Genomic DNA, 1,148,172 nt, shown 5'->3' with positions numbered 1-1,148,172 from the left:
ATGTTCTGTAATTCTAGTGTCACAGTTTCTATTGTTCTTCCCTGTCACTAATTTATATCATTTTTCCTCTGGTTTTCCATGATTTTGTACATTCAGTTTATCTTTATTCTAAATGTCATGACATTGAAAATCATTAAACACACTAGGTAACTGTAATGTGATGGACCACATGGATTATTATTGTCAATTCATTGTTCTTGAATGGAAAGAATCAATTACACATTGCATTTGAAGGTTCAGCATTCATTATTTTTAGTTTGGCTGAGGGACCAATTTTAATCATGATGAGCAAGACTGGTTTTGTTCAAAATGTTTAGTCAGAATGCCTGCAAGCAGAATTTTAAAGTTTAAAAAGTGTCCAGCTGGAAGTGTAAGTCTTTAGAGGATATATAGGCCTTTCAAAAAAGTATTCACCTGAGGAAAAACCAGGAGCTTCATGAGATTTGTCCTTTAAGAATATATAAAAGTATATTATTACCTTGAGCCAGGGAATTTAAATATATCTCCATTTACAAATTCAGGTACATTCCTGTGTCTCCTCCTTTCACATCTTTACACTAAAAATACGTTTATAGAAGGAAAATAGTCTTAATTTGTTTCTGCAACCCTGATTTAATTCACCTCTTTTCTTCCTTGTAAATCCATTCCTGAATAAAAGCTGTGCCTGAGAAGACACTTCCCAGACTGATTATACCAGTGGCCTCACATAGAAATACTATGTCCCTTTTTGCTAATAGATTTTAGTGTTTTATAATTTCCTTAAACAGCTAAAACGTCGTTAAAAGGAGTTTAAAGTGACAGCATACATTAAATAAAACATGAATTTATTCCATTTAAGAATACACCTAGTTTTCTTTATTTTCTCTTTATGTTTCAAGAAGAATGTAGAAATTTTGATCTTCTGTTCAATTTTACCTATATGTTTGCCAGAATTTCTAAATAAATCCCCTGATTAGACAATTTTAAAAGTCATAACTTCCTTCAGCTATCACCTCTTATATTGATTGACTTATTAAATCATAAACTTCAAGTTCTCATTGTTACTTTCTCGTACAGGTTGCCAGTGTTTCTTAAACCTTATTTTTACAAAAGTGGCCATCAACCTTTTTTTTTCCTCTTAGAGGTCTTTGTCCGCTAATGTGGTTACAAAATCTTACTTGTAACCAGCATTGTTTTGGGTATCAATAGAGTAGAAGATATCAAGTGTGTTGTGAGGGTGTGTTGTATGTATGTGAATGGAAATGAGAACTGCCTGGAGTTCATAGATTCAGCACTTCTTTGATACTATGTGCAAAGAAGTGGGAACCTAAGGTCTGGCCCTGGAGCCTTTCGGTCAAATCTGGCCTGGGATCACCAAGTAGGATGTGTATTAATTTTTGCAGCTTCCTAAATCTGAGTAATTCAGTAGATGTACAGGCTAGAATTCTTCTAAGAGAGCAGTACACCACAGCTAAACCTCTGAAACTGTCAGATCATTATACCAATTGTTAATTATAATAATAAATAAATAACCTGTAATAAGGAGTGTGCCTTTTAACACACTGATTTGTGACACCCCAAAATAACTACAGTAGTAACATCAAAGATGACTTATGGGTCACCATGACAGAATAATAATGAAAATGTTTGAAATATTCCAAGAATTACTAAAATGTGACACTCATACATGAAGTGAGAAGATGCTGTTGGAAAAGTGCCAATAGACTTGCTCTGTGCAGGGTTGCCACAAACCTTCAATTTGTAAAAATGTATTATCTGTGAACCACAATAAAGCAAAGCAGTATGCTTGTAGTCGACATTCATTGTTCAGTAAACATTCTGTACTCAAGGCTGGGAACTAGTTACTGGGTGAAATCCTAATACCTTATGAAACAGCCAAGGAAAGAAGAATGGCTTGAAGCCGTGTTTTCTTAGGAGAACCAATATTTAAGGTTGTCACAACAGTTTATGCTCCATTCCCCCATTTAAGGGTCATTTATAAGGAAAACTGAGTTCCAAGATTGTGTCCTCTTGTAGGTGATTTTTGACATCATCTAGTTGTGTGAGAGCTGGAGAAAGAAGGAACTAAATAAATACTGAGTTGTTAACTGAGGAACTAATTGCTAGGAAGTACAAACAGGCGAGGCCAAATTGCTTTTTAAGTATATTAACTGAAAAATCCAGAAAAAATGCAAATATCAAAATGATTTAAATTTGGTCCATCCACTCTGGAGTATTAATACACGTTAAAAATATTTAGGGAGTTCCCCTTGTAGCTCAGCAGAAATAAGTCCGACTAGGATCCATGAGGATGTGGGTTCAACCCTGGCCCTGCTCAGTGGGTTGCAGATGGGGCACTGAGTGAGCTGTAGTGCGGGTCAAAGATGCAGCCTGAATCATGGGCTGCTGTGGCTGTGGCTTAGGCCAGCAACTGTAGCTCCGATTTGACTCCTTGGCCTGGGAATCTCTGGAAAAGCAAAACAAAACAAAGGCTATATACATCAGGTAGGAAGGAAGAGGAAAGGATGTCATGGACAAAAAAATATTTGAAAAATCCTTTTACTTATTCATTGAACGTTTATTTTTAAGTTGTTTTTGTTTGTCCTTGGCCCGTGGAATTTCCTGGCCCGGGATCAAACTGGCCACAACAACAACCCAAGCCGCTGTGGTCACTGCAACATCCTTAACCGACTGCACCACAAGGGAACTCCATAACCAAACATTGATTAAGCCCCTACTACATCCCAGGCACCAGGCCAAGGGCTAGGATGCGGCCCAAAAGAAAGTTCCTGTAGAATTTAGAACTGTAGGTTTAACGAGATAGAGTAACATTACCTCTTCTCACAAAAAGCCAGGTCACACGTCTTTAAGTGGTCTCTTCCTCGATTTCTATAATTATTTTAACGTAGCAGTAATTTATAATTGCTGCTGCAGAGTTCACCTCTGATTCTTTGTCCTGCAATTGGTGTCTCCCTGACACCAAGAGTACCTGCCGGTGTGTGTGCCTCCGGCGATAGAGAGACAAGACCTGAAGTTCCAGTCTTGCAGGGCCTCTTCATTTCGCTGGAGGGAAGCTAAATGGCTCTGATCCAAGCCTGACTTTGGTTAGTGTCCAAGGGAAAAAGGTCTGGGGGAGTCGCGGAGTTTTACTAGGACCTGCCTTGCCCCGAAGGTAAGCAAGACAGGTGACAACATTAGATGGGTTGGCTGTGGAGGCTCCGGGTGCCGCGAGCGGCGTGCGCAGCCTCGCGTTGGCCCCGCCCCCGGCAGTGGGCTGAGCGCGCTGATTGGCTCGCGCCCGCCCCGCTCCAGTTGACGGAGCTTTCCGAGCCTCCGTACCGCGGTGGAGCGACCTGTGAGCAACCGTCTGAGGCCCCGGGCGTCTGGGGAAGGCTGGCCACCGGCCAGGCCCCAGCTCACCAGCCTCAGGTATTCGCAGGTATCCTCTGCTGGCGCCTCGGCCTCGGGCCTCGCCGGTGACTCTCCAGTTTGGTTTGTGTTTGGTCCCTCCGTTCCCTCTCGCCCCCAAGTTCGCCGCCCTCCGTGTGTGAGGAGGCAGCGTCTCGGCCCCTTCCGCACACCCATCTCCTCGGGAGTCCCCTCAGGTGCTGGCGCTGCGACGAGAACGCCCCATCCAGCGCCCCGGCCCTGGGCTTGGGAGCGGGGGAGGCGAGGATAGGGGAGGGAGGTCGGGCCCCCCCGGTGGCGGGTGTGTCAGGGTCCGCCCGCTCTGCGCTCTCCGACTCGGCTGGTTGGGCTCACGAGCGGGCGGGGGAGGGGAGGGGACACGGACCCCAGTGCCTGGCGAGGGCCCCCCGCCTCAGCTGGCGCTGCCCTGGCGGCCTCCTCTCCGCCCACCTGCTGGGAAGAAAGGCCTCTAGGAAAGAGCTTGTGCTTCACTCCTGCGCGCCTGGTAGCGGTATTTTTAGTTCGTCCTGCCTCTTTCTTTTCGACTCCTATTAAGTACATCTTTTTTCTCCAGGAGCACCTGCACCAGAATCCTGAGACTTGAGTCGCTGTATCTCGGGGCTATGCCTTTAGTCCTTTTCTCAAAATTTACAAATGCCTTTTTCTTACATTTCCAGGACGACTGGAGGCCAGCAGCTTCGGTTTTTAAAAAAATCAAAAATCCTCTTGAATTTAACATTTGAAGACTGATAAACCCGTGCTATGTTCAAATTGAGATCCTATTTACAAATGTTATTCTTTATTATAAGCACATTTAAAAACACCTATGATTTCTGTTACCAATAACAGTTTAACATTTATATTTATTGGTTGAGGTGAAAGTTGGTGATCTGTCATATTGGGACTCTTCATTCCTTCAAAGACACTCTTCCTATAGAAAAGATAATAGTGCATTAAACACTGTGCATTACCGGTATGGTTCCTTTCCTCATTCACCCTACAAAATATGTGCTATTAACAATGCCTAATAATGACTTTAATTGAATACTTAGTATGTACCAGGCTCTAAAGAAAAAAAAAAAATAGGTGCTTTTATTTTCTTAATATCGCAAGTGAGAAAAGGGAGGCTCCCAGAAGTTAAATAGCTAGTGAGAATCAGGTCTTAATCCAGGTCTGTTCTCTAGTATTTTAGCATCGTCTCAGCTGGCTGTGTCCCTTCTGCCTTCATTTGTGTTTAAGAATCCTCTGTCTTTTAAAAAAAAAAAAAAAAAAAAAAATCCTCATTTGACTATTGTCATTCTTTTTTTTTTTTTTTTTTTTGTCTTTTGAGGGCCGCACCTGTGGCATATGGAGGTTCCCAGGTTAGGGGTCTAATCGGAGCTGCACCTGCCAGCCTATGCCACAGTCACAGTAACACAGGATCAGTGCCTTGTCTGTGACCTACACCACAGCAACGCTGGATCCTTAACCTACTGAGTGAAGCCAGGGATCGAACCCGCAACCTCATGGTTCCTAGTCGGATTCATTTCCACTGCGCCACAACAGGGAATGCCTGTCATTCACTTGATACATCTTAATAAGGAGCAAAAATAGAAATGGAATTTGACCAAAAGTGTAGCATTGATAGCTTCTCCCCTTAAGCTTCTTCACCATAGCTCTCCTGCGAGTGTTTCTTACTAATCTCAATGAATCTCTATTTGGGGAATTCCAGACATTTCCTTCTGTTTCTGTTTTCTCAAGTTTTCTATGAAGTAGAATAGTGTAAAGCTATACTGTGAGCATGGTAATTATTTTTTTGATTGATAGAAAATTTGCATTCTATTTCATGATATATCTAAGGTGTTTTAATAAAGCAACACTATTTTAAGTTACTTAACATTACATCCTGGGAGATATGCCACAGTTATTTTGTATCCTGGTACATCTGTCCCCCACATCCCTAAGCCTAGCCCCTAGGCCCCAATTTGAGAAGCCTGGTTATTTATTTTTTTCCATCTAGATTGTAAGGCTGCTGTTCCTTTGGGGGTGGGGGGGGGAGTGGGGAGAGACACAGGTGAGTCCTTCAGCTGTCTGCCAGATGAGGTGGGTAGGAAATAGCACAAAGTTCTTTCACAAGTCTCAAGGCTCAAATTATAACCCATTTCTTTTTCTGTGAAGTTTGTAGCACCCTCTCCCCCAACTTCATTATTTGGTTAGACCTTAGGCTCTAGGAAGAATGAGGAGAGAAAGAAAGTGAATTAGAGGGAGGAGAAGCAATTATATAATTGATTGAATATGTTACTCTGCCTAGTTCTTCAAAATCTAGTTCTGTATTAATATGGTAGCCACTAGCCTGTCTAGCTGTTGAGCCCTTGGAATATGACTAGTGCAACCGAAGAACTGATTTTTTACTTTAATTTAAAATTAAATAGGGGGAGTTCTCATTGTGGCTCAGTAGTAATGAGCCCACCTAGTATCCATGAGGACTCATTTCGATCCCTGGCCTTGCTCAATGGGTTAAGGATCTGGCATTGCTGTGAGCTGTGGTGTGGGTTGCAGATGTGGCTCAGATCTGTGGCTGTGGCTGCGGCTGTGGCTGTGGCAGGCAGCTGTAGCTATTGATTCAAACCCTAGTCTGGGAACTTCCATATGCCACAGATTCGGCCCTAAAAAGACCGAAAAATAAAATTAAGTACTGGAAGTTCCTGTTGTGGCTCAGTGGAAATGAACCTAACTAGTATCATAAGGATGAGGGTTTGATCCCTGACCTCGCTCAGTGGGCTCATGGTCTGGTGTTGCTTCGAGCTGAGGTATGGGTCGCAGACACAGCTCAGTTCTGGTGTTGCTGTGATTGTGCATAGGCCAGCAGCTCTAGCTCTGATTCAACCCTTAGCCTGGGAACTTCCATGTGCCGCAGGTGTGGCCCTTAAAAAAAATTAAAAATAAAAAACTGAAGGAGTGTAAAATTGTTTTCCTTTATACACTACATCATTGTTTTGGTAAGACTACATTTCACTTTTAACTATTGGAAATTTTAGCATCCGAATTAAGCTATAAGTGTAAATACACACTAGATTTCAAAGACTTAGTTTGAAAAAAGAATGTAAAGTATCTCATTAATTTTTATATTGATTACATGTTAAAATGATATTTTGGATATACTGGGTTACACAAAATATACTCCTAAAATTAAATTCACTTATTTGTACTTTTTAAATGTGGCTTTAGAAATATAAAATTACATATGTGGCTTACATTACACTGGACAGTGCTGATCTAGCCCCACTATATCCAATCTTATTTTCCATTCCTTCCTTCAGCAGGGAAGTTTCTGAGGGTCAGGAAGGAGAATCTGTACCTAACTCCTTGAACATCAAGGGAGGCATGGCTGCCTGGGTCACTGTGAGTTATGGATTCAGAGGTTCTCATTAGGGTCTTAGAGTAGTTTCCTGCTTTGGCTACTCGTAATTCCATCTCCTATTACTATACAAATACCTTGAGCATAAAAATAATACTAACTAGTAATTTTGTGAACTGATTACCACCAAACATGGTAGTGATTATGCTTATTGTTAAATATCAATGAATTAACTTTGTTTCCATTTTTATTAGACTGTAACAGGTTATACTCATTTACACTGGTAATCAGCCGCTTAAATAGCCTGTCATACATTCGACTATAGGAATTAAAGGAATCAATTTATGAGAATTGTTCAGTGGGCATATACCATGCATTTCTTTGCAAGAATTATTTTTAAATTTTGAATAAATATCAATAAATGCTTATTGAACTAGTGAATTTTATAACATATCAAGGAATTTACCAGTTAGAAAATATGTTTTTGTGTGTATGAGATTGCTTTTTAATCTAATACTTGATAATAATTTAGTTCTGGAAACAGTTTGCCTTATTCTATTAAAAAAAATGACATAATAATCATATGATAAAATTATGTCAATTCAAGCATAATAAAAAATTATCAGGAAAAAAGAGTACCACAAATAGACTATATACTCAGCATAGTTTCTTTAACTAACTTTAAAATTTGATTTTGTCTGCTCTAGTAGTCAAAGCAAAATGATATGCAGGATCTTATTGTTTGGGAAGAAGAGGTATATCAGTTACCCAAAGGAAGTATAGCTTTTCTTAACACTAATTTCTAAAAGCAGTTTCTCATGTGAGTCATTGTCATCAATAACATTTTAGTAGCAAGTTCAGTAACATTTCCTATGACTGCATCTGATAGTGTCATCCAGTTAGTTGTTTTTATATAGAAATGAACAAAAGTGTGATAAATAACTGTTTTATATTTACAGGAATCGTGGGAAACCAAAATGAGACATAATCAGCTGTGTTGCGAGACACCACCTACTGTCACTGTACATGTAAAATCAGGGTCAAATAGATCACATCAGCCCAAAAAACCCATTAATCTGAAGCGTCCTATTTTTAAAGATAGTTGGCCAGCATCTGAAAAAAATGCACATAATAGCAACAAGTCTAAACGCCCCAAAGGACCCTGTCTAGTTATACAGCGTCAGGAAATGACTGCTTTCTTTAAATTATTTGGTAGGTTTAAAATATTGTTGCAATGGTTAATTGTAATAATGGAACTTTAAAATGAGAGAATATGAAGATCTATTTAATCATTTTAATAATGATCAAAGAAAATGTCATTTTTTTTTTTTAAGGGCCACACCTGTGGCACATGGACGATCCCAGGCGAGGGGTTGGATCAGAGCTGCAGCTGCTATCCATAGCCATAATACATCTCGCAGCAACACCAGATTCTTAATCCACTGAGCAAGGCCAGAGATCGAACCTTCATCTTCATGGATTCTAGTCGGGTTCTTAACCTGCTGAGCCACAATGGAAATTCTATATGCTGTTATTTTCCATGTATAGATTTTCTATGTCCAACCAAATTTGTTTTTGTTTTACTTAGTTCTTTTTTTTTTTTTTTTTGCTTTTTAGGGCCACACCTCAGCATATGGAGGTTCCCAGGCTAGGAGTCAAATCTGGCCTATGCCACAGCCACAACAATGCAGGATCTGAGCTGCATCTGGGACCTACACCACAGCTCACGACAACACTGGATCCTTAACCTGCTGAGCAAGGCCAGAGATCAAACTGCAACTTCATGGTTTCTAGTCGGATTCATTTCTGCTGCACCACAATGAGAAGTCCGTTTTTTTTGTTTTTTTTTTTTTAATGCTGAATTTTTGTTTTGATTACTTTTGGAGCAGAAATTCAGATTCATCTAGCTTCTAGACTATTTATTTATTTATTTATTTTTCTTTTCTTTCTTTATTTATTTATTTTGTCTTTTTGCCTTTTCTAGGCCTGCTTCCCGCAGCATATGGAGGTTTCCAGGCTAGGGGTCGAATCAGAGCTGTAGATGCCGACCTGTGCCAGAGCCACAGCAATGCAGGATCCGAGCCTTGTCTGTGACCTACACCACAGCTTACGGCAACACCAGATCCTTAACCCACTGAGCAAGGCCAGGGATCGAACCCGCAACCTCATGGTTCCTAGTCAGATTCGTTAACCACTGTGCCACGACGGGAACTCCCATAGACTATTTAAATTCAAGTGTCAATGTACATTTCTGGGCAGTTCAAGTTCATAGTTTGAGTTTTGTTTGACCTCAAGTAAACTATTTCAGAAAGTCTCAGGGGAGCCAACTGACCCTGGTGTCACTGGGCCTGAGGGGTTTCCTGGGACTTTCAGTGCTAAAATTGAGCAAACTTGGAAAGTTAGTCAACCTAGAGAAGTTCCAGTATTATATTTGGGGAATATTATTAAAAATTAACTATGCTTTATCACCGTGGTCATATAATGAAGTTGAATGTGGATTTGTTCAGATCATGAAACTGCTACTTTGCTGATAAGCTTCTTAAAAATAGACAAAAAGAAACTCCTTTATAGTATTTCTACTAGCCGAGAAAGACAAGGATTTTTTTTTTTTTGAGTTAAGGCAGTAAGCAAAATTATTATCCATAAACTTTTTATTATTCATAATTGAACATGAGAAATTAGACGAAATAACCTGGTTCTACCATTTTAGATGGTTTAAGAAATAGAAATGGGATTAATAAGGCAGAGATTAATTATTCTCAGAAAATCAGTACTTATCCTTAGAATTTCCATGTATTTGACCATTGGCAATATTAAGAAGTTATGCTTTGTTATTTAACTCAAAATGAAGGGGGAGGAATTCCTATTGTGGCTCAGCAGGTTAAGAACATGACTAGTGTCCATGAGGATGTGGGTTCCATCCCTGGCCTTACTCAGTGGGTTAAGGATCCTTGTAACCACAAGCTGCAGTGTAGGTCACAGATGTGGCCTGGATCTAGTATTGGCTGTGGCAGTGGTGTAGGCCAGCAGCTGCAGCTCCAATTCAATGTCTAGCCCCGGGAACTTCCAATATGCTGCAAGTGTGGCTGTAAATAAATAAGTACATATCATAAATAAGTACATAATTTTTTTAAATGAAGAGGGAAATGGAAAAAAGTAGAATTTCTTAATTTTTATTCTAACAGCAACCCATGTATTAGGATTGTAAATTTTAGCCTTTTAAAATTGAAATATTTTCTAACATTTCTTTTTTTAGATTTTTTTAAATTATTTAATGAATTTTATTAAATATTTTTGACCTATTTTTGATGTTATTCTTTTTTAAACCGTATTTTTATTGATGTTTTTGTTGTAATACTTTTTCCAAAATTAAATTTTATAAATAACTAGTGAATTATGAATCTTCTTTACATAGATGTTTTCATGTATATTTAGATAATATATAATTGGACAAAGATAAGTGGGAGGACAGAAAAAGAACCCAAAGCTAAAAGTACCCCATATTGAAAATGAGAAAATAGTAGAAAAAGTAAAACATATTTAGAAAATAGAGTATTAAGTTATTATTTGTTAAAGACTGAGTTATCTTTTACCAGATTCCATTTCCACCTGTTAAAGATTGATTTTGGAAAGTTAACAAAGAGCTAATCAAGACATATTTCTAAAAGAGCTATTGGAAGGAGTTTCCTGGTGGTCTAGTGGTTAGGATTTGGCACTTTCACCACTGCAGCCCAGGTTCAAACCCTGGTCTGGGAGCCTAGATCACACATCAAGCCACTGCATGCTGCAGCCAAAAAAAACAAATGAAAGTGCTATTGGAATATTCAATAAACCAAATACTTCTATCATTCCCCCCCCCCAATCTGGGCTGTATATTAAGGCATATCAGGTGGGAAGCCAAAGAATAAAGCAATAAGTAGCTTTTTGTACAGTGCTTGCAATGGCAAACACTATACTGAAAATTATGCCTTGAAAAACACTGGTCAGGCCTTTTTTTTTAAATTATTTCTAAGCATTTATAATCTGTGTAAAAATCAGTTCTTTAAAAAGAAGCCTTCTGATTTCAAAGAAAAGTCATAGCTATCTTTTGTTGTAGATGATGATTTAATTCAAGATTTCTTGTGGATGGACTGCTGCTGTAAAATTGCAGACAAGGTAAATTTGTTAACAGTATAATCGTTAATCAGCATCATTATGTTACTAGACCATAAGAAACTTTAATGAACCGTAAAAGAATTTTGTTTTATTAAGGTTAGGAAAGGAACTAGCCTATGTTCATCCTTCAAAGTGGAATCCTTAACATTTTTATTTTAAATTAGCATACAAACTAGAGTCGTTCTGAGTTCCCATTGTGGCCCAGCAGTAACAAGCCCAGCTAGTATCTGTAAGAACACGGGTTCGAGATCCCTGGCCTCACTCAGTGGGTTAAGGATCCAGCATTGCCTTGAGCTGTGGTGTAGGTCGAAGATGCGGCTTGGATCCTGCATTTCTGTAGCTGCAGCATAGGCCAGCAGCTACAGCTCCGATTGAACTCCTAGCCTGGGAACCTCCATGTGCTATAGGTGCAACCCTAAAAAGACCAAAAAAAAAAAAAAATTGAGTTATTCTATACTTGAGGAATTGTAAATTATTATTGGTTAGATTTAAATCAACTTAAACCCACATTTGATTAAAAATAAGAATTATTATAGGTTTAATATGTTGGGGTTAATTTTTATTAAAGTATAACTGATGTACAATCTTTTTTTGTTTGTCTTTTTAGGGCTGCACCTGTGGCATATGGAAGTTCCCAGGCTAGAGGTCAAATCAGAGCTGTAGCTGCAGGCCTGTGCCACAGCAGCGTGGGATCTGAGCACATCTGCAACCTACACCACAGCTTACAGCTATGCTGGGTCCTTAACCCGATGAGTGAGGCCAGGGATCAAACCTGCATCCTCATGGATACTAGTCAGGTTCATTAACTGCTAAGCCACAATGGGAACTCTGATATACAATCTTATATATAAGTTACAGGTGGACAAATATAATAACCCACAATTTTTAAAGGTTATGCTTCATTTATAATTATTGTAAAATATTGCTATATTAGGCTTAATATATTTTATCAAAATTATTACATTTTGTCAGGTAGTAATATTTAAGGTTCATTCTACTAAGGGAGTCTATTATACATTTTAATATTTTGTAAATAAATAAATCCAGTAATCTTGTGTAATAAAATTAGTTTATCGCATTCTTTATTTAGGAATCAGTGTTTCATATTTCTTTTTGTGTGTGTGTGTCTTTTTGTCTTTTTAGGGCTGTACCTGCAGCATATGAAGGTTCCCAGGCTAGGGGTCCAATCAGAGCTGCAGCCGCTGGCCACAGCCACAGCCATAGCAACATGGGATCCGAGCTGCATCTGTGATCTACACCACAGCTCATGGTAACACCAGGGATTGAACCCACATCCTCTTGGATGCTAGTCAGGTTCACTAACCACTGAGCCATGATGGGAACTCCATGGAATCAGTGTTTCATATTTCATAAAAGAACATCATGGGGATTTCCCCGTTGGCTCAGCAGGTTAAGGATCTGGTGTTATAACTGCTATGGCGCAGGTTCAGTCCCTGGCCTGGGAACTTCCACATGCTGGGGGCATAGCCAAAAAAAAACAAGAATATCATGATGCTAATTTTCACACTAGGAATTGTGATGTTTCTGTATTCTTTAGATTTAGCTGAACAGTTAGAATTTCAGCATTATAAATGTCACCTTAGACCAGTTAGTTATATCAGAAAACTCAGCTTGACTTCACGTCACATTTAAAATAATATGCCAGGCGTTGCTGTGAGCTGTGGTGTAGGTTGCAGACGCGGCTCAGATCCCTCATTGCTGTGGCTCTGGCATAGGCTGGTGGCTATAGCTCCGATTCGACCCCTAGCCTGGGAACCTCCATATGTCACAGGAGCAGCCCAAGAAATGGCAAAAAGACAAAGAAATAATAATAATAAATAAAAAATAAAATAAAATAAAGTGCCAGGATTCCCGTCATGGCACAGCGGAAACGAATCTGACTAGGAACCATGAGGATGTGGGTTCGATCCCTGGCCTTGCTCAGTGGATTAAGGATCTGTGATTGCCATGGGCTGTGGTGTAGGTCGCAGATGTGGCTCAGATCATGCGTTCCTGTGGCTGTGGCCCTCAAAAGACAAAATAAAATAATGTGCCAACCAAGAGAAAAGGGAGTGAACATACTAGCTCATGATTAAATACCCACTAAGTTAATATTGATGTGAATGCTTTTATTTTAAGCTTAAGATAACAAAAATAAGGGATTTTTTTAATTTTGAAAATTTAATTTCGGAAAATTTCAAACATACACCTTATAGTAGAGAGAGTAGAACAAAGACCCTCCGTGCACCTATGATCTGGACAAAACAATCATCATAGACATTCTTATTTCTTGTATCTTTATTTTTTATTTTTTTGGCTGTGCGAAGCACGTGGAAGTTCCTGAGCGAACCTGAGACACAGCAACGACAATGCTGGATCCTTAACCCCCTGAGTCAAGAGGGAACTCCCATTCTTTTTTTTCTTTTTTCTTTTTTGTCTTTCTGGGGCAACACCCATGACACATGGAGGCTCCCAGGCTAGGGCTCTAATTGGAGCTGTTTCTGCCAGCCTACACCGTAGCCACAGGAACGTGGGATCCGTGCTGCGTCTGAGACCTACTCCACAGCTCACGGCAATGCAGGATCCCCAACCCACTGAGCGAGGCCAGTGATCGAACCCACAACCTCATGGTTACTAGTTGGATTCGTTAACCACTGAGCCACTACAGGAATTCAGGAACTCCCATTCTTATGTCTTCTAATTTGTCTCTCCAAAACTGGATTATTTTGAAGCAAATCCCAGACTTCCTAACATTTTATCCATAAATAGTTAACGATGTAGTTCTAAAAGGTGAGATATTTTTAAACATAATTATGGTGTTGCTGACACTTTTAAAAATTAATGGTTATGCCTTAATATCAAATAGCAAGTTCATGTGGAGTTTTAAGGTTGTAAATTTTACAATTTTAAGCATGTACAGAAATTAAAGTTGTTGGACAGCAGGGGGCAGTGCCTTTAAAGTAACTAACCAGGAGTACTGTATCTTGATATATTGAGTCCTCTACTGAAAGTTGCCTTGCAAACTTGGAATCACCTTTGTGGCCACACCTGTGAAGGTAGGATGAATTAAGCATTTTATGAGAGGGAAGCTAATACATCAATAATATAACTTGTTTTCGACTTGAACAGGTAGAATCTGGTATGGATCCTAATGTCAGGCTATAATACATGTATAGCCTTTATTTCCAATGAAAATAGAGCCATGTTATTAGAAGTCATTTTTAAAAGATTATTTTAAACAGTGAATATTAGTGTCTAGGGCTAATTCAAAGGGTTCAGGGAAAATTTTGTATATACACATACATCAAGCCAGTGTGGCAACATAATAACAATTGGTGAATCTAGGTGAAGGATGTACAGCTATTCACTTGATTATTATTTCAACTTCTCTATGGGTTTTTTTTTTTTTTTTTTTTTTTTTTTTTTTTTTGTCTTTTTTTTGCCATTTCTTGGGCCGCTCCCGCGGCATATGGAGGTTCCCAGGCTAGGGGTCAAATCGGAGCTGTAGCTGCCAGCCTACGCCAGAGCCACAGCAACGCAGGATCCGAGCCGCGTCTGCGACCTACACCACAGCTCACGGCAACGCCGGAACCTTGACCCACTGAGCAAGGGCAGGGATCGAACCCGCAACCTCATGGTTCCTAGTCGGATTCGTTAACCACTGCGCCACGAAGGGAACTCCTCTATGGGTTTTAAGAGATAGAAAAAAATTGAGTTTTGGTTAAAAAAAATACTGGCAATAATAAAATTTAGGGGTTCATTCTAACTGTAATTTAGTCATAATTATCCAGAACTACTTCGCACTGCTGATATGAATTATAGAAAGCCAAAAAAAATAAGGACTCAAATAAATAGGCAATTTTGTAAGAAGGATAAATGATGCTTTATGGTTTTAGCTTATAAAAATAACTATAGCAGTTTTACTTATGAACGCAAAACATTAATATTAACTTTAACTTTTTTCCCTGTAGTATCTTTTAGCTATGACCTTTGTTTATTTCAAGAGAGCCAAATTTACTATAAACGAGCATACCAGGATAAATTTCTTTATTGCTCTGTAAGTATGCTTTCTACTAGGTGATTTTTTGGTATTTATTTATAGTATATACACTATCTTACTTAAAATAGAGGCTTTTTAAAATCAGATGTAGGGAGCTCCCATCGTGGCTCAGTGGTTAACGAATCCAACTAGGAACCGTGAGGTTGCGGGTTCCATCCCTGGCATTGCCCAGTGGGTTAAGGATCCGGCGTTGCCATAAGCTGTGGTGTAGGTCACAGACTCGACTCAGATCCCGTGTTGCTGTGGCTCTGGCGAAGGCTGGCAGCTACAGCTCCAATTAAACCCCTAGCCTGGGAACCTCCATATGCTGCGGGAGCGGCCCAAGAAAAGGCAAAAAGACAAAAATAAATAAATAAATAAAACCAGATGTATATCTTGCAATAGGCCTTCCCACTTAAAAGCTCTATTTTTTTTCTTTAATAGGATATTTTTATGTTCTTGTCACCAATCTTATTTTGCCATATGCCTAAGATTTATGCTTCAATATTCTGCTTAAGTTTTGTATTGTACTTTTTATATTTTTCATAGTTTTCCATATAAATTACCCCAATTATCCTCCTTTGGACTTAGAGATTTTTTTTAAAAGCCGGAATATTCTCTTCAAAAATTCCAGTTAATGTATAGTAAGAATCATTATTCTTGCCATTTTACATTGAAAAGCTGGTAGAAAATGCTGTAGACATCTCAATATCAAAAGCTATTCTACCAGTACCTTGGAGTTCCCATCGTGGCTCAGTGGTTAACGAATCTGACTAGGAACCATGAGGTTGCGGGTTCGATCCCTGGCCTTGCTCAGTGGATTAAGGATCCGGCATTGCCGTGAGCTGTGGTGTAGGTTGCAGGTGCGGCTTGGATCCCACGTTGCTGTGGCTCTGGTCTAGGCTGGCAGCTACAGCTCCGATTAGCCCCCTAGCCTGGGAACCTCCATATGCCGTGGGAGCAGCCCAAGAAATGGCAAAAAAGACAAAAAAAAAAAAAAAAAAAAAAAAAAAAAAAGCTATTCTACCAGTACCTGGATATAATGTTTCAGTATAGAATATATGACTATTAATTTTAAGTACTTAACTAGGGAAATACATATATGTTTAAGTTGAATAACTCAACAGCCATTAGCACTGAAAAAGTCTGTTCAATTCAGAATCAAAGAGTGATTCCAAAAATAGAATTAGAAGAAATTGATCTCTCCATATACTCAGAGGACGCATTTCTCCATTCATAGGAAGAAATGAGCTCAGTATAAAATTTGGTGATGATAAATTGGGAAAATAATATTATCTAATACTGAGCATCATGTACAAGGCACCACAAAAATGTTTTCTGTAAGCTCATATAAACTTTCCTATGAGATACATTTTTAAATTTATCTCCATTTTACAGATGGGGAAACTGAGACTTAGGAAGATTACTTTCCAAGATCACAAAAGCTAGTAAGCTGCAGAGCTGGGGCACAGATTCAGACATGACTTGCCAATAGCCAATTCAGTCATTGACCACTAAGCTATATTACTGTTTATGTGTCTCTTGATAGTTACTATATCTGTGTGTTGATGCAATATCTATTTTGTAGGGTTTTTTTCTCATATGAAAATTAAAAACAAACCAAGAGACACTTTATTTAAACCTTACCAAGTGCCTGAAATTGGATTTGACCCTTTTTGTAAAGTTATTACCAGCAAAGTACTATGTTAGCTTACACTGTGTCATAGCTTGTGAGGTTGTGTTGCATTATAAGCTCCATATTAAAAATAACATGAACTATAACTTCCATTTTTATATCTAATCATACTTTTGTTACAGCCTCACTAAGTAGTTCTCATTAAAGGAGTTCTCACTGTGACACAGCAGGTTAAGGATCTGGTGCTGTTGCTACAGTGGCTAAGATCACTGCTGAGGCACAGGTTCAGTCCCCAGCCCAGTGCAGTGGGTTAAGGATCTGGCATTGTGGTAGCTGTGGCATAGATTGCAGCTGTGGCTCAGATTCATTCCCTGGCCTAGGAGCTTCCATATGCCACAGGTATAGCCAGAAAAAAAAAAAAAAGTTTTCATTAAATATTTTCTCAGCTATAGTTATAACAAGTTATTTTCCTTTCTGTATATACTTATAACACTAAATTTCTGTTATCATTCTTCTTTATTCTCTTTTGCTTATGTATTTGTTTTATACTTGTCTTTTCATCTTGACTGTAGGCTCCTTAAAGGAATTTGTATCTTTTTTTTTTTGTGCATCTTTCAGTGGCTAACGTATATATAGAAGGTTCTTAATTCTTTATTTGAATAAATTTAATTAACCCTATGCAAAAGAAAAATTTTTTTTTTCTTTTTAGGGCTGCACTCACGGCATATGGAGGTTCCCAGGCCAGGTGTCAAATCGGAGCTGTAGCCACTGGCCTATATCACACCCACAGCAACACAGGATCCCGGCCATGTCTGTGACCTACACCACAGCCCATGGCAACACTGGATCCTTAACCCACTGAGCGAAGCCAGGGATCAAACCCGCAACCTGATGGTTAATAGTGGGATTCACTTCCACTGTGTCAGAATGGGAACTCCGCAAAAGAAATTTTGATGTGTTTGGTATAATTTTCTTCATTTTTTATGCATTGGAGTTCATCGAGCTTCTTTGTGAGTTTATAGTTTTTGTCAAATTTTGAAAATCTTCAGTCACTATTTCTTCAAATGTTTTTTCTGTCCACTATCCACCCTTAGGGTTTCCAGTTTATCTCACAGTTTATTGATGCTCTTTATTTCTGTTTCTTTTGTTCTGTGTATTTCACTGTGAATAGTTTATATTGCTATGTCTTCAATGCACAAATCTTTTCTTCTGCAAAATTTAATCTGCTGTTAACCCCACTCAGTGTATTTTTCATTGTACACATAGTTTCATCTCTAGAAATGATGAAACATATCTCAATGTGTCTGCTTATCTTTTGGAACATCTGGAATAATCATAACTGTTTTAGCGTCCTTGTCTGTTACTTCTACCATGTGTGTCAGTTTTGATTGACTGATAATTCTTCTTATTATCTGTTGTATTTTCCTGCTTTTATACATGCCTGATTCTCCTCAGATATTTGAAAGACCATGAGAAAAGATTTGAGGGAACACAGTGCCTAACATTCATTCAGGGCTGGAAATAGTTCCTGTTCCTACCAGCCAGACTGAAAAAAAAAACCAAACAAAAAAACTTATAATTCACATTGAGTAATTCAGTACTAAGTACTCAGAAACGTCCTGCCTTAGTTGAGAGTAATTAGCCCCAGACTGAATATTGCTCCAGATCCTCCTCCTAACAAATCATGAAAGCAAGACTTGAAAGAATCAGACTGGTTTCCAAATAACTACATGCTAGAACAAATCTCAAGATTTATAGGAATATAAAAATATCCAGAAATCAACAAGGTAAAATCCACTGTATCTGTTTTGATCTATGTTTCTTTAATTATATACAGGTTGAACATCTTTTATGTGTTTATAAGAAATTTGGTGTATGTGTGTTTGTGTGTGCGTGATTGTCGGTTCCTGTCCTTTATCCATTTCTTTTTTGAGTTTTTGTCTTCTTTGTTAGGTATCTGGCTAATACAGTTGAAGAAGATGAAGAAGAATCCAAATATGAAATTTTTCCATGGGCTTTAGGGAAAAACTGGAGAAAATTATTCCCTGATTTCTTAAAGTTAAGGGACCAACTCTGGGATAGAATTGACTATAGAGCTATTGTAAGCAGGCGATGCTGTGAGGAGGTAAGATTTTTAAATACTTTATATGTGTAATCTCTGTCTTCTCTTTATGTAATTTTCCTTGTCTTGTTTTTTAATTTGTTTCTAATGTTTCTTTTTTTGTGTACAAAGGGTTAAACCATTAACCTGATGATCCCATGAATATAACTTGTGTACTACAGTGTTGTTTTAATTTTCTACTACAATAATTAAAAATTGTCATTTCTGTTTTTCAGAGCAGCTAATTCCATAGTAAATATTTCTATTTTAGTGTATTTTTATATTCCAAAAGATCACCAATACATTGGGAAAGAATAATGTGCACATTCCAAATACTTCATTGTAATAACACTGGACCTGAACATTCCATTAACTATCAAAATTTCAAGTACCCAAAGTTAAAATGTGAACTACTTAGTATAAAATTTAAATAAATTTAAAGAAGTTTTAAAACTATACCTCTTTTCACATAGAATACATAAAGTAAGTTTCCTTAAAGCCAGAATCTGTTACTATAAAGCAGAAAGATGCTAAAAATTAGTTATTTTTCTAATATTCTGGTTTTCAATGAAGATAGTTAATGTTTCAAACTAAAAAATTTTGGAGTAGAAAATTAAATAGGGAGTTCCTGTTGTGGCACAGCAGAAATGAATCTAGCTGGAACCATGAGGTTGCAGGTTCGATCCCTGGCCTCACTCAGTGGGTTAAGGATCAGGCGTTGCCATGAGCTGTGGTGTAGGTCGCAGACGTGGCTTGGTGCTGGTGTTGCTGTGGCTGTGGTGTAGGCCGGCAGCTGTAGCTCTGATTGGAACCCTAGCCTTGGAACCTCTGTATGCTATGGGTGTGGTCCTAAAGACAAAAACAAAAATAAATAGAAGGTATTGATCACTGTAAACTAGTACTAGTTCAGAAAAGTTTGGTAAATTGGGGCTAGATAATTCTGTAATTAAATTAAGTCATATCCAGTAAAATGACTACAGGCTAAAGGAGCTTATTGATGAATTACTGTCAAACCTGAGGAAAAACTTTAGAGGTGTGTCACAGAACTCTACCCAGACTGAACCTTGTTAATTATGTGTATTAATGAGTTGAAGATATAGCAGTTATGCATGTTTATAGATTAAATTAGGATTGTTGAATTTTGGAGGAAATGCAAGGATTCAGAAGTAACCTAGAATCCTGTACGTCAGCCAAGTCTTTGCAAGATTAAGTTCAGTAGAAAAATATGAAATGTTGGGTACTCTCCCCCCAAATTAATGGATCTTCATTAAGGGATTGAAAGGACTTTTTTAGCATTAAAAAAGTCCTGTCTTATTCTTTTTTGTCACTACCTCCCCAGATCAGGAGTGAGTAATTTGTGCACCTATTGCCATCCTTATTTGAACATTCCGATTTTTGTCTAAGTAAATGCTTCAAGCCCCATGGAACACTCAGCTAACTGCATGGAGGGGACACTGGAGACAAGAGGCCCAGATAGGCAATGCTTACCTCATGGCTGACTGCCCACCTACTCTTAAGAGGCAGTGACTAGCACTCTAACTGCAACAACTTTAATTTACTCCATTGGACTGGAATTTCCTCAGTGGCTGGCACCAGTCTGTTAAAGAGCCAGCGAATTGGGTGGCTTAATGATGTAAGTGCAAAAGATTACAAAATTTTAGACACCTGGAAAGCCAGTTGCGTAGTGGGATTTACAGAAAAGTTTAGTCTCTCGAGGCTTTAACACTGAGAACCAGCAGATCTCTCCCCTAATTCTAGATCTATATGCCCAATTTCCTTTTTATATTGCATTATCTAATAGATACCTCAAACTTAACATGCTGAAAATTGAGTTTCTGACTCTCCTACATAGACCTCCATACTTGTTCCTCCTGCAACCTTCCACATGTTAATAACTGGGTAACTTCATCATTCTAGTTGTTCAGACCAAAAAACTGTGACCCTAGACTTATTTTTTTCACATCTATACCTTAAAGAAAGCAAGCATCCTACCATTTTTCACCACCTCCACCACTAAACCCTGCTTTGTCATCTCTTGCCTCAAGTATTGTAATAACTTTCCAAGTAGTGCCCCTTTTGATCTTTCTTCCCTACAGTCTTTTCTTCATAGCAGCCAGAGTTAATCTTTTAGAAACTCAAATCATGTCTTTTCTACTCAGAAGCATCCAAAGGCTTCTCATCTCACACAGGGTAAAAGGCAGAGTCCTTATCATGGCTTTACATACATGGTCTGCCAACTCTCCTCTCTTATATTTTTCATTTTATCTCCCATCTTTGTTCACTCCACTCCAGCTATGCTGGCCTCCTTGTAATTACTCAGACAGACCAAAGGCACTCCCACCTCAGGGTCTTTGCATTTGCCATTCCTCTTACCTGGATTGCTTTCCCCCTGATATTAGTATGCTTCATGTCCTAACTTCTTTCAGGACTCTGCTTAAATGTCACCTTGGAGAAACTTTTCTTACCACCCTTGAGTAATATCTCAATGGAATAAAAATTGAAGAGTCCATAAATAAGTCCTCACATTTATGTTCAATTGAGTTTTGGCAAGAGCTAAGAAAATACAATGGGGAATAGGTGTTTTTTAAACAAATTGTGCCCAAACAACTGGATGTCCATGTGCAAAAGAATGCACTTGGACCCGTACTCCATGTTATATATAAAAACTAACTCAAAATGGATCAAGACCTAAAACTTAAGAGCCAGAAACTGTAAAATTCTTAAAACATAAGGGTTATGACTTTGGATTAGGTTTCTTAGAAATAATGCCAGAAGCACAAGTAACAATAGAAAATATAGATAAAATGGACATCATCAAATTTCAAAACTGTTCTTTAAAGGATACCATTAAGAAAGTGAAGAGAGGAGTTCCTGTTGTGGTGCAGTGGTTAACGAATCCGACTAGGAACCGTGAGGTTGTGCGTTCGATCCCTGGCCTTGCTCAATGGGTTAGGGATCTGATGTTGCCGTGAGCTGTGGTGTAGGTTGCAGGTGCGGCTTGGATCCTGCATTGCTGTTGCTCTGGCGTAGGCCGGTGGCTACAGCTCCAATTAGACCCCTAGCCTGGGAACCTCCATGTGCCGTGGGAGCAGCCCTAGAAAAGGCAAAAAAAAGAAAAAAAAAGAAAGTGAAGAGAAACCCACAAACTAGGAGAATATTTTTGTAAATCATCTACCTTATAAGGGACTTGTATCTACCTGTTGTGTAGCGCAGAGAACTATATCCAATCACTTGTGATAGAACATGATGGAAGATAATATGAGAAAAAGAATGCATATATATGTATGACTAGAGCATTGGGAACTATATCCAATCATTTGCGATAGAACATGATGGAAGATAATACAAGAAAAAGAATGTGACTGGGTCACTTTGCTGTATAGCAGAAGTTGACAGAACATTGTAAATCAACTATAATAATTTTTAATGTAAGGAAATATAAAATACATAAAGAGCTTTTACAACTCAGGTAATAGACAACACAATTTTTTAAGACCAAAGGATCTGAATATGCATTTCTTCAAAAAATATATACAAATAGGCAAAATCAGCTCAAAAGAAACATCATTAGCCATCAGAAAAATGCAAAATCAAAACCACAAGGAGATATCACTTTATACCCAGGAGGATGGCTGTAATTGTTTAAAAAGACAGTATAACAAGTATTGGCAAGGATGCGGAGAAACTGGACCCTTCATACACTTCTGGTGGAAATGTAAAACAATGTAGTTGCTTCAGAAAACAGTTTGGCAGTTCTTCAAATGGTAAACAGAGTTACCATATTACCTAGAAGTCCTAGTTTTATACCCAAAGGAAATGAAAACTGTGTCCACACAAAAACCTGTATATGAATGTTCATAGCCTTATTCATAATAGTCAAGGCAGTAGTTGTGCAAACAACCCAAATGTCCATCAGCTAATGAATGGATAGACAGAATAGCCATACAATGATACATGACTTGGCAATTCAAATGAATGAAGTACTGATACATGGATGAACCCTGAAAACATTATGCTAAGTGAAAGAAGCCAGTCATAAAGGACCACATGTTGTATGATTCCATTTATATCAAGTGTGAAGAATATCCAAAGAGACAGAAAGTAGTTGCCTGGGACTCCAGGGAAGGAGGACTGGAGTATGCCTGCTCTCTCTATGGTGATAAAAATGTTTTCAAATTGACTGGGGAGTTCCCTGGTGTCTCAGCGACTTAAGGATCCAGCGTTGTCACTGCTGTAGCTCGGGTCACTGTTGTGGCGTAAGTTCAATCCCTGACCTGGGAACTTGTGCATGCCACAGGCACAGCCAAAAAAATAAAACAATAAAGTAAAATAAAATTGACTTTAGTAATGATTGTGCAACCCCCAAAATACCAAAAGCCATTAAATTGTATACTGTAAATGGGTGAATTTTATGGTATTTGAGTTATACTCAATAAAGCTGTTAAAATAACAAGTACTACATCCCACTATTACTCTGTACTTTTCCTAGTTTTCTTTGTAGCACTTAAAACACTATATAATATAGTCTATTTTACTTGTCTTGCTAATGTCTATTTCCCCCTACTAGAATGTAAATTCCAGAAAGGTCTTTATATTGTGTTTATTGCATCTGCATTGTCTAGAACAGTGCCTGACTTGTAGTAGGTACTCAGTAAATATCACTGACTGACAAAATGAACTTAAAACTTCTGATTCTTTTTTATAGCTTCATATCTATGGAAAAAAACAAGGATCTACTGTATAGCCAGGGAACTATATTCAATATCTTGTAATAACCTATAATAGAAAAGAATCTGAAAAACAATATAAAATTGAATCACTTTATGCCTGGAATATTGTTAATCAACTATGCTTCAATAAAAAATAAAATTAAAATTAAAAAACAAGCAAAACTATAAAACAGTTATTCACTGAGCTCCCTTTGCACTGCCCCTTATCCAGATATCCAGATAGGTAAGTTTTTTTTCCCCTCCTTTGGTTGTTCAAATCAGGTACATTTGAATCATGTTGGTATATAGAAAACTAAATTATCTAGTAGATTTTATCCTGCTCTCTCTCAAGTATTCATTTATGAGTAAGACTCCAAGTTCAGCGTTGTGGAAGTTTATTATAGAAAAGTATTACATCACACTTGTCCTGAAGTTTGCTTCATTATAGTAGCAAGACCTGCTGTTAGAAAGTTAGTGCTGGAGTTCCTGTTGTGGTGCAGTGGTTAACAAATCCGACTAGGAACCATGAGGTTGCGGGTTCGATCCCTGGCCTTGCTCAGTGGGTTAAGGGTCTAGTGTTGCCGTGAACTGTGGTGTAGGTTGCAGACTCAGCTCGGATCCCATGTTGCTGTGGCTCTGGTGTATGCCAGCATCTACAGCTCCGATTAGACCCCTAGCCTGGGAATCTCCATATGCCACCGGAGCAGCTCTAGAAAAGGCGAAAAGACAGGAAAAAAAAAAAAAAAGTTAATGCCAACCCATTTTTCAGTCACGTATCCTAAAATAAACTTATGATAGTAGCTGGAAACTAGCTTACCATAATTATACATTTGCATTTTGCCTTACAAATTTATATTTTCATATAAATTAATTTCTTAATATTTCCCTTGTGGTGCAGCAGGTTAAGTATCTGTGGACACTGCAGTGGTCTGGGTCACAGCTGTGCTGTGGGTTTGATCCCTGGCCTAGGAACTTACACATACCTCAGACATAGCCCCCCCCCAAAAAAAATTATCTTCTTATCCTCACAAAAATACCTATGAGGGTTGTAGCATTCTCATTTTATAGCTGATGAAACTGAGGACCAAGGAGGTTGAGATTTACCAAGATGATACATCAATTAAGTGGCAGAGCCAGAACTTGACTTCACATCTAATGGCTTCCCAGTGTTCTGTTTTCTCTGACACCTATCCTCCATTTCTCAAGTTGATTAGTTTAGAAAATGTGTTTATATACAAATGTATGTTGCTTTTACCCCAAGACAACAACAACAAAATACATATATATACACAGAGACCCCATTCTTGAAAGGCACATGCAGGCTTTCATGTGCTCTGCATCCCAGGGCAAAGCAGAGATTCCATAGGAATCTGGGTGAGGCCTGCCTGTTGTTCTTAGAGGATCTCCTGGGAACGCAGGGTGACTGTAGCTCATTGTGTGGGAAGGACTTTGGGGGCAAAGATCTCAGGAATAATCATCAGCCTGTGTTACTCTAGAGGTGGCCATTTTGGAAAAATCTGGCTCTACCCATGAGGGCTGAGAAGCTCCAGGCCAAACAATAATCCAGGTGGGATCACAGTCTCAACCATCAGCAAAGAGGCTGCCTAAAGGCCACCCCCAAACACATAGCCACCTCTAATCTCAACCCAGAGACAAAGCCCCAACAACCAGAGGGGTAAGAATCAGCTCTGCCTACCAGTGGGCAGGCACCAGTCCCTTCCATCAGGAAGCCTACAGCAAGCCCCTGTAACACCTTCAGCCACAAGGGGGTGGACATCAGAAGCAAGACAGGTCACAACTCTATTGTCTGCAAAAAGGACATCACACCAAAAATCTATGCAAAATGAAAAGGCAGAGAATTATATATAACTCAGGGAAGGGAGCAAGAAAACAAAAACAGCTAAGTGACCTGGACATTATCAACCTCCATGAAAAAGACTTTAGACTGATGATAATGAAGATGATTCAAGATATTAGAAATAAACTGGAGGCAAAGATTGATAAATTACAAGAAATATTGAGCAAAGAAATACAAGATTTAAGGATTAAACAAGGAGAGATGCAAAATAGAATAACTGAAATAAATTCTTTAGAAGCAACCAACAGCAGAATACAGGAGACAGAATAAGTGAAGTGGAGAACAGACTAGTGGAAATTATTGATGTGGGACAGAAAAGAGAAAAAAGATTGAAAAGAAATGAAAATAGTCTAAGAGAATTCTGGGACAATGTTAAACACACCAACATCTGTATTATAGGGGTGCCAGAATGAAAAGAGAGAAAGAAAGGGCCAGAGAAAATATTTGAAGAGATAACAGCCAAAAACTTCCCTAACATGGGAAAGGAACCACTCCCTCAAATCCAGGAAGCACTCCCTCAAATCCAGAAGTACCATATAAAATAAACCCAGGGAGGAACATCCCAAGACACATATTAATAAAATCGAGCAAAATTAAAGACAACAAGAAAATATTGAAAGCACCTAGAAGAAAAGAAATTAACATCATAAAAGGCAACACCAATAACGTTATGGGCAGATTTTTCAGCACCAACTCTGCAGGCCAGAAGAGAGTGGCATGATATACTTATGAAAGGAAAAAATTCTCCAAACCAAGATTACTTTACCTAGCAAAGCTGTCATTCAGATTTGAAGGAGAAATCAAAAGCTTTACAGACAAGAAAAAGCTAAGAGAATTCAGCACTACTAAACCAGCTTTACAACAAATACTAAAGGAACTTCTCTAGGTGGAAAAGAAAAGGCCACAACCAGAAACAAAAATATCTCAAATGACAAGTTCACCAGTAAAGGCATACACACAGTAAAGGTAGGAAAACATCCACCCACAAATATGCTACCAAAATCAGAAATCCTGAGAAGAAGGGGGTACAAATGAAGGACCTTGGAGATGCACTTGCAATTAAGAGAACAGAAACTTTAAAAAATCGTGTGTGTGTGTGTGTGTGTGTGTGTGTGTGTGTGTGTGTGTGTGTGTTCCTGTATTAAAACTTCAGGGTAACTGCAAACCAAAAAGCCACAATAGATACACACACAAATAAGAAAAAGCAACTCAAATGCAACACTAAAGATAGTCATCAAACCACCAAGAGAAGAGAACAAGAGAAGAAGGGAACAAAAAAGAGCAACAAAAACAAATCCAGAACCGTTACTAATAAAATGGCAATAAGAACATACATATCAATAATTACCTTAAATGGACGAAATCCCCTCACCAAAAGACATAGGCTGGATAAATGGATAACAAAACAAGACCCATATATGTACTGTCTTCAAGAGACCCACTTCAGTTCTAGGGACACGTAAAAATTGAAAGTGAGAGAATGGAAGAAAATATTCCATGCAAACAGGAATCAAAAGAAAGCTGGAGTAGCAATACTTATTTAAGACAAAATAGACCTTAAAATAAAGAATAGTATAAGAGACAAAGGACATTACATAATGATCAAAGGATCAATCAAAGAGGAATATAAAACAATTGTAAATATATATGCACCCAATATAGGATAACCTCAATATATAAGGCAACTGCTCACAACCTTAAAAGGAGAAATTGACAATAACACAATAATAGTGGGGGCCTTTAACACCCCACTTACAGCAATGGACAGATCTTCCAGACAGAAAATCAACAAGGAAACACAGGACTTAAATGACACATTAGATCAGATGGATTTAATAGATTTTTATAGAACATTCCATCCAGAAGCAGCACACAGAACACATTTTTCTTGAATGCACACAGAACATTCTCTAGCATTTATCACATTCTGGGTCACAAATCAAGCCTTGGTAACATTAAGAAAATTGAAATCGTATCAAGCATCTTTTCTAACCACAACACTATATGAATGGAAATCAACAATAAGGAAAAAAAAACTGCAAAAAACACAAAGCTGTGGAGACTAAACATGCTACTGAACAACCAATGGATCACTGAAGACATGAAAGAAGAAATTTTAAAGTGCCTAGAAGCAAATGACAACAAAGAGACAACACTCCAAGAGCTATGGGATGCAGCAAAAGCAGTTCTAAGAGGAAATTAGAGCAATATAAGCCTACATCTATCATCAAGAAATATTTAATGACTGCACAGAATTGTGGAGAAGGCATTTGAGAGGGAGGTGTATGAGGGACTATTCTGGTTCGGAGGGGGCTTTCAGAACAGGTTACATGAACTAAAAGATATATCTGAGTGCTAACGTGTATATGCTGAATCCTAATATAGCATTAACAATATAACAAAATCTGAAATCTGGAATTTCTAGAAAAGCGGGACTTAGACTGGGCATTGAAGGAAAAGCAATACTAAGACAAATAAAGGGAAAAGACACAGAAAATAAAGATATAGAAATGTTGAGGGAAAATAGTAGATAAATATAAAGGAATAAGAAAATTTGATATTCTACTTCCTCACCTTGGGTATCTTTGAACCTAATTTTACATTGTCATAGAAATGCATATATTTAGAGTTAACATCTTTTTTTTTTTTTTTTTTTTTGGTTTTTTAGGGCCACCCCTGCAGCATATGGAAATTCCAGGGCTAGGGGTGGAAGTGGAACTGCAGCTGCTGGCCTACGTCACAGCCTCAGGAATGAGGGATCCCAGCCATGTCTGCAACCTACACCACAGCTCATGGCAATGCTGGATCCTTAACCTACTGAGTGAGGCCAGGGATTGAACCTGAGTCCTCATGGATGCTAGTCGGGTTTGTTACTGCTGAGCCATAATGGAAACTCCTAGAGTTAACACCTTTATTTATTTCTGTCTTTTAAAAGATATATAATCTTATTACATGTCTTTCGTCAAAAACTTTTTTGAAGGATTTAAGAAGATTTGTAAATTCAATACTTTAGAAATTATCATAACCAGTATTCCCTATGCATTATTTTGCGGGAGCCCCAATAACCCCATTTTCTCAGGGAATTGGGGGGGGTTGTATTTTTTAATTAAAGTATAGCTGATTTACAATGTTCTGCCAATTTCTGCTATACAGCAAAGTGACCCAGTCATACATATATACACATCATTTTTTAATGTTATCTTCCATCATGGTCTATCCCAGGAGTTTGGATCTATTTCCCTGTGCTATACAGTAGGACCTTATTGTCTATCCATTCTAAATGTAACAGTTTGCATCTGCTAACTTCAAATTCCCAGTCCATCCCACTCCCTCCCACCTCCCCCTTGGCAACCATAAGTCTGTTCTCTATGTCTGAGTCTGCTTCTGTTTTATAGATAGGTTCGTTTGTGCCACATTTTGGATTCTACATATAAGTGATATCATATGGTATTTGTCTTTCTCTTTCTGACTTACTTAGAATGATAATCTCTAGTTGCATCCATGTTGTTGCAAATGGCATTATTTTCTTTCTTATGGCTGAGTAGTAAGGGGAAACTGGTTTTAATCTGGGATTTCTAAGGTTTTCATTCTTAACATCAAAAACCTTCTTTCTTCTTTTTTTCCAAACAAAATTTTACACACAATCCCCCAAATTAGGGTTCTCCGCCTGCTCTGTCTTCCCTTAGCCCCTCCTGGGACCCCTACTGTCTGTGAAACCTAGGGCTCCTCAACAAAGTTTGAAAATTAATGGTCTGGGCAATTAATAAAGCACTGTCTAGCTCTCAAATTCTACAGTTCTCATTTACCTTGGGTCATTGATAAGTGCAACTAAACATTTTTCTTAGAAGTAACATTTAACATTCTATTTAGAAGTTTTAGACACCTGTGAGATCAGCAGGTAGGTACACTTCCCTAGTTTGTCTTCTTAAATGGCTATCATTTGCCAGATGTTTATTATATGATAAAAACTTTACATATATTTAACCTTCAGGGATGTCCTATGAGGCAGAGAGTACCCCCCAGTTTTAGATATAAAGAAATCGAGGCTCAGAAAGTTTAAGTAACTTGTACAGCATCATACAACTAGCAAGTGGCAGAGCCAGAATAAGAAACTAAGTCTATCCTGATTCTAAAGGCAGTTTTATCTAACACTAGAGAACAATGGCTGAAATGTAGTGGGGAACTTAAGTACTTTCTAAATAATTCCTCATCTAATCCTTGTAACAACTCTCTAAAATAGACACAATTATTCTGTCCATACTACAGATGAGAAAACAGGAACAGAGAGGTTAAACAATTTACCTATGTTCTTATTCACTGTATTTCTTGCCACAATTGCAAACATTTTATAATTAGCCTAACATATATAGCTGGAAACTTCAATTAAATGTATTATTTTCAACCCAATACATTCCAAAGTTAAAAATGATGTATTGTTTTGGGCTAACTGTATTATCTTTCCCAGACTTAGAACGTCCAGAATTGAAAGACTTGGAAAGTTGCTTCAGTTCTATTTTCTGTTTGAAATAATTTAAACACTTTGTCAGTTATTATCTTAAGGATCCAAGCAATGAATATATAAGTAATACTGTCTTATCTGGAGATGCTTTTTTTTTAAACATCAGTGACAAATTTTTAGATCTATTTTAGAGATAGCTATTCTTGAGTTACAATTTTTGTACTTAATTTTACTAAATTTTATAATTCTGGGAGTTCTCATTGTGGCTCAGTGGAAAGGAATCCAACTAGCATCCATGAGGATGTGGGTTCAATCCCTGGCCTCACTCAGTCAGTTAAGGATCTGGCATTGCCATGAGCTATGTTGTAGGTCACAGTCAGGGCTCGGATCTGGTGTTGCTGTGGCTGTGGCGCAGGCTGGCAGCTATAGCTCCGATTCAACTTCCATATGCTGTGGATGCTGCCCTAAAAAAAAAGAAAAAAAAAGAAAGAAAAGAAAAGAAAGAAAGAAAGAAAGAAAAAAAAAGAAAAGAAAATTCTGTTAAAAATTCTAAAAGAAAGCTTTCCACTTTAGGTTATGGCCATTGCTCCAACGCATTATATATGGCAACGAGAACGCTCTGTGCATCACAGTGGAGCTGTTAGAAACTACAACAGAGATGAAGTTCAATTGCCCCGGGGACCTAGTGCCACGCCAGTAGATTGTTCACTCTGTGGTAAAAAAGGAAGATATGTTAGACTGGGATTGTCTTCATCATCTTCATCCAGCGATACAGTAGAGGTGGTGGAGAAACAGTCTCAAGAATCACACAATTCATTCTCAATGGACATAATAGTTGATCCTTCTCAAGCTTATAGCTATCCTCAAGGTATGATTTAGCAATATGCCAGATTTATGCAAATTATTAGTCCAATTCATCTGTTGACCTGTATGTAGTCAGTCCTGATAGGCAGGGGTACATAATAATTTATATATTACAACCATATGAGTTATATTAGTATTGAAAGTATTCCCCTTTCCAGTTACTACTTTTTGCCTTGGTATCTGTTTTGTGATAGCTTACCTGAACTAAGAAATTTGAATGTGACTTTTATTAAATTGAAACCTAATATACCGTGAATTTCAAGTATTTTAAGAACCCAAACTATTTTCTTTGAAATGTTTATTTTATTCAAAATAAGTTTTAAGAAGAAAATAAATTTACTTGTAATCTCACCATCCAGCTTTATCAGTGATTAACTATTGTTTTTTTTCTATCCACTTTTTAAAATTGGGATAAAATTCACGTATAACTTTATATTAGCATAGGTTTGCAACATAATGACTTGGTATTTGTTGCAAAGGATTAACAAGTTAACATCCACCAGTACACATAGTTAAAGTATTTTCTTTGTAGAGATGAGAAATTTTAAGACACACTCTCTTCGCAACTGTCAAATATACAATATTGTTAACTATGGTCACCATGCTATACGTTATATCCCCAGAACTCACTTATTACTGGAAGTTTGTATTGTCCACTATCTTCGCCAATTCCCCGCTTCTCCCCAGCACCTCTGGCAGCCACCATTTTGACTTTTGACTTTTTTTATTTTTTTTTTAATTTTTTGAGGAACCTCCATGCTGTTTTCCACAGTGGCTGCATCCAGCACTGCACAGGGGTTCCCTTTTCTCCACGTCCTCACCAACACTGCTATTTCTTGTTAACAGCCATTCTAACAAGTGTGAGATGATTATCTCCTTGTGGTTTTGATTTGCATTTCCCTGCTTATTATGCATTATTGCATTTCCCTCTTCACTGTGTTGAACACCTTTCACTTATCTGTTGGCCATTTGTATGTCTTCTTTAGAAAAATGTCTATTCATTTCCTCTGCCTAATTTTCAAATTGAAGTATAGTTGATTTACAATGTCGAGTTAATTTCTGTTATATAGTAAAGTGATTCAGTTATACATATACTCTTTTCCATTATGATTTATCATAGGATATTGACTGTAGTTCCCTATCATTCTATTTACAACAGTTTGAATCTACTAACTCAAGCTCCCACTCCATTTCCTCTGCCCCCCACCACCTTTCCCCTTTGGCAACCACAAGTCTGTTCTCTATGTCTGAATCTGTTTCTATTTCCATTGTCCATTTTTTAATTGGATTTTTTTTCAGTTGAGTTGTAGGAGTTCTTTGTATATTTCGGTTATTAAACTCTTGTCAGATACATGATTTGAAAATATTTTCTCCCATTCTATAGGTTGTCTTTTCATTTTGTTGATGGTTTCCTATAGTATACAGAAGCTTTTTAGTTTGATGTAGTCTCACTGTTTATTTTTGCTTTTGTTGTCTTTGCTTTTGATGTGAAATCCAGAAAACAATTGCCAAAGACCAATGTTAAGGATCTTATCTTCTGTTTCTCTAAGGGTTTTATGGTTTCAGGTGTTACATTCAAGTCTTTCATCCATTTTGTCTATTTTGTCTTTTCAGGGCCACACCCATAGCTTATGGGGGTTCCCAGGCTGGGAATCAAATTGGAGCTGTAGTTGCCAGCTTACACCACAGCCACAGCAACGTGAGATCTGAGCCACGTCTGCTACTTACTACACTCAAGGCAACACCCAATCCTTAACCCACTGAGTGAGGCCAGGGATCAAACCTGTGTCCTCATGAAAGTTAGGCAGATTCATTTCCGCTGAGCCATTATGGGAACTCCTTTAATCCATTTTGAATTGATTTTTGTGTACGTGTAAGATAGTGATCCAATTTCATTCTTTTAAGTGTGGCTGTCCAGTTTTTCCAACTCCATTTATTGAAGGGATGCTCTTTCTCCAACTATATATTTTTGGCTGCTTTATCATAAATTAACCATGTATGTGTGGGTTTATTTCTGGGCTGTCTATTCTGTTTTGTTTTTTCTTTGTTTTGTTTTGTTTTTGTCTTTTTGCCTTTTCTTGAGCCGCTCCCTCGGCATATGGAGAGTCCCAGGCTAGGGGTCGAATCAGAGCCATAGCCGCTGGCCTATGCCAGAGCCACAGCAGCATGGGATCCGAGCTGTGTCTTCGACCCACACCACAGCCCATGGCAACACTGGATCCGTAACCCACTGAGCAAGGCCAGGGATCGAACCCGCAACCTCATGGTTCCTAGTCGGATTTGTTAACCACTGAGCCACGACAGGAACTCCATAGGCTGTCTATTCTGTTCCACTGATTTTGTATTTTTTTATGCCAATACCATACTGTTTTGATGGTTAAAGATTTGTAATACTATATACTTTTCTATTTGTTTTCTCTTTTTAAAAAACAGAATCATACTATATTTCTGCTTGAGTTTTTTCACTTATCATAAAGTATTTCTGGAGTTCAACAGAATTTTTTCACTTATCATAAAGCATTTCTGTGGCACAACAGGATTGGCAGCATCTCTGGAGGGCTGAGAGGCAGGTTCAATCCCTGGCCTAGCACAGTGGATTAAGGATCCAGTATTGCTGCAACTGTAGCGTAGGACGCAACCGTGACTAGGAACTGATCCCTAGCCCCTGGCCCTGGAACTCTATATGCTGCAGGACAGCCAAAAAAAAAAAAAAAAAATATATATATATATATATATATATAAAGCATTTCTTTATATATATATATATATATATATATATATATTAAGCATTTCTTTATGTCATTATTTAGTCTTTGAAAACCTGATTTTTAGGAGTTCCCGTCATGGTGCAGTGGTTAGCGAATCCGACTAGGAACCATGAGGTTGGGGGGTTCGATCCCTGGTCTTGCTCAGTGGGTTAACAATCCGGCGTTGCCGTGAGCTGTGGTGTAGGTTGCAGACGTGGCTCAGATCTTGCGTTGCTGTGGCTCTGGCGTAGGCTGGCAGCTACAGCTCCAATTCGACCCCTAGCCTGGGAACCTCCATATGCCGTGGGAGCGGCCCAAGAAATTGCAAAAAAAAAAAAGAAAACCTGATTTTTAGTTGTGACATGGTATAATACCATAATTTATTTGCATATGTCTTTTTTGTTGGGATTTAAGTGGTTTCGAACAATGATATATTAATTTGAAAATAATCACATGAACTGGAAATACTTTGTCAACCACACCCTAATTTTCATTTAAATTATAATTTAAATATAAATTCCTCTGACATTTCTCAATTTGAAACAGAATCAGAATAATATTCTACCAGCAGTGATCCTTTTTATTTTTTTTTTAATCTTTTTTTTTCTATTTTATTTTATTTTATTTTGGCCTTTTTAGGGCCACACCTACAGCATATGGAAATTCCCAGGCTAGTAGCCGAATCAGAGCTGTACCACTGGCCACAGCCACAGTCACAGCAACAGCAAGGCGGGATCCGAGCTACATCTGCAACCTACGCCACAGCTCATGGAAATGCCGGCTCCTTAACCCACTGAGCGAGGCCAGGGATTGAATCTGAGTCCTCATGGATACTAGTCAGATTCGTTTCCGCTGAGCCACGATGAGAACTCTCCTTTTTACTTCTTATAAAGCCTTTCCCCAGGTTTTCAACCATCTGAAGGTAGGACTGGCAGATTTCTTATGGTTCTCACTAATTCTATAATAACATCCGCATTATTTCAAAATTTTACATATTTATTTTTACCTCCTCCTTATGAGATTGGCAGTGGTTACTAAAGTTTTACTAAAAGAGAAACTAGATTCTTAAGACTGTTTAACATAGGGGTCACGCCTCACATTGTTCCATTCCGTGGCCGTAGTAACCACTAAGCAAATTTAACTGACAGTATAGTCTCTTGTAACACCCCCAAGCATTATTTTTATTTGTTCATTCATATTTGAAGGTTTACTAGATGTTTAAAATGTCCCATGCAATATGTTAAGCATTTTATATTCATAATATCACTTAATATTCACAGGTAGATACTATTATCTCCACTTTGCAGATAAGGAAATAGAGGCTTAGAAAGGTTAAATGATTTATCCAAGGTGATAGAGTGGCATTTGAACCCAGGTCTATCTCTACTACAGCCTGAATTCCTAACAAAAAGGCTCTATTGCTTCCTTTGATGAAATCCTGCTTTCGGTAGTGAAAATAAGCTGCCACAGAAGTCTTCCAGCAGTCTCCTAAGGACTAAGGAATTGGTGAAAGCATTAAGAATGAAGTCCCTGATGAAAGGCTGTATGGAGTGATCTGGGAGAGAATTCCAACCATAATCTGAACAAATATTTACAGAAAGCAGAACAGAAGCACTTATATTTTATTCAAACTAGCCCCTGTAGATATCAAGAGTAGTCACACTCTATGTTTAGGCTTTGATATTTCAGTGGGAAATCAGAAGTTCCCTGGTAGTCTTGTGGTTAAGGACACAGCATTGACACTGCTGTGGCTCTGGTTTGATACCTAGTCCAGGAACTTTCACATGCTGTGGGCACAGCCAAAGGACCTGGGGAGTAAGGGGCTCTGTCAGTCACATCAGAAAACAAGCAGATCTTTGAGGGATTTGAGATGAAAATCGGGCCACCTGATTTATGGGAGCTGTAAATGGAACTGTACTTTCATCCTGTCCCTGGATGAGAGCCCTGACACCCTGGTTTAGGATACGTAGGAAGAAACAAGTATTACTCATTCCTGTTTTGTTCTGAGTATTAACTCAAGGTTAAATGTAAAACCTATTGTTTCAGGATGACAAAGCGTAGTCAATACAAAGAAAAATTATTGATCATACATATGCTGGACCAGTAAACGTTTACATTCATTTTCCCTCAATAGGCTTAACAAGGGAGTGGGCTTAATTGGGGGATAGATGGCCTGTGTAAGGGTAACACGACACTATCAGGAACAATGATCAGTCTCTTACTGCCTCAGTAGCTTCTAATTCCCAGTAGTGGCCTCTGCCAGCAAAATTTTCTTTGTTCAGTCCATACCAGGTGGTTGAAGTCACCTAAGGTCTGTGGTTTCAGACAACTCAATTCACCATTCTCCAAGACAGATGCGAAGAGTTGACGCTCTCTTCCAGGCTTTTATGTTAAAATGCTCGCAATAGATGGTTATCAATGCTTCCATCCTTCTTTCACACACAAGCAACTTCTTGCTTTTAAAGTTAAAAAATGTTTTTCTACCTTAAAATTTTTTTCTCAAAACAATGTGTTCAACAAACAAGTTTTACATAAACATGTCTATGACATTTATTAAGGACAAAATAGTTAATTTTTGATAAGGGGGGATAGATGGGGGCATTCTTTATAAATCTACATGCATCACAATCACCAATCGTGTGCTAGGTACCTTTTAAGGTAGTCTCGTTTAACACCTAGCCTCCCCAAGAAATCCTGAAGTGGCACTATTACATTCATTTTACTGATGAAGAAACAAACTCAGAAAAGTCACAGTTGCAGAGTAAAACAACAGCAGCAATAAAAACAGCAAGATGGGAATCCAGTACTATCTGAATAGACCGCACATTTTTTTTGTTTGTTTTTTGCTTTTTAGGGCTGCACCCATGGTATGTGGAGGTTCTCAGGCTAGGGGTCTAATTGGAGTTACAGCTGCCGGCCTAGCCAAAGCCACAGCAACGCCAGATCCCAGCAACGTCTGTGACCTACACCACAGATCACAGCAACGCCGGATCCTTAACCACTGAGCAAGGCCAGGGATGGAACCCGCAACCTCATGGTTCCTGGTCGGATTTGTTCCCTCTGTGCCATCATGGGAACTCCAGACTGCACACTTTTATACTAACTAAATGACATTGTTTCTCTTTACCTTATGTTGTCATAAGCCTTATGACACATAGGCTAGTCCATCTGAAAGTATGTATTATCTGAGGACTCCTCAGATTTTAGAGTGAGGCCAAGGGAAAAAAGCAACGTATCAAACCTTAGTCTTGGGTCATGTAGTCAGGCATGAGACATTCCAACTGTTATATAATCTAAAATCAAATAATTTTTCCTTAAAAAGAAATCCTCTCTGAACTTTACTTTTGTTATTATCACTGTTTCAGTCATCCCAGTTTAAAATCCTTAATGAAGATATAATCAGGGCTTATCAATTAATGATGTGATAAGGGCAGTGCTAATGATATGATCAATGCAAAAGATTACAGAATTAATTCTGTAGGGTGAGAGACATGGTAAAGTCTTCTCTAAGGAAGTAAGTTATGAGCTGGGCATTGACTGAATCCTGTTTTGCCCAGAGAAACAAGGGAAAGGGCTTCTGAACAGTGGATGAAAGTTTGAATATATATAGCTTCACTCCCTCTCCATCCAATCAACCATCAGCTTGTCTGGTCCTTCCTTCACAATATTTTTTTACATCTGCCCCCTTTCCACACCTCCTTGTTGTATATTACTACCAATCACTTCATAGCTGTACACTATGTATTACTATGAAGTTTCTGATCTAATAGTTTTTCCCTTCCTTTAAATACTCAGATACCACCAACAGACTAACTTTTAAAAAATACCTCCTTTTACATGATCATGGAAACTTTCAGAAGTTCCCTACTGACTCTGACATATAAAGTTCAAACTCAAGGTCTTCCAGAAATCCACAAGCTATGTACTAAAATTTCCCCCTAGAACAACCAAGTCAACAGATGAAACAACATCTGATCCAGTGTAGACTCTGAGCCATTGTAAATTTTACTGACCATTTATTGAGTGAAAAAGTCAGGCTCTCTGGGAGTTCCCATGGTGGCACAATGGTAACGAACCTGACTAGCATCCATGAGGTTGTAGGTTTGATCCCTGGCTTTGATCAGTGGGTTAAGGATTCTGCATTGCTGTGGGCTGTGGTATAGGTTGCAGATGCGGCTCAGATCCCATGTTGCTGTGACTGTGGCATAGGCAGGCAGCAACAGCTCTGATTTAACCCCTAGCCTGGGAACTTCCATGTGCTGAGGGTGTGGTGTGGCCCTAAAAGACAAAAAAAAAAAAAAAAAAAAAAAAAAAGTCAGTGCCTCTGGAAGTTACTGGGAATACAGCTTTGACTCAATCACAGATCTCTTGGAGTTTATATTATGGTAAATGAGAGCCAGACATGAACATAGAAAGTTAACTTTAGAAGAAGGCATCTGTCCCACAAGCCAGATTGTAAACATGCTTAGTATTCAGTGGAGAGATGGATAAAGGGCTTAACCTGGACTTTGATAACTATATAAATAAATGTTTATTTGCCTATGTAGTTTGGTTTTCAACTCAGTATTAGAAATGGACACTGTTAGGTTTTATTCAATGCAACATCTACAAAGCACAGTGTACTGAACACAAACTTTTCTATGTGAAATAGGAGAAGGCACAACCTTTCTTTGCTCTGCAGCCAACCCCTTTTCCAGGGCCTGCATTCAAAAAAGATAAATGAAGGGCAGAATTTCACTAGCAGTTAAATAGAAGAAAGGGGAGTATTCCATGATGGAATTTTAAAATGTGAGAGCTTCTATATGTCTAGAAATGTCATGAAAATTTTAAAGCCATTATTGTTGTATGAGTGTTCAGATATTTTATAGGAATGGTACCAGAAGACTACCCTACTTATGATTCAATCAGTTTTAGTTTTATATTTGTGTGGTTATTTAATGTCTAGCTATGCTATAAGCTGTAAAAAGGCAGAGATTTTAGATGAAATTTTTCCACATAGTGAAAAATATGTACAGTGTTAGTTAGAATACATGTATTATTTTAAATACTCCTAGTCTAAGGGGTAAGTAGCATTTACCCTCCCAGGTACTACTACTTCAAAACTGTAAAACATCTATATTTAAATAATAACTATAAGCTTTTGTTAATCTGTAAAACATGGATAACCTTAAGGATGAGCTATACATATTAAATGAAAAGACATTATAAACTTCTTAAAACAATGTAAGGTAAATGTTAAACTGGTGCCTATGAATACTCATAAGCCCTAGTCCTATTTAATTCATATTTATAAAGTGTATCTTTCCAAACATTCAATTTCTATAACAATAGAATAATTCTGATGTTCTTTCAAATTGTTAAAATGAGGCTGAGAAGAATAAAAGAGATTCAAGAATTGTTACTTTTTTGTTATAATTTTTAAGACAGTTATATCATTCTTATCAATTTTCTCCCTATTATTTACTATAACCCAGATTTGTTATTTTTTAAGATACATACAAGCCATTAAAATATGTATTTAAAATACACAGGTACATAAAATTTATCTTAAAGTGCATATTTTATTTTGGTAGCCAATGACCATCAATCAAACAAAGAAAAGAAAACTAATTTCATGAAGAAAGACAAATCTATGGAGTGGTTTACAGGAAGTGAAGAATGAGATGGCTCAACTAAACCAACTTGGAATCATTAACTACAAAATGTCTAACTGCAAGACAAGTGTCAAAATGGGACATTTAAGGAGTTTTGAAATGTTACACATCTTTCTTGAGCTTTTGTTACTTTTTCAAGATTACATGTAAAAGTTACACAAATCATAGTAATAGCTAAAAATACCAACCTACAAAAGCAGTGATTTGTAATATAAAGTTTTATTTTAATATATATCTGTCTTCAAATCAGTTGTCATCTGAGGTACTCAGTTAAGTTGTGGTTTGCACTTCCTCAACTTGACAAGAAAGGCTAGTTTAAGGAGAGAAAAAAGTAAGGTCATTACAATAATGGGAGAAAACACCATATAATACAGCCTGAAAAACATTACTCACCCGTATGACCAGTTTGCCAGTGTATAGGTCTAGCAATATAGGGAAATGATCCATAGGGAAAATCACAAGGTGATTCTTCTGTTATAGAACAAAATATGTGTTGTAAGCTACATAAAATATTTTATAGTTTGTTCACAACACTGTTAAAAAAAATTACTGTGAGAAGTTTTTTTCTTTCAGACTTTTTTTAAGTACTTATTTTGGAGCTACTCTGAAAGTTATCTTACAGAAACTTGATTAAGGATTACATGATAAACTTCTGTATGCTTTTATGGTCAAACGGATAAACCCATATCATAAGTCAATGAATGTCTGAATGCCTAAATAATGTGTACATACAACAAGGACCTAAACTTAGTTCTTTGAAAAGTTCCCCCAGCATCTTAGAAGCTGCTTTTTGGAATATTAGCTATTTACATGTCACATCCTATTAAAATTCTTTCCATTCAGTGATAATCACTGATCTAAATTTAAAACATTCTTTAGGAGTTCCTGTCATGGTTCCTGTCAGGAACCATGAGGTTGTGGGTTCGACCCCTGGCCTTGCTCAGTGGGTTAAGGATCCGGCGTTGCCGTGAGCTGTGGTGTAGGTTGCAGACGTGGCTCAGATCCCAAGTTGCTGTGGCTGTGGCATAGCCCAGTGGCTATAGCTCCGATTAGACTCCTAGCCTGGGAACCTCCATAATGCCGCGGGAGCAGCTCAAGAAAAGGCAAAAAGACAAAAAAAAAAAAAAAATTCTTTAGTATATTTAAAGTATTTCATAAGCCAACCCCCTTGTCACAAGTAAAATACGTATATTATAAAAAGTTTAATTCTTCAAAGCTATCAGTTTTACATAAAAGGCAGGAAAAGTCATTGTTCTGCCTCCTAGAGATTTTAACAGAATAAATAACCACATTTCAATTTCCATAGGAAAAAATAATAAATCCCTGAGAAATATTTTTATAACATATTGTCAATATGCTCAGGAATGTATCCTCCATTCATTATTGCAGACACAAGCATAAAATAAAACTGAAGCTCACCGTGATCATCCTCTTGAAACATCTCACCTTCAATTCTAATTTTCTTTTGAGAATGTGATTGTAAATCTGTGTTGATTTTAGGTTCCACTTTTTGAGCTAAAAGTCCATTTTTCTGTTTTGCAAGGCAAACCAACCAATCTCTGACAATAACTTCGCTTATCTTTTCACATGAAAGGGCAAGTTCACATACACGAATTCCATCTAAAAGTTCAATAACCTGTGTGATGCTTTCAGAAAAGTGAAAAATGTACTTTAAATGTCTACTAAAACAATAACTTTATATTTTAAGTTCACTATACCTCTCATCTCAATTTAAATGCTATACTGAAATCAAGAGGGCAAAAAAAGTAAAAACGCAAGTTAGGGCACATAAGAATCAATTTCACAGAATACTAAATAAAAAAAATACAGAGACTATAACTTAACATCAGTGTTCACATTACACTGTTAAAAACTTTTCTCCTGGAGTTTCCCGTTGTGGCTCAGTGGTTAACAAATCCGACTAGGAACCATGAGGTTGCAGGTTGCAGGCCTTGCTCAGTGGGTTAAGGATCCGGCGTTGCCGTGAGCTGTGGTGTAGGTTGCAGACGCGGCTCGGATCCCATGTTGCTGTACCTGTGGCGTAGGCCGGCGGCTATAGCTCGAATTAGATCCCTAGCCTGGGAACCTCCATATGCCATGGGAGTGGCCCTCAAAAAGGCAAAAAGACAAAAAAAACACTTTTCTTCTAGGAGTTTCTGTTGTGGCGCAGTGGTTAACAAATCCGACTAGGAATCATGAGGTTTCGGGTTCCATCCCTGGCCTCCCTCAGTGGGTTAAGGTTCCGGCATTGCCGTGAGCTGTGGTGTAGGTTGCAGACTCGGCTTGGATCTGGCATTGCTGCGGCTGTGGCCTAGGCCGGCAGCAACAGCTCCGACTGGACCCCTAGCCTGGGAACCTCCATGTGCTGCAGGTGCGGCCCTATAAAGACAAAAGACAAAAAAAAAACAAAACAACTTTTCTTCTAAATTGTCAGAAGAGGAGTTCCCATCATGGCACATCAGAAGCAAATCTGACTAGGAACCATGAGGTTGTGCGTTTGATCCCTGGCCTCACTCAGCGGGTTAAGGATCAGGCATTGCCATGAGCTGTGCTGCAGGTCGCAGACAAAGCTCAAATCTCGCTTTGCTGTGGCTGTGGCACAGGCCAGCAGCTATAACTCAATTCGACCCCTGGCCTGGGACCCTCCACATGCCACTAGTGCAGCCCCAAAAAGCAAAAAATAAATAAGTTGTCAGAAGAAATATCTATCTTCTATTACCATTTATGTAAAGTATGATTTAAACAGTAATACAACTGAATTTGGGACATATGCTGTTTCATAACATTTTTTTTCCACAAGATAACATATACACCTAACTCAGTTACAAAATGAACATTTTAGCCTAGTACTTAAAAGTCTATTTAAAGTAACATTACAAAGAAGAACATCCATGTAACTCACTTACAAAATGAACATTTTAGCCTAGTACTTAAAAGTCTATTTAAAGTAAAAAAACATTACAAAGAAGAACAGCCATGTTACTCACTTTGCTAGATAGACAGCACATATACCACCCTGTTTAAGATTTGGGTATAAAATAGGCAAAGCAACTTGAGGATTCAGCATATCCAAAGCTACCTGCAGTAGGGAAAAGAGAATCAGACTGAGTTTTGTTTAAATCATGTGTTTTTTCTTATTGTGCTGAAATGATACACTTTGGGAAAACAATTACTCAAAGTATTTCATTTTTAAAAATACAGTACTAATGATTGACATTTTACTCCCTTCAAAAAGGCATATTTATTATTATACAATTTGTCATAGTACTGGACTACATAAAAATCATAATGGCATGTCTTACAATTAGCAATATTGATAATATAGCAATCTTTAGCTGTATTTTATACACACATATATATATACATACACATATACACACACAGGGGTGACCCCTGAACAACTGCACGGCCCACTTACAGACAGATTTTTTCAAATAGTAAACACTATAGTACTACACGATCTGTGGGTGGCTGAATCCAAAGAACTTCGCATACACTGGAAACATGGATAGGGCTATACTCAGGTCTTTGACTGCATGTAAGGTTGATGCCCCTAAACCCCATATTATTCAAAGGTCAACTGTATATACAAAGTTTCAACACTTTAGATCAGTTTTTGGCAACAGAAATTCACATTAGCTCAAATATATATTTTTATGTCCAAAAGACAAATTCTGAATATTAATTTCAGAGATTCTAAAATGCAGGAATCATGTTCCTTATTTTCACTCACCTGCAGAATACAGGGCTTTACTCACAAAAGATGTCAAATGAATATAATGAGTAAGCGAAATTTTCAAAAAAAAAAAGTCACTGAAAACAAATGGTCAAAATAGAAAACAAAGATACTTACTGGTAGACAACTCCAGAAATCTAATCTAGTTGGCACATCATTATATTTACTAAATGAGATATTATTCTGTTTACATTTAAAAAAAAACAGTAATAAGGGGTTATCATTCATTATTAATTCATCAAATATTTATTGAGCACCCTCCATGTGCCAAGTATTTTGCTAAGTGGTAAAAATGTAATGGGAGCTTACAGTTTGTTCCATAGGAACTTATAGCCTAACTAAGGGATAGATATTAAACAAAAAATCTACTATGTGATTCAGAGGGTAATAAGTGACCTGAAGAACTGCAAGATGATAGAGGAGAATATGAAGGACAGAGTGACAGAGCAGGGAAAGAAGGGCTATATTATACACAGGCTGGTCAGTGAAGAGACCTGAGGAAAATGATTGTGCTTACCCTGTGGGAATGTAGGGGGGGAAGTGTGCTCCAGATGGAGAGAACAGCAAATACAAATGTTCTGAGGCTGTAGGATACTTGGTGGGTCTGAGAAGGCAAGGCCACTGTCGCTGCAGTGTAGACAAAAGGGGGAGAATGGTGAGAGATGAGTTCTTAGATGGTGGGGATGTGGGTGGAATGGGGGAGGGACAGATTAAGTAGAATCTTACAGGCTCCAGCTTTACACAAGAAGAGAGAAGCTACTGGAGAGTTTTAGACGTGATCTGACTTTTCAAAATGGCAAATTTTATGTTAGTTTATTACACACAAGAAAGTTTAAAATTCATTACCCTCTGAATTTCCATGCACCCCCCCAAAGGCTTTTCTATTTATAGATTTAAAATTTAAGGCCCAGGAACTTCCATGTGCTGCAGATGCAGCCAAAACACTCATCAGTAGTTCCCCATTATCTACAAGATAATGTCCATGATGCCCCAGCTTGACATGCATACAAGAGTTCATTATCTAGTCCCTCAGGACTTACAGCTTCTTCGCTGCATTAGACCCAATTCTACAGTCATGATGTTTCATGCTTTTGCGTCTTTCTGGTAAACGTTTGTATGTTTATCTTTTAAATTGAAAGTTCCTTTAAACATAGAATTCATTTTTGTCTTAGCATAGTACATGGCACATGGCGGGTCTCTAATAAATGTTTGTTGAATTAGGAAAGTGGTTCGAGGAGTTCCTGTTGTGGCTAAGTGGTAATGAACATGACTAGTGTCCATGAGGATGCAGGTTTGATCCCTGGCCCCGTGGGTTAAGGGATCTGGCCTTGCCGTGATTGCATTGCTGGGTCTGTGGTGCAGGCCAGCAGCTGTAGCTCCAATTCAACACCTAGTCTGGGAACTTCCATATGCAGCCTTAAAAAGAAAAGAAAAAAGTATATATATGTATAACTAGGTCACTTTGCTGGGCAGAAATTAGCATAACACTGAAAATCAACTATACTTTAGAAATAAATAAGGAAAATTCTTCCTGATCTAGTTTAACTTAATTCTATAAGTAATTTATTTATGAACACCAACTATAATTCTTTGCCCCAATAGTATGTGACTTCCCAGCAGCTGAGAGTTCTTCTCCTTCCATATTCTCTCATATTGAGTATTTATCTGGCACTATGATTCAAGAGAGATTCAACTGAATAAATCTACTAAGGCATATTCTTCCCTGTAGATCAGGGATGGATGGCTCAGCGTGTTTCTACCAAGTTATAACAATATTGTTAAAATCCTTGGTGGTGTTTCATACTTATCAAGCAAAATTCTGATGACCAATGACCCTCCCAGCGACCTGTGACATTCCTATGGATGGCCTACACAGAGCAAGTCCTCTTTCTGCCTTCACTGAGCTATAATACTCAAGCCAAACAGGGTGAGGAAAAACCCCAAAAAACTGTGGTCCTTGTGTCTAGGAAGCTGTGCCACTGTAACTGCTGGTTTCAGTTATATTAGAGATAGGACCCAGTTCTGATGAAAATCACTTCCTTGAACTTTACTTCATTTCTCACCTAGTTTCCCTTACCTTCCTAAAACAACCTAACCCTCCAACAGCCAATTAAGAAGAGCGAAAAAGACTCCTTACCCAGACCTCAGTCCATAGCGTCAAGCTATGAACTGATAAACTGCATGATCAAGGAAATGGAAACTCTGAAGTCAACTAATGTCTGTGTCCCACATCTCCGCCATCACTAGTCACAGCTTAAAGTGGCATCCCCGGGTCATCTATCCTGTATCTTCAAACTACTCTTCTTCTCCTCCCCTAACTCAACTTCTCACTGTTCCACTTCCTTACAAATCCCTCCACTCTCTGGAGCTTTGCTCACAATAAATATGCCTCTATCCTCAACATCTTTTTTTTTTTTGTCTGGCTGCACCTGCAATATATGGGAGTTCCTGGGCCAGGGACTGAATCTGAGATGCAGCTGCAAACTATGCCCTAGCTAAGGCAATGCTGAATCCTTAACCAACTGTGCCACAGTGGGAATCTTCTGGGGATCAAACCCACACCTCAGCACCTGAGCTGCCACAGAGACAGCACCAGATCCTTAACCCGCTGCGCCACAGGGAATCTCCTATCCTCAACATTTTTAATTAACACTCTTCTACCAACTATCTAAAGATGCCTCTCATCTCTTCCCTCAAAAATGGAGGCTATGGGAGTTCCTTTCATGGCTCAGTGGTTAACGAATCCGACTAGGATCCATGGGGAGGCAGGTTCCATCCCCGGCCTCACTCAGTGGGTTAAGGATTGGCATTGCCGTGAGCTGTGGTGTAGGTTGCAGATGCAGCTTGGATCCTGAATTGCTGTGGCTGTGGTGTAGACTGGCAGCTACAGCTCTGATGTGGGAGTACCCCTAGCTTGGGAACTTCCATATGCTGCAGGTGCAAAATCTCACCACATGCAGTCAGGTGTTGTGCTCAGTATGTTCCCACTGCTGATTCCAAATTATTATTCCTTTATCCTAGAAATGTTGAAGTCTGTGATGCTTAACTAGTCCTCCTAGTATTTCATCATTACCCCACATTTATTAACAGCTTTGGACCTAATTCAGTATATATCTCTGCTCTAAATCCCACCATATTAAAGGAAAACATTCCTCCCACTCCTAGAAACAGAAATCGGGCAAATAACGAAGAAAGGCCCTTTTCCATACAATAGAAGTATGGTCCTTGTTTTCTTTGCACTCAGTATTAGGTAATATCATAGGACCCACTTTAGAAAACTTACCGCATCAAATGTTAAAGACTGTATATCTTCAGCTGCTCCTGAAATATCCTTATGAATAAAATCCACGTTGTCTGGCCACTCTTCTACATGACTCATTTTCCATGAATCACGCCAGTGTTTGTAATTCTTCTTAGCCAGTTCATGGTGGTCTTTTCGTATTTCAAAACTTATGACTCGTCCTTGCAATCCAACTTAATTTGTTAACGAGTTATGATGATATATGTTATTAATCCATTTATAAAGAATGCCAAAGTTTTACTTTGCAACAATATTACACAGATGTGAAAAAAATAATTCAAATAGTTCCAGGTTACAAAAGTCTCTATCCTATCCCAGATCCCCAATCAATCTTCCTCTTCAGAGGCAACCAGATCACCAGTTCTCTACCCTTCCCCAGATGGTGCCTATACAAGTGTGCAAATATCTCTTTCTTGTTGCCCTTAATCTATGTTGTGACCTATTTATTATATACTGTCCTGTACCTTCCTTCTTATTTACTGATGCCATTTCAGTGATTAATGATCAACTGCATTTTTTTCCCCTTTTGTGGCCACCTCACAGCCTATGGAATTCCCAGGCCAGGGATCAGATCCGAGCTGCAGTTGCCACCTAAGCCGCAACTGCAGCAATACTGGATCCTTAACCCAGGCTGGGGAATGAACCCGAATCCCAGCGGTCCCAAGATGCATCCGATCCTGTTGCGCCACAGCGGGAACTCCATTTTTCAAACAGCTATTATGTTCTATTGTATGGCTATGCCGTGGTTTATTTAACCAGTTCCCTACTGATGAACATTTAGCTTGTTTCTAGTCTTGGGCTACTACAAACAATATTCCAATGAAAATTATTTTGCCTAAGTCTTTATATACATGAGTCAGTATATCTACAGGAAAAAGTTCTAAAAATGAATTACTGGCTCAAGGGTATGTGGATTTTCTATTCCTCAAAATTATTGCCAAATTGTCCTCAAGAAAAAAAAGATACCACATGATATCACTTATATGTGGCTCTAAAATATGACACAAAGAAACTTATTTACAAAACAGAAACAAATTCGCAAACATAGAAAACAAACTTATGGTTACCAAAGGAGGAGGGGAAGGATAAACTAAGAGTTTAGGGTTAGCAAACACAACTCACTATATATAAAATAGATAAATAACGAGGTTCTACTGGATAGCACAGGGAACTGTATTCAATATCTTGTAATAAGCCATAACTGAAAAGAATATGATAAAAAAACATAACAGAAGGAGCAACAGAAAGCAAAGAATAAATGACAAAATGGAAAGAAAAATAGTTGCCTACATTTGATTTCAAGGAGAATGCTCTCTATCACAAAGTTAAGGGAATATTTCTAAAACATACGTCTCTATTTAGCTTTGTTACTATGAACAGATTGAATGTTTTGTCATCTAAATTCAGCTCCTTTATCCCAATCTCTTACCTGCTTTGGATAGAAATAAACTCATTCCACCAGAGCCCGAGCCAGCTTCCAAAACAGTATCACCTGGGTGGATATTCATCATCAACAGTATCATATTCATATCCTACAATCAAAAAAAAAAAAACAGCATGGGTGACTCTGTGACCAATAAATATGTACTAAGCACCTACTCCTATAAACACTCTATTGGACTTGAGAAAAAGAATAAGAAAGAAAAGGATTAAACTCTGTCCCTGCTTACCAAGAGTTTATGTTTTACTGGATGAAATAAGAGATTTAATAATCAATTAGCAGGAGATCCCACTGTGGTGCAGTTAGTTAAGAATACTATTGCAGGAGTTCCCGTCATGGCTCAGTGGTTAACAAACCCAACTAGCATCATGAGGATGCAGGTTCGATCCCTGGCCTCACTCAGTGGGTTAAGGATCTGGCATTGCCATGAGCTGTGGTGTAGGCTGCAGACACAGCTTGGATCCCGAGTTGCTGTGGCTCTGGCATAGGCTAGCGGCTACAGCTCCAACTGGATCCCTAGCCTGGGAACCTCCATATGCTGCAGGTGCAGCCCTGAAATGACAAAAAGAAAAAAAAAAAAAAAAAAAAAAAGAATACTACTGCAGGAGTTCCCATTGTGACTATAACATCCTGACCAGTATCCACGAGGATGTGGGTTCGATCCCTGGCTCTACTCAGTAGGATAAGGATCCAATTTGTCATGAATTGTGGCATAGGTTGCAGATGCAACTCAGATGTGGCGTTGCTATGGCTGTGGTGTAAGTCAGCAACTGCAGCTCCAATTCGACCCCTAGCCTGGGAACTTCCATGTGGCGCACATGTGGCCCTGAAGAGAAGAGAAGAGAAGAGAGGAGAAGAGAAAAGAATAGAATCCAACTGCAGTGGCCCAGGTTGCTGCAGAGGCCTGGGATCAACCCCCAGCCCTGCATAGTAGGTTAAGGATCTGGCATTGCCATATAGCTCTGGCATAGGTTGAAGCTGTAGCTAAGATTCGATCCTTCTGTAAGCCACGAGTGCACCCCCCCAAAAATAAATAGATAAAAATAATCAACTTAGCAAATACAGCAGCTCATCAGTATAATACTGAAATTACAGACAATGAGTAAAAACAGGAGTTTGGAGAAAGGAAAAATCAGCAGACTGACCTAGCTTAAGAACATAGAATGGAGAGTTTGGGGAAACAGATCCAAGGGAGAAAGAGCTTTAAACAAAACAGAAGTAGAATAAACAGTTTGCCCATCCCAGGAGGAGCGATGAGAGATGTGAATCCAGGCTAAAGCATTTGAACCTAACCTAGTAAGTAACCGGGGCATGTCACTAAGGTAACAGGGTTGTCATTTTATAAAGATTGAGCTGTCAGAGGAATACAAGATGTACAAGAATAGAGGAAAATTTGAGGCAGAAATATCAGTTGGAAGTTATTATGTAACCGCTTCAACCTCCTCAGGAAGTGATGAACATCTCATTTAGAATTAGGACACCAAAATAGACAGGAGGACCCGTTTGTCAAACTTTATAACTAGAGTATTGTTAAGAGGGATATCATGGATGACAGTAATAATAAGTGTTTATTGAAACTTTACCACGTGCCAGGTGTCTGCTAATTATGCAAACTGCTTTCAAACATTTCTTTAATTAGAATCATAATATGAGAAAAGTATCATCATCTCCATCCTAAGGATGAGAAATCAAAGAGGTTAAGTAATTTGTCCAAAGTCACACAGCCAGGAATTAAGTGGGCAAGTTAGGAGTAGAATGGACATTGAACACACTTGGCTGTTACACTACACCAAATGTTATATAGAGAGAAAATTTTAAATGTTACCATTTATTTCAAAGTTCCCCCTAGAGCAAACCTTTCAAAGTTGCTAATAAGCAGCACATTTAGTAAGTCTTTATTCTTTTTCCATCTCTGAGAAAAGCTGCTGTGAAAACTGTAAAAGAAATAGGAGGGTTTCTAGGATTCTCTGTCAAGTCACAACAAAATTGTGTATTAAATATAAATTTGCAGAGAAAACTTTAATTTGAAAAGATACATGCACCTCAGTATTCACTGCAGCACATTTACAGTAGTCAAGACATGGACTTCCATCGTGGCTCGGCAGAAAACATGTCTGACAGGTATCCATGAGGACACAGGTTCGACCCCTGGCCTCGCTCAGTGGGTTAAGGATCTGGTGTTGCCGTGAGCTATGGTGTAGGTTGCAGACACAGCTTGGATCTGGTGTGGCTGTGGCTGGCAGCTATAGCTCCAATGGGACCCAAAGCCTGAGAACCTCTATATGCCACAGGTGTGGCCCTTAAAAGACAAAACAAACAAACAAACGAAAACATACCAATAGCCAAGACATGGAAGTAACCTAAATGTCCATCAACAGAGGAATAGGGAGTTCCCATCGTGGCGCAGTGGTTAACGAATCCGACTAGGAACCATGAGGTTGCGGGTTCGGTCCCTGCCCTTGCTCAGTGGGTTAACCATCCGGCGTTGCCATGAGCTGTGGTGTAGGTCGCAGACGCGGCTCGGATCCTGCGTTGCTGTGGCTCTGGCGTAGGCTGGCGGCTACAGCTCTGATTAGACCCCTAGCCTGGGAACCTCCATATGCCTCGGGAGTGGCCCAAGAAATGACAAAAAAAAAAAGAAAAAAAACAACAACAACAAAAACAAAAAAAACAGAGGAATAGATAAGAAATGCTACAGATATACAAATGGAATATTACTCAGTCATTAAAAAAGAATGAAATAATGCCATTTGCAGCAACATCATGTGATATCACCTATAAGTGGAATCTAAAAAAAGAGAATACAAATGAACAAATAAGACTTACAAACTTTGAAAAACTTACGGTTACCAAAGGGGACAGGCAGAGGGAGTAGAAGGGGTGGACCAGGGGTTTGGGACTGGCATATGAACACTACATATATGGAATGACTGGCCAATATGGACAAGCCATATAGCACAGCAAACTGTACCCAATATTCTGTGACAATCTATATGGGAAAAGAAAAGAATCTGAAAGACAATGGATATGTATATATGTACGATCGAGTCACTTTGGTATACTGCAGAAATTATCACAACCTTGTAAATCAACTATACTCCAATAAAACTTTAAAAATAAATAAATAAATATAGGTTTGGATGCATAAGAAACTATTTAACAGGTACAGTTGTCTAATTAAAAGCCAAAGTGGGGAGTTCCCATTATGGCTCAGCATAAACAAATCCAACTAGTATCCATGAGGACTCAGGTTCGATACCTGGCCCTGCTCAGTGGTTGGAGCATCCGGCATTGCAGTGAGCTGTGATGCAGGTCATAGACTTGGCTTGGATCTTGCTTGGATCTTGTGTTGCCATGGCTGTGGTGTAGGCCAGCAGCTATAGCTCCAATTTGACCCCTAGCCTGGGAACCTCCATGTGCCTTGGGTGTGGCCCTAAAAACCAAAGCCAAAATGTATTTTCTGAAATGATGGACTAAGGCTTGAACCAAAAATGATACACAGACACATAATTTTCAAGGTATACTAGTCAAAAGCTTTCATTGGCATATGCTAGGTCTTTCAGACAAACATCTCCTCGCCTGTGAACCAGGCCCATGGGATTAGAGACAGGAGGGGCCACAGACAACTTCACACAGCAGCAGGAAGTAGCTTGGGTAGTTATTTCAATAAAATGCCCTAGAGAAGGCAGTTCTATTTCCTTGGTTATTTTCATATAAGATATAGAAACTTAGAGTAATGAAATAAAATTTTTTTAAAAACAAAACATTTTAGCACACCTTAACTTTTGCTTCCTGCTATTCAGGTTACCTAGTCTCTCTCTCTTTTTTTTTTCTTTGCTTTTTTTTAGGGTCACACCCATGGCATATGGAAGTTCCCAGGCTAGGGGCCAAATGGGAGCTACAGCTGCTGGCCTACACCACAGGTCACACCAACTATGGATCCTTAACCCACTGAGTGAGGCCAGGTATTGAACCTGCATCCTCATGAATATCTAGTCAGATTCATTTATGCCGAGCCATAACGGAAACTCCCGTGATTTTTTTTTTGTTTGTTTGTTTTTGGCCACAGCCCACAGCCTGTGCAAGTTCCCAGGCCAGGGATCAAACCTGTGCCACAGCAGTGACCCAAGCCACAGCAGTAACGATGCCAGATCCTCAGCCCAATGCACCACCAGAGAACTCCACCATTGTGATATTTTAACCATCATATTTAATAAGGCATGTTATTAGAGGTATATTTCATCAACAATAGCTATATTACCATGCTTTTCCCTTTAGAAAAAAAGTTTTGATGTCCCCTGGTGACCTAGCTGTTAAGGACTTGGCATTGTCACTGCTGTTACAATAAAGTATACGTTTAAAAAAAATCACAACGGTACTAAAAAAATGTCCCCAAGAATTCAATATACTCTTGAATGCTGAACTTGCAAACTAAGAATTACAGGGAACAAATATACATACTTATGTGCCTACTGAGTCCACATCACACTGTGGTAAGTCACTGCACAGATCAGAGCATCAAGGCTCCCAGATTAAAATTAAAATCTGGCGTTTCTTCCTAAAATTAGCAAACATAAGATATGTAAAAGTCATAGCCATTGGTTTAAAAAAAGGTGAGAACAATAAAAACATGAAACGTTCTGAGATGTGCTTTAAGTACATTGATCAGGTCTGTACTATATCGATTTGCTCTTTCTGGAACCAATATGCACCTGACTCCCATTGCATTACCTTTGGATATGTGATAGCAGGCCCTCTTTGCATCAGTAATACATAGTCCTCCAGTGTCGGCCTCCTCAGCATGAAGTGCTTACCAGCAGAACTCCTCAGTATCTGGCCGGGGAACTTCCCCACGATCTCCCTGAATGGGACTGTCCCCCAGCTACTATTTAAGTGTCCGGCGTTACTCAGCCTAAATAATTTTTTAAATTGTGTTTCTCTCTTTCTAGTCTCAGCTAAAATCAGCTCCCCAGTCCGAAAAGGCACCTCTCTGGAAGTTGACCAGGAAGAGGAGATGTGAGGTTCTTCGTCCTCGGTGGCAGACTGGGCCAAGGAGGGACCGGGCTGGCCTTCGTCTCCACTCGAGCACTCCCGCTCTTGAGGAACTGACTCCTCTCGCGGCGTCGGGGGTTTCAATCTTTCCAGTGAGGAAAGACATTTGGTCCCAAGTCCCCGGACGCGTGGGAGAGATGGAGACGACTCTGCGTCTGGGGCTTTCCTCTGTGCCTCCTCGTGCTCTCCCTCTTCATTTTGCGCGTCTCTAGGCGAGGATTCGCAACCCAGTAACCGGGCTCTGTCGAAGGGACCTTGCCTAAGGCGGCGCAGGAATCGACAGGTCCCGAGCCCCTGCCACCTCCCGAAGCGCCGCAGCCCTAGCAGAACCTGCCCCAGCTGCCTAGCTGACAGCATGACCACCCGCGCAGGCGCAGTCGCAGACGAATGACGTAGGGCCAGGCGAGGCGTTGCGCGTAGCATTGACGCACCAGCTCGGGGCTGGGCAGCATTTCGCGGGAAGAGCTGTGCTGCAGCGCCTTCGTCCGAAGGGGGGCCGCGACAGAGTTGGCAACCCGGAGCGGAGAGGTCCTGTAGAGTTAATGTCCCGTGTAGCGGCACAGTTTCCTCTTCGGAATGTGTGCAGAGTAAACAATTGACCGCTGACACATCTCCACCGCCTCGTCTGGGGACAAGAGGATTAAAAAAGACACAGCCTGTCAAAGCGCTGTCTAAGCTGAAGTCCTGTACCGGGGTTAACTTCCTAGTAATCAGGAACTGGAAGGTCACTGGGTCGCACCCCCCACCCCCCCGCGAGATGTATAAGTAAAACTGGCCCGGAGATGTGTTTGACAGATTACACTGGGACGTGCCGCCCACTAACCAGTGTTCCTTTCCCAGTTGAAGGGGTCCTTTCTCCCCCCGTCCCAGCAAGTCCCTTCTGACTGGACCCTGACCACCTGCATGCCCTCCCCAGGCTCAGAGAGTCAGCGACCCTCAATTAATGTAACTATTCACTGTGTGCTCATGTAACAGAATTGTTTTTAATAATTAAAGTATAGTACTTAGTTAACCAAGTGTTTTACCCTCCCCAAAGCTAAGTAAAGTATATTTATTTATTTATTTATTTATGTCTTTTCTAGGGCCGCTCCTGCGGCATATGGAGATTCCCAGGCAAGGGTCTAATCGGAGTTGTAGCCGCTGGCCTACGCCACAGCCACAGCAACAGCAACACAAGATCCGAGCTGCGTCTGCAACCTACACCACAGCTCACGGCAATGACAGATCCTTAACCCAATGAGCGAGGCCAGGGATCGAACCCTCAACCTCATGGTTCCTAGTCGGATTCCCTAACCACTTAGCCACGACGGGAACTCCGTAAAGTATCTTTAAAATGGGAAAAGGCTGTTGCTAAAACAGTAGCAGGATAGGGGGATGTTACAGGCTGCATTTCATCCCTCCCCCAAGTTCATGTGCTGAAATTCTAACCTTGGAGATGAGGACTTCAAATAGGTAATTAAATTAAAAAGAGGTCACTGGAATGGGCCATAATCCGATATGACTGCTGTCCTTATAAGAAGAGATTAGGACGCAGAGGAAAGACCATGTGAAGACACAGGCAGAAGATGGCCATCTACAAGCCAGGAAGAGAAGCCTCAGAAGGAACCAACATCTTGATGTTGGACTTCTAGCTGCCAGAACTGTGAGAAAATAAATTCTGTTGTTTAAGCCAAGAAAAAAAAGAGAGCATTGAGTGTATTTTTCAATTCTCTCTCATTGACTCTCTTTAAAATTGTTTGTTCCCAGATTTTGGCACACCCCCCCCTCCAATTTTTAAGTAAAAATGAATTTATTTAATCCTAAAAATAAAACAGGAGTTCCCTGGTGGTTCAGTGGATCTGGTGTTGTCACTGCTATGGCTCTAGTTACAGCTGTGGTTCGGGTTCCATCCCTGGCCAGGGAACTTCCTCATGTCTCGGGTGGAGCCAAAAAAAGGAAAAAAAAAAAACCCTAAAAATAAAACATAATTTAAAACAGAGAAAATGTTATATATGGAGTCCAAAGTCTCATTTAACGTTACATATGACAAATCTGTTTGCTTAATACAATTCAACTGGCAAAAGTTTACTGAGGGTCTAGCAATACCAGGTACACTAGGTATTTATTTTGTTTAAGTTTACAACAATCCTGTGTCAGAAATAAGTATTCCAGTTTTTGGTTTAAGAAAACTGACCCAGGGAGATTAAATGATTTGGGCAACAGCCTGTTGCTGACGAGTGGTGTAACAGGGTTTTCTATCTAGGTCAGTCTGGTTCAGCAGTCCATGCTCTTTGTACTGTAACACCCCTTCTCAAAGACTGGTCAACAGTACACTTGAATTCAGAGTTAACATCAAAATATGTTCTAAGAGCTAAGGATTCATTTTAAATTTGGGAAAATAAATCTTGTTATTACTTTCAAAGACATAAAGTAATATTTTCTCATCTGTGCTTTCTAAAACATCAGGCACCTTAAACTCCAGCATCAGGACTTCTCTCTTTTAATCCTAAACATGAAAAAAAAAAATCCTGCTCTCTCCCATCTCAACTACATGTCTCACTTTTGGTTTCAATGTGTTTTAAGAAAAGTTCTTGTCATTGCCAAATATGGGTCTAAAACCTTCTGAATCCTAAGCCTTATCGTTGGCTTTTTTTGTTGTTTGTTTTTTGCTTTTGTTTTTGTCTTTTGTCTTTAGGGCTGCACTGTGGCATATGGAGGTTCCCAGACTAGGGGTTGATGAGAGCTATAGCTGCCAGCCTATACAGCCACAGCAACTCGGGATCCGAGCCACGTCTGGGACCTACATGACAACTCACAGCAACACTGGATCCTTAACCCACTGAGCAATGCCAGGAATCGAACTCGAATCCTCATGGATACTAGTCGGGTTCGTTAATCACTGAGCCACGATGGGAATTCCTTATCATTATTTTAAAATTTTTCATTACTACTTTATTATCTCTTAAATATTATTAAATGATATTTGGCTGTTATTTCAGAAAGAGGACGAATTGGAAAGAAGGTGTATTGACAATATATGGGAAGTAAATTTACATCTCTGATTTCTGAGATAAATTGTGAACAGTAAATGGCCTTCCTTTCTCCTTGAATAACAGACACCATGACATAAATATTTGTCTTGCACATATCTAATTAAATCCATTAACATATTTTGAAAAATATAATTATTCCTTATTTTTTCACGCTCTTTCAGAGCATTTAAAGCTCTCAAAAAACAAAAACAAAAAACAGCTCTGGCTATGTGTGCCTTTCTGTTTCTGGCTATACTTTTCCTTCCCTTCTGTCTTCCCTATGAAACTGTCAACTTGCACTATGAAACTATTCTCTGAAAATGTGAGGCATTATCCACTCACAGTGTTTACTTTATGGTATAAAGCCAGAAGTTCCTGTCATCTGGTGGCATTTAGTCAAGCAACTACTTTAAAATCCAAATAGCCATTAAGACATGCTATTAGTGATGACTGACGTTTTAAAAACCTCCAGTCAAACTGGGTTACTAGGTTTAGTTCCGCAAATATTCTCCTCTAGCTCTTTGCACATGCTTCTTCCCTCCATATGACTCCAAAGGACTGGGAGAAGTGCCTCCTTTCTGTGCTCTTGGTATGTCCTGTCTTTCTTTTTTTTTTTTTTTTGTCTTTTTGCCATTTCTTGGGCCACTCCTGTGGCATATGGAGGTTCCCAGGCTAGGGGTCGAATCGGAGCTGCAGCCACCGGCCTATGCCAGAGCCACAGCAATGTGGGATCTGAGCCACGTCTGCAACCTACACCACAGGTCACAGCAACACTGGATCCTTAACCCACTGAGCAAGGCCAGGGATCAAACCTGAAACCTCATGGTTCCTAGTCGGATTCATTAACCACTGAGCCACAACGGGAACTCTGGTATGTCCTGTCTTTAGACCTATCATGGCATATGTCATTCTCTATGGAAGTTACTGTTTGCTTACTATTTCCCTGGCTAGAAGATAAGATTGTTGAGAGGGCTGCATCTGGTTCATCATTATAATTCTGTCATAGTTATATCATTTTAATCCTGTAGTATTATTTGATCTATCATTTTATGATATATATATATATATATATTTCATATCGTAATAATCCTGCCAGTGCCTGGCACACGGTATGCCCTTAGTAAATATTTGTTGAATAAGTGAGTGTAGAATGTAGGAAATGAGAAAAATAGCAGTCCTGATACCTAATTCCCCATACTAAATAATTCAACAGGTAAATACAGTCCAATTATATTTAATAGTTATATGTTTTGTTCTGTATCTACACGTGTTTAGTTTTTTTGAATGGTTGAAGTTCACAGATTTTTTTCTTACTGACTTTTAGTGAAATAGAAAGTATCTAAGTCTAAGAATATAACTACCTTTCTCTTGCTTTTTCATTTTTTTTCAAGTTGCTGCTGAACTTGAATCTGGATCCCGTAGAACTCCTCATGATTTACTGCTGTGTTACTAGAAATTGTAAATCTAAATATAGAAGTTTAAAGTTTTCTTAAATATGTGTACAGTTTTAAAGAAAAACTGGGGCGTTCCTGTGGTGGCGCAGTGGTTAACGAATCTGACTGGGAACCATGAGGTTGCAGGTTCGATCCCTGCCCTTGCTCAGTGGGTTAATGATCTGGCGTTGCCGTGAGCTGTGGTGTAGGTTGCAGACGCGGCTCGGATCCTGCGCTGCTGTGGCTCTGGTTTAGGCCCAAGAAAAGGCAAAAAATAATAATAATAATAATAAAAATAAAAACTGCATGATATTTAGAACTGGAGTGTCTTTTTTTTTTTTTTTTTTAGGGCCACACCCGCAGCATATGGAGGTTCCCAGGATAAGGGTTGAATTGGAGCTACAGCTGCTGACCTTCGACACAGCCACAGCAACGCAGGATCCGAGCTGTATCTGAGATCTGCACCACAGCTCACAGCAATGCCAGATCCTTAACCCACTGACTGAGGCCAGGAATCAAACCCTCAACCTCATGGTTCCTAGTTGGATTTGTTTCCACTGCGCCACCACGGAAACTCCATGGAGGGTCTTAATTATCCATCACCTACCACCACTCACCAAACACCTTTTTTGGTTCTTAAAAGATACTATGCAGGATGATTCAGAACCATTGTGAGCCATCATTTTAGAATGTTGAGAACTGACCAGCCCTCCTTGGGATTTCTTTCACTCCTGGAGAGGATCCTAGATCCTCCTTCCTTATCCTCAGGGTCCTTCCTATGGAGAACGGACTGACTCTCACCTTCATCCCAGCAGCCCTACCGCTGGTTGGGGTCCAGTGTTAGTCTGGGCCTCAGAAAACCTCTACATTGCACCCCTCCTTTCTACCCTTCGTCCCTGTCTCGGGTGTCACCAACTCACACTGCAGAATGCAGTAACCAGTCCTGTGATATTTAAATGGTGAAGCATTTAGCTTTCTGTTTATCTTCACTCTCTTTGTTTATGAATGCTCATAAATTCCTCAAAACTTAAAAATCTCTTAAAAACTGAAAACCTTGGGCATATCCATCCATCTATTCATTCACCATTCATTCATTCATTTATTTGGCGTAACTGACTCATAATCATGCTATCTCACCTAAAGAGTATGCCCCTGAACACCTAAGACAAACACTGTTGTAGTCTTTCTTCTATGTATTGCTTTTTATTTAGTTCTTGTGAAATTGTAGTCATACTTCTTTTTCTCACATTAAGCTCTTTGTATTGTAGATTATGGATGAGCGTAAATCATAGTAAAATCTTAGCAAGAGCATATACAAGTGTCACTGTTGTGAGCTTTCATACTCTAAGATATCCTGCCTAATTAAGTGACTCTTGTTTGTGCTCTGTAAATCCGCATTATTTGGTAAGGTTGTGTATTAGTTAGGACACGATTTGGCTATAAATGAAGGTAGAGAATTTAGAGTTAAGATGGCACTCAACCCGTCAGGTACCCCTGGGTGTGGACGCCATTCTAAACCTTACCTTGTAAGTCAGGATGGCTGCTTAAGCTCCAGCCCTAACACCCCAAGTCCAGGCAATAACAAGGGAGAAGAGGGAAGAAGTTCAAGCCCTCTTTCCTTAAAAACACTTGCCTAAAACACACACACTGCTCACAGTTCATTGACCAGGACTTAATCATTTGGCCAGATCTAGCAGCAAGGGAAGCTGAGAAATGTAGTCTTTTTTTTTTTTTCTTTTTCTTTTTTCTTTTTAGGGCCGAACCTGTGGCATATGGACGTTCCAGACTAGGGGGCGAATCGGAGCTTCATCTGGAGGTCTCCACCACAGCCACAACAACACGGGATCCGAGCCGCATCTGTGACCTACACCACAGCTCATGGCAATACCAGATCTTTAACCCATTGAGCAGGGCCAGGAATCAAACCCACATCCTCATGGATACTAGTCAGATTCTTAACCACTGAACCATGACAGGAACTCCGGAGAGATTTAGTCTTTATTTTGGCTGATTATCAACCTTGCCAAAAATCTGCAATTCTATTAATATTGAAGAAGGGGAAAATGAATTTGAAGGCAATTAGCATTTTTGCTCACAAGTGAATGCTAGCTAGCTTAGGCAATTCCCACTTGGAAAGAATGTTTTATGGTCCTTGAATTCTTCTGTGGGGCAGTGGGTTAAGGATCCAGCATTGTCACTGAAGGGCTTAGGTAGCTGCTGTGGCTTGGGTTCCAGTCCCTAGCCTGAGAACTTCTGCATGTCATGGATGCAGCAAAAAACAAACAAAAAGTGTTATATTCCTACAGTTTGTCAACAGGATGTTTGCAATCTGGTGTAATGTTCCTAGATCTGCTCAAAGCCTACTTAGAGATAAAGAAGAGGAAGCAATGTTCGCTATTGAAAAAGACAATGGGAAACTATTAGGTCACTTGTATCATTTGAACAAAAAAATTTAAATATAAAATCTGTGTCTCCAGCAGTCTACGAGACACCATCTCTGGTTAACCTGCTGGCACCTCACACTTAGCATGGTCCAAACTGAACCAAGTCATCATTTCCATCTTTGTTCCATTCGTCTAGTCTCCTGAAATGCTAGACTTCCTGTATTCCCTATATGAGTTTAAAAATCACATGGTTTTCTATTACTTCCAGGCTAGCAAGCTCCAGGTCATCTGTGATTCTCTTCTGTAACACTCTCTCCCAGTACAGACAGACACTTACTCACAAACTCCCATCAATGGTTAGGTCCTGTGGATTTCCCCTCTGTTTCCTTTAGCCACCACCAAATTTGACTCCCTAAATCTGAAGCCCTCCCTACTCCTATGATACACTCTTTCATGCAGTTATTTGATAAATATGTGTTGGGTATCCACTGTGTGTCATGCGTTGTGCTGGGCTGAGGGCACAGAGATTGGAGAGGGGGATGGCAGTAATTCTAGCTCCCAGGGAATTGACAATCCAGTGGTATATTGAGATCAGTGTGGTGGAAGCTCTCTGTCTAGCATCCAGGCCCTTAAGAGGTGTACTGTCTGTGAACAATTCAAAACCAATGCAAAACCAGCTAAAAGCCAGTCCAATCCCTACTCACCAGGTGTCACTTCTGCTGAACAATGTTGATGGTAAAATATTTCTCTCTCTCCCAATTTTTTTTTCCTCTTTTGGCTGCCCTGCAGCACATGGAGGACCCAGACCAGAGATCAGATCTGAGCCCCATTTACCGCCTATGCCAAAGCTTTGGCAGCACTGGATCCTTTAACCCACTTTGCCAGGCCAGGGATTGAACCTGTGTCCTGGTGCTGCAGAGACATTGCTGATCCCTTTGCGCTGCAGTGGGAACTGCTCCCCCCACACCACCACCATATTTTATTGGCTCAAGTTCTAAACAAGCCTTGTGCCTATCACTGAGTTTTTTTTTTTTTTGTTTTGTTTTGTTTTTTTTTCTTTTTTTGACCGCATCCTGGGCACGCAGAAGTTCCTGGGTCAGGGATGGAACCTGCACTACAGCAGTGACAATGTCAAATCCTTAACCATCCAGTCACCAGGAAACTCCTCACTGAGTTTTAACCACATAGTATGTATGTGTGTATGTATGTATGTATGCTCCAATTTTGCACATTTTTATTACTTGATAAGAAAGTTAATTCCAAGAACTCCTAATTATATAGTTGGCCCTGATACATGTGGATATACAAGAGTTCTTTTTTTTTTTAAGTTCCTAAAGTTTCAGAATCATTCAAAAATAAGTCACATTGCCAGCCCCTGTGGTAACCACATATTCCTGTGTTAAAACAGAATATTAAAAATAAACAGTGATAGCAAACAGTTGTGAAGATGAAGAAGCAGAAGTCAAGTTATTTCGATCTGTCATTCTAAGACTACTTGGAATTTTTGTTTGTGATTAAAATGTTTTAGGTTGGAGGCATCTGAAAGACACTGAGCTCCTCTACCCCTAAGTATCTCAGGGAATATTTCCTAAGAACAAGGACATTCTTTTATGTAACCACCATACAGATTAAGCATTAAGAACATTTAGCATTGCTATAATACTATTGTCTAATCTATAGACCACATTCAAATTTTGTCCCTGAGTCCAATAATATCCCTCATAGTACTTTTCCAGTTCAAGATTCAATCCAGGGAGTTCCCGTTGTGGCGCAGTGGTTAACGAATCCGACTAGGAACCATGAGGTTGCGGGTTCGGTCCCTGCCCTTGCTCATTGGGTTAAGGATCCGGCATTGCCGTGAGCTGTAGTGTAGGTTGCAGACGCGGCTCGGATCCCGTGTTGCTGTGGCTCTGGCGTAGGTCAGTGGCTACAGCTCCGATTCGACCCCTAGCCTGGGAGCCTCCATATGCTGCGGGAGCGGACCAAAGAAATAGCAAAAAGATAAAAAAAAAAAAAAAAAAGATTCAATCCAGGATCACACATTCCTTTAATTGTCATGTCTCTTCAGCCTTCTTTAATCTGGGACAGACAACCCATCAGGTTTTATTTCTTGACCCCGACACTTTTAAAGAATGCAGGCTATTCTCTTCATAGAATGCCCTTCACTTTGGGTTTGTCTGATGTTTCCTTCTAATTAGATTTGGAATATGAATTTTTGGCAAAAATACTACAGAAATGAGGTTTTATCCCATCCTATCAGGAATTACATGATGTTAGGTCGTGCCAGTATTGATGATGATAGTTTTGATAATTGTTAAGTCTGAAGGCTCCTAGTATCTCCATCAAAGTTACCACGTTAAGCTTTTTAATTGGAAAAACATACTGATACCAGTTTTACTTTCATTGACGGTTTTCTAGCTCTATAAGTTTTTGTATTTATTAGTAGCATCCTACTATTAAAGTGTCTAGGAAAGGTTCATTGAGGTATAATTTGCATACCAAAAAGTCATCCATCAGGGGTGAACCATTCAATGACTTTTAGTACATTTGCAAAGTTGTGCAACCATTACCACAACCCAAACCTTGGGAACATTTCTATCATCCAAAAAAATTTCCTCTTGCCCATTTGCTATTAATCTCTGTTCCCACTCTTAGCCCCAGGCAACCACTGATCTGTTTTCTGTCTCTATAAATATGCCTTTTTCTGGATATTTCATATAAACGGAATCATGCCATATATAGTTTTTTGCATCTGGCTTCTTTTATGTGTGTTTTTGAGTCTCATCCATATTATAGCATATAACAATAATTTTTACTGCTAAATGATAGTCTGTTGTTTGGAACTACAATATTTTGTTTATTCATTCACTGCTTGGTAGACATTTGGGTTGTTTACAGTTTGGGGCTCTGTGATTAATACTGTTATAAAACTTATGTGTGGACATATGTTTCCATTTCTGTGGGTAGGAATCTAGAAGTGCAACTACTGGGTTGCATAGGAAGTTCGTGTTTAATTGTTTAAAGAAACTGCCAAATTCTTTTCCAAAGAAGCTGTACCTTTTTACACTTTCATGAGAAATGGATAAGGGTCCTGGTTTCTCCATATCCTCACCAGCCCTTGTTATTGTCTGTCTTTTTTGTTATAGCCAACCTCGTGGAAATGAAGTGGTATCTCATTGTTTTGATTTGCATTTCCTTAATGGCTAATGACGTTGAGCATCTTTTTATGCGCTTATTGGCTTTTGTGGATTTCTTAATTGTTGTTTATCATTGATTTATATATTTTATTTATATTTATATAAAATTTTGTACATATTTATGTTTTTCATGTGGATATCCAATTCACCCAGTACTGTTTATGAAAAAAACTATTCCTTGTTCATTGAATTGTCTTGTCTGTATCAGGTAGCTATAAATGTAAACATTTCTTTCTTTCTTTCTTTCTTTCTTTCTTTCTTTCTTTCTTTCTCTCTCTCTCTCTCTCTCTCTCTCTCTCTCGCTCTCTTTCTTTCTTTCTTTCTTTCTTTCTTTCTTTTTTTGCTTTTTAGGGCTACACCCATGGCATATGGAAGTTCCCAGGCTAGGGGTCAAATCAGAGCTGCAGCTGCCAGCCTGCACCACAGCCACAGCAATGCAGGAACCAAGCCAAGTCTGTGCCCTACACAATAGCTCATGGCAATGCCAGATCCCTGACCCACCGAGTGAGGGCAGGGATCAAACTGGCATCCTCATGGATACTAGTCAGATTTGTTTCCACCGCACCACAATGGGAACTCCCTAAAAATTTATTTCTATACTCTTGGTTTTGTTCCATTTCTCTATGTGTCCATACTTGCATTTTCACTCTGTCTTGATTATTTTCACTTTATAGTTAGTTTTGAAATCAGGTTGTGTGACTGAATCACTTTTTTTTTTCCTCTTAAAAAATTATTTTCAGAGTTACTGTTGTGGCTCAGTGGGATAAGAACCCGACATAGTGTCTATGAGGATTTGGGTTTGATCCCTGGCTTTGCTCAGTAGGTTAAGGATGGCATTAAGGTCAAAAATGCAGCTCAAATCTGGGGTTGCTGTGGCTGTGGCATAGGCTAGCTGCAGCTCCAATTCGACCCCTAGCTTGGGAAATTTCATATGCCACAGGTGTGGCCATAAGGAAAAAAAAAAAAGAAATTCTGTGTTGCTTCGTATATATGGGTTACCAAACAATCTCAGAGTTCCTATCGTGGTTCATCAAGTTGCAAACCTGACTAGTATCCATGAGGATGCTAGTTCCATCCCTGGCCTCGTTCAGTGGGTTCAGGAACTGGCATTACTATACTGTGGTATAGGTAGCAGATGTGGCTCAGATCCCGTGTTACTGTGGCTGTGACGTAGGCTGGCAGCTGCAGCTCTTATTCAACCCCTAGTCTGGGAACTTCCAGATGCCACAGGTGCAGCTCTAAAAAGCAAAAAACAAAAACAAAAACAAAAACAAAGCAATCTATAACCTGGTCTTTGTCAATGTCCATAGCATCATCACTCACTATGGATTGCTGCAAACGTCACACCGCAGAGGCTGATCTATTCCTCGTTTTCTGCATAACACCTTTGTTCTGGCTTCTGCTCTCTTAATCATATCTGTATTTTATGATCTTCCAATTCTTTCCCAGGCCCACATTCCAACCCTTCATCCAACTTACTTACTAATAATTTAACTTAACTAATTCTTATCAGTCCCAAAGCATGACAGATTCTATCTATCCCTACAAAAATATTAGCAAATCTACATACACACAATAGACTATTACTCAGCCATAAAAAAGAACAAAATGATGCCAACAAAACAAAACAGGAGTTCCCATCGCGGCTCAGCAGAAACAAATCTGACTAGCATCCATGAGGATGCAGGTTTGATCCCAGGGCTCACTCAGCGGGTTAAGGGTCCAGCATTGCTATGAGCTGTGGTGTAAGTCGCAGACAAGGCTCAGATCCCGTGTTGCTGTGGCTGTGGTGTTGGCTGGCAGCTGTAGCTCTGATTCGGCCCCTAGTCTGGGAACCTCCATATGCTGAAGGTGTGGCCCTAAAAAGACGAAACAAAACAAAAGAAAAAGGAGCAAAACAGAAAGACTCAAAGATTTTGAAATTGAACTTATGGTTACCAAAGGGAAAACATGGGGTGGGGGGAGGGATAAAGTAGGAGTTTGGGATTGACCCATATACACTACTGTATATAAAATAGATACATAACAAAGGTATAGCACAGGGAACTCTACTGTAGATAGGGAAAAGAATCTGAAAAAGAATGGATATGTGTATAGGTATAAATGATTCACTTTGCTGTACACATGAAACTAACACAATATTGTGAGTCAACAATACTCTAATAAAAATTTAAAAAAAGAAACATAAAAAACCCAAAATATTAGCCAAGCGAGTCTAGCAACATATAAAAAAATTATATACCATGATCAAATGAGATTTATCCCAGTAATACTAATTGGTTTATTTTTGCTATTAGTATTTTGTTGGTTGTTTTATGGCCCACACCCACAGCCGATGGATGTTCCCAGGCCAGGGATTGAATCCAAGCTGCAGCTGCAACCTATGCCACAGCTGCAGCAATGCTGGGTCCTTTAACCCACTGCACCAGGACAGGGATCAAACCCAAGCCTCTGCAGGGAGCTGAGCTGCTACAGTTGGATTCTTAACCCACTGCATCACAGTGGAAACTTCTGTTTGTTTTTTATGCTGTGCCCCATTCATGTGGAAGTTACTGAGCCAGGGATCAAACCCATGCCATAGCAGTGACCTGAGCCACAGCAGTGACAACCCCAGATCTTTAACCTGCTGAGCCACCAGGGAACTCTGAGATTTGTTTAGCATTCAAAAAATCAATAAATCTGATATGTCATATTAATAGAATAAAGGATTAAAAATGTGATAATCTCAAAAGATACAAAAAAAGTTTAACAAAACCCAATACCCATTTATGACTTAAAAAAAAAGAAAGAACTTTTAACAAACTAGACATAGAAAGGAATATCCTCAACTTTTTTTTTTTTTTTTTTTTTAATCCTTTTGCCTTTTCTAGGGCTGCTTCCCGCAGCATATGGAGATTCCCAGGTTAGGGGGTCTAATTGGAGCTACAGCTGCTGGCCTACACCACAGTCACAGCAACGGGGGATCCGAGTCGTGTCTGCGACCTACACCACAGCTCACGGCAACGCCGGATCCTTAACCCATGGAGCAAGGCCAGGGATCGAACCCGAACCTCATGGTTCCTAGTCAGATTCATTAACCATTGCACCATGATGGGAACTCCAGGAATATCCTCAACTTGGTAAGGGAAATGTACCAAAAAGCCCTCCATGACTCACTTGATACTAAGCATCAAAGACTGAATGTTTTTCTCCTAAGATTGAGAACAAATCGATACTGTTCAATCTCACCAATTCTACTCAATGTTTTACTGGATGTTCTAACTAGTTCTATAAAGTTAATGATAACAATAATAATACTAGTGGCATTGAAGAGGAAGGAGTAAAAAGTATCTTTATTCACAGATGACATAGAGAAAAATCTCAAGGGAGTCACAAAAAATTCCAAAACCATGAATTCCCATTGTGGCTCAGTGGTTAACAAACTCCACTAGGATCCATGAGGATGTGGGTTCGATTCCTGGCCTCACTCAGTGGGTTAAGGATCCGGAGTTGCCATGAGCTGTGGTGTGGTGTGGCTCAGATCTGGCATTGCTGTGGCCATGGTGTAGGCTGGCAGCTGCAGCTCTGATTCAACCCCTGTCTGGAAACTTCCTATGTTGTGGGTGTGGCCCTAAAAAGACCAAAAAAAAAAAAATCCAAAACCAATAAATGAGTGTAGCAGGGTCATAAGATACAAAATCAATATGCAAAAAAATCAATTGTATTTCTACAACTATCAATGGGCAATCTGAAAATTAAGACAACAATTCCATTTGCAATAGCAGCAGAAAGAATAAAACATTTGGGAATAAGTTTAGCAAAAGAAGTTCAAGAGGTACTCTGAAAAGTAAAAACAGTGTAGAGAGGAATTAAGAGAAACCTAATAAATAGAAAAATATTCCATGTGCATGCATTAGTAAACTCAATAATGTCAAGTTGGCTGTTCTCTTCAATTTGCTCTATAAATTCATGCAATCTCTATCAGGATATTATTGGGACTTTTGTAGAAATTGATAAGCTGATTCTAAAATTTGTATGGAGGAGTTCCTGTTGTGGCTCAGTGGAAGCAAGTCTGATTCGCATCCATGAGGACGCAGGTTCCAATCCCTGGCCTCGCTCAGTGGGTTAAGGGTCCAGTGCTGCCGTGAGCTGTGGTGTAGGCTTGGATCTGGCATTGCTGTGGCTGTGGCATAGGCAGTGGCTATATCTCTGATTCAATCCCTAGCCTGGGAACCTCCATATGCTGTGGGTGGTGCGGCCCAAAAAGACACACACACACACACACACACACACACACACACACACACACACACACAAAATATACATATATATATATATATATATGGAAATACTAAGGACCTAAAAGTGAAAAGCTTGGGTTTTTTTTTTTTTCTTTTTACAGTCCTACCTGTGACATATGGAAGTTCTCGTGCTAGCTTGTGGCAGTGCCACAGCTTGTGGCAATGCTTGTGGCCTTAACCCACTGAGCGAGGCCAGGGATTGAACGAACCCACATCCTCATGGGTATGTCCAGTTCTTAACCCACTGCGCCACAACAGGAACTCCTAGAATTTCTTCCATAAATATCAGCCAGCTTGTGAAGGGTTTTAAGTTGAGAGGTAGAATGGTCAGACTTAAGATTTGCAGAGGTCGTAAAAATGTAGAAATGTAGCCTGGAGAAAAGGAGTCCGATGAAAGGCAGGGTGGCAGTTCAGGTGAGAGATGTAAGGCTCAAACAGGAACAGAGATGGTAGAATTGGATGGAGATGGGGAAATTGAATGGGAATTATTTAAGAGAGAAAATAGAATCTGCAAAAAAAAAAAAAAAAGAAATCTGCTGATTGAGCAGATGTGTGTATGTGTTTGGATGGGAGTAAGATGTGGGATTGGATAATAATAAGGGTTGATTTCTGGCTTTTTACAGTGACTAACTGAGTGGCTGGCAGTGTCACCAACTTAGGCAAAGCATATAAAAGAAGGAGCACAATTAGCTGCATGTGACATAACCCAAAATACAGTAGTTTAAACAAGAGGGAAGTTTTTTTCCTCTTGTATAGAAGTCCAGAGGATTTGGTCCAGGGTATATATAATGCTTCAGAGTTCCTAGGTCTTTCTATCTTCCTGCCCTACCTCTCAGCATGTTATTTTCTCCTTGAAGTCCAACATGGATGGTTCCGTTTTGGCCATTACATTTGAGTTCCAGGGTTTAAGAAAAAAGCAATGGAGAATTGCATACCTTCTCACTTCAAGGGTATTTTTGTACTGGCCCATAGTCATATGGCTTACCATTGTTGCAAAGAAGGCTGGATAATGTAGACTTTATTCTGGAAAGTCACATGCACAGGTAAAGAAGTAGTGCCCCAAGGAACATGATTTTAGAGAGCGGGACATGAAGATCTACGAGAGACAAATAAGAAGAGTAGCCAGCGGAGTTCCCTAGTGGCCTAGTGGGTCAAGAACCTGCATTGTCACTGTTGTTTAGGTCATTGCTGTGATGAGGGTTTGATCCCTGGCCTGGGGAAACTTTTGTATGCTGCAGGTGCGCGCCCCCACCCCCCCGCAAAAAAGGAGTAGCTAGAGAAGTAAGAGAAAGTAAGGAGGGTGTGACATCATGGCCATGGAAGATAAGCATACTAATGGCAGGTCTAGGAAGAAGTAGACTTAGAATGGACACATATTTAGCAGTGTGGCACCTGCTGGTGACCCTGAGGAGAGCTTTGGTGTAGTGGCAGGTAAGGCTAAAAGTCCCATTGGAGGAGAGAAATTGAGACAGTGAGGCTACTTTTTTTTATGTTTTATTTTAAAGGAAAGAAAAGATTGAGACAGTAATTGGAGGGGTCAAGAGGTCAAGGGAATCCTATTTTTTGATGGGAGAAATAACAGTATGTTTATATGTTGATGAGAAGTATTAAGCTGAGAAGTAAAAACTGACACTGGTAGGAAGAGGAAAGATTTTTTGGAATAATATCCTTGAATGGGCAAAAGAAGCTGGGATCTAGAACCTATGTGGAAGGGTGGCCTTTCCAAGATCACAGACAGTTCATCCATAGGGCTAGGAAAGATGGAGCACAAGTGGGTAGACTCTGTGGTGCTGGAAGCGTGTGGACGTTCTCTTGTGATTGCATCTGTTTTCTCACGAAATAGTAAGCAAAGTCATCCACTGAGAGTGAGGATGGAGGAGGAGGTCTGGAGAAATAGAAGATGTGAATTAATGTCTACGACAGTGGAAGATGAATGGATTAGAGAACAACCACTTGATAACTTGGCAGCATTGACTTTCCATGTGAAATCTGTGATCATAAATTTAAAGTAGGAGTTCCCGTCATGGTGCAGCGGAAACAAATCCGACTAGGAACCATGAGGTTACGGGTTCAATCCCTGGCCTCGCTCAGTGGGTTAAGGATCTGGTGTTGCTGTGAGCTGTGGTGTAGGTTGCAGACGTGGCTCGGATCCTGCGTTGCTGTGGCTGTGGGGTAGGCTGGCAGCTGTAGCTCCGATTGGACCCCTAGCCTGGGAACCTTCATATGCCAAGGCCCTAAAAAGACAAAAGACAAAAAAATATATGTAATAATTTAAAGTAGCTAAGAGTCATAACAAAGTGGCGGTGGCTTTCCTCTAGTCACATCAGCTGCTTGTGGGTGGAGAGTTAGATTTTACCAGGCTTGTGGTTTTACTAAGGAAGGACTGTGATGCAGGAAAAAGGCAAGGGAGTTGAGGGTTGTAATGACAGAGTTTAGGCTAAGAGGGAAGTGTAGCCATCAGGGAGGAGGGAGGAGGACTGATGAAGAGACTGTAGGATCAATGGATTGATGGTCCAGTGGGGTAGGAGGACGGGCTGGATACTGGGAGCTAGAAGGAGTTGAGCTGCAAAGTGCCTGATGTATTATAAGTGCAAAATAAGATTTTATTTTCATTTGCATATTTATGACTAACAAATCTATTAACTCTAGCTCAGACCTTTTTTTAAATTTTTAAAATTTATTTATTTTTTGCTTTTTAGGGCCGTACCTCACCATATGGAAGTTTCCAAGCTAGGAGTTGAATTGGTGCTACAGCTACCAGCCTATACCACAGCCACAGCAACGCCAGATCTGAGCCACATCTGTGACCTACACCACAGCTCATGGCAACGCCAGATCCCCGACCCACCGAGTGAGGCCAGGGATCAAACCTGCATCCTCAAGGATACTAGTCGGACATTTCTGCTGCTCCACAAAGGGAACTTCCCAGATCATCTTAATGCAGACTCATGTCTGTTCTTTTATAACAACAATCCTTGAAATAGTTGTCTGTACTTTTCTGCCCTTTCTCAGCTCCTTTTTCCTCCTCAACTCTCTACAATGAATTTTTTCACCTACCTCTCCACTAAAAATGCTTTTGAAAAGTCACTAGTGACTTTGATATTGTCATGTTCATTGATTATTTCTCAGTCTTCATCTGATAGCATTTGACATGGCTTTGCTTATGTCTTGCTTCTGAAATCCTGATAAAAATTTTGTTTTCCAGGGTATCTCATTCTCCTGGGATCTTCCCACTTCATTGTTATCTTTTCTTAATATCCTTTGTTGGATCCTCCCTCTTCCTATTCCTGACAGATTGGCACAGTTTGAAGCTAAGTTTTTTTCTCTATTATTCTTACACCCAACATGAGCTGACCAGTCCCATAGTTTCAAACAGCTAATGCATCCAAAATTTATATCTAATTGTGATCTACTCATATATCCTACTTCCTACTGAACAGCTCTAGTAAGCTGTCTAGTAAGCATTTAGATGTCTAGTAAGCATTTCAAACTTAACAAAATGGTAGTCTTTTTTTTTCCTTTTTATGGCTGCACCTGCAGCACATGGAAGTTCCCAGGCTAGAGGTCCAAGCAGAGCTGCAGCTGCAGGTCTACACCACAGCCACAGCAATGCTAGATCCCAGCTGAGCAAGGCCAGGGACAAAATCCACATCCTCATGGACACAATGTCATCTTCTTAACCTGAGGAGCTACAGCAGGAACTCCCCAGAACAGAAGTCTGGATTTCCATCCACGGAAACCCGTTTCTCCAGTTCAGCTAACGGTGTCACCACTCGCTTATTTACTCAGGCTTTACAGTCATCCTTCACAATCAATCCATTTCGCAAGTCCTGTTGGCTCTAACTTCAGATTATGTCTGGAATTGGACCACTTCTCACCACCTCTACCATGTTCATCTGAGTCCATCTCTCCATCCTTCTTCTATCTCATCTTTTCGTTTTCATTCTTCCCCCTCTAAGGTCTCCATCTAGCATCCAAGAGCCCTTTTAAAAATGCAGATTTTATGAGTTCCTGTTGTGGAGCTGCAGAAACGAAACCAACTAGGATCCATAAGGATGAGGGTTTGATCCCAGGCCTTGCTCAGTGATTAGGTATCCAGCTTGTCATGAGCTGTGGTGTACCTGTAGCTCAAATTAGACCTCTAGCCTGGGAACTTACATATCCCGCAAATGCAGCGCCCCCCCCACCCCGCAAAAAATGCAAGTTTTATCGTGAAACTCCCTACTTTTAAAAGATTTAGCTTCCCATAGCCCTGAGGGTAGTGTGTTTTTTGTTGTTGTTGTTTTTTTTTTTTTTTTTTTCCTGCTAATCAATAGCTCTGTGTAGACTGAAGAGTACCCAAGTGGCATTTCTTGAATCAGAATGCATAGACTGGGTAAAATGTTAGGCAGACAGACATTAAAAATTGTCTATTTGGTGCAGTAACATGGGCTAAATCTTGAAGAAAGAAGACGGAATAGTCGCCACCACATTGCTTTAACACTATTACGACTCAGTAAATTGTTGATATGTGTACACATGATTGTAGCCGGAGAGTGGAGAGGGAAAAATGAACATAGTTGTCACAATCACGTAATTATAAATGAACATTTCTTTTAAACATTTCATTCAGTCGTGTTATTTAATTAAAAACAAAACAAAACAGGAGTTCCCGTCGTGGCGCAGCGGTTAGTGAATCTGACTAGGAACCATGAGGTTGCTGCTTCAATCCCTGGCCTTGCTCAGTGGGTTGAGGATCCGGCATTGCCGTGAGCTGTGGTGTAGGTTGCAGACGTGGCTTGGATCCCACGTTGCTGTGCCTGTGGCATAGGCCAGCAGGAACAGCTCCGATCTGACCCCTAGCCTGGGAACCTCCATATGCTGCAGGAGCGGCCCTAGAAAAGGCAAAACAAAATAAAACAAAACAAAACCCTCAAATCTTTTTCTTTTTTTAAAGAAATGTGGCCTGCTTTGGAGTCCTCAGTCACGTTCTAACCCCAGTCCCCAGTACAAATTAATACCGGGTCCACCCGGCCACCGTACACGAGTAGGTGGGCCCAAAGCTGGCCAGCTTTTAGCAGAACCACTCCCTCTGCTCCCCCCGCCCCGTTTCCTCCCTCCAGGCCCCGCCCCTCCCGGGTGCGCCTGCGCACGGGCGAACACGTGGCTGCCGCGGAGTCAGAGCAGCAATGGCGGCGGGTGGCGGCGGTGTTGCCGACCCCCTGTCCCCCGCGGGGGTACCCTGCGCCTTCTCTCCGCAAAACCAGGCCTATTTCGCCTTAGCTTCTACTGACGGTCACCTGCGAGTGTGGGAGACAGCCAACAACCGGCTGCACCAAGAGTATGTGCCTTCCGCGCACCTCAGCGGTACCTGCACCTGCCTGGCCTGGGCGCCAGCACGGTCGCAGGCCAAGGTAAAGCGAGCGGGACGGTGGGGGGCAGGCGTCCGCCCAGGATCGGTCTCAGCGCCCCCTGACCCCGCGGCTCGCGGTCCGGCATCTCGCGTGGCCTTCGGCGGCCCAGGGCGGGGAGGCACAGAGCGTAGTGGCCGCTCGGGCTGGGCCCACGCCGCTAGCCCCGTGCGCGGCCTGACCCGAGGGCGATGGGAGAGGGCGCGGCCGGGTCCGATGGGCAGTGGACCGGAGTCCTATTGGCCGGCTCCATTCGGTCTGCGGCCGGAGCCCGGTTGTCGCTGAGGCCGCCATGTTCGCCGAGGCCCGGGGTCCCTCAGGAGCGGCTTCCTGCTACTGGGCCTGGCCCTCTTGCATGTGCTCTTCAAGAGTTCTGGCTTTTGACAGAGCCCCACCTTGGGGCTACACTACTTTTTTCCGACCCTTACCTAGCTCATCGGCCTTGTTCTGGGCATTTAGAATGAACAAGTATGTTTCCTTGCTTCCGGACATCCTCCCTTCCACCCCCCCACCCTTGGGTGCCTGCTCACCACGTGTTCTCTACCATGTCCAGCATGTGGGACTTTTGAAACTCCTAATTTTCCCAGGCTTCTTCCTATTCTAAGCCATTTGAACCTCCTCGCTTTTAAAATTTAACATCCGCTCGGCTCTCCCTTTATACACCCCCTTTCCCCAAGTCTGAAGTCTGCATTAGGATATGGAGGTAAGGTGAAGTAGTAGTTTAACTTAAAGAACATGAATCCAGGTGAAGTTTTTTCTAGATGAGGTGCTACTGAGTAAGGGAAGGCTTTTCACTCTTTGGGGCCCATCTCAGGTAAGATGCCATTCACTGTTGAGTCACTACATCTGCACTAACTCATGCAGGTGGGAACTGTGCCTATAAGATAGCTGACCAGAATCAATGCATTGTATTTGGAAGCATCAGGGTTTGTGAGTTGTGTGGTGTTTAGCTAACGCTATGTGTAAACCTTGAAAAGTTAGCATTTATTTCAGGTCTTAGCTGCACCTGATTATTCTACGAAACTTTCTGCTAAATTTTTAGGTTGAAAGTAGTGATACATCTAATTTGTTAACACTTTGGATGAGTATATTTAGTCATTTTTCAGATACTAAGCTAGATTCTCATAGTTTCTAGATCAAGTGACTCCTGTTGATTATTAGAGAATCTTTATTAGGACGCTTAGTCGATCAAAAAAACAGGAACCAGGACCAGAACGCAGGTATTTAGAGCTCAACTCTCCATTATCTGAAACAAATTGTTAATAGGCTGGCAAACACCTACATTATTTTCTGTTGACTTACAGTCATATTGTGTGCCTTAGGAATAAAACATGTCTATTCTTAAATTTCCTGTTAAAAGTCAGTTTGGGATTATATATAACACTCGACGCAAAAGAAAAATACCTGGATTTGGTTTTTCATACAAAGGATTTAAACTTGTTTTGTCACGCTGAGCAAGTCACTTTACTTTTGGGTCCTGGAAAAATGAGAGTTGCGCTACACTTAAAAAAAGTTCTTACAGGTTTCAGTATCCTTTTACTTGTATGCTCTGGCTTTAGCAGCTTGACTCTGTGAAATGCCCTCAAGTTGATACATTTTTAAAAACTGAGAATCAGAACTAAGAGAGTTTAAATGACTTCAGAGCCTTAATAACCAGTAAACTAGTTGTGAGATACTTTGACTCCAGGTCCAGTGCTCTCCTACTTTAATCTTAGAGCTTGAGTCAGAATTGAGACCTGGGAGGAACGTGGAGACATACAGTGCTCATCATTTTGGGATTATATTCTCTTGGGGCATCTTTCACTTGAAAATTAGAGAGAGAAGTGGTGGTCGTCTTATATTCAACCAACTTGAATATACTATGGGATAGAAATTTAAAGTCATGTGATTTTTTTTTCTTAAAGACAGGAGTTGCTACAAAGTACTCTTCATTTTCTACCTCTGCACCCAGGCCCCTGGGTTATGATCCTTGCCACTTAAGTTTCAAGATACTTTCTTAAACTCTTATTTTACAGGTAAACCAGTTTGTAGGAGTATTCTGTATCTGGTTCAGTAATTAGCAGATTGCCACCCAAAGAACGAAGTTTGGTGATTACTCTTGGTGCTGGGTTTCTTGGGTAACAAGAGTTAAAGCAGTGGTTCATAAATGTTTAGAAAAGTTAGATTGCTTCTTGTTTTTGGTCACTGAATGTATAATTCTTTGAATTTATTGTAGTAGTTTTTAGGTATTTGTATATGTGATATAGCTGAGCATTCCATTTGGGTGATGGAGCCCGGGGGAAGAGGACCTCTGATAATAAGAAAAGTGTAAGGAGACAGGTTGATGGACTATGGGCGATGCAGTTTTTAGAGGTCCTCAGGTTTTTATGTGTCGGCTGAGGCTGATAGGTTAAATGTATGCCAGAGGCAAACTATTAAGTGGCTGAACCACCCAAGAACTGACTTTGCTATTTCATTGCCCCTTTAAGACCCAAACTTTTCAATTTTTCCTCCCCTGACTGTTGTAGAGTCCTGAAGAAACAGACTGGCTGCCACAGTAAGTGCATTTTTGCTGTCACTGCAGTTAAAATAGCCTCATACAGATTAATGCTTATTAAATGAAGCACATGACATTTCAGGCATTGGACAGGGCAAGCACAGTAGAATTGAGGATGTTTCTAGGAAAAATCCATGCTGAGTATCCCAAGTCCTAACCCTTAGAGACAAAGCACAATCCAGTTGTGTTCTTGTACACTGCTGCCCTAAGGTCTCTTCAGTGTTTAAACTTCAAGAGAACTTAAGGTTTGTACATTTGATCTTAGTGGCTGAAATAGAAGTTCCTGTGTATTAGAATTTGTTAGTGATGTGAATACTTTGTATGATTACATATAAAATGCAAACATTTTCTTCATTGTGGAGTTTCCTTTGTGGATCAGCGGTTAACGAATGTCCATGAGGACGCAGGTTTGATCCCTGGCGCTGCTCAGTGGGTTAAGGATCCTGCGTTGCCGTGACCTGTGGTGTAGGTCGCAGACTCAGCTTGGATCTTGCATTGCTGGGGCTGTGGTGTAGGCTGACCGCTGTAGCTCCGATTTTGACCCCTAGTCTGGGAACTTCCATATGCTGAGTGCAGCCTTAAAAAAATTTTTTTTCCTTCATCGTTACCTGTGAAACATAAACATTTGCCAGAGAAAGTGACAGTAACATAGGCCAGAAAGTGGCATAGGAGACTATTTGCAGAATGAAAGTTGAAACTTTGCCATAATTTTCAGTGACTAGGGGTCAGTGTTTTTCAAAAAGTAGGTTCTGAACCATTAGTGGATTGTGAAATAGATTTAGTGGGTTGTGACATTTAAAAAATGAAATAGACAATATTAGTATATTTTTGATGAAACTTGTTTCGGCTATATATATGCATGTTTTTATGATTGTGTATTGGCTCTTGATGTAAATTCTTACTCAGGGACCTCAGTGCTTAATTGATCAAAATCAGACTTCTCATCATGTGGCTATGCTTTTTCTGTCTTCACGTTTGTACTATGCTTTACTTTTATAAATCAGGCACATTCAGACTCACTCAGCCCTTTGATTGCCTTCTAGATCAAAGACTGCTTTCTTGAGATTGGTGTTGGCATTTATTGCTTAGCTCAGTCTGCCCTTCACTTTGGAAAAGGCTCTTTACTCTGAGTAGTGGCATCTTTTTGGTCTTTATTCCTGGTATATTCAGGAACTCAGATTTCCTGATAACAGATACATCAACTAAATTTTTAGCCTACCTTTTCCGTTACTTTATATATTTACCCATGTACATGACATAAAACAAAGCAGTATGACTAAGACATAAAAGAAGAAATAAATGCAATTCAGGTGTACTGTGTATTGCAAAGCAGAGTATGCATTTTTGTCTTTAGAAAGAAGAGGTTTCTGTAGAGAGATCATACTTGAGGTGGGCCTTGAAGCATGTATAGATTTCAACTAAATGAAAATTGAGATGAGTAGGAAAAGTCCCCCCCAGAAAAAGGGAAAAGCAAATGGGAAAGTGTGTTGGTGATTAGGGTGTATAATATAAAGATGGAATTGAAAATATGGCTGGAAAAGGTGGGTTGGAGGCAAATTATGCCATACAGTTGTGTTGTGATTTCCTCTCTGAGGAGTCATTGAAATTTTTGAACTCAAGAGTAACAGGTTCAGGTAGAAAGTATCAACAAAGGTCTGTCATAATCTATAATCATCAGCAGCACAAAACTTGATTTTAGAAATATTTAGTAATGGGATAATAGTTAAAATAATGGATTTCACTAAAGTGCACATTGGTTATATAAACTTATCTGGTTGATGTGTTACTTGTTTGGACATGTACATCCTGCTAAATTGGAAGCTTTTTTAAAAAGATCATCCAACTTGGGGAAAACATACATGAGTCATTAGTTCTTTGAGATTACCTAATTGGATGATTATTTAGGTTTAAACCAATGCTCCTCAAAATTGAGCAGTGATTCTATAGTACTCCTCCCACTAGCTTTTACTTGTTTGTCCCAAAAATGTAGAGATTTTGCTAATAGAAAAATTGGGGCTTTGAAGATGTTAGTGTTTAATTTCTACAATTTCATTGTGCTTTTCAATGCAAATTCAGATGTGTAGGAAAACATATTTTTTTTTTTTTCTTTTTGCCTTTTCTGGGGCTGCTCCCGCGGCATATGGAGGTTCCCAGGCTAGGGGTCTAATCTGAACTGTAGCCACCAGCCTACACCACAGCCACAGCCACAGCCCCGCCGGGTTTGAGCCAAAGCTGTAACCTACACCACAGCTCATGGCAACGCCAGATCCTTAACCCACTGAGTGAGGCCAGGGATGGAACCGCAACCTCATGGTTCCTAGTTGGATTTGTTTCCAGAGCCACAACGAGAACTCCAAAACATACATATTGGACCAGCCTATGTTTCACACATTGGAAACCTCAATATACATAATTTGAATTTGATTTGGGGAAAACCAAGAATAAAAGTACTTTCTAGAATTTTTCAGAGAAGAGTTTTCTTTTTTCTTTCTTTCTTTTTTTTTTTTTTGCTTCTGCATGAGGCATACACAGTTTCCTGGGCCAGGGATTGAATCTGCTGGACAGCAGCAGCAGTGACAATGCTGGATCCTTAACCCGCTGTGCCGCAGGAGAACTCCAGAGAAGAGGTTTCTGATGAAGTGGTAGTAAGTTGGTGTACTTTCCCCATTGGCCTTACCTGAAATAGGTGTTTGTGTTCATAACCTTATTCAGAAGCTGCATTTGGGTGAACCACTTCTGGATCATTCACAGGTAGCCTTAGAAATTCATTTAGTTGAAGGTAGGGACCTGGGACACTCTTGACTAAGTTTCAATGTTTCAGGCAAATTAAATGTTACTGATGAGACTATCAAACTTTTTTATACTTTGGCTCTTAATTGTAACTTCTCTTTTGGGTTTATTACTGTAGATACATTTCTCAGGACTTGCAAAATGTGCATTGTTTTTTTCTGTATTTAAAGTTATTTTTTGTTAAATCTTTTTTTAACTTTTTGTTGATTCAAGTGTGTCAGGTGAATCACATTCTTCAAATGTAACATCTCTAGGATAACTAGGAGTCAAAAGAAAATGCCTCATAAATCTACTTCTTGATATTCTTTATGTACTGGTAACATCTTCGTTTTCATTGGTGGCCTTTTGGGTTGGGCAGATTTTTATGTATTCTGGGCTGATTTTTTTTGCATTTTAGAGTAAAGATCTTGTGCTATTGAGAAAATACTCTCTTTTCTATGGTATAAGTCTCACACTAAAAGAATGGTTTTCTCAGAGCGTTATGCTAAAACATAAGCTAGCAAGCTTTAATTTTAAAAAATTAGAAATAAATGGAAGAAAAATTCTGAAATTATAAATTATTATTCAGTATTATAAACTAATGTAGTACTCTAAAGTTGTTTTTTTTTTTTTTTTTCCTTGTCTTTTTAGGGCTGCACCTGTGGCATATGAAGGTTCCCAGGCTAGGGGTCGAATTGGAGCTGTAGCCATTGGCCTATACCACAGCCACAGCAACACCAGATCGGACCTGTGTCTGACACCTACATCACAGCTCATGGTAATGCTGGATCCTTAACCCACTGAGCGAGGCCAGGGATTGAATCTGCGTCCTCACAGATACTAGTCAGATTCGTTTTCACTGAGCCACGACAGGACCCCCTCTTTTTTTTTTTTTTTTTTTTTTGAAGTTTTGATCATTGGTTGTCTTTGATGGATAGACAGGAGCTGTAAGTTCATTTTTTGAAGTAAATCAAAGAATCCTTAAGCTGTTTGACACTAGATTGAAACTTGTGCTTCTTAAGTCATTAGAATCACAAAGACTGTGAAACTTTCAGACTGACCCATAATCAGTCACTGAAGCAGCTTCTCTAGCTGTGTCCTTTACAGCTGCTCTACTAGTTAAAACTGTTAATTGATTCAAATTGAAGTAAATGCATGTTTATAAATATAAAAACATTTGAGTCTCTTTTCTGAGGACGAAGTCAGAATGCAAGGAAAGATTTGGGGCTGAAAAGGGGAACACATTGGCTCCTGTAATCTCTTTGCTTTGGGGTGGAGGCCACACTTGCATTTGTTGGGAAAGAAGTTGAAGCAGCATTGAGGCTGTTTGGACCTATTAAGAGAATACTACTAAGAGCGTACTAAGTGGTGCTACTTGCAACCCTTTCAGAGAGCTCTTCCCATTGGAGTGATTTTATTTTCTAAGTAGTGAGAAAGGAGTGATCAAAGAGCACATCCCACCTCTATTTTTTTAAATGTCTCCTGTTAGCAGATTGTAGGTTAGTGGGCATTTGTATTTATGCATGAATGGTGTTTCAGTGTTTGTAATAATAAAAAGTTGTTTTTTCTTTTTTTCCAGGAAGGTCCACAGAGGAAAAAAAGAAAATCAGAAGCTGTAGAAACGAGTAACCAAGATGACTTATTGGCGCTTGGTACAGCAGTTGGTAGTGTTTTATTATACAGTACAGTAAGGGGAGAATTACACAGTAAATTGATAGTAAGTATATATGTTATGTTTGAATGTATGCATGTGTGTGTATTTTAAATAAAAGATGATGGAAACTGAGTCTTAAGAGATTTTTAAAAACAAAACAGGAGTTGCCTTTGTGGCTCAGTGGTTAACGAACCTGAATAGGATCCATGAGGATGTGGGTTCTATCCCTGGCCTCGCTCAGTGGGTTAAGGATCCAGCGTTGCCAGGAGCTGTGGTGCAGTTTGCAGATAGTGGCTTGGATCCTGCATTGCTGTGGCTGTGGTGTAGGCCAGCAGCTGTAGCTCTTATTTGACCCCTAGCCTGGGAACCTCCATTTGCTGCGGGAAGCGGCCCTAAAATAGCAAAAAAAAAAAAGATATGCTATAGGATCTGCAGCATAGGGACATTTTTCTGGCCCTTCCACATTTGAATTTTGAACAGCATTTTTTGATAATACCTATGATAGGTAACCTAGTCATTCTTATAGGTCAGACTATGAAGAATATGAAGAATTGTTGACTAGGTTTTAAATAAGAAAGGGTAGAAAGAACATCTGAGTATCACAACACCTGCAGGAAGGAGTGTGCTGCCTCCAGGGCTAGGGAACAAGGAGCGGGGTTCAGTGGATTGTTGTTGAAACTCAGACCTTTGAGGAGCAGGTGCTGCCCTCCTGAGAAGGAGTGGCCCCGTGGGCTTAAGGTGCAGATCTCTGCGGGAAGGGGTCTAGCTGACTCCTGGTGTCTCTGAAGGGAAGTGATGAAACTGATTCTCAAACTGCAGATTGGGTTCAGCTGCTGCCAGGATTGCCAGCTGCTTCAGGGGTGAAGAAAATTGGGATGATGCAAACTGGGAGACAGGAAGAAACAAGCCTTGTCTCCCTCTGGCACCATCACTAGTAAAGCCTACTAACCATCCAGCTTGCAAAGCAGAAATGAGGTTGCAGAGTCCCAGAGTCACAGGGCAGAGATGTAAGGGCATGGTGCTGCAAGACAGTAACTTAACTGGCATAATTTGTTTCGGACAATATCTATTACATACAGTATGTTGTCTGTGTATAGGAATGCTCTCTGTACATGAATAAAAGAATGTTTTCTGTTTTAAGTAACATCTATCCATAGATAGTTTGGAACTACATGAAAAAATTATATCTAAATCTTATCACCCAGAGATCTCTGATAGATTATATATTTCTTTGCTTTAGGCATGTGTTTAAAAAGATACATTTGGGTTCTGTCCATGTATTTTGTATCCTGATATTTTCCGTTGAATTATTGCATGAGCAGTTTTCATATTTGTCAAGAACTAGTTAGACATTTTCAGTGACTGCCTAAAAATCCCATTCAATTGGATAATCTCTTGATGATTCAGCTACTACTGAACTATTTAGGTAGTTTCTGATTTTTTTTTAAATTTTATGGAAGATTTTTTTTTTTCCTTACATGAGTTCCCAGAATTACTAACCTGTAGTTAATGAGGTAAAGGTGTGAATGTTAAGCCTTTTTATACATAGTATAAAAGTTTTCTGGATATTTTCCTAATTTGTGCTTGTATCAACAATGGAAGGATAGGGCCTGTATTTCAGTAGGCTTTTTTTTGCCATCATTGATTATTCCTATTAAAACAGCAATAGCACTAACCAAAAATCCCAGCTAATTTTGTAGGTGACATTTTTAATATGACTTTTAAATCTTTATTTAAAAATTGTTTTTATTTAAAAATTTTTTTAAATTGAAGTATAGTTGATTTACAACATTGTGTTTCTGCCATAGAGCAAAGTGATTGGATTATACATACATACTCATGTTTTCTTCATTATGGTTTATCATAGGACATTGAATATAGTTCCCTGTGTTATACAGTAGGACCTTGTTCTTTATCGCCTCCATATATAATAGTTGACATCTGCTAACCCCAACCTCCCACTCACTTCTCCCCCCCAGCCCCCTTCCCTTTGGCAGCCACAAGCCTGTTCTTGTTTGTGAGTCTGTATCTGTTCCTAGATAGTTCATTTGTGGCATATTTAGATTCCACATATAAGTAATATACGGTAATTTGTCTTGCTCTTTGTGACTTCACTTAGCATGGTAATCTCTAGTTGCATCCATGTTGCTGTTCTTTCTTATGGTTGAGTAGTATTCTATCGTGAATATGTACCACATCCTCTTAATCCATTCATCTATCAGAGGACATTTGGGTTGTTTCCATGGTTTAGCTATTGTGTATAGTGCTGCAGTGAACATAAGGGTGCATGTATCTTTTTGAATTATAGTTCTGTTAGCAAAAGTGGAATTGCTGGATCCTATGGTAACTCTGCCTTTAGTTTTCTGAAGAACCTCCATACTGTTTTCCATAGTGGTGGTTCCAACTTACCTTCCTACCAGCAGTGTAGAGGGGTTCCTTTTTCTCCTCACCCTGTGCAGCACTTGTTATTTGTAGACTTTTTAACGATCGGCATTCTGGCCACTGTGAGGTGGTACCTGATTCTAGTTTTGATTTGCATTTCTCTAACGAGTAGTAATGTTGAGCATTTTTTCATGTGACTATTGGTCATTTGTAGTTCCCTCTTTGGAAAAATGTCTGCTTAGGTCTTCTGCCCACTTTTCAATTGGGTTGTTTATTGGTGAGTTGTATGAGTTGTTTGTATATTTTGGAAGTTAGTTGCATCATTTGCAAATATTTTCTCATTCCATAGGTTGTCTTTTTTTAATTAAAAAAATTTTTTATGGTTTCCTTTGTGCAAAAGCCTGTAAGTTTGATTAGGTCTCATTTGTTTGTTTTTATTTCTGTTGCCTTGGGAGACCTAAGAAAACATTTGTGTGGTGTCAGAGAATGTCTTGCCTATGATCTCTGTGAGGAATTTTATGGTGTCATGTCTTATGTGTAGTCTCTAACCTATTTTGAGTTTATTTTTGTGTATGATGAGATTTACATGTTGATGTCCCACTTCTCCAGCACCACTTGCTGAAGAGACTGTCTTTTTCCCATTGTATATTCTTACCTCCTTTGTCAAAGATTAATTGACTTTAGATGTGTGGGTACATAGCTTTTATGTTAAAGATTATAAAAATAATACATAGCTATTAAAACATTCCGAGGTATATCTAAAGGAAATCTCCTTTTATTCCTCTTCCTTCTCCAAGTTGGGTGTGCTCCTCACGTGAGCTTTTACCCCACTGCAGTCCAGGGCCCGTTCTTTGACTTGGTCAGTCTTCTGTGGTCCTCTGTGGTGTGATAGCTGCTTTACTCAGCGACTATGGCTGCAGACATGATGCTGATGGGACTCTTTTTTAGTTTGTTTTGATACCTCACAGGACTATATATAAATCCCTAACAGGAAATGAGTTTATTAAAAAGGAACCAAAAGGATTATGGCACGGAATGTTGGGATGGTGTGGTGAGGAAGAAAGGGACCAGGCTTTGGAACTAGTGTGTCATGAGGTTGAGTCGTTCTAGTTATATCGAGAATAAGTTAAATGATTAAAAAGATGAAAAGTCCTTCTGGTTATATTGAGTTAGACCGAGGATAAGTAATTCAGCTTATCTGTTCGGTATTTTGTAACCTGTCTTATATGGCTTCATTGAAATTTAGACATGATAATGTATTGAAAGGGCCTAATATCGAGTAAATGTTTATTGAGTGAGTATTGATATTGAGTAAATGTTGAGTGAGTAAATGAATGGAGGAGTGGAGAGTTGCTGGATTGCTTTTCAACAAATGTATGCTAGCCCCTAGGAATGTATGATAATGCCGCTTTCACTATATAGTCTTATGCAGTTATAATGCTAAACAGATTGCTAGATGAACAGATCGAAAATGTTATTTTGTTTTGCTTTGTATCCCTGAGATTACTAACTTTGTTTTTTTTTGTTTTGTTTTTGTCTTTTTTTGCCTTTTCTAGGGCTGCTCCTGAGGCATATTGGAGGCTCCCAGGCTAGGGGTCTAATTGGAGCTGTAGCCGTTGGCCTACACCAGAGCCACAGCAACTCAGCATATGAGCCAGAGCCACAGCAGCGTGGGATCTGAGCCGTGTCTGTGACCTACACAGTTCATAGCACTGCCGGATCCTTAACCCACTGAGCAAGGCCAGGGATCAAACCTGAAACCTCATGGTTCCTAGCCAGATTCATTAACCTCTGAGCCACGATGAGAACTCCGGATTACTAACTTTGAAATTAAAATTTTTTACTGAATTCTTTGTATGGAGTTTATCTCTTCATATTCTTTATTCAGTTCTTTGTGAGTGTGGCTATAATGTAGGACTTGGAGTAGATGGCTGATAGGAAGGGAAGTAACAGCATTGAAACGTATTTTATTTTGGAGGTGGGAGCATTCTGTATGGTAGAAGTAGTGATTTTGAATTTTAACTTTTATGCTTAGATTAGGTATGTACACAGTGGTCAATCTCTGTATAGTTCATTAATGTGACTTCAGATGGAGTGAAAACAAATGGCTCACAGCATAGGTGATTTAGCACCTTATTCTGCTGAATGAACTGGTCCTGGAATGTGTAAGAGAGTGAAGACTTGAATTTGCCCTTCCCTGGTTGATGTCTCAATTCCAGTGTGCCTCTGAGTGAGCGTCTTGCTGTGCTGAGTATGTTTAAAGTTGATAGCAGCTGTAGCACAAGGAAACATGTAGTGTTCCACTGAAGAAACAGTGATTTTTTTTTTTTTTTTAAATATCAGACAGTTTGGTTTGTTTTTACAAAGGGATTTTCAAGGATAATTTTGATTAGACATGATTTTTACCTTAAATGTTGACTTTAAACCCTTTAAGATTTAACTTTACTAGTTCACTTGGGTGTCTCAAACTTTTTGCATGACATGTTTAGTGCTGGCATTCCCGTCAAAATCCAGTGGCATTTAGGACTAGTATCCTTTGACTTTATGACGTAGAAATATGTTCTTCCATCAGAGAAAGGAAAGTTAACGTTTAATGAAGTATAGCAGATTTATCTCTGTTTTTTTTTTTTCTTTTTTCTTTTTTATGGCTGCACCTATAGCATATGGAAGTTCCTGGGCTGGGGTTGAATTGGAACTGCAGCTGCAGCCTGTGCCACAGTCACGGCAACACTGGACCTGAGCCACATCTGCAGCCTAAACTGCAGCTTGTGGCAATGCCGTACCCCGCCCCCCCTCTTCTTTCCTTTTTTTGGCCACCCCATGGCCCATGGAGCTCCTGGGTCAGAGACCAGATTCAAGCTGCTATTGTGACCTATGCACAGCAGGCACTGCTGTATCCTTAACCCACTGAGTGAGGCCAGGGATTGAACCTGCCTCCTTACAGAGATAATGTCAGGTCCTTAACCTACGGAGCCACAATGGGAGCTCCAGATTTATCTCATTTTCAATGTTGGAAATGGATAGATACATTTTAGGTTAGGTTAATGGATAGGCTTTTTAAGTTAGTAATGATTCCAGGGTGCATGTTATATTGTAACAGATGAGCTTAATTTTTTTCTTTAAGTTTTTTTCTTTTTTTTAATCTGCAGAATGGTGGACATGACAACAAAGTCAATTGCATACAGTGGCATCAGGACAATGGATGTTTGTATAGTTGTTCAGATGATAAACATATTGTGGAGTGGAACACACAGACATGCAAAGTAAAGTGGTGAGTAACATGGATGGTTTTAGTTCCGTTTGGAAGTGCAGTTGAGTTTGAGAGATCAAGACCATATTCTTGATACAAGTAGAGTTTGATATTGGACGCAGTGGGGAATGTAGACACCAGTGAGATTATAGACTGTTCTCAAGGAACTTAAAATCGAATGTGGAAGATTTTAATATAAAAAAGTTAAAAAATAGTATGAGTAAAATAACTGCACAAGAGATGCCATAGGTAGCATGTAGTTACTGGTCAGATGGGTAGGGCGATTGGGAAGGCCTGGTGGAAAGGATTTCAGGTGGGTCTTCTAGGAGAGGTAGGATTTGAATAGAAGAGGATGGGAGAATCCTTTGAGGGTGGGGAAGGAAGGTGGGTTGGGAATGTGGCCAGAGCAAAGGCTAGAAGAAGGGGAATGAGAGATTTACATGGTACCAAGTAAGAGGAAGGTCATACTGGGGAATAACAGTTAGGATGTTGGATGTGAACTCCAAAGTATTTTAAAAGTCTGACTTTAAGCGTTGTAGTCAAAAATCTCAGACAACTTCCAGTTCAAGCACCTAATCCCGTGTTTGGCTGGATAATAGAAGTTCAATTAATGTGGACAGTTGAATGCCGTTGAACTTCGCATATAGATGAGGACCCTGAGCAGGATATCGATCCCCATGGGTCTTAACAGCTAGTAGGTGGCAGGGGAGTTCTAATCCTGCTGTCTTGAATTCTGGCACAGTGTTTTTCTGCTATATATACTAAAATGCCTTTTGTTTTGAGTTTTAGATTCTGTGTGGTAAGCAGGGGACACTGAAGGTCAGTGTCCTGGGAACAGAGTAACCAAATAATGCTTTAGGAAGGAAATCTGCTAGCATCGTGTAGAATATATGGGGGGATCTAGTTCAGAGGTAGAGAAGCCAGATCCTAGATGCTGGTTGTAACAGTCTGGGTATAGGATGCTAAGAGCGGGAAGGAAGAATGGAAAAGATATCAACCAAGAGTCTTGGGTAGGATGGGGGGGTTATTGAGTGAAGAAAGGAGTTAAATAAAATGTAACTAAGTTTTCAACTTTCTGAACTTATTAGGTGACTGGTGGTGTAGTTAATAGACATTCAGAAGAGGGACATGGTTTTAGAGTTTTTAAGCAAATTGAATTAACACATGAAAGGCAGGACCTGGCCGACTGAATGGGGATGGTGATAGAGGCATAGAATTTAAAGGAGTTGGGCCTCCTCATCTGCTTAGTAAGTGCATTCCATTTACCTCATTACTTCCGATGGTAGTTTCAGTTTCACACCGATGGCCCGAAAGAGCCGCCTGTGGAGATTCTCATCCCCTGGGTCTGGGTGGGGCCCACGCCACTGTACTCAGAGTGGTGTCTGGCTGAGAGTTCACCCAGTCAGTTCCCTGACAGGGGGACGAATAATGTTCGAGGCCCTGTCCCTGTTACAAACCGTGAGGTGACTCCACCCCTTTGACAGTTACTAAATAGATCGGATCAGGGCTAAGCTCTCATCCAAACCTTGTCTCATACAGCATGGTTTCCAGTTTCATTCTTGGCATTTTTATGCTCTAGTTAATTGATGTTGTTTTCCATTTGGGGTATTATCTGGAAGATGAGGATTTAGCTCTTAGCCTTTTTCTTTTCCTGTCCCCATTTTCCCAGTATTGTAATACCACACTTTTTAAGCAGTATTCATTGTTCACAATATGACTACTTAAATACTGCTACAGATGAGACTTTGTACTGTTTATATTATCCTTTTGGCACAAATTTTGCTTTTGAGGGGTTATGATTGCTTCATGGTTCATTTGCTTAGTTTAGTATCTACCTGTCATTAGATTAGTCTCTCTCCTGCAGTGGTGTAAATCTCAGCTATTTTCAGATTAACTTCAGTTAATCAATTAGTTATATTAATCTTTGGAGGTTTCCTTCCAGTTTCACTTATTTCTTGGAGGATTTCTCTGTCTTCTTCCAGCAATTATCTTGGGATTTCCTTTCATCATTATTTTGAAAATTCTCTTGCCAGATGGAGCCTCTTTTTCTTGGATCCATTTTTCTCTTTGTTGGTTTATTCCCTCTTTTTAGTGACACACACCAATTGGTTGCTTCCTGAGAAAGAATGCATGGATGGTGAATTTATTGAGATTTTGCTGGTTTACCATTGTTTTTTTTTGTTTGTTTTTTTTTTGTCTTTTGTCTTTTTGTTGTTGTTGTTGTTGCTATTTCTTGGGCCTCTCCCGCGGCATATGGAGATTCCCAGGCTAGGGGTCCAATCGGAGCTGTAGCCACCGGCCTACGCCAGAGCCACAGCAACGTGGGATCCGAGCCGTGTCTGCAACCTACACCCCAGCTCACGGCAACGCCGGATCGTTAACCCACTGAGCAAGGGCAGGGACCAAACCCGCAACCTCATGGTTCCTAGTCGGATTCGTTAACCACTGCGCCACGACGGGAACTCCCTGGTTTACCATTGTTTTTATTCTATCCTCATGGTTGACTGATAATGTGAAGATGGTGACTTTGGGTTGGAAGTAATTTTCCCTCAGGATATTGAAATATGGTTTGTTTTTAGGTTTATTTTTTCTCTTACTATAGTTGATTTACATTGTTCTGTCAATTTTCTGCTGTACAACAAAGTGACCCAGTCATACACACACACACAGTCTTTTTCTCACATTATCCTCCATCACGTTCCGTCAAAGTGACTAGATATAGTCCCCTATGCTCTACAGCAGGATCTCATCTCTTATCCACTCCAAATGCAGCAGTTTGCATCTACTGACCCCAAACTCCCAGTCCATCTCACTCCCTCCCCTCATTTTTTTTAGCTTTGATTATTAATTATTCTTATATTCTAAAATATCCTGTGCTTTTTTTTTCTTTAGTCAGTGAATGATGTTGGCACCTGAGGGACCAGTGAGCCTGAGGGGTCACGTTCTTCATTCTGGTATTCTGTATTTGATCATTTCATTCCCTCTGTTTTCTCTTCCTCTTGTACTACATACTGTAATCTAGATGTTGCATATCCTGGACTAATCCTTTAAATTTCTTAGTTTATTCTCATTTCCCCTCTTGTCTTTTCCTTCTGTTACCTAGGTAATTGCTTCAGTTTCACCTTCTAAATCTTGTATTGAATTTTTAAGTTTCTCTAACCAAATTTTTAATTTCTGGGAGCTACTTTTTATTTTTTGAATACTTGTTTTTGTTGTGTCATATTTTTTTTCCTGAATATAATATTTTCTAATTCTGAAGATACAGGGTTTAAAGTTTTTTACTTTCTATCTATCTTGAGGATGTATTTTGATTTTTTTTGCTTGATTTTGGCCTCTTTGATGGTGATGTCAATCTTCAAATGACTAGAGAACCTTTGGCTGCTTGTTGTTTTTTTGAAAATGAAACATTAAAAAGCTGATTGGAAGGCCTGTGTGGATCTGTGGCTCAGTTGTTGGGCTTCCTTTGTAGAGTGATTTGGAGGTCTTCAGAGGCAGTATTCATAGGTAATTCCCGGTAGGTAATTTCTCTAGCTTACTTGTGTTTACGCATCTAGGTTGGTAGGTCCAGGTTGGGGCTTGGGAATTTGTAATTCTGACAGGTTCCCAGGTGCTGCTGATGGAGCAGCTTTACACATTAGGTTGCAAAGTTCTTTTGTTGTTGTTGTTGTTGTTGTTGCTGCTGCTATTTCTTGGGCCGCTCCCGCAGCATATGGAGGTTCCCGGGCTAGGGGTTGAATCGGAGCTGTAGCCACCGGCCTACGCCAGAGCCACAGCAACGCGAGATCCGAGCCACGTCTGCAACCTACATCACAGCTCACGGCAACGCCGGATCGTTAACCCACTGAGCAAGGCCAGGGACCGAACCCTCAACCTCATGGTTCCTAGTCGGATTTGTTAACCACTCCGCCACGACGGGAACTCCAGGTTGCAAAGTTCTTAACGGGGAGGGAGCGGGGATGCGGTGGTGGTAGCACTCTGCTGGTGTTTTTAGAGCTGTATGGTAGAGTATATTTTGGAAGCTTGTCGGGTGGCAGTCATATCTTTTTTAAAAAGTGTATCAATTCAGTGAATAGATGTTGGAACAAGGGATGTAGGTGAGTGTTGAAGCTGTGGAAATTGATGAGAAATGAAGAACCAGTGAGGATAAAGGAAAGTTCTCATACATTATTGATGCATTTCCTTGATATATTGGTGAGATTGAATATTTTCTTTTTTTGACTTTGTATTTTTTCTACGAGCTGCTTGTTTTTATCCTTTTGTTTTGTTTTGTTTTGTTTAGGGCCGCACCTGCGGCATATGGAGGTTCCCAGGCTAGGGGTCAAATCAGAGCTGTAGCCAACAGCCTACGCCAGAGCCCCAGCAACGCGGGATCCGAGCCTCGTCTTCGACCTACACCACGGCTCACAGCAATGCTGGATCCTTAACCCACTGAACCAGGCCAGGGATTGAACCCGCAACGTCACAGTTCCTAGTTGGATTTGTTTCTGCTGTGCCAAGACAGGAACTCCATATCCTCTGTTTTTATTTTGAGTTTTTTTTTAAACTCAAGGAGTTATTTCTTTTTTTTTGGTCTTTTTGCTATGTCTTGGGCCACTCCCGCAGCATATGGAAGTTCCCAGGCTAGGGGTCGAATCGGAGCTGTAGTCACCGGCCTACGCCAGAGCCACGGCAACGCAGGATCCAAGCCGAGTCTGCAACCTACACCACAGCTCACGGCAACGCTGGATCCTTAACCCACTGAGCAAGGGCAGGAACTGAACCCGCAACCTCATGGTTCCTAGTCGGATTCATTAACCACTGCGCCACGATGGGAACTCTAAGGAGTTATTTCTTGAATGTAAAGAGCTATTTATGTATTCTAAATATTAATTCTTTGCCTATATATATTTTTTCTAAACTTGGGCATAAAACATATCTATTGGTCAGAATATACAAACCGAGAGCTTTTCAGAAGCACACAGCTGTGCATACAATATAGAAAATATTAGCATATACCATAAAGTAACAATGGTTATTCCCTAGTTTTGGATGATATAAAGGAGAAAACCTTTTAGAAAAATGTCTTCTATTTTTACTTAGAGATTTAAATTATTTCTTTCTTTCTTTTTTTTTTTTTTTTTGTCTTTTTGTCTTTTTGCCATTTCTTGGGCCGCTCCCGCAGCATATGGAGGTTCCCAGGCTAGGGGTCTAATCGGAGCTGTAGCCGCCGGCCTACGCCAGAGCCACAGCAACATGGGATCTGAACCGCATCTGCAACGTACACCACAGCTCACGGCAACACCAGATCGTTAAATTATTTCTTAGATACACCATGACTAAAGGTCACTATAATGCTAGAGAAATTTTGGCAGCAATTGTTTTATAAATACCAAGCAAATGAGACAATTGTTTGAACTCAGTGCATGTCTTGGAAAAAGTTAAGTGAGGATAATACAGGAAAAGAAAAAGTCACCGGATAAATTTGCATTTTCAGCCAGATGTAAATACTATGACAGAAAAAAAAGCCAGAAGTTCCCATTGTGGCTCAGCAGGTTAAGGACCTGATGTCTCTCTGAGGGAGTGTGTTTGATCCCTTGCCTTGCTCAGTGGGTTAAGGATCCAGCGTTGCTGCAAGCTGTGGAGTAGGTCACAGATTGACTCAGATCCAGTGTTGCTGTGATTGGATTAGGCCTCAGCTGCAGCTCTGATTCGACCCCTAGCCTGGAAACTTCCATATGCTGTGGGTGTGGCCCTGTGGAAAAAAAGGAAGAAAAGGAAAAAGAAAAAAAAGAAAAGGCCAGGCAGAGACCATATAGAGCCAGAAGGAACCTTGGAGATCCTTCCTTCCTGACTCAATTTACATAGGAGCCCAGGTCATCCAGCCAGTTAGTGAAAGGCCAGAGGCTAAAATAAAATCCTAGAGAGTAGAAAAGAGTGGGGTAGTTACTTTCTCCAATTGTCTCAACATAACTGCACCACCATCAAAGAGGGTTTGAAATCCACCCAGGAAAACCTCAGGCTCCAAGCTGGTCTGCAGATAGAATAGGAGAGAATCACAACACCGCTTGGGAATACAACGAAGGTCAGATTTTTCTCTCTTCTCAAGAGAGCCTAAGATATTTCTTAATCAGCATGTGAGAGCTATTATTAAAAAAAAAGGCAGCTATGACAGCCCAGATGGATGCGTGCATATGTATGTTTTTGATATTGTTCTAGCTTTCTGCTTTTAATGTTATCACTTATATTGTGGTACAGAAAGTTTCATTTAGTTAAATTTGGTTATTTTTTCCTTTGTGATTCCTCATTCGTAATTGCTTTGGAAGGCTTTTTCTAACTCCAGGATTATTAAAACATTCTCTTTTCTTTTTTTAATACTTATTTTTTAACCAGTTAGTTTGGGTTTAATTTATTAAGTTGTGTGTGTGTGTAGTGTAAGACAGGAATCTGATTTAGTTTTTCCAAATGAGTAATTTGACATACTTCCATGTGACTAGCCAGAACATTGCATTTTCTTTCACTTTAGAATTAACCTTTTTTGGTAAGAAGGTTGCAACTGTCGTTTCTTGATTTTATAAGTGACTAATCAAGCTCCTTGTTGCTTATAAAAGCATTAAAGTTTACAATAATCTGCTGAGACTCTTGCTGCTAATCATACTCGTGGTGTCAGAAAGGGATCATCTATACCTGAGTTATTTTGCCCCGTCAGATGGGGGCATATCTATGTGGATTTGGGATAGAAATAATCTTTTTGTACTGTAGGTTGAGAGATCATTTATGTTGCTAAGTAAATTAAATCTTCAACTTTCCAGAGAATGCAGGAACCATGGAAGGGGATAGGATGGGTTGCAGAGGTCCCTCTAACATGACATGAACAAAATCCACCTCACGGATCACAGGATGCACAACCACCCATTCTGTATTCTTAGAACTCTTACCCATTTCCTGGTACCTCCCCAGTAGGACAGAGGAGGAGTCTCTGAAACAGGATTTTAGGGAATGCGGTTTGGCATAGACCCTTGAGTGGTGTTTTTAATGCCATGTTGGTTTTTGGTATCTTTGTGTTCTGAGTAAAGTTTTCTCCCCACTCATTGACCTGTTTTTGTTTCTCTTCACAATACAGCAAATGGAAAGGTGATAATAGCAGCGTCAGTTCCCTGTGTATCAGCCCAGATGGAAAGATGTTGCTTTCAGCTGGTCGAACAATCAAACTATGGGTTTTGGAGACCAAAGAAGTCTACAGAGTGAGTGAATCAAATTAATTGTAAGCGTAACAGTCATCTAGAGTAAGTATGCAGAAAGGCAGAAGTCTGAGCCATAGAATGCTGTTTTAAGAGGAAGATTTGTTATTTTCAAGCATATGAAATAATAGAATTAATAGGCAAAAGTTAGAGGTTCAGCATGTCCATTTCGCATGCATTGGAAGAATGCATAATAGAGAAAATGAAATGAGTGGAATTTGAATTTAAAATCTATTCAATAATTACAGTAGTTTTTATTTGCAGCCTGTACCCAGCATTGGATATACCTACAGTATTTAGCTGCGGAGATTTAGTATTACATTTTGAGTGTGCTCAGGGGTTACTGAACTTTTGGTGCTGTGATGATGCCTTAAAATTGTGGTTTCGACTCACTGAGAGTAACATGAGGACCTACAATTCCTTGGCTGTGTCTGAGCACCCAAGCACCCCTTTAAAAATGGATAGAATGAAATGAATCTTTAATGCAGAAACGAGGTAAAGATTGTCGGGTAGGGTCATGAAAGTTAGAAGGGACATCTTTAATGTTTAGTTTTGTCAGATGGAGTTTATTAAAAGGAATAAAGAGTTCCTGTAGGTGGCGCAGTAGAAACGAATCTGACTAGCATCCATGTGGATGTGGGTTTGATCCCTGGCCTTGCTCAGTGGATCAGCAATCTGGCATTGCTGTGAGCTGTGGTGTAGGTCACAGACAAGGCTTGGATCTGGCATTGCTGTGGCTGTGATATAGGCTGGTAGCTGTAGCTCTCATTCGACCCCTAGCCTGGGAACTCCCATATGCCGTGGGTGTGGCCATAAAAAGCAAAAAAAAAAAAAAAAAAAAAAGAAGGGAAAAAACAATTGAAAGGAATAAAGCACAAATAACCTTTGTCTGGAGCTCTGATTTCAGATATGTATCATTTATGATGCATACAAATTCTTAATTTTTGCTGGTGTTTTATGTCCGTCCTCTCCTAAATGAGATTTAACTTTCTCTAGCACTTCACAGGACACGCGACACCAGTTTCATCACTTATGTTCACTACTATCAGACCTCCTAATGAGAGCCAACCGTTCGATGGAATTACAGGTCTTTATTTCTTATCTGGAGCAGTACACGACCGGTTACTTAATGTCTGGTATGTAGTCTTTTGGATTTGGGTGATAACATTGCCTTGAAAGAATCAGTCACAGCTTATGGGGTTAATATAAATGATGAATGTGAGACTTACTTTGTTGTAGTTAATGTTAGATTTACATTGACTTGTAATGAAGAGTTGAGCCTGCCCCCAAATCACATCTCTATGAGAAAAATTAAAATGAATTTGGTATTAAAGTTTTATCAGAGTTTTAAATTTAAGAAGTATCTTGGATTTTATAACATCATCTGATAGTAAAGATAAATTTTTAACCTGCTATTCATAGATAGAATAAATAGAGATTTAAAAAATAGTAGTTTCTCATCCTAGTCATTAATTAGCTGAGCATACTATTGAGCGTAAAAGTTACTATAACTAAAAGTTACTATAAATTTGTAGCATATCTCAGAAATGAGACTCATCAAATCTGTATTTCTTTTTTTTTTTTTTTTTTTGTCTTTTTTGGCCTTTTCTAGGGCTGATCCTGCAGCACATGGAGGTTCCCAGGCTAAGGGTCTAATCAGAGCTGTAGATGCCGGCCTAAACCACAGCCACAGCAACGCGGGATCCGAGCCGCATCTGCAACCTACACCATAGCTCATGGCAACGCTGGATCCTTAACCCACTGAGCAAGGCCAAGGATCGAACCCGCAACCTCATGGTTCCTAGTCAGATTTGTTAACCACTGCGCCACGACCTGAACTCCTCAAATATGTATTTCTACAGCTAGTTATGTAGGGAAAGATTCATGAGGCCTACGGTGGACCTTTGTTCACCTTCAAACCATCACCTTAGTTCCCAGTTAGGCCTCTGATAGTCCAGTTGCATTGTTTTCTTTTCTGTGTCTCATTTTCGAGGCGTGCCTATTGGAATAATTTTAGATCTAGAGAGTTTATCACTTACAAAAATTAGTGGAGTTCCCATTGTGACTCAGTGGGTTAAAGGCCTGATGTTTCTATGAGGATGCATGTTCCATCCCTGGCCTCTCCTGGTGGGTTAAGGATCTTGAGTTGTTGCCGCTGCGGGGTAGGTTGCAGATGTGGCTCCAATCTGGTTTGCTGTGGTGGGGCTGTTAAAGAAAAAAAAATAGTAATGCCAAAAAACGATAAAAACTGCCACCAAAATCTCCTGGCATCACTGAAGTGCTTTAGTCCTAAATGCCTTACTTACCTCTGGGTCATGAGACTGGGGTCTTCAGCTACAACATTTCTTGTGTAACAGAAAAGTTGATTTCTATTGTCTTAAGATCCTGAAAATAGTATGTGTATGCCTGGAGCATCCTAGTAACTGAGGAGTAGAGTATAAAAACAAATTAAAATGCATATTGAGGGAGTTCCTGTCGTGGTTCAGACAGAACGAATCTGACTAGGATCCATGAGGACGCAAGTTTGATCCCTGACCCTACTGAGCATGTTAAGGATCCAGTGTTGCTATGGTGTAGGCCAGCAGCTGTAGCTCCACTTAGACCCCTAGCCTAGGAACTTCCATATGCCTTGGGTTCGGCCCTAAAAAGACCAAAAAAAAAAAAAAAAAAATGCATGTTGAAAGACTGTTCCAAAAGGCCATTCATGAAAACTGTTTTGGTAGGTGAAGCAAACCTCAGTTTCCCTGGTAATTACCTTTGAAAGAAACATTTCTTAAAGAAAATAACATTTTCTTCTAACAGTGGCTTCTTACTGCTGAGTGAAGATTAAAATAAAATTTTAAAAACTTTTATAGAGCTCCCTTTGTGGCTCAGTGGTTAAACAAACCCAGCTAGGATCCATGAGGATGTGGGTTCGATCCCCGGCCTTGCTCATTGGGTTAAAGATCCGGCGTTGCCTCAAGCTGTGGTTTAGGTCACAGATTCCACTTGGATCTGGCGTTGCTGTGGTGTAGGCCAGCAGCTCTATCTCCGATTGGACCCCTGGTCTGGGAACCTCCATATGCTGCAAGTGCAGCCCTAAGAAGGAAAAAAAAAAAATTAAAAAACAAACAAAAAAGCTTTTATATTACTGTAAGGAGGCAGTACTATTCTCCTGTTGATGGGCTAAATGGCAGTTTCTACTAAATATAGTGGTCTGATAGCAGTGATTTTGAACATACACATAGTATGGATAACTTCATTTTAGAATGAATTTTGTTTTATTAAGAAGTTATTGTGTGAATTCTCTGATGGCATGCTGTGCACATGGCCAAAATTTTTTTTTTTTTTTTTTTTTTTTTTGGTCTTTTTTGCAATTTCTTGGGCCGCTCCCGCAGCATATGGAGGTTCCCAGGCTAGGGGTCGAATTGGAGCTGTAGCCACCGGCCTACACCAGAGCCACAGGCAACTCAGGATCCGAGCTGTGTCTTCCACCTATACCACAGCTCACTGCAACACTGGATCCTTAACACACTGAGCAAGGCCAGGGATCAAACCTGCAACCTCATGGTTCCTAGTCAGATTTATTAACCACTGAGCCAGGGTAGGAACTGCTCTTACTCAGTCTTTATTTTTAAAATTTGTGTCCAGACTTTTTAAACAGCTTCATTGAAATATAATTGACAGATAATAAAATATACATATTTAAGGCCTATAACTTTTTTTCTTTCTTTCTAGGGCTGCCCCTGTGGCATATGGAAGTTCCCAGGCTAGGGGTCCATTTGGAGCTGCAGCTGCTGGCCTACACCACAGCAACACAGGATCTGAGTTGCATCTGCGACCTACACTGTAGCTTGCGGCATTGCCAGATCCTTGACCCACTGAGCAAGGCCAGGAATTGAACCTGCATCCTTGTTGGGTTCTTAAACTGCTGAACCCCATAGGAACTACAAGGCATATAATTTGATGAGTGTTGACTTATGTATGCGTATGTGGAGTTACTGCCATAATCAGGACAGGGACCATGCACATTGCTCACGAGTTTCCTCATACCCTTTTTAACCCCTTCTGCACCCCAGTCTGCAATCTTGGTGACATATGTGGGACATTACAGATAGAGTTACTATGGACGTTTGTGTGTAAGTCTTGGTACAGGCTATGATTAATTTCTCTTGGATAAATACTTAGGAGTATAATGGCTGGGTCATATGATAGGTATATATTTAACTTTTTAAGAAACTGCCAAATTTTTTCCAGAGTGGTTATGCTCTTACAGTCCCACCAGCTGTGGGAATGTAATCCCTTCACTCAAGAGTGTTGGCAGCTCATATTCTTCACTGTTCTATGTATACCTGTTAAAGACCATGAAATCACCACAAATTATTGATTTCCGGGTTTACAAATAAATTTTAGCTAGTAGGCAAATTCTCAAATAAGGAATCGGCAAGTAATGAGCATCATTTAACTTACCTATTTATAGAATCTATTTTCTCAGTATTGCTAGTATGTTAATTATCCTCATTAATGTGTAGATTTAATGTGAACCCAGTCAGAATCCCAGCAATCTCATTTTAATGTTCAAGTGGAGATGCAGAGCACGTAGAATAGCCAAAACTACTTTGAAAAAGAAGGAAAAATTGGAATACTGACTTTAAGATTTGCAAGGGTACAGTGATCAAGACAGTTGGCTTTGCCATCAAGATAGACAAATAGGAGTTTCTATTATGGCTCAGTGGTAATGAACCTGACTGGTAACCATGAGTTTCTGGATTCGATCCCTGGCCTTACTCAGTGGGTTAAGGATCCAGTGTTGCCACGAGCTGTGGTGTAGGTCACAGACATAGCTTGGATCTGGTGTTGCTGTGACTGTGGTGTAGGCTGGCAGCTGCAGCTCTGATTCGATCCCTAACCTGGGAACTTTCATAATGCTGCACCTGTGGCCCTAAGAAGACCAAAAAAAAAAAAACCCACAAAATGAGTTAACAGTAAAACATTGCTTATTGTTTAAAATCTCCTATAAATCTCCTATAAATGCGTTTGTGGTAGTGACACAAATGCTTCCCTTATTTAGATCTTTACTCACTTTGTTTAGATTTCAAAAGGTTAAAAAAAGCTATTGGGAACCTATTGCTCTGACTTTAGACTTTAGGTGTCCGACTCCCTTTACCTTTATCCTTTTCTCTTTCTCTCTTTTTTTTTTTTTTTTTTTGTTTTAATATCTAATTGGTTTTGTTATCTAGGCAGGTCCGGTCAGAAAACAAAGAAAAGAATGCAGTGATGTCTTTTACAGTTACAGATGAACCTGTCTACATTGATTTGACTCTGTCAGAAAACAAAGAAGAGGTAAGTGGTTCAGTTTTTTGAGTATTTGTTTTGGGACTTCACAGATACTATTTCCAAAATCAGGGTTTTGATGATTTGAGAAAGAGAGAAAATGAAATTAACAAAAATCTTAAACTGTTTGAAATACCCATTGGACAGTGCGGTGAGTGCTTATGAGGGGAAGGGACAAGGCACAGTGGCCTGTTCAGCAATCATGGCATGAGGGCCTGGAGGGCCTGCCGGTTCCCTCTTGGCAGCCAAGGTGCTTGGTAGGAGTGACTTCGCTCCTCTAACTTCCAGGCTGCCTTCTCCATGACTGCTGTCTTACTGGCCTAAACTTTTATTTATAAAAGCTTGAGACTAACAATCTTGACTTGTTACTTTGATGGAGTAGTTATTTTTTAATTCAAAAGTTGTATATCCTTGCTGATCTGATTTTCCTCTGGTTGTTTAAAGAGTGGAGAGGGAAGTTGGATTTTCCTAAGTAATTGTTAGAGTGGACTGAAGGTAGTACCTGTTACAGTGATGTTACATTTTTCTTTTAGCCTGTGAAGTTAGCTGTTGTTTGCAGAGACGGTCAAGTTCATCTTTTTGAACACATATTAAATGGGTAAGTAAGAAGTTTCTTAAGTCAGAAGTTTATTTGCCTTTCCTGTAACTTCTTTATACTCTCACCTCAGTCAGTGTTCTTTGCTGTATGTTACTCTTCAGTTGGATTGTTCTGAAAGCCTTCCGAATTCTTTATCTGTGTGACTACATACGTTCCTAGTGAGAACTCAAGTATTTGGGAGTCGTGGACCATTTCTTGATATTTGTCATTAGGAGAGTGGCTTTTTAATGATGCATACTTAGTAAATTTTGGTAGTTCTATCGTAAATTTTAAAAGAAATTGGTTCACTAGGAAAGCTTTGATACTACTTTCCCTTGCCACACATTTGTGGATCAGTGAAGCCTGGCAATGCTGGTGTTTTGGTGGACAACAGGGAGTGTTGCTGATGTGATATATAGTAGTCATACACCAGGAGTGGATAAATTTGATCTGCAGGCCAAATCTGCATATATGCCCCCCCATGAAAATATTTACTATCTGGCCCCTAGAAAATCTGCCAGCTCTTGCCATATGCTGTAACATGGTCTGAGACTTGGTCATGTACATAATTATGTTAAATTTTAAAATAGTTTCAACTTTTTATTGTCAGTTGGTATCCTTCCCTTTACAATTCCAGTATAGGAATTGTTTAAACAATAAAGTAATTGTAAAAGCAGTATATACCTATTTTAAAACATGCAGGACACATGCAATTGATTGTAAAACCTAGTCTCCCTCCATTGAGTTCTACTCCCTAGAGGTAACTTAACATTTCGGAGTGTAACACTTGAGGTCTTTAGTTACAATCGTGTGAGTACCTCAAACCTGTGTAATTGAGGGCTCAGAAGTAGCGGGCCGTGGTGAAGATTTGGCATTTCTCCTTGGGCAGTAGTAAACCACTGAACGATTTTAAACTAAGGATTGATGGGGTTTGACTTGAGTTTTAAGACATTAAGTTTTAAATCATTCTGTCTTATGTGAAGAGAATAGATAAGAGAAGGGTAAAGGGCCCAAGTCGGGGCCAAAAATCGGGGGTAGAGATGGTTGTGGAGTCAGGAAGCTAGGAGAGATTTGGAGAGACAGTGCCGTGCTTAACTCTTGGGGTTATGGAGGGCGTGTACTTACTGGCGATAAGATGTTTGTGCTGTGAGGAGTGTGTGGCTGAGACACAGGGAAGGACAAGGTCGTCGCAGGTGGGCTGAGGAATGGAGGGGGCAGGGGATCGGGATCATCAGCCTGCATGCTGCATATCGAAAGGACTGAGAAAGGAATTCCTAAGCAGCCGTGATGGATGGAGTGACAGTGAGCCCCTCACATCTTTAAGAAATGGGGAGTGATCCAGAGGCCACTGGATGGCAGCAGAAGGGGACTGTAGCTGGTAGCTGGTGACAACAATTTCAGAGATTTTCTAGGTGGTGGAGGGAGAGACTGTCTGTCTTGGGGTGTTAGTGAAGGACACGGAGTACACTAAGTCACGGCCTGGGGCCCTGGCACAGGGCTGTGGGGAGGGCTGTTGAGATGAGCGGCCTGGAGCAAGAAGGAGAAGAAAGCCCATGTAGAAGAAGTTAAGGCTCTGCTCTTGTTTATATTTTGCTGACCATTTTGCTCCTGGAACTATTGCAGAGAGAGGTCTTGGTGAGGCTTTGGAGGTTGGAAGCAATTAGAGACGGGGCTGATTAGAGTAGGGTGTGGACAGAGCCATTTGGGGCTGAAGGTCAGGGTGGTGGGGGAGCACTTGGGAACTTGGGGCCTCTTATGGGGGCCTCAAGGCTGGTCTGGGTGGTGAGATCTTGAATGTTGGCAGGGTGGGGGTGGATGAAATCTTTACCGGAGCTCTAGTCCTCTGGGGACCCTGATCACTCCTGATGCTAGTATGGAGGCCAGAGGGGGGTCACGTTTCATGAGTTGATGCCAACTTCAAAGAATTAGTGTGAGTGTGCTTTCGTATTTTCTAATCTGTTTTTTCCCCCCTCCCCATTTCTAGGTACTGCAAAAAGCCTTTGACTTCAAACTGCACAATTCAGATAGCAACACCTGGGAAAGGCAAGAAATCAACACCAAAACCCATCCCTATCATAGCAGCTGGTTTTTGCTCAGACAAAATGTCATTGTTGCTTGTATATGGCAATTGGTTTCAGCCCATCATTGAGCGAGTGGTACGTAGATGCTACTCTGGAGTGAAGTAATACAGTATCAGCATGTCTCTGGAAGAGAACAATTTTAAAATGATATATTGGTCTGCTTATTGGAATACTTAAAAAGATGTCATGCTTCCCTATAACTGAAGGACCTTTCTTTCAGTTTGTGGTTTATTTTAACTTGTGAGAAATCTGTATTGAGTTGGTTCTTGAACAACATAGGTTTGAACTGTGTGGGTTCACCTATAGATGGCTTTTTTCCAGTAGTAGATACTACGATGGTACACCATCTGAGGTTGACTCTGCGGATGCCGAACCATGGATATGTAGGAACCGCAGCTATGGAGGACCAGCTGTACATTATAAGTGGATTTTCAACTGTGCAGAGGGTTGGTGACCCTAACCGTTTATTGTTCATGGGTCAACTATATACTTTTACTTAACCCAGTATATCCAAAGTATTTTAATGCTTAGTTAATATAAAACACTGCTTGAAATATTTTATTAGGTCTTTGAAATCTGGTGTATATTTTTCACTTACAAGCACATCTTAGTTTGGGCTAGCTACATTTCAGGTGCTCAGTAGCTGTGGGTATGGGCGAGTTTGTCCAGTTACCCAAAAGATAAATCTTAGTAAAAGATCCCTTAGTAGTAGTACCCATTGAGTATTCTAAGTGAAAATATAATGGGCAGGATAACGATTGAGATTTTTTTGGTTATAGAGGTTTCTTTGGAGACTTTTGGTGAGTTACGAGCATATCCAATAGGTGAGAACTCTGAGGAATATTGCATGCCCAAGAAAGCGCTTGTGGAGTCTGTTTGAAAATACTTATTTTCAAAAAATTGAATACATGGGTATGGTGTAATAAAGGAGAAAAGTGTTAAGCTGTAACGTGAGTCTTCTTAGCATATGTGGGTCCCTAACTCTGCTCTCCAGATGCAGCCTTGGTTTCCTCTTTGCTTTGTCTCCTTCCAGCTATTGGTCGATTATGTAGGCTTAGAGTAACTTCAAAGCATTACGGGCACGTGTGTACTATGCTGCATCTCGTTGTCCCGCATTTCACCATTATCAAACGGACACAAGAGATTGACCCGGGAGCATTTTGTTCATCGGCAGTGCCCTCTTTGACTAGCTTGTGGGAGGGCTATATATAGCAGTAGGACTAAGCTTTTCTTAGCACAGGTTATTCTTCACAAGGGTGACAGCCGATAATGTTTCTTTAAATTCTGTTACATTTTAAATGTTGGTCTTTTAAAACTGTATGTGAAAAATTCAAGCAGTCATAACTGAAAAGAGTAAACATTATGCTCAGTATCTTCAGAGTTTACCCATTTTCCTCAGATGCCATCAATCTGAATGTTGGCCAGTCTGACAAGTTGTTTTCTGGGGAAACCTTTTATACCTTTTTGAATTTTTATAAAAATGCACAAGTAAGCATTTGTTCTTTATTTTATTCTTTCTTCCAATTTCTTAGTTTGACACTCTCTTTTTTTTTTTTTTTTCTCCTTCTGTCCCTGTTTAAAATTTTATTCCCAGGCTTTAAATTCCAAAGAACCTCATATGTGTTTAGTAAGAGATATTTCAAACTGCTGGGCCCCAAAAGTAGAAACAGCCATAACAAAGGTGAGTGCATTTCATGTTAGAAGTTAAGAAAAAAAGAAGTTTGTGGTTTTTTTATTTTGACTGCCTTGCAGCATGTGAAGTTTCTGGGTCAGGGATCAGATCTGAGCTATAGTTGCACCCTATGCCACAGCTGCAGCAATGCTGGAACCGTAACCCACTGTGCGGGGTCTGGGATCGAACCTGCATCCCAGTGTTCCAGAGATGCAGCCCATGCCCATCCCAATGTGCCACAGCTTGAACTCCGAAAAGAGACATTTGAGTGGATTGAATTGTTATCTAACAGTTATGTTTTAATGTCTTTTTTATGACCTTGCATTTTGCAGGATTAGGTTTTAGATATCAAGACTGTAAAACTTTATTCACTTCTATGCTCTTGATTTGCTGAATGAGTGAATAGGTGACTAGAAGTTGAAGACCTTGGATTTATGTAATTCTTCCTCCCCCACCTTCTCCCAGTGCATGATCACTGACTAAATATCAGTATCAAATTTATCAGTAAATTATTTTGTCAAATCCTGTACTTAAAAGGAGCACAACTTTGTTGAGAGGAATGTTGTATTTCAGGGCGGAATAAAACCAAAATCCATGATGGGGCTGGCATTAAATACCATCTTTACGAGCCTTATTGTCATGCTTTATTTTGAATATAATGTGGCATCACCATGTAGACATCGTATGTTTGGCAGTCTAATGAGAAAAGGAAGGCCAAGACATGCTATGATGACATCCATATGGTTTCGCTTCTGGCTGAGTTTCAGAGATGACGCCTTTCTCTTGGCTGTCTGAGCATTTCTGGCAAAGATCGATTACTGGAGGTAGTCATAAAATGTACAACTTCCTTCTTTAAGATTTTTAAGTCACTGTGTCATTGTGTAATCTGTAGATTTTGTTTTTCCTGGTGCTTACTCTTATGTATTGAAAGTGTTAAAACCATGAATGTTCAGCTTATATTTTAAAAGCTTAAATACCAGCATTCAATTAGTTTATCTTTAATTCATATCATCATAAGTTAGTTATACTAAGTTTTTCGATAGAAAAACCTTTTGAAAGCTGTTAGTTTTCTCATCAGGGATAAATCTTACAAGGACTAAGACATAATTTCCTTTGCCACACCCTGCTATTCCTGTTCAACAGGTGAGAACACCAGTGATGAATTCTGAAGCAAAAGTTCTGGTGCCTGGGATACCTGGTCATCATGCAGCTATCAAGCCTGCTCCTCCACAGAGGGAGGATGTAGAGAACAAGAGAAAGTCGGGGAAAAGTGAGGTAATAAGTCATTCTGACCATTTTTGAGTTTGACATTTAAGATTGCTTGGGAGCTTCTAACAGATAATATTGGATGGAGCCAAAGTCGAAACTTCAGAAACTTACTGAGCTTGCTGCTGTTACCCTCGCTCATCCCCAGCAGTGTATGTTCTGAAATTCCAGAGCGTGACCTTTGTAAGCCTTCCTTGGCCGATGTTAATGGAGAAGACGACAGAACTCTTATCAACTAAAGAGGGTGCTCTTCTGGCCACTTGTTAATTGTTAGCTACAATTAGATAACATCATTGTAGATTAAGCCAGGGCTTGGCTGTGATGATTTTCATTGGGTTTCGCATGTTGCTGAGTTCCAATGATGCCTCTTCTCTTGGCTGTCTGAGCAGTCCTGGCTGTTTAGTGCTAGTTAGTCTTAAGAAGTGATTGTCATTTTAACCTTTTAAAGTGCTTATCATTTTCATTTTTTTCTCAACTCTTTAAAACGGTACTCATCTTTAAAAAGCTCTCTTTTCCGTCTACTTGTCACTCTTGTCTGATAATATAATCTAGAATTTCAGCTATTTTATTAGTGGAGAATATTCTGTTTCTTTACTGATTTTAAATATCTCGTTTTATTGGTTGGAGTTTTAAGAACATTGTAGTTCTTAAAAATTATTCCTTAATAACACGGTATCTGTATTTTAAAATAATGTGCCAACTTTCTTTAGCTTGGCCTAGATCCAGCCCTTTAATTCCCTCCTATCTTGTTCTTGTTTTTTAGAAAACACGAGATAACCCACAGAGGAGGCTTGCTTTGGTAGTAATAGAACATATGTGTTTGCTTTGGTAAAATAGAACATTTGTATTTTGATTTAGCAACCAACAGGCTGTCAGAACATAGTTGTTAGATTTGCTTTTATAAGGGATCCGCTGTGTAAGTAAGTTTTTATTTTTATATAGCAAGTAAAGAGAAAAAAAGGAAGACACCCTATAAACTGGGGGGGAAGCATAATTGTCTTTTGCTCTTTTGATAATATTTGTTATCAAAAGATCTGAGGTTGTCAAGGGATAATTAATTTAATTAAATTAATTAAATTTATTTATTTTTTTGTCTTTTCCAGGGCTGCACCCAAGGCATATGGAGGTTCCTAGGCTAGGAGTCTAATTGGAGCTGTAGCTACCAGCCTACACCACAGCTCATAGCAGCGCCAGATCCTTAACTCACTGGGCAATGCCAGGAATCGAACCCTCAACCTCATGGTTCCTAGTCGGATTCGCTAACCACTGAGCCACGATGGGAACTCCCAAGGGATAATTTTAGAAGGGGAGGCTTTTGTGATAATAGGTCTTTCCTTGTGCTCTAGTAATCAGATGCCAGATTTTGAATCTTCATAATATAGAGAAGCTTTTAATGGATTAGAGTTTTATAAATTGTAGTTTTCTGTTGCTTCTTTCACCAGCATCTGGAAACTTGGATTACAGACATTACACTTGCCTCCAGCATTGGCTTTCTGTTGAAATGAGAAAGAGCATATTTTGTGTTTTTCAGGGTTGAGGTGTGAATCCGTCCGTGCTCTTTGTCTCCTGAGACATAAGCGCAAAGTAATTGGACCCCACTGCTTTGGGTCTTGTGTGGTGCAGCATTAACAGCCATTTCTCTCCTGTAGGTTAGCATTGAAGAGCGCCTGGGAGCACTGGACATAGACCCAAAAAAAGGAAAGGACAGCCTTCCACAGACAAATAGTTTTCCAGTTCTCCTCACACAGGGCTTAGAAAGTAATGATTTCGAAATGTTAAATGTAAGTATTATAGAAGCTTTTAAATGCATTAATAAGATAGTTAAGTGATTGACAGCACAGTCACAGAGTGAATAGACCTGTTATGTAGCTGACTGGAATTTAATGTTTTATGAGTGTAGTCAAATGTATATCACTTTGGTGGCACTATACAGACAGTCACCAACCTATAAAGGGATTGTATTGAATTATTTTGAACCTGGAATGCATTTTCTCATAGAAATATTGTTGTGAATTATTACTAGGTTCTTAGGCTTTAGTTCACAAAAGCCTTTATAAACATTGTGTAGCTGAATTATAATACTCAGCATTCTAGATCACAATTTATATTTTTTTCTGTAGGAAAATGCGTTCCTGAGTTTTTACTCTGGATTCCAGAAACTTATTTCCCCCTGGCCGTGAGAGGGGGCGGTGAGGTGGAACCTTGGCAATGGATAGGAGGTTTGGGGGAAAAATTCAAGAGGGTTGGGGGTTATTGTGAAGTATTTAGAAGTAAAAGTACTAGAAACTTTGCATACAGGGAGGCACTTATGATTTCTGTGTTTGTTAAGTTGGTGACTGCTTGTATGATGTTACTTAAATTGGTCCTCTTGAATTCCAGAATTTGAAAGTGGTCTGTAGGGAAAATCTGAGTGTAAAAAATTGGACTTTAAACACTGCCTGATCGGATTAAAGCAGTTTAGTGATAATGGTGCCACTTAGTGTAGATGTGACTTTAATATGCATCCTGTGAATAGTGTCTCTCTGATTTATATCTCAGCCTAAATGGGAATATCTTACATTTGTGTTTAAGGTGATTTTGCAAAACAAGGGGGAAATTAGGCATGTTTAAAAACTTAAAATTACCCTTAAAATAGTTTGTGAGTGTATGTATTTGGAGAGGTCGATTTTGGTTTAGCATGGCCTGGGAACCTAGGTGAGGATTTGATGAGAAGTAAGCTGTAGAAAACACTTAACGGGGTTTTATAAATATAACTTCTCTGCCATCATTGCTGTGCTTTGAAACCTTCCTCAGTAGTAGTACAAGTGAATCAGTTATCTTTTTTTTAAAGAAACATTTAAGAATATTTAAAAATAGTGTAAAGGGCCACCATGAACACATCACCCCAAGTTTCAAAAATTAATCAAAAGTAGCCAGTTTGCTCACATCCTTTCCCAGGTTATAGCATATTTCAGACATACTATTTGTTTCATTCAGAAATATATTCCTGTTTAGCTCTGACAATAACAATTCCTTTAAAAAACATAACCACAGTATTTCACACCTAAAAAAGTGAACAGTAATTGCTTAAAATCATCAAATACCAATTAGTATTTACCTTTCACTGGTTGTCTCATCAACTTTTTATTTGATTATTGTTTTTTAAAAAAGTCCACGTTGCCTTCTTTTTCCTTTTGCAGTTTGGAGAAGCTAGGTTATTTGCCCAAAAGAGATTTCACATTCTGAATTTTGCCTCCTGTAAAAACCCATTTTATTGGGTCATTTCACCCAACAAATGCTGTCATTCAACATGTTTTTTGACCACCATATTTCCTGTGTAATGGTAGTTGGGTATAGAAGCTTCAAGAGATTCAGGTTAGAATCTTCTGGCACTTCACACATGATAGTGTGTACTTTTTCAGGTGCCATAGAGCTGTTGGGAGGGTAAAAGAGATTGTCTTTGTGAAGGCACTTCTTAAATTGGAAAGGATTGTACATGTAAGACCTTTTCATTATTAAGGACTTTGCGGTAATACATTGTATTGTTTAAATAGAAGTAAACCTTTAAAAAGGAAAACTAAAGTGTGAGAATATTCCCATACTGTATTACCTGGGAAGTTATGCATTTACACATTCTAAAAGGAAAGGCAAGTTAAAAAAAAAATCCAGCTATCTTCCCCCTTTCGAAAGGCACATTTTGAGGATATGTGGAATATAGTATGAGGGCCTTCAAAATAGGAATGAAAGGAAATCTGCTGTGGTACAGTGGGTTAAGAGTCTGACTGTAGCGGCTGGGTCACTGCGGTGGTGTGGGTTCAGTTCCCAGCCCGGCACAGTGGGTTAAAGATCTGTGTTGTTGCAGCTGTGATGTAGGTCGGCAGCTGTGGCTTGGAATCCAGTCCCTGGCCTCACAACTTCCATATGCCACAGGTATGGCTGTTTTTTTTTAAAAAAAAAAGGTGATGAAAGAAGAAGGCGTCAGGGATAAAGCATGGGGATAGAAGTGAGATTAAGAATCCCAACCCTAGAACAATTGACATTGAAGTTTGTGGCTTTAGGACGGTGGAAGTTTGACCTAAAGAAAAATAGTCTTTTTTGACTATGCAAAAAGATGCTTAGTCATTTATGTAATTCATGGCACCCATTGGAGATATTTTAAAATATTTTTAAAGACATTTAAATTACATATTTTTAGGAGTTCCATATGCCGCGGGAGTGGTCCAAAGAAATAGCAAAAAGACAAAAAAAAAAAAATTACATATATTTTTAAAAAGTTACATTTACAGTAGTACCAAAAAACACCTAGGATAAGTCTGCAAAAGATGTTCCTACCGCTGTTTGTTTTTTTGGTTTTTTTTTGTTTTTTTTTTGTCTTTTTAGGGCCATGCCTGCGGCATATGGAGGTTCCCAGGCTAGGGGTCTAATTAGAGCTATAGTTGCTGGCCTACACCACAGCCACAGCAATGCCAGATCTGAGCCACGTCTGTGACCTACACCATGGCTCACGGCAACGCTGAATCGTTAACCCACTGAGCAAGGCCAGGGATTGAACCCCCAACCTCATGGTTCCTAGTCAGATTCGTTTCTGCTGTGCCGTGATGGGAACTCCCCTACCGCTACATTTAAAATTACAAAAATTGAGAGAAATTAACCAAGATCCAAGTAAATGAAGATATAAACCATGTTTCATGGATTGTAAGGTTCAACATTGTTAAGATTCCCTCCAAATTAATCTGTATATCTGGTACATTCCCAATTAAATTCTAGTAGCTACCTTTTAGAAATGAAGGACATGAAATAAAGTAATTATAAAATCAAGAGCCAAATTGAAGGACTTAACCTCATTTCAAGATAAAGCTATAGTAATCAAGATAGTTTGATATTAATGAAAAACTACATTCAGATAAGAAATCAAAGTAGGAAGTCCAGAAAGAGATGATACCCAACTGGTGTTCAGTAAAGGTAAGTTGACTCAATTGGAAATGGAAAGTCCTTTCAACATTTGCATTTGAAGCAATTAAATATCCATATAAAAAAAGAAAATCTCAACTCTTTCCTAACATTTTAACAGAGAAGTGTTCACAAAAATAGAACACAGACAAAAGTGTAAAACTAAACCATAAAAATTCTAGAAGAAAGAAAATCTAGGTGTATTTGAGTAGAGAAGGGCTTAAATTCAGCACAAAAAGCACAAAACATGTAAGGAAAAATTGGTCATTTGGATTTAATAAAAAATACAAACTTCTGAAATAACACCGTTAAGAGAATGAAAAGGCAGGCCACAGACTGGGAAAAAGTATTCGCAACTCACATCAGACAAGGGATTTATATCCAGAAATGTAAAGAACCCTTAACTCAGTAGTGAGACTCAACTCAAAAAACAGTTGGTAAAGGTGTGAACAGGTATTTTACAAAAGAAGTCCAGTGGCCAGTAAGTGCACGTAAAAATGATCAAATAGTATACTTTCATGCGCTGTTTATTACGCTTCAGGTTTTATATGGTAAAGTTGTAAAAGAAAAACCCCCATCTATAGTATCATCTTCTCACTGCTTATAGCTGTGGCTTATAAGGTTGTTTCTTTAAATAAATTCTTGGCAGAAGTTGATAGTACTAACTCCTCTGTTCAGTATGGTTTTGCCTGATTTGGATAAACATTTTTATTTGCTTATTTTTAATTTGAAAATTGTTGTCATAGAGCCTCTGCCTTTAGTGGGCATAAGAATTATCTGAGAACTTGTTAAAAATTTTTCTGCCCTGCAGTTTGGAATAACTTTTAAATAGCTAGGCCATACAGTCCTGGCCTGTGACAGTCCTGGTTTACACCTCTTAGTATTATTATTTGAGATGCCTTTCATTCTCAGAAAGTGTCCTAGTTTGGACAACAGATCATATAATCACTATTTATTTGTCACAGAGAGCAACAGCACACACATCAGAGGATTTCATAAACCACACATTTTTCAAACCTTTGGTCATACATTATATTGCCTAACTAAACTTTTGGTGTATAAATAATGGTGCAATTGCAAGTTCAAGATTGTATTCCTTGACCTGAAGTGCTGCTATTCCACTTGGCCATTTAAGACAGTGAAGCCTGGTGGTTTGGTGAATATCTGTGAAAACCAAGGGCCTTAATCAAAAGCATGTTGTATATCAAAAAGTATTTGTAGTTTAGTTAAGACGGACTGTTCCCTGTAACTTGTACATCATTGGAACTTTGTGATAACTGATTTATAATCGAGGTAATTTGAAGGATGTTTAGTATCAGATACCTTCTGAATTATTGTTATGATCAATATATTTTGCTTTGAATCTTGTATTCTGATTATTTGAAAATGAAAATACTACGTTAATTGGGACTGTTAAATTAGAACATTCCATTTCCAAGTTTCCCAGTAATTATGTTTTAAAGTTTTATTTTGTTTGCATAATAAACTGTGATTATGTCAGTGATAGTTTTTAAGTAGTACTTGATAGATTTAAGAGGACTTGGTATAAAAATATTTTTACAAGCAAATAAAACCCATGGGAAATTCTAAAAGGGAATATTATAGGACCATTAAAGGAAGCTGAAAATGAGCTTTCTTCATTTTGCTGGTTCAGTACCTCTGCTGTTTATATCCTGAACATGACCTTTATGACAACAGCAGCCACCACAATAGCATTCAACACCCATTTGGGAAGTTCCTCTAGTAGTAAGCCCTTTGAAACACAAATATTTAAAAATATTAAAGAGAAAGGGTTTTGAAACCTGGAAGAACTCTTATTTCCCACTCTCCCATGAAGTATCTGGGTGGGGTTTGGAGAAATTGAAAGGCCTTTCGTCCTCAAAAAGTGTCCTAGTTTGAACAACAAATTATATAGTCAGGATTTGGACTAAGCTACACTTTGTCTCATGTCTCCTGCTGTGGAGACTGGGTTTCACCCTTAAAGAGTTTTTGACTCAAGCATTCACTATATGACCTTTTGATTGAGTTAAAGTTTTATCAAAAACATGACACTTAATTTCAAAAGGTTTGTTGCCTTCTTAGTGTGATTTTAGTGTGTTTTGTTCACTCTTATGTGGCTGTGACTCATCGTTTTATAAAGCAGAAGTTTGAGAACTTCTCTAAAGTGGTGTATATCTGTATTTAAATGTCTAAAGGTGTTCGTTTCTGTTATATATCAAAAATTACTTCATAAGCATTTAGAGTTTATAGAGCAGAAACTTTTTAGTGGAGTAAACGTCCTGATACTTGAAGACTTCTCTGGTATCCGTAAGACATGCTAGAACACTTGCCGTTTAATCCCAGCCTTGGTTTGCTGTCCTTCAGTTGGTACTTTTAGTGCTTTGTTTTTAAGATGATTTTTACTAACAGTTTTCCCTGCAGTGTCTATTTTATGAGTATGCTTATTTATATTTCTTTTATTTTCTCGCAGAAAGTACTTCAGACCCGGAATTTAAACTTGATAAGGAGAACGGTATTAAGGATGCCCCTGCATGCTGTTATTCCGTTGTTGCAAGAGGTACCTGAGTATGCTTTTCATTCATGCTTTTCATTTTTAGACCCTAATGCTATGAATCAGAAAATCCAGCTTTTAGAGACGTGGATTCGTAGTGAGTAAGCAAGCAGGGTACTTAGAGTGGATGACAGATGATTGCTAGTTCTACTGAGACAAAATTTGCCTACCCTAGATGTTTTTTTGTGTATTTTAAAAATTGAGAGAGTTTAAATACCATGAAATTCAACCCTTTAAAGTGTACAGTTCAGTGTGTTTTAGAGTATGTTACAGATTGTGCAACTGCCACACCAAAAAGAAATCTTTTACGGGTTTATCACTCCCCAGTGTTCCTCACCCCCGATTTCTGACAACCGCTAATTTATCTTCTGCCTTTGTGTCTGTTTTGGGCATTCATTCATAGAAATCCTAGCCGAGATTTTTATCAAGTAATTACTTTTACTGTGGGAATGTATTCCTAGATGAATGTTAAATTGGCTGAACATTTAGCAGTTAGAAAATTTAAGAATAATGATTTCCTAATATAGTCATTGTTTTCCTTTGTTCTCAATAATGTGTGTATCGTGGGAATTGCTAGAGATTGGCTGCCTCTGAAGTACTGTTGCTAATGCTGTTTTTCTCCTCCTCAGCTTACAAAGAGATTACAAGGACATCCTAATAGGTAAGATGTTCAGGCGACTTAAAATTACATTGATTTTTCTGAATATTTTAGATGTGATAGTTTTAAAACATTGATGTCTGACAGCATGAAATTACCAAGTAGATAACCATACATTCTCTTCTAAGTGTCAAATATTGTTTTCTGTACTTATTTTAAACTGAATGATTCTTATTTCTAAGATTTTGTTAGAGTTTCCCCCCCCCCTTTTTTTTAAGAAAACTATAGGTTTTTCAACTTTATTATCAGGTCATTTAATAGATTCATCTTATTTAATAATTTAGTCCTAATCAGGATGTATAAAATTGGCCATTTGTAGAACTTGCTCAACCTCTGGTGGTTGCTAAGACACTGTGGGAAGTATTTTATATGACTAAATTTTGTGGGGTTTTTTGGTTAATTTGATGATTAAATATTTAGATAAAGCTTTTGATATTTCAAAGATCTAGGCTTGTACTACACTATTATCTGGTGCCTATAATTGAGTTTTTCTTTCCTAAGTTTTTTTAAATTTCCTGATAGGCTCCATTAGCCTTTGGAGCTCACAAAGAAAAGCTGAAGAATTCATTAATTAGGCCCAGCTCATGCATTTTTGGTCTATATTTATCTTTTAATGTTGGTGTGGAAATCTTTTGCCTTTTGTACCTGATGATGAGTAGATGATGGGCTCACACATCATGAGCATAAAATGCAGAGTCAGCTGAGTCCAGTTTATTGCCTTGATACTAGCTAATTATGAAGTAAAGCATGGGTTCCTTTTTTTGGTCTTTTTGGGGCCACACCCGCAGCATATGAAGGTTCCCAGGCTAGGGGTCTAATCAGAGCTGTAGCTGCCGCCTACACCAAGCCACAGCAAGGCCAGATTCGAGCCTCATCTGCATCCTACACCACAGCTCATGGCAACGCTGGACCCTTAACCCACTGAGCAAGGCCAGGGATCAAACCCACAATCTCATGGTTCCCCATCGGATTTGTTTCTGGCTCTGCCATGGCTGGAACTCTGAAAGCATGGGTTTTCTATCTAGAATTGAATTGTTTTAGAGGAAAGAATTTTTGTTCTGTTTTCTAGTCTTCCCTATTCCCCTCTTTCTTCCCCAAGAGATTAGTATATTATACAGACCTCAGATAGACCCCATGAAAGAAAGGACTCTCATAGTCACAGTGGTTTATTTATTAGAGTCATTTTCTAGATTTTCACTTTGCCTATATGGATTTTTCTAATTTTGTAATTATATTTGATTTTGAATTTGTAAATGTTTACTCATTTTTTTCAGTGCTGTTTTAATGGTTCAGTGGCTAAAATGCGTGTTAACGGTTCATGCATCCTACTTATCCACAGTAAGTAGTTGTTCAATAGTTTGGCTTTGATGAGGATTATAAACTGATGGTTTAACAAAATCATTTTCTCTCCATCTACCCTTTAACTATCAGCTACCTTTTTTTTTGGTCTTTTCAGGGCTGCACTCATGGCATATGGAACTTCCCAGGCTAGGGGTCTAAGTGGAGCTGCAACTGCCAGTCTACACCACAGCCACAGCAATGCCAGATCTGAACTGCGTGTCCACCCTACACCACAGCTCACAGCAATGCTGGATTCCCTAATCCACTGAGCGAGGCAAGGGATCAAACCTGCATCCTCATGGGTACTAGTTGGGTTCATTACTGCTGAGCCACAGTGGGAACTCCTCAGCTGCTTTTTTTTTTTAAAGATTTCATTTTTTCCCAGGTGCAATGTCATATTGTCATCATTGTTGCCTTTCATAAACTGCTCTTTTTTTGGCCCAGATTTTTAAAGTAATAGATACTCTATAGAGAAGCATAGAAAATACAGAAAGTAGAAAAGTTACTTGGTAGCCTTCAGACGGTTTTTCTTTATACATAGCCTGTTTTCCAAAATTATCTTTACATTGTAGGTAGTTCTCTCATCCCCTTCTAAAAGTTTGGTAGCGTTTTAAAGTTTATATCTGTGGTCTGTCTTACCTTGTCTCAGGAGGCTGTAGGGTAGCTTGTGATGAAAATGAAATATTTAAAACCCGATGTTTTGCCGGGGCAACTGTCAGCTCTAGATTATCTAATGCAGATGGAAGGGAGGGAGCATGAACTCTTAAATGAACACCAGAAGAAAGCAGATTCTTACGGTCACAATATGAGATAGGTTATTGTTACATCAATTCAGTTAATAGTTTAAACTAGAAATTTTTTAAAAATGATATATTTTTCTTTTATTTGATTAGCCAGCACCTTATAGTAGGTTTTTTTGAAAAGACTAGTGTATAACTGAAGAAAATTTTTAGTTACTCTTTATAACTCATCTTTTCTTAATTAACACAGTTTCACCCAGTTCTTACCTGATCACTGTCCCTTGTTCTCTGTCTTAGGCTCCTTTTCTGCCAGTAGTTTGAAATAGGGAGAACTATTGGCTACCCGTTTTGAGTTGGGCAGTTCTTTGTGGAGATCTCTGTCAGGATGTTGGATGGGGGCAGACAAGCAGCAGTGAGAATGCATGTTAGGTTTCGCAGCTTACAGCAATGATGGGAGATGAATTGGGGACAGTGTCTGAGTGGCTTGGTGATGGACACAGAAAGATCACCACAAGCATCAGGTGACCCTGGATGGTAATAATAGGACAGCACTCATTTTGTCACCTCACTGAATTGCTTAAAAGTAAAAAGAGCCCTAGGAGGATGTGTAGGGAAATCCCTTCTGGAATCAACCCCTAAGGTCTCACTACTGGAGCTGTAGTTGCATAACATTCTAGGTCAGAGCAAAACGGACCATGGATGTACCTTAACAGGTGGGCTCCACAGCCTAAGACATTTCTCCCTCCTCAGAAAACAGCTTTTCTTCCACCTTTCCTTCATGTCTTTCTTCCTTATCCGATGTCTTTAAGTACCTCCTCTAAGTCAAGGACTCTGCTAGCCATGGGGGCTTTAGTAATGTACAAGACACTCATTTTTACTGTTGCAAGTTTCACATTTGAAACATTCTTCCTTATGCTGGTGTCAGAGAGAGGAGGCAAGTGAAGCCTGAGTAAAAGGCAAGGAGTTGGGGGTCCCTTACTTGCAGCTCTCGAGGGACAAATTAAAAGAAATTACTGCTTCAGTGTCTGAGGAACGGCTCGGGATTCGTTCACAGAACGTATGTTTGAAATACTATGTGGTCAGCTTTGTGTTCTGTCACTCTGTCCTGCGGGTCTCTGGAAGCTGTGAAAAGCTTCCTCTAGCTTCTGGAGCCTAAAGGTTGAGGTGGATAATGTGATTTCATCAGGGAGGAAGTTTCAGAGTGAAGCCCCTTTTAAGCCCGGAGGTACATGATTGGGGCACTTTTTATTTAGCGTCTCTTTTATATTGACCTTCTCTGTAATAATAGAATCAGCACAAAGAAATCCCATCTGCAGTTTGTCCTGCCTTGCACTTTATACTTCTGACCTTGTATCATTTTTTTAAAAGTATTATTTTCTGCTATTAGGACATCAAATGCCTCTGAAAATTTGAGGTATTGCTAGGCTAGGTGACAAGCAGCCACTGCCATTGGAACTGCAAGTCAGTGAACACTCAGGCATTCCTGAGCATGACTTAGATATTTGTTGTCTGTGTTCTGTCATAACAGTTTCAGAATATCTTTTTTTCTTTGTTTCTTAGTTGCCTGACCTGGTACCCCAGCTGGGGACGCTATACCAGTTAATGGAAAGCAGAGTAAAAACTTTCCAGAAACTCTCCCACCTTCATGGAAAGCTTATTCTTCTAGTCACACAAGTGAGTAAATCAAATTATTTTGTCCTAATTTTTTTTTTTTTTGGCTACACTTGTAGCATGCAGAAGTTCCTGGGCCAGGGATGAACCAGAACCATAGCAGTGACAATGCTGAATCCCCAACCACTAGGCTACCAGGGAGCTCCTGTGCTTAAACTTTTGAATGTGATAGGAGTGGAGAGAGGAATAAAGACTGTTTACCTGAACGCTGAGAGCTCCCTATTCAGTAAAAAATTGGTAAATCTGGATCCAGTCTTTAACTTGGAAATGCAATGTATTTGACAGTATGTAAACTTAGTTGTGCCTCTATCAATTTTTTCTTGGAGGTGCTTGCCATTTTATTTCAGTTGGATGGTTGTCATGCTGTGAACAGCAAGCCACAGGCTACTTGTACACTTTTTTGTCCCAGAAAGATTTTGGATGACCTTAGAAGTTGTTTCAACTTTTATGGAGTTCTTCTTTCTTGTATTGAGGAATGTTGTGCTTTATTTGATCTGCGTTGTATTAAGGTCATCCATTATAGTAGCTGAGGGGCGAGTTTACTGTTGGGGAAGGTGGCGATACCTGAGATAAACCTAATGCTCTGTGTCATAACAGCTCCTGGTTCTCTTTCAGGTTACAGCGTCAGAGAAAACAAAGGGAACAGCTTGTCCCCCGCAGAAGGCAAAGTTGGTGTATGAAGAAGGTAATGCCTTGGCGGGGGGCTGAGTGTAGGCTAAACATTTCGTTTGCCACGTTGACTCAGTTCTCTGACTTTGTAAAAACCTCCATATGAGTACGGTCATGCTTTGGCACACCTTCCCTAGTAAAACCTAGTAAAGCCTGTGGCAAAACTGGCAGAAATAGCATCAAATAAGAAAAGAGAAGGGACAAATATATGGTAACAGAAAAGGACATTAGGTATGGGAGAGATTTAATTAAAGCACTATGTACAAACTATGCCAGTGTTTTAAAAAACCTGGATGAAATAGGTAATTTCTTGGGAAACAGCAGTGGCCAAAATTGACAGAAAAAGAAATAGAACTCTTGAAGAAATTAATAGCTTTAAATTGATTTAATCAAAACCTTTCTCCGCAAGGTGCTAGACAGAGAGGTTTTATAAATCTTTGAAGGAATGAATTCTTTTTTATGCATCTCATTATTTGATAATCTAAACAGCCTAGGAATTTAAGGGAATTTCCTTAATAAATCTGTATCAAGCATAAAGTTTAGAAGCATTCCCATATAGTCAGGAACAAGACAATTATATACCTTTAATTGCTTTTGGATAGCCTGCTTTGTAGTTTATGAAAGAAAGAAACAGTTCTAGAACATTGGACCTCGTGATTGTTTTTCTCCACGTAGAAAATACAGCAGAATCAACAGTCACACCATCAAGATATGCAAATAAGCACATTTACTGGACACCAAGATCTAGCAAAAAGGAATCAGTAGCATTATTATGTCCCCCTAATGTATGCCCGTAATGTCCCAGTCAGAAAATGTATTAGGGAAAAAGAGCAGCAACCCAAACCTAGAAATTCCTAGAAATACCTCTGAAAAAATGAAGCAGAACCTTTATAGAGAAAACTGTAAGACGTAACTGAAGAAATAAAAGCATACTTGAATTAATTATGCTTTTTGTGATTCCCTCCCCGTTTTATTGAGATGTAATTGACGTAATATTGTATTCGTTTTAGGGGTACACCCTAAGATTCTCTATGCATGTGTTGTGAAATGATGATCATAATGTTTGTTCACATCCATCAATGTGCATAGTTAGACGTTTTTGGTTCCTGTGTGCTGAGAACTTTTAAGGTTTACTCCATTAGCAGCTCACATACACAACCCAGTACTGCCAACTGTGGCTCCCATGACATAAGTTACATACCTAGGACTTTTCTCTTGTAATTAGAAGTTTGTGTCTTTGGCATTTTCACTCATTTGCTCCACCCCATCTGCCGCTTCTGGCAACTACCAATCTGTTCTTTATGTCTTTGAGTTCAGTTTTTATAGATTCCACTATACGTGAGATCATGTAATATTGAGCTTTTTCTGTCTGACTTATTTCACTTGGCACAAGACCCTCAGGGTCCACCCATGTTGCAAGGGCAGGATTTCTTCTTTTTTCATGGCTGAATAATAATCTGTTCTGCGTGTGTCTGTCACACGCTTTCTTTATCCACTCATCCATAAGTGGACTCTTAGAGGCTTTTTCCGTATCTTGACTGTGGTAGATAATCCTGCAGTGAAGGTGGGGGTGCAGATAGATCTGAGATCCTGATTTTGTTTTCTTTGATATATGTTCAGAAGTGGAATTTGTGAGTCATATGGTAGTTCTTTTTTTTTAATTAAAAATTTTTTTTGGTCTTTTTGTCTTTTTAGGGCCATACCCACGGCATATGGAGGTTCGCATGCTAGGGGTCGAATCGGAACTACAGCTGCCAGCCTATGCCACAGCCACGTAAAATTTTTTATTTAAAAAAGTTTTTTGGCCATGCCTACAGCATGTGGAAGTTCCTGGGCCAGTGATCAAACCCAAGCCACAGCAGTGACATCACTGAATTCTGAACTGCTAAACTACCAGGGAACTCCCTTGGCAATTCTGTTTTTAATTTCTTGAGGAGGCTTCGTGCTGTTTTCCATAGTGGCCGAACCAGTTTTACATGCCCATCAGCAGTGCCCAGGGGATCCTTTTCTCTGCACTCTCAGCTTGGATTTTCAGATGGGATTTTGATTTGGGATTTTGGTGCTTTGTCCTGCTCAATGAAATCATGATGGAGTAGTCTAAGTATGTGCTTTTATGCAGGTAAGAATATTAATGTAATGTTCCTTCTTGATTGATAGCTGAACATAATATTTCTGAAAGTAAATTCAGGAATCTGATTCTGTTTAGCTTTCAGGGCTGTGCCCTCTGGTTTGATCACACAATTAAAGCTAGGTTTCCTCCCTTCTTACAGAATCTTCTGAAGAGGAGTCAGATGATGAAATTGCCGAAAAGGATTCTGATGTGAGTAATTTGTTTCCTGGTATGTAAGTCTGCCCAGTGCTTGTACTCTGTAGGAATGCGGCCTTCACGTGGGCTTTCCTTGCTTAATATTTCTACTAGGATAATTGGGACGAAGATGAGGAAGAGAAAGGAAGTGAAAAAGATGAGGATGTTGATGAAGAGAATGAAGAGGAAGATGAGGATGCTGAAGAAAAAGATGAAGAAAATAGTGAGGACAGAGACGTCGCAAGCGAAAAGGAATTAAATGGAGATTCTGATTTAGATCCTGAAAATGAAAGTGAAGAAGAATGAAGATGGAAGAACAAGCCAATCAGACTGTGTAAACTGTCTCATTTTACCCACTGCTGCCGAGTTCTCCTGGGGAGTTGTCTCCGTGACGGATGCCAAGGACCTCTGCACATTTCCAAATTCCTAATGGTGGCTCTCTTGCCACCTTGCTGTCCTGAGCACCCCAGACTTAACTGTGTAAATAAGAGAGTTTCATTCAAATGTTAATAAACTTTACACAGTAAATAGACACATTTTCTGCAATGTACTGACATGAGTGTCCCATATCAGGTATATTTTTATAATATAATATCCTAGTGTGATTGGTTATGCCAAGAATTGACCTAAGTGAAAAGAAAGACATTTCCTACGTAGGGGTTCAAGAACTGGACTTTTGTGAAGGAGTCAGCTCTTATCTCAGGTTGGTATCTTTCATCACATCCTGATATGAAGCAGCACCTAGTGAAAAAATTTTAATTTGGTACATTTTCATAAAATATGAAGGGACATCTAAAAACTGGAGTAAAAAATTATTGTGATTTTTAAGAAAAATAAAATCACCAGTATCCCTGGTTTCTCTGTTAACTGTGGTAATCTGATTTGAGTCAGATTGAATATTTGCAGTGCTTCCCCAGAACAACCACTTGTTTTTTAAAATGTCATGTGAAATATTTTTTTAAAACGCAAAAATTATGGTAATTGAAAAACTAAAAAACTAGCCATATTAAGGATTTTTCTTGACTGCAAGTTGCTTGTAAAGAATCAACAGTGTATAGATTTAGAAGTGCTCATTACCTGCAACTTTTTAAAAGATTCAGTTATAGCTGCTTTTGAAGAGGTTTTCATTTTTATTTAAATGACTAATGGATCAAAGGACAATTGTTTATTTTTTTCCTCTTTGGTTTTAGATATTAACCTTGTTGGGATTTTTTTCCAAAGAAAATATTTTTATAATTCAGTAATTTAATGTGTTCCTTCCTTTTCATTATCCACTCTTGGCAGTGTTAAGGTATGTTTACCTTTAAAATAAATCCAACTCAAGATTTTTTATGTATGTATAAATAAGTATTTTGGTGTGCTACAAAAGCCTTTTCAAATTATCGGTAATTTTTTTTTTTTTTTTTTTTTTAAAGAATGAGCCAGTATTTAGTGCTTTCTAGGGAACATGCAGATGGAAGCTCAACTCTAAGAAAGGGCTGGGGAGATGGGTTTATTTTTCCCACCTGTGAATATGTAAAACATAAAACCATTATCTCTGAGGGACTTTTAACATCAGTGGCAGACAGATTTATATGCTCAACTAATGGAGTTGGAGCCATATAAGCATCTTGGGAAAGTTAGAGTCAGCTACTGGTGTAATGTACAGTTATATTTGTCTATAAATGGAGCTGTTTATGGCAATTTAATACCATTCTCTTTGTAAAGTGAATAAATATTCATCTTTACCCAGTGCTTGTCTTGTGGTATATGTAGGGGAACACAGCCCCACACTGGGGCTTGTGGTGTGAAGATTTTCAAAACGTGATCTTACTCCACTAGCATTAATAGGTGAATGCTTCCAAGGCTTGTTGGCTAATCTAGAGTTTGTAACAAAGTGAAGGAGCCAGGGAACTTTGTTCGATGTTAGTGGTGGTTTCTCCATGCAGTCCCTCCTGGCTGGGCCCGCTTCCGCAGCCCAGGGCTGCAGTGAGTCACACAGGTGCACAGTTCTGTGGGCTGAGTCAGGTTTTCGGGTTTTGGTTTTTGTTTTCTCCCCCCCTGAAGCATGCAGAAGTTCCCAGGCCAGGGGTTGAACCCGAGCCACAGCAGTGGCAATGTTGGATCCTTAACCCACTGAGCCACCAGGGAACTCCCAGTCTGAGTTTTCCCCTGTACCTGACTCTTCCCAGAGAAGTATGGTCATTGCTTACTAATAAGTTTTGTTGGTTTGTTTTGGACAAATCCTGAGTTAAAAAGAGGCTTGTTACAAAGACTATTTTCTGGTTTCAGATATTCCGCTTCTAATCCAGATGATAGTAAGTTTTGGGTATATGGTGGTATCTTTTCTTCTTAATTGGGACATTAATAGAGCTTTTTTATTTTGCAAAATTAACTCTCCATCCACGATTAAATCAAGGATCACCTATCGTACTTGGTTGTCATTGCTTTGTTAATCCCGAATATTCCCCCTTGTGTGTGTGTTTCATGATTTTGATATTTAAATGAGTCTACATAGGTTAAATTGTGTTACACAGTGTCCTACAGTCCAAATTTATCTGGTTATTTCCTCATGGTTAGGTCGTCGTTTAAGTGTTTTTGGCAAGAATACCAAATAGGTGGTGATATTTGAGGTTAATTTGTAGAAAATTCTTTGGGTATAGTAGTATGTTTTGATGTAAGTAGATAAAAAGGCTTTAGGTTTGGGATTTTTGAAGCCTTAGTGCAGAAGGATGTTTGAGGGTCAGAAAGGGGGTTACGTAGTGAGATCACTGGGTACACAATGCTGTCTATGTGAGGCTCTTACAGTTTTTGTGGAAGTTAATTCTCCATGTTGTACATTTATTCATTCATTTAACCATGATGTATTGATTGCCTCCTCTGTGCCAGGGATTATTTATTTGCTTGGTATATACGTCACTGAATGACAGTGATCAACTGATTAATAAGGAGCTGACATTCTACCAGAGAGAAGTAGGCAGTGAACAACGTATGAGGAGTAAATTCTACGTTGCGTCTTAGAAGATGGTGCCTTGTGGGAGGGGAGGTAGGAAGGATGTTGAGAGTCGGGGTGAGGGAGTGCAGCTGCAGAATTAAATGTGTGCTCAGGGTGGCGCCTGAGAAGGTGGGGTTAGAGCAGGGCCGAGGAGGAGGTGAGGAGGTTTGCAAAGTGAGTGTCTGAGGAAGCGTCTGCCAAGCAGAGGAAGTGGCGGGAGCTGAGACCAGCCTGTGTCTGATGTGTTGAAACCACGAGCTGGAACGGAGGGAGAAAGGGAGAAGGTGGGGGTGAGGAGGGCGGTGGGAATGGAGTTGGTTTCTTGTTTAGAGCTAATGGTTTCCATGAGCTGTGAGGGAAAGGCAGGAGTCGGTATGGCTGGAGCATCAGGACGATGCTGTGGGTGGAGGTGAGGAATTGGATGTGGGACATGTTTAAGTTTGAGTTAAGTTATGTGTATTAGGAATGCAAATCTAAATACGTATATATGCCATAGATGTGCTACATGTATGTAAGCTGTGTGTGTCAGGAGGAAGTGACATGACTAACTCTTCCATTTTCTTTGCATTCATGACATCCCTCAGCTGTGGTTCCTTCCAGCTGGAATTGATAGTACCGATGGGTCCTCCCAGGCTACAGTGGTTTTTTTTTTTTTGTCTTTTTGCCTTTTCTAGGACCTATGGAGGTCCCAGGCTAGGGGTCGAATTGGAGCTGTAGCCACCGGTCTACACCAGAGCCACAGCAATGGGGATCCGAGCTGCATCTGCAACCTACACCACAGCTCACAGCAACGCTGGATCCTTCACCCAACTGAGCAAGGCCAGGGATTGAACCCGCAACCTCAAGGTTCCTAGTTGGATTCGTTAACCACTGCGCCACGACGGGAACTCCTACGGTGGTTTTTGTGATGCCTTTCGTGTGATTTCTTGTTGAGACTTTGTCTGAAGGGAACTCGTGCTGACGCATCATGTGTCCAGATTGTACGCTGGATCACAAAACTAGGAGAACGAGAGACCACAGCAGTGTCCGTGGACTAGCAGGCATCCTTCCACCAGGAACGCGGTATGGAAGGAAGGAAGCACCGTTGGATGGTGCCTGCTGACCTGGTGGGAAACCGAAACTGACTGTACTTGTCAGCGCTCTGATGGCTGTTCATATATGTGTGGGTAATTAATTGTCTTGGGAAGAACACGGGGATTATAAATCACACTTTAGAGGGTGAGGGGTGTCAAGTGAAAAATCCACAAGTTGAAAATTGCCCGGCATGTTCTTTCTAAGTAATAATGGCTCAGGATGAGGAAATACTATAGTTTGTGGGATGCTAAAGCTTTAAAAGGATTTCCTAACGGAAATAAATATACAGGAAAATATCTCGTTAAGGCTTGCCTTTGGCATAGTTTAACTTGTCCTCGTTTGAAAGAGGGGAGGGGGTGTGGTTGCCTGGCATGTGCAGTCACCGGAAGTCAGAGGCAGCTTGGCAGCTGCCTCTCCTGACTCTGTGGTCATGATGGTCCAGACCTGGGCCACAGCTTCACAGGGTAAGAAAGTTTGTTTTCGTCCCTGGAGTTGATGTAATTCCATAGAGTCAGCACATTGACCAGGCTTCCAAGAGAAATTGGTATTTAAATGGTATAGTTATTACTAGAAACACACCTCTCCAGTGGAGCAGTGTTCACATTGCAGGGTGACATGTCTTCTTTTGCACAGGAAAGTGACCCAGTAAAAACCAGTTGTATAACTGGAAGCTTGTCTTTGCACCAGAGGGTAGAATTGGAAGAGATGAATTGGATGGTTTTAATAGCTGAGAGTATTGGGCAGTGTGTGGTCTGTGCTGAAGGGGTCGGAATTCTCGGCTTCCTGCATGTTGCTCTGAGTCTTCTCACTTTGTACGGACCCGTCTTTAAGCAGAACAGTTGTGGGTGGAATGTCAGTGTTTGGGGCTCCTCAGACACCCACTTAGGATTGCTGTTAGGGTGCATTCTGATGATTCAGGGACCATGAGTATGATCAACCGTGGTTACACCCAAGAAACACCTGTTATTTTCAGCCAAACTTTCACTCTGTTCCTTGTCTTCAACCCGGCAAAGTCTGCGCCACCCCTCCCCCCAGTTTTTATTACAGTGAAATATACATTTTAACCAATTTTAAGTGTACAGTTCTGCAACATTAAGTACACATACATGGTTGTTCAACTGGCAAAATCTCTTAATGGGTGATTTATGTGGAAGGATCAGGTCCAGGAAGTGGAAGCGCAGACGTGCATACAATCAGTCTGTTGTGGAGACCCCAAATTTTGGGCCAAAAGTTCCAGTTCTGGGTGCACCTTGCAGCATGGCAATGCTGAATCTACTTAATTTATTCTTTTTTTGGTCTGTGGCAGGAGAGTCACGGCAGTGCCATTTGTCACAGGGATGCTGTGAGAACCAAATGGAGCGGTGTCCATGGGACACCGACACCCAAGCATGGCACCTGGCTGGGGGGCTTGTTTTAGGAACCACTGTTAGGCAGTTTCCAGTACTGGAAAGGAGCAGGGCAGGTGGGCTTAGGGAAACACCTTTCTATCTCTGGCGTTTTTAAGAAAGTCAGACAGAAGCCTTATGGGTAAGCACAGTTTCCCTTTTCCACAGGTGAAAAACGTGAACTGAACTCTTCCACCTTTTTAAAAAAAAATTATTTTTAAAATCCATTGTTTTAAAAAGTAATGACACCTATTGTACATTTCTGAACATACCAAAAAGCCTAAAAGAGGAGACTAAAATCATGTTACGAGAGATAACCACTTGTAATGTTACGGCGTTTCTCCTTTTAATCTTTTCCCTTTGCATGAGTGCATGCACACATTTTTCTTATGAAATTGGAATCATATTTTATACTTTGTCACTTAGTACGTTTTTAACTCTACTTTGAAATAACGATGCTTGTGGTTGTTAGTATCCTACCCTTGTTAAACTTGAGTTTATCCTCCTGTTATAATTTGTTACAAGTAATGCTACAGTGGAAATTTTTTTTTTGCTTTTGGGGCTGCACTTGTGGCATATGGAAGTTCCCAGGCTAGGGGTCGAATCAGAGCTAACAGCTGCCAGCCTACCCCACAGCCACAGCAACACTGGACCCAAGTCATGTCTGTGACATACACTGCAGCTCACGTCAACACTGGATCCTCAACCCACTGAGCGAGGCCAGGGATCGAACCCCCATCCTCATAGATTATTGCTGAGTCACAATGGGAACTCACTCCCTACAGGGAAATTCTTACACTGTGCATTTTTCTTTAAATGTATCCTTATGAGATATTCCTAGGAGTACTGTTACTTAGTAAAATACGTGAATATTCTTTTCAGGCTTAAGAAATTTGCCAAAGTTCTTTTCCAGAGAACTTGTATTGATTTGTAGCCCCACAGGCAGCACTTGTGTTTCCACTTCATCATGAACCTCACTCAGGTCACCTGCTTTTTTCATTGTCACTTGTATTTCTTTTTTCTTTTTCTTTTTCTTTTTTTGCTTTTTAGGGCGTCACCCATGGCATATGGAAGTTCCTAGGCTAGGGGTCATATTGCAGCTACAGCTGCTGGCCTGCACCACAGCCACAGCAATGTAGGATCTGAGCCACGTCTATGACCTACACCACAGCTCACAGCAATACCAGATCCCCAACTCAAGCAAGGCCTGGGATGGAACCTGCATCCTCATGGATACATATCAGGTTCATTACCACTGAGCTGCAGCAGGAACTCCCCATCACTTGTATTTCTTGAGAGTATTGTGCATCCAGATTCTTGTCCATGCTTAAAGGGATTGTCTTATTGATCTGTAAAGGCTTTTTATATATTAAAGATACTTTTGTCTTCTCAAACAGATGACACAAATATCTCCTGATATGCTTTTCCATTTTTTTCATCATGTTTTCCTGAATAGTTTTCTTATTTTTAAGCTTAAAGAATTCCCCCCTTGGGGAAATATTCCTTGTATTTTGTTCCTAGTTGTTTTTATATCTTTGTCTTTTTTTTTTTTTAACAATTAATTACTTCTAGTAACTGGATGTGATGCATCAGTGCATTGTGAAATCAGGTAGATAGCAACCACCATTTTTTGAAGTAGAAGGGTAATTGATACATAGGAAAGATCAGTGCATTGCATGTAGTTCAGGGTAATTGTTTTAGAAAGGCATCTGTATACTGCAGTTGCGATGTAAAATGTCCTTCTGTGGATAAGATGTTTGGAAGCTGCTGCTTTCAGCCGTGTGGAATTTTTGGTGTTTTTAGGAGATGAGGCTCTGACCTAGGGTTCCCCTGCACACATGAGCTTTGCCCACTTGTGAATTCTGTTTACTCTGGACTGAGTGTGTGTCTCCCCAAAATTCCTGTGTTGGAACCCTAATCCCCAAAGTGATGATAATTGTGAAATGGGGCCTTTGGGGGGTAATTCACTCATGAGAGGGGGGCCCTCATGATGGGCTTAGTGCCCTCCTGGGAAGAGGCACAAGAGAGCTTCTCTGCGCTTTGCTGCAGTGAACAGTGAGAACTGCCATCTGCAAACAGGAAGCGGGTTCTTAGCAGGTACCAGATCTGCTGGCACCTTGGCCTTGGGCTTCTCAGCCTGAGAACTGAGAAATAAACATTTGTTGTCTGAACCACTCAGTCTGTGTGGTTGCAGCCTGCGTGGACTAAGGTCCTCTTTTTCTATCCCATAGACTTGGATTTGCGTTGTCATGTGGTCAGGCTGTTTCAGTGCTGTCCATTCTTTTCCACTGAGCTCTCTTCTTGGGCTTTGTAATTCATTTTGTCGTTGTTGGTATCTTTATACCTCTTTGAAATATTTTCCTAAATATCGTTTGCTTTTTCATTTTTCTGTATTATTAAGTATATTCTTCAGTTGTAAGAAACAAAAACGTACAGAGATAGCTTAAGCAAAACAAACGTATTGCAGTTTCAAAGAATCTGTGTACCCAGGCAGAAACAGCTGGGCCTCAGGAAGGGACTACAGGTGGTAGGGGGACAACCCCAGGGCCTTTGCATGGTCCTTGATCCCAGAGCCTTTGCATGGTCCTTGATCTGCTGCCCTCTGCTGCCTCAGTGTTCTCTCTGACTGAGGCCAGGAAGTTGCAGTCCATCTACTTGCTGATTCTCAGGACAGCTGAGTGGTCACCACCTCTCCAGGCCCTCTCCACCTTCCTCCCTCTGCTCGTTGCCCTGGGCTTGACTTTCACAAGATGCATCAGCCCAGCTCCCTGGCTTGGCTTCTGATGGGGATCAGCCAATGGGCAGGACTGGCAAGAGATGGGAGGGTGGGGGCAGAGGAGGTCTGAGTGTTTCTTCCTCCAGCGAGCCCTGTGTCAGGCTGTGGTTTGGCAGGGCTGCTGTGTTCCTCCATCTGTGTCCTAACTCTGGCTGGGGTCCTTTGTTCTTTGGTGGCTGCAGTGGGAAGGGTGCTTTTCTTTCTGTCTTGTCCCAGAGTGCCCTCACCCTCCCCTGCTGGTTTCCTGGACTCTACCCAGGTCTTCGAACAGTTTCTAGGAAACTCTCTCAGGTACCCTGTTGGAGGGTGCCATCTGTTTCCTGCGGGTGCCTGAGCCCGTCTAAACCTCCCATTCCTGGGAGAGACAGTGTGGCTGCATCTCGCTTCAGGTGTCTACCATGGCCGGTCACCGCTGCCAGGGACAGTGCCCCACCGCACTGGTGAGGCCTGTGAGCCCACCTGGGAAGAGGGCAGCCTTCCTGCCAAAAGCTGGGATCGTTGTGAACAGAGCTGGTGTCTACCTCACCGGTAGCTCAGGCATTTTATCAAGTACATTTAAAAGTTTTTAAGTTGTAAAATATATGTGAACTTTATCATTTTAACCATTTTTAAGTGCATGGTTCAGTGGCCTGAGGTACGTTCACATTGTTAGGTTGCCATCAGCACCTCCATCTGTAGAATTTTTTCATCTTCTCACATTGAAACCACCTGTTAATCGCTAACTCCATGTCCCCCTTATCCCCAACCCTGGCAACCGTTCTTTCTACGAATTGATTACTCTAGGTATCTCATTGAAAAATAAATTTTAATTAGACAATGAATATAGAAGTGCATTCCTGTAAAAAGGGATGAAATGACACCTAAGGCTAAATGAACTCTGTCCTCCACCTCTGCTCCCCTTCCTCCCTGGTTGCAGTGGTTAAATGCAGGGGTTACCACTGCTGTTATTATTATTATTTGGTCTTTTTAGGACCACTGTTATTTTAAGCGTCTGGTTTTCTCCAAACCTTTCTCTGTGCATTTGCATACATACAGATGTGCTCTTAGGAGATAAGTCGTTTCTTTTTTCCCCCCATAAATGGTATTTTGCAGCATGCAGCATTGTGCAACGTGAACTTGCTTTGTATTACCTAATGTATCGCAGAGGACTTTCCCAGTTAGTAATATAAAACTACCTCATTCTTTTCCACTGTGTCAGGATCAGCGGGCAGGCTGGTGGGAGCACAGACGGCCACGTCCCACTCTGGAGTTTTTGAGTCAGTGGGGTGGGGAGGCCCAGGAAATGTGCATTTCTGACAAGTTCCCAGGTGGTGTGATGCTGCTATGCTGTGGATGTAGTCCCTTCTGAGCGCCACGGCAGTGACTTTAGGCTGTTGAACCATCTCCTGAGAGACACTGAGATTGTTTCCAGTTTTTTAGAAAACTCAAGAATGTTGAAGTGACCTTGTCCGTGCTTCTTGTGCACAGGATCTCTCTGGGGTGGGTATGGAGAAGGAGAATTCTAGGTCATGGGGTATGTGTATTTTAAATTTTAGTAGGTACTGTCAAAATGCCTATCAGTGTGGCTGTAACAGGTTGCAGCTGAACTTTCAAGTAATTTGCTCCCAAGTAAAAAATAAATTCAATGAGAGAGTTCCCTTGTGGCCCGGTGGGTTAAGGATCCAGCATTGTCACTGTAGCAGCTCAGGCTGATGTGCATGTTCCGTCTCTGGCCTGGGAACTTCCAGATGCTGTGGGCACAGCCAAAAAACCAAAACAAAAAACCCAAAAACAAATCCAATGAGAATTTGGATTGGGCTTGGGATAAGCCAGCAGATTAAGAGAATTATTGTCATTGTGGAATATTATGACATTAAAATTTGCTTTTCTCACTTGGAAAGCAAAAAGAATTACTTTCTCACTTGATAGGAATATAATACTATTTTTAAAAATTGGGGAATGGTGGCTCTTGCTTCATCCTCCTTAGATTGGGATAATTACATTGGAAGTCATGAACTAATTGTTCCTTTAAGAGTGTGAACCTCCCGGCCTCAGCAAAGTAAATAATTCTTTCACCAGGCTGTTGCTTCATGAATGGGTGGTTTTGTGTGTTAATCAGGGTTCCAGTTCAATAGGATGGGGAAGCCCTGGGGTCTGTTTAGGTGGGACTCTTCTTCCACACCTGGGTACTCAGGGCTTTGCTCACAGTTGACTGCCCTGAACACACGCCATTGGGATGGGTTTATGGTGAGAAGGAAATAAGGATGGGGACGAATAGGAAGATACAATTAAACAGCTACCTAGAGGAGTTCCCATCATGGTTCGGTGGAAGCGTATCCAACTAATTATCCATGATGATGTGGGTTTGATCCCTGGCCTTGCTCAGTGGGTTAAGGACCCGGCAAAGTGAGCTGTGGTGTAGGTCGCAGATGCGGCTCGAATCCTGCGTTTCTGTGACTGTGTGTTTGTAGGCTGGCAGCTGTAGCTCTGATATCCACCCCTGGCCTGGGAACTTCCATATACCTTGGGGCGTGGCCCTAAAAAGCCAGAAAAAAAAAAAAAAAAAAAAAAGAAAGAAACAATTGACTACAAGATAGAATGAAGTAAATGTCATTTACTTTCGCAGGTGAAGTGCCATGGAAGCCAAGAGAAAGGAGAGATTGACCTCCCAACCAGGGATCAGAGTTGAGGACTTGAGTGCAGTGACCCAAGCCTTGAGGGAGGGCCTTCTAGGAAGCAAGAAGGATGACAGTGAGTGGCAAATAGATGTTTAATAGGTGTGTTCTAAAAACTTGCAACTCAAACACCACTGAGGTCCTTGATGTGGTTAAGCGGCAGATTTTTCTCAGATGTCCCCACATGGTCCTTCAGGAGACAGTCTCTGTCTGGGGTTTAGAGCGTGCGTGTGTAGTGCTTACTGCTCTTGCTCAAATGTGCAAGGTTTAGAGGGTGCACTTAGCCCGTGGGCGCTGGCATCACGTGTTTTCCCACCTTCACCAGCCTTGTTCAGACTGCCCTGCTCACTGTCTCAGGTTACAAGATCATCGTCAGTGTGGAAAACAGCCACTAGGTGTCAGCCTTGCTTTGTGCAAGTTTCTTCTTCGCATAGACTAGGCATCTTAAAAAGCCACTCTGTGTGACCTCTTTCTTTGTAAACTCCCACGTCAGGTAGGAGTGTGTTTTCTGGTGTCCAGGGCCCCAAACAGAACCTTGACTGTCTCTAGCCCAGCAACATCCATCATGAGAGGGACCAAAAGTGAACCCCGCTGTAGAGGAGATTGAGTCTCCAGTCAGTGGGCTGGTACCTCCAGATATTCTGTTTCAAGCAGTGCCCACAGAACAGGCAGCTGGTCTACCTCCATCCATCCTGGACCCACCAACCCCCCAACTAGACTACAGCACCAGCCTGAAAAATGCCCAGTGAATAGGGAAGCAGTAGCAGCTCTTAGTTTCTAAGAGTCCCTGAACATTGGAAGCTTGAATTGATGTTTCCCTTTCTTTATTTCCTTCACAAGAGAAGTGATAACAAAGCAGCCAAAATCAGAGAAAAATCACAATACTGTACACCAACTGCATTAATTTTCCTGGTAGACTTTGCCCATGAAAATCATGATTTTATATCATGTCAATGACAGTGTTGGGGATGAGTTTTTTTTCATTTCTTTTCCCATCTTATGAAAATTTCCAATATACAGAAGTTAATAATTATCTCTATGCACACCACTTAGGTTAAACCATTGTTAATATTTTGCTTCATTTACCTTCATGTGTACATGTTTATGTTGCTGATCTTTATTTATTTGGTCTTTTTAGGGCCACACTCATGGCATATGGGAGTTCCCAGGCTAGGGGTTGAATCAGACCTGCCGCTGCTGGCCTGCACCACAGCCTCTGCAATGTGGGATCTGAGCTGCATCTGCCACCTACACTACAGCTCATGGCAACGCCAGATCCTCAGCCCACTGAGTAGGACCAGGAATTGAACCCACGTCCTCATGGATGCTAGTCGGGTTCATTAACCACTGAGCTATGATGGGAACTCCTATGTTGCTGATCTATTAGAAAGTAAGTTGGAGATGTCATGATACCTTACTCTGAAATACTTCAATGTGAATTTTCTAAAAATTATGACCCCTAACACAATCACAATTCCATATTATGCCAAAAAAACAGACAGTAATTCCTAATATCATCTAATACTCAATGTTTCCCACTTGTCCCCCAAATATCTTTTATAGTTAGCTTTGGGCTTGGTTGTTAAGTTTGCTTTAGTTACTCTCGCTCTAAGACCACCTCTTCCCCCGTTAATTTTTTCTATGACATGACACATTGAAGAGACCCAGCTAGTTGGCTTATAGAGGAAGCCACATGCTGGATTTGAATGTTTCCCTATCGTGGGTTTAACTCATTTTTCTCTCCATTTTCTCCATCTATGGATGTTATATCTCAGTACTATCCAATGGAATTTTCTTCAGTGATGGAGCTGTTCTCTGCCACATCCAGTATGATAGTCACTAGACACATGTGGTCATTGAGCAATGAAAATGTAGTCAGTGTGGCTGAGTAATTGAACTTTGCATTTTATTTAATTTTGATTCGTGAACTTCCATTTAAATAGCCGCATGTGGCTAGCGGCTCTGGTGTGGAACAGCATGGATCTCAAGGCTTGATTAGATTTAGGTTTAAGTGTTTTGATAAGATGTCAAAGGTGGTGCTGTAGATTGCAACCAATAAAACCATTTTTTTTTTTTTTTTGTCTTTTCTTTTTTTAGGGCTGCACCCAAGGCATGTGGAGGTTCCCAGGCTAGGGGTCTAATCGGAGCTGTAGCTGCCGGCCTACACCAGGGCCACAGCAACACCAGATCCGAGCCATGTCTGCGACCTACACCACAGCTCATGGCAACGCCGGATCTTTAACCCACTGAGCAAGGCCAGGCATCGAACCTGCAACCTCCTGGTTCCTAGTCAGATTCGTTTCTGCTGCGCCATGATGGGAATTCCAATAAAAACATTTTTTAAGTGTTCCAGATCAATGGGTTTCAACAAATGTTTCCACCTATATAACCATGACAATCCAGATATAGGAAATTTCTGTCACCCCAAAAAGTTCCCTTGTGCATCTTCCCGGTAAATCCCAGTGTGCCTTCTCCCCACAAGTCTGGGGCAACCACTGATGTGCCTTCTGATACTATGGAATAGCTAGCTTTCCAAGGGCTTCATATAAATCAATGTGTACTTTTCTGTTTTTTTTTTTTTTTTTTGCTGTGCCTGCAGCATGTGAAAGTTCCCAGGCCAGGGATTGAAACTGCGCCACAGCAGGGACCTGAGCTGCTGCAGTGACAACTTTGTCCTGTGATCCTTAAACCGCTAGACCACCAGGGAACTCTTAACAGAACGTTTTTGAGATTCATTGACATTGCAGCATGTATCCTTAGTTTGTTCTTTTCATTGCCAGGTGGTATTCCATTGTATGGATGTGCCATAATTTGTTTCTCTCTTCTGTTGATGGAGATATGGGTGGTTTTCAGTTACCACTCAAGGCTAAGCTTTCTCTCTAGGTGCTACTATAGCTGTATGCAACAAGATTTTGATAGGCCGTGTTTTCATTTTCACTCCGTAGAAAACATTCTCTAATTTTCTTTTTTTCTTGTTCTTTTTAAAAATGATGGTTGACTTACAATATGATATTAGTTTCCCATGTACAACACACAGTGATTCAATATTTCTATAGATTATATCCCACTGAAAGTTATTATCAGGAGTTCCCGTAGTGGTTCAGAGGGTTGCGAACCCGACTAGTATCCATGAGGTTGAGGGTTTGATCCTTGGACTCAGTGGGTTAAGGATCTGGTGTTGCCGTGAGCTGTGGTGTAGGTCACAGACACGGCTTGGATCCCGCATTGCTGTGGCTGTGGCAGCTGCAGCTCTAATTTGCCCCCTAGCCTGGGAACTTCCATATGCTGTGGGTGCAGCCCTAAAAAGCTAAATAAATAAAGTTATTATAAAATAATTATCAGTTATATTTGTGCATTCCCCTTTGACTCATAGATTATATAGAAATGTGATCTTTAATTTCCAGTATTTGGGGATTGTCCAAAGAACTTTCTGTTAATTTCTAACTTAATTCTGTTGTGGTAAGAGAAATTTCTCTGTCTGACTTAATTTTTTAATATCTATTGAGACTCATTTTATGTGCCCGGTCATATGATCTGTCTTGGTGAATGTTTCTTATATCTGCTCTTGCTGGGTGAAGCATTCTGTAAATAGCAGGTCAAATTGTTTTTGATAGTGTTGTTTAGCTTTTCTATTTTTTCTGTCTACTCATCCTATCATTTATTGAAAGAGGTCTCTTGAAGTATTCACCCTAAATGTGGATCTGTCTGTTTTTCTTCAGTTCTTTGCTGCATGTATATTCAGCCTCGTTCCTTACACACTTAAGATGGTTCTGTCTTCTTGATGAGTTGACCTCTTTGTCAACATTCCTGGTAATATCTCTTCTTTATACCTGGTAACATCTCTTATCCTAACGTCTCCTTCATCTGCTATTAATGTAATCACTCTAATTTTCATGTGTGTATTGTTTGTACAATATTTCTTTTTCCACCCTTTTACTTTTAACCTACCTGTGTTTTTAATTTTAAAGTGTATCTCTTATAATCAGCATATAATTGGGTCTGGCTTTTACTCAGTCTGACTCTCTCTTCCTTTTTTTTAATATTTAGACTATATTTAATGTAGGTATCATCATGATTGGGATTAAGTTGTACCATTTGATGTTTGTTTTCTGTTTGTCTCATCTGTTCTTTGTTCACCCTTTCCCCTCTTTTTATGACTTTCGGTTGAATATTTTAATTAATTTCTTTACCTTATTCCATACCTGCAGCATATGGATGTTTCTGGGCCAGGGATTGAATCCAAGCTGCAACTGCAACCCACGCCTCAGCTGTAGCAATGCCAGATCCATAACCCACTGTGCCAGGCTGGGGATCGAACCCTTGCCACCGCAGAAACAATGCTGGATCCTTAATCCTCCGTGCCACAGAGGGAGTATTTTTAAAATTCCATTTTATTGTTGGTTTATTTGCTCTGCGTTTCTGTTTTATTTCTTTAGGAATGGCTCTAGGGTTTGCCATATGCATCACAATATGCATGGCCCTACTGAGTTCCCTAATGAATACACTGAGTTGTCAGCAGGGACTCTCCTTTCAGGCTCCTTGGAGTTTAAGTGCTGTATAATCTCGGGATGCTCTTCAGCTCACTGTTTCTTGGTAGTTCCTTGCCTTGACCTCCTGGAATTTCATTCTATGTGTGAGCATCTTGGTATTCAGTAAAGACTCCAGGGCACTCAGTCCCAGGCAGGTGTTTTTTGGAGCTGTTTTTTCTACCCATCTCTCTCCACCAGAACTCTGTCCTTCAACTTTCAGGGGTCTCAGCTTCTCTGAACCCCCATCCCTATCTCCTCAACACGGTTGGATTGGGGTTCTCCTTCCGTGCTCTGTGGTCTGAAATATGCCTCCAGGCAGAAAGCTAGGGGTCCTGACAGTTTCACTTCATCTGTTTCCTTTCTCTCAAGAATCACAGTGCCTCTTGTTGTCCAACGTCTGAAAATAATTGTTTCATATATTTTGTCTGGTTTTCTAATTGCTCATTGTGGGAGGGTAAATCTAGTCTATATTATTCTATCATGTCAGAAGGAGAAGTCTCATTTAACCTTTGATTATTGATCTTTTTTATGTGGCTACATAGTCTTTATTATAGTAATTTAAAAATGCATATAAATAACCTATGTTCGTAGGAGAAAACCTTGAAATAGCAATTGAAATAAAAATCATCCATAATCCCCTTCATCCTGAAGTAAGCAGAAATAATGTTTTCGCATATATCTTTCCAGAATTTTCTATGTGAATATGTATCTATAAATACAGAAATAGGACCCTCCTATCCCCACCACAACAATGGTTTATAACAGCTGCCTAGTCCCCAAGAACACAGGAGAAATGGCACCTATTTTTTAATCCACATCAGGACAGCTCATGAGTTTCACAGGAGAGCCTCCTACATTTCAGAGATATTTGTTAAGACTGGATTTGAGAAATTTCAAGTGTATAAGAAAACCATATATACATATATATATATTTCATGTGTATAAGAAAACCATATATACATATATATATGTAATTTTTTTAAAGTCTGCAAATGTAAAATTTTGAAAGAGGAAGAATTTTATTTAACAGAGAGAGAGAAGAAAGAGAAAGAAGGAGTTCCTGTTGTGGCTTAGCAGAAACGAATCCAACTAGGAACCATGAGATTGGGGGTTCGATCCCTGGCCTTGCTCAGTGGGTTAAGGATCCGGCATTGCCGTGAGCTGTGGTGTAGGTCAGCAGCTATAGCTCCAATTAGATCCCTAGCCTGGGAACTTCCATATGCTGCAGGTGCGGCCCTAAAAAGACCAAAAAAAAAAAAAAAAAAAAAAAAAAAACAGAAAAAAAAAAGAAAAAAGAAAGAGAAAGAAAAGCAGAGCAGATTCAACAAAAGGGCTTGTCATTAAATGCACTGTTTGATTTGAGTGGGTCAAGAACTTTTTTTTTTTTTTTTTGGTCCAAGAATTTTGTCCAAGTCTGGACTGTTTTTTAATTTGGATGTTTTAAAGTTAAAAAGAAAATAAAAAATAAATAGACCATTCTGCTTAAAAAAAAAAAGGTGCAAATTAAAGCCCTGTATTTCTTTTCATGAACTGCCCTACCCTGGCCCTATCAGAGGTGGCCACTGCTTGGCCTAGAGTGCCTCTCCTACAAGGAAACTGAGTGTGGCAAAAGTGTTGGCATTAGAGTGGTGAGGACCCAGACTAGCACCTACTCTGTGACCTTCAGTAATTTACTCATCCGCAAAATGAAGATAAGTGCCGCTCAGAGGGTGGCTGTGAAAATGAAATGAAGTTTGAAATGTATCCAGTGACCAAAACTACACAGGTGTTCAGTACAAAGCCTCAGAGGTGTTAAGAAACCAGCTCAAGGAGTTCCCTCTGTGGCTCCGTGGGTTGAGAATCTGACTGCAGTGGCTTGGGTCACTGCAGGAGGCGTGGGTTCCATCTCCGGCCTAGCTCAGTGGATTAAAGGTTGTAGCTGCAGCTCAGATTCAATCCCTGGACCAGGAACTTCCATATGCCACAGGTGTGGCCATAAAAAAAAAAAAGAAAAAAAAAAAGTGAAGAGAAGAAAAAAGCTCAAGACCATAGAGCGAGCAGAATGTCAACTACAATGTCACCTCCTCCAGTCCCAAGTGTATTATTCCCTCTATCTTCATATATTTTCCAGCTAGAGTCTCTCTTTCTCTTTTTGGCCACACCCATGGTATATGGAGGTTCCTAGGCCAGAGATAGGACACGAGCTGTTGCAGTGACAATGCTGGATCCTTAACCCGATGCACCACAAACAAACTCTTTAAAGAGTCTCTTTTCTTAATGGTTTAATTGTTAAGATTTTTCATAACACTGCAAATTCTATATGTGACCACCTTGGCTTCCACATTCAGATGCTCAGCTGCTGTAGATAATCTGTCTCTCCCTCCCCTTCCCCTCCTGAGTCTGCCCTTTCCTCTGTGTGTCCCTTTGGTGGAGGGGGTGCCATCTTGGTCCTTTGTCCTCCTCCTCCAACCACACACACCCCAAGAGAAGCATGCACACTGGCTGTGCTTCTGGGGAAGCACTCCCTGTGTCACCGACACAGTCCTTAGAGAGCCATTGCTTCTGCCATGGTCCAGGCAGCATTGCAGAGGCTCTGCCAGGCAGGCTCACTCTGCCTCCGGGACGGATAAGGTCCTTTCCTGGCAGCCCTGCAAGCTCTGGGGAGATCAGCCTGAGAAGACCACAGGATGTTTGCTCCTTGATCTCACCTGAGGAGTGTGCCATCACTATTTGAGGCAGGAAGGACAAGTACGCACCTGTATTTTATGATAAAGCATCAGGACACTGTCCAGATTGGTTTTAGGAGGGCTGTAGCTGGGCTTCAGGAGCTGGGCACTGCAGGCTGCTTTGGGGTTGAGATTCGCCTTGTGACCTTTAGTTCTGGTTTAGTGCCATTGAAAGGTGAGACTATTGTCTTTAACTGCCTGGCAGTGGGGCAGAGCAGTGGGTACCTCAGAGGACTCAGAGGCAGGGCGTCTTCGCCTTGGGTGGCCACCTATCCAGAGTGCCAAAGTCACAAGCTGCAGCCTTTCTGTGGCCAGTGAGGCAGGACATGCCTCCACCAGTGGGGCAAGATCAGATTAGAGTCCCAAGGAGACCTGGCTTATTAATGCTAATGGGTTCTTTTTGTACCCATGGTATCTTGGTGCACAAAACCAAACAGACAGTAAGACATAAAAACCCAAAGGTTTGGAACCAAATAGACCTCTGTTTGAATCCAGACTCTTGGGCTTCTTGACCATGAAGTCTTTGACATGTGGTGTCTCCTTAGCTTCCTTATCTTTCTTGCAGAATTAGAGGTTAGTTGTCATAAGTAAAAATGTAACTGCTCTGCACATAGTCCGTGATTGCTGAATGTTAATTTCCTTTCTTTTTTTCTTTCCTAAATTTGAATTACCCGTGATGTAAAGACATAAGCTGGGAGAATATTTTTGTTTCCGTTTTAGAGATGAGGAAATGGGATTCCCATGAGGCCACAGGTCCAGACAGGGCTGGGTGTGGACCCCAGAAATTGGTGCTACAGTAGAAGTGCTGTGGAACTAGACAAGCTGGACCTTCACCCCGGCCCTACCACTGCTAGCTGGGTACCCTCTCTGAGCCTCAGTTTCCTTATCTGTAGATTGGGGATAATTGGAGTATCTGCCTCCAAAAGTTGTCGTGAGGATAAATGAGCTAATATCTAAAAAGTGCTTAGACTGCCAATAATAAATGATAGTTCTGATTTTTTTTGGCCGCATCTGTGCTATGCGCAAGTTCCTAGACCAGGACTTGAACCTAAGCCACAGCAGTGACAACACAAATTCTTAACTGCTAGGTCACCAAGGAACTCTGGTAGCTCTGATTACTAAATGAGCCTGACAAGGTCCTCTCTCAGGGGCTTGTTTTTGGATATTTTCTTTGGGCCTTCCAGGAAAATGTACTTTGGAGTTTCTGAGTGTCCTGAATATTAATGAGGGGTAGAGGGAATTAGTCAGTGTCTATCTCTGACCAATTATTTTCCCTGATGGGAGCAAGTACACCCATGTGTGTCATGTTAGAAACCAGGGTGGGCTTCCTGGAGCAGGTGTCTGCTGGCATCCACTCGGGCAGCAGACCTGAGCTCACTGTCAGTTGCTATCTCCCGTGTGGGTCTCTCTGTGACAATGGCTCAGAGAGAGCTTGCTCTTTATGTTCCACTGGCAACTGACAGGCACCAAAAAATTGATTTATATCCATGGTAACTGTCACCCAGGGGAACAGTGAGAAACAAGAATCTTTTCTTCCCATCCACCTCAAACAGATCCAGGGCCCAGACAGAGCCCATTGGGCCTGGCTCTCCTTCTGGCCGGCCCTGGCATATCTCTGCAGAGAGGACGCGTGTGTCTCCTCCTTGTCGAGCCTTAGCTGAGAGGCTCTGAGGACTAGAAGGCCTGGTGGCTGCAGGACCTGGACTGGGGCTTCTTTCCTGCCTTTGAAAGCTCCCTCAAAGCCTGGCTCCTCAGGTGCTGTATGGGAGGCTTGGGGAGTCCGTCGTATTCCAGAGGAGGCTGAAGTTTGCTCCAAAAGCTTGCATTGATGGTAGTTGATTGTTTTGTCAGAAAAGATTGGTGGTGGTGGTGAGCGGGGGACAGATCCTCGACTGACTTCCTGGTGAAGGGAAGATGCCTGCCCCCTCTCTCCTCACCCCTGTGGCTGCTGTTATAGCTCCTCTGTTTCTGATGATTCTTCTGGATAGAAGTCATGATGTTCTGGTATCAGTCGGAGAGGGGGAGCCACATCCTGGCTGATCTGATTTGTCTGATGGTCCCAAGTGGTAAAATATGATTTGAATTTGTTATTTGATTGGGCTTAAATTCTAGGCTAGTTGCCTTGGAATGTTTGAGGCAGATCAGAGCACTGTTTTATAACATGTGTTCTTTGAAACTATGGTCCTGAGAAGCATTTCATGATCAAACAAGTCTATGGTCATGTGTATTTGGATATTGCTTCATATTGTACTCCTTCGAGTATAAGCTCCTTGAGCTTATAATTCACAGAATGTATGAAAAAGCCCTGAGACGTGGTATAGTTAAAGAAATTATTTCAACATTATTCAAGTTCACGCTTCTCAAACTTTCTTTACCAGATTTTTTTTTTTTTAATTTTTGCATTCACATTTGTTTCATGAAATACAATTGGGGAATGCCTGGGATGGAGATTCCTACTGGTTCTGAGGCAAGTCTGGCCAGTAGCATGATTCTGGAATACAGCTGGAGTGAAACAGGATCCGCCTGAAATGCAGAGGACTGGGTGCCCTATATCCAGCATATGCCAGAATCACTGAACTCTGATATTCTTGGTGGGGTTGGTCTGGGAGAATGAAAAGAATGAAGAGTACCCACCAAACTGAGAAGGTATCTTGAGACAGAAGAACAAGGCAGGCAGCTCCATATAATGGATGGATCAGTTTATTATAGGGTAACTTCACTGACAGGGCAGGATTGGATGGACAACAATCTGGAAGAAATGCAGCTGCCCTCCACCCTGCCGAGGGGCCACTGGGACAATTTAGAGTTAACCTAAGGTACGGGGGTAGGTGCCAGGAAAGAGCAGGTGCATTCCTAAGTCAAGATTTATGAATGGGTAACTAGTCTTGTGGGTTCTGGGACAACATCAGCGCAGGTCTTCATCATTGTTTGGGAACTAGCAGAGCATAGAGGCCACCTGGTCCTAATGATTATTAAACAGTATCTATTAACCACAAAGCACTCGATGACAGAGAAGTGATTTTCCACACAGTACAGCTCTGAGGAGGGTCAGTGGAAGGACAGGAGAGGCTGAGTGGGCCCAAGATGGCATCAGTCATGCTCACAGCCATACAGCTTGGGGAGTGGGAGGTTGGGTGGGAGGGTCTGGAAGGGTGCCTCACATGTGCCTAAGGATGGAGCCTTCACTGCTTCCTGAGGGTGCTGTTGTGAGAGTGTTAGGAAGCTTACCAGTACGTCCATAAACCAGTGTCCTGGCCTGTGGAGCTTCAAAGCCAAGTCCAGTCCACTGTGGCTTATTATCCCCATGGGATCAGTGGAGCCCTCACGTTCTATGCGGGGCCTGTTTCCTCTCCATCTTCTCCGTTGCTTATGTAATGTGGTCCAGAGCTCCTCACCCTCGTGTTCTTGCTCCTTGGGATGGCTGATAGCCTCCCACAGTGTGGGGAGGAAAAGCAGGAGGCAGCGCCTGCCCCCATTCGCTGGCCTAGAAGGGTTAAGTCTGGTCTCACCTGCTTGCCTTCCTCCTCAGGTGGCAACTCATATGTGTTGGGGACAGGTTCTTTGATTAGCCTGTCCATGCCACACACCAAGCCTGTGATTTGTGACTTGAGTCACAGCCCTAGTGAGGAGGGTGTGTCAAGGCTTCTGTGTTTGTCATTACATTCTCTGCAGCACAAGGGTCTTTGGATAGGAAGTCTCAGTAAGCCTGCTGTCTTATCAGTAGGATTCAGTCAGCTTCAAGTGATAGAAAACCCTCCTCAAAATGTCTTAAACAAAAAAGCACTTTTATAAGTACACTAGCTGGCAGTCAGCAGTCGCTCAAAATGCCTCAGATATGCTCCTTACCTATCACATTGTCTCTTGATGGTGTCGGGTTGTTTGAGCAGTGTCTGGGGACTTCCAAGCCTTTGGGATACTGTTTCACCCCATGTGGCTTCCCTGCTCCAGGAAAGATAAGAATAGCTTATTATATTTACCCATATTTTTGCTCTTTCCTTGTTCTTTCTTGCTCCTGATGTGTCATTTCCCTCTTTTATAATTTCCTTTCTGTTTGAAGATTTTCCCTTGGTGATTCTTTTAGGGTAGGTTGATGGCGACAAATTCTCTAAGTTTCTTTTGTCTATGATGTCTTGATTTCATCTTCATTCCTGAGGAATATTTTGGCTGGATACAGAATTCTGGGTTGACGGGTTTTTTTTCTTTCAAGATTTCTTTTCTTTGGGAGTTCTCTTGTGGAGCAGCAGGTAAGGAGCTGGCATTGTCACTGCAGCAGCTCGGGTTGCTGCTGTGGCTTAGGTTTGATCTCTGGCCCTGAAACTTCCACATTCCTCACAGCCAAAAAAGGGATCTTTTCTTTGTCTTTAGTTTTCTGAACTTGAATTATGGTATGTTTTGGATTGAATGTCTTTAGGTTTATTTTGTATGAGATTGGCTCAGCTTCTTGAATCTGTAGATTAATGTATTTCACTAAATTTGGAATGTTTTAAGCCACTATTTCTTTGGATGCTTTTTTAGCCTCATATTCTTTCTCCTCTTCACCAAATAGTACAAATGTTAGATCTTTGGTTATAATCCTCCAGGTCCCTGAATAATATAATATCCTTTCGAAGTCTATTTTCTGACATTTAAAAAGATACTCTGGCTTTCTCTCTCTCTCTCTCTCTCTCTCTCTCTCTCTCTCTCTCTCTTTTTCTTTTTAGGGCTGTGCCCTCAGCATCAGGAAGTTCCCAGGCTAGGGGTGGAATTGGAGCTTTAGCTGCTGGCCTATGCCACAGCCATTGCAATGTGGGATCTGAGCCGTCTCTGTGACCTACACCACAGCTCACAGCAATGTTGGATCCTTAACCCACTGAGTGAGGCCAGGGATCAAACCCACATACTCATGGATACTGGTTGGGTTCATAACCACTGAGCCACAATGGTTATGAGCCTGTTCATTCATTTTCTATTTTTTCCTGTTTATTTTTTGGGGGGGTTGCTTGTTTTGTTTTGGCTGCACCTGCAACATACAGAAGTTCCTGGGCCAGGGATCAAGCCCAAGCTATAGCAGCAACGTGAGCCACAGCAGTGACAATGCCAGATATTTAACTCTCTGTTTTTCATGTTGGGTGATTTCTATTGTTCCATCTTTTTTTTTTCAGTCTTTTTTGTCCTTTTAGGGCCACACCTGTGGCATATGGAGGTTCCCAGGCCAAGGGTCTTATCCGAGCTGTAGCCGATGGCCTACACCACAGCCACAGCAACGCTAGATCTGAGCTGCATCTGTGACCTACACCACACCTCATGGCAATGCTGGATCCTTAATCCACTGAGCGAGGCCAGGGATTGAACCCACAACCTCATGGTTCTTAGTTGGATTTGTTTCTGCTGAGCCATGACAGGAACTCCTATTGTTCCATCTTTAAATTTACTGATTGAATTGTTTATTTCAGTTGTATTTTTTGGTTCTAAATTTCAAGTTGGTTCTTCTTTATATCTTCTATTTCTTTGCTGAGACCTTCTATTTTTTATTTTATTATTATTTTCTTTTTTTTTTTTGCTCTTTTTTTAGGGCCTCACCGGAGTCATATAGAGATTCCCAGGATAGGGGTCCAATCGGAGCTACAGCTGCTCGCCTATGCCACAGCCACAGAAACACTGGATCCAAGCCGTGTCTGCGACCTACACCACAGTCACGGCAACACCAGATCCTTAACCCACTGAGTGAGGCCAGGATTGAACCTGCCACTTCATGGTTACTAGTCAGATTCGTTTCTGCTGCACCACAATAGGAACTCCCAAGACCTTCTATTTTTTAAAATATGTTTCAAGCATGTTCATAGTTGATCTCCAGAGCATTTTATGATGGCTGCTATAAAATCCTTGTTAGATAATCCCAACATCTGTATCACCTTTGTGTTGCATCATTGATTGTCTTTTCTCATTTAAGTTGAGATTTTCCTTGTTCCAGATGTGATGAGTCATTTCCAGTTGTATCCTGTACATGTGGGTATTATGTTTGGAGACACTAGGTTTTACTTAATCTTATTGTTTGCAGACAGTTACCCTGTTTAGGTGTAGCTCACAGATCCAGGTAGGGATGGATGGTCAGTTTCTCACCCACCCACCCGTCCATCAATCCATTGTTGAAGGAACAGCTATCCTCCCTCCTGCCCCTCCCTGGGGTAGCATAATCACAAGGCCTTGGTTCATGTCCTGTTCCTACCAATGATTTCTCTTGTGCCCCCCTGGGCTTCAGTTTCCCTTGTCTGTAATAGGAAGGGTTGGCTTGGTCCTCTCTCTGACCCTGTGGCTTGGGTTGCTTATATTATTTTTGGAGTTTCCCAGGGACCTCCCAGAAAATAAGCCAGCCCAGGAGGGGGTGCCAAGTGGGTGGGGGCTTGTTCTGTGCCTTTAGTAGCATCTGACTGCCCCCATCCAGGCAGTGGTGTAGTCAGCGTCTCCCAGGTTTGCACAGGCTGGGCCCTGAGGGGTGGGCTGGGGCAAGGGGGGACATGAGTGATATTTTGGGAGGAGGAGTCATCCCAAGGGTCAGTCTAAGACAATGCCATGGGGCCTCCACTGTTCCACTCCTCTGTGTGGGGACATGTCCCACCTGGAGGGGAGGGAGCCTCCAGCCCTTCTCCTCAGCCTAGGGTGGGACCCAGAATACAGGGTGTCAGAGAGAGGAGACCTGTATGTCACCCAGTGTCTGATCCCCTTGTTACACAAGTGACAATTTGGAAGCCCAGGGAGGGCAGGGACTTGCTGGTAGTCGCACAGAGAAGTTGACGGAGTCAGAATGAGGACCAGCTCCCCGGCTCCTTGTCTGGGACCCTTGGCTTGGTCATGTGCTCATCATTGTTGGTCTGGACTCACTTTATCCAGAGCGGGGGGGTACCCCGAAGCAGAGACAAAGGAAGGGCCTTGTCTCTCCAGAGCTCAGCTATGTATTGAGATGCCTATTTGTATATTTGAACCAGGATGTCCAGGTACTTCGCAGTGGGAAGTGTGTTCAGGACATTCAGTCCTTGACATTGCTGGGAATAGAGGCTCATTTTACAAATGAGCCTGGGCATTCTCCTCCCTAGGGTCCCCACCAGGAGGGCCTTGTCCTACATGCTCCATGTGACCTAACCTCTCTTGGCTAGGACAGTGCTGGTTTTTAATGGGGCAGTGCCAGCCAAGTGGTCAGAACCGCTCCCACCCCAACTTGTGTGTGTGTGTTTCTGTGCGTGTGCATCCAAATTTCCCCTTTTTTCATAAGGACGCCAGTCACCTTGGACTAGGGTCCACCCTACTCCAGTAGCACTTCCTCTTCATTTAGTTAATTACATCTGTAACAACCCTATTTCTCTCTTTCTTTCTTTTTCTTTTTTTTTTTTGTCTTTTTGTCTTTTTAGGGCTGCACCCATGGCATATGGAGGTTCCCAGGCTAGGGGTCCAGTTGGAGCTATAGCCACGGGCCTACGCCATAGCCACAGCAACTCGGGATTGGAGCTGCATCTGCAACCAACACCGCAGCTCATGGCAACGCCGGATCCTTAACCCACTGAGTGAGGCCAGGAATTGAACCTGAAACCTCATGGTTCCTAATCGGATTCGTTTCTGCTGAGCCACGACGGGAATGCCACCCTATTTTCAAATAAGGTTACATTCTGAGTTACTGGGGGCTAAGACTTCAGCATATGAATTTTTAGGAGATTCTGTTCAACCCATCACAAGCTGTGTCTTGAAAGATGGGTAGAGATTCACCAGGCAGACAAGCATGTGTGTGTGTGTGGCGGGGGAGTGGGGGCATGCTATCCAGCTGGGGTCATCATTTAGACCCCTGGAGGCCTAAGAGCCACATGCTTGGTTATTTATTTATTTTTTTTTAAAGGGCAGCACCTATGGCATTTGGAAGTTTCCAGGCTAGGGGTTGAATCAGAACTGCAGCTGCCAGCCCACATCACAGCCACAGCAATGCGGGATCCAAGCTGCACCTGCAACCTACACCACAGCTCACAGCAACGCTGGATCCTTAACCCACTGAGCGAGGCCAGGGATTGAAACCACATCCTCATGGATACCAGTCAGGTTCATTACCCCTGAGCTACAGCAGGAACTCTAAGAGCCGCGTGTTTGAGGTCTGTGGGCACACGCAGTTTAAGATGGCTTAGAAGGCCCTGTGATCCACTCGCTTCTCCCTCACCCCTTCCCTGCAGGCCTCCTTGGAACTCCTCCAGAGCTTCTTTGCTTGCTGGCAGGCCTCTCCAGAGGGGCCGCCTGCATTTGTGCCACTTCAAGCTTAAACAATTTGGGGGCTTCTTTAAGAGAGAAGATAAAATTAGAGATGAAAGTGAGTGTTGAGACTGATAAAAGAAAATAACAAGGAGTTCCCGTCGTGGCGCAGTGGTTAACGAACCCAACTAGGAACCATGAGGTTGCCAGTTTGATCCCTGACCTTGTTCAGTGGGTTAACGATCCGGCGTTGCCGTGAGCTGTGGTGTAGGTTGCAGGTGCAGCTCGGATCCCGCATTGCTGTGGCTCTGGTGTAGGCCGGCGTCTACAGCTCTGATTAGACCCCTAGCCTGGAAACTTCCATATGCCGTGGGAGAGACCCCAGAAAAGACCACAAAAAAAAAAAAGACAAAAAAAAAAAAAAGGAAAGAAAAGAACAAATTCCTGGGGCCAAGAGATTCAAGTCCTTTTCTTCTGTGTTCTCTTCAAGTGACTTACCTGAAAGCTTCCAGAGGCCAAATCCGTGTCCCCCTCCTTACTTGAACCTTCCCGGGCTCGCAGGGGCCTGGCCCAGAGTTCAGCACCTTTGGCACTTCTGCCGCACCCCGCCAGCTCTTACCTGTTAGGCTTCAGGTTGACGCCACACCTCGTGGCCCCAGCTCGCTCTCATCACCTTCTTGTCACAGTAATTGTACACATGTGACCCGGCCAAGGGCCTGCTCTGTGCCAGGTGAGGCACTGAGTGCTTTCTGGGGCCACCACACACCCCAGAAGCGGGAGAGCCGCTGTCCTTGCTTGGCACGTGGGGCTCTGGGGGCTCCGAGAGGCTGTTTCTCACCCGCAGTCACACGGTGCTGGGCTCAGATCCAGGGTGGCCTCAGAGCTCTGGTTTTCATGGGCTATGCGAAGGGCACCTCTCTTATTACAGGCAATGCAGGGGTGCACAGGTGGTCACCGTTGGGTCTCTGTCACTCAGCACCCAGAATCAGACCGGTCTCCCATGTTTCTGGCATCTGGCACAGGCAGCCCTCGGGACCTGCTTTCTGCTAGAGGTCCAGCAGGGGTCAGAGGGGTGACCGAGGGGAGCAGGAAGACGCACTGCGGCAGGACAGAGCAGGGGCCACCATGTGAGAGGGGCTTGTTGGCTGTGGTGTTGAGTGTGGCCTTGACCCCAAGGACACTGGGAGCCGCGAGGGGTGTCCAGCTGGGGCGTGACCATCGGATCTGTATTTTAGAAGCTCTGATTTTCGCTGTGAGGATGGGTTTGAGGGAAGGTACACTCCCCAACTCCCTCAGGCAGAGCTCAGGGACACGGAGGCCAGGCCTCGTCCTGTCCCCACCCTGTCTGATGTTCCCACTGATAACTTGCCCTCACTTACAAGCTGCAGGACCTGGCCAAGGGCTTACGTGCCGGGCCTCAGTTTCCCCACCTGTACACTCAGGTTTCCTCCTGCCTGAGTTTCTTTGTACCTTCCGAACTCCCAGGGGAATCCAGATCTCCCCCTCCTTGCTGCCGTGGATCCTGGTTTAGAGGAAGCGCCACCTGCCTGGGGCCTCTGCTGCAGGGAGTTCAGGAGTTCAGTGCAATTTGCCAGCTTGCCTCCCGGGGGGCCCAGCAGGTCCATGGGCTTCTGGCTCAGGGAACTTGTTCCCAGGGCTCCTTGCCTGGGCCTCCTTGGCCTCTCCTGGAGCTTGGTTAATGCAAACTGCTCCTGCCAGGGCCTCAGGAGAGCCCCCTCACCCTGGCCCACCCTCAGTGATGCCTCAGAGACGAGGAGGGAAGCCCGGCCAGGCCCGGGTGGTTCAGGTGGCCAGGCCTCCCTCCTGGGTGTGTGAATAGCCTCTGGCCGCATCTCCCTGCTCTGTATGTCACACGCCTGCTGATTCCTCTGGAAAGCACATGGGGAGATCTGCCTGGGAAGTTCTTACTGTCTTTGGGCGAGTGATTCTTTGCAAGCCTGCATAAAATCAGCGAGGCCCAGCTCCCCTGGCACTCTTTAGATGAAGAAGGTGAGAAGGGGGTAGGGTGAGGGGTGGGAGCAGTTGTCATTCCAGGTGGGAGATGCCAGCCTGGGATTTCTGTCCAAGGGCCTGGGCTCAGGGAGGAAGCACACGTGGGCTGCCAGGGTTCGCATTTTCCAAAAGTTGCAGTGGAATCTGGTTTGAGAGGAGGCTTTCTGCTGTGCAGGTGTTTCTGGGGAAAGGCACCTACAGGGATGGAAGGCCCATGATGGGCTAGACAGGATCTCAAGGTATTACATGCACCTATTTAATTCTTAGAGCAACCCTAGCAAATCAGTACTGCTAGTCTCCGCATTTTATAGATGAGGAGACTGAGGCTGAGAAAGGTTACCCTCTGGCCAGAGGTTACAGAGCTGGAAGAAGCAGGATCGGGAATCAAACCCAGCTCTGCCTGCTGCCAAGGCCTGGGTGCTCATACTATCTGCTCTTGGCCTGTAGCAGCGCCTTGAGAAGAGCTGTACCAGGATGGGGCCCGGAGACCAGTGGCAGCAAAACCAGGGCTTATCTGCCAACAGCATCCCTGCCCTGAGGCTGCTGAGTGCACCCTTCCTTTGGTCACCACGCGTTCTCTCTCTGGCAGCCACACAGGACAGGCCAGCCACTTGGGAGTGCCCAGCCCCCAGGTGAGCCCTGGAGGAAACGAGGCCGTGGGGAAACGTCTCCTGGCTCCCTCTCTCCCCCACGCAGGGAGCAGTGGTTGCTACGCAGCCTTGTTTGTTCAAGGATAACCTGGCAGAGAGCAGGAGTGTGCCAGCAGTGGGGCCAGCGGCCACCCCCAGCACCTGCCCAGACGGGAGACCCACAGCCCTGGGCTGCGAGCCTGGGCCGGGGCCAGGGCAGGCCGGGCGTGGGGCCGCCCTGTCTTTGCCTCCCTGGACCCATGGGCAGCATCATCTGCAGAGAGAGCATGGAACCCGGGTTCCACCGCTGATAGAGGTTTGGCCTCTGGATGGAAAGGTGAGAGGTGACGCGTCCTCCAAACTATTTGCATGGGGATGTGGGGGCAGGGTGCCTGCAGTCATCGCGGGGGTGTCCAGGAGCTGATCTAGAGCAAGGACAAAGGGTGAGGACACAGGAAGGACATCAGGCCATGCCATGGAAGCTGAGTCACTGCCGGGAGGGCCTGTCCTCTCTCTGGGCCTTCCTGTGGCAGCTCTGGACGAGGAGGTTGGGCCGATGCTCTGAGTGAGAGAGCCAGGGATGGCGGGGCTGTCCCAGGCTGTCCTCTCCCTGGCCATGGCCTCTGTCAGAGCTCTCTGTTTGGGGGGGGAACTCTGTGCAGGTCCAGCGCCACTTCCCTCCAGGCTGAGCTCTCTGAATGGGCATGGGATGCGCTCTGCTCTGGGTTTGAATTCTGGCTCCACCTCTTACCTGCTGTGTGGACTCAAGCTCTCTCCTCTCTGAGCCTCAGTTTCCTCATTTGTAAAGTGGGGGTTAAATAACGCCTCCCTTGGGACTGCTCGTGAGGAGCGGGGACAGCAAGGAGAGCAGCCCATTAGCCCCTGTGCTAACCGGATGTCACTTTTGTTAATGCTGTTATTACTACTGCAGGGATGATCATGGCCTGAAATCTGCTCCGGGTTTTGACTGGGGTTTTGCCAGCCATGTTCCTCGGACCAAGGGCCCAGGGCCTCAAGGGACTGGCATGTCCTCGGAAGCGCTGGAAGGGACAGAAAAGGGCCGGTGCTCGGTGGGCGGGTCACTGAGGTTGGTCACAGAGCATGGGGAGGTCAGGGGTGAGTAACTGGGCTGGTCCTGAGCCTGGCAAGTCCCCCACTGCTCTCTGCCATGTCCTGGCAGGACGGGCCCTGCAGCCTTTCCAACCCCAGGCTGGTTGCCAGGACCAGCTCTGTGACAGCCCCTGGTCTAGCAGGTTTGAAGAGAGAGGACACAGTGGGAGCTAGGGACAGGGAGACGTCAAACTGGGCTCTGGAGAGACCTGCCTCTGAAGGCCTCCCATTGCCCCCAGGGCCACCTCAGAGGCACCAGACTCCGCGCATCTGTGTGGATACCTAGAAGTTGATTATTAATTGTGTGTTCAACCTCCTGCAGAAGAATGTGGAAAACTCAGAAACAGTTTAAAGAAGACTTATAGGCATTCCTGTTGTGGCTCAGCCGGTTATGAACCTGACTAGTAGCCATGAGGATGCGGGTTCAATCCCTGGCCCCGATCAGTGGGTTAAGGATCTGACATTGCGGTGAGCTGTGGTGTAAATTGCAGCCACAGCTCAGATCCAGTGTTGGCTGTGGCTGTGGTGTAGGCCGGTGGCTGTAGCTCTGATTCGACCCCTAGCCTGGAAACCTCCATGTGCCATGGGTGTGGCCCTAAAAGTCCAAAAAAGAGTTATAAAGTGAATATCTATGTAGCCACCACCACTAGGTCAAGAAAGAGAGACTCTGGCAGTGCCCCCAGGACTGCCCCCTCCCCGCCCCATGGGTCCCTTCCTCATCACAGCTGCTAATGTCCTCATTTTGCCTTCTTTTTGATAAGATTTTCCCATCTGCGTGTGCATTGCCGAGCACTCTGTTTAATTTTGTCTTCCTTTGAACTTTCTTTTTTATTTATTTTATTTTTTTGTCTTTTTGCCTTTTCTAGGGCCACTCCTGCGGCACATGGGTTCCCAGGCTAGGGATCTAATCGGAGCTGTAGCCGCTGGCCTACGCCACAGCCACAGCAATGTGGGATTCGTGGGATTTGAGCCGCATCTGCAACCTACACCACAGCTCATGGCAACGCCGGATCCTCAACCCACTGAGCGAGGCCAGGGATCGAACCTGCAACCTCATGGTTCTTAGTCAAATTTGTTAGCCACTGCACCACGATGGGAACTCCCCCTTTGAACTTTCTATACGTAGACTCACACTCTACTAAGTCTTCTGTGTTCGGCTTCTTTCTCTAAACATCATGCTGTGGAGTCATCCGTGGTGCTGAGTAGAGCACACGCGGGTTTGTTCGTTTCCGTGGCCGTGGAATATTCCATGGCATGAATACACCATACCTGATGCCTCCATGTTCCCGTTGGGCATTGGCATTACTTCCAGATTCTGTCCACGTCAACAGAACTGCTACGAACACTCTCCTCCTCCTTCGTGGTTCACTCATGCAAGGTGTTCTCTAGGGCGGATATCTAGGGGCGGAATTGCTTGGCATGAGGTTCCCACATCTTCAACTATCGCAGATAAAGCCGGACCGCTTTGCAGGTGATTTATACACCTCATCGGCCACACGTGCTCTGCATCCCATCAACACTTGGTACCGTCTATAGTCTTAATTGTCGCCAACCTTTGGTAGCATCTCATTCTTTAGTTTGAATTTCCAAGATTATCAGATGAGGGCCTGCCCTCACTCTGCTCCCTCTGCCCACTTTCCTTCCTTTTTTTTTTTTTTTGTCTTTTTGTCTTTTTTAAAAAGGGCTGCACTTGCGGCCAATGGAGGTTCCCAGGCTACGGGTCTAATCGGAGCTACAGTTGCCAGCCTATGTCACAGCCACAGCAACACCAGATCCAAGCTGCATCTGTGAAAAGTAGTTGTATTTTCTTTTTTTCTTTCTTTTTTGTTTTTTTCTTTTTGTCTTTTTTAGGGCCGCACCTGCGGGACACCACTCCCTTCCTTTTTGGTACCCCTTTCCCCCGTCTCCCTCAGTCCCCTCATTTCACTTGGCTTCCCAGCCTCCGTGTTTCTCTCTGCCCTCCTGTTTTTCTGTCCCTACTCCCCCATTCTCCTTCTTGGGGGGTCAGTCACTCATCATGTTATTTCTCTGTCATTGATCCTTGAGCCGTGAACCTGGGCTCCAAGAATAACTGTCTGCAGGTCTGAGATTTCCAGTTTGTTTCAAACCTTCTGATTCTTGGCCCAACTCACATCCGTTCCTGGGCTTTGGATTTTCCTTCAGTAAAACAAGGACCGAAAAAACAATGGCCTCCACATGAGCCATTTCAGTTTCCCAGGCAAAACCTGGCATAAGCCCTGGAGAGGTCTGTGTGAGACGCTGGCTCTTGGTCAAGGAGAGCTGGCTTTCTCCTGGTGCCCCTGGGAGAAGGGCAGAGCTGGTGGCCTCAAATCTTCCGATCTTCTTATAGGGAGTTGTTTGTCAAGAGCCCTTTCCTGGAATGTGACAGACCTTGAGGCATCAGGCATGGTCAGCACAACTTTGCTGAGACCCTGATGGGGAAAGATGGTTTGTTCCTGCCGACTCCCTTCTGATTCTCTGGCACCTGCAAGGGTTCACAGGCTGCAGTTTGAAGACTGGAGCTCCAGATCCTGGGCAAGGGACTCAACAACAAAACCATGCAGAAAGCATTCCAGGGGCAGTGGGCCAGGCCGCTTTTATTTTTTATTTTTATTTTTTGCTTTTTAGGGCCACACCCATGGCATATGGAAGTTCCCAAGCTAGGCGTCAAATCAGAGCTGCAGCTGCTGGCCACAGCCACAGCCACAGCCACAGCCACAGCAAGGCCAAATTCGAGCAGCATCTGTGACCCACACTGCAGCTCACAGCAATGCCGGATCCTTAACCCACTGATTGAAGCCAGGGATCAAACGGGCCTCCTCATGGATATTAGTCAGGTTCATTACTGCTGAGCCACAGTAGGAACTCCAACCAGGCCACTTTTAGTTCGACTCCAGGTCTATGATCAAACTCTAGGACGACACATTCCTGACGGTGGGAATCTCAGGGTGGGCAGCAGACTTCAGGTCCCAGCGTAATTTGAGGCAGGATTTGACTCAGTGGCACCCAGCTCGGCTGAGGACTGTAGCCCTCAGGAGGCAGTCATGGCTCTGGAGCCAGGCCCTGCAGTGCTGAGCGAGATTGGAGAAGGAAGGTTTTCTTCTAGCCCTGCTCAGGGTCTTGCCAGCTGGTGGCTCTTGGCAGTCCTGAGTGTGTCATGTGGTCCCTCATGAACCCCTGTTTTACCAGCCAGGTGACTAGCTGACCTCTGAGGCCCCTTGCAGCTGGAAACAGTGGCAGGGATGCATGTAAAGACACATCCTGGGGAGTTCCCTTTGTGGCGCATTGGTTAATGAATGACACTAGGATCCATGAGGATGCAGGTTCGATCCATGGCCTCACTCAGTGGGTCAACGATCTGGCAATGCCGTGAGCTGTGGTGTAGGTTGCAGGCAAGGCTCGGATCTGGCATTGCTGTGGCTGTGGTGTAGCCCAGAAGCTGTAGCTTTGTAGCTCCGATTCAACCCCTAGTCTGGGAACTTCCATATGCTGTGGGTGTGGCCCTAAAAAGGCTATGTTACATACCCATTGTCCCTAGGGCTGCCTCTTGCCCATGCAGTGCCTTTTGTTTTTTAGTTTTATTGAAGTATGTTTGGTTTATGGTATTGTGACCATTTCTGCTGTGCAACAAAGTGATTCAGTTGTACATGTGCACACATCCATTCTCTTGCAGATTCTTTCCCATAGAGATTATCACAGACTATTGGGCAGAGTTCCCTGTGCTATACAGCAGGTCCCTGTTAGCCAATCATTCTGTGCGCCTCAGTGTGCATTTGCCAATCCCAGACCCACAGTCCATCCCTCCCCTCTCACCTGTCCCCTTTGGTAACTGTAAGCTTTTCAAAGTCCATGAGCCTTTCTGTCCTGCAAATAAATTCATTTGCACCCTTTTTTCGGTTAGATTCCACATATAAGTGATATTATATGATGTTTGTCTTTCACTGTCTCACTTCAGCTGGTATGATAATATAGTGCCTTTTCGTGAAGTAGAAAAAAATGCCTTTTTCTTAAGATATTTTACTTTTATTCATTAGAGAGGGGCTGTAATAAGTGTACAAATCTGTGGTGTCTGCAGTGTGAATGGTGTCCCCTTAATTATGATGCCCTTGTGCAGTGCCCAACCTGAGCAATCATACAGGGCAGCCCTGCTTCTCTTGTACCGTTATGATTTTTCCTACACAGCTTGAATAAGACTTTGTCTCAGGCATAGATGCTCCTGGATCTTTGAGACCAGTGATTCTCATATTAGAATTCCTGGGGAGGGTGTTTGGGGCCATTTCAAATATCACCGACCTCCACGTGCGTGCAGCCATCCCCTTCCTCTCGCGGTTCCACCCCCTCCCAAAGCACACGCGGAGCCTTTACAGGGTGAAGGCCACCTACCTCAAGTGTGTCAGGCATAAAAGCGGTTGAGACGCACTGCTTTGGGTTCTTGACCATGAGCTCCACCCTGACCCGGGAGGTCCCTGCGATGCAGGCGTGGCCTGCCCCAGCCTGCCCGCTGCCTCCTGCTCACCCCAGGAAGCTTCTGCAACAAAAGGACGGCTACTCCTTTTTGCCACCCAGCCTCAGCCCGGCCACATCTGGCCTCAAAGACGTTCCAAAAGGACCTTTTCCTCCCCTTAAACCGCTGAACACACGCCATAAAATTATTATTAAACAAACAATAATATTAGCAGCCACTATTTATTGAGCCCTTGCTAGGGGCCAGACACCTGGTTAAATGCTTTGCATATTTTATGGAACGCTCTCGATACATTTGTGTGATAGTGTTCTTTCTGCTGCAGTTGAGTGGAGGCTCAGAGAGGCTTAGTCATGGGCCGTGTGCTCAGAGAAGCGAGGCCACCTGAAGTCACACAGCTAGCAGAGGACGGAATTTAACCCAGGTCTGTCTCCTCCGAAGCGTGTGCTCTGAAACACGTGTTCCACGACCTCCGAGAGCAGAAAGAGCATCAGCCCTGCTGCTTCCGCTCAGTCGCTCTGTGGCCTTGATCTCGTTTCCTAACCTCTGTGAGCCTCAGTCTATAAAACGAGGACAATGCCATCTGCCCCGTTGCTCAGTTTCAAAAGTTAAATGGCATAACATTGGGCACCGCCTGGCTCAGTGCCCAGTGCATCGCCGCACAGAAGTAAGAAATGTTAGTTCCCTTCACTTGGCTGATTCTCAAGCAGACTCCAAAGAGGTGCTTTAATTTTGATTTCTTCTTTCATTCATGCCACAAGCAGGGATTGAGGGTTATTACTCTGTGCCAGGGGCTGTACTTGGCACTTTGTCTGCATTTCTTTATGTTCCCGTGGACTGGCGGATACTGCCTGGAGGACAGAGGGATTACAGGGGTACTTACCCTATCTGACCCCATGATGGGAGAGGAGATGGCACCTGTCTCCAGTGAGCGCAGCTCCAGAGCAGCCTAAGGGGCTGCTCATCTGGGCACTGCCTTCCTGCTGGCCTGGGTGCCGGTCACTGCTGGAGCCAGGAGCCTGACAGGGGCCTGTGGATGCCTATCACTGGGGGCCTTGTGGGTGTGCGGCTCAGTCCCCTGGTTCTGATGGAGGTGGCTCTTGGGACTGCCCACTGTAGGAGTGCCTGTGTCTTCATCTGGAAGTTGAGAGTCATTGCGGAAATTGCCTCTGCCCCAGGCTAACAGAGATGGAGGCACCTGGCTGGGGTGGGAGCAGGAATAGATTGGGTCGGGGCGGGGGGACTGAAAATAGCCTCTATTCCAGAACTTCACTGCTCTCATGCTCGGCAGTCTTAACCTCCTACGTCATGGATGACACACAGCCTTCCTGCCCGCTCCCTCTGCCACCTCGGCCCCCGGCGGCCCCCTGCCTGTGCCCGTGCCCTCCTCCCTGCTCAGGTGGCTCCGCAACCCTCTCCATCAGTTCCCTGCCTCCCTCCACAGCTTGGGCCTTTCCCTTCGCCTGGCTCCTCTTCCTCCCATGAAAATGCTCTAGGAGTTCCTATCCTTAAAAAAGACACACAGAGAACAAATAAACAAGCAGACAACACAAACTTCACCCACCCACCCTTCACCCCAGCGGCCACCCCCTCCCTCACCTCTTTCTCTCTTTTTTTTGTCTTTTTGTTTTTTCTAGGGCCACACCCCCAGCATATGGAGGTTCCCAGGCTGGGGGTCTAATCGGAGCTACTACAGCTGCCAGCCTACACCACAGCCACAGCAACACCAGATCCTTAACCCACTGATTGAGGCCAGGGATCGAACCCGCAACCTCATGGTTCCTAGTGGGATTCGTTTCCGCTGCACCACGACGAGCACTCCCCTCTCCTCTCTTTCTCAGCCAGCAGCTCCAAAGTGTGGTCTGTACCCGTTTTCTTCTTAATTTCCCACATGCTCTCCAACAGCCACTTTCTGGGATCTCCAGGCCCCCCTCTGCATGGAAATTGCTCTCACTAATCTGGACAATTCCCTTGTGGCCACATCCAACGGGCTTCTCTCAGCCCTTAACCCCATCCCACTTCTTCGCGTGTTAACCCTCCGGCTCATTCTCTGCTCACCTGCTTCCTGGTGTCCACTCCCCGGCCTCCGGTCTCTCCTTGCTCGGGCTCCTCTCTCTCGTGGTCAGATCTTCCTGTTTCAGGCTCCTTGTAGATTCTTGGACAGCAATACCATAGACATGAATATCCCTTCCCCAAGACCCGAAGGCAGGCAAAGCTTTCCTTAAAAGAGATAGCTTGTGGCGTTCCCATCGTGGCTCAGTGGTTAACGAATCCGACTAGGAAGCAGGAGGTTGTGGGTTCGATCCCTGGCCTTGCTCAGTGGGTTAAGGATCCGGTGTTGGCCGTGAGCTGTGGTGTAGGTTGCAGACACAGCTTGGATCTGGCGTTGCTGTGGCTCTGGCATAGGCCAGTGGCTACAGCTCCAATTGGACCCCTAGCCTGGGAACCTCCATATGCCGTGGGAGCAACCCTAGAAAAGCCAAAAAGACAAAAAAAAAAAAAAAAAAAAAAAAAAAAGGAAGAAGAAGAGATAGCTTGTGCGTAAGGGAGAAACAGGGAAAGTGCCAGCTTTAGGGGCAGCGAGTTGCCTTTAAAATAAGGGAGAAATTCTGATGGAGGATAATGTGAGAAAAAGAATGTGTGTGTGTGTGTGTGTGACCAAGTCACTTAGATGTACAGTAGAAAATTGACAGAACACTGTAAACCATCTGTAATGGAAAAAATAAAAATCGTTAAAATAAATAAAAATTTAAATCAACCAAAACCAAACCAAAAAAAGGAGGTTTGTCTCGTGATCACTGATCATTTCCAGAAATAGTTAAACATCTTTGATCAGCAGCAGGTGGCTCCGTGATCGTTGTCAGGAGTAGGGAGTGCTTCTGTGAAGGGAAAGGAATGCATGAGAATTTTCTGCAAGAAAGCACAGGAACAGATAAGGTTTAAATTTATGGCTGAGCTTCTCGTCTTGTGGCAAGTGGGTATACTTGTTGGTGTAGCAGAGATGAAGGTAATCTTTTATTCCTGGGAGCCCGCCTGTCGTCTCTGGGCCTTTGTTCTTTAGCTTGCAAGGCTTGCCCAGAGCTGTTCCCCGGTCCTGTTTCCAAGATGGTTGCACCCCTGCCTGTCTCGTTCCCACTGGCATCTGCTGTCCTGGCCTCCATTGCTGTCTGGTTGCCAGGGGTTTCCTGGCCTGTATCTCTAGCCCAGACCACCCTCTCTTGAGTCTTGGATCAGCTGGGGTCCCTGGAGGAGCCACAAACCAGGACTCAGGGTCTCTCCCAGACCGGCACCTCGTGCCGTGTTCACCAGCTTGGCAGCAGGTGGCACCCTGGCCTCCAGCCCCCTTGCCAGAGCCCTGGACGCAGGCTAGACACCCCAGCTCCCTTTTGCGAATCAGGCTTCCAGTCCTGCTGACTTGGCTCCTGATGATTTCTCAGACCTGCCCTTGGCCCCCATTTGAACCACCTCTACCCCAAACCACGCTCTTCTGCCGTCTTTCCAGGATGACTTGCACAGCCTCCTGCCCTGTCCACCCAAACCTGTGTCCGCCTGCAGCTGCTGGGAGCCTCATGCATTGCCATCCTACTAATGCCACAGGGTATCGCTGGCTTGCCAGGGGCCAGACCTGGTACTGAGTGCTTTTTGTGTTCTCTTGAATGTAATAGTGAAGTGAGGTATGCGATATCTCCCTTTTTCCATTTAAAGAAACTGGGGCTCAGAGAAGTTTGGTATCCTGTCTGTGCTCACACAGCTCACAGGTGTTGCAATTTAGTCTCATTTTCTTTTGTATCTTAGTCCCTCACATGTGGTTGAATGAATGAGCGATCTTGGACTTTCAGGGATAAGACCGGACCCAAGAGCTCACCTGAGAACATGCAGAGTTTTCCCTGGAGGTCTCTGGGATGGGCTGCCTGTTGTTGGGGGCGGGGAGGGGTGAATATGATGGGTGGAGGGGTGGGTAGGTGATTCCCTATCCTTAGGGAGACACCTGCAGTACAGGAAAGGTGTTCTGTCCAGTCCAAACTGTGACAATAACTAGTGGCAAATATATTTTTGGTGCCAAGTCCAGAGGCTGGGCTGGAGCCTCTAAGTTTCAGTCCTAAGATTTTGTCCAAAGCTTCCTTCCCTAGGAAGCTCATCCCAGATCCACCCCCCCGCCCCGCTCCCCTCCGCCAAGGGGTCTGCATGAAAACACAGGTCAGATGATGTCTGTCATTCCTTGAAATCTACAGAGCTCCCGGTGCCTGCAGAGCAAGCTCAGGCTTGACGGAGCACTGCAGGCACCGGCCCTCATCAGCCTGCCTAGGCTCAGCCCTCCTGCCAACCCCCAAACTCCTGCTCGATGCTCCGTGCCTTTGCTCAGAGCTTCCTTAGCCTGGGATGCCCTTCCCTGCCCCCTGAGATCCTGCTGCCTTCCAGGCCCAGTGAAGATGCAGCTTTTCCATGGAGGGTCTCCAGGTGTCTAGTCAGACAGCACTGCCACCCTCCCAGGGGGCCATCCCTGCCCTTCCTGGTCCAGGCAGCATGGAATCTCCTCCAGAACCCCTGGAGACCGAGGGCCCCTCTAGTGCGAGCCTCTTACTCTGTGGGAACATCTGTCTCCTCCTCGTGAGGGGTGCCTGTGTCGGCTCTTTAGGAATGGAGGGCTGCCCCTGGTACCTTAAAGATGGTGTGGGTTTGGAGTTCCCATCGTTGCTCAGTGGGTTAAGAACCCGACTAGTATCCATGAGGATGCAGGTTCAATCCCTGGCCTCACTCAGTAAGTTAAGGATCCGGTGTTGCCTCAAAGCTTCCGTGTAAGTCACGGACGCAGCTCCGATCTGGCGTTGCTGTGGCTGCGGGGCCGGCCGGCAGCTGCAGCTCCAATTTGACCCCTCGCCTGGGAACTTCCATCTGCTGCCGGGGCGACCCTAAAAAGAAAAAAAAAGATGGTGTGAGTTCGCACATTTGTGCGTGTGTGCGCGTGTGTGCACGTGCAGGGTTGGGGAGGAGGAGGAAGAGCTCAGACCCGACAGTCGTGATTCCCTCCCAGCAGTGGAACTAAATTATCTTCGTACATGGCTTCATTGAATCTTAACAAAACCTTTTGTTAGGACACTTTTTCAGATGAAGAAACCAAAGCTCTGAGGAATGAAATAACCTTCCCAAGTTAATTCGAGAGGGGCTCGGGCAGAGTTCCAACCTGGCTGTGTCTGGCCTCGAGGCAAAGTCCCAGTGTCCCGAGGTGGGCCTTCAGGAGCAGACTGGGGTGGGAGGGTGGGTGTGGGGTGGGGGGCTGCCTATACCTGAGGCCCCTCTTCAGAGACTCTTTCAGTGGGAGACATACTTGGGGGTTCAAACACCAGGTTTGGTGATCTGCCCTTGTTCTCTCCTCACCTGGCCCCGGCACTGTTGTCCCACCAAAGGCACCTGAGCCGACGAGCTCTCTGACTTCCTGGAACCCCCCGTCCAGGAGTGGGGGCCGCCCCCTTCCCCAGCCTCCCCGCTCTGATGTCCTCGCTCCCCAGAGCCCGGCCCTCCCGCCCAAGGGCTGTTCCCTCTGGAGCAAGGTGGGCCCGGTGGGGGGGGTGCTGGCCCCCACAGCGTGGTTGGGATTTTGTCCTTGGGGCGGATGTTCCTTCCTGGGGCAGTCTGAGTGTTTATGTCCTTTCCACTTGAAACCTGAGTCCCTCCTGTGGCCTTTGTTCATTCCTGCGGTGTTGGTCACCATGGAACCTCTTTAGTCATGGCTTTAGGGGAAGGAGTGGACAACGGTCGGTTACCTCAGGCCACCCCTTCCCTGAGTGAGAACACGCTACCTTGGCTGATCCCGAACATCAGGGTTTGAGGCCAGGATCCTGGTCCCAGAATCCACTGCCAGTAGCCCTTTAGGTCAGGCTCTGGCTCTACCCACTGAGGACAGTCTCTCCTTGGTGCCCAGGACAGTGCCAGGTCCCACAGGGCCTCAGTGAGCTGGGCCTCAGGGTCCAGTACCAAGCACTGTCCATGCCCAGCCCCAAGCGTTGTCCACGTTTGGAATGCAAGTTCGCACCCTGGTTTGTACGGTTTGGACAGCGATCCACTGAGCCATAGTTCCCACCAGGTCCTGGGGAGGTGCCCCCCGCCCCATCATTTCTCACAGAAGATGTGGCTGTGTCCATACCCAGCTTGGGTGCCTCTCCTTGGGCGGGCACTGAGGAGGTCCTGTGGGAAGACCCTGAGGGCCTGAGCGGTCAAAGGTGTGGACGCAGGTGGGGACGGGCCTGCTGGGTTGCCTGGGCAAGCTATGGGGAGGACGCAGGACTCCCTTGCATACCGCAGATGTCTCTCGGGGCCTGCAGTCACTTGGGCATCTTGGTCCTGTCCTTAACGCTGGCGTCTCAGGGTGTGCAGTCACGTGGGCATCTTGCCCAGGAGGTTGTGGCAAGTCAGGGGCAGGGCAGCCTTGCTCTGAAGGTGCCTCTGAGCCTTCCGTGTCTGTGCTCTCAGGCAGCTCCAAACCTTTTACCTCCTAGAGGCCATCACTTTGGGGCAACTCAGGCAGCAGTTTGGCAGCCTAAGGTGAGAAACAGGGCTGGGATCTTCTTATAAAGGGAATCTGAAACCCTTACCCAGTGGTTCTCCATCTTGTTGGAACATCAAAATCACTCAGGAGTTAAGAAACCAAACCAAACCAACACTCCCCCCACCCCCAACCCATCCCTGTGGCCTGTTCCCTGGAAGATTCTGCCTCAGTCAAGGCTGGGGTGAGGCCTTGGAAATCTGTCATTTTAATCAGTTTCCAGGTGATTCTGATTGGCAGCTGAGGTTGGGACCAAGGGCTGTAGCTAAATAGTGCTTTTCCATGTGTAGTTTGCATAGTAAGTTGATGCTCTGGTTAGACCTGGGAGGTGGGCACCATGGGGCCTGCAACTCTCTTTCCCCCAAAGCCTGGACTCCAGCTTGTTCGCGTTAATTCAGCCGTGGAAGGTCTGTTCCCACCGCAGAAGGTTCCTGCTGGGCTTTGGTGGCAGCAGCCACCTTGCCAATCTCTTGAGTCTGTTTCCCAGCTCAGGGGCGAGAGGTGTTGAGACGGGCAGAGTACACTCCACACGGCTCCAGAGAAGTGCCTTGTCCCTCCCGTATTCCCGGCTGCTTGTCGCTCCCATGTGGCCAAATCCTTATCCCAGGAGACAGGGAACTGCCTTCTCCCCCAGTTGTGAGGAAAGAGGCAGAGAACCTCTGTTTGGCCAGGAGGGTTGCTAGGAGCTGCTGTCACTTCTGGGGCCTGGGTGGGGATGTTGCGGGGGGTGGGTCTTCCAGGTGGAAGGTGGGTTTTCTCAGTTCCTGAGTTGGGATTTGTTGCTCAGCAGAAGGAATTTGGCATTGCCTCCTGCCCTGTCCCTGGATGATATCTCAAGGGACCTGCTCTCGAGTGGAAACCAGGAGATTTGGGAGATGTGGCCTTTGGCCCTGATTTTATCACTGGTTGGCTCTGGCTTCCACCTGCCCTCTGGTCAGGGTGAAAATAGGTCACCAGAGAATTGATAAAATTGTTTAAAGTCACAGAATCTGCAGCGAGACCCTTGTCACATGGCAAAAAAAATGAAGTTAGGGAGTTCCCATGGTGGCTCAGTGGTTAACCACCCTGACTGGTATCCATGGGGACGTGGGTTCGATCCCTCGTCTCGCTCAGTGGGTTAAGGATCCAGTGTTGCCATGAGCTATGGTGTAGGTCACAAACATGGTTTGGATCTAGAGTTGCTGTGGCTGTGGTGTAGGCTAGCAGCTGCAGGTCTAGTTTGACCCCTAGCCTGGGAATTTCCATATGCCACAGGTGTGGCCCGAAAAAAAAAAAAAAGAGTTTCTTGTGAAGTGGTTTGAAAAGTGTTCATGACTTGTCCTGACTTCCCGCAGCCTCTCCCCATTGTAGGTCCCTGGATGTTACAGCTCGGGGTAATAATACAGCTCTAGATGCCTGAGGATTGTACTCACGGCCCAGAAAGCAGCTGCTGCCTCTGGACAACCTCCCAGGTGCCTTCTCTACCCAGGGCATGGGCACCCGTGACGCCCTCCCCCCAGGTAAGGGGCACCGAGGTAGGTCATGGGGGTGGGCATCTTCCCTGGCTCCTCCCAGGGCTGTGCTCTGCCTGGGAGATGCACCCGGGCGGCTGTGCCTTTCCATCCCACCAGGCTCTCATGGGCCCTCCCTGCGTGGCCTCCTGTGCGGGGGGAAGGGGTGGCTCTGGCCTCCTTGGCCTGAACTTGGCCTCCGCTCTCTGCTTGGCTGACTGTGGTGTTCTGTGGGTTTGGCAGCGGGAGGATGGCGATGGGCAGAGGATGCAGGAGTGGGGGCTCAGGAAGGGCTGAGTGGTCCCGTTTTCTCAGCCGAGTGGGCAGGAGAGTGGGAGCAGTGTGGCCGGCTCTGTCGGGAGACAGGTTCCAGGCCTGGTGCGGCCCCTGGGAACCGGCCGTGTAAGCCTCGGTTTCGTCTGGGGAGTGAGGAGATCAGAGGTCCTGGCCTGGAGGAAATGGGTGCTCGTGAGGTGGGGAGGCGCTTTTCCTGGAGGAGCAGGGGCCTGGTGAGCCCTCGGGAGGAAAGTGGAAAATGCAGACTGCCTGGGCACTTCCGGAGACAGGTCACTCTCCCCCGGCCGAGCATCGGGGGCTTTCACTGATGAACAGGAAAACAACTGCACAGTTTAGTGCTGCACAGATCCTGCCTGACATTGGATACTTGGAGGGAAAGGGGAGGTGCCGAAGGCTTAAGAAAAACCTAGAAATTAAGAAATCAAACGAAGCTGGGATCCTATGAACCCTTGGGCAAGTCCAGCTCCTTTATGGATCTGGGAACCGAGCCTCGGAGAGGTCATTTCCTCAAGGTCACACAGGTAATGGACCAGGATGGGAACCCCTGGGGATGGGGTCCTGGGTGTCCACTTTGTGGAGTCTTCTCCAGGTGGCGGGGTAGGGCCCCAAAGATGGTCTTGAGTTGTGCCCGGGAGGCGCTGAGCCACGGAGGTGTAGGACCAACAGTTCAGCTCACACAATGAATACGATTTGGTCCCTGTCCCAGGGAGGACGGGAAAGGCAAGGAGAGGCGAGTGAGATGGGGGGTGCCCGGGGTGCAAGGAGGGGCAAAGCTTCTTAAAGGAAGAAGCTCACGGTCCCCTCGCTCTGGGAAGCCTAGCCTGTCCCCACCCCTGGCCAGTGCTCTCGGCCCCTGCACTGTTGCTGCTGCTACTCACTGCCTCCCCCACGACTTCATGCCCCCCTGAGGACCAGTGAGCATGTCACCTGGGGCTGTGAAGGGCCGAGTCCCTGATGGGGAAGCAGTAAATATATACCTGCAGAAGGGATCAGTGATGCCGTCCAGTGAGCTGGGGAGGTTCAGGAGAGAAGATGAAGGATCAGTGTAGGACGTGCTGATGAGGGGCCCGGGGACCCCCAGAGAGGGGCGTGGGACAGGTAATGAGAGGGGTACCGTGGGCGGGGGATGATGGAAGGCCTGGCTGTGTGAGCAGCCCGTGTGAGTCCGTGGACATGGGGGCTGGTGGGGGGGAGCAGGCAGGGGAGCCCGTGAAGGCGGCTGAAAAGCGGTGCTGGGAGGAGGGCTTTGGAGCAAAGCCGGGAGGTCAGGCCCTGAGGGCTCGGAAAAGCTGGGGTGGGGGCAGCAAGCCCCCAACTGAGGGCCAGGCTCTGCCTTGGGGGCTGGGTGGCAGCGTGCCTGGGTGACTGTTTCCAGTTCGGCCTTGGTGGGCTCCAACACGCCGCTCTCCCTGTGCTTCCGGCCCCAGGCAAGGCTCTGGCTCCAGGGGCCGTGTACTGTGGGAGTGTCCCTCGTACCAGTGGTACCAGTGCCGGGCCCTGCGCCCTCGCCGGGGGAGGCAGCGACTCCAGCCTGAAGACTTTTGGAGAAGGTGAGACTTTTGGGGCCTGGTGACATGGCAGCCTCTTGGGGGCCTTTGGGTGGAGAATGGGAGATTCTACCTGGCAGCTGCCCAGTCAGGCCAGTGACCACAGAGCAGAGCTTGGGCCTCGTCCTGGAGGGAGGGGACGGGTGTGTTTCGATGCCCGGCTGTGTCCTCAAGCTAGCGGTGGGTGTTATCTTTACCGTGGTCCCTGCTGAAATGCCCTTAGGTTTTAGGCGGGTCCTTTCAATTCTGTGCCTCAGGGGATGAAGATGTAAGAGGGGGGCTGCAGGAATAGGGAAGTGGGGCTCTCCTGGGGTGGCAGGGCCCGCTGTCCCTCGCTCCGAGGCCTAGGCAAGGTTCGGCACCCCAGGCGGTGGTGGGGGGGAGGTGGGCTCCGCTAGCACAGCAGCTCTTGGCTCTGTCTCCCTCAGCCTCTCTCCAACCAACGCCCAGCGTCCTGCTGGAGAAGCCGTCACAGCTCTTGAGTGGACATGAGGCCCCTGACGGCCTCAAGCTGGATGCTCCTCTGAAGGGCTGGCAGGCCAGGAATGGCCACCCCAGGAACCTTGGGACCCTGTCTCTGGGCCCCCACCCCCTGGTGCCACTGCCCTCGCTGGAGTCAGAGGCCAACAGCGCGGCCCGGGACACCACCCAGATCAAGGACAAGCTCAAGAAAAGGAGACTCTCGGAGGGCTTGGCAGCGTCTTCCCGGGGTGAGCCCTGGGTCCTGTCCACCTGCCACTATCCATCCAAGGTCAGGGACCCCCGACCCCCTGGGCTGTGAGGATCAGCAGGTGTCCAGCTGGCAGCCGGGGTCCATTCGGGGCTGGGCGGGGGGCATCTGCCAAGCCCCCTCGCCTCCTCCTCAGAACACCGTTTCCCACCTGGGCCTCTGCAGCTGCTCCCAGCCGGCCTCCCCATCCCCACCCTCGCCTCCTTCTAGTCTGTGCTGCGGAGGAATTCTTTTCCAACACAAATCTGATCATGTTCTTCCTCCCAACCTAGCTTAAAACCACCCAGTGGTCTTCAGATGGACATAAGGACTAGCAGCTGCTGTCCTCACTCCTTATCCAGCCCTAATTCTGTTTCCCTTTCTACCCAACCTACCCCTGAATTGTATTATTTTTTATTTTTTTATTTTTTGTCTTTTCTAGGGCTGCACCCACAGCATATGGAGGTTCCCAGGCTAGGGGTCTATTCGGAGCTGTAGCCACCGGCTTATGCCACAGCGCACAGCAACGTGGGATCCGAGCTGTGTCTGCTACCTACACCACGGCTCACGGCGATGCAGGATCCTTAACCCACTGAGCGAGGCCAGGGATCGAACTCGCAACCTCATGGTTCCTAGTCAGATTCGTTAACCACTGAGCCACCAAGGGAACTCCCTGAATTTTAAATAGGTGACTCTGATGGACACTTTCTATCAGATTGTATAGGAGCATAGCCCAGTGGTAGGGGTGGGTGCCCTCTCCTCTCACGCTCTTAGCTCCCCAGGATACAAGGCCCTGCTGCCAGTATCTCATTTAATCCCACCCCCATCCCCACACTCCTGGGACTAACTTACTTCCTACCCTCACAGCCTCTCTGGATCCTGGGGGAGGCCCCAGAGGAGTTCCCCTGAGGACCACCATCCCCCGGGTCACCTCTCAGAGGCTGCTGAGGGTGCCCAGGCTGATGCCCCCCATCCAGAGCATGCCCACCACCCCGGAGGCTAGCGGAGCCAAGGAGAATGGCCTGGACCCACCCCAGAGCAGTCAGGGTCCCCAGGGGCTGAGACCTGGTGCCCAGGAGGTAAGGTCATTCGACTGCTCTAAGACTTGCCACCCTGTCCCTCTGTCTGTCTTTCTGTTCTTTCCCAACCCCTGCTCCCGAGCTCTGAGCATCTCTGGACGTGTCTCAGGGCTGCCCTCGTCTCACCTTCCCCCACAGCATCAAGTCTTGGCAGCCAGGCTGCCCAGAGATGCGGGCCCCCCTCCCTCTGAGCAGAGGCTCGGTGATCGCCTGTCTTAGGCCTACATTCAGTGCTTCCCAAGTCTTCTCTGGTCTAAATGTTACAGAATTCTTCAGGCTTCGGGCCTCCCCATTTTTGGCAAGGGAATGTGGCAGATGGGGAAAGAGATGCTGGGCCAGGACTTGGGTTCTGGTTTCCACACTGCCCTTTACTGCTGTGTGACCTTGGGCAAGTCACTTCCCTCTCTGGGCCCCAGTTTGCATTCAAAAGAGGGAACCGGACCCGATGTTTTTGAGGCTCCCTTTCAGCTCTCATGCCCTAGGATTTTCTGAAATGAGAAGCACAGGAAAACAAATAATAACAACAGAGGGGCTGGAGTGGGAATGAGGGAACCCCCTTCTTGGCTGCAATGGTGAGGAAACAATGAGCCCAGGGTCCCAGGTTGGTGGCTGGCAAGAGAACCCAGAGGCTGCTTGCCAGCATTGTCGCCCAGGTGGCTCTGGATAGAAAGGATGGCCCTGTGAGAGGTGCCCGGGCGGTGTGCATCCAGAGTGGAACGTTTCCTGGACCTGACCCCTCCCCCTTCCCCACCCCCACTGGCAGGTGAAGATCTCCCAGCAGTACCTGCACTGCAATGATGAGAAGATGCACAGGTCCCTGGGGGGCATCGTGATCCCGCCCATCCCAAAGGCCGGGGTGCCCGCCGGGACCTCCGCCTGCACACCTGGCTCCCTTCCCAGCCTCCCACCTCCAGGCCAGGACGTCCTCATGGGCCTGAGGCCACCCCCCACACGGTAAGCATCCCTAAGTCCAAGCTACCTTGTGGTCCCCTCTCTTCTAAATCCCCAGATCCGCTTGAGCTCCCCATGACGGAACCTCCACGCCAAGGCAGAGCTCTTAGGGCCAGGTGAGTAGAGGCCAGGTGCCCCACCCTGAGCCTCAGGGACCTGGGACGGTCACAGCTCTTACCCTTGACTCCAGCAGGACGGGTGTATGGGCTTAATGAACAATGTCTTGGCTTCTACCTTCTGCCAGTGTCCTGTTGTGTGCGGTTGCCGCAGGGATGAATTAAATACAAATTATTTTAAAGCTCTGTTGAAATCATGGTAGCGCTTTGTAGTGATGCATCTTCTGAATGGATACTATGTATGGGGAGGAGGAGTCCATAAAACTTTTTTGGGGTCTTCATACCCCAAAAAGCCTAGGAACCATTAGGTAAAGGTAATGAATCCGGACTTAGGGCTTTAAGTGGGGCAGGCGGTGTGATCCACACAGCCAAGAACAGCCCAGAGTCACTAATGTTGGAGCAAGTGTGTGTGTGTGTGTGTGTGTGAGAGAGAGAGCGAGAGAGAGAGAGAGAGAGAGAGAGCGAGAGCAAGACAGAGAGAGAGGGAACCCTCTTTGGCATCTGCTGTACTCGTTTTTTCTTCAAGCTTCTTCACTCTGTCTCCCATGCCGCCTCCCCTTCTGTCTGTACACATGTCCACATATTTCCCGCTCCTGGTGGAGTGTGGGAGGGCCTAGATTTGAGTCTCTGCTTGATTTTGCCATTGGCCTCCTCGTTGACGTCTGCCTCCTCCCCATCAGCACTTCTTTCTTTCCTGCTCAGACACCCCCCCAACCTGCCCAGAGGTCTTGCTGGCGCTCATGACTCTCTGGCCCCAGACAAGTGACATTTCCTCCCCTCCCATTGCTCTTGACTTTTTTTGCATCGTTGGAGCTGCTGATGCCCTTGAGCTCTTCTCCTTCCTGACTTTAAAGACACCTCTCGACCTTCCAGACAGTCTCCCGTGCCCCCTCTTTCATCATTGCTTAAATTTGTTCCAGGACCCTTTGCCCTCACCTTGTTCTCCCCTGGGAATCTGATCTCTGCAGTGGCTCCCGAGTTCACATGGGCTGGGTGACTTCCGCATTCCCTGCTCTACCCTGAGGTCTCCGGGAGCCAAGCTCCGTGCTTCCATCCTCCTGTGGAGCATCCCCAGGGTCCTCATGGCTGATGCAGATGCAGCGCCTGAGGCGGGGAGGGAGGAGGGAGGATGTGCCGCCACGGACGGAGCACCCTGTGTTTCTCCAAACTGCCTGCCTCCCACGACTCCAGGTTTCCCCTGAGGTGTTGACATCCTCTTTGATCTCCCACTTTCAGCATCATCTCTGACTTTTGCTCCTGTTCCTAACAGGTTGCCACACCCTATCAGGTCTTTCTTAAACAACAAGAGAAAAATACAAAAGCTGTCACCTCTTTCTTGCCCTGGCCCTTCCTCTCAGTTTGCACTTACGGGCCCCCTCTTGACCTCTGCCCATATCTCCTGCCACTTCTCCTTGCAGCAGCCCGCGGCTTTCCATCCTAATCTGTTTTCATCCACACCCTGAATACGTCTTTACCATGCATCTCACTGTTATTAACTTCAGCTTAAAAGCAAGTCTCCTTGGCCAGGCATTCAGGGCACGGGCTGGGGGCCCAGCCCGTGCCCCCACCCCTCCACACTTCCTCTGTGCTGCTCCGAAGGAACCTGCCCACCCTCCAGACCCCCCTGTGTCAAGCCCTCCCCTCCTTCACCCCTGCAGCCCCGACACAAGCCTTTCACCCTTGGCCCGCTGATCCGTTCCTACGTTTTTCAAGCCCCAGCTCCACGTCTCCCCTCACTCTCAGATCTTCATTGGCCCCCTGGGGTAGGAGGAAGGGAAGTGCCTTCTCAGCACTGACCCCGCAGCATCTGGCCTGCGGACTGCCCCACCACCTCTCTCCCACCGATTTGCTCAACTTTTACTTCAATCTCATTTGGATTCTTTAACTTGGAGCACTGCAGAGTAGGGGCCATATGTGGAAATCTCTGTGGCTCCCGAGGTATCAAGCTTGATACCTGCCATAGGTTAACCATGCGATAAGTATCTGCCCACTTGCTATCTGGTTGTGGCATGGATTTCTCTCCTTTGACTCTGTGAGGTGAGCAAATGTCTGGAAAGGAGCCTCCACTACCATTTCATCCATCCATCCACCCATCCACCCACCCACCCACACACTCATCCACCCACCCACCCATCCACCCACCCATCCACCCACCCACCCATCTACCCATCCATCCACCCACCCACCCATCCACCCATCCACCCATCCAACCATCCACTCATCCATCCATCCACCCATCCATCCATCCATCCATCCACCCTCCCACCCACCCACCCACCCACCCACCCATCCATCCACCCTCCCACCCACCCACCCACCCACCCACCCATCCATCCACCCACCCACCCATCCACCCATCCATCCACCCACCCACCCATCCACCCATCCACCCATCCAACCATCCACTCATCCATCCATCCACCCATCCATCCATCCACCCATCCATCCACCCACCCACCCACCCATCCACCCATCCACCCACCCACCCACCCATCCATCCACCCACCCACCCATCTACCCATCCATCCACCCACCCACCCATCCACCCATCCACCCATCCAACCATCCACCCATCCATCCATCCACCCATCCATCCATCCATCCATCCACCCATCCATCCACCCATCCATCCATCCATCCATCCATCCATCCATCCATCCATCCACCCATCCATCCATCCATCCATCCACCCATCCATCCATCCATCCATCCATCCATCCATCCACCCATCCATCCATCCATCCATCCACCCATCCATCCACCCATCCATCCATCCATCCATCCACCCATCCATCCATCCACCCATCCATCCATCCATCCATCCATCCATCCATCCATCCATCCACCCATCCATCCATCCATCCATCCACCCATCCATCCACCCATCCATCCATCCATCCATCCATCCATCCATCCACCCATCCATCCACCCATCCATCCATCCATCCATCCACCCATCCATCCATCCACCCATCCATCCATCCACCCATCCATCCATCCATCCATCCACCCATCCATCCACCCATCCATCCATCCATCCATCCACCCATCCATCCATCCATCCATCCACCCATCCATCCATCCATCCATCCATCCATCCATCCATCCATCCACCCACCCATCCACCCATCCATCCATCCATCCATCCATCCATCCATCCATCCATCCATGCATTCACTTACTCATTCTAAAGCTATTAAGCACCACTTCTGTGCCAGGCATTGTGCCAAGTGCTATGAAAACAAAGCCAAACAAGACAGTCTCTGTGTTCTAGGTGCTCGTGGGAGAGATTTATTCATAAACCATTGACTCAAAGTCCAACGAGGCAAGTGCCGAGATAGAAAGCTCCTCTCATGGTGGGGGGTGTAGTGGAAAATGACCTCAGTCAGGCTGGGACTTCTTGAAGGCGGTAAGGCCTGAGCTGAGTTTTGAAGGCTGAGGGGAAGTTGGAGAGGTGGAAAAGGAGGAGGAAAGACATGAAGGGTGAGTGAGGCCTTCAGGAAACTGGCAGTTTTCCAGCAGCACCGTGTTTGTGCGTGACAGGCAGTCGAGGTAAGCAGGGCCGAAGGGCGTGTAAGCTTTATCCCGAGGCAATGAGGGGCCACGGTCGGCTTTCTGGTGTGGAAGCGACATCAGATCTGATTTAGAAAGCCCACCAGAAACCACAGTGTGGCATGGGCTGTGCACGCTGAGTTGGGGGTGGAAGCTGCTGAGGGAGCTGGAGGAGGATGCAGCCAGGCCTGCTGGAAGGAAGCAGCACCAGGGTTTTCAGTGGCCTGTGCCCACCTCAGGCAGCCAGGAGCAGCTCCACTTCAGCCCCTCAACCCAAAGTTTTAGTATGACTCGTTATGTAGTAAGAGATAGGTATGGATCAGCCTTGGCCCAATCAGGAGAGAGAAGCCAATAGTTTGATAGGGGAAGTTGTTTGTTTATTTGTTTGTTTTTCCAGTTTTATTGAGATATATTTGACATGTAATGGTGTGTAAGTTGAAGGTATAGGGACATAATGATCTGATAGATGTGAATATTGCAAAATCATTGCCCCAGTAAGATGCCACTGCACATGCTTATAATTTTTCCCCTGTGATGAGAACTTTTAAGATCTACTCTCTCAGCAACGTTAAAATCTACAATACAGCGTTGTTAGCTACAGTTGTCATGCTGTACTTTACGTCCCAGAAAGCACGTATAATGAACAGGAAAAGTTTAATATAGAGAATTGTTAACTGAAAAATGGGTTAGGAAAACAAGGAATTGGCTAGTGAAAAGTAAAGAGAATGCAGAGTTCCCTTCGTGGCTCAGTGGTTAATGAACCCAACCAGGATCCATGAGGTTGTGGGTTCCATCCCTGGCCTCCCTCAGTGAGTTAAGGATCCAGCGTTGCCATGAGCTGTGGTGTAGGTTGCAGACACAGCTCGGATACTGTGACGCTGTGGCTGTGGTGTATGCCGGTAGCTACAGCTCCGATTCAACCCCTAGCCTGGAAACCTCCATATGCCGCGAGTGTGGCCATAAAATGCAAAAAAAAAAAAAAAAAAAAAAAAAAAGTACAGAGAATGCTGCAGAATATAGGAATTGTGAAAATAAGGAGCAGTCACCACCCCTATGGCTGACAAAACACCTTAGGAAGAGCCCCCTCACTCACAGCCAAGATAAAGCGCAGAAGGAAGAGCCCTCTCCCCATCACCCCACCCCAGCTAAGATCCAGACCTTGTTGGGGAAGGCCCAGGCGTGACTCCCGAAGAGCAGAGAAACTGCTGTGGCACTGTGCTGGCAGAACCCGCTTTGTTAGTGTGCTGGGCAGTGGTGGGTTCTGATAGCAAAGACCGTGGATAGGCTCCCTAGGCTGTGTGCCCTGGGGTGTCTGCTGGGTGCCCTGGGGTGTCTGCCTGCTGTCTCTGATCCACACAAGCTGTCTGTGTGGGTTCAGATCCAGCAGTTGTACTTGTTCCACGGAACAGCTCTGAGTCCTGGCTGGTCCAGGCCCACCTTGCTGCTCTGGCCCTTCCATAGACCTGAGTTCCCCTGACCTCCACAGGCCCCTTGGATAGGGGGCCCTGGATCCGGGCAGGCACTGAAGTGGGCCCTCCTACTGCCTGCCCTCCGGCCACCCCTGCCCGAGTCATTCTGCGGCGTGAATGCTCTGCGGCCAGAGCATAGCATGTTGTGTTCCAGGCCTTTCGTGGTGGCTGGTTACCCCGTCAGCCTCCCAGGGGGCTCTGATGTGCGTTTCCCAGTGAGAAGAGGAAATCCATGTTGGATAACGGTACACCTGGTCTTCACAGGAACGGAAGCCCCACCAAGGCGGGGATTGCCGTCTGTCTCAGTGATGCTCTATTCCCGGTGTATGACAGTGCTCGGCACATAGTAGGTCTTCAGTAACTAAGTATTGAATGAGTAAATAGTGCTGCCTATTTAAAAAATTACAATTAGGCGTTCCCATCGTGGCTCAGCGGAAACAAATCTGACTAGTATCCATGAGGACGCAGGTTTGATCCTTGGCCTCAATCAGTGGGTTAAGGATCTGGCGTTGTCGTGAGCTGTGGTGTAGGTTGAAGACGAGGCTCGGATCCTGTGTTGCTGGGGCTCTGGTGTAGGCCGGTGGCTACAGCTCCCATTGAACCCCTAGCCTGGGAATCTTCATGTGCCATGGGTGCAGCCCTGAAAAGATGAAAAATAAAAATAGTTAAAAATTATAATTAAACCCAGTGCCAAGAATGCCTCAGCTTCCCTTCCTGTGCCTAGTTTGGGATTGAACCTGTTACAAAACAGTGGTGATTTCTCATGGGCAGCAAAGGGGGGTCAGTCCCTCTAGACCCTGGGGGGAGGGGGTGGGGATCACTGAGCTCACGCGGGGCAGGGGGAGTTTGGAGACTTGAACTCAGTCTGCTCTGAGCTGGGAGGAGCCGTCCCTCATCCATGGCAGCCACTGTCCTGCGGACATAGCAGGGGACAGGGCTCCCTCTTGGACTGAGCAGTTTCCATGTGGAGACTGGCTTCCTGGGAGACTGATGGGCTGTGCAGCCAGGAAAAAGGCTCAGAGCCGTGTCTGGACAGCGAGCCTGCCCTTGAGTTGTCAGAAGAGGCTGTATCTCCTGCTTTGAACCCCTGGCCAAGAGCCCAATGTCAGGGCCCCCACCGGCCCCTCTGCTGTGAACACCCCCCTCCCCAGCCACTGCCCCATCCTGGAGCTACCCTTCCTAGGTCGCTCACAGTAGAAGCTCTTGCTTGCCGTCTCTCATGCTGCTTTTTTCTCCCCCGTTCTTTTAAGGTTGGTTCGGGAGAGGGGGCCTCGGGAGAAGACCCCCAGATCTCTGGGTATGTACTCGCCGTGCTCACTCCCCCATTGTTATTGGCTCTCCACTTCCTGGACTGGATCATGGCACCAGAACCAGGGCTGGAGGAGATCTGGACGCTCTCAGTCTCAAGTGCCTCATTTCACCAACGGGGAAGCAGAAATCACCCTGGGGCCACAGAGGGCGCCCCCCCCCGCCCCCGCTCTGTGCCAGGCATGCTGGGGTGCTCAGGCGCGAGTCGCTGCATGATCACCCAGCTGGGAGAGAAGGCTCTGTCCCCATTGGACAGAGGAAGGGATACACTGAGGGTCCTCGAACCGGACCTTCTCCCTGGTCTCAGAAAGCAGCCTTGTCATGTTTGCACGTAGGTCGGCACGGCTCCAAGCCTGGCGCTTTTGATTTGTAGAAATGTTTATTATTTATGTATTTATTTGGCCACACCTGCGGCATGCAGAAGTTCTCAGGTCAGGGGTCAAACGTGCACCACAGCAGTGACAATGCCAAATCTTTAAGCCTCTGAACCACCAGGGAACTCACAAGGCTGGCACTTCTGATGCATTGCGTGGCTGCCCCTGCACTGTTTTAAGCAAAGAGGGGATTCCCTCTTCAGAAAAAGTGAGAAATTAAACCACACCCCACAAACGCCTTAGGCAGCTAATCCCGGCAGGTTTCAGTGTGTGTGTGTTGGAGGGGGAGAGAGCCAGCAGACTGGAAGTGAGGCAGGTGGCCAGCAGGAGGCCGAGGCCCAGAGAGGCTCTTCAGCCTGATGGCCTAACTCTGGGGAGACAGATGATGGAAGGTCAGGTGAGGGGACCTGGGCAGAGTACCCTGAGACTGGGCCTTAGGCCCTGGGGGTTGAAGGCAGCTGCTGTGCTGATGGCAGCAGAGGGTGGACTCTTGTCCAGCTTCCCGGAAAGCCACCCTGTAATCAGCTCAGCAGGTGGGTCAGTTGGCCAGGAGGAGGCTGTGGCCCAAGAGGCCCCAGAGTCAGGATGCTCAGCTGGGGCCGAGAGGCAGGCCTGGCACAGAAACTTCCATGGCGGCTGTGTTTCCCTCCATCCCTGGCCAGGCTGCGGCAGGGTGAGCTGGGGCAGTCTGCTGTGACGCCCACGGATGCCTGAGTGTCCCTTAAGAGCTATCCCTGGAGTTCCCATTGTGGCTCAGTGTGTTAAGAACCTGACTAGTATCCACAAGGATGCAGGTTGGATCCCTGGCCTCGCTCAGTGCCTTAAGGATCCAGTGTTGCTGATCCAGCTGTAGCTCCGATTTGACCCCCTAGCCGAGGCACTTCCATATGCCTTGGGTGTGGCCCAAAAAAGACAAAAAAAAAAAAAAAAAAAAAAAAAAAAAGAAAGCCAACCCTAAGAGTGCTGGCTTGGAGGTTTGGACCAAGAGATGCCTGCCTGTAACTACTCCCTTGTCTGCCTTACCAGCTTGCTGCTCGAGACCCAGGTCCCCTGGGGCAGGGGCCAGGCTGCAGGGACAGGCTTTCTAGGTTCTCTCTTGGAAGCATAGGTGAGAAGGGGGGATGCAAAGTGGCAAAGTCCTTAAGGGGCTCTCTGACCCTCTGGCTGTCAGCTGGGGACAGCATGGCCCAATGTGTGCACCACATCTGGCACATAGTAGGGGCTCACGCAGTCTTGTGTGAAGCTGAGGGCTTCGCCCAATATTGTGGTTTTCCTGCAGTCCCTGCCCTGGTCAGCTGGCACGTGGACACTGGGCTCTCAGCCCTGCCTTACCTCTGGGCAGATGGAGCCTCCACCACTTCTCCTCCTCGACCCTGGATCCTTCTTCCAGGAGGGATCTTTGGCAGAAGGCATGGGCCAGGCAGAGATCCGGGGTGACCCAGGAGCCCTGTGGATCCCCAGACTTAAGGAGCCCTTTCCAGCCTCAGGCAGCCCCAGGTGGTCCCCCCATCTCAGAGGACCCCTGATTTGCAAGTTCACTCAAGGACAGCAGACTCTGAACTTTGTGGGCAGGAGAACCGGGTTAACATTTCTTTCATTAAGAGAAAACTCTGCCTCTGTAACCAGAAATATACTCTTAAAATCCATTAATTGGGAAAATATGGACTCACAAAGAGAAACTCTGGATTTGATGCCATTTGGAAATGAATTTGTATTTTATCAATCCTACAAGCCCCTGAAGGTCCCTGGGTCTCAGCGTCCCCGTCAGTAAAATGAGAGCATTGGGCTGGCATCTGTTCTCTGGTCCCTTCGTGCCATGTTATAGTCTCAGACAGGTGCATGGTGGTATATGGCGGTGAGTGGGCTCATTTTCTTTTTCATCTTCCTGAAGTACATACACATGTGTCAGGTAAGATAGATTCTCAGGAAATATCTTAAGCCTCTTAGATAGCAGATTCCCCCCCCCCCATTTCCTTGCCTCCTTGCTCCCTCCCATCTTCGAATAAGGCGTGTCATCACTGTTGAGTGAATGGGTGGATGGCTGGAAGGGTGAAGGGAGGAGGGCGTTGGTCCTCCGGCAGCCTGTTCTATACCCACCAGGGCTGCTCTGTGGCGTCCATTTAACCTGTATCTTTTTCCGGCAAGGAAATATTGGGCAGAAGAACAGGGTGAAGGGCTTAGCAATAAAACGTGACACCAACCACAGGGTCATAGAGCCTCAGTCCCAAAGGGATGGCTGCTGCTCCGGGCTGCCGGGGGTCCGCTGCTCCAGGCTGCCAGGGGTCCTCAGCTCCACTCTTCCTCTTGACTCCTCAGAGCCAAAACCTTTGGTCCCACCTGTCCGGGACAGGTCCGCTGCCCCTGAGAAGCCTGCCCTGCCTTCATCTCAGTCTGCTCCTACCCTGACAGCCTTCTCCTTCAGCCATGCCAAAGGTGCCCACCCTTTGCTAAAAGAAGAGGACCAGAAGGAGACTGGCAGCAAGGTACCTGGCAAAGGAGGGGAGGAGGAAGTCGGGGGTCCCCATGGACCACTTGTTGAACACAGACGTGTTTCTGAAACACATAAGTGTGGGGCCAGCTTGGGGAAAGCAAGGAAGAGCCCCAAGGCAGCTGCCCTTAGGATTTCAGGCCAGAACCTGCAGACAGGTTTGGGATGAAGGCTAAAGCAAAGAAGGGGAACAGGGGAGGAGAAGGAGGGAGGTGAGCGGACTAGGTGAAGGTCGAGTGCAGCAGGGAGCGGAGGGGTGGGGATGCGGGAGGAAGGGAGGGCAGCAGGTCACACATGGTTCAGAAGGAAGCAGGATGTGGGCGCGAGTGCAGAGGGGCTTAGGTGAACCAGGCTGCGTAATCTGAACCAACACCCAAGATAGCAACCCGGAGGCAGCTGACTCAGAGGCAGATCAGCCAAAGGCTGTGCTTGACAGACTGACAAATACCTTGTGCTGCTAAGGTGACCTTGATCCAGATAGATGATTCACGCAGATTCCAGTCTGGACGAATTTAGTAAATCTTGGAGAGTCCCTGTTACGGTCATTCTTTGAGACAGAGATAAAAGAGTATCTTAGACCTTGAAAGCCTGCTGGGTGCATGTACTATGTTAGCATCCAATCCAGTGATGCTGATAAGGTCCGGTCACCACATCCTCCCGCTCCAGTGGGGGTGACAGAGGAGACAAAAGAGGAGTAATTCAGGGCCATGAAACAAGCTCAACTGTCCTCCACCTTGGCCACTCACTCCCATGGTCAGACCATAGACCACAGGCCTTGGCCCTGCAAGTAACTTTGCCCCCACCATTGTCGCAACCTCAAGCAGCCTGTTTGCTCTCCTGCCGTCTAGCTCAATCCATCTAACATCCCAGCTTCAGCATTGTCCTTCTCCTGCATCGATGATGTGCTTCTTGAAATGGGATCACTTCCACCAGCATCTTAGCTCCCTAGTGCTCCTCCCATCCTAAGAAAGCACAACCAAGCCAAAGCAAAAACATTGCCTCATCTCTCTACCCATCCTCTCCCGAGACCAGGCCGGTCTGGCTTAGCCCCCACAACCCCACTGAAACGGCCCCCACTGAGGCACCGGTGGGACCACCTTCCACAGGCAGCCTGAGGTCTCAGGGCTCTTCCAACTGGACCTGTCCCAGCCTCATCCTCCTTGAATCCCCCACCAAGGCTGGAGGCGAGGGATGGTTTTTTCTTGCTTCTTGAACTCCATCAAATTTAGCTCCTTCCTGGTCCCTCTCTGCTGGCTCCCGACCTCTACGTGCTGGAAGCCCCAGAGCTCAGCCCTCCAGTGTCTTGGCTATGTCTACTGCCCCCTGGGACCTGAACTAGTCCGTGGCGCTAAGTACCACCTCTATGCTGAGGACCCCCAAATTTCCCTCTCCAGCCCAGACCTTCCCCCGATCCCCAGCAGCAGTTAAATTATATGACTATATTTATATAGAACTGATACTCAGTGTCTCCATTTAGATATCAAATTCTATTTCAAATTTACCTTGTCCGGAGCTTACATGTGGAAGTTTCACTCCCCCCGAACCTCCTTTTTCCAGCGTCCCTCTCCAACAATGGCAGTAAAAGGCAACTCTAGCCTTCCGGCTTCTCTGGCCACAAATCGTGGGCCAACCCTGCCTTCTGTCTTTCTCTTTCATCTCACACCTAATCCATCAGCCAAAGCCGCGGGCTCTGCTTTTGAAACATGTCCAGAATCTGGTCGTTCTACTGTCTTTATTCCTGCGATCCTAATCCAAGTACCACCACATGGGAACCCTCAGTTCTAATTTTGCGACTTCTTGTGAGTCTTAAATTCTTTCTTTCTTTCTTTCTTTTTTGCTTTTTAGGGCCGAACTCGCAGCATATGGAGGTTCCCAGGCTAGGAGTCAAATTGGAGCTACAGTTGCCAGCCTACACCACAGCCACAGCAATGCAGGATCTGAGCAGCATCTGCAACCTACACTAGAGCTCACGGCAACGCCAGATCCCCAATCCACTGAGCGAGGCCAGGGATCGAACCCGCAACCTCATGATTCTTAGTCGGATTTGTTTTCCCTGTGCCATGACGGGAATGCCTTAAATTATTTCAAAATAGAAAGTTATATTAAAAAAACCAACCAATAATACTTAGAGAATCCCCCCAAAGAAGAGTCCAGCCATACCACTCTTCTCAAAACCTCCAGTGGCTTTCTGTGTCCTCGGGAGGAAAAGCCCAAGTCCCCACCACCATGAACTACAGGGCCCAGTGCACTGCGGCTCATGCCCGCCACCTCTGGCCTGTGTCCCACCTCTCCTCTGACTCGGGGTCCTCGGGCCAGTGTCCTCTTTGTGGTTCCCACCACGCCCAGCGCACTCCAGCCTCGGGCCTCTCCTGGCTTCTTTTGTGTCCCTGCTTCAGTGTCACTGCTTCCGGGAGCACCCTGGGCCTCCCTGCCTGAAACAGAACCCGTCACTCTGTACCACTTACTTCCCTTCTGGCGCACATCGCCTGCCATGAGAGGCTGGTCTCCTTGCTGCCATCTCCCCACCCCACGGGGCTCTTGGGGAGCAGGGCCTTTCACCTTTGGTTTGTTCTCAGAACAGCAGTTGGCACCCCAGAGCCACTCCCATTCCTGAGGACTGCATGCATGAAAGTACAGAGGGCCCAGCTGGGTCCCCAGGGTGATGGGGTTTGCCTTGACCTTGTCCGGATCCAGGTCACCATCTCCAAGTCTGCCCAGGAGAAGATGCGGCTGAAGCAGATGAAGGAGGTGGAGCTGCTCTGGAGGGCCAAGGAGCCAGAGAGGGAGAGGGAGCTCGCTCCCCAGGGCCTGGCCTCCCGGAGGACCTGGACGAAGGAAGGTACTGGGATCTTGGGGGAGCGTCCCCCAAGCCGGGGAGACGTCTTGGCCAACACCTGGGCCAAAAGAGAGGCTGTCCACACCTGCCCCTGTCTCTGTCCTGAGACTGGACAGAGCAACTCGTCTGCTCTCTCATAGCCGCTGATGGGCCCATTTCCAAAGGGGGCCACAGGGGATCAGGCAGGACAGGCTCTGTCCTAGGATTTTCTCTGCCTCCTCAGGCCTCCTTCCCCTCCGGGGCAGCGGGACCCTGTCTGTGCCCACTGGGCTGAGCAGCCCACGCAGAAACAACATGGGTGTCGTCCTGAGGAAGCGGGCCAACCGGGCCTCCCTGCCCAGCATCCCCGTCAGCAAGCAAGAGCCCAGCTTTGCACGCCATGCATCAGGTGGGGGCCAGTCCGACTGGTGGGGGCACGCTGTCTCGGGATGCTTTGGGGCATTTGGGGCATGCCCTGCGCTGCTCTGCTTCTGGCCTTTGGTCATGTCCTAGTAGGGGGCAGCCTGGGGTGGTCACCTTGCCAGGGAGAGGAACGGTGTCTGAGAATTAAAAAGTGTCTTTGGACATAGGGTTGTTTTTTGTTTTGTTTTTAATTCTATGGCCACACCAGTGGCATATGGAAATTCCTGGGCCGGGGATCCGACTCCAAGCTGCAGTTACTACCTATGCTGCAGCTGTAGCAACACTGGAACTCTAATCCACTGTGCCAGACTAGGGCACAGTGCCTCCAGAGTGACCTGAGCTGCTGCAGTCAGATTTTTTTTCTTTTTAGGGCCACACCTGTGGCATATGGAGGTTCCCAGGCTAGGGGTCAAATTGGAGCTGCAGCTGCCAGCCTGCGCCACAGCCACAACAATGCCATATCTGAGCCACATCTGTGACCTACACTACAGCTCACGGCAATGCCAGATCCTTAACCCATTGAGTGGGGCCAGGGATCGAACCCATGTCCTAATGGATACTAGTTGGGTTTGTTATCACTGAGCCACAGAAGGAATTCTAATGGGGACACAGGGTGTTGCAACGGGAATTGTGGCTGGCTAGATAGATGTGCCCAGCCTGGGTGACGTGTCTTAGAGGACTCAGCAGTGCAGCGGGGCCGCAGATGCTGGGGATCAGGCTCCATGGAAATGCCTGGAAACCCTTGGAAGAGGAAAAAAAGTCCTGGGTGTTAGCTTATGAAATGTGAGGGCTGGACCGGGCTGGTTACAGACACGGATCTGGTGACAGACCAGGACTCAAAGGTTCTATGGGAGACTCAGGAAGGTGCCAAGGTACCAAGGGGGGCCCTGTCCCCATTCCACCAGAGGAGCAGCTATTTCACCTACCCTTTTTGCATGTTAGGCACCCACGTGGGATTTCACTTGGAAAGATTTTGCTACTAAAGTATATTTGAAAGCAACCAACCTGGTTCAGAGTTTCATTAAATTTGGACATTGTTTTTTGTTTGTTTGTTTGTTTTTTGTTTTTGGTCTTTTTGCCTTTTCTAGGGCTGTTCCCATGGCACATGGAGGTTCCCAGGCTAGGGGTCGAATCGGAGCTGTAGCCGCCAGCCTACACCAGAGCCACAGCAGCATGGGATCCGAGCCGCATCTGCAACCTACACCACAGCTCACAGCCACGCCGGATCCTTAACCCACTGAACAAGGGCAGGGATCGGATTCGTTAACCACTGCGCCATGACGGGAACTCTCAAACGTGGACGTTGATAATAGAATAGAACATCATTTTCATGCTAGAAATAATACCGACTCACCTCCCTTTTCCAGTCTTTTTCTATCCTTTTGACTCCATCAAGTAGAAAGTCTTAATTTGGTGCTAGTCTGTAGAACTGCTCCAAGACTCGTGAAGCTCCTTTCCTTTATTAGAAAAGTTTACATCCTTTTATTGGGTGTCTTAGGAACTAGGAAATCATTTGAATTCAATAATAAAAAACAGGGGTATGACTCCGGGGCCATCACTTACTAGGAAGGTCATCTTGGGGTCAGGACTTGATCCCACAAATCTTAGTTCCTCCATCGGTAAAGGGGGTTTCATGGGAGGAACAGAGCATCTACTATTCTGAGCAAAGGATGGGAAATCACAGAAATTGTGATGATAATGATAACAGTAATAGTTGTGAATCTCTTTTCTAAACAAAGAGATCATGCGTTTGGCTTGAGATATCAGAAGCTGACTCATTTTATAGCTGGAGTTTGTAACATTATTTTACTGTAAATATTTATCATAAGCTATGTATGACAAATAATCATTTACCAGTTATGGCAGTGACATAAATTTCCCTTTAAAATAAACTTATTTAGGATTTAAAAAGCAGGTTGATTTGAGGAAACGTACCATGTAAATACAAGTAATTAAGAGCTATAGCAAAAAAAGTCATGAAAATGATAATGAATGGTTGATGCTTGGGATATATCACCCTCTCTAACCTAAGACACTCATTTTATAGACAACACAGCTGAGACGCAGAGACTCACGTTCACCCAAGGTCACCTAAGGTGCTGGTGGCCCATAGGGGCTAAGACGCTGGCTAATGAATCTTGATCTAATGGCAAAACTGAGAAAAAAAAAAAAAAAAATCCGGGAGTGAGGTCTTTTTGTCTTGGTTTTAACCAAAGGAATTAACGTTCTTCAACTCAGATGTGCCCAGGCCCTCCTGGATATGCCACAGGGAAAAGCATATAAAGACGAACCTCTGGCAAAACCTGGGCAGAAAGGGAGACTCGGCAGTGAGAGCTCTGGGTTCCAGTGCGGGCTCCGCTGGTGGAGATGCTGAGGGTGGGGCCCCCGCCTCTCTGGGCCTCTGGAGCCTCAGCTCTGTGATCCGGGCGTGGGACCAGACAGGAGCCTCTACACTTCCTCCTGTTCTTCTGGAATTTTATGATTCCAGCATCTGTCCCCAAGGAAGGAGAGCCCAGAAAACATGATCTAAGTTTTAAGGAACATCCCTGCTTAAGGTCAGTCCCTGCAGGTGTGGCCATGCCTCGACCTCCTGCCTGTTGCCTTTGGACAACTTCCCTGCTTGGGCAGCTTCACCAAAGGATGGGGTGGAGGCAGCGGGGGGTGAAGGAGAAGCCGTAACACAGGCTCCTGGGTGGGGATGAGGTTACAGAGTCACCAGAGTGAGCAGGGGAGTCATTCTTTGACACACTTGCTGGCCTCACCTGCAACCACATGCAGGGCAGGATTAGGGGTGCCTCACCAGCTCTGTGGCTTGATCACATGGCATCGAGCCACCTATCACAGGCCAGTTTATTTATAACATCAGGTTGGCAGGAGTTCCCGTGGTGGCTCAGTGGGTTAACAACCCCTCTAGCATCCATGAGGATCAGGGTTTGATCCCTGACCTCGGTGGGTTGAGGATCTGCCGTGGCTGTGGCTGTGGCGTAGGCTGGTGACTCTGGCTCTGATTTGATCCCTAGCCTGGGAACCTCCATATGCCATGGGCGTGGTCCTAAAAAGATTTAAAAAAACAAATCAGGTTGGCAATGGTAGAGATAGAAACAGGCCACCAAAGGCAGTGGTTCGGTGGTCTCTGTGCCTCCCCCAGGAGTGAAGCCCAGGCCCTGGCTCCCCAGCCCTCATGGGTCTGGGTCCCTTCCCCCTGCACACCCCTCCCCGATAAGGTGGGCTGGGCACTGCACTGCGGGCCAGGCCTTGGTCCTCCTGGGGAATGCCTGCTTCTCTCCCTCTCTGCGAGTGCAGCTCAGTCCTTGCCTGCGGTGCTCACCTTGGGGTCTCCTGAGTGGGAAGAAGAGGAGGAGACGGATCTTCGAGCTTTCAAGGAGTTGAGGCCTTTCTCGAACCCAGAGCTGGGGCTGGTAGATGCCCTCCAGTGCCTGGACAGCAGTGACTGGTGAGGAAGCCCTGCCTGCGTGCACGCCTGCCCCGTCTGCCTCCCCACTGCTGGCCCTGGCGCCAAGGAGGAGGACTGTTGGGTGTGTGTGTGTGGCCACCCAGGTGTGCCCTGGGCCTTCCAGCAGCCCTGTGCGCTGCTCTGTGGTGCACCACAGCCAGGCCTGGAAAGTCTGATGAGACCCTGCAGAGCTTCCCTGGGGCCCAAGAAAGGTCACAGCCCTTGGTTTCTCTAAGTCAAGCTCATTCTGCCCCAGAGCTCCTCCCACTGAGGCTTAGCCCTGAGTAGGGCGATGACCCGGGGTCCAGAACATTTGCGGGAAGGCCTCTCTGTCTTCGAATCTCATGTTCAAGTGCCTTCTCTTGAAGGTGCTGGCTTTGCGTCTGGGTCCTGGGGGTGGGCTTTCATCCTGGGTGGGGATGAACCGCGGGCCCCGTAAAATGGCTTGTACTGGACTGTTCGGATTTCAGCCTGGGTGTCACGCCAGGACGCCCTGCCACTGAGGCCATGGAATCCCTCCCCGCCGTGGAGGGGGTGGTGGTGACGTAGGCAGCCTGGCCTGCCGCGGGAGGGGCTCCTCCCTCCCCCCTGCCTGTGACAGGCCTGGACTTGCTTCTCAGGCAGATGAAGGAGAAGGGCCTGGTGAGCATCCAGCGCCTGGCGGCCTGTCACTCGGAGGTCCTCGCCGGGAGGCTGCATGACGTGTCCTTGGCCGTGACTGGGGAGGTGAGGCCTCCTGTGTCCTGTGTACCCTGCCCGACCCCCAGCAGGTCCCCCTCCCCTGTGCTGCTGCTCAGCGCGGGCCACGCAGCAGCGACAGAGGGCCCATGACTCCTGGAACATGAGCATCCCCGGCCTATTTCTCAGCTCCCAGCCAGCCACCCATTTCTCAGGTTGGAAAACTGAGGCCTGCAGTCTCCTTATTTCTAATCTCTGGGCATTGAAACAGTCGGAATCCTCCGTGCCCGTTTATCACGGCCCTGCATTGTCCTCTGTACTCAGAATGCCTGTGGAGGGATGGAGCATTCTGGGCCAGATCTCCAACTTCTGGGCAGCGGTAACATTTCCCAAACCCCTTCTCTGTGGGGCTGGGGCTTGGCCTAGGCTGGGCTCCAGGCTGGGCTCCTGGCCAGGCTCCGAGGAGTAATAAGAAGCATCTTAGGAGTTCCCGTCATGGCTCAATGGTTAACGAATCCAACTAGGAGCCATGAGGTTGCGGATTCAATCCCTGGCCTTGCTCAGTGGGTTAAGGATCCGGCGTGGCCGTGAGCTGTGGTGTAGGTCACAGATGCGGCTCAGATCCTGTGTTGCTGTGGCTCTGGCACAGGCCAGTGGCTACAGCTACGATTCGACCCCTAGCCTGCAAACCTCCGTATGCCACGGGAGCGGCCCAAGAAATGGCAAAAAGACCAAAAAAAAAAAAAAAAAGAAGAAGCATCTTATCACAAGTGGAGGCAGCGCCCCCCACCTTGAGTATCGACTGTTCCAGGCGAGGGCCTTGTGAAGATGACATTGAACGTGAATTGAAGTGCTTTCCACGCCCCGCTTGGGCAGGAGCCCTTGGCCCCGCCCAGGCAGTCCTGCAGGGTCCCCTCCCATCTCTCCTCAAGGTCACCAACCTCCGCTCCAAGGTGTCCCGCTTGGCCATCAGCACCCTGGGAGGCCTCTTCCGGGCCTTGAAGAAGAATATGGACCAGGAGGCTGAGGAGATCACCCGCTGCCTGCTCCAGAAGATGGGGAACACCAGCGAGTTCATCCAGAGAGCGGCCAACCGGTCCCTGGGGGCCATGGTGGAGCACGTGACCCCGGCCCGTGCCCTGGTGGCCCTGACCTCGGCGGGCATCTAGTACGCGGAGGCAGGCGGGTTGTCTGAGGGGTGGGGGTGGCCTGGGAAGGTGAGGCTGAGAGAGAGGCCCTGAGGTGGGAGAGGAGCAGGGAGATGGAGCAGGTGCCTCGTGCATTCACCTGGGGGAGGCGGCCCCTGCTCTCCCCGGGGGCTTCTCTCCTGCCCCTCCTGGGCCAGGCTGGGCATGATGAGGGGAGCTAGGGCAGCCCTGGGCCCCAGCTGGGAAGGGAGAGGAGCTGAGGTTCTGCTCAATCCTGGGAAGCCTACAGGGCCATGGTCGCGTCCCAGGAGGCAGGGCAGCAGAGCAGCCTTCGGCTTGTGCCCAGGGAGCCGCTTTCCCCCTCCCCCAGGGAAGGGGTCCCCCTTTCTGATGAAATCTGGGCCATCAGGAGAACAAGGCACACAGTCTCCAACTCCAGTTGGTACCCCTCGGCCTTCTGGGGAGGAGGAAGGGGCCAGCTGCTCTTGGATCCTTTCTGCAGCCCGATTTGCGTTTCCTTAACGGAAAAGCCAAAATCAAGAGCAAAAGCAGAAGCATTTCCCAAGCCCCTCCTCCCATAGGGTGAAAGAGCTGCCAGTCACGACGCTGACACTTACACAGGACCCAGGGTGTGTTGTCGCAGCCAAGGGGCCTTTGCCAGTGGGTTTCAGAGCCAGGTTGTCTGGGTTCACATCCCGGACTGTTACTTCACTTCCCCATGCCTCGCTCTCCCCATCTGTAAAATGGGGATCCTAAGAAAGCGGTGAGGAGTAAAGGAGCTGATTCATGAGCGAGCACGCAGAGCAGAGCCGGCCCCCCTAACGCTGCTCAAGTGCCTACTGTGGCTCTTGCTAACTCGGGAGAAATGACCTACCCTTTTCTCTGGCTTCTTCCCCAAGCCTCTGCTTCCTCACCCACAGGACAATGACCACAGTGGTAGCTGAGGCAGGTGAGGAGACACTGAGTCAAAGGCACGTAGCACGGCGCCTAGCAGGGAGGTGCCTCAACACACTGAGGCAGTGATTGTTGGCAGCAAGAACCAGGGGAGCCTGGACCGGGGCTGTGCATTCGAATTCCCTGGGGTCGTGCTACCCTGCAGGTTCAGGTTCAGGTTTAGATGCTCATGGTGCTGGTCCCTGGACCACGCAGCGTAGGGAGAGCCCAAGCCTCCCTCTGTGTTCCACGGGGCTGGCATCCAGGGGGAGAAAGGGGCTGGAGTCACCTAATGGACTGTGGGCACATTGAATTCACATTGAATAAGGTGAAAAAGAGAGAGGTGGCATCCGGATGGGTTCCTCCTTGGAGACTTCGGGTTTCCCCCTGAAATCACCCTCTACTCTTCTCGGTTCAGCTCAACAAATGCGCAATAACTCCCATGCAGTGCTGAGATTGGTGTGTGCCTGGCACTGGGGATTCCCAAGAGGGGAGACTGGGTGCCACGGGGTGCCTCTGTACTTTCCAGGGGACGAGGACTGTGCCACCCCAGGGAGCACTCTTTCTGCCGGGGTTGGGAGTGGCGCTCAGAAGGCAGAGGTAGAATATTCTAGGCGGAGAAAAGGTGGGGAGTGCGTTTAGGCAAAGGTGGAACATGAGCTCAGGAGGGCACAGGGTCGGTGGGCACATGGTGCATCTGGGGACATCACCTGTGCCTTCTATCCTGCCGACATCCTTAGTTCCAGGGTCAGGAGGGGTCTGTTCTTTCCTTGAAGATTCCTCATAACCTGCGCAGGACAGAATTTGGAGCCCACTGCGGCGTGAGACATGGAGGCACAGCTGTAGGTCCATGTGTGCCAGTGTGGGGACCCCCACCCCCTCTCCTTGGCTGAGCCCTTGCCCATGACTGTGTTTCCTTTCAGCCACCGAAACCCCTTAGTCCGGAAATGCACTGCCGAGCACCTCTCGGTCGTCCTGGAGCAGATAGGTGCTGAGAAGCTTCTCTCAGGCACCAGAGACAGCACAGACATGCTGGTGCACAACCTGGTGAGGCTGGCCCAGGACTCGAACCAGGACACCAGGTAATGCAGGGCCATGGGCCAGGGACGGCTGACCTGGCCAGCCCAGGGCGGATTAGGCAGCCAGCCAGCCCTAAGGCCTGGCCCATGCCAGGGCGCACCCTGGAGGGCTCTGATGCATGCGTTCCTCCCAGCCTCCCCAGGCAGCAGCGCTGCACCTCACGTCCTCGTAAATGCCTCCCGGCAGACCCCAGGAGGGTGTCTTTGGGAATTGGTCCAGAGCAGAAGTGAGGTCAGGGCCCGGTGCACGTAGGCAGCCCATGCATTTCGGGGAGCCCTCCTGCGTGCCGTGCCCCTCTGCTCCCTCCTGCAGCGCCGAGGCGCCTGCATGCTTGAAACCTTGCAACTTCTGGATTTCACATTTTGTCTGATGGATAGAAGTGCTAGCTCGTCGTTGTTTCAGAGAACTCCCCCCACTTCCTGGTGGTTAACACGTTTGAGTTTGAGTGCTTCTTTACAGGTTTGCTAGCTTTTGATTTAAAAAAGAAAAAAAAGTCTCTCAGAACACTCACTGGAGGAGTGATTGTGGGGGAGAGGGACTAGGATGGGGGAGGGACGCCGGGCAGATGGCGACCCAGGAGTCCGGGCAAGAGGTGCTGGAGGCTGGCAGCAGCGGGGGAGGGGATGGATTGGGCTCTATTTTGAAGGCAGAGCCAATAGCAGATGGGTGGTGAGGACTTCAAAGGGGAATCAAAGATGATGCTTAGGTTTTTAAACTGAACACTGGGAGAATGGTAGTACCATTTACAGAAAGGAGGAATACCGTCAGGGAAGTAGGTTCGGGTTGGTTTGTTCTTCGCAGGTGGGGCATGGGCATCAAGATCTAGTCTCTCTCCAGATCTAAACCCCTCTCCGTTCTGACCTGTCTCTCACACTGGATGGTGTTGAATGCCCTTCCGTCTCCTTCTTCGAACCCTATGCTCTGGTTTCCATGGCCCCGCGCCCCTTGGTTCTCCCTGCCCCTCTGTGCCTCTCTCCCCATCCCCCCCCCCGGATGCCATAGCTGCAGAGGGGTCTTCAGTCCTTGTCCCCCTCTTGCAGCTTTTTCTGAGTGGTGCCATCCCCTCCTGCGGCTCCAGGCACAACAATTCCGATGCTTCCCCCTGAATCCCGCCAGGCCAGCCCTTCCTTGAACGTCTGTCCCATCTCTGTGATGCCTCCTTAGGACCCATCACTGGGATGTCCCCTGTCATCCTTAGTGCAGACTGTCCCCAGATGGACTCATTGCCTTCTCCCCAAACCTGCTTTCGTTCTGTGAGCCCCGTCTTGTTAAAAGTCATTATTTTTTACTAAGTCATCTAAGATGCAAAATGGAAGATTCCATATTTCATTGATTCTAACACATCCCCCCTTCTTATTTATTTATTTATTTACTTTTCTGGGGCTGCACCTGTGGCATATGGGGTTGAATTGGAACTGAAGCTGCCGGCCTACACCACAGCTACAGCCACAGCAACATGGGATTCCAGCCGCATTTGCGACCTACACCACAGCTCATAGCAACTCTGGATCCTTAACCCACTGAGTGAGGCCAGGGATTGAACCTGCATCCTCGTGGATACTGTTAGGCTTGTAACCCACTGAGCCACAATGGGCACTCCCTCCCCCACATTTTAATATCTTAGAATCCTAGGCATCTCACAGTTGTTGTTGGCCAGGGAACAATTATGACTTGGGTTTTGCTACCTATATAGTCACAAACTTGGATAATAATCAGATTTGTTTCTGCTGTGCCAACAAAGGGACTCCATAGTCACAAACTCGATCCTTGCTGCTCATTGTATTAACCTTTGAATTACAGTTTACCTTGTAAGAATTATACCATCAGGCCTTCTTTGCTGGTTAGCCTTTTATCTTAAGAAGTCACCTTGGAGGAGTTCCCATTGCGACTCAGCAGAAACAAATCTGACTAGCATCCCTGAGGACCGAGGTTTGATCCTTGGCCTCATTCGGTGGGTTAAGGATCCGGCTTTGCTGTGAGCTGTGCTGTAGGTCACAGATGTGGCTTGGATCTGGCATTGCTGTGGCTCTGGTGTAGGCCGGTGGCTACAGCTCCCATTCGACCTCTAGCCTGGGAACCTCCATATGCCACAGGTGCGGCCCTAAAAAGACAAAAAAAAAAAAGGTCGCCGTGGAGAATTGTTGAGTTTCATCACTGTTTAAAATGTCTTAGAGGAGTTCCCGTCGTGGCGCAGTGGTTAACGAATCCGACTAGGAACCGTGAGGTTGCGGGTTCGGTCCCTGCCCCTGCTCAGTGGGTTAACGATCCGGCGTTGCCGTGAGCTGTGGTGTAGGTTGCAGACGCAGCTCGGATCCTGCGTTGCTGTGGCTCTGGCGTAGGCTGGTGGCTACAGTTCCGATTCGACCCCTAGCCTGGGAACCTCCATATGCCGTGGGAGCGGCCCACAGTAATAGCAAAAAGACAAAAAAAATAAATAAATAAAAATAAAATGTCTTAGAAATATTCCACTATTATTTGGCATTGAAATTAAGAGTGATTGTACATGAGAAGAGGCATGGAAATAGAGTGATGGGGTATCACTTAGATGTTAATGCAAACATTCCTCATTGAAGAAATGACAAAACCCCACAGGTTCTTACAGGGCACCCCTCAGGTTCTTTGCCCGACCTAAGGAAGGAAGGACACTCCCCAAGAAGGTGTTACTTCCGCCTCTGAGATAGTGTGCAAAGGGCTGGCCTGCCCACACGGGGCCGTGTCACCAAAGGCAGCGGAAATCACCAGGGTCTCCTTTTTCTGTTTCCTTAGTGGAAAACAAATTAATGGTGCATTTCACAATGAGTGAGTGGAGTTTGAGGCTGAGTGAAATACGGTAATTCTAGATGCCTCAAGTTCCACCTCCAATCAGCTACCTGCTGTTTCATCTTCCTTAGCAGCTCTTGAATCTGCTCTCCCCCCCCACCTCATGTTGGGCCTTCAGCATCTCTTGTCAGGACTCCTAATACGTCTCACAGCCCCCCAGCCTTTTCCTAAAGATCCATCCTCCACTGCCAGAGACATTTTGACCAAAATGCGAATCTGATCATTCCTCAGCTTCCCACTCCCTGCAGGCTAGAACCCAACTCCTTGACATCTCCCTAAATTGGACCCTACCTTCTTCTCCAGTCTGTTCTCGTTCTGGGTCTAGTCCCTGCCTGCTATTCCCTCAATCAGACACCTGCATGTCTCCCAGACTGTTTTATGGACCCTGGAATGTCTGCCCTCCTCTCTTTACTCCTTAATCCCATCCTGCTTGTGAACTCCTATTCATCTGTTGAATCCCAACCCAAGGTCACCTCTTCAGTGAAGCCTTCCTTGCTTTCTTCCCCTGCCCACTGCTGTTTATCATGTAGAGTTGACCACTCCTTTTTATACTGCCCTGCTGCACCCTTCTTCAGACTTCTAAATGTCTCATGCTAGAAAAAAGTTAAGTACATTTTGGTATAGCTACCCCACAGAATATTATTTAGCCATGAAAAAGGATGACGTGAGAAGATGATTAATGATAAAGTGAAAAAATTGGGGTAAAAGTTATATATACATTCTGGTATCAACTAAAATGTATATGCATGAAAAAGACTATAAAATATGTAAAAACTTAATAATGAAACCTTTCGGTAATGGGATCATGATTGATGTTTCTTCTTTTATGAATCTAGTTTTTAACGGGGTGAGGATTACTGTCATCATTAGAAGAAGTATTTAAAGTTCTCTTACTCTAATTAGAAAAAAAGTGTAAAGCTATAAAGCAAATTTATGTTACATTTCTGTAGCGGTTTTTTATCTTGCTCCTTCTCCGGTGGCAGGTTTTATGGCCGGAAGATGGTGAATATCTTGATGTCCAACACAAAGTTTGATGCGTTCCTGAAGCAGTCCCTCCCTTCGCATGACCTGCGGAAGGTCATGACAGCCATTAAGCAGCGGGTGAGTCGGTGGCACGGTGTGAGCTGGTCTGGGGTGGCGACCAGGGCTGAGCCTGGCAGCCTGCAGCCCTCACAACCATCAGGGGAGTGGGGAGTCCACTCTGGAGGCTTTAATTTCATCCACGGCTCCTGACAGGTGGAATTTCCTTTTTGGTGCTGGGACCCAGTTCTGCCTTCCACTGCCTGTGTCCCTTGAGGCTCCCTGGTTCCCTTTACCTTCATCTTTTAAGTGGGGATCTTGACCCCTGGCCTGACTCCCAGTGTTCTGGAAGGCTCCACTGTGCCCTCCGAAGCTCCCCCAGGTGGAAGGGGTCATTGCTCTTGTGACAGTCTAGATGAGCATGTCTGGCAGTCCCCCCACCACCTTTGGCTCATGTTCTGTGTGTATTTTTCAAGGGAATAGAAGATATTGATGAACTTGCATCTGCCAAAGGCCGCAAGGTATCGCGGAGCCTGCTGGTGTGTGAGAATGGGCTGCCCACCGAGGACGGGTACCGTAGCTCTGCTCTCTCTGGGGCTCCACGTCCAAGACCGCTAATGGCAGCCTGCTGCTTGACCCAGGCCCGACGTGCCTCTGGGAGGGGGCTGTGCATCTGGGCTACCACTGAGCCCCAGTCGGGTCGGCAGGATTCCCAGGGAATTTATAGGATGGGCTCCCCCATCCAAATACTGGGGAGAGCAAATCCCGGCTCGGGAGCCTCTGCTGGTGGAAGTGGGCTCTTGCCGTCTTGGCCGTGTCGGTGCAGTTCCACTGGTGTAAGTGGGACAGGCCAGGCTCTGGGAGAGCTGAGTCTCATTCATTCAGCAGAGCCTTTCCCACCAGGGGAGACTAATCTAGAGGCAGAGGTGGAAGGAATGGGCCAAGGGGTGAAAGGGTGGGAGTTAGGAGGATCTCGAGACCCCAGAGGAATCTGACAGCCACTCCTGTGCCTAAAACTCAGACCCCTTCTGCCATGTCCCAGGAGGACCACGTCTGGACTCCTTAGCTGGCCTCCCAGTGAAGCCCCCTGCCCACCTCTTCTAGGGCAACTTCCTGCTGTCTGTTCCACATGTGCTTTCTCTGCCAGACCACAGAAGCTCACTCATCTCCTGGCCCTCAGCCTTCTCCCTCCCTCCCGTGCCCTTGCTTGCACGGTGCCATCTGCCCCTGGAACACATTTATTCTATAAGATTTGACTCACCTGTCCCCTTCTCCCAGAAGGTCTCTCCGCCCCTCTGCCCCCATGTGCCCCGTTCTTCAGCCCTCTCTCTCCCATTGGTCTGTGAGCTCCCTGGCGTAAACAGCGCATCTCTCATCTCATTGTTCCCAACATCCAGCCTAGTTCTCGGCACTCGGTAGGCAGAGAGTGTGGAATGTAGGGATGGAGGTCGGAGTTGGGCTCTGCGGGGTGGGACCCGGTACAGGGCTCAGAGACCCAGGCTCTGAGTTGGCGGTGGGGTGGGAGTTTTGTATGCCCGCAGGATCGGGCCAGGGGAATATGATGGGCATGTGATTCCAGGGTGAGACAACAGGGCTTCTTAGCATCCCCTAGTCACTGGAGGGGTGTGAGCAGAGCCTTGACAGCCAGGAGTCAGGATACAGGCTCCTGGCAAGACCTTCTCCCACTCTTAGATTAAATGTGCTCCAGTCTTCCTTTCATGGATTTCCAACCCTGCAGTCCGAGCTCCCTCACCCCATTCTTAAGGTATCTCCTGAAAGGAGAAAAAAAGGTGGGAAGAGAGAGCCCTGCCCCCCCTGACAAGGGGATGGAGCTCTAGGCAAATGGCTGTTGCTCCCTGAGGAAAAGGCATTTCCAGAGTGTCCCCAGGCAGCAAGTGGAGGGGAAGCTGGGGTGGACTAAGCTGCAGGTGAAGCTCTTGTTTCCGCCCCACCTCTCTGGGGGTTGTGTTCACCCCCCCAGGGCTGCCCAGGTCAGACACTCCTTCCATGTAGGCTCAGCTCCAATGGCCCACGGTTGGCGGGGTTGCGCTCCTCCACGCGGGGTGGCTTGGAGACGGTGGAGCAGCTGCGGGAGCTGACGCGGCTGCTGGAGGCCAAGGAGTACCAGTCTCGGATGGAAGGCGTGGGGCGGCTCCTTGAGCACTGCAAGGCCAAGCCAGAGCTCATCACCGCCAACCTGGTCCAGGTGTGTGCTGCCCCCACCCTGTCCTCTCGCTCTCCTGTGGGTGCAAAGTCAATTTGGAAGACAGGGCTGGAGATTGTACTAGACCCTTCAGGGTAAAGGGAGCCAGCCAGACACTTGCTATCCAGTTGTCATGGTGATGCCATAAGACTATCTGGAAGTGGCCGAGAGGGCAAGGGCCGTGTCTCCTGCTGGCAGTCTTGGCACAACTCAGATGTCCTGGGCATCTTTCATCCTTCTAGCGGATTTCCAGGGAGGAGGGCAGAGCGGAGGATGTGGTGGCTGAGGACTGCTCCTGAGCTAGCTATGCACGTGAGGTGTGGGGGACACAAGGTGCAGTTGGCCAGGGGACTGTGCCCAGATGGCTGGACAGGTGGGTCTGGAGTAGGCCCAAGCCCTTTCACAGACTAGACATGAGGGCAGGTGCCTGCCTCTTCCAGGATTGAGGCTGCTGACGGTCAAGCCACATAGCAGAGTAGTTAACACAGGTTTAAATATTTTTACCAGCTGTGTGGTATGGGCAAATCATTTAACCTCTCAGCCTCAGTTTTTGTTCTGCTTTTCTTTTTTGTCTTTTTAGGACTGTACCCTTGGCATATGGAAGCTCCCAGGCTAGGGGTCAAATCGGAGCTATAGCATCTGGCCTACACCACAGTCACAGCAATGTGGGATCCGAGCCGCGTCTGTGACCTACACCACAGCTCACGGCAATGCTGAATCCTTAACTCACTGAGTGAGGCCAGGGATTGAACCTGTGTCCTCATGGATACTAGTCAGATTTGTTTCCACTGAGCCACGACGGGAACTCCTGTTCTGTTTTTAGTGGTAAACTGAGGATGAGAATATCTGCCTCATGGATCGTTAAGATCACTCCTTGTGGGAGTTCCTGTTGTGGCTCAGCAGTAACGAACCCAACTAGTATCCATCAGGACACGGGTTTGATACCTGGCCTCGCTCAGTGGGTTAAGAATCTGATGTTGCCACGAGCTGTGGTGTAGGTCGCAGAAGCGGCTTGGATCCTATTGCTGTGGCTGTGGTGTAGGCTGGCAGCTGCAGCTGCAGCTCCGATTTGACCCCTAGCCTGGGAACTTCCATGTGCCGCCGGTGTGGCCCTAAAAACCAAACCAAACCAAAAAAAGCACTCCCTGAGCCAGGGCAGAGGACCTAACAAGATACTCTGGGCTCTTTGCCCTCAACGAGTACTTGGTATACAATCATTTCGCCCTCTTGTTCCCCTGTCCTCTGAGAGGGCAGCTCTTCTTCATCACTAGGAATGTTCTCGCATAGCTTGGATGGCCCTTGTCAGGGATGCAGGAGGAATCCCTGCCGAGGGCGGCTAGCTGGGCGGTGGGACTCCTGCTCAGCCTGGGTTCCCACGGGCTCTGGGTTTCTATTCCCTCGATAGGTCTTCGATGCTTTCACCCCAAGGCTTCAGGATTCCAACAAGAAAGTGAACCAGTGGGCACTGGAGTCCCTCGCCGAGATGATCCCCCTCCTGAGAGAGAGCTTGCACCCCATGCTGCTGTCTGTCATCATCGCTGTGGCAGACAACCTCAATTCCAAGAACGCAGGGATTTATGCTGCCGCCGCCAGAGCGCTGGATGTCATGATTGAGAGCCTGGGTGAGCCTCCCCGCGGCCCCTGCTCCACGCTGGTAGGCAGCTGGCTCCCTCCCTGCTGGGGAATCAGCAGACAGTGAAAGGCACTGGTTGGCTTTCAGGCCAAGTATGTCCCCAGAGGCCGTGCAGGACAGAGGCCGTCCCCCTGGGGGCCTTCGATGATGATGATGAGCAGAGGAGATGCGGAGATGACCTGGTCTTGGCGCCTCATGGTACACGGGCAGAAAGTGACGCGGCCCGGGCCACACAGAACCACAGTGAGGAAGCCAATAGAGCGTGATGGAGAGAGAGATCGGGATTGCCAATCTCGATCTCTCTCTCTCTCGAGAGAGGAGGAGTTGGGAAGAGCTGTCAATTTCTTTAGTTGTAGAAATGGAGGAGGAGATGATGTGGCTTGGAGGGGGGACCAGGCAGGATGCTGGTGAGCCAGTAGGGCACGTGTGTTGGAAAGGACAAAGTTGATGGGGGGGGTGGACCCAGGCGATGGGCCACCTTGATGATCTGGCACAGGAGTCAGGCTGGGATCCCGTTGGCTTTCTGAGCATAAAATGAGAGCTGCCTTTTAGGAAGATCGGGGCCAGGATTTGGGGTGGGAGGGATTTAGTGGGAGGCGTAGAGGGTGAGGGTGCGTGGGGAGTGGGGGCTGGGGGAGCGATAAAAAGAACAGAAAGGGGGGAGCTATGGGAGAGCCATCAGGAAAGGCCGGGGGGCCTCTGTTCCTAATGTGCTTTGCAGCATCGGATCTTGGTTCTCGAACATCAGGTGGAATTTTTGGTGCAGCTACTTTTGCTCCCCATTCCTTCCGGAGAAGATGAGAAGGTAGCACTGGTGTATCGAGTACACAGACGGAAGTGCAAGTTTGAAACCTCAGATGTGTGAGAATGTCATAGTACATGACAGACTCATGTCCAGACCAGGAGAACCACGAGTTTTCACAAGCTGGTCTTGCCTTTACCGGAGGAAGCATATAATCTGAGAACGGCTCTTGCCTTGTTGCTATCTGTTCCCATGAGCACAGGGCAACGTCCTGCCTCTGGGATCCACAGACCATCCCCTTGGGGAGGCTGGCAATGCCACCTGGCACACCCACCCCTCCTCATCCCCAACCCTGGCCTGAGCTCCACTCCCTGGGGCCCAGGACAGCTGCTGTGTCCTTGGCTGGAGCCTCCAGGAGAAGTTTCAGTTACAAATCAAAGGCCTGGTCAGGCCCTTCTCCGCCTCTCGATATCATAAATATTGTCAATTTCCTCTCTTCATCTCAGAGGGAGTTTATGATTTGCTGAGTTTGTTGCTGTAGAACAAACAAAATAAATCCAGCTCTAAATTACAGCTTGTTCTCAGTGCTGCTCTGGGTACGTGAAATTGCTGTTGCCAATAACCAAGGCTCTTGGTAAATCACCGCGGGCCCTGGATTTATTGGGAAAACCTGCACCTAACAGCAGCTTTAGTTATTTGAAGAGGCCAAGCACCCTTGTCTGGGGAGAGGAGCTTTTACCTCATCCGCCTCCAGGTATTTCAGGGTCTCCTTTTTGCCACTGGGTTGGCCTCTTTGGGCATGCTGGAGCTCTGGAAATTTGGGCTGCAGAATCCGGTGCCTCACGTTGTCACAAGACTTGGGTCCCCTCTTCTTGGGGCCCTGCTATACCCACTTGGGCTGGACACCCTGGAAAGGGGGCCTGGGGGTGGCCGGCTTGTGACCTGACCACACCTTGAGGCAGGCTGCCGCATCCAGGAAGATGCTGTGGGTCTCCCGTCCTCCTGGGACAGGGTCTGCTTGGGGATGGCCAACGACGCTCCCTCGGGTCCGGGTCCATCCGTCGCAGGACTTGGTGCAGGGAGAATGGAGGCCGGCGTGAAGGGGCACTGGCCTCCTCTCTGCTTGAGGTCAGTGCTTAGCTAGAATGGAATGGGGTTGGCTTCAAAGGGATAAACGGAGCCCACTAACCCCTCACTCAAGGCCCCCCTGGGCCCCAAAGGGTGAAGCCCAGGGTCCTGGCTCCAGGTCATCTGAGCAGGTGTAGGTGAGCGCTTTGCTGTGATCTGTACCCTCTAAGCCCAACCAGTAACGCTGGTTTTGGAAGTGTTCTGAACTGTGAAATAATGAGCCAACTTCTAAACCCACAACGGTCAGAATGGGAGGGATTTAGGTTGCTCACAAGAATTCATCCCTGCCAGCGAGGACTGGGGTGGAATCGCGCTCTCCCGGGGGAAGAGTCCTCTTCTACCTGGAATGGTCAGAGCCTGGCTTGCAGAGGGAAGCTGGATGCAAGCAACGAAACTTGCCACTGTCTCAGGGGCTTGGCTGGTGGAAGCAGAGCCTGGGGCAGGCGTAGCAGAACCTCTTCCTTCCCGTGTCTCCCGGGCTGAGCCCGGTGGCTCCAGTAGACCTTAGCACCCAAGGCCCCTCCTGGAAGCGGTGTGGAGCTCTTTGAGCAGAGGGAGCTTTCTCCCAGGCCGGCTTCTTCATGCTCCAGGAGGGATTCTGGGCTCCAGACTGGAGAGGAGCTGTGAAGGGCTGTGAAATATTTAAGTGTGGACAGTCACAGTTTGTTACTGTTTGCTTCCTGCTCAACGGGGGCCAAGGGGGTCGAGAACACAGTCAGGACAGGCCGTCTTCTGGCACAAAGTCCAGATCACACAGCCACACTGGGAGGTTGGTCTTTTTTTGTCTTTTTTTGTCTTTTTAGGGCCGCACCTGCGGCATATGGAGGTTCCCAGGCTAGGGGTTGAATCAGAGCTGTAGCTGCTAGCCTACACTACAGCCACAGCAATGTGGGATCCAAACCATGTCTACGACCTACACCACAGCTCATGGCAACTCCGGATCCTTAACCCACTGAGCGAGGCCAGGGATCCAATCTGCAACCTCATGGTTCCTAGTCGGATTCGTTAACTACTGAGGCACCGAGGGGGACTCCCTGGGAGGTTGGTCTTAGGCAAGCTCTTGATTCTGGAATTTAGTGCCAGAGTCAACTCATCAGCCACCATATCTCTTCTGGTCCCCTGCTTTTCCCTGGTGTAGCGAGGCTGTGGTGTGGGTGTGCTGGTTGACAGAGCAGGTGGGGTTTCTGCCCACGTCTCCTTTGGGGGAACAGTGAAAAAGGAAACATGTCATGAGCCCTGCTCCCCACACTCTGTCCTCTGTCCCTGCCCTCTGTCCCTGCCCTCTGTCCTCTGTCCCTGCCAGCTTGAGGGCTTCTCCAGGGCCGAGCCTGGAGGGGCACCCTTTCTACTCAGCACCAAGACCTCTGCTTTCAGGGCAGTTGGTCCAGGGATCAAGGCAGCTCTCCTGGCTGTGCTGCCTTTGGGCTCTGTTACTGGGTTAGTTACAGAAGAAACTTCACTAATTAAACTACCAGACTGCTGATAGCTCACCCCTTCCTGGTCAGACTGAATGCCAAAAGGAGTTCTCTTAATTTAGTGTGGCCCCTGGCCTGTGCTGAAGGGGGCACACAGGCTCAGAGATGGGCAGCTTCAGATCTGCTTCTGCTCTTTTGCTCTGACTTCAAATTCATCACCCTATATAAATCATATGACCAACATTATATTCATGAAACTTAAAACCCCATATGTGGAGTTCCCGTTGTGGCTCAGAGGGTTAAGAGCCCAACATAGCGTCAGTGAGGATGAGGGTTCAATCCCTGGCCTCTCTCCATGGGTTAAGAATCCGGCATGGCCACAAGCTGAAGTGTCAGTCACAGATGAGGTGCAGATCTCGAGTTGCTGTGTTGCTGTGGCTGTGGTGTAGGCAGGCAGCTGCAGCTCTGATTCGACCCCCAGCCCGGGAACTTCCATATGTTGAAGGTACAGGCCTAAAAAGGAAAAAAAAAAAAATTCATTTGTGATGCCCCTTGAATACACTGGCTGCTTAAAAATGTCTCTTTGCTCTTCTACTTTTTGTCTAAGGGATACAGACTTCCCCAGTTAAAAATTGTAATATCAGTACAACTTTGACTTTGCTCCGTCATTCAATTCTACCATTTCCCATGCTACGCGGTCTTTCTAGTTAACTTGAAAATGTGAAGTTTACTTTCCACCACTGTAAAAGTCACATGCATTCGTTCCTGAGAAAATGAAAAATGTGAAGCATTGGGAAGAAAAAAAAAATCTTCACTTGCCATTAACATTTGACACTTTCCATTTTGGGTATTTTTTCTGTGCATATTGGTGGACCACATCATGACTATGTCACACTTATTTTAATACATTAGTTCTTCATTATGTAATGCTAGGGTTCTAAGTACGGCCAGCAGGCATTGTCAGGTATTTCTTTTTTAAAAAATGGTTTTTGTTTTTTCCATTATAGAACACATTTAAATTTGTATCCTGCTTTCAAAAAAGCAGCGCATGAGCATTTATGTATAATTACACACTTGAGTCACTTGTAACAGCTCCATCACGTGCTGTGTGCTACGCCATAGTTTGTATTTTTCTGTTTCAGTAGATCATTCCCAGTTTTCCTGAAATGAACAGACCTGCCTTTGGTGGCCACAGAGAATTCGGCTGTGTGACATAGTTTAACTCACTGAGTCTTGTGCTTATTGGTGGACTTCAGTGTCTTTGCCGCCACTGTCCATGGGACCAGGTTTTTTAAAATTCTTTCTTTTTGTTTTTTTGGCCTCATCTATGGCATGCGAAATTTCCTGGGCCAGGGATCAAACCCATGCCACAGCAGTGACTTGAGCCTAGATCCCTAGCCTGCTGTGCCACAAGGGAACTCCCTTTAAAGCTTTCTTAAAAGCCCTTCTCTGGCTTCCCAGGAGCCTCAGGGCTTGGCTCTATGGAACAGGCGTGAAGCCCTCTCGGCCTCAGCCCCGGTGTAGAGTGGGGAGGCTAGGGCCAGGGAGGTCAAGGTGTTTGCTCTGCCAGCCCCTGGCTCTTTTCTCTGCATTGAAGGGCTTTGCTTGCCCTTTGTGTGGGCAGCACCAAGGCCAGTGTGGCTTCCTTTGAGAGCAGAAGAGGATCCTGTGAAAACCTTGGGCCAGTGTGGATTTTGAAGGTTTTGAAAGTTTGAGTCCAGCCTCTTAATTGGACCCTCTGCCATGGAGGTTCCTGGGCTTTCAGAGTATCTCAGGGTAATAATGGTAACAGTAGCTACAAGAGCTGATACTTACACAGTAATTATCTGCTCAAAGTGCTATCCTAAGCAGCTCTATGAGGAAGGTACTTGTATTACCCCCATTTTATAGATGGGTAAACTGAGGTTTAAAGAGGGTAGGTGACTTGTCCAATGTCACACAGTAAATGTGGAAGAGCTAGGATTCAAATCCAGGCAATCCGGCCCCAGAGTCCACCGCCTTAGCCACTGTCCTTTACTGCCTCTCATTAAACCTGGATGTGGGGAGTTCCCGTTGTGGCCCAGTGGTTAATGAACCTGACTAGCATCCATGAGGACGCAGGTTTGATCCCTGGCCTCGATCAGTGGCTTAAGGATCCGGTGTTGCTGTGAGCTGTGAAGTAAGTCGAAGATGTGACTCAGATCCCTGTGTTGCTGTGGCTGGGGCGTGGGCTTGCAGCTGCAGCTCTGATTCAACCCCTAGCCTGGGGGCCTCCATATGCTGTGGGTGCGGCCCTAAAAAGAAAAAAAAAAAAAAAAAAAAAACCTGGGTGTGACCTCTAGGGTAAACTGTCACTATAAAAGCAGTCAGAGGCAGAGAGGCAGCTACTCAGAGTGGAGTCTGGAATAGACCAGTTTGGGCTAACTCGGTGCCTCTGCTTTAACATTGCCTGTTCTCCATAAGCATTTATTGGGCACCTGTTGTGTGCCAGGCACCATGGGAGCATGGGCTGGTGCAGATGGCTGTGGGATGTGCATTCGCAAGTATTCCCTAAACTCTCTGCTTCTCTCAGGCTCTGGAAGGCTGTGTCAGTGGCCAGGAGAGGGGAGGTCCAGCGGTGCCCAGAGAATGTCCTGGACTGAGTGTTGGTGGGGAAGAGTAAGGAGGGAGAAGCCCTTGCTCTCAGAGGTGAACTCATGGCTGATGATGGGGGTGGGAGAAACAGAAGCACCTGGAAACAGTATCGCAGGTGATATTGACACAAAATTCTGTTCTTACACATTTGCAGCTTTACCGGGACACCCTGAGGCCACTTCTTTGCTAACTGCAGTCTTCTAGAGCCTGGAATCTCTTATCTCCCAGAACAAATTATTTTGGCCTTATGGATGGAGCTTTTGCAAACCACAGAGCTTTTGAGTTTTCTCCTCTGTATTTCTTCCAGATCTCAGGAGGCAAGCAAGGGAAGCAGGAGTTAGCTCTTAGCTAGAATGGTTGCCTGATGGGAAAAACAAAGCTTTGATTGCACATCTCTGGGGATGCTGGGGCTGTGTGCTAAGGTATGGAAGGAACTCAGAAAAGGTGGAACCTCAGGGAAAAAAAAAAAAAAAAAAAAAAGGGAGTTCTTGTTGTGGCGCAGCAGAAATGAATCCAACTAGGAACTATGAGGTTGCGGGTTGGATCCCTAAAAAGCAAAAAAAATAAATAAATAAATAAATAAAATTAAATGGGGAAGAAGGAGCAGCTTCTAAATCCAGTAGCCATGGGATCCAGCTGGAGTTGATTTGTTTTTATTTTATTTATTTTTTCCTTTATCAGCCACACCCAAGGCATATGGATGTTCCCCATAGGCCAGGGATGGAAGCTGAACCACATCTGCACCTACACCACAGCTGCGGCAGTGCCAGATCCTTAACCCACTGTGTCTCAGGGGTAACTCCTGGGGATGATTTTAGAAATACAATCAATGAATGCTAGAGAGTCTCTTTATCCCTAGAACCTCTCCCAACCCACTGGCTTTATGGATTTCATAAATGGATTTCAACATTAGTCAATCACATTCCTTCACGATCCAAGTGGAGACGGGCTCAGGCCTCAGGCTTCACCCATGGGTGTGGCTGGGTAGCAGGAGAGCTGGGCTCCTGGGGTGGTGTGGCTGGAGTCCTGGGAGATTATATATAAACTACTGAAAGGTCCTTCTTACCCCTACCCCCCAACCTGCACGATCCCTCCTCTGACCCTGCTTGAGCCAGCCAGGCGCTTCTGCTCCTGTTAGGGTGACCAGCCTTCCTGGTTTGCCAGGGACACTGGGGCTTTCTGTGCCATGATGTGGAGAGTCCTGGGCAGACCGAGGCATGTTGGTCACCCAGGCTCCAGAATCCCCAGGCTCTTGGTTACCTGAGCGTGGAGCTTCCCGCTCTATGTTAGGGTTCACGTTTAAGTGCCTGTCTCCTCTGCGAAGGGGTCTCTGGAGGGGGAAGGGGAGGAGGAGGAGGAGGACTAGGTCTTTCGTCTCCTGGCTCCATGCTTGTTACTTAGAGGCTATCAGGCTTTGTTCAATGTAGGATACGCCCATCGGCTCTGGGTGTATCCCATTATTTAGAGCCCAGGTTCAGGCTGTGAGAAGAGCCACGATTTCCGAATGCTGATCCTAGCCTTTTACTGATCCTTGGTATGGTCAGGGCTTAGTGCCTCAGTTCTAAAACTGTATCCACATCTGAATCTATTCATCCATCTATCTCTATGTCATTCATTTCTGTTTGTTATCTATCTCTATCTATTATGCACTTGTCTGTCACTTATATCTATCACCTGCTTGTCTGCCTACCTGTCCATCTATCGATCTATCCACCCACAAATCAGCTCTCAATTGCACATCTATCATCAGGCATCTCTATCTACCTCTCTCTTTTGCCCCAAAGCTCACTGTGGTTTTGAGGATGCACAGGCAATAAGAACCAGATCCGAGAGTTCCCGTCGTGGCGCAGTGGTTAACAAATCCGACGAGGAGCCATGAGGTTGCGGGTTCGATCCCTGGCCTTGCTCTGTGGGTTAAGGATCCGGCGTTGCCGTGAGCTGTGGTGTAGGTCCCAGACGCAGCTTGGATCCTGAGTTGCTGTGGCTGTGGTGTAGGCCGGTGGCTACAGCTCCGAGTGGGAGCGGCCCTAGAAAAGGCAAAAAGACAAAAAAAAAAAAGAACCAGATCCGTGGGAGTAAACGGGCCTGTTTGGGAGCCAGTGTAACTATCACAGGCCTCTTACTGTTCCCCAAACATCCCATGTATATTCACTTTTTTCAAGTGGCCTCCTTGTGACCTGGAAAACTTAATGCAGCTCCCCAAGGGCCTCCTCCCTACATGGGTGCTGCGGATACCTTGCTCTGAACAGTTGGTGCCCTCGCTCGGGCCACAGCATCACGGCCACTGACACCCTCTGTCTCTTTCAGACAACCTCGGCCTCCTCCACGCGTTTGCTGGGCGGGTGCGTTTCCTGAGTGGCCGTGCAGTGCTGGATGTCACAGAACGTCTGTCCGGTGAGCGGCCCAGCCTTCCAGCCCTTTTCTCTTCTTTCCAGCACATGGTTGAACCACCCTCTTATCTAAGACCAAAAGTCACCAGAAAATTCCCACAGACCATGTGCAAAAACGTTGATAACCTGCTTATGTGGGGTCACAATGAGGCCGGTCTACATATAACCAAAATAGTTTAAAAGAAACAATTATGCATGTCTTCCTTTTTGCAAAGGGGGCTTCCCTAGGGGACCTGCGCGTGAATCAGAAAAAGCCACCCCTCCGGGTAGACACCATGTGGTGGGGGCAGGGCTGGGTCAGCAGCAGCCCTGTCACCCTGACCTGGGGCAGGTTACTTAACAGGTTATTGAACTTGCCAAAAGCCTCCTCCTCCCTCCTAGGAGGGTCCCATCTAGGAAGGAGGAGAAGGACCCAATCTCTTCTCCCAAGGGTCCCCTTAAAAAGCAGACGGATCTTGACACCCCCTGCTTAAATCCTCGCATGTCTCCAGGGTGGTGTCCAGGGTCCCTGGAGTGGCCCACAGGGCCTGGCATTGCCTGGCCTTCTAGGCTCCGCTCCGCCCCCACCCCCAGTGATATGCCCTGTCATTTATTTCTCAAGACAACCCCACAAGGAGGGTGTGGCTTCCACGTTTTTTGCAGAAATCCAAACACAGAGCTCAGAAAGGTTAAGTGCCCAGGGTCCCTTAACGAGTAACCCAGGATTTGTCCCCCGGAGCCAGGCTGCAGAGCCGAGCCCTCAACCTCGTATATGCTGCCGTGCCTTGCAGGGGGGGCGATCCCTGCCTTGGCCGCCTCCGTGCCACCCTGTTGCCCCAGCTCACTTTCTGTCCTTGCCCCTTTGCTGGCCCACATGCAAAGCCCTTCTCATGCTTCTCCCTCTGGGCAGTGCCTGCTTGGTCTGGTGTCGCCTTCACTATTTCCCTTCTCCCCAGGCCCTCACCCCCCGACCCATCCGAGTTGCCTGTGCCAGCCTCTCGCTGGCCAAACCAGGGATTCACAACATCAGGCTCTAGAGATGCTCAGCGCACGTCACCTGCCTGAGGGCATCATTCCAGCTCTTCCGCCACCCCATCTTGGTTCCTGCTTGGCTTTGCGCCCCAGTCCTCCCAGTGTCCCCAGAGTGGCTCCTTCCTGTCCAGATGCCAGGCCTTCTCCAGGCAGAGAGGGGCGAGTGAGGCAGGGCTGGGGGCTATGATGCAGCCGCCGTGCCATGGGTACCCTGGGGTGAGACCACCCTGGGTACCAGGCTGGGAACCCTTATCTGTCACTCAAAACCAGCATTCTCTGGGGGAAACCCTTACTTGTCCTTGTTTTAGGTAAATTACGGGCCCCAGAGGCCGGTGGGTAGCCATTTACTGTAAATGTTACCCACCTATTTCCAAGACGCCTCAAAAACAAGAGTTTCTACACAGTTCTGTTAACTCTGGGTCAGCCAGGACCAGGGAAGGAAACTTCAATTGACACACGGCATGGACTAATAATAACACAGCTTAACTCAGGAGTAAATCTTTGGCTAATCCCCTCAGCTGCCTGTTAAGCGCGAAGTTAATGGGTTTTCCTCATGGTGCCTCCCGCCAGTGCCCACTCCAGAGCCAGCCCCTGCCCTCAGGCAGGTGAATGTGGACTCAGGACGCAACCACCTCTCTGCTGGAGGCGGGAAGTTCAGGGGCGAGGTGTTGCGGGGGGCGGCGGGGGGTGGGGGGGAGGCGTAGCAGGTTAGGGGCAGGGCCCTGCCTGGGCCTGGCTCAGGGATAGTTCTCACCTCCGTTGGGATGAGATGCAGTTCAGTAAAGGTAGATGATCAGGATTATTGGGCGACCCCCCGCCGCCCCCGTTCCCTCTGGTTGCTCCCCTCCATTTCCCTCTTGCTCTCCACCCCCACCGGAGGTGGGGGGGCTGACCTGGTGGCTTTCCCTTCTCAGCCTGCTTCCAGCACAGGTAACTCACCTCCTGGCCCCGCTTTATGGCTTTATGCAGCTGTTCGCAGCTGGGTTGGCTCACAGGGTGCAGTTCCGCCTTCCCAGGACTGTGGATCGTATTTTTGAGGGCTCTGCGACACGGGGAGCCCCTGGGGAGGCCCACAGTGTGGGTGCAGGCACCCTGAGGGTAGGGCCTGAAAGACAAGGTACCCGTTCGATGGGAGCTGGCACCATGAGAATGTCAGGTTGAGATAAGGGGGGCCCGGGCCACCCCCTCGGGTTCCCCACTGTCTTGGGCCGGCTCTGAAATCAAAGGGACCCGTTGGGGCTCCTGCTACAAATGTCCTGGGGGATTGGATGATATTAACGCTAATGAAAGAAGAACAAGTTGGGGGTTTCCCTAAAAACAAAACTCCAGACCAGCCTCTGAAATGTGGACCCCCTAGAGATTTAGGGCTGTGAGTGGTGGGAAGAGCGTGCACTTTGGAGTTGAGGCAGGCTTGGCCTCTGTCTTTCCCCCTCGGTAGCTGGGGAGTCTTGGGCAAGCTCCTTGAGTGTTGGTTTCCTTCTCTGTGAAATGGACAAGGTCCTGCCTCTCGGGTGAGCGTTAAATGGAGTCAGGACACAAAGCTCTGAGCCCCAGATTCTGGCTCAGGCAGTGGTAGTTTCCAGGGTGTCTCTCAGCTCAGGGATCTTTTCAGTTTCTTTGCCCCATAAATAAACAATCAAGCACTTCTCTCAGCGCCGAGTGCCTTCAGCACTTAGCCTTTGGCAGGATGACAGGCAGAATGCACTGATTGTCAAGCGAGCATCGCTGGCATGAACACACTTAGGGTGATGTGGCCAAGGCTGAGGCCCAGAGCAGCCCCTCCAGAGTGGCTTGGGGTGGCCTTTGTTCGTTTGTTTTTTGGTCTTTTTAGGGCTGCAACTGAAGCATATGGAGGTTCCCAGGCTTGGGGTGGAATCAGAGCTGCAGCTGCCGGCCTACACCACAGCCACAGCAATTAGGGTAGCCTTTGATGTGGCCTTGACACTGGGGGCAGCCCTGACATTTACTGCATGATGGAAGGCTTGCTAGCAGGTTTTAGCCTGCTTCTGGGTTTTCTGGGGTTTAGAGAAGGTAGGGGGCCTGGGGCCTGGGGGATTCATCATTGGAATGAAGGGTCTGTGCAGGGCCCTCTAGTTTATAAAGCGTGTTCATGCCTCCTGCATTATTGCTGGGCATAGAGTGAGGCTCGGCCTCAAGACTCAGAGAGGCCATGCTGGTCTTATCTCCCGCTGGCTGTTTTATTTTCCAGAATGCTTCATTTGAGAGTCTCAACCTCTCTCCTAGAACAACTTTCCCGTGTGTGTGTGTGTGTGTGTGTGTGTGTGTGTGAACTCTCTTAGGTGGCAATGCAGATTAAAGCACTACTAGGACCAGCTACTCTTTGTCACATTTCCCATGCATTTATTGTCTTATCTCTTACAACCTCGAGTCTTTGGTTCAGAATTATTATCCTTACTTTACAGATTAGGGAACAGGCTCAGAAAGCTTGAGTGGCTTTTGCAAGCTCGCACAGCTTACATGGCAGAAGCAGAATTGCCATCAGATGTGTCTGCCTCTTTCCTCTGCCCTGGACTCAAAGGACCAATTATGATTGTCACGAGCCCTGTGCATTTTGCCTTTGCACACCCTTTTTGCTCCATTAAAAAAAAGAAAAAAGTTTAGGAGCTCCCACCATGGCTTAGTGGAAATGAATCTAACATCCATGAGGATGCAGGTTTGATCCCTGGCCCTGCTGAGTGGGTTAAGGACCCGCCATTGCCATGAGCTGTGGTGTAGGTCACAGACACAGCTTGGATCCTGCATGGCTGTGGCTGTGGCTGGTGGCTACAGCTCCAATTTGACCCCTAGCCTGGGAACCTCTATAGGCCACGGATGTAGCCCTAAAATAAAAAAGACCAAAAACAAACAAACAAAAAACAAAAACAAAAACACACAAACCCACACCCCCAAAACAAAAAAAAGTTTAAATTTTTAAAAAATAGAATATTTTACAACTGGTTGGTATGAACACAAATATACACCAGGCTGGATACTGTTTTCTTTCTGATTTTAAAAGAATTGAAAACCTTGGGAGTTCCCGTTGTGGCCCAGTGGCTAGCGAATCCAACTAGGAACCATAAGGTTGCGGGTTCGAGCCCTGGCCTTGCTCAGTGGGTTAAGGATCCGGCGTTGCCATTAGCTGTGGTTTAGGTTGCAGACGCAGCTTGGATCCCACGTTGCTGTGGCTGTGGCTGTCGCTGACAGCTACAGCTTTGATTAGACCCCTAGCCTGGGAACCTCCATCAGAGTGTCTCATGCATTGGTCAGCCCTGCTGGCTTGCCCACCTTTTAGGGGACAGAGTTGGTGTCCCAAGAGAGGGAGAGAGGGCCTGACTCAAGCAACTCTCCCTCTTTTCTCCCTGACAGTGTTGGTGGCCTCAGTTTACCCCCGGAAGCCCCAGGCCGTGGAGCGCCACGTCCTTCCGGTCCTCTGGTACTTTCTGAACAGCATGACGGGGAGCGGCGTCCTGCCTGGGCGCGGCGGGAATGTCCGCTCGGTGGTCGGCCGGCTGTGCAGGACCCTCCAGGAGCAGATGGGCTCCCGGCTGCAGGACCTGGCCGCCGGGCAGCCAAAGCAAGTCCTCACAACGCTCCAGGAGCTCTTAGGCACGGAGTCCCTGTGAGGCGGCCCAAGGTCACTGACAGAGGAAGGCCCCGGACAGCAAGACACCTGGCAGCTCAAGCCCCTCCCAGCTGCATTACGGACGGATCTGGAATGAGCCATCACTGTTTTGATCTTATTTTATTTTTATGGTGGAATAATCCCCCTGGCTCCTTTCCCGTAGAGTTCAGATGTACATAGTCTATTTTGAAGTAGAAATAAAAGAATTACTTATTTTTCTAAGGTTTTATTATCTTGTACTTTTTTTTTTCTTTTTGTCTTTTTAGGGCCACACCCAGGGTGTGTAGAAGGCCCCAGGCTAGGGGTCGAATCGGAGCCATAGCCACCGGCCACAGCCATAGCCACCGAAACACCGGATCTGAGCTGCATCTTCAACCTACCCCATAGCTCACGGCAATGTGGGATCCTTAACCCACTGAGCCTCATGAACCCAAGTCCTCATGGACACTAACTGGGTTCTTAACCCACTGAACCACAATGGGAACTCCTGTCTTGTACTTTTTTTAACTTCAGAGGACTTTCCAATAGCTAGGGTGTGTGACAAAGAAAACAAAACATGATATGGAAACAACCTGAGTGCCCATCGATGGATAAATGGATAAAGAGGTGATTTGTGTGTAAAACTGCTCACACAATGGACTACTACTCAGCCCTTTAAAAAAGATGACATCTTGTTATCTGCCATATGATGCTAAGTAAAAAAAGTCATATGGAGAAAAGACAAGTACTGCTAGATTTCACTCGTGGACGATAACAAACAAACAATAACAATGAAAGAATAAACCAAACCAAAGCAACACAGAGATACAGAGATCAGGGTAGTGGTTCCTGGGGAGGGGTGGGGGGGTGGGTGAGGGCACAGCGGGTAAAGGGATGAACTGTATGGTGATGGACAGAGACTAAACCTTTGGTCGAGCATGCCCTAGTGTGTACAGAAATTGAAACATTATTGTACACATAAAAAAATAAAAGACAAAACATGACCACCTCAAAACCAGCTGGAGATGATAAAGAGACAAAGAATTAGGGAGAAAGCATAGCACAGACCCCCATGTTGCAGGCCATTTGGGGGCACAGCCCCAACCTGTGAGCAGCTGGACAAGCCCTCTTGAACCCAGAGAGCCTGAGCTGGTCATTCAGATCCAGCCCATTTGTGATAAGCCTGGTTTGGGATGAAGGTAACCTCTCCGTGGGCATCCTGCTTCTGCCTTAGAACATCCTCAGCGCAGTGTCTGCTGAGCCTTTGGGAACCTGCTCACAGATTCTGCCCGGCACATCAGAAGGCAAGGAGAGTTTGACATGGACATGGCTAAAAGCCTTCTCTGGAAGGTGGCTTTCTGGTTAGTTCTGAAGAGGACTGGACGATGTTTCACGCTTAGAGTAGCATAAATGAAAGAACCCGATGGAGCAAAAGCACCATGTGGTGTGCAGATGTCACGTGGGCGCTCTGAAATTGCACTGGTTACTCTGGTTGGACCAGATCAGGAAGCTGGAGAGGTGTGTTGGATGCAGGCTGGACCAGAACACGAGGAAGCTGAGAGAAGGTGCAGCCACTGATGGGGTAATGAGAGAAATGCAAAATCGTGTCCTGGCAGTGAGGGGGATGCCCAGGCTAGGCTCTGGACACCGCAGGAGTGGTTCTGCCTTGCCCGGGGTCCCTGCGGGTTGACCAGCATGTGCCCGGGAAGAATCAGAGCTCACACTGTGACCTCAAACACACAGGTGAGGCCAAGGCTGAAGGGGCAGCATCCCAGTCAGTCCCAGCCCAGGAGCCAGCCCCACAGCAACACTCTGGGGCAGATCCAGAGGGGCAGGGCCACGAGGCCCAGCTTTATGCCAGCAACTTTCCTGGCAGACTCACCAGTCGCACTGTCACCCCTGAGAACAACAGCAGGTCCCCTTCGCTGTTCTAACCCTCTCCCAGGGGTCTGGCCCAGAATAGGCTGGGAAGCTTCGAGTCAACTCATTTATTTCCAAACCCCTGGGTGCCCCCGGCTGAGAAAGCCACTTTTCCACGGTGCAGTGTTGCGGGGTTTAACGGGGCTGTCCCTCCGCTCACCAGTGCCCTGGGGTGAGTGTCACAGTCCTCCCGGGGCTCGGGCTTTTAATAGGCGGCTTAAGTGTGCTGGGTAATTCCAGCCCAGCCTGAGCTGCCTCTCACCTCCTTGTGACCCTAGCGGGGGCTTCCCCAGGGGCACCATGCCCTTTGCTGATTCCAGCTGAACGAGGTCAAAGATGCCTGAGAGGTTGATTTTAAACATATGTAAACTTTGACACAATTTAATCAATTGAATTGGCATGGAGTCTGAGTCCCCTTTCTGGGTTTGGTTGGGAGACAGACATATTTTCTGCTTGTTAGGATCCTAGAACCCATCAGAATATTTCAGGACGTTTTAGACCTGGAGGAACCCAGGGATTTTGAAGGGACAAATTAAGCTCAGAGTCGTGGCCCTGTCGTCCTGCCTTCTGTCTTCACACTGAAGCTTCCCAGCTCTTGTGCCCTGTGCCCATTTGCACAGGTGGGTGTTTAACTGAAAGCAGCTGAAAAGCAAAGACTAAATCTTTGCACCGTCGTTGTTTTCTTTCACTAGCTCAGGCATTAAACTAGTCTCTGGGCAGCTGGGCTCTGTGGGCGATGCCCCTGGCACAACCCCCGTGGGGACGGGCGGGGTGGTGCTGAGAGCCTTGGGAACTTTCCGTCTCAAAAGTTTCCCACATCGTTACTTTTTTACAACAAAGGAAAGACAGTTTATTAGTAAGCTGGGCCTGCTGGCAGTGCCTGCAGGGAGGAGGCCGAATGGGGAACGAAGACTGTTTTGAGAGCCACGGTGGGTGTGAGCAGAGCCTGCCCTGTTGTTTGGTTGGCTGTGTGTTGGGGCCAGGATCTCTTCCACACAAGATGCTCTTGGGGTGGGAATATAGCCTGTAAATATGGACAAGCTGCTTCCTCTCCCCCCTCCCCCCGACTTTCTCTCTCCTGTGAGAAGGAAGGACCAAAGACGTGTCTGAAAACATGAAACTGCTTAGGAATTCTTTGCTTGGGAATTTTTTGAGATTTTAGGAAAGTGTTCTTACAGACTCCACTTCTTCTCTTGTTCTCTCTTTCCTGCTTCATTTCTTACCTCTGAGCAAAGTGTTTTTCCATTCTTACGGTGCTTCGGAATCATCCAGTGAGATTTTTGAAAAAACTGATGCCCGGGCCCCAGCCCTGGGGATTTTCGATTCAGTCAATATGGGGTAGGGCCCAGGCAGCTTGCTTGCTTGCTTGCTTGCTTGCTTTTTCTTTCAGGCTTCACTGAGATATAATTGACATCTAACACTGTGTAAGTTTAAAGTGTGCAATTGTTACCGAACCAGGTACGTTTGGCTGATTCTCAGCCAGCTACACGCTGAGACGTGGTGGTTTGCAGCAGAGAAGGGGTTTATTGACCAGGCAGCCAAGCTAGGAGGGAGCACATCTCAGATCTGCCTCTGGGAAGTCGGAGGCGAGGGGCTCGGGGTATTTAAGGGATAAAGATGCAGGGTGTCTGAGGTGTGGGGAGTGTGGGGAAAGGTGATTGGAGAGAAGAAAGAGTGAGGTGATTGTCATTCTTGGCAGGGGCAGCTAAGCTACAAGCTTTATCATGGGACACATGTTCAGAAAACGGGGGCCTTAGCATGATCTGAGGATGGAGCGTTTGGCCTTCTGACGTCACAAGGTCACTGACCGGACACTCACGCATGCCCAGTGGGAGGATCGGTGGTCCCAACCCGTCTCAACCGGCTTGAGCCGGGCAGCAGCAGACTCCAAGTTCCTGAAAAACAACTTGGGCAAATATCTTATTGTTTGGCCCACATAATGCTTGGAGGACGTGCAAGTTTTTATAAAAACAATTACAGTGAGCTTGATCAGTGAAGGCGGGTTACAGTTTATAACTTGTTAAGCAAGCTAGAGTTTAATGGAGCTAAATGATGACTAGTCCCAGTTTCACAATGTATTGTTTGATACATTTATATATTGCAAAATGATTACCACCATAGCATTAGCTACCACCTCCGTCCAGTCTCATAATTACTATTTCTTTTTTGTGTTGGGAACATGTTAGACCCACTGTCCTGGCAGCATTCATGTATATAATATAGAATTATTAGCTATAATCACTGTGCTGTACATTAGATTCTAAGAATTCATTATTATTATTATCATTATTATTAATGTTATTAATGTTATTGCTTTTTAGGGCTGCACCTGCGGCATATGGAGGTTCCCAGGCTAGGGGTCTAATTGGAGCTACGGGTGCCGACCTACCCACAGCCACAGCAACTCGGGATCCGAGCTTCGTCTGCCACCTACACCACAGCTCTTGGCAACATCAGATCCTTAACCCACTGAATGAGGCCAAGGATCGAACCCTCCTCCTCAAGGGTACTGGTCAGGTTCATTACCACTGAACCACGACGGGAACTCCACTTTCTTTCTTATGTCTGAAGAGTATTCCATAGTGTGTGTCTCACATCTTCTTTCTTTTCTTTTCTCCTCTTTTCTCTTCAAGTGATTCTAATGGGTGGCCAAATTCTGAAACCACAGTAAAATCAGAGGTGTAGAAAGTGGCAATGTCTTTGGCCCTGCAGGCATCCAGCCTGCCAGTTCTCCCCATCGGGCACCCCGGGGGTGTCCTGGATTGGGGACAGAGACTGACTGAGGCCAGGCACTGGAGTCCAAGAGGCTGGACTCAAGTCCAGGCACTGTTGCTTCCTGGTATGTGGCCTTGGAGCCACTTGTCAACCTCTCTGAACTTCCCTTATCAATCCAGTGCGTGTGTGTGCGCGCGCGCATGTGTGTGTGTGTGTGTGTGTGAGAGAGAGAGAGAGAGTGTGTGTGTGAGTGTGTGTGATAGAGAGTGTGTAAGTGTGTGTTGTACATGTGGTAGGTGAGTGGGAGGAGGATGACAACACCAACTTTAACCGGGCTCTTATGACAATTAATGAGCTAATTCTTGCAAGTACTTAACATGGGGCCATGAGCCTAGGAAACCCTTGGCAAAGGTTGGCCGTTATGGTTCTGGAGTCATTGCTCTAGGAGCAGCCGGGATCAGGGTTTGTGGGCTCTGCAGCTCTTGGAGTTGGAAGAGAGGATGTACTTTGGCGATGGGTGGGGGCCGAGACCCACTGCTGGCCTGCACTGAGCTCGTTTCAGAGGCTAGAGTGTGTGCTGCCCTCTGTGCTGGGAGGCCAGGGCTGTTCTCACCACTGGGGACCTGTCATCATACCAGTGACCTTCCCCCTTCTTCTTACTTGACCCCTCCCTCACAGCCACCCCCGGCATCTCTCTCTCCCACCCCAGGAGAAATCTGGGAGCTCTCTTCTCCGTGCAGCCTTCTTCCCTTCCCGCCACACCTCCTCTGACTCCCAACTGGGGGCAGAACGGCTGGGAAGATCTTGGGGCACTTTCTGGCTGAAAGGTCTTCCTTACATTGTAACTTGGATCTGTCATTAAGGATGGGAAGGAGGGTCGCCTTCTCTCTCCTGGTGATGGAGGGAGGAAAATGCGCCCCGAGAACGGAAGACCAGGGAGGAGCCAGCTTCTTAACGGAGTGACTGCCTTGTTCTGGTCTGTCATTCGCATAAGGAAGGTTTTGTTTCTCCCATTTCCTGGTGAGGAAACTGAACCTCAGAGATGCTTGATAAGCCACCTCAGCTGGTGCCTGGGGATCTCTGGGACTCCTATTAAAGTGCAGGCTTGGATTCAGCTGGTCTGGGCGGGGCCCAAAATGCCTCATCAGCCCCAGGTGACATGGATGCTGCTGGTCTGGCAGGGTCCACAGATTGGGGACCTGGATAAGGAGTGGCTGAGCTTGGATCTGCACTCGGGTCTGTTTGACCCTAAAGCCCCTGACATGCTCCAGGGTTCTCTAGGGCTCCCAGGTACTTACCTCCCCTTGGGTCAATCTGAGCCACTTGAGACGACCCACTAAAATCCCGTGGTCTTTTGGAGCTAGTTTGGCTCCAGAGTTTTGCCCCTTAAAACGTCAGGGTGGAGAAGGTCTGCCTGGTCTGCTCTGATCTTCAGGGCCTGCCTGCTGCAGGCACTTGGCCGTCCAACCATGGCCTCTGCTGGGATAGGAGAATTGGAAATAAATGAAGACCAACCAGTTGAGAAATGCAAAGACTATTCAGAGCTTGCTGGAGCCAGGGAGTCAGCCACGATCACTCCCTGTTTTGGCAGGGACTCAAAGGCAGGGAGAGGAGTGGGAAAGGGGAAGGATTCAGGTATGCTGTGATCATTAGGGCTGCTGGCCTGGGAGAGGTGTAGACACAGGGTGGACCATGACCTGCTGGCACCTGCTAAAGTGAGGACCTCTGGGTCATACTCTAGACCTACTGAATGAGAACCCTGAATCATCCCTACACACCCTCAAGGTCAAAAGCCTGGGCCACAGGTGCAGGGCTCTCAGTGCTTGATAGGGTTCCAGGCTAGCCCAAACCTAGGAGTCAGCATCGCTCAGAGAGTATTTCCCACATGTGGTTGATGCAAACCTGTGCTTGGGGAAGAGGGAGGGAGACGGGAGGAGGGAGGGAGACGGGCCATGGGGTGCTTGTTAAAAATCAGATTCGTATTCTCACCTATAGATCTGTCCCTGGAGCAAAGAGCCTGGGTTTGGTCTGCCCAAGATCAGACAGGCTGGGGAAGCAGCGTTCTAACCATCCGTTCCCAGCTGGGCTCCAGGAGTCCCCTGGGCAGGCAGGCAGCATAGCATCACTGGGCACACAGATTGCTCGCTAGGTGGGTGTTTCTGAGACAGGAAGCATTCAGGGGGTCCAGTTTGGTCTGCATCTTTCCTGAGGCTTCCTCAGGAGGCTAATGTCGTTTCTTATCCTACCACCTGCTGTTTCCGTTGAGAAGGCTCTAACATTTGAAGGTTTTGTTTTGCTTTAATCACCGCTTTATAATTACCTCTCTGTGGGTTGACAGCTGCTGTTAGCGTCACCTTGGGTTCTCCTTGAGCATCTTTACATCCAGAAAGTGATCCAGCACTTGTGTGGCTGATGTCAGAAGCTGTTAACTAAACAAAAGCTTTAACAAGTCACCAGGATTTGTAAACGCAGCCAATCCTGCCCCTTCCAAAGAAAAAAAAAGGTAGATAAATAAGTGTCATGAAGGAAATTTGTTTCCCAGGGTTTATGCTTCCTTTCTCTCCCATCCATTGATTTTAGCCTCTTTGGGACATTGGCAATAACACGTAGGCGCCACCTGTAGAATGAGGCTTTGCCTGCTCTTGCTGGGAGGGTTTATCTGGAAGTCCAATGCAGGGGGCATGGCAATGAGGGACAAATATTTTTTGGAGAAGGCTTTTCCTTTTCTTTTTTTCCCCTTAATACCAGGGGAGGTTTTATAGGCCTGGGGTGGGAGGAGGGGGGGTTGAGGTACATAGAGGGAATAATTATTTTTTAAAATTCTCTTGGAAATTTTGAGTTTCCATCCAAACTAGTTTAAGAGGGATGGCTGAAATTATAGCTGGACTTTGGATATGGAAAAATAAGTTCCTTTCTGTAAAACTTAACAGAAAACTGAGAATGTCTCCCAAGAAAGGTTGGGGGTTCTTTTTCTAGCTTCCCCCTGCCCAATAATCTAAATATGACTGCAGTAGGTGTTAGAACCAAGGTTGGCCGGAGGCTCGGGGACTTGATCCACCACTTGTTGGCCATGTGTCTTTGGAGGAAAATATCTGACATCTCTCAGCCTTCCCATGTCCCCCCACTCCCCCCCCCTTTTTTTTTGCTTTTTAGGGCCGCATCCGTGGCACATGGAGGTTCCCAGGCAAGGGGTCCAATCAGAGCTACAGCTGCCAGCCTACATCACAGCCACAGCAACATCAGATCTGAGCCAAGTCTTTGACCTACACTGCAGCTCACAGCCACACCGGATCCCTAACCCACTGAGCAAGGCCAGGGATCAAACCCAAAACCTCATGGTTCCGAGTCGGATTCATTTCTGCTGTGCCATGATGGGAACGCCCCCCACCTCCTTTTTTTTTAATTTGTAAAAGGCGTTGAAAAAAATCCTTGCTTTGTTTATCTCCTAGGATCTTTTCTTCCCAAAGATCTAATGAAACCAAGTAGATAATTGTATTTTGAAAAAGCAGAGTGTTATGCACAAAGAAAACGTATAATTATGATTAACTCTAGCCTTCTCCCGGTAGAACCTGCTATTCCCAAAGCACTCCAATCATTGCTACCAGCTGACTGACAGATCACTTATGACTCAACATGGGAATAAATGGAAGAGTCAAAAGCTTCGTTTGCTTTTTTCCCATTTGGTATGTGTGACATATGTAGTTATGATTGCCAGCCACATGTTTTAAAGTCTTTTCACTTTGAAAGACACAGACTCCTTCCAAGAAGGACGTCAATGCTAGCTGCGTCTGACAGCTGTTTTTAACTCTCTCCAAGGATCAAAGCGCAGATCTAGAAGGAGGGGGACAGGATCCCGGGTTCTTTTCTTAATCAGAATCTTAAGGTGCAGAGATGGCAGAGATGAACATTAAACGCAAAGATGACGGAGGCTTTATGACCTCGGTGCCCCCAGATGACTCCAAAGGATGGTTTAGGAAAGGCGGGTGTGCTGCCATCTTGCAGATGGCAGGATGAAGAGATTGGCATGGTTGTCACGGCCTGCTAGATGAAGAAACGGAGCCCATGAAAGCCAGGTCCCAGGGCAGTTTGGTGGAGGTGTCAGGCCCCCTGCCCAACCATCAGGAGCGGGAGAAGCTCTGGCTCCATGGGCTGTGACCACATTCACCACCACCCCCCTTTCTCCTTCTGTCTATTTGGTTCTTTTTCCTCCCGTTCAGGGCTCTCATGTGTGTTTAGTGGCATTCCCTGGGTCCTATGAGTGCCACCATTCCAGCCAGATGTCAGCTTGGGAGCTAGACTTTGAGGGTGTTTGAAATCACAGCATGTGTAACCCAGGCCACCAGGGGGGTCGGATTCTACAACCACCTGTGGCAGGGCTCGCAGACTGTCGCAAAGTTACCTTCTGCCGTCCAGGCGTGTGATCAAGCCAGCAGTGGCCAGGGTCCTCCATAAAATTGAATTAGAGTCCTGAGTGCATTAACTGTTTGCTCCTCTGCATGCACAATGCATCTTTAATTACATTTCATAAAAACGTCTGCCTGGATTGATAGAACTTTATTTAAACTTCGGGTAGGCACAGGGAGTAAAGCCTAGGGCAGTATACCATGTCCTGGTAATACAGGCTCAGAACCCACTTACTTTATGGCCGTTCAACAGACTTCGATGGGGGCTACTTCAAAATATATTACCTTTGAAAAGCATTGCTTTGGCGGAGAGAGTGGGTGCTGGCAGCCTGTACACGCTCAACCAGATGATCAATCGACACACATGTTGACACTTAATGCTTCATGGCACCGGCTCCCCTGATACGTGTAAAACACGGGTTTATATTAATACAGAAGAGGATGTATTTCTTGCAATCCCTTTCATTCATGTTGTCGGATTTATTAGGCAAGGCTTCACAGCAAAAAAAAAAAAAAAAAAAAAACAACAACAACAAAAACAAACAAACAAAAAAACCCTCTTTGGTCTGTCTGCCCTGCATTTTGCTATCAACATGGATTATCTTTGGTTCTGAGCTGGGTCTAGGACGTGGGGAAGGAAAAAGATGCTGCTTGTAGTAAACAGCCACACAGACCCAAGCTGCCAAGGGAAGTTCTAGTTCATCTCGAAGACGGTATTTCTGTTTGCAAAAGCTATCAGAGTTCCCTCCGAATATTATATTTGCTTTTTCACTCTGTGAATCCTTTTGATGGAACTAGAAAATTGTGTTTTTTCCCCTGGGGCACAACTCTTTGCTGTGTTACTAATGTGTTGAATAAGGAGTGGTTTGAGCACGTCCCTTTCTGCAGCTCTGGGGTCTCTGTGGGTGTGGAGGCCGTGGTGACACCCCCAGAAAGGAGGGGGCCCCATAAGAATATATTATACACCCCTTCAATTCATCACCTATGTGGCCTCCTTTTTGTCTTTTAAAAAATTTTATTTATTTATTTATTTTTGTCTTTTTAGCACTTCCCCCCCGCCGGCCCCCCAGTGTATGGAGGTTCCCAGGCTAGGGGTCCAATCAGAGCTACAGCTTCTAGCCTACACCACAGCCACAGCCACGTGGGATCTGAGCCGCCTCTGTGACCTACACCACAGGTCACGGCAACGCTGGGTCCTTAACCCACTGAGCGAGGCCAGGGATCAAACCTGTGTCCTCACGGATACCAGTCAGATTGGTTTCCGCTGCACCATTATGGGAACGCCTCCCTTTTGTTCTTATACCCAACATTTCTTCTTGGTTTCTAATGTGAAGAAAAAGTACAGACTCATGAGTCTTTAATGGGTTGGGTCTATTGGCTTAGTTAATTGAAAGGCAAAACAAAACCTACAAAACCACCAGCTCTCCCTTCCCCCTTGAGCCCAGGAAGTGGATTGGGCCCAGTGAGGACAAGGTTCTTAGCGGGGGTAAGAGTTGACCCATCTGAGAAACTGTGGAGTTGGGCTGGCTGCTCATGGCCACCAGCAGTGTGCTCTCCGCGGCAGAGGCAAAGTCGCGGGTTTAAGGAAAGGCCTGGTCTCTAGGAAGGTGAAACAGTGGATGCCGCTCAAGTGGTCCATTGTGGTGGATTTAATTTGTTTTGCACAGAGTCTAATTCACATGTCATTTGGGCTAAGTGTAGGAGTTGCAATGGTAGCTCCCCAAATACAGCTTTGATTCATCTGTTCCTGGGCCAGCTCAGCACTGCTTCACCTTAAGCCTTCACTGCCTCCCCAGCCCCTTGGCCTTGGCAACCCCTCCCCCCCGACCCCAGGAAGATGACTTGGGATTTCTGAAGCCTTTGAGCCCTTGGGCATCACGACAGAGACACCAGCTCATTGTCCCTGCTGCCTGGGCCTAGAAATTCCTGGGTCTGTCATTGAATCCCATATGAGGATATACTGCAGGCAGCCTAGCCCTGTCCTGGCACAAGCAGGTGCTCAGTAAATGCAGAGGATGAGGAATCGTGAAATGCTCCACGGCTGAGCAGGAATCAGGGAGCCCAGGATCCCTCCACAGGGGGTGGTGCTGGCTGCTGCTTACCAGCCTAGCTTGAGGGAGGGGGCAACCCCTTGCTTCAGAGAACCTCCTGCCAGGCACACTCACAGAGGCATCACTGGTTCATTCCAGACCCTTCTAGGGCATTCTCTCTGATGCTGACCCCTTTTGGGATGTAATCCGCTGCCTACTTCTACCTCTCATCACCGTAGCTGGGTCCATTCAGCGCCCCCCACCCCCACCAAACCAGCCTCAAAGCCTCAAATCTGTTTTTGTTTTTGTCTTTTTGCCTTTTCTAGGGCCGCACCCGTGGCATATGGAGGTTTCCAGGCTAGGGGTCTAGTAGGAGCTGTAGCTGCTGGCCTACACTACAGCCACAGCAACTCAGGATCCGAGCCGCGTCTGCAACCTACACCACAGCTCACGGCAACGCTGGATCCTTAACCCACTGAGCAAGGCCAGGGATCGAACCCTCAACCTCATGGTTCCTAGTCAGATTCGTTAACCGCTGAATCACGACAGGAGCTCCAAGCCTCAAATCTTTAAGACCAAGCCCTTTAAGGGTGGGGGTGGGGGGCTGAAGACTTAGCCTCACCACCCATTCTTGTGGATCTAGCCCCCATTTCTTATCTTGGATCCAGTCGCTAGACTTTTTGCCGTCCCCGGGATCATACCCCCACGTTGTACCCTGGTCTCATCAGCTGTGTCCCTGTCCAGGCTCCCAGCAGCTGGGCCTCTGCAGTGTCCCTTTAGACCTCCAGGAAGCCGGCCTCTAAGCTGGCACAGGGCAGGTCCCCTTTCTGACCAATTCTTCTCCCTCTGCGCTGGGTCTCTCTGCACTGCTGGCTTCCTGAATGCCAGCCTGCCAGCCCCCCCCCCCCCACCCCGCTCCCTCGCTCCCCACACTGTGAGCGTGCAGCCCAGCTCTATCTCAGACAAGTGTCCTAAGGCAGGCTGTTCTCACGCACTTACCTGGCTGGGTAGCTAGACTTCCTCCCATTTCCTGCAGCCCAGGTGGTTCTTGGGGGCCCCCTCCTGCCTGTGGGTGCCCAAGCTCTGCTCTGAGAGTTCGTGCCGTTACACAGCACACGTGAGTGTGCACAGATCTTCCCAAGAGGGGGGCCAGTTGTGCCCCTTCTTGGTAGTTTAATCACCTGGTTTTTTGCCTTTGAAAAGATGGTGCCTGTCACCTCTGTTGAATAACTGGACAAGTCAGTTATTACCTGTCTAGTTATTCAAATAAAATAACTTGTCCAGTTATTCATGACCTGACTTTGAGCCACGGCCTATTCCTTGGGGAGGCAGCTTAGTCCTCAGGGCTCAGTATGACATGTTCTTGAGTCATGATCCATTTCAACAAGAAAGGACTTGAAGTCTATAATTTCCCCAAATGTAAAAAATCAGCTTTGCAGCAGATCTGGAGGTTTGCCCCCTAGCTCTACCCTGTGGGTGAGAATTCTTGTCTTTTGACAACCCACTGAGCTGGCACTGAATCACCCAATTACTGCAAATTCTTTTCTAAATAGAAAGCACTCCACAGCCTCCAGTGGAAAAATTCCAAAATCTGCAGCAAATATCTAGCTCATTGAGAGAAGCAGGTTTTTGGCACGAACGCCCGTTCTTCACTTCAATTTCAACTCCAGCAGAAGTTCTGCAGATGATATGGGTATTGAGCTGGGGGAGACTGGTGTGTGTGTGTGTGTGTGTGTGTGTGTGTGTGTGTGCCTGTGCCTTACCCACATGTCCTTCTGAGCTCCAGCCCCCACCCCAGAGGGTGCAGAGAATAGGCTGCCTTGTTTGGGAGACTTGGTGGTACCCACTCAGTCTGAGAGGCATGTGGATGCGTAGGGCAGAGCATTTGAGACACGCTTAGCTGGAGAGGAGCAGGGCTGCACTGATGGGCTGGAAATTTTGCTCTTAGGGCTTTGGAGCCGAGTTGGGAAAGAAGGAGGAAGAGGGTGGGTGGAGTTTAATCCCACCCCAGGCTTCTTACCTCTGGAGCCATCAGCTTCTAAACAGAGCTCATGATGGGCATTTGAATGCTGTGTCACTATTTAACCTTAAAAAAAAAAAAAAAAACCCAAAAAACAAAAAATACCCTAACGCTTTCCAACCATTTGTGCAAGTATGTACGCTTTAGGCAACTGGAGGCATGAAACAGTCAAGGGCAATGAAATATTTTTAAAAAAAAGTTATGAAAGACAATAGACGCCAGAGCCAGGCACCCCTGTTCGAGTTTGCTCTGCTCTTCTCCTGGCTGTGTACCTCAGGCAAGACACTTGGGGGTGGGGGCGAATGGGCGTGGGGCACTGCTTTGGTTTTCGTTCCACCAAACCCTGGAGGATGCGATCTGCTGTGTTCACTGTTGAAAGACTTAAATGGTTTCATGGAGCGCATCCCAGTAAAACACCCAGCTCGTCAAGCATTCGCCCTCTAAAGTAAGGCCAGCCCTTGACGGACTAAAGACTGTCGTAATAGGGTCCAAAGTTATAGTTCATCTTTGAACCCCCAAGGCAAACGGGGATCTAGGACTGAAAACACTGATGTTAAAGACTTTAGCAGACCCTCTGGGCAGTGCCCCTTCCAGGCCTGTCCAGGACCCCTCAGGTGGGGCTGGCCCACCCTTTAAGGGGCTGCCTGATGCTTGGCTGTCACCCTTGTCTTCTGGGGTGACTGGCATCTGTGTGAGTCAGTTGGCCCGCCTGTCAGGCCACTTCCTTCTGCTGGGGCTTGTCCTGTGCGTGGCCAGTGCCGGCCTCCCGTTGCAGCCCGTGGCCCAGCACGCAGAGCTCTGTGGGGGACGCTCCTCTGCCGCCGCCCTTCGGTTCCGGGGCACGGGGGCTGCTCCATGGCTCTGCGTCCTTGGGGCCCTCCTCACTGCTGCTGCGGAGAGAAAGCACAGGTATCAGTCAAACCCTGTCTGGCCTTCCTTCTGGCCCAGTCCAGCTCCAGTCTGTCTCTCACTGGCCCTCCCTTCTTCTTTTTCTTCTTTTTTTTTTTTTGCCTTTTAGGGCTGCACCGGTGGCATATGGAGGTTCCCAGGCTGGGGGTCTAATCAGAGCTGTAGCCACAGGCCTACATCACAGCCACAGCAACGCCAGATCCAAGCTGCATCTGCAGCCTACACCACAGCTCAGGGCAATGCCGGATCCTTAACCCACTGATCGAGGCCAGGGATCGAACTCACAACCTCATGGTTCCTAGTCGGGTTTGTTTCTGCTGCGCCACAATGGGAACTCTTGGCCCTCCCTTCTATGATGCCCACAGGCCCAGTGGAAGCTTGGTGCCAGGCCTCTGCCTTTCTGAATCAGCTTTGCTGTTGGTGCTCTCCTTGGGTGTGCCTGCCGTGGCCGGGCACCCCAGGGGCCAAGTGCCTGGCATTTCAGAGGACAGGCTGAGTCCTGTTCCTTCTTGGGGTGCCCAGATCCTGCTGCTTTGAGCTAAGCAGCTCCTGCAGGAACTTGGAAGCCAGGCCTTTGCTTTGTTTTTGGTTTTAAAGCATTTCTTCGTCTTCAATAAAGCACTCGCTGAGCCAGTTGAATTAAAAACAACACCAATAATAACAGTCCCAAACCCCCTGCCTTGCTCAGCTGCCATCCTTTGTCCTGAATGGAATAAAAGGAACACTGCTTGGCCCGGACCTGGCCTGTGGCTGCAACAGAGCTCCCCCAGCTGCTGAGCGCCACAGAGAGAGGGGCTCTAAACAGAGAGGGGCGCCCAGTGTGCCCTCAGGGTGCAGGTTGGAAGGTAGTCACGAGCATGGAGCAAGCCTGGGCCAGATGGGGACCCGGTCAGAGAGCCACCCCAGCTATGGGCAGCCAGGCTAGCCTCATGACAACCACGTGGCGTCTGGCTGTCTGGGTTCAAGTCCTGGCCCTTCCACGCACATCCGTGCGACCTGGAGCACGTTAATTAAACTCTCTGTTTCCCAGTTTCCTTTTTTGTAATCAGGAGATAGTTAGTAATAGCACTTATCTCATAGGACACTCAGAGGTATCAATATGGGATGAAGCATGGAGAACACGAGCCAGCACATGATAGGTGTCTGATAAATGGTCAGCTGTCCCTGGGCTGTTCTGTGGCGTGAATAGGAAGTCACAGCTACAAGGGACCCGAGGGACCAGCCTGTCATAAGGCAGGTGGGCCCCTGAGGCTTGGAGCCTCTCCATCAGTCAGCTCGGGACTGGGCCCAGCTCCCCGCATGCACAGACCAGAAGCCCTTCTCTCTGCTATGACAGCACCTTCTTGACTGTGCGGAGCGTGCCAGCTCTGTGTGTTTAAGCTTACGTGGGATGTCCAACCAGTGGTGGACAAGTTTAAGTTTTCATCCTGATAAGATCAGAGCAGCAGGAATGCGGGAGGGGTGAGGTGGAGTCGGCACGACCACTGGCCTCCATACATGATTTTCAGGCTGCCCACCCTGTTCCTTAGAGCCAGTCTCATCCATGTCAGTCTCTGGCCCATCAAAAATCCCTGCACAGAGTTCCTGTCGTGGCTCAGTGGTTAACGAATCCAACTAGGAACCACAAGGTTGCGGGTTCTATCCCTGGCCTTGCTCAGTGGGTTAAGGATCTGGCATTGCTGTGGCTGTGGTGTAGGCCGGCGGCTACGGCTCCGATTAGACCCCTAGCCTGGGAATCTCCATATGCCGCGGGAGCGGCCCTAGAAAAGGCAAAAAGACAAAAAAAAAAAAAAAAAAAAAAAAAATCCCTGCAGGACCCAGTGACTTGTGGGCCAAGCCCTCCCCCACCCCTTATTTTTTTCTTCTCCCTGTTCCCCTTTGAGCAGCAGGAGGCATATGCAGAATATACTTCGTGACCCTTTGTTGCTCCCGGATTGGAGCAGCTGGCAGGAATGGGAAGGGCAGGACTGTAGTGTCCGTGGAGGCTCACACTGAGATCAGACACGCAATATGGTTCTAGAACTGTGTCTTCCTCAATGACCCAACCAGTTCGCACATCTGCATGAGGCTCAGGCCAGAAGGTTGATTTTTTTGGTTGCCCTATGGCTGTGGTTCCACCTGTTCCCAGACCTACTCGGGGGGCGGGGGGCGGTGGTGGCAGGCTGCCCATGTCTCCTGATCCAGGAAACGGGGTCGGGGGGCTGGCCCAGTCCTGGCAAAGACTAAAAGCACTGCATTTAGGAGAGCAAATCTGGGCACACTGAGACCTGGCTAGAGACTGGCGCCTGTACCAGGGGATTCAGGACGTAACTGTTGAGGCTCAGTAACTGAGCTTCCCGGCGGGGAGTGGGGGGATGTCGGAGGACCACACCCCATCCCAGGGCCCCGAGATCAGGAAGATATCTACACCCTTTTTTCTTAAAAAAAAAAAAAAAAAGGGACTCATGCCCAGCATGGGAGGGCTACAAGGCTCACACCAGATACGGGTCAGGTTATCTTGCCAGCCTGCCTTGCCTGCAAGATACGGTGGGGGTGGCTGCCTCTGCAAGTGTCTGCTTGGGGCGACAGCTGGTTCTGAGCCATTTCTGGCTCTCTGGCACTGGCTTGCTGTCTTGCTGCTTGATCTTGGGGGCACCGTGCTCACTTCCCTGGCATTGTTTCCCAGGGAAAATGCTTCTCATCTACAGCATGGCAACTGCCCGCTGCTCTTCCAGCCGGCGCGCTTCTGCTCCCAGATGCCGCCTTTACAGGGCTGGGTGGGGAGCCCGGAGGTGTGTCTGGAATGAGCCTTTTCCCATCACATCTATCACATGCTCACAGTTTCTCAGCCTGGCGCAGCTTTGAGCTGTGGTCTGACCAGGACCCAGGGGAACAGGTGTGAGTCCTTCTGTGACCTGCCACGTGGCCTTGGGAAGGCTCCTGTTTATGACTCCTCCCCCCTCTTGCAAGTTACAATTCCCCCTCCCCCCACCCCATCTCTGAGTCTTGAGATTCAGGACATAAAACAACCTTTTAGGCTGCCCTAGTCCAAGGAGAAGCCTGAGAGAATGGCATTATTTTCTCCTTGAACAATTTTATGTCACTTTATTATTGCTCCTGCTGTTTTAAAATGTTAGTGTTTTTAATTAACGCCATTTTATTGTCCCTGTTCTTTCAAGCTCTTCTCCTGAAGGGCACAGTTTTAGAAATCTAATAACTGAATAAGAGGCTAGCGTGAGGAATAATGCATTAACATTTATAGAGGTTCTCGGATGAAAGGCACTGTGCTGTAGGAAGCTCATTTTCGATTTAAGAAAAGAGCAATGTTACATTAAGATTCGTGCAAAAATAATCAATATTTCATTTCTTTCAAGTGGCTGGGGAAGTTTATATAACTATAATAATGCACAACTTTCCCGAGATAATATCTTTATTTAAAATTGACTGCCGAGCACTTTGTAAAAAATTACCATTTATGCCTCGACAGATTGTGAAGTCTGTAACACGCATCGCTCCCGCAGAAATTAACTTCTGATTTACACATCTGTGGGCAGCTTGACGAGAGCTAGGACTGGTGTGGGTTGAGCTGTGTCTGATCTGATATCAAGACACAGTGATAAGAGTTCTTCTTTCACCAACCTCAGATTTACATTTTTCTCTCCATGCCACAAAAAGATGCCTCTCCCAGCGTATTCTGTAAAATAACCACTTTGGCATCTGAGCCCTTTCAATGCCCAGGCAATGGCTCTACTTTAAGTCCTACCCCACTGCAGTTGTGTGTGCTGGTCTGTCTGCACGGTCTGAACCGAGGACGTGCAAATCAGCCGCCCTTCATGAGAAAGGCGTACTAGGAGCTCAGCTGGCCGAGGGCAGGCGGGGCAGCCCTTCTGCCTGGATTCTGCTGCTCAGAGCTCAGGAAGGCAGAGGTGGAGATGAGGCTGGATTGGAGAAGTGGGGGCAGGCCCTCAGAAGTTTGGGGGAGCCAAACCTTTATATTTAATATCTCTAGGACCAGCCATTCTCAAGACAAGTCCCTTGGTGACTCCAAACCCTTGGGGAGGCATCCATGGGTTCAAAATTACTTTCCTACTGCTACTAAAATATTATTGGCCTTTTTTTGGCTCATTCTTTCATGAATGTAGAGTGGAGGTTTCTGGCCTACATGACGTGTGATATTACAACAGATTGAAGCCCACATACCAAAGAGATTTGCAAAACTATAAGACAGTGCCACTCCTTTTGCTAAATTCTTTGCTGTTGTGGAAAATACAGTTACTTTTCATTAGAATACATTAATTTATGTTTACATAGAATGGGGTCGTTTTTGTTATTTTTAATCAATAACTATTTTTCACATCTCTCAATTTTAATTTGTAATAGAGTAAAAAGCAATAGATACACATACACAAAGTCTCCTTGGGGGGAGGGTCTCAATAATGTTGAAGAATTTAAAGAAGTCTAGGGACCAAAAAGTTTGAGCCCCTTCCTTTAAGATGCTGGTCTATTGCCGTAAACCAGAAAGGACAGAAATTCGTTGGCTAGCTTCAGACGGGGTAACATGGGACTCAATTTTGGGGGCCAAGCCACCTTATTTCCGTCTCCCCACCTGTACATCAAGGGCCTGTGTGGTTGGACTAACCTGATTGCCTTACACTTTAGTTTGAACACAGCAGAGCCTCTTTCAATCAAATCTTTCTTGGGAACCTGAAATGTGTAACAGATCAAAGTTGGGGGGGTGGCAGGGAGGTGTGACATCTTTAGACCCCTCTTCCAGCTGCTCTTCTCTTGGAGCACAGGTTAAAAACTACTGACCCAGATGATTCTATAGGCCCATCAGCTCCCCCAGTAACTGCGGCTCTGGCCCGAGGACTCCCCTTACCTGCTCTGACCAAGCGGGGCATCACACGTGTTGCTGGTGGTGCCTGGGACAGGCAGGAGAAGGCGGACGCCTGGCCGGCGGTCAGAATCTGTCCTTCTGACGAAAGGCTGAGGGTTGAGGGCCCCCAGAGCTGTCCCTCGCTGTGAGTCCGCCCTCAGCCGTGGCCCCGAGCTGCTCCTCCAGCCTCCCGTGGGGTTCCCCCGAGGGACCGCAGCTTCAGGTGGCAGTGATGGTGGGGCGAGGAGTGGGTGCTCTGTTGAGAACGGTGATTTAGTTTCAAACAGAGAGGAGGTGGCTGGGCAGAAAATGGAACACGAGTTCCCAGATGCTTTGGCCGTGGCTGCCTGATTGTCTTCAGAATCTCCTGTTTCCTTGGGCCCCTGACTGGGAGATGCTGGGGGAGATGGGGAGGGGCCCGAGGCAGGGGAGCTGGCTTCTGTGCACTGGGCAGGGGGGCTGGAGACCTTGGGCTGGGCGGGTGGGCTTGCTGGGGGCGGGCTGGGCGGCTTGTGCTGGGGGGGAGGGGAAGCTCGTTTCTTCATTGTTGGGGGGCTCAGCACCCTGGGGCTCACCGGAGGGCTGAGTGGTGGGCTAGGGGACCCGTGCACACTGGGGACACTTGGCTGGGTGGGTCTGTGAGAGGAGGGCAGGCTTGCATGCCTCCTGTCCACTCTGGGTGTCCAGTGTGCTCTTGTGGGAGAGGTCTTTCTGACCAGGGTGGGGCTTCTCTCTTGGTTCTGCCTTGGGGCCTCAGGAGAATGCAGTCCTCGCATTGGTCGGGCTGGGCTGGGTTCTGAGGTCCTGCTCGGTCCGGATGTGTGGCTGGAATGGTGCCAGTGCATGGCCTTCCGGGGATGCTTGGAGAGGCTCGTGGTCCTGTCTGCTCGTACCTGGCTCTGAGCCCTGTCTCCCTGCACCTCTGGGTCTCTGTTGGCTGCCGTCGGGGGGTTGAGGTCCAGGGCGAGCTTTCCGGGACCGCAGCCGCTCTTGCTGCTCCCCAGCTCTGCGCTGTGGGCCCTGGGGAGGGTGGCCATGCTCTTGCTGGGCAGCAGGTCAGTGGGGCTCATGGAGGCTCTTAGCTTTGGGGAAGCCCACATTCTCCGGGCAGGGCTAGGCCCTCCCAGCCCTGGCATGTGGGTCTCTTCAAGGCAGCTCTCCGCCAGCTTGCTGCTTTCTGGGGGCTCCAGAGAGGTAAATGATTTGTCCATCAGGATTTCCAGAGGCGGTGGAGGGAGCAGCTCTGGGTTGTCCTCTGTCCCACAGTCGAGGTCCTCAGTCTCGGAGGCTTCTGCTGTGAGCAGAGGCGGAAAGATGGGCGCGAAGGGCCTCCAGCCTGAGCCTGAGCCCATCCTGAGAGATTCTCCACCTGCTGCTGGAGAAATTCGGGGCTTTGGATACAAAGGGGCAAGCCCCCTGTAAATGGGGAACCTGGGAGGCATGGTGGGGACTCCCCACTTCCTGAGGTAGGGGCTCAGCCTAGCATCCTTGGCATCCCCCGGTGTTCTCAGACTCTCCATGGGACTAAAAGTTTCAATGAGTTTCTTGACTGAGGTTCTGGGGGGACAGCTCCTGACCTTCCAGTCCCTGGCTTCGGGGGCCTCACAGGCCCTCTCCCCGGACGGAGCGGCCCTTGGAAGCCCCTCAGCTTTTCTCTGCCAGGGCTGTTCCCCCTCAGGGTGGGGACAGCATTTCTGCAGGATGCTTTTGTCCTGACTTGGCAAAATGCTGAAGTTCTTGGTGAGGGATGCCTTCAGCTTGCTGATGGTGTTGCTCGGGGTGACCCTGCAGTGGGTGTCTGGCCTCAGTGCTGCTGCGCGGGGCTGCAGAACCTGTTCCCGGCTCTGCACCTGCTGTCCTGAGTCCAGGGCGTAAAATGCCTCCAGCCTCCGGCTGAGCTCTCTCTGGACCCCCCGCAGCTCCTGGAGGGTGGGGTCCTCCATGTGGCTCTTAAGACACCCCTCGGACTGGGACCTCCTGTGCCTCGAGGGGGCCCTCCGGCTGCCGCTGGCAGTGCTAGGTCTCGGTGGCACTGTCGCCTTCTCTTCTTCCTCTGTCCAGTCCTGGTGCCCAGAGGGCACAGGGACAAACTTGATCCTTTCACTGATTGCCTGCTTCATCTTCAGAATCATCTCCTGGGCCTGGGGGCTCCTCAGCCTCCGGGGGTGTGGCTGAAATGGGCTTTGGGCACCGGCAGGTGAAGATCGAGGCCTTGGAGGGGGAGCGTTTTCCTGCCACTCACGTGGACTCAGGCAGCTCCCTTCCTCTTCCTCTTCCTCCTCCTCGGGGCTGCTGTCCTCACCTCCACTGAGGGGCGGAGTGTCCATCCACCGGCAGCCTCTAGGAAAGTGTGCTTCCCCGGAAATCCCTGCCCCAAGGGAATCGGGTGTGACAGTTTGGCCAATGCCCCAAGGCCTGGAGGTGGTATTTTCTGGGCCTGTGCTGGAGGCCCAGGGGCTCCCGGATCCGCCCTGTACAGCTGGCTGAACCTTTGCTATAGGGGGCCTTGAGAGTGGACAGTCCTGGGGTCCATCTGAACGCATCTGGAATGGACTTGGCTGCCAGACGTGTCCTGACAGCCTGGCCTCTGCTGTGGGTAAAATCACTGGCTTCCATTCGGCAGGCTCTGGCACCAAGTCCCAGCTGGCTTGCTTGCCCAGCTTGTCCGCCAGCTGCACAGACTCGTCAGCACCAATGCCACTGTCCTCAGAGCACAGGGGTAGGCCCTGCGCTTCAGGGTCACTGTGGCTACTCGCCAAGCTCTCCAATTGTCCCAGAGCCCTCAGGAGGCGTTCCTCCGCAGCCCTCTTCGTGCTCAGCTTGCTCCCCAGGTGGCCTGTGGCGGCGTGGAGGTAGCTGCCGGAGCCCTCCAGGAGGCTCCCGGTGAGCGAGGCCACCGGGCCACTGAGCGCCTGCAGCTTGCTGACTGTGTACTGCAGGAGCTGCTGCAGCAGATCGGGCTGCTCCTGGGGCTCTCCTTTCCTCCACGGCCAAGCCACATCCTCTCGAACTTCCTGGAGGAGCTCTTCTCCATCCTTGGAGATCTCCCCCAGGAGCTGGTTGACCTCCTCAAAACACAGCAACAGGAAGCCGACCATGGGCTGCAGCAGCTCCTGGGTCTGGGTGGCACGATGAGTGATGCTCAGAATTGCTTCATATTTGGAGAGGCAGGAGTGCAGATAGGTGTAGGCGTGCTGGTGGGCTTTCACCAGGGGCTCGGGGAAGTCCACTTTGCACTCCGATTCATGGAGTGGAAGGAGGGTTTGGCAGCAATGGTGCCGTGTGCCCGACCTGTGACACTGGGTCCTCTTCTCCCCTTGGGAAGTCTCCTGGGTATTACTTTCTTCGCTCTCCTCCCCAGGAAAGGCTGCCTCTTGTGACCCGCGCGAGCTCTGTCTCCCGAGTGCGATGCCCGTAGCCTTGTAGCTTTGTGGTTTGTGAAGCTGCGATGCAGAGACGTTGTTCTCTGGGGTCAGTCCTTCCATGTTTTTCCTTTTGCCTGAAGTGGGATCCCTGGGGAGCTGGCAAAGACTTTCCGCGATGGTCTGGGTCCACCTTGGACTTGGCTGCTCTGCTGCTGGCCTCTGTCCCTGGGAAAAGTCCCCTCCAGAGTCATAGCAGGTGGAGCTTTGAATCAGCAAAGGGATGGCGCACCTTTCCCTGGCCCCCTGATGTCCTGGCAAAATTGCTTTGGGCTTTTTAAAAAGCTGGATGCCGCTCTTGGCAACACTGTTAACAATGTCACTGTGGGAAGGTGCACATCCCATGATGTCAGCTGGCAGTCATCTCCCACCTGCAACCCTCACGGTTTTCAGAGAATCATATTTCACATAAGAACAAAAGGCAGTCTTACGAGTCCATCCAGGCAGTTTCCAGGCCAGAAGCCTTCAAAGTCCAAGGTGCACCATCCTAAACTTGGAACCAGCTTTCTTGACTTCCTCGCTCCCACCGTGTAGAGGCAGGGATGCTGCCGTGCTGCTGGCGTCTAAGTTTTGAACCCTCTCCTGCTAGTGAGCAACAGGGCAATTCTAAAGGACTTCAGTCTCCTGGATTCCGTGGATTACGGGGCCTGCATTTTGCTCGTGTCCCGACAGATGCGCATGGCAAGTGCAACTTTAAGCCTATTAGGTTAATCATGCCCTCGCTGGGCAGAACTCACAGTGTGTTCTAATATAGAACTTCTCAGCTTTTACTATCTTGGGAAGCGGATTATTTTTGCACGTGCTTGTGCTTTTAATTCTGTTCAAACGCCTGCCATACGAAACCTAGAGAAATGAGCCATAATTGCAAAAGGCTCTGGAAGAGACAAGAGACGTGAGGGCTTGCCGATGACAGATCCTGGCAGAGAAGTGACCTTCACCGTTTAATAAGGGCAAACCAGCTGTGTCCTCCATCCTGCTATTATGCAGAAGACACCGCCCTGCCCCCCAAAACTCACCATAGATGGAAACGGAAGACATACATTGTTGCTTGTGTGGCTTATAAAAATACCCGCTCCTTGGCTCTAGTGGCTGGAGAACATCTCTAAATAAGACAGGGGACAAAGGAGGCAAGGTGGCTTTCCTTTATACTGGAAAAGGGAGCTAGATTGCAAGGAGCTTTGGAGGAGAAAGCAGAAAAACACTGCCATGTAAAACTCAAGGCCAGTCACAATGGACCACAGGGGCTCAGGGAGAAAATGGTCCCCCAAGAAGAGGCTTTTTATTCAACTTTTTAAATAGGAAAATCAACTAAAACCAGGTGATGGAGAGCCATCAGGGGTAGAACTCAAGGGAAAAATGTATTTTCCTTTTCAGGCACAGCTTCTGCTCAATTTGAGTGCGGTGCTCTTGTCTATGGCTAAGGTGGCAGCTGCCTATTTAAAAACTCCATTTAAACTTTCTTTGCTGGGAGTTCCCGTCGTGGTGCAGTGGTTAACGACTCCGACTAGGAACCATGAGGTTGCAGGTTCGATCCCTGGCCTTGCTCAGTGGGTTAAGGATCCAGTGTTGCCATGAGTTGTGGTGTAGGTTGCAGACTCGGCTCGGATCCCGAGTTGCTGTGGCTCTGGCATAGGTGGGTGGCTACAGCTCCGATTCGACCCCTAACCTGGGAACCTCCATATGCTGCAGGAGCAGCCCAAGAAATGGCAAAAAAGACCAAAAAAAAAAAAAAAAAAAAAACACCTTTCTTTGCCGTCAGTAAAATCTAGACAGCTGGGGTTTGGAGTAGGGAGACTTGGGTCTAAATACTGACTTCTTTTTCTTTTAGTTGGGGGAACTTCTACAAGTTATTTAACTTCCTTGGAGCAGAACTCATCTTTGAAATGGGGATAGTGGTACCTATTTCATGGCGTGCTTGTGGAATTAAGGCAATTAATACTGGGTAAATGCTTGGCTCAGTGCCTGGCAAATGGTAGGTACTCAAAAAAAAAAAAAAAAAAAGAATTCCTCATTCTTTCCCTGTGGCACCTAAGCCACTTATAATAATAAGAGTCACAAGAAAATTCACTAGTTTGTCCAGGACCAAGCCCTAATCCTTTCCTGAACTGTCTGGAAATAACTGTCCACTGATTGGCTGGGTGCCCTGGATCAGGTTTTTGCCCTTCTGTGTCTGTGCAGATGGCCCTCTGCTTGGCACACTGCTGCCTCGGGGTTTTTCTAAGCCCTCATCATGTCATTTCTCTGTTCCTAAACATGCAATAATTCCCACCAACTGCAGGAGGAAGAGAGACTTTTATTTAACCATTGCAGATTTTGGGGGTATTTTGCTGGTGGACAAAGTTGACTTTTCCTAATAGAAAATTCCATCAAGCATCTCCTGAAGTTGCTGAGAATCGAGCTCTATTCTGGCTTTGCAGTTTTCATTTTCTCTTACTGAGCCCTGAACAACCAACGAAAGTAACACTGTTGGCTTTAGGACTTTGGGATCCCCCTTCTGCGGAGAGCAAGCTGGAGACTGGCTACCAGGTTGTGCAAAGCCGAGGTGCCTATCATAGCCCTATGCCCCTGAGTGCATAATTAATCAACTTCTCTGATCTGTTTTTTTGAAGCAGGACTCATGGGAAACACAAAGCTGACTCAGTGCCTGGGGGCGAACTGTGTAAGGCATCAGAAAATTGTTTCATTTGTTGGAGCGCTGGGCTGGTCCAGTAAACAAGCATGCCACGTGGGAAGATGCTTTTCTCTCTGCCATTTCACACAGTTGTAAAGCTCATCGGAAGGGGTCTTGGTGTAAGTTCTTCTCCTCTAGGGATTTGTGTCCTGGCTTGAATCATCTTTATGAAAACTTTTGATCTAAGTGGCTAAAATTATTTCCAAACCAATGATGGAAATCAAAGTACTTGCCTGGAGGATCAGCTGTCAGCTAGCTCTGTGACTTAGAGACTTATAGACTGGTTTTCTTGACTATTCCAAATAATTTAGGAGACTCTTTATTCATTGCCTCTCATTTTTCATTAAAACTCATTTTTGTTTTTCTTTCTTTTCAATTAGTGTTTCTTCAAAAAAAAAAAAAAAGAATCAGAATTACTTTGAGTGGGAATATAAAAGGACCCAACTACTTTGGAAAAGTGACTTACAGTTAAACATGCACCCACTTTTTCTTTTTAACAAAATTTTTTTTCAGTAAAAGGAATTTTTAAAAAAATTTTACTGAAGTATAGTTGAATTCTTTTTTTTTTCTTTTTATGGCCACACCTAGAGCATATGGAAATTCCCAGGCTAGCAGTCAAATTGGAGCTGTAGCTGCAGGTCTATACCACAGTCACAGCGACACTGGATCTGAGCCACATCTGTGACCTAGGTCGCAGCTTGCAGCAATACTGGATCCTGAACCCACTGAGGGAGGCCAGAGATTGAACCTCCATCCTCACAGACACTATGTTGAGTTCTTAGCTTGCTGAGCCACAGCGGAAACTCTAGCACCCACTTCTTTTTTTTTTTGGCTGGGGCAAAGAAGGGTGACTTTACTCAGAAAGCCAGGAGACCAAGGAGATGGTAGATTAGTAATTAAAAAAACCCAAAAAAACAGAAAAAATCCTCGGCACTCACATTTTGGCCCATCAATTCTACTCCTAAGTATTTATCTAAGAGTGTTCAGTGCATAGATCCACAAAGGGGACTGGTACGAGAATATTCCTATCAGCTTTATTCATAATAGCCTCAAATTGGAAACAATCCAAATGTCTATCAATAGAGAAATAAATAAATTTGGCAGTGGACTACTTCCCAGCAATAAAAGAAACAAACTATTGAACTAGGTAACAATATACATTTTGAAATTTCACTCAGCATGCTGAGTGAAAGAAACCAGACATGGAAGAATATATACAGAATAATTCCATTTATAGCAAGTTCAAGAACATGCCAACCTCATCTACAGAACTCAGAGAAGTGGCTACCTCTGGCAAGGGTTATTAACAGGATACAGGCATGAGGGAAGTTCTTGGAGGAATGGAAACGTCCTCTGTCTTGACCTGGGTTAGTTACACCTATCGTGTTCTTGGTCTTGGGAAAGGGTCCCTGTATTAGTTGTCTACTGCGGTATAACAAATAACCCCCACATGTGGCAGCTTAAAACAACTAACAGTATTTCATTATGAGACATTAAGTTTCCGTGGGTCAGGAATTTGCAAGCAGTTCTCTGGATTGTCCTGGCTAAAGGTCTTTCTTGAGGTTGCAGGGAAGACATGGGTCTTGTTGCCATTATTTGAACGATTGACTGGTGCTGGTTGACTTGCTTCCAAGGTAGCTCATGGATGTGACGGTGGACAGAAGGCCTCGGTTCCTCATGATGGGGATCTTTCCATAGGGCTGCTTGAGTGTCTTCACGGCATGGCAGCTGGCTTCCCCCAGAGTGAAAAGCCCAAGAGAGAATAAGGAGGAGGCCACTCTGTCCTAATGTCGGAAGCCAAACCCCTTCACTTGCTTTGTATTCTATTCTTTAGAAATCAGTCCGTAAGTATGGGTCATGCTCAAGGAGAGAAAAACTAGGCTCCACATTCAAAAGGTCACTAACATTTTTATTTTAAAGATCTGGACATACCATAGGTCAAACCACGACATCCAAAACATAACTATGTACAGTAGACATTAGCTTCCTAAGGGCTCACCCTTGCCCTTCACCATGTTAAGTAAATTCCACCCCACTTTTTTCCCATGTGGTCCTGAGCTAATGGGTCAGCAAAAGATGGTTCTCATGTGGCATCTATTTTCAGCCAAGACTGAAGGTCATAAGCAATCTGTAAAAATACCTATTCCTCAAGTTCTAGCAGCATCACCAGTGAGCTCTCCTGAAACATCAAAGTTAAGAAAGATTTCCCACTAGCCAAGGCCTAGGGCACAGCTGGTCCTTCAGATCTGAAGGGATGCTCTTTGCAACACTGTTCCCTGCCCTAGATGTGAGACGTGAGCCAGCAAGGAACCACTGTGGTGGTTCCAGACAGAGTGGATTAAGTACACATGTATCATTTCACTAGCTTGCCTTCCCTGCTTGGCTGAAGGGAACCACGAACAAATTAATCGGGCTGCTGCTAGTACCTTAGAGCAATCCATCCGGAGTGACAGGCAGTTCTAGCAGAAGCCAGCATGTGGTATGCAGGTGTCTGCTCTAAGGGACTTCTGATTTGGTGATCATATTAGAAACCCATGTTTGTTTTCATTAGTTTTTATTATGTATTTCTTGTTGTTTGAATCAGGAGTCACACAGGCTTCTCACTGAACCTACGGAGGTTGACTGCTTAACTCTTTGATGTACCTTTGCAGAACCACCAACATAAGTGTCATCTCTACTATGTAACCTATATTTGGCATTACGGTATCTTAAACACAGTCTCCAAATGTGGCAAAGCTTTACCCAGTTTTGGGATTTTTTTTTTTTTTTGATGTGTGTTGCTATTGTTCTTGTTTTGCATAAGAGAAGTTACTTTATTAAAATAGATTGAATTCTTAGCTATAAATGAGGTGTTTACCCCCAGGGTATGCTAACTGCTGTAATAAGCAACCCCCAAATCTCAGTGACTTAGCACATGAAGAGTTATTATTGTTCGCACGACGCCAAGGGTAGACGTTCTTAGCTGGGTTGCTGCCTTAAACAGCTCTCCTCCAAGTGGTAACTCAGGGATCCAGGTCCTACCTTTTGAATCACTGACACATCAATACATGACTGCCAAGGCAGAAGGGGAAGAGAGGAGGGGGAAGGTATATCGGATATCCAACTTCTTTGCTCATAGTTGACAGATCCATCATTTCGGTTCACATTTTCCTGTCCAGGACTGGTCACATGGCCCCACTTAGATGTGCAAGGGCTGGGATATGTAATCAGTTCCTTACAGGAGATGTTGCTACCTTCCAGCAACATCTCTCTACCCTGGAGGGAACCTCAGTTTTTGTGGGCCAGTTTTCTCCTTCTCAGATGAGGAAACTGAGGCTGAAATTTTTAGATAATCTGTTCAAGTCACATAACCAGCCTGAGGCTGATCTGGGATTTGAACCTTTGTCTCTCTGCCTCCAAAGCCAGTATCATATATTTGTGAGGGTAAGACAGCCGTATTTCCAGCTTCTCTTGGACATGGTGGTTCGACTCATGCTGGCTTTCTTGGCCACTTGCTCAGAACTGGCCCCCATCAGGAGGAAGGCTGCAGGAACATGAGACACGACTTTGGCTTTGCTGTGCCACTTCCAGGTTGTCCTTCTGAACCATCTCTGTCCCTGACTAAACCCTTTGGATCGATGCCTTTGTTAGAAGATCATTGGTTTAAATTTTGTCTCTGGGTGGAGACGTTCAGATAATCCTTAGCCCTGAATTCTAGATCCTCCCCCAAACTCCCAAGCTCTGCCATCTCTGCCCTCAGCCCAGACTCCTGGGTCTCTGGCCTTCAGCGAGCTCACCTCCCAGGATTCCCGCCAGCCAGTGTGGTGGTTGGGGCCAGGGAACTGAATATGTAAATAGCTTCATATTAATTACCAATCAATACCTCTAATTGGTAAAGTAAAGTTCTATTCCCAGAGATATTTTAAAGTAAGAGATGTTGATTTCAGCAAGTATGTTTACATTATACATGTTATAATTTTTGTTTGTATTCATTTCCACCCTTTCACTTGTACACATATTTTACAAGCTGCTAATCATATTGGCATGCCATTGCATTGTCCTCATTAACGTAAACATATTGTAAACATTTCCACGTTACACTGTTTCACCACATTTCAGGAGAAAATAGTGAACAACCTCTTACCTTAACAAAAAGATAAAATAGCAACGAGTCCATACCTATAAAACAATGCACAGTTCATGAATTTGCTAACTCTTCTCTCCTGAGACAGATGTTTCTCAGAGCAAAATCTATTACAGAAATGCGTATAGACCTAACCCCACACACCCACCCCGTGGCATAGGAAGATGGAGAAAAAGGTGACCAAAACACAGGATTTACTTGAGAAGCTGCTATCTGCGACAGAGACAAACATCTTACTGAAGTGACAAAGCTAGGACATAGACCTGGCTGACTCTTTTTTTTTGTTTTTTTTTGTTTTTTTTTTTGTCTTTTTAGGGCTGTATCCCTGACATATGGAGGTTCCCAGGCTAGGGGTCAAATCAGAGCTGCAGCTGCTGGTTTACACCACAGCTCACAGCAACGCAGGATCCTTAACCCACGGAGCAAGGCCAGGGATCGAACTTATGTCCTCCTGGATACTGGTCAGATTTGTTTCCACTGAGCCACAATGGGATCTCCTGGCTGCCTCTCCTGACCTTTCTACAGGCTCAGACTCTCTGCTGTGACAACCTCAAAATGAGAAGGTGGATGAGTTCCCTTGTGGCCCAGCCGGCTTAAGGATCCAGCATGGTTGCTGTAGCAGCTCAGGTCGCTGCTGTGGTACAGGTTCCATCCCTGGCCTGGGAACTTCCATATGCAGGTATAGCCAAAAAGAAAAAAAAAAATGAGGGTGTTGAAGTGGGTAGATGATTTTCAACCTCTGCGCTCGGGAGCCTATGAGGGGACTGAGAAACGGCTCAACTTTAACCAAACACCCCTACTTTTCTCTCTGTTTAATATATTGCGCTTTCCTGTAAAATAATTTGTGAAAGGATTTAGTAAAGATCTACGGGGACTTTGGTCAGTGCCCAGCTCTGGGCCACCCCAATCCCTGTGCCATTTGCATAGATGATTTCCAAGGTCTCTTCTGACTCCAAAAACCTTGTCATTAAGCCTGTGGTTCGGCAATATTTTGGCCTTAGCAGGAAACAATGTATTTTTCTTCAGAGCAGTCATGTAGAAGTCTGATTGTCATCCCCTCCTTACGAGTAAATATCAGGGGACTCTCAGACCCTGTGATAGGGAATTCTCACTTGCCCCCAGTGGTCCAGATTGACTTATTTCAGCTCAAATCATATAGACGTCAATCTGATTACACACTACCTCCATGCTCTTCTAACCTTTTCTTTTCTTTTCTTTTCTTTTCTTTTCTTTTCTTTTCTCTTTTTGGTTTGTTTTGGCTGTGCCCACAGCATGTAAAAGTTTCTGGGTCAGGGATCAAACCTACACCATAGCAGTGACACTGCCAGATCCTTAACCCTGAGCCACATGGGAACTCCGCCTCCACCTTTTCTTATGGCAGCAGGTATTCATCATAATATTTTTTTTTAATCTAAAAAAGAGTTGACTGGGAGTTCCTGTAGTGGCGCAGCAGAAAGTAGTCCAGCTAGTATCCATAAGGATGTGGGTTCCATCCCTGGCCTTGCTCAGTGCGTTGGGGATCCAGCATTGCCATGAGTTGTGGTATAGGTCACGGGCATAGCTCAGATCCTACGTTGCTGTGGCTGTGGTGTAGACTAGCAGCTGTAGCTTGGATGCCACTATAGCCTGGGAAATTTCACATGCTGTGGGTACAGCCCTAAAAAAGAAAAGGAAAGGAAAAAAAAAGGAGTTTACTCTTTTTCCTTAATATGAAGACAAATCATGTACATAGGTAAAACTAAACTAAAATGTGAATAGTCTTTTTTTTTTGTCTTTTTAGGGCTGAACCAGCAGCATATGGAGGTTCCCAGGCTAGGTGTCGAATCAGAGCTGTAGCCGCCGGCCTACACCACAGCCACAGCAACCCCAGATCCAAGCCGCCTCTGTGACCTACACCACAGTTCACGGCAATGCCGGATGCTTACCCCACTGAGTGAGGCCAGGGATCGAACCTGTGTCCTCATGGATACCCGTCAGATTAGTTTCCACTGAGTCACGATGGGAACTCCAGAATGTGAATAGTCTTATTGACTTAGAGATGATGACGATGGTGATGGTGACAATGACGACGACGATATTTACAGTCATGTGTGCGCCAGGCTCTGTTGCAAGCACTTTCCGTGTCTTCATTAATTATACCACATGTAGCTCATTCTGCGGGAGGAGCAGGTTGTGAAACTAAACATCTGTAAGTGGAATTAACATTATTATTAGACAAAATCCCATACCAGGAAGAGAGGAAAAGTTATATTAAGTCTAGTTTTGTTGTTGTTGTTGTTTATTTTTTTCTGGAAGCTAGTCAGTGAGGTTGTTATAAAGAAGACTGCAGGAGTACCCGTTGTGGCGCAGTGGTTAATGAATCCGACTAGGAACCATGAGGTTGTGGGTTCGATCCCTGGCCTCGCTCAGAGGGTTAAGGATCCGGCGTTGCTGTGAGCTGTGGTGTGGGTCGCAGATGCGGCTCAGATCCCTTGTTGCTGTGGCTCTGGCATAGGCCGGTGGCTATAGTAGGCCGGTGGCTACAGCTCTGATTAGACCCCTAGCTTGGGAACCTCCATATGCCACAGGAGCGGCTCAAGAAAAGCCAAAAAGCCAAAAAAAAAAAAAAAAAAAAAAAAGGACTCTGCAATGAAAAGTCCTCCATGCACTGGCTGAAGGAAGTCCTTTCCTTTCTTCACTTCTGCCCTTCCCTCCACTTCCCAAGCCCAAGAAAAATTGCTAGCTCGTTGCCTTTGACCTCTAGGTCTCAGTCTCTCCACCTGTAACACGGGAAAGATGAGATGGTGAGAGGAAGGGCTCCTGGCCTTGGAGTCAGAACACAGCACACGAAGGGCAGGAGTTAATCGAGAATTCTTCCCGAACTTAAAGCTCACGTGTTATCGGAAGGACCCATGGAAATACTGTGTTAACATCTGTGTAGACTGTGGGATGGCTTGCTGGTTTCAAGTAGGGAAATAACAGTAGCGTCTAATACTTGATTTTTGACTGATCATTTACTTGTGTATTTACTTTTAAACATATGTCGCCTGGGCTTTGGAAAGATCTTGGCTATTAGTTTTATCAACTTGTCAAAATGGACTCTTCCCTTGCTGGGGTTTTTTTTTGTTGTTGTTTGTTTTTTTGGTTTTGGGTGTGTGTGGCACATTTGGAGAAAGACATCAGGTGATGATGTGAATTCGTGGTGGAATATGGGTGAGAATTGAGTTTCACAATTTCTCATTGGGAGCAAAGCAAGATGAGAGAGACTAGCTAAGCATCTTTGTAATGTTGTAGCTAATGCTGCACTTTCCTTATATTTAAATACTGTAACATTTTTGGAGAGTTCAACAAAATTACCCTTGGATTGAAGAGCAGATAGCAGATTCAGTTCTTTTTTAAATGCTGACATCCATAAGAAGGGTTTGTCTGTGCTGACGGGGGGATGGAACACCAGCCACTTATAACCTTATCTGGGAAATTTCATTCCTTCTCACAACTTTTTTGAATACATGCCTTTTATAAATTTAGGATTCCTAAGGCAAAAATAGCCTCCAGTAAGAAATAAAATACTTGAATTGAATCAGCTGGAACTTTAATCTTGGACTTCTAGCCTCCAGAACTGTGAGAAAATTAATTTCTGTTGCTTAAGCCACTTACTCTATGGTGTTTTTGTTATGGTAGCCTGAGAAGAGTGAGACAGATAGTATTTTTTAAGAGTGGCGTATTTATTTATTTTAGAAGCAAAAATGTTTAAACAGAAACTTGTATGTTAAAGTTCATAGCAGCACTAATCACTACAGATAAAAGTGGAAACAACTCAAATGTCCATCAGCTGATGAAGGGATAGACAAAATATGGTATATCCATACAATGGAATATTATTCAGCCATAAAAAATGAAGTATTGTTACACACTACAACATGGCTGAACCTTGGAGACATTATGCTAAGTGAAAAATCTAGATGAAAAAGGCCATGTATGATTCCATTTATACAAAATATCCAGAATAGGCAAATCTAGAGGACTAGAAAGCAGAATAATAGCTGTCAGGGGCTGGAACGATGGGAGAATGGGAGTGACTGCTTACTGGCTAAAGAGTTTCCTTTTATCATAATGAAAAATCTCTGAAACTAGATAGTAGCAATGGTTGCAGAATATTGTGAATGTACTAAATGCTACTGAATAGTGCATTTTAAAATAGTCAAAATGGTAAATGTTATGTGAATTTTACCACAATAAAGGAGCAATATAAGCAATGTTAACATTTGGAAAATACAGAAAAGCTCAAAGGGAAATAAAAATGAATATCTAGTCATCTCTCTCTCTCTCTCTATCTCTCCTGTTTCATTAAAGACAGGTTCTTGCTGTACCTACAATTTGGAACCAGTTTTTCTCTTACTTTATCATAAATTTATACTGTTATCATCAAATATTCTTTGCAGAATATTTAATGGCTACACACTATTCCATTAAATAGAGGAATGATAGTTTCTTTGGCCAGATTCGTATTATTAAACATTTAGATTATTTCTAGTTAAACAATGCTAAAATATCCTTGTAAGTCAATCTTTGCTCACATTTGTGATTATTTTCTCAGGACAAATTCTGAGAGGTGGAGTTGATTCACCAAAGAATATACACTTAAAAGAAATTAATTGACTTAATTTTTTAGAACAGTTTTAATTTGATCTAAAAATTGAGCAGAGAGTTCCCATATAGCCCCTGCTTCACCACTCACTTTCCCCTATTATTAGCCTACCTAATAATGCACTACCTAAAGTGCACTACCTTTGTTGCAGTTAATGAGCCAGTATTGATGTAGGATCATTAACTAAAGTCCTTACTTGGTTCAAATTTCCTGAGTTTTTACCTAATGCTGTTTTTCTTTTTTCCTTTTTATTATTATTTGTTTGTGTTGTTTTTTCTTTGGCTTTTTAGGGCCACACCTGCGGTGTATGGAAGTTCCCAGGCTAGGGGTCAAATATGAACTGTGTCTGCCAGCCTACGCCACAGCCACAGCAACGTCAGATCCGAGCCGCATCTGGGACCCACACCACAGCTCACGGCAACACAGGATCCTTAACCCACTGAGCGAGGCCAGGGATCAAACCTGCATCCTCATGGACACTAGCGGGGTTTGTAACTCGCTGAGCCACAGTGGGAACTCCCCCAATGCTGTTTTTTGGTTTCAGGATCCCATCCAGAGCATCATATCACATTTAGTCACCACAACATCTTCGGTTCCTCTTGGCTGTGACTGTTTCTCAGACCTGCCTTGTTTTGGTGACCTTGACAGTTTTGAGAAGTCCTGGTCCTACAGTCAGATGTCGCTCAGTTGGGTTTTGTCTGATGTTTTCCTCATGATTAGATTGGAGTTATAGGTTTTTGAGAGGAAAACCACAGAGGTGTCGTTTTTATTACATCATATCAAGAGTATATACCATCAACCTGCTGTTGCTTTTTTTTTTTTTTTTTTTTTTTTTGTCTTTTGTCTTTTTAAAGCCATCCCCGCTGCATAAGGAGATTCCCAGGCTAGGGGTTGAATTGGAGCTATAGCTGCCAGCCTACACCACAGCCACAGCAATGCAGGATTGGAGCTGCATCTGCGACCTACCCCACAGTTCACAGCAACGCCAGATCCTTAGCCCACTGAGGGAGGCCAAGGCTCGAACTCATAACCTCACGGTTGCTAGTCGGGTTCGCTAACTCCTGAGCCACGACGGGAACTCCTCCATCAACCTGATTTTGGACTGTTGATGTTGACCTTGGTGTTCAGGATCATGATATTGGGTTGACCTGGATGATGCAGTGTTTGTCGGGTTTCTCAAGTGTAAAGTTATTCCCACACCTTTCAACTCTTTGAAAGTACTCTGAACAGCCCCTTAGGGGGAAGGAAGTTATACTCCCCCTGATTATAAAGATTTTTAAGGCTTTTGGTATAACTTGTGAAATTATTCTCCAGAAATATCATATCAGTTTACATTCTCATCAGCAGTGTGAATACTTATCTAGTTTACTACAAACTTGCCAGCGTAGGATATTATCCTTAAAAATATTGGCTGATTTTAAAGAGAAAAAATGGCATCTCATTTTTTTTTTTTTTTTTTTTTTTTGTCTTTTTGCTATTTCTAGGGCCTCTCCTGCGGCATATGGAGGTTCCCAGGCTAGGGGTCCAATTGGAGCTGTAGCTGCCAGCCTACGCCAGAGCCACAGCAACGTGGCAACCTACACCACAACTCACGGCAATGCCGGATCCTTAACCCACTGAGCAAGGCCAGGGATCGAACCCACAACCTCATGGTTCCTAGTCGGATTTGTTAACCACTGTGCCATGACGGGAACTCCATGGCATCTCATTTTAATTCACATTTATGAGTTTATTAGAGAGTTGGTGTATTTTAAAAATTATATGCTTTGTTGACAATTTGCATATTTTCTTTCAGGGATTACTTATATACCTTCTCTATTCATTTTTTTTTAAATGAAGTGTTTATCTTTGTTTTGTTAATTTAAAAAACATTAACATATTGCCTGGTTGCATAAGTTGCTATATTGCCAGTGGATTTTATTTTCTTTTAGCCTTTTAATTTTGTTTATGGTATTTTGTGGGGTATGGAAGTTTTCATTTCAGATAATCAACTCTATCAGTGTTTTTCTTTATAATTTCTATCTTTGTTGTCACGTTAGAAGTGCTAAATTTATACTTTTAAAATATCTGGACAAATTTATTGCAGGCAGTTACTACTACCGCCATTACTATTACTAGGAAGCTATTATTTTTATTTTATTTCATTATTATTATTATTTTTTTGTCTTTTCTTGAGCTGCTCCCACGGAGCATATGGAGGTTCCCAGGCTAGGGGTCGAATTGGAGCTGTAGCTGCCGGCCTACACCAGAGCCACAACAACACGGGATCCGAGCCGCATCTGTGACCCACACTACAGCTCACAGCAACGCCAGATCCTTAACCCACTGAGCAAGGCCAGGGATCGAACCTGCAACCTCATGGTTCCTAGTCAGATTTGTTATACACTGTGCCATGACAGGAACTCTGGAAGCTATTATTTTTAAAGTCAAGTTCCCATGAAATAGGAGAACATGGCTTGACGAAATTGAGCTTTGTCTGTGAAACAGCTAATGGTGGACGCATTTCAAGATGAGTAACTGGGAGTTCCCATTGTGGCACAGTGGAAACAAATCTGACTACTATCCGTGAGGATGTGGGTCTTGTTCGTTGGGTAAGGGATCTGGCATTGCCATGAGCTGTGGTGTAGGTAGCAGATGAGGCTCTGATCTGGCATTGCTGTGGCTGTGTTGTAGGTCAGGAGCTATGGCTCTGATTCAACCCCCAGCCTGGGAACCTCCACATGGCGCCAGTGCAGCCCTAAAAAGCAAAAATGTTGACTGGGGATTGGAGGTAGGGTCTCCCTCTATCCTAACTCCTCCAATAGTTAAACATTACCTCCTGAGCTAGGAATGGGGAAGAGTTCGGAGAGAAGCTGCAGGGTTATGTGCAAGTGTGGGACTCTCTGTGCCCCATCTCTGATCTCAAGGCCTCGTCTAGAGAGTCCTGAGAGAAGAAGGGCTTGTGTCTCTTCTTGGACCGCATCCCACAAGCCACGGGGAGAAGTGTCTTGTGTCCCCATGGCAGAGCAGGAATAGTGTCTCGTGTCACACTTGGCAGAGCAGGAATGGTGGGGTGGCACATCTGGTACAAGAGGAGACGGATGCCTGGCCCAGTCTCCCCCAGCTCAGAGTGGCCTAAGAGGACACCTGCAATGTCCTACAGGCTTCCATGCCTATAGGAAGCAAATTTAGCCAGGGGGCTAGTCCAGGACGAGGTGTGAAAACCAGGTGAGGCTGGAGCCACCCTCTAAATGGACAGAATTAATGAGAACCCTCTTGCGTCCCACAGACCACCCAGGGAAGCAGGTGTCACCTGCTGCACCCAGACAGCAGCGATTAAGAGTAGGAAGTGGGCTCCTTGGCTGAGCCCTTGAGGGCTCAGATCAGTGCCAGGGAAGAGAAGGGGGCGGGCAGGATAAAAGAGCGGACGTTCTCAACCTCATTGTGACTGAATTATAAACTTGAATTGACTAAGAAATGACTGAATTTGAATGAATTTATTTGAGAGGGACTAGATTAAATTTTCTCTGCTTTGAAGGCAGAGTGGAGGCTCAAGGCAGAAATTACACTCAATTATAGGAGAATAGAGAAAATTACGTTTTTACACACTTGAGTCAGTGACTGTGAAATTTGTGCTGGCTCCAGTAATTACAGGCAGCCAGGTGTCAAGAAAATCTCAAGAACAGACCAAGGAATCATGTGGGACTGGTCTTCCACGTTATTACCTGATCTGTGGCTGCAGCTCAAAAGGTCAACACTGCGTTTTAGCCTCAGAAATCATTCAAATTTCTATTTGAAAGGTTCTCTGCATATTAGAAAGCAGAGCTAATGCTTGCTGGTGGAATAAGGACATTGTATTGAAGTTCTAGGGGGTCCAGTGCAGACAGTACTCCTATGATTATAAAAGGGGAAGTCTGAAAGTGCAAGTTGTTCTGAATATCTTTTGTTTGCTTCCTTCAGCCCCCCTGCCAAGCCTCTCCACCCTTCTTGATGCCCTGGGGGCAGGACCACAGGGCTGGCTTCCTTGAGAGGCACTGGCGGGAACTTGGAGGGAGGGGAAGAGTGAGTTGGGTACCGATTCACCCATCTCCTCTGAAAAGAGTCTCTTCGGCTTCCCAGGCTTCTTCCTTGCTATGAAGGGACGGGCCAGGCCCCATTCATGATTTCTCATCCTCTGCCATTGCTGCTGGCTGCCTAAGAGGTAGGATGAGGGTCATAGTTAGTGGCCTCTGGCCCTTTAAATCTGGTATCCATAGCACCACAGGCAATGTCATTATTATGTATTTGCTGCCTGCAGGGGAGCAGGCTGGTGCACCCAAAGGAGGACTCCACCACGGGGAGGCAAGTCAGAGCCTGCCACCACCACGCGGGCTTCCTCTAATTGGAATCTGCACATGGGCCCAAAGGAGCCCATTATGAAAGCACCTATTTCCATACACTCCCAACCAACACAAACAATTTGTGCTCTTGCCGAGGGAGACCCATGAGAAATTGAAATTTTTTTTTCTGGGTGACATTGAGAAGATGAGACGACCGTGACATGTTTGGGTAAGTTTCATCATGAAATGAATCTCGGGCCCACCTAGGCTGCTGGTGAAATCTCATTTCTGTTAAGGCACAGGTGAGCAACCTGGACAAACATACTATTATTGTAGACAAACTAACATGAGTTTCAGTAATTGGACATATATGGGGTGGGGGGGGGAACAATTTGGGCATGTTTTACAGAAATGCATCCTTTCCTATATAACAGCGTCAAAAATCAAAAAGTCAGCTCAGTGCGAAAAATCTGGAGTACTAAAGATGCCTCCCCACCCACTTTTTTGTTTTCCTTTTTACAACTGATAAACCGGTATTGATGCATTCTTTTTAACTAAAGTCCATAGTTTGCATTAGAGTTCATTCTTTGTGTTGTTCAGTCTGTGGGCTTTGACAAATGCATGAGGCAATGTATTCACCATTATAATAGCACAAAGAATAATTTTTACCCCCCCCCAAAAGTCCCCATGCTTCATCTATTTATCCTTCCCTCCTCTCCAGCCACTGTCTTCTTACTGCTAAGGGACAAGCAAAGAGGGCATTAAATACCCTGTTTTTGTTTGATTGTTTGTTTGTTTGTTTTTTGTTTTTTTTTCTTGGTCTGAGTTAACTTATTTCAGGAGGCCTCTTTAGAGTTACATGTGATTGCTTTTTCAGGTCACCAATAATGACACTGCAGGGATTCAAAAATGTTTTCATGGCGAAAGTACATATTCACATTCAGAACTTGAGTCGCTGCCTTCTCCACAAACACTGGCTTCCTTCGTAATGTGTCTCCATATCCAAGACCTTCTCCCAGTTCCTGCAGCCAGCAGCTGAGTTCAGGCCACCTTACTGTCAGGATGGCCAGATTCTCAATCTCCTTGGCTATATAGTCCCTCTCATGGTGACCGGGGTTCAAAATATTGAATCTATTCTTTTTCTTTCATAGAGTCTCATGGATTCTTTCTGGGAAGCATCGCTTCCTTTTGATTCCCACCCCATTCTAGGACCCCAGCACCTTACCTCTAACTCTCCTATATATTCTGCATCAAATCTAGGCTTTTTAGCCTGGATCTCAAAGTGTTTGCTCTAAAAACTTCAAGAGCATCCCATGCTTTGCTCCTGTCTTTGGTCTACTGCTGCTCATGTTTATCTGTCGGCCTGACATCTTTTTCTTCCCTCTTTCTCTAAAGAACAATTTAAGTTCTAGCTCCTCTATGGAGAGTTGCCATTTTAAGCAAATAAGGTACCCAGCTATCCGATTAAATTTGAATGTCAGATGATGAATAAAAAATAATTTTTAAAAACACAGTATGTGCTTATACTAAAAAGATTACTTGTTTATCTAAAAATCAAACTGAATCGGGCAATCAGCATTTTTTTTTTTTTGTCTTTTTGCCTTTTTGAGGGCCACTCCCGTGGCATATGGAGGTTCCCAGGCTAGGGGTCCAATTGGAGCTGTAGCCACTGGCCTATGCCAGAGCCACAGCAACACGGGATCCAAGCCGAGTCTACGACCTACACCACAGCTCACGGCAACGCCGGATCGTTAACCCACTGAGCAAGGGCAGGGATCAAACCCGCAACCTCATGGTTCTTAGTTGGATTCGTTAACCACTGCGCCACGAGGGGAACTCCGCAATCAGCATTTTATCTGTTGACTCTACCATTATGGAAACTTTTCTTAATGATCCAGTTATCGCTTATCCATTTTTTTTGTTTGTTCATTTCACAAACATGTTCCTCAGTCATTATATGCTATCTTGCATTATTGATTTTATACACATAGAATTAACACATTGATCAGTTATTCACTATTAGGCACAGTGTTTAGTTCTTTTCCTACAGTAACATCAGATTCTTAGAAGAAATATGTGATAAAGTAGATCCTACTTTGATACCCACTTTATAAATGAGGAAGCTGAGTCTTTGAGGTTGTTTTATTTTTTCAAGATCCCAAAGCTAATTAAATTTAAACTTCTATTGGTCTGTGGGGTGACAGACTTGTTCCACTAACCCTGGCACTGTTTTGGTTTTAAAACTAAAAGTCCCATATCCTGGGAACCCTCTTGGTTCCAGGCAAACCCTACGTGTCTGTCTTCAAAGCCTAGGATTCTATCCTACTTCTTATTTTCTTGGGCATTTAGGTTTTTTTTCCATTCAGTTAGGCTATCATTTCCCTAAGGATAGGGCAGTATCTAATGGTACCTATGATACTTAGAATTACTTAGTACATGCTTGGCAAATGAGCACCAGGAGCTCCCCTCACAGGCCACACCTCTTTTCTTGGGCCTCTTTGGATTGCAGGAGCTGAGGACCCTGTGGACACATGTGCTTGGGGGTCACCAGTCTCAGGTAGAGCTGAGACCTGAGCATGTCAAGGCCAGCAGCCTTTGCAGTACAAGTACAGTGTCCATGATGTCTCTGGCCAATCTTTGCAAAGATGCTAGGCTACTGTTTTTAGCACCAATGCCTCTACACTGGTGAAAATGTAGCTTTTTTTTTTTTTGGAGTTCCCATCATGGCAAAGTAGTTAACGAATCTGACTAGGAACCATGAGGTTGCAGGTACGATCCCTGGCCTTGCTCAGTGGGTTAAGGATCCAGTGTTGCCACGAGCTGTGGTGTAGGTCGAAGATGCAGCTTGGATCCCGCGTTGCTGTGGCTCTGGTATAGGCCTGAGGCTACGGCTCCGACTAGACCCCTAGCCCGGGAACCTCCATATGCCGCAGGAGCGGCCCAAGAAATGGCAAAAAGACAAAAAAAAAAAAAAAAAAAAAAAAAAAAAGGAAAATGTAGCTTTTTTCTACACACATCTGTAGCTGACAAGCCGAAACTTGAGAGACTCCTTGCATTGAAGTCTGAATTAGGGCATGGGTGAGGCTGGAGAAATAGAAACTATGGTGCCGAGAAGAGTGGAGTGCCATGTGGTGGGCAGCAAACACATCAGCACCTTCCTGGATGGACAGCACCCAAGGAATCCCAGGAGCTGGTGCTTTTGGTTTTGTTTTTTGCTGGGACAGCTTTTGTGCAATGGGCACATATCCAAAAATTTAATATGTTGTTTCATTATTATGTAATAATCAAGTAGTTAAAATGATGATTTGCAGGTGTTATCATTATGCTACTAAGTGATTGGTGAGACCTGATCAGAAAGGCAGAAACAGTAGGTTTCTATCCCCTAAGGGCATCTGTATAACTTGTCTCAAGCTCATTTTGAATGCAGGTCATTATTGAGCAACATTAAATATACAAACTAAGCTGTCTGTGGAGAAATCGTTTGTAAAAATCATTTGCTGTTTAAAAAAATCTATTGAAAGAGAGTTCCTGCTTTGATGCAGTGGAAACGAATCCGACTAGTGTCCATGAGAATGTGGGTTCCATCCCTGGCCTCAATCAGTGGGTCGCGGATGGAGCTGTGATAGTAGGTTGCAGATGCAGCTCAGAACCTGAGGTGCTGCGGCTGTGGCGTCGTCCGGCAGCTGAAGCTCAGATTCCACCCCTAGCCTGGGAATTTCCATATGTTGCAGGTATGGCCCTGAAAAGCAAAAAACAAAACAAAACAAAAACTCTGTTGAAATTGCATCTATAAATGCTATAACTCTCAAGGTAACTTCATTTTTAGGTGCTAACTTTCACTTCAAAAGGCTTGAATTTTTAAATATGCTTTTGTTTCAGGCTTTTTATCTTTATTTTTATCTTTATTCTTTTTATGGCTACTCTTGTGGCATGTGGAAGTTCTTGGGCTAGGGGTCGAATCAGAGCTGCAGCTGCTGGCCTAGACCACAGCCACAGCCATGCCAAATCTGAGCCGTATCTGTGACCTACACCGCAGCTCATGGGCCACTGCAGTGACAACACCAGATCCTTAACCCGCTGAGCCCCACGAGAACTCCTTTGGTTGCCTTATTTATTTATTTATTTATTTATTTATTGTCTTTTTTTGCTATTTCTTGGGCCGCTCCCGTGGCACATGGAGGTTCCCAGGCTAGGGGTCGAATTGGAGCCGTAGCCACCAGCCTACGCCAGAGCCATAGCAACGCAGGATCTGAGCCGCGTCTGCAACCTACACCATAGCTCACGGCAACGCCAGATCGTTAACCCACTGAGCAAGGGCAGGGACCGAACCTGCAACCTCATGGTTCCTAGTCAGATTCGTTAACCACTGCGCCACGACGGGAACTCCTTTTGGTTGCCTTTTTAAGGGTTATGGTTGAGATTATCTTGCTGATGATGAAGGTATTGCCTAACACATTTTGATGGGCCTTGAACAGACAGACTGTAACTTCTTGGGTTGAGCCCCATGTGAGTCTAAAAACACAGTTCACATTTAGTTTTACTTTAACTGTTCCTGCTGTTGCAAATATGGTTAAATGTGGAATGTTGGAGCCAATCTTATCATCAATGCTGTTTTTGTCACAAAGGAGGCTTTCTCATGACTCGGAATCAGCTAATGGGTCTGTCAGTGGCTTTCTTTGTTAGCTGAGTCACTTGATCCGTTGCTGACAAGGTGCAGCCTGCTCTCTTCCCACTCTTGAGAAGCTCCAGTGGGTCTGACATTCTCTCAACCCCTAATCAAGATGTTATTAAAGCAGCTGATGATTTACAGTGAACAAGGATGAAACTGTGTTGGTTTTGTAAACAGCTGCTGGAAAGACAACTTGATGGAGCTGTAGTGATACATGAATGCCTCCCACTTTCGAGTGTGTGCATGCACGAGATACAAAGGCAGCTTCTGTGCTAAATTCCTTGGACATAATAGTCTATCTTTACTGAGACCGAAATCTTAAAGAACCAGGCCAATTCAATCACCAAATATTTATTAAATTTGTACTATGTGCCAGATTCTGTTTTAGGTACTGAGGAAATAACAGTGACAGAAGCAGACTAAAACTCCTGCCCTCCGGGAGCTCATTTATTTATTTATACTTTTTAAAGCCACACCTGTGGCATGTGGAAGTTACCAGGCTAGGGGTCAAATTGGAGCTGCAGCAGCAGGCCTTCACCACAGCCACAGCAATGCCAGATTTGGGCTGCATCTGTGATCTACACTATAGCCTGTGGCAACACCAGATCCTTAACCTGCTGAGCGAGGCCAGGGGTTGAACCTGCATCCTTATGGATACTAGTTGGGTTCTTTTTTTTTGCTTCATCAAGCCACACTCTTGACATATGGAGGTTCTCAGGCTAGGGGTCAAATTGCAAATCAGAGCTATCTATGCCGGCCTACACCACAGCTCATGGCAACACTGGATTCCCAACCCAATGAGCAAGGCCAGGGATCAAACCCGCATCTTCATGGGTACTAATCAGATTCATTTCCACTGTGCCTCAAAGGGAACTCCACTAGTCAGGTTCTTAACCTGCTAAGTCACAACGGGTGCTCTTGGAACTTCTTCTTTAAAAAATCTATTAAGGAAATGGAAAAAAAATTTCAAATTTACACAGAAGGAGAAAGATTGCTCAGCTGTAATAATTAACAATATTTTGTCATTCTCTCATCTTCTATCCCTACCACCACACACTTTTTAAAAAATGGAGCATTTTAGGGAGTTCCTGTTGTGGTGCAGCAGAAATGAATCTGACTAGTAACCATGATGTTGCAGGTTTGATCTCTGGCCTCACTCAGTGGGTTAAGGATCCGGTGTTGCTGTGAGCTGTGGTGTAGGTCACAGACACGGCTCAGACCTGGCATTGCTATGGCTGTGGTGTAGGCCAGTGGCTACAACTCTGATTAGACTCCTAGCCTGGGAACCTCCATATGCTGCGGGTGTAGCCCTAAAAAGAGAAAACAACAACAACAACAATGGAGCATTTTAAAGCAAATCCCAGATATTGAACATTTTATCATAAATACTTTAGTATGAATTGCTAACAGATAAAGATTTTTAATAAAAACAAAATCATGTCATAATCATACCTAACAAAATCAACAAAAATTTCTTGATATTATTTAATATCCAATTTGGATTAACTTTCTCCCAGGTGTCTCAAGAGGTTTTTGTTTTGTTTTTTCACATTTCTTTGTTTGAGTCCAGATTCAAACAAGGTTTACACATGATAGGTTATAGAGATAGCTCTTATGTCTCCTTTGATCTATACCAGCTAATTTTTTGGAATTGGGCTATTTGCTCTGTAGACGTTCCCACACTTTGGATTTGGCCGACTGCATCCTTCTGGTGCTGTTTATGATAGTCCTTTATGCCTCACATTTTTTTTTAATAGAATGATAGTTCTATCCAGAGGCTTGATCAGAGTCATTTTCAATGGGGGGGGTGCATGGCATTAGACCCAACATCCTAATGTAGACTGGCCCCATGCTGTTTTTGTGTGCTTTTGACAGTTTCTGGAGGTGTCTTGATGGCTCCAAATTATGAAAAACCTTAGCTCTTGTACAACAGCGGTCCTTTTGAGTCTGATGTCATGAAACATTCCCTTTGTTCCTTCTCCTTTTATATGGGCCTGTTAAGAAGACTCTTAAAAGTAGTTATGTCACGTGGTGTTGGGAGAGCTGGGGGAAGCAGTGCCCCACACTGAAAAAAGGGTGGTTTTGAAAAATTCACTTGTTAATGTCTTTTGGGAAGCCAGCTAACAAAAGAGAGACCAAACTTAGAGAATAGAATGAATCTAAATGAGACCAGTTCGAATTAGAATTAGCCTTTAGGGTTTAGGTACCTTGGGAAAGATATCCAGGGGATTTGTATGTGCAGCCAGGAGTGAGACGCACAGACTCAGATTCAAGAAGTCCTGTGAGGTCTTCTGTTTGTGCTCTGTTTCAGCAGGCAGTCCCCACTGGAAATCCTGAGAAAGAAAAGGAGATAGGCTAGAGGATGGCAAGCCCAAGCTGCATCTGTAGGAAGTTCCCGAGATCTCCGGTGGCTATTGATTTGTAGGATTTCAGCGGTATTGATAAATTTCTTTATCAATACATTGTGTCATGACCTTTAAAAAAAAAAGAATGAGGAAGGATGAGTTCCCTGGTAGCCTCATGGTTAAGGACTCGATATTGTCCCTGCTGGGGCTCAGGTCACTGCTGTAGCTTACATTTGATCCCTGGTTTGAACTTTTGCAGTCCACCAGCAAGGCAAAAAAAAAAAAAAAAAAGAATGAAGAAGGATATTTTGGTTTGTGGAATCCAGGAATGTGAAAGAAGAGAAAGATAACTCTATGAGCCAACAGAAGACTAGAAATGCTATTTACTGACCTGGGAAGCTTACGGGGAAGGGTACTGTTTCAAGGTGCCTATTTTATGCTCTAGATTTTGATGTTGAGTAGACAGTTGGATATATGTCTAAAAGCTCTGGGTTGGGCTTAGAAATTTGGGGTTCATGAAAATAGAGGTAGTATTTAGAGCCATGGATGAGATCACCTAGTCAATGAGAAATTGGCTTCCTGGAAGCCTCATGAAGAAGATTCCTATAGGACCATTGCAAGAGTTTCTCTGAGGTATATCTACAAAGGTGATTGCTGAGTTATAAAGCAGGCTGATATTTTTTTCACTAAATATTACCAGCCTGCTCTCCAGAATATATTTCGCATTTTAAATTCCCACCAGCAATGCATGAGGATTCCCATTTCCCCATATCTTTGCCAGCCCTGGGGATTATCTTTCTGACTTTTGTCAGGCTATGGGTAAAGCCGTGCTGTGTTGGAGTTGATTCATGAGAGCTGACAGAGCACACTTCTTCCCAATTTCTTGTTCCGCGACCTCACACTGGTAACTTGAAATCAGTAGGGGGTGAGAGTACCCATACCGTAGAAACTGGCAAACACAACCAGGACCCTCCCCTCTTCCCCCAATTTTTTTTTTAAAAGATATACCAGCACACCAGTGGCCATAGGCAGTATTAAACTGTCCTTCCATTCTCTCATTACTAGAGAGTTTGAGCACCACTTTTATGTTGGCTTGTCATTTGGGGTTCCCTTCAGCAAATTGCTTTTCCTACCTTTTTCTCCTTTTATATTAGATTTTTTTTTTTACTTTTTTGTTAACTTGCAAAATTACTTACATATTTTGGATATGAATCCCTAGCTGCTTTTGAACATCTGCTCTCTCTTAATTTGTCAGCTGTCTGTTACCTTTTCCCATGGTTGTCTTCAGTGAAGAGAAAATTTCACTGTAAAATAGTCAAATCCCAGTATTTTAAGGTTTGTACTCTTGTGGTCTTGTTTTATGAAGGACATCTCTACTCCGTATTCATAAAAATTTTCTCCTACATTTTCTTTTCAAATGTAGGTCCTGAAGCCATCTGGAGTTCACTTTGAATATGGTAAGCATGGGGCATTCAACTTTATTTTTTCTTCCTAAACTAAGCTAGCTTCCCCCAAACCATCCTCTAAATAATTTATATTTTCCCCCTTGATTTGTAGCCCCACATTAACATTTATTAAAATTCCATGGGTCTGCTTTTTGGGCTGCACCTGCAGCATGTGGAAGCTCCTGGGCTAGGGGTTGAATAGGAGCTGCAGCTGAGGTCTATGCCGCAGCCACAGCAACAGCGGATCAGAGCCACATCTGTGATCTATGCCACAGCTCTTGGCAATGCTGGATACTTAACCCACTGAGCAAGGCCAGAGATGAAACCTGCATCCTTACAGATACTAGGTCAAGTTCTTAACCTGCTGAACCACAATGGGAACTCCTCCATGGGTCTGCTTCTGAGTGTTCTATTCTTTGTGACTATTCTGTTTGCTCCCGTACTACTAGCATGCTATTTTTATCACTATGTAGTAGTGACATAATATCTGGCAGGGTAGGTTTCCTCTCTCGGCTCTTGCTTTTCAAAATTGACTTAACTATTTACGCTTTTATTTTTCCATTTTGTAACTTTATTGAAGTTCCTTAAAATTTGAGTTCTTGCTGAAGTTTGGGTTGGCATAACATTGAGGGTTGGTGTAACATTTAGAGATTAAATGGACATTTTTACAATGTCAAGGCATCCTATACATAATATACCTTCATTTATCTGATCTTCTTTTATGTCTTTAAATAGAACTTTAAAATTTTCTCCAGAAAGTTCTTACAAGTTGTTAGGTTAATCTTTAGATACTATGCTTTAGAGTTTTACTGATACCATGAATGGTCTCTTACTGTCTATTTTATTTCTTGGTTCCTTACTGCTGATAAGGAGGAAATGATGGCTTTTTAGAAATCAATCTTGTACTTGGCAACCTTGTTGTACTCACCTATAATTTCCAGTAGTTGATTCTGTTGGGGTTTTTATGCTATTGATCATACTACTTATACACATGATAAGATTTTAGGGATTCTACCCAGTGCTCTGATAGTCTGTTTAATTACCTCTGTTGTTGGGCTCTGATCTGGCACCCCAGCTCTAACAGCTGGACGTCTCTTGTACACTCACTTTTTGGAAATGAGCCCTTGTCTCCACCTCTCCCCTGGTGAGTCATATCCTACTCAATGCCCTAGTCCATGTAAGAGCAGTGACACTGTCTTTTGATTATTTCCCCTAACTCTCTTCTCATGGATTGGGTCCTGTTAGCCACTGAGAGCCCTTCCTGATGCTGACCTTCTGATCATTGTTCTGAATTTCTCAATGATGCCTGCTGCTCAATGCAGCATTTCTTCCTTCCTTCCTTCCTTCCTTCCTTCTTTCTTTCTTTCTATCTTCCTTCTTTCCTTCTTTCCTTTCCTCTTTCTTTCTTTCTTTCTTTCTTTCTTTCTTTCTCTCTCTCTCTCTTCCTTTCCTTTCCTTTCTTTCCTTTCCTTCCTTTCTTTGCTTTTTAGGGCCACACTCGTGGCATATGGAGGTTCCCAGGCAGGGGGTCGAATCAGGGCTACAGCTGCCAGCCTATGCCAAGCCACAGCAGTGCTGGATCTGAGTAGAGTTTGCAGCCTACACAACAGCTCATGGCAATGCTGGATCCTTAACCCGCTGAGCAAGGCCAGGGATTGAACCCCCAACCTCACGGTTCCTAGTCGGATTTGTTTCTGCTGTGCCACAACAGGAACTCCTCAATGCAACATTTCTATGTCTTGAATGCCCCAAAGGACACCCTGTGTAGATAATGCAAAATAGTGGATCCACATAGGCCTTCATATTAGACAGACTTGTGTTTGAATTTGATTTTGCTTCCAGAGTACACTGAGCAAGTTCCACAGCCTCCTGGAGTTGGTTTCTTTATTGGTAAAGTGAAGATAAGTGAGATCCCATAGGTGGGAATCATACAGCAGTCAGGCAGTAATGCCTCCAGCTCTGCACTGGTCAGTCACCTCCTGGGTCTCTGGTTTATTGCTACATTGTTCAGCAGCCTTGTTTTGCCTTCAGATAAAATTGAATCTCAGGAGTTTCCGTCGTGGCGCAGTGGTTAACAAATCCGACTAGGAACCATGAAGTTGCGGGATCGATCCTTGCCCTTGCTCAGTGGGTTAACAATCCGGCATTGCCGTGAGCTGTGGTGTGGGTTGCAGACACGGCTCAGATCCCACGTTGCTGTGGCTCTGGTGTAGGCCGGAAGCTACAGCTCCGATTCAACCCCTAGCCTGGGAACCTCCATGTGCCACGGGAGCGGACCAAGGAATGGCAAAAAGACAAAAAAAAAAAAAAAAAAAAAAAATTGAATCTCAGCAGCTGCATCTGGGCCATTTCTCCATGTGCCTTCCTACCCCAATGGATGGTTCATGTTCCAAGTTCTGGCCCCATATCATCGCCCAGTCCGACTCTTGGTTTGAGGATTGCATAAGCTATGGGGTATTCCAAGAAGCATGACTTGCATTCTTGATGATGGTCTGGGGAATAACTTCAGATTTTTGAGTAAAGGCAACCAGGTGAGTGGGAGTTTCTCTTCCTGATGGCTTGGTATACTGGGAATTTGCCAATGTGCTGTATGATGTATGGGTGTAGCAGAAAAAGCCAGTGGACTGGCGGGTTCTAACAGAGACTTTGACTATAGTGAAGAACAACTCAGCTCACCACACCCTGCCACCAACTAACAGTGGTATCTCAGAAGGATAATTTAAATCAGCAATAAAAGTGAACTGTGTATGTGGAAAGTTTGCCAGTGGCAACTTCTGTTACATGTAGCTCTTTATGAGTTTCTGTGGCTCACTGACAATAGGGCTTATTTGCAATTGCTTAACACCAACCAAGGGCAGATGATCTTTCTTTGTTTAACCAATTAAAGAGGTGGGTGGGGTCAGACAAGAACCAGGTGTGATGGGAGCAGAGAGAGGGAGGAGGAAACATCTGTGTCACATTACCAGCCCTGAAATATGCTGAACCTGCAGGGACAGAGAAACTGGCAGCTGACCAGGGACAGTGGGATGGTCATGGTGTTTAAATATTGCTTAAGTGCTGTAAGTCTTAGCTGACAGTATGCCCCACCCAACTCAGCCATGCCATATGACTGTTGCAAACTAGCATTTTGATATTTTGAGCTATGCTAATAGAAGCATAGGACTGACTGAGAAAGAGGTGGCAGTCTCTGTCCTCTCTGCCCTTGATAGGACACACCATTCATTCTTGAGCATCAATTTAAGAGAGCTCTAGACAAGCTGGATTGCAGCATAGAGTCCCTTAAAGTGCTGGTGAGTGGGATCTTATACAAGGAGCAGCCTAAAGGACTGAGAATGCCTGTCCTGGATCCCTTGGAGTTGGATACGATCTGGAAGTTCTCAGGGTGGAAAGAGAACCCAACAAGGTGGAGATGCAGGGGGTGGTACTTTAGCTCCCAAGGTAGGAAGAACTTTTCAACTTGAAAATCTTCTTTGAAGATATCTTTTACCTTCAAAGATAAAATGGCTGCTTTCAAAGGAGGTAAATTCCTGGTTACTGGAGGTGCTTCATGACCCACCATCACTTGGCTGGGAAAATACTTTAAGGCAGGATTCAAGCTACTGGAGGGAGGGGCCTTTCCTAGTGCCTAGAATCAACGATTCTAACAGGAAAAGGTGCACCTCTGCTCTTGAAGAGTTGTGGTAGACATGAATTCATTCAACATTTGCCCTTGCCAGGCACTGTGTGGTGAGCGTAGAAGTACAGTGCCCTAGTTGGTATGTCAGAGCCAGAACAAAAACGCCTGAGAATGGTTATGGTGTAATACTACTGGCTCAGTGTTACAAACCTCAGTCCTGGGGAAACAATGGCCTCACCCAGTCCCTTCATTAAGGGGACTCATTAAGCGCCGAGTAACACGTTTCATTCCATGGGATGGCGAACTGGGATGTCAGCCTTCATCCCCATTTTCTGGTTCTTGGGGGATGGAGAAGGCGACCAGGAGAGAAGCAAGGGGAAATAAACTTCTGGGCTGACTACTCATGCATCCTCTTTGGCATCTACACTAACACCCTTGCGTGTAATTATCCAACTTGGATATAGCCTCGATGAGGCTTACAGCAAGACCTGCAAACAGATAATTGACTGGTCCATGCACGGGGCTATATACTGGCGAGCCCCCAAAACGTAAGACATAAGGCCTGCCCCTAAGAAGTTGTTGGAGCGTTTCTAGCTCAGGGATGTGAAACAGGAAGAAGGCAGGCAGGCAGAGTAGGCTAGCTAAGGGCTTTAATGAAGGAGCATCTGTGCAGCGTGCCATGGGCTGCCTCCCCAAGCATGGCCTAGGGCCAGGCAGGGTTCCGCTGAAAGGCTGCTTCGGGCTGCGGTGAAAATATCGCAGGGGCACCCTTTCCTCGCGAGGTTAACGCATGAAACCCACCAAATCTTCCTAACCTCGAGGCCCAGATTCCTAACTTTCGATCCGCGGAGCAGCTGGGTGGGCGCCAGCAAGAGGCAGCGAGCGCCAATGCGCGCTCCCCGCGCATCCCCGACTTCCTCGGCGCGTGCGCGGGGCCGGGGCCTGCGCGCCGCCGGGGCGCCTGCACTGCGCGCGCGCGCGCGCCGTCCCCGCGTGGGGCCCGGCTCCGGCGCGCGCGGCGCAGAGGCGGCAGGCGGGAGGGGCCATTCGAGGTCGGGGAGCGGCGCTGCGGGAGGCCCAGCGGCCGGCTACCGGAGACAGGCGCTGGGCCGCGGAGCGCGCCTCTTGGGCTTCTCTCCCCGCTCCTGCGTTCCCCGTCCGCCGCCCCGAGAGGACCCGAGGAGGCAGGTGGGACGGGAGCGCGCAGGGGCTCCGGGCCGGCGGGCGGGGGCGCAGGTGCCGGAGGAGGGGCGGTTGGCAGTTCGGGGAGGGCGGCGCGGAGGCGCCGGGGGCCCTGGGACCCCACGGGTCGACTGCAGTGGGCGCAGGTGTCGCCGGCTCCTGAAGGCCTCCCTGGGGCGGGGGCGGGGTTGGGGTTGGCGCGGCCCACAACCGGGGAGGTGGGTTTCAGGTTTCCGTTCCTCATCTCGGGTTTAGTTTAAGGCAGGAGATGCTGTCAGGTGTGTGGGAGCGGGCGGACCCCACCGGGGAGTGAGTTTTGGCCCCAGCTCCGCCGCCTCAGCCTTGACCGCCCCGGCGCCCTGGGAGAGCCTCGCGTGCGCAGTGATGGGCAGCGTGCTGGCCCTGGCCCTTTCGGGAGTTTTCCTGAAAGGGGCCTCTTCACATCTTTCATGCCTCTCCTTGTAGATTAAACTGTTTGAGGTACCTTTTGCCGGTGGCGATTCAAAGCCAAGCCAAGTGATTCTGCTTCCCGTCTTGCTTCGTCGAGATTCCTTAATTCTCAATCACAGGAAGGGAAGTTGGGGGAAAACACTTGGGCTGAGACTGTTAAGAGACGCGGGTTAGACCTCATTCGTGGGTTAGATTGATGGGTTTAGAATGTCAGTTTTCTTTTGAATTAGATGTCAGGTTGTTCATTAATCCAGAGACTAGTAGGCAATTTGGATTTAAACTCCGAGACAATGTTTTGATATGTATCAGAGGTACATAAGGTAATAACTTGCCTGCCGTGTGTTCCCAGCTAGACTGGGGTTCACATTGTAGCAATATCATAGTATGAATTGGTGCCTTTTAAATGTGTCAGTTAAAAAAACACCCTTCTTCTTGGAAACATTCACCAAATAATCGTACTTCACTTTCACATTGACATTTGTTATTTATCAATCTTCTGGACAATTTAAAGTCATCTACATGGCAGAAGATCACAGGGCTGCAGGACGTGTAGCAACTATGGAGGGAAAGCAGAGAATTGAAATTGGCAAAAGTGTAGCTTTTGGCATTTTTATGATGCAGAGACATCCTGGTTCCATCCTATTTTGCTAATAATTAAAAATATTTAACGTTCCACCAAACTCAGGGACATAGAGAACAGACTTGTGGTTGCCCAGGAGGAGGGAGAGAGTGTGGGATGAACTGGGAGTTTGGGGTTAGTAGATGCAAACTATTGCATTTGGTTGAGTTTGGGGTTAGTAGATGCAAACTATAAGCAATGAGGTCCTGCTGTATAGCACAGGGAGCTATATCCAGTTATTTGCGATAGAACGTGATGGAAGATAATATGAGCAAAAGAATGTATATACGTATAACTGGGTCACTTTGCTGTACAGCAGAAATTGACAGAACATTGTAAAGCAACTATAATAAAAGTTAAAATAATTTCTGTCCTTTAAAAAAAATAAAAATACTTAATGTTTCCTATGGACTACCTGGGCTGTAAGATTGAATCTTGAAATGGAATGAATATGTTTATTTCTGTTTTATAGAAGATTTGGTACATGGTGTGTTCTTTATAGGATTTTATTTCAGATATTTCAGATTTACCAGAAACAGTCCCACCAGCAAGACTTTTAGAAAAATTATATTTATGAAGTATCTTTCATCTAGTGAGCTCCATGTAATAGAATCAACTTAACTCTATCCCTGAGTAAATCTGTGAACATCTGGTTACTTTGAGGCTTACTGTTCCCTTAATTATGTATAATTAAGTATGCTACCATGGACTTGCTTAGTTTGTTAGCCTAAGCTTCTTGTTTCAGGCATTTGTATATTGTTTTCTCATCTGGAATTTGAGCCATGCTGTTTACCTTCAGTTATGGTCAATAGAACTTTCTCCGATAAGGGGATGGTTCTTTCTGCAGTGTCCAATATGGTAGCCACTAGCCACATGTGGCTTTTTAGCACTTATATGGGGCTAGAGCAATGGAGGAACTGAATGTTGAGTTTAATTTAAATAGCCACATGTGGCTAGTAGCTACCTGGTTGGGCGTTGCAGCTTTAAATTATTCCTGCAGGAAACCTCCACTAGCCCCCTTGAACCCAGTAGTTATTTCATTTGTATAGTAATTACAGCTTTCTTGTAGGAATCCTGATCTTGGCTGTAGTCTACTTGAGGGCAAGGGCATGTCCTTTTTCTTTACCTTTGCTACGCCAGTCTAAGACTTAGTAAGGAATATGCGATAAGTAATTGTGGAATGACTAAATTAACTCCTTGGGACAGGTATCTTATATTCTCTCTAGGGCCTAGAGCTAACTGTCAAATACTGTAAATACCTGCTTGGTGGTTGAACAGATTTCATATAGCTAACAAATAAATAGGTTATTGGAGATATGTTTAAAATGCTTATTTTGGTTAGATTATGGTGGGTTTTTGTTTTTGTTTTGTTTTTTTTCTTCCCACTATCTCATGAAAATAAACACCCATACTCCAGGAAATTGAATGAAAGGGCCTCTTGTTTCCAACTCATGTGGACACAGCTTAGCTCTCCTGTTAGATGAGTAGTTCAAGGAGTTACTGGGCCTATCCACTCACCACCATTCTGTGTTAGGACATTGACTAGGAATCTCTGAAAAACCATTAAATATTAGAGTCACGTTACAAGTTGCATTTACTTAGAGCTGGGGTGATAGGATTCCTATGTAAATCAAAATTTGAGGGTTTTAATTCCTGTTATTGCATCTATTATCTATTGTTGGTTATTTAGGGCCTTTTTTTTTTTTTTCTTTTAAATCTTAGGCTGACTTTGCATAATTCATTATCACCAGTTAACCATAGTAGGATTTGAAATAGAAGTATGTACTCAATCCAGCTCATCTCTAGGTTTGACCAAGTTTCCCAGACCTTTAGATCCAAAAATTGCTTTTAGGAAAGTATTCTAAAGCTATATAAAGTTTGCAGAGGTATATAGTTTTAAGTGAGACAGAGGTAGAATGTTGGGTTTTTCATGGAAAAAAGGCAGTGGAACTAGGGAAAATGCATGAAGAAGAAAATACGAAGACTGTTCACTGCATTATTGAGGTAATATAGTAGCTTCCAGGGGCTTGAAATATCTAACATGTGAAATGAAATTTGTTACATCTTATTGAATGAATCATCTTTCCACCTTGAATCTAGGATTTGAATATTTACTAAATATGTGTAAGACACTAATCTAGCTCCTGTGGCAAGTGATAGTTGTGTAAGATGCAGTTCCTATTTTTAAGAATCTTACCAGTCTACCAGGAAATGAAAGGTATGCTCTGAAGACCATTTTAAAAAAATATTTTTGAATGAGAAACCCCACTCTTTGAAAGGGAGGTTTTGAAATGTGGCTTCCTCCTAACCAACTAACCAACTCAGAAAGATAACCACCTAATCATTTTGCTGCAAAGTTAAGAGTATAAAAAAACATGACTGAGTCCCAAAGTGTGAATGTAATCTTGTGGTTTTTTTTTTTTTTTTTTGTGCCACACCCATGGCATATGGAAGTTCCCAGGCTAGGGGTTGAATCAGAACTGTAGCTTCTGGCCCATGCCACAGCCACAGCAACTCGGGATCCGAGCTGCGTTTGCGACCTACCCCACAGCTCATGGCAACCCTGGATCCTTAACCCACTGAGCAGGGCCAGGCATCAAACCTGCATCCTCATAGATACTAGTTGGGTTCGTTACCTCTGAGCCATGACAGAAACTCCCAGTGTAGTCTGCTTTAAAAAAAAAAATCAGTGGTTTCCTAGTGATCGTGGAATTAAGTGGCTTGGTGTTTGGTCAGGTATATAAGGCATTACTGGGGCGAGTCCTAAAAAACCATTGATGGGCTCCACTTCTAAATCGCTGCCTCTGTTTCTGCCTGCTCATCTTTCAGGACCTATCTTAGGTGATACCTTTTTCACTGTACCACTTTTTTTTTTGTCTGTGCCCACAGCATGTGAAGGTTCCCAGGCCAGGGATTAAACTCATGCCACAGCAGTAGCCAGAGCCACAGCAGTGACAATGCTGGATCCTTCACCCTCTGAGCCACCAGGGAACTCCTCACTGCACCATTTCTGATTCTCAAGAGCTCTCTAGCAAATGTTCCTTGTACTTAGGTTATGGAACATATCTCATACTATTTTGTCATTTTTAGTTATTAGTATTATTTTAGTCACCTTAACTGACTGTAAGCTACTTCACAATCATCGACCATCTGTTACTCATATTTGTATTCTCTGAAACATCTAGAATAGTGTAATGTCTTATACATCTTAATATTTATTAAACTTTATCTCTGTTCCTTGACTTTAAAGGATGCTTCATACCCTGCATAGAATATTTTGCCTAAATTTACTGCCAAGTAAAGTAGAGCCTTGTCAACAAGTAGAAATCCTGACCGGCTTTGAATACTGAGAAGCTCTAGTGTTGAAGGAGGGCTGTATTTGTGGTTATGTGCTACTTTTTGGAGTTGTTAGTATCTGAGGACGCTCACCATACTGTATGACAACAATCTTTCATATGTGACAAGGGGAATGTCAATCTGATTCAAAGTATTGGGTGGCAGGTAATTTCAGCATCCAAGAAACCTCGACTGCCTTTAACACAGTAACACTGGATTACGTTATTTAATATATAATATAATGTGTCTGTGTCAACATGTACCTGAAGAGAAAAAAGAAATCATCTTACTCTTTACTAGTTCCTACTAGTATTCAGAAAATATATAAATCTAGTTGGGAACAAAGCACTTAGCTAGAGAGGTGACTCTTTCCTTGAAGCAGCGGGATGATGGTAGGTAAATGCGGTGGTTAAAGATGATGGATATAGAGTTGGTTAACCAAGTGTAATAGAACACACATTGAGTAATAGCATGGCATTTTCTGCTCGGGTGAGCTCTCAGATAACCATCTTCACTTATTCTATTCTTTCTAGTGAAATAATCTAAAATCATTTTTATTTAGTTTTATAACATAGGTTTCTGCTTATATTTCAAACAGATGTATTGATTCATAATATTTCACACTTCAAAGATTTGGTACAAACGAAACCGGAAGGATTTTAGCTTCATCGTTCAGTTGTACTTACACCTTTTCTGCTTTCGGTGTCATTTCTGATGTGTGGGCTAGTGTATAGCTGCGTATAATTTAGAGTAACTTTATTCTGAGTGCTCATGTTTTCTGGGAAAAACAAAACAAAAAAAAAGAGGTAAGATAAGTGCTATGGTTTAGAAGGCATGGCCTTCCATCTGCTGCTAGGAGAGATGGAACAGATCCTCTACCTTGTTGAGACGTGGAACAGTGTCAGTAAGCTCATTGATTTAGATTCGTAGGAATGATGTGAGATGTGATCTGCTATCAGTAAAGTGTTCTGGGATGTCAGAAAATAATGAGAACATTCTAAACTAGACTATTTTCATGTGATGAGCACATGACATGAGCTATTGGATGATAGATGATAGAACCTTTGTCAGATCCTGTTAGAAGTTAGAGATCCATCTGCAGGGATATGTCCTCATTTGTTACTGTGAGTAAAGGGAACATCACCCATTTGGGTTAGCTCAGCATTTTTAAATTGTTTTCTCATATTATTGGGGAATGTATAGTATTTTTATTACTACTGAGCTTTGTCTAAAAAGATTACATGTGCTGCTGACCCTGAGAAACAGTGTGAAGCAATGTGTACTTTCTAACAAAGACTGATTAAAGGAAGTTTTTTTTCCCCTTCCTCTTTAAAAGAGGTTCTTGAAGGTTGAAGTTCAAAATATCAATATGTTAGTTTTTTTTTTTAATGTAGGCTTTTTTTGATTGAAGGCAATCATTCTAAGTTGCATACTAATATAATAGATATATTTTTCCCCCCTCTCATTAAAGGTGGCTTTCTAGAAGATGACCATAGAGGACCTTCCAGATTTTCCATTAGAAGGAAATTCTCTGATTGGAAGATACCCATTTTTATTTCAAGGTTCCGATACACCAGTTATTTTTTCCATTTCTGCAGCACCAATGCCTTCAGACTGTGGTAGGTTATGTAGCTGTGTTTATTTTCTATGAACTGGTAACTTGACTTCTGTCTTATACCTTTTTATATTTTTAATTTTTATAAAACCATTTGTTTTGGTTTTTGTAAAATTGCTAAAGTTTTCCTTTTTCAGGAATACAGTTGCTTATTGCTCTTTCTGCCTCTTAAGCCAAATGCTTTATTTCGACTGTCAGCACTTTTATTATGTAAAAGTGTTCATTTTAAGCACCATGGTGGATTCAGAGGATCTTATTTTTAGAATGCAGTGGTGCTTAGACATTTAGCATTCTTCTGCTATTGATGTATTTATTTTGGTTAAATGCGCTGACTCGCTTAAAAAGCCATGTACTGAAAAAAAAAAAAAAAGGAGACATAAAAGCAGTGTGAGCTAGCCATCTCGAAAGGCCCTGCTGTCTCTGAAATGATAGGATTCTAATTAACCAACCAAATAATCACTGCTGAAATGGCCCAAACTTGGGTGGCAGTGTAATGACAAGTGATGTGTTTTAATACACAAGCAAGCCTAATTTGGATCCTGTCTCATTTGTCTCCCATTGTAATTATCAGTGTGTACACAAAGTATAGTAAAACAAAATTTAAAAAGCCATTTACTTTAGGCAGAGAGGTTGAGCTCTTTCCCTGGAATGTGGAGTGAAATCCATTCATATTTAAATTGGCTCATTTAAATATCATTGTAAAATGTAAGTTTAGTTTTTAATCTATTTAGACTTATTAATCTATTCTAGTTTTTAATCTATTTAGACTTATTTCCTCAGGACCAAGTTTTGTAAGATAGTTGGTAAAGGAATAAAAGAAAACCAGGAGATAAATTTGATAGATTTGTTGTATTTCTAGTTTGGTTAAGAGTTTTTCAAGTAAAATATCAGGTCACCATTTCACATTGTCTTTGGAGAGAGAGATAATGCAAGTTTTAAATGTTGGCGAATGTAAAATGATTGGGATTGTGAATTTGTCCTTTTAGTCATATCCATTCTCATAACTGCTCGTCTCCAAGTATGCTATTTTTATGTGTTCAGACCCTAGCTGCTTGCCTTGCAATCATCAAATGTGTTACGTAATACCTGTGCCTAGTCCTGGGAGTTTTTTGCAGCTTTTACAAAAACTGACTGCATTTATTTTCCGATAAAACAAAATCAATTATGTAGGAGAAACAATGAAAAGTGCTTTGTACCTTGCTTATGGCACTTACCTTGCTCTGTCCTGAGTCATAATTATCTCATTTCCTTTTCCAGACTATAGCTCTTGGGATGGGATAGCAATCATATTTTGTTTTTGTTTGTCTCATTGGGCTCAAGTAGTCATGTGTTGATATTAGTTGCTCCGTCAGTGTTTGTTGCATACATTGAATGAAAAGTGATAACGAATATTGATCCATTTGTATAACTGATATTAAACATTGCCTGTATTCTTAGATGTATAGATTCTTAGAATCTGTGTGGACCTATAGTTCAACTTTCCCTGCTCACTTCCCAGTGTAGAAATTCTGTTTTTAGGATCTCTGACAGATTACCATTCAGCCACTTGGATATCTTCAATAGTCCATTTCATTGTTAAAAATTATAGTTGTGATAAAATTGTTTTTGTATATGGACTCAAAGTATGTCTCCTTGAAACTTCGGCCAGCTGGTTTGATATATGGAACAAATACTTTTTTACATGCTAGTCTTCAGATACTTGAAGATAATTTGTATGTTTGAAATTAGTGTGTACTTTTTTAGGTTGTCTATTTCTGGTTCCTTCACCAGTCCCTCATTGTCAGGTTTTTAGGCCCTTTTCATTCTCGTTGTTTAAAAAGTGGACTCCAGAGTTGTATGTATTGAGTAAGTATTTTCTTGAGGGCCTGATAGGTACTAGGTACTGTCCCAGATTTGGGGGAATCGCACGGTAACCAAGACCGTAATTCTAGTAGGGAAAACAGACATTAAGGAAACACACGAATAAACAAAACCTAAGTATTAAGATTATAATGAATTCTGTGGAGAAAAGAAACAGGGTGCTCTGACGGAGGATAGTGGAGCACAGTGGCTGTTTGAGATGGGCCGGTCGTCTGGAGAATCTGGTCAAGCCTGGAGAGAAGTGTTCCAGGCAGAAAAAAATGGGAAGTCAAAGGCCCAGAGTTGGGGACCAACTTTGGTGTATCTGAGGAGATGATGGAAGGCTCTCGTGGCTGAGAAGCAAAGTGGCTGAAGGGCAGGATGGCAGGAGATGACGTTGAAGGCGGAGAGGAAGGCAGGGCCAGACCAGGCAGGATCCTTGAGGCCTCGTCAAGGAATGTGCATTTTATCCTAAGTGTAATGGGAGCCATTGAAAGTGAGACTGAGACTGAGATTAAAACCAAGAAACAAAGAAAAAGAAACCAACCCACACAAACCAGAGCCAGACATGCTGCTCAGTGCTGGCCGTCAAGGTGGTTACCCTGCAAGACTATGCAAAGATTTTTGGAGTCTTTTGCTTTAAACACTGTCAGAGTCCACTGACACAGAACATGCATTACATGTATTAACACCCCCCCCGCAAATGCATTGTTATTATTTTTTTTCTTTTTTGGCTGCCCAGCAGCATATGGAGTTCCCAGACCAGATATCAGATTTGAGTCACAGTTGCAACCTATGCTGCAACTGCAGCAACACTGGATCCTTACTTAACTCGTTGTGCCGGGCCAGGGATAGAACCTGTGTCCCAGCGCTCTTGAGATGCCATTGCCAATCCCATTGTGTCACAGTGGGAAATCTGCATTTTATATTTGCATAAACAGTGAAGTTATCTCTTAAAGAGGTTTAAGTAATAATAATAATAAATCTTATTTACCCATGTAGTTACCATTTCTAATGTTATTCATTCTTTTGTGAAGACCAGATTTTCGTTTGATAGCATTTTCCTTCTCCCTGAAGGGCTTTCTTTAACATTTCTTGTAGTGCAGATCTTTGGTGAGAATCTTTTCAGCTTTTATATGTCTGAAAACATCTTTATGTCATTTCTTTTGAAAAATATGTTTGTTAGATACAGAATTCTAGGTTGATTTTTTTTTTTTCTTTCAGTGCTCAAAGATGTTGCTCCGTGTTCCCTCTTGAATTGTTTTTGATGGGAAATCTGTCATTTTTGTTTCTCTGTATGTAATGTCTTCTCCCCCCTGTAATGTTTTAAAAGAAACTGCAGCTTCTTTTAAGATTTTCTGTTTATCATTGGTTTTGAGTAATTTTACTGTGATGTGCACTGGTATAATTTTCTTTGTGTCCTTGAGGCTTGGGATCTGTTAAGCTTCTTGGGTCTGTGGGTTTCAGTTTTCATTGTTTGGGTAATCATCATTTCTTCAAATATCTTCTCTCCCCCTCCTCCCTTTTCAGATACTCAGATTACACAAATATTAGACCTCTTGACGTTTTCCCACAGCTCACTGATGGCTTTTTTCACATTAAAAAATTCTTTTCAGAGTTCTTCTGTGGGGCAGTGTGTTGAGGATCCAGCATTGTCACTGCAGCAGCTCGGGTTGCTGCTGTAGCATGGGTTTGGTTTGATCCCTGGCCCAGGAACTTCCACATACCATGGGTGCAGCCAGAAAAAATTATTTTCCTCTCTGTGTTTCATTGTGGGTAGTTGCTATTGCTATGTCGTCAGGTTCATTAACCTTTTCTTCTGTGGTGTCTAACAGCTGATGATCTCATCCAGTATAGTTTTCATCTCAGATGTAGGTTTCATCTTTAAAGTATGATTTGGGTCTTTTTAATATTGTTGATGTTTCTGCTAAACTGTGAGCTTTTGGAATACAGTTGTAGTGGCTGTTTTAATATCCTTTTCTGTTAGTTGTAATATTTGTGTAAACTCTAGGTCTGTTTTGATTGATTATTCCCCTAATGATGGGTCATGTTTTCCCTTCACATGCCTAGTAATCTTTGATTGGATGCCAGACATTATGAATTTTATCTGTTGGGTGCTGGATATTTTTCTATTCCTGTAAATAGTCTCGAGCTTTGTTCTGGGATTCAGTTGAGGTCTTGGAATTAGTCTGACCCTTTCAGATCTTGTATTTATGATTTGTTAGGTGATTCTGGAGCAGTGCTAATCTGGGGCTAATTATTCCTCATTATTGAGTACTCTACCCAAAGCCTGGTAAATTTTTTTCCAGTCTTTTTGGTGGGAATAGGCACTGTTCTAGGCCCTATGTGTGTCAGTGGACACTAATCCCTCCAGTTGTTTTGGACGGTTCTTCCCTTACTGCAGGTTTTTCATCACAAGCATATGTTACATACCCAAGGGGCACTCTCCACAGATCTTTGGGGTTCTCTTGCTTTGCATTGCTCTCCTCTATGACACACTGTGTTGTGAACTCTAGCTGCCCTATTTCCTTGGGCTCTCAGCTTTGTCCCCTCAACCCAGTGAGTCTGATGGGCTTTTTCTTGGTTTCCCTCTCTCTGTGCTGAAATGTAGAAAGTTCCAAGGCAGGAGCCTGAGGACACTTGTAAGGCCCATTTGTTTGTAACCTGTCTCTTATGGATTGCTGTCTTTCATTGCCTGATGCCCAGTGTCTTGCAAACCTCATTTCATCTCTTTCCTTTTTTTTTTCCTTTTCCACTCCTTTCTTTCCTCCTTTCTCTGTCTCTCTCTCTCTCTTTCTTTCTTGTTTCAAATAGAAGAACAAATATGATTTCTGTTACTCTATCTTGATTTGAAGTGGGGCATCCTCCCCATCTACCCCCACCCATTTTTTTTTTTTTTTGATTAAAACTTTTTTTTTTCTGCATGGAGGCTTAACATTTGGATGTAGTTAGACTTGTCATAGTATAGCATAGAGGTTAAGATTATAGGTCAGTCTGGTTTTAATCCTGACTCATCTACTTACCAGTTGTGTGATCTTGGGCAAATTATATCTTTTCTCTATCCCTTTGTTTCTCCTTTGATAAAATGGGAACAATAATTGTACCTACCTCATATAATTATTATGAGTATTAAGTTAGGTAATATATGTAAAGTGCATGGAACAATTCCTGGCACACATTAAATGCTGTAACATGTTATCATCAGTATTTAAATGAATAGTCTGTTATTTTCCATTTCCTCCATGTGTAATTACTAAAGCATTATTTTACGCTTTAGTATTTATTGGGCTAGTGTTCCCCCAACCCCCACTCCAGTCATTATTCTTCTTAGTTAAAATGTTCTTGTTTATTTCTCATACATTTACTTTCTAGATCTTTGCTTCTAAAAGCATGGCCCTTAATCTAGTAGCATTGGCATCTCTGAGAGCTTGTTAGAATGCAGTCTTCAGCCCCACTTGAGATTTGCTGGATCAGAAACTACATCCCAACAAAATCCCTAGCCGATTCCTCATTACATTAATGTTTGAGAAGCTCTGGTACAGATGAACAGTGGAATAATTTTGCCTCCTACCACAAATGACATTTTGATTGATTAGAACTGAAATTATTTTAAATAATTGTTCTTGCGAAAATTGACAGCTTTAAATATTTTGTCTTCTAATCCAGGAACACAATATATCTCTTTCCATTTAAGTCACTCCCCCTTCAGTTTTCTTTAAATAAGCCATACAGATTTATTGGTGCTTTTGTCATTACCATGTTCTTTTTTCATTGTATTCTATTTTTTTAAAATAGGAAATCATTAAAAAATGCAAAAAATACAGTGATAGCAGACATACATGTCACACATATCTACCATCAAAAAGAATAAATACTATCATATTGTCTTATTTCCTTTAGATTCTTTTTTTAATTATAAGAATTAAAATCTTAAGTTGAAATTACCTCTGTGCTTTTCTGATTCCATTCCCTTTGTTCCCCAGAGGTAACCACTATCTTATATTTAGTGTGAATATTCCAGATTGTTTAACTATACGTTAATTACAAATATGAGAACCCATAAATAAGATATAGTATTGTTTTGTGTATTTGTAATCTTATATAAATGATAGATGTTGTATATTATTCTTCATATTATTTTTTTGATCAATATATTTTTTGAGACCTGTTCTTATCAATTCATGACATAGAAACCTAATTCACTATTTCACTGAGTCCATTCTATGGATATACCACATTCCATCCATTCTTCTGTAGATATTTCAGTTTCCCATGTATTTTGCTATTATAATCAATTCTGGGATAAGCATTCTTATGAAAGTCACCTGTAGACACATGCATAAGAGTCTGTTTAGACATATATTTAGAAATTCCTTTAGTAGAAATGCCCAATACTTAAAAAAGTAACTGACCCATAAATATGTATTGAATGGGTGAATCAATTAGACCAGAAGAAGAAAAAAAAAAAATCCAGTCGACTGCTTTATGTAAGAAACACGCCCAAATCTACCTTCAAGAAGTCAGTGTGCGTGCTGGGTACCTGTTCTTTTTTGACTCTTCTGTACATAGAGGACCATTTTGTTGTCTTCAGATTCTGTATGGTTTTCCTTCTAGCTTTAGTCTTTCTGATTCTCTTCTGAGGAACTCCTCTACATTTATACATGCCCTTGGTTTTGTGCTTCTCCTGTCTTCTGTCAGATATTCTGATTCTAAAAGTAAGAGTTGTGTGTACATGGTATAATTTTGGAAAATAAATAAAAATTCAAAGAATAAAATTAAAAACCCCACATGAAGCCTGCTACTCATGTGTGCTGTTAAAATCTGCACTCAGTAGTGAATTCTCTTAGGGAGGAGTGTAGCCGAGGAAAGAAGGGGTAGGCCTTTGAGCAGACATGGTTTTCTACCCCAAATTTGCTACTTACTAGCTGTGGCTTTGAGCAAGTATTTTGTAGTCTGAGCTTTGGTTTCCTCATCTGCAAAATGATAATAAACACCTGCCAGGTAAGGTATCTGTGAGTACTTGTGTGATAAATTGTAATTATCCAGCAACTGCTGCTTCTCTAATGCTGTTGTTCTGTAGATGCTGCTGGTTTTTTAGATTCCCTACCTTCTTTTAGATTGTTCAAGATAGTAGAATCTGATTTCCTTTTATTCTCTAGCCATAGGGGGATCTGTTTTCTCTGAATCTAAGGATGTTTTAAGATATTTTAAACTCATGTTTAATTTTATCTAGTCTTGCATGTTTTTACTAACACATATTCCAAAGTAATCCAGTCACTTTGTCCTGAGGCTTTATTTCTGCCTTGCCAGATATTGCTTCCTTCTTGCAGGTACACAGCAGCTCCCCTCAGGCTCCTTCAATGGGTGAAAAGTAACCCCTACTTATTGTAGAAAATTAGGAAAACACTGAGAAGTAAAAAGATATTTTCATTACATATTATTCTAGTACACTGTTGGTATGTTGGCATATTTCTTTCTATTATGTACGTTTTAGTCATGAATGTGAATCTGCTGTTCATGATATATTTATGTTTTGAGAGGTGAAAATGTGACAAGTTATTTTTCTGTGCTTTAGAAAAAGTTAGTGGAGGAGCTCCTGTCGTGGCTCAGTGGTTAACGAATCCGACTAGGAACCATGAGGTTGCAGGTTCAATCCCTGGCCTTGCTCAGTGGGTTAAGGATCCGGTGAGCTGTGGTGTAGGTCGCAGAAGCGGCTCGGATCCTGTGTTGCTGTGGCTCTGGTGTAGGCCAGTGGCTACAGCTCTGATTAGATCCCTAGCCTGGGAACCTCCATATGCCATGGGATTGGCCCAAGAAATGGCAAAAAGACAAAAAAAAAAAAAAAAAAGAAAGAAAGAAAGAAAGAAGAAGTTAGTGGAAAGTTCAGGCTTAAAGATCAGCATGCTCAGATTTTTGTTTCATTTGTGGTAAGATACAGTATCTTGCATGGAAATCTCATTGTCATGGCAGCTCAGGAATGTCTCATACTTTTTGGTGATTCTGACTTTGGTTCTGAGATTTGCTTAAGGTAAACCTGCTTTTTCGAGCATATAAAAATAGTTGTGACCTTTGAGCCCTGGTCTTATTATTTATTATTTTTAACAACTTATTTGGAAATTTTAAATAAGTTTAACTCAACACCTTTTTTATTTCAAACAGAGTTTTCTTTCTTTGATCCTAATGATACATCATGCCAGGAAATTCTCTTTGATCCCAAGACTTCTGTATCCGAATTATTTGCCATTTTAAGACAATGGGTTCCTCAGGTTCAGCAAAACATTGACATTATTGGAAATGAGGTAAGGAATTCTTATATTTTAAGTTTTGTATTGTTAGGATTGTTAATTTTATATGTGTGTATATATATATCCCCCCCATCTGAATGAAAAGGTGGTGATAAAGGGGAAAGCTTTTCAAGATTCTGATGTTTGTTCTTTGTATTTCCAGGTTTTTCATGGAGCAGTGACTTAGTACATTCTTTCCATCACCCTTATGCTCCTCAATTCCTTGCACTTTGAGTTCTGGCATTTTGACTCTTGGTGGGAGCAGGCGTCTTTCAAATTTCCTTTATTTGTACAAATTAATTTTGTAAACTTTAAAAAATACTTTTGTGAGGGGTTCTGATTACTGTCATGTTTATCTATACCGTTTGGGTGGCTTGGTAAAGATCTAGGCTTAAATATAATTTAAAAATATGTGGCTTTTGAAAGAGGGATTAAAGAATAATGCTGGGTTCCTTGACCAGTATGCTGTCAAGTTGTAAGAAGAGAGGATTATGGTTTTTTTTTTCTTTTCAAATATCATTTCTCCCCTGAGGAAATTTGCTTGTCCTTTGAGAGGTTAAAGAACATATTTTTGGTGCCAGATTACTTTGGAATATTCTTGAAGAATTTCCTTCAGTCTGGTGACAAGTTTGGTTTTCATTATTGTTGTTGGATACAGGTTTAAAATTTATCTTTAAGAGAAGCTAGTTCTGTCTACTCGTTTTATTGAGAACTAATTCAGATAAGATAGACTCACTTGGTTCTGCACCACTGGTCTGAAATCAGTAGGCTTTGTGCTGTAATTATATCTTTCTTGGTTTCCTCAGATTCTTAAGAGAGGTTGCAATGTGAATGACAGAGATGGGTTGACAGATATGACTCTTTTACATTATACTTGCAAATCTGGAGCTCATGGTATTGGTAAGTATATGGCGAATCTGTTGATGGCTTCAGGCATCTATACTTGTGCTTGTATAAGCTGTGTTTATGTCAACCAGCGTCTCTGGGAAGGCATCTAGCTGATGATAATAATATTCCCTGAATAGGTGAGAATTCAGTTTCGTCCTCCACACACCTGTTCCCTTTTCTGAAGGGGGTCTTTATAGTCTTCTGATACCTCCCACCTTTCCTGGCACAGGCTTTATGCCTGCCAGCTTGCGAGGTGAGAGTAATTGGTAACACCTAGAATCTTCCTGAGAGTTTACAGCAAGGTTTTACAATCCATACTGTGTTTTCTAGGCTTCCCAATCCCTACAGACCCCAGTCTTTAGGTGTAAGGTCTGTTTCTTCCTATGTATGTGCATAATCCCCCAAATGGGTATTCTCCTGTGCTTTACTGTTTTTATGCTTGTCTTACTCAGCTGTGTATTGTGAACATCTCTCCCTATTTCTGATAAAGTAAACTATTGGTGGTGGAGGACTCTTTTTTTTTCCTTCTGCAATCCATCATGGATGGATACTTTTATAAAATTAAATAAAAATGAGTTTATAATAGAAAAGTGAAATAAAGACCAAAATACAAGCCAAAATGTTTTTCAAAAGCATAAAATTATATTGCAGTTAATATATTCAGAAGAACAGATTGTGTAGGGAAAAAGAACAGTTGTAAAAGGTAGAAATTACAGAGCACAATCTGAGTAGCGCTGGTCTTAGCACGCTGTTTTTCGTGGTTCTATAGTATTCTCTTATGTGAATGTCTCATAATTTATTTAACCAGTGTCTTATTATTGTACTTGAGGGTTGTTTGAGAATGTTATTCATAATAAAAAGTGCTGTGATGATCATCTCTATGGCTAAGCGTTAATTTATATCCCTGAGTATGATTATTTTCTTAGAATAAATTCCTTGTTAAGTAACATTTTTGAGGTATAAGTGTATGTTCAGTATTCTGTTTGCATCAGCTTTTTAAATGAGGTAGTAGATGACCATCCATTGGAACTTAAAATTTGTACTGAAGAAAAATAATCTAGAAAACGTTCTCTAGGTGATGTCGATACTGCTGTAAAATTCGCAACTCAGCTTATTGATCTGGGAGCGGATGTTAGTTTGCGAAGTCGCTGGACAAATATGAATGCTTTGCATTATGCTGCTTATTTTGATGTCCCCGAGCTTATAAGAGTGATTTTGAAGACATCTAAACCAAAAGGCAAGTACTAGAAGATCGCCAATAGACGTTATTAATTGAACACTTTATGGCATAAAAATTATAATTCAAAGAAATTTTTACTCCTAATCTATCTTGTTCCCTGTGATCTCCAACCCCACTTTATTTTTCAAAAATAGTTTTGGAGTTCCCGTCGTGGCGCAGTGGTTAACAAATCCGACTAGGAACCATGAGGTTGCGGGTTCGATCCCTGCCCTTGCTCAGTGGGTCAAGGTTCCGGCGTTGCCGTGAGCTGTGGTGTAGGTCGCAGACGTGGCTCGGATCCTGCATTGCTGTGGCTCTGGCGTAGGCTGGCAGCTACAGCTCCGATTCGACCCCTAGCCTGGGAACCTCCATATGCCTCAGGAGCGGCCCAAGAAATGGCAAAAAGACAAAAAAAAATAGTTTGTTTTCTTTATTGAAGATTAATTACTATCCTTTCACAGAAGACTTAGTACAAAGGGATAAAAAATGAAATGTTCTTTGGGTTTTTATATCTCTGCAAATTTCCCAGTATAACATGGATTTTATGAACTATAATTGAATCTGTGTAAAATTCTTTTGTCTTATTTGGGTAGCCAGAAATAGAGCGATAAAACCTTCAGAACTAAGCATTGAAATCATAAAGAATATTTATTTTATGTGGCATTCAGTTCTGAAATTCTGTGATGCCAGTAAAGGATAAATTTTCATTTTTTTCTTCCTGTCTTGATGATGCTGTCCTAAAATTGAACATCATAATGTCTAGATCACAGTCCTAGTATGTTAACTTTCTCTCTGCGTCCTCCCAGTAGGGCAGTTTTCTTTTGAGAAAAAAATGAGGGCAGGTGCAGTAGTATTACTTCAAGTTAAAGGCGGTTTGCAATGTTTTCTGCATTCATAGAAGATGTATTTTAGAGAGATTCAGGAGATGGATTTCCTGGAATGCTTGTTTCTAACCTCTGTTTCGTATACGTGTCCATTTCCTCTTTACCTTTTTACTTTTGCACTTTGTAGAAGAAGTTAGGAAGAAAGCCTCTCTTGGTGGTGCAGTGTCTTTAATACCTCAAGGGAGTTTGTCCTGAGCATGTCTTGGTTTGCTTGCAGTTGTCGGTAGGTCGTGAGGGGTGTTGGAGCTGTCTTTTGATTAAGGTAGGATTAGCAGAACCAGAGGTGTATTAAACCCTTGTTGTAGAAAACATTCAACGTGGGATTCCCAAATCTGGAGGATTTCCTGTGTCTGTGTATATAGCAGCATGACGATTTGTTGAAAATATTAAAATATCCTTAGAATTTCAAGAGTCCATTCGTATTGTGAAGTCCAGAATTATTTGTTGAAGAAAGTATTGTGAATGAATACAATAGGTAAGCATGTAGCGTATGTTTAATTACTCTTTAACTTATTCCTGGTTTGAGAATTCTCCGTTGTTTTTACCTACTGTTTTTTTCTGTAAAGAGTCAGATAGTAAATATTTCAGGTTTTGTGGACCACGTGGTCTCTGTTGCAATTACTTGACAGTTGTGGCATGAAAGTAGCCACAGAGAGTATGTGAATGAATGTGTGTGGCTGTGTTCTAAGAAAACAGTTTTATTTACAGAAACAGACAATGAGTTGAATTTGGCCATAGGCCATAGTTTGCTAGTCCCTGACCTAAGCCCTATTACTTTATAGCTGTCATGGCAAATATGCAGTAGCTTTAATGAGAGGTTTAAGATGGTTACTTTTGAAAATGTGAATTGCTGCCATTAATTGCTTCTAATATAGTTTAGTTTGTGATGGTTGGAAAATTCATGATAATATCAGTCCATTTGATAGTGAAATTTTATTGTACTAAGAAAAGAATTAGCTGACCGGATCCTAATATAATGATTTTGTTCTACTGTGAGGATAGTCTTTCTAGCGAGTTGGTTTAAGTCTCACAAATGACTAGTAACCGCCCCGCCCCCCCAAATAAACCCAGCTCGTCTCTTTTTACATTATAATAACTTGACTTAAAATTTTTTATTAATGACACTTGCAATGTTTAATTGCAGATGTGGATGCCACTTGCAGTGACTTTAATTTTGGAACAGCTCTGCATATTGCTGCATATAACTTGTGTGCGGGTACTGTGAAATGCTTATTGGAGCATGGAGCAAATCCTGCATTTAGGGTAAGAGGTTAAATTAAAAGTGAAAAGCATTAAAAGAATTAAAACATCTAACATTATCTCCCAGGAAAAGAGTTGAATCTGGATCTTGTAGCATTGGTACATGAGCAAATAATTAGTTTTTTTGTGCTTCATGCAAAGAGTAGTAATGATAAAGTTTTATCTCAAATAAATTTAAGGCATAGCAGTGAATGTCAGTCCTTTTATATTGATAAGCTCTACAGAACTTACTTTCATTCAGCTCTTTAAGTGTCACCTTTGAGTTTAAAAGTATCTTTCATTTAGGCTTTTGGTATATTTATAAATCCTTAGCTGTTAAATAAAAATGCATGTATTAAAGTTATATTTCTGTATCAGTTTTAAATTCTTTTGGAGGTAAGTTTTATTTTAGACAATGTAGAAACTCATGTTTAAGGATGGAGTAAACCTTTAAAATCAATTTAACGGAAAAAATTACCTTTTAATGGTAATGTCACACATTGACAAAGTTAACACAGAGGATTAGGTTTCCTAGTCTTTGAATCCTTTGGTATTTTCTTGTCTTCACAAAAGTGGCTCTCGGTGTCCCTTTCTGTTGTCTTGATAACCGTGACTCGCTCTGGCAGGGATGCTTCGTTAGGTCTGTGCCTTCCCTCGAAGGGGCAGGGCTGCGCCCGGTTAGAAAAAGCCGTTTGCCTTCCCCTTTTCCTTCCCCCTCCCTGCTTTCTTGTTTTCCCTCCCCTCTACTTCGCCACTCTTCTTCCTGTTTAACTCCATTCATTGTTTAATTAACCCCTCTTTTCCTCCCTCCCTACTTCCCTCCTTCCTTCCTTCATGCCTTATTGTTTATTGGGCACTGGGAGAATACAACAATAAATCAGTCTCTGTCCTCAGGCACAACATAGTTTGGAGGCTGGAGTTCCCTTTGTGGCTAAGCAGTTAACGAACCTGACTAATATCCATGAGAACCCATGTTCAATCCCTGGCCTCTCTCAGTGGGTTAAGGATCTGGCGTTGCCGTGAGCTGTGGTGTAGGTTGCAGGTGTGACTCAGATCTGGCTTTGCTGTGGCTGTGGTGTAGGCCGGCAGCTGTAGCTCTGATTAGACCCCCAGCCTGGGAAACTCCATGTGCTGCGGGTGTGGCCCCCCAAAAAAACCAAAACCAAAAACAAAGTATTTCTTTAAAAATAGATTGTAACTGGTCAATAAAAATATAATTAAATAGGAGTACCTGTTGTGGCTCAGTGGTAACTATACTAGTATCCATGAGGACGTGGGTTTGATCCCTGGCTTTGCTCAGTGGGTCAAGGATCCAGTATTGCTGTGAGCTGTGGTGTAGGTTGCAGATGCAGCTCGGATCCCGAATTGCTGTGGCTGTGGTGTAGGCCTGCAGCTGCAGCTCTGATTCAACCCCTAGCCTGGGAAACTTCACATGCCACAGGTGCGGCCCTAAAAAGCAAAAAAAAAAAAAATTAATATAGTTTAGATGATAGACAAGAAAACAGTCAACTTGATTGTGCTGTGTTCAGTTCAGAGTGTTAGGATGGGGGACAGGAAGGGGGTTACATGGGAGGGGTGTCCAGCAAAGCCTTGGGAAGGTGTTCTTACAAAGGTGAGATTGAGAACTTAAACACAGGTAAAATTAATCGGTACGGGAGGGAGCTGGGACAGGATGTTAGGCAGAGAGAGTAGGCGCAAAGGCTAGAAAATGATAATTCAGTTTGGCCTGAGTGCAAAGGTGATCTGGGTTTGTTTTTGCTAGTACCGCTGTTGACAAAACCCCATGAGTGGAGAGAATATTTTGAATCCAGTAGGATGCAGCGCAGTATGTCACTGAGGTAAATTACCAATTCAGGTCCAAAACAATGACGAGATGGCCAAGTTTTGGAGGTTAATACTTAAAAAAAAAAAGTGATTAACATGTGGGTCGGCAGCAGACATTGAAACAAACCCTAACAGCTTAACACTTTGGAAGAAAGTGGAATTCTTTAATTAATCATGAATAAGTCTTCTTATATTAACATGACATCATTACTTTTTATTATTTAGTATTTTTTAAACAGAAGTTTTAGTTGCTAAAATGTGTATAGGAATTAATAGTGTGACTTATTCTAGAAAGGTGAGGACTTAACAAAAATCATAAGTGAAAAATTTATTCATTGTTAATATAGCTTACCACTTATCAGAGCAGCTTTGTTGATTTAAAAAGAAGTCCCCCCCCTCTTTTTCAAGAGTATGTATTAGTGCTACAGATATTTTCATTATATTTTATATTTTTCTTTGAAATCTGGCATCAGAATAGTTTATCATCATCCCAGAAATTTGATTGTGTGTCTTCCTGCCATATTTTTTTTTTTTTGTCTTTAACTTGTAGGAGAGTTTATCACTAAGTAACATATGACTGAATGCCTGCATTTTTAATTTAAAAAATTTTATATTATAATTGATTTACAATGTCCTGTCAATTTCTGCTGTACAGCAAAGTGACCCAGTTATATATATATTCTTTTTCTCATATTACATTCTATCATGTTTTATTACAAGTGATTGGATATAGTTCCCTGTGCTATGTATAGCAGGACCTCATTGCTTATCCATTCTCAGTGTAATAGTTTGCATCTACTAATCCTGCCATATTTTTTCTTAGGACCAAACTGACTTGAATTTTTTTTTTTTTTTTTGCCATTTCTTGGGCCAGTCCCAGGCTAGGGGTCGAATCAGAGCTGTAGCCACTGGCTTACACCAGAGCCACAGCAATGTGGGATCTGTGCCCAGTCTGTTTCCTATACCACAGCTCACGGCAACGCCGGATCCTTAACCCACTGAGCAAGGCCAGGGATCAAACCTGAAACCTCATGGTTCCTAGTCAGATTCGTTAACCACTGAGCCACAACAGGAACCCCCAGACTTGAATTTTAAAACAAAAAATGTGAGGCACTTGCAAACTAAGTGCAAAAGCCCCATTCTTTTATCCATATAGATCACTTAAGGATAATTATCAGAGCAAAAGAAAAGGGGAAAAGATTTCTGAGCAAAAGGATCTTGATTCATCTTATTAAGAGAAGATTACAGTCTGGATTAAGTTTTTGGTTAGGAACATAGAAGAAAGAGAGCTTGTTTGAGGGAAGGGCAGCACATTGAGAGTCCGGGGGTCCCAGGACATGGACGGCAGGGTCATTTCTGCAGCGACCGTGGAGATGACGTTGAGCGAGTCCCTCAGTCCTCGCCTCATTCTCCTATTGGCAAACTGGAAATGGCAGTGATATTTTACCCCTGTAGCTGGTCTCTCCTGCTACAATATAAACTCTTTAACAGGCAAGGATTTTCATCTGTTTTATCCACAAGCTTTTTCTTGATGTGAAAACCAAATGAGATAATTTATATGCTAGGATTTTGTTTATATGAATACCATGCAATCAGTGGGCGTGTGACTGACCTTTTTTTTTTTTTCCACTACAGGATAAATCCCAGCCCACGTGTTAGAAGTATTGAAACTATAGGTTCTGTTCCTGAGTCTGAGTCACTTCATGAGTGGGCAGGATGGGTGGAGGTCTCAGAGCCCCATCCAGTGGGTTGGCAGCTGTGGGGTGGTGAAGAGTCTGGGATCTGGGGTGGGGAAGCCAGCCAGTCCTATGACTTCTGTCTCCCAACTTGCCTTCTGTCCACTAACTTCCCCGAGCCTGGACCGAGTTTCCCACCAGCCAACTGCACGGTGTTCCTTCCTCTCCCGGGCCTCTGTCCCACTGCCTCTTAGCAGTGAGGCCTTCCCTGGCCCCTGTGCATGAATAGCCACCTCTGTCCCCATGTTCCCTCTTCTTCCCTGCCTTGTTCCTTTTGCCACTTTTTTACCCTTTCATGTATCATAGGTTTTGTGTGTAATTATAGTCTGCCTCTCTCACCAGTCTGTGTGCTTTTCGAGGGCACGGCTTTTTGTTTTTCTCACTGTGTGTCTTTAGCACTTAGAATGTGTCTGGCAGGTAGTAGATGTTTAGCAAATATTTTTGAATCAACGAATGACAGATGAATCTAACTTATTTTTTTTTTCCAAAAATGTTCTTGTATGACTGTGTAGAGCTCTAAGCCGACATGAATTGAAGTTTTTCTTCTCTTTATTTGTAGAACGACAAAGGACAGATCCCTGCAGATGTTGTCCCAGACCCGGTTGAAATGCCCTTAGAAATGGCCGATGCTGCGGCAACTGCCAAAGAAATCAAGCAGATGCTGCTGGATGCGGTGCCTCTGTCATGTGGTCTCTCAAAGCCCTTGCTTCCGAATTATGATCGGGTTACCAGCAAGGCGATGCTGACGTCACTTGGCCTGAAGTTGGGAGATCGTGTTGTTATTGCAGGACAGAAGGTATAGTAAGTAGTCTCCAAAGCTGTGTCCAAGGTCATTTTGTGGCCTGTGTGTCAGGGGTGCATAAAATATGATTTCGAGGTTTTTTTTTTTAAAGTCAAATATGTAGGTAGCAAGGTAATGGAAAATGTGAAACTTTGATGCATAGTTATTATAAAGTGTAATTTAAGGAGTTCCCATCATGACTCAGTGGAAATGAATCTAACTAGTATCCATGAGAACATAGGTTTGATTTCTGGCCTTGATTGGTGGGTTAAGGATCTGGTGATGCCATGAGCTGTGGTGTAGGTTGCAAATGTGGCTGGGATCCTATGTTGCTGTGGTGTGGTATAGGCTGGAGGTTACGGCTCCAATTTGATTCCGAGCCTGGATATCTCTATATTCACAGGTGAGGCCCTAAAAGGCAAAAAAAAAAAAAAAAAAAAAAAAAAAAAGAAAAGAAAAAGTGTAATTTAAGAGTATAAGCTATTTGAAGACAGCTTTATTCGAGTGGGAGAAGTGCAGCTCAATGGAGCTGCCCAGTGAATTCAGAGGCACTAGCTGGGAAACCATCCAGTCTGCAGGTTTTTTCTTGCAGCCTCGCAGCTCGCCTTCCGCCTCCTCTGCTCCCTCCCACCCCCAGGATGCTCAGTGGTGGTTCTCCTGTGACCACTGCTGCACGAAATGCAGCAACGGCCACCCTTGCCATTCCTGGGCGTTTGGCTTCTTGACCCCACCAACAGAGAAATCCTAGATAGGATTTTAACCTGGTAAGAAAAATGTATGTGGAAAGGAGAGCTCCCAACCCCTCCCCACCAAAGATGCTCCAACACCTCTTTCTCCAGAACCTCAGTTTCCAGAAGGCGTTCACGTGTTGCCATTCTCTCTTTGTCAATACTTCATGCCGGGGGGGGGGGGGTGTTGCGGGGGGGCTTGTTTTTCTCTTTTTGTTCAAATTTTGGGGCCAGTCAGGAGCTTGGTGTGGAGAATGGTACAGGGAATCCCTGCCTGCATGTGTGCCTGCATGTGGGATTCCTGACGGAGCTCTGGCTAGATATTTGGGTGGGATTGTGGGGAGGGTGATGCACTTTTCTCAGAAAACACTGAAATTTGGAAATTTGATTTACCAAGAAAACTGCTTCAAAAGGAAGGTAAACTACAAACGGTTATGCTGAGAATGACATTTGCCAACTTCCACGAGGATGCATTCATGGACATTTGTTAGTTTTCTGTTGTCATATCTGTGGAACTAAAATATCAAGAAATCATGTCCATTTTAGAATCAGTCTAAAGATTTTTGTGAAAAGTCCTGCTGTGATTTTTAAATGGGGTTGTGTTAAACATAGATGAATTGAGAAGGATTAACATCTTAAAAATATTGAGTCTTTCAGCCTTAAACAGAATGTATCTATTTAGTAGATATTTGGTTTATTTCATCAGAGTTTTATATTTTTTAAGCATATGGATATTGCTTATACTTTGTTAGATTTATACCTAAGTTTTTCATGTTATTTAGTGTTGTACATGGTGGTGTGTTTGAAATTTCATTTTCCAATGGTGCATTGCTAATATATAGAAATACAATTGATTTTTGTATATTGGCCATGTATCCTGTTGCCTTACTAAATTTATTGGGTCTGTTGACCTTTTTTGTGGATTCTTTGTGATATCCTATATAAACAGTCATGGTGTCTGCAAATAGAGACAGTTTTATTTCTTTTCAATCTGTATGCATTATTTTTCTTGCCTTATCTCATTGTCTCGGACTTTCAGTGTAATGAAAAATAGAAATGGTTAAGAGTCAACATCCTTGCCCTGTTTCCAGTCTTAAAGGGAAAGTGCACAATCATTCATCAAGTATGGTAATTGTTAGCTGTAGATTTTGGATAAATGTCTTTTATTAAGTTGAAGAAATTCCCATCTATCCCTAGTTTGCTGAGAGTTTTTCTGCATATGCCCAGAGAACAGGGTCCCCCTCTGCTCTCTTTAGTTTGTAGATATGATGAATCATCTTGATTAATTCTCAAATGTTGAATTAGCCCACCATTCTCATGATAAACCTCATTTAGTCATGATGTATTATCCTTTCTATGTATTGCTGAATTTGGTTTGCTATTATTTTGTTGAGCATTATTGTGTTTGTGTTCATGAGGGTCTTGTAATGTCTTTGGTTTTGATATCAAAATAAGGCTAGCTTCACAAAATGAGTTGGGAATGAATCTCTCCACTTTTATATTCTAGAGGATTTTGTGTGGGGCTAGTATTTTTTTTTCCCTTAAATTCTTTTTTTTTTTTTTTCACTTTTTTAGGGCTGCGCTCCTGGTTCCTAGGCTGGGGGTCTAATTGGAGCTATAGCTGCCGACCTACGCTACAGCCACAGCAATGCCAGATCTGAGCCATGTCTGTGACTTACACCACAGCTCACAGCAATGCCAGATCCTTAACCCACAAAGCCAGGGATTGAACCTGTAACCTCATGGTTCCTAGTCGGATTTCTGATACACCCCGATGGGAACACCTCCCTTGAATTCTTTGGTAAAATTCACCAGTGAGGCCATACAGGTCTGGAGGGTGACTTTTTTTTTTTTTTTTTGTGGAAGATTTTTTTAACTGCAAGTTCAATTCAGATGTGAACTTTGACATTTTATGTCTTTCAAGGAATAGGAACATTTTATCTTATCTGTCAAATTTGTAGGCACAGAGTTATTCATAGTATTTTCTTACTATGTCTTTAAATGACTGAGGCAATTTGATAATGTATCTCTATCATCCATGATGTTTATAATTTGTATCTTCTCTTTTTCCTCTTTGGTCTCCGGCTAAAAGCTTATTTATCCTTCCAAAGAACTAGTTTTTGGTTTCACTGATTTTTTTTTTCTTTTGCTTTTCTGTTCTTAATTTCTTATCTTTATTATTTCTCTTTTTGCTTGCTTTGGGTCTTCACTTTATAGTTGCAGAAGGTGGAAGTTTATATCATTGACTTAAGACTTTTTTTTTTTTGGTCTTTTTTAGGGCCACACTTGCAGCATTTGGAGGTTCCCAGGCTAGGGGTCTAATTGGAGCTGTCGCTACCGGCCTATGCCACAGCTACAGCAGTGCCATGACAGGAACTCCTTTGAGACCTGTTCTGATACAAGCATTTTATTGCTGTAAATTTCCTTCTAAGTACTGCTTTTGCTGCATCCCACAACTTTTGCATATTCTGTTATAATTTTAATTCAATTAAAAATATGTTATGATATCCCTCATGATTTTCCTCTTTTACCATGAGTTATTTAGAAGTATATTGTTTATGAGACACCAACATCAAATGCTTTCGCTGACATGTGGAATCTCAAAAAAGGACAGACTGAACTTCTTTGCAGAACAGATGCTGACTCACAGACGTTGAAAAACTTATGGTCTCCGGAGGAGGAGACAGTTCGGGGGGTGGGGGGATGTGCCTGGGCTGTGGGATGGAAATCCTGTAAAATTGGATTGTTATGATCATTATACAACTACAGAGGTGATAAATTCATTTGAGTAATAAAAAAAGTATATTGTTTAATTTTCAAGTATTTACATATTTTTCCATATCTTTGTTAGTGATTTCTGGTTTAATTCCATTATGGTCTAGGAACATGTTGTGTATGATTTTTAGTATTTTGCATTTGTATTCTGCTGCTTTGGATGGAATGTTTTATAAACATCAAGTCAAATTGACCTATAGCTGGTCTTAGGTCTCAGTTTTTCTATATCCTTACTAGGTCTCTGCCTACTTGGCCTATTGATAATGGGGAGAGAGGTATGCTGAGGTCTCCAACAGTGATTGTGGATTTGTCCATTTCTCTTTTTAGTTCTATCAGTTTTCACTTCATACATTTTGGAGCTTAGTTGTTAGGTGCATGGAGACTTAGGATTCTCTTGCCTTCTCGATTTATGACTCTTTTTATCATTATTTAATGTCTCTTTTTATCCCTGGAAATATTTCCTTGTTTTGAAATCTACTTTGAGAGAATGTTTTTGAAAGACTTCCATGACAAAGTTGCAAGAGGAGGACATTTTGAATTGCTAGTCATACTCAAAAGTTACTGTGATTTATATTTTCTTTAGGTTGGAACATTAAGATTTTGTGGAACAACGGAATTTGCAAATGGGCAATGGGCTGGCATTGAGTTGGATGAACCAGAAGGAAAAAACAATGGAAGTGTTGGCAAAGTCCAGTACTTTAAATGCGCCCCCAAATACGGTAAGGTAGATACTGTCTAATTTCATGAGAATTAATTTAAATTAAAAATTTTACTATTATTTTAAAATAAGACTTTTTCCCTGGTCACTTATGTACTAAATGAAGGGACTGCCCTTTTTCTTACTGTGAGCAGTATTTTGGTTGGGAGTGGTGGGTGTCTTATTGGTAGTACACCCAGCTCTATAGATCTTCCTAAGTCCTGCTTATTGTAGTGTCATGACTGAAGGAGGGATTTTATTCTTTGTTACTAAGGAAATACAGAGCTGGAGGTTGAAAAACTTGAAAAATTGGAAAAGCAAGTGAAGCCAACTTCATCACTATGCTCCTCAGCTGGGGTGATGATTTCCGACAAATGTTTGTTTAATTTTATAGTCTCTTCTACACACACACACACACACACACACACACACACACACACACACACACACACGCACACACGCCCACACCCTCACACACCCTGACACTTTGATTTCAATTTGCTTTTGTCACTTACTGTGTTGTGACTATTTCCTTGCTGTGAAGTATTTTCACAGAACATTAGTTTCCCCGGTTGCACAGTATTTCATCTTGTAGCTCAACAGTGTGGTGTCACGTTGGAGAGTGTGGGCTTTGGAGTCTGAATGCTTGGGTCTGAATCAGTTGCTCTACCTACCAGCTATGGGACCTTCTTTCTCTTCTTGTACCTCAGTTTTCTTTTATAAAATGAGGGTAACAATTCATGTGAGAATTAAATGCATGGATAAATTTATAAATCACCTAGAATAGTGCTTGGTTCCCTGTAAACACCCCCAAAATGTTAGCTATTTGCCAGCTGTTATAAATTTATCAAAATCACCAGTTTCCTTTTGTCATACACTTAAGATGGAGCCTCATTTTGGGGTCTGTTATTAAGAGTTTTGTTTATAAAAAATGCCCATTACATTGTTGCCATGGCTGTGGCATAGGCTGGTAGCTGTAGCTCCGATTCGACCCCTGGACTGGGAGCTTCCATATGCTGCATCTGTGGCTAGTGTTTCGACTATCATCACAATTTAAAGTAGTGTTTAAACTGGTAAGGGTTTTTTAAAAAATAAACATATATTTAAGATATAAGCCTTTATATTTATTACAGTTATTTCACCTAGTTTTTCATTTGCCTTTGAACTTCATTTGCAGTGTTTTTAGACATACAGTTTCATGCAGCTAAAAGACTTTTATAATTTCTTGTAATTGCTTTTATGCTAAAGCAGATATTTCTTCCTAACACGATGATTAGTTATAGGTTATACATTTTATTCTTTTGAATGTTTTAATTTTAAATACTGTATTACTTATTAACTTGGAGTTTATTTGGTTATTTGTACAAGATTAAGAATTTAATTTTAATTTTCCTCTATTAGCTACTTTTGGCAACTGTCAAGCAGACTAAGGGCAAGATCAGAAACCATTAGCAACAACACAGAGAGCAGATGTAAATCAGAGCCCTGGGAAGTGCTTAGATTGTAACAGAATGCATGTGGCCTCCCAAATCCCATCATTCCAAGGAGAGGCATGCTTGATTAGGACAAAGCTGGACATTCAAGGACCCTGCCTCCATCCCCCTTTACATACTTAAAGGCAAGTTGGGGGGCAAGGATCATTGTTGGCTTATATGAAAACAGAAATAGCTCTTCCTTGGTGGTCTGAGGCAGGTCTTTGCTAAACTAGCCACGGTGGCGGGGGGCAGCAGAGGTGGGGAACCCCCTGATTAAGCAGAAGCCAAAGACTTTGTCTTGTCTCAGCAGTGTTTTTTGGTTTTTATTTTTTTCCCTCTCTTTAAATCTGTCATTTTTCCTTTGGCTTGTTGTGCTTCCTTTATTATGAAGTAAGTTCTTATAAATGCTATAGTCTGTTTCAGGATTGTTTTGTTCCATTAATTAGTTAGTTCTAGCACACATTAGATTTTTTTTTTGCCATTTCTTGGGCCGCTCCCGCAGCATATGGAGGTTCCCAGGCTAGGGGTCTAATCGGAGCCATAGCCACTGGCCTACCCCAGAGCCACAGCAACGCAGGATCCGAGCCACTTCTGCGACCTACACCACAGCTCATGGCAACGCTGGATTGTTAACCCACTGAGCAAGGGCAGGGATCGAACCCGCAACCTCATGGTTCCTAGTCGGATTCGTTAACCACTGCGCCACGATGGGAACTCCCAGTTTTTTTTTTTTAATTATAGAAATTTTGTAATAATTTAAAAAAATGTTTTTTTTTACAGCAGTTTTAGGTTCATAGCAAAATTGAGAGGGAGGTACAAAGATTTCCTGTGTACCTCCTGCCCTGCACATGCATAGTGTCTCCTTTTATCAACATCCCTTCACCAGAGGATACATTTCTTACAATTGATTAACCTACATGGACGCATCATAATCACTCAAAGTCCATAGTTTGCCTTAGGGTTCACTGTTTGGGTTGTATATTCTCTAGGTGTAGACAAATGAGTAATGGTGTGCATCCATCATTATACTATCATAGCGAGTATTTTCATTGCCCTAAAAATCCTCTGTGCTCCACCTTGTCATCCCTCTCCACCTTGGCCCCTGACAGACATTGATCATTTTAGTGTCTCCATAGTTATTATGCCTTTTCTGTAATGTCATATATCTGGAATCATACAGTATATAGCCTTTTAAGATTGGCTTCTTTCACTTAGTAATTTGCGTTTAAGTTTCCACCATGTATTTTCATGGCTTGATAGATCATGTCTTTTTAACACTACTTGGTAGTGTATTCAATACTTGTTGTCTGGAGGTATCACAATTTTTCCATTCACCTACTAAAAGATATCTTGTTTTGGCAATTATGAAAATTTTATAATAATTTCTAATATTTGGTAATACTATTTTTATGTCTTTTAATAATTATCAAAGTGAATACATGTACCTAGTTTAGTAAGTCAAGTTTTATTGTAAGATTTATTAAAAACAACAACTAAACCCTCCTCTGGCTTTCCCTTCCTGACCCCAAGTCCTGCTCTTTATTTTTTTTTAATTTTTTAAAAATTTTATTTATTTATTTGTTTAAATTACTCAAATGAATTTCTCACATCTGTAGTTGTATAATGAGCATAACAATCTGATCTCACAGGATTTCCATCCCACAGCCCAAGCACATCCCCCCACCCCCCAAACTGTCTCCTCCTCCGGAGACCATAAGTTTTTCAATGTCTGTGAGTCAGCATCTGTTCTGCAAAGAAGTTCAGTCTGTCCTTTTTTCAGATTTCACATGTCAGTGAAAGCATTTGATGTTGGTGTCTCATGGTATGGCTGACTTCACTTAGCATGATAGTTTCTAGGTCCATCCATGTTGCAAAAAATGCTGGTATTTTGTTCTTTTTTAATGGCTGAGTAATATTCCATTGTGTATATGTACCACATCTTCTTGATCCACTCTTCTGTTGATGGACATTTAGGTTGTTTCCATGTTTTGGCTATTGTAATGAACATCGGAGTACATGTGTCTTTGCGAGTCATAGTTTTCTCTGGGTAGATGCCCAGGAGTGGGATTGCTGGATCAAATGGTAGTTCTACGTTTAGTTTTCTGAGGAATCTCCATACTGCTTTCCGCAGTGGTTGCACCAATTTACAATCCCACCAACAGTATGCTAGTGTTCCTTTTTCTCCACACCCTCTCCAGCACTTTTTATGTGTAGACTTTTTGATGTTGGCCATTCTGGCTGGTGTAAGGTGGTACCTCAGAGTGGTTTTGCCAAGTCCTGCTCTTTAGAGGCAAGAACTTTTTTGACTTCTTTAGCCATATCTTCTGTTTATATTCACATTTAAAATAATGTATCTATATGAATATTTCCAACTTTAGACATCTATCAACTTCATAATATGAAGAGAAAGATTTGGCATTCTTACTATTCTAAGTCAGTTTTTTTCCTTGCTTTACCTCTTTGTTTTGGTGGAGCACATCCTTCAGTAGCTTTTTGACAAAGGACTCATGGGAAGTAAATTTTTGAGAACTTCCATCCCAGAAATACATTTATTTCCACCCTTATACTTCATATGATAGCTTAGTGGGATGAGTGTTAGGCTAGAATTCATACTCTCTCAGTATTTTGAGGGTGATATTCTATTGTCTAATGCAATTTGGCAAACTTTTTCTGTAAAGGGCCAGGTAGTAAATGTTTTAGGCTTTATGAGTCGTACAATCTCTTGTTGCAATTAGTCAGCCTTCCTGTTGTAATGAATAAGCAGTCATGAACAGTATATAAACAGTGAGTGTGGCTGTGTTCCAACAGAATACTACAAAAATAGGTGCTAGATATGACTCTGGGGCCAACTGTTACCCTGAGCTTCCATTGTTGTTGTCTAGAAGTTTCAAAGTCAGTCTTTCTTCTGCTTTTTTGACCTTTTCCCTACTTTTGGAAGCTTTTTTGGAAGTCTTAGTGTCTTTTCTCTTTTTTATCGTTTTCTTTTTTTCTACAGAGTTTATACCATTTTTATTCCTTAAAATTTTAGTGGCATTTTGGGAGGAATTAAACAAAATGGATCATGTTTATGTAGAAATGTATTTCTCTTCTGTTTAAAAATAATTCTTCCTATGTATTTAGTTTTAGTTAAGCCTTATAATTATATGTCCTAATCTGAGGAGAGTCCCATCAGTACTTGATTCTGAACAAGAGAATCATGAGATTCTGAACAAGAGGGTTAGTCCATACATGGTGCATATTTTGAGCTTTGATTGTATCCAGTCATCGCTTTAAATTTAGTTTTAATTTTTAGTTAACCAAATGATTTAGTTAATTAAAAAGCAAGGAGAATGAGAAGTATAGAGTTCATTCATTGAACAACATTATTGTGGTGTTAATGACACAAATTTGAAAAATAATTCATACCTGACTGTTCTCATGTTTTGGTTTTTGATTTTTTACAATCTTTCCTATATCCACACTTAGAACTTTTCACAGATATAATCATAATATAATCAAACATACAACTCAATTTTTTTCCTGGATTTACTTTTCGTTTTTTTAATATTTTTATATAGTCTTTATTGTTTTACTTATTAATGGTGATATAATAGTTAATACATATAAATACAAGATTTATTCTATTGTCAAATATTTGTTTTCTCCTACTTATAATATTGCAATGAAGATGGATTTAGGATTCAGTCTTTTCCTCCTGTTGGGAACATTTTCTCCTAATTAATTTCCAAAAGTGCGATTAGGTCATAATAGCAAACTAGAAGTTATTTTCACTCTTGAACTCTGTCTTCTCCGTATAATATACAAATGTAACCTTGTTCACCCCACTTAAGTATTTCCTGATAATTAATGCATAAAGTAGATGAGGCCTGAATTTTTGCCTTCCAGTAAGATTTTACAAATTTGTATCCCACAGTATAAAATAATTTATTTCTTCAAACCCTTGGCAACACTGAATGTGATCATCAAGCTTGGTGCATGTGTGTGTGTGTGTGTGCGCGCGCACACACGCATGTGTATTTGGCAAGGAAAAGAATTTAGAGAAAAAAATAGAAAGTCAAAGAACATCTGATAGGCAGGAGACAGAAGGGAGAAAATATTGTGGATAAGTCCAAAGAGCTACGAAAGTTGGGATGAAGTATCATAGAATCCGAGGGAGGAAAGAATTTCAAGATTAGCAGAAAAGCAGTGTAATATGCACTTGTTAGCTATAAACAAAGCACTGGCTTTTTGTCGTCTTGAGCATTTCAACAAACCTATTTTAAAATAAGTTGTGTTAATGTATTACACTTCAGTCATAATGTGTCTTTTTAAGGCTGGGTGTAAACCCTAAGTGGAAGTGTGCAATATATATGTTATGATTTTATTTTTTCTGCTTAAATGTCTTAGCCAAATACTCTTGGTATTTATAGTCCATATTCACTATTTCTAATGTCTATGCGTGTTTATTTATACTGGAATTATATGCCTGGATAAACTTCTTTTTTTTTATAATTTTTTTTTTCCCACTGTACAGCAAGGGGGTCAGGTTATCCTTACATGTATACATTACAATTACATTTTTTCCCTCACCCTTTCTTCTGTTGCAACATGAGTAAACTTCTTTTTTAATGGAATTTTATACTCCGAGCTGCAGCAAATAGGCAACCCCTCCCCTGCCCCATATGCTTCCCCTCCTGAACAGACACTGTATTGTTTCTTTTTTTTTTAATTAAAAAAAATTTTTTGTAGGTTCTATTGTATCATTTTTATTAGATTGCACATATTGACACTGTATTGTTTCTGATTGTCAGGAGCTGAGGCCTAGGCCTTGGGGAAGATTATATTTTATACTCTAAAAGATTGTTTTATATCCCTACTGTAATTAGGTACATTGGGGGATGCCGAGATGAGTAAGATTGAATTTTGTCTTCTGAAATCTGGAAAAGACAGATAAAACATGGACATAAAAAGCTATAATGTGGGGAAAAAATATGTCCTAAGGAGCTGTAGATAAAAAGTGACATGGAAGAATAGTTTTTATACTATATAGTGCACTATTATTTGCCAGTCACTTAGTCAGAAATAATTGTAATGAAAGCTCCTACTTCTATTCATTTCTCTTTCCCCTGAATTTCAATCAGTGCCTGATTATGTTACGTGCTTCTCAAGTCATTGTGTGTATTGTTACTCTTGACAACTAGAGTATAAACTCTCTGAGGACAAGAACTGCGTCTTGTTTTTCCTCTCTGTCACTACATGACACCTAATAGATACTAGGTGAAGAGTGCAAAAGATTTATATTACTGAATGGTTGTCCTTGTCACTTTGTTTGAAATGCTTTTAATTGCTTAACACTAACCGAACTTCTGCCTTCTCCTTTAGGAATTTTTGCACCTCTTTCAAAGATTAGTAAAGCCAAAGATCGAAAGAAGAATATAGCACACACTCCCTCTGCAAAAGCTGGACCTCTCGTCAGATCCCAGAAAATTGATGTGGCTCATGTGACATCGAAAATAAATACTGGTAGGTCAAATGAGAAAGTTAGATACCTTCTTTGCATTTTAATTTTATTTGTGGAATCTTTCTATTTAAACTGCTTCACACTTATTGGTGGGCTGCCTGCGAAACCTGAATTTCATAAAGCCTGGTTTACATTTAATTCCTGACAACAGTATTTCAGATTTGTACCTTCCTTTTTCCTCTTCTATCTCTGTACCTTTATCACCCTCTAATCTGACCTCAAAGCTAGATTAACACCTCAGATAAATACTTATACAGGACAACTAGCTTTATGTATCTCACCTATTCAAGAATGTTAGCAACTTTATCAGAAAAAGTCGGGCCTCTTGAAACTGGCCGCCAGAGTCGCTTCTCTGATGGGGTCTCTCACTGCTTCATGCTCAAGCTGTGCTGTGTCATGTCTCACTGTCTTTGTGTATGTTGCCCTCACTCCTCCCTTCATACTTTGTCTCATCCTCTCTCAGGGCAATCCTGAACGTCTGTCTTTTGAGGGCCGAGCCATGGCCCACCTCTTTACCTCTTACTCACATCCTGTTTCTCCGCGAAATCCTCCCAGTGACCCCAGCTCATTTTGATCTCTGCATCCTCTGACTTCATATTCTCTCTTACCCATATCACCCGGTTGCTATTTGTTATCTTGGGTTTTGTCCTCTGATTGCTTTATTTGGGAAGATCTTTAATTCTGTTAGCAAAATCTCAAAGTTGAAAGGTACTGTGAGAGTATTTTGTACTTTTGTATTCACTGTAGCACATAGCGCAAAATAGGTGTTTGATGAATACTTGCTCACTTATCAAGACCTGAAGCAGGAAGGCTTTCTACCATTATGAAAGGGTTTTGTCCAAGAACTTGGTTAGCCTTTCTACACTGTTCCATTGGCCTGTTTGAATATCCTTGGATCAATATTGCACTTCATAATTACTATGGGTTTTTTTTTTTAATGTATATATTTTTCAGCCACACTCATGGCACGCAGAGGCTTCCAGGCCTAAGATCAAACCTGAGCCACAGCAGTGACAGTGCCAAATCCTTAACTGCCACCAGGGAACTCCTGCAAAATGAATCTTTATATCTAGTAGAAGAAAGCTTCCTACCTTATTCTCGAATAGTATCTTTCCTGTTTGGCCTATATAAATCATACTTCCATATAAATTTTAAAATAAGCTGTTAAGTTTCTTTAAAAAAAATCTGTTGAGAGAAGAGTGGAGAGTTGAGCAAAATAGGTGAAGAAGATTGAGAGACACCAACTTCTAGCTGTAAGATCCTTTACAGTGATAGACTGTATAGCAGAGGGAATACAGTCAATAATATTGTAATAACTTTGTAGTGACAGGTGGTAGCTAGACTTACTGTGATCAGTTTATAATGGCTATGAATGCTGAATCACTATGCTGTACACCTGAAACTAATATAATATTGTATGTCAACTAAAAAAATAAAGAAGGTGATAAATATATACCTAGGGTAAGAAAATATTATTTTGCAAGGACAAACTGGAATTACATCTCAAAAAAAGGGCTTTTCACAAAATTAAAGTTATTTTTGTTCCTTAAGAGAAAGTTAACTTCTAGACAAATAAATAGTCAAAAAATAGGATTTTTTGAAGTTTTAATTGGTATTACACTTAAACCTTAAATCAATTTGAGAAGAACTGACATCTTTATAATATCCAGTCTTTTAATTATAAGCTTGGGATATTGCTTTATTTACTTAAGTCCTTTAAAAATATCTCAGTAAGCAGTACCTGCTGAGGCTCAGTGAGTTAAGAATCCAACTGCAGCCTCTCAGGTCACTGTGGAGGCTTGGGTTCAATCCCTGGTCTGCCACAGCAGATTAAAGGATCTGGCATTGCCACAGCTGAGCCATAGGTCACAGCTACGGCTCAGGTTCAATCCCTGGCTTGAGAGCTTCCATGTGCCACAGGTGCAGCCATTAAAAAAAAAAAAAAAAAAAACTCAGTAAAATTTTATAATGTTCTCTATAGATATTTTGTACTTGTTTTATTAGCTCAATTCCCAGGTACTTTATCCTTTTGATGCTCTTGTAAATGGTATCCTTTTAACCTTAAACCCAGAAGCGCACAGCAGATACGGAAAGAAAGCTCAAAGAGAAGCCCTCTATTTTTGGTCTGAGGAGCAGAAAAGGGGTCTCTTACTAGATAGAAAGTGGAAGAAATCCCGTTTCCTTTTTTGATTACTTTGGCTCTTCCCCTACCCCCAGTCCCTAGGCAGCCCCGCATGCTGTAATAGTGGCAGGGCTGGCCAGGCACCTAAACCCCACGGGAAGGGAACCCTTATCTCTGGCCGCAGAAACTATGGTCCCAAGAACATGGATAGAATCATCATTCATTTTCCTTCTCTTTTCTCACTGCTTGACCCCATAGGCAGAGTCAGTGTCAAAAGATTATATGACAGAGAAGGGAAATGAAAGCCTAGGCATCCTTCCCAGAGTATCAGCAAGGAGTGCCCCCGGGAAGAGGAAAATGTCAGGGAGACCGTGGTGAGAGGGAGCTCAAGAAAGTGACGTCAGAAGGGTGGGCTTACTCCCAGGTTAGGGTCTCCCGCACAGACCACTGCCCAGGTCTCAGCCTGACCGCTGGGTGGCACAACACAGGAGACAGGGCCCAAATAGGCTTTGGCAACTGTCCCCATAGGCTTTGTGATGTTGGAACCACAGTCACAGAAGGTAGGTAGGGACTTCCAGCCTGAACCGAACTGCCTGCTAACTGTTGAGTGCCTGCTCAAACAGAACAAAACTAATCAACATTCTCTGTAGGACTGAAATAAGATCCGGAGTCCTGTGAAGGGAATAGTCATAATGTACAGGAAACAATCCAAAATTACTCCAAATAGGAAAAACCAGGAAAATCTCGACATCTCTCAAGGAAAAAGACACAGTCAAAATATACCCGCCCTGAGATGACACGGATGTTTATCAGATAAAGATTTTCAAAGAGTGTATTATAACCCTCTAAGAATTAAGGATGAACACTCTTGAGACAAATGGAAAATTTTGGCAGAGACATGAAGATATGAAAAAGAACCAAATGATGCTTGTGCACACACACATGTGCGTGCACACACACACACACACACACACACACACGCACACACACACAACTGAGGTCATCTGAGATCAGTGGATTGTACCACTGTCAGTATCCTAGTTGTGATATTATGCTATAGTTTTGTAAAACATCGCCTTTGGGGGAAACTGGGCAAAATGTACGAAGGATCTCCCAATACTGCTTTTTACCACTGCCTGTGAATCTCTAGTTATCTCAAAAAATTCAAATTGAAGACTCAAATGGATACTTTATACCTGGAGAATATAACTGAAAATAAGAAGTTTCCTCCGTGGGCTGCATTCACCAAGTCTCTCTCACCCAGCCCTCCATCCGGTTTCTGCTCTTGTGCTTCTGTCCTCCCTCCTGGCCAGTCTCTTCCTCGTCTAGTTTCCTTCCAGACCTCGACGTCCAGCAATGTTATCCACCTGCGACTCTTCACTCCAGCCCTTCTTTTCAAAGCCCCTTAGAGGCTCGTTCCTCACTGAAGGGCCGCGGTTCCTTAGCTGGCACTGTCCTCCTCTAAGATTTTACTATGACCCATCTTACTTCTCCCCCGTCCCCAAGCCAAGCTACTCCTCCTTCTTGGACCTTATCTTTAAGGCTTTTTTTTTCCTTTTTGTCCATTCACAGTGCTTACCCTCAGTTCATTCTGACCATATTCTCTGAGAAAAGTCTATCTCAAGACCCCTATTAGAATGTGATCTTTTAAAAAAATACTTTGATATATTCTTTGCCATTGTGGTTCATTACAGGATACTGAATATAGTTCGCTGTGCTGTACAGTAGGACCTCGTTGTTTATCCATTGCATCTGCTAATCTCAGACTCCCAATCCTTCCATTTTCTTTACACCTTCTCCAGCAGTTGTTATTTGTAGACTTTTTAAGGACGGCCGTTCTGATCTATGTGAGGTGGTCCCTCCTTGTCATTTGATTTCCATTTCTCTCATAATCAGTGATGATGAACTGGAATCTGATGGTCTCGATGAGGCATTAATTTATCTTTATAACCATGATTATTGTCTCCTCTTTCTATGCTAGCGCTTGTATCAAACATGTCTTCATGTTTTAGTTATTCATGTCTTTACACCACACCAAATTGAAAAGATCTTCCTTTAGGGCTGGGACCATGGCTTGTTTTGTTTATGACACTCAGAGTGCCAAGCTCAGCTCTCCCCCCAAACGCTTTGTGAGTAGAATTAGAATGGATGTTTGATGGAATTCAACACTGAGTGTAGTCCATTAGGCTTCTTACTGAAATAGTTTGGTTTTGTAGAATTGAAACAGAGGTCCTAATAAAGTAGAATATTATTCATGAACTCCTTTCTTTCTGTTTTTTTTTTTTTTTTGGTCAGAGTGGGCTCTAGTGAGAGTTGGGGGCGGTTATTTTCAGAATACCAGTGACAGAGAGGTATTACTGTCTGACTCTCACTTATATGAATAATTGCTGTAATGATTTGCACAAGTTTTTACTTGCCCAATGTTCACTATCTACATAGGCAGTCTTCTATATTGAATTTGCCTGCACACACCAGTGAAACCATCAGTTTTTTGCATGTCTTGGCAAGTATGCAGCTGTCATAGCTGTATTAGGTTTGCTTTACCTGCTGGAATTGTGCAAACACACTAATGGGTACATTAAGTATCAGACAGATAGATAGCTGTGTTTTAAATGCTTTATGTTATTTTGAGTTCCTTGGTGGATTTTTATTAGCACCATGCTCTAACCAGCTGAGCTAACTGACCATGTCTTAGTTTATTTTAAAATAGGTTTAAAAGATACTTTACAGGCCTGGGAACTTCCATGTGCCATGGGTATAGCCAAAAAAAAAAAAAAGATATTTGAGTAATACTGCAGAAATTGGGGATTTCAGATGGGGTAGGAATACATTATTTTCTTTTTCCTTTAAATAATGAAATATTGGCCCCCTCCATATGTGAATTTATTACCCAACATGTTTTTAGAAGTAGATAAGATTTAGATAATGAGGGATGTCCGTACTTTTAAAAAACAAATACATTTTTATGTTTGACATTAAACAAAATTCTTTCTTGCTGAAAGTGTTTTGTTTCTGTGTCCTAGGATTAATGACTTCAAAAAAAGATAGTACTTCAGAATCAACACTTTCATTGCCTCCTGGTGAAGAATTGAAAACTGGAACAGAGAAAGATGGTATATAATTTATAACTTTTGTTCTCAAAATTTAATCTACTGGTAGAACTTCGAAGGAGTATAGTTGGGGCAGTTATTTTCAGAATACCAGTGACTGAGAGGTATTACTGTCTGACTCTCACTTAAATGAATAATTGCTGTAATGATTTGCACAAGTTTTTACTTGTCCAATGTTCACTATCTACATAGGCAGTCTTCTATAATGAATTTGCCTGCACACACCAGTGAAACCATCAATTTTTTGTCTCAGAGGGTTAAGAACCAGACATAGTGTCCTTGAGGATGCAGGTTCAACCCCTGGCCTCGCTCAGTGGGTTAAGGATCCAGTGTTGCTATAAACTGCAGTGTAGACCTGCCACTGCAGCTCCGATTCAGCCCCTAGTCCGGGAACTTCCATATGCCACAGATTTGGCCATAAAAAGAAATAGAATAGTGATATAGCTTATATTAGGCTAAATTTTAAAGTTTGAGGGTTTGGGATGGACATGCTATAAAATTTGGTTGAGATGATTGTTGTACACATGTAAATGTAATAAAATTCATTAAGTAATAAAAAATAAAATTTGTAAGGAAAAAATCATTACAGTAAAAATTTACCCTTGAAAATCCCCTAAGCAACTCATAATAAGGTACATATATTTTTTGAATAAAATCTTTTGTTTTGATTCTTACATACACAACTAAATTAGAAAAGTATTGGGCTAGGAGTTCCCATCATGGCTCAGTGGTTAACAAACCTGACTAGTATCCAGGGGGACATGGGTTCGATTCCAAGCCTTGCTCAGTGGGTTAAGGATCTGTCATTGCTGTGGTTGTGGCATAGGCCTGCAGCTGTAGCTCTGATTTGACCCTTAGTCTGGAAACCTCCATAGGCCTCGGATGTGGCCCTACAAAGAAAAAAAGACCAAAAAAAAAAAAAAAAAGTACTAAACTAGATTAAGAGAATAAAAGGAAATTCCATAGTGTAGGTGGCTAGATAAAAATATTTAAAGTTGTCTTTAGCTATCAAGTCATTGGGTGAATAGAGCATGAATAGAAAATTCAGAAGTATTCCTGCTTGCCTTTAGGTGAACACAAAACATGTTAATATTAAGTTTTTATGACCTTAAAACAATTAATAATGTTTTTATATAAATAAGATGTGATTCTACCAATGCATCTGAAGTAGAGGTGAGAGACCTCTCACCTCTGGACTGGACTCCAGAGAGCTGGTCGAAGTCAATCACGTGGCAGCACTGTCCTGTGTAAGACTGTCATCAGATAGTGTGGATCCTTTGGGTCCCTAAAGTCGCTGGACTCCAGAGAGCTGGTCGAAGTCAATCACGTGGCAGCACTGTCCTGTGTAAGACTGTCATCAGATAGTGTGGATCCTTTGGGTCCCTAAAGTCGCTTGGGTTATAAAATCTTGTACATATGAACTATGGTATATTTAGAAGAAATCAGGCATTTAATTCAACACGGGAGAGTCTGCAATTGAGGAAGCTAAGTGGAGAGCTTCAGAAGGATTTCCCCGGAAAAGCCTCTCATTGGTTCACTTGTCCTTGTCCGCCCTGTGACACGTTCTTTTCCTTTACCTGCTCTAGTTACCCTGCTGGGATCCGTCAGCAGCTCCTCTTCTGCATCCTCCTTGGAGCCCAAACAGAGCCAGCCCACGAAACTGAGTGCACGTGGCAATAACAAGAAGACAATGAGCAAAAGCCCTTCTGTCTCGTCTAGAGCCAGTGCTGGTATCTATGGCTTTTTCAACCAGGCTTTCTTGGTGTTTTTTATCTTGGTTTGTTTGTAAGTAGATTTGCTCTTTTTAACTGTGTAGAAGGAACCCTTTACTTCCGTCAGATTGAACTACTTGCCCTTCCCTGGCTCCCCCCACCCCACCACCCCCACCCCTTGGTCAGCACCCTCGAATCTCTCTGCCTTTCTCCTCATGCTCTTGCTCTTTTCCTTGTCTGGACTGACTTCTTCTTTTCCTCATGTGTCTAAGGCTCCAGCCCCTGTAGGGTTCACATTAGAACTTTATGACAGATCCTCAGATACCTGGAAACTATACGGTCTGTTCTCTCTCTTTACTTACCTCTTTTCTAATCTAAACCTAATAATAATAACTAGCGTGCTAGGACATGTTATTTGCTATTTCAAGTACTATTAAAGGCATTTTATATACTTTATGTAAATAAACCTAAGGGGTAGGTACTGTAATGCTCACCCTCAGTTTATGAATGAGGCATCCGAGGCTTAGGGAGGTCTGGCATTGGAGAACCATGGCAGCTTCCAAGTGGCATCCCTGGACTTCACCCTTAGGTTGGTCTGATGTTTTTCTGCTGCTGCTGCTGGGACCTGCCTCCATCCTGAGGACTTTCGCCCTTTCTCATGCTGCCTAGGGTCCCCAGACACCTCCTGGCCAGCTGGTAGAGAGCTGAATCACTGCCTCTCAGTACAAGTCCTGTCTGAGGCTGCTCATGTGGTTTTGGGGACCACACTGTACCTTTAGCTCAGACAGAGCCTTTATCTTGTGTCTCCATACAGGACTTTACATTCATGTTCCTTTAACTTAATGTTCGAATTTTTGTCCCTCTGAGATTTGCATGTAGCTTTTCCACACACTTCCATGTCATCTTCTTATTTAAAAAGCATGCTTCTTCTATTTTTAGCCAAGTCATTGTTTACAACTGGGTAGGAGACGTTGACAATGATAACCAGTTCTCTATGAAGCCTGCATGCTGTCATTCAGCCCACCATTTCTTCGGTTAAGTGTAAGGCACAGGAAACAGTTTTTCTTGTTGAAATCAACATATATATATATTGAATTTATGCACTTTGCTTATTTGCCTGCACAGCAAACCTATCCAGAAAGGAAATGGAGCCATTGTGGGCGTACCTTGTTTTTAATGAGCCTCATAATAATTACTAGGTTCTTTTTCTGATACTTTTAATACTTATTCTGAACCATCATCTTATCATAGAAAATGTTCATGACAAGATTTTTTTTTTCTATTTAAGATACTTTATTATACGGGGGGGGAAAACTCAAACAAATCCTCAGCAGAAACACTGACATAATAAACTTAAAAGTTGAGACTGGGAGTTCCTGCCATGGCTCAGCAGAAGTGGATCTGACTGGCATTCATGAGGACGCAGGTTTAATCCCTGGCCTCTCTCAGTGGACTAAGGATCCGGCGTTGCCGTGAGCCGTGATGCAGGTCGTAGATGCGGCTTGGATCTGGCGTTGCTGTGACTGAGGTGTAGGCCGGCAGCTATACCTCCGATTCAGCCCCTAGCCTGGGAACCTCCATATGCCACGGGTGCAGCCCTAAAAAAAGAAAAAGGCAAAAAATAAAAAATAAAAATAAAGAAGTTGAGACTCTGAAAGTGGAGAACGTGGAAGTTTTGCTTGAATTGTTTACCGGGAATATTTATTTTCTGACTAGATTTCCCTTTCCCTGAAACTAGTTTCCCTTGAATGCTGTGAGGAACAGAGGAGAGTCGTTGCGGTGATGTCACGGTTCTGTCTGTCCTCCTTTTATTCACCTCTTAATAAGGCCGCCTTTATTTCGAATTTGGGCTTTTGATAGTGACTTGATTTTGACATTTGTGTGTGTGGGTACAGAATTGTCTTTTTCACCCCTCAAGTAAAGTAGTTCCAGTGTGCCTACATATGTAACCTTTTTTTTTTTTTCTTTTTGTAAATTTGGGGGTTGGTAGACTTAAATAATAGTGAAGATGAAATGAGTTATCAATTCACGTGAGAAAGAGGATCTCTTTAAAGGGAGGGAGAGAGAATGGGAGACGCGTGAGAGAACGTCCCTGTGGGAGCCCCAGAGGCATCTCCTCTGGAGCGAGTGGCTGGATCTGCGCGTGAGGGAGCCGAAGGCTGCCGTTATTGGGAAGTTAGGGCAAAGAATTCAGGAGAAAAAGGCCCAGAAAGAAGGGATTGAGGGAAGGGAGAGGGTGTGGAGGAAGCCTGTGAGCTCAGCCCCATTATATCCCCTGTAGAACTTGCTCTCCTGGTCTGTTGTCTGCAAACAGCGTGGGGACAGACGTGAGGGGTTCTGGTCACAGGGTCCGGGTTTTAAGCCAGGTGTGCCCCTACTACCTGTGAACACCGTATCTTGGTTAATCCCTGAGTGTGCATCTGATCTATGATTATAATTCTCAAGAAAAGCACTTTGTAAATTGTGAAGTGCTTGGGAAACGTTAAGTTAGTTACCATGAGGGGCTAGGACTTTTCCGTACACACTGTATGCAGATCTTCTCCGTGGGTTTGTGGCTGTGTTTTTAATGTCTCTCTGTTAACAGTATCACTTACTCTCTATCCCACACCCTCTGCAGGGCTCCCTAGGCCTTCCCAGGTGACAGCCACTCGGATCTGTCACAGCCCACCTCGTCTCTGTTACAATTGGATAGCTTTCTAGACAGCATCTCTCTAGGGCTTTTGATGTTCAGTAGTGGCCTTTCAGGGTTTAGGTTTGAATCCAGGAGAGGAGCGAGTGGTTTTGCTTCTTTTCTTTTTTCTTTTCTTTTTTTTTTTTTTAGGGCCGTATCCATGGCATGTGGAAGTTCCCAGACCAGAGGTAAAATCAGAACTACAGCTGCCGGCCTACACCACAGCCACAGTGACGTGGGATCCAAGCTGCATCTGTTACCTACACCACAGCTCACAGCAACACCAGATCCCCGACCCACTGAGCAAGGCCAGGATCGAACCTGCATCCTCATGGATACTAGTGGGATTGGTTTCTGTTGTGCCACAATGGGAACTCCCTGTTTCTAATAAGAAATCAATTTGGGGCAGTTGGACTCTTGCAGCAATTTCACTTTGGAGTGCATTTCTATATGTACCGTTTACTCTGAGCCCCACTGACCTACTATGATTCTAGCATTTTACTATAACAGGAATTGGCAGCCCATGGGCCCAATCCAACCTATCACCTATTTTTGTAAATGAAGTTTTATTGGAACACGTGCCCCTTTTGTCTCTGTCCGCTGTTGAGTGGTTGTGACAGAGTAGTATGGCTTGCAAAGCCTAAAAGATTTACTCTGTAGTCCTTGACAGAAAAGATGTGCTGACCTCTGTTCTAGTAGAGGATGCCCCCAGGAGGTTGGGATAAAGCTGATACCTCGTCAGGAATCATGTATAAGTTCCCATGGCGATGACTGTCTCAGGAAACCCTTCAGATGTCTTTTGAACAGCTTGACCTCACATGTGTGATACAGGCTGTAGATGCTGTGTTTAAGGAAAGATAGCCCGTATTGAAATCTCCAACTAACGAGACTGCTTAGAATACATAGCAACTTTCTGGCTAATGTGCTTTTTGAGTTTCCCTTTGTTTTTTCTTTTTTCCTGCCCTGCCCCCTTCCCCCACCAACCCCAAACAGGTTTGAATTCCTCAGCAACATCTATAGCAAATAGTACGAGTTGTGAAGGAGAACTCCGCCTTGGAGATAGGGTGTTGGTGGTAGGCCAGAGAATTGGAACCATTAAGTTCTTTGGGACAACAAACTTTGCTCCAGGTAACTCATCTGTATATTCTTTGCCTAACTTGAATCCTTTGGAATACAAAAGGTCTAAAATGTTACGTGTAAATGAAATTGACTTACAGAGAATTCTCGATGAACAGTTCTTAAGAATGGCAGCTGTGGCACAGAAAAATGTAAAACGTTGATTAAAATGCAGACTCATTTGACTCAGGTTGACTGTTATTCATGAATTTTTTCTGCCAATTGTATTTTAAATTATCTAATGTTAAAATTAGTTATTACTCTCCAGTTCTGCTCTCATGGATTGCCAAGTGTGCTAAGTAACAGAGAAAACATTTTAGGATTAGATTTGTGCTAAGGATAATCGTTAACAGGAGTAGATAATGAGTTTACTGCATATAGCTTTCACAGAGTGGCTTGGAGAAAAAAGCAAAGGGGTTCAAAGGAAAATGAAAAAAGGTTTTGCATACCCTGGGACCTGAAAAATGCATGTTTGTGTATTTATATATTCCTTCCAATCTAGACTTAATGTTGTGCTTCCAAAAGCAAAGATTATGTATCTTTTGTATTTTCAGTGATTATAATTTCAAATAGAAGGCAGTTGAATAAATCCTGTTTGTATGTTTTAAATAGCAGTATGCTGTTTTGACACACGGTGGCATTGCAGCATTTTAGGAAAAGGTTACCTAGAACACTGATTTTTTAAAATTTTTATTTATTTATTTATTTATTTTAAGTTTGTAGCATCCAGTCAAGAACTCTGGAGGATCTGAGATTTTAGCCCATCTGCAACCTAACATGCTAGATTGCTGCAGCCCCCTGGATGCTGGCAGAAGATGCTAGGCTCCTGGGTCGGAGACTGGCCCTCAGTGCTCTTAGCAGTCACAGTAGCCAGTGTGGCCTTATTTTCTTGTGTTTGTTTCCTGAGCCCCAGTTCCCAGAGGGTAAGAGAGAGAGGGCCTGCTAATAGGTGCACACCCAGTGGTTTATGCTGCAGGAGTGGAGCCCCGAGCTTAAGGAGTCTAAACTTTATACTAGACAGTATAAAGTCTTTTGTGTTGTGGGGAGACTGTCTCTGCCCTCCAAGGCTGTCCTCTCTGCAGACACCCATGAAAAGAGGGTCAGTGCCTCTGTCCTTGAGACATGCAGAAACATGGAGAATTTTCTCCCAAGGCATGCTTGTTTCATTAGTGCTGTTTATAATTGCAGTCCAACTAATTGATTGGAAATATGTTACATATATTTTAGAAGTTTGTGTCTCTCTTAGGGCCCCAGGTAGTAATTGAGATTAGTTAGAATGTTCTTAATATAGTTCTTAAATAAAAGCCCAAAGGTAGGTTATTTTTCCATAGTTTCCTTTCTCTGATTATATAAAACAAGACTTGAATGGTTCAGTTCATTTGGATACACTTAATTGTTTGGTTAATAGGTTGACTTTTTTTTTTTTTTTTTTTTTTTTTTTTGCCACCCTGCAGCATATGGAGTTCCTGGGCCAGGAATCAGATCCAAGCTGCAGTTGCAACCTAAGCCACAGCTATGGCAACACCAGGTCCTTAACCCACTGAGCGAGGCCAGGGATCAAACCCTCATCCTCACAGATACTAGTTGGGTTCGTTACCACTGAGCCACAGTGGGGACTCCCCAAATTGCCATTTAGATGGGAAGATGTCTGTTCTTCACCACTGTCAGACAGGGCATGGTCACTATTGCTAACTCTTGCCATAATGTCTTCCTGTCGTGTGCTACACACTTTTAAGCGTTACATGGTGAATATGTATCAACGATATATGGTGTATTAAAATGGGAAAATGCGAAAGTTATATAGGAAAGCATCAAAGGCAGAAGGAAGTAAAACTTGGAAAATTTTAACGGCGGCCTCAGAAATAACAGTGGCAGCCAGAGTAACAACGTTCAGAGGTGGGATGACCTGTTTTCCGAGCTTCAGTTTGGCTGAGCAGTAGGCTTGTATACATCCCTCTGCTTGTGCACAGGAGGCCGGTTTAAGTATAAAAGACAGTCACATGCATTGCATTAGTCTTTTCAACCCAAACTCCAGTGTTGACAATGGATCCAAGTGTCGTCTTCATGAACGTAAGGGGGAAAACATTAAGAACTCCTAGGTTGTCATTTCAGAGGTTATATAATTGACTCTTTGAACTATTAATCTGAGTAATAAGGTCCTCAATGCTATATCTTTATTTTTTTATTCGATGCTCATTCTAAGAGACCAAATACAATTACTACCACATTCTCCTTTTAAATAAAAATGAGTAGAAAAGAAATGAGGGGGTTAGTGGGTCCTTTTAACAGGTCTGGAAGCATGCTCGTCCAGAGCCATTACTCTAGGAGTATATGTCCATTTACCTAATATTTACCACACTAAAAGTGACCTTACTGCTTTAATTTTATGCTCTCTAGAAAAGGAAATCCTATTACTCTCCTCAGATGGACCTTTTAAGATACTTAAAAGCCTTTTAGAAAATTCTTCCTATTAGCTACCCTAAATCTTTTCATTTAGGTTAAAAATGGCTTTTTTTTTTTTTTTTTTTTGTCCTGAGTAGTAGAAAAATGAAAGCGTCACCAGTGAAGTCAAACACCAGTCATGTTTCTCATATTATTTTTGTCCCTCTTTAATTATTTAAGAGCTGTTTGTGGTATTCTAATATTAGGAGAGTAAAATGAAAAGCTTGCATATTCATTTTATGATTTATGCATCTCAGTATTATACTACTGTGCTCTCATTTTAAACAGACTATATTACCGAGTTAAGGGCAACTTCTTATTATAGCTTTTAGATATATTTTGGTCATATGCTATTTGTATAATAGCTAATCCTCGCCAACTTTGTGTTTGTGCATTTTATCTTTCAACCTTAATGTGAAACTCTGCGATTATGCTTGTGAAATGATTTTCTGCTTCATTTTTCAATTTTTCAAAGTTTGTTTTATCATTTTATCATTTGAAAATTTAATGATCATGATGATCTTCCATCATTTGGGTTATTTGTGAGAATGTTAAACTATCTAGATTTTGGGTTTGTATAATAGCATAACTATTTTATTTTATTTTATTTTATTTTATTCTTTGGTCTTTTCTAGGGCTGCACCAGCAGCATATGGAGGTTCCCAGGCTAGGGGTCTAATCGGAGCTGTAGCTGCCAGCCTACGCCAAAGATGCAGCAACGTGGGATCCGAGCTGCGTCTGCAACCTACACCACAGCTCATGGCAACGTCGGATCGTTAACCCACTGAGCAAGGCAAGGGATCGAACCCAAAACCTCATGGTTCCTAGTGGGATTCATTAACTACTGAGCCACTATGGGAACTCCTTTTCTTTTTCTTTTCTTTTGCTTTTCTTTCTTTCTTTTTTTTTTTTTTTTTTTTTTTTTTTACTCTTTTAGATAAAGTGAAGTTGCTTTTAAAATCCAGTGTTCTTATTCTAGGCTATTGGTATGGAATAGAGCTTGAGAAACCCCACGGCAAGAATGATGGTTCCGTTGGAGGTGTGCAGTATTTTAGTTGTTCCCCAAGATATGGAATATTTGCTCCCCCATCCAGGGTTCAAAGGTAAGAACAATGAAATTTATGTTCATTCACAAGAACTTTTTGTAATGCACAGTGGGTTTTAGTAGAGTCCCCAGTTTTTTGTTTTATAAAGATGTGCACTGACTCTAGCCCATGTCTTCTTTCAAGGGGTTAACCAACCACCTTCTTCGGAGGGAAGGCTCATGGGAAGCTAAATTTGCTTTGCTGAGGATTTGGAATTTTAAAAGCCTCCTTTATTCCTCATTTGCAAACCCTATGAGTATGTGTAGGCTATTAGAAGTGGCGTTTGCAGCTAAGAACAGTGAGAGCAGCAAGCTTAATCTGTCATGCAAACAAAAGTAAAAATGCTCTCTGATTGCTTCAGTCACATCCTAACTACATTAAATTTCCTGCCAGCAGGCACCCCATTCATTCTCCCACAAACCTAATGGAACCAAAATGGCTTTTTCCTCTGATTTCTTTAGTTTTCAAAAATAGATAGGCAGTAGATCTTTGGGGGAAGTGAAGCTTCAAGGATTTATAGATAATAAACCTCCTCGGTGTTTCCTCTGAGGAGAGGACACCTTTGTACCGGCTCAGTCTGGTTTTTAAAAAATAAGTTGAGCAGAAAGTGGTTCTCATGAAATTCCAGGTACCATTACGTGAAATGACTTCATGTGCTGAAAGTTGGCTTGGCATAACTTTCCAGTGGCTGGGAACTGGGATACTGATCTTTAAATAGGAAATAGCATGTATGGTGTAGTCACAATCATGAGACCAGACCTTCCATCTCAGGGAGGCCTGTCCCGTTCCCTTCCAACTAGACTGTGTGACTAGCTCCTGGCAAGTTTAACAGTTTTTATATCCGTTTTCTTTTCACTTTGTTTTTCTCATTGAACAGTTACATATAATTTTTGTGTTCATTTTCTTCTTTTATGATGTACTTAATATAATTCTTTTCTTATTATTTACGATTTGATAGCATTTAACATGTAATACTTTGCAGTTTAGAAAGTACCTTCACTTAAATGTTGTTTCATCTGATCCTGCTAAGTATTTGGTCAGGTAAGCTGGATAAGAATAATTACAGATAGTCCCTGACTTATGATTGTTCAGCTCGTGATTTCTTGGCGTTATGATGGTGCAAAAATCATCAATTGGTAGAACTGTACGTCGAACTTTGAATTTTGATTGTTTTCCCCGGGCTTGCAATACGCAGTCTGATATGCTGTCGTGCTTCTGGGCAGCGGCCTCGAGCCACGGCTCCCAGTCAGCTTCGTGGTTACAAGGGCAAACAACCCATACACTTAGGACCTTTCTGTACCCACACAGCGTGTTTTTCACTTTTAGTACGGTATTCAGTGAATTACAGGAGACATTCAACATTTTGCTGTAAAAAGGGCTTTGTGGTAGATGCTCTTGCCCACCTGTAGGCGAACGTAAGTCTTCTGAGCACATACAAGGTGGGCAGGACTAACCTGTGATGTTCAGTGGGTTCAGAGATTTAAATATGTTTTCAGCTGAAGATAGGTTTGTTGGGACGTAGCTGCATTGTAAGTTGAGGAGGATCTGTACACACATTTATTGAGCATTTAGTAAGTGACAAGCTGTGCACCACGTACTTCATTACTGTCCCCAGACCTGGCGGGTGTAAGGTATCATGATCATTCCAATTTTGCAGGTGAAGAAAAGTTGCAAGAGATATAGTGACTTTGCTAAGGCCCTATAGCTAGTGTAGGGAATGGAACTTGTCCTCTATCATCTTAGGTTCACTAGCTGGTGGAGAGGGGGGAGTCTGTGAATGAAACTCACAACAGGCAGATGAACAGTCATACGCTTTTATTAAATTTTAATTTTACGTGCAGGGAGGCGTCACAGAAAGCAGTGAACGCCCAAAGGAATGGTGAGATTGGTGAGATTGGAGAATTGATAGACCATCCTAACAGGAGAAAGGAACGGGGAGAATGGCCACTAATGGGAGAGCAGGTGATGATTAGGGAAGATCAGCGGGCACTTAGGAACGTGGATGGGGTGTCTGTCTGGGTGTGATGTTAACTCCTCGTCTTTCCTCCTGTGATGAGAGTCAGTCTTCCCCGCTTGATGAAACCCCTTGGGGGGGGAGGGCATTTATGACAATTGAGTTCTTTTTTTTTTTTGAAGATCTGTTTATGCAGATAAAGGGAATTCAGAGATAGCCCCTTCCTGCATTGGTTGATTTTCAGATGTCTTCAGCTCAAAATAACCCTTGTGTCAGGGCTGCAAGTTCGGGCTGGGGTATTTTGCTCTCTCATGCTTGTTAATGGTGGAGCCAGACTTAGCCCAGGTTTGCGATTTTGTTGTCGTTTTCTCCTAACCCTTGCAGTTTGCCAGGGGGTTTTTGGTAGTTACTTTGTAAATGAAGAAAAAGAGGTCATAGCTAATAGCACTTACATGTGTTGGCACTGTTTGATTTACTCCCTGCAGCAGTCCTGTGTGTCAGGTACTGTAATGATCCCTGTTTCACAGGTGGGGAAAGTAAGGCACAGAGAGGTTAAGTGAGCTGTGTAATTGTGCACAGCTCCCTAGCTAGTGGGGATTTGAGCCCAGGTAGTCTAGAATAAGAATGTGTGCTCTTAACCATTACCTTATACTGGTTAAAAGAGGCTCAGTGACTTTCTTCAGGACCAATATCTTCTAGATTGATTTGGGAATGAAATCCATACTGAATCCCCAGTCAGCCTTCTGGATTCTCATATTACTTTGAACAAATCTTCATTAACACATTGCTATAGCCTCTTAAAAGTTTTATTTGTCTCTTAGTCATGAGGACTGGAGTTCTTTGTTTCATGTTTAATGACTCAAAGAACATAGTTTGGCATGTTGTAGGCACAGTAAATATTGATTAAATCCCATTCAGTTTTTTTTTTTTTTTTTTTTTTTTTTTAATGCTGTAACAGCTTCCTTCTTTGTTACATTGTAAAGCCACTTTCTCTCTCCTGGCTTTATCTTCTTTTTCTTGCTTTGTTTATGGCACACATATTTTTTACTTTTTAATTTTTTTTTGCCATCTATTTGGTCTTCCTTAAGGTGATTCATCTAAAAGCAGCCTCCTTGTCTTAGAAGAAGCAGGGCTCTCTCTCTAAATGAACTGCTGTCTCTATCCAGCTGTCTTCCTGTCATCTTCTGATTGTCTCATTCATCATCATCAAATACTATTAAGTGTCTTTTAGCACTTTGTGCTGTGCTAGGCATTCTATAAGCAAATAAAACAGACATGGTGCCTGATTTTGAGGAGTTTCTAATTTAAACCAGCTTTGGAGCTCTTTAAAGACACCACTGATCTTTAAGAAAGAAGAATTTTAAACTAGGGACTCTTGAGAACAGTCCATCCCGTGGTGACCATCACAGCTTCACCTTACATTGCACCTTACAATCCGCAGATTGTAACTGAGCTGTTTTTAACATTTCCATTAAAAAAAAAAAATGTGCCTCCTGTCCCAGAACCTTTGCACAGGTTATTTCCTCTACTGGATGGCTTTCTGCTGTCACTCATCTATCATCTATGTAGTTAATACTTTTTCTTCTGTTAACATATATATATCAACCACTGTTTCTTTAGAGAAATTCTGAGACTCACTGACTTGATCGAATCATTATCTGTCTATCTATCTGTCTGTCTATCTATTTTTTGCTCAAGTGGTTTTTATCAGCATAGTGGTAATTTTCTTATTTTTAGTTCATGCCATTAGGTACTTATTACTAATGAACTGATCACTTCTAGAATTAAGTTCTCAACTCTCCATCACAACTTAATTCAAGTGTCTGTCCTCTTCATCAAGTCATATTCTTTGCTTTCATTAGTCTCTCATTGATTGCTGTATGTTATATAGTATGTAAAAATGATGCATGTGAATTGCAAGATGAAATCGCAAATATTGCAAGAGTTGCAGGATTTCTTGATGGTAACAAGGTGTGCTGGCGCAAGTGATTGACAGAATGAAGGCTTTAGGTCAGTAAACAATTGGAAGAAAATGAGAATGGCTTAGGATTGGCTTTTTAAACATAAAGAATGATTTGTATATATAAAAAAAAGACTTGTTGGGAAAGTGACCTTCATGATTGTGCTCAAAGTCAAGTATAAAATAAAAGATGTTGAATTGTATTAGGCGAACAGTTTTATCAGAAAAATCATATATATGCATAGCCTCAGCTGATATTTTTTAATATAAAAATGTGATGCTTTTACTATAATTGTAAATATTAGCCTCAGCTGATATTTTTTAATATAAAAATGTGATGCTTTTACTATAATTGTAACATTTAACATTTGTTAAATTTAACACAAACTTTTCACATTTTTTTAGTTTCATCTTCGAAGATAAAGCTTCAAAGAAACAAAGTCATGCCCCTGTTTGCAATGAAAAGAATTACTTTGAAGTTGTCTTTTCTGTATTAATTATCCTCACACAACAAAGGCCTCTTCTGTCAAATTTTTGCCTGTTTCTGGTGCTAGATTGAAGTTCATTCCTGGCTCATAATAGATGCTCAGTAAATGTTTGCCAAATGAGTGAAATAAGAAATAACCATTGGCTTTGAAACGCTCAGTTAGGTGCCAGTCTTAAATCTGAAGACCAGCTACTTCTGATGACATTTGCTTTACGTGTTTTGTTCACAGAGTAACAGACTCCTTGGATACGCTTTCAGAAATTTCTTCAAATAAACAGAATCATTCTTATCCTGGTAAGATTACACAGTTTTATATTCCCAACCATTATTCCTTTGCTTTTATTCCTTGAAAAATTTTTATTGTGGAGTGTCTGTGTATACACAAGAGTGTGTGAAATATGTCTGTATAGTTTATGAACCATAAAGCAACATCTCTTACCCGTGCTATAGCTAAAGAAGATGATTATCGGTGTGGACTGTAGAGACATTTGAATATTATCCCCCTGTCTCATCTGCCTCCCTTTTCATATACCCTGTCCTTGGCTTATGCTTCTTGAATTTTATGTGAGTTATTCCCTTGGTTTTCTTTATGTCTGTCCCCCATATGTCGATATGTCAATAAATAATATGTTTAGTTTTTCTTGTTGTTCGCTATTTTGTTATTTAGTGTTCCATTAAAAGACATTGTTGATCCTATATTTGATGGATATTTGGGTTACGTGTTGTTTTTAACTATTAGCAACTACGCTGTTGTGCACATTTGCAGATGTTTGTCTAGGATTGCCAGGCACGGGCTGTCTGCATCTTCACCCTTCCTCGGTGTGTCAGAGCATTCACGCGGGCAGTGGATAAAGTCTCTGTTGCTCCTCCCCTCACCAACACTGGTCTTGTTCGATTCAGGAGTCTTTGCCCATCTAATGGATGTAACTGTTGTATCTCCTTGTGGTTTTAATGTGCATTTTTCAGATTACAAATGAGGTTGAGTCTGTCTTCATGTTTATAGATCACATACATTTCTTCTTTTATGACATGCCTTTCCAAGTCTACTGCCCACTTTTCTTTTGGCTGGTTTGTTTTTATCTTATTAGTATGTAGGTTTCTTTATGTATTCTGGACACTAATATTTTGTTAGTTTTGTTTGTTGCAAATATCCTTCCGAGTTGTTAATTTGTCTCTTGCCCCCCTCAAAGCTCCTCCCTTTTTTGGCGTCTTTTGAAGAGTAGTTCTAATTTTTAAGTAGTCAAAATAGCAAGACATTAAGTTTTTGCGTGTTTTATCTTAAGAAAACTTTTCCTAAAATAGCTACCATAAAGCTCATTTCCTACATTGCTTTCTAAAAGTTTTTATATTTTTGCTTTTCATATTTATCAATTTACCTGGAATTGATTTTGTATATAGTAAGGATCCGGTTTTATTTTTTTCCATATGGATAACCACCTACGAAAGAGTGATTTGTTTAATACCAATTCTTAAACATTTGTTAAAAGTAATTTTATGGCCCATGGATTTTTGCCGTTCTGATAGGTGTGTTTTTAGGTATCTTGTTTTAATCTGAAATTCTCTAATGACTTTTGAGGCCATATTGGTTTGCATGACAAAGCATAACAAAGTACCATGTGGGTGGCTTAAACAGTAGGAATTTATTTTCTCAGAATTCAGGAGGCTGGATGTCCAAGATCAAGACGTTGGCAGGGTTGCTTTCTTCTAAGGCCTCTCTTGCTGCCTTGGGGATGGCTCTCTTCCTCCCAGTCTTCACAGGGTCTTTTCCTCTGTGTGTGTTATGTGTCCTCTTCTCTTCTTGTAAGGACATTGGTCATGTGGCTTAGGGCCCCACCCACCTGGTCTCATTTTAACACAGTTACCATTTTAAAGACTCTGTCTCCAAATACAGTCATGTTCTGAGGAACTGGGGGTTGGAACGGCGACATCTGAATTTTAGTGGTGGGGGGACACACAGTTCAGCCCATAACAGATGTAGAGGATCTTTGCATATGCTTATATGCTATCTCTATGTCTTCTTTGGTGAGGTGTCCATTCATATCTTTTTCCTATTTTTAAAAGGTGTTTTTAAGTTTTAAGAGTGCTTTGTATATTTTAGATTCTGGACTTTTATTAGGATGTGTTTTGCAAATATTTTCTCTCAGTCTGTGGCTTGTCTTTTCATTGTCTTAACAGTGTCTGTCACAGAGCAGAAGCTTTTTATTTTAATGAAGTCCAGGTTTATCAAATTTTTCTTTCATGACTTAAGCTTTTGGTGCTGTATCTAAAATGTCATCACCAAACCCAAAGTCACTCTGCTTTTCTCCTATGTTATATCTTCTACAAGTTTTGTATTTTTGCATTTTACATTTCTATCTATGATCCCCTGTAAGGTCTATGCCTAAATTCTTTTTTTTTTTTTTTTTTTTTTTTGTATGTGGCTGTTTAGTTGTTTGAGCATATTTGTTGAAAAGACTATCCTTTCTCTATTGAATTGCTTTTGCTCTTTTGTCAAAGGTCAGTTGACCATGTTTATGAGGGTCTATTTCTAGGCTCTCCGTTTTGTTCTCTTGACTTATTTGTCTTCTCTTTTGCCAATACCACACTGTCCTGATTACTGTAGCATTATAGAAATTCTTCAAGTTTAGTGGTGTTAGTATTCTGACTTTGATCTTCTTCCCTCAGTATTGCGCTGGTTATCCTTGGCTTTTTGCATTTCCATATAAACTTTGCAAATGGTGTGTTGATGTCTACAAAATAATTTGCTGGGATTTTGATTGGGATTGCATTGAATGTGTCGATCAACCTGGGAAGAACTGACATCTTAACGGTATTGAATTTTCCTGTCAATTAACATGGAATAATATGTTTCCATTTATTCTGGTCTTTAATTTATTTCATCAGAGTTTTATAATTTTCCTTATATAAACTTGGTACATGTTTTCTTAGATTTATACCTACATGTTTCATTTTTAGGTGTTAATATAAGTGATACTGCTTTATAATAATTCCTTTTACCTTATATCAGCTTTCTTGTGGTTACGTATTTGCCTAAAAAATCTTTTTTAAGCCATTGCTTTAACCTTTCTATGTCCTTATATTTGGAATATTTTCTAAATAGAATATAACTGGATTTAGTTTTTTTAAAATATGGTCTGAGAATATTTTTCCTTTAACCTGAGTTTCACCTATTTATGTTCATTTTAATTACTAATATATTTGGATTTATTTGTTATTGTATTTGTTTTCTAATTTTGCAACCTTTTTGTACTTAAATGCTTTTCTTTCTTGACTTCGTTATAGCTATATTCCTGCCTCCCCTTTTTTTTTCATTTCATTTTCTACTTGTATAAAAGTAACACTCTATGAATATGCTTCTTAGTAGTTACTCTAGGTACTTTGACATACATACTTGGCAAAGTCTAAAGTTAATCATTATGTTTACTCTTTCCCAAATAATAGAAAATCCTTAGGAACTGAGTTACTCAGTTTCTATTTTATTTTTCCCACAAGTTTCACATTATTTTAATAGCTTTTGTATAATCAATATTTATTTAATGTGCTCACACTTATTCACCAATATCTTCAGTCATTAATCTTCAGAACTTCTACTTGAAGTAATTTTGTTTTCTACCTCATCTGTATTGCTAAAAATTTCTTTTAGAGAGGCTTTGTCAAAAACTCTGTTTTTGTCTGTCTTTTCTAATGATAGTTATAGTGGGTAAAACTAAAAATTGGTAGAATTTTTAGTTTGAAAGATAATTTTCTCCCTGTACATTGACAATATAATTCTACTGTTTTCTGTCTTCTGTCAATTTTTTGAGAAGTCAGCTATTAAGTTTGTCTAATCCATACCATTTTATGTGGTTTACCTTCTCTTTTTTGACTACTTCTTTTGTTTTTTTTCGCCCACACCCATGGTATGTGGAAGTTCCCAGGTCAGGGATTGAACCCACGCCACCACAGTGACGTGAGGCACAGCAGTGCCAATGCCTGGTCCTCAACTGCTAAGCCACCAGGAACTCCCTCTTTTTAACTGCTTTAAAGATCTTGTCTATTTCTTTATGTTCTGCAGTTTTACTGTGATTGTGTCCAGATGGAGATTTCCCTTTGTTGGTTCTGTTTGGCATTTTGGGTCTTCCTGAATCTGGGAATTAGTATCTTTGACTAATTCTGTAAAATTCTTGCCCATATACTGAAAATATTTCTTTGTTGTCATTTTCTGAAACTCTGATGAGTAGTATAGTCTACTTTTCATTTTCCCATGCCTCTTCCATATTTTCCACAGCTTTGTCTCTCTGGACTGCGTGCTGGATATCTTTAGAGTTATCTTTCTGTTTCTTGATTCTTTCTTGAGAAAGAATATGTTTATTCTGCTGTCTCATCGGGCTGCAGAGTTTTTTAATTACACATTTTTTATTTCTTTTTTATTCTGGTAAATCTAGTTGCAAATTTTTGTCACTTATTTTTCCTCATATTTTCAAGTTTTTCTTTTATGCTATCAACCATTTCTTTTATCCTTACCTTTTATGTTTAATAATTTGATACCTGTAACATTTGTGGGTCTGATTCTGCCATCTATTTCTGGCGAGCCTAACTTAGGGCACCTTCTTTCCTTATATGTTTTGTAATTGATTATTGTGAAATGCTTCTTTCACTTAGATTGAATGTATGGAGATTCTTTGAAGTCTAGGTTGATGCTTCCTGAGAAGATTATACAGGCATACACCTTCTTTGATTGTGCTTTCCTTTTTTGTGTGTGCTTCTCAGATATTGTATTCTTTTACAAATCGAAGGTCTGTGGCAACCCTGCCTTGAGCAAGTCTGTTGGCACCATTTTCCCAACAGCATTTGCTCACTTCATTTTTCTGGGTCACACATTGGTAATTCTCACTGTCTTTCAAACTTTTTCATTTTTATTATGTTTGTCATGGTGGATCCGTGATCTTTGAAGTTACTACTATCATTGTTTGGGGCATTATGAACTGCGCCCATATAAAATGACAAACTTAATAAACACTGTGTGTGTTCTGACTGCTCCACTGATGGCCATTCTCCCATCTCTCTTCCCATCCTCAAGCCTTCCTGTCCCCTGAAACACAACAATATTGAAAGTTGGCCAGTTAATAACCATATGATGGCCTCTGAGTGTTCAAGTGAAAGGAAGAGTCCCATGTCTTTCACTTTAAATCAAAAGCTAGAAATGATTAAACTTAACGAGGAAGGCATTTGGTCTAAAGCCCTCTTGTGCCAAACTGTTCGCCAAGTTGTAAATGCAAAGGAAAAGTTCTTGAGGGCAGTCAATGCACAGATGATAATAAACAGCCTTTTTGCTGATATGGAGACAGTTTTTCATGGTCTGGACAGAAGATCAAACCAGCAACAACAGTTCCTGAAGCCAAAGCCTAATCCAGAGTGAGACCCTAGTTCTCCAATTCTATGAAGGCTGAGAGAGGGGAGGAAGCTGTAGAAGAAAAGTTTGAAGCTAGTTGAGGTTGGTTCATGAGGTTTAAGGAAAGAAGCTCCATAACATAAAAGTGTAAAGTGAAGCAGCAAGTGCTGAAGATCTAGCTAAGATCATTCACGAAGATGGCTTCACAAAAAATGGGTTTTCAGTGTAGATGAAACAGCCTTCCCCGTCCACCCACCCCCACCCCCCGGCTTTTTAGGGCCATACCTCAGGCTAGGAGTCAAATTGGAGCTATAGCTGCTGGCCTACACCAGAGCCACAGCAATGTGAGATCTGAGCCACATCTGTGACCTACACCACAGCTCATAGCAACGCCAGATCCTTAACCCATTGAGCAAGGCTAGGGATTGAACCCGTGTCCTCATGGATGCTAGTCGGGTTTGTTACCACTGAGCCACATCAGGGACTCCCAAAACAGCCTTCCATTGGAAGAAGATGCCGTCTAAGACTTTCATAGCTAGAGAAGACAAGTCCATGTGAGACTTCAAAGGACAGGCTGACTCTCTTGTTAGGGGCTCATGCAGCTGGTCACTTTAAGTGGAAGCCGGTGCTTAATCACCATTCTGAAAATCCTGGGACACTTAAGAATTATGCTAAATTTTGGGGAGTTCCTGTCGTGGCACAGTGGTTAATGAATCCGACTAGGAACCATGAGGTCGCGGGTTCGGTCCCTGCCCTTGCTCATTGGGTTAAGGATCCGGCGTTCCCGTGAGCTGTGGTGTAGGTTGCAGATGGGGCTCGGATCCCACGTTGCTGTGGCTCTGGTGTAGGCCGGCAGCTACAGCTCCGATTCGACCCCTAGCCTGGGAACCTCCATATACTGTGGGAGCGGCCCAAGAAATAGCAAAAAAGACCAAAAAAAAAAAAAAAAAAGAATTATGGTAAATTTACTTACCTGTGCTCTGTAAATAGAACAATAAAGCCTGGATGACTGCACATGTACTTATAACATGGCTTACTGAATATTTTAGGCTTGCTGTTGAGACGTACTGCTCAGAAAAAAAGATTCCATTCAAAATATGACTGCTTATTGACAATGTACCTGGTCACCCAAGAATTCTGATGGAGATGCATGTTGCTTTATGTCTGCTAACGCAACATCCATTCTGCATGGATCAAAGAGTAATTTTAAGACTTCCAACTCTTAGTATTTACTTCTTTTTACTTTTAGTATTTACTTCTTAGTATTTACTTCTATTACTTCTTAGTATCTACTTCTTTCCAACTCTTAGTATTTACTTCGAGTAAGGCTGTGGCTGCCATAAATAGTGATTCTTCTGATGGATCTGGGCAAAGTCTTTTGAAAACCTTCTGGAAAGGATTTACCATTCTGGTACCATGCAGAACATTTGTGATTCATGGGGAGAGGGCAAAATACCAGCGTTAAAGGGAGCTTCCAAGATGTTGGTGCCAATCCTCGTGGATGACTTTGAGGGGTTCACGACTTCATTGGAGGAAGTGACTACAGATGTGGTAGAAATAGTAAGAGAATTAGAAATGGAGCCTGAAAGGTGACTGAATTGCTGTAACCTCATGATAAAACTTGAACAGATGAGACGTTGCTTCTTATGGATGAGCAAAAAAAAAAAAAAAAAAAAAAAGAAAGAAAGAAAGAAAAAAAAAAGTGGTTTCTTGAGATGGAATCTACTCCTGGTAAAGATGCTATGAAAATTGTTGAAATGACACAAAAAGAATTTGAATATTAGATAAACTTAGTTGATAAAGCAACAGCAGGGTTTGAGTGAATTGATTCCAATTTTGAAAGAAGTTCTACCGTGGGTAGAATGCTATTGAAGAGCATTGCATGCCGCACTGAGACATCATTCATGAAAGAGTCAGTCAGGAGTTACTGTTGTGGCTCAGCAGGTTAAGAACCCGACTAGTATCATGAGGATGTGGGTTCAATCCCTGGCCTCACTCAGTGGGTTAAGGGTCTGGCATTGCCATGAGCTGTGGTGTAGGTTACAGACGTGGCTCAGATCTGGTGTTGCTGTGGCTGTGGCATAGACCAGCAGCTGCAGCTGGGATTTGACTCCTAGCTTGGGGACTTCCATATGCCACAGGTGTAGCTGTAAAAAGAACAACAACAACAAAAAAAGGAGTCAATCGGAGTTCCCGTCTTGGTGCAGTGGTTAACGAATCCGACTAGGAACCATGAGGTTCCCCTCGCTCAGTGGGTTAAGGATCTGGCGTTGCCATCAGTTGGGGTGTGGGTCGCAGATGCTGCTCGGATCCCGCGTTGCTGTGGCTCTGCCATAGGCCTCCGATTTGACACCTAGCCTGGGAACCTCCATATGCCGAGGGAACGGCTCAAGAAAAGGCAAAAAGAAAAAAAAAAAGGAGTCAATCAATGTGGCAAACTTCACCGTTGTCTTATTTTAAGAAATCACCACACCAGTTTTTAGCAACCACTACCCAGATCAGTCAGCAGCGGTTGAGAAAAGCCCATCCAGCAGCAAAAAGATTGTGACTCCCTGAAGGCTCAGATGATGGAAAGCATTTTTTAACAATAAAGTTTTGTTTTGTTTTGTTTTTAGGGCCGCACCCACAGCATATGGAAGTTCCCAAGCTAGGGGTCGAGTTGGAGCTACAGCTACCAGCCTTCGCCACAGCAGGATCCTTAATCCACTGGGTAAGGCCAGGGATTGAACCTGAGTCCTCATGGGCACTAGTCAGATTTGTTTCTGCTCCACCACAATAGGAACTCCCTAAAGCATTTTTAAATTAAGGTACATTGCTTTTTAGACTTAAAGCTATTGCACACTTAATAGATCACAGTATAGGATCAAAATAATTTTATATGCACTGGGAAACCAAAAAATGTGTGACTCATTTTGTTGAGATAATTGCTTTATTGTGGTGGTCTGGAACCAACCCTGCATTATCTCTGAGGTATGCCTGTATCTACTGCTGACAGTTGCCTAGAGGCACTGCCAACCCAGACTACTTTAATTTACATTCTCTGCAATGTTGTTGTTTTTATATTACACAGATAGAATGAATTTGGTTTATTATCACAGCTTTTCAGCAGAGAAAAATTTGCCTTCTGCACTTTAGGGTTGACCCGAGCCACTTTCCTTTGTCTTCATCCAAGCGGTATTTCATTTTATTTCTCATTTAACCTTACACTGAGGGTGCGCTTTTTGGGGCTGTGTGCAGCCAGGGAGGCGGAAGCCCCACTTCCCTAGAGGGCAGTGCACTCCTGGGGTACAAGGTGGTATTGCTTTGGGGAGAACCTCTCATGGTTTTTCTTTCTGGTTTTGGTCTCTTTGAAATGGTGCCATTTGTGTGAGCTTAACAGTATTTTTTTAAAAAAAGAAATTATAGTCGTTTTAAATTACACTTGCTTCATTCAGGAGCCTCATTCAGCACATCTGGTCTGCCATGACTGCCAGAACTGGAGATCCCATTCTTTTTTTAAAAACATCTTTTTAAAGATGTACCTTTTGTGAAGTCTTTTTTTATAACTCCGTCATTCGGGGATGCCAACAATCATAAGCCCTGAGATGTATCCTTCAGTCTTTTAAATGATAGTGTTTTATAAGCCATTTTTATCCTTTTCTCTTTTTTCATATAACTTATTAAGATTATAATATTTGAGAGTAAAAAGATTCAGCTTTATCAATGTACAATTTGGTTTTGTTTGGTTTTCAGGAAAGTTTATAATAAAAACCTCCAAAAGTAATGTCACGATCTTAACTTATTCATGTGTGTGCCTAGTTTGATGAGAAAGGTAAGGTTAACCGTTGTCAAGAAATCTAAACTCCCGTTACCTTCTGTATGCACTTATTTGCTTTGCTTTCTATTTCCAGAGAAACCCTGGGTAAAATGGAATGTCTGCAGAAGAAACGATGAAAGATAACTTTTAACCAATACTGTGAATTTGTGATTTATTTTTTCCTCTTCTGACCTCAACTTTGATTTTTAGGTTTTAGGAGAAGTTTCAGTACAACTTCTGCTTCCTCCCAAAAAGAGATTAACAGAAGAAATGCTTTTGCCAAGTGAGTATTATGAGGATTTATGAAAAACACCTTTCAAGATGAACATGACAGGATTCTGTGAAGGAAGAAAAGTGGGATTTTGTATCTTTTACGTTGCTTGGTAGAATTTTAACACTTAGGAGAAAAGGTGTGATGAGTGTATCAGTGAGAAGAGTTGTTCCTCCCTCCTTTGCAAGCTCGATTAAAAGTGTCACCAGTCACTAAAAGTAGTATACTGGATATTTTTTTCAAAGAGGTTTAGTAGGTAATAAAAGCTGGAGGAATTTATTTGTTGTGTTCTCATTGAATCGAGTGGATTGATTTGAAACTGTAATTTATTACTTAATTGAAAACTGATTTAATATTTTGGGCAGTACATGGAAGAAATGTCAGGCCTATTTGCTTACGGTAATCTTAACTATTATTTTAAAAAACACTCCCATTTTTTCTGGTAGAATTTATTGCTCAAAGGGCTTTAAAAATTTTTTTTTATGGCTGTACCCTGGGCCTCCAGATATTCCTGGAGCAGGGATCAAGTCCACGGCTCAGCAGCCACCCAAGCCACTGCGGTGATGATGCAGGATCCTTAACCCACGGAGCCACATGGGACTCCACCAAGGTTTTGTTGTTGTTGTTGTTCCTTTGTAGACAGAATTTCCTTTTCTCCTTTTTATTTATATTTATTTCCCCCAGGCCCACTTTACTCCCTGTAATAGTTTTCTGAGACTTGTAGAAACTTTATTATTTTTTCAGGAATATGAGGCGCTTCTAGACTGATTGGATGAAGGAGTTCTTTTTTTTTTTTTTTAATTTTAAATCCTCCCAATTAATCCATGAACAGTGCCCGGGGGGGGGGGGGTAGCTGAGTAGGGAAGTGCACTAGTGATGGGGCCCTAGAAGCCCCTAGACGTCAGAGCCCGTGCTCTAGAACTTGACAATCAGCTGAGCAACAGACAGGTAGTTTGTGTGGTCACCCGGCATGAACTTATGCGGAGGCTCGCAAAGATCTGAAATGTCACTTGAGAACCCCGACGGGCCCTGAGGCACTGTGAGGTACTGTTTAGCAGGGTTGGGGGCGTGTTTTGTTTTTTTCCCCTTCCTCAGAACCTTTACTAATTTTAAGATTTGAAAATCGGTCTCCTCATTTAAGTAGGTGAAAAAGAGGTTAAGGGCAATTGGTTTATGCTCCAGTTTATCAAAGACATTTAAGAGTTCTTGGGCAGAATGGAAGAAGTGACTGAGAAGAAACAATCAGGATATAAAGGATTTTGAAGGGTGAGAGGTATCAAAATCAGAGATGTTGGGGAGTGATGAACATGAAACAGAGAAGCAGGGGGAGGAGAAAGATCTCAACAAGGTGAGGTGTTGACATGAGAAGGGAACAACCAGTACTTCTGTTGGTTTTCTTTGAAAAGAAAAATGAATGAAACTCTACTGATACTTTGCAAATTGACACTAGTATCTGTTTAAAAAAAGGAATAAACAGGGACTTCCCATTGCGGCTCAGTGGAAATGAACCTGACTAGCATCCATGAGGACGAGGTTTGATCCTGGCCTCGCTCAGTGGGTTAAGGATTCGGCATTGCCGTGAGCTGTGGTGTAGGTCACAGAAATGGCTTGGATTTGGTATTGCTGTGGCTGTGGTGTAGGCTGGCAGCTGCAGCTCAGATTAGACCCCGAGCCTGGAAACCTCCACAGGCCACGGGTAGAGCCCTAAAAAGACAAAAAAAAAAAAACAAAAAAAAAAAACAAACCAAAAAAACATACTCAATTGAGGATATATAATCAACTTAAATTTTATTAATTTACTTTTTACTTATAAAATATGTGACCAAATGTTTGGTGATCAGTGTTATAAGGAGCAAAAGAAAGACTTTAGGAGTTGCCAGGTCCTAGGAAACCTGTCGCTGATCTTAGGGGTAAGAGACATTTTTGTCATGGGGACGACCTTCTGCTGAGGGGACAAGGGTCACTGTATACTGTGCTGATGTGCATCTGGAAGCGTGTTGTATTCTAAAGAATGTGGGTTGAAAAAAATGAGTTTCCATAGCTGAGCATTTTCTTGTTTATTCACATGGAAATAAAAGATTCCTCCCGAAGACACAGGGAAAATCTAGTCAGCGATGAGGAGGATCCCTGGGGAAGAAACCTGTAGGACTCGGGCACAGGGCATGACTGCCCCGCGTGGGCGGAAGAGGACCGAGGAGAGGGAAGCAGCCGCCGGCCAGGGCAGAGGTGCTGCCCCGGGTGGCGTGGTGAGGGGGTGCTGTGAGCGCTCCCCTTCAGAGGGAGAGGGGATGGAAGGGCTGGGAGCAGCTCTTCTGTCTTCTGAGTCGCAGGGTATCTAACACGGGACGGGCATGGGGGTAATAATGAAGACAGGGAGTTGTCGCCGGCGCCACCGCCACCTGGTAGGCACGGGCTGCTCCCTCACACCCCCGGCGTCCAGCCTGCGTCCGTGGCCGCACCTCCTCCTCCTCCTCCCCTTAGCTCCGCCCTGTGTTTTTCGTGTCTGTGGAGCCAGCCTGTCCACACGAGGTATTTGGTCAGCTCAGGTCTGAACGTCTCCGGGCGGAACTCGGGATCCAGTCTGCCGCAGGTGCCATCATGTCACATCACGCGTTTTCACTTCCTGCCCCGCCCCTAAAGCTTTTGAGTTCTCAAATGCAGAGCCAGGTCCACACGGACTGGCCAGCGTGCAAAGGCCTGTCTGTTTTCCTGAATTTTCTCCTGCGGTAAAATCCTCATAAGTGACTAGCAGTTCACTAAACTCTGTGCTGTTAAAAAAAAAAAATGTTTTAAAGTAACACATCGTCTATTTTGTTGCCTTGATTATGTCTCCTTCCTGTTTCTGTCTACTCATCTGTCAAGTTTACCCAAGTGTCACTTCCTCACTAAGGTGTCTTCCCGTGGGCCTTAAGGGGAGATAGATTTCTCCCTCTTTTGTGCTCCTCCTGCACCCTCCACAGTCTTTATTGCACCATCTGTAACATTTTACAGGTCACTTTGCATGCATGCCTGGAACCTAGCCCTGGACCTGTCATTTCATAGGTGATCAATTAATGTTTTTGAATGAGTAAACATAGCTCTCAGATATAGTGTAATTTCTAAATTTCTCACTTCCTGGGGTTTTTAAAGCTTTGACATAACTTGAATTAAATCCTTCTTATTGGAATGTTAGATCTTTACCAAAAGCATTAATTTTTAGCTTAGATTTTGCATTTCTTTATTATTTCTTTCTTTGAAATTTTTTTGATTATGAAAATGGATTGCACAAAATTTGAAAAATTATAATAAACTAAATGCAGACAGAGATTATAATTGTATCACTTAAGTGAGACTCACTATTAGCATTTTGTCATATTCTTTGCCAACTTTTTTCTAATGCGTGTATCTGAATTTTAAAGCAAAGTTTGAGGAATCATATTCCATATACCCTTTGAAAGAGTTTTCCCTTAAAATATCCTATATTCTTTAACAGTTTTCCTCAGTGTGACTTTTGCAGTGTTTTTAAAAACTGCTATGATGTGAAAACATTTTTCTGGCATAATAATACATGATAACTAATAATTTAACTAACAGGTGCCATACTTTTCAAATGTGTGTCTGTCTCCCTCCCTCCCCACCCATGTGTGTTCAGGTAAATATCCAACTTTATTTTCTTCTAGTTTTCTTTCCAATTTGTGCATTTAACTCTTTGATCTATTGGGGATTTATTTAAACATGCAGTGAGTGGCAAGAATCATATTCTTTTCCTCCAAATAAATAACCAAGTTTTATAGCATTCCCAATTGGAATGTTTATTCCTGTCCCTCGGCTTTGAAGTTTTACTTCTTGTCATATATGAAATAATTGTATGTATTTTTCTAAAATGTCTTTCCTGTGTTGTTTAAAAGTATATTCTTATGCAGGGCCACATTGTTTTAATTACTGTAACTTTATAATTTAACGTAATGGCCTTGTAAATCTTTCCATATTATTATTTTTCAACCTTTTCTTAATCATTCGTACCCATTACGGGTGTGAGAGCCTGGCCTTTGTGCTTGGATGCCGTGGACGTGAGCCCAGTTCTCCTCTCTCTGACCTTAGGCAAATAGCTTAATTCTTCTTACCCTCAAATTCCCTTCAGTTAGAAGATAATATCTGCTTCGCTGGTTTGGGTGGGGTTGGATGAGATAACGTATGTGAAGTGTTTGACACTTAGTGAGTGCTCGAGAAATGAAAGAGCCTGCCATTACGTGAAATGTGGAGTAATTTCATCAGGATGAAAAAAAATCACTTTTGGGAGGATTTATATATATATACATATATATGTACACACACACACACCACGTGTGTGTGTGTATGTGTGTGTGTGTTTCTATCCAGGAACAAAACCTTTTCACTTTGCTTTTGTGTACTCTAAAGATTTATACTTTTCTGACAGGTATTATGCGTTTCTTTGTTAACTCTATCATTATATTTGTGCATTTGACATGGTAAATATTATTTTTCCATGACATTTTATAACCAGAATTGATCAGGTGTGGCAGAAGACAGGCTTTGGACCTCAGTTCTCCTGCCCATAGAATTCGAGGGCTCTTCTCCAGAGTTGTCCATGGGAGGAAATGAGAATGTATTAAAATGACAGGAGTGAAATGAACTAGAAAACAAGCAGGACCCAGATTCTGCTCAGTTGGGGCCCCACACAGTTTTAGCAACAGGGTCTCATCCCCGCTCTGAGGCTGAGGAGAATGGGTGTCTCTTGGAGGAGCAATGGACTGGCTGGCGGGTAGAAGGTTCCACTGGAGTTGACCTCCAGATGACTGTTTGGGGAGGTCTCGGGTCATAGGTCAGCAGGGGGCTGGTCATGTTTCTGTTTGGGGTGAGATGCAGGGTCGGCTACTTCCTGGGGATAGTGGAGGAAGCTCTGGGCAGTTTTGGCAGGAGGCCTTGGCTGGCTCCACGTGTGCCTTTCAGGAGCTGTGTCATCAGGTCAGGCTGGTGGCAGGTGCTTGGAGGCAGTATGTCATACGTAATGTTTTGTTGTAGAGAAAAGGAGAGGGGTCCTGCTCCAGGCAGCAAGGGTGCACCCTAATAGTAGCGGGAAGGAGAGTGGTGAACCCTTTAATGTAAGTGGAGTTCATTTAGGGAGGTCTCTCTGTGTGTGTGTGTGTGTGTGTGTGTGTGTGTGTGCGCGCGCGCGCGTGTAGTTTCCAACGTTGTTGCTCACCTGTTTTTAAAAATGGTTTTCATGTAAAGAAATATTTGAAAGGTGAACAGAAGGTAACTTTAATTTACCACCACCAAAAGACTAGGTTGTTTTTGTTTTGCTTTATTACGTAGGTATAGTGTATTGTTTTCTAATTGCTATTTTGCGGAGGGCATGTGCATGTATGAATTGCTAGTGAAATCTTACATCCGTGTGAGGGTAGTGTTAACACCTTTTTGATGGTAAACAAAAGTGTATCCTAAGGTTGCTCTTTAGAATGAAAAACATCACGTTGTGACATCAAAGTCTCTCCTTTGGGAATGCGTCCGGCCGCCAGCAGGGCACATGGACCTGGCTCTCAAGCCTCAGAGTGTCTCTCCCGTTCCCCCTGCACAGGTCCAAGCCCGCGCTGCGCCGCAGCTGGAGCAGCAGCACCACGGGCGGCCTGGAGGGGCGCGTGAAGCTGCACGAGGGCTCCCAGGTCCTCCTCACCAGCTCCAACGAGATGGGCACCGTCAGGTACGTGGGCCCCACGGACTTTGCCTCCGGGATCTGGCTTGGACTGGAGCTTCGAAGTGCCAAGGGGAAGAACGACGGGGCCGTGGGAGACAAGCGCTACTTCACCTGCAAGCCCAACCACGGCGTCCTCGTCAGGCCGAGCCGGGTGACCTACCGGGGAATAAATGGGGCAAAGCTCGTGGACGAGAACTGCTGAGTTTAACGTCTGCCGTATCGAGTGAGCTCACGCACACGTGCAGACATAATATATGCATATATAATATACACAGTATAAGGTAGAGTCCATGAAAGTTTATTTAGCCATTATTTAGAATTTCAAAACACAGTTATCTTCATAAAAACCATTACAACAATGCAGAGACTCCTTTAAAAGGCTAGAGGAACTGTGGGACGCACAGTCCTCTTAAACCAATTTCAAAATAAGCCTTTTTTTTTTTAAATTTTTTTTAAAGCTTTAGACCCAAGAAAAATTCTGAAACTTGGGGCAAAATGTGCCATTAGGTGACTGACTGATGTTGCTGACTCTGTCTCGTTTTTGCACAGAAGGGTGGATTTTTCATGCGCCATAACGGGGAAGATTTTCACTAACTTTGGGGAACCTAAGGTGTTCTCATGACCTTTTCCTGTCAAGTGTTTGCAGAGCTTTCCTTTCTCTTTCTGTACCAACGAGCTGTCTGCCTGGGGCAGGTTTTCTGGTCGGGGTAAAGGTGTTTGCCGCCAGTGGCCGAAGCTCCTCTTCTTACCCCGGGCACGGACTGGTTGGCTATCCCAGCGGAGGCTAGAACAGGGTCTCCCGACCTTGGCTTGGGCTCTTTCCTCTCCACAGAGGGTGTCGTCTCAGATTTTTCTTCTGTTTTGGTGACTTCCTCATCCAGGTGGAAGTCGGAAACTCAGTTTCCAGGGTTATGAATGCGAGTCATGATTAGAACTTTTTGCACCTTATTGATTTAACTTCCTTACTGGACATAGCTATGAAACACACACATAGGAAGCACTTTGAAAAGAAAATATAATGCACTTTCCTCTTTGTGGAGAATTTGCCATCGTCTCCTCCTGGGATATGAAACACATTAAAAACATTCTATTTAGGACACAAGAGCAAATGAAGATGTGTTACGAAGAATGTAGTAGTAATTCATTTAAATGTTTATGGGTCCTCGATTTTTTCTTTTATTATTCATAAAGCTGGTGTGTGTTTGCTATCATTGCTGTTCTCATATCTTTAATTGTTGCGGAATTCAGCCTGTTAAAAAGTTGCAGAACTGTATTATGCTGTTATTTTCTTTGTGAGCGCACGTTAACAAACTGAGCTTTGTCATAATAGAGCGATGTCATAATGCAGGCGGTTGTGCTGTGGGTACGTATTGAAGTTTATGCCTATATATATAAAGATTTATCTTTTATTGTAGATATTTAGACTCTAAACCACCATAGAAATATCAGAACAGTTTGCTTTATAAGATTAAAGGCATCCTTCAGAATGGAGCTTGCTTTGTGCTTAGAAATAATACATTGAACTATTTTGCAGTATACTATTTAAAATCTAAACTCCGTTGCTTTGCTGCCTTTTTTAAAAAGTGTGAAATTTCAAATATTACTAGAGCTATTTTCCTGAAATACATTTGCAAAATAAGGCTGCTTTATAATTAAGGAATATTTTTGATCGAAGAAAATGACTGTACTGTGTTTCAAAAGTAAACTTATTTTATTATACAGTTTATTTCTTAAAAACTCTATTTATACGTTACCATGAAATCCATGACTACACTGAAGCTGGGGGTCCGTAATTCTTCCTGTTAAATATAAAACCCTGTAAGTTAGAAACAGTAATGCCAACAGTGAATTTATTTTGAGGTCAGAGAACCGCTTGTTCTCATGTTTAGATTAGAATCATTAAATCCATGTACTGTGTATGTCTACATATACTGTATGTCAAATGAGGTGTTTCCAGTTGTGTTTTGCTTACGTCATTCAAAGATCACTTCTTGAGCATTAACAATAAAAAGGGACGCTGTTTTGGTTTGGAATGTTGTCATCGACCCTGCCTGCAACTCTCCTTTTCTCAGGCACTCAGAGCACACATGCTTTTGTATTTAGCTTTTTTTTTTTTTTTCTTACAGTGATGAGTTGGCTTTGTCTCATCCCTCTATGTAGAGTCTTAAAGGCACCCTGCTTCTATTCCGCAAATAAAGTGATGTTTTCAGGCACCCTCCTCTTGTATTGTTTTGATGGACAGAGAGCTATTTAAGAAAAAGAATGTCTTTCTGTGGTTTTCTAGAACTGCTTCATTATCTTTTATACCGGTGGGATTTCGCTTGTTTATTTAGGGGGGTATAGAACACTTTGTGTTTATAGATTAAAAAAGAATATATAAACAAGGATCTACATTCTACTAAAAGGCTTTGTTTCTGTATATTAAGGTAGTTTGGTGGGAGCATTTTTTTAAGAGCTTAAAACGTTTGCTACAGAATCTGAATCTGACCTGAGGCCTTGTGGTCTTGGGGAGTCCCTTGCCCTGAATGGCCTCCCAGGCGCCTCAGCTGCTCTCACGGCTGATTTTTCTCCTTGGCATTTACCACCCCTCCATCAGGCGACACTTTTTCTCATTCCTTCTTCCTTCCCGCACTGGACTGAGGGATGGATTTTGACAAAGTTCACAGCTTCATCTCTAAGCCCTGGAATAACACTCGGCACCTCTACACGCCCGGGAAACGTTTGCGGAATGAACAGAGGCAGGGAGGCCCCCGAGAGTGTCAGGCGGAGGTACTGTCTCTCCAGCCTCAGCCTTGGGAGACCAGGCCTGGAACGCGTCCATTTTGCTGGGTGAGGGGGGACAAAGGACAAGAGAGCTTTTTAAATCACGGAAGCCCAACGTGACCCCCAAAGAGTGACATGAAGAAGATAGATGTTGGGTGTCAGGGTAGACAGGCGGAAGGGGGCAGGAGAGACACAGTGGGGTCGCTTTCCTGCCCCTCTGTTTTCCGTGGGGTGGCTTCGCATCTCTGTGGTGGATGATGATAATTTAGAGAACACAGCAACGTGTGGTGTCTCGCATGGCGAGAAGGGACCATCTCAGCCAGGGGTGCACGGCCCCGAAATGCAGAGCTTTATTTTGGATCTACCTAGTTAGGCTGTGTGATAATATTATTGAAGCCACATTGATCAATGGCTAGAGACCTAATGTGTTAAGAATTGTGTTTTTTTTTTTTTTCTTTTTTCTCTTTTTTAGGGCTGCAGGTGTGTCATATGGAAATTCCCAGGGTAGGGGTCAAGTCAGAGCTACAGCTGCCAGCCTGCACCACAGCCACAGCAATGCCAGATCTGAGCCATGTCTGTGACCTACACCCCAGCTCATGGCAACACTGGATCCTTAACTCACTGAGCGAGGCCGAGGATTAAACCCACGTTCTCATGGATGCTAGTCAGGTTTGTTTCCACTGAGCCACAACAGGAACTCCAAGAATGGCTCTTAATTAGGAGATAGATCTAGTAATTTTAACTGTTCATTGGATATTTGTTTTCTAAATGATTGACTCAGAGACATATGCTGGGTATCACCACATGGCAAGCACGTAGGAGAATTTATTTTTCATTTTTCTTCATGCCCTTTGCTTCACTGCACTTATTTATATTACACACACAGTAGTTAATACAAAACTCACATTATCACATATATTTTTAGTAATTGTTTAGTAATATCCCTTGGTACATAGGCCCTTATTTACAAACAATGTCACATAAGCTGTTTTAATATACAACAGACATTCCTAATGGTGCTTGTGTGTGGGCTGAACAAGTGAAATAGGTCGTGTTAAGATTTTATTATAAGCAGAGTGGGATGCCCTGGCAGAGGCAAAAATAATTCTTCCTAGCAAAATTTTTCCCATTGCTTCTTTTTATAGGAGGGAGAAAGAAGTGTGTGTGGAGGAATCAGAGGAGATGGGAACATAGACTGACAAAGCGTATTTTCATTATGCTTGTGGAAATGGACCTCCTTTCCGCCTTTTCCCTTGAGGAGAAAGGCACCGACGGGTGTGGGAACCTTTTCCCCTCTTGTCTTTTTAGAATATCATGTAATGAATAGCATCTTCACGATAAGGCCACTGCACGTCTCATCATTTTGCAATTCAAATAGGGAAGTATGGTCGTGGTGCTGAGGAGGGCGCTGCGTTCTCAGTTGTGTTAGGAAGATACTCTGGGTGTTGAGATTGAGGCTGTTAGCTTAAAACATGACCTGTCCCCAGTCATCACTGCTGCCATTTTTAAAACGATCATAAATAGGGTTTAATTTCAGCTCTAACATCCTAAATGAACCCAGACGTCAGCTTTGTTGCCAGTGCAGCTATTCAGGTCTTGACACGCAGGCACACCCTGTATGCCTCTTTGTCCTCAGAGGAACTTGGTTTCCGGATTGGGTATTTAAGCAGAGTTGTCTGAATTGGACAAATGACATTAAATAGGGAGTCTCAGGAATCTGCTTGCCCCGAACCAAATTTGAATTTGGTGAAATGGAATTTCCCGCGTGCTCCTAGACCTTTGTTGATCTCCTAGAGGCTAAGTTCCTTCCACTCCAGCTCAACAGAGTCCATCACGGCATTGCTCCCAGTACCCTTACCTTCCTGAAGACGGAACTAATTATTTTTCACAGAAAAAATCAGACTGACATGGAAATGAGTCATGTTAAAATTATATGCACAGTTTCAAGCCATTCTTTTTATTCTTTCTCTAACATGACTTCCCGGATTCAGCTTAAATCTCCATCAACAGTATTCACGATGTTGGCTGTCCCTGGCAGTTGCTGTGAAGGATAGGTGTTACTATGCAATGTCTTTGGGAAAAATATCCTAAAATGGATTTTAAAACGAATTGTAATAGTCATAAAAAGTCCCATATTGAAGGTAGAGGAAAGTGGATTTTGCATTATAGACAATAGAGAAGAGGATTAATGTGAAATTTGCAGTCTCCTGAATTGAACCTGCCAGTAAAAATGGGTTTCTGGTTGTGTTGTTGCTGTTATTTTCGTTTTGGCCACACACACAACATGCACAAGTTGTCAGACTAGCGATCGAGGCCAAACCACATCACTGACACCACCAGATTCTTAACCTGCTGAGCCACAAGGGAACTCCAAAAATGGATTTCTAATAAGAATTTCAATAGATTATATATATCAGTTAAAAATGGCATGCTTTTTTCATGTGATTTTTTTTTTTTTCATTTTCTTGACGGGACCAGAATTTAGGGAATTAAGAAATGGCATGCTATTTCTTGAGGCCCCACTTCAGGGTCCCTGGTATGTGACAGAGGACAATCCAGTATCATGTCCTACTTTAGTTTCTTTTCTCAAACATCCCCAGCTGCTTACTGGTACATATATGAGGAAAAAGAGCTTAACCTCACTTTATTTCTCTGAGAGCTGTGAAATACCACATAAATATTGTTTTGAAATAATGCAAAATGATTAAAATTGGTTTTTCCCTCAACTGTTAGATGCGCTAAAACGTAGAAAATTCTGTGCAGTCTTCACTGTCTTCTCTTATGGTGGGACTCGGAGTTGGCTATCTTTTGGGGATTTCTAGATCCACTGTAAAGGTCTTAATTCAGGACAGGTTTCCAAAACTTGCCACCCAGTGGCAGCGGGTATCTCCGCAAACCTGAAAAGAGAGACTCTACCCAATCCAGTGGTGACTGGGAGAAAGGGCTCCTGTTACTAGGGAATTCCTCATCATAAGGCTCCCACGCTGCCTGCTCGGATGCCTGCCTCCAGACACCTCCCGGCCTGGGACGGGTGGCTTATCCTGGGCTTCGTTACTCTGGGACAGAAGGTGCTTCAGATCTATCATCCAGCGTTAGGTGCAGTAAAAGATAACCTTCGAGTGACAAGTTGTATGATCTTACTTTGCTAATAAGGCTGCTATTGTAGCAAATGTAAAAAAAGAGAACTGAATGGTGTGATGGTGAGCAGGAGGGTCATTAAACAGAGATGCTTCCCATAGTCCCGTGTCAGCTTTGCTTCACTCAGGAAACCACCCCCAGAGGAACCTCGTTTTCTATGTTAATGATTTTATGAGTTGTTAAAGAGTTCTTTGAAAAGAACAATAAACAGAGAACTGATGCTAAAATTCTTTCTGGTCTACTTTTGTATAAAGATTAAATATAATTCGGCTTGCTGGGATTATGCACTGAATTAATTGGCTTTGGCTCTGAATGAATGAAGTCTCACACACACACACACACACACACACGTGCATGCGTGCACGTGCCTGAGCACACGTGCACATGCCATCATGTCTGCCAACTGTGGGCCAGATGTTTGGATTTCCCTTACACAGAGGTGAAGTCTTACACAAGCAGACTTCAAAGTTGGAAGGGGGCCTTAGAGACCAAACTGCTCATGTTTTTCAATGAGGAAGTAAGAGTTTAAATTGCTTGAGTCATGTGGGTAGGTAATTGCTGTCTAATACCTACATTCTTAACTCCTACTCAGCCTGCTTGCTGATTTTCAAATAACCGGTGAGTGCTAAACCATGCAAAAGAGTATAACCATCTGAGGTTTCTCAGTCTGATAGTCATCTGTATTGGTAAATAGCCTCTCCAAGTGTAAATGCTCTAAGGAGTGTTAATACATTGGCTGCGAAGGCTTAGTAAGTTCATTTAATAAGACCCCCTTGCAACTAACAGCAGCTGGAACGCACCTGCCCAATGAGCCTTTTAGTGATGGCGGGATAACTAATTGTGAAGAATTGCTTTCAGGGGGGCTCTAGGCCTTAGTGGATGAATGGAGCGGGCAACAGCCGGAGCACCTGTCAAGCAGAGGGTTCGGAGAGGTGGACAGGGGATGGCGCTGCAAATAGACTCGATACCTGCGGCTCTCCTGAGGTGAGCCTGTGGTGGCATCACTTACACGGAAGTCAGAGGTAACAAGCTTATTTACTGGACCCTGAGGGACGGGAGAGTCGTCGCTTTAGTGCTGTGGTTATAGTCTGTGCTCCTCCCTCCCCCCAACCCTAGGGCATATTCTTATTTACAGGAGCTTTCCAAATTGTTATTGTTACGCTAGAGCTAAAAATAGCTTCATATTTGAGTGGTGCATTAAAAATTAAATACACCTACTCCGGACCCCGAATCAAAACAGAATCTTACTAGAAGCCTTACTATTTGTTCTCGATGATTATCTGTCATTTTAGGGCATCTCGTGGAGGATGATGGGAATGCTGGATTTTGTTGTGTATGTTCACGCAACAGCACAGGGAACCATCTGCTGTAGTGAAATTGGCAAAGTCAAACGGTATGTTCTTCGGGGACCCATTTAAAAAGTCATTAGCTAAAGACAGATTGACAACACACGTCATACAATTGTATGAATCTTGTCATCAGAAATCTGCTACTCAGAGTAGGCTGGATTCATATGCATTGTGTTTTAGGTTTATAAAGCTCATGTGAATTTTAATCCTGCTGTTACTGGAGAAACTTTATCAACATAGCCTGATCAATTAGAGCTTCTTAGAGGTGTGCCCCATGAATTGGATGTAAAAGCCCCACATTTCACAGGATAAAGTTAATCCATAGTTACATAAGATCTTACAGCTGTAGAATTTACCAAGAACTGTATGGAGGTGCCAGAGATTTTTTTAAAAAGTCGTCAAATTGATTAGATATCTTCCTTTCTGTGATGCTTTTTTTTTTTTTTAACATTAAGTGTGGTAGAAAATCTTTACATTCTTTTGAGCTGAAAGGACTTGCTACTGTCATTAAACCAAGTGACAGATGACACCAACATGGCACGAATGGGAGAGCTGAGAGGGCCAGACAGGAGTGGTGGGGAGGGTGGATGTGGAGACAAACAGTGACTCAGAAATTCTTCCCCCCGCCCCAGATCCCTTGGGAATTCTAGATGCGTGAGAGGGAGCGCTTGTGCTTTCGCACAGTTTATACTCACCCCGAGGGGCAGCGAGAAAGGGAACTTATTACCCTCATTTTGTATGTGGAGACACTGACGTACAGACAGGTCTGATAACCCGCGGAGTTATCAGACTCACTTCCTAACTGGGGCAAGAGAATCTGGTCTTTTAACTACTAGGTAGATCTCACTCTTTCTGAAAAGTAAAGCTTATTCCTGCTCTTTTGATTTGCTGTAATTTTGAGGTGCCACATATTAACAAACCGGTCAGTCCTCACAAATTGCCACTTTTCCAGTGGAATGGGTATGAACTTCCGATGAGCTTCTTTATAGATGTGGGATATGAATAATTATACTAGCTTATGGTTTGATTAGCATAGCTTCTACAGACTTTTAATTGTGCCTGTTTCATGTTCTAGGTGAAACTTTCCATCATACTTAATAAATATGCGAGTCCACAGCATCTGTGTGAATTGCTGGAGCCATATGGCTGGAGCAATATCGAGTGGACAGCAGTCCCGATTCAGATCGTGCTGGTACCTAGGGCTCACAGCGAGTTAAATGAAACATCTTGAGGTCGTCATGTCTCAGTGTGGAGGTGTTTATTATCCATGTATACAGGCTTTTAAGATTGGACTATCATTTACATGAAAATTGATACCAGTAAAGACAATTAGAATCAACACATCATTCTCAGTGATAGTAAGGCACAACCTGAAAATGTAATGGATTCGTAGCGTTTACGAAGAGAAAGGGATAAGATTTTTTCCTTGTTCATGAAAGAGTTGGCTTTTTAACCACGTAGCATGCTCCCTGTTTAACTGGGTACTGGTGTTACAAATATAAAATGAAATTGTTCGTCTCAGTTTTGACTGCTCCTCTGTCATTATCCTCATTTAGCGCAGTGTTTCTCAAAGCGTGATTCTCGGACCCCATCGGGTAGTTTATGAGTTAGATTAGTGTTTATATAATTAGACCATTTACTTTGCACCAGGCATGACCTAAAACTTTTTTGATAAGAGGTATTTAGAGATGAGTTCGTTGATGTGTATCTTCATGAGTGTCTGATGAAAATATGTTTGACAGTTAGGAAGATAAGGAAAAGTGGTTTCCAGGGTATCAGTGCTTCTGGAGATGTACAGAACTATTGGCTAGGGCAGGGCATCCACGGTAGGAAGAATGACCACTCATGGTCTTTTGGCTTAGAACAGAATGGCCTTCCCATCCAGAGTGACACCTCCCATGTAGGTGAAATTGAGAAAGGAGGGGAGCAGTCTTTTTGCTTGGGAATGCGTGGTGCCTAGCAAGCGATAAAAAAAATCCTTTCCTCCCAAAGTGATGTTTTGGCACAGCTACTGCCAGGAGAGAACTGGGCAAGAGAATGAAGGGGGTGCAGAAAGAATGAGATGAAAACTTATCGATAAAGCATCATTGCATATGTACACATGTAAGATTTAACAGATTCCCAACTCGTTTGCATGGAGATACATTTCATCTGTGACAACCAATTTCAGAATTCCCATTGTAACCAGTCACTGTAACCTCCACACTCCAAGTGTTCCTTCATTCCTTTACTCATTGCCACCCAGAGACACAAATTCTGTTTTACTCTGTATGTGACAGGTATACAAATTATGCCGTGCATATTTCAGCAAATTTGTGCTCCCATGTATGCTAGGATCACATGGGCTCCTAAGGGAGGGACAGACAAACCTGGAAGGAGGATTCCGCATTAGGACCTGACCTTAGGGCCACCAGAGGGCCTGCTACCCCAATGAACCAGCGCTACTTGTAGAAACTTCAACTTGGTAACCCTCGTTTTTGAAATTGTTCCAAGATTTGACACTAATGCCCCTGAGTGGATGTGTTTCTATGCTTTGACGTATCACTGCTGCTCAATTTTTTTCTTTTTAAGCGATCGGAGTTTATTTTCGTGGAAGGCGTAAAACTAAGTCATCGATCGTTTATCTTGAGTTTTCAATGCAGGAAGGAAACCTCACCCTCGGGTGTTCACTTTTAGCAGGAGAGTTTTCTTAAGGCATGAGGTATATGAGTAGGATGTTTGACTCTCTGGATCTCTACTGGTGTTTATCATGCTCAAAGCACTTGGAGTATTTGCATTTCATTGAGATGAGTGTAGACACGTTTTCTCTCGACTACCGTAACTGGTCACCACATCTTCCGATCCTCGGTGAATCAGCACAGTTGAAAGCATCCAAACGTCATCCACAGTGACGTTCCAGTGAGTTGTCTGTGACTTTTCTCTCCCACGGATGCCTTTCCTGTGCTGACTCACTACAGACACCCCCTTCCTTTGCGTTCCCTCAAGGGGTCCGGGTCCGCGTCACCAAGGTAAGGGCGCGCCTCCGCCTCCCACCAGGAGACACACGAGCGGCTAGTTCGGACGGCGTGGAGGCAGGGCACACGGGGCTGGAAGGAAGCAGGAGGGCCTGGACACCAACGCAACTGCGCCGAAACCCAACGCAGCCCCTTCTGGGCCTCGTGCTTATGAGCTGTTCTTCTCCAAGAACAGGATGAGCCCGTGCTCAAAAGCTTTCTGAAGCAATTTGAAAAGACAGCTTTTTATGCGGCACGTCAACACGAGTTGGCACAAAATGAAAGGTGGCGTCTGGTCTCTGGTCCGTGCAGGGGCCCTTCCCCGGCGCTGCGGCCGCGGCCCCGGGGCGGGCGCGCGGGGCCCCGGGGCTCAGGGCGCGGCCTGGCCTTTGAGCGCGGGGTCCGGGGAGCGGCCCGGCGCGGCCTCCGGGGGGAAGCCCTGCTGCTGGTAGCCGTAGTGGACGGTGCCGCAGGGGAAGTGACGCAGCCGGAACAGAGGCACGTCCTTCACGTCGGCCGTCAGCGAGGAAGGTTCGAGGAGCAGAGCGGCGCCGGGGAGCCGGCCGGGGGCCGCGGCGGACGGGCCGCCGCAGCTGCCCTCGCGGCCCAGGCTGCCCCTGCCGGGCGGCTCGCGCTTGGCCGGGGGGCTGTTCTTTGGGGTGGGTTTCTCCGTGAACCAGGAGCCGTAGGTCGGGTTCCAGAGGCTGGTGGGCTTGTTTCGGGAGCCCTGGACTTTGTGCAGCTCCGAGGGCGCGCTGGACGGAGCGAAGGCCATGTTAACGTGTCCCCCGTCCGCGGCCGCGCCCCTGGGGCCCCGGACGGCGAGCTCCGCGGCCGCGGGCTTCTTCCCGGCTTTGCCCGAGGAAGCGGCGGGCGGAGGGGGCGGCGCGGCTGGCTCGGGGCCCTCCTCCCGCCGGGGCTGGGGAGCCGCCACCAGGAGAGGGGGGATGCCCTCGGGGTCCTTGGGCCTCATGGGCACCTTCTCTTCCTCTTCCACGAGGGGGCCGTACTCTACGGGCAAAGCGGTGTTGATCACATCTGGATCCTACAGATGAGAGCAACGAACGGATCAAAAGTTCGAATCCAGTGGGATCTGGAAGATACCTTAGCGGTGACGTCATCCAGATTTCTTTTACAGAGGAGACCCTTCCATGTTTGCCGGGAATCTATCAACCTAGCAGCACGGGGGCATACGAAACAGATGGGGGCGCCTCCTCTTTGAAGAGCTTGGAGGACGAGCGCTGTATCAGAAGTGCGGACAGGGTGCTGGGAGAGGGTGCGGGGCGTGGGCAGGGGAGTGGGGTCAGGAAAGGCGGGCCTTGAAGCAGAGACCCCCTTTGGGCAAATCTTACAGATAAATGGATTTAAAATATTATAAATTACTTTAAAAATGATTCCTGTCTATTCCCAATAAAAGCCTTTCAACTAAAAAAAAAAAAAAAAAAAAAAAAGCCTGTGTTTGATTTCAGGTGTGCGTGCGCGTGTTTGTGTGTGTGCTGGGGGCACAAGGGAGGGGAAGGAAAGGAGCGGGACACACACGTGGGCTTAACAGGGTCAATCTCTAGTCCGCTTCCTGACTACCTCCCGTTCCCATCATATTTGGATGGGCCACCCTTGATGATAACTTTTCGGTTTCGTCATCACATGTGCCCATATCACAGTGCAGTGGCTCTTCAACTAGCCTGGGTACGATGACACCCAGGAAATACTGGGGTGCTGTGAGGAAAACCATTTGCAAAATCACTTCTGTGCTAGATCATTTTTACAGCAATAGACAAATACAGCACAGCAGAAGCAGCTGTGAGAGAGCTGAGGAAAATTTGTGGAAAAAAACTTAAAGTTGGGGAAACGAACTTAATTCTTAAATATTTTGTGCCCAGTGGGAAAACCATTACTGCAGATTAACAGAAAAGCACATAGGTTCAGTATTCATCAGTAAAGAATTTAAGAATAAAAAACAATCACCTTCTAATTCTCCCCGTTTTAGTCTTTAGTTCCTTCCCTATTAATTATTCATGTCTACACTGATTCATTCGAAATAGTCTTGGACAGAGCTCCCTGCCTTAAGAGGAATATTATATACTTGGGGGAAAATTATTCCAAAGTATGTGCATTTAGCATTAATATTACAACATAATAACCTAAAAGCCACTGAACATCGAGTTCTCCAATAGAACCCCACATTACTTTAGACAGGAAGTCTACCTAGATAAACACCTCTGAGCTCGAAGGACCCGAAGGATGGAATCATAAGGCCAGGAAATGACTGCAGTGTGAGAACGGATGCGTCTACTGTCACAGCTAAGATGAGAGGGAATGTAGAGAGGCAGTGGTTTATTGTCTGACGTCTAAAATGTTCTCCAGAATTGGATGTCCTGGCGGAATGAGAGGCAAGAGACAGGGAAAGAAAAGGCATGGAGCAGAGAGAAGTGATGGAGCTGCCCTGAAGGAGAGCAGGTCCACCCTGCACTGAAAATGGGTGTAGACGCAGAGACAGAGGAAACCGAGTGGATTCTCACTATCGAGGAGGGAGGAGGCAGAGCTGTGGGCTGAAACTGGTATCCCATTTCTATCAAAGAAGGGAAAACGTAGTCATTACTGATGCAGAGGGGGAGGGATCGGCATAGGGACCAGCAGGATCGCTGGGAAGCTGTGTGGCTTGGACAAAAACCTCTCCATCCAGGCCTCAACTCCTCTTAAACGGCAGTGACTAGCATGTATTTTCAAGAGGGGCAAACTGAGAGAGACCACTCATTTTACATAATAATTAACATTCATTCTCCCCATCATAACTCCTATTTTCTAGCTGATGGACCATTTCACATTTTGGTATTTGCCATCTTTAAGACTTTCCCATATAAATGCTGGCCAAGAGGAAGAAAGGTTTTTTTTTTTTTTTTTACCTGGGTGCAGTACTCAATCCTTTCCAAAATTATGGCGAAGTTGGGCCTGTCTTCAGGCTGATGTTGCCAGCACTGGGTCATTATCCGGTATCTAAAAGAAGGATAAGCACATGAATTAAAATCAGGAAAAACAGGATGAAAAATGCATTCCCCACCCGCCCCCCACCCCCAGCACTTTCCTAAATGGGACCAGAGTGGCACAGTCTTGGAGGGTGGGGACTCACCTCCAGCCCCTGTGACTGGCGTGTGCTGCCCTCTGCTGACGGGCAGAATAACTCAGACACCCCTGGTTTTTTTTACCTTACATGTGGCTCCTCTCATTCCAGTCCTGAATTCAAGTCACCTCTGGGGCAGAATATTCTAATTATATTTCCCATCTGCCTTGTTTGTGGGGAGGAGGTGAGGGATGCCAGACAGGACAGCAGAAAATGCAGGGAATAGAAATATTTAAAGGAGACTCAAGACATACGGTGCAGAGCAGCAGGGGCCGAGTGGGGGACACAGATTCCTGGGAGGCCTCTGAGCCTGGTGAGTCCACAGCCTTCATCCAGACAAGGTATGCCTTTTCGGGCCTGACATTAGTGCTTCCCAGGGGCCAGAAGACTAACCCATCTCACGGAAGCCACAGACACACACCTATCTTGGGGCACATTACATGAGGGCAGCCATCTGTTCTTTCGTCTTATAACACAAAAGCCTATATGGCTGCAGATATTTTTTGAAAAGGAAAACTGTGCTTAGTAACATGTCGAAATTCTTAAAAAGAGTCGTACACAGGCCCGGGGCAGTTCTTGGGTGGGTCCATCCGTCCTCCACTGGTGACAAACTCCAGAACTTCCTGGTTGCTTTTGCTAGGGTATGGCATGTATCCGAGAGAGAAGATCTCCCACAGCAGCACTCCGAAGGACCTGTGCGCAGGACAGGAGACGTGGAGATGGCTACACGTGCACACACTCAGACGCGTGCACTGACACACACATGCAAGGACACGCACGGATACATATATAGATGTGTATATACAGACATACACACACACACAGACACAGGCACACACACAGACACACGTCCAGAGACACATGCACAAACACACATGTAAAACTTTAATTTTTTTAATTGCACATTTTTCCACAGTAACGAATTCTTAAAATGGAGAGAAAGAAAAGAATGAGAAAGTAACCCTACGCGAAGCTGCACAAAACGATAACCAGCATGGTATTTTTTTTGTTCAAGTTTCTATGCTTAGATTTTGTTTTACGTAATCGTGGTCATCTTTTTTGCAAATTCCATTAGAGCATAAACATTTCGCATGCTAATACAAACATGTTACAAAGAGAATTTGACATGGCTGCAAAATGTTCCACTGAGAAGTTGTGCCATAATTTGCTGTGTCATGTCCCTATTTTCAACTTTTAAAATATTTTAAAATACTGTGATGAATGTCTTTACATATTGTTTAAAAAGACAATTTTCTTCGGATAAATCTCCTGAACTTAGAAATAAGATAAGCTAGTAAAATCTAGGTAATTCTAATAGAATTGTTAGATCCAAATAATATGAATACTGAGAAATTCTTGCCCTATGTTGTGCACTTGACTTCCTGATGCATCTTTCTGACCAGCAACCAGCACTGCGCAAGAACGCATCAGACACTCGCACCAACATTTCAGTATTATTACTGAAAATGAGAACTTTTGCTGATTTTAAGGTTAAAAATGGTAGAATATTTTAAATTATGTTTATTGATTTGATAACTAATATGGCTGAGTGTGTTAATTCACTTCATTTTTTCTCCTATGAACTGTTCATATTTAACCACTTATTGCCATTTTAAACTACGTATTGTTTTGGCATCTATGAGTTGTTTTGACTCATAGACATTTTATATACGAAGATGTTAATCTTTTATTCAAAATTGACATACTTCTATCACTTGCTTTCTAGTTCTCCTTTTTAGCACACCAAAGTTTTTTTTATTTTGAGGTAGTTGAATCTACTTTTAAACATTCTGTGATTTCCTCCATATGTTTTACAGATTATACAATCCTCTCTTCACCAAAGATTAGATGAGTATTTGCTATTTTCTTCCAGTGGTATTTGTTTTTCTATCAAATCCAGTTGGAATTGAGTTCATTGTATAGTGTGAGGTAAGGATCTAAATTTATTTGCTTTCCTTTTTTTTTTAAATTAAAATATAGTTGATTTACAATGTTGTGCCAATATCTGCTTATTGCAAAGGGTCCCATATATATATATATATATATATATATATATATATATATAATTTTTTGCATTGTTTTCCAATTTCATATATATGTATTATTTCATATATATATATATTCTTTTTTGTATTATTTTCCATCGTGGTTTATCCTGGGAGATTGGATATAGTTTCCCTATGCTAAATCTAGTAGGACTTCCTTGCTTATCCATTCTAAATGTAATAATTTGCATCTTCTAACCCCAACTCCCAGTCCATTCCCCCCGCACCCCCGGCATCCACAAGCCTGTTCTGTATGTCTGTGAGTCTGTTTCTGTTTTGTAGATAAGTTCATTTGGGCCACATTTTAGATTCCACATATAAGTGATATCGTATGGTATTTGTCTTCTCCTTCTGACCTACTTCGTATGAGGATCTCTAGTTTCATTCATGTTGCTGCAAATGGCATTATTTCATTCTTTTTTATGGCTGAGTAGTATTCCATTGTATAACACAGAAGATCTTCTTCTTTTCTTTTTATGGCCTTGCCTGTGGCATATGGAAGGTCCCGGGCTAGGGGTTGAATCAGAGCTGTAGCCGCAGGCCTATGCCATGGCCACAGCAACACTGGATCCTTAACCCACTGAGGGAGGCCTGGGCTCACACCCACATTTTCACAGAGACTATGTCAGGTTCTTAACCCACTGAGCCTTAAGGGCAACTCCACACCACATCTTCTTAATCCATTCATCTGTCAGTGGGCATCTAGGTTGTTTCCATGTCTTGGCCATTGTGAATAGTGTTGTTATGAACACCAGGGTACATGCATCTTTTTGAATTACTGTTTAGTTCAGATATATGCCCAGGAGTGGGATTGCTGGATCATATGGTAATTATATATTTAAGTTCCTAAGGAATCTCCTTACTGTTATCCATAGTGGTTGTACCAATTTACATTCCCACCAACAGAGTCGGAGGGTTCCCCTTTCTCCACAACCACTCCAGCATTTGTCATTTGTAGTCTTATTAATGACAGCCCTTCTGACTGGTGTGAAGTGGCAGCTCATTGTAATTTTGATTTGCATTTCTCTAATAATTAGCAATGCTGAGCTACTTTTCACAAGCATACTGACCATCCATATGTCTTCTTTGGAGAAATGTCTACTTTGGTCTTTGGTCCATTTTTCAATTGGGTTATTTGTTTTTGTTGTTGTTGTTGAGTTGTATGAGTTTGTATATTTTGGAGATTGAGCCCTTTTCAGTTACACCTTTTGCAAATAGTTTCTCCCATTCTGTATGTTGTCTTTTTGTTTTCTTTATGGTTTCCTTTGCTGTGCAAAAGCTTGTCAGTTTGATTAGGTTTGTTTATTTTCGTTTTTATTTTCTATTGCTTTGGGAGACTGACCTAAGAAAACATTTGTATGATTTATGTCAGAGAATGTTTTGCCTATGATCTCTTCTAGGAGTTTTATGGTGTCATGTCTTACGTTTAAGTCTTTAGGCCATTTTGAGTTTTGTTTTGTTTTTAATGACTGCACTCACAGCATATGGAGGTTCCCAGGCCAGGGGTCAAATCTGTGCCATAGCTGTGATGTATGCTACTGCTCTGGCAATGTCAGATTTTTTAACCCACTGGACCAGGCCTGGAATTGAACCTGAGCTTCCACAGTGACCCAAGCTGCTGCAGTTCAGATTTTTAACCCACTGCACCACAGCAGAAACTCTGATTTTGAGTTTATTTTTGTGCATGGTGTGAGGGTGTGTTCTAGTTTTATTGATTGACATGCAGCTGTCCAATTTTCCCAGTACCACTTGGTGAAGAGACTGTCCTTTTTCCACTTTATATTCTTGGCACCTTTGTTGAAGATTAATTGATCTTGGGTGTTTGGGTTGATTCCTGGGCTCTCTATTCTGTTCCATTGACGTGAATGTCTATTTTTGTACCAATACCACATTGTTTTGATTACTATAGCTTTGTAGTATTGTCTAAGGCCTGGGAGAGTTATGCCTCCTGCCTTGTTTTTTTTCCCTCAGGATTGTTTTGGTAATTCTGGGTCTTTTATGGTTCCATATACATTTTTGGATTATTTGTTCTAGTTCTGTGAAAAATGTCATGAGTAATTTGATAGGGATTGCATTAAATCTATAGATTGCTTTGGGTAGTACGGCCACTTTAACAATGTTAATTCACCCAATCTAAGAGCATGGGCTATCTTTCCATTTCTTTGAATTCTCTTTAATTTCCTTTATTAATGTTTTATAGTTCTCAGCATATAAGTCTTTCACCTACTTGGTTGGGTTTATTCCTAGGGGTTTTGTTTTGTTTTGTTTTGTTATGTTATGTTTTTGGTGCGATTTTAAAAAGTATTTTTTTTATATTCCTTTTCTGATATCTCATTGTCTGAATACAAAAATGCAACTGATTTCTGAATGTTAATTTTTATACTGCTACATTGCTGAATTCATTTATCAGATTGATTAGCTTTTATGTGGAGTCATTAGGGTTTTCTTTATATAGTACCATTTCACCTGCATATAGTGACAATTTTACCTCTTCCTTTCCAATTTGGATACCTTTTCTTTTGTCTGACTGCCATGGCCAGGACTTTCAATACTATGTTGAATAAAAATGGTGAGAGTGGGCATCCTTGTTTTGTTCCAGATTTGAGTGGGAAGGCTTTCAGCTTTTCTCTATTGAGTATTGTATTGGCTGTGGGTTTGTCATAAATGGCTTTTATTATGTTGAGATATACCCACTTTGGTAAGAGTTTTTTTTTTTATCATGAATGAATGTTGATTTTTGTCAAATGCTTTTTCTGCATCTGTTGAGATGATCATGTGGTTTTGGACTTTTCTTTTGTTAATGTAGTGTATTACATTGATTTGCGTATGTTGAATATTCTTGTGAACTTGGGATGAATCCTACTTGGTTGTGGTATATGATCTTTTTTATATGTTGTTGGATTCAATTTGCTAAAATTTTGTTGAGAATTTTTGCATCTATATTCATCAAAGATATTGGCCTATAATTTTCATGTTTGGTGGTATCTTTGTCTAGTTTTGGTAGTAGGGTGATGGTGGCTTCATAGAATGTCTTTGGGAATATTCCCTCCTCTTCACTCTTTTGGAAGAGTTTAAGAAGGATCAGTATAAATTCTTCTTTGTACGTTTGGTAGAATTAACCTGGGAAGCCATCTGATCCTGGCCTTTTGTTTGTAGGGAGTTTTCAAAATTATTATTATATATTCAGTTTCACTACTAGTGATTGGTCTGTTCAAATTATGTATTTCTTCTTGATTCAATTTTGGTGGGTTGTATATTTCTAGAAAGTTTTCCATTTCTTTGAGGTTGTCAAGTTTGTTGGCACATAATTGTTCATAGTATTCTCTTATGGTTCTTTGTATTTCAGTGTATCCATTGAGATGTCTCCTTCATTTTTTACTTTGTTTATTTGGGGTTCTCTTTCTTTTCTTCTTGGTGAGCCTGGCCAGAGTTTTGTCAATTTTGTTAATCCTTTTAAAGAACCAGCTCTTGGTTTTATTGATTTTTTTATACTTTTTTTTAATCTCTATTTTATTTAGTTCCTCCCTGATCTTTATGATTTCCTTCCTTCTGGTGACTCTAGGTTTTGTCATTCTTCTTTTTCTAATTCTTTTAAGTGATAGGTTAGTTTATTTTATTATTACTATTTTGTCTTTTTAGGGCTGCACCTGCGGCACATGGAAGTTCCCAGGTTAGGTCGAATCAGAACTGCAGCTGCCAGCCTCTGCCACAGTCGCAGCAATGCGGGATGGGAGCCATGTCTTTGACCTACACCACAGCTCATGGCAACATCAGATCCTTAACACACTGAGCGAGGCCTGAGATCAAACAGGCATCTTCATGGATACTGGGTTTGCTAAACTTTGAGCCATGATGGGAAGGCCTAGGTTAGATTTTCTTACTTGAGATTTTTCTTGTTTTGAGGAAGGCTTGTCTCTCTATGAATCTCCCTCTGAGAACTGCTTTTGTAGCAACTCATAGATTTTGTACAGTTATGTTTTCATTGTCATTTGCCTCAAAGTACTTTTAAATTTCCTTTTTGATTTCCTCATTGATCCATTGGTTTTTATTTGCATGTTTTTTAGACTCCAATTGGATGGTTTTTTGCCTCATCTCCCCCCCGCCCCCCCCGTGGTTGATTTCTAGCTTCATGGTGTTGTGGTCAGAGAAGATGCTTGAAATAATTCCTATACTTTAAAATTTGTTGAAGTTAGTTTTCTGCCCTAATATGTGGTCAGTCCCAGAGAATGTTCCATGTGCACTTGAAAAGAATATATATTGTTTTTTTGTTTTCTTTTCTAAAAAAAATTATCTTTTTGACCAAAAAAAGGCCTATCTTCATTTTTGTGTCTGGTTGTAATTTTCTTCTCTTTCTCCCTTTGGTTGCAGTTTTCTAATGTTATTAAGTATTAACTCAAAAATTGTAGAAAACTATAGCTCCTCCATCTCCTAATAAAACACAAAGTACTTTTATTGACATCATTTAGGTGAAATTTCAAAGACTCTTGTGAGGAGAATTGGGCAAAGATATTTTCCATATTTTTCAGATGAGGCCAAAGCAGAGGTTATTATACAGCTAATCTAAGACAGACTGAAATACATGATCATTACCCTTGATTCCACTACCCATAAATTGCCTGGCGCATCTATTACCCCTCTCTGGTGGTCTTTCTGTCCCCAGGGCAAAATAAATTAGGCAAAATCATGCATGAGAATGGCAGCAGGACTTAAAGAATTCCAGATATATATTTTCTGCCTGTTTAGATACGTAGATAGGGAGGGAGATAGACTGCAGTATACTTTGAGAGAACCACTATATAGACTGCAAGTTGATGTTTATTTTCCCTTGTTCAAGGGAGCAGGAAGTCATGTTGGTTATAGAACATTGATAATTTCAGGTAAGTAATGTTGTCAGATTTAGCAGATAACCAAGACACCCAGTAACATCTGAAATCCAGATAAGCAAGAAATATTTTTTTTAGGAGTTCCTGTCGTGGCTCAGTGGTTAACAAATCTGACTAGGAACCATGAGGTTGTGGGTTCAATTGCCTTGCTCAGTGGGTTGAGGAGCCGGTGTTGCCATGAGCTGTGGTGTAGGTCACAGACTTGGCTCAGATCCTGGGTTGCCGTGGCTCTGGAGCAGGCCTGCAGCTACAGCTCCAATTGGACCCCTAGCCTGGGAACCTCCATGTGCCATGAGTGCGGCCCCAGAAAAATACAAAAAGACAAAAACAAAACAAAACAAGTACTTTTTTTTTTTTTTTAGTATAAGTATGTCCCAATACTGCATGGGATATACTTATACCAAAAAATATTCACTGTTCATCTGAAAATCCATTTTTAACTGGACAGTTTGTATTTTATGTAGCAACCCTACAGATAAGGTAAATCTGTATTTTGTTTGCCAGATGGTTCTTTAAACACCTATAGGCCAAGCATTCAAAATCAAATAAAAATAAATATTTTAAAAAAATCCAATTCTGTTTCTCCTGGTATTAAACGTGCTCTGCCTGAAGTTACAGAAATACCTTAAGTGATTGCTGGTATTATTTTAAAAATCTGAATCAATGAAGATAATATGATGAAAAAGTTTTCAAGTCAGAATTGTGCTATGTTTATCAGCTGTTTAAAACTAACCTTTATTTTCCTTTATTCATAACCTGAATATGGAAGATGGCAATTAGGGTATAGGGTGGGCCACACTTTTAGGAAAAATGGGAGCCAGAAGTTACTGTATTGTATTTAAATATCCAGCTGAGGCGTTCCCATCATGGTGTAGTGGAAACAAATCCAACTGGGAACCATGAGGTTTCTGGTTCGATCCTCGGCCTCGCTCAGTGGGTTAAGGATCCGGCCTTGCTGTGACCTCTGGTGTAGGTCACAGACTCGGCTTGGATCTGGCACTGCTGTGGCTGTGGTGTAGGCCTGTGGCTACAGCTCTGATTAGACCCCTAGGCTGGAACCTCCCTATGCTGCAGGTGTAGCCCTAAAAAGCAAAATAATAATAATAATAATAATATCCAGCTGATTCCACTGTTTGTTTCAGTCCTCTGAGACTTAGATTCATGTATCAGAAGCCCAATTAGCATCTCCACTGGCCTATTTTAATAAGCAACCCAGACTTGACATGTTCCAACAGAGGTCTTTCTGCACTTAAACTGTCTCCTCCTCTGTGCTTTCCAGCTCAGTAGTACCACCGTTCAGCTGTCTGCTCAAGCTGCAAGCCTAGGAGCTGTCCTTGCTCTGTCTTTCCCCCCACCTCCCATTCCACACCCAATTTTCAGTGGTCTTGGTAACTACTCTCAAGGCAGAGCTTGAAGCTGCCCACTGTTAATGTCCTCCATTGTCACCATGAGGTCTGGCCCCTCTCATCTCGTATCTAGAAATGAGCAGTATTCTCCTAACTAGCTTCCCGCCTTCACCTGCTCCAACTCCAGTCTATTTTCAATGGCAGCCAGCATGATTTTTTTTTTTCTTTTTCTTTTTAGGGCCACACCTGTGGCATATGGAGGTTCCCAGGCTAGGGGTTGAATCAGAGCTGCAGCTGCCGGCCTAGACCACAGCCACAGAAATGTGGGATCTGAGCCGTGTCTGTGACCTATACCACAGCTCACGGCAACACCAGATCCTTAACCCACTGAACAAGGCCAGGGATCGAACCCGCATCCTCATGGATACAAGTTGGGTTACACTGAGCCACAATGGGAACTCCCAGAGTGATTTTTAAAAAAGATTGTGTTACACTCTGGCTTCCCACCGTCAGGGGCATCCTGCTGTGCTCTGAATAAAATCCGTATCCCTAACGTGGGCCCCAAGGCCCTCCATGTCCGCCCCCTGCTGCCCCGTCCCTCTCAAGCACCACTGGCCCCTCCGTGCACCAGCTCCAGCTATGAAAACTTGTTTTCATTCCTTAAACAAGTGCCTTTTGTTGCCTCTTAGTGGCTTTTTACACTTGACGTTCCCTAGGCCTGGAAAGCTCTCCGATCTTTCCATGGTGTGCCTTTCTGCCATTCAGGTGCTGGAATGTTGCCTCCTCCAGGGAGCCTTCCCCCATCACCTGTGCTAAAAGAGCCACCCTCCTCGTCCCCAAGCCCAACACTCTTCATTCTCTTGCTTTTGTTTTGTTTTGTTTTGTTTTGTTTTGTAGCCCTTATCAGTATCTGAAGTCACATAATTTGTTTCTTTAAGCATTTTAAGGATGAAATAATCTAACCTTTAAAAAGGTAAATAAGGGAGTTCCGGTCGTGGCACTGCAGAAACAAATCCAACGTGTAACCATGAGGTTGCAGGTTCGATCTCTGGCCTCGCTAACGGGTTAAGGATCCGGTGTTGCTGTGAGCTGTGGTGTAGGTCACAGATGCGGCTCAGATCCTGCATTGGTGTGGCTGTGGTATAGGTTGGCAGCTGTAGCTCCTATCTGACCCCTAGCCTGGGAACCCATATGCAGTGGGTGCGACCCTAAAAAAATAAAATAAATAGGAGTTCCCATCATGGCTCAGTGGTTAACGAATCCGACTAGGAACCATGAGGTTGCAGGTTCGATCCCTGGCCTCATTCGGTGGGTTAAGGATCCAGCGTTGTCTTGAGCTGTGATGCAGGTCGCAGACATGGCTTGGATCTGGCATTGCTGTGGCTCTGGCGTAGGCTGGTGGCAACAGCTATGATTAGACCTCTAGCCTGGGAACCTCCATATGCCACGGGTGCGGCCCTAGAAAAGACAAAAAGACCAAAAAAATAAAACAGAAAAACATTAAAAAATAAATAAATAAATAAATAAAAGGGAAAGTAATATAATAGATATGTATGTATCTAGATGTTAATAATTGGCATTATTTGTGTCAATTCTCCCTCTCTTTTTAAAGAAAAAATATATACAGGAAAGTCTCCGCCTCTATCCCCTCCTCCTCCTTCCCTCCCCCCTCCAGGAGGTTAGCTTAGGATTTAGCCTTCCCACGTGTGTTTTCATGTTTCATAACATGTGAAAGCATAAACAATAGAATCTCTATTACAGACCTACTTTTTGTATTATAAAATTCTACATTAATGATATCCCATCCTTTTCTGGAATTTGCCTTTTTCCCACTAAACATTGTTTCGAGATGAATCCATGGTGATACCTGTAGGTTTAGTGTGTTCTTTTACATTGTGGAATCATCTTCCATGATAGAAATAAGCCATAGTTTTATTTTTCCATCTTCCACTTGAGGGCTAGGCTGTTTTTGCTTTTTCTTTATGGTAACCCATGTTGCAAATGAACATCCCGCCCAAGTCAATTTGCATCAACCTCTCTCTGCTGTAGACACTTGGATTGCTGATGCTATGCATGTGTGAGAACAGTTAACTAATTACCGAAATTACTCTCTGTATCTGGAGAGGGTAGGTGGGTGGTACTCCGCCTTTGGTGCACTTGGAATCACCTGGAGGACCTGCTGAGACAGACTGCAGGGCACTATCCCTAGAGTTTCTTCTTCATCAGGCCTGAGGTAAGGGCTGAGGATTTGCCTAACAAGTTCCCAGGTGATGCTGATGCTGCTGATCCAAGGACCACCGTTGAGACACACGGGGTTTGGGTAAGTGGCTTCAAACTGCAAAGGCTCTTGCTTATATTATCAAACATGGGTCTGATCACTGTGGCTCCGTCATCTTCCAATGCTATTTCAATGCAAGGTTTTCAGAATTTGGAGGACTTTTTCCATTGTCTTCTTGGTTTCCTGTGTTGCTGTTGAGAAATTCAATTCTGTTTGGATTCCCTATCTCTGATCATATTTTACTAGGATTTTATTTGTCTTCTTGGAAACTTGTAGCATCTTAACCACCCCTGATCTGAAATTTCATGATGATGTGCCCTTGTGTGGCTCTTTTTGTCCACAGTGCTTGGCACCTGTGAGAATGCTTTCATTCTGGAAACAGTGTCCTTCTGGGGAATCTTCTTGAATTATTTCTTTGCAATTTCTATTCCCTTCATTTCCTTGGTTCATTATTTCTGGGACTCCTGGTTGTCAGCTAATTGGGTCTAATGGTCTAATTCTTTTAATTGTCTTTTCTTTCTTATATATCCCATCCATTTATAGTTGTTTTATTTTCTAGAAGATTTGTTCAACTCTGTCTTCCAATTTTTCTATCTTCTATCATTAAAAAAACCCTTTATTTTCTTAAGAATAATTTCAGATTGCAAAGAAAGTATTAGGATAATTGGAGTTCCCACTGTGGTGCAGCAGAAACAAATCCGACTGGTATCCATGAGGATGTGGGTTCAATCCCTGGCCTCCTTTGGTGGGTTAAGAATCTGAGGTTGCCATGAGCTGTGGTGTAGATCGCAGATGCAGCTCGATCTGCCATTGCTGTGGCTGTGGCATAGGCTGGCAGCTATAGCTCCGATTCGACCCCTAGAGCCTGGGAACTTCCATACACCAGAAGTTCTGTACGCAGCCCTTAAAAGAGCAAAAAAAAAAAAAAGTAATGCAAAAAGTTCCCACATACCCCACACTCAGTTCCCTCTGTTTTTAGCATGCTACATTAGTGTGGTTCATTTTGTTACATTAGCATGACACTTGTTACAATTAATGAGCCAATATTAAAGCATTATTATTAACCAAAGCCCATAGTTGATTCAGATTTTCATAGTTTTTGCTGCATTTCCTTTTCCTGTTCCAGGACCCCATTAGAATAGCCCATTATATTTAGTTGTCATGTTTCCTTAGGCTACTCTTGACTTTGGCAACTTCTCAGACTTTCCTTGCTTTTGATGACCTTGACAGTTTCTTGAAGGATTTTGTAGAATGTCAAGTCAATTTGGGATTTGTCTACCTTTCTGATGATTAGACTGGCGTTATTGGGTTTTGGGAGAAAGACCGCAGAGGTTAACTGCCATTTCATCACATCATATCAAGGTAAATGCTATCAACATGATCCATCACTGCTGACGCTGACCTTGCTTGCCTGGCTGAGGGAGTGTTTGCCAAGTTTCTTTCTTCCCCCTGCTTCCCCGTCCCTGTGCTCTTTGAAAGGATGCTGCTGTGGACAGCACACACAGGCATCAGGGAACAAATGCTCCATCTCCTTGGGGGCTCTGTCGCCGTATTTTTATATCCAGGAACTTTGTCCCTAAAAACATTATTTTTAAATAATCTTTTGTCTTTAGATTATAGTTATAATAATTTTTTTTTTGGTCTTTTTGCCATTTCTTGGGCCGCTCCCGCGGCATATGGAGATTCCCAGGCTAGGGGTCTAATCAGAGCTGTAGTTGCCAGCCTACACCAGAGCCACAGCAATGTGGGATCCGAGTCGCATCTGCAACCTACACCACAGCTCACGGCAACGCCGGATCGTTAACCCACTGAGCAAGGGCAGGGACCGAACCCGCAACCTCATGGTTCCTAGTCGGATTCGTTAACCACTGCGCCACGACGGGAACTCCTATAGTCGCAATAATTTAACTTTCTGAGGATATTGTTTTTAAAAGTTCTCCTAAGCCTTCTGCATTCTTCTTCCTCTAAGTTCCTTGGTATACATTCGTTTAGGTTGGCATCTTTTCTCAAACATTTGTGGACTCTCAGTTGTCTGTTTACATCTTAAGATTAGGATGTGACAAAGATGATAGGAAGCTCTCTGGAGATGAGGCTTGTCAGCTGATGGGCACTTGGCTTGCCTCGTTCCCGAGGTGCATCTGTCTCCTGGCTGCTGTAACGAGCTGCCACCAACAACAGAAGTTTATCCTCTCACAGCTCTGAAGGCCAGATGTCTGAAGTCAGCATCGTGCGCTGAAAGCAAGGTGTGCACAGAGCCACGCTGCCTCCAGAGGCTCTAGGGGAGAACCCGGTCCTTGTCTCTTCTGGCTTCTGGGGGCTGCTGGAATTCCTTGACTTGTGGCCACATCTCTTTAACCTCCGCCTCTGTGTTCACACTGCCTCCTCCTCTGTGCGGGTTGGAGACCTCCCTCTCGTGAGGACCCCTGTGATGGCATTTAGGGGTCCACCCAATAATCCAGGGTACCTGTCCCGCCTCAAGAGCGTCAACTTCATCACATCTGCCGATTCTCTTTCCTCAAAGGGAACAATGACAGGTTTCTGGGATGAGGGCCTGATACCTTCGGGTGGCCATTATTCAGCCGTCCGGCACTTGCAGTATCTGACGTTTTTCTCTTCATTGGTCAGTTTCTCCAGGGAAGAACCTTCTGATCTCCTCTTGCTCAGTGCCATGCTCTTGGCACTGAGGGGAGGGAGGGGCGTACACCTTTAAGTGGGTAGGTTTGAAAATATATCTCCCTGCTTGTAGCAGAGAAGTCACTCTCAGGGATGTCTGATGTCCTCAAGACCAGAACGACCCTCTTCCGAGAGGGAACCCCCAGCCTTGTGTGATGGTCGGGGAGGGCCAGGGGTGAGGGAATGGACCAAAGGAAGACGCTACCTTTTAAACAGACCTGTAACTCATTTTCCTCTCTGCTGCATCTCTGCACCTTGCATTCCTTTCCGGGGCTCCTGATCAGGCAGAATGAAGCAGGCTGCTTCCAGGTGGACCTAGAGATCAACTTTCTAGTCTCCAAGTAAGGGGCCAATGTCCATAAACTTTCCAGTTTCCAAAATGTTGTCATTGTTGTTATCTTTGTCCTTGTGGATTTTTATGCAACTAAAAAGACTCCCATGGGGTTCCCGTCATGGTTCAGTGGTGATGAACCTGACTAGTATCCATCAGGATGCGGGTTCGACCCTTGGCCTCGCTCCGTGGGTTAAGGATCTGGCGTTGCTGTGGCTGTGGTGTAGGCTGGCAGCTATAGCCCCAATTTGACCCCTAGCCTGTGGGTATGCTGTGGGTGCGGCCCTAAAAAGACAGAAAAAAAAAAAAAGATCCCCATGTTTGTGTCTAGGTGTGCGTGCGTGTGTGTATTTGTGTATTTTGGGAGTGAGTACAGGTTCAATCTGCCATTTAAAATTATGTGTTGCTCTTACAGGAACTATCTAAAGCAGTATGGAGAGTCCTCAAAAAATTAAAAATAGAACTACTTTAAGATCTAGCAACCCCACTTTGGGATATATATCCAAAGGAAATCCAGTATCTTGAAGAAGTATCTGCATTCTCAAGGTCACTGCAGCATTGTTCACAATAGCCAGCCAAGATATGGAAACAACCTAAATATCAATTGGTGAATAAATGGACAAAGAAAATGTGGTGTGCAGGTATACAAAGGAATATTATTCAGCCTTAAACAAGAAAGAAATTTGCCATTTGTAACAACAGGGATGAACATGGGGGCAGTATGCGAAGTGAAATAAGTCAGACACAGAAAGACGACCACTGCATGACCTCACTTACAAGCAGAATGACAGAGACGAGCAAAACAGGGTTTGCCAGAGCCAGGGGAGGGGGAGATGGGGAGATGCCGGACAAGGAGCACAAAGCCTCAGTTATGTGGGATGACTGAGTTCTTGAGACCTAACAGACTCTGTTTCCCCAAAATAGGTTTAGCTATAGAAGGGGTCTCTCATCGCCACCATCACCACGGCACAGTTGTGCTAATATCTTTTTCTCCTTTATTCTGTTAATGTGGAGAATTTTATTGTCCATTGTTTCTAATCTTAATGTATTTCTAGAATAAATCCACCTTTGTTATCATGCTAAAAAAATTTACACATGGCTCTCAATGCTTGGTCCCCCAGCCGGCAACCTGGGAACTTGTTAGAAATGCGACTTCTTAGGAACCCCAGACCTTCTGAATCCTGAGCTCTCAGGGTGGGTCCAGTGTCAGACCAGGCCTTTCTGGTGATTCTGATGCTCTGCTGAGACAGGCCAGCGTCAGAGAGCCCTGCTGTAGTGGTATGTGGATTCTTCTTCTTTCACGTTTCCCCACGATGAGCGGGTAATTATCTGGCCCATCGGCTCTACCTTAAAGCCTCCGTGAGGCCAGGAGGAGGGTAGCAGAGAGACTCACCACGTGTCTGTTTTAGAAGTAAATATTCCCTCCATGAAGGCCTCCGGGGGCATCCATTTGACCGGCAGCATCGCACAGCCTCCCTTTCGGTAGTAGCTCGCTCTGCGGGGAGAAGAGAAACCAGACTTGGTTCCAGAGGCAGCTCTGAGTGCAGCTCTGCCAGATCCGTTGAGAGAGTGGCAACAGCAAGGTCTACCCATTAATGGGCCAAAATTGATGAGGGGCTCTTGCGATTCCCGAGGAGGGCAGGGGGCACAGATCATTTTACTAACTACCTTAGTGTCATTTCATAGGAGATAAAACAGCCTGCCGGAGGCATGAAAGAAAACATCTAGGCAATGACTAAAATACCCACTCGCAGACGGTTAAAGATTTCCCTGATGGGTTTTGTTTATTACGATGCACAGTGAATAACACTACTCCAGCCTTATAAGCACTGACATTCCTGATGATACACAGGAAGGTGAGAGCCAAAATGGGAGAACTGAGAGCAGGGCTGGTGTCTTACTCTGGATCCTCCCTGGCACTCACACGGCATCTAATTCAATACAGGCGCTCAAAGAATTCTCTAGGCAGCTGGTGGAAGCTGCCTCCCATGCATATGCACAGCCTCAAGGAGCAAGGAGGACTGGGCTGGAGCTGGCTTCGGAGGCATGAGGTTACCTACCAGTTTTTGTCAGTGATATCATCAGTGCAACTCACTGATAAAAAACAAACAAACAAACGAATGCATCAATCCGTACCTCCGAAGCCAGCTCCACCCCAGCCCCGTGTTTCTGCCGGGTATGTTAGGGGAGGCAGCTCCCCAGCCGCTGCCTAGATTAACTAATTACTTCAATTAACATGAACTTCGTATTCAGTATGTGGCAGGTCCTCTGCCATGTGCTGAGGACATAAATAAGTCATAGTCTCTCTCTTCCGAGGATACGGTTTAATGGAAAAACAGACATAATCAACTGCAGTAAGAACAACCCACATGATGACGTAGGCAAGTACAAGCCTCGGGGACCAGTGAAGAGTGGATTTGTTCCACCCGAGGGGGGGTAAAGTATGGGAAAAATTTCACGAGGGGCACTGATGGCTCTTCCTCATACGTGGCACTGCATGGAGCCTGTGGGAATTGGGGGGCTGTGGGGAACTTAGGGTGGCGAAGACTGGAGTCGAGATCTGTCAGCGCTGCGGATGGAGAGGAAGGGCCCGATCCCCGAGGACTGGGTGTCCGTCACGCTGCTACATTTGTGTCTTACACCACAGGCTCCCCCCTGGGTGCTCCCAGGCTGGGGAGGGGCAGGCGTGACACACGCTGAGACTCTGGGTAGTAAGAGACGGGGACGGGGACCACTAGCAGGGTAATGTGATGGATGCCACTGGTAGGTGACGGCTGCTGAAGACTTTGCTAGCTCGTAATTTTCCGTGTGCAGCTACCCTGCTGATATAGGATGCCATCAGCGTTCGAACCCCATGGAGACTGTTAGCGGTTCTCTGGGAAGCCTGGAGGGTCTCCCTTATTCTCCAAAGAGCGAAGGGTCTCCATGGCCATCCCGCCTCCCTCTCCCCCCCGGATTAGGAAAGTTGTGATTAGTGACCATGCGAGGGAGTGACTTGCTCAGCTCATGAAGTGAGTCACTGTTGTACATAATTAGATAAAGAAGAGACTGGGGGTTGGGAGGAGTGGGATAAAGCACAATAGAAGTGGTGTTTTGTTTTTTTTTTTAATTTAAACATTCATTTTATTTTATTTTTGATGTAGCCTTGAGAATATGATAGGGGAAAAGAAATGAAGCTGAGCTAAATACCAGTGGGCTTTGGACCCCAGTCCCAGGTCCCCTGGCAGGGAAAAGAAAAGCAGTGAGCTGGATCCAGCTTCCTGCATGTTCTAAGGCGCTCTTTCCAGGGGTGATGCAAGCCAGATATGCTAAGAATTCCTCCTGCGTATTGAGGAGAGGGGTTCAATAAGTTAAAGCTGACTTAGAAACTTTTTCCATATCATGCGTCCAGGCTATTCTGCGTCTCACAACAGGCTAGGATTAAAGAGTTGGAACCAGAAAGACAATTGAAGTATCCACTTAGGGTCAATTACTGCAGGCAGCATTATCCTAGGGTCACCCTTCAGGCGTGAGCAATAATTAAGGTTTGCCATGTCCTGTAAAGGAACTCAAAGACCTTTTAGGTGGCACGTGGACAGGGCACAAGCAGCTGCGTCCTGCTCTCTTGGGGCACCAAGTTGAGGAGGTGAGCTCCGATGGCTGAGGGCAGCCTGCACTCACCGGTAGATGTCGCGGGCCATCCCGAAGTCTCCAATCTTGGCCACTCTGCCAGGGCCTGGACAGGTCAAGAGGCAGTTCCTGGCAGCAATGTCCCTGGGGAGAAGACAGGGAGCAAGTGCATTTCCTCATCGTATTCCTGAGTGTCATGGTCACCACAAGGATTTCCACCTCCGATCTGAAGTTCAAAGAGGTCCCCCCTCTGCCTCATAGTTCCCTTCCTGCCTTATACTTCAGTACGAAGGAAAGAGCTCTAGCAATTCTAGGTCTCAGCACTAACAGGGAAATGGAAAAGGATTAGGGGAGATGACTGAAAATATTTAGTGGGATAATAATAATGAAAATAACTCTAATGGGAACTAGAAAATTGATTGGCCTGTTAGTATGTGCTTAAGCCTCGTTCCAAACGCTGCCTACCTAATTCTCACCACAACTCTGTGAGACACAAGGGGCTATTATTATCCTTATTTTATTAAAAAACTTAAACTAACACAAGACAATAGAGGCGCATAAGAAATGCGTTTGGCCCTGGGCTTTTGCTTGGTACAGACTCCTGGGTGGTTTCTGCCAGGTGGTTCTGGAACAGCAAGATTTCCATGATCAGATTCAAGTAGGTCAAGGTATTCCTAAATATTTCCAGTTTTGGGTTTTTTGTTTGTTTGTTTTCGTTTTTGGCCATCCCAAAGCATCTCGCATTCTTGGGCCAGGGATCAGATCCAAGCTGCAATTGTGACCTACACTGCAGCTGCAGCAACGCTGGATCCTAAACCCACTGTACTGGGCTGGGGATCGAACCTGTGTCCCAGGGCTGCAGAGATGCTGCCCTTCCTATTTCGCCACAGCAAGATCTCCTCTAGTTTTAATTTTCAATAAGTCTTTATGGTCTTTATACCTACGATTTTATTTACAGCCTTTGCTGAGTAAGCTGTGAGCATCATTCTATGTGGCTGAAGAATCACTTCTTTCTAGCTGTTGTCTTTTCTTCTGAGTTGTTATACACCAGATGGCCTAGTCTCCTGTAGCATGCCTGTAAGGCTGATCAGAAGCTTTCCAAGACGCATCAGCTTCTACTCACTGACTGCTAACCCATTCTTGACATGCATGTGGGAATTAAGGATGCAGCTACAGGAGTCTGGAATGAGTTTCTAATAATATTAAAGTCCTGGAAAGAAAAAAAAAGTACTTCTTGGGGGGGATAGGTGGTGTTTTCATATTTTCAACTGGTTTCACAAAGGACCTGGTCTTTGGCTGAGAAAGAAGGACATGAAAAATAAACAACTGTATAGCATTAAAAAATAGGATCTGGATAGGGAATCCTGGCTCTGGACACCAGAACAACGGGTCAGGGTGGGAGATGGATGCTGTTAATGCCGCTGCCCTGATCCAGGAGGTTTAAGTTGAATTTTGAGGAGCGACGGTGCATAAGATGCCCTAATAAAACCATAAAAGCATTACATATATGACATTAAGAAGAAGAAAAATAGTAGGATATATAGCCATTGCTTCTCAAGAGAAATATAGTGAAGTAGACCAGGAACAATATTTATGGCTCCAGAACGGTCTTTCCGCCGATGTGCACGGAATGGTTGCTTAGAAAAGTGATCTTGAATTTAATGGCAAGGAAGTAAATGTAATATCATAGAACACACCAAGAATTGGTAAAATGACACATTTTTCTTGAAGCGGCAATAAACCATGTCCAAAGGAAACAGAGCTAATAGAAAAATGGGCGCGTGTGGGTCTGGTGAGGGAGTCCCGCTCAGCATTCAGGACGTGTGCTGATGCTGGGGAGGGGAGGCTATTGAGGGACACCTGTTGTGGTGTGAGCCACAGTCCTCCAAGCCGGTCAGAAGGTGTGAAAAATGTGTTCCTAAAGCCAATTAGCCCACAAGCAAAGCTTTGCTGGAGATGGACCCTTTCTGCTAATCGTCGCCTTTTACTTCTTTTTTTTTTTTTTTTTTTGTCTTTTTGCTATTTCTTGGGCCACTCCCGCAGCATATGGAGGTTCCCAGGTTAGGGCTGGAATCGGAGCTGTAGCCACTAGCCTACGCCAGAGCCACAGGAACACAGGATCCGAGCCACATCTGTGACCTACACCACAGCTCACGGCAACACTGGATCGTTAACCCACTGAGCAAGCGCAGGGACTGAACCCGAAACCTCATGGTTCCTAGTCGGATTCGTTAACCACTGTGCCACGACGGGAACTCCGCCTTTTACTTCTTAAGCAGACCATCTGGCACATTCATTTCCCGAAAAAGAGAAAAGGAGCAACAAACTATTACTTGGGATCTTATTCTGACCTTCAGTAACTATTTACAGACACAGAAGTGATAGGAATCTTAAGAGAATGTGCTCCTGTTCCCCTACTATCTGCAATAACAGAGCACTGGATGTAGGCAAAGGCGTATCATGCCTTCTAGGAGAGCGGATTTCAAAACATCAGAGGAAAGATGGAGACCGATCTTCCATCAGATAACCCGGATGCTCGGTGACGATCGTGGGGTGGAGAGGAAAGCGCAGAAACCACCTCAGTGAGAAGTGAAGGCAGTGATCCGAAGTCACCAAAGTGATGGCACAGGTTCTGGGATGAGCCCAGACTTATAGGACGTAGACCAAAGATGGGGGGATGGTTGTAGCCAAGGACTAATTCCAAAAAGAGCACAACCTTGTCATGACGGAGCAACAGCAAAGCCCAGAGCCGAGCCTTATGGAAAGTTCTGGACACAAGAATAAGGGGCAAGAACAGCAATGGCAGGGCTGACCATGAGGAGAGACGGTAGCCTTGGACGAGAACCTAAAGGATGGGTCCCGGCTTCTCCTTCACTTCTGTTATTTCTCTTGAGCACAGTGACCTGTGAGCTGGAAGGGTGGGAATCAAGAGGAAGAGCTGAAGACCGGACTGATGCAGTGACAGTCATAGGATGAGCCAATGTGTTTCTCGCCTTGTTTTAAATGTCTTTGGGAGGCCAGGCTGGTGTATTTCCTGATCTTTATCGTCCCCATTTTTATTAGGGGCGAGAGTATAGTTTGTTATCTACCTGCTTCTTCATTTCTAAGCTCATACAGCTTCTCTCATTTTCTGTGATATTTACATATTTTAATTAAGAGGAACATATACTCTTTGATGGCTTAATAAATGCTTGTTAGTTCACCAGGTTGCTATTTACCACATTAGAAGCAAATTGTGAGGAAGAGCTCTGTGAAGAGCCTAACAGTCTATTTGACTTTCCAGATTTCAGAACCACGCTGTCCGCGGAGAAAGTTGTCAACAGGCACATGGAAAGAAATACGGGGGATTTCTTGTCTACAGCAGTACACGTGGACTTGATGTTCCAGTCCAAATGCCGCTTAAACACAAGGATTGTATAGTACAGAAGCAAGGAAGTACAGAATAATCATTATTTGTCATTTCAGAGTATTTTAGAAAAAAATCATTGCCCAATAAACACTTATTGATGTTGTTGTTGTTGCTGTTTTTGGCCATGCGAGCAGCGTGGGGAAGTTCCTGGGCCAGGGATCGAACCCACACCATAGCAGTGACAACACCAGCTCCTTAACCAGCTGAGCCACCAGGGAACTCCCCCATAAACATTTATGGCGCTCCACTCGATGCCAGGGACATGACGATGAATAAAACTTGCCTTCAAATTACCCCTAGTCAGATATGTAAAAATATAGATTCTTGAACTTCCCTCAGGGAGCCCAGATTGCTAGATAGGGAAATGTTAACGTGATCTAGGACTTGAAGGTTCCACTGCAAGACAAAGGCAGGAGTCCCGGCAGCTCATCCGGGTCTCCGGCGTTGGTATGGATGTCTCAGGATACCCACTTTCCATATGGGCCAGATGAAGCCCCGAGTGAGTAAGCATCACCTTAAAGAGGAATGAATGAAGGGGAGCCATCCAAACAGCTCTGGAGAGAGACCTATGGGTCTGGGCCCCGGAGCCCTGGAGGGAGGCTACAGAAGGCAAAGGAAAAGCAAGGTCACTTAGACTCACCGGTGGATGAAATGATTTTCCTCTAAATACTGACAGCCACAGGCAATGTCCCGAGCCACGTGCAGGAGGTCCAGCATGGCCAGCGAGGAGGGCTGACTCTGTGGGAGATAGAAGTTATCCGCTGATAGAAGGGCAGGGGGCGAGAAGAGCTGGGACACTGGCTTCCTGTGCTTGCCCCAAGCCCAGATACAGGCATGCCACCTCTGTGGCCTCAGCCCTGGCTGCATATTCCAAATCAACCGGTGGCTTTAAACAAATGCAGATGCCTGAACCTCAACCCAGACAGACCAAAGACTCCATCCCTGCAGCCTTTGTAGGGTCCCAGCTCCCAGGGGAGTATAACATGCAGCCCAGCCGAGAGCCCCAAACCGCAGGACCCAGGACGAGAACCCCAAACCGCAGGACCCAGGATGAGAGCCCCAAACCACAAGGCCCAGGACGGGGCAGACCGGCTTCCCCTTTGCATTTATTCTGCCCATTCTTCCAGCTCAATCGTCATAAATATTTGAACTCCCTAAACATCTAAAAAAGCCTGTAAGGAAATCAAGGGGGATTGTGTTTTAAAAATTCTCCATTTAAATGTTCAAAAATATTTTAAAAATCTATTTTTTTTTTTCAAGAAGACCCAGACCTGAAGCGGATTGAAAAAGGAAAGCTTCCAGAACATGCTGGGGAGTGGAAGAGCCATCTGAGGCTTTTCGGTGTGAAGTCTCTTTTGTGCCAAAGGAACTGTCACCCTACCTCTGGGACGCAGCTCGTCTCTGCTCCCCTGGCCTCCTGGGTTGAGGGCTGGGCTGTCTTTTCCAAGGGCTACCTTCTTGGTAGCTTTTTAATTCCTAAACCCCCCTAATCTGCAGCAGCACGTTGTCATGTGATGTCATATTCACTGTGCCCTTCTGTGCTAATTTTACTATGTCCCCATGCTACCTTCGAGGCCCCCAAGGCAGGGCCTTCAGGGTCCGTGTCCACGGCCTCTAGCAAGAAGCTTAGTGACCGCCCTGGCTTAGTGAACAGTGGGGGCCGGGGGATGGTTTATCAGTTGCTTACACCTCAACTTGGCTTTACGCAGATGCTGGCTGGGGATTTTCTCTGCCACAGACCAGGGCCTCCCCCGGGCTCCCTGGAGCAATAGAGCAGGTCTAGGGGAGGCGGGGAGGAGTCGTGCTCATTTAGGACACGCTTCAGTTGCAGGGTAGACGACTCTGAGAGGGGAATAGTCTCTGCCTAGGGAACATCAGGCAGTGCCTGACATGCAACAGAGCAAGTCCAAGTACACGATCTCCTTTGAGGCAGCGTCCTGGGAGGTCAGTGGGAAAGAGAGGTTACCTCCATATTAAGGACGGGAAGGCTTAGGGCTCAGAGAGGTTAGGTGACTCACTCCAGGTCACACAGCTAACAGGGTGGAGTGGAAACTGCTCTGAGCTGGGCTTTAAAGATCTGGGGTGGGGTGGGCAGGGTTCTAGGAGTTAAAGTTGAGCTTCTCAGGACAGCGGGTCAAAGGAGGACTGGCCCATCCACGGATGTAGCGTGTGGTACCCAAGTGACTACAGATACAGCGCCCAGATGTTGTGAGACTTTCAGTGGTCCACTGAGCTGGGCTAGGCTGCATCCTGCTCATCTCTTACTGACTGGGTGACCTGGGGCTGATGCTTTGCCTTGGTCCAAGCCATAGCGTCCTCATCTGGGAAAGCAGCGTGACACCAGATTGTTACAAGGACCCACAAAAAGAGGCACAGGGTGCGTAACTGAGGGGGTCAGTCCGTGGAGGGCACGTGGGGGTCTCGGGAAATGGCTTGGTGTTTGGCTTCCCCTGGGACATTGTTAGGGTCAGAAGTACTGGGCACTGTGAGAGCCAGTCCCCATTTCCTGGGAGAAGGAAAAGTAATATATTTCCAGCAGAAATAGTCATTCATCACGCGATAGCATTAGAACTATCTTTTCTTTCTCCAGGCAAATGCTTTCTGTTCCTGCCAAAGAGGACCCAGTCCTGGCTTCCCCTGAGTCTCTTCCTGTCTTGGCCCCCAACACGCAGGATGCAGGGACCACTGCTGTCCCTGGGGTGCCACAGGGACTAAACTTTTCCAGGCATTAACCCACGGGCCAGGCTTATCTGGGCTCCTTGTCCTTGGCTGCTCAGAGCAAATTAATTGCTCCACTAATCAGTCTGCACAGAGGCAGAGAGTCAGTAACCCATGCGGTGTGTGTGTGTGTGTGTGTGTGTGTGGTATTGGTGTTGGGGGAGGTGTGGATGCAAAAACTGATACTTAAACTAGCAGTGCAGAGCAGACCATGTGCTCAATGCCTTTTGCACCCGTCCTGGGCAAAGAAGGAGTTGGAATCAGGGTTTTCCTCTCCCGATTTGCTACTGAAAGTGGCCCTTCCTTTGGCAACTGGACTTTCTTCAGACAGGTGTGGTTCTGGGTAGATCCTATCCAGACTCCGAGAGGGTTTTGTCCACTATTTCCCAAAGCTGGTTGTGGGATGGACTTTGAGCAAACAGGCATGGGAATTCCTGGGTTAAAAAGGTTTCTTTACGGCAGGATGTAGCCGAGCCTTTGCTCTACACCAGTGTGTACTGAGAATCAGTAAGAGGGGAGTCTGCATGGCTCTGAAATTTGCTTGAGCACAGAGTTCTCTGGAGCACGTGTGGGTATGCAGCACCTCAGGGTACTAGCGCTCCCTTCAGGGATGCTGTTTAGACCGATATCCTACTTGACAGGTGAGAAAACAGGTGCACTGAAGTGGAATGGTTTCTTTGCTCGCGGTTTCTGAGGGGCTATTTCCAAAGGCTAATGCAGATACTAATAAAAGAACAACACTGATATCTGTTCCTTCCTCAAGCAGCTTCTGCATTTAGAGATGAAAGGTCAGAGGACATGAGGGAGGAACTGTTGCATCAAGTGAAAAACAGAATAGGGATTTTTTTTTTTTTTTAAATTGATGGATGTGAACGTTAAGAGGGAGAGATGAAAGGAAGAAACAAAGAATACAGGCGGGGACCACAAAACATTAAAAGTGGCAAAAATCCATTCTGAAAAGTGATGAGACGTGAAGGGTGCTGGGCTCTCCTATTTCCTGGCTCCTGACGTGGCCAACAGGACATACTGGCATTTTGGAGCCAGCGCTGCTATTTGAAAAATCAGAGCCAGAGATGAAAACCTAAGCATGAGCTGTAATCAGAGGTTCTTACCTCTGCACTGTGACCCTGGTGTCTAAGGAGCCACCTGAGTCCTGAGATCTTCTCTAAAGCCAGTACCTACGGGACCACCAGGATCCAAAGAGGGACGGACACCACAGTGGTCAATCATCAGCATCCTTAATGAAGCGATCACTGACTCTTTCATGGCCTTTGTCATTATTGACTGAATCAAACGATACTAAAAGATAGCTACTATATTAAAGCCTCAAAAATCTGTTCAATAAATAGAGGGTTTGCAAAATTATTTTGACATTAAAAGATTCCTTTCTTCTTGAGGAGGTGGGGTCCTGGGACCAAATGATCCCAGGACTCCACCCATGAATTTCATCTGCACCCATGAATTCCATTTCCTGTTTGGCTCAGGCACCCCTTCTGTTCCTTGCATCGGCACATCTGTTATTACTTCGTGTCCGTACGACGTGATTTGAAGCCAGAGCCCCCTTAGATGCTCCCTGAGGCCTTCCATCCTGATGGTCTAGGGAGCCGCTGAGCCCCAGGGATGGCAGGAAGTGAGGACAGAGAGCCCGCTGGTTCTGAGTTCCCAGCTGGGTGCCTGCACCCAGCAGGGCACCAGGTAAGGCTGGAGAGACTCAGGGGCTTCCATCAAATGAATCGTGGGGACCTTAGGCCATAGAGAGCAGTGAGTTCTGCAGCAGCTGGGAGGCCCAGCTCTGCCTGTCCTCTCCTCAGTGTGAGTGTCTCTGCAGCCCTGATGTCCTCGGCTCTCTTTCTTGTCACCTGTAGTGTTAACTGGCATCAGCCCCCTTGTCACTGTAAGTCACGCTCCTCTCACAGTCAACCTGATCCTCACTCTACGAAGTTGGATTTTGTGGTTCTGAGAACGCGTGTGGGACGCACAGCAACCTCCTAACCCCGTCCCCGGCCAATGCGGCTCCAGACACATTCGCACACCTGGAAGGCTGGGACCTGACATTTTAAATCACTCCTGGGGGGCAGGTATCTCAGGAAGGACCAGCTCGCGGGGTTGGGGGTGTGTACGGGGCTGGAAGGATGACGGGGGTGCTACCAAAGCCTGGGGGCATGATTGGCAAGGAGAGCCGCAGAGTCAAGGGTTAAAGGGCCCACTGAGTATGCTGCTTCCCAGGCTGCCCGCTCTGGCTCCTTCCGCCCCTGCTTGGTCCTGGCACAGCTGCTGGGAAAGGCCAGTTCTCACTCACCGGGCGAGGGCGAGTCTCCCGGAGGAAGGACTTGAGGTCTCCTCCTGCCATGAGCTCCAGCAGGATAAATCGGGGCAGGGCTTGCAGACTCACCCCGATACAGCGCACGATGTTCTGGTGGTTGAATTTGCTGCAGAGCAGAAGGGATTAACCGAGGTTAACCGAGCTGGGTCTGGGGAAATCTTCGGTGGGCGAAGCTGGGTACAAAGTTCTATTTTCGGCAGCCCCATTAGGTAAATGCTTTTCTCTATAGACGGGAAGCAGGGGTCCCCGGCTGGGCCTAAGCTGCGGGGAATCTTGTCGCTGCGCAGCTGGAAGTGGCAGTGCTTGTTGGCGTGGGAGGATGCGGGGCAGGCGCTTGCGTAGAAGCTGGGGCGGGGGGAGAGGCGGGATCCAGGCTGGTGTGGGGATGGCTGGCTGGGCTTCACACTTGGGTTCTCGGAGGAAGCTGGAGGAGCTGCTCCCCAAAGGACTGTGGGAGACCTGCCCGGTCAGGAGAGGGCCACGGGATCCCACCGTGGGCTCCTCGCGGGGGCTCCAAGATTCAGGTTTTCTTGTTAATGAGATCCTAACAGGACAGGTGATCCTAACAGGGCCGAGAGCTCCAGGTGGGCGTCCCACAGAGAACTGAGAGACCGGGAGATGCCAAGTAGGGAGACGGAGTGATTTGGGTCCTTCTTCCATCTACTCTTGCATTTTCCAAGGTTATCAATCATCAGGTATAAATGATTGATTATTAATATAGTCAGAATTCGTGTCATTTAAAGCAGAAGCTCTCTGGGGGCTGCTCCACTCTGATAAGGTGTCCTAAGAAGGTGGGGGTCTCCTGCTGGAGAGGACAGGGCACGGTGGAGACAGCCCTGCTTCTCCTAGAGACATGCCTGTTGGAAACGTCTCATCCTCCTTACAGGACGGGGATGGTGGGGGGCGTCCCCCGGTGCCGTTACCTGATGATCAGGGCTTCCATGAGGAAATCCAGCTCGTCCTGCTCGGAACAAACCTCAGGCAGCGTCTGGGCACAGAAGGGAGGGGGAAGGGGAGGAGGCTGTGAGCCGCAGAAGGCTGGCGAAGGCTGGCAGCAGAGAGCCACGCTCGCTCACGGGGACTCTGGCCAAGGTCGGGCCCACCAGGGAGCCGGCTCTTACCTTTACGGCCACTTGCAGGGGGCTCGGGTCATTGGGCATTCCAGACACCTGACCTTCATACACCTCCCCAAACGCGCCATGGCCCAGACCCCTGTGCAAAGGAGAGGGCGAGATGAGGCGGGGGAAGGGGTGGTGAGAAGGCGGCTGGGGCACATTTGGTGGACACCCACAACAGGCAGGAGGTCACGCACACCCTCTAGAGTGAAGCCCTCAATCTGGCTTTGCTCTGCAGTCCTGGCCTCTGCTGCTTTAGCTGCAAGAAAAGCTTCCAACCCGGGATCCATGACACTGGCTGGAATCCATGATTCCTGCAGTGAATACTTCCTGGGTCTCTGATATTTGTTAGGGACACGGAAATGAGTAAGACGCGGCCCCGCCAAGGAGGGTCCTGATCCCTGGAACAGGGACAGGCAGCTGGCAGTCACTTTCAGTGATGGACAGCCTCGGGCACAGGGTACCCTGGGAGCTGGGAGGGGAGCAAGGCTTGGGGAAGGCACTTGGGGGGCTTCTAAGGAGAGCTCTGGTGCCTCCCATTTAGTCCTCCTCTCACTGCACCAGCCCCACGAATACATGGGGTGTTAAACAATTAAACACCCCCAAACGGCCCTGAACCCTAAACGTTCTTCCCTGGGAGGCTGGGGGTGCCCTGAGCGGTGGCTTTGCTTATCTCCAGAGGAATCTGCCACGCAGAAATGACCTCCCCCGCCCCCAACAAGTCCTCCTTCCCCTCCGACCCCCACACCTCCCGCTGCTCTAGAGGACCGTGCTGGGCACTCACCGGATGAGGGTGATGTTTTTCCGAGGCACCTCCTTCAGGTCACTGATGGAGGAAGTCTTGCCGGCAAAGCAGTAGTTGGGGTTGTAGTCGGTCATGATGGTCGAGGTACGGAGCTTGCTTAGCTTGTACTCGGGGCTCTGCAGCTCCATCTGCATGGCTTGCAGCTCCTGGTGCTTCCGGCGGTACACTGCAGACAGACGGCGGTCAGCTGCAAGGTGGCCTGGGCAAGGCGGCTGGACCACCTCCTCCAGGAAGCCTTCTTGGATCTCCATTTCCTCCGCAGGGATCTAAACCTTTCCATCACACTTAGTCATACTAACAAAATGATTACAGATGTAAAAGCGTACCTTTAATTGAAAGAGTAAAGTAAGCGTAAAGCTTAAAATCATGTCAATGGAGAAGACGTATTGTTTCAGGCAGGGGCAGAGGCACAATAGTTGGGGTCTTCTGAGAAGCAGATCTAAGAGGGGATGAAATGGGCAAGGGTTTTCTTAGCGGAAATGCCTGTGAGAGATAATCTGGAGGGAACTCAAGGAACCTGGGAAACCACCAGCCGGTGTTGAAAGTCTGACCCCAGGTGAAGGATAGAGTGAGGGAAGGTGGAGCAAAGACCCTAAAGACGTTCCCCCATGACTGCCGGGAAGTTTAGGGGCCAAAGTCAGCCATCAGAGAGGTCCCGTGTCTCCAGGAACCAGCCTGCCTTAGTATCTCTGCTCTGCCCAGGTGCTGGGTGGGGACAGACATGGCAGTGGGCCATGTGGGCTCTGGGTCACCTGGGTTTCCTACAGTTGAAGAATCACCAAACCATATAGTTGGAGAACAGCCACGGATGAAAGATCTCTAAACTGGTGCCCGAGGACTTGTGTTCTAATCCTGCCTTTGTTACTTATAAGCTGTGACACTGATGAGTGACCTGTGATCTCTTTGGATCTGTCCCCTTCTCCGTAAGGAGGGAGGTAACCCCCCCACGCCCCATCAGCCAGGATTGTAATAATGAAATGAATTCATCAACATAAAATGGTTTGGGGGAGTTCTAAAGAGCTGTCCCAATGCAAGTGACCACAATCACTGCTATCTCCATGTGCGAGAACATTCCATCAGGCCAACTCCAAGGAAGATGATTCATGGGGAGGGGGCAGATTCTGTGTTTAAAGCTCAGCCCCACCACTTCCAGGCCAGGGCAAGGGAGGCAACTTCTGTGCCCTCAGGTCCTCCTCTATGAAAAGTGCCAACCGTGATCACAGGGGCCTCTGAGGATTCAGGGAACTAAACTGTGTAGTGAGTGCATAACACGTTAGCTCTGGTCATCCTGCGTTTGGAAGGGGGGCGTCATGGGACTCACACAGGCTCCATGGCCACCCCCAGAGTCCCTCCCCCAAGGGGCTGGCCTGAAAGTGCTGCCTGGAACTGAGCCTTTTCTTCTGCCTCCCTTCGGCTCCCTGCCCACCTGCCCCAGCATCTCTAGCAGTAAGAGCCTGGCTGGACCATCCTGAGCCCTCTGAGACCCGCAAATCAGCACTGCTTGGCTCACAGACCTCAGAGAAAACACTCAAAAACCAGTTCTGCATTCTCTTCGGGGTTCGGGGGTGGGGGAGGGTGGGCGGGACGCAGGACGCAGGGAGCGAGCCAAACCTGAAGAGCCACAGTGAGGCCTGGGGAGGGGGCGAGCTTTGGTCATGGTGCTCTCCTCCGAAGAGTGCCCTCCTTCTTGGCATGAAGAATTTGACCTTTTTTCTTTTTGGTCTTTTTAGAGCCCCACCCTTGGCATATGGAAGGTCCCAGGCTAGGAATCGAATAGGAATTGCAGCTGCTGGCCTACACCTTAGCCATGTGGGATCCGAGATGTGTCTGTGACAACACCACAGCTCACGGCGACACCGGATCCTTAACCCACTGAGCGAGGTCAGGGATGGAACCTGTGTCCTCATGGATGCTAGTCGGGTTTGTTACTGCTGAGGCATGATGGGAACGCCAAGAATTTGATTCTTTAATCTCCGTTGAAGATGACCAAAGTGTGTTAGAAATTTGAAGAAAATGGATGTTTCCAGTGAGAAGTGGTATCTTTGTAAGCAGCAGCGGACCAGACACTGGAGGTCTGGAGGCCCGGGGCTGAGGTGCAGAATCAGGAACTGCGAGGAAACAGAGCTGTGCTGGGGGGTGTGGCGTGGGGGGCTTCTGTTTTGGTTTGGCCTGGGCGGCCCTCCTCAACCCCCCACCCAGAGGGACACCTGGCCGAGCCAGAGGTGCTGTTCCATTCTGCCAGATCTGCCTTCCTGCAGACCCTGGAAGTGCCGGGGCTCCGGTACACTCACCGATCATGACGCCAGAGAAGGCCAGGACCAGGGCGGCCACGAGGGCGGAGGTCACAACGGAGAGAATCAGCGAGAGCGGCAGCTGGGGCTCCGGGGTGGGCGACACTGGAAGACAGGTCCCCGTGGGGCACCGGTGACCAGCCTACTTCTCCTCTGAGCTGGTCCCACGTCAGAAAGCGCCTCCCCAGCCTGGACAGAAGCCACCCACTCCTCCCCGGCCTGGACACCTTGACCATCCCCCTTCTCAGAGGCCCAGGGCCCGAAGTGGGTTCGTCCTGGTTTTACAACTTTTGACAGTAACTTTCCGGGGAGGGCGTCTGTAACAGGAACGAAAACCACAATCTGGACGCTGATCAATATCAAGTGCGCGTGGCAGGACGAGGATGCGAGGGGAGCCAGCAGAGGCTCCAGAAGAGAGGCGGTGCCTTAGGAGACTCAACATGAGCCAGTGAGAGAGAGAGAGGGCCTCTCTGTCACTCCTGAGGCTGGATCGAGTCCCTGTCCTCTGGAGCACGGGGCTCAGCGCGGGAGGGAGGCCTGGGAGCACGCTGGCACCTACCACACGGAGGCACCGCGCCCGGTCCCGGACCCGGCGGCATTTCCAAAGAGACATTGACAACTGGACGGCAGGGTCGGGAGAGACATGAGACCTGTGTCCCATGTGGATGGATTGAAAACATGGGTTATTTAATCTGAGGAAGACCTGAGGAGGAGGAGGAGGGGGCTCTGTCTTCAGACACTGCGCCCGAAGGGCTGCTGCAAGCGGGGGAGCCAAGGAGCGGAAGTCGGAGGGGACAGGTCTGGTGCTGCAGCTTCTCAACAGGATGGGGCGCCCTGCGAGTGTGGAGGTTCCTGGCGCTGGGGTGTTCCAGGGAAGAAGAGCTGGCACCTTGGTGGGGACGTGGGAGTCACATCCTGGGCTGGGGGTGGGACCAGGTGACTTCCGACGCCTTCATGAGTCATGGCCCACCCTTCACTGAGGGTCCCCCTGTCCATCTTCAGAACACCCGTGCTGGGGCAGTCAGGGGTGTCAGGCAGTTTATAAAACTGTATCCGAGATGTCCCAGAACCACGGAAACCAGTTGTGGCTTAAGCTCTGGGGCCCCTCCCTCACCCCCTTACCGATGCAGGAGACACCGTCCTCAGCCAGCACTGTCCCATGGTCACAGAAGCAGATGACCTTGTGGCTCTCGGGGTCCATGTGGCACTCATCGACCTCACAGTGGCTGCAGTTTAGGTAATGCTTAATATTCACTTCCCCATGGCCCTCCATCACTGGTGACAAGGAGAGAGGGTCAGCCTGGGCAGAGGCTGGGAAGGCTGCCCTGCAGCCTATCCCAGGCTCTGTGCTTTGTCTCCGCCTGGTCCCTGTTCCTATGTCCCACTGCCCCTGGAGGCGCTGCCTGTGCAGGAAAGTCCCCGGTGCATCCGGTGATGGAACTCAGACAGAGGGCATGTGGGTGCGTACTTGTAGGGACCCTTAAGTTGGCTGCTACAGGCACAGGGCCTATTACTGTTGCGTTTTCTAGGGCCGGCCTGCCTGGGAGTCAGTCTTCTGCCTCCGTGTTCATATCAGATCATGCATCCTTATTTTCAGAAAACCTGGTGAGCAAGCACTAGGAAGATTTGCCTGCAAGGGACCCACAATCACACCTTTGTAACCTGGCCTCACATCAGCTGCCCTGAGGTTTTATTTTTATTTATCGATTTTTCTGCTTTTTAGGGCTGCACCTGAGGCATACAGAAGTTCCCAGGCTAGGGGTCAAATCAGAGTTATAGCTGCTGGCCTATGCCACAGCCACAGCAATGCCAGATCCCAACCATGTCTGCGACCTACACCACAGCTCACGGCAACGCTGGATCCTTAACCCACTGAGCAAGGCCAGGGATTGAACCTGTGTCCTCATGGTTACTGGTCGGATTCATCTCTGCTGAGCCATGATAGGAACTCCCAAGCTGCCCTGGGAGCTGGGAGGGAGAACTGGCCTATGGAAGCTGGTTCTGCCACCTGGCAGAGGGGTACCTTTTAGAGCCGGGGTGTACAGGATGCCCAGTGGGTTGATGAAAGAAACCCCATCCTCCCCGTCCATCTCGGGGTCATTGTTTGAGGCCGCATTGCCACCTGTGGCCAACCAGAGAAGAGTTGAACGCAGAGGGGTGGGTGCCCAAGTCTAGACACTGTGCACATGAGCAGGGCATGCAGGGGGTCAGGGAGGGGTATGCGGGGTAGGGGGGAGAGAAGGGAGGCTCAGGGCACAGGGGCTGCGATTGGGGCTTGGCTCAGTCGATGCTGGGTGTGTGGGCCACTTTCTCCTTCAGATCCAGGCCAGCTCCCACTGGGGAGTCCCCACCACTCTGCTGGGCCCCCCTAGGAAGCAGTCTGTTTGAGCACGAGTCAGAAAAGTTCCAGTCTCCCCAGGCTGTGCTGGTCCCTCTTCCTGGCCAGGGCAGTAATCCTGAGCCGTCCCATCGGTCAGGGTTGGGGTCGGGGGATAGGCCCCTGTGCCTTTAGGCTCCTGTCCCTCCTTTCAGTGGGGGCTGGGTTCTCTTTGGGCTCCCCTCCCCACCCCGGGCTCCTCACCCCCCACCCCCACCCCCAGGGCTTGGAAAAGAAGAGCACATGGGTAACACAGCATCTCACACACGGCGTCAAGCGGAACATAGAACGTCACAGTGCTTGCATGCATTGTGTCCTAGTCTGTGGGGACGGTGGGGCCATCCTCTCCCAGCCTCTCAGCTTCAGAAGGTGGCTCTGCTCTGCTCTGCAGCCCAGAGGAGAGCTGGGGCCAGGGGCCAGCTGCTTGCTGAAGGGCTGGGCTGGGCCTGCCCGCAGCTGCCCTTAGGCGTAGCCCCATCAGCACGGACAGCGGCCTGCTTCTGTGCTTCTGGAAGCCGGTGGGCTGGGGCGGGGAAGGGAGAGGGGAGAGTCTGTGAGGCCAGAAGCCGCAAACCAGGCCTTTAGGGAGCTGGCTTGGCAAGGACTCGGCCAGGCCATCCCAAGGGTGGCACGGAGCAGGGTTCTCATGCTATAGCGTCCTTGGGGGTGGCCCAGAGAACAGCCCTCGAAGCCAGAGCCCCTTTATCTTTGGCTTTGGGGGAGGTGAGGAGTCACATGGGAATTGACCCTGTCTGATCGAACCCTCGAGGCAGGATGCTGGCTCGCGAACCAGCATCCTGCCTCTGGCTCGTGTGGAGGGGCTGGGAGGGAGGCGTGCACGGATACATCACAGTCCACACAGGAGGGCCAGGGGCGGGCAGGCAAGGGCCGGGGAGAGGACAGGGAGGTGGGGTGCCTAGGACTAAGAGGGGAGGGGGGGTGACACCTTGAACACGAATCATCTTTACCTATATATCCTCCGCCTCCTCCACCTGAGGAGCACCCCCCGCCACCCCCTCCGAAACCCCCTCTTGTCTCCCACCCCCACTTCTTCATGGCCTGGGGGCAGGAATGTCCTCCGGTGGCGCCCTCCAGCAAAGATTTTCCAGACCAGAGCAAGGAAGTGTTATCATTCCAGCCACCTCCGCCACCTGTGGGGAGAGAGAGATGCCTGAGTGAGGGGCTGGCTAGGTTTGGGCGGCTGTGGGGTCTGGCAAAGGAAGCAGGACTCGGGGTCTTTGAGGGGGGTGCTTGCCCCAGCTCCAGCACCAGGGGGCCGTCCTCAGTGGGCCCCTAGGGAGACCTGCTCTGGCCACAGCTTTGCACACCCGGATGGGAGCACGCCTCGTAGCCCTGCTTCCTGTCGGGCCTCTGGCGCACAGGCCTGGGAGCGTGCTTGGTCAGGGATGGGGTAGGCGGGGGACAGGCTGTGACAACACAACCAGTTCCTCTGCCTCCCCTCTGTGCCTGCCAACGCCTGAAGCATCACACCTTCATTTCATTCTCTGCTTCCCATCCCAACAAGACCCGGGACTCGCCAGTCCTAAGGCAGCCGACTGTCAAAACTCTGCCAAGGTCATGGCAGGGAAATTCCTAGCAGGAATCCTGGACTAGGCACCAGATAACCCAAAGGGCTTTAACTGTTTCCTGGGCAAGAACTTCCCTGGTCTGAGCCTCAGCCTCCTCACCTGTAACTTGGAGAATGTGAGACTCGCCTCATAGGGTTGACGTTAGGATCAAAGGAGACAGTGGGCATGTGAAATGTTTCATTCACACCAAGTGGGGGCGCTGTCGGGCATTTGGGAGGCAGGACAGACGTGTGTAGAAGCCCCACACTCTGAAGCTCAGGCACCATCTTTCCTGCCTGCCTCTAAGGAGCCACTCCAAGGTCAAGAGCAAAGAGGGCTGGGGGCGGGGTGGCAATGCTCTGGCAGCAGCTGGAGCTGCGCTTGCTTCTCCTGGGGCTGCTCTGAAATGTTCCTTGCAACTCTATCTTAAGGCCACAGACAGACCACAGCACATCTCTCCTGAAGCCCCTGAAATTCTAGAACCCCCACCTTCTCTCCTCATTCTTATTTCAAGTGACATTTTAAGAGGCGCTTTACTCCAAAGATCTCAAAGCCCTTTCTGTCCCAGCAGCTGATGGGTGGCTGGAACTGGGAGAACTAGCAGCGTTGGTTCTGCTGGCACCGTAAGGGTTAATCCGCCTGGAAGGGTCCTCTGGGAGCATTTGCGGCCAAGGCTCATCTAGACCCAGAGGGGGCAGCGGAGGGACATCTGGGTGGGGGAAGCTGCAGGCAGAGGGAGGCAGGTTTCAGGAAATGAGGCCAAGGTCAGGAAGAAACTTAGGTCCAGAACAGGGCCAAGGGAGCTGAAGGGAGGCCCCCAGGCAAGGGGCTGGGGACCTTCTCTCAGCCTCGGGAGCTGCAGGGCTTGGGTTTCAAGTGTCTGGCCTCCCTTCTGCTGGCCAGAGGGCATGGGCGGGCCTGTCAAGGCGAGAGATGTCATGGCCAGAGGGAAGGTCCCTCAGCGCCATTAGCCGGAAGAGGGACCTGGAGGCTCTGCGGGGCCACGAGCTTAGTAAATAAACTAGGATGAGATGGGCCTGATGCCGTGTCACCCGCCCCCTGCCCCTGCCTCTGCCTCCAGCACCTGACCCCTTGCCTCCTGCACAGCCCCAGCCAGCTCAGCCTCCCACCCTGACTCTCTTGCACCTGCAAGCAAATGTGTGGAAAAGAAAACAATGGGCGTAAAAATAAAGACAAATCAACAAATCATCAACCATGACGTTTGTAAGAAAGGGAGTTCCCATTGTGGCACAGAGGAATCAAATCTGACTAGGAACCATGAGGTTGCAGGTTCGACCCCTGGCCTCGCTCAGTGGGTTAAGGATCCGGTGTTGCCGTGAGCTGTGGTGTAGGTTGCAGACGCGGCTCGGATCCTGCATTGCTGTGGCTGTGGCTGTGGCCGGCAGCTACAGCTCCGATTAGACCCCTAGCCTGGGAACCTCCATATGCTGCAGGTGCAGCCCTGAAAAGACCAAAAAAAAAAAAAAAAATGGATTAAGTATGAAATAGTTTGGCCATCTTGAGGAAAAAAAAAAAATCCACAAACCTTCTATGAGCTTCTATGACATTTCTGTGAAATAAAACTAACACGTCTGGAAAACCCTACAGGACTGTTTTTGCAAAGTGCATGTAGAACAGATGCAGAGGAGTCTGTAATTTATTAAATGCAGGACAGGTGTAAGGGGCGCTGCAAATACCACTGAGGGCTATTCCTCACTGGGGACTCAATGATTCTTTCTCCTCCTTCTAATTCTAGCCATCTCTTGGTTGAAGAGAAAAGTTTGAATATTTATCTTAATTAATCTCAAATCTTAAATGCCTTAAAAAAATCCCCCCTCAGTCTGCTTGCGGAGAAGAGAAAAAAAAAAAAAGATGAACTGCCTTTTTTCTTTAGAGATGGCTGACTTCAGAGAAACCAGAGAATTCAACCCCCTTCTGTGTCTGCCCCTGTGTCTGCGTTGCTGGCTCTCATTAGACAGCACAGAGAACCCAGCCATGGAGATTCCAGGGAGATTTTCCATCGAGATGTGTGAGCTGCAGCCTGGGGTAGGGAAGTAAAAACAAACCGCGGGGGCCTGGGAGGCCTGATTCTGCTCAGATTTCTTCCACCTGCTCACATCCAGTTGCAGTTGGTAAAACCCAGGAGGCTGGGGCTGGCGGTCCAAATGTTGCTGCCTGCCTCATTTTCTCAGTGACTTTCTGCACATCTAAACCCCTCAGCCCGGTGGCCCCTGGGTCCCCAAGGTGTGGCCTGCCCTTCCTCTCTTTCTTTCTCTTTGGCTGTGCCTGTGGCATATGGAAGTTCCCGGGGCAGGGATCGAACCTGTGCCTCAGCAGCAACCCAAGCCTGCAGTGACAATGCTGGATCCTCAATTCACTGTGCCACAAGAGAACTCCTCGCCTTTCTTCTCTTGATCCCAGTACCAATATCCAGGGCTCCCAGCATCTCAAGGGCCAGGGACCAAAATGCCCACAGGTGTATGACAGCACCTGGCCGGGCTGAAGCTCACCCAGTCCGGGGAGAATGTTCTGGGAGAGGGTGGGCTTGCCGTGATTTACCTGCGGCTCCGGAATTGCCGTTCAGCCCTAGAACTGAGGAGTTATTCTCCAGCCTCTCAGGGTGGAACGTGTCTGTCTTGGCCCCGTAGGCCCTGCCACCACCGCCAGCTGCAATGATCAGGGGCACTGGCACGCCATCCTTCATCTGTCAGGGGAGACATTCAGATTGAGAAACCAAGCTGGGCTCCCATTCCGGAGACCCCTGAGCCGTTCAAATGTTTAAATGTGTCCTGGTGTTTGCTGGGCAGTGGGCTCCGAGGGCTCTCATCTCATGTTCCAACAACCCATCAGCTCTCGGGCCGTCCCTTCCCCAGCTCCTGTATCAGTCCAGGTTCAGTAATAAGAGAGGCAGAAACACTAGGAGATATGAATATACATGGATACCAGGAGGGCAGGATCAGTCTTAGAGGTTGTTAATGCAGCCCCTTTCCTTAGGCTTCTCTCTAGCCTCGGGGTCTGGGAGCTTGTGCTCAGAAGTAGGTCTTCTCTCTTTTCTCTGCACCCTCAGGGGTCTCTTAATCCTGAAGACCCCCCCAACTTCCAGATTAAGCCCTCGCTTCACTGTCCCTGCAGAAGGAGGTAGCAGGAGAGCTTTGCCTATTTTGGATGATGTCACAAAGGTCCACCTTAGGACAGGCACAGTTGGGACCCTCTGGACTGAAGCAGGATGGCAAAGACCCGAGTGGGGAAATCGGGCTGGGACATCAGCAAGAGGACAGCAGCCTGACCTTTCTCGGACAGACAGGGAACCTTCTCTCCCTCTGGATCGCGGTTTCCCCCACTTTAAATGAGGCTAAGAGCACCCGAGGAGCTTCATTCCCAGCGCTGTCCGGAGGACCCAAGGCAGGAGGCAGAAAAGGCGGTGCAGGGAGCTGGCACGCAGCCCTCACCTTAAACACGTAGGTGGCTCCGCCCCCTCCTCCGCCCCCTCCGGCCCACTCGTGCACGCTTCTGTTCACGCGGATCTCTTCTTCGATCACGTTGTTCTCGCCAATGCAGACTTTCTGGATTAATCGGTTGGTCTGGAGAAAAAAAAAAAGTACCCCAGGTTTGTGCCCAGACCTTCTTCTATGTTTAAAGATAGAGGGTGGCGATTTCTCAATTAGCTCACAGTTGAGCTGAGGAGACAAAAAAATACACACGGGTAACTGTGGCTCTGGGTAGTATTAGAGAATAGACCACAGGGACAGCTTGGAGAGAAACTGTATGGGAAGCTGAGGAGGGAGAGCCAGGCTTGGTCTCGGACTAGAGATCTGGGAGGACTGCCTGGAGGAGGTGGTATTCAATGGGGCTTTGAAGGATAGGGAGATTTTCAAACACAAAGAATGGGGGAACGTTAGGGCGCTGCAGGGTGGACAGTAGCATGAGCCTGGGGGAAGGAGGAAAGTGGGGTATTTAGGGAAAAATGCAAGGAGTTTCTTTGGCTCAGAAAAGTCCATCTTAGGACAGAAAGATGGTCCCAGAGGACCTGGGAGGCGCCTTTGGACTCTGAGGAGGGATGTCCTTCTTTGCAGTGCGACAGAGCTGGAGGATTATTACTGGGAGTGGGAGAGGGAACTAAACTGGACAGTCAGATGGTAGCCGGACGCCATGAGTGCAAACAGAGAAGCTAGACTTCATTCTCTAGGCAGTGAGGAGCCATTGAGGTTTTTGGAGAAGTTGCTGTTTGAAGCATCACGGAAAGAGAACGAGACAGTGGGAGGCCAAACGCAGATTTTATTCCGCTCTGCGTGGGCCCAGGCACCCGTCTCTGGGGAGAGGCTGGAAATTCCTGTCACCCAGAATCCTGGATTCCCTGAATCAGGAGGGCAGTGCTTCAATAATAGCCATCTTGCTTGTCGGTCAGAGCTGTTGGGACAAACTCTCCGCACATCGGCCTGACCTCAGAGGAAAAGGACTTTGCTTTCACTTAATTGAAAAAAGGCCAATAAAACAGCACATTTTCATCGAATGTTCCTGTGTAACCAGCTGGTGGACCCGGCAATTCATCTTGAGCCCTTCCTTATGCTAGAGCACTCATGGGGGCCAGGAATGAGTGCTAGAGAAATTTCTAGATAAATAGCTGAGATGCAGTTTGTTTGATGGCATTTTGGATTTAATGATGGAGATAATTTGATATTCTTCAGAGTGGGTTGAGTGTGGGTGGAAGGCTCTGAATTGCTACTGTGGAGAGCTGACGTTTCTCCTGTGTATGCACAGTGCCGTACAGGGCTGGGTGGGGGCGGTGTGGTGTGGACTGTGCTGGAAGGAAACCCTGCTGAGTGCTGCCTGGGGAGGGCCTGAGATGCAAGCGGCTTGTCCTAAGGGCAGAGCCAGGGACAGAGATGGAAATGTGTGCTGCCCACTGAGCAGAGCGGAGCAGAGAGTGCCAGGTCTGGTCTCCCTTCCTGACTGGAGATTTGCTGGGCCACGGCGGCGAGGCACCTCACCTGTCTGGCTCTGCCTCCTCTGTAAATTGGGGAGCTTCCTACTGCAAACCAGTGGTGCTAAGAAGGTCCATCCCCTTTGACTCTGCTCCCTTTCCTCCTCTCCTCTGCCTGGCAGCAGCAGCGGGGTCCCCACTACTTTGGGGATGCCCTCTTCCCACGGACAGAATCTGCGGATGGCTGGGGATTGCTGGACGGAGCAGCCTGGGCTGAAGGATGGCTTTTGTCTAACTCGAGCCCATTCCCCACTGCCCCAGCTCAGGTGTCTCCTTTGAACTGTCTGGGGTAGGAAACAGTCTACTGGATTCTCAGGCTCTATCTTGTGGGGCCTGCAGCAGCATTTGGAGGAGCAGATCACTTTTCCATGATTTGCTTTCTTCCCCTGACATCCGTGAGGCCACACCCTCTGGAATCTCCTCCCACATCCCTGGCTCCTCCCCCTTTGTTGGTTGTCTTCCCCTGTCCTGTAAATGTTGGGGTTCCCCAGGGCTTGGTCCTCGGTCTTCTCCATCTGTACCACTCCCTAGACAATCGCAGCCTGTCTCAGTTCACGCTGATCTCTCTCAGATTCCTATCTCCTTTCCAGACCTTTCTCCTGAATTCCACTGGCCTGTATCCCATCATCCACTAGCAGCCTCCACCTGGCTGCCTACCAGATCAATCCAACCCAGTAAACCTGCTCCTTCTGCAGCATTTCCCAACTCAGAAACCTGAGAAACCTGAGCCATGCCACCAGGTGAGGTGTGGGAGGAAGTGGAGAAGCAGGAGCTGAGGGGGTGTGTGTGTGTGTGTGTGTGTGTGTGTGTGTGTGTGTGTGTGTGTGTGTGTGTGTGTGTGTGTGTGTGTGTGTGTGTGTGTGTGTGTGTGTGTGTGTGTGTGTTTCCAGCAACTGGAGTCCATCAGTAGAGCTGCCAAAGCCTGCAGTTTAATTCTTAGGGTCCACTTCACTCTTTAGAAGATCCTCTTGAGTCACCATTTTTTGGGGCCTAGGGAGGAGTGGAGATTGAGGCGGCGCCTGTAAAGGGTGTTTCTCCCTTCCTTAAATGACTCCTGAGGGGCAAGGGTGTGGAGCAGCTGGGAAGACCAACTCCTTTCCCCATGCCCATGCTATGCCCCACCTGACCAGCAGAGGGGGCTGTCCTCTGTCCCTGGCTTTTTTGGCACTTGGCCTGTGCGTCCACAAAGTTTGAGAACAAGTAGGTTGATGAATAAAATGATAAAATGCAGCAATCCAGAGGAACAAGTAGATTACAAGTGAATTAAAAAGGAGGGATGCAGTCCTGTGAAAAGACATAACTGATTACAATCCAATCAAGTAAAAGTCCCTTGCAGAAGTCAATGCAATCTTTGTGCTTAAATGAAAGAATTACATTAGTACTCGATAAATTCCTGTGAAAATTACAGCAGCTTGTAATTTAATGACTTAATATACTACAGTATAGTTGAAAAGTCCTGATTATAGTTGCTAAATAAAAGGTTAGAGTCCAGACATTTCTCATGCACGAGGCTGTCCCTGCAAAGCTTTGTTTTAACCCTCTAAGGGGTAGGGTGGCGGTGGGGCACTGTACTCCTGGCTCCCAGGCTGGAGCCTGACTCTTAGGAGCCCTGAGTTTACTCTGCGGAACTGAACCACTTTCTCATAGCCCTTTTCCAAGTCTGCTCTTGAATAAATAAGTTTCTGAAGAAGGGCTCTGCGCCCTGGGCCCTAGAACCCAACCCCTGCCCTGGCCCCTCCTGGGGAAGAAGTTCACAGTCCAGAGGGGCTGTGGCCTGGCTCCAGGTAGAGACCCGCCCTGCAGGGTGCTGTGTTCCCACCAGGGTCCTGTCTTCCCAGCACAGGCAAGAGGCATGGCTGCTGCTTTTTTTGTCTCCTCTGTCTCACCCTCCTGGTCATTTTAGGCCACGGCTGGCTTTAAGTGCCACTGTTGGCGCTCTCCCTCTCTGACAGCTAAACGTCCCAGTGGGGTCAGGAACGGGAATGAAGCATTGTCTCTGGGGGTTGTCTGGCTTGCCAAGGGATGGGTTATAAGTGAAAAGGGGAAAAGGCTGTAGAAACTGAGGCCCAAGTGAGTGTGGGGCAGCCAAACTAGGAGCCAGAGTCTCTGTGCTGGGTGGTGAGTGGCCTGGACAGGTCCCTTCACCGCTGTGGTCTCCATTTTCTCATCTGTGAAATGGGGACATGGAATATATGCTCTCCCAGCTCTGAGTCCATGCTTTAAAAAATATCAACAATTTTAATCATACAAATAATAAATAATATGTGAATGCATTCTTTTTGTAACCCTCTCAGACATTACTGACAAAGCACCCTCAACTCTAGGCCCCTCTCCAGAAGCAGCACTGCTATGTGTATCTTTCAGAAATTTTTCTATGGTTTTATGTACCTATATGTGGCTATGAGTCTGCGATTTCAAGCTGAACAAGACATGGCTAGTCTGGTATTTTTCTGTGTTGTTTTTTTTTTTTTGTCTTTTTAGGCCCCCTCCTGTGTCATATGGAGGTTCACAGGCTAAGAGCTGACTTGGAGCTGCAGCTGCTGGCCACAGCCACAGCCACAGCCACAGCCACAGCAACGCCAGATCTGAGCTGCATCTATGACCTAACCCACAGCTTGTGGCAATGCCGGATCCCTTAACCCACTGAGCAAGGCCAGGGATCGAACCCGCATCCTCATGGATACTGCTTGGGTTCTTAACCTACTCAGCCACAGCGGGAACTCCAGTATTTTCCCGTTTATAATAACAAGGCTAAAGACAACGGTGCCCTCCTGAGAAAGTGTGGGAAGTGAGTTTCAACTCACACTTTTGCTGCGAAGGACAACCCTCTGTCCGCTCAAGCTCAGTTCTTCAGTTTTAAGGGTTGCTCAGGAAACCCAGCCTCAGCCTCAGTTGCTGTAGGATGTGCCTCTCAACAGTCACACTGCCTGCTTTCTCCTGCCCCCAAGTGGCCGTGGAAAGGGAGGGGCATTTGCAGGTGGAACAAAGGGTGATTCCTGCCGTCTTTGAACGTGAGCTTCCAGAAGGAGTGTGTCTGGCATTGGTGTCCTCTGAGGGACCTGCCGGGGTCCCGCTGAGTGGGGAGGTGAAACCTGGCTCTGGGCACTTACACTGGGGCAGGCGTCTTCCCCCTGCTGCCCGACCAGGATGTACAGGGTGTCGTCCTTCTCCAGGTTGAAGATGCCCAGCACAGACACGCCGTGGGACCGCATCATGGTGTTCTTCCCGCCTTTCCCGCCGGCGGCTCCGTAGCCTGAGATGCTGCAACAGGACAGAGCGCGTGGGCCACGAAGTCCGACTCCCTTCCTGCCCCCACCCAGCAGCTCCCAGCGGGCCCAGGGCATCACCCTCGTGCTGGAGGGCTGGCCCCTGCATCAGCCCGTGAGGTCGGCAAGGAGGGTCCCCTCTCCACGGAGAGACTGCCAAGTTCAGAGACGGACAGGGAATCGTCTTGTGCACAGAGCTAGGAAGGGAAAGGACAGGCAAAGGGCACACGAGAGGAAGAGAGGGAGCAGGAGATGGGAGAGGAGAGAAAGAGAAGACAGACAGGGAGAGTTTGTATTCATGTGGGGTGTTGGGCTGATGGCATCTTGAACTCCCGGGATTTCCTGTCAAGGATGCCTCTCCTTGTCCAAGATCAAAGGACTCAGGTGGCCCACCTTTGACGAGGAACAGATGTTCCTGTTCCGTATCTGTAGGATGGGAATAAGAAAACCGACCTTCCAGCCCACCATGGGGTGAAGATTAAAGAAATTAAGTCATGCAAGTCTTAGGATTGTGGCTGGCACTTAATAAGCACTCGCTAAGTATTCATTATTATTACTACTGGTGGGAGTAGTAGTAATTGACTTGGTACAAAGTTTTAAAGTCTCCCCGCGGCATCTAGACACAAGGAGTCCCACATGACGGAGGAGAGAGGTGTTTACGAGCACAGACTGTTTATTCCCATGGCGCCAGTAACTCCTTCTGGAGCAATATGTGTGCCGATGACAAACAACCAATCATGACGAACATAAAAACAGTGTGGGGACGCGGGAGTGTGTCTGCTGCCTCTTGGATTGTTGAGATGAAGTCACGTAAGGATGGGGGAGAAAGAACCCAACTGGTGAACCGTATCAGGTGGGTGGGGTACCCGCTACACACACCTCCCCAGAGACGGGCTGCCAGGGAAAGGGACTTGAGGGGCTTTCGTGTCCCTGTGTGTTCAGATCCAAGGTCCTTTATGAAAAGCTTCCAGGGAGAGCTGCAAGGTGGTTTTGCACATGCGCACACACAGTGGCTTCTCCACCTGTAATTCCTGGCAATGTCTTATGTTCCAAGCATGCAAGGGACCTCCTGGGGGCGCTCCTAGGGTGGAGCTCAGCCCTGTTCTGCAGGGAGGAGCCTGGAGAGCTGGCGGGGGGCTAATGTGGTTGGCCAGGAGCAGAGGTCTCTGCAGAGAGCAAAAGAGAGTCTCATGCCCACCGCCCTGTTTTGGTGGCCAGGCACTGATGGGAGCTCGCTGCAAACTGGCGTGAGGCTGTGTGCCCAAGACGAGACTAGAGATGGGCTCCAGGCTCTCGAGGGGTTTATGGAGAAACTGGGGAGACAGTCAGAGTTATGCCACGGAAATTGCACCAAGGGGGTGGCAATGCAGGGGAGCACAATGGAGGGACCAAAGAGCTCTGGGGTCCCACGGCCAGAGTGAACCATTTCCTAACTGTGTCCTTTCAGAGTCCCAGCTTCTTTCCTCGTCAAAGAAGAACCATTTATTCCTTTCCAAACTCACAAGGGTGTGGGGAGGTTCAACATCAGAAGGAGATAACGGGGTGAAAGCCCTGGGAAAGGGGCACAAATCCGGGGCCCTGGGAAAGAGGCAGACGGCTGTCAGGCATGGAGGCAGTTGACTGGTTTGGGGTGACTGTGGGGTGCAGGTTTGAAGTTGGCTTTGCAGTGGGGGGGTAGGACTCAGACCAGCAGAAAGAGGTGGGGGGCAGGGCTTGTGTGAGCAGAAGTGAAGGGGGAGGAAAGCCAGGTGGCTGGGAGTAGGGGGGCAGAGGGGAGCTATAGGTCTGCAGAGCGATGAAAGGCCAGTGCCCGAGAGTCCCATAATGTGCCAGGCGTGAATGCATATGGCACACCCCCCCCCAATAGCCATCAGCGGTCGCTCTCAGCGATCTTATTTGACAGATGAGAAAACCGAGGCCAGAAAGATGACGTGGACCGGTCAAACCCTGGTCCATACCTCCACCTTTTCCCTCCTGGAGGCCTCTTCCCCTCCAACACGCTGCTGCGAGGTTTATGGGGAAGCAGGTGCCAGGGTGGTCTGAGAAGCCGTTGCCCCATCCTAAGTCACGCAGACCCTCAGCCAAACCCTCCCTCCTGACGCATGCGAAAAGGAGAAGCCATGGGCACAATTCGAAGGCCGAGGAAAAAGGAAGGCTCATGGGTGCAAGGAAAGCAGGCCAAATTATTTAGCTCAGAGAAGGGAGGCCTGGCTCAGGGGGTGGGGTGGGAGGTGGGGGTCCAGAGACTCTGGAGTGTGGGGATCACCGCCTCCATCCTGCTCGCCCAGCCCGGGGTTCTGGGGCTTTGGGGGCTTTGGCAAGTGGCCTGTGAGAGCTGCTTCAACCCGAAGGCGCGGTTTGCTTAGAAATCGCCGAGAGGCAGTCCTTGCCCTGCCCACTCCTGCTGTGGCTGGGAGGTAAGCTGCACCCTTCCCATCCCCTCCGCATCATTTGCATACTCATTTGCATCAATCTGCATGCATTATGAATCATTCTGAACTCTTTCACATGTTTAAATTTAGCCAAATCATTATATTTTAGAAGTTGTTTGTTCCTGACGCCTTTTTCTCCCTCCCGAGAGCCTTCTTTCCTATTTCTCCTGCTCCAACCAAGTCTGAACTCCAGCCCCATCTGGTTCTTGACCTCGTTCTTCGCAGTGAGATGGGATGAAAAGAACCCCAAATTCTGAGTCACATGCTGGATGCTCTGCTGGCTGTGTGACTTGGGACAGCTTGGTTCGCCTCAGCCCCACATCAATGATACAAATGAGGGCAGGGAGGCCTCGTGAAGTCAGCAGAGGAAGAGAAAAGATTGCAGACTGCGGCCAAATGCAAGGCGGGGAGACTCTGGACTGGGGTCAGCTCTACGGACCCCAAAGGAGACAGAGGAGCTTGGCCCTCCCTGTCAGTGGTTTGGTTTTAATTTCCTGCGTCATGGCCTTGGCCCCACATTTCAGTGGGACTCAGACTGGCTTAAAGCCATGGGGAGCTGGCAGCTGCCACTTGGACTGGCTGCAGAGGAGGCAGCCTCAGGCTTGAGGCCTGAAATCCCCCCCCCCCCCCCCCCCCCCCCCGCCCAAGGGCCTCACTCCGGTGAAAGCTTCTAGTTGCTACAACAAGGCCAATCTCCTTAGGGGTGGGCTGTGCCACAGTGAAAAAAGCACAGGCTGGATGTAGACAGACCTGGATCCAAATCCAGTTCTGACACTCGCCGGGCCTGGGGCGAGGTGAGACACTTCCCACCCACGTGGCCGCCCTGCACTTGGTCCACCTTGAGAGCCAGCACCGCCTGAACTTTTGTGTCCAAGGCATTTGCTTACTTCTGGTCCTGGCCCTGTCACTCACCAGCTGGGTGACCTTGGGGAGGTTATGCACCCTCTCTGAGCTCCAGTTTCCTCATCTATAAGAAGAGGTAATAATATTTACCTTGAAAGGTTGTTGTGAGAGTTAAATGAGATAAGGCCTATTAGGGCCCTGGTTCAGCCCCTGCAGGGGCGGGTAGCTAGTGAGTAACAAATAGTGGCTGCTGCCCTGATGTACCCCTGGGGGAGCCTGTCTCCTCCTCTCCTGGGGTGACTTCTGGGAGGCAGAAGGGGGACAGTGAATGAGGCCCGGGTTTCCAGAGAGCAGAGTAAGAGGTGGAGCAGGGCCCAGGGGCCAGGGTCAAAGGCATTTAGTTTCAGCCAGGACCTGCCTCCACAGGGAGCCAGTGGGAGCGCAGGCCAGCCCTGGCTCTTCTGAAGACCCCCGCACTGTACGAACCATGTGACACAAACTTGTGCCAGAATGATAACCTCAGCCTGACTCTCTGAAGCTTTCTTCACATCCCTGGTAAACAATTTATTTTTGATGGTTGACAAGCGACAGCAAATTAATATACCTGCCACTCAAGTGGGGAAAATGACTCGCGGTGATTCCAATTCACTGGAAATTACAGGATACTGTTCTTGACAAGCTGATGTTATAATTTTTTTGTTTTTCCTCATCTAAATCCATGTCCCCTGGTCAGAATGGATGCTTATTGGGTTCGCGTTTTGTATTATTGACTGTGAGCTATTGTTACCTGATGTAATTGAGTTGTGAATCTTTTTTAAATAAAGAATTAGCAGCAAATCAACGTGGCTGCCTGCCAGATCCTGAAAGGAGAGCACAGCTGGTGTGCAGCACACCCCGGAGGGGCTGCCTGGCATGGAGGGGAAGGAGTGAGGGCACCCCACTCCGGGAAGCAGGAAGCGCCACGCTGGGCTCTGCCTCGGATTCCCAGGGTGACCCTGAGTGAGTCCCTTCCGTCTCGGTTTCCTCTGTGAAATGAACAAGGTCCACCCCGCAGATGGTCTCAGCCCCCAGGGCTGCTGTCAGAGCACAGGAGGTGGCAGGGGTGTGCAGGCCTTGGTTGGTGCAAGATCTCTGCTCAGACCTATTGTCCAGATGGGTCATGGGAGCCATCAGGCCACAGCCCCGGGGCTCAGCAGTGGAGGCCTGTGCTCCTGGCTGCCCCAGTTCCTTTCTGGTTTTGTACCAATGAGCAGGGCTCATGGTCCCCTCGTTCCCCATCACTTTTCTGACCCAGGAATATTGCAGCTGGAAGACGTCCCAGGGGCCTCTCCCTACAACCCCTCCTTCTACAGAGGGGCCCTGGAGAGGAGGGAAAGCACACTTGCACGGTCATACGAGGGGTCAGGAGTTGAACCCCAACTCCATTCTGCCTGCAGCCATGGATCTTTGCACAACGCTCCCCCTTCCCCCTCCAGCCCTGACTTCCCCTGCTCTGGGCTCTTCACGGGGATGGCTATCTGCACAGTTACTCTGGCAACTAATCACGCGTTGTGACTCTCTTCGAGAACTGTCTAGAACTTTACTGGCATTGCGGACTGTTATTGAACCTTTCTGCCTTGTGGTCTGTGCAAAGGCTGCAAGGCTCGAGTCTGTCTTCTCTACAAGTTCTGCGGCACCTCCTCGGTGCCCAGCAGACAACTGGAGCCTCCTGGCTCAGAGCCTGGCATGCGGTAGGTGCCCATGGCTGTTCGTGGAATGGAACGACGGTGTCATCCAGCTGCAAGTGCTGGTCCATGGCGCCTGGGGAGGAAATGAGTGCTGGTGGCAGAGGCCGGCAGGAACAGCTGCGGCCCAGGCAGGCTGCCTGCTCGGCTGCCTCCAGCTGGGATGCGGGACCTCTTGTACCTTATGTCTGAGGAACAAGTGAACCCTGCGAGAACTGCCATCGGGAGCTGTGGGCTGCACTAGACAGATGTTTCTATGGCTACCTGTGTGTGTGTGTGTGTGTGTGTGTGTGTGTGTGTGTGAATGGGGGAGGAAGAGGGCTGGGAGGGTCGTGGAGGGCCGGAGAGGCAGGCAGGCAGGAAGACAGGCAGCCGGAGGCTGGAGGGAGCGGGGGAGGATGAAGAGGAGAAGGAGTCAGGAGGAGAGAGAGGCTGGCCAGCTTCTCTGCACACATGGCACTAAATCCCCAGCAGCCTCCAGCGCTGGGCTCTGCCAGCATCTGTCTCCACTGGACAGCAAGGTCGAGGCTCTTGCCCAGCACACACCCCACAATTCATGCGCCTGTTCTGATCCACCTCCGCCCCCACCACCGCGGGCACTCAGAGCCATCCATGACTCAGCAATCTCCGGGATCAGGTGCCTCTCTGTCACCCTAAGCCTTGTGGGTCCTTCTCAGTCAGGGTCCTCGGGACTGTAGCTGTCACTCGCTGTCCTGGCTGTCCCCCTGGGAACTGCCTCACCCCCAGGCTCCTCCCTCAGTCCTCCAGTCACGTGGGTTCTACCTCCCTGTTTTGGTCCAGCCTCCTGTGACTCTTGCCGGGTGACCGCATAGCCTCCTCTGCTCCCCCTGCCTCCCTGCTTGTTTCTCTCACCACCACCATCAGGCGGTCACCAGAAGGACCTACGTGTGTGACAGGGTCCTGGCTCAGCTCCCACAGGCCCTGGCTTTGTCTCAGGGGCTCCTTCCACCAGCAAGGCTCCCGTCTTCTTCACAGACAACCCTCTCACCTTCGGGACTTAACTCAGGCTCTGTCTCCTTGTGGAAGCCACCCGTGAGCTCAGGCCCCCTCCCAGGCCTCGGCGGCAGCTCTGCCTACACCTACGGTACCACGGTAGTACCTTCTTCCTCACACTGAACTGCTTTGTTCCTGCATCAGCGGGGGCTCCTCTTGGGCAGGGGCTGGATCTTGTTCCCTTTACACACTCAGTGTCAGGCGCAGTGTCCTGACACGTGCTTACTATGGTCCCCCGAGGTTTGCAAAGCAGGAGGGGAGCAGGTCTGGGCACCAGGACTTATGCACTTGGGGGGCTTAGGTACCATGTCCCTTCTCCTGTTGGGCAGAGGAAGAGGCACATCCAGGGGGCGGGGAAGCCCAGGGCAGGAAAGCAGTGGGGGGGCACGGAGGTGGAGGCTTAGGTTTTGACCCTGCAGCCGCACCCCTGCCCGCTGTCCCCTTCCCAGCGGGTCCTTCCTCTCCTCTTCCTGGGCCTCCTCCTTCGAGGCGGTAGATGGAGGAGTAGAAGGTGGTAGATGGACCCCAGATCAATGACCAGTTAAAGAGTGGGGGTGTTTGCGCCCCCAGGCCACAGCGGCTCCACCCTGGCAGACAGCAGGTGCTTAATAAGGGTTAGTTCCCTTTCCTTCACCCCTCTGACCCGTCCACAGAGAGATGGGCTGGGGTGATAATAGGGCCAGGCCTGGGGCAGCAGCCAGGCAGCACCAGCTGAGCGCCCCCTCTTTCAGGAGCAGACAGACTCCTCCCAACCTCGCTGTTGCCACGTCCGCCCTCCTGTGTGTCCCATGTCTCTCTCACTAGATGAACTGCACTTACTAAATAAGAACTAATGAATATGGAGAAAATTTTGTCCAGAAAAAGGGCACTTGAGGTCTCAACCTGGATATTCTGACCTAGGGACATTCTGGTGTGGTCTGTATAGCAAATCATTAAATGGTCTGCTTCTGTCATGTGACGTTATGTGACCAACAGACATTACTGTCCAAGTCCTGAGCCTCCTGCATCCATAGTCAAGGATGAGGGGAGGGCCAGGAACATCTGTAACAGCCTTTATTGGGCTAAAAAAATACAAGGAATCCACAGCAACAACAAAAACCAAACCCAGCATTTTCAGGGGTTGGATTCATTCATTCTGATAGGGTGCTATCTCAGGCCGGCGTCAAGAAGTCCCACAGATCCCAATGTCCCCTTGACCAATTTAGACACTTGGAAGTGTCCTCCTCCAATAGAAAAATGGCTCCTTGTGTGTGTTTCCAAGGAGCGTTCAGCGGGCAGAGCTGGGGCTCGAGCTAGTCTCCGTATTCCAAAGAGAGACACAGAAACCGTTCTGATGTGGGCAAGGTGACAATAGATACTGCGGCAATTCATGCAGATTAGAAACCTGGCTAGACTTAGATATGGCTCTGATTAATAAAACATGGCAAAATGAACTATTATTTAGTAAGCACAGGTTGGCAGACAAAAATCTTTCAAAACATGGGCCCATCAGAAGAAGTCAGGAAAAAGTTCTGGGAAGCAGAGAAGTGGGGAACTACAATTTTTCCTGGAAATGCTGATTTCTCTGCAGCTGGGCGAGGCACCCACTGCCTCTAGGGCATGTGCAAGGCACTTGCACTTGATCTTCCCAGCCAGCTGGGCAGGTGTTTGCAGCCTCCAACCACTGCGTTTTATAGATGGGGAAACAAAACCGCAAGAGGTGAAACAGCCTGCCTGAGTTTGGAAGTGGGTCTGGTTCATACTGTCTTAGGGAGAACGCAGCCCAGGAGGACCCGGTAAGTGGTGCCTGCTGTGTGGCCGTCACTGTGGGCAAGTCAGGAGGGGACGTCCAGCCAGTGCGGGTTGGGAGCTGCCTGGGCAGAGGTGGGACAATGGCTCCTGTACTGTTGAGGTCTCTGTCTGCCTTACCCTGGCTCCCTGCTTTCTTCTCCATGTTTCTTTTTGTAGCTGGGGATCTGCACCAAGGGTGATGCTGGCCAAGGCGGTGGGGCTCCCCTCTCCCAGGCTCTCATTTCCAGATGCTTCCTGGAGGTGGGGGCGGCCTGACCTCTACGTCCCGCCCAGTTCCTGTTCCCTGCCTCTCAGAGGCCAGGTGTGGGTTTTAGTGGAAAGAACACACAAACTTTGAGCCTGAGGGTCCTGGGTCCAAATCCAGCTTTGTCACTGATTGTGTGACCTTAGATCTGTGGCTAAGCTTCTCTGACTCCAGTTTCTTCATATGGAAACAAAGGAATATGAACAAAAACAATAAAAATGACGTCTACTTCACTGCTAAAAGAAGGAGAAATACCTGATGGGTCTTCAGTAAACCTTCACCCCCTTCTCTCTGGGACAGTGGAGACCCTTAGAAATTCAGCCAGGCAGGAATGGGAGGCAGGTCTGCTCAGTGTGGCAGGGCCAGGGTAGCCCGTCTTCAGCCATTTACTGGGGACATGTGGGTCCTGGAGCAGCTAATCTGATTGCAGCCAAACCTTGTTATTGCATTCCTGCCCCAATGTCATTTAAAAAGCACTTAGGGCTCTCCCTGGAACGCATTTACACTGAGGTCCCAGGGGTGGGGCTGCACAGAAAGTGGGGCAACCTGAGAAGCCCCTTTCCCTCCCAGGAGGCTGAGGATGTGCTGGGGGTGGGGGCTGGGGGAGGGGGAGCAGCCCACTTCCCACTGTATGGGGCCTCGGGGGGGCCTTTGCATTAACAACCGCATAATTGCGGTGCTTCCTGTTTACACAGCGCCCTGTGCTCAGGGGAAGGGCCTGCAGCAGAGCTGTGCCTCTGAGTTCAGGGCTTGGAGCTGATTTCCAGACCAGTGAATGGGGGGAGGCTCCTGATTCTCTGAGCCTCAGTCTCCTCATCTGCAAAAGGAGGGTTGAAGCCCTGGCCTCGCCCACGTCATTGAGGACATGTGTGAGGATGACAGTCTGGGGTGTGGTTAAGCCAGTGGGTCTTGGGGGCTGCATGGGCATCACGTGGGAACTTGCTAGAAAAGCGTATTCTCAATGAACGGATGGAGGGATGACCACCAGGCGTACCACGAAGACCCCTCCCTCCTCAAGCTGCATCCAATAAAGGTCAATGTTTGTCATACGTGCTTCACGAATGTGAAAATGTGAACATGAAAAAAAGAAGTTCATAGTTCTGGACCCCACTTAGACCTATAAAATCATACATTCCGAGAGTGGGGCAGAGATCTGGGTTTTAACCAGCCTTCCTGGCATTCCGATGCCTGCTGGAGGTTAGGAACCGCGGGTCTTAGCCTTGCCATTGGCTTCGCTTAGCTGAGTGCCTTTTGGAGTCGGGCCTCCCTCCAGCCTGGCCTCCCTCCAGCCTGGCCCTGCTCTATGGGATGCTGTGGGGTTGGGGTTCGCCTGGGACAAGAGTTCCAGAATAGCTACTTGCAAACAATAGAGGCCCAGGAAAAGAGGCTCGAGGATAGGAAATCATCTTTCATGTTTTCTCATCACACGTTTGTTTCCCAAACATTTTTACATTCATTGCCTCGTTTGGACAGCGTGAAGTAACATTCAATGAACAGCCCATGATAATTATAATTATTAATAAAGCTAAAGAATGTTCTGAAGCGAGCTCATGCGTGCCTATCATTTCCACAAATAGGCTGTGGGCTCCTTGAGGACAGGGGACACAGCTTCCTTTCTTGCCATACTCAGTCATCCCAAATTTCCCCATCTCCAGCCCTTACACTCTCTGGTATGCGCTAGTGTCTTGGCCGGCCCGGGCACCCCAGGGGGGCAGGCTCCCCAGGCAGGACCCCAGGCCCCTTCGGGAGGGTGGATTTGCTCCTCAGCCTCCCCCTCCCCTGTACGCACCTGTAGGTGTCGGTGGCTGGCACCTTCCAGGTCTGGATGCCCTTCAGGGGGCCCTCGCTCCCCACCACCACGCTCAGGTTGGAGTTCCGGTAGGCGTTGTTGCACTGGGCCTGCGTGGGGCCGTGGGGCCCACTGGCCCCGCACGTGGTGAACAGCCAGTGAACTGCGGCAGAAGGGGAAAGGCAGTCACTCGCTTGGCCTGGCCCTCCCTCCTCCACGGGCCTCCCTCGGCTCCCTCTGAGCTGTGGGCTCCACGGTACCAACACCTCGTTCCAAGATGGCACCAAGGTCTGGGCAAGCAATGTACTCCGTCATTTAAACTGCCAACTCCTGTGTGGCACGCCCAGGTCAGGTGCTGGGGGAGAGACACACATAGAGCAGATGTGGACCCTGGTCTTAGGAAATTCACAGCCTACTAAACGGAGATCAAAAGGGATGGAACAAGACAGGGCGGTAAGGAAAAAAAAAAGAAGCTATTGGAGTGAAGAAGAGGAAAAAAAAAAAGAAGCTATTGGAATGAAGAAGGGCTAACACTGCACCGTGGGAGTTCTGGGAGGGAAAGAAAACCCCTTTCAGGGGAGACAGTCCCGGGCAGCATCTGGGTCGCCCCCTGGTCTCACCGAGTCCAGCACAGGGCTAGGCAAACCACAGGGGCTCAATCTGCCCTGTTGGGACTCGATCTAACCTACTCCCAAAGGTCTGAAATCTGCATATAGGATCCTCTTAGCTGGAGGAAGATCAAAAAAGAAAATTGGACGCAGAGTCAGCTTCATGCCCTCCGTCTCCACGGCATCTGGGTTTGGAAATGCATTGAAAACAGCTTTCAGGCTGTCTCTGAAACAGAGAGTAGGAAACTGGGAAGCAGGTTACATCTGCCTCTGGTGCATGTCCTCTTTTGCCAGGCCCTCACCACTTCCTGGCACTCTGTCATCACCTGGAGCACCCAGTGCTCTTAGGTGGCTTCTGGGGGTGCCTCAGCAATGCTCAGCATACCCCCACCCTGCCTCTGCCAATTCCTTCCAACCTGAGCCAGGCTGGGACTTTGGGGGAATTGTCAGATTTCATGCTGGCAGAAATTCTAACATGTTTACAACTTATAAAAACATCCCCTCAACGTGCTCTTGATAAATTTTTTTTCTACTTAAAACGCAAAAATCTCATGATAAGACTTAAGAAATTATTTCCCTTTGAAGAGAATAAAATGGATTCTACCTGCAGAAAATTATGAAAAAATTAATTTGGGGGTATATAGCTTTGTTTGTTAAAATGTAAAACTCTTTTGAAGACTTTCAACAAACTTGAGGCAGAAATGAAAGGCTAATTGGGGTCACTAATGATTAGCAATGAGATTGCCATTACACCGGGCAGTCGTGCTCATCTAAAACTGGGCTGGCTGTGGTGAGCTTGTGGCAGTGCCTGGACCCCAAGGTCTGGAGACCAAAGCTCTAGCTGGGCTTCCAACGCATACAGCGACGCAGCAGCATACTCAACACCTTACGGGGCTCCGTTTTTGTTTTTGTTTTTTTCAAATGAAGATGTTGATGTCTATTTGGTTTCTGAAGGTCATTTCAAGGGCAAGAAGGTGATGAATTCATTCATCTGTGGTGTGAATGGCTGTTAAGTTTCTAATCTAATTGTATTATAAGGGGCAACCAGAGCAGGCTTGGCCAGCTGTCCTTTTACTGTCGCCAGTGCTCAAATCACCAGAGGGCCAAGGGGAAAGGACACGGGCTTTGAAATCCACCAGAACATGTGGGTTTGGGAGCAGCCTCTTTACTTATTGATTGTGGGATCTTGGTTGTGTTCCTTTATCTGTGAAATGGGCTGGATTGGCATGAGGACTAAGGAAGGAAGGATTCGAGGGGTATGAACGGTCACCGTGAGATCCTAGCCTCTAAAAGTGTGAGCTGTGTCACCGTCTCATGCCTGCACCCGAGGCTAGTGCTATTCCTGATAATGGGACACATGCCCAGGGTTTCTGTGAATACGGATCCCCTCGCCAATGGCACCCGGCAATTTACTTTTTGTTTTCTTTCTTTCTTTCTTTCTTTCTTTCTTTCTTTCTTTCTTTCTTTCTTTCTTTCTTTCTCTTTCTTTTTTCTTTTTGTCTTTTTAGGGGGGCACCCGCGGCATGTGGAGGTTCCCAGGCTAGGGGTTGAATTGGAGCTGCAGCTGTCAGCCTACACCACAGCTGCAGCAACACGAGATCCAAGCTGCATCTGCGACCTGCACCACAGCTCAGGGCAATGCTGGATCCTCAACCCGCTGAGTGAGGCCAGGGATCAAACCTGCGTCCTCATGGACACGAGTTGTATTCGTTAACCACTGAGTCGCAAAGGGAACTCTCGGCACCCAGGAATTTAAACTCAGTGAGTTGGGGATGAGGATAGAAGTGGGGAGAAAAAGGAGAGCTCAGAAAAGGAGAGAAAAAATATACTTCTCCTCATGATCTCCAGCTTCTTGAAGCTTATTCTGCAGGTGCAGTCTGCACCTATCACAGGGCCTGGGTTTGGGGGCGGCCTTGGAAAGCATGGGCTTGACACCCTACCCAAGCATCTGTCCTTCAGAAGGACCCTCCTCTAACTTCAGCCTAGCTTAACATTGTCTTGGAGGTTCCAAGATCTTCCCAGAGATGCTGGGTTTCTACTTTTTGGCCAAGTTGAGCATCTGATGAGGTAGGAAGAGGGGCTTTGGATTCAGATGGGCCAACTTTCTCACCCTGGATTTTGCCCCTGAGGAGCTGTGAGAGCTGGGGTAAATTGTATAGCCTCTCTGAGCCTCGGGTTCTTAATCTGAACAAATGGAGATGATAATACCTAGTGCTTAGACTTGCTGTGAGTATTAAATGATGGCCTAACAAAGTGCTTAGAATGACGTTTGGCATTAGAGATGCATAATGAATTTGGTTGAAAAACGGTGACTTCCTTTCCAATTTCCGACTGTAGGGAAGCAGAGATACTGAATCTCAAGATTTATGTTCCCCAGTCCGTAAAGAAGGGACTCTAGGGCTGTTTCTCAATAAAGGGACCAGTATTTCCCCAACTCAGCGGACATATATTAGTCTCAGGTGGTTTCTATACACAAAATTCTGTTTTCATTTTCAGTGACTGCTGATGGAAAGATCCAGAGCAGGAACTCTTTCTAAAGTGGATTCCACGGGAATAGAAGATTTGCTGTTCCAGGTGAGAGCCATGATACAGCCAGCCAGAATCCTGTGGCTCTCAGCAGCCTTCCAGGCGTGGGTGTCTTCCCTGCTTCCTTGGATGGCTCTGACCCTCATTATCTGCCCAGAGCTGTCTGGAATTAATTTCTGTATCCGGACCAGCACCACTCCTCGGGTTTCTGAATTTTTTGCCCTCTGTGCAAAGGCTGAGTTTTATGGGTGTGGGCTTGTCTTGCTGAAGCTTCATCCTGTTCATGCTCTTCATTCATTCTGTCTGGCATCTCAAAGACATCATAGTATGCCATAGCAAGAAGGGAGCTTGGAGAGCTCTGAATTCAGTGGCTTCCAAACGACTTGAGGACCTTTAAAAATCCAGATTTCAGGGCCCCAGAGATCCATATTAGTAGATATTAGGTTGGGACAATGGTGGAGGGAAGACAATACTTGAATTACGTGAAAATGTTCCCAGGGAACCAGCCTGCTGTACACAGGGTGGATAATCAGTCAAGCCAGGAGTTAAACATAGATATTCTGAGTTCAAGTTCAAGACTGGAAAAGTGCTATAGTCACCATGAAAGCCTCATGGAACCTTTCTGTGAGTCTGTTTTTTGTTTGTTTGTTTGTTTTTTCTCTTTTAAATCTATGGTCTAGGGCTCAGTTAAAGCCAGGACAGACTCAACTAAGCTTGCTCAGGACCAGAGAGTAGGCAGGCCACCATGAAGGGACTGGTGAGAGTCTGGTCAGGACACCGTGGCAGGTCGATCCTCCACTCCAGAAAATCCCGCAGTAGCGTAGCCTAGCAGAGGGGGCCATGAGTACCAATCAGGAAACAAACAAGCAGGTGCTTAGCACTAGGGCTTTGGTCCCCAGAGAGGCCATGGGGAGCCGGGAGGTGTCAGAAGGGAAATCCAGTAACTGGAGTGCTTGTAAGGTCAGGAAGCAGAGATACGAGAAGGACTTGGGTAATAAGCAATAAGGCAAAGTCTTAGTTTCTGGAGGGAAGATCAAGGTCACAGTGAGGTGGACTCGATGCTGAACTGCCGGTCTGAGAGTTCAAGGGTCCCCAGCTGAGAGTCTACCTTGATCCCCGAGGTTCTGTGGAGCCACTGGAAGATTAAACGGCCCCCAAGGAGGAGCCTGGATTGGGAGCAGGGGAGGGAGAAAGTCCGCTCTTTCTTCTTCTCTTACTTAAAAAAATGAAACTATTGTATTAAAACTCCTTTATGAGAGAAAGAGAGAGAGAGAAAAAAAGAACTGCTTTATCTTGTTCTAACTTATACCACAGACTGGAAACCTAGTTTAATACTAACTTGCACTTAAATTGTATAAAGAACCCACAAACATCAGAGTACTGATTGGTTTCAGACAGCTGAGTAGAGAAAAAATCCATTAGGTGCTGGGTTTCATTTTAAGTATATTGCAGCGCCCTCCAAGAAGAAACAAATCAATTAGTAATATACCGCACAATGGTAAAAAAAATAGGCTAGATAGTGATTGTGCTGGTTTTATTACTGTTGCTAAGCCATCTCATATGCTCAATTGAATGCAAAGAAATAGAGCGTGATGCAAAGGGAAATCAGTTCTCAACTATCATTATTAATCACAATAATAAGGATCTGCCTCACACTGAAGGCCCATCTGGTCGTCCCACGGAAGAGCACTCTATGGTTCATGTGCATCTTTTATAATATTTTGATTCCGATCCATGGAATTGAATTTTATCCATATCTGTTGACTGAGCCGAACTTCACAGGAGCTGTGACTTACTGAACCATTTTGCTGCTCATTGTAGATCCCACGAAACAAAAGAATGACCAAAATCTAAGTAACCATAATTATTCACTATCTGTAAATGTATATGACACCATTCTTTATTATAACGTGGAAAAAGTAATCCCTTTTTATGCCTACGTGATGAAAATTAATAAATTATTCTCCTTATTAGGGCACAATGAAAATAATATACATAGGGTTGTCATTGGGAGATTAAAATACTTCAGCTCTTTAAACCGTGGAGCAGCGTCCCTCCTAGATTTAAATCATTGTCTGATTATTGCTTTCTTTTTTTGATGCCAGCAGTTGAAGCTTAATGCCTAGGTTCATTTATTTATTGGGAGTTGAAAAATAATGGTATTCAAACTAGACTTTTTTTCATTTAGTTGGAATATATAAAGAGATGTTTCCTCTCATCTAGTATTTGGTTACCCAGTGGTATAGTTCATATAGAAAGGCAAGATAAATGCTCACTTTTTTCTCCCTGTTTGCAGTTTTCAGGGTAATGAATTCCTTCTCTATCATCCTCCGAAGTTGACTAATTAGTTGTTTGTATATCGTTATGAATACATGAATTTAAACATATTTTGAGTTTTCATCAATCATAATTATTATCCTTTAGAAATTCAAATTGTCACATTTTTGGTCAGTGGTAGCTTCCTGAGTTCTTCTACTTTCTTGCCATCTGATATGATGAAATGCTCCTTCCCCAGACCTGAACTCAGCCATTGTATCAAAAGCTTTGGATCTTTTAGTGCAAAAAGATATTTTAAGTATACGATCTGGATGCTATAGACACTTCTTGCTACTGGATTGGTGACTGTTTCTAGGCTTCTTTAGTGGACAGACCTGCGAAATATACATGTTGTGTATATATGTGTGTGTGTGTAAGCAAAAACATATATATGTGTTTGTAATACACACATATGTATATGACAAAATACCCCATGGACTCACACTGATCGTTCCAATTCAAATTCAGGACTACAGCGTTTTTAATTTAACCTCATCTGTATTACATCTGCATTTCTTTTCCCATACTGAGAAACTTGGCTCTCAAGAACACAGGTAAAAATGGAATTAGAATATTCTATAACTACTCATTCACTTTATCCTTCATTATACACAGAGCGGTAGCAAAGTAACAACACTGCAGCTATGCCGTAATCAGTATAAAAGCAGAGACCGGTAAAAACTTTTTTTTTGAATAATTGCTTTCCCTCATAAAATTTTTTGGTTATACTCTATCTACACTGTTTGGGCACACTGCCATTTCATATGTCACTCTCTCCTCTTTAATTGGTAGTCTGTAAGTATGATACGTTTAATACTCATATCAATCATGTTGATATATCTCTAGTTATTTTGGTTGTCTCAAGTCTGTTTTCAAGTAGATTCCTTAGGAAGGGCTCACGGGAGCAATATTCCTTGAGTTCTTGAATGTTGATAATATTTTTTCCCCTTGAATATATTAAATGATTACTTCATTTTCTTTTGGTATAAAGTACTACAGTCAAAAACTCTGATAACATAAATTTCATTCTCTAATAAATCACTTGCTATTTTTGCTTAGATGCCCACAATATTTTAATCTTTTTCCTTAAGGTACAGCAATTTTACTGTAATATATTTTGATATTGCTCATTCTGAATCAGTATTCTCAGGTACACAGATAGGCTCTTTTTCTTTTTGAAATTTCTTTTTGGCTTCACCTGTAGCATGCAGAAATTTCAGGATAGGGATTGAATCTGCGCCAGTGCAGTGACCCGAACCACAGCAATGACAATGCTGGATCCTTAACCCACTGTGCCACCAGGGAACTCCACAGATATGCTCCTTCATAGGTAGTTTCAACAAGAACATTTTTCTTGTAGTTTTTCTGGTTTGTTTTTGTTTTGTTTTGTTTTGTTTTTTTGCTATGGCATGAAGCAGCTTGATGTGGGATCTAAGTTCCCAGATCAGGGACTGAACCCAAGCCTCTGTGGTGCAAACGCTTAATCCTAACCACCAGATCACCAAGGAATGCCCTCAAGTTACAGCTTTATGTATTTGTTTTGGTCCTTTTCTTTCTTTCTTTTTTTTCTTTCAGTACTTCCTTATGTTGGCTCTTCATCACCTAGCTTTGATGTACACTACCTTTCTGATTTTTAAAAAAAGTTTTTTTTAAGTTTCTCTTTTCACTTTCTATTTCTCATAAGGCATTAACTGTTATGTTTATTTGCTTTTGCAGTCTTTCTGATTTAGCCTTCATTTCTGAAATTATTTTTTCCTTTACTTCAATTTCTTCTCTGAGTTTCACAACCTACTTTCTCATTTTTTATAATACCGATTTATGTTATTTTTCATTGTTTTCTTGTCTGTTAGCTCATTTTGAAATAGAAGGTTACAACTTTGATCTCTTTCTGTGTGTATCTTTCTGGGATGCTTTCATTTTTCTGTAAGGACGTTTTGTCCTCTATGCTCTTTTTAAAATTCTTATTGTAATTTGGATGGGGTTTGAGCTTGATACTTATGCATTTTTACCTGAAATTAATTTTCACAGACTTTACAAACATAGAGAAGAGACTTGTGGTTGCCAAGAGAGAGGGAGATGGAGTGGAATGAGATGGGAGTTTGGGTTAGAGATGAAAACTATTACGTGTAGATTGAACAAGCAATGCAGTCCTACTGTACAGCACAGGGAACTATAGTCAATCTCCTGGAAAGGACCATGATGGAAAATAATGTAAAAAATAACGCATATAGATGTATGATTGTGTCATGTTGCTGTACAGCAGAAATTGGCACAATATTGGAAATCAACTATAGTTTAAAACTGCATACAAAAGAAATGAATTTTCTAGAAATTTTAGGGTTCAGGAGATTTTCTAACTTCACAGAACTTCCTCTACTCTCTCTCTCTTTTTAAATAATACTGTTAAAAATATGGCAGTTTGCTTTCTGATGTTTCTGGCTCCATTTATCTTCCCCACTGGAGTTTGGCTATCTTCTTTTTTTGGTCTCTCTTATCCCTATCCTACTCAATAGTGATTTCACCCCCAGAAACTTCTTCTCAGGGTGGGCCCTTTCCTGTACAGGACACTCTGTGCCCAGACTGCTCGAGCTCCTTCAGGTCTTACCAAGGTCCCCTGTTATTAACATGCCACCAGGCTGGCAAGGACCCTCCTAGTTTCAGCAGCTGTTCTCAGCTTGTCAGTCATTTCCAGCCACCCCCTGTCAGCTATTCTGGGGTTCTCCTGTTCTCAGGTTTGTAAGACAGCCTGTTGCTTTCCTCATCGTTCTCTTGTGCAGATGCTGATACTGCACAGGGTTTATGGAGGTTGGCACGTTGTCCTCACTCACTTGTGTTTTGGGGCTGGAGGGGAACATCTTATCAAAAAAAATTTTTGTTGTTGTAAATATCTGCAGGTTTTCAATTTTGACATACTGTTGCTCAGTTTTTGCATAAAGATTCAGAGATTAAAAAAACCCCTACAATATTAGTGCCATCACTGCCATCATCGCCGAATCCTTAAAATATCTAAAATTTAGGAATCACTTGACGTGATGTGCTATGATCAGCCCCTTTGCACTATCTCTCTGGTCAGGTTTCTTGCCTGTATTTCTGTTCCTGGGACTGCAGAGTTTTTCAGATTTCACCCCAGGCCATCTGCAATGACCATGGTCTAGAACTTGCTATTATATTCTGCCTTAAAAAAAATGCAGTCTACTATGTATAATATAATGTCTTCTTGATAGTGCCACTTGGACTTGAGTTGTTTAGGGCTGTTTGAGCCTTTACTCAATGACCAGACATATTTCACATTAACTCGCTTTCTTCTCTCGGTACTGTCGGGTATGCTTCCTCAGTGCTCCAGGATGTTCCGTGCTGAATCTTATTTTGTACCCAGTGTGGGGTGAAGACAGGAGAGGGGCTCTATACTGCTCTGTGCATCAGACTGAGGGGGAGCGAGCTGCAGAAAAACCTTTATTTCACAGTTTTGGAATATATTTATATCTGGATACTTATATTTGGTGGAGAGTGGAACGTACTGGAAGTCGGATCTGAGATAAAGGAGGTTGCTATGATTCTGAACAAACAGTGCTGGGACTCTTCAGGCCATCAATTTCAACGTATTTAATTATGGTACATTTATGTCGCACCTCCTTCCTCCAGTTAGTTTAGCTCCTTAAAACCACATCAGGTCACGCCATAAGGAAGGGGAAGAATTGTTACTTTTATCTCATAAGACAGGCAATCATGTACAAAAGTGAAACAATTGGCCTGTGATTACGGAAGCTAAGGGAGGAGGGGGACATCGCATTTACTTTTTTTTTTTTTTTTTGCCTTTTTGCTATTTCTTGGGCCGCTCCTGCGGCATATGGAGATTCCCAGGCTAGGGGTCGAATCGGAGCCGCAGCCACCAGCCTACACCAGAGCCACAGCAACGCGGGATCCGAGCCGCGTCTGCAACCTGCACCACAGCTCACCGCAACGCCGGATCGTTAACCCACTGAGCAAGGGCAGGGACCGAACCTGCAACCTCATGGTTCCTAGTCGGATTCGTTAACCACTGCGCCACGATGGGAACTCCTGCTGACTGTTGTTGAAGCATTTGTTTGTTTCTCAGACTGAATTTGTTTCCAGGTACCCCCCTCCGTTAGTCACGCGTGGCTTTCTGGTCTTTTCTGTCGTATTCTTTTTTGAGGATGAAATGTTAGGAGGGGTAACGACAGCAGCGACAGCACCAGCTCTGTCTTTTGTACCAGCTGTGCTCACACACCATCTCTTCCTCCCTGCTATGTCTTTCCTCCCTTGGCCCTCACCCAGTTCCTCTGGCTGGGCTGGACAGGCAGGGTGCCTGCAAAAGCTGAGGTCTTGCAGGGGACAAAGCTCAGAGGCCCGCATCCTTTTCTGCGGAGAGGCAGGCATCGCTTTGCAGAGGAGAGCCTCGGAGCAAGCCAGCTCCTGGTCAGCAGGGCAGCCAGTCTGCGCTGTTGAGATAAAAGCTCTCAGGACTGAATTACCCTAAGCAGCTCTGACACCCTGGCAATCTGAGGGCGTTTCTAATGGCTCCTGGGACGGCTGCTGTGTGTGTTCTCAGCCTCCGCCTGCTCCCTGAGGGAAAGGCAGTAACACATGAGAGAGGGAAGGTCACAGGGAAAACACTCTCCGGAAAGCGGAGCTGTAAAAATTAAGTTAGGGGAGGCCTCGGGGCTAATTTTGTTATTCCCAAATTGGCTTCAGGCCGGAGCGGTGTTGCTAAAGCGTTTGATGCCGAGAGGGCTGCTGTGGGCTCACCCATCTGGGGGCTACACGTAATGGATTTGGTTATGGGGCTTCGGTGGGAAGAGGCGGTGGTGCACATACCAGCCTTGCCACACTCAGGCCTGAAGAGTCATGGATTTCTGCTCTTATCTGCTCTGTCCGCAGACCTGGGAGAGGACCCCTTGGTCTGGTGCGCGGCCACGGGGTTTGTGTGATGGGACCTGCTGCCTTCCTCGCCGTAAGGTCCAGCGGCTCCGGGGAGAGAGGCATCAGTGTGGGAGCCAGAGCCCCCACTGCTTTCCTCTTGGGAGTCATCGCTTACTGTTTGGTTCCAAATCATGAGTGAAATCCCTGCAGGGCCCTTGGGACTGTAACACCTCTGACGGGTGGGCAGATGGAGGCACAGGGAGCCCAGGGGCCGAGCGCTGGAAAGAAGCAAACGTCCTGACTCCTGGGTCAGGGTCCCACACTTTCTAAGACAAACTGGAGAATATTCCCACGTGAAAAGATATGATGGGAAATCCAGACGTCAAGGACAGAAAGGAAGGTGGTGGGAGAGGAGTTCCCGTTGTGGTGCAGTGGTTAATGAACCCGACTAGCATCCATGAGATCACAGTTGATCCCTGGCCTTGCTCAGTGGGTTAAGGATCCGGTGTTGCCGTAGCTGTGGTGCAGGTCGCAGACACGGCTTGGATCTGGCATTGCTGTGGCTGTAGGGTAGGCTGGCGGCTACAGCTCCAATTAGACCCCTAGCCTGGGAACCTCCATATGCCTCAGGTGCGACCCTAAGAAGACAAAAAAGAAAAAAAAAGAGTGGAAAGTGCAGGGAGAGAGGATGGGACCCAATATCGGACCTACACATGATAGACAGAACATATGATACAAGACAGGAGAAAATAAGAGAAGATTCACTTCTCTCTCCTGTTTCTGCTTGTGGTCACTGGAGATGCAGGGGCCACGAGGCAACAAGCGTGAGGAAGAGGCCGCGAAGATCACAGAGACGTGGGTCTTGACACGATCAGGCATGGAACTGAGAGTAGTCATGAGTAAGACCCCTGAGCTAACATCAGCAGGCATCTATAAAGCAGTTTCTGTTACAGGACCGACCCGTCCTTGGACCACCAGCCATTGTCTGGCTCAGACTTAAGGTGCACGGAGCCTTCTAGAATCCAGATCTCTCACTGCCTTGCAAGGAAAACACCACAGACCAGAGGGGGTAGGCCCCTGAGGAGCTGGCATGCACACACACCAGCACACACTCACCTTTGCACACCCACATCCACATAACTGAAATGCAGGAACCTTGCAGTCTACAAGGAAACACTCGAGCCCTACTCCTTAGTGGTGTGGACACGCCACTGGCCCTACGGCTGATGGAGCCGATCAACTGATAGACTGAATGGACAAGTCAGTAGGAGCTAAGTCATAAGGCTGGCAGAAGAAAAAGCAGCTCTTGTGAGGCTCAGGGAGTCTTTCTGACTTTCAGTTGGGTTGCTGGACAAGCCTGAGCTGTGCCTTATTTTCCTTACCCGCGAACATTAATCCCAGAATGGGATTGTTCGGTCTATCAGTCACTTAAAAAATATCAATTAAATGAATAAAATTCATTCTCACCTTATTATGAAGTCACTGTCAGTCAGTATTCACTATAAAAACCAAATCAGTCCTCTCTGATCCATCTACCTTGGATTTATTTGAAAAACTGTCCCTGGAGAAAGTTCTGGAGTCCCCATTATTTCTGAGAACTTGACAAGCTTTAAAAGACTAAAAATCCTCTTTCAGTTCATATCACTGAGTCTTTGGGGTCTTTGAGATCTTTGGGGGAATCCTCTATGCCCTCACCCAAGTCACGTATTTCCCCCAAAGGGAGTTGGAGGATTTCACCTGCAAATTGGTGATCAATGGATGGGGGAACTGATTGAACAAAAGAACACAACATGCAAAATACTTTCCCCTCTTTGAACATAGTTAGTCTTTAGAGGTCAAAGACTAGAATCTGGAGTTCCCGTCGTGGTGCAGTGGTTAACGAATCCGACTAGGAACCATGAGGTTGCGGGTTCGGTCCCTGCCCTTGCTCAGTGGGTTAAGGATCCGGTGTTGCCGTGAGCTGTGGTGTAGGTTGCAGACGCGGCTCGGATCCCACGTGGCTGTGGCTCTGGCGTAGGCCAGTGGCTACAGCTTCGATTCGACCCCTAGCCTGGGAATCTCCATACGCCGCGGGAGCAGCCCAAAGAAATAGCAAAGACAAAAAAAAAAAACAAAAACAAAAAAACAAAAAAAACCCCTAGAATCTGCTTGAAACTTCTGCAAAAAATACTAAGGAAAAATATGCCCAGACACACACGTATGTATAAATAAATAAGAGAGCACCCAGCTTATAGGTGGAGAAGGAGGAGGATTATAAATATGCTGAAAATGTGTAGAAGGCAGCATATGAGGAACACGTGAATTGGGCCAATCTTTTCTGGTGTATAGTTTAATAACGTTGGTAACAATATCACCTAACATTTTATATTAGGATATTGTTTTGGACCTTTCAAGCCTGCTGGAAATGATCTCGTTTGCTCACTGCAAGAGCCAGCTCTGAGAAAGAACTGTGGCAGGTAATTATTATCCCTACTTTATGGATACACTGGGGCTCAGAATGTTTGACTGTCCTGCTCTGGTTCCACAGCCAGAACCACAGTCTTGAGGACTCTTTGCTGACCCATCGCCCATCCTGTTAGGGACCGGTGCTCAGGAGGTACATTGTGAAGGTGCAGTGTCTGTGGAACGTTGAACAGAGAGGCTCGAGATCACTGCCAGGAATTCTGCCCATCAGAATCCACAACGGGCTCTCAAAGCTTCCTGGCGCTTGGCTGATCTCTGACACACAAAAGCCACTGCAGGTAGGCTGCCAGGCAGCCCAATGATCTCTACCTCCTGGTAGCCACACCCTCACGTAATCCCCTCCTTTTGAGTAGAGGCAAGACCTGTGAGCTGCTTCTAACCAACAGAATATGGCAAAGGGGACGGGATGTTATTTCCATGGCTATGTTACGTAAGATTGTAACTTCCATCTCATTAGCAGACTCCCCATCTCTCTGTCTGTCTCTGTCTCTCTTCCTCTTTTTCTCTCTCATCACTGGCTTCTCCAGGAACTGCCAACAACCATGTGACCCTGGGAGCAATTCCTTGCCAAGTCAAGCTTTCAGATGAGACCCAGTCCTGGCTAACATTTTATGCACCTTATGAGAAGCCATGAAGCCGATGACCCAGGTAAGTTGGGCCTGGTTTCTTAACCCACAGACACGGATTCACCCATGATCCTTTCATCAAACCCATGAAATCCAAGAAGCCCTAAGAAGAGAAGCGCCACTCTTGGACGTGAGGACACAAAGCACCAGAAGGGGAAGGTGTAGCTTCAAGGAGTGGCAGAGCTGGGACCCGAACTGTGATGTCTCTCTCTGGCGGGGAGAGTCGGTAAGGATCGCATAAGAGACACCGAGCATGCTCAGTAGCTGTAGCCAGGCAGGCAGAGGAAAGGAGGCGGTCTGCAGACTCTGAACATTCTCCCCAGAAGCGCTGCTGCTTCGGGCGCTTGCTCAGGAGCGGAGCTTCTCACGCAGCCTTCCTAGGACAGCTGGTGCCGTCCCCACATCCCCGCGGAAGTGCTGTCTCTCCCTCAGCCACCAAGTAGCCCCAGGATCTCGGTGTGAGCCACCTCCTGGGGATGCTGATGGGCTGGCTCTTCAGCGGACAAAGCCTTTTGCACTGGGAGGGACTTGTTAACACGAGTGCCAGGGATTATCAATCGGGAATTAGTTCCAGGCCATCTCTCTCCCCAGGGCACAGTGGCACTGGCTCCTGGGGAAGGGAGCCTCACCCAAATGAAGAGTGACATTCTAATTGGGAGGGTGGCGAACCCGGCCTCGGCAACTGGGGGTCCACTAGCCTTGTTAAGGCTGGTGCTTCGTGTGTTATCACTAGTGCACCAAATAGGTGACAATCTAAAATTAGTTGAGTAAGAGAGAACATGCAGCATATGGTGAAACAGCTGGCCAGCTGAGCAGGGAAAGGGCCAGAGCTCCCAGGCCCGCCCAGCTGTTAAGGAGGGGCACCCCCAGCTGAATGGGTGCTGACAGAGGGGCCTTTCACGTGCACCCGTGAAGGCTGGGTGCACGGAGAGATGCCGGTTCACTGGGATTATCAGCTTTCCTATGTGTGTGTCAGTGCATTGGACGCCTAGTGTGATATTTTGAATAGTCGTGAAGCTACCCATGTGCTCTATTTAAGCAAACACTGACATTAGACAGAGGGTTTTTCAGGGAAAAGAGATTCCTCCAGAAGACCCATTCAACAGTGGGATTCCTTTAAGGTTTGTCTGTCACAGTTGTGTCCTACTGAATGTTATCTGGCTTAGAAAACTCTTGCTCATGTGATTTTAAAGAAACATTCTTTAGCCTTTCACACAGGTCGTATAGCTTTGGGCAAGTTACCTCTTCTCCGAAGGCCTCATGTTCATCCCCTGCAAAAGGGGATGAGAGCATATGAACAAGTGAGCTAATGCGTACGGAAGAGGCCAGCTCGCTCCCGGCACATGGCGACGCTTGGTGACCGGTGGTTATTATTGCTGCGTAAAGAGGAGATGCCTGATGCAAGGCCTCTGTGGTCTGAGAGCGGAAACCTCGAAGGATGCTGTGTGGCTCTCAGCCTGCCTCCTCTCTGTCCCAAGGCCCGTGGCCATCTGTATTGAGGCAATCGGGCTGCATTCCCAAGCTCTGGCTTTCCTTGTGAGCTTGTTAAAAAGGCAGAGTTTGACCTCTCATTCCTAGACATCAAGATGCCACAGGTCCGTGCGTCCCAGAAATCTTCATTTTACAGTAGCATTTGTAGGGCTTCCTCCCAACCAGGTGACCAGAAACAGATGACATAAGGACATACTTGGAGAAACCCTGGGCCAGATCTAGGTCCCCGACCACGGACCTGCTCACTGCTGCATTCACGCAGCCACAGATTGTATGGCTGGTAACTTCTGGAGGAAGCTGCTAATGAGGCAGGAAACCCAAGAGTCTGATCTGAGGTTCCCCTGGTGTGAGGGGGACTTCTGCCCTTACTCGTTTCCTGCCTCCCAATGCTTTGGGGGCCTCCTGCCTTCAAAACGGGTCCATGGTAAAAAGCCATGGCTACAGCAGGGATTCCCAGCTTCCTTTCTGTGCCCCCAAGTTGGCCTGGGATTGTCTGCAGGGACAGCAGGTGCCGAGATGATAGGGTTTTGCTGGAATTGGATCAGGATTGATTCGCTTATTTAAGAACCGAGTGATCTTCACTTTTGGGGTGTGCTGCTGAAGTGAGCTTGGCCAGGCCCGTGGGGCCTGGGTGCAGAGGCTCCGATGGAAACAAAGACCCGCCCAGAGGAAGAAGACAGGTTCTGAAGGAGGGAGGCTGGGCCCTCCCAAGCCTGCTTTCCAATAATGCCGTCATCCCCAGAAGGCCATGCTAGGAACATAATGGCTCTAGCTACAAATTCTATTAACTCTAATAGTTGTTCTGTGGTGGACGGATAATATATTTAGCAGAAATAGACTCAATCAATTTATATGAAACACATAAAACTTTCTCATTGGAATTGGCATCTGTTCTTGAATCACAGGAGCGTGTGTGGAAAGGGACAGTCTGTCACCCTCACTTCAGGGCACGTCAGCCGTGCCATGGTTGGCCAGAGAGGTGGGCCAAGGCGAGCTCTCCCGCACGCGTGTCTCTTCAGCCCGCAGTGCTACGGGGCTGGGGAGGTGGTGGCACCTGGAGCCTGGCTTCTTCAAACCTTGACTTTTACAAGAAGCAGTTTTCTCACCTTTGTCTGTGCTGGCGTTCGCCCCTCTCCCAAGAGCTCTGTCACCTGCTGCCTCAGGTGCACGGATATGCCCCAGATGAGGGGAAGGAAGGCCAGGCAGGGACTGAACCTGCCTCAGGACCACAGCTCGCTAGTGCAGGCCAGCCGCTCCAGACTCCTTGGCCAGTGCTCTTTCCACATGTGTTTAATGGCTCTCCACCCTGCCTTGGCAAGGAAACAGTTAACTTGACTGTCACCAGCCAACTCAGAGACCAGACTGTGGCTTGAGGCCAGAGTCCCTTGAGTTATGGGTACTTGGGGTTGGGCTGGTTCTCCTGTAAACTGAGCAGAATCCCTCTTGCCCTCCTACATGACATGCAAACTCACAGGAGAAGGACAGAAGGCTCAGAAGGCTGGGGCAGGGTCACTGGGCCCTGTGGGTCCTGCCTGTCCTTACCTGGGCTCCTAGAGAGAGAGGGTGACAACGCTCTCCTCCCCGCTAATGTTCATTACTGCCGGAGGGGGGGGGGGAGGGAGAGAGAGATGGAGAGAGAAGGGGAGAGAGAGAGATGGGGGGGAGGAAGAGAGGGGCAGAGAGAGGGGAATAGAGGGGGAGAGAGAGAGAGAGAGACGGAGAGAGAGACAGAGAGATGGAGAGAGGGAGAGATGGAGAGAGAGGGAGAGAGAGAGAGACAGAGAGAGAGGGAGAGAGAGAGGGGGGAGAGAGGGGAGAGAGGGAAAGAGAGAGAGAAGGAGAGAGAGAGAGACGGAGGAAGAGAATGAGAGAGAGGGAGAGAGAGGGAGAGACAGAGAGACTCTGCAGCCTCATGATTGCATTATCCCAGCCATTTGGTTAGTGTAATTGTATGTGCAAAGCTGACAAATGTAATTTCCCAGCTCCACTCGCTCCACTTTCTTTTTTTTTTTTCTAAATGCATTTTATTTATTTATTTATTTATTTTTGTCTTTTTGCCTTTTCTAGGGCTGCTCCCGAGGCATAAGGAGGTTCCTAGGCTAGGGGTCTAATCAGAGCTGTAGCTGCTGGCCTATGCCAGAGCCACAGCAACGGGGGATCTGAGCTGCATCTGCGACCTACACCACAGCTCACAGCAATGCGGGATCCTTAACCCACCGAGCAAGGCCAGGGATTGAACCAGCAACCTCACGGTTCCTAGTCGGATTCGTTAACCACTGTGCCACAATGGGAACTCCCTTGCTCCACTTTCTCTCGTTTTTTTCATTGGATTAGCTAAAGTGCCTCAGAGGCTTCTGAGAAGCCTTTGTGAAGCACCTGGACAGGTTATTCCTGCCTGGATGCTCCAGGGGCTGGGCTCTGCCTGGTGGGCTGAGCACGAGGAAACGCCCAGACCCAGAGGGTCAGGCCCTGGTCAGAGGGAAGGGCTGGCCTGGGGCGTGCGGGGAGTGTTTTGAAATTTGGAAGCATTGGGAGTGACGGTCGTCAGGAGACCCGCCATGGCCTTTGCGTTTCTTGGAGCTGCTCTAATGCCTGCCAGGAGGAGAGCTGAAATGCCACCAGCCGGCCCGGTTCCAGCCCAGCAGACACTGACAGCACTGAACTTTGGGGAGAAAAGCTCGTTATCCGTCTCCTGCGTCCTTTGCGGGGGTGGCTGGGAGCTGGTTTGTTTACTGATCATGCAGGGGCTCTCAGCCCGGCCGTCTCCTGGCTCTTTTCCATTCACAGTGTTGATCTAGGGTAGGAGATGTGGATACTCAGTAGCTCAGTCGGCTGAAGAAGCTAGACCTCAGGGCCCTGGCCCGGCCCCGTTCCCGAGCAGCCGGGATGCTCACGCTCTTCCACGCCACCGCCGTCAGCCCCGCGGTGCTAGCAGCAGCCGCTGGCCCTGGGCCAGGGAGGACCGGACGAGTCCATGGGTGGGACCCCCCCAGCCCAGGGTCAAGCGTGCTCACCCCTCTTCTTTCCATTCCTCTCCCTCTGGCCCCGGCCCTCCCTTTCTCTCCAGGGGCCCCTGCGATAGAAGCTCTGAGGTGTGTTAAGGCCATGTCCTGGGGGCTCACAGGCTGCCCTCCTCTCACGGGCGAGAAGCCCCAGAACAGTGGGACTGCTCCCCCTCGTTGCTGTTGTAGCCACGCAGCCCCAGGTGCGTGGAAGTGCCAGGAAAACGTCTGCCAGGTGAGTGTGTCTGAGTGGCTGTGGCCCTGACCTTGGCCTCTCCAGGCGCCACCTGCACCTCCCCTTCTCCAAGACCTGGCTCCACACGGCTCTGCTCTTGCTGCAGGCACCTTGCCTCCCCTAATCATCGGGCCATTTGTCTCCTTGCCCCCCCTCTGCTAGACTGTGAGTTCTCTCTCCACCCACAGAGGAAGAGGGCAGGACCCGCGGGGGCTCTAGATTAAAGCTGGACAGGGTGGGCCTAGGGCTGGACCCAGGGTGTGGCCTGTTCTCCCTGACCAGGAGGCTGGGTGCTGGCCAAGTGTGGCTTCAGGGGCCTTGGTAGATGTCGTCCTATGCGTGGCAGGGAAAGGAGGCCCTGCTCCCCAGCCCCTGTCCAGTAATCCTCCCGACGAAGACAGAGACACTCTCAGCACACGCAGCGAGGGGTCTGCAGCAAGGTGGGGCTGGCAGGTTCGTCAGATGGGGGAGATGCCCCCTGCACAGCAGGGAAGGGGTGTCTCGGGCCTGCCTCAGGTTCTCCCTCACCTGAGCTGTGCCCCAAGGCAGCAGCGGGCTGCTGGAAAAGCCCCGGCTCTATTCGAGTCTCTAAAGCCTCCCCACGGAGCCTACGGAGGCTGCTTGGGGATGTATTTGCCTCAGTGTCCCCTTCCTTTTGAGCTGGGGTCACTCTGGACGAGGGTCTGGAGGCAGAACACTGACCCGAAGCCACTTGCCGTCGTCACTCCTGCTCCAAGGCTGGGGTTGGACAGCAGAGGATAAGCTCATTCCAGCCACTGTCATCTGCAGCCTCTCAGGCACCCGCTTGCTTCTGATTTTATGTGGAGGTGCTCGGGGAATCACTGCCGCTTTTGAGCCGCTGTGAGATTTCATTAGTCTGAGTGGCCACTGGGCAGACCCTTATTGATCAGCCTCTTAGGGGCAGGGAGAGTTATATGGCAATAAACCCGGGGCTCAGGCAGGGTGGATGGCTGCTTCCTAGATGCCGGCCGCGGGGGAGCCGCTGCCCACATCTGAGCCCTGGGCTCAAGCATCAATCGCCCACCAGTCAATCGATAAGCGTTTCCAGAGCCCCTGCTATGTAATCAGCGCTGGTGGTGAAGCGGGGCGGGCTCGCTGTGATGTTGGCTTGGCCTGTCCTACATTTATTGCAGGGAGGCAGTGGTTGACCAAGGACTAGGAGGTGATGGAGGTGAGGGTGGGGGGGGCGGGGAGGGGCCCTGCTTAACAGATTAACAGAAGGCTGCCTCCATCGTGTTAGACGTTTCTGTGAACCAGGAGGCAGAGAGCGTGGTTTACAAGGCCAGGGTCCCCTTTGTGTGAAAAAAACGGAAAGGTTTTTTTTTGTGGTTCTAGTTCAAGGTGAAGGGAGGAAAGGTAAGAGGTGATGGGAAAAGCAGTGAGCTCTTTCCTCTAGTTTGGCAGCTGGATTAGATCAGGCAGAAGCTGGAAGGGATGAACCTTAGTCCTGGGACAGCTTTTTAGGGGAGAAAAGGGTTTTCTTCAAAGATAAAGCAAAGCTAATATTTATTTATTAAGTTGAGGGTCAATGAATTTAGTGCAAAGGTATAGTAGCCTCTATCTCTCTCTTTTTTTTTTTTGGACTTTGCACTAAACAAAGATTTCACATTAAGAGTAGAGATTGGAGATTTATCATTTATCTATTGTTTTTTGAATATCTATTGTTTTTTGAATTATCTCTTAGAGGAAAATGAGTGTGGATGAACGGTGTGCGGAAGGCCTGCCTCTCCGAGTTCCTCATGTTGGATGAAGTCTCATAGCCTGAGGCACCAGCACCCACCTGGGGGACCCCTTCACCTGCTGGTGATGAGCCTGGTGGCTTTCGTCAGTTTTTCTGCAGCTGGGATCACAGATCTAAAAACTGCCGACAAACCTCATCCTAGGTTTGGAGACTGATTCCAAGAGGGTCCCTCCTGGTACAGAGCTGAGAAGTCACACCCGTGGTTTAGGGCTAGAGGCAGAAGAAGCCTGTGTTTGAAGCAGCAAGGACCCCCATGAGATGTCTTTCAGCCCAGGGGATGCTGACTCGAATAGCTTCTAAGCTTTGGGGAAATGCATTGAACCGGAAGCTTTGGGGGTTTTGCTGTCGATGAACTAGCCTGCCTTTGTGCAACAGATAACCTTGGCCTTGGGCCCAACCCTCTTTGTGAGGAGAAGAAATCCTCGGAAGGTCTGCTTTGTCCAGTCCACGGGGAGTGGTTTCAAGGAACCGAGTCGAGCAAAGGGTATCAGCTTGGTTCTCCAGTGTGTGTCTAGGCCTGGGTGTCCCCCAGGCATGAAGGCTGGCTGCTCCTTTGCACAACTTCCAGAAGCTCCACTTGCCCAGGCAATAAGACAACCAAACAGGTTCCTCTTGGAGCCCAACAGCCAGGGTGTCGGCAGTGTTCATTCTAACGGTCAACCATTTTACTCTTTAACCGCAGCTCCCCACCCCACTCAAGCACAGCTCTTTCTTCTCCCTTCTGCAACAGAAATTACTTTGCTCAGATTTGGAAGTTGAACCCTTACCTGTAGGGTCAAAGATGGGGGTCTCTCCCGGTGTATTTTCCCAGGCTTTCGGCTCCTTGTTTGGGTTTCTCTCAAACAGATTTCTTGATTTAGGTGCCGTGTTCTGTGGCAGCTTGTCCTCCCCACTGACTGGAACAGAGAAGACGCCGTGGGCTGCGTCAGGGGAGGTGCAGTTTAAGGGAGAGGGATGAGTACACCCCGGGGAAGGGGCGAGACCCCCGGGCTTGGGTTAAGGAGGGGACAGGGAGGCCTGGGATGGTGTGGCTTGGGGGACATGTGCCAGGGACAGGGCGCACTCACTGGTGAGGTAGCAGTCCAGGCTGACGGAGATATTGTCGAAAGCCACGGTGGCTCTGGATCCTTGTCCCCACCAGGCGACAATCTGCAGCCAGAACCTGTAGGTGCGTCAAGAGGAGTGTGTGTGAGGAAGGGCGTGGGCTGGTCGAGTCTTAGGATTCAATATCCAGCGTGATCCTAATGTGTGCTGGTGACCCGGCTCGGGACTGAAGTTGTCGTCAGCCTCACGCAGTCCCAGGGAAGTGACAAGGGGCGCAGTCAGCATCTCCCCGACTTCCCCAGCATGGGGCACTTCCCTTTCCGAGGGACTGCTCTGCAGGTTAATAGAATTGAGAGTCTGGGGCCTGAGACCAGGACTCCCTGGTCTTTTGAGGAGACCTCTTGTGCTTGCTGTGTGCACAGGGTGGGCAGAAGGGCTGGGCTTCCTATCCGCGGGGTTGAGGTCATTCTCAAAATATCGAGATGCTTGCGTGCCAGCTGATAAAGTGCCTCTGTTCCCTGAGTATCCTTTGCATGTTGGTTGCCTCAGGCAGCCTGGCTCTGCCCCTGGAGGCCCCTGGATGTCCTCTTTACCCAGCAATGTTAAGGTTAAACCCTTACAGTGAGGGTCTCGGGGATCCTGGGTCTTGTTCAGTGCTGAGTGGAGCTGGTCTGTGCCCAACTGATTGTTAAACAATTTGACTATGATCGGGGGTCTCTGAAAGCAACACAGAGTGGGGGCCTTAAGTGTTTTCAGCAAACGCACAAGATATTGTTTCTTTCCATCTCTTTCAAAGCCTTGGAGGGTCAGGTCCTAGGGCTGTGGCCAGGGACACAGGGATAAATGGATGAGACCTGTGGTTCATCTGTTTTCTGGGAAGTCGTCCTCCAGGAAGACCGCCAGTCAGCCAGCCCTGTCCTGCTGGAAAGGGAGTTTCCTGAGAACTTAAAAACTCTCTCCGACCTTTCAGAAAGTCCGTCCAGCATGACCCACCGAAGGTTGCACGGCCTCCAGTGTGATGTTAAAGAGAGAACCCATGCCCCTCAATGGCTGACGAATAAGCCGCACATGGCGTGGCTATAAAATAGAAGGCTGTTCCTTGATAAAAAAGAATGGGCACAGTCAGAGGCTATAAAATGGATGGACCTCAAAAACATGACGCTAAGTTAAAGAAGCCTCATGACTTCTTCAGTAATTAAAGACTTCATGACGCCAGTCATGCAGTTTTTTCCACTTATAAGAAATGTATAGAATGGGCAAATCTATAGAGATTGGGCACAGATTAATGGTTGCCTGGGGCTGGGAACTCTATTGACTACAAATGAGCACAAGGGTTCTTTCTGGGGTGATGGAAAAAAAAAATCCTGAAACTGAATTGTGGTGCTCGCTGCACAATTCTGTACATTTGCTAAAAGGCACTGATGTGTACACTTAAAACAGGTGAATTTGTGCTATGTAAACCACAGTTCAAGAGAGCTGGTGGAAAGGAGGGGGACCGAGAGGGAACTCAGCCAGCAGAGTTAGCTGGCAGTGCGGGGTAGGAGCAGGAGCAGAAAGCGGGAGCGCTGGCAGGAGAGGGTAGACCGCGTGGAGAGTGAGGGGCAGAGCGGGCGGAGCAAACGCAGGAAACAGCGGGTGCAGGGGGAGGAAAGGCACAGAGAGAGAAACACAGAGAAAGAATGTTCGCTCAGCATTTGCTGTGAGGGCAGCAAAGCTTTAAGGTCAGTGAGTGAACTGGCGCAGGGGAGGAAAGCCCCCCAACGGTGCTCGTGAGCAGATGGCCTCTGATCAGCATGGAAAAAGTTAGACACTGGTGCTTATTCCCGGCTAGAGAATTACTGCCTCCTGTGGGGGAAAGACTTGAAATCAAAGCAGACGTTTATTTAAATAGTGTGTTTTGGAGTTTCCGCTGTGGCGCAACAGGATTGTCTTGGGTGCGCTGGGACGCAGGTCCCATCCCTGGCCCAGCACGGTTGCCGCCGTGCAACTATGGCTCAGATCTGGCTCCCTGGCCTGGGAACTTCCTGTGCCCTGGGGCAGCACCCCACCCCCACCCCAAAAGAAGTGTGTTCACGATCGATTATTCTCAACTGAGCTACTCAGTAAATCCAACTGTGTCTTCACCCGTCTTGTTCACCAATAATCCTTCTTAGTGGAAAGTCACAATTAGAGGCCCAAACCTGGCTCGAATCTAAAGAGGAAATGCCCGAATCGGTTTACTCCCGGCCAAGCCCACAGGCCTGTTCAGGTCACAGTCCCCGTGATGGGGTCTGCCTGTCCCCATCTGGATGGACCAGTAAGGAGGGCTGGTGGTTGGTTGGGCGTGGAAAGAAGACTGCCCAGCAGAGGCTCCCCAAATCCTGTTCAGGGACACCTGGGCTGGACAACTGTGCACAAGGGACACGCAGCACAGAACCCCCAACTTGTTCTGTCGGCGCTCGGCGCCTAGGCACGTGCCTCTGACAGGCATCTTTCAAAAAGACCTTGAGAAGCACCTGCTGAAAGCATCTTCATCTCACGTACACTCATGATGTATGTGCACTGGGTCCTCCTTTAGCCCTATGAGAGCTTCTCAAAGAAATCAGACAGGTAAATTGCTTGCTGTCCAGTGAAGAGACAAAGGCATGTGTGTCCGTGGGGAATCAGTTGGGAGCAGGTGGAGATGAGGGGCTCTGGGAGCTCAGAGGAAGGAGGGGTGCCGCCAGGCTGGGGGGATGGGGCACCCTTCACAGAGCAGGTGGTCTTCAGGATGGTTCTGAAGGAGGATGTGGGCACGGGGTGGAGAGCAATGAGGAGAGGGTGTCTCCGGTAGAGGGGCTGGAGTGAGGGGCAGGTCGGAGCAGGACGGGCCCCTCAGCTCCGGTGCGAGGGGTGTGGTGAGAGGCCTGTATGTCTCGCACACCTGCATCAAGTTCACCATGAGTCTTGGCAAGGTCACAGCTATGGTTTCCCCAGATCTCCACCGCGGGGACACGGGCCAGAGATGAACTCCCAGCTGGAGTCTGTGTAACCTCGGACACAGCCAGACCTGGGATTCTCAAGCGACAAACAAGGGCCCCGATATTGCTGCCTCGTTCTCTTCCCAGCAGTTGCCAGCCTTAGGGAGATGCCTGAACAACTACATCTGTGTGCCTACGGAGCCTGGGGGAGAAGCCACGATTCCTGTTTTCTCCTAAATGGGCCCTTCCCTTAAATGGACTTCTCCCCTCCCCTCTCGGCTCTCTCTGCCCCTCTCTCGCCTTCCTTCTTTATGACTGAGAGATTAGAGCTGAGACGTTCTCAACCAGCCCCTGGGCCTCTTACCATGGATGGCATGATGCAAGCTGGTGCTGGAAGGGTTTCTAAATAGGAGAGTTTCTAAAGTGCGCTGCAAGGCAACGGCAGTGGCAGCTGCTGTTTAAAAGAGTTTGATTGACACTGGGAATTGCACATATTTTGAGTCAGGAACACTCATGACAATCAGGGAAGACTCAATCGGATGCCGGATCAGATGTAAACAGGCGATGCTGCCTCTGTCCACTCAGGGGCCACACTGCCAACCCTTCCCCAAATGCTCCAGACTCCAGAGGCTGCAGGGAAGGGGCAAATGGCACAAAGGTGGGACATGCTGGGGAGTGGGGAGGAAAGGGGAGAAGAAGAGACAGTCTGGGGTCTGGGGATGGTGGCTGATGGTAGAGGGTGGCGGGGGAGGGGCGGGGGGACAGAAGAACTAATCTAGAAGCTCCTTTTCTCTAGAGGCACTGGCCAAGAGCCCAGGCAGCCCTGAGGGCCGCCCAGATTCAGGCTTTTCTACTTTGGATGGTACCTGGTGTGTGTCTTTCCTTGAACCTCAGGTGAAGGAGCGTCTGTTCCTGGCTCTGCTCGCCCTCTCCTTGCTGGAGATGGGTGAGACTTTCTCACAGCTCTCAGAGTCTTTCTGGTCCAACTATTCTGCCGTCGAGTTCCCCAAAAGTACAGATACCAAGTCACTCTCCAGAGCCAGCCATGGCCTTGGTCTTGGCTTTAGTATATACGAGGCAGCCTGTCTAGCATGTACCAGGTGGACTACTTGGAGACCAAGGGAAAGGTCGAACACATGCCAGGAGGACTTCTCTGGGTCTGAGAGAAAGCAAGAGCCATGCCACATTACTGCCAGGATGGCAGAGACCAGGTGGATATACAGGTTACTCTGCTGCCCCGAAACCTTAGTTCTGTGTGGGGAAAGGAAGCAGAGCCTCCCAGGCTGGCACAGCCTTGCTCTCCTGGCAGTGGGCAGCCTGGTCAGAGGAGGGAAGAGCCAGCTCCCTGGGGCTCAGCCAGCTCCCCTACCAAACCGTGCCCCTTCAGAACGAGGCAGCTGAATGCCCTCTGTCTAGCCCTCAGCTGGGGGGCTTTCATTCCCCGCCCCTTCAGTTCAGTTCACACCTGCTCGATCTTTCTGTTCCGAAGAAGACACTTTTGATTGCTTGGGTGGTTGTGGCTTTTTCCCAGCCGATGGGGTTTGGACCTTGTTGCTAAAACAGACTTGGTTAGAGATCTTGCTTGGAGCCTGGCTTTGCATAAAGAATGTCCCCCCCAACCCCCACTCCATCTTGCTCAGCTCTACAGAGAGGCCTGTTAAAAACTGGCTCAGGGGTTCTGGGAGGTGGCCCCTGGGGCAGAGGGCCAGGTTTAGAGGGGTGGCCTTGGAACTGGGTCCCTCTCAGACTCACAGGGCCGATCTCTTCCTGGGAGATGCGGATGCAGCTCACGCAACCGCTCAGAAAACGCACACTCTCGCTCAGGCAACAGACTGTTAATGGACAGTGAATATAACGCTTTATTTGCCACCCCACCAGCCTTAGGGATTGACAAACCTAATTAAGTTCACTTAATGATTTTAAGTAGCTGACAAAAAGCCATGTGTCTGAATGTGGACCGGGGGACTAGGAAGGCTTTGGCGAGAGAGAAGAAAGAACGGCCCGGCTGGGGAAAAGGCAGTTAACGGATGGGCACCACGTCTGGGATTCCTCGGTCGACCATTTAGTGGCTTGGAAGGCGGGAGTGTCCCACACCCTTTTCCGCAGCCGGAGCCTGTCTGGGCTCTGGCTGCTGAGGACAGAGCTGGCAGAGACGGCTGAGGAGAAACGCTTTCTCCAGTTTCTCACCGCGCAGTGGACGTGTTCTGCAGGGGTCTTCTAAGATGGACTGGGACAAAGCGCGGGTTGCCGGGTGCATTTCTATTAGAATAATGTCTGTGATGACAAAGCCCGGCTGCCTCCATCCTATTACCTTGTAATTGACTTTGGTGACCGGTAGAAGAGGAGGGGCTGGTGGCCCGCTTTGGGGGCCGGAGACCATGCCTGGCCTGCATCAGCACCATGGCCCCTGAGGCTAGGAGTCTTCGGCTCCAGCCCAGTACAGTGGGGTGAGCTGGATGCTCAAGGCCAGACTCAGCAGGTGGGAGCCCCCACCTCCCCCTCAGTCTCACTCTCCCGACTTGGTCTTCCCTCTGGGCATAACGACACCAACAACAGTGATGGGAAGTCAATACAGAACAATTCCAGGGCTGCCAAGGGCCACAGAGATCTCGCAGGGTGAATCTGGCTTCTGTGAGGGAGCCCTATGGGGTGGAATAGGGGAGAAAATGAATTTTCGGTCCAGTCAAGTGAGCACGGAGAACGGCTCAGACTCGCCAGCATTCTCAGGCCCAGCCTCCCAGGCACTGGCTGTCTACTCACTTCGGAGGCTGACGCTTAAGGATCTGGTCCCCCCCCCCAGGAAGGGCCTGCCGAAGATGTCCTTCCAGACTGCAGAGCAGGGAGAAGCCCTTCTCTAGCAAGTTCCCATGTGCTCTCTCATTCTCTCATTCTGTGTCCTGTACAGAGAGCTCTCCGGGGCCTCAGGCTTCCTGGGAGAAAGATGCATCTTGCTTCCTGGAGCCCTGGACTATCGGGGAGGTACCTGCACGCAAAAAAGGCCTGTCCCACAGGCTTGAGTGTGTCACGTGCCCCAAGGAAGGGCAATTACTGCCCTTTCCCTGGGGGAGGGGGTGGAGAGAGAAAGCGCTTCTTGGTCTGGAGGTCCCCTTCCGAGTTCCTCAGGCTAGATTACCTCCAGGCCACCAGCATCAGAAGAGGCCAGAGAAGGTTGGTCAGGGGCTCCTTGGAGCATCACCTGACTTGCCAGGTCACAGAGGGAGACAGGAGCAGAGGGAAGATGGGAACTCGGGCCTCTTGCTTCCCAGACCACTTTTTTCCCCATCCACGGCAGAGCCACTGAAATTCTTTAATCTTGTTTCATCTCCTATGTCCTCCAGACTATGGGTGAAGTACAAGCAGCTCCTCAGAGCGGGTGGGGGCTCGGAGGGCTGTCCAGGCTAGAAAGTCACATACCCACTCATCTCAGACAGCCTGGGATACCCGCCCCACATTTCTCAGGACACAGAGACATGTCCAGCACTGGCCTCGTCCCCTACCCCTGCTGCTGAGCTGGCCTGTGGCTTGGAGGGCTCAGATGGAGCCAGAGCTGGCGGCAGCCCCCACGGAGAGAAGTCTCAGGAAAGGGGTGGTTACTGCTTCCCTTCTCTCTGACATAAGTATCTTTATGACGGTGAATTAGCAGCCTTCTCTGCTTGGTGGAGGCGGAATTTCGAAAGGAAGAAAGGAGGCGTGAAGAATGGTCTGTGTCCATAGTGGGACGCTGGGCAAGTCACTGAAAGTTGTTAGGTGCTATCCTGCTTTTTTTTTTTTTCGGCCACTGTACAGCATACGGAAGTTCCCAGGCTAGGGGTCAAATCGGAGCCAACACCAGATCTGAGCCACGTCTGTGACCTACGCTACAGCTTGAGGCAATGCTGGATCCTTTAACCCACTGATCTAGGTCAGGTATTGAACCCTCATCCTCGTAGATACTAGTCGGGTTCTTAACCCACTGAGCCACAATGGGAACTCCAATCCTGCTTTTTAAACATCTACGTAATGTGAGTATTTTCCTAATGGAAGCCCTTCTTTGGTAAGGGACAGTCCAGTTCATTGCTCCTGCTTTACATTTTTTAAATTAGAAATCTGTACTTCCTCTGGCAGTTTTATAAATTACATATCTCTTCCTTTGCTTTCATGCAAAGATTATTTGAGCGCCTGCTATGAGCCAGGCACTGTGTCTAGCCGGGAGGATGGAAGTGCATAAGACATGGACCTTGACCCTGAAGGGTACGGACAGAATTGTAATTCACAGTATTCACTGACCAGAAGATTTCTAAAGGTTTTCTGCCCACAGACCTAGAGTCTGTACAACCTGAGAAAACACTGAATATGGGCAGTGAGAGCAGAAGTCAAGAAAGGCTTTGAAGACCTGGATGCTTAGGAGAACGGCAGAGCCATGGACAGGCGAATCACCCAGGAGCAGGGAGTGGGGGTGTGGGTGGGAAGCCAACTCGGCAGCTAGGAAGCCAGCTGCTTTGCTTCCACTCTCAGCAGCCCAGGTATCTCCTCGATTCCAGACTTTGTGCCTGGGGAGAGAAGGGGCTGAGAACACAGGGCTACATTTTCAAAGTCACTGAGAGTTATGAAAAGTATATGCACCTGTTAACTTGTAAACTGAGCTGTGGATGTCTCCAAGAAAATCCCGAGAAGATCTGAACATCCTGTTATTCTAAAGGGGGTTCACACATTGCCATTTGAGCGACTACTTCTTAAACCAGGCTCACAGGCCGGATCTGTCTCACTGCTTTTCACCTTGACTGTGGAAACTTAGCAATCAAAAGCAACAACTTGTTCCAAACCGCCACAGTAAATCAGTGTTAGAAATAGGATTTAAAGCTCAGAATTGCTAATCTACTCTGTGCTCCAATGATCTGGGATGCTTTCTGAGAAAGAAACAAGGCCAGATCCTTCCAGGGTTATGAACGTTTGAGTTGTATACATCAATGCCTGGTTGCATGCCGCACTGTTGAGTCCCCAGCCGCCCTCTCCCCCTCTTCTCGGAGGGCTGACCCAAGCCTATCCTGGGCCAGTGGTGCCATTTGGGAGACAGCAGCAGAAGGGGCCTCTTCTCCTCCAGCTCCTCTTTTCCCGTTCTGAGCTCCGCTCCAAGGCTCAGATCATTTCACATTTGGCCCCTCACGAGAGCCTCCAACCGCCTCCATGTTCTGGTTTCCCATCCTCCAGCCCAGCTCTGTGCTAGGGGCTCTCTTTTTCCCACAGCCCAGAGGCCAAAATACTTGACCTCGTAGCCACATTCACCCTCTCCAGGGAGACTGCTCGGGGGTCTCTTACATAGCCTACTTGGCTATTTCTGAACCCACATAAGACATTCCTCTCTCTAAGCCTCTGCTCATCCTGATGGTCTTCCCTGGAATGCCCTCATCCTTTTTCCATTTCCCTAAGACCTAAATTTTCCCTGAGGCCCAGCTTATAATAAGCTCATTTCCTCCACAATGGCTCCCCTGACACATGGAGGTCACTGTGCCATCTGAACACTGGCTGTGCTCTGCCAGACCCAGCCCAATGTTCTGTGTGTTACTGTTTGTCTCTCCTTTCTTTTTTTTTTTCCTCTTTTTTTATGGCTGTACCTGTGGAATATGGATGCTCCCAGGCTAGGGGTCAAACTGGAGTTGCAGCTGGAGGCCTCCACCATAGCCACAGCGACACCAGATCTGAGCCATGTCTGCAACCTACACCACAGCTCATGGCAACGCCGGATCCTTAACCCACTGAGCGAGGCCAGGGATTGAACCCGAATCCTCACAGACACTATCAGGTTCTTAACCCACTAAGCCATAACAGGAACTCTGTGTTTGTCTCTCAGTGTGTATGTTCTGTGTCCCCACAGCATGTAGGACTTGTGACCCGACAAGAGGCTGAGTCAAACACCCTTTCCATCCTCCGTGCTTGATGGGGGCTTGATACATGTTTGCTAACCATGGGACAGCCAGTGACGCTGCTCCAGTCGCTTGATTTCCTATCTCACCCGCAAGTCATCTGGATCTGACAGTTATGCCAGTAACTTCCAGATGTGGTTGAACATCACAATTACTTCAGAAATTTAAAACAATTTTATTCCCGGGCCTAGTATGTGATCTACCGAAACAGAATCTCTGTGTCTGGGGCCCAGGACTCTGCATTAAAACAAGTTTTCCAGGTGATCATAAAAGTTTATGAACCATTTGCCCTATGCTGTCCTGCAGTTTTAAAGCCTTTCAAAATACTTTTTCCCATTTATTTAATTTTTTTTGTTTTGTTTTTAGGAAGGAAAAATTTGGGGTTGATTGCTGCCAGAAAGTGAGTTTTCTGCTACATCACACAGTTTTGGGAATGAAACATTCACACCTTAGAATAGATCTTGGAATTGATTTCAGGCTTGAATTATGAACGTTCTTGGAGAAGACTGATCAATGTTCAGAGTAGCTATGTAAAGAATCAGTATTCTCAAGTGACACTCTGATAGATGCCAGAGATAAGGGTTTTATATATATATATTGTTTTTTTTAATCGAACTTATTTCCCTTTTTCTCCTGGGCACACAGCTAGACTACATTCGCTAGCATCTGTTGCAGTTAGTCATGGTCATGTGACTGAGTTGTAGCCAATGGAGAGTAAGCTGAAATGATGACTCTCGAAAATATGCCTATGCAAACTGGTCAAAAAATAGACAGAAGTCCTAAATAGCCATTTCTCCAAAGAAGACATTGGATAAACAATAGGATACAAAAAATGCTCAGCATCACTAAATATTACAGAAATGCAAATGAGAGCTACAATGAGGTACCACCTCACACCAGTCAGAATGGCCATCATTAATAGGTCTACAAATAACAAATGCTGGAGAGCGGGTGGAGAAAAGGGAACCCTCCTACACTGCTGGTGGGAATGTAAATTTGTATGACCACTATGGAAAACACTATAAAATTTCCTCACAAAACTAAATATAGAACCACCATGTGATCCAGGAATCTCACTCCTGGGCATATATCCAGATAAAACTATAATTCAAAAAGACACATGCACCCCTGTGTTCATTGCAGCACTATTCACAATAGCAAAGGCATGGAAACCACCTAAATGTCCACTGACAAATGAATGGATGAAGAAGATGTAGTACATATACACAATGGAATACTACTCAGCCGTAAAAAGAATGAAATAATGCCATTTGCAGGAAAATGGATGCAACTAGAGATTCTCATATTAAGTGAAATAAGTCTGAAAGAGAAAGACAAATACCATATGATATCACTTACATGTGGAATGTAAAATATGGCACAATGAACCTATCTACAGAACAGAAACAGTCTCACTGACATACAGAACAGACTTGTGGTTGCCAAGGGGAAGGGAAGGGGGAGGGAGTGGGATGGACTGGGAATTTGGGGTTAGTAGATGCAAACTGTTACATTTAGAATGGATAAGCAATGAAGTCCTACTGCATAGCTTAGGGAATAACATCTAGTCTCTTGGGATGGAAGATAATATAAGAAAGGGGATGTTTATATATGCATGACTGGGTTACTTAGCTGTACATCAGAAATTGGTAAAATATTATAAATCAACTATACTTTAATAAAAAAAATCTTCCTACACAAGAATCCCCCAGTTCTCTTTCCTCATTGGCTGTCTTCTTGCAAAGAATTCAAAACTGGAAAAAAAAGGATAGAGCCACAGAGAGAAGGAGGCTGGATCTCTGAATGACCAGATGGAAGGCTACCTGCCAAGTGGCACATTCATTCTGGATTTCACATGAGCAAGAAATGCATTTCTTTTTGTGGAGACTGAGGATTGAAGGTTTAATGTGACTCTGGGTAGTGTCACCCCAACTACCATATCACACAGCACAAGCCTAGTTATTCAGGTGCGTTCAATGCACCTGACATGGCTGGGGTGAGGACCAACCCACTCTCGGGAATGGGGTGATGGGTGAAGTTAGCCCTTGGCTGGCTGCAGGGCTCTGAGCACAGCTTCTCTCTCAGCTACAGCCGTCCCCTTGCACGCTCTGCACCACTCCATGACTAGGGACATGCCTGGGGAAGGCTGAGTGGATTTTAAGGAGCGTGGGCTAGTGCTCTGGGATACTAGTTCCTGTCTCCCTCTGGGAACATAAGCACAGCAAGGCCAAGTTGCTTGTGAAATGCCTTGAGCTTGATGGGTTTAGTCAGTGCAATTGACCCTGCTTGGCCTGACACTGCCCTGGAACCCATCATTCATCTTCTCTCAGTTCAAAAAACTGATTCAGTCTGCTGTTAATAAGCATGTTGAGGTCCTCTCTCAGCCCCTGCGCCTTCAGGAAGGGACACATGTGCTGCCACAGCTGCTTAGGGGTGGCAGTCATCTTTTGTTTTCTTCACTGCCTGTGAGGAAGGCCCTGGCAAGGCTGAGTTTTCCCTGTGACTATAGACTCAGGGCAGTCAGCCTCACATGGGGCTGGGGAGGGGGGAGGCGGGCATCACCCTGGGAAAGCAGAGCCTTGAGAACTCCCCGCCCCACCCCATGCCCCCACCTCTGGTTTTGGAGCCCATGGGGCTGCTCCAGAGTGAGTCCTGTTGTTGGGAATGAATGAGCAAAAGCTGGTCCACCCTGGGCAACAGTCAGACATCTCTGCTCCTGCTGGCCTGGGCTTATTGGGCAGAGGCAGAACCCCAAACTGGTTACCAGCGAGGTGCCTGTTTGGAAGTGAGGCACTGCAGCCACGGTGCCTTTACTGGGTCTCCACCCCCAGGCCCTTTCTACCCTCTGATGCCACCAAGGTGTCTTCTTGCCATCCTCCCGTAACAGGCAATGTTCCCGGAGGGCTGGGCTGTACTGCCCAGTAGGTAAGCCCACCACCTGGCATTCTTGCTGGGCAGGCAGTTAAGTGTTGGCCAGATAAATACATACATAATACCTGGACGATGCTGGCAGTTAGTACCATCTCACACGTGAGCCTCTCTGGTGAAGCGGAATGGGGGCAGAGGCAGGAGCTCCAGGGAGGGGCCTCTGTGTTTAACCGCCTGCAGGTCCTTGATTTAACCCTTCTGTGTCTCAGTCTTCTGACATCTCCCCCAGCTACTCGGAGGTGCGGGGCAGAGTGGGCATCTCCCACTGTGAAGGAGTAAAGCACCGGGAAGGGAGGTACATGGCTGCTACAAGTACAGAGAACACGGGGGCAGAGGATCACGAGGGAGTTTCAGCAGCTGCTGTGGCAGCCAGAGCGGCACTGGCTGGTGGGGGAGAAGGTGTTCAGGGTGTGATATCTACCTGTAGGCACCCTCCTCCCGGCGAAGGAGGGCTGGAGGCAGAGCAGTTGCAGATGGAAAGTTTGGCAGGAGGGGAGGCAGGCAGAGGTGAACAACGCATCACCCTCTACTGGCTTCTCCTGGGGAAAGGATAGCCTGAGTTTTCTATGTCAGTCCTTATGGAAGTGAAATGTATTCTCTATTAAAAGGTGATTCCTTAAATGTATAACCAAATGTATTTATTTTTATGCTTTTGTTAGACATGGAATATTAATACATCTGCAAATAAAAGACACCTATCAGAAAGCATGCCTTAGTTTTGGAGCAGGGAGAGTCCACGGCCTGCTAGAGTGATGACTTAAAAAGGCACAAGGGCCTGGAAGGAAGAGTGGGGATCTCCCTGTGCTGCTGAGGCTGCCTGGCTGGAGGTGGGAGAGAAGGAAGGCAGGCTGGGGGTGGGGGGGCTGGGGGGGGTTAGCAGGAGCTAGTGGTGGGGGGTTAAGATGATAGATTTAAGGGATGGATGTAGCCAAGGAAACTAACTCCAAATGAATAAGAGGTGTGGCCTAAAAAAACCCCAACCAAAATATATTTTTAATTATTATAGCTACCATTTACCAAGTTTTCTACTATATGTCAAGTACGGTGAATTTATTTCTTCACACATGTACCTAAGGAACAGACTGGCCTCAGGATCAAGGCAAAATTATTTCACCTCTTGAGACCTCAGCTACCTCTTCTAAAAAAGGGCATTAATTATAGCATCTACCCCAAGGGGCTGTTTTAAGGATGGAATGAAATAATGCATGTTCAGTACTTGTTGCAGCGATGGCCATGCACTGAGGACTCAACAAATGCTAACTCAATCATCATTATTTATAACTTCCACGGCTCTAGGAGGAAGCTGCGATTTCGTGTACCAAAATGTGAATTGAACACCACTTTTTCAGAAGTGTGACAAGACCTGCACACTAGATGTCATTGGAAATCTCTGGATTTCCACTCTGGATTTTTCACTCACTGGGTAGAGTACTTCTTTACTCAGTTAAGAATAAATAATGAAAATCTAGAATAAGGAAATGAAAGAATATGACAACTAAATGTAGTAGGTATTTCTGAACAAGGTCTTTTTGCTCTAAATGATATTATTGGGATAACTGAGGAAACTGGGGTGGGGGAGTGGAGGATTGGGCAGTGATAACGACTGATGTTAATTTCTCGAATTGGATGGTCAGGCTGTGGTTATGTAGGAGGATGTCTGCTGGGAACATTCTGTGATGTCTGTGGTGATGAGGCTTCAGGGTGACAACTTAACTCTCAAATAGTTCAGAGGGTCAACTTTCTTTGCAGTGTACCCAGAAGGGTTCTGTAGGGATGAGACTGTTTAAAAATAAAACTGAAAGGGCATGTGAAAGAAATTTTACAAGATTAAAAAGTATCACTACAATGAAAAAAAAAAAAAAAAAAAGAAGTGAACATTCCTTGGCTCTGCGGAGTTTCTAGTCTAAGTACACAAAGCCATAACTTTCAGTCTAATTGATCCCATTTGAAGGAGGCATTTGGGAAACACATCACTTGTCATTAAGACAAAGGATGCAAAGAAACAGAAATCCAAATAGATTCAGAGGGAACACATTTTTCTTGTTAGACTATGCATACAGTGTGTGGTCAAAAGCCTTTATGATGCTGGGGAGTAGAACCTACATACATGTGATTAGTTATGCAATTTTTTTTTTCTTTTTAGGGCTGCATTTGTGGCATAAGGAGGTTCCCAGGTTAGGGGTGGAATTGGAGCGGCATCTGTCTGCCTTGAGGCAGCACTGGATCCTCAACCCACTGAGTGAGGCCAGGGATTGAACCTACGTATTTGAGCCACAGTGGGAACTCCTAGTTATGCCATTCTGTTTGGCTGTATGATTGCAGTGATTTGTGGAGCATGATTTGAACTATGGTATTTCCAAATCCATCTTGTAATGAGCTGAACTTAGCACCTGCTTTTGCTCTGTAGGTATGTTAACGCTTAGGATGGTGTGGGAGCACTGTGCTTAATTTACTAGGCTGTGTAATTATAAAGAGGAAACCTAGGGGTGTGTCCCTGCGAGAGTGACAGTTAAAATAAGAGGAGAGAACTTGTCTCTTTTTTCATTTTGAGAAAAGGCAGGATTAATTCCAGCAGAAAGAGTGTCAGTGGGATGGTGTGGGGTGGTGGGGAGCTGATGAAGTGCAGAGAGAGTAGAGAAAACCAGTTATATGAAGAAGATGCGAAGTAGTGAGGGAACTTTCAAGTACATATCAAGCCAGTATTTGAATTGGTGTGTCCTTCAAAATTACCTTGAGAGCACATATCTGTATTCCAGAGATATTGCCACTGTTCAAATTATCTTGGGCACTGCTCTTGGAGACTTTTCTTTTTCCTATTTATAGTATGATTATAAAGTTAATATCAGAATTTCTGTCGTGGCGCAGCAGAAACGAATCTGACTAGGAACCATGAGGTTGTGGGTTCAATCCCTGGCCTTGCTCAGTGGATTGAGGATCTGGCATGGCCGTGAGCTGTGGTGTAGGTAGAAGATGCGGTTCGGATCCTGTGTTGCTATGGCTGTGGCATAGGCCAACAGCTGTAACTCCAGCTGGACCCCTACCCTGGGAACCTCCATGTGCCATGAGTGTGGCCCTAAAAAGCAAAAAAATGAAAAAATAAAGTTAGTATCTTTCCTAATGATGATGGACTATGGCATTATTTCTATCACTTTGCCTGATGCAAATGGACAGAAGAAATATCCTTCCATGGATTAATGCCTCCCTGTCAGCAGCCTTTATACACCTATGGCATATTCTCTGAGTCTTTGCAGAAGCACTACTGTGTGGTGGGAACAATCTGAACATAACTCTTTATTCTCAAGGGCCCAGCTCTGGATCTCCCTGCTCACAAGGACCAGGGCACACAATTAAGATCAAAGTCTTTCCTATCAAGTGATTCCGACAGGACAGTGCCCAGAGACAAAGAAAGTACGTGTACCAGGCAAGTCTCTAAAGAGAACTCCTTGTCACAGGAGTAACGAATGCTGTTTGGGTTCATCTGATGGGACATAGGTATTGCTTTGATATATGGAACACTCTGCAGTAGTATTTCTCATACAGTGATTTAACCTGTCTTACTAGACACCGTTTGAACAGAAGAGGAATGTTCGATGGATTCCAAAAGTGAAATTCTCAGTTACTTCAGCTGGAATTTGAAAATATATGCAATTTCTCTCAGTACTTCATTCTGTCCACATGCATTTATTGGGCATACTACATGCCACGGATCCTGCCTTGTTGGAGTGTATATTCAGATATTAAAAAACAGCAAGGAGTGACAAGTTATAATAGGGGTGTTCAAGAACCTTGAGAATGTATTTTAGGCATACTATACAGTCTAGGGGTCTGGGGGGCATTTTAAAAAAGTTAAGGGCAATGAAAAGTAGAAGAATGCTGCAAGTAGAGAGAATGGCAGGTACAAAAGCCTGAAAGAACCATGGTGCAGCTGAGTTGAAAGAAGTTCAGTGAGGTTACCGGGTAAAGTAATAGAAGAATAGCATAAAAAGGGACTGGTGAGGTTATGGTTGGACAGATCACACGTGGGCCTAAGTGAAGGTCTTTTTAAAGGAGACTGAAAGGCATTCTAAAATCCACAGAAACCTTGGGAGGATTTTAAAAAATGGGAAATGATTAGATTCACATTTCAAAAAGTTTATTCCAGCTTCCTTGTGTAGACTGGATGGGGTGGGGATAAACCAAAAATGGCGGCAAGGAGGCAAGACAGGTGGGCACCGCCATATCTTGGCAGAGGTGAGTTTCGTGAAATGCCCAGGGACTATGACCAGTGTCTAGAGCCTATGTGCTCATTAGGGCTAAGCTGTAAGCCCCAATAAAGTTGTGTGGAGGCTGAGGAACCTGGGAGCAGAGGTGATTTGGGACAGTGTAGGGAATGAAGTTCTTGCCTCTTCAAAGCGCAGGGTTGGGGAGCTGTCCAGGAGGCAGGTGCTGAATAGCTGAAGCCAGGACCTGCCTAATGACACTTCATGGGATACGGGCAGATGGTAAGATGCTAACACCTACTGCAGGGTCGGGAGGAAGGGAACTGATCTTTGTCTTTTATCCACTTTCTCTTCTCTTTCCTTTATTTATATCCTTCCTCTACCTTCTTTGACTTCTCATTTTCATTTTTTGGCAATCTGGGTGGCTAAAGCTTACTTTCCTTGAAAGAGGAAAGAATGTACTTCCTCTTATAGGAAGTCTGCAGAGCACTGATGACCATGAATTCGTAAGAACCCTCACCCCCGTCTTAGGGTTGTGTGGCTGGCTATTATTGCTAAATTGACCATCTTAACCTCTTCTGAGGCACTAGGTAGGGAGGTATCATTATTATATTATAATAATAATTATTAGTTATTACTAAGCATTTACTGTGAGCCAAGCAGTTCACCAAGCACTTTACTTCCCCAAGGGTAAGAGGCAGATTTTATTATCTCTGTTTAATAGAATATGGCTTGACTTGGAAGGCCAATGATTGTGATATGTGCCATTTATTTAATGAATTATCTGAGGCCACAAAACTAAGGTGTGGTCATAGAGTACATGGGAAATAAAATTCATTGATATGTACTATATTAGATGTTTTTGACAATCATTTTATTTAGTTTCATAATAAGACTGTGAAGTTGTACTGATACTATACTCACTTTGCAGGCCCATAGAGGTCCAGTGATTGGCTACTGAGCAACCAGTAAGTGGCTGAGCCAGTTTTTAAACTTGGAACTCTCTGACTCTAAAGCCTCTGCTCTGTCATCCACAGTTCTTCTTTAGTTTTATGGGGTAGTCGCACTTCCAGTCTAGTTTTAGCAAGTGAAAACGGCTCTGCCTCATTCTCCTGCAGTTCCATTTGCCTCTGGGTCTTGATGACTGCATGTCATCTCTAGCTCCAGGGTGGGGAGTGCAGCAGCCCACATCAGAGCATGTCAGGGGTGTGCAGGCTCCCAGTAAACGCGGCCACTAGTGTAACTGCACGCTTATTAGGTCAGGAGGCATCACCCAATCGGGCTGGCCTTTATCTGAATCCCCACTGAAGAGTTTGGTCTCAGTATCAATACTGAAAATGTCAGTCTGGTAAACAGCCTTTAACAGGAAGGAGGGAGGCTGAGAGCAGTCTCCTTCAGACAAAACTTTAGTGGATGGGAGTGGACAGAGTCAACATCTTACTTGCCTTAAATCCTCTGGAGGGGCTAGGAAAGAGAGAGGACTTGCTGGATTGAAGAGAAAAAAACCCTTTTGATTCATCTGAATTAATTTAGCATCTCCCAGGAGGGAGGACTCTGGCTTTACTCTGCTGTTCTCCATCCCCTGCACACAGCCCCCTCAATCCCGAAGGACACAAGACTAGTCTATGGTGAGAGCGCCCACACTGCCCCTTCCTCCACTTTAATTAAATCCATTTGTCCTGGGGGCAGCACTGAGCCAGGGGATGTTGACGTGCTCTGATATTTAACCCACACACATCTGAAGGATGGGAAGCTGGGGCTCAGAGGACGATGGTGTTATGAGCACAGCTCGAGTTATGAGTTCTTGGAAATAGACTCTGAAGGCTGGGAGAAGAATTTGCAACCCAGCTTTGTTTTTACAAAGCTGTGTGCTAGCTGGCATCACTTTCCACTTTGTCTTAGCTCTTTGCCCTCATTTTTTGAAGGATCTACCAGAACAGCAATCTGCATGTGTTTTGGGAGACAAATGCAGAGGCTGCTCTGGATTGCAGGATTTGACATTGAGGCTTTTCCCCTCCAGATCCATTTATCTGTCCCATTTATAGAAGTTATTCTCACCCCTCAAACACACACCCACTTTTTGATCCGAAACAGATCAGCACCAACTGTCGATGGTTTGGTGTGACACGGCTGAGCATCACATGGACAGCTGTGCTGGTCAGGCACTGCTTGCTCCAGGCCGACTGCAGGTGGCAGACTGGTGCCATCCAGGGGAGATAAGTGGCAGCTGAGCAGGGCATTTACTGCTCCATTTCAGAGCCACATGGAGTTAACCATCTTCTAGTCTAATCTTTTCCGTTTAAAAAGGAGGAAACTGAGGCCCAGAGAAGTTCAAGTTTACAAAGATCATTAGTCTTAGACTCTAACTAGAACCAGGGCCTCTTGTAGAATCGCTGCTCTGTTTACTGAAGAATTTCTCATCCATCTGCCTCAGGGACCAGACTGCCCAGGATGATGGATTTTGATTGGCCGGAGCGCCAGTCCCCACTCCTGCTAACTTGCCTGGTGCTTCACCTCTTTGGTGCTTGGCAGATGAGAACCTCGTAAAAGGGCAGGCACGGGGGACCAGAAGGCCTATCCTAACTATGTCACAGCTTTGTCGTTGTTAGAAAGGAAGAAACAGAGTGTCAAATGGGAAAGTAAGGCAAATCCATTAGTTAAGAGAAAATGCCATACATATATGGCATTTCTCTCTCTCTCTCTCTCTCTCTCTCTATATATATATATATATATATATAAAGGATGTTTTATATATATATATATATATAAAGGATGTTTTATATATATATATAAAGGATGTTTATATATATATAAAAAGGATGTTATATATATATATAAAGGATGTTATATATATATATATAAAGGATGTTTATATATCTATATAAAGGATGTATATATATATATATATATCTATATAAAGGATGTTACTATTTGAAGGTCTTATGAGTTGTTCGAGTTTACTTTTTCCTACAGAAACTGGAGGCAGCCCATCAGGCCCTGCCAGAGGTGTAAGAGATGAGTGCTCATTAGCACAGAAATCCCTTAGCACAGAAATCACTTGGAGAAACTCGGTGCTTCCTGTAAGTTGGCACAAAGTGTGTGTGTGTGTGTGTGTGTAGGCACGTGGATATGCACATCTGGATGTGTGTCTTGGGTAGAAGGAGTGGGGGTGGGGGAGACAGGGCCCTCTTCCGCCCTTTGGCTGAGAGAGGGAAAGGGACTCCGGGAATGCGTAGAGGCCCACCTGTCGGCCACATCGAGGAGAGGGAGCACCGTCCACTGCCACAGGTTCAAGCCTTCGATGGTGGCGACCTGCCAGATCATTCTGCTTTGCTCCTTCCCGGTTTTGTTCTCCACCAGCACCAGGGAGACGTTTCCCTGCAACACTCCACGGATGAGCCAGGACATTCGGAGCTGCGAGGGGGAGAAGAGCCAGAAGGACGAGGGGTTAATGTGGAAAGGAAACAGTAGGTCCCCTTCCTGGAATCCTCAAGGGTTTTGCTGGAGACTCAGCCGAGGTCTGACCTGCGAGGAGAGCTGCCTACCCGTAGCTCGAACTCACTCACTATCTCCCAAAGTGGTTTTTACCAAGGTTTAAGGAGCTGGGAGGAGAAACTGATGGGCAATCTTAAAACTTTGTTCAAGTTGATGTTATCATCCTAAACGTCACAAGATTCTGCCTCTGAGGGGATATCAAGATAAATGGGGTATGGAGTGAACTTCCTAAAGAGGACCCAAAGATTTTTTTCATTTATTTATTTTATTTTTAATCTTTATTTATTTTTGTCTTTTTAGGGCCGCACCCATGGCATATGAAATTTCCCAGGCTAGGGGTTGAATAGGAGCTGCAGATGCCAGCCTGTGCCACAGGCACAGCAACTCGGGATCTGAGCTGTGTCTGCAACCTCCACTACAGCTCATCGAAACTTGGGATCCTAACCCACTGAGCGAGGCCAGGGATCGAACCCCTGTCCTCGTGGACACTAGTCAGGTTCTTTAACCACTGAGCCATGATGGGAACTCCGACCCAAAGATTCTTGACTGGTTCCAATTCACTTTGTGACCTTATGCAAGTGATTTTATGATTCAATTTCTTTTAGTGATTTAGGTATTTTTATTCCTTCCCCAAAGACTAATAACATTATTTGAACGGTATGGGTGTTAGCCAACCTGAGACCCTATGACTTGATTCCTGTGGCTGCAAAAATGAGACAAAAATCTACATATTGAGATCTTTTAATATGCTATCTTTCAGAATGAAGGTGTACACATTGCCAAAAGCAAGACACAATTATGTTTTCACTGGATTTTTATTAAAGGTTTCTATGGCATTGTACTCTAAAATATATGAGAGGGAAGTGTAACTAATATAGCTCAGAAAGTTTAAGTACAGTCACGACCAGAAGCAGTATATACTATGAACAAGGTCTCTTGTCCTTGTGTTTAAAATAATAGAGGTGGTATGTTTGCTAAAAACAATCTATAAACAACATTTAAAACTTAGGACAACTATAGCATATCATTGCCCTAAACATTCCTGTTCAGATCCTGTAATAAAAACAGCTATTGTAGAAAGGAAGGTTAAAATATCTGCTATGGCAGGCTGGAGTTTTTATCAGCTATGTTGCCTTCTTTTCTGGGATTTTCCTTTGAAGACATGCTTTTCTGTAAATCACTGCTCCTTTTCTTCCAGGCTGTGAGTTCACATCTGCCTCAAAATTTGATCAGAGAGGTTACGGACCATGAGGCACTAAAGCAGAAGACTTCCCACTCTGTTGACAACCCATCACGAACAAGGCCAACCCTGGCTCTGGGGTGCCTACGTGCTGGTCTGCTTCTGAGAGCCTGAGCCTGGTAAGCCTGGTCTATGACTATAACCTCCATTTTACCTTTCCCATTTCACCAAGTCTGGTGTAGCAAATATTTGTCTCCATTGCACATCCTAAGATAATATCACAAATCTGTTTTTTTTTTTTTTTTTTTTCTGGCCCCATTTGGCTTTCTTGTGCAATCTGGATGCTGCAAGTGGAACTTTTAATCCTACTCTTGCTAACCCAGCCCTCTCAGCCCTCCTCAGCTTGTTGCACTGCAGCACCCAGCTTGGGTGGTGCTTGCCGCATGCTTTTCCCCTTGTGATCCTTGGCCACAGAGTATTGCTGATTTGGACTTCTCTGAAATCAGACTTTTTTTGGTCTTTTTTGTCTTTTTAGTGCCGCACCCATGGCATATGGAAGTTCCCAGGCTAGGGATGGAATTGGAGCTGCAGCTGCCAGCCTACACTGCTGCCACAGCAATGCAGAATCCAAGCTGCATCTGCGACCTACACCACAGCCCATGGCAACGCCGCATCCCAAACCCACTGAGCAAGGCCAGGGATGGATCCTGCATCTTCATGGATCCTAGTCTGGTTTATCAACTGCTGACCCATGATGGGAACTCCCTGAAATCAGACTCTGGAGCCTCAATGCCCTGGATGGCTGGTGGTACTTATTCATCCACTGTTGGTTTCCTAACACATGTTACACAATGGGTGTTCTAAAGTCTTCCTCAAACACTGATGCTGTCACCTCCTGGTCCATTACTTTGATTCCTACTTTTCTGATAAAGATTGACTATTTCAGGTGCAACCCCCCTTGATCTCTCCCCTCCCAAAATATCTATTTATCCACCGTCTCTCTTCTCTTCCTATCTTAGAGGAAGATGTACCTTTCTTCTATGTTAACCCCTTCTCTTTTCACCTCTCCACTCCCATCCTTGCTCTCTCAATAACAGCTTTTCCTTTCTCCAGCACCTTCAGCGTCTCTACCCTCTGACTCCTCTGTCTACAAACAAAATCAGATTTCACCCCTCCTGGAAAAATATTCCTTTTCTTTTTCTGGCCACACCCATGGCATATGGGAGTCCTTAGGCCAGGGGGATCTCGCACTATAGCAGTGGCCTGAGCCACTGCAGTGACAATGCTGGATCCTTAACCTGCTGCATCACAAGGGAGCTTTCCTGGAAAAATATTCTTTATTTGACCCTGCCAGCTCCTCTGGCTTGCAACCTATTTCTGTACCTTCACTCAGATGTTAGCATCTTGGATAACTGGCACATAACTGCTGCTTCTATTTTCTTGTCACCCATCCTCTCTTTGAATTCTTTCAACCTGGCTTTTATCCCTGTTACTCTAAAGTAACATTCACCATGTCCTTTATAACTTACTTTTTGTACTCTTTCCAGAGCCCCCAAAAGTGCCTCTCCCTCTCCATTCTTTCTCCCTTCTAAATTATTTTGAATATCTGTCACATTTTCCTGTTTCTCACTGCCATCTGTGACTCTTCAGTGGTTTCTCACTCCCTATCAATTAATATCAAGCCAGTCACATTCGTCTATAATTTGGGCACATCAACTTTCCAGCTACTCAGTGGATGTTTATCGAGTACTTCTGCTGAGCCACATGTATCCTCCAGCCTAGGATGACCTCAGAGCTCCAGAGTCTGAGAGATCTGAGTTCAAAACTTGTCCCTGCCACTTGACTAAATTTGAAGCTCAATCCTCTATCTTCTAAGATGGGAGGAGTTTCATCTGGTTGTAAGGCAGACAACAGGGACAATTAAATGAAAAATAAACAATGGAACAAAATATTAGAGAATTTTGGCTGAAGCACTGAACCAATAGATATGACATTTCTGTGGGAAGAAGCCTGACAGCACAACATGATGCAGGGCTTTCACGAGAGGTAGGCAGAAACCGGGCATGCAATTCTTAATCCCTCAACCACACTTTGGATGTAAAAAACGTTGGTGGTTGATTATTAGTTTTTGGTGCTTTTAGTGTGTCATGGGTTCCCTCTTCACCTCAACTCAAGAGAGTATCTACTGGTCGAGAGTGAGCAGCTAGAAAAGCATGTTTTTGGGCATTTATTTTTTCCCCCACTGAGTGCTGGGCAAGATGCTGTATCCAGGCAGATGCTGTCCTTTCTCAGGATACAAGCAGTGCAGAACTGATAGTCTTTCACTTAATCTACTTCTCAACTGTACTTATCCCCAGGGATTCCAGATTCTGCCTCTAAGGCTGATGTCATTGGTGTTACCTGGAAACTCATTAGAGATGCAGGGTCTCTAGCCCGACCCCAGACCTAGTGCATCAGAATTTGCCGAGAAGCATGGAACTAGATCAGTCTCTGGGGCCCTGCCCCTGTGCTCCTAGGACTCATCTCACTTCCTTCCCAGAACATACCAGAAGCAAGTGCCCTTTGTATCAACATCCATTCCCTGATGGCTTCTCAGATTATCTTGGTCTCCTTGCCTGTTGACAATGGAATAACTCAGACTTTGTGCTCCAAGGCCAAAGAAAATTAACAGTATGACTTTAAGCCAACAATTTCCCCCTTCTGAACCTCTATTTTCTTACAGAAAAATTTATGATAATAACCATACCCTCCCTGCTGGCCTTAAAAGGTGATTATAAAGATTAAGTGAGATAAAGAACCTGAAAGTAGAGCTTACATATTGTGAATGAAATGGTTAAACCTGTAGTTTTCAACCTGCACTGCAGATTAGAATCACCTGGGGAGCTTTCAGGACTCCCCACGTCTGAGTTCCACCCCAGAGATTCTGATTTAATTAGCCTTGGGTAGATCCTGGGCATTGGCAATTTTTCAGAGCTCTCCAGGTGATTCTAAAGTGCAGCCTAGGCTGAGACCACTGGGGAGATGGGGCTACTTAGCGCAGGAAGCAGCCTGGTCTTCTCAGTGAGGGGTCCATTTTCATCTTTGACTTTGAGTAAGAGGCAATTCTTTAATAGCTAAAAAATGGCTTATGATGTACCCATCATCACCAAGGTATAGGAGTGTTTTTTTCTTCCAGGGAGGGCGGACACAGCCTCAGCAGAGGTCTTTACATGGCTGCCACATCACCTCCAGGCAAAGACTGAGAATGACCTTGAGAGTGAGAGATCTGTGGGCTGAGGGTGAGCAGGGATAATCTGAGGATGCAAACGGGACCAGAACTATCATCTTGGACTACAAGGTAAGGTCCTTACCAATTTCTTAAATAGAAGAACTGGATGACAGATGTCATTTCCTACAGAGTATCCCTTATTAATTACTTTTTTTTTCTTTTTTGGCTGTACCTGTGGCATATGGACGTTCCTGGGCTAGGGGTCAAATTGGAGCTGCAGCTGTGGCGTATGCCACAGCCAAAGCAACGTCGGATCCAAGTCGCATCCAAGACCTATGCCACAGCTTATGGCAACGTGGGATCCTTAACCCACTGAGTGAGGTCAGGGATAAAACCTGCATCCACAGAGACAATATCAGGTCCTTAATCCACTGAGCCACAATGGAAATTCCCCCATTAATTACTTGTATCTAAGTGTAGAGAGCACTATATGTGGTTTCCAGAACAAACTGAAGGCTCGAGTCCTTTTAAAATTCTCCCATTTTCCTTAAACAATCCTAGATTAAGTAACACTTTTGATATTGTTATATGTCATACCAGGTGGACTTGGTTTGACCCTGACAGTCAAGGTTCAGGTACCCAGAGGAGGCAAAAAACACTCTTGGAATTTTATCTTAATAAGACCAATTTCTGGAGTTCCCATCATGGCTCAGTGGTTAACGAATCTGACTAGGAACCATGATGTTGTGGGTTCGATCCCTGGCCTCGCTCAGTGAGTCAAGGATCCGGCATTGCTGTGAGTTGTGGTGTAGGCCAGTGGCTACAGCTCTGATTAGACCCCTAGCCTGGGAACCTCCATATGCCGAGGGTGCGGCCCTAGAAAAGACGGAAAAAAAAAAAAAAAGATTAGTTTCTCTCTGTGTGGTCTACAGGATAAAGTACTTTATTAATTGATTTTTTTTTATTGACTATTAGAGACTAGGCACTCATAATATGCTGTCTCACTTTATACTCACAACATCTCTTCCTGTAGGTATTATCATACCCATTTTTCAGACGTGGAATCTAAGGCTTAGAGAGGTTAAGTCATGCATGGTCACTAAGCCCATATGCTGCAGACCTGGATTCCCTATTAAGTTCTATGTTCTTTCTATCATATCTATGGTGTTATATACGTGTACCATATTATGGTAACACTTAAATCTTTTGGGTGTGTATTGTGAAGGTTTTCTAGATACTTTTTTTTTTTTGGTCTTTTCAGGGCCGCACCTGCCGCATATGGAAGGTCCCAGGCTAGGAGTCAAATCGGAGCTGTGGCCACCGGCCTATGCCACAGCCACAGCAATGCAGGATTTGACCTGTGTTTGTGACCCACAGCACAGCTATGTCAACGCCAGATCCTTAACCCACTGAGCAAGGCCAGGGATCGAACCCACGTCCTCATGGATACTAGTGGAGTTCATTACTGGTGAGCCACGACAGGAACTCCTGTTTTCTAGATTCTTGTTGCTCAAAGTGTGGTCTGTAGACCAGGAGTGTTGGTGTGACCCGGGAATTTGTTAGAAATGCAAGGTCTTGGACTCTAGACCTTTTCTTATCATAGAAATATCTTCATATTGGAGGAATTAGGGAGATCGTAGATTCTAAACCGTTTATAAGCTTTGTTTCTGCTTCTGCCAGACAATGGTTACAAATGTATGTGTGTATCTCAAATGTATTCACACAAATACGGGAAATCTTATGCAAATCCTACATATTATTATATGGGAAGTAACACTTGTCAGAACTCGTAATGATAAAATTTCCCATCCTTTCTAGACCCGTCCTAGTATATATAGGTTATGAGACAGCTTCTGACTAATAAACTCTTTTACATGCAGACAGCAAATGAGACAAGTGAAAAGAGACAACGCCAGGAGCACGCCACCAGCAATTAAACCTTCTGGCTCCAGCTGGCCCTTTCTGGGCCTTTTTTTCCTCCCTCTCGGTGGGGCCTGATAGACTTTCCAATTATGTGCTACCAGTGTTTATCATTTTATTAATTAAAGTTCTGTATGTAAAGCAGGAGCAGCCTTGTGGCTAGGCCTAATGCTATTATTTCTCTCATGGCCCTTTCCTCCTCCAGAGGTAATTACTGCAATTTTATGTCTAGAATATACCCCGTGTTTGCTGTGCATACCTCATGGCAACTGCACAAGATTCGCTTGAACCTAATAAAAAAAAAAATCAGCATGCAAGTTGCACAAAAGAGACTCAATGGTATCAAATAATGCCCATTAGCATGCAGCACCCCCAAATGTAGGGAATGCTGTGAAGAGGAGGTGCTATGTTTCTCTGAATTTTTGAAGGGCTGGGTGTGTTCCAGCAGTAGAGACAAAATCAAGAATGGATGCTCCAGTGTGTATTTCACTTCAACAGGAGAAAACACTTTTGTAACAGACAGATGCTCAAAGATGAACTTGTTTATGGGGATGGGCTGGGTACGTCCCCGATATTCCCCATCCTGCGTGTGGCGGGCGAATGGATGGCCAGGATTGGGAATACTGTCAGGGACAGCCCAGCTCTGAATGGAGGTTAAGACTTCCTTCCAGTATAAAAGGCCACAGGGCTGTAATTCTGGGTGTGAGTTTAAAATTTTAAGAGGTCCTTGGTTTCAATGTGGTCTTATTAATTTTAACTGAGAGCACTGATTCACTGCAAAACCAGGGAGTTGTGCACCATCTTCCAATTCACCTGGAAAAAAATAAACACCAACTCTCCAGGTATAAATAGCCTAATGAACGATCAACCCAACTCAGCAAGAAGCGGGCCAGATGCAGATTTCTGACAACAAGCAAATAAAATACTCTGGGAAATACTTGCCATTATGGAGGCTTAAGAAATGCTGGCCATGTGGGAGACGTAAAAGACTGAGATCCTTTCTGAAAACAGCACCCCATGTCCCCTTTCGGAGGGATCACATTCAAGGCAGAGAATACCTCGCTAGGGACATCCACAGGCCCCTTTTGTAAAAACATAGCCAGAAAAGCAATGAAGGTTATATACAAAATTAATAACCATGGGCTCCCTGGCTGGCGAAGTTACGGAGTCACGCATATTTTTTTTCCTTCTTTAGTCTTCTCTTTCTTTTCTAATTTTTTTTTTACAATGAGCATTGAAGATTTTTGATAACTAGAACCAACAACCTTAGGGTAAAGTATATTTATAAAGAACAATACTGATCTAGGAAAGTATCTTAAGTGAAGCTAGAAGATACACAATGCTTATATGGTATGATATCTAATGTGTACAAACCTTTTATACATCCCTCTGCTAAAATCTGCATCTATCTGTCTGGACAGGAGTGTATAAACACGGTTAACAGCGGCTATATTTGGAGGGTATGATTGGGCAATTTCAATTTTCTTCTTTATATTTTCCTAATGTTCTATAATGAACATAGAGCACTTCTGTAATCAGAAAAAACAATAAACACTATATTAAAAGAAGGCATCGAGGGAGGATTCCAGCACCACTGGAGAGTGGGAGAAGAGTGTGCTGTCCCTTCACTGCCATGGGCAAGATCAGGGTGTCTTGTCTGAATTGTGGGCTTTGCGAGGAAGAAAGACCAAGGGAAGGTGGGAGCTTCTGGGGAGGGAGGCGGGGTCGTGGGGTGGCTTCGGAATTAGAAAGAACGTATCTGTCTTTATTTATGACATGTATCTCAGGTCTTTTTACAGGTTTTCATCTGTGAAATGGGGTCACTCACACTCTCCTTATAGAGTTACTGGGAGACTTTACTAAGATGTGAGCCCAGCTCACCAATACGTGTATCAATGTTAGTTCCTTCCTCCTGTACTGGCAGAATCAGGCAGGGAACAACATGTTAGAGAGAAACTGCTCATAAAAAGCAGACCAGGACAGGATGAAGGATGCTGTATTAAACATTTCAGTCCAGTGTTTCATCTTCCAGCTTCCCTAGAGAATGGTTGTGCCAGTTTTGTGGGAAGAAAATGATATTTTGAGTTATGTTGTAAGCAGGTGATCTTGGGCAAACAACCTCCTCTGTGCCTTAGTTTCTCCGTGGTGATGGGGATGATGCTGAGAAATAGCTTTGTAATTCTTTGGTTGGGAACAGGACTGACTCATGAAATGAAATTCCTGCAACCTTCATGAACAGCCATCAGAAAGAGAACGGACTCCAGGCACGTGAGTATCTGCAGGACCCCTAACCACGGGTAGTACTTATTCCCTGAGAGCGGGGGTGCGGGGGTGGGGTGGGGTGGGGAGTGTGCTTTCAACAGGCAGTTCCCCCTGCATATGGACCGCATGAATGTGCTATAATGGCCACCACTAGTGGGAGCCACAAGGATACGTGATTAACAGGGTAGATTTGGAAAGGGACCCAAATCTCTGCCAAGTGCCCAGGACAATTTTATTCACATCCGTGAGCCCTGACAGTAATTCTTCTATGCCTCCATTTCATCATGTAATGGCTGAGGTATTAATTTTGAATGGCTCAAAGGTATTAAATTAATTATGTCCAACTGTAATTACAATGGCTGTTGATTACTTTAGCCCATTAGCATGTGTTCTGGCAGCATCAGCCGCATCGCAGTAAGTGGTGACAGAATGCTAGGTTCCAGTGGCTTCCCAGCTCTAGGTACTGAGGTAAGAATTATTTTGGCTCCAAATCTCAGCAGGGCCATATTTGTTGGGTCCTTGAGAATCCAAGGAGTCTCCTTGTTTGCTCGTATTCTGGACCACAGTTATGCTCACAAATGAGAGGCTGCACAATCAATTAATTAATTATGATGAAGCGGGTTTACTGGGCTAATGCTAGGCATTGTGCTCCCAAGCTCCTACAGGTTGCTGACTGACCCAGAGGAGAGAAATAAGAACAGATCACGTCTGAATTTACATCAGCAGCGACTTCTTCATGCCTGCACAAAGCAAGAAGAGGGATCATGATGATTGCTGCCATTCATAAAATATTGTAGTGATTACAAAGAGTTTTTGCATTTTCATCTGATCCTCACAGCAAGTCACACAACCATTTTTATCCATAATTAGGGAGACTGACTGACTTGCGCTCTTACGGCTCATTACGTGGCAGTGCTGGGATTCAAACTCAGGTGACCTAAGTCTGGTGACCTTAGAGTATTTGGTGGTTTGGTTCTGGAGTTGGACAGACCTGTTTTGAATCCTGGCTCTGCCTCTTACTAGCAAGGGCGATTAGCAAATTACTTAAGCTTCAGAAGCCCCAGGTTCTGCATGAGTAACTTCGGGTAACAAGTCCTCATAAATCTGTTTTGGTAAAGAGATGACGTAAGTGAAATGCTTAGCACATTGCCAGCCACACAGGAGGGGATCGCTACTTAAGAAATAGAGTAATCCCCTTATCCGCAGTTTCACTCTCTGTTGACCTTCAGCTACCCAAGGTCAATTGCCCTCCAAAAATATTAAATGGAAAATTCCAGATATAAACAATTCATAAGTTTTAAATTCTGGACTGTCCTGAGTAGCGGAACGAAATGCTGAAATCTCACGCTGACCACTGTGTCTTGCCTGGGACACGAACCATCCCTTTGCCCAGCGTGTCACTCTATGTGTACTGCTTGCCAGCAGGTATAGGAAAAAACATAGCATATGTGGGGTTCGGTACTATCTGTGTCTTCGGGCACTAGCTGGGGCTCTTGGAACGTATCCCCATCAATAATGGGGGGCACTGTACTCCTTTAGTTACTTTACAGTTATGAAAGGTCTCTGCTGAGCTGCACACTAAGGGAAGGTTTCTTTCTTTTAGGAGTATAAAGATTTAGGGTGTTTGAGGGCTCAGTGAGATCCTGCTGTGTAGCCCTGGGAACTATGTCTAGTCACTTATGATGGAGCATGATAATGTGCGAAAATAGAATGTGTACATGTATGTGTAACTGGGTAACCATGCTGTACAGTAGAAAAAAAAATTGTATTGGGAAAAAAGTATTAAAAAAAAAAGAAATATGGTTATAGCTAAAAAAAGAAAGGAAAAAAAAAAGAATTCTGGCTTGCTTTTTAATATAATCGAGCCAAGTAATTCATAAGGAACTTGGAGACCAGGACCTGTCATACTGAAAGTAAGTACTCTTTACTTTTCTGCTGAATAAACACTCTAAAGGGCTCCCAGACTCCTGCGGTCAGTGTTCCACACGGCTGCCCACAGGGTGGGGTGGAATGAGTACTTGCTGGCTCACCGCCTCAGTGAGGACCCTCGGTGCCCTCCCCTTCCTCAGCCTCCCGCCAGGCATCTTCATGCCCATCCAGCCCAGCCAAGTTCCATGCTGCCTTTCTGGTCCCGCCTAGGCAGCTGCCCCCTTCTCATCCTGTGGGTGCTGCCCCCCGACCAAATTCTCTAGATTCAGGATCCTTGGCTAGGGCAGGCTCCAGCCTTTGATCTTGGACTCAAGAGAAAAGTCAGATAATAATAGTTATAGCAGCAGTGGAAGAGCAGAAACCACACATTAAGCATCTCCTATGTGTCCAGATCCAGAGCAGGCACTTTTTCTCCCAACAGCCCTGAGAAGATACTGAAGCTGAGAAGAGTGAGGGGATCTGTACAAGGTCACACTGCTAAGGTCTGTGTGACTTCCCACCACACCACACGGCCTCGCTGAGGCTCCTGTTGTCCTGGCTGCGTGCGGCCGGCTGGATTCTTTTGGACACAGGAGATGTCAGGCTGTTGGGTCAGAGGGCAGGAGGGAGGCAGCAGCCTGGGGTCGCCATGCTGCTCTGACTTGCTTAAGATGTCAGCATGACCCCAGGGGAGCAAGAGGGGTGTTGGGATTTCTGCCAGGCCCACCATGGCATCCTGGGCAGAGATGGACAAACCAGCTGCCATGTAGCTAGCGTGGAGTTCTGTCCCGAGTTCTTCAAGAGTCTCCAAAGCAGGCAGAGACATGGTACAGAGATCAGAGGGTGTGAAAACAGCCCTGGCAAGTCTGGCGGGGTTTGCTCTTGATTTAGGCAAACACTGTTGCCTGGACCTGGCCAAAGATGAGCTAGACTAACTCGTGAGTTGGTGAACATTTTGTCACTGCAGTGGATGTCACAGCGTTAGATGACATGGGAGCTGAATATCCAGTCCTCAAATACTTGATAAAGGTGCTCAGGATCCTGGGAGGGGAGCCAGGGATGGTGCTACCCCAGAAGCCACCAAGCTTGGCACTGGGCCCTAACTATTTACAAAGAGGGTGTCTACGGCCACCTTGAAGTGTTTGTGCAGCAACACTTGGCCACACAAGGGCAGGGGCTGTGCTAGGTAGATCCTGGAAGAAACTGCTTGTTTTTCTACTGATCAGCACTCAGCTGAGACACTGGGGTGGGCGAGGAGGATGGGGGAATTGGAAGAGGGGAAGGGTGTAGTTTCCTTCTCCCGGGTGGGCACATGTTCTATGCAGAAGGCGGAATTTATCCAGGAGACGACAACTGTATTCAGGCTCAAGTGCACAAAGCCTCTGGGAATAGCTTCTCCTTCCTGATTGGCTAAAATAAGTGAGAGCACGTGGCGTTGAGGACAAGGTACACACAAGGCACAAATAATGTTTGAGTCCCGCAGGGCACTGGCAATGTCCCCTTGGGTGCTCAGGGATTCGAATCAGGGACTAGTTCTAGCCTGAGGAGAGACAAAGTGGGTAACGAGTCCCTACAAAATCGTTGGTATTAATTTCCTTCTGGCTTCCAGAGATGAGGGATCTATGGTGAGGCAGGGCGAGGGCTCTGGGTTAGGTGAGAGCCGCGCCAGTCCTCAGAGGGGCTTCTGAGGCCACACCCACTCCCTGCCAGGGCAGGACACTGTGACAGAAAGGGCACGAGGCTCGAGTTTGATCCTGATTTTGTAGGTACGGCTGTGCAGCTCTGGGTACACTTCCTTCCTGTCCTCCAGCCCCCGGGCAGCCCTGCACGCACCCCGGCCCAGATCACGGGCGGGGCAGCCCCTGCCACGTAGGATCTACTCCAGAAAGTGAGCTGCACAGAACATTCTTAGGCCTTTAGCCCCTGCCTTGAGGGTTTGGTGGGGCTGACAAAGGAAGAGGCCTTCAGGTTTGCTTCCGCCTCTACCTCAAGCCATCCTACCGTAATTATCATTATTCTTATTCTCCTTTTCTTGCCTTTTGAGGGGGATTTTGCCATTGAGTTTAATAACCTGTTAATACACAGGCGTCACCTCGTGCCTCTCTTCTTCCCATCTGGGCGTCCTGTTTACCTGCTCGCAGAGAGGGAGGGAGGGCAGCAGGAATAAACCCATCAACACAGCCACGACACTCACTGTATTTTGCTCCCGAGGTACCCTGAGATGCTGGAGAAGGTTCTGCTAGCCAAATTCCCCAGAAAGGACAGACCCTGCATCAAGGAAGAATCACCAGCAGCCTCAAGAGCCTCGCAAAGTCAACCGGAGAGCAATTCCTGGCCTGCAGCCTTGGGGGCCCTGCCTGCCATTAGGGGCTCCTTCTCAGCAGGGCTTTGAGCAGGACTTAATGGATGGCAGAGGGCAACTCCAGATGCCAGGCTTTAAGGGCACGGAGGGGAGGTCTCCTTCCCCGAGGGCCAGGCAGCCCAGGAGGGCCCTGCTTGTCGCCTTCTGCCCTGACCTCAGCAGCCCCCAGGGGCTGATTGAAGCTTTAATCACTCTAGGGCTGAGACCAGGGGCAGAGAGGCACCGGTGCATTGCAGGCGCCCGTGTGCGTGTGTCTTGTTCGCACACATGTGTGGGGAGAGGACAGAGGTGGCTGCAGCTCCGGCAAGGTCAGAAAACCAGCAGCTGGGAACTGGCCTGCCCTGGGTGTCACCACCAATTAAGTGGGTCACGCCCTCCTTCCTGGGTCCCCTTCATTCCTGCAGCTCATAGAAGGAAAACCACACCCCCCGAGGCCATGTGTCCTGAGAATACGGTTTAAAGTATTCTAGTCATAGGCAGGCTATTCAAATAAAACAGAATTTCAAACCACACAGGCTTGTTGAGACATTCAGGCTTGTAGGATGTGTGAAAGGTAGGGGGAGGGACGGAGGCGGCCCCTGCCACTCTCCCGTCCTTTTTATTACCGGCAGCTGCAATGCTAGACACATCCAAGTGTGTCTCCCAGCCAGGGCGGACGCAGCCCATCTGACAGCAAGAGAACGCAGGAAAGCCACCGCGAGGCTCCCCTCCCTCCCGAGTGGCAGCTTTAATTATTTGAACTGGAGCTCAGCAGAATAAAAATAAAAAGAAAATAAAATCTGAATACACTGTAAGTGGCTCCTCAGCTTCCTGCAGAGAATAGCTTGTGGGTAGGTGGGTGAGGGGGACCAAAAAACCCCACCACGGGCTCTCCTGTTTGTGGCCGGGTCTTTAAATATTCATGCCCCATATGCAAGTGTGCAGAGCCATGGCAGAGGCCGTGTCTGCACCAGGGCCAGACAGCGGGGAGAGGTGGCTGGCTGTGGTGGCTGCAGGGGTCTGAGGGAGGAGGCTGGAGCTGGCATGCTTCTGGAATGCCCTGGAAGCTGGTTGGCACAAAGGTACAGCCTGGCTCTGTCTCTGTGGTTGATGGGCATCTGCCCTGGCTCCATATGGGCTCAAGGGGTGCTCTCCCAGCCCCTTCCATCTCCACCACCTCCGTCCCCACCCCGTCATTTCTAACCCCTTCTCAGACTCATCTTTCTAAAAGGCAAATTACATCGCATTCTTGGGCGCCACAGGTAACAGAGATAACTCTGCATGGGCTCAGGATGAATTTCACTTACAAATGGCAGGAACACCTATGGCCAGCACTTGTAAGTTTCAGTGTGTATCCACATCACCAAGGGTGGGGTTTGAAAAATGCAGATTCCTCCCCCACCCCTCCATCACCAATGTCTTTCAGGAGGTCTGGGGCGGGGCCCAAGAATCTGCATTTGTTACATTTTTCAAGTGACTGCTCCTGGAGAAGCACAGACCTTCTAGATAGCTTGTAGCTAGATTTTCAAGGAAATGCCTTGAAGGTGACAGCAGTTCCATTATGGGAATCCACTGGTGACTGCGGGGTTTCTTGGAGTATGTTGAGCTCTTTTGCAGTCACTTCAGCTCCTGGGAGGTCCCATGGACCAGGGCTGTCAGGCCTGAGAGAAGCTGCTCAGTGGTGGGTGTGAGCTCAGCTCAGCCAGCTGCTGGAACCCGTGGGTCTGCCCCTCATCAGAGGCCTTGGCCCATGGCTCTATCTGGTGTCCACCTTCCTGCACGGGGGCCCCCACCGCCAGCGGAGACCTCTTCAGGGTTGGGGGTTAACCTTACACAGCCTCACACAGCAACGCCACATCCATTTCCCTGTCACCGACGTTCAGCCAACCTGGGAGACGGCAATCAACGTCCTGCCTTCTGCATTTAGGATTCGAGTGAAATAAATGGCAGGGTTTACAAACCTGGAAATGCATATTTCTATTTTGGCCATTTATTTTTCTGATGAAAACAGTTCCCCCAACACTGGAAATTCAAAGACCCATCAGCCTGAGATGAATGGTCTGAAAACCCGAATGTGAAGTAACTGTGAGCCGAGAGTGGAATGGACTCATCGCCTTCCCTTCGCTCTTCGAGCTGAGCCGTGTTCTGGAAAAGGGCAGGAAATAGCAGAAATAGCCCAGAGCAAATTTGACTGGAAAAATACTAAAACAGGCCAGTAAAACAAAACACCTGTTTAAGCTATTCATCAGCCCAAAGGTTATTAGAGAAATGATGAAGCATTAGAAAAATAGCATTTTTACCTTGACGTTTCTTTTTCTGAACTCAGGCTCAGATTAAACCCGGGGAAGAATAAATTTAAAGATGAAATGCTTTAAGGGATCTCCCCTGCCTCTCAGATGAGCCGGCCAACACTCCTCATTTACATTTCCCCTTAAGAAGCCTTCCCGTCTAGGTGCTGCTCTGAGGCTCCCCAGAGATATCCACGACGCCCCAGTAAATCCACCATTTGCCCTGGAGAGTGTGGTTTCTCAAAGACAATTGAACGTAAGGAATCTATTTATTTATGCCCTGCCTTCTTCCAGAAAGTCGGCTCACAGAGATACATAAAATCTAGCCAGATAACATAAATTAGAAGAGGGTGAGGAAGATGGGGCAAACGGTGAGTTAGAAAATCGAGCCAGGAGTGAGGCTGCTACAAAGTGACATCATGAACCCCTGTTTACTTACTGGGCAAAGCCTCAGATGTGACCATTCCTCCGATTAAAAAAATTCATCAATATATTTTTTCCATTCTTTTTTATGTCTGTGTGCTTCGATTTCATCAAAAGCCTAGAGGCCTTGAATTCGTCTGTTCACTTAAGCAGGGGAAGCTGCTTTCCTGCCCCTCTGCTGGTCAAGGCCCTGCCTGGCCGGGATTCCCACCAGCCAGTGGAGGGGAAGCAAATCTGGTCAGTTTCACCACGTCCACAGCTTGGAAGCAAACACACTGCTCAGAGGGCACAGAGCTGTTCCTGAAAGGAAGCCAGAGAGGAACTTCTCCTGGGCGTTTCCAGGAGAGGACTGGCCCCATCTCAGCTTAGCGTTGGCTTCTTTCTACGTGCAAGATGTTGAGGCCAGGCCTGGGAGGGTGCAAAGAAGCATAGGTATGACCTGGCTCTTGGAGACTGTGGGGTCTGGTCTTTGCTAAAGTCCTCTTCCTCCTCCCCGTTGTCCTTTGTATATTTGTATAGGGTACACGGTGCTGTCGCTAGTACGGCAGTGCTTTCTTTGTACCAGTCCCTGTGATAAGCCCTCTTCATGTAAGAACCTATTTAATATTTAAGCCTCACCTCCTTGGGGTAGGCTTATCGTCTCTACCTCCCATATGGGGAAACTGAGGCCCTGAGAGGTGATTAACCGACCAAACAAATTGTACAGCCAATCAGTAATGGAACCTGGCTTGGTCTCAGGTAGTTGATTTCAGAGTCCACGAACTTAATGGCGGGGCCATGCTGGGGTCTAGGCACATCTCCCAGTTCCTGAAGAAGGTGACTTTGTGCTAAGAATCATGCCCCTCAGTCCTCACACTGAGGAGGTAACAGCTACACCAACGGTTTGGGTAAGTGGCTCTGGAGGGACCTCACCGAATGCCGTGGATACCTTAGGGAAATTTATGGAAGTCAAAGTTTTGATGCTCTATAAAATCTGAAATGTATTACAAGCAATTAACATTTTAAAACAGGATTCTGTAGAAAGCCGCTGTTACCCTCCGCTGTAACGCATTGGGAATATTTTCTTGATTTGCGTAAATCAAGGTCCTATTGCAAATAATTCAGTGCAGCTGAGTGTGGGTGTTGACGGTAAGATTCTCTGTAGATGGGGCTTTGCCATGCTGGTGGGACTCTCTGCCTAGAAGATGGCACAAACGGCCCTCCTGTCATCCCACAGGAGAATGAGCAGCCTGACCACCTATGTGGGTCCACCTGGAAGTGCCCAAGATCAGAGAGGAAGGCGAAAGCAGAGAACTGGAGGAAACTGAGACTTGCCTCGCACGGAGAGCTCTTCATCGGCGGGGGAAATGCAGCGCTGGTCACCGTGGCACTCGCAGAAGTGGGGGCGTCAGTGGTGCTGAGCACCAGGGCGTGGCCTGGGCAGAGAGCAAGAGTCAGAACCACACCATCCCTGGGCACGGAAGGGCTCCGGTCCCTGCATCCTTCTTCTCTAGCCTCGGAACATTTCTGAGGACACTGGTTTCTGCTGCCACCAACAGATAAGAGAGCCTGCTTATCGCTGTCTATAGAACTGGGCTCATGCAAAGGTCCTCATTCAAATGGCCTGTGATGTCCCAGCACCATGCATCCTGCATCCCTGATCTCCCGAGGTCACCAGCTTCAGCCCATGGCCTGGGAGCAGCCTGAAGCCTGCTGGACCCCCTCCCCGACCCCGGCCACTCCTCCCCGTTTCCAGTCACACCAGTGCTTTGCCCTCCAGTGCCTTCTTCCCTCCTGGAGCCCAGGTCCTCCTGTGCCTATGCCCTGACCTGGAAGACTCATTTATTGTTTTCTAAACACCAAGTTGCCTGAAAAGCTGGCAGAACGTGAGCCTCCAGCCCCATGAGGGGGTGGGAAGAAGCATCTGCCAAACTCCAGAAGCAGATGCCGTAATGGTAGGTACTGCAGAGATGGGGGCCAGGCTGAGGCCATGCCTTTCTAGGGGGCCCCACATAACCCCGAGTGGGACTTCAGTCATTCATTTCTATTGTTCTCTGCCTCTTAGCAAAGTCTTTATTGAGTTACGACCAAGTCACAATTCAGGTGGATCCGGAGAAGAGTAAATAGGACAGGCAGGCATCTTAGGAAGCACACCGCCCATCTTGAGGAAAAGTCAGGTTGCTGGGGTCATGTGACCAGAGAGAGCAAGGGCCTTTTGCAGTGGGTGGGTCACAAGGCTGTCAAATATATGAAGGGCTGCCTCTGTGGGAGAGGGCGTGGTGGGTTCCGGGGCTCCAGGAGCCAGAAATCATGCTCAATGTGTAGAAATTACGGGGGTGGGGCCCATCTCAGGGAAAGGAAAATGGGTGTGCAATCCCGAGCTCTAAATAACGGAAAGGGCTACTTTTGACAGCAGTGAGAGTCCTGTCACTAGGGCTGGGCATTTACTTGCTATGGGTGCTGTCTGGGACAATCAGGTTGAGAGCAGAGTGAAGGTCCCGTCCAGCTCCGAGCTGTTTCTCTTCTCTGCGCCTACAGACAGGGTGCTGAGGGTGATGTGGTGTGGGGAGGGCGCCCGGAGGAGAAGCAGGAATGCCCCCGTGGCTGCAGTAGCTCAGCCTTCTTTGTAATGGGGCCAAAAGCCAACTCACTGGCTGCAGCTAGCTCTGGGGACCAAGGACAGAACTGCACGGGCTCTGGAATCCTCAGCGGTTGACCTGGACCTTGTCCTCTCTCACACTTATCATTATTATTAGTGTTAATTCTTAAGGGAAGCCGGAGAATGTATGACCTTTGTTTGGAAAGAGAGGAATTTTGGTACAAGGGACTCCAGCTTCACCAAGAGCAGTAAATACAGGGGAAGGAAGGGAGAGACACACCCTGCCGCAGGTCCATCCTGCAGAGAGGTGGGCCCAGGGTCTGCTCAGGCCTAGCCACTGGGTAGAGACCAAAGTTCTACCCATGGCTGGAGGGTCTGGCCTCCTGCTGGCCTCACAGAACTTCTCTGATCCCGGGCCAGGCCCTTCCAGGGGTAGAGTCAGCCCAGCCCAGTGTGGGGGGGCATCATTTGGGTATATGGGGACCCTCTGCCCCTCTGGCAGTCAAGCAGGGACTGTGAGAAGATGGGCTACAATGTGGGGGGGTGGGTGGTGGGAGGTGCCAGTTTAAGCTGGGTGTGGGGGCAAGGTGTGGTTGAGGAAGCAGGGCCACAGGAAATGAACTAGAAAAGGGGCAAGCGTCCCAGGGCGCAATCCTGGGCGAATGACACAAGGGTCCCCCTGAGTCTCCGCCTCCTGTCTTAAAGAGGCTCCAGTTTTCCTTACCCCTCAAGGAGTTCTGCACCTGACACACAGTAGGTTTCAACAAACACTTGTTGAATCAATGGATTATTATTGTCGTTGCTGTTACTCACTCTTATCTTTCAGCTAATCCTTCATTAAAGCTCTCATTTTAAAAATCAAAAAGTGAGGTCAGCCCTGGCCTGATTTAATCATTCTAATGCCCAAGAGGGTCTGAAGAGGGAACTGTGTGGGAGCACCCGAGGGCAAATGGGGGGCAGGGGCAGCAGCTCTGGGCAGTGCCCAGAGTCTCTCGTCTGGCCAGGTGGGCAGCAGGGGAACGGAAGAGCGGGCGGTACCTTGGTGGTCCTGGGTCTGGGCATCCTGTAAGGCTTTGACCTGCCACTGGGGCATGTGGCGTGACAGTGAGCTTTGGGTCCAGCCACAGAAGCCATTCTCGAAGTTGCAGTAAAAACCAGCCGGGAGTTTACCTGCAGGGAGAGCACAGGGGCACGGTCATTTCCAGGGCTGCTAAAAGCTAATTATGCCAACATCAAGTCGAATTTGCCAGGCAAGACCAGATTATCCTTGTTAGTAACAGCTCCCGAGCCAGACCTTCAATGTCTAATGATGCTCATAGTGAAGAGAGGCCCAATTCCCAACTTGTACACATACTGCTTTAGAATTTTCTGGTCTTCGGAAAACAGTACAAATAATAAAAAACTCCACAGCATGAGTATTGTTAACCCAGTTTTACATATGACCAAACAGATGCTCAGAGATGTTAAGCAACCTGACCACGGCCACGGTGCCAACAACAGGTAACCTGCTGGGATGAACCCAGCTCTTCCACTTCTAAATTCTGTGCTCTTTACACAGATCCACTAGGACCATGACCCTGAAGAAGCCGGCGTGCAACTCACTGAAATACATTTCCCAGGGTCGGCAAGATGGTAAGAATGAGGTGGTGGCAGTGGCAGTGTCGGCGGGGAGTTGGTCTGGGTCTCTTGGTCACCCTTGTCTGCAGAGACACCTACTGCTCAGAACTATCTATTTGCTCCCCTTTATTTTCCAACCCCCTTGCGGTTAAGTGAAGCCACATGACATGTCGGTGGCAGCGATGTGTGTTTATTCTGGATTGAGGCTGTGAAAAGCTCCAGCGTACTTCTCAGCCTCTCTCCTCCCCTGGGGAGGCAGCCAAGGAGAGTTCTCATTGTTCCTGGGGGCGCTGCTGTGTGATGGTGGCGCTCCTGCCAGCAGGAGATCCTGCCGGGGAGAGTTCCCTCCCACCCCAGCCCTCGGTGGACAGGTACTGCAAATGTTATGTTAACCACTGAAATTTGGGGATGGTTTATTACTGCAGCATAACCTAGCCTATCCTGACTAAGCAACCCCGGTCCCAGGGGCCCCTTTATATCATCTGTTGGCTCAGCAAAAAGGGCCTTGTTATGCTTTTCTCTCCAAGAGCCTGACCTCAAGTCCCATTAAAGAGGCCACAGTCAGCTCTACAGACCATATATTTCTCCACCGCCACAGAGGGAGGAGGGCAGGAGAAGAGAGGCAGAGAGCCCACTGTCTCCAGCCTGCTGGGAGGATGGCCGCAGGGAGGGCTCTCTGGCCCATTCCAGGCTATCCCGATAGTGCCCAACAGCCCCGCCAGGCTTGTCTCCACGCGGGAGCTCTTGGGCTGGACCCGCTGCTCTCAGTGTCCTTCCTCTGTCGCGGGCTTCTTGGCAGCAGCAGGCTGACAAAGAGGACCCTAACGTTTCCTGGCTGTGACAGCACCTTAGTGAATTATTACTCATTTCCCCCTGATTCTCTGTGCATTTCGCATGGAGGCAGAATTATAAATTAAAACAGGCTGTCACTGACTTTGAGCATCTCTTCCCATTTATACCCCCCTGAAGAAATCATTCCCCCCTCAAGCCCCGCATGTTCCTCTGATTAAAAATCCAAAAGCTAAGGAGATCTTTCTGTTTTATTTTTTATGCCCCCCTCAAGGGATCTCACATTCACTTCTTTTGCAAAAACGAACTGGTAGCTGGAAGTGACCTTCCACGAAGTGTCCTTCACGCGCATGCTTTAAACTGGGGACCGTGATAGAAAATTCCAGCAGGCGATGGGCTCTTGGTAGAAGGAGGAGGCAGGGCTGAGCTGGGTCGGGACCACATATGGCTTCCTCCCTTCCCTTTTAGGAAGTGGAGGCGGAGAACGTAGCTTGACTTATGGGTGCTGGCACCTCATGAGCACCAGACACCTGGGCTCTGGTCCTAGCCTCATCACTCTCGGTTGTGTGACCATAGGCAAGTCACTTCCTTCCTGAGTCTCAGCTCCCTCATCTGTAACGTGGGGTAATATTAGTGTGTATTTCACCAGGTTGTTTTGAGGACAAAGCAAGGGAGAGGGTGTGCAAATACTTTGTAAACAGAGTGGAGCAAACACAGAGCCGTGGTGGCATCGCTGATTATCATTCATACCTGGGACAGGGAAACTCATCAGGGGATGGGCTGAAGCAGCCCTACTGCCCGAGGGGGCAGAGGCAGGTCCTGCAGCTGCCTGTCTGGAAGTGCCTATGTCTTCCCCTGGCACAGGAATGAGGAAAGCCATTGCGATTCTCCACCCTCTGGAAGCCCATCCTCATCTGAGCTTGGCAAAGGAGCCAGGGTGAGCTAGGACTGGAAACCCCTTTCCTTTTGGCTGACTGAATAACAGGAGATGAGGTAGGCAAAAATAGTTAGGTCAAGGGGCAATTTATGTGACAATTAAAACCTTGAAGAGTGAGCGCGGCTCCAAAGTTTCTACTACTGTAGGCACATCAGGCCTCGTGCTCAGCGAGAAGCTGGCCCTGAGAAAGCTGGGAGGGCGGTGTCAGCAGGAAGCCCCTGGCGGATCAGGCTGGGCTGGGGACACTGCAGAGCACAGCCTTGGCGCTCAGCGTCAGCGCTAGTGTGTCACCTTCTTTGTTATTTATTTATTTATTTATTTTTGTCTTTTTACCATTGCTTGGGCCGCTCCTGCAGCATATGGAGGTTCCCAGGCCAGGGGTCTAATCGGAGCTGTAGCTGCCGGCCTACATACACCACAGCCACAGCAATGCAGGATCCGAGCCATGTCTGCAGCCCTACCCCACAGCTCACGGCAATGCCGGATCCTTAACCCACTGAGCAAGGCCAGGGACCGAACCCGCAACCTCATGGTTCCTAGTCGGATTCGTTAACCACTGAGCCACGACGGGAACTCCTGTGCCACCTTCTTTGATCATCCCTGTCTCCTGCCTTCCACCCCAAGGGCCCACTCAGTGCTTGGCATGCCATAAGACCTCAGTTCTTATTTGCTGAATGAAATGAGTCTGGGTTCAACCCCTAACCCTTCGCCACTCCAAATGTGCTTCAGGGACCAGCCACATTTGCATCACCCAGGAACTGTTAGAAGTGCCAAAGGGCAGGTCTCCCCTCCCCGCCCCGCACCTACTGAATCAGAATCCGCGTTGTCAGTGCTCTCCAGAATGACTCCTGTGCACCCTAATAGGAGTCTGAGACGCACTGCTCTAACCCACCCTCTTCTGGGGCTGAGGCCAGATCTTTAGTTGGCGGGACGACCAAATCGGCTGTGGTTGGGTCAATCAATCCCACAACATTTGGCAATTATGACACCTGATTCCACTCTAAGAGAGACAAATTGGTAGAGTCATAGAGATGTGACCTCAGCAGGAGCTGCCAAGTATAAACTCCAGGCCAAACGACATTACTTCTTTCCTTCCTGTGAGACGACTCTGTTAACATTTTTGATAAATATGTGTTATACATTTCCTTGAAAATATAGAGCCATGGGAAAAATGCTCAAAGAAATACATCAAAATATTATGGTTATCTCTGAATGTCTGAGAGGGAGGATTATGGGCATCGTTATTTTCTCCTGTGTACTTTTTTGATTTTCCAAATATTTTACAACCAACATGTTTCATTTTACAATAAAGAAGTATACTTAAAAAAAAAGGATTTTGCCGACAGGAAGAGAATCCCCACCAAGCAGATGCGATTACTGAGTACCTGGAGGGGAAGGGAACGGTCTGCAAAACCCAGCGAGTCAATGACCCATCCAAGGGATGACGTGGGGCCACCCGGCCCTTTTCTGGGGCACTGCATGCCACTGAGGCCATTGCTCAGGACACACAGGGAACCTGAAGACACCTCCAATGCGTTACAGCATCCTGGGATGTAAACATGGGTTGGCGATGTTGGATGAGAAGGAGGGAAGGTGGACGGTGGGTGATGTGAGGGCTTGGAGGATGGGGTGTGAACGAACCCATTCACATTTGGATGGAGAAGGACAAGGGCAAGGCCAGGTCCATTTCAGCTCCCCACTCATCCCAGCCAGCAAAGCTGCTCAGGGTCAAGTCTGATAATCTGATTGAAACTCTAGTGTGTATACGGAATTCCTTATGGGGGGGTGGAGGCTAGGAGTTGATAGAATACAACCTGCTTTTTCCCTCTGAGTTCCAACCATGGCAGGGCTTGATGGAACACCCTGGCTCACGCTTAGTGACCGTCACGGGGGTTCCTTAGAAGACCTGGGCATCCGCACAGGCTCAAAGTGACCACCTGCTCAGAGAAAATGTTCTAATAGGCTCCAGAGCACTTGGGAAGGACCAGGTGAGGTCAGGAGCATTGTCCTTAAAGTATCATAGACATCAACACATCGGCGGGCATCATGTTCCAACTCATATTCCTAATGAGGAAAGTGAGGCCTGGAGAGTGGAGATGAATGATCTGAGTCCCCCCAGAAAGGTGGTGGCAGAGCCCTGGATGCCCCCTGCCTTCTCCTGGCCCCTTCCTCCTGGGTGACATGTAGCTGGGCTGTGCTGGAAAGCACTGGAAACTCATAAAACAAGTGAGTCTGGCTTGCAGTGGCTTGGCGTGTGGGCTTTGGCATCAGACTGGGTCTGAATCATTGTTCAGCTACTGGCTAACAGTCTGATCGTGGACTCCCGGCTCCTCACTTCTAAGAAGGGTGTAATAGCCTCACATAGATTTCTGTGAGGATGAAATAAGTTAAGACATGAAGACTGTTTGGAGCAGCTCCTGGCACATCGAAAATGCTCAATATATGTTAGCCATTACTATTTCTACTGTTGCTATTATCTTTTTGGGGACGGTTTTCAGAATCAATATCAGCCAGCGTGATAGGGAAAACTCAAAAATGCCAGAGAGAATGGGGCACACAAAACAGGAAAAGGATATTTTGCTGAGAGTACTGCCACGATCAGAATAGGAAAAAGATCAGAATAATTCTCCTTCTAATTGAACTTCTGTCAACTGACTTCTGTAGCAAAGAGCTCGGTGGGGGTGTTCTTCAGGGTGGAGCTGTCATCATGACAGCTGGTCAGAGCAGCTTTTCAAGTGTACCTGAAAAGGCCCAGGCACCTGCCCTCCTCAGGGGAACCAGGCTGCCCTCAAGCTTGGAGTTGGCCCTGAGAACCCATTATTGGCAAGCCCCGAAATGATGGGAAAGTACCTCGAGCCCACAGTAAAGGGCTGGATCCTACAGGCTCAAAGCTCCTAATCATGGCTCCGTTCCAGGCATGCTGTGTGACCCTGAACAAATCAATTACCTTCTCTGTGCTTTCATTTTCCCAGTTGTAAATCAGGGCATGGACTGCCCGACCTGTGCCTCAGCTGGGAAGTGGGTATCAAAAACTTTAAAAAGGCCAAAGCAAAATCACACAGCTCAAAGGTAGTGCTGAAAATACTACTGCAAAATATAACTAGAGAGACACACACAGGCCCCTGTTTGGAGCAGCATGGGTGGGCCCGGCTTCCTCTTGGTCCACGTGCGTAATGAGAGCCTCGTTAGAAAGCCACGAGCAGAACAGTGTGGAACAAGCAAAGGGCTTAGCTGCAACTCTTTACTGAGCTTTATCTAAACAACCACAATTCCACACTTGGAAAACTTCACTGGAGAGTTTTGTATAAAAAGAAAGATTTTCAAATTGAAAAATGGATTTCCTCATTGCTTTGAAAGCAATGAGGTCCTACTGTACAGCACAGGGAACTATATCCAATCTCTTGGGATAGAACATGATGGAAGATAGAATGAGATAAAGGATGTATACATATGTATGACTGGGTCGCTATGCTCTACAGCAGAAATCAGCACAACAATGTAAATCAACTATACTTGAATAAAAAATTTAAAAAAATTTTTCCTAAGGGAAAGTCTGTCCTGCAAGTGACTTGGGAGACACCGTTAACTTTGTAAAGCTATCTGGCAGCCCACTGCATCTTGGGGCCAGTGTATCTGTGAGCAGGAGCGTTCGCTGGGGTGTCTGGGCTGCACAGCCCCCCAGGCTGCTGCAGCGTTTCCCCACTGTGACTACTTTGTTTCACTCCCTGCCCCTGTGTTGGATTTTCAGCACTTGGAGGACAGGTGCTGTCTGGAATTCTGCTCATCTGTGCTCCAGGATCTAGGGCACTTTTAAGCTCCCATTATATGTGTTCTGTAAGTGTCTGTAGTTTCCCTGGAAAAAACCTGTAGGGTTTTTGTCCTTGCCAGGCAGCTGCTGAGAACACTGTCTTCAAGTGGAGTGAGCACCAGGCTGACCGTTTTAACTGCCCCTAACTATCAGGGAGACCTCAGCAATTAGTTTCTTCTAGGGAGCCCAGGTTTCCCAACTCATGTATTCATTTCAACCAACAAAGATTCGGTGTGCTCCTATGCTGCACCAGGAATTATTTGAGGTCTTGGTATGGGGCAGAGTACCAGACCAGTCTGTCCACTGTGAGGGAGACAGATATGGAAACCACCTGCATGAAATGTGATGGATGCACACCTGCTGGGACAGCTAACATAGAAAGACAGGTAACAGTAAGTATTGAGGATGATATAGAGAAATTGGAACCCTTATACCCCACGGGTGGGAGAGTAAAGGTGCTGGAGCCATTCTAAAAGACAGCTTGGAAGTTCCTTAAAATGTTAAATATAGAGTTATCATATGATCCAGCAATTCTGCTCCTAGGTAGGAAGTGATCATAGAGTTATATGAGCCAGCAATTCTATTCCTAGGTAGGAAATTTCATTTCCAATGGAAACGAAAATATCTGTCCACACAAAGACCTGCACATGAATGTGCATAGCTGCATTCTTCATGATAGCCAAAAGGTGAAAACAACCCAAATGCCCATCACTTGATGAATGACTAAACAAAACGTGGTACAGCCATACAATGAAATCTTATTTGGCAATGAAAGGAATGATGTATTGATATATGCTACAACACGGATGGACCTCAAAAACATGCTAAATGAAAGAAGTGAATCAAATGTTTTCTTAGGTTGGTCTCCCAAGGCTATAGAAATAAAAACAAAAAACAAAACAACGGGACATGGGAGTTCCCGTCGTGGCACTGCAGAAATGAATCTGACTAGGAACCATGAAGTTGCCAGTTTGATTCCTGGCCTCGCCCAGCAGATTGAGGATCCGGCATTGCCATGAGCTGCAGTGTAGGTCGCAGATGTGGCTTGGATTCTGCGTCGCTATGGCTGTGGCATAGGCCAGTAACTGTAGCTCTGATTTGACCCTTAGCCTGGGAACCTCCATATGCTGCAGGTATGGCCCTAAAAAGCAAATAATAATAGTAATAATAAATTTGAAAAAAACCCAGTGGGACATAATCAAACTTACAAGCTTTTGCACAGCAAAGGAAACCATTAAAAAAAAAAAAAAAAAAGACAACCCACAGAATGGGAGAAAATAATTTCAAACAATGGAACCGACAAAGGCTTAATCTCTAAAACATACAAACCACTCATATAACTCAACAGCAAAAATACAAACAACCCAATTGAAAAAATGGGCAGAGGCCCTAAATAGACATTTCTCCAAAGAAGACATATGGATGGCCAACAGGCACATGAAAAAATCCTCAATATCACTAATTATTAGATAAATGCAGATCAAAACTATAATGAGGTACCACCTCACACTGGTGAGAATGGCTATAATTCTACACATAACAAATGCTGGAGAGGGTGTAGAGAAAAGGGAACCCTCCTAAATTGTTGGTGGGAATGTGAATTTGTACAACCACTATGAAAAACAGCATGGAGGTACCTCAGAAAACTAAATGCAGAACTACCATATGATCCAGCAGTCCCACTCCTGGGCATATACCTGGACAAAACTTTCATTCAAAAAGATACATGTACTCCTATGTTCATTGCAGCACGACTCAAAATGGCCAAGACATGGAAACAACCTAAATGTCCATCGACAGAGGAATGGATTAAGAAGATGTGGTACATATACACAATGGAATACTACTCAGCCATAAAAAGAACAGAATCATGCCATTTGCAGTAACATGGATGGAATTAGAGATGCTCATACTGAGTGAAGTAAGCCAGAAAGAGAAAGACAAATACCATCTGTTATCACTTATACGTGGAATCTAAAATATGGCACAAATGAACCAATCTACAGAAAAGAAACAAACTCATGGACATAGAGAACAGACTTGTGGGTTGCCAAAGGGAGGGCAAGGTGAGGGAGTGGGATGGACTAGGACCTTGGGGTTAGAGAGGCAAACTATTGCATTTGGAGTGGATAAGCAATGAGATCCTCCTGTAGAGCACAGGGAACTAAATCTAGTCAGTTGTGGTGGAAAACGATGGAGGATAATGTGAGAAAAAGAATGTATATACCTGTATAACTGAGTCAATGTGCTGTATAGCAGAAATTGACAGAACACTGTAAATCAACTATAATAAAAATTTTTTTGAAAAGAGCACATATTACATGATCCCATTTATAGGAAATGCCCAGAATAGGCACATCTATAGAAACAGATGGAATCAGTGTTCATGTAGGACTCATGGTGGGTGAGTGAGCAGTGGGGGGGAGGATTGGAGGGAAATGAGGAGAGATTGCTAGGGGGTTCGTTTTGGGGTGATAAAAATGTTCTAAAATTAGATCGTGGTAATGATTGCACAACCCTGTAACTATACGAAAAACACTGAATCATACACTTTAAATGGGTTGATTGTATGGTGTGTAAATTATATCTCTAAAAAGCTGGAATAATAAATGTTACGTGGATGGATTAGGGTGTGCTTCCAGAGGAAGAAGAACCAGTTGTACTTGTAGGAAATAGAAGAGGTTTCCCAGAGGGCCCGGCTCTTGAGGTGGGTGATGAAGGGACAGATATGACTCGAGAAGGGAAGGGTCAGTCCAGAGAAGGGAAAGAACAGAAACCAAGGCAGGGAGGCGTGAGGGCGCTGAGCAGTGGTCTGATCTGGCTGGACCTGCGGTATTTGGAAGGTTGGGAGGACGAGGGAGGTAGGGTGGATGATGAAAGAAAGGCTTAAAAAGTGAGGGCTCACGTCATGTGACGGAGTTGGGCTTTAGCCTGTGCATTTCTCTACGCACGAGGATGCTGAGAGCATAACTTATGAGATCTTGCTTGCTTCTTAACTTATATGACGTTTTAAGACCATGGGTCTGGGCCCTGTCTTTTGAAGACGGTGTGTGTAGCTTTCGAAAGTCGCCACTGAGAGGAAACGAGTGGCATTGGACGTAAGGGAGGTTGTACAGGCTTGCGTGCCTCGGGTGGTGGGGAGGTGGGGGATAGGGCCCTGGGGTGGGGTGGGCTGGGGTGGGAGGGGGCAGCCCCGTCTACTCACTGCACAGTTGGCCCTCGTCTTCTGCCTGGGCACAGTCCTGATGGAAGTCGCAGGCCTGCCCGAGCTGGAGGACTGTCCCATTCCAGCAAGTGAAGGAACTCTGCAAGGCCATCTTGGAGCCCAGGGACGTTCCTGGAGGGCACAGAGACACATAACCCTGGTCAGCTTGGGGGGCAGAGAGAGCACGCCCCCCCCCCATGCCATTCACATCTCAAGGCCTGACTGAGTCACCCGGAGTCAACGCCAGGAGGCTGCAAGGAAGCAAATGTGAGCTGTGTCCTGTTTTATTCACACCTTATGATTAGGCCTTGTTTCTCATCACGTGTTTTCATGAATGTGCATGTTTCACACACCAATTACTTGTCATTCCCCAAGTATCTTTTACAGTTTCTTTTACTTGCCTTCATTTGAAAAATATATGCCTATTGTTCCAAGTTCAAAACCAGGGTAAAAATCAACAAAACAATGCCCAGAATCCCACTACCCAGAGGCCATCATTTTTAACATCTCAGTAGATTTCTCTTTGTCTTTTTTTGGCCTGTGCTTTGAAAGTGTATATAGTTGTGTCATATGTATATATTGCTTAAATTAATCAAAGGTCTATCACAAGCTTTTCCAAGGGCTTAAAAATTCCTCATAAAAAGATTTTTTAACGGCTACAATATTGCGTGATATGTACCATCATTTGTTTCAACATCATTCAATGATTGGATTGTTAGTTAGACTGTTTATAATAACACTTTGAAAACATCTTTGAGCATAAACCTCTGCCTGCCTTTCAGATTATTTTCATAGGATAGATTCCCAGAAGTGGAATTACTGAATCAAAGGGTATAAACATTTTAAAGACCCTTGATACATATTGCCAAATTGCTTTCTAGAAGTTAATCCAATTTACACTCTCACCAGCTGTGTTCATACATGCATGTCCCTCTTACTAGATCCTGGCCAACCTCGCCTATTATGAATTTTAACTAAAAGTGTTTCTCTGGTGTTTTATTTGTATTTCTTTGATAGCGAGGGTCAATATTTTTTTCCCACATGTTACTCGCTTTATTTTACTCTTACAGGGAATTGCCCCCTTCCTTTTGCTGATTTATCAGTTAGGTTCTTCATGCTTTCCTATTGAATTGTATGAGGTTATTACAAGGATGTGAAACCATTTATTACATGCTCGGCTCCCCCCCCCCCCAGTATTTTACGTGCATTTTCATTCTGTTTATAATCCATGTTGATACCTGGGAGTTTAAAATTTGTACAGAATCCAAACCTATCCATATCTTCTTTGGTGAGTTCTTCTTTTTCTTTTGTGCTTTGGAGGGTTTGGTCCATGAGGGTTGGGAGGTAATGTGGTGGGGTGGCCTCCATAGTCTTTGGGTTGCTCTCTCTTGCTAAGGTTGCCCTCTCATTAGGGAATGTCTTCCCTAACTCTCTTCTTTCAGCAGCGGGGATGCAGATCTCACGCCCTCATCTGTGACATTTTCATGGATTCTGCCACTCTTCCCCAGTCCATGCACCACCCTTTCCCTTGGGCTTCCACAACACATTACTTCTTCTTGCATTTCACGTGGAGGACAATCTGAAGTGATGTCATAACTAACCGTTTGGATGCCTGGCTTCCTTACCACACTGTTAAGAGACTGGAAGGGAGGGATCAGGTCTTATCTTCGTGCGTCTGCAACAGTGCCTGTGTAGAGAGATCGCCTCACCCCAATATTTGGGAATGGAACTCCACTATCTATTACTGCGGAAGCCAGCACCATGTACATTTTATATTTGAGAGTACAAAGGCTCAGAGTGGTTACACAGTTTGCTGAGAGATTGGTGGAAACCCACATTTTTACACCTTGTTCTCTATTGTTTCTTTGTACCGTGTTTTTCTGTGGGGTCCCCTCTAGGTGATGGGTGATAATGGGTATGAAAGGGCAGAGAGTCAGTATCCTTGCCCTCTATCACAAACCTGGACAAAGGAGGGGTCCGGCTGTGGGAGGGGAGTGCTGCTTTCGCTCTCTGGATGCCCCAGCGTCTATGCCCAGGGCCTTTCTGCCCAGAGAAGCCGTCACCCTCAGCCCTGCTTCTACCAGCTCCTCCCCATCTCCTTTCCCCAGCTAGAGGCTCACAGGCTCCCTGGCACATAGCCTCTCCCATACCAGAGGGAACTTTATGCTTGTGAGGGATTCAATTAGACGGACGCCTGGTACTCTGATCTCTACTGCCAGCCCACACTCAAAACTAATGAGGTGCAACAAAAAACAACCACTCTGTCTTCTCGAGTTCTTTTTTTTATGGGGCCCGTAAATTCCAAGGAGGGAAGTACCCTTGCCGAATGGTTTTAATCAAGGGCCTGAGTTTCCTAAACAGCATCATTTCTGTGGTTGTGAAATGATTGTTCTGGCTTGTGGAATACGGTAACTGGAGGCCCTGGATGGTCCCAGCCTGTTCCAAGACAGCGAGGAAGGGGCGAAGCTTGGACAAGAAGAGCCAGCACCCACTTCCTGCTGGCACTTCCCGATGCCTTCCAGCCACTGGTGCTGGTCACTCTTGGAAACCAATGAAACACCAAATGCCTTAATCACAGAAAGGCTAGGGAGAGTTAAGGTCAAGCCACTCCCGGGGGAGTTGGTGCTTGGGGATCTTTTGTTAGTAAGAGTCTTCTCTATGGAAATTTATTTATTACCTTTGAAAGGCAGTTCTTCCCAGAACAACAATACCAGTCATGGGGGCAGTAAACTCTCATCATGCCTTACCTATGTCCAGCATTTTAATAGCTTACGATGTGCTTTTCTAATCGTTCCCTGTTCGAACCTCATAAAAAGCTGGCAGAAGAGCGATTATTATTCCCATTTGATTAATCAGAAGACTGAGGATTCAAGGGATTAGGTAATGCAGAGAGGAATACCTTCTAAGCAGTAAGGCACTACAGAATGTAACCAGTTACTGCTAGCTGCTTTGCCTGAGGTCTCACTGCCTGTAAACCACAGGGAAGGCGCAGAACCCAGCCTTCCACCTGATCCCAGGTGGAGTTCGCCCATCACTTGGATTAGATCGCCTGCCGGAGCAGCAGCTTGACTGCCCGGGGAGTCACCTGGGAAGTTAGAAATGCTGTTGGCGTTCAGGCCCCATCTGGACAAATGAAACCAGTATCTCTGGAGAATGGGCCTTTGGCACTGGTGGTTTTAAAAGCTCCCTGGTGATTATCACAAGCATAGGATAGAGAATAACCTTGGAGGGCTGGAGGGTCTGCCCCCGGGCACCCGTGTGCCTTAGGTGGGTCTTTTACCTCCATGGTTCTCCACTTCCCCCTGGTACAGTGAGGGCGTGCCCTCCAATCCAACCTCCAAGACCCCTTTCATCTTTGACATCCTGCTTCTGGGGTTCTGAGCAACGGTTGTTGGTGGCTATCTGTTTAAAGGGCTGACTTGATATAGTCAGTGCTGTCTTTATTAATGCTGGCTGTTTAATGACTCCCATGGAGCTTCTGCCAAGTCACTCACCCAGCAAGTTTCCCTTGGCAGCCTCAGGTTGGCTTTTCCCATCTCAATCATCTGTCATTTGCATCCTGGAGCATCTCTCCTGAAACAGCAGGCCACACTTGCCTGCCCATTTATCTCCTCGCTGGGTGAGGTAGAAATCAGTTCAGCTTTGCACCTGAGACACATATGGCCCAGGTCAGGTTACATGAGCTGCTGCTCGACACCACGGGTGACTTATTGGGTTCATTTACTGACAATGAGTCCTCCCTAATTGCACATTCAAAACAGAAACCCACATATACTCCTCTCCTCCAGTTGTGTCTTGGAGATTTGATGCTACAAAATCTACACGACTTTCCTAATTCAAATTTATTTTTTAAACGAATGTCAAATTTTAGGGCACTTAATTAATTTTTAATTATGGTGATTTATGTGGCATTAAAAAAAGGCACATTTGTACCAGCCTTTGGGCCGTCTCCCACCTGCTTGCTCTTGCTTCACTGATGACGCTCGTTAGAGGGGGAGAAATTGAGGGCTGCATCGGTGAGGGGGGCTTGCTCTTAAAGAGAAGGGGAGATGAAGAGGGGGAGGAGGCTGGCTTCTAGAGCTTGGGGAGGTCAGGAGAGGGTCTGGAGCCCAGAGGCTGGGCTGGGCTTCCATTGGCCAGTGGAGACTCCCTGTTTCGCAGGATGAGGAGAATCAGGCGCTCAAGGGTAAACAAGCCCAGAGACAAGAAAATGGATGATGACACGACGAGAATGTAGTCAAACACCGCACACAAGCTCACCGCCGCCGCTGCCGCGCTGACGTTAATGGGGGTGTTGGAAGGCCTGAGAACTGTGTAAATTAATCCTGGCAGAGAGCAGTCGTGCTATGGGCTTTGGGCCTCGTAAATTGTAGTGTGGACAACCTCATTAAAGAACTGGCATCTTGGATTCCTACTCAAAATGTAAATCGGGGGTGAGATGGGGGTGGGGAAGAGTCTGGCCAGGCAGGGCCCAGTGCGCTGGCTGAGGAAGCCCTGTGCTGGGAGTCGGGAGAGCTGGTTCGAGGCCTCACCCTGCCACTAGCGCATGAGCAGGTCGCTCCTCTGGGCCTCAGTTTCCTTGTTTGTAGACATTCCACAGCCAGCAAGTCGCATTTGCCACGGGCTTAGGCTATTGCCTTGATGGTGTCTGCAGACCCTCTCAATCAAAGTCGCACAGGGCCCCCCTGCAGACCTACAGAGGCAGAATACCTGGGGGTGGGACTCTGGATCCGGCATGTTCCACAAGCTCCCTAGGTGATAACTGGGGACACCCAAATCTGAGAACCTCTAGTCTTAGGGAAATTGAGGGATCTTCAATTTCTTTTCCCCTTGGAAGGATCTCAAGCCTTCCAGCAGCACCCACTCTCTTACGGTGACAATTCCTTCCTAGGTCCAGGGTTCTCAGAGTTCTTTTCACACCTAAATTCCGTTGCTGTTATTATTATCACTCTAGCAGGCCCAAGGCACCACTTTGTTTATTTTGGGTTGACCAGACCCCTAAGGTGCCAAGAAATTAATACGAGGTCCCAGTCTCCTCCTCTACTAGCCAGGGGTATGAACTGTGACAGCTCACAGGCTTTTCTTTTTGTAAATCGGAGAGGGTGTCTAATTTATAGGATTTTTGTGAGGACCAAAGGATACCGTGTACATAAAACAATATGTGGGGTTCTCATGAGCTAATTTGAGAGAGCATCCCAAGGAGTCTGGGAGCATTGGCCATGGAGGGTGGGTGGGAAGTGATCAGTGAAGAGGTTGGACAGACCAAATTCTGGGGGCAGAGAACACCTTTGGGGATCCTCTACAGAGTCAGACCCTTCCAGCAAAATTGCAGAAACAAACCCAACATAAATAGTAGCTACAAAGAGTAACTGCAGTGGTGAAGCCTCAAGATTATTTGTCTCTAGACTCGAGTTAGCTTTCTAAGCCCAGCTCCCTTTAGGTCCTAATTCTAAATCTTTGCTGGTTGCCACAGCACTCAGTCCAAATCGAGGCTCTGCACATCTGGCCCAGCCCACTTTTCCAGCATCGCCGTGTTCTTCTGCATCTTTAGCTAAAGACCATGACTTGCAGTTTCTTACACATGCAGCCATGGCTATGGCCTTTGCGTAACCGGATGCGGTGGGCTGGAATCATCTTCTCCGTCGGAACCATTCCTCCTAACTCAGATGTCACTTTCCCCAGCTGCTTGTTCTTCTCTCTTAAAGAAAGATGCATGCCTCCCTCTGGGGTGCTCTGGCAATCGCTGTACACTTTAACCGTGAACTCATCTCCCCCATTGGGCTATTACGTCTGCATTGCCAGCTTCTCCCAGTAAATTCTAAATTCTTTGAGGCAGGGGGTCCGTCTTACTTATTTTATCTCCTGGAGAGTGCCTGGCACATCGCAAGCGCTAATGAAGGTGTGTTGAAGAAGTGCAAGATAGATCACCACGTTTAAGTAGAAGAATGGGGTGAGGTAGGATTTCCTTGCATTCTGGAAATTGCTAATTCCTTGAGGTTACACTGTAGAAACGCCACACACACAACCTCCCTTTCAGTCTGGATTATTGAACAACTATGTTCAGAGCTTCTACTAAGAGCCTGGGGTTAAAGTAGCGAACGGAGGGTGACATGGGTGACCTAGATTGATTGGCAGGCCACATGAGTCCTCTCTGCGGTCTCTTTTGAGCTGGTCCTGAAGAATAAGAGAAGTCAGCTGTGTGAAAAGGCTGTGGAGGAGCAGGAACTACACTGCCAGGGGTGAGAGAGGATGCTAATGATCTAGAAACAAAGCATAGGCCAGTGTGGCTCCAGAGGGTCACAGCAGATCAGGAGGGTCATGAAGAGCAGCTGGAGAGGGAGGCGGAGGCCCCATTAGGCAGGATCTTGCACCCTGTGGGAAGAGGCGTGAATTTTGCTTATGGAGTTTAGAGCGGATATGGAAAATAATTTGATTTACTTTTAAAAAAGGCCATTCTCCGGTGGCTACAGCTCCAACTAGACCCCTAGCCTGGGAACCTCCACATGCCACAGGAGTGGCCCTAGAAAAGGCAAAAAGACAAAAAAAAAAAAAAAAAAAAAAAAGCCATTCTGAGTGATTTAAGGCGAATGGATTGAAGAGGCCCATAGAAGTGGGAAAACCAGTTTGCAGGTCTTTGTAATCAACCAAGCAAGTGATGAAGGCATCCTGCCTGTGCCTGGTGATGGTGGAGCTGGAGAGACGTGAGTGACGTGAGTTTTGGGTTGGAAATGACCCTGACCGGGCAAGCTGATGGCCTGGAGGTGAGGCTGAGGGAAAGGGGACATCAAATTCTGAAACTATGGCTGCCAGCTGACATGACAGCCACTGAGGGCTTGTTTCAAAATCCCAATTCCTCAGACAAAGCCAGTCTTCGCATAAACTTAGGAAGAGCCACAGGATTCCTGTAGGCCATCAGTCGGAAAGCAGGGTTTCACTTTGTGGTTGAGCTCTCTGAAGAAATTAAAAGTTTTCTTATCACTTGGTAGCCTCGATGCCCCTTGATTTTGTTGCATAGTCCTTTTCCCAAGGTTCCTCTATGCTATATTTATCTTTACTGCTTTGCTGAAGAGACACAGCAATACTTTTATTTTAATGTTATAAATGACCTCTGTATACATTTCCCATTAATCTCCCGGAAAAGCAATGACATTTAACCATTCTGCATCAGAGCTCCCCATATCCTAGGAACTGTGGAGGGAGGGAGAGTGGAGGGGTGGAGAGTGAGGCTGCCTGGGATTCTGGACTTGATTCTAGCCTCTCAAATGCTGGTAAACTGTTTTTAGGGGAGTGATGTACCAGGTAGTTTAATGCTAAGACAGGCACAGGGGAATGAGATGGGACCTGAATATCGGAATTCGTGGTTTCGCCCCTGGGCTGGACAAAACTCCCATCTCTATCAGAGACTGTTGGGGTCAAAGGAGATGGTTATGGAAAAGCACTCTGTAAACCACTGAGTGCCAGCCAGTGATTAAGAGTTTATGTTTATCATTAACCTCCTGACATTCATATAGAATCCCCCCAAAGCCACCAGAGGCTCGCCTCTCACTTCCTTTGTCTTTATGGAAATGTTACCTTCTCAGGGAGGCTGTCCCTGGTGACCTTAACTGAAGCCGCTCCCCTGACTCCACCCTAGATGCTTCTGGTCTCCCTTGCTGCTGTGTTACTTCTCCTTGCTGCTTACACTTGGGCACTACACACTTTCCTTAGGCGCTTTGCTGGTTGTCTTTCTCCTCCACTAGCATTAAAGGGATGGAGCTTAGTCTGCATTTTCACGGCTGGATTCCCAGTCCCCAGAACAGTGCCTGGCTCTCAGAAAGAGTCTGTTACAAGAGGAGATGAATACATGTGCTTTAAGAAATAATTTTGGGCAATGGTTTCAGAAGCAGGATTTAGGTTTTATTCTCAATGTAGAATCGGTATTTCTGAGAAAAGACCTTATACAGAGGAGGACGTCATGTGTCCCAGCCTCCGTGGAGACCTGCGTCCAGCCATATGCAAACCCAATCAGGTAAGAGGCTCACAGCAGTGAGCACGGCTTCTCTGTCTACAGACCGTGCTCAGCGCCACCAAGCCAATTCGGGATGATGGCTGCACCCTCACACGCACAAGAAAGCACTACCTGGGGGATGGGGGTGTTGGTGAAGCTGCAGTAGCCTGGGCAGTGGGGACCTTGCCACACATGGAGGGGGGCAAGAAGTGAGGGCCAAGTCACAGGAAGTCACGAGAGGTCGAGAGACTGTCAGAAAGTACTTCCCATTCCAGGCTCAAAACTAAGAGGGGGGCTGGGACCAGGCCCTGAGCTGTCAGTGTTCCGTGGATGGGCTGCTCCCTGTCAGAGCCAAGATGAAGCAGGGTTTCCTTGAGGAAATGTGAAGAGGTTCTGTGTCATTCAGTTTGATAGGCAAGGAAATCTGGAAGCAGGTAGCGTCTCTTATGAAAAGATCAAGGTCACTTGCTTTGGCTAGGAGTCCAGAATCTCGGTCCATTTTTTGGTTTTTAGTTCTTTTCTAAGACTCTCATGTTGGCGTCTGACCTTCTCAAAACCTCAAAATTTGGAGAAATCTCGGGAAGAATGAAAGCTGCATGACAGGCAGGGAAGAAGAATAAAAAGTAATAATAAGAAAAATTATAGTCAGTGGGTACCTATTATGTACCAGCCATTTTTTGTGTGTATTATCTTTCACTTGCCTCTTTGAAGGGACATAACTGAAATATACATGAAGATGAGTGATTTTTAAATAAGGAAAATAGCAAGTGTTGGCAGGATGTGGAAAGAAACTGGAACCCTGTACACAGTTGGTGGGAATGCAAAATGTTACATTCAATATGGAAAACAGGATGGTAGTTCCTCAAACATTAAAATATAATTACCATATGATTCAGATATTCACTTCTGGGTATATATTCAAAGGACCTGAGAGCAAGTTTTGGAAGTTACTGGTATATTCACATTCATAGCAGCATTAGTCACAACACCCAAAAGGTGAGAGCCACCCGAGTGGCCTTCAGCAGATGGATGGATAACTAAAATGTGGGGTATGTATACACACAACAGAATATTATTCAACCTTCAAAAGGAAGGAAATTCTGAGACACGCGAGAACATGGGTGAACCCCAAGGACATTGTGCTAAAGTGAAACAAGCCGGTCCCCAGAAGACGGATACCGTATGACTCCACTTACATGAGCTATTCTGAGTACAAATTCATAGATATTCAAATTCCACAAATAGTGGAATTCTGGTGTCCAGGGGATGGCGGGAGGGAAGAATGGGGAATTGTCGCTTCATGGGTACAGAATTTCACTTTTGCAAGATGAAAAAGTTCTAGTAATTGGTTGCCACAATATATATATTGGCCCCACCCTTGGCATATAGACGTTTCCAGGCCAGGGACCGAATCTGAACCACAGCTGGGACCTGTGTCTTAGCTGCAGCAATGCTGGATCCTTAACTTGCTGTGCCACAGCGGGAACTTCAACATGAATATTTTTAACACTCCTGAACTGTACACTTTAAAAGGGTTTTATGTTACATGCATTGTATCATAATTAAAAAATCCAAGAAGGTGATTATACTGGTCTTCCTAATTATGATTATCAGCCTATTGACGATGTTGGCCTTGAAAATAAGCCCTCATTAAGATGGCAGGGCAAGAAGACATCAATACGGCCTAATGAGAAAAGCCCATTGCAGTGGCTCTCCAAGGAGTTCAGGCTCTTTTTCTTTCCTCTTCTTTCAAATCCTCCTTCTGTTTGGCTTCCAGTGGAATATGCTGGGGCATGAGGCAGTGGATGCAGCAAGAATGTACTGGCCTGATGGTGAGGAGGCCTCAGATCGGCAATGACACTGCCATGCACTAGCTGAGTGATGCTGGAGCAGCCATGTGTCCTCTCGGCCTCAGAGTCCTTATCTGTGAAGTGATGGGGTTGAACCAGGTGAGTGGTAAGGGGCTCCCTCCCCACTGCTGTGGGTCAAAGTCTCAGCTGCCAACAGGGAAGAGTGGAGAAGAATTCCATATGCAGGAAGAGGGCACTGGGCAGGCTGGGAGGAGCAGGGGGCCTGGTAAGGGTGATAAATGTGAGTGGCAATTGGGAAAGCCCGCAGGGAGACTCCTAGATCAGCCAGAGTCCCCTCAGCCTCCACTCTTGCTATTAAATGTGGGGCACATTATACAGAGGGCTGCTGCTGGCCCAGCAGGTCCACAGGCACGCAGGGCTCCATTTCCACTTTTATGAGTATTTCCTAAACACCTGGGGGGACTCTGGCAGGTACTATATGTTTGAGAGTGAAGTGCTGCGGAACAGAGTTTACAATTTCTTTTAGAGAAAATAGGTGAGAATAGAGACAAGATTTGATGGAAGAGATCTGTGCGGACACCTACAGGACTGTTCATGCCCACAGGTCTTAGGCAGACCTGCCAAGTCACAGGGGCACAGACGCACGTGTTCTCTCTCAGTTCAGGAAGGATCCAGAGAGGAGGCGGTTCTGCTGGGGAACTCCTGGGAGTGTGAGGGTGACCCATTTTAGACGGATCTGATGGAAAGTTTTAATTGCTGTCCTGCATCTCCACTGATGTTTGCAATTTGCCAAACATGTGCAGAGGCTGAGCAAAGAGGACTGGTTTGAGACCAAATCTGAGTTCTGACTTCACCACCTGGTCTTTCTTACAAAGTAGTCGATTGCCTTGAGCTTCAGCATCCACCTTGCAGGGTTGTTTCAAGATTGAGAGAAGCTACGGGTAAACCGCAGTGCCTCATACATAGGTGGTGCTCAGTAAATGGCAGGTGATGAAGAAAACATAGTCTGTACTCCTGGGGCCACCCTGTAAGTCGGGACAAATAGGTGGACAGACAGTCATCATCAAAATCCTCACCTTCTGCTAAGTGTTCAAAGAGGTGTGTGCTGTGACAGTTTTAGAACCAGTCTGCACATTCTTTAATAACCCTCTTGAGAGGCTTATTGGGAGGTGGGGCTCTCTGTCTCTGCCTCTTGAATCTGGGGGGTAGTGGCTTGTGTCTGTTTGGACCAACTGCATATGGTAGAAGCTACCATGTGACTTTTGAGGCGCGAGCATAAAAAACCATGCAACGTCCACCTTGCTCATGGATATACCTGGCTGTGGAGCCCAGAGCCTCCGTGTAAAAAGACTGACCCCTCCAAGCCTACCATGCTGGAGAGGTTGTGTGTAGGCACTCAGGGGACAGGCCCAGCTGAGCCCAGGCTCTCTGCCATCTTTGCCAAAGCAGCAGACAGACAGCAAAGCCATCCTGGACCCTGCATGTCAGTTGATCTGCCAGCTGAATACCACTGTGTGACCTCTATCAATGCCATGTGGTCCCCCCAAATTACCTAGTTGAGCCCTACCTGCACTCCTGGCCCACCAGATGGTGAGGTCTGATAGTTTTTGCTTTAAGCGGCTGCACTCTAGAATATCTGGTACTCAGAAGCAGACAACCGGGGCATACGAACGGCACACAGAGGAGAGGTGTCTGACTATGGGGTAAAGGGAGGCTCTAGAAAATAGGCAACATTCGAGTTGTGCTCCAAGAAAGGGCAGAAGTTTACCCAGCAAGGAGACAGGACAAGGGAGCCCCAGGAAGAGGACAGGATGCTCAGGGAGTAGCAGGTGGTCTGGGGGGTTGAGACAAGCTGGAAAAACAAACCAGAAGGAATTCATGAAAAGCCTTGAATGAGTGACAGACCAATGAGGTCAGGCCTTATATGCATTATCTTATTCAGACCATACGGCAACTATACGAAGTGGCTGTTATTATCTCTTCTGGGTAGATAAGCGCCCCCTTCCCCTCTCAGCACACATCTGCCTACTGGTGGATGATTGCAGGCCCTGGCTTCAGAGGGGGCTGCTTTGCACTGGCTTCCCCTTGGGGCTCTTGGCTGAAGTGCTTGGCACCGCCAAGGGGACAGGGCAGGTGCCAGGTGGGAGGAGGGTGCAGGCTCAGACCACAGGGCTTTGGGCAGCTCTGCAGTCTGATCTCTGCATCTTCACCTGCATCTGTATACTCAATATGATAGCCTGTTCATTTAGCCATTTTTTATATTGCTGTCTCTGAAGTGCAGGAGTCAACGGAGGATTAGATTTTAGAAAGATGGGCCACATCAAATTAGCAAAGATTTCAAAAGAATATTCATTACCAGCAAGTGGGTTGGAGACTTTTACACACTGTGGGTGAGAACGTGAATTGATAGAACTTTTCTAGAAATGTTTGGAAATAGGTTGCAAGAACCTTAAAAATTTTGTTCAGACTTTTAGACCCCAAAGTTCTCCTTCTAGGAAATGTCTTTGGCGAAATGGAGAGTTATAAGATATTTAGACCCAAAGTCTATCATAAGCAGATGATAATATTAAAAGTAAAAACAAAGAAGTAAGAAATTCAATGATAGGGGAATGGTTATAAAAGTTGACGCACCTGTATCACACAGGGAATGTTTCTAAAGAATTTTTACTATCATGAGAAAGTTTTCATGATAAATAAACTGAAAAAAAAGAAAACCCACCTGTATCTAAGACTATTGGAACAGCATGGCAAAACCCGCTTATACACAGAAAAAGAACGACTAGAAGGAATAGATCAAATTGCTAACCAAAGTTACCTCTGACCTGGAGGATTCTGAATGCTTTGGGTTTTCTTTTTTCTACCTTTTCTGATTTCTGTAATCTATAGTGGGCATGTGTGACTTTTATAATAGAAAAAAGGCAGTAAAACTCTCCCAAAAGAAACATGAGAGAGTCAATCCACCCTCTCTTCCTAGACCAATGCCTACTTTCTAAGGAGATCAATTTGCCTGGTGTTTCTATTCATGAAACTTTTTTTTTTGGCTTTTTTTTTAGGGTGCACCTGCAGCACATGGAGGTTCCCAAGCCAGGGGTCCGATCGGCATTGCAGCTGCCGGCCTATACCACAGCTGCAGCAACTTGGGATCTGAGCCTCGTCTGCAACCTATATCACAGCTCAGGGCAATGCCAGATCCTTAACTGAGTGAGGCCAGGCATCAAACCTGCATCCTCATGGATACTGGGTTGGGTTTCTTATCACAGAGCCACAACGGGAACTCCCCATGAAGCTTTTCAAACACTTTCACATCCTTTATCTCATTAGTTTCTCACAATCACTCCAGGAGGCAGGCAGGGCAGGAATTCCATGCATTTTATTTTAGATGGGAAAAAATGATGCTTAAGGACGTACCATCCGAATAGAGTCTCTTTTATTTTCAGGAATCCACATCTTATTCACATCCCTGACCCACACCTAAGGAACTCCTGCGGGTACCATGAGCTCCATAGTAGGTGGGGATGGGGAAACAGACCTTATTCATGTCTGGACTACCAAGCTGTTGGCCTTTCTCAAGGCTACTGAATGCTTGAGATGTCTACGGCGGTCTGGCAAGGCTTCTAAATCACGGTTTAGACCCATACTTCCGACAGAGGCACAAATTGCTACTTCGCACTGCAGTGAATCTCAACATCTGATTTGCGTTGACAGCTAAATTAACAAATCAACTAAACTCCGATACATTTTATGTCCTCTCTTATGCCAGACTGAATGTGTTCCAGGCATAATACGGTGCAGAGGAGTTAGGATTTACTGGCTCAGGGGTAAACTGTAAACTATTCATCGCCTCCATTTCACTCACTCAGCTAGGAAGCAATTCCTGCCTCCATCTGTCAGTCTCTGAACTGGGAGGAGATGAATGAACCAGAGGCAGCTGACCTGGCCTGGCAGTCCCCAAGAGCTGGTCATTCACTCTGCAACACACTTCCTGGGCCTCTGTGACAATGAGTGGGATAATTTCACTCCTAATTCTGCCCTGCTGGTCAGATTTGGTTACATCTGCCCCCATGACTTCACTTTCCTCTTCTGAAGAGCAGTGACTCAGAATAATAAAGATCTTCATTTGCACAGCACTCTTCATTTTTTGAAGCCCAATAACAAAGTATCTCATTTGATAGGGATGACAACCCTATGACATGTTACTGCATACCTCCATTTTACAGATGAAGAAGCTGAATCAAGGTCAGATAGGTTGTAGGGGGTAGAGAAGGACTAGAATCATGATTTCCTGGTTGCCAGTCCAGCACACATTCTAGAACCTTCTAGAACATTCTACGGGTGAAGTTTCTTACCCTGCCCGAAGAGAAGGACCTTATTATTCTTCTGAAGGCCTGGCACCCTCCCTCTGCTGGAATCTAATTTTCCAGGAGGGCTTCTGTGTTGGTGGAGGACACACTGACCAGGCAGTATGACTACTAGCCAGTCAGCTGGCAGCACCTCCATTTTTTAGATTTAAAAAATTTAAAAATATACAAGGAGATCCTGCTGAATAGCATTGAGAACTTTGTCTAGATATTCATGTTGCATCAGAACAAAGGGTGGGGGAAAAAATGTAATTGTAATGTATACATGTAAGGATAATTTGATCCCCTTGCTGTACAGTGGGAAAATAAAAAAAAATAAAAAAAATAAAAAAAATAAAAAATAAAAAATTTAAAAATAGTGGCAATATACCCATAAAATTTGCCATCTTAACCATTTTTACATGAACATTTGGTGGCATTATGTACATTCACATTGTTGTGTTACCATCGCCACTATCCATCTCCAGAACTCTCTTTAGCTTGACAAAATGAAATGTTGTAACCATTAAACACTAGGCTCCCTCCCTAAGCCTCCAGAAACTAGTTTTCTACTTTCTGTCTCTATGAATTTGACTAGTTTAGGTAACGCATATAAGTGGAGTCGCAATATGTGTCCTTTTGTGACTGACTGACTTCACCTAGCATATGTCCTCATGGTTGCAGCATGTGTCAGAATTTCATTCATTTTTAAGGTATTCAGCCTCATTATTCAAAGAATTCATTGCATACATATATCACAATTTGTTTATCTACTGATGGACACTTGGATTGCTTCTACCATTTGGCTATTATGAACAATGTTGCTATAAACACTGGCATAAGAATACCTGATCATGTCTCTACTCATCTTTTTTTTTTTTTTTTAAATGGCAGAGTAAATGGGTGGCCTACATTTGCTGACTCATCATCACAATAATTTTCAGGACCTCGCCCCCTTTCTTTTTTTTCCTGTCAACCTTATTGAAGAATATTTTATGTATAATAAGTCACATTCATTTAAAGCATAAAAATTGATGAAGCATGACAGTAATATACACCTGTGATTCCATCACATAATAAAATACAGAATATCTCCATCACCGCAAGACATTCCTCCTGCTCCCTTGCAGTCCATCCTTTCCTTCCATCCCTGGGCCTGGTGACTGGTCTGCATTTTGTCACTCTAGATTCGGTTGCATTTTAGATACATGGAATCATGTGGTATGGACTCTTTCTCCTTTTCAGTTCTTGAGCATGCCACCCATTAGGTTTAGAGGCCAGACCCTGAAGGCTGGGTTGGGAACTGCAATGGGGAGGATACTGATTGGGGCTAATGTCTAGATGTGAAGGGACTCATGACAAACTTCCAAGAAGCCAATCAGAGCCAATGGCCAATGCCAGCTTCCAGGCTCAAGCCTAATGTGAAGGATTGGTGTGGCCAGATCATTCTGTGTGTTTTTTTTTTACTTACTCTGCAAGCCATTATGCAACTAATCTAGAATCTATTTCCCTCAAATTTTAGGGCCCCTGAATCCTATATCCTTACCTCAAAGTATTGAGTTCTCAGAGGGGCCATTGAGAAGAGAAAGTGACCCTATGTGGTCTGTGATAGCTCACCTGATGCTCACAGCAACGCAGCAATGTATGTTTCACTCTCTCCCTAATCCAGATGAGAAAGCATTTTCAAGGATCTAATAAATTGCCAGAGACCACTCAACAGCTTGGATCTGTCTTTCAGGTTCCAAAACCTGGGGTGGAGGGCTCCTCCCCTTTCCCCTCCCTCCTCATGGTGGAGATGTCCCTGATGATACGGACAGGGGACAGCAATGGTTTTTCCACTAAAGCCAGTGCCAACATCCTTTGGTAGCATTTCCTGCTCACTCCAGGCCAGTGTCAAGCTTTCCCTGACCTGCATCATGAGTCAGATCTGCATCCTTGCAGGCACTGGGACCTTGGCAAAACCCAGCCCTCCTGGGTTGCTGCCTGGCAGCTGCAGCTCAGCTCTGAACCCTGTGTTCTTCAACCTAAGCTCTGCTGATAATCCTCTGACGAACCCAAGGCAGATTCCCCCCAATCAAAGCAGCTACAGAGTCGCCTCCACAAGCTGTGTGAGACTATAGAGATAAATGAAACACAGTATGCTCTCTAGCCCTGAGTTCCCAAGTCAGATAAGTCAATATTGTTGGGGGGAAGCCAGACTAAACAGAAAGTGTGCCTACTTGCTTCTGATCACATCCTGGTTATTAATTAACCTGGAACTAACTACCTGTCAGAGCAGATTTCCCTGCTTAGCAATAAAGGTGGGAGCAGTTCCATCAGCATTTGGAAGAAATAGCAAATAGGACCACTGAAAATAATCATTTTATTTGGATGGGGTGGGATGGGGGTAACAGCTGATTCTCTAAGCTGCTGGGGTCTGACCGCAGCTAAGGCCTTGGTACTTTTCTTAAAGGCAGAAAGGAGATTTAGGTCAATTCTGGGCTCTAAGCAAAAGATTTGGGGAAGCCTGTCTCCTCTTACATTTAATAAGACCATAAAATAATTATTAAAGAACCGGGTTATGGTCCCATCTACTCCTAAGATGCAGGGGTTAATTGGGCACCAGGGGATAAGGAAGGGGCAATAGTGGGGTTTTGGGGCGGGGAGAATTTAACTTCTATTGCCTTTCAGCCTCCAGCCCTGGGAATAACAACTGCTCAGGAGCTGGGCTGCCATAAAGCTAACCCTCCACATCTGCAGGGTGCCTTCCACGAGTCACAGATGAGCTCTGCATCTGAAACTGCAAATTAAGAAAGTGGTGCTTGAATTTCAACATGCATCAAAATCATTCTTAAAACCTCCAGAATCCTTCACAAAGTAGGTCTAGATCCTGATAACTTGTACTTCTAATTATGCAAATTATCATAGTGTTTGTCCTGTAACCTCATCTCGAGAGCCTCTGCTGTAAGGGTTTGGCTGCAAGGAACAGCTGTGGGGCTTTTCTGTGTCACCCTGATGGTCTTCTCATTAACTTGATGTGGGCTGACAAACCGGTCCCTGGGGACTGGGGAAGTTTGCAGTGAGGAAGTCTACTCCCTTCTCTCAGGGACAACACAGCCTCAGCCAGGTTGGGCATGGGTTGCAAGTGTAAGTTACAGGATTCTGCCCCTATCCCAGTGAGCCAGTCTCCACAACTCTCTGAAGCTGATCCGGCACATCTACACAGCCAGATGGTTCCCCAGGGTGGTCCATCTGGGTCTGCTTAGGAGAATGAATGAACTGTGTCTGTAAAGAGCTGGCAGCTCTCCAGAGAGGGCATCTCAGCACAATCGCCATCATAATAAATGCTTTCCATTCATATGGCACACTGTGGGTCCTCAGGACACCCAGGGGCCTCGGCTCACTAGGGCTTTACAACAACTTGGACAACCAAGTTGGCAGGAAACAAGGTGAGAAGGTGGCCATGTATTAATAGCATCATTCTATGTTGAAAAGTTGAAACTCCGCAGTACCAATTCACAAAGCCAGTTGGGACATCTCGGTTAGCCAGCTGGTAATAGGACCAGAGTTCTTCATACAACAGCAACACTAATAGCTCATATGGTCAATGTCATGGTTTCTAAAAGCACTTTGAGACATGTTATAAGATTTAATCTTTGTAATAAGTCTGTGAAGTAGTGATAAAGCCACTAAGAGGCTTGGTTCTTGTCCAGATCACATAGAAGGAATGAGGCAGAGTGGGTCCTGAACTGGGCTTTGGATTCAGGCTGCCAGAGCTTGGCTCTTGGCTCCACCATGCACTGGCTCTGCAAGCTTGGGCAAGTGGCTTATGCTCACCCAGATTCAGGTTCTTAGGTATATAACAGGGATAGTAAGAGAAGCTTCTGCATCAGGTCTTTGTGGAGAACAAGTGAAACAGTGTCCATTCAGTTCTCAGTGGTGCCTGACCCAGAGGAGAGCTTGATGAATGATGCCTGCGTTACTATCATCCCGCAAGAAATGGTTACACGGCTGTCATCGCCCTAAGTGCAGAGAAGAAAATGGAGTCTGCCTTCTTCTGTGAGGCTTGCTGGGTCCTAATTGCCAGGAACCAGTGATTTCCCTGGCCCACGGCACAATCCGCCCCTTTACTCTTGACCCCACTCAGACTGGCGTCTTGCAATAGGCCTTAACCTGAGTTTTGGTCTCTGTTTGTGGCCTCATCCAGGGAAAGTCATTTCAAACTGCTTGCTTGTGATTGCTGCCTCGTAGGCTGAGATTCATGGGGCCACATTGGCTTAATAGTCCATTACGAATCACAGTGGGGAAATCAGAGCACATTATGTGGAGGCAATTGACATGATGTCTGCAAGGGTAGGGGGCAGTGGCTGAAGAGAGAAGTTTGTTTATACATAAAACAACTCCACATCCACAAAGCAGGGTTCCGCCATACTGGGGCTGTTTTAAACTCTCCAGTGCAAAAATTGCTGGCAGTCTGTTTCCTGGCTGGTGGTCTCTTCTTTCATTATTTCCAGCTCTTGAGGAACACCTTGAAGGTGGCATGAAGGATGCGTAGAGGCTGGCCAGGCGATAGCTCATGGAGAGGGACCAGGTCATCAGGGAGAGGGATGGAGATACGGTTTATGCACTCAACACCTGGAGATATGGTGAAGCATGTGGGTGAGGCTCTAAGCTGGACAAGGAGAACTAGTGCCTTGTCACCATGGTTACTTGAGAGGGCTGGTCGGAGGGACCTGGCTGAGAGCATCCCACAGGCAAAGCGGAGTAGGGACCTCAGAGAATGATTGAGAATTGGTAAAAGTATGTCTGGCAGGCAAAGCTGATGGACTACTGATTATAGGGAAAAGGCTTGGGCAACTGGCTTACTCTTTTCAAGTCTTGCTTTTCATATCTATAAAATAAATACTCCCTGTCCTGCATACCCTACAGGATTGCCGGGACCAGAATCGTCCTGTTACACAATTCCAGGGCATTCTCTGTGAGGTCTACATGGGCACCAGGTTGAAGTGATGAGATAGAAGCCACAAAAGCCCCAACTTCCTATACCCTGGGAGGCCACCAGCTTCACGTCATCTGATTGAACCAGGGACAGCCAGTTCCTAGGTTAGCCATAGCCTTTGAATTACGTGGTCCGGCTCAAAGAAATAAGCTAGGGAACTTATTTCAACTTGGGACATCTGACCAAACACATGGAAACGCTCAATTTATGGCAACAATTGCAGCTGAAAATTCTTGAAGTGGCATCAGGCTGGAGAGGACAGGATGGGCCAGGTGCTCTTCAGTTGCTTCAGGGGGAGCCTGAGGTGGGCTGAGGGAGGCAGGCGCCTGTTCCTTAAATAGAGGGCTCTGGGTGGAAGAAGAAGAGAGGGCTGCCACTCAGTTGAGGCTGATCCACGTGAAGAGCAGATGTTGGCTTTAAAAGCCAAGATCACTCCCATTGAGGACCCTGCAGCCCCAGCTATTCAGACCCTCCTTAGCCTGGCCCCAGGGCAGTCAGCCCTACCATCACCCTAGGCTTGGCAGCCCCTGCCTCTTCTAGTGTCTCTCAGTGAAAGGAGGTAGAAATTACGAACTTCTCAGAGCCGGGAGGTGCAGTTTTATGAACAGGGCAGGGAGGGAAGAGTCAGCCATCTGGCTCCTGGTCCCAGGGTGCCGGCCATCAGCCATCCCACTTCACGTCTGTCTTCGCCCTCCCCCGCTCCACTGAGGTGGAGCCGATAAGGAGCTTGGGGAAGAGCAAGGAGATGCCTGTGCGAAAGCCCTCGGTCAGCCTCATGAGGGACATGGATTTATCACTGTTTCCAGTTGAGGAAAGTCGGCAAGGAAGAAGGGCAGAGATGCTTTTAAAAGCCAGATGGGGGCCAGCGATACAGGAGGGGCCCTGTGCGCCAGTCGCTAGCTAGGTGGACCACCAGGTTCTGCAGGAAGTGCAGCCGTGGGGCTGCTGCTCGAGGCCACCCCTTGCTCTCCCACATTGCCCCCCAAATGTCACAGGCCTGCCCTGTGGAGGGTCCTGTGTATGTTAAAGCGAAGGCACAGAGGACAGCATGTCAGATGGGAAAACTGAGGCCCGAGGGGTTGTGTGAGATCTGAGGCTGGCTAATTAATCAGCGAGTAGCAAGTCGGGCACTTCAGATCCATCTGTAGAGTAGGGACCCCAAGGCACTGAGACTGTGATGTGTGAGAGGAAGAGGAGAGGCCAGAGGCTGGTGGCTGGGGGGCAGTGAGGGACAGGGGCTGGGGGAAGGGGGCAGTGCCTGGGGGAGGGGCATCTGGGAAGGGAGAAGAGTGAGAAGGGGGTCAAGGGAATGGAGGTGAGGGGGCAGGACCACTCATTCACTGTCACAGCTGGCAAAGGGCTCACCTGGCTGCTCTCTCTCTTTCCAGGGCATCTGGCTCTGGGCACTCCTGTCTCTGGGCCAAATACACCTAAACAATTGTTCTGCCCAGATGAGGAATCGGAGGCCCAGAGAGAGAAGGGGGCTAGTTCTGAGTCCCCTCGTATTAGGGGTTGACGTAGCCCCAGTTTAGGATTCCGGATTCCAGGTTCTGCCTCAGTGACCTCCCATTCCTCCCAGTCGCCCCCTGCCCCACTGTCAATTTTTCTTTTTCCTTTTTTCCTTTTTTTTTTTTTGTGTTTACATTTGCAATTACTCCAATTTCTAGGAAAGAGAAAAAACCAAAACAAAATAACCCAATGTGATTGAAGAGAAGACTCATCCTGGAAGTTTCCACCCTGGGAGCACAGAGCTTTCATTGTGTGGCGCCGTGCACGGCGAGTCCCCCTCTCTAGAGAGCAGAGGGCAGGGCGTTTACAAGGTGCTGTCTGCACTAAAGCCGCCTGTCTGCACAACGGGGGAGAGGTGTTTTGTCCATTACACACTTGTGTTGAGCTGTAAATGACCCCGAGGCAGGGAGCTGAGGTTTCAATATTTTCTGGTGGAGGAGGTCACGGTCAAGTGAAGGAATCAAGGAAAAGTATTTTACTGCAAACTTTCTCTTACGTTGAAATTGCCGACAACAGACCATTTTGGACCCAAGAACATCACAATTTCACGTGACTCAACCTCATGCGTACGGACGCTGCTGAATTCTTCATGAACACCCCACAAGGAAGACAATTCACTGCCCTTTGCCTGACTAGGCTAGTGAGACTCAAAGGCAGGGAGAGAAATGAATCAGGGCTCAAACGTTCTACAAAGGACAGCCACTCGGCCCCTATTTACAGAAGAGCCTTAACTCTGAGACGGAGGCACTTCTTCCACTTACGGCTCAACCACCCGCACCGTCCCCCGCACCAACACCTGCACCTTTTGTGCAGCCTTCAAGTGGTCTCAGGTGCCAGCCACAAGGTCTTTCAGAATTTTATCACTGAGTGTGTAGGGGCCACAAAAAGACTGGAAGCGTGTCCAAAGAAGTCAGGGGGTTGTGAGAGGCTGCTTCCTGTGCTGGCTGTGCAGCAGTCTGTCCTGTCTTAAGCGTTCGGGTTCTCTCCGTGCTGCGTGGCCCCTTCCCAGCCATGTCTGAAGGGCAGCCCCTCCACAGGCTAGCCGACCACCCATGATTTGGGTGACCTTGCTCGAAAGGCCCATCTGAGCCAGTCAGACGCCTTTCTTCAGAGTTTAAGAACTGAAACTCAGAGGCTTTGATTATCCTTGCTTCGTGGGGCAGAGGCGAGGTGCTCTCACACCTCCTGCGACAAGTGATGAAGAGTCCCTTGCTTGTCGCCTGCAACATTCTGGTTCCAGTCTCAGGCCATGAATACCCTTCCAAGTGCTCCCATTTTTCTTGGTGGGGATGTGCGTGGGTGTCTGATACCTGCCCTAGCAGCGGACTGGTTTTGGAGGCTTTTGCCCAGCCCAGGAATATTTTGCCACGTCTCTGATGAATAAGCTTAATCCTTTCTATCATATGGAGCTCCCATGGGTATCATTTCACTGGATCCTACAACATGCCTGTGATGAAGGCCGAGGTGGGCATCTTAGTCTTATATTCTCAGAAGGGGAAACAAAGTCACACATGCAGGGCCTCAAAGCCAGGTGCCTGGTTTTCCAGTCCAGCGCTTTTTGATGTGATGTCTCTGGCTCCCAGGTTTCCTCCAGTAGGATAAACCCTGAGTTTGTAAGTCCAGGACTCTCAGCCCACCCTGGCCTGTGTTACCCTCATGTGTGCATGTGCACACGCACGCCCTGTCCTTGACGGTCTGCAGGGCACACCATTATGCCCTGCTCTCCTCCCTTGGCTGAGGCTCGTTGCCCAATGGGCCTGAGCAGTAATTGAGTAGTTGCACTCGAAGGGAAAGCCTTTGAGCCACAGGAAGCGGTTCTGCTGATGCAATCTCACCTAATTAAGAGCCACAGAGCTGTCAGACACACTGCCTTTTGGATTAGACATAAAACCAAGACCCTGAACTCTCCAAACTCTTTTCTTCTTGCTCCACACCCTGCCCATTCCCTGATGTTTGTCCAACATTTGGGGAATCTTGCATTACCCCGAGGCAGAACATACATACAAAGCCAGAGCTCGGAGGGACCAAGGTTCTCTGGGCACACTAGGCTCCTCAGTCCTGGGCCATGGTGTGCTGAAGAAGCCATGTGCCTACATCTCTTCCCAAGTCCATGTCCAGTGACTCAGGTGGTATTTTAAAAGTGGCCATGATTACCACAATCCAATGATCATTGTACAACTAGAAATGTAATAAATTCATTGAGTAATAATAATAAAACAAATTGGCCATGATTACATGGAGAACAGACTTAAAGTTACCAAGGAGGAGGGGGAGGGAGTGGGATGGATTGGGAATTTGGGGTTCATAGATGCAAACTATTGCCTTTGGAATGGATAAGCAATGGGATCCTGCTGTATAGCACTGGGAACTATGTCTGGTCACTTGCAATGGAGCATGATGATGTGAGAAAAAAGAATGTATACATGTACGTGTGACTGGGTCACCTTGCTGTGCAGTAGAAAATTGACAGAACATTGTAAAACAGCTGTAATGGAAAAAAATTAAAATCATAAAATAAAATAAAATTGGCCACGGTTGAGAATGATTACTCTGCGGAAACTGGCAAATACTAAAATCAGGCACCCCCCCGTCCCAGGCCTCTGGAGAGGCAGTTGTTAAACACATGCCAGCTAATCACTACCCAGGGTCCCCAGAGGTACCAATGAGAACCTGCGTGGGGAGTGTGGGTACAGGCTGAGGGGGCAGAACTGCAGACCCCTCAGACCTGAGGCAACCCAGGGAGCCCTGCTTTTGTCTGCCCCACAGAATAAGAGTAGTGACCTCTACCAAGCACTAAACGTGTGCCAGGTTCTGTGCTGAGGCTTTACAGGTACTGACCCACTTTAATCTCCTTATGACCCCAAAAGTAGGCCACCTTATTAACTGCCTTTTTTGCAGATGAAGAAAACGAGGCTCGGTGAGGGCAATTAACTCACCGCAGAGCACACAGCTAGTAAAGGCGGCACCAGAATTTGAATTCAGGCAGTCTGAGTCTTAACTCTCACTCTTAAGCTCTTTGCTCTATTGCTTCTCCACATTAGATTTAATTGGGGGGAAAAATCCCAGGTTAAGAAAATGCTAGAAAATTAATATTTTCACGAAAGTTTTAATTGAGGGCCCTGAATATTCCTTCCTACCCTCCTGCATGCTGCTGCCCTTGGTTCTAAATTTAGTAAAAGCTGCTTGCTCTGAGTTGCCTGAATCAATAAATGATACATATACTTCTGAAGCCCCATGCTTGCTCTATTCCTCCTGTCTGATTTTGGGACGGGAGACTGAGCAGACCCACTGGGGGTGGTGCAATCACTCAATCATGCTGAAAATGACATCTACATAAATAAAGAAAATCGAGCACACCATCTGGGTTCTACACACAGCATGGGCTCCTGTGCAGCTGCTGGGCGCTGTTTATTCCGGGCTGTCTTGGACAGGGAAGGAGAGACCTGAGTTCAGCTGAGGGTAAAGAATCTGTCAGGTTCCTGGATAGAAACCCAAACCTATTACTGCCCAAAGCCTTCCCTAACATCTGGACGCCCTCTGGACTCTCCCAAACCTACCTTTCCTCAAAATCTCCAACTCCCACCCTCAGGACCCTCAGCCACCCCCACCAGTCACAAGCCCCCGCTTCTCCCCCCATCAAATTGAATGAAAAGAATGTCAGGCCCATGGCTGTCACTTTGTTCTTACATATGAGTTCTCGTGCTTCTTAGGTTCTCTATATTTGAAAGTAGGGTAATGAGCCACCACGTGGGGGATGGCGAGGAGCATGAGATAACCCATCCAACGTGCTTGGCGCGGTGTCTGGCACCTGGCCGGGACTAAATACGGCTCAGCGCTGATGAAGGGTGACGATCACGTTCAGGCTTTGCCCTCCTCCCTTGTCACCATTCTCATGGTTCCTTCACCTGGACGGCCCTCCACATCTCTCGGTCCAAAGTTCTGCCCCCTGGTCAGGCCCAGATCACGAGGTTCTTTAAAGGCTTGAGTGGCTCTTCCAGGGAGAAGTGATCGTTGTTTTCTTTCACATACTCTATCACAACACTGCTTCCGGCTCCTAGAAAGATCAGTTAAATTACTTCTGAAGTCTCAGCAGTCCTGGCAGTCTTTGCATGGCAGATGGTTTTGCTATTTAGGGTCATGCCATGGCCAGATTCGAATCTCATTCTGTCCTCCTGGTCACAGGGGAGAGTGCTGAGGCCAGTCCCCTGCCCTCCCTCTTCACACAGGGTACTCAAGGCACGCTGTGTGAAGTGTGAGCTCCGGTTGGGATTCCACCTGGCATGTTCTTTTATGCCAACAAGTCCCTTTTGCAGAGTCTGCAGGCTGACCTAGCAGGCTCTCTTGGAGGGTGGGTGGAAAGGGCTCTCTTCTTGCGGGTGGTGGTCGAGGGTGTATCTCAGAAGCTATCCATCCCTTTGATGTCTGGGGAGCTTAACGATATCTCATTGGCTTGGTCATTTCCTGGGTCTTTAAAATATAATAAGTACTAGTTATTGACTCTCTCTATGTACTCATCACTGTGCGGAATGCTATTTACTCCACTCAGCATCTCTGTGAGATAAGCACTATTATTATCAGTATCTTACAGATGGATGAGTTGAGGCGAAGAGACGAAGAGGAACAGACCAAGTTCACAGCTGCTGGTAAAGAGCATGATGAAGACTTGGGATCAGACGGTCAGACTCCAGAGCCAGAGCTCTTAACCAAAACGATACTGAGTTTGGTAGCTCTGAAGTTTTGTGCGTCTGTCTGGATGTGCTATGAACAACTTAGGCAGATGCGGGAAAAGATTCAATGATGGGCTCTGTTCTTTGAAATAGGAAAAGATGTATTCATAACATTTTTATCTTATTTATTTGGAAATTTAATTCTCTGAATGATGACTGATAGGACTCCTCACATTCTATAACTTGTAATAAATGTTCTAGTCTAAGGTGAAAAGGAAAGCTGGAGAAAGATCCCTCACTCAGATAAATATTTGCGCCTCGCGGGGACCGTTCGGGGTTCAGCCCGCTTCTGAGCCGGGCTCTCCATCTTGTCTGTCTCCAAATAAGAACAAAAGTCCCCCGGAGTTTGGCCCCGGGGAAGCAGTCTGGCTGACAGGAAATTTTTCCAAGGGCTCCAGAGGAACCATTTCCATCTTAAGTTTGCTCGAGCGTCAGCAAAGTCGTTTGTGCACCAGCTCCACTCGAATGTGGATTTACTCTGCCTACGGGTGCCCACCTTTCTGGGCAGCTTCTCGTCTGCATCTCCACAAAATCAACGCTGTGTGGTCTCAGAGAGAGATGGGCATCGATGCCACCTCTCCCGTTCGGAGTCGCCTGCTCTCTCTTCTGTTCCCACAGCTTGCCCCACGGTGGCACTTCATTCTGCTATGACTGGTGGTCGTATATCCTTCTTGACGATGCCACGAGCTCCGTGAGGATCAGCCATTCCCTACTACGCACGTTCCCAGGTGATGAATACGTATTTGGGGATTAATACGTAAACGGTTCCAGTATAGGACCTCTTCAACTAAGGGGTGAACCCCGAGAAATAGTCTAGGCATCCCTAGAAGGATGCGCCAAAGCAGAATTTCAAAGGAGCCTTTCAATTCGCACTGAGGTGCTGGCACTCAGCAGCTGGGACTGGGGTCTTCTGTGGATCAGCAGATCAGGGCTTGTACTGCTGACGGTCCCCACACCTTGACAAGGGGATAATTTAGGCTGGCCTAGCGCTCCTCTGCCCCAGATCCTAACCTCTGTCCCCTTCAAGTTCCACTGACGCCGCGCAAGTGCAACGTGGCTTTCAGATTGCATTCCCCCCCGCCCCCGTCACAAACACATACACACCAGGGTTGCTGGCAGGGTGGCAGGGTTGGTGTCCCAGCCTTTTCAGTGAGGAGCTTAGTCAATTAGCCCAGAAATCCTGTTCCCTCTTCACTGGGCACTTTCCTGCGGTTGGGCCAAGTCACGGTATTTCATTAGGATAATAAAAGGGAGAAAGTCAAACTCTCAGAATGTGAAAATCTCTCACATAATAAAGGCTGACTGGTAATTTATGGCTGTTCCACCTGAGGGTGACTTTGGGATCAATACGCTCTCTAGTGGGCCCTCCTGAGACTCAGTGCATAGAGGCTCTCGGTGTCATTAGTGGGCTGCACCAGCCAGCTCACCTCCCCAACGGTGGCCAGTGCCACCCAGCTCATCCCCAGACTAAAAACTTCCCGAGCAGGCGGTCTGGTTGGGTGTCTCACTGCCTCCACCCCTCCTCTCTGTCTTGGAGACAATTCCACCCACCACAGAGTTTACGTGGCTTGGCCCTTTGGTGGTACCTACGTCTTTGCAGACTTTGTCCAGGTGTTTCTTCACTGCTGGGGGAAAGAAGATGTGCCTTTCAACTCCCTTCTCACGTCCAGGGTGGTGGTGTTCCCAATCTGAAAGCCCGATCAGATTGACAAGCCGTGAGTTACGGCTTCTCTGGCTTTCTTGAATGTCCCCGGCCTTCTGCAGTTCACTGACCTCCCTGCTCAGGCAGAGTCCACACAGCCATGAGGGCATTTTCTGGGTCCCAGTCTCTGTTTCAGTCTGAGGGGGCTCCGTTTCCTTTTTTTCGGGGTAATGAGCTGCTGCAGAATCTGCACGCTGTCCTGAACTGGCCATCCAGCCCTCCCCCATCACAGGCCTGGCCTCCGCGCAGAGTAGGAGGTACAAAAGGCGTGTGTTACCTGGAGCTTCTTACACAAGGCTCACCCCTGCACACAGTGGGAACTTTTCTCTAAAGTCATGTATTAAACTTATATTTGCCAGTGACTTCATGTTAAGGTTTTATTCATTGGGCATCTTCCCCGTGTACGGCTCTGTGGAGGGTGTCAGGTGCTGCAGAAATACAGAGATGATTCATGGACTCTTATCCTCAAAGAGTAGCAATCTTAAGGGCAGAGTGACAGGAGCACAAATAACAAGGAATTGTGGTAAAACATAAGGAACATAATGGGGGTAAAAATAAAAGCCCTGCAGACATTTAGAGAAGGAAAAGTTATTTTGAGGTTGATGAGATGAATTAATTATGCTTAATTTATGTGCTTTATAGCTGAAATGCTTGTGTATGAGGTTTGTTTAAAGAGGGGTGGTAGGAAGCCCATTTGTTCTGAGCTCTTCCAAGAATCGCGTGTTTCTCTGAATTCCCCACTCTCCACACACCCTGTCACTGGGGCCTGGAACCAAAGAGGCTGCCGGGGGCTCAGTAAGAAGACTGGCCACATCTGAGGGAGGCCCCCCCGAGGCCACGCTGTCAGAAGTCGAGCAGCAGAGTCACCCGGATCCCCTTGCTGGAGAGACTCTCTTAGGAGCTGTGGGGAAACTGTTGAGCCTCAAATCAATACCCTTGATTGGCAAAACAGGTCCCTGTGCTGTTAGCAGCGGTGACAGCTTTCAGCCGGGACATAAACCAATTGTTAAAGACCCCTCAGCATTATTCACCAGGGTGGGAGAATTGGTTTTGGTATCCGGGAAAAACAGCCGTTTGGGTAATTACATTCTGCTTCCCCGACTCTCCTCTAACGCATTAGCGAGAGATAATATTCCACATTCTAAGTCCAGAACCATCCCACAGAGCTGCTATTAAACAGCTGTCACCTTCCTCCCTATAACTGGATGCATTTCTCTGCAGGAAGAATGACTCCCGGTGTGTGTGCCTGTGTCAGCTGCATCAATCTTGGCATGCAGGAAATGGACTGCCAGAGGCAGAGGCAATGCATTGTAGTGGCAAAAACACGGGACTAGTTGTTGGGAGACCAGATTCTGGTTTCAGCTCGGTTGTGACTTGTTGTGTGACCTTGGGTCAGTCACTTAATTTCTCTGGTGCTTGGGTTTCCTAAGCTTTGAAGTAAGGAAGCTGGGATAGGTGATTCCCAGGAGATCTGCAATTTGGGCTCACTGGCTGGGCTCTTTTTCAACAGGGCGTGGGCGCTACCTGCCTTTTACTTTGGGCTGGAAACTCTCAAAATGGCTTGGCTGCGTGTGCCTTGGATACTGTGGTCCACCTGCTGCCAGCAACCCCAGAGAGTGAAGGCTGTGGAGGCTCTGGGCTCAGGTCCTTTGTTCCTCACTGACTTATGGCCTAAGAAGACTGGAAACAAATTGCACTGGGCTCAACCATTCCCTCACGTCTTTGCTTTCCATGATCTGTGTCAGACCTCTGGCCCCACTGAAGGAACAGGAAATTAGGAAGAGAAGGGTGGAGAGAGGTTGCAAAGGCTCAGGGGTAAGAGAGCAAGTGGGAAGGGCTGGGAAATGGAGGAGAAACGGAGATGGGAGAGAGTGGATAGAAGGGGAGAGGAGGGATGGGCGGGATGGAAAGCGAGAGTTAGAAGAGAGCGGGGGAGAGAGGGACAGGCTTGGAGAAGGATGCCAAACACAAGGAGAATGGCGGAGGTCATGGAAGGAAGCGCTGGGAGTTTAAGAGATCACTTCCTCCTTCCTTCTTTCCTTCCCACAAATACTTACTAGCAATGCACAGTCTAATACACAATATTCTACATCAATAGTCTAGGTGCTAAAGATGTAAACATGAGCAAAACATGGTCCTGGCAGGCAAGGGGTTCGCAGTATATCAGGAGGAGGCAGAGAGGTTAATGCGTGGAAAGAGTATCATAGCAGGGATGTGTACGTAGCAGTGGGAGTGTTCTCTGCTTGGTGGGGAGAAAGGGGGTAATGGAGGCTTCAGGGAACTGTGTGGGTCTAGTGAGGTGGGAAGAATGTCTGTGCTCTTCTATCTGCAGCTTCCCCGCTACAGCTTTGTTGAATTATCTTCACAAAAGCCCCTAGTTAGTCACTCCATCCTCCGTATTTCCATGGTGCTGTGAAACAACTTTATCTGCATTCACCTCACTGTATTACAATCACTTCCTTCCAGGTCTATCTTATTCACATTAGACTGAGCTCTTTAAAGGCCAGGAAACCTGGATTAATTGATTTTATATTTATACTGCCCAGGACCCAGCATGGTGCCAGCAAACCACCAATGCCAAAATAACAACCCCCCACCAATGCAACACCCCTAAAACAATAACAAAAACCACATCAAATGAAAGTATTAGTCATCCATAATTTTGCTTCTACTGGTCCCCATTTACATGGGTTACCACAACAACTAACCTTCCAGCCAGTATTCCCATCACGTCACTGCCACTTTGTATGGAAAAGGAAAAGATGCTTCTCCGAATGCTTTTATCAACATCTATACCTGGCCTTTCCTCTTTTCCCCTCCTGTCCCTTCCTTTCCCTTTCGCATCTGCCTCTTACCCTCTCCAGGGATCCTGAGTAGAAGTGGGTGAGTTTCAGTTTCCATTTGACTTGGCTGTCTACTGACTTTAGCTAAGAGTGAGGGGTTTCAGGGATCTTGTCTCAGCACAGCCTGGGGTGAGCACTAACATAATGAATGAATGGCTCTAGGAATGCTTGTTTCCTGGGAGCACAGAGCCCACTTTGGCTTCCTTATTCCTGGGGGCCCTCATCCATTGCTGCTGGGCTGTATTTCGAAACTAGTCAATCTGGGGAACTAGAGGCATGGCCTTTTCCTTGGAGTGTTGCCTCTCTGAGTTCATGCCACTCAGCCCCAAAGAAGTTAGTCTCTTAACTTCAAAGTCAAGTGTAGGTAGAAGGCACCTGTCCTCCTCCCTCACACCCTCATGAAACCTTCACTTCTACTGGGACCTGTCCTCTAGGGCTATGAGCTCCTGGACCACTGTCACCTCTGGATCTAAGGGGCAGGTTTGATGGTTGTTTAGACTGTACTTGGCTTGGCCTACATATAGGTTACTTAGTCTATTTTTCTTAGGTTAATTGTGTTTTTTAATCTTTGTACACAAGCCTAGGGACCTCAGTGATGGACACATTCTAAAAACAGAAATACATAACTCTTCAAGTCGTCATTCCCACTCTGAAAGCACAATGCTTGGAAAGCTGGTACAATTTGAGTCAACAATTCACACTCAGTCGTCTCTTCAGAAAAGTTATTAGGAGACGTATAGAAGAAACCAGATTGCAATCTCTTTGCGAAAAGTATCAGGAGAATATAATACAGCTGGAAATTGGGGTCCTGTTGCTGCAAACTCACACCCCCTCCCCTATGAGACCTGCTTCTTCCTCTCATCTTGGGAATGAGGTTATGAAACTCTCTAATAGTCTCGCTGAAATAAACCTTAGCCCTTAAAAATGTCACCCAACCTCACAGTCCTTCATTATTATGGGCCATAAACACATATTCAAAATTGGAAAAATCTAAACATTACGGAGTTAATGTTCTACACTGAATTGCAGCCTTTCATGATTAGTGATTAATTAAAGGAAGGTTTTCCATCCAGATCCATATGTCTAAGACAGCCACCCCACCTCCATGGCAGACACATGATGTTCTCAGATCTGGAACAGAAATGCCCAGCTCGGGTAGTGGTCACAGTGTCTCATGGACGAGATAGATGAAAAGGGACACAGAGTGACATGAGGAGAAATGGTGATTTCTCTGAGATGAAAGACAGGTATTGAGCTAGAGAAGTTGGTTGTCACTGCTTGGGAAAGCTGGAAGCCCCTAGCATACTTGCACTATCAGCTCTGAAAGAAATCCTGCCAGTTCTTTCTGAAGAACACACTGTCCTTGAGGAAAGAGCCAGCTATCATTCCTTACAAGTGCCCTGGTTTTCACTGTCAAGGAAACAAGGGATCCTTGCCAGGCTCTTCCCTAGCAAAATGAACAAAGGAGAGCTGGGGCTAGAGTCGTGGTCAGGAGGCCTCCCAGTGGCTGGATGCAGCTGCTCTGGTGGAGATGGAAAGTGGAACAGAGAGCGAGGTTGGGTAATGGAGTGACCCTAACATGTTGCTTGTTCTCATTCATTCATTCACCCATTTATCTTTCTTCCATCAAGCACATCTTTATTGAGGACTTTTTAGGCTTCAGGCATCGGGCTATGGTGTGAGCTGGTAGGACCCATTTTGGTGAGTGGGGGTTGGAGAGGGGGAGAAATATAGAACTCTAAAGAGAGAAGGAAGAGAATTTTTTGAAAATTTCCTATGCCAATTTGTTACACGGGTTGTCTTATGGAGTCTAAGACCATCTCTGTGAAGTTGATATTATAACAATTTTCATTTTATGAAAGTAGCCAATGCTTAGAGAGGCTGAGCTAGGTAGTGCTATGTGGCTCCAAAATCTTTTTCATTGTAGTGCACAGTGCTTAGAGTGTAGCATCTTGATGGGCAGGAACACATTCTTATGGTTGCTGGATGAATCACTAGTTGGTAGACTAAAAGGGAAGTCATCTGAAGCCATGAGCAGTGGATGCCTTAAGGCTAGTTAGTGCCAAATGAACTGTTTAAATGATGCTGCTGCAGGAAGTGCTCACGGATGCTAGTGGGGGATGAGAGAGTTGTCATGGTCCCTGATGAACGGATGGGGCTGGGACCAATGGAATGACCACCCCTGGCCTTTTCAGAGGACAAGTTGTTGATCTGGTAGGTTGGAGGGTAGGATTTAGCCAGAGGCCAAGATGGAGAAGGCTGGGCAGGCAAGTTGGGGCAGAGAAGAAAGAATTCAAGGTTTTTGAACTTGACTCTACAGGTTATAGGAATCTCAAGCAGGAAATAAATGAAGAGGTGCTTTCAAAAAATGAACTGGCCAACACAGAAGCCAGGGTGGGTTTGCCTTAGGTCATGATCTTTTGTCTGGAGAGACTATTGGGTGAACCACAGAGACATACACAAGTTCAATGGGGCTCTGAGCCTGATTCAGGACGACAAGCCACATGCAAAGGAGCAGGTGTTGGCTGGACCATCTTAAGATTTTAAAGTATTTGGAGTTCTTTGGCTCCCATCAAAATTGTGGGAACATTTCCCATGAAGGTCATTAAAAAGGGCCACTGATAGCTCTCCCCGGGGATTCTTTAGCTGGAAGCACAGTTGGGCAATTGGAGTCAGGGGGTGTGATAATATGATAATATTATCATGATTATGATCATTATGATTCAAAACATGACACTGTTTAGGGGCATTGTCTGAGGTTGCTTTTTTTCCCTGAGCTTTGGAGACCTGCGCCCTCACTCTCCTCCATTTAAAGGGAGTTGCTATTGCTTTCTCCAGGCACTGCCTTGGATGGAGGAGGGAAATTACACTTGGAAATACAGATTTTCAAAAGTAAGATCTGGACTTTTTGAGAGTGAACCAGATCTTCGAGTCAAAAAAATCTGATCCTTGCATACCTGGAACCAACAATTGATAGGCCTTAAATGACGTAGGTAAAGACTGCAGCATGAGGCATAACATGCAACAGTGTGGAATGGATGCCATAGATTGGGAACAGACAGAAAAGGAGACCAAGCAAGTGGCCCTGCTTGGGCAACAAGGTCTGTGCATTTCCTACTTAGGACCTGGCCTGCTCAGGGTTTGGGAAAGAGACAAAGATGAGAAAGGGTCAGAATTTGCAAGCAAGATGTGTGTGCTCTGGGTTAGTGCTAGTCTGCTTCAACAGGGCCAGGAGAACGGAATGAGACAGCTGGGAGGTTGAGGGTAGAAAGGGCCCTGAACCCAGAGCAGCATGCGAGGGCTTCAAGAGCCTCACTGTCTTCCCGAGGAGAGCCCAGAGGTGGCTGAGTAGGTGTGGGCAGAGCTGTAGAGGCTTGTGGATGGAGCAGGAGTGTTCCTTGTGGATCTGTAAGCAAGGACTCCCTCCTTCAGCCACACTCACGGGCCTGGCTCGATGACCAAAGACCAACAGGCAGTGAATGGATCTCTTACACAGACCGGAGTGGATAGCTCTTTCCTTACCAGCTGGCACAGAAGCCTTCAATTTTTACTTGCTCCCCAGAGGAATGGGAAGAGCAAAGGGGAGAAATCTGAACTATCCAAAAGGGACAAAGAAAATTTCTGTTCAGAGTTGACATTAAGAGTTGAATTTAGATTAAGCTGTTTGCCAGCCATGGAAATGGGGAGGGCGGGTCCTCCTAAGAACCAAGTGAAGTTTTATTTTTAAGTTTTGCACATGGACTATAAAACTCACACCCTCTATGTGATGTTTAAAATCCTTTCCAGTGGGCTGATTCTCTTGTATCATAACTGGTCTGGATTCTCTTTCCCCACCAGAGCCCTCTTCTTAAGTATGCCATTTCCTGGGGCTCAAGATGGGCTGGTCCTTTCTTTGAAAATACAAGCTGAGATATAAGGTCCCATTATGCTTATAAGCCATTTAATACTCTATCAGGATGCCAAGTACTCTGTTTGGTTCAATTAAGACCACTGATGGAGCATCTGGTCTGTGCCAGGCTCTGTGCTGGATGGTGAGGATCTGGGATGAGGCTCCTTGGGGAGTAGGGACCAGAAATATAGATGTTAAAGTTATATTCCAATCTTTCCAATGCTCAGAAGTAGCAGGGAGAGACTGGAGGAAAAATGGGATGGGACGTAAAAAATCATGACTTGGCCACTTGGTAATTTTAGAACACTAACTTCTTTGGATTTCAGTGTGCTAACCTGTAAAATTAGCAGGGGAAGAAAGACCAAAAAAAAAAAATCCCTTTAGGCCCTGTCCAGATGCTGAATTATATGAAACCTGTGATTTTCAAAAGTGAAGAATTGTAGAGTTAACAGAAGCCCCAGAAGGCAAGAGAGTTGATAGAATATAGCAACTACAAGCACACTTGTAGAATTGCTGGTCGATTCTCTTGTAACATCTTCAGAGCAGCAGCCACGTCCTACCTCAAGCAAATCACACGGAGGTGAGTATATTGATAATCACCAACCGGGTAGTTCTAGAAGCATCTGGGACCCAGAGAAGGAGTTTCTAGATGGTGTGTACTGGAAGGTTCACTCTAGCAATAATAACAATAATAATAATAGCAATTATTATTATTATTATTATTATTATTATTGTTATTGTTTGGCAGGAGAGAATCTGGAATTTAAGCTTATGCTATGGGGTGTGTTTTGTCTTTGCCTGAACTTACAAAGTAGAACGTCCACCTAAAATAATTAAGCAAATGTCTGAAATCCTCTGATTTATTGATAGATTTGCCTTGTTTACAATTCTAGCTGCTGATCTCAATTTTCCACTCTGCTTTGCATTCACGGACACTTTTCCACATTGCTCCCCATTGACTCATTTGTTCATTCACTCATTCAACACTCTACAAAAATTCACACAGCCCCTGTTGTGTGCCAGGCTTTGATCCAAGTGCCAGGGATGCAGAGATGAGGCGGAAGGCATGCAACCTGGCAGGAGGGGAAAATAACAGAAGCTAAAGTCAGATAGGCCATACAGTACTTGGATGATCCACCTGAGCTCCATGAAGCCTTGCTGGAGCTCTGTGGCCAGAGCCCTGGCCCCCTCTCATATGATCCTTAAAGAGGCTGTCCGTATGGGAACCAAGGGCTGGGGTGGGGGTGTGGTGGGAAGAGTTGTACACCTGACAAAAGAGTCCATTAGTAGTGACTGTGTGACCCCTTTGCTATTTTTTGTCTCTGAAAAGAAATAGCCAATGATTAAAGATGCAGGAACTTCATACATCAGTGAAAACTCTGATGAAGTTGCACCAGATAATATAATAATGTGGAGGTGCAACTAAAGATTTTTAAAAATCTAAAAACGCCCAAAGTAATCTTTGACAAGGGAGGCAAGACCATAAAATGGGAAAAAGAAAGTCTATTCAGCAAGCATTGCTGGGAAACCTGGACAGCTGCATGCAAAGCAATGAAACTAGAACACACCCTCACACCATGCACAAAAATAAACTCAAAATGGCTGAAAGACTTAAATATATGACAGAACACCATCAAACTTCTAGAAGAAAACATAGGCAAAACACTCTCTGACATCAACATTATGAATATTTTCTCAGGTCAGTCTCCCAAAGCAATAGAAACTAGAGCAAAAATAAACCCATGGGACCTCATCAAACTGAAAAGCTTTTGCACAGCAAAGGAAACCCAAAAGAAAACAAAAAGACAACTTACAGAATGGGAGAAAACAGTTTCAAATGATGCAACTGACAAGGGCTTAATCTCTAGAATATATAAACAACTTATACAACCCAACAGCAAAAAAACCAATCAATCAATGGAAAAAAGGGCAAAAGACTGTTCTCCAAAGAAGATATACAGATGGCCAGCAAACACATGAAAAAATGCTCAGCATCGCTGATTATAAGAGACATGCAAATCAAAACTACCATGAGATACCACCTCACACCAGTCAGAATGGCCATCATTAATAAATCCACAAATAACAAGTGCTAGAGGGGCTGTGGTGAAAAGGGAACCCTCCTGCACTGCTGGTGGGAATGTCAACTGGTACAGCCACTATGGAGAACAGTTTGGAGATACCTTAGAAATCTATACATAGAACTTCCATATGACCCTGCAATCCCACTCTTGGGCATCTATCCGGACAAAACTCTACTTAAAAGAGACACGTGCACCCGCATGTTCATTGCAGCACTATTCACAATAGCCAGGACATGGAAACAACCCAAATGTCCATCGACAGATGATTGGATTCGGAAGAAGTGGTATATATACACAATGGAATACTACTCAGCCATAAAAAAGAATGACATAATGCCATCTGCAGCAACATGGATGGAACTAGAGAATCTCATACTGAGTGAAATGAGCCAGAAAGACAAAGGCAAATACCATATGATATCACTTATAACTGGAATCTAATATCCAGCACAAATGAACATCTCCTCAGAAAAGAAAATCAAGGACTTGGAGAAGAGACTTGTGGCTGCCCGATGGGAGGGAGAGGGAGTGGGAGGGATCGGGAGCTTGGGCTTATCAGACACAACTTAGAATAGATTTACAAGGAGATCCTGCTGAATAGCATTGAGAACTTTGTCTAGATACTCATGTTGCAACAGAAGAAAGGGTGGGGGAAAAAATATAATTGTAATGTATACATGTAAGGATAACCTGACCCCCTTGCTGTACAGTGGGAAAATAAAAATAAAAATAAAAATAAAAATAAAAAATAAAAACACCCAAAGAATTTGGGTTCTTTAATAAAGTCTCAGCATTGGTTCTGGAAGCTTGGATTTCCATTGTGGAGCCCATTTGCCAGGTGACGGGGACGTGGAAAGCCCATTTAATGCTTTTGGACAGATCTGGTCCAAGGAAGGGAGATTCCACCTTCCTTAATCACTGCAAGCTCAGAACCTCCAAGTCTGGACCAGAAGGAAAACTTCACGGTGGGGATGCTGGCTTTGCTCCCTCGCTTCCTCTTTATTTTCTCCCTTCCTTCTTCATTTTCTGAGATTTGTCTTTTCCTTGGAGAATCCTAAGGCTCACTACTGCCATCTTCAATCTGGTCTCGGGAGTTCCATTTAAACCCTTTGAAACTGTGGCCAGTGCCCAGACAAAACCCTTGGAGTACAACCCAGATAAGCTGGAAAGTTAAACGCAATTTACTAAAGACAGAGGAAGACCTCGGTGTGCACCACGCACTTAGACCCTGGCTGTGCTGAACCCAGAAGAGAAGAGAGGTTTTCCAACCTGGCTAGTTTTCCTTCCCAGCTTCTCCTGTCTTCCTACGCAGCCACTGCAGTCTCCGCTCCACCACCCAAGAGCTCACTACAGTTTCATTTCTTGACCCCCAGAGGAAAATGCCAGACCCTCTCATCTACCCAGATCCTTGCCTTTGCCATGTGATGGGCACCAGGAAAGACTGCAGTCTTAGGTGAGATCTCACACTCAACCAAAGACAATGGCCTTGCCCTTGAGGCCCTCTTCAGGACCTCCCGGTTCAGATGTACCTCGAACCCCCTCACGGTTCATGAGCACGTGTGTGCCTCTGTGTGCGTGCGTATATGTTGGCGGGTGAGGTCTCCAAATGAGAGAGTGACAGGTACATGGAGGGAAAGGAGGAAAAATAGGGGAAGGGGGAAAAGGAGAAGAGGAGAAAAAAAAATCTCTGCTTAGATAAGGAAGGAAAGAGGGGAAGACTCCATGTGCACCCAGCCTGCTTGTGTCAGTTGCTGTCCATGGGTCCAGAGCCTCAGACCTGTGCCTGGAGTGAAAGCAGGGCAGGCTCCACTGATCACTGAGGTGGCCACGGTGATCAGAGGGCCGTTCTGTGGCTCAGTTTTCTTCTCCTCACAAGGAAAGGAAGAAATGAGATAATAGACAAACAAAAAGACAAAGACATCCAGAGTCTGGGAGAGACAGAGGGATGTGAGGCTGAGAGCAGGGAGATGGAGGGAGAGGCTTGTTTGCCAAAACAAACAACTGAGGAGGGAAAAGACCTGTCTGCTTTTACTTGTTTATTATCACGGAGCAAACAAACGATCGGGCTCTGAACTGAGGAAACGCTTTTGGTGTTACACGGAGCCACAGGAAGGGGATAGAGAGAGGAATGGAGAAGAGGACCATGCCTGGGGAAGAGTGGCAGAGAATGGCTGGGACGACAGGCCTCTGCCATTGGTGTCCATGCATGCTCAGGGGAGAAAATGTGAGAAAGAGCACGGGCTAGCCAGCGAGCGAGAGTTTGAGTCTGCACCCTAACAAGACAGAAAGGTATCACTCCTGAGACGGTAAGGTAAGAAGGAAGAGAGACACCCCCTCCTTGTACTTTTCTGCTTTCTATTCTAATCCACATAATGTAATTCTTTTTTTTTTTTTTTTGATTGGAGGACTCATCACTTTTATTTATTTACTTATTTATTTATATTTATTTATTTTTTAAATAAATACACAGCCTTTATTTAAAATTTTTTTTAATTGTTATTTCCCCACATAATGTAATTCTGAGCATTTCTCAGCCCAGCTTTATACATTCATAAACCCAAGTTCAAAGGACAGAGGCTTTGGGCCACTCACAGGCTCTCGTCAACCTCTTGGGACTGGGATGCAAGGGGAGCTTGCCCATTCCCAGCCCTCCCAGAGACCAAAGTGACCTTCTCCAGGAGTCCGTACTACAGCTGTTCTCAGCTGTAACAGCTGGTTCACCTGCCCTGCTCTGTGTCCCTGAGCCATAAACCTACAGACAATCTGCCTCCTGACCCTAGGCTCAGGCTGCCTGCCCCTGTAGCAATGGGCAGCTCATCAGGGCCAAAGTTTTCATTATATTTACATTTCCCCAAAGGTTGAAAGGATCTGCTTATAAAAGCAAAAGAAAGTTGAGGCATTCAACCTCCCTGGGCCTTTTAAGACAATAGACCTATTAGTCTATGTGAATTTCCAGGAAGAAGCCTCTAATTAAAGCTTATGGCCTCTCAGCTGCCATTGGCTGGCGATGTGGCTTGTCCTTCCTGTTCATTAAAGCCGAAGGGCATCCTAGCGGTGTTGTGGTCTCACAGAGCCTATGCCCACCATCCGGCCCACTCTCCCAGTGAGCTTGGGAGGATCCCAGTGCCACCATGACAGCCCCATCACTCCCTTGAGTGTGACTTGGGATCCAGACAGGATATTACACCCGAGTTCTTGAAGGAAATGATAAGACTCTGGTCTACCAGTTGCATAAATGATTAACGACGGGTAATTAGTCGGTGTTTGTTAAGCCTTTTATAGACACAAAATGCTGGCTAAGAGCTAAATGCAGAAGCAAAAGCAGCAAAAGCCAGAAGATTTTACATCCACCCACATGCTGCTCACAGAACCCCAGAATGTCGGAGCAGAGGGAAGAGGGAACCCAGAGATCATCTGCCCTGTGCATTGCGGGGCTTTCAGGGCAGCTGCTGAGAAACTGCCTCCCAGTGTTTCTTCCCCAAACAAATCACAACTAGAAAGGCAACCAAAGTTCCACAGAAACTCGCAGCATAACTTGAAAACCGAGACTATCAAAAACTGCAAAATAACTATGAGTAAAGAGAGAAAAAGCATCACAAGCCCTCTTGTGTGCCCAGTCTATGCCCATCAGCCAGCAAACAGCTCCCTCAGCCCAGTCACCATCCTCTACTCTGGAAGTGCCCAAGGCCCTGAGTGAGGAGCTCTGCCTGCAGTCCTGGAAGAAAGGAAGTAAAATGTCTCCCAGATGGTCAGATAAAGGTTTAATACCCCCCCATCCCTCTTCAAACACAAACCAAAACCAACTCTGAGATCACTTTTGTCCTTGAGAAAGTTTAAGAAGCTTTAGACCAGATAAAAGTCGCAAATGAACCTATCTACAGAAAAGAAACTCATGGACTTGGAGAACTTGTGGTTGCCAAGAGGGAGGAGAAGGACTGGGAGTTTGGGGTCAGTAGATACAAACTACTGCATTTGGAGTGGATAAGAGATGAGATCCAGCTGTATAGCACAGGGGACTATATCTAATCACTTGTGATGGAACATGATGGAGGACAATGTGAAAAAAAGAATGTAGATATGTATAACTGGGTCACTTTGCTGTATAGCAGAAACTGACAGAACATTGTAAATCTAATATAACAGAAAAAATAAAAATCTTAAAAAAAAAATCACACCCCTAAAAAAAAAAAAAAAAAAAAAAAAAACCGAAGCTTTAGACCAATGCACAGGGGACTTTGCAATGTGATATTTGGTTAGTCTGGCCCTGCCCTGGTACCTACATTTTAGGAACGGAGCCTTTCTCCGCCTCATTTGGTAGCTTAGGGCCCCACTGCTGATGCCTTGTGTCGCCTGGGTTCTGCCCACTATTCCGCCCATGCACGGCTTGCATTGAGAGGATCCCTTCCCTTTGGCACCAGCTTTCCAGTGGGCAGCCCCAGTACCTCCTCTTACCCATGTCCCTCTTTCCCCTCGAATGGTGCTTCACCAACATGCTCTCTGATGTTCCCCAAATGGCACAAGGGTGAAGTCACCTCCCAGAATCTGGGGGATCACTATGAGCAGGAAAGTTCTTTTATCTTAAATTTATGTGCAGTTTGCATTGGAGCCCAATATATAGCCTTGCTAGTTTTAATGCACATGTCCCCCACACCAGTCTGGAAAGATGTACCATGTTGATTCTGTGCACTTGGACATTCCCAGTACGTCACTGCACATCTCCGAGGTACCAGTGTCCAAGCGTGAGAAGAGTTGGCCCTGCTTTCCCTCAAGCCACCTGTTGGATCCTGACTCCTCCCAATTTGCCCAGAACCAAATGCTTTCAGCCACTTCCTGTCTGGACAAGTCTCTGGAGGCAGGGAGGTCAGCCAAGTTGGGACACAGCATTGAGAGCAGAGTCATCTTGTCCTCCTGGAGGGGACACCCTAAGACTTCTCGGAGCACCTGAGTTGTACGGTTCCCTGCTGTTTTTCTGGATGACTCATACCAATTGTTTATATCATGGTTAATTAAGAGTTGTCAAGGCCACCGGATCAATACTGTCACGAGACACTCTTTTGGCGTAGGGGAGAGGAGACCTGACCTTGTGTGATTTCCCACTAGGTTCCAGGCACTGTGTCACATAGGCACACACGCTAACATATTTAATTCCCACATGGACCCTAAGCCAGGTACCCTCGTCTTCCTTTCACACATGAATGATCTCGTACTACGAGATGTAACAGACACATAGCACTCAAACAACTCAGGACCCAAACTCACATTTTCCTCATCCAAATCCTAGCCTCCCTCCACTATTCATGATGTGGTGTCCCTGTTCTTTTGGTTGGATCTTTTTGCCCATTTCACTTGTTACGGCCTCTACCGAAGAAGGAAAGAAATAGAGGAGATGAGGTTGGAATATACTCACTTTGCTGTTGGCTGTTTCAGGAAGATGGAGAGGAGGCAGGAGAGCTGGTGGATTGAAACCAATGTCTAGGTGACCTTTCTCTTATCATCTCCAGAATTAATTATGTGAGTCTACCCCGTTTGCCTCACAGCTACAGGTTTTAGGAATGGCTACAAAGGGGCCTTAGAGACCCGAAGAGAGAAAACAGCCTCACCAAACCCCTCATTCATCACTGTCTGGAGTGATAGTCTCATTAATAACTGGGGCTTAATCCTCCACATTCAAAGAGACTCCCATTACCCAAAACAATAATTTTTTAAATTACCCAGGCAGAGTGGCAATTGCACATTGAATACTAAGGATGATTTAAAACTAATAAATACTTTTGGAAATTCCTTGAACATTTTAATGAATTAAAAGTTATGAAATATTTATAAGCAGTAACAACACCATTTAGTACCATTAATAAAATAAATACATTAGTCAGAGAATGAAATTCATTACTGTTTTACTACTAGACATTGATGTCAATGACTGAATATTGCTCCAAATTACTTGTAAAATAGACCAATTATTTTAGTGTGATTAATCTTTTCAATTATTTCTTTTATGTAGTTGTAATTTGAAAGTAATTTTCTTTGGGGAGTACAATGACCTCAGCACACTGGTTCCTTATTTATTTATATTGAAAAACCTTTTGTGTCTGCTCCCATTTCTGGATGGTTTTCAATGGTCAAATATTTAAAATAGTAGCCCAGGCAATCATTACTGTTCCTAAGCACTTTGTGGGGCATTTCTAATTGGCTTGATTAGTGATTATGAATGAGCCATTCCAAAGCAGGAAGTCTCTGCCAACAGCAGCTATACATCAGTAGGGAAAGGAGGGGCAGACAAAGTTCTCTTCTGGTTCCACCAGCTGGGGGCCTGGCTCTTTTAGACTCCATGCTTCATCTGCTTGAGGAGGCAGCGTGATAAGCAGGTCAAAGGATTTTAGGTCTTCCCTGGGCCTCAAGCATCCCCACAGGATTAAATGGTCCTTCTCCTTTGTGGGGCACAGTGGATTCTGTGCACCTGATCACAAAGGAGAAAAATGACTTCGTTGGAGACATAAGCATAGAGAAGCAGCTGCCTGTGAAATCAGAAGGTAGATATGGGCTGTCAGGGTCTCTGTGGATAATGGGGTAAGCCCTCCCTTGGCACAATGGTTCAGACAAGGCCCAGAGTCAAAGTGAAAGATAGATTCAATTTATATGCCAATTAGGGAACTATTAGGGAATATTAAGGAATTATTACTAAAATTATTATGTGTGATAATGATATTGTGGTTCTTTTAAAGAGTCTTTATTTTTAGAGATGTATACTAAAATGTTTAAGAAAGGTGATATAATGTCTGGGATTTAGAAAGCAATCTAGGATGGTAAGAGAGCAGTGGAATGCCACAGCCAGCTCGTACTTGTTGGCAAGAGCTGACTGTCAAATTTTCAGGAATTTTGTGAGCTAGTCGGTAAAGAGTTATTGTTGAAAATTAAATCCTATAAACTTACAGTTAAACAAAATATATTATTTAAAAGGTAATATATTAAAACAAAAAACAACAACAAAATAAAGTGAAAGGTGGGTGTAAACCTGCAAATATACAACATACCCTGGGCTAGTTGTGCAGAATTATTCAGCCCTGGTTCCAGAATAAGGACAGTCAGGGGACATGGGACAGAGAGGGCGATGGTGTTTATTGCGCCAAGCACTGTGCTAGGGGCTCTACACATGATATCACTTTTCATTTCCCAACAAACCTATAATTGTGTATTATTAGTCCCATTTACTTATGAGACCAAATCGAAACTCATGGTTTAAAAAAAACCCACAAAACTCTTCTGTGCTCAAAAGAGTAGTAAGTGATGGAGCTGGAATTCCACACTCGTTCTGTCTGATGCCAAAGCTTGTACTCTCTCTCCTAGGTTGTAACAAGAAAACCTTTATTCAGTGCTTACCATGGGGAAAGCGCTGTTAGTTGCTGATTGGGATGCAGAGATTTTAAAAAAAAGACAGTCTTTAAAAAAAAAAATAGAACCTAGCATCTATTGAGGAAGACACATAAATAACTCTGGAAAGAAGTAGACTGTTCTAAAACAGAAATATATAGAAATAGAATCCTGAGCTGGGACTTCTTAGAGAAGATAGCATTTTAGCTGAGATTTGAAAGATGTGGGGAACTCGGAGAGGCAGCTATTGGGAATGGGAGAGGGGGCAAAGCTGGAACAAAAGCTTGAGGGGAGAAGGCCTTTGGGGAAATGGGAGTGGATCTTCGTGCCGAGATGAAATCCCCACTTTGACACTTATCTTTTAAATGGCACAGTCCACTGATAAATTATGGGCAAGAGGTTTTAGGAAGAGGGAGTTAAGGAGGTGAGTGTTTGGTAAATGGGGTTCACCCTCCACCTGGAGGATGCACACAACGAGGACCAGGTGAGGACACCAGGCTGTGGCTCCGATTTCTCCTCAGCTTTCACTTCAAAGCGATTGCTCCCACCCCTGAATAGTTGATTCGGTCTCTTGGAGTGACCAAGCCAGGTGGTGGCCACCTCGGTGCTGGAAAGGCAGGCAAGCTCCTATCACCCACTTGGCATTGGTTAGCAGGAGGCATCAGAAAAGCCAATTTATTTTTGGGCTTCCCTGGGGCACATGGAAATCCTGGGCCAGGGCTCGGAGCCACAGTCATGACCTAAGTCACTGCTGTAGCAACGCCAAATCCCTAACCAACTGTGCCGGGCCGGGGATTGAACCAGGGTCCCAGAGGTTCCCAAGACGCCATGGATCCCATTGCACCACAGCAGGAGTGCTGGGAGCAGCTTTATTTTTATTTTTACTTTTTATTTTTTAATTTAGTTATTTTATTCTATTTTATTTTCCCACTGTACAGCAAGGGGATCAAGTTATCCTTACATGTATACATTACATTTTTCCCCCACCCTTTGTTCTGTTGCAACATGAGTATCTAGACATAGTTCTCAATGCTATTCAGCAGGATCTCCTTGTAAATCTATTCTAAGTTGTGTCTGATAACCCCAAGCTCCCGATCCCTCCCACTCCCTCCCTCTCCCATCAGGCAGCCACAAGTCTATTTTCCAAGTCCATGATTTTCTTTTCTGTGGAGATGTTCATTTGTGCTGGATATTAGATTCCAGTTATAAGTGATATCATATGGTATTTGTCTTTCTGGCTCATTTCACTCAGTATGAGATTCTCTAGTTCCATCCATGTTGCTGCAAATGGCATTATGTCATTCTTTTTTATGGCTGAGTAGTATTCCATTGTGTATATATACCACTTCTTCCGAATCCAATCATCTGTTGATGGACATTTGGGTTGTTCCCATGTCCTGGCTATTGTGAATAGTGCTGCAATGAACATACAGGTGCATATGTCTCTTTTAAGTAGAGTTTTGTTTGGATATATGCCCAAGAGTGGGATTGTGGGGTCATATGGAAGCAGCTTTATTTTTAAAGGCTTCAGTCCAGGTGAGGCCAGAGAAGTCAGGTAGCTCAGGACATCGTCTGCAACACACCTCCACAGCCATCTTCTCCTTTGATGCTCACAATTAAGGTCAATTTTGTGATAGCCATTGACATAGTGATTCCTATTTTAAATTAAAAAACAATCAGTGTACCAATTCTGGGGGAGACCTTTAATGTCCCTTCTGATCCACAGAGTTGGTTATTCAATGGCAAATTAGAGGTGGAAAGGGGGCTTAAATCCCCATTAGCTGGTTCAGTGCTTGTTCTTCAGTCCTTCTGAGAAAGGCAAATTGCAAGTAGTTTGGAGGAAGACATCTCTATAAATAGAGGACCTATTCCTCTTTGGGAGCAGTGTTGGTGCCAAGCAGAATGGGGATCTTAACGCCATTACACCGAAACTCAATTTTAAGGCAGAAACAACTTTCTATCAGTGTGACTACATGCTCAGTTTAGCATTGCTTAGGAGACGTCTGTCAAATGAATGCGTGAATGCATACATAGATGGATGGATGAGAGAATTTTCTGTTAGCAGCCCCAAGACAGAGTGCCACAGTAATCTTCACTTTACAAGCACAGACTGAGGATCCTGCTGGGGCATTGCTTGCTTTTGGAACAAAAAATGCCCAGTTTGGGCCAGGATGCCAGGAGCCCATGAGGTTATCCCTCATTTTACCCAGCTGGATTTTGGAGCCTACTCTAGAGGCTAATTGGTTTCACATGGCTGGCCAAAGATTAGAATATTTTTTTTAGCTCTCTTGTTTCCTCTTGTCCCTTTTTCGTCTGAGGAGGACATCCTCCACTGCCCATCACTGTCTTTGATGAAGTAAGAAGAGAGAAAGGACACCAAGGCTGGGAGATGCCACACATTTTTTTTTAATGGAAACATTCATACTAGCTCCATAAGTAGCATCTCAAAGCCAGGACCCATAGTGACAAAAATCTGTCTTGCGCAAATGGCCCGTATTCAAAGTACAATAGCCTTGGGCTTAGTCTGAATCATTTAAAGAAGGTATGGTTAATGTAACTATATTTACCTATCACTTTTTTTTTTCATTTATGGCTGCATATTCAGCTTATGGAAGTCCCCAGGCTAGGGGTTTAATCAGAGCTGCATGCAGGTGCCAGTCTACACCACAGCCACAGCAACGGAGGATCCAAGTGGCTTCTGTGACATACACCACAGCTCACAGCAACACCTGATACTTAACCCACTGAGTGAGGCCGAGGATCAAACCCCCATCCTCATGGATACTAGTCAGGTTCATTACCACTGAGCCACAACGGGAACTCCAGCTATCACATTTTAAATAAGTACAGAATAACAGAATTAAAAGCTGGAGTTAATAAGAGAGTTAAAAGCCAGATTTTCCAGTGGTTCTCAAACTGTACTTCATGAAAACCCAATTGGAGGGCGTCTCAAGGTCTGTGGAACAGCTAAGTTCCCCACCCTCACCTCCTCTGGGCAGCTCTGCTTATGTAATTTTATATACTGGACTTCTATGTAAGACTTTGTTTGAATTAAGGGTTCAGCCTCTAAAAAAAATGTTTGAAGACTGTGGATCTAGTTTAAATGCCCTCATCTTAGGCCCAGAGAAGTTAACATATCTGTGCATCCCCAACTCTTTAGGGACATGTGTTTTAAGGTATCCAGGATGGTCAGACTGCATTTGACACCTTGGATTCCTCTCCTTTTCTGAACTATGGAAGTTAGTGAAATAACCCGTCATGGGTAACGTGAGGATTCTGAATGGGTCAGAAGAGGTAAAGTGTATGAAAGCATCTTGACAGGGTAAAGGCACCAAGAGCGCCACTTGGTGAGAAATCTGTTAGTGAGCTGAAGGTGGCTCTGACCTGGGAGAGCTCAGCTGTGGTTCTTGTAGGTTCCTGAAGAGAAGGGGAACTATGGTGACCTGCAATACATGTGTTTAGGCTTACCCAGGAGCCATCTATCTATTCCCTGATTGTCATGCCTGGGGGCCCTCTGTTGATCAAAAGGTGGTGATCCACATAAACCGCCTTTGACCAGTCTGGGCAGGGACAGGAAAACTATGACTTGGCTTCTTAGGAAAATTAAGAACTTGGCAACTATGAGATTGGGGTAGAAAGCACATTCAGCTAATCAGTAATTTAGAGTGTCAAAGTTGGAGGTAAATCTTTGGGTGGTTGTACCTTCAACTGCCACATGGTGAGGGAATGAGATTAGATGCTTTTTGGGATCCTTTCCGGGAGTGATCTTCCACAGGTAGCAGCAATGTGTGGTAGCGAAGAGCATAGATGCTGGAGCCAGTTGGCCTCCATTCCAACATCAGCTGTGAGACTTTGGGTAAATTACTTAGATCTCTGTGCCTCAATTTCCCCATCCATATAATGGGAGTGATGAAAATAATAATACATTCCTCACAATATTTTGTGTAATGATTAAATGAGTCAATATACACAATGTGCTTAGAAAAAAAAAAAAAAAAAGACCAAAAAAAAAAAATTTAAAAGGAGTTCCCGTCGTAGCGCAGTGGTTAACAAATCCGACTAGGAACCATGAGGTTGCGGGTTCGGTCCCTGCCCTTGCTCAGTGGGTTAAGGATCCAGCGTTGCTGTGGCTCTGGCGTAGGCCAGTGGCTACAGCTCCGATTCGACCCCAGCCTGGGAACCTCCATATGCCGTGGGAGCGGCCCAAGAAATAGCAAAAAAAAAAAAGAAAAAAAGACCACAATGTGCTTAGAATAGGACCTTGCACATAGAAGGTGCTTGTGTTTGTAATGTGTATTTTTATGAGTTGCTCAGAGGCACAGTGATCTTTTTCAAATCCTTTTCAAAAATGCTAGTCCTGCTCTTTCTGACATGTGTTTTTCTGTAGGTTTCTCTGAACACGAGAGGTCCTGAAGCACGTCCTGCTCAATTTATTGCTCCAGACTGTCTGCTGAAGGAAGATCTTCATGAAAGGGTTAAGAGTTTCTTGGGGGTCCAGGCATGGGCGTCTCTAGGGGCCGATGTCCTTCCATCAGGCAGAATCTACACACTGCTCTTCAAGATGAGGGAAAAACATCCTCCTAGTAATTTTCGCTCACTGCTACTTTCTTTTGGAAGTAGTAGAGTAATAGCCCAAAGCTATAAAAGCAGGAGCAGCATTTATCAATTAATTGATTAACCAATCAGTCAACGAGTTTCTACATTGTGTTTCTTATGTGTTTAGCATGGTGTTAACTGGCCCCTGGAGAAATAAAATAAATATAAAACAAGGTTCTGAACCTCAAGTTAGGGTTCCAAAATGACTAATTGAGAAATAATTATAAAAGAGCTACTAAATTTACACGTAGAGAGCAAAGTCTTCCGAGATAAATTTCTTTACTTGTGAATGACATTCTGGAGGGTTTGGGCTCCAAGCTGGATCTTAAATGAGGAGTCATTCATTGTTCATTGTGGAAGACCTGGGACCAATTGCGCCACTCCTGGCACAGCGTACAGAAAACCAGTCTGACCAGAGGGCAGGAGATGTGGGAGAACAGAGGGTACGACTTCGGGCAGGAATGAGGGGTGAGATTGTAAAGAACCTTGGAAATCAGGCAGAGATCCTGGGGCTTTCCACGCAGGACTGAACAATAGTGAAAGTACCAAGGTTAGAGTCAAGATGATCCTGATGTTAATCCCAGCTCACCATCAACCAGCTAGGCGATTCCCAGCCCATCATTTTCCGGGCCCCAGGAAATGAGTGTGGTGGTCCAGTCTAGCCCCTATATTTCTGATGTGGTAGACAATAAGTTACTGAAGTCTCATGAACGTGCCACAAGGAAAAGGAATTCTGGGGAGATTTATCTGGCAATGTGTGAGGAATAGATAATGGTATCAGGGAGACCAGTTGGCTATTGCCCAAATCCCATCATGCATACACAAAGGTTGGGATAAGGCACATGGCTGAGGAAATGAAGTCAGAAGGATAAATTTGAGAGGCAGTAACAACAGCATCTAGACAGCAACAGATAGAATGTAAGGCAGCCACAATTCTAGACCTGGGGCTTGGCCATCTGGATGTAAGGATAAGAGGAAGAATCAAAGATAATTTCTATGATTTCCAATAATAAATGAAACTCCAGCCTCTACAAATTCCATTAAGGCAGCAGACTGAAATGGACAGAAATACTGGCTTGGTGATCAGATTGTCTTGGGAGTGAGTTTGGCTCTACCTTTCCCTAACTGAATGACTGTGGCAACTTTAGAAATTTCCATCAGCTTCACTTTCCCCATATGTAAAATGAGGATAATAGTACTTATTCTATAGTATTATTATAAAGCCCACAGGGGATAAATAATACATATACAGGGATGAGTACTTTGCCTTTGCACATGGTAAGTACTCCACAGATGTTAGTTTTTATTGCTTATTAACCAAGCATCTATTAACTGTTAGTCATTGTGATAGATATCAGAATTGAGATTGGAAAGAGGCATGCTCTCTGCCTGATGGTACCCACAGATAAATATCATCTCCTATATGAGAACTGTCCCAACATTCCCTGTAAGACTTCTCCAGTTTAATTAGAATAACACCTCTTTTCATGTGGGACAAGGAAGGGCTGTAGAGTTCTATAGAAAGTAGACCAGACATCCTGCAAATCTAAATACACCCTGGCTAGCATGTCATCAGTCCTGATCACCCCCTTCAAAGATACTACTTCTCTCCTCTTAGTTCCTACCCTTCATGACCTAATTAAAGCCAAGACCTCAGAAAACACAGATCTTTGTCTACCCAATGCACCAAAACAGCTCCTTCCATTTAAATATGAGGGTTTTTGTAGAATGCTTCTTGTTTGCAGCGTGTCCACACCAACTGATGTAAAACTGAATTTGCTCCATATGGGAGGAAGAGTTGGAAGTTCTCAGGGAGCACTGGTATCACTTTTTTCTTTTCTGCTTTAACCATCCACAATGATCTCTTCACACCCCATGGTGGCCACAGGATTGCAAACCAGAGAAGGAGCACAGAGGACACCTGCCTACCCATGAAGACCACTTGTCCTTACAGCCTGTGAAGGAAGGTAGCTGAGCCATGAGAACCTTCCTCTTGGTCAATCTGCTTTCCTTAGGGAATCAGTAGCAGACTTCTTATCTCCCTCCTTAATAGAGTGTCCTGCCAGAAGAAACACTTTCTGGATCATTAGCAAAAATTAGAGAGGTCAACTCACCTGGTTTCATAAGGGTAGAGAAGCAGAAAAGAAACAGGTCTTATAAACTATGAAGCAGATCACTGCAACATAAACTAAAGAGGAAGAATTTTATGGTCAAAGGAAGTTGTAGGAGTAAGGAAGGAAAACTTTGCACAACTAGTTGAGATTCTTAAAAGGTACAAAGGATTTTTGCAGGAGTATTGGTGCTGGGCCTGATATCTGGAGTTTTTTAGGCTCTTATTCCCATCTCCTGATGTTGTTCAAATGAGATCAGGCCAGTTCTGGGAACTAATATCTTCTCTGACATATTCCTGTTAATTGGCTCTATTTTATTTTAGCACATGGCCTCTTTTGGACGGTATGTAGACCCTTGACATCTGTAAGGATGGATGATGTCCAAAGACATTCACAAATCCCCAAGTTCATGGGTGCAGAAACATCTGTATAATCTCCTGGCTTTCTCCCAAACCACATGTTTCTTACACAGTACCTCACATCACAGGCTAAACTTCAACTTGAACTGAAGTTCAATCTATCATGTTATGGTGATTTTTTTTTTTCCCCATACATAAATCAGTTTCAATTAAAGGAAAAAAAAAACCCACTTTGTGAAAGTTCTTGCATGGTTAGCAATGAATGAAGAGCTATAGCAACATAAGAAGCTGGGTGGCCAGTGGGCTCCCTACCTAAGGGAGTCCCTTCTGTTTACCAGCTCCAGATTCACAACTGGGCCTCTCCATGCAACACATGGCTGTGTGTTATGGGCCTTTGTGGTTGTTCATGAACAGTCTAAATTGAGACATTGAGTCTGGGAGTGCCACAGGCTCCCTTCCTGTCCATACTTCATTCTTAGGCCTCTCAGAATGGGAGGTTTCATGACACAGGTTCACTCCCTTCCCAGGGAACCTCTGGGAAGAGGCAGGCACAGCAGGAGGAATGAAAGCAACCTTTTTCTGAATATTTGTATAATTCAAGCCCATTTTTTATACTTTCTATATCTGGTACATAATAAAGGATATTTATTTATAATTATGACCCTAGGTCTTCTGAAGAATCAAGGAAAGATATCTATGTCTATGTCTGTATCTTACATCTCAACGATCTATCTCATCCTGTTTATCAATCAGAATTGAGGCAATGTATAATGAAAGATACAAATAAAATATGATCTTAAAAATATGAGTAGAAGATCAAAAACTCTGTTGAGGGAGGAGGAAATAAGCTTATAAAAAACCTACACAGATATAATTACTGTGACTGGGTGTTATGTTTAGGTTAGAGTTTCCTGGCAACAAAGGCAAAAAGAAAAAAAAAATCATTAAATTGTTCTTTGGGAGAGAGATGCCTTTCCTTGGTAGTACATCTTGAAATAAATTCACAAAGTAGGACTTTTGCAAAAGGAATTCCATGACATGGTGGACCATGCCCTAATGAGTTTTACAAAATAAGCAAAATATTCATATATAACCATTTCTAATGTGGTCATTTAATAATAGCTTAAATAAAATCATTACAATACACAGCTGTAAATTTTGCCTCAGGGAAAAGTGTAAAGTAATAATCATTATCAAGTTGGTGGGATGAGAAGTGAGTAGAGATATAAGTGAAACAAAAATGGCAGAATTTGTAATTGCTGAAAATGGGTTAAGGGTATATATGGGAGTTCACTGCACTATTCTATTCATTTGTATACATTTGAAAATTTCCACAAAACAGAAAACCAAAACCCAAAAACAAACAAAGAAAACAAACCACAGCTGAAAGCATTTGGCTGCCAGGGAAGTTAAGCTAATGTGTTAACTAACAAAGACTATATTTTACTTGATAAAGTTTTAAGTAATGCAAATATAATAATCTAGTCAATCTTTGAAAACCAATTGGCTTATGGAATACTTGGTAATATTCAGAATCAGCCCCAAAGCACTGTAAACTTTTCTATATAAGTGTGCATATTCCCAGCTAATTGTGGGAGTAGGTGACTGACCCACTTAAGACAACAAGCTACCAAGGAGTGAAGGGGAAAGCCAGATTCAGATACCTTCACTGCAGTTCTTCAGGGCAAAGAAGTCCACTGCAGACAAGCTTCGGTTTCCACTCGAAATGTATTCCAAGGCCACTCGGAATGGGTTCTCTGGACGCCCAATTCTTCCCTGCAGCACAGTCCAACTGGTTGCATTGGAAAGTAGAGAGGAAGAGCATAGAAAAACAGTGATGAGAAGCAGGTCTAACCTGCAGAGAGGTCCTGCCCCTGTACAGATTTCAGGGCCCACATTCTTCATGGGCACCAAGGGATGGAACTCTAAGTGGCTTTGAGGATGGTGATTCTAACCGCAACACACACACATTTGTTTCCTTCCTGTGCAGCTAACTCGGAGATCCAATTCTTAAACCCATTGTAGCCACTGGTATTTCTTTTTTCATACTTCGTAGGCAACTGAAGACCTCTGGGCCATTTTAGTAGCTAGTCTTACAGGGGGAAAAAAAAATATATATATATATATAAATATATATATCTGAGAAAACCTACCAGCAGAGTGAAAGAATACTCTTTAAATCATTTATCAGTATATTCATAATTATCTCTGGAAAGAATGCTTAGTTTTTGGAATTTTATCTGATCCCAAAGTCTCAGAGCACTCAGGTTTGCTATATAGCTATTTAAGGGAAGCTAGCAAATACTATTTATTTACTGCAGGAAAATTAAAGTGCACTGAAGCATGTATTTTGGGGTAAAAGTTACCCAAGATTGATGTGGACTCTGCAAAAAGGTACAAACAGAAGAAGACAGAAGCAGGTCAAATGGTGAGCTCTGCATCTATCTATAATCAAGGACACTGACACCGTTGGAGAACAGAGAATAAGCTAAATGAACATTTTTACACCTCACTATGGCTATTAACCTCTTGGAGTAGTCTCCTGTCACTGATTGGAACATCAAATTTACTTTTCAACACTGACTCAGTTTTTTTAATAGATATAGTTATTTTGACAATTTTGTGTGGAGAATGGAAATTACCTGGACTATTTCGTATTTTCTTTCCTTTTAAAGAAAAAGCAATTTTATTGAGGTGTAATTGACATACAATAAGTTGCATGTACTAAAAGCGTACAATTTGATGAATTAGACTGTATATATTGATGAGTCCTGGCATATGGACACACCCATGAACTCATCACAATGGTTCATAGTGTCTTACCACTAGGTTAGGCTTGGGCATGGCACGAAAAGTTTTAAGAATCTTAGAGAAAAACTAGCTAGTCTTTTAAAAAAATTTTAAGCACCCTCCAAACCCCCAAGTAGAAAGTGATCCTCACTATAAAAAAAATATTAAAAATCCAACATTCAGAAAAGTTGTTAAAGGAAAGTAAAAGTTACCCAGAAGCTCATCAGAGATAATCACGGTGAACACCTCTGTGAACAGCCTTTTAGCTACAGTTTTACACAAGAAAAGCCATTCATACATATGCTCTCTGTGACTGCACTTTGCCACTCCGTGGTACCTCAGAAGACAATAAAGACAGATTACATGATCAGGTCAATGATTGCATTTTCAATGATCTGGCATTGCTCTTGATTTCTCTTCTTTATGATCATGCTGAAGCTAGCCCTGTGTGCTTATGTAAATACTGCCTTAGGACAAATTCTTAGAACCTGGCTCAAAGTGTACGTATATTTAAAACTCTGAGGCATAGTGTCAATCTTCCAACAGTGAATCAGAGGGCCCATTTCTCTCATTAGCTTGCTAACACTGGATCCCATCAAATCTTTTCCGTCTGTTAACTTTTGGTGATGAAGGCACTGCCTAAGGCAATCAGCGGGCCTCCGGTGGGGTGTTCCTGGATGGCAGTTTTGTGTCTCTGGTTCCTGCCATGTTGTTGGGCATGCAGTGGGAGTCTGCTGAGTGAAGAAGGCAGTTTTGTTCCCTTTTTTATGCTTTCCTGTAGTTAATTCAGGATCACTGGAGCCAAAGCTTCAGCCATTTAATAAAAGTGTATTAAGTTTCCCCACAATAGATGCTGTGGAAGCGATTATTGCTGTTGTAAAGTTTGCTCCCTGTAACTGTACCCAGCAGGATTTCTATCCAAAATAAAGCCAGTGCGATTGAATAAGGAAAAAGAGGTCTTTCTGTTTAAATGTGGGACTGTCAAAGAAATAAAAAATTTGAAATAAAATGTAAATGGGGAGTTCTTAAGGAAAAAAACAAAGAGAGCAGAACTTGACTTGTTCTTCTTAAAAATAACGGACCCTGTTTTTGAGGAAAGATGGCAGTGAAAGACATGACAATTCATATTCTTCCAAAATCGTAGCTCTGCTCTGAGGAATGATAGATTTTAACTCCAGGTACACAGTGGCCCTTGACAATGATTTCCATTTCTATATTGGCACTAGCCCTCTGGATAAATGTGTCAAGAGTTTTAGGAATTAGTTTCTGAGTTACTGATGCAATAACTTTTGTCTGAAATTCTCTGGCCTCCCATAGTTTACAGCTGCACTTTAATAACTTCCAGAGCACTTGCCAAACATGATTTTATAACCAGGGAAGTTGGGACTAAAAAAGGGCAAGCTTATACCTAGGGTCAGATTTGTTTAAGAGACAGCAAAAACCGCCTGATAAACAAACCCCATGTTCTCTTTTCTCTCTGTCTCTTTTTGTTTGTTTGTTTGTTTATACCCCTGTGGTCATAAAACTCGCTCGTTTGGGTTCCGTTTTCCTCTTTGGCTGGTGGCAACTATACTTGTGCTTGCAAGGGGTAAGGTTATGTTCTAACCTAGAGCCTCCTAGAGACAAACATGCAGCTGTATCCACGTGCTGGGGATTTGTGGCCATATTGGCACCCTGCTTCAATCGATCAAGGTGACAGTGTGGGGAGTCCACCTGCACTTCAGGAAGCCAGAAGCACGGCATGCATGGCCTGTCACCATCCATTATCTTCCAGGGGTCTCTCTGGAGCTCTCCACTTCCAGTTCTGGCTCTGTTGACTTTGAACAAGGCACTTTACTCTGAGTGCCTGAAATTCTGGGTGTTTTCTGATCAGTTGTAATCCTAAACCAGAGAAAGTGTCTCTGACTTTGTATGAATTTGCTAAGAAAAAAAAATTGCTACATATTTGTGCCAAGTGGCTACATCATAATGAATAAATCAGAGTCCACTGGAGATTGGTTTGTGAATATCAATGTCCATTTCCGACCTGGAGGCTGGAGGTCGTGTATACAAAGGCCACTAAGTTGGGAGCTGAGTCCCAGATTCTGGTTCTGATTTTGCATGGGGTAAGGTTACTCCCTGCACTTCCTTGGGTTTTAGTTTCTTCGTTAGCAAAATGTGGCCAATGAATTAAAACTTCTTCTTATGCCACAGGTGTGGCCCTAAAAAGCTTAAAAATAAATAAATAAAAAAAGGAGTTCCCGTGTGGCTCAGTGGTAACAAATCTGACTAGTATCCATGAGGATGCAGGTTCGATCCCTGGCTTTTGCTCAGTGGGTTAAGGATCCAGCATTGCCGTGAGGTGTGTGTAGCTCGCAGACGAAGCTTGGATCTGGCATTGCTGTGGCTGTGGTGTAGGCCAGCGGCTATAGCTCTGATTTGACCTCTAGCCTGAGAACTTCCATACGTCACAGGTTCGGCCATAAAAAGCTAAAAATAAGCAAACAAACAAAAACAAAAAACTTCTCCAGGGTCTCATACTGGTTAGATGCCCATACTTCTCTATAGCCACTTGCCTGGGTCCTAGCAACAAAACACTTTTCCAAACCCCTGAAAGCTTCATGATGGACCAGTAATATTCTACAGAAGGTGGATGAAGAATGATTAGTCAGAGAATCACAGACTTATTTCTCCAAAGAGACTCAGTTCCACCCCTTCGGAGAGATGGAGAAACTTGCTCAAGGTCACACATTTGGTTAATTGTAGACCTAAGATTAAAATAAAATGTGAAAAAAAAAGAATGTGTATATATATATGTATAACTGAGTTACTTTCCTGTACAGGAGAAATTGACAGAACATTGTAAATCAACTATAACAAAATTTTTAAAAATCAAACATATTATTGCTCCCAGATGGCAAGAACAGAAGATGATATGGCCTAGGGATCAGTCTGTATATTTAGCCACATTTCATATCTGGAGAATCACAGAGATAAAGAAGGATATCTTAGCATTGCTAGAGGGAATCACCAGTCTGGGTTTTGAGGGTAGACAGGCCAGCTAGATAGTGATATACATTGTCAGAAAATGCACACACAAAACAAAAAAATCATAAGAAGATTGACATGGAAATAAAGACTCTCTAAGGTTCCCACTGCTCCCTACCAGGTTAGCTTCTACATGTTTAAAGGCAACTGTCTGGCACTTCCAATGTGAGGGCAAAAGCTGCTGATGAGACTGAAGGGTTGGCAGATGTGTCTCAAAAGAATGAAGGCACCAAACTGTTTTAAACCCAGAATGAAGGGGCACTTTTTGACAACACTTGAGGGCCATGGATGGCAGCTGACAAGACAGAGGAATGTATGTTACTTCCCTGCTGTGTGATTTTCCAACAGGCATGATGTTGATGTAGACTGGCTCACAAAAGTGAGCCCTCAAACCAATCTGTTAGTCAAAGGAATGCCCTTCTGCAGGGTTTTTGGCCACCACAGTATCAGGAAGCCTACATTCAGTTCTCAGCTCCATCATCAACTAAGTGACCTTAGGCAAATGATGCAACTTCTCTGATCTCCTGTTGCCTTATTTTTAAGGTGGAAGTCATTTGCTTGCTGGATTGCTGGATTGCTGTGAAGATTTGTGAGAAGGATGTACACAAAGGAACATCCTTATTGAGGGCTTAACAAGTGGGAGCTGTTCTCATAGAAGACCAGAGCTTTCTTCATGGAACAGCACTGGTCCATGAAACTATCTGCATCTCAACTTATCTAGAGATTCAAGTGGGAGAGGAATGTAGCTAAAAGAAGATGAGGGAGGCATTAGCAATTTATGAATAGCAGCCATCTTTTGTCTAAACCAAAAACATTTTAGTTGAGATAAATTATGTTGAAACACCCTTATAACAAAACATATTAGGATTGGACTACGACAGCAGATCAGCCTTCTGGTCCAGAACTCTCTAAAGGCCCCCCTCTCACTTGGAGTAAAATCCTCTTATGTACCTTTGCATCTTTCTGTAGCATGTGAAACGATGCCTTGTGTCTAGATTCTGGTTAGAATTTGTTGAACTGAATTCCATTTCTCAGGTTTTTACTGATACATGTTGCATACTAGATAATATATTACATACTTTTAGGATGCTCATAGCATACTCTTCGGATGCTCTGCGGATCCTAAGAGTTTGGATTTTAGCTTTGCACTCAAGGAGCTTACAGACTAGTGAGAAAGAGTAAAAATGTGTATAAATTTAGAGTGAATGGCGGTATAGAGGCACTGAGTGAGTGGCACGGGCACTCTGTACTAGTGAATCACAGAGGGCAAAGTGATGTCTCAGATCCAGTGATCAGGAGAGGTGTAACTTCAGGATGGGTTATGAAGAAGAGGAAGGACTGGGGAAAAAGGCAATGTAAAAAGAGAGGCTGGCACGAGCACATGAGCAGAGCCCATACACACTGTGTATTCAGAAAGAGGTGGTCCTGTCTGGTGAGAGTCAATGTTTTCCACTAGTCTCTACAGGAAGGAAGTCCTCTGTGTCTTACCACTGTTCCCTACTGCCCCAGCCTCTACCTCCTCAAAGCCCGACTGATGAATCACTCATCACTGTGTCTCCAGTGTTGATACATTGTAGACACTCAACAGATATTTGTTCAATGAGAGAATAAGTGCAGCAACAGATTTCTGTCAGACAAAATTCTGACATTCTTGGCCAAAATTTATATAGTAATGGAGCTGAGTTAATCTGGAAGTTTGGGTCAGTTATTATTAGCTGTCATCCATTAAAGTGATAATGACACCTAGAATCTAAGGACTGGGGAATTAGGGGAGTTGAAAGAAGTTTAAGGATTGATTCATGGTACAGCTCTTGGCTCCCCCTTTGTCTACAGGCACCATCTTTAAAGGGGCAGGGCCATGGGAAACCGTCAAATTAGCTCTTGTCCAAGGACCTAGAACCCAAAGAAGAGTTATGGTAATTGAGAGTTATGGTAATTGAGACATGGAGGGGACCTGAGTGCTCAACAAGAAAGGTCCCATCTCATGCATGAACTTCCTCTACAAGACAGGTTGGCCTTATAAAAGCAAGCAATGCGAATATTAACAACAGCAACAATTTCAAAGATAATAATCAACAGCAGTTAACATTTATTGAAGGCCTACTGCATGCTCTGCTTCTAGTTGAGTTTTAAACCCAGCTTCATATGACTCCAGAGTCTTTATGAACACTATCTTAAACTGTCCCTTTTGAGCTTCTTGAAATTAGAAACCATGTCTTCCTGAGCCTTTGCTTCCACTCTGGCCCTGGTGATCACGGCTGGGAACTGGAAGCCAAAAGATGTGGTCATCCCATGTTCTACAGTGGCTACAAGAGCCAAGACATTCAGGTGGCGGCTAACCCCTTGCCAAGATAGCCAAACTCATGGGTTAAGTTGAGGATGACGGAAACCACATAGACAACTAGCCACATACTTTACCCACGAAGCTCAGTCATGAGATTATTATTATTACTGAGCAGAACACTTTCAAGGTTCAGGCCACATAGCTGACTTTCTTTTACATGTCCCTTTGTGAAGACACTCTCTTGACAAATGTCCAGACATGGGTGTGAAGGTATGAAGATTCATTAGAAATAAGGAACTAAGCCTATGGGTACTTGCCTAGATCAATACGGAAAAAAAAAAAAAAAAAAAAAAAGCCGATTGCACATCTATCCCTAATCTTATCCTAAAGCAAAGAAAAAACACATATAACTTTCGAGTCTTTTTTTTTTTAAATAGACCTTGTAGTAATTCTGCAGCAAATATAAACCATTCAGCACTATTTTTATTGTTTCCATTAAATCAGCCTACATTTAAAGCATTTTTATGGGAGGTAGTAGGGGGGAAAAATGCCAGATCAATGTAAATTTTACTGTAGAGTCTTTTGTTGCTAGTTAATTTTCTGTAATAATAATACTTGGTATGTGGTGTGGGGTCTTTTATCCAAGTAGCCTTGGCTTTGTTATTCCCTGCCCTTCAGAAGTTAGATGAATGTGCCCTGGCAAGGACGGATCTGGATGGAAACGAGGTTTCAGGTTGATTCAGGGTGTGGTTCTCGCCAGCCCATGGTGGAAAAGAGCTGCCCTGAGGCCGACGGGGGCTCTGGTGCTGCTAGAGGGGAGCTGTGGGAGCAGAGCGTTGCCGACACAGGGATGGGCTCACTGGGGACTTGGCTGAGACCTTAGCATTGGCAGCTGGAAAGCAGTTTTGGATTTCTTTTTTTTTCTTTTTAGGGTCGCACATGCGGCATATGGGAAGTTCCCAGGCTAGGGGTCGAATCAGAGCTGCACTGCTGTTGCCTACACCACAGCCACAGCAACACTGGATCCGAGCCGTGTCTGCAACCTACATACAGCTCACGGCAACGCTGGATGCTTAACCCACTGAGCGAGGCCAGGGATGGAACGCACATCCTCTTGGATACTAGTCTGGTTCTTAACCCACTGAGCCACAACGGGAACTCCGCAGTTTTGGTTTTTATCAGAGTTGCTGTATGGGTCATAGGAAACTGGAAGGTGGCCCAGTTTTCCCAAGGTGGGGGCTAAGCAAATGTTCCCAAACTGCATTTCCCCTAAATCTTCCGTCATGCTTTTGAGCAAAAGAGAAAAAATTGAATGCTTTTGGGCTCCTTTTCCTCATCTCTCTTTAGCTTCTTCTAATTTCACCTCCTTCCTTCCTCTCCCCTTCCCTTTTTCCCTCTTTCCTTAAGGAGAAATATACTATCAAAAACACAAACTCTGGAGACAGAGTTCCTGCCTCATAATCTCAACTCTGTCTCTTACTGGCTGTGATGTCTGGCCAGATACCCACTTAAGCTCTCCACACCCAAGTTCCATCATGAAGAACTGGGGATATTGGAGTTCCCATCATGGCTCAGCAGAAACGAATCTGACTAGGACCTATGAGGATGCAGGTTCGATGCCTGGCCTTGATCAGTGGGTTAAGGATCTGGCATTGCTGTGGCATGGGGTAGGCTGGCAGCTACAGCTCCAATTCGACCCCTAGCCTGGGAACCTCCATATGCTGCAGGTGCGGCCCTAAGAAGACAACAAACAAATAAACAAACAAACAAAAACCTGAAGCTATTACTAGAGCTTTATAGGATGTGGTAAAGACCAAGTGGGTTAAGTACTCAGTCGGCCCTCAGCAAACATTAGCTCATACTGTTACTGTGGGTTTCTTTTCTCTCCTACACCCACTATAGCAGATGACCTTACAAGGAACGACCTTACAAGAAGGTGGTAGAGGAAACTAACCTCGTGCGATGGGATTTCGGAGGTCTGGGGAGAGCCTTCCACCCCAGAACACCAAAACCTTGGGGATTCTGTCCAGTCTCCCACGTGGAGCTGAAGAGACAAATGCACACCTGCGGATGCTCCAGGGAACACAGGGCCAGGCACTCAATATACTTTTCATTTGTGTGTGTGTGTGTGGGGTAGGGGTGTATATTTACATTCTGCCTCATTCCAGAAAGGGTTTAAGGCAGCTATTTTACTTTATCTCATTTAATTTTCACGACAAATGCCTGAGACAGATATTATCACTCCCATTTTATAAGAGAGAAAATTGAGGCTCAGAAAGCTTATAACCTTGCCTGTGTAGTAAATGGTAAGAGGCGATGTGAACTCAAGACCATTTATCTTCAAAAGTGTTGCACTTTCTATGATATTGCAATAGGTTTAAATTTATGTTAAATGTCAACACCTAGCTTTTTAGAAGAGCTTTTTAGTGGGGGTGGGGTGGGGGACATTAGTGTTTGGAAAGGCTGTATCCAGGAAATACTTTGGCTTCTCCCAGTGTTGCCTCAGGCTACGTTATTCCGTCTCCCCTCAAGTTCCACATCCATCAGAACCAGGTTCGAATACATGGTTCTGGGAGGCAGACATCCACCCTGGTCCCTGGCGGAGAGTTTGCTCTTTATTCTACATCCAAGGTCAGGAAGAGGAGACCGAGAGTTGACAGCTGACCCCTACATCCCTGGGGGGGGACCTCACCCCTACATCCCTGGGGGTGGGGCAGAGAGGAGTGGGCTGATCAGGCCACAGTTGCAAGAAAAAATGTTAGTAGGAGAAAATGTTCTTACATGACCTCCATGTGACACATTTACTTGCTGGATTAGCATAATCTCTACATTTTATATTCAATGGAACACCCTATGCCCCCTGACTGTTCAAGGTTATTGAATGTAACCTTAAACAGAAAACAACCTTGAAGAATGTTCAAGGTTCCTCTCTAGCACTCCTCTCTTTTCCACTCCTACCACTTGAGTTAGTTTAGCTTATTCCCAGTTCTGTTTACATCAATTGTAACTCATTAACTTGGTGCAATGTGAGCAAGAAAAATTGGAATTGCTTTGTAAAAACGAGTAGTGGTAAGTCACTAAAAATAACTGCTGTTTAATTAGATGTGAATGGGGCAAGAGAAAAGACCAAGGGAAAAAAAAAATCTTAAAAATCCCCCCCAAACTTCAGATTAGTCCGCAAGTGTTCTAAAATTATTTCCATTTTAGAGAAACTGAAACTAAAAATCATGGATGTGGTGTCAGGGTGTCATAAATGTGATTCGTACAGAAAGACAACGCACGACTCCCAATAAATAGGCCCACACAGGATGCAAGGGCTTTGGCCCTACAGCAAGAGACTGGTGAATTAGCATGTTTAGAAACTGCAAGTTAAAATGAAATGTTTTAGGCTGTAAGTTGATCCTCAGGCAACTACTGGTTCAACCTTATTGTCCAAAAGCATGTTCTCCCTGCTTTGTATTTAAAAATACACAGAGGATTCGCTAGAGCTTTTCTTTTTTTTTTAAAGAAGGGAATACTGATTATTTAGGCAAAAAGTCAAGTGAGAAAAGACTCCTTCAAATCAAGAGAATCCTGAAGCTCCCCTTTCCCTTTCTCTGAATTTTGCTTTAGGTCCCATGCATACCGCCACCTCCTCCAGCATCCGATGAACTTCCCTCATCAGAGGGCTGGGTGGAGGGACCCCCCTGGTTTCTAGGCAGGGGAAGTGAGAAGGGAGAGAGACTGGTTGTTGCCCTGCATTCCAGTATTCCAGAAATCATTTAAAATTACAGGGGGGAGCAGAGGAGGAATTTTTCTGGTGGGGTTCCCCCTCTGCAGGTTTGTCAGGTAGTCTCTCTGACAGGGTGGGTGGTGGCTTTTCTCTGATTAGTCTCAGGTGATCATTTTGCCTTTGGAAATTTTTCTGTGAGATCTGGGCACTTCATCCACCAGCAGCCAGTGGGAATCTGGAATCTGGTTTCCTAACTCTCTCCTCCTTCCAATAACTTTTTAGCACCATCTGTTCTTTTCAGATACAATTCTTTCTTTCAAGCCAACTCACTGCAGTTAGTTCTTTTGTTTTTGTTTTGTTCTGTTTTAAATCCTCCCCAGAGCCAGATAAAAGAAGATAAAGACAGCACTGAAACCTGAAATGTGGCCATTTTCTGGAGGATTCCTCCTTCAGCCAGCTGCCTCTGCCTTGAGCCCTGAGTCCTGAATGCAGCAAGGGCTGGAGGCCCAGGATTTCCCAGACCTGAAAGCCATCCCCCTTGCCCATGCTCAAACGACAGTGAATAGCTCAGCCCGCTCCCTAGAGATCCAGCCTAAATGCCACTTAATGCGTTAACGTATTGATTGGTTCAATATGAGCTCAAGCCTCTGCGCCAAGCAAGATGCTGACACCCAAACCCAGAGGCTCCATTTGAGTCATAAATCTCTGGCCCAGTCAGGCCATTGTGTTGAAACCTTCTATGGCAGGGTAGACCCGACCATAAACCTCAGTCCTGTAAACAAATTCTGGGGCTGGGAGAGTGATCAGCTGCAAAAAGATGAAGGGGCCTGGCTAAGTGGGGTCAGGACTGTGCACAGACTCGTCCCCACTAAAGATGAGCCCCCATTTCACACTCTGCTCCTGTCCTGCCCCTTTGCTGGGTGGCTGTCCAGGTGTGTGGAGGCAATTGCCAGAAGCACTGACGCATCACATCCGAGCCCCTTGGCACAGAGGGGCTCCATGGGCCTGCACGGCGCCTGTCCTGCACTGCGCCGGGTACAGTAGATGATGATGTTATCGTGGGGCTGAACGTGTAAATCTGGCATGACTCTTGGAAATCAGCATGTCTCAGCCTCTCATGCAGCAGGGAGGTCTGAGGCCAGAACTATTCACCTCTGCTCTGAAGACAGAGGAGGGTTCTATTCTATACCATGTGTCTGGAATGATTTCTTTAAAACTCCAACACGACCAGGCCCTCAGTGTCCTCAGGACCTGCCTCTGGTTCCCTGCAAATGCCACGGCTCTTTCCTGCCCTTGTGCCTGTGCTCGGGGGGTTCCCTGCACCCAGCATCCCTTTTCTATGTTTTCTCTCTTGGGCTGTTCTTCATTGACTAAGGAATCCAACTCCCAGGTTGGCCCCGGTGACAGGTACAGGGGAGAAGAGAGAGACCTGCCTGCCTCCCCTGAGGCATTTGTAGAAAAGCTTCTTGGGGGCAGTGACATCTGTTAGTGTTGGCTGGTCTACTCTGGTCCTAGACAGGAGGCTCAGACAGGGTGGGTGTTTTGTGTGGAATTGTGTCCCTCCAAATGATATGCTGAAGTCCTAACCCCAGGGCCTTAGAACGTGACCGTAACTGGAAATAGAGTCTTTACAAAAGTAATAAGCATCAGGATGGGCCCTAATCCTATAAGACTATGTTGTCATAACAAGGGGAAGTCTGGACTCTGGGACAGATGTGCACATGTGCAGATGAAAGCAGAGGTAGGGGTGATGCATCTACCAGCTGAGGAATTCTCAAGACAGTCAACAAACCACCAGAAACTGGGAGAGAGGCGTGGGACAGCCCTCAGAAGGAACCGACCCTGGGGACACCCTGAACTTTGACTTCCAGAACTCTGAGACAATAAAAGGCTGTGGTTTCAGCCACCCAGTCTGTTCTACTTTGTGCTTTGGGTTGGTAGCCCTAGCAAGCTAATGTGGGTGGATAGTTCTAAATCACCCCCACGAAAGAGAGAAACAAGCTTTAAAACATTTTTTACCAACTATGGATGATGAATGGCATCCGCTTTCTACGTGACAGCCCGCCCACCCCCACCATGGACAGGCATCACATTGGCTCCTGAGAAAATAACTCATTTCTCTCAAAGAAGCTCCACTTTCCCAGGGGCCAGAAAGAGCGCTGGCCATTTTCCTACACAGTTACCTCTGCCTCCCGGATGAGCGATATCACCTTCACCTTCGGGGAGGTCCCGCTGCAGAACGATACTGGGAACGGCTTGCTAATAACCCAGGAATCATGGGCCCATTAGGTTCGCCTGAGTAATCCTCATACCTTTAAGCCATGCTTGAGGAAACTAATGGAATTTGAACTTCAGGATTCTACTGTGTCAGCCCTGGGGGAGCTTTCCAGAACGGAGCAGACAGACCTGCTTGAAAGGCCCCGAGACTGTGCCGGTGGTATGTTCACCTGGGAGCCAATTTCTGGGCTGAAATTTCCACCACCGATTTTCATCTGACATTAAAGGGTCACTTCAAAATAGTGACCTGGAACTTTTAAGGGATGCTGAGCCTGCACTAGAAGCAGAGCCCATGAGGGAGGCAGAAATATTTGGGCTGGGTTTGGGGCCAGGCTTTCCTCTCCTCTCCTGACTCATCTTGGCCTTTGAATATTTACCATAAGAAAGCCTTGAATGCTCCGAATATTTTGACATTGGCCCTGGCTCTATATACTGGAACCTGCAATTTTCTAGAAAGGGCAGGTTCCCAGTTTTTGGCTGGTTCAGTCCTTCATGGTACAGTTAATCAAGAAGGGCTTGGGGAACAGTCACCTATAAGACAGGAATAACCCATCTTCCTTCACCTGCCTCCCAAGGGGTGTATGCGAAGTGTCTCAAAGAAGGCTGCCTGGACACCCACGGTATTGTAAATGTCAGCATAGCCACTGGTGAGCCTGCAATGCAGTTTTGTTAAAACCAAACTAAGCAGAGGCCTCCAAAGAGTCAATAAAAACTGGACTCCTGGGGATGAGGTTATAAAACCCATCTCTTTGCTCAGGCCTTGTACTGATAGATCATGGAAGCTGGAGTCCATCCAAGTGTTTGGCATGTTTCTCATGGCACCCAGAGGGCAAGTATTCCTCTCTTCTCCTTCCCAGTCTAAGGCATCCTCAAAGGACAGAGGCCTGCAGGAGTGGACGGTGACAAAGGCTGGGAAGATGAAGTCCAACCCAGGAGCTCCTGGCTCATGTGAGCTCTGTGCATGGTTCCAGAGCTTTGCTAACAGCTTGGAGCAGCTTCAGAGACGTCACTCCAAGCAGCCCTGAGCCTTTGTTTCAAGGGGCTGTGGCCTCTGCACCAAGCAGGTGGCGGACACTCAGCTCTGGCTTTCATGCTCAGAGCGCGAGGGCTGGGTGGCAGGCACCGCTGTGTGTGGATCCTGAAAGATGTGAAAGGGATCTGGGGTCTGCTAGCATCTCTGCCTTTGGAAACCTGCCAATGGTGTCATCCAAGCAATGCTGGTAACAATTGTTATATTGCTATTAGATTATTACAACTGTTAGAATGCCCATCATTCCTTGGACATGAAGGAACTCTTCACAGCTATTTCATTTAATCCTCTTAGGGGCTGTTGCCCCATTGTACAGATGAGGAAACTGAGATTCCAGCAGGTGAATTATCGTGTTCTCAATTCAGTAAGCTGAGATTCAAACTCAGGCCTGTGAGACTTCATGCCCACAGCTGTCCCTCTCTGCCCTGGCTTCTCACAGAAGCAGGATGCAGCCTGGGCCGCTATAGGAGGTGGGGGAGGCTGGCCTTAGATGCTCAGGGATTCCACGACTTCAGAGCTGAGAGGTATCCCAGAGATGGCTGGGATAGAGTACTTTTTGGAGGGCCCACTGCGTGCAGAGCACAGAACTTACTGTGTGTATACGACTCCTAATCCTTGTAGTCTCTTACTGACCTGAGTGAAGGTAACTGGGACCCTTTAGTTCTCACCTACAACTTGGCTCTGTGTGTGTTTGTGGTTTGTGGGCAAAGGGGCTGAAGACTCATGTTGAATTAAATCATATGTCACAGAGTCCTTTAGTATCAACTACAACATCTAATTCAGAAGATTTTATTACTTATTTTCCTCTATTATAAAGGTTTTGAGCATGACATATACTCCGGTTGATGTGATATCAAGCACTGGTAAAATTTAACATCTTATTTTTCAAAAGTTATATATATATACACACACCCCTGTGTTAATAGTACCTCCTGTGAATCTTTACGCCCGTGGGGTGACCACACTCTGTTGGGAGATGCACTTTAGTCCACTGTCCTGATAGATCAACACTCAAGTGATGAAGACTCTCCGTGCTTTGGTCCAGTCCACTAACTGCCTTCTTACAGGCCGTGCCTGCCAGGGCAGGCCATCGCCGGTAGCCCATGAAGGGCTTCTGACAGAGGCCGGGCTACCTCCTCACCAAGGTCAGGGAGTCTCATTCCCTCCTGGCCCAAGGTCAGGACTTGGAGCATCCGTGTAGGGGGCCCGGAGTCCTGGGTTTTCTCTTTCCCTCCCAAGCCCCTTTGGTGAATTCCCCCTTTCCCAGTCTGAGCTCTGTCTCCAACCCAGCCCACTGTCGCACAGAAGCAAAAGCTTCTGGCCCACAATTAAACCTTCTTTCAGCAACTGGTGACTCTGGTGACAGAGCTGTGCATTTCTCCCAAACAAACTGCTGTCACCACATACAAAGCCCTAGTGACATCCTGGAGGTGGCTCCTTTCGCTGCTCCCGCCCCTAACATTCTGTCTTAGCCCCTTCACTACACCCTCCTCCAGTGGGTCCCTGGGAAGAGGGTAAGAGCTTGCTGTCACCCCAGCTCTTCTCTGTGACATGGCTATTGCTCCTCCTGTATCCTCGTTCTGTCCTTGGTGGTGGGGGCCCTTTCCGATACTGCACAACCCTCAGATGGCATCTGCTTTTACTTTCCTCCAAATATCACAGGGTTCTAAGGGCTCATTTGAAAGATCTCTCCCCTCCCAGATCCTCTGACCTGGATCCTCAAATCATATTCCTTTAAGCTATTTCCCACAGAAAAAGTCCCAGTGTCACTGGTCACATGTTTCCAGCTTTCACAACAAGCATATGGAACATGCACATCCTAATGCGCTAATTTCTTGCTTCCTATTAGGGGGTCGGGGTAGATGGAGGCACAGTCCCTAAACTCACAGATCCTTGTGAGGGGAGATTCCTAACCATCCCCCCCCCACCAGGTTCCTTGGTGGGACTGCTTTTTAGACCTGAACCTTCAAACTGGACCCATGGATAAAACCTCACATGCAGGATTCTAAAAGGAGGTGACACAAGTTGAGTATTCAGATCAGCCCAACCCCGGGGGCCACTGTGTGGAAATAATGGAAGTCTTTTAACAGAGGTGTCTAAGAGAGCGATTAAAAGGGAATTGCAATTATCGAGCCCAGAGGTACGATTTCAGAACTTGCCCATAAATCCTGATTTGACATGAAATTTAAAACTCCCCAATGGTCTCCAATGCCTTATTAAAAGGGCTTTAATACTAAGAAGTAGAAATAATGAATGATAATCGGGGTATTGTTTCTGGGAGTAGGGGCAGCTCTGAGGGCCAGGCTGGCAGGGAACCACAGCTTTGCATTTGGTTGGGTTTTACATTCCTCGCTGCTTGACAAGAGATCAGTGAAGGAAGGGAGGGCGGGCTTGGCAGAGGGATGCGGAGAGAAACCCTGGCAGAGCCATTCCCCTGTGAACTCCTGCTCAGGCTCTCCTCAAAGCCAGGGGTGCAGTTGGCCCCTTGCCTGCTATGCAGCTGCTCTGGGTCAGGCGCTGACCTAGAGAGGCGGCACGGCACCAAGGAAGAGCACTGGGTTGAGAGTCCAGAGATCCCGGCTTGAGACCCAGCTTTTTCACTGGCTGGGGGTGTTGCCCAAGTCACTCCGCCTTTCTGCTCATGGGTCCTCTATTTTAGAGACTCCCTCACAGGATTGTTGGAAGGATTACATGGTAGATGAAGGGGAGAGTGCTTTGAAAATATATGTTATCACAGATTTCTACTGTTTTGGTATCTAGGACTTGCCTCGATATGGTAATTCTCTGGACATATTTTAAGTTTTGTTCTTTTAAAATATCGATAAAAAGGGAGTTCCTGTTGTGGCACAGCGGAAATGAATCCGGCTAGAACCTATGAGGATGCAGGTTTGATCCCTGGCCCCCCTCAGTGGGTTGGGGATCCGGCATTGCCGCGAGCTGTGGTGTAGGTCGCAGACGAGGCTCAGATCCCACATTGCTGTGGCTATGGTGTAGGCCGGCTGCTGTAGCTCCAATTTGACCCCTAGCCTGAGAACCTCCACATGCCATGAGTGTGGCCCTAAAAAGCAAAATAAAATAAAATAAAATATCAACAAAAATACAGCTAGATGACTCCTGAAGCTCCTTTCAGCTCCTGGATGCTAGGACAATGGCAGTGCCTTGCACTGGTTTGGCCAGTGCAGGGAATACTGGTCAACCCTCTCTAGGATTCGGTTCTGCATCTGCAGACCCTTAGGGCACTGTCTTCTCAGGCAGCTGCTGGACACTATGCTTTATGTTAACTGGTAATTAACAGAATCTCTCCCCTCCCATCCTGCTCCTCATTCCACAAACTGTTTCCAAGCCAGATTTTTCAGATCCTACAGATTATGTCTCAAAGCAGCAGATTGTTTTGAACCTGAGCACAGGACTATCACCTTTGCGGCAGCAAAGTTTAACTGGCTTGGTTTACAGGATTTAGAATCCATCACCTGCCATACTCACTCCCCTACCAAGTTTGGTGTCTTCAGCAGACTGGCCCGCTTATGCAATGAAATGATGAGTATATAGTTCTAGCACTGCAGCCACCAGGGCATAGTTCTGAGCCACTGTTGATTCCCTTCTGCGTTAAAAACATGGAAGAGTCAAAAGTCATGGCAGAGCGCTTTCTCATTTCTCTCAGAGACACCTGCCTTTCAGACAGGCAGGGCTCACTTACCATGCTTCTTTGGATACACGTGTTTGGTTTGCTGCAGCCTCGTCTACCAGAATATTAAGGGAAACACTGTTAAACGTGGGCTTAGATCAAGACACTGTCTGTCACATTCCCTTAGCCTCCTACTCTCACACCCCTTCCCAAGAAGATGTTCTTCGGGATTCGTTCTAGGTGAGCCTGTGCTGACCCTTGGAACCACCACATTCTTTTCTAAAAGTTCCAAACCACTTCGTCAGCAACTTGTTCAAAATTCAACTGAGATTACTATCTTTAAATTCCAAAAAATATTCTGATTGACTCCTGATGTAACTAGCCTCCTGAAAACATAGCCCTGAGATCCCCCCATTTAAATCTAAAAATAAAATTAGGGGCATCTGCGCAGATTAGCCTCGTTTTCTCTTATACAGAAAACATATAACCATTACTTCAACAGCCCATTTGATACAGGTTATGCGGATGGATATAAATAACTGACTTTGGACAACAACGAACATGGCCCTCCAGCATGTGGAAATCCTGCTGCAGAAATCTAGCAAGTGTCTCAGTGGCAGGGCAAAGGAAGAATAGCCAGGAGTCCTACCCTCAAGGAATTCTTTAGTTTGAAGACTAAGGAGGTAGTAAGAAATAGGAAACAGATAAGCTCAAGGCACATACAGCAATTTCACTGAAGTCAACACATACTTACTGAGCATATCATGTACCACGCATGTGTTGGGTGCTGGATATGGCCAACAAGACATAGTTCCTGCCCTAAAGGAACTTATATTTCAGAATTCACAGGTTGAGACTGCTTAAGTGCTAAGAAAATTCAAGAGCCCAGCTCAGCATGCGACAAGGTTAACCGAGAGGAATTTGAAGTAAATAGAGGCAGAGGAAAGACGGTCCACGTAGGCATCATGACATGAGAAGAAGCAGCACTTAAGTCTTTCCAGGTTCTGTCTGTCACCTTATTGCTCCAGACTTTAAAGTTCAAATCCTTGAGACTGAGAGAATGGTGAAAATGCCTAGAGAGAAGCGTAACTCCAGTTTAACAAGGAAACGATAATGTTACAGGTCAGGGAATCTGTTTTAAATAAGATTCTTGTTTTGACAGTGTCCCTTTAAATGAGGGGACTCTGGGGACTCTTCTTCACTCAGCATCTGCCACTCTACACAATAATTAGCCAGCGCCACGTTTTCTTTGTTGTTCATTAAAGATTAACGAGAGGCAGAGCTTCAGGCCTGGTTAGATGGAGAAACACTGAAGGGGTCATTTGAACCTTTCATATCTGTTTCTTTTGGAAACTCTGATGAACACGTTTCCACTACGACAGTGGTGTCTGCCTTCTAACCCACAATATGTCTTCAGTGGAAACTGAGACGTTCCTGGCAGGCTGTCTCCCACCATCAGCTTAAAAGCACAGGCAAGAAAGGAGGCAGAACAGATGTTTGGAGCTCTGCAGTGGGTTGAGCACGTTTCCTGCCGGGGTGACAGGCATTTTCAGCAAAGAGTGTCTCCTTACTTGGTGCTAAGTTCCTAAGGAACCGTCAAGCAGAAATGCCAGGTAGCAAGGCACCACCGTGCAAGCACAGCAAGCTCTGACCAGTTTGGAGGCAAGGCCTCCTTTACCTATTTATTTTGTTCTGTTAGATTTCTGCTAGTTCTCCTCCTGCAGCCACACTGGGAGAGTATGAGAGGTGATAAAGTTTGTTTAACAAAAGGGATGAAAGAAAACTAATAGAAGTTTAAATACCTCTGGTTAAAAGTAGGCAGCTGAAAATAAGGGAGACAGGAATAATAAAGAAGATAGCAATAACGAATGCCATTCTGAAATTTAGGAGGCCCTGGCCCTTTAAGATTCGCTCACATGCATGGGTTCAGGCTGATTTAGATCTTGCTACTCAGGATGATGCCTGGTTTGGTCCACTTTCTGTTCTTCTCTGTCTTTCATTTTCTGAATTTGGCACCGTTTAGCATCTTGACAATGCCCAGTACCCAGAGGAGCTTGAAATCCATTAATACATGATGTTGATGATGCCAATAATCAGAGCTGGGAGCCGTGAATGTATTATAAGCAAAGCATTTGAATAATTGCAGAGCCAACAAGGCCCAGAGTGACATTCCTCCATCTCTATCACTGATGAGCATAACCTTGGGATATGTCACCCCCTTCTGTTCCCTGGGGATACAATTCAGGGAAGGCCATGGCTACAGCAAAGGTCAAAGGAACGAATGCCTCATTCCACCAAATATGCCAGCTTGTGTCTTTCCGAGTCTTCCCTGGGAACTCTGACCTCCTAAGGCCCCTTCCCCACACCTCTCCAACTCTCCATTCCTTTCACCCGGAGCCCCTTTGCCCTGAGACACCTTAGGATTTGAGGCGGAATGAGAATCTATGAAGGGATGAGCTGAACTGTTCCCAGCCCATTCTCAAGATTGCCTTTAGTAAACACGAGGGCCCTCTCAGGCTCAGAGGCCTCAGCCTGAGAGATGATTAAAACCTCTAAAGTCAGGCCCACCCATCACCAATTGTGCCTCCCCTCATATGCAGAGCCTGTGTGGAGCTGAGAGGGATGTGCAATTCATGAGCCTTCTGTATTAAGAAATTAAAGCAGGAGTTCCTGTTGTGGCACAGTGGAACGAATCCGACTAGGAACCATGAGGTTGTGGGTTCGATCCCTGGCCTTGCTCAATGGGTTAAGGATCAGGTGTTGCCGTGAACTGTGGTGTAGGTCGTAGACATGGCTCAGATCCTGCATTGCTGGGGCTACAGCTCAGATTAGACCCCTAGCCTGGGAACCTCCATATGCCATGGGTGAGGCTCTAAAAAAAATTAAAGCAGAAATTTCAGTAACAGTGACAAGGAGACAGAGCTTCCTGCTCCCCCAATCCTGCGGCACACTCTGATTTTTGTCCATGTGTCAGCTGTCCCCATCAAGAGCACATCTGATTGTGTGCGTGGAGTCCACGTGCATCACCTGTGCTCCATGCTCAGTCCTGGGCTGGGAGGACTGTTCCTCAGCCATCCAGCTGACATGTCTAAATGCCTAAAATTCATAACTTTCTGGTCTGAGGTGGTTCTTCATCTTCTTAGCAGACCATGTTTTCCACCCAGTTTCAACCATAAATAAACCTGTGAAGTGAATTCATCCTCTATGGGTGACACATGCAACACCCCAGAGAAGAGGTGCAGAAGATCTGGCTTCCTAATTCCATCTTTGTTGCTGTCCACGGTCAACATGTACATAGTTCTTATTAGGGGCTGAACCTTATGTCAAGCACTTCTATCCTTTTTTTTCCCCCATTCAACCTTCACTGTGTGAGGTAGGTCTATCGTGATGAAGAAACAGAATTGAGGAAAATTAGGTGACATGTTCAAGGTCACACAGCCAGTAACAGATAGGCAGTTTGAGCTGAGGACCCAGGTCTGTCCAACTTCAAAACCACGGCTCTGAAACACTGCTTACATTGCCTCTGATCTACAGGGAATCGGGCAAGCTCCTTTAGGTTTCTGGGACTTGTTTTTTTCTTTTTTTGGTCTTTTTTTTTTTTTTTTAGTCTTTTCTAGGGTCACACCTGCGGCATATGGAGGTTCCCAGGCGAGGGGTTCAATCGGAGCTGTAGCCGCCGGCCTACGCCAGAGCCACAGCAATGCCAGATCCAGCCACGTCTGCGACCTACACCACAGTTCATGGCAACATGGGATTCTTAAGCCACTGAGCAAGTCCAGGGATCGAACCTTCAACCTCATGATGCCTAGTTGGATTCGTTAACCACTGAGCCACAACGGGAACTCCCGGTTTTTTCTTTATTTGCAAAATAGAAGAGTAGGTCTAGGACTCCCGGATCGCCCTGCAGTTCCCAGAGGCTGTGGATCAAGTCCCCACAACTCGCTCTTTGACCCAGCAGCCTTGTCTGCCCACATTCCATGCAGAGCTTCCTGGTCCTATACCCTCTTCCCATGGGGACACTGACTTTGCTCTCCCATGCCATGTCATGGTGACCCAGTCATCACAGCACCTGGCAAACTCCTCTATCTTCTTATGCTTCATCTTGCATGAGTATAGATTTGAGAGACAAAGTAAGCCAACTAAAAGCCAATACCTGTGGGGTGCCTTGGAAACCAAAAAGCAACAGAGACCCTTATGAGTGGAGGCAGAAAAAGATGTACCACCATAGCCAAATGAGAAAGGGTGAGCATGCTCCAGGGTGGGGTCTGGGAAGATTCCTGGAGGCAGAAGTATTCAGGAAAAGACCCTTTTTATAGAACCTGCCAGGGGCTCAGGATGGGAGTGAGCCATGCAGCGGACGGGCACTCAGGATGCCAGTGGGAGAGGAGCACCCAACACACCTTAGCCAGGCTCTTTGGGAGAAAAGTCCCCACCACTAGTCACCTTGAACAAATCTTTGGACCCTTAACCTGGAGTCTGGGGTTCCCTGGAGGAATAAGGGATTCATAAATATCTTTTTTTTTTTTTTTTTTTTTTTTTACTTTAAAAGCGGCTCCTACAATACTCTGATTTGAGAAATATTATCTAATCCATTATAAGCACTAATGACCTTGACTTTGAGTGAGCTATTTCATCTCTCCCGGACTAGTACTTCATATTAAAAAAAAAAAAAAAAAAAAAGGTGGATGGGTAGATGAGATAATTTTTAGTTCAAGCTGAGAAGACAAGCATTTGGGAGGGAGGCAGACCTTTCTGAAATTGCTGCCCCAGCCAACAGCCTCAAGGTCACCAGTTTGCTCAGTTAGAAAACTGAACCAAGAAAAAAGCAAGACTTGCTGATATCTTCTCTGGAATGGAATTGCCCAGGGAGAAGCAAACACAGAAACATCCGTATCGAGAGGCTGATTTATTTCTGTGGCTTCCACATCTCAACCCATATTCTCTAAAAGAAAAGAAAACCAGGGACTCGTTTAGTTGTCGTTTGCATTCTGGAGATAATGGAGGTGCTGTCTCATCAGCAAACCATAACGTAAGTGAAGGAGAGGCGCAGACAGGTGGACCTGACGATGTGCAACTCAAGGAGGAAAGCGGTATTTATTCTCGTGTCCAATAAATGTCACTTGTCCTCTCTCCCGCCAGTCCTCAATATATACTTCACTACTAGCCTCTGGTAAGACAAGAGGATAGGTCACCTTTCAATTTGTTTGCCTGGCCAGAATAAGAGTGTCCTCTAAGATCATCTTTGATCTTTTTCTTTCTCTCTCTGCTCTCTGCAGAGAGCTTGCCCATTTTCACAGGTTAGGTGCTGCTTTCCCTGCAGATAACTTTCAGAGCTTCACCTCCAGCTCCGATCCAATGGTTCACCTGGGCCATCAACACTGCATTTCCTGCTCTTTTGAACCATTTCTTCCTGCCTACCCTCCACCACATGCACTCCCCTCAATCAGCTAGTCCTGCTATTGACTTTTCTACATGCCTCCAGGGGGTAGGAAACAATTCACAAGCCCAGGGCTTCCCTGATCTTTTTTAATTAGCAAGCATGCCTTTGGACCTCCAGCCTTGTATTTACCATCACTGGCAAGGCCAGTGGCTCCCCATCAAGCCTCATCTTCTTCTTTGGTGCTTGGGGCTGTGGCCTAGTATTATTGCTGAGTTTTGCTTTTCTTTGCTAGGACTCTTCTCTGGGTCCTTGATTCCTCGGGGGCTGTCCCACCTGCCTGCCTGCTCTGCTAGTGACCTATTTTGCTTGTTGGGCTCTGGATTCTCCTGCCCACTTCTCCATTGCCCATTTCTGGCTTCCTGGGTTGTCAGTTCTCTCTGTGCCCTATTGGCTGCTCATCTGTCTCTGCTTGGACCTTCACCTGAGCCTGGTTTTTCCAGTCCCACCCTCTGCCCGAGCCTTTATCTCAGTCACCTAGATCATTAAACGTATATTCAATCTTCATAATTTACAGTTCAGGAACCTTCAGAAAAGCAAAGTACAGGAAGAACCCTTTACTCTCTACACGAGGAAGTCAAAGGGTTGAATCAGAAGATGTCTAGGACCTCTTACAGCTCTGGAATGCTATGACTTAACAGCACTGAGAAACCGCTGAGGTAAACATTCACCTGAGAGATGAGAAACGGAGAACCAGAGAGAGAAGATAACTTGATCTTCTGGTGACTGAGCTGGGGTTTGAATCCTGACTCTTGCCAAAACTCTTTGCCATTGCCTCCCTCTCTCCCTGCAAGTAGGCCCTAGTTCAATCCCCTTGACCATCTGTTAGACTGCTTGTTTATTTGGAAATAAGAAGGAAAATAAAGGACCCTGGATCTCAGGTCACCCCTTGCATTAGCAGCATTGAGATGGCAGTGGGAATGTGCAACCTACTTATGAGAACAAAGTGTTTTTAAGGACTAAGCACATTGATTGTTGGTGTGCAAATGGCACCACTAATTACAAATAAGTCCTGTCTATTTATTAAAACAGGCCCCTTTCAGACATTTTCCGCATGCAAACCATCCTTCCCCACAATTAGGGTAAATTAGTAAGGTTTTACTGAACTAATGAGACAATGTTTGTGAGGCTTGTCTTTATGTTCTCCAAGCTGTTTTGAGACAAGAGTCTATAATTGGGATTCTCGAACTGCCACATTCAAGGAAGGCTGCAGGAGAAGGAGGTTATCAAAACCCCCAGTCACTTCCAGGAAAACCACATGGAGGTATGGCTCTAGGCCTAGGGACAAGCACACACCTGCATGTCCACACAGGATACATGCACAGTCACACACCTCACACACATACACATAAACACACACATAAAGCAAAATCACATGTTTCTGGTCCCAGGTAAGCTTCCCCTTCCCTCACTAACAAGGAACTATACAGAATGCTATGGTGCTGACATGCTGGGTGTGAAATCTTGCCTGATTCATGAAGGATAATACAATACAAATACAGCAAAATAACAGCAAGTACCTTTTATTGCGAACTAGACTTTTGTTGGCAATTATCTTTACAATCTTCCAAAGTAAGGGCTATTATTCCCATTCAGTTGACGAAGACACTGATGCCTAGTGACCCAAGGCACAAGGTTAGTATGCTGAGCAGCACTCAACTCATTATCTTTTCACTCTGCCCCTAAAGCACATGCTTTATCCCTGGTCTAGTTTCTTCTGATAAAGCTCTATTTGATCACCCAAACTGGCATGCTTTTCTCAAAAACCTTTTTATCATTTTAGCATGAGATGGAGTTGAAACTCAGGTCATTAGCCTTCCCCTGGCCCCAACACTGATCCCTTGGGTCCTTCAGATTTGCACCCTGTGTCTCCGCAAGAGACAGTGAGCAAGGTGTGACCTTAGGATGGTGCACTACGGCTTTAATCCTTTGGGTTTGGAATGAGCAGGCTCTCCAGTCAGAACCACTGTGTTGGGGCCCAAAGGAGGCAGGACAGAAGTGGCAGTGGGTACAGAACCTGCTCTGTGGGTCTTTACAAACTTAGCCGTGCACCTGAATGCTTATATGCCAATCCAACAAGAAGCCAGGGGATCAGGAAATGGGATTAGGGAATGGAGCTCCTATTTTCAGGAAAGCCGTCTTTTAGCAATTTCTTCAAGTATCTGATTTTTGATGTGAAATAGGACTGAGTCCTCTTTTAGCATCTAAAAATATCAAATATGGCACCCAAGGTCCAGGCTTCGGTGATCTAGTTTTTAGTTTTCTAGAAGGGATTTCCAAGGGATTAGCATGGGTCAACAGAAGATGGTTCAATAAAAATGATTAAGGGATGCAAGGGATTGTCAGAGACTATAAGACTTTGGGCATGGTGTCAGGAAGCATAAAGCACACACTTTGGTGGATCCATGAGGAAGAATATTAAGATGTCAGATTCAGTCTCAGGCCAGGGATTGAACTTGCATCCTATGTCATATTCTTAACCCACTAAGCCACCATGGGCATTCCAAAGGTATGTTAATGAAACCAACTTACTGGTATTTGAAGGTTTTATCTTTTTTTTTTTTCTTGGTATATGAAGGTTTTAGATGCTACTTAGAATTGATCAGAAAAATACTTGAGTACCCAGAAGCATCGGATTGCCTCTTGAACTGCTCCAGTTTCCTCACGATATTTCTTCAGTGGTTATCCTCATTTAAGGTACACTTTCCTGGAGTTCCCATCATGGCTCAGTGGTTAAGGAACCCAACTAGCAACCATGAGGTTGTGGGTTCTGTCCCTGGCCTCGCTCAGTGGATTAGGTATCTGGTGTTGCCATGAGCTGTGGTGTAGGTCGCAGATGCAGCTTGGATCCCGAGCAGCTGTGGCTGTGGTGTAGGCTGGCAGCCACAGCTCTGATTGGGCCCCCAGCCTGGGAACCTTCATCTGCCGTAGGTGCGGCCCTGAAAATACAGATAAAAATAAGGTACACTTTCCTACCAATTTTTTCCTTCTAGCCTCCCACTCTAGGCCTGTGAAACCAGAGCTTCCTAACATAGCCGGTACAAATGAGGGAAAATCCTTTCCTGTTTAACATTCTGCAAAAGGCGCGGGCAAATCTGTGAAGTCAATCATCATGAATGACGCCATTTAAGAGCGAGGCTCGCGACTCCTCTGTGCGGATGAATAACCAGGTGGAGTGAATCGCCACTAAAGGAGACTGCGGGCGACTCTCTTTCTGCTTTGTCACCTTTTATGACCCGCCTTACAGTCTCAGCGCCCTTCACGGGAATGTCTTGCTTTGCAAAAAGAAACAGATAATAACCACAGAGAGAAGAAACGCTAGCCCTGCAGCCTGTTATTAAAAAAGTCTGCGGAAATGGTATGCTGGCCAGACCTTACTTCTCCACCGACAAACTTGCCCTGGCTGCTTTGTAATTACACACCCAGAACGGCAGCGGAAGCAATCTGGGGGCTGCGTGCTCTCCTCCATCACGGAACTTGGCAGGCAAAACAGTGGCCAAGGGGGCTGCTGATGGCTCAGGACCCCTTTTGTCTCCCTGATTGTTAGTCCCTGTTCAGCCCAGGATGGTTCTAGCAGAACAGTGCCCAGTTGGTTCCACCCACTCTGCTATTCAAAGGGAAACTGGCTCCTATCCATTGGAAGTCCTCTGCTGGCACTGTAGACGGCAGCCCCTCCATCCAGAGGTCAACAGAGCAGTGAGAGGAAAAGCTGTCCAGACTGAGTGCAGACAGGAGGCCACATTTTGTGAACCTGCCTTTGGCTCGATGAATGCTATTGAACATGCTGTTTAAGTAGTGCTGAGTCTTGACTTGATGAGTGATAGGGTAGGAAAGGGAGCCTTGTATGCTAATTTTGGCTCTACCACTGAGTCATCAGCACCAGCTATATTCATGCATTCAACATTCACTGAGTACCTGTGGGAACTGCTGGTAGCTAAGAACATTAAGATAAACCAGACCCTTGGGGGGCGTCCTAGGAGAGGAGGCATTTGGAAGGCCATTTGATCACTCTGGGCTTGTTTCTTTTAAAAGGAAAAGTGGTGGACATTATTTCTAAGTCCCCTTCCCAGTCTAACAATCCGTGAATGGGTAACTGGGCTCTTTGACCCCACCAGGATAAGCACTGGATTAGAGCCGCAGGTCCTGACACCTAGTTCATTCACGGTTTCATGCTCAGCCTGGCTGCTTCCTATGTCTCGGAAAACCAGAGCATCTGATTCAGGCCGGAGAATCCTAAGTGCCAGACCCTGATCAAGCATCTGGAGCAAACTCTATCCAGATCATAGCCACAGTGGGGGTAAAGACGAGCTCTTAAATGTGAACCTCCCTACAAACCCCCATCTGCAAATCATAAGCTCTCTGAAACACCCCACTGTCTTGAGGAAGAGACTTTGTTTGCTAGAAAGTCTAGAAAAGCAACTTATTTTATAGCCATCTTCTCTTTCCCTTAACTTCTAAGAATGCTTAGAATTAGCTTTTAGGTGAGCTCCATTCTGAAACTTTTCCGACACTTCATTATGATAAAGCATCCATACTGAGGATCCTAGGGGTTTGTCTATGAGAAGGCCAAGGAGTGAGAGTCAAAGACTGAAGCCAGGTAGTCTCTTAAGAGCTTGAAGGTAAGGCAGATGTGACTTAGTCCTTCTAGGCCAGGATCACAGAAGTAACAGGCTGACTTTAATAACATTCAAGTCCTTTTCAGAAGAACTTCAAGGTATGCAGCAAAATAGGTGAGTCCAGGGGGTTACTTTCTCACTAAGAGAAAACACAGTCCACCTTCATGCAGGGGTAGCCTAAGGAAGCACAGCAGGCCCCAAATTGGTGGGAACTACTCACTCAGAGGAAACTGCAACCTTGATCCTCCTGGAGGCCTCTCTGGTCCCAGGCTTCTTACCACAAATGATAAGCTGCAGGTAGGCATTAGGAGGTTTGGATGTTTCCCAAGATGCTAGTGGAATGTGACACTCACCTCTCCCTTTTCCAGCTTCCCTAATGCTTACTTTCAGAGGACATGTGCTGCTCAAGAAGTTTTATTTAGTTTTTTTTTTTTTTTCTTTTTGAGACTTGTTAGATATCCTTTCCACCAAGCTTATCAAATGGAAATAAGTAATGCCAGTGACATCTCCTGCCAGCTGCTGTTTCTTCATGAGAGTCCCCATCTAAAGAAGAAGCATTTGGCATGGCCTGGGGTTATTGCTCCTCAAGTGTCCCAAGTCTTACTCTTCCTATAGATATCAGAAGCCTTTCATCTTAAAAGCTTTTTCAGGAACTGCTTCAGAAGTGGTGCCTGAGTCTATGACAGCTCTAAACCTCAATCAGAACAGCTTTTGGTACTTTTTTTTTTTTCTGCATCAAATCTCTGTTGAGTCTAAGAGATCTTACCTGGAAGTGTCACTAGCAATACGAGGGGAGATGGCTATGGGTGAGGACTGCTCCCCATATTTTTAGAAGGAGAATTGGAGGGCATATTAGTATGAGAAGAAGGAAAAAGAGGGTTTTTGTTGTTGTTGTTGTTGTTGTTGTTTTCCCCCTGTACTAGCCCAGGGAAAGAAATCTGGCCGTCAATTACAGACTATCTTTATGGGCCCCAGCATTCATGAAACTGTTCTTTCACATATAATTTCATTTAATTCTAGAAGGAGGAGGACAAGGAGAAAGCTGAAATGGAGAAAGAAGAGAAGGAGAAAGAGGAGGAGAAGAAGGAAGAGGAGGAAAAGGAGGAGGAAAGAAATGAAAAGTCAAAGAGGCTGCGACTTGCCTCTGAACCCTTCAGCTAGAGATGAAACTAGGATTTGTATCAGTATTGAAACACCAAAGTCCTTGCTTCTCTACCACATTGCATTGACCTAATCAACAACCTGCATCCTTTTGTGACTAACTACATGGGAGCGATTAGCATCAACTGGGAAGATGGTTAAAGTGAATGCCTGGATAATGCTACATTTCAATCTGTCTTCCTCAGGCTGCTTCAGCTGGAATCTGCAAGCAAGGAAGCCTCTTGTTATTGGTAACAGAATAAGCCTTTAGATGCACCTTTTTAGTTCTCCCTGCTTCTTCATGATCAAGCTGGTGTTTACAGGCAAATAATCTAAGCAATAAAACTGCCATAAACTGCAGCAGACCAAGCTAATAGAAAATGTACACTGTAGATGAAAAAGGCACAGGCAAGAATAATGGTACTGAAGAGAGAACAATTAAGAAGGGGTGAGTGATTCCTTAGGACATTGGGGAGGCTCACTAGAAGGTTTTGGCTGAATTTGCCTCCTGTATATACAGGGATTTACACATTCTCACATGTTTGCTTTAAAAATGACAGAGCACAAATGGAAGAAAGAGGAGGAAAATATTAAAATATTAAAACATTACAGATAAGCCTAGTGTCCCCTTTGGCCAGCAGACTCTCTTCTTCCCTTTACCATTTGCATCCCTAGAGCTAATCACTATATTAAGTTTGGATTTATCTCTTCAGGCCTTTTTTCATATGTCTCAAACATACACACACCCAAATATGTATCCACAGAAATTTCCACAAGAAGAATAAATTGATAAATTACTTAGATAATACAAATTTAATTTAAAAAAAAGAAAGAGGAAGAGGGGAAGAAAAAAATGGAACCTAAAAAAAATAAAGCTCACTTTTGGAATGAAGCCACTCAATCAACTTTTAGTGTGTCCAACAGATCACTGTGTTTGTCAGAAATAGACTCAGGTACAATCAGACTGTGAATGACATATCTGACCTGAGTTTCTTAACAATACAGCATTAAAGATCACCAACCTAAAAGGTGACAAACTGACGAATTATGTAAATATCAAACGGCACAAAAGAATACTATTATGATCTGTCACTGAAACAAACTCAAAGAATACTACCATGCCTCCATCACTCAAATAAACTTTTGCAAGCTCCAGAGAGCTTAGTACCATACTTCCTTAACATTATGACTGTTTAACATCCATTGATTTTAATTTAATAAATTTAAGATTAAAGTTGTTCTTATATATTATGATTATCATTAAGGCAAAGGAACTAATTAGCAAAGTCAGAGAGGTTGCTGTAAAGACACATTGATCTGCCTGAAAGCAAAACATGAAAGGAATGAAAATAGGCATGTGCTGATATTCTTAGGCTTTTTGTGTCTAGGAGTTCAATTGTTTATCTGTTCATTTGTAGTTTTTTCATTCATTCAGCCCGCACCTATATCCCAAACACTTTGCTGGGAGCTAGAGCACAATGGCAAAGTGGGAAGACCACAGACTTTAGACAGAGAGAGACTTGGTTTGGGCCCTTAGCTTCAACACTTGCTAACGGTGATGTTTCAGGCAAGTCACTCACCCTCTTTAGCTTTAGTTTCCTCACCTGTGCAGGAGTGATAATAACCAACTTGCTATTGAGGGCATTAGAAATAATATTCACAGAGCACCTAGCATGTTTCTTGACAGAGTAATATAGGCAGCAATAATTATCTGGACACAGCCTTATCCTAAAGGAGTTCACCAGCTGTATGAGTAGGACAAAGATAAAGAATTACAGAGGGGTTCCACTTTTGGAATGGTGGCATGAAGAATACCTGTTCCTCAGTGAAAGAAGCATAACTGGTGAAAATTATTTTTAAAAATTAAATCATTTAAAGCCTCTGGAAATTGTACTAGGTGCATACAACAAATGAAAAAAACACTTATTCAAGAAAACCTATTCAAACTCAGTAAGAAAAGAGAGAATCTGTGATATTCGAACCCTCATTCCCTCTCCCAACTCAACTTGATGGAAACTCCACTCTAGGCAGTTTCAACCAAGAATGCAGAGCTACCTTTTTCCAAAGTTCCTGATCTAGAGTTCTAGAAACTCTCCAGGAGGGTCAGGCCACCAGCATTTCTTGTATTTCCTTGCTATGAGTGGTAGAGGCTAAATTCCAGGCAAATGTGGGCAAGAGGTCAAGGCTTGCTTAGCCCAGCCAGCCTTAGTCATAGAGTGGAAGCTCTACTTCAAGCATGACACACTGAGAATATTGGGGTCTTGATTGCCATGACCACAGCTCACATGTAGGATGGAGGTTCCAAGCTACAAGTTGAGAAGTAGAAGAGGAAAGTTGAGAAGAAGAGAAGCTACTAACCCTGTGCAGCACCCTGCCCATAAAGAAGGGCATCATTCCAAGAGAAGCAGGCCACTATATCCTGTCCCCATGGAGAAGCAGGCCATTAGAACAGATATCTTTAAAGTCTCATAAAAGGAACTGACTATTTGAAACAATATAGAGAAATTCAAGCCTGGAGATGGTCTTGAAAACAATGGTGATTTTGGGGTGGCAAATGAGAGGAGACTAGTAGGTAGATGAGAGCAGAAGGTAAACCGTAAGACAGTTGTTTTGCCAGAGAGAATCAGGGAAACAGATAGCTAGTAAGAGCCCACATGAATTCAAAAGAAGCTTCAAAGAATGCAAAGGGACCCTATTTAATTAGGTCAGACTGTGGGGCAATAAATGCCCCCCAGAAATTTGCCAAAAACAATAGAACAATCAGATAACAATTAGTGGCAGCCAACAGCTGGATGTGATATCAGCAGAGGCAGACAGTTTAGGAGAGATCAGAGAAAGAGACAGTTCAAGGGACCCCTGATAATACCACTGTCAATACAGAATGTCAGCCTTGCATGACCAAGACTGCACCCTCTGAAGAGTGACATCAGATACTTCACACTGCAGAGGAAACATACCTCACCAAAGCCAAACAAAGTCACATCACAGGTTCTGGGAGTTAGGATTTCAACATATCTCTTTTGAGGGACACAATTCAACCCATAACATCCATGCACAGAGTCATTGTGGTAAAAATACTGAAAGCCAAAAACAAAGAGAAAACTTTTAAAGCAGCAAGAGAAAAGTTAACCTATTACTTACAAAGGAACCCTGATAAGATTAACAGTTGTCTTCTCATTAGAAGCAGTGAGGCCAGAAGGCATCGTGATGATATTTCAAAGTACTGAAAGAAACAACCAATCAATGAAGAATGTTATATCCAGCAAAACTATCTTTAAAAACCAAAGGTTAAATAAAAACATTTCAGGATAAACAAAAACAGAGAAATTATTGCTAGCTGACATGTTTTACAAGAAATACTAAAGGAAATTCTTCAGCAAGTAACACCAGATAGCAGTTCCATACACAGAAAAATAAATAATAGTGGTAAAGGCATTATGTAATCATAAAAGACCATATAAATGCATATTTTCTCCTTCCATTAATTATTAAAAAGGAGTTATATAAAACAATATGTATATAATTGTATTTTGGTTCCTGTAATATACAGATATGTAATATTTTTGATAATAATAATTAAAGGGTGGGGGAATACAGCAAAACGATAATGGAGTAAGGAAACAATACAGACAATAATTTTAATCTATAGAAACAAAGAGAAATGGTAAATAAGAAGGTTGATATAATTAATGCTATAAATAAATACTTGTCTTTCTTTTTTTCTTCCAGCTTCTTTAAAGGACATACAATTATATAAAGTAATAATTACAACAATGTATTATATTTGTAACATACATACACAATATATGTGATAATGATAACCATAAAACAAAGAAGGGGAAATAGAGCTAATGAGAGTAATACTTCACTGGAATTAAGATACTATAAATCTGAGGTATATTTTGATAAATTAAGATGTATATCAGAGTTCCCATTGTGGCATGATGGAAACGAATCTGACTAGGAACCATGAGGTTGCAGGTTTGATCCCTGGCCTTGTTCAGTGGGTTAAAGATCCGGTGTTGCTGTGAGCTGTGGTGTAGGTCGCAGACGCGGCTCAGATCTGGTGTTGCTGTGGCTCTGGCATAGGCCGGCAGCTATGGCTCCGATTCGACCCCTAGCCTGGGAACCTCCAATATGCTGCTGGTTTGATCCTAAAAGGACAAAACAAACAAAAAAAATGTATATGGTTAGCCCTAGAGCAATTACTAAGAAAGTAACTTCAAGAATATAAAAAATTAGATATATTAATATGTTACTCTAGAAAATATTCACTTAATAGAAAAGAAAACAATATGAAATGAAAAGAACATAAAAGACATGAGACATAGGGAAAAATAAAATGGCATTATAAAATTATGTATATCAACTATAACATTAAATATGAATGGATTAAACAATCCAATAAAAAGGCAAGACTGTCACATGAGTTGGGAGACGGAAACTAAACCCATCTACCTGCTGTCTGTAGGAGACACTCTTTAGTTTTAAAAATACAAACAGGCTGAAAATTAAAAGCTAGAAAAATATATGTCATACAAAGAGCAACCATAAGAAAGTAGGAGTGGGAATACTAATACAGACAAAATTGATATTAAAACAAAAACATTCTTATATGTAAATAGATCATAATATGTTGATCATTATGATGATGATCAACATATTATGAAGATATAAAATTTATAAGCATATCAACAATGGAGTCCTGAAATACATGGAACAAAAATTGATAGTACTGGAAGAAGTAGACAATTAAAAATAATATATAGAAACTTCAGTATTCCACTTTCAATAACAGATAGAAACTAGGCAGAAGATCAACAAGGAAAGAGATGAATAGAATAATTTTATAAACCAACGAGACCTAACAGAAGACCACAGAACATTTCATCCAACAATAGCATAATACAAATTCTTCTCAAGTGCACATCAAACTTTCTTGGGGATAGGCCACATACTGGGCCATAAAACAAACCTCAATAAATATAAAATATCAAAGTCACATGAATTATTTTCTCTGACCACAACAGAATAAAATTAGAAAACAATAGCAAAAATATACTTGGTAAATTCACAGAAATCAAACAACACACTTCCGAATAGCAGAGTCAAAGAAGAAATCACAAGGAAAATTGAGATGAATTCAAATGAAGAAACAATGTATCAAAACTTACAGGATGCAGCTAATGCAGTACTTGGATAGAAAGTTATAGCTATAAATGCCTTTATTAAAAAAGAAGAAAAAAGAGACCTGAATAGACAATTCTCCAAAGAAGATATATAGATGGCCAACAAGCACACGAAAAAATGCTCAACATCACTGATTATTAGAGAAAGGCAAATCAAAATTACTATGAGGTACCACCTCATGCCAGACAAAATGGCCATCATTAATAAGTCCACAAATAACAAATGCTGGAGAGGATGTGGAGAAAAGGGAGCCCTTCTACACTATTGGTGGGAATGTAAATTGGTACAACCACTATGTAAAACTATATGGAGTTACCTCAGAAAACTATACATAGACCTATCATATGACCCAGCAATCCCACTCTTGGGCATACATCCAGATAAAACTTTCCTTGAAAAAGATTCATGCACCCATATGTTCATTGCAGCACTATTCACAATAGCCAAGACACGCAAACAACCTAAATGTCCATTGACAAGTGAATCGATTAAGAGGATGTGGTATATATACACAATGGAATACTACTCAGCCATAAAAAAGTACAAAACCATGCCATTTGCAGCAACGTGGATGGAACTAGAGACTCTCACACTGAGTGAAGTAAGTCAGAAAGAGAAAGACATATACCATGTGACATCACTTATATCTAGAATCTAATACACTGCACAATAAACCTTTCCACAGAAAAGAAACTCATGGACTTGGAGAACAGACTTGTGGTTGCCAATGGGGAGGGGAAGAGAGTGGGATGGACTGAGAATCTGGGGTTAACAGATGCAAACTATTGCCTTTATAATGGATAAGTAATGAGATCCTGTTGTGTAGCACTGGGAACTATATCTAGTCACTTGTGATGGAGCATGAGGAGAATAATGTGAGAAAAAGAATGTGTATATGTATGTGTGACTGGGTCGCTTTGCTGTACAATAGAAAATTGACAGGACACTGTAAGCCAACTATAATGGGAAAATAAAAATCATTTAAAAAATACAAATAAGAAAGAGCTCAAATCAATAACCTAAACACCCACCTTAAGATCCTGGAAAAAGAAGAATAAACTAAGCCTAAATCAATCACAAGATGGAAATAATAAAGATTAGAGCAGAAATTCATGAAATCGAGAGCAAGAAAAAAATAAAGAGGAAAATCAAAGTTGGTCCTTTGCAAAGATCAATAAAATTGGTAAACCTTTAGCTAGGTTGACTGAGAATAAAAGAGAGAAGACTAAAACCAGGAATGAAAGAGGGCACCAACCTTACAAAATAAAAAGGACTGTAATGGAATACTATTTTTAAAATATGCCAATTGGGAGTTCCTGTCATGGCACAGCAGAAATGAATCCAACTAGAAACCATGAGGTTGTGGGTTTGATCCCTGGCTTTGATCAGTGGGTTAAGGATTTGGCAATATAAAAGGGATCTTACAGCATGCCAAGTGGGGTTTATGTATGATTGGTTTAATATTTCAAAATCAATTCATGTTATATACCGTATCAGTAGAATAAAAAACAAAACCACAGGATCATCTCAGTTGACACAGAAAAAGCATTTGCCAAGATCCCACATCCTTTTATGCTCAACAACTAGAAATAAAAGGTGACTTCCCCAAGCTAAAAAAGGGCATCTGAAAAAATACGTATATCCACAGATAACATCATACTCAATTATGAAAGACTGAATGGTCATTCCATTTCCATTCAGTTTTGTACTGACAGTTCTAGCCAAGGCAGTTAGGTAAGAAAAATAAATAAAAGGCATCCAGACTGGAAAAGAAGAAGTAAAATTATGTCTATTTGCAAATAATATGACTTCGCATATAGAAAATTCTAAGGAATTCACTAACAAATATTAGAACTAATAAATGAGTTTGGCAAGGTTGCAGGGCACAAAAATCAACTGTATATCAATACACTTGCTATGTATAATCCCAAAAAAAGGAAATTAAGAAAACAACTCCATTTAAAATAGTATCAAAATTTATTTAGAAATAAATTTAACAAAAGAACCATAAAACTTGTACTCTGAAAACCTACAAAACAATGTTGAAAGAAATCAAAGAGGATCTAAATAAATTTTTAAAATCCTATGTTCATCATTACTACTCTTATGATGGCAATAGTCCCCCAACTGATCTGTAGGTTATGTGTAATCCCTATCAGAATCTCCGATGACTTTTTGGTAGAACTGACAAGCTGATCCCAAAGTTCGTTGTGAAATTGTAAGTGACCCGGAGAGCCAAAACAGTCTTTAACAAGAACAAAGCACAGTGATCCACACTTCCTGATTTCAAACTTACTATAATGCAACAGTAATCAAGGCAGTGTGATAGTGGCATAAGGATAAACACATAGACCATGTTTATGTGTGAAATAAACCCTCACATTTATGGCTAATTGAATTTTGAGAGGATACCCAGACAATTTAATGGGAGAAAAACAGCCTTTTCAAAAAATGTTGCTGAGACAACTGAATATTGAATGCAAAAGAATGAGTTAGAGGCCTACCTTGTAACTTGCAAAAGTTAACTCAAAACAGTCAAAGACCTAAATGTAAGAGCTAAAACTATAAAAATCTTAAATGGACACAGGTAAATCTCCAAGACCTTATATTTGGCAATGGAATCTTAGACATAACAACAACAACAACAAAATACAAGCAACAAAATAAAAAAGAGAAATTGGAATTCACCCAAATTAAAAACTTTTGCACTTCAAAGGGTACCCTCAGGAAAGTGAAAAGACAATTCACAGAATGTGAGAAAGTATTGCAAATCATGTATCTGATAAGGGACATGTATCCAGAATATATTAAAAAACCCTTACAACTCAATAATAAAAAGATATAAACCAATTAAAAAATGTGCAAAGGATGCTATAAACCCAATGGTAAGGAAAATTTTCTGTAAAAGGCCATACAGTAAATATTTTACGTTTGACAGTCATACAATCTCTATTACAACTACTCAACTTTGCTACTGGAACACAAAAGCAGCCATAGAAAATATGTAACAGATAAGCATGGCTGTGTTCAAATAAAGTTTTGTTTATAAAAGCAGATGGCTGCCCTGAGGGTCATAGTTTGCCAATTCCTGCACAACAGCAGCTTCTAAAAAATAAAACAAAGAGGCAAAGCTAATAAGTTAATTTTGCCTACCCATACCCATACCCATATTGTGACAGGTGCTCATTGCCTGATGTAAAGAGAACAATTAATGAATACTGTTTAACGAATCAACAAAGAAATAAATGTGGCAAGGTAGAGGCCTCATATCATATACGAGGCCCCAAGTATTCTGATGCTAGATTCCACACAAATCTCCTGACACTCTGTGTTTTGGGGCCTCCTGACTGAAAGCATCAGGGGGAAAGCAGCCCAGTCAGGGCGAGGCTTGTTTACAGTCTGTCAGCATTCCACTCGGAATGCAGCTGGGCTGAAATGCAAGGTGAAGACGAGGAGGCTATACTGCAAGGGGATGGCTTTTTTCTCTAACTGGGCAGTAAGAGTTCTTGGAAACAATCACGTCCACAAAGACAAATCTGGAGATGCCAGATACAAAAAAATTATTATAAGCTACAAGCCAGAAAAGGACAACACTAAGCTAGCTGAAAGTGAACGAAAACTGATTTAGGTGATTCAATCAAATGGTTTCTAATGCAAGATACGAAGGGACCTAGGAGTTTGGAAAATCAAACCAAATGATAAATATGAGAAGATAACATGCTTTCGGGTTGTCTCCCCCAAGACCCATTAATGTGTACTTAAGGCTGTGTTTATGAGACAGAAAACAACAGTGTGAAAAGCAGAACGCTCAGGCTAATGGATTAACTGGGAGATGGAAGTCAATCCTCTTGACTCCCATAAGCAACGGACTCTGAATTTTAACCAAAACTAGATTACAAATAAAAAACACTGAAGTGATTAATTCTCTTCAGTTATAATAATCTATTCTAGGCACATAAGGATTGACAAATCAATTTGGTCAAACCTTTCTTCTTGCTCAGAATTCTGTGTACTGTCTCCTTGTCCCTTGACTCAGCTGACTAACAGGTGTGTGTACCACACCAACTGCAGGCGAGAACAGCAACTGGGAATTTGGGGGTGTTTAGGTAGGTCTATGCCTCTGGTGATGACTGCTAGTAGATTTGGGGCTCCCCAAAGCTCCAGGGGTAATTCTTGTGATAAAAACTGAATCAATCTGAGATTTATAAAAGAACCCCCATTGAAGCTTCCACCAAGCAAAGAGCGATTGAGGGCCTCCTAGGTATAAGGTGTTTGGGGGACCCAGATGTGAATCAGATATGCAGTCTGTCTTTAGGAGGTCCCAGGCTGGAAAGGAGAGAGTGTTCTGCCCCATCCTATCCCATCCCCATCCCCATTCACTGAGTGGAGGAGGCAGCATTTTAGCTGGCCCCTGGAGGATAGCATCTGAGGGCGGACATTCTAGCACAAAAGGAACTTTGAGGAGAACCCCCTCAATCCTTGAGGCCCAGGTATCAGGTAGTTGGGCAGCTCCCTGATACACTTATTTCGTGGGTTTGTCAGGGGACACAAAACATTAGATTATATGACAACTAGGTCATTTATTTGATGTTTAAACTTGGCCAGTCTCCATTCTATCCCTGACTCTTGCCACAGCACTAATGATGGTAAAAATGACTGTGTTCTTATGATTGCATTTTCTCTCTTTGAATGGATCACCCAATGGTAAATTAGACATAGTCATTTTTCATTGGTCTGATCCACTGAGCAGCAATTTATTTGTAAGGGATCCATCAAACATGCCCTTTCTCCTCTGTCTTCACTTCTCAGTGAAGTGAAGGTGAATAAGCAATAGGTGCAGAAAGTTGAGAAACTTCAGTGCTAGCCCAGCTCTCCTATTTCCTAGCCAGGAGCCACCGACCGTTTCCCTGCTCTGGGAGGGAACACATAGTCACTAAACTCCTACCCAGCTGGACCATCTATGGTTTTACACAATTAACAAAAAACGTTCTTTTTATCAGAACCATAGAGAGAATCTGTTTCCCAAGTGACCAAACCATGTTTAATGGCCAGAAGAATCTGTTGCAACAATATTGGATGCATGGGAAAGACTACGGGACATCCCTGTAAGAACCCTTTCATTGGCTAAGTGACTGTTTCTCAGACTCCTCTGGTCTATAGCAGTGTTTCTATTTATTCATTTATTTATTTATTTTTAATTAAAAAAATTTTTTTAGGGCTGCACCCACAGCATATGGAGGTTTCCAGGCTAGGGGTCAAATCAGAGCTGCAACTGCCAGCCTCTACCACAGCCACAGCAACGCGTCTTCAACCTACACCACAGCTCACGGCAATGCTGGATCCTTAACCCACTGAGCGAGATCATGGTTACTAGTTGGATTTGTTTCTGCAGCCCCACAACAGGAACTCCTGTAGTGGTGTTTCTTAAACTTTAACGTGCATGTAAGTCACAGGAGGATTTTGTTAAAATTCAGGCTCTGATTCAGTAGTTCTAGGGTGGGGCTAAAGATTCTGTATTTCTAACAAGCTCCCAGGTAATGCTGAAGTGGACCACACTTTGAGTAGAAAGGTTCTAGAGGATTTTGATGAGGAGACAGGAGACCAGTATTAGGAGAGAGTAACAACTTGACCTAACTTGTGTTCTCCCCAAGTGCTGACCCCAAGGCCTGGCTCAAAGCAGATGCCTAGTAAGTGCTTGCTCACTGATTGATGGATTTTATTATTGTGTTAAAGGTTAGAAGAAAAGGTTTCTCTCTCCTTCTTCACAACCTTTGAACAATTAAGCCCAAGTGGTTTCTCCTACCTGCAATATCACACCCTATCCTGCTGGAAATTCCTATTAAGTCTTTCTGGATCTCTTAGCCCACTTTTAATGAATGTCTACTACAAGATGTTTTAAAACTCAGAGCTTCTTTGACCCCAATTTTCCAATATTTGGAACCAGTCAATGAGTGTTTGTAAGGAAAAGTGTGGAGAAGTGGTGGGCATAGGAATGCATATTTTTGCCTGCAGTTTTGTGTGTGTTTCTTTTTCTTTCTTTCTTTCTTTTTGCTTTTTAGGGGCTGCGCTTGTGGCATAGTGGAAGTGGCTTGTGGAAGTTCTCAGGCTAGGGGTCGAATCGGAGCTGCAGCTGCCTGCCAAAACCACAGCAACTCAGGATCTGAGCCATGTCTGAGACCTGCACCACAGCTCATGGCAAAGCCGGATCCTTAACCCACTGATCGAGGCCATGGATAGAACCCACATCCTCAAGGATACTCATAGTCGGATTTGTAACCTACTGAGCCTGCAGTTTTATAAAGGACATTTTCCATGCCACTTCACCACTTGCACCTGTCCAAGTGTATTATCCTTGGTTACACTTCCAAAGGAAATGCATAAAGTTTTTAACTGAATATTTTAAAAAAACCTCCTAATATCAATCTTACATAGCTATCCATATGACACACTCCAGGTAGGCACGCTGTCCTTTAGAAAAGAGGATGGTGGAGTTCCTGTCGTGGCTCAGTGGTACCAAACCCGACTAGTATCCATGAGGACACGGGCTCGATCCCTGGCCTCACTCAGTGCATTAAAGGATCCAGCGTTGCTGTGAGCTGCAGTGTAGGTCACAGACACAGCTCGGATCTGGCGCGGCTGCGGCTGTGGCCTAGGCCAGCAGCCATAACTCCAATTCAACCCCTAGCCTGGGAACTTCCCTATGCTGCAGATGTGGCCCTAAAAAGACAAAAGACAAAAGACACACACACACACACACACACACACACACAAAGGCAAGGCTGAAGAGGCATAATGGACTAGTGAAAATAGGATCGGGACTACAATAGGATATCAGGGATAGTTTACTCCTGTTCTTAAGGTGACAAAGTAGAATCAGTCTCAAGGCTTCGTCCCACACCTGATTTGTCTTCTAGGAATATCAGACTCATAATGACTGCTCTTCGATGAATGATTTGCATGACTAAAATGGAAACATGTTCATCAATTTAAGGCCTGGATTGCCATAATGTGTTTTTTCCTGACTGTAATGTGCATGACTTGGAAGCAATGCTAGTTGCATCATAAATATGTCAGCTGTCAATATTTGGACTGGCTTCTTTGACCTAGCTCTAAATCAGTCAATGAGTAATAATAATAGTTTGGTCTTTGGAGTTTGAGAAGTGCTGACAATCTACACGATTAAAATTCATAAGACAGGCATTTATCAAAGTAACACTGCACCCACAAAGGAAAGGCATTGATCAGTCCCCAACACGTATAATATCCACTTACAATGGACACTTGCCTTCCAATTCTAATGGCCATTGCAGGCTCGTGGTTGAGAGATGAGGCAATTGTTTTTCCCATTAGGTCAGTAGGGAATCCATTTGCAAAGGAACAGTCAGTTTTGGATCACAGACCATTAGAACTGGAGGCAACAACAGAAATCTCCCCAGCTCAAAGCTGTCATTTTCTAGATAAGGACACTAAGACTAGAGGACAGGACTTATTTGTCCAAGGTGGCACAACTATTTAAGGCACTCAGTCTCCTGGCTGTTAGGCTAGTACAGTTCAAGAAAACTTGGAAGCTGCTAGTTTAGTGGGCTATTACCATTTCTACTAATAGATTTTTGTGGCTTTGACCCAAAACGCAATAGAAATGAACTAATCAATTAAAGGAAATAGAGTCTCTACTACTTGCCATTCATTCGTTACACAAAATATGTACTGAGCCTACCATGTGCCTGGCATGCAAATGATTAAATCCCAAATCGTCATTGAACTTTCTCACTTGGAATGTCAAGGCTCATTTCTCAACATGCAGACTCATAGGAGTGTTTAGCAGAACCAAAGTCATTCTGCTGAATCTACTTCAAGAGTAATGCCTTTATGCATCTGTCAGAGGTGGCCTTGCCAGATGTTATAAACAAAAGGATAACTGAGAACAATGTAACATCACAAAAGTTTTGAAACTTCAAGTGCAGTACTAGGTGCTTTCATATCATGATTTCACCTAGCTCTGGAAATTACACTGTGAAGTATTGTCCCTCCCCCTATATAATTTTTTTTAGCATAAGAATACAGAAATTTGTAAAAGTTTTAAGAAGCCAATCCAAGCTCACAGATGTAATAAAAACTGAAGCTAAGATTTGACTACAGGTAAAGTTGATTCAAATACAAGCTTTGCCCCATATATTTGCCAATTTTATTGAGGAACTGTGTCAAGAGCAGCCAGCTAGCCAGATCTAGGCAATTTTAACCCTTAAAGTAGTGATACAGATTGAATGTTTGTGTCCACTTCTCCCGCCAAATTAATATTTTGAAGCTTAAATCCCCAATGTGATGGTGTCTGGAGGCAGGGCCTTTGGGAGGTGATTAGGTCATGAGGGTGGAGCTGTGATGATGGAGTTAGTGATCCTATAAAGGAATGAAAAGACCAGGGCTTCCTTAATGCACCTTGGGAGGATACAGCAAGAAAGTGGCAGTATGCAAACCAGGAAGTGGGTTCTCACCAGATGCTTTGATCTTGGACTTCCCAATCTCCAGAACCTTGAGAAAATGCTAGTTGTTTAAGCCACCCAGTCTGCAGTATTCTTGTTATAACAGGCTGAGGGTACTGTCACAAATATCAAATGTGGGATCCATTTGGCCATTGAGATTCTTTCCTCCCACTTGTTAACCACTTAATTTTCCACCTTTTTCTTGAGTATTTTATTTTTATGTATAAGATATGGCCTTAATAATGCTAAGATTTGATTTTGAGTATAACTTTGGTCCAAAAAAATGATAGCTAGAGGCAAGAAGGCACAGCAAGCACAACCAGAGAGGTTTTTTTAGCAATGCAAGAAGAATATAGAATCCATTTATTACAAAACCATCGGTAAGACTTGAACTTCTTGGTAATATGATAGTCATTTGAAAATTTTTACTGATATATGTTAACCAATTTTGCCACGTCTTCTCGAGTGAGACATAGTGAACTGAAAGAAATGAGGCAGGAACCCTTCTCACTTCCATTACTTGTGCCTGTTCCCAAGAGGCCTGGCTTCATAATGTCATCATTTTTCAGCTGATATCTCCACATCAAATTATCACCTCCAAACTCTTCTCCTACATCATTTTCATTAGCTTCTTTAAATTAATCTGATTCAACTGAAGCTATTAACTGAGACATAGCAGACGTCAAGAGTTCATCTTCTACTGGGCATCATGAGGTCTTTGAGAAGAGCCCTTTTCAACAGAGGCCAATTTTGTTGCTATCATACTGATGTTCGCTCATCAGCTGATAACCCTCTATTAGCCCATCAAGTTCAGCTTTTAATGACCAAACCGTATCTGTGACTGCAATTCAATTTACACTCTGCACTTGTGGTTCCTTGATACCGTGGAATTCTTTAAACCTGCTTGATTAGCCACCTGAGGTAAATGGCTTAGTCATTTTAAGTTTTATGAAACATCTGTGCACTTTGATCATAGACCAGTCAGAGGAGATAATGGCTCTGGACTCCTTCTCAAACCATAAGGAAACAGAGACCCAAGAGCTATGTGCCACAGAATTCAGGGCAAGTGAGAGAGGTAGTTAGGGCCAATCCATCGCTGATCCCAAGATTTAATTAAATTGGGGTCACTTAAAGGAATCAAGTAGCTTTGGTGTTTTCTAGGCTGACCTTTTGATGCTGCCTCTGACGATGGTCTATTCTATTATGAAGTGGAATCAACCCAACTTATTTGAGTTCTTCCTCTGTTCCTCTCTTCCTCTGTTGGGGTAGATGTACAAACACGCTACAGCTTCACAACTTCTCTTCCCTCTAACTATCCCGTTCCTTACTCCTTATTTCTTCCTCCCTTCTTCCTTCTCTTGCTTACGGACTCTAAGTACGTCTGTTTTTAAAACCCCATGTAAGCCCATGATTCTACAGAGAAACGTGGGTTTGAACATGCGTAATTTGAGAAAGAAGCGCAGCCCCTGACGTGTGGAAGCTGGCCTAGCACTCACAGCTCGGCCATATTATTCTCTTATCAGACATAAACACAGAATACTGAGCTCAGACAAGGTTACCCTGAGATCAGGATAAAATGAGACAAAGCAAAGCTATTTCTAAGCACAGACAAAAATAAGATCATTGTGCTGCATACAAAATACCAAACACCCCCCTTTCTCAACCAAGATGAGTTACTCCTGCTTCTTTACCAATTACAACTACAGCTTTAAACTCATTCTAGTCTTCCCTCCCAACAGAGATTTATTGACATACACAATCAAAGAGTTGCCCTCGCTTTTGGACAGTATCCAATTTAGAGCAACCCCTTTCTCCCTAACCCTCCTTCAAATCATTCAGCCAAAGCCCAAATCTTATAATGGGTTCTAACACCCTCTGACTGAGACACCCCAGGTTGCCTATGATGTGTGTTCTTCTGCACTGCAACTAGTAATAACTCCAGCGTGTTTAGTTCCAGGTGTGCTTCTGGTGGCCTTTGCCTGAAGAACATTGACAGTGGCAAAAATAACTCACATTTAAATAGCAATTTACATTTTAAAAAGCTTTCACAACCATGATTTTATTCAATCTTCACAACTCTGAGGAAGATGGGAAGGAACTGTTACGCATTTTCCAGGTTAGAAAATTGAGGCCCCATGTAATTAAACGGGTTGTATAAATTCAAACGTCTATTAAGTATTGGAATCAGGGATTGAACCAAGTCTGCTTGTTTCATACTCCGTGTTTTCTCTGCTTGGCTGGTCTTAGAAGAAAGAAGTCCCTCAACTGTTATTTAGTGCGTCACCAACTGGAGATTGCAGGTGGGAAGGAAACGAGGTTGATGGGGGAAACCAACATTGTGGGATAAACCTGAAATATCTTTCAGAAGTGCTGGTTTTGTTTTAATACAAATTTTTGGGGGAAACAGTTCAGTATTTTTAAAAAGAAGCCTTTTTTTTTTTTTTTTTAAAGGAACTTGGAATTAAAACTCAAGAAAAAGTAAAAGATAAAAAGAGAGCAAGAAGCTCCCACTATGGCTCAGGGGATTAAGAATCCCAACTACTGTGGCTCAAGTTGCTGTGGAGGTATGATCCCTGCCCAGCACAGTGGGTTAAAGGCTCGGGCATTGCTGCAGCTGCAGCTTGGGTCACAGCTGCACCTTGGATTCAGTCCCTAGCTTGGGAACATCATATGTCATGGGTACAGCCATATTAAGAAAAAAAGAGAGAGCGAGAGAGAGCCAAAAAAATTGTTATTTGTTGCAAGTGACTTTAAAGCTAGTCTCCCAGATCCTATCCTTGCCCTCCAGGGGTCTGCATTTAAGGACAGGTAGGTACTGAGGATTCCATCTAATGTTCAATCCATTTCTGGATCAAAGATCACGAAGTGAACACTCTGGATTGACATTCAGACTCTCTGGTTATAGTGCTGAGGGCAAACCTGTCCTCAGGACCATGAGGGTCAATGGAGTAGGGTTCAGTGTCCCTGAGTGCTCTACTGATTTGGGGGAGGGGGACTGTGGACTTGTCGTGGAAGCCAGTTCTTCTCTAATCATCCAGCTTTCTGGAGCTCGGCTGTTTTGTTTTGTTTTGTTTTGTTTTGTTTTTGTCTTTTTAGGGCTCCACCAGCAGCATATGGATGTTCCCAGGCTAGGAGTCCAATTGGAGCTGTAGCTATGGCCTATGCCACAGCCATAGTAACGTAAGATCCGAGCTGTACCTGCAACCTACACCGCTGCTCATAGCAACACAGGATCTTTAACCCACTGAGCAAGACCAGGGATTGAACCCGCGTCCTCATGGGTGCTAGTCAGATTAGTTTCTGCTGAGCTACGATGGGAACTCCAGCTTGGCCGTTTCCATGCCAGACCTCCCTGTGGGACTCAAGCCAGAATCTGGCTGCTCTCTGGCCTGGATATTACTGCTGAAAGGCATGGGGGTGGGGGCAGAAGACAGTAAGGGAATTGACCTTGACTCTAGGCCAAGTCAAAGTCCAACGCTTACCCTGGGGCACCCTCTGGTCTGTAAGAGGTAAACAAGCCTGCAGGGAATTTGAAATCTGACCACATGCCTAGGTAAGCTCCTTTTAACAGATTTACGCACACATACAAGCTTTCGAAAACCACCATCTCCTCTCACATCTGGAATTCATCTAGACCCCAGGGGCTCTAGTATTGAAATAACATGCAGGTACTTTAAATAGAATGAGTGAAAATTGTCAAGAACTACCTGAGCCAACAAATTGCTTATATTATGTTATTTTTAAATGTATAACATAAAAGTGGGTATAAATTCCTTATGCTTATAGCTCTTGCATGACTATCAAAACCAAACAAAATAATTCAATAATTATTTGCATATAAATACAAATGTTCAAAACCATGCAATTCAAATTAAGCGACAATTCGTTGTGATGGAAGTGCTGTTTACTGAAACAATGTCACCGCTTACAGGACAAATAGGGCACAGATTGCTCTTCCTCAGGTTCTGTTTTGGGTTGAATTGTATCCTCCAAAAAGACAGGCTGAAGCCCTACCCCTGGGTACCTGTGAATGCTAACTGATATAGGGTCTCTGCAGATGTAATCAAGTTGAGGTCATTAGGGTGTCACAATCCAATGGGACTGGTGTTCTAATGAGGAAAAAAGAGAAAGCCACACAGAGAGAGGGCCACGTGATGGCAAAGGCAGACTAGAGTGACGTAGCTATAAGACAAGGGATGCCAAGGATCAATGGCCGCCACCAGAAGCTAAGAAGGGGCAAGGAAGGATTCTTCTTAGAGTCTAAGAGGGAGCATGGCCCAACTAACACCTTGATCTCAGGCCTCTGGCCACCAATATGGATATGGTGAGAGAATAAGCCACCCAGTCTGCGGTCCTCTGCTACAGCGGCCCTAGAAATCAAATCTAGGTCTTTTTAGGTTGATATGCCCTACTACATAGGCTGTGTGATGAATCAATATTCCCAAGAGTTGCTATGCCACTGCTGCAAACCCTTCTCTTATCAGGTCTCTTGGCCCTCAGGGACCTGACTCTGCACCAGATTTACCTCACTTCTTCTTTCATGTGTCATGACAATTAAAGCACCTCTCTTTTGTGCCACAGTGATTGAAAACACAAGCCCAAATGTAGAGGTAAAAATGTCTTTCTTTAGGATTATCCTCAAAATGAAAACAGATCATTTAAATTATTATAAAGAACTCATAGACTCTTGTATATCCAGGGACTCTGACTGAGGGGGAGAAATAGCTAGATTTTTTTGTCTGCTTCTCATTCCCTCTTGCCTGCCCTGGTTCTTTTTTTCCTTCTGGCTTTGGGCCCTGTCAGTCACTCTTGGATCAAGAGGCACTGGTTTAAATACTTACTTTGGACTTCTACTTTCCACCACACTTGACTTCACCTTGACCCTGTAGCCAGGGTCTGAGTGGACAGTCTCCAGCATTGCCCACCTGATCACTGTGGGAGGCAAAGCTTAGCACACCCTGCTCCAGGCCTTGCCCATGTCAACATCATGGCCAACAAGCGGACCCAGAGTGATAATAAATCCATTGAGCAACCAGTCATTCCGGGTCCCTCAGGGGGAACTATAGAGTGGATATCTACCTGCTGGGGTCTGTAACCATCAGAGATGCTGTCTCCCTCAGCAGTACAGAATGTTCAGCTGGGGAACATGCAGGAACAGGGCAGGCATGCAGGAGCCATGGGGGTCTGACTGGCAGATTAGTAGGTGCCAGGGCAGCTCTGTATTGGTGCTCTTTTAGGCTCCCTGACCCTGGAGCAGCTGGAGAAGTGATGAGGAACTGGTAGGGCTCAGAGACCCAGCTACTTTCCAGATGATCTGGAAATACATCAGTGTTTTAATAACCAGCACAGCTGAATTGGGGTGGACTACCAATTGGTGTGAACATCAGTCCTGATGTAAGCACCCCAGAAGAGCCAATTACATGTTTCTATGAGTGTTTTGGAAGGGGCTAGATATTTCTCAGGACCTTGATTTGGGTGTTATGATTACACTGAGATGAAGCAGTAACAATATCTTTTCAAACATTGACGAGAACAGGAACAGTCATCGTTCCTCTGAAGCCCAGCAAGGCCACTCTGATGTGTCCATCTGGCCCACTGAGAAAAGAGTAAAAAGTCATGGTCATAGGAAAAAAAAAAACAGTGTTCGGTTTTGTTGTCTTGAGAGTCACAAATCATTTCCACACAAGCTAAATGAGCACTAATTTAGAAGCAGATGTCCATCTCCTTGTGTGGATCTCACTGGTTTCATCATTCAAATCTTTGCAGGAAGCAGGCTCATAGGTACGTCAAAGTGTACCTAAGATCACTAATGACAAACCCAAATCATGCCTACCCTCCACTCTCCTCCAGCAAGCATCTTTCCTCTCCATTTTAATCCTCCTGATAATGTCACTTGACCAGTAAAAAAAGCATCTGTTAGGAAAATGCACTGAATCAAAAAACCTCATAGTACAGGGAGTGTTTGGGTGTTAATTACACAAATTGCCCATCAACTCCATTGTTACTCTCTTTCCTCTGATAAATTAAAAAAAAAAAATGTTGAGACTTCTAAGCATAATGCAGTTGAGCCAAAAGTTTTCCCATAAATATGGATGGGGATCCTGGCTCCTTTATAGCAGTCATAGCCAAGAGCTCAGGGCAGCTGGCTCTGAGGCAGTGTGGGGCCCTGGGGAGCATGCTGTCTTGGGAGTCAGGAGGCAAGTTTTATACCAGCTTTGCTACAACGTGGGTGATCTTGATTACTATCCTTTAGCTTCTTTGAGGTTCAGATTCTTCATTGGTAAAAACTGAGATATATTATTCATTTTCCAGGCCTAGTTGCTGGGACAATGAATAAAATAATGAAAGCACGCCTAGATTTGGAAGCATATGGAAATTTGAGTGTGTGTGTGTGTGTGTGTGTGTGTGTGTATACACATACCTAAGACCCAGACCCCTACCCACTTTAATGAAATGGACACTGGGCTGGACATCAGAACACCTGGGTTTTAGCCTTGGCTTCTTTGCTGTGTGACCTTGGACAAGCCCCTTAGGCTTCTGGACTTTAATTTCCTCATCTGCAAAAAGACAATTTTGGACAAATGATTTCCAGTGTCTTTCCCAGGCCAAAGGCCTGTGATTCTAACTCAGAACATGAAAAGGGTAAAGTCATGACTCTACGACTGGCCAAAGTTAGGTGTCACATGATAGTTACAATGAGAAAAGGATGCAGGCATTGGGGAGCACTTGCTGAATGTCCTGCTCAAAGGATGGCTGTGGGATGGAGAATGAGGGCCCAGGCCTGGAGTGACACGCCGGCAGTAGGGGGTGGTTTTCCCTTCCCCTGGGACACACTCCTCTTCCTTCTCTCTTCTTGTTCTTCTCTTCTTGCTTCTGTTTCCTCAGCTTTAGACCCCATCCCTGCCAGGAGGTTGGCCAAGGGATTTCAGAAGTGTTGGGAAAGGGCACTGCTAAGTCTCCAAGCTGAACCAACCACTGGTTCATTCAGTCTTTCAGAGGGTGTGGGTGTGAACTGACAGTAATAGAAAATCAGGGCCCTTTCACTAGTGATGAAATTAATGGATGATAATTCAGGAAGGAGGTGGAGGAGGCCATTTAGTCCTATAAACACAGGAAGTCCTTATGCCCGGGCATTCTGAGAGGCTTGAGCTCATTGATAATCAGGCTAATAATAACTCCTCGTTCAGCTAGAATGTTCCTTCTGAAGGTTCTGCACCTTCCCAGCTATAATTTCATTCTTATTCCCATTGCTCCTACAAAGCTGCTCTTATTAGCCCCAATTTGCAGATGGAGAAACTGAGGCACAGAAAGGGAAAAAAATTACATAATGATTGGCACTGAGTCTCCCATTTTCTCAGAAGTTTATATCAAACTATAATAAAGAACAATATGACAGCTATTGAAATATTGCTCTATCCTGCTCAAGCAATTCTTTTTTTGTTCCCTTTTTTCTTAAAATTTTATTGGAATGTAGTTGACTTACAGTGTTGTATTAGTTTCAAGTGTACAGCAAAGTGAATCCATTCTTTTTTCCCACATAGGTTATTACAAACTATTGAGTAGATTTCCTTGAGCTCTGTAGTAGGTTCTTATTAATCTTCTAGTTCACACAGTACAAAAGAACTTACCTATTTGTTTATTTTTTTTTAATTTTTATTTTTATTTTTTGTCATTTTGCCTTTTTCCAGGGCCGCTCCCGCAGCATATGGAGGTTCCCAGGCTAGGGGTCTAATTGGAGCTGTAGCCACCGGCCTGCACCAGAGCCACAGCAATGTGGGATCCAAGCCATGTCTATGACCTACACCACAGCTCACAGCAACGCCAGATCCTTAACCCACTGAGCAAGGCTAGGGATCAAACCCATGACCATATGGTTCCTAGTGGGATTTGTTAACCACTGCGCCACGACGGGAACTCCCTATTTGCTTATTTATTGTGATTTTTATTTTTGCTGTTATAGTTGATTTACAGTGTTCTGTCAATTTCTACTGTATAGCAAAGTGACCCAGTCATACATAGATATACATATTCTTTTTCTCACATTATCCTCCATCATGTTCCATCACAAGTGACTGTATATAGTTCCCTGTGCTATACAGCAGGATCTCAGTGCTAATCTGCTCTAACTGCAATAATTTTCATCTATTAACCCCAAACTCCAAATCCATCCCACTCTCTCCCCCTCCCCACTGGCAACCACAAGTCTGTTCTTCCAGCCCATGAGTTTCTTTTCTGTGGAAAGATTCATTTGTGCCACATTGTAGTTTCCAGATATAAGTGATATCATACGGTATTTTTCTTTCTTTCTGACTTACTTCACTTAGTGTGAAAGTCTCTAGTTCCACTTATGTTGCTGCAAATGGCATGGTTTTGTTCTTTTTATGGCTGAGTAGTATTCCATTGTGTATATGTACCACATCTTCTTAATCCATTCATCTCTCAATGGACATTTAGGTTGTTTTCATGTCTTGGCTATTGTGAATAGTGCCATAATGAACATACGGGTGCATGCGTCTTTTTCAAGGAAAGTTTGTCTGGATATATGCCCAAGAGTGGGATTTCTGGGTCATATGGTAGTTCTATGCATAGTTTTCTAAGGTACCTCCATACTGTTTTCCATAGTGGCTGTACCAATTTGCTAGAGCAATTCTTTTTTTTTTTTTTTTTTTTTTGTCTTTTTGCCTTTTCTGGGGCTGCTTCCCATGGCATATGGAAGTTCCTGGGCTAGTCTAATTGGAGCTGTAGCTGCCGGCCTACGCCAGAGCCACAGCAACGCGGGATCCGAGCCATGTCTGTGACCTACACCACAGCTCACGGCAACACCAGATCCTTAACCCACTGAGCAAGGCCAGGGATCAAACCCGCAACCTCATGGTTCCTAGTCAGATTCGTTAACCACTGCACCACGACAGGAACTCCAAGAGCAATTCTTAAATGAAGAGGGAAGAGGACAAAAGATGTGCCATGGTATAGGGAGTCAGGAGCTCCCAGTTATGCACTTTTTCCTTTTCCTGTCATTCTTTGTTCCTTCTCTTGCTTAGCTTGAGGCACTTGGGAGATGCTTGGATAGGAACATGAGGGAAACTGGGGAATGTGGAAAAGCACTGGTTGAAGCAAGATGCACGGCAAGCAAGTAGCCAAGTCTGGACAAACCAACAGTCATTTTGATATAAATGACCTCCCTAGAAAGGTGGGAATCTCACTAGCTTTCTTGGAATGTTGGGGCTGGGTTACCCAAGGCCTCCAGTTTAGATGGTCTTTTGTAAATGAACAGATGAAGGCTGTGCCTAGGGGACAACAGAGGGCATGGCTGGGGCATCCAGGGCTGCATTATGACTTTTAAGGGCTTGGGCACTTTAGTTTTCATGGGACCCTTCCTCCACAAAACAAGTTAAAAACCCTATTTTACAAGTGTATTTTGTATACATATATTCTTATTATATATTAAAATATTTAATTGAAACTAAAAATGCATTTTCCGGCCTTTTGACTTTAAAATAATTAAAATATTTTCATGAGGCCCTAAGAGTAATGTGGGCCATAGGCACTGTGCCTGCTGTGTCTCAGGGATTAGTCAGCAGGCATGACAGTATTCCTTGTCTCCTAGAGCTGCCGGCTATAGTAGCTGGCCATTTGGGTCTGCCCAAGCCTGCCCAGGCCAGGCTTATCCACCCAAATTCATAAGATCAATCTCAAAGCATCAGTTGGAGCTTCTGGGAGGTTCAGATGCACCACTGCCTTTGCAGAGGAAGATACTGAAGCTCAAAGAAACCAAGGTCAAGTTATCAAAGAGAGAGGGGCCAGGATTTGAACTTAGGTCTGTCTGGCCCCAAAGTCCATAATTTGATTCCTACTTCCCATTGTGTGTATTTGAGCTGTTACTGAACACTGCTCTCCAGACCAGAGGTCTTCCTGTCTGGGACCTACATCGATAGATAGATAGATAGATAGATAGATAGACAGATAAATAGGTAGATAGATATTTCTATAGAACTACATCTGTATCTTAGAAAACCTGGAAATTAGTAATTTAGCAAGGGTGGATAGGTGATCACAGAGAAAAAGTCTAAAAACAGTTCTACATAATGCAAAGGGAAAGGTCCCACAGAGAAGCTCAGAGGGACGAAGAAATCATCCCCAGAGGATTAATGTTCGAGTAAACTGTGAGCTGCTTATATTTTTACCCCATTACCATAACTTTCAAATAACTGTCTCAACAATAAAAGGCAATTACTTAGGGCCAGGTGCATCACAGACTAGGTGACATGATCTCTGAGCCATCAGAGGGTTCCCTTGTACAGTTTCCCAGTGGCAGTGCGGTGGCAGAGGAGGAGACCCTGGATTAGCAGTAAATGGAACACTGTGCCTCCTTGAGGGAGCTCTGGATCAATTCTCAGAGCATCAAGTCTCAGAGGACCAAGAGGCCTGGATTTGGAATAAAGTCTAGGTATGACCATTTACTCCTGTGTCATAAGGAAGTCACTTCACTTCTGTAATCCCTTTGTTGATGAAAAGTTCATAACAACCCCAGCCTTACTGAGCACATAGGTTTTTATGAGGCTGAAATGAAATAAAGGGTATAAATTGGGTTTGTAAACTACAGAGCACTGTCCAAATGCTTGAGATTTGACCCTGCCCTCTAGTTCCCTTTTCTCAGACTTCATTGTGTCTGTTTCCCCACGGGTACACTGAACCAGGGGTGGTCACAGCTTTCTAAAAGCTGGCCCCATCACCACCAGGATCCCCAAGCTGGGTTGCCATACAATGGCAGTAGATTACACTAATTTGTTTTATTTTATTTGACATACTTGGAATTAAGGCTTTTTGAAAGCACTATGCAAATGTATGCAAATGGACACATTGCATGCAAAATAATGTGCAAATAGTGTCCCTGTGTTGGCTTAGAAAAATCTGGTGGCCAAAGGCTGTTTATATCCTCCCAAGAATCAGTAAGACTATGTTAAACTTCAGTTACTGTTCCAGGTGTTTAAAAAATATGGATGTTAGGGAACCTAGTTGAGTATGTGGCTTAGCAGCTGGTTATGATCATTTTCCAGTCAGCAGCAGGATATCTGACCTCAACTAAGCAGTCTTTCATTCATTAACCATTCAACAATGATGGTGCCAGGCAGTTACTGACTGGAAGAAGAATAAGGTATGAGTCTTTCCTTAAGGACTCCTTGGCAAGGAGGATGCCAGAGTTGGCTGTTAAAACACAGCTGGGACATCGGTTTCCTGACACACATTTATGGTTGGTGCCCAGTTCTGTTATAACTGAAGTCCAAGCACCTGATCGAGGCACTCAAGACTCTTTATAAACCTAGACCCAGGTGACCTTTCCACCAGCATCTCTCACCCTACCCCTCTTTGCAAGAACCTCTGCTTTCCCCGTGTGTTGAGTACACAGTATTTAGTATTATTCCAAACATGTTTACCCCTCCCCTGCTCTGTGCCTCTGATGTTGCTTATTTCCCAAATACCAAAGAACTTTATTATATCTTTGCTTCTGGCTTGAATCTCCTGTTAGTAGACAGACAGGCGCACTTTGCTAACTTATGCTTCTAAAGCCAAAGACAGAGTAGGTGAGTCTTTAGTGATCAATAACATAATCTAATACCACTGTTCTACAAATGGGTAAACTGAGGCCAAGAAAAGGGAAGGGACTGGATCAAGATGGTAGAGCTAGAACCAGAACCCACGTGTCCTGACTCAACTCTCTATAACATCTGCATCATGGTCACGGCTCACAGTCAAAGGCAAGAAAAAAAAAATCAAGTTGACCCATTTCCTCGGGGCCACCTTAACAAATTATGCTTTGTTGTTAAACACTTCCCTGGGTGGAAACTAGTGAGGAGGCACTAGTTCTGGGACAAGATCATCCCCTCCAGGGGGTTAGTCTAGATGCTCGCAGGATGTGAAACCAGTCTTTGGAGAATAGCTTACGCATACAGTCCATTAACTCTGGGTTGGGCACAGCGTAACCTTCTTCCACCCCTTCAGAGTCTGGACAAGAGGTTTTCAACCCTGGCTGCACACTGACATCACCTGGGAGATCTGAAACATATCAGTGCTCAGTCTCTTTCCTGACCAACCAAATGGACACTCAGCAGTGAGACCCAGGTGGCAATACTTCCAATACACCTGGAGAAGCTAGGCTGCAGAATGGCAAGATGAGGCAGCTCCCTCCCTGTGCCCAGAGACCCTCTCTATGTCGTCTGATTCTGCCACATATACACCCTCCTGCTTGGTTCATTTTTCATGGTGGTAGCACAGCTGCACCAACACTGATGCATCATCAAGCCACCTCCTGCCTCCCATCCTGGGCTGAAGGAGCAAGCAGGGCCAGACCTCCCTTAACACTGACCCTCAAGGGCCAGGTCCTATTACTTGTCCAGAGGCCATTTGCTGTTGTTTTTTTAGAGCAGCCCGTTATGATTTCTTGCAGGAACCTCTCTGGTAGGTTTATCAGCACCCGGGCAGGAGGCATTCAGACTGAGCCACCACAACATCTGGGTAGGATGGGGAGAGAGTGCACACAGAACAGGTCTGCTGACATGCGGTGCTTTTGTCAGATTGGGAAATTATTTTGAGCAGCACAGCAAGCAGTGACTTCAAGAGGGGGAAAAATCCTATGAGTTTATTATAATGCAGTCCAAGACGATTGCCCTGAATGAACAAATAGAATTGGTCCTGGTTTGCTGAGCACACATAAAAGAAGAGAAAATGGAGTCAGGCCCTGCCCTCCTCTCTACAGTCTGTTTCTATTAGGAATTGACACGATTCAATGGCGCCTTTGGTAAAAAGAGGGTGGCTAGGGGAGAAGTGCGGAGATTTCACCTTGAACACAGATGCCACTTTACATCTCAGGATCCATGGCACCAGTCCTCCAGGTAAGCTCCTGGCTTCGCTTCCTACTCAGAAACCCATCCACACCTCTCGTCTTTGGGGTGGAGGGCCTTACCACTCTCAACTTCTCCCAACCTCTTTGCTGCTCGAATTTGTGTGGATTTTTCAGCACAAGAGTATTGTCTGAGGGCAGGTTGGGGAGAAAGTGATGTTGCTTTTAATGCAGTTTCAACAACTGGTGAAGTAAAAGGGTGAACGAAAAGTGATGCAGAGTTGGAAACTGTTTATTTTTTTAAATGACAAAGGAGAGCCACATTTTTAGTTTCTGGTATTATTGTTTTCTTTATAAATTTAAAGCCAGATGCAGCAATTTATGGTTTATTATTCTTTCCCGTGGCGCTTGCTAAAAATTTCAAAGTTATACCATACTGACTTTCTTTCCCTTTGTATTTCACTGCTAGCGGACACAGTTTGAATCAAATCTCTAACAAAGACAGAAGGCTCAGAGCCTGCTTGTTTGCTGAAACTGCTGGAAACCTTTTTGATTTTCCAAGAAGCCACAGAGGATGCAGGGGCTTCTGTAGTCCACAGACTTAATATACAAAGTCATTTAGGAGAGAGGCTGGTTTGGTTTGGCTGGTAACGTGAGTTCATTTGCAATTCTCTTTCCTTCTTATCAGGCTTGAAATGAGTATTGAAATTCAGAAGAGGGTGTGTGTGCCTCTTGGGCGTGTTAAGCCAGAGGGTGTGTGCTTTCTGTCTACACTCTGGGGAGGGGATGGCTGGCCATGCATCATTTTTTACAGCTGTATTTGCACAGGTGGGAAATAACAGTGTCATCTTGGAATAGCAGACACAATGATATACGTGTTTGGGGGCATCTACAGAGCACAGTGAATCATACAACATGCGAGTCAGCCCCACTATAAGTCAATCCATGCTGCCCACCAAAAGCTCCTTAGGTAAGTGGAGAGGCTGCCTTCGGATTACTTTGGAAGATGAAAAATATCCCCATATATATTCAGGCCAATAAAGCAGCCATGCAGGTAAATAAAAACAAATCCTGGAATCAGTCTCAAGGTTGGAAGAAACTTTAAAGATGTCTAGACCAGCTGCCCATCCACATGCCCATGCTTGCATCTCTTAGCGTCTTTGCATATTCTCCTCCAGTTTCTGGTTTGAACCCCTTCCATGATGGGGGTCTCACTGCCTCCTCCACAGCAGTTAACCCATCTCAACTTTCCTTCTTTGCATAACAATCTTCCAATAGCTGCAGACAGCTATCATGCCATGTAATTTGTTTATTTGTTTATTCATTAGCTGAACCTGCACTGAGCATATACTATGTGCCAGAAACTAGGGTCCGGAGATATGAGGTGGAGAACATGGGACCTGCTCTCACATGATAGGGAACCAGATACTTTATCAGCTGAGTTGACTATGCTGTGGTAAGTGAAGATGTAAACAGAATTCGCTGGGGGCCTACAGGAAAGCATATTTACATACTTGGCGGGACGGTGGGTGAGTGAAAGCAGTGAAGGCCTCCAAAGGTGGTTTTGGTCTTGGACTCTGAGGATTACATGTTTCCTACCTTCTCTTCAAGCTATTGGGCAAATTCCTCCTTAGGAGATTCGCACATTGGGGTTTGCCCAGCCACGGTGTTGGGGGCCCAGTAGGCTCTGATAGTCTTGACTGTTACTACTTTTCTGCTCACAGTCCAGACTCAACTTGCAACCTGGAGGCACTTCATCTGAAGCAGGAAAACCGTGGGAGAAGACAAGGCCCCTGGGGTTTGGCTGTAGGACCTGAGGGCTCATGGATGTTAGTTTCTTCCCCAGTCACTGCCCTGAAGGACTGTCTGTACAGATGAGGCTCTTGTGTCAAAACGCCCATCTGTTTCACAGAGACGTGGATTGCCAAGGGAAATCTTGAAGCTCCTTTGCAAGCGTTTTGTCTGCAATGTTACATATTTGGAAGAAAGGGGCCATGGTAAATGGGAAGGCTCCTTACTTGTGTGGATTTGGAGGAAAGGTCTGTAATTATCACCCGTTGGACTCCTGAGGTACCTGTGAATTGGGGACTCTCTTCTTGAAGATGGGCTAATGGAACAGCTGCCCGTTAGTACAGATCATGCCTGGGCACATGGCATTGAAGAAATAGGAAGAGAAAGTACTAGAGCTGGAAGTGAATGACAGCAAGCAAAACCCTGAGGGCAAAGGGGGAAGACGCTGTCACCCTCCCACCTTCCGCCTCCCTGCTTGACAATAGGGCCCCAGTGACCCCGGGGCAGGGGCGGGGGGGGGGGGGGGGAACATCAGCATCACCAAACACCTATCTTCTCTGGGGTCATGTGGTGATGAGTAAAACCTATATGGGATGCTGGGTTCAGACACCAAGGTTCAAAGTTACTCAGATAATTATTGTGTGCCCTTAAGGATGCCCCTTAAACCCACTGAGATTGGGTAATCTCATCTGTGAAATGGCTTTGGCAGTGACTAGTTCAGCAGAGTTATGAGAACACCTGTGGTCCCAGTTGGGTCAGAGCCCTGAGGGTCCTGCAAGTGCTGACTGTGGTGATCCCAGGACACCAGCAGAGACTTGCAAGGTTTGTGGAAGTGACTGCAACAAGGTCCTTGTCCTCACAGGATTTTTAGCTGTGTAGGGCAGAAGGAGCAACGCAAAACTAATGTCACTATAAGGGTACATGGGAGAAGGGTAGACAGATCAACCTCTGGAAATTGGCACTTGGGGGAAAAAGAAGAAAATGAAGGGATACTTCTTTAAGCCTATTTAAAGGATAAAATAAAAAGCAATTGTAGGAGTTCCCGTCGTGGTGCAGTGGTTAACGAATCCACTGCGGAACCATGAGGTTGTGGGTTTGATCCCTGGCCTCGCTCAGTGGGTTGAGGATCTGGCGTTGCTGTGAGCTGTGGTGTGGGGTCGCAGATGCAGCTCAGATCCTGCGTTGCTGTGGCTCTGGCGTAGGCCAGTGGCTACAGCTCCGATTAGACCCCTAGCCTGGGAACCTCCATATGCCACAGGAGTGGCTCAAGGAAAAGACAAAAAAAAAAAAAAAAGACCAAAAAAAATTGTAAGTGGAAAAATACATTACGCTTCTCTTAAATCTACTACTTCATGGAGGTGGGAGAAAAGGCATAAAGGCATTTAAAAAAATTTTTTTGCAGGGCTATATAGCCTATAAATAATGAGCGGTGGAATCTGTTAACTTGAAAACAGAAAACATAAGCAAATGGGGCTAGGCAGTGTTTCTCAGGTAACTTTCCTCAGATTACCGCTGCTTTTGTTAAAATCCATGCTGCTAGGCCCCATCCTATACCTAATAAATCAGAACCTCTGGGGGAGGGCCCAGCATGCTGCACATAGCAAGCTGCCTGGACAATTTTTATGATATGTAAAGTTTAAAAAACTGTGATTTGGGTGAATAAACATGCACAAAGAGCATCTGCTTATCAAAGACCCAAATCAAATCCTGTGGGCTTTATATTTTAATATTAATTTCATGGTTTCAGTATTTATACCATAATTATGTAACATATTTGCTTGCTCTAAGGAGTAAATGATATATTTTCAAGTCCCCAAGTTTATTTCTGAATGTTACATTTCGAGCAGCCTTACTTTATGTGCCTGAGAATGGTTTTAGGTTTTAGAAATGTATATACTGGAATAGGAATGACCTCAGGCTTGCTCTACTGCAAATGGATTTCCAGCTCTCCCCCTGCAGTCTGCCTCTCCCCAGCCATGGCCCCCTAGACACCACGGACTGACTAATCTTTCTGAAGCACGGTTCTGGCAAGGCTACTTCTTTGACAAATCAAAAGCAAGCAAACAAACCCCTCCCCCCTCCACCCGCCACCCCATTATTGGCTCCACACTGCCTATGGGAAAGAGAGAAAACTCCTTAGCTTGGCTTTAAGGCCTTTCACACCATAGTGCCCACCTGCCTGCTCATCTTCCCTTCCTATTTCCCTACACACTCACCCAGACGCCAGCCCATCTAGACTACTCAGCATCCTCATCCGGCACTTTACGTCTCCAAAATTTCAGCTCACACCCAACTTCTTCAGCTCAATCCATCAGAATCTTACCATCCTTCTAGATCTTTCTAGACATCTAAGTGCTGCTTCTCTGGAAGCTTTTTCTGATTTTCCAGTGGTAAGTGTTTTGTCTATATCCAACAGCATTTTTTCTGTGCTCTGCCCATGGTCTTATAACATACAACCTGGTATTGTGTTTATTTGCATCCTTGTCTATTAACCTTAAAGTTGCTGAAGAGCAGAGCCCGTAACTCACTCAAGTCTGTGTTGTCCACAGAAAGGAACATAATGACTGACCTTTAGGAGGCATACGTAGGACCTTCTGCCATGACTTAGAAAACATTTAAATTCACTACCTTGCCTTCAAGATGGTCACCTGGTCTCCCTACTTCTGCCTCCTTACCTCCCACCACTTCACCCCTTACTCACTCCACTCTAGCCATGCCTGGCTTGTTTCCTTTTCTCAAACAGGCCTTGCTCTCTCTGGCTTCCAGGCTCCTGCTCCTGCCATGTGTGCTTTGCCTGGAGTGCTTCTCCAATGTTACCTCCGTAGAGAGGACGTCCCTGAAGTCCCCTCTAAAACAAACTTCTCTTTCTGTTACCCCACCTTCTTATATTCTCTTTACAACCCTTTTTACTATCTAAAGTCAACTAATTTATTTTAATACTTCTCTACTAACCCTTCCTAATAATAGATAAGCTTCTTGCATAAGGAAGCACTCAAAAAATAACACATAATAAAATCACTGGGTGAAAGCATGACGAGAAAGAGGATGTCTGCATGGTCTCAAACTATCTCCTGACAACATCTAATTGATTATAAAGGAGAAAAGGGTAACTTGATTACAGAGGAGAAAACACTCAGATATCACCCTCACTAAGTATGAACTTCTCCAAGAATAACCCAGGGTTAACAGCCCCAGTGACAAAACATTTTGACATCATGTACCTTCTTGATATGACACACCTTGTATTTTCCTCCCAGTAATGCAGCACTTCAATCTAAGCATGGTACAGTTGACAATCTCAATTTGAGTGACATTCTGCAGAATACCTGACCAGTAGTTCTATTCAAAAGTGTCAAGGTCATGACAGTCAGAGACTAAAGGATTGTTAGACTGGAGAAAAATAAGGAGACATAACTAAGCATGATACAGGAATTCAGATTGGCTCCTAGACCCGAAAAAGAAGTAGGAAAACTGGAAAAAAAAAAATCCTGATACTCTCTATAGGATTTCTAATAGAAATGCATCAATGTTAATTTCTTGGTTTCAGTATTTACACTATGGTTATAAAAGCTGTTGACAGAAGGGGAAGTTAGGTGCAGGGTATGTAGGAACTCTGCACTATTTCTATGACTTTTATTTAAGTCTAAAGTTATCACAAAAGAAAATTATTTTTCTAAAAGATAGAAGCTTTTGAGAGCAGTGGCTTATCTGTCTTGTTCTAGAGCAGTACCTTTTACCTAGCAGGGAACAGCTAATTATTTGCGAATGGGAGGAAGGTGAGAAGAAAGGAGGTGGAACAGAGGCAGGGAGGGAATGGGTAGAGAAGAGGGAAGGAGGCGAGGAAGAAGCAGTTGGAGGAAGTGTGGGAAGAAGGGAGTGTGTGGCTTTGGGAAGCCGTGAGGGGTCCTGTGAAGAAGGCGTGAAACACAACAGCCCCGCGAAGGTCTCAAGGAAGAAGCTCATTCACAGGATCTGTCACATGCCATAAATACACAAAGGCTTGGGGACACCCCCACCCTGGGGCTGTGGTTATTTATCTTCATGTCCTGTGAACCTAGCGCCCATGCCACATTCTAGGTGTTCAATAAACATTTATTGAATTAGATTTAATTAAAGTACTTAATGACTTGGATTAAATGCAATGGTTGGATTAACAAAGGCAAGTCTCTCCCAAGAGAATTCTCCAGCTCTTGGTGGGCAGGTTAGTAACTTTGGTTACTGAATGGAACTGGCACAGTTTAAGGCCTGGGTCCTGAGGGCTTGGGCAAGTGAGTCTCTATGGGCTGTTGGAAATTGGAACAAAATTAATTCAGTGAAACAGCCATCCTGGGATGACTTACAGAACTGAATTTATCTTCAAGTGCAAGATATATAAAATTATGTGCTGTGCTTTCCTCCAAATTTGACCTAAAAGGGCCTCAAAATTTGGGGTATCTTTCAGCAGAAGGAATGAAATTCCATTGGTGAATATTATTTTAATTCCATGCATCAGCAACTATTGTGTGCCTAGCATCTAGTTGTATACTTCTTTAACTGTTCGCAATAAAAATCCTTTGAAATTAAGTTAATATTTCTGCTTCTCAGATAAGGAAAATAAAGCTCAAAGAGTGAAATGACTGGTCCTAATTTACACTGCACTAAAGTCATGAAGCCAGAAACTCAAGCCTCTCCTCATCCGAAGCTCTTGAAAAGGGTCTTAAACATTCACTACTCTAAACTGTCTCACTGTTTTGCTCCATCTTTCATGTAGCTAATAATAGGTGTTAGCAGGTAAGACAGACTAGACTTGAAGAGAAAGGGGCCCTTGGCTACTGTTTTGCACAAAGTGCGAAAGCCAGGAGGCCAGTGGAACAGTGTAGTTGTCCAGGGGGCCTGTCAGCAGACGGAGGGCCTCTCATATTATTATTAGCTGTGGGATCTCTGTCAGGGCATTTGCCCTGCAAGAAATCTGGCTGTGCCATCTGTCAGATGATGAAGATATGGAAGCCTCTCCTATCCCAGAAGAGCAGCAAGGTGGGGCCTTATGTCTGGTCTCCAGTTGCAGACTCCCATCATCCTGAATGCCAGGGACAGACATGGAAATTGTTGTGCTGTGAAATGCTGAAATGCTAAATAAATAACTACATCAGTCTCAGAATCTATTATCTTTTCTCCCCCTCACTGCTTCTATTTCACTGTCTCTCTCTGTGTGTGTGTCTCTCTCTCTCACTCTGAGTTTTCAAATAAGAACTGTTTGCTAGCTCCACAATCAAAATGATCTAACTGGCTGCAGAAAGGAACATGCATGATGTCCTCAGGGCGTGCCTTAGTTGGAACAAGGTCAAAAACCTCTTGACTGACCAAGAGGAGTAAGAGAAACAGGAATTCAAAAGCCTCTATTTATAACTGCGGAAACTGAACTTCTGAGTCGTGCTCTTGACCAGGCAATTACATCACGGAAACAGCCTGTCCATGCTTGGGTGGCTCTTGGAAATAAAAACAGACTCAACTGGGCTCTTGGCTCTTAAACGGACCCTCTGCTCTATGGCTTTCCCGAGGGCCCTGTGTTCGTAGCCTTGCGCTGGTGCAACGAATACCGAAAACAGTTTGAGCCCTAAAAGTTCTAGATTAGACTGAGCCTCTTTTGCTTACTAACAGCCTGATGTTGACTAAGTTACCCCAATTTTTCACCCTCAGCTTCATCACCTATAAAATGGGATTGGCACTTCACGTCTGTTACGACAGCCATAATCAAACCACCTCCACAACCAGAAAGGAACAAATGTGGGGGAGGATGTGGCGAAATTGGAAACCTTGTATGTTGTTGGTAGGAATATAAAACGGTAGAGTCCCTGTGGAAAATAGTTTGGTAGTTCCTCAAAAAGTTGAAAATGGAATGGCCATGTGATCCAGCAGTTCCACTCCTAGGTATATCACCAAGGTGACTGAAAGCCGGGACTCAAACAGATGCGTACACCGTTGTTCACAGCAACATTTTCACAATAATCTGAAAGTGTAAACAACCTTCGTGCCCTTCAACAGATGGATGGATAAACAAAATGTGGTTTATACATATGGTGGATCTTTTTAACCTTAGAAAGATAGGAAATTCTGACACCTGCTACAATAGAGATGAACACTGAAGATACTACACTAAGGGAGATAAGCCAGACACAAAAGGACAAGTGCTGCGTGATTGCATTTACATGACGTTTGATAGAGACAGAAAATGGAATGGTAGTTGCCAAGGGCTGGGAGGAGAGGGGAATGGGGCGTTCCTGTTTAATGGGTGCAGAGTTGAAGTCTGGGAAGATGGAAAAAGTTCGAGAGGTGAATGGCACGATGTGAATGCCACTGAACTTTATATTTACTATGATCACTTTTACTGTATGTACACTTTACCACAGTAAAGAAAAAGAGACTATTCCCATCTAACTTGCTGGTCTGTCTTAAAGATTAAAGTAGATATCATGTGAGAAATAGCGAGAGCAATGCCTGTCACTTGGTAGCTGTTCAGCGCATTTTGGTTTCCTTCGCCAAACAGCATGTTTAATTTTCACGGAGCCTTCCTCTGCCTACTTAGTCAGGAGGTTATATCTGGAAAGTGGCCACACGGATGGAGATGGCACAGAGTAACAGTTCTGCACCAAGATGATCAGACTCAAAGAAGGAAGACATTCATTACAGGTCAGTCTGGGGACCCTGCTTCCTTCCATTTTATGACAAGAATAATCTATTTCTTGAAGCAAAGTGAATGCAGAAAGGTACATCTGAGGGAACAATGGAAATAAAAAACAGGAAGAGAGAAATACCATTGTAGGTCTCAAAAGTGAAGGAAAGCATCCTTACCTATCGGGTTCACTGGGCCCACAAACATTTTAGCACCAGTGTGATTAGGGTGTGGGAACCAGAATCTCACCCACTTTACTGAATGGTGCTTCGGGGTGGGGAGTCACCACACCTGCCCTGCCCACCCATGCTCAGGTGACCTTCAGAAACAGGATGAGGAAGTAAACTGGAGCGCAGTTCCTGCTTGAGGCAGGAGTGAGGAGGGGCCCCGCAGCTGGCCAGAAGTGGACTTCTAAGTGATAATGCCAAAGAGTGCTTCTCTAAGGCTTCTTCCAAATCCAATTTTTGAGGCATCTGTGGTCTCCGTGTTGGAGAACAGGTTGCAGCCTGCAAGGTGTCAGGGAGAACTCTTCCAACAGAAGCCCAGGCCAGGCCCTGGGCCCTATAGCATACCTGGCCAGGTCAGGCTGGGACTGTCCCTCTTTCTTTCAGATGGTGCCTTTGAACAGTGAATCAGGGAGCTTGGGCTCAAATCACTTCTTAAAACCTATCACATCTGAGAGGGCAACAAAAATAAAAATAACAGTAGTTATCAAGGACTTACTATGTATTAGAGACTATAATTGGTGTTTTGTATATACCTGTTACATTCGATCCCCTGTGTTGCTGATATTATTACCCCCTTCTCATGAGCACAGAAACTGAAGCTGAGAGAGGTTAGGTGCCTTGTTCAAGGTAAATAAAAAAAAAAAAAATCCGGAGTTCCTGTCGTGGTGCAGTGGTTAACAAATCTGACTAGGAACTATGAGGTTGTGGGTTTGATCACTGCCCTTGCTCAGTGGGTTAACAATCCGGCGTTGCCATGAGCTGTGGTGTAGGTTGAAAATGCGGCCCAGATCCTGCATTGCTGTGGCTCTGGCGTAGGCTGGGAGCTACAGCTCTGATTAGACCCCTAGCCTGGGAACCTCCATATGCCACAGGAGCAGCCTAAGAAACAGCAAAAAGACAAAAAAAAAAAAAAAAAAAAATCCTTATTTCTTTACATTTCCCCTTCTGCCCCCTCTTAACTTTGGAACATCTTGAAGGTACTGTCAACATCTTTAGAAAGTTTAGGAACATCTCAGATGTAATGCTTACAAATAGTCTTTGTGCAAGCCATAGAGGTGTGCCTGGCATATAGGAAAAGGTTCAAAGAATGACAACTGGAGATTTGCAGTCTGCTTTTTTAAACCAATAACCATACTGGCCATGTGATTCCCACAGTATTTTTACAATATGTGTGTGTGCATAAATTTAAATATATACATATATATACATATATAATGTGTGTGTGTGTATATATATATGCACATATAAATATTATATATAAACACATAAATTTAAATATACGTGTGTGTGTGTGTGTATATATATATATATATATATAATGTGTGTGTATATAAATATAAATACAATACCTAAATGACAATCATTTCAGGTTCAGTTATGCAACTTGGGACACACAGCCTCAAATGATCATCTATAGCTTGCTTGATTTGTTTCAAAATCAACCAGGAAAGCATCTGTCCAATCACACCCAGATACTCAGCCTCAGACAAGCTATTTTATGTTATATAGACCTTTCCAACATTTCTGTCAAGGGTTTTGTAGTAATTTATCACCTGCTCTTCCCAACACTCTGGACTAGGGAGATGCCACTAATCATTACAGCTTGAATTTGTTTTCAGCTGTCTTTCTTTTGAGGGACTCTATATCTTTAAAGATACTATATCAGTCTTACAAATACCTTCAAAATGATCTTGAGGCTTGGAATTTCTTATTGACCTATAAAATGCATTGGAAACTTCCTATTGTTCCCTGTGGATTGAATTAGGAGACTTCTATGGTGTCTACCACTAGCAGGCTTGGATGATAGTGACTTCATTTCACAGACAGTGACTGAACAATTGAACCATAGCTGAGGCTTCCATTAAGATCTAGGTCTCCTGGTGCTGGGGAAGATTGTCAATGATAATAAAAGTTGCTGACATTACTGAGTGCTTACATAGTGTTTGGGGTTTGCCTGAGAGGAGGTACAGTTGCTATTCAGCAGTCAACTCCTTTGGTGTTCCCTTCTCTCATGACTCAAAATACCCACTGATGTGCATGTCTACACAAGAATGCCTGACTCTACCTCACTGTATTGTCCCCAGTCATGTGGGGCTATGGTTCTCTATTTTATGGGGCATAAAGGATTACTTGGGAAGTGTATTAAAATATAGGTTTCTGGGACCCGCCTAAAGCTTTAGCAGGCCTGAACCTATCTTCTAAATTATCAATCTTTCTGATGCCTTCTAATACAGGCATCAGGGGAGTATACTTTGATAGTCACTGACTCAAGACTTTCAACGTCATTCTTATTCTCTACTGAAATTTTCCCATTCATTCACTTCTTCAACATTCACCAAGAAGTTAGCATAATGAAGAATCACATTTGGATGGTGCCTTTACAGTTTGAGAATCAATTCTACGTACACCCTCATTTGAAGCTCAGAGCAGCTGTCTAAACTCCATCAGGTAGGTATGGGAGGAACATGGCAGACACCTGCCAAGAGGATCCTGATCTCATCCCATACATGTGTTGGGATGGAGGCCCCATGAAACCTGGGAACGTGAGTCCCCTCTCCTAGCCAGGGAACATTTGTTGACTGGCCCAAACTCATTACCTTAGGTAACTGATTGGCAAAGGATGGGTATGTTCTAGCTAACGCCATATAAAAAGAAGTACACTGGGAGAATTTCCCTTCCTGTACTAAAAAACAACTTCCTGAGGTGAATGCCTACCCCTTCTTTCTATTTCTATATAAATAAATAGCCATCTTGTGACCTTAAAGCAACAACCATAAGGATGAAAACCAAAATGTTAAATACAGTGGAGCAGAAAGATAAAAAGAGTGTCCAACAATATCACCTAAATTGTGACAAAAACCTCAGAAACTGCATACGTCTGACCTTGTTTATAAGTAAGGAGAAAAAGCCTCTGTTGTTTTTGAAGGTTTTTTTCCGTTACTATGATTTAGATTTTCTCTGCCACTTTTAGCTAAAAGCATCCCTACCTAACTGATCCAGAGGAATTATAATGATTAAAATCCTTGTTTTAAAGAAAACAGCCGCAGAGAAAATTAACTTGCTTAAAATCTCTCAGCAAGTGAACAGTGTGTCCTGGACTTGAACTGAGATGGACTGACTCCAAATTCTGAACCATCCACCCTGGAGCCTCACTCTACAATGAAGGTGTTCCAGTGACTACCTTGAAATAGAAGTGGAAGGAACCCAGTGAGTGGGGGTCTGAGCTCCTTATCCCACTCCAACCAGAAGAATCCTTATTAATCTATCTCATAAATTAGACTTTCATATAAAATATAAGTTAAATAAAGGGTTCTTCTGATTTAAAAAAATAGTTTAAAATAAAATGGCATTATGCGATGCTGTTTCCTCTTATATATAAGGCATTATAGATGCAAAAAAAAAAAAACAAAACCCTGTAATACTTGACTTTTGCTTTTATCACATTGTTACCTAGTTGAGGAGCTAAGACATATACACATACCATGCTGAGGAACAATGCAAGAGTTAAACTAAAGCTGCTTAAAGCAAGGGCTATTTTTTTTGCTATAATAGATCCTTGAAAATAGTGTTATAAGGGAAATCATTATAAAATGAATCCTATTTTCCCCATAGGAATTATATCATAAAAGGGTTGTGCTCCTAACCAAAGACATAGGATCCAATTAATTATAAATATGACCAAATAACAAGGCTCAAGAGTAAAATGTAACATCATTGGAAATAATAAAATGATGTTCCAACTCCTATAAAATGGGAATAAATATATTGAACAGATTATAGCACATTTGGGCTTATTATATAATCAAAGTAGTCATATAACATAAACATAAAAATCTATACCATAAATCTGATCTAAAACTAACATGCTTGCAACAATAAACCGAAAATGTGTAATGAGTGATAATTTTATTTGCTTCTTTGAGACTTCAGATGGTTTTACAGGATAATTTAGATGCTCACTTCTCTTATAAATGTGAAATATCCAAGACAATTAGCACTTATGCACTGTTTTGTTTTGGATTGACTCCTGCAACAAGTAGAAGTATTCCAAATATTCCCTTGAAAAACCATGGAAAATGATGACTGTTGTTCAGAGATCCACATGGCAGGTTGTGGTATTACTAATACTGAAAAAAAATGTTTTAAAATGTAAAAGTCTACTGTTGCTTTGGTTTATTTAAAGCTCCTTATGAAGACTTCCACTTCTGCCCATGAGGATTAACTGCTACAGGGGTTGGCCTCCTGTCATAAACATATATAGTGGTTTCAGATACTGAACAACAGGCAGCACAAGGCTGTGGTACACGAGGGAAGGAAAAGAGTGAGATGAGTCTTCTAATTTCCCCAGGTTATTTCCTGGAAGCTGCTTTCAGGTTGCACTTCAAAGAGAGTAAACCCAAACAAAGCAGTGAGACCTTGCTGAGTTGAGGCAAAGATGGAGCTCTGGGGAAGCCAAAGTAGCTATGGTTTTTAGGCAAGATATCAGAGCAGAAGCTGGAGAGAAAGAAAGAGAACAGAGTTAGTCTGGAAATCTGCAGAAGTCCCCTTTGGTTGAGTACTAATTCATGCATGCATACATGCAAGAAAACCACCACAGGACAAGAATAGAAGCACCAGGAAGCAACAGGCTAAACAATTCCTGGAACTGAGACCAGGGATAATCTGTGTCCCAACCAGCCAGTAATATCATTCAGTAGAATACTGAGAAGAATCACAGTTTAGTAGTAATAGGATTAAAATAGTCTTACAATAAAGTTAAATACAGTTAAATTTAAAATAAATCCCTGAAAGGATCAAACTGATCTGTTATTTACTTAACCGGATGTCAGAACAAAATCCAGCACTCTTTAAAGCAATATAGCAAACATCCAGTTCCCAACAATATAAAATTACAATGTCCAACATCTAACCAAAAAATTTGCTAGTCATTCAAAAGAAGAAGAAAATATGACCCATAATGAAGAGAAAAATTAATCAATGGAAATAGATTCAGAAGTGAGAGATAATAGAATTAGTAGACAATAATCTTGAACAGCTATTATAAATCTTATAAATATGCTCAGTGATGTAAAGCAGGGTGAAACTATCCAAAACGATGCTCGGAGAGAAAAAGATCGGAAAAAAAACGAACAGTGTCAGTGAGCTACGCAACAGTTATTAAACAGTTTAACCCAACATGTATGGAACTGGCATACTAGAAAAGGGGATAAGAATTTGAAGAAATAGTAGCAGAAAGATTTTCAAACTTGTCGAAAACTATAAATCCACAGATACAAGATGCTCAATGAACCCCAACCTGAAGAAACATAAAGAAAATCAAGACTTATCATATCAAATAATTCAAGAAAATCAAGACATCATATCAAATAATTCAAAACCAGGGATTGAAAAAAAAATGTTTAAAGCATCCAGAGAAGAAGGTTACATTATGTCCAGGGGAGCACACATAAGAATGGCGGCCAACTCCTTGTTAGAAGTCGTGCCAAAGGACGGCAGTGCAACATCTCTAAAACGCTGAAGGAAAAAACTGTCAACACTGTACTCTACATTAAGCGAAAACATTTTTTAAAAACGAAGGCAAAATAAAGAGTTCTGCAGACAAACAAAAGCTGATAGAGACTATCAGTTTAGGACATGTTAAAGGAAGTGCTTCAGGCAGATGAAAAATACCAGATGAAAATTTAGATCTACAGAAAGGAATGAAGAATGCCAGAAATGGTACATATGTAGGTAAATATGAGACAGTTTTTTTCATTTTTCAATTCCTTGAAAACATCTGACTGTTTAAAGCAAAAAATAATAACTAGGTATTGCGGGGTTTATAACACACGTAGAATTAAAATGTATAATAACAATAACACAAAGGCTGGGAGGTGGGGGTTGGACATACTACACATGAAATAGTATTATTTGAAGGTAGGTTTTCATAACCTTAAGATGCATACTAAAAGCTCTAGAAAACCCACCAAGATATAAAAACAAAGAGGTACACAGCTAATAAGTGCCACTAAAATTGAATTTAAAAAAATTCAACTAAATTTGAAACTTTTCATGGTCCCAGGGCACCTATGAATAGTTCCTCCCATATTCTTTACAAAGTCATGAAAACATTAGCAAAACTTTAGAAAGGAATGTTCAAACCTTTCTAACAGTGTTGGTATCTTTGTTCTTAGTACCAGCTGTCATTTTATGTCCAGAGAGTCATGGAAACCATACATACACACACAACTTTATTTGGAGACTGACTGTCAAATATGCCACACAAATATACATATAATAATATTCAAATACATGTTGATGCTCTTGTGGTACAAACTGATTTTAAAGTGCTATTATATTGATAAGACGTGCAGTCATTACGATTTTCTAAATCAGTTAATGTTTATGAATAAACAATTAACTTTTACTACATGGGAGGCATTAAAAGGGTTCCTTTTGAAAAGGCCAGGAACCATGGAACCCCTCTGTTGGACTAACAGAGGGCTTGGCCTTGAGAGTTTGAGATTCTTTCTTATAGGTAGTAAGCTTATAGGTAATGGTTATAGGTAATGATTTCTGAATGATATGACACATGATAGCAATGCTCTCATACATTTTAGATTCGATGAAAGTGAGGTAGAAAAAAGTCAAATAGGTTGTTCTGAAGCTCAGTGACTACAACTAAATTGAATAATCACAAATCAATCACCCAGTTGTTAACTTGGCTGGCATACAATTCTCTGGATCACGGAGTGACCAGACCACATATTATACATCTGATAATTTGAGTTCATACTTTTATTAGATAAGCCATTTGTTGATTGGTTATTATGATATCTTTAGTGGACATCTGTAATTTTGTGTGCTGCACCCTCAGCGTTCCTTCTTTCTTTGGGAACAAGCCACATTTTCACTTGATTTGATTCTGGTGGGGTTGTTCATAATACTCCCCCACCACCACCACCTTCTCCTTCTAAGCTGGTAATACCATTCCCCTCACATACAATAATTGATTCAGTTTGGGCACATGGCCAAGAGCCAATAATTTTCCTTTCTGGGGAATAATATGGATGCCGTGTGTAGGAATGACTTCTTTTCCAGGATTCTGAACACGAAGAACCATGTTTGATCACAGCTGCCAGGAAGTTCAGTGATAATAGAAAAAAATATGAGGCAACAGAGTTGAGGAATGGAAACAGTCCTACTAACAGTATTTAATCTATTGTTTAATTAAACAGCAAGCATATTTCGAGTACTTAAGTGTTTATCACCCTTCTTGGTCTTGAGGATATGGCAGTGAACAAGCCGTCTAAACACTTACATTCTAGGGAATTCTTGAGCCTTTTGACAGGGTGAAATCTGAAGCCTAGTCCCAGTATTTTAGACTTTCCAGTTACATGAGGCAATTAAGCTTCCCTTTTCATTAAATTAGTCTACTTTAAATTCTCTTCCCTTGAAAGAGGTCAGATATGCTATTAAATCTGATTTTAAAATCTGAGAGGATAATTTATAAAGAAGAGCCTGGAGTTCCTGTTGTGGCTCAGTGGTTAATGAATCTGACTAGGAGCCATGAGGTTGTGGGTTCGATCCCTGGCCTTGCTCAGTGGGTTAAGGATCCGGCGTTGCTGTGAGCTGTGGTGTGGGTCGCAGACACAGCTCGGATCCCACATTGCTGTAGCTGTGGTGTAGGCTGGTGTCTACAGCTCTGATTAGACCCCTAGCCTGGGAACCTCCATATGCTGTGGGTGTGACCCTAGAAAAGACAAACAAACAAACAAACAAAAAAGACAAAAAAAAAAAAAAAAAACCAAGAGCCTGGTTGAAGACCAGAAGTCAGAGGAATCCTCTAAATCTTTCTGGTATAAAGCTTATCAGCTGGACCACTGCTTCTCTAAGTTTGGCTCAAAAATCCCTGTGGAGTTCCCGAGTGTTTTTCAGAGGATCGACAAGGGCAAAACTATTTTTATAATCATATTTAGATATTTTTTGCCTATTCTGCTCTCATTCTCTCGTGAGACTATGGTAGTTTTCCAGAAACTATACAATTTATATTAAGCTGGACATTAAAAAGATTTGCAAAAAAAAAAAAAAAAAAAGTACAATACCCCTCCTCTCACTAATTTTATTTTAGTTTTGATAAAAAAACTAGTTTATTTAGTTTATCAAAACTAAAAATGGTTTCTTTTCCTTAAAATATATTATTTATGTTTACCCATAATGGATTTGCTATTATTTGCAGATAAATTAAATATTTAAAAATTTTCTCCATTAAATAATAATATGATAAATGCAATAGATTTAACCCACACAAACAAAAATCTTTGGGGCCCTCAATACTTTTAAGACTGTCAAGTGATCCTGGGACAAAAAAGTTTGAGACCTGCTGATCTAGACCAGAGATGAGCACTTGGTGGGTCAACAGATCTATTTTGTGATGAAACTGAGGAGTCACAGAGATACAGACTAGAAGAATATGAGTGAAATATAAGCTCATGAATATACATTTCTCCCTTCTATCCTTAGAGATGAAAATTCTGGTTCAAACTGAACCGACACAAAACAAACTGCAGTAATTGCCTCCCCATTAATGGCACAGACCAATGTGTGTTGAAGTTGTCAGCCCTAATGAGGCCTGAGAAAGTAAAGGTGATGCTAAGAAGCTTTCCTACAGAAGCTATTCTCACTGCCAATCTGACTGACTGGGCTGCATCCTGTCAACAAGATAATGAAAAGATTAATGTTCAATCTATTCACCTCTGTGGATTTTTTGAACGAATGTAAGAACTTATCTAAATCAGTGGTCATCAGCCATTTGTGCCAAATTCATTTCTCAATGCCCAGAATCTTTGATTTGGGGGGATGGAGAAGAGCCAGTGATGTCAACAAGAATATCAAGTAAGGAGGCAGCAAGTGGTCTTTAGATATTGAAGCGTTCTTTAGCCTAAGTATTTTCATAAGGTCCATCTCAGTTTAAAAATTGACTTATATTTCAAAAAGCTGAAATGACTGTGTCTCTGTAGCCCCAGCATCTTTTTACAGGCATGCTCCAACTCCACGGCAACAAATCCCTCCTTATTCTTTCCCAGCTTTGATCCTCTGTGCAGTTCTCTTAATGGCATCATCCTCCTTGTCATTGTAAGAGGTTCCAGCTTACGGTGTTTGACTTCTCCTCTCTTGCCCATCCTAGCCACCTCCTTTTCTCTAGCCATACCACTCCCAGTTTTCACTAAGTTGGTGATTCTTGCCAGTTCTACCCAGTTTTTCATTGAGATCCCATAGCCTTGGATCATCTACTCCTTGATTGGATCCACATGATCTGCCTGACAAAGAAAATGAAACTTCTCCGAAGAACATCATCCAGAACTTCTGAGTTCAATAAAACATTACCAGGAATGACAGGAAACAGGGCCAAATGACCCAAAGCCAAGATAAAAAAACAAAGAGAAAAACAGACTTTGACGTCTGGTACTAGGGTTATTGAATACATACTTTAAAATAATTATCTGAACAACGTGTTTAGGAAAATCAGTGAAATATAAAGAATTTCATCATAGAACACCAACCTATGAAATAAGAATCAAATGGAAATTTTAGAAGTGAAAAATATATAATAACTGAAATCAGTCATTCAATGGATGGGTTTAATAGTAGATTGGACACAGCAAAAGAGAGAAATTAGTAAAAATTAGTAAAAAAAAAATAGTATTTTCTATTGACCTAGAAAATAGGTCAGTAGAAAATACACAAACGGAATCATAGGGAGAACAAAAAGAAAGAATATATAGAAAAGAGTCAGCAAGACATATGAGATACAATGAAAGGTATGAAAGAGATGTAATTTGAAGTCCCAGAAAGAGAAGAGAAAAGGAAAAGATAGGGGCAATATCTAAAGAAAAACAATTTTGAAATTAACAGAACTGTTAAAGAATGTTTCTTTTTATAAGCCCCAAACAGAGGAAACATAAAAAACATTTAGTCATATCATAATAAAGCTACTTAAAATCAAAGACAAAAAGTGAGTCTTTAAAATAGCTAGAGAGGAAAACACATACTACCGCTAATGAGGTATCTGTAAAGCAGAAAACCAACTTTTCATAGAAGCAAGGGAGGCCAGAAGAGAACAGTGTGACAAAAGTAAAGCACAGAGGGATTTCAGCTGCGGTGCTGGGGATTAAGAATCTGACTGCAGAGGCTCAGGTTACCGAGGAGGTGCAGGTTCTGTCCCTAGCCAGGTGCAATGGGTTAGAGGCTTTGGCACTGCTGCAGCTGCAGAGTTGGTCCTGGCCTGGGAATTTCCACATGCCAGAGTGCAGCCATTGAATAAATAAATAAATAAAGAAAGAAAGAAAGAAAGAAAGCATAGAAAGAAAATGACTGTCAGCCCAAGAATTATTTGCCCAGTGAAAACTGTCTTCAAAGATGAAGGTAAAATAAAGACAGTTTCAGTCAAATCAGCTGAGAAGTTTTTCCCCAGCAGACATTCACTAAAAGAAATATTAAGAAGAGCTCTTGGGAGTTCCTGCTATGGCTCAGCAGGTTATGAACCCTACTGGTATCCATGAAGATGTGGGTTTGATCCCCAGCTTTGCTCAGTGGGTAAAGGATCCAGTGTTGCCATGAGTTGTGGTGTAGGTCGCAGACGTGGCTTGGATCTGGCGTTGCTGTGGCTGTGGCTGTGGCTGTGGCAGGCAGCTGCAGGTCCAATTTGACCCCTAGCCTGGGAACTTTCATAGGCCAGGCTGAGGCCCTAAAAAGAAAAAAAAAAAAAAAAAAGAAGAGCTCTTGAGGCAACAGGAAAATAGGAAAATTGTCCCAGATAGAGGCACAGTAATGTAAGGAATTCAAGAACACTGGAAAGGAAAAATATGGGGGAATATTTAAATAAATAGTGACTATTTATTGTGACACAGTAATACTGTCTTGAGAGATTTAAAATATATGTATAATTAAAACATATGCCAACAAAAGGACAAAAGATAGGGTAGGAATAAATGGAATTTAAGTACTCTAAGGTCCTTGCCTTGTTCAGGAATGGTAAGCATATTAACTTAAGATATAGTCTAGTGATCTCTAGGGTAACAATTAGCAGTGCAGTAATATAATACACAGTATTTTTCCACAAAGGTTATTCTATGCCAACATGGCTTTACCAGTGACTTCTTCCAAACAGTTAAAGATTTGGTAAACCAGTTTCATACAAACTCAGTAGCAAACAAAAAAAAAATAAGAGAGACTTCCTATTGTGTTTTATAAAGTTAGCATAACTTTGATAACAAAAGCTAAGAGGGCTTACAAGAAGAAACAAATTACAGGCCAATCTTTCTCATGAACATAGATGCAAAATATTAGCAAATCAATATGAGGGACATAAAGTAGATAATCCATCACAACAAGCTGAGCTTATTCCAAGATATAAGGTTGATTTAATTCTCAAAATTCAATCAGTGTAATTCACTACTTTGATAGAAAAAAGAATAAACATTATCTAAATTACTTGATAAGATATGGAAAAACCATTCGATACAATTCATCACCCATTCATGATTAAAACCCTCAGCACCTTAGGTATAGAAGTTGTGGCAGACTGTATTTTCCAAAAATGGCTGCAGCAATGATTTCTGTTCCTCCATGCTCTTCTAGACCATGGAGAACTCTGTGACTATCTTATTCAACAGAATCCAGCACAAATGATGCTGTGTGACTTTTGAGACTAGACCATAAAAGGCAATGCAGCTTCCGCCCTGACCTTTTGCAGGTACTGGCTATTGGAATTTATTCACTTTGCTCAGGAAAGCTCAAATTAGCCTCTATGGAGAGAGTAAATGGAGACACCCCAGCCAACAGCTAAGCACCAGATGTGAGTGAAGAAGCTTTCACATGATTCCATCTCCTTTAAGTCTTCCAACTGAGGCCCCAGACACGGTGAAACAGAGATAAGCCTTCCTTACTGCTGTCTGTCCAAATTTTTGACTCAGAATCTTTGAGTATAATAAATGGTCTTTTTTTTTTTTTTTTGCCATGTTTGCCAAGTTTTGCGATGCAACCGTAAGAACTGGAATAGAAGGAAATTTCTTCAATCTGATAAAAGACATCTTCGAAAACCCTACAGCTTACATCATATCTAATGGTGAGATACTGAAAGCTTTCCTCTGAGTTAAGGAATGAAACAATGATATTAATTACCACCGCTCCTCATACACATCTTATTAGCCCTCTTAGTCAACACAATAGGCAAGAAAAAGAAATAAAGGGCTTAGGAAAGAAAAAATAAAACTGCCAACTTTGGCAGATAATGGGATAGAAAATTTGAAATATCTATAAACATTTAGAATCAATATGTAAATTTATCATGGTCTTTGGATATAGCATCAATACATAACAAAAAGTTGTATTTTTAAAAACTAGTCATAAAAGAAAAATAATTTTTTAAAACAACTTTTACAAAAGCACTTAAAATCACATAGGAATAAATCTAAAGAAATACTGGCAAGAACACAAAACTACAACATATTACTGAGAGAAATTAAGGAAGATTTAAGTAAATGGAAGGCTCTATTATCCTAATGGATCAGAAGACTCAGTATTGTAAGAATATCAGTTCTTCTCAAGTTGATCTATAGATGCCATCCCAATCAAAATCTCAGCAGGTTTGTGTGTGTGTGTGTGTGTGTGTGTGTGTGTGTGTGTGTGTGTGTATTCTAAAATGTACCTGGGAGTTCCCGTCGTGGCGCAGTGGTTAACGAATCCGACTAGGAACCATGAGGTCGCGGGTTCAGTCCCTGCCCTTGCTCAGTGGGTTAACGATCCGGCGTTGCCGTGAGCTGTGGTGTAGGTTGCAGACGCGGCTCGGATCCCGCGTTGCTGTGGCTCTGGCGTAGGCGGATGGCTGCAGCTCCGATTCGACCCCTAGCCTGGGAACCTCCATATGCCTCGGGAGTGGCCCAAGAAATAGCAACAACAATAACAACAACAACAACAACAACAAAAAAAAAAAAAAAAAAAAAAAGAAAAAAAAAAGATAAAATGTACCTGGAAATGCAAAGGGCTAAACAGGCAAAGATAATTTTCAAGAAGAACAAAGTTGGAACGCTTAGAATAACGGATATTAAGAAAAAAATACAAAGGTACCTTACTTGAAGCAGAGTGGTATTGACACAAAGACAGACACACAGAGACCAAATGAATAAAATATAGAGTCCAGAAACAAAACCTACACTTAAAATCACATGATTTATAACAAAGATGCCTCTGAAGTACAATGGGGAAAAGATCATCTTTTCAGCAAATAGTGATGGCTTAATGGGCTACCTATGGAAAGGGAGTCTGCATACCTACTTCATGCCATAACATAAAAATCCACTTTAAATAAATTATAATCCTAAATATGAGAGGGAAAACAATATAGCCTTTAGAAGATAACACAGGAGAATATGTGTATGACAATGATGTAAATAAACATTTCTTAAACAGGACATAAAAAGCACTAAACGTAACCCCAAATTGGTAAGCAGGAATTCATAAAAATCAAAAACTTCTGGAGTTCCCATCTTGGCTCAGCAGAAATGAATCTGACTAGCATCCATGAAGACACAGTTCAATTCCTGGCCTTTCTCAGTGGGTTAAGGATCTGGCATTGCCGTGAGCTGTGGCGTAGGTCACAGACATGGCTCACATCCCGCATTGCTGTGGCTGTGGTGTAGGGTGGCGGCTACAGCTTGGATTCGACCCCTAGCCTGGGAGCCTCCATATGCCGTGGATGTCACCCTAAAAAGACAAAAAAAAAAAAAAAAAAGAATCAAAAACTTTTCATTAGAAAATACTATTGAGTAAATTTTGGAAAGGCAAACTATGAACTGGGGGAAAACATTTGCAAGATTCACGATGCATACATCTGATAAAAGACTTTTGCTGAAAATATATAAGGAACTCCTGAAATCAGTAACAAAAAGAATACAGTATAACAACAACAACAAAAAAAGAGCAAAAGATTTTCACAGGTCCGATAAGCATATGAAAAGATGTCCAACATCATTATTCATCAAAGACATGCAAATTTAAACAACAATGAAATACCACTTCACACCCAGCAGAATGGCTAAAGACAAACCCACAGGACAAAATAAAACTCAACCCTACCAAGTTGAGAATAAGGAGCAGCTGGAAGTCTCATATATTGCTGGAGGGAGTATAAATTGGTACAACCACTCTAGAAAACTGCTTTAGCACTATCTTCCAAGTCTGAACAGACACACAGATTTGACCCTCCTAAGTAAATATACAAAAGAATTGCAAACATTTATGCACTGAAAGCCATATACATGAATGATCTAGTTCACCGGATAAACTGGGGTGCATTTGTAAAATGGAATATCATATAACAAAAAATGAATTACCACTACATCCGACTACATGGAAATAACTCACAAAACCAGTTAATACTATCTATAGGATCATTCATATAAAGTTGTATACATTTTAAAAACAGGAAAACCTAATCTATAGGAAAAGAAGTCCAAACACTGATTATTTCTAAGGAATCTATAATGACTCGGGGGGAGGGGCAAAGGGAAGCTTCACACATACTAGGAAATGTTCCATGGCTTGGTCTGCATGGCAGTTACAGGAATAATTTCATTTTTGTAAAAACGGACCTGTGCTTTTTAGTTTATGTATATTGTATCTCATTTAAAACATTTAAAGAATAAAAAGGAGTTCCTTGGTGGCCTAGTGGTTAAGGACTTGGTGTTGGGTGTTGTCACTGCTGTGGCTCAGCTTACTGCTGTGGCCTTGGAGAAGAAAAACATGAATGGGGGCTGGGGGTGCAGATGGCGACACGGATGACTTTCCATTCCTTAGCAGATCTGTGCTGTTTCTTTTCCCAAACGCCCCAGTGGGCTCCACGCAAGCGACGCATGTAGAGTTCCAGTTATAACTGATTAACTAACTCTCCAGCAACAATACCTATCTTGCCTCTGGGAAAATACTGCGAAATCAGGGACACACTCTCTTTCACTAGACAGCATTACAGCATAGAAACTGACTCCTGAATTCATTCCTTATTCTGTTGGATTGGGGAAGTTTAGTTCATGTTGGTTTTCTGGAGGAATAAAAGTCAGTGTGGGGGCGGGGGGGGGAATTGGGGGGGAGAGGTGGCTGTGGGGAGGGGTGATGCAGCAAACCAAGTTGAGGCGAAGGCAGAGGAGCACAAAAGCCTGAACTAATTGTCTACTCAAAGTGCTTGGCCAGTCGGGCCTCCTGCCACTCCTGCTGCTTGTCAGGGCCCAGGCTTTGGCATCGCTTTGAAGGGAGACCTTAGGGGACCCTTGAAGTTCCTGCAGAAGAAGCTGCCGGCTCCTCTGGCTAATTTCTCATCTCAAGTCCCCTCCTCTCCCCCGACTCGGCCATCAGCTCTACCTCTGATTCTTCAGCTGGCCTCTGGGAGCAACAGCGACGATGGAGGGGAGTGAGAGGCCACAGTGAGGAAGGCAGCAGGCAGGCCAGCGGCCAGGCCTGGAGAAATGCCCGCCCTGCCAAACCAGAGGCATATCTCAGGACAACCAGGCCTCAGGGAGCCCAAAGGCAGCGCTGAAAGAGGCGGGCTTCCCTTTGCCGCAGCCTCCACGTCATCTCAGCTCACTCCACTCCCATTCGACTGTTGAGGAAGGAGGCTCAGAGAGGTGAAATCCTCGCCTGAGGCCGCAGGCTTTGAAGCGGCAGAATCTGATTCCAGAGGCCTCCCTGCTCTGCAAGCCTTCCTCCCTTCTCCAAGGCCTCACACTAGTGAACACTGGGGCTGCCCGGGTAGCTGCAGGAGACTACACTGCCAGGCCCTCTCAGCCAGCACCACAGGGAGGCAGATGGCCCCACCGCACTCCCGCCCCTTGGTGAGTGGCCGAATGAATCCCGGCTCACCCTGTGGAGATATCGGTGAACCCCTGGGGCCAGTCTCCATTTGGCTCTGGCCTCTCAGTCAAAGGTTTGAAAAGGCTGGCTGGAAATTTAAGACAGCCAAGAGCACAGTTGGCTCCCACTGAGTAAAGAGCACTGAGCCCCTGATAAAGGCTCATTCATCTCTAGGAGCTTCATGCTTGAAAGGCTCTGAGCGCCTGAAGAGAAATTGTGCAAACTGACATCACAATAAACAGAGAAAGCATGTCTATAAAATCCCAGCCAGGCGGCAATGCGACTGGTGACATCAAGTTTCACCACTGTAATGAAAGGAGAGTCTCAGTTGTCATATAGGGCTAACTGCAGACAGACAGGGTGGGGACAGTGGGCCAGAGATGCCAGCCAGGGAGCTGCATGCCCCACTGGCACTTGCTATGGGAGGGACGGTCACGAGACTCCTTGGGAATGATCTATTAATTTTCGAGGCTCTGATCAACAGGACTTGTTTCTCACTTTCCTGAGGCTCAGATTCATGGCTTTAGTTGCCAACTCAATTGCTGCCCTCTTCTCTCCTTGTATCCATCCTTCCATTCAGATACCCATCCACCCATCTGACATACGATGAGCAAGCACGTAATAGGTTCTAAGCTTTGAAGATAAAACAAAAAAGATTGGTTTCTGGCCCTGAAAGCCCCATAGTATTGTAGAGGTGGCAGACAGAAAACAACCACCCTCTTTTTTTAAACACTAACAGTTCCCCCACCCGCATTTATAAAGATAACTGTGGGAAAGATATATTGTAGAAAAAACAGAATATAGCTGAAACTATGCAGAAGGAAATAAAACTACACGTGATCCCACTGTATAGAAACAACCACTGTAGTATTTAGGGATATGGACATATCGCATGACCAGAACCATGGCAGAGGAGGCAGAAAGTGGGCAGCAGCACAGAAGAGAGAGGCAGCAGATGGCCCAGGCAGTCAGAAGGGCATTCCGGGTGGAGGAGGGCTGTGCTTTTCTGGAAGGGAGTGCAGGAAAGTCTGGTGTGTGGGCTTGGACTCAAGGTTTGTGAGAGTGCCCAGGGAAAAGAAGTGCCAGGAGAGAAAAGACGGGTCAAGCAGGTTGCAAAGGAGCCCCCCCCGCCCTGCAGAAAGAACTTGGATCCCATCCCGGGGCCTTTCTCGCTGCAGTGTCACATGCAGAAATTCGTTGTGAGATGCATTGCTCTTTGTTAGCAATGATTCTTCAGGTACTGATTGACTTTCTTTGTAGAGTTATTTTTCATTAGAGCAGTCGCTAGGCACCTCACTCTCACACACTTGCACCCTTGTCAGTTTCCAGGGTGGATGGGAGAGGAGGAGAGCAGAGCAAGGATGGTGCCCCCACCCATCACCCTGGAAATGAGCACCCACAACATCGCAGCCGCCCCGTTGGTAGTGGTCTGCTTTGTCTCCCCGTCCTGCCCTGAACAAGTTCTGTGAGGGTTGAGTCTATTTCTACCTTATTGTTTGCTATATCCCCGGCCCTGGCACCTTTCATTCACTTGGTTTTTCATTTAATAAGTACTTACTGCATGCCTACTATGCCCTGGACAACCAACTCACTTCGCTCTGTTGAACAAACTTCCTAGCCTCCTGGACTTTATAGTTTAGTTGGGGGTGGGGAACAGCAGACTTTAAGTGAATAAAGACACCAACAATATTTCATTGTAAATGGTGACAAATACTGCAGAAGAATAGCACAGGGGTTCTGCATGGGAGGACAAATTAGACTGGGAGCAATGAAGAAATCATTGAGGAAATTACATTTTAGTTGGTTCCTAAAGAGGCTGGGACATACTAGGCACTAAATAACTATGTATCGAAGGGAAGAAAAGTCAAAATCTGCATATGCTAATGAATGTGTATCCAGTATGGACTTGTCTCTACCCAAGCCTGGCTGCTGAGGCCAAGAGCTGAAGAGCTTGCAGTGTGGGATGGCACAGTCAGACGTGGGTTTTAAAAAGATGACAGCTGCCTCATTCGGACCTTAGCTCCTTTTTCTGTAATTTCTGAGAAGAGGCCTAGAAGATCCCTAAGAATTCTTCTACTTCTCTCACTCCAGAATCTTTGACCCACCCGTCAACAACTCTCCGGCCCCAAGCAAACTTGACATGCAGGGGAGGCTGACCTTGTCCTCTGTCACCCCCTTCCACTCCATCCTCTTCTCAACTGCTATGCTTCGTTCAATTGTCCTTGAGCAATTCCAGTGGGCCTCATACTATTCTTCTCTGCATCAAAACTGCTTTCATAAAATGAAATTTAGAAATGATGTAAATACCTGATAAGGCTTAGTGCATTATTACTTCCCCTATTAGCAGTGATAAGGTTTTGAGCCAAACAATGGGATGCTAATAATGGAATTCCAGCCGAATGGAGGACCACAGATGGCTGTCCTAGGTGCTGCCCTCTGCTTTCAGGGACTAGACTGAGTGATGGGGAGATGGGATTCCAACTCACCACTTGGTGAGCAGAGGATGCAGTGTAGACCCAGACTAGAAAGGCTGTGGATCTACAGAAAGAGGTGATCCATCAGAGAGCTGAGCTGAGCAGTGCAGGTTGGGTCAGCTCTGGGTTTGTGTGTAAAGAGGAGCAGGGAGATGACGCCTGGCATAGAAGGTTTGAGTGAGTCCTATAGACTGGAATGAGCGAAATTACATAGCCATATCAACATGCTTAGTACCACCTTATGCCACGGGCCGGAGGCAGCAGCACGCAACAGAGGAAGCTGCTCGGTCACTTACCGGCTGTATGGTCTGGACACAACACTTAGGTTTCTGAGAGTCTACATCATAAAATAAACTACAATACTCGCCTCTCTAGTTGTGGTGTGGATTTAGGAAGATAGAACCTCTGAAACTGCCTAGGAGAGTGCCTGGCACACAAGGTGTGTTCAACTGATGTTTGATTTTCTTTTCTTCCCAAGTCTGTACGTCCCCAAGCTCAGGTTTGGGCATTTCATCAGAGACATTATACGATTCTTAATAACCCAGAGTGGTCCCCAGATTTTGAAGGTCACAGACTTAAGGGGGTAATATCTAGAAATTTCTGGCTCTTCCTGCTTTGAGAGACAGTGGTTCTGAGGGCAACAGAAATCAGCTGCCAGTTTTAGAGCTGCAGGGATGGAGAGCAGAGGGGATATGGAGAGATGGCAAGGAAAGTGGGGGCTTGGTGTAGTAAGGGGCAATGAGAAAGGTGGGGCCTCGAGATGGGCCCGGATGACTGAGCGCAAATTGCTTACTTGGTGAGCAAGCTGTCAGCAGGCAGGGAAGTGAGCTGAATCTGAACGTGATTGAGAACCTGACAGCTCAGGTTCTCACTGGAGGTGCTGTATGGAAGCATATAGGTAAGGCAAGTCAAAATCTTTTGCTGGCAGATAACACATTGATTTTTAAACAAAAAAGAAAAAAAAAAGACTATTTTCCCAAGGCTGAGTTCAATATTGATAAGCTGTGCAAAGTACTGCCCCACTTGGTGTATGTTTCTCTATCCATGAGAAATGAAGAGACTGCCTCACTTTCAGCTTCTCAGAGCTCCCCAGGTTCCCTGCTTTTGGCTCCAGACCAAATCAATAGAAATGTGAACATTAATATAATCACAAATATGAATGTGAGGACAAACACACATGTGAACATAAATATGTTCATACATAATAACATAAACATGCATATGAATATGATACGTGTTTCCCTCCAGTAATCTCCTTTTTTTTTTTTTTCTCTCTCGTCTTTTCAGGGCCACACCCACAGCATATGGAGGTTCCCAGGCTAGGGGTCTAATCAGAGCTGCAGCCGCCGGCCTATGCCTGAGCCACAGCAACGCGGGATCTGAGCTGCTCCTGCGACCTACACCACAGCTCATGGCAACGCCAGATCCTTAACCCACTGAGCAAGGCCAGGGATCGAACCCGCAACCTCATGGTTCCTAGTCAGATTTGTCTCCACCGTGCCATGACGGGAACTCCTGTAATCTCCTTTTTGAGGCAATCAACAAACCGTCTTGTATTGTGCACATGCCTAAAATAATCCATATCCTGTACAAAGGGCATTGCAGCTTCAAAATGGCCCTCACAGCCATTGTCTGCCATGAGTCACACACACTTCTTCCAAGAAAGGTAGGGCAGGTGCCGTCAACTGTGTGTCCATGTGCAGATGTGGAAACATCCCTGGGCAGGTGGAGGACTTGCCTCCCTGGTGACCGCTGCTTTCTTTCCATTACTCCCTGTTTCTGTGCCTTTCCAGAAGAGCTTTGAAATAGAGACCTTATTCTGTGCTCTCCAGGATCCTACGGACCAACGAGGAATGAGCATTTGCATATGCAAATCAATTCACACCACCAGGTTATTTAAGGGGAAAGTTCCTCCCTGAGCTTTCTAGGCTCCACGCCTGCCTGAGAAAGCTACAGCATTTGAGCTCTTAAACACAGCTTTCTTGGTGCCCATCTCCGTCTCTAAGACCTAGGAGGAAGCTAATAAGCAGGCCAGGAGACGGTTGAACACGCGAGTCTGAAACTCACTTTTTATCCACATGGTGATTTTGGAATTAATTAAATATCCCATTTTACCTAAGCTTTAGGGTGTTTTTGCTCTAGATAGCTTCTTTTCTCTTAACTAAATTGAGGCTCATAAATGAGAAATACAGTGCATGAAATCTCTGGATGTCACACCATAAATCTCAGGCATGTGGCTTTGCAAATCTCCTTTAGGATAAATTGTAGCAATAAAATATTTGCATTTTCTCTATGTATTGTTGGGTGCAGGGAGTTGAGCCTTTTTCAGTCATGGGCACTTTGATTGTAGACCACAGGGTAAGATTATAGACCACAGGGTCATGAGGGGCCTTGCCTGTGGGCCCTGGGGATGCTGGTCCTCTGCCCTTCTGCCACCACCCGAAGGCAGGAGTGCTTCTGTTCTGATAGTGACCTTGGGAGAAGATAGGGAAAGATGGAGGAGAACATTCATCTCAGGGGTGGAAGGCACAGGGGGGTTTAGACCCAGAAAAGGGGCATGAGATTCTTGGAATCTGGTACAGGAAATCTTTGACCTGAAATATACTAGACAAAGAACTAAATTTTTTTAGTTTTTCTCTTTTTCATTCCCTTCAACCTGTGACTCATATTGTATTCATTCAATTAAATACTAAAAGGCAGTTTTAAAAGAATGAATCAACTCTATATTTCAACACAGAAAAATTCCCTAAATAATGTGAAGAAATACAAGTTTCAAAAGACATACCGGGTGACCAAAACCAGAATATGCATTGACTGTGGATGCATTCACGTACAGGAAAAGCAGCACATGGAATAACACCCAGCACCTTCAGGAGAGGGATGGGGAAGGTGAAGTGGGAATGGAGTGAAGCTTTAACTCTATCAATTTAAAAAAGGGGGAAAAAGCAAACAGGGCAAAATGTAATATCTATTAATTCTAAGCAGTGGGTACATAGGTCTGTGTTATATTATTTTCTGTATGTGTGCAATATTTTACAATTAAAATGTTATTTTAAAAAGAATAAAAGTTATACACACACACACACCATACACATATATATTTGCCGTGTGGAGAGATGTGAGATGTATCTTATTGCCTTAATTTGAATTCCCTGAGTTTAAGCATCTTTTCATGGATTTATTGACCTTCTACTTCTCTTTTGTGAACTGCTTGTTCATAGTCTTATGTTTTTTTGTCTTTCGTGCTTTTTGTTCTTGACCTAGAAAAACCTGTCCAACAACTCCTTAAATAGACATAACGTAAATCATATTTTCAGAGTTTGCTGAGTTCTTTGGGACTGTTTACCCTGAACTAAGTGGTCCCAGGTTGTCTGTTTGTATTTCTTGTCTGGGCCTTTTTGTTGTCCTCCTGCCCCAGAGACATGCTGACGTTTCTTGCTGTGGTCAGTCATCCTACCCACTTACTTTGCGCATCAGCCAAGAGGAGAGGCCAGTCGGACACGGGAAGGGAAGCGGAACTGGGACTGGCTGGATCAGGCTAGAGCCTGTCGGGCAGTAACAACACACAGGTGGATGTGTGAGTAGGCACCAAGGAAGCTCCAAGGAAAGCCACGTGTCATTGTCTGGGAAGCCAAAGAAGGTGTCCCAAGCCAATACCTCTCCTAGATGCCCTGTTAAAATGCAGATTGCAATTTGGCAGTGTTGGGTAAGGCCTGAGATACTGCATTTCTAATGAGCTCTCATGTGCTGCTGCTGCTGTTGGAGCAAGGATCTCACTCAAACATGGAAAAAGACACTGTGTGTGGTCTTTTGAGTCACTGCATGTAGTACTTGAGCGTCTTATTCCAGTGGGGGCCCAGGTTCCTGGTCTGAGGATCAGTTCCAGATTTAGAGAAGGGGAGGCCTTAGAGGTTATTCTAGGACAGCTGGTGGGGAAGTAGCTGCCTGGGGAGGTTCAGTGGGACTCACTGAAGCCAACATAATCAGTTAGTGGTAGATCTGGACTAGAACTTGTATTCCCGACTTGGAGCTCACTGCTTTAACTATTTTACTATTTCATCGTTTTTATCTTAGTAAGAAAACAAACTCAACAGTACGAACTCATTAAATTGCCAATACAGTTGGCTTTAAGCAACTCCCTGGGGACAAACCCAGATTAAAAATAAAAGAGCAATGGGGAGGGAAAAAATTGTTTTCCAGTCTTCATCATAAAATTCCTCTAAACTGAAAACTTCTGTAATGGACTTCCCAGATAATTTAATTTTACCACAAATCAATTTATACATACTATTTTATCAGTACACATTGCATAAATAAAGGCCCACCTTAACTGATTAGTCTGTGCCTGCCAGATCTTCAGTCCCTGTCTTTCTTTGGCTTTTTGGAGTCTCTGACTTTGGCAAAGCTACTTCTTCAGGCTCCCATTTTTTCCTTGATGCTGGACTCACTGTCTCTAAGGTCTTGTCATTTTTAATGGTTTCTGAGTCTAAAGTTTTCACTTTGTATACCTTAACGGTGGTTTTCTTGGTGTCCTCTCTGTAGCTGTCATTTTTCTCTTTACATGGTTCACAGCTTTCCTGCCCCAAAAAAGTGATAAGTAAAAGGAAGGACTATTGATATAGCAGTTACTTTACATTCAGGAAGGAGGGTCAGGGTATTATTTAAAACCCAGAAACAGAATGACTTGTGGATTGATTTTCAAAGGCTCTTAAACCTCAGTTCTTCCCACACAAAAAAAGAAATTAATTACCATACATCCTACTTGCCTTAGAAGAAAGAACATGGTCAGTGCAGTGGGCTGGTTAGAAAGCCTAATATAAAGCCAATTGTGTCTTTTCTTTTTGCCTGTGACCACACATCTCCAATGGACAAAGTATAAACCTTTAGGGCAACCTCTGGGTGAAGTCTAACCAGCCATTGCCTCTTTGCTCTGAGAAAGGCCCGATATGAGACCCGTATTAGAAGTGAAAATTCCATTAATGTTGGAACCAAAAAGGCTCTCTCTGGGCTTGGAAAGGTGTTTCTAGGGGTAGGGTTCAGGTGGTCAGTATTAGATACACCACTGGACAGCATGCAATACGTAGGAGAAAGGTACCCCACCACCATGGTTTTATAAAAGGGAGGTATTTGTCTACAAGATTTTCTAGTTTTTAATTCTAACACTATATAGTTCTAGGATTCTGAGTCTAAATGTAGCTATGCCTACATCTGAAGGAGGATTATCAAGTCAGGGTGGATTAGTAAGGAAAAACAGAGATCAAGGCCAGAAGAATGAAAACTGGGAATGCCTGAGGAAAGTGTACCTAATGTTTTAAACCTACGCCCAGGTAATGGCATGACATGAGGTCATGTACTAAGGCTTTCTCTGGCATGAGATACATGTGTGGATCTTGTGGATCCTTTGCATATAAATGTGTTGTTGGTGCAATGGAATGACTGCAGTGTCTCATACCTCAGCTGATGAGAGAGCAAGAGTGTGCTGTACAAAAGAAAACAAAGCAAAACAAAACAAAACAAAACAAAATACCCTGAAAACTCTGGAGAAGAAAGTTCTTTATTCCACCATGATGTCATTTATTTACCTCTATGGCAAGAACCTCCCCAAGAGTGTTTCCATTTGTGCATGGAGGGGCAGTGGATGAGGAAGGAGGTGGCTGAAGAGTGCCAGTGGCAGCCTGACTTGATTTAAAACCATGCTTTGGATCTGCCCAATTCTGTTTCACTTGGCTGTGACTACACATTTATTGGGCTAAGAGTGAATGTGCAATAGGCACCCTTGGAAACCTGAAGAGCAGGAACTTGGAAAAGACTGATGTCAAAATTTTGAGCCTGGAAAGAGAACTGGAATAGGAATTGCAAGAGTAGATTCTACTGGCCAGCAAGCTGCACAAGCTGAACATGGATCTGCCGCTCCCTAGCCTTAGTTTCCTGAGCTATAAAATGAATTGCGCTCAATGGTTTTAAACCATGACTGCATGCTAGCATCACTTGAAGAGCTTTCCAAAAGTACTCATGTCTAGGCATCACCCCAGACCAACTGAATCAGAATCTCTGAGATTGGAACAAAAGCATCAGGTTATCTTTAAAGCTCCCCAGGTGATTCTAATATATGTCCAGGTTTGAGAACCACTCTTGCTACTCAAGGTGTGGTCCATATACCAGTAGCATCAATATTGCCTGGGAACTCAGAAGTACAGAATCTCAGGCCAGAACTCAGAGACCTACCCAATGAGAATCTGCTTTTAATAAGATTCTCAGATTCACATGCACATTCAAGCCTGAGAAATCCTAACAGATACTCTCTAAGTAACATTTTATTTTAAATTGTGAAATATTTTTAATAATAGAAACCCTTAGAGAATAATTTACTTAACACCCATGTGCCCAACCCAGTTTTTTACTATTCTTATTTAGATTTTGTTTAATGTAATAACACACGTTTTATTTAAATTGAAGCCCCTCTATCTATCCTTCTGAATCCTATGGTTTTTCTTCTCTTCATAGATGTAGTCACTATCTTGAATTCAGTGTTTTTCTGTTTCATGAATGCTTTTATATTATTATTACATAGGTAATTAGATTAGATAGAGAGATAAAATGATTTTATCCATTTAACAAGTTTTCTGTTATAGATCCAGCCCTGCATTCCTAGGACAGATTATCATGGGTTATGCTACATATACTTTTAAAATACACTGATGAATTTGGTTGCTTGCATTTTATTTAGGACTTAGGCATTAAATGAAGTTGGTCTAAAGTGTTCCTTTATTGTCAGCTTTGGTATCAAGAGTATGCTGGCCAAAAAAACACATGAAAAGATGTTCAACACCACTAATTATTAGAGAAACACAAGTCAAAACCACTATGAGGTACCACCTTACACCAGACAGAATGGCTATCATCAAAAAGTCTACAAACAATAAATGCTGGAGAGGGTATGGATAAAAGGGAACCCTATTACACCATTGGTGGGAATGTATACTGGTGCAACCACTGTGGAAAACAGTATGGAGATTCCTCAGAAAACTAAAAATAGAATTGCCATTTGATCCAGCAATCCCACTCCTGGGCATCTATCCAGAGAAAACCACGACTCAAAAAGATACATGTACTCCAGTGTTCACTGTAGCACTGTATACAATATCCAAGACGTGGAAACAACCCAAATGTCCATTGACAGAGGAGTGGATAAAGAAGATGTGGTACATATATATACACAATGTAATATTACTCAGTCATTAAAAGGAAAGAAATAACGACATTTGCAGCAACATGGATGGACCTAGAAATCATCATGCTAAGTGAAGTTAGCCAGAGAGCAAGACACCAACATCAAATGCTATCACTTACATGTGGAATCTTAAAAGGACACAATGAACTTCTTTGCAGAACAGATACTAACTCACAGACTTTGAAAAACTCATGGTTTCCAAAGGAGACAGGTTAGGGGGTGGGGGGATGCGCTGGGGGTTTGTGATGGAAAGGCTATAAAAATTGGGTTGTGATGATCATTGTACAACTATAAATGTAATAAAATTCATTGAGTAATACAAAATTAAAAAAGACTTACCATAAATCTATGGTAATCAAGACAGTGCAGGATTGCTGAAAGAATAAACAGATCAATGCCACAGAATAGAAAGCTCAGAAATAGACCCACATAAACATAATCTCATTATAAAAAAAAAAAAGAGTATGCTGGCCATATTAAACGAACTAGGTAGTTTTACCTTTTTTTGTATTCTTCGAAATAGTTTGTAAAAGATGTTTTATTTATCTGCTTCTTGGGGGATTAGAAATACTTTCCTAAAACCATCTGGATCTTGCATTTTCTGCAGGGTGCTGAAGAGGTTGATTATTGATTCACTTTCATTAACGGTTATCAGTCTATTTGGAGTTTCTGTTTCCTTTTGAGTCAACGTTGGCAATTTATCTGTTTCTAGAAAATTATGTGTTTCATCTAAATTTTCAAATTTATTGACATAAAATTGTTTATTGAACTCATTTTTAAAAAGTTTTACTGTATCTGTAGTTATTGTCTGATTTTCTTTTTTCTCTTTTGTCTGACAGTTCAATCTTCTATATTCTTATTATTTTTCTCTTTTTCAAATTTCTGATAGAGTGGCTTTGTCAGTTCCTTTTTGGTTTTTCTCAGTTTTCTTTTACTTTATACATAAGGCCACATCATTAAGCACATGAAAGTTTACTGCTGTTGGGTCTTCTTGCTAGATTCTTTTTTTACGATTTTTTGTTGTGTCCCTTATCCATGTTACAACTTTCCGCTATAAGTTCTATTTGCCTATTAATCATTTCTTTTGGTCACATGGTAAATCTTTTTCCATATCCTTATTCTCAACCTGTCTGTGTAGTTTTGTTTAGGTATGCTTCTTGTAAGGAGTATCTGAATCTCTTTATCTTTTTAATCTGTCATTTTAATAGGTGAAGTTAATTTACCTCTTTGTGTGATTACTGACATACTCAACCTATTTCTACCAACTACCATCATTATCTGTTTGATATTTTACAAATTTCTTTCCTTTACTTTTTCTCCTTAACCATCTATTAAATTGAGCGTATACTATAGCATATAAAGTATCTGCTATGCATATTAAATTTATCCTCACCTGAATTAGAAGCTAATTAGATTATCTTTCTTTTCTTTAAAATTGTCTTAAGCTTTTACATACTTAACTCTAATTTTTTTTTTTATTTTGTCTTTTTTAGGGCTGCACCTGTGATGTATGGAAATTCCCAGGCTAGGGGTCAAACTAGAGCTGCAGCTGCAGGCCTACACAACAGCTCATGGCAATGCCAGATCTTTTAATCCACTGAGCAAGGCCAGGGATCAAACCCACATCCTCATGGGTACTAGTCAGATTCTTAACCCACTGAGCCACACTGGGAACTCCTAACTGTAATTTATTTAAAAGAAAAACTAAATTTAATTTTTTCAGTGTTTCTACCCTTCTTCACAAGACAACATGGAAATTAACATCCTTAAGGTACCACTTCAAATTTTCTTTTACTTTTTCTAGTTTCAGTTTTACCTTTTAACATATCCTAAATTACTTCTTATAATCAATGATTAATTGCAATATTTTAAAATTTACAAACATATTTTAATCATTTCTGTCCTATTATTTCTTCTGTTACTTTCTCTCCAGATTTATTTTCCTTTTTGATGAAATACATCCTTTAATATCCTTTTCATGAGAGTCTATGTATTGAAAACTCTTTTAGTCCCTTATAATTCTGAAAGTGTCTTATAATTTTGACTTTATTCTTTAATGATACTATAGATTACTTTAAAATTCTAGGTTGAATATAAAATTCTAGCCAAAGAAATCTTGAGAAATAAGAACAAAGCTGGAGAAATCATGCTCCTTGACTTCAGACTATATTACAAAGCTACAGTAATCAAAATCTGTATGGTACTGGCACAAAAACAGACATATATATATATATATATATATCAGTGGAACAAAATAGAGAGTCCAGAAATAAACTCATGCACTTATGATCAATTAATCTATGGCAAAGAAGGCAAGAATATACAGTGGGAAAAAGACCATCTCTTCAATAACTGGTGCTGGGAAAACTGGACGGTTACATGTAAGAGAATGAAATTAGAACATTTTCTAACATCTTATACAAAAATAAATTCAAAATTGATTAAAGACATAAATGTAAGACTGAATACTATAAAACTCCTAGAGGAAAATATAGGCAGAACACTCTTTGATATAAATCACAATGATTTTTTTCTTTGGATCCAGCTCCTAAAGTAAAGGAAACGAAAGTGAAAATAAACAAGTAGGACCTAATTAATAAACTTAAAAGCTTTTGTACAGCAAAGGAAACTCATCAACAAAATGAAAAGAAAACCTACTCAATGAGAGAAGATATTTGCAAAAGATATGACCAATAAGGACTAATATCTAACCTATCTAAACAACTCATATAATTCAATATAAGAACAATAACCCAATTGAAAAATGGGCAGAAGAACTGAATAGACATTTTTCCAAAGAGGAAATTCAGGTGGCCAACAGGCTCAGGAAAAGATGTTCAACATAACTAATCATCAGCAAAATGCAAATCAAAACCACAAAGAGATATGACCTCATACCTGTCAGAATAACTATCACCAAAAAGAACACAAATGAATATTGGAGAGGATGTAGAGAAAAGGGAAACTTCATACAGTGCTGGTGGGGAATGCAAATTGGTACAGCTACTGTGGAAAACAGTATGGAGATCACTTAAAAAATAAAATAGAATTACCATATGACCCAGGAATCCCACTCCTGGGTAAAACAAAAACACTAAGTTGAAATGATACATCCACCCTAATGTTCCTAGCAGCATTATTTACAATTGCCAAGATATGGAGCAATCTAAGTGTCCATCAACAGATGAGTGGATAAAGAAGATGTGGGAGATTATATATATGTGTGTGTGTGTGTGTGGTGTCTATACAAACCCACACACCCCCACACACACCGTATGTATATATACACATACACACAATGGAATTTGGCCATAAAAAAGAATGGAATTATGCCATTTGCAGAAACATGGATGGATTTGGAGGGCATTATACTAAGTGAAAGAAGTCAGACAGAGAAAGACAAATACTGTATGACATCACTTATATGAAGAATCTAAAAATACAACAAACTAGCGAATATAACAAAAAAGAAGCAGCTTCACAGATATAGAGAACAAACTAGTGGTTACCAGGGAGGAGAGGGGAGGGGCCATATAGGAGTGGAAGAGTGGAAGGCACAAACTATTGGATGTAAGACAGGTTCAAGGATGTATAATACAATATGGGGAATATAGCCAATATTTTGTAATAATTATAAATGGAAAGTAATATTTAAAAATTGTATAAAAATTCAAAAACATTCTTTAAAAAGGAAAAAAAATTCTAGGTTGATAATTTTCCATCAGCAATTTGAAGATATTATTAAACTACTGTTGTCTGGTATCTTTATTGCTAATGATAAGCTTGATATTCTGATTATAGCTAATCCTTTTAAAAAATAAATCACTTCAGTAATGTATGTAAGTATTGAATTATTATGTTACATAACTGAAATTAATATAATGTTAACATCAATTATACCTCAATTAATAATATTCTACTAGTTTTTAAGATTTTTCTCTTTTTTTTTTTTTTTTGTCTTTTTGTCATTTCTTGGGCCTCTCCCGCGGCATATGGAGGTTCCCAGGCTAGGGGTCGAATCAGAGCCGTAACCACTGGCCTACGCCAGAGCCACAGCAATACGGGATCCGAGCCGCATCTACAACCTACACCACAGCTCATGGCAACGCCTGATCGTTAACCCACTGAACAAGGGCAGGGATCGAACCCGCAACCTCATGGTTCCTAGTCGGATTCGTTAACCACTGAGCCACGACAGGAACTCCATTAAGATTTTTTCTCTTTATATCATCCTGATAATCAGAATATGTATGAATATATACACATATATATCTTAATTCTGCTGCATACTCAGACTGAAATTTTTATCTAAATAATTTTGCCTTTTTTCATGTCTTGAAATACCTCACATTATTTTCCCAAGTTTCCATTCTCCTCTATCTCTTCTACTCTCTCATATACCCTGGTAAACTATGTAAGACCTTCTGTGTCTTCCACATCTTTAACAGCTTTTTTCAAAAACTGAGAAAATTTCCATGTCTCTCTTGCTGCACTCGGGGCGAATCCTTGAGTATAATCATAAACTCTAGTAATTTTCCATTTGAATAAGACTATTCCAGAGTTCATCTCATCTACTGAGCTGTTAAATTTTATTTAAAATTTATTTTTATTTATTTATTTTTAAATGACTTTTATTTTTTCCAGTATAGCTGGTTTACAGTGTTCTGTCAATTTCTTCTGTACAGCAAAGTGACTCAGTCATACAAATATATACGTTCTTTTTCTCACATTATCCTCCATCATATTCCATAACAAGTGACTAGATAAAGTTCCCTGTGCTATACAGCAGGATCTCATTGCTTATCCACTCCAAATGCAGTAGTTTCCATCTATTAACCCCAGACTCCCATCCCATTCCACTCCCTCCCTCTTCTCCTTGGCAACTACAAGTCTGTTCTCTAGGTCCATGAGTTTCCTTTTTGTGGAAAGTTTTATTTGTGCCATATATTAGATTCCAGATATAAGTGATATCATATGGTATTTTTCTTTCTCTTTCTGACTTACTTCACTTAGTATGAGGACCTCTAGTTCCAACGATGTTTTTATTTCATTTTTAATTATCTTTTTATTTCCAACATTTATAACTGGTTCTTTTTCATATTTCCCTGTTCTCATTTCATGTCAACCTACTTTTGCTTTGTTTCCTAACTTTTGAAACAGAAGTTTCCTTCATGACGTCATGAAAGAAGTCAACTCAGACTGGTACATAAATTTCTTTCAAGATGAAGAGCATTCATATTCTGATCATTGATTTTAGGATTTCTTCTCAGCGTGTTTTTACATGTTAGGATTTTGTACTTGAAGACTAGGATCATTTTGAGTTACTTGTCTGTTTACTCATCTTCCTCTTCCCAGCATGCTCAGCCCTTCCTATCTAGTTGCTTGTATTCTCCTTGCTTTCTCAACTTCTTCAAGATCAGAACCAAATCTAATCACTGGCAATGTGGTTCATTTCCAGGTCATAAGATGTCCACAGGACTGCGGCTTGCTGTAAAAAGACTAGCCTCAGAAGTACTTTTTAGACTCCTTACCCACTGTCAACCGTGCTGCAAGCACTGACCCCTGAGCTCTCATTTGGTGGGTACTATTATCTAGTAAGGGAATAAATTCCTAGCTGAATGGACAGCTTCTCTAACCAGAGCCCTCAAGGGCTCTACTTGATTTACTCATTATTTTCCACTTCTGTTCTGGACTTGAGAGATGCTGTCTGTATTTTGAGCTCAGAAATTTCATTCTGTAGCTATCATTCTGATATATTTAAGAGGAGAGGACTGCAAAATACACGATCTTGCTCAAAGTCAAGACTTGCAGAGAATGGACCAGGCACTATCAGCTAGTTAATAGGAATCCTGTTTTCTCAAAGAGTTGGAGTCAGTATATACTATGCAATTTTCTACCCTTTAGAATACAAGTACCAGAAGGACAAGGTCCGTGGTCCTCTATCATTCCAGGCATTTCCAAGGCTAAGGAGACTGTTTAGCATGAAATGAGTGCTTCACAAATGTTGTAGAAAAAACTAAATAAGCTTCTCTGGACATTTTTCTAAACCTTTCTGATAATGTTCTTAGACTTAAATTCAAACATCTACCCCCTGGACCATAACTTCAGTGTTGCACATAAAGTCAGCACATTTTTAAGATCAATGACATCTTGAAGTCAGCCATTAACTGCAAAAGTCAGAGCTGCTTAAGAGAGATATGAGCATGCCCTGTTTTATCACAAAGGAGCAACATGGAAAAATATCCCCCGATAAATATCCTACCAGTAAATTAAAAACAATAAGCAAACACCTTCAAATTGCTTTCACAGTGTGTTTTGTATGTCTTTCTCTTTGAGTATTATTTATGAGGGATAATTTACTGATATTGTTGTTACCCCAAATTATATACCAAAGAAAATTAAAAGCACTACACAGGAGGAAATAATGAATAGTAGCATTTAATTAAAACCAAAGTGAGTATAATCAATGCCTGTCTAATACAATAATGAGCTTAATTTAATTTTCATTTAATGGGAAAAATGAAGCTTAAATCAACTGCCTATGGGATTAAATGACAGCAATTTCAAAAATGCAAGTTTGTCTAAAGTAGAGTCTTCAGTGAATAATAATGACTACAACCAATGCCAACTAACAGGACCATATCTATTTTCTAGGAGAGTTAGAGGGAACCACCACTAGCAGGACTAGGCAACTTGAGCTTCTGGAAAGTAGAATTAATTAAAAAGCAATACTCTAACTTTCTGAACTCTAGAGTCATCAAAAAGTAAACAAAAATTGGATTTCTAAGGATTGCCAGTTTGGGATCGTGGCCCAAAAGAGACTAAAATAACAGAGTAGCATGTGGGGGAACTTGAATAGATGCTTCCTATCAGCTCTCTGCTGTGTGTGGAACAGCAGCTGAGCATGAGGTGGGAGAGCTGTGTGGGAGGATACTGCTGAACCCCAGATAGCTGTGTGTGGCCCTGGCTGAATCTGCAGTAAAGGGAATAGGATTCAGGTTATATAGTAAGGGGGACCGTTTTTTCCAAGTCTCAGCTTGGATTCCGAGGCAAGGCTGTTGCGTCTGCTTAGGGCTGTGTTGTTTATGAACTGTGACATCAGCTGAAGAAAGGACTCTACTTGATTGAGGTGGTTAATCCGCGAAAATGTGGAACGGAAGGCAACCTGGTACAGTGTTCAGAGCACCAGATTCAAGGTTGGAGGTCCTCTCTCTGTAGTTAACAGCCTTGTGACTTGGGCAGCTCACTTGACCTCTTTGGGGCTGTTTCCTAATTTGTACAATGTGGTTCATGGTAGATGATTCAGGAGATGGGGAACCACTTAACGCATCCTATGTAGCAGCCACTGCACTAGGTATTGAAAGTTATTTCACTGAATTTCTTGATCACTTACTGATATAATAGTCATTTTACTGAGACAGAATCAGGGCCATAGACAGGGCCAGACCCAACACTCACAGCTTATGTGTCTGACCCCCTCCTCACATGCTGCATGTTTTCCTGTGCTCATTCCTGGACCTCAGTCCACATTTAATCTACAAAGTATGGTTGTAGTTATTTTGGTCTTCTCTGCTCAATATATTTTTTTGGATTGTTATTTTTGTTTCTGTTGGACTCTTCCATACTAGTTATGAACATATACATGCACACATAGACACGCCAACAGATTTTGACATTCTGCCTGCTCTACTTAGACTTGACTTCACAGCAGCAGGGCTCATAGTTTTAAGTAATCCCAGGACAGTTCTCTGGACAAAGCAGGTGCTATTAATACATGCTTAAGTAAATGATTAAACTTTTTGCAGTCTCTTAGGTTTGCAGGCTGCTTTTCAGGCAATTGAGAAGTTCTTGTTATTTACTCCTTGCTAATCTGTCACCATGCTCTACCAGGTGCTACTTCCTATTACATAAGTTGTGTTTCATCACACTGTTATATTCAGCAGAATGCTGGGGTCAATCCCTAGTCCCTCAAACTGATACCCAAACACTGGTGACTCACTAGCTCTCCTAAACATCTAATTAATCACAGCAGTACTGGAGCACAGCAGCACTAGTTCAGGGTATGTCAAGCAGTTCCCTCAGCATGACTGATTGTGTTGGAGCTGTAGGATTGGTTTAGGCCAGATAATATTGGTCAGAATCCAGGGAGCCTTCATGGTCATACTTCATAAATTACACTGGGTTGGTTGAAAAAGCAAAACATGGTAAAAAATGACATCTAACTTTCTTTTCCTCATAATTTACTCATGCTTTCCACCTCTCACTTAGTAATGATGATCTATGGGGAAAACATCAAATTGTTCAGACCCAGTGGAGCCCCATAATTATGGTGTATCTTCAAAGGAGATGAGAGTATTGGAGGTGGGAATATCAGGTAGACTTAGCAGGAAAGTGAAGTTATTTGAGCACTTTTGATCACAGCCTGATCGTTTTCCACCTGGGAAAGCTGGGTCTTTGTCTAAGCCCATGACTTTGGTTTCATGGAGCAAAGGAGAGGTATGTCACTTTATCACTCCTAACTCAACACCAATGATCACTGGAGTCACTGGGGCAGTGAATGGGGCTACAGGCTATGAAAAGGGGGCAAAGGACTAAAAGCTTTCCAAAGGAGAATTCACAGGTGGTCATCTTCAGGATTAAAAAAAAAATTAAATAAACCTCCACTTAAAGAAGAATTAGAGATGAACTATTAACTAGAGCAGAACTATGCAAATGAATATGCAAAGGAGATGAAAAGAGACCATAATTATTTATTTATATGTTTACATCTCATATTAATCTGTGCATTTCTTAAAACAAGGTCTGTATCTTAGATTTTGTCTTTTCTATCCCTAAGGCTTGGCATGATACCTAGTACTCAATAGATGCTCAATAAATGATTAATTGAGCTAAATATTCTATGAGTATAAGCACTTCCAAAGATGTTATATTTATCTTTGGGGCTAGATCTGGCTCCAAATCACAAAGCATGACAAATGTGTTATCTGGGGCATGACAGGATGTGTCAAAGTGGACTCTAGAAGGATGGATTAACTGAAGCAGGCAGAACCTGGGCCCAGAAGCTTATTCCAAAATGAGGGATTGTCTCAGGTGCTGAGCCCAGGAGAGGCCCAGGATCTGTATCTGAAGAACATGGCAGCAGATACAGCTGGTTATGAAGGTGTTCTGAAGAGGATGTGGCCCCAAAGAAGACAGAAACATGTCAAAAAGAAGACCAATAGCAGGCAATGCTCATTAAATGCAGGAAGGTGGGAATTCCAAGAGGTAACATGGTCATTGCACTATCCAGACTAGGATGCCAAACCCTAGCATGAGAACAGGTACTTGTCTAACAGGGACTAGGGCATGAGTCAAGGATTCATGTACCATAGAATAAAGCAGACACAAGGTATCAGCTCTGGAGACAAGGGACAAGGGGTTAGAACTGGCCAGGCTATATGACTTGATGCTGAATCCCAGAATGTTCAGTGCTTCTTAAATTTCCCCTGCCTAAAACAGAATTGCAGCTGGAGGCAAGGGAAAGGCTGAGTGTACAATCAGTAGGGTCACAAGATGCTGGCCATAGGCGGAGAAGGGGCTAAAGCTCAGCATGGCCTAACTAGCAGAGTCAGATGGCATATTCATGGGTTGCTCTGGATCATGTGCTCATACTCCAGAGCCCTGAAATTGTTCATGTGTCAGGTCATGTGTCAGGGGAAGAAACATTTGAGACATTATATACTAGGCTGGGGTTCTTAAAGTGTGGTCCCTATGCTGCAATGGCCTTACCTGACAACTTGATAGGATCACAGATATTAGGCCTTCCCCCAGGCCTATTGATTTGGAAACTTGAGGGATGGGAGATAGCAGTTTGGATTTTAATAGAGCCTTCAAATGATTTTGACACAGCTCAAGTTTGAGAATCACTGTAGAAGACACCATCTAAATTGGATGTTCTCCCCCCACCCCCTTATTTTTCTTTTTGCCTTTTTAGGGCCGCTCCCGCAGCATGTGGAGGTTCTCAGGCCAGGGGTCGAATCAGAGCTGTAGCCGCCGGCCTACACCACAGCCACAGCAATGCCAGATCTGAGCCACATCTGTGACCTACACTACAGCTCACGGCAACGCTGGATCCCTTCCCTTTTCATGTGTGTCACGAACCCATTTGATACTCTGATGAAGCCTATGCACCCCTTCTTACAATAATGTTTTCAAATATGCATAAAATAAAATACATAGAACTTACAAAGGAAACCAATTAACCTGAAATATGGTTATCAATATATAAAAAAATTATATATAGTATTCTGTATGCTTCTTTATTAGCACATTTAATAACAGCATCTCATGGCAGCTGTAATAACATCTGTCCATTTGAAGTAGTGATGAGCTTAAACAGTATTTCATGATGTCTGCAACAGCTATAATGAGATTCGTATTGTGACAAAATCACATGTAGGACTACCACAGTAGTAGTAGATTTATTTCCTACTTTCACAATCTCAGAAATGCTAAATTTCTGTTACAAGTACTAAAAATAAAGATGTAATTTTTTCCCCAAGTCCATCCACGGTTCTCTAAGGATCCACGGACCCAGGATTATGACTTGGAGTATAAGTACTAAATAAACATCATCTTTTTTTTTTCAACAATCTTATTCTTAATATTCCTATTTAATGGCTGAGGAAATTGAGGCTCCGACAATTAAAGAAATATATAAGATATGGAGTGTAGTTCCAAAGTTCCTGGGAAATGAGTTTTTCCTACCTAATCCATTCATTTCTCCCCAATGCCCAGAATAGGGCTGGGTCCATAATATGTGCTCAATATGCAGTCACTGAATGAAGAAATGACTGACTGACTGATGAATGAACGAACTGAACTGGACTAAATGAAAGCCAAGCGTGCTAACCTCAAAAGTCCATGCTCTTTCTACTCCCCATCCCCTTATGCTACTGTTCAAACAGGACACTTCTTCAGATTTACCAAGGAGGCAGGAAAAGGTAACTTCAGTTTCCTGATCTGCTAGACTCAACAGGTGAGCTTTGATTCTAAAATTCATGTTGAATACACAGATCACGAGCAACATTATTCCACCGAAATTGGAAAACAATTCTCCAAATTGAGGAGAGGAGCATCTCAGCAAGGAACATGAGTCCCTCTGGTTTCTCTTGGAAGCAGCTGAGCTTGTTTATGAAACAGGTTGTTACTTTCACTCAACATGTGTCCTTCTTTAACTGACAAATTAGTTGGAGTCAGCAGGAGGAGACGGGGAGGGGATTCAGAGGACCCAGAATCTGGGAGAAACACAAAACCAGGGAAAATAAACAGAGAAGGCTGCCTTCTCATCTGAGCAAACCAATTTTTTTCAGGTGCTTTTCATGGAGGCCTAATGTTCTTAACTAACCACATTTAATTTAATTAGCTTAAAGGTGAACTGGATGGTGAAAATTCATTTACATAACAGCAATTCTAATGCTTATAAGTTGCACAAGCAATTACACCCTTAAGAACAAATGTATAGGCTGTAAATGAAATATCAATCTAGTAGGATTAATCAAAAGCTAATCATGAAAAGTATCACCCTTGGCCCAACTGGAAGAACACGCCACAGTTACCATTCCAAATTACACTATTTCAATAGGATCTGTTTTAATACTCGTATTAATCGACAACACTATATTTAATGTGCTTTGTAACCCCTTCCTTCTGAATCAGAAATTAATTTATCTTTAGGCTGTGTCTTCTTCCCCGACCCATCAGCAACACTGTTATCATTAAGTGTGTACTCAGGTTCCCCTCCTGCCCCCAAGGGAAGACATGCAGCTTGCCACTGCAGATGCATGGAGAAATAAAACAGTCTCTGCGCTTGAGGAGAGAAGAGACAACAATGCCAAGTCCTTGCTGGTTCAGGTAAGAGTTGTTTAAAAGGAGCAGGAGAAAGAGGCATTAGGCATGGGAAGAAGGAATCAAGGCCTTAGGGTGAGATTCTGCATTGGACTAGACTGCGCCCTATTCAGTTGGCTTCTCCAGTGCCTGGCTCAGTGTCTGGCACAAAGTAGGTACTTAGGAAAAACTTCGATAAATTCACTTTGGTCCAGTGGTTCTGCCTAATAAGAATGAAACTAAGAGTACAGATGAGAAGCTATCATCTCTTCATAGAAATTCTTTTTTTTTTTTTTTTTTTGTCTTTTGTCGTTGTTGTTGTTGCTATTTCTTGGGCCGCTCCCGTGGCATATGGAGGTTCCCAGGCTAGGGGTTGAATCGGAGCTGTAGCCACCGGCCTACGCCAGAGCCACAGCAACGCGGGATCCGAGCCGCGTCTGCAACCTACACCACAGCTCACGGCAACGCCGGATCGTTAACCCACTGAGCAAGGGCGGGGACCAAACCCGCAACCTCATGGTTCCTAGTCGGATTCGTTAACCACTGCGCCACGACGGGAACTCCTCTTCATAGAAATTCTTAAAGGTGATTTTTGAGGCCTGATATAACATCCAAGATGTGGTTGTCTAAGCCATGGGGGTAACTCAAGGCTGTCTTGGTTACATAGATGCCTTCTGAAGATTAAATGCGGATAAATGTTCTGCATTACAAAATAATTTCAACATAAAGATGGCCAACAGGCACATAAAATGATGGTCAACATTGCTGATTGCGGGAGAAATGCAAATCAAAACTGCAATGAGGTACTACCTCATACCATCATTAAGTGGCCATTCAGAGTGGCCATCATTAAGAAGTCTACAAATAACAAATGCTGGCGAGGGTATGGAAAAAAGGGAACCCTGCCACATTGTTGCTGGGAATGTAAATCAGTGTCGCCATTATGGAAAACAGTACTGTGGTTCCTCGAAAACTAAAAATAGAGCTGCCATATGATCCAATAATCCCACTCTTGGGCATACATCTGGACAAAAATATAATTAAAAAAGATACATGCACCCCAATGTTCATAGCAGCACTCTTCACAACAGCCAAGACATGGAAATGATCTAAATGTCCATTGATAGATGAATGGATAAAGATGTGGTACATGTATACAGTGGAATACTACTTAGCCATAAAAAGGAATAAAATAATGCCATTTGCAGCAATATGGATGGAACAACAGATTATCAAACTAAGTGAAATAAGTCAGAAGGAGAAAGACTACTACCATATGATATCATTATATGTGGAATCTAAAATGTGACACAAATGGACTTTTATGAAACACAGACTCACAGACATAGAAAACAGATTGTGGTTGCCAACAGGGAGAAGAGGTGGGAGAGGAATGGACTGGGAATTTGCAGTTAGCAGGTGCAAATTATTATACATAAAATAGTTAAACAACAAGGTCCTACTGTATAGCACAGGGAACTATATTCAATATTCTATGAAACCATAATGGGAAAGAATATTTAAACAGAATGTATATATACCTGTAATTGAATCACTTTGCTGTATGGAGGAAATTAACACATTGCAAATCTACTATATTTCAATAAAAAATTTAAAGAAAACCAACTTCAGAGTGGTAATACTGGCATAGACCCTTGGCCAAATTTTAAAACAGATTTCTAACAAGATGGCTTCGGAGCATTTAGAAGAAGACACAGGGATCAGTGAAAAGCTACCACAAGTAAACTCTGAATCAGGCATGCAGACCAATCTCATTTTCTTTGCTGTTAGGTTTGGCATAGGTTGGGGAGTAATGCAGCAGAGAACATGCATCTCATTTCAGCTTTTGATGAATCTCTCCTGCTATCCTTTCAAGTAATAAGATAGATGCGGATTAGTTGATAATAGTACTAAGTGGACTTAGAGTTACTTGAGCTTCAGTGCAAAGGAGTGTGGATTAATACCTCTGCCCTCTGCTGTCCTTCCTATTGGAGGTTTTTATCCAACCCTGGGATGAAGACTGGAAGAGGCTGGCTGATCAGGTTTTCAAAAGGCTCCATCTAGGTACCACAGTCCTAAGATTCTGCCATTTCCAGTTGCCTCAAGGAGTCCTCTGGTCCAGGCCCTGATCTCCCCTTATTCTAAAACCCTGTCCTTCAACCTGGCCCAGGCCAAAGGCATATTACATCAGAGAATCTTTTTTTCAGTTGTCCTATAGTAATGATCTGCCTTGGAAAGGCATATGGGTCTTAGTTAAGATGTTTTCTAGAAGGTCCCTCCATCAGTGACAGGTTGACCAAGATATCTCTGCAGCTTTCCTATCTTTCCTTTTTTTCATTATCTGAGGAAGCAGTAGACAGTGGAAAAAAAAATATTAGCTTTTAAAACAGAACTGACTTTATTTTTTACTCTTTTGGTAAATCTCAGTTTTCTCATTGGTACAGTGAGACTATTAATTCCTACTTCACAAGGCTGTGTGAGGACTAAGCACAGAGCGCTCAGTAAATGTTAGTTAGCTCCTACCCCCCGCCTCACCTTCCAGCACCAGGTCTGGGGTGTGCACGTGATAAGGGGTTGAGCAGGGCTCCCTGGGAGGTGCTCTGCAGAGCCTTGGGGCTTGGTTAGTGATACAGCCCACAGAGTCCCTCTTTACAAGGCCACCACTGCCAGGATGAAATGTGCCCAGATGTGGTGAGGTAGCAGGTTCTTCCTGCCCTTGAAGGTCTTTGGTTCTGGCAGAGCAGAGGGGAGACTGTGGGTTGAGGAAGAGAGTTACACCGAGTCTCCTGTTAACTTGTCATGGTGTCTTAGACGGGATGCTCGGTGTTTGGGGAAATTGTCCCAGTGTCATATGAGCAATAAGAAGTAGAATCCCCAACTCCATGGGTCTGAAAGGGTGAGTTGAGATAAGGAATGTGAGACTGCCTGGATCAGAGCCTGGCATCCAAAAAGGGCTGAATAAATGGTAGGTTTTTATTATTATTTGTAATAACACAGTATCAAGAACAGCTCAAGCCTTTAGGTCCTCAGACCAGGCATTAGTCCACTGCAGGGGCTCTGTTAATGGTGAGGGAGACTGCAGTTAAAATCACTTGGGCAGGAGCTGTGGGAAAATTGTGATGAGAGGTGAATGCTAACACTGCAGAGAGCTTGGCAAAACAGACGGTGTTTAGAGGGTCCAAGAAGTTTGGGGCTCTGAGATCTTTTAAGATCTTAAGGTTTTTAAACCAGCAATTTCCCCCATGCTCACAAGGGCTGCCACAAAGGAGGGAAGTATTGAGGACTAGAGGGGGCTGGTGGGGAAGGGGGCTGGGCGTGGCTCCAACACAGGCTCTGCCCATCACCTGACAGTGAGGCCCTTCTGCTGCTCACAAAACCCACCCTGCAACAGAAAGAGGTAGCCTGGACTAACTGCTCCCTCCTTCCCAGACCTGAAATCCTCAGATGCCAGGTCCGCCTGGCCTAAGGACATTAACACTACAGTGGATCTTTCCTGTGCCTCAGTAATTCTATCTCAAGGCTGGAATCTCAGAACTGACTCATTGACTAGAAATTCCAAGCTATTGTGAGAAGCTCAAAGCTCATAGTTCTTTGCTGTTAGGACTCAGTTGGGGTTATTTCCTCTCTTTCATGTATTTGTTCATTCTGTAAATGTATTTTGCTCACCTACGATGGCAGACTCCATGCTTTACGCCATGTTCCCCTAAGCCACCAGCACATTCTTACTCCAAAAACAAGAACAATAACAGAAACCAAAAATGACCCATTCTTCTAAGATGTTTCCATTTGGCATGCTTGAGAGAACAGGTACATTAGATGATGTACGTTAAGTATGTTCATATTGGATGGGCTTGGGGCATATGCTGGGCATATTCTGCCTACCCCAGACCCCTGCTCTGTGCTGTGGGAGGCTGAACTACAGAGAGTGCATCCATAGCCCCTTGCTTGCTGTCTTCTAGTTGGGTTTGGCCAAGGGGAGTATCACAGGGGAGTAGAAGGAGGGAGGAAGGAGAATGGCACTGGGAAATTATTTCTCTCCTTCCCTGTCTGTGGAACACCAGCAAAGGTCACTGGCCTTATCATGGCAGCCTCCCCTCCATAATTCTCTCTTTCTGGTTCTAGTAACCGTGCTCCCTTTCCCCTCAGGACAGGGGCAGCAATGGCCTGCAGTTTGCTGGCCTGGGCTACTGCTGTCCCGAGTGGTTTCCTTACCATGGCTACACTTTTATAAAGAATCTTCTTAAACTCACCTCAAATTATCCAATTTGAATATACCATCTCTTTTCTCCTGCCACCTTGAATGATAAAGATTATCTATTCCTATCTCGTTTTTACAGAGGAAGAAACTCAGGAGGTGACTTGCTCAAGGTCACTTAACTACAGAAAGCCAGGACTCAAAAGGAAGAAGCCCATGATGAAAATATAGAAAGTTGACCCAGATTTTCATGTATTTAGTCTTTTTTTCTTTTTCCTAGGTCCCTGGAAAATGCTGTCAGGGGGATTCACAGTGTAATTAATTATGCTGGCACATCCAATGAATGGAGCTATGATTTAGTGAGTCTACTTGAGATGCTGATAAATTAAATAATGAAACGCACATTTCAGTTTCAGGGACGAGAACACAAACCTCGTGGAGGAAAGGAGCACAACCTCACAGGCCATTTTTAAAATAAGGAAGCTTTATATACTCCTGCTCTGAAATCCCTTCTGCCCACTGCCACCCCCCCACAACCCACCACACAACTGATGATGAATTCCTCGCTCAAGAATCTACTGTACTTCCACGAGTAGAGATCAAATGAAATAAATTATGTGAGGTATTTCAAAAAGTGTAACATGCTTCCCAAAATGTAAAACATTATAGGTACTCAACCTATAAATGTCTGATTTAAGGAGAGCATATGCATATAAACAGGCCATTTGCACATTGCCTATTACATCAGATCCAAGCTCTTTAGGCCAAATTTTAAGGCCCTGTTAAAACTTACTGCCTTTCCTCTACAATTGCCTCACTTTTTCATTAAGGCAGTGTGGAGCAGTGGAACTTATACAGACCTTCTCGATTCAAATCCTGGTCGAGGGTCAGTGTGTACAGGCTGCACAGGCTGTGTCCTGCACAGAGATGCCACATCTGAGGCATTCACATCTAAAGGCTGTAGATCTTTAGGCTTTTTACCGACATATTCCCAGGTAATGGTGGCAGTGGCTTGCTCTGTTCAAATTGTTATACTAGGAAAATTTTACAATCGATGAAAATAAAATGTCTTGAAAAAAGGATGTCTTTTCCTAATATGACCCTTTCCTAGCTTCACAAAAAGCAACTATGAGTTTATGAAAAAAGTTCTTGCACTTAACCCTAGTTTCTTGATCTAATCAATGAGCATCTCTTAGAATAGAAATGTCAAATATTCACCATGGGTACCACACAATTCTTTGCCCATGGCAGACCCCAGCAACCCGTCAGGACTCCTCTTCTTTTTCTTCCTGTTTTTTTTGGTCTTTTTAGGGCCGAACCCACAGCAGATGGAAGTTCCCAGGCTACGGGTTGAATTGGAGCTATAGCTGCCAGCTTACACCACAGCCACAGCAGTGATGAGCCGCGTCTGTGACCTATACCACAGCTCATGGCAATCAATGCCAGATCCCCAACCCACTGAGTGAGGCCAGGGATCAAACCCTCATCCTCGTGGATACTAGTTGGATTCGTTTCCATGCACCACAATGGGAATTCCCAGGACTCCTTTGCTCACCAAACCTGGATGCAACCCACACGGTTTCCCAGGCAACTACAACCAAGCAACTGGGGATTGGCGTTTTGGCTGACACTCATTTGTCATGACTGCCTGTGAGGGTGATAAAAAGGATTTCAAGATGACAAGTCTACAGTGCCTGGGACATGATGGTGACTGTTGTTACAGGAGAACAGAAAAATTCCTCCAGAGCTCCAGGAATGCTGTCCACGGCTTGGCACACCATTCCCTCTATTGGCAATACCTGGCGCCTGCCTCTCCACCAGCCTGTGCTCTGTCCCAAACACTAGTCAAATATGAATGATGCCTTGGTCTGTGTCAGACACCGTGCTTGTGACCCAGAGTAACCTGGGCTTCCAGCGCTGTGCACACTGACCTCAGCTCATTCAGGGCCCTTTTTTTCCTCTATGAGCTCCACACAGTCCCACGCTCTGAGCTCACTACTAATCAGCACTTGGCAGTGATTTGTAATCTCTGTAAAACTTTTATGTGTCTAGGCCCTGTATTCCCACCAAGAAGCCAAATCCCTTGAAGACAGAATCTTTTTCTTCCGTGTGGGTTCGGTACTCTGTTCTCATGGGAACTCCATAAACCATATTGTTTTGGTCACGTAGGGCACCTTGACAAACAAAGCACAATCATTTGTTATAACTGGTCCCTGGTCACCTTTTTCATCTGAGGCTAAGAAAATGAATATACGTAGTCATAAAATGATTATTACTCTCCTGGTCCAGAAAGTATATTTAAATTTTTTTCTCTCTTAAGTCCAAAAAAGCACAGTACTAATTGAGAGGACTTGATATCTTTATAATACTATCACTTATAATAAGTAATAGTAGTATAAGTCAAAATGCAATTTCTTTATGCCATTACTATTAACTTCTTTGGGATTCATTTCTCTTTCCCCCTTCTCATTTGGCCAAATGCATTTCAGTAAATGCATATGGGAGCTGCGAGGATGATAAAGAGTCATGGGTTTCAGTGTTTATTCTCTGCTCTCTTAATATTGCAGCCATATTCCTTCCAGATTAGATGGTATTTTGACTGTGGGTCATATGATTAGGGTCCAAATTTGACTTGGAAAGTCGATGGCAGACGCAGTGACTGGGCTGGCGGGGAGGAGGAGATAACCCCTATTAAGTGTTCAACTATTTAGGCAAGGAAGTACTCATTGACATAAAATATGTAAAAAACAGAAGGGTTCTGGAATGTGACGCTTTCCAGGAATCCAAAGCATGTAGAGCTGGAGCATGTGTGTGGCGAGCCACAGAGGCGGGAGAAATTACGGAAGCTTTCCGGTTTCTGATTTCTTCATCTGTAAAATGGGAGTGCTGGCTAGTTCTCAATGACACCTGTTGTCACAAGGAGCAGAACCAAGGTTGCAGTTGTGCAGGCAGGGGCCCGTGCTGGAACACCCTGCTGAGGGGAGGAGGGGCCCCCCAGGGCCGCCTGGCTCCATTTGCCAAGCCTTTTGCTCATTTGTCTGCCAAGAGCTGGGGGGCTGTTACTCATTTGCAAGAAGGAGCTGTTTGTGCTAGCAGCCACCGGATTAAGTATGTAATGACATTATTATTCAGCCAAGGGCTTCTACTTTTTCCTAATGAGTGTCTATCCCTCCCACCAGTGGAGAGAGTGTGGAGCTGGATCATTATACTTGAACACAGCCAGAATGGTTGCGTGAAGAGACCAAGGACAAAGATTCACCACATTTTGAAGCTGGAAGATCACCTAATCCAAACACTCTCATTTTGCAGAAAAGGAGTCCTAGACTCAGGGTAACTCCCCTCACCCTCAAAAAAAAAAAAAAAAAAAAAAGCCGTATTACTTAGGTTCATAAAGCCGGCTAGGTAGGGTAGGAATGAGAATCCTGGTGTCCCAAACTGGCAGGCCTGCACATTAGATGGAGGCCCCCAGTCCAGGACATGTGCTTGTCACCTGGGTTTTGTGGCACTGGAGAATCCACACCTGAGCACTCTGCTGCACCTCCTTCCTGGGCCTCTGTGTCGAGCAGAGGGCTCACTACTTTCATGGACACTTGGAGTTTGAACACTTTTCTCACCACATATCTCCCTGACTCCCTCGCTAGAATTCCCCCCATCCCTCCAGCCTACTCATAATTACTGCTGGAGCTATAAACTTCAAACTCCAGCACTTTCTCCGTCCAGCCCTCTTCCCATCATGGGTGCCTAAGCCTTTCAAAACCACAATGAACTCTCTTTAGCAGAAGGTGATTCCTGCTCCCAGTCCATTTCTTCCTGACTGGCTGACTGGGCTTCTGGTGCCCCCGGCTCCCAGGTCCCCACAATGGCACCTCTGTCTTTCCATAAGCTCTTCCTCTTCCTTTCCTAGCGAGCCAAGTAAACCTTTTTTTCACATCATCTCCCCTCCTCAGTGGTTGGTTCTCTTACTCATCTAACACTCGTCTCCACCTTATCACCCTGTCACCGTCACTGGGGACATTTCAACATTCCACACATACGTGGACCTCACAGTTCCTGGACTTAAACTTGGATGGTGTCCACTCCTTGTCAGTGTCACCCTCCTGGGCCCTGTCCTCCCATACAGCTGCTCCTAACTCATGATTTCAGACTCCAAACTCCTTCTCTTTTTTACCAGAACCATCTCTTCACGGTGTCATGACCTCCAGTCCCTGACCTCACACCCTCCAGGTCCTCTGGATGCTGACTTCCTTACCCCTCCACCAGGGCTTCACGGACGTCAGTTTATCCAGGCTCCAGCCCGTCCTGGCAAGCGTGCTGCTGACTCTCTCCCCAGCTGGGAAAATTCTGTGAGCTGTCTTCCTCCAGGTCACCAGAAGCCAAGCATTGCCACATCTCAGACCCCAGTGATCTCCCCTAAGGTGGATCCGTGCCTGTCCACATTCCCTGTAACAGCATCTCCAAACTCTCAACACTTCTCTGGTGGATTTGCATCATCTGTCAGCGCTCAGTCTTACTTCCTGCCTTCCTTCAGCGCCCTCTCCTCTGCCTTATTTCTTCCTGATATCTCCTCCGACTCTTTATCCTGCCTTCTTGTTTCAAAAGATGAAGGAATTCCTCCAAGGCATCCTTCCCAACCCTTTCAAATCCTTCTAGAATATCTTGTCTCTCAACCCCTGTGTCCCTTGCTAAGTCTTCTCTCCACTGATTCTTTCAAGTTTCTGCCACCATTCTCCTTCCTTTACTATCAAATTTCAATGTTGTATCCTCCAATCACTTGATGATTAACCTTTCGCAACCTCATTGCCACACTTGCAATATTCTGAAGAAGCTCTAGTAGGGGTTGTCTGTTACCTCCTATTTGTCAGATGCAAAGGCTTTGGTCAACTGCTGTCATGCTCTAAAAGGCTTATCAGACACAACTTAGAGTAGATTTACAAGGAGATCCTGCTGAGTAGCATTGAGAACTTTGTCTAGATACTCATATTGCAACAGAAGAAAGGCTGGGGGGAAAATGTAATTGTAATGTATACATGTAAGGATAACCTGACCCCTTTGCTGTACAGTGGGAAAATAAAAAAAAATAAAAATAAAAAAATAAAAGGATCTCCCTGGAACTCTATAATCCTTCACTTCCATGTCCCTAACCGGCCCACTCCTCCTGCAAGTTCTGACCACACCTCCCGTGGCCTCCTTTCTTTGATCTCCTAGTTTGTCCTCAGCACAATTGTATGTCCTGTTCTTCCTCCTTCCTGGGAAAGCACATGTCCTCCCAACAATCCCTTCTCAGTGGATCTCTAGCCTCATGCTCTCTCTGGACTCCTGATGGCCCTTTCAAATTTTGACTTTTTTTTTTTTTTTTTTTTGGGGGGGGTGAAATATACCTAACATAAAATGCAGTATCTTAACCATTTTTCAGTGTACAGTTCACTGGCATTACATACATTCACTCTGGTGTACAACCATCATTGCCATCTGTCTCCAGAACATTTCTCATCTGGCAAAACTGAAACTCTATGCCTGTTAAACAATAACTCCTTATTTCCTCCTACCTCCAGCCTCTGGCAACCGCCATTCTACTTTCTGTCTCTCTGACCTTGACCTCCCTAGGTTTTTCATATAAGTGGACTCATACAGTATTTGTACTTTTGTGATTGGCTTATTTGACTTAGCACACTCTCTTCGAGGTTTGCCTAGGTTGTAGCATGTGTCAGAATTTCCTTCCTTTTTAAGGCTGAATAATATTCCATTGCATGTACATACCACATTTTATCCATTCATCTGTCGACGGACACTTGTGACTTAACAGATTTTTAATAAATTTTTCTGGACCATGCTCTGCAAATAGGCACTGATATACACTGGAGCTTGCAGTCCACGTGGCACCCTCAGTATTGGGCATGAGGTGACTCTTCCCCAGTGGGAGTCCCTTGAGGGTACAGACCATACTTGGTTTCTTTGGCAGCTCCAAACTCCTAACAGAGCCTCTGGCAAGAGTTGGTGCCCAGTAAAAATTTGTTGAATGAGTGAGTGAATGAACCCAATGAGCACTTGTGAATAGATCAGTTCCATAAATATCTACCCTGACATCCTTCTCTTGAAGTTTCATCCCCAGAGAGTGTTTGCAGCAGAAGTTACCTCCAAATACAGTATGGATCACTCAAGTTTTTATTACCGAGATGTTCTTGCTACTCCATAAATCTAGCACTCCCCCAATGTAAATTGCCATTGAACAAGCAGAACAACGGCATGGGCATTCTTTTTATCAAGGGCCTAGTATTAAGACAGATTAACTTGAAGGGAACAGCACCAGCCTGGGTATCTGCCCCATCCTTCATTCTTATTGTGATTAATGAGATGAGGCACATATTTTTTTTCTATTCTGCCTGAAAACATATTGAGTTTATGCCTCGTCCCACAATGTTAAATATTGTCTTAGAATTACATTATCTCTTACACAGATGGATGGGCCTGGTGCCGTGTGTACTGCTGACAGTTTTCCTGAAGTGGAACCAGCGTAAGGGAATCATTCAGCCGTGATTACAGCTTGAAAGCATGCAGAGATCTTCAGTAAAACTGGACTATACAGGAATGCAGTGCATCCAGAACCAAAGGGTTAAGACCAAGATGCAAAGCTGCTGCAGACCAAGACTCAAGTCAGTAAGAGGTAGATATGTCTTTATGGTGGATGCCTAATGCCATCTTGAAGAAGTAGAATCCTCCATGGGATCATGTTTTCATATTTGTGAATGAAATATGAAAGAATGCCTTAGCACTGAGGAAAGAAAAAAATGTTTGAAATGAATATATTTATACTTTCAAACTGTTTTTGCATTTACTATTTTATTCTTAAAACTAACCTTATAAGATAAACAGGTAATGATTTATTATTCCCAATTTACAGATTAAGAAATTACGAGTTACCTGGATTACCATGGGGCTGGGATTAGTAATCTGGCCTACTGAATTTACACGCAGGGGCTGCTCATCCACATCCTTTTAGCAAATGTTCGTTGATCAATTAATCTGTTACAGGTTCCGTACTTGACCATGGATGAAAGTTGGCGAGATGGAGAAGACATACTCTATTTCCTCAAGGATATGAGTTTACAGAGGACACAGATATGAAAATGAATCATTACAAGGAAGTTGCTGAGAGCCAAGAATGGAAGCCTGGGCATGATACTATGCCACATGGAGGTCTGGGGGACTAACTTCTTGGTGAGGCTGGAAAGTCTTTGGAGAAGAGATTACTTTTCAATCAGAGGAGTTTTTTAGATAGACATAGTGGTTTAAGAATCCCAGCTCAGGGGCATGTGCAAAGGAACAAAGAAGGAAAACAGCATGCATCTTCAGAGAATTTCAGTCAGCATGGCTAGAATGTGGGTGCAGGGTGAGGAGTAGCAGAGAAGAAAGACTGGAGGAGCAGCAGGGGCTTGGTTCATTTAGCATTCAATCGACAAAACTTATGGGGAACTTACCAACTGCTATAAACTGTGTTTGGTGTTGTTGATTCAGTGGATATAATGAAAGAGAGAGGTCCTTGCCCTCAAGGAACTTTCTTTGTAGTGAGGGAGTTAGACAGTAAACAAGGAACCAGGTATACTAATTAGTTACAGACAGTGAGTAGTCCTAAAGGAACTAAACAAGGTGGTGTGATAGAGAAAAACAGGTCACAGCAAGCATTCCTGAGGCAGTGATGTTTTTGCTGAGACCTAAAGAATGAGCAGTAGAACAGAGCAGAGCCAAGGAAAGAGTGTTCCATGCTAGGGGTGCAGGAAGTGCAAAGGGCCTGTGGTTGGTAGGGACAGATGGTCAGTGACTGTGTGGACAATGGTATGAGAGGTGGTCAGATGTGTGGGTGAAGCCAGGTCATAGAGGGCTTTTGTCAAGATTTTATTCTTTTTTTAAATTTTATTTTATTTTATTTTTTGTCTTTTTGCTATTTCTTTGGGCCGCTCCCGTGGCATATGGAGGTTCCCAGGCTAGGGGTCGAATCGGAGCTGTAGCCACTGGCCTACGCCAGAGCCACAGCAAGGCACGATCTGAGCCGCGTCTGCAACCTATACCACAGCTCACGGCAACGCCGGATCCTTAACCCACTGAGCAAGGGCAGGGACCGAACCCGCAACCTCATGGTTCCTAGTCGGATTCGTAAACCACTGCGCCACGACGGGAACTCTGATTTTATTCTAAGACTAATGAAGCCATTCAAATGTTTTATAGTGAAAGGATGCAACTTTTATAGTGAAAGGATGCAACTTTGAAAGTTTATTTTGGCTGTGATATACAAAATGAATTAGAAGGGAGCAAAAGTGGAAGTAGGAAGGCCAGTTAGGAGGCTATTGCTGTGATTTGGGTGATAGATGATGATCTCTTGGATCAGGGTGGTGAGGGAAAGAGGGTAAGTGGTTAAATAGACATTTTGTGGGTAGCATGGATGGGACTTGCTCTCATAATAGATACGGGTGAGGGGTGAGGGAAGAGAAGGAAGAATCACAGCCTTGGGTAATGTGGGGACTATGGGCCCCTTCTTGAGATGTTGGCGGTGGAGGGAAGCAGCCAGGGGTAGCTTAACATGGAGAAACTGGAGCAACCTGGAGTCTTGGCAGTAAGATAGGGCTTGATTTCACAGGGGAGGGAGGCACTGAATGATGCTGATCAGAATAACACGGTCAGATTGGCATGTTAGAAGCCTGTTTGGACAGCTGGGTGGAGAGGGGAGGTGAGGTGCCTAGAGGCAGAGAGGTGAGTCCAGGGTGTCTGTAATGGTCGAGAAAGGAGGTGATGAGGGCTTGAAGTAAGGCAGGGACCCCAGGCTGCTTATGATCTGCTGACACCCCAGGTGCCCAGCTGTTTGGATTATGAAGGAAAATGTGGTTCCCCTCTGAGAGTAGTTGATAAATGGACCATGGAAAAGGGAGCTGGCTGGGCTGAGAGGAGCTCCAAAACATTTAGGGCCTGTCGATGGGGTGTAACTTGGGAGCAGCTGGGCTGCTCTGCGGTTCTCAGGGTGGGAAGGCTGATAAATTCCCTACTGGGTGGTGCACTTGGGTAGCAGTCTGTTAACCAGCTGGGGTCCCCAGGCCTCATACAGTCCTCAGCACAGCTTCCCAGGACTATCAGGAAGGGGAAGGGTGTTGGGGACCTGCTGTTACCCCAGAGCTGGGGTGGGGGACTTCTCCCTGGGCACATGCCAGGTCCTTCTCAGTAGACTCTTGGGGCCATCGGTGGCTCCAGAACAAAAGTGCTGTCTGAAGATGACTGAACTGTCCTGGGGTCAGGAAGTTCCCTGTCACAGAAGTTCAAATAGATGGACAACCACTTGGCAGGGGCTTCAAATACCAGCTGGACGTTGTACTAAATGTCCTAAAAGTCTTTTTCCTGCCAAGTGTCTAGTTCCCCTCTGGTTCTGGTGAGCTTGGGAGGGGATTGCATCAGGTCAGGCACTCCTGACGTGACTGGAATTCCATTCTAGGTGGAAGAGCTTGAAAGGACATTGGAACTGAGCCCTCTGCTGTCTCTACCACTTGCAGTGCTTGGGGCTTCAGGGATTGGATTCATGCCAATCAGTGGGTGTAGGGCAAGCTGTGGACAGAAGAGGCTATGTAACACATCAGAGCATTCATGTGATGGCTGAGAAACCACCATGCCAAGAGGTCAACCCCAGCACTACTCAGCTCTTTCTATAACACAAGGCAGCCCAGGGTCTCTATAGTATCCAAGAGAACACAGTGAAAGGTAGAGAAGTTTTCAAAATCAAAAGGCAGCAGATTAATTGGGAGAAAAAAGGCACATTTGTTTGGTTTGGCAGCCAGCAGCCACCCCGCTCAGACCGCTTGCTGGCATCTACCACGGGGTGAATAGATGTAGAAGAAAACCTGGCCCTTGTGAACCATAAATGGCTGCAGACATTGTCATAAACTCACATGGACTCCTACAGCAACCCCCGGAACTAACGAATTCTAGTTTGCTGCCATTTGTGGTTAGAGTGTCCCCTCTACCCCCCACCCCCTCCCGCCCCGGCCCAGGCCTACTCTGAGATGCACCTCTCCTCACCGAGGATGTTTAGAGTCAGTGCTCTCCAGGGTGACTGTGCAGGGAAGGGTGTTTGACTAGATGCGGCAGAGGCTCTTAGTAAGTCTCCACCAGAGACAGCATCCTGGGGAAACTCAGGACTCAGGTCTTTTCTCCAAGCACGGAGTTCTCAGATCAGGAATCAAGCTTTGGGCATCTGGTCCCCTTTTCAGTCTGCACACTTCTTTTTTTTTTTTTTTTTTTTGTATATTATTATCAAATAAGTTACAACAAGTAGCAATTGCTTTTACTGCTAGATAAAAACCAAGGAGCAAAGAACGTGACTTGGAGTAACAGGAGGCCATCGGAGAAGAAGATACTCATCATCAAGGGAAAACAGGAGTGGTTTCAGATAGAGATAAGGTGAATTCATCCAGAGGCTAAAGTCAGACTCTTAGGAAAACATGGGACTTGGCTTTAGAGATGGAGCAGGATTTGGAGGATGCAGGGAAGACAGATAGAATACTCTGCGCTGGACACTGGGGCAATGGCCCAGCTTAGAGCTAACGAAGTGGCTCAAAGTAAGAGGCAGAAATACTGGAAAGGATATTGGAACCCTTGTGCTCTGCTGATGGAAATGTAAAATGGTGCAACCACTACGGCAATAAAGTGGTGGTTCCTCAAAAAACTAAAAATATCATTACCACATGACTGAACAATTCCAGTGCTGGGTATATACCCCAAAGAACAGAAAGAAGCTCTCAAAGATAAATGACACACACGCACGCACAGAAGCAATATTCACAATAGTCAAAATGCAGAAGCAATTTAACTGTGCATTGACAGTTAAATGGACTGATAAGATGTGGTATACAGATGCAGTGGAATATTATTCAGCCTTAAAGGAAAGGGAGTCTGACACATGCTACATCATGGATGAACCTTGAGGACATTGCGCTATGTGAAATGAGTCAGTCACAAAGGGACAAATACTGACTGTATGAGTCTGCTTATATGAAGTACCTAGAGTAGTCTAATTCATAGAGACAGGAAGTAGAATAGTGGTTACCAGGGACCAGGGGTGCGGAGAATGGGGAGTTGTTGTTTATGGATACAGAGTTGCAGTTTGGGAAGATGAAAAATTCTGGAGATAGATGGTGCTGGTGTTTGAACAACAACATAAATGGACTTAACACGACTGAACTTGGAAATGCTCTGGATGGTATTTTCATGTATTCTGCCATTATTAAATTTTTAAATTAAAATTATTTTTTTAAAAATAAGGTACAGAATGGCTCCCAGATGCAAATGAGGAGGAGTAGGGCTCAATTTTCACTAATATTTCGGTGGCTTCGGTGCCCAGCACAGTGCTGGGGCTTAAAATGGTTTTGTGTTTGAGGGAAAAGGAATGAGTGGAACCCAAACATTTCAAGAGATGCAGGCACTTCTCAGAACAGGAGCAGGAAAGGTAGGCCAGGCTAACTGAGTCATGACCTAAGGTGTGTCCTCACGGCAGTGTGAGAGGCCACTGAAATCACTCAGTTGGCGCTTCTGAAGGTCTGTTCGCCAAGCCACCTGCTGCCGATAAGCTAATGGCCCAGGCGGATCTGCCTGTAGGCAGAGAAAACATGTTAGGCAAAGATTCTCACCAACCTTATATTTTCCATTGGGCATTCAAAGATGAACACATTTGGCTTGCATATGTCTTTTGGGAGTGTGGTTTGCTCATGTCCCAAGCATGTCTGGACCTGCAAAACTGACCTGATCTCAGACTTGGTGAGTGACCTGCTGGCTTTCTCAAGAATTGAGAATCTTTCTACCATCACTCATCCGATGAGCAAGGAGAGCAGAAGGAGCGCTTGCTCCCTCTCTAATCATCTCACCTCTGAGCCCAGGCAATACTTGTGTGTGCACATTCGATGCCTTTCCTTTAGACCCCTGCTAAGCAAAGTGGTCAGAGTGCCATCAGCATCACCTGGGAGCTTGTCACAAACACAGGTTTTCAGCTCCATCCCTGGAGCTAGAACAGAATCTAGAACCCAAGTGGTTCACGTACAAAACAAACCATCTAATTCCTATTCTCCATGCTCACCCAGTCACAGGAATCATCCGGGTGCATTATTAGAGAGATTCCCAGGCTCCTCATCCCTTGAAGATTCTGATTCCATAGTGGAAACGCGACGTGAGTAGTGAGTGCGTGCGAGTACTAGCATGCGTGACCAGGCAGGAGAGAGGGATGCTTAAGCCATGCTACATGAAGATGCTTGTTTCTGCGACACACATGCAGACCAAGGCGCCAATGGTCATGTGCAGGGGGCTTCCTAGTAATGAAAGCTTCTAAAAGAAAAGGGCATTGACGTTTGTGAAATTTATAAGCAACTCGTAGCAAATTTTATGTATTCAATATTTAAATGACAGTTCTGGCTCTGACCTCTTCCAGCATTGCTAATTTAAGCTTCCTTTCTCACAGAAGCATCTTCACTACATCTCTGGTTTCCCTGGATACATTAAAAGAAGCTTATTATTATTTTTTTTTTAATGTAGGCGAGATAGAAAGGCTTTAAAGAGAACAGGGATTCCTTCAACCATGGAGAAGGCTGTTTTAAGAGTAAATTAGATCAGCAAAAGCTTTCTGTACTCACTTGTACAGTCTTTTTAGTCCCACCTACTCTTGTAATTTTCTCTGAATATAAAGTCTGAAATGTGGAAGAAAAGAGCCTTCTATCTTCTAGGCAAAAATCTCACTCTGAGTCTTCATGAATCCTTGGAAACCTTACTTCATGAATGAATTCTTATCCCTGCACTGATGCATCGAAGAACAGTGACTCACCCTAAATTATGCAAAAATTAAGGACACATAATTGGAATCTATTCCAAAATATCTGGAATAAAATGCCTTTTATAACAGCTAAGAAAACCTTTTAGGGAAGCAATTGTAATGCAGACCTTTTTGGACTTTAGAGAGCCAGAATGAAAGAAGGTATATGCAGCATTAGAGACAGGAAGCAGGGTAGAGGGAAGGGAGGGAGGGAGAGAGTGAGAGAGGGAGGGAGAGAGGGTGCGGTAGAGAGATAGAGATAGATTATAAAGCACAGGAGGTTTATTTGCAAGGCATTTGTTAGCTGTTGGTATTTCACGTTTAGGATTCATCATTTGCTATCAGAAGAAGACCAAGCAGTGGCTTTAGTCACCACTCCCTAATCCAGGATCTCTCCGAGTTCTAAAGCTTGTTCATAAGCTGTAGAGGAGTTCCCGTCATGGCGCAGTGGTTAACGAATCCGACTAGGAACCATGAGGTTGCGGGTTCGGTCCCTGCCCTTGCTCAGTGGGTTAACGATCCGGCGTTGCCGTGAGCTATGGTGTAGGTTGCAGACGCGGCTCGGATCCCGCGTTGCTGTGGCTCTGGCGTAGGCTGGCAGCTACAGCTCCGATTCGTCCCCTAGCCTGGGAACCTACATATGCCGCAGGAGCAGCCCAAAGAAATAGCAAAAAGACAAAAGAAAAAAAAAAAAAAAAGCTGTAGACATGGCCTCCTTCCAACTGGGGCCAGGGGTGTAATGGACATTCCTACACTGGGTTTAGGTCAAGGTGACCAGTCAATTTCCTGATTTTCGTGTGGTTTCTCTTAAGGAAAAGATAATAAATCCCAGAGGAGGTGGAAAAGCAGCTGAGATGAGCAGAGGGAAGGAAGCTAATCTGCCTTTCTCTTCTCCCACCCAGGCAATAACAAAAAGCCTAGGGCTCCTTTAATTAATTTCTTCATCTTCTCTGGCGAGGATGAAGTGTGCCTAATAACTGACATTCTTAAAGCGCCTTAAGAGTCCCTGGTGGGAGGTGGCTGCTATTTCAAAGCATAAAAATATTAGTTGAGGGACTCAATCAATGAATAAATCAATATTTGTTTAGTATCTACAATGTGCTTAGCTCCATACCAGTTACAAAGGCGTGCAAAATACGTATAAAACATGGCCCCAGTTGGAAGGAGGCCATGTCTACAGCTTATGAACAAGCCTTAGAACTCAGAGAGATCTGACAACTCAGAACTCACAGAGACTTAAGTTCAGATTCCAGTTCGACCACTTTGGGAAGTTACTTGATTTCCCTTAGCCTTAGTGTCTTCCCTATAAACTGAATAATGTTTGGTTCACAGCATGAGTATTCCATATGTACAATATTTGTAAAGTGCTTAATTTACACAAAACATGTCAATAACTAGTAACCAAAGAACAGTAAGAACAGTATCGTTGGGGAAAATAGAAACACCCACACGAAACAATTTGTGAAGAAAGACAGCACTGAGTGTTGATAGACTAAGGAAACAAAGAGCTGAGCACAGCAGCCTATGTGCATTCTCTGATCCGATGGGACACCAGAGTGTCATTTAGTTTAGATAGTTTTATGGAGCAGAGAAAATAAGAGAACAGAGTAGGTTGAAGTCTCCCGGGAAGGCTTCATGAGGGAGGCTCCTGCCTGACTAGCTGTATCTGAGCTGTGCAAGTCAGACGAAGGGACAAGCGGGGCATGAAGAAGTGGCCTTGATTCCTCTGCCCCTCCAGCTGCCACCTCTCACCAGCTCCAAGCTAAGTGGCTACACATGCACACCTGTTTCTACATCTCTTAATGGCCATTTGTGCATCTTCTTTTGTCTTTTGCTTAACTGGGTGGGGGTATAAGCCCTTTGTCAGCTATATAGGTGCAAGGATAGATATAGATAAAGATAAAAATCTCATTTTCTCCTGTTCTGGTTTTTCATTTTTTAAATAGCATCCTTTGAAGAGCAAAATTTAAAAATTTTGATAAATTTCAATTCACCAATTTTTTTTCTTTATACTTTATGCCTTTTGTGTGCTAAGATAGCTTTGCTTACCCAAGTTGGCTGAGGTTTTCTCTAGATTTGCTTCTAGAAACTTCACAGTTTTGGATTTTACATTTATGATGATTTTACTATAATTCCTAAGCATTTAATGCATTCCCATTGGTTCCAAAGTCATGCCAATATGCCAACAACTCCTAATTTTTTTCTCTAGCCCAGATCTTTCCGCTGAGCTCCAGAGCCCCATGTACACCTGCATATCCACCCATATGCTTATAAGTTTCTAAAAACTCCTTCTCAAAACTAAATTTTTTACCTTTCCTCTACATGTGTGCCTCTTTCATTTGTGCCTATTTTATTGAATGGCTCCATCCCCTCAACTGGTCAAGGCAAAAATGCCTTCCTCTCTCTCTCACCTGTATCCAACCTATCACTAAGCCTGTCCATTGCACCTTGTACATAGATATGGACAAGCCCGTTCACATCTTTCTATATCTCACTTTCTGGCCACACGACTACCCTTCCTGCCCTCCAGGACTGCTGCAAAGGTCTGGGGTCTCCATACCTTCATGCCCTGCTTCCAACTCACAGTTCTATCCTTAAAAACGCTTCCATCAACTTTCCATGGCTCTTAAGATAAAGGTTATGATTCTAAATGTGCCTGATCCCTCCTATGCCTGTCTCTCTTCCCATCCTTTCCCCCAGCAAGGTCTCTATTTCCTTTCAGGCCCAGATGCATCAGTTTTCCTTGATTTTCTCAAAAATATCTCACTTTCAGGGCCTACATATGTTGTTCCCACCCCCCCAAAAAGTCTAGCCACTTGTCATACTACTACTCTTTCTTCAGACCTCAAATGCCACTTCCTCTAGAAAGCTCCTCGGATCCCCCAGTCAGGGTCAGGTGAGAGCTCAGAGGAGCCTGTACTCCTTCATCATGTGTCACTATAGTAACTGCATGATTATACCTGTAATTAGTAATGTAATGTTCATGTGCCCCTCTAGACTGCAAGCTTCACGAGGACAGCATTTGCTTCTGCTTGTTCCCAGCTCTGTTCCCACCATTTAGCACATTTCCCTGCAGGAAGCAGAAGAATGCTTACTGAAAAAAGTATTTAGTGAATGAATAAGTGAAGACAAAGAGAAAGGCAACCCTGGACAGAAAGAGGGGTGGTGGGGGTGTGGGGGACCCAGGGGGCAAGAGCTCACCAGTATGGGGGTCAGAATGGAATCATGTGGTTGAGGGAAACACATTTGTTGACTTTCTTTTTGAATTGGGAATCAATAAATAATTTTCTTTCCCCAATCATGTAAGCAGGCAACTAATTATAGCAATACTGGTGAGACCTACACTGCTCTCATCAAAATCAACCTGTAACCAGCTTTAGAAGTGTGGTAAAATAGCTTCAGCACAAAAGATGCAGATGTAACTCCGAATTCTCTGATCACAGCAGCTTCCTGTTTAAAGCAATTAAGTGCAGGCATCAAAAGGCATTAGCAAGAGGGGAAAGTTCAATCAGAGGAAGCTATTTTCATAAGCCAATTGGAAAAGAAATAGATTTTTTTCACTTTTCCTCTAGAGCTTTTGGAAATCCTATTCACAAAGATGTGAAAGGCCAGTTCAAGGCTGACTGAGCAGGGCTGAGGAGAGCAGGGTCCAGTGATTTAAGCAGGGGATGGGGCAGTGAGAGAGCTAGAGTCTGGGCCCTGCTCAGTGTGAGTTCCCACACAGCAGCTGAATGCGTGCACATTTCCTTATCTCCATCCTGCCTCACTTTATCCAATAAGACATTATGGATGGCAGTTCCCATGTGGCCCAGGGGGTTAAGGATCCGGCATTGCTGCAGCTATGGCTCAGGCTACAACTGTGGCTCAGGTTCGGTCCCCAGCCCAGGAATTTCTACATGCCATGGGCACAGCCAGGAAAAAAAAAAAAAAAAAAAGAAGACACTATGGATGAGTCCCTCCCCTTAGTGGTCTGTTATTCAATTTTGCCTGTAACAGAACAGACTGCTGGGGCCTTGGCTGGAGTGCTAATCTGACCCATCTTCCTTTTCCTCCTTCTCACTCACCTCCTAGTAACACAGGCCTGTGCAGGACACATCTCTTCTGCTCCCACTCAAATCTTGTGTTTGTTTTGCCCTCATTGTTCCCAGATGGGCATCACAGGTGAGGCTTTGCATGGCACTCTCCCCCCAGGCCCTAAAGGTAGCTGAATTAAGGGGCTCCCTTCTCTACCATGCCGGGAGTAGGGTGTCCCTGGGGAGGTGATGGAGGTGCTATTTCATGCAAAACGGTCACTCCTCACTAGTGTTTGTCCCTGTCTACCTGACATGTCACCTGACAGGGCCACCTGTGAACTCTCTGGAGGTGAGGGGGAACTACTTCTTCACGTCCCTTTTGGAGAGGTCATCTCATACAATGCAATGGTTGTGGGCTCTGGAGTGAGACCCCATGGGTTCAAATCCCAGTTCTGATCATTACTAATGGGACTGTGGGCAAGCTCAGTGTCTTCATCCATAAAATGGGGATAGTAATGCTATGTTACCTCCTAGGACAATGGTGAAGATTAAATGGGCACCGGTAGGTAAAGGCTCTTAGAACGATGCCCGCCAAATGGTAAGTGCATATGCAAGTGGCCACGGTGGTTTGTGTGTTGTGTTCTCTCTCTGGTCAGAGATGGTACTGCTTCCTGCCTGCCTAGCACAAAGGCAGAAGACACCCTTATTTATCATCAACTTCAACTCAGAAATCAGCATGACAAGATTTTTGGTTCCATTTGGAAATACTTCTCGGTCAACAAATATTTACTGCATACTAGTCTGTGTTAAGACTTTGCAGACACCAAAATCAAAGCCATAGAAATGCTCGCACACAGTCGGGCTCTACTGAGAGAAATGGCCAGACATGCACATGGCTGGTGGGTTTCCATAAGATTGGAGCCATTGCTTACAAAGGGCCTTAGGGGCGAAGAGAGGAGGGACATGCAGGGACAGAGGTGTCCAGGCAGATCCCTCTGAGAAGGTGCCATCCTTATAATCCTCATAGGTGTGTGTCTCAGGCTTTGAGATCTTAATTATGGCAGTATACAATTGATATTTCATTTCTCTCGTGTCATCTAATGCACTATCATCTCTCTGAACATAAAATTAAAATAGACTGAACAGATTCAAACACCTTTTACCAAAGAACAGTGCTAAGGGCTTTCACACACATTATATCATTTAGCCAGTTCTCTACGAGGATGTGCAGATTTCTTCAGAAACTAGGACTCCAGATGGGATAATTTTTTGATGGATGGAGTCCATTACCAGTTTAGGCCCTGAGCCCAGGTGACTGAAAAAGCATAAATCAGGCAATTGTCTTGGTGTTGTCACTCTCTCCAATTTTTACACCTTCTGCTACTAATGGAGATGTTACCTGACTCTCTGGACGATAAAAGTATTAGCTCATTGAGTCACCACCTAATCATCTGGGTGGCAGCTTTTCTTTTTACCAGTTTCCAGAGCATTGTTTAATTTTTACACTGGAGAGGATTGGCTGGTGTCTTCTGTTTCTTTGTGTGTGCTTCATTTTGCCACCAAAGACTTTTGGCCATCTGGTCGGTGCTTAAAGCTAGACGAACTGTGTGTGCCTGATAGATGATGAGAGAGATGCTCTCCTCCAATTGTCTCCTCCGTTTTACTCTGAGACTACCAAGTCAAACGCAGTGAGTGTGTCAATCAAGTTCCTAAATCTGAGCTCTTAAAAGACCTCACCCAGTTCAAGCCTTCCCTAGAGGGATGGAGAATAAACCAGGGCTGGTGACGGGTTACAGGGTTTCCTAGGTCCCTTCTGTGAAGTCCAGCTGCAGAGAATGAGTCAGAATAGTCATGAGGCTGTCTCCCTGGCACTAACCCCAGACCTGTTTTAAATAACGCATCTAAATGTTAATGCACACTTAAGACAACAGTGCAGCTCATACTCTTTCCAAATTGATTCATTTTGCAGGGAGCCTGATGCAATTTACTCAGTATAAAAATGTCTCTGGCAATTAGGGGAACAAAGGGGCAAAGCTGGCAGACCACAAGGATGACAAACAAAGCGAGAGGACGTGAAAGCTGGGGCCAGAATTAAATTTCTTTTTGAATCAGACGTTTCGGGGAATGTCAGTCATAAACAAGAAAGGCCTTCTCTGCTTGCAAGAGAAATATGAGGCTTCTCCATCAGCAGAAACGGATAGGAGCAGCCTAAGTCGTGATTTTGATGGAACACTCCCGCAGCTTCCCTGGTTCCTAATGGTGTCTGCTTTAAGGTGTCTGGCTTTCAAATAGTAAATGTGACTGGTGGAAAAGTGAGCCAAGGTTACCCTATGTTGGTGGGTGGGGGTTTCCAGATAACGGAAGAATAGGCCCCTGACCCCTCCACTAGTAAGGTCATATTGGAAGAATGTGGCTCTGGAAAATATGCTGTAGAAGTAACTAGAATTGTTTAGAATGGGGGAAAAAAAGTTAAGAAAAGACATGAAAACTATCCTGAAATGAAAAACTGCCTTGTTAGGAGAAAGCAGGCTTGTCCTATGGGATTCCAGAGGAGAAACAGAGAATCAACCCGATAACAGTGAAACAGGAGAAAGGACAAGCATTTATTTATTGTCTACTCAAATGATCCTGGGTGCCCCGTATGCATTCTCACAGTACTGCTTCACTGGGAAGGTGTCGTATTAAATGCAATCGTGCACCTTGGTGCTCAGAACATGGTAAACACTCAATATATACCAGCTATCCTGGCTAAAGGCAATGATGCTCACAAAGATGCTACAAGGTAGGTACTACTCTTCCCATTCTATAGGTAAGATGCTAGAGGCTTGAAAAAATTAAATAACTTTTTATATTTTCCAGGGTTATAAAGCCACTGGGCCATTAGCAAGTTCTTACTAGAAGGTAAAGGTGCCCCATGGAGGGGTGGTCTGCTGTGCAAGATGGAGAGCACGCTGCAGGCTGGAGCCAGGTGAGCTGAAGTCAGATGAGCTTTGGGGGAGGCTCCTGCATGGGTTTGGGGTGGTAAAAGTGTTGAATTCAATTACTTTTAAGGTTCTTCAATGTTTGATAATTCTATGACTCAAGTATTTTCCAAGTTTTGCTAGTAAGAGGATGCCTTTTACCCATCTTAGCATAAACGGTTAAGTGGGAATGTGAACTTGGAGAGCTGGCCATGGAAGAAGGCCAGGGACCCAAGGACCATAGACACACAATGAAATGTGGGAGATTTTATCTCCATCTGAACCCTGGCTTTGCCAACCACCGAATTTCCTGCCTCGCATTCCATACACCATGAACCTGCAGTCAATGGCTCCCCAAACCCCAGAGGCCAGTTAGACAAGTTAGACAAGGTGGCAGAGAGTTAATCAAGAAAGATGATAGCCAAGTGGGGATTTTCAGAGATGGAAATCATTTTGGTGTACTGAGAGGATGAGCCAGTGGGCACCAGGAGGCTTGCTAGGGAAAGCGACCAGTCTGGAAAACCCCAACAGAGGAGTCTCTCTGAGGGCTGCAGGTAAACATCCACTAGAATAGTAAATAGACTTTCATGCAGTCATGGAGGAACAGTAGTCCTGGGAGAGAGAAACAAAATGATGGAAGAAATATCTAAGGAACAGCTAGAGAGAATGCAATTGGAATTCAGCCTAGCTTGTGTGAAAAGTTAAAAAACTCAACAGGAGCCAGTGTGCTTAAGTGGGAATGTAAAGACTAGTACTTAACTACGGAAAGGGAGAAAGTGGGGGGAGGAGGGAAGTACTGAATAGAAGTCTTTTGTGAAAGAAACATATAGAAAATATACAGGAAATTACTTAGAAAAGTGGAGGGGCTAAAAGGATCACAGAGGGAGTAATCAGAAAACACTAGAACCACTTATTTCCAAGGCTAGTGTATGCAGGTACTTGCTTAGCAGTGTGGGATGGTTAGGGCTACAGATGATGATGACACAGGCTGAAGACAGTCAAAATGTTTGGGGTTGGATAGAAGGAGGTTGTTAAAAGACAGAGGTAGAATTTTGGTCAAGAGCTTCCTAGATGCATTTTTTTTCCCTTAAAACCATATCTCAAGCTCTTAAACAGTTCCTGGTCCAATTAATTTGAGAGTTTGTTCATTTAATGAGCATTTCTTGAACATATACTGAGTCAGGCACTGTGCTAAGCACTGGTGATACAATGATAAATGGTGCCCATCCCTATTCTTAGGGAACCTACTTGATGAGAAAAACATGTAAAGGAACAGATGTGGCACAGTGTTGAGATAGGGATGTGGAACAGGCAACAACAGTTACTGCAAAGGATGCTATAACCAACACTGCTTGGAGTGGGTGTGGGGGGTCTCAGGAAAGGTTTGATAAAGAGGAGCTAAGATTCATTCTTGAAGGAGGAGAAAGATTGTACTTAGGGTCATGGAGGGGGGTGGGGAGACAGGAAGAGGGCTTCAAATAGCTTATTTCACTTGGGGCAGCTGTGGGCAGTTTGATATAAATGAAGTATGGGTCCAAAGGAATGGGATAAGCCAGGCTCAAGAGAGGTGGGGCCAGGTCAGGGTTGGTGCCATGCTAGTAAGGAGCTCACACGTGATCCTGGGCTAGACAGGTTTTCACTGGAGGGTTTGAAGCAGAAGATTAATAGTCTGTAATATCCACCCACTCATTCTCTCCTCAAGAGATCTGGTCCATTTGGGGACGTCCTAATGCCCAGGAAGCGTCACTGAGGTTATCACGCCCGAAGATTTCAAGGAACATTCTGTAGAATTAGTAATACAACATGGAATAAAAATTTGACTCTGGCTTCTCCCTCACACACCCTCAGATGGAATGAAAATCTGAGTTAAGAATTAGGGCCAAGGAGAAATCCACATAGCACATGGGTCTCTCTTCAGAAGCCTGTTGTTCACCAGTCATTTGAGCAAAGCTGCCTTGTGGGGTGGAGGAAGGCCCCAGACCCCCAAGGAATCTGGGGCCCCTGGGTGAATAGTCTCAAGAAATATCCAGGCCATTGGCAATGGTAGTTCACAAGCCTGTGCTCAGCCTGCTCTCAGCTAGAAAGCTGTGGCCTTCCTTTCACGTCCTCCCCTTTCTTGCCTTAGTCACTTTCTAGCCTTAGTCACTTTCTTGACTTAGTCACTGGCAGAAGGAAAGCTATTAGAAATTTGAAAGCAGTGGGAACTCTCCTCTCGGAGCTTAGTAATGTAAGATACTCTCAGGAATAGACATTGTACCAAATTCGTGTGTAGGTTTTGTAAAGCCTTTTAAATGCGAAATCTCGTGGTTGATCGGCTCTTAACTAAGGCTTTGAACCCTAAGAGAAAGCATCTCTGTTCTAAGAGCAAGGAGTTTAGCTAGACATGTGAGTGTGGCACTCTACACAAAACAAAAAGGAAAAAAGAAAACTTAGAAGCAGGCCAGGTAATGAAGAACAGGGAGGTTTACTCTGAAGCTTGGAGTGAATGCAAGGCTGACCTGGTGACTAAGCCAGCCGTGGTGTTTCTTTACTTGTGTGTTGTCAGTACAGGTTACTGAAACTTTGTCCACCAGAATTAAAAGAGCTGATGATTCTATCACCTGATTCTGCCTCCTCCCCATAGACAGAGACCTACTACCTGCAGGCATTAGGAGGAGACTGGGTTGGAATAGAGCTTTAGGAAATAGGAAGCCAAGACCACATTCCCTGGTTGGACCGTCAATGACCTTCTACAGGGCCAGGCATCACGCTTTCTAGTTTCTGTTCTCAGGGCTGCCTGCTCTCCAAAATGTGCTTCTTCCTTGGCCTGAGGCCTTAGATTTTTCTTCCTTGATTATGGATGGGAAGGATTACATATGTACCACAGAAAATATGCAGCTGGATATTTCTTAAGAATAATCAGTGGTTAGTCATCATACATAAATAATAAAGCATTCTTCATTGTTAGTGTTAGGGAAGCCCATGGCACAGTGATTGGGAGTACGGACCATGGAGCTGAACTACTTGGGTTCAAATTCAGTCTGTTGTAATTGCTCTGGGCGAGTCACTTAACCACACGGAGCTCCAGCCTCCTCCACTATGAAATGAAGGTAATAAAAGTGCCTCCCTCGTTGACTGTGATGAGCATGATGCTAAGTGAGATGACAAAGGGGAGGCACCTAGAACAATGCCCAGCTGCCCATAGTTGGCATCAGGGAACTCCTCCTCTCCCTCCTTGCTATGGTCTGAAGGTGTTCCCTACCCCACCCTCAAATTCCTATCTATCCCCCAAAGCAGTAGTGTTAGGAAGGGGGGCTTTGGGGAAGTGATAAGGTCATGAGGGTGAAGCTCTTATAAAAAAGGCTCCAGACAGCTCTCTTGCCTCTTCTATCAAGGGAGGACACAGCGAGGAGGCACCAGCTATGAACCAGGAGGAGGACCCTCTCTGGCACAGCCACCCTGGCACCCTGATCTTGGACTTCTGGAGTCCAGAACTGTAAGAAAAAAGCTTCTGTTGTTTAAAAGCTGTCCAAGCAGTGGAATTTTGTTATAGCAGCTCAAACTAGGGCTAAAACCTTCCTCCTCCCCACCCCCCCCGTTATTATCATTATGCAAATTAAGGGCAGTGCAGGAAGGGAGGTGAGCCCCTACTCAGGCTGCCAGGGTGCTGGCTCACCCCGCCAGCAGCCTTGCTCTTTCTCTGTCCTCTCTGTGCTGGCACTTAGGAGGAAGCCAGCCAGGAAAGGATCCCTGTTGACCAGTGCGAGACACAGGGCTACAGCTGGATCATCAGGAGGCTCCAGGCCAGCGCCGTTCCGGGGAACCTAAAAGGGCTTCTTGGAGGACAAGACCTTGAACTGTGTGCTGAAGAATGAGTAAGGGTCTCTGGTGGAGAAGGAGGCGGAGGGCAACCCATGAGGAATAACCTGTTTTAGCTACTCTTCCTGCAAAGGGGGAGGAGGGGGGATGACAGGAATGTCCTGGTGTCTGAGCCAACAGTAACCAAAAGCATAAAGAGCTTGTACTCTGAAATCTCCTTGTGCTGGGGCAGAAAACAGTTTCAAAATACACAGACTGTCTCCAGGGAGGCAGATCCTACCAGAGAGAAACAGGAAGTGAGAAAAGGGCCTGGACCCAGGCTGAAATCTTTTGCGCACTCGCAGTGGGATGTTTGCTATAGAGGTGTAGGTGGGGCTGGGGTCCAGGAATGAGACTTTTCTGTTTGGAGACTGCCTTGGTGGCGAGGGGATGGATTTTGTTTCCATGCTAGCTGGTGGAACCGACCCACGAAAGTGTGGACACTCTGAGGGACTGATGGGGCAGGGTGGCCGAGTGATTGTGCGGCCCCAAAACACCACCTACTTTCTCAAGCTGCCAGCCCTTGGCACATGTGCCCTCCTTGTGTCTGATGCCTTCCTCTCATTGTCCACCTGACTACACCCCTCTTGCCATCAGACCCAGCTCAGCTGTCTTCTCTGGGCCAGCTGACCAGCAGCACCCCTGTGGCACATGTGCACACACCCATCACAGCCCTTTCCCATAGTACCATGACTGTCCCTTGTGGTCCAACACCAAACCTCATTGTGAGCCCCCTGAAGCCAGGATGAGCATCAGAGTCCAACTGGTGCCTCAGGCAGAGTAAGACGTTTGTTGACAGAATGCATGACAGAATGAATGAGTGAATTCCTTGACACCGCAGTCTATTTCCTAAATTCCTCCATCTATTTTTAATATCTCCCTCCCCACTGGGACATGGTGAGGCTCCATAAACACTTCTGAGATGAGAAGTGATTGTTTCCATGCATTTTGACTTCTCTTTGTACACAACACACATTTATCATTATGGGATTTGCCAGGATGCCATTCTGACAAGCCGAGGGGTGGGTGTGCAGGTATTCACAATTCTCTCGTCTTCCTAGTGTTCAATCCATCAAATATCCAGGGCAGAGTGAGAAAACGAGCACAGCCAGTTCAAAAGAGCCCCACTATAAGCCTTGAGCTGTCAAGTCTCGAAGGTCAAAACTGGCAGAAACCGACGGTCTTTTCATTTATTTTTCTTGACGCCCATCAATGAAAGCGATGGTGAGTAAAAGTTGTACCTGCCAGGAAAGAATTGTCCTTTGTACTTAGTGGCAACCTTCACAGTCGAGGTGCCCTCTGACAGCTTCCTGAGCCCCAGGGAGGATCACATGTCCCTCCCCGGGCAGGGGCAGAGGGTGGGGAGAAACCCTTTTTATCTTTTCACTGACGGGAGACTCTTCTGCGATCTCAAACTCGACTTTTAATTTTTAGAGCTTAGATTTAAGAAGACTCGTATCGTGGAACTCCCGTAAACTGATCTGGTGTCCGTTCACCCACCCCAGAACGCCTCCCATGTGCTAGGCTGTGCCAGGCCCTGTGAGGACCACGAGGTACAAGGCAAAGGCTCAGCTTCAAGGAATGTGGTCCAGAACCAGACGACCAAAGAGCAGACGAGTCTTCTTGGGAAGAGCTTTTCCTGACTGAATGAGAACAGGTCTCAATCTCCTCAGAGCCAGGTGTGATGCCAGGGTTCAACTGCTAGGCTCCCTCAGGGAAATAATACGAGAGGAAAAAAGACACAAAAGCTCTGCGGTCCCCTGTGTGTCACCCACGACTACAGGCAAATGACTGAACCTCTCTGAGATTTGGTTTACTCCTCTGTAAAATGACATAGATTGCAGTGAAGATGAAATGAGTTGATGGATGTTGACGTAATCTGAACACACATGGCACAGATATTTACTGCGAATACTGGCCACACAGCGTCTACGTCCTGAGAACACAAAGGAGTGCCGTGGCTCTGCCGTTAACCTGGGAACCAGAGGAGAGTCACCACGTGCCCTTCTGAAGAACAGGATGCCTGGTGGATGGTGGGTGGACGGATGGGTGGAGAAGTCCACGTGTGGAGGGATGGGATGGAGTCTCCCTCCAAAAGGTCTGGCTCCCTCCAGTCCACTGTGTATTCTCAGTCCCCTGTGGCCTTGAATGCCACAGAGAAGGACAAATAGCTATGTTCTCAGAAGACCCACGAGTGGAGACCAGTCCCATTCATGGCCTGGATACACCCAGCTACTCCAGGTTGGATCAGGCCAGGGCTGGACAGCATATCTACCTACAAGGGGGCTCTCCACCCTGCACACAAGTCCATCTCACCTCTCCAAGCTTTCCCTTTGGCTTTTCTCCTTACGTTTAGTAAATAGCTATAGAAAGCTACCCATGTATGTGATCAACCAATTCAAGCAAGAAGTTAGCAGTCATTCTCAATTTTTGATGCACACTAGAATCCTGGTGGTACTTTCTAAAAATGCCTATGCTCATGCCCCTTTGCAAGACTACTAAGACCAGAACTGATTGGGATAAGACTCAGCCATATGAATTTTGTAAACTGCGTGGTCCTGATTTGTACCCTCAAAGCTTGAGACCTACCATCTCAGTGGTTTTAAGTCCAGGTGCTAGAGAAGAGGAGCATTTTGGTAGTTGTTTCCATGTTCCTCTCCAAGGGGTGAGGAATACGATAAAACCAGGCACAGGCAGTGAGACTGGTACTTTGGGATCCAACTTCGGTCATTCCGAGGGGTAGGAAATCGCTAAGCCGGGCTCTTCTCACAACCACTCCCCTACAACCCCGAGCAGCCTGGAGGAAGGCCAGGCCAGGAGCCCTTAGAGGGGCAGCTGGGAGGGGGGAGAGAAGCACCCACTCTGCATTATCTAATTTAACGTCACAGCCAGGTGGGCTGATTATAACCATTATACAGATAGGAAAGCTGAGGCTCACAGAGACTCAGAGACCTGCCCAAGCTGACACTGTGTATGTGGGCTACTTCCCCGCACACTTCAGGCCAGAGTCTCATGCCTGCCCTCTCCCCAGAGAACCTCCAGCTGCGTGCCTGTTCCCGTGACAGGATGTCTGGGAAATATGCCCATGACAAGGCTGGGTGTGGGTTTTAAGACTTTTTAAAATTATCTTTAAAGCCTTTGAATGGCTCTCTCTTTTTAGTGTAAATCACCTGGACATTAAAGCCCTTATTGTATATTTATTAGTGTATTATTCAGACGAAGGGGAAGAAAGGGAGAAACTGACACTATGAATGACTTTGAAAGTGAGAAGAAGCTGGGCCTGCTATTAAATCACTGTGACACTGCTACTTGAGGGCATCGATTTCAATAAATGATTACCTTTTTTTACTCCTAATCCTGTTTATCATGCAGGCAGGATTCAAGGAGCACTTTCCCCAGGGAATCTGAATGCCATGGGCCCCTGATTTTCCCACCCTGGCCCCACCTGCACAGTGCCCTCTGCAAACGGAACTCAGGCCCAGCCTGGCAAAGGCAGTCAGGCATCTTTTCAGAAGCAAACGCCCTCTGCCATCTCTCTACGTTGCCGACACTGGGTCTATTTCTTACTCAGCCTGCAGAGACCGTCTGGTCTGTTTACAGGAAAATCCAGGGTTCTGTACTTTAGTGGCGGAAGGTCTCTGTGGGTCAGGAGTGGGTAACTTTCCTGTCTGCCAAACTCAGGGGTCGGAGGGGTGTAGAGCAGGAATATGGGGTGGGGAAGATAATTTCCTCCTCCTCCAGTCCTGAGTGGCAACCCAAGGCGGGGATGCTGGTGCTGCAGGACGGAGGAAGGGGCAGAGGGCCGCTGGAATCTCCCCTTTGGGAAGGAAGAAGCTGAGTTCTTCCCTGGGCTATGGTTGTTCCACTGCCACATTGCAAATGAGTGGCGGAGCCAAGACTGACCCCGCATCTCCCCGCATCCACAGATCGCTATTGCTTTGGGTTGAATTACTTTGGCAGGTCTCACATTAGGATTGTCTCTGGTTTTAAAGCTGAGCTCTTTGGTCAGAACCGACTGGTTTAAATACACATGGCAGCATGTGGGTACCCAGAACAGACATGGCTTTTTCCTCTCCTGGGAAGAGGCTGCAGATTTTCACTTAAGGGCAGTGAGTTTGAGAATTTCTTGACATAGCTGTTCAGCTGGGAGACAGATGAGAGCACAGGATTGGGGTCTGGGGTCCAACATGGACATGAGTCCTGGCTTTGCCAGGAGCCTGCACTTTGACCATCATCGTGTCTCAGGAGGCCTCTAGGCTTTGGGTTTGCCCGTCAGAAAATCAAAGGGGCAGATGGAACGCACGTCTCTGAATGTAGGGGTTAAGAGCCTACAGAAAGGTGAAACTTGGAGTGGGAAGAATCTTATTTCTCTTCCACCCTCTTGAATGAGCTTTGCTTATGCTGCGAAAAAGCCCTAGCAGCTTATCTTGGCTCAAGCTAGGGTATCGCCAAATCCTTTAGGTTTAAAACACCTTTTCAAGTATTAGTAATTCAAATGATTGGCAACTTCTATCCCCTCAAGGCCCAATTCTTCCCTCCACGCACTGTGCAGTTCTGGTCACACATAATAAAGTCCCCAGATCCCCGCGGCGGCAGGAGAAGGGCGTGCGCACTGAAAGGAAGATTGTGACGGATGTCTGCGAGGGAGTCTTGCAGAGGCCCTCCTAGAGCCCAAGACACCGCTAATCCTTGAGCTTGTGCTTTTGAGTCCAGGAAGGCGAGATTTCACACTGCCAGTGCTGCTGGACTGCTCATTCTGAAACAGCTTTTAGTAGAAGGGCGGGGAGGCAGAAGGAGGAGCTGGGCTGCCTGCACTGGCTTTGCAGGCCAGCAATCTTTGCTCAGCCTCTTAAAATTTTGTGGCGCAAATTTAAAAACATCTGCACAAGCATGTGCTGTTGCTTAATTTTAGTTATGTCTTCCTTACTGGACTGGATGCTCCTTGTGAATATACAGCCTATGTATTCCCAGCTGTGTATTCCCAGCACCTATTATACGGGAGGAACTCCATCCATGGCTGTTAAATGAATGTATGAACTGAGAAGGATCTAGCATGCATTACAGAGCCACTACGGTTGGGCACAATGTGAGCCATCCTACTTATGTCATTTCATACTCATCGTATTACATAGGTATCATTATCGATCATTCAACTCATGGAAATTCGTGGCCTCTAATTTCTAGTTAAGATGTTGGTGGCCCGCTGGATTCTGCAGCCAGGGGGCTGAGCTGTGCAACAGCTCATTTCTCTGTTTCCTTGTTGCTGTGGTCATTCTGGCCGGGCAGATGAGCAGATGAGCAGGCTGGGCACTCTCGTCTGCTGTCCCATGGGAGACTGCGGGCAAGGCCAGGCTGCCTTGGCAGACTCAGGCGCTCACGCTCTGTGAATCATTCAGATCTCAGGCACGCATGCGGTGCTTTGCAGGCAAGCAGGAAGGGAGCAGCTGCTGGGATTCCCCAACTGCCTTCCCTGCCTCCAGCGCCACCACCACGCAGGCTGCTGCTCCCCCAGCCCTGCACTATGTGCTTATAACTCAGTGGTTTCCAGGGACATGGTGGCCTCCAACTTGTCCTTCTGTGTCAGGCTCTCCCCAGCTGACTTTGTCATGACAACTTCCTCTCTTGTTACTCTAAATGCCAAATGCCGTTTTCCCGAAAGCAGTCCCTAAACCACCATGCTCCATTCTGAGAAGAAGCCAGTGCACTAGTGTGCTGCTGGGGTCATCTCTGATATGACAGGGGATGAGCTTCCAGGGAGGTGAACTGCTGAGGATCTCAAACCCAAAAGATTTCTGAGACTGGCACTGAAACCGTAATCAGAGAGCAGACAAGTCCCAATGCTTTGTGATCCCAAATTCTAAGCAGAGCAGAGCAGATTCTGGCAGTTACGGCATCTGAGGTTTGCATCCTGCTGAGAGGATGCAAAACCCTTCGCAGCCTTAATTGCCTTGAGCCCACATGACCACATGAGTGGGACTGGCATCAACACCCCCACTTTACAGACAGGGAAACTCTGGTTCAGAGGGGATGGAATCTGCCTGAAGTCACAGAGCTCATTCATGCCACAGGCTTTCATGGGCCATCAAAGGCTGGCTTCTGCATCCCCAGCACCTCTATGGTCATAACAAATACAAAGTACCCAATACGTGTTCACTGAACTGACAAGTGAACAGTGAACTAGGAGTTAAACTCAGGGCTTTAATTCACAGCGTAATAACTTTTCTGCTGCACTGCAGTGATCCAACTCAGCTCTTCTAGCAATGGGTAAAAAGAGTCTGAAGTCAGGCTGGTTAGATTCATTCAGACCCCTCCACCTTGTCTAGCCAGTAAACTTGGCCAAGTTATTTGGCTTGACTGAATTTCCCCATCTGTGAAATGTAAGATGATACAGAGCCTGCTTCATTGTGTTTTTGAGTATTAAATAAGAAAATGGGAGTTCCTGTCGTGGTGCAGTGGAAACAAATCTGGCTGGGAACCATGAGGTTGCAGGTTTGATCCCTGGCCTCGCTCAGTGGGTTAAGGATCCGGCGTTGCCATGAGCTGTGGTGTAGGTCACAGACGCAGCTCAGATCTGGCACTGCTGTGGCTATGGTGTAGGCTGGCGGCAACAGCTCAGATTAGGTCCCCAGCCTGGGAACTTCCATGTGCCGTAGTGCGGCCCTAAAAAGACAAAAAGCAACATGCAAAGCAATGAAACTAGAACACACCCTCACACCATGCACAAAAATAAACTCCAAATGGCTGAAAGACTTAAATATATGACAGAACACCATCAAACTCCTAGAAGAAAACATAGGCAAAACACTCTCTGACATCAACATTATGAATATTTTCTCAGGTCAGTCTCCCAAAGCAATAGAAACTAGAGCAAAAATAAACCCATGGGACCTCATCAAACTGACAAGCTTTTACACAGCAAAGGAAACCCAAAAGAAAACAAAAAGACAACTTTCAGAATGGGAGAAAATAGTTTCAAATGATACAACCAACAAGGGCTTCATCTCTAGAATATATAAACAACTTATACAACCCAACAGCAAAAAAACCAATCAATCAATGGAAAAAAGGGCAAAAGACCTGAATAGACTGTTCTCCAAAGAAGATATACAGATGGCCAGCAAACACATGAAAAAATGCTCAACATCGCTGATTATAAGAGACATGCAAATCAAAACTACCATGAGATACCACCTCACACCAATCAGAATGGCCATCATTAATAAATCCACAAATAACAAGTGCTGGAGGGGCTGTGGAGAAAAGGGAACCCTCCTGCACTGTTGGTGGGAATGTAAACTGGTACAGCCACTATGGAGAACAGTTTGGAGATACCTTAGAAATCTATACATAGAACTTCCATATGACCCCGCAATCCCACTCTTGGGCATCTCTCCGGACAAAACTCGACTTAAAAGAGACACATGCACCTGCATGTTCATTGCAGCACTATTCACAATAGCCAGGACATGGAAACAACCCAAATGTCCATCGACAGATGATTGGATTCGGAAGAGGTGGTATATATACACAATGGAATACTACTCAGCCATAAAAAAGAATGACATAATGCCATTTGCAGCAACATGGATGGAACTAGAGAATCTCATCCTGAGTGAAATGAACTAGAAAGACAAAGACAAATACCATATGATTTCACTTATAACTGGAATCTAATATTCAGCACAAATGAACATCTCCTCAGAAAAGAAAATCATGGACTTGGAGAAAAGACTTGTGGCTGCCTGATGGGAGGGGGAGGGAGTGGGAGGGATCGGGAGCTTGGGCTTATCAGACACAGCTTAGAATAGATTTACAAGGAGATCCTGCTGAATAGCATTGAGAACTTTGTCTAGATACTCATGTTGCAACAGAACAAAAGGTGGGGGAAAAATGTAATTGTAATGTATACATGTAAGGATAACCTGACCCCCTTGCTGTACAGTGGGGAAAAAAAAAAGAAAAAAGAAAAAAAATAAAATAAAATAAAATAGATAAAGACCAAAAAAAAAAAAAAAAAAAAAGACAAAAAGACAGAAAAAAGAAAAAGGAAATGCATGTAGGGGGCACAGCAGTGACTGGCTAGGGCATATAGGATGTGGGTAATTAATGGTAACAAAAGGTAGGGATGGGGCTTTCAGTGGCTGTGAAACCCAGAGCCCAGCACAGTGTCTGGCACAAGCATTTGAGCGTAGGGCTCATGGCACCTGCCTACCTACGAGATGCTGACCCTCCTCACGTGATATACAGCAAATCCCTTACCTTTCCTGCCTCAGTTTCCACACCTCTGAGCTGACATGGTTGAAGCAGTAAATCCCAGGGCTTCTCCTTGCTCTAAAATGCTCTATTTATGTTTTCAGTGATTCTCAGTGGGACAGTTTTGCTCTCCAGGAGATATCTGGCAAAGTCTGGAGACATTTTTGTGTCACAAACAGGGGAGGTGCTACTGGCATCTAGTGGGTAGAGGCTTGGGGACCCTGAGACCGTGGTCAAGACAGTGTCCACGAAAAGAACTGTCACCAGACGTCAATAGTACCGTGGATGAGCAACCAGATCCAATAACTTACACATAGCCAGCCCTCTCTAAATTGCTGGACGAGTGCCTGTGTCCTGCAGCTGGCCAGGACCCAGGCAGCAGAGCTCCTCCCGCAGCAGAGCAGTCTAAGGATTGCCCCTTCAGCTGCTACCTTCTACCCTCGCCATGATGATCTCGTTGGAGGTGGGGAGGCTGGCTTAGGCATCTTTAATTTGAATCAGAGTCACTCTTGCTCATCAGCGAACTCCAAGATGGCTCTGCCAGAGCTAGGGGAGAACATCTCCTCATGAGATGCACAGAGCCTGGCCCAAGGCAAAGCCCCTAAAGATGCAGGGGCAGCTTTAGGAAACCCATCAGGTCAGAGGGCTTGCCCAGCACCCCTGCTCCCTCTCTCCTGCCTCAGCTCCCATCCTTCAGGGGCATGGCCATCTCTAGTGATGGAAGAGTCACCTTAGGAAGAAAATGCGTTGGCTGGTGCGGTGGACATGGAGACTGGCGGCCATGGCAGCCTCAGGGGAAGCTCCTAGCCTCCCACACCATGAGGTCTTGGTCTCCTTGTTCTTAGCACACGTAGAGGGAAGGCTGCCATCTTATGCTCCCTGAGTCTTTAAAGGATCTAGATCATCTCTTTGGCAAGGTTCCTTTACCTTCCATTTCCTTTTTCCTCACCCCATCCTTTCCACCTAAATTCCTGCTGAGAAGCTGCTGGTTTCCCAGAAAGAGAACACATGAGGAAATGGGAGAACTGGAGTCCAATTTAGGCTACTATTAAATTGGCTTCCTATTTCCTCTGTCTCAGTTTTCCTGTCTGTTAAATGGGAAATCACTTGGTAGTTATGAACACAGGAAGATAAAGAGGGAAAACTCTGCAAGCCCCCATGGCTAGTCATGCCGAGGAGCTATCACCTTCCTGACCATGCTAGACAGAGACCAGGCCAGGCCCTACTGCTTAGGAAGTACTAGCATCTTGAGGCACTTGTCTCCTCATGTGCATGCACATTCTTAGCCTGCCTTTCAGGGAGACCCCAAACTCCATTGCCCCCCCCAACATCGATGAGTATACCTACCACCCCCAGCACCTCAACAGATTGATTGTCTGAAGTCCCAGCAGCCCTGGGCAGTGCCCTCTGGTCTCTGCCAGGCTTGGTGGCAGGAATGTTGAGCAGAAGTCAAAACAAACAGCTCGTGAGGCTGGGCATACACCTATAGGTGGCACTGCAGCCGGGGCCACTACCAGCCCCACCCATAGATGGGAGGCCCTGCCATCTGGGCTTCTCACTAGAAAGGTGGGGCATGCTGGAGGAAGGCTTGGCCATCAGAAGGCAGCTCATCCCTAATGGTAGGCAGCTCAGACAGCTGACCTTTCTGATTTCTGGTGAACAGAGCAAGACACACTTGGTGGCTGGGCCCCTCCCAGCCAGTCCAATGAGACATTTCAGAGCAAGAAGATGGAAATGAGTTTAGGTATGAGGAGCGCATGCTTTCTGAAGCCAAATTTCACTCCTGCTGGGATTGCAGCAGCTTGTAGTTCACTGAAGAACAGCTAAATACAGATGGGCCGGTAGCAGGGGAGTGGGATGCAGACTTTCAAGAAATGGGTAAGGAGGCCGTGCAGCTTTATTGGCACGGCAGCTGGCAGGGTCTCTCCGCTGACCCAGTACACCATGGGCGTGGGGGTGGGTAACAGCATCGTTCATGTGAAGCCCCTTGGAAAAGTATTTTCTTAGAAGGAAGCTAAGCTGAAGCTCAACCAGAAATTGAGGTCTCTACAGCAAACATGCCACGAAGAAAGATCTCTCACCTTTGTTGATTATCATATGGGGGGGGGGCTTAAAACTGAGGTCTTATGGAATGAGAAAAAAGGCGGGCACACAGATGCCCGTGTTAAAGTTTACTTTCTGGTGTCACTATTCTAGAAGCCTGATGGATCACTGAGGAAGCAAGTGAGTCTCCTGGAAGCTGAAAGGACTCCGCTGATATGGGTGCTGGGTGTGGCTTCAGTGTCGTGGAAGCCTTAGAGGTCCTAGGACAAACATTGTTCCTCTACTGAATTGGCACCACTGTGGCATCTCTGACCTACTCTAACAACAGTTTGCTCTTTCCCTTCCTGCCAAAATTCTTCTGGTAAAACTCAGTTTCCAGCATATTAAATTACTTTCATTTTGGCCTTTTAACACTCCCCTTGGCTTTTTTCTTCTTGGCTCCATCTGGACTTTGGAAACGAATATCTTTAATACCTACTCTTTAAATGCCCACCCTGCCAGCTGGTCCTCTGGCCTCTGGAAGGATTGCCAGCCTGGGCAGCCAAAGGGGCCCCCAGATCAGTGCCTGAGACACCACCCAGGGAATATTAGCAGTAATGGCTCAATCTGGACTCTACTTATTAAAGGGTGATTGTGAGTTTTAAGTAGATATCATAGACACTAGTAGATATCATATACACTAGAATATCATAGACACTAGAAAGCCAAATTTCATTTTATATAGTGGATTGGAGTCACGGGGAAGGACTTACCCATGCTTCCCTGGAGTGGGTACCAGGACAATCTCTCTTCCAGCTTCGTTGTGGGGCAGCAGCTGGGCGACGTACCTCCCAGAGGGCTGCAAGTGCCTGTGCACCGAGACGGCCAGCCTGCAGTGCTCACTGCTGCTCCTCATCCACGGGCTCAGGATGGTGTGCTTGGAGTTGGCCGAGGTGTTGAGGAGGAGGAAGGCGCCTGCCAAGAGACAGGGAGAGTGACTCTGCAATGTGTCTGGGGGGAGGACCTGCATCAGCTCTGCAGGATTTAAGTCAGTGATGCTGGAGGCCTTTCTCACCTTCCTTGCACACGCCCAGCCCTCCTGCCCTTCTCTTAGGTTTGTCTTCAAAAAGTAAAGCCTGAGACAAGAGGACAGTGACCTGGGACTTGGGCTTCATCATCAGGTAGCTGAAGGTTCTCACCTTAGCTCCCCTACTTACGAGCTTCACGTCCTTGAGTCCCAGGTTCTTCACCTGTAAAATGGGAATGCAAACTTCCACTTCAAGGTTTGTGAGGATTATGTGAAATAATCATGGAAGGCACATTACCCAGTTTTAGGTAAAGGGGTAGCATCCTTATAAAATAATCAATTATTTGACTTTGGCTGTCTTCTAAGTTAAAGCAGAGATGAGCACCCACAGATTCTTTGCCAGCTAGGAGGCACAACTAACAAAGTCCCAGGGGAAACAGGAGAGGGACAGGAGGGATTATTTAATCCCCGGAGAGTGGCATGAGTCAGAAACCCACTAGGCGCTAAGACGTTCTTGGTCAAGGAAGACAGCCTAGAGAATGTCCCTCCCTCCCTAAATGTGCTCCGACTGGATCCAGGACGTCAGGTCCATCTTCTGAACCTCCATGTTTCTCTACATCTCACAAACCAGGACAAGCTGGGGCATCTCAGGCCACCCTGCAGGTCACAGTTAAATTAAAACTGACCTGAGTTCTCCATATCACATTCAAGCTGACTTGAATGACTCAACTGACATCCTCTGGACAATTCAGAGATTCCCAGGAATGTAGGGGTTGGCTCTAGGCTCTCAAATAGTTATGACCAGTTCAAGGTTTTCCTTGAGAGGTGGGTGACTTATTTGGGTCACTTCTTACATGGTAGTTAAGATTACGGTTCCAGCTCCTTTGCCTACTAGCTAAGTGATCTTGTGCAAAGCATTACATTTCTCTGGCTTCAGTTTCCTCGTTTGTAAAATGGAATAGGAAGGGTGGGCTGAACTCAATAATTTCTTAAGATCCATTTCAGCTCCTGAGTCTATGAATCATGTGAACTTGCAACTAGTATTCATGAGGAGAGCCCTACAAAACCCTCCTGGTGCCACACCTGTGGCAAGCCAAGCCTAATTCCAGCAGCACAGGCCAAGTGACCTACAAGAAAGCTGTATTCATGGGGATTACTGTCAGCATAAAAGCACTGCACCATTTTATTGTTTCTGGTATTCCTTCGGATGCATTAATTTTACTTGCCTACTTCTGCACTGAAGTTTTGGACCATTAGATATTCGTCCTTCTGCAGTGAAAGCTTATTCCAACAAGATCCCCGACTCCTCCTGTGGAAATGAGCTAATGAGTGCTCAGCCTTCTTAAACTACCCCCAGCACTTTGAATTAGTCTCCTTCTGCAGGTAACCCAAATTATCCAGTAGGCAAATGAACAACTGACCTTCCATAGTGAAGGATGCAGGTGAAAGAAGGGGATTCCTACCAGAAGCAAAGCCATTTCCAAGACACATATTGTGTCAGGAATTTGGAGAGTTACAATATTCTGGGAGTAGATTATGAGACTGACATGTGGCCTACTGTGCTAAGGAGGACCTCATTCTGGGAGTAGAGAGATGTGACTTCGGGATGAGGTCAGCCTGAGACGGTTTCTGAGCTGAACTGGGGACATAGGTCGTCGGTACTGGAAACTGAACCCTCTCTAACTGCTGGGAAGTTTCCGCATGGCATGTGGGATTTGAAAAGCGCTCTGTGACCCTCAGTAAATAATCTATATTATTAGCCAGTTTTACAGTGGGGGAGCCATTCGTGTCATGAGGTAAAAGAAAGGCATTAAAGTCAAAGACTCAGAAAGGACTTAACTACAATCTAATCTAACACCCCTGCTTTTCTCAAGAAGCCGACTGAAGGTCAGATTAGGGAAATGACTTGTTTAACTTGGAAGTCTAGATTTGAATCCAGGTCTCTGGATTCCTAACCAGTGCTCTTTTTCCTTGTTTCTTTCCCACAGTCCCACTGTATTCATTATCTGAAAATGTGATCGAGGGACCCTGTGGCCAAGTTGTGAATCTCAGGAACTCAGAGGGATGGGAAGAGAGAGAGGCAGGCCGAGAAGTACCGAATCAAATCCATTTGTTCACTGGCTTCCTTACTCACCCCTTTCTTCCCTCAAATTTCATTTACTGGATGCCTACTGGCTCTCCCCTGGAGACAGAGACATGAGCCAGACACAGTTCTGGCCATCAAGGAACTCAGGCCCTGTAGGGGTGATAAGATGTCTGCACTAACTTTAATCAAAAGTAGAGGTTATAGAGTCATAAGGCACATACAGATAAAGCACTTTGGGAGGCTCCATGAAAGAGACATCAGGCTCAGTTGGGAAGATTCATAAAGAAGATGACCTTTGAGCTGGGTCTTAAAGGGAGCGAAAAACAAAGATATTGGCAAAAATAACTGTGTAGGAGTTGAGAGGAAGAGGAATAAAGGCAGAAATGTCGAAAATATGTAGTGCCATTTGGCTGCAGAGTAGGGCACACGAAGAGAAGCTTGAAAATAAGGAAGAGCAGAGGGTGTGGACCAGATCACGGAGAACATTTCATTTTGGCTAAAGATGTTTAGATTTATTTTGTGGACCACAGGGGGCCAGAAGGGGTTTCTGAGCAGGATAGGGGCATCATCAGAGTGGTGCTTTCAGAAGATTAATCTGATATGGTGGAGGGCGGAATCAATACTGACCCAATCTCGTCTTCCACCACTAGTCCACACTAGGTAAGGACGTGAATTAATGCAAATTTGATATGCTTGGAATGCTACCATTGTAAGCAAAGGTGCCTGTTACAGACAGACTCTGGGATCGACTGGGATTTCCAACACTAGGTTAGGGTGTATCTGCTCAGAGCATGTGAGAGCCCTGGAAGCATCTTTGGGGGCACAGTCTTGCTACAGACACTTTGGGGGCACTTTTTGGGGTAAGGATGAAGCCATGCATGTTACACATAAGGGGCAACAATTGCGCTCTGGTCTGAGGTACTAATCTGATGTTTTTAGTTGGCAAAAAGTTGGATTGAAACTCAGTTTTTGTGTGGGCACAATAACTGAGGTGCCCCTCTTCTTCTCAGGAAGATTACACACATGTGAGCATATGTGCACACACGCATGCACACACACAACCCTGGGAAACTCTCTTTCCTGGCAGGAGCAAATCAAGCTGAAGTTGCTGGAGCTTGGGGCTCTTCCTGGACCACTGTCCCTCCCTTCTGTGTGAGGAAACACATGTAAATTCTGTCCTTGTGATTCAGTACCTCAATAATGAGACTCTTTCAAAGCTGACTGGAAGATGGATTACTTTTCCAGTTCTAATATGTGAGATGATGTTTATATGAATTTTATTTTGTGCAACTGGACTATCAATAAAAGACTGAGCTTAAAGTATTTTCACTCTCAATGGAACTCCATGGTTGAGAGCTAACTCTTCATCAGCAGCTTTCCTCTACACCCCTCCCCCCAAATAAAATAAAAGGAAAAAATCCATTTCATAAGTTCCTTGGAATATTGTCAGTATAAATCTTTTAAAGTCAGTGAGAATTTATCTCCCCTCTCTCTCACTTTCCCTTTTCCTGTTTATTTTGCTCAGAATAGCTTGGGGCTATGAGAAGGCTCCTGGGGTCTCTTCTAATTAAGAAGGATGGCCTGGCAGCTCACAGACCTTCCCCCAGAGTGGGCCATGGGGGGGTGGAGGAGCAGATCAAAGAGCCCTGCTTACACGGTGCCACAACCATGGTTTCCTTATTACTGGATTGTGTTGATATGTTCGATGATTAAATATGAAATGGTTATTATTTTTACCTCTGGTCACCAACATAGGGATTTGTCACTCTCGTCTCAGCCAGCAGGGCTCAAATCGTGAGTCAGATACCAAGGGGCATGAATCTTGAGATCAGACGGGCTCTTTCATATTCAGGCTCTATCTCTATCTGATTCTAGGCTTTATACAAATTATTTAAGCTCTTTAAACATTAGTTTTCTCAGATTTAATGTGGGAAGAGCTACTTCATATGGCTGTTGTGGAGATTAAATTAAATTAAATCACATGCATGGAGTAGCCAGTATAGTGCTTGGCCCTTAGCAGGTATGTGATGAATGCTGATTTTCTCCTTTGAGAGGTGTCTTAGTCTGGAGCTCCTTTTATCTATCACTAAACTTGGAATCAAAAGGACTGAATTTGAGTCCTGGCTCTGCCACTACCGAGGTTCCTTTCTTTGTAAAATGAAACGGTTGGATAGAGTCTCTCTGAGGACACTTAGAGCTCCAAACTGTCAGTAATTTTATCTGCCTGCCTAGAATATTATTGGTCTAAAGAAAACATATCAAGTTTCCAAGCCCCTAAGTCCTAAAGACTTCTTCTCCTAATTCACCTCTATGAGGCTTCTATACAAACAGTTTCAATCAATTGGCCAAATACTCCATGAACCGTGCTTCCCTGTCCTGCTTCCTGTCTTTCAATTTACAAATACATCCCCAGGAAGGGCTCCTATCCTAGCATCATTTGTTTCTGTAGATGCTTCTGCTATAGGGCTGGTATCACCTCTAAATGTCTTGTATATAACAATGCTTGCCACATGGCAGGTACTCAATGACTTTAAAAATCAAAGTAATTTAGGGAGTTCCTGTCGTGGTTCAATGGTTAACGAATCCAACTAGTATCCATGAAGATGTGGGTTCCACCCCTGGCCCTGCTCCGTGGGTTGGGGATCTGGCGTTGCCGTGAGCTGTGGTGTAGGTCGCAGATGTGACTTGGATCCCGCACTGCTATGGCTGTGGCGCAGGTCAGCAGCTACGGCTGCAATTTGACCCCTAGCCTGGGAACCAGTGCCACAAGTGTGGCCCTAAATAGACAAAAGACAAAAAAAAAAAAGAAAAAAAAAAGAAAACGAAGTAATTTATACATGTGGCAAGGAGTCAACTAACTTAGAATCGCTCATGACAATAATTTTTAAAAAACTATCTCCAAATAATGCTCCTCTCACCAAGTCCCAAAAAATTATATTTAAGGATTTCTAATTTATTTTGATGGTACTTTCATGATTCTAAATAATATGATCACAGTGCTATTTGTTGCTGCAACAACTTTAGGTTCCTTAACATTGGTGGTGTAGTAGGAAAAATGACACTATTCCCCTTCTAATTCTTTATTTTTTAAATCCCTTTTTAACTCTTTTTTATTGCTTTCCTTTTTAACTTTACATGGCAAATATATTACTTGCTCCATCAGCTTTAGACACTATCACCTGACTCTCCTCCCTGGAAGGTGATGCTATTAGTCTTCCTGCTCTTCTGCACTTTCCCCGTCCACCTCCCAAGGCAACTGTGCTTTTCCTTTACATTGTCAAGATTGTGTAAGAATGATTAACTCTTGTATTTTGTTTACAGGATCATGCTAAATGTTGAAAATCAATAAACAGAGCGTTTATACTGATAACTACATATTTTTTTCCACCAGCGTGAACAAGGGTTATATTTATAAACTTCCTTATAGGATCAGTAATCCATTCCACTCCATGGATAGTATTTCCAACATCAGGATCAAATGAATATTCATTCTCTGTGTGTGTGTGTCTTAGGTTGTCACTTGTCAAAATTGTAGCACATTATAATTTGCTTTATTTATATTTGAATCAGGACACTCTTGGGCAGTTTATTTTCCTAGGACTATCTAATTGCTTTTCTCTTTGACTTATTTTATATTTGTCTTTTGCACCACATCACTAACACTACATATGCCTTGAAAAATCTCTCCCTCTTCTTGAACACATTGACTTCCTGTTTTTAATTTGTACCAGTTGCTTTCTGGGCTTCCAGTAGAGCAATATATTAGTCTAGAATTTCTTTTCACTGGAATGCTTCCATTAATCCACTATCCTTAGGAAATTTCCTCAGGTGAAAATTTCTTTGCAAATCTTTGGATATCTGCAGTATTTTTATTATGTTTTCATACTTGGTTGATAGATTTTTCTGGCCATAATTTCTAGATTAGAATTTTGGCTTCAGAAATTTGAAGGCCTACGTTTAGTGTCGTCTAGCATCTGTGTGATTAAGGCAAAGGCTGAGGCTGGTTTTACTGTTAATTTCTTTGTAGTCCATCTGTTTTTGTTTTTGTTTTTTTCCTTTGGAAGCCTTCAGGATCTTTCTTTGATGCTGAGGTGATGAAATTTCAATACAACGGATCTAGGTACAGCTGTCTATATAAGTTCCCTGGTGGCATTTGGTGGGTTCTTTCAATCAGAAAACACATGTTTCACCTCTGGTAAATTTGTTTTATTATTTCTCTGATACTTTCATTCCCCAACTTCTCAGTCTTAAATCTTTCTGAAGAGCTTTATCTCTCAAGTTAACTTCTGTTACCTAATTTATCTTTGGTTTCTCTTGGGTCAGATTTTTTTTTTTTTTTTTTTTTTTTTTGGTTACACCATGGCATATGGAATTTCCAGGCCAGTGATCATATTTGAGCCACAGATGCAACCTATGCCCCAGCTGCGGTGACACTGGATCCTTTAACCTGCTGTGCCAGGCCAGGGATAGAACCTGCGTCTTGGCACTGCAGAGATGTCGCAGATCCTATTGTGCCGCAGTGGGAACTCCTCTGGGGTCAATTTTTTAATGTCGATATTTCTTTCTCACACTGCTGGGCTATCATATGTAGGGTGGTTCTGGATCAGCCCCTCATAGAGAAACAGGAGAAAGTAGGCGTGCTGATAAAAACTTCCCTGTACATGGCTAGTGCTTGCTCTCCGTGTCAGAAGTGGCCTAATGGCTAGTGGGGGGCAGGCCATCCTGCAGTGCACACTCCCCAATTCCAGCATCATGGATGTGTCATTCTCTGCATGAGCCGTGAACAAACCCACTAGCAGCCCTAGTGCTCTCAGTCCATTTGTGTTTTTAGAGAAGAGGCCCTTGTTTCTTTCCTTTATGGTTAAGCATCCTGCTACCTTTTTGTCTGGGAAAATGGGGTTGAAAGGGGGGTAAAGATTATATGGGTTAACTACCCCACAGAGGACTCTCATTCTTCCTCCCGACTCTCCACTTTCCTTCCAGAGGCTCTCTTATCAGTACTCATCATGGTGGCCCCAGCAGATGGGCTTCCTCCCCTGCTCTAAGCCCATCTGTTGCATCTTCTCGGCTATGGCCATTTATTTCCTCCATCAACAGCTTCCATCTCCTCTTTGTGCTCTAGAATTCATTCATGGGTCCCCTCCTGTTCTGTGTGCTAGTCAGGATTTATTTCTCTGTGGAATCCTTTATTATCACTTTAGTGGGATTGCAGTAGAGAAGAAGATGAATGTGTGCTCAGCCCACCATCCTGAACCAGAAGGCTCTTCATCATATTTTTTGCGTGAGAACAAATAAATAAATGCATGAATGAATTTATTTCCATCTCAATAAATCACACATGATTCTGGCACCACTGGCTAATTGTCCATATTGCAATTAAACTATTAAATCATTATTACAAGCTAATACTTGATCATGATGCCATTCCTATTAGGTGGGACCTAAGGAACAGCAGAAGTTTAATGGGCTGTACTAATATGGACAGAAGAAGTGCCATGTGCAGACACATGCTGCTAGGTGCAGCATCAGGGAATAACGCCATGCCATCTCCCAGAGTATGTTCCAGAACACCAGCCCCCACAAGGTGAGAATAAGTATTATGACAAAACTCTGGGGTCAAGTAAGTTTGAGGATTACCGGGTTAAAAAACAGTAAACAGGCTCTTTCCTTGCAGGGTTTCCTGAACCTTAACATGTGAAGAAGAGTTGTGACTCTTCAGGAGTGGAACATAAAATGATGATTTCCCAAAGTCCTTTGGGCACGGAACTTGTTTGCTATTGCATATGATGTGCCATGGAATATACTTTGAAAACCGTCCTTATTCTACTTCTGCTCTAGATACCATTTGCAGAAAGTAAGAAAAGAAAAAAAATCATGATAAGAATTAAGGTAGCGTAGAAGTGAATAGCACATCTATATCATCTCTTAAATTATAAATATTCTGTTTGTATGACTTTCAAACTCTTCTCTCATAAAGAACTAAGCTTCCTATAGCATAATCATGTGTTTTTATTGTTTGGTTTTTGTTTGTTTGTTTGTTTTTTAGGGCTGCACTCACGGCTTATGGAAATTCCCAGGCTAGGGGTCGAATCCAAGCTACAGCTGCCGGCCTATGCCACAGCTACAGCCACAGCCACGCCAGATCTGAGCCTTGTCTGAGACCTACACCATGGCTCACAGCAACACTGGATTGCTGACCCACTGAGCAAGGCGAGGGATTGAACCTGCATCCTCATGGATACTAGTTGCATTTGTTTCTGCTGTGCCACGATGGGAACTCCAGAATCATACTTTTATAAGGGCTCCTCTGAGCTACTCCATTTGTCTCTCAGCCTGAGGAAACTTAAAAACACTACATACCCATATCTGACTTTCAGAATAGCAGAGCTAGCAAAAACATGGCAGCCACATAGCTTAGTCCCTTGCTGTACAGGGGAGAAAACCAAGAAGCGAAGAATTTGAGGATTTGCCCAAGATCACACTGCAAATTAGCAGTGGATCTGGGGTTAGGAGCAAGGTTTTCAAATACCTTGTCTAATGGAACACCCAGTATCTGCTGGCCCATGATAGAAATCTATGATATTCTTGGTCAAATAGTCTATGGTTTGGTCCCCAGTTGCCCCAGACATCGCTGTCTTTATTTGCACTCTCAAAGCTGTAAGAATCAGGCCCCGTAAATGGTCTCAATCCCGTAGATCTGAGGCCTCGGATCTAAGGTCACAGATGAAGGCCTGAGCAACTGGGACCCAGATAGATGAGTTGACCTTTGGAAATCACTCATGGGGGCTTAGGGTGGTCCCCAACATCTGGGCTGTATTTGAGGGTCTCCTCTGTTCCGGTGGTCTTGTGAAGTGCTGAAGCAAATTGGGAGCATTGGAGGAGTTCACTTATTGTTCATTTTTAAATTCCAATTCTGCTACACTGTGTAACCTAGATTTAGGTTTTTGGTTTCAGTCTAGAGTTTTGAAATTTAGAGGAAAGAATGGGTGGGAGTCCTATTCTTATAGGGAGTCCTATTCAGTCCTCATTGCCATGACTCACCTTATGGTGGGATAACTTAGGAATCCAGACGTAGAGCTCTTGGGAGTCATTTGGTCCAACCTTTTCACCCTGCAGATGAGGACATTCAGTCCAGGGGGGTGAAGGGATATGCCTGGGTTCCATAGCAGGCAGGTGAACTGTGTTAGGACCCAGTTCCTCCAGTTCCAGCCCTGTGCACTGTTACTGCCTCACTCTGCTATGATGTCAAATATGAGCTCTGCTACCCTCTTCTGCCAGGACTTAAATGTGTTGCTTCACTGCGAAAGCACAGTGAAGAGAAACGGGACCAGTATTTGAGATCAAATGATTAGAAAAGCCAAGTGTGTTCATTAAGGGAGAGAAGGGAGGTAGAAGGAGTTGATTTTTCTTAACAGTATTATTAATCTTAACACTATGAAGTCAGCTATAGCCTAAAGTAGTAGTACATTTGGCTGTTTGGTAAATTTCTGTAAATTCCCTCTCAGGTCCAAGTTAACTGAGGCAAAAAGTTCCCCAGAAATGGTAAAATATTGTTATGCCTGGTTGTGTATACAGAAATATATGTATATTTCTGCGTGTGCATGTGAATGCAACGTATGTATCTGTGTGTGTATACGTTTAGGTAGAGATCTCCTTTTAGATCTCTGACCCCATTAAAAAGAACAAACCCTTTTGGGGAAGACACTTTTTTATTATTATTTATTTATATATATATTTTTTTCTACTGTGCATGTTTTTGTTTTTTAACCAATAGGTTTCATTTAGGAAAAAATGAAAAGGCCAAAAATCTCTACATACTGGTTGTGTGTCCTGGGGAGTCAGCAAAACAAGATAATACAAGGTAAAGCAAATAAATAGAAGGAAACCAGCTGAAGTGCTGAGAAACCTCTTTTCCTTAAGAGCTCATTGTGGTAATACTCCAGCAAAACAGCTCAGCACTTGATCTGATAGGAAGGAGAAAGGAGAAGCCAAATGAAAACTAAACAATTGATTTAATTCAGTGAGAGGCAGGAAGAAGGAGAGGTAAAAGTATCTGCTGCAGGGGAGTCAGCAAGGGAGGGGTTAGGGGACCAGGGGTCTTTCGTGTAACAAGATCCACTTTGGAAGAAGAGTAGCACAGAATCAAGTTTTCCCTTTTCCACATAGGTTCTTAGCTCTGGAATCAGATTCTCAGTTTTTGCTTTAAGTCTCAGACATCAGGGTATAAAAATCTTCCATGTTACTTTTTAAATTTTGCTAAGAAATAGCAGATTTATTGCTTTATTTGTGCAGTTCACTGATTTTTTTTAATTAAAATTTTAAAAAATCGATTTTTGACCCATTTCCTTGTAGGAGTCTCAGAGGATCTCAGCCTCATAATAATAAGCTCTTGACATTCCATGTGCTGTGGCTCTTAGACACCCCACTGTTGAAGAAGGAGCAGAAAACCTGGGCAAACCTTGACACCATCCACAAAGCCAAAAAGCAAAGGAAGTCCACAGTGTTGCCACTCTGGGAATGATCCACAGAAAACCAAGAGACCAGCCCCCCAACTCTTTATTTTTCAGAAAAGGACACTCACGCGTAGGAAAATGAGCGATCTGCCAGTGTCAGGTCTGGCAGAGGAAAATGGTTAGGCTGAGTTCTCAAAGGTTCTAGAATGATCTGGCTTCTAACTGGTGTCCCCACTTCCCCTCCCTCCATGCATTCTGCATAAAGCAACCAAAGCTATCTTTTTAAATAAAATTTAGTTTGTGACACTGACAAGAGATTAAAATCCAAATTCCTTACTATGATGTACAAGGAAGGCCAGAGGTGAGCTGCCCTGCAGGAGACACTAGGTTGGCTCACTCAGTACCCTGACCAACATCCGTCGCTCTTGCCTCTCTCTTTCATTGAGACTAGAAACTTAAAAATGACTTGATTGGATAGGCCTTCCTTACAGATAGCGACACAGTTCTGGCCAATGAAACAGAAGCACAGTTGTGCTCATAGGGTTGTCAGAGTTAGCTAATAAAAATACAGGATATTCAGTTAAACATGAACTTCAGATAAATAATGAATAATTTTTCCAGCACAAATATGTCCCAAATATTGCATGGAGCATGTTTATATTAAAAACATTATTTACTGTTTATCTGAAACTCACATATGACTGGGCAGCCTATGTTTGATCTGGCAAGCCTATATTCTGGAGAATCTGGGGAGAACTTCCTCTCTCTGCTTCTTTCTTCTTCTTGCTTAGAACATGGACCTAACGCCTAGAGGCGTGGTAGCTGTCTTGGGATCACAAAGTGACAAGCATGAGCACACAGAATAGAAAAGTAATGAGGAGTTCCCGTCGTGGTGCAGTGGTTAACGAATCCGACTAGGAACCATGAGGTTGCGGGTTTGGTCCCTGCCCTTGCTCAGTGGGTTAACGATCCGGCGTTGCCATGAGCTGTGGTGTAGGTTGCAGACGCGGCTCGGATCCTGCGTTGCTGTGGCTCTGGCGTAGGCCAGTGGCTACAACTCCGATTGGACCCCTAGCCTGGGAACCTCCATATGCCACGGGAGTGGCCCTAGAAATAGCAAAAAGACAAAAAAAAAAAAAAAGACAAAAAAAAAAAGGTAATGAGAATTGAGTCACTAACAGTGTTTTTGGACATTTGCACCATTGCCGCTCCAAGATCTTTATTTGGCCACCGTACTGAGGGCTTCTGTTGTTTTATAGCTGATGCTCTGAGATGAGGGATCTTGTCTGTTTTGGGTAGCCATTTAGTGCCTAACACAATGACAGACAGTGCTCCCTCATCAAACATTTATCGAATGTCTAAGAAATTACACTTTAAAAGTGGGCAATTCATTTGTTTCCTTGAATCTTATCTAAAATAGTGCCAGTATTTGTATTTATGTTGAGGAAAACATTTTTCCCTTTTGAACTGACTGGTAGCTATAGAAGGCGCATTATTTGCAACACAAAATAAGTTATTTTTTAAATGCTTGGAAGTTTGGACTCTTAAGATCAATGTTTTTCAAATTGTGGTTTGTAACCCATTAGTGGCCCATGAAATCAACTTAGTGGGTCATGACCAGCATTAAATAAAAAGAATGAGAAGGAAGAAGAGGAGGAGGAGATCACGAAGAGAAAAAAAAATGAAATTTAAAAATACACATATTGTAATTTTCCCTTGGGAAGTAATAGCTGCCGATCTGTATGCATACAGACACATAGACTCATAAGCATTCTGTGTACCATGTTGTTATGTAAAATATATTTGTTACTGGATCATGGTTAAAAAAATTAAAAGGCTCAGGATAAGTCTTGTTCAAATTTCAAATGTTCTTACATGGAAATTACACTGGCTGGGTTCTGTTCCTGGAGCCGCTTCTCATCAAGTGGGTGATTTGGTGGGGAGAATAAATCTTTTTAGATAGCATGTTATGACTTATAAGACTCCCCCATACCAACAATCCTATGGCAATTCAATGAAATAGAGGCTTTCCTCAGTTGTAGCTGTGTCTAATATGGCAGCCATCAGCATATGTGGCTACTGAGTACTTGAAATGAGGCTGATGAAACTGAGGAACTGAATTCTTCATCTTATTTAATTAAAAAATTTAATTTTTAAAAATTAAACTTAAAAACTGATATTTGATTCAGTTATTAGAAAAATATGTTTGGAACAACTTGGGTATGTGATCCTAATTTTTCAACCATCAGTTTTATGAAATACAGATCAAATATTTCAGATGAAAATTTAGCCTCCAGAATGACATGTGTTGTAAGTATAAAATGTACACTGGATTTCAAAGATTTAGTACAGAAAAAACATACAATATTTATGGATAAATTTTATATTGATAACATGTTGAAATGGTAATATTGGATATATTGAGTTAAATAAAATGTATTACTAAAATTAACTTCATGTGTTTCTTTTTACTTTTTGTAATGTGGTTTCTAAAAAATCTAAAATTACATTTTTGGCACATATTATATTTCTATTGGGCAGCACTGCTCCAAGGATCAAGTGTCTTGCCCGAGGCCACTGGATAAGTAAGTGCTTCAACCACTGTTATAATCCAGATCATCTGACTCCAAATTCATGACTCTTTCTGCTAAATTAGGATTTACATCTCCTTAAGCTTCACTGTTATTTCTAAAAGCAGTGAGTGAACTATAGGGTGATAATAACGACAATGATGGCTCACATTTAATGAGAGCCTCTGGGCATTAGGTTAACACTGTACAAGGTTCACTGCATTCGACGTTACAACTTGCTAAGGTAGGTGCGTGATTATTATACCCACTTCTTAGATGAGGAAACTAAGGTTCAGAGCTCTCAGTTAAGGTAGTGTAGACTGAGGGGCCTAAAGCCTAGGAGGTCCACACAAACGACTGAACACTGAGAGCCTTTCCCTGGCTGACAGCCCTCACAAAAGCAGCTGGGTTCTGTCTGGGTAACATGTAGCTCTATCTCCCAGAATCCTGGTAGATTAATTTCCTTTGGGAAATAATGTCTGCTGATCTTGCTGCTGATTCTAATAACATACAGTACAAATTACCAAGTGCCACTGTCTTTGACTATATAGACAAGGCTCAAGAAGGTGACTTTGTATCTGAAAAATTTTCTTTTTTTTTTTTTTTTGTCTTTTTGCTATTTCTAGGGCCACTCCCGTAGTATATGGAGGTTCCCAGGCTAGGGGTTGAATCGGAGCTGTAGCCTCTGGCCTACGCAGAGCCACAGCAACCCGGGACCCGAGCCGCGTCTGCAACCTACACCACAGCTCACGGCAACACCGGATCGTTAACCCACTGAGCAAGGGCAGGGACCGAACCCACAAGCTCATGGTTCCTAGTCGGATTCTTTAACCACTGCACCACGACGGGAACTCCTGAAAAATTTTCAATCAGAAAATTGAAATATAGGCTTCATTACAATGGGTGCTTATGTAAAGATCTACTTGCAACGTGAAATTAAATTTCAATAACAGTCTTCAAATACAGAGACAAATCATACTTTCCCAGTGAAATTATTTTTGCTTTGTTATAAACACTGTGTATGCTCATTAAATACAATTTAGAAAAAAATGGGGAATTCCCATTATGGAGGAGAGGAAACAAATCTGACTAGTATCCCTGAGGATACGGTTTGATCCCTGGCCTCACTCAATGTGTCAGGGATCTGGTGTCGCCATGAGCTGTGGTGTACCTCACAGACACGGCTTGGATCTGGCGTTGCTGTGGTTGTGTGTAGGTGGGCAGCTGTAGCTCTGATTCAGCCACCCCTAGCCTGGGAACTTCCATATGCAGTGGGTGGAGCCCCAAAAAGAAAAAAAAAATGGTAAAACAATTTATCTACAGTCCTACTACTCCAAGTTTCTATTTCATTTTTTTTATATATATCTCTATACGCACAGAATTTTTAAAATTTATAATTCCACTAAATATACTTTTCCTTGCTTTTTAACTTAACATTGTCATAAGCATTTTTTCTACGCTCTAATAATGTAGGCTTTACAAACATATTTATAAATACCTTATAATATTCCAGTAAGTTGATATAACATTCAAGTATTTCTTCAATTTAGCTAACTGGGTTGTTTCCAATTTTTTTGCTAGGAAAATTAGAAAAAGTTGTTCCCTTGCTTCCCTGAAGAGCTGAGTGTTTCTGGAGGGAAAGTCCATAAATATGCATCAAAAATCTTAAACTGTGCACATTATTGAACCCAACATTTCCCTTTCTAAGAATCTGTTTTGAAAAAATACAGTTATCCAAAAAGACTTCTTTACAGAGTTGCTTAGCATTATTTATGCAGGCAAATATTTAGAAACATGAAATGTTGTTGGACATAGGAGATTAGGTAAGTAATGTATGGTGTATCCCTGTGATGAACTACTTCATGAAGTCACCACAATTATCATCCTAAAAATACGCGAGGATTATTAAATGCTACTACTAGCAATGACAACAGCTTTCCCTTATTTACTACCAAGCACTGTGCTTATACCTATTTAGGATCTAATTTAATCCTCAACAACCCATGTGTCTGGTATCATATTATCTTCTTCATACAGATGCAAAAGCAAGCTTAGAGGGTTAGGTGACCCCTCAGGGCCATACAACTGGCAGCCAAGTAAGCAATGGAACCAAGACACAAACCTGTTGGTCTGTCTCCAGGACTTACTACACCCTTAGCCACCACACTATAAATACCTAGGATGTTCACTGTTGACAGAAAAGGCAGTTACAAAACCGCATGGACAGCATGATTTCAAAAATATGTATAATAAGTATATGAATTTGTATATGGAAAAGGAAAAACTTGAGGTTATTCACCTGAAAGTTAAATGGGTAACTCTGGATGGTAGAATATTTTTCTTTACACTTCTTCTTTTGTGTTTTGTCTTTTTAGGGCTGCACTTGTGGCATATGGAGGTTCTCAGGCCAGGGGTTGAATGGGAGCTATAGCTGCCAGCCTACACCACAGCCCATAGCAACACTGGGTCCTTAACCCACTAAGCAAGCCAGGGATCAAACCCACGTTCTCATGGATACCAGTCGGATTGGTTAACCCCTGGGCCACGAAGGGAGCTCCTATATTTTGATTTTTCAAAAACATGTTATTTTTTTGATATTTTTTATTATAGTAAAATATACACAATGTGAAATTTACCATTTTAACCATTTTTCGTGTATAAATCAGTGGCACTAAGTGCACTCACAATGCTGTTTAACTATCACAACTACCCAATTCTAGAACTTTTTCATCATCCCAAACAGAAGCTCCCAGTTACCCAACTCCTGCAGCTCCTTGTAACCTCTATTCCACTTTCTGTCTCTATGAATTTGACTACCCTAGCATCTCAAATAAGTGGAATCATACAGTATCTGCCCTTTTATGACTGGCTTATTTAATTTAGCATAACTTTCTTCAAGGTTTATCCATGTCGTACCATGGTGTCAGAATTTTATTTCTTTTTAAGTCTGAACGATATTCCACTGTGCGTATACACCGCATTTTGTTTATCCATTCATCTGCTGATGGACATGTGGGTTGTTGTAAATAATGTTGGTTATTGCAGATAATATTGTTATGAACACTGGTGTACAAGTATCTGTTTGAGTCCATGCTTTCAATTCTTATGGGTATATACCCAGAAGTGGAATAGTGGGGTCATATGAGAATTCTATCTTTAACCTTCTGAGGAACTGCCCAACTATTTTCCACAGCAACTATACCACTTATAGTCCCTTCAGCAATGTGCAATGATTTCAATTTCTCTACACTCTTACCATCTTTTTAAAATTTACTTAAAAAAACAGTCCTCCTAATGTGTATGAAGTGATATCCACTGTAGGTTTTTCTGTGCATTTCCCTAATGACTAGTTCAATGTCGACCATCTTTTCACATTCTTATTGGTCATTTGTATATCTTCTTTGGAAAAATGTCTATTCGAGTCTTTTGTGCAATTCTAATTGGATTGTTTGTTTTCATCTGCTACTTTTTAAATTAGAAAAATAAACCACACTGACTTTTATGCAGGATTAAAAAAATACTTATCTAATTGTGTCCCTTCTCTGCTTTCATACCTCAAGCTGCCTCTGGCTTGGAGTTCATGCTACCGAAGCACAGGGCAACTGGGCTCCCTCTGCAGACTCCGGCTTCACACTGGATGCTGCAGCAGTTACAAACTTCCTGAAGATACCAGATCTCTTTGCCCAAGCTCTACCTTTGGCAGAGATTACCTTCCTTTCTTTTCTTCCTTATCACAGCCCTTCTTCATCCAGCTCATCTAACTTTCTAATTACCCTTTAAGACTCAGCTCAGGGTCATTTCTTCAAATAATCCTTGCAAACCCTTCAGGTTGAGTGATCTTACTCCTGCATTTGCCACATGCTGGGGCTGCTGCTGCCACTGCCACTTACCTCCTGATGATGGAGTTACCTGTGTCTGTTTTCCACACACGACACACTTACTCATTGAGAGTAAGGGTAGATCTTTGTCATCTGCACACATATATGCCTAGCACACAGAAGGAGCTCAATATTTATTTGACAGAACTGAACTCAACAGAACTGAACTCCTGATTTATATTAACTAATTGCTTGCCAATAAGGCTTTCTATTTTGCCCTAGAGGTACCTTTTCATTGTATTCTTGCCAACAATGGGAATTATAATGATTGTTGTTTCAATTTGCATTTCTTTAACTACTGGTGAGGTTGAATCATTTCCCCATTTGTTCTTTAATTAGTTATTTCTCCTCTTTTGTGAAATGTCCCTTCATTTCTTTTGTTCAGTTATCTATAGAAAATGAGGTGTTTTCCTTGTTGATTTTGGAAGAACTCCTTAAGACAAGGTTATTAACTCTTTGTCTATTATATTTGCTAAAGAAATTACTCCCATTTATTCTTTGTCATTCAATTTTTCTTTTAATGTAAACAATTTGAACAATTTTACACTATTGAATCTTATATATAAAATTTACCAATTTGTCTTTTTATATTAATGAACTTGAATGTTCTATAATGGCTCTCTTTAGCTTTAATTTCAATATTTGACAAGAATAATTACTATATTTAAATGTATACCCATTGCTTTATGGATCTTTGAATGGAAATTTGAAGCATAATTATATTCATAGAAATCATTAAATGAAAAAGAAAAAAGAAAACCTAAGCGAAATCACTGAATTTATATTGTAAATTGAGCTTTCTTTAGGATTTCCTTAGTTATTACAACCAGGGAGAGAGAAAAGCCCTAAATTTCAAGTGAGATCTAAATTGCAAAGCAACAGTCAGGTCTGGAGAAGAAAGTTTAGGAAAGAGTTTGCAAATTATCAGTCCTCGGAGGCCACTGAACATGGGTGGGCTTTCCCTTGGCAACAGTCTTAGCACTGGCTTTTAAATTTGGACTGGTAGTCAATGTTTAAAAATCAGGAAATATCAATCACATTAATATCTGCATATCCAGCTACTCTGGGGGGAAAAAAAGTCTGGCAAGAATGGGCCTGGGTTTTTTTGTTGCAATAATTGGCCAGAGTTGAATATCTGCTACTCCCTCAGTGCTCTCACTTTCCAAAAGTCCCCACCACGCCCATCACTGAGGATGAGGGTCAGCAGCCACTTATTACCTTGAACAACTTCACTCCATTACCCTGTCTGCCAGGCTGCGGTAGGCACTTGAGTTTTGGTTTAAGACATCAAATCAGATTCTTGGAATGTGTGTGGTAATCTCACCTAAGGAGCAATGAAGATTAAGTTTAAATCCAGAGCTTCTTAATTGGGAAGAGTCAATCTGAGTATTCGACCTGTTCACTTCTGTAAGTGGAATCTGCTGTCTGCTTCCCATCCCTACCCACCACTTCTCTCTCTCCTCTCTGCTTCCTTGGCTTAGACCTAATGAGTATGATTTTTGTTGACTTCAACTCAGAAATTCTATAACTAAAGCCCAACTAAAGAAGCAGATGTCTAAAGGACACCCACTACCAGAGTCTGAAGATGCATCTGGTATCTTACATCCTAATAGCCACAGGTAATGATGACAAATAAATAGGCGCGGACTCCCAATTTCTTGGGAAAATAAGAATGCTTTGGGTTTCAAAAATCAGAAAAAAAATCAATAAGTTGTTTAGGACTAAGGAAAAAAAATTGTGATTGTTAACTATTTACCAAGACAGTTTAGCATAAACATTTAGTCATGGAAGAAGTAATGGCTTTTCAGGCTGTTAGAGGTATAAGTTTGTGCAGAAAGGAACTGCCTTAAGAGCCAGGCTAAAGGATAATACCATAAGAGAAAAGGATTGGAATCCTGAGTAGCTGTGTCCCCACTAAGTGAGAAGATTGTCAAAACTGGCCCCAAGGGGAACTTAGCAACAGAGCTCTGTACTTTCAGTGGCTCAACTGGTACCTGAGAGTCTACCTGGGAGATACTGCAGCCTGAAATGGTATAGCCCCAGCAAGTGGAGCTCCGATCACCTGGACCAAATCCTGGCTCTGCACTACTACGTGTGATGTGATCTTACCGTAGGATGAGGGAAATATCCCCTCCAAGGCACTTGTAAAATAAGGACAGTGATAGAACCCTCCTGAGTGTTGTGGTGGTGAGGATTCCTAGAGGAAAACTGTGTAAAAGAACTTAGCACCCTCTCTGGTATTCATCAAGGGCTCCGTAACTGTTCATTCTCATTATTTCTGTCATCGTAATCATTACTCTTGCAAACAAAACTGATCTGAGCACTTGAGTTGTGGTTGAAAACTTTCATCGATGAGGGATACAAGAAATGCAGCAGGGACACATTCTCAAGTTCATAGTCACTATATAGGGACCTGAATGGAGATGAGCCAGGGAGGGGCATTAGAAAGGCAGCCACTGTGATTCCACGGGTTCATTCTCCTTTAAGTAAAAGTCATTGTCAAGAAGTCTTAGGTTTTTCTAGTAATTTTAGGGGGCCCTGGAGGGGATATTCAGCTTAGGGTTTTCTGATCAATTTTCTACCTGCACAGGTTGCTACTGATGATATTTTCTAGGTTTCTGGAAGCTCGTTACTAGGTCTCATGGGACCTGAGCTAGCCTCCATTTGTAGTGTATACATTTACACAGTTTAGCCTGTTATAAATTATAAATATCTTCCTTCCAGACAACTTGTATGAAATTGCACATCCATATTTTGATTTCTTTCTTCTTTTAATACTAACTGGTTAAATCAGAAATACTTTTACAAGCATTTCAGTTTTATTATTTGACTCTAGTCTACAATATTTCTACAGCATGTGATTTATTCCACGAATAGGAACATTTATCACACAAATGTATAATAAAATCACATATACTTTGTTCTCTAAGTACTGTGTAAGTCCTAGACAGCTAGATGTTCACTGACTGATTGATGACTGAAAAAAAAACAAATGCAACCTTTTTTTAATGGAAAAAGGGAAAGAATAAGGGCACTACACATAACCTTGAAATTGAGACACATCCATTAAATTCTGCTTGTAAGTAGCCTAGAGCAGCTCTTTAAATAGCTCATTTGGAAACACCAAGACATACTGAGAGTGATTGGTTTTTAGGAACCAAATGGTCATGAGAAATGTAGGTATTTCCTATCCAGCCAAGGATGCTGACACTCTCTTAGGAAACTACTTCTGAAAAAATTCCAATCAGATCCTCAGGGCTCAGAGCTCACTGGTCTCAGATCCTGGGGCATTCAGCAAGAGGGATGTTTCAGCATGTTGGTAGACAGGGAGTAGGTAGTAGAGGCAGGCCAGCATCCTTTACTTTGACCCTTTAACTAAGAGATGGGTGCTAGACAAAACTGACCAAGCCCCCCAAATGCAAGCATTCTCCTTTATCTAAAACATCCACTGATAGGTTACAAAGTAGATTTTAAGACGTACAATATACACCATTCTATTGAGTAGGGTGAGAGATGTTTCTAAAGGGGTGTTATACACACACACACACACACACACACACACACACACACACACACATACATATCCTCCTTGTCCTCAAGGAATGTATAGTATAGTGGAAAGCAAAGCAAGAACAAAACAAAAGGCACAAATAGGCCATGGGTGCCAAAGAGTTGTAAAGCAATGGATGCTGGAATTCCAGGTTGTGGGTTAAGATGAACATTTACCTATATTCAGTCTCCAGTATTCTCTCCTCCAAGTTGACTCGGGAGTCTGGGCTTTCACACATTTGCTCTTTTGAAGCCCTGGCAAAGGGTCCTTTTAACTCTGGGTCAAAAGTCCACAGTGCCTTTAAAGAGATGAACAGCTGTCTCTTTCCTCCTCCTATGTCTGGCTAATGATGTCTGCATGGCATCCCTTGCTTTAGTCCTTGTGTTTTAAAAACTCTTCTGGTAGCTGGAAAATACCAATGTCAACCAAATCTGATCTGAAAGTTTTCCTTCTTTCTTGCTCCTATAAATACTACATGATCGTCCTTAATGAAGAGCCTACCTCTTCTTCATTTTCAAACATGTTTGACTATTTATGGCATGTGTTATAATGCTTCAGATAATTCACAGAATCAGAGAACTTTAGACTTGGGAGGACTCCTTGATTTGAAAAATTTTGATTCTATACTGACACATTTTTGCTCATCTCAAGGGTTAATCTTCAGCTAAATGCTTTCACTTTGCTTCTCCCGGGAGTCATTTTTACTCTTAGTTTTGCCTATAGAATGAAGCCCAAACTTAATCTAATTCAACGTTGTCTTTACACCTCACTGTCCTCAGATCCTTCAGTTCATTCTGACCCTGCCTCTAATCCACAGAGCTTGTCACTGCTACCCTGGGCTATTCTCTTCCATGCCAACAAGCCTTTGCACAGACCATCCTCTCTGACTTTCCTCTCCTTTTCCACCTAGAAAAATCTCCTATTCATCCTTCAAGGCCCATTCAAAGACTTCCCTTTTGGTACGCATTTTCCAACTTCTTCAAAGTTAGTCTTATTTTCCTTTCCTACATCCATAACTTTGTGTATAATATTTTCCAAAACTTAGTGCCTTATTATAACTTGTGCCCATGTTCCCAGACAGTCTGTTCTCCCCAAGGGTACACATCACATTTTTTTTTCATTCAGCATTCATTCATTCATTCTCCTCAGCATGTTTCCTAGTCCTAGCACAGAGCAGATACCATAAGTGGCTACTGAATTGAACTGACATCGAATTTAGGTTGAGGAATGTAAAATAATCCATAAACTGCTCAAATTTAAAAAAATTAAGAGGTAAGCCTATCCATAAACACTATCATAAACACTACCATAAATATGCACAGGTGGGAAAGGTACCTTTCTAGTTAATATACATCCAGTATCCAATACACTTTGAGAGATTCGGACAGGTCCTCAGAGATCTTAAAGCAAAGAGAGTTTCTGAAAAGTTGGATGGATGTTAGCTTAGCTGCCGTAAGTGGTATAGGTAACCCCAAACTGAACTTCTGTAGCCTTTCCAGGAATCCACGTATTTGGAAGGGAGACTCATCTGATGGCTTTGCAACCATTACTCTGTAGGTAGTTTTGAAGGCTCAGCATTACATCCAAGGCTATTTTTGGGGGATTCAGAGAGCCAAGAGACCAAACATCTTGGGCTCTTGGATAACTGGATAGGAGTGATGAAGTAAGTAAGAGAAGAGGTGTCAAACTTCTGCCAGAAGAGGCACACTGGCTAAACACTTGTCATTACTGACAAGTAATAGAGATTTCCAGAATTATGACAGAATTTTTAATACGTTCAGCTTTCTAATCTTTGTTGTCTCTCCATATTCTTAATATATGCCGTCAGCCCATAATGAGATTCTGTATCTTCAATCGGGGGGATATATTTCTGTTAATTTATCACCTTCAGTCCCATGAGAAATGTATTTTGGCAAGCCATGGATAAATTATTGTAAAGCATATTTATTTAGTACAATTTAATTATTGCAACATTCCGTAAAGGCAAATGGATAAATCTTAAAAGAAGAGTAATAAGAGCGAAACTGCTGTGCATGAGTCTATGATGAGCATATATGTGTTTTAGAGATGCATGTACGTGTGTGTGTGTGTGTGTGTGTGTTCTTCTCACCTGGCTTGGGATTTGAGTAAGATGTCTGCTGAGCAGCAACACTTTTGATCTGTACTGTCCAATACATTAGCTCCAAGCCCCATATGGCTATTTGGCTTCTGAAATGTGGCTAGTCCAAACTGAAATGTGTTATAACTATAAAATACACAGATTTTGAAGACTCCACTTTAAAAAATATAAAATATCTCATTATTTGGAAAGTGGTTTTAAAGTTCCTTAGAATGTTAAACATAGAGTTAACACATACCTTGCAATTCTATTCTTGGGTACCTACCCAAAAGAAATGAAAACATTTTTCTACACAAAGTTTTGTATGTGAATGTTCATAGAAGTTTTATTCATGTGTAATAGCCAAAGAATAGAACAACAACAACAAAAAAAACTCAAATGTCCATTAACTAGTGAATGAATAGACAAAATGTGGAAATGTGGCATATCCTTATAATGGAATATATTTTTATTTTATTTTATTTTATTTTTTAAATTTATTTATTTATTTTTCTGCCGTACAGCATGGGGGCCAAGAAACACTTACATGTATACATTTTTTTCCCACCCTTCATTCTGTTACAATGTAAGTATCTAGACATGGTTCTCAATGTTACTCAGCAGGATCTCATTGTAAATCCATTCCAAGTTGTATCCGATAACCCCAAGCTCCCAATCCCTCCCACTCCCTCCCTCTCCCCCGGGGTGGCCACAAGTCTATTCTCGAGGTCCATGATTTTCTTTTCTGTGGAAATATTCATTTGTGCTGTATATTAGATTCCAGTTATAAGTGAAATCATATGGTATTTGTCTTTGTCTTTCTGGCTCATTTCACTCAGTATGAGAGTCTCTAGTTCCATCCATGTTGCTGCAAATGGCATTATGTCATTCTTTTTTATGGCTGAGTAGTATTCCATTGTGTATATATACCACCTCTTCCGAATCCAATCATCTGTCGATGGACATTTGGGTTGTTTCCATGTCCTGGCTATTGTGAATAGTGCTGCAATGAACATGCGGGTGCATGTGTCTCTTTTAAGTCGAGTTTTGTCCGGAGAGATGCCCAAGAGTGGGATTGCGGGGTCATATGGAAGTTCTATGTATAGATTTCTAAGGTATCTCCAAACTGTTCTCCATAGTGGCTGTACCAGTTGACATTCCCACCAGCAGTGCAGGAGGGTTCCCTTTTCTCCACAGCCCCTCCAGCACTTGTTATTTGTGGATTTATTAATGATGGCCATTCTGATTGGTGTGAGGTGGTATCTCATGGTAGTTTTGATTTGCATGTCTCTTATAATCAGCGATGTTGAGCATTTTTTCATGTGTTTGCTGGCCATCTGTATATCTTCTTTGGAGAACAGTCTATTCAGGTCTTTTGCCCATTTTTCCATTGATTGATTGGCTTTTCTGCTGTTGGGTTGTATAAGTTGTTTATATATTCTAGAGATGAAGCCCTTGTTGGTTGTATCATTTGAAACTATTTTCTCCCATTCTGAAAGTTGTCTTTTTGTTCTCTTTTGGGTTTCCTTTGCTGTGTAAAAGCTTTTCAGTTTGATGAGGTCCCATGGGTTTATTTTTGCTCTAATTTCTATTGCTTTGGGAGACTGACCTGAGAAAATGTTCATGAGGTTGATGTCAGAGAGTGTTTTGCCTATGTTCTCTTCTAGGCGTTTGATGGTGTCCTGTCGTATATTTAAGTCTTTCAGCCATTTTGAGTTTATTTTTGTGCACAGTGTGAGAGAGTATGTTCTAATTTCATTGCTTTGCATGCAGCTGTCCAGGTTTCCCGGCAATGCTTGCTGAATAGACTTTCCTTTTCCCATTTTATGTTCTTGCCTCCCTTGTCAAAGATGAATTGACCATAGGTGTCAGGGTTTATTTTTGGGTTCTCTATTCTGTTCCATTGGTCTGTCTGTCTGTTTTGATACCAGTACCACACTGTTTTGATGACTGTGGCTTTGTAGTATTTCTTGAAGTCTGGGAGAGTTATGCCTCCTGCTTGGTTTTTGTTTCTCAGGATTGCTTTGGCAATTCTGGGTCTTCTCTGGTTCCATACAGATTTTTGGATTGTTTGTTCTAGTTCTGTGAAAAATGTCATGGGTAATTTGATAGGGATTGCATTGAATGTGTAGATTGCTTTGGGTAGTATGGCCATTTTTACAATATTGATTTTCCCAATCCAGGAACATGGAATATCTTTCCATTTCTTTACATCTTCTTTGACTTCTTTGATTAAAGTTTTATAGTTCTCAGCATATAAGTCCTTTACCTCCTTGGTCAGGTGTATTCCGAGGTATTTGATTTTGTGAGGTGCAATTTTAAAAGGTATTGTATTTTTGTATTCCTTTTCTAATGTTTCATTGCTGGTATACAGAAATGCGACTGATTTCTGAATGTTAATCTTATATCCTGCCTCTTTGCTGAATTTATTAATCAGTTCAAGTAGTTTTTGGGTTGAGTCCTTAGGGTTTTCTATGTACAAGATCATGCCATCTGCATACAGTGACAGTTTTATCTGTTCTCTTCCTATATGGATGCCTTTTATTTCTTTTGTTTGTCTAATCGCTGTGGCTAGGACTTCCAAAACTATGTTGCATATTAGTGGTGAGAGTGGGCATCCTTGTCTTGTTCCAGATTTGAGTGAGAAGGCTTTCAGTTTTTCTCCATTGAGTATTATATTTGCTGTGGGTTTGTCATAAATGGCTTTGATTATGTTCAGGAATGTTCCCTCTATACCCACTTTGGCGAAAGTCTTGATCATGAATGGATGCTGGATTTTGTCAATTGCTTTTTCTGCATCTATTGAGATGATCATACGGTTTTTGACTTTTCTTTTGTTAATGTGGTGTATGACGTTGATTGATTTGTGTATGTTGAACCATCCTTGTGAACCTGGGATGAACCCTACCTGGTCATGGTGTATGATCTTTTTGATATGCTGTTGGATTTGATTGGCTAAGATTTTGTCAAGAATTTTTGCATCTATATTCATCAAAGATATCGACCAATAGTTTTCTTTTTTGGTGGTATCTTTGTCTGGTTTTGGAATTAGGGTGAAGGTGGTATCATACAATGTCTTTGGGAGTGTTCCTTCTTCTTCAACCTTTTGAAAATGTTTAAGGAGGATGAGCACCAGATCCTCTTTATATGTTTGGTAAAATTTGCCTGTGAAGCCATCTGGTCTTGAACTTTTATTTGTAGGGAGTGTTTTTGTGACATCTTCAATTTCATTTCTAGTGATCGGTCTGTTCAGTTGGTCTGTTTCTTCTTGATTCAGTTTTGGCAGGCTGTAAGATTCTAGAAAACTGTCCATTTCTTCCAGATTGTCAAATTTGTTGGCATATAGTTGTTCATAGTATTCTCTTATGGTATTTTGTATTTCTGCAGAATCTGTTGTGATTTCTCCTTTTTCATTTCTAATTTTGTTTATTTGGGTTCTTTCTCTCCTCTTCTTAGTGAGTCTAGCCAGGGGTTTGTCAATTTTGTTTACCTTTTCAAAGAACCAGCTCTTGGTTTTATTAATTTTCTCTATGGTTTTTTGAATCTCTATTTTATTGATTTCCTCTTTGATCTTTATAATTTCCTTCCTTCTGCTGATGTTAGGTCTTTTTTGTTCTTCTTTTTCTAATCCGTTTAGGTGGAGGGTTAAGTTGTCAATTGAGATCTTTCTTCTTTTTTGAGAAAGGCCTGCATCGCTATGATTTTCCCTCTGAGCACTGCTTTTGCAGTGTCCCACAGATTTTGAGAGGTTGTGTCTTCATTATCATTTGTCTCCAGGTATTTTTTAATGTCCTTCTTGATTTCCTCATTGACCCATTGGTTTTTTAGTAGCATGTTGTTTAGTCTCCATGTAGTAGGTTTGTTCTCATTTTTTTTCCTGTGGTTGATTTCTAGTTTCATGCCATTGCAGTCAGAGAAGATACCTGAAATAATAACTTCTATGCTTCTAAATTTGTTGAGGTTAGCTTTGTGTCCCAATATGTGGTCGATTCTTGAGAATGTTCCATGTGCACTTGAGAAGAATGTGTATTCTGATTTTTTTGGATGTAGTGTCCTGAAGATGTCAATTAAGTCTAACTTTTCTATTGTTTCCTTTAGGCTCTCTGTTGCTTTATTGGCTTTCTGTCTGGAGGATCTGTCCATTGATGTGAGCAGGGTATTAAAGTCTCCTATTATGATTGTATTCCCATCAATTTCTCCCTTTATGTCTGTTAATATTTGTTGTATATATCTGGATGCTCCTGTATTTGGGTCATATATGTTGACGATAAGTAACATCCTCTTCTTGGATGGATCTCTTAATCATTAAAACAGTGTCCTTCTTTGTCTTTATGTCTTTTGTTTTAAAGTGTATTTTGTCTGATATGAGTATTGCAACTCCTGCTTTCCTGTCATGTCTATTGGCATGAAAGATTTTTCCCCACCCCTTCACTTTCAATCTATATGTGTCCTTTGTCCTAAGGTGGGTTTCTTGTAGGCAGCAGATTGAAGGTTTTTGCTTTTTTATCCACTCAGCCACTCTGTGTCTTTTGATTGGAACATTCAGTCCATTGACATTTAAGGTGATAACTGATAGATGATTATTTATTGCCATTTTAAATCTCATGTTCCAGTTGATTCTATGATTCTCCATTCTTCTTTTCTTTTTTTGGTTGGATGGTCTCCAATTATTTTCTGCTTGAGTGTTTTTCTTTTCATTTTCTGTAAATGCAATGTTTGGTTTTGACTTGTGGTTGCCTTGTTTTTAACGAATGCTAACCCCTTCTTATAATTATGTGTTTTAGCCTGATGGTCCTGTAGGTTCAAGCATTTCATTACTATACTAAAATTAAGAAGAGAAACAGACCAAAAAAAAAGAAATAAAAAAAAATTTAAAAAGAGAATTTATTTCCTCACATCCCTTGCTCACATTTTATGATTTTGATGACCCTTTTTTTTTCTTTTTAATTTTATTTTGTTTTAAACATGTTCATGATTAAATCTGTATGCTGGCTTATCTGAGGGACTGCCCCCTGATTATGGCTTCCTCGTTCCTATCTTTTTGGTTTAGAGAAGCCCTTTCAATATTTATTTTAGCCTGGGTTTTGTACTGCTGTATTCTTCTAGCTTTTGTTTGTTGGAAAAAATTTTTATTTCCCCTTCTATTTTAAATGATATTCTTGCTGGATAGAGTATTCTACTACGTTGCATATTTTTTTCCTTTTAGCACTTTAAATATCTCTTGCCATTCCCTCCTGGCCTGTAGAGTTTCTGCAGAGAAATCAGCTGATAACCTTATGGGGGTTCCCTTATAGGTAATATTTTGTTTTTCTCTTGCTGCCTTTAGGATCCTCTCTTTATCATTAACTTTTTCCATTTTCATTATAATGTGTCTTGGTGTGGGTCTATTTGGGTTCAACTTGTTTGGGGCCCTCTGTGCTTCCTGTATCTTGAACTCAGTATCCTTTAGATTTGGGAAGTTTCCAGTGATAATTTCTTTGAATATATTTTCCATCCCCTTATCTTTTTCTGCTCCTTCTGGAATTCCTATTATGCATAGATTGGCCCGCTTTATATTATCCCATGCATCTCTTATATTGCTTTCATGTTTTTTTATTTGGTTTTCTGTCTGCTGACCTGATTGGGTGATTTCCATTATTCTATCTTCCACATTAATAATTCGTTCTTCTATATTATTCATTCTGGTTTTTACTGCCCTTAGCTCAATTTGTATCTCTGCAAATGAATTTTCTAGTTTTTCTTGGCTGCTCCTTAAATTTTCTAGTTCCTTTCTGTGGGCATCTGCATTAGTGTTCATATCTTCTCTTAATTCCTTCAGTATTTTCACTATTTCCCTTTTGAAGCCCAAGTCTGTCAGACTGCAGAGGTCTGTTTCATTGTTGACTGCTTTAGGTGAGATCTTCTGTTGGTTTAACTTGGGGTGGTTTCTCAGCTTCTTCATCTTGCTTGTTGTTTTCTTTTTCTTGGTGGAGTTGTACTCCCCGTGGCCGGACAGGGTTTGCCTCGGCACTGATGTGGAATGTTTCCCGGGGGCTGGCATTGTTGGTCGTCTTTGAGGCAGCATGGGTTTTCTTGGGGATGGGTGGGGCTGACAGGGTCTCTCTGAAGCAAAGGAGGACTTCCTGAGGGCAGACAGGACTGGGAGGTCTGCACTGCGATGGAAGCAGATTTCACGCAGCCAGGCAGAGTTGCTCTGGTGTTACTGGGCTGTGGGGCTCTTCTAGGGGGCTGGTGGTGCTGGTCAGCTCTTCCACAGGAGTGCAGCACCCCCCAAGGGCAGGAGCAGCCAGCTGGTCACTTAGAACCCAATGGGCTCTTCCCCAAGGCAGCAGGGATTGGCAGGATCATAGGACAATAGAGGCAGATTTGCACAGCTGGGCTGAGCTAGTACTAGCTTTTCTGGGCTGCGGGCCTTTTCCTGGGGGCTGGCGGTGCTGGGTGTTGCTCTGCGGGGGTGTAGCCCCTCCAGAGGGCAGGCAGGCCAGGGCAGGTAAAGCCCCTGCAGTGGTCAGCTTCCTGCAAATGGTGAGGCCAGCCTTCCAGAATGGCAGGAAGCCTCAGGTCTGGTGTGCACACAGGGTATGGGGAGGGGGGATGCACTGGGAAGCACAGCTTTCTGATAGCTGTTGGGCGAGTGAGCTCACTGTGGTGTGGGGAGTATTCTATGGTGGCCCACCCCTCCTCCTCTCCCCTCCCCAACACTGGTGGCTTGTCTCTCCTGCAGATCCAGCTCTTCTCCCAGGTTCCCTCTGATGTGGCTTTCCACTCCCCAGCCCTTAGCGTATTGCGCCCTGCACCCACAACGCTCAGCTTCCTAGTCTCCCAGGCAGTCTCTGCCCTGAGAACTGGACAGACTGGTTCCTGGTCCCCCAAGCAGTCTCAGTACTTCCCACCCCAGCCGGTTCCCGAGGACTAATCTCTGGAGCCAAGATCTCGGTGCCCAGCCCCCACCATAGCGTCTCGGTTTTTGGTGACTGTGCCAGTAGTTCAGATGATCTGTTTGGTTCTCACTCTGCTCTTTGGAACTCAGACTTACTGCTGTGCTCTTCTTTGCATCTGGAGATCCCTCGGATTTGGTTGATCTTTCCGTCGAGTAGGTGATTTTCCAGGGTGTGGGATCCCTTTCTCCTCCACGGTTCCCTTTTGGGAGCACCTGTCCAGCCCCGATTCCCCTTCTCTCACTCTCCTCTTTTCTCTTGTTTTACCCAGTTATGTCACGAGATTCTTGCCATTATTGGAGTTTAGGTTCTTCTGCCAGCGATTAATTGCTGTTCTGTGCGAGTCGTTTAACCTGTAGATGTGTTTTTTTGTTGTTGTTGTGTTTGTGGGAGAGGGTGAGCATGTCCCCCTAATCTTCCACCATCTTGCCTTTTCTCTATAATGGAATATTATTCAGCAATAAAAACAAAGTACTGATAGACGCTACAACACGAATGGATGTCAAAAATATTATGTTAAATGAAAGATGCTAGACACAGAAGACACCTATTTTTATGATTATCTTTAAAGCTACAGAAATAGGAACTGGATTAGTGGTTGGCTGGGGCTGGAGATGGGAACTGACTACAAATAGGCTGAATGCTTTTGCGGGGGGGATGATGGAACCATTTTAAAATTAGACTGTGACTGGTGTTCCCATCGTGGAGCAGCAGAAACGAATCCGACTAGGAACTGTGAGGTTTCGGGTTCTATCCCTGGCCTCGCTCAGGGGGTTAAGGATCTGGCATCGCTGTGGCTGTGACGTAGGCTGGCAGCTGTAGCTCCAGCTCATCCCCCAGCCTGGGAACCTCCATATGCTGTGGGTGAGGCCCTAAAAAGGAAAAAAGAAAAGAAAAAGAAAGCAAAAAATTAGATTGTCGTAATGGTTCCACAACTCTGTAATATTACTAACAATCATTGAATCTTACACCTAAAATGAGAAAATTTTGTAATATTTAAATTATACTCAAGGTCATTAATATGTAATAACATGTTTTTTGTTTTTTGTCTTTTTGCCATTTCTTGGGCCGCTCCCATGGCTTACAGAAGTTCCCAGGCTAGGGGTCCAATTGGAGCTGTAGCTGCCGGCCTACACCAGAGCCACAGCAACGAGGGATCCTAGCTGCGTCTGTGACCCACACCACAGCTCATGGCAACGCCAGATCCTTAACCCACTGAGCAAGGCCAGAGATCAAACCCACAACCTCATGGTTCCTAGTCAGATTCGTTAACCACTGAGCCACGACGGGAACTCCTAACTTATGTATTTTTTTTTTTTTTTTTTTTTTTTTTTGTCTTTTTGCTATTTCTTGGGCCGCTCCCGCGGCATATGGAGGTTCCCAGGCTAGGGGTCTAGTCGGAGCTGTAGCCACTGGCCTACGCCAGAGCCACAGCAACGCAGGATCCGAGCCGCGTCTGCAACCTACACCACAGCCCACAGCAACGCCGGATCGTTAACCCACTGAGCAAGGGCAGGGACCGAACCCGCAGCCTCATGGTTCCTAGTCGGATTCGTTAACCACTGCGCCACGATGGGAACTCCCATGTATTTTTAACTTAATAATTTTTATATCATTTACATATTGAAATTATAGTGTTTTGGATATACTGAGTTAAAATGTATTAAATTAATTTCACCTGTTTATTTTTACTTTCTTAATGTGGCTACTAGAAAATTTCAAATTGTGTATGTTGCTTGCATTATACTTCTATTGGACAGTACAATTTTAGAAGGTCCCAGGGCACCAACTGAGCACAGCTCCACAGATCCATTCAGTTTCAGAGAATGTGTTTCTCTTCTTTTTGGTTCACGATAAGCCCCATATGGGAACAGAGTGCTTGTATCCTTCAAAAGACTTTAAAATAAAGAGCAACTGCCCAGATTCCAACTATTTAAGTGACTGACTATGTAAGAGCAGCTGGTGGTTAGAAGAGGAGTGCTAGACTGGGCATGGAAGAAGGTGAGGACCTTTGCCAGTTCAGTTGAGTCACAGGAGCTTAAGGGGAAACCAAGTTCAGTGTCAGGAGAGCATCCACCATGTCTGAAAATGGATCACGTTCATTTACATGCCTACACATCCACGTACCCTTTATCTCTCTCAACACCAGTGTTACCTGTTAAAATAGGAATATAAACTACTAAAACCACCTTGGAGAATCTAAACAGAAATGCTACTAATATATTGAAACAAAACTAAACTTTATTAAAAAATAATAATACCAGATAGCACATTAAACAGGTAAATATTAGTGGCCTAGGGTGTGTGAGGCATGTGAAGAAGGGTAATTATCATGTTCCCTCCTTGTCTGGACTAGTGGTTCCCAGCTCAGGCATCCCATTAAAATTACCTGTGGATTATAAACATATGCGGATGCCTGGGTTTCATCTCCAGGTATTTTGATTTAACTAGTCTGGGGTGGGGTCTTGGTAATGCTATTGGAAAGGTTTTCAGAGTGACTCTACTACCGGCCAGCACAAAAGTCATTGCTCCCAGGCCTTGCTCAGCAAGGACTTAAGGGCCTTAGGATTAATAGAAAGAGGAGGAGGAAGAGATGGACGAGGAGGAAACAGAGACTCCCAAAGGCCACAGGGGCCCTGCAGTCCTCCTCCCAACCAGGGCAGGAATCCCCCTCTGCCCTCCCTGGCGGCTGTCCAGCTTCTGCTGGAGAACCTCCAGGAGGATGCCCATGCCTTCCATGCTGGATGAGCTGTTATTGTGAGAAGTGTCTTCTCTAGTCCAGGCTCAAACCTGATGCTCTCTAACAACCTCCTGTGGGTCGTATCCTGCCATCTGGACAGGACTGAGCAAGTCTATCTCTCCCCACACAATGGTTTTTTCACTATTTGAAAACACTTATCAAGGCCTCTAAGCTCTGTCTTTTCTACACTATATACCTCCAGTTCTTTGATCAGGCGTGGCCCCCTCTCCAGGCTTGTAACCTTCTCTCAGCACAAGTTTGTCAATTTCCACTTTAAAATGTGGAGACTCCAAATGTGCACCCTCCAGATGGTGTCTGGCCAGGGCCGAGTACAGAAGGACAATTTCATTCGTGATAAGGCCATTACCCTCCTGGTAACACAACCACCACAGTGCATTGGCTCAATAGCAGAACAATTGGAAAGAGGAAAGGGAATAAGAAAAAAAAAGGGGGAAACCTAGATTCCTGAAACTTTTCACCTGTAAAATGGTAATGCTTGAGGATGGCACTTCACGAGATATTCATTGGAGTGAATGTGGACCCAATTTATGAGAATGGAGGGACTGAGGGTGAAGAGAAAACATTTCTCTTTGTTCTGACTCATTTCTTAACTATCAGCTTCCATCAAGTGCTCCGGCAGCCAAAGTTTGAGGACACTGGCAAAATGACTGTGCTTAGCAAAGGGCTTAGCAGATCTGAAAAGGCTAGTCCATCCTGGGTAGGGTACCTTCTATTTGGGGAAATGACTTGGTTCCCAAAGATAAGACTGAATGAAAATCACATCTCCTGCCTGGATAGGCCATTTAAATTCCATGCTGTGGGAGTTCCCATCATGGAGCAGCGGAAACGAATCTGACTAGGAACCATGAGGTTGCAGGTTCAATCCCTGGCCTCGCTCAGTGGGTTAAGGATCCGGCATTGCTATGAGCTGTGGTATAGGTTGCAGATGCAGCTAGGATCTGGCATTGCGGTGGCTGTGGTGTAGGCCGGCAGCTATAGCTCCGACCCCTAGCCTGGGAACCTCCATATGCCATGGGTGCAGCCCTAAAAAGCAAAAAAAAAAAAAAAAAACACAACAACAACAAAACAAAAACAAACAAACAAAAAAATTCCATGCTGTGAATCTGTGAATTGAAGCTGGTCCTTACACTGCATTGCTCACAAAAGCATGGCCTCCCAAAAAGCAGTGGCGAGTTCAACTCTGTTAAATTGGCATAGGGCCTACAACATAGTAGAAGGCATTGGCTGTTTAGCAAGTAATTACCCCTATCTCTTTCCAAAGACAATTCATTTCAAATTCAATTTACATATAATGAATACTCACTCTGCGCTAGATCCCTAGGTAGGGTGCCTTTACGTATGGTTCATCATAGAAACATTTTCGGTTTTTGCAATGGGGTAACTTGGATTGCAGAATGGAAGGGAGACACTGACGACTATTCAGAAAAGATCCCTGGACTCCATGAGGATGGAAGGTTCATGTTGGAGTGGGGAGAAGATTCAGAGAAATACCAGAAAAACTCAGGGATATCTAGTCTTCCTGCCTGATCCTGAGACCATTCATAGACTAGGACGATTTACAAAACTGAGTGCATTCCCTTCCACAGCGGCATGGACGCTTCCCTCTCCAAAATAGTAAAATGCTACAGACATGGCAGAGGCTGACGACTTATTGGAGGAGGTAGGGCACTTGATGATTTTGTAACATACAAACCAAGAGTCTCTTTCTGATCTGGGAGCCACCTCTCCCTTCCCTGGGGATAATATAGCCTCCTAGGGGATAATCCTTCTGAACTCTAGGAACTTGGATTCTCAAAGGCTAGTCTCAAGTGGGTGACAGGTACTTTCTCTTACTAGGTTATCTTTTCAACTACCAAAATCAAATCAAAATCAAATCAACAGAGGAGCAGACACTGTCAAATGGGTGTTCACAGAACACCTAGTCCCATGCCCGGCATGGAGGGTCACCACCATCACTCCCTCCCCTAGTGGAGGAAAAGGCCACTGCCCCCTAGCTCTGTAGAGACCATGGGACAAAATGCCATCTCCTCCACAATTTCCTATTGCTACCAAGTCATCATCTGGGGTGATGCCTCACTCTGGGTTGCTCAGTCTATCCTTCCATTTTCTTCTTTTCTCTCTCCATTTCCCTCCTAAGGAATAAGTGAAAACAATAAAAAGCACCCATATTTGCAGAGTCCTGGAATGGAAGAGCTCAGTCTATCCATTGAGATCATCATGAGTGAGGAATCAGAGGCCCCAAGAAGGGAGGTGACATTTAAAGCTCTGTTCTGGAGTTCCCACTGTGGCTCAGCGGTTAACGAACCGACTAGCATCCATGAGGATGCGGGTTCGATCCCCGGCCTTGCTCAGTGGGTTAAGGATCCAGCAATGCCGTGGGCTGTGGTGTAGGTTGCAGACATGGCTCGGATCCTATGTTGCTGTGGCTGTGGTGTAGGTCGGTAGGAAGCCTTAGAAGCTCTATTTAGACCCTTAGCCTGGGAACCTCCATGTGCCACAGCTGTGGCCCTAAAAAGACAAAATAAATAAATACATAAATAAAGCTCTATTCTGAGTCAGGATGACCATTCTTGCCATTTGGGGGCTGTTGCTTTACTTTGTGCTGTATTTATGCTGCTCTAACTTGATTTTCCTGTGGTTCTTCCAGGGTTTGATCTGAGAGGACCCCTGGGCCTCTTGCTTTATTACAGACAGACCAGGGAAGGGGGTCCTGCCTGCTGAGGGCAAAATTATTGAAAACCTCTACTCTGGCTTGCATTCTCTTAAGGCTCTTGCTATGGTATCTGCAAAGTGTCCTCTGAGTTCTTCCCAGGAAAAAAGAGATTAGATGCTGTGCCTGTGATGTGGTAGCAAGGAAGCCTTAGAAAAAGACATAACAGCATTACAATCAATGCAACACAACACGCCCCAGAGCAAATATGCCAGCAAACCTTCTGGGGGCAGGGAGCACTATGGTAGACCAGATAATGCAGGCACAGTCCATGCTGGGCTCTGAGTCACTGCATAGACTTTATCTTTCTACCTTATGCTAAACCAGTGCTTCTTAAAACAGTCTGCCATGGGAATCAGCTGGTGCTTTGAAAAAACCCTGGTGTCTATGTCTCACCCTCAAGATTGTAACTAACTGGTCTGAATGGGACTGGGCTTTGACAGGTTTAAAAAATTCCCAGGAAATGCTAATGTACAAATAAATTTGGGAACCATCAGAATGAATCGTTGGAAAGCATGGTTTCTAGAAGAGAACCAAGAATTGCAATTTAATAGATTAGTTCCAAACTCTGAACGGGTGGACCTTAGCAACCTGCTGGGGATTTTAGGGCGGCTCAGGCAAGGCAGCTAGTTTTATTCTCACAGGTATAAGTAACATTTCTACAAGACTGCTCCACTTGGCCAACAGACATGTGATGAGCCCTCAAAGGCATTCTGCTTTCTTCCCTGGGAAGAAGACTGTCTGCCTTTGGGTCCACCACTCGTGGACCTTTCCAGAGAGGCAGGACAGCTAACCTCTGACTCGGACCCCTGACTTGCAGGTCACCTATAACCAAGGGCATTCATCAGAACACCCTTTGGGGATAACAGAGCAGCCTACTGACTTGAGGCTGTTTTCAGAAAGACGTAGAAAATCATCATCATCACAGCTTCCATTTACTGATCACCTGCTCTGTGCCAGGCGTGGATCTGGAGAAGACGACTGCACAGCATGACTCCAGCTGACAGTGTGAACTCGGGGGCCAAGGGCTCTCGCAGCTCTGCATGGCAGGGTGATTTAATGTATTCTCATTTAATCTTTACGTAAATCCTTGCAAGAGAAGATTATTATACCTATTTTTGCAGATGAAAAAATTAAGGCAAAGAAGTTTCAAGTTTAAGAACAAAAAGACCCTAAGTGGTGAGTTGGAGATTTAAACCCTTTTTACTGTCATGTAGCTTCCTAACGGGGAGCAAGAAGGGCACCAAAGTGCAGGAAGATAGGTAGACAGAGAACCAGATAGGGATATGGATATGGATCTAGATATCCCAGGACCCTGTATGGCAAGCCTGAGAGACACACACGCAGTTAGTGAGGGAAGGGTTTTAAGAGTAAAGGGAGGCAGAGAAAATGAGTCGAGCGTAGAAACCAGGCATCAAGCAAGTGGATCATGGAAAAATATTTGCTAGCTACTGAATAAACAACAAGAGAGCCTAAACAAATGAGAGGAGCCCCGGGGAGCTCCTTCTCAGTCAGATTATTCAGTGCAGAATCCCCAGTGCAGTGGCCCAGCTCTCTCAATCACCAGCAGCCACCTCTCCCTGGACTGGGTTTATCACATGGAAAAGCAGGGCGGCAAGACAACGGCAGCCAGCCTCATCTTGCCCAGTCCCTATTGCACAGCGGCAACTTCACAGCATCTTGCAAGAAACAGAGAGTGTTATTCTGAATATAAACACCGTTTTACTCCTAGAAGGATTTTACTACCTTTTGCATATGAGTTCAACACTTGGTGGGATTAAACTAGAGCAGTTAAAACAGAAAAAAAAGAAGAGGAAGAAGAGGGAGAAGAAAGGAAGGAAAAAGGGAAGAAAGAGAAAAATCTATGGGTAGATGCGGAAACCGTTATTAAGCCTCACGAATTTGTGTATCAGCACCCAATCAGCTTTTACTGCTTTGAGAGACTTTTCCAGGTATCTAATTACAGAGGTGTCTACTGGAGCTGGTGTCCCTTGCTTGAGCTACAGGCTTGGAGGGAAGAAAGTTAGGTCAGGAAAACAGGTGAAGGCCTGGCCAGAGCCACCTTGCCTGGATCACTTTATGAACCACTAATTTATGGATGGTGGCACTGTTGATGGTGGCACTCACCACAGCTGAATCCTAACCAGTCATTAGCATCCAGCCGACTGGAGTGGCCACATCATGCTTGGTCAGGTCATGCTGGGTTTACACAGAACTCACTAGCACACTGTGGAAGCACTGACTACTTGCCTCATTATATTTAAGAAACCAGCAATAGGACCAAAGTTGACTTGCTGTCTCCCCACACGAGAAGTAAGGTGTTCTGGGTTCACTGACTCGGGTCTACATGGAACACTGCTAACATCTGGGGGCAATGTGTCCCCACACACTCACACGTCGTTAATAAGTGTGAGAAGCCAAGGCAAGAATGCAGAGAAACAAATTGTCACATACCTTGCTGGTGGGAATATAAATTGGTTGAAGGTTTCTGGTGGATAACTGGGCAAGAACCTTAAAATTTGGCAAAATTCTTAGCCCCAGCAAGTCTAACCTAACATTTGTTTAACAGAAATGATATGGAAGTAAAAATTCAGTTTCCAGAATGTTATAAGATATATTGATAACAGTAATGAAAGAGCCTAAGAAGGAGACTGGTTTAGTGAGATTATCCATGCATAATGGGAAGAGGAGCTAGGGTTGGAGGGAACAATGAATGACCTGGAAGGTGATGATGATATTTTTCTATGTCATCAAAAAATCTCACAAAACAGAGTTGCTATAAACTATGTAATGTAACTATACGTACAGAAAGAAAAAGAGACTGGAGGGATATGCACCCAAATGTGAAACACGGTAATCGTGAAGTCATAAAATTATGAGGGATTTTCCTGCATGTTTCGGCTTTGCTTTCTCAAATTTTCACAATGAATATGTTATTCTAATCAAAATTTATAAATCATAAAAGTGGTTTTACTGTTTTTGTTTTTTAAGATGCAAGGAAGCGTGGGTGGTGCTTTCTGTAAATGAAGGAGTCCTAGTGAGGAGTCGCAGGGAGGAGTAAGGAAGGCAACGGACACTAGATCACACCATCTGGCTGTCTTCCTGCGGCAGTATCCCCGCGTTAAATACTCACTGGATACTCGATACATCTCTGCTGGCAAATGGATTACCTATGGCATAGGTACTTGAATTGATTTCCTACTGATACAGCGGGATCACGTGACCAGGACCCAGACACACTGGCCTTGCCAAGAGCCAATGGGCAGGCCCTGCTGACACTTTCTGTCTCAGTTCATCTGCTCATAAACGGGGAAGGATGCGAGGACCAAGCGCGCGTTCTTATCCACACCCCAGCACCTGTCCTTGCCGGGCACATAGTCAGCGCTCAGGCGTGTCCTTGGAGTTGACAAAGCTTTTACTTGCTCTCTGTTTTTGTCAGGAGTGACATCAAAGACTCTTATCTGAAGAGATGTCTTCCGACAGAAATTTCACAATCACACAATATCCTCAATTTATGGCTACACATTAAAAAGTTCTGAAAACTTTGCATGCCTCTCTCTTCCTTACAGAGCCACGGCACAGACTTCCTGAAACAAGTCACTTGCTGTTCCTTAGGCAAGTCTCACCAGGTTTCCACTTTCCGAGTGAAATGGAAAAGATGAAGCAATTATCTAAAGAGTTCAGGTAAAATGTCAGCTTTCTTCCGAATCCCCTTTCTAGTCTAAACCTCATTCTATTTCCAAGAAAGCATTTTCCTGATTCATTCTGCTACATTTTCTCAATTCCTGGTTTAGTTTCAGAGAGAAGGCTCAACCTATTAGCGTTAAATACTAGACTCAGGGATGTGTGCACCTCGTGCTGTCTCTTGGAGGAATATTTTACCATGAAAAATGGGCTTTAATAACGGAACGTTGAGAAAGATGACACAGAGATGATTTACCCACGTATATATTATGACATATTAAATTGCTGACAGTTTGGGTGAGACTCTGAGTCTTAAATGAAACATCCAATATCTGCACCAGCACACAGCCAACGAAGCTGCAGCAAAACAAAAACACAAAAACATCCATATGTCACTGGAAGCAGTAGGGCCAAGATTCCTCACAGCCTTCCTCCAAAATGGCTCTGCTGTGGGTTTTTGCCTAGCTGTGGAGCACTGAACTGAAAAAGTGGTTAATTAATGAAAAACTTAAAATTCAGCAATGAAATTACCTTTCCCAGTCACTGACAAAGGCAGTATAAATCATTCTGTCTCTCCCTCAGTTGATTGAACAGAGTGCTTTCCTCTTTTGTCAATAGCCTAGAGACATTTTTTTCCCACGGTCACAATCTGTACCGGCGACAAGTGTCAATGCTTAAGTCTAGCCAGGGAAATGAGAAGGGGCAGAAAATATCGAATTGCAAACCGGTTTCAGTCTGTAATTTTGGAAGTGCGTGTGTTTTTCAGAGGGGTGACTCAGAGCATAGGGCTGGCCTTTTAAGTCAAGGTTCCTAGTGGTCCCTGGGCACAGCAAAGCCACCGGAGCCCGGGTGTCCGGTGGTTCCCCTTCCCCACCCTGCTCCACCTGCTCACTGATCCCACAGCCTCTGAAGGGAAGGAAGAAAGAGGACATTGGAGCTGTGCCCCGGTCCCTGGTGGGCAGAGATGGCAAAGAGAGGGGAAAGAACAAACTTGAATTGGGGAGAAAACCCTTCTTTCCTTCTGGGTCCTGTTTTCTTGTTTGAAAACTGGTGTGTGTTGCCCATGTGCTCTCAGCGGGGCTGGGTGGGAAAAGCAATTGCTTGGCACTGGAGTGCCATGGGTGATGGGTCTCATCAACCTGACTCTCCTGTGCAGTCGGCAGGAGGGGCTGACAGAGCACGCGCCAAAATTACGCTGGGGAAAATGAGTCTTTCTTTTAAGACTTCCTTTTAAAGACTTGGGCCCTTCATTAGCCTTCTTTCTACCCAAGGAAGGAGGCCAGAGACCTAAGGAGGGAGGTTTGAACCACATACCCCACTGGCAAATCCTTTGGACAGTGGCTGTTAATTTGCCCCTGTATGTGGCTTCAACTACTTGAATTTCATCCAAGGAATGAGGCTTCTCATCATATCTTCGCAAACTGTGTATGTTTCCTCTCATTCACCCTTACAGCATGGGCTTGAAAATCCAGGAGCCTGGTTCCGTGTAACTACAGCAGTGATAGGAAGAGTGATTCCCCCCCTACTGACCCCTTACCACTGCTATTCTAGGTCCTTACCCAGAGTAAGTCACTTAATCCCATCTCTGTCACTTAATAACTGTATTACTTGGTAAATCACTCAGCCTTACCGAGCCTGAGTTCCTTGTGTGCACAGTGAGATGTATACGAAAATGTGCCTCATAGAAATCAGGGGTAAGAACGGAGGGGGAAGCACAGGGGGTCATTCAGGCTCAATAAATGTGACTTTCTTTCCCCTTTTCTTCCTCTAAAAGAGGTCCAAAGAGAGTGTCTCCTTTTACAGATGAGGACACAAAGGCAACAAGAAAAGTGATAAGCTTCCTCAGCCATTGCTCCAGCAATCAGAGGGCACAAAACACTCCTGGGGATGTTCCGGAATCCTTCCTCTGCCTGGGCCTTGTGTTAGGAACTTAAGGGAACAACCTCAAGGATAAGAAATGATCTTAGCCCTGAAGGAACCCCCTACCTAACGGGTAGTAGCCTACCACTGTTGAAAAAATTAGCAAATCTCCTTAACAAGAGCCTCTGTGTAAAGAGTTTATTCCTCATCCCTAAGGGAGGCTACTTAGGATTATTTATTTCTCATTAGACTCTCTAAGGCATGCTAAGAGCTGCACAATTAAACTTCTTATATCAAGGAAGCAACTATTAAAACCTAGGATTCTAATGGATTTCTAAAAAGAATGAGAAGATAAACACAACTAAGATTCTCAAGATATTAGAGAGAGGAGTTCCCGTTGTGGCTCAGTGGTAAAGAACCTGACTAGAATCCCCTGGCCTCTCTCAGTGGGTTAAGGATCTGGCGTTGCCATTTGTTGTGGTGTAGGTCTCAGATGCAGCTTGGACCCCACATTGCTGGAGCTGTGGTATAGGCTGGCAGCTGCCCTACAACTCTGATTTGATTCCTAGCCTGGGAACTTCCATATGTTGAGGATGCAGCCCTAAAAAAACCAAAAAAAAGATACTGCAAAGACACTAGACCTGGAAGATGATGTTTAAAGAAAAGAGTTGCTATGTGCATATGCTTGTGTCTCTGTATGTGAAATTGGCTTCTGCTGGGACCTCTTCTCTGATGGGCCTTGGCGAGTTTGCCAAGGTAGGGCTGAAGGTGCTCCAGAAGGTGAAAATTCTGGGAGAGCTGTGTTTCAAGAGGGAAGCATTGGAACAGAAGAAAATGTTGCGTTTGGGAAAGTGCTCTGGGCTGGAAGGGCCCACAGGGTCACAGCACCCGGTCCAGACCACAGACCTTACACAGAGAGGGAAACACTTTCAGAGGGAGCTGGATCTAAGACTGAGCCCCTGGAGAAGGCGCCGTCTCAGAACCTGCTGACTCCAGTGCCAGGGAAGGATCCTCCGAGCTTCTCTCAGAGTTTTCATTCTCTGCACAGTAAAGCTGGCTGCTTGGGAGTGATTTTGATGATAATGGACTTCCCTGGCATAGGGTATCCTTGTGTAGACAGCAGATGGCAAACATTTTAGCCAGTGAGGCCTCGTCAACAAAGAAAACGTTTTATTTACCGGTTTCTGAGAGAGGAATATAATACTGTTCTCTCATCAGCCTTTTAAACGGAAGCAGGAAACATAAAAATCTTTTAAAATAATTACAACAAAATAATAAAATCTTCTGCTATATTATGGAGCAGAGACACAGGGAGAGGGAGAGGGAAAAAGAGGGGAAAGAGACAGCTGAAGGAGAGAAAAATGGAAAGAGAGGGCCACAGAAGGGGCCCAATGGGCTCAGAGGGAGCAGGAGGCAGGGCACCACACTCCTGCTTGCCCCACTCAGGGCGAGAGCGTGAAATGAACACTCTGCAAGGGGACTAAGGTGTCCTATGCTGAGCCCCATGGTCAGAGGCACCCAAGGGAGCTCAGCCATGCAAAGCGATGGTCTATAAACAAGAAGCCCTGCAAATGCAAAGAAAATCCAGCTGAAGAACTTGTAAGAATGAGTGTTAAAATGTTAAGTGCCCGTGAGAGGGAAATCTTCTCATCCTCTCTTTCACTGGAGACAACTGAACTTTTCATCAGGCAAAATGAGTACAATCACATCCCTTTTTAAAGGAAAACAAGTCTGTGTTCAGAGTATCTGGGGTTTGTTCAGTCCTAAGTAGAGACGGTAATTTCACTTTTTGGAAATTCTCCTGGGAGGCAGATTTGATGAGGGGTCTTGAGCCCCTGATGGAAGACTCAAGATTTTAGACCATCCAGAGGGGTGATTGGCTTCCACTCAAATGAAGAATTTCAGACTTTAGGATTGAACCCAGACTCCTCAGCATTACACACAAGGCCCTGGGGGGCTGGGCACCCTTCAAGGGGAGACTTTACCCCCACTCCCCAGCACACATTGCTCAGTGTGGCCATACTGATGGTTCTTTCATGCCACTGGGCCTTTGCATAGGCCTGGCATGCCCCGTCCCACTTCCTACCAGACAAACTGGGTGCCTATGCTCATAACACCTTCTATTTCTGTTCCACAATACCTACCACCAATTTCATGAAATAATAGTTAATATCTATGAATCCCTTGCCATTGCTGAGTTCTTCAAAGGCAAATCCCACATCTCTCTTTATCTTTAGCTCCCGCCCTAGTGCCGCAACACCTGGAAGTTGAATGTTTGAATGAAGGTACCTCTCAGCTGCCGCCTCTGAGACATGCCTTTGATCCCCTCGTTTCCCCAGCCTTTGGGAGGGGCCTCTTCCCTGCCTTCCTACTGTGCCCAGTGCATCCCTTCCCCAGCCCCAGACACACTGCACTGTACTTGTCTGCGCGTCTCTGGGGGCAAGCGTCCTGCAGTTTCTTTAGAGAACCAGGCCTCCGAGACAACACTGCCCCCTTCAGGTCCTGGCTGCTCAGATTTTTTTTTTTTTTTTTAAGTATTGTTTTTATTTATTTATTTACTTACTTACTGACGGGTAGTTGACTTATTGTATTAGTTTCAGGTGTACAGCATAGTTCTTATTTTTACATATTATATTCCACTACAAGTCATTATAAGATAATAGTTATAATTCCATGCACGGTACAATACATCCTGGGTGCTTATCTATTTCATACCTGAGAGTTTGTATCTCTTAATCCCCTGCCCGCATCTTGCCACACCCCCTTCCCTCTCCCTTCTGGTAACCACTAGTTTGTTCTCTATATCTGTGAGTTGGCTTTATCATCCTCTTGCAGGTCCAAAAAAGTTTTTATTAAAGGGACCAAGCTCTGGGTAAGCGTCAGGGAGGTGGGGGTTACTGCCTGGCTTCCTATTCTGATAAAGAGCCCCTACAGCACCCACCTTGCCTTCCTCCCCTCCTGCCCTCCCTCCCCTTACATGTACAACAAGGCCTTGGGCTCCCTGTGCATAGGGCCAGGTCTGACCTCTAGACCCCGCCTCACTGCACCGAACTGCCTCAAAAACACCTGATGGCCGATCATCTCTTGCTTGATGCAACTTCCTGATATGGTTGAATCAAGTTTGGTTTAGTCACTCATTCAAAAACTATTTACTGCATGCCTACTTGGCCAGCCACTGACCTAGACCAGAGGTCAGCAATCTGTGGCCTTCAGGCCACATCCAGCCCAACATCTGTTTTGTATGGCCCACAGGTAAGAATTTGTTTATATTTTGAATTGTTGGCGGGGGGAGAATATTTCATGACATAAAAATTGTATAAAATTCAAATTTCAGTGTCCATAAATAAAGTTTTACTGAAACAAAGGTATTCCCATTCAAATATGCATTGTCTATGGCTGCTTTCATGTTACAATGACAGAGCTGAAAGGTTGCAGCTGAAAATGCACAGTGTCCAAAGCCTAGACTATTTACTGTATCTGGCCCTTTACAGAAAGAGCCTACTGCTCATCTAGACGCAGGGATAGAGCAACAAGTATGACAAAGTCTCAGCTCTCAAGGCTGGACTCAGAGGAAGGAGTTCACCTCCCTGGTGAACTGGCATCTGAGTAGAGACCTGAGGGACATATAGGAAGGAGACCCAGATGTACGACCGAAAGAATTTTAGGCAGTGGGACCCCCAAGTGTTAAGGCTTCAAGTGAGGAAAGTCCTTGGCCAGAACCTTCCATTTGAAAACTTTCCTTGTGGCCGATATTGATGCCGGAGCAGAGCCAGCAAGCTCTGCTGTTTGTAACCTTGTATGGGGGTGGGGGTGTGGTATAGTGATTGGAACCTGGCTGCAGCATCGGGAGAGCTGTGTTTGGATCCCAGCTCTGCTCAGAGCCTTGCTCTTGCCATTCCATCTCCTTGAGCCTTGTGTGGCCTCCTTATCTGTGAAGCTGGGCCATGACACCTCTTCCTGGTCCACCCCCAGGATGTTGAGTAAGATGAAGATGAAGGCTCTTTCTAAACTGAAATTCACAGGAAGGGGTTAAGTATCATTATGGTGGGCTTCTCCCTGCCTGCCTTTTTTGGTGTTCCTGCTTTTGATTGTAAGCCCCCATGGGTTGGCTACCATTTATCTTGAATTTTCTGGGACAGCTTTGATTTCACATATTTAGTCCCACTGGCTCTATAAACCATTGAAATGTCCCAGGAAGTCACATATTTCAGCCTCCAAACTACATCTCCTGACTGCTTCTCACATGAAGTGCCCCTTTGCAGAACCTTGTTAATGAAGATTTTGTGTGAAAAGCCTGATCTCGGGGTGGGAACAGAGAAACGTTCCCTGGAATGGCTTCGAGGTCAGTGCCTCTACCATTTTGCTGGCGAAGAGTGGGCAGCACTAGCCTCCTCTCTCTCTGTACTGCTCAGGTCCTCGGGAGCTTCTTATGGGCCTGTGTTTCCTGCTCTGGAACATGGGATGAGGCACAGACCCACACATCTCCTTTCCTAAAAGGATGTCTGAGGACAAACGTGAGCTGCTGTGGTGCCCTTTGATTCCTGGGAGATGCCTGTGAGAAAAGGAGCATGCGTAAACCAGGATATTGCATTATTAATGCCTGTCCCTCGGCAACCTCAGAGAATTTAGGTGGGCACAACCAGCAGCGTTCCGGCTACAAAGGCAATTCCATTTCCTATTGCAATTCTCCCCTGAGAGCCTCTTCAAATCAAACTCCAGTTCTAATGATGCGAACTTTGTTTACTGATGAACTTTGATTCACAAAGTGGCCACTTGAGGTGAAAATTTTTATAGGACTGAATTAAACCAAATTGATTGTGGTTGGTTCTACAAGTGAACGGGGGAGGGGGAGGAATCCTCAACAGGATACCAGTGGTGAAAATAACTGTTAAGAAAACTGCCAAAATGATAGCTTTTTGCTTTGTGTAAGATTCCATCAACACTGCCTTCTACAGACTCATTTTATGGCAAATAGCGAGTGTTTTAACCAGGTTTTGATCAACGTTCATTCTCCTTAGTTACCTAAGTGGCAGCTAAGGTGCAAAATCAAACCGTAGCCTCCCCCCACCCCCAGCACCACCCTCGTCTGACCAGGTTTCCTGAAGAATCCTGTAGCTCTGTGACATTTTAATTTGCCGGAATGAGACAGAATGTAAGCAGGAAGGCTTGGGTCTGTGCATTTATCTTGCTTGGGGGAAATTAGTGCTGGCGCTAGAGCACACCCACGGTATACACCAATGAAAAAATACAATTCAATTTGTGTTGGCAGCTTTAGGAGAGCAGGGCAACCATTTGTTAAGTGCAGGGTAATTCAGCGCCTGTTTTGCAGAGAAGCAGCACTGAATCCCCAAGTTGGCAATTTTGCCAGCAGATAAGTGAGTTCCCAGCCCCCTGGAAAGTTTCTGGGCAGAAGACTGCTCTTCTGCAGTGCTGTGGCCCTGGAGCGGTGTTTCTGTCAGCCAAGTCTGCTAGCTCCAGTCTTGCCAAACATGCCACCAGAATGCAGTGCAGGGGCTTTGCGTTGGGGCTCCGATATGCTATTCAAAGGCAGACCCCCCCCCCCCAAGCTTGAGTGTAGCAAGGGAAATGTTTTCATTTGAGAACACACTGTGCCCTTTTTCAGCCTCCTACTCGAGACAGCCTACAGGTTCCTGCTGGTCTCACTGCTGAAGATGGAATGAGGAGGCGCTCCAGGCAAGAGTCTGCAGTGACCCCTTTTCTGTTAGATGGTAGATGCACAGGGGTGTGGCTGATTTGCTGCTCAAAACACAAGTATGTTTTAGAGAAATTAATGGATAAAGTTCATTCTAAACGAAGGAAACAGAGAAACTTGTGCTGGCAAAAGGCAGGGGTTGTCTATGTATTCCCAAATAACTGCAGCACATTCAGAAATGGCCCCGTTTACCTGTGTGCTTTGCCCCAAACTCACCTTATCTTTACTCTCTCCGAGACCAGGAGCAAAACTCCAAGTCCCCCTCTCCTGCCTCCTCTAGAGCCACGGCTGCAGGATCCCGTCTGGGTAGTGTTCTTCATTTCCCTCCCTCAGCTTTCTTCTTAACACCCTGCCCGCTTCTCTCGGACTGCGGGCTGGCTGGGTAGTCCCCCCGCCCCTCAATGCATCCTTAGCAGCTGCTCTGTCAACGTTTGCCCAGGAAATGGACTGGGATTTTGCTCCCTCACTGTTCAGGTTCAGATCTCTTTTTTTGTCCCCCAAGTGCCTTCAGGGAAGCTTCCTGCTGATTGTAGATGCTCCTGACAGTCCCTTCTTGGGTCCTTAGGGGATTTTCTAGCCACCTGTCAGGCCCTCATGCTCCAGGAGCCCAAGACTTCATGCTCTTGCATGAAGTGGCACTGAAGTTTGTAAAAATACTCTGGTGTGGAGTTCCCATCGTGGCTCAGTGGTTAATGAATCTGACTAGGAACCACGAGGTTGTGGGTTTGATCCCTGGCCTCGCTCAGTGGGTTAAGGATCCAGTGTTGCTGTGACCTGTGGTGTAGGTTGCAGACGTGGCTCGGATCCCACGTTGCTGTGGCTGTGGTGTAGGCCAGCAGCTACAGCTCTGATTAGGCCCCTAGCCTGGGAACCTCCATATGCCACGGGTGTGGCCCTAGAAAAGACAAAAACCAAAACAAAACAAAACTCTGGTGTGCCTGGGTTCAAATATTGGTCTGCCTTGTATTCTTTTTGCATCATTTTACCCTTGAGCCTTAGTTTCCTCACTTGGAGATAAAGACATCCACCTCAGATGAGCTTAAAGCAGATGACCTTTGTAGCAGTCCCCACATGCCCGGTGCTGGCACCCAGCAGCCACTGAATCAACTGCACTTCCTTTCCTGAGGTGTGAAAAGAGGCAAGAAGGGATTTGGTGAGCAGTCTGGCATTGGCAGTGCCTTTAACTTCCTTACATAATACAGGTAATGATATATGGGTGCAGGGCGCAGGTTGGCCAGTCCTCGGGAAGGGAATCTGCGGCTAAGATGGTGAAGGATTAGGACAGGCAGAGAGAGGAGACAGGATCCTACCTGAGCTGAGGGAATGCTGAGGCTCAGTGCATCACTGCCCATCACAGGACTGTCCTAGCATAGGCAATGCCCGCCTCCACCCGCCCAGCTCTGCAAATATAGGGGCTTGCCTCACAACCTCCTTGTTGCCCAGATGGCTTAAAACACTGATCTGAGAGCAAAGCATGTGTTCAGCGAATCTCTGCCCCACTTCTCACGTGAATTGGCATGTGATGAGTCTTTCCAGCAGCCTAAGTGGACAGCCTAATCCAATTCTCAAGACAACCAAGGCCTTTCTTCTTGCAGCATAAGGTCTTCAATCCTTAAAGCTATGCTGTTTCTTGGACCAGGGGAAGGCTGAGAGGCTGGGTACCATGGTGGTGGTCAGGCCCAGGGTGGCACTCCCTGGTTGCATTGGGCTCTTTCCCTGGTCAAAGAGCAAGAAAAGATCTGGATCTGCACTAGCCCCAGGAGAGCTCACAGAGTATTGTGCCCTGTATTAATACGGTCTCTGATCAGACACCTGAGTCCAGGCTATTAACAGAATCATAAAATGCCGAAGCTGAAAGGGCCTTTGAGACAGCTTATTCTAGTGCTTTTCTAACCATGCTCTGAGAGTCCTGAGCTTGAGCAGGGGTCTTGGGGTCTCCTGGGGGTGTGCAGAGGGGAGAAGGAAGATGCGTGCTCCTCCCCACCCTCAACCAGAACCACCTCACCCCATCTCACTGCTGGGGTGTGTCTCATGAAGAGCTCACATGGTATATAGGAGGCCTCCACTGCAGCAAGACAAAAACTGCTGTGAAAGCCCTAGAAATGCTTTAGTCCACGTCCGCATTTTAGAGTCAAAGGAGTCTAAGATTTCCCCAAGGTCCCCCAGATGGCTGGTCAAGCTCTTCGCCTCCACCTGCCTGTCAGGCAATCTGACTGCTATCTCTGTGCTGTTCCGTGATGCCCAGAGGGGCAGTCACAGACAGCTGAGCGTGGAAGGGGATCTAAGCAACACTGATGGAGGACTACACAGTCGGAAGACACAGAAGTTACCTATTGTGAGATATCTTGGGGAGTTCTCGGTTTGTAGGCCCTTTCTTCACATCTGTAGGTAGCCTGGCTAAATGGGTCTGGGACTGCACAGGACCTGGAGCAGCACCAAAGAGCCCAGACCCAGGGTTCTGGTCCTGCCTCTATCGCAAATTTGCTATGTGACCTTGGGCAAGTAATTTTGTCTTTGAGCTTCTTCATCTACAAATGGTTTATTTCTAAGATCAGTCCAGCTTCAGAATTCTAGGCTCTCTCTGATCTTGAACAATGATCTCATCCTTGTACCAATGTCTGTATTTTAAATCAACTTGCTATGAAAATTAAGTCTCTGCTTCTGCTCTATCCTCACAAACATCAGGTGCCTTAAATATGCCCCTGGCTTATTTGATCTCACCTTCAAAAAGGTGACATTCTGGTCCACATGGGGTAACATGATAGAAAACTGTTCAGCCCAGCTCTGATGACTACCTGGTTGTTATATGCAAAGAAATTCCAACAGCCTCCCGCACGTCCTCGTCAAGGTCCTCAGAGCTCTTTGCTAATATTTTGCTCCTTTCCTCTATGCCATGCAAACTGACTCAGTGTGCGTGAGCCATCGCGAGGCCTGTCCGAGAGCACCTACTGCCTGCCAGACTTGAAAATCTGTGCATACAGTCACTGGTCAGACCAAGAAACAGTTGCTCCGAGGGACGGGAAGGCCCCATGGAGCTCTTAGGGTGGAGGAGACGGTGCGTAGGGCAGACAGAAGGCAGGTCCATGGAAACAGGGTAGGCAGAGGAAAGTTGAACAGACCCTTCAGTGAAGACTCCAGTCTTGACCAAGCCAGGGTCATGGATATATCACCCCCAAAGAGGGCATAATTCTAGGAGTCAACAGCCTCAATTTCTTCACACACCAGAGCCCTGGTTCACTGTAGGAAAAGCACTGATTCACTCTGAGGCTTCAGAACGGTATTAAATTACTTGTCCATTATTATGTGATTTATGCTGGAATCAGGCTGCGAGGTCCCTGCATTGCTTTCTCCTCCTCACCCTACCCACCCCCATCTCAACCACTGCCCAAACAGCCACGGAATTTATAACACCGAAATTGGCTCTGAGACCCAGTGCTGTGGCATTTTTCTTTCCGTGAGGGTTTTTTGCTACTGTGTGGGTTTTATGCATATGTCCAGATGATTCTTATATTAAGCCACAGGAAAAAAAATTCAATTTGTTTTTTATTAAAGTCCAACCGCTGCCCTGCCAGTCAAACCCATTTATCTCACTGAGCATGGATTGCTTATGTCAACCCATGATTACCGTGCGCTACCTCGATAACAGCCTGCTGATTATCCCAACATCTGAAAAGCTGCCTTTTGTAAATTACATTGCAACTAATGAAGCCCAGATGCACTCGCTTCCGTGTCCTCTCTCGCTCTCCCTCTCTCTGTCACGCACAGGAGCCAAACCGCAAGGCCAGCACTGGCATCTGAACGTCATTATAACCCAAGCCTGGGAGTTCAGGCCCAGCCACAACGGAGGTCTCCTTTTTCTGCGGCCACGTGGAAACCGGGCTTACATAACTCCCCTCCGACTCAATACACCTTGTCCCCAAGTCTGACTGGGAGTCAGACTAGTGCTCCATTATTACAGTCGATGCAGAAAAATCCAGACACCAGGCAACACTTTAATTTAGGCTAATAAAGAGGATGAACAACATGTGGTGCCGATCATGTAGGTGCAAGGGCTGTGATTTTTAAATTACGCTAAACAGCTGTGGAGGGGAACGCTGCCATCCACATGACGGTTTAGTTCAGCTTGAACAAAGACAGGCCCTGACGTGGTTTGGGGCTATTTATGCCGTCCTGCTGCCCAGTGGCAGCAAGTCAACGAGGCTGAACGGCAGGCTCACCCACGGGCTCGGCAGTGGTCAGCTCTGTCAGGTTCTGCTGAGTGATGGCTTAAAGGCCTTTTCTATCTTAGTTTCCTCATTTCTCAGGCAGCGAGAAAGAGGTGTCAAGGCCAGGACTCAGGGGTGAATTAGTGTTGGTGAACAGATGGTGCCTTTTTTCCCAAGGTCAAGGGCTTCCATGCAGCTCTAAGTTCTTATCAAGGACTGCTTGGAGCAGAGCCTGTGTGCAGCAATAGCTCAGAGGAAGGGTCTTGCCTGGTGGAACCCCCCCAGAGCCCCAGAGCCCAGGGAACACCCACCCATGAGGACCACTTCACTGTGCCCACTCCCTACCAGCCTCTGTGGTCAGAGCACTAGAGGAGGCGAGACGGGGCAGGTGAAACGCGGCCTGGGGATGGTCTGAGGTCTAGAGGTCACAGGTGAAGGCTAGAGGTGGGAGTCACTTGGACCAAGAGCCAGAGCTCCAGAAAACGATGACCAAGATGAGGGCAGTGAGGGTGAAGCAGGAACCCCAGTCCCTGACTCCTGAATCAGAAAGGAGTCTCTTTCTTCTCTCTTCTTCCGTCTCTCTTTCCACATTGGAGTAATTTTTGAGGAGATCAGCATTTGGTTTTTGCTAAGTGTTTGCCCAATGATGGCTTAAATGCCCAGCTTGCTCATTTCCTCATCTCTTAGGCAAAAAGGAAGGTCAGAACAGCTAGGATAAGGGAAAAGTGGGCCTGGGTGGAATATGCGGTACAGAGTGGGCTGCAAGGGGATGGTCAGGGTGCAGTTCTCTCCCCTCCCCCCATCCCTGAGTGCAGACTTGGGCTGAACATTCATTCAACCAGCATTTATTAAGCCCTGTCTGTTTGCCAGGTCTGACCTCACGTTGTTCACACTGTTTAGAGAAGAAAAGATCTGCATGGACAGAACCGTATTGGAAGAGAGAGAGGGACGAGAGCCTGGGTGTTAGAAACCAAACACTGGGCAAGGGCAGCAGAGGGGATGGCCTCTCACCGAGCCAGTCCTGAAGGGCTCCTGGGAGGGAGGTGATGAGTAGACCCTAGAAAACCCCTCCCAAATGCTGCAAGAATGGGAATCTCATTCACTTTCCTTCTATGCATTTTTGTTTTGTCTTGTTTCTAAATGCAGAATGGATTTTCCCTGCATTTTAATGACAAGGCCTTGAGAGGGAATTTGGAGCAGGAGCTCATAGGAGCAGTTTGATAATTAGAACCTGAAATTGGGGTTTGGGGTTTGTGTAGGAGCTATGAACACATGAGATTGTTCAGACATGTCAGAAACCCTATCCTAGACATTCTCACTGGTCCTGTATCTGCCAGCTTTTCCAGGGCTACAGTGGCTTGCCTGTTAAAGGGATGCTGCAATGCCATCTCGTTTTGTTAGTTTCTATGTTAATGCTCAAAAGAACATTTGCTTGCACAGTAATTCTAGGGAACAGGATTCTCCAAAGTCTGGCAGCAAGATTCCCTTCCAAGAAGTGGCCACATTTGTTTCATAGACAGAAATAGAGAAAGAAAGAGTATAAGAATGGACTCAGAAAGACAGGCTGAATCAGAGAGAAGCAGAATTGTTTCCAACGTCATCTTCACATAGGAAAAAGAATGAAAAGTCAGAATTCAAGGAAAGCACTCTTCTTAATGCAGAGAAATTGTTTTTTCCACTGTACTTTGCTTCCTGCTATTTTCATGTAATGTTATAATAAAATAAATTATTTGCATCATGCTTTAGAATTTGCAAAGCATTCCAAATCTCACATTTGGTGGTCCTTTCACCATTATTAGTCTCTATTTAGAGTGAAAGAAATTAAGTCACACTTAATTTCTTATTTCAGATATGGGGTGATCTGCTAGCCAGTGGGAAATCTCACAGCCTGCCCTATGTTAATTCAAAGCCACTTCCCCAAAACTGAAAGCCTTCTCACTCAAATCTGGAACAAGACAGAGATGCCCACTCTCACCACTGCTATTCAACATAGTTTTGGAAGTCCTAGCCACAGCAATTATACAAACAAAAGAAATAAAAGGCATCCATATAGGAAGAGAAGAGATAAAACCGTCACTGTATGCAGATGACATGATACTGTACATAGAAAACCCTAAGGACTCAACCCAAAAACTACTTGAACTGATTAATAAATTCAGCAAAGAGGCAGGATATAAGATTAACATTCAGAAATCAGTCGCATTTCTGTATACCAGCAATGAAACATTAGAAAAGGAATACAAAAATACAATACCTTTTAAAATTGCACCTCACAAAATCAAATACCTCGGAATACACCTGACCAAAGAGGTAAAGGATCTATATGCCGAGAACTATAAAACTTTAGTCAAAGAAATCAAAGATGTAAAGGAATGGAAAGATATTCCATGTTCCTGGATTGGGAAAATCAATATTGTAAAAATGGCCATACTACCCAGAGCAATCTACAGATTCAATGCAATCCCTATCAAATTACCCATGACATTTTTCACAGAGCTAGAACAAACAATCCAAAAATCTGTATGGAACCAGAGAAGACCCAGAATTGCCAAAGCAATCCTGAGAAACAAAAACCAAGCAGGAGGCATAACTCTCCCAGACTTCAAGAAATACTAAAAAGCCACAGTCATCAAAACAGTGTGGTACTGGTATCAAAACAGACAGACAGACCAATGGAACAGAACAGAGAATCCGGAAATAAACCCTGACACCTATGGTCAATTCATCTTTGACAAGGGAGGCAAGAACATAAAATGGGAAAAGGAAAGTCTATTCAGCAAGCATTGCCAGGAAACCTGGACAGCTGCATGCAAAGCAATGAAACTAGAACACACCCTCTCACACTGTGCACAAAAATAAACTCAAAATGGCCGAAAGACTTAAATATATGACAGGACACCACCAAACGCCTAGAAGAGAACATAGGCAAAACACTCTCTGACATCAACCTCATGAACATTTTCTCAGGTCAGTCTCCCAAAGCAATAGAAATTAGAGCAAAAATAAACCCATGGGACCTCATCAAACTGAAAAGCTTTTACACAGCAAAGGAAACCCAAAAGAAAACAAAAAGACAACTTTCAGAATGGGAGAAAATAGTTTCAAATGATACAACCAACAAGGGCTTCATCTCTAGAATATATAAACAACTTATACAACCCAACAGCAGAAAAGCCAATCAATCAATGGAAAAATGGGCAAAAGACCTGAATAGACTGTTCTCCAAGGAAGATATACAGATGGCCAGCAAACACATGAAAAAATGCTCAACATCGCTGATTATAAGAGACATGCAAATCAAAACTACCATGAGATACCACCTCACACCAGTCAGAATGGCCATCATTAATAAATCCACAAATAACAAGTGCTGGAGGGGCTGTGGAGAAAAGGGAACCCTCCTGCACTGCTGGTGGGAATGTAAACTGGTACAGCCACTATGGAGAACAGTTTGGAGATACCTTAGAAATCTATACATAGAACTTCCATATGACCCTGCAATCCCACTCTTGGGCATCTCTCCGGACAAAACTCGACTTAAAAGAGACACATGCACCCGCATGTTCATTGCAGCACTATTCACAATAGCCAGGACATGGAAACAACCCTAATGTCCATCGACAGATGATTGGATTCGGAAGAAGTGGTATATATACACAATGGAATACTACTCAGCCATAAAAAAGAATGACATAATGCCATTTGCAGCAACATGGATGGAACTAGAGAATCTCACACAGAGTGAAATGAGCCAGAAAGACAAAGACAAATACCATATAGTTTCACTTATAACTGGAATCTAATATACAGCACAAATTAACATCTCCCCAGAAAAGAAAATCATGGACTTTGAGAAAAGACTTGTGGCTGCCTGATGGGAGGGGTAGGGAGTGGGAGGGATGGGAGCTTGGGCTTATCAGACACAGCTTAGAATAGATTTACAAGGAGATCCTGCTTGAGTACTTTGTCTAGATACTCATGTTGCAACAGAACAAAGGGTGGGGAAGAAAATGTAATGTATACATGTAAGGATAACTTGATGCCCTTGCTGTACAGTGGGGAAATAAAAAAAAAAAAAACCAAATACACTTCAGTGTAAATGCTCAAACAAGATATAGATGCAGGGTCAGGAAACTCTGAGGTCCTGGCTAAGTAATAATAACACTGTATAGATTAGATTAGGAATCTTTTGAGTTTCTACTCATTAAAAAATTTGCTCCACCAAAAAAAAAAAACTTTTTTTTCCACTTCCCCCATGCAACCAAATGTCCTGGCTCTTTGGTAGAACTCCAGTCAAAGCAGAACCCTGAGCAGATTCTAATTCTAATCTCTCTTGACCTCAGTTTCCTGAGATAAAAATGCTCCATCTGTTCTGTTCCTTTACCATGACAAACTTGCTTCCTTTTTTCCTAAAAATACCCTTTCTTGGTTGCTATTCTCTGATTTCTTCTGTGGCCATAAGTGGAAGGACAGATTCCCATACATACCAGGAAGTGTCTTGCTTGCTATTTGTAACTTGTCCCTTCTTCTGCAGATATAACCACTTGATGAGCCAGATAAGCCCTCTACAGAAAACATGGAATGTTAACAGGGTGATAGCTGGCATATGCCTCTGGGGCATCGTACAGCCTCCAGTAGAAATCTCATTATCTGCCTAAATTTGTTTACTAAATAAATGAGACAAGCTATTTATTTATCATGTAAATTTAATTAGAGGCCTGATTTATTTACTCTGTGTCTATCAAGGTCTCACCACCTTCTCCAGCTCTGCATTCTGGCCACTCTAGCCAAGGCATGTAAGAAGAAAAATGAGCTCTATCTTTCTTGGATCCTGGCCTTGGAGTAGCAGGAAGCAGAATGCTAAAGGCAAGGCCGAGATGGGGTGGGGTGAGAAGGGCAGAAGCTGAAAAGACAGAGCCCGCTCCCCTAAAAACCTCCAGAGTCACCAAATCTGAACAGGATTTCTGTGAGAATGAGTCCCTCAGAATCATCCTGGGGTCAAATCTAGTATGATTTAATGTAAGGTCAAGGAGGTAGTTAATCCATAAGAAACCATGTGTATAGTCAATCCATCATACAGGGAGCTGCTTCTTTTATTATTTGTTATATTGTTCCTCTGCTTTTAAGGGCAATAAATGTTCCTTGGGAATTTTTCCAAAGCAAAATCTGTGAACGACTAATGGCCAGTTCATCAGGATCTTCACAGGAATTTTGCAAAGATATTTGTCAAATAAGCATGGACAAACCTGAGTTCAACAAAATTTCATATAGTAACTATGCACAGGGAACTCTCAAAAAGGCACATGGTTATACGGGTGTCTTTACACCTCTGCGACCACAGAAATGATTCCTTTTCTCATTGAGAAGCTTGGTAATCAAGGATTTGCAGAAATCCATAAACACAGTACATCTTTTCATCTGTTTGTGTCTTCTTCAATTTCTTTCATCAATGTCTTATAGTTCTCCAAATGCAAGTCTTTTACTTCCTTAGGTAAATTTATTCCAAGGTAATTTACAGGATTTATCTATAGGACTTTCTATGTTTAGTATCATGTCATCCGCAAACAGTGGCAGTTTTACTTCTTCCTTCAAAATTTGGATTCTTTTTATTTCTTTTTCTTGTCTGACTGCTGTGTCTAGGACTTCCAATACTATGTTGAATAAAGGTGGTGGGAGTAGGCATCCTTGTCTTGCTCCTGATCTCAGAGGAAATGCTTTCAGTTTTTCATCATTGACTATGATGTTTGTTTTGGGTTTACCATATATGGCTTTCATTATGTTGAGGTGTGTTCCCTCTATAGCCACTCTTTTGAGAGTTTTTAATCATAAATGAATGCTATATTTTGTTAAAAGTTTTTCTGTATCTATTGAAATGATCATATGGTTTGTATTCTTCAATTTGTTAATGTGGTATATTGCATTGATTGACTTGTGGGTACTGAACCATCCTTGCATTTATGTAGGATAAATCCCATTTGATCATGGTGTATTATCCTTTTAATATATTGTTGGATGAATTTGCTAACATTTTGTTGAGAATTTTGGCAGCTGTGTTCATCAGTGATATTGGTCTGTAATTTTCTTTTCTTGTGATATCTTTGGTTTTGGTATCAGGGTGATGCTGGCCATATAGAATGAGTTTGGAAGTGTTCATTTCTCTGCAATTTTTTGGAATAGTTTGAGAAAAACAGGTGTTAACTATTCTCTAAGTGTTTGGTAGTGTTTACCTGTGGAACTATCTGGTCCTTGATTTTCGTTTGTTGGGAGGGTTTTGTTTTTGTTTTTGTAAACTACTGATTTAATTTTTTACTGGTAATTTGTCTGTTCACATTTTCTCCTACTGGTTTATATTGTGAGACTGCACGTTTCTATGACTTTGTCCATTTCTTCTTGCTTGTCCATTTCATTGGCATATAGTTGTTCTCAGTAATCTCTTATGCTCCTTGTATTTCTGTGGTATTGGTTTTTAACTTCTCCATTTTAATAGCTGATTTCATTAATTTGGGCCCACTCTTATTTTTTCTTGATGAGTCTGGTTTACAAAGGTTTATCAATTTTGTTTAGCTTTTGAAGAACCAGCTCTCAGTTTCACTGATTTTTCCTATTTTTTTTTTTTTAGTGTCTATTTCACTTATTTCTCTTCTGATCTTTATTATTTGTTCCCTTCTACTAACTTTTGGTTTTATTTGTTCTTCTTTTGATACTTCCTTTAGGTGTAAGGATAGGAGAATTAATATTATTAACATGACCATACTATCCAAAGCAATATACATGTCCAGTGCAATCCCTATCAATATCAACAGCATTTTTTCACATAACTGAAAAAAAATAATTTTAAAATTTGTATTGAAACACAACAGATCTTGAACAGACAAAATAATCTTGAGGAAGAAAAATAGAACTGGAGGTAGCATGCTCCCGACATCCGACTATTCTACAAAGCTGCAGTCATCAAAACAGTATTATAACAGCACACAAAACAGACACATAGATCAATGGAACAGAATAGAGAGCTCAGAAATTAAACCATACTTATATGGGTAATTAATCTATGGAAAAGGAGGCAAGAATATACCATGGAGAAAAGATGGTCTCTTCAACAAGTGGCAGTGGGAAAATTGGACAGTTAGTTACATATAAAAGAATGAAATTAGTACATTTTCTCACATCATATAAAAAATAAACTCAAAATGGATTAAAGACCTAAATGTAAAAAAAAACTAGAAACCATAAAACTCCCAAAAGAGAACATAGGAAGAACATTCTTTGACATAAATTGTAGCAATGTTTTTTTGGATCTGTCTCCCAAGACAAAGGAAATAAAAGCAAAACTAAACAAATGGGACCTAATTAAACTTAAAAGCTTTTGCACAGTAAAGGAAACCATGGACAAAGTGAAAAAAACAACCTACTGAAGAGTTCCCATTGTGGCTCAGTGGTTAACGAATCTGACTAGGAACCATGACGTTATGGGTCCCATCCCTGGCCTTGCTCAGTGGGCTGAGGATCTGGCGTTGCCATGAGCTGTGGTGTAGGTCACAGACATGGCTCAGATCTGGTGTTGTTGTGGCTCTGGCATAGGCCGGCGGCTACAGCTCCCATTAAACCCCGAGCCTGGGAACCTCCATATGCCTTGGGTGCGGCCCTAGAAAAAAACAAAAAGACAAAAAACAAAAAAACCTACTGAATGGGAGAAAATATCTACAAATGAAATGACTGACAAGGAGTCAATATCCAAAATATAGCTCATACAACTCAATATCAAAACAGCTCATATAACTATATAACTATATATGTGTATATATATATATATATATATATATATATATATATATATAAACCCTAAAGAACCCAACCAAAAAGTGGGAAGACAACCTGTTTAGGCACATGAAAAGATGCTCAACATCACTAATATTGAGGGACATACAAATCATAACCACAGTGAGATATCACCTCATACCTGTCAGAATGACTATCATCAAAAAATCCACAAATAGCCAATGTTGGAAACGATATGTAGAAAGGGGAACCATTGTACATTATTGATGGGAATGTAAATTGGTGCAGTAACTGTAGATACAGTATGTAAGTCCCTCATAAAACTAAAAATAGAACTACCATATGATCTATCTAGCAATTCCACACCTGAGTATAATTCAAAGAAAATGGAAATACTAATTCGAAAAGATACATGCACCCCAATGTTCATAGCAGCATTAATTTATAATATCCAAGATATGAAAGCAACCTAAGTGTCCATCAACAGATTAATGGATAAAGAAGGTATCTTTAGGAGTTCCCACTGTGGCTCAACAGGATCAGTGGTGTCTCTGGAGCTCAGGGACAGAAGTTCAATCCCTGGCCCAGCACAGTGGGTTAGGGATCCAGTGCTGCCACGGCTGTGGATGAGTCACAACTGTGGCTCACATCTGATCCCTGGCCTGGGAACGCCGTTTGCCGTGGGGCGGCCAAGAAAGAAAAAAAAAAAAGGTATCTTTTTACCTTCTTGAAGATATATATATATATATACACACCACTAAGCCATAAGAAAGAATACAATTTTGCAATTTGCAACAACAGGGATGGACCTAGTGGTATTATACTTAGTGAAATAAGTCACACACAGAAAGACACGCTGCACATTATCACTTAAATGTGTAATCTAAAAATAAAAAAAAACTAATGAATATAACCAAAAAAAAAAAAAAAAAAAAACCCTCACAGATAAAGAGAATAAACTACTGGATACTAGCTGGGGGAGGGAGTAGGCAAGGGACAAGATAGAGGTAGGAGGCTAGGATATACAAACTATAATGTGTAAAATAAATAAGCTACAAGGACATATTGTGTAGCACAGGGAATATAGTCAACATTTTATAATAACTTAAATGGAGTATAATACATAAAAATTTGAATTACTCTGTTGTACATTTCAAACTAATATAATATTGTAAATCAACTGTACCTCAATTTATTTATTTATTTATTTATTATTATTATTTTTTGTCTTTTTGTCTTTTCTAGGGCTGCACCTGAGGCATATGGAGATTCCCAGCCTCGGGGTTTAATCTGAGCTGTAGTCACCAGCCTACGCCATAGCCACAGCAACTCAGGATCTGAGTTGCATCTGTGACCTACACCACAGCTCACGGCAACGCCAGATCCTTAACCCCCTGAGCGAGGCCAGAGATTGAACCCACAACCTCATGGTTCCTAGTCAGATTCATTAACCACTGAGCCATGATGGGAACTCCATGTACCTCAATTTAAAAAAAAAGGGTCTGCAAAACTCATTCTAGAATGGCTGGTTTAGGTGTCCTGGAGTCTACCCATGAATTTAGCTAAATAGTCAGAATTTCTTTTTTGATTTGCTCTGTGGTGTGGTGACATTAGCCGATATTTAAAGGTCAATGTAAGCAATGCCACATAAAAAGCAATGCCATAATTACTATTCAGATAATGTTGAGTGTTGTTCTCTCTTTAAGAACCCATGTAAAACATTTCTCTCTGGTCAGAGTTTTAGGCTAGAAGTTGGTTTGATTTTACTTTAGACACACTGAATATTGTAATTAAAAGCATTTCATACTTCTTGTGGGCTGCTAGGCAGACTAGAGCCAAATCTGTGGTTTCCTCTATCAGTATATTATAATATACGGCATAGTTTTTTGTACTGAAGACATTCTGAGATCCATGGTGACTTCCTTATCCACATTTTCTCCTTCATCTTAATTTCTTAATTATTTTTAATGTATTCTATTTGGCTCAATTATTCATATTTTAAGCCCTAAGTTCTTTTTGTAATAAAGCAAGGTATAAATGCATAATTTAAAAAATTTAAATGCTCATTTTAAATGCAAAGAAGAAAGTGAAAATCAACTCTAATCCTAACACCTAGAGAAAGTTATCCATTACTAATATTTGATGTATTTTCTGTCAATCATTTTACACAATTAGAATCATATACTGTACACAAGTTTGTATCTTGTTTTTTCCACTAATATTATCATGAGCATTTTTCAGCTACTTTAAATATTCTCAGTATTTAATACTTTCTTATTTGTGGCCATTTGGCATGTTTTCAGGGTTTTGGTTTTTGTTGTTGTTGTTATACTATTTATGTTATAAAGAGTATTGCATTAAGATATTTCTTAAACATATTTTTGTTCAAGTATTAAATTATTATTTTAGGATAAATTCCTAAGAGAATTAGTAGTTAGAGGATACAAACCATTTTTTTATTGATATATATAGTTGATTTTAAAATATTATATTAGTTCAAGGTATATAACAATGATTCAAAAATTTATGGATTATATACCCTATTTAAGTTTATTATAAAATATTGACTATATTCCCTGTGCTGTACAATAAATCCTTGTAGCATATTTATCTTATACATAGCATCTTTTTTTTAGACTAGAATCTTTATTCTTTTCTCACTCATAGTATACAGTGTACTTTGAATGCTCTGCATGTTCTCAGGTTGCTGTGAGGTGAGAATGCTGAACCTTAACCACTTGATGTAGGTTCCCTGTACTTGTCCCTTTGAAGAAAGAATTTGGCAAAGATACTGAGAATAGTGAGGCAAGTAAGTGTTTACTAAGAAAGAAGAGAGAGAAGGTAGGGGAAAAACCATGTGGTTCCATTCCTTCGGACAGTGTGAGGCAAGCACTGACTTTATCTGGACGCTACCTCCCATTTCTCTTCCAGTTTACCGCAATTCTCCTAACAGGATAATGGTGATGCAGGGATTGAAACAGATCTTGCTGGAATAACAGCAGAAGTCACCCTGGGAACCCTTGATAAGACAGGGCGAGAGTTCTGTGCCCTCATTTAGATAAGGTTTGTGATCCCCATGCCAGCCTGAAGAAGCTACAGAAGATAAGACCGTCACCATACATCTTCCCAGTAAAGATTTATTGGGGTTCAGATCTCTCAGGGGGAATCTGAAGCAGAAGACAGATGTGTCCCAGGCTGAGCAACTGTAATCTGTTCCCTGCGGACAGATAGCTTTAAAATAAATATTATGGCACAAACAAGGAGTACCTGCATCCTGCTTGGGTAAAACACAGACACCACCTGTTTTTCATTCTTGAGGTCAAGGAGACCTCTGGAACTACACACTCACAGAAAGGTTCCTCGGGGGCATCAGACCACAGCACATTGTGTCAACTTCCCAGAAACCCTCCGTCCTGGCTAAAAGATGTGTAGGCACACAGGGGAGGGCCCTGAGTCAGGCCAAATGTAGGCTCAAATCCAGATGAAGCAAGATGATTGGCCAGAGGAAGCCCAGAAGGACTTCCCCCGTACAAGTGATTGATTGATTGATTGATTGATTGATTGATTGATTTATTGATTTGTCTTTTTGCCTTTTCTAGGGCTGCTCCCGTGGCATATGGAGGTTCCCAGGCTAGGGGTCTAATCGGAGCTGCTGTTGCCGGCCTACGCCAAAGCCACAGCAACGCAGGATCCGAGCCACGTCTGCCACCTATACCACAGTTCACAGCAACGCTGGATCTTTAACCCACTGAGAAAGGCCAGGGATGGAACCCGCAATCTCATGGATCCTAGTAGGGTTTGTTAAACGCTGCGCCATGAAGGGAACTCTTATCTATGTATTTTTGGAATATATGTTTGTGTTTCCATTTTGTTTATAATTTTTGGATTGCCAGTTTTTCTTACATAATTATTTTGACAGATTTGTTCAATTATTTTATTTCTTATTTACATTCAATGATTAAATAACTATCCACATATATTTTAAGTTTCAAAAAATGCTTTGATCTTTTAAATTTAACTAAATTTAGCTAAAATCCAGAATTTATTTTGGTATATTTTGGGCTTCTGTTGAAGGCTCAAGCCTTGAGCCCATGGGAGTGCATCTTTAAGATCCTTTCAGCTAGTGGTCCTGCTATCTAACCTAGGAAATGGGAACATTTTTAATGCTTATTTAGTTTAGCCTCTTTGGAGAAAGTAATGCAAATAACAACTTATGCAGTGAGATTAAAAGTGAATCAGGAGGATGCCCCCCCCCCGTCACATACCAAAAAATACACAGAATCTTTAGCATCTAGGAGCAAGACCCAACTTTTTCCACTATGCATGTATTCCTCTTCTTTGTACTAGATTACAACAAACAAACACACACACAAAGTCAGGGAAGTAAAATCCTTGAGATGGCTCCCAGAGTAGGGGTAATTATTTTCCAAGACTTTAAGCTAAGAGACTTTTAGCATAAATGTCCAGACTCAACAGGACAAAATCTAGGATCGAAGAACACTGGGATGGGGGATCCATGAGGCAACGGGAACAACCTTACCTGCCTGTGTGGGCAGGGCCTAAACCATAGCTTTGTATCTGCATCTTCCTGCTCCTCCCTCCCCTTGGCATGAGAGTTGGCTTGGCTCCCACAGTGGCCCTTCCTTCGCTGATGTGAGTTAGGAGACACCCCAGGACAACTGGAGGGACAGTAATACAATTCCTGTATGTGGAAGAGGGACAGGATGTTCCCAAGTTTCAGACCAGGCACAGAAGTCAAGTCCCTGGACCCCTGTACAACAGATCATGATCCCTGGCTGTTGCTTGATGTGTTATATCTTTTATGACTGGTTTAGGCCATGAGCTTATTTTTAAGCACAACTCAAAGCACTGATTTCACAATGAAATACAAAGCCCAAGGTGATAATGGCCTTGACTTTTTTGAGGGATCACTTCTCCTTCTGCCCCTACCAAAGTCAATCGGGGTTCTTTTTTCCCTGATAATGAACTAGTTGGAGGAACCAAAGGCCCCAGTACCTGAAAACCACTTCCATTTTCAGTTCAACCACAGGCTAACATATCAGTTCTCTGGCCTGGGGCAAATGCTTTGCATTTTGCTTTTGGTTTTCCTGAAAATGCCTAACTGTGAACAGCTTCTCATTTTGTTCTTTACTTCTTTCATTCCAGATCTCCCAAACAAATAACTAGAGGCTGGGTGACATCGGTAGTAAATTTCAAAAAAAAAAAAAAAGAATAAAGGTGAGAGACTGTGTTTATGTTTGTTCAGTATTCTTTTATGCACTTTAAAAAAAAAAGCAGCTTATCTCTCCAAAAGCAAGAATGTATAGAAATATTGAAATATTGCCTAAACAGTGAGGGTGTGGGAGAGAGAAAAGAAGTGAGTGACAGAGTGAGGAGGGGTCAGCTTTCTCAGATCCAGCCTTCCTCTCCAACCTTGTGCAGAGATGCCTCTGCTAGTTCAGGAAGCCAGAGAATGAACCCCTTAGAGTTTGGGCCACCAGAGCCTCTGTCCCCATTCCAGACAAACTTGCTTTAGTTTGCTCATACCAAGGGTTTTAAGTAGGGTGACCAACTTTCCCAGTTCTGTCTCAGTTTATCCTTACACTCTCTGCAGTTGTCTGAATGAGTGCTGAAATTCTAATACCCCTAAGTAATGGTATTAGGAGGGGGGCCTTTGGGAGGTGCTTGAGTTATGAGGGTGGAGCCCTCACTTGATCTGCTATGCCCTTATCTCAGACTTCCAGCTTCTAGAACTGTGAGAAATAAAGTTCTGTTGCTTATAAGCTACCCAGTCCATGGTATTTTGTTGTGGAAGACTGAATGGATGAAGGCACTTTCACAAAGGTCTCAGTTTAGACAATGAATTTTACAGTTACCCTAAATATTTGAAGAGAAAGAGACCAGGTAGAAATTAAGCTCTCTTTTTCTCTCTAGATTTTTAGGATTAAGCTGAGTCACACGCTAGCCTAGGAGTTGGTGAACATTTTCTGTAAAGATCAGACAGTAAATATTTTAGGCCTTGTGGGCCAGTTTCTACTATAACTAACTCATCTTGGCTGTTGCAGGGAAAGTGGTGATAGATAATATGTAAACAAATGTGCTTGGCTGTGTTCCAGCAAAATTTTATTTATGGACAGAGAGATCTGAATTTCACATAATCCTCATGTGTCACAAAATAGTCTTCTTCTTTTGACCACTTGCAATGTAAAAGCCATGCTTAACTCCAGGGCTAGATTTGGTCTACAGGTTGCATCTGACCCCTGTGCTACTCTGTCATTTGTGTGAACACACTTGGGTCCTGGTGGACAAGCCATTCTTCTCTTCTGGGAGGGGCTCTGTTGAATCTTCCTCTGTGCATACACGTACCACCGTAGTCAACAATTATATTTATACAGCCTGAACAAACGACTGAGGTCTGAGATCTTTAGAGGATGAAGAAATCTTATTGCCTCTGCAGTTTTCAACCACAGGTGAGGTGTATCCTAAGTAACTTGCTACCAATAATAGACTACCGAAGCTTGCAAATGATCTATGCCCATTTCTAAATTAGAGCAGATTTAACATTTTCATTATAAAAGTGCTGTTCTGCCTCACTTCATTCTGATCTGCTCTCTTAGAATAGTAAGAGTTCATCTGCTGAGACATGAATGGCTGATGAAATTTATGTGCAGGACCAACTGCCCAGGATGTCCTGGAGTGTGTGATGGGAGAAGGTGGAGAACCTCTGACCTAGTTCGACCTCATTTTTTTTCAGATGGGGAAAGGTCTTCACAACAACCCTGCACAAGGCAGGGTCCAGGACAGATGTGGTGGGCCTGAATTTGCACACTAAGCAAACTGAGGGGCAAAGATGAAGCAATGCGCTCAAGGTTGCACAGCTTATAAGCAATAGAGTTAGAACTCTAAGGTGGGTTTTTGGAGTCCTAAGCTTTGTGGGCTTTGCTACACCACACAGTGTTCAGTGTCACAGGGGTCAGAAAAACCCTAAAAACTCAGAGGCTACTGTCTTTAGGCAGTGCCTATGACCACAATATCCCAAAGTACTGGGTAACTCTACATTTATGCCACAGAGTCAGAGCCTTCTTGTCCATGGTATAGCATGGGAAGCTGCACTATCCCCATTTTATGGATGAGTAAACACTTTAAGAACATTATCTAGATCAAAATGCTCCAATCAACATTCAGAGAACTGGCATACATTCCTCCTATAAAGACAGAATCAGTGGCCAGAGAGTGGTTATCTTTGTACCATGGGGAAGCTCTTTGGAAGAATGGAAAGCAAACAGCAAAGTACCCTGTCGCAGGCTTGTCAAACTGCCAGTCTGAAGGACTTTGGGGCCATCAAGTCAAATTCTCTATGTGTCAGGGAATAGGAGATTATTGAGCACGTTAGGCAAGAGATGCTCGTAGAACACCATCCAACTAGTCAAAGCTGGCTTGTCTGGCTTGTCATCAAAAGGACTTCTTCCATACAGCTAGCCAAAAAAACACATGAAAAGATGTTCAACATCACCCATTATTAGAGAAATGCAAATCAAAACCACTATGAGGTACCACCTTACACCAGCCAGAATGGCCATCATCAAAAAGTCTACAAACAAGAAGTATTGGAGAGGGTGTGGAGAAAAAGGAACCCTAGTACACTGTTGGTGGGAACATAAGTTGGTGCATTTCAAATATGGAGATTCCTCAGAAAACTAAAAATAGAACTACCATTTGATCCAGCAATCCCACTGCTGAGCATCTATCCAGAGAAAATCACGACTCGCAAAGACACACATACTCTGATGTTCATTGCAGCACTATTTGCAATAGCCAAGACATGGAAACAACCTAAATGTCCATCGACAGAGGAGTGGATCAAGAAGATGTGGTACATATACACAATGGAATATTACTCGGCCATTAAAAGGAACGAAATATCGGCATTTTTAGCAACATGGATGGACCTAGAAATTATCATGCTAAGTGAAGTCAGCCATACTTCAAATGCTTGAGACACCAACATCAAATGCTTTCACTGACATGTGGAATCTGAAAAAAGGACAGACAGAACTTTTTTGCAGAACAGATGCTGACTCACAGACATTGAAAAACTTATGATCTCCAGAGGAGGCAGTTTGGGGGGCAGGGAGGATTTGCTTGGGTTATGGGATGGAAATCCTGTGAAATTGTATTGTTATGATCATTATACAACCACAGATGTGATAAATTCATTTGAGTAATAAAACAACAATAACAACAACAACAACAACAACAACAAAAACAAAAGGACTTCGTCAGCCAACATGTGTCTACAGGGTAATGATGACCACATGCATAGTTATGATGAGGGGCACTAAGAAGAACACATGCATCCTTAACTGTGAAATGACCTAATTTTTCTAAACATAATTGCTATTGGTGATTTTATTAGGCTTTATTATTATACTTTAATTCCTTGAAAATTTGTCACTGATTTGTCCTGCATTAATTAGTCTACAGTGAAATACGCATGGTTCCAGAGTTCATTTTCAGTTGGTCACTTTTAAAGGCTGAACTTTTTACAGCCAAACTCATGTTCATGTTCAGTAGCCCCCATATTAAAACAAAACACCGATGTCACCTAAGCCAATTTCATTTACCAAGTCTTTGGGGTTCTTCATTCTGCCAATAAATGCTGCTTTTGTTCCTTTTAGTGTTAGGGAGAAGTTAAAGCTCTTCTTAAATTTGGGATCTCCAAGAATATCAGGTTCACCAAAGCATCCAGCCAGCCACACCAGTATGGTAAACCAAGAGAAGAACAGAAAGCAAGACAGAGAAGCATGAAGGAGGGCTGGACTTGGGCGAGTGGGAACGGCTGCCTCTTCTACAACCCCACAAAGCCATGAAACATTAATTTTGATGGCTGGAAAGACAAGACAGTATAAAACACCAGAGGAGCACAGGCGGAGGCAGGACTCTGCTAGAACTGAAGGGGATGGAAATAAACACAGAGCCCTGAAGCAACCCCTTAGAGACTGTATTTTGGATTTTTCTCACTGAAGGTTAGCGAGAAGAAGGTGGCAAGGAAGGAGGGCAGCAAAGACAGAGAGATAGAAGGAGAGGAAGGAGGGAGACTGGCAGGAGAAAGAAGAAAAAGAGAAGGCATTTTTTTTTCAAAAATAATCAATGCTGGGAACCTTAGTTGTGCATATTACTTTGTCTTCCCCCAGCAGTGGCCTGTGCCCTCTCATTTTCACTGTTATCAGAGCTAAAACAAACCTTTCTGGCTGTCACTGGCATTTTTCAGGGCCTGAATTCATTCTGGGTTTTATTCCTTCTGCTGTCTTTCTCATGGGTCTGTCTTTAGCCTTTTTGGCTTAAGATCTCTTTTTGCCAGTCTTTTAAAGTTCTCTTTCTACCTCAGGTATAAATTCAAGGCTACCAACATTTAAGGCTGGGGAAATTCTTACTTTCTTGGGGAGAAGTGGCCCCAAGAAAACCCAGAATGGCAAATCCTCAGGTAGGGGCCTGAGGGCGTAGAATGAGAATGGGGAAGGGCCCAGGGCCCCAGGTCGCCAACAGCTGGTGGCTCCTTTGGTTCTCAGAGGGATCCCCCTCTGGAGTTCCTCCCTATCATTATCCCCCAGATCCCCATCTTTTGTTTCTGTAGTACCAAAGGCCTACTCCAGGCTTGGCCACACCACCCCGTCTGCTGCTGTGGGCACTAAGTTGTAAAGCACTGTGCACCTTGGGATCCAGTTTCCTGCTTCTCGTAAGTCAGGCCTGAGACAACCCTGCAGGCTCACTCTGCTCCTTAATCTGCCCTGGCTTAAGCAGACTGCTAGGAGCTGGAAAGCACTGCTCTTGGCCAAGGTCTCAGGGCTGTTTCCCCAACATGAAGCCGGTAGGAGATGGAGGATGTGCAAGCATGTTTCATCTCTCCCTGCACCCGGAGAGAAGGACTGCTGGGGCCACAGCTTCCTTCTCCTCACTTCCTGGCTAGGTTTACTTTGGGTGACCAGACACAGTGAGTCATCTACAGAGCAGAAGAAATCACCCTCATTACCACTTTCCCTCCAGCAGGTTGAACAGTGTCCCTCAAAAAGATGTGTCCGAGTTCCCATCCTGGCTCAGTGGCAATGAACCGGAGTAGGATCCATGAGGACCTGGGATCAATCCCTGGCCTCGCTCAGTGGGTTAAGGATCCAGCCTTGCCATGAGCTGTGGTGTAGGTTGCAGATGCAGCTCAGATCCCATGCTGCTATGGCTGTGGTGTAGGCTGGCAACTGCAGCTCCAATTCAATCCCTAGCCTGGGGACTTCCATATGCCATTGGTGTGGCCCTAAAAAGACCAAAAAAAAAAAAAAAAAAAATGTCCTAGTCCTGGAGTCCCAGCACCTGTGAAAATGACCTTATTTGGAAATAGAGTCTTTGCAGATGATTTTAAATTTAAATGGGCCCTGAATCCAATGACTGGTATCCTTATAAGAGACAAGAAAAGGAAATTTGAGACACAGGGAAGAAAGACATTTGAAGAAGGAGGCAGAGATTAGAGTACTGATGCAGACCAAGGAATACCAGGAGCCACCAGAAGCTGGAGGACACAAGTAAGAATTCTCCCCTAGGGACTTCAGAAGGAACATGGCCCTATGACAACTTGATTTCAGACATTTAGACCCATAAGAGAATAAATTGCTGTTATCTTAAGCTACCTAGTGTGTGGTAATTTGCTGAGGCAGCCCTCAGAAACTAACATATCCCCCCAGGCAAACTCTACCAATAGTGGAATAATTTCCACTGACACACAAAAGGCAATGGGTTACAAATTGGTCCTCATAAGTTGGGATAAATTAACCCACAAGTTATGTTATCCCTATGCCTGCTTGGCATGTGCAGTGGAAACTTTGGGTAAAGCCAAAGACAGACTTGGTCTGTGAAGGGTCATTGGGCATTTGGTTAGAGCAAAGGGTGAGGGCATCAGGAGGTCTGGAAAGGCACAGAGAAAGGGAAGTAGTTGGAGATGACCTCAAATAGCTACAAAGGCTCACCTCATTGCCTACAGATGAGATAGAAAGGCCCCCAGCCCCAGTGACTTGGCAGAGCTCTCAGGCCAATTCTCCTTCCCCTGAAGTAGAGAGGGGGTAGGCCAGAATTTCCTGTTCCAGGACACAGTCTCTCCCAAGACCCAGAGAGTTCCAGGACACAGTCTCTCCCAAGACCCAGAGAGTCTGTCCTTGTTCACCTAGATCACTGCCTAACACTGCTGTAGCAGCCCCCTTCCCCTCACTCTTTGCCCTTTACCTCCCACTACAAAGCTGTCCTCTGAAAGCATATGAGGACCTAGGGGACCTTCTTAATTTTGGCTGAAGAGACAATCATATTCACCTTAGAGGGAACTTTAAGGCTGTGAACAAAGCAAAGCCCACTTTGGAAGAAAATTAGGCAGTCAGCCAAGATACTCTTTAATTCAAAGAAGTGGAAAAAGATGTTGCAGTGCTTACTGGGGTGGGACAAACCCAGAGGTTAAATGCAGAAACTGAAAAGGTCAGGAAGTGCAGTTGAACAATTCTCTTTTTATCTCCTCTGATACACTATGTGACTGTGGCAGAGCAATATATTCTCTGGACAAGCTTCTCTATGGGAGACGCAGTGCTGAGTGAGTGAGAGCTCATTGTTAGATTTTCAGGAATTTGGAGAGAAAGTTGTTAAGTACAGTCATTATTAAAGTATGCAAACTTACAATTAAAACCAGTGCCGCTTCCTGCTGTATAGCACTGGGAACTATGTCTGGTCACTTATGATGGAGCATGATAATGTGAGAAAAAGAATGTATACATGTATCTGTGACTGGGTCATCTTGCTGTACAGTAGAAAACTGACAGACCACTGTAAACCAGCTATGATGGAAAAAAGAAAAATCATTAAAAATAAATAAATAAAATCAGTGCTTCTTGTCAGTGATTATTTTGCAGCCCCTGGAGACATCTGGCAATGTCTGGAGAGGTTTTCTTGTTGTCACAACCAAGGAGTGCTTTTAGTCTCTAGTGGGTAAAGGCTAAGGGTTGCTCTTGAACGCCCTATAACCACAGGCCAGATTCCCTAACAAAAAATTACCCCCCTCCACATGTCAACAGTCCCAAGGGTGAGAAATCCTGAATTAAATAAGATAAATTAAAAACAAAGATAATCAATGATCAAATTTATCACTCCCTAATTATTTAATAGTATCTAAGGTTTTTAAGGCTATATATTTACACATATTGTGTATGTACAGTAGAAATACTATGTAGTGGTGTGAACTGTGCTATTCCCATTTACATTCAGTAAAAGCACATCAGTAGATTAAAATTGGCCATGATGGGCAATTTACACCATGGAAATAGGCAAACACTATATATAAGGTCTCCTCTCTTGTTTGGAGATCCAGGCGTTAAACACTCACTGGTATACCACTTCAAGTGTATATAGGTATTTGGTATCTGAAGGGCTCTCTCCAGACATTTCTCTTTCATTTTCACTTCTCTCAAAAGAACATAGTGAAGTGGAGACCTCTATTAAAAACAAAAACAAAAACAAAAACCGTGGGAAGGGGCTGAAAGAGCCTGGAATAATGAAGTTCCATGTAAAAATGCAAAAGGAAGGAATGGAAGAAATAAAATGTTTACAAGAAATAATTTTAAATGGAAAGGAAGTCATGCATCTAAATCTATCTTCTTACACTTTAAAACATCTGGATGAAAACTGAAAAAAAAAATCAGTCTTTCACCCAGATGTCCTTTCTGTGTGATGCCAAGTGGATGAATACGCAAACAGTTAGATTACATGAAGCATAATATCTCAATATTAGGTAATATTAAGATGGTTTTCTTCTTTTTTCTTGCCGCTCAGATATTTGAAAGCAATTTCATTCTCTCTAAAGTAAAAGTTGGTTTCAGAGTGATCGCATTGGAAGTCTGGGCACTAGAGAGCGGCCACCTCATCCAGACTTACCAGAGCAACTTATGTAGTGATTCTCACACTTCTTTGCCCAACTCCTCAATTTCCCATTATTCCCTAACTAGAATTAAAATATATTTTAATATTCACTTTAAGTATTTCAGAATAACCAGTATTTCCACCTGTTATACTTAAAGTTTGATTTTTAATGTTGTCCTAACTATTCATATTCCAAATATGGCAATGCCTATTATTTTTGTTTTAGATTAATAAGAGATTTGTAACTGATAAATATTTTAGTGTCTATTATGTTCTAGGCATTGTCTTAGGTTCTGCGGACACAACAGTGAACAAAACAGGCAGTGTTTCTGCCTTACATAGCAGTATGTCAGGCATGCACATTTCCTGAAAAATTCACAAGGTTAGGACTATGGATTCCAGAAAGAGCTGGAGAACCAAATACTTTAATAATAGCTCCCATTTTACAGCTGTGGAAAATAAAGTCAAATGCACTGGTGACTTAGCTAGTGAAGTAAAAAGAATAGACTCTGTTTCTTCTATTATACCTCAAAGATGATAAATACTAATAAAAACTAGACCTCATTTCAACAGTATCTCATCTCTTGATAATTATCAGTCATTCCCTTAGCTTGATTTAATGGTTGTTCTCAACCTCCATCCTAATGATCTCTATAATAGTTGGCACTGGAATCACCTATGGGTTGATAAGTTGGAAAGAATATGAACTTTAGGTTTGAGTTTCAGCTACACATGCATAAATCATCCAATACAATGTTTGCACTTACTGGACACTCAACAAATGTTAGCTCTCCTCTCTTACTTCCAAAAAAACACTATTGTTTTCTTCTTACCTCTGATCTTCCCAGTTGAACCTGTCTCTACCTAACCCTTTTCCAGATTTTTCTTTCCCCAAACTGCACTAGAAGGTCTGTTCTGGGACCTATGCACTTCTCCCTATATTCCCACTGATGGCTTCAATCACCCTCTCTGAAAATGACTCTTAGATCCACAGCTTGGGTCTTAAGCTCTTTCATCCCCCATGTTCTCTATCTTTAGTAGCCTATAGACATCCCGAATGTTTTCCTGTTACATTCACTCGATATGTTCTAAACAACTCACTGGGTCTTTCCCCAAGCCATCTTTCCTTACCTGAGAGTATCTCAGGCAAAAGGAGAAAGATGTCTGAAGACTGAAGGCAAGAGAAGAGTATGGACCTCTAAAGAAATGACAGAAATTCAGAATGACTGGGAGATAGGAAGGGGAAAGCAGAGCCTAGAGGGTGAGCACGGCCAGATTCTGAGAGCCTTGAGCCATAGTAAGGATTTATGACTTGCTCATGAAACCCAGTAGGGAACTCTAACAGTAAGGGTTGGCTGTAGACAGAAGAGTCTCTAAGAAAATTGACTGCAGAAGAATGTTTACATGACAGCAAAGGACTCTGGCCACTGGAGAATTCCTCAGACACACTGGAGCAGGTCTGACTCCTAATAAGACACATTGAGAGACTTCTGGAGTGCATACTGACAACATCTTGAATAAGGTCAGACCTTCTAAAGCGGTCCATGTGGTCTCTCATCATTACTCCTTGTGGTGGGGTCTAAAGGGGTCTTACCTGGCACTGAATTACTCCCTAGAGGGAACATTCCATTCTAGGCCACTGGGCCTTTAGTTTGTATAACTATGGGGCCAGTTCGTACCTATATCTCTTAGCAACTCCGGACGTCAAAACGGACATGAAGATACTACCCACTCCAACACTGGGAGTAAGGTGAAGTCTCTGAAATCTTTAAGGCCGCAGAAAAATGCCTGGGAAATATAAGACTATTAATAAAAGTTAGGAAATTGGAAGAAAATAGACAGTCTTTTGGAAATCCAATCCCCTGACTGGCGGTGATAGAGGTAGTGGACAGAGAGCCTGGCCAGCCTCACAAATCAGACTCTACTTAAGTAGCTACTGTCAACAGGATGGTGAGGGAGAGGAGATTTAGTGTTCATCCCCAGAGCATCATATCTGTTGTGCTTCAGAGCATGTGAAGGATGATAAATCATATAAGAATATGAATTGATGCTGCTAATTTGGTGCGGAGTCATTCCATTTGCCATGGAGCTGTCAGAAATCCCTCAACAAAGCCAGGTGCCCTTTTCTTAAAATTACATAACCAATCAAATAATAAATTTATTAATTCCTAACATGAGACTGATTCATACAGATTTTTGCATTAGGGAAAAAAATCTGACAGCTGAGAGGTCTCACTGGTTCTAATGATCTAATGAGTAATTCTGTCCATTAAGGGAAGATGTGGCTTCCTGATTAACGTGGAACCTTAGCAGTGTTTTTAATAAAAGTTTTAATATGTACTGCTGCTCAGCTGGTGACATGTTTAATTGAAACCTTGAAAGCTCCTAGAGAGTTCTCTCTTTTCTTCACCAGCCCAGGAGATGCACAATGCCTCTGGGGGTAGGAAGAGGACAGCAGGGCAGGTAGGGGACACAGGGCTGAGGAGGGTAGAGAGGAGAGGGGCTAAGCCCTGTTTGCATGAGGACAGTGCTAGTGCCAATGCCCGTTTCCACGAAAGGAGGCCGAGCCTAAGTTTCCTGCCTACTGTTTCCTCTCTTTAATGGAGGAGATAACTGAGGTGCACTAAATACTTTTAAAAAGCGAATACTTGTATGGTTTTTTGTCTTCTCTGCACATGGACTAGTGTAATAGGACTCAGTACAGAAAACTAGAGGTGACACCAAGGCACTGCATGATCCTGAAGCAAATTGTTTTCACTCTAACACATTTTATTAGGGACAACATGAAAGTGCACAGCTTCACCACTTTATGAAGAAGGAAGGGGGCTGCAACAGATGTAGAGAGCAAAGGGCAGCTGGCTCTCGATTTAAAATCACATGACACTAAGTAAAAACAGCGGGCTATAACCATCATATATATGCATATGTATATACCTATGTGCATATTCCAACTATAGAATTTATGACATACATGTGCACTTATAGACACTGAAAAAGGACTGGAAGGAAATGCTCCAAAATATTAATGGTGATTAAAAAACCTCTAGCTGGTAGTTGTATGAATAATTTTTATTTTCTTATTTTATATATTTGTATATTTAATGATTATCCAACAATGGGCATGAATTGCTTTTATAATAATATTACAAACATATCATTTATATTATTCAAATAAATATTATGTTTTAAATTATAAGGCACCTTAAGCCATGTATTCTGTTCCCTATTACAAAATATACGAACACCTAAAACTACAATTAAAAAGGACACATAGAGGAGTTCCCATCGTGGCTCAGTGGTTAACGAACCCAACTAGCAACCATGATGACTCAGGTTCGATCCCCGGCCTCCCTCAGTGGGTTAAGGATCGGCGTTGCTGTGAGCTGTGGTGTAGGTCGCAGATGCGGCTGGGATCCTGCGTTGGTGTGGCTCTGGCTTAGGCCGGTGGCTACACGTCCGATTCAACCCCTAGACCCTTAGCCTGGGAACCTCCCTATGCCACGGGTGCGGCCCTGAAAAGACAAAAGACTGGAAAAAAAAAAAAAAAAGACACATAGAAAATCACAGACCAAAAAAAAAATCTCTCCTTTAAAATAACAATGTCCAGGCACTTAAGCTGTATGGTGTGGAACACTGTAAAAAGATATAGCTGTGTCATCAATAGATAAGTTACCCTCAGAGGTAGCTTAAGAAACAGTGGCTGGCTTTAAAATGAGTACAAAGAAAACCTGACAATAAAATTCACTTAAACATCTGACTCTGCAAAAAAATATTACACTCTGTCCTAGAGGATTGCGATGTAATTGAAAAGTCTATGGTATAACAAGAACATCCTTAGTATAAGGGACAATCCCAAATGTGATGAAATAAAAATGTGAGCTCTTAAGTACTTTTTAATGTTTCAAAGTCAATGAGGGACTGACTCTCAGGAATAGGATGGTGGCTCTTTCACTTGATAAAACATTTTTAAGCTGAAAAAAATCCCTTAGCAGGGGATAAAGAGTTGTCCTTAAGGGAGCTGGAGGCTGGAATTGTGCAGTATCAAAAGGGCTTTTGGATTAAGCTGTTGAATTAATCTGCTCTTGGGGTGTAAGAATGTGACCAGGGCTTTGCTGGCAGAGCCTGAAGGAAAATGCAGGTTCTCAGGGATCTGCCTTGATCAGAAGGGTAGTATTTGAAATTGAACTTTCTGTTCAAGATGAGAAATTGAGCATAAGATGATACCTTACTTTCCCCCACCAAACATAGGGAAGGATAGAACAATATTTGAATGACAAAAGTTAGTATATATCTCATACTGAAAAGCAAGAAAGAGAGTTCTCAGTAGACAAACAAGGAATCCTTATACCTAAAAGAGGTAAACCAAAAAGGGAACCCTTAATGGGCAATAGAGCCAATGCTTTTGGACTACAACGAGGCCAAGACCACCCTCAGGAGACTGGGAGGTGGGTCTTCATGCTCACTGGGGTTGTAGAACTCCAGGTGTGTAATTTCTCACCCCTACCATCATCCCGAAGATGGGGTGGGGGTGGTATTGAGCTGCTCACCTGTGTCTGGTTAGGAAAGCTTGAATTGCATGAGACCAGGACCCAGAGATGCACTGCACCAGTGCAAATAAATGAGCTTGGAAACACACCACCTATCCAGAAAGGGGTCAAACCAGTAACCAGCACAGGCCTGAGCAGGAGCCACTTCTCTTCAAGCCTGGGGCTGAGGCGCTGCAAGACTGTGTTCCTCGGGTATCACCTAGAATATTCAGAGGTGAAACTTCTGGTGGAAGATCAGCTAACAAAACAAAAATCCTCCAGCCTGTGTGGGAGAGTAACGCCTTGAAAGGCAGACAATGAACAGAAGAACCTATATGAGGAAAATAGAGATATTAGAATAACCTTAAGTGAGCTTTTAAATGAGTATCTTTAAGAAACTCAAAGAGATAGAGGAGGCAACACCATCCTTGGAAAAGAATGTAAGATATGGAATATCAAAAGGGGGTTCCAAAAAAGAAAATCCACAGGAATTCTAGAAATGAAGGCTGTAAAAGAAGAAATTAAATCATTGTTTATGTGGAAAATGAAACATGGAGGCTGAAGATGTTGCTCCGGGCATTAGAGAAGCAGACAGGAAGACAGAGATGAGGGAAGCGGACCTGAAATCTGCTGGGAGACAAGGTGAGACGTCCTGCTGAGACCATGGAGCAGCCTGAGCAAAGGCGCTGCTTGTACACCATGTTGGCTACACAACGAGGTGGCCCTGAGAGCTCGGAGGACTCAGTTGGGGCTGAACTTTGTGGGATCTGGATGGTATGATGGATGACCCAAAGGGAGGGGCTGGGGACACTTTAACAGCTGGGCTAGTAAATACACTATAAAACAGAAATTAGGGTGCAGAGGCATGGTGGTGGGTGAGGGGTAGGAAGGAACCCAGGTCATATATTTGGAAATAGGCAGCTTAGCTTGGGGAACTAAGAAAAGGCTAAGCGTCTCTACTGAAGCTTAACGGCAAATTCCTTAACGGGCAAGCCCAGGGGACATCCATCTAGGTGGAAATGGAGAGGGCTGCTTGGGTCACTGACTCTATTTGGCTAAAGGTTTCAAAATTGGCTTTGTAACCTATTTATAATTTCTCAGAAATCACTCAGTTCTGGAGCTCAAATTCACTATAAAATAGTTAAAAATAACCAAAATTGCATTTGCACACAGCTCTGCCTATAGAATAGCGTATGCAGAGAAATTTATTCTGTCTGATGTCCCTTCTGAAAAAAGTTTCAAACTAGCCAATTCAGAGCTCGGTAAACGGTCTCTGTGAGTACTACAGAAACATCGGGGGGAATAGAGAGCAGGAGCCTGGTGTTGAAACAAGCCCCCCAAGTGATTCTAAGTACTTTATATATATTAGTTTCATACTTAATCAAGGTCTTGGGCCTCAGTTATAGCCCCATCTCGATTTAATGACGCGATCTTGGTGCCTCAGTTTCCCCGTGTGTCCTAGTGGATAATCATAACCCCTTCTGCCTACCTATGAAGGTCTCTGGAATATCCATTGCAAGGAAATGAATAAAAAGACTTTATTAATTGGGATGTGAAAGCCAGGTAGTGACTGGCAGGGATAGTCCCAGGGTAACGAGGTACACCCCAAGGCCTGGATTCTAAAGACTCCACTCTTCTCGCTGGGGTGTCAAGAGTACAGTGGGCTGTGCGACTGCTGCGCAGAGGACAGGACAGAATTACGGTGCTCACACAGCTTCTCTGAGTGCTCTGCACAGTCAGCCATGGGAGGAGATCCTCAGAAGAAAAGGCCCAAAGCAGGCAGAAAAGTCATATAGCTGGGCCTACAGAACATGTCCAGAGGAGCAGTGCTGGGTTCAGGTGACTCAAAACATAGTTTGGGCAGATTTCAACAAAAAGGGTCCAGAACCTTGTCGTGGCATTTGCTGTCTGTTTGCCTCTTACCAGACTCAGATGCAAAGCTTGTCAGATTATCAGAGACGAGAGAGAGATTGAAGCTCTGATGGGAACAGGTTTGGAGGGACTCAGAAAGATGCAGGATAGAGCTGGCCAGAGGCCCTGAAGTTGCCTCCTACAACACCTGAAGGCATACGGAGCCAGGAGCTCAGCCTGGCTCAGATGCTCTGAGGTGTGAGCCTCTCATGGCAGGATGCTGATTTACTGGGAAGTTAAAGACCTGACACCTAGTTTATGTCCCTAATTTGCCTGTGGTGCCACTGAAATAATAGAAAGCAGAACCACCTTGATATACATCATGTATTTTTGTTTTATTTTTTCCTGATAGTTTGTCAGCATGATAGGGTATCATTTTCCTGAAGAAAGTGGCTTGATTTTTTTTTTTTCCTGATTCTTGTTACAGAGGGCTTTGGACGGGCACTCCCATGTTCCATTTGCCCAGAGAGAAGCCAGACTTGGGTTCCCCTCCTAGCTCGGGATCCAACATGGAGAGGATTGAAGAAAAGACTCTTCTCACAGAATCACAGAGGGCCAGGCCTGGGGAGCCCTCCGCAGCCACCAAGTCCAGTGAAACTTTCACGGAAGTCTATTTTTGAATGAACTGCGAATCTGAAGGGACATAGAGTCCCTTCACTTGGTCATTCTTAGGTCAACTGCCTGGAGATTCTTGATGTATAAAAATCCCATTATTTTTCAGCTTAGAGAAGGTTAAGCAATGTGCCCAGGACCACATGACAAGGGATGGTAGTACTGAATTCAGAGCCCAGGGTGCCCGGCTCTCAGATGCAGAGTCCCTGTTCTGCTTCACAATGTAACCACCCCTTACCTGCCTCCCAGCGGAGGGGAAAAGAGCAAGATCAAGAGAATTGAGCCTTTGGGAAAATACAGGATGACAGGAAGAAAGGCACAGGAAACTTCCTCTCCTGAATCTCTTCTTGTTGTTCCCTTACACTTCCCCCCTCACACTGGGGTGCTGCCTTCTCCCTGAAAACTCCCTGGAGCATTTACTTATTTGACAAGACTATGAAGGATAAAACCCACTACTCAGTTTATCAGTTTGACCTTAATCCCCCTCTGTCGGAAAGACTTCCTTTTTTCAGCCACTCTTTTCTAGCTAAATAGCACTCATCCTTAGGTCTCCGTTCTCATTTCATTTCCTGATCCCCCAATGTAAATGATATTTCCCTGTTTTAATTCTCAATTCCCCCCTTTATTTTCCTTCCTATGCAATTAGTAATTACATAAAAACGACTGAAATTATTTCTTAAATATTCACCTCTCCCATCAACAGTAAGTGCCATGGGATTAGGACAGTCAGTCATTATATACCCAAGGTAAAGCACAGAGGTTGGCAAGCTAGGCTCATGGGCCGAATCTGGCCTGCTGCCTGCTTCTATATGAGCCAAGAGCTGAAAATAGTTTTCACACTTTTAAATAACTGGGAAGAATCAAAAGAAGTACAGTATTTTGTGATGTGAAAGTTTTATGAGATTCAGATTTCAGTGTTCATAAATAAAGTTTTATTGGAAGACGGCCATGCGCATATTGACTCTAGCTGCTTTTGTGTTACAAAGGCAGGGCTGAGTACTTACAACAGAGAAGAAAAGCAGAAAAGGGCCAGGCTGAAGTTCAGACATGTGTCAGGGATTAAGCTCAGACCTTTCAAACTCCTGCAGGGTTTCCACTTATTGAATTTCTCCAAACTGACAATAAGGACTGCAAAAACCCTGGCCCAGAATCTAACCTGGCCCCCACAGCAGGTTTTCTAGATATCCATGATAGGTAAATATCCCCAAGGACTTGGGATAAAAGGTGCTTTGTTAAAAGCCGCTTTGAACACCTCCCTGAGAAAAGACACTTACAGGGATAAAAGCATTTCTGGGGAAGAGAGGCCTGATGTGTTTTGTTTGTGCCGAAGTTGAGGTTTCTTTCCATTCTATTATAAAATGCAACAACCCCAGGAATTTCATGTTCTGAAGCCACATCGCTCTGCTTTCAGATCTTGCTTTTGTTCCTGCTCACATTTCTGACATGGGAACAAAGCCACAGGCCTGTGCAGACAAATGTCCCCGGATTAGAGCTCCTTATTCAGACCAGCTGCTTTAAGGGGGCACTACTGGTGTTAATTCAAGTGTCTTGAAAGTCAGTGAATCCTCTCTTCAATCACTGCCATTGGAATATCCAGGCATATTTCATGTCAACTGATAAATATGGTGATGTTTAATGACAATTGGGGGCTAAGGTAGTTGTTGGAAGAAGCTATGGGGAAGACAATAATCCATAGCCCAGAAGAAACTGTGTTTGAGTTGATAGCTTTGATCTCACAAATTCTTAGGACTGGAAGAGGCCTTCAAATGTCATCCAGGAGTTCCCGTCATGGTGCAGTGGAAACAAATCCGACTAGGAACCATGAGGTTGCGGGTTCAATCCCTGGCCCCGATCAGTGGGTTAAGGATCCCACATTGCTGTGAGCTGTGGTGTAGGTCACAGATGTGGCTCGGATCTGATGTTGCTGTGGCTGTGGTGTAGGCCGGCAGCTGTAGCTCCAATTTGACCCTTAGCCTGGAAACCTCCATATGCCATGGGTACAGCCCTAAAAAAAGCAAAAACAAAAAAACAAACAAACAAAACGTTGTATAGCTGTTAAAGACTGAATATTTAGGCGCTTTCAAAATTCATGTGTTGAAGCCCTAACCCCCAGTTAGGAGGTGGGACCTTTGGGAGGTAATTAGGTTTAGATGAGATTATGAGGGGAGGGCCCCGTAATGGGAGCAGCATCTTTACAAGAAGAGGGGGAGAGACCACAGTTCTCCCTCTCTCTCCAGGCGATGACATAGCGGGAGAGAAGCTATGCAGGACTACACATCTCTAGGTCAGAAAGAGAGCTCTCACCTGGAGCTGAGCCTGCCAGTACCTTGATCTTGGACTTCTCAGCCTCCGGACAGAGAAAAATGGCTATTTGTTGCTAAAATCTCCAAGTCTATGGTATTTTGTTATAGTAGTGCAAGCTGACTAAAAAGCCAGCCCATCTACATGCCAGCATTTTAAGTGCCTCCTGTATAGCTCCTGCTTGAATTCTTTTTTTGCCTTTTTTCTAGGGCTGCTCCTGCAGCATATGGAGATTCCCAGGCTAGGGGTCTAGTCGGAAATACAGCTGCCAGCCTACGCCACAGCCGCAGCAACGCCAGATCCGAGCCATGTCTGCAACCTACACCATAGCTCACAGCAATGCCAGATCCTTAATCCACTGATTGAGGCCCGGGATTGAACCCGCAACCTCATGGTTCTGAGTCAGAATTGTTTCCACTGCGCTGTGACGGGAACTCTGCTCCTGCCTGAATTCTTAAGTGATACCATCTCCCTACCATTTTGACAAAATCAAAATGATACTTGATTGTCAGTGGAAAACTTCCCCCTGTAAGACTGACCTCATGCTCTTAGTTCCATTCCTTAGATTCCGTTTTGTGGCCTTTTCCACAAAACGGCCCCACAACCATGCCATGTATACCCACATCCAAACCCCATTGCCACCTCCCCATAACCTTACCAGCCTTCTTTTTCCAGACCCAATTAGCTAGTATTTTCTAACCATTCTTTATATGATATGATTCCAAGTTTCATTTTTCTCCTAAAGCTTTCAACAGAGACAATAAACAGCCAATGTGGTAGAGGCTCACTTCATTTCCCTTTCCTGTCTTCCTCCCAAGGATGAAGAAATGAGGAGATGCAAAACAAACAAAAAGCACAAAAAACCAAAATGGACTTCCCGATGTGGCTCAGTGGTAACAAGCCCGGCTAGTGTCCATGAGGATGCGGGTTCCATCCCTGGCCTTGCTTAGTGGGTTAAGGATCTGGTGCTGCCGCGAGCTGTGGTGTAAAACGCAGACCCCGTGTTGCTGTGGCTGTGGTGTAGGCCAGCAGCTGCAGCTCCAATTCCACCCCTAGCCTGGGAACCTCCATATGCTGCAGGTGCAGCCCTAAAAAAAAAAGAAAGAAGGAGAGGCAAGTAAGTGAAAGGCTTATTGGATATGCCAAATATGCCTTAAGCACTGCTTTCACTTTGGACCCCTGCAGTTTTCTTGTGGAAATGGCATAAAGAGTGGATACTCCTGGTGTCAATCATGGAGAAAGGGGGCAGGACCCCAGGAAGGAAATGGGAATCTAAATGGCCCATTACAGTCCTGGGCCTCTGCACTGAACTCTAAAAATTGAAGTGCGTTTGAGAGCAATCCTAAGTGTAAAGCAAAGAAACAACAGCCCCTGTCTCATTGACGTAGCTAGAAACTGGGCAGTTGGACTGAGGGAAAATGAGCTCATCTCTTGAGGCCGATTATCTGGTTCAGCGGTTGGCCAAATCCAGCCTGTTCTCTGTTTTCGTAAATAAATTTTTATCGAAACAGAGCCATAGCCACTATTTGCCTAAAACTACGGTTGCTTTTGTGCTATAACTGCAGAATGAGCACTTGCAACAAAGACTAAGTCTCACCAAGCCTAAAATACTTACTAGCTCTTTGCAGAAAGAGCCTGCCCCCCATCTCATTAACTACTTCCAGTATTGGGTATGTTACATTAGTCCTGTGTGATGTTCTCCAAAATTTGTTGAGGATAAATTCTTCATATCGATGTCCCTCTTGGAAATTCACAGGGCTACTAGCCTAGCAAAGGCTCTAAGAAGTCCTGCAGCACACGTCTGTTTAACTTTGGTTAACTCAGCACTCCTCAGAGTCACCTGACACTATCAGCATTCCACGGAGCATTAGGAGCACGCTCTGCAAAACACCAACCTTCTTGCTTATTACTGTTCTTTGAATTGATTTTCTTTCTTTCTTTTTCTGTTTTTTTCCCAAGCCTGTTTAGACAGGCCTTGCTTAGATTTTCCAGTCTAGTGATAGTTATGCTGATGAGGTATGAGGGAGGGCTGTGGTGTTCCTCTTAGGCCACATGGCACAGGGGAGTAGGGCCTCTCTCTCTGAGGAGGTGGCAACATCAGAAATTGAGGAGAACCCTCAGCAGAACAGGCCGAAGGACTCCCCCTCCAACGTTGCCATATTTTCCCTCTTTATTGGATTATTCCTGTGAGCAAAGAACATATCTTTCATCTCAGAAAACAAACTCTCTCTTAAAGCCATCCCCATGCCACTACCACCCACTTATCTGCTGACATTTACAAGACAACTCCTCTAAAGCACTGTCTATACTCGTTGCCCTCAATCTCCTCCTCCTGTTCTCTCTTGAATCCACTCCAGTGAGGCTTTCTCCCCTACCACTCCACTCAAATGGCTCTTGTCAAGGTCATCATGACCCCCATGTGGCTATACCCAAGGTCAAGGCTCAGTCATTATACTCATGCTATCTGCAGTATTCCACATGGAGAATCAATCACCCTTCTCCCCAGGTAATTCCTTCTGTTGGCTTCTGGGTTCCTACTCTCCTTTAGCTCTCCTCCTGTCTCACTAGGCCCTTGTCAGTTATTCCAGGGGTCACCATAATCTCCCCAACCTCCAAATGCTGGAATTCCTCAAGTTCCCTCACTAGAATGCTTTTCTCTACCTCCATATTCTCTGGGTGATCTCTTCCTATCTCTTGGCTTTAAACACTAATGACTCCCACACTTCTAATTAAGTCTTCAATCTGGAATGTTCTTTCCCCAGAAAAATTTGCTTCGTTCACTTCTCATGTTGTTGCTAAAGTATCACATTATCAGTAATACCCTCTCTAACCACTCCTTCTAAATATAAATAACATCCCTCATTAGAGCATAAGATTTATGAAGGCAGGAACTGTTTTGTACTCTGATGTCATCCAATAGCCTTGAAGCCTAGAAGACTCATAGTAAGCACTCAGTAAATATTTTAGGATGGATACATAGAGATGTGAGTTGTCCGCCTTGGGATTCTAGGAGCCAACACGATTTCATAGCTGGTGGAGCTAAGTTTACACATTTTGCCTTGAATCACATGGCTTATAGTGGCAAAGCTGACCTTGGAACACTGGCCATGTGATGGACAGGGAACCACAGGTTTCATCTCTGCTCTCATGGAGTTTTTCAGTAGAGACCAACTTTGAGCAGACAATGGCAACTCATCCCTTTATCTCTAGGGTTTGTTTTTTCCATGGCTCCTTGTTACCACCATCGAAATGATCCGATAAGACCAAGAAGGTGTTTGTCCTTAAGCAGCCATTACTCTTTCTTGTGGCATAAATCTTAAGAGGATTCTGGGGCATGAGATGAATTTTTAACTTACATTTAAGACAACCTCCTCATCTCTCTGAACTATGAATGTTATTAAATGATGAATACCTTGTGTGGTTTGTGAGGTATTCCCATATCTCCTGGCTGGTCCCTCATATTTGCATTTCTAATTTTTAATGTCCATAACCTATCCAAGTGAACAGCTTTAACTTTGTTACCTTCGCCAGAGTCTAGTCCAAAGGATTGTGAGTCTACCCTTCCATTCTGAGAAGATTCTACTATACAGTGGGAGTGGCAGGAACTCTGTGAGACCTTTACCTCATACTGGTGGCCCACAAAAGGAAAATGTTAAGAACCATTGTCTCAGAGGTCTTCCCTCACTCATTTCTCTATTCAAAGTTAGTAACATCTTGGAACCCAGAATCTTAGATTTAGATGGAATCTCAAATGTCATATTGTTCTACCATTCTGAACCACTTCAGTGACCCCTGAAACATCTGTGACATGAGGGTCATCTCCACTTGAGCCCTTTATCACCAAAATATTTTCATTCTCATTCAACTTCCCTTAGGTTTGTCAAAGCCAGCAGCCCTAAAGCCTCTGCACATTGTCTTGGTTTTGTCCTTGAGACTTGGTCCCACGTAAATCTCACTTTTCACTTATTTGCCTTCTTCAAATAGGGCTGTAAACACAGGGAAAAAAAGAATTTGATCCAGTCATGTTGGACCTAGATACCAATATAACTCTTTGGACCATTAAAACAAATACAGGCTAATAAAATATTTCTATCTACTCCAGGCAGTAACGAAGTATAAAATACTGCCATTATCATGGCGTGGGTAGGGAAACCAAGGTGTTTGGACAGTGGATGACTCACTGTTGGCTTGGTGGGCAAATGATTTAGGGATGCTTATCCTTTGCTCTGACTTGGATTCCCTAATGTATTACATACTCCAGCGAAAGCCATTATAATAACAACTCCAAGAAGTAGAATTCCTATTATTGAGAAACGCGCACTTTCATTTTAAGGGTTTCATTCTTCTTAGATGAATTCTCCCTTCTGCTTTCCCTTCATTCAAATTCCATGTTTATTATTTCCACTCCGCGGCTGGCATTATAAAGCTAAAATTCCACTCACACCAGCCAACAAACTTAACTCTAGGCATCAGCAGACAGGGGCACTTAGTCTGTTGGAGACAATGGTTTCTCTCCAGTTTGGTCAGCAAGACGAATTTAAGTTGACGAGATCATAACTATATGAAAATAAGATCTATTAATTGTTCCGTGGAAGGAAAAGGTCATTGGGCAAATGTTTCTATATCTCATTTTATGGCTAGAGTCTGGGCAACAGCATCAAATCATTTCTCTGTAACTAGATTCTGCCTCTCAACAATACTTAAAAAAAAATGACTCGATAAAGTCATGCTCTAGGTCTGCTTGTGAATTTTGTTACATTTCATTTATGCTGAAATCAGTCTGGAGTTGCTGACACTGTACTTTCTTCAACACCCCTCTGAAAAATTTATCTGAGGTGTCTGAGACCATTAACTGATTCTCCCTGATCCCCACTGTAGCCCATTTCTCAGGCTTTGGTTCCTAAGGAAGAAGAGAAGTTTCCTTCACATGATCTGGGTTACTAATAACTGCAGGGCATGGGAGGGGACAGGTGGGGAAATGTTACCCATCAGACCAAATGCAATTCACTTGACAGACTCCAGGGATAGATGGGCTGCAGAGGAATGGCAGCAAAAAGCACCACCATCAGAGTTCTAGGCCTTGAGGGGATGGAAGACATGGGACGTTGCACAGGGAAAGGAGGCTGCAGGGGATGTTTTCTCTAGCTCTCCTTGGGGTGTTGTGGGCAGAACCCCTAATGCTTTGCTTCCTTGGGCTATGGAGACATAGTTGCAGATTCAACAAACATTTACTGAGTATCTACTATGCGTCCAACCAAAAAATAAACGGTCTCATAAACAGTACTTCATTTAATGCTCATTATAAATAACCCTGCGGATTAGGTAGAGTTGTAATGTTTGGGGGTTTTGTCTGCTTGCTTGTTTGCTATTAGCAGTTTGATTAAACGGCTATGTCAGCCGTCTTAAACTTACCTGGAGGAAGGTGGAGCTTGAAGAAATAAATGAATAAATAGCAGACAGACACATAAGTTCTTCCTTTACAGTACTGATGCCAGTACCTCCTTACCAGAGCAGATCTAGAAGGATGACTTGCCCAAGATCACATGGACCAGAAGTGGAAGAATTGGGACTTGATGCCTGGGCAGGCATCAGAACCCATGCTTCCTCCTCCCGGCAGTGCCACCCCACTGCCTTCCAGGTTAATGATCGGTTTAACACCTTTGTACTCATGAGATACTTGGTAATCCCATCTCAGTAGTGTTCTAGCAGTGTCTCTGATAAACTTCTTCAAATGTAACTTGCATGTCTTCCCTTCACTTTTAGCTTCAAGGCTGCTTTTTAAATCTTTATCAGGGTGATCATTAAAGTTTCCCTGATAAATTTCCTTCCATTCAGCTTTCTTGCTCTCACTCATTCCTGGCAGTCAAGTCCACATTCCAGGGATCCACACTGAAAACAAATGAAGGAATCCGACTTTTGGCATGGATAATTTCTCTCTTGATCCCCGAATTATCAGATCAACCACTGCTCAGCCCGCTGGGGAAGATCACCCTTGCCCAGAGGAGAGCTCTCCCTGTGGTCATTTTCTGTCCAGCCACTGCTCTTCTGACCTTCTCTTTCTTTTCCTTTGGCCCCAAGCCCTGAAGGCTGGCTTGCAACTAACTACTCCTTGTATTTCAGCTCACAAAAGGATGGGTATAGGGATGGGAGAGCCACAGGGTGCTTAGGGGTTGGGCTGTTAACTTTAAGGAGGAGGAGGCAGATCTGGGTACAGGCAATTTTGCTCTCTCTCCTCCAGCCTTCTGACCTAACTCTCAGGCTCCTCAGAGCCCTCCAAAGCTCTGCCTTCAGTGGCCTCCTTGTCTGGCCTGCTAGCTGAGACTTATAAGAATCCTGCCCAGTCAGTTTATCTGCCCCCCACCACCCCTGATATCTGACAAATTACTCATGCCCCACACTCCCAGCCTGCCTTTAGCAAGAATCAAGTTAAGTCTGTGTAACAAGAATTAACTTACTCCCTGAGTAATGTATTTTCCATTCAACACTCTTCTTTGGCTATCAATGCCCACTTTTCCTTGTCACATTCAGAATTAAGCCCAGATCTGTACTGAGGGCTCTTTTCTCCTACTGCAGTGATATCTGAATAAAATCTTTTACTGCTGTAACTATTGTCCAGCTGTGGCTCTCTTTGACGTGTCCACAAATACCTTTGGAATTTCAGAGTTCTGTACTATATGTCTTCCTCAAAACAATGCCAGATGGGGAAGTTTGGGAAGAAAGGAATCAAAGCAAATACAAAACTTAGGGAGCATGACCGCCTCTCACTCTGGATGTGCTCACGCTAGGAGTGCTTGGAGTACAGACGTTAAGGTACAATATCAAACATGAGCTGCATCAGAAAGGAAGCGCATGGTGAGCAAATTCATGAAGTCTACAGTCCCATTTACATTTCAATCCCCAAATTAATTGCTTAGTCATAAGCATTCTGCCACAATTGTGGTCATCATCAGTAGCTTTCTATAAATGAACCTAAAAACTTTATTAACCCAAATTATTTTTTTTTTTAAATGCTTGGGCCAAAAGGAAGCCTGGAGCTAAATTTAGTGTTCAACTGCAATCATAAATGTATCCCAGATGCACGGCATTTCTCATTCTCTCCTTTTAATTAGTTTTGGCTCCCTTTCCATTTTTAATTGTCAAGGTTTATTTGAGATTTAACATAATAAATCGTTTCAATCCTTTTTGCATTTCTACTCAGGAAGTCAAATTAGCTAATATTTTCAGATGTTGGCATTCCTTCCAGGGAATAAGCCCTTCTCAGAAAAAAAAAAAAAAAAATCAGCTTTGGAAACAGGGTGTAAATGGAAACACAGTCCACTGGCTCAGGTACTACTCTTCTCTACTGTGGACACCAGTGAACATTCAGTCCCCAGCTGGGCATGTAACATATAGGTACACAACATGTCACGTCCACCAAGAAAATAAAACTCTCTAGTCTATGAAAATATGGAGATTCTGAACTCCAGGTATTGGGTCTGAGTTCAGTGTTTTTCCATAACAAATAAACACCATTTTGTACTATTAAGTGAATTTGTACTGTCCAAGCAAAATGGCTTTGAATACTGTCAAATATGATTATCAAGACTGATTTACTCCTGCCCTGCATTATCCTGGCTACTTAGGTTTGTGCAGATTCAGCTGGACTTTCTTTTCCTCTGGCTAAGCAGAGGCAGATCCCTTCTAGTGAGTCAGGGAAAAGGTGAGCTCTATAGCACAGGGATTAATGGGCAATAAAGCAGAGCCAAGGTTTGCCGCCTAACTCCACCATCTTGCTTCCAATCAGTGTTGTGGGCCCAGACAGCTCAGGCTCAGGGAGAGACTCACCAGGATGCCAAAGATCCAAAAAGGTGAGGAGGAGCCAGGGGCAGGTTTACTTTCCCTCTGCCCTTCCTGTGATTTCTTCCCTAAGCCAGTGCCCTGCTTTTCTTGGAGCCCTGGGTCCTTGGGCACTCACTGATCAGAACAACCTGCCTCTCCAACCTGTCCCTAGACAGCACTCCTGCAGCAGGGTCTGGAAGAGAAATGGAGCTGGCACCAGTGGGACCTAGTTTGTAACCCCAGCTCTGCCATTTGCAGCTCTGTATCACTTGATTCCTTGGGAATTCCGTTGGCTCAACAAGGAGAATAATCCCTACCTCATGATTAAATTTTAACCTATTTCAAAATGAAAACAATATCAAAAAGATACCTGCATGCTCATGTTTATTGCAGCATTGGTCACAATAGCCAAGATGTGGAAACTCAAGTGTCTGTCAATGGATGAATGGATAAAGAAGATGTAGTACATATGCATGTACATATTTATGAATGTGTGTGCATACATACATACACACAAAGAATATTATTCAGCTATGAAAAAGAAGGAACTCCTGCATTTTGCAAAAATAAGGATAGACATCGAGGGCATTATGCTAAATGAAATAAGTCGATTTGAGAAATACAAATGCTGCATGAGGACACTGACATATGGAATATAAAATAGGCAAACTCAGAGAAACAGGAAGTAGAATGGTGGCTTCTAAGGGTTCAAGGATGGGGGAGGGGGGAGATTCTGCTCAAAGAGTACAAAATTCCAGTTATTAGATTAAGAAGTTTGGGAACCTAATACAATGGTGATGAATATAGCTAATAATACTGTATCTTATATTTGAATGTTTCTAAGAGAGTACAATGTTCCACCACAAAAAAAGAAATGGTAATTCTGTAACAGGATGGAGGTTGTAGCTAATATTACGGTAGTCATCATTTTGTAATATATGTGTATCAAATCACCACAGTTACACACCTCAAACTTACACAATGTTATGTGTCAATTATATCTCAATAAAGTTGGGAAGACACTTTTTAATTTAACCTATTTCAAGTGAGCGGCAGGATGCCAGGGCAGCAGCAAAGGCTCAGTTATGGTTAGTTCCCTTCCCTCTCTATCCTCAGCCGCCACCCCCTAAAGCTTGCTAGCTTGTCTCTTTCTTCAGGATTCTCCCCTCTAGACTGATAGCATATCCCATCCTCTGTAAAGGATTCAGAGATTGACAAACATTCTCTCCTTGATCAAACTTTAGCGAGCCTCCTCTGAGTCCAATGAGGCCCTATCCTCCAAGAATCCAATTTAGCAAGAATCCTGTCAAGATGGTTTAGCTAGACTCCTTTATCCTCAATATCTGATCACCTTGGCCTGCCTCCAGCAATTCTCCTCTTATGCCCATTTAGCCAGAATTGCCCTTTACTCCTGATATCTTCTATTTCTATTTTTCCATCCCTACCCCTCCAATCCTTGAATACAAATTTGCACTTTTCCTTGTTGTATCCAAGATTAAGCCCACTCTTTCTCTTGTATTGTAAAACCTCTATTGCAATAGTCTTGAATAAAGTCTGCCCTCTCATTCTTTAACAAGTGTCATGAATAATTTGTTTTCTTTGAAAAGACCTCGAGCATCTGTGCCATTGCTTGTGGCTTTTAGAAATTCTTTTCCCTGTTCTATCTTTCCTACTTGGTTAAATGATATTCACTTTTATAATATCAATTCCTTTGTGAAATTTTCGCTGGACAACATTCATCCCTCACTGGCAGCTCCTGTCTAATATGGGGCTCTAGCACCAAACAGCCTGGGGTCAAATTCCAATTTCACCTCTCTCTAATTTTTGATCTTGGGCAAGTTATTTAACCTGTCTATGCCTCAGTTCCCTCATCAATAATTGAGGATAAAACTACCTACCACACTGGATTATGGTTGCATCAATTCTATTAAGTTCTTGGATATAATGTCTGGCTCATAGCACGTGCTCAATAAATTTTACCATTATTATTATCATCAGAGACCTCTTCCTGCATTTTATAAATATCATTGTTACTAATACTATCTGCCCTGCCTTACCCCCCAGTCCTAGACCAGGAAACTCTTTAATAGCAGGCTTGGGTCTTACTCATTTTTGCATCTTTTCTCCGACTTCAAGTCACCATGGCTCACAGTACACACTCAGTCTCTGTGCTGATAAAAATCAGTTTCATAAAGGATTCACAACAGGTGTTGATGGGTGCCAAATATGATCTCTCTGGTAATTTACTTGCATTTTTTTCAATAGCTTCATGAGATATCTTTGATACATAAACATTATATACATTTAAAGTGTACAAATTGAAGTTTTGACACATACAAACGTTGTGAAAAGATCACCACAATTAAGTTGATTAACACACCCATCACCTCCACAAAGTTACCGTTGTGTGTGTATGCATGTGTGGTGAAAAGACTAAGATCTATCCTCTTCACAAATTTCAAGTATACAACACAGTACTTTTTATTTATTTATTTATTTTGTCTTTTTGCCTTTTCTTGAGCTGCTCCCGTGGCACGTGGAGGTTCCCAGGCTAGGAGTCTAATCGGAGCTGTAGCCGCCAGCCTACGCCAGAGTCACAGCAATGCAGGATCCGAGCCATGTCTGTGGCCTACACCACAGCTCACGGCAACGCCAGATCCTTAACCCACTGAGCAAGGCCAAGGATTGAACCTGCAATCTCATGGTTCCTAGTCGGATTCCTTAACCACTGCACCACGACGGGAACTCCTACAATACAGTATTGTTAATTGTTATCACCATGCTGTACAGTAGATCTCTAGAACTTATTCATTTTACCTAACTAAAACTCTGTATCCTTTGGACATTTCCCTCTCCTCCTGGGCCCCTCACAATCACCATTCTACTCCCTGCTTCTATGAGTTTCACTACTTTAGAGTCTACTTATAAGTGAGATCATACAATATTTGTCTTTCTGCATCTGGCTTATTTCACTCAGCAGAATGTCTTCCAATTTTATCCCTGTTGTTGCAAATGACAGAATTTCCCTCTTTTTTAAAGTTGAAAATATTCCACTGGGTGTGTTTGTATATTTTTATTTATTTCTTTATTTATCAGTTTATTTGCCAAAGTATATTTAGGTTTTTTTCATATCTCGGCTACTGTAAACAATGCTGCAATGAACATGGGAGTGCAGAAATCGCTCCAAGATCCTGATTTCAGATCCTTTGGATATATACCCAGAAGTAGGACTGCTGGCTCATATTGGTCTTGGAAATAATTTTTTTGGATGTGACACAAAAATCATAGGCAACAAAAGCAAACAGACAAATGGGATTACATCAAATTAAAAATCTCTCTGCACAGCAAAGAAAAAAAAAATCAACAAAATGAAAAGGCAGCCAATGGAATGGGAAAAAAAAAATATTTGCAAACCACATATCTGATAAGGGGTTAAAATCCAAAATCTGTAAGTTTATTTACATTTCTTTTCTTTTTAGGGTACATGAGGCATATGGAAGTTTGCAGGCCAGGGGTTGATTCAGAGCTGCAGCTGCCAGTTTACGCCACAGTCAGAGCAACATGGGATATGAGCCTAGTCTGTGATCTACTCCACAGCTCAGGCCAACGCAGGATCCTTAACCCACTGATTGAGGCCAGGGATCGAACATGCATGCTCATGGATACTAGCTGGGGATTGTTTCTACTGAGCCACAACAGGAACTCCAGCTTATTTGCATTTTAATAGGGGTCTCCAAATTGCTTGGATCACTAAGAGTAACTTTTGCATGTCAATTCAGGAAGTCAAATTACCTAATATTGAGGTGGATGAGGCAGACATTTTGAGCCTAACCAAGTCTAATTTAATATTAGGCCACATCTCCTTTGTGAAGGCCAGGGCTTGAGCCCCAGCTAAAAGGCTTCTATCCAAAACAATTTTTGAGTTGGGGATGGAGGGGTCTGAAGATGTGAGAAAATTATATCAGACGATCCCTCCTTCTGTCTGTGCTGACCACACTACACTTTTCTTTCTATAAACATCTCTGGCAAACAAGAAGTCCACACACAGTGCCAGGAAGCATTATATGATGGGAAAACTTTGGGCTTGGGGAATCACAAGACATTGAAATAAAATCCAAATCTAACATTGGACTGTCAATAAACCGTGGGCAATAGGTGAGCCGCAGTTACCTCTTTATCAAGTTGAAACAAGCTTTCCTACTTCCTCAAGTGGTGTGATAACTACATTTCAAAGAAGATAGCTGGGTGCCTGGCACCTGGTGAGCACTCAGTGCTGACAAAGACTCTTCTTAACCAAATTTAGTCAGTCTCCGCTGAGGCTACTTCTCTGGTAGGCCTCAACCTTGGACCCCATCCTGCCTACAGCCTGCCTAGCCCAGTTTTAGCAAAAATCCTGTTAAGTCAACAAGAAGCCCTCTACCCTTGCTGCCTCCTCTGAGTAATTTTCCATCCCTGACCTCCTCATCCTGCTCCTTAGCTGTATCTCTCCCACCCTGTCCTTCTTGGTATTCAGAGTTGTGCCTGATCTTTCTTCTCTATTGCAAGTCTTGGAATAAACAAAGTCTTCCTTACCATATTTTACAAGTGTCAGAATCATTCCTCTTTAAAGGTATATGCCAGTAATTACTGCTATTACCTTTCCTCTCTTCCAGAAATCAAGAGACTATGGGATTTATCTACTCAGTTCCTGGTTGAAGAGGCAGCACTTCCATAGTCATGTGATAACTCTTCTTTCCTAGCTCCCAGTTGGGCTGTGGAGACCTGCCCTTAGTGGTGCCAACAGGTAGGTGCTTTGGGGTCAGATGGAGGGGTGTACAGAGTCTGCCTCAGCACATCCTTTAATCCCCTTTCTCAGGGTCAGTATGGAGGGGCTGGTCAGTATGTTCCTGGTCTCTGACCCACATTTAGCCTAATTCGTAGCAATCAAACCAGCCTTTCTGCAGGGATAGTCCTCATCTTAGGAAACCAATGTTTCTGATCAAAGGTCAACCTCAAAATCCAATCCAGAAGTAATTACAGTAGTGTTTTAAGAACCACTTTTGAAGTTCAAAGTCCAGTGCGTTTTTTTTTTTTTTTTTTTTTTTTTTTTCCTGAAACAACTTGCCTCTGCCCTTTGACAAAAAGGGTTGAGTCTCAGGAGGCTATAATATGATTTTAACTTAAAATCTAAAGCTCTGTGCTCCTTTCAAGTTGTCGTCAGTTTGTCATACTGCTTTGTTGAAAAAAATCAAGGTCAGTGGGCATGAGCTCTGTCATCTTCTTTCACCTCCATTTCAATGTTGCTCTGTCCTTGAACCCATTTGCCCTCATTTTGGGGAAAGAAAGTCCCGTTTCTCCAAAGGTAACCCTTCCCCAGGTGCTACCAACCTACTCTCTCCCTCCAGGATGATAGGTTTCCAGGAGGACGGAGAATAACCTCCGAACTCCCCAAAGTGGCTGTTCCCCTTGGAGACCTGCTGTGGACACCCTTTCCCAGAATGTGGATGCTCGATTTGAGAAACAACGACCTGTGGAAAAGAACTGCCTGCATAGATTAACCTCCTACAAGGATTAAGTGCCCTCTGTCCTGGGACTTGACCCTCTACCCATCCCTTGACCTTCCCCTCCTCCTTCTCCACTGTTCTTGCCACAAGTTCCCACCAAGAACTCTAGCCACAGATTCCTGCCACAGATCCTTTATAAGCCTAGCACCTCCTCACAGTCAGGGCTGGTGCTGTTTTGAGCTCAGCTCGTCCCCCTCTGATGCCTTCATAAATCTCTTTTGCTTTACCAACTTGGCCTTGCGCGTTCCTCCCTCGGCAAACCTAACACAGGACTTGAAGACGCTGGCCCTACCCCTAGTTCTCCTCTCCCCATCTGTCATCTCCTGGTGCAGGGCTGCCTAAACTTTGGAACAAGTGGTTACTACTGGTGATGTGCAAGATGATTACATATGAAACACTTTAAAACTGTTATGCATAATTTGAATATGTATTAAGAAAAAAATTATACAACTAGCATATCAAACCCATGATTTTGTGGATATTACTACTTTAGGTAAAGTTAAATATATTTAAGTTTTTTTAAAAAGCTAATTGACTAATAATGGAACCATGTGAATGACAGTAGGAGAGATATGTGGCTTCAGAAACAATGGGTTGAAGTTTGGACAGTCTTTGCACAGTGGAGAGCCCTGGGCTGGCTGCCAGGAGTCCCACTCTGCCACTCCCCTCCATGTGGCCTCAAACGCATGCCTTAACTGCTCTAGGCCTCTGTTGGGAATCATCTGTGACTTCATGGAGCTGGTTACTTTCCTGATTTTCAAATGTTCTTAGGTTTTCCAAGTGTGGTTAAAAACAACCTCCTCAAACTGTTCCGTGGGTGCGCTGAATCCTCAAGTGTTTGTTCTCCTGGTTCTCTCCCTCCCTTTTTACTGTGTGAATTTTGAAGTGTCACATTCTTCACCCCTTCTCTCTCTTAAAGGCCCCACAATCTGCCTGCCAGCCTGACAACTCCACTGAAAGAGCCCCTTCAATGTTAACCATAGCTTCACAAACAGTCAATAGTGCTGCTGGTATGTGGCTTCTGGAACAATACAACTTAAATGGGCTTTGTGAACAGGCCTGGGAACCCACCTTGAGGCACAGTGTGATTTATCCCAGGAGAATGGATTCTGAGCTACCAGCATCTCATTTACAAGGAGACTTTTAGAACCTATCTCCACTCATTAATAGCTGAAGGCGCCTCCTGCATTGTCAAACAACACGCAGCAAGGGTAGTGAGGCTGCTGCCCTCACTCAGCTCTTCTGCTGCCTTCTGATGATGTGAACGATGCTGGAGGAATGCCAGGAAGCAGCTCCGGAGGCACTGGCTTATTATTATGGGCTTAATCAGGTGCCTCTACCCACAGTGAGGGCTTCTAAGGGATATCAAGCAAGGGCTGCCGCTCAACCACAGCAGCCCTGAGAGAAGCCAGAGGTGAGTGAGGACAAGCAGATGGGCTTCTGGCTTCCAAGGAGCCAAATGATTCCCTTTCTTCCCGTCTTAATCTCTTAATGTGCTAAATGGCAATACTTAGTATTAAGACTAGAAGAGACTGTGTTAGTTTGCTAGGGCTGCTCTAAAGAAGTACACAGACTGGATGGCTTAACAGAAATGTTTTGTCTCACAATTCTGGAGGCCAGAAGTCCAAAATCAAGGTGTTAACTGGTTGGTTTCTTCTGAAGGTTGTGAGGTAGGGATTCCTTCCAGGCCCCTCTCCTTGGTTTGAAGATGGCCCTCTTCGCACTCACATGCTGTTCGCCCTCTATGCCTGCTTGTGTCCAAACTTCTCTCCTTTATAAGGACATCCAGCACTTGGCTTAGGGGCCCACCCACCCCTAGGACCACCTCATCTTAACTAGTGACATCTGCAATAACCCTACTTCTAAATCAGATCACATTCTGAGGACTTCAATATATGACTTTTTGGAGGGGCACAGTTCATTCCCTAACAGCCTGGAAGAGCCAAACAAGAAGTCAGGGCACCTGGATTCTAAAACTAACTATACTGAGCAGCTGTGTGGTACTACGTACATTAGAGTGGTTTCTCTAGGCCTCAGGCTTTTCCTCGGCCCTCTCAGCCTAAAGATAAGACTAGATCTTCTCAAAGGCCCCTCCAGCTCTAACACCCAACAGCTTCAGCATCTAATTGAAATGGATCCAAATGTTTGCAAAGCATTTAAAACTTCTTACATGGAAAATTCAGTATAAACACTAAGAAATAATAATCCCCGAGCCTCCATAGAAAAAAATGCATACAAATTCAAAGTGGTTTTCAAACATTATTTCATTAATCCTTACAAATCCCCTGTGAAGTAGTATTATTAAAGAGCAAACTGACAATTGTGCTATAATCTGGTCAAGTAAAAGAACAATATCTTAGACGAGATAATAGCAGACTTATCTGCCACAAGGGAGGGCTGAATATTCAAAGGCCATGCTAGTCGGAAATAAATAGGAAATTTCATCTCAGGTGGCTTCAAAACGAGGGGTGGAAATGAGGCTTTGGCTGCCACCCTGGGACTCTCCAAAGGAGGGAGGGGAGATTTACGAGCGGAGTTTCCAGAACACATGCATCATTCATGGCCTCTAATTTTTCATGCATAAATGTTTGAGCTGATATTTAAGATTTAGGAAATCTTCTGGGAGGGAATTACAATGTTTTCCTAAGGAGTGAAAAAACCACTGTCCTAGATGATTTTTTTTTCTTCCTAGAAGGTAGTGAAAAGATACCATTTTTTTTTTTTTTTTTTTTCCCTACCAGAGCTAAAAAGGTAGGTAAGGTTGAGACTATGGAAATATGGCCATTTCAAAGAACCCCGGCCCCAGCCACTGGTCATCATCCTTATTCTAACCAGCTTTCAGAGACATCCAACCACATACTGTATCCCAGGACACTGATCCCACATTCTATCTAGGAGGCAAATTAAGCAGGTAATTGAACAAAGGAAGCCAACCCCTGAGCACGGAAGCAAAGGTTACATCCAGGTTTGGACTTGCACAGAGATCCTAAGCTCTATTGGATGAGAGAAGGAATTGAGAAGACATTGCTTGCCCAGCCCAGCCTTGAAGAGTTTCTTAAGCCTGAAATTCCAACACTGGAGATTTTTTTGGTTTGCAAGAATCTCCAAGTGACATTCTTTAAAATCCAAATACTTCTAGACAGGTGAGGGGTTGCACCTCCTAACTAATCACCAGCATCTTAGTATAAAAGTTTGTCTCGACAATCATACTCCATCGTCTTGTGAAATTACTGAGAGAAGAACTGGGTATGGCAGGTTCCTAAACATGCAGTGGGAACTAGGAAGGGGGAGAAAAACAAAAAAGAGATGTGGTGGGGGTGGCTGGACAACTCTAAAGATTATTTCTGCCCGTTTCGTTACTCTGTCAGATGGGCTACAATACAGGTTAACCTCATTCAGTGAAGCAGCAATACCAGTAGTTTACAGATTAACTTTATCTGGTGAAGCATCAATATAGCTAAACCATTTTAACATTTGATACCATGACCCAACTGGCAAATACAATCTTATGCACTCAGAAACTCTCTTGCAGGGTTCTACTGAGGATGTTTTCATTATCACAAAGAAAAACAACTTTTAAAGACTGATAACTTTAAAAAGAACCCAGCTTTTCTGCATGACCTAGTCCCAGATTCACAACTCAACACTCCTTCAAACACACCTACATCCAATTTCTTACAGCTCCGCAAATAAGCCAGTCCACACACCTCCTCTGCACAGGCTGTTCCTTTGGTATAGAATGACCCTTCATGGGTGGCCCTTTCCACTTGGCTAACCACTGTTATTCATTCAAAACTAAACTCAAGCCTACCTCTTCCAGGAAGCCTTCCCTGACTCCCCAAACTATGTGAAGGTCCCTCTCCTATATCCCGAAGCACTTGTCGCTCTGGTTGTAATTATTCTCAGTTTCTTCCTCTGGAGCATAAGCAGAACAAGTGGTCTCCATCTTGGCATTCCCAGAGTGAGACCCAGTTCCTGGCACCTAGGAAATGCTGACCAAACCAGTATTTATTGTGAATGAGCTTTTTTTTTTTTTTTTTTTTTTTTTTTAACCTGTTAAATTTGCTAATTTAAAAACAAAAAACAAAAAAACTCAGCTCTGGTGAGGATGAGTTGAAGCACTCATCTTCTACTTTGTTGTGGAATTATGCATCGATTCAAGGCCCTTGGAAAGCCAGCTGGCAAGATGAATCACATCAATAGTAACTTTAGAGACTTTGACCCTGGCACTTCTCTCATGAGAATCCCTCTTCAGGAAGTAATATAAACCATGAAAAGTGACTGCCATGAAGATATTCAGGGCAGCATTGCTGAAAATGGAAAATACCTGGCAAGGTCTATTACTTAAAATAGAACATGAACTTAAATGTCCAATAAGAAAGGAGTGGTTAAATTGCAATCTTATGCAATATTTTGCAAATGTTAAAAATCATGGTCATGAAAAACTATGTTAAATGTGGGAATAGAACATTAAATAAAAAAAATGTAACATGTGTATAAGGTGATTATGAGCATGTAAAATAAAAATAATAGCTAACACGACATGCAGCCTCACTTTAACACTTTACATGTATTAACTGCTTCAATTTTCACAATAACCCTGTGTGGTAGGTACTGACAAAGATGCTCTCCTTGACCAAATTCTGGGCAGGCTCTTCTGAGTTCTCTTTCTAACTAGGCCCTATCACGGGCTCCCTTGTCCTTTTCTGTAGAATCCAGGTCTAGTTTAGCCAGAAGCCCTCATCATTTGATCACCTTCAATATCTGGCTGGGTTCCTCATCCTCCACCATCCCCCCCCGGTGATGTCTGATCAGCCTGATCTGCCTTCAGCAAGAATCCCGTTAAGTTAGTTTAGCCAGAACCTTCCAGGTATCCCGACTGTTTCCTCTCAGTAGTTGTCCACCCACTGCCCCTCACCCTGCTACTTGGCTACAAAGTCTCACCTTTCCTTGTATTCAGAGTTGAGCCCAATCTCTCAGTGTGGTAGCAACCCCTTGAATAAAGCCTGCCTTACCTTTCTTTAATAAATGTCATGAATAATTTAACAGTGTTATTAATATCTCCGTTTTATACATAATGGGGGCAGAAGAAGTGAGATGTTAAGTAACTTTCCCTAAATCATATAGCTGCTAAGTGACAGAACCTGAATTTGAACCCAGTCTGTGCCCAGAGACTGTGCTTTTCACCATTATGATTTAAACTTCGTCCAGAGTTTGGAAGAAAATGAGCAAAATGCCACTGTTTTTCAAGGTTGTGAAAATATAAATGAATTTCTTTTGTCCCTCTATTTAAAATTTTCTATAACACGCTTGTATTATCTTTACGACAAGCAGTATTTTAAATAAAAAACTTAAAAATTCAATTATACTGTGGAAACCTTCAAATGTCTACTTGCAAAGCATGTTTACAATAATTGTTCAGTTTTTAAAAAACATTCTGGAGCTCTCTTGAATTAAGATGTTTAAACACTGAGTTACCTGATATGCACACAGATACACATAAAGGTATAATTATATTTCTGCTCATGCGCTTTTTTTACTTTTCAATAAAGCACATTCACTGTAATGTGTAGCATATGGGATTAGATGCTTTTATCCTAGTAAGACTCTTCACAGAAAGAAATCAATTCACTAGTCAGGGAAAAAAATCCTTTGTCAAACCATGTGCCCTGCTTTCAGTTTGCACAATATGTTCACTGCACTGCTGGAGGCCAAGGGTGAGGAGAGCATGTGAGGGGAAAGGGTCTTCCCTCTGCTTCGACACCACCCTGCCGTGGCTGGCAATCAGAAACGCTAACCAAGTTCGGGGGCATTGTTCAGGTGGAGCTGTGGGAGGGGAGACTAATGTTATGCCCGTTTCTGGGACACAAGGAAGGGTACCCTTAACTTTCCTTCAGGTTCACCTGATTTGAGGTCTTTCTTTTTTCTTTTTAGGGCCACACCCGTGGCATATGGATGTTCCCAGGCTAGGGGTCCAATCAGAGCTGCAGCTGCTGGCCTACGCCACAGTTACAGCAACGCGGGATCCAAGCCGCATCTGTGACCTACACTGCAGCTCATGGCAATGTCAGATCCTTAACCCACTGAGCAAGGGTAGGGATCGAACCCATGTTCTCATAGATACTAGTCGGGTTTGTTACTAATGAGCCATATTGGGAATTCCAGAGGTCTTTTCTAAAAGTGAACCAACCCTGCAGAACTCCTTGAGCTCTTGCACAAAAATGTTTCTGTGTTACAAAAGGAGGTTTAATGTCTGTAGGTGAGTGACAGTGATTCCAAAGGGGGGAGGGCAGTGGAAAGAGGGGAAATGTGGTGGGTGGAGGGGAGGCCCTTCTTTCATTCTGGTGTTCCCATCTGCGGGAGGGAAGGGCAGACCTTGGTTTGGAGGAGCGAGTCCTGTGGAGTGGCCTGAGAACGAACATCAAGGCCACCATCACCATCTCTCAACACCTAAGAGTCACTATCCCTGTGTTCTGCCCCAGCCCCTACTCCCAGGCGCTCTAAATAGATGTTCATTCAGCTGATATTTAGGAGGAGTGTTCACTGTAGGCAGAGGTGAGGTGGGGTGCCAACATCCTCTGGACGAGGGTCAGATAAACAACCAGGGAGGGAGAAGGTAAGCAGTGGTCCCACACTGTTTAGGATTCATAGTTGCCAAAAGGAGTGGTGTGGAGAGAGGAATCTGATTCTTCACCATCTGTGGGAAGGAGGCCCCTGCACTTTGTGTTCCATGGAGGAAGGGGGTGTGTGCTGGGTTGGGGCATGTACTGGGGGTTTTACGGTCCACGTGGGGAGCTAGGATAAGGCCAGGGAAGGCTTTGAGGACCCTTCAAGCTGGTTTTTTTGTTGTTGTTGTTGTTATTTTTTTTTTTTTTTGCTTTTTAGGGTCACTCTCATGGCATATGGAGATTCTCGGGCTAGGGGTCCAATCGGAGCTGCAGCTGCCAGCCACAGCCACAGCCACAGCAATGTGGGATCTGAGCCTCGTCTGCAACTTACACCACAGCTCATGGCAATGCTAGGTCCTTAACCCACTGAGTGAGGCCAGGGATCGAACCTGCATCCTTATGGATGCTAGTCAGATTCGTTTCTGCTGAGTTACGAAGGGAACTCCCCAGGCTGCATATTAAACAAGGGTTTACCAAGAGAGGCAAGACAGGTGAAGGTATTTCTATACAAAGGCAAAGAAATGAGAAGCAGCACTGGGCTCTGGAAAACTGCTAATAATACATATAATAGACTGAATGTTTGTGTCCCTTCAATCCCTGTGTTGAAGCCCTAACCTACCATGTGATGGTATTAGGAGGTAAAGCCTTTAAAAGGCCATTAGATTTAGATGTGGTCATGAGGGTAAGGCTGTCATGATGAGATTAGCAACCTTATGAGAAGAGGAAGAAAGAGGAGCTCTCTCTTTCTCTACCACGTGAAGACCCAGAGAGAAGGAAACCAGCTGAAGGCCAGGAAGAGGGCCCTCACCCAAAACCTGACCATGCTGACACCCTGGTCCTGGACTTCCCAGGCTCCAAAATTGTGAGAAATAAATGCCTGTTGTTTAGCCACCTGTCTATATTTTGTTACAGCAGTCCGAGAAGACCATGGCAGTATGCTTTTTTTTACTCTACTTTTCTGCTTCAAACATGACCATCTTCCAGTAAGAAGGCCTCCATCTCTGAGAGATGATGCTGGAGGTCCAAGGTTTAGGGGAGACTGCAGTGAAAAGAAAGTTCCTTTTATTCCTTCCCCAGCTGTGACATCCCGGCACCCAGGGGATCCTCCAAACCACCTGCACTCTTAGACCTGCTTCTGGGAGTCTGGCTGCAGTTTCCAAAAGAGAAAGATACCAGTGTCAGGTAATCATGCTCATCATACCCTAATGATGCTTAATATCAGGCATCGCAGTGCCTCTGAGGCCTGGCTGACGCACAGAGGTTCGGCTGGGCGAGACGCTCTCCGGAAGGCAAACAGCAGCCTTTTCCAGACCACCACGGCTCTGTTTCATAAAAGATTTCTCTGTAGTCCAATTATAACAGAAAATTCTCTGTTCTCTGGCCAAAGCCGCCCTCTACACAGAACCCAGAGAGGATAACACATCATTGCATGCATTCTAAAGCAGGGCTGTTTGCAGGGAGGAATGCGTGCCTGCTCTCCACTCCCTCTCCCCTCAAACACTGCTCGCTGTGGATGCTGCAAATTTCTGCATTAGAAGGCAGGTAGCCTATTTCCGTCCCACAATTTAGCAAATGAAGATGATTATTATCTTTGTGTCGTGTGAACTGCCGTGGGCCAGGGAATTGTGAAGCATTTGGTCCATTCAACTTAAGTCTCGTTTCTTGCCCATGTGTCTCTGGCTGGTTTACTGCTAAGACTCCAGCAGGAGAGAGGAATGAGAAGGCATGTGTCGCGTCTTGTTTATTATAAGACAAAGATGTCCTAGGACCTTTCGAAGTGGGGAAGAGGGCGGAATGATGAATACTTCAAGTTCTTCTGAATCAAATATGAATTGAACTGTAATCAGGGTTTAAAGTAGATGGCTGCATAATAAGTGCTAAACAATTCATCTTTCTGTCAGATGGCAGAAAGTAATTTATTCATTACCATTTAAGCAAGAAGAGATCTTGTGTGTTTAAAGACAGAAAAGTTTAGCGAGTTCCATTTTTGATGGCCCTGCAAAGGGCCCAAGTTGAAAGAAAGTGCTGAAAAAAGGGAAAAAGAGTGAAGTAATCTTTAGAGCATCAAACCTTGTTTTGGCTTGGGAAATATCATTAATTCTTTTTCAGCATTCAGTGGAGAAATCAACAGGGCTTAGTTGAAAAATTCTTCAAATGAAGAATTAGTAAATTCGGTGAAGCTTCATCTTACTTTATGCATCTCAGGCAGTCCCTAAACAATCATGTGTAAAGTTAAAAAGCATGTATTAAGCTCTATTCTTTTCCCTTTGACTTCCATTATGATTTCTGAGATATGTTTCTTTGAGACCCCAAAATACAATAAAAGCACCATTTAGTTCTCTTATGATTCACTGCAAGGATTCTGTCTTTGTCAACATGCAATCTATGAGCATTAAATTGTCCCACAAAACCGTAAGAAAAATTTATGCTTTTCTATATAATCTTAGCACATTCAGGATGAATCGCATGTATTCTCCATTAAAACATATTATATAGCTAATTTTCACTTTACTGCAATTTTTCATGACTCCATGGGACTTAAGTGTATAAGCAGCCATAGTTACCAGGAGAATGCTTCAGGATTTCAGCCAAATCTCTGAGCTGGAGGAACCATATGGCAGAATTTTCTTGGACAGAATTCTGTTGTACCATTTCACAAGTATTATACTGTATTCATTTGTTATTGCATAGCAAATACTATGTTGTTATAAAGAAGCCGGTATACAGTTCTGTTTTACAACTGCGTAGAATTCTGTTTAAAACGCTTGAGTCAGAAAAAAAAAAAAAAGTTTGGATACCTTAATAACTAAAATCAAATCCTTGGCAGACACCAGACTGCAAAACCTGTTTGCTAAAATGGTTTCTGTGTAATCCCGAGCAATTCGATGCAAATAACTTTTAAATTAGTGAAGCTTTAAAGGAGAAGCTATCCAAATACCAAAAAACCTGTTTAAAAAAGACCATAATAAAGGAGCTACATAATACAGATTAAGTATGCTCAAGACTCTGTAACTGGTCTCTGCACAGAAGCACACCCCCAGAGGATGATCCCGTGCATGGCGATGGATCACTTTTTCGAAGGTAAGGAAGATGAAAGGAACCAAAATAAAAATGGAGCTTCAGCCTCCTGTGGAAGGGTTTAGAAGGCAAAGTTACATGCTTTCTATGATAAGCTGCAAGTTTTTGTTTAAATAGGGCACACAGCACTCTGTCTAGTTACGTGCATGCTGCAGCAATGGAGTCAGAGCCAGACATGGGAAACCTGGGAGAATTTCCCCTTCACACACATTTCTGGTGCCTAAGAAGACACACATTCAAAGCCAATCCACAGGACTACTACCTATTAAAATAATTTGTCATATCAAATGTTTTAAACCTTATTATATTTTACAGAATAACTCGATACAAGTCTAGAAAGTTCAAGAGTCTAAGAAAAGAATGGAGAAAGTAGAAAATTGCTTTTTAACCACAGGTGTTTTTTCAAGCAGACATTTATGATAGTGAACAGATGTACAATTGCCTACAACAGGAATTTTGTTTGAACCTTTCTTGAAATGGAATATTGAATTTCCCCACATAGTAGTCAGAGTTTTCTTTCAGGGTTTTTAAAGCTAAGGTTTATAGGAGAATCTTAAATTGAGTAGTCTTATTAAATTGTTCTTGTAATTCTTTCTGTTACATCAACCACAGATCCCAAGAAACCACAACAAGGCATTGCTGTCCACTTAGTAAACATTATCTATTTTTCAACAACAACATCTAATATTATTGAGTTGCCAGGCACTATGCAAAGTCCTTTGACCATGATTGCTGTTAATCCTGCTAACAACCCTCTGAGTTGAGCTCTGTTATTATTCCCACTTTATAGATGGAGTTTTAGAGCAGTAAGTCACACAGCCGCAGGTGACAGGTTGGGAATCGAGTGCAGGTCAGCCTGACTCCATACCCATAGTTTTAACCAGTAAGCTCACTGAAAACAAGCTGACCCTGAAGAGGTCGCCTCATATTCCTAGATCTATAAAATGATGGGTGTACCTTAGAAGCAGTAGTGTACCCAACAAATGTAGTTCCCATTCTGGGAAAGGGCTTTAATAACAAATAGTAAAGCCTTATTTTTTTGGTAGTTTATGTCAACTATCTTCTTCAGGCACCACAACTACAATTCAGTGTCTAGACAGAAACCTGACTGAGTGTTAATGGCCGCATGTAGCTTAAAGTGCTGGCGATGACATAGAAAAGGGTGAGGTGGAAGCCCACTGGTTGGGGAATTGCTTGTGGATACAAGGAAGGAAACCTGAGTGGACTGCAGATATTCCTCTTGCAGTATCTTCTTCTTGGAAAGAAAGAAGAAAATAAAACAGAAGCTAAAATGCGACCTTAGGAATTCTCTGATATTAATGGAGCCATCATGGATAAGGAATTTTCTTTTATTTTTTTTGAAACTGATATTAAGCCTAACTACAGGCTCTCTGATTTCAAGTACTAGGGAGTTATATGGTAGCTCAAGGACTTTGAACCCCAAACTACCATATATAAGGAAAAAATGTTAAGATTTTATTGAAAGCAGAGAAGGAAAAAAGAGATGGAATCCAGATTGGCAATTTTTGAGTACCTGAGTATACTAGGTATTTACAATTTTCTTTCTTTCTTTTTCTTTCTTTTTTTTCTTTTTTTTTTTTTTTTTTTTTTTTTTGTTGTTCTTTTTCGGGCTGCACCAGTGGCATATGGAGGTTCCCAGGCTAGGGGTCAAATCAGAGCTGTAGCTGCCGGCCTACACCACAGCCACAGAAACACAGAATCTGAGCCACATCTGTGACCTCACACAGCAATGCCGGATCCTTAACCCACTGAGCAAGGCCAGGGATCGAACCTGCATCCTCATGGATGTTAGTCAGATTCGTTTCCACTGAGCCATGAGGGGAACTCCAGGTATTTACAATTTTAATATAATTTTAAAATATTGTTCTTAAGGACAGCATAAAAATGTTAGAGCAATCCTCCTAGATTAATGCTTTGCTAATTTAATAAACATATATAGGAAGAAATATCTACTACAGTTATCCTAGGTATCTTTTGAAATTTGTTTATCTGTGTCTTTGAGGAACTTCGGCATTCACACTGCATGACTCAGCCTAGCTACCTACTGATACCTATTCTTTGAGCTAACTTGATAAGCCCCAGCACCACACTGGCCATCATTAATCAAGGGTCCATTATTAATCCCCCTATATATGTATTTAGGTATGATTTGTATAGTACATGGTATTTTAGGTTCTTTGTGCAAGATGAACATATAGAAATGTACATTTTCAAGATATTCAAATTCGACAGCTAATTCAGCAGGCCTATAGATAAAGTGAAAAAGTGAAACTGCACTAAATACACACAAATTATATAAAAAAGTGACTATCCAGTTCTTAGAATTATATATAGAGCCTTAAGATTTAAAAGTACTAATGCCTTCTCTACATCATAAATGTTGTTCATTAAGATTCACTTAAGAAAATTTTTCATTAATAGGTATCATTGAACAAGTGATGAATTTGGCTCCTGGGCCATATCTCATGAAGGTAATGCAGACTAAGTCTAACACTTTAACAAGTCAAAGGAAACCTAGCCTTTATCATCATTCCAGGCAGGAACTCTAAGCAATTCATAAATCCAAGAGAATTTAGATCAATCAGGGAAATTTTGCTGCCATGGATGAGCCCCTACTTCCGGCTCTGATAATACACGTGAATCCCTGAGAATGAAAATGGAAATCCCAACCAAGGATTGGTTGTGTATTTCTCCAGCAGCTGGGGGGACAGTGGACAAAGGACCAGGAGAGGAGTTAGAAATCTCAGCTCAGCCAGTTAATAGCTGTGTGACAACTCTGCAAATTAGCTAACCTCTCTGAGCTTCTTCCTTTTTTAAATCTCTGAAACTGAGAAAATAATACTTGTCCTGTGCAACTAAAAAGACTATTTGTGCATCAAATGAAAATGGATGTCAAGGTTTTCTGAAAGCTGTAAAACAGGCCTTGAACTCCACAGCTAACCTGCTTAAGAAAAAAAATTTAGATCCTGCAGCACAGGTTTCGGTGCCTTACACCATCTCATCCCATCTCATGTTTCCTCTCCATTGATCCAGGTACCCTCTGCTCCAGCCGCATGAATCAAATCACTTTCTTCTCTCATGTGGCAACTTTGTAAAGCATTTCACTATGTTTCACATGCATACCATATTTGATTGTCTTAACCCATTGAGGCAGACAGGATAGAGATTATCTTTAATTTGTAGATGAGGGTGGAAATATATGAATTGTACAGGTCTCACACAACCAGTAAGTGGTGGAGTCAGGAGGTGAGTCCAGATCTGTCTCTTAGTGCTGTCTCCTGTAGAGAGTTTCTGCATGTCTCCCTGAAGTAGGCAGTAAACTCCTAGAGGGTTGAGACTCCATGCACCTCTATACTGTCTGGTGCAGAGGTGTGCATGAAGTATGACGTCAATAAAAGTGAGGGATGCTGAACTGAACCTATGACAGCCAAGAGAGCCAGGTTCTCCTCTCAGGGTGTGAGGCATGCAGCTGCTACAGACTGAATTGTGCCTGCCTCAAAAGTCATACCTTGAAGCCCTAACTCCAACTGTGACTATATTTGGAGATACAGCTTTAAAGAGGTAATTAAGGCTAAATTTAGGTAATTTAGGAGGTAAATAGGGTTAAATTTAGAAAGCAATTAAAGTTAATGTGATTGAGAAGGTAATTAATGGTAAATAAGGTTCAATTAAGGGTAAAAAGGGTTAAGATAAATAAGGTTAAATAAAGTTCAAATAAATAAGGTTAAAGGGTAATGAAAGGGGGCCCTAATCCAGTAGGATTGGTAGCCTTTTTAGGGGGAAGAGATTTCTCTCACTCTCTCCTATGTGAGGACATAGAGAAAAGGTGGCCATTGGCAAGTTAAGAAGAAGGCTTTCACCAGAAACTGACCATGCTGGCACTCTGATCTTGTACATGTAACCTGCAGAACTATGAAACAATGGATTTCTGTTGTTTAAGCTCCCCAGGATATGGTTATTTTGTTATGACATCCCTAGCAGACTAAGACAGCAGGGGTACCTGCTGTACCTGGGGCTAGGGGTGAACTGAGTCCATGATGACTTACCTCATGAGTTTAATGGGCTTCATTTCTCACTTCTTCTCTGACAGAATCTGTTTCATCACAGTTATAGCAATGATCATGTCAAAAATTAGTTTTAGAACATGAAGAGGCTCCCCTTTGGGTTTGTGCTCGGGAGATACTAGATAGCTTTACCATGTTAAATACTAGTTGTGGGTCAAAGAGGTAGTCTTAAAGGAAATTTAAAAGTATGTTGAACTGAACGAAAATGAAAAAACAGCACACCAAAATTTGTAATTTGTGGGACTCAGATAAACCAATATCCCTGGAAGGGAACTTTTTAGCATCAAATGCTTACCTTAGAAAATACTAAAATTCTTAAATCAGTAACCTATACTTCCAACACACACACACCAAACAGAAAAAGAAGGAAAAAATAAACCCCAAAAAAGCGGAAGGATGGGCATAATAAATATAATAGCAGAAATCAATGAAATTGAAAACAGAAAAAAAAATACAATAATCAATAAAACATGAGCTGGTTCTCTGGAAAAATTAATAAAACCGACAGACTTCCAGCAAGAATAACAAAGAAAAAATTCAAGAAGCAAATTACCAATATGAGGTCTAAAGGGCTCCTAAAGATCCTGCAGACATCAAAAGGATGAGATAATACTATAAGTAATTCTACACATACCAGTTTAACTACATAGATAAAATGGACTAATATTTAAAAACACAAATTATCACAGTTTACCTGATATGAAATAATTAATCTTAATAACTCTGTTCCTATTAAGGAAATTGAACTCATCATTTAAAAACTCCCCAAAAAGAAATCTCTAGGCCCAGATGGTTTCACTGGAGAATTCTACCACACATTGAAAGAGGCATTGGAGTTCCCGTCGTGGCGCAGTGGTTAACGAATCCGACTAGGAACCATGAGGTTGCGGGTTCGGTCCCTCCCCTTGCTCAGTGGGTTAACGATCTGGCGTTGCCGTGAGCTGTGGTGTAGGTTGCAGACGCGGCTCGGATCCCGCGTTGCCGTGGCTCTGGTGTAGGCCGGCGGCTACAGCTCCGATTCAACCCCTAGCCTGGGAACCTCCATATGCCGCGGGAGTGGCCCAAGAAATAGCAACAATAACAACAACAACAACAAAAAGACAAAAGACAAAAAAAAAAAAAAAAAGAAAGAAAGAAAGAGGCATTAACACCAATTTTGCATAATAACTTCCAGAAAATAGAAGAAAAGATACACTTTCCAATTCATTTTATAAGGCCAAAACTACACTGATACCAAAACTACACAGAGACAACACAAGAAAGAAAATGACAGGCTGATATCCCTCCTGCATATGGAGGCAAAAATCCTTAACAAAACACAGGCAAATAAAATCTAGCAATACATAAAAATAACTATGCACCAGGACCAAGTGGGAATTATTCCAGTGATGCAGAGCTGATTCAATACTCAAAAATTAATCAATATAACGCACCATATTGACAGGTTGGAGAAGAAAAATCACATAATCACTATCAATTGACACAGAAAAAGCAACAGAAAAATTCAATATATATGCATGATAAAAACTCTAGGAAAACTACGAACAGAGGGAAACATCTTCAACTTGATAAAACAAGTCTATAAAAAAAACCTATAGCTAATGTCATATTAACAGTAAAAGACTGAGTGATTTACAGGTTGAAAATAGGCAAGATGTCCATTCAAATAATTGCTACCCAATATAGTACTGAAAGTTGTAGCAAGGACAATAAGGAAAAAATAAAAATTAAAAAGAGGAAATAAAAGGCATATGTATCAAAAAGGAAGAAATAAATTGTCCTTATTTTTATTTTTTATACTAATGGCATTTTTTATTGAAGTATAGTTGATTTACAATAGTATTTTAGTTTCTGGTATATAGCATAGTGCTTCAGTCACTATTTTTGCAGGTTATACTCCATTAAAATTATTATAAGATAATGGCTAAAAACTCCTATGCTTTGTAGTATATTCTTATTGCTGATCTGTTTTATACATAACAGTCTGTAACTGTTAATCCCATTCCCCCAATTTGTCTCTTCCCCCTTACCTCTCTCCTTCGGTAACCACTAATTTATTTTCATTATCTGTTGAGTCTGTGTGTTTTGCATAAACATTCATTTGTATTAATTTTTAGGTTCCACATATGTGATATATAGTATTTGTCTTTTTCTCTCTGACTTATCTCATTAGGCATAATATTCTCTATGCCCATTCACATTGCTGCAAATGGCAGAGTTTCATTCTTCTGACAGGGACACACACACACACATATATATACATATATACACATACATATATCACATTTTCTTAATCCAATTGTCTGTTGATAGGCACTCGGGTTGCTTACATGTCTTGGCTATTGTAAACAGTGCTGCTATGAACGCAGGAGTGCATGTACCTTTTTGAATTAGTGTTTTCATTTTTTTCCAGGTATATACCGAGGGGTGGAATTTCTGGGTCATATGGTAGTTATATTCTTAGTTTTTAAGAGTCTCCATGTTGTTTTCTACAGTGAGAGTGTTCAAGGGTTCCCTTTTCTCCACATTCTTTTGTTATTTGTAGACTTTTGATGACAGCCATTCTGACAGGTGTGAGGTGCTATCTCACTGTGACTTTGATTTGCATTTTTCTAATAAGGTGATGAGCATTTTTTCATGTGCCTGTTAGCCATCTGCATGTCTTCTTTGAAAAATGTCTATTCAGATCTTCTGACCATTTTTTTGATTGGGGTGTTCATTTTTTTGATATTGAGTTGTATGAACTGTTTATATATTTTACCCTTCTTTCTTTCATCCTTTTGGGCCACATGTGCAGCATATGGAAGTTGCCAGGCTAGGGGTCAAATCAGAGCTGCAGCTGCTGGCCTACGCCACAGCCACAGCAATGTGGGATCCAAGCCACATCTGTGACCTACACCACAGCTCACGGCAACACCAGATTCTTGACCGAGTGAGGCCAGGGATCAAACCTGTATCCTCATGGATACTAGTCGAATTTGTCACCACTGAGCCACAATGGGAAATTCATGTTTATGTAGTTTAGATATTAACCCTCTGTCAGTCACATCATTTGCAATACTTTCTCCCATTCTGTAGGTTGTCTTTTCATTTTGTCAGTGGTTTCCTTTGCTGTGCAAAAGCTTTTGTTTGTTTATTTTTGCTTTTATTTCTTTTGCCTTTGGTGAAAGATCCAAAAAATTATTGCTACAATTCATGTTAAAGAGTGTTCTGCCTATGTTCTCTTCCAGGAGTTTTATGATTTCCAGTCTTACATTTACATGTTTAAACCATTTTGAGTTTATTTTGTAAGTATATGGTATGGGGGAATGTTTTAATCTCATTGTTTTACGTGTAGCTGTCCAGTTTACCCAGAATTACTTGTTGAAGTGGCTGTCTTTTCTCTGTTGTATAAGCTTGTCTCCTTTGTCATAGATTATTTGATCATAAGTGTGTGGGTTTATTTCCAAGCTCTCTTCTGTTCCAATGATTTGTTTTTGTGCCAGTACCACACTGTTTTGATTACTGCAGTTTTGTAGTATATAGCCTGAAGTCTGAGAGTGTTATACCTCCAGTTTTGTTCATTTTCTCAAGATTGATTTGGAAATTCAGGGTCTTTTGTGGTCCCTAGATTAATATGCAGTAATATTAATTTCTGCATATTAATCTTATATCCTGCGATTTTGCTGAATTCATTTACCAGTTCTAATAGTTTTGGCGTAAAAACTTTTCTATACAAAGTATTATTTCACATTCTAATAAAGTATCATTTCATCTGCAAATAATGACTGTTTTACCTCTTCTCTTCCAATTTGGACAGTTTTTAATATTTCTCTTATTTGACTGCTGTAGCTAGGACTTCCAACATTATGTTAAAAAGAAGTGGTGATGGAGTTCCCGTCGTGGCGCAGTGGTTAACGAATCCGACTAGGAACCATGAGGTTGCGGGTTCGGTCCCTCCCCTTGCTCAGTGGGTTAAGGATCTGGTGTTGCTGTGAGCTGTGGTGTAGGTTGCAGACGCGGCTTGGATCCCGCATTGCTGTGGCTCTGGCGTAGGCCAGTGGCTACAGCTCCGATTCGACCCCTAGCCTGGGAACCTCCATATGCCACGGGAGCGGCCCAAAGAAATAGCAAAAAGACAAAAAAAAAAAAAAAAAAAGAAGAAGTGGTGTCTTGTTCCTAAATTTAGTGGGAAGGCTTTTAGCTTTGAATCATTGAGTATGATGTTGGTTATAGATTTGTCGTAAATGGCCTTTATTGGGGTTGAGATATGTCTCTTCTATACCTACTTTGATGAGAGATTTTATCATAAATGGATGGTGGATTTGACCTTATTTTTATTTTTATTTTCTTTTTATGGCTGTACCTGTTGGCATATGGAAATTCCTGGGCCAGCAGTCAGACTGGAGCTGCAGCTGTGGCATATGCTATAGCCACAGAAACCCCAGACCTTAGCAGCATCTGTGACTTATGCTGATGCAGCTTGCAGCAACGCTAGATCCTTGACCCAGGGATTGAACCTGCATCCTCACAAAGACTATGTCAGGTTCCTAACCCGCAAAGCCACAATGAGAACTTCCAACTTTATTTTTAGACAACATGAGTGTCTACAAAGAAAATCCCAAGGAATCTATATATATAAAATAAGTGAATTTAACAAGGTTGTAGGGTACAAGATCAACATACAATAATCAACTGTATTCCTCTTTACCAGCAATGGATATGTGGGCATTAAAATTAAAAATACACTATCGTTTACACTGATCGAAAAATTAAACACTTATGTATAAATCTAACAAAACTTGTACGTAGCTTTCGTGCTGAAAACTACAAAATGTTGATTAAAAAAAATCAAAAAAGATGCAAATAAGTGAAATGACATATCGAGTTCATGGATTAGAAGACTCAAAATAGTAAAGATGCTAATTTTCCCAAAATGATATATAAGTTTATTTATAGTGGGAACACAGAGAATGTCAAGTTCTAATCCTTGGAATCTATAAGGTAAATATAGAAGGAAAAAGAGTCTTTGCAGATGTGATTAAGTTAAGGATTGTGGCCCGGGGAGCTCATTGTGGATTATCCAGGTGATAAGATAAATCCAAGTAAAAGTGTCCTTATTTGAGAGTGGCAAAGGGCAATTATACACACAGAGAGAAGAAGGTGATGTAATGACAGAAGCAGAGATTGGAGTGATGTCACCAAGGAGTGCTAGAAGCCACCAGAGCTAGAGACAGGAAAACGATTCTTCTCTTAGAGCCTCCTGAGGGAGACTGGCACTACTGACACCTTTATTTTGGATTTCTGTCCTCTAGAGCTCTGAGAGAACACATTTCTATCATTTAAGCCACAAAGTTTATAGTAACTTACCTAGCAGCCACAGGAAATTAATACAAAGTTTAACACAATTCCTAACAAAATCCTAAGAAGATTTTTGCAGATATAAACAAGATTATTCTTAAGTTCCTAGAGAAACAAAAAAGAACTAGGATAGCTAAAACACTTTTAAAGGAAGAATAAGGTCAGCAGAATCACTCTAGCTGATTCCAAGGTACTATATAGCTATAGCAATCAAGATTGTGTGGTGTTGGTGGAGGGAGAGACACATAGATCAATGGAACAGAGTGAGAACACAGAAACAAACTCAACACAACATATGCCAATATTCTTGACAAAGGTGCTAAAGCAATTCAATGGAAGAAATATAGCCTTTGCAAATGGTCTTGGAGCAATCGTATATCTATTATCTCAAAATAGATCATGGACTTATGAAAGATATAAAACCACAACACTTTCAGAAAAAATACAGGAGAAAATTTGGAGTTGTGGGGTAAGGCAAAGAGCCTTAGACTTTACACCAAAAACACTATCCATTAAAGGAACAATGGTAAGTTGGATTTAATCAAAATTAAAAATTTTGCTCTACGAAAGACCCTGTTAAGAGGATGAAAGTATAAGCTCTGGGAGAAAGTATTTGCAAACCACTATATCTGAGAAAAGACTGATATCTAGGATATATAAAGAATCTCAAAATTCAAAAGTAAAAAACAAACAGTCCACTTATAAAATAGGTAAGGAGACAGGAACAGACATTTCACCAGAAAGAATATATAGATAGCAAACAGACACATTAAAGATGTTAAACATCATTAACCATTATGGAAATGCAAATTAAAACCACAAGGAGATATCGTTATGTGCCTACCAGAATTGCAAAATTTTAAAAAGTGACGATACCAAAGGCTATAAAGGATACATAGAAACTATAGCACTCCTACACTACTGGTGGGAATGTAAGATGGTCCAGCCACTCCAGAAAACAGTTTGTCACGGTTCATAAAACACTAAATATGTAATTATCACAGGACCTAGCAACTGAACTCTTAAGGAATTTATCCCAGAGAAATGAAGGCATGTTCACAATAAAACCTATATTTGATGTTTAGAGCACACAGCCCTAAACTGGAACCCTCAATGTTGTTTAAGAAGTAACTGGTTAAACAAAATGTGGTATACCTATACCATGGAATACTACTCAGTAGGAAAACAGAATGAACTACTGCTATATGTGGCAATTGGAGTGAATCTCCATAGAATTCCTGGTGAGTGAAAAAAGCCAATCGCAAAAGTTTATGTACTATATGCTTCCATTCACCTAGGCTTGTTGAAATAACAAGTTGTAGAAATGGAGAAATGATTAGGGTTGCCAGGGTAAAGGAAAAATGGGAATGGAAGGGAAGTGATACAACTATAAAAGGTTGATATGAAGCATTCTTATGGTATTGAAATTGTTCTGTATCTTAACTCTATCAATTTCAATATCCTAGTTGTGATACTACAGTTTTAAAAGATTAACATGGGATCTTCTGTATTATTTTACAGCTGCATGTGAAATCTATAATTATCTCAAAATTAATAGTTTAATTAAAAATATACAGTTGCTGTTAAAATTTAACCTGGGAATTAAATCCAATACAGAAGTTGAAATAAACCTGAAGAAAAAAATCATATGTAAGCCAATGAAGTGAGTGGAGAGAACTAATGTTCAAATTAGATCTTTATGGAGGGCTATGAAATTCATTCTTCTTTATTGACTCCATTCTCACTAAAGGGGGACCTCAAACTTAAGACTTATAGAACTCAGCTGACCATGGCTGGCATCTCAGCAACGACAGAAAATGGAGGCAGGAAACTTACTTACAACACGACCAAGGGGAACCTCTGCTTTCTTGCCTACAAGGTAGCAGTAATAATGTCTATTATGCCAGCTTTTTGTGAAGCTCAACTGAGATAAAACTTCTAAAGGATCCAGAACATAACAGTTCCTCAATACATAGCAACTTTTGCCAGTATCAATAGTCAGTGATTAGAATTCACCTTCAAGAAGCATCTCTCACCCAGAAGGATGCTATGGATAAACCTATGTCTGTGTCTATCATATATATCCATCTAATTTTTAAGAGGCAACGATGATGACATCCAGAATAGCCTAGAGTGTCAGGAAACTTGTTTGTGGCAAAAACAGAACACCAACAGAACAGATGACAGGAAGGAGGAAGGAGATGGAAGTGGGTTGGGACTGGGGCATCTTCACTGAAGCAAGGGGCTCAGTAAGATTTCTTCTCTCCTCTTTTGCTTGCTTCTGAGTCCTTTCCCAGCTCACATGTGACTGCTCATCATCTCACCCATTGAGCAGACTGCTTTTTGCCTCAAGCTTTTCCTGCTCTCATGTGATCTTGTCAGCAGACTACAGAAGTTCAGCCTTGTTGGGCTCAGAAAATCTGAATATAATCCTGGCACCACCTCTCACTATTCCGGTGATGTTGGGCAAGTCTCTGAGCCTTGCTTTAACCATATATAAAATGCAGGTAATGAGTGTAGTTCACGGGTGGATACAAGAGTTAAATCAGCTCCTGTGAGGTACATACAGTGAATCCAGCAGTCAGTACACGTGGAACATTTGCTCACTCCTACTTCCCTTAGAGATGGAAATGGATTCCTAAAGTAAATAAGGTTTCCAGTGCAATGTTGGACACATAAGGAGATTGAAAAGTAGGTGAAATTACAGTATTGCTTACAAAACACTCTAATTCTAACCTTGTAATAGATGACTTATGCCAATGGAAATCTTGCTTTCACATGGGATTTCAGGACAGATTACAAGTCTCACTCTATTTAGCCACTCTCCACAAAAGGATTCGGGCTCCAAGGGGAGGGTCACTCAAGGGTCACTCAAGGATAGCTATGGCAAGAGATCAGAAACAAAATCACCTCAACAAGCGGTCCCCAGAAGGGTTACCTCTCATAGAAGCTCTGTCATGCCTTTTTGTGACTAAGGAACACCCTTGCCAGCAGGGCTATTCATGGCTCCTGCTAATATCACCTGCAGAAAGGAACCTTCTGGACTTTAAAGGAATATATCTCAGAGTCTCATGAATGTCTTTCTTTCATATACCTCCCTGCCTCATTCCACTAAGGATTTGAGGAAGCTTACAAGACTTCATACCCTAAAATAGAAAACTATAAATAATTTAATAAATCAGGAGCAGAGAAAATATATTTAGAATAGAAAATCAAGATAGGGCAAAGCTATATTGCAAGTATGCAAGCCATAGGCTTCTAGTTACAAAAGTTGAGCTGCGAATGTGGCTCTGAGCTCCTGGCAGCAAAAGCTAAGAGAGACAAATGTAGTACAGAAATCCAGTGGACCTAAGGAAAACACCAGTTTCCCAAGGATGCAAAGGTCTTCCCAACATTAAGTCTAATAAAGCCATTTCTTAGGTGGGTCTTTCCACTGGGGACACAGAGTGCTGTACCAATGGCAACCTCAACAACATCTCTGCAAAAGTCTAGTTTTGGGCTCTGTGTAGCTTCACTCATGTATCCTCCAAGAGGAAGACTGGGACAATAGTTCCACGAAATGAAGATCTAGTATGCTGGGTCTTGATGTTCAATTTAGGGATAAAATATTTTAATCACTTACAGTTTTTAAAAACGTGTTTTGGGGGAGATACAGATACTGGGAAAAGGAGGGTAGTCCTTCCCTCAGAGAACTAGCGAGGAGGAGGCCCAGTGCCTTCATTTCTCCTAGGTCTCCAGGATTCTGTATGGTCAGTTCAAGTTCCCGGTGATTCTTGCACTCATTCCTCCAGCAGCTATTAAGCCAGGTATGTGTCGGACAATGAGGAATTAGTTTTGAAAGGACAACCATGTCCTTTGGGGACTTCTCATGAGGGAGGGAAGAAAGATAATGAGCAAGTAATGACCACTGTAGTCACTGTTACCAGTGGAGAAGCACCAGGTGCTACAGAAGAGACTGACTGGGAGTGTTGATTTAGTCTCGTGGTCAGGGAAAGTTCTCTGAGAAACAGAAATTTAAGCTGAGAGTTGATAACTGAGCTAGTGCCCTGTGGGGCGCCTAGGCATACAAGCCTTTCTGGTGTCCCCCATTTGCTTGTTTTTGGGGAATAAACTTCAGCCTTCCTGACTTTCCCTGGGTTCCAAAGGCAGGTTCAAACAGTTGCTAATCAGGGAAGGGAGGGAATACAGAGACCCAAAAGAACCAATCAAGAAACAATAGTGCGGCTTTGGGGGCATGGTCCTGGTCCCTCCCCAAGGAATATGGGTAACAATATCTTTGAGTTCTTCTGCAGAAGTAAACCCCCAACAACTGAAAGATGTTAATGAAGCATTCTCTATTCTGGAAAGAAGGCCACCAGACCACTGAACACCAGCTTTGAAAACAATGCAAGCTTGCCTCTACCCTGATCCTTATCTGAAGCCCTATTTTTCACTCTCAAAACTATAAAACCACCTCCCAATCTCTCCTAAGGGGGCACAGTCTTTAAGGCATTAGCCTGCTTTGACCCTCCTTTGCCTGGCAAAGCAATAAAGCTATTTTTTTCTCCTCACCCAAAACTCTGTCCCCACCTTTCTATTTGGCACCGATGACAGAGGCCGAGTTCCAGCAACGAGCTGAAGGAGGAGGAGAATGTAGCTGGGGAAGAATCTTACAAACAGGGAGAAGAGCATCTATAAAGTCTCTAAGCAAGAGATATTAAGACATTCCAGAAACTGGAGATGTTAGAACATCCTCGGAGCCCCAAACAGTATGGCCAGAGGGAGAGAAAGAATGGCTGGTAACAGGCTGCTGAAAAGAATGGAGCAGTTTATTAAGGATCTGGGAAGTCTTGCCACGGATTTGTATTTTATCCTAAAATAAGCAGGCAGCCATTGGCAAGTTTAAGCAAAGGAATCCTAATGTCAGTTCATAATCTGGATGATCACTAGCTGCTGTATGAAAGAAAAGATGGAGAAAAACAAGGGTGGGCACAATGAGACCATAGACTTCCTAAGATTAGGTTTTCTGGGGAGGGGGGAGGCAAGAGTCTTGAATGAACAATAGGTCAGCACCAGGAAAGAAACGATGCCCACACTGGATTCTGGAAACCAATCCAATAGCTTACAAGTTGAGCACTGCAAGTACGGTACATGGTGAATCATGTCTGCTGAATGCAACAGCCCCTGGGAAAGGCAGGGGCCCCGAGACACTCACTCACTAATAACAATGCAAAGTCATTCACACTTTTATTGTTCAATTATAATGAGTCCACTCATCACGGTAATAATAATAATGATGTGTTTGAATAACATAATTGCTTAATAGCCATTCCTTACCACCGCCACTACCACCCCCTACCATTACGATGAAACTCAAATAATCTGGAGTATTTATCATTCTAAACAAGGCTGAAAACATTGGTTTTCTGTGTTAGCAGCTTTTAAGAAATAAATTATATCTAGGATCCAGTTATTTCTGTGGCTTTAAAGGGGAACTTTCACTCATGGTAATAAAATGCATAGAAGTTATTTTTTCAGGAAAACCTCTTTCATATGAACAGAATCTTGCTTCATGAAATCAAGTCTCTGGGCCTCAGTTTTGTCATCCCCAGTGGGAGTGGTGGGTTGGACAACATTTGCATTTCTCAAACCTATCAGCATAATGACCTGAGGAGCTTATTAAAACCCACCTGTTTGAGCCCCATTCAAGACTGGCTGTGGAGACTGGGTATCTGTATTCTTAGATGCTCCCCCAGGGGACTCTAGGGATTAGCTAGGGCTGTGAACCACTGACTTGACTGAGCTCCAAGGTTTCTTCTGTTTTCAGAAGGGCACTGCTATTTACTGTGGTCCATCTGGGAATTTGTTAGGCACACAGTCTCAGGCCCCACGCTAGACCTGCTGAAACAGAAACAACTTTTTAAACCAGCATCGCAGGAGACTGAATGCTCATTAAGTTTTGAGACACTTGAGTCCAGGACTCTACCTTTCACACATGGTCCTCATTTCCTATAGTTCAGGACAACGTGGCAGCCAGGGAAGAAAGCAACTTTCTAGAAGGTGAACAGCAACTTGGTGGCTGAGCCTAGAGTACAGTTCGGTTGTCCTTTATCAGCGAGGACACAATGCCTCTCTCAGAGCCATAAATAAGCTCAGGGAAAAGAAGCTGAATCGGCAAAGGTAAATCAAGTCCTGGATTGTGCTGGCTCAAGCATATATCGGGAAACAAAACAGAAAGCACCAAAATCTGGTGCATATATCTTTAAAATATATAAATAGTAAATATTGACTTCAAATCGGGGTCAGCATACATTTCTTCTCAGAGGTATTGTGTATTCTTTTCCCTTTCAGCTTCCTTTTTCACTGGGTCCTTCTCATCCTGAGCTATGTTCTATAGTTTCTCTGCCTTAGACTTGGATCTTGCCTTTTCACCTACTCTTTTCAAAAGCCAAACTGGGAGGTCCTGTTGTAGCTCAGTGGTAACAAATCCAACTAGGATCCATGAGGATGCAGGCCATGCTCAGTGGGTTAAGAATCCAGCGTTGCCATGAGCTGTGGTGTATGTAGGTCGCAGACAAGGCTCAGATCCTGTGTTGCTGTGGCTGTAGCTGTGGTGTCAGCCAGCAGCTGCAACTCCAGCTCCAATTTGACCCATAGCCTGGGAATTTCCATATGCCGCATGTGCAGCCCTAAAAAGCAAAGAAGAAAATATAAAAAAATAAGAAAAATAAATTAAAAAGCCAAACAAAAAAGCAACAACAACCACAAAAACTGTGTAATTCCTTCCATTAGCAAAATATGAATTAATTCCAAATTTCTTTTCATTTCTACCTTTCTACTTGCATTCAAACCCAATTTGCCTACTCTCTTCAGGAATTTATTTACTAACATTCACTTATTCATTCAGATAGCATTTACTGAGTACTTACTTAGTACAATATCCTAAGTATCATAGTAGGTGAGATTAAATTAAACTTATCTCTACCCTCTGGGGGCTCATAGTTTATTAGAGATCTAAATTTTAGGACTAATAATACCTAACAGAAAGTGAAAATTGAAGATTTCAAAAGAAAAAAGATAAAATGATTAGAGAAAAAGACAAAGAGAATTATTACTTTGGCTGGAGAAAAAATAATAAAGGCTTCTTGTGGGATCATAGTGAGTTTTAAATATGTATTAAAACATGAAAATAATACATGTTAAGCATTGAATATCCCAGGACTGGCACTGGAAAGAAAGACATCATCAGCAAAAAGAACCGCATATATGAAGGCCTGACGCTTACCACATATAGAGTTAGTGGACAAATGAATCTAGCAAAGTTGACTTAAGTAAGCCCCTGCCTGAAACTAAAATAATGGAAAAATGTGTTGGAACAGTTGTGGCGGGTTTACATTTTATGCTAAGAAATTTGAATTTTATTCTATTAGCAATAGGAGCCACTGGAGTCTTTTTCAATAGAGAAGTGACATAGTGAGGTCTGAGATTTTGGAAGAAAATCCTGATAAAATCCACTGGACATTGAAAACCTGGAAGAAAGATATCATAAAGGACTTGGCACAAAGCAATGAAGGCATGAGCTAAGAGCAAGCAGAGGAGATGTGGCAGACACAAGAGATGCAATGACAACGTCACCTAAGTAGACTGCAATGCACCAGAGATTTGCAAGGAAGAGAAAGAGGTAAAAGTAGTGCCACATACTTGGGTCTGAATGTCTGGGAGGATGATGGTACTAATTCGGGAACCAAGACAGTTATTTTGAAGGAAAGGAAATAAATTCAGATTGGGTATATTTTTTATTTTAATTTTTTTATTTAATAAAGTTTTATTTTTAAAAACGTACAGTGTACAGTTGGTGGGAACTGTTTATGCATGTTATCCAGCAGCTGGGGCATCTCTACCCTTGGTGTTTCAGGTGTAAATTACTTGAGCTCTGTGCTTTGAAACCAGTTTAATAAGTCCTTTGCTCAGGAGTTTCTGAAGGGCTGCCCTGGCCAGAGAACCACGAATCTTCAGTCTCTCAGAGATAATAGCTGGGGTTATAAGCTTATAGTTGGGAACTTCTTATAGAGTTTGTCATACGTCGCTTTGTCAAACGAGACTAGGTTATTGAGCTTGTCCCAAACTTTGCCTTTGGACCACTTCTTCTTTTGGGCCTTGCCCCCAGATTTGTTCACTGGGTCTTTGTCTTTCTTGGCTGACTTTCCAGCATCTTTTTTCTTCTTCTTCTTGATTTTGGGTGGCTTAGTGAAGCTGGGAGAGCAGCTATTAGAATGGCTGCCTCCATGAGATGTTGGACAGAAAAGCCAGATTGGGAATCTTCATTCTGAGAACCCAAAGGGAATCCAGGAAGAAATGTCCGGCAGGCAATTGGAAATACATAACTGGAGACTTAAGAGTCTGACGGAAGTGATTTGGGGGTCATCTAATCTTAGAGATGAAAGTTGAGGCCATGGTAGTGAATGAGACAGAAGAAAGAGAACAAGAGGAAGGCACCAAGAGTGTTTAGTTGGATGTTCTAAAATCAATACACTAGCAGACCTGAAGATTTCTTTCTTATCTACCTATCCTCCCTCCCATATGTCCTTCACTCTCCATCAGCTTTCCCTGCCCATCTCCATCAACTATCCTCATGCAGACATGTCCCTTAAGTCTTAAACTTCCCAGGGCTTGAAGATGTCCCCGAAGCACTGGGAAAACACTAGCCTAGGAAACCCAGATTTCAGTCTTGATTCTGCACAAATTTCCTTAAGACCTGGGTAGAAAATCCTACTTCTCTGGCCTTGAGTTTGCAAAGTGCAAACTGCCCCTATATAAGTGATTTAAATCACCTCTTTGGCATGCTCCTCACTAGCAGGGGCCTCAGTAATCCTCTGAGTGTGCTGTTTTGCTTCTAATTGCTTCCCTGTGTACTATCCTATAAGTACTGTGTCTCTAATAATAAACTTTGTTATGTGTTTTTACAGTTTTTGCCTTCTTGAAACATTCTTGCTTTCTATGGGGCAAGAATCAGAGAAATCCTGCTTAAGCCTCTAGCTGGTCTAGGGGCTAGGACTCCTGGTTTTCACTCAGGCTACCCAGGTTCAATTCCTGGGCAGGGAATTAAGACACTGCTTCAGGCCATCACTCACCACTGACTCTCTGAGATCAAATCCACCAAGAAGTTTGTAAAAAACAGCTTCTTCCACTGTCTATGACATCACGCAATAAGCTACATTCTCTTCTTTCCAATGCCAAATCACTGATCATTTCACACTTCCACTATTAAATTTATCTGGCTTGCCTGCTGCTTCAACTAACATCATTTCAGGCTTCCAATGACTTCTTATTTCTTCGCCTATCAAATTATAAAATCGGACCGTATGTATAGGTCTCTATCATTAGTTGGGTTCTGACTATTTCCTCTCATTTTCTGGGCATGGTTAGCAAAACCGCCACCCCAATATAAAAGAGTACAATTTTAAAATGTTACACATTTATGCCAAACTATTTCATGAAATAAACATCCAGGTAAAGTTATCCTTTAAAGTGATCTTAAATTCATGTGATACTTATTTATTCACTTCCTTTATTAACAGAAGCTCCAGTATCTTTCTCTCACTCATTTGATCTGGTATTGAATACAAGGGTTGTTCAGGAACAAAAGACTTCCTTGGGGGAAAACCTCCCTTCTCCTCAGTGTCACTCATAATTCTGGCTCACTCTGTCTTATAATGCAGACCCTCTTCTCTGAGCTGGCTCAGAAAAATGGGGGAAGGAGAGAGAATGGGTGCTATAGTGATAGAAATCTGGCACTTTCCTATTATCTTTTATTATTCTCTGTTTAGAGCTGCTTCCAGCTTTCTCTGCAGTTTCATAAACACAGAGATTATACTCATGTTGTGTATCTTTGCATTAGTAGAATAAATGCTGGTAAATATTTTTTTCAAATTAAAGAGGTCTTTTGTTTGTTTGTTTGTTTTGCTTTGTTTTCTGCTCTCCAGGGATAGCAAAATCTTCTCCATTCATGCAGGAATCCAGTTGTTAGCTATTGTGTTTACTGATAAAGTAGTCTGTATTCCTTAGCAACCAGGTATGTTCACAGTTTGTCTCTGACATGAATGGACGACCTTAAAAATACAAAATTCAACCTCTACTTAAAACAGTCCTCTAAAAGTACTTCTTCAAAAAGGTAATTTTAAAAACAATGTTTGCATAGATAATTCGTTAAATAAAGAGAGTTAAAGTGGTTTCAGAGGACCTGGATGAGTTTTAATGGCCCTCACTTACTTGGTTAATTTCCTCAAGAATATACAGTGAATATTTGGAATGTTGGATTTCACTGGCTTTGGATGTAAGGACCCCATGCCACCTAGGGTGTCAGATCTCCATGGGGTCATGCAGGTCCCACAGCCTCGAAGGCCTTGGAGACACAGGCAGTCAGTACTGCCTGGAAAGACCTAGGACCAATGCTTGGGAGCAGTGAATTAAGAAAGGCTCTGCTTTTCCTCTTTTCCTCTACTTTGTAATATTTCTGCTACCACCAGGTGGTAGTAGGTAGGTGCGTCTATGGCAAAGGTTGAGCTATCAGAGTGTAAAGGCTCATTTTCAGGAAACTACCAAAACAAACTCTGGTTAATGAACGTATGGAAACCTTAATTAAATGGTATCAATATTACACGCAGAATACAAATACAAATATAAACAAAGTATCTTGCCTTCCGAGAAAAGTCAGAAAATGTGTGTGTGTGTTCTATTAAACAAACTGTGAAATAAGGTGGCTTATTTTACATTAGACCCAATGGTCAGTTTGCTGAATGTCTTTCATTTATACCCACATTTTCTTCACTCTGAGAAAAGAGAAGCCCCATACGCAAGTTTCAGATTCCAAATACTTTTAGGGTATCAGTTTCATGAAAAGAAAAACCTGCTTTATTAGAATCGTCAAAAAATCTTTTAACTTTAGAGCTAGAAGGAGATTTAGAGATCTTCTCCTTCAAATCCCTCATTTTACAAATGAGGAAACTGACTCCAGAGACGCTGCATGATCCACATAAAGTCACCCAGCATGTCAGTGGTACTGACCAGAACCAAGCAACTATGATTCCAGTCATGCTTTTGTCCCACCTTCCAGCAAACCACTCCTGTTACGGTTACCAATAATCTCCATGTTGCTAAATCCAGTAGTCAGTTCTCAGCCTCAGATGGTCTCCCTGGACCATCAGTGGCATTTATCCAGAACCAATCACTCCCACTCCCACACTTTCTTATACGACTTCCAGGACACAGGACCCTGTTGGTTTTCCTCTTACCTCCCTGTTCTCTCTTCAGTCTCTTTTGCTGGGTGCTCCTTAAGTTCCCCAACTTGTTTGAGTTCACCAGGGCTCAGCCTTTCAGTCTTTGCTCTTCTCCAGCTCCACTCATTCCTTGGCTAATCTCATCTCCTTAGTGAAAACCTCTAGTTGTGTCTTCAGCTCAAATCACTTCCCTGAATTCCAGGCCCATTTATCTTTCTGCCTTCTTCTTCTTTTTTTCTTTTTATGGCTGCACTTGCAGCATATGGAAACTCCCAGGCTAGGGGCTGAATCAGAGTTGCAGCTGTAGGCCTATGCCATAGTCACAGCAACAATGGATCCGAGTCACATCTGCGAGCTGTACCACACCTTATGGTAACACTGGATACATAATCCAGGGAGTGAGACCAGGGATCATATCCTCATGAAGACTACACTGGGTTCTTACCCTGCTGAGGCACAATGGGAACTCCGTTCTGCCCTATTCATATCTCCATTTGGACATTTAAGAGGTGTTTCAGATTTTTCATGTCCAAATTGAATTCATGATCCACCCATACAAACTTGATCTATCCATAGTCATTCCTAATCCTAATTTTTTATAGCTGCCTCATTTCAGGCCCCAACTTTCCAAATCATTGGCTCTATGATCAAAACAGACCTCAAATTTGACTAGTACTTACTACTTGTCCTGCTAGCATCTGACTCAAGTTACCTCTTTTTCTTGCCTAGATTCTTGCAAATGTCTTCTACACATTTACCTGCCTCGGCCCTTGTACTCTAGTCTCAACACATCAGCTAAAGTAATCCTTTTAAAACTTAAGGTAATGAATGGCACCCCTTGGCTCCGAACCCTCCAAAGGCTTTCCTTTTCTCAAAGAGTAAAAGCCAAAGTCCTTACAATGGTCTATAAGCCTGTACATCCTGAGCCCTTTCTTCAAAGCTCCCTGACCTCAGCTTCTGCTACTTGTCCCCTGCCTTATTCTGCTCCAGTCACCATGGCCTCCTGGATATTCCTGATCATTCTAGTCATTCTGCCTCTGAGCCTTTGTACTCTGAGGCTACTCCCTCTTCCTAAATGCTCTTCCACAAGGTGTCTGCATGCCTCACTATCTTACCCCCTTTAAGTCTTTGCACCAAGGTCAATCCTCACACAAAGGCACTAACTGACCACCCTTTAAAAAATCATGCCCCATCATTCCTGGCCTTGTTATTCTTTATACCACTTGTTCTCTTCTGACACATTGTGTGTGTGTGTATACACACATACATAGAATTAATGCTTTTATTGTCCTTCACAACATCGATCAAGACTATTATCTTTCTGCTTTTTTTCATTTTTAAAGTTTTATTGAAGTACAGTTGATTCACTATGTTGTGATAATTTCTGCTGTACAACAAAGTGATTCAGTTGTATCTATACATACATCCATTCTTTTTCAGATTATTTTCCCCTATATATTATCACAGAATATTGGGTAGAACTGTGTGTTATCTATTCTATAAACAGTAGTGTGTATATGCCAACCCCATGCCCCTATTTACCCCTCTCCCTATGGTTTCCCTTTCAGTAATCATAAGTTTGATTTCTAAATCTGTTTGTTTGTGCTTTATAATTAAGTTATTTTGTATTACTTTGTTAGATTTCACATGTAAGTGATATCATATATTTGTCTTTCTCTGTTTGACTTCACTTAGTATGATAATTTCTAAGTCCACCCATGTTGCTTCAAATGATATTATTTTGTTCTTTTTTACGGCTGAGTAATATTCCATTGTATATATGTACCACATCTTTCTTCTTTACCCATTCCTCTGTTGATGGACATTTATGTTATTTCCATGTCTTGCCTATTGTAAATAGTGCTGCAGTGAACACTGGTGTGTGTATGTCTTTTCATATTATGGTTTTCTCTGGATAGATGCCTAGGAGTAGTATTATTGGATCATACGGTGGTTCTATATTTAGGTTTCTGAGGAATTTCCATACTGTTCTCCACAGTGGTTGCACCAATTTACATTCTCATCAGCAGTATAGGAGGTCCCCTTTTCTCCACACCCTCTCCAGCATTTGTTATCTGTAAATTTTTTGATGATGGTCATTCTGACTGGTGTGAGGTGATACCTCCTTGTAGTTCTCACTTGAATTTCTCAAATAATTAGTGATGCTGAGCATCTTTTCATGTGCTTTTTGGTCATCTGTCTGTCTTCTTTGGCAAAATGTCTATTTAGATCTTCTCCCCATTTTATGACTGGGTTGTTTGTTTTTTTGACAAAAAGCTGCATGAGACAGTTGTATATTTGGGGGATTAATAACTTGTCAGTTGCTTTGCAAAGATTTTCTCCCATTCTGTGTGTTGTCTTTTTTTTTTTTAATGGTTTTCTTTGATGTGCAAAAGCTTTTAAGTTTAATTAGGTCTCATTTGTTTATTTTTGTTTTTATTTTCATCACTCTAGGAGATGGATCAAAAAATATATCGCTGTGATTTATGTCAAAGAGTAACCCTTTGTATATTTTAATAACTTATTTTTTTCTGTTTTTTTTTTTTTTCTAAGAGAACATAAGCACCAGGGAAGCAGGAATTGATGTTAGTTCTGTACACTGATGGATCTCCAGTATATAGAACAGTTCCCCACACATAGGTGTTTAATAAATAGTTGTGGTATAAACAGATGGATGGAGTAAATGAGTGAAGGAGTAAATGGATGCATGGCTCCAAGTCTAGTCTTCCACTATAATGTATGCTTCCTCTTCTACTTTCATATTCTTCTGGGCTTGGAAAAATCAGTTTCTAATACCCCTGGCTCCTTATAGTGTAACTAATGTTGTAAAATTCAATATGACGATAAACTTCTCTCATTATTTCTTTATTTGGGCAGATAAGGCCTGTTCTCTAAGAAAGGTTTCTTTCTTTCTTTTCTTTTCTTTTTTTTTTTTTTTTTTTTTTTTTTTTTGTCTTTTTGCCTTTTCTAGGGCCACTTCCCACAGCATATAGAGGTTCCTAGGCTAGGGGTCTAATCGGAGCTATAGCTGCTGGCCTACACCAGAACCACAGCAATGCAGGATCTGAGCTATGTCTGCAACCTACACTACTGCTCACAGCAACGCTGGATCCTTAACCCACTGAGCAAGGTCGGGGATCGAACCCGCAACTTCATGGTTCCTAGTCAGATTCATTAACCACTGAGCCATGACAGGAACTCCTAGAACAATTTCTTTCTTCATAAGTGTATGCTTACAGTTGAGATGGGCTGTCACCAGGTAGAACAAGAGGCCTGCAGTCAGGAGCTCCATCTCCCTACCTCCTCTCTCCCCACATACTGTCCCAGGCCAGGCCATAGTGTCCTCTTGGGTCACTTACAGCAGCTGCCCTGTTGGTCTCCCTGTTCCTAGCCTTTCTCCTTTAATTCTCCCCCCATCTCTAACCAGAATGAGCTATTTCAGTGGCCTTCAATCTTTTACTTTTTAGTGGCTACTTATTTTTACTCATAGGCAAACTTACAGCACAGAGAATCACTATTTTAAGTTCTATCTCTCACCTCAGGCTTCTGAAAATGTCTCCAGGTCTGAGAGAGCTGTCGAAGGCAGTTAATAGTCCCTGGATTAATATGGGACTCAAACTCAGCCTGGACACTTGCCCCATATAAACCATCAAGGGCTCTCTGTCGCCTAGAAAAGTGTTTCCTCTTCCCTGATCATCCATGCCACAATTGTGTACATCTCATATTATTATTAACTTACTGTTATTCTTAAAACCAACTCACATTTATAAACTTAATTTAGTTTAAGGCATTTATATCACTATTATTATCACCATAAACTAAAACCCAGTGTCATTTGTTCATTTTAAATATATAGCTATTCAAATGACAAACATCATTGGGTACATCTTTAAGTACACACCACACTGTGGCAAACACTGGCCTAGAGAATAAAGCCCCAGCTTCCTCCCATGGCTGTTCAACATCCTTCAGGAACAAGAAACTTCCTATGGTTCTCCCCATGCTGCTTCATGCCTTCCTGACTTTGGTCATGCAGTTACCTTTGCCTAGAAATGCCTATCACATTAAAATTTCATTTTAGTTAAAAAAAATTATATAAAAGTATTATGCATGGAGAGTTTACAAAGTCTATTACTACTCTAGGCTTACAACAGAAAGCAGTTTTCCCTTCCTGTTAATTCCCACTCTCCAGAGCAAACACTTGCAATTATTTTAATTGTGCTAAAACATACACAACATAAAATGTACCATTTTAAGGGTGGAGTTCAATGGCATTAAATATATTCGTATTGTTGTGCAACCATCCATCTCTAGAACCATTTCCTTCTTCCTGTTGAAACGCCACACACATTAAATAAGAAATCCCCATTTCCCTACCCTCCTAGCTCCTGGTAGGCACCATTAGACCATCTCTATGAATCTGACTACTCTAGGTACCTCATGTAAGTGGAATTAGGCAGTATTTGTCTTTCTGTGACTAGTTACTTCACTTAGCATAATGGCTTTGAGGTTCATCCATGTTGTAGCATCCAACACTTTCAATTCACTCCAGAAATTACTTTCATCATTATGCTGGGAATTACATTTGCCTCTCTTCTGGAATAGGTCTTTCATTTATGTTTCCTAGTTCCCATGTTCTCCTATTCCTTGTTTTATTCTTTTATTTCCATGTGGCATATATTTTCATATCTTTTTAAGGGGGGTACATAAAAAGTAAATATTCTTAGACTTTTATTTATGAAAGTATCTTAATTTTAACTTCATTTATTTAATGGTATTTTGGCTAGGTATGAAATTTTAGGTTGGAAATTATTTTCTTTTGGGACTTCGATTGCATTTATCAATTGACTTCCAGATCCCAAAATTACAGATGTTAAGGGAGATACTATTTTGATTCCCTATTACTTATATGTGATCTATATTTTTTTCTTCTGAAAGATGTACACACTTTCCTTATTTTCTATGTTTTTAAACTTTCCCGATTATGTGCTATTATGTATATCACTTACATTTTGGAGTTAACTGTGGTAGGCACTTCCTGCAGTTATCATTTGTGTCTGTGTTTAATGTTTATTCGTGCTCCCCACATTGATTCTGAAAAGGCTTTCCCCCTCTTTGTTTTACTTCTTGGTTTTGGTTTTGTCTCTGCTTATACTTTTAGAATTCTATCATCAAATGTCTGATGTCCCAACTTAGAACAGATTTACAAGGAGATCCTGCTGAATAGCATTGAGAACTATGTCTAGATACTCATGTCGCAACGGAAGAAAGGGTGGGGGAAAGAACTGTGGCTGCGGTGTGTACATCTGGGGATGACCTGACCCCCTTGCTGTACAGTGGGAAAATAAAAAAAGAAAAAAAAAATGTCTGATGTCCTTTGACTATCCTTTCTTACCTAAGATTGAGGGAAATTAAAAGTGAATCAGAATCTCTGTGTGCATGCATGGGGACCATTTCCTTGTAAGTGTCACAGGAGGGTGAGAAGGCCAGGACTAATTATTGTGTAAAGGGTCCCCCCTTGTCAATATCCATAGATTTTTCTCTTGGGATTGTTACTCTCTTCATGGAGGACCCTTCTGCCTTCCTTCCTGGGGAGTAAGGTAAAATACTGACTGCCACTCTTCTGAAATCTTGTGTGGGGAGGAACTGCCTGGGGCATGTCACCTTTCTGGACACAGACTCTCCCTTAATCCCCTAGTAGTTAATATGGTATAAACCCATGACCTCACCTCTGCCTGTCTCCTAGACTCTCCTTAGATTCCATTTTGGGCCCCTCTATTCTTTCCCTCAGTTGACCAATTTTCACCCTTCAGCCTTTAGATATGCCTCCCCAGTGGCCTGCTTTCCTCCCTGCAAGCGTTCAGTTCAGGCAGAATAGCCATGATATCATTTAATGAACTCAAATTTTTATCTTTCCCATAAAAAGAGTCTATGTGTAGATTCCTACATCTAGGCAGAGGATGCAGACTCTTTGGGAATCAAACTCCAAATACTTAGAACCACAAGGAAGGAAATGAAGAAAGGGAAATACTCAATCGATGCCTTTCAGAATCTTAGATCCCTGACTTTAAGATACCAAATAACAAGAGATTAGAGATGAACATCAGGAAATATTTAGACTGAAGCAATTCTTCAAATGACTATGCACATGATAGATGCTCCATAGAAACATATTAACGATGGATAGGATGGAAGGTACATGGTAACTTTTTTCTTTCTTTTTTTTTTTTTTTTTTTTTTTTTTGTCTTTTTAGGGCCACACCCATGGCATATGGAAATTCCAAGGCCAAGGGTTGAATCAGAGGTGCAGATACTGGCCTAAACCACAGCCACAGCAACACCAGATCTCTAACACTGAGTGGGGCCAGGGATAGAACCCACGTCCTCATGGATACTAGTTGGACACCTTACCGCTGAGCCACAGTGGGAACTCCTACGGTAACTTCTTATTGGAACTAAGATTTGGGGGTCTTCAGATATCCTGGTGCCTCACCAACAATTGGCTTCCTTTTTCAATGATGCACTGCCTCCCCTTTAACAGAGCCCTTAATTTCTATCCTAATCTTATTTGTCATGACTCAGGTCCCTGTGTATTTGGTATCTGGATATGTCTGACTCACTTAAGAGCTTTCATCCAGTGACAGTAACCATACTCGGTGAGGTCTCCATGTTAACAGGGCTAAAATGTTTTCTACCCCTCAGGCTCTTTGGGTGATGATTCAACCAAAGAGAAAATGGGAAATGAAAGTTTGTACCCCTCCCTTTCTGACTCCAGTGCACTGCAATAGGGCTACTTTTAATGTGCTTAGCAACAATTAGCTCTTGAAGCTGCAACAGCTGCACAATGCTGATGCTCTCCAGATGCAGCCAACGAATTAAATCATGTGATAATTCAATTGGAAAATTGGGTGTAATTATGGAGAATGCAGAGTCTGCTAGTGACTTGGAGCTCTTGAAACAACAGTGGTGTGGGCTGTTTAGGGAGAGTGTGGCATTCGCAGAAACTGATAAGAATGTTTGTAGGAATCTAGGTCCACTATCTGACAATAACAGTATTACCTAGCCCTGTGCTGTTAAGAAATAGCTAAGTGCCTCCAAAACAAACTTCAAAACTTTCCAGAGACCACTCTTCATGACAAGATCATGGCTATACTTGGAGTATACATGGAATATCGGCTGGTTGAAAATACATAAAGCAAGCAAAGGCCAGAGTCCCCAAGGATTAGTAGTTCATGTGTTAATCAAAAAAGCCAGTTAAGTCAGAGAATTGTAAAATAGGATACGTTAAACATTCTATTTTAACTAGAAAACATGTATATATATTCATATACCAATCTTGATGTAGGGTCAAAGCCAAGGTCTTGGGTCTTCTCTGGGAGTCTCTTTTTTTTACATTCACCATATCTGTAATGCACTGACTATAATTTCCCTTTTGGGTTTATATAAAGGAGAATAAGAATGTAAGAAGATTTCCAGAGAATTTTGAATAGAGACTTCTTGAAGATACTAGTGCTTTTCTTTCCAAACTTTTACAGTCATTTTACTCCCAATGCAATGGCTCGGTGCACTGCCTTGAAGTTTTACCCTATAAAACTCAAGGGGGCATCATCCAGAGTGTTCCTCAGAACTGTGCAGTGACAACCCAGAGAGCCTTTCTCAGTGGCCCTAAATCATTCTGCAGCAATTTCTTTTTTAGTGACTTGCCTTTATTGAATCTTTCCAAAGCATTCAACTGAATTTTCATAGAAACAACAGCTCTCTTCTTGCATTGTAACTGAATTTTGTGATTACCATAAACATCTTTGAGAAAGAATACAACAAGGGACACTTGGGAAGCTAACATCTTCACTGATGGCAGCAGAAAAATGCAGGATGCTAGGGAATAGCCTGTTGACCTCAAGTGTTCAGGCTGCTGTGAGCATCAATCAGGATACTTTACAGAGGGAGCAGTTAGTACAGTAGGTTGGTAAAATGGAGGTTAATTAAGAGAGCTTCTACTGCCTTGTGAATTTAGTGATGCTCTTAAATGAATTTTCCTTTTGTTCTCCACTATTGCTTCTATATATTTTTTTAAAATAGTATCTAGAGGGATGAGGCATTTTATCATTTTAGTGCCCAAATGGACTTCTTATCATAGCTGCATATATGTCCTCAGGTTGGGACCCCCACCCCTTCCCTGGCTTAGAGTTTCCTGCCCTTAGTAGAGTTAAAAATGATTGAGGCTGGTTAATGAAGTGGTAAGAAATTCTCTTTGTATAGCAGTGATTTAAAATCAAAGGGGAGAATGACAAAAGTGTTCTATTGAGAGCCACCCTTTCCCATAATGGAAGTTTCCCGGACAGTTTGAAGGCCATAAGAAACATCGATTTCTAAAGAGGGAGAAAGCCATCAATTTACCCATTTTGGGACTTTCTCCAATTCTTGTTCCTTTAGCTCTGCCTTTGGGTACATCACGTCTTTTAAACAGACCAGGCCAGGAAATAGAAACCTCTTTAGACTTGAGAAATACTCTATTGAGGAAAGTGCCCTAGAATCAGATAGTCTTCAGTTTAAATCCTGTCTCTATGACTTGCTTACTTAAGTCAATTTAATTCTAACATCAGTCTCTTGTCTGTTAAAGGTCATAGCACTTTAAGTATTCCACAGAGGTACTATGAGGATTAAATGCTTCAACATATCCCGAAGGGCCAGATATGTGTAGATGTCAGTAACTATTTGGCAGGAATAAAGGGCAACTAAATTTTCATTTGAAAACAACCCTGTGAGACAGAATAGGCATTATTATTCATTTTATAGACAAGGAAGCTGAAGCACCAAAGAGTAAGAGTTGGCCAAGATGACCGAAGAGAGTTAGGACTAGAGTGCATGGCTCCATATTCCTGGCCTAGTACTTTGGTCAGGAGGCCTTATGGTCTCCAAATTTCTGTCTTTACCACATCATCTTGGGGACTCCATGATAAATCTCATCCTCCAGATGGCCTCCTTTTGGTCTAGAGGGAATGCGTATAAGCAGAGTCAGGACTCTAGAAGCTGCTTTAGGTCTTCCAAATCTAGCATGGCTTCAAAGAATTATTAGAAAAGAAACAAGGATGGCGAGAACGTATGAAAAAGAAAGCACTGGCCATGAGGTTGTATGTAGGGCAACACTGAATATGAAAGTTGCAACTGGAGATCACCTATTGAAATTAAGAGCCAGAGAAAGGTAATACTGTAAGATCTGAGTTGTTTTATTAGTGAATAGAAAATTACAGGAAGTGATATGTTTTGAGGATGAAAAATTTTAAGGTCTAATGTAACTCTCCAGGCATATTAAAAGACGTTATTTCCATATTCTTCTTAGATAATTAATCATGCCATAGAAAATTAAGAGTTCTTATTTTTAGCCCTATTAGCTACACAATGATAATGAAAATTGATTACAGTCACATTCTACTCCTTAAGATATTGTTAGTAAATGAACTGAAATGCTCCAGAATCAATCCATTTAAAAATTATACCAGAGGTTGAAAAAAAGTCCTCATCAATTACTCTGACATCTGTTAATGAAGAAAAGATAATAAACTGGCTGCTTCTGTCATTGGTAGCTTACTATAGGCCGATAAAACAAGTTTTTTGTTCTACCAACTAGAGACATCTTCAAGAAGCTTAATGGATCAGAGCTACTGAAGACTAGATACTGGTTTCCAAAAAGAGAATGCAGACAAATGTTCAAAAATACTATCAGGCATATACAAAAACCAAAGAGAACAAGTCATGCTTGTCTCTGATTTATCAACCCTTGAAGTCTAAGAAGGTTCTGTGTGTCTGGATGGAGAAAAGTGATCTCAAGATGTTCCTGCAGGTAGGAAAGTGGCAACTTGGAATATTGTAGAACTGTTGGTAGGTACTAAATACAGAAGGATCGATACATAAGAGATTCAGAGAAAATGGGAACCGTTTATTTTATGGACCTAATTAAATGGTTTTAAGGTTAATGATTTTGGAAAGATATCAAGATGTTCAATGGAATGGTAAATTATAATATATCAGTTCCCTATTGTATTTCTCCAAGCAAATCTCTGGGGTGCTTGAAAAGATATTGAAAATAGTATCTTGAAATCTACACCAACATTTAAATCTTACCAACAACACATTCTGTGAAGAACTCAAAAGTCCTCCCCCTGATTATTCTGAGCTATGTCTAGGGAGGCCTAGAAGGGCTCAGCAATGACGACACTGGACAAGAAGATGGTCCTTTAGGTTCTCAGCCCATGATCTCTGGACTCTACTACCCTCACTTTGTCTTGTAAAGTCTCAGTTCCATTCAGAGATCAAATTTCTTAAAAAAACAAATTCACAGGAGTTCCCGTCGTGGCACAGGGGAAACAAATCTGACTAGGAACCATGAGGTTGTAGGTTCGATCCCTGGCCTCACTCAGTGGGTTAAGGATCCAGCATTGCCGTGAGCTGTGGTGTAGGTGGCAGACGTGGTTCAGATCCCGAGTTGCTGTGGCTGTGGCGTAGGCCGGCGGCTACAGCTCCAATTCAACCCCTAGCCTGGCAACCTCCATATGCTGCAGGTACAGCCTTAAAAAAAGCAAAACAAAACAAAACAAAACAAACATGTATCACTTTTGAACAACTACAAACTAATCAGACACTTTATAGAAAAACTTGAAAAAAATTGAGATCCATTTCTCTTTCTGAGGGACTAAGTTTATTTATTTATTTATTTATTTATTTGCTTTTTAGGGCCACACCTGTGGCATACGGAGGTTCCCAGGCTAGGGGTCGAATCCAAGCTGTAGCTGACAGCCTACGCCACAGCAACACAGGATTCAGGCCGCGTCTGCGACCTACACCACAGCTCATAATAATGCCAGATCCTTAACCCAAGGAGTGAGGCCGGGGATCAAGCCTGCGTTCTCATGGATACTTGTCAGATTCATTTCCACTGAGCGATGACAGGAACTCCGGGACTGAGTTTAAACAACTCAGAAAAATGCTGGATTAAATCTCAAGTTTCTCAATACTTCTTGCATTTCTATATTTATTGACATATGGCCACACAGTAGCTGAGGATTGGGTCAAAGGAGTTGAGTCTCCATTCTGCTAAATGCATGTATCTATAATGTATCTGCATATCTATATCTCTAACTGCATCCATACACTTCTTCTAAAAATGTATAATTCTGTCTGAGGGTCAAAAGCTTATATGTATATCCAAATTCAAATGCACAAAGGAGGAATAACAGAAAATTTCTGAGGTAACAGCAAATTTTCTTCTTGGTTGTAGTGGTGCTTTCACAGCTGTGTGTGCTTTTTTCAAAACTCATGGGACTGATTAACTACCAAGGGTAAACTTTACAAATGAAAATTTGTACATTAAGTATTTTAATAAACCCATATGTGTATTCTATGTTACATAAAGTTTAAGACTATATATGAAGTTCTTAAAGACAAAAGTCTCTGATTAAGTCCATTTTTCATGTCCTCATTGGAATAGTGGAGGGACTGACTGAATGATAGAGAGAGAGGCGAGAGATTAGAGTCTCTTCCAACTCTAATATTAAATGAATATATTTAAACCATCCCAAATCAAGCTCTTTAAATTTCTATCCTGCAGTACCCTAATAGGAAAACTAATGACCATACACATGTTTTGAAACCTGGCTAAAATTATCTATGTACATTTCTTCCCATATCCAGAGGAACATATTGAAAGAAAAAAAATGAAATTGTAAAATGTCAATTCTTAGCTAATGTAACAGTACTTGCTAATATTTATTAAACACTACGTGCCAAGCATTTCAAAGTGACATGGAGGTATTCATTTATTTAATACAATAACCCTATAAAATTGAGAGTATTATTGTTTCAACTTTACACATGAGGAATCCGAAGCACAGAGAGATTACATGACCTGTTCAAAGTCAAACAGCAAATTAACAGTAAAGCCAAGATTTAAAGCCAGGTAGTCTGAGCCTGAGCCTGGAGTCTCTGTGTGGAGACTCCATATTCAGTGAGTGAGGAGGAAAAAAATCTATACCCTGTACTCAGGTAGATCTGAAGTTTTTGAGCCCAAGAATCCCCATCACAGACTTCATTGTCCTTGGTTCTCATTGTCTATTTCTTTGAGGAAGAAATCTTAGAAACCTTTTCCTGTCTAGTTAAGGAGCACATTGTCTCCCTGGTATGCCTTCTCATTTTCTCCTCCTCACTAGGCATTCACTCATAGTATCCATCAAGGAAGAGAGCATTGATGTGGGTAGCTGCCAGCTTGAAGCAAGGTTTCTGTAGTTCTAAGGAGGATGAGTCCCTTGGGGTGATCCTTTGTAATCCAGTGCCCCTGCCATACCACCTATTTATGGTGGCTTTGAGACAACTAGTTGGGCCTGAAAGCATTAAAGAGAGGAGCAACAGGGCTAAGGGAAAGAGCAGAGGGGAGAGGAATGCAAATCCTGGACCACAAAGATAACATGGGAAAACGTGAGACCAAGAGACGGCTGTGGTAGGTTAGAAAGAGCACTTGACTTGAAGTCAGTAGTCCTGGTCTTTATGCCAGTTGCATCTTTCAAGAGAAGCGACACTCTGGATGTGCTGCCTCTGTGAACCTCAATGACCTCACCTTTGAAATGAGGATAGGGAGTTCCTATTGGGGCACAGCAGAAACAAATCCGACTAGTATCCATGAGGATGTGGGTTCGATCCCTGGCCTCACTCAGTGGGTCGGGGATCCGGCATTGCTGTCAACTGTGGCGTAGGTCACAGACTTGGCTGAGATCCCATGTTGCTGTGGTTGTGGTGTAGGCTGGCAGCTGTAGCTCCGATTCAACCCCTAGCTGGGAACCTTCATATGCTGCGGGTGTGGCCCTAAAAAACCAATAAATCAATCAATAAATACAATGGGACTAGTACACAGGGTTGTTGTGAAGACTAAACATGTCTGTGAAAGTTATGTGCACACTGTAAAGCACACGGCGAATCTGAACTAAAATGGCAGGGAGATTGGGAGTATGGGTGGGGTAGCCAGAATTACTGTCTTTCCAGCAAATGCCTGAATCAACAACACAAAATAGCTCTCCTGTCAAGAAACGAAACAAAACAAAACAACTGTAAGTAGGTATATTTGAAAGTCACTTTTGAAAGAGACCTTGAAGAAGGGATGGAGGATGTTGGGGGTGGAGAGAAACTCCTCCCAGCAGGACAATGAGAGATGACAAGTCAGGTCACGGTGGCTGAGGAGCAGACAGTGATTTGTTGTCTAACTCTCCAGTCACGATGGGACTGTAACTAATGAGGTTATTCTGGTTACAAAGGAAGCATTCAGTCCCCTAATGAAAAACTCTTTGGTGACTGGTGTTAGGGAAAGAGAAAACAAACCAGCAGTTTATTATTAGTTCCACAGCAAGTTAATTAATTTTTGCCAGTCACTTCAGGTCACTTGCCGGCCAGAGCATCTGTCTCACTCAACTGAACAGCTGGAGTGATGGCGGGCGTGTCTCCATAACATGAATTTGTCCCTGTTCTGGGAGTAGGAGATGCGGCCAAGTACAAAGCCAAAAAAAGCAGAGGCTTCTGGGATTCCTCCTGTTCTCATTCCCTACCCCCTCCCCTGCTCCAGGATCCACTCAAGTCAGGCTAGAAGACTGGTGATTCCAAAAGATACAAAGGAAATAAAAATACTTGGAATGAGGTTATTTCTGCCTCTATACATCATTTCAATGAGAAGCAGAGTGTAAGCAGAAGTCCTTGTCTAGACCATAGGCCCAACTCGCCCACTGAAGAGCTCTGGGGCCATGAAAAGGTTGCTTGACTTCTCCAGGCTTCCCTTAGCTTAACTGAACTGCCCGCCCGCATGGAAAGATGTCCATTCGGCATCTTCTCTAATGTTAGGAAATTTGAGTTAATAAATATATTCTTTCTCAAGAAAAGCATCATAGAAACGTCAGGCATTTGGCAGGTACTACTGAATACCCTTTCGGCAAGACATCAGTGGCCTGGTACAGCCCCTGTTTGGAGATGGGTAAGCCAGGGCTAAGAAAGTGCTCGAATAAAACACCCATATATTTGTACAGAGGTTGACCTGGCCTCAAAAAATATTACCATTTTTTTAAAAGACATGTAAAAAGGCAATGAATGCCTTTTTGTTGAGCATGAATATTCATGCTAGTATATTTACTTTCTACAGTAGATTAAGTGATACAAATTTTCTTAATTATATGTTTTGCAGAATATATAATACACATATATAATATTTATTACATACTCACCCCCAGAATAGACTAAGACAAAGAGACTCATAAACTACACTGAAGCAGGGGCCATAAGTTTAATCCCCTCTCTGAGCCAGTTTAAGCTACTGTTCAGCTGCTGTGGTTTTTAAATATCTTACATTTTACTCAAGAATATAAAGGTTCCAACAACAACAACAAGAGATCAAATTGGGGAGGGGCTCATTTTCTTGTCACCACATACTTTTTTTTTTTCCATCTTTTTGGGGCTCCACGCATGGCATATGGAGGTTCCAAGGCTAGGGGCCAAACTGGAGCTATAGCTGCCAGTCTACATCGCAGCCATAGCAATGCTGGATCCAAACCGTGTCTGCAACCTACACTACAGCTCACGGCAACACCAAATACTTAAGCCACTGGGCAAGGCCACGGATCGAACCTGAGTCCTCAGGAATGCTAGTCGGGTTCATTAACTGCTGAGCCATGATGGGAGCTCCTCATCACCACATACTTCTTACTAGGCTTTCACAATGGCCTCCCATCTCTTTTTCAATAAGAGACCATGAAGTTAAAGCCCAAGTTTTAATGTCCATCCAGGTGCTGGAGAACTGTGGGGCCTCTCTCATTCCACCTCCCAGCATGCACCTGTACTGTCAAGGCTGCTCTAGGTGGTTCACAGGAATGATTGGGATTCTCTACATCCATTCAGATAAAACAATTGGTGGCTGATAAGGAGATCCACAGTCTCACCGGGAACAATGTTACTTAATGAAGTAAGTGTTGCATTTACAGACAGCACCTCACGTCTCGCAGCAAACCAGGTGGTGAGAGTCCCAGGTAAGCAAGTGTGTCTGAGTAACATCACTGCATCTGTGAGTGGGCTCCTCTGCCTTGGGAAAGTGAGCAGAGGAGATGGGATGGAGTCTCCATTGTGAGTTGCCACTGTCACTGGCATTGCATGGGACCTGGACTGCTCACTTTATATGAGCAGGAAGGTGAGACATTCAAATTGCTGTGTTCTATATCAGGAGATTGAAAGTTCAGGGAAATGAAGCAAATTATCTAGTCTCTCATATTAAGAGAGCAAGCAAACAAACTCTACCAACCTACCAGGTAAGAGACCCCAAAATAAAAGCCAATGCATCTTCACATTTATAATACCTGTCCTCAGAGACCAGGCATTTCTGACAATTCACTCTAACTCAATATTCACTTGGAAAGTGTGTATGATGTTTGTTTTTAAAAATTTAATTCAATGTATGTATGTATTTTTATTTTCAAGTCTTTTTTTTTTTTTCTTTCTCTTTTTGCTATTTTAGGGCTGCACCTGCGGCATATGGAGGTTCCCAGGCTAGGGGTCTAACCAGAGCTACAGCTGTCAGCCTACGCCACAGCCACAGCCACAGCCACAGCAATGCCAGACCCGAGCGGTGTCTTCGACCTACACCACAGCTCACAGCAATGCCGGAACCCACTGAGTGAGGCCAAGGATGGAACCGGCAAACTCATGGTTCCTAGCCAGACTCGTTTCCACTGCGCCACAATGGGAACTCCTATTTTCAAGTCTTGATCTTCACAAAAAATTTAATATAAGCAATTTAACCAGTGTCCTCCCTCCATTTTCTTCCTATCTTCGCTCTTTATATTCCTTTCCACCTTCTCCCTTTGTCTCATCTCTCCTCTCTTCATCTTCCCTTTTCTTTGCCTTAATATGGCCCTTTCCTACATATCCTCATGTTCTCTATTATTAAGTAGAAAATATCTTTTGGAAAGATCTACACTCCCATCCCAGAATGTCATAAAATCAACAGCCCTCTAAGATATATAATTTTGGAAGGAAGCCTTGACCTTAACAAGCAAGTCTCTGATGTAAGGTGGAAAATGAGGGTGAGATGGATCCCTCTGGGGCCCAGGGCCCACCCAGCCAGAGCTTTTCACTCAGACTCCCAGACACAGCGGCTGGCTGATTGTGTGATTAAACACTGGTCCAGGAGGTGCTGTACTAGCTGAGTAAGGAAAGCACGTGGACTGACTGTGAACACAGACCAAAGAACACTTTAAAGCCCGAGTCATCTGTGTCCAATTTGTTCAGAGGAGTAGGGAAAAAACAGTCCAAGAAGAGGGACCAAGGCAAGCCTTATTTACCACCCTTGAAGGCCACTGTCACCCAGAAGTCACCTCTGGGGTGGGAGCCAAACCCTGGATTCCAGTTACCCAGCTCTGTCAACCATCGGACCAATGCTTAATGCTGTCCCCTTTTTCCTTCCAGCAGAGAGCGTGGGATGAGGAAAGAAAGGAGGAAAGATATACAGGAGGAAGTGAGGGCAAAGGGGGGAATAAAGGAAATCAGGAGAAGAATGGGAAGAAGACAAAGAGGAGAAATAGAGATAGGGCCAAGGGAGAGGGGAGATGGAGGGCAAAGGGGGCAGTAAAAAGCATGAGCAGAGCCAGCAGGCAGGAAGCCAGGAAGGCTGGGACTTGTCAAGGGTATGCCCAGCTGCACCAAAGTGCACTGACCTACCTTTGGGATCTTATCCATTTCCGTTATTTTCTGTATTTCTTGTCTCCTCCTAAATGTGATTACATAGCCTGTCCCCATCCCCACCTGGATGTACTGCTTTGGCCACAAAGACATAGAGAAGTTAGACTGCATGTTGCCCTAACTGAAACCGCAGGGCTTGCCCTACTCTTTCTCATTTGGTTGACCTCTCACATGAAGTGCTCACGGTGGGCATCTTTCTGTGTGGTCCAAACCACGCATTGCCCCTCTGATCCTCTCTGGTTCCTGATAATATAGTTATGGAAAGAGAAAGAAGACGTCGGTATTTATGGAGTATTAAGCCCTGCACTAGGGACTTTATATGTATTGACTTATTGAAATCCCCTCATAGCCCTACAAGAAGGTATTATTCGTTTTGAACATTGGCTTCTTCCTGTGATGAAGAACACAGAACATGCAAGCTCCCATAGTCCTCCATCACTTCTCCAAAGGAAAGTATCAAGGATAGCTTCACTGGTCTTCTCTCCCCTCTCTCTTCTCGCAGGAAATGGTCTTCATTATTTCCATCAGAACACATGAACATCCATGACTGCAGATCTGCTATCGACCCCTCAAGCAATTTATATGAAGACATTTTTCCAAATAAAGACAGTTTCTTCCCCAGGGGAAATTGTGTGCCAGCTTTTATAATACAGTTAAACCCTTACCATATGTTTGTGACTTATCACTTTCATGAAAGTATCATCTCCTTGGAAAACGTACCCTATCTTTACATTGTTATGTATTTCTCGCTAGGCCTAGAAGAGTGTCCATCAGAGATACCACGTGCTTAAGAGCTGACTGATGATTGACAAGAAACTAGAGACTTGTATATTCATACATTAACTCATAGAAAGTTTGAGGGTTAGACTAATACTCCCTCCACTGAACACATTCTCTGAACGACACTGACTTTCTATAACCCCATGTTCAACTACCACTGTAGCTCCTTAAAGGGCAATTCATAACTCAGAGCAAACTAAACTGTGGGCCTAATTTCCCACATTGAAACTCATAATACTCATCTTCCCAAGTAACCATAAAACATGATTCCAAAATGACCTAGTGATTATGTCTTGGGGACACTGAAAAAAGTTTAAACAAAAATGTCTTGATTATGCTGACACGAAATTCTTTCATGAAGCCACGCTCTTATTAATCACTTCAGGTGAGTCAAAGTAAACATAATCAGTCAAAGCTTTAAGAGAAGAAACTCAAAGAAAATTCCTTTCTGAAAGAAACTGAAAGCAATCCAACAGCAATTGCTCTGTCTCCCTTTCTCCTTCCCAGCATTCTCCCTCATTCCCTCCCCGATTCAGCAACTTTTACCCAAGAAAGAACACAGGCAGTGATGACAGCTGTGCTGGAGCAATTTCCCTCTATTGCGTTTAACCTCATGAGGACCATTTCAAGAGGACTGGATCGTATTTTGGGTGACTCACAGATGTGTCATGTGTCTAAGACATATTGAATATCTTTTCACAACAGGGTTCAATGAATCAGGCAATTTCTTCTTCGGCTATTTTTCATTCTCTTTTGTTTAATGTTTAAAGAAAGCATAGGACAAAATCTACCATTGGACAGCAGGGATTGTGAAAGTTTAGACTTGGTTCCACATGGAAGAATGCAGGGAAATCATAGCAAATAGGTCTAATCTATAACCTGATGTGTTTCAGGTGAGAATATTTATAACGCTTCTCTCCTTTGTTTGCCTATGTGTCGAACAGAGAAATAAATGCTTGGCTCCATGCTGTAAACACCCTGAGAGGGACCTGTACAACATTTCTTTCCTATGTTGTAACGAAAAATAATAGGAGGGATAAAAAAGAGAGAGAAGGGTAGTATCTCTGGAAGCTCCCTTGTTTTCTTGTTTCCTCAATTACTTCCTCCTGACTGGTATAGTTTTTCCAATTCTTCCCCTGGTAAAATCTCCAGAGATGTTTCTTTTACAAACATTGCTCCTACTGCGAGTGTCTCTGAGAGTTGGGAGAGACAGCCTAGTATCAGTCTATTAAGATCTCACTCCTACAAGCAAAGGTTGTAATGACAGAAGGGCATTCTCACCGCAGTTCAGAGCAGTGATTTGCATGAATCCAGAGAAACTTTCCATGGGACGGACAGAAAACCAAACTCATGATCTGCTCTTTCTATTCGAGTTCCATTTCTTAGATAATGACATTACAAGATACATAGTTGCTGAAACCATACAATCAAATTAATACTGATTCTCTTTCATGTAGTTATCAAGGCAGACCTCAGATTCACAGCCTTCTTTCTCCTCCTATTGGGACTGCCTGAGTTTGGTTCTTCTCTTGTATAGGAGTAGCCTCTTACCTGGCCCTGTTTTGGCCACTCTTTCCTTAAATTCTTCTTCTATCACTATCAGACTGATCTTGGTAAAACAAGATCTGGCCAAATCACCCATCTGTTTATAAGCCTATTAATTAATTAATCCTCCTGTTGTCCACCTTATAGTCTGGATTCCTTAATGTGACTTTTAAACTCTTTCTTCACAAATTGCTTCAAACATGTCGTTCCATCCTTGTGTTCCCACCACCCCACCCCACCTTGCTCCTTGCCCTCACCCCTCAGCAGCAGCAGAATGGCTTCCAACTGCTGAACCTCTACTCTGTGCTCTGTACTACATAGATAATTCTTCGCTTCATCCTCCCAACACTTAGGGCTGATATGATCACTTGTAGAATTTTATAGATCTATTATAGAATTTGAGTAACTTCTCTCTTTTCTCTGGCTGAATTTCTCTTTCCTTCTGCATCTTATATCATATTTTTCCCTTTCTCTAAGTCCCTACTCAAATCTTTAAAGATGGCCTCAGTTACCTTTGACTCTCCCAACCCCCCCCCCATCTAATGTTACTCTCAGCCTTTACTTTTCCATAGACTGTTCTTTAAACTTGATTATAGCAATGGTCACTATCAGTTTAATGTGTCTGTCACCTACTCTAAACCATGAACTATCCTTTACGTCTTATACATTTAATGACATTCTTTACACCTTATGTCTACACTGGTCCTGACATATAGTAGGTACTAAAAGTTGATTATAGGTTGAGCACTAGGCTCCAAGATGTTCGAGGGCTCCCAGGTATTAGAGGTTGAGAGGAAGCTTATACAGTGTTAGGGCATGGTGACAAGGATAGGTAGGGCTCTTGACGAACGCCATTATATTTACCCCATCATTCAGAATCAGAGCTGAAGTTCATTATGGACCATTTGCTATTGTGTGCATTATTGGGCTTCTTCAGAGACTCACACCAAAGCTACACCTGGGATACGAAACCCGGTACACTTGCTAGCTTTCAAAGGACTTTTTTTTCATTAAAGCTCATAGATAAGATATAATATAAATTTCATTCACGTAAGAGCTGCCTTCTCTTCTTCCTGAGAAGTAATGAAATAATTAAATAGAACTGACCCCTAACCTGAACCTCCCAGCCCCACATCTCCCCATGATGATACATCGCCGTTTCTCATTCCTTTCTGCTGTCCTGCCACCATGCTGAAGTTCATGCAACAGCGCTCATCTCTAGGCCATTTTCAATTAATTTCCTGAGTAAAATTTCAGTAGACACTATCAAACCTTTTGCTAAAATCAAGATATATTACATCTACGCTATTCCCTTAGTCTACTAATCAAAAAAGCAATCAGCTTTGTCTGGCATGATTTGTTCTTTTAAAACCCTTAATGCTTATTGCTCATAATTCCATTATCCTAGATAGTATTTTTTTCCTCTTAATATTTGTTCCACTATTTTAACAGGGAATGAATTACTAATGGTCGTTTTTAGGGTCCTATTTTCCTCCATTGCTTTGAAAGTTTGCTACCTAATTTGATACTATCAACATAATGGTATTTCCTTATTCTGCTACATCACAAAAGAATAAGCAAGGGGATTCCGGGAGTCACTTGCTCAATGCCCCTGTTTCTTCACTAGGCTCTCATCACTTCCCTTGATCATGCCATACCAGTATCCATTATTTAGTGATTCCTAAACAGAAAAGTCTGAGATCTCTTTTCATAACTGAATAAATGATTTGATTTTTTTTAATTTCCAAAGAAATACAGGAAAAATTCTAATGACACAGAACTGTATTCTCTCCTTGGCTCTCCAACCAAAATCCCACTTTTCAGAAATAACTGGTGCTAATGGTTTGATATATATGATTCCAGGATATTTTTTACACCTAAATAAACATATACAAACCAAAATGAGGCCATAATATTCACGGTTCTTTACAACCTACATTTTTCATTTAACTACATATCAATATATTTCCATTTCAGGACCTCCCCAAAATATTTTCACTTTCACAGTAAATATGTATTAATTTCATAATTAAATTTGTTATGGTTAAATCTTAGTTAATGTGGTGAGTCCTTATTAAATACATCCAATTTTTCTCTACTCCAAATAAAGATGACAATGAACTATAATAATATTTAAACAATCAATGAAAATCAAGTGAGGGAAAGAGTGAGAACTGTGAGACCATCAGAACTGCCCACTAAAGGCAGGCTGTTTCCTCCTCTCCTTCAAACCTCTCCTAATAGCAGAACTCAATGGGACAGGGACACTGGAAGTGGCCCCACTCTTGGTCATCTTGAATGTGGGATGGCACAAAGGAGCACCTTTCAATTACCCAATGTAAAGTCATTGGGAAATGTTCTATATCCTCGTTGGGTACCGCAAATTGGAGTCTGGTTCATGATGCTACTTATATTCTGAGTGTCCTTGGGCAAGTTCTTTACCTTTGCTGAAGGTCAGCTTGTTTATTTCTAAGATAGTGACAGCTTTTCTGATCATAGCTATCACTGCCATTTATTATTTACTAGATGGCAAACATTGTGTCAAAGAGAGCTTTAGAGTGTTATCTTGTTTAATTGTTACTAAATTCCCCTGAAGTGGATAATATGACTCACTGTTAAATGAAAATTTTAGGCTTATTATTGAATTGTAAGAGTTGCTTTTACATTCTGGATATAATTCCTTTATATAACATATAATTTTCAAATATTTTCTTCCAGTGTGTGATTTGTTATTTCATGTTCTTAACGGTATCTTTTTTTCACTTTTATATTTTGTCAACTCAAAGGCTTCCCCCAGGTCATGGGGAAAGCCAAAGGATTGCTTGGAAGAATCTGCTGAGACGCTTCTGTACCCAGGGGGATGTTATTAATAAGCCCAGTAGCTACAGTCTTGTTTTTTAATTAGAGTATAGTTGACTTACTGTGTTGTGTCAATTTCTGTTGTACAGTACACTGACCCAGTCATTTATATATATATTTTCTTCTCATACTACCTTCCATCAAGATATTGGACATACTTCCCTGTGCTGTACAGTAAAACCTCACTGCCCATCCATTCTAGGAGTAATAGTTTGCATCTACCACCCCCAAACTCCCCATTCATTCCATTTCCTCCCCCCTCCCTCTTGGCAACCATGAGTCTGCTCTCCATATCCATGATCTGTTTCTGTTTTGTAGATAGGATCATTTATGCCACATTTTAGATTCTACATATAAGTGATATCATATGGTGTTTGTCTTTCTCTTTCTTTTTTTTTCTTTTTCTTTTCTTCTTGTTTTTTTTGGGAGGGGGGGCACACTAGTGGCATATGGAAGTTCCCAGGTTAGCGGCTGAATCAGAGCTGCAGCTGCCAGCCTACCCCACAGCCACAGCAACATGGGATCCGAGCCATGTCTGTGATCTACATCATAGCTCATGGCAATATCAGATCCTCAACCCACTGAGCAAGGCCAGGGATCGAACCCATATCCTCATGGATGCTAGTTAGGTTCTTAACCCAATGAGCCACAGTTGGACTCCTTTGTCTTTCTCTTTCTGACTTCACTTAGTATGAGAATCTCTAGTTCCAGCCACTTTGCTGAAAATGGCATTATTTTGTCCTTTATGGCTGAGTAGTATTCCATTGTACGTATGTTCCACATCTTCTTAATCCATTCATCTGCTGATGGACATTTATGTTGTTTCCATGTCTCGGTTATTGTGAAGAGTGCTACAGTGAACATACGGGTGCATGTGTCTTTTTGAATGAAAGTTTTATCTGGATATATGCTCAGGAGTGGGATTGATGGCTCATACAGTAGTTCTATATTTAGGTTTCTGAGGAACTTCCATACTGTTCTCCATAATGGTTGGACCAACTTACATTCCCACCAACAGTGAAGGAGGGTTCCCTTTTCTTCACACACTTTCCAGCATTTATTATTTCTTGGCTTGTTAATGCTGGCCATTCTGACCAGTGTGAGGTGGTAGGTACCTCTTTGTAGTTTTGATTAGCATTTCTCTAATATTCAGTGATATTGAACATTTTTTCATGTGCCTACTGGCCAACAGTATGTCTTTAGAGAAATGTCTACTTAGGTCTTCTGCTCATTTTTTGATTGGGTGGTTTGTTACTTTGTTGATGTTGAATTGTATGAGCAGTTTGTATATTTTGGAGATTAGGCCCTTGTCTGTTGCATAGTTTGCAAAGATTTTCTCCCATTCTGTGGGTCGTCTTTTCATTTGTTTTTTTTTTTTTTAACAGTTTCCTTTGCTGTGCAAAAGTTTTTGAGTTTGATTAGGTCCCAGTGGTTTATTTTTGTTTTTATTGTCATTGTTCTAGAAGGTGGATCAAACGAGATGTTGCTATGATTTATGTCAAAGAGCATTCTGCCTATGTTTTCCTCTAGGAGTTTTATAGTATCTGGCCTTAAATTTAGGTTTTTAATCCATTTTGAGTTTATTTTTGTGTATGGTATTAGAGAGTGTTCTAATTTCATCCTTTTACATGTACCTGTCCAGTTTTCCCAGCAGCACTTATGGAAGAGACTATCTCTGTTCCACTGTATGTTTTTGGCTCTTTTAGACTAGTTGATAATCCTGTTCCATTGACATACAAGCCTCTCCTTGCCCCAATATCACACTATATTACTTTGGCTTTATGGTAAGTTTTGAAAGGAGGTAGTGCAAGTCCTCTAAATTTTTTTCTTCTTTTAAAATATTATCTTATCTATTCTAGGACTTTTGTATCTTTATATAGATTTTAAGATACAAGATGAAAGAAATAAAAAGGAAGAATGGAAGGAAGGAAAGGGAAGGAGGGAGGAAGAAGAGGGGAGGAAGGAAGGGAAGCAGAAAGGAAGGGAGAGGAGAGATAGAGTGAGAGAGAAAGAAAGAAAGAAAGAAAGAAAGAAAGAAAGAAAGAAAGAAAGAAAGAAAGAAAGAAAGGAAGGAAGGAAGGAAGGAAGGAAGGAAGGAAGGAAGAAAGAAAGAAAGAAAGAAAGAAAGAAAGAAAGAAAGAAAGAAAGAAAGAAAGAAAGAAAGACGGAAGGAAGGAAGGAAGAAGGAAAGAAAGAGGAAGAAAATGAAGAAAGAGAAAAGAAGAGGAAAGCAAAGTAAAGGGAAAAAAAGAAAAGAAAAACAGCCTACTGGGATTTTGGTAGGGTCTGCACTGAATTTACAGATTAATGTGGTGAGTAATGAATGACATCATTCACTACTGAGTTTTCCAGTCCATGAAAATGTCATCTTTCTTTCTGTTTATATTATGCCTTAATTTCTTTCAGCAATGTTCTATAATTTTCAGTGTTCAAGATTTACACTTTTGTTAATTCTATTCCTAAATTCCTAAGTATTTTCTTCTTTTTGATGCTTTTATCATTTGAATTGATTTCCCTTTTTGTTTTTTTTAAGTATGGCTGATTTACAATGTTGTCCCTGAATTGATTTCTTAATTCTCTTTGGGAATTATCTGTTGTTAGAATATAGAAGTGTAATTAATTTTTGTATTTCAACTTGTATCTTGTGATCTTCCTAAAATCTTTTGTTTGTTTTATTAGTTTTTGTCTTATTAAGTGAATTCCTTTTGGATTTTTTTTTAAAAAAGGATCATGTCACCTGTTAATAAAGAAATTTTTCCTTCTAAATCTATATGCCTTTAAATTCTCCCTTCTCCCCTGCCCTTCCTTCCTTCTCTCATCTTCCTTCCTTTCTTTTCCTCATTGCATTGGTTTAATGTTGAACAGAAGTAATGAAAGCACACATTCTTGTCTTTTTCACAACCTTGGGAGAAAGCTTTCAGTCCTTCATTAAGTCTCTTCTCAGATATGGGTTTTTCATAGATACCATTTATCAGGTTTCGGATTCCTAGTCTGAAGAAAAATTTTATCACACATGGATGTTGGATTTTCTCAAATGCCTTTTCCGTGTCTGTTGAGATGATTATACTGTTTATGTCCTTTATCCTATTAATACAATGTATTTCATTGATTTCTTTGCAGATGTTAAACCAATCTTGTATTCTTGGATAAATTCCAGTCAATCACAGTATCATCTTTTTCATATGCGGCTAGATTATGTTTGCTTATTTTGTTAATATTTCTCTCTAAGCATTTTTTGGTTTTATTCTATAAGTTTTGATATTTTTTATTTTAATTTCTATATAGTTAAACTATTTTCTAATTTCCCTTGTGATTTCTTATTTTATGCATTTATTATTTAATTTCCTAGTATTTGTGTATTTCACAGATTTCTATCTGTTGTCAACTTCTAATTCATTCCGTTGTGGTTGGAGAATATACTTTGTATGGATTCAATTACTGAGACTGTTTTATGGCCTCATGCGTGGTCTATCTTGGAGAAGGTTCTCTGTGAATTTGAAAGGAATGTGCATTCTATTCTATGTGAATTTGTGTAGAATGTCCTATATTTGTCAGTTAGGTTTAGTTGGTTGATAGTATTGTTCAAGTCTTCTATATTCTTTTCTGTTTATTGTTATATTCATTATTGGGAGTGGGTTACTGAACTCTCCAACTATAATCATTAAATTATCTGTTTCTCCTTCCAAATGTGACAGTTTTGCTTTGTGTGTTTTGAGCTCTGTTGTTAGATGCATATACATTTATAATATCTTCCTGGTAAATTAACTCTTTTATCATTGTAAAATGTCCACCTTTTCCTTAGTAATGTTTCTTGTCTTAAAGCCTTATATTTTTCAGGCATTAATAAGCTACTTTGGTTCTCTTATGGTTACTGTCTGCAAATATTTATTTTTCTATTCTTTTACCTTCAATCTATTTTTGTCTTTGATTCCATGAGGTACCTCTTGTAGAAAGGATTTAGTTGGGTTTTGCCTTTTTATCTAGTCTGACAGTCTATTTTTTGGCTGAATATTTGGGCTATTTACATTTAATATATCTAGTGATTTGGTTGTATATACACTTGTTTTTGCTATTTGTTTTTTATATGTCTCCCGTCTTTCTAGTTCCTCTGTTCCTTCTTTACCTGCCAAGTGTTTTTTAATGTACCATTTAAAAAATTCTGTTAATTTTTAAAAATGTTTTTGTAGATATTTTCTTAGTGTTTGCTCTATGATATATATATCTGAACTTATCATAGTCTGTAATTCCAGTAAAACATAGAAACTTTATTTAAATATAGCTCTGTTCCATTTCCTACCCTTTGTGCTAGTGTTATATATTATATCTATATTTGTGTCAACTCAACAATACAGCTTTGTGACTATGCACATATAGTCTTATGTCTTTCAAAAATGTTAAGAAAATACATAGTTACTGGGTTTTTATATCAACCTATATATTTACTATTTCTGGTGTTCTTCATTTCTTCCTGTGGATTCAAGTTATTACCTAAATATAATTTCATTTTACTCTGAAGGTCTTACTTTAATATTTATTGTAAGGCAGGTCTGCTAGCACTTGGATTTCAATTTTCTTCTCTGAAAATTGTTGTGGTCCTTTTGCTGTTTTGTTTTCTTTCTTAAGTTAGTTTGTCTTTCTGGTTTAATCACTTGGCTGAACTACATCTGTGAAATCCATCTTCCCTATAGTGTGTGGTTGCTGATGTCTCTGTTCAGGGTTTTTTTTTTTTTAAATATTCTTGTTTTAATTTTTTATCCTATCTTCCTATGGGTCATTTATGTGTAGCTTAGTGGTCTGCAAATGTTTGGACAGATGATTTGCTCAGACATCCTGAATGAGTAAGACTGCCAAAGATTTGTATGGGGGTAAAAAAGTGCATTCAACACTTCAGCTGCTATTCTCTTTCATAGCTCCTCTGCATATATGCAGTCTTAGGGCTGACTAGAAAGTGGTGGCTAGCTTGGACTCTTTCCCATCTCCATTGCAAATACACATAGTTTGAACCATGAAAATGCCGGACCAAACTATGATGGAGTCTCAGGCTCTTTGCGTCATACGTTTTCACTTTACCTGCATTTCTGCCTCCTCCTCTAAATCAAGTGAGCCACCTTCAAGTGGGGCGTGAAAGCTGTTGTTCTTCATGGTATACTCTACTTTTGCAAGACTCCTGTGTAGACAGAGTTAAGTAGACAGGAGATGCCCAAGTAGGCACAGTTTCCCACAATTCTTATCTGCAACTACACATGGAAGGGGAGACAGAAGTTCAGCAGCTTCTTAAGCACAAATGCTTCTCAGATTGTCATATTCATTTGGTCAATATTCAGACCACCCATAGTTGTTTCTGTCAATTTAATCAAGCTTTATATTATTTTGAGGGGAGATAATTTGCTAATCCCTTCACTAGGCCATAGCTGGAAATCCTGCCTCACCTTACTTCTTTGAATCTCATTTTATTAGTCAAAAACTTGGATATTCATCTTTCTGAAACTACTTATGTCCTTTTTTAGCTACACACATGGCATGTGGAAGCTCCCAGGCCAAGGACTGAAAGGAATCTTAAGTCACAGCTGAGACAATGCCAGATCTTTAACCCACCACATTAGACTGGGGATCAAACAGGCGCCTTAGCAGTGACCCCAGCCACCACAGAAACAACACCAGATCCTTATACCACTGTACCACAGTGGGAACTCCTTTCTCAAACAATTTTATGGGACCGTCTTAGACTATTTAAGACATTGTATGATAAGTGCTTGGCATTAAGTAAGCCTTTGGTAAACACTGACAGGAACATTGCATATAATGGTTGGATAGTGCCCTTTACAAGTATCTTAAGTGAGGGAGGCATGGGACTCAGATTCAGCTCAGGTTCTGCCTGTCAAGCTATGAGTTCTGGCACTGCCTGTATCCATCCAGAAGAGGCATCTTTTCCTAATTCTTTCACCCAGATGAGGCAACTTTTTCACATTCACACTGAGGTGCCATAAAACCTTGCTGGTCCTAGGGTTGTCTTCCCTCCCCTCAACTTTAGCCCTCCTAAAGGTTAAGTCCTTTATCTTAAGCTGCCCAATATGTTTACATGAAAACTCCTTAACAATACCAAACCTTTTGGTTGTTTCTCTTCTATTTTCACTTTATTATTTTTTTTCCTTTTCCAGGGTAAATGAACTCAATAAATTTACTCGTGTATTTATGGAAGCATGAATTTTTAAAAAGTTGTGAGCTGCTGCTGCCACTGATAAAGGTGTTGGGAAAAGTACTGCTAATTACATTTCCTACAACAACTCAATTTCTAAACCCTTCTGAAAGACAGGACTCCTTAAAATCTTTCTTGTAGAAAAAAAAATTGCATTGGGGAAATAATTTTTTAAAATAAAATAAATTAAAAAAAGAAAAAGATCCTTCTTGTGCTCCATTTAAGCACCTGGTTCCCTTCTGAATATTGACCTTCTATCCTTCCTTTGACCTCAGGGCAACTGACTCAGCTTATTTTTCTATCTCATAAGGTTTTTATTTTAATTATTTCCTCATGGAGCAACAGGATTTCTAGAGCTTGCCTAATTATCTTGTTTCTTCAATAAGCAATGTTTCTCAAATTTATCCTTATACATGTGTCACACAAAAGGCAAGAGGTCTGATTTTGTCTTTATTGGTAGAGGAAGCCCACTTGCACTGTGTGCCAGCCAATCCTACTGATCCTGCCTATTCTGCTTCCAGAGCTGTACATGAGAAGGATGCATTCGCTTCTGAGGAGAGAGAGGTTGAGGAGGGGAGAGGGCCACAAGACACAAGGATAGAAGACAGAGGGAAAAGCAAAGACAGAAAAAATAAAGAGAAAGGAGCGAAGCACTTATGTGAGGGCTGGACAACCATGGCTAATGGCTGGAGGGTTGACAACTGCAAAGAACTGAGACCACTTCACTTTCTCCAAATTCATCATTTTGAAAGCATTAGGTATTTTGGTTGCTCTAACTTTTTAATATGCTCAATATTTTTGATCTACCTTAAAAGACTCTAAAAAGGGAAGAACCTATGTGAAGAGCTTGGACATGGGAGGGAGAGCCGCAAATGCACTGATTCCACCCATACTCGGTAGCTCTCTGAGTACACACTGCTCTTGGAATGGATACCTTTTGGGTATAAACATACTGTGTTAATGAAGAAAAATAACTCCTAGGAGAGGTGGAGTATACAATCTAAGAAATGATACCTGTATTTGTGTAGCCCAGACAATGTTGGAGATGAAGATATTAAACAGGAGTATCCTATGCCACTACTGCAGAAGTAAATTTAATTTCTATCTACTTTATAATGAGAAGACCATTCTCATTTTAGGCATTCTCATTTTATTTTATTTTACTTTATGATTTTAATTTTTTCCATTATAGTTGATTCACAGTGTTCTGTCAATTTCCAAAGTTACCTAGTCTTATATATATATACATACACACACATATATACATACACACACATATATATGTATTCTTTTTCTCACATTATCTTTCATCATGTTCCATCACAAGTGACTGGATATAGTTCCCTGTGCTGTGCATCAGGCTATACATCCACTCCAAATGTAATAGTTTGCATCTATTAACACCAGACTCCCAGTACATCCCACTCCTTCCCCCTCCCCCTTGGCAACCACAAGTCTGTTGTTCTCTAAGTCCCTGAATTTCTTTTCTGTGGAAAGTTTCAGTTGGGAGTTCTCATCGTGGCTCGGTGGTTAACGAATCCAACTAGGAACCATGAGGTTGCGGATTCAATCCCTGGCCTCGCTCAGTGGGTTAAGGATCCTGTATTGCCATGAGCTGTGGTGTAGGTCATAGATGTGGCTCGGATCCTGTGCTGCTGTGGCTCTGGCATAGGCCGGCGGCTACAGCTCCAATTAGATCCCTAGCCTGGGATCCTCCATATACCGTGGGTGTGGCCCTGGAAAAGACAGACAAAAAAGACACACACACACAAAAAAGGTTCATTTGTGCCATGTATTAGATTCCAGATATAAGTGATATCATGTGGTATTTGTCTTTCTCTTTCTGACTTATTTAACTTAGTATGAGAGTCTCTAGTTCCATCCATGTTGCTGCAAATGACATTATTTTTTCTTTTTTATGGCTGAATAGTATTCCATTGTGTATATGTACCACATCTTCTTAATTCATTCATCTGTTGATGGACATTTAAGTTGTTTCCACGTCTTAGCTACTGCAAATAGTGCTGCAATGAACATACAGCTGGGTGCATATATCTTTTTCAAGAAAAGTTTTGTCTGGATATATGCCCAAGAATGGGATTGCTGGGTCATATGATAGTTCTATATTTAGTTTTCTGTGGTACCTCCAACTATTAATAAGAAATTATTTAGTTATTAATGTCATAGTGGCATTCTCATTTTAGACCATTCTCATTTTATTTACAAGGAATAAATAATTTCTTATTAGTAGCATAATAAATAATTTCTTATTACCATCACATTTCAAATACCTCTTCCATTGCTTCCAGGTGCAGAGAATGCTGATCAATCAGAGAGAAGAGAGTTGCCAAAGAGAATACAAGTGCAGGTCAGGGTACACCAAAACAGAGACACAGTGAGCTGCCACACCATGCATGCAGCCAGTTTCATTAACAAGTAAGCCTAGTAAGTCAAGTAAATCCAGCATATTTCCAAATAATAACATCTTCCATAAAAATCAACAAGAAAGACCTGATATCCAATAAATGTGTTTTGATTAAGCATGACTAGTACTAAGAATTCTAAAGCAATAATTAGAAAGAACTGAAATAGATCATAATGCTGTAGGTAAAGGAAACCTAGACTACCATGATAGCCTCCAGGTAAAAGATTCTTACCAATCCTTCAGTCAGAGAACTAGACACAGGATCTAAACCCCTTGTAATCTTTAGAGCCTGCTGCAATTCCACTTGTAAATGTGATCGGGCATTCTCTGTAAATTCTTCTGTCATGTCCAAAAAGTCTTAAATATGTTATACATAGATACCTAGATGGAATAAGCTTCTTGCCTTTCAGGGCCAAGATTCTTAAATCAAGACAAAGCAGAATCCCTTGCTTCAGGCTGCTATTAGGCTGGGCTACATGCTATTCTACTACGCCATTTTTCCTGTTTACAGGGTGGTCTCTTGTGTATTATTTCCATTGATTTTTATAACAAGTCAGGAAAGAGAGCCACAGAGGTAAAATGACCCCCAGATCGCTCTTCAACTTTCATTAGACCAGTCTTTCTCCATCTTGAATGAGTAAAGATTATCTTTCCATTCGAAGTAGAATTACACTGTAGTTATCCCCATTCAAGAGAAATTTATTTTATTCCTCATTCAAGGTCCTGGCTTTCCCTCAATTCTCTTCAAGCATAAATTCTGAGCGGTTCATAGCTTTTCTTAAACAGAGCCCATATTTCTTTAAGAGGTGTCTTATCTGAACCATTTGATATATAGAAATCAGTGAGGCTAAAAAATCCAAATAACAGTAATAAAAGGTCTTAATAAAAGGAAGTAGGAAATCAGAATTACAACTTCACAAGCTCTTAGAGCTCATTTAGTCCCTACCCACTCAATTTCTCAATTGAAAAATTGAGGCCTGAATTCACATGTTAGCCAAGGGCAGACCTACCACTTCTGAATTTCAGAGCAGCGCTTACTACATTTCTGAAAGGGCTGTTTGGTTGCAGTAACCTTCTCACACTGATTGCACCACTATGCAGCATGATGGCAAGCTTCATGCTGTGGCTGCCTTAGGCAGCACTCCTTGCCCTGGACATCTGCAAAGAAGACATGGGTAAAAAATAAGTTCCCAAGCTTCCTCTGAAGATACCGCCCTTTCCAGATACCACAGTGGGTATAATTAGATTGTGTCAAGGAATAGAGTGAGTCTCCCCAGCATCACTGGTGTACTTTGTACTTCAGGCCTCAGTTCCTGTCTGCTGCTGCTCTTTCTGTTCCATTTATGGCCCACAGAGATGCTTGCCCTGCTCCCTGTACAGGGGGAAGTCTACAGACGTCCCTCCCAGTAACAGCTCAAAAGACAGTAACTACAAGGAAGTGTGTCTCTAAGGCCCAGTCAGTCTTCTGAGCCCTGCCATTTCTAGAATGGTGCCCCAAGAGCATATTGGTTTTCCTCCAAACTTAGTCAAGATCAACAGTATTAGTTTCCTATTGCTGCTATAACAAATTATCAGAAACTGAGTGACTTAGAACAACACAAATTTATTATCGTACAGTTTAGAAGGTCAGAGGTCTGTAATGGGTTGGTGGGCTGTGCTCCTTCCAAATGAGATTCAAGGGAGAATCAATTTTCTTGACTTTTCCAGATTCTAGACACTAGACACTGCCTGCATTCTTTCTCTCACGGCCTCTTTATTCATCTTTAACACCAGCAGCTGCTGTGCTGTCACTTTACATGGAACTATGTCTCCCTTTGATTTTAGATATCCCCTTGACTTAGATTTTCATCTACAGTGCCCTGCATTCATAGGGGTTTATCAGTTGTTGATTTAGTAAAGAAATACATGATTCAAGTATAAATGGAATTTTAAAATTGATACAAATTGCACATAATTAAATGATCTTGAAATCTCTGTCTCTCTCTGACCCCTGCTTCCATCATCACATCGTCTCTAAGTCTGGCTCTTCTGCCACCCTCTTTCACTTACTAAGACCCTTGTTATTCCATCGGGCTCACCTGGCAAATCCAGGATAATCTCATCTGCAGAATCCCTTTTGCTATGTAAGGCAGCATATTCACAGGTTCTGAGGACTAGGACTCTTTGGGTGGTCATCATTTTATCTGCCACACCAGACCGCAGCACTGCTGTGAATGCTCCTCAGGCTTCCTAGCCTCTCAAGGAGCTCTCCTTTCTTCCCTCCAGGGTGCATATAGGTTTCCAGATGCAATGCTCTCATCTTGATGCTGTGGTCTGATGAGTGACTTGAGACACTGGGCTATCTAGCTTCCAGAAGCCATGGCTAAATCTTGCATCTCTTTCCTAAAGCTGGTAGTGATTTCTGTGGCTCACAAATTTTGTGCCAGGTACACGGCTATCCTTTGCCTTGGATATGCCTACCCCCAGTCTTATATCAGAAAGGGAGTTAGCCTTAGTGACAATATAGTCTAAGACCTTTACCTTTCGAGTGAGGAACCTATAATCCAAAGAGGTAAAGTAACATCCTTTATGTCGTAGAGTTGTGACAGGAGCCCAGGTCCCTTTTCCCTCCAACTCTTGTCTTGCTTTCTTATTCCACATGCCCTGTGGTAGCGTTGTTAAATTTAGCTAAGGAGAGACATAATCTTCACCAGAAAACCATAATCCAGCCCCTCCCACTGAAAGCTTCCCTAAAGGCAGGGGAAACATCCTGCAAGAGGCCCAACCTGATGGGGACGCACCAAATACTTCACCAGACACTCTGAAAACAAGCCAACTCATTAAGACAAATCTTTCTCTGGAGCTCAAGTTTCAGCTGCCAGGTTGGCACCAGAATCTCATTAGGATGAAAGAATCACAAGACACAGCTTGTTGAAGGGTCAAGATGGAAAGTCCAGTGACCTTATTATTCAGGAGATGAGGGACATATTTTTGCAAGCAGAACCAAGGAACTAATATGGCCTCTCATGGTGAGCTGCAGAAGAGGGGCAGAGATAAGAGGCTACAAATATCCCCAGTGACTTTAATATGATGAGAAATTGTGCTCAAATGAAAGGCATGACCACCTAGAACCCTTCTGATACATCTGAAGGCGTAAAGGTTAACTGAAATAGAATGTGTTGATGTCACTCTTGCTTATGTGCTGTACTTGGTCCCGCGTACATTCCTGAGTCTGATGCACATGTGGTTATCCTTTCTAACCCTTCAAGGATAAGCCAAGTAGAAAAGAGAGTGGGGTGGGGATGCTCTGGTTTGTGACCTGATGTGAACTACTGATGTCCTGTACCCTACCCAGGGAGGCAAGAATGCAACCTGCTTGTCCATCTGCTTATCTATCTTGGCCTAGTCAGTACCACTGGATTTTTTTTTTTTTTTTTTTGGTTGTTGTTGTGGCAGAAAATAGTCAACATGTTTTTTCCCAAAAAAAATTTTTAAATAATTCAATAGGATAGTCTCAAATGAGTGTTACTTTTTATCCCTTTACATTAAAAAATAATGACGTGTTTTATCTTATTATAAAATAGTACATTTTTATGGACTCAAATTTGGAAAATATCAGGAGCACATAGAAGAAAATGAAAATCACTGATAATTGAATCATCTAGAAATAACTTCTGCTACTATGTTGGTGTATTGCCTTATAATCTTTTCCTTATGTACACATATAGCTTCCTCTTTTATAAAACAAGTCATATAGCACACATTGTATAACCTTTTAAAAAATCTAATAATAGGTCTTGAATACTTTTCCCATATTATTAAATTTTTTTACATAGCATAAATGTAATGGCCGCAAAATATTTAGGTATATTTTATTTAACTGAATCCTTATTGTTTGAGCATTTAAATGATTTCTAGTTTTGTTTTTTTGTTGTTGTTGTTGTTTTTTTTGTCTTTTTGCTATTTCTTTGGGCCGCTTCCACGGCATATGGAGGTTCCCAGGGTAAGGGTCTAATCGGAGCTGTAGCCACCGGCCTACGCCAGAGCCACAGCAACGCAGGATCCGAGCTGCGTCTGCAACCTACACCACAGTTCATGGCAACGCCAGATCGTTAACCCACTGAGCAAGGGCAGGGACCGAACCCGCAACCTCATGGTTCCTAGTTGGATTCGTTAACCACTACACCATGACGGGAACTCCCTAGTTTTTTGCCATCATAAACAATACCATCAAGACAGATTTTTAGATAAGCCAATGTGAAATATTTGGTTGCAATGGTCTCCCTTAGGTCTGGCAGGTAGTCTACAGAGAAAAATTTTTTCCTTTTGATTCTTGAGGGTGAGTTAGTATGTTAATAGCACTTAGCCAAGAAGTGATTTTTTTCCCTCTCCAAACCTTGTAGATTCTGAAAAAAGAGACTAAACGGTCTTTGAAACTTAAGAATCAGAGAGACCACAAGAGCTAAACCAGTCTCAAGGCCTTCTTGATGGAGGGCCTGGCCAGCACAGCTCAGGTGATGAGAGGCGAATGGACAGGGAGAACTCTGTCCAGGAGGCATCTTAAAGGACTGGAAAGGGACAGAGGCACCAATGACCCTGGGGCTGGGAGACGTGTCTTAGCAAGCCCAGAGGTCTTATCCCATTTATAGAGGACAGATGTCCTAAGAGGTCTTCAAAGTGTGCCCACAATTATATTCACTTTACTCTAAAGAGGTAAAAAAGACAATAAGCTTTACAAATAGCATTCTACAGTTAGACACAAATAAATGCATATAACAGATGAATATATCCATATCAGGGTGCTCAGAAATATTTTACTAATGGGACATACTATAAAATAAAGTTCAGAGACCATTGCCTTAGGACAGAAACTTCATAGCAGAGAGCAGAGTGAGCAGCATAGCCAGGGAGCTTCTGGGGCTTCTGGGGAACACGCAACATAGATCCCAGTTTGGATCACCCCATTTGAAACAAGTGCAAGAAAGGAGCATTGCTCTGTCCTGGGGGGGGGGGATTGGGAATTAATTCCAATTAATTTTTCCTCTATTTCAGTTTGCCTATTTCTCCTGACTGCTCTCCTAGCTTCAACATCCTTCTAAAACCAGGAGTCTTTGGTATAAACTGCTTATACAGACAAAGTGAGAGGAGCAGTTATTGAACACAGGAGCTAGGAAAGAGGCGTGAAATGGATTCTCCTGAAGAACCTCTAAAGGTACCAACCATGATTTTAGACTGCTGGCTTCCAGAACTGGAAGAACACATTTCTGCTGTTTAAAGGCACCAGGTTTGCATTCATTTGTTGCAACGGCAACAAGAAACTAACACAAGGGTAACACAGGAGTGGACGAAAAGGCTAAATGACATACTCTGGCATTGCAGCACCCTTGTCATCGATAGCAACTTTACCAGGCATTTCAGAGCTCTAGGACAGTACTTCTCAATCTTTTTGAAAACTAAGCAATCTAGATAAACAGAAAAATCTCGGTAGCAGAGTTCCATCCAAGTCCTCCACCAAAAAAACAAAACAAAACTAAGCAAAACTTGAGAATCAGTGCCCTGGAAGAGAACTGAGTTGATACAGGAAGGATGTCAGCCCCTCAGAGCTGAGTCTACTCCCATCATTCCTGTGTGTGCACATGATGAGGGGCTGGGAGGGACTTTGGGGAAATGCTGATACTCTGTTTCCCTGCTTTAAAGATAGGGTTTAGATAGAGATCAAAATCTTACTTTCTCAAGAAGAAAAACATGTTTCCTTGACTACATTCCAAAACACATGAAGTAGTACACATTAAACATGCTCCTGTCACTTTTTAAAAAGTCAGAGAATGCCTCAACTTGATGATTCCTCAAGATCTTATTAATTTATAATATTGTGTTCCATCAAGATCATCACTTTTTATTATCTTGCTTCTCTGAATTGTATCTCCCTTATTATTCTCAGCTACAGGGGCCATAAATTAAAATCATTCAGAATTTATACTCCTACAGTTCATTATCTATGATTGGTATTATCTCACTGCCTTTCTCTGGCCCTTCTGTATGCCCTGACAAGAAATATTGCAATAGAGTCTAAATACCATCCAACCAATAAATGTTGAGATTAAAAAAAAAAAGCCTCAATTGACTACATTGCCCTAAAGGGCGCTCCATTACCCTTCTTATCTCTACCACTAGCATTCTTTCTGCCAAAATGACAGAGAAAGTGAGATTCTAAAGGGTTGAGAGTTAGGACTGGGATTTAGGTCCTTGCTTTCCTGCTGTCCAGATTGGGCATGTCATTTTCTCTCTCTTCACCTTTACCTCTTTCCCTGAAGGTCAAGGACATTAAGATACAACAGCCTGATTCATGAAGAGAAACTCTACTTCAGAGAACAAACAGGTAGCAATGTGATCGGCTGACCCCAAAATCAATGAGTGGTCCATTACTGGAAGTTTGGAATACCTCTCAGTGACGTTCCAGAAGCATCCCTCCAAAAGCCAAGAGGCTGGTCTCTTGTTTCTAAGACTGATCAAGGCTGTGTGAGTATAGCGCACTCCATTAGACCCCAGGAAAAACAAACACAAGTATCTGACAGTGGTGAGATGCCCCCAAGTTATGTCTGGATGTGTTTGTCACTAAAGAACTTGATAAAGTGAGCGAGTATATCCATAATGGCTTCTGTCATGGCTGTTCCCATCATCGTCCTCAGTGATGAGAGACACTACAATGCTAGGAAGAGTAGGGACTTTTCAGAGAGATGGAAGTTGGCAACATTTACCAAAAAGTGGATATTCAAATCCCTGCTGATTCATCAAATGGGACAAGGTTCACATTCAGTGCATGTCCTGGCCCTTGGGACCTAGCTTTATAGAAACATAAAAGCCTCAATGTATTTCCACACTCAGGAAATTTTAACACCAAGAAGTGAATATTTCTCCCTCCCTTCCTTTCTTTTCTTTTCTTTTTTTTTCCCCTCACAGTACTCAGTGTAGCATGCAGGTGCTAGAGATCATAAGCTAGAGGATGGAGGAGGAGAAACAGGTCAGAGAGTGGTGATAATACACAATCTATTTTCACAGCTTTAAAAATTATTTAAAATTTTAAAAAACACTGATTTTCAAGTTATAAGTCTGACGTTACAACATCTGTGGACAATTGCTACTTGGCCCTCTCTCTTAATCTCACTGAACTGTGATCACAATTCAATGGTTGTCAAATAAAAAAAAACAAAACCCGTACCATAACAAAAAATGCATGTACTGCTAGGACTATTTCTAGAGGTTAAGAATTGTATCTAGAGACACCTCTAAAGGTGGCCAAATGGGAGTAAGTCTGAAAGGGGGTCCGCATCAATAGTACAATAAACCTAACCTCACCTCAGAATTACCTGAGAAACACATACACACATAAAGTAAAACAGAGTCCCATGGAAATTAAAGCTACAATGAGATGTATTTCTTCCACCAGATGAATAAGAATGACAAAGTCTGGCAATACCAGGTTCTGGTGAATATGCAGGATCCCAGAGAGGAATACTAATACATCACTATAGGTAGCATAACTTTTGTGCCATCACTTTGGAAATAGATTGGATTATCTACTGAAATGGAAGCTGCGACTCGTGACCCAGAAATTCCACTCCAAGTTTTATGCTCTAGGGAAACTCTTTAGACAAGCACATATACCAAGAGGCATGAACAAAAATGCTGACAGTAGTAGTTGTTGGTGATAGCAAAAACCTAGAAATAACTTGAATATATAATGACAGTAGAAGAGATAAATTGTGGTATTTTCATGCAATGGATTCAAAATCAAATGAACCACAGCTACATGCATTAAAATGGGCAAATCACAAAACAAGAACATTACTCCATTTATATAATGGATTGCAAACCCAATCAATATGTTGTTTGAGGCTATATACAAAAATGGTAAGGCCATAAAGAAAAACAAATTAATGACTAACATAAAATGCAGGATAGTGGTTACTTCCGCAGAAAGGGAGAGAGTTTTGATCTAGGTGGGAGACAGAAGAGGTTGTAAAGGGACTGACAATATTCAAATTCTTACACTTGGTGGTGAGAACACAAGTACTGGTTTTATTCTAATCTTTAATCCATGCATACATATTGTATCTACTTTTTTGTACATGCTAGATTTTATAATAAAATTTTAAAAGTACAGATTTTTAGGCTCCATCTCAGATCTACTGAATCATAATATTAGGCTATAGGGCTTAGGCAATATTTTCTATAAGCTCTCCAGAAAATCTAGATGCACTATTGGGTTAAGAGCCACTCTCCTACAAACACACACACACACACACACACACACACACACACACACATTACATATCAATATCCAGGTGAAAGCAGCTTAAAATATAAATCAAGGTCAAGAAATTTCAAGAGAGTCATAAAAACACTAAAGATCAGCCTGGGAGAGTGTGTAGAAAAGAACCCTCACAGTTCAGGGTTCAAGGCTGATGTAGAAGCCTGAGAGCATTAGTCATTAGTTATTAGTTCCCCATGAGCTTACTTGAGCCCTGTCCCTGTTAGCTTCTAAACAGCATCTGCCTGAGATAATCACCCCTGAGAACTGGTCCCACAGCAGGCTCTTACACAGCTTTTGCTACAAAGATAGAAACATGATGTGGAGGAAAGTATTCTTATCTAAGACTCATCATGGCAGACATCTAGACTTGAACCCAAACATATAAGCTGTGTGATCTTTAGCAAGTTGCTTTCCCTCTCTGAGCCCTAGGTTTCTGATCTGACCTGCCTCCCTCAAAAAAAATGGAATCTAATGAGATAGCAGAGTTGGAAGGGCTTTGCAAACCAAAATTACAACTCTAATGTCCAGTAAGTCCAGTACTATGTGGGTGATTATTTCTTTTTGAGTGTTAGAAATATAGGCTGTGAATTCTGGGTCAGTGGTTTTCTGGGTCCAAGGAATAGGGAGCGCTGAGATTTGCCTTAGACAGACCTGGAGGCAGAACTAGGGCCTAGTGCCTCCACATCTCTCTCCAAAACCTCAGCAAATATTAAACAAGCACCCGCTACTTATCCTGAGCCTACCTTTTCCTGCCCTGATAATTCAGAAGAGGATGTTCATAAAACAGCTGAGAACTACTGGAAGCACCTTGCAAAACTAATATGCAGTCTGAATATTCATTAATGTCTTTGAAACGGACTTTTAATTCAATTATATAATATCTTCCAAATTAGGATTACCAGATTTGGCAATGTAGGACAGTCAATGTTTGAATTTTTTAGTATAATTGGAATAATTTTCAAGTATAAGTATGTCTAAACTGCTGCATGAGACATACTTGTACTAAAAAAAAATTGTTGTTCACTTGAAGCTTAAATTGAACTGGGTCTCCTGTGTTTTATCTGGCAATCCCATACCAAATGAACAAACCGATCAGCAGTTTAGTCTATATCTTACATTGGGAAATCTGCACGAAAGAGAGCTATAAAATCCTATTTCCTTTAACTGATAAGAGAGTAAATGGTTGGATTGATCTTGAAACTGGACTTGCATCCTCCTTTTCCTTGTACAGACCAAGAAGACACGGAGAGGCACAGATATTGTAAATAGGTTTCAAAGGTAAGAGGATAGAACACGGGTGGGGAAGCCTCAAAGTCTCAAACAGAAATAGGTGTCCTAACCCCATCCTGGCCCATCCAGGACACTTTGCAGTGGCCTTGACCCTTACCTCTGGGCATCTCCTTGGAATGCTCTGTCTCGGGCCCATCCAACAGGTCCATCTGGGAGGCCTCCTCAGAGGGGACGCGGCGCCAGGACCAGCTCTGGTTCCCTCGGTTATGCAGTGGAGGGGAATACTCCAGCTCGCAGGGGAAGTCAAAGCTGCATTCCAGACCTGCAATGACAGCCAACAGTCAGTGGAGCAAACTCTCCCACTCCTCCACTCCAGGAAGTTGGCCTTCATCTCATTCACAACCTTCACCCTTCCAGGTATGGCAAGCTGTCAAGTCACAGGTGCCTGAGCTCCATATGGATGAGGGGATGCTTTACATAACTCAGACTATGGGAGGCATCCTCAGAGAAGGTAGGTAAAACAAACAAACAAACAAACAGCTAATAGTCTGGACAATGAAAAGTTTTGCATCCTGTGAGGATAGCTGGGGACATGGAGAGAGCCTGAGGTCAAGTGGGCCTGGCTTTGCAAACAGTTAGGTCTCAATCTGTCAGGCAAGAAAATTCACGTCTTAAGCCTCAATTCCTCACTTACACATTGAGGACGACAGTATCTACCTGTGGAGATTGCTGTAAGAATGAGTACATGAGTCTATATACATGAGTCTGATCCACAGTTGACACTTAGGAAGAATCCTCATCAGGTCCTGCACTAAGAGAGGCCCAAAGGGAACTTAAGCTACTCATAGCCCTGTTTGCCAGCCCTATCATCTACTCTTTAACCACCCTCTGGAGAAGAATGCCAAGGTTATGAGAGTTAATCTGAATTTATTCTCTCTTGGGGACAAATAGGGAAGGTCACTGGGTGAGGAGAGAGAGAAGAGAGGCAGGAAAGGCCTGTGCCCTGGGATTTTGTTTGATCTTTTTCTGGGCTTCTTTGCAAGAATCATCTTTGTGTCCAATCATTCCACGTCTGCCCTACTTTTGGGACACACTCATCCTCTCCTTCCCCTGCCTTGCTCACTGTTTATTACCCAAAGGGGCTGAAGTGCTTTGTACCTAGGAGGCTCTCAATGCTCACTGGTGGATCAATAGTGCATGTGCCAAGACGCAAATTATTCATCCACTCTTACTTCAAAGAACAGAGGATGGAAATATGGGAAATTTGATTGGTAGCCAGGCTTGGTCAATCTATCCTCATGTCTGGAACTTGGTGCCTTCATCTGTAAAATAAGTTTAGACTAGACGATTCTGGAAAATATTATCCAGTGAAACCTGGGTTCCAGCTCCAATTCCGCCAGTGATTTGCTGGTTACTGTGAATAAGCTACCTCTCCCAGCCTCAAGTTCCTCAAATTCAGAATGAGACCCAGACTAGACGCCTTCTAAAGCTCCTTCTTGACTGTACCTTTTTGAGATTCCAAAGTCCTCGCTCTCAGAAGGGTTATAACTAATTGGATAAACCAATCTGTGTGGTGGTGCTAACGGTTATAACTCCCAATTATCACTGTGCATTTTAACAGCTGCTTCTGGAGCTACTGCTACTTTGATCTCCAAGATGAGCCTCCTGCTATGAATTTCATAAGGCAGAGGAGAAGCAGGGCCAAGTCTAGTACAGGCAGCCAGTCACTGGGACGTCTCTTAGTTATACCACAGACACTAGCCTTGCCCTGGAGTGACAGCAAAATAATTCCCACTGATGCTGGCCAAACTACCTAAGTTTAGGGGGGAAGGAAAAAAATCCTTTAATTACACTTCTATTAAGTATCTTCTACTTCTCAACCAGTAGAGATTTATGTACCAGCTGCTCTCTAGGAGCTGCCATCCTCCTGTTCCTAAGGTTAATACCACTCGCCCTTTCACGATTCAGACAATTCACCTTTATAATGTCAAGCTGAAAAAGGCCTTGTTTGAGTTGACAGGCCACTTGATGCCTACATATTTTATCAGCCTTGAAGATTTTCTACCTGCCTCTGGGGGCTGAGCTGCTGCTATGAGTTGGTGTCCCCATATTGCAGACTGCTGTAATCTTTAAGACTTGATTTCCAAGCACCTGATTTTGAAAGCAGAATGCAAGAAGAAAAACAATCCAACATTTTGTGTTTTGTAGTACAAAAATTATCCTCATAGTGAAAGGTGAAACCGTTAAGCCTAGCTCCTTTGGGGATTATCAAAAGGACCCATCAATATTAGTCAATGATCAAGTCAGAAGATGGCAGGGAAAGATACTGGCCACCCCCATCCCACACTGACAACTACTGGTGCCTTTCCCAAAGCTTCAACTTCTGAGGCTCATCCTCCACCTTGACTTTTCTTCTCCAATTGAAGCCACCCTACTTCTATTTGGGACAGAAGTGTGGCATGCCAGCTCAAACGCTGCAAGGCAAATAGGGCCTGTGTGCATGTTAGACAAACGGACAAGAGAATATACAATCCCAGCATCAAATGTCATCATTCCTTAGATCCTTGAACTCTGGAGAGTCTGATCATTGGTTTGGGTCTGACTGCCTAGTAAAACAGGCTAGGCAGATACTCTTATTATCAAATGGGTATATTTTGAAATTCTTGCTCTGAAGCAGCCTCTCTTTAGCTGTCAAGGCTGGGCTTTGTAGCTTTAAATAGGAATGGAGTTAACATTACTGCTCATTTTGAGTGAAATCAGATTGAGCTTTTCTACATTCTGATTTTATTTGTTATAACAGTTCAACACAGGTTTCTCTCTTCTGAGCTGGTCTTAGTGCCTTTTGAGCAAAATACCTGGGACTTGTCTTCTCTAAAAACACCAGGTTCAGGCTCATTTTCCTTAGGCCATTTTCTGAGCTTCTAGACCCTAGGGTGCTTCTTGGATCTCAAGAAGGAGAGGGCATGAAGCTCCAGCCTCATCCAGAATGCCGTAGGAGGGTGATAGGGAGCCTTGGTGTACTTTGGACACTCAGGTTTTCCCCTGGGTGGACTTAGAAAGGACAAAAGTCTGCCTTTGTATCTAGACTGACCTCAGGCTCCCCCAGAATCCCTTGGATCAAGGTCCTTTGTACCTCCTTCCTCCTGACCCTATAAACCCAGAGACCTCCCACTAGCTTCCTAAGTTTCCTTAAAACAATTCAAGTTAGGAAACCAGCAGCCTCCTTTAAATTTTAAGACATGCCTTTCAAAGATGGCTGGATTCCAGGGAACCACAGCAGGCAGGGGCCAGCTGGGCAGGGCCACCAGAGCCCATTGGTTGATATGGCTCAGCCTTGGTCCATTGAGAGGTTTGGAGTGAAGAAAGTAGAATCATTAAAAAAGGGAAGTGTGCCATGTTTATCAGTCCCATGATACTTCACTCCTCTTCATTGTGTCCCTTATTACAAGTGTTCCAGAAGTCAAGCTTGGGGTTGGACTTATGAACTCAACTTTGGCAGCACGAAGTGTGTGTTTATAGAGGGACGGTCTCCATAAAGGCCTAGTATCATAATTAATAACATTTACTGAGGGCTTACTGGTCAGACACTGCTAGACACCCTGTATCACTATCTTATTGAGTCCCTATGAGGTAGGCAGGACTTTTAGCCCCATTTAACAGTGTGGCTTAGAGAAATGAAGTCACATCTGAGGTTACTCAGAGAGGAAGTGACTGATTGGGCTTCCGCTGCCTGGCTTCCTCCCTGGGACCTAGTTAACAGAAGAGAGGGTGGAGTGGGCAAGGTTTCTATGGCCGTCGGGGGCCCACAAGAGAGTTTACTCAGCTGTACACTTGGCCCTGTATACTCTCCTCTGAAAGCAGAGAATTATCAGCTTTTGCCAAAGACTGTGATTTTGACTTGGGGTTATTTCCCTGTCTCTAAATTACCGTGACCTGATGTTTAACTGCAGGGATGCAGAGAGCCTGACACAGAGTCTGACACTCCTCACTGGCTGAATGGGCCTCAAACCCAGTTCTGCAGTCTTTTCCTGTGTCTCTGCCCATACGTCTTATTCATTAAGAAACCTTAAACCATCATGACTGTTTCTCAGGGGAAGAGCTGAGATCTGACTCCAATCCTGCCAGCTGTCAGCTGTGCAGTGCTCTCTCTCTCTCTGAATCTTGGTTATCTCAGGGATTAAGACTAACTTCCCGGAACTGATAGGAAGGCTCAGTGAGATGATGCATGTGCTTGGAAGAGAGAAATTCCCAGAGCACATTAGTTGATTCAGAATTTACACAGTCACGCCCTTTTGAACACAGCTTCCTATTTACCATGAGCAACAGTATTTACGTGGGGCATTCAACTGATGGCACATGGCCATTTCCTTAGTATTTTGTTGCACTGTGCGAAAGTTGGTGTTTCTGCCTTAAGTGATACTCACAGAGTCAGCTGGTAGGACTTCGATCAACATTTGAGGCCATTTCTCTCATTGGTGAAAACACCAAGACCCGGGGAAGGGAAAAGACTTACTCGGGGTCATGCAGCTGGTTAGGGAGTCCTTCACACACGGTGTGGAGGGCACTTCTGGCTGTAGCGGCCTTTCCTTTCCTTTCCTTTTATTTATTTATTTATTTTTTTTTTTGTCTTTTTAGGGCTGCACCCATGGCGTAAGAAGTTCCCAGGCTACAGGCTGAATCAGAGCTGCAGCTGCTGGCCTACCTCATAGCAATGTGGGATCCGAGACATGTCTACAACCTACACCATAGCTCACAGCAACACTGAATCATTAACCCACTGAGCAATGCCAGGGATCAAACCTGCCTTCTCATTGATACTAGTTGGATTCATTACTGCTGAGCCACAACGGGAACTCCTATAGAGGCCTTTCCTAATGCCATTCTCCAGGCAGCAAGAGGCTTGGGCCAGGCTAAAAATCAGAGTTACTGAATCACCAGCTCTCATCTCCTCAGTCTCAGCTTATTGGCACATTTAAGCTGAGGCTGGATTGATTCATGGGTGGCATGTACAAATGCCCATGTATTCTTGACAAACATGGTTTTTATATTCAACAAAGAACTGTATGAAGCATCATGTACATGATAGAGTTTGCCAAAGGATGCATGGGGGTGAGTTGCAGAACTGGTACTAAAATCCATGTCCTAACCTTGTATTTTTACTATTTTTATTCAAAGCTGTGAGTAGCAAACAAAACAATACCTTAAACAACGTAAAAAATTCTTAAAAATCCATACTTGTGTTTTTCTGGAATAAGCTGGCAAAAACATACACAGCTAAGATTCAACTATTTCCCAATGATTTGACAGCTCAATCTCCAACAAGCCTTTCTGGCTTTGCTCATCCTAAATGTCTTCTTCTGCCAGCAAGCTATTTTTCCACGGTGGCAGGAAGTTCTTGCTGAAGAGCAGGTCTGTGCACAGGCCAGAAGCTATGCTGACAAGAGAGGGGAGAAAAGGGGTGGCCTGGGAGGGAACTGGAAAGATCACCAAAGTTCTTGGAAACTCTTCCAGCTCTGGGCCAATGGCCTTGTGCTTTGGGGCAATTCATTTAAACACCTGAGTCTGAATTTCCTTATGGATAAACCAGAGAGAATTATCACAATACTGATGCTGATAAAAAAATAATAAATCAAATAAGGTAATGAATGTGGAAGTGCTTTCTTAACTATGACATAGTATGTATGGATATTCAGGACACATCAACCTTGCTGGGTCTCCCTGAGCCTCAGATTTACTACCAGGAAGCTAGAGATGAGCTGAACTGATCTGACCTTGGAGGACCCAGGGAGATGCTGACTAGAACAGACACCTTCCTCCTTTGCCTTGTTTAATATCAATACCTCAAGGGGGAGGGTGGACACCAGCATGTCTGGGGAGTAATCAGAACCCCCTGCATGGGGTCTGGCTGCTCAAGGCGAAAGCCTGGTTTGGTTACTTACTAGATATGTTATCTCAGGACAAATTAGTTAATCTCCCTGTGGCTCAATTTTTTTTTTTTTCACTTTAAAATGGGGATTAAAGCAGGGATGCTCCTAATTGTGAGGAGGATTAAACACAACACATATGTCAAGCACCTAGTGTGCGGACTCACACATTGAGTATTATTAAGTGCTGGCAGCCCTCACTGCTGTTTTCCAAGTGGCTCCAGGCTCAGCCATGACAGAGGGCAATAAAGGGGTCCATGTCCACCACTGAAGGCAGAATGCTGACTACATCAAACCTTGTTGAAGCTCTTACACAATCTTTTTTTTGTTTTTGTTTTTGTTTTTGTTTTTGTTTTTTGCTTCTTAGGGCTGCACCCTTGGCACATGGAAGTTCCCAGGCTAGGGGTCAAATCAGAGCTACAGCTGCTGGCCTACACCACAGCCACAGCAACTTGGGATCTGAGCTGCGTCTGTGAGCTACACCACAGCTCATGTCAATGCCCAATCCCTGACCCACTGAACGAGGCCGGGGATCGAACCTGCATCCTCATGGATACTAGTCAGATTCGTTTCTGCTGCGCCACGACAGGAACTCCTCAATCTTGTTTTTTGATGTGCTGATCAAGTTCCCTTTAGAAGTGAAATCATGCTAGACCTTGAGAGAAGATCTAGGTTCTATCGCTGGCTCTGAGGTATTACTTCAAGCAAGTCTCTAGGCCTGTTTCCTCATCTGAAAAATGAAGTGATGGAATAAAATGATTCTCAGGTCTCTCCCATGTCCGCCATTCTATGACCAATTTTCCTGTGGACAGATGTCTGAAACAAGCTCTTGAACTTGGCTCTAGCCAGCTGGTCAGCAGAATCCCAGGAGTCCTGACTTACAGCTCAGGCCCAGATGATGAGAGGCTTCTACTCCCTCCTCTGGGTTATCTCCTAAAGGAGCACTTGGCCCACCAGTCACCTTTGATATTAACCCACCAGCTGCCATCAACATCTGGACACATACTTTGTAAGACCTGCCCCCTGCCTGCCCCCCACCCACAACCACTATTCATTTGTCGTCAGGCCCAGAACTGAAATCATTCACTTCCTTCTCTCCAGCTTGTTCCCTAGAATGCATCTGGGAACCAATCACCCAATTCAAGACATCTGTTTAGCTCACTTATAATCAAGCTGCAGCAAAGAAGGGCCAAGTCTCCTTCAATCAATCAATTATATAAACACAGCCTCGGAAGACAGTCTCAGAAGAGGGTGTGTGCCCACAATGGTGGGAGATCAGCATAGAAAGTTCTCTTATCTGTGGCCATAACAATATCACAGATTGAAGAAATGGGACTTGGCTCTTCATGTCAGAACAGAAAGTTGGAAATTATTAACATTCTGAAGTTAGAGCCTCCTCATTTTATAGATGGGATAACTGAGGCTCAGGAAGGTAAAGTGACTTGGCCAAAGTGGCAGAGCCTAGGGACTGGAGAAGCAAGAAAGCTAAGACTAAAATCCAGATTGAACTTCCAGTCCAGTTTTCTAACTGCAGTTTCCAGGAGGCGTTTATGTGGAAAGTGGCACTTCTAGCAGAATAAGCCTGGCTCCTGAGAGCACGGTGAAACCCTAGTAGTTTGTACACTGCTCAGTATCACATCCACCCAAATAAAACCAGACAGTTGGAGGTGTACTCTGAGCAGTGTGGTAACCACCACAACCAGAGAAGCCTGATGGTCCTGGGAGGTCTTGACCTTAGAACATGCAAGACAGCCCTCCCTACCGACTCTTCTGTCTTTGCAGGTGAGGCTCTCTTGGGTGTTGGAGGTGAAGACGAGGTTCCTCCCTGATTCCAACCTCAATAAAGGCAGATAGCAAGCTTCCCTAGCAAGAACCCTGTGACCTTCCAAAACTCCAAATCCAGTGGAAGAGATGTACCTACTCCACCTGACCCTCACAGAAGCAGAAATGGTGAAGCCAGGGGGACACAGAATAAGAGAGACCTTCTGCCAGAAGGACCAGAAACTCATGGAGGAGGCAATTCTGGGGCTTCAGCTTGAAGGATAATAGGATTTTGACAGATGGTAAAGGTTTAGCTAGAGAGTTTGTTAAGAATATAGGAAAGGAAGTTCCCATCGGTGGCGCAGTGGAAACGAGTCCGACTAGGAACCATAAGGCTGCAGGTTTGATCCCTGGCTTCGCTCAGTGGGTTAAGGACCTGGCGTTGCCATGAGCTGTGGTGTAGGTTGCAGACACGGCTCGGATCCTGAGTGGCTGTGGCTGTGGCTGGCAACTGCAGCTCTGATTTGACCCCTAGCATGGAAACCTCCATATGCTAAGAGTGCAGCCCTAAAATGACAAAAAAGACAAAAAAAAAAAAAAAAAAAAAAAAAAAGAATATAGGAAGGAATGAGGTTATTCCAGGTGGTGGGGAACTAGTATTTTTGTGTAGTTGTATGAATTTTGAAGCTGAATTGCACAACATTAAATCCCAACTCAGACAGTATCATGGTTAAAGGAAAAGTGCTTTCAGGTTCTGGAGAACAAGACTAGGGACTTAAAGAGTTTTAAGGAAAAATCTAGCAAATAGAGCCATGCCACCAAAATGTATGATGCCCACTGCATAAAACCTGGGGCTTCCCTGATATTTCTCATGAACAAAACTACTTTCCTAGTTTGTACTTCTTTCTTTTCATGTCACATGATAAAAGCAATTACGGATGAGTCTAATTTATCCAACTGGAAGGCAGAGAAGATGTTAAATGTCACTTTCTGTCTCTCTGTCTGTCTATCATACATCCACTCATCCAATGAGCATCTATGATTTTCCAAGCTCTTTGCTCCTGCCCCTCATAGAGATTCTAGCCTAGTTATCTGTGGCCCTGAATCATCATGATTCCTAGACTGTAACCTAAGAGGTCAAGGAATCCACGTATTGTTTCCTTTGCATCCCCAGTGCATAAGCAAGTGTTTTGTACTTAGTTGGGTTCTTAATAAACACTCAGTAGATGAAATTGCAACATTTGCTCAACAATCCAGGGGCAAACTAGGAGTATACTTGAGTCTCTCAATCCCTAATCTGAATTTTTCTACCCCCTAGGGTCTCTCTTTTAGTAAAGGGTATGGATGTTCCCATAACCCCTCTTATTTCTAAAGTCATTTTAGTTGACTGCAGAAAAGACATGTGTCTAAGGGGAAAACAGTTCCTGGGCTGGACATAACTTTGGTTTAGAATTCAAAGCTGTGACTTTACTTCGGGTAGGCTTATTTTTCTCTTCTCAGTCTAAAAAAGCACATTCAGCAACATGAGTGAGCTGAGGAATTTTTGTTTTGACAGCTTTGGGACATCTGAGATATTGTATACAGAGTATTTCTAACCAGCCTCGAAAGACATGTGTCCAAAACATATGTAGGAAAATGACTGATCAAGAGTGAGAGAAATGAGAGAAAATCCTCTTAAAATGAAATATTTTGTCAAGAGCAAACTTAGGTGCAAAACTTCATGTCAGAGGCGACCTCAGATTAACAAGACTTGAATAGATGACTAGGAGAAAGTCCTAGAAATTATGACTCGCAGGGGCTGCGGCAGTGTGGTCAAATAGCTTCATCTTACAGATGAGGAAACTAGGCCCTGAGAGATCAATGATCTGCCCCAGGCCAGGAGCAAAGCCGAAATTCAAACCCAGGCCATCTTCTTGGCAGAGCCCATATCTAACCCCTCAACAGAAGAGGCATGTGCAATGATTCATATTTTCTCAGTATGTGGGCTGCAAAGAATTTCCTCACATGTTACCCCCATCTGTTGCTCCCTTATATCATCACTTTCATTCCTTGGGTCTTTGTCAGCCCAATGGGTTCATGCTGCCCTAAGGGTTGCATCAGTGCAGGGCCCGTACCATCCTGGTGTGGGTAAACGCACATCAGTATAGTTGCTTCACCATAACTGGGAGAACTTCTTTAAAAATAAGATTCTGGGAGTTCCTATCATGGCGCAGCGGAAACGAATCTGACTAGGAAACATGAGGTCTCGGGTTCCATCCCTGGTCTCGCTCAGTGGGTTAAGGATCGGGCATTGCCATGAGCTAGGGTGTAGGTGATAGACGCGGCTTGGATCCACTGCTGCTGTGGCTGTGGTGTAGGCCAGCAGCTGTAGCTCTGATTTGACCCCTAGCCTGGGAAGATCCACATGCCACAGGTGCAGCCCTAAAAAAAGGAAAAAAAAAAAAAAAAAAAGCCCTTCTCACTGTTCTCAGTGGTCCCCGGGGTCCAAGGCCAAGCTTAGCATTCCCTGTCTCCAGAACATCTCCCTTCCTAAGTCCTCTACAGAACTGGCTCTTCCTCTCTGTGTTTCAGGGAGCTTTGAACAAGCCTCTGTTACTGCACCTGCCCTAGAGAAGGCATGTCTGCCTCTTCCTGAAGAGCTCCTTGTATTATTTGTATTTATCATAGCCATTCCTAGAGCAGAACCAGGGATACAGTTGAATGTTTATATCCATCCTCCCATTCTCTGTGGTGTCAGAGAACGCACTAAGGGGGAAACGGTTCAGACAGGTAGGTAGGAATGCAGCAACAACCCTCGGGAAGAGATGGCTAAAAATTGGAACAAGCTTTAGGGAGCCACCTGCCCAGGAATGAGAGCTGAGACCATGTCAACAGGAGAAAGAATACATAGCTAGGAGACCACACAATCCTGAATGATCCTTTCCACATTTGTCTGTTGATCCATCTCTATTTCCATTCCCTCATCTACCTCTCTTTCCCTTTTGTCAATCCCTTTCCCTCTCTGTCTGTGACAATCTTTTTTTTTTTTTTTTTTTTTTTTTGTCTTTTGTCTTTTTAGGGCTGCACCTGTGGCATATGGAGGTTTCCAGGCTAGGGGTCTAAGCTGTTGCTGCTGGCCTACACCAGAGCCACAGCCATGTGCGATCTGAGCCTCGTCTGCAACCTACACCACAGCTCACGGCAACGCCAGTTCCTTAACTCACTAAGCGAGGCCAGGGATCAAATCTGCAGCCTCATGTTTCCTAGTCAGATTTGTTTCCGCTGCGCCATGACGGGAACTCCACGTCTGTGACAATCATTTTTAAGTGGATCTCTTTTGACTTGATTTTCTTGCTTTTGTGTCAGTTGGTTAATCATTCTTTTATTACCTTTAAATCTGACTTGTTTCCTTTCTGCTTCTCCTCAGTCTGCCAGTAACATAGAGATAAACTGTTGGTATTTATTGAGTGGATATATGTGTCTTCATTTTAAAGGCAAGAAACATGATCAGGTGGAGCATTTTAAACAAATCTCTCCTTGAAATACCTAAGTCAACTAAGTTCATTGGTCCCCAGCAGGTCACTGGTCTGCAGGTGACAGACGTACCCTGCTGTTCTTGTATGAGAGCTGGCACTGCCATCCCCTTTGAAACTCAGTCTTTTTGATGAATGCATCCAGAGCCTTGTGCTTATCATGCTGTAGATAAAAACACAGCGGCATGGACTAGGAAAGAACTTGACTTCCCAGCTCAGTGGAGCAAGGCTGGGGCTAGGAAGAGAATACAAAAAGGCCTGGCCTATCAGGGCAGAGGAATTAGTAAGAAAGCTTTCAGCCCTGACAATGGTCAAGGGGGCAGGGAGCTGCTTTTCACTGACTACAGGCTCTTGAGGGCAGAATGGCTGATCACCGCCAGCCACATTAAATATATAATTTCAGAAATGTGATCAAACCGACTTTCTGCCAGAGCTATGAAGCAAATCCCACAAGGGGCAGGAGGGCGCTTTTGTTTTCCATTTTGATTCTGTAGTAGGTTGATTTTTTTTTTTTTATTTGAGAGAGAGAAAGATTTAATTTACCCAGTCTTTTCAATCAAAGAAATTGATATATTAACAAAACTGGTGATTGTGGTAACATCAGCAGGGGAAGTAATTAAAAAGTCTAATCTTTCTTTGTTTCCAAAAGCACCAGTCCCTAAATTGGATGTATCCCAATGGGCTTGAAAGCAGACAAAGTTTTAATAGAACTTTTATTTAAAATCCAACAATGGCTTTGTTGTGCCCTGATGTTGACCTATTGGGAGTAATCTTTCTTTTCTAGGATTCAATATTCTGGACATTGGAAGACTGGAGGAATGAAGGTTCTGTTAGTTTATTAGGGCTGTCATAACAAAGTACTACAAAATGGGCATCTTGAAAGAGCAGAAATTTATTCTGTCACAGTTTTAGAGGCCAGAAGTCTGAAATCAAGGTGTAAATAGGGCCGTGCTCTAATGGCTGTAGGGGAGAACCTGTCCCATGCGTTTCCCCTAGCTTTTGGTGGTTGCTGGCAAACTCTGACATTCCTTGGCTTGAAGATGCATTGTTCTAATCTCTGCCTCCATTATTACATGGTGTTCATCCCTGTGTCTGTACCTGTATCTCTGTTTTCTCTTCTTGTAAGGACATCAGATATATTGGATTAGGGCCCACTCTAATCCAGTATGGACCCACCTTAATTGATCTTCAAAGACCCTATTTTTAAATAAGGTCACATTCACAGACACTAGGGGTTAGAGATTCAATATACATCTCTGGTATATTGGACCCATAACAAGGACCAGAGTCTATGGCAGGGGAGGTAAGACTACTCACGCCACCTGGGAGGCCAACATCCATGTTTAGGAAGAAGTGACTTACCCGGCCTACCTGGAAAGTCTCAATTTGGGGATAAGTCTTGGTCCTACAGCAGCCCAGATCTTGGATACCAGATTGGTCATTCAGTGCAAACTCCAGCTTATCCAGGAAATTAAAACCCTCTCCCCAGAGTTAATTTGAACTAATTCTGTGATATGGTAGAAAGAGCACTCAACTTGGAGTCAGAAAATCTGTGTGAAATCTTTTCTAATGCTTACCACCTCCATAACTCGGGAGCATGTACTTAATAAGTATCTTTAGCCCTCAATTTGCATTTATATAAAAATTAAATATAAAATAATTTTCACCCACCACAATTTTATAACAAGTATAAGTGAGAAAAAGGGCTGTGGAAGAGTTTTGCAAGGTACTGTTTTTTTTTTTTTTTTTTCCCAATAAATTAAAATTCTTTTCTACTCCTCATCCAGGTAGAACCTTTGGTTATTTTGTTCTAAATGTTGATCTAATTATCCTATACCCAGAATGGGCACACATGAATTAAATTTGGGCAGGATATCATCTGCTTCTGTGGCTCTAGAACTCAAGGTGATCAAATCCCCCAGGGGCCTCAATTTCTTAGCTACCTGGAGTTACTGGATGAAACAGATTTTTATCTGGATAGGGAGTTAGAGCCCAATCCTTTAGCCAAGCCTATAAATAACTCTTAAGGCATCATAGCTACATGATAAAAGGGAAAAAAAAAAAAAAGATTTTTCTTTAGATGCCTCCCCTCCTTCAAAGCCTTGGGGAAGAATGTACAGCTCTGTTTGCTGCTGATGAAATTAGCCGGCTCCCATCATTCAAGACAAGAGATAAGAAAGAGCTGGAATCTGATACCAAATGCCATTGAAGAGAGTATATTTTACACAACATAAAAGGCCCCAATGTAAATTAGAAGAAATATGGGGAGACTTCAAAAAGGTAGGTCAAACTTTTTCCTCAAGCAGATAATTACTGGCTGGGGTGAGTAAATCTTATTAGCCTCTCTCCACCACCTCGTCTCTTCTCATAAAACACCAGTGAAAAGAAAGACCTACGCAATTTAGGACTGGACAGCTTGTCTGAGAGGGCCGGCCCGCTACTGTCTATCATGATGCATATGGCTGGGTTGTGGATGCGACCCTGCCACCTTCCCTTCACTTCCCCCACAGACACCCCTCCCACCTCCAGAAGGCAGGTGAAGACAGCCAGCCAGGCACCAAGCTCCACCACTCAAGTGCCCACATCAACTTGCTGAATCTTGGTTACTTCTCACTGTCTAAAGAACTATCCCCTTCAGGCAGCAATTTTCCAGTTAAATTTCTCTGCCCAAGTTTGAGGCCTTAAAATTAATGAAGTTGTTAACATTTCTCAAAATGTCTTTCACGGCAGTCGAAAGGTGTGGATTTATCACCAGTGAGCCTGTGGCCTCTCTGGGTCATAAAGAGATGTGGCTGAGCAGGGAAAACATCCTTAAGGGGACAGGAGTCTCTGGTCTTCAGTTTGCTCTGCCGTGAGTCTCAGAACTAGCTTTCTTTCAACCTCCGTGCCCCAGAGGCACTCCTTGTGGCAATGGGCTGAGCTGCCTACAGAACTTTTTATGTGGAGAATAAACTCTAAGAAGCAGGAGCAAATCTCTCGCATGTGTGTTTTTGTATCACCTCTAGCATCTGGCACTAAACCAGGCACAGAAATGTGGTGGGGACAGGTGGGTCCTTCTAAGTCTCAGCTGAATTAAATATAGGAAGAAGATGACAATGCTCTGAAATTACCACTGCACTCAGTCAAAGAGCCACCAGTCAAGAATCACCTCTTCTCACCCAGACTCAAGAACAGTGATGGTGCTGACTTTGGCAGTCTCACTGAGCATTTGAACAATGTCTGGCCAATGGTTTGGGTTCTACCAAGAAGGGAAACCGTGAGGATTCTAGGCCACAGGGAGCAATGGAAAAGGATCCGGGGAATCCTCCAGATCTACTCCTTTGTCCCGAGGAGCATGCCACCCCACCCTCATTTTATAGATGAGAAAGGTGAGGCCCTGGGAGAGGAAGTAGGTGTATCAGAGACAAGAAGTGGACATATAGCAGTTTAAATAACCTCCAGTGGTTTTCTCCTTTCTTTTTTTTTTCCTTTTTTTTCCTTTTTTTTTTTTTTTTTTTTTTGCCATTTCTTGGGTCGCTCCAGCGGCATATGGAGGTTCCCAGGCTAGGGGTTGAATCGGAGCCATTGCCACCGGCCTACGCCAGAGCCACAGCAATGCGGGATCCGAGCCGCGTCTGCAACCTACAACATAGCTCACAGCAACGCTGGATCGTTAACCCACCGAGCAAGGGCTGGGATCGAACCCGCAACCGCATGGTTCTTAGTTGGATTCGTTAACCACTGCGCCACGATGGGAACTCCAGTTTTCTTCTTTCAACCTGCAACCTCTTTCTGATGTTTCAGAGAGAACACATGCAATACGCTCTGTGTCATGCAGAAGGCAGACCTGCTTTTTTTGGACATTTTGCATTTGATAAAAATTGTAGAGATACTGAATGACTTTGAGAGAAAATTCAAAAATGTTATCTAAAGACTGGTTCTATCACAAATCTAGTTTTACAAAGCAATAAAAGTATAAAGGACCAGATTTCAATTATTTATGAACACCTGCCTTTATCCTAAGATGACACTCAATGTCTGGCTTAAATAAAATCAAGAAGTAATTCTTATCTGGAATCTTCTGACAACTACTGATCTTCCCCTCCCACAGAAGAGGCTTGTGAGTGGCAGCAAACATCCCAGCAGAGTAAGGTCCTAAATCGCCCTAGGGCTTTTGATGCATTTATTTTTTTAAGTTTGACATGAAAGTACAGCTAATACAAACTAAGACTCACTGCTTTACGGATGAGGGACACTAGCAAGTGGAATCTCTGTTAGGTGCACTTGAAAAAGCTCAGGCCAAAGGGCAGAGATTTAATGGCAAAAATAGGTAAATATGCCCAGAAGGGAACCTAGAACTCAGTGCTTGCTGGGTTCATAAATACTTAATTGAATCAGGCCTGATGAGTGAGTTCCATCTCTGAAGGCCTTCTGCATTCATTTATCAAGTACGAGCCTCTATGACTTTCTTCTGTGTGATGGGATAGGGGGGAGCAACCCAGCATAGTGCCTGCCCTCATGGGCTTCACTCTAGACGGGTTCAAGAGAAGAAAAAAGTCCAAGTCAGATACATCAGCTCTTCTCCACACCTACCCTTTCCTCTGCAGAGGCCCAGCTCCTGTGAGCTATTAGGATGAATGCAGAGGATAAGGAATGCCACATCTCGTAAACATGGCCTTAGCCAAGCAGTTCAAGGAGGTAGCTCTCTGGGATGAAAAGTGAATGTAAGGGAAGAATTCTGGTTTTACACTTAGAAAACCCACTCTGTGTCTGTAAAAATTGGATGGGACCTGGCCTCCTTACCTCTGAGGTTGTTGCAGAATGAATGAAATGAGCTAAAATAATATCTAAGAACAATCTGAGTACTTTTAAGGAGGTACCTAAATGTAAGGGAATCGCTTGAAGGGCCCCAGAAGACCTGCAACCATCATAACAATCTTCTCTCAAGAGGTTCCATCTCTCAAGAGATCAGAAATTCTCATGAGTTAGAACCCTGTATCCAGAAAGCCACAGTCAAAATTCGAATAAGCATTACATCTAATGATTGGTAAGGAGATGTCAGGAATACTACACTCATAAAGGCTGGGGGATGAGCTATGGCAGCAACAAAGCCCTTTGTTTCCTCCAGGGTACACAGTGCTGCGGTCAGTCTGAAGAGGCCAGTCCTGGGGTGAATGGTCTTGTGAAGTTGGGTCTCAATGAAAGACTACAAGGATGGAAAGCCTTCTCTGACAAGGCAGACACCAAGAAATGAAACTCACAGTTTCTTTAATCATGAGATGATGAGTGCACATCACAAATAACTGTAAAATATACTTACCATATCGGCTGCGATGAGACAGGAAAGGGAAGGAATCTTTCATTATCCAGGTCAGATTCCATGCAAAAGAATCAGGAGGAAGGGAAGGTAGGTTTGTCGGTGACTCCAAGGAGATGTGACCTGAACATAAAAAACAAAGAGAATACTGATCTTTGTGCTTGGGATGTGTCTTCAGCTGTCATTCATATTGCTTATAAAAGAAAATTCATAAGAGGCTTTCATGATATCAATTGGAAAGTGAGGGGGAAAAAGACCAAGCCACTAGTAGATTGAATTGACCTCAGGACCTCAATGTACATTTTCTACCAAGGACAGCCAGATCTGAAAAGTCTGAATCTTGTGACAAAGGCCATGCCAAAGATTTCTGGAAGATGAGGCTAGGCTGCGTAACAGCTTGTTCTAATAGCTCTATCCAAAGTCTATTCTGCCTATAAGAACTTGTGCAACTTTACAAAGAACTTTAATTCATCTCATCCAAATAATGCACCAGTCTACAATATGTTCAGACTTGTAATTTCATCTAATGTTGTTTGCTAGGCTTATTGCCTTATCAATGAAAGGGTTGAAACTGCACTCAGAAGTTATGAGTTTTTGACAATTATGTTATTTTCAGGAAAAAAAAAAAAGCCAGGTGATGAGTTTTCCCATAGTCAAAGGTCCAGGGAACCACAAATGATTAATCTTTCTGATATGCATGAGAGAAAGAAGGGTTGAGAGAAAAGGAGCGAAAGTATTATTCCTTTGCTTAACAGTACCTCAAGTGGGTTTCATGTGGTGAAAAATAATCATAATATATCCACAAACTAAATAAACACAAGGCTGCATGCTCTTATACAGTTCTTTCCAGAAACACCCAACTCGAGCAGTATTTGCTAATGCTTTATGGCAGGCAAGGCTTTTTCTGCTAAAGAAGTAAGTGTTTGAGTTTCAGTTCTGATTAGGAGGTAGATTAGCAGCAAGACTGAGGGTAGGAAGGAGGCAAAGAAGGGACCAGAATTTCTTTTGCAGCCTCCATGGGTCAGAGATTATGCTGGGCTCTTAACCCATGTAATTTCACAGTGCCTCTCTGAGATAAGCATTATCATCTCTGTTTTACATATGCAAGAACTGAGGCTAAGAGGGGCAAATGACGGAATCAGGAACTGAAGCCAGGTTTACCTGGCCTCAAGAGACCATGCTCCACCATGAGTGGGCTGGTTTTCTGCTCTACCAGTAACTGCTAAACCACCTGGAGTGATCTGATGAAAAGGAGGAGGAGTAAGAAGAAAAGGAAGCAACAACAGCAGAAGCATTTTTCAGCCTCTGTAGATTCCTCCACATCACCTCCAGCATGCACTCCTCCAGGCCCTATTCTGCCTTCAACCCTCTTCACACATTTTAAGGAAACAACTGGGTATATCTGGGTGGCAGTTGGTTTCTAGACCTCACCACTGTTTCATTAACAGGTGCTGCCCTTGGGGAAAGCCCACGTGTCCCTGCAAGTAGAACAGAATGGGCATTCTATGTCCTCCTTCCTAAAGGAAACATGCTGCTTTCCAAAGACTGGAGTTGGAGGTGCTGGGTTCTGAGCATCTAGAGAAGAATATTTGACTTTATCCCATATCTAATCTCAAGAGATAGTAATTGAATTGGTTAGTACCCAGATACCTCTTTTGTAGCATTTCTACAAAAAGGCCCAGAGGAATGTCTGAAAGGGGTCTGAAGTTACGCTAGTAAATTTCATATAGAAGCCATCTCATTTCACCTTCACATCAATTCTGTTTTATAAACGAGCAATGTGGCTGAGAGAATTGTGGTCCAAGACCACACTAGGTCTATTTAGGAGCAGGCCTGAGTTTATCAGACTTATAAAGAACTAATAATATGAACTAAGCACATATGGACCAGGTATGATGTTAACTGCTTTAAATGTGTGATTACATACACTTCTTACAACAACCTTGTGAATATGTACATTATTGGTCCTTATTTTCAGCCCAGGAAAACCCAGGCTGAGAGAGGTTAGATACTCTGACTGTGGCCACATGGGCCGCAGGTAAGAGGGCAGAGTCACAGACCAGGCTGGCCTGACGCTACTGCTCATGCTCCTTGCACCACCCTTCATGGACCCCCACAAACTTCTGCATGCTAATTTTCCCTTCAGCATCCACACAGGTCAATAGCTAAGAGCAGAGTGAGAATGTGCACCAGAACGAGGCAACAGCATGGGAGGTGTGAGAAAGCTTTGACAACCAACTACTTGCAATTACCCCCATGTGAATAAAAATTGGCATCTCTATGTCTGTGTCATCAGCATAGCTCAAATTTTAAGTAATTTTTAAGCAACAGGAAGATCAAATCTAGGCAATATTTACCTGTTTCAGAATGATGCAATGTTTTTTAATCATACAGTTTGGGAATGGGATTAACTTCTTCCTGGATTTGAAGAACCAAGTGGATAGGGCTAGACTTCAGGAAGCACTTAAGAATCTGTGAGTGAGCACAGAACGGCAGATGGCTTTTAATATGGATAAAGGCCAGGTTATATATTCAAAGATAAAAACAAATCTGAAATCACTCAAAGGAAGGGATTTGAGGGCTGAATCATGGCCTAATAAGGAGTTATGAGTGTCACTGTGGGTCATCCCTAAAGACATAAGCTTAAAGCATTTTATATCCAAAACTGCCAGTAAATAATTGTGCATCTTCAAAGTTAAATACTGGGGAGAAAGTAAGCATTTTTATCCCGCCTTTACAGGAACTGCTAGAACTCTGCCAGTAGGCGGGGTTCGCATGGTCCCCCAGAGAGAGATGGATAGTAATTTGCTGGACAGACCTAATGGGGCAGCCAACCAAAAGGAGGGCCTCGTCACCTGAAAAGACAAAAGACCAAGAAAAACAGAGTCTACATGAATGAGGTCGTTGGCCAAAATCAGAAGCGCTGACACAGAAGTGCATTCTACTTAAAGTTAATACAATGTGTATAAATTTAGAATATAAAGAAAGAACTGCATTTACGTACAGAAAAGAGGCTCTCTGTTCCCTTCACACTCCCTGCACCCCTCCATCCTAACCTCTTGTAGGAACAGGGGTTGCCAGCATAGAGAAAATCTATGCCATAAGAAGCAACCCACTTAAGCAATAGAAAACCTTGGCTTTTTGGTGCTTCCCTCTGAAAATGTGAAGCTCCAGACTGAAAGGGCTCTCACCAGCACAGACTTATGGGGTGAAGGTGTGACTTAAGACTTGTTGGCTCGAGTAGAGTTGGACTCTGGAGGTGGAAAGGAAAGGAGAGGGGAAAGTAGGAGCAAGGGCCTTCGGGTGCCCAAGTGATGCCCAAGGCTACCTGAGGGGAAAAGTATAGAAATGCACTCTGGACTGAGGGCATTACTGACTGGCTACAGCTGAGACTATTTCAGGGTTTTTAATTATTGGTGGGGGTGTGATATCCTGAGCCCCGTCCAGGTATCACAAGGCATCTAGGCAGAGCGAAACCCCCAACTCTTGACGCCACTCTTTTCCCCTGGGCACATGCCCCTCGTATCTTCAGCTTAGGGTTCATCACTACAGCAATTCCACCATAATAGTTCCCTGGCAAACAACTGCAACTCCTTTGTTTCTTTCCTCCTTCATTGTCCTGAACAGCTAAATGTGAACGTAAGAGAGAAGCGGAGCTGAAGAGGAGGAAGAGTACACCAGATACTGATAAGTCTCACTTGTCAGGGCCATGGACCTCAAGAGTTTCCTCAGGACTGCCCAGGAATCCTGCTCAATTCAGCCTCCCTCTCTCTAGCCCCACTACTCAGGCTTCCAATCCCCTACTCCCATTCCCCTACATTCTCAGCTAGTGAACTTGTTTCTTATTTCATGGAGAAAAGAGAAGCAAAATCTACCAACTTACAGGTATCAGTATTTATATACACGACTTTCTCTCCTGTTATAACAGATATGCTGTCTACACTCCTCAGCAGTGGCTGTCTCTCCTCTTAGGTGCTCATGTCACCACTCCCCCCAAAAATCCGCTATTGAGATAGTCTGCCATTTCTCCTCCATCAATAATTTCCCTCTTCAGAGTTCCTGTTGTGGCTCAGCAGTAGCAAAGCAAACTAGTATCCATGAGGACATGGGTTTGATCCCTGGCTCCCCTCAGTGGGTTAAGGATCTGGTGTTGCTGAGCTGTGGTACTGATAGCAGACGCAGCTCAGATCTGGTGTTGCTATGGCTGTGGTGCAGGCTGGCAGCTGCAGCTCCAATTTGACCCCTAGCCTAGGAACTTCCATATGCTGCAGGTGTGGCCCTAAAGTAAATAAATAAATAATTAATTTTAAAAAATAATTTAAGGGGTTCCCGTCCTGGTGCAGTGGAAACAAATCCAACTAGGAACCATAAGGTTGCAGGTTCAATCCCTGGCCTCGCTCAGTGGGTTAAGGATCTAGTGTTGCCATGAGCTGTGGTGTAGGTCACAGATGCTGCTCAGATCCCTCATTGCTGTGGCTGTGGCATAGGCTGGTGGCTACAGCTCTGATTATACCCCTAGCCTGGGAACCTCCACATGCTGCAGGTGCAGCCCTAAAAAGACAAAATAATAATAATTTTAAAAAATTTCCCTCCTCTATGAAGTCAATCTCATCTGTAGCAAACATATATCATCTAAAAAAAAGAAAAAGAAAAAGAAAAAATTTCCTTGACTGTCACACTCTTCTTCAGCCATCATCCCTTCACAGCTAAAGATTTATCTATGTTTCGGTTTCCACTTTTCACTTCTTATTTTCTCTTAAACTCAATAAAATCAGGATTGTTTCCACTACTTAGGGTCAAGGTCACTAAAGACCCCACACTGCAGCTACAATGAGTAAGTCTTGGTCCTTATCTTACTAGACCTCTCAGCATCATTAGACCCTGCTGGTCCTCCCCGCTTCTTGGATTCTTCACATCTCAGTGAACCTTGGCTGCCATAGTCCTGGTCTCCCACTTCAGTGGCAGGTCCTCTCTACTCTTCCTTGCCAGATGCCCACCCCCACCGCCCCCCATTTTCTGGGCTGTACAAAAGAAACATTCTCCACTTCCCAGCAGTAACTGCCTAGGAGATTTCACTGCTGAATCTTGTATTTCATCATGGTAGTTTTAACCAGCTGAAAATGATCAATGACCATGAGTTTCAAGTGACCCCAGGACACAAGGCCCTTCCTGGACTTCACTAAAGACTCTCAACCAATGAACAAGGACTTGTTTTAACCAAGCACGTACAGACTTATGAATTCATTCTCTCCTATCCGAAGTGCTGATTTTCAATTCTGAATTGGCATGACCACCATGAACCCTTTTCCTAAGGCTTTAAAAACTCTGACTTTTATTCTTTAGAGAACTACTCAGTGACTTTCTTGCCTTACATGTAAATAAGCTCAGCTTTTTTTCTTTTTTTAAAACTTGATGGGGCAGGAGGTGTCCTCTCTTTTATTATTTGACAGTTGTTAAAAGTTGGAGACTTGGGACGTTTCTCATCTCCATCCAAACTCACTCCTAAAAGTGATCTCATCAAGTTTCATAGCTTTAAATATAATCTATATCCTAATACTACTAAATTTATATCTCTAGGACCACCTCTCCCTGGAAGAGGGGAATATATCCAATCACCAGTCTGATAGTTGCACTTTATTCCCTGCTAAGTATCACAGACTGAACACATGCAAAAATAAACACTCAAGGAGTTCCCGTCATGGCCCAGTGGTTAACGAATCCAACTAGGAAACATGAGGATTGTGGGTTCGATCCCTGGCCTTGCTCAGTGGGTTAAGGATCCAGCATTGCCTTGAGCTGTGGTGTAGGTTACAGACGCAGCTCAGATCCTGAGTTGCTGTGGCTCTGGTGTAGGTGGGCGGCTACAGCTCCAATTCGACCCCTAGCCTCCATATGCCGCGGGAGCAGCCCAAGAAATAGCAAAAAGACAAAAAATAAAAATAAAAAAAATAAACACTCGATGCCCCTCCACCTAAATCCAAAGTGTACCTTATTTTATTTTAGAAAATGATGACAAAACTCTTGGGTTACCTGGACCAAAGCAAAGGAAGAATCTTGACTTCTTTTTCCTATATACCACATCAAATCATCAACCAATCGCAACAGCTCTATCTGCATTTTGCCCCTCTCTTCTCTCCCCGCATCACCTCTCACCCTGACAACTGCTTATAAGCTCCCAGCTGGTCCCCTGCTTGCACTATTTGCTCACCTTCAGTGTGCTCTCCACTCAGCAGGTAGCTTGACACTTCAGCCCTGAAATAGTGTTTATATTTCTTGCCATGGCCTAACCCTTTAAGGCACCACATGACCTGGCCCCTGGTTCTCTCTCTAACTTCATTTCCAACCATTTTTCCCTTTTGCTCATGGAGCTCCAGCCCCACAGGCTTCCTTGCTATTCTTAAACTTGCCAAACACTCGCACCTCAGGGCCTCAGCCTAGGAAGCTCCTCTCCCCCAGAGCCAAGGAAGAATGGGCATTCCTTCTCTCCATCCAGGTCTCTGCCCAAGTGTCACCTCCTCAGAGAAAGCTTCCCGCTCAGCCTGAAGCACATCTCATTAACCACTCTCTATCCCCTTGCCCTGCATTTCTTATTTCTTATATTTATATTCATTTGTTTATTGTGTTTCTCCTATATTAGTTACTGCTATGTCCCTATGCCTAGCACATAATAGGAACTCAATGAATATTTGTCAAACGAAGGAAACTGGAGCCCTTGCAAAAATTATTTGCTCTGGTACTTTTCAGCTATTTAACTCCAGCTAATCACATACTCCATGAAACCTCAATGTCCCCAAAATGATGATTAAAAAAAGGAATAAGGGATTCTTTACTAACTCTCAGGGTTTTGTTAAGGGCCAGATGAAATAATGCACACATGATATCAGTCATGACATTCTTGAAGTTTTATGCTTCTATTTCTGTTTCAGAATCTGAAATGAATGGGTGTCTTGGCCTTTCCTATCTGAGGATCTAGGATAAAATGTCCAAAAATCAAAAGTGCTTCTAAAGAGCTGCTTCTCGGAGTTCCTGTTGTAGCCCAGTGGTTAACGAAACTGACTAGCATCCATGAGGATGTGGGTCTGATCTCTGGCCTCACTCAGTGGGTTAAGGATCTGGCATTGCTGTGAGCTGTGGTGCAAGTCGCAGACGAGGCTCAGATCCCTTGTTGCTGTGGCTGTGGCATAGGTGGTAGCTAGAGCTCCGGTTGGGTGCCTAGCCTGGGAACCTCCATGTGCCGAGGGTGCAGCCCTAAAAGACAAAGAGACAAAAAGATAAAATAAAATAAAAGAGCTGCTTCTTTATTGTTATGCACTAGCTAATTATTAACTGCCAATTGTCCACAACCTTCACTACTCCAATTTCAGCCAACTGGCAATGTCTCTAGTTCCAGTGTTTATTTTTACATGTCTCACTGTGAGTCTATTTATTTCTAAGTCAATGTACATAATATAGTAAGTATATCATAATTGCATCAGTATAAATAATAAAGACCTATGTGTGTGTGATGGTTATTTACATGAATGCCCTGGGTTCACTAGCAAGCATGTTTTACAAACCTCCATCAATAAAATGCAAAAATACTCTCTTCTAAACACTCTTTGGAACTGCTCCTGCTTTGCCTTGTACACATTTTACTTATTTATTTTCCTCTCAACAATAAAACAATCCGTGACAGCCGGCTAGTTTCTCCCCCTTATTTGAAAACACACTTAATAATGCATTCTTTTACAATGATTTTGTGTCACACAAAGCAAAGCTCAATGTGGCCAAATAAATAGCCATCCAGATGTCAAACGGTGGTGAGCAGGCGCAGCAAGACCCGGTGACCAGGGGCAGCCTCCCGTCTGGGATCGGCAGCCTAGGGAATGGGTTTCAGTATTCAGGGGCTGAGCCCACACCTGTGCAGCCAAAGAGACCTCAGCGAATTTACATGACTATTGGAGTCGGTGGTGATGCTGGAGGTGCGGCAGGTAGTGCATTTAGTCTGAAAAACAGAGATCTGATTTTCAGAGAGGAGAGGGAGAATTAGCAGATGTGTCCTTTGTCCTAAACACAGAGACTTCCCCACACCTTCCCCAGGCCTGGAAAATGAGGGGGCTGAACCAGCTGTTCACTGACCTCCTCTCTGGTTCACACAGTCAATCCTCCGGAGTCTGCTTTCACATTTCCTTCCAGCTGGCTCATTCAGAGAGAAGCTATTAGTGTCAGGGCGGAATGTGAATGGAACTAAAAAGGCCCCCACTCCACCTCACCTTTCTCTAAACTCCATTCTGGCCCCGTCAGGAAGGTTCGTGCTCTTTCTTAGTAACTCAAGTCCTGAAGCAAAGATTATTATTTCTCATAATGTTCTCTTGTAACATTGAAAGGCATAGTTTCAACACATGTTTCTTGCCTCTCCCCAATCCCAGAAGGACTCATGTATAACTATTGAGTTCATTCAGAGGTGAACCCCATCTGTCAGTCAATAAAAGCAGGCATTCCTTCCCCAGGCAAGGCATTAAGGAATATTGAGGGCAACACAAAGGAAATTGTCAGCTCTTGGGAAGTTGGTTACTTGCTGGGTATACTAGATCCACACCAAAAAGGAAATAAAGGGATTGTTGCAGAAATGGCTAAAATGTGTTAATTTGAAGCCATCACACTTTGGCCTCTACTTGCTTTTTCATCCTTATTTCTCACTCAAAACCATTTAACATTCTAGGGTCTTCATTACACAAAACCCTCCAAACTTCTGCCCGAGCTGATCTCTGCCTAGAATGTCCTCCTTAACCTGTTAAAAGCCCAAACGAAATCCCTCCTTTTCCAAAGTTCCCCATCTTTCCTGAGCTGGAGCATGATTAAAGTAGTTGAGTCGTGATTCAGAGGAACCCAAAGCAAAAATCTGACTGGACTTCCTTGCCTTCTCAACAACCACGGCTTATTGCCACTTAGGACAGTGCCATTTAGGCCATTTATCAAATATGTTCAAACTACCTTGGTTGTTTATGACAAAACTAGTATAATAGTTTTGTAATTTCTTTCACAAATCTCAAGCTTACAGATTTTGAAGAAATTAGGAAAAACTTTTCATGGAGGCTGTTGTTCTGTCTCATGTAGGTCATATTTCCCAAGGTCAAGGTCAGGGCAAGATCAGGCACAAGGACCCCCTATACCATACCCTGATATCATGTCTATGCAGGCCACCAGTGATTCATAATTCATGGGCAAGGCCATATAATTAAGGAAATGTGACATTCAATGCTACCCCTTTAGAATTTGTATCACAATTTGCTACATTTTGACCTATCTAGAGGTTACCTCAGAAAGGTCCTAAGAAGGAGCTCCTGATTGGCCTATGAACCCTGCAGTGTCTCCTCTTGCCCTGGAATCTCTCCTTCAGATGTGCTTGGTTACTGGTCCTACTTACCTAGCCCAGGTGGGCTCACCAGCTTTTGGTAGTAGAGGAGGACTAACTGGCATTTGTACTAATCCAAGAGAGCAATAGAGAGGGTACTACATTCCAGGTGGCCTGATGCTTCTCTCTCTCTCTCCCTCTCCCTCTCCCTCTCCCTCTCCCTCTCCCTCTCCCTCTCTCTCTCTCTCCCTCTCCCTCTCCTTCTCTCTCTCTCTCTCACACACACACACACACACACACACAAACACACACACACACACACACACACACCCCAGGTCCTGAGTGCTTCCATTAGCAGGGCAACATGACTCTCTATTCTGGGTCCATTTCTGCGGCTTGCTTGTACTCTACTCTTTATGAAATTTACTCCACTGTGATCTCAAGCCTATCTTCTCCTAAAATATGTTGACTAGAATAATAATCAAAAGGAAGACTTTGAACTGCCACCAGGCCTTTCATCTTGTGATCTCAGAGAGCTTTACCAGGCACTAAATAATTAATGTGCCGCAAGTGGCACAAAGACCAGGCAGCCTAGGGAACCATCCCTCAAAGAAGGACTCTTTTCTTTCCAAGTGAAGGAGCGCCTATGGGGACAACTGCCAACCAGTAGAGCCAGTACCTCTGAGTAAACGGAACAAGAAGCTACAAACTATACAGAAACAACTAGTCTTCTTTTGACCTGATGTTTCTAGTTGTGAAGTGACAGCTACAAGGGTGACCCCTGGGGAAGGCATGACCCACTTCCATTAGAAGATATGACCTCCAGCATGGAAGAGTGGATCTTAACTATTGACACAACAGCTGTAGTTTATGACTTACTGATGTGTTTCGGAGCCATTCACTCATAATTCTTACAATAGTCCTATCAGTTAACCCCTTTTGCAGATGAGAAGACTGAAGCTCAGAAAGCACAACTGCCCTACCCAAGGTCACATAGCTAGTGAGAATCAGGATAGGACATTCAAGTGAAGACCCCTGATATATGAACCAACCAGAAATGCCACTCTTCAACAGAGACCTCTTAGAGATGATGTTCTTTGCCCTGGAGAACAGGGACATTCTGCTAAATACAGCAGAAAGATTGATCAGATTGCAGAATCCTAAAGCATTCTGCTAACTGAGGATGCAGAATCCCTTCAGGTCAACTAGGAATGTGACTTAGAAACATATACCTTCAGTCAGGACAGCTAGTTCTCCAGGGCCTCAAGTTCAGCTGGCACTGTTTCCATGGCAACCACTAGGTCTGATGTGTGACCTTGAAATGGGGCCCTGGCTGGTCCAGGGAAACATTTGGGATGGGGCGATGAGGAAGGGACGAATACTTTCTAACTTCCAGCCCTTTCAGTCCTTCTTTATCTACTTGTCACTCCTTTCATTCCAGGAAAAAAAAAAAGTCTATCCTCTAGGAAACCACACTTTAAGTATTACTTTGCCTAGAAGAACATATCCAGAGTCCATGGCTGGACATATTTCCAGAGTCTAGAAGCAGAAGCAGAAGCAGAAGGCTCTAATAGGCAAGTGTGTTAGATGGAGACCTGGGTTCCTGGGAACAGTGATGTTACTGTGCCTGCCTGGGTTGGCTATCTAACATTTTTGAAGGTTTGCTTCTATGCATATAAAATTGAACTCATCATGCCTTCCCATCTAACTTTAGGGATACTCTGAGAATTAATTAGACAGTATATACAAATCCCTCAGGCTCTTTTGAAGAAAGCTACATTAGAAATCCTCGTACTGTTACCAAGGGGCACTATCTTGATGATACATTTCAAAATATTCTTCACCTGTATTACTAAAATAAACTCAGCTTGCATTAAAATAGATAGGCCAATAACCTAGTTTGTTTCTCCTTGTTCTGGTGCTGCATTTCCCTTTTGCTTCCATTCATCTTACACTGTGAGCAACAATGGTCAATGCTACCCTTGACTCCTATGGGGAGGCCCAGGGTGAGAGAGTTGGGAAGGACTGCAGGATCATTTGTCTATCTTTTCCCATAACATATACAAGGAAGCAGCAACACACAATGAGCCAGTGCTTTACCCAAAGTCATCTCACTAGGGAAAACTTGAGAATCTGATCTTCCGACCCTTTATTCTGTGTCTTACCCAACCATGGAAGAAGGTAGTAAAGAAAGGAGGAGGGAAAAGATCTAGGGGCTCCTCAAATCTTTAAACTAGTGCTCTGTGCAGTTCTCTGGGATGAAAAAGAAAGTAATGGAAAAACCAATACTTTGTGACTTTTATGCATACAGGCCCCAAACTGGGTATTTTACAATCACTGTCTCGTGTAAATCTCACAATTTTATGAAAGGGAGATTATTATCTCTATTTCTAATGAGAGACCTGAGGCTCAGAGATATTAAGTAACTTGCCCAAGGTCCTGGAGCCAAAAGGGATGGAGCTACAATTAATTCATTTGATGAATATTTATTGAGCATCTCCTATGTGCCAAGTTTTGTCCTTGGCAGTTGGCATGCATTAGTGAGCAGAACTAAACAACTCCCTCTTAAAGCTTACAGGCTGAGGAGCTTAGAGTGTGGTGAAGCAGCAGCAGACAGCAGTTCAACACCCTCACAAATCCTTGCAACATCTCAGTATTGGTAGATGTTAGAAAGGAGAGATAAGCAGCCCTATAAGAATGTACAGAAGAGGAACTCAACTCATTCTTAAGGTCAAGGGAGGACTGTCTGAGAAATTTATTCTTGTACTGAAGCTTTAAAGTATATGAGTAGAGTTAGCTAGTTAAAAAAAGTGGGATGGGGTGAGAAGCCAGAGAGGGTCTCCTAACCTCTTTACTGTCTCTTCCTCAGGTCAACTAGTAAGGTCACCTAGAAACATATACCTGCAGCATATAGCTGCAACCCAGGTATATGTTCTGCCATGCCTTTCCAAGGCCTCAAGTTCAGCCAGCACTGATTCTATAGAAACTAACACCAGGCCTGATGCCTGCCCCTTGAGATGGGGCCTTGGATGATCCAAGGGAAGAATGCTTAGGGTGAAATTTGTTAGAGGCCTAGCAGTCTGATGGGGAATGTGCTGAGAAGGAAACACAGGGCATTAGACTCTTGGACCTCAAGCACACAATCATACACCAAAGGGAAGTGTCTAGATTCTAGGCTCCTTCCCTATAGGAAGGTTGGCCATAGCCTGAGCACTGGATAAAAGACAGGAGGATAACTAATAGGACAGAGCAGTCCTGCCAATAGGGTGAAGCCATTCTACATGCCTGTTCTAGGAGACTTTCCTAGTTGGCCATGACGGAGGTCTTATCCGCAGGTAGGAGAACACTGCAGGTGTCTATGATCTGATCGATATTTCTGCTATATATAATTCAGTGTCCTTGCTTTCTAGGCTAATCAATAGCAGAATCTCCAAGAGTTTCTGAATGGGGTAGTAGAATAGCTGGTTTGTCTATACAGCTGGGGACCTAAGTAACACCTAACTTTCTTGTGGCAAATAAAGAGCAGTACTCTAGATTGAGACTTGGGCCCTACCCTCTCCAGCCTCCTGCCCCATCCCACTATCTTTAACTAGTTAACTAATTCTCATTAGGACCTCAATCGAAGTATCAATTTCTCAGGCAATCTTCCCCTGACCTTAAGGATGAAATCAAATTAAGATGTATTAACTGTTACAGGTCTGAAAAATGAAAAGTCAAAGATGAAACTGCCCCTAGAACTACTCTTGTAGCCATCATAGCTCCTAACAATAAACCCTTATTTGCAATCCCCTCACTATAATCCAGGCAACACCATCAAATCCTTTCTCACTATCACACTTTATTTTGTTTCAAATGTAAGGTGCAGAGAAATGAAGCAGGGGGAAGGGGCTGGTGCAGCAGGAAGAGAGAGAAAAGAAGAGGTAGGCAGGTGAAGGAAGAGACAGTAACATGATGAGCAATAAGAAATGGGCAGAAACAAAGACAAGAAAAAAGTAGAGAGGGAGACAGAGAAATCATCTCATATTTTTCACTATTTGGAAGTTACTAAAAGAAAGTTATCCAAAGTACCTCTGCAAAAAGGCCATAAAACACCTTGGGGAAAACATGAAAGTCATGCCGCCACCATACAGATGAGCACCCTGGAATTAGCTGCCAGAGCAATGTCTGAAAAGAGGAAATTCAATGGCCCACACTGCTGCCTCCTCCCCCTGCCTCCTGGCTTCCACCGCCTCCAAATCGCCTGGCTCTAAAAGCAGAGGCAGTAATTTGGAGCCAGCAAGTGTGAAGGAATGTCGGAGCTGTTATTTGCCTTCATGCAGCACATCTTGAGTGCATCTTTTAGAAAGATAATTTAAAATACTTTTTCAGCTTCACTATAGAAAATATGAAAAAAAAAATCAGGAATGTCTAAAGAAGAAAATAAATATGACCCATACTTCCATATCCAGAAAACCAGTGTTAACATTTTTTATGGCTTATTGTTTTCATACACTTATCAAGATTGTCTTAAGGCCTTGTCAAGGGGAAAGGCGGGAGTGAATTCCTCTCTATCTGTGAGATCTCTGTTGGCAGGACTGAGAGAAGTCATCTCTGCAGGCCAATACCAGACAACTCACACCTTGGAGCACAGATGCTAAAACCATGGAAACTTGAGATGCTCTCTGCCCAGGGCATAGGCCTGCAGTCAGAGGCAAGCACCACAGGTCAATCTTTAGAGGGCAGGACTTTTGCCTGGGTGGACTTGGAAGCAGCTGGAATGTGAATGCAAAAAGTCAGGGGATACTGAGTACTCTCAGCATCACTGTGCTTCACTGGGCAGAGGGGTAAAGAACTTTGGCTCCAGCAGATGCTTTAAAGAAGTCACTGGAACCGAAGACTACAGAAAATGTATTGTCAATGGTAGACGCAGTACAATGATTTCATCAACTAGGAAAAAAAAAATTTAAAGTGGAATTCCATACTATTCTCAAAGGGACAGTCAATGAGGGTAAACTAAAGACAGAGTCCTATCTCTCTGTGGCCAGTGATATACCCAACAAATGTATGGCAGCCCACATGTATTCAATTATTTGATCCTAATAACAATCTTGTAAGATAATTTTTAAAATCCCAACTTAGAGAGGAAGAAAATCAAAATCAAACAGGTTAAGTCAGTGCTTCCTAACCTTTTTTACTATATCACAACACGCAGAGAAAATGATAACATGTGTGGCCATCTGCAGCACACACATGACCATGGCACACTGGTGGGGAAGGAAGCTCTGGGCCAAGAGTGTGGCCACAGTCACAGTTGTGAGAAGTGACAGAGAGCACCACCACCAACCTGAATCTTGCCCTGGGGACATCTTGAAACAGAAATAGAAATAGAAGCCATAGAGGAATCCTGGGGCTTACTCCATGGGCAGAGTCAGGAAAAGAGCCCATGTGTCGTCAGGCACACAAAGAGGGTCATTTGGGTAAACAAGGGTCTTAAAGTTGGATCTGATAGGGCCTTAGTAAGCTCCCTTCAAGCATTTATAACTGCCGAGATGCTTCCCCAAAGAAATGGGGTAAAACTCAGCTCCTTTCTCTACTCTGGGAAATTCAGAAAATAATTTCACAGGATGGTTTATTGAATGGCCCAGAAGTAATGATTACAAATGACTGAGTTAACTGCTGTACGTGGCTTCATCTGTCATCATACCAGAGTCTTATCAGAAGTCTCATCAGGATTAGTGGCTCATCATGACTGATGACATTTGCCGACCAAGCCAGCTTGGCTCCCTCTTTTGCCCCTTCAATCATAGTGGCAGGAGGAGCTTTCTAAGGTTTGAGCATAAACTCTGAGAAATTGCCTTCAGCAATGACTCCAGAAGTGGCTTCGAAGATAATGGACTCTTTTTCTGCAAGCAACATTCTATCTCCCCAGGATGTCCTGGGTCTTGCTGTCATTGGGGATTCTGGGCAGCACTGGGACATGATGGCTACTAGCACCATGTGTATAAGAATCTAAACCTTCTGGCCTACTGAATAAAAGGTGATATTCAATACGAATAGTTTACACTCAAGCAATGTCTACACAATATTAAACCTCTGCATGAAAAATGAAAATACTCTCAGTTCTCCATCTCCAAAGGCAAAGCAAAGGTTTCCATTCTCATTGGACAGCGCTCCTTATACTGACCCAGCCCAAGCACAGCAGCCAGCCGGGACTAAGCGTTAAAAATATTTAGAACAGGTGAATGAAACACAAGCTAAATTGGATAATACTACTTATGCCTTGTAGAGGGCACCTGACTTCTAGGGAGGTTCTATCAATGACCTAGAAAGGTGATGTAAGAAGGCGAAGTCAGTTCCCTTCTAATTGCTTACACTCAGCAACAGATTAGCAGTGGGAAGGGAGAAGGCATCACTTTGCCTTGGGCCTTGCACACAGGGTGAACAAATTTTAGGGTTTTTTTTTTGTGTGTGTGTGTGTGGGGGGGTGCATCCAGAGGCTTCGGGAATCCCAAAACCCATGAATCATGGCATATCATTTCCTCCATAAAAATACATTGCCGAGTTGCTATGAACTGTGGTGTAGGTTGCAGATGTGGTTCAGATCCTGTGCTGCTGTGGCTGTGGTGTAAAGACTGAAGGAAGGCATGTTTGTGGGTTGTTAATTGTTAGGAAGAGCCCCAAAATAAAGATATGGAGCTTCTGACCTTCTGGAGTGGATATAAGCAGCATGGATATACGACAAACAGAGAGAAACTCTAGAATGTAAAGTAGTCTGAAGAAAAAAGCTAGGAAATGAGTAGAAGGAAATCCACTCACAGAGCAAAGAGGAGACCAAAAGAAACCAAAGATAGAGATATACAATTGGCTAGGTGGGACTCCACTCTACTAGTGGGGCCCTCACCCTGCAAGGGGGAACTGAAGAAGAGTAATCCAGCCAGATTCTCCGTTAGGTCATGTAGAAATTAACAAGCATGATTGGGAAGGACAAAACCTGCTACCACCCCAGTAGAATGAAATGGTAGCCAGGGCCTCTTCCAGTTTTGAATTGTCACTGTTTACAGATATATGATGGGACATGTGGGTTTATGAAAGGGGTTGTAAACTAGATTAGGAAGAGGAGGCCAGATGGGGAATTCCAGATGGTGCCATATCATCTTGGAGTTTAGATCATGGGCTTAGGTATCAGACTTACCTGAAATTAACAGCTTCAGTACTTAACTACCACCAGGGTGACCTCAGCCAAGCAATTCCACGTCCCTAAGCTTCACTTCCCTCATCTATGATGTGGGAACAATGATAGAGTCAATCTTACATGCTTGCCTTGAGAAGTCCATGAAAAGGTACTTAATGAAGCACTTAGCACAATACCTTGTATAGAATAAGTATTCAGTAAATGTTATTTATATCAACATAAACAATAATGTCTTATTATTATAGTAAATAAAGGAAGTGCTGGACAAAAAGACATTCATTAAGAGGTCTGAAGTCTAAAATTTCAGGACGAGTCCATATGATGCCTAAGAGGGAGAGCAAGAGTTTTGTGGGCAGCAGGCAAAGACAGGGAATTCAGACACAAAGGTGGGGCAGGTTTTCAGAGCTGTGTAGACAATGACAGGAAGGCTTGAAGGAATGGTTTTGGGAAAAGGTGGCAATGTGAGCATGGGACTGTAGGTCTTGGCAGACCATTGGCCAATGTTGAAAAGTCCAGTCGTCAATGGCCTGAATCTGGAGTTCTGATGCTTACAAAAAATAGATTGGGTCAGATAAACTGTAGTCTGAAAGCTAATAAAGCATAAATTAGGTTTCCAAGGTGTGAACATAGGCATGGAAAAAGAAGTTAGCTACTCAGGAGGGAGACTTGGGGAACAAACCAGGGGCACTGGGCATAGAACCAATTCTCAGCCCAGGTGTCAGCCTTTTTTCTGACCCTGTTTCCTGGATTCATTGGCTGCAACCAAGTCATCTGTAATCTTTATATTCACTCCCCTCACCCACATTCAAGCCCAGAAAAAGTGCTGCAGACAATCTCCATCATTGTCTGGAAGTTCTGGGAAATCACAGAGATTTCAAGTTGTGCCAGAGATAGGAGATTGGCTAATTTTTTTCTGATTTTTTTTTGTGGTTGTTAATGAGAAAAAAAAAAAAAAAAAGAATGGATTTCAGGTACCATAGGTTTATGAGCTTAACAATGCTCTCTGGCAAAATTCTAAAGTGGATAATTGACCAGATAGCTTGAAAAATTTTAGAAATACACACTGAACATAGGGAAACAAAACTAGTTCAGTAGGAATGAGACACATTCTGACTGAAGATAACATTCTTACTATCCAAAGAGCAATACATCTCCTCCACGCCAAAAGAAAAGGAAGTATAAAATCAAGACCTTTGTAAAATAAATAGATCCTGATCTTCTCTCCCTTCCGCTCTCCCTCCCTGTGTTTGTCTGTCTGTCTCTCTCTCTCCTTCCTTCTTCCCACACTGACCTGCAGTAATACAAATGGCTAATAAATATTTGACAAAAATTCTACTCCAACAGTAATGAAAGGAAAGCAAATTAAAACACCGAAATGCTACCCTTTACTTACTAAATTAGAAAATGTTTAAAGATAATTGTTAATAATTTAAATACTTTGAATTAATTTAAACTAAATTTAAAATAAATTTTAAAATAATTATGTTCAACTCCAATGAAGGGAAATGAGATAGAACATTTTATACTTTCCTGGTAAGAGTATAAGTTATAAACTTAATGTTATTTATAATAATAATTTAGTAATGACTAACGCTGAGTACTTACCATGTATAAAGCCCTATACACATGCATCACTTTATTATTTATTACCAAACCCTATGAAATAGATATTGATACCCTCGTTTTCCATCTGAAGACATTAAAAGGGTAAGTGTTTCTAAGTGCCCAGAGATTCTGATTATCATATGTTACCTGGAAGAGGGAGGATAAGGTGGGAGAGGATGGAAGTAAAGGTTAAAAAGTTCCACAAGTGATTCTGATTTGGACGTAACCATCTCTCTGATAAGAATAGCAATACTGCATTATACTGTACAGAAGCAATTTTGGCAATATTTACAATCTTAAGAGTACTCATATCACTGAATTTGAGTCTATCCTATGAAAACATTCTAAGGTTATAAAAATGCCTGTGAAGATTTATACTCTACAATAATTTTACAATAGTAAATAATTTTACAATAGTAAATAATTTTACAATAGTAAATGCTATCTCAATGGGAAACAAACATCTAGCAATAGGTAGAATGATTAAGTAGTAATAGGAATTACTTTTACTGTATGCTCATTATGTGCCAGGTACCAGTTTAAGCTTCACTTGAACTGACTCATTTATTCCTTATAGAAAATTTAAAAGACAGAGGTTATAATTATCCTCATCTTGCATATAAGAAAACCGATCACAGAAAAGTTAAATCATTCCTGGAGATCAGAAACGAACCCATGGTAGTATCAGGACTAGAACCCATGTAACCTTACTCTAGCGTTTTCATTATTAACTGTCAAATTCTATATATTTAATTTATTTCCATGATGAAATATTATGGAGCCATTAGAGATAATGTTTTAAGAGAGTTTTTCATAGCATGAGGAAATATTTACATTATACACTTGAAAAGCTGCATACAGTATGATCTCAGCTATGTAAAAAATATACAAAGAAAATGCCTGGAAGGAAATTCATCAATTAGCAGTAATTGTCTTTGAATGGTCTGGTTATAAGTCATTTATTTTCTTCTTTATACATTTCTGAATTTTTCTAATTTACTAAAATAAGCATATGCCCTTTTTATTTTATTATTTTTTTTTAATTCAGGGTGAAAAAAGGGAAGTTGTATTCATGCCAAATTATCCTTATTTCCATTTTGACAATGTATTTTAAAATTTGACAAAGTAACTTACATTGAGTGCATTAAGGAAGGGAACAAGTTTAACATAAAATGTCTTGAATTATTTACTAATGGAACTATGCTTCCTGTAAATAAAAGAAGACCAAGATTAAGGCTTATGCACTCTTAAATTCTACCTCCTTCACCTCAGTATCTAACACAGTGCCTTACACAGGTAACGACTGGCAAATATTTACAGCATTTGCAGAATGAGCAATCTTAGCTTGTTTAATATTTTTTAAAAAATCAATGACAAGGCATGGAAGAAATGCTTATGGAATTTGTACTGACAACTGATACAACAGAAAACAGTCAAGATTTGAAATTATCTAAGCCAAATACAGGACGAAATGTAATATTCATTAAAGTTTTCAAAGTATCAATTATTTATATATTGAAAGTCTTGAAACGATTAATCCATTGATTTGCTTCTGATTCTAGAAACATCCCAAGGAAATAATGAAGAATGTACAGAGACTTAGCCTGAATGATGTCCCTTCTAATACTAGGTAACACCTGAGGATTAGAAACACTTAGATACGTAACAGTGATGACAGGTTGCAAATACCATGGGCATCCTTAAAATAGAATATTAGTACAAGGATATTGTAGAAATTTATTTATTGACATAGAAATATTTTCATAATATGTAAAGTAAAAAGAAGCAAGTAGGCAAGTTATAGAAAAATACAGTGTTATCCTAACTTGGTTAAAATACATAGTGATAGATAGCCAGAGATAAATTTATGGAATACAGATTGGAAAGCTATACAGTAAAATGTTAGCAGTAGATACCATTGCATGGTATAATCATGGATAGTTTTGTGTATTTGTGTATTTTTTATTGTGCCCCATTAAATGTGAATTACTTTTTTACAAAAAATATAAAAATATCCTCTATACAATCACAGAATGTGTTTTGGGGTGCTGCAGCTGGTGCTGATTTTACAGTATTTCATTTAAGAAAAAAACAAAACAAAACCCCAGTTTGGATATATGATTGCCCTAAGCTCTTACACAGCTAGCAATACAGTATGGCAGCTAAAAAGACGTTAATTCCAATCTTAAGTGACATGACTAGCAGCAAAACCTCCGGACTATAGGCAACACTGACTCCCCTGGGCTCTGCAGTGGGCAAAGCACATTGATAATTGCATTCTGTTCTTGCATTGTTTTAGGAAAAGAACCAACAAACCAAGGAGTCCAGAGCACAACAAGCAGGTGGCAGGGACATCTGCTATGAAAAAGGTTTGCCCAGGAAAGAAGAGTCTTCTGAGAGGCATTACCTCTTCCATCCTTCCCAACTTGGTATCCATTTTATTTTACATAATGCTCCCTGAGTATCTACTACCAGGAGACATCCTGGGCTGGTTCTCCAGAATAACACAGTATGTCTGCATAGGGGGTTGGAGATAGCTGGTGTTGAACTTTATCAGAGCCAAGAAATACAGAAAGATCCTGATAAGAGTAACTGGTGGGCCTAATAAGAATCTAGAAATGGAGTTCCCATCATGGCTCAGCAGAAATGAATCTGCCTGGTATCCATAAGGATGTGAAGTTGGATCCCTAGCCTCAGTCAGTGGGTTAAGGATCCGGCGTTGCCGTGAGCTGTGGTATAGATCGCAGAGGAGGCTCTGATCTGGCGCTGCTGTGGCTGGGGAGTAGGCCAGCAGCTACAGCTCCAAATACACCCCTAGCCTGGAAACTTCCATATGACACGGGTATGGCCTTAAAAAGACAAAAAAAGAAAAAGAAAAAAAGAATCTAGAAACCCAAAGCCCAGCAAGGGAGGAGTTGAAAAGTGAAGAGATCCTAGCAAGAGCAAGACAGAAAGACAGCTTGGGCAATCTCAGATGAGGGAGGAGCTCATGTTCTATTACACTTGTGCATTTATTCACCAAATACTACTTGAGGACTTGGGTGCTATAGACATAAAACTAAGTTTCATAGCCAAGTGGCCCTGGCCCTCATGGAGTTTAGAACTTACGTCAATTGAAAAAGAACAATCAAATGGACTTTGTTGAAAAGTAAATGACACATTACAAATTTATATGTTATTTTTGCAGAAGAATCATGCTCAAATTCTATGTATCATTACTTTTCATCATGAAAAAGGCTTTCCTGTTTATGTCCTGACAGCATAATGCAGCATATAAGCCCACTGGGCAAATTCTTTAACTTGCACAGTCATCTACTATTTTGTTGTCACTCCAGAATTACAGAGTGGTAATAACACAGCTCATGAAGCAATCTCCGCTTATATTTAGAGGAGGTGGCCCAGGTTTCTAAAACCAAAGATTTAGGTATATAAATCTTAGGCCTTTCAACATGGAGAAAGGATATCAAATGAAAAACTGAAATGATCAAATAAGGACCATTAGAGAGAGACTCAATTATCCCCTATTGGAAATAAATTCATTAAAAAGTGGTCTGGTCTTAAGGACATCATTTGTCCTATCTAATATTTTGAATTTTTATGCTTAAAGTTTTATGAGACTCGAAATGAAGTGTTTATAAATTAGAACATGGAAGATTATTTGTTATTGATAACACAAATACCAAAATAGCAAAAAATAATAATAATTTCTGTGATATGTGATTTGAAGGGTATACAGAAAAAGGTGGAAAGAAAGAATGTAGTTATATATTTTGCAAAGTTTGATAAACCTGGATTTACATTTTCATCCTGCCACTTAATAGGTATGTGATACAGACTAGCAAATGTATTTGAGATTCAATTTTATCATCTGTTAAAAAATGGAATTGAGATGAGAATGCTGCCTTACATAATTACTAAAAGATTTCATGAGATGTGTATTGTGCATACCAAGCATATATCAATGACTGCTTTAATGTGAGTCTCCTCCCCGTTCCCCACAGACTCAGACTGTTGGAGGTCAGCATGGGTTTTGACTCTGCAGCCACTGATTCACAACATGGCAGTGCAAAGAACTCCATCATCAAGGTATGAGAAAAAGAACATATGTGTGTATATATATATATATACACACATGTATGACTGGGTCACCTGGCTGTACAGCACAAATTGACACAACACTGTAAATCAACTATACTCCAATAAAATTTTTTTAAGAATGGTGGAAAAAAAAAAAAAAAGAACTCCATCCTCATATGTGCCAGGCACTCAGAATGTAACTAGGAATGTAGATAAAAATGTCAAAAACATCTTTCAGTACATGTAATCAAGTTTTAAAAAATGTATTTGTAATGTCTCTTTTATCATTTTTATTGCATTCAATTCAGCAAACATTTATTGAATGCCTACACCATCCATATGGAACTTCAAAGAGCTATTGCATTTTGCCATGAGGTCAGAGACGCGTGTTTCACATCTGTCATTCTCACATTGAGAAGTTTTCTGGCCCCAGCACTACAGGGCCAGTTTACTTGACTATTAAGCTCTACTCTGGCACAAAGGAGATCTATCAACTTCATGAATTAACCAAAAAAAAAAAAAAGATTCTTCCCACATAGGAGGAGATCAAACTTATATTCAATTTTTAAAAAGGAAGAAAGAAAGGAAGAGATAGAAGAAGGGAAGATGGTCTGAAAGAGGGAGGGAGAGGGACCCCTGGTCAGTCACAGACAGACAGACAGACAGACAAAGGGCAGTAAGACAGAAGGAGTATTGGTTAGACAGAGGAATAGTCAACAGACTGACAGAAAGACTCTTACTTACCCTCTTGTTCTCTTATTTTTGACCATGACAGTTCTTACCTCTTTCATGAACTATTAAAACAAACACTTTAAAAATGAGAGAAAGTATTAGATTCTAAATGCTAATGAAGAATGTCAAATAAAATAGACAAATCATACTAACATAAGAATACTTGATTTTTTTTAATTCCTATAATCTGCAGACTGAAGCTAATCAATCTTCTTTAAAAAATCTGAAAAAGAGGTCAGATTCATTCTCAATTTTTTTAGGTATAATTAATTAATTAATTTATTTATTTTAATTGTTATTTCCCTAATACAATTTTTTTTCTACTGTACAGCATGGTGACCCAGTTACATATACATGTATACATTCTTTTTTCTCACATTATCATGCTCCATCCTAAGTGACTAGACATAGTTCCCAGTGCTACCCAGCAGAATCTTGGGGTTAATAGATGCAAACTATTGCCTTTGGAATGGATTAGCATTCTGAATTTTTTAAAGTCAAGCCACTTGGTTAATAAACCTACCCAACCCATGTTTCCCTCAGTGACATTCATCTAAACATTGGGAAGCTCACAGGGACCAAACTCTACTCCTTTCTTAAAATTAGAGTTGAATCATTCTGATGATTTTTCCAAGACAGGAGCCCCTCTGGCCTCCACTCTCTTACAGTCTCTGGGGCAAGTTGAAGGTGCCATAAATAGACTGAACGGGGCTCATGCTGCATGGCTCCTACATAGCTAGGGGAGACCCTAGTTGGTACGGCTTGGCAATAATATGCTAGGGATCCAAAGGGGATTTGGAGGAGGAGATGCAGTGGGCAGGAGAATCACTCAGCCAAAATGCTGGGACTCAAGGTTTCAGTCACTCATGAAAAACAAGCTAAATACTTTTGCCACAAAACCTGAAATCTGCCTTTCCTGTAAGTATGCACATTGGCCTCCAACAACTTCACAGCCAAATGGTTCCCCTAGAACTTAGAGATGATTTTTACCACATGTCAGGGCCTGAGTTTCCATTCAGCCTCACCTCAGGCAGGGCCTGTATGACAGGGATGAACTGGGGAGGCAGGTGATTTTGCCCAGGGCTCTATTACCAGAGGAGACTACAAGGCCAGGTTCATTATGTAAGGTGCCATCTTTAAATCTAAGGCGGCTCTGCAGACAAACACCCATAAGGCAAGCATTCTAAATTGCTTTTCCCATAGCAGACCTGGGCTTATAGTACTAATACCTCTTCTAGTCACCCTTGTGATCAACAGTCTCTGTTTACAGGCTGCCTGACTTGGACTGAGACTTGGGATGGAGTTGAGAGATGAGATGGCAGCCCTGCCTCTGTTACAGGTTATGGGCAAATCACTCTCTGGGTGTGAGTCTCATTCATAAGATCAAGGGGCTAGACTAAGTGACTGCCAAGGTCCTTCCTAATTCTCATTTACCTACACCCTTTATATCCACATCTTAGATCCTCCATCCAGCTACAGATTCAATGCTGGATGCTGACCCCTTAGTCTAGTACTCCAACCAACCGAAGTTAACAACCACAGCTCAGAGCCAGGGACCCCCAGGTGAGAGACCACTGGCATGCCAAACCTGACCTACTTTCCCATTCTAGTAAGATGAGCAAAGATGCCTTCGGTTGCAATCTCAGTTGAGAATCCAACCTCAAACTGTTATTCTCTCCCTCTCCTTTACTCTAAGAGATAACAGCATCTCAGAGGAAGAGCCAACCTTATATACAGCTGCAGTCCCCACCAGGATGACAGCTGCAAAGACAGCTGAGAAACAGAGTCCTTCATGTGCCAGCCATTCTTCAGTTAAGGACTCACAATACCAAGCACTTCTTACACTGTGGCAACATCTCTGCCAATATCACAATAATGGCTAAGCTCTAAGCAGTAGAAGAGAAAACCCAGTATCCCAGTGATATAATCCAATCTCAGTTGCTTTAAACAGACTAAGAAAAACAAGTTTTGTTCCTGCTGGGCTCTTAGTATTAATGTTTTCTGACATTGAGTTTCATGATCTGCCCATTCATGGTTGGGGGTTATGTGTAGAAAAACAAACAAATCCATTTTTCCATATTGATATTCTATAAGCTAGCTGAGACCTCTAAATTCACTACGATCTTTTTTTTTCCCTCTCTCCAAAGCTCCCCAGAAGTTCTCTTTAATTAGAATAGCTTCTTCTGTTTCATTTAGAGGTGTGATGTTTGACTTGGAGACCTGGTTTTCAAAGCAACTCCTTTCAGGCTGGCTTTTGTTCATTAGAGAAGACTAGTTAGTTACATACATAAGACAGAGCAGGACTACACTCAGTGGTATGGAATTAAAGAATAAATGAAGGAGGCAATAGACTTCAAAAGAAAAGCCATCCCATGAACATGGGAAGGAGAAGAGAACAAGGACACTTGGAACAGCCAAATCACTTTTCCTTTGTCATTAGAGAGCCCCTGAGGACTGATGCCTGTTTGATTTGGAGCCCGTAGTTTTGACAAAGTCCCCGAACATGACCCCTAAATTGATTTTAAATCCTTCTTCAGAAGAAACTCAAATGATAAAACACACAGCACCCTTTAGAGACCATCTGCCAGAAACTACTCAACAGATGGGGGCTTAAAACTGTTAGCCTGCGGCCTGCCAGTCTTTGTTTAAACTTTAAGAGAATTTACAGGTGTTAAATGGGCCTCCAGGATTGTGGACCTCTTCGGAATGCTAGTTCTAATGAGGACTTTGTGAGAATTACTAGACAACTGGATCAAGAAAAGCCTTCATGGCTCCAACCAAATCCATTCATGGTTCACACGGAGGTCTTGAGATGTAAAATCTCCCTCTTAAATCAAAAGCGTTTAAACTATCTTTTTTTTAATTGAAAATTCACAAAGAAGGCTCTCAGAGAACACTGGATTTCTATATTACAGCATGCAAACCCTAGATATACAATCAAAAATGCTTAAAGCTTGCTTCATTTCCTATTTCCATATTGGTCTGCTGCATGACCTTGGGACTAGCAAGTGCCTGAGAGAGTATCTAATCCAAAGCCACCACACAGGAGGAACTGAAGCCCACAGAGGAGAAGCTACTTGCCCAAAACTTTTCAGAGCTTTGGTAGGAAGAAGCAAGATCCCACTAAAACACAATGTCCTTCTTAATACCTCTGATACTCTAGGCCCAGGGTGGTGGAGGAAAAGACACTATGGTAGGGGGCAGGATGGACCAAGACAGGGAAGTATGCTCTTCTAGTTATTGAATGCTGTGTAGCAAACCACTACAATGCTTAGGGCTTAAAATACTGATAATATTTATTTTTCTCACAAATCTGCAATTTGCGCAGGGCTTGGCAGGTGCAGCTCATTCCTGTTCCACTCAGGATCAGTGGGGCCATCTGAGGGCTGGGGGCTAGAATTCCCCAAAGGCTTGTTCACTCACATGTCTGGGGTTGATGCTGGCTCTTGGCTAGGACCTCACCTAGGGCAGTGGCTGGAACACCGATAAACGGCCTTTCCTTATTGTCGCCTGAATTTACCACAGCTGGTGGCCAGGTGCCAAGGGTGGTGGGGGGAGCACCCCAAGAGGGAAAGCCAGATGGAAGCTATTACCTTTTCCAATGTAGTCTCAGAAGTCACTCATCATCACTTCTGCTGCTTTCTGTTAGTCAGGTATGAGTCACTCAGGCAAGTTTACTTTTAAGTAGGAAATTATATTCTTCAATAGCAGGAGTGTCAAAGAATTTGCAATTGTGTTTTAAAGCCACCATATATGCCAAAGACTTTTGAAACACATGGGTATAAAATAGGGGTAGGTTTCCATTATTTTAAACAATCCCACAGGAAAACTTGCTTTACCCTGTGACTACTATATAAAAAAGCACAATATTGAATGTTTTATATGCATTATCTCATTTCAATTTCAATCCTAACAACAGCAGAAGCTGCATTCACATTTTACAGATGAGAAGACTAAAACTGAGAGATTAGTTAATTTGTTGATGCTCATTTAACTTGGAAGTGTCAGAGAAAGGTTGTATTCTGGTTCTCAATCTAAAGCCTGTTCTCTTTTCACAAGGTACACTTCAGCAGTGGATAGGAACTATATCCTGGTGACATGTAACAGTTAATTTTATGTGTCAACTTAACCGGGCCAAGGAATGCTCAGACATCTGGTTAAATATTATTTCTGGGTAGAATGTAAAAGTGTCTCCAGAAGACATTAGCCTTTGAATGGGTGGGCCCAGTAAATCAGATGGCCCTCCCCAATGTAGGTGGCCACCATCCAATCCACTGAGGGCTTGAATGGAACAAAAAAAGCAGAGAAAGCGTGAATTTTCTCTCTCTGCCTGACTTGTTGAACAGAACATCAGTCTTTTCCTGCCCTTGGACAGGAACTTATACCCTCAGCATTACTCCGGATGCTCAGGCCTTCAGACTTGGACTGGAATTTACACCAACAGCTTTTTTAGGTCTCCAGTTTATGGATGGCAAATCATGGGACTTCTCAGCCTCCATATTCATATGACCCAATTCCTTATCATAAATCTCATTTTATATGTGCACATGTTTCTCTGGAAAACCCTAATACACGGTACAATATCCTAAAATATATGAGCCTTAGAGAAATGTGATATGATTGAACCTTCTATCATATGAAATGAAATTAGGAAAACTCTCTTTCCTAGTTGTTGGCAAAGTTCACTTCCTGTACAGATGGGAAGGAAGCAGGGGCTATCAACTTGGATAGAGTATTCCTGGTGAAACTGTATTTAACTCATGTACTAATGGAGGGAACAGTGGTTTTTTTGCCTAGCTGGATCTTTTTCATCCTTCAGGCCCAGCTTAGATATCACCTTCTCAAAAAGTCCTTCCTTGATTGCTATAAGAAGAAGTTCCCACATGCTGGTATGTTCTGTCACTATCCATCATTTGCTTTCTTCACATCACTTATCCCAATCTGTAATCACATATCTGTTTAGCCACATGCTCATTGTCCGAATCCTCCCCTAGAGTGCAAATCCCATGAGGGCAGGGACAATCTCAATCTTATGTGTCTATTCCAAGTGCCAAAATAGTGCCTAGTAGACAGTAAGTGCCAAATAAATATTTGTTAAACAAAGGAAGGAAGGAATCCTAGACTGAGAATCTTGAGATCAATTATCGACACCCCCTCCCCAGATGCTAGGACATTGGTTCACATTGTCAAGCCCCACTTTCAAAAAACCAGGTGTAATAAAAGTGATCTTAATAAAGTACTTACTATGAGTCAGGAGTATGTCTGCCAGCACTTTATGAATATTATCTCACTTAGTTCTATAACAACCCTGTGGCACAGATATTAGAACTATTCCCTTTTTCTAGGTGATGAAACTGAAGTTCAGAAAAGATATATAACTGGCCCTCATTTAACACGGCTAAAAAGAATCAAAGCTAATGAAGTTCCCACTGTGGCTAAGTGAGTTAAGGACCTGATGTTTCTCTGGGAGGATGTGGGTTTCAACCCTAGCCTCACTCAGTGGGTTAAGGATCCAACATTGCCACAAGCTGCAGTGTAGGTCACAGATGCAGCTGGGATCTGGAGTTGCTGTTGGCTGTGGCATAGGCTGTAGTTACAGCTCTGATTCAACCCCTGGCCCCAGGAACTTCCATATGCTGCAGGTGCGGCCATAAAAAGGGAGAAAAAAAAAAAGAATGAAAACTAAGATTCTCACTGAGGTCTGTTTGACTCCATAGCCTGATCTCTTAGCTATTAGGCAATGCTTCCAAGAATGGGTTTATTTAAAATCTGATTAAAAAAAAAAAACAGAAATCAATTTTGAACAATTCGTTTTTGAAAAAAAAAAAAATGAGAATTGCATGCCAAAACCTCTGAAAAGCATTCCTAACATAAATATAGTATTTGGAACAGGTCTCTACATGCTGGTAACAGGTACCCAAATTGTAGGAGAACCACTTATAAGCCTCCTCAAGCCTGGATCTTCAGAAGACAAATATGGAAAGATAAGACAATGTTTGGCTTTGTTTGAACCCTTTAAATGAGACAATAACTTGATCTAAATTGTATTAAATGCTCAGTTTTCTACCCAGGGATAGTATTTTGTGCAGAAATCAGCTCCCATGCAATCTCCAGCATCTCCCCTAGTTGAGCATTGTGATACACTTAGGTAACTCAGAGACCCATTACTGAAAGAAGCCTGGCGTCTTCTGCGCTTCTCCACAATTCTAGGTCTTTAGGCCAATTTAGGAGACAAAGTTTCTACAATTTTTCCCAGTTGCTGTCTCTGAGATATCCACTGCCCTTTATGTCCTTTTTTGTGCCAAGCCTTTTTATGTTTTCTACTCAGTCCATTTTATTTGAACAAGTACTCCCAGTGTCTTCTCACTCAAAGAGCTGCATTTGCCAGCTCTTCTATTCATCCTGCAGATACATAATGGAATAAGCCATGTATACATTGCTATGCTAAAAGAACCAGTTTCTGAGATGAATCTCATGCAATCCTGTATTTCTCACAAAATCTCAGGACTTGGAGGTACTTTAGGAGGCCACCAAGTCCATATTTCATCTCAAAGCCCTTGGCAGTGACAGCTAACCCTTCTGTTTGGGAGTAGGCGGGCAGTCAGGTAACTCTAATCCATGGGTGGCCAATGCTGACTGAAGGAAAGGGCCTCCTTATTTAGAAATTCAACTTGACCTTCCTCAAAATTCCCCTTAGGAAACTGGAGGGAAACAGTCCATTTCTTCTCCTCTAATCAGTGCTTTATTCTTAATAATTCTTTTGTGTGTCTTTTGTCTCTTTAGGGCCACGCCCGCAGCATATGTAGATTCCCAGGCTAGGGGTCTAACTGGAGCTACAGCTGCCAGCCTACACCACAGCCATAGCAACTCCAGATCTGAGCCACATCTCTGACCTACACCACAGCTCACGACAATACTGGATCCTTAACCCACAGAGCGAGGCCAGGGACTGAACCCACAACCTCCCGGTTCCTAGTCGAGTTTGTTTCCACTGCACCACAACGGGAGCTCCAATAATGTTTTAACTAGTCTGAAATTCTCAAAGCTTATCTTTGGAAGCAGGTGCTTTTAAGAAAGCTTGCTTCCATAATCAAACCTAAAAAACAATTCTCAAGAAGAATTTTCTACAAGTAGTAGACATTAAAAAATAAAAACGAAAAGAAAAACTGTTGGAGTTCCTGTTGTGGCTCAGCGGTAATGAACCCAACTAGTAACCATGAGAATGCCAATTTGATCCCTGGCCTTGCTCAGTGGGTTAAGTATCTGCTGCTGCTGTGGCATAGGCTGGCAGCTGTAGCTCCAATGGCATCCCTAGCCTGGGAACTTCCATATGCTGCTGGTGCGGCCCTAAAAAAAACCTGTTCTGTGATGGCCAATGAGCACATGAAAAAATGCTCAACATCCCTGATTTTTAGAGAAATGCAAATCAAAACTACCACAAGATACCACCTCACATGAGTCAGAATGGCCATCATTAATAAGTCCACAAATAACAAATGCTGGAGGGGGTGTGGAGAAAAGGGAACCCTCCTACACTGTTGGTGGGAATGTAAGCTGGTACAACCACTATGGAGATCAGTATGGAGATACCTTAGAAATCTATACATAGGACCACCATATGACCCAGCAATCCCACTCTTGGGCATATATCCAGACAAAACTTTCCTTAAAAAAGACACATGCACCCGCATGTTCACTGCAGCTCTATTCACAATAGCCAAGACATGGAAACAACCCAAATGTCCACTGACAGATGACTGGATTAGGAAGACGTGCTGTATATACACAGTGGAATACTACTCGGCCATCAAAAAGAACAAAAGAATGCCATTTGCCGCAACATGGATGGAACTAGAGACGCTCATCCTGGGTGAAGTAAGTCAGAAAGAGAAAGACAAATGCCATATGATATCACTTATATCTGGAATCTAATACACGGCTAATACAAATGAACCTTTCCACAGAAAAGAAAATCATGGACTTGCAAAGTAGACTTGTGGTTGTCGAGTGGGAGGGGGAGGGAGTGGGGTGGTTGGGGAGCTTGGGGTTAATAGGTACAAACTATTGCCTTTGGAGTGGATTGGCAATGAGATCCTGCTGTGTAGCACTGGGAACTATGTCTAGTCACTTATGATGGAATGTGATAGTGTGCGAAAATAGAATGTGTACATGTATGTGTAACTGGGTAACCATGCTGTACAGTAGAAAAAAAAATTGTATTGGGGAAATAACTATTAAAAATAATAATAAATTTTTTTTTAAAAAAAGAAACTGAGATACTCATAAATAAGCATGTAACCCAATGTCTTCACCAGCACCCAGACCATTAGGCAGGCCAAACCCAGTAACACTACTTCTCTGGTCCCTGCTGCAAGTACACACAGGCTCAGCTGAGGTGCTGTCTGGGATGGCTGTTCTTGGTTTGCCACCTCTTCCCTGAGATACGTCTCCAGGCTGTCCTTGATTTCTAGGGTCTGGGGCTGTTTTAGGGGAGAAGCCACACCTCTACTTATCACAGATCCCAGGTAGACTGTGTTCCCATCCCATCAAGCAGGAGGACTCATTTCTCCTCTCCCTGTCTTGTGGGAATCTTGAAAAGAGCTTGTTGAACAAAAGAACATCACCCTGATTTCCATATAGACAAGTGTTGGGCTAAATCAAAGCTACCCTCATGTGGACCAATGAGTGACTGAGCTTATCTAATTGGACGTGTTTGAATTGGAGGAAGCTATGACCTCTTTTTCTTTGGAGAATGAGAGGGAGAATGGAGTCCCACCACCCTCCATAGGAGCTTCCCTCCTGTGCAGCAGAGACTAGATCTTTCCTTTGGTCTCTTCCTGAGGACTTCCTTTCCCAGGCACAGCCACCTCTGGGACCCTTCAGCAAGCAGTCCCTTAGTTAGCAACAGGGTCTTCTGGTGCCCTGAGGATATTTATGTAATTCTGTTGTCTGTTCAGGATTAGGTGTGCTTAGCACCTGAGGAGCTGTTTTAAAAAACACCAGCCCCACACCCCCCAGCTATATTATAATGAGGGTGGGTAGAAAAGCTCCCTTAGTGATTTTATTAAGATTACCCTCACCTAGACCTCTGATTTTCAAAGTGTGGTGTTCAGAACAGCAAGGTCAACATTTCTTGGAAACTTGATAGCAATGCAAATTCTCAGACCCCACACCAGACCTACTGAATCAAAAACTCTGGGTATGGGCCCAGAAATCTATGCTTTAATGAGTCTTCCAGGTAATTTTGATGTGCCCTAAAGTTTGAGAGCAGTGTCCTAAGTGGTCAAGAGGAGTGGATTCAGGTGAGTTGTTTGTTGCTCTGTATAGGCCAGGGCACAAGCCCTCCCTAAAATCTTCTATGTTAGTAGCTCTTAAAGTACTGTCCGCTAACCACCTCCTATGAATCACTCAGGGTTTCTGGGCCCCACTTCACTTTTGCTGAATCAAAATCTTTGTGGTTGAGGATCTAAGGATAATACTTGTTTAGTATACACCTGAGTTTTCTTCTTCTTTTTTGTCCCCTAGGGCCACACCTGCGGCACATGGAAGTTCCCAGCCTATGGGTCAAATTGGAGCTGCAGCTGCCAGCCTATATCACAATGCCAGATCGGAGCCAGGCCTGCAGCCTGCACTGCAACTCACAACAATGCTGGATCTTTAACCCACTGACCAAGGCTAAGGATTGACTCCTCATCTTCATGGGTACTAGTTGGGTTCATCTTCACTGAGCCACAGCGGGAACTCCCACCTGAGTCTTTTTAAGCCTAGTAAATTTTAGGAATTTCACCATTGAATAGACCCCTATTACTTGAAGTAAAGTCTATGAACCAGCAGCATGGACATCAAACTGGGAGCTTGTTAGAAGTGCCAGAGTCTCAGGTTAAGTCAGAGCTATGGAATCAGAACCTGAATTTCTAACACGATCCCCAGATAATTCATATATATATTAACATTTGAGAAGTATGGCCTTAGACCATATGCTTGGAGCACCTTCTGTATATGGTGCTCCATTCATAGAGAGAAGTGCCACTCTAGAGTAGACAGAGGACTCTTACACAGAACCAGTGTCCCATGAGTCCTGACTCAGACATCCTGGAGCATGCCGTGTTGTATAATTAATGAGGTCAACACCTAATGAGTGTGTAGGGTTGGGGATACCAACCCTTTGTCGAGTCTTTGTTGTGGGTCTTACATTGTTTAAGAAGAGGAGTTCACTAAAACACCCTTCCCAACTACCTTTCCTTTTTTCCAGGGGAGAGAGGAAATCCGTTTCATTCATCACCACCTACCCCAGAAACACAAGATTTAGGACTCACTTGACTTACTCATTTGCTTGTAGTTGGTTTCATGTAGCTTTCTGGAAAATGCCTGCCAACAGTCCTTTATACCTTAGTGTGAATTGAGGATAATTCATCTTTATTTTGAATCTTGACATTTCAGAAGGAAAAGCTTGACAGTGTGTGCTGAAACAGGCTCTAGTCTTCCATTCAAGGAACTGTAGGCATCAACAGCAGATGAAAAGGTGTTTGGGGGAGGGGATATTCAAATACTGAGCCTTCCAGGAAGTCTGGGATCATGTTCAGTACCTGGGCCTAACTTCTGAGTATTGCTGGATGGTTTCTCTTTTGTATTTATGGGAGGGAAATGGTTGGGCTGAACAATCTCTGGGACTTACATTTTTGGAAATTCTTTGGAGTATTTGTTGAGCATGCATTCTGTGCTAGGCCCTGGGCTGGACATTGAGGGGATGGGAGATTTAGTGATTGATGGGTGGGGTGAAGGAGAAAAGAATAGCTTTATCGCTTTGCCAGGCAAAGGGGGCCACAGTGAGCTCATACCTACACAAGCTGTGTGTCCCCAGATGGGAGATTTACCATGATATTCCTTCTGGTCTCCCAGACCAGGGTGGGAGAGGGGGCAGAGGTTTTCTCCCAAAAGACCCCATTATGAAAAAAATATTACACAGCGTTCCCATCACGGCTCAGTGGTTAATGAACCTGACTAGCATCCGTGAGGACGAAGCTTCAATCCCTGGCCTCGGTCAGTGAATTAAGGATCTGGCATTGCTGTGAACTGTGATGTAGGTCACAGATGTGGCTCAGATCTGGTGTTGCTGTGGCTATACCACAGGCCGGCAGCTACAGCTTCAATTCGACCCCTAGCCTGGGACCCTCCATATGCCACAGGTGCGGCCCTACGAAGACAATAAAAGTGGAGGACAAGGAAACCTCCACTTTTATGATGTGAAGAAACTTGTTCATTCATTGATTCATTTGTTCAACAGGTTTTTTTTTGTGTGTGTGTCTTTTTTTTTTTTTTTTTTTTTTTTTAGGGCTCCCCCCTGGCATATGGAGGTTCCCAGGCTAGGGGTAGAATCAGAGCTATAGCTGCTGGCTTATGCCACAGCCATAGCAACTTGAGATCCAAGCTATGCCTGCGACCTACATCACAGCTCATGGCAACACCATCCACCCACTGAGTGAGGCCAGGGATCAAACCTGTGTCCTCATGGATGCCAGTCAGATTCGTTTCCACTGAACCATGACAGAAACTCCACAACAGGTTTTCTTCTTTCTACTGTACAGCATGGTTACCCAGTTACACATACATGTACACATTCTATTTTCGCACACTATCACGTTCCATCATAAGTGACTAGACATAGTTCCCAGTGCTACACAGCAGGATCTCATTGCCAATCCACTCCAAAGGCAATAGTTTGTACCTATTAACCCCAAGCTCCCCAACCACCCCACTCCCTCCCCCTCCCACTCGACAACCACAAGTCTACTTTGCAAGTCCATGATTTTCTTTTCTGTGGAAAGGTTCATTTGTATTAGCCGTGTATTAGATTCCAGATATAAGTGATATCATATGGCATTTGTCTTTCTCTTTCTGACTTACTTCACCCAGGATTAGCGTCTCTAGTTCCATCCATGTTGCGGCAAATGGCATTCTTTTGTTCTTTTTGATGGCCGAGTAGTATTCCACTGTGTATATACAGCACGTCTTCCTAATCCAGTCATCTGTCAGTCGACATTTGGGTTGTTTCCATGTCTTGGCTATTGTGAATAGAGCTGCAGTGAACATGCGGGTGCATGTGTCTTTTTTAAGGAAAGTTTTGTCTGGATATATGCCCAAGAGTGGGATTGCTGGGTCATATGGTAGTCCTATGTATAGATTTCTAAGGTATCTCCATACTGATCTCCATAGTGGTTGTACCAGCTTACATTCCCACCAACAGTGTAGGAGGGTTCCCTTTTCTCCACACCCCCTGCAGCATTTGTTATTTGTGGACTTATTAATGATGGCCATTCTGACTCATGTGAGGTGGTATCTTGTGGTAGTTTTGATTTGCATTTCTCTAAAAATCAGGGATGTTGAGCATTTTTTCATGTGCTTGTTGACCATCTGTACATCTTCCTTGGAAAAATGTCTATTCAGGTCTTTTGCCCACTTTTCAATTGGGTTGTTGGCTTTTTTGCTGATGGGTTGTAGAAGTTGCTTGTATATTCTAGAGATTAAGCCCTTTTCAGTTGCATCATTTGAAACTACTTTCTCCCATTCTGTGAGTTGTCTTTTGTTTCTTTTTTTATTCCTAGGTAATGATTGCATTTTCAGGTCCTCTTGCATTCTGCCCCTCTGAGTTAATGAATGACACCAGCCAAGTGGTTTCCAAGGCAGCATAGAATCCTAATTGTCAGAACTGTACCTGTATAAAGCCCCAATCTGCCAAACCTTAGGGACACTTCTGAGGCAAAGCTGCCTTCCATGAGGTGATGTAGTCAGGTAAGGTAGAGGCAGAGGGCGTGCTCACTGTGTGCTAATATTTTGGATTTGGGGGCATTTTCTGGCTGAGATATTGTCTTCTTGCTGGACCACAAGTCTCAATCTTTGGTGATGTGAATATACTATTAATAATAATACTATTGTTAATACTTTTAATAATAACCTTAAAAGAAAAATGGTAATTTTAATTAACATTCTTGAGTCTCATGTATTATAGGTAATGTTTTCCCCATTTTATTTTTGTCCATACCCTCAGTATATGGAAGTTCCCACCTGGGCCAGGGATTGAATCCAAGCCACAGTTGCAACCTACACCATAGCTATGGCAACACCAGATCCTTAACCCACCGTGGCACAGCAGGAACTCCTATTGTCCCCATCTCAGAGATAAGGAAATGGAGACACAAAAAGCTAAAACAATTACACAAAGCTACCACTGTCTAACTTGGGTCTTTGTCACCAAAGACCTTCCCTGTCCTCCATACTCTGCCTCTTATCCCTGCACAGATTACACCATCTTGACAGAATGGCCTTGGAAGGTAAGAAGAAGGAAAACTAGTCTTGTCATCTGACCATCTGAGTGACTTCAAATAGTCATTTAGCCTGATTGAGCTCCAGGTTATTTAATTTTCTATTGTGGGGATCATGCTGAGGATAACACACAATGGAGTTTATAAAGGCATTTATACCCTACAAATCTATACTTAGGGGTGGGAATGTTTTTATTTTCAAAGGCAGGGAAATAGTTCAAATCTCTGTTCATTCACTATGTAGAATTAGAGTTTCTTTTTATCTTAATTCATATCACAGATTACATATATGGGCACAGAGTTCCTAAACTGAGGTTACTGTGTTTCTCAAGAAAATTCAATTATACTAGTTAATAAACTTTTTTATAAACAAAACAAACAAAACTACGCCAGCACCATGGAATGGCTCTTGAAGGTAGGAAGAAGGAAAAACAGTCTTGTCATTTCAGCCAGCTGTGTCAACCTTGCTCCCCAAGACTTTGAGGGACACACCCAAGACTGAGCAAGGGGATGTGGATCTGGAACAGGGATGTGGGCTTGGCTGGCTGGATGCTCACCCTTCAGCAGCAGCAGCTAGCTGAGTGTCTGCCAGGGTCAGCAAGCGATGCCAAAGGAGATATCCTCTGTGTCGCACACATCCAGCTGGCCATGGGGTATTGGGGCTGGAGGGAGGGGGACTTCGTGAGTTCCAACCCTCATTCTCATTCTTACCCCAGGATAAGTGCCCGTCTCCTTGGCTCCACCTGTCAGTATCCGGTTTCCTTTTGTCTATGTCCTGCTAAGGGTCTGCTAACTCAGAAAAGGTCTTTGAAAGTAACACGGTTCTGCCCAAGGCAGAAACACACAAAGTGAGGAGAAACAGGTTGAGAACTTCCAAGTGCAATAAAATAGAAACCCTTCCAGTGTTCCCAGCACTGAGGCACTAAAATAAAATCATTTGACAATTATTTGCCTGGATCGAGAAAGTGAAGTCATTTTCAGAGCAGCCACTAATCTTAAAAAAAAAAAATAATGAGTGTTATTTGATCAGAGCAAGGAACCAGAGCACTTGAAGATTTTGCTGCCAGAGGCTCTGTACTTTCATGAGGTATCGACAAAGACTGGAGGGTGAGTTATGGGGGGGAGCGTGACCACTGTGGGCATTTGCAGAAGTGGTAGGAGTCATCTAAGTTAAGATCAATGATTTCCTTGATTACCTTGCTTTCCCCTCTTGCAAACCTGGTCTCCGTCTCAATTTCTATTCCTACCAGCCAGAAAAATAAAGATTGTTTACAGAGCTGAAATAACACCTGCTTGGTTTATCTTATTTTAGAAACAATAAAAGCTTGGGAGTTGGAGGGATTAAGGAGGAAAAAAATCAATTGTGTTCTTTCATGTTGGAAACATTAAAAAATAAGTCACCCTGCTCTCTGCTCTAAGGCCCAATTTGGCTCTCCATTACCCAGGGCAATTTCCAATTTCAGCCTGCAACTTCCCAAGGTTTAAACTCAACTGCACTGTGACGTGGTGCCCTTGAAAGACTCTAAGAAACTTTTGCTGGTCAGTTTTCGATAATTCTAGGCCATGAATTTGATGCCAAACATGCCGAAAAAAAAACATCTACTTTTGGCACTAACGCCTGAATCTGGCTGAAGTACTTTAACTGTTTTCAAAGTGTTGTTACTTTATGGCATCTTTGTGAGGAAAGCAGGGAGAGCCCCCCCCCCCCATTATACAGATGTGAACACTGAAACCAAAATTGAAAAAAAAAAAAAAAAAGATGAACTGGTCCCAAACTACAAGGATAATAAATGGTCAGGCTGGAGGAGAATCCAGGTTTTCTGACTTCTAATGCAGTTCTCTTTCTGTTCTGCCATGCATCTTTGCAGGATGCCACCAGCCGAAATACAGGAGAAGGCTTATGAGATAAGACAGCCAGCCTATCTAAGGTGATCCTGAACAAGGATGGCAGGATGCAGGATACAGCATCCTTTTTCTTCCAGATGCATCTCCCTGCAGAATGAGATCTGGAGGAGAAGAGGGCAGTGTGAAGGGTAATCCATCTCTCTCTCACACACACTTCCTTCCCAACTTTACTACCTGTAGGCATGACATCAGCCACTTCCTGACTCAGTTTCTTTACCTCTATGGGGGAATACATTTTCTAAAGCAGTGTTCCAAACCTATATGGCAATGAAGACCTATTTTCAGGATAAACATTTTTGCCAACCGATGCATGTTGTTAGTCGTACCTGAGTAGTCACTGATACTGTTATTTATCAACAGGAAGAAATATTTTGGGTTTATATTTTTCTAACCACAACAGCTTCTAAATTCATCTGAAGAAAAGTAGTACATAAATGTGCAGGACAAAACAGTTCCTCCGTCGAAGTAGCTGCTGGGCACCAGCATGGGTATGACATGGCAAGGATCTTCCATCAGACCCGGCCCCGGAGCTAGTATTAAGCTGGATTGAGATTAGCTTCTTACAAAGAAATGTTTATGTATCTTCTCCAGCAGCATCTCTAACAGTACTAACTTTGGAGGGGATGCGTGGGGAGGGGCAGTGAGGGACCCTCTAGCAGTTCTCCACAATGAAGTGATTTCGCTCTGAAGCTAGTGGCCAGCACCACTATCTGTGGGCTCTTGGTGTCTCAGCTCACATCAACCTCAGCCCTGCAAGCAGGGGCCGTGACTCTTCACAGGTCAGGGGCACTATGAGGGCCCAGGCTGCATCATAAAACACTCTCACCAGGAAGCTCCAAAGTGTCAAATACCAAAATACCCTCGGCTCTGCTTTGAGATAAAATCGTTGGTTGGTGCTTTGAGAAGGAAACCTGAGGATGGGACAGGGTTCTCCAGGGACCTATTTCACACCAGCACCTACTTCTGCAGACTGTCTCAAAGGGCACATGGTGGAAAAGGCTAACCTGACGTCTTCCTTCTCCTGGGAATGGATCCTGCCCTGCAGAAGAGGACTAGGGCTCAGAAGGGGGAAGTAGGAGGCAGGGGCTGATGGATCCTGGGGTGCCCTGACTGTGCCAGGCAGCAAACAGAGCATACTAGGTCCCTTCTCATTTAATTCTGTTATTAACTTTGTGAAAAGAAGCACACATTAAAACCCATCTCCCTGTTTTGTACATGGGGAAATGGAGTCTCTGAAAGGGTAATTAACTTGCCTGAGGTCAAAGCCGATTGGTGGAAGAACACTCAGGGCGGGAAGCCTGTGCACTTCCTAATGGATGACCACACCAAAAAGAAAATGGCAATGAATGGGGTTTCAGCCTTTCACGGTATCTAGGTCATCACTGATCCACAGATCCATCTTCAGACCTGCCAGTTCCGCCCTTTCCACCAGTTCTAAAATGACTCCAAAAGAATAATGAGAACAAGTTTTAAAAAGTATATGCAAGGAGGCTGCTGTTAAGCCCAGATCCATCTTAGTAGTGCTGACATAGCATGGAGCCAGAACGCCAAAAAGACCCGAATGCCACACTCAGGACAGATAGGCTGCTGAACGTGCGACACTCTGTCCATCTCCTCAGGCATCCTAGGTCCCTCTGTGCTCTACAAACATGCTGAGACTGCTGCACCTGCAGGCCCCTGCACATGCTGTTCCCTCAGCCCCCAGTGCTCTTCCCCATCTTTGCTCGGCTAACTTCTAGTCTTGCTTCGGGACTCAGCTCAGAGGCCCCCTCCTGGGAGAGGCCATCCCTGACCTCCCTGCCAAATGCCCTCAAGGTCCCCAACGCTTTTCCTTGACAGCCCTTTTCAGATTTTCTACTTCATCATTCCTAAGTGCTTGTGTAAGATATGCTTTCCCAGCCAGGCTATGAATTCCAAAGGGGGCCAGGACCCATCTGTTTATTCCCCACCACATGGTAGGCCCTTGTAAACATGTGTTGACTGCTTTAGAATTGCCCTGGGACTCTAAATGAAGCCCCGTATGGAAGTGCAGTCCACCATTCATTCATTCATTCATTCATTTATTCTTCAAGTAAGTGCCAGATACTGCACTGGGGATCAGAAGCATAACAATGAATAAAAACAGCAGGATGCTGCCCCAAGGAAACTGATGTTCTAGCGGAAGAGCAGACCAGGAGCAAAGAGCATAGATGTATCATGTCAGGGAGAGGTAAAAGCTATGATGAGAAAGTAAACAGAACAGGGGACTGGAGAGTGACAAGGTGACCAGGGAAGATCTCTAAGAAGACACAGTTGATCAGAATCTTGTATGTACAGAGACCAAGAACACCAGGGGAGACTCAAAAGAAGAGCGTTCTGGGCAGAGGATGTTGTGGGTGCAAGGATTTAAGGCAAGAGCCTGTGTGGTAGGGTCCAGGAAAAGCCAGGAGGACACTGTGGCTAAAGTGAAGACTGAGAGGGGAGAGAAGCAGGAGGTAAAGTCAGGGGGGTAGCCTGTTGCAAGAGTATACAGTAAGAGCAGCAACTGCAGCCAGGCCCTGTTCCAGGTGCCCTATGAGATCCCACCATCCCCATTTTACAGATGACAAGGCAAAGGCATAGAAAGGTCAACTGTCTGTCCAGTGATGTAAGTGGCAGTATTGGGATCTGAACCCAGGCAGTGGGATTCAAGAGCCTAGGGCCTATTCCCACCACTCCTCTACACCCTGTACACAGGTTTCCAGATAAAAATACAGGATGTTTAGTTATATTTGAATTTCAGATAAAAAGCAAGGAGATTTTTAGTTCAAGTATATCCCAAGTACTGTGTGAGCATCCTGTTTTTGTTGTTGCTGTTGTTTTTTGTCCAATTTGTCAACACTATATGGATTTTCCCTATATGTGCTGGAATCCTTTAGAGCAGAGGTCAGGAAACTTTTTCTACAAAGGATCAGAGAGTAAACACTTTGGGCTTTGAAAGCCACGTACAGTCTCTGTCACGTTTTTCATTTCTTCTTTTTTTTTTCTTTTTTCTTTTGGTTGCTGTTTTTTGTTTTTAACAATGTTTTGAAAATGTAAAAACACTTCTTAGCTCACAGGGCATACCAGCTGCAGTTTCTGATCCTTGATCTAGAAGGTTCTGAGTACTGGACAGAAATGGCCTTACTTAGGTTTTGGTTCTTTGCACACAAGAAAACTCTTACATAGTCCTAGGAGACAATGTTCATGCCTTACTCACACTAGTCCTCTTATTCGGGGAGCATAGAAGGCTTGGCCGATATTTGGGTCAACAATGGCTAGAGGCTGTCTTCTGGCCTCAGAATTGGTACCCACTTTGGCATCATGATACAAACGCAGTTCCTGATTAACAAGGCACTAGGCAGCCTTTTCTGAGGATCAAGCTTGTCCTGGTTGTGTCTGGGAGTGCTTTCATGCCCAGAGGACATAACAAGATGAGCAGGATCTGCACCTTGTGGACCAACTCTCCTTGGGCTCCCTTCTGCTCCCAACCCTCTGTGTGTTGCACACGGGACCCTGTACTCGCCGCGCTGCTTCTTCTCCCCCCACCTCTGCTCCTGCCTTATTCATCACCCATCCCAAGTGTGACCCCCTTCTGGCCTCTACTGCTTCTTTCTTCTCCTCCTAATTAAAGAGGCTTCAGTCAAAATACATTTCCTCCTCCATCAGACCTGCAAGTTTCCCATTTTCTGGACATTTCAGATTGGCCTGGAAGAGTGTCAAAGGCAAAGTTCTGTTTTCTTTTTAATTCTCACCATGCCCTAACCAGGTCCCTTCGTGTGTGTGGAAGCCACTGCCTCTTTATATGCTTGGTATATATTGTCCTGCAATTTGAGTTCTCCAAGGATTAAAAGCCATGTCTCGTAACGCTCTCTCTCTTTTGCAATCCACTCTTCACTTTGCACATAATGAAGGCAGTAGATTATTTGCCAAGTGGAATTCTTTCATGTCCCATCCCCTTTCTCTGTGTGTCTAAGCTGCCTCCTCGCTGCTTGCCAGCCTCATCTCTTTGCTGAAGTTAACCAATTCAAATGAAGGTCTGCAGGATCTTCACATAAGACCTTTTTCTTCATTATTGTACCTTCCTATTCCTTGAAAACATTCATCATCCTTCACCTAACTTAGGTTTTCTGTCTGCCTTTCCATTTATCCAATTTAGTGGGTAATTTAGATGACTATATGGTACCTGGTGTATAAGAAATGGTAAGTAATAAAACTGCCAAGCAATACTATTGACTGAGCCCTTCACCAGGTACTTAGGAAGTTCCAGAGAAATAAAACATCCGTGTGTGTATGTGTGCGCACATGTGTGTGTATGTACATGCGTGTGCATGCACCCGTGTGGGGTGGAGGAGAGGAATGTCATTCTGACTTAGTCTTCGAGGGAAACAGGACATAGTGCAGGAGGTCATCCCCTTGACATTCTCCCTGGGGAGTCACCAGGGCTGGCTATGATCCATTGGACTGTTTTAAATCAGAAGCACTCTATGGCTTTTGGACAGGATTTAAAAATCATAATAAGAAAGACGTCCCTAATTTTTCCCTTTCTTTTCTATAATGTGGTCTTTGGGTTACATGATCCTGTGGAATTTGTAGCTGCAGAAACCCATGAGTGAAAGGTACCATGTTGAACAGATCTGCATATTTATTTAACAGCAGTGCAGATGAAAGTATTAATAAGTCACTGCTTCCAAAGTCAAAAGCCATTGTCACATTAATTCATTTGTGCACACAAGATGTCCACTGCTCCTAAGAGCGCAAATAATAGCTTTGCCAATATGAAAGCAAAACATAATCACTCAACAATAAACTCACTGTACGCTGGTAACAGCTGTTATTAACAGCATGTCTGAAACCAAAACAAAGGAAGTATTACAGGATTAGAAAAAAAAAAAAAAACAAAGCAGTTTTTAATTCTCATGGAGCTAAACCCATAGGCAGTATGACTAAGCTACTCAGCTACCATTCTGTTCCTGCTTTCAGGCCAGGCAAGACGTTTGGCCTCATTCTGTCTAGCCAGAAAGTGGGATGATGAATTCTAAAGGAGAGTTACTTAGAAGATTCTTCAGGACAGGTCTATTCATTGATCACATATGGATTTTTTTTTCCTCATTGGTAAAGACAACTCGCTTTGATAATTGCTTTTCTCTGGCTGTGAATTTCACATCGGCCTTCCAGATAAATAGAGGTGCATATAGCAATGGCTGATCATCATTTATACTGCAAATCTTCTCTGACAGACTTAACCATGCAGAAAAAAGTGATAAACACAGGCCACTTTGAGAATTTATATATATATGTATGTGTGTGTGTGTGTGTATTTGTACATGTGTATATATGTATATATACATATACATGTATATATATGTATATATGTGTATATGTGTATATATATGTATATATATATATGTGTATATATACCCATAAATTTTTTTTCCATAAAGTTAGAATAATGCTAGTACAATTGAGGACAAATGTGAAGTGGGCAAAATCCCCTCCCCTTTCATCACCACATTACACCTCAACACCCCACTCCCATCTTTTCCATGTGTTCAACCCATCTCTGGAGTCTGAGTAATAAATGTGGCTGAGATTCTTGGTTCCAGTACTTTTTTTTTTTTTGTCTTTTCAGGGCTGCAGGTGCCGCATATAGAAGTTCCCAGGCTAGGAGTGGAATCCAAGCTGCAGCTGCTAGTCTACACCACAGCCACAGCAATGCCAGGTCCGAGTGGTGTCCTCAACCTATATCACAGCTCACAGCAATGCCGGATCCTTAACCCACTGAGTGAGGCCAGGGATCAAACCTGCGTCCTTATGGGTACTAGTCGGGTTTGTTACCATGAGCCACAATGGGAACTCCAGTTTCAGTACTTATTATCTGGGTGACCTCAGGCAAACTATTTACCCTTCTAAGCCTAAGTTTTTTCATTTGAATATGGGGGGTAATCATAGTACTTGCATCCTTATTGAATAACGATGGCGTGAGAAAATGCATGTCATAATCTGGGCTGCCACACTTGGCACCTAGTAAGGGCTTGCAAAATGTCGGCAAGCATAATTATTCTTGGCCAACCTCCCCCAGTGCAGAACCTCACCAAGACTCACCCTTTCTGGGGATGTCCCAAAACGCTAAACTTCAGAGAAGTAACAATGGACATCACAGAAATACAAAGGATCATAAGAGACTACTATATGCAACTATAGGCCAATAAAACGGAAAACCTAGAAGAAATGGACAAATTCTTAGAAAAGTACAATCTTCCAAGACTCAACCAAGATGAAATAGAAAAGATGAATGGACCCATCACAGGGACTGAAATTGAAATTGTGATTAAAAAACTTCGAACAAACAAAAGTCCAGGACCAGATGGCTTCACAGGCGAATTCTATCAAATGTTTAGAGAAGAGCTAACACCACTCCTTCTGAAACTATGTCAAAAAATTGCAGAGCAAGGGATACCCCCAAACTCATTCTATGAGGCCACCATCACCCTGGTACCAAAACCAGACAAAGATACCACAAAAAAAAGAAAACCACAGTCCAATGTCACTGATGAACATCGATGTGAAAATCCTCAACAAAATACTAGCAAACCGAATCCAACAATACATCAAAAGGATTGTACATCATGATCAAGTGAGATTTATCCCAGGGATGCAAGGGTTCTTCAATATCCACAAATCCATCAGTGTGATACACCACATTAACAAACAGAAGAATAAAAACCATATGATCCTCTCAACAGACGTGGAAAAAGCCTTTGACAAAATCCAACACCCATTTCTGATAAAAACCCTTCAGAAAGTGGGCATAATGGGAACTTACCTCAACATGATAAAGGCCATATACGACAAGCCCACAGTGAATATCATTCTCAATGGTGAAAAGCTGAAAGAATTCCCGCTGAGATCAGGAACAATACAAGGATGTCTGCTCTCGCCACTACCCTTCAACATAGTTTTGGAAGTCCTAGCCACAGCAATCAGAGAAGTAAAAGAAATGAAAGGAATCCATATTGGAAAGGAAGAAGTAAAACTATCACTATTTGCAGATGACATGATACTATACCTAGAGAATCCTAAAGACTCTACCAGAAAACTGTTAGAGCTCATCCACGAATTTGGCAAAGTTGCAGGATACAAAATTAATACACAGAAATTGATGGCATTTCTATACACTAACAATGAAAGAGCAGAAAGAGAAATCAGGGAAGCAATCCCGTTTACCATGGCATCCAAAAGAATAAAATACCTAGGAGTAAACCTACCTAAAGACACAAAAGACCTGTACTCTGAAAACTATAAAACACTGATGAAAGAAATCAAAGAAGACACAAATAGATGGAAAGATATACCATGCTCATGGATTGGAAGAGTTACCTTAACATTATCAAAATGACTATACTACCTAAGGCAATATACAGAGTCAATGCAATCCCTATCAAATTACCAAGGACATTTTTCACAGAACTTGAACAAACTATTTTAAAGTTTGTTTGGAAGCACAAAAGACCCAGAGTAGCCAAAGACATCCTGAAAAAGAAAAATGGCACTGGAGGAATCAGGCTCCCAGATTTCAGACTATACTACAAAGCAACAATCATCAAAACCGTATGGTACTGGCACAAAGACAGAAATATAGATCAGTGGAACAGGATAGAAAGCCCAGAATTAAACCCACACACCTACAGCCAACTAATCTATGACAAAGGAGGCAAGGATATACAATGGAGAAAGGACAGCCTGTTCAATAAGTGGTGCTGGGAAAACTGGACAGACACATGGAAAAGAATGAAATGAGAACACTCCCTAACATCATACACAAACATAAACTCAAAATGGATTAAAGACCTAGATATAAGACCAGACACTATAAAACTCTTAGAGGAAAACATAGGCCAAACACTCTCTGACATAAAAGACGGCAACATCTTCTCAGATCCACCTCTCAGAGTATTGGCAATAAAAACAAAAATAAACAAATGGGACCTAATCAAACTTAAAAGTTTCTGCACAGCAAAGGAAACCCTAAACAACACAAAAAGAAAACCCACAGAATGGGAGAAAATCTTTGCAAGTAAATTGACTGACAAGGGATTCATCTCCAAAATTTATAAAATTTATAAACACCTTCTGCAAAAAAACAAACAACCTCATCAAAAAATGGGCAGAAGATCTAAACAGACAGTTCTCCAAAGAAGACATACAGATGGCCAAGAAACACATGAAAAGATGTTCAACATCACTCATTATTAGAGAAATGCAAATCAAAACCATGATGAGGTACCACCTTACACCAGCCAGAATGGCCATCATCAAAAAGTCTACAAACAAGAAGTGCTGGAGAGGGTGTGGAGAAAAAGGAACCCTAGTACACTGTTGGTGGGATTGTACAGTGGTGCAACCACTGTGGAAAACAGTATGGAGATTCCTCAGAAAACTAAATATAGAACTACCATTTGATCCAGCAATCCCACTCCTGGGCATCTATCCAGAGAAAACCACGACTTGCAAAAACACATGTACGCCAGTGTTCATTGCAGCACTCTTTTCAATAGCCAAGACATGGAAACTACCTAAATGTCCATCGACAGAGGAGTGGATCAGGAAGATGTGGTACATATACACAATGGAATATTACTCAGCCATTAAAAAGAACAAAATACCGGCATTTTTAGCAACATGGATAGACCTAGAAATTATTGTGCTAAGTGAAGTCAGCCATACAATGAGACACCAACATCAAATGCTTTCACTGACATGTGGAATCTGAAAAAAGGACAGACTGAGCTTCTTTGCAGAACAGATGCTGACTCACAGACATTGAAAAACTTATGATCTCTGGAGGAGACAGTTTTGGGGGTGGGGGATGTGCTTGGGCTATGGGATGGAAATTCTGTGAAATCAGATTGTTATCATTATACAACTACAGATGTGATAAATTCATTTGAGTAATAAAAAAAGAAGGAAAAAAAAAAAACGCTAAACTTCAAAAGCATAATGGACCCATCCAATTCCATAAAGCCATCCCTTCTGATCTTTGCTAACTCATCTGAACTCTGACCTGAGTATCAATGGTGAGTACCACTGATCTGTGGGTTGTTGCCCTGTTTGACTGGTATTTGTCTCTCCTACAATAGGCATTATAGACACAAATGGTGGGATCCCTGCTCATGTTTAGAGTGGAAGGAGTGTTTGGGACCCTGGAATGCAGACAACTTTGCAGGCAACCCCCTAACCTACAATAAGATCAGGTAAGTTGTTTTCAACATGCCCCAATATGCCCTTGTCTCCATTCTGGACTCTGAAGGAGCCTGGGACTGTTTTCATGCCTACACCACTCCAGAGCCCCATGCTGCCCCCTCCTCCCTTCTGTTCTAAGAAAAGAAACAACTGCCTATGGTTGCAGGTTTCCCAGAAAACTCTGGTTAAATTACCTCTGCAGCTCTAATCATGCCTTCCAGGAACACAGGGCCCACCTTCCCAGAGAGACTGCATCCCCCTCTTTTACGAATGCTTGTTACATTGTAGAATCTGGCAGCTGCAGGGGAACTGGGCCTTAGGGGACCCTATCCACTAACAGAGAATGAACTTAGGGAAGAGGCAGAAGTCTTCATTGATGAAGAACCAAGATAATAGGCCCTGTTTATAAATGTGGGAGGTAGCATGGTAGAGAGGAAGCGTCAGCAGAGGTTTAAGGTTAACAGGTATGCATGGGAGTTCCCGTCGTGGCGCAGTGGTTGACGAATCCGACTAGGAACCCTGAGGTTGCGGGTTCGGTCCCTGCCCTTGCTCAGCGGGTTAACGATCCGGCGTTGCCGTGAGCTGTGGTGTAGGTTGCAGACGCGGCTCGGATCCTGCGTTGCTGTGGCTCTGGCGTAGGCCAATGGCTGCAGCTCCGATTCGACCCCTAGCCTGGGAACCTCCATATGCCGCTGGAGTGGCCCAAGAAATAGCAACAACAACAACAGCAGAAAAAGACAAAAGACGAAAGACAAAAAGACAAAAAAAAAAAAAAAAAAAAAAAAACAGGTATGCATGGAGTTCCTAGATTTTCCAGCCACTTTGCAAAGTGGTTTGGAAACCCTTGGATGCTCAGCCCTCCTGTGACAGTTGGGGCCAATAAGAGGGATGAGGACTCTCCACTGGAAACGCAGGCACTCCTGAGAACTGGTGCTCTGCTTCTCAGCTGAACCTGCAGTCACACTCTTCCTGGAGAAGTAATCCCTTTAAAGAGCCAGCACCGGCAAGCAAAACAAAAATAGACTGGAAATGATTTCCAGTGGAATTTAAGCAAAAAATACAGAGCTGGGAGTTCCCGTCGTGGCGCAGTGGTTAACGAATCCGACTAGGAACCATGAGGTTGAGGGTTCGGTCCCTGCCCTTGCTCAGTGGGTTAACGATCCGGCGTTGCCGTGAGCTGTGGTGTAGGTTGCAGACGCGGCTCGGATCCTGCGTTGCTGTGGCTCTGGCGTAGGCCGGTGGCTACAGCTCCGATTCAACCCCTAGCCTGGGAACCTCCATATGCCGCGGGAGCGGCCCAAGAAATAGCAACAACAACAACAAAAAGACAAAAAGACAAAAGACAAAAAAAAAAAAAAAAAAAAATACAGAGCTACTATCCCCTTCTGCTGTCTGCTGGTGACTCACTGGGAAGTCCCTTTTGGTGCCCTCTTTAAAAGAGATCAGTGGGCTTGTCCTCCGGTCCCACACAACCTCAGGTAGAGGGGCACGTTTGTGAAACAGCTCGCCCTCTGTGGATAGGAGTCATCCTCTCAGGCAAAACAGACTTCTGGATGGGGTGAGCAGTCTCTCCCCTTGGGTTCCAGTAATGAGTCCAAAAGTTTAGAAGGACTTTAAGCAGGAGGCAAGGAGAATACAATGTATATTTAGTATCTAATTTAGATGGTTCATTTAAAAATCAGAAAGCATTCACCTCTACTCAAAAATGGCCCATTCTAGGTTAAATTCTTAATTATTCTGGAAACTGCAAATGAGAAGCTATAAATATAGAGGGGGAATAATCACGGTCTGCACAGTATAAATCCAAGTCAATCGGTAAAGGGGGAAAGAAAATCATTTGCCTTTGACATTAAATCCAGCTACTCTTTAAAGCTGGTTTTCCCTAGCCGAGGATTTCACATTTGCTATGACCAAAGCAGCTCCCAAACCTTCTGAGTTTAGACAATACTTAATCTGAACGTCTGATAGTTCATTCTTCTCTAACATCATTGAACATTTCCATTAAACCAAAGTTATTATTATCAACATTATGAGGCCTGACAGAAGCAAGCCCATTGTTCAAACGAATTGACCTCCACTACAATTGACCTTAACATTGCTCAACTGCTTGACAGTCAATTATCTCATGATCTCCCTTCAAATGGGCCTCATTGCTGAAATAACTAATCCATTACAAAGGGAAGGTTATTTTAATAGCTGAGCAGAGGGTTGCTTTTTGTAGTCGCCCTGTGAGTATACATTGTGGAGCAATTTGCAGCCCTCAATACACCTGACAAGAGAAAGCATGTGTGCTCAATTCATGTTGTAGGAGAAATAAAAAGTAAATAAAGGATTGGTTAGGACTCAGTTGTGACTGAGATGATGTCACCACTTAAAATACAGCAGCTCGTGGAGACGTATCCCATTGTGCCTCTGAACTGTGAAGCAGGAGAGGAAATGGGAACACAGGGAGGGTCAGGCAAGTAGCTGAAGGCACCCATGCACACAAGGAGGCTGGAAGGAGGGGGCGCTATAAGCCTTCCTAGGTCCAGGAATCTATGACAGGGCCTCAACAATGGCTTCGGGAGTCAGGCAACCTGACTATAGGTCATGCACCATAACTTTCCGGCTGGATGACATCAGGCAAATGACATATCTTTGCTAAACCTCAATTTCTTCATCTGTATAATGGAGGTAATTCTATCCACCATATAGGGTGCTCTGAAGATTAGATGACACCAGTCTAGTATCAGGCACCAAACTAGTATTATTACAATGATAATAAATGCCATTAGCTCTTTCTAGTCACTTTGAGAATCACTTTGAGAACTTTTCTCCAGAGTTGTGACCCTAAGCATCTCTCTCCCAGGATGGAAGTCTTGGAATTGGAGCTTCAAGGACAAGTATTTTTCCAGGCCATGAATGCGGCCTAATGAAATAGGATAGTTAATACAAATGTACTTCATCAACCAGGAAATTAAGTGTTTCCCCATCAAAGCAAGCTCAACCCCCACATTTACCAGATGCTGGAGACCTAGCTGTCTCTAGAGGAGCTCACAGCATCTTTGCTGCAGAAAGCTAGCTGGCCCTGCCTGACAGGTCACAGGCTGTAGCAGAAGGATGGAGGGTACTGTCCTGTCATCCCTTTTGTATCACTGTGAGGGCTGCATTCCATATTTATTAATGATCTGTCTCAGTCCTCTGATCCCTGAAATCATAACCCCTCTCCCCTAATCCCAGGACACAAAAACAGAGTCTTCGCTCCTATTCCCACAATAGGGTCAGGCCAATTTGATGGGCCGGGGGAGAGGGGAGCTGTAAAGGGGAGAAGAAGAAAGAAAAGGGGAGGAAAGAAACGGCTTTCTTCAAGGCTCCATGCCCTCTTTCAGGAATCTTCAGGCCTCCTTCCAGTAACAACTTCTTTATTTTGCCCTCACAGCCACCTTAGAGATGGAGATCACTAATGTCCAGGGCACAGGTGAGAGGAGAGAGACCAAAGGCACCTGTGACCTCTTCGGGTCAGCCAAGAATAGAACACAGCTGTCCTTCAACTCCAATCCAACGTTTCCAAAGGATCCCCTATACAGGATCAATTCCTTGACCTCTCCATGCCAATGAATATGCATCACCGTATAATTTTAAATAGCTGTATGATATTCCATTGCATCAGTGCATAATTGACTCAGTGGAATCCATAACAACTCATTCTAATGATAGCTAATATAAATAATGCTATGAGGAATAGAACTGAAGATAAATCTGTAGACAAATCAGGCTCAAATACAGAAATCTGACCTTCTCTATCTGTTCCTTAAACACCTAGGGTGGATCCCCTTGGATCATCCACAAAGACCAACTCCTTCAAAGGGTGTTCAGTGGCCTTCGGGCTGCTCTGTATCTCTCAGACCTGCAATCTAGGCATTTACACTTACACAGCATGGGCTCTGCTCTTTCCCCAGTCACACTCCATATACTCCATACAGGCTGTCTCTCCACTCTCTGAAATGTTCTTTTCTTCCCCACCAGCCCCTGCTCATTCTGCAAGACATATCCCAGCAGTCAGTGCTTTCCCTGGGTTTTCCAACACTGCACACATATCTCTGTAATGGCACCTAAACAAATGGCTATGATGTAAAGCTACCTAGATCTGCCTCAGAAACAGGATGGTGACCCCTTGAGGAAATGATAGGAACTGAGTCTTTCTCATCTTTGTATGTAGTGCAGGCTTGGAGCAGAGCTGGAATTTAATAAATGATTGTTAAATAAAATCCTTTATGTACTTTTATATAAAAACCTTTATATATCTAGCTTGCAACATTTACTTTCAAATAAGCAGCATGCAATCCTCCTTGATGGAAACGGAGCACATGTCCAGGGGAAGAGGAAGAGATGTTTACCACCAGCTTCTGGGTATGGTTTCTAACTAGCCCAAAGCCCAGCTTCCAGAAGGCTCTTCTAGAAACCACTGTATACCCTAGCCTTCTGAGACCCTGTCTCCTGGATGAAGTCAATCCAACCCAAACAGGAAAGAGGTAACTCCTCTAAATTCAAAGACTCTTCCAGTAATAATGACATTACTATAGTCTACTTTTGACAATGGTCTACATGCATTAATAATGAGAATCATAGCTAACATTTAATAGGGCCTACTATGTGCCAGACACTGTCATCAGGAATTTTCATATAAATTGCACTTTTGATTTGATTCTCACAGTAATTTGATGAGATATTAACTAGCATTACCCTCATCATAGAGACGAGGAGGTAAGATCTAGTTTAAAGAGGTTAAGTAACCTGATCGAGGTCACCCAACTAATAAATTTCTCTGCTTCCCAGTACCAGGACAGAGCAGGGACAGATGTCAGGAGACAGAGGTTCAGCAAGATAAATGACATGGCCAAGGCCACATAGCTAGCTAGCGTAGTAGACCAACTATCCCTGTTTGCTCAGGACTTTTGCAATTTCAAAATGAAGCTTCTTATGTCCTGGAAAACCCATCAATCCCAGGAAAACAAGCACTCTTGGTCACCTTCTGAGGGAGCAGAACCCACGGCCTCAGACTCCTAGCACAGAGCTCTTTCCACCACAAACTGTACTTTCTTTCTTCATAATGGGAGATGAAGTCATTAGGATGCAGGTATTCATTTTTCCTGGGCCCTTAATGAAACAAGCATTTCAGAATCTGTTTAGAACATCAATCACTTGGGCTCTCAAGAAGACAGACCCCAGCTGGAACTGTTCTTTCTAGTACACTCCAGTGATGAAATGCCCAGTTCTTCCCCAGCCTCCTCCCCCTGATCAGCACACCTGGACTCCTGCCACTCATCTGTGTAATGTGCCTAGCGCCATCTGGCCTAGCATCTCATGTCCTGTCAACAGGGATGTCAAGCAGACAAGATGAAAGGACATAACTCCAGGGAACACTGCTTGTCTTCTAGCCTAGGCTGGGGAGAAGTTCTGACGATTACTCATTAGGTAGCTATAAAGAGAGAAAAATGACTTGTTACCGTCCGACTGTCAGTTAGTGCCTGGAGCAGCCTTTGCTATTTCTTATTTAAGCAAGTCTTCTGGGGAGGATCCTAGAACTTTCAAATTAAGGTGGATTATAGGCTGGACTATCTCAAGGTGACACCAGGGAAAGTTCATGGTTCAGAGATCCAATGATATCTGTGGCAATGTCTGTGGTCTGCCAACAGCCAACACATTCTCTCTGTGAAAGTGGCAGAGGGGACAATGGACAGATTTAGCAAAAGGAGCCAGAGCTCTAAAGAGCCTAATCTTCACATCCAGTATCTGAGCCAGCCTTCAGATTCTGAATAAATGTGGGCCTACTAAATGGTAATTGGGCAACTGCAGGAAAGTCTGATGGCTTTTTGAGAAATAAACCTATTCGTGTCCTTGTTAGGACATCTACTCAGTATACTTCCCCAACATGCAAGAAGAAATTGCATAGAAAGAAGGATAACTTTGATTACCTAAAAATCTACCAATTTGCATAACTCAGAAGACATCAAAAGCAAAAAAAGAAACAAGAAACCAAAGGAAAAGATACAACAAAAGGTCCATTACATTGATATATAAAGATCTTAATAATCAATTAAAAATTGTAACCCTGGAGTTCCCGTCGTGGCGCAGTGGTTAACGAATCCGACCAGGAACCATGAGGTTGCGGGTTCGGTCCCTGCCCTTGCTCAGTGGGTTAACGATCTGGCGTTGCCGTGAGCTGTGGTGTAGGTTGCAGATGTGGCTCGGATCCCGCATTGCTGTGGCTCTGGCGTAGGCCGGTGGCTACAGCTCCGATTCAACCCCTAGCCTGGGAACCTCCATATGCCACGGGAGCGGCCCAAGAAATAGCAACAACAACAACAACAAAAGACAAAAGACAAAAAAGACAAAAAAAAAAAAAAAATTGTAACTCTGAGAATATTAAAATGGGCAAAACTGAACAAAACAGCAATTTAAAAAAAAGTTACCTAATATGTAAAAAATATAAGAAGGGGATAGTTTAACCAAATATGGAGATGCAAACTTTAAAAAAAATGACATTTATGCTTGAGAAATACACACACACAGTATGAAGACTAGAGTAGTCTCTTTTATCCTTAGCTGGTGGCATGATATATGGATGCAACTTTTGTGTGTGGCAGCTTGACAACAGGCATTCTCATCTTCTAAAAGTTCCATTTTCCATAACCCAGTAAGTCTATTTGCATAAATTCTAAATAAATAATTAGAAACAGATGAAATGATATTGTATATGATTATTAATTAAAGCACTATTTATAACAAAGAAAAAATTAAGAGTCTAAATAGTTTAAAATACAAAATACATCTACACAGTAGAATTTTACAATCTTTAAAAATCATGCTTTCAGGAGTTCCCGTCGTGGCGCAGTGGTTAACGAATCCGACCAGGAACCATGAGGTTGCGGGTTCGGTCCCTGCCCTTGCTCAGTGGGTTAACGATCCGGCGTTGCTGTGAGCTGTGGTGTAGGCTGCAGACGTGGCTCGGATCCCGTGTTGCTGTGGCTCTGGCGTAGGCCAGTGGCTACAGCTCCAATTCGACCCCTAGCCTGGGAACCTCCATATGCCGCGGGAGCGGCCCAAAGAAATGGCAAAAAGACCAAAAAAAAAAAAAAAAAAAAAATCATGCTTTCAAAGGAAATTTAGAGTTGTTAAAAAAAGCTCACAATATTCACTGTAAAAGCAGTATATTACATTTGGTACGATTCTGATGTCATTAAATGATATGCGTGTGTATTTGTACATATACGGAATTATAACAGAATATGTTAAGGTGATAGCATTATCAGAAACTTTTATTTTTTAATTTAACTTCTCTTTAGTTCTCAGATATGGAATGAGCTTTTATTACTATGTCGTATTAATAATCAAAAACCAATCTTTCATATAAAGGAAGGCAAAGAAGAATATGAAAAGGGGCTGGGGTCTTTGGACTTTCATTGTCATCCTAGCCCATCCTTTTTTTTGTTACCATTACAGAAAACTGTGTCTCTGTTTCTAGGCTGTCTTTCACCTCCCTCTATGTCTCTTTTCTGATGAAGAAAGCTTGTGATTAGAACCATCACTTCTTTTGTTAGCCACTGAGATGCCCAACAGTCAGAAGCAGATTCCCTATGACTGGAAGGAGGAAAACAGCATTTAGCCATAAGCTCCTTGAGGGCAGAGCCTGGGCCTCCAGTATCTGAGCCTTGGCACCTAGATCTGTGCCTGCCAGGCCACTGAACTGACCTTAGCATAGGTACATTTCAGCACACACAGTCTATCTCTCACTGCTAAGTACCAAGGGCTATTAAATATGTGGGATGCATCTCTTCCTTCAGAGGAGAGATTAGACAGATTTACAGTGAACTATAACACACAAAAAGAGGTACCATGAAATAAACGTGCACTGAAATGCTATGGGAGGAAAGGAGGATATAAACTTACAAGGACAAAGAGAATGAGAAAGCAGACAACAGAAACAACAATTTGGAAATTAAGCAGCAAATGGACTACAAAGCTAATATCCAACTGATTGAACAGAACTGAGAAAGCTGCATCTTCAGCTGACATTGTGGGGGTCTAGAAGCAGCCCCATTTTTCTGGCAGAACCTCTCAAAAGGATGAAGAATTGACTCTACTTCCCTTGTGTGTGGGTGGGAAGGAAGGGGAGCTAAGCAGAGAAGCTTGATCAAAGTCCCCTTCAGAAGCTGTGGATCCAGCAGGAATGAGAAGTTTGTTTGCTTTCTGGACTTAAAGAAAGGGAGACCCACTGGTCCAGGGAGACCCACAGGTCCAGGGAACACCAGGTACAAGTGGAGGAAGAGAAAATAGTACTGGACACAGGAGGAGAAAGTGGGCATTTACATCTTAAATGTTGAGACCGCCAACCGTCTTCCCCATTGGGTTTCCACACATGTAGCTACAGGGTTTTATCTATAAGTAGGAAACTAAAAGAGCTTTCCTAGGGGGATATAAACAGTGTGAGAGAAAAGACCTAGAGACAATGGCATTGAGGTTCTCCAGCAAAATAGCGCAACCACACTCTACAGAGAAGACCACAAATAACAAGCCCCAATAGCAAGCTCACAGCTGCCAGACAGCATTTGAGTGTTCTGCTCTTAATAAGAGCAGAAACTAGAGTTCATAGACATGTGAGAAAAGTCTCTAAAGTGAAAATGGCTATCAAATCACACACAGGATAAAAGCAACCTAACGGGAATTAGTCAAGGAAAACATCTTATATTCATAATTCATTGAATATCCTGAAAGATATAAAGAAGATATATTGAATTTATAAAAACAAGAACTGGATAATATAGAAGAAGAACACTAAAAGAACAAAAAAAGGACTACTGAAATTAAAAGTATTATGGTAAAAATGAAAAGTCAATAGAGGGTTATAAGACAAAGAGATAGATTGCTTCTCGGCCTTTTGGCTAAGATCAAGTGAAGACAAAGAGATAGAAAATAAAACGGAAGAGAGGAGAAAAGTCAATGATAAGTTCAAGGTGCCCAACAAGCAAATAATAATAATTCCAGAAAGAGAGAACAACATATACACACACAAACACACACAACCAAGCAGGCACCAGTGGGGCCTTCTCAGGACGGACCCCTCCCTTATATCCTCTGCTTTACCTCCTCTCTGAAGTTCCTAGATAACAGCAACTGATGCATATTTCCTGAGTTTTTCAGAGGCTGAAAACCATCACCAAATGGAAGAAATTAACTATTGATGATCATGAGCATGTAGCCCCCAGACCTTCTGATGCCTAAGGACTGATCACCATCTGTCAATCAGATAATTGTGCATGAGCTGATCACATATCCTGGGATTCCTCTTCTTCACCTGGCTTTAAAAATGCGTGGTTTGCTTCGGGGAGTTCCAGGTTTTAGACAGAGCCACCTGTCCTCCTTGCATGGGCACCTCTATTGACTTTTCTTCCTTCACCCCAGTCTGATGTCAGTAGATTGGCTTTACTGGCTTTCTTGCATGTGGGTGTGCAGACCCACATTTGGTTCAGTCACACACACACACACACACACACACACACACACACACATATAGGAAAGAAGTTAATCACAAACGAATTCAAGGAAATGTCTCATGGAGTTCTGCTGTGGCTTAGTGTGATGGGGATGTCTCTGCAGTGTCAGGACTCAGGTTCGATCCTTGGCCCAGCACAGTGGGTTAAAAGATACAGCATGTCCGAGACAACTGTGGCTCAGATCTGATCCCTGGTCCAGGAGCACCATATGCCACCGGGTGACCAAAAATGAAAGAAAATAAAGTCTATCAACTGAAAGGTTTGAATTTTCAGGTTAAAAAATAAAAAGAGGGTCCATACAGAGATATTAAAATAAACTCAAAAGGTACGATATCATGAAGTCTTAAACAAAGAGGGCAAAGATAAAATCAAATAAACATCCAGAGAAAGAAAAATAAAACAGATTCTTTTCCAAAGACTGTGGATTTGAATGGCTTTGAACTTCTCAACAGAAATGCCAGAAGCTAGAAAACAATGGAGGGATGCCTTCAATAATATGAAAATAAATGACTTCCAACCTAGAATTTCATACTAAGAGAAACTACCGATCAAACATGAAGGTAAAATAATGTCCTTGTCAGATAGACAAGGTGTCCAGTGTTTCCCTCCCTCTACTCAGGATGCCACATGTGGCTGTGCTCCCCCAGCATCACGGGGACACTGAGAGAGGGCTCTAACACAAGAAGGGCAAAGGGAGTCCTCTAGGAAGGGGCAGAAGGGAGGACCCAGGACACCAGAGGCAATCCATCCAGTTCAGCAGGGCAGAGCGTTTCGGGAGGGATTGCTTACAGGAGATGAGGTTGGCAGGCAAATGAACACATCTGGTATGTGAAGAAGATATTTAGACAACTGGCAGAGAGTTTGGGGGTGAAACAGTGATAAATTTAGAGGAAACTAAACTAATATAAAAGGATATAATGTAATCTAAATGTAAATATTAAACAAAACAAAAATAAAACAAAACCCCCAGGGAAAATAAAAGCTTATACATGAAAGGAAAGGTAAAGGCTTAGCTATGAGGCTCCTTTGCGTTGCCATATAATATAAACACTGATTACTGATCTGAGTAAAATTAAAATGTAACACTAGAAAGAGAGGCGGGAAAGAAAGGCATGTATTGGCACATCTAGTAAACAAAGGGTCGGGGCAAAGGACTGCTATGTTCCTTGACGAATCTTGTACACTATTTACCTTTTAAAAGTTCTGGGGCATGTACAAATTGAGATAAATGATAGAACGTTAAAAAAAAAAAAAAGAGTAAACCTCAATTCTTCGAGTTCCCTTTCCTCTCCCAGATCATAATAGTGTTTTCCTATCTGTTCTTGGGGTCAAAGCAGAGGACTGGCTTAACATGCAACATGTGGGTTTTGGGTTAGACACGGTGGGAAAACTTTCTTCTCAGAACTCAAGGAAAATGGGACTCACATAATGGTGTGCTGGAGCTCCAACCTAGATCTCCGTTGTTTCGTTTGTCTTGCTGGTTAACATTAATAAAATATCAACTAACATTAATGTTTGTTGAGTACAAATTTTAAAAATCAAAAGAAACACTGAGCAAGAATCATGTTGAATTTACAGAGAAAAAATATTTATTATTACCTATAAGTTGTGCACTATACTTCTTTCCTATTGGTAAAATATATATTAAGATGTCTATACACACACGCACACATGCCACTGGGCCTTCAGCTATTTCTCAAGAATGAGGAAAGAATGAAGTCTGATTAGAAACAGAATTGGCCAAAACGATCCCTCAGGAGTCAGTGTTCTTAGAGCGACTTCTACCCTCCCCTCTGTTCTCTACTACTTGGGGAGAAGAAGCCTCTGCCCTTTGGGAGTGTCCAACTCTGACTTTACCAATTCATAACGTGAAGGATTTCTTCAAAAGGCATTGCCGTTGATGCCCATAGAAGGCAAAACTCACTATATAAGGATGGGTTTCTTTGATATAAAATTAAGAATTACTGATAACTGAAAAACTCATTCTTTTTCAAAGAAATACAAGTAAAATATTTATCTACTGGGACAGGTGATAGAAATGACAGCTGAACTACTTATTGCATTAAGCACTATGTGCATTTTGAGCTGAATTTTGTTTCATGGATTTCCTCATAAAATTATATTCTTCTCAAAAAGCACCATAAAAAATAAGTCTTTAAAAGAGAAAGAATTTCATTTAGAATCTTGAAGGAAACAGGAAAAGGAACAGGATCTGGGAAGACCTCTTTAATGTGAAGACGTCTTTAAAGAGAAGGTCTTAGAACTAGGATGGCACCAGAGTTGTAAAAATCTTGGGAAAAATACAATTTGGTAGGATATTACCCAACTGAGAGGTAATCATATTAAGGAAAATGTCTAAAAGATATAAATAAGGTGCCTGACAATGCTCGGAGCCATTGGAGGCAATGAACAGCAGGGGTGGGAGTGACACACCTCTAGTTAACGCCACCTCCTGAAATGGCCCAGGTAGAGTTTATGTTATACTATCTTCTCAGCTATTACAAATAGAATACTTAATTAGTGTTCATGAAATTAGTACTAATGACTGTCAGCTCATTGTCTCCCCATGTTGCTTTGAAGTTCCCTGACATACTTCTGACTGAAAGGAATGCTCAGCTCTGAAGCAACTTAATCTCAACCCCTCCCTGACATCTGCAGGCACATGCTCCAGATAGATAAGAATCAACTGCCAAGTTGAGAGTTTGGGGTTCTTGTGCTTCTGGCTCCCCATCTCCATACTTACCCATTTCAAAACCCAGGGCTTTCACCTTATATCTGCCATTCTATATTAGAGTTTACTGAGTGCTTTTACATGCAATCCCAATTTCGAGGCTCTGAATAATCCTATGACAAGGGCAGAGCTGGCACAATGCCCATTTTTCTAAGGATTCTCAAAGGTTAATGCCTTGACTGAGGTCCCAGGGCAAAATCCAAACTAGGACCCACTCAGTTGTTTTGGCTTCTAGCCTAGTGCTTTTTCCATAAAATGCTGACAGGTAGACTCTGAGATGAGCCTAAGAAGTAAAAATAGAATACCACATGTCTGATAAATTTCTCCCAATAAAATACAGGCCAGAAGAGAAATATAAAAGGGAAATATAATAACTAGAGATAACAATTACATGGATTTGGTTATACATATAAACCCTCTCTTTGGAAATGGATGACATCAATTGTACTCCAAAGAAAAATCAGTAGATGAAACAAACCTCACCAAAGAGTTGCCAAAAAGATGATTTCAAAATTCGGACTTGGGAATGAGTTAAATTTATATAGTTAATCGCTCTACAACTGAAAGAAGGGCTTTCCTTCTGGATGTAATTAACCTGGATATTCTTATTGAGCTTTTCTAAGAGGAGAGAAGATGGAGACAAGAAAAGAAAGACAGATTGAAGATTCAAAACAAGTCAAAAGAAAAGTTTGGGTTCTTTAAAAAATTTTAATCACTGGAAGTGTCAACAAGCATTTCAAAGCCACCTTTGACTGATAAAAGATAAACCAGAATATAACATGATGCTTGGTGGAAGGTTATAAAGGGGAGTCATAAATTAAAAGGTAATTTTGACAAAAGGGCCTTTAAAACCCTTTCTGACCCTCAGGTCTTGATTAACTTCGAGCAAAACCACTCTCTAACCTGGAAGTCGAGGTAATGTTTCATTGAAACGGACTATTTCCATTACCAAAACACTTGACCTAAAGGAAAGTGACAGAATCTTGCTATTTTGTTAACCAAAAGAACTAGAGATAGCCATGCCACTTAGGAGAGAAGGAAAGCCCTCCTAAGTAGCTGAATATCACAGAGAAGAATGAGATGGAGGGCTGAGATGTTATACTCCAAACCTCTTACTCATAGTCAGAAACCAGTTCCACCAAATAGAATGTGAGTGGTCTTCTTCCTCTGCCAAAAAAAAAAAAAAAAAAAAAAAGCCAAAGAAAAGGTAAAAAGAGAGAGAGAGAGAGGTTCTACATACATTTAGCAGATGATAACGCAGTGGTTAATAGCTTACTTAATCCTGTAAGATGGAGGTAATAATAGTGCTGACCCATAAGCTATTGCAGGATTAAATTAATTAAAGTAGAACTGCTTAGCCTCCTGGCTGGAACATAGTAACCACTCAATAAATATGAGAATAAGCAATTATTGTAGTTCAAAGTCTTATAGAGAAAGTGTTGCCTTAAAGGGGAACCATGAAGGTTGCAGCAAGAAAAGTCTCGACTTCATGGGGTATTTCACAAATTCATGATCATTTTGAAAAAGATATATGACTTTTCAAAGAATAGTGAACTCCCAGGTCTACTAGAGTAACATCTGTAAGGGGGTGGAGAGAGATATTTTCTAATCTCCACTTCTGAAGCAGTGAACTATATGATTTATGGTATCAAAAACCCTTCACCGAATTAGACATATGGTGATCATCTTGCCAGGCATGGTGCTAAGCACAGCACAAAGCTTAATTATATTCAGAGCCTCCCTGAATAAGCACTATATATATATATATGTATAATATATATATTAATGTGTGTGTGTGTATATATACACACACACACACACATTAATTTTACAGCTAAAAAAATATGCACACACACACAATGGAATTTGAGAAAAGGGAGCTTACTGCCGGTAAGACTTTGTGATCAGTAGGCTGGCCCTTTAGGTACAGACATGAAGGAGGTTAGTTAAAAACTGATTGGCAAGTCACCAACCATGACTCTTAACCTCCTCCTTGGCTGTGCCAAGGTGGACCTTGGATTACTTGTAACCTGAGTAGAAGTGCTTCAACAGGTGGAACCCCAGAAACCAGGCTATAGCCCCGGATCTACTGGTAACTGACTCCATCATCAGGGGAAGCCAGCCATGGAGCTGAAAACCTTAATTTTCTCATCTAGTGTCAGGAATGAGTCTCCTCAGACTACAGCAGGATGAGGGTGCACTAGGCATGTGCTGATCCCCAGTGATGTATTTGGACCACCAGCAAAGCTGGGGTTACACATGAAATTCATATTTGCTATCTTAAAGCAAAGATCAAAGTATTCAAGGGGAGAAATGAAATTCATTAGTTTTTTCTTTTTTTTTTAGCCTTCTGTCTTTTTGGGGCCACATCCATGGCATATGGAAGTTCCCAGGCTGGGGGTCAAATTGGAGCTGTAGCCTATGCCACAGCCACAGCAATGCCAGATCCAAACCACATCTGTGACCTACATCACAGCTCATGGCAATGCCGGAACTTTAACCCACTGAGCAAGGCCAGGGACTGAACCCAGTCCTCGTGGATGCTAGTCAGGTTCATTACCACTGAGCCACAATGGGAACTCCTCATTAGACTTTTTAAAAAACCTGTTTTACAATTTACTGTTATTTTATTTTTAATTATATGGTAAAAGTGGAGTAATGAGCACACCATAAACCTTTCAAAGACCAAGGTCTCTTAAAATCACTATCTAGCCTAGAAGCAGGCACCCACAAGGTCAGCGGCAGCTGGTCTGTGAGGAAGAGAAGAGGAGAAAGGATGTCAAGGAAGCCTGTGTCCATTCAGACTTTGCCTCTTCACCCTCTCAGGCCACCATGTACCCCTTTGCCTATTTCTGGGCCCCTCGGCCCTTCTGCCACTGAGAGTCCCCAGAGTCAGAGATCCATGCTGGAAATTTCTACTTGCTTTCTTCCTTTCCATCTCCCACGGGGACATTTTCTCAGTATAATATATCTCAGAGGGACAATTATGAGAATAGCCCATAAGATGAGGGAGCTGACTGACTGTGTTCTCTAGTATGTCTACAGATCACCTGGGGCTTTTATTAAAATGCAGATTCTGATTCAGCGTGCCTAGTATGGGGCCTGTGATTCTGCAGGCTACCAAGCTCCTGGATAATGTTCCTGTCTCTGGTCCTCCAACCAGCTTTAAGTAGGGATGGACTAGAGACCTGTCCAGCTCTGACTGCCAAGCTTGTGAGTTCACAGAGAACCATACCTGCCAGAAATTCCCAGAACAGTAAGAATCCCAGGGGTCATTCTTACAGATACCTTGTTTTCCGTGTCATCCACACACACACCAGACCCCTCTTCCATAGTGAAAACAGTGAACTCGGATGTGGAAGGATTCCAGTAGCAGGACACCTCAGCTCCAGGCACAGAGGTGGTGCAGAGGAAGCTTACGAAGATCCCAGAATGACTACAGGAGGGCTTCAATAGCGCCAGTTATCTGCCCTGGGGGAGTCCTTAGGAAAGGATAAAGAAAATCTAGACGAAACCCCCTACATAATTTGCATTTGTAGTACCGGAAATACAAACACATGAGGATGCATCGCGCAGTCCTTCATGTCAGGTGGCTGAGCTAATCTCCTCATGGTGAATTAGATCTGCTTGGTGGCAGTAATTTGCCTCCCTTAAGCATCACTGTGGACTCATATGTGAGGATAAAAGACTGAAAACACTCTCAAACAAAGAACATCTTATGTGGTTGGACCAGCCTCCCAGGAAGGGCCACTGTCATTGAGTGAACATTGTTGCAAAAGCTAGACTTGAGCAAGACGTCCTCCCACCAGAGTGAGAACAGGCCAAAGAGACAGGATGTGTGTGTTTCTGGATGGCTCAGATTCACTGGCTTTGAAGATACAAGGCTGTGTGTATGTGCGTGTGTACTGCATATGTGTGTGTGCACGTATGCTTACATTTGAGTGTGAGTGCACGTGTGTGTGTATGTGTGTTCTGGGGGGGCGGCAGGAGCAAGGCAGGGAGGAAAGGGTAAATACACTGATCCTTTCTCTAAAACGGCTATCATGTCCTTAATATCGCTGCTCTATTTCCCTGGGAAAGATGACACTAAAACTCTGTCCTTCAAAAATCTAACAAATATGAATAGGAAAGAGAGTCCTCTCTTATGAGGTACAGGGAGGGGTTATGATCACACTATCAGCATCTCCTCCACTCCCTGCATGTCCTGTTACAGGTCTTCCTGTGGAATGAAGGAAAGCCTTGTGGTGGTTTGGCAAGGTTCTCAGGAAGGAACAAGGGGAGATGATTTGCCAGCATCCTCCCGTCAAGCCCTCTTCCCACCAAGGAGGCTTAGCTCAGGGCCAGGCTGGCAGGGCTAAGTGCCCTCAGTGATTGCGGGGCGGCTGCGGGGGGCGGAGGGGAGCGCAGCCAGCTTCTCTGCGAGCACCCGCCTTGCTTGTCTGGCTATGACTCATAGACATGGATAGAGCACAACTTCCAAGACCTGTAGGGAACTCTAGAGGAGCAGCCACACTGGGCATTAAGTCAGGTCTCCTGATTCCTAATTCAAGTCAAGGATCTCCCCACACCTGCTCTATGGCCTCCTGAGCTGAATTCATGCAATTCTGTCTGCAGATTCCTCAATGGGTGTTCACAGTAGCCACCCAAACATTAAATTCTGTCAGAGAGGCTCCCCAAGGAAGCCAGTTCTTGGTTCAGCAGATAATACATCATGTGTTAAATCACTCATGGAAGTGCCACCCAGTTGTTAGAATAAAGAAGGTTTAATTGCTAAATATTGGGCTTTAAAAACCAATCAAGTATAGACAGTAACTTTAATTAGACAGAAGAATCAGAGAAACAGAAAGTAAAAACCTTAGTGTTTGAATATCATGTATCTCACTGTGCCCTTATTTTCCAAGGACACAGAGTCAAAACAGAGATTAGGCCTCTGCTCCCCACTTTGGGATGGCTATAAGCAAAGGGGCAAGCATATTATTACTTCACTCACACCCAAAAACAGTCCTTCATTTATGGGGCTTTTGGACAAGACTGCTTGATCTTGGGAATGCTGAGAAACAAATCACTAGCATCAAGTGTGGATCAAGTACCCCAGCCCTGAAGACAATGGGTATTGATTCTTGATCTCCACATGCACACTCAGAAACACAGACTGAAGATTATCAATCGACTTGCAGTCGATACTGTCTCAACTCTGCATCTATCTTGAAAAAAAATTTTGAGACATGTCACAGCCATTTTTGACTCAGGCATCTCAACAACATTCAGGATCTTGGTGCCTTCCTGTCTTCCACTGAAGTGAGAGTGCCAGGTGCTCACCTTCCTACTCTGTCTTTCACAAAGCCCATTTCCTAAAGCCGTGAAGGTAATGGATTAGATTCAATGAGTTCATTGTCAAGCCTTCCAGACCCTCACCTACTGGAATGGCTTTGAACTGCACTGCTTGGGCCTCCCACTCACTTGGATATTTTTAGAACTGAGCATGGTATAAAAATGAACTTCTCAAACAGGAAAGGAAAGCAAAGTGCTTAGGGCTGGTTTTCAAAGGGCAAAGCTTATTTTAAAAGACTATTGATTGGGCATAACTGCAACATGACAGGCTCACGTGGGATCAGGCGCATGCAGGAGAACACCAGGTGGAGAAAGCTAATCCCTGGACACCCAGGGGGAGGTCTGAGCACCACCTTGGCTAAAATAGATGGTCTACATTAGCACAGCTTGAGGACTGTAGAGGGGAAAATGCCACAAGGAAGAGCCTATTTTGCTTAGGGAAGGTGATGCTGGCGAGAAGTTCTCCAAATACATTCAACATCCTTTCCGTTGACTAAGCTTTAACTTTATCATAATTTGGAAGCCTAAGTTCTAATTTTTAAGATCTGTTTCTCACCTACTCAGCAAAATGTTTTTTGATGACTTTCTAGATGCTTAAGCGTAGTTTGAAGATCAGGCCAGGTAGGTAGGAACTGACTGAAAATACGCCAAGGCAGACAAGCATCATTTTCAGAAAGGACAGACTATCTCTATTCTCCTCCTTTGTTCCCTCTGATAACAAAAGTATTTTCCTGTACTTACTATGTGTCAGGCAGCCACCAGGGATGAAGGGAACTGAGATTACTCCCAGGGAGTACAAGATGTGATAAAGAAGAAACTTACACACAAATACTTAAAACACATCCACCTCCTTCTGAGACTGAGCACAACTATAGCAGCTTGCTCTAGAGAATACTACCTTTGTTTTCCATCTCACCTTCTGCCTTGGCAAGGTCATTCCCTCAAAGAAAAGTACCCCAGCATGCAAGCTTTTGTACAAATCCCGTGTTCCAGAAACAAGTGGAAACCACTCCCTGGCTCCTCCCAGGCTTACCAATAGCTCTAGCTCCTCATCCTCCTATGAGCCTTCCAGGTCAGAAACCAGGTTCCTCACCTCCAGGGAGGAGACAGAATGTGCCCAAGATCACTCAGTTGACACCCTAGGCACACTCTTTAGAAAGAGATCGTTTGCAAAGTGCCATGGAAACACTGTAATATGCAAAGCAAACAAGTACATTTTCTCATCTATATAAAATAACACTGCCTACTTATTATGACTGGTGATGAGCAGTACTGAGTTTTTCCCCTCTCATCTCTCGTCCATAAGGTTGTAGCCATAGAATATTAAATCTGGCCAGGTTTCTCATGGGCTCTTTCCTCTGTCCCCTATCTCACGCTACAAAATAGACCTTCTTAGGACTCTTGGATTTGTGAGTTGCCCACAGGGAGAATTTCTCCTTGGCAAGAAGCTGATGGACCCAAGGGCAGGTCCACCAGCTGACCTGGTTGCAGGCTTCAAAAGCCCAGAAATAGGGTTATGGTTGAAAAGAAATACATATAGTGAAGTAAAGCAAGATGACAGTTGGAGGTAATAACTTTTGGGCTTTTTATCCCATATATTTCCTCTTACCTATTGACACACACCTTTCCCTATTCACTGCATCAGGAAAGGGATGACAACAGTAGAAAAATCAAGAGCCAAAGTTTTTGCTATGCAAGAGCTTAAGCTTTACAACTGTCTGAGACCTGAAAGGCGGGGGGCTTAAATAAGGGATTAGGAAGCTTGCTCACAGGTTACACTCTCATGCCCTGAAATTAGATTGGGACTCTGGAATTGTGCTAGAGATGAATTAGGAGAAGAAAAGAGGCCTGTGAGTCAGACATGAGTTTCTTCATGGGATGCAGTCCAACCCTCTGTCCAATGTCCCCAGGCTGATCTGCCTACAGGTTCAGGATCCTGGCAACCCTGGTACTTTCCGGGGCCAGAGGAATAAAACATTTTCCTCCTTCCACTGTACGGTATTTCCTCTCTGTGCCTGTCCAGCATGCATTCCCCTCCCCACCCCAGCAGAATCCCCTCTTGGCCTCAGAATAGTTCTATACCTGTCGTCCTTCCCAGTCTTCAGAGTCCTCCAGCAAAGGAAACCAATTATAGGGAGTACTTTTAGGATGCCGAATCAAAGCCAGGACCTGATTTCCCATCAGCAGTCAAGCCCTAACAATTTCCAGCAGTTAGGGTTTGAATTGAACCAGTGACCTGCAGTGAAGTGAAAGGCTCCAAACACCATTATCAGTCCCCAGAGCAGCCGTCCCTGCTCCCTGGCCTCTCACCGCGCCTGTTTGAGAGCACAGGCAAATGAGCCTTCTTGACCTATGTATGCCCACTCTGCTCCCCGAGTCCTTATTCTCAGACCCTTTTGCAGAGCACCCTCTGACCACCTCCTAGGCATATGTCCCGTTGTGTAAGCCATTGTTCTCAACATTAACATTACTTAAAACAGCTTCTTTAACATCTTCAGTCTTCCTGCCTTGGATGGTAGTGGCATTGGGCTCTATTTCCAGGCTGATTCAAAGAAATCTGAGCCAGCACAAGACATCTGTCATTACTCAAGCGCACTGGCTTAAAGACAGCTGTTACATTATAGGCTCCCCATTTTTCCTGTTTTTTTTTCTCAGGGATGTGCTTTTCTCTTTTCAGCATCATAATCAATAGTTCATCTCTCCTTTGTAATGGATCATATCAGGCATCGCTATGCTAAACTGTCACCGGACATTTAGTTTGGATGCTATTCTCCCAGATGGAACACAATTTTCTCTCTTTCAATGCCTGGAATATTGAAAGGGCCTAAGCAACAATGTCCAATTAGGTGTCAAGTCACAGTCTTGCTACAGGACTAAGAAAAGAGAACAGAGCCTCAGCAGCTCGCAGCTCGCAACTCACTACAGACCAATGAAACGCAAACTCAATAAGTGTCAACCTGTCTCATAACAAAAGCCCATTTATTATTGAGAAAGCAGACGCACACAAAAATTAGATCAAAGGCCCCCTACTCTTCATTCATGATGTACTGTCCCTGCTGAGCAACTGTAGATTTTTTTAATAACCAAAAAAATTTTTTTAAATACCCCTAGTTCAATAATAAGAAAATTTTAGAAATCTCAGCTGAGTTGTGCTGCCCCAGGAGATGAGCTGGTTTTGCTGCTTTATCAAAGAGCTTTGAAATAGAAAGTGTTCCTGAGGGGTTAGAAAGGAAAGAAGAAAAACACTATCCTTCAGGGAAACTGAAGACTGTAACATCCCTGTCCTCGCCAGGCTCCTTGGGGACAGGCGTCCCTCACATATCCACCCCAGAGCCAGAGTCACAAAGGAGCAAGTAGGCTAAGAAGCCACCTGAATTCTCCAGGATCCCACTACCTGGTGACTTTGCATTAATGTCAATTTCCTTGGGCTTCAGATGTCTCATCTAACACACAGGAACCAAATTCGAGAATGTCCAAGAGCCATTTTAGATATGAAATTTTATGATTCTTAGATGGAAGAGACAATAAGAATACCATGACATTAGATGAGAGAGAGAGAGCTAGCGAGAGAGAGGAAGAAATTAGGGAGTGACAAAACAGAAACTTAAAAATGTCTTTATATAACCACAAGAGAAGTATAACAGGAAATAGAAGGGCAGACAAAGTAGGGAGGTGAGGAAAAAACAAAGATGAGGTCAAAAGAACTTTGGGTCTAGTAAACACTAATGATAATGATGGTGCCTATTTATTCAACACCTATCATGCTGTATGTACATTTTCTCTAATATTCATAACTTTCTGAGATTGCCTTAATATATTCATCTTACAGATGAGGAAACTGATGTTCAGAGAGGTTAAAAAATAGGTCCAAATTCACATTAATAATTAATTAGACAATGATTGAACCCAAGAGCCCAAGCCAGCCTTTCCACTATGTTATACTGCCTCCTACACCGTTTTCTCAACCGTTCAGCAAGGGATCAAGTGCTCTCTTCTGCTTTAGTTTATAGAGTATTGTTCAAGTCAGGCTCCATAAAGAATCCAAGAAGGCAGTGTCTTTAGTCATCAGCAGTTTTGGATACACCCCTGGTGGAGAAGGGGAAGTTCAAGGTAAACATGCCCTAACTCACTGACAAGAAGTATCACATTATAGGATGAATCCTACTATAGGGAGATGGTGCAGCAAAGAGAGGGACAAGCACTTGTTTAGAAATCAGGAGACAGGGTCTAGATTTTTGCCACAAATTTCTTGCATGGCTCGGCATGAGCCCTCCCTGCCCAACCTACCTGGAAGCACATATGCTATTAGGTACAAAGTGTTAGATACAAGCAAGGGAGATTTCTGTCCCAGGCACTTACTGGTAGTATGTGAGGAGAGTAGGGAGACCAGAGCTCTTTCAGCACAGGACACTGAGGTCCTACTAATTGCAGACACCTATTCACCACTTCAGGAAAATCAGGCTCAGCTTTAAGAAAATTGGTGATTTTAAGTCAATAAACTACCTTTCAGTGAAGACAAACTGGTATGTGAGTGGGATTGCTAAAGTCTTTTTCATTTCGTGCAAGACTCAGGCCCGGCTTCTGATAAATACAAAGCTCCTGAGTACATCTGAAAGATGATTAGATTTACAAAAGTTCCATTGTCCACAACCTTTCACACAGCCTTGCATTAACAAAGAAGAGTTACATAGGTATGAGTCCATTTGATGTGGGAAAACGTGTAAAACAGGAAGCAAGGCATGCAAATTAGTGCAGGCCACAAGGCTAAGACCCAGAAAGAAAGCTGATAGGATTGAAAATGAATCCTGCAGCAGGAAAAAGAATTCAGTATGAAGGACAGTATGAATCACCACTGGCCCCTACCCTGGTCTCCCCATCAGCACTTCCCTATGGGTTCTGACCACACCATATATTCCATTCCCTTGATACTAGGAAGCACAGGGAAGGGTAAGAGGAATTTCATCCATCCAGGGAACATTTTAGAGTTGATAGATTTCTTTTTCACCCTATCTGTAAGGTTGGAACTAAATACCTTTCTTATTCACTGTTCCCAGATAAAGTGGCTTTAAAAAGTCATTCACCATTGTCATTTCCACTTGTGCCTTCACTCACACACACAATGAAAATAAAATGAGACTGAGGATGATTGATGCGCCTCTTTTTAATGATGAATGCCACCAATTTTTGCATTTCTTGGGGAAGTTTTTCATATTCGTTTTCTTGCCTAGCATAGTTTTCCCCCTTTTTCCATCCAATCTTTTATTTCTTTCTCTCACATTATCTGAAACTTCTCTAGGACCCTAAATAGACAAGAGCTGCTCCTCCAGCCCTCATCATTATCCATGAACCAACACAAGTGGCAGCTTCCAACATTACGAAAATGGACGCACCTCATCCCATTTAACTAAATAACAGTACAACCACCAGAGATTCTTTTTTGACAATCCAAAGGCAAGCAAGTTGCACCTGAACAAATAACTTCACCTAGAGAGGAAATGGCATCCATAATGACTGAGGTTACACAAAAACGTATTAGGAGAGATGGTGCTAGAGAGCTGCTGAGTAATGTAGAGATCACTACATGGTCATTCATTCAACAGTTATTTATAAAGCATTGATTATGCGCCAGGCACTAGGCTAGAAAATTAGAGGTCAAGGGAAATAACGAACAGACACCAGACTGGAGGAGGTCAGAATTCCAGCAATGGGAGCTCAAAGTCCAGGTGAAAAATAAATGCAAATGAAAAGTTTCCTTTTTTCTCCTCTGCTTCTTGAGTTTGAAGAGACAAATGTCCCATGACTGCTCTCAGAGCTTTTGAAAAGGGATCAAAACTCACTCACAAAAAAAAAGTTTTCTGAAGTCCAGTTTCCTACATGACAGGTTCCATCTAATCGAAGCAAATATTTTTAGGTGGGCATACTTGCACAACAGTATGCCATCAAATAATGGTTTATTCATCTAGAAATCATATATTATGCACCTACCATGTACTATACACAGTGGTAAGTGCTAGGTGAAGGATATAAAGACGAATTAATCAGGGTTTCATTCCTCAAGCCACTTAATGATTGATCAAGAAGTTAGCTGATGACTAAACCCCATGCTTGTTACTTTACAGTTAAATTCATTCATTTGTGCTAAAACACTTATTTTATTCATACTATGCACATCATATATGTGAAATTAATGATGCCCAGAATTTTCCTCAAAGAGTTTGAATAAATATCCATGGGATGTACACAAAAGATACTTGGACATGGAGAAAGAGGGTAATTCAGGGAAGTCTTTACAAAGGAGTTGACATGTGGGTTGAGATGTGAAGGATGAGTAAAATTACCCAGGAAGAGAATGGGAAAGGCTCTTCAAGATAGCAGAAGCAACAAGTATAAAAATACGGGGCTGTGAGAGAGTAGGGTGACCTCTATAAGGGAGAACATTCATGTGGTTCTCTGAAGGAAAGGCAGGAAATGATGCAGAAAAGGTATCCAGAATTAAATAACCAACCATGCCCTGCACCAATGAATGGGATCGAAGCAACCAAGGATCCTCTTTGGTACCCTTCTGTAAACACTAATCCCATTAAAGTGAGAATAGAATCCAGGCTCTTACTAAAAGTGTTGGTATATGAAAATGTTGCTTAGGCATGGTACAAAAGCATAGTTGTAGAAGTGGAAACACATCATCATTTGCTGCAGACATTAAGGATTTCTATGAAGGTAAGGGAGTTTCTCGAAAGAAAGCAGTGATTACAGTTGATAAGATTGTGCTTCAGAACCTCTGCCTGGTCTTTAGGCTGTGACCTGTCTTTTAGGACAATGAATGGAGTTGTCTTAGCTCATCCAGCCATCGATGTGAAACAGCTGTTTGGATTAAGGAGCCTAGTGACAATTTGCCAAGTGCCTCAGTGACATGGTTCATGACCTTGCCACATAGCCACAGCACCTGTCATGATGGGTTTTGCAACAAGAAGGGCTAGAGTGTCATGGGAGGCAGGTAGTGAGGGGATGCTTCGATAGACAAGTGGATATAATATGCTTCATCAGGGAAGGAAGGAAGAGGTCTATCTGCTAAAACCAGAGAGGACCTACAGATCCCCAATAGCCTGCACTGGGGACTAGGAGCATCAATCATTTTCTTTTCATTTTTATTGCTTGTTGATGAAAAGGCAGGATTCCTGAGTCAGGGATCCTGAGGTTGTATGGGGAATGCAGGGACTTAAAAGAAAAGGGAGAGAACTAGACCAGGGCTCAGTTTCTGAATAAAAGATAGATGGCTTATAGGCAACCTAGTGAGACTCAGATCACTGGTAACAGAGCAAAGACCTGGTCAGGACTTTAATGAGACTGGCTTATTGTCAAAAATAATAAAACTGAACGGGACATGCAAAAGTACAGAGCTGGGGGACAACAACGGTCCCAGATTCCAGGGTCAAGGGGCTTTGGCTTTAGGGACCAGAGGGCTTAGGAACAGGAGCCAAGAGATCCGCTAGAACTGCACTCATGTGTAGCTGAAAAGTAAAAGGAACTGCATGTTCTTACTCAGACCCAGCTTTATGTGTGTTTCCAATTCCCCAACCAGTGCCAATTTCTTATCACTGCTTTTTTTCTGGAGGTGAAAGACTGAATAGACTGATGGAATAGATTATTGTTTCTTTTTCCCACCCTAAACTTTGCCAGGTTTGCAAATAGCCAAATCTAAAAACATACTCCATCCTGGTACAGTGTGTGTGTGTGTGTGTGTGTGTGTGTGTGTGTGTGGTATGTACATGAGCCTGTACAGATCTGGGTCTAGGTCACTGCAATATCCCAGGGCAATGAAAGAATAAAAATTGATACCATTTATCGAGCACTTAACTATGGGCACTGAGGAACTTTGGATTTCTAATTCCTGTAATGCCAGAGAGTAGGATTTCATTTATTCTTTTATGGGGCTAATGTTGAGCCTCTCCAGTTCTCCCCAGAACTGAGCTTATGATAAAAAATAATCTAATATGTGAATATAATATCATCATATCTCCCTGTAAAAAGCAAGGTCTAAAAAAGTAATGTCTACACTTAGACGACTAGCCAGACCATTTTATCTGAAATGACTAAGTCAGCCAACCCAATGATCTGACTGATTTTGTCCAGCGAAGTGACTAGCTGACTGATTGGCCTGCTGGAACAACACAGTTACTTCAGCATCATGTTGCCACAGCTTTGCAATGTGTCCCTGCTGGTGAAATGAAGTGAAAAGTGATGAAATTACTACAAATATTTCCCATTTCAAAGATGCCAGCCTGGATTATTAAAACCTCAGGAACTTCTGCCATAAACCAAACTGATAGACATTGGATGACAAAGGAACGCCATGGAAAGATCCCTAGACATTTATAGACAGCACTTCTGCTCCTGGGTTTGCTTTTGTTCACCTAAATATCAGCTCTGGCTCCTCATTATAAAGCTTCTACAAAGCTTTAAAAATCATTCCCAGAGACACAGATTAAACTTGTCTGGAGCAGAACCTGGACAAGGGTACACATTTTTAAAGCTTCCCAGGTAGTAATAACAAAGAGTCATGATTAAGAACCCTAGATTTTAGTGATATAACTCTTCTGGGCCTCAGCTTCCTGTTTATTTAATGAGGATATTGGACCAGGTGATATTGAGGCCCTGCACAGTTCTAAGATTCCTCGTTAATTTTGATCCCATCTCTAGCTGGCAGACAGCTCTGAAAAGACCGCTTTCTCTTTGCATAATTCAATTCCCGAATGCCGCCAAGACAGTTGACCTACCACAGAGGGTTGGCGTGTGGGTTAATGAGATCATATTTGCAAAGTGTTTGGGGCTCTGGGGAAGGAATCTCTAATATATGCAGCTAAAGAATGATTACAGCAACATTAATGTCATTTTTAAGGAAGAGTAAACCACAGTTCACAACCCTGCATCTGCCATAATTAGACTATCTTGCCTGGATGGAGGACGGGTGGTAGAGTAGAGAGTAGATTAAAGAAGATCTGCTCTTCGCAAGACTAGATGCCAGGTCAAGGCTTCATGAGACATGTCTATGTAGTCACAATTGATATGGACTGGACTTTAATTTATGCAAGGTCCTCTGGTCCCTAAGCATATACCTGGTAGACTCCTTTGTGACCCAAGGCTGTGGAAGGGCAGGATTAGTCAATATATATTGCTAGAGCCACTGGTGAATTATTAGGCAAAAAGTTCATTTGGAACCTGAATACAAATTATTCACCATTCAATAAAAGGCAGAGAGAATAAAGTATTAAAAAAAACAAATCCATCATAGCAAAATAATGGAAATACAAAGTAGCATTCTATGCATCTCTAGAAAAGAGAAAACTTTCTAAGATTAAAAGCAATTTAAAAATTAAAACAAAAAGAAAGTTTGACGGCATAAAATTTTTTATACTGCATAAAAATTACATAAAAAGGCTTTCAAAGTGGGAACACTTACAATAAACATGGCTTGTCCCTGATATCATCAAAATAACTTACAAAAACACTGAGACGAGTAAGTTAAAAGTCTGTGGATATTAACAGAAAATACACATACATACACACACACACAAACTGCTGACAAACTGGAAAAATTGTTTGAATTCACTAGTAAGCAAAGAATTGCAATTTAAAATAAGATGGTATTTTTTCTTTACCTATTGAGTTAAAATATATTTTTAAGTAATATTCAGTTCTGTCAAGTGTTCAGTGAGATAAGCATTCTTGTATGCTGCTAGTGGGAGTATAAATTGTTCTAGTATAGCATTTTTTAAAACTCTCTGAAGGCAAATATAGATAGCATTTACAATGTTTCTACCTTTTGACCCAGTAATTTAACTTGTTACAATCTAGCCCAAGAAAATGATCTGATATACACATAAAAGCTTTTTGCATAAGGATATTCACTGCTATAATCTTTATAGGAAAAACAAAACAAACCAGAAAAACAAGGAAGCAAACTAACTGCCTGAAATAAGAAATGACAAAGTAAATTATAGATATCCACAAGGTAAGTTATAATGTAACCTTTAAGAAAGATGTTTATTAAGAGTTTATGTAATGTTAAGGGAAAATATCATCTTAAAAATGTTATATGTAATGTATTTTTACCTCTATGTTTAAAATTCACAAAGACTGAGAGGAAATATTAAATTGTTCAAAATAATTATTTTTAGTTGGTAGAATTATAGACCATTATTTTATTCTGCATTTTCCCATCATTTAAAATATAACAGACATTATTTTTATAATTGAAATCACAAAATTTTTTAAGCAGCCTATAGATACACAATCCAATTACTACCTTGCAATACAAGAAAAATGATACTGGGTCTTCAAACTCAGTCACTCTTTCTTTCTACCATTCTCTTGCTCCTTAATCTCTCTCTATGAAGCCCACACACATGGCCTTAAAGGAGAAATAAAAAGACCACTTGTTGCAGACCTGATTTTTCTCTTTTATCCCAGCAGCCAAATGGGAAAACTGCCTCTAAAAAGGAGCTTTAAGGCGTTATGCAGGAAGAAAAATAGATTAATGCTTGACAAAGACTCTCTCTGCTCTGCTGGGGAAGAGCTCCTGGAATGACCAGAGGTTTTGTGATAAAGCATCCAGTCTCTACGGCTGTCTTCCTAATAAACCAGAAGCACATTTACTGTAGCCTGGTGAGTGACTATCAGCAAAACTTACCAAAAAATACAGCACAGATTTCCTCCAAGTGTTAGCAGCCAATTTCACTCTGGGAGGTGAAATTACTAGAACTGATAAGCCAATATCGAGGGACCAAAAAAGCTCCTTAAATATTCGAAAGACCAATTTGAGCCATCAGACCCACATCTGAACAAACGGGAAGATGGCAATCTGGAAATTATAATAAGAATGAATTGATTTTATACCTTTTCTTCAGTTTCACTATGATCTCTGACAGCAGAATGGATTCATTTTATGTCATTTTCTCCAAAGCCTCAGAATATTTTCTTTCAGGTCTCGAGATAGGAGCAGAAAGCACAGATGGCCGTGTCTGCTCCAACCCAGCAGAGACTGCGAACGACTTTTGGAGTTGTTTAAACTTGTTCCTTTTCTCCAAGCAACCTGGCTATTCAGCAGCTGCTCATTTCAAGGCTCTGAAAGATGCAGGTGGGGATGGAAATACCTTAAAGAAAAGTTGGGGCTGGCGGGGGTGGGGTGTGAAAATGTACATGCTGAATATCATGGAGTGGGGGCAGTTGAGCTATCTTTTAATAAGCTCTTTCTGTTAGTGTAAAAGAATAAGTCTGGTTTCAGGAGATAAACACAGGGCCATGGTATCTAAACCTACTATCAGATGGTTCAATGACAACAATAATAACAAAAAAATTATACACAGGTATACATAAAGGTGTATTGGTCCCTGCCCCTGGTTCCCGGCACAGATCTCCTTGTAATTTCCTAAGTAATAAGAACACTAGGAGCATCTTTCGTTCAAATGAGGCGACTCTGGGTGGGCTCCTGGATGATGAGTCCTGAGTGGAGGTTGGTCACCAGAAAGACCAAGCCATATTTAGAAGTTTGGAATTTATACCTTCACCCCCAACCCCATCCTCCAGAAAGGAAAGAGGGGCTGGAAATGGGTGTTAAATAATTGATCATGCCCATGTGAGGTAGCCTTCAAAATTCCAATGGTAGTGGGTTTGGGGAACTTGTGGGATGGAGAACACATGGAGGTACTGGGAGAAAAGCACACTGGGCGAGCGGAGAAGCTCCACACCCCTGCCCACATACCTCGCCCTATGCATCTCTTCCATGTGGATGTTCATCTGTGCCCTTTACCATATCCTTTTATAATAAACTGGTAAATGTGAGCAGGTGTTTCCCTGAGTTCTGCCAGTCACTCTAGGAAATTAATTGAACCCAAGGAGAGGGTTACTAGAACCTTGGACCTATATCTGGTGGGTCAGAAGCTCAAGTGATAAACTGAGCTTGCAACTACTGGCTGAAATGTGTAGGGGGATTAAGGGGGTAGTCTTGTGGGACTGATCCCTTAGCCTGAGGGATCTGATATCATTGCAATTGAGTTAAATTATGTCTCAGAGAATTGCTTGGTGTGGGGAAAAATCTCCACATACTTGGTGACCAGAAGTTTAGTGCTATCTGTGAAGGTAAGAGACCTACAGGATGAAGACACAGGTAAGAACTGCATTTTTCTTTACATAGAAAGGAAAAGAGATGAGTTTTTTCTTTACAGATATATAAGTATACATACATGTATACATATAATGTACATATGTATATATAAAGAGAGAGAAGAAATACAGCAAAATGTTAAGAACCAGGAAATATAACAAGTATATATGGAGATTTATAGCACTATTCTAGTCATTTTCTTTAGATTTGAATCATTTTAAAAATATTTTTTAAATAAATTTAAAAACAATTTGGTCTGTAACTCTCTTAACAGGCCTGGCTCACGGCTTGATATACACGCTATATTCTAATCAGTCTAGAGAACTCTATGTATCAGGCACATTCTCTGCTTTCCCGCCCCCTTGCTTTCGCTCACGCTATCCTCTCCACCCAAAACGCTGTCTTCCTGCTATGATTCACAAATCTTTCATAGATTTTTTGCAACTACATCTTGAAGCATCCTCTGATCTCTGCCCCTCCATCCCCAATCATATTTGATTTCTTTCCTTTGAATCTCTTAAGACCCAGTTGATTAGAGTAGCTTCCTTGGCTTGGAGGGGTCCCTGAGCACAACATCCTCCCCCTATCAAATCACTTATTACTCCTTACTGCTTGTTTAATGGTCTCTCTCCTTTTCTGGACCATAGGTTCCCCGAATGCAGACACCTTGTCTGTCTCATTTATCAATTTATCCCAAATGCTGAAACAAGGCTTGTCATAGAAGCACTCACCAAATTTTTGTTGAATGAATAAACTACTTATGCATCAGATAGTTATTTGTCTACTCTTAGATTTTAAATCTTCTTAAGATCAAGGACTCTTCTTACTCTTGGCCATAACCAGGCACAAGGTAGCTACTCAAAAAAATACATGTTGAATATTTTTAAAACAGGAGGGAAATGCGAGGAATTTTTCACTTTCACCAAAGGGCTAGACTTGTTTATCCATGCAATGCAGTCACTGACCCAAGAGCTTGAGTCAAGTAAGGCTCTAGCCCTGGCCCTCCAAGGGACACAAGCGGAAGGCATAAATGAGCAGGTGGGACCATGTGCAGAAAAGAGTTGGGTGGTGGGCTTTGGCTCTCCCTGGTCAGTAAATAAGTCTTATATCTGAGGTTGGGGCCATGGCAGGGGGGAACTGCTTGATGGCTAAAGACCAGGGAGAGCATCGCATTGGAACTGTCATCAAGCACTGATCCAGGAAGGTGAGGGAGAACAGGTTTCTCATACCTGCCACTATCCTTTATTATATTAGCTAATCAAGACACAAGATCACAAATCTAAATCCAAAAGAAGAATAAGTTTGACAGTTTGGGTAATTATAATGTGGCCAAATCCTCATTTTCTGTGTGCATGTATGAAAGTGTTTTGAGTGTTCTATTATTAAATCAGCAGCTTCACCAGCTACTCTCCATTTGGAGACAGCCAAGCCACAGGTTCACTCACAGGGACAGAATTATTCACATACATCCCACTGACAGAAAATCTAAGAGATTAATAATTATTTTTTAGGAGTTCCCGTCGTGGTGCAGTGGTTAACGAATCCGACTAGGAACCATGAGGTTGCGGGTTCGGTCCCTGCCCTTGCTCAGTGGGTTAAGGATCTGGCGTTGCCGTGAGCCGTGGTGTAGGTTGCAGACGCGGCTCGGATCCCGCATTGCTGTGGCTCTGGTGTAGGCCGGTGGCTACAGCTCCGATTCGACCCCTAGCCTGGGAACCTCCATATGCCGCGGGAGTGGCCCAAGAAATAGCAACAACAACAACAACAACAACAACAAAAAAAAAAAAAAGACAAAAAAAAAAAAGAATTATTTTTTATTGCTGCTGGAAAATTGTGGTTTCAAATATTCCTGGAGTAGAATCACTGGTAATCATTCATGAAAAATCATACATAACATAGGTTAGAAATCATACATGACATAGATTTTGTGTTGGATAGAAAATATGTAGAATTTGGTCTTTCCATCACAAACTACAAATTTCCTGCTCCTAGTAGCCAAGTATTTCTAGCAAAGGTAATTTCATGTGCATTGAAGGAATGGTGACGAAGTAGGGGGTGATCTTTGACCATGTTCTATAAATGGTCACCACATCTAGAACCTGCCATGCCTCCATGACCAACCAAATGCAGGATGATAATAACCCAAACAACTCCACTCATCCTTCAAATCCTGCTTAGTTAGAGAAACCTTTATCCTGCCCTGAAGGGGAATGTGCACAGAAGGCTTGCTCCTAGAGGGAGAAGTATGCTAACCTTTCTGCAAAATTTTCCTGAAAAAAGAGAGAGAGAGAGAGCATAGGGAGTGCAGTGGCTGGAGCACTGTGTTCAGTCAAGGACTAGCTCTGATCTTGCCTCTGAGCTCACTGTGCCTGAGAGCTTGAGTGAGACACTGAGTTTCTCTTGAGTCTCAGTTTTACCACCTTGAAAATGGGAATGTCAAGATTTTCTCACCTCTGTCATAGAGCTATTATAAGGAATCAGTGAGATGTGAGGATGTGAAAATACTTGAAATCTAAATCCATGGCTGCATTAGCTAGCTATTTTTGATGTGGCATTTTTTACCAGACAGATTACAACAGAATCAATAATGCTTCCATTGATATACTCTCTATGTTATTTTCACTTCATTTCTCTTTTGACTAAAGGAGAAACATTTTCAGAAACTTCTGAAATTTAAAGACAAACAAAACAAACAAACAAAAAACCTTTGAATGATCCACTGAGATCCAGCCAGGGCAGCAAGAAGGATGACAATGAAGTAGTTCTGAATGAGGCTGTAGGGAAGAAATGAGTTGGGAAGAATGACCAAGCATCACTTTAAGAACCTTAGAATTTCAGGGTTTTGTCTTGTTTTTTAAGTTAGAGAATACTTGGCCAAAACAAGAAATAGATTTTAAAAAATCATAATAAAATAAGATCTCAAAATGAGAAAGAGACATACTGTTGTACTATCATTAACAAATTGCATTTGACTGAACAAGGAATGCAAAAGTGGATGCCCAAAAGGCATGTGCCAATGGTCATATAGTCACCTATTCCCTATTCACTCAGGGCTCCTGTGTTCAAAATTTTTGGTCCTGGCCACTGTGCAGCCTTAGGGTGTGGAAGAGGACAAAGGCCCTTTCTCAAAATAGGGGAGGCAAAGATGCAAGGTAATGACTGCAGTTCACTGTGGTGCATTCAGTACTCTAAGAATCACGGTGGCCCAGAATGGGGACACCCACACTGCTTAGAATTGAACTACGGGAAGGAACATAGGAAAGGAGGGAAATCCTTCAGAGGAGGTGATGCCTGAATTGAGTCCTAAAGGGTGAAAGCTGGGGCAGGGTATTCTTGGCCAAGAGACAGTAGGATCAACCTCTCAGAGAAGAAAGACCTAAGGTAGGTCTAGCTACCACCACGCTGGCCAAAAGAAAGGCCCCAGATGTAGTTAGACCTCAGCCTTCCTCTGAGCAGACCAATAAATCCTTGCATGTATCTTCATCATTCTAGTAATTCCTGAAGTTCAGGCAAAGACCCTGAACCATTCATTCGTTCAATTCATTTGTTATTTATACCTTACCTTCTTTTAAGGGCAATCAAAGGTGGTTACATAAAATAGAATTGGGAGGAGTTTAGGTCTACACATAGAAAGAGCTGCTATGGAACAGGATCCCTAAGAGGAGCAGCTGGTCAGTGGGGACATACCACTCACAGTCCCCTACAATAGCTCCCTAATAAAAACATTGGAATTAAGACCCCTTGGATTTCCCGTTGTGGTGCAGTGGAAATGAATCCAACTAGTGTCCATGAGGATGCAGGTTCAATCCCTGGCCTTGCTTGGTGGGTCAGGGATCCGGCATTACCATGAGCTATGGTGTAGGTCACAGACACGGCTCGAATCCCAAGTTGCTGTGGCTGTGGCGTTTGCCAGTAGCTGTAGCTTTGATTCGACCCCTAGCCTGGGAACTTCCATATGCTGTGGGTGCAGCTCCAAAAAGCAAAACAAAACAAAACAAATAAACAAACAAACAAACCAACCCATGGAGCTTCTAGTAGCAAGCTGGCAACTGAAGATCTTTCAGAAGGGCCAAGGCCCAGAGGCATTCAGATTTCTCCCACATTGTAGTTAACAGCAGATACTTCTCTTTGAGATCCAAGAAACATCCTTTGGCTCAGATCTACCCCATCCACTCCCCCCAGTAAGGCATGCAGGCAGAAGGGAAGAACTACAACTTCTCCCAATTTAGTGAGCTAATTTACAGCTTAGTCATTTCACAACTTTTATATGTGTTAAGAGAACAAAGCCTTACAGCTGAGACTAGTGTCTATGCTGTTGGTTCCGGTATGCACTGGCACTCCCTCTCTCCCTCCCTCTCTCTCTCTCACACACACACCCACCATACACACACACACACCTAGATTCAGATGGGTCCCACTCACAGGGCAGAAGAGCCCTAAGGGCATGTACAGCCTTTCCCTTCCCCAGATAGGGACAAGTGTTGAAGCATGCCCCCACCCCTGCTCAGGCTCCCATGAACCTACAGACCGCAAACAGATGCAATTTCAACCCAGAGAAAATCATGAAGGGGCAGGAGACCCCCCCTCCCCTACCTAGCTGATGGAGGAAAAGAAAAACTATATATAACAACCAGTGGATGGCGTGAGAAATGTCTCCCACCAAGAGTAAGAGAGGAAAACAATAACCCATTTGCTTTCCCAATTTGCAGTTCCCCTTCATTGCACCTAATTTGAAAAATGCATAGAATTTTTTAAGCTCAATGACTAGTCATCTATCGCTCAGTTCCAGATACTATTTTGTTTTTTAAAAAAACAGAGTGAGAACATTCTAGTTGCTACCTGTACTAAGCAATGCTTCAGTTTTCTCATTTTCTTTTAATGATCGTGAACTCAGCTCCAAGACAGGTATGTTTTGCTTGCACTGTGCATTGTGTATGCTGGTGCTGCACTACCTTCAGCCTTCAAGGATCAGAGAAGTGACAAAGCCACCTCAACATAAAATGGCTTCTATTCCTTTCTTTTTTTTTTTTTTTTTGCTTTCTTTTCTTCCCTTAACATTTTCATTTTCTGTTTTCTTTCCTTCTGCTGAATCTCTATCTGACTTCTTTATTTTATCAGGAGGAAAGAAATGAATCTATTTGCTGGGAGTACACAGATCATTAAAGTTAAAAGAGGCTCTAGAAATCTTCCAGGAACCTATCATATCATATTGAGGAAATTGAGGCTGAGAAATCACAGCCTGAAGTCACAGTTGTTGACGAAAGAGTCAGCTCTAGGATCCCAGGTCACTTAACTGCTATGTTAGGATGCCTCCTACCATGGCACTGCAGTGCAGTTGTAAGGCAAATCAGCTGGGGACATGACAGCATTAATAACTTCTTAACACCCAGGTCTAGAGGGCATAAATAATAATGATCATGATAATAATGATAAATTCCAAATCAAAAGCTACCTCTAGTTCTATAAGGTAAACTCTACTATTAAAGAAAATAGTTCTGCTTCAAATGTTGACTTGGTTTAAATGCTAAAACAAAATAAAATCTCCCAAACCCAATTAAGTACAAATATGTTTTGCTCAGTCACAGAAGAAACCCATTCATGTCTCCCCAAATAATCAGGCTCTTAAACTCAGTCAATTATGGAGACTGAATGAGAAGAGAAAGCTTAACAGTTGACTGCAGTGGGCAACTCCATGGTCTGGCCTATTGGTAAGGGGTGGGGGGTAACCCTCTATAGCCAATTCTGTATTCAGGGGCTACAACTAGTTATCAGGCTGGTTATCAGGCTGGCAGATTAGCCTGCATCTCTGCTTTTCCCATCTCCCTCTGCCAACATGATTTTTAGATCATTGTTCTATTCTCTTGTACCTATCCTGGAAAGGGAAAAAGAAATAAAACACTGAAACTAATTTGGTAAGCATTTGGGTTTACAACAGCGACAAATGAGGAGGGGTTGAAAATCAAAAGGAAAGCCCATGACATATTTTAGACAATTATAGCCATCCCTCTACACTGCCCCACAAACCATGCATTCTAACATAAGTCCGATTTCTCTGTTTCCCCTTGAATGTGCACAAAAACCAAAATGGAGTTTTTTAAAAATAAGAGAACTTATGTATTCAAAGGAATTTTTTCTTAATTATCTAAATGGTTTGAACTGTAACACAAGTAAGGAACTGCTTTTATTAAGTGCCAAATTTTTTTAGAAGCAAGCTCAGGGAGATACTCTCAATGAGCTCTGTCGTTGCCAGCAAAACAAGGTGGCAATTTGGGCAATCATCCACGTAATTCAGACCAAAGAAATCTACCATTGTCACAACTCCATTAATGTGAGCTTCTGAACAGCTTAGCTCATTAGGCGCAGACTTGGGCAGGGAATAGGCCAGAAGAGATAGAGCTCCCACAAGCTAGTACTGAAAAGCTGCATATAACCAAGCAAACCTTTGTTTGCTGAATTCAACCGTGTTGTTTAATCATAATTAAATGATCAGCAACTGGTCATTAACTTTTAAAACAGTAACTGGTTGTCTGCATGAGTCTACCATCCCACTTCAGATAAAGTATGGAAAATTGAATAGAGAGTTTTCACTGTCTCCGGCTTTGTTTAGAGATAAAAATAACATTGGTGCTGGTCTTCACCTTCTTAGCCATTAAGTCGGATCGCTGTGTGTTTGTTCAGACCCATCACATGGAAGTTTTCTTTTTATCCTACGAAGAGAAATACATTGGCTGCACCAGGGTTGATCCATTCATCTAGAACAAACATTGTTTCTGGTGTCTAACACACTGAAATGTAGATTTAAGACAGTTACGCAGATAGACAATGGGATCCCAAGCTTGGAGGTTGAGGGTGGGGGAGGGGGCCCAAACCACCCCATGGATCTGGACCTCGATAAGTCACACGCTCTCCATTTCCTCATTCATCTCCATGGGCTCAGCCTCTGTGTCCCTTAAAGGCAGCATTTTCAGGGAACAAACAACATTGATTGAGGAAATTAACCTTCCCCAAGCAACAGTGGTAAACAGATAAGTAAGCTGGGAGACATAATATATGTGTGCTTCGTATTAGAAGTCGAGTAAGAAACACCAAGTCAATTGTTTTTTAAGACAATTAGGCAATACTCAGAAGCAAACCAGGAAAATGAAATTCTTCCTTTTTTTCCCCTCGTTCCTATACTGCAAAATGTAAACGACTGCCTATCTGTGAAGCCAGCAGTTAGAACATTTTCAGAACAATAATCTCATCCTCCAAGAACTAACTACTGAACACAGCACCTAATCTAATCTAACTGCTGTATTCACAGATGAATTTCTAAGTGAACATTAGGGTGCCTTCCTGCCTGCTGCCCCTGACCGCACAGACAGGTAGGTGACGGGTCACCACAGGTGGAGTACAAGCAGCCTGTGTCTGCCCCCCCCCCACTCCCCTGCCCCCTGCCCGCTGCCATTTCATTCCACCTGGAACTAATGAGGTCTCTAAGAACTGGAGTGGGCCTGACTGTAGGGTATAAATTGGTCCCTGAAGCCTTACACTTTGCTCAGCTTCTTTTAGGTCACAAAGAACTTTCATACTCTCACCTATATGCAGCTTGTGACAATGACTACGACCATTTTAGGTAAGCAAAGCCTAAAAGACTTTTGTATTTGACAGATAAGGCAACAGAAGGTCAGAGAGGTTCTCAAGCTAAAATCAACTTCCTTGCCTGGAGGTAGGGCTGACGGCTCCCATCATACCTCTGGTGCTTTCCATTTTCTGGAGAAGGCCAGCATTGAGCTTAGGGTGCTCACCAGGAGAGGGGGTGCTGCCCATTATTTCTACTTCTGCTGTTCCAGAATATACCTATCCTCTCTGTTTCTGAGATCCATCACCTATGAAATGGGGCAAGAATAGCGCCCAATGACTGATTGATGACAACTCTCCCTACCACACCAGGACCACCAGGCCTGTACAGGGAGCTGTTTCTGGGTGTCTTAGAGACAAGAGGCACAAGAGGGTATCACAGAGGAAGGTCTTGAGTTTAGATGGAGGTAAAGAGGACAAGCATGGGTCTTAGAGGAAAAGACATTAAATTTGTGTTAGACAACTCTCAGGGAAAACACAGATACACACACACACACACACACCCCTTTATTAAAGAGATCTCAGACAACCAAGTCACCTAAAGTACTTTCAAACTTCATTCAGCAGCAATCCTCAGCAAGGATTACAGTCCACGCAGGCTGAAGATGACAATTAAAACATTAATTAAAACAAAAACAAAAACACAAATAGCACTTCGGGTCTTTATGATGAGTTGACGGGTGCTACAAAGAGTTCATCTTTCCCATCTCTCCCCTGACAATCTAGAAATATGTCACTCCTGTCCCTATGGCCACAAGAGTGATACAATAAGAAACAAGGGAAGAGATGAATCTCTCCCCAGACTCTCATCCAGGGAAGCCAAGGGAGGTTGAATGAAAAAGAACGGAAGAGAACTGGAGCAGTGTCTGAGTCCAGTGCTATTGATTATGCATCTGTCTCCAAACATTACTCATTGGAATGGTGGCAGCCCTCAGGAAGCCAGCGGAGGCTTCCTTCCGCTATGAAGGGCTCTGTGCTCAGGGCCCAGAGCATGCCAGGAGCCGGAGTGCTGGGCAGGGGGATTCTCAGTGGCTCCTTCCTTGGCCTGCTTCCAGGTTCCAGTAATTTGCTGTTTAAGTGTCGACGGTTTTTAATTAGCACCTGGGAGTTTTTTGAAAGTGTCAAGTGCTGGGTGGTTCAAACAAACATCAGCTTAATACAGGCCAGTAAGCAAGTAGAACTGAAAGTGGAAAGAGAAACAGTTAATTAGATGATCATTAGGGATAATAGATGGAAGTAATAAAAACCTGGAGTTGAAAGGGAACCAAAGGTTCCTAGTACAGTTTTCCCCAAAGTACAGGATTCATATCACTGTGAGTATGTGAGGCTTTTGAATGGGCCAGAAAATGCTGTAGGTGACACCAGGACAAGTTATTAAATAACATTAAATTACATGTGAGAAAGCTACTTTGTTTCAATTCGCTTTTATCCCTTCTGAGTACCTCGGAGACAAAGCCTGGACTGGGAGCTACCATGTCTTTAACACTTCTCTAACATTTGCCAAGCTCCCTTTTTAACAAAAAGAGAACAAGCCTCAGGTGCAGAGGCAGATTTGGGCAAAGCATATACCAAGAATTTAATCTCATTGCTTGGTTTTCAATTTATCTATTTATTTTCCAAATCTATTTACTACAATAATAAAAGTTTTCTTCTTTAAACATAAATTTATTTTGGTTGGTCGATGCAAACTGTTTGTTATATTTGGAATGGATGGGCAAAGGGGTTCATTGTGTATGACTGGGTCACTCTGCTGTACAACAGAAATTGAAGAAACGTTGTAAATCAACTATAATTTTAAAAGAAAAAACATAAATTTATCTAAGTGAAAATTAGTCCATTTGAAAAATATGAAGTACATGTTACACAAACTTGACATAGATGGTAAAGGTGGCATTAATGTGACTGGAGCTTGGAGAACAAGGATGTTGGGCCCAGAGCAGGAAGTGACTTGCCCAAAGTAGCACATTTGGTCGATGTCTTCCACTCCCGCTGCTGGGCCCCTATAACGGAGAGAAGGTGAAAATCAGCCTTTTCCAAAGAGCATGTGGAGATCAGAGAAGCCACGGGATTTCTTGAATGCTCTGGGTCCCAGAAGCCTCAGCAGGTGTCAGTCCCTCCTTCTCAGGCCAAAAAAATGTACAACCAACTGTCAGCTGACCCTCACTGGGGTGTGTCACATGGTAGTGACAGAATTAGTCACTTGGCCTTGTTTTCTTTTCCATCCATTTCCTAGATCCCTGGGAGATAACAAGTGAGCTCAAGCCAGGATACCTCTCAGATGGAAAAACAGACACACCAATATCCTACACTCCTGGTCCATTCTCCAAAGCCCTGCTGTCCTGAATGCTCTGCCATAGGACGTAGTGGCTGCAAAGAATGGGGTAAGTGCAGGATTCTGGGCCTCCAGAGGGCTAATTGCCGCCTTTCCACATGGCAGCCTAGTGTGACCAGAATACAAAGTGGAGAGCAGAAGTCCAGCTTCACGCTGCCTGCCATGCATTCCATCCATACACAATTGTATCTTGATGGATGCAGCAAACACAACTTTATATGTCTGCCACGGCCCCAGTGACCTTTCAGATCCCAGAGTTAAAGGAATCATTATTCATCTTTATGTACAGCTTCCTATGACAGGGCTGCATGATAAAGCCCAGAAACACTTTGATGAAGTAAATAATTTAGCCCTAGCCATAATCATCTGCCATTCCTAGATCCTAAAGCCTTTCCAGGGTTGCTTCACCAAACCAGTGAGTGCCTTATTGATGATGCTAGGGCAGCATAAACTTTATGCAGAAGCTAAACGTCATCCAAGAGCATATGAGTTTTACAGGAGAATATGAATGAGGAACATTTTCTTATATAAGGCTCTACAAACACAAGCCTATCAAAAGTTCATTTTTTAAATAACAGATACTGTTTTCTGGCACCCACTATGTGCCATGTGTTATACTTGGAACTTGCTCACACTATTTTGTTTAATCCCCCCAAAAGCCTTGCAAAGTGGCTGTTAATATCTGTATTATAATGAGAGTCAGGAATCAGTTAAGTGTCTTACAAATGTCACCTCAGTGGCAAGTAGCAAAGCGGCAAGGCTTTTTAAAATTTCACTGGAGCAAGGAAGGATATGAAAGAATGAATGGCTGCACGGCAGAGTTGGCATATGAACTATACTTGGTCTGATTCTATCCATACTCACTATAGACCTCACTATTTCTCCCTCAGTGAGGAAGGTTGGTTTAAGGATGGAGAAGGTTGCTTCTTGATATATTTTCCTGGTCTTGCTTCCACCCTTATCCTGATGGTAGGGGTGGAGGCTCAGGATATTTGGAAGAGTATGTGAAATCCCAGTGGCATTCACTTACCATCTTGAGATACAGTCATAACACAGGCTTCATAGAACCCTCTGTGTGTCTTCTGCTGCCCTGCACTGAATTCATATGATTCCTTCCCGAGATATAAATAAGGCCAGAAAATTCCAGAAAGCAACTAGTATTGACCAGTATTGTGAAGGGAGCAACAAAACAGCTGATGGATAGTCCTACCTCATGGGAAAGGACCAGTTTATCTGAAACCAGTTTCTACTGCATGGGCTTATATCTGGCTCTGGAATCCTTCCAAGTCATTGATTGGAAGAGCGTGACATGTCCATGGATTTGCTGCTCCAACTTACTCACTACAACTGAGTCTAATGATCACAAATGGACAAAACTTGAAAGATAACACAAAGGAAGAGAGTGATGGTATTAAGACAGTGATGTTTAGGGTACAATTTCTCCTTTACAATTTAAATTAATTAAGGAATTCCAGTTGTGGCTCAGCAGGATATGAACCTGACTTGTATCCATGAGGATGCAAGTTCGATCCCTGGCCTTGCTCAGTGGGTTAAGGATCCAGCATTGCAGAGAGCTGTGGTGTAGGTTGCAGATGTGGCTTGGATCCTACATTGCTGTGACTGTGGTGTAGGCCAGCAGCTGCAGCTCCAATTCCATTCCTAGCCCCCTAGCCTGAGAACTTCTATATGCTATAGGTATGGCCCTAAAAAGCCAAACATAAAAAAGCTAAATCATTTAATTAATTAAGATGTCCTCATTTTTAAAATAATGAGTATGTAGTCATATTGTTAAATGTTGCCAAGGAGATAAAGACCAAGAAAAGACTGTTGTATTTTATAGTTGGGAATGACTTTGTTTTGAGGGACTTTGGAGAAAACAATGGGAAGAGGTCAGGAGCAGAGTCAGAAAAGGGGTTCTCTCCTCGTTCCAAAACTGACCAGTGCGGCAACCTGCGCAAGTTGCTTGACAGCACTGTCAACTTTCTGAGCTTCAGATCCTATGCTGATAAAATGGCAATCACAGTGCCTGTCCTACTATCTCCAGGACCTTATATTATGGACTGAATTTTGTTTCCCCAGAATTTATAGGTTGAAACCCCCTTAAATTAGGAGATAATGGAGATAGAGGGTTTAGGGAGGTAATTAAGGTTAAATGAGGATATTTAATCTTAAATACCTAATCTGGTAGGACGGGATTCCTTATAAGAAAATGAAGAGACACCAGAAATCTCTCTTTTTATGAACCCACAGAAAGGACATGTGAGGACATAGCAAGGTGGCCATCCCCCAGCCAGAAAGAGAAGCCTTACCAGAAACAAACCCTGAAGGTACCTTGATCTTGGACTTTTGGTTTCCAGAACTGTGAGAAAATATTCTCTTGCTGTTCAGATCACCAAGTCTGTGATATTTGTTACAGCAGCTAAACAGACTAATACAGAGTCCAAAGAAATGAAGTATGAAAAGAGTGACACAGAAATGAGGAACATTCACACGGTCTAAGGCCAGGTTCTGAAGAAGTAAGGCAAAGGTGAAAAGGTAGAGAGGATACATTTTAACTCCTCCTTTGGAATTTAAGAGACAGAAGTAGCTTGAGGAGGTAGCACAATGGAGAGAGGTTTGGTAGGATGGGCTCAAGAGCCTTCTCATGCATTTAAGATGTGAAGACTGCTGACACATGAGACAGTAAAAAATAGTTGTTACATTGCATCATCATGAAGTTGAACTATTTCTCAAGAGAAGAGAATTAGATCAAATTTAATAATCCTCCCAAATTGGATGTTCCCTGGCCCCAAAGGCTATGCATAGGCAGGCGCATAACTCACTGATGGGGTGAGATGGGACTAATTGTTTGTTTCACACAAGAAATATCCTGTTCTCTCTCTCTCTCTCTTTTGTTTTTAGTGCCACACCCATGGCAATATGGGAGTTCCCAGGCTAGGGGTTGAATTGGAGCTGCAGCCACTGGCCTACACCACAGCCACAGCAACATGGGATCCGAGCTACATCTGTGACCTACACCACAGTTCATGGCAACGCCGATCCTTAACCCACTGAGTGAGGCCAGGGATTGAACCGGCATTCTCATGGATCCTAATTGGGTCCATTAACCACTGAGCCATGACGAGAACTCCTCCTGTTCTTAATAAGAGCTGATTTCACATAAGAAGGTGACTCTGAATCAAGCAAAAGCAGCAAAATCAAGCAGAGGGTGGTAGACTGACTTGTAAGATCTGTAATCTCTCTGCTTCTCCATTCCTGGTTCTGATCTGGACTTAAATTTCATGTTGTTGGTGATTCTCTTATTTTCCCTTAAAGCTGCATACCTCATTGCATAAATGAAGTCCAAGGTGAAACACTGGGAAAAAAACTGGATTTGAATCCCAGGTTACCCACTTATGAGCTGTGTGACCCAGGCAAACCATTTACTCCTTCAGATCCTCAGTTTTCTTACCTATTTCATGACTTTTTAGACTGAACTCAGGATCTTCAAGTACATGACACATACAAATCCAGTCCTATTTCCCACATCCCATACCCTTAGCAGGCATAAATTATCAACCTGGGCTCTCATTCTCACTGAGCTCACATATAGACTCACAACACAAGGCTGCCTTGATCAGTGGGTTCAGTCTGGAACAAAGAGTAACATATATTTACCTTCCTAGGAATAGATGATGTCTAAGTCCCTGCCAGTTCAAATGCTCCCAGAGCCTGTGACATTAAGGTGGCAAAGCTATGGCACAAACAGAGTAAAGGCTTGAAAAAAATAAGGAGAGGATATAAGGGGAAATAAAACTAAAGGGGGGGGGGTACACAGACAAATATAAAAGATGACAAAGTAAATCCCTGTTTTTAAATGACAGTAATTAAGTCCTCCATGCCTCCTTGTGCACACCAGGTGTCAGGCAGGGAGATGCATGCCTGAAGAACGGAGATGGTGTGAGACCAAGGCTACAGCACAGTCCTCCTTCACCCAGTTCTCCTTCACATACCTCACTATGCTGGGCCCACTGCAGCTACACATGACAAAGTCAAGCACACACAGGCAAAGCCTGCAGGGGAGGGAAGGAGGGTCAGTAGTACAATGACAAACATTTAACAACCAGCTATGAGGATAAGAGAGGAGGCAGGCTCTGACTTTAGCACTGGGCAATTTCTGTGGTATAAGTACTCCCACTATTATCAATTTCTCACTACCAACAAAAAGTTACTGAACAGAGTTTGAAAGAAATGCACACAACTGGCTGTCAGGGGCCTGTGTGAGCTGCACTCCAACACACCACTGAAAGGAAGAAAACAGGGCTATACCAGCTGCTGAGTATCTTCTTTGCATAATTTCCCCAAAGAATTTTATATTACTATTCAATATATATCCAATTCCATATATATGGGACATATATATCCCATTCCTGTTTTATGGGGTTTCAGATTAAATTCCATTTGCTTTCTAGCAAGTAAATCTAAGTACACTGGTATCACCAAAATCGTACTTGTCTCTAGGAACCAGAAGCCCAGCAAGGCACAAAGGACCCCTGATTTGGCTCAACCAATTCAGGCTGATGATGCCACATGAAGGGGAGGGGATTATCTGTTGGGAGACCTTCACCCCTAAGGCCCTTCACTAAGTCCACTGTCTTCACACCAACTTTGGCTTTTTTTCCTGCCATAACATCTCCTGCCTGGGTTTTAGGCATTAACAAATATTTATGGGTCACTTATTACACATTAGACACTGAGGTGGGCCCTCGCCACCCCCCACACACACACACAACATGGGAGAGGACACAAACATAAAATATGACAGTGGAATAAGTGCACAGTGGAGTCTGATCTCCTTCCCGGGTTCCATCTTCTATTCAGAAAATATTTATAAAGTATCAAGCTTCTGTTATTTATTCACCAATCTCTTTGCCCAGCTACTTTAGAAGCCAGCCTCTCTATTAGGTATAGAGATGGTACAAATAAAGGGAGGAATCAACTCTTCTCGGTGCATCTTCTTCTGAACTGAGTAGGGTCTTAAAAGAAAGTAGACATGTGCATCTCTGGCAGAGGTGACAAGCACAGTCACACAGGGGAATACAAACATGGCTGTTCGAGAGGCGTATAATTCTGCCATTGGCTAGGGAGGCAACGATGAGTAAGACAATCTCCAGCCTGGTGGAGCTCACAATCTGGTAGGAGAGAAGGACACAATTACAATGCAGACCACCCTCAGAATACGTCACAGAGTATGTGCTGTTTAAGTTCACACACACACACACACACACACACACACACACACACGCTCTCATGCTTGCGTACCTCTTGCTAATAGGCTCATGCTGGTTTTATATGGAGGATAAAGATAATAAAGATGGGGGGGTCAACGTGACTTGAAGACATCTGCAGTCCTGTCAGGGAACCAACACTTACATATGACACAATGTGAAGGGTGATACTCTCTTAAGAGATGATAAACTTTATGGGATTTCAGATTGAAAGACATTATTTATGGATGAAGATGCAACCAGAAAAGACTTCACAGGGGAGGGGATAGAGGGTTGATAAGCATCCCAGTAAATCTGGCTGATTCTGAGCTCAGCACATTCATGCCTTCCTCCAACCAGCATTTGCTGAATACCACTAAATTTCTACACTGTGCCAGATGTCAAAGGAAATATAAAGATGTTCTTGCAGGGTCCTGCACTCCCTGGGTCAGCATGCTCTTCTTGTGCTTAGGTTAAGGTGTCAATGATCCCTTTCAGTCTGACCAGCCAACTTCGAAGAAAGGCACAGCAGGTATCACAAGCTAGAATCTCTGGCACTAAGGATGGAGGTGTAAAAGGAACTGGGGGGGAAGAAGGCTAAGGAAATAACCCCGTCCAGTGCTCAAGGCTGACATATTTTCCTTACATCAGAAACAGGGAGGCAACATCTCCCCAAAGAAAATCTACTGAATTCATTATTTGAAAGAAGCACAGGGAGTCCCTGTTGTGGCTCAGCGGTAATAAACCCAGCTAAAATCCATGAGGATGCGGATTCAATCCCTGGCTCCATTCAGTGAGTTAAGGATCTGGCATTGCCATGAGCTACGCTGTAGGTCACAGATGTGGCTTGACTCCCACGTTGCTGTAGCTTCAGCATGGGGTGGCAGCTGTCGCTCCGATTCAACCCCTAGCCTGGGAACCTCCATATGCAGCCCTAAAAAGAAAAAGAAGAAGAAAAAGGACAAAAATAAACTTCCTAGAACTTGCAGAGATATAGTTATATGGTTCCTCTAAGAATGGGAGAACCCCCACTCCCCTGCACAAATAAAGCTCCACTGAGTAAGACATGTTACCTAGACCAGCGTGGAACTCTAGAGCACACCCTCACAGCACCCACACCTGCCCTGCCTGCTCTGGGTCCCTCGTTTAAACTATCTAAGCATGTTCTCTTTGTGGAATCCTTTAATCCATAATTGTGCCGTAAATAGCTGTGATACTGCCAGACCCATAAGCAGCTTCCTGGGAAAGCTCCTTCTATAACTCATATCCAGAACTAATAGAACTTCAGTGAACTGAATTCTATTAAGTCCATTGCTGTCATGGTCAAGAAACTTAAGGAGAGGAAGAAAGGATAAGTTAATGTTTCTATAACATCAGAGAGGCCATCTCTTTTAAGCCTCTCTCCTGAAACTTGAGCTGCATCTCCATAGAGGTTCAAGGGAAGAACAGACATGCAGCTGACCTCCTTAGGAGTGAGAACACAGGCCCCAGGCAAAAAAAATAAAAAATAAAAAATAAAAGAAAGAAAGAAAACGAAACAATATGGAACACTTCAGTATGTGTCAGTCGCTCTATAGAGTCACTCAAAAACCCCAGGAGGTAGGTGTACTATTACCTCATTTTACAGTTGAGGTGCTGAGGTCTAGTGAGGCTAAATGATCATGTCACACCATACTTACTGTGAGTGGTGGAGCTGTGACTTGGTAGTGCTCTTCCAGTGCCCTTGGGAAGACAGACCATGTCCACTCTCCAACACTGCAACTCACCTCCTCTCAGGGGTTAACAGTCAGCCCCAGTCCTGGGTTTGCATTATTAGCTGCATAAATTTGCAACTTATTTAACTTCTCTGAGCCTCAGTTTCTTCCTCTGTGAAATGGACTATGTGACTACATACAATTAAGAACACATAAGGATTGGTGTGAGAACTACATGCAATTAAGCCCACATAATAGAGCCTGACAACTAGTAAGCTGTCAAAAAACAGGGAAATGTTAGCGGCAGTAGCAGTGGTAGTTGTGTCTCAGAATCACAGAATATAAAGTCTTAAAGACCCTCCAATACAATCTGGAATGAATGAAAGGATAATACATGAGCAGATCCAGCCTTAACATATTTTCTAGTATGTTGCAGGCTATGAGCAGAGAAGCAAAAAAATCTAGAGTGCTTTGTAAATTATGTCTGGAACCTCAGATATTCCTGGCACAGCAGTCCAAATCAGACTTCAGTCACTTAATTATTCTATGACTTTGGACAAGTTACTTAGGCTTTCTTAGCCTTTGTCTTCTTCTCTGTCAAATGGGGATGATAAGAGCCAACCTGCGGGGCTGTGAGAACAAGGCAATATCTGTACAGTATTTAGTACAGTACCTGCATTTCTTCATAGAGTTACCACCAAACCCCTCTTAGGTACATGCGTTTAAAAAAGAAATACATAGCAAAAACTTTCTGACCTCCAGAACACCTTCAAAAGCTTCTCTCCCTCTCAAGTCTAGGCTATTGGCATCAGTCACCCTATCTGATATCTCAAATGGTAGCCCAGGCTATATCCTGGGCCATAGTCTTATGCATCCCACAGTGTTGTTTTAATTTGTTTTTATTTAAATAAGTTGCCAACACTTAAAAACAGCAAGCTTTAATTTGTGGTTCTAGCTTACACCTAAACTGATCTCTTTCATTGAAGCCAGCTTGTCCCATTTTACCAGACTGGGCTCCTTTCAGTCTTCCATTTCATTGGATAAATCACCTATACCTATAAGCATTTATATTGTGACACCTCTGGATTCAGTTAAAATTTCCTATGGTTCTACAGATCTTCCTAATTTATTTAAAAATAAAAGGAATTAGATCTCTTTGTTGGGACCAAGAAGACAAGGGAGGTCCTGGGATAATGTACCGGCCCCCCTTCTTGCACTTGCCCCCTCTCTGAGAGGGGCGAGGTTTGCTGGGGAAGCCTTCTGCTGTTATAGTCTGGAGAGGTCTCTCTTGTGGGATTAAGTGGAGGCCATGCAGAGTTGCCTAGAATCAACTGCTTTAATGAATAATATTAAGGCAGTAGTGTCATCATTTATTCATGAAATAAGAATGTAATTAAAGATTGAGGAAATTGGGTGTGGGAGTGGATGAGTCATGTGTCTCCCTCCCACCTCCTGCCTGTGCCCCCACAAGTTTTTCTTCCTAATGTAATCCTGGAAGACTCTGTCCCAAGACTGAGCCTCTCAAATTCCCACATGTATTTTCTCCTGGGATTGTGTTGAAACAGCGTGAGGAGTCCATGAAAGTTTAGTTGCTAGCCTGCTCTCAAAGCTTCATTAAGAATGTGAAAAGAGGAGTTCCCGCCACGGCTCAGCAGAAACGAACCTGACTAGTGTCCATGAGGATGCAGGTGCGATCCCTGGCCTTGATCAGTGGGTTAAGAATCCGGCGTTGCCGTGAGCTGTGGTGCAGGTCGTAGACGCAGCTTGGATCTGGTATTGCTGTGGCTGTGGTGTAGGTCGGCAGCTACAGCTCCGATTCGACTCCTAGCCTGGGACCTCCATATGCCACAGTTGTGGCCTTAAAAAGACCAAAAAAAAAAAAAAGAATTTGAAAGGAGGCAAATAGCTTTAACCACACTGTACAGAAGAGGAGAGAGAAAGAGACTGGGGAATAAGAAGGGTCTGGGCAGACCCTCCCTCTTTAGGGTTAGAGACAGCAGAGAAAAACTGTTACTGATTTCTTTAACAAACACATATTTTGAGCCTTCTGTGAGTACTGTAGACTCTAAGAATATAAATAATTCTCAGCACATGGCCCAGGCCTTCTAGTGAAGGAAACAAGACAAATCCATGTGAAACGTTAAATAACAGATCCATTCATTCAGGCAAACAGGAAGAGCAGGGCCATTTGCAAACAGACAAGTTTCCCTCTGTGTTGACTGGATGGCTCTGAGCAATTCTCTTCCTTCCTCCAAACCTGTTTCCTCTTCTCTAGAAGAGATAAAAAATAATCCCTATCTCTTGACACTGTTGCATCAATGGGATGGTAACACATCTGAAAGTGCTTTGTAAATAATGATATCCTAAATCCAGTATTGCTCATTATTATTATTAGTAAATACCTACTACTGACAAAAACAACCTGCTTAGCATGTGGGGATGTAAGAATCATCAAGAAATGTTATTTTAAAAGTTATCTTAACCACATTGCTATGAAAAAGGCTTCACAAGAGAGCAGACACCAGAAGGAAAGATACCAACAAGAAGAGCTACCTCTGAGTTGCCCAATGTCGGAAGGAAAACCCTGGCTACAAAAACAGTCCCCAGGTTTGTGTCTGGTGCCGTACCAGCTGGCTCTGCGACCTTGAGCAACTGGCTGAGCCTCTCTGTGCCTCTGACTTCTCATCTGTAAACTGAGGGGTTTAGATTTAATTATCTGCATGGCTCCTCCCAGCTTGACAGGCTATGATCTATGGTCTATGAGGGGCTGGGCCTTGAAAGTGGAATCAGATTTCAGTAAAGGAGTGGGAGCTCATGAATAAAGATAGGGCAGAGGTAGGAATATACAAGAGAGAGGGAGTAATAAAAAAAGAAAAAAAGAGCTGACATTTATTAAGTACCTACTTTGGGCCCTGTTTTAAGTGCTGTATGTGTACTGACTCATTAAATCCTCACAACAACCCTAAAAGGGAGAAAAAGTATACTCTGTATTCTACAGACAGCAAGATGGAGGCTCAGGGAGGGCAAGTGGTAATTGCTCAAGGTTACACATCTTGGTAAGAGTAAGGCCTGGAATTTGAGCCAGGCAGTAAGAACCCAGAGCCTACACACTCAACACCCAACCACTAGAACACATTCTAGATCACACAGCATGAATGTGGTGAGGTGTGAAATGAATAAGCAATGTGACTATAACACAGTATCTTTTCTAGTGATCTTTTCTGTTCCTCTGAGCAATAAGGCTGGGCCACGTCTTCTTCCACTGGTCTGCCCAGCCAACCACTCTGTCCCCTGCAGAGCTGACTGGTAGGCCAGAAAAAGTAAAGCCTTTTTAATGAAGAGTCAGAAGAGAAAGGGTGTCTCAAAGTCATTTCCCCAAATTCTTCTCAACCAACATTTTAGTGACTTGAACGCAGAGGCCCAGGAAACTTAAGTGACTTTTCCCAAGACTTCATTCATTCATTCATTTGATCATTCATTCTTACTAAGTATCTCCAAAATGTCTTATATTGTGCAAGGCGATGGAGCTATAGGGCTGAGCTAAACACAAATTTAACAAAAGTAATAAAGAGAAACAAATCCCCTAATAGCAAAATGAAGGGGGTACTGGGAGCTGGAGAGCTTAGTTGAGACCGGGAGACTAAGAGGATGCCTTCTACAGGGAGTTAAATTTAAGCTGAACTTCTAAGGGCAGGTTATCTAATTACAGAGAAAAGCAAGGAAGGAAACCAGAAACCAAGTGTCCATGGCCAGTCCTCCTCAGGCTTTATGTTAGAATGTTAAAGGCATGTTTCTTTCTACCATCCAAGCATTTGTCTACAGAGAACAAAATGCATTAAAGACACCCTCTTAGCACATCAAACTCTACTGTGCAAGAGATAGGGAATAAGACTTATTATTCTCTTATCTCCTATTACTGTGTGTTCCCATTTTTCCCCAAGGCTTTGAATTTGGATTATACAAACACCTGCATGGATGTCACTGCTGTTTTCTCTCTCCAAGAGAAATTACTTCAAGTGATGTGTTTGAACCAACTTGGTCATTACACCATTTGAGTTTTTCCCTTTTCCGTGACCTATTTTTAGATTCCTTCTCCCATTTTCTGAGCTCTGTTAGAATAAGGTTTTCATTTTAATCACGCTCTCTGGGCAGGCCAAATTTAGGCATAATGAAAACAAAAAGTGTTATGCAAAATGAGACGTTAGAGGAAGCCCAGCTGGGTGCGTGCGCTGCATCCCCAACATGTGCTGGCCAGGACAGTGTGCAGGTTTTCCAGGCTGAGACCTGCTGTTCCTTCCCAAAGCAAGGCAGCCCATTAGCACTCACTCCAAGAATATTCCGTTGCATAAGTAATGTAGCTGTGAGCTTCTCTGTCCCCAAACCCTTCAGCAGCAACACAGCAGACACAGGGTTTGATAATGCCTAGCCCAGCATGGGGCGGGCCTCACCACGGGGACCCTGTGCCACAGCTCCTCCCAAAAGAAATAAGACTAGCCTGGTCCTGGACTACAAATTTATCCCTAGGGTATTGGTTCTATACCCTAACTACCTATACTTTAAAAAACATTGCTTCCCCAGACAGACATCCCAGACCACGTGAATCAGAACATCTCAGTAGAACACAGGCAGAAGAGCTGTTTTCATTCTTGTTTTCTTTAACATCTCCCTCCTCCACTCCACCCCCAGTCCTGTGGTTCTAAAGTCTAAACTGGGTGGAGAACCTTTGTCCCCAAATAACTGAGAAAATTAAGGGACATCTGAGAAACAGTCACAAGCTAGAAATCAAAACAATGAATTGGAGCAGTTAGATAGGGAGGTGGCGGAGCTTGAAAGAAGGTGATTTAAAGAAAGATGTTCAGAAAACTGGGGAATCATTACCAAGGATGCCTGGTGATCCATGACTTGGTCTTGTGACTAAACAAATGCTAACTAAAACAGAATTGGTTTCCCTTATACAACCGCCTTCCCTGGGGCTCTTTCAGGTGACAGCTACCCACCTGGGACTGGCCTTCCCTCTGCTGACCTACCATCCCCTCCCCAGAAGCTCTGTCATGGCCCTACAGTTCTGTAGGGAAGGACAAACACACCGTAGTTCTACAATCTGTATGAAGCCTGTCTCTCCATCTGGGATAGTAGAAACCCAACTGCAAAACCCCAAACTCGTGGGGAAAAAGGAAGACAGAGTGGGTGTGATTTTATAAGACTTTTTTTGCGTGCAAAAAAAATCAAGCAAAACGAGAAAATATCCCTATAGTGTGTGGCTTTGGGGGCTTGATTTATCATGGGCTTTGATATAGCACCATGACAAAATTCTACAATGAGTATCATCAAAACATTCTGAGTAACTACAGACAGCCTTTCCAGTTGATAAAAAAAGACAATCTTAGGTCTTTACCAGGCTCTTTCTCTTTTTTTTTTTTTTTTTTCCTCTCTGTCTCTTTATGTGTCAGGGTTTAGCATTCACATACTCAGTCAGTCTTATACAAGCCTCATGCAATATTAAAATGTTTATGCAACCCTTTCTGTGCTTGAAGCAGCAGCAAATGTTCCTGGTGCGCAAGGAATGAGGAGAATAATGTTCTCACACTCTCAGGAGAAAAATCTAACACCAGAGCAATGCCTGTCTTGCCCTTCATGATTAATTGGTGCAATAAATCAGATCTCATTCTCCCCAGCTACCTGCCACCTCTTTGGGACCCCAAGCATTGACTGAGCACGGAGAAGAGGGCATTGCCTGGTTTCTTTGCCGTAAGAAAAAGAGAATTAAATTGGCACTCAGCATGCTTTTATCTAAACTCATGGCTGCAAGTTTATAGGCACATGCTATACTGACATTAGTTAGATGTCAAACTTTAAACCATTTAAGGGGGCATGTTAATCGTGGGACATTTCAGAAAGGTTTGCCTTCAGCTGCTGTACTCCTACAAGAGATTGATTTCTAAATATATGAACTCAAATACAAGTGCTGGAGACTAACAGAGAAACTGGTCTCAATCCAGTATTTTTCAACCAATGATCATAAGATACGTGATGGAGCAAACATTGCTAGAAGGAAAAGAGAGGCCTAGAGATATCAAGTAATGGTCTCAGAACAGCACAGAGTTCAGAAGCCCCTAGAATGCATAGCTTTTGAAAATATAGAAAAATGAAAATATCAGAGCTATAAGGGTAGCCCTCTAAGATTATTTTATATGTAAGGAGTCAGGGTCCAGAGAGGCAAAGGAATCTGTTCCAAATCCCTAATTTGTGGTTCACTGTCTAATGCAAAACCCCGCTGATCTTCCAAGAAGAGGCCAGCCAAACACTTCTAGTAGGAAACACACTTGCTTCATGTAGTTCACTGTAATGAGTGATGCTCTCTAATGTACAGGTTTTCTCTGCTTATGAACTGCTATTGAATGATAAGTTCTTTGTGGAGTTTATATATTAGGCATGGTTTCTGATTATTATTTCCGGTCCAATCTGTTCAGTGAGCTCTCTTGGCTGAGGCCAGATGAGGAACTTAATAGGCAGGCTCAAACTCTATCTGAGGTGATTTGTTGTCCCTTATGAGAAACTAGTTTCACACCCTGAGAAAGCTTCCCACCACTGGCTTTACAAAGGGCCGTGGTATGAAGGGTGGAGATGGCTAACTAGCCAGTTCTACCTTTAGGGCCTGCTGGAGCTGAGCTTGTGAATTCTGGTGTCCCTCCCAAGACCAGAGAGCTGGATGAGAAGTAGTCCAGATGTTTCTAAGAGCAGAGAAAAACAACATCCCTTACTCTCAGCCCTACTGCATGGAGCCTAAGGTCATTACTCAGCAAGGATGTACATGCTTTCAGCTCGTCACAGTTGTTTTGAGTACAACTGATTCTAATTTAGAATTACATTATAGGTCTGCACTTATATGAATGAGATGGGTCCCCTACTAGGATCATTTCCACCTACAGAGCGAAATACATTATTCATTAGATTAGTTCTCAGTGAACAGTGAACCCATCCTAATATTACTGAGTTCTTATGTTAGAAAAACCCCAGGGTATCAGAGCAAAGATGACCCAGTTTCTCTGAAAACTGTTGCTGCAAGCTATGAGTGCCAGCATCTATTCCTTAGCCTGGTATGGCCCTGACCTGTGAGGCTCTCTTCCCCTACTGGACTTTGATTTCCCTGCTCAGTAGCTACAAGTCTCGGCAAACACTCTGGGCTGATGGGAACACAGGAGTTGTCAGCCTCTCAGTGAAGATTTGAGATTTCCATTAAGTTGATGCCATAATTTGCTGTCTCTCCCAAGGTTTGCTTTCCATTTTGGGCATCCTTCATCACTTCCCTGGCAAACTGATGTGGCATGGAGCCACTGGCTGCTGAGAAGTTTAACGCTGACTTGGCTCCAATCTGCTGAGACAGAATGTTTGTGTAGCCTTTCGCCCCCTCTATTCAATGTGTAGTGGATGTTTTAGTGAGACTGTTTGCTGCAAATACCTTCAAGAAAACTTATTTTCAATCATTTCTTTCAACTCTGTGAACAAACACATACTTTGTCCTTCACAAAGACACTGATGACAGACAAGGAGTTCTCTCTCCTTTCAACTGAATTAATCATTGCAGGGGGGAAAAAATCTTATAATCTTCAAGGAGTAGAATTGCTAGAAAGAAAGAAAGAGAGAGAGAGAGAGAGAGAAAGAAAGAAAGAAAGAAAGAAAGAAAGAAAGAGAGAGAAGGAGAAAGAAAGAGAAAAAAAGAGAGAAAGAGAGAGAAAGAGAGAGAGAAAGAGAGAAAGAAAGAAAGAGAGAGAGAAAGAAAAAGAAAGAAAGAGAAGAGAAAGAAAGAAAGAAAAAAGAAAGAAAGAAAGAAAGAAATTAAGAAAGGAAGGAAGGAGAAGAAAGAAAGAGAAAGAAAGTAAGAAAGAAAGAAAGAAAGAAAGAAAGAAAGAAAGAAAGAAAGAAAGAAAGAAAGAAGGAAAGAAAGAAGGAAAGAAAAGACAGACAAAAGGAAAGAAGAAGAAGGAGTTCCCATTGTGGCTCAATGGGTTAAGAAAACAACTAGTATTCGTGAGGATGCAGGTTTGATCCATGGCCTCGATCACTGGGTTAAGGATCCTATGTTGCCACAAGCTGCGGCATAGATCACAGACGTGTCTTGGATCCTACATTGCTGTGGCTGTGGAGTAGGCCTCAGCTGCAGCTCTGATTCAGCCCCTAGGCCAGGAACTTCCATATGCCACAGGTGAGGCCATAAAAAGAAAAAAAAAAAAGTGGAGTTTCTGCTATTGTAGTCTAAGATGAAAATCACTGGTCAGTTTCCAGGATGGGGGTAGCATGTCCCATATAACCCAATATGCCCCATTGAAAGTCATGACCTCCCCAACCCTAGGATGTAGGAAGACTCCACTGGGGAAACAGATCCAGGACTTTCCAAAGAGACTTCAATTAAGAGAAGTCCTACTGGTGAAAGGTCTTCTCCAGTCCCCAACTCAGGTACCCTGAGAACCTGGCTACTCAAAGAGATCCAGTGATGGATAGCATCAATACCACCTAGGCGTTTGTTATCAATGCAGAGTCCTAGCCTCACCACTGACCTCCTGAATCAGAATCTGCATTTTAACAAGGCCATCAGAAGACCAGTCTGTATGTTAAACTGTGAGAAGCATGCTTTAGATATCCTTTCTCCTGTGCCCTTACATATACAACTCCACCATAATCTGAACTCTTAGTTTCTAGTCAGATCCTATTCTGTTTTTACTGTTTGCACTGTGACCCATGCTGACCAAGGCCTAACACTGTTGACCAAGTCAGTTTATATTTTTGGCTTCCGATCCCACCTTCACACTAACTTACAGGTTTTATGGCAAAAGTCTACCAAATACAATGCCTTCCCAAGGTTCAACATCTAATAGCTGGCCTTGGCTGTGGATAAAAATCACTTAACCTGTCTAGGCTAGTTTCCCCAGATGGCCATCTACGTGTGTCACTGTCTATGGGACATACATGCCAGGAGGACAAATGTGGTCATTCATATTTAATAGCATTCATTTTTATACAGCAAGTGCAAGGTATTATTTGTGAGCATCTGTCTGAGTTAATGGCCATTATCTCCCGAATAAGCTAACCATTTTCATTGCATGCTTAATTCTGAGGTTGCTAGAAAAGTTGGGGTTTTACAATGCTTTTCAACTGGGTACGGTCTTATCATTCGAATATCTCAGTGTACTTAAAAGGCTATTTGAAGACCCTCTATAAACAGGAAAGGAATCTTGGGGAAGGGCTAATCTTCACTGTTACCCTGGGAAGTGAGGTCTCCTGTGTGCACTGTCATCTCTATGGAAATGGACAAGCAAGGGACTATAATATAAGACATCTCATTCAACATCATGAAGATGCTAGACTGGAATTCTAAATGCTCTGAAGTCAATCCCATAGGAAATGACAGGAAGGAGAGGATAAAGTAAGATTATGGGGCAAGCAGGTAGCAATTTCAGAAAGCTAAGAGTGGGGCTGTACCATCACATCCATTTCTGGCAAGAGGTTTCACAAGCAGGAGTATGTCCAAGAAGCAGAGACAGTGCTCAGTGTGTCAGAACCAGGGAACTGAGGTGAAGTGAAGAGAAAGGGGTGGATATCTCAAAGGGGTAAACCACAGCACATCAACCAAGAAGCCCCAAATGAGCTGTCTTTGGAGGGGTGGAATACACAGAATGCACCCGAGAAAGAGGCACGTGCACACCAGGGCTTACGCAAATGCCCTAGCCCAATTAAAAGCACTTTGTAAGCTGCAAAGGGCCATGCAAATGCTTGATATATCATTAAAACTGTCCTAAGGTATACATCAGGAATGTGAGACTAAAACATGCTAGTGAAATTAGATAATGTGTCCAGTAAGGTCACACATTTGGTAAGGTCAAAACCACTGACTTCTCAGCTAATGCTGTCTGGGGACAATGTGAGAAGAATGCTTCTTACTGATCAGGAGCTCTAATTACACAGTATGTCTGTTGTCTATATATTACCCGCCCAGTTAGTAAAAAAAAGTGAAAAATTCAGCTGAGTTAGCCAGGTTTTGTGGGCTTGACACAATGCCAAATAGCCAGTCTCATCAATTTTCTCAACTGATTTGACAGGTTATTTTGGTAAATAGGTTAACAGAGCTAGAGGCAGAAAATTCTAGGAGAAGGTGCAATTCTACACAATTAGGGCGATGCCAACATTGCTAAATGCTAAAACTAGGTAGAATGGGAGGGGACAGTAAAGATTTGCTAAGGTTGGAGTTCCCAACATGGCACAGCAGAAAGGAATCCCACTAGGAACCATGAGGTTTCAGATTTGATCCCTGGCCTCACTTAGTGGGTTAAGAATCCGGTGTTGCCGTGAGCTATGGTGTAGGTTGCAGAGGCGGCCTTGTGGCTGTGGCTTTGGTGTAGGCCAGTGGTTACAGCTCTGATTAGACCCCTGGACTGGGAACCTCTATATGCCACAGGTGCAGCCCTAAAGAGACAAAAGACAAAAGACAAAAAAAAAAAAAAAAAAAAAAAAAAAAAAAAAAAAAAGATTTGCTATAGTTAATACTGAAATTGGTTAGACATCAGCTATAATGTCAATATAGTACACATTCTATTAGGTTAAAATTCAAGATGAAGACCCAAGATTACACCAGAAAATACTCTGTCCAAAAATAGTTAAAAATGAAAGGGGTGTGAGTGTGGGAAGGGGAGATCACAAACAAAGGAAGGAAAGAAAAAGAGGGGTATGATTCTATCTCCCAAATTGGCAACTGGTCCTAAACCACTTCACTGCACCTAATTTAGAAGCCTTTCCACATCATTCACACCAAAACCACAAAGACCAAAGTTCCCTGATCTGCCTTAAGTACTAACTGTACCATAAACTACAGGGAGAAAAAAAAAAAAAAAAAAAAAAAAGCAAGCACACAGCTTCACTTCAAATCATGGTGAGCAAAATTTCATTTGCTTTACCTTTCAAAAGAGCAGAAAGACAGTGTAACTTATTCAGCTTAGTTAAAAATTTCCCCTTAAGGCAAGCTCCCCAAAACCTTGTGATCTAAGCCATCACCCAGGCTGGGCTGGTAAGGAGGTAAATCAAGAGGTCTCAAGGAAACAAGCAATTGTGGGCCATGTCTTTTTGTATAGAAAAAGGGTCGAAGTATCCAGCAAATAATAACAACATGAGCTGAAGGCAAATCTTAAAGCTCTCCTTCGCTCTAAGTTGATTCAGAAGTTAAGAAAGTGAAGAAATTAGAACTACTTGGAAGGGAAATTCAGTGGCTCTATCATGGAGTATATATCGACCATCAAAACATACTGGCATAACGAAGAAATGGCCTTTCCATCTGAGACTTCAGTAACCATTCCTGTCCTCAAATAATATTACAGTGTATTTATTCATGCCATTTTCATAACAGATAAAATTATGAGTCTTCCTGTTGCGCATAACTGCAAATGAAGTTACAGAGCCTTTTCTTCCTCCCTTGCAATTACAGTAGTGGACCAGGCCAGTGCCTCACATAGATGCCCCTGCATAGCCTTTTACTGACTGTATGCATCAACCTCCCCTCCCCACCCCTGGCTGTGTATAGGCATAAGAAAGCCTAACTCTCTTGCTTTCAGTTGGAATAACAACAAGGCACAACCTAAGTTGCAGAATTCCCCTGTAAAATCAGGTGCAGCATACCACCTGAGAGAATTCTGCCTGAGATCACACCTTAACTCAGTTTCTTTCCTTCCCTATCCTGACCTCTGCCCGCTGCCCACTGCCTTAAAAGTCTCCCCTGGGAGCACTTTAATATGTTACCTGCATGCTAATTTTTATCTTAGAATCTGTTTCTGGAGAACTAATCCAAGACAATCAAATTTTATCGAAGTTCTCTCTAACATTCAGCATTAGATTATAAGTTGTACAGTGAAAATATACAACCCTCCAAATTTCAATAACTTAAAACAATAAAGGGTTATTTTTTATTCATGCTACCCATCCACTAAGAGTTAAGAAGTGGTCTCTGCTCACTTCAGTCACTCAAAGACCCAGTCACTCAAAGAGCCATCCTCTTGAACATTCCCAGTTACCATGACACACTGAAAAAAGAAATTGGAAGACTCAGCCAGCAATAAGTGTTCACTCAGAACTGACACACATCACTGCTGCTAACAGTTGATTGTCCTGAACTGGTTTCATGGTACCTCACAACCGAAAGCATCCAAGGGTGAACTTTACTAAGGACTACTTCAGTAAATCAGAGCTTAGAACCCTGAAGATCTGCTGCCTCTCTAAACAAGGCTTGGTTTCCATGAATATCTATTTATCCCCATAATCTGCTCACAGATGCTTTCTATAAAAGACTCTGTGGCGGGTTAGAGAAACCAAGAGCTGAAAAATGTTGCTACCATTCCACCTTTACCATGGGTTGGTAATACACTGATCTTAGACAGACAATCCATGGTCAATGCCTTAGTTTCTCCATTTGCAAAATGAACTAACAAGAATTATTTTGTGTGGACTTTTACTTGGTCAGGATAGAATAACTGGTAAAGAGCTATATGTTTTAATGAAAATATTTATAAAACCAAAAAAAATACATAACGAAAATAATATGTTCAGAAATTGGATTGCAAGTAGCAAAAGACTGTGATCTCTGAGAATAGGCCAGCAGATAAGATGAGTCATGCAACTGACTCAGTTTTCTATCTGGAGGCGCTTGTACTGTGGTACAACATAGGAGAGCTCAAACATGACCTTACTGAGCCCAGGAGACAGATACTGAGGCTTGGGGTATGAAGTGGTGGAAATTATGGCATATGGTACCAGAAAGAAGGGAGCTCTGCAGAGAAAGTAATCCAGAGATATGCAGCAAAGTCTCCTTTAGTCTTTGGCTGAACACTACACTGCACATGTGTAGGGAAGACTTCACAGGGCCAAAAAAATAACATCTACCAGATAAACGAAGATTACCAGAGGATAACTGTTTCCTTATCTACTAGAGATTATATTCAATCTAATGAAGACTGCACAGGACTGTGAAACATTAGAGTTCTCACCAAACACAGTGAAAACTCCTCAATTAATTCTGTACAGACCCCAGAAAGTCCATGCCTTAATAGTGAGCCTAAGCTAGCCTTAGGTTGAAGGTCCTCCCTGAGAAAGTTTAAAAATAAGCTTCAAGTTTTCACTGTGGGGCAGCAGATTAAGGATCCAATGTTGTCCCTGAAGCAGCTTGGGTTCAATCTCCAGCCCAGTGCAGTGGGTTAAGGATGTGGCATTGCTGCAGCTGTGGCACAGGTCACAGCTGAAGCTCGGATTCAATCCCTGGCCCTGGGAACTTCCATATGCTCTGGCTATAGCCATAAAAAAAAAAAAAAAAAAAAAAAAATCTTTGAAAGGATTGAACTGACTTAAATGTATGTTAATTGCCTACCAGAACAAAATTAAACTATCTATTGAGAAAGACAACAAAACCTAGGAATCAATAATCTACATGCAATAAAAAATTATCAGATAGGCAAAAAAGCAAGAAAATGGGATCCATCACCAGGAGAAAGGTCAGTTAGCAGAAACACACTGGAAATGATAGAGAAGAATAAATTACCATTCAATGACTTTAAAATAGGTATTACATACACACACACAAAATAAAATAAAATAAAATAGGTATTATAAATTTGTTCAAAGATTCAAAGGAGATATAAATTTAATGATAAAACAAAGACTAAATCACAATTGAAAAATGGTAAGTGAAGAAAGAACCAAATGGCAGCTCTAGAATAGAGAAATATAATATCCAAAATGAAAATTTCACTGGATGAGCTTAACAACAGATGACACTCCGGAAGAAAAGATCAGTGAGTTTAAAACTAGGCAATAGGAACTATCCAAACTAAAAAGTAGACAGAAATAGAAAAGGATGACAGGAAAAAATGAACACAGTCTCAGTGATTACAGAAAGATACTGAATAGTGTAATATGCATGTAATAGGCCTAACAGAAAGAAAGGCTGGATCAGAAAAACAAATGTTTGAAGAAATAATAATAAATTTTCCAAGTTTGGTGAAGCATACAAACTTGCAGATCTAAGGGTCAATGAATCCTAAGCAAGATAAACACAAAGAAAGCTACACTAGGGCACATAAAGATCAAGTTGTTAAAAAATTAATGATAGGGAGTTCCCATTGTGGCTTAGCAGTAACAAACCCGACTACTATCCACTGAGGATTCCGGTTTGATCCCTGGCCTCTCTCAGTGGGTTAAGGATCTGGCGTTTTGAGAGCTGTGGTATATACCCCAGACGCAGCTTGGATCTGGCATTGCTGTGGCTGTGCATAGGCCGGAAACTGCAGCTCCAATGTGACCCTCAGCCTGGGAACTTCCATAAGCAGTGGGAGCATCCCTAAAAAGAAAAAAAAGAAAAAAAAAAAACAAAAAAAAAAAACAGTGATAGAGAGATAAAAGATTTTAGTAAGAGTATGTGTAGGAACTTTATAATTGCCCCAAACTGTAAATAACCCAAATTCCATCAACAGGAGACTATAAAACGGATTTTTAATATAATTATCCAATGGAATACTACTGATCAATAAAAAGAAACAAACTGATACACACAAGATTTACGAATTTCACAGATATTATGCTAAATGAAAAAAGTCACATACAAAAGAACACATATTGTATCATTCCATTTACATAAAGTTTGGAATGACTCTAAGTGACAGAAATACGACTGTTTGCCTCTGCAGGAGGGATTCCTGACAAAGGGAATGAGGAGTCTTTCTGTGGTGATTGTAATGTACGTCTTGTTAGGGATAAGGGTTATACGGATGCATGAAACTGTCAAAACTAACCTGTCCGTACACTAAAGATATGTGCATCTCATGGAATACATGTGAATTTTCAATTTAATATTTTTAAAGTAAAAATAAAATCAACATCTATGAGTGGTCAGTGATATACTTTTATTTGTGAAGTACATGCTAGGATCACTTTACCACCAAAAATGACTTCCATGTGTGTCTATGGATGCCTGAAATTCCAAATCATTTACCTTGAAGCTCTACGCCTCTTCAAAATTCAAATGGCTCTTGAATGGGGTCGTACTAAAAACAATTTGCACTTTATTATATATTAGTTTATTAGCTCCTTTTCTAAGAATATGTTTTTGTGGGGATGGCTGGGTCAAATAACATAGGGGTCATAGGAGATAGTTTTTCTTGTGTTTTCTAATTTCTCCTCAATAAACATATATTGTTTATATTTTAAGAAAAATGAATGAAATTTTGTTTTGTTTTGTTTCATGGAAATTTTAGGGCCACACCCATGGCATAAGGAAGTTCCTGGGCCAGGGATCAAATCCAAGCTGCAACTGTTACCTACGCTGCAGCTATGGTAATGCCTGATCCTTTAACCCACTGCTCCGGACCAGAGATTGAACCCGTGCCTCTGCAGCAACCCCAGCTGCTGCAGTTGTATTCTTAACCCACTGCATCACAGTGGAAACTTCTTAAGTTTTTTTTTTTTTTTTTTTAAGTAAGATCCTGGACGACTGGGCAGGATGGGTGGCCCCAGCAACATGGAAAACCTGCAGAGGAAAAAGTAGCTCAGAATTCCAGAACACAAATTTCATCATCTTTAAGATTTCAAGTAACTGCCTTCCATTTCAGACCAGGCAAACAGTAGGATAATTGAGGCAATTTCCTACACAGAGACATGGCAAGATATCTTTATGGAAATCTCAAAGTCTGAATGAAATACATTAAGTAGATCACAACATGAGCTTTTTGTGCATCGCAAAACGAATGTCGCACCATTTCCAGCACTTGCCACATTCTCTCCTGCTTCCCTCCTTTGCCCATCTCTCTCTCTCTCTCTCTGTGTTCCTCTGGAATGACCTTTTCCTTCTACCTGTCAATGGACAATATTCTCATCTCTTAAGAGGCCCCAGGGTCACTCCCCAGAACATCTTTGCTGAGTGCTCCCTTCTCTGAACTTCCGTGGCTCCCAGTGTCAATCTTGTAAAATCTAGCAGGGCTTGCCACTGTAACTCTCTATATTAATAATGATGATGCCAATCATGACTACCATTGTAGGTTTATTCTGGGTTTACTACATGCTATTCACCGTGTTTCACATGCATCAAGTCATGTAATTCCTGCAGCCACTCTTCAAGGTAGGCAGCATTAACCTGATTTATACAAGAGGAAACCAAGGCGTATAAAAGCCAAGTAACTTGTTCAGGCCAAAGCCAGTCTACTTAGCAGATCTGGATTAGAAACAGGGCTGTCTGAGTCCACAGCTTTTGTTCTTAACCACTCTACTACCCCCTTGACATCCATGTCTTGTTTGTTCTAAAGCAACAAAAACAAAATCTATCCCTATTTCTATATCAACTAAGTGACAGGCAGAGTGTTAGGTGTTCCGTGAAAGGAGGGATCATGGTTTGCACATCTTTGTATTTCTTCCTACACCTAACATGGTGTCTGGCAAATAGGTATATCTCGACAAATGCTTGAAGGGATGGACAGATGAACAAAACCATTGCAGGACTCTAATTCCTTTCCTAATTCTAAAATTTGTGTTCCTAGAGCCTCAAGCAATTGAAATGAATGAATAAATGAATAAATAAATGGATACCAAAAAATCTTAGATCCTACTTCAAACATAGTCTCAATACTGGGTATAAATCACATGGTTTTGCTTAGTCCCTTGAATTTCCTTCCAGTTCTGAGATCTGCAAATTTAGTTCCTATTTCTCTGCACTTCAGAAATATTTCTCTTCTAATTTATTTTATGTTGAAAGAAGAATATAAAGAAAAACTACTTTTTAGCAACATGGATGGACCTAGAAATTATCATGCTAAGTGAAGTCAGCTATACAATGAGACACCAACATCAAATGCTTTCACTGACATGTGGAATCTGAAAAAAGGACAGACTGAACTTCTTTGCAGAACAGATGCTGACTCACAGACACTGAAAAACTTATGGTCTCCAGAGGAGACAGTTTGGGGGGTGGGGGGATGTGCTTGTGTTGTGGAATGGAAATCCTGTGAAACTGGATTGTGATGATCATTATACAACTACAGATGGGATAAATTCATTTGAGCAATAAAAAAAAAAGAAAAAGAAAAACTATGCCTATAATGTGGTTTGTACAAGATCTTAAGTTCAGGAAAGAAAGGACTCAAGGCACTCACATATACCATGTCATTAAATTAGGACCATGTAAGTTAGGATATCTATTAATAGATGAACATTTGTGTGACACATTGCAATAGGCAACGTACTTCTGATGCACTATCTTATCTGACTTTCAATTTTTTCTTTTTGCTTTTTAGGGCCGCACTTGCGGCATATGGAGGTTCCCAGTCCAGGGGTCCAATTGGAGCTAAAGCCGCCAGCCTACACCACAGCTACAGCAACTTGGGATCTGAGGTGCATCTGTGACCTACACCACAGTTCACAGCAATGCCAGATCCTTAAGCCACTGAGCGAGGCCAGGGATCAAACCTACAACCTCATGGTTCCTAGTCGGATGCATTTCCGCTGTGCCCCAACGGGAACGCCGACTTTCACATTTTGGAGTAGGCGAGGAAATTTCTATTATTCCAGCTTAACAAATGAAGGAACTGAGACTCAGAGGTAAAGTGATAAACCAGTAAATAAAGTCAGGATCTCACTGTAAGACTTTTTTGGCTATTGCTAATGTTATCTTTCATCCACACCATGCTTTCTCCAGCTCATTAGTCACTGAAGCCTGCATCCCTATTCAAACTATTACTCTAAATGTATAATAGGACCATTTCGTTAGTCCTGTGTTGCGGGACAGAATTAATCATCTTCCTTCTGAGTAAGCCATGTTTTGTCAGATTGTTCCTAAAAGTGCTTCCTGTAAGTTACAGCAGTAGAAGGCCACACCTTCAAACATCTCAGAAAGCCAGACTCTATCTCAGGATCACCCTACCATTTTCTTTAAGTAAGCAAACTGAAACCTAGAGAAATTAAGTGATTTTTCCCCAAGATAACAGTTCACAGAATCTATTCTTAACACACCCAGTATGCTAGATACACACTGTATACAAACTAATCTAATCTGGGCTTCCTCCAATGTAGCAACTTATCCTACTGCATTTTTGGCAGGTACTCCTCCACTTGTGCCTCTACCATCTGAATCCAGTTCTATCCATTTGTGTGTTAAGTAAGCGTAATAATCATTGCCATTATTGTTGAGCCTCTCAATGGTGACTTCCACCCAGTTTTGCTCAGTATTCTCCAGAGCCCTCTATTGGCCTCCTGGGGAATAGCAAGCAGCCTCTGTTGGGGGCTGTGTTCTGTGAGTCTTGGCGAGCTATCTGAACAACCAGCTCCGTCAGTACAGCCCAGCCAGTGCTGCTCATTTCAGCACCATCTAAAACACAAAACAGGGTGAAGAAATCTGTGTTTGCCAAACTGAAACAGGCAGACTTGGCAGTGAAATAAACTTGCATTTTCTCAGCTTCCAAAAATATCCATCAAAACTAATTTCTCCAAAAACAAAACTCTGCTCTGAGTCAAGGGCTTGTCTGGGCTTCTTCATGAAAAATTCAGCCAATAACTCTTCTTTTGCCCTCGTCCCACCTCCTCTGCCCTCCTAGCCAGCCATGTTCACAGCCTGATGACATGCAGGTGTCATGTCCTACCTTCTCAACACTGCCTCACCTCCTAAAACGAACTCTCCCTCCCCTTCCTCCTCCCACCTCCTTCCTTCTCTCCTCCCTCCCTCTCCCCATCCCTTTCTCTCTTTATTCTAACAAATTTTTATCAGGAGCTAGAGAGATGACTATGAATTGAAGCTTGCCTAAAGGAGTTTACAGGCCAGTAGGGAAAATACGGCACGTACATTTACATGACCATTTAAAAACGTTATTAAGAACCCTACGAGAGGTTCTAGCTGATAGACTCTTGTGGTTGCAATGAGTTACTTCAAGTCAGAAGGGCTTTGCTGGAAGGATACCTGAGCACAGGAACTCAAGAAAAGACCTACCATCATACCTCAGAAAAAGCCAAAACTGGAGGGGGAATGTGAACATGGGGGTGTTTTAGGAGCTCATCATTTCAAGGCTCCACCAGGGCACACACCTACATCCTGTGTGTCTGTTTTTGGTTTTTGGTTTTTTGCTTATTTAACAATGGACTTTCTCACCTAATACACCACACAATTAATTACCACTCAACTCCCTAAGGCTAGACACTGGGTGAGGGGCAACTGCACTTAAGGAGCAGTAAGGACTCTGGGCATTTCCAGGGGCAACAGGGCAGGAACAGATTACCACGGTCCTCCAGGCCTCCACAGCATGGCCAAACACTGGGACTGGACCAAATGGGGAGGGAAGGAGGTGAGGCAGTGTTGAGAAGGGAGGGCTCATTTCCATGACATTAGCTCTGCCCAGTGCTATATTGACTGTATATTCGCAACAAGCATGGTGTGCCCTGAGCACCTGGGGCTGTGGAAACATCCCTTTTCACGCCTAGTTCTAGTCAAACTCCTCTCTTGCAGAAGCAAATGGCATCTGAGGAACTATGGGCTCAAAGCTCATAGATATGTGGGTTGTGGGATGCTGAGGGGAAGGGAAATTTTTAGCAAATGTTCTAACATTAAGGGCAGAGGAAATGAGAAAGAGGAAGTCTTCTGGCTTCTCGTGAGGCTAGGTTCACAATCTGTCCTCTGTACTACGTGAAGCCCCCAGGGCATAGCTTGACCAAGTGGCCAGGGAAGGGTGAGCAGGTAAGGATGATTAAGTGAGAAAGATATTAGGACTTGAGACTTGAGTGGTACTGACATTATGAGGTTGTGTTGGTGGGGAGAAGGGGAATGGGACTGGGGGTGGAAGGCAAGGGGCTTGTCCACTAGGAGGGATCTTAGGGCCCCCCTACCATGCAGAGTTTGTTTCAACTACGAATTTGAATCACTGGTAGTGAAACTGTGCTCTACTCTGCACCAACTCCCACCTAAGAGGCACACACATACATGTACAATTTCCTCTAAGAGTCGTGTGTGTGTGTGTGTGTGTGTGTGTGTGTGTGTGTGTGTGTGTATACAACTTAACTTCTGAGGGTGGCTGTGCAAGTGCTAGCAGAGAGGAGAAAAGGAGGAAGAAAACGAAGAGAGGGGAGAGAAGGAAGGAAGGACCTGTATGTGTGTGGAAGGCTGCTGATGAATGTGGTTCTCATATACTCCCACAACCCAAAGGTGGGCAGAGTGAAGTCCAAGTCCTGCCTGTAGATTTAATCATTGAGGGAAACCGACATTGTAGAGACCTAGCCAAGAGCTTTGTAAGGACTCAAGTGCTCACTGCTTTACCTAGAGAAGGACAAAACCTCTTGTAATTTGTCAATATGATGAACATGAGCAATAGTTACTTATCAAAACCCAAAGCCAACAGAATCCCTGGGACCATGAAATGTGCCACCTTGAGGTATAGTGCACATTGGTGACCACAGACTATCCTCAGCCCACACACAGTTACCACCAAGCACCTACCACGTGCCAAGCATATCATTAGACACCAAAGACAAAGTACCTGCCCCCGTGAAGCTTAGTGCCTAGTGAGGATCCAGACTTAACCAATTAACCTCACAAAGAGAGTTAAATTCATCGATGACGAGGCACTTTTTTTTTCTTTCTTTTTTTTGGCCATACCTGTGGCATACATAGGTTCTCAGGCTAAGGGTCTAATCAGAGCTGTAGCCGCTGGCCTACAACACAACCATGGCAACACAGGATCGGAGCCACATCTGCCACCTATACCACAGCTCACAGAAATGCCGGATCCTTAACCCACGGAGCAAGGCCAGGGATCAAACCTGCATCCTCATGGATGCTAGTCAGGTTCGTTAACCTCTGAGCCAAGACGAGAACTCCAATGACAGGCACTTTTGAAAGAAATATACAAAGTGCTATGAGAACACAGAATGGATAATCTGATATTTAGAACTGGTAAGGATCAAGGAACGCTTCTTGAGGAATTAACCCCTGAACTGCTATTTGAAGGATAAGAAGGATTAGGGCAACAAGGGAAGAAAGAACATGTTAACATAGAGGGAACAACATATGCAAAGGCCCTGTGGAAAGGAGAAGCATGGTGAGCACAAGAACCCTCAGAGGGGCAACAGCATGGCTGGATGGGCCGCAAATGGAAGCAGAGAGATGAGCGGTGCCAGATGAGAGCAGTGGGGAGCAGGGACAAGTCTGCAGGGCCTAAGGGTCATTTCAAAGGATTTTTTCACTTTCTCCTAAGAACAAAAGGAGTCTATCAAGGGTATTAAAATGGGCACTCAAGGAAAGGTTACTGAATATATATCACAGCTAAGCAACATAAAAATGCTTGTAAACCTCTAATGCTGCAGGTAAAGTGTTATTTGAGTATCTGCTTGTGCTTTTTCTCCAAGATTAAGGTCCATAGCTATCATTTCTCCAAGACTAAGGTCCATAGCCCTCCAAATGTTAGGGCCATTGTACTATTCTTATTGGGAGAGTGGACTGGATGATTTCTTACCAGGATCCCTCATATCTCTAAGATTCCTGAGTGTAAAACCAACCTTGAGTCATCCAAGAGATTGACAAACTAAGGTTCACTGTCACCAGCAGGAAAATTACAGCTCAAAGTTAAAAAAAAATACAGGATTAATGCCACTAGCATCAGAGTAGAGCAAAGAATACACTCATCTTCAACCTGATTCCTCCCTCCATGTCTGTATGTCTGTCTCTGTCTGTCTCTGTCTCTCTTGCATGCACACACACATACACATGTGCTGTCCACCCCAAGGAAAGGCCCCTCATAGGCTGTGGCTATCAACCCCTTCAGAACACTGGCAGTGGGGGTTCCCAGAGCTTCCTCTAAGACCCAAGAGAATTTCCATAACCAGCTCAGTCCCAGCTAAATTGGTGGATTATGAATGCATGTCTACTCCCTTCCTCTCTCCAGGCCCTCCCTTGTCCTGAAAGCAAAGTGAAAATACAGCAAGCGTATCAGAGCCAACCAGTTTGAGTTGCTGGAGGGGATAGTCAGTGTGAACAACTGGGGGCACATGTGGTGACTCATGTCACCCCAGCACCCTGGGGATCATGGGGCTGAAGCTACTGACCCCTCAGACACATGCAAAGCCCAGTTTTCATCCCAACAGTGATTCCCCAAAGGGTGCTCCTGGTACCTTAATTCTAGGGGATGTTAATAGAAGTTATGAAACTAAATAAGATTCCATGGTCAAGCAAACCTAGGATACTTTGGATTAGAAAAGACGAAATACGTGTCTTTGCTTCAAAACTTCCTTAACTCTTTATTTATGGCATATTTTCAACTGCAGAGAAAGAAATCTAGTTTATAACTTCCCCCAAACTTTTAAAGACTTTCCCAGAAGACTTTGGTTGAGGAGCATCTCACTGCATCTGTGCTCTAAGGCAGATTTTGGGAAATTTGTCTTTCCAAATGTTCTTAAAAGGCCTGGTGCCCAGGTGCATGCCAGGGTTCTCTTTACCATAATGTACAGCCCTTATTTCCCATTCAAGGCTCATATTATATACTCCACCTCATGAAGGAAGACCTTGCCAACATTCCAGTCCACATTTAGCATTTATAGCCTGTTTCATACATTTTGGCCCATGATTATAAGAAATTTCATATAGGACTTGAGAATGTGATGTCTTATATTCCATGGTCTGGCGCTGCCAGTCTCTCCTATTTTATTTTCTCCACAGTATTTATCACTATGTAAAATTGCCAAAAAGCCTTGTTCATCCCTATCTATCTATCTATAGAATATATATATATATATATATATATATACACATATATACACACATACACACACACACACACATATATATAGAACCTGGCTCATTGTAGGGATATAAATATTTGTTGAATGACTGATTGCTCTCAATGATCTGTTGCTCATAGTTTTTGTCCTGTAAGTGGTACTGCAATCTGCCTGAAGGCAGAGACTATATGTCAGTGAAGTGCACCAGAAAGGGGTCCAGGATAAGCAAGAGGAAGCCTGGAATAAATTATAATCTTGCCACTGTGTCCCCTGAGGGAAGGTACCTGACCTCTCTGTGTCTCATTTCCTCCTGCATAGCAACTCACTGTTGTATTCCTACACTCAACTCAGAGGAAGCACACAAAATCACTGAGTGTTTGAATAAATACTTGTCATATCAACTAGAGATTCAGTGAGTGCCCATTAATAGTTATTGAAATAAAACAGTAACACATTATGGGTTTTTTTTTTTGTTTGTTTATATGGTAAGGAGGATATAATTATTTAGCAATAAAGTAAATTAAAGGCATTTACTTTAAGTCTTAGTGACTTTCACTGGCATATATGCTCATGTCCACTGATTCATGTTGCTCCATATTTAGACTTCCTCGGTCTCCACAGTCTTTCAGTCTATCCTGGTAAATGGCTTCCTTTCTCCATCCACAGTCTCGTGAGTGGCCCAACACCCACCTCCTCTCCCTGGCATTAGAGGACATTTAACACTGCATAAAAGGGAAGCCATGTTCCTCTGAAGACTGTCAAAAGTTGGCAACCTCCTTACAGAAGTCCTATTTCTACTGCTGCTGCTGGTGGTACTAGCAGTAATAGTCATCACTGTCACAAGTGTCATGACAGAGACACTACTTACGGGGAGAAGTTACATGCCAGTAACTATGTGAAGCTACATATATTATCATGAGACTCCAAGAGATTAAAAAAAAAAAAAAAGAAAGAAGAAAAAGGAGTTCCCATCGAGGCTCAGTGGTTAACAAGTGCGACTAGCAGCCACGAGAATGCAGGGATCGATCCCTGGCCTTGCTCAGTGGATTAAGGATCCGGCGTTGCCGTGAGCCATGGTGTAGGTCACAGACGTGGCTTGGATCCTGTGTTGCTGTGGCTGTGGCGTAGGCTGGCAGCTACATCTCCAATTGGACCCCTGGCCTGGGAACTTCCATATGCCGTAAGTGTGGCACCAAAAAGACAAAAAAAAAAAAAAAAAAGACAAACAAACAAACAAACAAAACGATTACAAGAGATAAAGTCTAGTATTACTTCCATTTTACAGATGAAGAAATGAAGTTCAGGGAAAAAATCATTTGCTCTAGGATTTATAAGCAGGTCAGCCTGCCACCAGAACCAGACTCTTGCTGAGCTATAGAATTTGTAAATACGCCTGAAGGGAACAGAAGTAGAAACAGCTCCGACACCCTTGCATAGAAACATGGGAAAGAAGCCAGGTGGTCCCATCAGCTAAGGCACAGAGAAGAACCCCACTCAGGTTGGATATGGTTTAGGAATCGCCCAAAGAAGCTCTGGTTCCAGGGGTTCCCTTGCCTCTCTGCAGGGCCTCGGCATTCCCTTATGAATAGTTATCCCCCTTCTCAAGGTGAACATAAAGAGCTGCTCACCGCACAGCTAGCAAAATACTACTGGGAAAGCTGCTGGGAGGGCCAGATATATTGACCAGGACCTCTGAAAGTCTGCTTTTATCCCCCCTGGAGCTGAAAATTTGCCAGCAGCCCAAGGAGCTGAACAAATGCTCCAGGAGCCCTGAGGCTCTGCGAAATCAACAGGGGATTTTAATTAAAAGCAACTTGCTGATCAGGTACATACTTAATGTTATAATTACCCAGTGATGACAGCACCATGAAGTACAAGCAAGCAGGAAGTACTGACCAAGCAATTTTAAAAGGTTGGTCTAATGCTCTTCATTTTTCACTAAAGCCCAAATTGAGTTTGTGCTTTCAGGAAATAGTGAAAAAGACAGAAAGGTGAATGACAATCTAGTTCCAAGCACCCTAGATTGAAAAAAGCCAAATAATGGCATTCATTCATTTATTAAACTTTACAGAATAGCTATTTTGTGCCCGGCACAGTGCTCAATGGTGGAAATATGGATTGCGAGGAAGGAGAGGGGAGAGGAGGAGGAGAAAAGGAGGGAGGAGGAAAAGGGGGGAGGGAAAGACAGGAGGAGAGGGGAGGAGGAAGAAAGAAAGAGGAGGAGGAAGAAGAGGAGGAGGTGGAAGGAGAAAAGAAGTGGAGACGAGGAAACAGTCTTGCCTTAGATGAGCTCTTTGTCTAGTAGGGGAGATAGAGTCCTGGCTCCAAAACTACAGGCTCAGCTCAGGAGCCAATGGATTTAAATCCCTCATAAGTGGCAGGGATTTCCAAGTCTCCAAGAACTGTCCTCTTGGCTGCTGGCAAGGCTGGGTATGCAGCTGCCAGGATCCGTGGGGGCTCAGAAGCAGCATGTATGACTGTACTTTGGTCAGCCAGGGAGGGGGCAGAAAGAATCGTTCCTTCCCAGCCAACTCAGCAATACACTGTGACTTCAATTCTGAAGTAAGGACAAAAGGTAAAAATCACATCGAGTCAAAACTAGGCTTGAAAATCCTTTAAATTGTCTATAAAGGGCAGCATACGAGCTTTGCTTCCTGTTTACCACCTAGTTCAGAAAGGCTTTTTCACGAGCCGGCTTAAGGACCACTGGGCTAGACTTAGAGGGAGGAAGGAAAGGAACATCTCTATGCAGACGATGGGCTTTCAAACCATATGGTCTTCAAGATAATTATCAAATTGCTAGTAGTGAAAGGGGGATGAGCAGAGAATTCTAAAGTGTTTCTGCTAGCCTGCAGGGCTCTCTGCATAGTTTTTTTTAATACCCAGACTTTAAAACCTTAATAAGTGTTAATGGATTTGTTTGTTGTCCAGAGGGTTCCCTGGGATGAAGAGTAAAGCTTAAGCTCTCAGGCCTGTGGGGAAGGAGGAAAGGCTCAGGCAGGTCTGGGCTCTGAACTCGCTGTACTTGGGATCCCACAGCAGGTGCAGAAGGATGAGACAGAGCAGCCTCTCCAAATGGAGGCCGGAATTTGGCAGCCAGACAGCCAAGCAGTGACCAAACCACAGAGACCCTGGAGTGGGCAATACCGACCCAAGCAGCACTTGGTGGAGTGACCTGCTGCAGCATCCTCCTAGAGTTTGCCTTCTGAGTACAACCAGGATGTGCCTACTCTCCCCATCGTCCCACCTCCTCTGGCAGCCTCCCTGGGCCTCCAACGTTTCCATCCCCACACCCACCCGAAGAGGGTGCTCAGGTTGGTCCCCCATCTCCTAGGCCCTCCCTGTTCTTTTCCCCCTGCACCAGCATCATCCCTTCTTCCAGGTCCCACCCAAACTCCACCCCCTCTGAAAAGTGGGGGCTCCCACATCCTGGCCTAGGAAGGCTCCCTATCCTCCAGCAGCCCCTACTGCTGGCTGTGCTCATCTGACACCAGCCATGTGGCAGCAAAGAGCACAGATTCGGGCCCAACCTCCTGGATTCGAAAGTTAAACATGACAGACCTATGAGTCATGAGTATGGGCTTGGCAGGTGACTTAGGCTAGCTGTGCCTCAGCTTCCCAGCCATGTACGGGGCAAGAAGAGTAACTACCCCACAGGTCTGGATAAGAAGGCTGGAGGCTAGCGACTTAAAGCACCTGGTAGGCGCCTGGCACAGGGTGAAGTACTCAACAAATATCTTTCAAAAGATCTTCAAGTGAAGGATTTCATACCTCACTGTATTCTAAGGGCCTACCTGGCACAGCATGGATTCCCAGAAACCTGAATGTTTTATTAGAAACTCATTCAGGAGGAGTTCCTGTTATGGCGCAGCGGAAATTAATCTGACTAGGAACCATGAGATTTTGGGTTCAATCCCTGGCCTTGCTCAGTGGGTTAAGGATCTGCCGTTGCCGTGAGCTGTGGTGTAGGTCGCAGACATGGCTCAGATCTGGTGTTGCTGTGGCTCTGTCGTAGGCTGGCAGCTACAACTCCAATTAGACCCCTAGCCTGGGAACCTCCATATGCCGTGGGTGTGGCCCTGAAAAAACAAAAGACAAAAAAAAAAAAAAAAAAAGAAAAAAGAAACTCATTCCTTCAAAAACACTGACGAAATGCCTAAAAACATCTCTTTATAAAAATGAGCAAGATACATTTCCCGCCCTCCACTGGCTCCTGAGAGCAATCCATCTGGCCCAGTTTTGCAAATGATTGACTGGAAGCACCTCTCAGCTGGGTGCAATAGTTTCCTCTTAGCCTAGGTTCTCTGAGGAGGAAGAGGCAGGAGGCAGAGGATGGGAGAGGTGGTTTTTTTCAAACCATCTATTTCTTGCTGTTCTTTTTTCTATTTAGCATTCTTTTCCATGTATTTCCTTTGCTGAACACATACAACAGAGCACTCAAAGTTTTATAGGACATGAATTTAGTAACTAGAAGGAGAATCTAAACAAATGGAAGAGGAAGACCCAGATCAAAGGTTAAAATGCAGCAAATCAATAGCTCACACTGGAAACCACCTAAATGCCCATCAAGAGTAGAATGAATAAATAAATGGTTGTGCATTCCCAGGACAGAATAGCACACAGCACTAGGAAGGAATACTCTATGACTACAGGCAACAATATGGATGGATCTCACAAGGGTGACATTGGGTAGCCAGAAAGGAAGAGTATATAAGTTACAAAAAGGGGACAGAGATTCCCTAGGTGAGAAACCAAGTTGTAAACAGGGGAATGGTGAGGGGAGAGGCTTCAGAGTTCTTTTAGGTCCTGCTTCTTGATCATGGTAAGTTCATTTGGGCAAATTCTTCATGCTATTAACTTAAGATCTGTGCCTTTTTTCTGTGATTAATATATTCAAATTAAAGGATTTAAAAACAAGCATGAAGCAGTCAACTATCAGGGATGCTCAAGACAGTTGGGAAACAGATGGAAAAGAAATTCTCAGCAGCAACTGCAAAAAATGGCCCCAATTCCCTGCTTGAAGGCCTCCACAACCCCAAGAATGGCTCCACTTGAGTCAGGATAGTCTAGGGGCTACCCAGCCAAGTTGAAGGACCTTCCCCTACTTAGGTCTAGCTGCACAATCCGGTCTCAGCCTGATCCTCCCAGTATATTTTCCAGTACTTCCCAGTGTGCACTGTGAACTCCTGTTAAGGCTGTTCCCTCAGAATACAAAGTCCTTGCTAATTCGTGTTCCTACACTTTCTCCCAGGTCCTCCTTCTCTGCCGTGCCAAGCTTATGCCCACCTCCTCCTGGGAGCCTTGTCTGACTTCCTTAACTACCCGTCCCTGGAATCCTGCTGCAGCCAGCTCAGGCCATGGGGTTTTATGTGAAGATGTCTGGGAGTCCTGTGTGTACTTTCATCTGTCTTTTCACCCAGGTTCTCAAACCTTTAAAGGAAGGAGACATATCTTTGCACACTTTATTGTGCCTAGCACAGTGCCAAAGTCACAATCAATGGTGAATATATTTTCATGGATTAGCCTGATAGTTGTATTGTGTCTTTTCCTGAATCAGAACAGAAGTTCTTTTATTTATTTATTTATTTATTTAGTGTGTGTGTTTATTTATTTTTTTTATTTAATGAATTTTATTACATTTATAGGTGTACAACAATCATTACAACCCCAATTAATTGCCTTTACTGGATTGTAAGGAAATGTTTTTAAATTACAATAGCACACTATTAACTAGAAAAAGCACTTCTCTGCTCAAAACCCTTTAATGGCTCCCCACTGACCCAGGCATAAACTGCAAAATTTTTCCCAAGTTTACAAGGCCCCTTCTACCTGGCAGCTCTGTTCATGCCCTTCTCCACCTGTTTTTCCTTTGCTCCTAGCACACTGGACTGACTTTAATGTCTCAAAAGGACTGAACTCTCTCATGCCAGAAACCTCCCTTGGAACAGTATTCTTACCCCACACCCCCCTCCCCTTTGACCAGATTCTAATTTTTTCTCAGGTTTTACAGAGCTCATTTTTTCAGGAACACCTTCCCTGAACACCTGCAACCAGTGGTTCTCAATCTTGGGCAGGGATCAGAATCTCCTGGAGAATTTGTTAGAACACAAGCCTTCAGCATGCCTGATATTTCAGGTTTGGCATAAGACCTGGAAATTTGCATTTTTAACTGGTTCCCAGGTGCTGGTCTGGGGACCACACTTTGATAGCGACTGGTCAAGACCAAGTGGCTCCTGACCTCCCTTGTTACAATCCCCAAGGACACCACTTCTTGTTCCCTTTATGTCTGTACCTGTCATTGCTTGTTCAGTGTTTAGCCTCCTTACCAACTCTAACTTCCATGAGGGCAGGGGAGTGCCTGAATAAATGAAAACAGAAATCTGGTATTTCCACGGCACTTTAACATCACCTAAGAACCTCTACCTGTTGCCTCATTTGATCCTTAAGATGGCTCTGGGAGAAGGGCAGAGCAGGCCAGGATAATGCCTGTTCCTCAGATCAGCTGAGATTCAGGATGTTCAGGGGACCTGCAGAAAAGGGGCAGACACGCAGAAAGCAGGAGAGTGAGAGCTAAGACTGCACTGTGTTACGTTTCAGTCCAGGAGAAATTTTTCATTTTATGACTCTGTTCTGGCCATAGCTGCCTGTAGGGGAAGACAGAGAATATAGCAAAAACTATTATTGATTTTTTTCCTTCTGTTCCCCTAGGTGTTTCCACAGGAATAAGAACTCCAGCCCATTATGTAACGTTTATCCCATGACCTGCGGCAGAAAGTTTGATTCCTTGGAGGGGAGTGTGCTAAGGTAGCTACTGTAGCATTGCATCAATAATTCATATACCGTCTTAACTTTTTTTCGGGCATCCAGCCTTCTATGCAGGTGATAGTAAGATAGGCAGATGAGTTTTATAAGTGCCAAGGCTGCGAACCTTCTCTGTAGTGAGGTCTATGAGGTTCCTTAGCCTCTCCAGACTCCAAAACAAGGCCAGAAGCTCCAGCCACCATCACTCAGGCTCACCAAGATGGGTCACCCCAGGGGGGCCAAGGATCTGGCAGTGGCCTTGGATGCAATCCAAAATGTGGGGAAGGTCTCTCACTTCAAAGGACAGATCTCTCAAATCCTAGCTGTAGGAGTCAGAATTGGAGGAGCAGACTTCCTAGCACAGATTTCCAACAGTTCTGGACGATAGCTCCACAAATACACCCCATGTCTTAAGTCGCTTGGTCACAACTCCTGATGGTACACCTCCTGATGACTGTGCTTTTGAGAACTATAACCAAAGAACAACAACACAGAGAAAACTCACAACCTAGTGGGCACTATTATTAAGTATGAATATAAAGCAACTTTTAATGATGTAAGCTTTAAGTACCATTAGTATGGTTGATGAATTCCAAACTTATACCTCCAATCCTAACTCTCCCACAGCCTGTGCCATCTCTCCATTTGGATATTTCACAGACATCTCAAATCAAACATGTTCAGAGCTGAACTTTTTGTTTCTGCCCACAAACCAGTCTTTCCCATCTTAGTAAATGATACCTTGATTGTTCCTATTATTTAAACCTCAAACCTAGGCTTTTCCTTAATTCTTTACCTTCTCTCACTGGACTTCTAGCAGAAGTCCTGCTGGTTCTGACTCCAATTAGTATCTTAGAGCCACCTATCCTGCCCTCCCCACTTGGATCACACACACCGGTCCAGCTGCCATAACCTCTCACCTCATCTTGTCCAGCAGCCTTTCAACCAGCCGAGTGGATTCCAGCTCTGCCCTCCTCCCTATCCATTCTCCATGCAACTGTCTGAGCAGTCGTCATCTTCTTTTTTTTTTTTTTTTTTTTTGTCTTTTTGCCATTTCTTGGGCCACTCCCAAGGCATATGGAGGTTCCCAGGCTAGGGGTCTAATCAGAGCTGTAGCCGCCAGCCTACGCCAGAACCACAGCAACACAGGATCTGAGCCGCGACTGCGACCTACACCACAGCTCAGGGCAACACCGGATTGTTAACCTAATGAGCAAGGGCAGGGATCGAACCCGCAACCTCATGGTTCCTAGTCGGATTCATTAACCACTGCGCCATGATGGGAACTCCTTCTTCTATTTTTAAATAAATTTTATTGGAGTATAGCTAACTTAGAAAATTGTATTAGTTTCAGGTGTACAGTAAAGAAACTGGTTATACATATCCATATATCCATTGCTTTTCAAATTCTTTTCCCATGTAGGTCACTACACAGGACTGAGTAGATTACCCTTGGCTACACAGTAGGTCCTTGGTAGCTATCTATTTTCTATGTACTAGTGTGTATAAATCAATCTCAATCCCCTAATTTATCCTTCCTGCTCCACATTTCCCCTTTGGTAACCATAAATTTGGCTTAAAAATCTTTGAGTCTGTTTCTGTTTTGTAAGTTCTTTTGTATCATTTTTTGTTAGATTCCACATAATAGTGATCTCATACTGAGATCATCTTAACATGTATGAGCAGTCATCTTAACATGTAAATCAGGTCATCCCATGCTCCTGATTTAAAGCTCTTCAAAGACTTCCACATGCATCACACTTGGAATAAAATCTAAGCTCATTGTTGTGGCCTGCAGATCAGGCAGGATCAGACCCAGCCTGGTCCCCAGCCTCTCAGATTCACATTCCTCCCATGGTTCTCTACACACTTGGGGTTCATCTGTCAGATCTGCCAGGCTTTCCCACCTTCTGGACTTTGTATTTACTATTCCTGCCACCAGGAATGTTGTCCTCTTACCCCAACCCCACCCACACTGCATAGGATGTGTCTTCCTTATCCTTCATAAATCAGTCTGTCACATCCTCAGAGACTTCACTATCTGCATGATCTAGATGAACACTCCCTGGGCTCTCTTTTATTTATGGATTTATATCATCTACTTAGCTAATCATCCACTGCTGGACATTTAGGTTGTTCCCAACTTCAGGTTGTTACAATCCTGGGGTTAAACATCCTTGCAATTAAATCTTTGCACAGCCCATGATTATCTTCTTAGAATAAAGCCCTAATATTTGCACATATTTATTTTATTCAACACACTGAAATACCACTTCCTCTGTACCAAGCAATATCCTAAATGCCTTACTACTATGAGTGCACTGATAATGTGTACACACTTTTTATAGTTAAATATACTAGTTTATGTATTTATTTATTTTATTATGCTAAGAACACTTAACATGAGTTCTCCCTTAATAAAATTTTAAGTGAACAAAACAGCATTGCTGATTATAGGCACACTGTTGTATACCTGATCTCTAGAACTTATTCATCTTGAATAACTAAAAATTTATTTTATTTTATTTTATTTTTCTTTTTAGGGCCGCACCCATGGTATATGGAGGTTACCAGGCTAGGGGTCAAATCGGAACTACAGCTGCCAGCCTACACCACCGCCGCAAGAATGAAGGATCTGAGCTGCATCTGCGACCTACACCACAGCTCACCACAATGCTGGATCCTTAACCCACTGAGTGAGGCCAGGGATCGAACCTGCATCCTCATGGTTCATAGTTGGACTCATTTCCACTGCGCCACAATGGGAACTCCGTATAACTGAAAATTTATACTCACTGAATGGCAATCTCCCATTTCCCTCTCCCCCAGCCCCTGGCATATTCCCTTTTATAGCCCTGTGTTCTTTTCCATGTCCTTTATCATATTTTGTAATTTATATTTTATTTTCTCGATTGCACTATGAGGTCTTTGAGGACAGGAACAGTTTGCCTTATTTTCCACTGTAAGCAATGTAATCCATTGTAATCCTGGTGCATGGCACACAGAGGGGCTCAATAAATATTTATTAAATGGCCCTTAATATACATTATCCCACTTATTCTTCACAGTCACCCTACAGTAATGTTATCATTATTTCCTTCCTACACTTGAACACACCAAGTCTCTTGGGTTAAGAGATTTAAATCTGAATCAGCCTGAGTCTTGGGCTTGTGCTGCACAGTGCTGCACCTAGATGCACAAGGACCATCTCTTTATGCAGTGCACTTCTTATTTCTTGACAATGACCCTGGAAAAGTTACCCCCTTCTTCCTTCTACCAAGGGATTGCTGCTCCACACCACTAGGAAAATGGAAATGTAAAGATGAGAACCTTGATTAACAGGATCACATATAACCTTTAATTAATTGGTCAATATTCAAGGATTACATCCTTGAACTTTTGGAAAAATTAACAGAAGAGCTCCTAAAAATTAATTAGTAGGAATCAACACACTGACAAAAGTCTCTCTACTTCTCTTAAATCAGTAGTTACAGGAATTCTCAAGTCCTGGTTCTCCCTTTGCATCAAGAAGGTCAGAGGACTGGAGAGACAGAAGTCCTGGCTATTTTGTACAGCCATGGCTTTACAGTTCCAAGAACAATCCTGATCAAAACTAGCCTCTGTTTAGTCTTCCCAACTCCTCAATTATTTAGTTATTTCCATGTAACTTTCTATGTGTACAGAATCATCAAATTTTAAACCAAAAAGTACCCTAAAGATCATGTTTTGTTTCTTTAATATGTGACCCTATTAATTTAGATGACATTAATTAGAAATTCATGATAATTACATAAACATCGAGTGAGAGGTATTGTGACTCCTTTCAGCTAAAATATGCACCTTCTCTTTACTGATACAGTCTCTTCCCAAGGAAGATGTGAGGTGACTGCCTGATTAGTGTACTGAGCTTCTCTGATAGAGGAAGGGGAAAAAATGGGTAACAGGGAGCTGTGAGATAGCACTCTTCCCTCTGGTGTCAGAAAACTTCAAGGTTGAATTTTGGTACTACTATCTTCCAGCTATGTGGTCTTGGGCAAGAGACTTACCCAGCCCAGCTCTCTTATCTGTAAAGGAGGAAATAATAATAGCGCTGTTATCCTGTGGTTGTTGTGAGAAGTAAAATAAACATTGCGTGTTAAGTGCATGGTGCGGTATCTAGCGCCTGGTAAGTGTTCAGTAAATTACGACAGCTACTGCTAGTAATGTAAGTCATCATGGTGAAAGTACCCACTATGTGCCAGGCAGGCATTTTACATACAAGACCTCACTTCTCATATCACCTTTTGAGATGGGTTTTACGTATGAGGAACCCTCAGTCTGAGGGCAATTTAGTAATCTGCTCAAGGTCACCAGTTACTAAGTGCAGGAACAGATATTTGAACCCAGATGGATATAACTCCACCACCAGGTTGCTTTCACCAAGTCACACCTCGCACCTAAGTGGGTGAAAGAGGTCTGGTGGTGTCATCTATCTACCCTTGACGTACACAAAAGGCTGACGGTGTGAGCAAGTCTACACCAAGGGGCAGGGCTTTCAATCTGTGGAGAAGAATAGTAAGTGGAGAGACCTGTGTCCCTCCTGAGGGCACACAGCTGAGAACTCAACATAAGGAAGAATGTCTAACAAGGAAAGTTCTTGAATTAGGTGGAGTGCTGAATTAGAAATAAGGTGACCTCATGGTTTTTTCCTGCCCTTAGGGTTCTACAGTAAGTCAGACCATAGTTCTTAGTTTTACTTTGTAGTCAAGTCGCCTGAGTTGTCTGTGTAACTGTGTGTGCTGGGCAGAGAGGTATGGGGATGGGAGCTGGCAAATACAGGACCCTGACCTAGAGGTAGGACAAATCTGGAAGGGGTGAATGTACATCTCTGTGGAATTAGAATTAGACTCAAAATTATTTACCTTAGTTATAAATTACCCAGAGTATAGATGTACAATACACATTTCAGGTTTTGCAGATGATGGCAAGTATTTGGAATACTGAATGGGCAAATTAATGAGAAGAAGCCACATGCTCCCATGAGACTACACGCGATGATGCAGGGAAAGGCAGCAGAGGAGTTTTCTCCCATATAAAGAATTCAGAGTTCTCAGTCCTCACTTAAGACCCACAGGATTCACCTGGTATTCTAAAACTGAACCCCAAAGGCTCCCATTTAATGCATTTTTATAGCCAAAAACAGAGGAAAGGGGAAAAAGGAAGAGGGAAAGCCAAGAAGAAGATCCCGTTCTGACTACACCAAATCATGCTATAGTCACTGTTGGGCTGTGGCTGAATGTGGTCTGATCCCTTTGCTTTAGAAAGTAGAAGATTCATAGATGAGGAACCAGAGAAGAGCAATTTGAACAATCAAAGGGGCACTGAGGTTGCAGTAAAATTATTGGAATTCTTTAGTCCACAGGCTAGAGCACAAAGGGAGGTCTGAGCAATGTCTACGAAATCAGAAATTATAAGAATAAGTAGAATGCTGGAGAAGCTGAAGCCAGAGGTACATTTTGAGAAGTAAGTGGAAACATTCTCTAATTAAGTGAACAAAAACCCCATGAAATCTATTACTCCCAAGAGGCAGAACTGGCTGAAAGAATAAATGGTTCAGTTCAACAAATACCACTGAGGATTAGAACTAGGAGTGCTAACATTTTTTAAATTAAACTTTTTATCTTGAGGTAAATATAGATTCACATGTAGTTTTAGGAAATAATAAGGTGAGATCCTGTTATGTACTTTTACCCTAATTCCCTCAAGGTAATATCCTGCATAACTAACAATAGCACAACCAGGATACTGACAATGACACAATCCAGCAATCTTAAATTTCCCCAGTTTTACTCGTACTGGGGTGTGTGTGTGTTTAGTTCTGTGCAGTTTTTTTTGGGGGGGGGTCTTTTTTTGTCTTTTAGGGCCTCACCAGCAGCATAAGGAGGTTCCCAGGCTAGGGGTTGAATCAGAGCTGTAGCCGCCGGCCTACGCCAGAACCACAGCAATGCGGGATCTGAGCCAAGTCTGCGACCTACACCACAGCTCAGGGCAACGCCAGATCCGTGACCCACTGAGCAAGGCCAGGGATAGAACCTGAGTCCTCATGGATGCTAGTCGGGTTTGTTAACCACTGAGCCATGACGGGAACTCCCAGATCTGTGCAGTTGCATCCCATGTGTTAAGTCCTGTATCCAGCACTATCTGTCAAGGTACAGAACATTTCCATCACCACAAGGATCTCTTGTGTTGCCCTTTTATAACCACACCCACCTTTCTTTCATCCCCATCCCCACCACCCAGTAACTACTAATTTGTTCTCTAGCTCATAATTCTGTCATTTCAATAATGCTACATAAGTGGAATCATAAGAGCTCTAATATTTTACAGATAACAGCATATAATTAAGGATGAGGAACATCTCTTGAAGTAATAATTCAGACTCAAAGTTGAACCAGGTCTTTCACAAAGTGTCTTCTATGCACTAACAGTAGGCTGCACAGACAGTAGGATGGAGCTGAACTTTCTGACATTCACCGGAAATGGCCATTTTGACTTATTTAACAAACTGAGTGGATAGGGCAGAATGCAGAGGGGCCATGTCCCACTAGAGTGGCCAGGCACTGGGGACAAGACACCCCCTAGATGACAAGAGGAGTGATAAGAAGATGCAGGGTCTGGAGGGTCTGGTGCAGACAGTAGTTATTCAGCAAGCAGTCAGGTCTGGGATGGGAGCCAGGCTGAGCCTGAAAAAAAAGACCTCGGAGATGAAGCTGGCCTCTGCTCTCACTCAAGACTCAGACCTATGCGTAAGTGTGTAAAGAAGGCTGCAAGCAGCTGAAATTGTTGCAAAAAAAAAACCATTGTCAAGAACTTTAGGAGCTCCTATTGTGGCCCAGTGGGTTAATAACCCAGTGGCATGCGAGTTTGCTCCCTGGCCTCACTCAGCAGGTTAAGGATCCAGAGTTGCCATGAGCTACGGTGTAGGTTGAAGATGCAGCTTGGATCTGGAATTTCTGTGGCTATGGGGTACACCCACAGCTGCGGCTTCAATTCAACCCCCTAGCATGGGAATTTCCATATGCCACAGGTGTGGCCCTAAAAAGAAAAAAAAAAAAAAACAAACTTTAAAAACACTGACTTCACACATATGTATTAAATAATCAACAGATGGTTCCAAATTAATGGAGGAATCAGGGTTAGGCAGCAAAAAGACCAGGGAGGGGAGTTCCCATTGTGGCTCAGTGGGTAATGAACCCAACTAGTAACCAAGAGGTTTCAGGTTTGATCCCTGACCCCACTCAGTGGGTAACGAACCCAACTAGTAACCAAGAGGTTTCGGCTTTGACCCCTGACCCCAGTCATGGCATTGCCATGAGCTGTGGGGTAAATCGCAGATGCAGCTCGGATCCCACATTGCTGTGGCTGTGGTGTAGGCCTGCAGCTGTAGCTCCAATTCAGCCCCTAGCCTGGGAACTTCCACATGCTGTGGCTGCAGCCCTAAAAAGACACACACACACACACACACACACACACACACACACACACACACACACACAAAGGACCAGGGAGGAAGCTATGGCAGGAAGGAGAGAACCTGAGAATGTGAATTAGAATAATGTCAGAGAAGCTGGCAAAAAGAGAGTAATCACTTGTGAAAAAATTAAGATTCAGGAGTGACTAGAAGTGGAGAGGAGGGAGAGGGAAAAGTCATAAGTACTCTAAATTTCAAGCTTGAGTGACTGAGAAGATGGAAGTGACCAGACTTTCACCTTAGTGAACAGGAAATCCAGAATGAGAAAAGGCTGGAGGGAGGACAAGGTGGTTTGGTCCTGCTGAGACTGAGTAGGAGGACCTCTTTTAGGAGAAATGACCATAGAAAAGTTGAAAAATGTGGGATGAAAGTTTGGAAGAGATAAAACTTAGAGATACTGATTTTGACAATCCTGTTCCTAGTTCAGACACCATGACCAAGTGGGATTTCATTCCAGGGATGGTTCAAGATCCATAAATTAATCAATATGATACACCACATTTAAAAAATCATATGATTATCTCAATAGATGCAGAAAAAGCATTTGACAAAATTCAACATCCATTTATGATAAAAACTCTCAACACAGTGGGAAAGAGGGAAGGTAATAATAAAGGCCATATATGACAAGCCCACAGCTAACACCATACTCAACAGTGAAAAGCTGAAAGCTTTTCCTCTGAGATCAGAAACAAGACAAGGATGCCCACCCTCACCACTTTCATTCAGCATAGAATTGGAAGACCTAATCAGAGCAATTAGACAAGAAAAAGAAACAAAAGACATTCAGAAGCAAAAAGAAAGAAGTAAAACTCTCACTAGCTTAATTCATGGAAGATTTCTGAGGGAAAGGGTGTTAAGAGAGCCTTCAGAGTTCTCAAAGGAGGGAAAAAAGAAGTCAGCAGAGAATTTTATGGACCAAAAGAAGGAGAGACAGGTTAACCTAAGGCTCAGAACAACATCAACCCATGGAAAAGAAGGGAAGAATTTCAAAGAGAAGTTAAGCAATGTTGAGTGCTTCCAAATGGTTGAACAGAACAAAAATAGAGAAAGAATTATAAGGATAAACCTTTAAAATCTTCCCCTTGGGAGCTGTGGTCAGAGGCTTATCCAAAGGAAGAAATTCTTAATGATGGAGCTTCTGGTAATGTGATGGGGTTTCTTTTTCTTTTCTTTTCTTTTCTTTTTTTTTTTTTTTTTAGGAAAAGGTAATTTTATTGGTATATCTCAAATCCCACCATATGGCAACTGCCTGCTCTCTCTTGTTAGGCACTCTGTTACTCAAAGAGGACAGGTCATGTCCAGAGGTTCTACCATCTGGCTGGGGAATAGCCAAGACAGAGGAGGGGGGAAAAAAAGGAAAAGAAAACAAAGATAGTAAGAGTAATTATTATGATTTCTTGGTAATAATTTATTACCAAAAGCTATACTTAATTTTAACCCTGTTATGTACCAGAGGGTCTTCTAAGCATGTATTGTAAGCAGCCATGAAAACACACTGCTCAAATCTCCTACTGCAGAAGCACAATTGACCAACACCTCCAGCAGCCATTTCTCTGGCTCCAAGAGTCCACAGCAAAGCCATGCTTTCTGCCTCGACAGTTCCCAGCCAATGACTGAGCAAAGCAGTGATACCACCACCAGTCCAGTCCCTTGAGGTATGAGATCCTGCCAACAAGCAGCTTTGGCTCAAGGGCTCCCTGCCGGCCCGACCAAATATTTCTTGGAACACCTTCTTTCTCTTCTCCTTTGTAGGTGTCAAACCTGTACGGAGATCTGAAGACCCTTCCACCTTTTCTGACTTCTTCTCCTTTTTCTTTCAAGGTATTTCTCCCAACAAATCTGTTACATGCCTAATCTTGTCTTGGCACCTGCTTCTCAGAACATTGGGAAAGAAACAATGCTTTTATCTCTATTATGATAGCCCAAAATATAAATGCTATTGTCCCTATTTTCCAGATAGAAAGCTGAGGCACAGACTGGTTAAGAGCTTGTCCAAGAGCATTCAGCCGGTTCATGGGCAGAGCTGAGGTTCAAACCCATGTGTGTCTGAATCCAGAGTCTGTACTCTTCCCCTGGGGTACACACGTGCCAGTCCTCCCTTCCTTTGACACACTGCAGTTACAGTTGCCGTATTTCGTGTGTGAACACTCCTGATTCTTCTGCCTTGGTCTTTGGCCCAAACTGTTTCTTCTAACTGAAATGTTCTTCCTTCAAAGGGAAGGTTCCTTCTCCTCTTTTGAGTCTTGGCAAAGGGGTATGCCCTGGCTTCCCTTAGTAGATCCTTCCTATCTTTCTCTACATCTGCCCTGGTTTATTTCCTCTACAATACTCACTTCAATATAAGACTATTTCCATTGCTTTTCTGTGTAGTGTGTCTCTCTGTTTCTGCCCCTAGAATGCAAGTCCCATGATACCAAGTATCATGTCTTTCTCTTTCCATTGCATTGATAAATCCTAAGACAATGTCTGGCACGTAGTCAATACATATGTATTGGATAAATGAATGTATCTTCATGGCATTTTCCCATATGTATTCTCTCATTTAATGACATGGGGAGAGAACACAAGGAAAATAAAAAAGGTTAAATCCCCATTGGATGGGAGAGAAAGATCATGCCTCCCATCTCTGTAATGATCTCAGGTACCAGGGTGTCTCTAATAATGGAAGAGTCTGTGGCTTGAGAGGACACATCCATCTTAGGAGATATGACAGTGTTTTTCCTGGAAGAGATGTGTATAGAGTCAGCAGTTCATGCAAGTTCCATCGTGATGACAAACACCTCCCGTCCTCAACCCCGAAGGACATTGGAGATTCAAGCAGGGCTGACATCCATCAAAGGTGTCAGAGATGTCAGCCAGACCCTCTCAGCCACACTCTGCCCTGATGCTACTGAGTTCAATGTTGCTTTTTTTTTTTTTTTTTTTTTTGTTCCCTGTTAGTTCAAGGCAGAACTCTGCTGCCAGCTATCAAATTGGCAGTGGTGGCTAACTCAGTGACATCTTCCCAACATGGCCATGATGTTTTTGCCACCCTAAAGTGATGTTCTCAGGGCACATGCACTCAATGGGACTGTTATTTAGTCCCTACTTTTACTGAGAAGCTGGCCAGAGCTATTTCAAGATAGTGGGGCTAGAGTTAGGGTTTCCAGGAGTGCATGGAGGAAAAAACTCTCCCTTTCTTGGGTGAGAGGGAGACCCTTTCTGGCAGATCTAGGACAATACTTTCTGAGACTCTTTCAAGAGGAAATGCAGCTGCTCCCCTGCCCCAAGCCTCATCCTCGCTGAATTCAAACTTCTAGATCAGCTTCTAAGTCATCCTGGAAGCCACTGGGTCCAACACTAAAACCAGGTCTCTTACACCCAGCATCAGGTAATACCAGCATCATCCAATCTCTATATGAAAAGTCGCCTAATTTCACATTTTATAGATAATTTAACTCGTCTATCATTGTATGATACTAAGCAGCATCATCATCATTGTTGTCATCATCATCATCCAAAAATCCCAGGCATTTAAAATAAAACCTTATAGCTTATAAAGAATCTTCAGACACATGCTCTCATTTAATTTTGGCAACAATTCCTTTTTGCATAAAAGAAATGCATTATTTAGGGCTTTTTGTTACAGTGGCTAGAGAACCAATTCACACTAGCTCCAGCCAAGAAGGGAAGATTTTGCTAGGACTCAAGCTGTCTTAGAGAGCCCAAGAACAGGAAAATAGTTGGGCATCCAGAGCATACTGGTACCTGAGTCTGGGGAAGCCCCATGATCCCTCCTATCTCCTTTGTCTCCTGCCAGTCTGTTTTGTTTGTTTTTCGTGTGTGAATTGACCCTCTCTTCTCCTCAGCTGCTCCTTAGATTGATGTAACAATCCACACACCCAGGAACTCATAAATACACATTCTTCTTCTCTCTCTCCTGACACAACTTACTCCTGTCCCCAATTCCAGAGGACAGGAAATTGTTGGCCCATCTATGCTCAGACACCCATCCCTAGATCACATAATCATGGCCACAGGAGTGTGAGGGTAAAGACTAAGGTGAAGGAAAAGCTAGACTGACAACAAGTCTGGTACAAAGAAAATGAAAGCTGAAAAGGAAAATTTACTTACATAACATGTGTGAAATCACCTAACATGCTGCCTGGCACACAGTTAGTGCTCCAAGCTAGAAGTTATTATTATTGTTAATATTGTTATTATTGCCCAAAGTCATATTGCCTCTAAAAGAGGCCTTAGAACTTGAAAACAGGTCTCTAGATGCCCAAGGTCTCTCACCCCAGGGCCCAAAGGTCTCTGGGGACAGAGACCAATCTATGCAGCATTATATCCTTGGCTTCTAGTCCAGTGCTTGGCACTTTACTTTTCAAAAATAAACAGTTGTTTCCACTATTTCTAGACCCACAGCAATATCAATGTCTTTCTCTGGGCAGAGAAAAGAAGGGTGTGGGGAAGACACAGGCTGACTCTGACCAGCCTAGAGGCTGTAGATCGGTCTCCTCTTGCTCCTCAGGAAGGGAAAGGAGGCCACTGTAATCCTCAGGAGGTGGGGACTTCCTCCTCCACATCATCTCGCATCTCCAGCTCAGCTCTAGGAGCTGAACTCACTCTGCCTGATTCTCTAGGAACTGGAATGAAAGGAAGGGCAGTGAAACCCATTCGTGGCTTCAGTGCAGCATTCGACATCGCAACGCACAATACACTGGGGGCCTTGAGTAGGGGGAGCTGGCAGCATCTGCCACCTTTCAGAGAAGGTGCCAGCTCAGTGTGCAGCATGCACAAGGCTTTCACAGCCCACTAGGAGTTGGCGGGTTTAGTGGACCTTGTCTAAGGACCAAACCTATAAGAGAGTAGAAGAATTTTTAATTTCTATGGTAATAAGGAGCTTAAACTCCAGTTCTGTTTACAAGCGAAACTTATGAGCTACATCCCTATGCCCCAGGCTGATCACTATGATATGCAGATTTACCAGGGACTAGCAAGAACTAAAGGGAACCTACACGAGGAGGAATTTATGTTTTCAGATGAAAAGAACTTCATGATTAAAGGGGTTGAGAGAGACTGAAACAGAGAAGGGACTGAAGGGAAAAGGCCTTAAAGGCCTATTGAAAAATGTGCCACACGGATTATAAGTGGAGTACAAGTCACCTGCTTGAAAATCCAAAACTCCTGCAATAGCCATGCCGGCAAGACAAGTGCACCAGGCACCCTGCGGAGGCTCCTGGGAACTCTCTGCTCCTGCTCTCTCTGATCTGTGTTTCACAGGTGGCAGTGTGCACCAGAAACCCAGGGTGCTTGTCACAACTGTGACTCCCTAGGCATTTTTGCCACTTGCAAACATGTCAGTTTCTACCTTCTGGCAAAAATATATATACTGGTTCAATATTTGAAGGGCAAAATTCATTATCTGGCAGGCACTGGATGACAGTTTCCAAGGCAGTAGAAGGATTAATATATTTACATAAAGAAAGACTGCAGCCTACTCCACATTCTGTAGGACATTCCATTAAATGATAGCAGGGTGATAGGTTGAAGGGGAACCTTCTAGAAAACAGTCCCTAATAGTCCCCATTTTATCAAGGCCCAGAATTCAAATGAGAGTCTCAAAGAAGGCAAAATAAAGTTATTTTCTTGCGCCCTCCCATCCCTTCAAAGAAGTTTTTTAGTCCTTAAAAAAAAATTAGGAGACTGTCGAAATGTTTTTCACAGTGAAGATAGCTGGAGTAGAAGTACCATAACCAAAACAGTCATTTGCTCAGTATGTAACTTCTGGGTTAAGAATAGTCAAAATGGTATTTCTGGAAGGTAATCTGATCAAATTACAAGGTTCACTTGTCCTAAAGAGATATGCAACAATTTTGTGGCTATGTTCATGCTACTCAACTGATTTCATGAGTTGAAACAATGCTGTTTTGTCTGACAAAAAGGGCTTACAATTGCCTTATGACCTATGATGTTTCACAATTCTCTTTTCCAGAAACAAAAACACAAAGAGACTGAGAAGTGGCCTGGAGTCACAGAGTAAGACCATTACCATATCAAAAGGAAACAGAAGCCAGTAAGTGGGAGAGGCAAGGACTCTAGGTCAAGGCCTCTTAGCTCTCTCTATCTACTGCTCTTTGTAACCCCACTGGCTCTTTTACTATACTGGCTCTTCAGCTTCCTCACCTGCTAAGGGAGACCTCCATATTTGTCCTTCCTGTCTCCCAGGGTTGTCCTGAGGACAGTGTCTTTGCACTGCTTGAGTGAGGAGTGTGGTGAAAGGAGATGACACAGCCGCAGTTGGTGAAGATGGAGGAATGCGTAGCTGCCCAGACAGCAGGGCCTTCACTTCCCAATGGGGGATGAGGACAGAGAAGACATGGGCCCTACAGAATCAGGCAGAGAGCAAGAGTGGCAGAAGCAGGTATGATGTACCTGGGAGGCATAGAGCCTGGAGAGCACTCCTCATGCTTCGGTTAAAAAAGTTTGAGGACCACCCATTAAGGAGGGAGTGGTGAGCAGAAAAGCTATAGAGTTAGAGCAGAAAGGTGGGAGAAAGTATTTCAAAAGTTAGGAAGAGGAAGAGGAAGGAAATCAGATGGTTTGATTATCTCTTCTGGCTTCAAAAAGAGCCCCAAGGAGGAAGGTGGCCTAGAGAAAGACAGGGATGAGGGGCACATCATTATCCATTTATTCATTCAATAACTTTGGCACCTACTAGATACTTTTCTGTTCTGGGCACTTAGGACACATCCACAAACATTAGTAGACAAATATTCTGCCTTGGTAAAGTCTACCTATATTCTACACAGGAGAAATAAACAATAAATAATAACGTAATAAATTAAATGTTAAATGATGATAATGTTTACTGAAGAAAAAATAAAGCAAGGAAGGGTGATAGAGAGTTCCAGGGTAAGGTCAAATTTAAATAAGGTAAGGAGAGATCTCACTAAGTTACTGAGTCAGTGAACTATGTAAATATCTGGGGACAGAGAATATCAAGCAGAAGAAATATCCTAAGCCTCATGCTCTAACCTAGCTTGTCAAAGATCCCTGTTCGGACAATGCACCTCATCCAAAGATGGCCACAACAGTATCTTCCAATCCCACACGCTCTCCTGCTCGCCTTATGATGCAATTTTGACACCTTGAATCTGAACAGGTTTGAGACCATGGAAGAAATGATCCTATATAACTTCTGACGCTGAGTAAACTATCTGCCTGGTTCTCTTGGGACACTCACTCTTGGAACCCAGCCACCACACTGTGACGAAGACCAAAGAGCCAACCTGGAACACAAGCAGGTATTCTGGCTGGTAGCCCCAGCTCAGATCCCAGCTGATGGCTATCATCAATCAGCAGGCAGGTGAGTGAACAAATCTTCAGATGATTCCAGGCCCCAGCCATCAGTCTTTCCTAGCTGTTGTGTCTTTCTGGCTAAAGTCTCAGATATTATGGAGCAGAAGTAAGACATTCTTGTGGTTCCCTTTTCAATTCCTGACTCATATCATCTATGGGCATAATAAGGTGGCTGTTATATGCCTCGAAGTTTGAATGGTTTGCTATGCAGCAGAAGATAACTGGAGCATCCATATTAGAGCATTCAGCCTTACCTTACCCTAGCTAATAATAAAATAGCATATTAATTTGCTTGTCCTTTGTGTGTATACCTTCTTCAGGCACCTCACAGGGAGGAGAAGTGTTTAGACTAAAGTAAGATTAATGTCTTTCTTTGTCCTTTAACCTAGTAACTGCATACTCCCAGAATTACCCCTAACAGAGATCAATAAAAAAGAACATACAGCCCAGAAATAAACCTTATTAAAAAGTTAAAATTATCACAAATCAGTAAAGAAAAGATTATTTTAAAACTGATACTGGAACAATTGGTTAACTAGTCAGTGGAAAATCAATTCAGATCCTACATTTAAATAAATTCAGTATGATCAAAGAGTTTAGCATAAAAATCAAGTAATAAAAAAGAAGAAAATATGGATAAAGGAATATTTTATTTCTTGGACGGAGAGACTTTCTAAATTTAAAAGCAAAGAAATAGAAAAGGGAAATACTGATAAACTGAATTGCATGCCAAAAAATCATAAGCAATATTAAAAGACAATGAACAAGGAACAATATCTGTAGCAAAAATTATAAGCAAAAAACAAATACAGAAAAAAAAAACCCAAACAAATGAAACAAAAACAGTAAGATCCCAATTGATAATGGGCAAAGAATGCAAAGAGAAAAATTCTAAATGAGAAAATCCAAATGGTAAATATCCAACCTGATGGGTTATCAAAGAATTTCAAATTAAGAAAATAATAAGGTAATCATGAACTTCATCTATAATAATAGCAAAATGATAACAACAGTGTATTGTGAGCTGAGTACTCTCATACACTGCTGGTGGAAGTATACATTTAAATAACCTTCGGTGAAGTAAGTTGGCAATATGCATGATAGCAAATAAAAGAAAAAATAACTTGAAAACAGTTCAGGGTAAATTTCCACCATTAAGGAAACAGTTAAGCAAATTATGATATATCTATTTCAGAAAATACTATGCATTTATTAAAATCTTGTTTACAAACATATTTTAAAGATGTGGAAAATGTAATAAAATTTTAAATAAATAAAATATGCAAATATATGTATGTTTCTGCAAAGAAAAATGTCTAAGATATGCCTCAAACTAATATTGCTAGTTATCTCTGGGGATTACTGGTGAATTTCTTTATCTACGATATAAATTTCTGTTTTGGTAGAATTTTTCAGGGGGCAAAAAAGGAATCAAGGCAAGAAGATTGATCAAGATTTGTTTCCCAATTTCCCTGTAAGAGTTAAGTACGATAGGTCTCTGATGAAAAGCAATCCTCTTTGCCCACAAGAACCAAAAGGCCATGATGAATCATAGGGCAGTTCAAATAACCACTGTTGGAGGTAAAGGCACCAATTGTAATGACTCTAGGACTGTCTTGCACCTTAGCCCTCAGTTTGTGGATAGGTATATTTCATGTTCCTTTGCCATTACATTGTGGGAAGAGAGGTGTGGCTGGTCAACACACATGAGCCTTGGTATAGACTTTATTGGCTTTAGGAAAGCTGGTAGAAGCCAAGCATTGAAGAATAGGATGCCTAACTGAGAAGAGAGATGGCAGCAAAGCCCAGCCTACAGCCAATCACCACTGTAGGCATCCTCTGCCCTCGGAGAAGTTTGTATCTAGACTAATCCAGTCTCCCCTGGGTTATCTCCAATTGGAATGAAGGCCATAATATTATCCATGCAACTCTCTGGCACTGACCCCTTAAATCATACTGCATGGAATATCCTAGACAGGCTCCATAGGATCAGCCACTACATTCCCTTTTTTTTTTTTTGGGGGGGGGGGGTTCTCCTCACTTTGCCTAGCTCATCCCCGGTAGATAGGAGTCCAAGGCTGGTCTTTGGCTGAGCACATGGCACTAAGAAGCTTAGTCCATTAGACACAAGTAATATGAAGAGGGAAAAGGCAAATCAGAGCAGGCCTGGCATCTAAGAGCAACAAAAATTCTGGTTCTGGGATCAACTTTCAATTAATGGATCCAATTATTTTCCTGACCATAAACACCCAATGAGATATGTAGAAATTAAATATACATGCTTTAAAAAGGCTTAGGATCACTCTACAGTAAATGCTACTGACATCACATGGGTCATGGAATCATGGATCCCTAAAAGTCAAATATTTAGCAATTCCCCTGTTATACAGAGGAGAAAAACTGAAGCCCAAAGAGGAAAAGTTGGAGTTCCCATGGTGGCGCAGTGGTTAACGAATCCAACTAGGAACCATGAGGTTGTGGGTTTGATCCCTGGCCTCGCTCAGTAGGTTAAGGATTGGGCGTTGCCGTGAGCTGTGGTGTAGGTTGCAGATGCGGCTCGGATCCCGCGTTGCTGTGGCTCTGGCGTAGGCTGGCAGCTGCGGCTCTGATTGGACCCCTAGCCTGGGAACCTCCATATGCCATGGGAGCGGTCCAAGAAATAGCAAAAAGACAAAAAAAAAAAGAGAAAAAGTTACTTGTTCAAAGATACACAGCTAATTCACATCATACGCTAGACCAACTCTGATAGAAACCTGGCATTAAAGAAGCAATCACAAATTGAGAACAATGATAGTACCCACCTCACTGGACTAGAGAAAAACCACCTATATTTATAGAGAGGCCTGCCTCCTAACTTCCCCTTTGTGCCAAAGAAACCATGCAACCTGGTACCCTCCAAGCCCCAGATTGTGTATAATTAAGTAAAGGGCTGATAACAATCTCATGGACCTGCTGGACAAACCGACACTCAGACTCAAGCTTCAGGAAACTCTCCACCTGTCTTTTTTATTAACTTCTAGATGCTTTCATAGAAGAGACCCTAGAATATTTAAATAATGATAGGAAACTGAATTGGTCTCCAGAACATTCTTAATTCACAAGAACTGAGGGCCTTGTAAGTCCAAGGAATTTAAGAATAGAGCCAGTCAAGGGATATAGCTGACTGGTAAAAAGCTGTATGACCTTTAGGATATCCCATGTTCTTTCTAGGCCTCAGTTTTCTCATCAGGTGAGGAGACAAAACAGGGAGGTAAAATACATAATCAGTAAGGTCTCTTATAACTATGTGTTTCTTTAAATTTCTTCTTCCTCATCTCTGCTATAGATCTGTTCAAAACCAGCATTCTTCCCCACTTTCAAATCAGCTAGGACATTTACCAAGCAAAAGTAAGCAGTTTAAGGGAGTTCCCATTGTGGTTCAGCAGGTTACAAACACAACTAGTATCCATGAGGATGAGGGTTTGATCCCTGGCCTTGCTCAGTGGGTTAAGGATTCAGTGTTGGGATGAGCTGTGGTGTAGGTCACAGACATGGCTCGGATCCCAAGTTGCTGTGGTGCAAGCCAGCAGCTGCAGCTCTGATTCAACCCCTAGTCCAGGAATTTCCATATGCTGCAGGTGTGGTTCTAAAAAGCAAAAAAAAAAAAAAAAAAAAAAAAGGCAGTTTAAGAGATGGAGAGCACCTCTCCCTGTAAAAGCCTCAGAACAATTCCAAAGTCTACTTTGGAAGTGACTTAGACTATGTGGGCTCCTCAGCTTACTGTGTTCCCATCTGTACTCCCTCCAGGAATACGGGCACTGCTGGCATCCACTCCAGGCCATGACTCTGGCCACTGACTCTGATGTTTTATCAAAGCAATAGCTCAGTGCTATAGGCTCCCATTTCAAACCAAGTACAATTTCTCATGCTAATGATAAAAAGTTAAGAGTCCTGCAAATCTGCCAAATTCACTGATGAGTTCTAACAGTTTTCTGGTACTGTCTTTAGGATTTTCAAGGTATAGTATCATGTTATGTGCAAACAGTGATAGTTTTACTTCTTTTCTAATTTGGATTTCTTTTATTTCTTTTTCTTCTCTGATTGCTGTGGCTAGGACTAATGCAGGCCACAAAATTAATACACAGAAATCAATTGCATTTCTATATACTAATAATGAAAGATAAGAAAGAGAAATCAAATAAACCATCCCATTTATAATCACATCAGAAAGAATAAAATACCTCGGAATAAACCTACCTAAAGAGACAGTAGACCTATACTCTGAAAACTCTAAGACGTTGATGAGAGAGATCAAAGATGACACAAATGGAAAGATATACCATGCTCTTGGATTGGAAGAATCAATATTGCCAAAATGACTATACTACCCAAAGCAATCTACAGATTCAATGCAATCCCTATCAAATTACCAAGGACAGTCTTCACAGAACTAGGACAGACTATTTTAAAATTTGTAATGGAAACACAAGAGACCCTGAATAGCCACAGCAATATTGAAAAAGAAAAACAAAAATGAAAGAATCAAACTTCCTGACTTTAGACAAAACTACAAAGCTACAGTCATCAAAACAATATGGTACTGGCACAAAAACAGAAATATAGATCAATAGAATAGGATAGAAAGCCCAGAAATAAACCCAAGAACCTATGGTCAACTAATCTATGACAAAGAAGGAAAGAACATACAGTGAAGGAAACAGCCTCTCTTCAGTAAGTGGTTCTGGGAAAACTGAAAAGCTACATGTAAAAGAATGAAAGTAGAACATTATCTAACACCATACACAAAAATAAACTCAAAATGGATTGAATACCTAAATATAAGGCCAGATACTATAAGACTCCTAGAGGAAAACATAGGCAGAACACTCTTTGACATAAATCATAGCAACATCTTATTTGATCCACCTACTAGAATGACAACAAAGACACAAATAAACCAATGATACCTATTTAAACTCAAAAGCTTTTGCACAGCAAAGAAAACCATTAAAAAGCAAAAAGACAACCCACAGAATAGAAGAAACTCTTTGCAAATGATGCAACAGACAAGGGACTAATCTCCAAAATATACAAACAACTCATGCAACTCAACAACACCACCAAAAAAAACAAATAACCCAATTGAAAAAATGGGCAGAAGACCTAAATAGACATTTCTCCAAAGAGGACATACAGATGGCCAACAAGCATATGAAAAAATGCTCAACATCACTAATTACTAATGAAATACAAATCAAAACTACAATGAGGTACCACTTCACACCAGATGGAATGGCTATCCCTTACAAGTCAACAAATAACAGATGCTAGAGAGGGTATGGAGAAAAAGGTACCCTCCATCACTGTTGGTGGGAATGTAAATTGGTACAACCACTATGGAAAACAGTATGGAGGTACCACAGAAAATGAAATATGTAAGAGTACCATATGATCCAGAATTCCCACAGCTGGGCATATATCCATACAAAACTTTCATTGATAAAGATATATGTACCCCTATGTTCACTGCAGTGCTATTTACAATAGCCAAGACATGGAAACAACCTAAATGTCCATCAACAGATGAATGGATTAAGAAGATGTTTTATATGTATAGATATATATAGATTAGATAGATAGATAGATATATCTATACATATCTCGGCCATAAAAAAGACAAATTAATGCCATTGCAGCAAGATGGATGGAACTAGAGATTCTCTTACTAAATGAAGTAAGCCAGAAAGAAAAAGACAAATACCATATGATATCACTTATTTGTGGAATCTAAAATATGGTATGGATGATCCCATCTAAAAAAAACTGAAACAGATCATGGCCAAGGGGAGCAGACTTGGGACAGAGGGGAAGAGGGAAGGAGTGGGATGGATAGACATTTGGGGGTTTGGGGGATGCAAACTATTATATTTGGAATAGGCGGACAGTGGGGCCCTACTGTACGGCACAGGTAAATGTGTGTGATTGGGTCACTTTGCTGCACAACGGAACTAGAAGAAGCACTGAAAATCAACTATATCTATTTATTTATTTATTTATTTTTGTCTTTTTGCCTTTTCTAGGGCTGCTCCTGTGGCATATGGAGGTTCCCAGGCTAGGGGTCTAATCGGAGCTGTAGCCACTGGCCTACGCCACAGCCACAGCAATGCAGAATCTGAGCTGCATCTATGAGCTACACCTCAGCTCACAGCAACGCCAGATCCTTAACCCACTGAGCAAAGCCAGGGATCGAACCTGCAACTTCATGGTTACTAGTCGGATTCGTTAGCCACTGTACCACTACGGGAACTCCAAAATCACTTTAATAATTTTTTTAAATCTTTTAAAAAGTCAAGAATCCAATAGTTTGCTTTCAGATGCCTCTTCTCTCCAATACTCCAAAGATCATATCCAAAGTCAAGATGCCATTTGAAGGGGCTGGAGGATACAGCTGGATCGAGGGAGTGCACCGGGAAGGGATACAGAGAGCTCCTGAAGCCAGACCAGCACACATCCAAGGGAGCAACAGAACCTGAGGTGGGATAGGAACTCCGGCATTTGGCATGCATAGGCCCTCAGAAAGGGAGACTTAGCGGTGATGATGGGGTGACAGTAATAACTACTGTGCTCAAGTGTTGGTGCCAGCTCAGACAGGAAGTAGAGGGGCAACTAAAATCAGTGGAGCAAACCAAGATGCCAGAAATCTGCCCAGAGACAGAACCAGAAGGTGCCCAGATCCAGACTCCAGGAAGAGAATTCAGCATCAGGAGTCAAAGCAGCATCTTTATTATTATTATTATTATTATTTTGTCTTTTTAGGGCCACACCCACAGCATATAGAAGTACCCAAGCTAGGTGTAGAATAGGAGCTACAGCTGCTGGCCTATACCACAGCTACAGCAACACCAGATCTGACCTACACCACAGCTCACAGCAACGCTGGATCCTTAACCCACTGAGCGAGGCCGAGGATCAAACCCACACCCTCATGAATATTAGTCAGGATCATAACCGCTGAGCCACAAGAAAACTCCCAAAGTAGCATCTTAATGGAAGTGAGATGGGAAGAAGCAGATGCTTCCCAATGGCCACATCTTGAGCAGAGCAGCAGCCCAACTGAGCTGGAGTACCCTTCTCGGGTGCCTGTGATATATAAACACCACTAGAAAAATCAAAACCCCCACTGTTTCCTTACCAGCCAGATCAGTTGCCAGAGGAAGCACTTCCACTCTGTGTTGGGCCTCAAAAGCCTGACCCTTTCAATGTCCCCAACAAAGTGATGGCTTCCGGCCAATGAAGTAGCTATTTCCTCATGTGTCATGGGAACCTGTTTTTTTCTTAAAGTTCTCTTTCTAAGCATGGCCCAAATTTAGCAGTAGAGAAACAGAGGTTTCAAAAGGGGCAATTCTTACAATGACCTCCCTAACTGTGAACAGCAATTGCTCTGGTCTCGAGGCATCCACTAATTACTGATCAAAATTACTGATGCAAAAAAAAAAAATGTATGTACAAATCCCCATGCCCTGCTGCTTCAGGATTTGTGCATCCCAAAGCATTGAGTGTGATGATTTTTGTGGCTTTAAAACATTGTAAGGTTATTTCCTCATCTATGGCTTCCTTCACCGTTCCCCATCCCACCCCCTACAACCCAGAACCAAGTAACATTTGACATCTGTCAACTGAATTCCAGTTCAAATAAAAAATTCTGTTGGTATAACAAAGTCTGACATACTTGAAAGAATCCTTGGCAATGACAAGCTGTATCCAAAGGGACTAAGTGAAATATCAGCTACATCAGATCAGACATTTCCCTCTCTCTTGAGAGGAACTCAGAAATCAATGAGAAAATTCAGGTGTACACTGCTAGAGCCCTTACCTAAAGCGGTCACCATATCACAGGCTGGACCTCTTGGCCCATACACATTCAGAGAAAGGACTGTTTGTATTGCTCAAGCACACTGCAGAGAGTGTGTCTCCATGTTACAAATGTCATTTCTCAACATGTCAGAAGAGAGAAGGAAAGCAGGCAGGCATGATATGGGAAAACTGAGATACATGTAGGGAAACCAAGTCAGAAAGTCCTACAGGAAGCCAGTAGGGAGGCCAAGAGTAGATTCTGGACTCGCATACAGTTAGTCTCATAGCAGAGGCGACTTAAAAGATATGGGAGGTGAGTTTGCACAGATATAAACACTGTGGACCTAACTACCAAGATCTGCCTTGACTGCTAGTTCTGTCCTTCCCCTTCCATCAGATGAAGCTCCTCAGAAGTCCTCACCTACAGTCAGTCTTTATCACTCTGGTTGCACATCAGAATTTCGTGAGGTGGGATTCCCACTGTGGTTAAGCAACTTAAGAACCCAATATGGGGAGTTCCCATCGTGGCGCAGTGGTTAACGAATCCAACTAGGAACCATGAGGTTGCGGATTCGGTCCCTGCGCTTGCTCAGTGGGTTAACGATCCGGCGTTGCCGTGAGCTGTGGTGTAGTTGCAGAGGCGGCTCGGATCCCGCGTTGCTGTGGCTCTGGCGTAGGCTGGCAGCTACAGCTCCGATTAGATCCCTAGCCTGGGAACCTCCATATGCCGCGGGAGCGGCCCAAGAAATAGCAAAAAAAAAAAAAAAAAGAACCCAATATGGTCTCCATGGGGATGCAGATTCAATCCCTGACCTCATTCAGTGGGTTAAGGATCCCGCTGCAAGCTGTGGCGTGGGTCGCAGATGTGGCTCGGATCCTGTGTTGCTGTGGTATCATCCTGCAACTCCAATTCGACCCCTAGCCTGGGAACTTCCATACACCATAAGTTTTGCCATAAAAGAAAAAGACAAAAAATAATTTTCTGAGGAGCTTTTATTTATTTGTTTTTTGGTCACATCCATGGTTTATGGAAGTTCCAGTCTAGGGATGGAGCCTGTACCACACAGCAATAATGCCAGATCCTTTACTGAACTGAAACCACTGAACTACCAGGGAACTCCCTGAGGAGCTTTTAAAAACATACAGCAGTTTCTCAAAAAGTTAAACATGGAATTATTACATGACCAGCAATTCCGTTCCTGGGTTTACATCTCAAAAAACTGAAAGCAGGGGCTCAAACAGACATTTGCACACCAGTGTGCAGAGCAGGATCATTCGCAAGATCCAAAAGGTGGAAACAACCCAAATGACAATCCGCAGATGAATGGACAGGCAAAATGTGCTATACAGTACAATATAATATTATTTGGTCTAAAAAGGAATAAAATTCTAACATATGCTACAACATGGATGAGCGTTGAAAATATTATGCTAAGTGAAATAAGTTAGATACAAAATGACAAATACTACATGAATCCACTTATATGAAGTACCTCAATAAAGTGAATTCATAGAGACATAAAGGAGAATAGATGCTACCAGGGGATGAAGGGAGGGAAGAATGAGGAGTTATTAAATGGGTACAGAGTTTCTGTGGGGGGGTAATGAACAAGTTCTAGAAATGGTTAGTGGTATTGGGTATTCAACATTGTGAATGCATTTTATGTCAATGTACACATAAAACTGGTTAAAATGTTAAACTTGATATTTTACCCCAATGAGAAATAAATACGTAAAAACTTTAAAAGCACAGAATATTTTTAAAAGAACATATCTGTGCTCAAATCTCACCTAAAATCAATTGAATTATTTTCATTGGGTGTGGCCCATGTGTTTTTAAGTATCTGGCCACCCACTCAGCCTTTGGTCCAGCCATTCTTGCCTTTTCCCCTAAATGAGTGAATGGATGTTAAATGAATGTCTTGCATGTTTTAAGCAGTATTCTAAGAGCCAGAAATGAGCTCCCGTGGATGGAAAGTTAACAACTTGATGAGGCTCCCATGGATAAAAAGTGGACGTAGTGATTTTTAAAAGCCCACAAATTCTTACATACTCCTTCCTCAGGGTATGAGCTGGATCTAAGGACTGGAATCCAACTAACAGAATAAAGCCCTGCTGCTTCTGGCTTTCTCCCGCCCTCTTGAGCCATGTATGCTGGGGGTAGCTAGCTGCCACTGTGAGTTGCAAAGCCCAAACTTGTGTCACCCTAGTCCCCGGTTCTGGTCCTGGTGAGGACAGTCCAGCAGCCCTGTAGAGAGGCCCTTGTGATGAGGAACTGAAGCCTCCTGCCAATAGCCACGTGAGTGATCCACCTTGGAGGCAGGACTTCCACTCCCGGTCCAGCTTTGAGGTGACTTCAGCCCTGATCGACAATTGACTGTAACCTCAGGAGAGACTCTGAGCCCCAGCTAAGACATTCCTAAATTCCTGACTCTTAGAAAATCTGTGAGACAAGAAATACTACTGCTAAATTGTGAGATAATTTGATATGCAGCAAAACTTGTATTCAGATATTGGAGTTGAACTAGATTCTGAGGACTGAAAGTAACTGAAAAGTCATCAAACCTAACCATCCAGTCCCCTCATTCCCAAGTGTCTGCTGCATTCCTGACTTTAGCTTCTGACATGTCTGCTGGACCTCTAGGTCATCCCTTCAGCAAATATTTATTGAGCGTCCCTTTGCCAAGTATGAAGGTTAAAGGGCTGAAGCAAACAAAGATACAACACCTATGTATAATGCCTTAATCCTGGATTCTCTGCTTACTATAGTCTGTAGGGGTGATTACCCATCCATCCCAATTTGGGAGACAAGGTAAGTAGAGGACTGTTTGCTAAGAATGGCTTTTCTGCTATTGTACACAATAGCAGAAAAGCTGTCTCTTTCATTTTGTTGGATTGCAGGATAAATCAAATACAGAGCTTTCTGTTTATCAAGAAACCACCTGTTTACCATTTGTAAAGGAACTTGATTGCCCCTGAGAAATACTAGTGTGGAGCCACAATATTCTACCCACTGAGGAGTGCAGGAGGCACAGAAAATGGAGAGAAAAAACAGAGAAGAAAGTTACAGGTCTTAAGGGAAATTAGGTCTCCAGGAGGTTGAGTGATAATAACAGAAGCTATTATAAGCCAAGCCTGTGCTAAGTGTGCATCCACTGCATCTACTGTCCTCACCTGTCATACTTTGCCAACAACTACTCCAGGATCAGGTGGTCCTGTGTACTCTGTGACTAGGGCACTCAGCTTTCCCCATGTGTGGTCCTGAAAGAGCTACTATTCACAGGTAGCCCAGGCCCATGTGGCAGCACCAGGACACAGAGATCTGACCCAGTGGATAAGACATCTTCCCTCCTCTAGTCAATTCTCTTGGATTTTGAAAACATCTGGCCTGGAAAAGTTCCAACTTTTAGACAAAGAAGCTTGAGGAAATACCCTCCTTTTAAACCAGTGCTTCTTTTCTTTCTGTCTTTCTTTTCTTTCTTTTTTTTTTTTTTTTTTTGTCTTTTGAGGGCCGCACCCGTGGCATATGGAGGTTTCCAGGCTAGGGGTCCAATCGGAGCTACAGCTGCCGGTCTACACCACAGCCACAGCAATGCCAGATCCAAGCCATGTCTGAAACCTACACCACAGCTCATGGCAACAATGGATCCTTAACCCACTGAGCGAGACCAGGGATCAAACCCTAGTGTCCTCATGGATGCTAGTCAGGTTTGTTAACTGCTGAGCCACAATGGGAACTCCAGTGCTTCTTTCTTTTTTTTCAACAAGTGTTTCTTAAAGTGCCAGTTCATGAGGAAATAAGGAGTGTGCATCAATCAAGCAGCAACACGCTACATCCTCCTTCAAGAAGGTCTGGCAATGAAAAAAAAATGTCCGCTGAACTAACCTGAAAACTCAGCGCTGAAGATGATTTACGCTCTGGAGCAAGATCCTTACCTCATCAATGACTGGTAATGGTGTGTGACCTGGCAGCCTATTTTAAACTTTTCTGCTAGCAATTCCAATGCTCCAATTCCATCCATGTCCCAGGAAGCTGACAATTTAGAAAGCTGGGGTGCCAAGGACTATTCATCTTCACTCAAAAGATGGGGTGGCTGTAAAGCACCAGCTTTTACTATCCTTCTGCTCTCAAAAGCAACAGAATTGTTGTTCCTTGGAAACAAAGACAACATCCCCACTTATGAATCAAAAGAGGAAGGAAAATTGCCAGGCTGAAGTCTTTTAGGAAGAAATTTCTCTTCCCTTCAGTAAGAAGCAGCCAGTAAGTTTCCTGTAAATCTGGTAACTAATAACGCTGAAACTTAATGGGCTGAATTTGTCAGAGAGAAGAAAGGCTGCCTGAATTATTTCAAAGGGACAAATTATTACTTCATAGTCATCAGATGCTAATCCAACTCTTTATCACCTTCGATGATTTTCTCTGACTGCCAGTGTGCTATGGCAGATTTAAAATGGATCCAAGAAACCCTGTCCTATAGATTTCTTGTGCATCTGTTAAAGGCTAGGTCTTGTCGGAAGAGATTGGGGAAGTGCTGTCTTTTCTGCAGACCCATCCTTGGAGAGATATCTGCCTCATTAATGACAAGGCCACTTTGTCATCTCTCAGAACCTCCCCCCCAACCCCCCGCGCCCTGGCTGCCTTGGGGAAGAACCTGCTCCTCTCCATTCTGCTCCACATCTTTGCTGCCTGTCAGGTTCTATCTCAATTGGATTGCAGTCACTTGGAATTAGATGTGAAGTAGGAAAAACCAGCTGAGAAGGCTGATGTGCCCCAGGGCAGGAGGGTGTGCCGATCTGGAACAGCCCTTGGGTTTTGTCAAAGCCCTCCACTGACTTGCAGAGTCATCTTGGGCAGTGGTTCTTAAATACTAGGGGTGATGAATCTTGCTGAAATCTGATGAAAACTAGGGACCCTCTTCTCAACAAGGAAAAAAGGGTGCTCATACATATCACACACACACACACCCACACACACACCCACACACACCCCAACTCCCCTGTCCACTTGTGGAACACGGTTTAAAAGGCACTGACTTAGGGCTCGCCTCATCCCAAGACCTACCTAGGCTCCTCCTTTCCTCCATTACAGGCCCTTAGGGATCCATGGATACACGGATTTTGGTTTTCAGCGCGGAAGGAATAACCTAAGTGGGTTTATTCTAAGGGCACATGCCTGAGGGGGAGGAGATCCAGGTTTTAATTCTTTCCATATCTAATTGTTTGGATTTAGGAAAGATGTATTTCCTCTAGTCCCACCAATTTTTTTTTTTTCATTTCTGGCCTCCCTGTGGCATATGGAGCTCCCAGGCCAGCGATCACATCTGAGCGACAGTAGTGACCTAAGCTATAGCCAGGGAAATGCTGGATCCTTAACCCACTGTGCCAGGCCAGGAATCAAACCTGTGTCCATGGCTCCCAAGTCGCCGTCGATCCTGTTGCACCACAGTGGGAGTTCCTCCAGGCCCCCATTTTAAAAACGGTGGTGATGAACAACTTCTTCAAGGAGTCTTAAGGGTTCCATGAAGCAACCAGGTGGCTATAACAAGGGGCAAGATGGAGGTGGGAAAGCACAGTTTTGTGGGCATTCTTGCCTCTCCCCTACAAGTAGAGCAGCTCTTTGGGCCTCAAGGAGCTTGAAAGTCTCTGGACGAGAGAATCTCTAAGGTCCTTCCCAGGGACCTTTCCAGGATTCTAGGTCTGGCCAGGACAAGATAGCTGAGCCAAGGATGGATGGTTCAGAAGGCCTCACTGGGATCTGCATATAACAGTCCTTGCCTCAACCCCAGCAGAATATGGTCTGTCTTCAACCTGGCAGCCTCAGAGACCACTGCGTCAAGCCAGATGCACTTGGCATGAGATGCAAATTGTATGGAAGAAAGATCTCTCTGTGTTAAAGGGAGCTGCAGATTGCTTAGCCCTCACTTGCAGTCCCTCCAGTCACAGGAAGCTGAGCCTTGCAAAGGAGCAGGGGCACTGCGTGAATGCTGAGAGGAACCGTGGGCTGCTCCCGACCCATTCACTGCTGAGCTGTATTACTGGTATTGTTCTGCTAACTTGCTAAATAGCTATAATTAAAACAGGGCTATTATCATTAATTATGATCTTCCCTTTTCTGATTGGCAGGTTGGTACTTTTACCAAATTTCAAAGAGCAGCATTTCTGCATGTTATAGGAAGCAAAGGGGATAGATGGGGCTGAACTGTTCTGACTCTAGAGCAAAGGACATGGTGGCAGTGTCAGGCCCAGCAAACTTTTATGCCAATGGGGTAGCTCCTCTGCCAGCTCATCCAGACAAAACAGGCTGCTGTCTCCCTGAGGCCTCCCCCTGCTATTACAAGTTGGGCTGTTGCAGTTGTTACAAAGTAACATGATGGGACTGGAGAGTGGAGGCAAGAATGGGGTGAAAATTCCACCTGTCTTTTTAAGGGCTCTGCTGAAATGCCACCTCCTCCATGACACTTCTCCTAATTTCTCACCTTTCTACTTTGCTTCACTTTCTCCAGCTCAAAATACATCACTCTCTCACCGTTATCTTCATCGCATGTACTCCACCCCTTTCCCTGGTCTCAAACGTCAAATTCCTTTTTAATTTCTACTGCCATCAAACTGGAGAGACAAACTAGAGGCTCCTCTGTCCAGTGCATCAGGCCCAGGGGTGGGACATGCTCTTTGGTGTTGCGCCCAGCCTTCCTAATCCTGAGCCTGGTAACGAAAAGACCCCAACCCTTTCACAGCCCCCACCCAATTTGTCCATCTGCAAACAGGGACACTTTTTGAGGTTGTCCAAATACAGGAACATTTCCAGGTCTGCTACGAAATGCAAAGGATTTTAAAGGATTATCAACAAGAGAGCCTTCATGTCCCCTCATAGCAAACTCTAGCTTGAGGTAGAACACTTCTAGAACAGGTTGTCAGATTTGAAGGGTTAAAATCAGGGGAATAAAGGCAGACAGGAAGAAACCAAGTGACAGAGTGCAAACAGGTAGTTTAAAACAAAAAAACCCCCGAAAAATAATGTATAAACAAAACATGATGCCTTGACATAAACTATTACACTGAGTTAAAAAAACTTCATTTGTTTATAAAAATTAGACAATACCAAGTAGGTTTTATCTCGACTGTGGAATAGACATGAAACGTCCAAGGAGCCATTTATATTTTTCTAATACTAAAGTTGCTTCATGCAGAATATTCAGTTACACTTGAATTTCTGATAAAGAAGGAATGAATCTTTAACACATGCATATCCCAAATATTATATGGAAGATGAAATTCAAATACAACGGAGCATGTTGTATTTTTATTTACCAACTCTGGCAATTCTAGCTAATAACCAAATATTTTTCCTTGGTCATAAATGGACAAACAAGTAAACTTACTGTTGAAATGACAGGGAATTTTGCAAAAAAAAAAAAAAATTACAGAATCCCTTACACTTCCTGTTAGAAAGGTCAACAGGTTGGTGGTCCCCCCCGCCCCCACACCTCCCCCCATCCACACACAAAATGCAAGACTTGAACTAATTCTAACCACTGAGATCCCTTTGCCCAATCCCTCTGGCCTTTTCCTTACTTGAGGCCCCTGCTTTAAGTATCCCCCTCCCTTGATGCTCTTACCCCACCTCTGTCTGGGGGGGGGTCCGTCAAGGCCCGTCTTAGGCCAGCTTCTCTAGAACACCTTCCTTGACCTTCCTAGACTATCCATCATTTGACTTCTGCCCAGTGATATTCACTGATGCATGTTAAGGAAGTCCTGAACACTGCCCTAAGCACACAGCGGCACTCAGTAGAAGATGCTGAATTGAAATGCATTTCTTGCCCAAGAGATGAATACAGAGACGCTCCAATTAAATGGAGTTAAAAACGAGGCACAGGTCTACTTACTCACTGAAGACTGAGAAAGAATTTTCTCTTAGGCCAATTAATTACATTTGAGTCTGTTGCTTAAGAGCAATTCATCACATGTGCGCAGCAACCTGGTCCTGTAGCTCTCTAGTTACCTGCATCTTAGTTTGTAAGCCCTTCCAGCAGAGACTATATAAGAAAAGATGAAACTCAAAATTCAGGGTATGGTACCCGCCACATCCATTTCCTCCCAGGAGGGAAGAAGAGGAACTAAGAGTGCCCTTAGCTGACACAACCTTGTCTGGCCTGAGGCCAAGTAAATCTCAACCATGTGCCATGAAGAGGAAAACCATGTGCCATTAAGGGAAATTCAAATCATAGAGACCAACATTTAACTTCTGGGTGCGGTACCTTGAGCAAGCCACATATAACCTCTTTTGCTTCAGTTCCATCATTTATAACATAAAAATAATTAAACCTCACTCATGGGGTTCCATGAAGTATAGCTGATACAAGACAGTAAAGCACTTAGCTCAATGCCTGGCAGTGTAGACACTTAATAGATGTCAGTTTTCAAGTTCTTATTATGACTTGTTGTGGTTACACAGTAAAGACAAGAAGAGAAAGACTGAAAGAGGGGCATTCCCTCTTGAAATCAGGAACATCTTAACCCACTCTAGCATCTGACATTTCTCTCAATGCCTCCCTGGGTGATTTATTATTGTTATTTTGTCTAGTGCTTCTCAAAATTTTATTGGGCATACAGTTTATTTAGTACAGATACATTATAGGTAACAAATTGCCACTAAACATAGTGGCTTAAAACAACAGTCATTTTATATCTCACAAATTCTGTGGTTTGGAAATTCAGGCAAGGCTTGGCTTAGGCGCTTCTTCTGCTCTCTGTGGCACCAGCTGAGTCACTTGGTGGTATTCAGCTGGTGGATGAGCTAGTCTGGAGGGTCCGTAGTGGCTTCATTCATACATCTGGCACTTTGGCAAGGGTGGCTGCCAGACTAGTCTTAGCGGAGACATTACTAAAGTGCCTTCGTGACTACCTGAGGGTGCTCAGATTTCTTACATGGCAGCTAATTTCTTCCCCTGTAAGCATCTCAAGAGAATCAGTAGAAAAACTACATGGCCAACTTCTGGACCAATTCTCAACTTGACAAAGGACAAATTACCATCTCTGTAGCACCTATTTTTTTTTTAATGGACTTTGCCCTTTGTTGAACCACAACAAGCACAGGTTTTGTCCGGTGTGGGACTTCCAGCGGCTGTGCTGCTCCAGTTTCTAAACCTAGGTCAGAACTCAGAGGAATATGGGAACAGCGGTCTTGAAACATGCTGTAATTTACCCAAAATAAATCACAAATGCTTCTTTCAATATGTCGTAGTAGCTCTGGAGCAATCTAATTTCACAGAAGTCAAATTCAAGACATGCATGTTAACTTCCTATTAAATTTCAAAAAAAAGGACTTCCTCTTACTACACATACAATCTTTCCATCTTTTACACTTTCATTTGAAAACCACTTGGAAAAAAATACCAAGTTACACGTCAATTGATAAGATGGTTCTATTACCATTAGAAAAATCTACCCTGGCTTTTCCTACCCTAACATCCTACCCTAGAGTTTCCTGGGGAAATCGCTTTTGGTATAAAAGACAGATTTGCATGCTGTCTGTTTGTATCAGTACCTTTTGTCAAGTGAAGTCCTAAGAGAATCTCAACTACTAATGAAACTAATGAAAATGAGCAGCTATGATGGAATCAAAAGTGGGAGCATCTCCATCTCTGGACATAATAGGAAAACCATTCAGCAGTTAATTTAAACCAAAAAGTGACTATGGATGAAAACTAAAATGGCAGTATCCTTTTAAAAAGTTCTGACTTTTTACTTTGTTAACATTTAAAAGCACATTTGTATAGAACAAAAAGTTTCTGAGCTGTATAATTGTTTCTCTGGAAGGGAAAGAGAAAAGAAAGGAGATCAAGATCTTTCAAGAAAGACAGAAGGAAGGAAGGAGGGAAGGGAGGGAGGGAGGAGGGAAGGAACGAAGGAGAGAGGGGAGGAAGGAGGAAGGAAGGAAAGAGGGAAGGAAGGAAGGAGGGAAGGAAGGAGGAAGGAAGGAAAGAGGGAAGGAAGGAGGGAGGGGAGGAAGAAGGGAAGGAAGGAAGGTGGAAAGAAAGAAGGGAGGGAACGAAGGTGGGAAGGAAGGTGCAAAGGAAGAGAGGAAGGAAGGAAACAAGGGGGGTGGGAAGGAAGGGGGAAAGAAGGAAAGAAGGGAGGGAAGGAAGGAAAGAGGGAAGGAAGGAGGGAGGGAAGGAAGGGGTAAAGAAGGAAAGAAGGCGGTGGAGGAAAGAAGGAAGAGAGGGAGGGAAGGAGGAAGGAACCGGAGTGGGTGAATGGTCAGGCAAGGCAAAGACTCTCTGATGAAGATGGACTCAAGTACTCCTAGGCCTGGATGACCAAGGAGTCATTTCATCTCTTTATGACCTAGTTTGTTAAAGGAAAAGAACAACAATCAGTAACCAGTTATTGCTGGATTCTATCTTGAAAAGAAGCTGCTAAAAGAAGACAACAGGGTGCTATACAAATACATTATATAGAAATGTTTCCAAAAATATATACATCCTAAGGTTTTTGGTCCTCTAAACAAGTGTTTCCAGGTCATGACTTTCAGGTGGAACACAGAGCACCTATCAACAATAGGGGAGCAGCAAGCTCTGCCCTCTGTCTTAACCAGGCATTCACTCTGGGGACAGGTCCCATACCCCACGCCACTCCACACTGTGATTTAGCTGTTCTGTGTAAGTGTGCCTTTTTCCTACTCCAGTCAGACCGTATCACGTCATCCTTGGTACGTTCTGTAAATTCCTAGCCTGAGCTGTGTTTTAGGATGAAAAAGTGAGTGTTTCCAAATCACACAAGCCTGGGTCTATATGTACCCCTGAATGCCTCTGATGAAAATCTGGATTTCTGTGCACTGGGTTTTCTACAAGTGAGTTTGAAATTCTTTTTTTCTCTTGGCTACAAAGTAGATACAGACTTGATACTCTTTCTCTCGCATCCTGGAGCCCACCAAACAAACATTTGGGGGGGCAGGGTTTCCCTTTCAGACAGAATCTGTCTTTAGGAAAGGAAGTGGCAAGGAGCTTTGTTTCCATTTCCTTCTAAGGAGAACCTCCTCCAACGTCTGTATTTGAATAACATTAGACAGTTTACAAAGTATTTTCACATTTATTCTTCTTCAGACTTTTCCAGAATCTCAGTGAGGTGGGCTGGGCTGGTATCAAAATTCCTGTGACATAAGAAACTAATCTAAAGTCACTGAATTAATAAACTGTAAACTAGATTTGAAAACAAATGTCTCCTAGCAGCTTAATGTTTTCCTTACTTCAATTCCACATTGTCAGAGCTTTGCCCCAAGCCACAAGAATGAAGCAGGCTCAAGTTTCGGACAGAGACCCCCAACTCTTAGCTCAGTGCATGTCTCATTCAGAATGTAATAAAAGGGGAACGGAAACTGCAGTCAAAGAAATCTAACTTTGCAACCTAGATGTACCCCTCCTGGCTATGACTGCAGCTAAGGTCATTTTGTTGGAACTAAGTTTCCTCATCTATAAAATGGAGATTTTGACTTCCTCCAGGTTTTTTTTGTGAGGATTAAGTCAACATACACGAAAGCATGATGCTTTGTGCTCTATAAATATTTATCAAATTGGAAAAGAGGAAGAAGAGAGGTCTTCCCGTCCTAAGTGTCCTCCTCATCACACCTGTCACATCACGGTATCTGAGAAGTCATTCCTTTGGAGGTAAAAACTCATCATCTCCTCAAAAAAAAGGAAATAATGATCATCCCAGTTACACACACCTTAGTGACCTCCTGGACTCTTGCAACAGATTTTTTTTGAAAGAGGTGAATATAGGAGAAACAAGCACCCTGGGGTAACAGGAGACCTAGAGTGGATGCTGGGTGACAATTACCCTTTTACAGTAACGTGGGTAATGCAATGCAGCTCTAATGAGCACAATGTTGTGATTGACACTAATCTGCATCAGGAAATTTCATATCAAGTATTTCATACATGCCTTCTAAACACGTGTCAAATCATCATGGTCAAAGACCATGAAAACTATAAATGGCCTTAGAGATCACTTCACTACATCTCATCTAAAAATGACAAGTCCTGGAAAATAGACTTGTGGCTGCCTGATGGGAGAAGGAGGGAGTGGGAGGGATGGGGAGCTTGGGGTTATCAGACACAACATAGAATAGATTTACAAGGAGATCCTTCTGAATAGCATTGAGAACTATGTCTAGATACTCATTTTGCAACAGAACAAAGGGTGGGGGAAAAAATGTATACGTGTAAGGATAACTTGATCCCCTTGTTGTACGGTGGGAAAAAAAGAAAGAAAGAAAGAAAGAAAGAAAAAGAAAAAGAAATAAATAAATAAAAATGACAAGTCCAAGCTCCATAAAGAAGGGTGTTCTATGGTTTGGGGGAGAACTCGAAGAACTATAAATGAATGAACTCTGATGCTGCCTGGGAATAAGTTTAACATTTACATTCAACTGCTTAGGGAGACACTGACTCACCATCAACTCACACACACATGGAACCGCCACCCTAAAGCTGAGAGCTGAAGGGGCTGGTCAGGGGAGTCACTGCCATGTCGCAAATGGAGCCAGAGATGCAGCAAAATCTAAGGGCACAGACCATTCTCTGACTTCACATCCACTATTTGATGAAGCAAGGTACACGGCAGCCTGACTGAGTTCAATCAATCTCCTCCTGATCCAGTCAGATGACTGTACACACAGCCACAGTCCTATGCATAGCCCTTGAGGTGGACTCTATTGTTGTTCTGCAAATATTCATTGATTATTTGGCCACTGATGTTGGCCTTAGCCCAGGATTCCCTTCAGCAATTGGAATATACATAGAAATGGTACAGCAACAACTCCAAGCAGAGGCCTTCAGATCTCTCTTGCACTAGTTTCTTCTGCCATGAGAATATGAAAGCTCAGCTGCAAGGGGCCCCTTCATCATGAATCCCAGAAGGAGAAGATGTGTGGAGCAGATCTGAATCTACTGACAGCCTGGAGCAGATAGCAGCAGTCACTCTGGCACCAAGAGCCAGCATGAACGAGAAATACATACATGTTGTAAAGCAACAAGAGTCTGGGGTTCTTTATGCATCATAACCCAGAGAAAGACTCTTACTACACTTTTCATTTGTTGATTGTAATTCCTGAATGAAGAGCTACACCTATTTTCCTCTCTAATAATTGCATCTGATAAGGTACTTGGCACTGGTCCCTGTGTCAAATGCTTTACAATCATTAGCACACACCACACACACACACGCACATGCACACATGCACACACACATGTACACAGTCCTCTTTTACAGATGATACATTTGAGGCTGAGAAAACCTGATGGCTGAGAGCTAAAGGGATTGATCACACAAATGGTAAGTGGCCTGTCGGGGACCGGAAACCAAGATCATCCCTGCCAGAGCCCACGTTTTCACTACCAGCACTCTAGACTGCTTTTATGGGCACTGATGAAACTGGAAGCCTGGACACCCAGAACCTCTCCCCTGCTCTCAAACACGTTATTTCCCAAAAGAATATAATCTTTTGCTTTATTTTAAATAGGCTCTTGGGAGAGAAAAAAAAAATGGCTTGTGGATTTTCAAAATAATCCAAGCAACCCTCAAGCCTATTTTTGTTTTTCTTTTCTTTGTATCACTGCACCTGCAACATATGGAAGTTCCCAAGCTAGGGGCTGAAGTGGACCTGCAGCTGCAGGCCTACACCACAGCCACAGCAACACCAGATCCAAGCCACAACTGTGACCTACACTGCAGCTTTAGGCAACGCTGGATCCTTAGTCCACTGAGCAAGGCCAGGAGTTGAATCCATATCCTCACCAACAATATGTAGGGTTCTTACCCTGCTGAGCTGCAACGGGACTCCTCAAGCCTAATTTTAAAAGCAGGTTGAGGGAGTTCCTGTTGTGGCTTAGTCGGTTAGGAATCTGACTGGTATCCATGAAGATGTGGGTTTGATCCCTGGCCTCGCTCAGTGGGTTAAGGATCCAGCAATGCCATGAGCTGTGGCACAGGCCAGCAGCTGAAGCTCTAACTGGACCCCTAGACTGGGAATTTCCATATGCCACCGGTGCAGCCCTAAAAAAACCTGAAAAATAAGTAAATAAATAAATAAATAAATAAATACAAGTTGAATGTTGAGCCTTCCCAAGGTTGACACAGTTAATTCCATCATGCCCAGAGCCAGGTAGATCCAGCTTATAAAGCCTACCAGCCCATCCCCCATTAAGGCACAGCAGTACCTTGCAAAAAACATAACACTTCTCCCCTTGATTTATAGCCCCACTTATTTTGAGCCACTCCTAATGGGCTGTTCTCATGCCCGCTGCCTGACAGCTTTAGGGATTCTTCTCAGGCCATACTTTTTTTTTTTCAGGCCATAATTTTGGAATATTTCCACCCCTTCCCTTCCCTGGCTCTGGAATTTCAGCTACTTTCCATTCAGAAAAAGATTTACTCTCAGCTTCATGGTCTTTTTACATTTATCTATGGCTCAGCCACCATCCTGACCAGGTATTTAAAGATAAGACTACGTCTGACAAGTGACCCTGCTCCTTTTTCTCATTGCTCTGAGTTTCTCTTTGGCAAATTCAACATCATTGTATATATTTGCAGGCTGCCAAGTCATTCCATTATTCTTTTCCTCTTATCAAATGAGATAATGGATGCAGAAAGGCCTGGGAAACTATAAAGAGGTATATAAAATATTAGTCCTTTGCTATTGTTGTTTTTATTTTCTAACAACTTCCCAAGTTTGATTCGCCATGGTGAAATGTTAACTCTCACTGCTGTGAAGGTTCCCAGATTCATTCTCAGCTTCAAGTAAACCGAAAACCAGGTTTGAGGCTGTGCAGGTCTAAATTCTCCAGTGTATAATGCTGTCTGTAGTAAGCAGGCTGCTTCTCAGGCTTATGGCTTGCTCAGTTACCTAGAATTCTGTTTCCACAATATCTGTAATAATAGGAATCAGCTCATTTAAATAAACGGAGCTTATTAAATTTTAAGAGCAGTAGCTCAAGAAGATGCTTACATGGGGGAGATCATGGAGGTAATACAGCTAGGTTCAAATTCTACTCTGCCATTTATAAAAATGACTTTGGCCAAGGTACCTTCTTTGAGCCTCCATTTCCTCATCTGCAGTCTCTCCCTGGACAGGTATGAGGACTAAATTTAATTCTCTTATAAAAACCCTTAGCAGAGTGCCTGGCATATGACAACCATTCAATAAAAGTGTGTGACTAATAATGTTAATAAAAAAATAGAAGACCAGAAGTCACTACAAATAGTTTAAATGCTCATAAGCTTCCAGGTTGAAAGGGACATCAAGGACCTGAACCTCTTTTCTTATAGTAGAATATCAAGCAACCCAAAAAGAACTTAGTTGTCCTTAGAAGCCACTCATCCATCTCCGACCCCTCCTCTGTGCCTGGCTCCCAGTAGGCACTCGGTGGGTATGGCTGGCTGTTGTGGATGATGCTGTCAAACTCAAGACAGAGCACAGCATGGTGACCGATGGTAGGTGTTGTGAGTCCACGAGCCCTGAGCAAGAAGCCTAGCTCTACCACTTTGGGTAAATGCCTTAACCTCTCTAGGCCTCTGTGAAAAGGGAAAAGCATCCATATGTCCATCACAGGGCTGCTTAGAAAGGTTATATGAGAAATAGAAATAGAACCCAACTCAAAACAAAACACAACAATGCCAACAAACAACTTGCTATTAATAGTGTTAGCGTTAGCTCTTAAACTCTCAATAACTTATCTAAGATTACATAGTTAATTAGTGGGAGACTAATGAGAACCCAAGTAGCATGACATCTAGCGAGGATATTTTCTTCTAAAAAATTTTTTTTAAATGAGGGTGCTCTAATGCTATCTAATATTTCATTCTTACTCCTAAGTGTTTTTTTAATGCAATATATTCTTTGACTTTGGCCTCTCTTTAAATTTTCAAGTATTTTGCTTTTCCATTTGGAGGAAGACAGGGAAAAGTAACAAAAATCTGAGTATGGGGATGTTTCAAACACACACACATACACACAAACACACATACGACTCACACATACTCCTCTTATAATACACTTTGGGGGCCAATATTTTCTATAGAAAGATGTAGTATTTGCTTAGCAAGCAACAGAAACCATTAAAATACCCAACATTTCTAACAGTGGTAAAACCTCAATATGTCAATTCATATGCCCAGGCTCCTTTCTCAAGACTTAATATCAAGGTGTCATCATTATCTATAATGCATTTTTGAATCAGGTCTTAAAACTTAATGTGGCTTTTATGCTTGGAGATAAGGCAGGATTTGGGCTTGGCAAGTTACAGTGGCACACACGAGGACCACTGGTTAATCCTAATTCTCTAGAATGATTTAAAACCTTAATTACCCCTGAAAGTTATTATTCAGGATAGCCTCCTCCTTACCATTTTGCACTGCGAATGAGTGACAACCTGGGCAGGCAGACCACACTGGAGTGAATAAGGATTCCATTATGAAATCTTTTTATTTTTTTTTCATTCTGAAAGACACTGAAAGTGAACAAGGGTTAAAAGACAAAGCTTTGCTATAAAAGAGAATGGGCCGTGAGTTGCAAGTTATATGACTGAAAATCCTGGCAAAGAGACAAAAACTGAGAATAGAAGCAGGAAGCTGCAGCTCCAGGAATCCCTGCATTGTGGCTGTCAGCCTGTCCAGCTCCAATACCATTCCTTCAGACACCTACTGGGTGACTAATTAAATAATGCAGAAAAGAATTCATGACCTTTGTGAGTACTGCATGATCGGCCAGTTTCTTATTTGACTCCTTATAGATAATATTTCCATTTTAATTGTGCTTCCAGAGGCTTAATTCAAGAGGTCCCTTACCATCTCATTTCAACAATTAATTGTGAGCCTTAATCTGGTTAATTACCAATTTATCAGCCAGGTTATTGGGTGTCCTAGGACTTTCTTTATGGCCAGTGAGTATCTGAAAGGCAGACGACAAAGGAAGGCAGTAGCTTTCCAGTACTGTCAGTGGCAGGGGTGAAAAATGGGGGCTGGCTACAGGTTATTGGTCTGTGACTTTCTCTGGCCTTCTAGGCATTTCCAAGGCATTATGTTTGATGCCAGAAGATTCTGGCATGTGTATCTCCATTCTGAAGTAAGGGGCATATACTAAATTCCCATGGGCCCCATAAACTCCTGCAATGGGATGATGGGAGGAGCAGTGGGGGTGCAAGAAAATATAGACACTGCCATAGAAACAATCAAGCAGGCACATGGTCACAGTTTTTGGGAAGGTAGTAAATCTGTCTTGAAGGAAGCAGGGAGGGGCTATAGAGGCTATATGTCTTGGAAGAGCTGACATTTAAGAGGAGACTTGAGGCATGAAGAGCATTTCCCCAGATAGAGAGGAATGGAAAGGGCACCCAGAAGAAGAAACAGCTTGACAAAAGCACAGAGCTGTGACGGTGAATTGGGTGTCAGCATGAATCGAAATGTGTTGCCCCCAAACTCTTATGTTGAAGCCTTAAACTTCATATAAAAAGATAGAAAAAAAGAAGGAAGCATAATGAAGGGAAAGAATAGCTGAAGACCTACTCTCTCTGTTGTTGATTCCCAACAACAGAGCCACAGAGAGTTTCTCTCCCACACCTTCACCCAGCCCCAGGCACACCCAGAGTTGTCCATCTCCTGCTGCCACCAGCAGCAGAACAAGTCCGTCTTATTCAGTGAGCCCATTATAATTCCTTTTTCCAGGTTAGGTTTAAAAGCACAGAGAAAGGCCACATTTCTAACCAAAGATGGAAGAGAAAAGAGTTTCTTTGAAACTGATCAAATGCAATTAAGACAGAATATCCAATTCATACACCTTGATTAACCTTTATCTGGAGAAAAATGATTGGTGATTAAGAATCAGATGAGGTGAATAATTATATCAAAAATCTGCCTTCGAAGAAATCTCCTTTAGCACCAGAGGAAAAAGCTGATAAAAAACAATCATGGCTATAATAGTGCCTTTTAAGGAGAATAATTACCCTGTAATAACAATTTTGGCCTCGACTTAAACCCTGTAAAATAACCCTTTTTCATTAACTTAAAGTTCAATTAGCATCAATAATGAGCGTTCATTTAGAAGTAACCACAGCATCAAGCTCCCTGATCACTGAGCCTGTCTGTGGCTGCTCAGATTCCAGCTCCAAGGCCCTCAGCCTCTGCTGCCACAGGAGCTTCACAGAGCCAAAGTGGGAAGCCTGGAATGGACACATTGTGGGATAAGAAAGAATTCGGTCCTCTGAAATATAGTCATGTGATGCTGAGGTTATTAGAGACAAAAATTTTTTTTTTAAATGGAGAAGAGGAAAATGGGGAGGATGAAGACAAAGAGAGAGAGGAAAAAGAAGCAGCCACCACCATCTCCAGCGGTCTGCTAATCTTAATATTTGATATGCCTGAGCCTATATAACAGCATGACAGTAAAATTTCTCCTGTCTTCAGCCATATTGAATGTGTAATCCAGACACCTTCCAGAACTGACCTAAATGACAGGAAAGCCCTCCTACATGATATGACCCAGAGGGAATCAAGAGCCTTATATGAAACCTTCTGCCCTTTCTATAACTCCAAAAATTAAAAATGATGATGGGACCACCCAATAGACATTTCCCCCTTCCTTCTTGCTAACAGGACTTTACCTCTGATCAGGTTTGGGACATCTATATACTTCTAGAGCACTTTTCTAGACCAGAGAGATGATGCTGAACAGTTCATGCCAAAGGTTAGTAAAGTGTGGTCTCTATATCAACAGAGCCCTTGTTAGTAATGCAAATTCTCAGGTCCTACAACAAGCCCTCTCCATGATTCTGATATAAGATAACGTTTGAGACTAAATGAATTGTGTTATTTTCTCTTGTTTTAGGCACAGTTACATCAGGTAGCCCTAGCAAATGGGACGCAGGGGGAAATCCATGGCAACCTTTGGGAAAGTTTTCCTTTTTTTATGAGGGAACAAAGGAGAAACTCTTACCCTTTTTCAGCTTCACGAGAAAGGTCCTGGAGCTTCTGCAGCTACCCGGCCTGAGGAGGGCAGAGTAGAAAGACAGAAAGGACCTCGGTCCTTGAGTTTATCATGTGCTACTGAGTTAACCAACCCTGGAGACACACCGATACACCAACACTTGGCTTCTCGTTATATGACATTGTTTAGCTACTTCTAATTGGGTCTTGTTACTTGCAAACAAAAGAACTTTAACATATCTCAGTGAGAATAAGCATAATCAAGGTACAAATAACATCTATGATGCACTTACCATGTGCGGAGTGTTGTGGTGATTACCTCATGTCCATCATCTCAATTCATCTTCACAGCTGACCTTATCTCCTCATTGACCTAAAATCCTCACTATTAGCAACACTTTCCTGGAAAACTGCAGTCAACATGCACTGACTGACCTGGAAATGCTTCAAGGGGCCTGGCTCACTGCAATCTCCCTGTCTTGCCCAGGTTAGTGGGTCTTGGAAAGCACAGATACATAGTTCAACTCATCCATTCATTCTTGTATTAGATTACAGAGAAGGAGAAAAAGGTAAGGAGAGCAGAGCATCTGCAGGGAGCACCACTTGGGGGATATCAGTGAAAATGGGTGGCCTCATAGAGTGTCCTGGACACATGATAGCTGTGGAATAAGCAGTGACTGACTGTGAGGTGGACCAGGGCAGGTGGCCAGGGCCACACATCAAGCTGTTCTTGCCTTTTATCCCCAGGAACTTGTTACCTTCTAAGAACTTCTGCCTGCTCTTCTCTCTTCCCCACTCCTTTCTCCTTGGCTCACAGTTCTTAAATACGCAATACTTATACACACTTCTTTTTTATTTTAAGGAAATTTTAACTCAGTAATTTCAAAGTAATTTTTTCTAACACGCACTATGGTGCCTTACATAGCAGGTATCAATATCTTTCCACAGTCAACATGCGAATCAGAAACTGTAATGTAGCCAAACTGTAGCATCTACATGCCTTTGACTATTCACAGAAAATCAATGCAAAGTTCACAGGTTGCCCTGAAAAAATGAAGGACATGGTGCTGTATTTCCTTACCAGCCTGCCTCATTCTTCAACATGTCCACCTCAAGAAAGAAAATTGTAAGGAGAGAAGAGGGCATCCCATTCTGATAGGTGGGGGAGAAACCAAAGAGAAAGCAGGAAGGAGAGAGAGGTAACAGAAATGAGTGATCTAGCTGAGGAATAAATGAATGTGAACACCATGAGATTATCATCCTGCCCTATGGGATTCAGTAAAATTACAATCATGTCTTTTTTAAAAAATAATTTTTCCTTAGAATAGGGATGAGAAGGAAGCACAAGCTTGGAAAAATAAAGGAAACTTCAGGCTTAAAAATCTAATCCCAGTTAGGGAATCCAAATCCCAATTCAGTTGCATGATTTGGGCAAGGTCACATAACCCCTCATTTGTGAAACAAAGGTTAAAACACCCATCTTTTGCAGCTAAAAAGATTAAATGAGAGGATGACTCGAAAGTGCCCGGCACATAATGTTCAATAAGTGTTAGTACCATGTGTCTTCGATCTCCAGCTCACTCCTCCTCATCATTACCTTATCTGAAGTCAAGCCCGATAGTGTCTGTGCCGGGTACTGCTTGAGAATGTCTAAACAAATTGTAATACATTTTAAACTGTAGAAAAAAGGAGGTAAATTAAAGAAAATTCAACTTTCTAAGTGCTGTACCTGCTATTTGTGCAAACTCAGTTCCAACAATAAATGCAAAGGTGCTGCCAGGCAAGGAGTCTCAACTTTGAGTCCATCCACCAGGTCTGAAAACCCTACTTCATCTGATTACATTATCTGCCAAGCAGCTCTGTCTTGCTGAGAATCACTGCTTTACTTAAGAAAAGCTGCAAATCAAACAACAGGGATGTCCAGGGAACTGAGAATTTAGCTCTTTAAATATTTCCTCCTATAAATATAAATGGTTGGCTTCCTCTAGAGAAAGTCTGTATCCCTCTGATCTCTGAAGGATTGGTGAAGGTGCCAAGAGAATCATCATATCTTCTGGTGAACATTCCCAATCACCTTAATCTCTTCACTGGCAATCTTCTGATCTGACAGAAACAGAGGTGATTGTGTCCCTCAGTTTATAAAGTGTTAGGGGAAGGGGAAGTGGATCAGAGAGAAGAACAGAACACAAAAATCCTCAGGGAGATGGAGGGGTAGGGGAAAGAGAGAATTACTTTTAATACAGTTGCATAATCCATAATTCAGCAAGCTTTTCATTTCTCTTATCTTCTAAAAAAACATGAAATTAAGTTCTAAGCAAAGTGCATAATTTATGAGGAGTCTGTGCTGATGATTCCCAAATCCCCATGCCTAGCCCTGACTTCTTTCATGAGTTCTAGTCCCACATTTCCAATTGCCTACAGAATGTTGCTGCCCGGAATTGGCTATCATCTCGGATCTCCATGTGCAAAGGGGACTCAACTATTCCCCCCAAATTTCTTTCCTTCCCCAATTCTTCTTTCCTATCAAATGAGATATTTTTTATTCTTATCCTGCTAGCAAAAAGTTTTAGAAAAATTTGGATTCCTCCCCCTTCTGCCTCTGACACCAAAGCCTGTGAAGTTTTTCTGGAGTCATCCTTTTCTCCACCGCTTTCAAAATCTTCCCCCTCTCCACCCCAGATTCCTGACTCCAGTCCACATATTAATCCATACTTCATACTATTACCAAATTCATTTTCCTAAAATGTTATTCACATTGGTGGCTGCTGATTTCTTATTATGAGGATGTTAAACACTCTTGCTTGCTCTCCAAGACCCTCCTGTCATGTCCTGAATCCACCTTGTCCAATCAACTGTACTTTCCAACACAAAAACACTGCTCCAGGAGTTCCCGTCGTGGCGCAGTGGTTAACGAATCCGACTAGGAACCATGAGGTTGCGGGTTCGGTCCCTGCCCTTGCTCAGTGGGTTAACGATTCGGCGTTGCCGTGAGCTGGGGTGTAGGTTGCAGACGCGGCTCGGATCCCGCGTTGCTGTGGCTCTGGCGTAGGCTGGGGGCTACAGCTCCGATTCGACCCCTAGCCTGGGAACCTCCATATGCCGCGGGAGCGGCCCAAGAAATAGCAACAACAACAACAAAAAAAAAAAAGACAAAAGACAAAAAAAAAACAAAAAACACTGCTCCAAATAGTGAGGTCCCAACAAAGTATTGGGTTCATATTAGGTAATCCAAGAAGACTGGTTGAATTATATAAGCTGAATAGAGCACCCCTCACTCCCTGTTCTATGCTCCCCACCTGGAATGGTCTCCTTTCACCCTGACTACCCAAACTCTACTCATCTCTAGGGCCCATCAAACCTCAGCTCCATCAGGAAGTCTCTACTCACCAAACCCCTACTCACTGCTCTTTGCCCTAAGACATTTAGCCTTGAAGTCTACACCCTCTTGCACTATTTCTTTTTTTTTTTTTTTTTTTGTCTTTTGTTGTTGTTGTTGTTGCTGTCTCTTGGGCCGCTCCCGCGGAATATGGAGGTTCCCAGGCTAGGGGTTGAATCGGAGCTGTAGCCACCGGCCTACGCCAGAGCCACAGCAACGCGGGATCCGAGCCGCGTCTGCAACCTACACCACAGCTCACGGCAACGCCGGATCATTAACCCACTGAGCAAGGGCAGGGACCGAACCCGCGACCTCATGGTTCCTAGTCGGATTCGTTAACCACTGCGCCACGACGGGAACTCCTCTTGCACTATTTCTAATTAAATAGCTAGTGCAATGCTTAATAGTGCTTTCAATTTTACAGAACACTATTACACATTTATAATCTTATTTGAACATGTCAACAGCCCTGTGAGGTTGGAATCATCCCCTGCACTTAACTAGGACTCAAGAGAATTTAAATGCAGATCGTGAAGCTAATTAATGCTGGTGTTGTCTTAAATCTCTAACTTTTGAATCTAAATCCCATATTTTTGGGGTCTTCCTTACCAGACTATAAAATTTTTAAAATCAGGGACATTTTATTTTATTTATTTATTTTTGGGGGCCTTTTTAGGGCCACACCCAGGGCATATGGAGATTCCCAGGCTAGGGTCGAATTGGAGCTATAGCTGCCAGCCTACACCATAGCTACAGCAACACTGGATCCTTAACCCACTGAATGAGGCCGGGGATTGAATCTACATCCTCATGGATCTTAGTCAGATTTGTTTCTGCTGAGCCATAACAGGAACTCCAGGGACCACATTTATAATTACTGTCTTATACGCTATAGAACTTTACGAAATTCAAAACACATAAGAGGTCCCTATGATTATCTGTAGAATGGAGAACTGAAGTGAAGGAAAGAGTCAATACACCATTAATAAGTATATACCATGTCCATGGATTAGAAGAATTAATATTGTTAAAATGAACATACTATCCAAGGCACTATACAGATTCAAGGCAATTCCTATCAAAATATGAATGGAATTTTTCACAGAACTAGAAAAAATAAATTTAATTTCTATGGAAACACAAAAGAACTTCAATTATCAAAAAAGTATTGAGAAAAAAGATCAGAGCTGGAAGTATCATGCTCTTTGACTTCAGATTACACCACAAAGCTATAGTAATGAAAACAGTATGCTATTGGCACAAAACAAGACATATAGATCAATGACACAGAATAGAGAGCCCAGAGATAAATTCACACAGTTATGGTCAACTAATCTATGACAAAAGAGGCAAGAATAAACAATAAAGAAAACACAGTTGCTTCAACAAGTAGTGCTATGAAAACTGAATAGCTACATATAAAACAATGAGATTAGAAAATATCCTCATACCATATGCAAAAATTAACTCAAAATGAATTAAAGATCTAAATGTAAATCAGAAACCATGAAAATCCTAGAAGAAAACATAGGCAGAACACTCTCGGACATAAATCATAGTAGTATTTTTCAGATCTGTCTCCTAAGGCAAAGGAAACAAATGCAAAAATAAACAAATAGGATTAATTAAACTTAAAAGCTTTTGTACAGCAAAGGAAACCACTGACCAAAAAAAAGACATCCTACTTAATGGGAGAAAATATATGAATTATAAGCAGTTAATTTCCAAAATTTATAAATAGCTAATACAACTCAATATAAAAACCCAATTTAAAAATGGGCAGAATACTTAAACAGACATTTTTACAAAGAAGACATATGGATGGCCAATACAGACTTGAAAAGATGCTCAACATCATTAACCATCTTAGAAATGCAAATCAAAACCTTAATAAGATAACACTTCACACTGGTCAGAATGGTTATCATCAAAAAGAACACAAGTAACAAATGTTGCTGTGGATGTGGAGAAAAGGGAACTCTTGTACACTGTTGATTGGAATGTAAATTGGTATAACCACTGTGGAAAATAGTATGCAGGTTCCTCAAAAAACTAAAAATAGAACTACCATATGATCCAGTAATTCCACTCCTTCCCAGGTACATATCCAAAGAAAAAAAAAAAACACTACACGCAGAGTTCCCTGGTGGCTCAGCAGGTTAAGGATCCAGCATGTCACTGGCATGTCTCAGGTCACTGTTGTGGCACAGGTTTGACCCCTGGCCTGGGAACTTGGGAACTTCCACATGCTGCAGGTACAGACAAAAAAAAAAAAAAGATACATGCACCCCAATGTTATAGCAGTATTATTTATAATAACCAAGATATGGAAGCAAATTAAGTGTCCATCAACAGATGAAAATATAAAGAAAATTTGGCATATATTATACACACATGCACATACACACACACATATACACAATGAATACTACTCAGCCATAAAAAAGGAATGAAATTTTGCCATTTGCAACAACATGAATGGAGCTGGATGGTATTGTGCTAAGTGAAGTAAGTCAGAGAGAGAAAGACAAATACTGTATGTTATCACTTATACATGAAATCTATAAAGTAAAACAAACTAACCAACATGACAAAACAGAAACAGACTCAGATACAGACAAAAAAACAAGTGGTTACCAGTGGGGAGAGGGCAGGTGGGAGGGGAAAGATAGGAGTAGGGGATTAAGAGATACAAACTTTTGTGTTTAAAATAAATAAGCCTCAAGGATATATTGTACAACACAGAGAATATAGTCAATGTTTTGTACCAACTGTAAATGTTGTATAATCTGTAAAAGTTTTGAGTCACTATTTTGTACACCTAAAACTAGCATAATATTGTAAATCAACTATACCTCAATTTAAAAAAAAAATTTAGGGAGTTCCCCTCGTGGCGCAGTGGTTAACGAATCCGACTAGGAACCATGAGGTTGCCAGTTCGATCCCTGCCCTTGCTCAGTGGGTTAAGGATCTGGCGTTGCCATGAGGTGTGGTGTAGGTCGCAGACACGGCTCGAATCCTGCGTTGCTGTGGCTCTGGCGTAGGCCATCGGCTATAGCTCCGATTCGACCCCAAGCCTGGGAACCTCCATATGCCACGGGAGCGGCCCTAGAAAAGGCAAAAAGACAAAAAAATAAAAATAAAAATAAATTTAGGAGTTCCCTTTGTGGCTCAGTGTTTAACGAAATCAGACTAGGAACCATGAGGTTTCAGGTTCAATCACTGGCCTCGCTCAGTGGGTTAAGGATCCCGCATTGCCATGAGCTGTGGCGTAGGTTGCAGACATGGCTCAGATCCCTCGTTGCTGTGGCTGTGGTGTAGGCTGGCAGCTGTAGCTCTGATTCGACCCCTAGCCTGGGAACCTCACAGCGGGAGCAAGATATGCTGCAGGTGCAGCCCTAGAAAAGACAAATAATAAGAGGAACAAAAACAAAATTTTAAAAAAGAAGTGAGTGAATGAACTTAAAAGAAACACTTTGTGTTCACTGGGGCATGGGTTATTAAAGATGGAAGGAATCTGTTCAAGTAGCCCTTTTCATATACTATATTTTCATCTTTCTTTGTTCCTTCCTTCATTAATTTAGTGAGTATTTACTAAACACCACCTTTCCCTCATAGTGAGAAAAGGAGTCAAATACTCCCTTATCTCTCAATCCCACCCCTAACATACACCCTTACCCAAATAAAAAATACAGCTTTTAATGTATGTAGGCAGGTAGGCAGGTAAGTACTGACCTGTCTGTCTGTCTGTCTATCTAGCTAGCTAACTAGATATGTATTATTTTTATTGTTTTTATTTATTATAAATAAGAACAGAGCATCTTGGGTAAGTTTACTACATATTCAGAAAAGCACTCAAATAACAGGTTTTCCTTTTGGGTGGAAATTAAAATAAATTTATGTAATGTTATAGTCTCTAGGCATATTAGTTAGATGTAAATAACTCTTATCATAATCCACTAGTTACCAAACATAAGAATCAGAGGTCATCGTTTCCTATCACTGCTCTGAGAAATTATAATTAACTCTGCAACTATTTATAGACCTGGGATCTTCCCAGAAATGCTTCAAAACCAGCCCTGGAAATAGGTTAGTTACAATCACAGAATTTTAATAGGAAAGGGATAGCAGAGATTAGAAACTCGCTTATTTCACATGACAAAAACTAAGAATGAGAAAGTTCAGGTGATTTGCCTAATTTCAAACAAGACAACTCAGCATATCCTAAAATGAAAACCTAATCCCATGACTCCTGTTCCAAAACTCTCTTTCTTCCTTCCACTGCCTCAACTTACATAATAACTTCATATTAACTACGAAGTTTGAAGTTTTTTCAAACTTCGTTGTTAATTATAGAAATAAAGACTGTTTCTGCTATGAAAGTAAAAGATCTTATAATGAATATCTTAAGAGTTTAGAAATAATCTTTCATGACAATTAAAATTATTTGACATTAAAAAAGAAATAAAGAGAAGATGTGCTGAATCCACATGGAACCCAGGAAATGCACAATGGATGGCACTGATTTTCTGATACCTTAGTTCTTTGAGCAAATAGGCTGCTTTTGTCTGTAGCATCTGAAGATTTCTTTGGGGTCCTTTGTTTAATTGCATTTTGTACAGAATAAACTCTAATTTTGAGTACAGCTAAATTTCAGCAAAGATAATATAAAAAGGAACACACAAAAATAGTTGGGGGACCCCTTTACTAATAAAACAATAAAAATAGTAAAATAGATAATGAGTAATATTTTCAGTCCTTTAACCACACGGCAGGTATTGTACTAACTCTTTTTTTTTTAATTATCTCATTTACTCCTCAGAAGAACCGTATAAAACCAACTGCTATAATAATCTCTATTGTTACATAATCTCTATTTTAAAGATGAGGACTCTAAGAGCAGAAAAATTAAGTTATTGTCTTGCTATTTTAAGAACTTTTAGCTAATAAGTTCTGGAGTTGAGTACCAGACCCAGAACTAACTTCAGATTTTATTTTCTTAACACAATCCAATGCTGTGTAGTTTCTGAAGTAAATGGGTTAACTCATGTTTGCAGTTGTTAAAAATTTTTAAAAAAACACCTTTCAGAACCTCTACTCTGAAAAGGATGCTGCTGCTTATGATGATAATTGAGTATGAGGTTGAGTAGAGAATGACACTCCAGGCTGAAGGATTATACTTCTATCAGGATTTACACAGCTGGAGCAAGATAATTCTCTCTCTGTTTTAACAATAAACTGTCTTTAGAAAGATGAGGATAAGTGACATAAGTAAAATACATGTGTATAGTATTTTGTATTAATCAAAGGGCTGGACATGTGGATTGTGGGTCTTCCTTTGGAATGTTACCAAACCACACCACGCAGATATAAAAAACCCAAACACAATTTTGTGCTGCAGAATATTTTCTTGATGTTATCAAATGTTCTCATTATCTATCAGGAATCACCATTTCATCCCTACTCTGATTTTTCAGACTGTTTTTTCAAAACACTTTCTGTTTTCTGAAATGTAAACATCACTGCTTATGCTGGTTCCTTGAAAGTGTTTATGATTCTCATAGATCAGATTCCTCATGTAAATTAGATTTAAGTCTAAACTATGTTTCTAAATATTTAAGGACATAAATAATCTCTAGCTATCCTGGCTGTCATTTTAAGCTATTTGACATTTATTGTTCTGAAGAGAAGAAAGGTCAGATGTATCAAATCTGCATTTGTACTTCTTGACATTTTTCTCCAACCAGTCTTCTAAATTATGGTATTAAAACTAGTACTATGGAGGGAGGAAGGGAGGGAGGAAGGAAGGGAGGGAGGGGAAGGAACTAGAGAGGAAGGGAGGAAAGAGGGGAGGGAAGAAGGGAGAAACCTTTCCCTTTAGCACGTTTCCAAACTGAGCTGCCCACCATGACACATGCATATTCAGTGCTTTCTCCTTCAGCTGCCTTTGGCAAGCAGATGTGTGGGTACAGAGCGGCTGGAGCATGAAAGGAAAGGCAGGACCTGTGGAACGGAAGGGGATGCATGGCTTCGTGATCTATTTAGCAGGACCTTTACTCATACTTCATAAAAGGGATTGAGACCATCTGGCCCCATTCCTGGGCTCTCCATCCTTTATCTATGCATGGCCCCCTGCAAATTTGTCTTCTCTCCAGTCATTCTGCCTATTGTTCTGCCTTTTGTGAAAATCAGAGTTTATGAGGAAGAGTGACAAGGGAAGCTAGAATGCTTGTTTCCTTCACAGCACTCATCAATTCATATATATATATGATATGAATATAAAGAGAGAGAGATATGATATATGTGTATATATCATATATATATATGCACACTCAATATGCTTCCCCTCACAGTCTATAAACCCCATGAGGGCAAAGCCCTGTTCTGTTTTATTCATTGCTATCTGTGCAGCACCTAGCACAGCATCTGATGTTCTGAGGCTGCTCAATAATAATTTGTTGAATTAACAATTTTTTTTAAAAAAAAAGAAGGTGAGAAAGGGGAGGAGAAAGAAAAGAAGGGAGAGATAAAGGAAATTATGTAGTATGTGTGGGATAACTGTTTTCAAATATCTGAAGGGCTCTCATTTTGGAGAAGAAAAGCACTACTTAGGGAAAGAATGAAGGTCACAAGTAGGAGCAATAAAACAGAGATTGTGGGCATAGCGTTAAACTGGCTGGGATTCAAATACCAGATCCTTCTCTCCTTAGCTTGGCCAGTGACTTTGGCCAGTGCCTAGATAGAGTGCTCTTGCTACACAATTATCCCCTTTCTGGTGCCTGAAACTTCCTTTCTTTTTAGCTTTTCCCCTTCTGATTTTTAACATTAAGTTTCATCTATCCTTAACACATCCTTCTTCATTCTGCTGAACCCTCTAACATCACTGATATTTCAGTCTCTTTCTTTTTTCTTTTTTTTTTAACAGACTCCTTGAACTAATACATAAGCATATTTTGCTTGATTTCTTCAGCACTGACTCTAAACTTCCTTTTGCTCAGAAAGCTCTTAGTCAGACACAATGACCATTCCGCTCCATCTATGGAACATCTGCCTCCCTTAGTTTCTATGACACCACAGGATCCAGCCCCCTCTCTTCCTTCTTGTAAGAAAGTTCTTTATGACAACATCATTGAATCCATTCCACTGCCTAATTATGAACTTCCTTAAAGCTAAGGTGTGAGCTTTTTTCCATACAATTAGCTCCTATATCCATGGCTTCCATCTGGACCTCTCACCCGTTCCTACTTCCACTCCACATCTTCATATGCGCACCAGATAACCTGATCTTCAGATGGATGCCCACTACAACTGCTATCATGCCAGCCGCTCTCCCCCCAGATCAGATCCTCATTCCAACTATCTGCTTTATCAGTAACACTACCAGTCTCCAGGGCCCCCCCCCAAAATCGTAGACCTTTGACTCTTTGTTCCCCTTACATCTGGGCGTCTCATCACTTGGCCCTGCTCTGTCCCTCACTCCTGAGCTAGTGTAACAGCCTCTCAGGACTCCAACTACCAACTACCTCTCTGGTCCAGGCCTATAACCCATGACCAAACTATATTTCCTAAAGAACCTGAAGGAAACATGCAATGAACATGTGTCATCTCTATTCAAGAACCAAATACTTTCTGATTTCTACAGCATCTAATGTAAATTCCTGACTCAATAAGCCGACCCACCTCTAACTCAGAGTACCTGACTTGGCACCCATCCCCTCAGACCTCTCTGTTCTGTCTAGTCCTACTTTCTTACACATACACCACACAAGATCAGTCTTCTGTCTGTCTCTCTCCCTAACCAGTTGGTCTTCCTCTGGGCATTATTTGGTGCTGTTGCCCCAAATTGGAAGGTCCTTTGCCCTTCTCTTTTCCAGGTCTAATTATGTACTCACTCCAAAACCTCTCAAATCACCTTCTTTTGGGAGTTTTTTCTAACTCACTTGCATCATGATCCCAAAAGAAAACAATTATTCTCAGTAGATGTCCTTTGACTTGACTCTCTGCCAAAAAGTAATAACTCTATTCTCTCTAAAATTCCAGAGCTACAATTTCCTGTCTCAGAGGAACTTCACCCCTCCCATCATGCACTGAACAAGTGGAACTTATCTGACTTTAAGGGAATGGTTTTTGAGATTTGAAGGTATGGAATGAACCTGTCCCTAAACACCCCAGCAGGAAGTGACCTCTCCAAGCCTCCACTGAACCACTATAACCACTTGCATCATTTGTTCACCATTCAAGCACTATGTTTCACTGGATTTATTAGCATGCTTTATCTGCCTTTTCCCCCCAGCTAGCTGTGAACTCCTCGGAGAAAGAGATTGTACTTCATTCAACTTAGAAAGTGCTCAGTAAAAACCCAAACAAATAAATATCATTTCCTCAGGCAAAACTCCAAACTTACAGGTATCCATAAAAAGAATTCCTTTGCCTGATTTCTCTTTGGTGACCACCTCTCATATATATATCTGTATGGTGTTTCTGGAAACAAGCCAATATGACTGTGATCTCAAAATTCACCACACAAACTCAAACACTGGACAAGTCCCTCTGCAATAAACAGCTGTAAAATTAGACCAAATATATAAAGAAACTATTTTTATTGGATAGTCAGTAGCACAGGTTTATAATCTTGAGAGAAGGAAAATAAATGCGGTAGGCTTTAACACTGCCCTGATTTTCTGCACAGAGGCATTTATCACGCCCTGATATAGGAAAGAGGGACTCAAATAGAGCATGGTGGTCTCACAGGCCTAAGGTAACAGACAGAAGAATTTGAGAAGGCTGAAGGAGTTTGAATTACCGGGGAGAAGATCAGAGAAGGGACATCTAGAGAGAGATAATAAGAAAATACTTTATAAAACTGCACTTGAGTCTTTGGCCGAATATTGAAAGTTGCACTCATAGGATGAGATTACATAAGGCTGGGCAAAGAATAACTACCAAGAAAAGAACATCTATGAGGGAATTGCAAGTTGAATAACTCTGTAGCTCAAACAGAGTCGAGAAATGTTTGAGCTTAATAAACAGAAGAGAACCTCAATGAACACTCAAGGCGTTCAGTGGAGTCCCCAGAAAGGCCAAACCTTAGGACAATGGTTAAACTAGACATAAAATAAAGACTCCTCTAAACTCCTTTAGCAAAGCTTGACAGTAATCTTTGAAAGTATCAAATTGATGGGCAAATAAACTAACTTCCCGGTAAATAAAATTTAACAATCTTTAAATGAAGACAACAAAATCTACACACTCAATAATGTAAAATTTATAATATGCAACATCTAATAAAAATTATTAGGCATACAAAGAAGTAAGAAAAATTTGAGATTTAACCAAGAGAAAAACTGATCAATAAAAACAGATACAGAAATGACAGAAATAATTTAATTAGCAGAAAGGGACTTTAAAAAATTATAACAGTCAATGTTTATTGGGTGCTCATTATGTGCAAATCACTATTGTTGTAAAAGCATTATATATTATCTCATTTATTCTCACAACAGCCTTCCAAGGGAACTAATCTCTTCATACCATTTTGAGGAAACTAAAGCCCAGAGAAGTTAGGTAACTTGTCTATGGTCAACCCAGCTTCTAATCATTAAAGGCTAAGATCTGAAACCAGGCAATTTGATTCTAATGGCTGTGCTGTTTCCCATGGTACCAGACTGCCTCAGAAAGAACTTGAAAATAGCTATTATAAATATATTCAAGGATTTTCAAAAAACACAAACATAATGAGGAGAGAAATATAAATGAAAGTAAAAATTATAGAGCTGAAAAATATAATATCTAAACTGAAAATATATTAGATGGTCTGCTTTATCAGCAGGTTAGACATTGCAGAATAAAAGAGAATCAACTTTAAGACAAGCAATAAAAACTATCCAGACAGAAATATAGAAAGAGAGCTAAAAAAAAAAATAACAGACTCTTAATGAAATGTGAGAATACATTAATTGTCTGACATAATTGTAATTAGATTCCTAGGAATAGTGAGCAGGGAAAAACATTTGAAAATTTTACAAATATGAAAATATAAACCTACAGAACTAAAAGTCTCTCAGCAAATCCCAAGCAAGAAAAACACAAAGAAAACCACAAGACACATTATAATCGAATTGATAAACACAAAAAGCAGCCATGGAATGGTGGTGAGAAAGACATAACAGACAAACATAAAATTTTCTCTGACTTCTGACAGAAACAATGTAAATCATCTAACTATAGAACACTAAGTTCTACCAACCTAAGAGAATATACAGTGAAAAATCTTCAGAAATAAAATCAAAATAAAAGACACTATTAGCAAACAGAATCTGAGCAAATTTAAATACGGAAGAATGGCACAAAATTAATTATTAATGACTGAAACAAAATATTTTAGATTAAGTAATATTAAAAGGAACAAGGAACTTCCAATGCAGTCAAGATGGAATAAGCCCACTAAATCCTATTTATACTGCTGCTTACAACCAAAATTTCTGGACAAAATAGAAAAACAACTATCAATAGACTCTGAAAAACAAACAAAACCAGGAATATTGAAGAAGAAAATTAAAACGTGGAAAAGCAAACCATAAAGGAGGTGAGTTTTCTTTTTTTACTTCTCATTTGCATCTGTGAGCCAAATGCAGGCACTCAGCAAAGCTGTGGTGGTGGTGGTATGGACAGTTAAAAATGCCTGGAGAAATCCTTTCTTTCTGGCCAAAAGGCCAAGAAAGTGGCCTTGTGATCCAGAGAGTATGGAGGGAGATCTCCATTTCTTTCTCATGGTCTTCTCTTTTTCTCTCATCTCATGATAAGCCCTCAGAAGAGTCAGCTTGGCTGGAGATGTCAGCAACCAAAGTTCTAACAGAAACTCTATAAAAAAATACATCTTTCAGGCCAGAGGACTAGGGGAAAGGAGCCTTTCACTCCAAAGACAATGGAAGGAACCCCCATTTTGTTTCCCTCTATTATCTCTCTATGCTGCCTAAAGCCAACCCTAGTTGCAAAAGCTGGGCCACAGAAGTACAGTGGATAAAACTGTGAGTTTAAGGAAGAAATCTCAAAGAGGAGAGAAATGGAGAAGGAAATATGCTAATTCTGTAAAGAAACTGGCCCAGGATTCTAGTTTATCCATGAGCAGCACAGGTATGGACAGACTCAAAGCAACATAACAAAGGCTTTAAGAACAAATCTAAGGTTTAAATCACACTCAAACAACAAAAATATTCAAAATCTTCAAGATACAACCTCAAATTACTCAATATATAAAGAAAAAAAAGTGACCAATTCTGAAGGAAAAAATAATAAACAGCTGCCAAAAATAAGATGACTGGAGGTGAAATTACCAAAGACTTTAAAGAACCTATTACAACTACATTCCATGAGGCAAAAGTAAACATTCTGGAAAACAGATGGAAAGGTGGTTCTCAGTATGTAAACAGAAATTATTTATTCAATGGAAAATTTAAGCTGAAAAAATATCTAAAATGAAAAAATTATAGAAAAACAAATATGACAAAAAAATCAGTAAGCTTGAGGACAGATCATAGAAATTGTCCAAACTGCAGAACTGAATGAAAAAAAAATTGAAGAAAGAAATTAGCAGAACTGCAAGAGCATGTGAGACAATATCAAAAGATTTAACAGTCAGGCAATCAGAGTACCAGAAAGGAGGAGAGAGATATTAGTGCAAAAAAATGAGTAAATAATGGCTGAAAAACTAACTAAATATCATGAAAGACATAAACTTACAGGTCAAGAGTCTCAACAAACTGCAAATGGGATAGAGTCAAGTAAAATATCATGCACAGATTAATCATAATCAAACTTCTGAAAACCAAAGGAAAAAAATCTTGAAAATAGCTACATATAGGGAAGAACAATTTAATGGCAGAATGCTCATCAGAAACTATGAAGGATAGAGAGAGGAACAACATTCTTAAAAAGCAAAAAGAAAAGAACCATCAACCCAGAATTCGTACCCAGTAAAAATATTCTCTATAGTAGTTCCCAAAGTGGCTCAGCATTAATGAACCTGACTAGTATCCACGAGGATGCAAATTTGATCCCTGGCCTTGCTCAGTGGGTTAATAAGGATTGGGCATTGCTGTGAGCTGTGGTGTAGGCTGCAGATGTAGCTCAGATATGGCAATGCTATATGGCTGTGGCATAAGCCAGCAGCTGCAGCTGTGATTTGGCACCTGGCCTGGGAACTTTCATACGCCACAGGTACTGCCCTAAAAAGACTATATACATTTAATTTATAAATGAAGGTGGGAAAAGGACATTCAGATAAGGGAAAAAGTAAGAGAATTTCTTACCAGAATGCCTGTTCTAAAAGAAATGCAAAAGGGAGTTCTTTAGATTGATCAAAAATGATAAAATAGGGAAAACTGGAGCTTTAAGAAAGAAAGAAAAATTAGAGAAGGGTATGTAGCTGAGTAAATATAAAGGACTAGTTTTCTCCTCTAAGTTATTTAAAACATAAATAACTGCTGAAAGAAAAAACATAAATACTGTCTAGCAGGATTTTAAGTTACACAGACAAACACATATGACAAATATAACATTGAGGGGAAGTTGAAGGAACTGCATAGTTGTAAGCCTTCTTTATTTTACTTAAAGTAGTAAAAAGTCAACTCAAACTATGAAAGTTATTCATATATAAAATCCCAAGAGCAAACACTAAAATAATAATAGCCAAAAAAATAAATGAATTAAAACTGAAATACTAAAAAGTATTCAAATAACTCTAAGACGTCATAAAATGGATAAGAGAAGAACAAAAAACAGGAAGAGAAAAGAAGGAGGAGGAGGAGGAGGAAGAAGAGAAGAGGAAGGGGAATTTTTAAAATAGTAGACCTAAAGCCAGCTATGTCAAATATAATATTTAATACAAGTGGTCTAACACACCAAGTAAAAGGTGGATATTTTGAGACTGAATTTTTAAAAAACATATAAAATCCAACTGTATGTTTTCTATAAGAAATCCACTTTAAATAAATACATAGATTAAAAGTAAAAGGACGGAATAAACAGATATACCATACAAACACCAGTAAAAAAAAAAAGCTATATTAATATCAAGGTAAACTTTAAAATATGAATATCACCAGAGATAACATAATAATAAAAGAGTCAAACTGTCAAGAAGACATAACAATCCTCAATGAGTAGGCACCTAATAATAGAGCTTCAAAAGAGAGAAGCAAAACATGATAGAACTGAAAGAAGAGGCAAACAAAAAACTGGAGACCTCAGCACTCCTCTATTGGCAATATATAGATAAAAGACAGAAAATCAAGACTATAAAACACCATTTAAAAAAAGAATATAGGAGTTCTCATCATGGTGCAGCGGAAACTAATCTGACTAGGAACCATGAGTTTGCAGGTTTGATCCCTGGCCTTGCTCAGTGGGTTAAGGATCCAATGTTGCCATGAGCTGTGGTGTAGATCACAGATGTGTCTCAGATCTGGCATTGCTGTGGCGTGGGCTGGCGGCTACAGCTCCGATTAGACCCCTAGCCTGGGCGCCTCCATATGCTGTGGGTGCAACCCTAAAAAGACACACACACACACACACACACAAAAAGAATATAAAACACCTAAAAACCTGTTAACCCAATTGACCTAATTGGCATTGATTGAACATTCCACCCAACAATAACAGAAAACACATTCTTTTCAAGCATACATGGAACATTCAGCAAGATAGGCATCATAAAACAAACCTTAACAAATTTAAATAACTGAAATCAAACCAAGTATGTTCTCAGACCATATCAGAATTAAACTAGAAATCAGTAAAAGAAAGATATTTGGAAAATTCTCCAAATATTTATAAATAAAACGTACCTATATATTACCATGGGTTAAAGAGAAAGCCAAATGGAAAAGCAGAACATATTTTAATTGAATGTAAATGAAAATTCATTACAACATAATGAAAGTTGTATGATGCAGCTAAAGCAGTTATTGGGAGAAATTTTAGCATTTACATAATTATATTAGAAATAGTAGAAAATTCTCAAATCAATGATCTTAAGAAAATAGAAATAAGAAAGCAAATTAAATCCAAGGCAAACAAAATTAAGGAAAGATAATAAAATAAGAGCAGAAATTAATGAAATTTAAATAAGAAAAATAATAGAAAAAATCAATATCACATAAGTTGGGTTTTTTAAAATCAATATTGGTAAATCAATCATTCTCTAGCTAGAATGATGACAAAGAAAAAAGAAAGATGATGTAAATTACCAGCATCAATTTTAAAAGAAGGGACATCACTACTGACCCTACAGACATGAAAAAATAAGGGAATACTAAAAAAACTTAGCTTGCATTAATTCGACAGAGTAAATAAAATGAACAAATTTCTTTAAAGATACAAACTGCTAAAATTCACTCAAAAATAAACAGATATTCTGAATAATTCTATAATTAATACCAAATAAATCTAATTAGTAATTAAAACCCCTGCAGCAAAGACTATACCAATGCAAGATAGCTTCAGTAACAAATTCTACTACAAATAAAGAGAGAAAGAAAAAACTACAATTCTCTCTCAGGGAAAACAGAAGAGGGAGAACTTCCCAACTCATTTTATGATTCTGGCATTGCCCAGGCACCAAACCTGTCAAAGCCAAGAAAACTAGACCAGTAATCTTCAAGAACATAGATGCAGAAATCCTCAAAAGGTGTTAGTGAGCTGATCCTCAAAAGGTGTTAGTGAGCTGATCCAAACAAGATGTAAAAAGGATAATAAGTCATGACTATGTGTGGTTTATCCAGGGAATGTAAAGCAAATTTAACACTTGAAAATTAGATACATCGAAATTCATTGTATTTATGGGGGGTGGGGGGAGAAAAACCATATGATCATCTCAATAGATGCCCTCTCTGAGGGCAGCCAAACACCATGTCATGAGGATGTTCCAGCAGCCCTGTGGACCACCTGGTGAAGAACTGAGACCCAATCAATAGCCAGCATCAGCTTCCCAGCCATGTGAGCTAAGCACTTTGTAAGTAAATCCTGCAGTCCCACTCAAGCTTTAAGATGACTGCAGCTTTGGCTGATATCTGACTACAATCTTCTGAGAGACTCCAAGCAAGAATCGCCAAGTCAAAATGTTCCCAAAGTCCTAATTCATAGGAACTATAAAAGATAATAAACTATCTATTATTATTTTGAGCCATTAGCTTTGGGGGTGATTTCCCAAGCAATATTAGATAACTAATACATAGAAATGCAAATTAAAGCCACAGTGAGATGCCACCACACATTGACAGGTATTTTCAAGGATATGGATGAAGCAGTAACTCTTATACATTACTAGTGAGAGTATAAAGTGGTGCAACTACGGTGGGAAAAAAATTTCTATTTCTAATAAAGTTAAACATGCATTTACCATAAAATCTAACAATTCCATATGGATTTAAGAGAATTGGCAATATATGTTCACAAAATGAATTATACACAAAATGTTCATAACAGCTTTAGTCATGAGAGTCCCAAACTGGAAACAATCTAGATGTCCATCAACAGATGAATGGATAAACAAATTGTAATACAGTTGACCCTTGAACAATGTAGAAGTTAGGGACACCCACCCTCCTTGCAGCTGCAAATCTGCACATAATTTATAGTTGACCTTTCCAATACAGGGTTTAGTTCCTCCATATCTGTGGTTCCACGTCGATGGATTCAACCAGCTGTGGATTTTGTAGCATTTACTGTTGAAAAAAATCCACACAGTGGACCATCACAGGTCAAACCCATGTTGTTCAAGGGTCAACCATATAATCATACAATGAGACAATTCGGCAATAAAAAAAGAAACAACACTACTACACCAAAAAAATCTTAAAAGCATTAAAATTCTAAGTGAAAAAAGTCAGACACAAAAGAGAGTACACTGTATGATTCTATCTATATGAACCTCCAGAAACGACAAAACTATCTACTGTGATAGAAATCAAATCAGGCATTTCCTATAACAGGAAGCACAGGGGATTCATTGCAAAAGTTCAAAAAGCTTTTGGAAGTTGGCAAAAATGATCTATATACTAAACAGAAAGGTGGTTACACAGGTGTATACATTTACCAAACAAATCAAACAGTACATTTAAAATCGGTACATTTTATTATATGTGAATTATACTTCAATACAATTGAAAATAACCATCATATAATGTTTGTCATAAATTCAGACATCAGGTAAGATTCTCTCCAGACCAAAATAATCAAATGTTTCTTCCCTCCTCTTTCCCTCCCCCTCTTCCTATTCTCTTTCTGTCACTCTTTTGGTCTCTTTTTACGTATCTATGCATCTCCGTGTCCAAAAGATAATTCCTGCCTTCTATATTCCTGGGTTACCTCTTCTTACACATCTCCCTCAATTTCTCCACTTACTATCTCTGCCATTCTCATTTTTGTCTCTCTCGATGTAAATGTGGTTATGTTTCTGCCCTCTTTTATCTGTCCCCTTTATACTTTTTTCTCTCTTCTTTAACTTACCTGAATATAAGACTAAAGAATTTTTATATTTTTTATTTATTCACTGAATATTTTAAGATAGTATAAGAAATACTTTTTTATTAAAATTATTTTATTTATTCATAAATATATCCATTAAGAGTTATCACATTTAACTCTTAACTTACATAGTCCTTGATTACTACTTCTCTGTCTGTGAGTTAATGACCTCACAGGTTACAAGGCCCCCTTTCCCTGCTTTAGGAAGCTTTTGAAGTATCCGTTCTGGCCACCAACAGAAGAAAAACAATCAAGAACTGGGGAAAAAACTAATACTTGTTGAATACCAACTGTGTATCAGAACTTACTATATGCTTTATCCTATTTAATTCTCACAATAACCCTGGGAGATGGGTATTATTTTTCTCACTTTACAAATAAGAAAACTGAAGTTAAAAGAAGAAAATAGCCTTGGGCCAGTAAATGGTAGAGCAGGGCTTCAACTCCAGGTCTTTGGCTTATTTTTACCCATTACTTAGAATAGTACCTTTTACTTTTGATTTCTCATGAGTCCCAATTCCTTGATAGGAAAATGCATAAATAAATGGTATCATATGAAGGAATCCAATACAGCAATTTAAGAAAAAGAAAGAAAGAATGCTGGTACACACAATTACATTGATGAATCCCACACAAACCAGCTGACTAAAAGAAGCCAGAAACAAAATAGTACATATGATATGATTCCATCTACATTAAGTTCAAAAATAGACAATTTGATGATTTGCAAATTAGAAGGATGGTTACCTTGGTTGGGGGTGGATACAGGCTGGGATAGGACTAGAGGGAACTTTCTGGGGATGCTAGAAATGTTCTATATTTTCATCTGGGTGGTGATTATATGGATGTTGTATATGTGACTTATCATCAAGCCATACAGAGATCAATGCACCTAATTTACTTTATTGTGGTTGTCATCCCTCAATTAAAAAACAAACCTTTTTTTTTTCTTTACATTAAAATGCAGGTTTCCATGTCCCATTACCAGAGATCCATTTTCAGAAAAGTTTGGAATTGAGCAAACTGTTTTCAATGAAAGAACCTCATTTTAAGAAAGTTGGGGAGGGACTACAAAACCCCTTTTCAGTGCTGTTCGGCTGTTAACTGAACCTCAAGACCTGCCTCAAAGTCTGGGACCTTGTACTCCTGCTCCTAATGCCAAGGGTTGGCTGAAACCCTGAAGAGATAAAGAAGAATCTCAGCACATTTTATGATCTTGTATATTCATTTTTCTACTACCTTAGATACTGACTTCTCAATAATCCAAACTGGAGCCTTGCTCATCCATAATCTCATACAGTGATCATAGCAACTTCACGAGGTAGTCAAGATCTGTATTATCCCCTTTAGGAACCAGAGGCTCAAGGAGTTTAAGGGAGTTACATGAGATTTCAGATCTAATAAAGGAAAATATCATAATAGAATCTAGGCCTTCTAGCTCCTAATCTAGTGTTCTGTTCACCAAAGAATATTTATTTTAATTATCTGTGCTGAGAATGTAGACAGATCTATAAAGGAGTTCTGTCCATGCTCACCCTCATGAACCCATATTCCAATGAAAACTGAATAAAACATATATGAGAGTAAAAGAAAACACAGCCAATAGTTTATATTTTCCTCCTGATTTCCTTTAAGCTTGCTTAGGTTTCCTTTGTTTGCTTTTCATACTTTTTTCTCCATACCGACTCTAGCCTTTTTCCTTACTCCAGGGAATTCTGTCCACCTACCTCTTCATGCACCTGTTGTTACTCAGCCAGAAAGGAAGGATTCAAAAAACAAAAACTCTTAATTAACCACATGATTAGGTGTATCTGACCAAAGGGAGCTCTCCTCCTGCCCTATGCTGGGACCTATCAATTCTTGGAATGGCTAATACTATATCACCAAGTGAATCAGATAAAATTCCCCTGGGAAAGGACCCAAGCTCAGAACTGCCCAGACGGAAGATCCACCAAAAAATTTACTGCAGGAAAAAAATTTGTTCTGAGAAATATGGCTTCCCAAAAAGGTACTGGGGTACCTCCCACCCCCTCACTACCTCACCACCAGGCCAACACTCGCTTTTAACTGTTCCTATCTCACACCTTGACTGTGTGAAAGAGCCCAGGCCATCACTAGATTAAGGAAAAACTGGCCACAGATTGGAGGTAAGGCAATGGTTCTAGGGAAGAAGGCATCCACAAAGCTCTGTGCTAGCTCTATTCATAGTTCTCGCCACATGACCCCTGAACCCAGAGCCATCCTCAGCAACACTTAATCTTCATCTACTCCCTAGCGGAGATGATGTCCATGTGCATCTCCTGGAGGCAATGGCTAATTTATGGCTCATAAAAAAACACCACCTATAAAACACAATGTGGATGCTTAAGCATAGCCTCTTTTAGGTTGAGGCACTTTTCTAAGATAGCATCCCATTCAAGCCCTTGGTCTATGCGTCTCCTCGGAATCTCAAAGATTTAATTGCTTTTCATGGGCTCATGTCCATTAACCAATTGTATGGTACTTCTCCACTTGACAATGAGTGGTGAGGCTAGAAAAGTACAGGAAGGGCACAGCTTCAGCTAATTACAATAAAGGAATTACCAAAGGCCAGGGGTCCAGCATATCAGTGGATATGGTGGGGCCTCGACATCACAGATCACTCTCAGGTAAGGAATATCCACCATCTGAAAATTACTTCTCTGTAATGCCTGTATCTTTTTCTTCCTCAATATTAGTTTTCATGATTTCATAAAGTTAAGGCTTGGTTTCTTTCTATAGAAAAAAAAAATTACTGAATTGTAAATATGCTGCTTGAACCTCTGGACTGAATCTAAGATCAAAATACCTATAAAAGGATAGTAGTTGGTAGAAATAAATATTACACCTCAATCCTCCTTCTCATCCATATTTCTGGAAAAGACAGGCAAACTACCACCATGATCAATCTCCCCATTTCCCCTGGATCTCACCTCTTATCTCTTAGAAGTTAGAAGTTAGTTGCATGCCCACAGTTAGTCAGTAAGTTCCCCACCACAGTATTGTAACTTCTGCCAGGGTTACCATGTATTGCACACATGGGGACTGCACAACTCCAAATGGCACCATTCAAACAGACTAAAATGTATATAGAACACTTGGAGTTGTAGCATGCACAAGCTGCATAACCAGATGCTGAGATGCTGCTGCTTCTAGGAAAAATTATACTTGTTCATATTGATGAAGCAGTTTATATACCAGTTACTGGGTTAAGGATTTAGATGTATCGTCTGATTCAATATTCATGACATCTTGAGATAGGAACTATTACTATACCCATTTTTTTTAATGATGAAACTGGGTCCTTAGAGATTTTAAGAAACATTTCCCAATCATGGCTATCCCACTAAATATTTATTGTACGACCTTATCACAAAGATAATGTAAAGCTTTTTATCTATTTACATTTTTTTTGTCTTTTTGTCTCTTTAGGGCCACCCCATGGCATATGGAGATTCTCAGGCTAGGGGTTTAATCAGAGCTACAGCTCCCAGCCTACACCACAGCCACAGCAATACCAGATCCAAGCCGCATCTGTGACCTACACCACAGCTCATGGCAACTCCAGATCCTTAATCCACTGAGTGAGGCCAGGGATTGAACCCATGTCCTCATGTATGTTATTTGGGTTCGTTATCCGCTGAGCCACAATGGGAACTCCATGTTTTGGTTGTTTGTAATAATCAGTGGAAAGAGCTCTGATTTGAAGGCAAGGAGATCTGTGGTTCTAGTCAGTACCTACCACATCCTCTAAAAACTCATAACTTTTCAACACATAAATGAAAGTTTTCAGGTCTAAAACTTACTATCTGAATGACCTTGAAAAGTGTTATTAAATTAATGAATTCCAGTTATCCCACATTCACAAAATAAAGCAAATACTTGCCCTTCTTAATGTAGATAAGTAAAAAAAATAAATAAATGTTAAAGTGATTCATAAATGGCAAAGTCCCATACAACTGTAACAGGACATTAATAATAATAGTTATAAAGAAAAGCAAAATACCCTTTTTAAGTCGGGCTGAGCAAATTCTCATGAAGTGAAGTTATTAGGCGGTAATCCTAATAGTGGCAGTGGCCTGCAACTTTTGCCCACACAACTTTCCCCTCTTCTTCCACCCACAGTCCAGTCCTACTCACCTTCAGCAGACAAACTGCCTTATATAAGCATTCATTTTTATTAATGGTAACACTCTCCTCTCACACCCCATAAACAAACTTCTCATGGACCTTCCTTCTCTTTTGTAAATTGGTAAATGGATCAACCAAATTTAGATAAACCTCGTCTTTCAAACAGCCCTATATATCTGATCATTTCAGAGGGTTTTCAGGTATCCAGTAGTTCACCAGTCTAGACCTGATCTCACCTTCTCAGGATCTAGGTACCTTTTATCTTGCCCAATGCCACACACATCTATAAATACATATTAGACGCGTAGTGCTGGGTGAGTGTGTCTCCCTCTACTGGATATACATATACCCCAGAGAAATACTCTGATCCGAGGACAGAGAAGAATAACCCATTAACTTAAAAACAATTTTTCTGGGAACTCCCATTGTGGTTCAGCAGTAATGAACCCAACTAATATCTATGAGGACATGGTTTCAATCCCCAGCCTTGCTCAGTGGGCTAAAGATCTGGCACTGCTTGGAGTTCCCGTCGTGGCGCAGTGGTTAACGAATCCAACTAGGAACCATGAGGTTGCGGGTTCGATCCCTGGCCTTGCTCAGTGGGTTAAGGATCCAGCGTTGCTGTGAGCTGTGGTGTAGGTTGCAGATGCTGCTCGGATCCTGCATTGCTGTGGCTCTGGCATAGGCCGGCAGCTACAGCTCCGATTCAACCCCTAGCCTGGGAATCTCCATATGCTGCAGGAGTGGCCCAAGAAATGGCAAAAAGACAAAAAAAAAAAAAAAAAAGGATCTGGCATTCCTGTAAGCTGACGTGTAAGTCACAGACGTGGCTCAGATCGTGCGTTGCTATGGCTGTGGTGTGGTTGCTGTGGCTGTGGTATAGGCTGGCAGCTACCCAGAGGTTCTCAAGAGTGTATCCCAAAAGACTGTGATTCCTGCTGTTGTTCCCCATCCCAGCTCTCCTGCCTGTTGTAGCTTTTCAACATTTGAAAATATAGAACTGATTAATTATGAATGCTGTGGCTTGTCTGACCCACATCTCACCTTAACTCTTCTGCTCCTTTGGAATTCCATTCCATAGCCAGAGGAATATCAATTTCAGAAAATAAGGTTTCCCTGATATCCAACCTGAAGTTTCCTTCTGCAGGTCTTATCCTATTACTTCTGCGGGTCACACTTAAATAACTCTTCTCCTTCACTGCCACTATCCCTCTTCAGAAATGTGTATATTGTTGACATGCCTGTCCCTTCATCACTACTTAGTGCAGCTATATATATTTAATTCATCTCTCATCATAAATCAGTCCCTTCAACTCTTAAATCATCTCTCTGCTCTTCTCTGGACTAGTTCCAACTCTCCCAATTCACCTCCAGTAATAACTGATATTCCTTCTGGGAGCTCCATTTTCCTATCTTCTTTCTCTCTCTTTGCCCTTACCAGAAATGAAATGGGAAGAGACAGACAGATATGTGAGGTCAAGGGTCAGGTGTACTACACTGCACACATGTATTCTAAGTTGCTTAGACTTCTCCATACCACATGTAAAGTCCCAAATCATATATCCCCTTTCCTGGAGTGGGAAAGAGGGTATTAAGAGGAAAACGGGCCCTTTTGATACACAAGCTTCTCCCTGGATGAAGACAGAGGCACGATGTCAAAACATCTACAAATTCGGTTATAAAGTGGAGTTGTAGGCAGTGTGGTAGCCTCCAGACAGACATCTTTTTTGAGGTTTGGGCTGTCCCAGGATGGTGTGCACCATTCAAAGAGTCCCAGCAACTGTCTCTCTACTTTTTCTCCATGAATGGGTGCTCTAGAGGACACTTCATACTTTGAAATGTTGATCCTATTTAGGAATTCAAAGCAACCCAAAAAGACAAGCATTAGGCTGTCTCTCAGACAGCCTTTTGCTCTCTCAGATAAAGCAAAGTGAAAGCAATACAAAAGTATTGCTTTGTCCTCACTAGGTGCTTATCCATTTTTGCCACATTCCTTCTCATGGTCCTACTCAGGTTTGGTACCCTCTTTAGTCTGAGACAAATGGGTAGCACCAGACTCTCAACACAAGGGGTGTCAGAAGACTCATCCTGTCCTCTTCCCTCCCCAAAGATAGCCCCATCAGCAAGACTGTGCCCCTCTAAACCAGACTGTCAGTCACTTGGGAAGAAGCATGGAAAAATTAGCTGAGTTGTGCCTATTTTCCCTTTGCTTAATGGAAGATCCTATGTCACAGAAGAGTTAAATGCCTTTTCTATAAATCAGAGCCTATGTAAAAAGAATAAACCCATTTCCTCAAGCATGATAAATAGAAAAATCAATCCAAGGGTAGGAACCTAAGCTTTAATTTTCACACAAGAAAATGAATGAAATCACAATGATATATGTTGCCCCAAACATGAAACATGATATAGAAGGGTGTGTCCACTCCCTCCACAGGGAGCCTGCAGTGAGAACTGTATCTAAACGAGGCTGGGAGGCAGTGGTAAGGCATGAAGCTAGTCCTGCATGGCTTGCTGCCTAACTGCAGACAGTATAGGTCTCAGAACAGAAGAGTCCAGTCTGTTCCAAGTGTTATCACCACAAGGTCTGAAGTGCTTTTCAATAAGCCGTCTGTCTCTCTGGAGGTCATGGGGAGCTCATCCAGTTACACTTAGTGTCTTATTTGATCCCATCAATAATCATTTGATCCCAATCCTACTGAAAAATACTTGGCGAAAATTTCTAGCCTTTTAATGGCAGAATTCTGGCTCTTTCTAAAACCAGCATTGCTAGAAGTGTCAAATGATGCATAAGGGCTTGGTCCAGCTGCCAAATGAACTGTGCTGCTGAGGGAGGACTTCGTGTGTTCATTGTGCTTCCCTACTGCCAGTAGCGGATCAGCTCCTAGAGCACACTAATCTCTACATGAAACTCCCCCACTCAGCAGCTTCAACTCTTTATCTAATGCGTGACTGGAATACGTGTGTGTAACTGTGTGTCTCTTCAGAGACACCACTGATTACTTCATGCAATCTGCTTTCTTACAGTAGGTAAGTTCAGGGCTGCAGAAAGGACCCCTCTTGCCCATCACCAACATCTGACAACAGCTGGATCTAGACTGCTAGGGCCTAGGACCATTCAACAAGAGGTAACGAGAAATCTCCAGAGATGCTCAGAGACACAAAAGTGAAAGAAAATCTGCATTCCCAGAGAAGTAATTTTTATATCCATTACAAAAACATTAGGCACTAAAAGAGAATGTTGCATGTATAAACCACAGAAGCCAAGACAACATTAAAGCACAGCTGTTCTTTACAAAAGTATCCATGGTGAGGCAACAGTATTGGTCTCCTATCTCAGTTCACAGAAGACACTATCAAATTCATCAGGCCCTGCCTCTTGCCATGGACTGGTATAAACTCCAACGTTGAACACAAAGGGGTCATTTTAGGTGTCAATGCCACTAATGGTAATGCTGAAATATTCATCCAGACTTTGATTTCCCTGGGGACCATATACCAATGTTTTCTCTGCCATGACTAAGAAAGCTTAGCTTCTGAATATCCCTGCTGCACGACTCTTGGGTGTATGTGGGAGGATATGTGTGTGTTGGGACAAGCATGAGAGATACTTGTAGCTCTACAATGGGCTTTTTTCAAGGCTTTCAGTCCAATTAATACTAGACATTAGTAATCAGTGGAGCATAAGAAGTTCATTTATTTCTGACGATGAGAATGACAGAAAAGATGCTGAGTTTTGCTCAATGGAATTAGTGTAGGCTTTTTAAAAGCATGATTTCTTTTCTGTGTTTTCTCAATCATTTACACTGCATATTTTATTTGCAAGTCTTTCCCCAGTGGTCTTACAAGAGAAACTGTCCATTCAAAATCACCTAGTTTTCCAGGCAAAGGATACTATGGGAAGAGTTAGAAGTAAGTGCCTGCATACACACCCCCAACTCAGTGAATATGGGAAGAAAATGAGAGAGTAAATGAAACAGAAACCTCATTTCAGGAATCTCCAACAGAGAGATCTGCAGTGAAATAGGCCTGGCAGAGACTGTAACCCAGATCTTCTGCTGCAGACATTCAAGCTAAGAATTAGAAGGAAGAAACTGAAGGCACAGGAAGAAAGGGAAATCAACCACTGTCTCTCCCTGGCTTCAGAGTGACTCCCTCAAAGGAAAACAATTTTGGCAACTTTGCTCCCTCCCTCCACATCTCCCTCCTGTCCCCTATCCCTTAGTTCCCGTGGGGATCTCCCAAGACATCTGAGAGGAAGAACAAGAGTCTGTGAGTGGAGAGCAGCCTGGGGTTGGGTGGAGAATAGAATGAATTTATGAGGAAGAGGCAATTCCTAGGTAAACCAACATTTAGAGGGCATAGTTGGGTGGGATTTAACAATATGAAGAGGAGTTCTATATTCTCTGAGAAAGTGTATCACGTTCCCCAAACCTGTGGTGGCCAGAAAGAGGAACAAGAGGAAAAGAAGAAAGACAACAATTTTGAGATCTAGAACTAAGCCTTCGGAACACAGAAGTAATAAAGGGATTTCAAACGTCCCAGAAACCCCAGAAGACAGGCATTCAATTTTAGCTAAGATCTTGTGTAAGATAGTAGAAATCGTCATTCTCCCAAGACCAGGAAACTTTTTCCCCAAAGTGGTTGCTAGATAGAAAGGGAGAATCCCTTGGAGAGTGACTGTTCAGGGATAAAAATTTTTAAATATGGTCTAACTGAAAAAGGGGGGTTGCGGAAGGAGGGAAAGAAAGCTAAGAATCGCGAGCTGAGGTTTTGGAAATGAGGGTTAGTAAATAGCGGTTGAAAACTGATGCGTGTAAGAAACCAAATCCCGAAACGCTCGGGCACGAGCTGCTCACCGGTCCTGGTCTCCAAGATCTGGAAGAGAAGGCGGGGCTGTGAGGCGCGGATCGCAGCGGACAGCCTTCCCTCTCTGCCCACTTCCGACGCCTTCTTCTCGGGCATCAGGCGGATCCTCAGCCGCCCTTCGCCGTGGCGAATCCACCAGCTGAACAGCTCACTGAGGTTGAACTGGAGCAGCCCCACCGTCGTCTCCTCGGGGGGCCCTACACAGCCCTCAAGGATCGCTTCCTCTCCGAGCTCCAGCACCAGCTGCTTGGCGCGCCGGAGCTTGCGAATAGAGCCTCCCTTCAGCACCCTGGACAGCGTCCGTGCCTGGGCCGGGGCGGGAGAGCTGGCACCTGCTGTCCAGGAGACCTCGGGTGAAGGCCCCACCAGCCTAAGCAGTGGGGCGCAGTCGAGAACCAGAGAGCCGCGTGCCTCCAGCCGGCCAGTCCTCGGTTCCGAGGGGGACAGCGGCGGCAGCAGCAGGTCCCGGGCATAGACGCGAAAGAGCGAGGGCACCACAAAGTCCACCGCCAGGCTCTTTCTCTGCAAGCGCGAGTAGCTAAGCGGCTCCCGGGGTTGCAGTGCCAGCCCCATGGCCGGTGAGACCACGCGCTGGCCGGTTTCTGTCCCAGTCCCGGAACTCGAGGCTGCCGCTAAAAGCAGCAGCAGCAGCAGCGGCCATAGAAGCCCTATGGCTCCCATCCCGTCAGAGAGGGGTTGTTTATACTATCTCCCGACTCTCCCAGATCCAGCCTCGCCCTCCGCTTCCCTTAAATGGGAAGGGGCTCCGAACAGTGTTGATCCTGAGCCGCTCCTTCCACCTGATCTCGGGGGTTTGTGCACTCGATTCTCTTTCCTCCAACTGCAAGGAGGCAAGCAGTAATCTCAGTAAAACGGAGCTGGAAGCTCAGGGGCGTGTCAAGAGACCCTGAAGCGCAAAGGGCTCAGCAGCTGGGACCTTGTGCCTCTCGCCCGCCTCGCGGAGTGCCGCGCCCCGGGTTTTGCAGCTCACTGCGCCTGGAATGAGAGAGACGACTACGGTTAAAGAGAGATGGCAACTGGGTACCGTCCTCTCCTGCCCCCCGCGGCCTGAGCTGTGGTCTGTCCTCTCTTGCGCGGCCTTCAATCCTCTGCAACTTTCCTACTGTGAAAGGTGGCTCCGAGCTGGTCTGTTGTCCGGTCCGCCTCCTGAGCTGCCTTCGGCTCCTCTGAGCTCCTCTTCCTCGTCTTGAGAGGGAACCGAGGGCAACAGCTGCTTTCGCGCGCACCCTCCTGCGACCCTCTGCAGTGGGAAGTCTTCCGATTGCACTACTCACTGAACTTCTGGACCTAAACCGAGACCGCGCTGAGGAACGGACGCTCAGGCTGCCGCCGCGCAAGTTTGCAGCGTCCTTGCTCTCCTTCAGCGTCTGGTCTCAGAGTTCTGAGGCACCAAAGCGGCCCCAGCGGCCGCAGCCGAGTGAAAGCATTCAGGGCCGGAGAGACCGAAAGCTTGCTGCCCCCTCCTCACCCATCGGCAGCTCTCTCGGCTTCAGTGGCTGGCCAGAGAGCGACTGGAAGTCGCCTCTGTGCCCCGCGACCCTCAGGATCGTGACAGCGGGGCTGCCAGCTGCTACCGCCCCCAGAGCTGCTCTAACGCATCTGCCGGGGCGCCAGCCACTTGCAGCTGGCTGAGCCGCGAGCGCGCGCCGAGAGGGGGCGGGGCAGGATCGGGGGCGGGGCTCGAATGCCCACTCTCTGCCGCTGCAGGGCCCACGAAGGCCCGCCCCGCCCCGCTCGCACTCGCCAGCCAATTGCGCGGCGAGGTCGGCTCCTATGTAAATCTGCAGAAGACTCTGCTTTCATTGAGAAAAGCAAAGAGCCCTCCCCGCCCTTCCTCCATTCCTCTTCCCCCTCTCCTTCCTTCTCCTCCTCCAGATCCCCTGCCCTATTTCGCTGCTGTGTACAGAAAGAAGCGTGTTTTGGTAAATGGGAGGACTGGAAGAACAATCAAGCACTCTCCCTGATTTTGCATTTAAACGGGTCCGACTTCGGAAAAGCAGTTCTGGAATAAAACTGGAGGCCAAAGGAAGGGAGGAGGGGGAGGAGGGGGAGGAGGGGCAGAGCGACGTCGCCAAATTTGGGGGGGGACGGTCAGGGGGTGGGAAGTGACTGGCAATCTGCAGAGTTGTCATTCAGCTATAACAAACAAATTTCAGACCTCAGTCACCCCACGTTTACTCAGAATGCTGTTTAAATGTGTCACCTTATTTACATTGCAAGGTAAATATTTTAGGGATAAGGAAACCGAGTCACAGAGATCTTAACTGATTTTCCTAGGGTAACATAGTCCTACGTGCCTCCCAAGCTCTTACCCACTGCTCTGCCATACCCCTCTAGGAGTAACAGGCCAAGAAGATCTAGAAGTGACTTATCTAGAAGGAATAATGATCAGTACTCTTGCACACAGCCTTGGGAGTAAGAGTTCAGAACTGCAGGCCCGTTTTTATTCACCTGTGAAGTGAGAGCTGTATATTTCATCTCTCCATTGATCTCTCCTGAGTTACTATCATAGGATCTGGATAAATGCTGTGTTTACAGCAAGAGGTTCACTAAAATCATAGACAAAAGTACAGTCTTTGGTGCACAGAGTGGAGCTGAATCTCCCTTATGGAGCAGCAAAGAATGATCTATTCCAGAAAAGTGATGCTCCTACCTTGGTAGAGGAAGGAAAGGAAAGAGGGAAAAAAAAGAAGAGGAAGAAGAAGGTATGTTGGTTAATTCTTTCCTAGCATGTGAGCAAATAAGTTTAGATTTTCGTCGGACATCACTGGCATGCATATTGGTGGAGGGGTAATTTTTGTTTTGAAACACTAGAAAGACTAAAATGTAGGTCCTTTTATTCCCCACTCCAGCCCTTATTTCTCTATATAATTCTTGTCCAAAGTCAAATTGACTCCAGGAATTTGTCAATAACTATGAATTGGCTACAATCAATGGCCACTAGGGGGCTGCAGAGACTTTCAACTTCAGGTGCCCAGAAGGTTTACCATTCTCCCAAATAATCACCAAGACCATTGCCTATGAACCTAGTGGACACAGGAGTCTCAATTAATTATCATGCTTTTATAAACTTTCTCAAATTTCCCAAAAAGAAGGACAAGTGCCTCCCACTACAGACTAAATAATTTTTAAGTATTAAAAATATGGTTACCTTTTTGTTAATTTAGAAAAAGAGGCAGAAATGAGTTTTGACAGAGTTTATCTGTCACTATACATATGGATTTGTAAAACAAAGAGTGTGTGTGTATGTGTGTGTGTGTGTGTGCGCACACGCATGTGTATCACATCATATAGTGGCCTTCTGAGAAAAGGTACATATTTTATTTCCATTGCAGAGACAAAAAAGCTAAGGCTCAGAGAGGCAAAATAATTTGCCCAAGGTCAAACAGCAGGTAAATAACAGAGCTAGAACACACATCAGTGATTCTTTTCCTCCAAAATTTACATATCCCACTGAGACAAATTTGGCCTCTTCCCCAAGCCTACAGCTACAATTTTGACATTTCTATGCTATATATATATCATTGCCACTGGGCAATAGAAAAGAGCAGTTCAGAGCAAGTGGACAAAATAGAAACAGATTAAAAGTATGAGCAGAAGTGGTAACTAAAACATCTTGTGTAAATATTATGAACCATCATATTTCAAAATAATTTTCATGCATTACCTCACTTAAGATTCATACTAACACTACGAGGGGAAGTGACAGTATCTTTGTTTTACAGATAACAAATGGAAGTTTAGAGAGGGCAACTTCTCAATAGAGGACTATACAGGTAATAAGATTTGTTATAGGATTTAAACCTGATATCTGACTAAGAAGTGCATGGTTTCAAATCCTGGGAAAACTTGCAAGACAGAAAATGGAGTACAGTGGAATAGACTGAGATGGGAATAGGAGAACAAGGAAGAAAGTGAAAGCTCAACTCAAAAAAAGAGAGATAGAAGGGGTGGGCCTAGCAGGAAGAGCAGACAGGTGATATTAGAAGCCATGAAGAAACAGTTAATAGGGTGGCTGCTCTCGGTCACCTTGCTGAGAACTTGTGCAGTTGAGTTGAGGTGGGAGGAAGTGAGACCATGTGGCAAGAGAGGAAAGGGCCAAACTGGACACTGAAAGTACCAAGACCCTCCCCAGGAAATTCCTAGTTTCTAGAAATGATGAAATGGAAACTTAGTTAAAGAGGGATTTGAATTCTCTATTTAAAAAAGCAGCAATAGGTGTTCCTGCTGTGGCACAGTGGGTTAAGAATCTGATTACAGCAGCTCAGGTCGCTACAGAGGTGTGAGTTTAATACCTGCCTGTAGCAACTGGGTTAAAGGACACAGGCTCAGATCAATCCTTGGCCCAGGAACTTCCATGTGCTGTAGGTGCAGCCATTTAAAAAAGAAGAAGAAAAAAGAAAAGCAGTACAGTATTTCAAATCCAGGCCGTATGATATAAAACAGAGCTAAGAGGAGTTCCCATTGTGGCATAGCAGAAATGAATCCCTGGCCTCGCTCAGTGGGTTAAGGATCTGGCATTGCCATGAGCTGTGGTGTAGGCCACAGACACCGCTCAGGTCTGGCATTACTATGGCTGTGGCATAGGCCGGCAGCTGTCTGGCATTGCTGTGGCTGTGGCTGTGCCAATAGGCCAGCAGCTATAGCTCCGATGAGACCCCTAGCCTGGGAACCTCCTGCCCTCAAAAGACAAAAGACAAAAAAAAAAAAAAAAAAAAAAAAAAAAAACGCAGCTAAGAACTGTAAAATCTGACTGAGACCTACAGGATTAATTAAACATTCACTTGGTCAAAAAGAAGGAGGAGGAGGGAAAAAGCAAGAGAGTATGAAAAGAGGAAGAAGAGCAGGGGAAAAGAAGTGGGAGAAAAATCAGTAAGTGAGCTGAACCTAGACATTAGAAGATACTTACTGCTAAGACATTTGAAAACCCACAACTGAGTGGCTTACCTTGAGCCAAGAGCAGAAATAGTGACCTGGATTTGTGTTCAGGAAACTGGATTTTAATCACAACTTTGTTTCTCAGAGGCTCTATGGCTCTTGGGAAAATCCTTGATTTCTCTTGGCTCATTTATCAAAACAAAAGAAAAACTAGGTATAGTTTTAAGGCACTATCCATTCTGAATTCTGTGAGATTCTCCCAGTGGCCAAAAGGTCTCATCCAAGACTGAGGACCAGAGCTGACAGGTACTAGGAGGAGACTAAGAACTTCCAGGGGAATCAGGAAGAGTGTGGACATAATGCTGAAAAGAGGAAAAATAAAACAAAACAAAGGTTTCTTTTTTAAAAAAAATGTGTCTCTATTAGTAGACAGACTTGAGCTCTGAATCTATAACCCACAACTGCTGACTAGTCATACATAAGATACCTTTTAATAATCATCATGCTAAGAGGAAAGGAGCTAGAGTTATTAATTCAACCATTATTAATTCAGCACTTACTATTTTCTGGGCTTTACATGAGGTACCAAGGAAAGATACGGTGATAAATAAAACAATCAAAGAGTTCCCAAAACAGCACAGTGGAAACGAATCCGACTAGGAACCATGAAGTTGCAGGTTTGATCCCTGGCCTCGCTCAATGGGTTAAGGATTTGCCATGAACTGTGGTGTAGGTTGGAGATGCGGCTCGGAAGCCACATTGCTGTGGATGTGGTGTAGGCTGATAGTTGTAGCTCTAATTCGACCCCTAACCTGGGAAGCTCCATATGCCATGCCTGCAGCCCTAAAAAGCAAGAAAATAAATAAAAAAATAAATAAATAAAACAATCAAGGTTCCTACTAGTATGAGGTCTTGAGAAAATTAAATTTAATTCATGCCTATGCTATAACTAAGCAAAAATTAACAAAATACAAAACAAAACAAAAACTCAAGGAATACAATGATAAACAGAAATATTGGGGTGGAAAATTATGGGTGTTTTTTTTTTAAAAATAACTTTTAATAGTTTTGTGCAATAAATAATAATAGAATTTGGAGTTCCCATTGTGGCTCGGCAGTAATCCTGACTAGTGTCTATGAAAGATGTGGGTTCGATCCTTGGTCCCCCTCAGTGGGCAAAAGATCTGGCGTTGCCATGAACTGTGGTGTAAGTCGCAGAACTGGCTCAGATCCCAAGTTGCTGTAGCTGTGGCATAGGCCGAAAGCTGCAGATCCAATTCAACCCCTAGTCAGGGAACTTCCATATGCTGCAAGTTTGCCCCTAAAAAGCAAAAAAATAATAATAATTTAATAATAACAATAGTAATAATAATAATAATAGAATTTGATTCCTATAAAGAAAGTGTATCAGTCAGGACAGCTAGATTATAATAACAATGACAAAAAAACCCACTAAATCTGACAATGAAATATATTCTTCTCATAATTCATATCCATTTCAGGTCAGCAGAGAGTTCTAATCATCATAATCATTTAGGAATCCAGGCTATGGAGCAGTCACTACCATTAGCGTGCAGGGTCTTGCACCAAAAAAACTAAATGTTCCAACCTGGAAATGTCACATCATTTCTACTTACAACTCTGGCTGGAAATATCCATATGGACTTATCATAAGAGGGCACACAAGGTAGAGAGGCAAAAATATCCCACAAACAGCCTCAGTGATTCCCAAGAAAAGGAAAACCTGGAAGTGTTACCTTAGATGACTTAGACCAGGTGGGGTCTAGAAAACTGGCCTTACCCAAAGGAAAATGATCTTAACTCTCCTGGGATCCAGAGCCAACCAGAGAGCCCAGCCACATCAGAGAGCACAGTCTCTGTGTGTGCATACATCATCATGGAAACAAAGGCAGAGCTTGGCCTGCTCTCATCCCTTACAAGGCATGATATAAGAGACCACACAGACACAGAAAAAGCCCTTCTCAAATGCCAAATAGTGATAGTTCTCTCTTGGAAACTATAAACAACCTCATATTTACTGAAGAGAGAAAAAACAAGAGAGATCAGAGCAAAGTTTACCACTATGTATTGCACAGCAACCCTCATGTTGGCTGAAGCACAGTACTTCAGGGAAGAAGACAATGAGCTATTATCACTGCAACTAGCACATGTTGGTCTTATCACCTGCTGCGATCCTAATATTTTCTTGTCTTTCTAAATGTCCTTTTTGGCCAGAGAAGATGAAAATAAAATTTGGGGGCTAATTTGATTATCAATGTAGTCTTTTCAAAAAACTTTTAAGGGCTGCAAACCAATACACAGCATCCCTCCATTTAGTTCTGACTTTCAGTTGACACAGGTTTGTGCCCTGGCATGTGACTTTCAGTGGTATCAAGGAGAAGGCTTTGGTATCTTAGAGCCTAATCATGTCTATGTGATGGATCAAATAGTCTGTAGGTAGATCAATCTGTAAGCAATGGATTACATCTGACATGCTCCAGTCATCCTAATGATCAAAATAACAGGCAATTCCACCAGCCAGTCCTATCTGATCCATCATTTCACGTTTGCATTGTACTGCCTGGTCCTCTGTCCCAGACTTTCTTTCATATTCAGACCCAGGAGTGAATGAACACCTTTGACTGAGCCTTACCCAGAACCTGCATCTTGGTTCTACTTAGGAGGAATCAAGATCAGATGACTTAGCATCGACTGCCTTTCAAACTAATTACTTTGACTCCTATTTCAAATAACCTATTTTTGCTTTGCCCTGTGACCAAACCACACCTTATCCCTAATTTCTGCAAGGGTTGAGCTTGGCCTTGTTCTTATGGGACCCTCCGCCTAGGCAATACTCTTCCTCTGAAATCCACTCTCCACTGACTGACTTCTCCAAGCCAATCTCTTGCCAGCCCAGCTGTGTGTATACTAGTTTCCAGTCTTCTCTCCCAGGGATGTGAACTAGAGATGCCCATCTTCCTGCCTTTCCCCCCTCTTCTGATTGGGTCCACAGCCAAAAGTAAACACTGCTTACTATCATAGGACAGAGGCCATGGCCATGGTTGATTAGACCAGAAAGTGAACACCTTACTACAGAGGGCACAGCCCCAGACTAGGTTGAGCCAATCAGCTTCCCTCTCCAAAATTTGTACTAGGAAGGAGAGACTATGGAACTGACATGTGAGTCATTAACAGTGGGGCACCAGAATGCCATCTTTTCCTAAAAACTAATGGTTCCCATCAGATTTGTAGCCTTACAATGACCAGCTCACTTTTTTGAGAAAATTTGGGATGGACTTTGCTCCTAGCAAATCAAACTAAGACAAGCTTGGATACTTGCCCTTTCCCTCTTACTCATCCTTGCTGGTACTGACTCTTTACATAGGTCCTACCTAGACACTATTCTCTTAAGCTTAGGAGCATCTGACCCCAACACTATTCACTCTGCTCTCCAGAACTGACCTTATCCCAGTATGACTGAGCTCCCAGGGTCCTCTGCTTTCACTTCTCTGCTGTGAATTAAGACACCCATGTGGATTTGGCCAATACTAGAAAAACCTAGATCTGAAAGGACCATATCTTCAAAGCCCCAAATCTGGAGATGTGGTCTGAGATGATCTCTGTGTAAAGGTTTCCATATATGGGGCAATTTGGATGTCACATTATTCATATTTTGCAGATATGTCAAGGTTTTATATAAAATAAAGTTGCATTATGCTTATCTAAAGCACCCAGGATACAGAGTTATAATACCAGTGGCCAATACTTGGGCCTCCAGCACACAATGGCAGTTCTGTAAATAGGAAGAGCCATCTACTTTCAGGAGGAAAGAGCCTCCTTTGTACCGCCTTCCTCTTTCCAAGTTCTAAACCCTGCCCAATAGCAGACTCCTCGGTATGACCAAGCTAGTCAGTCTCTGCTCCAAAAAAACAAATCTTCAAAACTCCCACCAGTCTAGGATGTTTGGCCATGGAACACTAGCCAAGACAGTCAAGTTCTGAAGCCCTGCCCATTATTTTGAACAGCAATTGTCCATTAATGGTAACCAGCCTCAAAGATGGCCTCATCTCCTTATATTTGCACCCTTGGTCATTGCCCTCTCATACTGAATAGGGCTGGTCACTGTCACCAATAGAATATGTGGAAATGATAGTGTGTAATTTCTGAGTGTGGTCATAAAAGACATTATGGCTTTCTTGGACCACTTCCTGTGATGGAAACCAGCTGCCGTGTCCTAAGGATATTCAGGAAGTCCCATGGAGAGGTCTGTGTGGTAAGGAACAAAGGACTCCTGACAATAGTCACTTCTGACTTGCCAGACATGTGAATAAATTGCCTTAGAAGCAGATCTTCCAGGAGTTCCCACTGTGGCTCGGCAGGTTAAGAACCTGACATTGTCTCTGTGAGGATGCAGGTTCAATCCCTGGCCTCGCTCAGCAGCCACAAGCTGCAACATAGGTCGCAGATGCAGCCTGGATCCCATGTTGCTGTTGCTATAGCTGAGCGCAGACTGAAGCTACAGCTCCAATTTGACCCCTAGCACAGGAACTTCCATATGCCCCAGGTGCAGCCTTAAGAAAAAAAGAAGCTGCCAAGCCTTCAGCCCCAGTCAAGCCTTCAGATGCCTGCAGCCTCAGCTGATATCGCGACTGCAAACTCATAATAAGAGTCACTGATCCAGACCACTTACTTAAGTCAAATTCTTGATTCACATAACCTGTGAGATGACGTTTATTGTTACTTTAGTTCGGATTAATTTTTTATGCAGTAATGATAACACATATAGCACCCCTTCCAATTCACTAGATTCCTCAGTCTCCCCTTTACCCTGCTTCCCCAGTCAAGCCATGCCATTGCAGGCAAAGCCACTACAACCAGTGCTTCCTGTGCCCAAACATCCACCACGGTGGATCATCTAGCAACTAGGGGCAGGAAATCCCTCAAAAACACTCCAGTCTTCCATCCACACCTATAAAAAGAAGCTACACATTCCCTCATAGACCTGAGAATGAATCTTTCCCATTTTTTCCCTTTCTTTTATAGAATCTTCTTTCTGATCAATTACAGGAAAATGTAAAAATTCAAAAAGATATTAAAAGGAAATATAAATAATCCATACTCTCACCACCCAAAAATAATGACTCAAAACTTGGGTATATTTCCTTCTACCATTGTCTTAAATTACTGCAATTCAGTTCATGCAAAGTCATATCCTGTGTTATTTTTTTTCAACTTAACATTATATTGTGAGTATTATCCCACATCACAGAACATTCTAGGAATTTATGATATCTAATGACTGCATAGAATTACAATATATAGATGTACCATAATTTGTTTGACCACTCTTTATTTTTTATACGCTGTTATAAATAATGCTGTGGCAAATTTCTTGTATTATCAACCTTAATCCATGACTTTGATTCATTCTATAGCTCATAAATCTGTTTTCATTTCATTTCTTTAGATCCTTCAGTTTCTTTGTGAAAAATGTAACCACCAACACATACATAGAATTGAAGAGTTAAAAGAGGTTATGCAGTGAAAGCACATATTTCTCCCACCAGGGTTCCCTAGTCTTTCCAGTGTATTTTTTCACAGGCAACAATTTTTACCCATTCTGGGGTATTCATGCAGAACTCTTCTAGGTGTATGCAACCACATATGTGTAGACCACTGGTTTTCAAAGGGGGTCCACGAACTCTTTGGGAGGCCTCAAGTCTCTTTCAGGGAATCCTATAAGTCAAAGGCATTCTCTTAATACCAAGGCATTATTCATCTGCTTCACTTCTGTTCTCTCACAAGTGTATAGTGGAATTTACCAGAGGGTGCAAAATGTGACAGCATCATTTTGACAGCCAATGGAACACATGTTTGTACATTTCTCAGGTTTTCTAGAATATCCAAAGACAAATGAGGACCTTTGAGTGGGGTTCTGTCCTCGATAAATTTTAATACTGTAATGGCCTCTAGAGATCAAAATGTTTGATATTGGTTGATATAGATCCCAACACACACATAAATTGGTAGCATGCTATACATATACTCTGTAGCTCTTTTTTTCATATGAGAATATGTATTTGGGATTATTTCGTTGCAGCACCTTTAAAACAGTCTTGGGGTTTTTGAGTGGCTGTATTTCCTTCTACTCTATAGTTGTTCTATGGGTATTCAATCAGCTACTATTGATGGAGTTTAGTTTTTGTTTTAAATCTTTGCTTTCATTATTACTATTATATAATAACACATAGTGCATAGAATAACTTTATATGCTCTTCATTTTGTACAAATCCAAGTATATATCCATAACAAATCATGGGGGTGGAATTGTTCAAAGAGAATGTAAATTTAAAATAGGTAGTATCAAATTGCATTTCACAAAGAATATATCAATTTTTATATCCCACATAGTTGAGAATGATTGTTTATGCACAGTTTTATCCTCACATTTCTATCAAAGTTTAGTCATTAAAATCTGATGGTTAGAAATATGATATCCATTTCTTCTACGTTGTCAAATTTGTTGGCATATAATTGTTCATGGTATTCTCTTATGGTTTTTTTTTTTTTTGTATTTCTGCAATGTCCATTGAGATTTCTCCTTTTTCATTTCTTACTGTGTTTATTTGAGTTCTTTCTCTCCTCTTCTTGGTGAGTCTGGCCTATTGGGCTGTCAATTTTGTTTACCCTTTCGAAGAACTAGCTCTTGGTTTTATTGATTTTTTCCATCATTTTTTGAATTTCTGTTTTACTGATTTCCTCTCTGATATTTATGATTTTCTTCTTTCTGATGACTTTAGGTTTTGTTTGTTCTTTTTCTAGTTCTTTTAGGTGGTAGGTTAAGTTGTTGATTTGAGATTTTTCTTCTTTTTTGAGGAAGGCCTACATCGCTATGACCTTCCCTCTAAGCACTGCTTTTGTGGCATCCCACAGATTTTGAATGGTTGTGTTTTCACTGTCATTTGTCTTGAGGTATTTTTTAATTTTCCTTTTTATTTCCTCACTGCCCCATTGGTTTTGTTTGGTTTTTTGTTTTTTTTGTTTTGTTTTGTTTTGTTTTGTTTTTAGTAGCATGTTGTTTAGTCTCCATGTAGTCAGTTTTTTCTCATTTCTTTTCCTGTGGTTGATTTCTAGTTTCATGCCATTGTGGTCATAGAAGATATCTGAAATAATTTCTATACTCTTAAATTTGTTGAGGTTAGTTTTGTGTGTCAATCCTTGAGAATGTTCCATGGGCACTTGAAAAGAATGTATGCTCTGATTTTTTTGGATGTAATGTCCTGAAAATATCAATTAGGTCTAACTTTTCTTTAGAATCTCTGTCACCTTATTGATTTTCTGTCTAGAGGATCTGTCCATTGATGTGAGTGGAGTATCATAAAAACACTCCCTACAAACAAAAGTCCAGGACCAGATGGTTTTATAGGTGAATTCCACCAAACATACAAAGAACTTATACTCATCCTTCTTAAGCATTTCCATTTAAAATTGTGTCTAAAAATACCTAGGAATAAACTTTTTAAAATGGTGAAAGATCTGCCTTACAGTTCTATCACTGTCGCAAGAGCCAATGAGACCCCTCCAAGCCCTAGTAAGTCCAACCCTTCTTCCTCAACTCTTCCAGATCCAAGTTAAATCATCAGACTGTTTCTAGAATTATTTGTGTGTGCTCTGACCACCCTAGAGGGAACAAATATTGTTTATTAACTGTCTTGACCTAGAGTCTCCAAGGGTTCCCATGCTTTTATTGGAAGATGGAGACATGTTAATCACTCCTGGAAGGACTCTAAAGGACATTCTGAAGTAAGTGGATAAGACATATCCATTAAACTCAAAACTAGAGGAGATAACTTGATAACTTGGAACCTTCCTTAGAAAAATCAGCTTTTGCTGGGATGTCCCTAAGAATCTATGATGGTGGGATTTTTCCAGTCATACAGAGCATGTGCCTAAGCTGATTCTGTACCCCATATCTATGGAGCAAGTTTGGTTTAATTGTGCAGTGTCTCATAACCCAGGCCTGTTCCTGAATTGCCTCTGATATTAAAGCTAACAGGAGCCAAGATGGCATCTGCTGCACTCCCCAGCTGACCTATCATTGATCTGTTGGCTCCCATTTTTGTAGGAGAGGGTTGGTTGCCCTGTACCCACCTCTGCTCCCTTCCTGCTTCCTCTTTTTTCTCAAAGCCTGATGAAGCTGAGCAGGTCTCACCTGTAACCCACCTGAGTTATAATCACAGGTAAGGACAAGAAACCCTGCAGACGAGTGGCCATGTATACAAACTGTCTACTACTCACAAGTGCAGAGTCAGGGCCACTTTGGAAAGTGACTTTTGAAACTAAGGAATCCCACAGGCAGCTCCTATGGTTAGAGTCAAGGGTGGTGAGAAGTGGCAAAAGAGCTAAACTGCTTTTAAAATGGTCTTTAAGCAAAAGAAAGCAGCTCAGCCCACTAAGGAAGACTTACTGAAGCTGTCCCACTGACATGCTTCCTGGGGCCTTTGGGGACTCCGCTAATGAACCTCCAGCAGTGCTTCCAGTTACTTTCCTCCAAGTCACACTACATCAAGGTGAGTTTACAGGGACACAAACGCATGTCTGGCCCATTGAGGGAACCCATCTGGTGAGTTCAGCCTCCATCTCCAGTAGCACAACATAATGAAGGAAGCTCCTCTGAGGGAAGCAAAGCGTTTTTCCAACCTGCCTCTCCACTTCTTTACAGCAGTGATTTTTAAAAGCCTGGTGAATGCAAGAGGTCTCCCTACCTTCAGGGAATTATGAGTTATTCTGTAGACTTTCATCATGACATAGGACTCCAGCCTACTTAGTAACAACTTAAATTGAGTTATCAAGGTTATTAAATGTTGGCATTCATAAACTAAAAAAAAAAAAAAAAAATCATTATTAGTTTGCTAAGAGTTTAATTCAGTATCCACTAAAAAGTGAGGACACTTTGCAAAGCCTGGCCTCAGCACCTGCTAACTGTGAGTACAATGCCATATAGGTAGCTGTACTCCAACAATTTTGAGGAAGACAGCTTTATTACCACAAGGTCTTCAATCCTATTGTGAGTTTCACTCACAATGCTGGTAACACTCCAGGTGATTCTTACTAGCAACAAGATTACCACACGATTGTGAGCTGGTGAGGTTCTCAAAGGCTGCTAGTTTTGATTTTCAAAATATAAATTTCTGTTAATTTGGCTTCATTAATATCAATTTAGAGTATTATCAATTATTTGGTTAACCCTATGGTTTTTAGTGATAAATGGTTGCATTTACAGTACTTTGGACTTATAATTTTTCTAATACTTAAAAGTTTAACATGAATTACCCATATCCTTGTGTTAACCTGCTTTTATGAGAATACTTAATGTGTTATTTGCTGCCTGTGTATTTGTGCCATTGGAATAATGAACCTCTGTCAAAGAAAGTATGATAACATCACTGGGTTGTTTTAAGATCACTGGGCACTGTTTAAGCATATGTATACTTGTTTATGCTCACTTTCTAATTTTACTGTATGAATAACTGCAACCCATATTTCTCACTAGCAGTGAATTTAATCACAATTTGTTGACTTTGTTTTTCTCCAATTCCTTTTTATCCTCTCCAACTTCTATCCATCACCAGAAGAGTGGATGCATGGGCCAGGAGGTCTTTTGCCTCACACAGAAGTGGACTATGGTAAAAAACACTTAAGGATAATGAGGGTTGGAAGGGGCACTGTGGGGGAAGCCCATGGCTGGGGATTCTGACCCCCTCCAACCTCACTAATAGTTAGCAGCTGGCCTCAAATCTGAGTACACACTGAGTTTCTATGTTTTCAAAAAGAATCCTGCCGCCAAAAAATTTTTGAAATCTCTGCACCACACTTTTCTATTTCTATTTTCAATACCATAGCCATTTAAAACAATGCCAAAAAAAAATCCAAAAAGAAAATACTACCTTGTTAGTTCTGAAAGCTACTTTGTTTTAGGAAAAGGAACAGGGAAATGAATAGTCAAAGCAATTAAAAAAAAAAGTGAAACTAGGTGGTGAAGAATGTTTCATTCAGCTCAACTTAACCTAACAAAGCACTTAGCTGGGTGTTGAGAGGGAAAGGGGTGAAGATGTTGCCCAGATAAATGAGATTCTAGACTTTTGGATCCAGGAGAAGAATGAAAGAAGTCCCACACTGACTATGAGAAGTTCCTTTGTGGCACAGTGGTTTGAGGATCCAGCATTGCTGCTGCCACTGTGGCACAGGCCACAACTGTGGAGCAGGTACAATTCTTGGCCTGGGGAACTTCCACATTCCATGGGGAAGGGTGCTAAAAAAACAAACTATGATACAGAAAAGAGATGCAAAGGGCATGGGGTAGGGGGGCTGTCTAAAGGAAAGGACATCACTTTAACTGTGAGGGAAAAGGGAGGAAGCTTCTCCCCAACCCTAGGTTAGCATGCCTCATTCAGTCATTCAGCAGAAATTTCTGACTAGGGAGGCATTTGGCAAGGCAAAGGAAAGGAGACCAAGAGCCAGGGATGCACTTGTTCACTTTAACACCAAGGAAAGTGATTTAAGATAAAGCTTCTCAAACTTGATTGTTCATACAAATTACCTGATGAGGGGGACAAGTCTTGTTAAAAAGCAGTTTCTGATTCAGCAGGCTTGCCTAAAATCCTGCTTTTCTAACAAGCTCGCATGTGATACCAAAGCTGTTAGCCAGAGACTTTGAGCAGTGGGATCTAAAATACAGTGCCATAGTCAAAGCTTAATAATACATTATAAGGCATAAATTTCTGTGACAAATATTGCTACTAACCTGCCCAACATCCATTCTACTTTTCTTGTGCTTTTATTTTATTTTTTAAGGGCCGCACCCACGGCATATGGAGATTCCCAGGCTAGGGGTCAAATCAGAGCTCAGCTACCAGCCTATCACACAGCTATAGCAATGCAGGATATGAGCTGTGTCTGCAACCTACACCACAGCTCACTGGTAACGCCAGATCCTTAACCCACTGAGCAAGGCCAGGGATCAAACCCATATCCTCATGGTTCCTAGTCGAGTTCTTTAACCTCTGAGCCAAAAAGGGAACTCCCATTCTACTTTTATTTTACAATGGGAGTCCAAGTTTTGTTTGGGAAGGTAATGTGATCATCTAAAACTGTCTGGCTCCCCAGTATCCACTGTAGTGGGAGTGGGGTGGGGGTGAGGACACAATTTTGCCCCCAAAAAAGTGCAGACAGAACTTTCCGGAGAAGGCATTCTATTTGAAATGGCGAAACCTCTGATGAAGAAGGTCTCTGTCTCCATCTTAGCTTCTAGTGTCTTCTTTTTCCTAACTGAAAAAAAATGAATGTAGTGTCTGGAGGGGCAGCAGCTCTCTTGCCACCATGACAATGAAAACCACAGACTCAAGATGGTGGAGCTGGAAGAAGCAGCCTGGGTCCTCCATTCCTGGTGGACTGTGCCTTCCTGATGTTACTTGGTGTCTAGGTTTAGGTTTCCCTACAAGCAACCCTGAGACAAGAATTTAACTGTTTAGAGAAGGATCAAGACAGTGGAAAAGTAAGACATGGAGCCCACCTTTTCCCACAAACACATCAAAAAAACCCATCTACATGTAGAACAATTTGCACAGAACATCTACTGAACACTGGCAGAAGACCTTAAACCTCCAAAAAGGGCAAGAAACCCTTCACATAACTGAGTGGAACAAAAGGGGAGAAAAAAAGGGAGAGAAAGAGAGAAAAGGAATCAGGATGGGACTAGCACTCCTGAGAGGAGCTGTTAAAGACGAAAAAAAACCCACACCCTGGGAAGTCACCTAACCAACAGGGAGATTAGCTGAGACAAAGGGACCTCAGAGTCACAGAGAAAAGTTCAGCAGTTGGACTAAGAAGGACGAAGCAGAGTGAGAGGCACACAGACCATCTGTACCACTGCCCCGGACACCACAGCCTGAGACATTCGGATGGGGGATAGGTGCTGAGACAGGCTCCACAGGTCAGTTCCAGGGAAAGGACTGGGGTTCACTGTGTGGAGACAGCCTGAAGGGCCAGGGAGTGGTGTGCCATGGGCTGGGGAGCTGAGCGCCACAGCCAAGGGAACCTGGGAGGAGGTCTGGGCCCATAGAAGAAGCAAGGTGCCATCGTTAGGGAGGGCAAGAGGAGGAAGAGGGGATGGTCATAGGAATATCCTTCCCTGTGCACAAACTCTCAAAGGGTGGGACGCCTCTGGTGCTGGCTATGGGTGGCAAGGCAGCACTTGCACGGGCTATGGGCAACAGTGCACCTCTTGTGCAGACTACAGATGGCCAGGGACCTCCTGTGGGCCAAGGGCAACAGGGGGCTAAGCTCAGCGTGTCACCTCTCATGTGATCTATAGGTGGCAGGGGCAAATCACAGCAGTCAGCTCAGAAAACCAGAGGTGGACATGGCCCACCACCACTAGGGGTCTGTGAACAGCACCGCCTGCAGCCCCAGGCACCTCAGAGGTTGGCAAAGAAGAGGGCACTGCAACAAAACACCACCTGTTGTTGCTCTCACTCCCCTGGGAATACACCCATCCTGCTGCTGCTTCTGCCAAATGCTCTGGGCACCACCTACACCTGCCTGATCACTGTCACTTCCCAGGGCCCTGCAACTAGGGGCAGCCTGTGCCACCTTCCCATGGGTCCTTGCCACTGTCAAGGCCCCAGCAACCAGGCACTAGTTACTAGCCTTGCACATTGCCTTTATCTCCCTGGGAGCACACACAGCACCCTAGAAATAAGAGGTAAGCTCTCACAAAATACCTAGGGGCGCTCATACATATAAATAGCCCTCCAAGACTACAATAGTTGGTTTCCCTAAACTCACAGACTAAGAAAAATATAAGCAAAATGAAGAAGCTCAGTCATCATTCCCAGGTAAAAGAACAGAACTCATCTGAAGGAGCAAATAATGAAACAGACCTCTACATTCTACCAGATACAGAGTTCAAAAAGGAGACAGTGAAAATACTGAAGGAATTAAGAGTGCGTATGAAGGAATTAAGAGTGGATATGAACAGTAATGCAGATTACTTTAGAAAGGAACGAGTAAATATAAGGAGGAGCCAAGAAAAATTAGAAAATTCATTTGCAGAGGTGTAGGCTCAGTTAAATTCATTGAAGAGCAGAATGGATAATGCAAAGGAACGAATTAGTGACATAGAAGACAAGAATAATGGAAATCACCCAATCAGTACGGCACACAGAAAACCAAGTGAAGAAACATGAAAACAATATGAGAGATCTATGGGATAATGTAAAGTGGCAAATCTATGCATAATAGGGATTCGAGAAGGAAAAAAGAACAGGATTGAAAATATATTTGAAGAAATTAGTCTGAAAACTTTCCAAATATAAAGGAAATGGATATCAAGATACAGGAAGCACAGAGGCCGCAAACAAGTTGAACCCAAACAGGCCCAGACTAAGACATATTATAATATAAATGGCAAAAGTTAAAGAGAGGATTCTAAAGGAAGCAAGAGGAAAAACAAAGAGTTAATTATAAGGGACACCCCCCCAAAGGCTATCAGCTGATTTCCCTATAGAAACACTACAGACCAGAAGAGGGTGGCAGGATATATTCTAAGTTCTAATAGGGAAAAAACTGCAGCCTAGAATAATCTACCCATCAAGAATATCATATAAAACAGAAGGAGAAATAATTTCTCCGACAAACAAAAATTAAAAGAGTACAGTAAACCCATTCTAAAGACATGCTGAAAGGTTCCTCTAAATAAAAAAGAAGAAAGAAGAATAGGATGAAGGAAGTCACAATTGGAAAGCAATCACTTAAGTCAGTATACAGCTCTAAAAGAAAAAAAAAAAAAACCTACTGTGAAAGCAATGATAAACACAAGGAACAGCAAAAGAACGAACATGGAGATGTTAAAAAAGGGGCTTCAAAATCATAGAATGTGGGGAAGGAAAGTAAATAAATCTAGACTCTTTTTTTAGAATGTAAACACATTGAGCATATACGACTATCAGGCTAAAGCAAGCAAGATATAGGAAGGGGTTAACATGCTTGAAAAATAAGGCAACCACAAAACCAAACCAAACATCAAATCCACAAAAACTAAAAAGAAGAGGACACAAGCATAAAATAAAAGGAAATCATCCAACCAAAAAAAGAAAGGAACAAAGGAGAAACAGAATCAACTGGAAAACAAGGTTTAAAATGGCAATAAATACATATTTACCAATAATTACTTACATGTCAATGGACTGATTGCTCCAATCAAAGACACAGAATAGCAGACTGGATAAAAAAGCAAGAGCCGGAGTTCCCGTCGTGGCGCAGTGGTTAACGAATCCGACTAGGAACCATGAGGTTGCGGGTTCGGTCCCTGCCCTTGCTCAGTGGGTTAACGATCCGGCGTTGCCGTGAGCTGTGGTGTAGGTTGCAGACGCGGCTCGGATCCAGCGTTGCTGTGGCTCTGGCGTAGGCCGGTGGCTACAGCTCCGATTCGGCCCCTAGCCTGGGAACCTCCATATGCCGCAGGAGCAGCCCAAGAAATAGCAACAACAACAACAACAAGACAAAAAAAAAGACAAAAGACAAAAAAAAAAAAAAAAAAAAAAAAGCAAGAGCCTACAAAGGACTCACCTTAGGGCAAAGAACACAAATAAATTGAAAATGAGTGGATGGAAAAAGATATTTAATACAAATGGAAAAGACAGGAAAACAGGAGTTGCAATACTCATATCAGACCAAATAGACTTTAAAATGAAGGCCATAAAAAAAGGAAAAAGGACACTATTTAATGATAAAAGGATCCATTCAAGAAGAGGATATTATAGTCATCAATATATATGCCCCAATATAGGAATACCCAGATACATACAACAAATAATAACAGACATAAAAGGAGAAATTGATAGGAATACAATAATAGTAAGAGACATTAACAGTCCACTCACATCAATGGACAGATCCTCTAGACAGAAAATCAATAAGGCGACAGAGATCCTAAATGACACAATGGAAAAGTAAGACCTAATTGATATTTTCAGGACATTACATCCTAAAAAATCAGAGCATACATTCTTTTCAAGTGCCCATGGAACATTCTCAAGGATTGACCACATACTGGCACACAAAACCTCAACAAATTTAAGAGTACAGTAATTATTTCAGATATCTTCTATGATCACAATGGCATGAAACTAGAAATCAACCACAGGAAAAGAAATGAGAAAAAACTGACTACATGGAGACTAAACAACATGCTACTAAAAAAAAAAAAAAAAAAAAACAAAACCAATGGGGCAGTGAGGAAATAAAAAGGAAAATTAAAAAATACCTCAAGACATATGTAGGCCTTCCTCAAAAAAGAAGAAAAATCTCAAATCAACAACTTAACCTACCACCTAAAAGAACTAGAAAAAGAACAAACAAAACCTAAAGTCATCAGAAAGAAGAAAATCATAAATATCAGAGAGGAAATCAGTAAAACAGAAATTCAAAAAATGATGGAAAAAATCAATAAAACCAAGAGCTAGTTCTTCGAAAGGGTAAACAAAATTGACAGCCCAATAGGCCAGACTCACCAAGAAGAGGAGAGAAAGAACTCAAATAAACACAATAAGAAATGAAAAAGGAGAAATCTCAATGGACATTGCAGAAATACAAAAAAAAAAAAAAAAAAAAAAACCATAAGAGAATACCATGAACAATTATATGCCAACAAATTTGACTACGTAGAAGAAATGGACAAATTTCTAGAGACTTACAGCCCACCAAAACTGAATCAAGAGATAAATCAATTGAACAGACCGAACACTAGAAATGAAACTGAATATGTAATAAAAAAACACTCCCTATAAACAAAAGTCCAGGACCAGACGGCTTCACAGGCAATTTCCATGAAACATACAAAAAACTTTTACCCATCCTTCTTAAACTTTTCCGAAAGGGTGAAGAGAAGGAACACCCCCAAAGACATTCTAGGATGCCACCATTGTCCTAATACCAAAACCAAAGATACAACCAAAAAATAAAATTATATGCCAGTATCTTTGATGAATATCTTGCAAATATTCTCAACAAAATTTTGGCTAAATGAATCCAACAGTTAATAAAAATACCATACACCATGACCAAGTGGGGTTCACCCCAGGTTCACAAAGATGGTTTAAGAGATGCAAATCAATCAACGTCATACACCAAATTAACAAAAGAAAAGTCAAAAACCACATGATCATCTCAATAGATGCAGAAAAGGCTTTGACAAAATCCAACATCCATTCATGGAAAAAACTCTTACCAAAGCAGTATAGGGGGAACATACCTTAACATAATCAAAACCATTTATGACAAACCCACAGCAAATATAATACTCAATGGAGAAAAGCTGAAAGCCTTCCCACTAAAATCTGGAATAAGACAAGGATGCCCACTCTCACCACTTTAATTCAACATAGTACTGGAAGTCCTAGCCACAGCAATTAGACAAACAAACAAACAAACAAAAATGCATCCAAATTGCAAGAGAAATGGTAAAATTGTCACTCTATGCAGAAGAAATTATACTGTATATAGAAAACCCTAAGGATTCCACTCAAAAACTATTTGAACTTATCAACAAATTCAGCAAAGTAGTAGGATACAAGATTAACATTCAGAAATTGGTGGCATTTCTGTATGCTAACAATGAAATATTAGAAAAGGAACATGAAAAAACAATACCTTTTAAAATTGTAACCCCCAAAATTAAATACTTAGGAATAAACCTGACTAAGCAGGTAAAAGACTTATATGCTAAGCACTATAAACCATTAATTAAGGAAAATTAAAGAGGATTCAAATAAGTGGAAAATTTATTCCATGCTCCTGGATTGGAAGAATCAGTATTGTTAAAATGGCCATACTACCCAAAGAAATCTACAGATTTAATGCAATTCCTATCAAGTTACCTGTGACATTTTTCACAAAATGAGAACAAACGATCCAAAAATTTTTATCAACCATAAAAGACCCAGAGTTAGTAAAGTAATACTGAAGAACAAAAACAAAGAAGGAGGCATAACTCTCCCAAACTTCAGACAATATTACAAAGCTACAGTAATCAAGACCGTGTGGTACTAATATCAAAACAGACATATAGACCAAGAGAACAGAATAGAATACCCAGAATGAACCCCGACACCTATGGTCAATTAATCTTTGACAAAGGAGGCAAGAATATAAAATGGGAAAAAGACAATCTCTTCAGCAAGTATTGCTGTGAAACCTGGAAAGCTGCATGTAAATCAATGAAATTAGAACACACCCTCATACCATGCACAAAAATAAACTCAAAATGGCTTAAAGACTTAAACATAAGACAAGACACCATAAAACTCCTAGAAGAGAACATAGGCAAAACATTCTCTGACATCAACTGTACAAATGTTTTCTTAGGTCAGTCTCCCAAGAAAAACAAAAATAAACCAATGTGACCTACTCAAACTTAAAAGTTTTTGCACAGCAAAGGAAATCATTAAAAAAAAAAAAAAAAAAAGACAACCTATAGAATGGGAGAAAATAGGTGCAAACTATCCAACTGAAAAGGGCTTAAATCTCTAAAATATACAAACAACTCATACAACTCAACAATAAAAGAACAAACAACAAATTAAAAAATGGGCAAAAGACCTAAATAGACATTTCTCCAAAGAAGACACATGGATGGCCAACAGGCACATAAAAAAATGTTCAACATCACTAATTATTAGAGAAATGCAAATCAAAACTAAAATGAGGTACCACCTCACGCCATTCAGAATGGCCATTGTTAACAATCAACAAATACAAAATACTGAAGAGGGTGTGGAGAAAACCTCCTTACACTGTTGATGAGAATATAAATTGGTACAACCCACTATGTAAAACAGTATGGAGGTATCTCATAAAACTAAATATAGAACTACCATATGATTCAGCAATCCCATATGCTGGGCATATGTCCAGAGAAAACTTTCACTGAAAAAGATACATGCACCCCCATGTTCACTGCAGCACTATTCACAATAGCCAAGACATGGAAACAACCTAAATGTCCATCGACAGAGGAATAGATTAAGAAGACATGGGTGTGTGTGTGTGTGTGTGTGTGTGAGAGAGAGAGAGAGAGAGAATACTACTCAGCCATTAAAAAGAACAAAATAATGCCATTTGCAGCAACATGGATGAAACTAGAGATTCTCATACTAAGCGAAGTAAGTTAGAAAGACAAAGACCGTATGATATCACTTATATCTGGAATCTAATAAACGGCATAAATGAACCTTTCTACAGAAAAGACCAAACCCATGGACTTGGAGAACAGACTTGTGGTCGCCAAGGGGAGGGGAAGGGACTGGGATGGGCTGGAAGTTTGGGGTTAGTAGATGCAAACTATTGCATTTGGAGTGGTTAAGCAATGAGATTCTGCTCTATAACACAGGGAACTATATCTAGTCACTTGTGATGGAACATGATGGAAGATAACGTGAGAAAAAGAATACATATATATATATATATATACACACACACACACATATATTCACACACAGACACATATACAAACACACAGACACATATATACATATTTCTATAATAGAAAAAATAAAAATCTTACAAAAACAAACAGAAAAAGAACTCAACTGTTTATTTGAGAAGTATTCCCAGGAATCACCATTAGCGTGATGGACAGTGTCATAGGCAAGGAAAGGAAACCAAAAATGGTGTGTCATCAATATAACTACCACAAAAGAAAACTGGAGCTTAGTCCTACTGGGAAAGTCTGGGAGACCGCGTAGAACACATACCAGAATTGTTCCACCAAGAGAGAGGGGATTGGAGTAGGTACCCATGAAATTCCATCCATCCTTGGAGAAGGGCTGCTTCTGGAGGGCATTAATACTCCAGTGCACTATTTCCCCTATGCACAGGACACACATACTTCTGCACTCTGCAAAAGCCCTAGGACCAAGATTGGGGATTTTTGCAGTAGCAGTGAGAAACCTACAGAAAGGCAGGATGAGGTACTAGCAGCATCTTCTATACCAGGTAAAACTCAATCCATTCAAACACAGTTCTAGCTAAAAACTACCTTAGGAGATTTCTTATTTTAAAAGAATTTCTCATGCCTATCACAAGCACATAGAGGACAATACTTAACACTAAGTTATACATCTGTAATGGCAGAATCCAAGGTAACATATTTAAAGGCAGAAAGCTTTTTCTAGCAAACTTTAAATTAAAACACACTATATAGGCAACCATATACTTTGCCAAATGGGAGCAGGCGGCAGGCTTCTCCACAATGTAGGGATTTTGATATAACACCCAGAGCTTATAAATATGTTATTCACACAGAATATTTTCCCACTTAGTCTAGATTTTATTTTCTCACTTCTTGGGCAAATCAAAGAGACTTTCAATGAGTTCAGGAAAAAGCATTCTCCAGGTAGGGAAAGCTCCCATCCCTCTAAATGATTAACATCCTTACCAATGACCTAGTAGATGAAATAAGAAGAAAGTTACTCAGGAAAGCACATGGTAGCAAGCTGAGATAAGGCAGAAATGAGAAGAAAGATTAAAAGAATGAGTTCATAAAGTTCTTGAATGTAGAAACTGGAAGCAAGCACACTGAGATCATCTTTTATTCTTGCCTGAGCCCTCTGGCTGACCTTGGGGGGAATGAAAGCAGCTCGGGGAGAATAAAGGCCCTAGCCTTGGACTCCACTCCGCTGCTATCACCCCACTCTGCACAGCACCTGGGTTAAGGGTTGGCTGCAGCCAAGGCAACACAGACTAGATATTAAGCAAACCTAAAATTTCAAAGGTCAATGATTTCAAAGAAAAACTCTGCAGAAAAAGCAGCCATCATTGAGGGGCAGAGGGCAGCAGCTGCAACGATACTGTAAACCTGCCTCTGCTGACCCAAGGAATGAGCTTTGGGGAGGGCAGGGCCAGAGTCCCAATAGGACTAAAACAAAAAAACAAACAAACAAAACAAAACAGTAAGCTCAAGGTCATGAAGGAGAAGGGGAAATCACTTTCTTTTTAAAGAATCATGGGACGTTTTCAGTCTCAGATATTTCCAAATCAGGTTTCAACATAGCCAAAGGGCATGTAATTAAGCAAATGCTTTTGCGACACAAGAATAAATGCTTTATTTTCTTTGTTGTTGTACAAATCACAAGGATGGAAATGCCGTTCTTAAATCCCCAATGCAGTACCCCTGAAGTGATCTTCATCATTTCTTCTTAGGAGCTTGTTGGCCTGTTACTTTACCTTTGCAAGTCTCAACTTATAAGCTTATCTACAACATGAGATACACCCACCCATTGTCTTGGAGTTATTGCCAAAGTCAAAGCGGAGAAGGTATCACCTATGAGCAATGGCTTATAAATCGTGAGTAACTGTGAAATACCATATTACTGACATGACTGTTGTCCCCTAAGCAGATGTGGGTTTGTAGTTTATGTAATATTAAACAACCCTTGGATATTATACTGTGCTCTGAGGATTAAATCAGCTAGTATACACACAGATTTAGCAGAGTCCCTAGCACATTATATGCTCTGTATGTGCAGGCTGTCATTACCATCACCACCACCACCAACACAACCATCCTCATCATTAGCAACATGTGGCATTTATTTTTTAATTTTTTTTCTTTTTTGGCCTCCCTGTGGCATATGGAGTTCCCAGGCCAGGGATCAGATCTGAACCGCATTTTCCACCTAAGCTGCAGGTGCAGCAATGCCAGATCCTTAACCCACTGCACCAGGCTGGGGATCGAACCTGTGTCCCAGCACTCCCAAGACGCTGCCAATCCCACTGTGCCACAGCAGAAACTCCGATATGTGCCATTTATTTTAAATTATAAATTCCCTCAATTCGTGAACATTCTCTTCCTTTAATTCATGGGCACTTGGCTACTTGTATTTCTTTTTTGAGCCAATCTCTAAGCCACCCAACAGCATTGGAAAAGTGAGAACTAAGGCTTTTACTGATGACCTGAGAGGTTTTTCTCTTCCGAAAGATAACTAATGAATAAATGGGAGATTACTTTGAATACCAAGTCATGTACTCTCCATATTGTTATTACTTTTGCCTAATTTTTATTTTTGTCAACAGCACTCACACAGCTGTTATCACCACCAAGCCTGGGAAATGTAGAAAAGGAGGCTAAATCTTTTCAACCAAATGGTTATGGAGCAGAGTTTTTCATCAGCCCTGGAGCTATTCCGTGACAGTTTAGACACCTGTGGACAAATCAGGTTCATCTTACCCATCTCCCTTCCAAAAACTCACAGCATCATAGAATGGGAATGTTGGGAAACCCTTCTGCAATCTAGCCAATCCTTTTGTTTTATAGATGAGGAAACTGAGGCAAAGAAAAATAAAGGATGTGCACAATACTCAGATAATGAGATGTGGGAACAGGACAAGAATCCATGTCTACTTAACTCTCAACACAGTGTCCTTTCACTACTCAGTGCCACCTCTTCTTGGAGTCAGATGGCACAGTCAGAACCTTGGCAGGAAGAGTGGCAGAAAAGCAGCTCATGCAGGTGGGAGAAGCCAGGAGCCGCTGGAAATTAGCTGGCTGTAGTGAAGATGAAACAAACATGGAAACAAACCCCAGGAACATACAGAGGCAGGCATGAAACAACGCAAGAACAGAGCAGGTCTGTCCAAGGGGTAGGCAGAAGAGATGGGAGCCCAAATCCAGCTGGCACGGACATCTAGCCAAACTGCCAGAGGCAATTACCTGGGATCCAGACTCATGGGACTCACTGCGTTACTGGTTCCACATATCTAAATAGTCCAGCCCTGACCTGGACTGATCATGGCTGAGGGATGGACTATCATTCTGAGACATAAAGGGTTGGCTTTGATTTCTGGTGTTAATTTGGTTATGGTTGTTCAAACTTTACCACTCCAAAGAGTCTCATGTGATGAATACTCTGCTCAAGTGTGGAAACCACAGGCTGAGAGTAAGAGTTCCCCAAATCTTGAGTATAAAAAGCCTACAAAAATGAAGCAGGAATTTCTCCCATCCCCCAATACTGAGAGCATTCACTAGCACTGAGATTCTGCAAGAACTGATGATTAGGAGAATCAGAAGAAACGGGTCCATAATGAAAAGAAATTTTCATGTGTTTGTCCCATGACTTAAAAGGTACCTTAAAAATAAATTTTAAAAATCAAATCCTTTTATTCTGAGGCAAAGAGACAGAATGGGTGGAAGACCACATTTCCTACCTATTAGCATACCTTGAGTAAAATAATAGCTTACCTCTGTGGAGATAAAGAGGGCATTTTAAGCAGAAAATAGTGCGTGCAATGGCACAGAAGAAACAGAATTTCTTCACCAGAGAACATCAAGGATGGGTAGAGAATGGGGGGTGTGTGTCAGAGAGCAAACAGAAAGGGTTGCAAAAGCAGTCTGGGGATGAAAGTTGGAGGGCTTCTGGCACTCTAGATGATGTCCTTTGGACTTTATCACAATAGATCCTCATGATGGGTTTCAAGTACAGTCCATCCTCATTATTCATACATTTGATATTTGAAAATTCTCCTACTCACTAAAATTTATTTCAAACACCAAAAACAGTTCTTGCAGTGCCTTCTCAGTCATTCAAAACAAGCAACATTTTTGTGCATGTTCCCAGATGAAGTGAAACAAAATGACATTCTTTTTGATTTAGCTCTCATACTGTAAACCAGCGCCCTTTCTGTCCTCTATTTAGTGTCACGTTTTTCCCATTTTTGTGCTTTGCATTAGTGATTTCGCTGTTTAAAATAGTCTCCAAAAGTAGTGTCAGAGTAACGCACAGCAAGAAGTCAGAGAAAATGCATGTGTTAGATAGGTGCACTCCGTGTGAGTTACAGTGCTGTTGGCCATGAGTTTTATGTTTGTGAATCGCTAGTATATATTAAATGTTTTAAAACAGAAACACACTTAAAGGAAGGTTATGTATTGATAAAGTAATTAAACTGTTGTGAGCAGAGGCTCAAAGGAACCTAACTCTGCTTCTCCCCTAGAAGCACTACTTCAGTATTCACTGATTCAGAGTTTGCGGTGACTTTATAGAATATAACTACCACTAATAAAGAATATCCTTCGTACTTGGCACAGCTTTATTTTACTTTCAATCCATTTTTCACAAACAGTGAACCTAAGTCTCACAGGCTAAGACTTGCCCAAGGCCCTATATCTACTAAGTGATGGAGCCAGAATTTGAACCCAAGTGATCTGACCCCAATTTCCATCATATTTTTACTCTGAAACACTGCTGATGCTAAAATAGCAGAAATGCCAGTGTCAAGCAGGCCAGATTTTAGAAATCTGCAGTCAGCTCTGCCACGAGACTAAAAGATAATTCATGGCAAGTTTGTGAGTAAGCCTAGCTAGCTCTTGATTGGAGGTAAGAGCCAGGTAAAGAGCTAGAATCCCGCATGGCTCCATCTGAACTGGACTTTACAAAGAGAAGACTTATCAGTGGCTTGTTACAGGAGCCACAATGAGCTGCTGGCAGTCCCTGGAGGAGCCTAGTGTCTTAACATTCCACATGTAGTAGCACTTGGTAGCCTGGAGTCAGATAACAGCAGCCTGGGGTATGTACACTTAATAGTCCCTCTAGCAACCCCAAAGTCCGCCTTCTGCTTCCAAGTCCTGATATATTTTTAAGGAAGATTAAACAGATTATGAAGGAAATCCAAAAATGGCATGGTATTCTGTGGGAGCAAAATATGAACAGGAGGTCATGGGGGAAACAGAGCTTCAGCTTTCTGCTCAGTCTATGCTTCTTTTGGGTTTTTAGATGCCTGTTCAGTATCTAATTGGTCTGCACAAAAACGGAAAAACAACTAGTGAGTGGTAAAGTAAGTGTGTATGTGCGTGTGCATGTGTGTGTGTGTGTGTGTGTGCACACGCGCACATATGTGTGTTGGAAAATGGGGTGGGAGAGAATCAAAATATCAGGAGAAAGAAAAGAGGATTTTTTCCCATCTGTTATATTAGTAACTCACCATCTCTATGAGATCCCCTTCAAAACTGCCCAAATTGTAAAAACATGAAATTAATTCCAATGTTCCTCCAAAAAGAAAAAAATCAAAGTCTCAAACCAGACTGTAGCATCCCCAGGCTAATTGTAGAGTTTGTCCTATAAGCCCCAGCTTCTCCTTCTGAGACTTCTGCCCCCTCTCAGACACTCACGACCCCATAGTCTCATCCTATGTCCACTCTCTAAGAAGTGAAGGATTTATTGTTAAAAGGGACCCTACAAGCCAGCTAATCAGAATTCCTACTCAAGGCACCCACCTAGGCACTTTCAACCTCTTCTGTACACTGTCCTCCCTATGAAGTTATAGAAGGGCTCTTCTAATGTCAAGGTCAGCAAACTATGGCCTACTGGCCAAAACCTGCCTGCCACCTGCTTTTGTAAATAATATTTTATTGTCACACAGCCATGCTTATTAGTATTATCTATGGCTGCTTTCACACAATAGTGGTAGAAATGAGTAATTGTGACAAAAATTGTACAGCCCATAAAACCTAAAATATCTACTAGCTGTCCCTTTACGGAAAAAAAAAATTTCCCAACTCCTGCATTTAATGAAATGGATGGGTTTTCTTATATGACACTGAAATCTGCAATCTGCCCTACTGGCCATCATTCTCCCTTGGAGCACGATGGGAGGCTATGCCCTCCTCCATCAGACAACCCCTTGGTTATGTATAATCAATCATTGTGGTTTGCTCTTGTGGTTTGCTCTCTTCCCCGAGATGAAAAGCCCTGCCTTACTCAGTTACTGCTTGTATTTTAGAAGAGAACCAATGCACACCTGTATCTGATCATGCTCTGCATTCTGAGGAAGCTCTGTATTTCTCACGCCCACTCCCACCCTTCCCCTTCCTCTGCCCCTGAAATCTTTGGGTTCTTAAATTTAAGTACTTAAACATATAGTGCTAGATATAACTTGTATGTATTCAGCTATCAGTCTTACCAGACAGGCCCTTCATGAAGAGCCTGTCTGGTAAGATTTGCTTTGCCTATTAAGCAATTTTTAGCCCCCATTCAACTGGGTAACAAGCAAATGTAGACAAGAAGGAAAAAAATGTTTCATATCAATTTGGCTGGATATTTGAATCAATGATTGCTGTTGGAAAAAAAAAAAAAAAGGTTTAAACACCAAATCCTTTATTTGCAGATGAGCGACCAGAGAGCTTAGGGAACTTGCCCAAGGTCACAAAACTGAGCGGTGGTGGGATTTAGACCAGTACTTGCGTGTTCGACTCCAGGATCATTCTTTCCACTGTTGTTCCTATTTTTGTGTCTCCATATGACTAATTCCCTTAGATCCATTTTACTATGGAGTAATAATGTTTTGAGTATGTCAGTGAACATACACTAGGAGAGAAAACCCTTCCTAGGCCATATTATCTTGTATCCAAAGATTCCCCTGTATCTCATATTCCCCCAACTTTCTGAGGCTGTGGAGTAGCACATGGGACATTCAGAGAAAACTATCAATATTTATAATAATTAATATGATTTACTGAGCACTTACTATGTATTAAGCAGTAATTATAACTGCTTTTACACTGATCATCTCATTTAATCCTTACAGCAACAGGAAGGTATTATTATTATCCACATTACATGACTCAGAAAATCGGGTTTTAAAGAGCTAGTTGAGTGGCCATTTGGGGGAACTAGGATTCCACGACGAGACAGTCTGACTCTAGAGCTGGAGCCCCATGACCCCACATTCTCCTCCTCCTGTTGGTGAAACCTCACTGGAGCTTATTTACTGCATGGCACAGAGCCAAATCTCTCCACAGAGGTAGACATGAGCCTCGCAGGCACTGATTGGTTGTCCTTTCCCCAGTACTCTTTCTCTTCTTCCATTTTCATGCTGAATCAAGCAACAATTTTTTTTGTTCAATCTGCAAAGTTCTATAATGAACCCATTACAAATGTGCATTTCCTCTTCCTGTTTATCCTCTTATTTTTCTCTCCTTTCATTTTTACTTCTCCTTTTAATGACTTAGATCTAACTAAAGTACCTGCAGGTATTCGCAGCTCACAAACAAGGCATGCAGGAATAAAAGTTTGCTCTTCTTTGGATCCTGTTCTGCTAAAGGCATAGTCGATGCTCTCAACCACACCTCCTCCAGCAGACACCTGACCCTGACCTTAGAAAGCGACAAACTTGGATCTTGAATTCAGTTCTGCTCATACTGGACCTTCCTACACCATGCTAAGAGTGATGATGGAAGACAAAAAGAAAAAATACAGGAGTTTCCGTCATGGCGTAGTGGTTAACAAATCCAACTAGGAACCATAAGGTTGAGGGTTCATTCCCTGGCCTCGCTCAGTGGATTAAGGATCCAGCATTGCCTTGAGCTGTGGTGTAGGTCGAAGACAGGGCTCAGATCTGGCGTTGCTGTAGGCCAGCGTCTACAGCTCCGATTAGACCCCTAGCCTGGGAAAGTCCACATGCCGCAGGAAGTGGCCCTAGAAAAGGAAAAAAGACAAGAAAGGAAGAAAAGAAGGAAGGAAGAAAAGAAGGAAGGAAGGAAAGAAGGAAGGAAGGAAGGAAGAAAAGAAAGAAAGAAAGAAAGAAAGAAAGAAAGAAAGAAAGAAAGAAAGAAAGAAAGAAAGAAAGAAAGAAAGAAAGAAAGAAAGAAAGAATATAGTCCATGCCCTCCTGGAGTTTATTGTCTGGAAGGGGTCAGAGAAAGTTCTGGGCAGAGAAAAATGTTTAATCTGAATATTTTAGGATCAGCAAGACCCATCCAAATCCAGCAAGAGGAAGAAGGTGTGGATTCGTACAGAGGATCTAACATGCATGGACCCTCAGTCTGGGGCCCACTGAGAATGGTGGAACAACCCCCTTGTGCCTATTCATGGAGTGAAATTAAATGTCCTTTACTCAGGTAACAGCCATCATTCAGCAAGTGCTTGTACTGCATCTTGTGCCCTTATCTCATTAATTCTTCCAAAAAACTACTAAGTAGGTAATAATGACTGTACAGATCATTTGGGCTTAGAGAAACTAAGTTCTCTTCCCAAATTCAGGCAGATAAAAAGTGACAGAGGTGGAATTAGAGAAGTGCTTATTCTGATATTCAAGCCCATGCTCTTAACCTCTACATACATTTTGTCTCCCCTAGACGCTTCCCTAGTATAAGCGTCTCTCTTCCAACGTGAGACATACTTAACTGTCATTCACCCAGAGTTTTTATAAGAGGTGAAGCTGGGGATCGAATGTGCTCAAAAGGGTTACACGAGCCCTGAGGGCAAACTGTCAGGAAGAGCATGGGCAGTTGTGCCCTCCCAGTGGTGTCCTCCCTCTAGAGGTGCTCAGTGACACAGCAAGAAAGGTACATAGTGCTCAAGGGCAGTGTACCGTGTTTGTGCCCGCTCTCTCTGCTATACTTTGCAAAGCTGGCATCTTCGTAGGGCTCCTTAGACTGACTTTTGGGGCTTGTATCTCCCTTCCCACCACTACTAGGTCCCTGCCTTATGTCTGGATGTCTGGATGCTTGCTGACTAGTAGCCACAGGTGTTTCTGTAGTCCCTTAGGGCTCCTGGCACCCTTGGGCTCCAAGCTGAGCTCCAGACTGGCTCGAGCATAACCTTGGCCAGGAAATTATCAACTGCTTTTGGTAATGATATGGCCAATGATGGATAAATGTTTTACTTCTTCCTCCAACTCCCTTGCTAAGTATCCAGTACTTAAAAACAAACAAATAAACAAAAACACCAAAATCCAAAGTTAGCAGGTTTGCAATAATTAAACAAAGACCTGCAGGCAGAGCTGATGCAAAACCCAGGTCAAGAGCAGCCGGGTATGGTGCAGGTTGGAGCCTGTGTTTGCATCTCCCTTTGGGCCCAGAAGCTGGGGCCTGGTCATGGGGGTCTAAGGACCAGGTGCAAAATGGGGAACAGAAGCTAGCTGCAGAGGCTAAAACAGTTGTGTGAAGCCAGTAAACAGTGGGCTTGTTTTCCTCGAAAGGCCCCCAGGGTGTTAGTTAGAGTCAGAACAATCTTCTTAAACCAAACTCTGCTTTCTGTCCATCAATCTTATGTCTGATCAAGGTTAAGTCTAGACAGTTATCTGTGGCAGGCACTCAACATTTGCGAAAGCAAGAGGATTTAAAGTCATAAGAACTGGATGAAGTGATGCCCCAGTCACTTGCTGGCTGTGGAATCCAGGCACAGCCTCAATCTCCCTAAGCCTGTTTCTCACCTATGAGATGTACAAAAGGTATTTCTAAAAGACACAAAAAACCCTACTGCGAGAATCATCTGAGTTAATCTATTCGGAGGGCAGGCACATAGTATGAGCTCTCCTCCTCTTTGGTGAAGACATCCTTGATTATATGTCAGTTTCTCTTTTACGTTCAGAAAACTATCAGAACACAACATTTACTGTATTGCAATTATTATTTTATAACTTCCTTTTCCCATTTGACTTAGAACCCCTTAAGAAGAAACATATCTTTTTTATCTTTTGTTGAATATTTAACACTTAATACAGAGTAAATGTGCTTTCCAAAAATGCCTGTTAAATGAGGATTCATGTATCCACATGCTGACTGGAATAAATAATAGCTAGAAGGAAATTCCCCATATACTTATTAAAATCTTTCTTTCCACTGCTTTCTCCTTTTCTTGTCCTTTCATCTTTTCATTCACTGATTCAGCAAACATTCAGTAAATACTTCTCCTGTGTCATCCCCACTCCAGGCACTATGGAGACATAATGGTAAACAAGCCATGGTCTTCTTACTCTTCCAATCCTGTAAAAGTAATAGAGCAGATCTGAAAGCCAAAACATGGGGCTTGGGTCATGTCCTGCAAGGAGTAACTGTAGTGTTCAAAGGGCCCCATGAGGAAAAAGGAGAAATCCCTATGATTGCAGTGGCCATTTCATGGAGCACAGAGCCTTTGGGTTTGTTTCACTCTGACCTGGATGCTAAAACTTTGTTATGGTGCTCCCAAGCAAAGGGAGGCAAGTGATTAGAATGCAGGCAAGACTAAGGGAAAAAAGACGCCTAGCCATTGCCCAGACCTCAGTGTAAACAGGAAGAACTTTCCAGCCAGACCTCATGGGCAGAATAGGCCCATGGCACAACCCAGCTAATAAAGCCTGGGACTAGATGAAGATCACTTGTGGCCCAAGGCACTGCCAATGACTACCTTGTCACTCATTTCCCACTATCAATGTGACTCAGCGTCTGCCTGTGTTTGCTTCTTTCCATATGTTTCAGACTCTGTGTACCCGCCTAGCTATCATCTAACTGCCTGATACAGAGTAATAGATCCAATTTAGTCACTACCAGTCTGATCAGGTGAAACGATGCAAGGCACCTCATAGGCTACTATCATAGCTATAGAGTCATTTTCTTTGGGTCATGACCAAACCTCATATAATCAGCTGTGATGGAGAAAGGAGGGGCACACAGTACATGGTATATGTTCTGAAGAAACTATGATGACACCTTCCCTCTGTCCAGTAGGGCTCTGGACAGAGGCTCTGTTAAAAAGAGCATATTGATAAGTACTTGGAGTGGCCTGTCCTGTCTAGCCTTGAGGATTGGGTAGGATTTATTTATTTATTTATTTACTTATTTATTTTGTCTTTTGTCTTTTTAGTGCCATCCCGCAGCACATGGAGGTTCCCAGGCTAGGGGTCTAATCAGAGCTATAGTTGCCAGCCTACCCCACAGCCACAGCAACAGCAGATCCCAGCCGTGTCTGCAACCTACACCACAGGTCATGGCAACGCTGGATCCTTAACCTACTAAGTGAAGCCAGGGATTGAATCCACATCCTCATGGATCATAGCTGGGCTCGTTAACTACTGAACCACGATGGGAACTTCTTGAGTAGGATTTATATGGAAGGAGACAACATATAGGGTACAGGAGAAAGCAGGGAATATTCCAGTGGGGGAAAAAAATAGGCAAAGGCTTGGAGAGAGCAATGCTCAGGACAAAGCTATCACTCTGGATTTTGTGATCATGGCTTGTCCTCTGCAAAGTCAGAGAATCTGGGGAAGTTCCAGGAAACCAATATTATTTATCAAGTGGTAACTCGTGATCTTTGGTGAATCAAGAATCACTAATTCAGGAATGAGCAGGTTCATACCTAGGAACAATAAAAAACAGAAAGCATTAATAGAGTATTGAAAAAATGTTTGTGGAAGCACCATGTCTAAATTTAAAACAACTACCTATAGCCCAAACTGACTAGGACAACACAATGGTGGCACTGCCTAGAGGCAGAGCATTTGATCAGTGATTCCTGTTAGAAAAACTGTTGGTAATTAAAGCTTATTCCCAAAGACAGTGGACAGAACATATGTCTTATTCCTCATAAGACCTCTTCAAAGATCAAGCAGAGGAAGAGGAGTCATCAGCAGATCAGGGTGTCCAACAAGGGGAGAAGGAAATCACTCAGGAAGTACCGACAGTGAAAAGATGAAACTGCAATCTAGAATGGAGACAAAGTTGGCTACAGATGAGGAAGGAGTTAAATTTGCAGGCAAACTTCCAGAGGGGGCAAGTACAGTGGAACCTGGAGTCAGAATGGATTAAAAATTAGAGGTATGTGGAACAATTTACCTTCACTCTCATATGTAGAAAAGTAGGTGCTGAGCATTTGCCCTATGCAAAGAAGAAGAAAAAGAAAGTCTTTTTTACTGGTGAATTAGAACAATTCAAAGAAACAAAGACAAAGAAAGTCTTTTAGAACAAAGACAAAGAAAGTCTTGTTTACTGGTGTGAGGAAGACCAAAGCCTTTCTTTGAGCAAAATCCTCCTCATTTGGACATTTGGGAAGCCCCCAGGATAGGGGTCCCAAGATCCTATGGAAAGCTTCCAGTCAAGAAACCCAGAAAAGTACATAATTCCCAGTCAGCCTTTTTCCAGCTTCAATCAAAAAATGACTAGACAAAGCCTGAAAGTAAGCAAAGCCTACAGCATAATGAAGAGATATCAAGATTAAAAGAAAATATTCCCAGTAGAATTCAAGAAAATACTGTATTAATAAAGCAAGACCAGGGTGCCATTTTTTAAATATCAGAGAAAATAAAGATCTCTTGGAAATCACAAATATTTCTTCAGAAGTAATAAATAAAAGAATTATTGGAAAATAAAGTCAAGTCTGAAAGTACTACTTTCAGAATGTACAACAAAAACATCAAAGTGATAAAAAAAAAATATATGAGAGGAAAGAGACAATTTAGAAATCTAGGTTCAACTGAGAGGATTCCTAAAAGAGAAAATATAGTGTTAAAAGGAAATAAAAGAAACTGTCCCACATCCAGACACATGAGCACCAAGCCTAAACAGAAGCTAATAGAACGACTAATAATGGGGGGAAAATGTTTACCTATGAAAGAAAAAATTCAGGTTGTTACCATATTTCTCATAAGAACCACTGGATGCTAGGATATTATGGAAGAATATCTTAAAGTTTGAGGAAATATTAATCTAAAATCTTTATAACCATAAAATTTATTAACCAAGAATGAAAGAAGAATAAAGTATTTTGGTACATGCAAAACCACAGAAAGTTAATATTCTATGTATCCTGTTTTAAAAGTTACATTAGGATGTACCTCATCAAATTAGGGATGGAAATAAAGAAAGAGGAAGCTATGGGATCCAGGATAATAAGGGATGCAACAAAGCATAACAATATTAAAAAAAAAAAAAGTCCTACTGTGACAGGTTCACTGGCCTAACAACCAGTAAAGAATGGATCAGGGAGGCTGAGACCTCTAAAAAGGAAAAGTCAAAATAAAAAAAATAAAAAAAAGGAAAATAAAAGAAAAAAAAAAAGCAAGGGCAAGGGAAGTACATTAGGAATGATAAAAACACAAAAGTGTAGCAGTAAATAAAGGAAGGCACTCAGATACTGCAGGAAAAATGAAAAGCTCTCAGAGAAGTTAGGGTCCAAATAGGAAATATCTGGCTCAAATCACTGTCCTTGAAGAACTGAATTGGATTCTGAACAATGGACAGACCGAGTGGCAAAAGGAACAAGGTGAAAAGTTGTGCATTCCCTCCCTTTCCAAGAAAAATGTATTAAGTCATAATGTTAGGATGAGGATTAAGAAGGGACAAGCACAAGGAAGGCAAGGTCCAAATATGAAATCAGTTTAAACATGACATGATTTTGAGCAACTAGTGTGGAATGAAAGAAAGAAATCCATTTGAAGATTTTCCCCTTAAGTTGCACAAGAGTAAAGACACCATAATCATTGGCTCTGCGATAAGCAGGCAGCATCTCTTCACATTAACCTCAAAACCTTCCACCTTTGGAATCAACTTAAGAGTTAAGGTAAAGAAAACTTAATTATAATTCCAAAATATAGTGTAGATACTCTTAACTTTAGCCATGTATGATTCAGCTTACAAAAACTGAGAGGTGAAGGAAATGCAAGTAAAGGAAGGAGTATTAAATATCCTAGAACACATGTATTCTTTATTGTCAGAGGTGTTTTTCAAGGGATATCTGGATCAAAGGTAAATACATATACATAGTTTCATTAGATATTAATAAGTTCCCTCCATAGGGGTTCTATCATTTCACATTCCTACCAGCAATGACAGTTCCTGTTTTCCAGTTCTAATTCTGAGGATGAAAAATAGTTATCTCAGTTATAATTTTAATTTCTGTTATTATGAGTCAAGCTTAATTTTAACTTCTATTATGAGTCAAGTTGTAAGCATTTTTTAACATTGAAAAGATTATTTTTATTTTGATGTAGTCAAATTTATCAATCTTTTCTGTCATTAAATCTGGATTCTACAACCAAAGTTCAAAGTAGAAGTAGTAAGAATACACCCAAATCGTGGCAGAATTCACCTATATGGTACTTGTGTGTTTTTGTTTTCAAATTCAAATCTCTGATCCATTTGGATTCTTGAAATAAATCCCATGGTCACTGTACATAATTCTTTTTATTTGTGCATAATTTAGTTTGTTAAGGATTTTTGCATTTATTTTCATGAAGACTAATGTCCTATAGTTTTCTTTCCTTGTGCTGCCATTGCCCAGCTTTGGTGTCAATGTAAAATTGGCCCCAAAGAATGAGTTGAGAAGTGTTCTTTTCTCTATTTTCTGAAAGTTTGTGTAAGACCAGCATATAAATTCAATTCATTTAGGCCTGGGCTTTTCTTTGTGGGATGACTCTTAATTGTTCAGTTTCTAACTTCCTGAAGTTGAAATGTAGATTACTGGCTTTAGATCTTTCTTCCTTTCTAGTAGAAGTGTTTTAAAGCTGTAAATATTCCTCTAAGCACTGCATTAGCCACACCTAAAACTTCTTAATGTGCCTAAAACTTCTTAACATTGTATTTTTATTTTCATTTTAAGATATTTTCTAATTTCTCCTGTGATTTCTTCTTTGACCCATGGGTTATTTAGAATATTGGGGAATTTTTAAGATTTCCTTCTGTCATAAATTTCTAATTTATTACTGTTATGGTTGGAGAATATACTCTGTATGATTTCAATGACTATAAATTTATTAAGACTTGTTTTATGGGCTAGCATAAATTCTATTCTAGAGAAAATTTCTATTTGAACTTAAAAATAATGTGTATTCTGGGAGTTCCCATCGTGGTGCAGTGGTTAACGAATCGGACTAGGAACCATGAGGTTGGGGGTTCGGTCCCTGCCCTTGCTCAGTGGGTTAAAGATCCTGCGTTGCTGTGAGCTGTGGTGTAGGTTGCAGATGCGGCTCGGATCCCTCGTTGCTGTGGCTCTGGCGTAGGCCGGTGGCTACAGCTCCGATTCAACCCCTAGCCTGGGAACCTCCATATGCCGCAGGAGCGGCCCAAGAAATAGCAACAACAACAACAACAACAAAAAGACAAAAAAAAAAAATATAATAATAATGTGTATTCTGCTACTGCTGGGTGGCATGCTTTATAAATAGCTAGTTAAGACTTCTATACATCGTGGTGCAGGAATGAATCCTGCGGGTTTGGATGAGGTTGCGGGTTGGATCACTGGCCTCACTCAGTGGGTTAAGGATCCCGAATTGCCATGAGCTGTGGTGTAGGTTGCAAATGCGGCTCAGATCCCGCATTGCTGTGGCTCTGACATAGGCCGATGTCTACAGCTCCAATTAGACCCCTAGCCTGGGAACCTCCATATACTGCAGGAAGCAGCCCTAGAAAAGGCAAAAAGGCAAAAAGGCAAAAAAAAAAAAAAAAAAAAAAAAAAGACTTCTATACTCTTACTTCTCTAATTATATTTATTATTAATAGTAAGGACTGAACTCCAACTATCATTACTGAATTGTCCGTTACTCCTTTTAATTCTGCCACTTTTTGCTTTAGGTATTTTGGAGATTTGTTGTCAGGTGTTTATAATTGTAATATCTTCCTGTTGTATTCATCCTTCTATCACTATAAAATTTCCTTCATTGTTTCCAGTTATAGGTCTTGTCTTCGGGCCTAATTTATCTGATGTTATTCATAGCCACTCCAGTTTTCTCTTTAAAAAAAAAAAAAGTATTGGCCTAAAAGACATAATTTAATCAAAACTATCTATTTCTCTATTTGAAATTTTCTATTTTTGAGTCATTGTCACCATATTTTCCTTTAATTCTTTGGGAAGCTTCCTTTAATTCTCTGAATGTATTTATAATAACTCTTTAAGATTTTCTTTGCTAAATCTAACATTCTAGGCCCAGTCAGAATCCATTTCTATTGGTTTCTTTCTTTTTTCCTTGAGTATGAATCACACTTTCCTGTTTCTTTGCATGCTTCATAAAAGTTTTTAAATAATATTTTATAACAACTCTGAATTCGGATTTGTTTCCTGAGGTATGATTTTCTTTGTTTTTAGTTAATGGTGTAATCTTTGACATGCTATCTGCCATGGTGGGCAAACACTGATTCTCTCCTCAGTTTTTTATTCTTACTTTCATTTTTTAACCTGGCTTTCTATGGATTATATATGTTGAGGGCAACCATTGATTTGAGAAGAGGCTAATCTCACTTTGATCTCTCCAAGTGTCCACCTACCACTCTGCCAATCTATCTATGGGTTAGAAAGAGTTCAAAGTTTAGGCAGTTTTCAAGTCTGCCTAGACTTTCACTTTCCACCAGAGTCTCCTGAGACTCTCCTTAGCAAGAACCTAATTTCATGGTCAGTCAAAGGTAGATGGACAGTTACCTAGTCCTTCTAAACCTGGACTCTCATTTCCAGGATTTCCTTCTTAAATACCTGACTTACCCACCATTTGCTCAGACTTGCTCTGGATCTACATCAGGTTAGCAGAGTTGTAGTTTTTTTCTAGTTCATTTTATTCTGAGCTTTGTAGTTTTACTAAAACACTCAGAATTTTTGCCCTCTGCCCCTTATCAAGTCCAATCTCCTTGGCAGCAAAACTGCTTGTTTTTCCTGGCCAATTCTGAAAAGGCAAAACCACAATTCTTGCCAACAGATCTATGTGTGGAGGTGGGGATGGTGGTGGGAGGATGGCAGCAAACCCATAATATAGGCTGCACTCTCATGTTCTCAATCAAAGCTCTAGTTTTTCACAAATAAATGAGTCTCAATTTTTTTTTGTCTCCCTTTGTTCAATCTCTAGATTCCTGAAATTATTTTTCTTATATATTTTTCAAGCTTTATACTTATTCTGGAGGAAAAAAGATATGTCACTTTCTTAAGTGACAGAAGTTCTGCTCTCTCTGATCCATCTGAAGTTTATTAATACATATTGTATGGATCTAATTTTATCTTTTACTATGTGGATATCCAGTTGCCTCACATTTTTTTTTAAATAGCTATATTTTCCCAGGTGATTTTCAATTCCACATTTATCATATATATTAAATTTCTTTATGTATTTGGTGTGTTTCTGGATTTTCTATTTCATTCCACTGGTCTGTCTACATTACAGCACTGTACTATTTTAATTATAAAGATTTTGTAGTGTGTTTTAATATCTAATAGGTCTGGTCTCTTCTCTCCACCACCTCCTACACACACACACACACACACACACACACACACACACACACACACACAGCTATTCTTTCATGTTTATTTTTTACATAAACTTTCAGTATTAGCTGTCTACAGAAAAAAAAGTATGTTAGCATTTTTGTTGTGGTTACATCAAATTCATAAGTTAAAGAGAACCAACGCCATATTAATGATATTGAGCTATCCTATTATCTAAGAACAAATCTGTGTTTCTGCATGAACAACTCTACTTTTTGTCTCTCAGAGGTATTATACGGTTTTCTTCACATAACATTTGCACATTTCTTGTTCAGCTTATTCCAAAATAGTTTATCTTTTTTGTTGTCCTCACACTTAAAATTCTAATAGTGGAGTTCCCATTGTGGCTCAACAGTAATGAACCTGACTGATGTCCATGAGGACACATGTTCAATCCCTGGACTTGCTCAATGGGTTGGGGATCTGGCATTGCCATGAGCTGCTGTGTAGATCACAGATGCAGTTTGGATCTGGTTTTGCTATGGCTGTGGCATAGGCTGATGGTTGCAGCTCCCATTTGACCCCTAGCCTGGGAACTTCTATATGCCTCGGGTACAGTCCTAAAAAGACAAAAATAAATAAATAAAATAAAAAATGAAATTCTAATAGCACTGACTTTTTATCCTCAAATCAAAACTCATCCGTGATGGATAAAAAGATATGGACCTCAGAATAAACTAAACCTAAATTCAAAGTCTAATTCTTTTGTTTATCATGTGACCTTAAATAAGTTATAACCTAAACCTCAGATTTTTCACCTATAAAATGGAAATGACAAAATCCACCTCTAAAGGATATTGTAAGGATGAAATCAAATAGACTACATAAAATGCACAAAAAGTTGTCAACCACTGCCTCCATTTTTATGATGGGATCATTGATTCTTGGACTCTGAGCTTTCATTTTTATGTATTTCAGATTTGTTGCTTATCTTCACAGCTACATCTACTGAATCTCTTGTTGATGCTTTATCAATAAATTGGTGGAGTTAGAATTGGTATGTAAACAATGAAGCACAGTATTATTTTTTATTCTTTTATATCAGGAACTATTCACAAGGTGCAATATGATTGCTTTTCAGGTTTCTTAATAGTCATATAACCCCTACTTATGGATTATTTCATTGGTAATATTTCGAAGTCTTAGAAACAGAATTCAGGTCCAAAAACACATCATCTCCCCTCTTAGTTTCAAGCTCTACAAGGGGGTAAGGAGGGAAAGGGATGAAATCCCATCAAATTTCCAAGAGCACTTCAAGATGTCCTCCAGCCCCAGGATTTATTCACAACTCACCATTCTTTTACTATCTCATCCCACATGCTCTGTTCTTTCTTCTATCTCTATTTTCTCTCTACTGAGAGTAATCACCATTAATGCCAGGTAAGGGGCTTTGAGATCCTAAGATAAAAGATTTTGAGCCCCTAAACATGGAATTTGAGACTGTCTGATGTATATGTCTCTGAACCCTTATTCAGCCCTGAACATCTCTGTAAGCTTGCTCTCTTTCAAAGTGAATGCACCACTTGGGGAAGCTGGGGGTACACCGCCTTAAAGATACCAAATGTCCTATTTTCAGAAAGCAGCCTGTTCTTTTTTGAGGCAGCCCTTGGCTGCTGCTCTGGATTCCCTGAGCCAAACAAAACCTCCCAGAGCAGCTGGGAGAGGCAGGTGCTTTCTGGCTTCTCCAGATTCATACCTAGAGTAAGAACATTTACAGCCCCATTCTCTGAGGGCTCCTCCCTGGCCTCAACTGCAAACAGATAAGCCCACCCTTCACTACCTACCCTCCCTCTAGCCCAAGACCTGGCAATAAAATGGGCATGGTTTTCTCTCAGTGGTGGTTTTCATATTCCTTATTATTATTATTTTTTTTTGGCACTAGAATCTTTCTTATTTTCAAATTCCAATTCTTTCTGAAATTCAGACTAAATGGCAAATAGTAGTAGAACAGTTCTAGATAAGGGGGACTGAGAATGAAGAACCCTGCTTACTCACCACCATTCCCCACTCCCAGGCCTCTTTATCACCACATACTTTCATGCCAGGGTAAAGTCACACTCACAGAACCCCGGGCTTCCTTGCAATATAATATGAAACTAATGGGAAGGGGGAAAATATTCAGCTCTATAAATGAGGTTTAAAAGGAAAAAAAAAATGGGAGATTGTAGCACAGATGACATTAGTAACAAAAACTAATAGTGAAAAGCAGCATTTAAACTTTACAGGCTACAATGCAGAAGCTGGAATGTCAGGGCACTTAGGCTACACAATCCCTCTGCTATCAAATGACAGTGTGCCTTTGGGTGGGTTACTTAAGTTCTCTAGGCTTAAAGTTCCTTCTTCAGGTAAAAGTTAATGATATTGACCCATTTCTATACATCTTTCCAAGCAGTCACTGGCAAAGATCTTTCTTGTTCCAATAGTGGTCTATGAGGAATAATGGGAACTTATAACTTATTATGTATGAGACAAAGGTAATTCCAATTATTCCTATATCTAAAGTATTCATTCCCATAATCACTCCCCTTTATTCAAGTCTAAACTTGCACTTGCAATTGATTAAGGTTTCTATATTTTATAGCTTTCCATATGATGCATTTATTCCCTCTACTTTGCAATAACATATCCCCACTAAAACTTGTTCAAGGTAACTCTGGCATTTTTAGGACATGATTTTTAAGTGGTATCTGTGTGCAAATTACATTAGCACTTCCAAATTAAATTGTTTTTATTTTAATGCATAGTGTCAAACAAATAAATGCCTAATTTGTATTCTTGGAAATAGAAAGAGTGGTATTAAAAATATCAATATAATCACATGCTTAAAATCTGAAGTTAAGGGAAAGTTAGCAATATATATTGGGGTTTTATCTCTAAAGTCATTTTCATCTTAAAGCTTGTCTTGGAATTTCTTCATTAAATAAAGTATGTCAGCACCTCCCACATAGAAAGAGTAAACATCCTGCAGGTAGAAGATGGAAGGAGACAAGGAATGAAAACCAGCCCTATTTTAACATTCTCCTTTCTTCTTACCTTGCTGTTTTTCCTCTGTAAGTTTTATCAACCTGGTTCCTTGACTCTGTTAATTACACTATTCATTTTTATGACTATCTCTAATTTACAAAATACTTTCACATTCATCTCATTTCATTTCAGTCTCACAAGATTCCAGGATATCTGGAAAGCAGCTCTTTTTGCACCCATTCTTCAGAGGATGAAACAGGCTCTCTGAAGTAACTGATTACCCAAGCTGCCTGGCTGAGTGCGAAATCAGAGCTCTTTTTACTCCCCCACCAGCCTGTCTAGCACTCATATCATGTCGGTATTGATACCAGCATAGCCATCTTTAAAGGGCTCTCTGAGGACCACCCTCAGGAGCAGAAGAGACCTCTGGAGAAGCTGCCTGGAGCAGCTGGCTCCCTTAGGAAGAGCACCGACCACAGTCAAAAGACCTACATTTTGGTTCTAGTCTTGGCTCTGTCTGATTCACTTAGTAACTTTATGCCCTTCACTCATCAGGGCCTCAGTTCCCCTGTCTATAAACTGGGGATGCAAATGTGCTCTGCCTACCTCACAGGCATACTACAGAACTCCACCTGAGATACATATATAACATATGAAAATGGTTTCCAAGACAGTGGTTTCATTTCATTGTTCATAGGCCCCTAGAGACGCCCTCTCTCTAGGTCTATGTCTTGAGACCTCATCATCCTTCAGAGTCACCACAAGTCTCCAGGGGCCCAGCCAGGACCCCGGTAGGACCTTGTGGGAGAGAAAGTACAGTGTTGGCGCCCTGACATTCCCCTAGGAATAGCCAAGGAGGCTTCTCTTTATCCAGTCTTGCCAGTGGCTCCTCAAATACACCATGATCTGGTCTTCCCCTGGGCCCCTGCCTCAGCCTCAGCCATAGGGGGATCATAACCTGATATGATGAAAGCCACAGCCACAGCTCTGAGGTGCTGGGAGCCATCCCAATGCATGCCCCCATGGAACCTGCTGGGGCAGCTAAGACTGAGAGAAGGGAAGTGTGTGGTGCAGAAAGCACATGTGCAAGCAGCAGCTACTCCTCCAGCTCCTGGGCCTGGTCCCAGAGGTCTGCCCCCACTCCTCCTGACCTCTCAGGATGGAGTCCACTGCACTCTGTGCTCATTAAATGTTTATCTGGGAAAAGCTTCAAACTCTGGATTAGGCAGGTCCTGGCTAGTAAAATCTGCACTGCTAATGAGGGACAGCCAAGCAGGGGTGGGGGAGGAGGGGGAGAAGGAGAAGTCCTGAGTCAAGAGCTATAGCAGCAGCCCAGGGACTGTAGGAAGAGGAAGCTGGGGATCAGGGAAGCCCTAAGTTGCGGGAGGCAACAGGAGAGCCCTGCACTTGGTTTAACCACATGCTACTATTGCACAGTTTTCAGATGTGCTCTGAGGCTTTATCGACATGAGGCTCACCACATCCAGGGAGGGAGAGGCTACTGCCACAAGGCCCCCTGCATTTTCGTAATGGCTATAGGATCAAGTCCAGATATAGGAGGGTCTGCAGGGCTCAACAAATAGGCCTGGTAGAGGAGCTGGATCCAAGGGGGAGTTACTAGTCTGTGCAGGGAGCCCAAGCCTTTGGAAGATCCTTACTACCATCTGCCAAAGTGTTTGAATAGGACAATAATACTGCAAGTAATGGCTGGCACAGATGGACATGAAGCACTGCACTGTTAAACTGTATGTATGCAGTATTTCATTTAATCTTCACCATGGTTCTATAAAGGAGAGACAATGAGAAAACTGAGGCTCACCTATGCAAGTTGACATAGCCTACAATCATGTAACAGTCAAACTTTACACTAGGGCTGGGGTCTGACTTGAAAGCCTATACTCCTAAGCAGTCTGCTGTTCTGAACTGCCTCCCAGGCATGAACAGACTCTACTAAATGACATCTGAAGGCTCTTTTAAGGAGAAAGACAAAAACATGTCCATTGAGCACCTACTTTGTACTAGTCATTTTACATTCATCATCCCAAATTCCTCACAACAGTCCTATGAGGTAAATACTCTTCTCTCCAATTAAGTAAATACTCTTCTATCCCAATTTATTAGAAAATTGAGACTTAGGGATGGTAAGTTATTTACTCAAGTTACAAAACCGAGATTCAAACCCAAGTCTGTCTGACTCCTGGGCCCATCCTCTTTCCACCAGGCTGACCTGGATGTGTTTATTTGTGATTCTTACTCAACTGAGGGGTTTCCTCATTAAAACGAAAGTCCCTAGAGAAGCTATAGGATTAAGGCATCATAAGTTCAGGTTGGGAAGTACCATCCCAGACAAGCTGCTACAAATCCCCAAATCCTGGGAGTTACCTACCCACATTTTGAGAATCTTGGTTTCAGAACCATTAACTGAGCACCTATAGCTATAAAGTCATATTTTTGAAAAATTCTGCAAAGGAAAACATCAGACAAAGATTGATAAAAAGTTTGCCAAGGTTCTCACTTGAATGACTTCTGGTAAGTCAATTTTCCTCTCTGGGCTTCAGTTTTCTAATAAGACCTCCTAATGACCCTTCCAACTCTAGCCCCTGATCCTGCAGTCAAATCTATCTTAGCCTATGAAACTGGCTCCCAGTAGAGATGTTCTGACATATTAATTGTGAAACATACTACAAAGCATTTGTTATTAATATTACATATGCCAAATTATAGATCATTCAAGAAACATCACTTTCACTCATGATGATGAATGAGCAGGAAGGAAAGGATGAATTTCAACCAACACTAGGAATTACATAGATATAGTGCATCAAGGTTGATACAGGTGAAGGGTCGGCAAACTGCAGATCTAAGGCATCAGAAAAGTGGTACAGAGGAAGTGCCACTTGTGATGGGTCTTGAAGGACAAGGAGTTTTCCAGGGAAGAAGGGCCTTCCTGGCAGAGGACATACTAGATCCAGATGGTCTTCACCAACCATGATGATAGTGTTCATTCAGAGCATTGTAATTGAGTCAGTATCTTCAGGGAGACCTACCCTCGACAGGGCTGACAATCCACAATGGAAACAAGATAGACAGCTTCCTGCTACCGGGGAGCATGAGTTCTGGAGCTGTAGTTTCTAGGGACAGCTGGTAACAATATGGACATTTTCCTTCTTTCAACGACTTTTTCCAGAGTATAAGACCCTGACCTGCTATATTTTGCTCCCTGCCCAGGTCTGCTCAATCTTGTCCAGTCCTGCCCAACTCTGCCTTACTCTGCCCTGTTCTACTCAGACCTAGATGTTCTGCCCAGATGTGCCCTGAGCTGCCCAGTCCTGCTGAGCCCTGCCCATTTCTGATGATTTCTGCCCAGCCTAGGGGTCCCTGCCCAGACGTGCTCAGCAAAGCACAGCCATTCTTCTCTCTGCCCAGTATTGTGTGGTCCTGCCTAATCTGCCTTGCCCAGCAATGTCTTGCTCAATCCAATTCATGTTCTGCTCAATCCTGCCCAGCCAGTATTGCTTGGCCTAGCCCTGCCCAGCCTTGCCCAGCCCTGCCTTGGTCTGGTTCAGGACTATCCCCTCCTCTCCTAAACTCTAAGGAAGCCTCTTTTCTCCAGGATATCCTACTCCCTCTCTAAGGCTATATTTGGGGACATTATAAGAAACAACCCTAAGAAACCCACTACTGCATCTATTATAATTAGAACTTTGTTGAGGATATTGTTTACTGTAGAGATTCTCTTTGTGGAAATCCTTCGGAGATGTTTCTGTCTGAACTCAATAATGGCGACTGAGCTACTCAACTGACTGCACTGTTTTAACCTCAGGGCACTGTGACCCCTATGATAGTTCCAACTGTCGGGTCTTAAAGCAAGGAGCAAATAAATGACCTGCCCTTCCAAGTGTACAGACTCACAGTGTACAGTTTTTCACTAACTTTTCATATTTAATTTTTTCTTTGCTTCTTATTCTTTATGATTAACTTGTTTTTCTTTGTAAACTACCCTGAACTCTTCAGAGAAAGAAGTTGGGCACAAATAATAAAGAACATTTATTAAACTCCTACTTCGTGTAGTAGTACTGCATGGATGGGGGTCCCCTGGTCTTTCACAGACTTGGATAAGGCACATGGAAAAGCCCCCCCCCCCATTGTATGTATTCCATTCCACATACAGGCCCTCCAGGCAGAGGAAGAACTCACTCAGCAGAATGATTATTCTCATGCAGGAAAACAACCTAGTAAATGTTTAAGAAGTGATTGTACTTGCTTTAGGGACTTTAAGACAATTTGTTTTAAAATACAGATCTATAATAGATAATCATTGACAGCTTTAGGTTTCCTAGAAGCAGAGCTCACAAATAGAGTAATCATTGCCAGGTTATTGATTATCTTAAGGCAGAAGGAGGTAAAACACCCAAGTGGCATCAATTTGCATGCAACTATACACCTCAATGCCACCTTCATCATCATCAGAAAGGATCAGAATTCACAGAGGCCCCACTATGGTCAGAGTTGAGGATACAGCGATTAAGAGGTGATTTTTACCCTCAAAGACCTCACATTCTGGGTGACTAAAAAGTCAGAGCTTAAAAATTACATGGTACAAAGTTGTCTGTGCTAAATGTTCACATAGGCTTTAATCACATAGGCTTTTTAGGAGCTTCATCTGATTCTACTTCCAAGAAAGGATGGAAGCATGTAGGAGGCCAGCTATCGAAGACCAAACCAGCAGCCCAGAGCAGGATGGTGACCAAAGTGGCAGAAAAGACATGATAAATGCCAACATAACAAGGGACAAAAGAGAAGGGAGTCTCATTGTACCTGCATTTTACCTATGTAGATTTGACTATGGGAGTGTATATGTGTGTATGTGTGCATGCATGAGAAAGAAGAACAAACCATGTAAAGTGTCATGTTCATCTGTCTGCTCCTCCCCTAAGTGGTCATGTTTCAGGGAATGAGCATGAACCAGAAGCTATGAATCTGATTGCTTCACTAGCTTTCAATTCCCATGTGCCTCTCATCGCTTGAGCATTTCAGAGCAGGACTGTATAAGTCTAATATTTAAAGGTCCATTTTTAAAAGGACCCCCAAATCAATTCCTGCTGTCTTTGTTAAATTATATATAAAACTTCCTGATGGGTAATATAAGGAATTTTCAGAGGTTAACTATGATTCCATGTGATTTTCTACCGTCTCCACTTCAGAATTTTATTCTCCAACCTAAGATGCAACTCAGTAAGAATGAGCTGGGATTTATGGGTGAAGTTATGTGGGGGGTTAAATTCCTGACCCTGATGACACTGACTGGGATTCCCTGGATGGAGACACTTAAAGATATGACCGGGCAAGGCCTCCCCCAAAGTGTTCCTTGTAACTAGTCAAAGAGTTTTCTTCAAGTTGAGGAAAGAAAAACTAAAACAGAGATCTGTGATTCGCCCTATTGGAAATTCAAAACTGATTGTAAGAATTTTTTTTTTTTCCCCTAAGGCCGCTTCCCGCGGAATATGGAGGTTCCCAGGCTAGGGGTCTAATCGGAGCGGTAGCCACTGGCCTACTGTAGCCACCGGCCTATGCCAGAGCCACAGCAATGCTGGATCCAACAGCGTCTCGACCTACACCACAGCTCATGGCAACGCCAGATCCTTAACCCACTGAGCAAGGCCAGGGATTAAATCCGCAACCTCATGGTTCCTAGTCGGATTTGTTAACCACTGAGCCATGACGGGAACTCCTGACTGTAAGAATTTATTCAATGGGCTTGGAGTTCTCATCCAGGCTCAGTGGAAATGAATCTGACTAGCATCCATGAGGACTCAGGTCTTGCTCAGTGGGTTAAGGATCCAGTGTTGCTGTGGTGTAGGTCACAGATGCAGCTCGGATCTGATGTTGCTGTGGCTGTGGTGTAGGCCAGCAGCTACAGCTCCAATTCCACCCCTAGCCTGGGAACCTCCATGTGCCACAGATGTGGCCCTAAAAAGATCCCCCCCCCCAAAAAAAGAATTTATTCAACGGGAACATGAAAAGGAAACCAATTGGCTATTGCACCTCTCCTAAAAGTTCAGAATAAAAGTTAACAACTGCTGAGATATGTCAATTGGTAGGCATATCTCATGATCCTGAAATTAATAATCTATTGAGAAATTCATCTGATCAACAGAAAAGGGACCATAATAAATGTGACCATAATATGGACCCTCCCATGACAATCTAGAGCTCATCTTCCGGTCTTTTCTTTCATCCACTAGGTGTTCATGGCATGGAAATCAGCCCATCCCATTCCCACCATTGTAAACACTCATTCCTTCAATAGCTAGAAAAACCTGAAGGAAGAACAATAGCTACTGAGGAAATCTGGCACAGTGCAATGGACTTATCATTATTTGTGGAACATCCCAATCAATCAGAAGTACTTAGCCTAAAGAAGGGCCTTTTGATACTGATACAGGCAATTTTCTTTAAAGAAGGGCACTCCCCAAGAACAGAGAAGACTTGCTTCCTCTTATTAGCCAAACTGCCATTGTTAAGAGAGCATTAGATGGCCTAGAGTTATGAGCTGTCCATGAAGAACAAGATGAAACTCAAATAAATGTTTGCCTATCAAGGAAATAACCAAAGGCATAAGAATTATAAAGGAACAACAACAACAACAACAACAACAACAACAACAAAAGACAAAAGAAAAAAGGAGTTCCCGTCGTGGCACAGTGGTTAACGAATCCGACTAGGAACCATGAGGTTGAGGGTTCGGTCCCTGGCCTTGCTCAGTGGGTTAACGATCCGGCGTTGCCGTGAGCTGGGGTGTAGGTTGCAGACGCGGCTCGGATCCCGCGTTGCTGTGGCTCTGGCGTAGGCCGGTGGCTACAGCTCCAATTCAACCCCTAGCCTGGGAACCTCCATATGCCGCGGGAGCGGCCCAAGAAATAGCAACAATAACAACAACAACAACAACAACAACAACAAAAAGAATTATAAAGGAGGTTCTCATAAAGGACCTCCAGGAAATCAGCCTCCCTAAAACCATATCAGTGACCTGATATTGGTGACTGAAATCTGGGTTCCCAAATCATTTAATCTGGGGCACAACCTCTGAAGAGTTACAAGTTTTATTACAGCAAACGATACAGAAGCTGCAAGGTTCCCAATGTCAGGCTATATCAGATATACAGCAAGTTGCCTCCAGACCTCCATGACTCTCATGCCCTGACACCCCAAGGGCCCATTACCCAATATCCTGATCTTAGGCAGTGACAACCACCACAAACCTGTTGGGGACTGAGCAGCTCCCAAAGGTATATGCCACCATCTGGGGATAATTTGCCCCATACCTCTCTGGCAGTTCACTGGTCTCCCCACAACTGGCAAATCTTCATGGAATTAGTCAATACTGGGCTCAAGTTACAGTTATATCTAGGGTCCCATAAAATTTAAGCAAGGTACCACCTATGCTCTTAGGGGAGTTACAGGATATTAATATATAGAGAAAACAGCAATGCCTCACCTTAACTATCAGCATTATCATCTTACCTAAATTCCCCAAGATCATAACACTCATTGCCCTAAAATATCCCACAGTGGGCATGGATATCTTGACTCAATAAGTAATAAGTTTGAATAAAACAAAGTCTGGCACTTACAGTTGGTTTCACAAAATAGGATCCCATAGGCCTTCTCCACACCTCCCTTCCACCTGGTTAAAATAGTTAATCCAATATATTTTGAAATAAGAACTATAGGAATTAAAAGCCATTATGCAAGACTTACTGAAGAAATGGAGTTCCCATTGTGGCTCAATGGGTTAAGGATCTGAAGTTGCCATAAGCTATGCCATAGGTTGCAGATATGGCTCAGAACTGGTGTTGCCATGGCTATGGCATAGGCTGCAGCTGCAGCCCCGGTTCAAACCCTGGCCCAGGTAACTTTCATATACTGCAGGTGCAGCAATAAAAAGAAAAAAAAAAAAAAGACTTACTGAAGAAAGGAGTCAACGTTTCTACTATCTCCCTCTTTAACACCTACTTGGTGGAGTTCCTGTTGTGGCGCAATGGTTAACGAATCCGACTAGGAACCATGAGGTTGCAGGTTTGATCCCTGGCCTTGCTCAGTGGGTTGGGGTGAGGTGTGGTGTAGGTTGCAGACGCCAGCACTGCTGTGGCTCTGGCGTAGGCCGTTGGCTACAGCTCCGATGGAACCCCTAGCCTAGGAACCTCCATATGCCGTGGGAAGCGGCCCTAAAAAAAGACAAAAACAAAAAAACAAAAAAAAAAAAACCCAGTTGGCTAGTGCTGAAACCTGATAAAAACAAATGTTTTTTTCTTTTGCTAACAGTACTTTACCCTAATCTTAATGCCACGATACCCTCATTGAGGCCCCTATATCCAGTATCACTGATATTACTGATATCTAATCAGCAACCGGAAAGTATTATGCTGTTATAGATTGGATAATATGTTCCCTTTGCTACCCATTTTGACAGCCTTTCAACTGAAATATGCCCTCCCCTTTGAAGGAACATAATATATGCCTCCCCATGGGGTGTTTCAACAGCCCTGCCATCATATTCATTCTCTGAACTGTATTCCATTTTCTCTAGGAACACAAGTATAACTCCACACTGACTACATCCTCCTTTGAGGAAATTCAAAGAATATTCACACAAGATATGTAAACATTTGTCATAGACTTTTCCTGAGTCATTGTTCCTCGTAAGATTCAAGGTTCTACCACCTCAATAACATTTCTAAGCATTATCTGGTCAAGGAATCAACTCCTCATGTCATCCACACCCACTGATTTCAGGCAGGGCCAGCTCTTGCTGGATTTATTCAAATTTGGAGGCAACATATTTCTCACTTATAAATTGTACTAAATCCCATTTATGCTGTTACTTACAAATCATCCCACTTTGAACAGGGCTCCCTCAACAAAAGTCTATCTGAATTGCAATGCAAGAGGAAATCCCATTAGTGCCTTTTGGATACCTGTTCACTGGAGAGGCATTAGCAACACCCTCCTGAAGTTTCTGGGCCACCCATGATGGTCATAAATTTCTCAGAGGCTTCAGTGCAAGAAATTCTTCAGCTTCGTACTATACACTATTAAAGCAGGAACTGCTGGCCACATACTTGGTTCTTCTGGGGATGTATGGAGACTGTCACAGGCTCCGAGCCCAGTTACTCAGCTTTACCAGACCAGTCTTCAGCCAACTGCCCATTATGCCTTGGGTCATGAAAGAAGCACCCTACAGGTTCAGCACAGCCACATAGGCCTCCTTATTTCCTGAAATGGAAATAGTACTTAGCAGTTAGGGCCAAACCTGGCCCTACCTACAGGAGAGAATAGCTTCTACCTACTGGAATATCCTACCTACAGGAGAGAAGAGCTTCCCGTGTCTTCAATCCCTTGCAAGATGCAATGGCATAAGAGGTAATCACCTCCTTCCCAGACCCACTGGCCACCTGGAAAGCCCCCTGGAATCAAGTGAATGATCAGAAAAGGTCACTACGCATATACATATACTTTATGGGTGGAAGTGGCATCACTACACGTGATAGAGCCCATCAGAGAGCTGCTCTCTCCTCTAACCATGACATCCCTAATCAAGGGTAGACCCAAGGTCAGCACACCTGGCCAAAACTCCACTGGTAACCTTAGCACTAGAAGATGCCCTGGCCAATAATCTGCCCCATCTGTGCATTTTTACAGCATCATGGGACACCGCCAATGATACGGTTGTCTGGTACAAACAATGGAACAACAAAAATCCCTCATCCAAGGTTATCCCCTTTGCAATAAAAAAAAAACCTCAGGAAATTTCTTGCCTCATAGATATCCAAAATATAAATCAAAGTAATACATGTCTCTGTACATAGTAAAGTCACAATACAAGCAAGCCCTTGCCAAAATACTCCTCATCACCCTAAATTCTAGGCATTATTGATAGTTACCAAGGCACACATTTCACTTTTCAAAATATATAATTCTGGGTTTATAACCATGTTTTACATATATTACTAATTCATTTATTCCTCAGTTATTCATTGAGCACTTTCTATGTTCCAGACACTACATTCTAGGAATACAATGAAAAAGGTTGACATGGCCTTTGCCTGTCTTGAGCTCATAATTCCAAAGGGAAATGGCCAGTTCAACAGTACATGAACATACTGATAAAAGTGACCATGGAGTGCTAAAGGAGCGCAGATACCTACACTGAGAAACGAAGAATGAATAGAAATTAGTAATTTTTATGAGGAAAAAGTGAAAACTATTTCTAGACGTGCAACAGAGAACATGGCTTATTCCAAGAATGGAAAGATGCTCACTACAGTTGAGAACAGAATGCTAGAAAACAGAAACCTTTCTAGGTATTTCAAATAGAATTAATTTAAAAGAGGGAATTTTTTTATAACTGTCATGGAAGTGTTGATCAGCTAAAGAGAGGATGAAGAAGCAGCTCAGAGATCAGTGACAGCAGGAAGCCAGAAGAAGGTAATTCTGCAGAGTTCAGAGCTGGAGCCATCTGGCAGGGGGGCACAGCACACTGGTGATTGCCTGTCAGGAGAAAACATGAAAGCAAGGTAGGAGCTGTAACCAGAAGGAAAAGGAAATGCAGCCATTTCTTGAGACACCATCTGAGGTAGAGTGGCTGGAAAATAGAAATACCCTCCCCCACCAGGGCCTGCGGTAGGCCAAACCTAGGTAGAATCCAGCAGAAATGAGAGCCCTAGAAGGCATTCTGTCAGCCCTGTTGTAATGTGAAGGAGGGGAAGGAACAGATCAGAGGGCAACAGGCAAAAGACTAACACAGTAAAGATAAAACTGAAAAAGGATGCTGAGGTCAGTCATCTACAGTCTAGTAAGAGTTTTATCCCAAACACAATGGGAAGCTATTGAAAGGCTTTAAACAGAAATTATAGGACTGAATTTACCTTAAAAGATTACTAAATCTTTTAATAATTTTTTAGCTTTAGTACTGGAGCATAAAAAAATAGAGGAGTCATTGCAGTATATGTGATCATAAAACATCTTAAATTTTGATCGCCTCATTTAAAAGCTACATGGTTAAGTTACAGTGTATCTAGAGACTGGAAACAAGAATAATGAGGCATCTGGGAACTGCATCCAAAGAATCAGTCACATTTCTCCTGGAGAAGAGAGCTCTGAGGGGAGACATGACAGCTGTCATATTATATGAAGAGCAGCCAGGTAGAAGGAGGTGTAGGTTTCTCCCTTGATATTCCAGAGGAAAGAGTGAGGAGTAAGGGGGAATGATGGGAACGCAGATTTCATTTCAGTTTTGACGGAAGAACTTCCCAACAGTTAGAACTTCTAGCCATGGAATAGACTCTAAGATGTTAAGCTGCTCCATAAGAGGTTAAGTTCCCAGTGCAGAAAGGTGATCAGATGGAACCTTGTATTAGTTGGGGCCAGGTTAGGGGGCAGTTATAGCAAAATGCAAAATTTACCAGCTTAATAGGATAAAAGTTAATTTCTTACTCACACTGCATATCCAATGCAGGGTAAGAGGGATCTTTGCTCATATGGTTCCTCAGTGAGCCAGTGATGGGCACCTGAGCATCATGATCACCACAAAAGTGGGAGCCCAAAGGTCCCTTTGAGTCTGTTTATTAGTGATCCTTCCTCCTCATATCTCACTGGCCAGAGCACGTCATACTGGCACATCTACTTAAAAGGGTTATGCTCGGAAAATAGAAAGCCATACATATTTAGAGGATAGCACTCATAACAATCATAAACTTCAACATCTTGATTACACTTGTCCTGCCTACTTTACAGGATGGTTGAGAGGACAAAATCATGTGCATGAAAGTTCCTCATCAGGCTAAAGTGTTATGGAAATGAACAGTGGGCTGATGTTCTGCACCTTGTTCACTGCTCCCTCCCCAGCACCTGGGGAAAAAAAAAAAAAAAAGACATTTTGCAACTATCTGCTGAAAGACTACATGGATTAACAAATATTTTTAGTTCATTTGACTTCTTCCTGGGGAAATGAAAGTTGAGTCTAAATGTATTTAGGAAAAGTAACTAGCTGGCTAACATTTATTGGATTGTTGAATAATAGTCTCCTTTGTTTAGATAGAAGATGAATTAAATTATCTCAAAAATCCTTTTTAACAGTAACAATAACAACAAATGCCAACTGCACAGATAAAATAAAATGGTTATCCTGAAATAAGGGCCTGGGTTTCAAGACTTGTGAAGGAGGTTTTATTCTTTCTAATAAACCCCTCCTCCACCTGCTCCTTACCTCGTGACTTAGCTTTATTTCCCTGCTAGCATGAAATACTGTCTGAACTTTACTTACTATGTCCTCAGCATGTCTAACAGCAATGTGAAAGGGGCACACAGTTTTGCTCTCATTGGTATAAGCCCAGGGTCAAAAGAGTGCTGGCCACATAGTAGACATCTCATACCTGTTGAATGGGTAAGGTGAAACAGAGGCCCTAACCTCCGAACACCAAGGCAACGTGTCATGGGCAAGGAAGCTTCATTCTCAAGCCCAGCCATTTCAGTTGCCAAAGGCGAGAGGCATCTCACTGGTAAACACAATCCCTTTGGGGAAAGAACCTTGGCCCGCACAATAGCAGTTTTCTGCCGAAGTGGCATTTTTCCCAACACATTATGCTAAAGCCAGTTGAGAAGATGCTGAGGACTGTTATTTCCTAATTTGATTCTGCCATTTCCAGTAATGGAAAGCTGCACTCCAGCCATCCATCTTAATAAGTGACAGATGCATTTCATTAAAACTTCCTTAAATAATTTCTTATGGTTTTAGAAGGAGGGAAAAACAAGAAAGAGTGCTGTTTTGTGCTCCCATGCATGTCAACATTTTGAGAGCCATTAAATGAAGCAAGAGCTCATCTTCAGTTGAGAATTAAGTGGTCATCTGATGCCAACCCAAGTGTATTTCTCAAATGCATTTGCCCACTGGACAAAGGCATGAAAGACTGAAAGACCGCTAGACTGTGTTGGCGTACGAGTAATAATAGTAATTACACACTATTTGACACTTTGTATTGCCCTGTCCATCCCTAAACACACTGTAGAATGAAGACAGGTAATTCTATAAATGGACTCTTCTCAGCTTTGCAGCTCTTTGTGGGTAAATAGGTATATAAAAATACAGTACGGGGAAAATAGCATTACATTGGATTCAGGAGATTTCAATTCTAGTCTTATTTCTACTGCTTAAGAGCTCTGTGACCTTGACCAAGTCAACAAACTAATCTCTCTGTGTTTCTATCTCCTCCTTTGTATAGTAAAGACATAATACTTGTCAAAACAACCTCCAGGATTATTATGAAGATGAAATGAGACAATAAAGAGAAAGAACTTGCTAAACTATGAAGAAAGTTTCACAAAAAACACCTTCATGAGAGCAGAGATTTCCTTACTTTCTTTCTTCATTTCTCCCTCCTTCTCTCCCTCCTTCCCAGTCCCTAGAATAATACCTAGCACACAGGAGGTATTCAGTAAACATTTTTGGATTAATGAGCATATGGTTAATTTTATGTATAACTCAACTACACCACAGGGTACCCAGATATTTGATCAAATATTATTCTGGGTGTGTTTGTGAGTGTATTTCTTGATGAGATTAACATTGGAAGTGACAGACTGAGGAAAACAGGTTACCCTCCCTAATATGAGTGGACCTCATCCAATCAATTGAAGACCTGAATAGAACAAAAAGACTGAGTGAGAGGGACCTTCACCCTCCTGGTGTCTTGAACTGGGACATGTGTTTTCTCGTGCCATTGGACTGGAACTTATACCACCTGCTTTCCTAGGGTTTCAGACTGATGACTAGAGATCTTGGGGATTTTTAGCCTCCATAATGTTAGACAATGATAGATGGCTAGATAGATAGATAGATAGATAGATAGATGCCAATTCCTTATTTCATACACATACACCTCATTTATTGGTTCTTTTTCTCTGGAGAATCCTAACTAAAATACAATGAATAAAGCACAACAAAATGGACAGTGTTATTAATAATTACCCATTTGAGTTGACTTGATCTTCTAAGGAGGAGACACAAAGAACTTAAAGTAAGCCTAAGTAAGAGAAACGTGACAAGAAAGTTCAACTATAACTCAGGACATGTCACTTTATACTAAAAAAATGCCAGGTAGGATACTTTCATTGTCGTGTAGTTTACGTCAGTACTGTTGTGCTGGTTTCCTCTGAATTCTCATTATATGCTTAGCAGTGTATATGCATTATCTCATTTAATTCTTACACGCCTATCATCCTTACTCTATTATATATATAAGAAACACTGAGTCTCAGAAAGTGCAAATAACTTGTCCAGTGTCAGAGCTGGTGATGGAGTTGTGGAGCCAGACCTGAATTCCTAACCACTATAGGCCACTGCCTCTCAGCCTTCAACTTTGACGGCAGAATTACAGCTGCATCACTTAGCATGCATTGTGTTATGAATATTAATAAAATCCAAATCAAATTGACTTAAACATAAAGGAAATGTATTGATTCGTACAGAGAAGCAAAATGTAGAGCTATCTTCAGGGCCATTTGATTCAGAATTGCGTTCCATTTCTTAGGTTTTGCCCTTATTCATGTCCTTGCTTCATCTCTGAGGCTAAGTAGTTACAGTGTTTCCAACATAATATTTATGTTCTACATCATCCATAGAGAAGAGAGTGACATGAAACTTCCCTTCTCCAAAACATGGAGCAAACTAATAATCTTCACTCTGATTTGGACCAAACTGAAAGAATCAGGATGGCCAAGGTATGTCCATGTAACGATTAGCTTAGGCCTGGGTTATTACCTGGCCTTAGACCAACACCCAGGCAAGGAAGATGAGATCACACTGATTGGCTGAAGGTGAGGTAATCCCCAGTTCAGTCACAGGAAGAAAACCCTGTGTATGCTATTAGAAATATGGGGTTGCGGGTTCCATCCCTGCCCTTGCTCAGTGGGTTAAAGATCCGGCGTTGCTGTGAGCTGTGGTGTAGGTTGCAGACTCGGCTCGGATCCTGAGTTGCCGTGGCTCTGGTGTAGGCTGGTGGCTAAGGCTCTGATTCGACCCCTAGCCTGGGAACCTCCATATGCCGTGGGAACGGCCCAAAGAAATAGCAAAAAAAAAAAGAAATATGGGGAAGGCAGCAGTGGATGCTAAATGAGTAACCAACCAATGTCCACTACAACATCCAAACCACTATTCTTCCCATTAATGTGTCAGGATACTTTTTTGAGTAATGACAAACAACCCATTCCTTCTCATTCCTCTGAGCCAGCTGTGGCCTGGCTACCCTACCCCCATCCTCCCTTCTAATCACTCAATAGTATAATAAAATTGCTCTGTCCAAGTACCAGTGGGTTGACATTCAAAGACAAATATGATTCTTTTCCTCAGAGGACTTGCAGTCTGGAAATTGACCACAATGAGTAGAGAGGGGAAGAGAAGGAAAGAGCTGAGAAGAGGGTGGATGTGCATGTGTGCAATGGGTGGCTAGTCTCATAATCCTGAACCCTTTCTTCTGCAGAGGAATTAACCAGAAGAATTTAACCTTTCTTCAGAGCTCACTTTACCACTTTCACTGCTTTCTTTTAGACCAGTTCCCCATCTCTTTTCTCAGACTTCAAGTCCCATGTGGTGCTCAGAGGGGAGCTCTTGATTCACACTAAGCCTAAACCCCTTCCTCTCTCCCCTTAGCACATTTCTCACTTATATATGCTTTGACTGTTTTTCAATATCCTTTAATTGTAGACACTGGGGAGGGGCTGTGTTTAAATACCCTTATTTGTAGCCTGTCTAGGACATAGCTGTTGTTCAATAAATGTCTATTAACCATAGCAATGACTTTGGTAAAGGATTTCAATTCCTAGAGCTATTAATCAAATGTTTTTTGACCAATTCTAAATTTGTTTTATACTGAAATATTTACAGTTCTCGGTCATTGGCAAGTTGCCCCTTTTTTTTTTTTCCTACATACTGGTACAGTAATATTAGAAGCTGAGCCTCTTTTTTAAAAAAATCAGTCTATAGATTTTTCAGTCCTCAGAACTCAGCACATTCACAAAGACTCATGAAGTTAGGTTAGGAAGAGTAGGCTTGACTACCCTTATTTGTATGGATGTTAAAAAAAAAATACACCAATGTACAGAATCAAGCTGTATCTTATTCAAGGAAACAGCAGAACCAAGACTACAATTTTAGTTACCAGGGATGCCTTACCTACCTTCAGTATCTTCTTCTTCAGAGATGGAGCTGAAAAGTAGTTGAATGCACTGTAGACACCTAGAGAGAACAAAGAAGGAATTTACTGAACACTTAATATGTTTCACACATTTTGTCATATGTTTTCATGGGTACCATATCATTTATTCCTCACAACTGTCTTAGAGAGTTATCATATTCTCATTACATAAAGAAAAGTATAAGATTCAGGAGTTCCCGTTGTGGTGCAGTGGTTAACGAATCCGACTAGGAACCATGAGGTTGCGGGTTCGATCCCTGGCCTCCCTCAGTGGGTTAAGGATCCGGCGTTCCCGTGAGCTGTGGTGTGGGTTGCAGACACAGCTCGGATCCCTCGTTGCTGTGGCTCTGGTGTAAGCCGGCAGCTACAGCTAGGATTAGACCTCTAGCCTGGGAACCTCCATATGCCGCAGGAGCGGCCCAAGAAATGGCAAAAAGACAAAAAAAAAAAAAGAGAGAGAGAGAGAGAATAAGATTCAGAATTATTTTACTTACTTCACAAAGCTATATCTGGTAGAGCTGGGATTCAAACACCAACCTCATTCCAAGCTCCACCTTTTGCTCTATACCTTGGTATATCCCCCAATGTCAACAAACTCCTAACTTTGAAAATGTTTAGGAAATGGCATCTACAAACTGATGGAGACAAGCTGCCCTCATAGTTTGACCACATCATCTTGTCATGATGTTTTCCATTAATGATTTGATGATGGTGATAATGCAGCTGAAGAAGTTGACCGGGTTCTAATCACATCTCTGCCACTAATCTTGAACAATTCCACTTCTCCAAATGTCTCCAAATACTTTTAAATAGCTAGATGAATTATTACATTAGTGATAATGAAGGAGCCGTTGGTGACTCTGAGACTAACCGCCAATAATAAATTGGTGTTATTTTAAGCCACTAAGTTTTTGATCATTTGTTACAACAGCCACAGGAAATTAATACAGGAATTGAGTTTGTTAGTTTTTATAAATTGAAGAGACAGTCCTTCTAACTATGTTATGCTTCTTTGTATGTAAACCTCTTTTCTTTTATGAATAGTTTTATCTCTGAGTTCCTTGAAGCCATCATATAAAAATTAATTTTCTACCACTGAAATAGTATCCAGAATATGAAGGCTACATTCCAGGTATTCTTTACAAATTACCCTACCATTTAGTGGCAGAAAACTAGCATTTATTATGCTCTTGGATTCTGTGGGTCAGGATTTCAGACCAGGCAAAGTAAAGATAGTTTGCCTCTGCTCATGATACCTGGGTCCTCAGATATAAGATTAGAAGGCTGAGGGTGTCTTGAAGTTGTGGGACTATAAATACCTAAAGAATTACTCATATGTCTAGTAATTGAATCTGTCATCTAGGACATTAGCTGAAACTGTTGTCTGGAATAGTATCATATGATGTCTCTATGTAACTGGGAGTGCCTTACAACACGGTGACTTTTCCAGAATGTAATATAGTGGAAATCATACAGAATGTAGACTTTCAGACTGGCTTCTTCTGCTCTGCAATATGCATTCAAGTTTCTTCCATGTCTGTTCTTGGCCTAATAGCTCATTTCTTTTTATCACCAAATAATATTTCATTGTATGAATGTCCCAAAATTTGTTCACGGATTCCTTCTGAAAGACATCTTAGTTGCTTTCAATTTGGTACAATTAGGAATAAAGTCTCTATAAATATTCACTTGAGATTTTCAAGTAAACATAAGATTTCAGCTCTTTCGGGTAAATATCTAGGCATGCAAACACTGAATAATATAAGACTATGTTTAACTTTGTAAGAAATTGCCAAAATGTCTTCAAAAGTGACTGTACCAGCAATAATCAGAGTCCTACTGTTCCACGTCCACATCAGCATTTAGTGTTGTCAGAGTTTGTTTTCTTTTTTTTTTTTTTTTTTTTTTTTGGAATTTATCCATTCTAATAGGTGTAATGATGCCTCACTATTTTAACTTTTATTTCCTGGTGACATCTGATGTTGAGCATTTTATCACATATTTGACAAAGGTATATCTTCTTCAGCACTGTCTATTCAGGTTATTTTGCCCATTCTTTAATTGGGTTGTTTGATTTCGCTTTTAAAATTTCCATTGAAATACAGCTGAGTTACAATGTTGTGTTAGTTTCAGGTATACAGTAAAATTATTCATATATATATATATGAATATATATATATATATACTTTTTAAATTCTTTTCCATTATAGGTTATTACAAGATATTGAGTAAAGATTCTTGTGACATAGAGTAGGTCCTCATTAGTTATCTGTTTTATATATAGTAGTGTTTATTTTAAAACCATTCTTGTAATTTCTCCTCCCCCATCCCCTTTGGTAACCAAAAGGTTGTTTTCTAAGTATTAGTCCATTTCTTTTTTTTTTTTTTTTTTTTTTTTTTTTTTGTCTTTTTGTCTTTGTTGTTGTTGCTATTTCTTGGGCCGCTCCCACGGCATATGGAGGTTCCCAGGCTAGGGGTCGAATCGGAGCGGTAGCCACCGGCCTACGCCAGAGCCACAGCAACGCAGGATCCGAGCCGCGTCTGCAACCTACACCACAGCTCACGGCAACGCCGGATCGTTAACCCACTGAGCAAGGGCAGGGATCGAACCCGCAACCTCTTGGTTCCTAGTCGGATTCGTTCACCACTGCGCCACGACGGGAACTCCCTATTTTCTAAATAAGTTCATTTGTGTCCTTCTTCTAAATTTCACATATAAGTGATACCATGATATTTTTCTTTATTTACATCACTTTGTATGAAAATTTCTATCATCCATGTTGCTGCAAATGGCATTATTTCATTCTTTCTTATGGCTGAGTAATATTCCATTGTACATATACACCAAATTTACCCATTCATCTGTAGATGGACACAAAGGCTGCTTCCATGTTTGGCTGTTGTAAACAGTGCTGTGATGAAAACTGGGGTGCATATATATTATCTAATCATGGTTTTCTCTGGATGTATGCCCAGGAGTGGGACTGCTGGATCATATGGTAGTTCTAGTTTTAGTTTTTAAAGGAATCCCCACTCTATTTTCTATGATGGTTGTATCAATTTCTACTTCCACCAACACTGTATAAGGGATCCCTTTTTTCTCCACTCTTTCCAATATTTACTGTTGGTCGACATTTGGATGATAGCTATTTTGGCTAGTATAAGGTGATGCCTCAATGTAGTTTTGACTTGCATTTCGCTAATCATTACGGATACTGAGCACCTTTTCATAGCCTTTTTGGCCATTTGCACATCTTCTTTGTAGAAATGTCTATTTAGAGCTTCAGCCCATTTTTTGATGGGGCTTTGTTTGGTTTTTGATATTGAGCTGTTTGTATATTTTGGAGATTAACCCCTTGTCAGTTGCAAATATTCCTCCCATTGCTACGATTTTTGTCAAAGAGTGTTTTGCCTATGTTTTCCTCTAGGAGTTTTATAGTATCAGCTCTCACCTTTAGGTCTTTAATCCATTTTGAATTTATTGTTGTGCATGGTGTTACAGAATGTTCTAATTTCATTCCTTGATTTGTAGCTGTCCAGTTCTCTCAGGACAAATTACTCTCTTTTCTCCATTGTATATTCTTGCCTCCTTTGTCATAGCTTAACTGACTATAAGTATGTGGTTTTATTTCTGGGCTTTCTATCCTATTCCATTGATCAATATTTCTGTTTTTGTGCTGGAACCATGTTTTTATGACTGTAGCTTTGTGGTACAGTCTCAAGTCCAGGAAACCTGATTTCTGCATTCCATTTTTCATTTTCAAGATTGCTTTGGCTATTTGGAGTCTTTTGTGTTCCCATAAAAATTGGGGAAATTTTTGAGGTTTTGATATAGGCTGTTGAGTGGGGTGAGGTCTCGGTGCTAATGCCCTAAGCAAGATGTCACCTTTCAGATGATTACTTCAAGATATGTTCACCTCCAGTTTTATATCCCAAGAGAGAGCCACAGCCATACCCTGCCTCACCCAGGTAACTCTCCAAGATCATCAGGTAAAACTATCCCCAGGCTCCTGTGGAGTGACTGCTTTTGTGCTGGGACTCAGTGTGCATGGGACCTTGTCTGCATTCTCCAAGAGTAGAGTCTCTGTTTCCCCCAGTCCTGTAGAGCTTCTGCAATCAAGCTCTGCTGGCCTTCAAGCCAAATGCTCTGTTAGCTCCTGCTCCCAATGCCAGACCCCCAGGCTGGGGAGGCTGACATAGAGCTTTGAATTCTCACCCCATGGGAGAACTTCTGAAATATAATTACTCTTTAGTTTGCGGGTCACCATATGGGATCTGATTACATCATGAGTGCACCCCTCCTACTATCTAATTGTGATTTCTTCGTCTTTGGATATAGAATATCTTTTTTGGTAGGTTCCAATCTTTTTTACTGATGGTTGTTCAGCAATCAGTTGTGATTTCGGTGTTCTCATGGGAGGAGGTGAGATCAAGTTCTTCTACTCTGCCATCTTGTCTCTAGCCTCCGAGGTTGTTTGTGTTCTTACTGTTGAGTTTTAAGAGTTCTTTGTATATTTTAGACTCAAGTCCTTTATCAGATATGTATTTTTAAGATATTTTTTCCATCTTTACCTTGTCTTTTCATTCTTTTAATAGTGTCTTTCACTGAGCAGGAGTTTTAAATTTTACTAAACTACAGTTTTTCAATTTTTCTTTCATGGATTGTACTTTTTGGTGTTGTAGTAAAAACATCACCAAATCCCAAGCCACCTAGATTTTCTCCTATGTTATCTTCTAGAAGTTTTATAGTTTTACATTTTACATTTAGGCCTATGATCCATTTTGAATAAATTTTTGTGTAAGGTGTAAGGTCAATGTCTACATTCAATTTTTTGTATGTGAATGTTTAGTTGTTCCAGCACCATTTGTTCAAAAGACAATTTTTTCTCCATTGAACTGCCTTTGCTCTTTTGCCAAAGATCAGCTAATTGTATTTGTGTGGGTTTTTCTCTGGGCTATTTTTTCGATTGATCCCTTTGCCTATTTCTTTCAGGAATACCACACTGTTTGATTATTGACTGCTAGAGTCAGGTAGCATCAGTTCTCCAATCTTCTTCTTCCCCTCATTCCTCCTCCTCCTTTTTCTTCCTCTTCTTCTACTACTCCTACTCCTACTACTCCTACTCTTACTACTTCAGTAGTGTGTTGTCTATTCTGAGTCTTTTGCCTTTCCATATAAAGGTTAGATCAGGTTCTCAAAACCCATAAAATAACTTGTTGGAATTTTGACTGAGATTGGACTGAATCTATAGATCAAGTTGGAGAGAACTACTGTCTTGACAATATTGAGTCATTTTTGGAAAATACAATCTGTTACCTATCTTGTACTGTTGCATCTCCAGAATCTATAAAAGCATAACAAACAATAGGTGCTCAATAAATATTTTTATTGCATGAATAAGTAAGTATTTCTAGTAGAGTGTCCAACCATGCATTCTACTCTTTTAAATCATCACCTTGCCCTAGGCTCTGGGTCAAACTTGATGGTTCTAGTCCCTATATTCATTTGGACTTCTCTGGGACCTGCAGCTATAACCCCTTTCATTAAGGAACACAGCATGGGGTAGCTTCCATATACATACTCACCCCACTTCTTGTTAGACACCTCATCAAATAAGGTGCAGACTTCCTTCTTTCTGGCAGTCTACCTTCTAATTTAAGGTCCCACATGCCCTGGCTGGACAGACTTCCAGTAAAATCATCCACAGACATCTGCCCTCTACCCATTATGATTCATTATGATTCCCAGGGAATAATTTTCTTACTCTGGACTCCGGCAATATCAGTCTCTGATATCGCTCTATCCTAGAAAAAGGTTCAATTTTGTTTGCTTTTAAAAATAAAGATATAGGAGTTCCTGTCATGGTTCAGCAGTTAACAAACCCAACTAGTATCCATGAGGATGCAGGTTAGATCCCTGGCCTTGGTCAGTGGTTTAAGGATCTGGCGTTGCCATGAGCTGTAGTGTAGGTCACAGACGCAACTTGGATCCCATGTTGCTGCGGCTGTGGTGTAGGTCAGCGGCTACAGCTCTGATTGGACCCCTAGTATGGGAACCTCCATATGCTGCAGGTGCAGCCCTAAAAAAGACAATAATAATAATAATAATAATAATAAATAAAATAAAGAGATATAACCTTAATTTTCTCCTTCTGTGGGTCTAAAATGTCTTTGCATCCTCTTGGGAATTTCAAAGAAATTAACATTTCAGTGCAACCTAACAAAGCTACACCTGTTCATCTTTCTTCTAAACACTGTTTAAACCACCCTGTAACAACACTGAGGTTTAAAGCTTTCTATAATACTGTTTCAAACTCAGTTTCATCACCAGTGCATGGTACTCCCCAAATCAGCTACAGCTTCTGAGAGTTTGCATGCATCTCTGCCCACCAGTTTTCTAATAGAAAAATAGCCATTTCCTCAAAGCCAATTGGTCCTACTGCTGGGACAGTAATCCATCTGTGGTACAGATATATTCTGCGCTGGGATTCTTAGCAGTCCTAGACGAGGTCCTCATGTATAGCAAGTATGAATTTTATTCCACTAAATGGAACATAAGAAATTTCACATTACTTTTCTTTCCTGAAATAGAACTTAATCTTTTCCCAGCCCTCATCCCATTGGGTAGGTAGGAAATTTAACCATGGACACTATTATGATGTAGTTTCTTATCCAGGCTTGGCAAAGTTCCCAGAGACCTTGCATAGTGTGGGTCATTCAGAAATGACTCTATGGTCCATGGTCCATCACTAACATGGTCATTTCCAAGGCCATGATATCTCACAAAAGTGAGCATCTCCTTTTCCTAGGTTCATGGCCAAGGCGCTAAGTCCAGCCTATGTGAGTGCCCCAAAGAGTCATTCTCTCCTGAAATCCTCCCCTCCCTGCAGTATCTTTCAGAACCATGCACTGGTGCCTATGACCCTATGAACCTAAAGACTTTTCTTTCTCTCCTGGTCTTAGGAGATGTTCTAAAGTGCTCTTTCTCCTATGGAAATTTCAACATCTTGAGCCTCTTGGATGCCAAGCACTTGCCTCTAGCTTCTTCCTTTATCTTAAAGCTCAGAACAATCTGCTCTGAAGCACAGACTGTAGGAAAACAAAAGCCAGGAGAATCATTATCTCCTGGCAGGGAATGGGAACTTGTGCTTCCTGTAGGAGCTCCTGGGATGAGAAAACAGAGGCCTTGGTGAGGTACAGAAAATGCCCACTGCATAGATTTAACAACAAAAGCCCAGTTACTATTTCAGTAAACAATGCTGCCACAATTAAATTAGTATAATTATAGGAAAGAAACCTCTTCTCTAAGAACTCATCACCTGTGCATCCCAAAGTAAATTTGAAAAGTTCCCCTAGCTACCTGTAACATGGGTCATCACATCTTCCCCTGCCCATCAGCATGTTGCCTTCAGTTTGCCTTTGATTAGGAGTGGCTTGGTCTGGAACTATCTCTCCTACTAGAATTGTGTGTTTCTTAAGGGCAGGGTCTGAATTTTTGTAAAAGGTCACAATGAGACTGATGGCACACTGAAACTGGATAATGCAAAGAGGGTTTATTTACCAAGGTGTGGGAAATATATACGTAACCTAAAGGATAGTGTAGGAATCCAGAACTACAGATACCCAAAGGGATGAGAGAGGGTCAGGTAAATGGATTCCAGAACCAAAGAGTGGGGAAGAGTCAGGAGCCAGGCCAAAGTGACCACATGGAGGGAGCCACTGAATGCAAATATCCTAGGTTCACTCTTCTCCCATCACCTGGGTTCTCCCCTGGCAAAAACCAACCAGAAACCTGAGGGTATCAGCAACATTAATGTTAACCCATACGGTTCAGCCTTGGAGCAGAGAAGGAAGCGGCTTCTGTGGACTCTAAAATTGTGAGTAGGAGTCCCCGTCGTGGCTCAGTGGTTAACAAATCCGACTAGGAACCATGAGGTTGCGGGTTCGATCCCTGCCCTTGCTCAGTGGGTTAAGGATCTGGCGTTGCCATGAGCTGTGGTGTAAGTTGCAGACACGGCTTGAATCCTGTGTTGCTGTGGCTCTGGTGTAGGCCGATGGCTGCGGCTCCGATTGGACCCCTAGCCTGGGAACCTCCATGTGCCGCAGGAGCAGCCCTGGAAAAGGCAAAAAGACAAAAAAATAATAATAATAAAATAAAATAAAATAAAATTGTGAGTAGTTCTTAGCTCAGTTAGGATCAACTCTAGTCTGTGCTCTCAAGTGTTTTAGAATTCTAGTGACAGAGAATGAACCTAATCCCAGGTCTCTTCACCACAAGTCCACAGCTTGATCCACTCCCCTTTGCTGAATTTCTCAACCTTCAGGGACAATTCTAGGCCGCAATGCACACAGGCTCTCTCAGGGCCTAGGAACAGAGCCCAATGTTCCACTGCAATGACCTAATCATTACCCTGCACTTAGCTGGCTTGGTTCCAGTCTGTCAATTGCTTCCTCACTCCCCTCCTGGTACTTCCTCAAGCTGTCCCCCAAAGAAATAACTTGCATCTATATTTTTCTCTCAGGGTTTCTTTTTAGGGGAGCCAAAACAAGACCACAGAAAATTCACTTATATTAAGGTAAATGTCCACTTATACTGAGACCCCTCCAGACTGAAGGGTCTGTGTGACGTCAGTTAAACAAAGTCTGAGAAAGAGACAAATCATAGAAATTGTGGAAGAGATGTTGGCCAAAGGCTGATGGCCCTTTGTCCTCTTTTTGCTTGTTTGTTTATTTTTTTCTTTTTATAGCTGCACCTGCAGCATATAGAAGCCCCCAGGCCAGAGATCGAATCAGAGCTGCAGCTGTGGCTCACACCACAACCATAGCCACACCAGATTCAAGCTGTGTCTGTGACCTACACTGCAGCTTGTGGCAACACCAGATCTTTAACCAACTGAGTGAGGCCAGGGATCAAACCTGCATTCTCACAGAAACAATGTCAGGTCCTTAACCCACTGAGTCACAGTGGGAACTCCTGGTGGTCCCTCTTTATCAGAGGGAAGATGGCAAAGAGATGCTTTGTACTGGAAGGGAGGGGGAAGAGGGTAGAGGGACATAGGGAGTGACAGCATGATAGCATAATAGGACCAGCTGGAAGCCACAGAGAAGAGGCAAACAACTGTTCCATTCTCACCACAGAAAGACAGAACTTCGTTCCTTTTCACCACCTCACAGTAACTTGGATTGTGCAAAGCTGAGATGAGGACATTATTATAGAAAGTGATACCACATGTGGATTTTCTTCAACAAATCAAAGGACAGAAAAAGGTACTTTGTGATCTATTGATTGAATTGCTTAGAATTTATGTTTAATAACCCTTCCTCTCCCAGTGGGACTTCTGGGAAAATACTATTCATTAGTAAGGTCACAATTTCTCTAATAGCCAAGACAACATCACTAAAGCCTTATCACCTAGCATAGAGAAAGAGAAGGTGCTCAAAAATATGTCTGATGGAGAAATGAATGAGTATGCAAGATGAGTTTTGAGGGAATATTTCTTCCCTTCTGGTGTTTCTTCCTTCTTCCCATTAACAATTCCTGGCTCCTCCCCTCCTGTCACTCACTATACTCTGGAGGTGTTGAGTGGCCCATCCAATTGCTGAATTTGGAAGACTAATCTGGGGATGTAACCCAGCCCTTTTCTCTCCTCTTTCTCTTCAAAGTAAGCCATCTACAGGTGCATGGTTCTCTCAGCTCTAGTACCTCTACAACAGGGTGCACAGTTCTGCCTAAGCCTGGAGTTCTGCCTCCACCTAAGGATAGCCATATTCTCCAATATCAGTTATGTGACTAATAGCAATTATTGCCCCCATCAATTATATTGTCTGATATATTAAAATTCTGTTAGTTCAATAACTAACATTTTGGAAAGAGAATTACATGACTTTAATGGAACAGAGTAACCAAGTGAATAAAAGAGGCCTGAGTTAGGTTGGTCTTCCACTTACTAGCTGTTATAAACTTGTTAATTCTCTAGGACTCAGTTTCATCACTGTTGCAATTACTGGACAAGATGAAGTCTAAAGTCCTTTCCATGACTCTAAAAATTTTGGATTTGCAGGGTTTTCTGCCTCTGAGAAGGTTTCCCTATGCTACCTGTTCTGGGTAAAATGTCCCTTCTCTGTGTAGCCCTGACACACTGCTCTGTCCTTCATGACAGCACTTACCACCCTGCAACTGCCTGCACCATCAGCAGTCAGTAAGCATCAGTGCAGGCTTCATGCCTGTCCTATTTCCTGCTGTATCCTCAGCACCTGGTATGGTACATCTCATGGCAGATGCTTAATAAATATTTGCTGAATTCATAAATATGATATAATCCAAGGTGCCAGAAGGCCCCTGTGGCATAGTTAGCCACCCTCTCCTGTGTGATAGAAGAAGAAAAGTATCACAGTGGTAGATCTAGCCACATTTCTCATGCCACATGCCCCCAAGAAATCTGGGAAGTAGAACAAACACTGGAGAGAAAGCCTGGATTTTTGTACCTATTCTGAAAAGAAAAATATCTTCCTATACTATTTTGCAGATAAATTTACTAATGCTGGGGAAACAGTAAGCCATCTTTAGGGAAGAGACAACCAGCTCTCCCATCAATTCATCCATTTTTATGGGCATCTGGGTTGGGCTATTGTTGTGTGTGTGCTCAGATTCTCGGTGTGGCTTTCAGCCATTTGGAAAGCACAATACACTCCCCTCTGTTCCCATCTGCACAAACCCATGTTGCAGTCCTTCTCCTCTACAAGTCCTACCTGCTGTCATGAGACTTCTCCCTGGGATTGAAGGAAATGGGCAAATCAACTCTAAGTACACTTCAGGTGGCTCTGTGACCTTGCATTCCTCTCTGTGACCTTTTTCATGTTGCTCTTTGCATGGGCAACTTCAGCCATTACATTAGCAACACACAATTACACCTTCAAGGTAGATTCAAGTTCAGGCTCTGCCAGGACATAAATACCTTAATGAAGTGACAGCCATGCAAAACTTCTGAGTGGTGTAAATCAAGGCTCTGATAGACTGCAAAGACGTGCTGACAGGCTCATACCCCAGCACAAAGAAAGGAAAAAGAAAGAGAGGAAAGAAAGGAATGAGGAAGGTAGGGAGGAAAGGAGACAGCAAGGAGGAAGGAAGATCAAAAGGGAGAAAAGGACCTTTCTATGATACCACTAGCAGTAGTACGCAGTACAGTGTTTTAAAGAGTGACTTCTAATGTTTTTATCCAACACTTGCACCCTCATCCCTACTGCTTTGATTCCTGTGCTGGTTAAAATTCCTGCTGGCACACTTGAAGTTCAGCACTCATGCTGAACATGTGCTCCCATGGGGTGGAGAGCAGGGTGGAGTCTCTATGGGGCAGACTTCTAACTTCTGTCAGGGATCTAATGGAATATAATTCTCTTATCCAGAAGCAGAGTAGTTGGGGGTCACTATCCAGCCTTCAACACCAGCCAGGAAAGAAGATTCCAGTGCTGGTGCTCTGACCATTAAGTGATAGAAGGACCCTCTCGTCCCTGAACCTGCTGATCCACACTCAGTGTTTGGCTTAGTTCTATACTGACTGCAGAAAAGAAGGGCTATTATTCAAAATGGCCCTAGCAACTCTCTCAAATTCAAATATATGCCAGATCCTGCGAGAGTAGTGAGAGGTAAAACCCAGGGTCAGAGGTCAAAATAAAAAGAAATAACAATGGGTTTGTGGAGATGCAGTCACCCTGGAGTTGTCCCTTTAGACTGCTTTTCCTTAAAGGGTTCAGTGGCCACTCTATGGGCATGTATTTGCCGATCTTAAAGGCATAACTGTCTGAAGTGACGTGACATTGCTAGTCCTATTTATTTCCTTCACAACAGCCCCAACATTTCCCATGAGCTACAGAGGGGTCATTCCCACAATAATGGCAACAGAATGAGCAATCTTCTTTTCCCAAGATACCCTGGGTATGGGAGTGACCCAGTACAGTGCTGCTCAGTAGAAATAGAATGAAACCTACATTTTAAATTTCCTAGTAGCTACATTTTAAAAATAATAAAAACAAGTAAGTTATTCTAACGGTAAATCTTATTTAAGCCAATACAGCCAAAATATCATTTTAACATGTAAGCAGTATATAAAATTACTGAGATATTTTACATTCTTTTTCTCATAGCAAGGGTTCTGAAATCTTATAAATAATATATTTACAGAACCTTTCAATTTGGACTAGTCACGATGCAACTATGCAACAGTCACATTCATCTACCTAGTGGCTATCATACTGAATAGCACAGTCCTGGTGGGATTCCCAGAAAGTTGTGTTATTTTATGTTCCCCAGTCATTCCAGAGATGACTGCTTAATAGGTATGAGCAAGTAAGGAAGAAGCAGCTCTGAGGAAACCAGAAGTATAAAGCATGGCACACCAAAAGAGCCAGAAACATCAAGTAAGGACACGTCAATCTGACCCCAGACGGGAGGGATGATTCCCATTCCACCACAAATGTTCTCTGTAAGTGATATAGGTATCCCAGGTTCCCACATGCTTTAAAAGTGGGTCCCAAAGGCTAAAAATGGCCAGGTTCTAGCTGGAAAATGATTTGATGAGATTTGTAATTAGTGGCTTGTAGATACATTATGTTGGGCCTGAAGATTAATAGCCCACCTAGTCAAAAAAAAAAAAAAAAATTTGCCCACACTTAAAAACTGAATGATTTCAGAGAGCTCCCATCGTGGCTCAGCAGGTTACGAACCCAACTAGTATCCATGAGTACACAGGTTCAATCCGGGGCCTCAGTCAGTGGGTTAAGGATTCAGCATTGCCGTGAGCTGTGGTGTATGTCGCAGATGCAGCTTGGATTCTGCGTTGCTGGGGCTGTGGTTGGGCCAGTAGCTACAGCTCCCATTTGACCCCTAGCCTGGGAACTTTTATATGCCATGAGTGTGGCCCTAAAATGCAAAAAAAAAAAGAGTGATTTCGTTAAAAATCTCTTTCCAGGAGTTCCCGTTGTGGCACATCCATGAGGACGCAGGTCCAAACCCTGGCCTCGCTCAGTATGTTAAGGATCTGATGTTGCCACGAACTGTGGTTGTAGGTCACAGATATGGCTCAGATCTGGCATTGCTGTGGCTGTGGCCAGCAGCTACAGCTCTGATTCGACTCCTCTATCTTTCCAAATTCTCTTGAATAAAATCAGAAGATTTGGGAAAACTGGGCCCACATTCCTGCATGTCAACACGCTGCCTGAACCAATATTCCTGCTGACCTCAGTCAGGCCACCTCTGCTCTCATTGCCTAGACTCCACCTCAATCTACTATTCCCTCTATATAAAGCCAGGAGTCAGTTGCTGTTTAGCATTGTAGTTACTCTTTTATTTATTTAGAGAGAAGAGGTTAAAGTATCTCTTGCCCCCATGTATATACCAAAAGTGGGAAAACCAAGGTTGACCAAATGGGCAACATGCTTTGCATATCTCACCTGCCTTTTTCATTGGGACCTGCCCCGGCCCAATAGGCATGTGCATTTGTGACTCTGCCATGGTTCTGTGTCCATAATCCACTATGGAGAAGACAGATTCCACAGGTCTTTTTGCCACCTTAGTTCTTCCAAATTTTTGAAAGGCTTTCTTTCTTTGTCTAAATGCACTAGTCCTTCCAGCAATGAAATGCCACAGTGCTCTGTAACACGCTCTGGAAATAGACGTGAAATTGAGCCCAAGATGCAGTTCCCTTTACCCAAACCAAAATGAAGACACTATGACCCTCAGAGACAGGAAAAGGGAGCATTTATATCAAAAACACATAGCCATAATGATCACTCAGCCCCTCTGGCATCCTATTTACCTGGTAAACTCAGGCCCTATTGATAGCACTTAAGTGTAGAGTAAATTTCCCCATCTTCATAGGCCTCACTTCTCACCTCCCCTCTCTACCCCAACTGTCCCAGTAGGGCATCTAGGTCTGCATCTGTACTACTCTGTCTCATTTATTTGCATATTTCTTTTCCTCAACTATTGTGTTAGGTCCATGAGACCAGGGTCCAAGTCTTATTTATCTTACTTATCTTTGTATTCTTTACATCCTTGGCACCTGACACAGAGTCACTCTTTTAGTAAGAGAGTTTAAAAAAAAAAGAAGAAATAAGTGATAGGGGATACATACAACAAACTTTTGAGTCATTCAATCTGAAAATTACAACCTTGCTATATTGTTTCTTTTTGTTGTTGTTGTTGTTGTTGTCGTTGCTATTTCTTGGGCCGCTCCCGCGGGATATGGAGGTTCCCAGGCTAGGGGTTGAATCAGAGCTGTAGCCACCGGCCTACGCCAGAGCCACAGCAACGCGGGATCCAAGCCGCATCTGCAACCTACACCACAGCTCACGGCAACGCCGGATCGTTAACCCACTGAGCAAGGGCAGGGACCGAACCCGCAACCTCATGGTTCCTAGTCGGATTCGTTAACCACTGCGCCACAACGAAAACTCCCGCTATATTGTTTCTTATTAGACCTTAAGCAAATAAGGTCTTTCTAAGCTCAGTTTCTGAGGAAGCCCAGATGTTGTGCTTATCAGGCAAAAGCCTTAAATATAACATGTATAGACTTAGTAGACAAAAGTTTTAAATATAAAATAATGTCTTTCTAAGTTGTTTCTGAGGAAGCCCAGATGTTGTGCTTATCAGACAAAAGCTTTAAATATAAAATGTATAGCTTTATTAAAAAAGAAGAAGCCTCAAATCAGTAACCTGATTTATACCTGTGTTCATGTATTGGAAGACATTATTATTAAGAAGGCAATGCTTCCCAAAATGATCCACGAATTTAACAAAATCCCTATCAAAATGCTGGCTAGATCTTTTGAAGAAATTGAAAGTCTGATCTTAAAATTAATGTTGATATATAGGGAAACCAAAATAGCCAAAAAAAATCTTAATAAAGACTCACTTCTCAATTACAAAACAATACAAATCTACAGCAATCAAGATACTTTAGTACTGGTATAAGAATATAGAAACTGAATAGAATTGAGAATCCAGAAATAAATCATTTATGGTTAACTCATTTTTACAAGGGGCCACAATAATTCAATGGGGAAAGAATAGTCTTTTCAACAGAGAGTGCTGGGACAATTAGATATCAGCATGCAAACAGTCTAACACAACATTGTAAATTAACTATACTTCAATAAAAAAATGCAATGAATGAAGTTGTACCTCTCTCCCAGACCATATACAAAAACTAACTTAAAATGAATTGAAAATCCAAATATAATAGTCAAAATTATAAAACTCTTAGAAGAAAATATAGATGTAAATCTTCATGATCTTTGTTAATGATTTATTAGATATGACATCAAAAGCACAATCAGGAGTTCCTGTTGTGGTTCAACAGCAACGAACCTGTCTGAAAAAAGGACAGACTGAACTTCTTTGCAGAACAGATGCGGACTCACAGACATTGAAAAACTTATGGTCTCCGGAGGAGACAGTTTGGGGGGGTGGGGGGATGTACCTGGCCTGTGGGATGGAAATCCTGTGAAATCAGATTGTTATGATCATTATACAACTACAGATGTGATAAATTCATTTGAGTAATAAAAAAAAAAAAGGAAAAAAAATGCTGACATAGAGAAAAGCAGATTTTTTTAAATAAAATTTATTTCTGGAAATATAAACAAAAAACAAAAAACAGTAATGAACCTGACTAGTATCCAAAAGGATGCAGGTTCAATCCCTGGCTCCATCCGTTGTTGCCATGAGCTGTGGTACAGGTCACAGAGGCGGCTCACATCCCACATTGCTGTGGCTGTGGCACAAGCCAGTGGCTACAGCTCCAATCTGACCTCTAGCCTAAGAACTTAATATGCCATGGGTGCGGCCCCAAAGAGACAAAAAAAAAAAAAAAAAAAATCCGAAACAAACATACAAACAAACAGCACAGGCAATCAAATAAAAAATAATTATTCAAAAAAAGTAATCATAGCAAGTCTTGGTGAAGATACAGAGAAACTGGAACCCTATACTGCTGGCAGAAAAATAAAACAATACAGCTACTCTGGAAAACAGGTGGGCAGTTCCTCAAAAAGTTAAACATAACCATCACATGACAAAGCAATTCTATTCCTAGGTATATACACAAGAGAACTGAAAATGTCCACACAAAAAGTTGTGTATGAATGTTCATAAGAGTATTATTCACAGTACCTCAAAAGTGAAGCAAATCAGATATCCATCCCTTATGCATGGATAAACAGAATGAGGAGTATCTGTTCAATGGATGATTATTCAGCAATAAAAAGAAACAAAGTATTGATGCATGCTACAACATGCATGAGCCTTGAAATCACTGTGCTAAGTGAAAGAAGTTGGTTAACAAAGAAGACCACATATTATATGACTCCATTTATATGAAACGTCCACAAAAGGCAAATCAACAGAGATAGAGAATAGACTAGCGGTCACCAGGGGATCAGGGATGGGGAAACAGGTAGTGACTGCTAGTTGGCACGGATTTTTCTGGGGGGAGGGGGGGTCATTAAAATGTTCCTAAGATAGTGGTGATAGGGGCACAACTGTGAATACACTAAAAACCACTTTTAAAAGGAAAATTTTATGGCAGGTAAATTATACCTCAAGAAAAATGAAAGAAAAAGATAAGGCTTTTAGCTTACATGCCATTCAGCTCCTTATCCTTTTCATCACAGTCTAGCCCTGGCCAACTAGAAAGAACTGTCCACACTAGAAAAAAAAAATAGTTGTCTGGTATTGCTTCCTCAACTTTACAACCTTGCCCCACCCCCTATTTCCTACTTCTTTAAAGCTCAGCCATAATGTATATTCTTCCTGAAAATTCCAATCCAATTATTAAAACTCCTATGCACACCCTAAAACACTTCCTTCCATTATTACAACACTTCCTCCTCCTTTCCATAGCTAGTCTGTCCATGGTGCCCTTGACCTTGCCCCCTCTAGATTCTAAAGTCTTGCTATACCCCCAACCCTTCTCATTTTATATCTTCAACTTCCTCCTTTCAAGTGGATCTCTCTTTCCCGTTATCCTGCTTCAATCCTGCTCCAATCCTGAAGAGAAAACTTTCCTTGATACTGGGTCTATTGCCATTTACTCTCCCATATTTTCCCCCTCTTAGGTAAATTTCTCAAAGAGTAATCACAGTTATTCTGTCATCTTCAACTCACTCCACTCTGGCTCCCACTCCCATCCTTCCTCTATTAAACCAATGCTGTGGTCACTAAATGACTTTCTGACTCAAGTATCACAGGTAGTTTGGAATATCACATTTTTCCCTATACTTTTCTGCATGTGATGATGAACAATATATCTTGAAGTCCTAAGCATTGACCTCTAGGTGACCAGACACTCCTGGTTCTTCTCCTGTCTTTCCAACCATTTTTTTCAAGGCCTTCTTTGAGGGCCCTTTTTACTCCAATACAGTTCAGTATTGGTGTACCCAGGGTTCTACCCAAATGCTCTGCTCTTTATACCTCACTTTGCTCCTTAGATAATATCATTTAAACTACACGTTGATGACCTCTAAATGTCTCTCCCCAACCCAGACCTCTCTATCAAGTCACAAATTCATATATCTAACTACCTATCAGGTCTATCTGTCCACTCATTCCTCATGTACGTAAATTTGCCATGTCCAAAACACAAATCATCTCAGTTGGTCATCTAACTTCACTAGCACACAAGCCAAAAAAATTTAGACTCTTTTCTCTTTCTCACCTCCACGTACAGGCACCAATACTACAAATTTTCCCTGCAAGATATTTCTTTAATCTACGTTTGTCTTGTAAACTTAGACTTCTTATCTAGATTACTGCCTCTTAACTAAGAACCTCTTAACTGGCTTCCTTCCCTCCAAGTGTGTCTTTCTCAAACCCATTCTCCATATAGCTTCTGGTGTATCTTTCAAACCATTCTCCTGCTTTTATATATTTCAGGGATCACCTGCAGGTTGAAATAAAAACTCAAAGAAAAGTCCATGGCTAAAATGACTCCTCTCATCATGTTGATTCCTTCCATTATTCTATCACTTTCCAATGAGATTTTTTTTCCTTTTTTTTTTTTTTTTTTTTTTGGCTTTTCAAGGCCACCCTGTGCCATACAGAGGTTCCCAGGCTAGGGGTCTAATCAGAGCTACAGCTGCCAACCTACACCACAGCCACAGCAATGCCAGATCCTTAACCCACTGAACAAGGCCAGGGATCGAACCTGCAACCTCATGGTTCCTAGCTGGTTTCATTTCTGCTGCACCAAGATGGAAACTCCTCCAATGAGATTTTTCATTTTCATTCCAGAATCTTGGACAAGTCTGCAATTCATCTGCCATCTGTAGTCCCAAACCCTTAACACACACACACACACACACACACACACACACACACACTCACACACATAACCATTCTTTTTGTCTCAGAGGTAAAATCAAGCATATATTTCCTTTCCTTCCTATCACTTCCTGGATATTTCCTTTTCCACCATCAGTAGCCTCTCAAGATTTATTTCCTGAAAGCAGAAGACCCAGATCCTCCACACTTGACATACTCTTAGATGAGTTAAGGACTTCCACTTTATGCTCTATAATGCCTCATACCTATATTATTCATTATATTTACTATTTTTATTTTAATATATTGTCTCTTTTACTAGTTTGCAAACTCACTTCACGAAAGGAGAGCTCATGTCTTTGTATCAAAACTCCCTTCACAGGGGTGACACAGTAAGCACCCAATAAGTAACATGTAGACTGAAGGAACGAACTCAGCTACAACTAGTTAACACACTATGCCCAGCCTTGACAAGACCAAACAAATGAACAAGCAAACAAAATAATTCATTTGTTGAGGTAATAAGCTTCAGAGTCCAGAGTAAGCTTCAAAGTTCAATACAAGCTTCAGGTCCAGGTAGATTCAGGTGCTCAGAAATACTATCAAGAAGCTGTCTGCAGTAATGTTGAGGCTCAGGAAAGATTTTTTCTCAATATTTGAGTAAGAGCTTTGGACATGATATTTAATAGGCCAAAATGACTTGCCCTTTCCAGAACCAATCATCTTGTTAGAAGGCCTGGGTTGTGTGCTCATTTCTAGAGCACGGGGCTAATGTCAGTCTCTCCCAAATACAAAGCTGGCAAAAGTGGGATAAGGATGGTTAACAAAAGGAAAATTGATATTTTCTTACCAGAAGAGGGTAAATGAAGGATGGATTGGCAGAAACAATAGTCATTTTGTGACAAGATCTCTTAGCTTGTCAGCTCTCAAAGACAAATATTTGTCTTTCCTCTCTATTTGCCTACAGATCCTACAAGCTGCTGTATGCGCAGTGGCCACCAATGCCAGACGGCTGACTGACTGAGGGGTGGGTCATTATAGACAGCACCAGCAGTGAAGCATATCTGCACATATGCAAGGCAAGCATCATAGAGCAGGTGGAGGCTATGGCTAGGAAACATTTTGCTCTGCAGAGTGCTGAGTATTTATTTGGATTAATGGCTTTCAGGGTTACCAGATTTCAAATGTAAATCAAATACTTATTGGTGATAGACGGCAAGAAGAAAAAGTACACTTTGAGGATAATCATTTGTGTATTCCCACTCATCTGTTATGGGAGTACCTGAATTTCAATCCCATATACTGGGGACCCAAATGATAATAATCATATTATAATTCCTCACATTTTTACAGTGCTTTAGCATTTGCAAAGTCTTCCCATATGTTATTCATTTTGGCTTTAAGTCACACACCTGTGCAAGTGAGATCTGTTACCCCCATTTCATGGATGAGAAACATGAGACTCCAAGTGTTAAGTGATTTATCTATAGGTGACAGATCAGGGATTATTAGAACCCATGCTGCCTGGTACCAAAGCCATAGCTCTCACCAAGATATCATACTGCCTCCTCACCCTCTTTCCTGAAGAATCTCCATAAAACACAGCAACAACATTAGCTGAGGGTTTTTCAAGTTCCCATACCCTTTGTTTCCTTTTTTGTTTCTAGGGCTGCACCTGTAACATAAGGAAGTTCCCAGGCTAGGGGTCAAATTGGAGCTGTAGCCGCTGGCCTACGCCACATCCACAGCAATGCTGGATCCAAGCCATGTCTCCGACCTACACCACAGCTCATGGCAATGCTGGATCCTTAACCCACTAAGCAAGGCCAGGGATTGAACCCGTGTCTTCATGGATCCTAGTCGGGTTCGTTAACCACTAAGCCACAAAGGGAACTCCCTGCCATGTCCTTTTTTTAAAAATTTTTTTATTACTCAATGAATTTATTACATTTATAGTTGTACAATGATCATCACAATCTAATTTTACAGGATTTCCATCCCACAACCCCAGCGCATCCCCTCACCCCCTGCCATATCCTTTAATACACATTTTATTTTCATTAAAAACCTGTGAGATGGACATTATTCCTATTTTTAGTAAGAGCTTCCAGATCAAGAGCTGTGCTGAGTAGACTAGAGAGGTGAGCTAGAGATTGAAGGTACTGCTTGACTAGTTGCTACTTTCCTCAAAAATCCTTTACTGTGTCCAGCTTCCCTTGAGAAATCCAGAAGGCCAAGTCCTGTCTAATTCTGATCATTAATCAAATGCACAGTACAATCATCACAGAAACTTTCCTCCCTGAGCATTCTCTCAAAATGAATCTGTTCTTTCATCTCAATTCAAGTCCCCAAGCATCATTCTTACAGATAAGTGTCTGTTTGTATGTACAAACCAAATTTCTGACCTTTTACAGTTTTCATCCATCTTGCAGATGGGCCCCCACTTCACACGTGTATCTGACCTTCCTGAATCCTTCAGTGTCAGGCGACAGCTCTTCTTCTTGATCCACTTAAGCTTCCTCTTACATGTCAAATAACTCAATGGAAGATGTGTTTAACCTCACAGAGAATTTGTTATGATTTTTCTCCTCTTGATAATGTCCAATCATCTTCCAATTCTTTTCACTGCAAAGCACTTCTTTTCACTGTGGCAGCAAGGCCAGGTGAACTCAATGACCTTGGATACATTAAAGCTATAAGATCAGCCATGTTGCTGCACAACCCTACCATTCCTGAGTCAACATGTGACAAAGCAGTCAATATCCATACTTCATATCATGTGTTATGTTATGTGATATTCTTATATCTCAGAATGCTGGGATTAGTCACCATCTAACCTTTCTTATCTTTAGATGAAGAAACTAAGATCCTCTTGAAGTACTGATAGAAAATTGTCTGAAGAGTAAGAGCGAGTCCTCCTATACAAAGCTAACAGACAGGATCTTTCTTCCTTACGTTCCTTTACAAAAATAAAATTTAGTGATATCTTAATCTATTCTGAACCCTACGTCTCCCTGAATTACACATTCTCACACTAATTTCTTCTTTACTGGGGCCATAGTCTGTTTTAACTATATATTCTCTCTATCCATCTTAATGTAATAGAGAGAGCTCTTTCCCTGGAGTCACCAGATCTGAGTTCTAGTCCTGGCTCCAGCACACTTTATCGTGGGGGAACCAGAAAGCCTCTGTGATTTTCCTCTTCTTATATATAAAATAGGGTAATACATCCACATGGGAGTGTGTGGAATCAGATGAGCTCATGTGTGTAGGCAGAATACTAATGCTGCTACCACCACTGGTTGACTACAACAGACTGAGGAAGGAAGATGCTATATCTGAGAATTTGTTCAGGCCAAATGATTATAAGATTATTAAATGATTAATTACATAATCACTAAATTATTAATATTATAATTTAATATCATTATTAAAACAGGAAAATGTCCAGGGTCTTTGACTATCTTTCTTTTTTTTAAATGACAGCAGCTGCAGCATATGGAAATTCTAGGGCCAGGGATGAACCCAGGCCTCCAAAGCAACCCATGCCACTGAAGTCGGATTCTTAACCCACTGAGCCATAGTAGGAACTCCAACTATCTCTCTCTTTAGAGCAATGGGCCTAGGACACATGGGAGGATGAATAAAGAACAACTCATGAAGCACTCTCTCTGCTCCTGGAAGCACAGTCTATGATGTGTTAGGATAGATGATAATATGTTAGATGATATTGCAGAAAAGATGATGTTTCTTTTCCTTTATACTGCTATCTCAAAGAAACACTGTGTGTCTCTGAGATAACCGTGTGTGGGCATGTGCATATGTGTGCATGCATGTAGGTTTGAGGACAGGAATAAAGAAAGGACCTACTATCACAATGATGGAGGGATCTCCAATGGGCATCAGACTTTGGGGTGCCAAAGCCTCCCCTGGACTATCCCACCAAGTGTCTCCTCCCCATAGCCTTTACGCTGTTACGGATCAAGATCCTGGTTTGAGGTGTAATGAAAAGAGTAGATTCTGAAGTGAGATCAACCTCTGTAATAAAGGGTACGAGTTTTCATTTTTAAAAAGGTAGAGTTTTTGTATGCTGGATAATGGAAGAAGTCTCTCAGAGAGGGGGCTAATAGAAAAACCTCAAGCACAGGAGGTGAGGCTAGGTATTAGAGTGTACCCAAGGAGAGTCCCTGTGAAGACGCTAATTATTTAGTTGGATTTCTTTTCCCCTTGGACTATGGAAAAAGTCAAAATAAGCACTGGTTCATCATCTTTTTTCCTCCAATTCTGTAATTACCGTAATCTATCACCCCAATCCATTCAGCTATGTATGGAGGTGGGATGGAAGATGGAAGGCATAGGGCGGTGTAGAGATGTGTGGCCTTCCCCAAGTCTTTCTTCTACTGAGGTCCACAGGGCTGCCCCATCATCACCCTGTGGTGGGTGGCAGTCCCTGAGCTATGACCCTTGAATGAGTAGAGCCTGACAGGTAACAAACATGTAACAGTCTCTGTGAACTACTAAAACCACTCTGATAAGAAAGATGATCAGAGTCGTAAGACTGACCTCTCTGTGGCTCCTACTCCTCCCTAGGCCCCTTGTGATACAATCTAATTATCAGAGAGCAGACACCTTCTCCCAATACCCATCCATGGTATCTGCACCCAAAGGATCCCAAAATGAATCCTCCTAGTTCCCAGCAGGAAGAAGGAAACTTGACCTGCTATGATGATGCAGGTCAATTCCAAAATTTTCCCATACCAGTCACTGGGCATGCCCAGATAATTTATGGGCTCTCAGCCATTCCTGTCGTAGGTGACCTTGTTACTTTTCACTGTTTGGACCATTAGCAAGCATGAATTAGAGAAAAGTATCTCTATTCCTTGGCTCCCCAGTACCACAGACCTTTTGGGAGCAATAAGCTATATGCTTATTGCAATCACTGAGGCAATCACTGCACTCCCTCTTGATAAACCTCTTTAAAAATCAAGTCACTATTCCCCAGGGTAGAAAGTCTCTCCTCAGAGAATAGTCATAAGCTGTTTCCAGTGCTTCCCTGTGATAACATTTTCAGTTTTACAAACCTGAATAAAGCCCCCATGGTGCCAAAGCTGCCAAACTTGGGGAATATCCCATCCTGCAGAAGCACAACCTCTAGGATTTAGCTAAAATCACAGAGCTCTCACCCTTAGGCCATAATAGGAGAGGTATATTCCCATCTTTCAAAGCAGGACCCAAGAGATTATGTCTGGAGTTCATGAATCAAGTAATGGCAGCACACATTACTTAGAGGTATGTAGATAACCTCCAGGAGAACTAAAACCAGAGAGTCATGTGTGGTTATCTTCAGAGAGTAATATTTGGGAGGAGAAGAGGTGGAAAGTAGGACACTGTTCTTCATTTTAAGCACTTGCATATTATTCAGAAATTTAATCACATGTATAATTTAATTTTTTGACTGATTCATACAAAAAGGAATGTAAATAAAGGGGGATATAAGCATGTCAAAGCACAGTGAAAGAAAATTATTAAAAATATGAGTATGTACGAGTTAGAGATTCAGAGAATCCTTAGAGATACAGAAGAAAAAATCTAAAGATTTCCTCTTCCATTTAACCCTTAATCCTCTATTTATTTACAGATGAGAATAGAAGACTCAGAGGAGGAGAACTTACTTACCTAAGGTCTCATAAGAATTGATTCTTACAGTAATCTTAGTTTGACCACAGTCCTAGAGCAATGATTGAAGTAGGGAGGCAGAGCAAGGAAGAACAAGGTGCAAAATCCAATCTGTCCTTATGTCCCGAGGGTCACGTGGGTTATACGAGCAGAACTAACTGCTGCTCTTTCAATTCCAGTCCTATGGTTATAGGGTTTACTGTGAATGGTGGGATGTTGCCTTGAGGTGTCCAGGCTACAGGAGCTGAGCCCATTGGCTGATAAGAACAGAAGTGTAAGAGGAAGCTTTATATCCAATTTAAGAGGCTGGGTTCAGGCTCACAGGAGTATCATTTACAACTGCCAAGGTACACAAAGAACCTAAGTGCTCATGGAGGGATGAAAGGAAAAAGAAGATGGGAGTTATATGGAATATTACTCAAACACTAAAAAGTAATGAAATCTTGACATTTGCAAAAACATGGATGGACCTGGAGGGTATTATATCTACTGCAATATGTCAGACAGAGAAGACAAATACCACATGATTTCACTTATACATACCTAAAAAAAAAATGAAACAAACAAATGACTATAACAAAACAGAAATAAATTCGCATATTCAGAGAACAAACTAGTGGTTACCCTAGAGGGAGGCTGAAAATTAGTAAAGGAGATTAAAAAGAGCAAAATACTAGTTTTAAAATAAATAACTGACAGAGATGTAATGTATAGTACAGGTAAAATAGTCTATATTATATAATATCTGCATAGTGTATAGGCTCTAAAAATGCTGACACTAAATTGTAAAGGTGAAACTAATATACTATTGTAAATGAATTACACGTCAATAAATTTTAAAAATAAATAAATAAGTAGATAAATAAAAGGCCTGGGTTCAGCAATACTCTGGTTCTGTGATCTTGGGGAAGCCACTAAATATCTCTGTGCCTCGTTCTCCTGATCTATAAAATGTAGATAAAGAATAATACCCACTTCATAGAAATGTTGCAAGGAATAAGGAAGTTAACATATGTTAAGCACTTAGAACAATGCATAGAATACAGTAAGTGTCATGTAAGTGTCAGCTTTCTTATCCTTCAACCTCAAATCTTGAAATCTTTATTTTAACAAACACATGTAAACAGATAAAATTTTGCTCTATTTAAAGTTGAAAGGCATATTGGGGGGGTTAAAGTAGATAGAAAGGCTTGTTATAAGCTAAGATTGCAGAGTATATCCTGACACTCCCTGGGAAAATAACGCAAGACTTACATAGGAAACTGATGGGTCACCATGACAGGAAGTACAGGAGGTTGTCTAAACTGCCATACCAAGAAATGCCTGATGACACCAGCTGAGAGGGCATCTAGCTCTCTGGAAAGAAACCAGAATGTCCCAGGGCCATAGGGAAGAAGGCTGTCACTAAAAATGAATTCGAAACCAAGAAATATTAAATGTCAGATGAAGAAAAACACAAGAGGTAACTCTTGAACGGTGCAAAGAAGTTTCATGTGAGGGAAATATAAATAGAAAAAAAATCAAAGGACTTTTCAAACGAGGTACAGTTAAAATCCTCCTGAAAATTAAATGTAATATGTTATTAATAAAAGAGGAATGAGACTTTTTAAATAAGTAATTTCTTCAAAAAATCACTTAGAAATTGTGAAATCAAATATACACTTAAGGAGTTCCTTCATGGCTCACCAGGTTAAGGATCTGGCATTGTCACTGCTATGGCTCAGGTCACTGCTGTGGTACAGGTTCAATCCCTGGCCCAGTAACTTTCGCATGCCCTGGGTGTGGCAAAAAAAAAACATACAATTGAAATGTTTAGTAGCAGAGTAGACATAAATAGAGAAAATAAGAGAACTAAAAGATAAATATGTAACAATTATCCAGAATTCAAAATAGATAAATAAAATATAAAATAATAATATGGTAGATTAAATAAAAAGTATGATGAGAAATAGGAGAGTATCTTCCCACAAGATTGTTATTAATTACAAATTAAAGTTATTCTTATTAATTATGCAGGGGGGAAAGAGTGATTTTTATGTCGGATAAACCTGGCAGGCAGCATTCTAACCATGTGGTTGAAGTCAATATTACCAGTAATAAAACAAATCAACACCATGTCTTCCAGATATGATGCACTAAAAAGGGCATATATTGCTTCTGTGGTAGGCTTGACAAAGATGCTTAACTTCAATCTACTCCAAAGAAAACATTAGACAAGTCAAAGCTGAGAAACACTTCACAAAATAATTGGCATGGATGCTTTCAAAGTGGCAAGGTCATGAAAGGTAAGAAAATCCAAGGAACTGTCAGACTAAAGGAGTCAGGGAGATGTGCCAATTTAATGTGGAATCCTAGATTAGATCTTGGACTAGAAAAAGAACATTAGTGGGAAAACTAATGAAATTCAAATAAGGTCTGTAGATTATCTAATTGTCTTCATCAATGTCAATTTCCTGGTTTTGAGAATTATGCTATGGTTACGAAATTAATTTAAAGAAAGCAGGATAAAGAGTATGCTAATATTCTATTACTATGTTTTGCAACTTGTCTGTACATCTAAAATTATATCAAGGTAAAAAAAAGTTTTAAATCACTTCAAACAGTGCCTAATACAGAGTAAGCATTCAATACATGGTTGTTGCTATTACAGTCATTTTTGGAAGTCACCTTTGAGAGCATTTCCTACATCCATGGTTCCTAACCTGTGCACTAACTTTCTGAAAATCCACTTCAAATATTGTCTTTAAATAGAATGTCTTCTCTATTCATGTACTGATATTTTTCAAAAGCATATAAAGTGCATTTGTGGACTAATAAAGACCAAATAGACTAAGACGATTACATGAGACAAAGAAGGTCATTACATAGTCATCAAGGGATTAATCCAAGAAGAAGATATAACAATTGTAAATCAATATGCACCCAACATAAGAGCACCTCAATATACAAGTCAACTGCTAATAGCCATAAAAGGAGAAATCAATAATAACACAATAACAGTGGGGGACTTGAAAACCCACTTATAGCAATGGACAGACCATCCAGAGAGAAAATCAACAAGGAAACACAGACCTTAAGTAACAAAATAGACCAGATGGACTTAATTGATATTTATAGAACACTCTATCCAAAAGCAGCAGGGTATACATTCTTCTCAAGCACACGTGGACCATTCTCTAGGATAGATCACATTTTGGGCCACAAATCAAGCTTTGGTAAATTTAAGAAAACTGAAATTATATCAAGTATCTTTTCTGACCACAATGCCATAAGAACAGAAATCAGCAAGAAGAATAACTCCAAAAAATGACAAATGTGTGGAAACTAAACAATATGTTACTAAACAACCAGTGGATCACTAAAGAAATCAAAGAAGAAATTAAAAAAATATCTAGAGAAACATGACAATGAAGGTACAACTATCCAAAACCTATGGGATGCAATGAAAGGAGTTCTAAGAGGATGTCTATCGCAATACAAGCCTACCTCAGGAAACAAGAAAAATCTCAAATAAACAACCTAACTTTACACCTAAACAACACTTTACAACTAGAGATAGAACAAACAAAACCCAAAATTACTAGAAGGAAATAAATCATAAAAATCAGAGCAGGAACAAATGAAATAAAGATAAAACTATAGGAAAGATCAATGGAACTAAGAGGTGGTTCTTTGAAAAGATCAACAAAATTTATAAATCTTTAGCCAGATTCATCAAGAAATAAAGGGTGAGCTCAAATCAATAAAATTAGAAATTAAAAAGGAGAAGTTACAACTGACACTACAGAAATGCAAAGGAACAGAACAGACTACTACAAGCAACTATATACCAATAAAATGGACAACCTATAAGAAATGGACAAATTCTTAGAAAGGTAGAATCTTCTAAGACTGGGCCAGGAAGAAACAGAAAAGATGAATGGACCAATCACACGTATTTAAATTGAAACTGTGATTTAAAAACTTCCAACAAACAAAAGTCCAGGACCAAATGGACCAATTTTCATAGGCAAATTCTACCCAACATTCAGAGAAGAGTTAATACCTATATTTCTGAAACTCTTCCCAAAAGTTTCAGAAAGTAAATGCTCCCAAACTCACTCTATGAGGCCACCATTCCCCTGATACCAAAACCAGAGAAAGAAACCTCCAAAAAAAAATTGCAGACCAATATCACCTATAACATAGATGTAAAAATCCTCAACAAAATACTAGCAAACAAGATCCAGCAATATATCTCATCTCAATAAATGCAGTAAAAACTTTGGGCAAAATATAACATCTATTTATGATTAAAAAAAAAAAAAGCCCTCCTGAAAGTGGGCATAGAGGGAATCTACCTCAACATAATAAAAGCCATGTATGACAAGCCCAAAGTTAACATTCTCAACGGTGAAAAACTGAAGGCATTTTACTAAGATCAGGAACAAGACCTTGATGTCCACTTTCACTACATTTATTCAACGAAGTTTTGGAAGTCCTAGCAATGGCAATCAGAGAAGACAAGGAAATAAAAGGATCCAAATTGGAAAAAAGTAAGCAAAACTATCACTGTTTGCAGATAACATGATACTATACCTAGAAAATCCTAAGGACATTACCAGAAAACTGTTAGAGCTCATCAATGAATTTGCTAAAGCTGCAGGATACAAAACTTATACAAAGAAACTGATTGCATTTCTACATACTGACAATGAAAGATGAGAACAAGAAATTCAGAAAACAATCCCATTTACCCATCAAAAAGAATAAAATGCCCAGGAATAAGCCAACCTAAGAGGACAAAAAACCTGTACTCTGTAAGATGCTGATGAAAGAAATCAAAGACAACACAAATAGATGGAAAGATATACCATGTTCTTGGGTTGAAAGACTCAATACTGTCAAAATGACTATACTACCCAAGGCAATCTATAGATTCAATGCAATCCCTATCAAATTACCAATGACATTCTTCACAGAACTAGAATAAAATATTTTAAAATCTCTATTTGGAGTTTTTATGTTTCCATACAAATTTAAAAAAAAATTTTTTTCTAGTTCTGGGATAAATCTCACCTGATCATGGTGTATGATCCTTTTAATACACAGTTGGTTTCAGTTTGCTAATATTTTGTTAAGAATTTTTGCATCTATGTTCATGGGTGATACTGGCCCCTAATTTTCTTTTTTCTTTTTTTTTTCTTTTTTTTTGGTATTTTTGTCTGGTTTTGGCATCCAGAGTGGCCTCATAGAATGAGTTTAGGAGTATTCCTCCCTCTGCAATTTTTTGGAAGAGTTTAAGAAGGACAGGTGTTAACTCTTCTCTGAATGTTGCACAGAATTTGCCTGTGAAGCCATCAGATCCTGGACTTTTATTTTTTAAAATTTGTATGGAAACACAAAAGACTCCAAATAGCCAAAGAAATATTGAAAAAGAAAAATGAAACTGGAGAAATAAGGTTCCCTGACTTCAGACTATACTACAAACCTACAGTAATCAAAATAGTGTGGTACTAGCACAAAAATTTTAAAATACAGATCAACGCAACAGAACAGAAAGCCCATAAAAAAATTCTAGCACCTGTGGTCAACTAATCTATGACAAAGGAGGTAAGACCATACGGTGGAGGAAAGACAGTCTCCTCAATAAGTGGTGCTGGGAAAACTGGACAGCTACATGTAAAAGAATGAAACTAGAACACTCTCTAAACACACTACTCAAAAATAAACTCAAAATGGATTGAAGACCTAAATATAAGATTGTATACTATAAAACTCCTAGAGGAAAATATAGGCAGAATACTTACTGACATAAACCATAACAGTATTTTCTCAAATCCACCTCCTAGAGCAATGAAAATAAAAACAGAAATATACAAATGGGACCTATTAAACTTAAAAGGTTTTGAACAGCAAAGGAAATCATAAACAAAACAAAAAGACAACCCACAAAATGGGAGACAATGTTTGCAAATGATGGGGCTGACAAAGCATTAATCCCCAAAATATACAAACAATTCATACAGCTCAATATAAAAAAGTAACCTCATCGATAAATGAGCACAAGTTCTAAACAGACATTTCTCCAAAGAAGACATAACGTATTGAAAACAAACAAACAAACAAAAAACATGGAAAGATGCTCAACTTGACTAATTATTAGAGAAATGCAAGAAAAAAATACAATGAGACATCATCTCACACCAGTCAGAATGGCCATCATCAAAAAAGCCTATAAAGGAGTTCCTGTCGTGGCGCAGTGGTTAACGAATCTGACTAGGAACCATGAGGTTGCGGGTTTGATCCCTGCCCTTGCTCAGTGGGTTAACGATCCGGCGTTGCCATGAACCCTGGTATAGGTTGCAGACGCGGCTCAGATCTTGCGTTGCTGTGGCTCTGGGGTAGGCTGGCAGCTACAGCTCCGATTCAACCCCTAGCCTGGGAACCTCCATATGCCGCTGGAGCAGCCCAAGAAATGGCAAAAAGACAAAAAAAAAAAAAAAAAAAAAAAGAAAGAAAGCCTATAAAAATAAGTGCTGAAAAGGGTGTGGAGAAAAGGTATCCCTCATACACTGTTTTTTTTTTTTTTTTTTGTCTTTTGTCTTTTTGTTGTTGTTGCTATTTCTTGGGCCGCTCCCGCGGCATATGGAGGTTCCCAGGCTAGGGGTTGAATCGGAGCTGTAGCCACCGGCCTACGCCAGAGCCACAGCAACGCGGGATCCGAGCCGCGTCTGCAACCTACACCACAGCTCACGGCAACGCCAGATCGTTAACCCACTGAGCAAGGGCAGGGACCGAACCCGCAACCTCATGGTTCCTAGTCGGATTCGTTAACCACTGCGCCACGACGGGAACTCCCCCTCATACATTGTTGATGGGAATGGAAATTGGCACAACCACTATGGAAAACAGAGGAAAGTTCCTCAAAAAAAACAAAAAAATAGAACTACCAAATAATCCAGCAATCCCACTGGCATTTATCTGGAGAAAACTGTTATTCAAAAATATACATGCACCCCAATGTTCACTGTAGCACTATTTATAACAGCCAAGACATAGAAGCAACCTAAATGCCCATCAACAGAGAAATGGATAAAGATGTAATACAGATATGCAATGGAATATTACAAAGCCACAAAAAAGAATGAAATAATGCCATTTGCAGTAACATGTATGGACCTAGAGATTATCATACTAAGTGAAGTCAGTGAAAGATAAACATTATATGATATCACTTATATGTGGACTCTTATAAAGGATATAAATGAACTTATTTACAGAATAGAAACAGACTCACAGACTTGGAAAACAAACTTAAGGTTACAAATTGGGACAGGTGGTGCGGGGAGGGATGGACTGGGAGTTTAGGATTGGCATATTCACATTGTGGTATAAGGAATGATTTGCCAACAAAGACCTGTGTACAGTAGGAGGAACTCTATGCAACATTCTGTGATTGTCTAGGTGGAGAAAGAATCTGAAAAAAAAATGGATTTGTGTACATATATAACTGACTCACTTTGTTGTACAGCAGAAATTATCACAACTTTGTAAATCAACTATAATTTAATAAAACTCTAAAAATGAAAAAAGCATATAAGTGCATATAAAATCTAGAATGAAGGAGTTGGAAGAAGAGGGCTAGCTACCTTGAGAAGACATGAGACCTTCCACAGCAGGATACAGACAGCCCAAAGCAACCCTGATGGAAGAGAACTAGAATTAATACTGCAAAAAAAAAAATCACCCTTTTTAAAAAATATGGAAGTTGATACAAGTCACCTGCTATTTATTATTCTGAAAACTTTTAGCAAGTAACAAATAGATGTTAAAGTCTTTAATTTGATGAAGATACCTATCAGTATCATGCAAGATAAGATTCTTCATTGTCACTGATATTACTCAACATAGATCCCAAAAAGAAAAACTGCAAGAAAAAGAAATTAAAGTTACTTTAAAAATTGGAAAGAAAATAAAACTGTTACCCAGATGAGATTATATACCTAGAAAAATTGACAAAAATCAATTGAGGGAATTACCATGGAGGTTCAGCAGGTTAAGAACCCAACACAGTCTCCATGAGGATGCAGGTTCAATCCCTGGCATTGCTGAGTGGGTTAAGGATCTGACACTGCTACAAGCTATGGCATGGGTCACAGATGGGGCTCAGATCCCATGTTGCTGTGACTGTGGCATAGGCCTGCAGCTACAGTTCTGACTTGACCCCTAGCCTGTGAATTTCCATATGCCACAGGTGCATCTGTAAAATGAAAAAAAAAAATCAACTGAAAAGTAATTGGAATTCATTAGAGAGTTTAGCAAAGTACCCTTATCACTACACAAAAGTCAATGACTTCTCTATAAACTAGAATTTATCGATTAAAAATATTTTAGAAAGATCTTTTTCGTGATAGAAACAAAAGCTACCTATAAACAAATCTAACAAAAATATGCAAAACATTTTTGATTTAAAAAAACCATAAACCTTACTGAAAGACACTTTTAAAGACATGAATAGAGAGACCAATCATGTTTATGGATAGAGGTATTTAACATTACATTCATCTCCCCCCCCAAAACAATCTACATATTTAATTCAAAGTCAGAATCTCAATGTGACTGTATCATTCAGGGTCCCAGTAGCAAGAGACTGACAGTACACTTAGATAAGGATAATTTTGGAAGGTTTTAATAAAGGGGCAATTTACATGCCTCCTATTGACATGATATAGACAGGGTCTAGGGAAATCACAAGGAAAAGTGCCATCCCTACCCCAGAACAAGCAACAAGGGGTCTGTTGAGCCATAGGAAGATAATCTAGAATCCAAAATCTAGAATGAAAGAGTTGGAAGAAGAGGGCTAGCTACCTTGAGAAGACATGAGACCTTCCACAGCAGGATACAGACAGTCCAAAGCAACCCTGTTGGAAGAGAGCTAGAATTAATACTGCAACCCTATCCTGTTCACTTTCTCCATCTGTTACTGGAGATCCCCCACTGGCCAAATCCACCTAGAAGCCCAGTTGTAGGAGTGCCCTTTGATGTAGTCTATATATTTGATACAGCTTCTAGCGAAAAAGGCAGGGTTTAAAAGGGGGGACAGGGGAAAGAAAATGGATCTGGAGAAGTAAATATAACCTATCTGTCACTGTAAGGAATAGATCAGTGGAACAAACAGAGGATCAGAAATAGACCTTTGTATATATGGGAGTTTGATAAATGATAGAGCATTCTAATCAGAAGAGGAAAGATGGATTACTGGAAAAAAAAATGGTGTTAGAGCAGGAGGCTTTCTTTGGGGAGGGAAAACAGATACTTATACTGTAATAAATATAGCTTCTGGATGGAATAAATATCTAAATGTAAAACAGAAAGCTATAAAAGAAATAGAAGAAAATATAATATTTTGATGTCCTTGGGGGTGAGGATGCAAAAAGTAAAAATACAGAGATAAATAAATCTGACTTTTCAAATGCTATATACTAAATATAGCATTAAATAATTATTAAAAAAAAAAAACAGATAAAGGAGTTCCCATCATTGTGCAGTGGAAACAAATCCAACTAGGAACCATGAGGTTGCGGGTTCGATCCCTGCCCTTGTTCAGTGGGTTCAGGATCCCACATTGCCGTGAGCTGTGGTGTAGATCCCAGATTCAGCTGGGATCTTGTGTTGCTGTGGCTGTGGTGTAGGCCAACAGCTGTAGCTCCGATTAGAGCCTTAGCCTGGGAAATTCCATATGCCATGGGTGCAGCCCTAAAAAGAAAAAAAAAAAGATAAAGCATTTATAAATACTAAGAAGGGCTAGTATCCAGAATATTCAAAGACAATGAATCAATAAGAAAAAGACAAACAGCACAGTTAAATGAAATGGTCTGAGGATATGAACAAACAGTTCATAGGACATTTACAAATTTAAAGTAAATAAACAGAAAATGTGTAATCCTGCTAATAGACATGAAAATATAAACTTAAATGATACTATTTTCCACTCATCAGATGATCCAAACATTAAGTAGTATAATATCAGGTGGGGGAAGAACATGGGAAACAGGTACTATCTTGCATCACTAGTAGGAGTAAAAATCAACACATCCACATTGAAGGTCAACTGACAGTATCTGTTAAACCTAAAAACATACCTATCTGCTGACCCTTCTTATTCCATTATTTGTCCCAGACATTATTTGTTAGATCCGTTTTTGTAAGGAACACTTAAAAAACTCTTACCAAAAACAGAAGTACAGGAGTTCCCGTCGTGGCACAGTGGTTAATGAATCCGACTAGGACCTATGAGGTTGCAAGTTCAATCCCTGCCCTTGCTCAATGGGTTAAGGATCCAGCGTTGCTGTGAGCTGTAGTATAGGTGGCAGACGCGGCTCGGATCCCACGTTGCTGTGGCTCTGGCATAGGCTGGCAGCTACGGCTTCGATCTGACCCCTAGCCTGGGAACCTCCATATGCCGAGGGAGCGGCCCTAGAAAAGGCAAAAAGACAAAAAAGAAAAAAGTACAAAGATGTACCTCACGGCATTGTTGTATAAGCAAATATACAACAATGGAGACAAACTTAACCATATATACATCTATCAATAGGAGAATGATCAGAAAACCAGTAACTCATTCATACTGGAACACTGCACCAGTTAAAAGGAATGACCTAGTTCTGTATGTGACAACATATACAGATTTTAAGATATATTGTTGAGTTTAAAAAGAGCAAGTTACAGAACAATGAAAATACTATATTATACAATACACACACAAGGAAATGTTTGTGGAGAATACAAACCAAACCTAAAATGACATACAACACTGTTTTAAACAATGAAAGACAAACTGAAGTCTGCTGGGGAATTCAAGGTAAATTTCTTTCTCATATCATTGGCACTATCACTTCCTCCTGACTCTTCCCTTTTCCTTAGCTTCAAAGGAAGCTAGAAAATGCAGTTTTTAGCTGGGCAAACTGCTGTTAGGAGGAATGTCACAGTGTTCCTCAGGCATCTGCAGCCCCAAGAGGCTGAAACCTACTCCTCACCTGCCTCCCTTACAATGCTCCTCTCCTGTGCTCTCCATCAACACCATCTATAATCCCTCATTCAGAGCTTCATCACTATTTCTCCTCAAATCTCACATGAGAAGTGTCTTTCTAAACACACTTCATACTTATCTACTTCCCTCCGTAACCCCAGGCCCATCATCTTTTTCATGGACTTCTGCCAGATTTCTCTATGCCTCCTTGCCCTTCTATTTCATTTTATTTTATTTTATGTTATCTTATCTTACTTTATTTTATTTTATTTTATTTATTTATTTTTAGGGCCGCACTTGCAGCACACGGAAGTTCCCAGGCTACCAGGCTAAGGGACATATCAGAGCCAGAGCTGCCAGCCTACACCATAGCCACAGCAACATGGGACCCAAGCCACGTCTGCAACCTATACCGCAGCTCACGGCAACGCCAGATCCTTAACCCACTGAGCGAGACATCCTCATGGTTCCTAGTTGGGTTTGTTAACCACTGAGCCACAGAGAGAACTCCCCTCCTTGCCCTTCTAACCTAGACTTTGCAATCAGTCAGCATGATTTTTCTAAAATGCAAAACAGATCAAGAAATGCTCTTCCATTGTCTTTAGGAGAAAGTGCCAATTTCTTATCATGGTTCATAAGACCTTCAAGATGTGGCCCAACTCTCTCTCTAGCTGCACTTATTTTCACTTTTCCTTTCTCATTCTTCAACCATTCTCAACTTCTTTTTCATTCCTCTAATGAGCAACATTTTTTCCTGAATTCAAATACCTTTCTAGATCTTTTTCCCCTCTGCCTCGAATATTCCATTCATATCCACTACGTCAAAACAGAATTTAGAACATCTTCGGGGCTCAACCCAGAATTACTTCCTAATTCTCCTCTCCTATGAGAGGATGATAATATCATTAGTTATGTATGCTACAGTAACAAACAACTACAAAAACCTCAGTGGCTTAAAACAACTAGCACTTAACTTTTTTCCCATGTTACATGCCAGTGGCTTCACATCAGCTCTGTTCCATGGGTCTTCTAATTTTAGGACCCAAGCTGACGGAGCTGTCCCAATCTATGACATGACATTCTTTTGGTGGAAACATGAGATGCCCCTAAAAACTTTGACTCAGTCATGGTGCACATTAAATCCCCTCACATCTGCTGACCAAAGCATGTCACATGGCCAAGTTTACTATTATTGGACTGAGACGTATACTCCTTCCACAGTGAGATACTGTAAGTCACGTGGAAATGGGAAAAGGATGTTTAATCCTCTTACTGGGAAGGGAGGAGAAAATATTGAAGCTAATTATACAATTTACTACAATGATAATAATAGTGATAACAGTCATTTACTGAGTGTTTACTGGCTTCACACTAAATGTATTAATATAAATTTTTTCTTGTAGCTGCATAACAATAGTAGGTGTTTATCTTATCACTGCCCCACTGTACAGATGAGAAATCTGAGGTGACAGCAGTTAAGGGTACCTACTCATGTCACACAATGAGTGGTGAAAGCCTGCATTTAAAACCAATTCCAGGAGTTCCCGTCATGGCACAGCGGAAATGAATCTGACTAGGAACCATGAGGTTGCAGGTTCCATCCTTCCCTGGCCTTGCTCAGTGGGTTAAGGATCCAGTGTTGCTGTGAGCTGTGGTGTAGGTCGCAGACGTGGCTCAGATCTGGCATTGCTGTGGCTCTGGTGTAGGTCAGCGGCTACAGCTCCGATTAGACCCCTGGCCTGGGAACCTCCATGTGTCTGGGTTGTGGCCCTAAAAAGACAAAAAAGACCAAAAAAAAAAAAAAAAAAAAAAAATTCCAGTTCTGTCTGATCAGAATCCATACTTTATTATTTTTTTTTATTGTCTTTTTGCTATTTATTGGGCCGCTCCCGCAGCATATGGAGGTTCCCAGGCTAGGGGTTAAATCGGAGCTGTAGCTGCCGGCCTGCGCCAGAGCCACAGCAATGCCAGATCTGAGCCGCATGTCTTCGACCTACATACACCACAGCTCACGGCAACGCTGGATCGTTAACCCACTGAGCAAGGTCAGGGATCGAACCCGCAACCTCATGGTTTCTAGTCGGATTCGTTAACCACTGCGCCACGACGGGAACTCCAGAATCCATACTTTAAATCACAACACTATGCTTCTCTCATAGCCCCAGCTCCCCCAACCAAGCTTAGCACTTACCATTCAATTATTTCCTGGTTATCTTCCAAAAGAAGAAGGTAACTAACTAGCACAGAGCCTGGCATACAGTAGGGCTCAATCAACCTTTGTAGAGTAAATAAATAAATTTCTGCACCTCCTTTCCCTGTCCTTCACTTAGCTAACTTCTGCTCAAAGTTTCAGTTTCAATTAAGGTGTGAATTCCTTCCAAAAGCTTCCTCTGACCATACAAGCTGAGTTAACGATTCCTCTTTTGTGCTCCCATAGGGATTTATACATAGAGCTATGCTTGTTCTTACCATAACGACTGTAATGAGCTTTGTGACTCTCAAGATGAGGGAAGAGTTCCTGCTGTGGTACAGTGGGTTAAGGATCTGGCATGGTCTCTGTGGCAGCACAGGTTAATCCCTGGCCTGGGAACTTCCATATGCCACGGGTGCAGCCACAAAACAAAACAAAAAAGAAAAAGAATCAGGGATTGTATCCCATTCATCTTTGTCTTCATAGTTCCTATAAAAGCACTAATCACAAGAGCTCAATAAATGTTTGATGAATGAATGAATACAGGAAGACATGAAAGAATAAATGATGAGTATATACCAAGACCACTTCGTGGTGCTCATACCCAGATCAGGCCTAACGAAGACGCTGACATGTCATTTTCAAAGCAGAACTCTGTATCCTCTACCCTCTCTTACTCCCTCTCACTCAGAACCTACTGCTTCCTATTAGTCCTCAAAGATACAACACTATCTTCCAAATCTCCTGCCCTCTCTAGGTGTTGGGACATGGGGCTTTTTTCTTAGTTGAGTATTCCAGGCAGAAGCGAGAGAGACTGGTGGAGGAGAGGTGGAAACTTCTCAATGGCTGCCTAATCTGTGTAAGCATATCCCCACAACAAGCAAAGTCTTCCTTCCCTCAAACTCATTCCAAAAGGCACAGATCTGAGGAAGGACTTAACTACGGCCGCCCTCATTCAGGACTACAAGAGAGGCCTTTGAGATGCTCAGGGGAGAATAAGAACACCAGAAGACGGTCTGTGAAATGCTTCAGGCAGGCTCTTGACTTGACCTTGTGCTCCAGGCAAGTTGGGAAAAGGGCAGTCAGGACAGTCTAAGGGAAAATTGGGGGCCACGTTATTTTCTGGAACACTCATGGCTCCGCACGTCAGAAACCTTCTCTCTCTTCCTCCATTCTTCTTTCCTTCTTGCCCATGGTTGGTACCCCTGAACAGGGTTATTATACTCTCCAGACGAAATGTGGAGAGTATAATATTCACTCACTCTCTTAAGGGCCTACTCTGTGCACCAGACAGCTTCTTCCCCGCCATCAATTCTGAGCCCTTAAACAGCCCTTCTAGTCTGATTACTTGTGTCTTGTCTTGCTCCCTGGGACACAAGTAATCAGACTAGAAGCATAAAATAAGTACAGATTGTAGGGTCAAAGACAAATGTAAACATGATGCTTAAATAGAAAGTGATAGGTCATGGAGCATCTGCTTACATTGGAATGCTGAGAGAAGAATGTTTGAAGATCACGATGTTTAAGCTAAAACCTGAAGAGAAGGAGCCAACCACATCAAGACAGTAGAAGAACATACATTCAAGTAAAGAGAACAACGCATACAAAAGTGTGACAAAGTTTGTTGTGCTCCACAAACCAAAAGAAAGCATGTAGTTGCAGGGAAATGTAGTATGAGATGAGCCTAGAGGGGTGGTCCCGAAGGGCCTTACGGGGTTTCAATATGGGGAAGACTGTCTGCATTCCATTTTAAGAACTTCATCTGATTGCTCTTATAATAATAATACAAGGAGGAGACCATTGTATTATTCAGAAGATAGATAATGGTGGGGGCCTAAACTCGAGAAGGGACCATGTAGGTAGAGAAATAGATTTTATATATAATACATCTTAAGACATGTTTCACATGTGTCTGGAGACATCCAGGTAAAGTTGTCAGGTAGGCAGGTGGAGCTTAGAGGAGAGCTCCACCCTAAAGGCATAATTTGAGAGTTGCCATCATACAGATGAGGTTTTAAACTGAGGATGATATCCCCCAGGGAGGGAGAGCGTAGGATCAAGCCTTGAGCATATCAATATTAAGAAGTCAGGAGGAGAAGGAGCTAGTGAGGGAGGTTTAGAAGGATGGACAGGGATGTAGGAGGGAAATCAGGAGACTCTCATACTATAGACACCAGGATTAAGAGGTTTTAAGAACAAATGACTGATAAAAATTAATATCTCTGTTTTTGTGACAGCTGAAACAAAACATGTTCTAAATAAATGTTATTTTTTTCTTTTTTTCCCTAATCTTAGAAATTTATGTGTTAATGAAGTTAAACCTTTACATCAAAAAAATTGTTCTCTATTTGTGAGATTTTAAGTATTTCGCATACACAGGGATGCTTAGAGAAAGAGGGAATAGTGATAATGAAAGTACATCATATGTAAAGACATATATTCTTTGTTTATAAGTAAAATTTCTGTTGCTGAGATTCTCCTTAGAAACCATCTAGTGCCTTGCCTTATACAGTAGGCCATTCTGGTTACATTAATAATGAGTATTACATGGAAAAGTCACCCAGGGGCTAATAATGTAGCAATCACCAGTCACTCTGGAGGTGGGAGCTTGCCACCTGAGATTTAACAAACCCTCCAGGTTAGTCTGCTACACTTTGAAACAACTGTTTCACGAGAGCCTTTTGGCCTGTTATTCCATTCCTAGCTAACTGGTAATGCAGTGGGCACCCTGTAATAAATAAATCAAACCTAGTGTTGATAATCAGGCACAGCCTGGCAAGTCTTACCAACCAATGGTGAGAGAACAAAGGGAGCCATGCTAGGACTTATCCCAAGACTTCTGGAGGGAACCTAGAAGCAGGAGAGCAGCCAAGGGCCCTGACTTGGTTGGACCATAGTCCCTGGGTTATAATCCCTTCTCCAGGATTCTCTATCTCAGCAATGCTGCTATCCCAGGGATTATGGTCAAATGGAAATGCATTAAATTATAAATCACCTTTCCTACCCAGACCAAGTGAAGACCTGGAAGAATTCATTAAAGTCTAATGGCACCTGTCATTGCTGCAAACCCCACTCGAGTTAGGCCACAGAACACCCTGAATATGGCCACTTCATAATGAGCTCCTCCAGGGTTAGCGAAAAGTAGGAAAGAGTGAGGCAGCTACTTAGAGCAAAGTGTTTCCAAGAATAGTAAAGATGCTGGGCTGGAAACCTCATCCTAGCTCTGCCACTAACTCACTGCATGTCCATGAGCAAACTGCTTGCATGCTGGCTCCCATCTCCTCAACTAGGAAATAAAGTGTTTCCAGCACCATTCAAGCTTTAGCATGCATGAAAAGTCACCTCATAAAGGAACCAGATATCCCAATGTTCCCATGACTGAGGGAGCCTCTGGAACACTGGAGTTCCAGTACTAAAACCAAGAAAGTCCCAGGAAAACCAGGATGAGTTGGTCACCCTACACCTGGAAAGCTTGTTAAAATAGTGCTAGACATCACCTGAGAGATCTGTGTTTCTAGTAAGCTCCCCGAATGCACTGTTCCTGACTAGATGTTGTGATGGCTCCTAAATGCTTTTCTACAGACCAGCTACATTAGACATAATCTGAGGAGTTTGTTACAAATAGATTCCAGGGCTCTAGCACCAGAGATTCTTTTTCTGTGGGGTTGGAATTGGTGATCTTTAAAAAGTTTCTTGGGTAATGCCCTGCAGAGACTGAGAACCAATGAACTAGATGGTCTCGGGTTTCTTGAAATGTACATATTTCATTGCATTTATAATATGTCCATCCCCATTTAGTAAAAGCTCCCCACAAGCTGAGGGACAGCCCCCAAGTCACTTCCCCATGCTTGGATCAATCATGCCAGGCATCAGCCATTTCCATTTTTGCTGTGAGCAAATGCATCTGTTAGAAATAGCACAGGGCTCCCTGGGAGATGGGAGTGCACATTCAGAGTCGGCAAACCCAGGCGCTTACTCACTGATGCAGTTCTCACTTGCCTTGGGAGAGACTCAAGTCTGCGTCAAGGAGTTCCAGTGAACTGCCCGGATATGAGCCAGTCACTAGGGCCTCAATGGGGATGAGTGTGCCCTGGTCTGCATGTGTCATGCCAGGTGAAGTCAGTCAGGCAGAGAGGGAGCAATCAGTGCTTCCTGTACTCAGGGCTTGGCGTTCCTGTTGACAGTCATGACCCAGCAGACTACAAACAACCTGCAATGGGACATAACTGAAGCATCCAATCAAGATGGAGCATGATGTCCCACCCCAGATCTATGGCAGTGACAACCCAGACTCTGAGGCTGCAGCTGAGATTAAGGGCTCTGAATAGGGTAGTGCTGCCACCTCCTGGCCCTGGCTCAGACTGAGCCATGGTAGTCTTTTCTTGAATCTGGGATCTCAAATCAGGAATTCTGGAGGGTTTGATCCAGAAAAGACTCCAGAAATCATCCAATCCCTTCTCCCACTGTGCAAAAGAGGAAATTGAGCCCCTTAGATGCTGATAAGTTCCCCACCCGACTCCCACCCAAGTGTGTGTATGTAGCAGAGCCAGAGTCAAGTCCAGCCTGGTGCTTTCCCAGCACCTGGCTATTTTCCCTGCTTCTTTAAGCCAAACCACTATATCCAATAACCTCGCCTGCAGAGGTAAGTGGGGTCTGTAGAGGGATCTTAGGTAGAAAAGAGGCTTGGTTGCTCTTCAGTACTGTACTCATCTGCCTAAATTAACTCTCTGATGGAGATAAGTAGAGACAATAGCCAGGAAAGAGTGCTTGTTGCTTCCCAGAGGCCAGAAGAGAATGCTCCACAAATGCATATTTTCAAATAGTACTCTCCAAATTAAATAATTATATGGAAAAAGGTCTCTATTTTTCCTGATGCCAGACCATGCAGACTTTACAGTTAATTTGTTCTTTTTCTTTAAAAGTTGTTTGAGGGAGTTCCCATTGGCTCAGCAGTAAGAAACCCAACTCGCATCCATGAGGATACAGGTTCAATCCCTGGCCTTGCTCAGTGGGTTAAGGATCCAGCGTTGCCATAAGCTGTGGTGTAGGTTGCAAACATGTCTTGGATCCAGCATTGCTGTGGCTGTGGTCTAGGCCAGGAGCCATAGCTCCTATTTGACCTGGGAACTTCCATGGGTGTGACTCTAAACAAAAAAAAAAGGAAAAAAAAATTTGTTTTGGGTGTGGACAAGATGGCAGACAAGGAAGACCGTGAGCTCACCTCCTCCTGCAGGCACACAGGCACACCAAACTACAGCTGTATACAGAGCAACTTTAATGAGAATGGATATGAAGCCTGGCAGAAAAGATTTCCGCAATTGAATATATAAAGAAGGAACCAAAATGAGATGGTAGGAGAGGCAGAGATGTGGGAAAATCAAGACTCACACTCCCTGGTAAGTGATCCACAAATAGGAAAATAATCACAATTGTGGAGGTTCTCCCCAAGTGTTGAGGGATACAGCCCCCACACTGGGCTCCCAAGCTGGGGGTCCTGCTCTGAAAAGACAACCTCCCAGAACATGTGGCTTTGAAGGCCAGCAGGGGTTGCATACAGGAGAGCCAGAGGGCTGTAGGAAACAGACTCCAGTTTTAGAGGGCACACAAAGAATCTCACATACGCCAAGACCCAGCACAGAGGCAGTGATCTGAAACAATCCTACATCAGACCCACTTATTGATCTTGCAAATCCTCCCAGAGAGGCAGAAAGCAATAAGGACTCCCCCAGAAGACATGAATGAGGTGCCAGCCATTTGGGGGAGATGGTTCTAACACAAGGAAACTAATGTTCACTGGCACCATTATTCCCACCTGTAGCTTATTAGCACCAAGGGCTTACCTGCCCACAAACCAGTAAGCACCAGTCCCAAGATGCCTCAGGCTGATTAGCCAGCCACTTGGTGCCCCAGCCTCACCTACCAACACCTGCATCAGCCCCAAGGACCCACAACAGGCCCTGTAGCTGGCTACCCCAGGACAGGGTCCCACCCACCAGCATGCCCACCAATGGGCCTGCATCAGCCTCAGGCACCTCCCCCTCAACGTAGTTCCCATACCAGCCACATTGGACCTGGCCCTGTCCAGCAGCAGCCTAGCAGCTTCACATATGGCAGGCCCTGGAAGTCACTAGGCAAAGGGGCAGCCCCACCTATCAGCATATCCACAGTAGTCCCTGTCACAAAAGAAGAGCCCATACAGCCCACTTATGGGGTACCACTGGAGGCAAATAGCTCTGGTGACCAGAGCGGAGTATACTTCTGGATCCCAAAGAACAATTCCTACATATGGACAATTTCTCCAAGATTGGGAAACATAACTGACTTACCTAGTACATGGAAATAAAAACAGTGAATTAGGCCAAAAGGAGGCAACAGAATATGTTCTAAACAAAGAACAAGGCAAAATCCCCAAAGAAGAGCTAAACAAAGTGGAGATAAGAAATCTATTCAGGAGTTCCCGTCGTGGCGCAGTGGTTAACGAATCCGACTAGGAACCATGCGGTTGCGGGTTCGGTCCCTGCCCTTGCTCAGTGGGTTAACGATCTGGCGTTGCCGTGAGCTGTGGTGTAGGTTGCAGACGCGGCTCGGATCCTGCGTTGCTGTGGCTCTGGCGTAGGCCGGTGGCTACAGCTCCGATTCAACCCCTAGCCTGGGAACCTCCATATGCCGCGGGAGCGGCCCAAGAAATAGCAACAATAACAACAACAACAACAACAAAAAAGACAAAAAAAAAAAAAAAAAAAAAAAAGAAATCTATTCAATAAAGGGTTCAAGGTAATGATCATAAAGATGCTCAACAAACTTGGGAGAAGAATGGATGAACACAGTGATAAGTTTAACAAAGAGTTAGAAAATACAAAGAAGAACCAAATGAAACTAAAGAATAGAATAACTGAAATAAATAAATACACCTGAAGGAATTGAGAATAAATTTGAGGACACAGAGGAATGGATCAAAAAACTGAAAGAGCAGAGGAAATCACCTACACTGAACAGAAATATATATATATATATATATATATATATATATATATATATATATGAGAATGTTTAAAATGAGACAACATCAAGCATATTAACATTCACACTGTAGATATTACAAAAGAAGAGAAAGAAAGGGGCAGAGAATAATTTGAAGAAATGATAGATGAAAGCTTCCCTAACCTGGGAAAGAAACCAGACTTCCATATCCAGGAAGCATAGTAAGTCGCAAATAAGATGAACCTAGGCATTCCTGTCATGGCACAGTGGTTAACGAATCCGACTAGGAACCATGAGGTGGCGGGTTTGATCCCTGCCCTTGCTCAGTGGGTTAACGATCCAGCGTTGCCATGAGCTGTGGTGTAGGTTGCAGGCACGGCTCGGATCCTGCGTTGCTGTGGCTCTGGTGTAGGCCAGTGGCTACAGCTCCGATTAGACCCCTAGCCTGGGAAACTCCATATGCCATGGGCGCAGCCCAAGAAATGGCAAAAAGAAAAAAAAAAAAAAAGATGACCCTAAAGATTTGCACCAAGAAATACTACAATTACAATGGCAAAAATTAATGAAAAAAAAAAATCTTAGCAGCAAAGCAAAAGCAACTAGTTATGTACAAAACAACTCTCATAAGACTATCAGCCAACATTTTAGCAGAAATTTTGCAGGCCAAAAGGGAGTGGCACAATATATTTAAAGGGCTAAAAGAAAAAAAAAAAAAACACCTATAACCAAGAATACTCTACTGAGCAAAGCTATTACTCACATTTGAAGGTGAGATAAAGAGTTTTACAGACAAGCAAAGTACAAACAAGAGTTCAGTATCACTAAACTAGATTTATAAGAAATGACAAAGGGATTTCTCTAAGTGGAAAAGACCATAACTGCAAATATAAAAATTATGAAAGGAAAAATGTCATTGGTTAAAGTAAACATGGTAAAGGCAGTAGATCAACCACATACAAAGCTAACAGGGAGATTAAAAGACAAGAGTAGTAAAATCGTCTATATCCATAATAAGTAGTTAAAGGATACACAAACAGAAAGATGTAAAATATGATGTCAATAACATTAAACATTGCCAGAGGGGTAGTAAAAATACAGAGTTATTAGAATGTATTCATAATTAAGTGATCATCAACTTAAAATAAGCTTATAGATAGACAGATATGAACACACACCTACTTCATGGTAATCAAAAACCAAAAGTCTGTAATAGCTATGAACACAAACACAAAAGGAGAAAAATCCAATCCCAACATAACACTAAACAAAGTCAAATACAAGGGAAGAGAACAAAATAGAAAAAAGGAACAAAAAGGAACTACAAAACAACTAGAACACAATTAATAAAATGGCAATAAATACAAAAATATCAATAATTATTTTAATTGAAAAAAAAAATCACCCTTTGGAGTTCCTGTCATGGCTCAGTGGTTAATGAATCCGACTAGGAACCATGAAGTTGTGAGTTCGATCCCTGGCCTTGCTCAGTGGGTTAAGGATCCGGTATTGCCACGAGCTCTGGTGTAGGTTGCAGACCTGGCTTGGATCCCACATTGTTGTGGCTCTGGCATAGGCCAGTAGCTAGAGCTCCAATTGGACCCCAGCCTGGGAATCTCCATATGCCACGGGAGCAGCCCAAGAAAAGGCAAAAAGACAAAAAAATAAAAAATAAAAAATTATTATTATTTTAATTGTAAATAAACCAAGTGCTCCAATGAAAAGACACGGAGTGGCTAAATGGATACAAAAACAAGATCCATATATATGCTGCCTACAAGATTCATTTCAAATCTGAAGATACAGACTGGGAGTTCCCATTGTGGTGCAACAGAAACAAAACCAACTAGGAACCATGAGGTTGTGGTTTTGATCTCAGGCCTCGCTCAGTGGGTTATCGATCTAACTTTGCCATGAGCTGTGGTGTGGGTGGCAGACATGGCTCGGATCTGGCATTGCTGTGGCTCTGGCGTAGGCCAGCAGCAACAGCTCCAATTAGACCTCCAGCCTGGGAACCTCCACATGCTACAGATGTGGCCCTAAAAGGACAAAAGACCAAAAAAGAGAAAAGTTCCCGTCGTGGCTCAGTGGCTGACGAATCCAACTAGGAACCATGAGGTTGCGGGTTCGATCCCTGGCCTTGCTCAGTGGGTTAGGGATCCAGCGTTGCCGTGAGCTGTCATATAAGTTGCAGACGTGGCTCGGATCCTGTGTTGCTGTGGCTCTGGTGTAGGTCAGTGGCTACAGCTCCGATTAGACCCCTAGCCTGGGAACCTCCACATGCCACAGGAGTGGACCTAGAAAAGGCGAAAAAAAGACCAAAAAAAATATAAATAAATAAATAAATAAATAAAGACACAGAGTGAAAGCAAGGGGATGGGAAAAGCTATTCCATTCTAATGGAAACAGAAAGAAAGCTGGGGGAGCAATATTTATATCAAACACAATAGACTTTATAACAAAGACAAAAACAAGAGACAAAGAGGACATTATATAATGATAAAGGGACCAATCCAATAAGAAGACATGAGAATAGTAAATATATATGCACTCAACAAAAGAAAAAAAAGCAGTACAATATACATTCTTTTCAAGTGCACAAGGAATATCCTCCAGGATATATTATATGGTAGGCCACAGAACAAGTCTCAATAAATTGAAGAAGACTGAGATCATATCAAGCATCTTTTCTGACCACAATGGCATGAGACTAGAAATCAACTACAAGGAAAAAAACTTAAAACATGCGGAGACTAAAAAATACACTACTTGAAAAAAAAAAAAAAAAAGCTGGATTTATAAGAAATATTAACAAGTGGAACTCCCATTGTGGCACAGCGGAAATGAATCTGATTAGAATCTATGAGGATGTGGGCTTGATCCCTGGCCTCACTCAGTGGGCTGGGGATTTGGCATTGCCATGGGCTGTGGTCAGATGTAGTTGAGATGCCGCAGTGCTGTGGCTCTTGCATACGCCAGTAGCTGTAGCTCTGATTAGATCCCTAGCATGGGAACTTCTGTATGCCACAAGTTTAGTCCTAAAATGCAACAATAAATAAATTAATAAATTAATTTAAAAAAGAAATGTTAACAAGTCTCTGAAAGAGATCATAGAAGAAATTAAAATACCTGGAGACAAATGGAAATGGAAACATAATAATCCAAAAATCTCTGGGAAACAGGAAGAGCAGTACTAAAAAGGAAATTTAAAGCAATACAAGGATACCTCAAGAAACAAGGAAAATCTCAAATAAACCATCTAATCTTATACCTAAAGAAGCTAGAAAAAGAGCAACAAACAAAACCAAAAGTTAATAGAAGGAAAGAAATAATGAAGATCAGAGCAGAAATAAATGAAATAGATACTTTTTAAAAAATAGAAAGATCAATGAAACTAAGAGCCGGTTCTTTGAAAAAAATTAAAGAAACTGATAAACCTTCAGCCAGAAAAAAACTTAAAAAGAGAGATAGGGCTCAAACAAATAAAATCAAGAGAAGTTAGAACTGACACCACAGAAATGAAAAGCATCAAAAAGATTACTACAAAAAAATCATATACCAATAAATGGACAAGAGGAAACAGATAAATTCCTAGAAAGATACAATCTCACAAGACTAAATCAGGAGGAAAATAAAATATGAATGGATCAACTATAAATAATGACATCTAATCTGTAACTTAAAAAAATAACTCCCTGGAGTTCCCATAGATACAACTAGTATCTATGAGGATATAGGTTTGGTCTCTCACCTCACTCAGTGGATTGGGGATCCAGCATTGCTGTGAGCTATGGTACAGATTGCACATGCAGCTTGGTTCCCACATTGCTATGGCTCTGGTGCAGGCCAGCAGCTGTAGCTCTGATTTGACCCATAGCCTGGGAATGTCCATATGCCACAAGAGCAGCCCTAAAAAGCAAAACAAAACAAAACAAAACAAAACAAAAACCCTCCCATCAAACCAAAGTTCAGGACCAGATGGCTTCAGAGATGAATTCTACAAATATTTAAAGAAGAGTTAACAGCTATCCTTCTCAAACAATTCCAAAAAACTGCAGAGAAAGAAATGTTTCTTAACTCATTCTATGAGGCCCCCATCACTCTGATACCAAAATCAGATAGAGACACCACAAAAAAGAAAATTATAAACCAATATCACTGATTAACATAGATGCAAAAATCCTCAACAAAATATTAGCAAACCAAATCCAACAACACACTGAAACATGATCAAGTGCGGCTTATCCCAAGGATGCAAGGTTATTTCAATATCCACAAATCAGGAATTCCTGCTATGATACAGTGGGTTAAGAATCTGACTGTGGTGGCTCAGGTCACTGCTGAGGTGCACAGGTTTGATCCCCAGCCTAGTGCAATGGGTTAAAGAATCTGGCATTGCCACAGCTGCAGTGTAAGTCATAGCTGTGGCTCAGATTCAATCCCTGGCCCAGAAACTTTCATATGCTGCAGGTGTGGCCATAAAAAATGAAAATTTTTTAATTTTTTTAAAAATCCAGAAATCAATCAATGTAATACACCACATTAACAAATTAAAAAGTAAAAAATCATATGATCATCTCAATAGATGCAAAAAAAAGCTTTTGATAAAAATTCAACATCCATCTATGGTGAAAGCTCTCAACAAAGTGAGTACAGAAGAAACCTACCTCAACATAATAAAGGACATATATGACAAACCTACAGTCAACATCATACTCAATGGTGAAAAGCTAAAAGCACTTCTTCTAAGATCACGAAAAGACAGGGATGTCCACCCTCACCACTTGTACTTAACATGGTATTAAAAGTCCTAGTCACATCAATTACACAAGAAAAAGAAAAAAAAAAGGAATCCAAATTGGAAAGGAAGAAGAAAAACTTTCACTGTTTGCAGATGACATGATACTCTACAAAGAAAATCCTAAAGACACCACCAAAAACTACTAGAACTCATCAATGAATTCTATAAAGTTGCAAGACATGAAATTAATACATAGAAACTTGTTGCATTTCTACACTACTTCTACACTACAATGAACTATTCAGAAAGAGAAATTAAGAAAACAATTCTATTTACAATTGCATCAAAAAATACCTAGGAATAAGTCTAAAAAGCAGGTGAAAGACCTGCTCCTAAGAAAACTATATAAGACACTGATGAAAGATACTGAAAATGATCAAACAATGGAAAGATATACTGTGCCCATCGATTGAAAGAATTAACATTATTAAAATGACCATACTACCCAAGGCAATCTATAAATTCAATGCAATCCCCACAAAAAAAAAAAAAACCCTGCACAGAACAAGAACAAATAATTCTAAAATTTGTATAGAAACATAAAAGACTTGGTCCAAATTGCCAAAACAATCCTGAGAAAGAACAAAGCTGATGGTATCATACTCCCTCATTTCAAACTATACTACAAAGCTACAGTATTTAAAACAGTATGGTACTGGCACAAAGACCCATAGATCAATGGAATAGAATAGAGAGGCCAGAAATAAACCCACATTTATATGACCAATTAAACTATGACAAAAGAGGCAAGAATATACAATGGAGAAAGATCCTCTTCAATAAACAAGGTTGGAGAGTTCCCACTGTGGTTCAATGGGTTAAGGATCTAGCATTGTCTCTACAGAGGCTCAGGTCACTGCTGAGTCTTGGGTTTGTTCCCTGGCCTGGCATAGTGGGTTAGGTATTCAGCATTGCCACAGGTGTGGTGTACACAGGCCTGGGAACTTCTATATGCCACAGGTGCAGTCAAAAATAAATAAATAAATAAACAGGATTAAAACAGAATAGCTACATGCAAAAGAGTTTTACTAGACTAAAAAGGACCAAAAATGTTGGCAAAGATGTGGAAAAAAGGGAACATTTGTGGAATATTGGTGAAAATGTAAATTGGTACAGCCACTATTGAAAACAGTATGGATATTCCTCAAAAAAAATAATAGAACTACCATAATATCCAACAATTTCACTTATGGGTATTTTTCTGAAAAAATAAAACATGAATTCCAAAAGATACATGGTCCTATATTCAATGCAATATTATGTACAATAGTGTCCACTGATAGATGAATGAATAAATAAAATGTATACACTACACACACACAAATGACATATTACTAAGTCATAAAAAAAGAAATCTTAGCATTCATGCCAACATGGATTGACCTACTGGGTTTTATGCTAAGTGAAATGAGTCAGATGGAAAAAGAAAATACCATATGATTTAACTAACATGTGGAACCTAAGAAACAGACAAATGAACATACCAAACAGAAACAGACTCATAGATACAGAGAACAAACAAGTAGTTGCCAGAGGGGAGTATAGTGGGGAGGATGAATAAAATAAGTGAGAGAGATTAAGAATCACAAACTTCCAGGTACAAAATAAATGAGTCATAGGGATGAAATGTATAGCATGAGGAATATATCCATTAATATTTTTCAGTAACTTTGGTGACAGATGATAACTAGACTTAACATGGTGATCACTTTGTAATGTATAGAAATACTGAATCACTATGTTACAGACTGGGAACTAACAGTGTCATAGGTCATAGGTCATACTTCAGTTTTTAAAATATAAAAATAAAATTGTTTGGGACCATGGAAAACTCCCCATGTAGAAGAAATTAGCAATTGGAGAGATCAGGTATGCCCAGCAGTGCTATTTAGAGACCAAGGCTTGAGGGAAGGTGAAATTTAAAAAAAAGAGGAAGAAGTAAAAGTGTAAGAGGAAAACAGAGAAGGAAGGAAAGGATGGACAGAATGATTGGGTGCCAACCTGAACCAAAGACCACTCACCCTTGCCTCATCACACCTCTCATTCATTCACTCATTCATTCATTTATCAAACATTTTAGGATGCTCACTCTGCTCAAGACTCCAGAGTAAACACAATAAACAATCACCTATGTCTGCCTTCAAAGAACACGAGGTAAGACATGAAGAAAAGAAACCCTGCCAAACACCTGTTACACAATGTTGAAGGTGTTGTGTGTTATGGTAAGAAAGACACAGTATTGTGGGGGTCCACAGGAGGAAGAAGGGATGTCTAGTTGGAAGAGAGGATTTAAAAAAAAAAAAAAAAAGAAGCTAACATTTCACCAGTGCTCTAAAATCATTGGCAAAGGCAGCATGCAAAGATGAGATTAGGGCATTTGGGGAAGAAAAGAAAGGCAAAAAAAAGCATGATAAACCAGGGAAAGGAGGTGTGTGGAACACAGTGGCTGAACGCAGGGTGCAAAAAGGGAAGCATGGGTGATATGTGGAAAAGGCAGGAGCCAACAATCAAGGAGAGGACGGTAAAGTAAACACGAGTGCCACATTCACTCCGTGCTGTGGACAACAGGGAGCCCCTGCAGATTCGCAAACAAGAGAGACATGATCAGAACTGCCCCTGAGGAAAATTAATCAGTAGCGAAGTAATACAGAACCCTGTTGTGAACACAGCAGCTCAAGGGAGGAGAGGGCATGAGTTCATAGGAAGAAAGGGCCCTGGTCCACTGGGAATTTATTCTGCAATTCAACTGCAAGTGCTGAACAATATATCCTAGTGTTCATATTGCTGGAATTGTATCTGCCAGTTACTTCTTCCTGTGTATTCATGGCCAGGCTTTCTTTTCTGTGGGCTGCCCTAGAGAACAATAATAATAGCCTCGGCTTCCTATCACCTCCATTCTGTTCTACTCTTCTCTACAACACATTCATCTTTGCTCTCAGCTGGACAAGGGTTGTGTTTCTGATGGATACTCAATATCAAAGCCAAAAGCAATTATACTAGTACCTTTGGGTGCTGTGAGGAGGGCAGTCTAATGGTCACTCATGGAGATATATACCCAGGGCTCCCTTGCTCAGATGTTCAGACCCATAGGATAGGGACCTGTTGGGCTTCTCTGACTCCATCCCTACACCGGCCCTTGTGGAAAAATGACATCAAACGATTAGGGCAATTAATGAGCTCCTCAGAATGTACAGAGAGAAGATGAATGAATCCTCATCATTGCTGTAGGTTGGGGCTACTCCCAGAATAACTGATTCATCAAAAAAAACTGCACCAGCAGTTTCTGTCGTGGCTCATGAGGACGCAGGTTTGATCCATGGCGTTGCTCAGTGGGTTAAGGATCCAGCAGTGCCGTGAGCTGTGGTGTAGGTCGCAGATACAGCTCAGATTCTGCTTTGCTGTGGCTGTGACACAGGCCGGTGGCTACAGCTCCAATTGGATCTGTGGCCTGGGAACACCCATGGGCCACAGATTCGGCCCTAAAAAGACAAAAGGAAAAATGAAAAACTCACCAAATACAGAGTTCCCATTGTGGCTCAGCAGGTTAAGGACCCAAGATTCACTGTCACTGTGAGGAGTTCCTGTAGTGGTGCAGTGGAAACAAATCCGATTAGGAACCATGAGTTTTCGAGTTTGATCCCTGGCCTTGCTCAGTGGGTTGAAGATTGGGTGTTGCCGTGAGCTGTGGTGTGGGTCAAAGACACAGCTGGGATTGTGCATTGCTGTGGCTGTGGTGTAGGCCGGCAGCTGTAGCTCCAATATGACCCCTAGCCTGGGAACCTCCATATGCTGAGGGTGTGGCCCTAAAAAAGCAAAAAAAAAAAGATTGTCACTGTGAGAATGAGAGTTAAATCCCTGGCCTGCCGCAGTGGGTTAAGGATCCAATGTTGCCATAAGCTGCAGGTGTGCTGCAAGTGCAGCTCAGATCTGATGTTGCCATGGCTTTGGCACAGGCTACAGCTGCATCTCCAATTTGACCCCTGGCCTGGGAACTTCCATATGCTATAGGTATAGCCGTAAAAAGAAAAATAAATAAATATTTTTTTAAAACTCACCAAATATCTAAACTTTAAATGACTAGGTCCCTTGAAAACAACATATAACCAAATCTGTATATTGGAAACATTTCAGTATTTTCTGAGTTGGTTTTTTTTTTCCATTTTAAATAAATAATAGTTCTTTACATGGCACTTTTTTTAAAATGTCCTTTGCTTCACAGCCTGATTAATGACAGGCTCAGCTCCACAAAAAGCCAAGGAAGGGAAGAAAAATAAATGTGAAGACTCAGCCCTCTTTTAGGTCTCCTATGGCCTTCCAGGGTCAATACCCACAGCAGTTCCTGGAGAAGGCATAGTTTCAGACCTGAGCTGGGCCCTGAGGGCAAGTGTGGGATAAGCCCACATGTGTGGCTAATTATCCTTTCTGTTCTGGGCTAAACATTATCTTGAAAAAACCAAGTGGAAGTCAGCAGGATTTTACAAACTTCTGATCCTTCACTTTTGAGTTCCTGCCAGGTGGCATTATAAAAAGCAATGTACTTGGAGGCAGAGGCCTCAGTTTGAGACATGTGTATACTCTTTACTGGTCGTAGGACTTGAGACAAGTCACCTTAATCTCCAACTTCAGCTTCTTCCTCTTCAAAAAGGGGTTTCTCACAGGTTTTATAAAATAAAATGAGTGAAAGCACTGTGCAACAATATGGTATGAAGGCTGACCAAGTGCACCCTCTTCCTACCTGACTACAGGAGAGGTCATATAGGTAAAGGGCTTTGAAATCCTTACAAGGGACCCTTAAGAAGCAGGATGGAGTAGAAGTTCATGTGTGGCTTTCCACACCACAAATCTGTAGCAAAATCACTAAAAACAAACAAACAATAAAAAAACCTTCATATAAGTGGGGAGTGTGAGTATGTGATGATGCTGCATTTTATTTTTTAATTTTAATTTTTTTGGCTTTGTGTTTTTAGGGCCGCACCTGCGGCACATGGAGGTTCCCAGGCTAGGGGTCTTATCGGAGCTACAGCTGCCAGCCTACCACCACAGCCATAGCAACACAGGATCCGAGCAGCGTCTGTGACCTACACCACAGCTCACGGGAACGCCGGATCCTTAACTCACTGAGCAAGGCCAGGGATCAAACCCACAACTTCATGGTTCCTAGTTGGATTCACTTCCACTGCGCCACAATGGGAACTCCAAGGGTGCATTTTAAATGTGGCCATTCCAGTGTAACTTAGGAACATGAATCTGCAGAAACCATGAGAACAGGCTTAGACCTTCCCTGGGCTGCAGACGCCCCAGCTGACATCAGTGTTATATCACTGTTGTTGCATATCAGGAAACAGGTATGGCATATCAGGAAAATTTCATTCAAAGAGTTAAAACTTTCAAAGAATGGGCTTAAACAGGGCAGAATTTTGATACATTTCCATTCCATTCTGCACGTTTCCTAGGAAACACAGAATGGCTGGGCTGACTTGGACATGGAAAAATCAGGAGCCTCCTTTCTGGTTTCAACCTACTATTAAAACTTAGGTGAGGAGAGTATGGGGAGTATCTGTTTCTGAGTCTTTTTTTTTTTTTTTTTTTTGTCTTTTTTTTTTTTTTTCTTTTTAGGGCCGCAACATATGGAATTTCCCAGGCTAGGGGTCCAATCAGAGCTACAGCTGCCACAGTCACAGTGACTCAGGAACCAAGCCGCATCTGCAACCTACACCACAACTTATGGCAACACCAGATCCTTAACCCACTGAGCAAGGCCAGGGATCAAACCCACAACCTCATGATTCCTAGTCAGATTCATTTCCGCTGCCCCATGATGGGAACTCCTCTTTCTGGGTCTTAAATGGTAAAAGATGACGGAGCTTCCACAGTGGGAGAAAAAAAGATTAAATCCATTTCAAGAGGAAGCAAAACTAACCACTTCCCTGGCAGGTTAGTTTTATGTTGGACCTATTCTACAGGCATCCTTACTTCTGACTCCATGGCATTTTGCATATTTTATCCACAGTGTGTTTCAACAGTTTAGTTTTCAATAGGTTGCTTTCTGGCATTTCTTCTAACCTAATTAGATCTCTGCCTAAGCCAATGGAGTGACACTTTTTCTGGCTGAAGTTCTTTTGAGGATCATGAACAAACCCAGCACATCCAAATCCAATGCTTACAGTGGCTATCTCTTATGAAGCTCAACAAGGAAGGTCCTGATCTTTCATCTTTGCCTGATGTTTACGGCTTATTTAACTTCATTTGAAGAACATTATCCTCACTATTGCCTGAAAAATTATTTATCCTTTGGGTTATTATAGTAAACTTATAAGCAGACAGGGTTTTAGATTTTCCATCCTGTCTCAAAGAAAAATGAACAAGGAGCGCAAGACACCCAAAATTTCTCATCCATCATCGCCCACAGGCAGGTGATCTGCTTCAGCTATTCATGCTATACACAGCTCCTGCATTTCTCCTATTTTGCTGCCAGGGAGAGATGTGAATCAACAGCAACTCTGATGTCAGCAATACCCAGATGTTGGGCCCACTCCTCTTCCTGTGTAGGCCACGTGTTGTGGCTTCTGGTTCCTTTACAGAGCCCCAGCACTGACATTTATTTATAAACCCTAGCTCTGGCTTCCGTTCACTTTTCGACTCATATTCTCAATCCTGGCCTCATTGTCAAAGCTTCTTAGCACTCTGCTCTGACAGACCAAAATTCCCTCATTTTCATAAGGGTCTGTCTATACTGGGTTGCTAATTAACTTCTGGCTCTCCAAGTTACAGAGCTCATTTGCTGACTCACAAGAGACAACCAAAGGAAGCCCTTCATTAGCATTCCTAAGTTGCTCATTAGCCACTGGGAGAATCACACCATCCAAACTGTCAAATCCACCGGAATGCAGGAAGGAAAAGTGACTCTACTTGGATAAATGGCATTTTACCTCCACAAGAATTCACTGGTTATCTCCTAAGGGCTCAGCATTACTGAGGGAGGGCTATCAAATCTGTGCAAGGCAAATTCCTGTTCTCAAAGTGATGCAGATGAGACCTACATTTATGAAATAACTAAAGTACAAAGTACAATATACAAGAAGAATATAAGATATCAAGATCAAGGTAGTTTTGGAGTTCCCTGGTGATGCAGCAGGTTAAGGACCTGGCCTTGTCATTGCTGTGGCTTTCTCAGTCTGCAACTGTGGCGTGGGTTCAATCCCTGCCCAGGAACTTCTACATACCATGGGCATGCCCCTGCCCCCTACTCCAGGAAAAAAAAGAAAAAAAGAAAAAAAAAAAAGACCAAGGTAATATTACTCCAAAAAGTAAGATTAAGTTAACATTTTCAAAATCTATCAATGTAATATTGCAATTTAATAGAAAAATAATTTTAAAAATCAGTTTAATCAACGAGTAAAAATCATCTGATGAACGTCGACTCATGATTTAAAAGAAAAAACTAACTTAGCCAACAAGGAATAGAAGGGAACATTCTTCATCCAATAAAAGATGCATTTAACTGTGAATTTTTGAAAGTTTTTCCTCTGAAACTGGGAGCAAAACGAAGATTACTCACAAAACTTTTCAATTCCTGGGTAAACTGGAATGCACATGAGGAAAAAATTAACCCCTCTGTCACACCACACATAAAAATCAATCCCAAGTGGATTACAGATCTAAATATAAAAAGCAAAACAACAAAGCTTCTAGACAATAACGGGAGAATTAACCTTAGTGGTAGGCAAAGATTCCTTAAGATACGAATAGCACTGAGCATAATTTTAACACTGATAAATTGATATACACTAAAGTTAAAAACTGCTGTGCTTCAAAACACAACATTGAGGAGTTCCCATGGTGGTGCAGTGGTTAACAAATAGGACCAGGAACCATGAGGTTGCAGGTTTGATCCCTGGCCTTGCTCAGTGGGTTAAGGATCCGGCAATGCCAATGCTGTGAGCTGTGGTGTAGGCTGGCAGCTACAGCGCTGATTAGACCCCTAGCCTGGGAACCTCCAAATGCCGCGGGAGTGGCCCTAGAAAAAGAAAAAAAAAAAAAAAAAGACAAAAAAAACCCACAACATTGACAGAGAAAAAAACACATTATACATAACAGGAAAAAAGAGATTATCCAGACTCTATAAATAACTTATGCAAATTAATTATACAGACAACTCAAGTGAAACTGGACCAAAAGACTTGAATAGGCATTTCACAAAAGAAGTACCCAGATGGCCAATAAACATAAAAGTTTCTTAAACTCACTGAAGATCAATGAAGTACACATTAAAACCACAATATGATACCACTACACTTTTTCCAGAATGGTTAAAATTTGGGGACTACACCAAAGTTTTGGTGAGCATAAGGAGTACCTTAACCTCTCATGCACTGGTGCTGGGAGTATAAGTACATATAACTATTTTAAGAAGTAATAATATCTACTAAAGTTGAACATTTGTATACTTTATACATGAGCGGTTCCACTTCCCAGTATATGTCCAACAGAAATGCCTACATGTGCATCAGAAGGCATGTAAAACAACGTTCCAAGCAACATCATCCAGAACAACTCAAAAAGAGAGTCAACCCAAATGCTAATCAAATGAAATACACTTTTATATAGTCATACAGTGAAAAATTACACAACAGAAATGAACAAACGGGTACTACATAAATATGGATGAATCTCACAAACACGATATTGGACCAAAAAAAGCCAGACTTGAAAGAGCAGATACTGTATTATTTCATTTATACACTATTAAAATATAGGCAAAATGAATCTGTGGCATAAAAGGCGAGTCTTCCAGGGTGCTGATGAATTCCTTTACTAGATATGAGTAGCAGTTCATGGATGTGTTTACCATGTGACATTTATCAACCTGAGGAGGTATACCAAGGTAGGGAGGGCCATGGAGTGGTCTACCACAGCAAAGATGAGTACTTTAGCACTGATATTTTTCAGAATGGCCAATGTATAATGATAATAAAAGAGACTTAGCTACTTTTATCTTGCTTTTAAAATTCTCTGCAGACAGTCAACCCCTGAAGATGCAGTGAACTGCTCCAACCACCCACTTCACACTCCTATTGGTCAAGCTATACACTTAGAATTTGTAAAGCTTCAGAATGCATGCTACGTTTCAATAAAAATTTTATTTAAAATTTTAAAGGCAGGAGTTCCTGTCGTGGCTCAGTGGTAATGAATCCAACTAGGAACCATGAGGTTGCGGGTTTGATCCCTGGCCTTGCTCAGTGGGTTAAGGATCCAGCGTTGCCATGAGCTGTGGTGTAGGCTGCAGACGAGGCTCGGATCCCTCATTGCTGTGGCTCTGGCATAGGCCAGTGGCTACAGCTCCGATATGACCCCTAGCCTGGGAACCTCCATATGCCGAGGGAGCGGACAAAGCAATGGCAAAAAAAAAAAATTAAAGGCAACAATTAAAAGAACATAAATATGACCCATCACTTCTAAATCAGAAAACATTAATATAAACTATAAATCCAAATTCTTTTCAGTGAAAAGAGGAAAACAACTTCAATTTTATCTGTCCGTGTATATATATAACAAAAAAAAGTCTAATCAAAGGAACTTGTATAGGAAAGTCACTTCTTTGGGAGGGATAAGTGAAAGCAAACACTAAACATCATACAGTATAAGCACAAAGGAAAAGATTCATCCAAAAACACACAAGAGGGTCAATGAAAAATGCCCATGGTGCCCCATTCTTTCAGACTCCCTCAGTCTCAAGGGCCAGGGCACATGTAGAGGATGAGCTCAGACAAAGGAATGTGGGAAAGAGAAAGGACTGGTTCCTGCTGCTCTGTCTAGCAGGGTATGAGCTCATGTAGCAGGCAAAAAGATCTTGAGGCATGGAGCTGTGGAAGGTGCTTCTGGAAATCCCTTAGGATATTGGTGGAATAAGTGATGCTAAAATCAGAATAGCCCAAGGGAAAGGTCAACCTGGGGGTACAGGTGGCACAGCACAAGTGAAACAGAACATCAGGGTCTCTGCCAACCTTCAGTACAGCCGTACCTCAGGTTATTGCACTTCACTTTTTTTGCACTTTGCAAATATTGTATTCTTTACAAAATGAAGGTTTGGGGCAACCCTGCATCAAGCAAGTCTATCAATGTTCTATTTCCAACAACATTTGCTAATTTTGTGTCTCTGTGTCACATTTTTGGTAATTCTCAAAATATATCAAACTTTTTCATGATCATTATCTTTGTTATGGTGATCTGTGGTCAGTGATTTTGGATGTTACTACTATAATTGTTTGGGGATACCATGAACCACATCCATATAAGATAGTGAACTTAATAAATGGAAAAATGTTGTATCTGTTCTGACTGCTCCAATGACTGGCTCCCCATTCCCCTTTTCAGGCCTCCCTATTCCCTGGGACACAATAATATGAAATTAGGCAAATCAATAAAGCAATAATGGCCTCTGAGTGTTCAAGTGAAAGGAAGAGTCACATATCTCTTACTCAATCAAAAGCTAGAAATGGTTAAATTTAGAAAGAAAGGCACATCAAAAACTGAAATAGGTCAACAGCTAGACCTCTTATGCCAGTTAGCCATGTTGTGAATGCAAAGGAAAAGTTTTTAAAGGAAATTAAAAGTGTTACTTCAGTGAACACACAAGCAGCAATAAACAGCTTTATTGCCCATATGTAGTAAGTTTCTGAATAGATGAAACCAGCCACAACATTTCCTTAAGCCAAAGCCTAAACCAGAGCAAGGCCCTAACTCTCTAATTCTATGAAGGCTGAGAGAGGTAAGGAAGCTGAAGAAGAAAGGTCTGAAGCTAGCAGAGGTTGATTCATGAAGTTTAAGGAAAGAAGATATTTCTACGACATAAAAGTGCAAGGTGAAGAAGCAAGTGCTGCTATAGAAGCTGTAGCAAGTTATCCAGATCTAGATAAGATCATGAATTAAGACGGCTAAATTAAACAACATATTTTCAAAATATGTAGACGAAATAGTTTTATATTGGAAGAAGATGCTATCTAGGACTTTCATAGCTACAGAGGAGAAGTCAATGTCAGGATTCAAAGAAGAAGCTAGCTTTTTTGTAGGGGCAATTGCAGCTGGTGACATTAGGTTGAAGCCAATGCTCATTTACCATTCTGAAAATCCCATGGCCTTTAAGAATTATGCTAAATCTATTTTACCTGTGTCCTATAAACAGAATAGCAAAGACTGAATGACAGCACATTTATTAAGAGTATGGTTTACTGAATATTTTAAGTCCACTGTTGAGACCTACTGCTCAAAAAAAAAAAGATTTAACATATTACTGCTCATTGACAATGCATCTGGTTACCCAAGAACTCTGATGTAGATGCACAATAAGATTAATGTTGTTTTCATGCCTGCTAACACAACATCCATTCTGCAGCCCATGCATCAAGGAGTAATTTCAGCTTTCAAGGTTTATTATTTAACAAATATATTTCATAAAGCTATAGACGCCATATATAGTGATTCCTCTGATGGATGTGGGAAAAGTCAACTTTGAACCTTCTAGAATGGATTTACCATAGTAGAAGCCATGAAGAATTTCCATGATTCATAGGAAGAGGTCAAAATATCAACATGAATGCGAATTTGGAAGAAGTTGATTCTAACCCTCATGGATAACTTTGAGGGATTTAAGACTTCAGCAGAGGAAGTAACCGCAGATGTGGGAGAACTAGCAAGAGAACTAGAATTAGAAGTGGAGTCTCAAGATATAACTTAATTGCTGCAATCTCAGACAAAACTTTCACAGATGAGGAGTTGCTTATTATGGATGAGAAAAGAAAGTAGTTTCTTGAGATGGAATCTACTCAGGGCTGAGTGAGAAGTCTAGATCTAGAACTGAAAAATTCAGACACTGTTCTGATTTTTGATAAATTTGCGAAGTAAGTAGAATCTCTCACTTCTTTGTCAACCTACCACCTCAGGCAAATCATTTCTTCTTTTACCTGCCCTTGCTGGCACAAAAAGAGAGAAAACACAAAGTTTCAACCAAAGGAAGAGCTCTGAAGCTGCTTCAGGAGAGTTAGTTAGGATCACTGTAGTCATGGATGGCGAATGAGTGAGGCTGCCGCTGGCTCCCACTACACGTTTCTCCCTTTGGACAGTACATGAGCCAAGTACCTGGCAGAAAACAGATGGTCCCTTCTAAAGTGGGTAAGCAAGTGTAATGAAGGCACCATTTACACAAGTGTGAAAAGAGCTAAGAGAACACAATAAAAAATGATTAAGTCCTAGGTCTAGAAACAGTGGGATTGGAAGCTGCAAAGAGCTGGGGCAAATGGAAAGGAACTCAGTCTCCCCAGTCCACTGCAGCAAGGAGGGAGTTGAGGAATAAGCACCCTGATGCCCTTCCTCTCCTATGCTCTGAATTCCTGCCAGGGCCTCTGAAGCAAGGAAATCAACCAGAAACAAGAGAGCAAAGGGAATAGTAGATAAAGCCATCTAGGGTCAGCCTGCTAGGACAGGGGCAGCATGGAGAAGCAAGAAGAGTACATCTGGAGGGCAAAAAGAGAACATCCAAGATGGGCTTTCCTCTTTCCTCCCTAAGAGGCCAAATGCGGCTGCTTCTGAATTAATGACTTACAGGAATGAATCAGAATTCAGAACAACTCAGTGCATCTATAGCAGGGATAGGAAAACTATAGCCTACCAGCTAAATCCAATTCAAGTCCTGTTTTTTTGCAAATGAAATTTTATAGGACCACAGCTACACTAATTTGTTTACGTATTGTCTACGAGGCTGCTTTCAAGTTACACAACCAAGATGAGTCTTTAGGACAGAGACTGCACTGTCTACAAAGCTTAAAATATTTACTATCTGGCCCTTTGCAGAAAAAGTCTGCTGAATTTTCTTTCTCTTTTCTGCAAGAATTACATTCATTTAACATTCCTTCTACAAGTCTTTATGGAATGCTTATGTTTTAGGCATTGGAGATATAGCAGTGGACAAAATAAACAAAATATCTCTATCCTTGTGGAACTAGTGGGAGGAGATGGATACTAAACAAAATAAGTAAATGATGTAGAATCTAAAATTTGATGAATGGTATGAAAAAATAGAGGTGAGCAAGGGGGCAGAATATGCTGGGGAGTTAGGGAGAGGTTACAATATAATGCATATCATGCCTTATCTAAATCACTTCATTGAGGGAGTTCCTGTCGTGGCTCAGTGGTTAACGAATCCGACTAGGAACCATGAGGTTGCAGGTTCGATCCCTGGCTTTGCTCAGTGGGTCAAGGATCCGGCGTTGCTGTGAGCTGTGGTGTAGGTCGCAGATGTAGCTCGGATCCCACGTTGCAGTGGCTGTGGCGTAGACCAGCGGCTACAGCGCCAAGTAGACCCCTAGCCTGGGAACTTCCACATGCCACGGGTGCAGCCCTAGAAAAGACAAATAAATAAATATCACTTCATTGAACCCCAACATAATAAAATGAGGTAATCCTCTCGCTACTTCTCAGATGAAAAGGAAAATGAAACTCACAAACTGGCCTGAGACCACACAGCTAACCAATGCTTTTCCTGAGATGTGAATCCATATCTGGCTGTTCCAAAGCCCTTGTTTGTATAACAACTCCTGAAAAT

At 43.3% G+C, this 1,148,172-nt stretch overlaps 7 protein-coding genes, 3 non-coding genes and 1 pseudogene across 43 annotated transcripts; 7 read left to right on the top strand and 4 right to left on the bottom strand.

The window, feature by feature from the left end:
* Nucleotides 1-3,089: 3,089 nt before the first annotated feature.
* Nucleotides 3,090-39,195, top strand: SPDYA (speedy/RINGO cell cycle regulator family member A). Of its 6 annotated transcripts, XM_085015945.1 has the most exons (8): nt 3,312-3,408; nt 6,687-6,768; nt 7,684-7,936; nt 10,821-10,879; nt 14,851-14,936; nt 18,508-18,679; nt 30,255-30,549; nt 38,866-39,195. In XM_085015945.1, the coding sequence occupies exons 2-8, from the start codon at nt 6,751-6,753 to the stop codon at nt 38,952-38,954; spliced, it is 972 nt and encodes a 323-aa protein (XP_084872071.1). In that variant the 5' UTR covers nt 3,312-3,408; nt 6,687-6,750; the 3' UTR covers nt 38,955-39,195.
* On the bottom strand, nt 38,834-52,861 carry TRMT61B (tRNA methyltransferase 61B). 2 transcript variants are annotated; one of them, XR_014842355.1, is made up of 8 exons: nt 52,156-52,861; nt 47,413-47,515; nt 45,966-46,156; nt 43,200-43,309; nt 41,934-42,025; nt 40,366-40,592; nt 39,340-39,417; nt 38,834-39,256 (listed from the first exon to the last, which is right to left on the bottom strand). XR_014842355.1 is itself a non-coding variant. In XM_003481258.5 (7 exons), exons 1-7 carry the CDS (start codon nt 52,831-52,833, stop codon nt 39,213-39,215), a joined length of 1,413 nt encoding a protein of 470 aa, XP_003481306.3. In that variant the 5' UTR covers nt 52,834-52,861; the 3' UTR covers nt 38,834-39,212. The 2 variants fall into 2 exon arrangements, 1 of the variants encoding a protein (XP_003481306.3); XM_003481258.5 differs by lacking the exon at nt 43,200-43,309.
* Nucleotides 52,862-71,934: 19,073 nt separating this feature from the next.
* On the top strand, nt 71,935-119,479 carry WDR43 (WD repeat domain 43). 3 transcript variants are annotated; one of them, XR_014842353.1, is made up of 19 exons: nt 71,935-72,174; nt 79,056-79,193; nt 84,662-84,783; nt 91,862-91,982; nt 92,976-93,115; nt 97,199-97,301; nt 97,826-97,890; nt 99,854-100,025; nt 101,545-101,631; nt 102,766-102,897; nt 104,538-104,669; nt 105,009-105,107; nt 110,288-110,374; nt 110,998-111,029; nt 112,301-112,364; nt 114,668-114,781; nt 115,394-115,463; nt 117,718-117,767; nt 117,867-119,479. XR_014842353.1 is itself a non-coding variant. In XM_021087672.2 (18 exons), exons 1-18 carry the CDS (start codon nt 71,950-71,952, stop codon nt 118,056-118,058), a joined length of 2,046 nt encoding a protein of 681 aa, XP_020943331.1. In that variant the 5' UTR covers nt 71,935-71,949; the 3' UTR covers nt 118,059-119,479. The 3 variants fall into 3 exon arrangements, 1 of the variants encoding a protein (XP_020943331.1); XM_021087672.2 differs by lacking the exon at nt 105,009-105,107; XR_014842354.1 differs by lacking the exons at nt 110,288-110,374; nt 110,998-111,029; nt 112,301-112,364; ... (2 more) ...; nt 117,718-117,767; nt 117,867-119,479 and adding an exon at nt 107,271-107,910 and having other exon boundaries at nt 105,009-107,064.
* Nucleotides 92,334-92,418, top strand: LOC146404904 (small nucleolar RNA SNORD53/SNORD92). Its single transcript, XR_014842643.1, has one exon. It is a non-coding gene; the product is annotated as a small nucleolar RNA SNORD53/SNORD92 (small nucleolar RNA).
* On the top strand, nt 102,344-102,421 carry LOC146404903 (small nucleolar RNA SNORD53/SNORD92). The gene has a single exon (XR_014842641.1). It is a non-coding gene; the product is annotated as a small nucleolar RNA SNORD53/SNORD92 (small nucleolar RNA).
* On the top strand, nt 103,202-103,277 carry LOC146404902 (small nucleolar RNA SNORD53/SNORD92). The gene has a single exon (XR_014842642.1). It is a non-coding gene; the product is annotated as a small nucleolar RNA SNORD53/SNORD92 (small nucleolar RNA).
* Nucleotides 119,480-145,658: 26,179 nt separating the features above from the next.
* Nucleotides 145,659-205,536, top strand: TOGARAM2 (TOG array regulator of axonemal microtubules 2). Of its 6 annotated transcripts, XR_014842350.1 has the most exons (21): nt 145,659-146,061; nt 146,797-147,030; nt 160,157-160,305; nt 162,021-162,143; nt 162,569-162,850; nt 163,717-163,928; nt 164,692-164,882; nt 171,267-171,313; nt 174,015-174,181; nt 176,881-177,025; nt 177,246-177,410; nt 180,728-180,878; nt 181,499-181,604; nt 182,489-182,724; nt 184,561-184,719; nt 188,521-188,638; nt 189,034-189,078; nt 190,571-190,763; nt 192,166-192,382; nt 200,599-200,685; nt 205,059-205,536. XR_014842350.1 is itself a non-coding variant. In XM_021087671.2 (20 exons), the coding sequence occupies exons 2-20, from the start codon at nt 160,278-160,280 to the stop codon at nt 205,313-205,315; spliced, it is 2,979 nt and encodes a 992-aa protein (XP_020943330.2). In that variant the 5' UTR covers nt 146,601-147,030; nt 160,157-160,277; the 3' UTR covers nt 205,316-205,536. The 6 variants fall into 6 exon arrangements, 3 of the variants coding, with proteins under 3 accessions (XP_020943330.2, XP_084875836.1, XP_084875837.1); XM_021087671.2 differs by lacking the exon at nt 145,659-146,061 and having other exon boundaries at nt 146,601-147,030; nt 189,034-189,128; XR_014842351.1 differs by lacking the exon at nt 145,659-146,061 and having other exon boundaries at nt 146,652-147,030; nt 160,141-160,305.
* Nucleotides 205,537-217,487: 11,951 nt separating this feature from the next.
* On the bottom strand, nt 217,488-227,912 carry PCARE (photoreceptor cilium actin regulator). The gene is made up of 2 exons (XM_021087670.2): nt 224,149-227,912; nt 217,488-219,271 (listed from the first exon to the last, which is right to left on the bottom strand). The coding sequence occupies exons 1-2, from the start codon at nt 227,910-227,912 to the stop codon at nt 219,094-219,096; spliced, it is 3,942 nt and encodes a 1,313-aa protein (XP_020943329.2). The 3' UTR covers nt 217,488-219,093.
* A 15,321-nt stretch (nt 227,913-243,233) lies between these two features.
* CLIP4 (CAP-Gly domain containing linker protein family member 4) lies at nt 243,234-326,437 on the top strand. 19 transcript variants are annotated; one of them, XM_085019703.1, is made up of 18 exons: nt 243,264-243,515; nt 250,560-250,725; nt 251,724-251,757; nt 262,420-262,567; nt 270,562-270,701; nt 271,493-271,586; nt 272,650-272,811; nt 274,822-274,940; nt 279,036-279,272; nt 283,344-283,479; nt 290,294-290,434; nt 295,578-295,667; nt 297,251-297,394; nt 301,041-301,175; nt 304,585-304,708; nt 309,321-309,385; nt 318,469-318,541; nt 324,108-326,437. In XM_085019703.1, exons 4-18 carry the CDS (start codon nt 262,435-262,437, stop codon nt 324,424-324,426), a joined length of 2,112 nt encoding a protein of 703 aa, XP_084875829.1. In that variant the 5' UTR covers nt 243,264-243,515; nt 250,560-250,725; nt 251,724-251,757; nt 262,420-262,434; the 3' UTR covers nt 324,427-326,437. The 19 variants fall into 19 exon arrangements, 12 of the variants coding, with proteins under 12 accessions (XP_084875828.1, XP_084875827.1, XP_084875833.1 ...); XR_014842344.1 differs by lacking the exon at nt 250,560-250,725 and having other exon boundaries at nt 243,234-243,515; nt 297,251-297,449; XM_085019702.1 differs by lacking the exon at nt 250,560-250,725 and having other exon boundaries at nt 243,234-243,515.
* A 6,276-nt stretch (nt 326,438-332,713) lies between these two features.
* On the bottom strand, nt 332,714-1,138,054 carry ALK (ALK receptor tyrosine kinase). 3 transcript variants are annotated; one of them, XM_085019699.1, is made up of 33 exons: nt 1,137,579-1,138,054; nt 1,118,445-1,118,497; nt 1,117,226-1,117,278; nt 1,085,585-1,085,643; nt 1,025,430-1,026,435; nt 831,262-831,381; nt 814,923-815,087; nt 650,068-650,269; nt 510,285-510,412; nt 458,320-458,451; nt 449,002-449,133; nt 446,700-446,800; nt 429,605-429,774; nt 410,418-410,512; nt 410,118-410,246; nt 389,441-389,603; nt 379,448-379,598; nt 374,806-374,937; nt 373,916-374,060; nt 370,757-370,939; nt 369,435-369,533; nt 368,534-368,686; nt 367,412-367,516; nt 365,100-365,286; nt 364,322-364,412; nt 364,124-364,188; nt 363,177-363,306; nt 358,800-358,897; nt 354,802-354,894; nt 352,535-352,636; nt 338,144-338,278; nt 337,371-337,461; nt 332,714-335,512 (listed from the first exon to the last, which is right to left on the bottom strand). In XM_085019699.1, the coding sequence occupies exons 5-33, from the start codon at nt 1,026,118-1,026,120 to the stop codon at nt 334,838-334,840; spliced, it is 4,863 nt and encodes a 1,620-aa protein (XP_084875825.1). In that variant the 5' UTR covers nt 1,026,121-1,026,435; nt 1,085,585-1,085,643; nt 1,117,226-1,117,278; nt 1,118,445-1,118,497; nt 1,137,579-1,138,054; the 3' UTR covers nt 332,714-334,837. The 3 variants fall into 3 exon arrangements, with proteins under 3 accessions (XP_084875825.1, XP_084875824.1, XP_084875826.1); XM_085019698.1 differs by lacking the exons at nt 1,085,585-1,085,643; nt 1,117,226-1,117,278; nt 1,118,445-1,118,497; nt 1,137,579-1,138,054 and adding an exon at nt 1,026,929-1,027,061; XM_085019700.1 differs by lacking the exons at nt 374,806-374,937; nt 379,448-379,598; nt 389,441-389,603; ... (13 more) ...; nt 1,118,445-1,118,497; nt 1,137,579-1,138,054 and adding an exon at nt 374,644-374,759.
* On the bottom strand, nt 771,243-773,752 carry LOC100518068 (small ribosomal subunit protein eS25 pseudogene; annotated as a pseudogene).
* Nucleotides 1,138,055-1,148,172: the final 10,118 nt, after the last annotated feature.

Source organism: Sus scrofa, chromosome 3 (assembly GCF_054392235.1).
Source record: "Sus scrofa isolate SSC_HxYL_T2T_F1_AM1 chromosome 3, Sscrofa_HxYL_maternal_Yorkshire_Landrace_v2.0, whole genome shotgun sequence".
NCBI classification, from domain to species: domain Eukaryota; kingdom Metazoa; phylum Chordata; class Mammalia; order Artiodactyla; family Suidae; genus Sus; species Sus scrofa.
This window is presented reverse-complemented; position numbering and strand designations above follow the sequence as displayed.

Coding starts and splice junctions, on each gene's coding strand:
- SPDYA (XM_085015945.1), top strand. Junction 18,680..30,254: donor GCAGGCGATGCTGTGAGGAG/GTAAGATTTTTA, acceptor TTTCCACTTTAG/GTTATGGCCATTGCTCCAAC. Junction 30,550..38,865: donor AGCTTATAGCTATCCTCAAG/GTATGATTTAGC, acceptor TTATTTTGGTAG/CCAATGACCATCAATCAAAC.
- TRMT61B (XM_003481258.5), bottom strand. CDS start 52,833: ATGCTGTCAGCTAGGCAGCTGGGGCAGGTTCTGCTAGGGCTGCGGCGC. Junction 40,593..41,933: donor TGTGCTGTCTATCTAGCAAA/GTGAGTAACATG, acceptor CTTTTCTGAAAG/CATCACACAGGTTATTGAAC. Junction 39,418..40,365: donor GTTTCAAGAGGATGATCACG/GTGAGCTTCAGT, acceptor GTTCTATAACAG/AAGAATCACCTTGTGATTTT.
- WDR43 (XM_021087672.2), top strand. CDS start 71,950: ATGGCGGCGGGTGGCGGCGGTGTTGCCGACCCCCTGTCCCCCGCGGGG. Junction 84,784..91,861: donor CAGACATGCAAAGTAAAGTG/GTGAGTAACATG, acceptor TTCACAATACAG/CAAATGGAAAGGTGATAATA. Junction 102,898..104,537: donor GAAAGTCGGGGAAAAGTGAG/GTAATAAGTCAT, acceptor TCTCTCCTGTAG/GTTAGCATTGAAGAGCGCCT.
- TOGARAM2 (XM_021087671.2), top strand. CDS start 160,278: ATGGGCACCCGTGACGCCCTCCCCCCAG. Junction 180,879..181,498: donor TGCCTGGACAGCAGTGACTG/GTGAGGAAGCCC, acceptor CTTGCTTCTCAG/GCAGATGAAGGAGAAGGGCC. Junction 184,720..188,520: donor GACTCGAACCAGGACACCAG/GTAATGCAGGGC, acceptor CTCCGGTGGCAG/GTTTTATGGCCGGAAGATGG.
- PCARE (XM_021087670.2), bottom strand. CDS start 227,912: ATGGGATGTGCACCTTCCCACAGTGACATTGTTAACAGTGTTGCCAAG. Junction 219,272..224,148: donor GCCCCGCTTGGTCAGAGCAG/GTAAGGGGAGTC, acceptor TTCTCTCCGCAG/CAGCAGTGAGGAGGGCCCCA.
- CLIP4 (XM_085019701.1), top strand. CDS start 262,435: ATGACCATAGAGGACCTTCCAGATTTTCCATTAGAAGGAAATTCTCTG. Junction 279,273..283,343: donor TTGTTATTGCAGGACAGAAG/GTATAGTAAGTA, acceptor TATTTTCTTTAG/GTTGGAACATTAAGATTTTG. Junction 304,709..309,320: donor CCCCCATCCAGGGTTCAAAG/GTAAGAACAATG, acceptor TTTTGTTCACAG/AGTAACAGACTCCTTGGATA.
- ALK (XM_085019699.1), bottom strand. CDS start 1,026,120: ATGGGAGCCATAGGGCTTCTATGGCCGCTGCTGCTGCTGCTGCTTTTA. Junction 449,134..458,319: donor AGACGAGGGCCAACTGTGCA/GTGAGTAGACGG, acceptor CTCTCCCTGCAG/GTAAACTCCCGGCTGGTTTT. Junction 410,513..429,604: donor CTCCTCGATGTGGCCGACAG/GTGGGCCTCTAC, acceptor ACGCACCTACAG/GTTCTGGCTGCAGATTGTCG.